This window comes from Marmota flaviventris, chromosome 1, assembly GCF_047511675.1.
Source record: "Marmota flaviventris isolate mMarFla1 chromosome 1, mMarFla1.hap1, whole genome shotgun sequence".
NCBI lineage: Eukaryota > Metazoa > Chordata > Mammalia > Rodentia > Sciuridae > Marmota > Marmota flaviventris.
The window spans coordinates 125260610-126407362 of NC_092498.1; the positions used below are offsets into that span (position 1 = coordinate 125260610).

Sequence of the window (1146753 nt, forward strand, 5' to 3'; positions counted from 1 at the left end):
GCAGGCTTTAAGGTTTCCCTGGAGGGAGGACCTGACATTCTCCCATTCCCGTCTGCACCCGGAGGAGGCTGCAGAGGACGTGGAGGGCTCTGCTCTGAAGGCTCCTGCCTCCATTTTCATGCAGAGGCCCTGATGTGGGGTTGGAGTGCAGGGACAGGTGCTTTCTTGCTGTTCCTTCTCATGAGGATTACGAGGCTGTTTGCGGAAGACTTCCCTTTCTGCACCTATCGGTTACCCTGGGCTGGGTCAGGCGTGGTGGATGGGCCCAGAAGGGCTTTCTGGGTGGTCTGAATGCTGGGACAGGGCTGGGAAGCGCCGGAGGTGCAGGGCTGGTACTGCTGCCCACGTGGAGGCACTACTCAAGAGGGCCAGGGGTGTCAGTGGTGCTGGACCCTGGGGCCTGCTCGGCGGGAGAGGCTCAGGATGGGGTCACCCTTCTCCACTGCAGCCAGCGTCCCTCTGGCATTTGGAGCCATCCCCAAGGCTGGATGAACAGCAGCTAGCACCCATTCCCATCGCTCTGCACTCTGCTGCGTGACCTGCTCCCGGCTCCACAACCTGGGCAAGCTGGACAGCCTCTCCACCCTCTCACCTCATGACTAGGACAGCTGTGCGCCCACTCGGCTAGCTGCGGTGCTGTAGGGTGAGCATACCCTGGCCTCCGGCTGCCATGCAGCCTATTCCAGATGCAGTCAGGTTGGCAAGTGAAGGAGGTGGCCCTGGTGATGGACAGCCTGTCCAGGGAAAAGCCAGGTGTCCGAGGAGAAAGGCTGCCACACTGAAAGCCTGCATGCACGGGGGCGCCAGGTCCCCCAACAGGCCAACATCTGTCCATCTGTCAACCATCCATCATCTATCATCTACCTACCCATCTACACACGGTCTGTTAGCTATCAATCTATGTGCCTATCCACATATCTGTCCACGTATCTGCGTAGCTGTCTTTCTATCCAATTTCTGTCTGCACATCTACCTACAAATCTAGTACCAATCGTCCATCCATATCTACCTGCCTATCTATTCATCATTTCTAGATGCACCTCTCTTTCTATCTACCCGTCATCTATTGGTCCTGATAGCTACCTATCTGTCGACATAGCTGTGATTTCCCTGTATCTCTATTTCCCTCTCTACCGACCTAGGATCATCTGCCTGTCCACGTCCCCACCTGCCCACCTCCACGTCTATATGTCTCCATGCACACTGCATCGCCTGCACGTCCGCCCTGGTGGTCATTCTGGAGAGCCCTGCCTGACAGGCAGGTGGCAGTGGGGATCAGCGAGTCACTCTGTGTGAGTGCCCAGCATGGTGTCCAGAACTGGGAGCCTTTGGTAAATGACAGTGATGAGGGTGACTGCTTAGGGTAAATCAGAAACATGTTTAAACTTCTTTTCCTCCTTGATCAGCCACACTGGGTTCTAAAACGGAGCTCTGGGCAAGAGGGATCCCTCAGACACGGCTGTCCAGGTGGAAGGGTGAATCCGCCCTGCAGCAAGCTCCGCAGCTTACCCTTCTGTCTACTCTCCGCTTTCATGCCCACTCTGGGAGAGGTCAGAGCACAGTGGACGGCTGAGCACCAAGCTTCCAGCAAGCCCTGTTTCTCCAAGACCCTCACAGGTCCTGTCTCCCACCCAGCACCACCCCAGTCTGCAGATGCCCAGGCCAGGGCCCAGGGGCCTCAGACCCCGTGTGTCTCCTGGTGCCCGGGCCCGCCAATGGCTTACCTACTCTACAACTCTGATGACTAATGGCCAGGGCTGTGGAGCATGTGAGTCACCCACAGAAAACACCTCTGTCCCCGGGTTCTGCATTGTCCTGGGCCTGGCACCTGGCCCAGGGAAAGCTGGTTTTCAGAGCGGGTGTGCCGATAAACTCTCAGGAACTGCTTGCTGTGTGCCAGGAGGCCAGGCTAAGAGCAAACACTGAATTTCTTTGGGGCATAACTGCATATTTTGAACAATGCTGCCCCGTGTCAGGTCACTGTCACTACTCAGCTGCCAGCCCTACCTGAGAGGCCACAGGTCCCACACTTGGAGGCTCTCTCCAGGCACAGCTGTTCCCTGGCCCACAGACTCTTCACTTGCTGACACCCAAGGGTGGCCCCTCAGGGACTTGCGGCAGGCACCTTGCTCCTGGTGAGCTGCTCCTAGCTGCCTGTAGATCTCTGCCAGCAGGAGATTTTGTGCATCTGACTTAGCAGAAGGGCCCAAAGGCTTCATGGAAATGGAAGAGGGCCGAGCAGTGCTGTTCACACCAGGTCCATTTTGAGGCAAATGCACAGTGTCCCTTCAGAGCTAAGGATCCTTTTTGGTCAGGTGGAGAAACCTCCCTAATTTTACTTGCCAAATGCATTCGTTTTCTTGGGCTGCTGTACAAAACACCACCCAGTAGCTGGCCTAAGACAGAAGTGCCCTCTCACAGCGGCAGAGGACAGTCGGGGAAGTGTGGGCAGGGTCAGCTCCCTCTGAAGCCTTGGAAGGAGCTCCTTTCACCTCTTCCTCATCTGGCTGGCGGTGGCGCTCCCATCGCTCCCGTCGCTGCCTGCACTGGCCTCTCCCTGTGTCTCCCTCACTTCTCTTGTGATTGGCACAAGCGCCTCCCAACAATGTCTGCAATGACTTCTCTCCAAAGTCATGCCCTGCGGGCCTGTTTTAGGACTTCAACCAAGGCACAGAGTTCAGCTCACAACACTCAACCACGTCTCATCCCAGGGGTGACAAAAGCAGCTTCTTGTTCCAATGGAAAACTTGGATAAGGAGCCCAGGTTCAGGGGGCAAGAAAGATGGGTCCTGGGCCATGACATCTGCCCGGCCCAGCTGGAAGCAGATGGCAGGGAACGCCCTGGGCCCTCGATGGCCCCTCCTCATATTCGCCCCGCGAGGAGGCGCAAGCCTGTCTTCACCATCAGGAGACACTTAGGACAAAGCACACACATGCTGATAAGTGACAGCTGCCTCCACTCTGGGACAGAGATGGGAGAGGGTCCAGGCCTTGCGTGGGCAGGCAGCCAGTTGGTGCAGCAGAGAGCTGGGGCTTCTCCCACGGAAGCTGGACAGGGAGTGAGGCAACCCTGCTCATGTATCTTGGTAACCAAAAGGAACTCAGAGCTTCTGGTGGGCTGAGGACTCCTAGGCAGGGTGAACTGGGGAATGTCGTTTTGCTTTTTTTCTGACTCATAATAACAAGGAAACTGAGGGTTCTGGAACTTTCTATCATGCATAGAATAATGGACCTCAAAAATGTCCATGTTCTGATCTTCAGGGACCATGAATGTGTTTCCTCGTGGCTGGAAGAACTTGGTGGAGGCATAGAGAGATGACATTGTGGGCCTCAGCTGGTCAGTGGCAGAGCAGAGATCGAGATCCCATAAGCCTGACTCCACATTCTTCTCGTAGGAAAATCTGGAGGTAATTTCAGATCATACAAAATAATACAGACCCCACCGACCTTGTCCAGTTTCCACGATGACACCGTCTGTGGGCAGAGCTGCAATGCTGCTGAGCTGCTCCCGCTCCTCTTCTCCCCACGGCACCACACTGGCCTGCCGTGTCCTCCAGAAAGGCAGCTTTGTTCCGATCCTGAGTATGAGGTCCACCTGTCTGCGTTCACTGATGCCCATTATGCAGAAAGCTACTGTAGAAAACCTTCCATGGGGTGGAGCCGGTCTCCCCACAGATGCTTTGATTTCAGGTCCTATCTGGGTCGCATCCTTCTCCTCTGAGGCATGCTCTTCCACTCCCCTCACATGCTCTTCCAAGTGTGACCCTCCTGTCAAGAGGAGGGGCTTGTGGTCCTTGAATTAGAGGGGGCTGGTGCCTGAAGGAAGTGATATTGCTAGGCGTCTGAGGATAAGGCAAAAACAGTGAAGCAGCTTCCTCCTGGTCAGGTGCTCGTCCTGGAATCCTCCCGCCATGCTGTGAGGAAGCCCAAGCTAGCCCACGTGGAGAGGCCACGTGGAGAGGCCTCAGGAAGGTGTTATGGTCCACAGCCAGCTAAGGCCCAGCCCACAGAAAGTCAACAGCAACCACCAGACACGTGAATCAGAACCTCCATGGGATCCAGCTGCCAGCCACTGAGTCACTCTGGTGACAATCCAACCTGGCCATGCTCTGTCCAACTCCTTGCCCACAGGGAGCCCATGGACATCGTAAGATGGTCATCTTCTGACATTAAGTTGCCGTGCTTCCTTACCTAGTGCAGGGGCTGAACCCTGAGGTGTGCCAGACCCCATGCTCTTGGTGAGAGGCAGGGAGGCCGGGAGGCAGGGGTGGGCAGACCAGGCACAGCTGCCCTGTGGTGCCCCCTTCCAGTGAACGCAGGGCCCGGGTGTGGTCAGAGCTTTGGTCCTCCTCAAGCCACCATGTGTTTTCTTTTATTTTTAAAAGAGGAAGAAACTTGGACTCAGTCCTCTTTGGACTTTCATGCTCTTGCCAAATGAATTAGCCAGGAGTGTTGTCATGGGCTGTGCCAGGGCTATGTCCCCTCAGCAGAATCCGCCATGAGTCAATTTCTGCTTTGCACTGAAGGACCATGTCCCCTGGTGTGCCTGTGGCCCTCAGTTCTGTGGGATCTGACCTGAAGATGGGGGTGGTGCCTTTGAGCTCTGGGAAAGATGGCTTGGGGGATGGGCCCTGGCTCTGAGTCCCTCAGGGCTCTGCACCTTTAGAGCCAATCCTGAGCATCTGAAAAAGGCCCCAGGGTGGCTGGTGTTAGTCACCCATCACAAGAAGGAGGGATTTGGCCTGAGTGACAGTCGGAACCGACTGTGAAGGTGGGTGCCAAGGGGCGAGGGGCCAGCCTCACTAGCTGCGAGCCTTGCCTGGGACCCCCATCCCCTACCCCTCAGAGGCCCTACCCACTGTGTTTCAGGGCCTTTCCAGCAGCCAGTGGGCATGGCAGTGGGTGGATGGAAAAAGCTGATTATTTCCCTGGTTTAAGGCCAAGACCCGGTTTGCAAACTCTAGGAAAACAAACACAAGAGCCAATGTTCCCAGTCCCAGCAGGACATAGAGCAATCAGAAGGGGTTCCATGAGGACAGCCCCAGCATGGAGTCTGGAGGGTCGAGAGCTTGCGCCCCGACCCGTGGAGCCAGAAGTCCAGGTCTCAGGAGGGCACTGAGCAGCAGGGCCCAAGGCGCTGTAGCACTGGCCTCTGAAGAGAAATGCTCTTCCATTACTCTTGTGGCAGGAGCGCCCTCTGACCCTGGAGTCCTTTTCGGGTCTTCCAGCAATAGGATTCTAAATGTCTGGAGGAAACTTCTCTCCCGCCTATTTCTATCACTAGCTGCAGAGATGGTCACGTGTGCCAGGCCTGGCAAATCAGAGTGCTGTACTTTCTGGGTCACAGTGATTGGTTCAGGGTTGGACACGTGACCCAATCCTGGCCAATCGCCATCGGAGAGGCCTTGGTTCACTGGGTGAGGAGGACGCTGTTTCAGGGTTGGGTCGAGGGACCAAGGGCGGGGGACATTCCCCCCCCCCCACGGGCGCCTGGCCCCTAGGGTCGCCCTCCTCACCGCCACGGGTGCCACCTCAAGGCGCCACAGGCAGTGGCCCTGCCCGCATACGTGCCTGCCGAGCTCAGGGGCCACTCCGTGCGCTTTGCTGGGCTTGTTGGCCTTGCAGCCTCCACAGGCGCCAGGCAGTCCCGACCCCACTCCGTCCTCCAGCCTCAGAGACACCCGGTCCCATCTCTGTCCTCGCCTCTCCTGGGAGTGGCTCTCCACCTTAAAGTGATTCTGTGGCCTGACCCATGGTTGGGTGGCCGAGCCTGTAGGTCAGGGTGCAGAGCGCTGGGTCGGGAGACAGAACCGCTTCCAGGGCTGCGGGAAGGAGGATGGCTACCTGCCTGCTGCAGTCCTGGGATTAATCAGCAGGCCATTATTATGCATCTGCTGTGTGCTGTGCCATTGGTGGAGAGCTCTTAGCCTGTTGGTAAAAAGTGATATTCAGGAAAGCTCGATGCAACTGTTGGCTTTGTGGAGGTCCCACACTGACTCCCCCGCCCCAAGTGCTTGCCTGCTCCTAGTGGCAGCCAAAACCAGAGCCCCTTGTCTGCCTCCATCCCAGTCACTGCCCCAAGGACAACAGGATGCTGTCTCTGGTCTGGTCTGAGGACAGTGCTCCACAGACAGCAGGTGTCCAGCGACTGCCCAGCAGCCAGGCCCAGCCCAACTTGTGAAGGAGGAAGGAGCCCGAGATGCCCAGAGGTGATGCTCTCTGCAACTCCCAAGGCCGGCGCGTCCAGGCTGGCAGCTCTAAGACTGAGCTCTGCTTTCAGAGCTTCGTACCCCACAGAGGATGTCCCCCCTGAGACCAGCATGGCAGAGAGGTCACCTGTGAGGCACTGACCTATGATCCTAGCAGAGTCACCTCCCAGCCTTCCCCTCCCAGATGTGAGAGAGGCCACCTGCCCTGCAGAAAAGACCTTCCCAAAGGTGAGTCCTGCCCCTCCAGCAGGAGCTAGAAGGGCAAGATGGGGCAATGCTTGTTCTAAGCTGCTGAGTTTGTGGTCATTTGTTCACATCAACAGATAATCTGCACCTGAGGTGTTACATAGATGTATGTGTGACATGTGTGCGTGTGTGCATGTGCATGTAGTAAGTCAGGAGTTGCTAGGATTTTTCATTTTTTTGTTTTTTTGGAAGTGTATTGGGGATTAAACTCAAGGGCACTCAACCACTAAGCCACTTCCCCAGCCCTGTTTTGTATTTTATTTAGACAGGTTCTCACTGAGTTGCTTAGGGCCTCCCTGTTGCTGAGGTTGGCTTTGAACTCAGGATCCTCCTGCCTCAGCCTCCCAAGCTGCTGGGATTACAGGTGTGTGCCACCGTGCCTGGCCTTCCTTTATAACCCCAGTAGCAACAGCAGCACACCCGGAGCTAGCTGTCAAAGGGAGAGTATTGGTTCTAGGAACTTGGACTCTCGCTTCTCACTGAGTCTGAGACCCCTCTATTCCTTTATTCCATGTCACCCCAGACTAAATCATGACAGGACACCCCAGTTTGAGAGATGTTAAAATACAAAGAATGTGGCATAGAATCAGTGCAGACTAATTCTAGTTTAGAATTTGCATGCCGGAGTCCAAAGATTCACATGCACAATGATCCCTGGAGGAGCCCTGGACAGGCGGGCACCCTCCCACAGGCCTGTTGTTGTGCACCTACAATGGCCATGGTGCACCCCCCCCCGCCCGCCACGTCTGATTTGGGCTCACAGTTCACCTGTTTGGGCCTCTGTTTTCTCCTCGGCCAGACAAGGTGACCATCACACTTGCTCCCTGGGGCTGTGGGAGGAGAGGGGAAGGTGCCACAGCCCTTTTCCCTGTGCCTGGAACCCCGTAGGTGCAGAAAGTGTAGGTCCTGGTGACAGACACAGGCCATTCTGCACTTCTCCGTGGGTGTTTCCCATCCAAGATGAACTGTCCTGGGTGAGGCTGGTCAGGAGCTCTGCCCAGGTGCCCTTCTGCCCAGGGGGCTCTTCATGATCTCAGCCAGGTCTACAGAGGGCACAGTACTATGGTCAGAATGTCTGTGTCCCTCAAACCCTGCGTGCGTGTTGAGATCATCATCCTAAGGTGGGGGTCCCAGGAGGTAGGGACTCGGGGAGGTGATAAAGTCCTGAGGGTGGAGCCACCTGGGTGAAATTGATGCTCTTGTGAAAAGGACTGCAGAGAGCGGCTTTGCCCCTTCCACCTGGCAAGGACTCAGTGACAAGGTGCCAATTATGAACCAGAAAGTGGGCCCTCAGCAGACACCAATCCAGCCTGGTCTGAGACCCCCCAGCCTCCAACACTGTGCAGATAGGTCTGTTCTTTCCGGCCACCCAGCCTCTGGGAGTTCTTCTAAGCACCCAGACAGACTCTGGCTCAGCTCTGGTCCCCTGAGGGCCAGGGAGGGCCTCCTCCCTGTTCTGTCTTGTCTCCTGGTTCTCACCCATCCTGCTTCCCCTGCTCTCGTTTCTACCTTCAGTAGGTGTTTTTAAGCTCAGCTTGGAGAGTAATGTAGAAATGGCCTTCTCTGGACCAAGTTAGAGTTAGATTCTTTTCCATGAGGGTCCGTCATCGTATTCATTTTGCATATTTCTCCAGTTACTCAAGCCCAAGAGCCCAGACTCCTCAACAACTTTGCAGACTTCTTCAGACTACTGAGTCACCTTCACCTGGCCCAGTGCAAGGGGATCATTCTGGAAGCACAGTGTTATTTGAGTATAAGGGATGGCTCTGCTGGCATGGTGAACCTGGACCCAGGTGTCGTGAAGGCTTGCCAATAAACGTGAGTTGAACTTCCTGTTAGAAAGTGGAGTGTTTGTAGTTGAGCCTTAATTTGCTATTCATAACAGCATAAAGAGTAGGCACTTGGATTTGTCCTGATGTGCAGAGGCAGACCCACAGCGGTGACAGGAGAGGACACACATGACAGTACCTGGTGAGGGCGCTGTCATGGTGATTGAGGTTATTATTATTGAGGTTATTATTATTAATGGTAGTTCTTTCCTCTACCACTCAATTCCAGATACCCAGAGGTCCACTGTGAAAACACACAGGGAGTCCTCATGTGTGGCTTGGCTGTGGTTGGAGAGACGGCTTATTCCCCAGGTTATTCCCCATGGTCACCAGTCTCCTGGGCGGCCAGCTGTGCCTCCTCTGGGTTGGAGCAGACTGAATGCCCCTCAACCATGTCCCACTGGGAAAGGCGGCTGCAGAATTCTGTCTTAATAGACTCGTGTCAGAATTTGGGGTCTTATTATCCCCAGTCAGATAAAACTCTGATTTATAACTCTCTGTCCCTTTGTTTAACGTATGACCACAAAGGCTGTGGTCACAAAGTCCGGTCCAGTTTTGCAAGCAGATCCTACTCATTGATGCCCAAGCTGAGACATTTCTACTTTGGGCAGAAGCTCTCCACTCTCCAGTTTGGCCCCATCAGTCAGTTGCCTCCCCGTGGTGTATTCCAAAGGTGTTCCTTGGAATACGGACTGGAATATATATTTATAAAGTTAGAGGTTTTCTTCTGTTTTAAGGTGGAGGTGAAATGGGTGGGCATAGAACAAGTTCTGTGGACCCGCAGCCCACATGCTCAGCGGCGGGCTCCTCTGCTGCCTTCCTGGCCTGGGGCTCAGGAAGGTTCCTTGGCTGTGGACTCCACGCAGAGGAAGCTGCAGAATGAGTGGCCTTTCCTTCATGCTCTGGAGGTTCACTGCCTTCTGCATGGACGGTCCTTAGTTTTTTCCCATGACTGGACACACTGCACCTGTGTCCATCTGTCTGTCCCTGGCACTGGGCTGCTGCACAGATATCACGTGTAAGGAGGGGAGATCAGAACAGCTCTGGGTTCGGGGGCCCTCTGCAGACCTTCTTTCTTACCCCATCCCCAAGGGGGCTTGGGTTCACCCAGGTTTGGGGAAACATGTTCCCCTTCTCCCTGCTGACTGTGGGACCGGCTGGTGAACCCAAGACAGGTCCCAAGAGGCATCTGCAGCCTGCAGAGGCCCAGGCCACCCAGCAGGCCCCTGTGCCCTGAGAATAGCATCATGCCTCAGGAGCAGCTGCAGTATCAGGTCCTGCCCCGTGTGACCCGCTTGTCCCAAGCTCCAGGGCTGAGGTCAGTTTAGCCCTGTGGTAACTTGTCCTGGGCTGGGCTCGGCTCCCAGGTCCACAGGTGCCAGGGAGGGGGCACATCTGAGACGGCACTGCAGAGACAGAGCACGGCAGGGCCGGGGTTTGAGAGAGGAAGGCTGGGGGTCCTGAGCCCAACTGTTGTGAGGAGCCGTCCGTCAACACAGTCCTCCCACAGAGGGTGTGGGAACCACAGTTGTTTCACAAGCGCCATCACCTTCCTTAGTTACAGTTCTCCACAAGTACCTGTAGGTCCCCTGGTGCCTTCACCCAGGTGATCTCTAGTTCTTCTGTTTCCTTCCAGTCTTAGTTTACTATCTATAATGTTCAAGTCACACACCATACTTGACACGATGACAGATAAATGGGTCACAGAGAGATTAAGAAAGGGGGAAAGGGCCGCAGGGCTGCAGGTGCTGGGCTGAGAGCTTAGGCAGAATCGGAGTCCACGGCAAGTCAGGGAGTCACTGTAGGTAGCAGAGAAAGGTTTCAAGACCCCGTTCTGCAGAGTTGTCAAGGCCAGGGTCTGGATGGACACCAGTGTCAGAGGACAATAGCCCGCCAGAAAGGGGACACTTCCTTCAGTGGGAACCTGCCCCCAGGTGATTCCATGGCCTTGGTTGGGGCAGCTGTGGATTTCCAGGCCAAGGCTGGTGGTCAGTGAGTAATTGGTGCTGTAGCACGTGTTGTCAAGGGCAGGAGAAGCCACTCTGAGCTGGAGCTCAGGGATAGAGTTGGAGGTTCCTCTCTGTGAAAATTTTCCTGGGCAAGGTTGTGATGAATGACCAGGTGACAGGCTCAGGATGCTGCCATGCCTGCCTTGGGAGGCTCCTCCTTTCAAGGGTCTCAGGTGAGGGGTTTCATCTGGTGAGGTCAATAAGCTTCTGCTGCTGATGCTTCTGAAATAATTTGGGATTCCCAAATGTCCAGGTGCTCCTGGGCATGAATAAGGCATTTATCAGCTGGTGCCTTGTGGTGGGGCTGGGCCTCTAGGTGGTGGTGGTTCATGGGTACAGTCTGAGATGGAGTAGCTCATGGAAAACTTCTCCTTCACAAAATTGCGTGAGTAAGGTCAGGCCCAGCCTGCGAACAGCTGCTCTGTCACCATGGAGTCCCCCGGGGCGGGCGCAGCCTGTTCTCCACACGCATCTTGTGAGTAGTGCTTCTCTGGGGTGAAGGATGTCCACGTGTCCCTCCTGAGTGGACTGCAGGGCCTAAGAGCCACATGGAGGGTTGGCTTGGGGGCCCCTCAGGCCAGGAGCCTTTGGCCACATTCTGAGCCCTGGCCTGCGCTCCCTGCAGTCACGGGACTGCAGGTTCTGTCTTGTGACTTTTTACGTGAAAATGAGAAGCAGTTTGTCAGCAGCCTGGAATTCCTCTCATCCCCTCACCTCCTCCTCAGCTGCCTTGGGGGGTTGATTCCTTTGTGCATCTGGGGTGATTGCTCTCATTTCCTCCCGCCAAGTGAGGAATAAGACACTGGTTTTTGCCAAAACTTGCTGTGGGAGCTGCCAGGACGATGTATCCGGAAACTGTGGTGAAGAAACTTTTCAAAAACATGAAACAATCAAAGGGAGGTATGGGCGCTGGGGCCGGGGACTTTCCTCGGGCTTCATCCTTGAGCGCTGGACTTGTCTCCCCGGCCTGGCGCCCTCTCCATCAGCGCTGCAGGTGGCACGTCTAGGGGTGCTGCTGGAGTCGCCAACTAGGACTGTGAGGACGAGTGAGAAGCAGGTTGTGGGCAGTGTGTGGGCACACAGTATGCATGGGCTTCTGTCTGGGTGGCCTGGCACAGGGTCGGGGTTCCCCGCACAGTGGTTCCCATCTGCAGAGTCCAGCGGCCGAACCCACTGCCCACTTTCCACAGAAGGCAGGACCTCCATGCCCAGCTTCTGACCAGTATCATGACCAGGGGAGGAGGTTGCTCTCTGGACCAGTGTCTCCTGTCTGCTGCAAAAACAACCACACAGTGCATGCCATTTTAGGTATTCCATTTTAGGCATACTTCCTTCCCAGCTGGAATGAACCTGGAGGCAGGGCAGGTTCCTCTGGGGTCCTGGTATGACCCCTTCCTCGAGCCACACTGACCTCCTGCTTCCATGATGACAGAGTCCAAGAAAATCTCCCATCCGCACTTAGCCACCTGCAAAGTCCCCTGTGCCATGCAAGGCCACGTGATCCTGGCTCCTCAGTACTAGGATGGGGACTATGGACTCAAAACCTCAGGGACGATAGCCCGCCAGAAAGGGGACACTTCCTTCAGTGGGAACCTGCCCCCAGGTGATTCCATGGCCTTGGTTGGGGCAGCCGTGGGTGTCCAGGCCAAGGCTGGTGGCCGAGGAGCTGGCGTCTGCCCCAGCCTGGGCAGTCCTGGGTCGCCACAGGGCCTGTTTTCAGGGGACGCTGTCTGCAAGGGTGGTCTTGTCAGGGTGCCCACAGTCAAGGTGCGGCTTCACGGGGCGGAGGCTTCTGCAGTGCCCACACCTCCCTCCCAGAGGGGAAAGCCCCTGGCTGGACCTGAGGGGGCTTGGGAAACAGAAGACACACCCGCCTGGTGAGCATACCCAGGCCACCATCCTGGGGCTCGTGAGGCTGGTGGAGGACCTGGCCCTCAGCGCTGTGCCCAGACATGCCAGCAGGCCCCTGGGAATCCCTCTGTGGCTGATGCGGGGGAAGGCCTGCCACAGCCCCCCACAGTGCTCTGCCTGAGGCCAGCAGTGCCCCAGCCCTTCTGGAAAGTTCTCTGTAGCCTGGAGACCAGGACCCTTGGCTAGGCTGGTTCAGAGCCCCTCCCTCCCCTTCCTGTCCCCAACCTGCCACCAGCCTCATGCAAGAAAAGATCTCTGTCTAGAGGAGGCTGCCCTGGACAGGGCAGGAGAAGACCCCCAGGGCCAGGCTGCTTGCCCTTGCCTCCTGGGGCCTGGACTTCCTAAGCAGATTCACGGCTGCCTTATCCACAGCGCAGTGCCACTGAGTGGGATGTGGGGTGGGTGGCGTTCCTGGGGGGCTAACGCTCTATAATCAGATCACACACAGCTGGTGGCTCCTATCCCCAGACTGGCACCACCTTCTCAGTAAGGACCAGTTCTGGAGAAACCCTGATGCCCTGTGTTGGCCGAGGTGGTTCAAAGCCCTGCCCGTCCTCAGTTCAGGGGAGTAAAGCATGATGGGTGTGAAGCCCCCCCCAGTCCCCCACTTCAGTTTCCAGTGGACTGCGGTGGACTTCAGAGAGGAAGCGCCTGGCCTCCCAGCTTCCCATAGCGCGTCTTAGACTTCGGGGGCTCCTGCCCCTCCGCATAGCCTTGAGGTGCCAGCGGGGTGGAAGCAGGGCCAAGGCCCTCCCGGGGCCTCTGCTTCGGGTCAGCAGCCCCCTGCAGGCGGCTTGAGGGCTGCCCTGGCCTGTGGGCCAGCCCAGCAGGTGAGCAGGTTCTCCCTGGCCTGGGAGGTGTGGGGAGGCAGCTCAGCCATGCTGGGTTCTTTGAAGCCGCCAGCCTCTCACAGGGGGAGAAGCCATGGGTCAGCGTGGGGGGTGGAGCTCAGCAGGGCTTGTGGGGAGCGGGAGGGAGCTCTCTGCAGGTCCAGCTGGGGCAGAGGCACAGCTGCTCTGGACAGCGTGGCCAGAGCTCTGCCTGTGCGGGGGCAGCAGAAGGAGCAGCCCCTTCCAACCACGGTGCTACCAGGGGCATTGGCTGGGGTCTCAGGGCGGGGCGTCTTTGTGACAGCTGTGTCCAGGAGCCCAGCATGGTCCACTCTGGAGCTGGACTCACAGGGCAATGCCTACCTTATGGTGTTTGTGGGAATGCTTGTTGGGGAGGCCGCGTGTGACCCAATCCCACATGGTAGTACCCACTCACCCTCAGAATGAAGAGGGTCGTTGTGAGCAGCTGGGTAGGAGTGTCCTGTGTGCAGAGAGTCTTCCGGTTATCTATCATTCAATAACAACCTACTGCAGAACTTGGTGGCACCAAGTGACAGCAGTCATTAGTTTTTTCCAAGCACCCACAGCATGGTGGGACTGGTAGGGCTGGCCCCTCTCAGCTCTGTGCAGCATTGGCTGCTGACCCCAACCCTGGGGGATCCACCCTGACACCCTCATTGGGACGTGTGCTGGCAGTGCCTGCTGGTCGGGAGCTCAACTGGGCTGCTGCTGGAGGCTCCCTGCACAGGCCTCTCTGCTGAGCTCCATGGCCCTGGTGGCCAAGCAAGAGGCCCAGGTAAAGCTGTGGGTTTCTTGTCTGCCTGTGCTGCCAGGCCAGTCACCAACGCCGGCTCGTATTCCGGGGAAGGGGCATCTCGCTGCTTCTCTCACTGGAGGGAACCACCAGCTGTCACCTACCACATGGCCAGGGATTGGGCTGTAGCACTGGCCACACTCTTTGGCTTTTGGTGAGGTGAATGTGTCCAAGTCTCTGTCCTCTCACAGAAGTGTGCCATCAGCCCTGCCCTCCAACTCATGGGTAGTCAGGAGATAGAGTAGCCACTTGCTGAGACCTTTGTGCACACGCCGTAGACTAGCAGCACTGGAGCATGTCGGGGGGCCAGAGCCGGAGTGCTCCTGCGGAGGCCTGAGCTGCAGGCGTGGCCATGGTGACAGGGGGTCTGGAGCAGGCTGCTGGCAGCAGGACTAAACAAATCACCTCTTGGAAAAGGGACTACCTGTACTGGTACAAGATCCACCTGCACCAAGGAATGCACAGTGAGAGCTCTATCCTCTCTTACCGGCCCAGCCAGACCCTCCTCAGAAGCAACTGGATGCCGCTTCCTTTGCTTGTATTTTGTGGAGATGTTTGAGGCATGTATGTGTTTAAATAGGACTGGGTGCCAACACAGGCAAGAAGTGTCGTGAAGTCATGCATGTGATGTGCTTGTCGGATCCGTGTAGATGTGTTTGGTCTCCTTTATGAAAATAGACACCTCTCTGCCAGGCAGCCTTCTCCTGCAGAGAGGCGGCCAACAGGACTTACACACACCAGCACAGTCCCGCAGGGGGACCCGCGACTCGCCACCTCTTTGATGTCATACAGAGCCAGGAATGACATCTGTGCTCGCTCCCCCAGGATTGAGGTGGGCTGGCCCAGTGTCAGGGGACTCTGCCCCCTCAGGTGAGCATGGAGGGCAGATGCACCTGGGAGGGTCGACAGTCTACCCTCAGGCCATGGCTGGCCCTCCTCCAGCAGCCACCAGGGCAACCAGCAGCCTGGCCCCCAACAGCACTGACGGGCTTGTCCCAGGTGGAAGTGGCTGCAGCACTTGTGCTACTAAAAATAAATTTCCTGTTCACAAATGCAATGCTACAGCGTCTGGATTTGGTTCAAAGTAACCTGGCTTGATGGCGTCAGTGGGCAGAGGTCAGAGGCTACGCCTGCCTTGGTGGCCGCAGAGCTGTGTCGTGGACACACAGGATTTGTGATGTTCTTCTCTCTTTGGAATCTATTTTAAATTTTCCATAATAGGAACTTCAGTGTTCCTGGTGAAAGCACAGAGATGATTAAATGTGTCTGACGCCTTCATCTGCTGCACAGAAGCAATTCAGTAGCTGGCCCACATTAAACCACTGAAAGCTACCTTATGTGCCACGGTCACCCCTGAACTTACAGAACGCCCCTGCCCCATTTTATCTAAAGACAGAATCCATCAGAAACTCCTGACAGCATCCAGATGCCTTGAATCGGCTGTAAAGTATCTCAAGGTCTCAGAGCAATTTAATGCCCTATGCAAGTAAAATAAATTGTGTACAAATAATTCAATAAGCTCAGGGAAGTGGGGGGAAAACATTAAGCATGTCACAGATGGCACCTCCAGGCAGTTTATCAAAGCAAGTTTCATAATGTAACGAAATCCTCTTGGCGTCCCGCACAAAGGCCTTCCTGTTTGATCCCTTAATAACACCGCTTAGCGCTTTCTGGGGATCTGGCTTCTGGTGCCGGAGCTGTTTCCAAGCATTAGCTAATCAATCATCAAAGGTGCTTTTCACTCAGGCAGGCAGCCCTTGCAGTCCTCGCTTGGCCACCCCAGAAGTGGCCGTGGAAGTGAGGGACTCTCCCAAGGTCAGTCATGGGCAAAGGTCGCAGCAGGGTCCCAGCTTAGGGGGTCCTGGTTTCCTCTATGCCCCCGACAATGCTGATGCCTATGGCCTCTGCTCAGCCACCTGGCTGCGAGGAAGGAGTCTCAGGGAACGGGTAGCTCCCCTCAGTGCTTAGCTGCATCTGGGACTCGATGTGTTCACCAAAACACAGCTGTGAGGTCACCTTGGCCTCCCTACCCTGGCTCTGAGGACAGTCCCCTGCAGGAGCCAGCCCCTGCCTGTCCCCCAAGCCCAGTGTGGGCGGGCTTGGCCACACTTCCCACAGCATTCTGGGAAGAGAAAAGCAGGGGCTGGTGGGGACCCCTGGTAGGCACAGCCAACTCAGGAGAGCTCAGTGTCCACCACAGGGAGCCAAGAGGTGCCAAGCCCACATGGTCCAGAGGAGGGCTCGTCCCAACTTTGGAGCCCAAGGATTGGAGCCCAGTCCAATCCTTTAAACCCACTGGCCCCGGGAGAGAAGCTGGGGCATCCAACCAGCAATTCCACAATGCACTTGAGGTTGTGTAAGCCTGGGAAGGTGCGAGAATGACCCGAGAGAGGCGGCCAGGAGGCCAGAGGCAGTGCCAGCTCCCCATGGGACCCTGGGGTGAGAAAGACGCTAGTGAAAGTCGGCGATCTCCAACCTCCGAGCAGAAGTGAGCAGGAGATGTGAGGCTTTGAAATCCATGGGGAACCCTCCTGTCAGCTCAGACAGAGTTCCAGAGAAAGTGGGAGGTGAGGGAAGGGTTGTCAGCACTCCAGCACCTGCACAAGGACACCCAGCCTGGGGCGCAGGTGGCCTCCAAATGGACCTCCTGGCCTCTGCCTCCAATGCCCACAGTTCAGCCTGGCCCCTGCTGTCCCCACCACAGTGCTCTGCTGTTCCCAAATGATCTCTCCAGGGGTTTTTATTTCAGGGTGGTGTAGATAGGGCTGGTGGTGTTTGGTTTTGGTTTTTCACTATTAGAACAACCACACAGGTTCATCCCAGAGGCGGCAGTAAACACTGGGGCGGGGCCGCTGCACCCAGGGTCTGCAGGAAGCCCCCTTGGGAGGGGTCGGCCTGCACTCCTGTGGCCAGAGAAGGTGCAGGGCTCTCTCCTGTGCAGGCGGGGGAGCTGGGAAGCACACTGGGAGGCTCTACTGACGTCCACGCCGGGGGGAGGATGCCAGAGGTGACCTTGTGGGCATGGTGGTCTGGGTGCTGGGCAGCCTGGCAGGGCTGGAGGAGCGCTCTGTCTGGGCGTGGCTGTGGGTCTGCGGATGCAGGGCTTCAAGGAGACCTCTGAGGAATGGCACATTCACAATCTCTACACATCTCTGTGTGTCACACTTTAATCAAAAGTCAAAAATAAAGGTGCCGAGATCTGAGCTGGCTTCCACCGTCCTGCTTAGCAACACAGGAGCAGAGGACAGGGCCTCTGCCAGCAGCCCTAGCTCAGCCGGTCATCTAGTACCCACTGAAATTAGATATTCTTCAAAAAAGACTAAAGTGAGGAATTTCTTATGACTAATGCTGTAGTACCAGACTCAAAACACAGTGTTACTGTCTTCAGTTGGGAAAACGAAATAAAGTGTACAACAGAATTATCAAGTTGGGTATTTTGTGGGTGTTACGTGTTTCTTTTTTTTTTTTACTTTTTATTTGCAAAGACTTTTTAAAAATCTTTGAAATTTAAATGATCAGTAATCAGATTACGATAAAAGTGGAAAGCAATCTAAGGTAACTGGTCACGAGCTGAGCTGCACCTGGGAGAATACCCTGTAGAATCAAAGGCCTTGCGTTTTCCCATCCAGTGAAAGCTGAGGCTGAAGCTAGAGGGGCACTGGGCTGAGCTCTCAGCCAGCCACCAGGCTAAGACCCACGGGCTGCTTCAGGGGTCAGCACCTGGGGTGGTTCCTCGGGGTGCAAGCCCAGGGCCACACTGGGGAATGGCAGCTACCCTGCCCCAGGATTGGAAACCAGCACCCAGAAGCATTTGTATAAAACCCACAAGGGTGCCCAGGGCCAAGTGTGTGGTCCTGAGTGTCAGGTCCTGCCGGAACCTGTGTTGGGGGAGCTGCTGACCTGCGCCCCAGCAGCATGCTCCCGCCCCGCCCCAGAACCCAGCACCGCCTTCATTCCCCCTGCTCTTTGATAAAGCAAAGTCTCCTCTGATTTCTTTGCGTTTTTCTAGCTTCTGTGTCGCACAAGCCTTTTACATTATTAATAAAAGTTTTGAATTTGGTTACTTTGCTCTTGAATATGAAAGGTTCTCTTTGGGGGACTTTGAAACACGCAAGATGCAAACTCTCCATTAAGGCACTTAGAGATGAGGCCTCCTGATCAGCCTGCTTTGAACACCCAGAGGTTTTAAAAAGCAAGCCCGCCCACGGGATCCAGAGTTGTATTTGCACTAAAAGGGAGCGCGGAGATGGCCCGAGAGCTCCTGGGGTGGCGTGGGGTAATTAAAAGTTTACTTGTGCCCAGGGTTGCCATGGGAGCCACGTCTGGCTGCATGCCTGAAAAGTCACTGGGACCAGTGGGGGTATATCCAGGCAGCCAGAAACCATCTGGAGAGGTGTCTTTAAGAATGTGTGGCCTTTGAAGGGTGGGTGGAGTGGGAGGGGCAAGGGGCAGTGCCTCAGTAGCTCCTCCCCCTGGGCCGTTTGGCCTGGAGGCGAGTTGGGAAGGATCTTTAAATTTTCTAAGTGCAAGTCTAGAGCTGCAGACACCCTGCCCCTGCTGCGAGAGCTTCCAGTCAGTGTTCACTTGAGACACACACTTGTCCCTGTCCATGGTGACAGCAGTGCCCTGTGCACACAGGTTTGGGGCGCACGGTAGGTGTTCTGGGTAGGTTGGCAGTGTAGTTTCCAACATGGGAAACACAGTCAGGCGTGGCCCAATCCCTGCCTTCTCCCCAGGCTCTCCAAGTGTTCACGTGGAGGACTCTCTTTGTAGTAACTCTTACTTAGTCCCCTGCAGCATCTGGCCTTCCACGTGTGGTCGGGGGCTTCTATTTGACAGTCTTAAACAAGGTAGCTTCTGTAACTACTCGTGTGGTGCCACAGACTGGGTGCCACACCAGAGGGTGAGGTCCTTACCCCATGGGAGGCATTAGGAGGTGGGGCCTTTGGACTGTGGTGGGTCATGAGGCTGGGGCCCTTGTCCATGGGATCAGCACCCTTAGACAAGGGGCCCCAGGGAGCCCCAGCTCCTCCTGCCAGGCGAGGACACTGTGGTCTGCCACCTGCAGGTGGCATAACTCCCAGGCTCCACCCTTCTCTGGTTTTAGCCCAGGACTGTGGGGAACTGTCTCCTTTGTGAGCACCCGGGCTACCTGGGGTGGGGGGGCCTTGTCAGAGTGCCTGGACCAAGGCTGCCCAGCCCAGGGTACCCGGGGATGTTTGGATGGCCTCTCTGGAGCCCAGGCTCTGCCCTCTGCTGCCCCCGGACAAACGCTCCTCAGCATCAGCGGGCCGTTCACTGCGGTGCTTCTTATTTATTCCCCCGGGGGCCACCTGGATGACCCCCGCTTAGCAGGGGCAGCCATGCTCAGGAGAGTCTGGGATTCCCTGAGGCTGTGGAGCCTGGAGGGGGCACGGGGACCCAGGTTGCCACCTGAGCTGGTTCCACCTCGGGCCTGATTGAGCCCTGCTTTCTGGAGTTGGTGCCTTCAAGAAGGGCTTGGCCAACTCCAGGTGCAAAAGCCATTTGGGTGTTTTATGGGGCGCCAACAGGGACAACAAGAGTCCAAACAAGCTACAGAGGGCACTGCCAACGCTCTGGGCCAATTAGGGCAAATTACAGACTTTTACCCCATCCTACCATCAGAACCTTGCAGCAGTCTCTAATTACCTTGTAAACCCCTCCCCGTCCAAGCCCCGGGCAGTCGGTGGCCACTTACTGTCTGATCCCTGAGCAGTTGATGGCCCCTCACCGTCCAAGCCCTGGGCAGTGGGTGGCCCTCACTGTCCAAGCCCTGGGCAGTCACTGGCCCCTCACCGTCTGAGCCCTGTGCAGTCTGTGGTGCAGAGGTGGTTTGTGCGGCTCATTCATGGGTCCTGACTGTGGTCCTTCCTGATGCTGTGCTGACTCAGGCCCTGAAGCAGCACTCTGTTTTGCTGCTAATGTGCACAGTTTTGCTAGCTAGACCTCCTCCAGAGCCACTGCCCCAAGAGCCCATCCTTTCCCAAGTGTCGTGTCACCCATCTCACAGTTGCCCTGGGAGCAGGACAAGCCCCTATAGACCAGCACCCCAGGCGCCAGCTCAGCAGCACTGCATCATCTCCTAGGCCAGTGTGGAGGTACAGACTGGACCCCAGGCTCCTCCTCGCTGCCCTGGCCAAGCTACAGAGCCTGCTGGCAGAGCAGGCACAGTGACGACTGCTCTCTGAGAAGTCTTCACCTGAACCAGCCAAGCGCCCTGGTGTGGGGTGAGTTGAGCTAGGTGCAGGGCCTCTGGGGCACTGTTCTCAGGGAAGCAGAAATCTAACCACCTTTAGGCCAGAGATCGCAAGCGCACAGGCTTCTGGGTGCAGACGGTGACTCGAGGGGACAGCATGGGCTGGGGGCTGCAGCCGGGAGGGCTGAGCGCTACGCCAACAGAAGGGGAGTCTTGCAGTCCCCCGTCTGCTTTCACATGGGCAGGTGGGCCCAGCGCAGTGTGAGGTGCAACACCTCAGAAGACCCACAGCTGCAGGTGACTGTGGAACTGCTAGCGATGCAGTTAGTCACCCTCCAGTGGTTTAAGACTGGCACAGCCCTCCCCTGACTTCCGGAAAACCGGCCCCTCACCCTGGCGTCTCCTTGGCACTTCTGGCTCCATGTCTGGGCAGCCCCTGAGCTCTAGGCTTGCACCAGGCCCAGGGTGTTCTCCCGAGGCCAGCCAGTCGCCCTGCAGGCCCATCCCAGGCCTGAGCGTTTCCTCACCCCGACGAGCCTGGGGATCAGGCGAGGAGCCTCCAGAAGCTGGGTTACCAGCAGCTAAGACATTCTCCTGCTCAGTCCCCGCTGCTGACTCATAATCCAGGGTCCCTGCCCATCCTGGTCCTCTGTCCAGGTGGAAGGAGAGAGTGGCACTCTGGAGGCAGGGGGCAGTGCGTTCCCACCCTTGGCTCTTCTGCTACTTGGACCCAGGGCTCCCAGGCCAGAGCTCACGAGGACACAGTGACCCTCCTAAGGTGCCTCTCCCTGAGCCCATCTGGGGTGAGATGGCAAAGGTGCTGGCCTCACCATCAAATTCCAACAAGGCACATTGAGGACCGGATTTCTCCAGGGTATCCCTGTCCCTCCCCACCTAGAGGCTTCCTGGTGTGTCCACAGGGACTCGCAGAACAGCTGCTACCCAGTGAGTGAAAGGGCTCCTTGTATATTTTGAAAAGAAAACTGGAGGGTGCACTTAATGTTCTGAGCAAGCAGGGTGGCCTGCACCTGCGCCCTGGACCCGGGGCTGGACTGGGGTAGGTGCTGGGGCAGGACGGGAGTATTCGTGAGCATCGTTGAAAGCCTGGCCATCAGATGGAATTTCAGCATCCCAGCTGGCAATGTCCGCCACATTTTAGGTGATATTCCTCACAAAGCACAGTGCTGACCTGTCTGGGGTGATTCCCTCTACCTGAGGGACCGCTAGAGGGTGGGAGGATTCTGGTATCTACTTAGTTACTTAGTTATCATTATTGCTACACAGTTATTCTTTTTTTTTTTTTCTTGGTACCAGGGAACTCAGGGCCACTTGGCCACTGAGCCATATCCCCAGCCCTACTTTGGATTTTATTTAGAGACAGGGTCTCACTGAGTTGCTTAGCACCTCGTGGTTGCTGAGGCTAGCTTTGAACTCGCGATCCTCCTGCCTCAGCCTCCTGAGCCACTGGGATTACAGGTGTACACCATGGTGCCCGGCTCATAGTTACTCTTATGTAAGAGGAAGACACTACGTTTTGCGGAAGCCGTATAGAGAATGCAGGTGACTAGTGAGGGTACCCAGGGGACTGTGCTTGGGGGTCACTCATGAATCAGAGGACCTGGTGGGGTGTGGTGACGGGTGGGCCAGGGCTTTCTGGGGGCAGTAGGAGCCTGTGCTGCTGGTGCTTTCCACTCCCTCTGCTTGCAGTGAGCATGAGCTTTGGTGTGCTCCCCACTGGGCATCCCATCCACGTTACTCCCTCTGCTCACGGCCCCAGGGCCTTCTTGCTATTGTCATCCTTGTGTGATTTATGAAGAAACTGAGACTTGGAGGGCCAGGGACTGACCAAGGCCCAGAGTTAGCAAGTGAGCCCTGGAGTCAGCCCCAGGGACGGCTGACCAGCTACTGAGGAGGAGGGCGGAGCCTCCTGTGTCTGTTAGGGAAAATCAACCACGTATGTGAGTGTGGTCAGGAGGCCGCATTTGATTTTCCAGGAGAGTAGCCAGGGTTTGACATTCGCACTTGCTGTTAACTGATGGCCCACGCTGGGTTTGGGAGTCGTGAAAGGAAGGCCAGCAAACGGCCTCTCTCCAGAAGAGAAGATACCCCTGTGGTTATGGGTTTTTTCTTCCATGTAAGAATTAACAAGTTTCACATCGAGTTCAGTGATCTGATTCTAACTGTCCTCTTTCAAAAGTGCATATGAATCCGAGTTCCCCAAATACTTCTGAACCCACTGTACCATCTTCCCTGCCACCTCAGCTAATGAGCGGAGTGAATCCTTGGACGGATCCTTGGTGGGGTGCATTCCGCACACCATGAGACGCAAGTGTTCAGCTTTTGAGAATGACACTTGGGCAGAATTAGTGTCCCTACATCAGCTACAATACACAAATGCTTTAAAAAAACTGACATAATGTTTTAACTTTAGTACAAAATATAAATAACATAAAAATGCTTCAATTGAAATTCTCAAGCAAAGACTGGAGCCGAAGCCACAGACGCTTGTACACACTGATAAGGAGTGTCTCTGCACATAAGGAATATGATGGTGTTCAGCGAGGATACCCGTCTTTCCCCATGTTCCACCTTCTGAAGTAAAGGCTGCCTTTGTGCTTTGGCGTAGATATGTGTTGGGGACACTGTTCACTCAACCATTGCGAGAGGAAGAGCTACAACTGCCTGGCCTGGCAACTGCAGTGCCACCCACAGCATCAGCACAGAGGAAGCAGGTCCCCAGTGGGACTGACCCTGGACAACAGGCTACTGGCCCCCCTCTTCTCATGCTGCACTTACGATGCCCGGAGATCACCATGACTGTAATTGTGCACACCGGCTTGGCGTTCACTTGCAAATGGGGTTTGGCTGAGGGGTCAGATGAGTAGAAGCATGTCTTCTCTGATCATCTGAATCACCTACTGGAGAGGACTGTAAGTCCTGGCCTCACTCAACACCCCTGTGACTCTCCATGGTCTTCCCTGGGGCAGAACGGCCTCCTGTGACCTCTGGGCAAATGGGAGCTCCATCCTGCAGCCTGTCTGATGAGTCTGCAGAGCAGACTGCAGTTATGGCTCTGACCAGGAAGTGGTGGAAACCCTTCACATGGACCTGGGAGCCGGGACCGCCAGGCTCATGGTCAGGGCTCTGGCTTTCCTTCCGTGCCATATCCCCACAGGGCCCTGCTCATGGGTGTCGCACTCACATACCTGTTTTCCCTTCTCCCTCCTCAGTGGCTGGACTCCCATGCCCAAGGGGCCAGGGTAGCAAGAGGGTGTACTCATCACTGATGCACTTTGTAAAGAAAACTCAAAGGGTTGTTCCCCGATTAGATGCCTATGAACCGTACACATTTCTCTTCCATTTGTACTGAAACTCGTGGACTTTTTGAATCACTTTTTTTTTTTGCCACCCTACTTTTTAAAGAAAAATTTTATTGTGTCAAAACACGTATTGCATAAAGCTTGCCATCTCCATCACTCCAGTCCACTGTGCAGAGGTGTTAAAATGTACTCACGGTGTGCAGCCTCCCCCTCTACCGTCTCCAGAGCACTGGCATCCCTCAGAATTGAAGCCGTTTTCTTCTCCCGCTAAGCCCTGGGACCCCCTTCTACTTCCTGTCTATGATCTGACTACAGCAGGTGCCTTGTGTGTGGAATGGACAGCACAGTCTCTTTACGACTCACTTATTTCACTGACTGTAGTGTTGCCAAGGTCCATTGCGGTGGTGGCCGGGGCCAGAACCTCCACCCTCTTACGGCTGAATAGTGCCTGGTGTCACAAGCACACCCCTGCTGCTGTGAATGTGGCCACACAGATGCCCGCCCAAATCTCCACCCCCACTCTGTTGGGCACAGACCCAGCCCTGGAATCCCTGGGTCCCGTGGGTCTATTTTTAGGCACTGTCCACTGTTTGCCTCCAGGTTACTGCCCCCACCCTCTGCTGGAGGCATAAGAACAGACCCTCCCCTCCTGGGACAGCCTGTGGGATGTGGGCCCTGGGCCACCTGGGTTCAGAGCCCGTGTACTGCAAGGGGCACGGTGGTCGAACACGCTCTGAGCCACCCTTGCCTTTCTGTCCTCCGCCAGGAAGGGGGACTTCAGCAGTGCTGGGTGTCAAGGGCTGTGGGGGCCACGGCCAGCAAGGCTGTAAGGCTACTCAGCCAGGCACTCTGCCTGTGTCAGGCCTTCCACATTTTTAAGAGAAACTGGAACTCTGCAATTTTATATGAAATTCCCTAATTTAAAAATGTTGGCAAACAGTTCAGATTAAAATAAAGTGTGGGCTATAGAGACGCCTGAGGGCCAGAGTTGTCCCTGGCTTCCTGTGTGGCCTTCCAGGAACACAATGGAGCTCCAGAGCCACAGCAGGATTCAAGGAATGCAGGCGTAGGGAGGAGGAAGCAGGCACCCAGCCTGGGCCCACAGCAGGGTGCCAGGAAGAGCCTCACGGAGGGCCCAGGAGATGGGGAGGGGGTTTGTCTCTGGGCACCCTCAGCTGTCCCGACCACCCAGCCTTTCACAAGAAAGTGGCCACCTCTAGATCTGCTCATCAACATGGTCCTGGGCCTTGTCGCACATTAGCCCAGGAGGCAGTTTCTCTGTCCCCACCCAGTACTGGGTTACAACCACGCAGCGTCTGCCTCCTGTCGCCAGCCACCAGGATCCAGCAATAAAAGTGATGAAACTGGCATTCCCAGAGGGCCTGGGCTCAGAGGAGAGCCTTCTGCCCTGGCTGGGAGACTGTTCCCCAAGTCACCAGCTCACGCTGGGAGGAAAGAACCCCACTGGCCCTTCTCTCCAGGGGACACCGTCGCCACCCCTTGATGGTCCATGACAGTGTACATGACAGTGTCTTCAATAGCACCCTTTTGACATCAGCAGCCCGTCCCCTTGAGAGTCCCTTCTGGATTGCTGTCCTCACACCCTGGACCCTGGGCCCTGGGAGAACATGGATCTCCTCTGTCCCCTCTGCTCTCACCGGCACAGAGAGCCACACGTTACGAGGAGGTCTGACTTTCAGAAAGGCGGGATGTATATTCATATGCAGGTGATTTTTATGAGGTGTGGAATCCAGTGAGTCTGGAGCTTCATAAACATCCTCATGACCCTTTTGTCCCACAGGTGAGGACCATGCTCATCATGTCAGAACTCCCATTTCCCTGTTCAGGGGAGGCACCTCTGCCCCTGGGCCTGCACCCTGTCTTCTCTCCCAGAAGGTCAGGGACAGTGAGTGTGGTGGCGTGTGTGGCTGCGTCTGGCTGGGTCTTCTCAGGGATGTTCCTGGGGTTCACCCCTGTGTGCAGCGAGCTTGCATTTACCCCCTGGGTAAACAGGAACACGGGAGCGTGTCCCTTCCACAGCGGCTCCTTCCTGGGCCTCCCCAGGATCCCCGTGTCTGCCGACGCTGGGGTGGGCTCCAGTTTGGGTCCCCCATGGTTCTGCTCTGGGCATTCCCGTGTAAGTCTGTGGGGATGGGTTTCCATTTCTCTTGGGGTCCACACCCAGGAGGGGAACCAAGAGCTTGTGTGGTCGGGTTTGTTTAACTTTTAAAGAACATCTGCTAAATTCAACTTTTCAAGAGTTGGCAAGCACTTTCTCAAAGTGACTTCTGTGGGCTACATGGTGTCCTCCCCATATTCTTATGTGGGCACCCTAATTCCCAGCACCTTGGAGTGTGAACACCGGGCGACAGATCTTTACAGAATCAAAGTACACCAACAGTTTTGTACTTGGTCCTGACCCTATCGGACATGTCCATATCCAACAAGGAGATTCGGACTCAAATGCTCAGGGGCAGACACAGGGATTCCTGGGAGGCCTTGGGAGGAGCTGGCTGATGGCCCCTGGGACCTGGACTTCAGCTTCCAGCACTGTCCTTCAGCCCCATCTGGGGGTCTCGCTACAGCAGCCCTGGCTGACCTGCACTGTGGATTCTGCCTCACACTCCTGACCACTGTGTGTGGGAGCCCCAGGGCTCTGGCTCCTCTGGTGCCATGCGCCCAGTCCTCGTCCCAGCCATCTGCTGTCCACGCAGGTGCCCAGTCTTCGTCCTAGCCAGGGGGCCTCACTGTGGCTCCTTTTCCTTTCTTTTCAGTTTATGATGATATTTGGGGGAAATTTCGCATCACAGGAAATTAACCATAAAGAAATGTACAGTGTGGTTCTAAGACATTCACCCCCAAAGGAGCCTGGCGCCTGCTCAGCAGTCCCACTCCCAGAGGCCCAGCTCCTGCAGCCCAGGCTGCTGCGGTATAGACTTGCTCATTCTGGAAACTAGACCAAATGTGCGTCTGGTCCTCTCGCAGCCCAGTGCAGTCGGTTGGTCCCCTTTGGTTGCTGTGAGGAGACGCTGCCTTTTAATTTGCTGTTCTCTGGTGACTGATGATGTGAAGCAGCTCTTCACAGGCCAGGTGTCAGCTATGCAGCCTTGACCAGGTCCCTTCACCTCTCGGAGCCTCAAGGTTCTGGTCATGTTTGCAGAGATACCATTCCCCCCCCCCACCACCCCACCACCCCCCGCACTGCAGGATTATTATGAGGGCAAATGAGGCGGTGCCCCTGAGAGCCTGGCACTCGTGGTGCCAGCTGCCTGGTTGATGTGTGGCCAAACACTCACTTTTCTTTGTACCACTGCAGAGCTTTGGTGGAAACTCTGGGCCATGTTATAGGGTCTCCTGTGCAGGCCTGGGCTCAGGATAGCAGTTTTGGAAGCTGGGATGTGCAGCTCATGGGTCATTGTAAATCCGGCTCCTGATGGGAGGGGGCATGTGCTTGGGGGAGGCCTCTGGGGCCTGGGTCTCTAACAGTTCAGCTCCATGTACTGTAGCTCTGTGGGCTGTGATCAGGTGCCACTGCCCAGATCAAAGGTGGAGTCCAGGGATGCTCAGGAGCTACAGGAAGTTGAAAGAGAAGGTGCTAAGCACTGCCTCCAGCTTGTCCTGTTTCCTGCGGAGACTGGCCTGCTGGGTGGGGAAAGCAGGAACAATAGCCACCACCTGCTCGGGACACCAGGGGCTTGGTTTTGTTTCAAACAGCCACCTGCTTTCTGCAGGGTCCCCAGCTCCGAAACGGAAGCAGGGAGCACTTCCTTGCTGGACACACTCTCCTTCTCAGCTCTAGAACAATCCGGGGATGGACTCAGTGCTCTAGGGAATAAAAATAGGTCACACTGACCCTGCCTTTCAGCCCTAAGGACATCAGTCAACAATATTCTACCTAAACCTGGTGAACCAGCAGGTGGCCTTCAAGGGGCCAGTGGTATTCGGAGTGCTGGTTACCTGGTGGGTTCACCTGTGAGAATTCTTCACGCTGTGCAGTTAACGCAGTAAGGCTCAGCAGAGTTAAGGAAGTGCACGTGCACCCCGCTGTGTCCTGAACGCAGCCAGTCAAGTCCACGTGTGCAGACACGCAGGCCCTTCGTGCAGACACAAGAGCCCAGCTGGTCTTCAGCTTCCTGGTCTCCGGGCCTCCAGGCTCCTGCAGTATGTGGTTCCATCAGGCAGGGGCTGAGGATGGCCCCCGGAAAGTAGTCGGGCTTCCGCAGCACCCTGATAGCTTCCTGCCAGGGAGCATCCGGATGTGCCTACGGCAGGCAGTAGGAAGGACAAGCCACCTCTCCAGGGCTTTGATCTCACCTTGAGGAAAGCTCCAATCTGTCCCTGGGGATCTCTGCAGTGGGGACATGAAAGACACAGGCAGCGAGTGCCAGCAGAGCAGGAAGCAGGCCTGCGCGTGAGCTCCCAGCTCCGGCCTGGCTGCTGCGTGCCATCGCCTTCCTGCAAGATTTCCTTCCCTGTCCTTTCCCAGATGAGACGGGAACGCCTGGACTCTGACTGGCCTGGCTGCAAACACTGTGATCCCTTCATAGGGAGGGAGGAAGTAGGGTCCTTTCCCAGCCCTTAGCAATGTAATGACAGGAAGCTCCGGGTCCAGGGGATGAGGGGGCTGCAGATGTGGGCATGTGAGAAACAGCAGAGGAGCAGGAGCGCCGGAGGCCCCCAGGGTGACGCTGGGCCTTGGCCCCCCTCCCCTCATGCCCATGCTCTGCTTCTTGGCCTGGAGCAGTGGTCTAATGTGCCTCTGTTTCTCTGCAGGGCTGGAGATCTGCGGTGGGCCCCAGTCCCACCCAAGGGCACCTTCCTCTCACTGCTGAGCCAACAGTGTCCAAGCCAGGCACAGGTGGCCGAGGCTGCCCCAAACATACCCAGACCCTCTGCAGAGCCCCCTGGGGCGAGCGGCTGGCCCCCACCAAACCTCCAAGTGGGTGACATCCCAGACTCGGGGCTTGGTGTCATGTGCTCCCAGCTTCCCCACACTCCCATTTGCTCCTGGAAGGGGAAGGGAGGGGCCTGAGTGCTCCTGGGACATTGTAGGTAACCAAGGGCAGAAACTGTCCCTGTAGGAGAGCAGAGGCTCTTTTTGCCCCCTGCTTTCTCTCCCACTTGGCCCCTCTCTGAGAAGCTGACCAACTGGTACTCGGGGCCCAGGGGCTCAGTGCTGGCTATTCTGAGCAGACCCTGTTCTCCCTGTGGCAGCTGCAGGAGAGGCACAGTCCATGCCCATTTCACAGTGGAAGGCTTTACGATTTGTGAAAGAACCTTGGGCCATGCAGCTGGGAGGTGAGAGGCTAGAACAGGGACCCTCAATCTGGCTTAGAGTCACAGGAGGAGGACTGCTCCCAGGGTGGGCGGCACCTGCCCACACCTAGACCCAGGAGGACGGCAGGTGCAGGTGGCCTCAGCCCCTGGCTCTCTGAAGAGTCATCCAGCATGGTGCCCACTGCCCTGTGCTGCACACCGCAGAGTGCAGGAGCAGAGCTTGCCCCCAGTGACGTGTGCCTCCAAGGAGACTTGCCCAGGTCTCCCCAGGCTCTGGGGGCCAGAACCACTCTCGTCATTTCCCGTGGAAGTCGATGATCTCTTACCTGAATTCAATACCTCGGTGGTCGGGGAGGGACACTTGCCATGCTATCTGGCCGCCCAGCCCCCTTGGGCCCTTGCATACTATGTTTGGATGATCTCCAATCGACAAGTCTCATCTCCCCTGGACAGAACCTCAGCCTTTGGAATTCCCACGATGAACCTGCCAATGCACCCCTTGAGGAGTGACAGGGTTGGTCAGAAGCCCTGGGATAGTGCTGTGGGACCAGGATTCCCAGTGCCCCCAGCCCCAGGTAGATGTTGATGCTCTGGGTGGCCCCGGGGCGTCTTTCTGGGAAGCTTAGCTCAGGCCTGGCTTTCCGGCCTGTGGCTATTTAGGTTCCTGAGCCTCATGTCAGTAACAGCTTGCTGCTCACCTGGCCAGCAGGGGCCTCTGGTGCTGGAGCTGGGAAACCCAGGTGTTGAGGGGCCGAGAAGCCTGCAGTGTGCCCACCATCCCCCTGCCTCCCTGGCCCTTCCTCCCTGGCCTGTGTGGCTCCCGGGTCTTCAACCCTGTGTCCTCCAGCTTTGTCTTGCCCACAGCAGCAGGACCAGCTCACCTCCTGCTCACCCTGAGAGTAGAGTGCCCACCACCACCGCCCTCCAAGGCCCCCGAGTGCTCTCTGCCCTGCCGTCGGGGAACTGTACTGCACATGGGGGTCAACGACAAAGGGGTCATCTCCAGGGCATGGGATGCTCCTCAAATGTGGCTCCACAGCTCCTTAGGAGGCATCCCACAAAGCCATGTTCCCCACAGACTAGCCCCGCTGGATACTGTCACAGACATGCACACCACCTCACGCACACCCACATGTGTTCACACGGACATGTGTGTAACTCACACATATCCAGGCAGCACATGAGTGCCCACACACCTTATTTTCATACACACACACACCATACATACATACATGTAAGCACATGCATGCTATGTAAAATATAGTTTGCACAAGACTGGCTATAATGTATATAATGTAATATATTAAATATATGTGCATGATACATAATCAATTTTCTCCTCTGCAAAGAGAAAATAGAGAAGATACTTATTTTACCAATCTCGTGGGGTTGAAATTAGAGGCTTACACTAATTATGGAATTCCCTGCGTGTGTGAACAGCCACGCTGCACAGGCACTGTGAATATGGTCCTGCCTGCCAGGCTTGGCCAGGCCAGCCAAGACCTTTCCCTAAGAGCCAAAGCAGTTGATGAGGCTCTCAGGAAACAAGTTGTGGGCCCATCTGAGCTTCCGTGTTGGTGACAAGGGTGTTCACAGGCAATAGGCCCTACTATGCGCCAGAGTCGTCACAGAGCCCTGACTTGCTGTGTTTTACAGACTAGAAGCCTGAGGCTCTGAGGCAGCCAGGGCTTTACCAGGGTAGAGGCTGGCTGCCAGGCAGGCTTAAGACCAGCCCAGGTCCCTGTCTTCATGCAGGGACTGTCCTTGCTGTCCACAGGCCTCGCGCTGCATGTGGGGACCAAGCTCAAGGCCAGCACATTTTTAAAGCTGCATTTTAAAACAAGATTGTTCTAAACATAATCATCATTTTATCAACACTTTGAAGGTTCTATTTTTTAAAAATGTAAAATGAAAGGAAACCCATTATTCACCTTCCACTTCTGAATGACATTACCATCAGTTTCACGTCACACTTCACGACTCCTGTCCCCTGTGTTACCCTCCAGTAGCCCCTACCAAGTCCTGCTATGCAGGAGCACCATCCTGGGGCAGTGGCTGTTCACTTCCAACACAGACGCCCACTTCTGACCATGGGTGGGTGGGCCTTCTGAGGATGGTCACTCCTCACCATGGCCCAGCCAGCCAGGAGCCGACCCAAGAAGAATTAGAAAAACTTAGGAAGGTGGGGAGGCCGTGGATTCCCTCTGTATGCAGTTTCCGCTGCCCTGGCCTGTCCCTGTGGCATCTGGGGGATTGTGTCTTTGGCAGGGAAGATGAAGTGCTCTGCACCCCCACGGAGGGTTTGATTGGCACTGGAGTCAGAGCCCAGTGATGTGTGCAAAATTCATTATTGCATTTGGGCTTGGAATGCTGGCGGGCCAGCCGCTCCTCTCTCTGATTTTCCCACACATTTCCAAACAGACCCTGTGTCTCTGGGTCGCCATGAGCTCCCCAGTACAGCCAAGTTTCCAGAGTGTTTGTTTTGGGGAGCCTCAAGGGCAAGGGAAAAGGTGTGCAAGTCCTTTGGCCTCTGTTATCACTGGATTCAGTAAAATCAGGGGCCCAGGGGAAGAGAGGAAAAGCAGAATGCTCAGCAGTTAATGGCCCTGCTCACTGGAATATTCTAGTATTCAGGACCAGCTGGGGAAGAGGAGAGCGTGTGAAGGGACAACTCAGGGGCCTGTTACATTGCATGTGGCCTGCCACAAACAATCCTGGCATCTCCAAGTTGTTCAAACTCTTCCTCACACATTGAGTATCACCTTGATGCAAGTGAGCCTAAAGATTCATGTTCATTTCTGTCTGTGGATGGAGAGGACACTTGTATTCAGTTCCCCAAGAAACTGCTCACCCACATTTTAGTAATAGCTCCTATAGCTCAAGATAGATCAAGCTGCAGTAACAACCAGACCACAGAATCAGTTGCCCACCTCTGAAGTTTGTGTCTCCTTCATGCAATAGTCCAAGGCAGCAGGAAGTGGGGTACTCTGCTCCATGTGGTCACTCGGGGACCCAGGCTAAGCAAGGCTCATCCATGTTTAACAAGATCCCCCTGGACATCTGGCGTTCCAGGCAGCAGAAACATGAACAGAGCATGAGAAAGTTCAAGGGGTGCTCAATGGGCCAGTTTTGTCCACTTTCTACTGTCCAGGGCTCAGGAACAGCTAATTTGCATCAAATTGCAAAGGAGGCCAGGAAATGCAGACCAGCTGTCTACAGGGCAGGAGGAGGCGGGAAGGATTTCAGAGAGCAATCTCTTCAGGAATTCCCCCACAGCGTTCAGTCCCTGTGAGTCTACATGTCAGGCTGCCCTGCCTCCTCGAACCAAGGCGTGGGCATGTGATTCAACCCTGGCCAAACCGACTCCTTTTCCCATGACTTTTAAATTTGAGTGGCATTTGCCAGGACAGATTAAAATAACAGGGATTTAAGCAGATTATTCCCAGGGACAGTAGATGAGACCTTGGAGTGCTTGCTGCTACAGAGACCCCCGGGAGACACCTTTGTCCTCGCCAGTCCCCCGCCCGTTAGGGGAGCTCTCATACAGCTCCAGTCGATGAGCTTCCAGGTTTAATTAGACAAAGATGTTGCTATGAGCAGCAAGCAAGGAATGCTCCCTGACAAGAGGCTGAACTCAGGGATCTGGGCTGACCCACTTGGAGAAATGTCATGCCAGCAGAAACGGGCCACAGCCACACCTCACGCGTCACCTCCAAGTGCCCTCTGGGCCTTTTTTGTTGGCATTCTTTGGTGATTTGGGAGAGTGTTTGTAGGTTGCTGAGTTTTCCCAGGGTAGACGGAATCTGTGGCTTTGGACATGGATGGTGCAGGGATCAGGTGTAACCCATGTCCCTGAAGTGGCTGTGTCTGCTTGGTGACAGATGGCCCAGTCTACCTACAATTCAGTGGAGAGTGAGCATGACAAAAGAGATTCCAACATCTTAGAAAGCACCAGAGCAAGATATTCTTACTTCAAAATAAAACCAGTAGGAAACAAATACAATGGTCAGTCGGGACTTGGAAATCAGGACAAAGCATGCAGTCAGTTCTGAAGTGGACAGACATCCCAGGGTAACTGCCAGCTAGGTCAGTGTGGGCAAGAGGTGGCCAGATATCTGGGGGCTGCCAGCTGCTGCTGGTGGGAATCAGATTTGTCCTCAGAGTGTTTGGCTTGCAAGCTTTGGAATTTTGAAAAAAAAATGTTGAATTTTAAAAACCCAAGAAGTTTCAAGCAAACATCCTGCTTTCTGTCCCCCCTTCCCCAACCCCAGCAATCTGAGGTGCCACTTTGCCAGCTGCTATCTTAGAGCAAGTCCTGGCAGAGGTTGGGGACAGGGTCCTCTGCAAACAGTCCCACCTATATGCTCATCTGCGTGACAGGGTCAGCCCCGGGGCATTCGCACTGAGTCCCTAGTGGGGGGCTTTGAGTCTGTGAGAGATGGGGTACATGTGAACCCCAGACACCAGCTGAATCTGCCTCACCTGCTCCTGGCCTTGAGGCTCACCTGGGTCTTTTGGGTCTCTGTTCACGAGTGCAGGGGAGGCTGGGAAGAGCGTAGCTGGGCGTAATTACTACCTGGGCCCAAATTGTTTGTAATGAGCTTCCCAGCCCCCTCCTGCCGCCCACCCACCCACCTGCGGGGAAGGCTTGTCAACCTTGGGCAGGTCCGTGTCCTGCAATGGGCTGTCGAGGACCAGGGCTAGTGCTGCCCACCACTAGATAAGCATCAGGGAGGGTGCTGATTCTCAGGCTGATCCTAGGAGGCACAGTGAGCGGCATAGGGATGAAAGAAAGGTGGATTTAGGCTGAATGTTGGGATAATTTTCCCAGGAGCGAAATCAGTTAGCCTGTGAAGTTGGCCACAGCAGCGCACTGCCACCAGCCTGGGATGCGCAGCTGATGCGGAACCAGCGTTCGCCCCACAGAAGGCCTCGTGGAGGCTCCTGGGGTCCTTTCCCCATTCCATTAAAGGAATCATTTCTCTGATTCCTTTAAATGAGTGTTGGAAGCCGAGTGAGTTTGTTCTCTGGACCTGTTGCCGTCTGACCTGAGCTGGCTCCTGGCCCTACAGCCATGGCGCATTGGCTATTGCTGTTTACACTTCCTGTGCTTCAGAGCCGGGGCCCAGGCTGCCCCTCCTCTCCTTCCAGCCTGGGATCCTGACTCTGGCTCTCCTGACTGTGGGGTCCTGACCACCAGCAGCCTTTGTGCCAGGTCCCTTGACCAAGAGCAGCAAATGTTGGCTGGACTGGCAGGGAGAGGGCACTCCCACCCACAGAGCAGCAGGCAGGAAGCCTGAGCTGCGTGCCCATGGTCCAACTGCAGCAAGACAGCTAGTGGAATGACATCTGAGGACACCATCCTCCTCCAGCAGAAGCCATATAGCTTGGGAGCAGACTGTGCCTGGGGTACTGTTTCCCAGATGGCCTTGGAGGGGTCATGTGACCCATCGACGACCAATGAGATGGATGATTGGGTGGGGCCACTTCCCTGGGTGTAGGCCCATCAATGTGTCTTTGACCTTGGACTTTGACTTCTGACACCTGGTGGCAGTGTTCAGTCATCTCCTAATCTTGAGGACTGAGGCACAAGGGAGCCCAGTGTCAGAAGGAGAAGCCATACAACCCACAGGAGCTAAGCTGGAAGAGCGGCTCCTGAGCCATCAGGTCACGGTATCTAGTGCTCAGCGCCAGCCAAACCTCTTCCTCCCGCCTGAGCCCAGCTCCCCAGGGAGACAGTCCTGCAGGAGGGCCTGTTAGAGGCCAGGCGGTCATCAGGGTGCTGTGAGCCAGAATGCACTCCTGGTCTGGAACCTCCAGCTGGAAGCCAGGCTCTGCTGTGCCTCCAACAGGACACGCTCTGGGATGGGGCAGGAGCTGCATGGCTGTTTTGACCAGGCTCGGAGGTGCCCTGGCCGCCTCTGCTGCCCTCTGTGAGGCGAAGTCACAAGCCGCGTGGCTCAAGGGTGGGAGATGATGGCCCCATCAATGACAGGAGGGCCAAAGAGCCACAGGCCTGCCATCAGGGCTCCAGCACCCCTTCTTGACCTGCTCCTTTCCCTAGCCCTCGCCTCTTCCTTCTGGTAGCTGCAGCTGCAGGGTCACCGGGCCTCGGCCATGCGCCCAGCTGACTTGTGCCCTCTGCCCGCCCTTCCGTGTGAGGGCAGTGTGGGAGTCCTCACTCCTGGAGCTGGTCTGCCTTGGTGCACAGATATGGCCTCGCATGTGTCCTGGTAGCCCACGCCTGGGCGTCTCTGCCATCGTCTCTGTTGACGTGTACCTACCCCCGTGTTTTCTTTTCTCTTCACCTGCTGAAGGGACTCTTGACCAGTGACTGGGAGCACCATCACTGAAGTGCAGAGGTGGGCACTGGCTCTTGGTTCTGGTCTTCCCGCCTGTGTGGCTTCACAGAAACAGCCCCAGTCTACTCATGAGGCAACAGGGATCGTGACAAGTGCTAGTGACAGAGTGTGAACACACCCGGGACCCTGCACCAGGAGTACAGCTGTGTTTGCCAGGGGTCTACCGTCACCACCGTCATGGTCCCCCCTTTCCTCTCTAGTTTGCACCACAGATCTAGCTTCCCCTGAAAAAGAGTCAGTGGCGAGAGTCTGTTGAAAGTATCGTCCAGACCCATTTAGTCCAGGGGTAGGACAAATGGACCAGAGGTTTAGAAAGCAAACAGTCCACAGGAAGCCTGGAGACCGCTCAGCACAGCCTGAAACAACAGCTGAAGCCAAGGTGGGTGGTGCAATCTCCCTGGCCAAAGGGGAAAAGCAGACGGATGTGTCCGCACAGGGGCAAAGCTGTGGGGCCAGCGGAGCAGGACTTCCAGTTTCAGAGGCTCTGGGGACTGCCATCTGTGTGCAGCCAGGACCTGGTGCTCCCTCAGTGTGCAGGAAGGCCAGCTGTGGCATTCCACCGGACGTGAGCCACAGGGAGCCTTCAGTTACACACAAACAAGCACGTCTGAACTTTTGAGGAAAAGGCGACCAGAAGGAAATGGACAAGGCTGTCTCCAGCAAAGATTCCTGGAAGGAGGACACGGCCCCATCACAAGGAGGAACGAGGCAAGAGGTACTTGCAAACCACATCCACTCCTGGGGGCGTGCGGGATGTCTGGGGTTCTCGGGAAGTCAGAGGCTCCGAGGCACCTTGTCCATTCCTGGGCTGACTGTCCACTGCAGCCCCTTTTCAAAGTGACACGAATGTGATGCTGCGCTGCTTCTACTCCACAGAGCGTGCCCAGAATATGCCAGGGAACGCGGCCGACCCTCGCCCATCTCACTGTGTTGCCATTGGTTGACACTGCAACAGTGAGTGCCCTTCAGCGTTCCTAGAGCTTGGCTCTCCCTGTGTGGCCCCTGTGGCAGTCACTGGCCCTGAAGATGCCCCTCCACGCTCATGCTGCCCCCCTGCAGGCCCTCCGTGTTTTCTGTCCAAGGTTCTCTGACGTCGGAGGCACTGGGCTGCTGTGACAGGGTGGTTTGTCCCCACATTGCTAAGGGGACAGCAGTGACAATGACTTGCAAAAGAATCAGAAACTGTTTATAGCACAGAGGGCAACAGCCATCTGCAGGAGCGGATGTGCCCCATGTGCATCCCACGGGTTCCCCAGCCCCTGCCCCACCCGGCCTGCAGTGTCCCGTGGGGGTCTTGCGGCTCTTGGTCCCTCTGGCTGACACGACTCCCACTCCCCAGAGCAGACTCTGGTGCTTTTCAGGCACAGCTGGAGGTTTTCCTCTGCCACTCTCAAGAGTGGAAGGAAACTCCTTTCCCTTCAGCGTGGACTGGCCTGGGTGGAAGGGGTGGTGTGTGGCATCTCAGACCAGGCCATCAACGCTGAGGGACAGAGACCTTGCTCTCTATCTTGGATCCCTTACTGGGAAGAAGCCAAGTGCCACTTCATGAGGATGTTCTGGCAGGTCCTTGGAGAGGGCCAGGTGGCAAGGTGCCTCCTGGCCATAGCCACATGAGTGCACCACCTTGGAGACAGGTCCTCTGTGACAGAGAGAGGTCCCTGCTGGGTCCTAGGCTTGGCCAATGTCACAGGAGACGCAGGTCCAGAACCGAGCTCCCACCCAGCTATGTGACTCCCAGGTCCCTGATTCACGAGGGAGACCTATCCCCCAGCTTTGGGGCACCCAAGTGTAACTAGAGCAGAAATCTACACGAGATGCCCACAGTCTGGACGCCCACGTTAGTGACTGATCACCCTCCTGACGCGCCTGCCTTGCTGTGCCCACCACATGGCTCTGCCCCCTGGGTCCTTTGCCACTACAGTGGGGATGATGACAGCCACTGGGCGGTGGTGAGGAAGGCGTCACAATAGCACTCAGCACAACACCCAGCAGGTCGCGGTGACTGACCTGTCACACCAGGGCCAGCCCCCAGGTGGCCCCAGGATGTGCTGGTGGTTGTGGAGGCACCAGGGGCCGAGCTCCTCCAGTCCCCGCAGCCACACTCCAGCGCTCACGCTCAGGTCCCCAGCCACCTCCAGGGAGGAGCTCCGTGCTGGCCTCCCCGCTGGGCACCTCGTAGAGGCTCATCTTCACCCTCGCGTCACCCCGATTCCGTGAGGACTTGCGCTCCTTGGGGATTTCCTCAGGCGTGCCACACCATGTCTGAGTCCACGTGGGGATGGGTGTGCAGGGCAGGGTCCTGGGACGGAGGTGAGTAGTGGCCTGTGCCGTTCATCAGAGCTCTTCCAGCCGCCACCTCTCCTCTGCCTCCCGCCACAGGAGATGCCGTGCAGCCGGGGTTTGCAAAGGTACACCCCAGCCCGGATCCCATGCTTGCTTCTGCTGGACCTGCAAACCTGGGCAGGCCCCAGGCTGGTTGGCACTGCCAGCTGGCAGAGGCACTGGAGACCTGAGAGGGCACGTGGCCAGGCCTGCCCAGGTGGGAGCAGCCTCACTGCCAGGAGACCAGGGGCCTGGAGTCCCCAGTGCAGCCTCCTGGGCACTGCTCAGGGCCCCCCAACCCACTCCTCTTACACTCCTGAGGCGAGGAGCCAGGCCGTGGAGCAGGACCACCCCAGGCCGGCATTGCCTCTGCAGAGGGGCTGGGGGGAGCCCCCATCTGCAGCTCTCATCCTCAAAGCACCTGCCCTGTGCTGCACACCCCCTCTGCTCAGGACCTACCATGTCTTATGCCTCCCTCCAGACAGTCCCTGCAGCTGGGGACTGTCTTCTAGGAGGGAGGCAGTGGCCCAGGACCAGGCAGCTCCTACGTGGTGGAATCAGGATCTGGCCCTGTCTGCCCGGGTCCTGCCTGGGTCAGGGCGCACCTGGACCTCCTCTGCAGGACAGAGCAGGTAGAAGTGGGAGGAGAAACAGGGAGAGACAGCAGAGGGTCCTGGTCAGAACCACACAGTTGCAGGCTGAGGAGACATTCTTGTTCTGAGGGCTGCTGCCAGAAACCCCCAGGAAGCTGGTGGCTTACAAGGACACTTACCTCCCATGTTTGTGGAAGGGAGGTGTGAAGCCACAGCATGGCAGGCCGTGCTCCCCGCATGGGCTGTGGGGAGGCTCCTCCCTGCCCCCTGCAGCTTCTGGGCTCCTAGTCCTCATGTGTAGCTGGAGGCTCAGGCCTCTGCCTCTGTTCTCCTTGGTCTCTCCAGGTCCACACCTCCTCCTTGTCTCTCTCAAAATGACACGTGTCGTTGGATTTAGGGACCAGTCTTATCAACAACTTTATCCAGGGATTCTCAACTCATCACACCTGCAAAGACCATCTCCATCTCCAGACCAGGCCACATCCACAGGTTCTGATGGACTTGAATTTAGAGGGACATCCATCATTTACTTGCTGTCATCACACAGCTGCGGGGCCAGTACACCTGGTTCAATCCCAGCTGTGCCCTTGAGCAGCTCTCTGACCTTCCAGTACTGGACCATCCAGTGCCTCAGTGTCCCCACCTAGAAAGAACCTTCTAACAACAGCATGTCCTATTGGGGCTGGTGTCAGATGAGGTGGGTCTTCAGTACAAAGTAAGCACTAGTGGCCAGCGCACTTGCTGGTATAGCTACGTGGCCATCAGGATGCTGGGATAAAATGTCCACTGTCTGACTTCACATCCCTAAGTGTGGGTAGGTGTGTATGTCTGCAGGCATGTGCAGGTGTACGCACGTATGGGCTGTAGGTGTGTGCAGGTACAGGCATGTGCAGGTATGTGCGTGTCCACAGATTTGTGTGCAGGTGCAGGTATGTGCAGGTACAGGTGTGTAAAGGTATGTGCAGGTAAAGGTGTGTGCAGGTATGTTCAGGTACAGGTGTGTGCAGGTGTGTGCCAGTACAGGTGTGTGCAGGTACAAGTGTGTACAGGTGTGTGCCAGTACAGGTGTGTGCAGGTGTGTGCCAGTTCAGGCGTGTGCAGGTGTGTGTGGTCCTCCACAGCATCTCCATGGCTCTTCATGCCCCACTTTGGAGCTACAGGTGTGGCTCTCCGAGTGAACGGCAGGGTAATTAGAGAGGAGTCCCAGGCTAGCCGGCCCAGCCTGTCCCACAGATGTTGGCTGTTTGCCCGTGTGGTATCAGATTTCTTTTCAAAACACTGTTGACAACATTTAAAATTTAGAGGAATTTACGGTTTTTAAAAAATACAGATTTCCAACTTGAACTGAGAAATGGAAGGTCCGGCACACTGTAACCACAGGGTCACACCCAGCTGGCACTGACAGGCGTGAGCCTCCTCGTGTGCTGGTGCCCCCCTCTCCCTTGTCTGTCCCAGCTTGGAGGTGTGAGCCTGGCTTCCCCACAGACCACTTGTCTGGGCCTCATAGTGTCTCAGGGCTTCCTGGGCAGCTCCGGCCCCTTCCTGGTGCCGTTGGCAGTTCTTGGTCTGGACTGATTTCTCCTTTAGGGTGGGTTCAGAGCGGACTGAGAGATTCTTCAGCAGACGCTTTGCTTCAGGAGGCGCCTGTCTTCCCGGGAAGACCAGCGTGACCCCTGAGTGCTGCCGGGAAGGGGAGCCCTGAGGGTTTGGGGTGCAGAGGGAAGAGGCAAGGAGGCATCTCCCTGTCCTTGGGGAGCCCCGTGCCCATCTCTTCCCGCCACAGCTTCCCGTGCCCTGGTTAGATGCTGCCCGCCCACAGATGGCAGGCCTGCCCCTCCTCTGTCCTCGCTCTCTGTAGGTCAGGATAAGGCCTCTAGTTGACATCCTGAGCCTCTGCAGACAGACCTGGGGGCAGCGGACAGTGAATGGAGACATATGAAGGACACCGGCGTCTGGCTCAGCAGGCATAGCCCAGGGCACACCCTGAGCGGCCTTCTGTGTCCCACGGCCCTCCCAGGAGTCCACATGGAACCAGGAGTCCTGGGTTCATGTTTGCTGTGTATTCAAATGTGGCCACTTCCGAGCTGTGTGACCCTGGGGAGGTTTCCTAACCTGTCTGTGACTCCATTTCTCCATGTGCCGACTGAGGTTGATCAGGGCACCTACCTGAAGGAGAGCTGGGAGGGTGCGGGATCATGGAGGAAGGGGGACAGCTGCCTGCACAGCTGATCCTGGTCCACCCCAGTGCCCTTGGAGGTGGCCATGGTAGAAGAGCGGCTGAGGTGCTGCTGGTGCTCTGCCCTAGGGACGCCCTCCTGTCCTGGAGGAGCTGCGTTGCTCTCTCTCTGGGCCTTGGCCTTGGGTTCCCTCTGACTCCCTGCCCTTTCCCTCAGCTTCTAGTGAACGCGGTCATCTCACGTGAGACCCCCAGGCCCATGGCCTGTCCACTCTCCCCTGCAGCAGGTGCTGAGTGCCGACAGGGGTCAGCACACAGGCTGGCGCTGAGCGCAGCAGGCCACTGTCCTGGCAGAGCTCCCTGCTCGGGGACATGTCTGTAGAAGAGAAGATCATCACGATCCAGGAGACGCAGAAACGTCCACATTCCAGTGTCCACTGAGGCTTTGTGTGACGTGGCCTTGCTCCAGTGCTTGGATGTGTGTGTGGCTGTGCTGGCCACGCAGGAGCAGAGCAGAGTCCAGCAGAGGCCATGCAGGCTGCATGGCCCAAGGTGTCGGCCACTGGAGCCCTGATGGGGGCGTGTGACCCTGACCTAGGCGCTAGGGGACCTGGGGACCTAGGGGACCTAGGGGACACTGGAGAAAACACGCAAGCGGAAGAATCCTGACACCAGGAGGAGCTGTCTGGCTTCAGAGGAGCGAAGTCAGTCTAGGGACAGAGGGCAAGTCACACACAGGCAGCGTGGGGAGGGTGAGCTACAGGGCTGGTCACGGCCACAGGAGGTCACAATTCAAAGTCAGTGGTCAGCAGAGCCCCATGGAGGCCCTGGAACGGTCACAAATTCAGACCTTGCAGAGACACTTTCCTGGAGATGGGAGAGACACACCAGCCCTGCAAGGTGGCCACTGGCCTGAGAGGACAGTGACCTCAGAGCTTTGGAAAAGCGGTTTCCTAAGGTGTGAGTCACATAGAGCCAACCACTGGAAAGCGAGCAACTCATTGGTGTCCGGCATGTGACCCATGCAGCCCGCCCAACCCTCACCTCTGTCTAGTTCCAACATGTTCAGCCCAGGGCAGCCGGGCCTGGGGCAGCTGTGCCCCGAGTCCTCCTTGACACCCTCCACTTGTCTCAGGGACTTCCTACAGGGACACTGCCCATGGGATAGCCGCAGGACACCTGGCCTTCTGTGCCTGGCTCTTCTCCCTCGTGGTGGCCAGAGGTCTGTCCCCTGGCAGCCCGTGCCTGCACAGCCTGCCTGCTTATGACCCACAGCGCCCTCCGGTGGCCGCATCCTGTGCATCTGTCCCTGGGCTGTGTCCCCCATGCCTGCTGGGCATATGCCTGAGTGTTGGAGCATTTGGGACAGAGAGGCCACATCTTCCCAGGTGGGTTCAAGCAGGGTCCCTGTGGCTGCTGCACCTGGACTGAGCGGGTGGGCCAGTGGGGGCCAGAGCCCAGGGCAGAGACCCCATAGCTGCACAGCCAGGGATAAAAAGGAAGGCCAGGGGGCAGCCGGGAGTGTCCTCCACGTGAGGAAAGCCCAGAGGCCATTGGTGATTCTGCGGTTGGGGCAGTGCTGCTAGAAGGCTGGGGACAGGTGTGGGGGGAGGAGGTCACAGGGGCAGATGACGAGTTTACCTGGGGACACGCATGGTCTGGAGCCACAGGATGCAGATGGCACTGACCGTGAGTCCAGGGGAAACATCCTTCCCCACCCAAGGCTGAGTCGGGCTCCCCAGGGATACCACAGGGCCACCCCCCTGAGTGCCTCCCTGGTGTGTGACTCCATTAAAGCCTATCTCTGGATGGTCACAGAGCCAGGGACGGAGCCAGGGCCCTGCACCGGCCAGGCAAGCACTGGGCCATGAGCTCTGGGTCCTGGCCCAGAGGTGCTGTCTGAGTGCAGCCTTTCCCAGGGGGCTGGCGGCCCTGCCTGGGCTCCAGCTGCCCCTGGCTGATTCACAGGCCGTGTGCCCTGGTCCCGTGACCCAGCTGCCTTGCGTTGAAGTGTCAGGGCTGCCCGTGGGCTGTGCTGCTCCCTTGGGGGCAGGGAGCAGGCAGCATGACCCTGTGGGGTTGCAAGGTCAGACTGTGAACCGGGGCTGCCGTCTAAACATGGACACTGGCCAGTGGGCCAGGCAGTACCCCGTGGGTGCCCAGAACGGGAGCTGGTTACTGGGTACTGTGGAAGGCTGAGCTCGCTTGGGCCTCATGGTCCTGGGATCCCAGCTGAGGAGGAAAGACGGAGGCCATCTGGAAGGATGGCCCGGAGGGATTGGGCAGGTTAGGGACAGAGGGGGCAAGGCCAACAGGGCGGAACAGGACAGTCCCTCAGAAGCCTGCTGAGGGCTGGCAGGGAGGGGCAGCCCTGCGGGGAGGACACAGGAGGACACAGCGCAGTGCAGGGCCGTGAGCCTGGGGGCTGAGACAGCGTCTGCCCTGGTGTGCAGGTCTTCGTAGAAGTGAACTCACCCTCTCGGTTCTGGAGAGGCTGACGACCTTCTGTGACTTCAGTGTCCCTCAGCTTGGTCCTCTTCCCCTGCATATTGGAATCACATCAGGGGAAGGACATAGCTTGGCAGGAAGGATTGAGATGTGAGGACCGGGCCTGCCCAGTCCAGCGTCTCAGAAGGTGCTGAGGCCAAAAGGAACTTCGGTGAGCAGTTTCCTGTGTTGAGTAGCCGTCCAGGTGACCCAAGGCAGGGACGTGCAGGGCCTGAGGCCATCTTCCTCGAAGTGCTAGGCTCCTGTGCGGTGTGGTGCAGGTCACCACAGCCCAAGTTGTCTGGGGACAGCCGTGGGAGCAGGCTCTGCCCTCAGCAGTAGTCGGGATGGGTGGGGTGCTGTGGCAGGGGCTGGGGTTCCTGTCCCACCACGCCTAATGGCACACAGGAAGTAGCCCAGATAGGGTGTCACCCGGCCAGCTCAGGTGCAGCGTCCCCTTGTGAGGAGGCTGGAGGGGCTATGTGGAGGCCAGGGGCCAGAGGGCTCCACACTGTGCTGTGGTCCGTGGGCTTCTGCGCTCCGCCCAGGGGTCTGCACAGCTCCCCGCCCGAGGAACGCCCTGGGCAGTGAAGTGACCCAGGGTCTCTTTCTCTTTTCAAACCCAAACCTTGCTCCCCCGCTCCCCCTGCAGGCCACTGGGGAAGCTGCACGTCCGTGGGGAGGTCATTTGGGAACCATTTCTGCCCCACCACAGGGCGTGGGGGGGAAGACTAGGGCTCAGGTGAGACGTAGAATCCAAAGGCCACTTTGGGGATTTCACCCCAAACCAAATGGATAAAAAATATACTATGGGGAGGTGGTGTGGGTACCAGTGATGCTTTAAAGTGACCATGTGGGACTCTTGTCCAGCCAGGGACAAGGGGCAGTGAGGGCTGCAGTGTCCCCTGATAGCCCCTACTGGAGCAGGGCCCGGTGTGGTGCAGCTGCCCAAGTGGGGGAGGCCCCGGGGCTGCTGGTTCCCCCACGGCTCACTTTGAGTTTTAATAGCTGCGTCAAACTGCCCCAAAGTGGCTCTAGCGATTCCCCCTCCCACAGTGGGAGTGTTCTGCTCCCCGACTTGACATCATCACCCTTTAATGCTCCTGCCAATCTGATGGGCAGAGAAAAGTTTTCTTAAATGGCACCAATTTAAAGAGTGACGTAGATGGCACCTACCAGTTTGGCGAGATCTTGGAGATAAACTGTGGGGTGAAGGGGCATGTTTTGGGGTGCATCAGGACAGGCTGGGGTGCTGGAAGGCCAGCCACTAGGATGGGGGGGTGGGTCCAGCAGGAGAGCCGCCCACTGTGCTGCTCCAGGGCCACATGCAGGTGGAACCAGGAGGGGACACTCCTGCAGGGTGGGAGCCAGGGCTGATGGGCTGTGCTCCAGCAGATGCCACCATGGCCTGCAAAGGTCAGCTCTGCACAGGAGACAGGGTCAGTTCTGTCACTAGGGGTTAACTTCCAACAAGCTGAAGGGGAATTTACCCCTCTCTCCCCCTTCCTCCCTCTTTCCCTTCTCCTCCCTCTCTCTCCCTCCCTCTCTCCCTCTCTCCCTCCTTCCCTCCCTCTCTCTCTCTCTCTCCCTCCCCCCTCTCTCCCTCCTTCCCTCCCTCTCTCCCCTCAGACTCTCTGCCTCCCTTTCTCCCTCCCTCCCCCACCCCATGTGAGTGAGTGTGTGTGTGAGTGTGGGTGTGAGTGTGTGTGAGTGTGTGTGTGTGTGTGTGAGTGTGTGTGTGAATCAGAGCAGGGGAGGGAGGGAGAGGGTGAACCTCTGGGGAATCTAAATGCTGCTCATCCAGAAGTTCTCTGCACTGTTCTTGCAAATTTTCTGTAAATCTGAAAGCACAAAAACCTTACCAGCAAATAAAAAACGAAACAGCTTGGTTTTCTAAGCGAAGAGTAAACCTGGGCTGACTGCCCACTGTCTGTGGTCCGGCCTGGGAAGATCGGTCTTCCAGGGCCTGTGGCAGGGAGGGTGGGCAGGGGTGGGGCTGGTGGCCTGGGTGCCCACCGGGGGCAGGCAGGCAGGCACATCGGCACCTTCTTCTCTCCACCAACAGGGACTAGGACAGAGAGAAACTCGCTTTTCAAAGACTGTCCTGCTCAGGCCAAAAAGCCTCCGGGGAGTGAAGTTCAAAGGGACTCTGGGCGGATCTTCGGCCGGCTGTTTGGCATGGGGATTTGAGCGGATTACCCCAGCCTGCGGGTACCAGGGCCTCAGGTGCAAGAGGCCTTTGATAAACACCAGCTCTTTGGGGGCCCAAACAAACTGAGGACAAGCCAGCTGTGCTTCCCAGGAGGGGGCCTTGCTGTTGACCCTTGCTGTTCAGTCTTAGGAAAACAAATGCTTGATATTCCAAAGGCTGAGTAAACTCATTACAAGGATCCTGGGCTTCCTGCCTTGCTCTGGGGTGGAGGCTTCTGCCCACTCTGGGAGCAGGCGGCATGGGAGGCCCTGACCCTCCTGGAGTAGGGCCTGCTCAGCTGCTGCTGGCCCCTCTCTTTCATTCCTGGAGCTGGCCCCAGGGCTGCTCTCCTCTCCTGCCCCCTGGCCTGACCCACTCCTCCCTCCAGGCCACCTGACACTAACTTGGGGAACTGTCCTCCACTTTTCCACCTCTGGCCACAGAGGGGCAAGGAGCACCCTGCAGTTAGTGGGCAGTACGCTCCTGTGGGAGTGGACGTGGCCTTGCCGAACACACGCTCAGGTCTCCTGTGTCTCCCAGAGCTGCTGCCTCCTTCACCTCTGGTCCTACAGACCTGGTTGCTTAAGCAACAGAGATGGTGGCCGCCTCCTGTGTCCTCCCTTGGCCTCCCTCTGCACAAACACAGATGTCCCTGGTGTCTCACCCTTGCCTCTCAGGACAGGCCATCCTAGGTGGGGTATACCCTGATAGCCACCTCTCCAAAGACCCTGCGTCCAAATGCCCTCACGTTCTGAGGTGCTGGGTGGGCTTCAGCCTTGAAGTTGGGAGACGCAGCTCAGCCGACAGAGGTGGTCACTAGACAGGTGGTCAGACGTGGCTCAGCCAGGATCCAGCCCTGCTCTGCCTCCAGAGCCCGCCCTGGCCGCTGAGCCCCAGGGCTTCCTCAATAGCCTCCCTGCTCTTCACAGCGCACACTGGCTGCCAGACTCCAGGCTGGTCTGTCGTTTCCCCGACACATTCCTGCCCTACTCCTTCTCACGTCCCGGGCCATCTGCAGCCTCCTCCAGCCTTCCCCAGCCTCCTCCAGTCTCCTCCAGCCTTCTTTAGGCTTCTGCAGCCTCCACCAGTCTCTCCAGCCTCCTCTAGTCTTCTTCAGTCTTCTGCAGCCTCCTTGAGCTTCCTTCAGCCTCCTCCAGCTTTTTTCAGCCTCCCCCAGCCTCTCCAGCCTTCTCCAGCCTCTCCAGCCTCCTCTAGCCTCCTGCAGCCTCCTCCTGCCTTCTTGGCTCACAAAGTCAAATCTGCCTTTAAAGTTCAGCTTGGTTTCCCACAGGAGGCCTTCTGTGGGCATTCTCAGTGCCACCAGAAGCTTTAGGATCTGCAGCGTGCCACGTGCAGGTTGACCACAGGTGTGAGCAGGGCATAAACATGCCAAGGGCCTCCAGCCTGCTGTCACAAATGCCCTCCAGGGGGCTCCCTGGAGGAGGAAGCAGGTTGGAGGTCAGAGGCTGCACGTTCTAAGGCCTACAGCTCCGTGCAGGTGAGGGGTCAGGAAGCCCAGCAGCCGCTGGAGCATCTGGGCCCCGGGAGTGGCGCTCCTGTCCAGAGGGGAGGGACCTCGGCTGAGCTGTGACCACCCTGCACTGAACACTTGGCAGGAGACCTGGCAGGCCGCGGGGTTTGTGGGAGTCTGTAGTCCTCGGTTTTAAATGTTGGCGGCTCGGCTGTTTCCTAACAGGCGGAGAACCATGTGACACACCTGCCGGCCAGGCTGTCATGAAGGGCCAGGTGCAGCGTTCAGTGCATCCAGCATGAGCAGAGTCAAGCCAGGAGAGACACTGGGAAACAGCTGGGAGGGCTCTGCCCGGGGAGGGAGGGCGCCCGCCCCCCCCCCCCCCCCCCCCCCCCCCCCCCGCTCTGCTCTTCCACCCCTTCAGCACCGCTGAGGTGTGTGTGCGCCTGTGAGCACCTGGGTCTGCAAGTGTGCTTGCACATGCGTGAGCCTGGGCATGTATAGATGCCTGTGTGTGTGAATGTGCTGATGTCGTGTGTGCATGCAGGTATGTGTGTGTGCACCCTCACACACGCCTGCTTACGTGTGCATTCTCGCTGTTCGTCATGTTGCCTGCCTGTGTTGTGTGCGTGTGTGCATGCACGTGTGTGCGCATGTGTGCATGTGTGCGTGTGTGCGCGTGTGTGTGCGTGTGTTTATGTGTGTGTGTGCATGTGCATGTGCATGTGCGTGTGTGTGCGATGTCTCCTTGCAGGCCTGTTTCTGGGCCTGCATGGCCTTGTGCAGAGGATCCTCCTGCTGCACCCTCATGGGAGGAGGACCCCATCTTTCCTGGGCAGCACCTGTGCAGTGAGGGGGACTGAAGGGAGCTGGGGGGAGGCTGGGAGAAGAGGGGCCTTTGAGGGAGGGACCAGCGGGGACACAAAGACCAGAGGAGCTTGCAGGGACTCTCACGGGCACAGCAGGGCGGGCATTCTGCCTGCGGAAGCTGGGCCGGGGCCAGCAGGGAGTGGGGGGGCCTGGAGGTCTCTGTAGCGGGGGGGGGGGGGGGTGTGTGGGGGGGTGTGGGGGGTGTGTGGGGGGTGGGGAGGGCCTGCCTCCTGCTTGCCTTTCCCAGGCTTCAGTGTACTTAGTGCAAATGCCGCCTCCTGGTGGCTGCATGAGGACACTGCCTGTGAGCCCTGGGGAAGTCTCTCCTGAGGGTCAGCTGGGAGAATCACGGGTCTGTGCCAGGCGCTTTCCTGGGGGACTGGCACAGCTTCTTGGAAAGGCCCTGACCCACACCTACCTGTGCGTTTGTGGTTTTGGGGACTTAGTGCCCAGGCGAGCGCGCAGGCCTGTCTCCAAGGCAAGAGCGTCTACCAGCATCAGCTGCGTGGACAGGTTGGGGACTCTTACAGCAGCTGGGCACAGGTCTGAGGGTGCCTCTGGGGGGAGTGCTTGGTGCAGGGCCAGGCTCCCAGTCCCTCCCGTGGCCCTCGTCCACAGGTGGACAAGCTGAGCCCTGCTGAGCTGCGGCTGGGCGAGGTGGTCAGGAGGTGGTGCCCGCAAGCCTGAGTCCAGGCATCCTGCCCCGCTCTGTCAGGCTCACTCGGGACACTTCTCTCTCGGCCTGAATTTCCGCCATTGCCCGATGCTGCTTGCCTGGGGGGATGGCTGAGAATGGGGATCCGAGAGCCTGGGGTCTCGTCTCACAGTGTTGCTGGAAAATGTTTGATAACTGGCCCTCTGGGGCCTGCATGTGAAACAGACAGATCCACACACACGCACAAGACCTGTCTACACGAATGTGACCCATGTGCTGGCACAAGGGCTGCGCGGCTCAGAGAATGACCCAAGGTACCAACCGTCCTGTCAGCTCTGGGAGCCGTCTTGTGCTTTGCTCAGCTCCCGCGTCCTCAGCCAGCCTTAGGGGCGATGGGTGGGTGTCGCCCTGGATGACAGCGGTGGGGTCCCCTCAGGTTCAGCAGCAAGGTGACCCTTGGGCAGGCCGCTGCGGGCTGCTCCTGCAGATGGGCCCAGGGCACCACTTCTGGCACCGAGGAGGCTTGTGCTTTATGGGCTGCCGGGGACCCATCCTGGGGAAGCTGGGGACCTTGGGACGGCCAGCACCCAGCCCTGCCCCCCACTGCCTCATCTCCCTCTGCTGCCCAGGGCTCCTCCCAGGAAGACGCTGCCCTTCCTCCTCCGGCTCTTAATGAGTCGACACTGGGGGCCAATTTGACTGTCCCTTTGGCTCAAAGGCTGCAGGTACGGGGGCCGTCAGTTCCCCCAGAGTGGTGGGCACCCAGGAGGCACGTTCAGAAGCCCTTCTGTGGGCGGATGGACTCAACCCCAGGGAGGGAGGTGGCTCACTGCAGCTGCTGTCCATTTTCCTGGGGGAGCTGACCCTCCTCTCTGGGGAGGACCCAACTGTCCACAGCTGGTGGCCACCTGGCTTAAAGGCCAGCCATGCCTTTTTCCTGTTCCCCAGGACACAGCCCCCAGTCTCACCCCCCTCTCCTTTGGTTCCTTGAGTTTTCCAAACTCCTTTCAACCACAGGACCTTTGAACATGCTGTGCCACCTGCCTGGCCAACCTTTGCTCACAGGTAGCCTCCTCTGGAATTAGACTTTGGCCCCAAGACAATCTGTGCCAGGGACCCCCCACCCCAGCCAAGTCCCCTAGTCCTCCTTCCCTCATTAGACAGGACAGGGAGGGTGTGGCATGGCCCGCAGGGCTTCCTCCCCCTGGCATTAGCTCCTTTTCTGCTCTGGGCCACAAGGTGGGCTTCAGGGGTCACTGTACCCTTCCAGTACCCAGCGCTGGCTGTGCAGGACCTCTGGTGTCTGGATGCCTGGGTCCCTCCCCCTGGCGCTGGCACTTGCTGGGGAGCCTGCTGCCTGCTTCTGACAGGCCCACGTGGCCCTGAAGGCCCACGCTCTGTGCAGGAGTGAGCTGCCTCGCCACGGATGGGCGGTCCATGGACAGCAGCCTGTGACCTGAGTCCTCCGCGGCCCCCACTCCACCGTGGCCCCAGGCTCCGGAGCCCCTCCCAGGGCTCTGCAGAGTCCCAGGAAAGGGAAGGCCTTGCTGCCCGCCTGGCCCCACTCATGGCCGGACCTGCGGTGCCATCTAATGACACCTTCCCAGCAGCTGTCATTACCCTGGGCCTCATTGAGCCAGTTCCCAGATGGGGATCTGAGATACCTCCCGGCCCTGAAGGCCGACGCGTCTTGGGACACTCATTACAGCGCTGATATTGCTAAGTGCCCCGAGATGCTGAGATGAAAGGCCCGGCCAGGACCTGGGTCATTACCTGGCTCTGCCTCCCGAGGGGAGGGCCCTCCTCGCTGCCCAGGCTGGCCGGGCAGGCATGGCGAGATGTCAGCAGAGGCCAGCTCCGCTCTGCAGGTCCATCTTGCAAGCGCTCTTCCTGCCTCATCCTAACCAGGTTCTCTCCCGCAGGACAGGGCTGGATCCAGGCCACCCGCCTGTGCACAGGCAGCCCTGATGCCTCCCTACGGGAGAGGGCCCTTTCACCCCACGGCCCTGCGCCCCACAGTCACCCAGCACCCGGGGCTCCTTGGGCCTCACTCTGCTCCACACCGGGGCTGTGTTTGCTTTGGTTTCTCTTGTTCTCTGCTCTCCTGGGCTTGCGGGAAGCTCGTACTGTGCTAAGTGCTATTCCAGTCGCCAACTCCGCTCTCTGCGCATGCTGGGTGGAAATTGGCTACGGTCCTGTCCGACAAGAGGTGGTTGAGGAGCTCCCCGAGCCAGGCCCAGAGCTGGCAGGACGAGGGGACAGACAGGAGTGAGGTTTTAGGTGCCACGGACTCGGGCAGGAGAGAAATGGCAAGGAATGAGCATGTGCAGGAGATGGAACAGGGGTGGGCACACTGGAAGGAGCCGGCCACCAGAGTGACCACTGACCAGCTGGGTCCTGATGAGCCCTGCTGAGAGCTGGCCTCCACCTTTCAGGGGAGAACAGAGGAATCCTGACTTCTGTTTATTGTCCTCTTGACTTGGAGAGGTGTGTCAGCTTGTTACCATCACAAAATATCTGAATCAATCAACTTATTTAAAAAAAAAAAAAAAAAAGGTTATTTTACTTCAAAACCCTGGAGCATTCATCCCTGATCACTTGACCCTGTGGCTTTGGGCCTCTGTGAGGCAGCACTAAGGGTGGGGAGCATGGCCTCCCCTCAGCACCAGGAAGAGAGAAAGGGGAGGGAAAGGGGCCCCACAGTCCCCCTTAAGGGCACCCCCAGGGACCTAAAGACTCCCTCCAGACCCCTCCTCTTCCAGGCTCCACCAGCCCCCAACAGCGCCACCCTGGGGATAGGGTCTTCAGCACCTGGGCCTCTGCTGGACCTTTCAGAAGTCACCTCCAAGTCTCCAAACGCACGAAAGCGCATCCACGCCTCTGAAGCACCAGGAAGGCCGCTGTCTCTCCAATAAAAGAGAGAGCCATCCGAGAGTCCCGGGAAGCGGCGGTGGCTGGTGGCTTGTCCAGCTGAGGACCATCCTCACAGGCCCGACTCCCGTCATGCGCTGGGAGGCTCCGGGCAGGGCCAGGGCGAGGGAGAGACCCTGCCAGAGGTGGCCCAGGGCAGGGTGCAGCTGCCTCCCGACACAGAGCATGACCTCCCGTGAAGACGATGGCCCTCGGGACACTGGGGGAGGAGGTCCTCCTGGGTGTGCTGTCCAAGTGCAGTGGAGAAGGACAGACGAGGCAAGGACTGCTATCCAGATGGTGGCTCCTCGTGAGCATCTCCCCTTTAGAACTTCGTAATGGACGTTGGGGACGCGTGTCACCTGAGGACAATTAACAGATGAGCCAACAGAGGACAGGAGGGCCTCAGAGTGGATGGCCAGAGGGGGCAGGGTGCTGTGGAGGCTCAAGACCAGGCCAGGCATTGGTGGTGCTGGCCTGAGGCCCAGGAGGCTGGGCACATGTCTGGGTCACTTCGGGAAGGGCCAGCAGCAGAGGACACAGGAGGGCCGGTGTGCCCCCTCTGAGGGCAGGTGTGGACTGGGTGCTGCCCCTCTGGATCAGCAACTTGACTCCACCTCAGCCACAGCGGTGACACGGGCCCCAGGCCTGCCCCCCTCAGACCTCGCCACAGTGGGGTGGTGACTGGTCCAGGAGTGGACTGTCGATGCCATAGAGAGCCTATCCTCTGAGATTTAAAGCCACTTTCTCACTGGAGTTCGAGCAGATATGATCACGCTTGGAGACACCAGGTGGGGACAGGGAGGTGGGTCTCGCTTCCAGATAGGGTGGTGCTGCCTAGGAACAAAGCCAGTAAACAAAATCTTAAGGGCACCTGGGTCCTGGTGACTATCTGAGCACCTTGATCCAGCCATACTTGAGGCCAATCTTCAATCTTTCTTTTTACTTGAGCTGGTGTATGTGCTTTCTCTCTCTTGCAGCTGAACTGTCCTTGTCTCATGGGGAGAAGTAGATACCTGGTTGTGAGCCCTGAAATGGAAGATGACATCCACGTGCTTTGACAGCAAGATTGAAAACTGAGGCCCATCTGACCTCCTTCTGGAGAGGAGTTTCTTATCAGAGAACACCTCGGCCCTGTGCATCTGGTTTTATCAGGAGAGAGATGGTGTTTGGGATGAGCCAGGGATGCTCACTGAAGACACACACTCTGCTGCAGGGACATCACAATGCACCTGCCCTGTTCCCTCTAGCCATTTTATCAAGGACATGGAGCGGCAGGTCTGGTATGGAGAGGCAGGTCTGGTATGGAGAGGCCCCTGGAAGGACAGCTACTTGGAGACAATATATGCAATTTCGAAGCTCCAAAGTGGCTGGAGTATCAGGTCAGAACAAAAACATCCTAAAAATCATCAGGAGTCCTCGATCCACTAGGGTTAGGAAGTGCACCAATGTACTTCGGTTCAGGACAGAGCCCTCCAGTGCTGTGTGGCCCCAGGCCTCCTGGGAGCGGCATGGGGTTGCCAAGCCACTCAGGTGCTCCTAGGCCACCGCGGCCCGACAGCCTGTGGGCCCAAAGCCAGCCATTGCCAGTGGATCTGGGTCCATCAGAAACATTGCAGAAAACAAAACTGAGTCCCTTCAGTTTAATAGCTATTAAAAAAAAATGTGTGTGTAGGGCACCTCGATTTCCTTTGCCTCAAGATCTTTTAAAAATGGATTGCCAGGGAAACATTTCTGCAGACTGAGGGTGTTGTGCTCTATGACTTAGTAGGAAGCCTGTGTGCTACGACCTGTCAGTTAATCTGCTAACCAAGAATAGAGCCTGGAGGTGCAGAGCCCAAAGAAAGGTATGTGGGTTTCAGATTCTGTGAGAGCCAGGCTCTGTAAACGTTTAATCTAAGATGACAGCAGAATCGTCCAGCATCTGTCTGCCATCCTCAGGAGGCCCGATTTGTGGCTCTGTTGTAGTAGACTCACACCTGCCATCGAGGACAAACCCAGGTGGCTTATGGTCCTTCAAAGCCCTTTGTTAGAGTCTCTCATTATTGTCTTTCCAGGGAGGAGTGCCTCACATGGGTCCCTGGCTCCCGCCGTGCCCACATGGCTCCTGCATGGCGGAGGCTAGTTCAGTGAGGTCGCTGCCCACAGGTTAGAGGCACAGGCTGGTGGTCACCTTGAGTGACCAGGTAGAGTTTTCTATAACAGTCATTGCACGCAGCACAACCTTATATGCGAAGATTTCCGAGTTCAGGGACCTGGGGTTGAAGTGAGGAAGCCCTTCACCACAGGGACAAAACTCAGCCTGGGTGCAAAGAAATTCACAGAATGCCAAGTTGGAGAAAGAGGCTGCTGCCCCCCGAGAGCAGTGCGGAGCCACAGGAGAGGAAGCTCGTCCAAAGCCCACTGCTCTGCCAGCTCCACGTCACGGGAGAGAATGTCCGGGTTTGGCATCCTCCCCCAACCCAGCAATGGTTTTGAGTGGTTTTCATTTAATCTGAGTGAAGTAAAATGATAATGGACCCTGTAAAAATTTGGCATAATTAAAATGTTCAAACTTCAGATATAAATTTTCCTACACCTCCTCTTCCCCTTTGCAATATCTTCAACTGCTTTAATGTCCCAGAAAAAAATAGCTATTAAAAAATGTGTGTGTAGGGCACCTCGATTTCCTTTGCCTCAGGCAAAATCACAGCACTGAGATCAAGGTCACAGTCCACACCACATGGGACAATTAAGACAATCCTCCAAGAGGAGGTGATGCTTCTTGGTCTTAGATCAGTTTTGATGACACAAATCTAAGAACTTCAAAGGTTATGCAAATATTGACCAACCATCCTCCTAACCCTTAAGAGGGGGCACTTTTTTCCAAGTGCCTATGTCGGCTCCTTGATTCTCTTAATAATTAGAAACTCGCGGCCAACAGTTTTAACCTGCGCCTGATGGAGGCCACCTACAAGGTATTTACTGCATTTGGTCTAAGAACTTGCACCTGCGCTAGGATTCCGAGGACGGCCACCAGAGGGCAGCACCAGCACGCGTGCGCAGACTTGGTGCCCCACCGCGCGGTGCTGGACGCGCTTCTCCCGCAGGACAGGCTCATTTTCAGGCGGGAGGTGGACGGAAACGTGGTGCTGTCGTCCCGTTTTTCCACAGCAGTAAGCTGAACTCATTTCGTTTACCACAAGAGCAGGCACTCTGTTGCCCGTGAGCCCTGCTTGGTGCGGTGGTGATTCAAACACAGGATGCTAGGCGCGGGCAGCCCGGCTCCAGTCCCGCTGTGCGGCGGGGTCTGCAGCCTGTTCCTTCTCCGAAGAAAGACCGTACACAGGGCCTGAAACCCTCCCCTTGCTGCAGGGCCCGTGCTGCGGACGCCACCCTTGGCGGGAGAGGGACTATTTTTCCTGTTGGCTGTGAGCTTTCTACTGCAGAGTGGGCGCAGAGCAAGTCTGGGAAACAGGGAGGGGCATGATCTCCGTGCTGGGCCAGGCTGTAGGTGCTGGTTGAGCCCTGGGCCCTGCCGCTCCTTGTCACCCGCGGGCACCTCGCGCTGTCCCTGGGAGCGGCCCCCTGGCACCCTTGCTGCAGGATCCTGGACACAGGTGGGCTCTTCTCTGGGAAAAGAGCCTGTGACTGGGGTGGGGTGGTTGTATGAAGAAGCTGCAGCTGCCAGGGTGGTGCAGAGGAGGGTGGGCACCCAGGTGGGCAGTTGGAGGAGGTGATCAACAGAGCTGGCTTTGTGAGGGCAAGTGTGTGGGCGGCCACCTTGGGGAGAACCAAAAGATGGCCTCTGTCAGGACAGCAGGTTCCAGGTCCCTGAGGTGCCCACCTGCACAAGCAGAAGGGGGAGCAGGCACTGCAGGAAGGAGGTTGGCAAAGGCAGGGCTGGGTCGCAGGTTTTGTCCCAGGGTGGGGGGAGCCATGAAGAATTCTGGGCAGGAAAGTGATTAAATATCACACAAACCATCGTTAGGGCTGCTGGGTGGGGAGGGCCAGATGGGAAGGGGGCTCGGAGGCGTGGCACACACATCTCCAAGATTCCAAGTGGGGCCAGCCTGGCTCACACCCTCCCCCAAGTCCTGGGTCTCAGGCTGGAGGGCCCCTGCCACCCTGGTCTCCAGGTCCATGGTGGCTCTTCCCCTGAACTTCTTCCTCCTCAGCCAGGACCCCAAGACAGGGGTGGCGGCTCACTCTGACAGCTTGACCGGGTCATGGGGTGCCAGTTGGTGCCTGAGAGGCATTTCCAGAGCCGGTTGCTTGGAGTCGGGGGACTCAGGTCGGCAGATTCCGTCCCACCACTGAGAGCCCCAGTGGACCAAAGGCAGGGAGAGGACGGAGGGCGCTTTCCCCCTGACTGCCGGGGCCAGGCATCCTGTCTCGTCTTACTGGGCCGCAGACTGGAATCCATACCATGGCTCCCGGGAGTCTCAGGCCTCGGGCTTGGAGAACACAGGCCTTCCCAGGGCCTCCACAGAGGCTCGAATAGCCCCTCACCGTCCCCGCTCTCCCCTCCCCTTTCTCTCTATTGGGGTTCTCTGGAGAACCCCGGCTGTTAACTAGAGCTCCCCTGCAGGCCACGGCACAGGCATGGCAGGGCGGCCTCCTACCCAGTGGTCCAAGAGTCGGTGGCTTAACCAGACCCCTTTGCCTCAGGACGCTTGCTGGCCTCGCTGATCAAGACCGCAGCTCTGTGACTGGAGGTGTGGTCCCCAAGGAAGAGCTGACAGGTGTGCCCGGGTGGGACACATGGCTGTACCCGTGTGGAGGAGGTTGCCTGATGGTCTCCACTTCCCTTCCCCGACACGCAGCTGGAAGAGGAAGACCCAGAAAAGTGCAGAGGGGAAAGGAGGGTGGGACTGACCTGAGCCCAGGCTCCGGTCACAGGGACATTAAGGAAGGAGGGGGAGAAGCGGCCACAGCAGCCCCTACCCCTGGCAAGGATGCTCCCCGGGTTGTGGGGAGGAAGACCCTGAGGTGACAACAAAGGGACGGTGGTGCCCTGCAGAGGCCAGCGTGAGCCAGCTGCAGAGGCTGCTGAGCTCCTTTGGAGTGATGCCCTGGATCTCTGCATGCATGACTCAGGGGACCTGCCCAGCCTCCGTCGGGCAATGCCGAGTGCCGGCACAGAGACACCATGTCAGCCATCCTCCCTGGCATGGGTCAGGATTTGGGAGTGACATCCATCAGTGTGACATCCAGAGATATCGCTCACTATGCCCACCCACCCCGTGTGTCACACAATCACAAGCCAGGGGCATTCACCCCGGGGGCTGGGCTCTAGGATGGCAGCGCCACAGTGGTGGGAGGTCCCTAATCCAGACCTTGGTGCCAGAGGGAGCTGTTGGCCATCTCCCTGTGGCAAGGGCCATCAGTGACCTCCCACCCCACCAGTTATTGGAGTTCCTGAATATCAGGTGCTGCGGGGGAATCCTCAGAACAGTGAAGTCACAGTGTCCCAGGGACGTGAGGACCAGAGCATGTGGGCCTGCCTGTTCTATCCTGTCCCGAGGGAGACGATGGAAGGGGTCACAAACAGCCGGCAGGAGAGACCAGACATGGACCCTCACAGATCCAGAAGAGGGATGTGAAAGTTCAAGCAGAGGCACTGCTGAGTGACCCCAGGGGTCAGAGCCAACTGGCCTCCAGTAGATAGTTGCCTCCCTGGACTGTCTGTCCATCATGGAATCTGCAAATCTCGAAACATTTCTTTTGCAATGTTGCAGATTTCATTGAATTAGAGAGTTACAGTACCTGAATGACGGTGAGACCACCTGATACCCCAGTTATAGTACCGGTGGTGGTCCAGTCAGGGACCTGGAGGACCCTCCTGGGCAGAGGATGGTGGTCTAGTCAGGGGACATGGAAGACCCTCATAGGCAGAGGATGGTGATCTAGTCAGGCCCTGGAGGACCTTTCTGGGCAGAGGATGGTGGTCTAGTCAGGCCCTGGCGGACCCTCCCAGGCAGAGTATGGTGGTCCAGTCAGGGCTTGGAGGACCCTCAGGCAGAGGAGGGCAGTCAGGGCAGCACATTCCCCTCCATGGCGATCAGAGGGTTAGTGTTAGATACACGAATCCCCATGAAGTGCTGAGAGGAGATTCGGTGTTGCTTTCTGTCGGGAGTTTGTGGAAGGCAGTGCTGGCCTTGTAACAGCCCTCCTAGGAGCAGGGAGCAAGCAGAAAAGTGAGGGGACACAGGTGTGGCCAGAGGAGGCCAGTCATCTATTACCAGGACCACAGAGGCCTCTCCAGGGGAGAGGAGGTTCCTGAGCGGCCCGGGAATGCAGAGGGGCAAGCAGCTGTGACCTGCCTGGAGCGTCTCTAGGTGGTTGGCTGAGAAGTCTGGTGGCAGTACCCAGCCCCGTGTGCCCATCCACAGCGTCCTCCTGTGTGGCAACTTGCCTGGGGGTTCTGTGACAGCCCGACTTTTGGCTTCCTGACTTACCCGTGAGCAGCCTGCCTGCACCCATTTCAGGTGTGTGTCCCTGAGTTTTGATTAGCACATGCTCCTGAGTAACCGTGGCAACGTTACTCGCCCACCTTCTCTGCCCCACCCCACAGACCCTCCTCTGCTGCAGATTCTCCACTCTGTTCTCTGCTCTGTGGACTGGATCTTCCTTTTGCAGCAGTTTACATTTTGGGAATCAAATAACCTGTGATTTTTTTTTTTTTTTTTTTTGGTCTGGTCTCTTTTGCTCTGAGAAAGGCCTTGAGCTGGTCAGTGTTGGTTGTCGTGACTTATTCCTGTGCCAGAGGTGCTTGGAGTGGAGGACCTTGGCACTGTCCTACCTGGGAGGCCTCTTGAAGGTGAAGCTCGCGGGCTGCCTGTCCATCTTCACGTGGACCTGCTGCAGGCAGTGACCCTCGGCCAGCTCCTAAGCTCCACAGTGTCTGTCAGAGGGCGCTCTCCACCTGGAAAAGCTCTCTGCTGCTGAGTGTCCTTTGTGTCTGCTGCCCCGGGAGTGCAGGCCTGAAGCAGTCACTCTAACTTCCTCAAGTCGTGGGGCTGAACCACCTGAAAATCAGATTGGTAGATATGGGGAAACAAGGTCCTATCTTTTATAAGCTTAGGACTTCACTTCACTTGGAGTCAACATCTCAGACTGATGGATTATCCTGACATTTCTGAACTTGAACATCCCCTGAGCTCCAGAGACGAGCTCTGCAGGAAGGATGATAAGTGTCGGGTGCCCAGCCCACCTGCTCTGGCTAGATGACTCCCCACCCACTTCTCTTTCAAGTGGCTTATTGAACGAGGGCTGCATTGTCAAGTCTCAGGCTGAGCGATGACACCCAGGGGCCAAACTGCTTGGAGTAGTTGTTATGAAAGGCGGATATGAGCAGATCTGAAACCCTGGCTTCTGCAGGGTGGGTTCCGGCCCTGGATCACCCACGCTGAATTGATTGACAGGGCGAACAGTGACGGAGAACCATGCATCCCAGGCACAGCCTAAATGCTTAGCCCCCAAAGACGCACTGCCCTGGAAGGATGAGAACTGTCACCTGAAATCATGTTTATCTTTGGTCTCCTGCTGTGGTTTGCATGGGCAGAAGATCCAACCCCCTCCTTGCACTGATCTATAAACTCAGTGGAATCCCCAGGACATCATAGGTCAAGGAAATGACACCATAGTTCACTGCATAATCATGGATTTTACACTATAAAACATTTTTATTTTTGCAAAGATGTGGAGCGTGACCATTCTGTGAAGCATTTTAAAAATTGTGTGGCTATTACTTAAAAATCATTTATTACTAAACTGGTGCAAGATTGGGATGCCTGAAATATGTGTGAACATACGTTGATTTGGTGGCGATGATCAGGCAGTGAAAGAGATGACCCTACTTTAAACCTGTGGAAGGATGTCACAGAAAGCTGAAGGAGAGCGAGGGGCTGCAAGAAGCCCTGAGGGGACCAGCTGGGCCACCGGAGCAGCAACAGGACCTGCTTCTCCCTGGACCCCTCCCTGCCCATGTTACCTTAGTGACGGCAGAACAGAGGGCTTTCCTGGGGGGTAGGTGTGATGATGCCCAAGCCTGGTGCTGGGGTGGTATCTCTGTGAGAGCCTGTGATTTCTTTTATGTTATGAATAAAAAACAAAATCACAGGAAGCAGTGTTGAGCTTATAAGTTCTTCTTAACAAACATTATTAGGTTTTGTATGTGAATCTTGCAAACTGAGCACATTATGCTTTAAATATTTGCAATTTTATTGATTACCTTTCAGGAGTTGTTCACGAGGCACAGTTAGAGTCTCACGTTTAGAGACGACTGTTTTCTGGGTGTCTAGCAGACATAAGCACCTGAGTTCTGAAGTCTCCACAGAGGAACACATCTCAAGCTCTCCCAAGTGCCCCAACTCATGTAACTAGGTTAAACGTCACATGTTTTTAAACCCTGGGAACTCGAGATCAAAGCCCTGATCATGCTCACGTTTTCAGCAGGGACTGAGTCTGAGGAGCGGAGCCACTGGGCCCCACACGCAGCCGTTCTTATGAGTAGCACAAACCTAATACTCTGGTTCTGATCATCTCATCTGTTCCGCGTTTAATTATAAATCTTCCTAAGGCTAAAAAGCACTTTCACGCCATGGACACAACTCCAACTCGCGGGTGAACTTGGATTCACCTCCTGTCTGTGTCAGGAAGTGGCAGCCGCAGGTGCGCAGGGAGGCCTGGTGACTGGGGATGACCCCTGCACCACCACCTCCCCTGGGCCTGAGGCCACACCTCTGTGGGTGGGGGACTCCTTGTCCTCTTCCCTGGATTCCAGTCTCCTCTTCACCCACGTGCAGCCCAGGTGGGTGCAGCCTGTCATCTCTGTCTGGAGCGCTCCACCTGGAGACTGAGGACAGCCATCGACTTACCACTCGGTTGTCCTTGGTCTTTCATGTCTGTGTGTCTGTGCGGGCCATGGAGCACAGAGACACTGCAGCCCGTGAATCCTGCCCATGTCGGAGGCTTCCCTGACCCCACAGGAACAGCCCCTGGCCTTGTGGACACAGGTGGGCAGGGCTCCGGAAGCGCAGGCTTCAGGGGGCAAAGGCAGAAGGGGGAGGCAGCCTCTATTCCCTCCAGCTCCCTTCCTCTGAGATGCCAGCCTGCCCCTTGCCCTAGCAGGCAATGCTCATCTGATTTGTTTAGCGCAGGACGAGTGTGATTTGGTTTTATTCCCTAGTGCCTTGGAAAGCGCCTCTCTGGGTGGCCAGCTTTCTGTCCTCCCCCTCCCTCCCCCTCCCTCACTCTTTCCTCTTCCGTCCCTCCTCCCTCCTTCCTTCCATTCCATGGAGCTCAATCAGTGAAATCAACATCTCTATTTGTTTCATCCCAACTGAGAACAAAGATTATCTATTATAATATTAGAAACAACTGTGTGTGTGTGTGCGCTTATCCTCTGGTTCCTCTAACCCCCATCTGACCCTCTGCCTGCCAGGGTGCCCACTCTGGAAAGAAAACTAGTAAGATCTCTGTCCATGCCAGGCCCCAGCATGACCCCACATCACTCTGGGTCCAAGCCAGAACTCTTCATCCAGCATGATTGACATTTGGTCCTCATGATTCTTGTGCTGATGGCAAATCCTACCCAACTGGCAGTGACTAAAACTGTCTCCAGAAATGCCCACTGTCCCTTGCTCATATGGAGGGTTCCTGTGGGTGAGGACCACCGCAGCCAGCCCTGCTCAGCTCACTCCTTTGCCCTGTAGACACCCTGTGGCTAAATGGTCACGGCTAGGGTGTGCCCAGCTTGTTCCCTGTGCATTTCTCCATTTCGTCTTTCTTCCTTGAGAACTTGAACTCACCGCTCTGGGACGCTGACCCGGCATTTTCAGGAATACTGGGGGATTCTTTTGGGGACACAGCAGCACCTGTTTCTCCTACAACAGGGCTCTTCCTGTCCGGACTTCTGCAGAGTTGGTCTCTGAGCCTCTCCCCTGGCTGTGTGAGCAGGAAGCTGAGCCACAGGGCATGGGAGAGGGATCTGGGATGTTGAGATGAGGCCTCTTCACCCTCCTTCCTGTGGAGGACTGTCATAGAGAATCTGTTCTCTTTGCCCATCAACCTTTCACCATGCAAAGGTCAGTAAGATACTGGGCTGCAGGGTGCAGAAAAGTGGGTAGTTTGTCAAGGTCCTCAGCGGGCACAACGTTTTCAAAGACTGATTTTACACTGTTGTCCCAGAAGACCTTCCTACTCCTAGGAATCTGTATTACGAATAGCTTTGAAAATGATCACGGGCACAGGCACAGGGATGTTCTCTGCAGCTTTGCTCAAGGTAGCAAATTATTGGAAATCCCCCAAACATCCATCAATGGAGACCAAATAATGGTGCACGTGTGCCTTGGGGCTCGGCTCTGCAGTGACAGAGGACAGACCATGGTCCCGAGCTCACAGATCCTCCAGGAAACACTGCCCGGTCAACACAGCCCATGAAGTTGTGTGCAGTGAGCTGACTTGGGAAAAGGGAGCCATGTGCACCCATGACTTACCAGGCCCATGGCGTTTGAGGGTCTCCATAGACGCTGGGAGCTTGAGTTGCTCCGAGAGAGCAGGACACAGACCACTGGGGAGAAGTGACTTCCTCTCCCCGTCCACTGTTCAAACAGACTGTTTTTACACAACAGGTTGCACCAGTTTCTAGAAGAAAATTTCCTCTCATCTTGCCTCTGGATATTTACTGTCCGAGACAAAATTTGTTAATCTATGTTGAGGTCTTAAAGTTGAAATTGTGTTTTGTGTCCTGGGTCAAATGACAATTTACAAAATTTTGTTCCATGCAAATTAGTTGGAGACTTTCATTTCCCAAGAGTGGGTGTCCTCTGTAATGCCACGAAATTGATTGTTGCATCTTTAAAAAAATGTATGTTCCTTTTTATTTATTTATTTATTTATTTTTAAAAGACTTTTAAAATTGTAGATGAACACCATACCTTTATTTTATTTTACTTTTTATGTGGTGCCGGGGATCTACCCAGTGCCTCACACGTGTTTGGCAAGTGCTCTCCACTGAGCCACACCCCTGCCCTCACTGATTTTTAATTGATCAACAAAAATTCGTCTTTATGCTTTGACCACAGAGCCAGTGACAAGTTCTCCAGTCGTGTCTCTGAACTGGGAGCGTGGGAAGGAACTCTGGCCGAGAGGCCGTTCCCAGGGCACATTTTCCTGGGCGACCCTGGAGCCTGATCTCCGTGGCTAATGCCACTGGGGTCCCTGGTGCCCTGCCTTCATCCCCTCCTATGATTGGGGGCTCCACCATTGTGTATGGCTCTGTGGCCTTCTTGCTGACCATGTGCCCCTCTGGTCATCCCGGAAGCTGTATTCTCCCTCCTTGCCCCAGGAAGCCAGCAAGGTAGTCCCCAGACGGGCGCTCGTGTGGATCTTGCATGAGCACAGGGAGGGGTCAGGGCCTCAGGTGGCTAGGAGGCTGCTGGGACAGCCCTGGTCACATAGCCACAGGACTAGCAGCCTCTGTTCTTGTCTCCGGGCATTCTGAAGCCCGGCTCCTTGGGCATCCCACCAATTTGTGAATCTCCAAATCCTTCCTGGACTGTCCTTAGCTACATTCCTAGAGTCTCTGTCTGTTACCAGGACCTAACTGAAACACTGGGATGGTAGCCATGGCTGGTGACCACAGCTGACCGAGAGGCTCCTGGGCTGGGCCGCAATCACCGCTCCTCACCTGTGCAGGGCACCCGCTTTGGAGCACACTCCAGGGACAGCAGCGACTCCTCAGGTGGGCCTCAGGGGAAGACCCCGGCCCAGACCCCACTCTCCGCTGGCTGCTGCGCTGGGGAGTCCCTCCCCTCCCTTCCCTCTTAGCTGATGCATCTCGCCGTCCCTCTGGGCAGGCCCCTGTCACAGGGTGGAATGACTTACAATTCCTCACGACCACCTTGAGGCACAACACTGTGGTCCGGTGCTGGTCACATGAGGAAGTGACACGCTCTCCTTGCTTCTTCCAGAATCTCCCAGAGAGCCTGATGCTCCCTGCGGTTTGACTGTACCTGGACAGGCTCTGGCAGACAAGCAGACTCTCATGGGCCTGGTGTCCATCCTCTCAGTCCTCACCAAGTCTGCACAAGACGGTCCATGGTTCTCAGCAAGACCCTTAGAAGCTGAGCTGTTTCTTTGTAGCCCAAAGTCATTGAGTCTGGCATCTGGGATGTGAGCCACCCCCAGGAAGCCCCCAGACAAGGTCCCAGCCAGTGGGACATGTGCTGGGTCCACGGTGCAGATGGGTTTTATTAGCTCACATGGTGTTTAGGCAATTTCCATGCTAATATTTGAAAATCAGAGAATTTTCAGCTGAAAATCAATTTCTAGCTTCTTTGAGAATTGGGATGATCTGGCAGTGTACACACGTTGCTGCAAGAAGCTGGGTCTCAGCGGCTCCGTGAGCATGACCCAGGCCCACAGTGCCAAGTGTCTCTCTGGAACCCAGGCCCAGGCTCACCAACCATCACTGGGCGTCCCTTACACTCCTAGGATGAAGACTTCTTACGTTGTGACTCCATCACAACTGAGAAAGGTGCCGGCCAAGAGCCAGGTGCCACGAGGTAAAGGAACCCCAGCAGGCTCTTTGAGCAAGGGAGCCTGTCCTCTGTGTCTCACGTGCAACCCCAGGTGTCTGGGTGCAGATAAGACCGCCTGGTCCTTGGCTACCTTACGTTGCTTGCCTGGCCCCGTGGGCATCCCCCTTTCTCAGTCTCCCCACGAATCTTTTAACTTAATCACTAATGGAAAGGAGTGGCTTTGGAAGAGGGAAAGAGTGGCAAGGCAATTTACAGTTTATCAGCCTTTGAGGACAAATTTCACCTTAGCTGGGGACACACTGAAACGCTGAACCACTGGCAAAGCCACACCTGACAGTCGAGATGGATAACCCGGCAATCACTGACGCTGACCGTCAAGATCTGGAGCAACCGCGGTAGGACATGCTGAGGGGAGACCATCACAAGGGATGGTGATGGCGATGATGATGATGGTGATGATGATGATGGTGATTGTGGTGATGATGGTGATGGCAATGATGGTGGTGATGGTGATGATGATGATTAGAGTGATGGTGGTGATGACAGTGATGATGGGGGTGTTGATAGTGATAATGACGGTGATGATAGTGATGGTGACAGTGGTGGGGATTATGATGGTGACTATAGTGATCATGATGGTGATGGCAACGATGGTGGTGATGGTGATGGTGATGGCAATGATGGTGATTATAGTGATGGTGGTGGTGATGGTGATGATGCAATACTAGTGATGATAATGATGATGGAGATGGTGATGATGGTGGTGGTGGTGATGGTGATTATAGTGATGGCAATGGTGGTGATGATAGTGATTATGATGGTGATAGAATGGTGGTTATAGTAATCATGATGGTGATGGTGATGTTGATGATGAGAGTGATGGTGGTGGTGATGATGGTGATGATAGTGATGGTGGTGGTGATGATGGTGATTATGACAGTGATGGTGATGATGGTGATTATAATGATGGTGGTGGTGATGCTGATGATGTAATAATAGTGATGATGATGGTGGTGGTGGTTATTCTGATGAGAGTGATCATGATATTAGTGATAGTGGTGATGATAGTGATAATGTGATTTGATAATAGTGATGATAGTGATAACAATGATGGTAATGGTGGTGTCCGTGACAATGATGGTAAAGATCTTACAAGAACTCTGTGTCTGGCCTATGGGTTTCCTTGGTATTGCTACAGTGTGACCTATTTGCTCCATTGACATGTGGCTTTCTTGGTGTGGAGCCCATGTTAGGTATCGCCTTCTTTGACTGGAAGAACAGACACAGTTGCCAGGAGCAGCAGTCATCTTTAGATGGATGGTTTCCCAGGACTGCACTGATGTCCAAGCTGACCTGTGGGTCACATAATGTGGTCAGTGATGGAACCCCCCCTCCTCAGGGTAGGAAGTATGGAGAGGAAATGCGGTCAGGACGTTGGGGTGGAATGTTCCTGGCCCCGTTGTGCCAGGTAGTGGGGCTGGTTGCCGAGCCACCAGGGAAGACTCCGGAGAAGGAAAGTGATATGTGAGGCTATTGAGAAACCTCTCTGAGCTTCCACTTTTCTGTGTAGTGGGGACAACAGTGTCAGCTCTCAGGTAGATTCAGGTCCACTGGTGACGGGCTAGACTGACACTTCACCAGGTGTTCCAAGGGCAACAGGCTGGACAGGTGCCCCCTGCTCTGCGTAACCCCCAGTGCCTCACAGAAGGAGTGCTTCTGGCCCTCCCGCACCCCACCTGGGCAGCTGCAGGAGCACGTCCCTCTCTACGGTGCTCCGGTCCCAGTGTCCCTGCGTGGAGAGGGTTGAGGAGTTAGGTTGGAAGGCAGCGGCACCGGCCGTTTGCTAGGTTTGCTCTGCTCCTGCCCGAGCAGCACCCCGGGGTCAGCTGTCCTCCTGAGCAGGGGAGAAAGCAGCATCGCACACCCACACAGCCGCACCCTGGTCCCCAGCCTGTGAGAGAGCCAGTGTCCTTGAGATGATGTGATCTGGACACTCTGGCCAGACTCGCTCATTGCCCCCTTAACCTGGCTGGGGTCTGGGTTTTGGGGAAAGAGAGGGGCACTCAGAGACGCGGTGTTTTGCTGTCCCACTTGACTTTACTATAACATGGGATAAGCCCATCTTGTCTGCATCAAGGTTGCCCACAGCCTCCACGGGCTTCCTCAGCCAGTGCTTTTGGCCATTGGCTGTGGTCACAGGGCACACAGAACTGGACAGGCACCTTCTAACAAAGAGGCACAAAGACAGAGTGGGGACGTGCACATGTCTGGTCCTGGGTTCACGTTCTTGGTCCTCTTAGGACCAAGGTCATTAGCCTCTCTTAGCTTCAGCTCATCTGTGTAATGGGGACAATAGTGTCACCTCACTGTGCTACAGTTAAACTCATTGCCTTGACATGATCACAGTGTTCACAATGTACCTAACACACTGAGAGCACCAGGAAGGGTTTGTTCCATGTCAGCCCTGGCCATATGCAGCCAGGCCACACGGAGATGCTCAGAAGTGAGACTAAAGCTCAGACCTGGGAGACTTAGCTCAAAATGGATGGGAGCACCTCCAGGAGTGCTTAAGGTCAGTTACATGGCAAGATGATCATACTTGGCATATATCAGGTTAAAAAAGCGCTCAATTAAGATTACTTTCTCCTGTTTATATATATTTAGGTTTGTAAATGCTGGTGATGGAAAATTGCTACCAAATATGCAGCTTGTTTATATTTCCATCAGAGGGCGCTGGTCTCCACCAGAGCGGCAGGGTGTTGGTGGCAGACTTTGTGCTCACTGCAGCCTAGGTGCGTCGTCTAGGGTCTCTGAGCTCTGTCACTTTTAGAGGGGCTGTTATTACCCTGTCCCAGGACTGCTTTGTGAAGCAGGTGGCTTCTGAGGTCATGGGGTGGTGTGCACCTGCGCTCAGTGAGGAGCTGCCGTGGAAGAAGGACATGACATGTTGCCTTGATGGTCTCTTTATTGCTGTCTCGATTGTTACTTGGTCCTCACAGTTGTGGTCTGTGTGTCTCCTTGCCATGCCCAGAAGCCTGTTTGCAGAGCAGGTCTGAATGGCTGAAGGGCCTGGGAGCTTGAGGTGGCTGGAGGGCGGCTGCAATATTCTCCAAGGCCACGTGGGGGCAGCATTGCACCACGGCTCCTGTCTCCAGTGCGCTCGCCCCACCTCTGTGCAGGGCCCCCTTGCCTCATTTCCCAAGCTCCTTTGCCTTGGCCTGACCTTGAAGTGTCTGGGTCCTTCAAAGTACATTCCTGCCCCTTCTTTCCCTTATTTCGTCATCCCAGCCACAGCCTGGACAGTTCATCTCAGGATCTGAGGGCCACAGACACCAGGACCTGCTGGCAGAGTCCAGCAGGTCAGCTCTTCTCTCAGGGACCTGTATCCAGCCTGTGGCTGACTGTGGAGCCCGCTCAGCACCGCTCAGCCTGCCCATCGTGTCCTGATCCTGCGTGTCCCTCCCAGGAGCCAGGCTGGGCAGCATCAGCTCACCCCCCTGCTTGCTGGTTTTTGTGTGGTTTGTGCCAGGACAGATTCAGGTGGCCCACCTGCCGTGGGGTGGATCCCACGTGGCAGCCAGGATGAGCCAGGGCCCAGTCTTTTAGTGAAACGCTGGGCCAGATCTGAAGGTGTCCCTCTGTAGCGTGACTCAGTTACAACCCACGGGCTTAAGAAAAGAGATCACCCTCGATGGCGGGGTGTGGTCATCGAAGGCCTTAAGAACCAAGTTGAGGCTCCCCAGGGAGGAGTCTGCCTCAGGATGTGCTGGACCCTAGGACTCCTGCCCTGGCTTCCAGACCGCAGTCTGCCCCTTGGTGGGTGTGTCAGCCCGTGGTGGGATGGTCCGCTCCGGGGTCAGCTCCTGTCTTCCTTGACCTCTCCACCTCTGTCACCATCCATCTATACTGTATTGGTACCTGTCAGTCATCACCTAGCCCGTCACCCCCTTCTCTCTCTCTCACGCCACACGAGTCCTCTTGGTGTCCCTCTCTGCGGAGCCCTTGTGGACAAAGGGACACTGCCACTTTCCTGACAGCAACCTGAGGTGTCAGGAAGCTCAGCCATGGGCTCCCTGTTGGCAAACCCACCTTTGACATTGGAACTGAGGGGTCATGTCACGTTGAACAGACCTGCATGGAGGAGGTCTCTGTAGAAGTTCAGGTTGATTTCAGTGAATCATGCACAGGTGGGAGCTGGGCACACGGCTCGACTGGCTGTGGTGGGGCCAGCTGCCCGGCCGGGAGGAAGGCAGAGAAGCCGCAGGGATGAGATGCCAGGGCGGCGGGGGCTGCAGCCAGGCTCAAGGTCAGAGCTTGCGGAGGTAGCCACCTCCTGGGTCTCTGCGTGTGCCCCACCCAGACTGTTTCTCTTTGTAATCTGCCCCTTCCATCAGGGCCATGGAGGCTCTCCAGGTGCTGGTCTTGTGACTGGCTACTGCAGAGGGAGCCGCTTTCCAAACAGAGCCATCCTTAGCTGTCCAGGGTCCCCTGAGCATGTGGGGCGAGGTGTGGCCGCGAAGGGGGGAGCACACGGGCGTTTTTCCTGTGCTTTGTGAAGTGTCCTTCCTCAGCCCTGCCGCAGCGCTGGTTGGGGACAGTTTGGGAAGGTGTCTTCCATGTCTTGGGTCCGTGGCGTATTGATCCAGGATCCATATCTTGGATGAATGCTTTGAAGTGCTCTATTGACCGTGTCAAGTGATGTTCATCAACGCATCCAATGACGCTTTGCTTGATACGTTTTAAACCCTGTGAAATAGGCCACCTACCTACTAAGCACAAGTCAGGGCCACCTCCCAGAAAGGGCTGCTGATGACCTGTTGTGAGCTCGGGCCTCATGGGTGATTGCAGGACAGTGGCTTGCCTGGTCCAGACCCGCCATGGGCCTCTGGCAGACGGACAGCCTGCTGGTGTCCTGGGCTCCGGGGGAGGGCGGCGACTGCTGGTCAGCAGGCCACTGTGCTCAGCCCTATTTATCACTCACAGATGCAGGAAGTCACACTGTGGTGACGAGCTTAGCTGTGAAGGGGGCTGTGGGGGAGGATCTCAGCCCCACAAAGGCAGAAAATGAAGCTTTCTTCCTTAAGAAAGGGCGCTGATTGGGCTGTCTGTGGACGGCAAGTGCTGTTGCCGGGCTCTGAGCAGCCTGGTGAGCATGGGGGACGGGGCCAGCTTGGCCATGCATCAGTGGGCTTTGAGCAGCCTGTGTGATCAACGGTCCCACAGGGGTGTGCCGGTGGGCTGATGGACCCCAAGGCAGAGCTGGTCCCCATTCCCACGAGGTCTTGTGGCCTGGGTGCTTCAAGCTCGTGACACCTGGGGAGGCCCTGTGTACCTCAGGGTGGAAGCATTGGCTCTGGGTCCTCCCCACAGCTGCCCACTGTGTTATCCGTGAGACTCTCTGTTTCAGAAGCAAAAATCAAACTGGCTTAGACAATACCACTGGGTTCAGTGGTACAACCCAGAAAGGGCCGGGCTGCAATGGCTGGAGGCAGTGCTGCCTGTAGGGGTCAAGTCCACAGATCCCCTTGGCCAGTCTCCTCTGCTGGCCACCATCCAGGGTGGCCTTTTCACACATACTGCAGTGGCCGGTGGACAGGATTGAGCCAGCACTGTGCATGCCTCACAGCAGCTCAGGGGACACTGCTTCCCAAGGGAACCCGGGGCTCCATTGTCACTGGGGATGGCAAATGGTCTACCCCAACCCCCTGCTTCTGAGAGGCCCAGGAGTGGTCCTGGAACCAGGGGGACAGCAGGTGCAGGTGGGCGGGAGTGCAGCCCCTCAGTCCTAGCACCCATTTTCAGGACAGCCAGGATGATGTGGTAGCAGCCCCCAGGGGGCCCTCGGGGACTTTCCAGCACCTGCTGGGTTCCAGGCGTGTGGCCAGCAGTCTTGGTGCCAGTGACCAGGATCAGGGACACCGGCTGACAGCATGCTGGCTCCCCAGTGCCCAGGGGCCTTCAGCCCTAGGAGTCTCCAGACACTGTGCGCGATGGCTGCAGGTTCCAGTTCTCAGTCATCTCTAACAGGGGCCACTCTGTGGGGGTTGGGGTCTTGAGGGTCCCAGCTGGTGCCAGTCTGTGGACAACATGGGATCTCTCCCCAGGGTGGTCCAGGGTAGCCCACGCCTGCCTTCTGCCAGCCCCAGCCCCTCTCTCAGTGGGACCAGCAAAGGGCATTTTGAACCTTTGTTCTGCTGCGTGAGGTGAGCCAGGGCCCCAGGGCCTTCCACAGTGGCCAGGGCTTCGCTCCTTCATGATGCTTCTGAGGGATCCTGAGGGGGCCCGTCGTGCGGAACCAGAAGGCACTTCCTCAGCTCTTCAAAGGAGCAGAGCGGGTGGCTGCCAGCATCATGAGACACGGCCCTCAGTGACACTAGTCCAGCTGCCTCTGAAACTGTTTCTGAGGTGCTGGGCACAGGACCCACCTTGCCTTCCCCGGGCGCTCTGTGTCACCCCCATCTGTCACCTGAGCCTCCTCCCCAGGCTGTGGGTGGTCCTGAGACGTCCTGTTTCCCTGTGCTCCTGCTTGGTTCAGTGTGTCTCCTCCCCCTACCCCCTACCCCCACCCCTGGTCCCTGTGACCTGAGATGTGTGGCCCTGGCCCTTCTCAGTCACCATCTTGGCCTAGTGAGGCTTCTCCAACAGTGCTGTGTCCACGGGGCCGCCCCATGAACAGCCGTGAAGGAGGAGTGGACACGTGGCAGGAGAAGACCCCGCATCACATGGGGAAGTGGGGAGACGGGTGGCCTCTAGGGGCCATAGAAAATGACGCTGTGTGAGTGGGCAGCGGGGAAGGTGCTGTGGGAGGAGAAGGTCAGCATGCTGGGACACTGTCAGAACTGCACATTCAAAGGGCACTTGAGCCTCTGCACAAGATGAGGGTAGGGCAGGGTTCCTGGTGGCCACAGAGAGAAGGGAGCCATTATTACCAGCTGGGCTTGGGCTTGGGCCGCAGAGGGGAGGTTGTGATAGTCACATGGAGAGAGCTGCCCTGCAGAGGAGCGGCCTTCTCCGCAGGGCCAGACAGTGGTGCTGCCCTGAGGAGGGGAGCGTGGACAAGGACGCGGGTCTCTCCCTCCTCCCCAGTTACCCCAGCACCACAGCTGAGCCTCACAGCCCAGGAGGCAGGACCCATGCTCAGCCTCACTTACAAGCCTCTCAGGGGTGTGGGGCGGTGACTCCCGGCCTTGCTTGGTGGTCATGTCTTTGGGACTGACACCAAGCAGCTTGATGCAGTGTCCACAGTGAAGCCCTGCAATCTCATGCCTCGCATAGCCCACTCTGCACGTCACTGTGCCCGGCCAGGCCAGGCTGGGGCACTGTCCATAATGATGCCCGCTGCCCAGAGCAGGCAGAGAGCTCACTCCTGCTGCACACAAACCCCACAGTGCCTTCGCTCCTCCTGTGCAGAGTGAACAGAGATCTGCACGACCCAGGACCCCACGCCCCTCAAAAGGTGCCGGCAGCTGAATGGCTTCCTGAAAGTGGCTTTAAAGTACCCTGTGTACCTATTCAAGTGCAAAACCCTTTGAGGCTTCAGCTGAGGTCCACATTGGCCGCAAGCTGTCTTCACCAGCTTTGTCTCTGAAGATCAGGACCACTTGGGCTAGCTAAGCCTGCGAGCTGCTCTGACTGCTGGGGAGGAGGGGCAGCAGCCAGGGGGGTAAACCCCTGGGGGCTGAGAGCACAGAACAGTCCACAGACAGTGGCCCAGAAGACACCTCCCCAGGTGCTAATTACTTGGAATCAGGGTGGACACTCCCCAGTCTTCTTACCTGAGCTCAGGAACTAGCTTGCTGGTTACCCAGGTTTTGGGCTGGGTTTTGTCAGTTAAAATCCCAAGTGTCACCTCTTGCTGGGTGTTCTCTGGTGTGGGGACAGCTGTTGTCATACATATCCTGAGAGGGTCCCAACAGAGAGGGCGGAGCCTGGCAGAGGTGCAGCCACCTTGCAGGCAGCGGGAACGGCAGGCCCAAGCCACCCATGGGTCCTGGTCCTCAGCGCTCCTGGCTGTCCGACACCTCGGCTCACACGTGGATTGTTCCTTGGAGGGTTTGGAGGGCAGTGTGGGAGGTTTTACCTGTGCCAGAAGACAGGTGCCTGGAGGAAGGAAGGGCGGGCGGCCCCATGTGGCCCTGTGAGTCCGGCTCCGTTACAGGACAGTGGCTCCATGTTTGGAAGATGGAACGTGGCAGCCAGGACCAGGATGCATACCCTTGTTGATACTGGTTCTGGAATCAGCCGGGTCCGTGGAGTCTCAGCTCCCAGGTCCACTCATGGTAGGAAGGCCAAGCGCAGGGAGACTCCCTGTGTTCCAGATGCCATAGCTGCTCCATGCAGGTCACCTCCTACGGTCCTCAAAGGGGCTCTGCAAGGTGAGGGTCACTCTCCCCTCCAGGTGCAGATGAGGAATCTGAGGCATGGGAAGCCGTTCCTGTGAAGGCGCTTCACTCTATGTCACCCAGAACACAGCTTCTCCTTGCCGACATTCATGCTGGAGACGACGGTTTTACAAAAATTTCCGTTTTCAGACTTGAGAAGAGGAGACCTTGGAGGACACGTCCCGCCCTGCTCCACGGTGTTAGATGCATCTTCTCACAGACTGAAGACAAGGAAGCTTCGGCCACATGATCAGCACGAGGCCAAGGCAGAAATCAGACCACCCAAACTGTCACCGGGGATCTGCACTCATGGACCACTGGGGGAACCCGATGGAAGGCAGAGGCCAGGGGTGAAGAGTCTGCCTGTGGGCAGTGATGGACAGGCAGCCCTTCCTCACATCCCCCAGCTCTGCGGGCCTCAGCTCCGTCAGCCCGGGGCACCAGATGAGGCTCAGGAGGGGAGGAGGTCTCCATTCCAGGGCTGGCCGACTCCAGATGGGGCGGTGGCACCTTCTGTGGGGCAGGGTGCTTTGTGGTGGCGGGTGATGGCAGACTGCAGTTGCCTGACTTGCACACCCTGCCCTCTTCTCCAGGCAGGAGGACTTGTTTGTTCGGTGGACTCACTCAGTTCCACACACTCTGTTCTGAGAGTGGTCACGTGACGCAGCCTTATCAGTTAGAGCACCCCATTCCTCTAAGGACAGCAGTTCAGGAGCAGGCCTGCCCTCCATCAGAACCACCCACAATGAGTGGACTTGTTTGTCTTACTCATATAGAAACACATAGTTTGACCTTTCTTACCACACGGCACACACCTCTCCCAGACTTGAGCTGCATGGCTTCGGGGTTGGAGCTGTTGGCCGCCATCTTGCCACCATGTAGAGATCTTGAAATGAAGGACACATGGGGACAGGAGGGCTGAAGTTGGACAAGGCTGAGTCTTTGTGACACTGTGGGTGCTTCTGGATCAAACGGCTCCTGAAGGCAGCTTTCCCAAGAGTTTTCCATGATAGGTCTAATGGAGTTTGAACTGTTTTCAGTCTTTTATATCTAAGTAACAAAAACTATTCTAATTATTCAGCTCTTTTCAGAGGTTTGCTAGTTCAACTCACGCTGAGCATCTTCTGCCTGCCTGAATCTGGACCTCTTATCACCTGTACGCTCAGGGACAATCCTGGAAGTGGTTTTACCAGACTTTTCAACAGATGCAGGAATGGAGCTCGCGGAAGTCAGTTTCTCTCTGGTGTCCATTCAGCCACTCTCCAGGTACGTCCAGTTTCTAGTTTGTCTGAATCCTAATGTGTCGTCTTCCTTTAAATGTATCTTTATAAAATGTCTCCGTCACGCTGCACACAATGATCCAGGCCTAGAAGAGCAAGGTGTTTGTGTGAGTGTGTGTGTTTGTGCGTATACGTGCATGTGTGTGTGTGCGTGTGTGCGGATGTACATGTGCGTGTGTGTATGTGTGCGTGTGTGCGGATGTACATGTGCGTGTGTGTATGTGTGCGTGTGTGCGTGTGTGGAGGGGGGAGGGGAGCAGATGGTAGATTGCTGATTTCTCTGATCATTGATCTGAATATTTCCATTTTGATCTTCAGCATTGATTCAGCTGTTTATACCAAACAGCTTTCAAGGAGGGCCCTGGGGGCCTAGCCGTAAATCCCTCTGCAGGGTCCGCACAGGCGTGGGACTTGGAGCCATGAGGCACAGGAGAGCCTTGAGGGATGGGGTTTTGCGGGGACCATGCTAGCAATTCTGTTGGCCTACCTTGACCAGAAGCCAGAGAGCCAGGGAGTCCAGGGCCTTCAGCTGAGAACGCAGCTTCCCAGGGGCCCAGTGGGTGCAGAAGGGCAAGGAATGATCTAGGGCAGAGAGACGCAGCAGTGTGGTTTATATCCTGTCTGGTGTCACTGTCTGGCTGGAGAGGCGCAGTGGTGCTGTCCGTCACCTGGAAGCACCTGGAAGTGTTTGAACCTCACTGGGACAGTTCATGGTCATTGCTGGTGTCCATAAAGGCACAACCCAACCCAGAGGCAGCCTCTTGATCTATAAGGACATGCGTGGATGGATTCTCTGATGGCTTTCAAACCTATTTTTAGATATGCAATTAAAAAATTGATATAACTCCCAGACTCTATGTATAAGATAAATTAAGAAGTTTAATCAAAATGGTATGAATTTTAATATTTAATGATGTTAATTTGATATTTAAGTGCTTTGGTCCAACTTTGTCAGAGACAAAAAAAGCCTCTCTTATTCAGAAAGGCTCTGGGTGGGTGGTGGGGTGTCCAGCTCGGGAGCTCGCAGCTGAGCCCACCAGGGCGGAACCGACAGGTCCTGAGCGATGAGGTGTGAGAGGGCCTGAGCTTCCCCAGGGCAGGTGGGGATGAGGCAGCCCCAGCGTCCCCTGCCTGGGGACATAGACTGGGGTTGCAGCTGCTCTTGTGTGACCGTGGGTGATGCTAAATGAAGGGAGGGCTCACCCCCCCTCCCCCCGGCAATGGAGTGGTCACCATGACGAGCAGGAGTCCTGGAGGTCACTGTAGCTGTGGGTTGGCTGAGCCTCGCCTGCTCTGTGGTGGGCTGCTCTGGGCTCAGGGGGCTGCGTTCCTTTTCGCTCGTCATTTGTACGGAGTGTCTCCTGCAGCCACGAGCATCCCTGGAGGTGAGGGCTCCTTGCCACGAAGTGCCTCCCTGGTGTCCTTGCCTCCACTCTAGGTGGAGCAGCCCCCTCCAGCCGCAGGAGTCTGCCAACCCCACCACCCACCCACCATCTTTGCACTGGCCTGGGGCGCCCCTGAGTCTCTGTCAGAGGAGATGATTTAGGTGAGTAGCTCCACAGGCCCCTCCTGGGCTGCTACACTGGGGTCCCCCAACTTCTGAAGCTCATGGACTTTGCAGGATGGGTTCTGATTGCGTGTTCCATGGCTCTGGCTTTCCTGGGGTGAAGCCTCTGGATAGAGGGGCAGGTTCGGGGCATTGGCTGGCAAAGGAACACTGCCCAGTGGGCATTCTGCCTCTGGCATGGTCCTGACGCAGGCTTAGCAGTAGCCCCCAGTTTTCTCTGGATGCCAAATGCCCCTCACCCTCTCCAGAGCTCCAGAGCTGCCCCAGGTGGGAATGCAGCCCGCGGGAGGTTGCTTCTCCGTCTCCGCTCATGTCACCTGCACAGGGCTCAGATGAGGGTGGGGAGGACCCGTCACCTCTTCTCATCTCCGTTTACCTCATACAGACCTCTGCCCCCACCCCCAGCTTGCCCTAACCTTCAGCGATTCCCATTAAGGGGGGGCTCAGGGTGCAGCCCTCTCAGCATCTTTGAGGGGCTCCTTCTCCTTCACAGAGACTGAGCCGTGCCAGGTGGGCCCCGTGGCACCCACACCCTGCAAGCCCCATCCTTTCCACCTTCCTGGGGCCTGGGCTCTCTCCCTGCAGGCACACTTCCTGACCAGGGCTGGGCTCAGTGACGGTGGCCATCACCTCCTGGCTGCTTCAGCCGCTCTCCACACCTTCCCATTCATATACATGCATGGCTAAGCCTCCTTCCACCTCTCAGGGGTCGAACTGTGTCCCTAGCCCCCCAATATTTTCTGTCCACACACCTGGCATCTGTGAACAGGCCTGAAGCAAATGGGGTCTGTGTGGAAGTCCCCAAGTTGAGACGAGGTGGGCGGGGTATACCCATTCGGTATCACTGCTGTCCTCACAGTGTGGGGAGAGCTGGCCAGAGACGGGTGGACAGGAGATGACCTGAAGATACGGGCAGGACACATTCTCAAGCTGGGGTGCTCTGCCAGACCAGACTCCGGGTCGCCCCTGGGCCAGACTGCCCCGCCTCAGAAAGAAGCAGCTCTGCCCATATTGGACCTTGGACTTCCGGCCTCCAGGGTTCAGACAGTGGTAAGTGGCTGCTGTTGAAGCCCCTCCATCTGATGTACGTTGTCTCCTTAGGCAAGGGGGCGAGCGCGTCTTTGGAAACTCCCGGGCTGCTCCGCTCCTCGTCAGCCCTGGCTCTGGTTCCCTCTTCCCCATTCCCAGGTGCCTTTCTGAGCCTTCACATCTCTGTTCCATCAGGCTGGCCAGCAGGTGAGGGCTGCTGCCTCCTTCCCAGAGTCGATTCCAGGGAAGCCCTGTGCAGAGGGAGAAGTGTCTGTCCACGTGTGTGTGTGGCCAGGAGGCCAACGAGGCAGGCAGCCGCGGGGTCCATGAGGGTCACTCCACTAGAATGTCGGGAGGGCCACAGGCAGGGTGCAGAGGCCCTGAACCCCACACTAAGGACAAAACACGATCCACACCGTGGAGTCTGTGGGGAGTGAGGCAGGGCACCGACGGATGAGGCGAACACGAGAGGACCCTCTTTGCACAGGATATGGGGACTTCACCCAGAGCCCCAGTGGGGGACGCCGTGCCCAAGGTTCAGGGGCTGACTGCACCCTCCTGCTCCTGTCCCCGCTGCCCCCCAGTCCAGCTCTGGCATCATGATGCCCCCACGCCATGCTGTGACAGCAGGTCCCCATCCTAGGGGCTTTCTTGGCCATAGGGACCCGTGGGCTTCCCCTCCGGCCCTCTCTCCTTCCTGAGCTCTTCCCCTCCTGGGCTCTGGTTGGACTTCCCAGAGAGCTTCCTAGGCCCAGGGACAGGTGGCCTCTCGTTAAATAGCAGCCGATCCCTGGGCTTCCCTCCCCACCCCCCCATCTCTTTTCCCATCACTTATTTATTCCCCACAGTGTCATGAAAGAAATGTCCAAGAGGACAGGCCACCTCCTGGAGAAGGAAGAAAGTTTCAGGTCAATATAAGGATCGCCATTTGCTGACTCAGCACAGCCACAGTGTCCTCTTTATGACAGTTTTCCATCAACTCAGGTTTGGTTTTACGAGCCCCCATAATAGGAAAGTACTCCCGCGCCTTACAGAGCAGGGTGCTATTGACATTCCCATGTTTTAAAATGCATAGTGATCATCGTGGAGCTGTTCAAAGGGACGGGAGCAGGTTAATCTCAGTTCCTAGCAGGACCTGAGTGTGGGGTGCTGGTTTTGCAGCTCAGATACTGGCCGGGAGGCCCTGAGTGGACCTTGGGTGAATGCAAAGGCAGAGCCTGTGGAGGGGCTGCTTCCCGAAGTGGCTGCCCCTACCTCTGGGCAAGAGTCCCCTCTGTGATTTTTTGCCTGTGCATTATGAAGGGAAACCACAGAATTAAGGGACAGGGAAGATGGAGAAGGACTAGAAACGGCTCGGTTCAGTTGTGCTCAGCCTCAGCCATGCCCAAGAAGCAATGGCTCAGAACTGCATGGCATCCAGCCCTGGGGGCTTTGATCCCATTCTTTTGGTGCCTGGAATCTGAATCCTGAAAAGCTCTCTGGGTCACTTTGATGCATATTCCCCAGTAAGAATCTTGGATTAACACCCACCCACCCCACCCACCCCCTGCAAGTAAAGAAACAGACACCAACCATCCAGGCCCAAGCAGGTCTCTGCACTCCCAGGTGAGCGCACAGGACGGATCCTGTCCAATGAGATTGGGTGGACGTGACGTGATCCCTTCCAGGGCTGGCCTCCAGGACACTTTGAAAGTCCTTCTTCCCCTTTTCTCACTGTTGGTGCATCTTGGAAGCTTGGGAGCTGGGCGCTCTGCAGGAAGCAGCTTGGACCAGGGCCTGATGGGAGGACCTCTGCCTCTGAGACGTGGGGTGTGCATTAGGTTATGATGTGAGTCCCAGTACAGGTCTTGTGTGTTAAGTCCCTTGTCTGTGGTGGCAGCATTAACTGCACTGAGACCAGCGTTGGAGGGATCAGCATTCAGGGAGAAGACTCTGGTGTGTATCAGAAGACCCTGGTTTGCCACATCCTCCTTCTGCGTGTGTAAGGGCCGGTCTGCACCGCTATGGATAGAGGGGCATCCTTAGCTTGAACATTGGTCTCCACGTGTGAAATGCCACCGGGAGGACCTCACTCTGTGGGGTGGGGAGGAGCTAAAGATGGCAGGCGCAGGCGGGAGGAGGGCTGCGTTGCTCTGGTCTCAGGCAATGCTGTGCGTCTGGGCTCTGCAATGGCAGAGTGCAGCTCAGATCCTGCTTCTCCTGGAGCTTGCTCATGGAAAGGGGGGTAACAAGCACAGCCACCTGCAGGAGGATACTCATGATGCATGCCCTGGGCAGGGTTTGGTGTTGGTGCTCATCGTTTTTACTCAGTGGGATGGGAGCCGGGAGACTGATTGTTTACGTCCTGCGTTGTCTGGCACTGTGGGGCGGGGGCTCTCAGGACACCTCCACCCCTTCCCAGCACTCCTTGCCAGGTCCTGGTTTGTCTTCGATGCTGGCCCTGATGTGGCTGGCTGCAGCTGGCCGGCTTGTCTCTGCCCACCGTGCAAAGGCTCGGTCCATCACAGCGTCCAGCCCTCCAGTGCTGTCTGTCAAGAGACTCGTCCGTGGAGCCCGTGTGCATTGTGGATGATCAACAGCTCGGCTAATGCCGGCAATGCTAGACCCCGGCTCTGGCATCTGGATTTCTCTGTGGTCCCAGGATGAGAATTTTCCATCTGTGAGATCAGCTGGCCCAGGAAGCAGCCAGACAGGCCAAGGCACAGACGTCCCCCGTCATGCTCAGCCTGTGCAAGGTCCTTTGGACCCAGGGAAAGCCATGTGAGTCCCGGTGGATTCAGACACCTGCCTGGCATGCAGTTCTGAGGGCACCTGTGATCCCTAGTAGAGGGTCACTATGGACAGTCTGGTTGGGCGTTTGGGCCTTAGTGGTTTGTGGGAGATATTTATATGTGGAAACGTCATCTTATTTCTGTGTTTACAAAACATAACCTTTTCCCTGTTTCATCATTTGCCTCTCAATGCTGTCTGCATTGCCAGTTAAATTCATCTGTCTAAACCAGAAAGGGCTTTTCTGCTTTGGGACACAGGACAGCCACTGCACACAGCTTTGTTTATTTCCCATATGGATACTCAATTATTCCCACACCATTATTGAGAAATATGTCTTCTAAATATTATTGCTACTTTGGCTTAGAGGGATAGATTCCCACCTCTGTGAGGAAAAGGAAAGGATAGAAACCTTGAATTTTGAATGCTGCTCAGGAAAAAAAAATATCCTTTCAGTATTTGGACAGATTGAGTTGGAAACTTTAAAAAGTCTTAAGTGTTGTTAATATTCATAGTACAGACTCCATATAAGGGAGCAATGGGATATTAGAAAGAAATTTAAATCAAATACTTTTGACATCCAGGCTAGCAGACTCATAGTCCTACAAGAACAAATCGGGTAAGATAAATCATTGAGACTGACAGGGCTTCAGCAATAGGGAGTGGTGGGGACTGTGGAGAATGAGAAAGAGAGCATCTCCAGAAGGGGGCGATGTTTCCTCGGTGTAGCCCATTGTTGCTAGTGGAAGAACCTAGCATGGCTTCATCTTTCAATCTGCGAGAGAACCTAGGGCTTTAATGTGAAATCTCTCACTTTAAAAATATGGCAAATAAAAACAGAGTGACTACATCGTGTGGAGCAAATAGAATAAGTTTATGAGCTGGAACTGGTCTATGGTACTTGTTTATGTACAGTGAGGACTTAAACATGAACTACTTCTGGGATAAAGGGTATTTATGAGGAAATATTCATTTTCTTGCTCTTTCTCTGCCTCGGTGAGGGCAGAGACAATGAAGGTGGTGCAGTAATGAGATGGTGATGGTGAGGTTGATGATGGTGATGATGATGTTGATGGTGATGGTGGTGGTGATGGTGATGATAGTCATGGTGATGTTGGTAGTAAAGTGGTAGTGATGGTGATGATGATGATGATGATGATAGTGATGGTGATGGTGGTGAAGGTGATGGTAATGAGGATGGCAGTATGGTGGTAGTAATAGTGATGATGGTGATGCTGGTATTGGTGATGGGGATGTGGTATTGGTGAGGGTGGTAGTGATGGTGACGATGGTCATGGTGATGGTGATGATGATCGTGATGATGGTGGTGATAATGATGATGAGGACAGTGATGGTGATGATGATGGTGATGGTGGTAGTGATGGTGATCATGGTGAAGGTGATGGTGATGATGGTGACATTGGTGAGGATGGTGAAGGTGATGGTGATGGGGATTGGAATTGGTGAGGGTGGTAGTGATGGTGATTATGGTCATGGTGATGGTGATGATGGTGATGGTGGTAGTGATGGTGATGATGGTGAAGGTGATAATGATGATGGTGATATTGGTGAGGATGATGATGGTGTTGGGGATGTGGTATTGGTGAGGGTGGTAGTGATAGTGATGATGGTCACAGTGATGGTGATGATGGTGGTAGAGACTGAGATGAGCATTATGAAGATAAAGCTAATGATCATGAGGGAGATGATGATGAACTTCTGCTCCTAGCCTGTTGCTAGTAGCAGCACTTCTGTCACCAAATCCCTGGACACCCCTCCCCTCCCTCACAGCTCTCCTTAGGTCATAGGACAACATGGGAGGTCCATCTACCTTAGGTCATGGGACAACATGGAGGTCCATCTACTGCAGATGTTTAAATACTTTTATATCCTCTGCCTCCAAAATGAGAATACGGAAGCTTGGTAAAATATTTGGGGTCAAAAAACAGAAAATAAAAGAATAATTCTGGATCCCAATTCTGTGGAGCTAAGACCAAGTCCTTCAAGTGACCCCCTTGCTGCCTCCTCCTCCTCCTCCTGAACCTTCTCAAAGAGTTCTCTGAGCACCTGAAGACACAGCAGGGCTTTCTTGAGCCCCGGATCCCGAGTGCGACTCCTGCAGTACAGAGACCTTTCCTGAGCTCATTGGTCAGAGTCTAAAGTGCGGCTGACCTGACCCTGAAGGAGCTGTGACCTCACTGAGAACAGGGCGTTCAGAGGCCTCAGGGTACAGACCCCCCAGCTGGGGCCCTCCCACAGGCAGGGAGAGCCTCACGTGTGTGCCACCCTGGTGGGGTTTTGGAAGGGAGGGAACATCCGTTTCCATGGCCACCTGTGCCTTTTGCATCTCTCTGCTCTGCATTTGATTGTTTCTAATCAGAAGCAAAGCACTCAGGTCCTTCAGAACGCCCCCGTCTGATGGTCCAAATGCCAGCAGTGACAAATGGCTCTTTGGCTGCTAGGCATTCCCAGTGCATCTGTCAAATGCTATTATGCTTTTCTAATGGCGGGGAATATTCATCTTTTGGAGGAACAGTGCAAGCATTCTAGCCGCTGAATTATGAAAAGTGACAATTTTTCTCCTGTGAATAGCTGTCTTATGGTGTGACACACACAGGCACAGAGAGGACTAATTTTATAAAATAAGCAAGTTACACCAGAAAAGCCGTGCTGCTGTTTTCTGGCCACCCTCCTCTGAGGATGTCCTGCGTGTCACAGTGGGAGTAGCTTAAGCTGGGCTGGATGCCTCCTGCTGGGAGGATGCAGCCTTTCTCCTGGGAGGGCAGCCTGGGCCTGGCACAGGATGGAGCATCACCTGTGCCCCAGGAGCATGGGCTGGGCCTCCACCTGGGGTGTGGACCTGTAACTTAGGCGTCCATGACCTTTGCACTCTGATTTGGAGGACATTGGCTCTGCCAGGGGCAAATGAATGATTTACATTTTTTCCTGGAGACTTTCAGAGCAAAGGTCCCTTCAAAATGTGAATTTATAGACAAAAATTGGTAAAGAAAAGAGGATAATGGGACTACTTTTTCCTCCAAGCATTCTCCCTGCTCCCTGTGGGAGGAGATCCACCCCTGCTCCTCTGCGGTCAGCCACAGTCACGTGACTCTCTTCAGCTGGGGGAGTCGGGAGAATGTGAGTGTGCCAGGTGCCAAGGCAGCCTAGGACCACTGCCCACCCTGAGGGGCAGCCACAGCACCCTGCGAGACATGCAGCTATGACATAGATGAGCCATGTTGTGGCTTTATGGACGCTCAGCTGGCCCACAATGACCTAATGACCTCAGCTGTTGGGGGTCACCTACAGCTGACCCAGGAGTCTCTACAGAGACCTCGCAGCCATGAAGAGCTGTCTGGTCCTTTTTTTTTTTTTTTGGTATTAAGGGTTGAGCACAGGGACTCTTAACCACTGAGCCACATGCCCACATGCCCTGCTCTCTCTCTCTCTGTATATATAGAGACAGAGGTTCACTGGGTTACTTAGGACCTAGCCAAGTAGCCCAAGTAGCCCAGTCTGGCTTTGAACTTAAAATTCTCCTGTCTCAGCCTCGTGAGCCTCTGGAGTTCTTGACGTGTGCCCTTGTGCCCGGCCTGTCTGGATTTACAGAGGGAGTTTGCCAGCTCCTGCCCCGGGAGGAGCTAGCCGTTGGCATTCCCTGTTTGGGGCTGGGCACAGTCACTAGGTGTCACAGGCCATGAGCCCTGCACAGGCTCTTCTGGGAAATCAGCCAGCACATTACTGTGCATGGCCACCTGTCATTGCCAATATAAAAACCCCTCCATCATCGTGAAACAAGCGGGTGGAGCTCAGGCTGGGGCCAGACGTTGATGGCTGACAAGGCCAGGGGAGGGGCCAGGGGACTGCACTGGGGACACTTAGGACGGCTTCAGAGCCTCTGCCGCTGACTGACCACCTTCAGGCTGGCACCCGTGAGGACTTCCTGACACACTTCCTCAAAACAGGACTAAAGAGAATGTCTAGGCTTCAAGGGGACGAGGGATCTGCCGCTTGCCCGCACCAGGAGGCACGGGAAGGTGGCCCAGCGGGTCCTCCCCAGGCAGCCCACCTACCTGCATCTTGACTTGTGTGCACAGCAAGAGTGGCCCTGCTCTTCTTGCTGATGAGAACCAGGACCTGAGGGAAGAGGCGTGTGCATGTGTGTGTGTGTATGTGTGTGTGTGTGTGCGTGTATGTGTTTGAGTGTGCATATGTGTATGCATGTGTATGTGTGCATGTGTGTATATGTGTGCAGGTGTGTGTGCGTGCACACGTGTTTGTGTGCGTGCACACGTGTTTGTGTGCACGTGTGCGTGTGTGTGTGTGCGCCTGCCGTGTCGAGGGTGCTGGAGGACAAATGAGGTGCATCCCTCCCCTCCTCCCCTGGCTTTGTGCCATTGGTCACCCGGGGGGCATATCTTCAGCTGTGCACTGGGGCTACGCTGGGCAGCAGCCATAGCCCAAGGCCGTAGGTGCAGGCCCTGCTCTGAGACGCCCTGGGGAGGCGGGTCCCCAGGGCTGCTCCAGAGTCGGGCTGCAGACCTAAGGGTGGGCACTGGGCCCAGGAAGAAGGGGCAGCAGGGAACAGGAAGGAGCTGTGAGCTGTGCAGAGGCAGCTTCTGGAGGTCTCAGGTGAGCTGCGTGGATAGTGGTGGAGGCCTCTTCCCAGTCAGTGCCCAAGGCCCCGATGGCTCTGCACAGCAGCTTTAGGAAGTGAAGAGAATAAAATGCAGGAGAGATACAGCAAATGCTGCCTATTTATCACAACAGGGCCTGGTATCTGCTTTTAAAGATGAGAACTCATTAGGTCCACTTACAAATGCTCAGTGGGAGACGCAGCCATATGCTCGGCTTGTTTTGATCACTATTACCCAACTAATTGCCCATTTTTCTAAATTTCTGGTGTTATCAATAGAGCGAGTTGCCTGTCATCTTGTTTACAAATAGACTGATCAGCATATTGGCCCGGATGGAGGAATTCTATGAGCGCCTCGGTCGGTCTTCTCTTTTATCAAACTCACTTCTCACAATCCCTGAAGGTCAAGTAAGTTCTTTTCTTCTCTTACGAAGACATTCATCTCTCCTCTCCCTCTTCTGTCCCCCTCCACTGTTTATTTTGGTAGGGAGAATGTTGAGGGAGCCCTACACTGAACAGCCCGCCCAAAACAGGCCACACTCTTCCATACCATGCTCTTCCCCCGAGTGCACCACCAACTTCCGGGTCCCGAGGCCTGTCCTCCACTGTTGGCCTTGGCCCTTTGCAGGTGAAACAAGGCCATCTGCACGTGTGACCCCACGACAGCCCTGCTCGTTGCCACCATGACTAATTTCATATTTCCTAATACCCAGTTCATGTTCACATTTCTCCCACATATTCAATGATCCCTTAGGGTGCTAGGAATGTCCTTGGACATATTCTGGATCCTTCCATCGGCATGGTGAGTTTATGAGCTGCTGTTCTGGTATAAAGATGGGATGAAGTTCCTCTGAACAACCCTCCTTCCCTCAGGGCAATACCTGACTCTACGGCCTTGACTGTTCTGCAGAGCAAAGTTACCACTGCACTCAGCACCTCAGAATGTCTTTTCATTATGCTGCTTGTGCGGTGACTCCCAGGGCCTCTCCCGGGGAGACTCTGGAGAGGCACTGCAGTTGCCAAATAGTGGAAGGCTTGTTCACCCTCCTGTTGGTCACTGGAGGACCTGGGCTAAAGCACCGGGCTGGACTCCATTGGAGGAAGCTGCTGCAGGTGCCTCCCCACACAGAGCGCCAAGTGTGAGTGTTTGGACAAATGGACCTTTGAGAAGCCCAGGCTGGGAAGTCCCAGCGTCACCTCCACTTTAGAGTTAGAACCCCATCTATTGGTTTGGAGGTGAGGTGTCCCCCAAAACTCACGTGTGAGACAGTGCAAGAAGTTCAGAGGAGAAATGAGTGGGTTGTGAGAGCCTTAATCCTGTCAGTGAGTTAATCCCGGGTGGGCAGTGGGATGTGGCTGGAGGAGGTGGGCATGGGGCATGGCTCTGGGGTATGTACTTGTATCTGGCCAGTGGAGCGCCCCTCTGCTTCCTGGTAATCATGCCAGCTGCTTCCCTCCGTCACACTCTTCCGCCATCATGTCCTGCCTCACCTGGAGCCTGGGGCACGGAGCCAGCTCTCTGTGGACTGGGACCTCTGAAATGGTGAGCCCCCAACTATGCCTTTCCTCCTCTACAGTTGTTCTGGTGGGTCCTGTAGTGACCGCAGTGAAACACCCTCCAAGTCCAGAGGGACAGAGAGCCTCCACCCCTTGTCGGAAGGCTGGGGAAGAGCTCCTGGGAGGGGATGTGTGGCCTTCTCTGCAAGGTAGACCCAGCGGTGCCTGGGCTTCCGGGGTCCAGTGGGCATGTTTGGTCACTTCCACGATCCGTTGCCTTTTCCAAGAGGCCCACTTCCTTCCCCGTTTCCCCTGATTGTGAGCGCATTTCCCATGGGTCCCCGCACCTCTGCTTTCATGGCTCTAGCTGATGTGCGCTGCCCTCTCCTAAGCCCTTCCCAACTCAGAACAGGCGCCTTGACTTTTCCACCTCCTCCTGCTTCCATTGAAAAGGTTCTAGAAGCATCTTCTATATGACCAGCCTGTGGCTTCCCTGTGGCCCTAACCCCCAATCCCCGGGGATTTTCCCAGCTGCAGTGGACTCCAGAGGGAGGTCCTGGCATGGAGCTCCCCAGGCCACTCAGGAGAGGTCCACTGCAGGAGGGCACGCTCTGCCCTCACCCTCTGTCTTTCAGAAGCCACGCCCTGGGCAATGGGCAATGGGGACTTTCTGCTGCTGTTAGTCTAGTTGGTGTTGGTGGTGGCTCTTCCCATGGGCAGACTTGTTAATGCCTTCAAGGCTTTGGAAGTAAACACACTAACTAGCTGCAGCTACGATTTGGGCAGTGCACCTTTCACGGAGATTAATGAGGGATTTCTGTGCGCTGCTCTGGAACAGGCAGCAGAGGCTCCGGAGCCCAGCACTTGTGGCCTCGGGAGGAGGCTGCTTTGGTGTGTAATCTAGAACTGAGAGGGTAGCTCACTCTGGAGCCACCTGTCCAAGCCTCTTGGCTCGCTGGCTTTGTGGTGTCTCCAGCTCTGCCAAAAGGTACCCATGTTGCAGGCCCTGGGGATGAAGTCCTGCCCTGTGATCGTGAACAGGGTGGCGAGGTTGTGCGGTACTAGGTTTTGCCTTCTCAGGAATGAGTGAAATTTCAAGGTGACCTTGCCAAAAGTAGTCAGGAGTATTCAGCAATAAAAGCATTATGTGATTTTAAAACTGCTCTACACTTGGGAATATTCAAAGAGCCTGGGCCTTGGTGGTAGGTGTGAAATAACTATTTTACAGGTTCGTTTGGAAATTAAAATCAACATAGCAAAAGGCACCTGGAAGCAAGCTTGTCTTCAGTGTGGCCTGTGAACAGCTGTGGGACTGTCGGGCAGAGGGACGAGGGTGCTCCCAGAATCAGAAAAGCCCACCGAGATGGCAGCAGCCTTAACTTAAATGCTCTTTAGTATTTATTCGTTAATGAGTTCGGTCTTCAATTGGCTGGGGAGGGAAGGAAGCCTGAGACAGTCCAGTCACTAGCAGGTGCCGGGCTATTGACTGACGTCTGTTTCTAGCAAATGAAGTAGTGTCATTTCGACTCTCCATCCCCTTCATCACAAGCTTTGCAGGAAGCTTTGGAGCCGTGGAACCTGGGGACCTCTCCCTACCAGGTCCTGCTGCATCCAATCTGCCCCCAGAGCCCAGGTGTTCTGTCGGGTGTGGATCTGGGTGCGAGATCCTTTCTTCCCTAAATACCTGCCGCCTTTTTCAGCAGGTAGCTGTGCTTGGCTCTGGGCTCTCAGGGGCTGGAGGGCCAGGTGCGTTGGACTGCAAGCGGCTGGGGGAGTGTCCACACCTGCCCCGCGGCCTCTGCAAAAACACGTTTCTGCAATGTTCAGGATACACGGGGGGAGATGAGTGAGGCTTGGATTTTGTTCTCATCTCTACATGACCCTCCCCCTCCTGTTCTGATCCCTGTCATCTAATTTAGAAAGGTGGCTGAGCCGCACGGTGGTCGCAGGGTCCCAGGCCTGGATTGGGCAGTAGAGCCTGCTTTGCCTGATGGAAGCCTCTCCTCTGCGCTGAGCCAAGTGCCCAGCTTAGAAGGAAAGTGTCCTAGTGAACCGCTGGGAGGGATGGAGCTGGTGGTGCCCCACAGCAGCCTGCAACCTCGCACTTCCTGGGAGCTGCCCACACCTCCAGTTGCAGGTCTTTAGAAGCTGGGCTCTTTCTAATTAGCCCCGTCGTATCCAGGCTGACCTCAATTTCAGCTCCTGGGAGAAGATGAATCGGTTCCCTCACACCAGCTGATGGCTCAGCCCACCCTCTGCACCATGATGGAACATGCTGGAAGCAGAGGCCAAGGAACAGAGCGAGGCTGGCTGGGCACAGACGTTGGCCGTGCAGCTCTCCCCCACAATTGGGCAGGATGAGAGGCTGCTTTGCCCGCCTTCTCCAAGCCTGTCTGATGCCAGCCCAGTAACGTGGCAGTGTGTTTGGCTGGCTGAGGGACTGACTCCAGAGGGGACAAAAGCAAGGGGATTGGCAGCCCATGGGGCCAGGAAGCCTGCCACACTGAGCCTGGAGGTCATGGGGTCGCAGCCAGCATGTAATTATTTTCTGAACCAAACCCTAATCGAGCTGTCACTCAGCTGTGGAAAGAGCTACAGCAGCAAGAACCTTTGTCCCATGAGCTCCGAGGTGGAGCCTTATAGAGGGAAAGTTCACTATTTACAGAAAGGGCAGGGGGTCCTGTTTCCATGTCCCCTGGCTGGTATGGACAGCTCAGTGTTGCCCACCAGTGTCTTTCCCTCTCCTGAGTGAAGAATGGCTTTGGGGCATTCCAATTTCTCTTTTGGAGAAGGAGTTTTCCATATTGCATGTGTTCCTGGGGTGGGGGGCACTGTTGGCCAAAGGTCCCAGCCCTCCCTGACAGATGCCAGCATAAGAGAGTTCTTCTCTCTTTAACTGTCCCTTGCTGCACTTTGGATCTGCAGGATAGTGCAGGAGCCGCCATTGAGCCCACTCACTCCCGCCAAGGCAGGACTCCCAAGGAGGCAGCCCAACACGCTGACTGCTGGAGGACGCTGCCCTGATCCGCAGTTTCCTCGGGCTCTGAGCCCTGTGAGAATGTGATCTGGAGGTTTTTAACCCGAAGCAACTTTATCTCTTTGTATGTTCTCTCCTTGCTTCAGTTAACCCACTTAACCCATGGTTTACACTGCAGAATGAGGGTCGGTGGAGTTTTTCACATCCTTGGTGTGGCAAGTGGAGTTGCTTGACTTTGGGAATAAACCATGCATCTGACTGGCCCGTCCTGCTCCCTGTGTGGGTCAGTGCATGCTGGGTGTGACTCAGCTGAAGCCGCTGGGCTCCTGCAAGTGCCCGGGTCCTGTCCAGGTGCTGGTACTGCAGGAAGTCCTCTGGCTGGTTTTTACGTCTGGCATTCTGAGCACCCACCTCGTGGGCAGATGTGTGGACGTGTCCTGATGGTCCCTCTTTTATTCTTCCCTCGGCTGGTTACAAGGTCCTGATCCATTGGGAACTCATGCTCAGTGGCAGGAAGCATCCTCTGCCACTCTAGGCTTTTCAGTAGAGATTCATTTATTTATTGACTCAATCTGCATTCATTGAGCACCTAGTGTTTGCAGTCCCCTCCTTTCTCTAAGCATTGTACTGATATTGTGATCACCTCCACTAGATTATCAAAAATGTTTTTGCATGAAGTACATTCACACAGACTCAACCTCTCCTCTAACATCAGTTCATGGGTTCCCTGGGCGGCCACAATGGCACGTTGATACTGGGTGTGGACATGGCGGATATTAACTTTCTCGCCCTTCAGGAGGCTGGAGGTGTAAGGCCAGTTATTGGCAGGTTTGATTCTCCTGAGGGTCTCTCCCTGCCTGACGTGTCCAGCTCTTGCTGTCCTCTCTCAGCCTATCCTCTGTGCACAAGTTCCTCTGTCCTAGAAGGATTCTGCCATGTGGATTAGACCCACCCTTAGTCCCTCCTATGACCACAATCTCCTCCCTGTGGGGCTTTGCTCATGAATCTGGGAGGGGGGACACAGCTGCACTTGGATAGCCCTTCCCCAGTCACCTCTGTGAACTCTCCCTGGTCCAAGGGCCGCTAGAACCGCTCTGAGACCCTTGCTTTATAGTCCAGCACCCAGGCCAGACAGCCTCGAGGCTGAGCCTCTATCACATGACCTGAGTCACTTAAGTTCGCCCTCTTCACAGCCTTCCCTCGCCTGGGCCAACATCTGGCCTCCTTCCACCAGTGTCCCTCAGTCCAGATTTCACAGCAGCCAGGTTGTGCAGCTTGAAAAGTTGACTGCGTCTCCTTCACCCTCTCCAAGGGCTTGCTAAGCCTAAGAGAGCACCCTAACTCCTAGGGATCCCCACATGTCCCAACAGCCCTGTCCTCTGATCTCCTCCTGATGGTGACCCACATATCCCCAAACAGACCTGTCCTCTGACTGCTTCCTGATGGTGATGCACATGTCCCCAAACAGAGCTGTCCTCTGACTGCTTCCTGATGGTGACCCACATGTCCCCCACAGTCCTGGCCCTGTCTCCCCACGGGTTTCAGCGCTGTCCCCTGGGCTGCATGCTGAGGTCCTGGTCAGCCTGGCACTAGTGGCTTTCTTCCCCTGGTGTGTCTCCCCATCCCTGCCTTTCCCCTCCCCCTGGGTGCCCTGCTCATCAAGATGGACGTTTCCCACCCAGGTGCTCACTGCCTAGTCTAGCAAGAGCCAGCCCCCCACACCCAACTCCACGGGACACCCACTGGCAAAGTGCCCAGGTGCACCAGGCTGGCAGCAGGGCGACGACTAGCCCGTGCGTGCCCTGGAGCCGGGCAGATTTCCTGAGAAAGGGGCCTTGGATGTAGGGGATGGAGGGGGAGAGGAGTGCAGGAGGAGGAGACCCCTGAGGCAGGAGCCAGCACGGGGCTGTGGGAGGGCCAGAATGAGGACAGTCCTCATGATCGGGGACGGAGGGTAAGGCCTGTGGCCGAGAGCTGAAGAGCCATGGGCCACCATGCTGGGTCCTAGCCAGGGGTGGGTGGGACAGAATATGACTCCAGTGGTGACTCCAACTAACCTAGCTCCTGGTGAAGAGCGGGGACCACCGGGGATCTGCCCAGCACGAGAGCCAGAAGGAGCTTCTCGCCAGCTAGTATCACAGCCCGGGGCTGGTCAGGGGCAGTCCGGGCAGCCCCAGGGAGCCTACACAGAGCCTGGGGTCTTCCCATGGGAAGGGAGGCCTATTCAGCAAATGCTGGCCCTTGCCTTCAATGTCCCTGTGAGTCAGCCAGTTCACTCCCGGCTCAGGTGCCCCTTCTGCAAGCTGCAAACTTACATGTGCAGGTGGCTGTGTGCCTCCCTGTCACCTCCAAGTCCTCTGTTTTTCTATCTCTCTTTGTGCTGGAGATTGAACCCAGGTACTTTACTGAGCTGCATCTCCAGCCCTTTATGTTTTTTTTTTTTTTTAGTTTGAGAAAGGGCCTCTCTACGATGCCCAGGCTGGCCTTGAATTTCTCCTGCCTCAACCTTCCAGGTCGCTGGGTCACAGTGTGCACCACCACACAAGGCTCACCCTCGGAACCCTCGGGATCCGTGGAGGCACTCCCAGTTCCAATTGTTGACAGTGGTCACCTGTGTCTTCTCTCTCCTTTTCCATTCTTGCTAGATGTGTGTCGGTGCATTGATTTTCTCCCAGAGAACCAGCTCTCAGTTTCATTGATTCTCATGATTGTTTTTGCTTTCAATTTTCTGCTCTTTGATTTCCTCCTTCTGCGTGGTTTAGTTTTACCCTGTTGTGTTTTCCAGGTTACCGAGGGACGGTTGGTGATCGGAGACTCCTCTCTCAGCAGTGCTGAGTTTTGCTCTCGGCCCTCTTTAGCCCCACACCACGAATTCTGATAGGTTGTATTTCTACTTCACACAACAGTGTGTTTTTATAACTTTTGAGACTGTCTCAGAAAGATCTTTTGGAAGAGTTTATTTCAAGCGTTCAGAGACTCTCCTGCCGTCTTCTCTCACTGACTTCTGGCTCGAGTCCTCTCTGCTCAGAAAGCACACTCGGGGTGATTCCAGGTCTTTCAAATTCGATGAAGTTCATTCAGGTCCAGGAAATGGTCTGCCTTGGAAATCGCGCAGTGGGCTTTTGTAAAGAAGGTGGAAGGGAGCTGCTCTTGGGAAGGGTGTTCCGTACCTGTCCACAGATCCATTTGGTAGACGGTGCTGTTGGGTTTGCTGTGGTTTCAGAAGTTCAGGTTCTTCTGGGTCTCAGCTGGTTGGCTGCCTGGTGTCTCACCCAGGGGCTGAGCACGTTGAACTCTCCAACCTAACTGTGTTTCCTGGGTCCTCTGCATTTCTGACTCATCTGCATGGTGCACACAGATTTAGGAGTGCTGTATCCTCAGGCCCAACTCACTCGGGTTGAATTTGCTCTCGTTACTTCACAGTGTCCCTTTCTGTCCCTTGGGAGCTTACTGTCCGGTTTATATGATTTGTCATACCCACACCTGCTTCCTTTGGATGGTTTCTTTGACACATCTCTTTCCATCCTTGACCTTCGACCTACCGTGTAGTTATATTTCAAATGACCTTCTTACCGACATCATACAATTAGGTCGTTTTTCCAAGTCCATCTGCCTGTCTGTCTTGGTTGGTTATTTAGCATTTGATGCCTCGGGCTCACCTCCTCCATTTGACTCTTCTGTTATTCCTTCTCCCTTTTCCTGCCTGCCTGTGGATCCTGTGAGCGCTCCCTGTAACTCCATGGTGACCTAGGCACGGTGATTCTGAGTGTGTCACTTAGTGGAAAATTTTACCAGTTGTTCCAGATGTTTCATTTTTATGTAAAAAAAACAAAAACAAAAACAAACTAACTTTCCATGGTCTGCTGGTTTCACAGACCCTGCTGCCCTTCAGTTCTTGGGGTCCTTTTACACGCCCTCCCCATGACACAGTCACCTTAACACCTCCTCTCCATGCAGCGAACACGAGTCAGTGCTGTGCTTCAGCCTCGCTTGTCAGCGCGATTTAGAAAAGTGGGGCGGGGGGCAGCCTGCGGACCTTCCTAAGAGCTCCCTCTCCATTGTCCCCTCCTTCCATGTTCCGAGACCCTCCCTTTCTGTGCCCTTTCTGTTGGAGGTTCCCTTGGTCATCCTCCAGAATACTCTCCTGGCTGCTCCTCCTGGCTGCGTCCTCTGTGAGCACCTTGATTTCTCCTCCTTTGTGAGAGCTATTTTCAATGGAGTCAGAACTCCGACCTGACAGTTCCTTTCTTCCAGCACCTTGGAAAACATCCGGCCTCTTCCTTCTGCCCTTTGCGGTCTCGGGTGAGTAATCTGCTCCCATTCAGGGGCTCTCTCCCCATAGGGGGGGCTCCATTCCTTTTTCAGCACTCTCTGGATTTTTTACATCATCGTTAGCTTTCAAAAGTTCGGAGATTATTACTTCCTGGGGTGGAATTCTGTAGATTTTGGGTTACATCAGCCTCAAGTCTGTACGTGTTTCCTTCCTTCCTTCCTTCCTTTCTTTCTTTATTCTTTCTTTCTTTTTTTTTTTTTGCCAGATTTGGGGAATGCCCAACTGTGATTTCCAGGATGGCTCCTGTGGCCCCAGTGTTTCTCTCCCCTCCTGGAGTCTGTTCAGACAAAGGTGGACTCCAGGACTCTCTTGTTGGAGACCCAACATATTCCTGGGGCTCCTTTTTTTGTTTGTTTGTTTGTTTTTCAAGTCCATTCTGTGTTCGGTCAGCTTGGGTACTTTCTCTTTTCTGATCTTACACAGCAATACCAGTCTTGAGTCTCCTCTGTTCCCGGTGTCCTGCTCGGAGCCAGCACTGAGCCTCTTATCCCAGGTGTCCTACTTTTCACCTCTAAGTGTCAGCCTGGTTCTCTCCAGGCCCCCTCCGGAGTCCCCAGCCTTCTAGTTCTCTGCTGACCTTGTTATCATCTGCCTCAAACACGCTTTGAATCACGTATAGGCGTCAGTAGGTGCTGTTCTCATCTGGGTGGGCGCCTTGTTGGTCTTCAGTGTGTGATGTAATCAATAAAATCAATAAGAGTGCAAGTTATAGGTTATAGATCAGTTAAAATATTGATTAGGGGTAGAAGATTTTGATCAGTGAGATAAGACAACGATAGAGCAAGAACAGTCATCGACAGGCTCACTCCATCCGCTGCCTTCTGTGAAACACTGTTACAAGAGCTGTTTCTGAGAAACTGAAGTGAAAGCTGTCTTATGAAAATTGTTTTTCTGTGCCCCATAGAACGTACCCAGCTCAGGACACGGTGGTGTTCGTGGTGAGCTACATGCTGGGTTTGGGTACATTTATGGGTCTACACAATTTTAAAATAGATTATCGCCCTGCTAAGCTGAAACGCAGGGTACAGTTGTCCAACACTTGCTCGGACCTGAGATGCTGTTAAGCCAACTGCTTCTTTTAGCCTCTGTGACTTGCTTACTTGCATGACGCGGAGAAGAGCCCGAGTTGTGGTTGTTGTCCTTAAATTTCCAAGACACAGGCCAGGAAATTGCTCTTCTCCCACAGAGCAGGAAGGCAGTCCCTGGAGGGTCAATAAAGCTCCCTTTTGTTTGACTTTGGACTTTGAGTGCTTTCTGAGATGGCTCCCCATGACGTTCAGCATGATGACGAACTTTCTAGCTGAGACCTGCTCACCTCAGGTGTCACCTGTGGAGCTCTGCATAACACTTGCTGCTTGGAGGGCTTTCAAAAGCCACTCCAGCGTGGAGGGTGGGGGACAACGGCTGCTGGTGTATGTTGGGCTTCTTGCCAGGTCTCCTCTAGGACCCAGTCCCTCCGTACCACTGGGTGACGGTGAGAGCCGGGGTCTCCACTTACCCGATGCAGCCCTTTCCAGGAGGGTCTGCGGGTCTCGGTGCTGCTCCTCATGTGGGCAGCCTCTTTTCCCTGTGAGTGGAGACAAGGCAGCCTCTCTGCTCAGACTCCTCTGACCCCACATGGCACTGAGGAGGGCCCTCAGCCCAGCAGGGTAAGGGTGAAGGTCCACTGCCCACAGCCTGGCTGCAGGGAAGTGGGGTTCACAACTCCTGTGACTTGAGGGCAAGATGGTTATTTCAGTTTTTTCCTGTGAGGCTGCCCCTTTCCTGGATGCTGGCTGAAGACAGCCATTTCCCTTGGGGCCATCTCTGACAGCACACATAGCATCTCTGGGTCGTCACCTTCCCTGCACCCAATCTGAGACCCACCCAATGGACCTCACTGTCCCGTTGCTTGTGGGTCTCCTGGTGTCCCTCCCGTCTGTCCCCTCATTGCTTCCCCTTAGGGCCCTCCCCTGTTGCTTCACACGCAGACCCAAGGAAGTCAGCAGCACTTAGCAGGAGGAACAGGGAGAAGTGTATCTGCTCTGTCTTTCCAGAAGTGAAGCCTAGAATTCTGACATTCGGAAAACCCCAGGAGCTACGAATGGTCCCCTCTCCTGGACCATCACCACTGATGTCCTGGCAGATGCCTGTCCTTCCCCTGCTTTGTAACTGGCTTGCCGTCACATGGGGAAGAAGTGCACCCTCTGCAGTGCCTCAGCAGCATGTGATCTCCAGGTTGTGTCCCCAGCTTCACTGGACTGACTCTCTGCTGCCCCAGCACTGCCAGCATGAGGCCACCCTGCCTTCACCCTGCAGGCTGCTCTGGTGGCCTTTGGGAGGGAGACTCTGCCTGTCCCAGGCTGAGGATGAGCAGCCGCAACTCAGCAGCTGAGCGTGCGTTTGGATGCTGCGGACTTTAGAAACAGCTGCCACAGCGCTCCTGGCGCCTGCGAAGACGGCACAACGCCTCCAGCTCAAAGCCTGTTTGCAGCCTTTTTATTTAACAAGGTTTATTTTTAAAGCCAAATGTGTTCCTTTGTTGTGCTTCTGTTGGCTGCCTCGAGATGACTCTGATTGGAGGCATCTAGGACGGGGGGTGGCCTGCCACGGCCGCCTTCTAGATGAAGCCTGGAGTGGGCTGCGGTCGCCAAAAATGTTGTAGGGACAAACAAGGCAAGGCACCGAAGATAGCAGGAAACAGTTTTATTTGGCTGCAGCCAGGTTCAGAGGGTACAGCCTTTGCTGTAATCAATCAATCCCCTGAACCTCAAGTTCAGGTAGTTTCAGAGTTTTATACCCAGCATGTAAGGGGAGGGGCTCAGAAGTTCACAGTCTGCAAAAGTTCACATAAAAGCAGCTTTTTCTTTCACTGTTTTGGGCAAGTTAACTCTTTAAGGATAACACCTGAGAAGGGGGGAGCTTCTTCTCCCCTTTCTTTCCTCCCCCTGCCAGCTGTTATCATGAGCCCAATTGTAACTTATCTTAAAAATGTAGACATCTCTATGAAGCCCAGCTCAAGGCCAGAGGCCTTGCTTGCACATTTTTTCAAAGTACTATACTGGATATGTTTGTGAAAACTAGTAAGGGGGTGTCCAGCACCTGGAGTGCTGGTATCTTCCCGGCCAGTGGCCAAGTAAACAGGGTGGCATGAAAATAGGAAGTTTATCTACATTGAACTCTTTCTCAGAGACTCTTTTGCTGACAGTCCTAAAATCAGCCATGGTGAAGAGGGCTTTTCTGTGGAGAAAGGGAGTGCCACTTCAGCGGGTTTCCCCTGTTCCCAGGTTGCTCCTGAGGTTGGCATCCGTAAGGAAGTGGACGGCATGAGAGACCAAGGTCAACACTCACTGAGTAGGGCGCATTGAGAGAAGCCAGCGAGAGCCAGGAGTGGAGTTGCTGACCCTGGGGCACCAGTGCCTTCTGCACACCCGAAGGGACAGGGAGGGAAGTGGTTTCCCAGGACGGGAGAGGACGCTGTGGGAGAAGCACTCACAGGGCTGCGGCCTTTGGTGCAGTAACACAGGTGACCCATGGTGACCAGCAGGGAGTGGATCAGCCATAGGTCCCTGTGCACAAGCCATCCCCCTCCCCACTGGCTGCCAGTGGCCAAACTAACAGGAAGGCAGAGTCCACAGGAGCCACTGACCAGCTCATGATGGTTCAGAGCAGGTGGAGAAGAGTGGGGAGGGGCCTGGGGACAGTGCTGTCCAGCGCGTGCAGCTAAGGGAGCCGAGAGCCTCCCAGTGCCTGCTGCTGTGCCTGCCATCCATGCTGTCACCTTGCAGAACGGAAGCCGACATATCCATGGCCACAGGGCCTTGTGCAGGTCCCTTATCATATCTGACACCCTCTCTCCTGGGCCCTTGGGCATGGGTCCTCTGCCTTCTCTGATGTCCCATCCCTCAGGGCCTGGTGCTGGGGGCCTGCCCTCTCTGACCTCTTGTCCCTCAGGGCCTGGACCTGGGTCCTGCCCTCTCTGACCCCCTGTCCCTCAGGGCCTGGTGCTGGGTCCTCTGCCAGAGGAGGTCTCTGACCTCGTCTCCCAGGACCCTCGTGCACACTGTTTGGGCACCCTGGCCTCCCAGCTGCACCTAGAATCCCCACCTGTGTTTCTAGCTCCCGTCCATCTCTCCCGTTTCTCTAGTGCAGGGTCTCAGCTAAGGGCAAGGGGACCTTTGGCAACCCGGGAGCCATCTTTGTCACAGGGGGGGAGGTGCTAGTGATCCCTGGTAGGTAGAAGCCAGGATGCTATGGAGTGTCTTGATGCACAGGAGGGCACGCTCTAGAGGCCCTACATGTGCCTGTCCCTCTGACTTCCACCTGCTCTTCTGCACCTGTTGGTCTTGTTGAATGTCCCCTTCTCGAGGGTCGCTCCTGGGCTATCTCATCTGGATCTGCCACCCCCGTCCCTCCACATTGTCCCTTTTCCCACAGGTTTCCTTTGTAGCACTCGTCACCTTGAACACAGCACCAGCGCATCCTGTTAGCCTTGGATGTCCTCCTTGAGATGGTGGGACATCCTCCCTGGGGCACCACATCTCCCCCAGTGGGCAGAGAGGCCTGGGAATGTGGTGGACCTGGCAAATGGCTCTCGGGTGGATGAAACAAAATTTTCCATAGAACAGTTTATCTCCTCTTTCGCCATCTCTTATTTCTGGGATGGATTCTGAGCTTCCTAGTCACCTGTCCAAGGTGGCCAGTTGTTCCCCAAACCCAGGACAGACAACATGCTCCACACATGAGCTCTACCTGGACACAGGGAGCAAAAGGTCCAACTGAGGGGACTTTCCTTAGAGACCGTTTTCTTTTTTCTTTTTACTGCACTTTTTCAGAAAACAAAATGGCCACCTCCATGTGCCACAGATAGACTGTTCCTTTGCTCACCAGGTCTGTGGAGAGCTGGGCGTAGCAGCCTCCCATCCTGGGGTGGTGGGGCTCAGCTGTTTAGTAAGGAGGGGCCGGTGTTCTGCTGTTCATCCCACATTCTGAGGCTTTGTCTTCCTGAGGATGCTTGACTCTGGCTCGGTTGGGTTTGTGGGACCCCCTGGCGACGGGTCTTTGGGAACACAGTGATCTGCAGCAGCACAGCCCCCCCCCCCCCCCCCCGCCACACACACACCATCCCTGTCCCCTTCCTTTCAATTTCTAGAAAAGCACACAAAGAATACATTTCCAGATGCTGAGATTTCACTCGTGTCTGGATCCTCCGCTCTTGGCATAATCCATATTTCAAAGAGGAACGGCTAGTCTCTCTGAAAGAAGCTCAATATTTGAAATCTCATATCTCACAATGAATAAAACAAAACTGGACACCAGTTTACCCTCCCCGTATCCTGCAGCCTAGCCAAGGTGACCAAGCAGCATCTCCCCATGGAGGTTACCCTCCGTCACTGGAAGGACCTCATCCCAGGCTTCCCTGGCTGTGATATCACCTTACAGTCCAGCCCCCCGGGTGCACCTGGACCCCAGCCATTTCCTCCAAGTCGGGCCTGCAGGCTCATGATCAGGAGGAGCACACACCTCAGTGTCTCTTTCATATCCAAACCATCCAAACGACATTTTCTATAGATTAAGAAGAACTCCACGTCTAAGGAAACGTTGAGCTGTGGTTTCCTGGGAAGTAGGCGCTGTTTTCTGATGGGCGCTTCAGTCTGGGAATAGTCAGACGAAAGCCAATCACTGAGCTCTGTGCAGAAATAAAGCTCCCTCAGGACTCGGGTCTGCCTTGGCAGTAGGAGCTGCTGGGTGGGCAGGAGTCAGGGAGGCCGTCGCGGTGGGTAGAAGGCTGCCGTGGAAGCTGAGAAGAGTCCGCCCTGGATCCGCTTTGAAGCAGCAAGGCAGGCATGCCCAAGGTTTCCGGGATGCACTGGGCTCTCAGAGACATTTACAGAACCATTTCTCTCCCCATCTGCTGCCAGCAGCCAGTCTGACTGCTGTAGACTCCTGGGCAGGCTGAGGGGCAGGGCTCAACCTCCTTCTCAACAACTCCATTAAAACCTTCCCCCCACACCTGGCCTAGTGCTTCCCAGGGCCCCCTGGAGGTGGGACATCCAGGTACTGCACAAGTCAGAGGGATGGGCTCTTTCAGCACAGCACGGGTGCCCTCCAAATCTGAGATGCCATGTAGCCAAGCAGAGAATGGTGTCTATCTGGGCTTCCCTGAGGAGAGGTCAATGGGGACTTCGCTGCTGCACACTCGGCATTGGCCTCAGTTGCAAAGAGGGGGCTGAGCATTTCTACTGGCTTATGTTCAGAGTGAGGGTCATTCCTTTCCACCTAAAGCTCAGATGTCCAGGAACAGCACATGTCTCTGAGCCACTCTCATGCAACTATTAAGTGTTCTTTTCCATCTTTGTGCTGGACATTCTCCTTTCCTCTTTTCTGCCTCCTTCCCTTCCCCAAGATTGATTTCCTATGGCCCCAAGATTGCCACTCTTGGTAGTCAAGGCCTGTGTGATCGCCCCCTGAATGGGGCAGATCACTGGCATTAGTAGGCAGGGCCTCTGAGTGAGTGGGTGGGGCCTCTGGATTAGGGGGTGGGTGCATCAGACTGGGTGGGCATGGCCTCTGATACAAAGGATGGGGTCTTTGACTTAAGTGGGTGTGGCTTCTGAGTGAGTGGGTGTGGCCTCTGAGTGAGTGGGCAGGGCCTCTGAGTGAGAGGGTAGGCCTGGCTTGCTTCTCACCAGTGAAGACGCAGAAGTGAAGAGAAGCATATGTTCCCATTGTGTAACACTGTACCATCCACCTGGCATGACTGTTGGCTTCATGAAACCAGGGGTCACGTGGGGTCCGGGAGGCAAGAGCTGCCACCTGTGTCCTAGGCTTGGAAGCAGCCCCTTCCCCACTGAGTCTTCAGATGCATCCTCAGCCCTGTGGACACTCAGCACAGTTCCCAGGTGTCAGTTAAGTCACGCCCAGGTCCCTGCCCACAGGGAGGAGGTGACAAGCCAGGTGTTTCTAAGAAGCTAAGTCTGTTGTGACCTCTACTGTGGCAATAGCCAACCTACCACGTTGTCTGGGAGGCCCCGGATGTTTCTAAGACTACAAGCCATGTTGGACCCTCCTCGCACACATGGCCCTGCTGTCCCTGCTGTCCCCTGGCCCCTCTCACCCAGGTCTCCAGCCTGAAGAGCTGAACTGAGATCATACACTGAAGGGCCCCCAGACGGCCCGTGCTTGGCTCTCGGTGGACACTGCATTCCCATAAATACTCTGTTTCAGAGAAGAAGTCTGGATAATTTGTGGGCCACCTTCATTTTAAAGAGCATTTCGAGCAGCTGCTGTCACCTGTGAAATAAACTTGGTTTTTAATAAATGGACCGTAATATAAATCAATGAGCCCGACTCTTAAGTACACTGGGATAATTTATGGACGTGATGGACGGTAGCTCATGATAAAATGTGATTCTCCCTGCGAGTGGAAAGCCATCTCTCAGTGTCCTGAGGCTCCAGCTGAGTTCACTTTGCCATGGCTTCTTCTTGCTCTGCTATACCCGGGGTGAGGACCCTTGTCACAGGTTGTTTTTTTCCTTAGACCCATTTTTTTTTTAATTTTTTATTGTTGGTTGTTCAAAACATTACAAATTTCTTGACATATCATATTCCACACTTTGATTCAAGTGGGTTATGAACTCCCACCTTCACCCCATACACAGATTGCAGAATCACATCAGTTACACATCCATTGATTTACATATTGCCATACTAGTGTCTGTTGTGCTCCACTGCCTTTCCCATCCTCCACCATCCCCCCTCCCCACCTCTCCCCTCCCCTCCCCTCCTCTCTCTCTACCCCTCCACTGTATAACCCTGAGGGTCTCCTTCCATTTCCATGCAATTTCCCTTCTCTCTCCCTTTCCCTCCCACCTCTCATCCCTGTTAACTGTTAATCTTCTTCTCCTGCTCTTCGTCCCTACTCTGATCTTAGTTACTCTCCTTATATCAAAGAAGACATTTGGCATTTGTTTTTTAGGGATTGGCTAGCTTCACTTAGCATAATCTGCTCTAATGCCATCCATTTCCCTGCAAATTCTATGATTTTGTCATTTTTTAATGCAGAGTAATACTCCATTGTGTATAAATGCCACATTTTTTTTTATCCATTCGTCTATTGAAGGGCATCTAGGTTGGTTCCACAGTCTTGCTATTGTGAATTGTGCTGCTATGAACATCGATGTAGCAGTGTCCCTGTAGCATGCTCTTTTTAGGTCTTTAGGGAATAGACCAAGAAGGGGAATAGCTGGGTCCAATGGTGGCTCCATTCCCAGCTTTCCAAGAAATCTCCATACTGCTTTCCAAATTGGCTGCACCAATCTGCAGTCCCACCAGCAATGTACAAGTGTACCCTTTTCCCCACATCCTCGCCAGCACTTGTTGTTGTTTGACTTCATAATGGCTGCCAATCTTACTGGAGTGAGATGGTATCTTAGGGTGGTTTTGATTTGCATTTCTCTGACAGCTAGAGATGGTGAGCATTTTTTCATGTACTTGTTGATTGACTGTATGTCCTCCTCTGAGAAGTGTCTGTTCAGGTCCTTGGCCCATTTGTTGATTGGGTTGTTTGTTCTCTTATTGTCTAATTTTTTGAGTTCTTTGTATACTCTGGATATTAGGGCTCTATCTGAAGTGTGAGGAGTAAAGATTTGTTCCCAGGGTGTAGGCTCCCTATTTACCTCTCTTATTGTTTCTTTTGCTGAGAAAAAACTTTTTAGTTTGAGTAAGTCCCATTTGTTGATTCTAGTTATTAACTTTTGTGCTATGGGTGTCCTATTGAGGAATTTGGAGCCCGACCCCACCGAATGTAGATCGTAGCCAACTTTTTCTTCTATCAGACGGCGTGTCTCTGATTTGATATCAAGCTCCTTGATCCATTTTGAATTCACTTTTGTGCATGGCGAGAGAAAGGGATTCAGTTTCATTTTGTTGCATATGGATTTCCAGTTTTCCCAGCACCATTTGTTGAAGATGCTATCCTTCCTCCATTGCATGCTTTTAGCCCCTTGGAGGACACAAGATCTTTATTTATTTTTTTCATGTGCTGAGGATCGAACCCATGGCCTTGCGCGTGGGAGGCAGGCGCTGTGTCGCTGAGCCGCTGCCCCAGCCCCTCTGGACACATTTTGTTCATTGCTCAGCTTTCCGGCCACAGCGTCAAGGCCACACGGATTCTGGACTGGGTGGGTTCCTCCAGCCTGTAGGTCCCATGAATTGTGACAGAAACTCTTCCCTGCGGAGGGTCCTGCAACGTTGTCATTTCGGGTTAGAGCACAAATCGTCACACTGGCCGTTTCCTGCTTGCCCCTCTCCACTGCGCCATGCCTAGGGCCCAGTTTTACAAACAGCACCGACAGGTTTGATTTTCTTTTGGTTGGAATTGTCCCACGATGTGCTCTGACAGGAGACAGAGGGCAGGATTCGGGGGTGGGGGGCCGTCAGATTTAATCCACAGGATCTGTCCCCATGGAGTCACTGAGGGCTGCATCAAGAAGCTCCCACCCACTGGGTCCCAAGCTGGACTCTGGCTTGCCTGTCTCTTGCTGGCTCCTGTGGTCTTGCCTCTGCCTCTGTCACTGTCCCTTTGTCGACTCTCCTCACTGGGTTTGGAGTGGGCTGTCCGTGCACAGCTGCACCCTGAGCAGTTTCCCCTCAGCCCTAGCAGCTGCCTGGTCATATCCCCTCTGCAGCTGCCTGGTCTCCTTGACACGCCTCCCTGCATCCACCTTCCCTCTTCCTCTGACCCCCCTTCCAGCAGAAAGTCCACTGTACATTCCCCGCCTTGGACAGGAGAAGAAAGCAAACAGGTAACTTCTTGGATTTGTCAAGGTCCACAATGTCTCAGGAGGGAGTCATCCTGGAGGGGCTTCTCCAGGGGTCAAGGGCCACGTGGACATCTTGGCATTGGTGTGGAGGGCCAAAATCCCAGAGCAAGCTGTGCCTGGGAGACGGCACCACCAGCAGACCCTGCAAAGTCCCCGTGTCCTGAGGAAGGGCAGGGAGGAGACGCTCTCCAGCTCAGTGGCCATCTCAGAGGCAGAGCTTTCAGGACACAAGACCAGAGAACAACTGGGCCTGGTGTCCCACTATACAATTCCCCCAAGGAGCCTGGCCACCAAGCTGGACAAAGGGGAGGACCATGTGAGACGGGAGGCTGGTACCTACCGAGGCTTCCTGTGCAGGCACAAGACCCCCATATGCAGCCAGCAAATGCTCTTCCAGAGTCCAGGAGGACTTTCCAGGTAGGGTCACTGAGGCACAGGAAACTGGCAAAGCCAGGGGTCAAACTGACAGCTCACCCCCGGGTCCAGCTCCTCCACTGTCACTCTTGAAGACTAGAATTAAAGGTCCTTCCAGAGCCCCTACCAAGCTAATGACCCAAAAGGAGCTGCTTCTTCACACCTGCCTTCCGTGAGGCTGAGGGACGCTCCTCCTGTGCCCCAGAGAGCTCCAGGTCTCCCCATCCTCCAAACCGGCAGGCACCAAGCACCAGAGTCACCTGCAGACCTCATCTCAGGGTGTCACAGTCCTCCCTCCCTCAGCCTCTGGGGATCCAACCGGCAGTCTACCCCCGTCCACCACAGCCAGCGGTTTGCCTATCTCTGCCCATCTCTGCCCATCTCTGCCACGGTCTTGGCTTTGCTGGATGCCCTGCTGGATTCTTCTTTTGGAGGGATGCTCGGTGAGGGCTGGTACCACCCCTGGCCCATGCTCCCATTTCCACTCCCTTCCCAACATCTGTACCAGTGCTGGGCAGGTGGCAGGAAAAAATTAGTACTCGTCAAATGAAGGGACCGTCCTTACGATTAAGAATCACCAAAGGGATCACAGGCACGCTGGCTCTGAGTTGGGGAGGACACCCAACTTACTTCAGCCTCCTTTTCCACCCGACCCACACAGCCAAAGCTCCACCCACTGCAGAACGGCCCCATGAAGCTGCTCTGACCTTCGATTTTGCAACATTTAAAAATGGACCAAGCAGCAGCCGCTGTTCCACCAAGCAAGAGCAAAGCTCCTAGTTGCGTGACTCTTGAAACCTAAGCACCTGTCATTTGTCACAGCTCGAAGAGGCTGCTGGTTTTACAGATGACCTGGAATGAGCCAGAGGCTGAAGTCTCACAGACAGCAGGTCACCTGACTTTAGAAGTCGGCTTTCCTCAGACCGTCCCTGTATCTCGCAGGTGCCAATTAACCGCTCCTCCCAGCATTCCTGGGTCACGTTTTGGTTCTCAAAAACACCACTTGAGAAAATGGCAATAAAAGTTAAAAGGACCATGAGCCTCAAGTGCTGGAAGTGTCCAGGAAACAGGCATCTTTACGCTGCTGAAGGGAGCGCCGATGGGAGTTTTAAAAGCAGACGCCAATTCACCTCTCAGAAGCGTCTCATCTCCCGGAGTCGCCAGCTGCCCCACTTGGGCCGTTCAGCACAGATTCATGCAGGAACTGAGAACAGCTTGCGTGTTCGCCAGCGAGCCGAGAACCGTAGCAGGAAATAATGAGGTGCCCCTTGTGGCAATGATGTGTGATATTTCCAAGGTATATCGTTGAATTAAAGAGTCGAATAATAATACCTAGAGTGTGTTGGCTTTTCAGGACACACACGGCAAGCCTAAAGGTCTCACGCTTTCTGCTCTGATAAGTTGGGCAAGTCTGTCAGATCCCAGAGGACTCAAGGCCAGCAGGGACCCAGTGGTGTCTGTGGGGAAGGACGTTTGGTTCCAGGAGCAGTTGACGAGTGCGTTAGCTTGAGCTTCAGTGTCTTTCAAGGGACTCACCCCCCTGGATGCAATCCTGATACAATTGAAATCCAGTTAATACTGCTGTTATAAGTCACAGAACCAAATATAAGTGTGTGTGGAGACAATGGCAGTGTCAACTTTAAGAGGTGACACTCCCATTTCAATTTTTGAGTTTTTCCCCATGACACAGGGATGGCCAGGCTCTCTGGAAATCAGTCTGTCTAGGTAAGTGCTTGGCACTCCTCCTGGAGGGCTGTGGGCTTAGTGATCTAAGGTGATTCTGCTCAGTGTCCCCCTTAGAAGAGCCTGAGACCAGCGGGGGCTGAGCCTGCTGCCTCTGCATTTTCCCTACGGGGCTGCGGCAGACGCCGTTCTTTTCCAAGCAGTGTTTCCTGGGACCAGCTGAAGCCCACAGTTCTCGTTTGCTGATCCAGTTTGAGCAGAATCCTGTTCCTTGCAGTAAAAAGTGCATAATGCTTCGTCATCTTCACAGGACTCCGTGGGTCAAGGACTTCTAACGTCTGGCCTTGTGAAGTCCCTTCCGTGCCATTGCAAATCCTTCATGGCCACTTTTATTGTAACATGCGTTTCCTTTTTCCTTGTCCAAAGACATTTCCTTAAACCTGAATCTGCAAAACATAGAAAATTTCAGAAAAAATCAGAAGTTGCTGTAATCCTGTGGCTGGAAAAACCAGCGGTTGGTATACAGAATGGATTGCCTGCTGTCCAGCTGGTCAAGGAGGAGCGCTGGGCCTGTGTGGGTATGCTAGTGTTTGTCTCCCAGTCCAAGTGATGCGGCAGACCCCCTCTGCACAAGCCCCTTCCTCAGTCCTCCCAGTCCTCCCCAGTCCTCCCTGGTCCTCCCTGGTCCTCAGGACTCCCCTGCAAGGTCAGCTTTATCATTTTATGGGTCCCCAGCACTAGCACCAGGGCTATCTCGTCCTCTGCCTCTCTCCTGTTCTAGAGACCAGCCATTGACAGAGAGGATAAGTAGTGCCTCCTTGGGGAAGGTCCTCTGCATCTCTGTCCTTAGTTGGTGCATCTGTGAAATGGGACTAGCACTGAGGTCTACTCTGGGCTGGTGGGTCCTGTCTGGAAGGGCACAGGAGAGGCCCTGGGCAGGACCCCTGCTGCATAGTAAGTGCCCCACAAACAGAAGACAACTCCCATGCGCTCTGGGACCAAGTGGAGACCTGCTTTTTTGATTTTGTTTCGGAGGCTGATCAACGGGGACCAACTATCCCAATAGCTCAGTTTTCCTGGGATTTCCCAGGACAGGTAGAAGATTCAGGAACAAGCCAGCCTGGTTGATCATCCTAGATCTAAATGAGGCTCAGGTTGTCAGAACAGGCCTGTGTCAGCGAGTGAGATCTCCTCTTCCCCTTGGGAGCAGATGGACTCTACTGTGCTCAATAAAGATGGTCCATTCTGCACCTAACGGAAGCCTAGAGAGCGCGGCTGCTCTTGGGGCTGGCTGGGTCCACACACACGCTCTCAGGAGACCTGGCTGGAGCTCTGTCCCCTGCTTCTCAGTCCTGCTCTCCTCTGAGGCAGTGTGCCAGGAAGGGCCTCCCTTAGGGTGGTAGGAGCGGTCACTGAGGCCTCCAGGTGGGTGGTTTTCTGCTGTCTTGTGAACCTCAACATTAGGGAGAGGAGCACCGCCCTCCAGAAGCGCCTCTGACAAAGGGCCAGGCTCGGTCACCTGGTCACCACTCACTGGTCCTTGTCCCGGGCTGGGGCCCAGCCAGTCACTGTCAGTGCTTGAATACAGTGTAGGCCATAGGCTGGACCTGGGAGGTCGTGTCCTTCTGGCTGAGCCCCTGGGAGTTGGGTTGGGAGGCAACTGGTCCTGGGAATCACAGCCAGGATTCTACCCCCAGCTGAAGCCGAGGTGCTGGGGGAGTGAGACACACTGTGGAATGAGCCAGGGCAGGGCAGGGCCCTGGCCAGGTGAAGGATCTGACGACCTGGGAGGGAGGGCCGAGGGGTCCTGTCCACCTGCCCTCTGCAAAGTCAGATGCAAAGTCAGCCTGGACCTGCGTCTCGAGTGCCCTTCCCACTTGCGTTCCTTTAAGACCTGTTGTGCAGTCACCTATAAATAATAAAACTGTTCCTTCTCAAACCTGCTTCAGAGTATCCATCAGAACACTCAGGGCCTGCGTGAGCCAGAGCTCCTGCTAAACAGGCCTCTTAGTGCCTGGACAGGTGGCCGGTCCCTCCTGTCCCTGCCTCCTCAGCATCCCCTGCCCCGTGCTCCTGTCGAGGAGGCTTTACCTGGCCAGGGCCCTTCCCTGGTCTGCTGAGTCCCTTCAGTGAGAGCCCAGCTCCCCCAGCCTGCATGGACTCCTCGGCTGGCTGGCCATTATCAAGGTCTGTTAAGCCGGAGTAGCCAAAGCCCTGCCCTTGACATGTGGTCAACTCTCTAAATCATGTCCTCCACTGACCCCTCACTCTGCTCTGGGCTATGAATCTCCAGCTGCCTCTGCTGCTGGAGTTGAGCTCGGCTCTCTCCTCTGTTGCAGTGGCCTTGAATAACAGCTCCCCAGCCATTTTTAACAAGTGTCAGGATAATTTTTTTCCTTTGACACTGGGCATCATCCATTAGTCTCAGGGTTCCATGTGCTGATAGGAACTGTGAGCTCTGTGCTGATGAAGACTTCCCAAGGCACCAGAGACCTGACTCAGACAGGCAGAAGCAGAAAGGAGGATTTTGGTTCAAGATCTGAAAATCACAGGGATCCCCTTCATCGTAGGCATGGTTGGAGCTGGGAGCCTGTGCAAGATGCCCTCAGGGCGTGGTTCCCCAGGCACTCCTCATGGTGCAAGATGGCTGCAGAGCCACAGGCCCCGCACACTCTCCCCCTTGAGTGTGGCACACGTTTAACTGGCTGTCCCAGGATTGTGCAACAGGACTCAAGCCTTTGTGCCTAGGAAGGTGATGCTTTGACAGACCAGACCTGATGGCGTAATGCTTCTGCAGAGAGAAGACCACCACTCACACAGGGGCCCAGGCCTAGCTGTTGGAAACCAGCAGCACCCCATTGGCCAGCAATTCCATCCATGGATGGTGCTTGGTGCATAGAACAGACATAGGACTGTCCACGAGCAAAGCTCATGGACCCTTGTGTGAGCTCCATTGAAGCAGGTGAGATTGATAATGTGTGCAGGTCAGGATCTCAACAAACAACCTGAGCTCTGGGGGGCCCCAGGGAGGGCCAGGAAGACCCTCACATCTGCACGATGTCCCTTTGTTTAGGGGAGCTCAGGGCAGAATCCAGAAGTCACACCTTCCTGAGATGGCGGTGGCCCTTCCTGTCACGGGCTGCTCTCCGAATTCCCAGTGACTGGGACCCTGCCCACAGCCACTGTTAGCTAAGTTGGTCAGTAATGACAGGAGACCTGGCAGGTCGAGCACACTGTTGGCACGTCCCTGGGAAAGACACGTACAGCCGGTTTGGTTGAGGAGGCTCCCATCTGGCGCGAGTGTGGAGACACTGACTTCCCTCCAGATGGCCCGTGGCTCTCAGCTGGTGCTCTCTTCCCGCTAATAAGCCTGGGGCAGCTCTTGCCTGGTGACGAACCTGGGGTGTGCACATCCAGGGAGCTGAGGGGTCCATTCCATGGACATGCAAGCCCCCGGGGAAGAGTTCCAGGGGACCTCAAGGGGGGCTGATGCTCATAATTATGGGCCACCAGGGCAGGGGGTGACAAGGAGAAGCTCTCTGGTCCTGGGGCCCCTTTGTTGTTTATGGAAGGGAGGCAGGGAGGCCAGGGAGGCCGAGGTGTAACCAGCTGCCAGGACCCAATGGCCTGGCCTGTAGGACTCTTGTAGGTGCTGAGATCTGAGTAAGATGCAGGGGCACTCGGGACACTGCTCTCCAGGAAGGAACCTGACCATCCACCAGGGGAGCCGCAGTAGGCTGCCCGGGAGCGGGTGGAGAGCAGCAGCAGGGTCTCTGACTCATTCTTGCAGGTCCCAAGGAGGTGGAGGCCAGGTGAGCAGGTGACCCACCCAGGGCTTCTCTTCGACAGAGCGGGAGCTCCGAGGCCAGACCAAGAGCAGCCACGTCTCTGACTTCACACACCTGCCGCACGTCAGCCAGGCGTGCCCTGGGAGGGGTGGATGAGCCGGCCAGGCTGGCCCACCTGGAGCTCATGCCAACACTTTCTTCTGTGTGACTCTGGGAAGTTCCCTCACTCCCTGTCCTCCAGCTCTCCAGAGTCAGAGGATGGAGTGTGTCACATGATCCCACGTCTGCCTCACAGGATCGTAGGTGACTTGCCGTTAGCACAACCTAGAACCTTAAAGACTCTTTGGATTACCTCCTCGTGCTCAGCTTGTGGCAATATGCTGACTGGTACTTAGATAGCACAGAGAGATGCTGTCAAATCCAACTGAATTAGCCCATTTGGGGCTGAGAATTCGTATTGTAGGGGACTTAGTTTGACCAGTGGGGGCGGACAATGAATCACAAGGGAATATGGATCACCCGTCAGAAAGCAGAGGCCACCATGCAGGGACACTTTCATGCACATGGGGAAGTTGTCAAACTCAACAGGAAAAGCAAACTGTCAGCAGTTAAACCGGTCACCACGGAGATGCCTGAATAAGAATGTTGGTCTTGGGGACCACAGCCAGCGAGGGTGTGGATGACAGCACCTCCTTCCCGAGGACGGGGACCCCAGGCATCTGCTCCTGTCTTTTGCTTATTGATCTGAAAACGCTCTTTATATGTTAAAATTCAACTCCTCTGTCGTGGGCCCAGATGCCCCAGGTTTCCTTTGCCTCCGCCGAGCACGTGCATTGAGAGACCGTTCACGGGTTGGGGGGCTTAGCGCTCGGGAAACGGGAGCTGCAGTTCAATCCAACCTGCCAGCACTTTCTTCTTTTATGATTTCTCTTTGGGGACTCTAGTCAAAAAGCCCATATTCCTATCAAATATTTCTATTACACGTAACCACTTTTCCCGGCAAGCTCTCTGACAGCTGTTTCTACTCCTGGGCACAGACAGCAGCCGGGGGGAAGAACCCAGATCTGATCTGGAGAAGTCAAATGGCACAGGAATTCCATGGCTCTGGGATCCTCAGCGTGTGATTGGAAGACAGTGGAGACAGAGTCGAAGTGAAGGTGTCAGAGGTGAGCACTTGGCCAAACGCTGCAGTCCCTTTAGGACAGCTGTGGCGGGGGCCTCGTGATGGCTCTGGTGACACCTAAGCTCAGAATGAACACAGGACCCTCTTGTTTCAAACAGTGTCCTTGAGCTCTGCCTTCCTCCTCCACCGAGCCTTGTCCCCAGGTCCCTGTGCCAGCCATGTGGCTCTCATCAGAACTCGGCTACTGTGCCTTCATCTGCATTGGAAACCCCAGCCGTGGGAACCGGCTTTTGCCCTTCAGGAGGAACCCACCGTGGAGGCTGCAGGACGGCCGGATGGACGGGGCTCGTGCTCCTCCCCAGAACCTGTCGTAGCCACCGTGCAGAGGTGCGTTAGGGCCCTGGGATGAGGAGAGGATCCTGGATTCTCTGGACGGGCCTGGAAAGCCTTTCAAGTCCTTTGTGGGAGGGAGGCTGAGGGAGGGTGCGGCAGAAGCAGACAAGGTGGCCACAGGAGCAAGAGACTGTAATGATGGAGGGGGATCCCAAACCCAGGAATGCTGATGGCCTCCAGGAGCTGGAAGGGCATGGAAATGGGTCCAGGTGCCCAGGGAGGGAGGAGCCAGTCCTGCTGACGTGCAGTGATGCCTACTTGGAACTTCTGGCCCCACAACTGCAGAAGACACTGGTGCAGAAGACACTGGTGGTACCGGGCACAGTGGCAACCTGTAATCCCAGCAACCTGAGAGGCCGAGGCAGGAGGATCGCAAGGTCAAGGCCAGCCTCAGCAACTTAACAAGACCCTGTCTGAAAAGAAAAACTTAAAAAAAAAAAGAAAAAGGAATGGAGATGTGCTTAGGGGTGAAGTGGCTCCGGGTTCAATCTCTAGTATATAGTATAAAAATAAAATACTACGGTGGTGTTCTAACCACCAAGTTTGTGGTCACTGGCCACAGTAGCCATACTATAAACACACCAGCAAGATATATTTTGTGATTTGTGAGAGAACTTTCAGCAAAAATCCACTCCCAAGCTGACAACTGTTAAACATGGAACTTAAAAGGCTGGAGTTCTGCCGGCACCGCATCTACCTGTCAGAGGCAGGCTCCTCTCTTGTCAGGGAGGAGGGCGGTTTTCATATTTCTCTTGAAGAAATTTTCCCTCAGGCTAGAAGATCTTATATGATCCTTCAACATGTGGAAACAGATGAGAGAGCAGCGTGGCTTGGCGTGGCGCACCACGGCAGAGCTGACTGCGCACAGGATGAGGAGGACAGGCCTGGTGGAAGATGCCAGGTGCCACACACAGTCACAAGCGCTGCCCTCCAGGGCTGCTTCCAGCTGGGATTGTGTGTGCACGGAGGTGACGTGTGTGTGTGCCCTCGGTGGCAATGGCAACTGCATGTCTTGCTGGGCTGCAGCCCTGTCCTGTGCAAGGGCTCCCGGGGCTCCTTCCCTGACTCATCAGCCCCGGCCCCAGCTGCACAGCCAGGGTCCGTGTTAGCAACACCCTGCCCTGTGAAGGACAGTGATGGAGATGGCTCCTCTCTGGGGGCACCCAAACGTGCTCTTCTGTCTTTGAATGCTCCAGGACCCTCCCTTTGAATTGGAGATTAAAACAGGCCATGCCCACCCACCCCCACTACCTTCGCCAGGCAGAAGGAGGAAGCAAAGGGTCGATGAGCACGTTTCAGACAGCCACGTGGAAAGCAGGTCAGGCACGATCAGGCTCAAAGAGGCTCTGGCTTCATTAGTGGATTCTGCTGAGCCAGAAGGACAGTCTTATTCAGCTACCTGCTCTCTTTCGACATGGACCCTGCAAGCACCCCCAGCACACTGTGGCTTCTGCCTCTGCTGCAGATTTGGGAGTCATGTGCCCTGTCACCCACCTGGAGGGTGACTTTCTTTCCTTTCCCATTTTCGGGGAGGAGCTCCTGCCTCCCAGACAGCCAGCTCTGCTCTTGGCTTCTGCCTCCCTTAGGACAGAAGCCCCGTGTCTGTGGACCAAGCTCACCCTGCAGATGACTCTTCATGCCCGTGGCTGGAGATGTGCCTTTCTGGCCACCATCACAGTGGAGAGATTCCCAGGTACAGGCGATGCTCTGCTTTCTCACCTGGACCCTAAGGACAGGCAGAGCCCACCCACTCACTCCCTGCACTCAAGTGTAGTTTAAAACCCACTCTCACACCTAATGGGCCGTTGCAACCAATATTTATTTTTTTCCTTTCATTAGATAAATAGTATTAAATTGGGATCCTTGAGAAAATCGAGCCAATGCTCTCCTATTTGAATGTATTTTGAGCTCGAGTCTCAGGCAAATTTTCATCATATGCAAATCACCATCATTATGCAAATAAGAACACCCTCATCGCCGTGCAAGTGTAAAATGGATGTTTGTTTTGATGATGATGAATTATCTTCCCCAGTAGCAGTCTGCGGCGTGCGGCGGGGACGTCTGTGTGGGGGTTTGTGTTTGGTTTGCAGACATTTTTGCTGGTTCCAACATAAATCTTTTGCCAACTTGGGCAACATGGGGGTCTCTCGCTTTCCTGGCCTAGAACCTCTGGTCTTTGTTGACTGGATCCTCACTGCAATCTGCTGTCCACGAAGCACGGCTACAGAGCGCTTTCTACAGCTGGCCCGAGAGGCTGAGACTACGTGGTGGCCACCTGGCAAGTTCCCTGCTGACCCTCGTGGTCTTCTGAGTTCTCTGCTGGGAACCCGATGGTTTCTTGAAAGACACACAGGTGGTGGGCTATTTTACTGTACTGCTGTATGGTTGACCAATGTGTCACCTGCCACGGACACTTCCTGTTGAACACTGGGTGCTACTGATTCAACTCGTGGTCATCACTGAATCCTCATGAGCTCTTCAGGAAGCAGCTGTCCCCCACCGGGCTTCCTGCCTTAGGAATCCTGTGCCTAGAGGACCTTCCAGACTTGCTCAGGGTCATGTGGTCAGTGAGTGTTGGGAATTGGGAACAGACCAGGTTCACTTGACCCCACAGTGGGCCCTGGGTCAAGGTATAGGTGGGACACCTGTCCAGGAAGAGAGGAAGCATAGTCACAAGCGCTTGGGTGGCAATGTGTGAGTGCGGCTCCCTGCAGCATCCAGGCCTGCTGTCCCCTGAGGAGGGGCACAGAACCTCTCCCTCGTGCCACAGGATGCTGCGTCCGGTGTGTGGGAGAAGGGACAGGCTGTGTGGACCAGCCATGGAGACCTCTGCCTGAAGCTAAGGACACTGTTGGGAAGGAGGTGGGAGTCAGGCCCGAGGGCATGCAGAGTGAGGTTCCCAGAAGGCAAGGCGTGGGGGACAGAGGCCTGTGAGCCCTGCTCCCTGACCTCTCCAACCCAGAGGCTCTGTCCTCTTCCTGTCGACCCCAGTCTCCTCCCTCCACCTGGGTCCCCATTCACTCATTCCATGCTCCAAAGGGACAGGCTGTGGGGTACAGTCCCAGGTGGAGGGGCCCTTCCAGGGCTGGCAGTTTTTCCTGTCGATGTCTTACTGCAGGGAGACGTCTCAGCTCAGCGTCCTGCGTCTCCTTTTGAAAACAGCAGCCTTATTTTCTTGTTGAGAAATAACCCTTTTCCAACTTTTAAGCCAATTCCCCAATGTTCTAGACAACCTGTTCTCTCGAGAACACTGGGAGACAGCCACGTTCCTTTCCTGGAATTCAAATCACAAACACCGACCAAACAGCCAAGAGAAGAGGGAGTCCACCCGTTCTGGAAAGTTCCAGAGAGATGATCATGTATCTTCAGCTCCTGGATCCTTGAGGTGTCCCTCCAGAGGATGTGTCCCCAGGCTCCCTGCTGAGCACCCCACAGCTCCTGTTGCCTGGTCTGAAGCCCAGTGGCCAGCACACCCTTCCTGGTAGCCCTAAGTAGCAGGAGCAGGACACGTCCACCATGGGATGGGGGCTTGCTCGGTGACCAGATGTCAGTTAGGACAATGAACCCACTGTGAGTGCCAGTGATCCCTCAGTCACCTGACCTGACAGAGCAGGAAAGAGACAGAGGAAGAAGGGCCACTCCTCAGGGTCCCACAGAGCAGCCCCCTGGGAGGGCCAGGTGGCCAGCGGACAGTTCCTGACTGTTTTAGGACCCAGGGTACGGGGTGGAGGGAGAGTGGCTCAGCTTGCAGACCCCTGTTCCTCGGACTGCTGGGTCTGGTGTCACCTCAGGTCTAAGGGCCCTGTTCCCCCCTGGCTCGCCTCTCAGCCTCAAGGCATCCGCCATCTTGCTTCTCTTCTCAGGCAGTTGAGGGGTAAAACGTCTCCTTGGTTGTTTTTCTGGGCTCCCGGTTGGAACCTCAGTGAAGCACACCCGCCCCCCTGTTTGCCTCTTGTCCATGGCCCTGACACTGGGTATCTTACCCACCCCCATGCACCCCTTTCCTGAGACTATGACTTGTTCCCCCTTTCCCACTCAGACGCCTGCACATGTGCTTCTTGCTTAGGATTCCTCCCTGCACGTGCGGCAGGCATTCAGGTGGCTTCTCTCTCTCTCTTCTTCTCACCTTGGTCCTGGACTCTGGCTGCCAGCAATAGGAAACTGACCCCCGATACCGTAACACAATCAAAGCACTTATCCATGCCATTCAAAGCCCCATAATCTGGTTTAAGACACTGACCGTACAAGTCAGTGATTCCGTTCCTAAGAGCCACCCAGGACAGAAGGAACATCCATCCCTCACAAAGGTGGACGCGAATGTTTATAGTAGCATTATTCACAACAGGCAAGCGCCAGACACAAGTCCACACCTGGCACCCGGGAAGGAATCAACCCCATGTGGTTCATCCGACAAGGATCCTGATCACCGCCACAGGGAACGAGATACAGGCACTGGTGACATTAAACATGGCCAGACCTCAAAACATGACCTGAGTGAAACAAGACATGAAGATCTGTACCCTCCAGGATTGCGTGTATGTGAGACACCAGGAAAGACCCAGTGAGGGAGACAGGAAGCCAGTCAGGGCCCCTGGGGCTGGAGTGGGGCTGGCGTGTGAATGGACCTGGGCAAATGTAATGGAAGGGGTGGCCCTGGTGACACATTCTGCCCGTTAACCAGGGGGAAGGGCGTGTGCAATGGCTGAAACTTATGGTATGTGAATTACAGCTCCAAAGAGCTGAGAAGTCAGAGAGGGAGCCCTGAAGGGCTCAGAGCTGCCCAGACTTGACCTCCTCCCTGGGTATGGACCCACGCCCACCACGGCCCTCTTTTCTTTAGAGGCTCACATTCCTGATGGAGACAACCTGATGGACTTCCTGAGCCGATGCTTACCAAAGCCACTTGAGGTGGGGTGTGGGTTTCTTCCAGGGAGAAGAGAGCTTTGGAGAAGGGACAGGAGGCAAGCTGGTCATGGGCTCACTCAGCTGCTCACACAGGCTCCAACCTCACAGCTCCCTGGTCCTGCCAAGGGTGTGCATCTCCGAGTCCCCTGCGACCCCCCAAAGTGAACCCATTTATTAACCACCCTCACCCTGAGCAGCCCTAGCAAGCTGATAGTTTCCTTAGGGAAAATATGATGTAGCTTATCAAAAAATTTCCCTTGCTTATAGCTTAGAACTTATTTTAAAAACTGTTTTATTGAGGCTTGATGGACACACCGAAGCCTGTTCATAGTTCATGTGAACAACTCGGTGAGGTTGGAGATAAGTATATACTCATGAAACTCAAGTTTAGTTTCATTTATTTCACACTGTTTCTCCCTTCCTGCCCCCCACCATAAACTGGGAGGCTCTAGAATCTGTAAGAACTGGGGCAGGTTCATTGTTTTCTACTCTCCTTCCTACCCCCAGACCCCCTCCCCTCCCCGCCCTTCATCCCCTCTTATTAATCCAAAGTAACTGTATTCTTCCCTAGCCTTCCCCACTTATTGTGAATTAGTACCTGAATATCAGAGAAAACGTTCGGCCTTTGGTTTTTTGGGATTTGCTTACTTCACTTAGCAAGATATTCTCCAGCTCCATTCATTTATCACCAAATGCTATAATTTCATTCTTCTTTAAGGCTGAGTAATTTTCCATTGTGTATATATATACACCACATTTTCTTTATCTATTCATCTGTTGAAGGACACCTAAGTTGATTCTATAGTTTAGTCATTGTGAGTTGAGCTGCTATAAACATTTACGTGAAATTAAACCCCTATCTCTCACTATGCATGAAACTCAACTCCAGGTGGCATTAGACCAGAGACCTTGCACCTAATAGAAGAAAAAGTAGGCCCAAATCTTCACCATGTCCCTTAAGATCTGACTTCCTTAAGAAGACTCCTAAGTGCAAGAAGTAAAATCAAGAATCAATAAATGGGATTGATCCAAACTAAAGAGATTCTTCTCAATACATAATCAATAACATGAAGAGAAAGCTTACAGATTGGGAGAAAATCTTTACCACATGCACCTCAGTACATTAATCTTCAGGATATACAGAAACTCAAAAAACTTAACACCAAAAAAAAAAAAAAAACAATAACCCATTCAATAAATGGGCTAAGGAACTGAACAGACACTTCTCAGAAGAAGTAATACAATCAATCAACAAATGAAAAATGTTCAACATCTCTAGCAATTAGAGAAATGCAAATCAAAACTAAGAATTCACTCACCCCAAGCAGAATGGCAGTCATCAAGAATACAAACAACAATAAATGTTGGTGAGGATGTGGGGAAAAGGCACAATCATACATTGCTGGTGGGGCTGAAATTGGTGCAACCACTCTGGAAAGCAGTATGGAGATTCCTTAGAAAACTGGGAATGGAACCAGCATTTGACCCAGCTCTCCCACTCCTTGGTCTATACCCAAAGAACTTAAAATCAGTACACTACAGGGACACAGCCACATCAATGTTTATAGAAGCTTAAGATGGTTTAAAATTTTTATTTTTAAATTGCTCTGATGAAGCATTTTAAAATTATGGGAAGGGCTTTTGTCCTTTGTTGTCTTTCCCCACAGGACTGCTTAAGGGCAGCTCTTTGTTTAGAGGAAGCAAGATTCAGCCCGAAGCAGCAGCACATGGACCTGAGTTTTCCACTCTTATTAATAATCTGTGGCAATAAGCTTGATTTTTCAAGACCCAAGGGAATAGGAGGTGGCTTTAGAAGGAACTATCGTATCTCATTCCCCCTGTGATGCGCTCTTGTGTTTCTCCCTGTACTAACGATCACAGTAATAATTAGGTAATTAATGGCATCATAAGTACACTTTATTATCACCACTCATCTCCCTGTGGGAATATTATTGTAGCAAGGCATCATTTATGGAAGGCCACTCACTACTATTTCCCCTGGACATTGTGGGACTTCAAAGACGATTTGGTGCCAGAAGAGGGGATGGCTCGGAGATGTTAAGTAGCTCAAGAGATCACATGTCTGCTAAGCGGCCCAGCTGTGAGGCCGCCGCCTGTGCCCACCCGTGGTGTGGGAGAGTGAAAGGAGGAGAGGGCAGCCGTCTAGGCATCCTCCCATGGGAGCTGTCTCAGGGCAGCAGTGGAGGTGATGGGGGAGCGGGGTGGTTCTCAGCGATGCTGGACCGTGTTGAAGGTCACCCTGAAGAAGACCAGGACAGTCCAAGGGTTCAGTCTGAGCAGGAGGGGGTGCAGGGGCCCCAGCCTGGGTGGTCAGTGGAGGACAGCCTTGAGAGTCTCTATGGTGGACTTCTGGGGCGGGAGCGTGTGCAGCAAAGGTGCGTCTCTGTGGTCCAGACCCATGCAAGTGCCTTAGAGGGGCTTACGTTCACTGAAGATGCTGGAAGGACTGAGAGCCAAACATGGTGGAGCGGAAGCCCCGAGGAGCTGCCTCCCTGGAGCTGGAGGCTCAGATGGTGGGGCTGCCTGGTGTGACCGCAGCTGCGGGCACTCCCCACAGAGGGTGCTCCTCCCACCTCTGTCCTCCCCAGCCCCCTGTGGGCCACCCTGGCAGGAACCAGGGCCCCGGAGTCCTGGCAAAGTGAACAAGTGAGGGGCCTTGCTGTGTGGGTCCAGGGCAGCACTGAAGAGGGGACTGGAGAGGGACACACACACACCAGGGCCCTGAGGCTCAAGTTCACGCTCCTACTTCAAAATCAGGGTGTGGCAGAAAGAAAGCAATAAAGGAAAGAGTACTTTAGAAATCTGGTTAGTATCATTGTTATGTGAAAATTAAATAGAAAAAGAAAATGTGTCTGTGGCCCCAGATTATTAAAATATGAACAATGTCCCTGTCCCTGGAACCTGAATTTTCCTCTTTTCTCATTAGCTGAAGGCCCTGAATGTTGGGATGCAAATGTTGTTTATCCAACACATTAGGCACAGCAATTTGGATTATTTATTAATGGTGCTTATTTAATTTGATATCTCAGGAGCTTTCTGTGCATGGCTGATGTCACTTGGGAATCAGACTTTTGTTTTCCAGTTTTGCTCCTTTTAAGCAGATTTGAGAGTGACTTATTCAGGGGTGGCTTTACTTGCGGGGTATCTGGTTGGGTAGAGGCTGAGTGTTATTCTCTGCTCTTCTGTTAAGACTACGGGGAGTCCATCGCGGGCCCTGCAGGAACACGGCAGGTACCTCGTCACCCTTTGGTTTAACGTTTGCGTTTTCTGGATTCTTTTTCGTTTATAGGAATAGCTCTTACAAAGGCGACTTTACCGATGCCGTATAATCCACACATGGCCTTTTTAGTCAATGAAAGATGACCATGAGATTGTTTCTTGGAGAGAAGCTTCCTAGACGGGAAGCGCTTGAGGGCAGGGACCGCGCTCCAACTCTGGAAGACACTGGTCCCCACTTGAGGAGTGTACACTGTGCGAGTCGCCCTGCTGGCCGATGTATGAATAGGGCCTGATCAGACCCCCACCATAGGATTGCGACTCAGGCATCAGGAAGGAGGTGTGAGGTCACAGTCGCACCAGTTGGCTGTGGCCATTCCACACCAGGTCACCCATTAGCAACCTCCCCTGAATCTAGCACAGACAGTGACTAGCGGTCACCGTTACCAGGTGAACCTGATTTTGTGACTAAGAGGAGAACGGTGGTGCAGGTGAGTTCCAGAGCAGCTCCTGGGGTGTGTGCCATGGTCACCAAAGTCCAGTTTGCTTTCAATGCCTGTGGACCATTGGATGACATTTTAGTTAGGACTCTTGGTTGCGAATGACAGAAGCTCAATTCAGACTGACATAAACAAAAGGGGCAGCACGACTGAAATAACCACTACTTTGATGGGAAGTGTGAGGCTCAGGTGCGGCTGGATAGAGGTGCTCAGGACGTGGATTGCTCTTGTTCCATCTCCAAAGTCTCAGTTCTTCTGAGTTGTCTCCTCCTGCAGGTGGCATGTCCCCTCACGATGGTGGGAGGGCCATCTGAGATGCTGGATCTACCTCCTGGCCTGGGAGTCTGGGTTACAGAGCCAGGTTCATCCTTTATTCTCCCTCCTTTCCAGGGGGACACGAATGCAGCCTTTCCCAGTCCATTGTGCACACAGAAGGCCTCGGCCAGGGTGCTCTGGGGTGAGGACACAGTCCCTGCCCAGCAGGCAGCTGCAGACGCTGCAGATCACCTCACAGATTCCTTGGTTTGGACACCTGGCTCCGTCTCAGCCCCCTTCTCCCTCCTGAGCACCATCCGTCTGGTCTGTGAGAAGTCCATTTCCTGTTCCTTTTCTCCACTGCCAGCCAAAGACCCTGTTTTTCTCTGGGTTGGCCCCTGACTGCCAAGGAAACTGCCTGACTCTGCCTAAGCCTCGCCTGCCGTCTTCACAGCAGAGAGCCGTTCTTGGGCTTCATTAAAGCGTCAGTGGGTCAATAGGTGGGTGGTCTGCAGTGGCACCCTCTCCTCCACAGACAGTCTGAACTGGGCTCTCCAGAAACCTCCTCCATGGCTGATTTTAGGACAGTCAGCAAGAGTCTCTGCAAAAGAGTTCAATGTAGATAAACTTCCTATTTTCCTGTCACCTTGTTTTATTTGGTCACTGGCCAGGAAGAAATCAGCACTCCAGGTGCTGGATACCCTCTTACTAGTTTTTCACAAACGTACCCAGTATAGAGTTTGTAGAAATGTGCAAACTCTGGCCTTGAACTGGGCTTCACAGAGATGTCTACATTTTTAAGATAAGTTACAAATGGGCTCCATGGTAACAGCTGGCAGGGAGAGGAAAGAAAGGGGAGAAGAAGCTCTCCCCTTCTCAGGTGTTGTCCTTGAAGGGTTAACTTTCCCAGAACAGTGAAAGAGAAAGCTGCTTTTATGTGAACTTTTGCAGACTGAACTTCTGAGCCCCTCCCCTTACACGCTGGGTATAAAACTATGAAACTCCCTAAACTCGGGGTTCAGGGGATTGATTGATTCCAGAAAAAGCTGTGCCCTCTGAACCTGGCTGCAGCCAAATAAAACTGTTTCCTCCTATCTTCAGTGTCCTGCCTCATCTGTCCCTACAACAGGTCAGCACACAGGTGCCTGCCTGGCTCTGGCCTGGGGAGGATAGGGGGGCAGTGCACAAACCCAAAGACGAGGACTCTGGCTCAAGGAGCTGGTGCTCCAGCCACGGGTGGGGTGCGTGGGAGCAGCAGGAGGCGCCAGGGCAGGGCCAGTTGCCCAGAGGGCACACAGCACTTGATTTTCTTTCCAGTATTTTTTCCTTTCTTCTTTTCTGTAATGGACATTTAATTTACATAAAATAGAACTTGGTGTTTTAAAGTGTACAATTCAGGGCTTTTTAGTACATTTAGAGGGTTGCACAATCACCCCCACTGGGTAATTGTATAACAAAGCAACCCCACACCCATTAGCAGTGGCCTCCACGCTCAGTCCCCTCCGCTCAGCCCTGTGGCCCCGAATATATCTCTGTTTCCATGGAGTTGCACATTCTGGACACATGGTCGACGGCTCCTGCAACATGTGGCTTTTGTGCCTGGCTCTGGGCGCTTGGCACTGGCAAGGTCTTTCCAGGTTGCAGTGAGTGTCCCACTTCCCTCCTGGTGGAGCCGCTGAGGGTTTCAGAAGCTCACCCTGAGTGCCAGAGGCCCCCACTGGATTGCTCCCCAGCCTGGCCTGGCTTCCCCACCCCACCTATTATTTTTTGGTATTTTAAATTGCATTCACTCAATTCGGCCTTTGACCTGATTTAACTCTAGTATTTAGTTTTCTGTCTCCAGTGCTGTGCGTTTTCCAAGTTGAGCCACATCTCTCTGTACACGCTCATCCAGACACCACAGGCTCTGTCTTTGCAGGACAGCAGAATAGATACAAGAAGTCTGATGCCACCCTCCGTCCCTCTTCCTCTATCACCCTAACGTCACCCTATAAATACACAGGCCAGATTGGTCTTGTTAGCATGGGGAGAGTTCTGTGTGTCTGGTTGGAAGTGATAGAAACCTCGAGATACCTGTCTTCTGTCTGTCTGTCCACCTATCCGCCATCCCCAGGACCCCCTCCTGGAGCCCACCTCTGCAGGCTCCCATGGGTGCAGGGCCTGGGGTTGGGGTGTTGTATGCTGGTCTCTGAGTGTCATTAGCCTGTTTTTGCTGAAATCTCCCCTTTTGCTGCTCAGTTCGCATAACAGATGGGGAAGCTGTCTGCAGTTCCTAAGACGCAGCCTCTTGAGGATCCAATTCCAAATCCCAGAAGCTTCACGCTTTAGGTCCAGCTTAGGACAGTTGCCCACTAGTGATTCCCCCAACAGTGACCAAAGGAAGGCAGACAGGCTGCCAGGAGCCCCCCATGGAAGGACCAGGGGCAGGAATCTTGCTCTTAGGCCAACAGAGCAGCGCTCCTGGGAGGGGCACAGGAGGTGGGAGTGCAGGGCGGGGCTGGGGAGGGGAGGGAACTGAGGCATATCCTGGGGATCCTCCTCAGCTGACAGGACAGAGGCAGAGCCCCTGCGGTGCCCATTAGCATCCTGAGACGGGAGTGAGAAGAGCCCACTCTTCATGAGGCTCCCTGGGGCCAGCTTGTGAATGCTGGCTGCTCTCATAAACCACTGTTTCCAGAATTCTCCATAAGGACTAAGAGCTTCCAGGGAGAGAAGCCACTTTTCTTCTGAAGCAAACGTTATCTCCATCTTACTTGCCAGGGAACAAGGAATAAATAAATGCACTTGGAAACATGAATGCATAATAAATAAAATAAAAATGGCAATAGCACCCAGTTTACCTTGCGAGCTGCCTACGTGTTTTAATGAAAGCTATTTATTGTAGCCTTTACCAGCTGTGTGTCCAATCAGTGTGAAAACCGGAAGGCTGCATCCAGACCCACAGTGCTCGCAGTGACACCTGTCAATTTGTAGGATTACTACTTGTCAGACTAAATACAACCCTTAAACTTCCGAGCGGGGATCGAGAAGAAATAGCTGTATTTCTGCCATAGCACATGAAATGACTTTGGTTAAATTTCCATGAAATACAAAAATAATTTATTGTTATTCACCCAGGCTGTATGGCAGCAAAGAGCAAGTAGCTACTTCCTACAGGAAGCTTAGGCTACTTCTAGGGCAAGGGGACAGAAAAGATTTGCTTGGGTTTGGATTGGCTCTAACCCTTGATCATTCATGTGGAGTAAAATTTATAGATGGACTATGCTCACATAGTCCATAATTATGATTTTAATGATTAAGATGTGTGATGAAATTTGAGAGTTGCTGCCTCTATTCAGAGCCATTAGCTCATGACCCAATAAACACCATTTTGATCTCTTCAGAATCTTTGGTAGTAGAGCAATTGGTCATTCCCACAGGAGAGGAGAATGACCGATGTCCTTACCACACACCACGCAGCACAATAAATTCCAGACTGATTAAAAGCTAAAGCTAAGAAAAGGAAGCCACAAAAATACAGGCGGTCAATTGCCGTTCTCAACATGAAACGCGCCTTCCCCGGGGAGGGGGGGCCGCCACGTCACCCCAAGCAGGAGGAAAGGTGGCTTGGGTGGGATGGAGTGAATTGTATGTTTGGAACTATAGTCAATGGGAGATGGGACGGGGTTAGGATTGGGCAGAAGTTTAACACTCATCCATGAATTATTACTGGGATAATTTCCATTCTCCACCACATGTGCTGATCTGTAAGCAAGCATGTGTCTGGTGAGAAGCCCTCCGGCACACAGGGGGTTGATCCGTCACCCCTGGCTCTGCCTGCCCCGAACTCTCCTCTCTAGACTTCCTGGGCCTACAGATTCCATCAAGTTTGTCTGGAACATCAGCCATTGTGGGTTGGTATTGACAACACTAGCTTCAGCCGTAAGAAACAGGCCCCAAGCTTAGCAGAGAGCCTTCTCTATTATGCACTAAGCTCTCTGGAGGAGGGAAGTTGGGGCTTGTAAGGATGACCCTAATCTAAGAAGGGCCTTCGCCTAAGCAACTCCATTTTGAAATAAAACTGCAGTCCCCACCAGGTACGCCTAAGGAGCCCTCCCGTATGGTCATCAGGCATAGTCTGATAAAGGCAAGTCACTTTCCACAACCCGGATAACAGTCAGGGTGAAGTCACACGTCATTTGTTGTAATCCTGATAAGAGTCAGAAGGGTGATATTGGGGCGGAAATCACCAAACCACCTGTCCTGACTCTAAGAATGAAAGATGTCACTAAGAAACCTGGTAACAGCTGATAGGGACCCAAAGGGTGGGCAGAAGCTCCCCAAATTTAATATAAATATTGGAGCACATGAACAGACACTCTGCCAGCCGACACTGGTGCACATAGCCCGAGAGCCTGATGAGGACCTGGACTGACATCCCAGCTCTTCTCATCTGCCTGGTCCTCTGGGTCGTCCTCGCTGCTCTCAAACTCTGCAGCAGCCTCTTGACTCTGGTGAGAAAAGGACGTCTCCTTAGGACCCTCTCCTCAGCCAGCCGTCAGCTCCATCCCAGGAGAAGCCTGCATTGGTTCCTGACTTGGTTGCTGTGGTCTGAGTGAGTGGGCATCTGCTGGACTTGAGACCTAAGACTTAAGACTTTAAATCTGGCACTTGAGCTTAGCAGGCAGAGGGAATGTCTGTAATAGGTCCAGCATGATTAAGAATGTTTGCAGTGCTTAGAGTTAACTTAGAATTGTTTGCTGTGGATTGATTTTGTCTATTGCACCGCCCAGCATTAAGGATTGTCATTCCTTGATGAAGAACCTATAGAGTGATTTTCATTGAGTGATTTGAGTGAATAAAGCATTGACAAGGGCAGAGCGCAGGGACATTCTTTATCTCTCCCCTGGACTGCGGATGTCGCACTTGGCCCATCGCATCAGGGCTGTGGTCCTGCAGTTCAAAGGTAGCAGGGCTGGTGCTGCTGTCATCCTCCCGGCTTCGACTTTTTGCTGCCAGGTGGCCGCAGGACTCTGAGCAGCACATGCTTGAATATTCTCAAAGCACAGTGAAGGGAGTGGGGAGCAAAAGAGCACAGAGGGCATGAGCCCGTTGGAATAGAGAAGTGTCCAGAAAACAGACGCTTACCGAGTCGGGTAGCAGACCAACACCAGAGAGCAGTCTCTAAACCAGAAAATGCCAGGATTAGTCGATTTGATTCTGCATTAATTCATCCACTGCATATTTACTGAGCAGCTGTTAAGTGACCATTAACCGTGGAAGGCATGGAGACTGCAGGATGAGGGGGCTCATGCCCTAGAGAAGAATGCCACTGTGCTCAGTGCTGCAGAGGGTGCTGTGGCTGCCCTGGTGCTGAGTGCTGGTCCTGCTGGGGAAGCCAGAGAGGCCGCTGGGACACATGGCATTTCCCCTTGGTCCTCAGGGGCTGCACCAGGCAGCAGGGAAAGGCTCTCCTTCCACCAAAGTGCAGATGAGGCACATAGGAGTGGGTTGAGAAAGAGCTGGACAGTCCAAGCCCCACCGCCCCCCCCCCCAGCATTGTTTGGAACCCTGAACATGAGGCAAGCTGAACTGGAGAGGATACAGGCTTTAGTGATGCCCAGGCACAACCCAGAGGGTCCCCGAGAGCCACAGAGAAGTGCAGGTGGGAAAAAGCACACAGAGTTTGTATTTTAAAGCATCACTGGGGTGATTTTGTGGGAGCTAAGGGGACAGGCAGGTGAGAGGCCACCACGACGTCCCTGCAGTGTCCAGGTGAGAGCAGCAGTGGCGTGCAGGAGCCAGGGCCCAGCAGGCAGAGGCCAGTATGTGACTTTCTGGGAACTTACTTGCAGGGTGGGGGCAGGGAAGCACTTGGGGAGGATTTTGGAAAGTAGAAGCAGCAGGGGCACTTGTAAGACCACTGGCAGATGTGGGGGCTATAGCGGGAGGGAAGAGGACATGTTTTTGGTAACATGATAGAAAGTTTCCATCTCCATTGTTTGAAGGTGTTCAACAGGCAGCAGAGAATCCAGCCTGGAGCTCGAGAGCAATTCCCTGGACAGGTACGCAGTCAGGTCTTGGTGGTCTGTGGTTGAAATCCTGGCATCAATCAGAGGCCAAGGAATGTGTGTAGAAAGAATGTGCTGCTAGGAGACACTTAGAAGGCAAGGAGACAAACAACGTTAACTAAGAAGGTATCCTAAAAGGAAAAGGTACCCCGTTACAAGACCAGGGTTTCCAGCCCCGGGAGCAAAGTGGGCAGTGACAATGGGTACAGAGAAACCAGGCAGATGTGAAGTTAAACCCGCCCTTGAGATTCACAGCCCGCTGCTAGTGACATCGTGGGATATGGTTCCTATAGACAAATGGGGAGAAGACAGATTGCTGTGAGCCAGGAAGGGAAAATCTATTTAGTACTGGCAGATGAAAGACGTTCTCAACAGCAACTGTAGGTCCCACGATTAAGCACAAATAATCACTTGTGCCCCATGACCAATTAACCAATGACCCTGCTTGGGAAGATTGGACAATGGCCACACTTATGGATTAATGGCAAATAAGCAATCAAAACTGAGTATTTTTTATAGTTAGCACTGTGGGCTTCGGAGCCCAGGGCGTGTGGCTGACCGTTGAAGGAGCTCGGTTACTGACACCAAGTGTCCACTCAGCCACGCGGCGAGTCTCACGCCTGGGATGAGTGCACACTTCCTGTCCTCCAGCCACCTGCCCTTGCCACTTAGGCTGCACTGGTCCCAGGAGGGACACCCTGGACTCTGTCTGACCCTCCCAGCTCTCGGCTGTTGGCCCTGCCTCCCTGTCCCCATCCCTCTCCCTAGGACTCCTCTCTGGGGTGGATGGAGGGGACACCACACTGGTGGAATTCCAGCTCGGGGTGGCCACAGCAGAGCAGCAATTCGCTGCCTTACATGGTAACCTTGAAGCCCAAGCCTGGACCTGCAGTCCAGAGCCGGTTCCCCTGGAATCAGCTCACCCTGGCCTCACTGCTCAGCAGGTGGGGACCTACTTGCTGGAGTCCTGTGTATTCTTAGTGAAACAACAAAGAACAAAGCTTCTGCCTCTGACACTCCTGGTGACCCCTCACCCAGCCCCGGGCAGGGGGTGAGCTAATGTGAGGGTCCAAACACAGAACTCACGGCTGATCCCATGGCAGGGCAGGGGCTGTGGGAGGACTTGCCTATCCCAGCCCAGGGCAGCCAGCTTCCTGCCTGGATGACCAGGGCTTTGCTCAGAAGACACCAAGTCAAGCACATGAGCCTGTGTGTGCAAATACTAGTGTCTCACACATCCCTGGACCCAGCCATGTGCCCAGGCCAGACGCCTCCCACCTCCAAGCTCTGCTTACAGGTAAAGCACTGAGGCCCCCCCCCCCCCCCCCCGGCTGATGCTTGTCCCTGGTCCTTGCTCCTCTAACAGGGACGGGGACTCAAGCCATCTGCATGATTTGGACACGTCTGTCCCCAGCAGGAGCTAACAGACCTTTATTCCAGCTCATTACCCCCTTCAGCAGGACCAGGAGCAGTGACCATGAACCCGAGTGCCCTCCGCCTGGAGCTCAGGTCAGTGCTGTGTGAAGCATGTGGCCCCTTAGGGAGCAGCGGAGCCCAGAACCAGCACCGAACCTGGCCTTGGGGCTGCCTCTCCTCCTGGCTTTGCTCAGGAGGTACTGTGCTGCCTGTCCTTGTCGTTGAAGGTCTGTGTTCTGGATCTTGATCCTCAGGGTGTCCCTAGAGGTTTGCAGTGCCCGTGGTCACCTGGTGCTCTCCCCTCCAGGACTTTTTGTTCTCACTGGACACCACACGCTGTGGCTTTTCTTGGTGAAGCCCCCTCCTTACCCATGGCACCTGTGCTGTAGATGGGTTTAACCTGTGACCCATCTAATTCGCCCAGATAAACCCCCAAACCTGGGCACAGGGATCACTTAACCACGGGCCTCTGGACTTCCTCCCAGTGCAGGGCCAGGCTGATGTCTTGGGGGGACCAGACTCCAAAGCCAAAGTCTTGTAGGCATCATGTTCACATCAGCCTCCAAAACGTCAGTACCTGGACTGCTGCTTGTGACACCTGCACATGGCTTGTCTGTTCTGCCCAGGGCCATTCTCCTGCTGCCTCCAGCAAGCAAGATGGACCCTGCTCTGACTGAACCTCGGAAGTTGCCCTTGTCCCTGCTACCTGGCCTGTGGTTACATGTGAGCCGGTCTGTATGGATTCAAGGTGACCAACAGCCCCAACTCCTCACAGGTTGGCCCACGTTCCTGGAGACCCCCACCTGCTACAGCAGGTCTGTGGGGAACGTGGCTTGGGAAGGGGAGGAGCCACAGGGCTCAGCGGGTGGATCTTGGGAATGAGCTGCGGTGGCCTGGCCCCTTGCCCTGCAGGAAGCCTGCCTTGCGGGAGGACGGGAGAGGGCAGCTCACTGGCTTGGAGGGGAACAGAGTGGAGATGCCTCTGCCTTTGGTGCTGGGTCAGGGACCCGTCAGGAGTCCAGATGCTCCGAGAGGGCCCCTCCCAGCCAGGCGAGCACCACTCTTCCTGCGACAGTGACAGAAACACAGCAGCAACACCGTTTCAAAATGGTAAGTCTGACACTCAACTTGAACTTGGAGGTGCAACAACTCAAGTACAAACCCCGAGAACGTGGCAGCTGTTTGTGTCCCGTCAGCATTTTCTCCCGAAGTGTGTGCAGACATGAAAGATCCACCAACAGCACGCACCTGCAGGCCTGTGGCACGGGAGGCAGGCAGGCACCTGGCTCTCTCTCTCTCTCTCTCTCTCTCTCTCTCTCTCTCTCTCTCTCTCGGCCTTGGTAATTTTTACACAGGAAAGGAAAACTTGAGCAGAAAAGAGCGAGGTTCTTATTTTAAGCTCCAGGATGAGTGAAGTTAGTGGTAGGAATGGTCGCGCTGACTTCTTGCGTACTGACGTTTTGGAGGCTGATGTGAACATGATGCCTACAAGACTTTGGCTTTGGAGTCTGGTCCCCACAGAGACAAGGTGACACCCTGCGAAGAAAATCTGTACTTGGCCTTGACTCTTCAGAAGCCTAATGAATCTTATGGATAGTTGAACAGGGGCTCGAACAAGGAAAAACACAGCTTTTGTAAAATGTATTTTACAAAAAAAAAGTACTCTAAAATGTACTCGTAGAAAAATGCAGTTTTCTACATCATGGTAACGATAGGTCTTTCTGAATGCTAACTCCTCTCAGGGACCACTCAGGGACCTCATGTGGACATACTCAATTAATCCTAAGCTGGCCCAGCAAGTTCTGTGATAGTATATGCTACGCTTTCTTTTAAAAGATAAGCGGAGATTCAGAGAGGCTAAGTAACTTGATCGAGGTCACACAGCTCTCCATTCAAACCCCAGGAGGGGCTTCACTCTAACTACCCTGCAGAGAATTGCCCTGGGTGAAAGGAAAACTGGGAAGCCATGGGTCCTTGTGAGGAACTCTCCGGGAGGGAAACAACTACCACCAAAGACAAGCCACACTACTTCTCCCTGCCTCAGTTTCCCTCAGGGGAACAGCTGGTCTGGGTAACTGAACTGTAGCTTGACTTTCGTGCTCACCATTTTGGACAGTTGCTCTGCCAACAGATAGGAGGTGAGGAGCCTCCTCTCCACAGGAGGGGATACTTTCTCTTGGATTGGGAGGGGCAAGATCTTGGGGGGTAGGCGGTCCAATTGTTCATTTGTTTTAGACATTTATAGGGCACCACATCAATCGGCAGGGTTCTGAGCAGGGAGAGCAGAGCTATGCACAAAACAGAAGAGCCATGCTTCCCAGGGAGCCGGGTTGTGATCTGGGAGGCGCATGTCAATTAGTATGTTCAGGGCTGATTATCAGCCTGCAATGAGCAGAAAGGGTCCAGGGTGACCATTTAAACATCACGGCCCAGAAACCCCTTCAGCAGGAAGCAAGGGCGTAAGCCATAGTGGTGTGCAATGCAAGGACTTCCCAAGCACGGGGAACGGCTGTGCAATGGCCCTGTGTCAGGAACCACTTGGGAAGGGGCAGCAGGCTGGCCAGGACGGGGAGCAGGCTGTGCAGGCTGTGGATGGGGAGGCAGCTCTAAGGACTTCAGCTTCCACTGAGTATGATGAGAGCCAGGGAGGGTCAGACCTCAGCATGACCAGATGCCATTTATATTTCTCCAAGACTTAACGCAGTCGAAGATGGAGCAGAGACACAGACAGGGGGACCTCTGTGTGAAGAACTGATCAGGTGCAGACAAGCTGTGCCAAGAGTGGGCTCCAGAGGTGGCTCAGGGCCCCCAGAGGTGAGGAGAGCGATGTACTCTGAGCCCGACCGGCTCTCCACCTGCGTCTGCTCTGCCCACCTGGTGGGAACCTGGTCTGCCATTTCCAGGTCTCACTCGTGCTCCAGGTGACTCTTCACTCTCCGCCCTCGTGTGCAGGTCCTGGGCAGGGCTTCCCCAGGTCTGCCCTGTCATCCTGGTCACAGAGCCTCGCACTGGAGACCCGGGGTTCCAGCAGGTGTGGCGAGGTGACCCGAGAGCTGCCCCTCCCTCACCAACCTCGCCCGAGGGAGTCACCCTGACGTTGCGAGCACAGACTATTCAGTCAAACTGTAATATTTTGCAGATTAATTTTGGAAAGTATCTTGGAATATTTGACAATACGCTGTTTTAGGCACAGATTTCTCATAATGGATTTTCCAGAAGTTCTTTCCAAAGCAGTTCTAGGACAGGGATGCCAGAGTGAAAGAAAGAGACGATAGACCAAACAAGGACAGCAAACCCAGCTGCTTGGATTCCAGTTCACCTGAAGCACTGAGCGGCAGGCAGATCCAGGTCCGGGGCTCCCCACCTCCTGGTCTAGGTGGCGACAGGGTGCTCCAAGGCTCAGCGCCTCTGTTCTCACTGGTCCTTGCCACTGTCAGCCCTTGCAGGAGCCCATGCCCCTGACAAAGCCCATCTTCTCTAACTCATGGGCAAACCACATTGTCCTGGGGCAGGACCCGGCCGTTCCTGGCCACCTAGGAGTGGGCTGCTGGGAGGTGATGAGGCCAAGGGAGGCGCTCTCATCCTTGGGGTGAGTACCCTCAGGGGATACCCTGGAGAGCTGCCTCCAGGTTAAGTAGCTGGAGGCTCCTGGCAGCAGCATCTCCTTGGGAAGTGATTCCTTTGTGGGAGCAACACTCAGAACAGGGTGCTGAGTGCCTGGGCCCCTGGAGAACCATCAGCTGGGGGCAGATCTGGAAGGACAACTGAAGCGCAGGGCAGCGAGGGGCCTCATGATACAGATGTAACGCTGGTCAATTCCAGCACGTCTTCATCTGCGACTTGAGCAGCACAGGAGGTACAGGTATGGCCAGGCACCCAGACGCTTTCCTTGAAGGTGAGGCTGCCTGGGCCTGGCCACCTTCTTTTCTCAAAACTTGCTGGGAAGAGAGGATGCAGCTTTTACAAACACAAAATCTGACTAAGGAAAGACGCTACAGGGTGTGCCTGTCACCAGGGAGCAGAGACACCTGTCCAGGAGGGGAATGCTGGTGCCCGAGCTGCCATCTCCAGACACTAGGGGGCACTGCAGGTCCACCAGTGTGGTGAGGCCCAGACTGCTCCGGCCAGCATCTGTGCTCCCGCGCGTAGCTCTCCTGGGCCCCTTCACAACCCTTAGGGCTCATTAAATATAATCTCATGATGCATATTTTACTGTTTCATGGTAATTTGAAATGTTTGTTTGTGCCCACTCCTCCCCTCCCCAAATAGACAACAGCACTCCACCTGCTCCTGCCCATTTCAGATCCTCAGAACTCACTGAGATGAAGGAGTCACTTGAGACTGACATCTCTCGTGTGATAAGTCATAAATCAGTTCACAAGTAATTGGCAACAGGTAACTATGAGGGGTTCTCCTCTCGCCGGACCTCGTGCATAGAGCTCCACGCTTCGTGGGGAGGTTAGGTTCATAGAGAAACCCGCGTGCCCACATTATTTCCTTGGTGAACTTGGAGGGCTTTTACCAAGAGAGGAGCTGGTGTTCACTTACGCCAAGAATATTCCAACCCCATTATTTCAATTTGTTTATTCCCCAAAGCACCCTTTAGTCTCTTCTAGATTATGCCATTGAAAACACCCTGGATTTCAGCTTTGGAGCTGTTCCATGTTGACAAGTCACCAGGACTCATGGGCCTGGACTTTGATGTGGGCAACTCAGCAAAGGGCCAGCTAAAGCCTTTCCCTCAGTGGCCGCTGAGTGCTCCTCGAGGGCAGGATTAGCTCTCTGTGCATCTGTGTCATCAAGTTTTTTTTTTTTTGGACAAGAGTAAGGGAGCTATTCAATCATAATAGCAGGCTGAGCGCGTCTGATCGGAAGATCTATGCGATGGGTAATTCATTTTCTGACAAAGGCCTCTATAATCCAAGAACTCAGCCCCTCAGGTCCATTAGAAAATTTGATTTTAAATGGACAGAAGAAATCAAGCCATTTGATGCTCAGCTCACAGAAGTGAATTGATCCTTCCGACTGATGTCAGATGCCGCACTCTTGGCCGGTGGTGGCTTGGGCTGCACATGCGGCTGTGTTCTCCCAGGTCCAGTTGTTGAAGGGTGAGACTCTGGATCTTCTAGGAAGCTGACCCATGGCGAACTGCTCCTCTTTGTCCCCACTGTGTGCTGACCACCAACTGCAAAGTGCCCCCCTCCCTCACAACAGAGGTGAGCTCTCTAAACTGGCAGGCCCGGCTTGAGAGCACAAGGACATGTTGCCAAATGGGTCTAGCCTGGATGTCTGTGCTGGCCATCCACCATCTCATTTTCCATGTCCCCGACACCAACAGCCTCTCATATGGGGCACGGGCAGAGGCTACATGATTGGTGCTTGTAGATGAGGCACGAGCAGAAGTGGTCTCAAGGCAGAAAGGTCACAGATTAGAGAGCAGAGTGGGCCAAGAGAAGACTCAGCCTGTGACGTGTACAGGCTGCTCTGGGCACTCGCGGCCATCTCTGGTGGAGGCTCTGGGGCTGACCACTAGCACAGCAGCTACCCCCACCCAGCCGTGCACACAGAGGCCTGTTGGTGGCCCTGGAGACAGCAGGAGCAGGGGTCCCAGTGTGGGAGGTCTGCTTCAGATGAGCTCATGTTTGCCCTGCCTCCAAGGCACGAATGGAACTCGGACCTTTAAGGGTGCTTCTAAAATGTCAGTCACTCCTCTGACCCCCTGCTTGAAGCTTTCCTCTGGCTTCCTGAGCCTGGAGGAGGCCCTGCGTCTTCTGCCTCCTGCCAAGGCCCCTGTCTGGCCCCCCACCCTGCTTGGCTCCCTGGACTTCAGCTGTGCTCTCTTCCTGAGGCTCCAGGTTTTGCTCACACGATGTACTTTGAAGACCCCAATAAGTCAGTACAAGCTCTTGAAGGGCACGGAAGTGTTCCACACCCTTCACTCCATGCCACCGGGGTAGCCAGAGTGCCTGGCCAGCTCTCAGTGGGTGGTGGCTGCTGTAGAGCCCTCATGGCAGCACAAACCACCCTCCCGAGAGGGCTGCAGGTGCCTCCCTGTGCTCCAGTCCTGGGTGTGTGGGGGGGTTCACACCTTAGTTCTATCCCAGCCCTACTTCCCATGGAGCAGTGGGTAGATGGACAGATGCTGAGTGGTGAGGGTATTCCTTGTCACAAACCCCACCCTTCTCACCTTCATACCATCTTATTTCTTGCTATCCCAAAGACCAGTGCAGAGAAGTTCCTCCCGACAGAGGGACCCCTTCCTGCTCCCCTTCTGCCATGCGGGAGGGCCTGGTGTTCCCCTGTATTGGTGACGGCTGCTGGCAAATGTGGACAGGAGAGCTTGGAGGGCCATGCCCACCCACATTCTCTTGGCCACAACCAAACCATGACCCCCTCAATGCCAGGAAGCCAGGGTGCGGCCTGGCTGTTCCTAGCAGGCAGAGAAGTGGGTCCAGGGAGCCCAGGCTCCCCCCAAGCATAGAGTAAGACCCCCAGGAAAGCTCCTTGCAGGCAGTGTGTCCAGACCTCCCAGGGCATCCCCACCCCTGCTTGTGGAACACAGTGGACAGATGGGCCAGAGGCCAAGGAGCAGGGGTGTATGAGGAGGCCCGGGGAGAGCTTCAAAGAAGACCCCTCACCACCCGCTGGACCTTCCACATTGATCCACCACCCAGCAACGAGGGCAGGCAGCCTGTTGATCTTTGTGAAGGACAGTGTTTCTCCAGGGTCACCTGGGGCCCCCAGGAAACAGCAAATAACCTGGCATTCTGGGAGGCAGGGAAGATGGAAGAGGTTAAAAGAATGGTCTGGCTTAGAGTGTGGTGACCCAGAAGTTTGGTGACAGCACAGTCAGAATGAATTTCCCCTGAGCACGTCCTGTGTGGTCTGGCAGGGGCTTTGCTTGCCCTACACACATGTGCTGGCTGCGGGCTGAGGGGCACCACCAACCTACAGCAGCTGTGCCATCTTGAACACATGGTCGGCTTGGCTCCCAGGGCAGGGACAGATAGAGTGGAGACACTCAGGTGGCTTTTCACTGCCCACCTTCAAAGTGACCCTCCCCACTTTTCTCTTTTGGTTGGCCAAGTACAGTCCTTCCAGTGCTCAGGAGAGAATGGTAGCTGCTGGGGAGACCCTCTGCATGGTCACTCAAGGTGTTGGGTGGACTCTGAGGTACTGTCTCTGGAGGGATAATCCTGTGTCTCCTGGTCTTACTAGAAAGGCACACGCGTCTCTCCTAGCCACAGTACACTGATGTCAGAATGCTGCTCCCACTTTCCACGAGAGATGTTTGATCTGGGCTGTGTACTTCCTGGCCATTTCAAGAAATTTGGGACATTGAGAAGAAAGGGAGTGTGAAAAAATGCCCTCCTGTGTCCTCAGGGGGACTCGGCTGGCAGGGCTCACCCAGCCCAAGGTTTCCCAAAACTCCATTTCTCATCCTATAGACATGTCGTGGAGAGAAGATGGTGAGCACCTGTGCCAGAGAGACTGAGCATGCCCCATGTCTCAGGAAAGCGCACGCCTGATTCAGATAGGGACACCACTGGAGTAAGGGGAGTGCAAATGCAAAGAATGTGAAGAATCAGTGAAACGCCCATGAATCCTAGCTAGGCTTTCGGCACAGGAAGTGCTACCTCTTGGTTTTAAAAACAAGGATATTTGCAATTGTTCAAAAATTGCTCACAGTGGCTTGGGCCTCTCCCGGGTGCAGTTGAGAAGATGGGGAGAGGATGGGTGGGTTTACACAACGCTCCACCTGTGAGCACCTAGCAGCATCTGGGAGCCCACCAGAGGTGCTCTCTTCCACTTGTGAGTCCCAGCAGAGGCACAGGAATACAGGTCCCTTGGCCACCTGCACCAGCTCCTGAACAAAGTTGGTATCTCTTGAAACTGCTATAGAGAATATTTTTATCTGATTGGAAAACAACAATAAAACTGTCTGGTGTAAAGGCCCATCCACACAGCATGAACAATTAGTGCTATTTAATTACCGACAAAATTAGGCTCACAAATTGATTTATGGCCCTGCAGATGAAGTGCATATTCGTGGAGGAAGGCAAATTTCTTGCAATTAACTTGAGCGAGACAAAGCAGGTGATTCTGTTGGGAAGTTGTCTCAGAGTCGGGGGCTGCAGCCAAGAACTTCATGGGCCTCAGAACTTCTCCAGTTCTTTTTAAGGAACGGCCTGACCCACAATTAGTCATGCTAATTACTCAAAGAGGATTGGCCGTGCAAGCCCTGGGAGTGGGGAGCAATTCTTACATCTTATTTTAGCCACAGATCAGGTATCCAGAGTAGCGGCTTCCCAAAAAAGCTTCCACACCAAAAAGTAGAGAAAATTTCTGTCTCGTCAACGATGCATAATGAAGAAATAGTCTAACAGTTTAGGCAGTCTAACAGTTTGGAGCTAGAATCAGGCAGTCACTTTTTATCTTAAGGACATTGAGAAATCCTGTGTGGCAACCAACTGGAAAAGAAAAAGGCATGATGACATTCAGGACAAACGACACAGTTTGATTTATAAAAATATTGTTTTTAATGAAGCACAGGGGCCATTAATTTCTAATCAATAAATCTGAGAAATGCCTTAAAATAGACTTAGGTGCACAGTGAAAAATACAGGACCTGGATTAGGCATGAGGGGCACATAGGCTCTGCCACCCAGAGCCCTGGTGAAATCACACAGGAAACAAGCCTCAGATTCCCCTAGTCAGGTGAAAGAGGTGGGGACGAAGATTCCCACAAGGGTCCGAAGCTTCTGGTTCTAGGATCCCGTCCTGACATAAGCAGCCACACTGCATGGACCTGTCAAGAGCGCGGCTTTGAGTCTCACCTGGGCCCCCATGTCAGTGCTGGGGATAGGCCCAGCAGGCCTGGTTTTAACAAGCTGCTGATGCTGGCTCAAATGTCAGAAACCACCAAACAGACAACCTCTGAGGGTCTCTGAAGTCTCAGGTCTCCCGAATGTTATAGGAGAAAGACACAAATTAAAAAGCAAGTTCAAGAACTAAACAAAAGAGACAGACAGGCATTCAGAAAAATACATGCAGGGTAAGGAGCCGTGCACATCTCAAAGGGAGACACTCAGAAAGACAATTTCTGTAGAACAGCCCTGGCTTCTCTGATCCTCCTTGAAACTCTGAAAGCTAAAACCTCTTAAAGCTTTGGTATATTTTTGCAACCGAGGCATGTACAATCAAATGTCTATTTCTCCCTTAGCCTGATGGTGGTGACCCTGTTCCCTCCTTTCCTTTATTTTTTTATCTTGAGACAGGGTCGCACTAAGTTGCCCAGGCTGGCCTGGGTCCTCCTGCCTCAGCCTCCTGAGTAGCAGGGGTAACAGTCCTGTGCCAGTGTCCAGCTGTGTTGACCCAGTTTTACCTGGATCTGGTTTGACTTGTCTGGTTTAAGAGTCTTTAGAGATCCACAGAGCTTTCCTCTGTTTTCTCTGATTACTGCTCTGTTTAATTCCAAGGCTCCCACCAAGCAGAGCAGTCCTCAGGCTGGAAGTCATAAGAGGGTGCCTAGGGATCTTGGATTGGATGTCTGAGTCATTCAGGAAGGGATCAAGGAACCACCATGTCTTTCCTCTCCTGGGGCAGCCTCCTCCCCACTTTCTGGCCCCTGCTCCCAGTGGGCCAGCTTGGGAGTTAGGATGGAATTCTTCTAGGGACGCTGACTCGAGTTCATTCTAGGATGGTGACCTCAGGGGTCACAGGCTTCCTCACGCAGAGATCACTGGGAGACACCTAGGGCATGGCGAGGGCCCCTCCAGCCATCCACGTGCTCATGCCTAGCGAGGGTCAGCAGCTTCCCATAGGCCAGGGACCTTCTGGTAACCTCAGGTTCTGGGAAGAAGCTGAGCCATGGACCTTCTAGAACCTGCATTGAGGAGGGGGCGGCTCTCTCCTTGGCTTCCGCGGGGTGTCCACCACCTCCCAACAACCCTCTCCTGTTTGCACACGCAGCGAGGGCTACAGAGGGCGGGGGCGGGGACCACGGGAGGTGGGACTTACTTTGCGGATTGGGGCTCACAGCTGTCACTCTGAAAGGGTGGGGCTTTTTAAAAAAAAGACAAATTTTTAAGGCAAAACCCCCAACACGTACCGGGCACTGTCGCGATCGCCAGCGCTCCGGATGCAGTCTTTGTGGAGCGGGGCTACCGCGCCTGCTGGCGGGCGGCAGCTGCGGAGCACAGCCGCGTCCCCGAGCCAGCGGTTCCTCCTCCGCACACATCTGGCGCGCCTCCCCCGGTCGCCGGCTGGAGCCGCGCGTCTGCAGAGTCGGCCGTGCGCTCGGCGCGCGTAGAGCCCCGCAAGCCCGGGCCCGGCGGGGCGGCTGCCGGGCCGAGGGGCGGCTCGGGGGCAGCTGCACCCACCAAACTTTGGGCGCGAGGGCGCGCCAGCACGAGCCCCGGGGCGCGGCGGCCGCCCAGGATGGGGGCTGCGTGCCAGGGCGCCCCCAGCCGCCCCGCGCACAGGGCCACCCGCCCCGGGGCCTCCGTGCCTCTTCTGCCTGAACCCAGGGCTCTTCAGCCCCGCTGCCGGGACCACCGCCCCCGCGGCCACTAGCCAGCTTGGGGCCACCAGCCGGTCCGCTGCCAGCCCTGCGCCGGGAGGCGCCCTGCCTGGGCCACCGGCAGCCCCTCTTCACTTGGGTAAACAGGAAAGGAAAAACCCCTCGTGGATTAAACATTAAAAAAAAAAAAAATCCCGGTGGGGGTGAAAGAGGGGGTGGGGCTTCCTGCGGGTGTTGGACTCCGGAGAGCAACTCCAGAGCCCGCGCGGTGGTCGCCTCCCGGCCAAGAGATGGACAATCAGGAGGAGGGCGCAGGGCGCCGGGGCTGCTCCAGACCCTAGCCGCCTGCGCTTCGCCATCCAGCCCAGCTCCGGTCCTCCAGGGGTTTGGCGACGTCTGTTCTTACCTAGACGGTGTCAGGGAAGCTGAAAATCTTCATTCCGGGGCTCCAGGATGTGCCCCAGTGAGATGGGAATGCTGTGGCACCTTTGGTCCCCCGTGCTCATCAGCCTGACCGCCCTTTTCTCCAAAGGTGAGGACCCCGCCACCTTGGGCCCGGGACTAACTTTGCCTGGAGTGCATGTGGGAGAGTGCGGGGCTGTGGGCGGCAGGGAGTGAGGGCGTGGATATGCGCAGGTGTGTGTGTGCAGGCATGTGGCAGGGGACATGCTCAGCGGCCCCTCGGCTGCAGGTCCTTCCCCTGGAGGACTTGGCTAGGATACCATGGGGGAGACTGCAAAGGAACCCGAGGGAATTGAAGGTTGTTGCCAGAGGACAGTAAGACAGGGGGTTGTAAGGCCCTTGATAGAGAAGGTGGCTGCCAGAGTGCTGACAACAGGACAGGAAAGGGGAACTGAAATGACCTGGAAGATCCTGGGATTTGGAGTTGACTTCTCTGCTGGCACCTGTTTAGAAATAATTTTGGACAAGTCTTATCATGTGGGAATTCCATTTAGTACACCTGAGGCTGCTAAAAATAGGGCTTAGGTCAGCTCTGAAGAAAGGGTCTGGAGTTCCTCTGCCCAGTCCACACAGAGGTTTCAGCACCAGGTCCCCACAGGCACCTTCCTGGGGTGCCTGGGGAGCAGCATCCGGGGAGAGGTTAACTGCAACCTGGGACCCCAGTTCCCAGCAGGGCCTGACCCATCCATTTCTCTCGGCTCTCGGCATCCCTGACTGTGAGTTTGAAACCTTGGGACCTTAATTGTTTGCAGAGAAATTGTTTGATACTCAGAGCAGATTGTAGAGAGGACCAGCAATTTTTTCTCTTATTGATTGGGACTCTGTCTGTGTGAGGTTTGCCCCTTCAAGTGCCCCTTTCCTACAGAGGCACATATTGGGAGAAAGTGGAGATATTTAGCAGTCTAAAGTGTGATCTGAAAAAACCCTGTAAACATGTTTTTCTATGATTATTTTCTGGGTGAGATCTCTCTTAGAAACTTCAGAGTCAGTTACCACACATTGAGTGTTTCAATTACATGAATTTTCTGTTCCCTGGGTTTTCCCAGTATCAGGAGGCTCTGTGGCTTTGGATCAGGTAGATCTAGACAGTTCACCCACTGGGCTTTTGTGCTGCTCCCATTAAGAAAGAACATCTTATGTTCATCCACTCCACTGTCTTCTCAAGTGCAGCTGAAATGGACTCGGGTCTCTCAATTATGTGTTAGAACAATCCCGATGACCAGAGCTGGTGAGAGTTATGCTGTACACAGGAAACTAGAGGAGAGGTTGGTGAATTCCATGAATCCAATCCAGGCTGACATGAGGCTTAAAATACCCCTCCCCACGCCACAGCTTGGCTGGCAAGAATGGCCAGGAGGCAAGTTCTTTACTGGTGGTCACTGGGTTTTATAATAAGAATAGGTGTCTCTGCTTTCATGCTGCAGTAACAAGGTTTTGTGAAGAAAGGCACAGGGTAGCTTTGCAAAGATGACCTGTCAGCTGTGTTGTTACGCAGTTCCCTTACAGATCGATTAGACCAGGCAGTGTGAGAGAGCTGAATTTCCTGGATACATCTGAACTTTTCCAAGTGGAAGCGCTGAAAACTTCCCCAAGTGATTTTCTGTTAACGTGGAAGCCTTTTTTCTAAATGGCCAGAAATCAGCTTCTGGGTGACAGTATAAACGCAGCAGATGACAACTTCCGTCTGTTGATTGTAGAGAACTCAACTCAGCCAGACAGTTCAAGAGTGACTCGGTTGTATGGGGACTTCCCACTGTGCTCAGCGCAGCCAAGCACATGGTAGGAATTCAGTGATCATGTACACGGTGCCAGAGAACACGGGCAAGTTAATATTGTGAAATTGGGTAACGTGGAACTTCACGGTGCAGGCATGGCTCATCAAACCAGGGTAGGCCAGTCCTTCCCCAGCACGTTCAGATTCCTTCCCCTCTGAGATTCTGTGGCCACTTGAGAGCTCTGACCAGCCTGAAATCAAGTGTTGGCCATATTTAACAGGGTTCTAGTCAGAAGTAAATGCACACACTCTAAAATACCTAATTCATCTGGCACTGGGTGAAAAGTAGGGATTGCTGTTGGCAGTTATTAAATACATGCTCCTGCATGATGCCAGTTTTACCCCAGTGTCTCTGTGCATTCCAAATAAGAATTCTTGAGTAAAACAGAGTGTGCGTTTGGACACCAGGCTAGCACCCTTGGACTTGATGCCTGCTTAAATTCCATGAGCAGAAAATGATTAGTCATAGAGCAAACCTACCCTCATCTAGCTGTTTTAAAAATACAAATACAGATAAAACGTCATTTCTTGTACGTCTGTCTCCTTGGGACCTAGGAGCAGTGGTATGAAAAAAAAAGTTTTACCAACCCCTTGTCACGTGGCCCCAAACTCATGTGGAGAACAGCCGTTGATTAAGTTGCTGGGAGCTTGCGTCTCACTTCAAGTGCTGGTTGGTGTTGGGAGTTACTGTAGATCTCGGATGTGCAGGTGGCAGATGCTTAGTGCTTCTCTGTGGGCTTCCTGGGTGGAGGCAGGTGACAGGAGGGTGAACTAAGAAGAAGGTTCAGTGGGAAGATGGAGATGAGCAGAGAGCAAGGTGGTTTTTAGACACAGAGCAGGAAGGTCGTCACCTTAGGCTGCTGTGGCCATCTTCCTTGCATGCACCCTTCTCAGCCAAATTCTAGTGACAAGCAGAAGCTCAGGGACCTGCAATCAGGGAAAGAAGTTGTGGCACCTGTCCCAGGCCTCCTGGGCAGGGACTTCTCATCCTGTGCCCAGGGCTTCCACGCACAGAGCTTCTCTCCTGGGTCCACTTGCATAATTCTCCCACAGAGAGGGGACAGAGAGAGCTTCAGTTTATAGTGGCACCTTTACTAGGATTCAGGACTTTTTAGGGCAGCAAAAAATACTAGGAGGAAGTGTGTGTGTGTGTGTGTGTGTGTGTGTGTGTTTGAAAGTGTGCGTGTGCACGTGCACATGCACATATGTGCAACTTCATTGCTCACATTCATACCCTGTCAAAATTAAAAGGCTGGGGAATGGAGAGACCGCTAAATTCTGCTTTTGTGAATTAAGGAGTTAAAAATATCACTTATTGAAAGTACTTATATCACAGAAATGAAGAATTCCAAGTTTGAGATGTTTAATTGAGTTCTATTTTCAAGACCCAAGGAAAAAATGAATAAACAAAACAAATATTCCAAAAATATATTATTGTAGAATCTTACATTGCCTGTATTTCCAATTCATCATTTATGAGTCATATATCCATCTTCTCATCTATCCATCCATATACTCATCTACCTACCCACCCACCCATTCATCCATCCATCCACCTACCCACTCATCCATCCATCCACCCACCCACCCACCCACCCACTCACCCATCCATCCATCCATCCACCCATCCATCCACCCACCCACCAACTCATCCATTCATCCATCTATCTACCCACCCACCCATCCATTCATCCATCCATCCACTCACTCACCCACCCACCTATCCATCCATCTATCCACCTACCCACTCATCCATACATTCATCCATCCACCCACCCACCCACTCATCCATTCCTCCATCCATCCATCCATCCATCCATCCATCCATCCATTCATCCATCCACCTACTCATCCATCCATCCATCCATCCATCCATCCATCCATCCATCCATCCATCCAGTATGGAAGGTTGTGTGTTTTCAGAGACCACAGAAAAGGCAGAAATTACCTTCAGGTATTTTGAAGACATGGGGTCAGGCTGTCCAGGGCCTCACCGGCTGGGGAAGCTCCACATAGTCAATTGTCTGGATTTCAAAGTGCCACAAGTCATTGCTCCACTGTTGTAAGTTGTAAGCACAAACCTGGGTGGTTCCATGTTCAGCAGTCCCCTCTTCCTTTTCTCTTCTGGTTCTGTCTCCCTTTGCTATTTTATAATGACCCCTCCCTTCTGACCACAATGTGCCCCTATGCTGTGCTGAGCACAGAGAATATAGTAATGAGGAGAAAATCCAAACAGGTATGGTTACCGCCCTCACACAGCTTGCAGTCTGTGGAGGAGACAGAAAAATGCCATGTGCACAAGAGAGGAGAGGTGTGCTGACCCCTGTGCTGTGTGCTTAGAGTGGCAGAGCGTCTCTGGAGGCAGGACTGCCAGTGTTTGACTGGAGCATCAGGGAAAGACGGGCATTACCTGGAGGACAGGGAGAGGGAGGTGCAGGGGTCAGTGGGGGATATACAAAGAGGATGAGAACAGGTGCCTGTCCGGGCTGAAGGTGGCCAGGGTGGCTGGGCTGAAGGAGTTGGGGGGGGATGCTGTTGCGTGAGGGAGAGGACCAGAGGTGGCCTGACAGATGGGGTGGACAGGGGTCAGCACCCACTGCTTCCTTAGAATTGTCCAGCTAGATGATAAATGTGGTGGTCACCGCTTCATGGGCTTTGTGAGCAGCTAGGTCTGTGTTAAGTAATAGAAGCAGGACAGAGTGACTTTAAATCAGAGGGTATATAAGTTTCCCATGCTGCTACGGCAAATGGCCACAGACACGAGGACTTAAAACAACACAAGTTCTGGAGGCCAGTCATCCCACTTCCCTACACTGGGCTGAGCCCAAGTCATCTGTGGGAGGGGGATCTTTCCTGCCTCCTGCAGATCTGGCAGCTGCCAGCATTCCTTGGCTTGTGGCCACTCAGTCCACCTGCAGGGCTGCTCTGCGGTCTCCCTGCCCCTCTGAGTGCCGCTGTGCCTGCGTCTTCTCTGGCCTTTGGGGAGGCTGGGTGGATTGCAGTTAGAACCAATCCACACCATTGGGCAGTCCCCTTGTCCAGTTAGTCCCTTCTTCAGTTAGTCCTAATTTTCACTTCCAAACAAGGTCAGGGACACTCACGGTTTCCTGTGACTCACGTGAGAGCGTCCTGTGGAGGTAAGGGGCATTTTCCAGCCATCCCCAGGGGTAACATTTTCAAACTACTTTGTAAATGTTCTCCAAAATTTCCAGTTCACCTCGAGGCAACCAATGTTTATTTTCCTTCCTATCTTTGATTCTTCCTATTTAGCATAGCACTTTGGACATTGCAAAGGTACAATAAAAAATTTAAGTGTGCTTAAGAGTGTAACATATTGCCTGAAGAATGTCTGCCTGACAGGAAAATGGCCTAATGCTGTCTTTTCCCGTAATTCCAAGTGCGGCAGGAGATGATTTGCTCCATGATAATAACAGCTAATTTTTTGAGTGGTTATTGCATGTCAGGCACTGTGCGGAGAGATTTATGCAGATGAGTTTTTTTGAGTGTGCAGATAAACCAGTGGGACAGCAAGGTTGAGGCTCAGAGAAACTGCGTACCTCGTCCAAGACCTGAGGAGGGTGGAGGCTGAGCCCGGGCACCACAACTCACCTGTCAGCCAGGCTGTGCACAGTGGCGATGGTGTCATATCTAAGGGTACCCATTTGCCAGGCAGGAGCCCATGGAGCCCGGCCTGCTCAGGGTGGAGAAGATGGGTCTCCCACTTAGAGTCCGCTCAGAGCCCAGTGGTGGAGACACTCAGTATGGGTGGGCCAGTGGGTCTGCAGATTTCCTGTTTGATTTTCTCAGCAGGAACTGGACTAACACCTGAAAGGGACTAAAATATAGATTTTAATTCCAGGGATGCTGTGCGTTCACCTGACAGTGTGGGATGTGTTTGGGGTCTCCTGGGCCAGGCCACTTGAAGGATTTGCAGATGTGCCTGATGAACGGCAGCTCGTGGGTATATTTATCCACACACTTCACTGACACTCAGGGGTCTTGGGCAGCTCAAGACAAGAGGTGGCCCCCAGGAGTAAAAGAGGAGCTGGCTCCTCGGTGGCCACTGGGAAATCGTGAAGGAGGCGGGGGGAAGGTGGCGAGTGAAGACAGGGAAGTTGTGACTCCGACTTGCAGAGGAGAACGCGGGTCCTGTGAACACATGGAGCTCGGCTCTTGATGCCAGACGGCCAGCCTGAGGGACTTATGGGAAGAAGACTGTGGGGGTTCCAGCGAGAGAAGGGAAACCAGCTTGGAGTTGTTGTGAAATGAGGCCAAGGACTCAGAATATTTTTATGTGACTTTGTCATTTCAAAAATCTGCTGTAGCAAGAAATAAGGGAGGATCCAGCAGCGAGACACCAGGCGTCTTGAAGGCTGGCGTGCGGGGTCCGTTCATGTGCCCATAATGCCCGGGCTCTGCCCCCTGCTGCCCAGAAGCTGAGGGTCAGCCTGGAGGAAGGTCCTGGGACTGAATACAGACACCGTGGCAGATGTGGGCGATGAGATTCCAGAGTGTGTTTTCAGAACACGGGGGGTGAGAGCGGCGGAGGTAAAGACCATCTTGGAAAGAGGATTTAATTATCCACTCCGCCCCTCTCTGCCTGCCTGTCTCCATCTCAAGTATATAAATGGAAAGAGACTTGGGCGTCCATTTGCGAGGACAAGCGGTTGCAGGGAGTTCTTGGCGGCATTATTTTTTCATGAGAGTGGCATTAAGTTCTTGTGTTGATGGGACTCTCGGCACTTCCTCCTCGAGGCAGCGGTCAGTTAGATTTCACTGCTCCTCATTTCTGCTGAAATCATGGACCAGGACAGCTGTGTGGGTGGTGGAGGGGGGAGCCCAGAAGTTGTCCTAGCTAGAGGGGCTTCAGCGGGTATGTGACACCTTTTGGGACATTGCTCTTGCCCCCGCCTGCCCATGTTACCTTACTTGCCCCCACCTTGTGTCCCTGTAAGCCTTCTCTCTAGGCACATGCACCAGGTGACAGCCACTGCCTGTCACTGCGGTGGAAGCACAGGACATGAGCATCAGAATGCTGACTTCAGAAGCTGCCCAGAGCCCAGAGCAGGACTTGGAATGGCATGTTCATGGGCTTCCTTGGCCCCTCTCTTCTTTCTGGGGATGGGTATGGGGGTGGAGCCTCTAGAAGGGAGAATGGGGGTGCTTTGGGCTGCTCTGTGTCCCTTCATGACGAATAGGGAGGTCGAGAGGTATTAGATCCATTCCCCAGACACACTTGGAAGAAGCCCACCGGCGTCACCCGGGAAGAGGCAGGGGACATGTGTATAGGAGGTGACGGGCAGGGGCTCCAGTGCGCGCTCGGAGCCCCAGATGCTTTCATGGCCGAGGGAACCAGCAGGCTCCTCAGTGTGGTGGCCCTCTGAGAACTGAGACCCCGTCCCTGGACTTGCTGGGGCATGGTCTCCCCAGAGCCTTCCCTCTGCGACTGGACGCGTGAAAATAGAAATACAGTCTGTTACGTAAAAATGGAGAGATGTGTATCGTGCCCACTGATGTTGGAGCCCAAGATCTGTGCTCACCCCAGTGATCTTGAGACATGTTGGTGGCACTGTGCCCGGCTTGAGACATGCTGGGGGCACCGTGCCCAGCTGGGCTATGGAGCTTGCGCGCTGGCAGATGGTCACCCTCGAGACCCTCCTGGGTCTCTTCCCAGCCCCTCCCAGATGAGCCTTTGGGTCTGAGGTGCTCTGGGGCAGGATTGTAACCCGCAGGACCAAGGTTGGAGCTGTGGGTGAGCCTGGGCTCAGGTCCTGGCCATGGCTGGCAGTGCCGGAGTGAGGAGCGAGGGCAGTTTAGCTCTGATACGAAGCAGGTTGAAGAAGCTCCGAGAATCTGACTTGGAGAAAGAGTGGCTGCTTTGACCTGCAGGAGGCCGCTCTAAGGAAGGACTGGCCCTGTGTCTGCAGCTTCAGAGGGTAGGCAGAGAAGACCTGGGCAGAGCACCAGAGGTGCACCCCATGGAGAAGCAGGACCCTCCGGGAATGCCTCTCCCTCAGAACAGCTGTACTTTGGCTTGTCTGCTTCAGGCAGGCTTCTGGTGCCCTCCTGGAGCACTCATACAGCTGGAGCACAGCCCTTGCACTCAGAGGGAGTCATGGAGGCACAGGCCTTGGGTGGGAGCCCACGCCAACAGGAGGGTATCTTTGTTTTTAGAGCACAGTTGTATGAAAACAGATCAGAAGTCTTAACACTCACATAGTGTTGAATGTCAAGCAGAGGCTGCAAGACCTTCTGTAGGGTGAGCAGCAGGGTCTAAGGATGAGGGGAGTGGGAGCCCCAGGCCCCAGTGTTCTGGGCCCTGGGACACCCCAGGCCCAAGGGCGGCTTTGGCTTCCAGAGAGGGAAGTGGGTGGGGCTGGAGCCTGAGAACAAGCGAGAGCATCAGTTTTGTGTTTTCATTAAACTGTTCATTTGCTCCATGGGGAAAATTTCATCCAAATGATACAATGGCACAGGGCAGTGTCGGAAGTTGTGGATTGCCCACAAATGTAGGCAGGAAAGAGAACACAGGAGGAGGAGGAGAGGAGGAGGAAGGGAGGAGGAGGAGGAGGAAGGGAGGAAAAGAGGAGGAGGGGAAGAGAGGAGGAGGAGAGGAGAAGGAGGTAGGAAGGAGGAGGAGGAGGAGGAGGAGGAGGAGGAAGGGAGGGGAGGATGAGGAAGAGAAGAGGAGGAGGAAGAAGAAAGGAGGAGGAAAGGGAAAAGAGGAAGAGAGGAGGAGGATGAAGGGAAGAGAGGAGGAGGATGAAGGGAAGAGAGGAGGAGGAGGGGGAGGACAGGAGGAGGAGAGGAGGATGATGAAGGGAGGAGGAGGGGGGAGGACAGGAGGAGGACGGGAGGATGATGAAGGGAGGAGGAGGGGGAGGACAGGAGGAGGAGGGGAGGACAGGAGGAGGAGAGGAGTAGGATGAAGGGAGGAGGAGAAGGATGAAGGGAGGAGGAGGAGGGGAGGAAAGGAGGAGGAGAGGAGGAGGGTGGAGGGGAGAGGAGGAGGGGAGGACAGGAGGAGGAGAGGAGGAGGGTGAAGGGAGGAGGAGGAGGGGAGGATGATGAAGGGAGGAGGAGGGGAGGACAGGAGGAGGAGAGGAGTAGGATGAAGGGAGGAGGAGAAGGATGAAGGGAGGAGGAGGAGGGGAGGACAGGAGGAGGAGAGGAGGAGGGTGAAGGGAGGAGGAAGAGGAGAGGACAGGAGGAGGAGGGGAGGACAGGAGGAGGAGAGGAGTAGGATGAAAGGAGGAGGAGAAGGATGAAGGGAGGAGGAGGAGGGGAGGACAGGAGGAGGAGAGGAGGAGGGTGGAGGGGAGAGGAGGAGGGAAGGACAGGAGGAGGAGAGGAGGAGGGTGAAGGGAGGAGGAGGAAGGGAAGGACGGGAGGAGGAGGAGGCAGCAGAGGAAGATGGGCCAGGAGGGAGGGAGCACCATCACCCAGCTGCCGGTCACTCATGTCAAACTCACAGAGCCTCGAACAGCTCTTTAGATTGAATTCGGCTTGGTCTGAGGTCTGAGCACACTGAGAGGCATTCAGCAAACATTTGTGGGGACGTTTAAGAACTGTATTAAAAGCACAGCTTTTCCTTTCAGTGTGAACTGAGGGAGATTTCTTAGGCCTTAGAACCTGGGAAACTCTGTCTGTCCTGAGAAGCCGCTTCCACCTCACCCTGGGAGGGCTGCTTCCAGGTGGCCCTGTGCCGGCCTTTGCCCTCCTGGCCGCGGGCTGGGTGAAGGCGTTCGGGCGCTTCTCGTGAGCAGGCTTTGGCCTTGGCTCCGTGTTTTCCTGCCCCTGTTCTCCCTCCCATCTGCTTCCTGCTCTGTTCGTTGTATCCCACTGCATTTATTGTTTTCAAGCTACTTCAAATTATTTTGAAATGAGGGGAGGTGGAGAGAAACCACTCACCTCCCTCGCCTCCTCTAGCCCCTCAGCGTCCTCCAGTGGAGGTGGCTGCTCTCTGATGCTCCCACGTCCTGAAACTGGTTCACCCAAAGTGTGGTCCCTGGGCCTGACAAAGGTTCGCGAAGGGTGAGGGTTCGAAGGACGGGAGGGAAACCGGAGTTCCTCTCAAGGAGCGCTCAGCGAGCTGACCACGTGGGAGCGTTAGTGGGCAGGCAGTGCGGAGAGCAGGCTGGGCTTTGAGGCTTGATAGGATCAAAGAATGCACTGCAGGTGCAGTAGGAAATGCAGGTTGGTGAGCTGGGAAGGTGACCCTGCCTCTGGGACGTGCCGATCGGTGTCATTGTGGTGGAGCGGAATCAAAGCAACAGGTGTGTGTTTTAACTTGGAATGGAGGCTCTTCCCTGGGACCTTGTGTGACGTTCTCAGAACCCGAGAGGCCCTGATGCTTGGATACATCCATAAAACAGTCAGGCTCAGCCCCAGGACCTACTTAGTTCTAGTTTTTCATCTTCACAGAGGAAGTCACAGGTAACTAAGAGAGTTCCTCTGTTTATGCACCTGTTGTGAACACAGTGAGTTAGTCTCGGGGCTCAGACGTACGTATTCAGCTCCTCCCTGACAAGGTCACCATTAGGTGGGGGAAACTGAGGCGTGGACAGTACACATGACCTCAGGCTCGTCTGCCACCTTACGTTGGTCATGTGCTCTGACTTGCAATGGCTACTGCAGGTGGAGAGCCCTGGCCTCCAGAGAAGCCTGCACATCAGACCCTGGCTCCTTCAGTCCAAGAAGGTCACTGGAAAGGACAGGCACTGATGGGAGCCTGGCATGGGACACCACGCAGGTCACTCGTGTGGATGTGGGGAGGGGCCTCTATGGGCATTTTGGTGTGGTGCCGTGGACAGAGGGGCAATAGATGCTGTCTGATTAGCCAAGCAGGGTGTCCCTCTCTCAAGGCTGCTGCAATGTTGAGCCAAAGACCCAGATACTCAAACTTCCCCTGATTTTCAGCCTTCAAGGGAACGCCACGTGGCTGCCTCAGGGTGATTCCAGTGTGGCAATTCCCCCTCTTGGAGAAGCTCCTCCATCCTTTGATGCTCATTTAAATGTAATGTAAGCTTTTGTTTCCAATGATGGTAATTTTTCAGAGTCCTTAATTAGATGTGAAAACTATGCACAATGGAGATTACTGTTGTGAATAAATATTTGCATTATGTGCTGTTAAAAGCAAGCATCAACACACACAATCACTTGTTTTACAAGCCTTCAATATTTTGAAATGTAAGATCCGTGGAACTGCTGAGAACTGTATGGAAGGGGAGAGCGAGCTGCTTACATCATGTTATTTATATTTTCAGGGGAGTGGCGTCAACCATAGGAGGGAAAGCCTGTGGTTTTGATGTGTGGTGGTGTAAAAGCAGCCTGCAAATGAGTCCTGCCTTATCGCTCCCAGTTCTGCACGTCTGCTTCCAATACAGTGTCTTGCTTGATGTCCTTAATTAGGCGGTGCACACTGGGGAGCTGATTTTTGCCTGTGGTTCAGAAAAATGTAACTTCGGAATAGTGAGAAATATAGTGTCTAAGACATTCTGGTGTTACAGATAGCCTGGCACTTCAACTTGGAAAGGACAAAGCGAGCACCGTGCTCTGGGCCAAGTGTCACGTTTTTGCTCTCTGCCAGTGATTTTCCCAGAATTGTTTTGCATATGTTACACAGATCTTTTTTTTTTTTTTTTTTGGATAGGAAAAGGACACTATCGTTATTATTCTTTTTCAATTTAAAAGCACAACGTGTGAATTGAAAGGATGTGAAACAGATGAGCAGCAAGGCTGGGGACCTGCGGAGTGACATGTCAGTAGAAAAGAACAGTTGGAGGCGCAGCCTTCTGCTGACATTGACCAGCCATTCCAGGTGGTGCGCACCGTGGTCGGCAGATACCTTCGTGTCTTCCCTGTGAATGCCTTGTATTCTGAAGTCAGGAGATTGTCATTAAAATGTGGGCTTTCCTGCTTCTCTTGAGTTGTGAGTGGCAGGGGCTGGTATGTCACGCCCAGGCTGCATCCGAGCGACTGCTCCTTCTCTGGGCAGGTCTGCAAGGTAGCTCCTGTGGCCGCTGTCCCCTCCGTAGTTACCGCAGGCTCCAGGCTTGGGCCTCTGTGCTTCCTGTAGCAGAGGAACACTTCTCAGTACTCAGGGCTCCTTCAAAAGTGGGGAAAAGCAGACGAGTGTGGGTGTCCTGCCCAGGGGTAACTCTCTTGGACTGCCTTCCTGTGCCTGGTGACATGCACACCCGCCGGGCCTTCCGGGTCACATACACCTGTTGTGGGAGGCTTACCTGTGATTCCCAGGAAGGGCCTGATTGTGGTTCATGCTGTTTTGTTGTTATGTGTAGATCAGCGCGCTCTGGTCCTGGGGAGAAGAATGAGGGATGGTGCAGACTTTCTGAGGGGTGTGTGGAGGGGGAGGTTTTAAAGGCACTTGATTTCCAAATTGTGAATTCCTTTGTGTGCTGGGTCTGGAAGAGAACCCATCCGGTCAACTTCCACCTGTCCATTCTCCCTCTCACGCACACACCACTTGTTTGATTTTAAAGTGAGAGGGCGCCCCTCTTCCAGCTGATACCCCTCACTGTTTCCTGACCTTGAGGAAGCAGACTTTATCCTGTGGCCCATTTGGAGGTATGTTTACAACAAAGGTAGTTTTTATTTAAAAAAAAAAAGACATTTGTTTATTCAAACATGATACATTGATGCTGTTTTGCATTTTCTTTGTGTAGCAATCAATTGCAATCATGCCCACTTGAAATTTGGGAATACTGAGACTCACAGGGAGGGGAAACTTCAAAAAGTTGAAGTTCAACATGTGAACACACAGAAGATATTGTAAGATGATTTAATAGCATGACGAGTACGTTACTTTCCAGATTAAAAGCACGTTATGTGAGGACGAAGTTCTGTGAGAGAAGGGGAAGGGAAAGAGGAGTTCCAGGAGAAAAAGAACAAGTAACATTTCTGATTGTTAATGAAGACTTTCTTGTGGATTTTATAAATGGATGGTTGTGGGTGTCAGCCATTCTGTTATTTATATTCCAATAGATACATTTAAAAGAGTGATGTAACAGCTAAATTTTAAAATGTCAAGATTTACAATACACCAGAAACTTTATCCTTAGCAACTATTGAAAGATGATGAAAAATATTAGAAATCACATTTAAAATGTGCAAGTGGGTACATTATTTAAAAAGTTCCATTTTCAGAGGTACAGGGGAAATAACATTGGAAGATAGCTGTTCGTAGCCTTGGTTACATATTCAGATCACCTGTGGAGTCTTTCCACCTTGCCCGGCCCATGACACAGCTGTGAACCATGGATTCGGGATGCCCAGGGCACCTTGAGCATCAGTGGTTTTGAACCATGTGCTCCTGACTGAAGTGTGGCAGCCCAGCCATCAAGGGACGCCACCTGTTTGTGGGACTGCAGCAGAGGCTGTGAGCTCCGGCTGCCACAGAGTCACGTGAGAAGGCGTTCGGGGGAGAGTGTGAGGTCACCTTTTTGCTGTAGGGGTTCCACAGTTTTATATATTCTTGTAACTGTGTTGCAACAAGATACAGAGCATTTCCATCACCGGTTCCTCTTGCCCTGTGTGTTAAAAGGTTCAGATGTGAGGTGCCCCTCAAAAGCTCACATGAGAGACGATGCAAGAATGTTCCGAGGCAGGTAGGGTGTGGCTGGAGGAGGTGGTCACTGGTCGGGGTGTGCCTTGGGGTTTCTACTTTGTCCCTGGTGATAGGGCTCTCCTGCTGCTTCCTGTTGACATACTGCTTTTCCTTCTGCCACGATCCACCTCATCCTGGGCCCAGAGCAATGGAGTTGGCAATGGACCATGGACTGAGCCTCGGGAGAACCATGAGCCCAAACAAACCTTTCCTCCTCTATGCTGTTCCTGTCAGGTGACTCAAACAACAATAGCCACCTCCATCCAGCATAGTGTCTCCCCATCTTCCTTTCATCTCGCTTCTCCCGCACGCTGTGAGGATGGTGTCGTGTTCTCAGCCTGTTGAGGTGGCTGCTCTCATCTGGCCTCGCACGGTCGGCACTCTTCCAGGTGGTGGATGCAGCAGCCTGGTTCATCCTCATTGCTGAGCAGCACTCCAGGATGAGGCAGTCCCAGCGTGTGTCCATCCACTCGCCAGATGAGAGACACTGGAGTCGTGAATGGCTTCGGCTGTTGCAGAGGAAGCCACTGCACGGGTTTGGCGGGAGCATATGTTTTTATTTCTTTGTGGGTAAATACCTAGGGAGGAGACTGCTGGGTCATATGGGAAGTGTGCGTTCCACATTAGAAGAACCGCCAAACTGTTTTGCAAACGCTGGGCCATTTGGCACTTGCATTCGGCACTGTGTGTGCTCCAGCTGCTGCTCCGCCTCGCCGGCAATTGGTATTTTCACACTGGAATTTGGCGTTAGTCATCCTGGTACACGTGTCATGGCTCCTCATTGTGGCTTTGATTTGTATTTCCCTAATTACTAATGGCGTTAAGCAGCTTCCAGTGGGCTTATTTGCCATCTGTAGATCTTCCCTGGGAAAGTGTCTGTTGGAATTCTCTGCTGTTTCAGAACCGGCAACTGAGCTGGGTCACCCTACTGTTGAGTTTTGAGAATCATGTGTGTATGATTGTTTTATCCTGTGGGTGATCTGAAGACATTTTTCTCAGTATATCATCTCATTTATTGAACATGCCCTTGCAAAGCAGACTTCCGATATGACAAAGTCCAACTCGACTTTTCTTCTCCCCTTATGAAATTGCTTTTGTTGTTGTGTGTTCCATGGCTTTGCCAATCAAAGGTCATACAGGTTTTCTCTTCTGTGTTCTTCTAGAAGTCTAATAGTTATAGGTCTTTCATGGAGGTTTACGATCTGTTTTATGCTAATTTGGGAGTATGGATCAATATGGGTCAAGATCTATTTTTGGGCACAGGAATGATAAAGTATTCCAGGGTGACTTATTGTAAAGACTGTCATTTCTCTTTTGAATTGGCTTATATTTCTGTTGGAATTCTTTGAACATACATGGTACACTCTGGACTCTAGTTTGTGCCCCTCAGCTCTCCCCATGCAGCCTTCCAACTAATACCATGCTGTCTTGATAAATGTTCTTGACAATACATCTTGAAATTAGATAATGTGAATCTTCTAATTTTATTCCTTTTCAAAAATGTTGTGACTCTGTTCTGATTTGAAATATGAATATTGAAGCTCGCATGCCAATTTCTCAAGAGAAAAAGCTGTGCTGGGATTTGATTGAAATTGCATTGAACGTGAAAAACCCCCACCTTGGAATAATGAAAACTGCCATCTTAATGAGTTCTCTAGTCCACGAACATGGTATGCCTGGAGTTTATTTAGATTTTCTTTGATTTTCATCACTGTTTTATGCTTCTCAGCATATAGATGTTGCACAGGCTTTTTTAGATGTTTGTCAAAGTGTTCCAGATTTTTAGGTGCTGTTGAGAATATATCATTTAAAAAATCTGAATTTATATTTCTGTGCTTAAGTAGAAATATAGTTGATCTTTTTATATTGACTTTTTAAAAATATTTTTTTTAATTGTGGATGGACACAATATCTTTATTTTATTTATTTTTATGTGGTGGTGATAATCAAACCGAGTGCCTCACATGGCTAAAGCTGTACCACTGAGCTAAAACCCCAGCCCCTATATTGACTTTAAATACTAAATGCATATATTTTAGCAAATTGCTTTTGCTGGGCACTTGGGAATACTTACTCTGGATCATCAGGTCATTTGTGGTACCTTTGTCCCCTCCCCATTTCTCCTGTCTGTGGCACTGGCCGGGACTGGTATGATGTTAACTAAGAGTGAGAGAGTGCCTGTCCTTGCCCTGTTCCCAACATCAGCTTTCCATTGGACACAGGAAGTATATTAGTTGACACTCCTTGTTTATGTTGTTTGTGAAGATGAAGTTGGGATGTTTTTGATTTACTGAGAGGTTTTATTACATGGCATTAAATTTCACCAAATTCTTTTATTGTCTCAGTTATGATGATCATGGGATTTTTTTTTTTTTTTGGTTGTGGATATGGTGAATTTCATTTATTTCTTTTCAAGTATTGAACTACCCTTATACTTTGTTACAAACTCAACTTAATCATGATATAGAATTCTCTTTATATGTTGCTGTACTTGATTTGATGATATTTTATAGAAGGTGTTGGTGTCTAAGAAAGATATTTTCCATGAATTTATAGAAGCACTGTCTTTGCTTTCAGTGCCACAGTAAAACTGGGCTTCATAAAACACAAGGAGGAGCATTCTTGCCCCTCCTGTTTGGCTTTCAGGAAGATACTGCATTGGAGCTACTAATCCTACAAATATTTGGTTTCAGTTGTCTGGAGAACCCATTTGGGTCTGGGAATGTTATTCAAATGCTTTAAAGTTGCAAATTCAACTCTTTTGCTATTAGGACTATTCCAAGCATCTGTCTCATAGTGGGTTAACTTTGGTATTTTGTGCTTTTTAATGCTAAAGGGTTTAATTCATCTAAATTGTCAAATGTTGGAAATTGTTCTAATATTGTTTATTGGCATTTCCATGCCTTTCTGACCTGTAGTGATGTCTCCATTTTCATTTCTGCTTCGAGTAATATGTTCCTTCTCTCTGTCTCTTTCTTGATCAGTCTGCCTAGAGGCTAAGGAAGCCACTCCATCCTCCCTAAGAACCAGGTTTCCATTTCTCTGATCTCATTTACTACTTTTCTGTTCTCTAGTTCTGTTGACACACGGGCTCTGATGTTTCTCATTTCCTTCTGGGCTCTGTGTTTGACTTCCTCCTGTCAATCCAGCCCTGTGCACATCAGCTGGGCCATGGTGGAGACTCTTCTTTGCCAACACAGTGCTCCAGATTGTAAGTCTCCTTGGGGTGCCCTGTTTGCTGTCCCTCAACTTTCATGGCAAGCTTTTATTTCCAGCTATTGATGCTTGCTTTTCCTAATGTCCCTTGTGACTTGTTTTTCACCGAGATATGAGTCACACGTTTGTGATTTACTTTGAAGTATTTGGGGATTTCCCAGGTACCTTCCTGATATCAATGCCTAGTTGGCTCCATTTTTGGTCAAATAATATACCTTGTAAGATGTGAATGAATTGACATTTTTGAGTGTTTTCTGACATTCCAAGATAGGGTCTGCCTTGATACATGCTCACTGTGCTCTTGAGGAGAGGCCATGTGGCCCCTGTTGGGAGCAGTGTTCATGGGTTCCTATGAGCCTCTGTGGTTGGTGGCTGTCCAAGCATCCTACATCTTCACTGATGTTCTGCTCAGACTTTATGTTACTGAGGGAGGAGGCTGGCATTTGCAACTATAATTATGGATCTTAATGTTAATTCTCAAAATTCTGTGCATCTTTGCTCTATGGGTGTGTGTGCATTTAGGATTATCAGCATTCTGGGCAGAGGGATTTCTCTGTGAATGCCTAAAGTGCCTTTCCCCTGGGTCTTGCTCCTAGAGAAGTTTTGTTTCCTCGTGTTGTTATAGACCTCAGTGTTTTAAAGTGATGTTCAAAACACCTCTGTTTTTTAAAAAACAAAAATTCCTCAGTTTTATAAAGTGATGTTCAAGTGGTATATTTTCTCCATCCTTCCAAAAGTGCTCAAACAATTTACATTTCATGTGGTCTTATGTGCAGTGGAAATTGAATCTGCCGTCGTCCGAATTACATTTCCCTTGCCTTTTCTGTTCTTTGTGCTCCTCGCCTTTCTCTTAACACTTTTCAGTTAATGGAGCATAGTTCATAATTCTGTTTTATCCCTGCTACTGATTTATTATTTATACATTTAAAAATAACTACAAATTTTTCCCCAAGATGTTCCATACAGACTTTAACTTATCATGATCTAACTTTTGAACACTGGGACCTCTTCAGGTGTTAGGTAAGAACATGCAGAAGTGTGTTCCTAATTCCTTCCTCTCCTCTCACTTTTAGGTTTATTGGTCCCATTTATTTTTTAATATGTACCATATGCACTAAATACCATTATTTCTCTCTCTCTCTCTCTCTCTCTCTCTCTCTCTCTCTCTTTGCTTAATACAGTAAAATTTTTTTAGTGCAATTGAAAATGAGAAAAACAATGGATTTTGGGGTCTACTTACCCTCAGTCATTTCCAGCAGTCTTCAGTTCTTTCTGGAGATAAGGGTTCTTGTCTGGCCCTACATTCTTCCCCCCAAAGGACCCTCGGCATTCCCAGTACCAGGGGTCTGATGGTAACGCATTCCCAGCTTTTAAAGTGTTTTCACTCCACACTCACTTTTGAAAGCTGCCTCCCCAGGGCGTCAGACCCTCTTCGTTTCTTAGAGAGGTCCCATCGTCTTCTGGCTGATGTCGTCTCTGACGGGAAGTCCGCTGTGCCACTTCCCTTGGCCCACTGGGCGCTCTCCTTGAATGGACCGAGGACTCGGTTTCTTTCCAGCAGAGCTCTCTCTAGTAAGCCTCTTCTTCATGGGAGTCTCTGTTTCGTGGGTCTAGACTTGATGTCTCTCGTCATTTTTGGAGAGTTGCCCTCCTTCCCTCCTCTTTCCCGTTCCTGCTGTCTTCTTTGTGGGATTCCGTTACCTGGCTGCCATACTGTTCGGGCGAGCCTTGGTCCTTGGCTGGGTTTGTTTTTTCTCCAGTCTTTTCTATTTCGGTAGTTTCTGTTGCCGTATTTTCATCTCACAGATGCTTCTTTGGCCATTTTTAGACAACATGCAGGTCAGCCCTGGGAGGTGGCTTGGTTGCTCACTGCTGGAGTTTTCCTTATTATCTCATTTCTAGGATTCCCATTTGATAGTTTCCTCCCTTTGCCAAGTTCCCCATCTGGGCACCAGGTTGCCCCCGTCCCCACCCTGGGCTGCTGTGTAGCCCAGTGTGTTCCCAGCAGGTGAGCAGCTGAGCCTCTTCCTGCCCTGCAGGTATCTGCCTGACTCTCCTCGAGTTCAGTCTGATTGGCTTCTCTGTGACTTCAGCTCTTTGATGTGGTCCTGGCCTCATTGTCCTGCAATGTGGCCACTTCTTCTAGTGGTGGTGTTACAGTTGGAGCAATACTTCTTCTTGCTCTCTGCATCGTAGGAAAAAGAATATATATATTTGGTTCCAGAGATCTGAACCCTTGGGTGTTTAACCACTGAGCTACACCCCCAGCCCTTTTAAAATTATTTTATTTTGAGACAGGGTCTCACCTAGTTGCTTAGGGCTTCACTGAGTTGCTTGAAAGTGCAATCCTTCTGCTTCAGCCTCCTGAGTCATTGGGATTGTGGGAATACTCCATCACACCCTGCATCAGGAAAAACTTTTTTAAAACACCATTGCAGGTGGCAGACAAAGAAAGTCTGATTCGTTTCATTTGAGGTGGGCCCCAGGTCCATCTCTACAGTTCTCCAGGTGACTCTAACTCAAGGATGAGGGACAGGCTTTGTGGGCAGTTGTGCCAGGGATGTTGGGCTGGGGCTTGAACCCTGGAGTTTGGGATTTATTTGATACTATTCATTTTCCTTACTGAAATTATTTTATATATCACTTGGGATCAAACCTGGAAAATAGGAAGTGTTTCACATTTTGCATCACATAATATTTAGTAAAATCAGTTGTGCCGATGCAGGAGCTGATTGTGGGGCAGGGTGAGGAGGCCGGAGATCGCTACCCAGGAATCCACTGCTCCTGGCAGGACCAGAGGAGATGGCCAGCGGTCAACACAAGGAGCTTCCAAGGAAAAGATGGAGCTGGTCCCTGAGACCTTGCCCCAGGCATAGCACCAGGGCTGGGGATCACAACCCAGGCCCCTCTCTTTGCCCTTGGACTCCTGCCAGTGGCTGCCATGGGTCCCTCCCAGCCCAAAGCCTTGAGATACAGACTCCGGAATGCCTCCCACAGGGCCCAGGCCACCCAGAGTGCAGAGTACAGTGGATGCCTCAGGGCCGCCCCCCCCCCATGGCTGGAAGCGCCCCTGCAAGACAGTAGTTAAAAAGCTCCTTAAAGGGGCTGGGGATGTGGCTCAAGCGGTAGCGCGCTCGCCTGGCATGTGTGCGGCCCAGGTTTGATCCTCAGCACCACATACAAACAAAGATGTTGTGTCCGCCGAAAACTAAAATTAAAAAAAAAAAAAAAGCTCCTTAAAGGGGCAGAGCTAAGTTCTCTGCATTTACAAGCTGCTGTCTAACCCTCCACGGGTGCCAGGAAGGGAGGTCAGAGGGTGCTTATGGAGTGTTATGGCCCCAGCCCAGGTGATTGAAGGCCCATCTTTTAATACGTGAGGCCAGTAGACATGGCTAAGAGAGGAACTCAAGGTGGCCCTTGAAATGCAGTTGCTTTACAAGGCTGCTTTTAGCCCAGATGCACGATCTGCTGCTTAGATACATTGTTGGGCGTTTCCTGAAGCCACTGGTGAGATCCCTTATTATTTCACGGCGCTGTGCTCCTGGCAGCATTTCCTGGGACAGACAGTAAGGTCTGACATGCATGGTCTTGGCTTCCAGTCCTGTCCGTTGAGCTTTGTGGCTTTGGATGGTCTCTTTCCTCAAGGGGCTCAGTCTATGGCTGGGCGGTTGATGGCACTCCAGTGTGAGGGGCTCATGTCTGGACCCTAGTCAGGCAGAGCTCCCCGTGGACAGCTCAGGAGCATGTGCCGTGGGCGGTGAGGGCTGTGGCATCTCTTCACCAGGTACCCAGCTCTGTGACCTGCAGGGTGGCTGCTGTGTGCAAGCACATGCCCTGCTCCTGTGCCAGACTCTGAACCGTCTCCTTTTGAATTTTCCAGCCATTTAATGATGTGAAAATGATGTTTTTCCACTTTGCAGCCTGTATGGAAACAACCCTGGTCTGGATCCAATCTAGGAGCCACAGTTTTCTGACCCCCATTCTTCTTTGTTCAACTTTCTGGAAGTACAAGTGACAAACAAAATCATGTCATGTAAAGTGTGCCATGTGCTTTAACATACGTGTGTCTTGTGAGACCGTCATGAAGCTAACATGTCTGTCACGGTACCATCAGTGTTTCATTCATGGTGCGTTCAGCTGGCCGGTAAGACGCCTTCTGCGTGGATAGTGACCAGCATGGGGTTTCGAATGGGGGGGTGCTCACTGTGCCGTGTGATGACCATCTCAGGCTCTTCAGTGACTTGGCTTCACGTGCCCCTGTCTCTTCCTGGTGAGGAGGATGGTGCACTCTGCCCTCTAGCAGACTGCAAGTGCCTGGCCCAGTGCAAGCAGCTGTGGCCACGATGTGGGCCTTGGTGCCTCAGACCTTCTTCGTCCTCTGAGTGAGGGTTTGTGCCCCTTGACCCTGCCCTGATCTCGGCAGGTGACTGGGCTCCAGCAAGTTGAGGGGGAGCGTGCATGTCCTCACTGCCCCCAGGAGGCCAAGCTGACCTCACAGAAGCAGAGGACAGAGGGGTGGATCCCAGGTCCAGGAGAGAGCACGCAGCAGGGGGCAGAGAGAGCGTGGTTGACATGTCCAGGGGGCAGGGGGCAGGAGGGTGACCGCCAGTGTCCTGGAACACAGGGACAGCTATGGTTGTCAACAGTCCATGGAACATTGCAGGATACCTAGTTGAGGAGATCTGGTTTGTTCCCAGCCCAAAGAAATGAGCTGTCTGAGGCGACAGATGTGTCCATTGCCCCGATCTGGTCACTGTACATTGCATATGTGTGTTGAAATGTCACACTACACCGTTACTGTGTGTTGATTAAAAATAAAAATATAAGGTATAAAAGAGAGAATATGGCTGGTGGTGGTGTGGGGACAGGGGAAGTGAGGGCTGGGGAATGTCTTAGACAGCAGAGCAGTGGATTCCGTCCACATTGTTAAGATCCACCTCTAGTTCATGCTACCTGTGGCCAAGAGTACTTATCTCTTGCAAATTTTGTGAAATTTATGCTCAACAAAGAGATTCTGTTTTCATGCACAAATACTGGATAAGAAGGGCGGCGTCTTGCCATCCACCTAGGCCTCACGGGTACTGTGAGTGGGTTTGACCCCAGCTCCTCTGTGCCTTCGGTCTCTGGAAGTGGCCATCTGAACCATGGCAGTGGAGTCCCAACAAGACAAGCGCTGTCTTCCCACAGGATTCACCCGGTTCAGAGCCACAAGGTCACAAAGTCCTTCTGCAGAGCTGAGACTTCAGCAGTTCCGTTGCTGAAACCCCTGCTGCTTCTGATGGATGGTTGTCAAACCCATTGTTTGTTTTCCCAACAGTGCTGTGACAGCAGTCTGCTGCTCTTTAATTGTCTTCATTTCTGTCCTTACTTGAGTTGCAGTAAATCAGGGAGAGGGCCTGGTGATAGTGCCAGGCAGCTCCTGCCCTCTTGCCAGCCGTCTTGGTCTCCATTTGGTTAATCGCAGTCAGAAAGATGCGCTGCTCCCGGCCCCTCCTCCGCCAGCTCGTGGGCTCCAGACCCAGCCTGGAAGACGAACGGCTTTGCGTGTGTCTGAGGCAACAAATTAAAAACAACCATGCAGTGCAGTCTCTTCCATCAATACAGCATCTCCTCCACATAGACTGCCACTCAGGGTTCCCTGCGTCCCTTTCCTAGTGGGAGGATCTGCGGCCGGACATGCCCTTTGCTTAGTGTCTGTGGTTGACATGGTGGAAATTACCCTACCCGCTCCAGCATGGACTGCCAAGGTGCCACTTAACCTCAAGCCTTTGGTCTGAGGTTGCTCAGACAAGAGGACACAGAGGTATTGGGAATTGGTGCTCTGAGGGTGGCTTATGGACTTTCTCTGAAAATTCATCCTGTGGCCTGCAGAAGTGTACACACCAACAGCGGAGTGCTTCTGAACCACGCCCCTGGTGTCTCCCTCTGGGAGCAACCTGACCTTTAAGTCTCTGCACGTGGGGAAGACATGTCCCGCAGGGGTTCATGTCCCAGATGCCATCCCCAACAGCAATGCAGCAGAGATGGTGCGCCGTGGCTGCAATTGTGGTGTTCCTCTGGGGGCTGGGAAGCTCGCCTCCTGGAGCTGGGAATCCCTGCTGCTTTCTGCCTTCTGTGTACCCTGGACCAGGACCGCTGGTCTCCTTCCTCCAGGGAGAAGTCCTCAAGCAGGGGAGGGAGATGGTGAGAGCGCTCTGGTGGATGGATTCAATCCTGTTCATGGGACTTTGTCAACACTGAAGTCACCAACTGAGAAGGTGATCTGGTTTGGACTTTGATTGAAGTTGCTTCAGGCGCTGGACAGGGAATGTTCTGGAAGCACTGAAGGATTGGATTACCTTTGGAGTGGGTGTCTTGGAGTTAAGGCTGTTGGCCCACTGTAGAAGGTAGAGCCGCTCAGGTCCCCTTCAGCTCATGAGCCCTGCCTGTGGAAGGACACTTCCAAGTGGGGGGCCAGGAGAATTCTAGTGGGGGTGCAAGACTGGCCTTGAACTCACTGTGCCCTCAGAAGATCACCTTCTGGTCCAGGAGCTACCACCCTTGGTGCCTGGCCTTCACGCCACATGGCTGAGTGTGAGCTACCAAGAGATTAAAGACTGACTTGCCACATTTAACGGTTGGTGCGTTCAGGCCATTGTGAGTTGGGTCCAGCACACCCCAGGACAGCCCAGCTCTGAGCCCTTCCTGTGTTGCAAGAACTAGAGTGGGCTCTATCTGGGATGTGTCTCAGGTGCCGTGCAGAGACAGGTGACAGAAAGTCCAACACACACTGGCTGGAATGGAATGGGACATCCGGCTTGCTATGACCAAAGGCCAGGGGTGTCCAGCGGGACATCTGTGGCTCTCACGCGTGTCGCTACCTGATGGTTTCATCTGGTGTTGGTTCCGTTCCTTGGTGGACCTGCCCTCACGGCACTGAGATGACCCTTAGCTTCAGGTTGGCGTGCTGTCCTCCCATAGCATGGGCAGGAAAGAGAGAGGATACTTCTCCCAGGGTGTCAGGAGAGCCTGGGCTCTGCGCAGGGATTAGAGGTGGACCTGAGCACAGCATGGGCTGATTGCCACTTGGGCCCATGACAATGCACCTGGGCCTAAGACTCTCATTGAAGTGGCAGAAGCTGGAGTCCCCCTACTGCTGGCCAGCAGGCTGATTCACAGTGGACAGTGTGCCTCAGAGGGACAGGGTGCTGTGAACAGAGTCCCAGTGCCAGTGTGTCTCTCTGTTGGCTTCCAACACCAGCTATCACTGGGCAGCTGTCCCACAGTTTGGTTCAGTTCTGACACTGGCCCCAGAGCTGGAGCAGACCGCAAGGCCCAGGGACAAGGTCCCCAACAGGGCTCCTTTCTTTTCTCACACCACTTGCCAACACTTTTGACTTGGCTACAAATTTGGGACTTCCCCCGAGCCCCCTTCAGGTTCAATGCTTCTCCCAAACAACTCGGAACTCTCCAGAAGCACCATCCTTCTGGTGACTAGTGTTCAATCATAAAGTTTAAAACATAAAGTCACACAGGGGGACATAGAAGGCTGGTTCTGGGCCACATCACCAGGGTGCAGATCCAGCTGCCCCCCCCCGCCCACTGGCTGGGGACCAGCAGCAGCCCTGGGCCTATCAAATGCATCCATCCAGGACATGCTGCCCCTGGAGCTCCTCTAGATCAGGGTGAGAGCCGCCTGCCCCTCTGTCCCCTGGCTGGCGGGCTGGTGGAGGAGGTACAAGGACGGGAAGTACAGTTGTAAAGTGAGTCTCAACAGGTCTTTCCCGTCCGCGGTGGGGAAGGGTTCCACTGGTCATGTTCCATCATGTGAAACTGGGGTCTGATGAGGGTGAGGTGGATTCAGGAGTCGTGGTTTAGACTTCATGTTTCATTGCTGCTGATTAATCGGAATCTTTAATGGCAAACTCAGTGCCCTGACTCAGCTCCAGGGAAGTTAGGAGAGAATTCAGTGGGTGGAGGCGGCAGATTAGTCTACCATGGATTCCTCCTTGGGGACACTTCCCATCGTCAGGTGTCGTCCACACTTGGGACATAAATGATGCCCTGGATCTCCAGGGAGTGCTGTCCTGGGTACCCCACACAGCACAGGAGGTGAGAGCCGGTCTCACCCGCCCGAGTGTGCCTCCCAGACACCCCTTCTCAGTCTCCAGAGGCAAGACCCCCAGTCCCCAGGCTGTCCCTCCCCTGTGCACACAGCCCCAGCAACAGGCTCAGAGTCTTCAGAGAGAACCCACTGGGAGTAACTCTTGAGGAAAATGCAGAGCTCCACAGATAACATGAAGCAGGCGGGTGCTCCTGGACATCTCCCTGCTCCAGGCCCAGCCGACAGCAGGGCGGGCAGCCTGGTGGGGTAGATTCCAGCCGTCATGGACTATCTGATGAGGCTTCAGTGGACCAGCTGCCAATAGTAAACAGCACACCCTCAGCTGGGGCACAATCCAGGGTTGTGGGTCAATTTCAATCTGCCACCTGTTTTCATCTGGCTCATGAATTAAGAATAGTTTCAGTATTTTTTAGATGATTAAGAAGCTCCATATAAGAATTTTTTATGGTGTGAAAATTATGTGAACTTCCAATTTTGATTGTAAGTACAAAGTTTTCTTTTTCTTTTGGTACTGGGGACTAAACGCAGGAGATCTCTATCACTAAGCTGTGTCCCCAGCCCTTTTTATTTTTATTTTGACACGAGGTCTTGTTAAGTTGCCAAGTCTGGCCTTGAAGTTGCAATTCTCCTTCCTCAGCCTCCAAAGTTGCTGGGCAAGTACAAAATTGTATGAACCACAGCCACCCACATTCATGAATTTGTGTGTTTGGCTCCTGTTTGCTACAGTGGCAGAGTTGGGTAGTTGTGGCCAAGATCCAAGGCTCAGTGGTTTACAAACCTTAAAATATTGGCTTCTCTGGCCTTTTACTTAAATAATTGTTTAGCCCCTGACAGACTGTGGTGTGAATGTGTCCACTAGAGTTTTGCAGTGTGCATCATGCACAGCTGTGCAGAAGCAGTACTGTGTACATACGAACAGATATTTTAAAAAATGAATGCTATCACTGTAATTTATTTCATCACTGCTGGCATTTTGTTTGTCTCCAATTTTTCACAATTACCAACAATGCTGCAGTAAACATCTTTGTACCTTCATACAGCCTTCTGTATATTACTAAAGTTACAATTATCTCCCATTGAGAGTGGTGTTAATGCTGGCATGTGCACAATTTAATCAACAATGTAGCGACTTGTGGTAAATGAACAATTTTCAGCGTAATATTGATGATGGCAGCCTCAGAGAAGAAAGAAATCTGTTCTGACTGGTTAAAAAGAGTCTATAATGAGTCAGGAGGTTTTTAAATTCTAAATGTGAAAAGCAAGTCAACTAATTCCCAAATAATTGGGAACCAATTCAACATGGAGACAAATAAAGCTCTCCTCTTGCTTGGATTAGCGATATATGCAAATCAGACTCTATGAGCCGGTTCCCCCACGGGTAGCCCCCTCCGCCTGGTCTACACCTGTGCTGGGTTTGGATAGACGTGTTCCAAACTGAACCAACCCTTGCAAGAGTCTGGAGATGTCGTTCCTCCTGGAGCAGGTGGTGACCGTGCTCCATCTGACCTCAGTACTTGGATCTGTGCTGGTGGGTGCACTGGTAACCACCAGGACCCCAGTGGAATGTGCTAGAACCATGAAAACACCCGGCTACTGCTATTTCTGGACAAGCTTTTTCTTAAAATAATATAATTAAGAAAAGTATTTATTCTGTGTCTTCATGTGAAGAAGCCCTCTGCACATGTGGCTGAGCATGAACGCAGATAACTCATAGTTGAGAAAGGTTAGAGACGTTCTCTACATTTTCTTTGTTTTGACTTTAATCATGGCTGGGGCCTCACAGGCACCAGTGCCTCAGCCTGTTATAGGCCTGAGGGCCTCTTCCAGCCTCATCCAGGGTGCAGACCTTCCCTGTGACCACCCTACATCAGAGGCCTTGGGGTAATAGCCTGGGCTTCCCTTGAAGACTCGGGGCATCTGCGGAGACTTTCCTGATCACATGACCCAGACTCTTCCTTCCGGTCAGGGAAACAGTCTAGGAAGCAGCTCGGTCCCCACCCAGGCCCTGCGTGCACACGCACAAAGTCAGAGCAACACAGACAGGCAGGAGCCGCCCCAGCCCCAGCCCCTGGAGGGCCCTTGGAATTGCAGGAACCTTCACGGGGCCTAGGGGTGCTCTTGGCCCACCCTCCAGGAGTCTCGTCTTCACAGGGGGAGTCCCCTCGAGCTTAAAAGTAAGTGTCTGATGCAGAGCCCCTGGGGCAGGCCTGGCTGTTCCAAGACAGGTCCACTGTGGAGTTGAGGGCTGAGTTCTTATTCAGGGACACTGTAGAGTGGCCTCCACACAGAATCAGGGGGCCTCTCTGCTATTCCCGCATCTCTGGGTCACATATACATTGTCCTCCCCAACCCTGGCTCTGCCGAGATTAGCGTGAGCAGGGAGACCCACCACTTTTTCCAGACAGGGGCCCGTGGGTCCCCTGCAGTCCCCATACCCGCAGGGGCTAGGTCTGCACTCAGGTCTTCACACCCATTGACAGGCGGGAGCTACAGCAGCTGGTGCAGGCGCTGGCCAGAGAGGAGCCCCGTGCATAGCCTGTGTGTTCTGGGGAGGGGTCGGCAGCCAGCCACACTGTCTGATTCAGGCCCCTACGTGGTTCATGGGGCGCACTCACGTAGTCACAGGGAGGAAATGGGAATGAGAGGCCAGCCTGTGCCTGCCAAGAGCTGCCCTCTGAGCCGCCCACTCCTCCCTGCTTTGCCTCTTAGTCTCTCTGACCCGCGGTGGCCACACAGTGACTGGCTGGTATTTGCGAGCAATGGAGCCATATGGAGCCTGTTTTCCTTTACATCATTGTGTTGGATTTATGATTCACGTCCGTCACCTACAGCCGCAATCATGTAACCCTGGCAGGTTCACATCCACTTGTGACACCTGTAAACAAAGGAATTCACTCTCCATGGAGTCCAAGGAAAGTGCACTCCAAGGTTTTTGTTTCTGTTTTTGGCTGAATGATTCAAACTCAGGAGATTTGCTTTTTCCCTAGAAAAACAGCAGTCTGGTTTTCTGCATGTATTTGTTTGGTTTTTCAGTTCTGCATCTTAGAAGGGCTTGTTCGTATTCTTAAAATTAATGTTTAGAACCACTGCACATTTATACTGAAAAGCATCAAAATAGAATGCGTGGGCTTAGAAGCCGGTCCGGGGCTGCACCATGGGGCTGAGGGGTGAGGCTCCATAAGGCGTAGCTGGAGATCCAGGGTGCTGAGGCCCCAGGGCCCACAGCTGCACCCAGTGGCCTTCCCTTTTAATCATGGGTGCACACTCTAGTCCATGAGTGAATGAACAACCAGCCTTCAAATGACAATTTGCAATTATGGGAGAGGCAGGATGGGGAGGGCACTGGCAGGGGCCAACAGAGAGGCCCTGAGCAGGGCTGTGGGGTGACGGTGGCCGAGGGGAAGCAGCAGGAGCCTCCCTCCTCAGGGTGGCCTCCTTCCCTCCAGAAGTGCTGAGCCTTGGGGGTCTCAGAGCTGCTCCTCCTGGAGCTCAGGACCCCCCCAAGAGTCATGGCCTCTTTGGGAGTGATTGACATGTCCTCTCAAAATTGTTTTTAATGTTCATGATTCATGTTGAGAAACAGGAGAAATTGAAGTGACTCATCCAAAGAGACAAGGCCAGAGGAGGGACCAAAGTGCCAGAATTGGGCTGGAAAGGAAATGTTGGGCTTGTGAACGACTCTCCACCCCAACACTGTGGTCCTTGTTCAGAGTCACGTGGACTCTACCTTCTCAAGACATCTCTCTACTTTTCCCCACAGGAAAAAGAATCTTTTTGATTTTCACATCTTACCACTAGGACCAACTTATCAAAACAAGACATTTTTATCTCAGGACTAAGCTAAAGTATTTATGTGCCGGGAGACAGTTCTCGTTATATATCAAGGAACAAAAGTTGTCACTTCTGTGTCCCAGTTGCTCCTCATTTTATTTCAGGGAAGATCCTTCAGGGACCATTTGCACCTGAAATCTTTACAAAATCTCTATGATGAACTTCAAAGGGGCCATTCAGAGATTGTCTTTGAGTATTTCAGATGTCAAAATATAAAGGAAAGGCCCTCAGCTCCAGGGGAAGACCCTGAGGAAATAGAGTGACCCCCAGGGTCCCCCAGGGGGTTAGTGCTCACTCATCTGCACTAATGGAACAGAGGGACCCACAGGCTGTGCAGTCACAACGGAGCCATGGGTCTTCCATTGTGTGTCCATAGAATCAGACTGCATTCATTCTGCCCCATGGAAACCAGTCGTGTGGGTAACTGAAGGGGAGCTTGCTTTGGAGAGAATTTCTGATTTGGAGTATTATTTATAATTTTATGAAATTTTAGCACACCTGGAGATAAATAAATTTCAATGAATTCTGTTTATAAGTTCTAGTGTATCTGTCATCCCTAAAACTTGTTGCTTTGTAAAGACGCTGGAATGAAAACTCACATATATGGCTCAGCACTGACCAGTTGCTTCTAGAGCGCCAGCTCTGTACACCAAGGACCATGCACACAAAGTTCTGCTTGCACAGTTGGGATGGGCTATGGTGTGTTAGGGACAAGAGCCCTGAGTCTCTAGAGCTCCCAATGGCAGAGTTTCATGCCATTCCCTCTCTGTATCCACTGAATTTCAGCTGCAGGTTTTGGCAGGTGTCACTCATGCGGGAACCCAGCCTGCTGGAGGGGACGCACATCATCTAGAACATTCTTGGTCTTGTGGCAGAGGGAAAGCGTGGGTAGCAAGGAAGTACGACACATGCCACTTTCCCTCCCTTCTCATGGCCCACATGGCCATGCATGAGCTCATTCCCCAAGGAAGGGAAGTAGATTCCTAGCATGTGTCCAAAAGGAGAGAGAACTGGGTATTGCAAAGGTCTTTACGCTGCAGAGGGGAGAAATGCAGACACGTAATGTCACAGTGTTGTAAACTCTAAAGGACATCAGCAGGTGAGAGAGCAGGGGACATGTAGGAACACGGTGCTGGACAGAGGCAGGAGACTGGATGGTGTGAGCTGGCCCTGGGCAGAGCTGATGAAGAGCGACCAGAGATAGCATAGCTTCTGCCCTCGGCACTCAGCACCCAGCTCATTGATGTTAGGGCTTGGAAGACACCTGAACTCCATGTCTAGCTGAGGTTTGTCTGTCTCTCTCTGTGACATACACACACACACACACACACACACACACACACTCACTGGAGATGCAAATAAGCAGTGGAAAACTGAGGAAACCGGGTGTCATGTTTACCTATTACACACACAAAAAAATCTACCCTCAAAGTTAGAGTATTGAAAACTATGTCCTGTCATCACCCCTCGTGGTTCTTGGAGGTGAAGAACTCAGGCAAGTCACTCCTTCACAGGGTCCTTGGTCCCATGGCGGATGGTGGAGCAGTTGGAGTCATCCAGAAGCTTCTCTGCTCTCAGGTATGGCTTCTTGGCTGGAGGACGCCATGCCGCGTCCCTGCAGGGGTATCTTAGGCTTCCTCATGGCACAGTAGTTGTAGGGTAGTCAGATCCCTTCCATGACACCCTCTTCTCCTAGGCAAGTCTTCTGAGAGACAGGAAGTGGAGCCTAGCAGAGCATCACTCAGTCATGCTCTGTAGGTGGTAGAGCTGCCCAGACTGGAGGGCAGAGGATGTGCAGGTTGCATAGTCCACCAGAGAGGGTGCATGCGCTGAGTGTGCCTGTGTGGAGAGCCACTTTGGGCCCCAATGCACCTGCTGATTTCAAGTCCTGGAAAAGAGAGTGAAGCAGGTCAAGGCTGTTATAGATCTGTCAGGACTGAGAAGACCAAGATTGTAGCTTGAGGTTGCAAAGGCAGCCATGCCTGCTTGAGGTTAAAAGCCAGCAAGCAGGAGAAAGCATGGAGCCGAGCCCCACATCCTGCTCTCCTGTTTCTCTTGAACTATTTGCTAATTCATAGCAGCAGTTGAGATTCTGATGAATTGGACAGAAAGTGTCAGTGGAGAGGCTGAGAATCCAGGCAAGAGGTCTCAGCAGTCTTGCCATACAGATATTTAGAAGGGGCATAAAGCTCAGGACCTGCTGGAGAGGATGGACCCCTGAACATCCTGGCTCTTAGCTAGGTATAGAAAGAAGGATGAGCCAAAAGTGGATCAATCCCCACAGAGTCTCAAAACCCACTTTGGGACAGTTCAAGCATACACTGAATTACGATCATCGCCTCTTGCTCTAATTGTCAGTTTAAAGCAAAATAAATCCTCTCTAAGGGAAGTTAGCATAACCCAGAGTGTTTGCAGTGGCTCATGTACATTGTCTGGCATCCCATCAAAAATTACCAGGCACTACCAAATCTCAGATCCAGTAATGGGATCAGAAATAGACTTATGGATGAGCCAGTCACCAGAATTTTCAACAGATTTACAAAATAATTTTATTAAATATATTCAAGAAAGTGGATGGCAAGATCAGCAGAAATCAAAATATATGCAAAGAATCAAACAAAAATTCTAGAACTGAATAATGGAATAACTGAAATTAAGACCATAATACATTGGCTTGTGAACAAACTAGGGTTAGGTAACTGGACTAGAAATCATTAGGAAATATTCTGAAGAGTAAAGAGGAGAGAGAGACAGAGAAAGGCAAGAAGTTTCCAGATAGGTCAACAACATCAAGCCACAGGCTGAAGCAGCACTATGATGTCTGACAGGATAAGTTCAAAGGAAATCATACCTGGCTGAAGGAAATGTCAGTGCAAAGGAGCGATGATAAGACAACTGACTTTTCAAAAGAAATTATAAAATCTGGAAGACAATGGAATGACATTTAACATGGAAAAAAATTTCTCCCCAATGTTGTGTTCTATTTTAGCAAGTATACTCTTCAAAAATGAAGAATTAAATAATGATATTTTCTGACAAGAAAAATTGGAGAGAATTTATCATATCAGGCAATTTAGTGGAAAAACATGAAATGGTGATTTTCAAGTAGGAAGAAAATAATCCCAGAAGAGAGCATGGGGTGTAGGAGGAAACGGAGAGCCAGCTGAGCACGGGGTGAGAGACGTGCAAGTGCATCTCACAGACTGAAGACCCCACAGACCTTGTACGCTTGCTTGAGTTGAATTTTGCTGAAAACCATTTGTAGCACAGTGACTTTGCTTTTGAGAATCTTTCAATGTGGGTCAAATATCATATGAAGTTGTTGCTATGTTCTGAGACAGAGGGATGGTAGATGGCTTTTGCTGGTGAACCCAGAGTTAAATCCAGGAGGACGGATGACAAGAGCCATGAGTGCAGGCGGGACCACTCTTGGGGACGGTTCCCAGCAAGGTTGTACGTGGTGTGGCTGTTATTTATCTCCAGGGGATGGAGGGCATGTTTCTCTTGACAGCAGTGGTACCAGGAAGATGTTGAAGCATCCTCTGTTTGGGGAACCCCCTAGGTCATCTTTAGCAACTGCTATTTGCTCCTGGACCTCCCAACCAGGAGGAGGTGTTCGGTGATTAGCGGTTCCTGGGCTGTCGGCCACAACTGATTTACTTTGCATGCATATTTTAAACATGGATGTATTTCAATTTCCCGTGTATTTCCCTTGAGTAGTTTCCATCTATCTTCCTTCTTAGGTACTGAAATATGAGGACTGTGGAAAGCGGCTGCTCTCCCCAGCTCTCTGTGCACCAAGAGTGAATCTGTTCTGGGAACACAGGGGTAGACGGCACGTTATTGATTTCACGAGCTGCTTCCATGGGAGGTTTTCTCCAGCCCCGAGCTTCCACGTGGAAAGGTGATTACAGGGTACAACAGTAGCCAAGCACTTCCGTGTCCCTTCTGTCCCATGAATTAGATGACTGTCTTTTTTCAAATGGATAGTGCTTATGTGACTTCCACTGCTTAAAGCTGAGATGAGAAGGACATTATGACTCACAATCCTGTTGTGATCGGTCCTTGAAGGATGATGAATTCCAGGACTCAGTTGAATTGTAATCATTGATGCCGGTGCTGTAGCTGCACTGTAGCCTTAGGCACCCTCGTAGACTGCGGAGGTTTTGGAAGTGCAACACTACCTGGAGGGGCATCTGGGGCTCACACACCTTCCCCAGGACCCAGTATGGCAAGGTTTCCTTTCAGAGATGGTAAAGGCCCCTGTTTCTCCAATTCCCGTGGAATTGCTGGACTTTTTTATAATGGGAAATGCTGTAGTCAGTTTTTGCATTGCTGTGACCAAAACAATTTAGAAGGAAAGTGGATTTGGGCTCATGGCTTCAGAGGTCTCAGTCCATAGATGGCAGACTCCATTGCTCTAGGCCAAGGTGAGGCAGAACTTCATGGGGCAAGGGACCAGCAGGGGGAAACTGCTCAGCTCCATGGTGGGGTCAGGCAGCAGAGAGAGAGGGAGGAGGGGGCTACAGGGAAGATGTCCCCTCCAGGGCAGCCCCAGTGACCCACCTGCCCATAGTCACCGCCTGGCCAGTACATTCAAGCTGGCCGGCCTGATGAGGCTGCAGCTCTCCCAGCACAGTCATAACAGTAAATGATTTCCCTGAGCATTGGGATATAGATGATAGTGTAAGGAGAGGTTAGGGGATCTGGGCAGCTGAGGGATGGGTGGGTATGTGACCCATCTACACACACTGCAGCACGGTGCTCCTGTGGCAGATGACCTGCATCCTCCATCGTTGGAGGATGGGGACACATCATTGTGTCTCCACCTTCCTTCCACCCCTCAACTTGACAAGCACATCATCAGGTTGAGTTGGTTTGTTACTTCGTCACAGGTCCGATGTCAGTTTATGAGGGTTTTCTCATTTTTGGATATGGTAGAATGCACAGTCAAGTTTAAAAACATAGCCAGTGCCCGCTCTGTGGGACTCGATGGGTTCTGGTGGATTCAGGTGACATTAGAGAGATGGTCATGTCCGCCCCTTGAATGGGTTGTGTCATGGTGTTGTGTTTTTGGTGACAAAAGCAATATCTCTGCACCGTGCTGTCTGAGAACATAGAAGGACACAGAAGTGACCATGCTGGCTGCCCATGGCCAGTGCCTCTTGTCTGGTGTCCACTGACTGGCACAGGAGACTGCACAGCCCAGCAGGGCCTCCACCATGGCTCCCTGCTCTCTCCCTCAGACTTCTCCTGTTGTGCCTGCTGGTCCTTGTGCCCCTTTCCTTTCTGATGGTATAGCTGTGTGACGCACAGGCTTCATTTCAGCACTTGGTGATTTCCCTGAACCTCTGTGCTGCCATCCTGCCTTCTGCATGTTCCATTTGCATCTTGCACTTCTCCCACAGTTGTGACGACCTTTGGCCTAGAATCAGGTCATAATTTAAAAATATTGCATGAGAATAATATGCAGTAATTATTTGAAAAACAAAGAATTTATGAGGAAGTATTTCGGATCTTCCATGAGCCTTCTGAAACATTTAAATCTGTTAAGTGGTTATATTCTTTTTTGATTCAAGTGTTTTTGCTTTTTCTTATTCTGAGAGAATCTCTTGTGGATTGACGAAGGGACGCTGGTGGACAAGTCTTGGGAGAGTCTCCTCCAAGAAGAGGTTCTGCAGGCCGGGGTTTGAAGGAGCTGAAGCAGCCATGCCAGGCAGTGACTCGGAGGGTCCCTGTGCCTTGGAGAACTGCTGTGCTCTGGGGCACTGAAGATCCCTGCATTGGGTGTTTGTGCTTTGGCCTCACGTGTTTGCCACATCTGGAACCGGTGATCCCAGAGTTCACTTATTGCCCTCTTTCTTGATGAGACACTTTTAAACAACAAAAGAACATTTTACAGCAGAATTTTATGTTATGAAGGGGGAGCCAGTGACTTAGGAGACCTGGAGGGTGAAACCTGAACCCAAGAGCATGGGCAGGTGGCCCTCCTCTCCCTGGGTACTGTGTCCTGTGTCCTGCTCTGTGTCCACTTCCACAGACAGCCTGGCAGTGGTAGAGGAGGGTGATACAGGAACACAGAGCCCAGGCTTCCTCCTGGACAGATCAGTGGATTGACACCAACGTGTCCTGGAGGCAGCACTTAGCACCTGCCTGTTCCTCCCACATCTCTGTGCATGCCCTCTGGGGTCCCTAGGATGCTAGGGACACCAGCTGAGCCACTGTTGAGTGCAGTGGTGCTGGGAGGAGGGGCAGAGGGAAGAGGTGCTAATGAATATTGGCCATTATTATTATTATTAGGACTTAATGTTCTTACACATTGTTTTAATTTGAATAAAGAGACCAGGGACTCTTATATTCAGTAGCTTGGGGAATTTGGGTGGGGGTGGGGGTTCTCATTTAAATGCAGTTAGTACTTCAGTACTGGTGAGTCCACCTGCTCAGCCTGGTCACCTCTGCTACTCTCCCTGTGCCGCTCACTCAGGGAAACTCGGTCTGTTGAAAGGAGAGATCAGAGGGCGAGAGTTTAAGAAATAGTTTAAATGAAAATCCCAAATAACATTAACATTTCCGGGCACCTCATTATTATGATAGAGGGGGAAAGAAATATAAAAGGTAAAATTAACAGATTCCTGGCTGAAATTCATGGCTTTGAGGAAAATGTTCTCTCCAAGGAGCGTTTGGGCCAAGGGTTGATTAAACTGGGACTTGATCATCTCCCAGCCCTGAAGGAGTGAAATGAAAAGTTGCGCGATCTAATTAGGCAACCTCGGTGGGCTTAGAACCCCCACCCCCGTGCCAGTGACTCTTCTGTTTTCAATCTTAGAAATGGATTTCCAGAAGTATGTGAATAGTTTTTTTTTTTTTTTTGAATTGCGATTCGATGCCCTCTAAGGAAGGCAAGCTTAATGTTTTCCTTGAAAACTTTTGGTGACTGCGTTACTGAAATTTTGAAGACATGTGCCCACATGTGTGTATGCATATATCTTGTGTGCTGTGTAACCTCAGGATGACATGTGTAGGTATGTGCTCGTGTGTGTGCATGCATACATTGTGTGTACTGCTTGCTATGTAATTCCAAAACATAACATGTGCAAATATTTGAGCCCACACATGCGTGTGCAGGTATCATGTGTGTTGTGCTATGCGGTAGCATGAGTACATGTGCATATTTATGAATAAACACATATACACTGTAAATGTACATCAGTGTCCATATTTGAACCTCTTTCTTTTCATTGTGATAAAGTTGAATAAACTGAGCCTGAGCTATTGTGTGAACTCCTATAATCTTATAACCCAACAGCATGTTCTTGCATTTAGTGACCATAGTGACCACTGTGACCATAGCAGGTGCCTGTCAGCTGCTGTGCTAGAGGGCTGTCTTGGTTAATTTTTACACAGCCCCACTGTTTGGGTGCCTTTGTGGCCCTTGCCTCATAGGGGAGAACTGGAGGCACTAACCCTTTCAGAAGCTTTCCCTGGAGTGGGGAGGTTGAGCTGAAGGCTGTCTGCAGTGGCCAGGGAGCCTGGCCTGGTGGCTGCTCTGCGGAGCTCCAGGAAGCCACCAGCAAGTCGCACAACCAGTTGAACTGGAATTTTCTTTCCATTTCTGCACTTTGAAAGGTCTGGATTATCCAGAAGGATAAAAAAAATCAAATAAATACAAAAAGCAAATAAATGTATAAGTTATTTAAAAATACACCTAATGTCACTTTCTCTAGGTGTAATTCACTTCCTGGATTGACTTGGCTGGTTCTTGTCCTCTATGTGCAGTGAACAGCTGCTGGACAGGCATTCAGGTCCAGGGGTCCACTGCAGATGCCCCAGTCTTGGCCTGCTATGGCGCTGGTCCTCAAGCAGGCCTGTGAAGGCTGTTGCCAGGCCTTAGTGCAGGAAGGTCCCAGGTTCTGGGGCTGGGGCTGCCCAGGGTCACTAGATGGCCTGGTCAGTTTCACTCCCATCACTCCGACTCTGCCACTCTGTAGGACTCGGCTTCCAACAAGGAGGGATATGAGCCCTTCTGAGCCCTGGCCTCAAAGTGGGTGGGACACCTGGGAATGAGGAAGGGAGAGAGCTCTGATTTACACAGTATAAATTTTAATAAAAACTTTTTTAAACTTTGGGATTACATTTTATAGCACAGTCACCCTCAGCACAGCAGTATGTGCTCCTGTCCACTTGTCAGCAAGCAAGTGTGTGTGTCTGGAGGGTTAGAATATTTTTGACTGATCGTCTGCATGTGATTCCAGTATTGGGGAGCAGAGCCATTGGTCAGGGCACAGGCTTGAGTGGCCCTGCCCAGGGAGTTGGGCTTGACTGGCCTCCCTCCCAGGCCCCTGAGGCTTCCTTCTTCCCAGGACGGCCTCAGACAAGACCAGTGGGGATTTTGGGGGCCCAGAACTCTTTGCAAGCCCCTGCTCCCCACCCCCGTTCTGGTCTTCCAAGTGACCCGACTCTCATTGTGTCCCTATTAAAAAAGCTCTTAGTGCCAGGGTGACACACGAGGGGGTTTGCTCTGGCATGCTCATAAATGCGTGTAATGTAATTTTGCATCTCCACCTCCCGTCTTCTGCTTTCCCTCTCCACCCTTCTCTCCCTGACCCCGTTGCCCTGGTCTTCCTCCTGGTCATTGTCTTTCACCGGGGGGCCTTGGATGTGTTCCTGCGTGTTGGGCGTTCCCTTGGCTGGCTCCTCTGTTGATCACCTGGGCTGGTTCCATGCTTGGCTGCTGAGGATTCACAGTGTCATCATTGGTCTGCACATATCAGATCTGTATTCTAGAATAACACGCCTCATGGTTCTCTAAAGGCGTATTCTCAGAGAAGGGATTTCTGGGGCCACAAATGGGTACTTCTAGTTTTAAATTTAGAAACTCTCGCTCTAAAACGACCTCCGGGAGTGACGGCAGTTTACCCTGTTAGCCCCAGTGTGAGGATATCGGTCCTGATTCCTGCCAACAGTAGGTTTTATGATGAAAGAAGCAAAAGCTCTTCGCTCCTTTCGTTTGCAGGACTTCGGTTCTATTAGGCTCAGCAATTAGCTTGCTTGCTTGTTTGTGTTTTCCCTTTTGAGAATCACCCTCTCCTAATGTCTTCCTTTGAACATTGGGATGTTCATCCATTTGATGAATGTCTACGAGTTCATTTTCCATTGAGGACAACCTCTGTCAAACACGGCAGAGACTTTTCGCCAGTTTCGCAAACAATCACAAGGCCACATTTGTATCCAGCCTGCCCTTGCTTTTTCCTCTTCCTCTGAATTCAGTGGAGTGACAGGGGAGGGTGGTTTGAAAGCTGAGCTGCTGGGGCATGGCCCAGGGAAGGACTCCTGCATTTGCATGCCATCTGACAGAGAGTGGTCTGTGAGGCTGAGGGGAGCCGCTGGACTTCCTCCAGTTGCATCTGGACAGCGCGCAGTCTCTGCCCCCAGACTTCCAGGAGCAAGGTGGGGCGGGGCGTCCTGTCCTCAAGCCCACGTTGGGCCAGTCCTGCTTACTGACTTTTACCTGGGCTGATGAGTGATTTAGGAAAGATAAGTATTGACATCTGAGCTAATAGCAGCTCACCCGTGGCTTTTAATCCTGATTTACGACCACTGTTTCAGACCAGGAATCCGGTATAGCAATTTCCATAATGAGGAGAGCAACCCTTCCTGAAAGGCACGTCAAGTGATCAGATTTTATTGGCACATAAAAGTGTCCCAGGTTAATATCTTTCTTTGGTGGGACAACTGTTTGATTCCAATTTGGGGCAGTTGCTTTATTTTTAATCCAAAGAGAGGAAAAACAAAAAGAGATGCCTTGAATCCCACAGTGTGTGGAATGGCATGTGACGGGTGTCCTGGATGAGCTCCCCAGGGCTTTTGGAATTCCACCCCCGCTCTCTACATTTTACTTGACTTTTTCATTTGCAGGTGGCATGAAACCATTTCATGTATATTTCATGGGCTGGAAGAGGCAGGAAGTCCAAGAACCACCAGGATGTTGTTACCCATTCATTCTGAGGGAGATGCGGGCGTGCGGTTGGGAAATGAATTGGATGTGTTTATGTTTGGGGATAAAAATATTAACAACAAATTATTAACAACAAAAGACCTCAAGCACTTCTCCTTTGGTGGGGGGAGCTGCTCTGCAGATCTGGAAGGACCTTGCAGGACCGTGTCCTCTCAGCTGCTTCTCTTCCTCCACCAGGGCCTGAGTATCTGCGGGGAGCTTGCCTCAGAAGGAGGGTCACACAAAGGCACTTTGCTTTTCTTTTACAGGATTCTACCATAGAAAGTGTTAAAAAGGCATTGTGTGGGTAAACCCAGCAACTTAACAAGTCAGTGGCACCTGGGACTTCTGTTCAACAGGACACCCCCACCCCCAACTGTGTAAATAACACCCAGAACCCGCATTTCAGTCTTCCAGGTTTATTTCCCTTTAAAAATAATATCGTTGAAAATAATTCTTTGGGGGAGATGTCAAATGAGAAAATTGCCAGAAAGTATTTGCTACAAATGTGCATATTCCAAATAAAGCAAGCAGCATCTATTTAAAAATAAATAAATAAACACAGCTATTAGATTTGGGCAGCATGTTTGTTGCTGATAAGTTACATAATTTCTTTCCAGTATATTCCTTTAAGCAACATTGTGGTCTCAGGCAGTGCTGTTCATGGACCATTAAGAAAAATGAGAGTCATGGTGTCTGTTCCTTAGGGAGCGTCTTCAAACCCAGTTCCTTTTCCTGGGGTTAAGAATACACTTCCCCTTTTTCAGATGCTTTTGTCTGCTTTGCAAAATTTGGAATCAATTAGGGAATAGATTTGTTAATGGTTGCCTTAATTAGTCTGTTAATAGCTGTAGCTACAAAGTATTTTTCTTATAAACTGCCCATATCTTTTAAGTTTGTAGCTATACAAGGGGAATGAGTAAGTGAGTCACATCAATGGATGGGGTGGATTCCTAGCTGTACTTCATCTCTTTGCATGGTGTTGGGGACACTTTTTATGATTCTAATGATTCATGGAAAGTGTTTTATCTTATGTACAGAGGAGGAGAACAGTGCTGATATGTTGTTGTGTAAGCATTATTTTTGCTTGATGAAGCCCTGATATATACATCCTTACATTTGTGATACGCAGACTGCACTTTGGGTACAATCTCATCCGCCCAATTATTATTCCTTAGTCCTGTGTCTGTCTCTCTCTCTCTCTCTTTCTCTCACTTACAGACACACAAACACACACACACACACACACACACACACACACACACACACACACGCACAGTCTCCATCCGACACACACAGCGGTTAGTTTAATTTTAAGAATGCTTTAGTTAGCAAGCAAGACTTCCACTGGTAATATGAAAACCATGTCTGGGTACCTAGACCCTGTGGATAGAAAACTCTCTCCTGCCTTAGGGACCTTGAGGTCATGAGTTCTGTGCTCAGATGCCTGCAGAGATGAGGGACACCTGCTGGACCAGTAAGCGAAGGAAGATGAGAGATGATCACCCGGGAAGTCGGGGCTCTTTTAAGGACTTGGTGGGGCTCATATCCTTACTTAGAGAGGCTCTGGCACAGCCTTATTGAATATGTGCAATGCGCTCAGGCCTCACATTAAATATGATTGATGGGTAACTACTCAGCAGGTGCCTTGATTTGCAGGCGACGTGTCGACATAGCTATCAGGAGCTGGGAGTATCAGGCATGCTGAGCACCAGGGTCTCAGACTCAGCGTGGCACATTGAGGATGTGGGGATGGGCGTGCTTGGCACGGGATGGCAGAGGGCCCCAGGCTGATGGAGACTGGGGCATCTCGCATTTGTAGTGGCTATGTCATTAGGGCTCCGTGCCCCTGTAGGGTCCTGGTGGACTGTGAAGTGCTTCAGCAACTAGGGGGCCTGGCTGTCTCTGCCTTTGTCCCTGACGGTTTACATCACCTGTGAAGGCGCTGAGAAAATTCAGGAGGGCATGTGGAAATTTGGTGCACAGTGAGTGTCCCTGCCACATTTGTTCAACAGATGTATATTTCAAGGATTTTGCCTTTTCCAACCAACACAATTGCTTTTTGCACTGCAATCTTTTTGAATGACTTATTAAAAACCTCGCATGCAAAGCGTGGAGTTAACCTAACAGTGTGAGGACGGACCTCACGAGCCTCAGGGAGGCCCCTTCTTGCTTTGCTTCCTACCTTTTTCCGATCTCCCAGCCCTGGTCTGCCTCTCCTAGCCCATGACATCTATTCGGTTGCATTTGATATTGAGCTTCGGGTGTGCGTGTGTCCTGGTGGCATGAGCGACTATTGTTCAGCAGGTGTTCCTGTGTTTTAGGAGTGATACTCTGTCTTTGCTTCGTCTCCACTTAGCTCAGAGGGAGGTCTGGCTGTTTTCCATACCATACATTGGCCATTCTCCTCAGTTCCCGCAGGACACTGCACAGCTCATAGGTTCTACCCTGGGCTCCAGGTCCTGTGGAGTAATGTGGCCCAGGGCACAGATTGTGAGAAGGGAGCTTGCAGTTCCCACTTTGGATGGTTGGATTCAAGCTGCTTTACGCACCGTGCTGGCCTCAGCTTCCCTGTGCACAGGCTCCGTCTGTAGCTCCAGTGCTATGTTTAGCTGTGCCGACATTTGGGAACGACAGTTGAGACTCAGGAACTAGTTATTTTATTTGGTTGAGAAGCATTTGTTGTAGGCACACACCAAATGACTAAATGCCTACGGGAGAGAAGTGCAAACCAGGCCGTGGCTGGGGACATGTCTGTGGGGAGGGGTGGGGACTTCCCATCCCCAGAGTTTTGTTCTCTGTAGAAAGCACAGATCACATTACACACATAAATGAGTGACAGGAGAGATAGTCTTTAGTGGAGGAGCAGGAGAAAATGGTCTGTGTGCCCGAGTGTGGTTTACCTGGGGTCCCTGCTGAAGAAAGCTCAGTTGCCAAAGTCACATGTCAGTGCTAGGACAGTCCAACTGGACAAGTCTGCAGGGTCCTGCTGGGCTGTGCTTGGAACACACATCTGACCCCAGGACCTCCTGCTCTCCAGCATGAGAATCCTTAATATCAAGGCCTTGAAGCTGCCAGGGCTGTTTGTCCTTTGCAAGAGAGGCCAAGGTGAGGGATCCAATGTATCAGGGGTGATTTCTGCTAATGACTAACTGGGGTGCAGAGGGGAGGTGGAGTCCTAGAGGCCTGGAGTGCTGGTGCCTCTCGGGATGGAAGTGAACGGGAAAGGGCTGCCTGAGGGGAAGGTGGGGTTCCTGGTAGGTCACACTGGATGGGCTTGGGGGATTCAGGATCCCTCCTGGAGGACTGGTGGCAGGCCTGGGAGCCACAGTGACAGGTACAGGAGCCAGCCGCCCACTTAGCTCGGCCCTTCTCCTGCAGGGGCATGTGCAAGGCCCAAGGGCATGGACAGCAGGTGTGTGTTTCTCCAGGAGCAGGAGCCGTAGACACGCTTCCACACACTGTGCCTTGTGGTGGTGGTTTTTCCTGGTGGTCCTAGGGGACCCCAGGACTCGGCCATGCTGAGCCGGGCTCTGCCTGGAGCTCCACGACCCGCTCTCTGGTCCTGCTTGATGCTCCCAGCAGCGCTGTAAAGATCCCCTGTCATCCGCAAACGGGCTGCCCTGAGTGCAGGGCAGTGAACTTGTTGTCCAGGGCTGGATGGTGGATGCATGGCTTTTATGCTTATGAGCCCTCGTCTGTGTCGGTGTATCTGTGAACACACATGCATACGTGTGTTCTCCTAGCCACAGCTAGTCTCCCTTACATGTTTCCCTCCTCCTCCTGGCCCTTGAAGAACCCTCACCCCGGGGCTCTGGGCCCTGCCTGAGTGGCCTGGAGACTGGCTAGAGGCTGAGGTTCAAGGTCCTGGTTAAGGGCTGCCTGGGTTTCAGTGGATGGCACAGAGCTGAGACCTGAAGTGGGGTCCCTTGGCTCTGACAGTGGCATGGTTTCCTACTGAAGGGACAAACAGGGGCTGGCACTGAGCCACCTGCATACCTCCCAAAACACAGAATAGCAGCGAAGGGGACCTCAGCTGTGTCCTGGAGGCAAGCGCCGTCCCCCTGGAGTCAGTTCTGCTGCACCCTTTTTTTTTTTTTAATTTTTTATTTTTTAATTTTTTATTGTGGGTTGTTCAAAACATTACAAATTTCTTGACATATCATATTCCACACTTTGATTCAAGTGGGTTATGAACTCCCACCTTCACCCCATACACAGATTGCAGAATCACATCAGTTACACATCCATTGATTTACAAATTGCCATACTAGTGTCTGTTGTGCTCCACTGCCTTTCCTGTCCTCTACTATCCCCCCTCCCCACCTCTCCCCTCCCCTCCCCTCCTCTCTCTCTACCTCCTCCACTGTATAACCCTGAGGGTCTCCTTCCATTACCATGCAATTTCCCTTCTCTCTCCCTTTCCCTCCCACCTCTCATCCCTGTTAAATGTTAATCTTCTTCTCCTGCTCTTCGTCCCTACACTGTTCTTAGTTACTCTCCTTATATCAAAGAAGACATTTGGCATTTGTTTTTTAGGGATTGGCTAGCTTCACTTAGCATAATCTGCTCTAATGCCATCCATTTCCCTGTAAATTCTATGATTTTGTCATTTTTTAATGCAGAGTAATACTCCATTGTGCATAAATGCCACATTTTTTTATCCATTCGTCTATTGAAGGGCATCTAGGTTGGTTCCACAGTCTTGCTATTGTGAACTGTGCTGCTATGAACAACGATGTAGCAGTGTCCCTGTAGCATGCTCTTTTTAGGTCTTTAGGGAATAGACCAAGAAGGGGAATAGCTGGGTCAAATGGTGGCTCCATTCCCAGCTTTCCAAGAAATCTCCATACTGCTTTCCAAATTGGCTGCACCAATCTGCAGACCCACCAGCAATGTACAAGTGTACCCTTTTCCCCACATCCTCGCCAGCACTTGTTGTTGTTTGACTTCCTAATGGCTGCCAATCTTACTGGAGTGAGATGGTATCTTAGGGTGGTTTTGATTTGCATTTCTCTGACAGCTAGAGATGGTGAGCATTTTTTCATGTACTTGTTGATTGACTGTATGTCCTCCTCTGAGAAGTGTCTGTTCAGGTCCTTGGCCCATTTGTTGATTGGGTTGTTTGTTCTCTTATTGTCTAATTTTTTGAGTTCTTTGTATACTCTGGATATTAGGGCTCTATCTGAAGTGTGAGGAGTAAAGATTTGTTCCCAGGGTGTAGGCTCCCTATTTACCTCTCTTATTGTTTCTTTTGCTGAGAAAAAACTTTTTAGTTTGAGTAAGTCCCATTTGTTGATTCTAGTTATTAACTTTTGTGCTATGGGTGTCCTATTGAGGAATTTGGAGCCTGACCCCACCGACTGTAGATCGTTCTGCTGTACCCTTGACAGACGGCTGGGCCGTCCAGGTTCCAACCAGAGCCCACCCAGCCACACTCCCCTGGCCTCCGAGATCCCAGCTTTCATGCCCCTCAGCTGTCATCTCTCATGTAGCTGTCTATCAATCATCTATCTTTCTATTATCTATCACCTATCAATCATCTATCACCCACCATCTATCTATCTCCTACCATCTATCTGTCATCCACCTATCATCTGTGATCTATCATCTATCATCTGTCCATCCACCCATGCGTCCATCAAATGCCTGGACATGTTGGAGGAGAATATCCTGAGAGACTAGCATTAGCGGACTCGACACACTGAAGGAACTGTGTGATGGGAAGCTCACTGGAGCAAGGTGTGTGACAGGGGGCACTTTCCTGCAGCCCCCTCTGCTGATGGGACAGTCCCCTCAGCCCCTCTTCAGAGCATTGCGAAGCCCTGTGCAAGACGGCTGGGAGCTCACACTGACCACTTGGTGCCTGGCAGGCTGCTACCCAGTGAGGCCACTCTCCAGCTGCCTTCTCATCAACATGACCCAAAAGGTGACATTCTCAAAGCCCAGGCTTAGTGGGGGACTGAGCCTTGCTTGGTGCAGGAGTCTGAGTTCTAGTGTTGGTGGGCACCTTCTCTCTGACAGTGAGGGCCCTGGATTTCTCAGAGTGACAGCCAGTTCCTTTGCCCTCTTGCTTTTGGCCATTTCAGACCAGAGTCCAGAGCCTGCCTCCCCACCTCCCCACTATGTCCCTCAGTCCTTCCCTCCCTGGCTTAGGAGCACAGGGTGCTGGGGACTCAGTGGCCTGTCTGCATTTCCCTTGGCCACTTCTAGTGAACATAGGCTTCCTGTCCTCCTGCCCCTTAGAGGCGAGAAACAGAGAGTAACACTGTTGGAGAATCCTGAACATTTCTCTCCTATCAGGGAAGAAGCCTCTTTTCCCCAGAGGATGACTCCCCGATTCCCTCCCCCTCCCTCCCTCCCATTTCCTCCCTCCCACTTCCCTCCCATTTCCTCCCTCCCTCCTTCCTCCTCGCCTCCCTCCCTTCCCTCCTCCCTCCCTTCCTCCCTCTCTTCCTCCCCCCCACCGCCCTCCCATTTCCTCCCTCCTTCCCTCCCTCCTTCCTCCCTCTGCCCTCTCTCCTCCCTCTCTGCCTCCCTCCCTCCCTCCTCCCTCCCTCTGCCCTCCCCATCATCCCCAGGGAGGACACAGGTCTCCCAGGAGCCAACCAACTGAGCCTGCAGTTTGCGGAGTTCAGTTTGGCTGGCTCCCATCCACCAACACACGGGAGATGGCAGTGGTGTCAGGAGGGACAGATGGCTGCCCTGAATGCTAATAGATATTTTGGGCCTATCTGCTTGGATAAATTAGAATTGTTAACATTATTTATAAAGATAATAATTACATAATTTCTAAATTCACAGAAATAGTTTGGCTTAATGATTTCTAAATGCACGTAATAGGACATTAGGCAGCTTTTATTAATTCTATTTGTGTATGGAGTAGCAAGACTGAGAATCCTGAATCTTAGATATGCTCGAAGAGCAAGTTATAGAAAACTCTCTTGTCCTGAGAAAGGGTCCCTGAGGCCCACTGAGGAGGGCAGGGTCACTCTAGGGGACCTTGCCTTGGACTCGCACCTCCCAGACCTTGCTCAGCCTGCGTGGCTACTGTGGGCACCTTTGCGGATAATTTGCATACAATCATTTTCTTGCAGTAGGAGAATATAGTTATTAATGCTCCCCTTGCAAACACGGGTGAGCATAAGCTTTCATTTACGGAGTCTGTCTTTAGGGCACACTTCATTTCACTTAGAATAAATTATCATACATTTATCATTAGTTAGCAAGTTATTAACATTAATATAAACAAATACATGGCACATTTCTTCAGGAAGATTACGTTTTTAATCACTTAGTGAATGTAGCAGGCGGCTTATACATATTTTATTTTTTAATGGATGTGCTTTCTCAGTTTCCGCACTCACATTAAAAACATCATTGGTAGCACTTTGCATCTGTTAGCTCAGAATGCACTTAATTGAGGTGAGAGGGGTTTAAAAAATTAACTTTTCTCCTTCACTGACAAACAAGAGCCTCCTCAGACGCGTTTTACACCTGGGACTTGCTGTGATCTGCTTCCTAAGGACGGCTCTGTCTGTGGCAGGCACAGAATGCTTTAAAATTTAATTTAGCGAAATGTCACAGCAGGAGGCAAAGCATGCTGGGTTTTCTTGGAGGTACCTGCTTAGAACGTGGTCCTAACAACTGATAATTAGGAAGGACAGAAATTACCCTGGACTCAGCCTAATGAACCACAAAGCTAAAGCAGCATGTGTTTGTGTTTGTGAGTTCTGTTCCTTGCTCCTGTGAGAGCCAGGCCAAGGAGGAGTGAGCTAGAATGTATGTGGCTGCTCTTGCCCTTTCAGCCAGTGTCCCAGGACACCACAGCCACAGCCCAACAATGATGCATTGTGGGCCTCGGACTGACAGCCTGGGCCCTACTCTCTCTTCCCTGGGTGATGTTGGGCCAGTGGCTTCACTTCTTCAAGCCTTGGTCAGTTCATGAGCAGAACATGAACCTTCTGCTGTATCCACTGCCCACCCACAGCCCCTGCGTGTCTCCTGCTGCTCCCTTCAACCCACACTGTCCCCTGCCACCTTTCTCTGTGCCCACAAGAGCAGGTCAGATCCCCTGTGGGCGTTTGTTTTATTTTTTTGTGCTGGGGTTGAACCCAGGCGTGCCTGACCACGGGCCACATCCCCAGCCCTTTGTATTTAGAGACAGCGACTGGCCAAGTGTCACAGGGCCTCGCTAAGTTGCTGAGGCTGACCTTGAACTTGCGATCCTCCTATCTCCTGAGCCTCTGGGATCACAGGTGTGCGCCACTGTGCCCAGCCCCTAAGTGGCTTTTAAACATGACTATGGGAGGTGACCGTGCAGGACAGCTGGACAGTGCTCCTAACGAGTGGTCATCCCAGAGAAGGGACTCAGCCCTGAGCTAGGATGAAGTGAGGTTCACAAAGTCTGTTTCCCTCCAGGTGGACATGCCTGTGGCCTCCAGGGCATAACACAGGTGGACGCTCTGTGCCTCCGCCACCCAGAAACGTGGGAGGCTCAGGAGCCCCGGAGGTCACCTTCCAGTGGAATCCTCGTTCCTAGGCCTCGCGTGTCCCCTGCTGCTGCCCTAGGAGGAACTCACTGGTTACCCAGCAGCAAGGACCCACGTGGGCTCCCATGTGCCTCTGGGTAGCCCCACAGCAGCTTCCCCCATGGAGGGTCCACTACCCTCAGCCCAGCACTGGCCATTGTGAGGGCTTTTCTCTTCACTGCTCAGGAACTCTGGCCACCGGAGGCTCCTCTGTGGCACCTGCTCCCACGGTCACGAGGAGCCACATGTTGGTTCTTGAAACTTCTACCCCCGCGAGGCTTGTGGCACTCTGCTCCCAGCTGGTGGATGCACAGGTCACATGACCACCCTCACTGTACAGCGTGTGCCTGGAGGAATCCCTTGTGTGCCACCCCATGACCACAGTGGACTACCCTTTGTCCTGTCCAACCATGTATCCTGCTGTCCTGGAAGAGGAACTGGGGACCTGTACCCACTGTCCTCTGACGCCCATGCCTGGGGTCCTCTGGGCTCTAGAGGCTGTGCCTACTGTCCTCTGGGCTCCAGGGCCCATGTCTGCTGTCCTCTGGGCTCTAGGGGCTGTGCCCACTGTCCTCTGGGCTCCAGGGGCTGTGCTGACTGTCCTCTACACCCAGGTCTACGTGTGGTCCCTTCTCTGGAGTCAACTCTCTCTCCTTTCACTTCAGTGAGTGGCGGCCGCAGTGTGGCCATGTGCTGTCTCCCGAGTCCTCTGAGCCTGACTCAAAACCTGGGGGGTCTTGAAGACCCTACCCCGCTCTCAGCTCCTCTTGGGGCCACTCCTTCTGCCCCCAGCTCAGGGCCTGTCCCAGAAGCCCCTCCCCTGGCTGTGGTGCTGACCCCCACCCCGTGTCCTCTGATGTGTCACCTGGCTCTGTCTCCTTTCCACCTGGGCCTGTGTTGTCTCTCTGATGTGCCTGTTTCCTGTCTCCCCCGCTGACTCGGGTCCACAAGTACAAAGACCACATCTGTCTGGAGCACTGTCACCTCCCTGGCCCCTGGTGTGGTCCTGGGACGTGGGCGGTGATCAAAACCAGCTTATCCTGATTTACCCACAGCAGCCTCACATACGCTCTTTCAAAGGCAGTGGGCGTCATTTCCCCCTGGCTATTTGATGCCCACACGTGACCAGTGACCACACCATCTCGGGATGTTAGAAACGGAAACACTCACCTGTCCCCCACTCCCAGGGTGGAGCCGAGTCTGTAGTGTAGTGAGACCCTAGGTGGCCATGGGGGTGGGCGGCCCCAGGGCCCCGGGGGTCTGGCTGCACGGGTTTTGTTCACATCTGGTCCCTGCCTAAGACCCTGTCCCAGCGCTGGTATCTTCAAACCAGCCAGGTTGCTCAGACCCGCTGGCAGCCCTGTCCCGGCTGGACCTCTCCAGGCACCTTCTTTGGCAGTGATGGCAGATTCCACGTTCCCAAGTCGTGGGCTGGAGGAGCCCCCAGTGCCTCTGGGTAGCCCCACAGCAGCTTCAGGGTGCCTTGAGACCCATGAGAGTTCAGGTCACCTGGAAGTCCCCTCCCTCGAGTCCTCCAGCCCCACCTCCCCTAGGTGGCTCCTGGTCTGTGTGCTCCACAGAAAACCCACCCGTGAAGTTCTCCGGGCCATCAAGCTCTCTGTAGCTGGACACATTTGAGAGATGTGAATTTATACTTTTGTCCCCATGCCCAAGTATCTAACAAGTCCCACAGTGAGAAAGTCTGTCTCCCCTCCTTGAACTTGGTATTTCTCAAACATTTTTGACCATGGGATGCTTTTACTGTGAAATACAGAAAGTCAGAATCCAAAGGTCCCCTTCCGCAGCGTTAATTCCAGATCCATTCTTGAAACAGCTTTAGGAGGGGGTGGGGCAGGAGCATAGCCCAGAAGGAAGGAGAGAGAGGTGGCCAAGGCCAGACCGCGAGGCCAGGATCATCTCTGATCCTTGCCAGATTTATCAGAGCTTGACCTGAACCTTCTGGAGCTCCTTTCAGCTTATTGATTAAAATTCAAGGGTACATTATGTTATCCAATCTCGCCTCTTCCTCTAGGTGTTGTGTGCATATTAATGGTGACTTTACACTCCAAATATCAGCCCATTCATGGTGGAGACATGACATGTATTTTGCAGGTGAAGTGCCCAGAGTACTACTGAAGGTACTAGGCGTGAAACCTAAGGAGGTGTATTTTGAAATAAATGGGTTTCTGGTCTACCTGCTATTAAATAAGCACACAACATTCTAGAACCTTGTGGCCACCGTGGAGCTTGAGATATTTATAATGCCTGGTGAAATGCTCCAGAGCAGACCCATGCTACATGTTGGGGTTCGGATCTAGAAAAGTCTCCCCCAAAGCTCATGATCCACAATGCAGCCAGATTCCTAGGTGGGCTTTTAGGGAGCGATTAGGGCTGTAATGTCCTCAGTGGGTTAATCTAGTCGATAGATGGATGCTCTGGGTGGAGACTGTAGGCAGTGACTGGAGAAAGTAGGGCAAGGTGTGAGCCCCTGGGACGACGCCTTGTGCCCTGGCTCATCCCTCTGTTTCTGCTCCCTGGCAGCCAGGAGTAGAGCCGCCCGCCTCTGCCTTGCCCTCCTGCCATGATGATCTGCCTCACTTCAGACTCAGAGCAAGGGACTCTGAGACAGTGTGCCCCAAAGAAGCCTTTCCTCCTCAGGTTTCTCTTGTCGGGTATTTTGGTCACAGAGATGAAAAGCTGACTGCCACTGTAGGTGTGTGTCTGAGCTCTGCTTACCTCACTGACCCCATGGTTGTGCCTGCACAAAGCCATTGGTGGCCCATGCTGGTCCCATAGAGCTGCTGGGAGGTGCACATGGGATGATGGAGGAAAGGGCTTCGCAGAGACCTCTGGGGTGGAGACGCTTATTTCCCACAGCTGGCCCGCATTTCCAGGAGAGGGAAAGCCATCTTGGAGAAGCTCAGACTCCTCTGGGAGCATTCAGCACATGGTCTCTGCTGTGGCCACCCTCCTGAGACAGAGCAAAGCTGCCTGGTGGGAGGAAAGTAGTGGGCTTTGGCTTGGAAAGGACCAGGGGGGAGAGGAGTGGGAAGGAGCAGGTCTTCTTGTGGAAGATGGCTTCGTGCCATGGGGAGGTTCTACAGAGTGTGGGGGAGCTGGTGCGGCCCGGGGCCCAAGGTGGCCTCGGACCCACCCCCCAGTTTCACCAGGCACTGCCAGCACACTGGGCATGTGGTGGGTGGGACTTCCTCCCATCCAGCATGGTGGCCTGCGGAGAACCACAGGAGGAGATGGGCCTGAGCAGTACCTACGATGCAGAGGGTGGCCATGGTAGTAACAGCAGTAATGACCGCCGACTATCTCATGGCCCCCTTGTACTGTGCCCAGCACGGTGCAGACCATGTTAGACCTTTTAGTAACAATCAGGGCTCTTCTAAGCCTCTTCCCTGAGTGGAGGTATGATGGTGTGCTCCTCTGTCTACACAGCCAGTAGCACCTACACAGGCAGGAGGAAAGACCACAAGTGCCCCAGGAAACACTTCGGGTCACTTGTGCCTCTGCACGGAAGGCTCGAGGACTGATCTGCCTTGTGGGATCCAAAGAGCTGGAATTCTCCCCACCAGCTCTGACTCACTGGCCATGATCTTAGTGTTTTTACATATTCATTTACCCAATTATTTTATAATGTCAGGGAGAGATGAAACCAGCCCCAGCCCTCCTCCCAGCTCTTCTTGATCCCCTTTCATCCATTTTCTCGTCAAACATGGCAAGATAATGACAGTTTTGGCACCGTGAAGGGTCAGGGTACGTGAAAATGTATGAAATGACTGTCCTTGTCTTTAAGGGATTTGTTATCTAAGGCAGAGTCCTTGTGTTTGATGGCGGGAATCTGTTTTCATTCTCTTCTAAGGCTTCCTCCAGGAGACAGGGGCTGCCAGTCACTGGGCAGGAGAGGAAGACGGAGACTGGCTCTTGTGTAAGTCTCAGTGGCTCCTTCGGAACAAAGATGCCTCCATGTTCTGCCCTAAGTGTGGTTTCCACGACTGTGGGCTCACACTTGTGCACACAGCCTTCACACGGAAGGCAGCCACCACGTTGGAGAAGATGCACATCTGGTCATACACCGTCTCACCTGCGCTCTGTGCCTTGGTCCCTCCAATCTGTGTTCATGACACTTACCCCTGGGGGTCTCAAAGTGGGAATGGGATGAGCAAGCTTGGAGGCTGCCTAGACAGGCGGAGAGTAAGGGGCCACCGTGCTCCCAGCTGAGACCCGCCTTGACCTCCCCAGGCTGCCAAATGCAGAGAACAGGTGCATGAAAACCTAACACATGCCTGACGCTTAGTAGGTCTTCAAGAAATACTTGAAACATGGAAACACCAAGGTGCTATGAAGCGTCGACGTGCATATTGAAGAGAAAGGGACTTGAGCTCCGTTTCCAGGCACCCCCACCCACCGCCCCGGCTTAGCCGTTCCCCTGCAGTCGTAAACAATGCCCCCTGTCATCATTTCTGTTCTCCTGAACATCAGCCCGCTATTCAGCAGCTCCTGTCAGCCAAGTGCTATTCTTGGAACAATTGGGTGGCTGAGATAAGAGCTGAGTCATCATTTGAATGGGAAAATAGGGCATCTCTTTTTGTTTCTGTTTGGGATGATATTCCAGAATTTTTTGTCTTTGGTGGAACTATGTCAGTACTTTAGAAATATCCATCATCGGCGATCCTCTTAGCAAATGCTGTGACGAGGTCTCCTGGAGAATGATGTCAGCTTCTGGGGGCAGGGAGTTGGCAGTGATCTGCCACCTGCCACCGGCTCGGGAGGCTGTATGGCTGGGAAATAGACCTCCTGCTGCTCTTCACCTGATTGTAGTTTGCACCAACTTTACCTTGTCTTTATAGCCTCAAAGATAGAATCAGCTTGTCTCTTACATGACTCTCCTATTTGTGTATTTATTGTACTTCCGTTTTCCTCTAGCTAAGCTTTAGTCTTTCTCCAGGATGAGCAAGATGGACAGGCACACAGGTCCCTGGCAGTGAGTAGCCCCCTGAGCCCGAGAGGGGCAGGGGGCTCACCTGAGGGGTGGGAGGCTTAGTCTCCCACCGGGAGCCGAGCCAATACTTCTCCCCCTTCCACCCCGTCCAGATTTAGGGCCTGAATAACAGACATACTTCCACATCGTAAAAAGTGAAAATCATAACCAAACGCTAGAATTTTTGTTGTAGTCACATGTGCACAAATATTTACATCCTGACATGTTTTTCTACGTCTCAAAAACAGACAGAAATGGCCCTAGAAAACACATTTTGCAGGGTTGACATGAAACTGGGGCAGTTTTTTTAAAAAACAGCTGGTCCCAGGTACCTGCTTGGGAGGGTTCTCATTTGGAGTGACGGGCAGGGGAGGGCGTCTCGGGAGTGGGTCCGCCCCCCTGGGCGACGGGAGGGAGACGCAGAGACACGCCACATGCCACTGAGGATCTGCTGTGAGCTGCTGTTCCTTTGGCTGTGTGGACTAGACAGTAGCTAAGCCCTCCTGACATGTTCTAGGTTCAGCCAACGGTGTGATCTTTGCATCTGTCTATTCTCCAAAGGAAAGTAGCTTTAATTTCTAATAATTAAGAATATGTCAGTGAAGACTATTGAAACAATGCAGATAATTCAAAATCAGAAAATAAATAGTACTTAGAACCCCACCACCCAGAGAGATAAGACTAAGTAAAAGCTCTCTGGGGAGAAGCCTTCCTTTTGAATTGTTACAGACAGGTGGGCGCACACCTTATGAACAGACATCCAACTCCTTGGCCGCTATTACATGTGCATCTAATTTGAAAGATGTGCCTGGGGTGAACACACTGAGAATATTGACCCCATGGTTTTTTGGAGATGCCAGGGGGCCTGCAGGGCTGGATGGCTGCGCAGCTGTGGGCTAGGCCAGGCTGGGTGGGCTGTGCACACAGGCCGTTCTCCGTGGGTGGAGAATGGGTTGTGTCTATGAGGTGCTGTGTCTTTGAGGAGCACTGGGGGCTGGCTGGCTGGTGGGGTCCCGGAGGAGCCTCCTCGCAAGGCCTGGAGAGCCTCATGCCCCTTGCTGTGGAAGCTGCTTTCACCCAGTGGCATAGTCGGTGGCTCTTTTTTCTTTTTGGCAGAAGTAAGAGCTAAATCATTCCCTGAATGGCTGTGTATTAACCCAGCACATGTACGCATTAACCTTTATTTAACAAATGCCCTCGGGTTAATTACGGTACCTCGGTTAACCTCCCTGTGTACGTCTTAACATATTTTTACAACAAATATTCATCAAGCACCTAAAACATCTGGGAGCAGATTCCAGCCTCAAGGAGTCTTGGTCTGGCTGGGGGGATGGGTGACAAGCACATTTAGAGAAAAGGTCACGGCAAATTGAAGGAAGTGGAAAGACGAATTGGTCGGGAATAACGTGGTGAAAGGGCTTAGGATGGGATGGTTTGGAGAAGTCCCCAGGCAGGTGACAGCCATGCCCAGCCAGGGGGTTGAGCAGGTGGCAGCGAGTGGCAGGAGAACAGCCTGGCACTGCTGGGTGGAGATGGTGCTAGGCATGTCTGTGGGATGAAGGAGGCACAGCAGTGGAGGCTGCTCAGTAGGGAGGGTCTGGCCAGGGGGTGGGGGAAAAGCTAGCAGATGTCAGCATGTTGCCTGGGACCCCTGTGCCAGGAACTTCAGAATGTCCCCAGGGAAACATTAGATGCTGCTACAGGGAAATTGGCAGCCAGCAAAGGACTGTACACAGGCAAGGGAGGCGATCCCACTCAGGCCTTCTGTCAAGTTCACACTGGCGGCCATAGATGCAGGAACTGGACAGAGGTAAGGGGGGACTCAGGAACCAGTGACATATTTTCTCAACGGTTGACAAAATTGGGCTAGTGTGTTCCCTGTGGATTTGCCTGGTGGGGCCGGCTGGAGGGGTATTTAGCAGGTGAAATAAATGTGTAAGGTCTAGTGACAGATGAAGTGGGACCGTGGGCCAAGGACATCAAGAGGGACTCCAGTGGTTCTGCTCTGATGTGCCAGGTCCTGAAACGGGATGAGGTGGACGAGGGCACAGACTAGCCGGACATGCCGAGCTTTGCTCTGGTCGCCTGAGTACCTTGGGTGACACTCAAGTGGGTGGAATTGCCCACCAGAGACATGCCTCTAGGAGGTAAGGACTGCAGGTGCTACTGAGGACCAAGGCGGGGAGAGCTGTCCCAGGGCGAGGGGAAGTGGGAGGGACCAGCCTTGGCTGCCCTGCAGAAGGTGATATGGACAGCAGCCTGAGAGGGAAAGGGTGGGGGCTAAAGGGAAACCCAGAGCTCCTGGCACCGGGACTCCAGGGAGAAGGTGTGTCCGTACAGGGACACTGACACTCTGCCTGCAGACACAGACGGCGGGTGATCCTGGCGAGGGCAGCCAGGGCCATGGTGTGGACAGAGCGGATTGGGAAACTGGAGATGGATGAGGAGATAGAGACAGCTTCCAGAAAGGTCCTTGAGGAAGGAGAGGATCAGAGAATGACTGTAGAAAAATGGAAATGGATTCTTTTTTTGTTGGGGGGGGGATACCATGGATTGAATTCAGGGACACTTGACCACTGAGCCACATCCCCAGCTCTGTTTTTTTTTTTTTATGTAGAGATGAGGTCTCATTGAGTTGCTTAGGGCCCCACTAAGTTGCTGAGGCTGGCTTTGAACTCGAGATCCTCCTGCCTCAGCCTCCTGAGCTGCTGGGATTATAGGTGTGCACCACCATGCCCAGCAGGGAATGGAGATTTTAAAGGTGCAAAGTACCAGGCCATGGCTATGTCAGTTCTTAGATGACCATAAGACACTGCATCCTGACCAGCTGAAGCCCAGAAAAGCTTTCTAGAGAGGACCTCATGCTGCTCAGAGAGCTTGGGCTGGGGGCTGGAGTCCTTGTGCTGAAACTGTATGGTCCTACAGTGTCTCCTTTAGTGACAGTTCCACTGATGGGGAGCAGGAGGTGGGGAGAGGACTGGTCGGGAGTGGATTTCCTTTTGAGGCTGCGGGCAGTTGGGTTTAGGTCTGTGGCGGTGATGTGGTTCTAGGGTGGACCTGTGGGAGTGGACAGCTCTGTATGGGACTCTGTACCGGTGTGCTGGCTTCTGCTGCTGTGGCACCCCTGCCCACTGGCCTAGCAGAGGGATAGGGATGCCCTCTGCCTCCCCGTCAGCTGGTGGGGAGTTGGTGTGCTCAGCCGGGATCTCCACCCAGGGTCTCCAGGGCCAAACCAAGTGTCTAGCTGGGCTGGCTCCTGTCCCAAGGCCCCGGGAGAGAATCTGCTTCTAGGCTCTGTCTGGCCTTTGGAGGAATCCAGTTTCCTGGAGTGGTAGGACTGGGGTCCTGGCCGCCTGGCTGGCTGTCAGCAGGGGTCACTTCTACAAGAAGCCCTTGTTCTGGTCCTAGGATCACATCTCCCATCTATGTGGCTTCGTCTTTGGCTCCTGTGATGACATTGGGTCCCTCAGATGATCCAGCATGATCACCCTCATCTCGGGGCAGTTCATCAGCCACCTCATGGCATCAGCATGGTGGGTTTTGCCCCATGCCGGGCACGTTCACAGATACCGTGTCCCCGTGCTCACCATCTCCTGTCTCTGGAGTTAGGTTAGGGATTTCCTGAGTCCTAATTCCGCACCCTGCAAAAGAGAAACAAAGCACCCAAGAGCTGGCTGTTTGGAGGTGCCCTTGGTGGGTATCGAGGTGAGGGCAGAGCATGGGCATGCTTTAAAAGGTGACACGAACTTCTCGCTGACTCGATTCACCGGTTCTGTGTGTTCTTTGAATACTGTAGATGGACTCCTGTGTGACTGGTTGTCCTTTGATTCTGTTTTGTGTTGACAGTTTCCTGGCTGAAAGGGCTCACTTTCCCAGTTTTCTGTTGTTTGGGTGGGTTTTCTAGGCAGCAGCGCCTTCGATGGCCAGTAACAATCTCTATTTTCCCTCTTTACGGTTCTGATTTTTTTTCATTGCTTGGGACTTAACTTTTCCTTAGGAATAATTTTGATTTTGTTTACGTGGGTATTTGGACATTGCTCAAGGTCATTCATTATAGGTTTGTTTCTCTGATCTCTTAACATGTTGAATGAAAAATGGATACATGTTTTAGTGTCTCTTTATTCACAGAATGACACCGTCTTCTCAAAACACCACAAAACTGTATTATTTGGATTTTTATGTACGTACCTAAATACTCTCTGAGGTCACTTTGCACACAGAATGAGGGACAGCTTTGGCTGCGTGTGCTGAGGAGCAGGCCCAGCAGGGCCTGCAGGGAGAGGTTCTCGAAGAATGGAACCCCAGGCACCCACCCTCATGCCCCTTGTGTAAATGTCACACACAGGTGACCAAAAACAATGTCACCATCACTTACTCAGTGACGATCCAAATGAAAGAAATGGCAACATTTTGTGATCTTTGTCTTTTTTTTTTTTTAATTTTAAACACAATTTCAGATTTATTAGTAGAGCATCTTAGATGTTTTTTAAAATATAAAAAAAACCATTTTGTCTGCCAATAATGACGCTTTTTCTTCATGGGAATCCCAGGGTCTGACACATTTCCCTGGCTTCCTGCCCTTCGCTCAGCCCTTGGGTGCAGTGTGGGCTGGTGGCTGGCAGCTCCCTCCTGAGAAGCCAGCGCCTAGTGCTCCCACCCTTCTGAGAAGCCAGTGCCCAGTGCTCCCACTCTGGCTGGTCCGTCTGCCCCAGGTCCTGCAGGTTCCAGGGCGAGCAGCGCCCTCCAAGGCTGGGTAGCTGCAGGCCTTTCCTCAGGGACCCACCTGACCATCTCATCATTTATTAGATGTTTGCTCTTCTATTTGGTAATTGTATCTTTTTTATAGTCCATTTTTATGTACTCTATTTCCTGGATGCGTCCCTTTTCTCCTGATTTTCAATTTTATCAGCACAAGGTTTACATCTATTTACCCGCCTCACTTACATTTTCTGCTGATATTTCCTAGATTAGGGTGAAGGTCTTTTTTTTTTTTTCCATATCAGGGTTTATACCCAGGGGCACTCAAACACTGACCCACATCCCCAACCCTTTTAAAAAATATTTTATTAGAGGCAGGGTCTCACTGAGTTGCTTAGGGCCTCACTAAATTCCTGAGGCTGGCTTTGAACCTGCGATCCTCCTGCCTCAGCCTCCTGAGCCCCTGGGATTACAGGCGTGCACCACAGTGCCCGTGTATTATTGGTCTTTTTAAAAGGACTCTCTTTTGTTTCCTTCAAAGACATGAGTAGCCTCTGGCATTTCCCCAGAGCCTCACGTCCACTCTCTGGATGAGCTAAGTGGAGGTCAGTGGAGTCCGAGAAGCAGAGGAACTGGTGTTGGTGGCCATGGTTCACTGTGACACAGACCCTAGAGAAAACTGGCCCTGCTTCCTGGGGAGCAGGGTGACCGAAGGTAGCCTTCCAGCCAGGCCCCTGCCCTCTGCCCAGGTCCTGTGTCCCCCTCGCCCCAAGCCACACCAGCAGCCTGCAGTAGTCTGCTTTCTGGCATGACCAGCGTGTGCTTGGAGAGGCCAGCAGTCACTAAGCAATCAGATTGACACTGTGATTTTCTCCTATTTTTCAGTAACTTATTTTACTAGATTATGGTCCAAAAATTTATTCTATTCCAGTTTTTCTTCAGGGATTTATTGCTATTTCCTGTGGCCAATTTTTCTGAATGTATTTAGACGTCTGAAAGAGTCTATCCGCTGTGTATTTTTGTTTTAAGTGTAGAGAAAGCTGTTAACTCACCTTTATTACCCACATTATCCAGGTTCTCCGTGGCCTCCTGCCTGCTGCTCCTCCCCTCCTCCTCCTCCCCTCTGGCTCCATGTTAAGGGCTTCTCACCTCCGTGGGGTCTGCCTAGGGTCTCCTTCCTTCCCTCCCCGTCAGCCTGTGCTTCAGGTGTTGCCGCCCTAAGCCTGGACGCCCTTGGACACTCTTGGGAAGCCGGTCACTGTGTTTTCTCAGGCGGACGGAGGCAGACGGGTCTCTCGTGGGCCTCTATCTTCAGCCTCTCCTTAGGTCACTCTCGTGACTCCTGCGCGTTCCTGACACACTGGTACCCAGCCTCACCCTCTCCCAGCTTCCTGGAGGGGAAGACTATTTCTCAACCAACCTGAGAGTGTTATCTTTTTAGTAAAAAGTCAAAAAAAAAGTGTGTCATGGCAACCTGGGGTCCCCATTTTTATTCTGCGTCTGCTTTCTAGACCCGACTGGACTGCGTGGACCCTGCTGTCCCCATAACTGGAACGGGATCACAGCTGGCGAGGCAGAAGGGGCAGGAGGAGTGGTGTCCACGCGAGATTAAGCTCTGGCCTGCGATATCCGTGCCATTTAAATTTCCTTTGTGATTGGCAATCGTTCGGCTCACGCCTGGCTCCTTTCAGCTGAGAATCCAAGGCACCGTCTCCTAAATAGAGCCCTATATTTTGTAATGACGCGGCATTAAGTAAGAAGCCAAGACCGACAGAGGAGTTCTGTTAGCAAAAATAATTACATTTTTAATGTTTTTCTTATGCTAATTCCCAAGGCTTCGTACTGCTTGGGAGCTCATTGTTCAGTCTGAGTCTGCACCCTCAGGTAGACCCTCATGTGGTGCTGAGGACAAGCTGGCCTTATCTCAGCGTGGAGATTGCTCGGAAAGGAGTGATAATGCAGCGCTGAGCAGGGGATGTGGGCTGTTTATCAACGGCCCCTGGATCCCCATCAGATGGAGCCCTTTTTGCCTGGCCCAAGCGGGTCAGAATTGGCCCAGCCCCGTCACTCCAGGGGACTCACTGTCAGGCAGAGGACAGGGGGCAGCAGAAGAAAAGGTGTGGTGACCCCATCCTCAGGCACATTCCCCCTTCACAGAAATAGTGCAAAACCCAGTACAGCTGGGCCAGGTGGAAGGAGAGCCACAGGCTGTGGCTACTGAGAAAGAACCCCGTGCTTCCACGTTCAGCAGAGGGGCTTGGACAGGGCTGGTGCAGCTGGGCCTCCGTGGGAGGATTCACGTGCCTGTGGCCTCTCCAGAGAGGCCAGCTGGGGAGCCATCGTGCTGGGCCTCACAAGCTCATGGACCCTTGTGAAGCAGGGTGGAACAGGGCCTGCACAGGGCTCAGAGTGTGCACAGGGGCCTGTGCCTTGGGAGCCGGCTGGTGCGGGCTGTGGGAGGCTGAGGGGGTGTCCAGCGTTCAGTCTTGGGTGCAGACTGAAAGGGAATTCAGAAATCTGTGTATTCATCTAATCTCTTTCCCCTTTTTTACTTGGCAATTATTTTAAATAAAAACCTTTGGCCTCAGGCCAAAGCATGTTCCAGTTATCCTAAGATGAGGGAGGCAGGCCACTCCTTGCTCCTCTAGGCAGGTGACCCCCCACTGCAGACTTGCAGTGCCCTCTGGTCCTGCTAGGTCTCACGAACAAAGGCAATTCCAAGGTCACTGTCCGGATTTATATCCCAGCCTCCATGCGGGGAGGCAAGGGTCTCCAGGGCGTCCAGCCCAGAGCCTGGTGTACGAGGGGCTCAGGAGACAGTCGCTAAGGGATGCGTTCTGTCTTGGCTGCTTTAACTCTTGCTCCTCTTTACTCGTCCTGCCTGTTTGAGCTGCCTCTGTTTACTACTTCAAGCATTTACTCTGATCAAGCACCGTTCTCTATGCAGTATCCTCTCTTTCAGACCTTGAAAGAGGATAATCAAATGAGGATCCAAAGCCACTTCCCACTAGCCTGTCTATCCCATGTAGCACATTTTAAAGTTATTTAAACATCTTCAGGGATGTGGACATGTTTATGTATTCTTTCTTATTTACATAAGAGGAAACCGTTAGAGATGATAGATTGTCTTTCTAGATAAGAACATCAAACATTCCCAGGCAAATGCCATGGTCCATGTTAATTTTCCCAATAATAGCTACAATAATTTTGCAGATAATATGGGACAAAATATTCTACTCATGAATAACAAAACCATTAACAATCTAGCAGTAACCTAATAAAAATTCACAAAATCGAAGGGAACTGGTGAACAAAACTCAAATCTATAAAACATAAAAGAAAGCAAAAAAAAAAAAAAAAAGGGAACACATACAAACTACAAACTATTGGAAGGTTCCCTACCACACCATGCAGGTTTCTGAAGTTAATCTATGATTTTACCTTTCTTATCCTCAGAGCAGTGTTTCTTTAAGGGTAACTTGACAAAATGATCCTAAAGTTTATCTAGGAGTATAAATGAATAAGTTTAGTAAGGTAAACATTTAAAGTAAGAATAACACTAAGTGCCTGCCGTGGAGGCTATTTAAATACACTGTAAAATATTGAAATACAGCAGTATAGACCCAAGAAAGAAGAGTTTGGTGGAAAGAGATAGAATATCTAATCTTTGGGTACGTATTTATGTGTATGCACACACACACATACATACACATACATATATATACACACACACACACACACATATATATATATATATATATATATATATATATATATTAAATATCTGTGAATAAAAAATACCTTTTAAAAATCTTGATACTTTTGGCTTACAGACAGAATTGTTTCCATATATTTAAAACAGCATGGTCAGAAGCAAAACTATCACCTGGGGTGACACTTGCTGGACATCCTAGCACATGGGGTGGCTTCAGGGTCAGCTGATATCAACACTAGCCCAGGAAGCAAATGAGAGGAGGACTCTCAGAGGCCATTGATGGTGAACAATAGTCTGGGGAATCTTGTCAAGGACCTTCTGACTTCTATGTTTGAAAGATCTTCTTAGCCACAGATGGAGAGGACTGCAGAGGGCCAGTGTGCCTTCCCGGAGGCCAGCCAGGAGTGGGCAGGAGGATGACAGCAGTAAAGGCAGGACTTTCAGGCGGCAGGCAGACTTCCTTGCAAGATCTGGGAAGTCACTCTTGCTGTCCACCCAGAGTGGTTCCAACATTTGCTCTGGAGTCTGACCAGCACCGAGAGGTCAACACAGGGGTCCCCGTGACTGTAAGATGGCAGGTGTGCACTGGGGAGGGCGTTGTGGAGGGGGCTGGCCCCATGGCCTCTTTTGTCCCCTGCCCCATGTTTAGCAGTGGCCAGGGGGTGATGACCAGCTTCGGAGGGTCGGGTCTGTGGATCATCTAACTGCTGTTGGCCGTTAGCATATTTGCTTTTCAAATTGATTTTTTTAGAGCCAACTTTCCAGTCATGGATGGCAAAGAAACTCAGAGCTGGGCTGAAATTGAGAGATTCATTTGGTAATTAGATTTTGAGAAATCATAACCTTGGTTCTAGGAAATGTGTGGGGAGGCACCGATCGGTGACTGTGGAGGTTAATTCGGTCCATTCCTTCCCCGGAGTAGGGTGTTTGTGGTTGGAGGGGGAAAATTCTAAATTAAAATATGTTTCTTTTGTATTTTAAAGTGGCCAGAGTTCACGGCGACGGCAGTCTGTAAGCCATTTAAAATGTCTTACTGCCTGCTCCCTGACAGTGAGTCAGAATGAATGGCTCCCTTTCTCCCCACCACTTTGTTCTAGAAGCAATATTTAATTTTTAAGGAGATAAAACAGGTTCTGTAATTTTGCACGCTGGACCTCACAGGCATAGATTAAGTACGCCACGTGATTGTTGAAGCCCAGCTCTCTCTTGTTCTCAGGCTGCAGGTGGATTTCCACGAGTTCTGTTCTCACTTTACATTTGATCAATACATTTCAGACCTGGTTCCTGAAGCAGCTCTTATGGAAACGCAGGCTTGGGTGACTCTAATGAGATGGGGCGCTGCCCGGGTCCCCCTCCTCCACCCTGCCTTCCCGACCAGACATTCCTAATTTGACTATGTCTTGCTGGGCAGCCGCCGTGCCAGCCATTGAAATTAAAGAAACGTACGCCATCACATTCCACTTACAACACCTCCAGTAGCGAATGGAATAGAGATGTCACCGGAATACAGATGTCAGAAGGGGAATATCCAGGAGCTCGGCACTTTGGACTCCGTGACAATTGCCGGCCTGAGAATTTCCTTCCACTGAAAGCAAAGCAGGGTTTTGTAGATGGAGATCCTTGAACACTGTTCAGATGCAGCCCTTCTGACACCTGTGCAGCGTCTTTCCAGTCGGACACCTGCTTACTGTGGAGGGTGCGAAGAGGTGATGAGCCGGGGGCTGTGGCTAGCACAGGAAGGCGTCCAGTGCTGACTCAGGGAGTTTGTACACAATGTGGCCCTGGGCAGAAAGGCTGTGTTGTTTCTCAGCACATTTAGAAGGACTGGACCTCGATGTCCAGGGATAAGGGCTCGTGTGGGAAGTGGAGGCCGATATCATTCTTCACACACCGCAGGCCATGGGCCTCTCTCTGTGTCCTGGGTCCAGCCGTCATCCTCCTGTCTGCTCCTGGCTGGCCTCTGGGTAGGCACACTGGCCCTCTGCAGTCCTCTCCATCTGTGGCTAAGAAGATCTTTCAAACATAGAAGTCAAAAGGTCCCTGACTTGAGCAAAGCCTTGGTGCACAGCAGCTTAGAACCCTGCAGAACCCTTGCTGGGCTCTCTGCAAACACATCTCCATCTCCCTCTCTGATGTCTGTCTTTTCCAGCGCCCTTGTGACGTCCCCGCCTCCCTGCTTTCTCTCTGTTCCCTGTGAGTGACAAGATCCTGTCTTGGCCTCCATCTGCCTGGAAGCCCATTGGCCCTGTCCTCCCAGGCCAGGCTCCTGGCCATTTGTGTCAACACCAAGTTCTCCAAAGGTGCTTTGGCTCTAGTGGGGCAGAGCCCTGTGAGGGTCTTCCCTTGGAGGACATTGACGCCCAGCACGGTGTGTGGCCCAGTGCCCAGGTGTCCTATGGGTGAGTGACCCAGTCCATGCCGCAGTGCAGACTTTTCCTGCTGAGCTTAATGATATCTTGCTTAGGCATTTTGGGTCCAGTCTCTGAATCCGTGTCTCATCCATGGTGGCTTCCTTCTTGTTTGGGGACCTGTATCTGTTATCTTCTTTCTTCTGAATCATAATGGTTATTTCCTTTGAAAACCAGCAGGTGGTCATGGAGGCTCTTTGACCTGCTCTCTGGATTCCTCTGGGCTCCTGGGGATGGAGGCATGGAAGAGAACCTTCACTCTCACAACCTCCGCTCCAACACTGGGGAAGGCTCAAGGGCATTAGTCAGTTCACAGGGAGGGCTGGGGAAGGCTCAAGGGCATTAGTCAGCTCACAGGGAGGGCTGGGTTGAGCTGGGGATTCTGCAGCTGACCCCCCATAGGGTCATAGGGCGGCTTCCGGAAGGACCCACTGCGGGGCATCTGGACAAAGTGAGAGGGAAAACACTCATGTCCAGCAGCCTGGCTTTGCAGCGCCTGCTGTCGCATCCTAAGCTGCACCATCTCGAGGCCCAGGTCTCCCTCCATCTCAGGTGTGTGGGCTCCCTGTCCCCCCTAGTGACTACCACCAGGGCTGCCCGCTGCAGCTTGGTGGGGTCCGGGTTGTCCTGAGCAATGCTCACCTCTCTCTTCCTTCTTGCCTCGCTCTCCCTGGATCCTGATGTTTCGGAGCCGGTCTTTCTGGAGTGGTCAGGGTCGTGCTCTCTGTCCCCCACACCTCCCTCCTCTGCAGAGCACAGGCTGCCCTGTGCCCTGAACACCCAGTTGTCCTGCTCATGGTGTTTTCTCTTCCCAAAGGTGTCCTGATGTGTGCTCTGTGCCCTGGTGGCTTCTGCCTCCTCTCTGGCTCTGTGGCCTGCCCAGTGCTCAGGAAGGAGCAGAGACAAACCCTTGGGTCCCCAGGTGCCTCAGGCGGTTGGTGGGTTCCTTCTCTGGAGGGAAGCTGCCCTTGTTGAAGTGGACGGGATGGACTTTGTGGGAAAGGAATCGAATGTGGTTACTTCTACTTTCTGGTCCGTTGGGACAAGGACACGCCACTCTTTCAGGCCCTCGGATTAGATGACAGGGTTTTAGAGACCATCTCGATACAGCTTGTCCATTTAATGAGGGACACTGGGGCTCAGAGAGGAGAAGATGTTCTTAAGGCCACACGCCTCGTCTCTGGCTGAGCTGGTCTAGATCCAGAGACCTGCTGGTGCCCGCTGTGCAGTGGCGAGGGCCTTGCATCTGGGGAAATCCTGGGTGGGGACATTTGCTTGGTTGACATTCACCTGGGCTGGAAGGGAAGGTTGGCCCGGCCACCTGCAGTGCCGTCCTCAACCCTGTTGTCCCATGTACCCTTCTGCCCAGCCCGCTGCCTGCCCACCCAGCGCCTGTCCTGCTGATTCCTCCTCACACTCAGATGACATGGCGAGGACTTCGCCACCCCCCTTACTTTTTTTTTAATTTTACAGATCAAGGCGAGACCCCAGGGGTGTTAGGACGTGTGCTGGCCTGGAGTGAGGGGGAGGCATGGCCTCAGGCTGGGTGCCCTTCCCAAGCCTCTCCTGAAGGCTCGTCCCTATAATAGAACAGGGCGCGTCTGCCCCGCCCGCGGCTCCTGCCAGCCTCTGCAGTTGACCCATCAGTGGTGAAGCTCAGAACCCACAGGCTGAGGGGACAGGCAGACAGGGTCTCGTGGCTCCTGCAGCTCTGTGGAGAGCAGTGATCGGCATGCGGCTGGAGGTGTCTGTGAGGAAAGCCAAGGAGGGAGACTTCACTTTATTCCTGAGTCGGTGGAGCGCACTGGAGGTGCGTGGGCAGGGCGCCTTCTCCTGTCCCCGGGCCTCCCTGCCTTGCCGAGGCAGAGTCAGACGCCAGAGTTAATGTGATGGCCATTCTGAGATGCTACGTCCTGCCGTGAGCTGTTCTCATAAGTGAGGAAGACGTGAGGGAGGTTTGTCATCTCGAGTGGCCTGCAGGCCGAGTCTGGGCTGCCTGTGCCATGGGGCCCCTTGGGCACTGGCAGGGTGGCGTGTGTCCCCTGAGGGATCCGTGGCAGCGCGGAGCGTCGTGGTCCACCGAGGAGCTCTGTGGTGTGAGGAAGGTCTCAGCCCAGGTTCCTGCAGAAAAGGCCCTGAGACAAAGTCCATGTGCTCCAGGGGGCAGGGCAGGCCTCAGCCCAGGCAGGAGAGAGGGCACCCACATGAGGTGACGAGGGACCACAGGTCACGGCTACAGGAGAGAATGCACGGCTTGCCCAGTGCAGACAGACCTGCAGCCCTTCCTGTCCTCGTCACCAGGTGCTCTCCCTCCTCCTGACGTGCCTGGATGGCTCGTGGCCCCACCTGGCGGCCACCCTGAGAGCTCCCCCCACACCCATGCCCAGGGCCACCCTGGAGTCCAGACTGAGCTGGAGACCCAGAGCCCTGCAGGTCCATCAGGGGGACGTGGTGCCCAAGCCAAGGCTGTCCTGTGGGCCATGGACACTGGGCAGGGACACAGGGCTGTCATCCAGCGTGAGAGATTAAGAGACTTTGGAATTAAGACGTTGGATCTCAACCTGAAAGCTCTTGGCTAGGAAGCTTGTGGGGTGTCAGCCACAGCAGAAGCAGGTCCTCCCAGCGCGGGCCAGCCGCAGGGTTCACACAGAGCCGCGGCCTCTGGAGGTGCACAGCCCGGTTTCAGCCTTTGTTTTAACATCCTTTGCCTCATCCTCGACCTTGAGGGTTAGAAGGGAGGCTGCTGACCAGCCCTCAGAGAAAGGCCCTGGCGGGTGGTGTGACACTGAGCACTGGTGAACGGCTACCAGTGCCCAGGCCCATGGAGTGGGCACAGGGCCCTCTGTGCTGGACCCAGCAGGCAAGAATCCCATTGGCCTGGGAAGAGAGGGCCAAGGCTGGCCTTCAAGTCACTGGAGATTGTCCTCTGCACCTAGGAGGGGACCAAGTCCCATACTTCACCTTCACTGACTTTAAATGCATGCATTCAGAAGGAAGACAAGGGATAAAGCAAAGATGAGAGACATCCCAGGGTCAGGGGCAGCGCTGCCCGCACAGGCTGGAGAGGACTCCTTCAGCCCCAGGAGACCAAGAAAGCACCCACTGTCCTCTACTGGCCATTCCTATGAGAATAAATAATTCTAGAAACCACTAGTAAAAAAAAAAAAATAAATGGATTTTTAAAAAGATGATTCAAAAATTGAGGAGAGGAAGAAGGTGTTAGGAAAGAGGGATTTCTAGCCACCAGCCCCCATGGCGCCCAGAGTGGGATGGCCTGAGCCTTTTCCCTCTCTTGAACTCAGGTTCCCACATAATGTTCCTAGGTAGGTGACCTCAGGAGAGTGGGTCCCACGGGCCTGGTGGCTTCCCGGGAGCCTCAGCAACTGGCCCCGCCTTCCAGAAGAGCAAGCACAGGTGTGGACGGAGGCGACCACAGGACAAGGAGGTCTCCCAAGGTCACAGTCCTCAGGAGTGAGTGGGACCTCTCCATGGTGCTGGTGGCCCCGAGGTGGGCAGAGTGGCCTCAGGGCCTCCCGCTAACTTCCTGTGCCATTCATCTCAAATACGGATTCAGACTCCAGACAAAATTCAAAGTTAAGTCACTGCTGGCCATGGCCTTGGGGGAGCGCTGGCCAGGCCCTAAGAAGACCTCCTCTCCCAGCTGCCATGTCTCCAGGCTTCCTCTAGACACCACGTCCCTGCGATTGGAAGGAGTAAACCCCGTACGCGTCTCTGGTTTGGTCACTCAGAAACCCTTCGAGGCAGAGGTCATTCCTCATCCCGTACCTCGACAGGGCGGTGCTGACAGCATGTGGGGTGATTGTAGAAAGGCGGTTTATTAACAGCGAGCTTCTCTGCAGAGTTAAGATGTGTTCGTACCCTGTCATGGGTCATTTGTGGCTCTGAACATGGGAGCTTTCCTGCTGCGTGACTCACCTGTGACCTGGGTGGATACCAGGCCATCTTCATGGACTTCCAAATACTGACTTGAAGCAGGTGAACCTGGTTTGAACTCAGGGCAGTACTAACCAAGATCACCCCACTTGCTGCATCTGCTGCAAAATAACAGACACTCCAGAGGAACCTGGCTCTGGAAAGACCGCGAGAGCGCCATCGCTCAGCCTCCCTGCTGCGAGGTGAGGCTAGGGAATTAGACCTGCACAGAGGCGGCGGGGCCTCCTTAGGAGCGCGTGGCTTCCCCTGGCCTCACTCTTCCCGCAGGACACAGGCACCAGGCTGGTGGGTCTTAGGACCTTTGCAGACACCATGCCATTTACCTGCCACACGTCCCCTGAGCCAGGCACGATCCCTCCACATACCATTTCTGCAGAGGTTCAGGAAGGACAAGGAATATGTCTGGGCGAAGCTGCAGAGGCTGGGGGAGAGGCCGGGGGAGAGGCCTGGGGGAGAGGCAGGCTTCCTATGGGAGCCAGAGGTGGGAGCCGAGGCTGCAGGTCCTTGCACTCCTCTCCTCGGGGTCACGTGGCCAGAGCGTTTCATACAAGGCTGTGTTCAGAAAGAACAGGAGCTTTTCCAGGGTGTCGATGATGACGCAGGAAGAACCCCTTTCCCGTGTGGGTGTGACTGCACCTCCTCCCTAGGGTCCTTTCTTACTTTCCATCTTCAATAAGATAACTCTTGAGTTCCCACTGGGCAGCTGGTCATAGGCCCTGTTGCATTTCAGTGAGGACAAGTAAGTGAGCTCTTGCCCACCTGACCTGATGTGAGAGGGAGAAGCCATGTACGTAGCTCCCAGGCCTTTCCTATACAGTAACTAAGCGTGTGCTCCCAGAAGTTCACTTTCCACTGGCTGACATTATAGATGTGATGGTGGGGACTGAAGCAGCCACTTTGGGTCCAGAGTTGGAAGGCACACGTTGAGAGTTTCAGAGCTGCCATATTAGCCCACGCTTTTCAAAACGATCTTTAATTGACAAAATTATATGTGTTTTTTGGATAAGACATGATGTTTTGAAGTATATTAGAGTCACTTGTTTTTGGTACCTCAACTAATACTTCCAGAAATATGCCCAAAGCCAACTGTCTTCCAAATCTCTCCCAAATCTGCTTGTCATTCTCTTGTACCCCAGGATGTTCCTGGGGCCCACGGAGCTCAAGCTGCCTCTGCTTGCAGGACGAGTGGCCATGGTGCTTGTGGGGGCTGCTGGATGGTGCTGTCTGTGAGCACCCCGACGGGGGCTGCTGGGATGCTGAGTTCCTCGTTAATCAGCTCTCACCCAGGAACGTGTTAGCAGCACCCCTCTGCCGTAGACCAGGGAGAGCAGTACAGCTGTGACCTTCCACCAGCTCAGCCACCCTGGAGCCTGCAGGTGCCCTAACTGCAGCACCCAGTGTGCCTGGGGTCTCCGTGGAGATGCATCCTGGCCCCGGAGGCAACCACTGGGCTCTCGGTTCCCCTGTGGTGGCCATCAGGGACGCGGCCCAGAGTCAGGGGCTCGTCCTCTGTCCTGAGCAAGGGCAGATGGCCAGGTTTCTGTGAGGAACTGCCAAGTTTTCGAGGCCGAGGACCCATCTTCACATGTTTTAACCACTGGGGGCCAAATAAATAAACAACCAGTGAGCTCAGTTAAGCCCCTGGGCTCCTCTCTGAGACCTTTCTGCTACACGGCCAGTGCCCAGGTCAAGAGGTCCCTGCTCAGTGCCCTGCACACAGTAGGACCGAGTCTTTATTTGACGAGTCCAGCTGTATCGTATGGGGGAGAATGGCTGCTGTGGAGGTCGAGGGTGTACCCTGGCCTGGGCAGGGGCTGGACACGAGGGGCAGAGGAGTGGAAGGGCAGAGAGGGAGCCCCTGGGGCAGCAGCTCTCACTCAGGGAGAGTGACTTGTGTCCACCTTGGGCTACCTCCTGGGATGGCTACTCCTGGCTGACAAACAGGGCCGATTGTCACCATGGAGGGTGGTGTTGAGGATCCCTGGAGCCCATAGAAGTAAACCCCACTGGTAAGGACCTTCAGTCTGGGGCCTGTGGGCACCAGAGCTAGGACTGCAGCCACTGGGACCCCTCCTAGGCAGAGGCCTCTGATCGTCTCCGCCAACATCTCTTCTCCTTCCTTAAACAAGATCCCAGCTTAAGCAGAACACACGGCCACCTGGAACACAGGCTGTGTTTCCTGCTATGCTATTTCCTGTTGCTAGATGAAGCCACTGGACGCTGCAAGGGGAGTGGGAGAACTGTCCTTAAAAAGCCAATATCTTTCTTTGGTGTTCTGTCTGTCCAGCTGGGTGGGTTTGGGATGTGATGTCCAGAGCTGCAGCAGCTACTGTGTTGCATGTGGAGGCTAAGGCTGGGGATGGGAGCCATGGATGGCGTCAGGTCCCTGTGGCTCGTGGCTGCACAGTTGTGGCTTTCACGACGCTGAGCATCCAGCACTAGGTGGCATTTACACGAGAGGGAAACGGACTTTTATCTTCCTGAGGCCACGGTTCTTTCTTTGCTTTGTGGCTGTTGCCGTTGTCCCTTTGCAACTCATCCAGGTCTGTGGCAGGTGGAGGTCCAGTGGACGCTCCCTCCCCAAATCAAAGCATGAGCCCCCGAAAGTAGGACGATGGCCACCCCCTCTGACCGCATCCTGCCGTATTTAGCTCAGAGTCGAGCAGCTGTCTCATGTCACCATTTCCACTCGGTGGAGCAGTGACTTGGGAGCCATTTCCTGGAGCATCTTCTGCTCCCCGATCTCGGAGCCCAGCTGTGTGACAGCCACACTGACCCGGGCTGGATGGGCTAGCTGCTCTGATCAGCCTCCTGGAGCCAGAGGTGGCTGGAAACAAGCACTGGCAGGTTCCCCAGACACTTGTCCCCATGTGGGCTGCAGGTCATCGCGTTTCCTTGGGACTGAGTGCAGAGGCCACCCTGGGTGTTGAGCGTCAGGCTTGAAGTGACTCGTTCAGGTGGCCAGAGGACGTGCTGGCTTGCTGGCTTGCAGCTGGTCAGGAGAACTTTTTGAAGTTCCGATGGCAACTCCTGGGAATTTTCTTTTTAAGAGTAGGAGGAAAAGATAAAAGGTTTTTGTTGGTGTGTCTTCTTTGCTGATTGTTTTTTTTAATCTTTGTTAAAAATTGTATAATAGAGTGATTTTTTAACCTGTCATTCTTTTTGTTTTTTTTGCATCAAATCAAAAATAACTTTGTGTCTAAAATTTTCTTTACTTTCTCTCATTATTCCTTCCTTCCTCCCCTGCTAGGTTTTGAGTCCAGGGTGTCCTACATGCCAAGCAAGCCAGCGCTCTTCCACCGAGCCACATCCCCTGCCCTTTACATTTTATTTAGAGGCCGGGTCTCACTGAGTTGCTGGGGCTGCCCTGGAACCTGCCATCCTCCTGCCTCAGCCTCCCTGGATTCTGGGATCAGTCAGGCACCGCGGTGTCAGCCTGTGTCTGAGGTTTTCTGTTGGATTTCGAAAGCTCTTGGCACTAATTGATGACACTCATATTTCATAAGAGGCTGTCAAGATGTTGGCATGTCACAGGAGGAGAGGAAAGTTTCCCTGAAGCAGTTTCATGAAGACCCACAGGGATGCAGGCTCTCAGGTCTGCTGCTCCTGACGTCTCCAGAGCTGGGAAGAGCCAGGCTGGGCTGCACTGGTCTAGAGTGGACGCTGTCAATCACAGATGGGGGGCAGGGCTGTCAATCACAGGTGGGGGGCAGGGCTGGGGGGCAGGGCTGTCAATCACAGGTGGGGGGCAGGGCTGTCAATCACAGGTGGGGAGCTGGCTGCAGGTGAAGGAGCTCACAGGTGCTCTCACCTCCCCACACCAGGTTCTGTGTAAGTTTGAATTAATTGGCAATTTGCAGTTCTCTGTGCAATCACGTAGAGTGTCCCCAATCTCAGTCATGACCAGGGCTGAGCCCGACCCGGCCTGAGACACGCTGAGGTGTTCATTCTCCACACTCTCCACGTGAGGCACGTCCTTGCTCCCCATCCTGCTGAAATGAATGTCACATGAAATAACAGTAACAAGCCTCACAGATGGCACTGTGACCTGGGAAGGTGCAACAGTCCCCCCCAGTGATGATTCTCAGCCGATCTCGGGGTTAGCTTTCCAAAGCAGCCAGACCAAGTGCACGTGGCTCCGAGATCGAGAGCAGTTCAGCTAACATGGGAGTTGGAACCCGTGTGGCTGTGGAAGTGCGGGTGTCCAGAGGTGTGGGTCTGTTTTCCTGATCCAGAGCGTCGGTACCCATGAGGGGCAGCCAGTGAAGGAACAGGCCCATGTTGCAGGTGGATGTCTGTTTTTCCTCCTTGGAAGGAGGGACATTTTTTTCTGAAGCCTATTATCTAAGAAATGTAGCTACAGATCTGACGCATCATCCTGGTTACTTCTTCCCTAGTTAAGAAGCAAAGACTTGCATAAATGATTAAGGAACACAGTCTTTTGCTTCTTAAGTATCCAATTTAAATATGTTTATCACCAAGTATGCCGCTGCTTGAAAAAAAGGGATTAAGCATTTTTTTTTTAAAACACAAAATAGCTAATGAAATCCAGGCAGCAAGGCAGGGCTGTCTTTTCTCTATGGTGCAGAAGGAATAAGGGGAGAATGTCCTTCCTTTTGGGGACAGTGGTCCTCCTTCATCCCCACTTTTGATTTCTGCTCTTCCAGCTCCCTGCAGTCGGCATGGTCTGAAAATTCTAAGTGGAAAATTCCCAAAACAAACAATTTAGAAGTTTCCTGTTGCACCTCATTCTGAGCCATGTCTTGAAAGCTTGCATCATCTGCTGTGTCCTGCCTGGAGTGTGAATCATCCTGTTGATCAGGGTGTCTGCCCTGTATAAGCTACCCACCCATTAGGGCTCTGTAGCTGTCTCAGTTGTCAGAGTGGCTCTCACAGTATCACAGTCCTGTGTTCGAGTCACCCTCATTTGACTAACAGTGGCCCTAACTGCATGACAATCACACGAAGGAGGCCTCAGACACTGAACAGGGAAGGGCAGAGTGACTGTGTGCTGTGCTGTGGGCCTGTGGAAAAAGACATGTTGGCTTTGTCTGCAGTTGCAGGTATCCACTGGGGTCTTGGAATTACCCTGTGGACAACTGGCCCACTGAGGTCAGTCACCGGTCCTTGAGAAAAAGCCAACCAAGAGACAGGTTGTGAGAGTGGGAGGAAGTGGGAGACTATCAATATCATCCAAATGAGAGCTGTCAATCATAGCCCTGAGACTCCTGAAGGCCTTCTCAGCACCTCCTAGGTGACAGTCCTTGAACCATTCACCTGGCAGAGAGGTGACACAGTGGCCTGGAGCCTGCTTTCATGCACTCTGGGGTTTAAGTCAGCAGGCTGGGATTACTGAGGACGGGGCCTAACCACTCACAGTGTGGCAACCAGGTCTGTCCCACCCACTTCTTCCCAAGGGTCCCCTTAATCCAGCAAAGGGTTCAACACATCCCCGCTGCCCAGCCTTCCTGGGATTATTCTGTTTAAATCACCAGCCGAGACAGGATTCATCACAGCTCAATTTTAAGGCTCATTAGTTGCTGGATCTTACCAAGAAATAGGAGAAGTTTTGTTTTTCGCTGTGGAAGCTGCTTAGACAAGGGCACTGACCACCAAAAAGGTGGGTACCTGGGCAGGTGGGCAGGCAGGTGGAGGGATGGCACTTTCCAGACAGGCCATTGGATGCCTGACGGGTGGGTGAGAGAGAACCTGGGGGAGTGGTGATGGTAGAAAAGGCTTTGGAATGGTTACGAGGGCTGCCGAGTGGGCTGCAGGTGGTGAGGGCTCAGGCTGAGCCAGGCAGATGGCTCACCCTCTCACCAGAACCCGACTGTGGAATTGTGCTGGCTGTGTGCGAGCGGGTTCCTTCATACCCGCCGTGCCGACCTGGGACGCACAGGCAGGGGTGTGGCCCGTGTGGCCTGCTGCTGTAGTTGGTGCTCTCCCTGGTCCCCCTCTGATTCCCCGCCTGTGCTGGCCACTCCCCATCCCTTTGTTAATCATCCCTTTGTTAATTGGCCTCCGTTTCAGTCACGGAAATGCTAAGGGATACAGAAGTGGGACAGCCCTGATGATCCTGCAGCCAGACTGGCCAGCCCGCGGGGCGCTGTGTGAGCCTCTGCAGGGTCTAAGAGGTCCCTCAGGCCGCTGGTGGCTTCCTGCCTGCCTGGTTCTCTGAGCACCAGATGCACACACCTGCCAGCTGCTTGTGAGTGCGTGTCTCGCTGCCGTGACCTTTGGCCCCCACAATGGATTTTAGGTGGTGGTTGTTCTCAAGGCCCTGGGCGCAGCCGCCCGGGCGGGGAGGGCAGTGAAGACGGAGGGTCCCTGGAACCCATAGATAAGGTTAGAATCATGGGCCACACCTTCGACCTCGGCAGCTGGGAGTGGCCCTCTGCAGGGCAGGTGGCTTGGCTTCTGTGGTCAGGTCGAGGTGCTCATGGAGACTGAACTTTGGGTTGTTTTTTAAACAAAATGCTTGGAGAAAGGAAACCGTGTGCCACGTCTGTGCCTCCGACGAGAGCATCCGACTGGCCGCAGCCTTCCCCTGCCTACCTGGCCCTGCACCTCCTCCGCCCTAGGCATCCGCGTCGTCCATCCCCAGAGCTCTCTGCTGGAGTGCTGTTGCTGCCCCATTCTTCAGGTGGGGAAACCAAGGCTCAGCGATCACTCAGCTGCCCTGCTGAGAGGCTCCCTCTGGAGGCCGAGCCGGCTTTTCCCTTTTCCTCTCTGACTTGTCCACATCTGTCACCTCTTGGCAGTTTCGGCATTCAGATAGCTGATGACTTCTGACCGTCCTTCCTTCGTCCAGCTGATTGTGCTCTGACCTGCTTTAGGGGAACAGCTTTAGGTTTGTACCCTGCAGCCACGGGAACCCTCTTCATGTGGCAGGGAGAAGTCAATTGTCTCCACCTCAGGGCCTTTGCAGCAGCTCTTTCTGTGCCTAGAACCTTCTGCTCCATCCACATCCCCACTCACAGCCCTCAACTCCCATCTCTCCTCTGAGGAGGGCTGTTCCAAGCCCACCACCCTGGGGATCCGTCCCGTGGCACACAGGAGGCAGGTGGGATGCTAGATTGAGTGATGACCATACCTTTTTTATTCCATGAAGACAGATCCCCCAGGAGTGGGCTAACTCGGCCCAGAGGACGCTTGTCTCTGAGATGCACGAGTGTGGAAGTGGCTGGCGTCCAGAGGAGAGCCTGCGCCCCCCACCCCCTGTTTGCTCTCACAGACCCCTGGCTTCCTCCCGCTTCTCCGCCCCATGGGGATGAAAAGAGTCCTGTTCCCACTTCTTCCTTCCCCCGGGGATCAGCAATGAATCTTGTGCGCCCTGTCAGCGCCTGTGTCCCCTCCGCTCTTCGGAGGTGCTGAGAGAGATGAATGAGGCAGAGGGAAGCCTCAGAGACGCCCAGCTTCACGCGAGTCACTTCCGCCCTGGCAGGGCCCTAGGACCCGGGCTGGGTGGGCCCTGGGAGAGTGGGCACCGTGGCACCAGGGCTGCACCTCTCCAGCCCTTCCATGGTCCCCTTCAGGAGGAATGTGCCCGGCACCTCTTGTGCTGCTCTCAGGGACATCTGCCCTCTGTTATTAGGGGCAACAGCAAAACAGCGGCACAGGCAACGGCTCATGGGCCTGTCGCCAGGCATGGGCGGGAGAGCCGTGCGTCCAGGCGTCTCTGCAGATGGGGCCCTGGATTTATGGCTCTGGAGAGCCCAGATGCAAATGTGACGCTGTGGTTGGGAGCCCTTTCCGCCCGGGCAGCGGGATGTAGAGGCCGGAAAGAAAGTGTACATTGAGTCGGCTTAAAATATGCAGCATGGTCTCGTCTACGAGCCACTGACTTCTTTTTCCCTCCAAAGAAAAGCCCCAAGCTCCATGCTATAGATGGAATCCAATTAATTACATGGAAAAAAAAAAAAAACAACAACAAAAAAACACGACAGTTTGTTTTCTCAGGAAGGTTGTCCTTCCTTACTGTAAAAATCTCAAATTAGACAAATTGAATTCTTGGTGCCTGTGCTAACAGATGTAAATTGTATGGGCGTGAAATCACTCAGCAGATCCTGGGAACGGTCACACGGCACAAGGCCGGTGCACCTATTAAACACGGTCCAGGGGGTTGTAGGTGCCCATTTCAGACAGGCTCTCCCAGGCTGATGCTGGTGGAAACTCTGCCTTCAGGAGGGACCTTGGATGTTTGTCACGCAGGCGGGTTAAGTTCCTGTGCCTCCATTTCCTAGTCTACAGAATGAGGATCGTCCCACCCATAGAGTTGAGCAGATGGCTGAGGTCAGGTTTACCCCGTGTGGAGAGCTGTGCTGCACTTCGAGGTGGCCTGAGTGTGACTGTGATTGACAGGTTCACCCTGATTCCTATACGCTGCACTTGGAGCCGGAGGAAACTTTTTGCCCGTGGGGTTACCCTGGGGCAGTGCTCTGGGTATGATGCTGAGTACCAGGGATCACAGAGGAATTTGATTTTCTTCTTGATCTTGAGACCTCTTGGTATCAAGGAAGCTAGTGACAGTGGCATAACAAGCTCTTGACATGATGCTGAAGCAGGTATTTGGCCTTGTTTTGCAATAGGCAAGTGAGTGTGGCAGGATGAACCGCTGCCAGTATGGTATGTGTGGCCACCCTAGGGACAGTGCCAACACTACACCGTCATTGCCGGCTCCCCACCTCCTGTCACACCTGGTGCCATCAGACCAGTAGTGTGTGTTATCAGGGGACATGGTTGACACGGAAAGCCCCTGCGGAAGGCAGGCAGCTTTCCCCACTTCCCAGACGAGGACATTGAGGAGCAGAGCCATAAGCTAACCCAGTCACCCAGCGGGCAGCCTCGGAGCCCGGTTCCCAACGCTACCCTGTGCTACATCTCAGGAGCAGTCCTCATAAGAGCGAGGCCCTGCCATCTGACTGGGGACCTGGAGAGCCAGAGCAGAGCTGTCCTTCATGAGCACCACGTTCTTAAATGCCACAGTCCCATGTCCTGGATGGGGCAACCACACATCAGTGCCCTGCCCAGGGAGCAGGGTAGGCGGTGTCCTAGGGGCCTCGAGTCACAGTGAGATGTGAGGGCCCTGAATTAACCCTGAGAGGATGACTCACTGGCTCTGCATTCCATTTCCTTGCTGACCAAGGACAGTGTGTGTCCAGCCAGCTGTGTGGCCGGCACAGGACGTCGGCCGTGTCCTCAGCAGATCTGCTGCCTGTTCTGAGAGCCCAGGCCTAGCGCCCTAGAGGCTCCTTGGTGACTGCCTTCCTGGGCAGATCCCCAGTGCCCCTCCAGAGATGCACGGGCTCCTGGCGGCTGAGCACATGACCCCTCAAGTGTGTGGCCTCGCCCCTTCCTCCCAGCCTGCCCGGGGGTAGTTAACTGATGCCCAGGGGCCTGGGGGCAGGCAGCAGCCTCTAGCTGGGGCACTTCCCCCGCCCCCAGCAGTGCCGATCTTTTACTGATGGAAACTTCCAGGCCGTGTGTGCCTTGCTCTCCATGATGGAGGAACAGGGTGGCGGCTCCCTCACCCCCTGTGCTGCTCTCCCCGCCTATGGGAGAGGTTGGCAGAGGTCATTGGAAACTGTACCATCCCCCTCACCTGGTGACTTAGGAAGCCGACTGCCGACCTAGGGTGCAGCTCACCCAGGTGGGCAGCTGCCCTATCTGTGTCACACCCTCTATGTCACCCCTTCTGTGTCACCCCCTCTGCGAAGATGGCTTTGGGCTAAAAAGAGCAGAAAGCGCACTCTATTGTGGCTGGAGTTGGGCACGAGTCGGGGCCTAACAGGAAGTCTGAGGTGCAGTGGCCCGTGTCCTTGCAGCTGCTGCAGGGTCACCAGGTCCCCAGCTCTGTCCCTGTCATGGCTCTGCCCTCTTTGGTGTGCTCCATCCAGCAAGTGAGCAGGACGCGTCCTCCTGACCACAGTGAGACGATGCCCCCCCACCCCTCAGGACGAGCAGTCAACACAGTAGCAGGAGTGTTGCCAGGGACGTCCTGTGTCACACCGTGGGGAGGTAAAGTGGCCCCACCCACGTGGAGAGCATGGCGGCTTCTCAAAATGTGAAAACAGCATGACCTTTAACCCAGCGATTCCACTCCTGTGAATGTTTCCAAAGGAATGGGAAACAGCGTCCCAGGGACATTGGTGCCCCGTGCTTCCCACAGTGCTGCTCACAGCAGCCCAAGCATCCCCTGATGGGAGAGGGGATGAGCCTATTTGTCCACAGGGTGGAATACGACCCAGCCTTGAAAAGGAAGGAGGTTTGCACACAGCTGCAACATGCCCGACCTGGGACCATGTGCTGGTGAGAGCTGCCAATCACACCAGGCAGATCCTGCAGGATCCCACAGACACAAGAGCCCTGGAGTGGCCAGATGGTGGGGATGGGGTACAGGGGAGGGGAACGTGCCCTGGAGAGGAGTGGCGGTGACAGCAACACAGTTGTGGCCTTTGAGCCGAGGGCTCGGAAAGAGTCGAGAAGGTGAATTTTGTGTTGTATTTTATCACAATTTTAGAAACCATGAGGAAGGATGAGATGCACTCACACACCTGCTGCAGGACATCTGAGCACTCAGCGGTCCCTTGGACAGGCTGCTCCCTGGGGGTGGATGTGCACCCAGAGGGAGATGCGGGGTCCTGGGTGTCCTGGCTTTTGTCTTTGAAGAAGCCCCCCAGCCTTTTCCACAGCGGTTGTGTAACTCACGTTCCCACCAACAGTGCATGGAGCACCCTCTCCTCACAGGCGTGCGAATGGTCATCTTCTGAGGATAGTCCTTCTAACCAGGAGTGAGGTGACATCTCACTGTGGCTTTGACTTGCATTCCCTGGTGATCAGTGAAGCCACTGAGGGGTGACTGTAAATGCAACGTGCCACCTGGCCACAGTGGAAGGCTATCCAGGCACCAAAGGCACAGAATTCTGTCACTGGCAGGACAGGGGTGGAACTAGAGGACATCACGTCCAGTGATGTAAGTGGACTCAGGAAGACAAGCACCGCTCCTCGCCCTCGTGTGGACGCTGAGAGGTTGATCTCAGAGAAGCAGAGCCATCGTCACCTGGGGCTGGGTGTGTGGGGACGGGCCCTGGAATGCAGCTGGCCGGGAGCAAGTCCGAGTGTCCTGCGGCCCAGTGGGCGAAGACAGCTCACAATAACTCCTTACACGGATGATGCAGGAGGAAAGGCAGATTTCAGATTTCCCCACCAGGAGGAAGGTGAAGTGTGCCAGTTACACTGATCTGATTGTCACACGATGCCCACACGTATCAAGATATCACGCTGCACCCCACGGATATGCACAATTATCTGTCAATTAAAAATCTGGAAAATGAGCATGTGTTAAGATTTGATTGAGTTCACGAGGACAGCAGGGAGCAGTTCTAACCAGTTCAGAAGAAAATCCAAGGAGCCAGCACAGGTGCATGTGGAGGTTGGAATGGGGACAGGCGAGCGAGGTGGGAGGTCCATGGACCTCTGCAGGACAGGGCAGGTTGCGTGTCTACAGAGGGGAATTAGTGCATGGCTTCCAATTACCTTGACTTTCAGCGTGCTTCCTCAGAATCAGAGAGCGAAAGAGCCCTGGAGTCTGATGATGTGCCCTTTCCCCTTGGAGCACAAAGGATCCCTGCAGGCTGAACCAGGGCACGTGGCCAGCTGTAGGCCACCGCAGGCCAGGACGAGGGGGCCCATGACCACGGAGACCCAGGACTGCAGGCCTCAGCTGCTCAGGTTAGCTGCCCTCGGGGACAGAGACTTCACCACAGCTGAGCAAACAGGGCTGGGTGTGGGGAGCCAGCAGAGACCACCACAGCTCATCATGTCAGCACATGCAGGCCACGTCACCTTATCACACGCACATACTACACCGCCACATCACACACTCGTGCACACCCGCACGTGTGAGCGTACATATTACCATGTCCTACTGGGGATGTGATGTGATTTCTTAGAAACTGGCTGTTGCACGCCTGTTGACGCCCTGTGGGAGACCCCCAGGGAAAGAAGCCCGTGATCCTGAAGGTCCTGGTAAACGGTTTCTGTCGTGTGGATGTGACTTTGCTTTCCAGCCTCTCTGGCCCCTGCAGGTGAGTCCTCAGGTGAACTTGGGAGGGGAGAAGATGCCCCAGGGCTTCTCAGCCTCATCCCCACCCACGTGCTTGCAAGCCTTCAGGGGCAAAGACAGGGGAAGGAGCAGGAGGGGGATTGCGGCTCACTTGTGGAGTGAGGTCCCTGTCAGCTATGCACTTCTACGAATGGCAGCGCCGTGTGGGGGGACTCTCCTGTGCAGGCACACAGCTCGACCTCCCATCGGCAGCAGAAGTGCAGCAGAACTGGCTTTTAAAGAGAGCGCTGTCCCGGAAGGAGCAGCAGGACAGCTACCCCAGGTGTGGGCAAGCCTCTCAGGCAGCCTGGAGTTGGGGCTGGCCGCATGGTGTCGGTACGGAGCCTAAAGAGGCTGACGTTTCTATGTTAAGAAGAAAAGCCAGAGATCGGCGGTCTTCCCTATGGTCCCTCAAGGTTTAGAAGTTGAAATCTAATACTGTCAATAACAAAGCCATGGTCAGGCTCTCGCTAATGCTGGACGGTCGCAACCTCTGGTCAGAGCCCAGACAGCTGCCTCTTCTTCCACGTGCGTGCTGTAGCCGTGAGCCCCGTGCTGGGCTCTAGCGGCTGTACCTCTGTACATTCCAACAAGGTGTGAGCAGAACCGCGGTGGAGTTCAGGGGATGTATTTCCACCCACCCCGTGTATGTGCTCGGGTGTCACAAAAAGCATAGCGCACAGCTCGCTCAGCTGCTTGCCGCATGGAACTGCTCTGGTGACAACAGCTTTCAATCCATCTCCCCAAACAGGGATAAAACAGTTGATTTGCACAATAAATGGCTAAAGGCTCAGAAACAGACGGGCTGGCTCCGGCGAATGGGGCCAGGCTCCATGTCAGGAGAAGTTATGCGTGACAGAAAGCCCCTGGAGTGTGCAGCTTTGATGACGCATCTGGAGCCATCAGTACTGTCTGTGTCACCTGCCTGCTCCTGAGGCAGGATGCTAATGCTACACTTAGTACAGCCAGGCACTGTGGCTGCGGAGGGGGAGGAAGGCAGAGCCAAATCACCCCGCCACACAGGGACTTTAGCTATCACAGAATGACACTCTGCCTGAGGGACAGATGCTACAATATGGCCCCCTTCGGGGGTTAAAAATGATCTTTTGGAAAAGTACCAGTTCATTCAAAAAGTAAACAACCAGGCAATGTACCCTTCTTAAGTCAGCAAATGTCCCCAGCTCCTGCTTCCAATAGGCCTGGGAACCCGGTTCTGAACTACCACAGGCCATCACATCTATTCAGACCTTCGGGATGTTTTGTTTGCAAATAACAGAAAACTCAAATGGGCGTAGGAGAAGGAATTTGTTGGTACACATAATGGAAACATTAGAGCTGGGTGGGCGTCAGGAACAGACTGATCCTGTATTCACAGAGTCTATTTTCCCCCACCCCACAATCATGTCCCCTGCAAGGCTCTCCAGGGTACAACCAACAGCACAGTGACATGGCTTCAGGGCCAGAAGCTCAGACTCCAGGGTGGCTTTGGTTGGGTCTGACTTTATGTGTTTTTATTACTTTTAAAATTTACTTTGAAATTAAATATGATTTGCTTGTGAAAGCATGAGAAACAATTGCTATGATCTACAAAAACTAAGAGAGGATTCACTTGGTGTTTCACGAGTCAGATGCAGCAAGGGCTACCATTTTGGGGAACACTGTTCTGTCTCTTGTTAAATGTTGATTGTGGCTTTTTAGTTATCTGGCATCTTAACTACTTACTCACTGGCCGTCTTAATCTGAGCATTTTGATGTGACTTTAGTCAGTATAGGTCAGGTTGTGCTGCAGTCACAAATAAACCCCAATATTCATAGCCTCATGCCTCAAATGTGAATATCTTGATCATGCAGGTTTTGTGTGTAAGTTCCTGGTAGGGACTCTGGAGAGGAATTCCTCTGAGCTTGGACCCTGTGTCTGTCTGGGCTGCGTGGGTTGTGTGGTCTTCATTGAGAGCAGGTGGCTTCTGAGGTCAGCATGGGAGGGAAACGTGGAAGAGTCACAGGCAGACAATTTCAAGGGCTAGAGAAGAGGCGGCTCTTACCACCCCTGTCCATTTCATTGACTGAAACTCATCACATGACCTCACCTAATCTGAGGGGGGCACCGGAAAAGGTCAACTTGCTGAGATTCCAAAAGGTGGACCTGGTAGAGGTGGCAGCCACATTAACTCCTGAGACCTGTGCTGGGAGGTGGATGGTGTGGTCTTCCGTGTATTCTCATGTTGCTGTATTCACTGAGAAGGATCACTTTAGAGGCGTATCTGCTCTGGGGCGTCAGGAGTCTCCCTGGTGCACATGGACATTGCCTACCTCCAGCTCTCCCCGTAGGACAGATTCCTAGATGTGGATACATCTAGGAATGTATGTGTGCATAGCCACGGTTTGTTGAATTACGGGCATGTCTTGGACTGTGACATCCACACCCTGTCTGCTGAATGAGCAAGGCGCTGTAGGGTCTCCTTCTGCAGATAAGTACCTGCCCAGGTCCACGCAGAGGTCCAGGGCCTGGTCCAGCCCAGGTCTCATGCTCTGAGAGCAGAGCCTGCTGCCAGTGGCTATTCAAAGGCACTGGGATCTCAGAGGCAGCTCTGCCCACCAGGAGTGTGTTCGTTGGCACTCCTATCAACAGCCTGTAAAGGAGACTGGGGACAAACTGCAGCAAAGTGGTTTCGTTGTTTTGTCCACAGTCACCCTGTGGTGACGGAGCTCAGGGCTAGAGTTCAGGAAGGAGCACAGAGCTGAGGATTGCTGAGGCCTGACCGCCCTCTGCTGCTCAGTGTGTAGTCTGTGGACTTGGTGCCTCTCCTCTGTGGTCCTGCAGTAGGGGAGTCGAGTGGTACTAGTTTGAGTTAAAGAAGTGTCCTACAAAAGCAGGTAGAAGTCAAAGGCATGGGCATCCCACTACTTTAATTCTGAACCTCTCTAGAAAATAGGTTGGAAGGGTTTTAAACAGGTGCTGCCAAGTGTGTGTAGTACTACCGGGGACACACCACACAGACGTGCCTCCCCTCACTGACGGCTGACACCTACCAGGACCGTCCACTGCAGGCACCTGGGTTGCTCTGGGGATGCAGACGGGATAGAATCGTCGACACTCTCCATGACTTTCTTCTACTACTGGAAACAGATATCCAGTTAGAAATGTGCATTAATAATTCATTTCAACTGTATTAAGGAACAGTCAAAATTGCCTTAAAGCTTAGGAGAGCGGAATCTGCTCCTGTCTTGAGGAAAGGGGACCCTCTCCCTGAGGAAAGTCCCTGTACACGGAGTCTTAGGGAAAGAGTAGGAATCCTGTGAATTGAAGAGGGAGGTGAAATGTCGCAGAAGGCCCAGAAATAGCATGTGCAAAAGGTCTGGGGTAGGAAGGAGCTGGGTGTCACTGGAAAGAGAAATGAGTCAAAATGACATGGTGGACTGTGGAAGGCTGAGTGAGAGGCGTGTGGAAGGTCATCAGGGTCCAATGGATGCTTTTTGGATTTCTTCCGAGCTGGGGAAGCTGAATGTTTTCGAGGACTTCCCAGCAGAGCAGACACGACTTTATTTGCAATTAGAAAAAAACAAAAATTCACTGTTGAATTGAACAGTTTCCAGGAGGACCTGGAGGGACACCGAGAGGTGACCTGGGCAGTGTGGGGAGGAGCAGGCAGATGGAAGAGGGCTGGCTCAGCAGTGGATGGACCCCACTGTTGAGAGGAAAGGGGGCGGCCAGGATGAGTCCCAGATTTCCACCCTCAACTAAGTGAACACTGGAGAAGGAGCAGGTGCGGCTCATGGGTGGCCTTGGGAAGCCAGCAAGACGTCCATGTGGAGCTGGCACGTAGGCAGCAAGATCCAAGGGTCCGGAGCTCGGTGGCAGGATTTTGGCTGAGGATCTGAATTTTTGAGTCACTGGCATATAGATGGCATTTGAAGCCACACACATACCTCGTCAGAACAAACTTGGCAACCTTTGAGCAAAGAGCCCTCTGAAGGCGTCTGATTCAAACGAGGGAAGACACTTCCCAGTGGGTTACTCCTTCATACCGGGGTTCCATCGTCCCACGGTGCTGGTGCTGTTAACGTTGGAAACGATGACAGTCTCAGCATGCTGTGACCCAGGGTTCATCTTAAGCTCATTTCTGGTGTTAAAACTTTAAGGCTGTTTTATCGTCACAAAGGATGGATTGGATACAACATCATCGGAGGGGGCTCTGCTCCTTGTTTTCGTAATGACTGCACCAGACTTTTACTTTTGAACTCATGTCTGCAATCGTGGGACCCAGTGGAGGAATAGCTGGGTGGACAAGTGGTAGAGCTGGGCCCAGAGAGGGAGAGACACTGACCTCCAACAGGAGAGGAAGCTGCCCCACCTGGCTTTCAGCCCCATTGAGGGAGGGGCAGAGCCTGTGTGGCTGAGTGGCTGGCTGTGGGCACAGCTGCACTGGGTAGCTGACAGGTGACGGAGCAGGCTAGAGGGTATTTATTCTCACACTGAATGGAGTTACCCTTAGAGCATGTGTTCTTTTTTCTTTCTAAAGTTTCATGTTTAATTGTGGCAAAACAAATTTAGCAAAAGTCCCCCTCTGGACCATTTCTCAGGGCATGTACCCTGGCATTGGGGATACTCACAATGTGAGACCCGACTCCCGCAGCAGTTTGGTCTCCGGCCTGCAAACTGCAGCATTTGGTGCCCCTTCCCAGCCTGGCTCCGCGGACCACGGTTCCTCTGTGTGACTTTGAACCCTTCGGGGATCTCCCATAGGGAAGGGGCAGCCGCGCAGTGTGGGTCCCTGTGAGACTGGCTCCTTTCACTGAGGATCATGTCCTCAAGGCTCACCCGGGTTTAGTAGGTGTTGGAATTTTCTTCCTTGTTAACGTTGACTAATATTCCTTGGGTTGATTTGCCCCGCTGGGGTTTGTTTTTGATTTTTCGGGGAAAGGACCCCTGGCATGAGACGTGAGTACCATTGGGTCTCCAGATGGACAGTGCCTGGTATTGACCGTGGGCACCAGGACAGGTGGCAGAGCTCACATTCTGCACACAGACCCTGGACCCCTGGGGACTGCAGCTCCCGCTGCCCTGCGCCCCTGCCACCGCCTCCCACTCTCTGCCTTTGTGAGTCTACGTGAGAGACCACATGTGTCTGGGATCCTGCCAAAGCTGTCACTATGCTGAGTGACATAAACCTGTGCAGATGGACACATGCAGTGCTTGTTCTTGATTGTAGTCAGACTGCAAATTAAGGTATTTGGGGTCATAGTGTTACCGTCCAGGGGTGCTGGGTTTGAAGTCTCCGTTCATCAAAGGAGTGAAGAGCAGGACGCAGGGACAGCAGGCAAGCAGCAGGCTCAGGGCAAAGTGACGGACACAGAGACAGACTTCTCTGAGGAGCAGGGGACTGGAGCCGGAGTCCCAAGGGAGTCCTGGCCTGTTCTTTTTGTGGTCTCTGGAATTTCCTCCTCTCCTCATCTCCCCCTGTCCCCGTGCTCCTCACTATTATTGGTTGGTCTCCTGGTCCACGCATCTGTCTTAGTTTTTCCATTGGGTCCCCCGTTTACAGAAATGTCTGTGTGACAGGTCCCCACTTGTGTCCACGGGCACTTTTGCCAACCAGGAAGCCGAGCGTACCAGAGCCCCTCCCTGTGGTCCTGTGTTCTCCCTGCCCAACCCCGGCCTGGCCCCTGCCCTGGGTGCCTACGCCCCCTGTGTCTCCCTCAGTGGGTGAGTCTAGGTATGCTGTGGAATTTCCCCCATGTTTGGGGGGCACCAGGCAGGCAGGATGGGGTCCTGAGAACAATGCACTGGGTCCTGACTCTCTTTTTTTTTTTTTAATTCAAACTCATAAGCTAACGACAGGGTGCTAGAGAAACAGTCTGCTCCTTTTTCTCCCTGCTAAAAGGCAGAAGATAACTAATACTTGGAGGTAAACCGTGAGTGTTGATGACTCCAACGCGCTTTCTTGACCTCTGAAACCGTCCAAGTGTGTTGGTCATGTGGGGCTCCTGCTTCTGGCTCTGCCAGCCCTGGTGGGCCCAGGGCAGCCCTCCTAGCAGCTGGTCCTACCACAGACTGGCCTGGAAACGTCCCCCAGGGGGGTGTCAGAGTCTAATTTTCAAAAGTGTAACAGCATGATTTTTACCAAAGTGCAACTTGAACATGTGTTGACACCTATTGCGCCTTTTATGAATGAGGGGCCCAGAAAGGTGCCAAGGCTGCTCAGAGACTTTGCAGAGCGGGGTACGTGAGAGCCAGTGCTAGAGAAGAGTTGGATGGAGCCTGCTGGGTCTGCAGCAACCTGGCTGCCGTCCCTGGGATGTTGAGCCGTGACTGTTAGTGAGCATGTGGCTTCCCTGTGCGCGACCCCAAGCCAGTGCTCAAGTCCAGTCCAGGTGATCGCTGAGATAGTTACGGCATCCTCCTCTGTGGAGCCTGCTCCAGATGAGCCTGGAGGACCAGAGTCACCCTTGTTGTCAAGTTCAAGTTAGAATTTCTTCCTGGATGCTATCGCTCCAGGAAAATGGCTCCAGGTGACTGTGCCCTGGGGTGGAAGCATTCCCAACTCATTTTGCTCACTTCCTAAACACATCACCCGCAGCCTCTGGTCCCCTCACAAGCACAGCTAAAATGCCTCTCTAAGTCTTGGTGCAGACCAGCTGTCGTCCAGGGCAGAGTGGCCATCCCTGTGATGATGCAGGCCACTTAAGTAGGCAAGTGCTTTAGTCTTTTGGGACTTTTGGCCATCTCTTTTTCCCCTGGGGTACCTTGGGAGGTGTCTGGCCTCAGCTCAGGGGACAATGCCTCTGCTTTGCTCTAGGTGGACCTCAGCTGTGGCCACTATGCACCCAGCATCTTCTGGGGCCCGTCTTCTCATCTGCCCAGCTGAGTAGTCCAGACCTCCTTGCCCCGTGGTCTCCTCACTAGTCCCCATCAGAGCAGCAGCTCTCTGGTCAACAGCTCTCCTTTCTTCCTCAGGGGCCTCGGGGCTCGGAGGGGCATTGCCTGTGTTTCTCACAGTTCCTGACATGGCAGCGGGATGTACCTTTCTTGCCATGGTGGAATGGGGGCACTTGGATAGGTTTCGAGTCCTTAGATTCTCCATGAAAATTTAGGGCACAGGTGCTGCTCTGGGGCTCCTAGCACATCCAGGTTGGTGGCAAGGAGGGAAGATTCTGTCTCTTCTCTTCCCAAACTTCCCATGGAGGTTTCTGGGTGAGCAGGCCGGGGAGCTGCCCCTTCCCAGTTGCTCTTTCCGGCACTGAATTTTCTTATTCTTTTCCTATTTCTTCCTCTTCCTCCCTCCAGAGAATAACAGTCATCCACAGTACCCCCAGGTGGTGGGGGTCTAGGGTCCTCCTGTGGGTACCAAAATCCGTGTCCGAAAAATGGCGTGGTATTTGCATGAAACCTACACACATCGTCCCTCCCACGTACATGAGTCATCTCTGGATGACTTATAATACCTGAAACAAGGCGAATGCCGTGTAAATAGTGGGTGTGCTCTGATGTTCAGGGAGTAGCCAGGAGGAAGAATCTGTCCACGTTCACACAGTTACCATCAGGAGGAGGCTTGAAGGGGTGCCGAGGGGGCCGAGGACCCGTGGCAAGGAGGGTGGGGGCATCTGCCCGCCAGCGCCTCGTTCTGTAGATTCAGCGTTATAGGAATTCAAGTTCTGCTTTTTAGAAATTCCTGGAAATTTTCTCCCCAAATATTTTTGATTGGAGTTTGATTGAATCTGCCTGTTGGAAGCCTGAGGATGTGGAGAGCCTTGGACCCTCTCCAAAGTTGGGATGATGCACATGGTTTTGAAATCTCTCATGTGAGCCTGGGTGGCCTTCAACTTTTAAATATCGGAAGTCCAGCATTTGCTTTTGTCCTTGAAATTTGCTCTGTGAAGTGAGGGGCGTTTGAGACTGGGGCACATCAGGGGGCAGCAGAGTCCTTGGGAGGAGGAATAAAAATGAAAGGTTTTGGCTTCCCTGTGCACTGAGAATTGCAGGGGGAATTTGCATGGTCTTGAGAGGACTCCCCGGCCCCACCCATGTGGGGCTCCGCGCAGGAGCCTCATTGCAGCTGCTGAGTGGGCAGATGTTTCTTATGTCAGGAGCTGGGAACATACGTTTCCATTTCCTTCCGCTGGAATGGACGGGGTTTAAGTGCCTGGTTTCCAGTGTCTCCTTTTAATGAACTTGTCTGTCCACTCTTATTTTCAGGGAATTTTTTAAAAACTCTCTAAATTATGGGAATAAACGTGCCTACTGCCTTGTGAGAGTCCAGGGCTTGGTATGAACCGTTTTCACTGGAATCTCTCCGTGATTTGGAGAGCGTTGGAAGGCCTGTGCATGACAATTCTTACCTCGGTCCGTTGGATTAAGTTTAGGCAGAGACACTTTCTGTGTAACGCACAAAGGATTCCACATGTCACACTGTGGGTGTGACTTTCCTGACCCTGCAACCCCTTGGGCTCTGTTCCCATGGATGGTGGCAGCAGGGCCCCGGGACATTGGATTGTGAGCTCCAAGGGAACCAGAGGGGGTGCTGTACTTGACCTCCAGTCGCAGCCCTGGTGCAGCTGGGTTCACAGAGACTCTCATGTTTAAACAAGGCCTCCAGGTTTTTGGAAGGTGGTGGTTCACTTTGCCTGCCCTCAGCGGCCCTGTTACCTCTGCCCCGTGGTTCTGAAACTTACACACCATGTTCTTAGCACAAGAGAGTGGACGTCCGTGACTTTCTCTAACAGCCATCGAGACCCCTTCTTCCAACACCCTCTTGCCAAAGCTGCCGTGGGGACCACCCAGCCTCCTTTGGGTGCAGTCTTGGTGGAAATGACAAGTAAGGCCCCTTCTCCCAGCCAGGAGGCACACGCTTCTGGAAGCCAGACTGGACCAATCCATGCTACAGCTGATGGACTGGTCCTCAAAGACCGAGCAATGGTAGCCCTGCTGGTGTTGGGAGTGGTCTCAAACCCGCTCAGCCGCTCAGACCGGGCCTCATTGGGCCCGCATTCAACACGGGAAGGTAGCAGTTCTCTGCAGCAGATCACCAGGGTGACAGGGAACACCGTAGCCTTGGCTGGGGGTCTTCAGACCTCACCCACAGGTCAAGGCAGGGTCCTAGGCTGATACCCGGAATAGCGGCTGTGACCACGGGCCTCCCAGAGCCAGGAAAGAGGGCCCTTCTCAACACGCGGAAGGGCATAACCTGAAGGGCAGCAGCCCTGGTCCTCGTGGTGACAGATAGCACATTCTGTCCAAGATGGGAGCAGGGGCAGGAGGCCACTTCACTCCTCTTGGCCTCAACTTGACCAGTGCACTGAGGAAGGGAAATAAGAAAAGGCAAAAGTAGGTCGCAAAGTAGCCTCAAGCTGACTTTGTGAGCAAGTGACAACCGTGTAAGCAGGAGGTCCCTGAGCACCTGCAAACACTGAGTCAGGCTCACATGCTGTCTGCATGGAGGAAGCTCAGACTCTGGGAAGGGAGAGTCTCTCGGACCTGTGGTCAATAGAAACTTGGAGGCTTGCCCGTGCCCACCTGACGTGGGCTTCCATTGGTGCAGCTGCCCAGCAGCTGTGCTGTCTGTGGTTAGGGTCAGAGCCCATGTCCACGGGTCAGTGTGAGGCCCTGCATGCAGCTCCCACGAAGACGCAGGCTCTGTGCTCCAAGGGGTGAGCTTGGGCTCTGCCATCTCTGCACTAGAGGCGTCCTTTACTGCTGGACTGAGCTGCGTGTGTGTGAGGGCACTCGGAGACGATTAACCAGTGTGCCAACACTCCCAGAGATAAGATCAGTACAGTCGTAATAGTGGGGCAGTAATGACGGCCACCTAAGATGGGCATCCTGCACTCTTCCTGCCTCCTGTCTGCTGCTGTCCCCAGGTGGTCACTCCCTCTCTGTCTCCCTCCTTAGCCCCTCATCAGTGTCTCTCCTTAGCCTAGAGTCATCAGTGGAAAGCCTGAGTCCGGCAGGTGCTTGAAGGCACAGACAGCAGATCAAGAGTTCGGGGGAGAGTCAGCTTCTAAACTCCCCTGGTGAAGGACCCACTTTTGTCTCCTAGTCTCGCCATGGACACTTGTCCATATTCATATCCTCTGAGCAGCACTGAAGGAGAAGGTGCTCCTCTGCCACCCTCTGGGCACAGAGTGTGGCTTGCAGCCCCACAGGGCCTTGGTGGCTTCTCACACTCTCTGAGTTCCTCATCAGGTGTGAGTTGGCGTTCCAGGCCTGTGATGAAGTGCCCGACATAACCACCTGATGAGGAGGAAAGGTTTATTCAGGTTCATGCCTGGTTGTCCCTGTTGTTTATGGCTTATGACAGCCCGTCACAGTGGGAGAGCGTGGAGCTAGTTGCTCACCTCGAGGTGGTCATAAGTGAGAAGAGGAAGGGGTGGGCGTCCCCCAGCTCCCTTCAAGGGCACACCCCATGAACCTAACCTCCTCTCACCAGGGCCCACCTTCTAAGGTTCCGCTACCTCCCAACGGTGCCACGCTGGGGACCAAGCCTTTCTCACCTGGGCCTTGGCTTCAGATGCCAACCATAGCAGGGCCAGCCACACCCTTGAGCCCTGGGGCCCCCTTTCCAGGTCCACACTGGACATCATGGTGGGAAAATCACCAGATCCTTTAGCTCAAGCCGGGCTCACTTTACACCCCTGTGAGCCCTGCTGCTGTCACTCAGCCCTGTCCCTGTCCACATCGCCAGCCCCAGGCCGTGAGCTCGAGCTCCCAGGGATCCCTGTGTACCCTCCAGTTTTGGGAGTCGTCAGAGCCTGCGTGGTCACCGTCACCACCTAGCTGACCCCTGCAGTGCTCTCCCGACTGGCTTGGGATTGCTGTGGTTCAGAGCAGACCCCGGGCTGTCCTCCTGCTCTTGATCCTCCTCACCCCTCACAGGGGACCTTCCCTCTGACCACTGGCAAATCCTAGGCCCGGGTGACTTGTGGCCCCACTCTGCTGGATGCTCCGGTGCCTGGGGAGCCTCCTGGCCTCCACCACTGCAGCTGCTCCTTCTGGACAGGCCTCTGTTCACCAGTAGGTGCCACTGTCTGAGCCCCCATACAGGTGCGGGGCAGGCACTGGGGCTCCTACCATCATTGGGTGACGTTGTAAGGAGGGGTCAGACGTGTACACGGAGGACGCACCTGTCTACACAGTCTGTCAGGTGGCCCTATGTGCTGGGTAGGAAAATGGAGCAGGGAAGGATATATGTGTGCGCGTGTGCGTGTGCGTGTGCGTGTGCATGTGCGTATGTATGCATGTGCGTGTGTGCATGTGTGTGAAAACCTGTGACAGTGAGAAGTGATGGGTGGCGCACCCTCCTGAGGGGCCCTGGCATGGCTGCATAGACCCCTGGGAGCCTGCTGCAGGCAAGTGCCAGGCCCACGCTGGGTCAGCAGCAGCCTCCTAGAGTTCCTGGGAGGCCAACGGGGCCAAGGTACGGAGTGTGGAGGACAGTCACTCACAGTCACTCTGACCCCGCAGGGGACGGGCAGATGCCAAGGTACCATGTGGGGAGAAGTGGCATTGGTGGCTTTGGGGGAAAGATGGAGCCCTGGGGACTGCGAGGTGCAGGAGACAGAGCAGAGTCGGGTGGTCCTGAGCGAGGTGGAAGGAGAGCACTCCAGGTGGGAGAGTGGAGGGACGGGCGCCTAGCGGGGCAGGTGGACATCCTGCATGGCCCAGCCCACGCTTGGTTCCTTGAGAACATGCAATAGCTCGCCCCCTTCACCACATACCTGGGGCTCCGGAGCTTTAAGAGAGGCTTGCTCATCTGGTGCCGTCTCTTTCCCACGAAGCACAGCTTAATGTGTGCAAAACTAGTGTTTCTTTACTGAGGAGAAGAAATACCTTGTCCAGAGCCACCCACTGCCCACTGCCCACCACCCACCCCACACCCTTCCAAGCCCGCAGCTCTCCCTGATGTATTTTGGGTCTGATGACACCTTCCCATCTCTAGTTCCTCCCCGGGCTGGCACACGTGGTCTTGCTCCTTACTGTTGTCCTCCTGGGACCCCAGGTTTGCTCCAGGCTCCTCCCAGCCCTTCCCTCTGACCTTCCCACCTGTCTCCAGGTCCGAGCCCTCGGGTGGCTGCCCAGTGCAGTTGAGACACAGAGCCCATGTCTAGAGGCCTTGCTGGGCTGGACCTGCCTCCCCGCTCCCTCTCCAGGAGGTGACCCTGGGCTCCCTTTGCTTGGCTTCTTGAGTTGGACAGTTGATGCCTTTGATTGCCCAGGGCCTTTATAAGATCAGCTACCTGCAAGGGGCTTGTTGACCCCTCTGAAAGGGAGAACTTCTGCCTGGTTGTAGCTTGTCTTATGGCCCAGGTCCTGGGCAAAGGTCCCTGAGAGACCTCCCCAGAGCTGGGCCTGTCACCACAGAGCTTCCCTCTGGGTCCTCACCCACTGGGTGGTCAATTTGCACGCTGGAAGGGACAAAGCCGCAGCAGAGCTCTGCACCCACACACGTGAGCTCCGTATGTCACTTGTGCCCTTTGGAAGTTGGTCCCTCAAGTTCCGGGAGCTCCAGGCAGGAATAAAATGGAGAATATTCTTTATGATAATGCTAATGGCTGACCCTTAACAGCCCTTATTCATGAGCCTGACCCTGTCCTCAACCTGGGACTGAGACATTATCTCATTTAATTTACCGGCCCTGTGAGAGGGTGCTGTGGTGCTTTCCATTTGAAATGAAGAGAATGTGAGGGTGGGGTTTGGAGCCGTGCCTTTGGGCTTGGAGCTGGGTCTCCTACTCCCTTAGTCCCCAGCAGCCAAGCCAGAGGACGTGTGGGCCACGGCTACAGGACGGGCAATCGGAGAGGTGCCAAGGCCAGGGGACCCATCACTTCCCCGAGCTCTGCAATCTCCCGCTGGGGTACCAAGGGCCAGGTCTGCCTTGGCGGCTGTCGATTCTGGAAAAGGCACCAGCACAAGGAATGGTTTAAAGAGGAGCAATTTCCTTGAAATGGCACGTAGCTGCCCCCACGCTGCCTGCCGGCCTCGGGGGCTGTTCTGAAGGAGGCCTGGCGCAGGATCCCGTGGTTTTCCTGCTGATGCTGTTGTGTCCACTGACTGCCCTGGAGACTTTGCCACTGTCCAGGCAGAGGGCTTTTGTACTCATCTGTCTACATAGGACATGACTGGGCGAGTCCAGGGCAGTGCTCACTCTCCAGGTCCTGCAGGCCAAGGTCAACACCCGAGAGAGCCCTGACCCCTCACTCACCCATGCTAGAAGCCTGGACAGCTTGCGGGGCTGCAGAGGACATCATCTCCACACACGGAGCTGTTTGCTGCAATTCCCAGGGACACTTACTTATCATGTGCGTTAATTTCAGCATGTTTCTTCTTGCTGGGGGCAATATAAGGTCTCCCTGACCACCCACCTTCTATAATTAGATAGGAGTCATTCAGGCACAAGAAATTCTGGAGTGGAGACTACCGTGACAATCACGTCCCCCTGTAGAGCTGAGGAGAGTCCCTTCCTGCCGCTATCTGGGCCATGTCTCCTTTGAGACAGGAAGGAGTGAACAGAGATGCTCATCTCCTGGTAATGGCTGACTTTCACCTCCTCCCTGGCAGGTGCTGGGCATGGTTTTAAGGGTGACAACGGTTAAAATAACTCAGAATAGTGACTATTGCCCTGCTTTCAAGAGGAGGAGGTTGTCACTTTCCACACCTGGAGGGAGGGTCACCGGGGGTCCACGCCAGCCTGGCCGTGCACCTGCAGATACCTCCGTCTCTTTCTTGCGGCTGCCGTCACCAACCCCACTGGCTTAGTGGCTTTAGGAAGCGCGCTCTCCTTCTCTCTTACTGACAGTTCTGGAGGTCAGGAGCCTGGACTGGCCTCCCTGAGCTGAAGTCTTGTGGAGCAGCTGCTTCCTCCTGGAGGCCCCCCGGGGAAAGGCCTCCGGCCTTGGCCAGCTTCTAGGAGCCACCCCTGCTCCCTGGCCAGGGCTTCCTTTACCATCTTCCAGGTGCATCCATCTCACCCCACTTTCTATTCTCTGTCTGCTGCTGCCTCTGCCTTCAAGGAACTCTGTGTCCCACTGAGCCCACCCAACACGAGGGTCACCCCTGATCTGGTGACTCTCAACTTGACATCATCTGCAAAGTCCCTTTAGTCACTGAGTCTTTCCTGGACTTCAGGCCATCACTCCATCTACCACGATCCCTAAGAACATGCAGGACTTCCCAGCGTGGGCCTGAGGCTGTGAGGGCGCAGGAAGGCTTTGGAGGACATGAAAGTGGCCTCTGGCTCAGAGATGTCGGGTGGAAACTTGGTCACCAGGGCAGTTCTACCCTGGAGTCAGTGTTCCTCCAAAAACCTTTCCCCGGAAGGCTCTTGTGGTGTGGCTCCCACTGGGTTTTCAGCAACTTGAAGCAAAGGTGAGAGGTCATTGCAGGTCCTGCAGGTCTTGCTGTCCGGTGAACCGTTCTCCCCTCCCAGGGGTCTCTGCCCTGGAAGCCGGAAGGCAGAAGAAACGCACGGGATTCTTGCATTGGCCCCGTCTCAGGAGCAGCTCTCCCCACTCCCAGTCACAGGGCTGGAGACCATGCAGCCCCACAAAGCAGAAGACCCCATTCTGTGTCAGGTGACACAGGGAACAGACCCTCCTAGAGGGTCCCCAGGGAGGGCTGCTCACAGTCAGCAGGACGTGGCCCTTGCAGCGCTCCATCCTACACTGCAGGGAGCAGACCTTCATCAGTAAGGGCCAGGGAGACATGCCACCTTCGGAGCCGCCCTCTTGATGGCCGGCAGTGAAACTCCACAGCACTTGAACCTCAAAAACTTATTTGTTGGTGGTCATTCCAGTGTCCCTGCTACATCCTGCCCACCTCTGTGGATTAAATCCAGAAGCTCACTGACCCTCCTCTGCTCAGGTCTGCAGCCCACACCCTCTGAGACAGTGACATGGGGAGGCTGGTTTGAGAACAAACAAGGGCCCCAGTCGTCGTCCTGAAATGGGCTTTCCCTGGAGGTCGTCCGGGTCAGCGGGGGCCACTGCCATCATCTCCAGAAAGCAACATCTTAGACATCCCTGGCTTTTGCATTCCAAGGACTGTCCTTGCTTTGTAAATAAGCTGTGTGAGTCTCACCCAAAGTCAAGCACAGAACTTAAAGTTGCGTTTCCTCATCTCCAATTCAGTGACCTTGGCAAAGACACTGGACCCTAATTGCCCCGGTGGTCCTCCAGCAGGGGTGCACTTGGCAGGACTGACCTGCTGAAGGACAGTTGGGCCCGCTGCCTCCCTTTCATCCCCTTGCTGTCCAGAGGCCACCCTGCACCTACGGGCCGATGCTCTTGGGTCTCTGAGACTCCCTCAAGATCTCCTCTCCTCCTGCGACTCTTCCTTCCCACACGAGAAGCAGGTGGGTGAAGAAATGCGTCCTTTTTTTTTTTTAAATTCTTCAATGATAATAGCTTTTGTTCTTCGAAGACAAATACATAATGTGCCAGGTGCTAATTTTCATGGATCAACACATCCCGCACAACAGCCCCAGAGAACAGTTGCTCTTTGTCCCCACAATTGGCAGCTGCAAAGGAGAGAAGTCAAGGGACGTTGTCGAAGGTTGACAGAGTGAACCAGGGCTGTGGCCAGGATGGGAGCTGGGTGGCACAGCTCCACAGACTGGGCACGGCACACACCTCTGCCACGCGACTCCGTGATGTTCCTGAGCCTGTTCCTCAGGGTGGCAGGGTAGGGCTGAGACTGTGCTTCGCCTGTGCCCAGGCCTTGTTTCCGTTGTGGGGAATGTGTGCAGTGTGCCCAGGACTACCTGCATGGGTTGACTCTTCCTGTTACTGTTCTGCGCTCGTGTGCTTCTCTGTTTTTTTTTTTTTTTTTTTTAATTTTTATTGTTGCATTATTTTTTTTTAAATTTTATTCTGTTACCATAATACAATACCGCAGGCTGGGTGAGTTATAAAGAAAAGATTATTATTAATTTTACTCACAGATATAGAGGTCCAAGGTCCAGAAGCAGCCTCTGGTGACACCATGGAGTCTCTCACCAGCCTGGCTCTGCTTTCTTGCTCCTGGATCAGCTAAGCCGGGCCCTGTAGCCTAGGTACTGTCCTTACAGATGGGGAAGCCTGCACAATGGCAGCAGGCTCCAGTGCAGGAAGCCACTCTGTGCCCTGCACGCCTCTGCTGCAGAGTCCCCAACCCAGGGAAAGTGGTCTGGTTTAGGATGGGCGGTGCCCTGTCCCAGTAGAGGTCTTCTGGTTTCCAGTTGCCCTTCCACCAGAAGGGGAGGGTGTGCGATGTGTCCTGCTCGGGCACATTTTCACATCTTGCCACCCTGGGGTGGGCGTCTCTTTCTTCCTTTTGTGTCTCTGGAGTCTTTACTGTGAACTTGTGTATCAGAGCTGGATGCCGTGGTCACTCCCCAGAGCCAACTTTGCCCCACCCGCTCCCTCTCTCTCATTCCCCTTCCCTTCCTCCCTCCCTGTCCTCCTCCCTTGTCTCCTACTAGTCTCTTTATTCGTCCTCTCCCCTCTCCTCCCTCTCCCTCCTCTCCTCCCTTCCCTCCGTTTTGTCTGCGCTTGGTGAGGGGATGAGTGAAGGGGGCGGATAATGGTTATTTCAATTCCATTCATTACCTGGCAAGGAATAACATGGCCACTTAGGTTTAGCAACAAGATTACTAATCTCATTGATTTTCCCTGGTATTTGGTGGAGCATTATGGCTGGGACAATTTAAATAAGATTCTGAAAAACGAATGGAGGCATCGTTTAATCTGCTTAACTTGTTCAGTAATAGCCGATCAATATGGTGCATTATTGGCTGTAGAAATGCTGTCGACTTGGTTGCGTGATGGATCACCTTGGGAGATCGTCAGGGAGCACCAGTTTGCATTTCCGTTTTCTTGATGGAAAGTGAGCCTCAGTGACACTCTCACAATGGCAACAGACCAGAGAAAGGAACTTCTGCTGAAACTATGGTGCTAATTACACCCTAGAAATCAGAGGGTGGGAAGCTGTCCTGGGCCTCAGGGGCACTGTGAGGAGCGTTTTCACTGTTGATCTTTAGGTAATTCCCTTTATTGCTCTTTCTATTTTATTTTTCAAAACACTACTTACGTAATTCATAGCAGAAATTGCTAGATTCTCTGCATGCAGAGTGGACGCTGCAAATTGAAACAGCTACATGTGTGTGCATACGTGTGTGCACAAACCTTGACGAGCTGTCCACAGTTATAAGAATAAAGTTATGGTGAAATAACATGCCGAAATATGTAGGATGAGACAGGCAGGCGTATGACAGGAGGGACAGTGGGAGGCCCTGTGACCCAGCACTGGAGACTAAGCAAGGCCTCTCTGGGTCAACGGTTGTCAGTCTAGTGCTGTTTTCTCTCTGGGACATCTGGTGATGTCTGGAGACACTTCTGGCTGTCACAGCTGGAGGGGCTGCAAGTGCCGACCGGTGGGCAAAGGCCAGGGTGGCCCCGCAGCAGAGTGAGCCAGCCCAGAGGGCTGCAGCTTGATTTAATGCCTGGGCCTCAGCCCCTGGAGCACGGCCACCTCCTCATGCTTGAGGCTCTGTTTACATGAAGCCGAGAAGCAAGGACAACCATTGTCTCTCCAGGTTTTACCCTCAACTGTGTGTGTGCTGAGCTGGGCTGTTGCCGATCCTCCTGCTCAGGCAGCCTGAGTCCACTTCCGACTGCGCCTCCTCTCATTCACTCAGGGTCCCAGACGGCACTCTCCCCTTTCACTGCGGTCTCCCTGCAACCCTGGAACACCACGCCGCGTATCTGTTCCAAAATTATCTGGCATTTTATGTTATGTGTAAAGTGCTTATGAAAATAGTTGGGGAAAGCAATATTTCAGACACCCAATGCATTTTTCTCTGTGTAAGTTGTATTTCCAGAGCTAGTACAGTAAAATTTATTTCTGCTTATGTGAAACCAACATCAAGGGAAAGTAGTTCCCATGTACCATAAAAAAGAATTATCACACTGTTATAAATGAGAAATCTATAAAGGAGGTGACTTTTGTAGGGCACATTTCTCTTTAGAGAAACAGCAATAAATACAATTGGTTTTTAAGATGGTCTGTTACCAGAAAGAAAGGAAATAGTGCAAGGCTAAGAACCCCACAGGCATAGCGTGGGTGTCCCGAAATAGGATGGTGATGCTGTGCAGGGGGACGAGGACAGGGGTGTGTGATGGGCTGGACCCCTGGGGTCAGACATGGCTTCACGGAGCAGGCAGGGGTTCTAGATGGTGGGCACGTTCCATGTCCACCCTGTTTAGAGCGTCAGGAGGATGACTTGTGGGGATGCTGTTTATTCCTCTGAGCATCCCAGGGGACCCTGCTAGGGTGACAGGAGCTTTCTTAGCACTCTCCTTGCAACACCTAATAGCCTCCTTGGGGCTGGCCTGAGAATCCTCCCGGACTCTGGGAGACATTGCTGCCTCAGACTCTGGAGAGCATCTGATTTGAGTGTTCTGTGTCTTTCCTGATACGTGATCCCTGGGGGACCGTTGGTGATCGAGAATCCTCTGGTTCAAACAAAAACGCAGACCGCCATCGCTGTGCCTCTGGTGACGCTGCCGCCACCCCGGGATCACCTGGAGGTCTTCTTTCTGGTAGTGCTGCCCAGAAGACACCGCTGCCCCAGATACAAGTGACGCTGGCAGCGCTGCTGACCCTTGGAGATCACCTGGTCACGCTGCCTCTACCGCTGCAGTTGTAGCTGCCACTACTGCTGACCAGCTGCCTGCTGTCAACAACCACCGCCACTCCCCCTGCCACCACACACGGCCCAGAGGACTGCTGCGGGGGAGACTCCAGGTTTGGTGCACGTGGCTGCACCCACTTGGGGATACCAGCCAGGGCCCGGGGCCCGGGTGCCAGCAGGTTGCCCACCACAAGAGCCTCTGTCTGGGGACTCCAGCTGGGACCTGCAGGTCCAGTGTGGGGGTGCCTGAAGGTCTGGAGGAGCCTGGAGTCCTGCTGAGAATTCTGGTGGCCCTTGTCTTGCTGGTGCATCTTGGGGTTGCTCCTTGACATGAGTGTGTCCCCGGTGGTCTCTCTGCAAGTAGGAGCGGCACTGAGATCTTGGGACTGCAGTGTGGACGAGCCTGAGGTATCTGAAGCCCAGATCAGTGGGATAGAGACTGGGTTTGCGAGGGCTGATCTGGGTTAAGCGATCCTGAGAGATGTCAAAGACAGGGCTGAGGATCTGTTGAACACTGACAGAGGCAGTTCGACTTTCCAGCGAGATTTATTTTATTTTATTTTTCCGTTCGCTAATATCTCTACCATCTTTGGAACAGGATGTTTTCTATGCATCAGTGTGTGGAGGACAATGATCCATGAATGGTCTCCTTTTGCATTTATGTTGTATTTTTATGTCTTTAATCTTTGCTATTTCTTAGTATTCTTCCTCTCTCATCTATTCTTTTGGATTTTCTTTCCAACTTTTCTCCAGCCAACAGCTGATCTCTGTGGGCTCCTCTTCCACTCTTCCTGTGAATTTTTACTTCTAGCTTCTCTCTTCCTCCCTCAAGAACATCACGTACTATACCACCTCTGTTCTCTCACCTACCATTTGAAATTGTAGACCATTTTAACAAACTTTCTGTTTATACTATAGATAGCTATTGAGCTCATCATTTTGGTTTAATGCGAGAAAGCAGTAGACACCTTAGTGGGAGCTTTAGGTTTAAGGCTGTGCATTGTGTACTGGGTGCTGTTGATATTGTTCTCACCAGTAAAGATGAAGAGGTGTCCTTCAATAGATGAATAGATAAAGAAAATTTAGTATATATATATATATATATATATATATATATATATATATATATTCAATGGAATATTACTCAGCTTTAAATAACAGTGAAATTATGAAGTTGGAGAATATCGTGCTAAGCTAAATAAGCTAATCTCGAAAAACCAAAAGCCAAATGTTTTCTCTAATATGCGGATGATAATTTACAATAAGGCAGTGGGCACTAGGGAGGAATAGTGTTCTCTTAGATTAGGTAGAGGGAAGTGATGGGAGGGGAGGGGAGGGGAGGGGAGGTGGGGATAGGAAAGATAGTAGAATGAAACAGACATTATTACTGTATGATATAGGTGACTGCAGGACCAATGTGATTCTGCAACATATACACTCAGAAAAATGAGAAATTATACCCCATCTATGAATTATATGTCAAAGTGCATGAATACATTCTACTGTCATTTGTAACTAATTAAAACAAAGAAAATTAAAAAAAAAAAAAAAAAAAATACATCGTAATATCATGAAGGTATTATAAAGGCAATATTAGGTTACTCCAGAAAATAGAAAATAAAATGAACAAGGATAAGAAAGATCAGCAATCATAAAGTCTATACCCAGTGAGAACCCATATCTGTAATAAATGTATCAACTGAAATGTAGCCCATAAAGAAAACAGCACAGATCAATGGTTACAATGTAACGTATTTGAGACTGCACATCCCTGTGGTCCCAGCTACTCAGGAGACTGAGGCAGGGGGATCTCAAGGTCAAGGGCAGTCTGGGCAACTTAGCAAGAATCTATCTATAAATAGATAAATAAGGCTGGATAAAGCTCAGCGGTAGAGTATTTGCCCTGTTTTTAATTCTGTTCTTATTTCCTTAGCCATGTTTATTTGCATAGATATACAGAGTCCTGCATTTTTGTTTCCAAAGAGGTAATATTGTTGTGTATTTGCACACTTGGAAAGTATTTTATAGCAATTCTATGATAATGGTTTTTATGCAAGGTGTTTTATGTATATGTGCAAATAAACAATAATATTAATACATATGTTATGTAACATTATATACGATATCCTCTAAATCTCACACTATGCGATGGACATTGCACTGTATATATAAAATATAAAGCATTCCCTTGCCTAGTGTGGTTGTATTCTAAGGTATCCTTTGGATGGCTGCCTTTTTTGCATCAGTATTGTGTTTTATTTGGGGCAAGTACACATCACAGGAGGGCCTTTTAAAGGTCCTTGGCTGGATGGGTGAGTGAGGCAGGGGGAAGCTGCAGACCTCCCGGGGCGCAGCTTAGGTAATTAAGTAGGAGATAATGCAGCTGGTCAGAGTGGACCACAGGGGACCTAACAGTTACATTAATTGGTTCCTCAATGCTGTGTAATTAGGTAGGGTCCGCACAACTGCTGGGAATTGTATGTGTCTTTTTCTCAGTTTCAGGATTTGAGATGTGCACTGTCCAGTCCTTCTAGATGGAGGCTTCGGTTGCCTTTGGTGCTGGGTGGTGGTGGTGGTGGGGGGTGGGGGGGTTGTGTGGCAGGTTCATGTCTACTCCAGTGTCTAATGTCCTAGGGCCTGACTGGGCAACAGCACTGAATCTCGCACTTTCTGTCTATGATTAGTAGGTGAGCTGACTTCTAGTATTTTACTTCTAGCTTTTCTCTTCCTCCCTCAAGAACCGTCGTGCACTACGCAACCTCTGTTCTCTCATCCACCATTTGAAATTGTAGACCATTTTAGCAAACCTTCTCTTTATGCTATCGATAGCTATTGGACTCATCATTTTGGTGAGTCTTCGTTATTCAACTGTCTCCTGATCTTTGTGTGCCGTGACCACCGAGAAACAAGATTCTTCATGCTGCTAATCACCTTTCGGCCATTAAAAAACAACTTCTCCAATACTTTAGAGCTGAATCCTTGGATACACATACTTATATACATACATAAATTTATTCATATAGATAAATTCATGCACATATATACGTTTATATGAACATCAGTCGTGTTTTTTATATAGACATAATAAATATTATTTATGTCTATAAATTCCTCTCTACAAATTAACTTCTAAATTAAAGCAATTTCCATTTTTTTGTTAAAATGAAGAAGTTTTTTTTTTATTGTAATCAGTGTGTCCAACTAATATAGGGTCACTGTTGGGGCAAACTTGATTGGGACTGAATTCATGGGGTTACAGAGTTGATAAAGTACGGTGCTGCTCCTAATAATTAGGAATCTAGATAGCAACTCTGTGGTGGTAGCAGAACGACCCAGGGAACCCTGTGGTGACTGCACAGAGAGCTGGACAAGTGATAATTACTATAGAGTTTGGGGGACACTGGGGTTTAGATGGGGGTGGTGCTGGGGGAGGTGGCCCTTGGCCTGGCTCTCCAGAGGTAACCATTGCAAGTGGAACTGGCTGGAACTCCCAGTGGGGGCACAGGGGCTCTGGTTGCCACCAGGGGCTTCTGGAAAGTTCTCTTGGTCTGAGATCTTCCTTCCAGGGCTGTGTGACTGGAAGGGGAAGACGTCCACTGAGTGCCCTTCCACGTCCAGCCAGGGAGCTGGTGCTGGTCTCACCTGGCTCTAGGACTGTGCCGTTCAGCCTTGAGAGAGCCACGTTCTTAGTAGCGAGTTCTTGCAGGGTGTTCTCTGGCCTCTGACATTGGCCTGGCAGAGCTAAGGGGTGCCACACTCCCCGCCCTCTGATGCTTCTCTTGTTCTCTGCAGCAGAAGGACGAATAGTCAGGATAACGGTCTGCAAGGTAAAGCTGGGAAAAAGGGGCTCAGCCATGTATGCGCAGAGCAGGTCCGGCTTCCACGCCTGCTCTGGGTGTCCCCAAGACAACCATGCGGCCCGAGGACTCTTCTCACCTGGGCAGCCACTCTGGCTCACCATCTTCTCACCAGGATCATTGTGACCACCTCCTGACCATCCACCCACTTCACCTTCCTTCTCTGTCCCCACGGGTTCCCCATTGTCTTAAACATGCCAGTTAATGTTTTAAACATGTTTAAAGCAAGAGTTTTCAGAATGCCCATCATAGCACATGGGCTGAAAATGAGGCACAGGGCTGGGTGGGGTGGGGGCACACTAGCACACCACTCTCCACCTGACTGCACAACTGCCCACTGTGAGTTCGGTACCAAGAGTCACAGATTCGTCCCATCTTGCAAATGTCTAGAGAAAAGCCTAAATCAAGATTTTTTATGTGAAATCTTCTGTTTTATAAATACTGGCATTAAAAACTAATTATGCATTTAAATAACACCTTGCTTCTGCTCAGCAAGCTTAGCTGTTTTTGTGTTTTTATTTGCAAAGTCGAGTAAATGAAGCTTTGGAGCCAGAGTCGGCTCTGAGACTTTGGTGTGTGCCGCCTGCCATGGACAGTGGGGAGGGCTGCAGAGGAGGAGCTTGATGACCTATGGGGCTAACACCACCTCAGTCCTCCAGGACTTCCTCCTAAGCATCGAGTTTGGGGAACGATATTTTCCTCTTAGAATGGTCAAGAACCAACTGCCCTCTCAGGAGCTATAGGACCCCCTTGGCCAAGGCAAGGACACCTTGGACTTGAACAATGAGAATGTGAAGGTGAAGAAAGATCGAAATGGGCTCCTGTCCCTTCCACATGGCTAGAACCTGAACAGGGAAACAGAATGTACTCGGAGAGTTAAAAGGGCCTGACTTCTTGGTCCTTAGACCCTCTCCATGAGTACCCAGCCTAGCAAGGTACACAAGATCTGCCTAGGTTTTCCAGTTCACGGCCACCGTCACTGTGCCAAGTCAGGCTTCCTGAGTTCTTCTAAGAAAATGTGGCTGATTGCTGTAGCAGGAAGAATTTCAAGCAAAACTGAGTGGATTGCCCATTAATTATAGCTTCTCATACGATCGAGAAAAAAAAATGCTGCTCTCAGAAACCTAATTTCTTGGCAAATGAATTAGGATACAAGGGAAAGTATCCTGTGAATTCCTGCCATTGATAATGCTCTAAATAAAATGCAGTTTATTGTGCTCTGTCCTGGTTTCAAGGATCCTGCTGCTCGGGGGGGGGCTCCTCCCTGGGCATCTTAGCATTTCAGGTTCTTAAACGCCGCGTCTGTGCTCTTCTGCTCTGGGGGTGAGAGGGGCACACCCCTCCTTGCCCCCCACTCAGTACCTGCAACAGGTCACAAACTTCGTGTTGTTTACTCTATCTTTTGAATTACTTTACACATGCTATGCTTTACAAAGAGATGCAGGAAACAGAGACAGCATATCAGACCGAGGAGGGAAGTGCTCACAAACTGGGTGCAGCCCGTGATCAGAAGAGAACACGATTTCCCGACCGGAAGAGGTGGCAGAGGAGAAGCTGTTGGCGTAAGCAGGGTCACTGCTGCGTCTTAGTGGGGTCTCCTGACTTTGCCAGCAAGCTTAGCTGTTTGGTTTTTGTCCCATCCGTTCAAAATACATGCCAGGGTTTTCGGTTGATGGTTCAGATGTTCCCACGGTGATTGATACCTAGGAATCCACCCACCCTTAACATTGTGCATTTGAATCCTCACTCTGATTGCAAGTCGTTCCAGAAAGCGATGTCTCATGCAGGGCTCCAGGTCATGTCATGGAGGATTGCCATGGGGCAGCTGGGGAAGCAGGACCCTCGTCCATGGTTGTCTCTCTCGCTCCCTCCATGACCCGAGATGTATCTCCTTCACTTGATTTTGTGTTTTCAGGCTTTGTCTTCAAGGCACCAGAACAGGACGATCAGACTGTTGCAATAAATGATCTTGATGTGAGCGTTGAGGTCATTTAGCTTTGGGAGCTGCCTGTCCTGGCTGCTTGGGCATCACCTGTGAGTTTGTGAAAATTCTGACATTTGTGTCTCATCTGTACCAAGCAAACCACATGGTCCATGGGGTCACTGGTAATTACTGAAACTGCCCCACAGGTGGCCTCTGCTGAGACTCCCGTCCTGGCGTTTGATAGAGCCGGTGGCAGAGCTGGGAGTGGAACCCTTCTCTCAGCAGAGGGGTGGCTCAGAGGGTCCAAAGCTCCCTCTGGACTCATCGCCACCACTGCCCCCATAGCCCGAGCTGCCTGCGACTCTGGGGTCCGATATCCCAGTTACCTCCTGTCCTGATTGGTTCTATAGGTATGAGAGGGCCACAGACAGGAACATCTATGAACACTGGAACTCTGGTTGGCCCGTGGCGCTACAGGCTGGAAGTCCAGGCTGGAGGGCAACCCCGTGCTCTGTCCCAGCCTGGTGGAGGGTGTCCCAGGGCTGGAGTGGACACCAGGCAGAGCAAGCTGAGCTTGCCTTTACCAGGTCCCACATTCTGGGTGATGGGCCTGTCCACCCGTGAGGTCAGGGCCCTCGTGACCCGGCTGCCCCTTGGGACACAAGCCACCATGTCAGACACCACCACCATGTCAGACACAGCTCAGCATGAGCTGTATCAGGGACAGTGGCACCTCCTAGCCAGATGCTGCCTCCCTCACCCCTGCACTGCCCTCCAAGTCACAGATCCCGTCCCACCATTCCCAGCTCCAGACAGTCCAGGGCTTTGACCTCTGCTTAGGATGCGTGCACAGGCTTCACCCAGCCCAGCCCTCTTTCCGTCCTCCTGGCTATGCCTCCCCTGCTCAGCTCTGCCTCGCTTCTCTCCCCGTCAGCAGCACTGGGCTCTGTGCCTAGAGCCGAGGCTGCCCCCAGCCGGAAGCATGTCCAGCAGCGTAGAAGGACACCACCTGCTGCATGGGGCATCCAACACACACCACCTGCGCAGTGCTGTGAGCTCACCAGGGCCCGGTCTGGGGTCTTCCTTGGGGCTGAAGTTTATTATGGAGAAGGATGGAGCAAATCAGCAAAGGGACCCCAGTGGAAGCTTCCAGAGCCCCCTCTCTATGACATCACGTGGGGCATATGTCACTGCTCCAGCTGTGACAGCACATGTGAAGGGTCACCTGAGAGGGAGGTTCACAGAGACTCAGGCCCAGGGCTTGGGGGTGCTGGGCACATGGGCACTTCTGCCTGGCACCCAAATCTAGCTCCCAGGGGCAAAGTAGGTGCCAGCCTAAAGCACGTGCCAAGGCCCCTAAGCCCAGGGAGCCACTACTAGCCCTCAGGGAAGACCTTGGTGTAGGACCGTTTTCCACCACGGCCCCTTCACTGGCCGTGGCCAGCCCTGAGGGTCCTTGCTGAGTGGGGCAGCGTCCTGGTCCCTGCCCACCCTCACCCAGACAGCAGCCTCGTGCCCCTCATCTCCTCTGCCCCTTCCTCACATGCATCCCACCGCAGGTGTGTGGGCATGTCTGTGTGGGTGTGTGCACATTCGCCTACTCGCACTTTAGAAACACCTTCTCCCCAGGGGGAGCCCAGGAGGGCATCGGCTGCTTTCACAGTTCCCCGCACCTGGAGATATGTGGGGCCAGCTCATCTCCTGACAGACAGGTGGGCTCGAGAACTGACCATGCGCACCTCCTGCCACATTCAAGTTCAGGGACGTTGCTGGCACCGCTGAAGCCAGTCCCAGGAAGCGTGTGTGCACCACAGCTGTGGGCACGCACCACACCTGGGGCTGTGTCGTCCTCTGCCTTGCTGGGCAGCAGCCTTCCCAGTATGACCTGAAAGCACGTAACAAATGCTTCATGGACTGAGTGGCGGGATTCTTGCCTGCTGGTGACTTTCCTTTTGTTTGCAAAGGGACTTTGTTTGAGCTTTACTCGGTCTCAGAGAGGGGCACACGGATCTCACACTGCGTAGCTCCTGCCCCAGATCCACAGGAACACTTGGGACGTGGTCACGAAGCCTCCTCTGTCCTTGTCAGGGGCCTCACATGTGGTCTCCATGGCTCCTGGGGTAGGCGAGGGACAACTGGGGTCCCCAGGGTCCATGCTGGCCTGGAAGCCATGAGCCATGTGTGGATTAGAAGTCAGGCACCAGGTCCAAACTCCTGGAGGGGAACCTTCAAATAATGGCTGCTCTCCTGTATGCCTGGGTGGACTCATGTCCTAGCCATGCTGTGACAAATTGCCAACATGTGGGTCACTTCAAACAATGCTCATTTATTATCTATGTTCTGGAGAACAGAAGCCCAAAGTAAGCCTCTTGGTAAAGTTGAGGAGTCCTGGGCCGTGTCCTTGTGCTGTCTTCCAGCTCCGAGTGCTGCTCTGTGGCCCTGGCTCCATCCTCCAGGCTGGCCACACCAGCCGTCCCGTCTCCCTGCTCTCTGCAACTCCAACTCCATCTTCCCTCCTCTGTCCTCCACTGACCCAGCTGCTCCCCCCTGTGGGAACCCTGGGAGCCTCTGGAACCGTCCAGACCACCTAAGTCCACCCCATCTCAGAATGTCCTCACCCCTGCCAGCCCCTGGGGCTGCGTGGCAGCTGCCACTCCTGGGGTTCTGAGTGGACTCCGAGTGACACTCTGAGTGACACTCAGCCACTGTGCCAGGAGAGGAAGGTCCGAGGTTCTGGGGATCTGCGAGACGTTCACGGCTCCCAGAAACGGCTACAGCCCTCTTCAGAGACACTTGGAGAGACTTGGGCAGGACTAGAGAAGGAGGGGGCATCAGGAGGTTCAGATACCTGTGAGCAGGGGCAGGAACAGGGGCCATGTCAGTAGACTCCAGTGAGAACAGGAGCCAGAGAGGAGGGATGTGGGTAGCATGCACAGATGGTGGTGGGGTCATGGGGCCATGCAGCCACAGCGAGCCCCTGTCCTCTAGCCCCGGGGCAGCCACACTGGACCAGAATCCAGAGGGCAGTTCCCCGGGCAGGGCAGTGTGGCGAGGGTGCACGAGGGCCTGGGGAGGGTGAAGAATAGCCGGTCATCAAGACTCTGTGGAGAGCAGCGTCCACAGGAGATGCCGAGCTTCGCCTCTGAGTGAATGGAGCGATCAGCCCGTGTCCGGGGAGCACTGAAGATGAATCGGCACTAAGTGTGACATTCCCCTTAACGGTGATGGCAGAGGGTTTTGCCCTCCTTTCTTTCCAGCAGCGCCATGTCGGTAAGTGCTGTTTCCTCCTTGCTTACGCCGCGCAGGGGATCAGTGGGAGTAGCTGAGCTCTGTGCAAACACCTGGAGGTACAGCTGTCCCTCAGTTCCGCAGCAGCCTGTGATTCTCAGAGCCACACCGTCTTCACCCTGGGGACCCAGCAGCCTGATGCTAACGATCTCGGAGCTGTGATGAAGCCAGTTTCTAACCCAACCTGAGGAAGGGCTGTGACTGTTGTGGAGTGGGGCACCCAACCCAGAAAGGGGCCTGAGCATGACGTGCAGAAGTGGCCTCTCACGCCCAGTGTGCGTCTGAGGGAGACGTGGACAGGCCTCCTGAAGGTGCTCACAGGGCTCCAGGTCCCTGTGGCAGCCTCTGGGAAGAGTGAGAGTACTTCATCCTGACTCTCCCAGCAGCTGCAGCTGAGCTGAGGCTCCTCCAGGTGGCCTGGGGGTTTCTGACCACCCTGGGGTTTCTCCTGGGTGCCCTTCAGGATCTCTCCATTTCTCTTAGGAAGGAGGAATTAGGAAATGAATGGGTCATTGATAAGGTGAAGGGGGAAATTGATCAGATCAGTCTGCACAGGAATAGCAGCAAGGGATGTACGTGGGCTGTCAGTCTCCTGGGTCCTGGGTGCACCACCATCTGTGCACACACACACACACACACACACACACACTGGAACCTGCATGCCACGTGGGGAACAGTGGAGAGCACTCTGACTGGAGGGGAATTAAGTTTGTGCTGTGCAGCAGGAAGGATTTACATAAGCAATTAAGTTGTGTTAGGGAGAGATTAAGACAATGAGGTTTCCTGGGACCCCGCTGGTAAAGGGAGTCCCTCACCTCCAGCACAGGAGGTGTGGCTGAAGTTGGCGGGGCAGATGGCATGCCTGATGACATGGTTTTCTGGGGAGGTGCATCAGTGCTCTCCTGGGCCCTGTACCTGGTCCATCTGTGCAGGATGTGTACTGCTCCAGGGCTCCGCAGCCTGCCCCTCCCTTTACTCTGTTCCTGGAGCTCCCAGTGGCTGATCTGAGCCCTGGGCTCTGGAGGAAGTCCCAGAAGTCCCAGGTGAACAGGCTGAGCCAAGCCCTCCAGGAACTCCAGATGCACTGCCGCCCACTGAGGCCCCCAGTCAGGCCCCGACCTGGGTTTAGGACTTGTGGAAGAGGAGGATCCCTCCACTTTCTAGGGCAGGACACTAATGGGTTCTTGCTTTAACAGCAGTGACATATGGATAGTCCTGGGGATTTAGAGAGACAGTGTCAAGGTACCTGCCCTCCTTTTGTGCCCCATCAGAGTCTGTGCTAGTGTGATCCAGACCTGGCCCTCCTGGTGGTGGCCCTCCTGCGGGTGGCTCTCCTGTTGGGGATCCTCCTATGGACAGAGCGGTCCTAGGTGTGACTTCATGGCTTGGCAATGAGAGAGGACGACAGAGGAGTTGTGCTGGCAGCTCAGGTGGGCTCCTGAGTCCCCATGTATACTTAGGACAAAGAACTATGTCCTCAAGTTCCTTGAATGTCCTGTGTCCCCATATCTACACTCATCCTCACCCATCACCATCTGAATGCCTCCCCAACACCCACCGTATCCCACTGGGTGCCAGCAGCCACCTCCAGCCCAGGTTTCCTGGGGTCCTCTCTGCACCTGCTGTCCTGCCACACACAGGTGTGTCTTAACCTTAATGAGGTTAAGACAAAAGGGATGCATCTGCTGTTCAGAGCACCTTTCTGACTAGGGCAGCTGGTGTGGTGTGCCGGGTGACTGGGCTGGGATAGCTGCATACCTGGGCCAGAGGAAGGCAAAGGCACAGCCTTTGGTCACTTCCCAGTATCTCATAGTTCACAAAATGATGGACAGGCTGTCTCTAACAGTAATGTGGTCAGATGATATTTTCACCTTTAAATGTCTGTCAGATTGTTCAGTATAAGTGATTGTCCTCAGTTTGTAGCGTTCATCCAAGAAAACGTCCCAGCCGAGAAACACCAGGCTGGCTCTAGGACCTCGGGTATGTGTCAGTGTTGACTATCCAGAAACACAGCTGCCAGCGCAGCACAGCTCAGTTAACCAGGATGTGCATTTTGTGCTCCTCCCTGCATCTCCCAGCTAATGTTTCAAATTCAGAGTTTATAAGAATACTGCATCCCCTTGTCTTCCATGAGAGTCAGCAAGACCCTGCTGAATCATTCTGTCACTTTAATTTAGGACATCGTGGTGATTCCCTGACTCAGGAAAGACGCCCTTCATATGATGGGGTTTTACTGACTCCACATCTTTCAATGGTGACGTGTAAGGTGTCATCTATGTGGAACCTCTCCACACCTGGGCAGCTCCAAGACTTAGCTCTCCTGGAACACGCACCATGTCCTGGGTCTTGATTCTCCAGCCCACTGGTGACACTTTTCCTTTTTGGTTGGATAAGGCATGAGTCTGCTGGTGCCAGAGTTGACTGGCCACTTCCAGCCGTGGAACAGCTTTGCAGAGGCAGAAGGCAAGCGAACACCAAGTCCCGGGACCCCTCGTTTCAGACTCATGGGCTCGGAGCCCGGTACTTCCTATGCCAGGGTGAGGTGAACTTGTTGCAGAGACAGCAGCTCAGAGTGGCCTGGCTTCTGTGTCAGGCCCACTCCATTGCTGGGGTCGGGTTTCTGACAGGCGCTTCCCAGGGAGTGGGATTCAGTGTGCACTTCCCAAGGGTCCCAGCCACGTGGTGTCGTGGGACCCGCATCGCAGGGCTGTCTTCCAGAGGGGGGACGAGCGTCTTCCCAAGGCTCTCAGAAGTGGGCCCTCTGTGAATTACCATATCACCGTAAAAATAAACCATTACGATTGATTTCCCACGTCTGTCGCTCAGAACTTCAGAGCGGGCCTGTAGAAAGGCCAGCTGTTCTGTTATGCGGAACCTTCAGCCGCCGCTGGGTTTGGGACGTGTGGGTTCCAGAGCGTCTTGTTTTCTACTTGAGAAAGTTATTTTTTTCCCATTATTGATTGGACACGGATCTGATCATTCTGATGCCTTTCATTTTTAGGCACATCCAGAGGGTGCAGTAGCCTTGGGGGGTTCTTAGGAAGCCACTCTGTGAACGTTAATGTGAGCAGAGCGTGGGCTCCTGTGTGCGGAGCCGTCCCTGGGCCAGCCCTTACCGCTGTCCCTATAACTGAGGCAGTGCACATGCCGCCCCACACGGGGACGGAGATGGGCCCCGTGGAACCAGATTGACGAGAGGGGTGTCTGGCCCAGGGCCATTCCTACCTGGGAAAGAGATGGGGGCCACAGTGCTTACCACAGTGCTACGGACGGCTTTGAAGGCTAAAGATATTACTTTCCTTCTTTTTCTCCTAATTTCCCCTATAAAACACATTTATATGTAAGCTGATTTAAAAAAAAAAAAATCCAAATGCAGAAATGTGAAGCCGCGCGTCAGAGCGGGCAGGCGGGATGGCAGTGTTAGGAGGAGGTCACACTGACCCTGTGGGGGTGGAGCGCGTGCTCACAGGACTCCAGGCCGAGCCCTCCCCTCCCTGGCAGCTGTCTTTCTGCTCAGGGTGCTGTGGGCTGGATCCATCCCTGGGGGCGGGTGGGGACTCGGGCTGGTGGCTCAGCAGGTTCCATTTCCCTGACCACTGTGGCTGGCTTTGCCAGGAGCCCAGGCCCCATGTGGCCTCATGAGCGTGGACCCCAGGCACTGCCCTGGGTCCTGGCAGGGGTGGGCTGCACCTGGGCTGCAGGGGCTGCAGCAGGAAGGAGCCACCTCCACAGGACTTTGGGTGGAGTGCTGCTCCCTCCATGGCACCTCTGGGCCTGTTAGGTTTGAGAGTAAATAGACACCCTACTTTGTTTATGTTCCTAGAGTGACAGTTTTTACGAAGGCAACACTTACAGACGCCGGGATGTCAATCCTCTCACTTGTGAGCAGACTTTTAAATTGAAACATAAAGCATACATGTGTAAAATACAGCAGGCTACAGAGCAATCTCTCAGGAGGCGCAGAGTGACAGGTTCCATAACACACCAGAAGCAGAAGGTGCCTCCTGCTCCGGAGACTGCAGGCAGAGCCACACTTTCCTCATCTGTGAGGAGAGAGAGGGCCTTCCTGATGGGAGCCACGTACTTCCCTTGCAGGGCCTCCATGTATGGTTGGTCAGGCTGTGAACTGTCAATGCTCCTTGGCAGGAATTAATGGAGCTGAAGGCTGTCCGTGTTCCACTTGGGTAGTGCTGGCTGCCATGGGACTGCACTGTCTGGGAAAGCAGGACACATTTCCAATGACACAAGCTATCTTGTGTGCCAGCTGCAGGTCTGACAAAATTGCACTCAAGTGTTGCCTGCTGCAGTCCCACCTGCAGATGCTGAATGCCCCCAAAAGCAAGTCCCAGGACCTTGCAGGACAGTGCCATTCTTTAGAGCTGCCCCTGCATTACTTTTCTATTGCTTCTGTAACAAGTCACCACAAACATAGCGGCTCAGCACTACCTTATTAGCTCCCAGTTGACCAGCTCTGGGCTGCCCCTCTGCCTCAGTTTTCCGCTTCTAAGGCCCCGGATGATCACACTCACTGGGCCCACCCAGCTGCTCTGTGGCTCTGGACCACATCTGCAAAGTCTACTTGCTATGCCACCCAGTGTGACCATGCAGTGTGTCCACAGGTTCCAGGGACCAGGGCGTGGACATTTTGGGGGTGGGCTTTGCCGACCTCACCACTCCTGGGGAGGTTGGGTGGCGTAATCGGGAGCACGTTGGTGTCTCAGTTTCTGGCTCAGGCCCTCACACCTCAGCAGTGTTTCCAGAGAGATGTGTGCTCCAGTTTAGCTGCCAGCTCAGCATTGCCAGTGCCATCCTGGGCTTCCCTGCTGGCTCACGTGGCATGTGGAGCCCTGTCTGCAGGCACGGTGGCCTCAGGGCCTCCTGGACTCTCCAGGCATCTGAGTCAGCATGCTTGCGAGGCTCTCCAGGGCTTTGGGTTCCCCTGCCACACGGAGATGGGCCACTTTGGACTGCCCGAGTCTCATCTTTTAAAAATTGCATTCAAATCATGCTCTGACTGCAGGCCTGAAGCCGTGGGGGATAGCGAAGCTATCCTGGAAACTGTGCTGGAAGCTGCCTCATCTGCTGGCAGGCTGGACTTCCTGGTCTGTAAGGAGGAAGCCGTGGGACCGAACACATGGAATACAAGACGAGCTGCGGTTTCGTCTGGGAACTTATAGGAACGTGGGCGTCCTAGAGCTGACCTCTCCTGCTCCTCCTGTGCCACGCTCAGGGCTTCCGGCCATCCGAGGGCTTCAGGCCCCTGTCCCTGTTTGATTCCCTGTGGGGCCGTAGCTGCTCTTCCCTGTGCAGAGCTGGGTAACTCAGGGTGCAGATGTGGCCCATGGGAGAGAGCTGAACAAGGCTCAGGGTCCCCTGTCCCACAGACAGGATCCTAGACCATTAGGAAGGCCCTCTCCCTCTGCACAGCTGATTTTCTCAGAAAGGTAAAATCGTGATCCACAAGCAGGTAGAATATGGACAGTGTTAACAATTTGATTCACCCAGTTGTTGGGAGGACCTCAGCCCGTGTTACGACCTCCTCAGAGGACCAGTCAAACAAGCACAGGTTCTGAGCAGCACAGGACCATTGGTCATGTGTGTGTGAGCCTCGGGCCCTGGCCTCCGGGAGGGGAGATCGTCCTCCACTGAGGCCAGAAATGATGGGGGATTATTGCCAGTCTTCTACAGCGTGGAGGGATAGCTGCCCTGGCCCAGAGCAGGAAGAGCAACAGGAGAGGGTGCCCGTTCCGCAGAGGCTCAGGTGTGTCCAGCCCCTTCCAGCTGCGCCTGGCTCCCAGCCCCCTCATCCTCCTTCTGAATGGACCAGACCCTGCCAAGTGATGTGGCCCTAAGCACAGGGGAAGGAGAAAAGTCGTGCTTTTTGAGCTATTTGATCCTGGAATGAATTAAACATTAATATAAGCAATTTAAAAACTTATGGGACTTGACACTCTACTAATTTTGACATAAAGCACCTGATGACGTGTGTTCTGCGCACAGTGAGTGCCCGTGATGTGGGGTGGCGCAGAGGCACTGGGAGAAGAGAAATCACAAGTGATGTCAGAGCTCTGGGCCCCAGAGCAGCCCCTCCCCCTCTGCTGACCACTGCACTTGGTCCCGGCGTCCTCTGGCCCGTTGGCACCAATGGCTCCCAAGTGACAGAAATTGTGACTCTTTATGGTGGACAGCGTGGCGTTTGGATAAATAGGAACAAACCAAGTGACATGGCCATCACCTCACCGCTGCTGTGACACGAGTGCTGGGAACACGGGGTCCTGCTGTCATCAGATGGCGGCACGTGGTTGGGAGTGCGCCTGGTGTCTCAGCCTCCATGCTGCACGGGTCTGCAGGAGCGCTCATCCCGCACGGCTGGCCGTGCGCCCCAACAGACTCCTGAGTCAAGCCCCACATGGCCCAGCCCAGCCCTCTGGGCCCTGCAGCAGCGATAGCCGTGAGGACACTAAACCGGCACTTGGTGGTGGGAGGCAGCTTCAGGCCACCGCTGTGGCAGGTGCTGGGGTGCAGGAGCTGGCTCTGCAAAGGGCCTGAGGCAGGAGTGAGCAGGGCACCTGAGAGGAAGGTGTGAGGTGGAGGGAGGCAGGCAGGGGAGAAGGTGTCGGAGAGTGGGGCAGCTCCTTGGCAGGACTTGACCCCAGGAGGCCCCTGGATTCCTGGCCTTCCTCCCTGCAGCGTGGCTGCATTTCTGTCTGCGAAGGCTAATGGAAGGGAAGCTGGGTACAGAACACCCTCTGGGCTGCTCTGCCAGCGGGTCAAATGAGGCTGCAGCTCGGCGTTTCAGGAAGCCCTGGCCTCTTGTGGACGCCGTCCTGGCCTCTGCTCCAAAGGGTCAGATCAGCCTTTAGTGTGAGTTCCACATTTTCAGTCATCACGTGTGATCTGAATCATCACGCACGTGTGTGTGCCTGTGTGTAACCTCCCCACTTTCTGCTGGTGCTGCCCTGAGTGTCCTTCGCTCCTGTGCTCTCCCCTGAGAGTCCCTGCACTTTCTCAGCGCAGCCCTGGATGATCAGGAACGAGGCCAAGGAGGGGACAGCAGCCATCCTCAACTCATCTCCCAGAAATTCCAGCCCAACCTGCTCCCCTCGAACTCTGTGGGCGCGTCCTGGGCCTCAGCTCTTGGCAGCTTTATTTACTGCAATTAAAATAAAATTTTGTCAGTTTTGAAAAGAAAAAAATGCACAGATGTGTGTCAGAATGAAGTGTGTGTGAGTCACTGCACATGGACAATCTGCTTCTTCCTGAGGCTGGTGTCTTGCTCTCACGCTGGAGTAATTGTGTTCCCCCAGAGGGGCTGTTGTAGGGACAAAGGAGGCAAGGCACCGAAGACGGCAGGAAGCAGGTTTATTTGGCTGCAGCCAGGTTCAGAGGGTACAGCCTTTGCTGTAATCAATCAATCCCCTGAACCTCAAGTTCAGGTAGTTTCAGAGTTTTATACCCAGCATGTAAGGGGAGGGGCTCAGAAGTTCACAGTCTGCAGAAGTTCACATAAAAGCAGCTTTTTCTTTCACTGTTCTGGGCAAGTTAACTCTTCAAGGACAACACCTGAGAAGGGGAGAGCATCTTCTCCCCTTTCTTTCCTCCCCCTGCCAGCTGTTACCATGGAGCCCAATTGTTTATCTTTAAAATGTAGACATCTCTGCGAAGCCCAGCTCAAGGCCAGAGGCCTTGTTTGCACATTTCTTCAAAGTACTATACTGGGTACATTTGTGAAAAACTAGTAACGGGTGTCCAGCACCTGGAGTGCTGGTATCTTCTTGGCCAGTGGCCAAGTAAAACAGGGTGACATGAAAATAGGAAGTTTATCTACATTGAACTCTTTTGCAGAGACTCTTGCTGACAGTCCTAAAATCAGCCATGGTGAAGATTTCTAGAGAGGCCCAGTTAAATCTTTTCTGTGGAGAAAGAGGGTCCACTACAGGGCTGTCAGGAGTAGCAAACAGAAACACAGCATGTCCAGCACACATGACTTTCAGATGGACAGCGGCTCTGTGTGCAACATCTGAAGATACTTTCACTATCCGGGCTGGCTGTTGTTCTCACAGTCACTTAGATGCCTGCCCTGTGTCTACCGGGCATCTCTGCCTTGAAAGGACCTTTCAGATGCCCAGAGACCTCTGTGTGTGTTAGGACTGGGCTGTGCGTCCTCCTAGTGTCTGGCAGAGTGAGGTCAAGGAGGCTGATGAGGGCCGGTCAGCTACAGGACAGCCCAGCGCAGCATCGCCTGCCGTGCTGATGTCCAGAGGCCCTGGCCAGGAGGGTCTGAGTTTCCTTAAGTTTCCATGCTTCTGGAGTCAGCTGGGGTCATGTGAAGACTCAGAGTTCACATCTGGGGCAGCCCAGCTGCCCTCACGCCCTCCCCTGTCTCAGACCAAAGAATGACTTAACTGGCCACAGGGCTTTCCCCGCCCTGCTGGGCTCCCCTGGGGGCTCCCCTGTGTGTGGCCACCTTGCCTGTGTTTATGTTTCTACTTGAACTTGAGACCTCAGCTTCCTGAGGCTGCAGATCCGGTTCCTGAGGAGCCCTGTCTCCCCAGTGCCTGGCACAAGTGTCTGTCACAAATGGCCCAAGTGAGCAGGACAGGGAAGTTCACGGCTTCCCCATGGGTGGCGAGCTCCTTGACTAGACCCGCTGCCCTGTGTTGGCACCTTTGGAAGCTGCTGTGCACATGGGCTCCCTGAGTCACTCGGGGTTGAGGACACGCTCTCTTCTGGAATATTTTCTACAATAAACTCAGTGTTTTAGAAGCGAATAAAGAACGGCGTGTATAAAGTGAACGTGTTCCACTCTACAATCGTGTGTGCGTGTGCGTGCATGCATTTGTATGCACACCCCTGGGGACCACACAACATTGTGGGTTGATATTCTTTGGGAGAAACGTGACTTAAAACACAAAAGACAACAAAAGGAACCTGATGCTTAAATGCCTTGTGAGGGTCTCCTGATGAGTCATCAAGGAGCCCGACCATCACGGTTGGTCCCTGGCCCTCTCTGTCTCAGGGTCCTCCCTGTGCTGAGCACGTGGGTGCTAGGGGACGGGCTCCCACATCACTGTAGCACAGGGGCGGTGTTCCAGCAAATTCCTTCCTTACTATGGAAGGAATTTGGTGATGAGAAGAAAACAAACTTAGGAACAAAGTGTCATTTGCTGCACACCCGAGTAGAAAGGCAATCCAGCCACCGCATGGACGCAGAGTTCCCTGCAGACGGGAGAACCTCCCGGAGTGGGGGCCTGATGGGCAATGGTCTAGAAGGGGAGGCCATATCCCTGCTGGAGACCTGAACCAGGGACAGCCTGGTGACCCCGAGGGCCAGGGCAGCAGTGCAGGAAGGTAGGGGTTGCACCTGGGGGTGGACAGAGGCCTGAACACAAGGCCAGGAACAGTGGAGCAGCATCCTGAGGCTGGGAAGGGAGGTGGCACAATCCTGGGCAGTGTGAGGCTGAGGGGGAAAACGTGAGTGCTGCCCCTCCTGACCTTCCTCCTGGTGCCCTGCACTGTCACTGTGAGTCCTTGTCTCCTGTTCTTTGCTTCTTGCTCTTCCAGGTGGACTGGCTTCAGTGTAAGGGTCACCTGGGAGCTGGAAGTGTCCATTGCCTAGTGGGGTCTCCTGGTCTCCATGGGCTTTCCCTTGCTCTCAGAGCTCTCTGGATGGGGCCGCCCTGCACTTCACCATATGCATCCCCATGGTGACCGGCATCCCCAAGAGACCCACTGCTGGAAACGGCTCCTGAGGGTCTGATGACACTGCTACCTGGGGACTGGATTCTGTCATGGTTTTAGGTTAGGCCTGGACTCATTCTGAGAGCTCAGGGTGGCCCTGCCACCTGCTGTCCTGCACCCTGCTCTGTCAGGGGGGCACATCAGCAGGAGCCTGACCTGCGTGGCCATCTGTTCCGTGTGGCTGGCTTACCCTCGATCCTGCTGGTTGCAATTCAGAGGTTGTTGGCACCTGGCATGTGGAATCCTCTCATTCCCCAGTGTCCATGGGATTGGTCACAGCTTGTGGGTGCTCCAGTCCCTAATATAACATGATGTGTCGGCTCAGAACCACATGCATTCTACTGGGCGCTTTATGTCTGCCCAGGTCCCTTGTCATGCCAGGCACGATGCCAGTGCTTCCGGAAGAGCCGTGAGCCCAGATATGCAGGGCATAGTGGCAAGAGGAGCCGTCCCTGCCTGTTTTGACCTGCACTGGTTGAGTCTGGAGCACACCCCGTGGATGCGAGGGCTCCCTCCCTTCCCAGCGGGGGCTCTCGTGTGGTCCAGTCAGCTCTGACCAAGACCAGGCAGCATGAGCAGGCTCACTGCTGCTCTGTCTCCGTGACTCCAAGCCCAGGGTGGCCAGACTTGGAAAATCAAAATCCAAGGTGCTCAGTGACTTTGAATTCCAGCAAAACAACCAGAGTTTGGTACTGAGTTTATGATAAGTGTGGACCCTGGAATATTTCTGTTTACTGGGAGTCTGATGGCAATGGGGTCCCAGGGTTCCCCTGAAAGCCCTGGCCGAGCAGTCTTCTGCCTGAGTCCCAGGTGATGCCTCAGAATTCTGGAGCCAGGATGGGTGGGCTGAAGCTCAGACGTGGACTTTTAGCTGTTGTCACGTTCCTGTGGTCATTCCCGTTGGGTCCACGCAGGGGGTAAGGTCCTGTGCGCAGATGGCCAGTGACTTAGTTACTCAGGGAAGAAGTGTATGCTCAGTCATGTCACATGGCTCCTATAAAACCTCTGTGAGGCCTCTGAGCTGCTCAAAAACCTGAACGCGCCACTTTCCTTCAGCTCCGCATTTACAGCCACGGTTGCACAATTGCACGTTATCATGTTTCTTGATGGTTGCTAATTGAGATTAACTGTGCATAGCTGCTTTTACCACTTGACACTCCACGCGTTTTTATGTGGCGTGCAGATGGTGTTCTTGGGTTCCGGCCGCCGCCCTGTGGGAGTCTGCTGCCGGGGACAGTCCCCTCAGCCGTTCCCGCGTGGTGCCGAGTGACGGCTGTTATTTCTGTAGCTTGGTAAAAACCGAGGGAATGAACGAGGGGAGTGGCACTGGGCATGCAGCATGTGGACGTTCTAAACATGGCGGTCGGATACCAGGCACAAAGAAGGACAGGCCGACTGTAGAACAAAGCTGCAGAGTTAGTGCCCCTCAAATGACATTCACAGTGACCTCTCCTTCCCGCTTTCCTGAATCAAGTCAGAGGACCTGACACTGTTGGCCTGGGACTGTGTCATTAGTAGCAAATTAACTTTGTGTCCTCAGTGTTAGGATTCGGACCCTCAGCAGGGAAGTTCACGGCCCTGGGGTTCATGTCTATGTCCACCTGCCTGTGATTTCGCCATTTGGCTTTGGCCGTTCCTACACTGAATGGCGAAGTTGGCAGGTAGCGGGTCCAGGTGGTCACGGTGGGAGGGTCAGGTGGGCTTTCACGTGGGGTGCTGTGTGATGGACAGAGGCCCTTTAGCAATCTCGCCACACAGGGACTCCTTAGTTCCCTGGCGGTTGGATTACATGGAGCCCCTGGGGGATAAAAGGATCAGGGATTCTGATCACAGTAATGCAGCGGGGAGGACAGCAAATACCGTCCTAATGGAAAATGTAATCTGCGCTTGGAAACTTAAAAAACATAATCTATTTGTGGACTCATTCATTCATTCGTTTGCTTATTAAACGTTTATTGAGTGCCTGATGTTTGCCGGGCCCTGTGCCGAGGACGCCCAGCGAGTACCATGGAGAGAAAGGCCCTGTGCCTGTGCCCCTCGCTGTGCGGGGCCCCATGTGTGTGGGAAGTCACCAGCAAGCATTAAGCTCTGACAGGGAAGTGTGGTCGCAGTGGGGACCAGGACCAGAGACACACAGTCTAGGAACGGGTTCCAGGCAGGGGGAAGTGGGCACAGGAGCATGGCCAGGGCAACGTGGGGCCCCAGAGAAGAGGCAGCCCAAAGCCTCCACCCAGCATATGGGTGGGATGTTCACCCTGTCCTCTCCTTTCACTAAAAGCATGCAGGGAGAGTTCAGTGGGAGTCTCACGAGTGACTTGCAGAAAGCTGAAGCGTGTCATCCTCCTGAGGGTGGATGTAGCTTCTTGCTGTAGCTGTGGTGTTCTGATTTCTGATAGAAACCCATCTTTACTAGGGTTCGGGCCAGTCCAGAATGCCTAGAGCTCAGCAGGGCACAAGCCTTGGTGGTGAAGTTGGGGCTCAGCCGCCCTGGGTTTGATGGACGTTGGACTGAGATTCCCCTGACGAGCTGGCCACATGGCTTCCAGGCTAGCAGTTAGCTTGGAGGCCCCTGGGCACCTCGCAGTGTCCGAGGTGCCCTGTAGCTTCAGTGTGGGGTCAGGCCTCGTGCCGTTGTCAAACCCAGACAAGCCAAGGGGGTCCATGACTTGCCTACAGCTGTGTGCAAAGCCGGGCACAGGCCCCTCTCCGAGTTCTCTGCTGTCCCCTGCTGCAGACTTGGGGTGTCTCCCTTGGCAGAGCATGTCCCCAAGGGCCTCTGAGACAGGTGGCATGGAGACCTTGGGCTGGGGTAGCTGTGGTACAGGTTGGCCAGAGGCAAGTTGGCACCCCCAGTGTGCGGCTGGCGGAGTTTCGCCTAGACATAAGCTTGGCAGAGCCAGTGATTTCCATTTCAAAAACTCGCTAAATCCGTTCTTTGTATATTATGTAATTTCTGTGTTTTTCTTACAAAATGTAAAGCAAACTATAAAAAATGGCATTTGGGATTTTTTTTTTTCTCATGGGGGAGGGATATGCTCAGTGAGGCAAAAAGAAAGAAGGGTTTTGTTCATTGATGACAGGTCATCTCCATGGGGTGTGGACCTCCTGGGAGGGAGACACTGTCCCTTGGACAGCTCTGGTGTCCCAGTTGGCCAGAGGGCATGGAGCGGGTGAGGTCAGGCATCTCATCTGCTTCTGAGCACTCCTTCCAAAGTACCCTCCCGCATTCTGCATTCCTCAGCTTCACCCAAGGACAGGACAGTGCCAAGGGGTGGTGATTGCCTCCATCTTAATTTATTTTCACCCTGGTCCTTCACCATTCCTCTTTACACGGTGTCCTTCATGTGGCCTGTATAAATGGTGGACATGAAGTGCCATCCGTGGGTAATGGATGTGGCCTACACCTGCCGTGGGAAACTTATTCCTGCTTCCATCTCAGCCATCTGGTGGTGCCACGGGGAGGGCTCTCTGCTGGCGATGTCACTGCCTTCCCGACCCTTGCTATCCACCCTTGTAACAAGAAGAGAGCAGGTTGCAGACCTGACCTCCTTGAGGCACTGTGACCCCCAGTTGAAATTTAAGAAGATCCTTTTGTTTGAACCTTGGTCAGCGGCATGCTCAGCTCCCGTGGGTGGCAAATGGCTGTGGTTTTCTGCTTACAGTAGAGACCTTCATTCCTTCTAACATGAATATGTAGGCGCCGCATGTATTGAGTAGCAAGTGGATAAGAAACGCTGGGTGAATAAATTGGCATAGACACAGGGCGGCCAGCTCTGGCGGGGGCGTGCAGGTCTGCAGGACGGGGGTGACTAACCCTAGGCTCCGGTTCCCTCCCAACAGTGACGGAAGGCCGAGGGATCCTGGAAAGCACCCAGAGGTTCTCGCTGCTGCCCACCTATCTGCCCGTGACCTACCACATCCACCACGCGGACGTCTCCTTCTTCCTGAAGGAGGCCAACCAGGACATCATGCGCAACTCCAGCCTGCAGTCCCGGGTGGAATCCTTCCTCGTCTACAAATCCAAGGGGCTGCCGGTGCTCAACGCCAGCTACGGGCCCTTCTCCATGGAGCAGGTGGTGCCCCAGGACCTGCTGCTGCCCTCCAACCCCTTCGGGTTCACCAGCAAGTTCTCCCTTAACTGGAAACTGAAGTCCTATATCCTGCGGGACAAGATCTACCTGAGCCGGCCCAAGGTGCAAATCCTCTTCTACATTGTGGGCAGAGACTGGGATGACCATCGGGCGGCCGAGAGGCTGCCCTGCCTACAGGTCTTCGCTTTCCGGGAGACCCGGGAGGTGAGGGGCAGCTGCCAGCTAGGCGGGGACCTGGGGCTGTGCGTGGCCGAGCTGGAGCTCCCGGCCAGCTGGTTCAGCCCCCCTACGGTGGTGGGGAGGCGGAAGCCCGCAGAGCAGCCCGAGGGGAGTCCTGTGGAGCTCTACTACACCGTGCAGCCAGGGGGCGACAGAGGGGACTGCACCCGAGAGGATTCCAGGAACAGCAATGGCGCTCGGACTGGCCACAGTGACATGGATGAGTCTGCGCCCCCCTTGCACAGGATTGGGAGTGTCTTCCTCTACCAGACCCACAGCTCCCCGGCCCTGAGGGAGCTGCGTTTGGACAGCAATGTGGCCGTTCACTACGTCCCAACCACGGTTCGACAAGGAGCTGTACTGACTTTCCCCATCTCCATTTCCAGAAACTCCACCGAGGACCGCTTCACGCTGAGGTAAGCTGGGTAGCCGCGTCCTCCGCCCAGTGCGGAGGTGGACACTGCTTTGGGGAGTCTGAGCAGTGTGTGTCTAAAGTGTAGCCCATCTGCAGGTCTGTACACGCTGTGTCCTGCTGGTAAAGCAGAGGCTGGTTTGATCTTTCTGGGTTGGCAATTGGGCTGTGAAAATACATAGTACAGCTTTCCCCGGCCACCCCCAGGCAGCCAGGGGATGCTGGTGTGAGACCCTGGCCTCCCCCTGAGGGTCCATCCACAAGCCAGCAGCCACCTCACCATCGGGTAGCTGAATGCCTCAGTTGAAATGAGGCCTCAGTGTAGTCGGAGAGGGTGGAGAAGACGGTGCTGCCAGCTCAGTCTCTTCCCAAAGCCGAGTTCTAAGTATACCATGGCTTCAACCTCGAGGCTGTCATTTCATCTTTCCCTGGAAATAGAGCTCAGTGTTCAAGAACTAAGAGGGCATGGCAAGGGGAGGAGGCATGGGGGAATTTCTGGCATATCTTATGTACATTGATACCCAGGATGAGGCTCTGAGCCTGGGCACTGTGGGCTTTAGAAAGTACCCTCCATCTCTCTCTCTGGACTGCGCTGCTTGCCGTGGACGGATTCCATTTCCATTAAAGAGTGTTGTTTTAAGTGTGGCTAGACTTGGCCAGAACAGCTATTTAGAGTGAGCGTCGGCCGCCTAAAGCCTCCGAACATTGCTGCAAAGCGCAGTGACCTGACCTGCCGAGCAGCACCATAAAGTGTGTGTTACGAACCCTGAAAATAGGAGCGCGGCTGCCTCCGAGACACATTTTATATGTGGGTTTTAAAAGTTCATCCAACATGGATCTATTTTCTCATCCCCCTCCATCTGGGCTGTGGAGTGGCTTCTTTCTTTATGTTCTGTTCAGTGGTGGGTGAGTTTAAGGAAACGAATCGCCACTTCTTCCTGCTCGTACCCTGCATGTTGAAGTGCAGTGGACTGTGAGCTAGTGTCAGGAACTGCTTTTTGATTTTAACTGCAGGGATAGACCCTGAAGAGCATTAGTATAATGACTGCATGTGGCTCAGCCTGGGAGGTAAGACCTCTGGCTCAGGCTGACCTGCATGTGGGGACTGGCCACAAGGACTTAGGGGGTGTGAGGACCTCTGGGGGGCTGAGGCTTCTTTGGGGATTCCTCTGTCCCTCTTTGGTGATGGAGTTGCAGCTGGTCACAGGCCCTGCCCTGGGCTGCTGGCCAGGTGTTTTGCTTTCCCAAGTTCAAGTGTAGCTTGATGATCTTTGCAGAACTACTGGTCTAGAGAGAAGTATAATAGAAAACCAAATGCTTTGTATAAAGGGAGCCCTGTCTTCCTCCATTCTGCTGCCCCTTCTGTCCTTCATGCTGGTTGTTGGGTCTAGGGGTGGCCTGCAGCCTGGAAGCTTTGGATTTCAGGAACTGCAGTCCTCCTCCAGGCTCTGTAGGAAACAGTTGTAAGTATACCTCTGCATTCACAGAGAGCTCTGTGTCCCAGCTTACTGCACAGTAAACACATCCCCTGGAGCCCAGAGGCTGCTTTGCCTTGGCAATCTAACAAAACCAAGAGAAATTCACTTTGCAGGGCCACCATCTAGGGGACCCGGACCTTTGCAATTTCAGAAACAAAGACATTTGAAGCTTCAGGGGCCCCACGTAGAGGTCACAGTTGCACAGTTCTGACTGTGGAGCCAAATTGTGGTGTTTCAGAGCTCAGGACTGTGGATGCATGGCAATGAGTCAGTTTCCATATGACAGACAAGTACCTCCCGAGGTGTGTTTAACTTGGTAAGAGGGTACCCTGTCTCCCACAGCACCTGCTGAATATTAAGATGCTCTAATTGTGAATGAATCTTCTCTGTCTATGGGACAGAGAGAGGTGAATTTGGACCTGACAATGCTATTAGCCTTTAGTTTGAATTCCAAAATTAGTAAATAATGCACCACCTATCTTTTTAGATGAAGTCAGTTTGGCACTAATTTAGCATAGCTTTCCAATGTTTAGGGCTAGTCGATCCCCTCCCCTGGCCCTCGGTTACAAACCACCCTGTGGGATCCCACTGAGTTCTTGCAACTGTTTTTTGTGGAATTGCAACCTGTGTATCCAGTGTCTGTGTGGATGATGGGGCTGACACGGTCCAGAGGGAGCTTTGTTAGGTCAGGTGTCAGTAGAACATCCATTGCCACTAGAGGATGGCTGAGTGGAGAGGGGACCAAGTCGAGTGCCACCCGCGAGAGGGGACCCGTCCACATTTCCGAATGTAGGGCTGATGGTGTGCGTGCACTTTGGACTCTGTTGACGATGACTGACCATCTCTGCACAGCTCCCCGGCTATTTGTGTGGCTGTGGCCTCAGGGGGGATGCATGACTGACACACAGAAGGCTGGCTTCTGTTCTAGGAACCACATTGTAAATAAAGGCAGTTTTTAAAAAGAATTGCTGTGTGTGTGTGTGTGTGTGTGTGTAAGAGAGAGAGAGAGAGAGAGAGAGTGTGTGTGTGTGTGCGTGTGTGTGTGAGTGTGTGTGTGTGTGTGTGTGTGTGTGTGTGTGTGTGTACGTGCCTGTCCCTTTGAGGATGAGAAGCCCTGGATGGGACTGCATGTCATCTAATAAAGTCTGTTCTACCCTTCCGCTCCTGTTCCTAAGCTGACATTCGCAGGGGAAAAGCAAAACGCTTTCATACCTTCGACATCTAAGGATCCCTTTTAATTTCGGAAAATGTTTTCCTTCTGGTAAACAACTGAGGCGTCCCACTGCCCTCAGCCCTTCTCCCACCTTCTCGCCGGCCATTCCCCCTCCATTTCCCTCCCCCAAGAGTGCGTGGTTCAGAAGCACCCAGATCCCTGAGCACACCTCTGTGGTTCTGGGGGATGGTGAGGACGGGGCTCTTTCTTTCCCGTCTACACCAGCCACCCCTCTGTTCCTTTTCCAACAGGGAGTCACTTTCAAAGGAGCTCTGGTCCTCAGATCTGAATGAGAGGCTGGAGCCAAACAGTTGCTTGGCATCAGCTTGGTTAACTAGCAGCCCAAAACCTCGGGTGTGAGACCTGGAGCCTGGGACACCAGACTGGGATGAGTAGGGCCTCTCTCAAGCCAGGGGCATCCTTAAGCTCATTGACTGAAGAATGGATGGAACCCTCACCCTTATGGAATGCATTTGCTTTGCTGAGGTCCTCATAGTTGTAAATGCTACATGCCCTGGAAGCTGTCGAGTGCCTTGAACCCACAACTGTGCTCAGATTTGAGACAGGGGGGTTTCCTCGCAAAGCTGAGCTGTGTGGAGTAGAGAGCAGGAAGGGCAGAAGGAGGGGGTTGGCAAGGGGGCAGTGAACCTGGGGTGGAGGAGGCTCAAAGGCTCTCTGGTGGACAGGTGGCTTTGCAGGAGACTTTGACGGAACTCACATGGTGGTCTGAGACTGAATCATGTGAGTGATGTGTCCTTGTGTCTGCTGACCCCAAACAGGATCTTATTCTGGCTCAGGTAAAATGAACCCTGGGGAACCAAGCCAGGGTTCTGATTTGAGGCCATAAATCCCACTCTGGCTAATTTAAGGGGGAAAAATGACTAAGGTGTTTATGGAATGAATACCACGTGTATCTGGGATTAACTAAAGTGGAGTTGGGCCCCACAGTGTGGGCGCTGGTTGCGGTTGAATGCGGGCCAGGTCCACAGCCTGTCACCCTGAGACATGGGCACCCTGAATCCTTGCAGCCGTCCCTGTCTTGCTGTACTCACTAGAGCCTGAGGAGTGGCCTCTGGCCCACACACCTGCTTTGGCCATGCCAGGTGGGAGAGGGACTGGCATGGCTTCCTGGAGAGGTGGCTTCCTAGGTACCTTGCACAAGGACACAGTCCAGGGGATGAGGCGCTGCCCTCTTGTGATTCTGGGGTGCTGTTTTGAAGAGGGGGATCCTGGGGTATCTCCGCCCCACAGGTGCCCTGTGATCTCTGGGTCGTGTGGGCTGGACATCCCTCTGGCTTCCAGCGGGGCCATGGGAGTCACTGGGTAGTGAGACAGGTCCGTCTACCCGTCTTTCCTCAGTGAATCCTTTGTTTTCAAGCATTTCTGGCTTCACAGAGGAACTGGGAAGTGGGACCGGAGTGTTCCCATGCGCCAGCAGGCAGGGCCTGTTCACATTTCACATGGGTAGTGAGGGACAATCGGTGCCCAGTGCTAGACATTACTGTCACTGAACCTGGGCCTTGTTCACATTGCCCTGGTTTCATTGATGGCCCATGTGCTCTTCGGGGTCTGGTCGGAGCTCTGGGTAGCACTTGGGCATCCTGGCTCCTGCATTCCTCTGGATTTGCCTGTTCTTAGACCTTCTTGGGTTTTGACGTCCTGGACAGTTTGGACACTTGTTGGTCAGGGGCTCTGGGATTGTCTCCCTCTGCGATTTGCCCAAGGTTCTTCTCATGGTCAGATGGGGAAGGGCTTTGGGGAGGAAGATCACAGTGGCTCAGGGTCACTTCTTCCAGAGCCTGCAGAGGACACCTAGGGCAGCAGGACCCGGCACTCACGCTGACCCGGTTGCCTGGCCAAGGCTGGCCCCCAGCCTCCCGGGCTGCCTGCTTTCTCTCTGCTTCCCATAGGGCTCTCTTTGGAAGGAAGTAGTTACAACCTCAGGCTTGCAGGAAGTGGCCTTGGGTCCTATCCTTGAGGGGGTCCTTCTGTGTAAGTCATTGTGGACAGCAGGTGACACTCCTAGACCTTACTCCCTGGTGTATTTATTCCTGAGGCTCTCATCCATTGAGGGCACCTGTGATCTCTGGGCCTAGGTCACACACTGGGCCGTGATCCATTGTTGTCTTGTGTAATTCTTTGCTCAGCTCTTCCCACTTGGCCATTAGGGCTGCCTCACTGGCTCCAGAGGGATGTGGGATAGAGGTAGCGAGAGGGGCTGCCTGCGCTGACCTTGCTGACCGGCATCCTCTGGGCCTGGTGGTCGGACGCCCCCTGCAGGCCTGCTTCTCCAACTATCCCATTGAGACAGTGCTCCTCGTTACTGGTTTGCTGGGGGCGGGGTGTTATCTTTTTTCTTTCTTTCTTTTTTTTTTTTTTTTGTCATTATTGTGGTTTAGCCGTGAGGTGTCCCCAAAAGCTCACGTGTGAGATGACGCAAGAAAGTTCAGAGGCGAGACAATTAGATTATGAAAGTTGTATCCCACTTGAGTGGATTAACTGGGTGGTAACTGTGGGCAGGTGGGATATGGCCATAGGAGGCAGGTCACTGGGGGGTGTGCCTTTGGGGTTTGTATTTTGACCCTGGTGACTGGAGTTCTCTCTGCTGCCTGGCTGCCATGTCCTGAGCTGCCTCCCTTCACCATGCCCTTCTGCCATGATGTTCTGCCACACCTCAGGCCCGGGCAGTGGTGTTGGCTGACCTTGGACTCAATCTGAGCTAAAATGAACTTCTCTTCCTCTACGTTGTTCTTCTCAGGTCTTTTGGTCACAGCAAGGAAACGCTCACTAAAAGAATCATAATTGCTCTTGGATTTTGTCTAGTTTTTGTTCTGTGCCAATGGAGATGTTCACACGTTTTCTCCCCTGGCCTGTGGACATGGTGACTCACCCTGATTAACTTCTGGATGTTAAACCAGCCATGTGTGCCTGCAGGGGAATCCGCTTGTTTGTGGCTTACAGTTCCTTTTTCTGATTTGATTTCATTTTTGATCAGACGTTGGAATATGTATGTTATATATGTTTATGGAGTGTGAAGTTCTGATTCATGAATACCGTGTGGCCTAATTAACTCAAGCTACTTAATGTATCCATCACCTGGAATATTTATCATGCCTCTTGGTGAGAACTTGAGAATTTCGCCTGTAGCGATTTTGAAACGTAGGGTACATTGTTATTGACATCCCTCGCACTGCGTAACACCTCTCGGAAGAAGTAAAAGGTCTCATCCTTGGTCATCCCTGGGGTGGGTAGTGAGGACCCTCTCTTGCTGCCTGTTGAGTTGAGCCTCCTCCCTCTCCTTTGGGGTAGGCCTGGGGAGACATCCATCACTGTGATTGATCCATTCAAGAACCACATTCTGGTCTTGCTGATTTTCTCTGTTGTTTCCCTGTTGTCTATTTCAGTGATTTCCTCTCTAATTTATGTCATCTCCTTTCCTCAGGCTGTGTCGTGTGTCATTTGCTCTTCTTGCTTTGGTCTACCAAGGTGAAAGCTATTGATTTTAAATTAGGCTATCATTTTTCATCTTCTTTTCTTTTTTGGTGTGGGGGGATAATGGGGATTGAACCCACATTCCCATCCCTTTTTCATATTTTATTTACAGACAGCGTCTCACTGAGTTGCTTAGGGCCTCACTAAGTTGCTAAGACTGGCTTTGAACCTGAGATCCACCTGCCTCAGCCTCCCAAGCCACTGATATTACAGGCATGCACCTCCGTACCAACTTGGTCTTTCCTCTTTCCTAATATGTGCATTATTAAATCTTCTACATATTCCTCTCAACACCGCTTTGCTGTACCCCATAATTTTTTATGTTATGCTTTGGTTTGAATTTAAGACATATTTGAATTTGTCTTGAGTCTTATTCTTTGATGAAGCGATGTTGAGAGATGTGTTTGTTAATTTACAGATACCTGTTGGGTTTACCAGATCTTTTTTCAGTACTGGTGGCTACTGGATTTCTACTGTGTTCTGAGCATAACCTTTGCAGGGTTCTATTTTTTTCAATTCAAGGTTATGTGGCCTGGAAGGTGGTCGCCTTGGTGGCCAGTTCCTCTGTATGCCAGCTGGTTTTCTGCACGCTCTGCCCATCACTGTTGGAGTGGGTAAAAGCTTCCATTCGTCACGGAGGGCTGGGCTAGTTCTCCTTTCAGTTTTGTCAGAGACTTCCTCGATATTTTCATGGATATTACTAGATGCACATATTTAGGAGCATTCTAACTTTGAGATAATTAAGCCTTTGTCATCATGTGGTGTCTCCTCTTTATCCCTGGGGACTAAAGTCTCATTAATCAGTATGAAAATGATTAAGCATTGAGCTTTTCATTTTTCCTGGGATTATTGTTGTCATAGTATTTCTTTCTCCATTCCTCCATTACTTTTACCTGATAAGTCTCTTCATAGTATCAGTGAGTGTTTGATAAATGTTCTAGGCCAAATCTCATTTTTAAATCCACTTTGATGATCTCTTCTTTTTAATTTGGTATGTTACTCCATTAACATTTAAAGAATGTTGATGTAGTCAGATTGATATTGAGCATGTTTTTAACTGTTTTCTATGGTTCTTTGGCTCTCTCCTCTTTTCTCACCATCTCTGGTGTCATTAATTTATATGATGACATTTTATCTCCTCTCTTAGTGTATCAATTATACTTTAAAAATTAGTTGTTTCTATAGACTTTTCAATCTATGTTTTTTTAACAAATCAGAGCCCAGTTTCTTAACACTGTGTGTGGTGCAGGTAGCTTAAAACACACTTTCCCGGTTTCTCCTCTTGGCCTTTATAACATCAATTATTACTAATTTTGCTTTAACTCATTCTGTTCCATCACCTCAGACATGGAAACCTGTAAAAACTTAAATTGAGCAACACATACCACTTAAGGTAAGTTGTAATCATTATTATGTTTCTAGAGGTCTTTGAGAAAGTAACAGGTGAGTGAATAGAGCATTTGAAAAAATACATATTTATATATATGAGAAAGTACATAAAGCATACACAAGCTCTAGATTGTGATTTTCAATTTATTTTAATGCACCTGTGTCCAATTTGCAGAAATAATCACAGAATTGAAAACTTGGAACTTACAGGGTTAAATAAATAATATCTTTTTCATTCTTTCTTGTTCTCTTTTGGTACTGGGTGCTGTACCACTGAGCCACATCTGAGCCTTTTTAGATTTTACCCTGAGACGGGGTCTCACTGAGTTTCCGAGGCTGGCCTGGTACGTGGGCTCCTCCTACCGCGGCCTCCTGAGTCCTGGGTCACAGGGGTACACAAACACTACCTTCTGATCCGTTAAGATGGAAAATAAAACAGGCTATGGCCCCTTCCTTGGGTCCCCCCCGAGGGCTGCCTCTGGATCTGGGGCAGCGCTGTGGGCTGCTTCTCACTTGGAGGGCCTGCCCTCTGAGGACAGGAGTGGAGCCGCAGCCTCTGCACGTCACAGCTGACCCTGTTCCCTCAGGACAGTGCTTCTTAAGAGCCTTCGGTGGACATTACAGAAACGCAGTTGGAATCAGAAATGAGAGCTCAGCCAGCAGGCGGTAGAAGGTTCCAGAAGCCAGGAGAGGGCCTGGAGGGGGGACCTTGAACTAAGCAGAGCCCAGAACCACACTGGGGGCTGGGATGCATGCAGCAGCAAATGGTCTGTGACAGGAAGCTTCCCCTGCAGGAGTAGACGCTCTGTTCATCACTAGCTCTGGCTGCAAGTCCCAGGACGAGGGTTGTTTGGGGGCTTGGAGGACACACTTTCAGCCCTGACGGTGCCAGAGAGAAGAAGATCTGATGCCTCCAGTGGCCCAGTAAGAGGTAGCCTCTGTGTTGACCATCCTGGTCAGTCCCATGCAGGACAGACTGACCTCCTAGGGAATCCAGGGTGCTGTCCAGAGGAGGGAGTGGACGCTGGAGGGCACGTGTGATGCAGGTAGCTTCCCACACCCCTCCCCAGTGACCTGGGAAACCCGTCAGGACAGATGCCCACTGCAGGCTGCCCAAGAAGAGATGGGCCTTAGGCTGTCCCCACGGCAGCAGACCTCGAGTTTGACCCCAGGTGCCTCTGACCCCAGGGTCCTCTTTTCCTTCTTTGGGCAGCGTCACCTGAGAGTCCCCGAGGCCCCACTGTTCTCATGCTGTGATACTTCTGATGCAGGTTCAGAAGAGGCCATCAGCACCTGTTGGGCTTTCTTGAGTCCCCTGGGAATCCAGGAATGACACAGAAACCATTCAGGACGTCCCCTGAGGACTCTGAGATAAATATTTGCAAAGGATCTGGTTTCTTCTCCTGCCTGGGGCAGAGGGGAGGGGTGGGACCCTGCATCCATGGGGTTGAGACTTTCAGTCCACAGCCTCTGGTTCCTGGGCAGGTAGGGGTGGGACAGCAGATGGCACCTCTGGGACACCTGGGGTCTGTGCAAGGGTGTGGCTCTTGATGTAGCCTCCAGGCATTAGGAAGAGGAAGGATGGTGAGCCAGTGGTGGGAAGGGGGTCAGCATCTCCTCACCCAGGCCTCGGGGGTCTTCTGGGGAGGGTGGTGTGGGATTTGGTTTTGGCTGCGCCCTTGAGAATGTTCCTGTCTCCTCTGCCTGTGGGCACCAGGCTAGTTTCTGTGAAAGCAATCTTTAGTATGTTTAGCTTTCTAATCTGAATGACATAGGATTATTGTTGTTGTTATGGTTATTATTTTAGGGATGTAGAGACAGATGGGCTGTTTTATGACTGAAGTTTGTGGTGACCTTGGCCATGCTTGTGTCCCGTCATGGATATTATGCTCCGTAACCTTGCACTGACCTTCCTGGGTGTCTAGTCCCTCACTGTGGTCTCCCCTGCTTTAGATCCACCTGGTCGTCTTTTTCTCAGTCCCTGCAGGGAATGAAAGAAACAAGCTTTGGTGGGTTTTCCTGTCCTCACGGCATCCAACTGTGCCCTCTCTTGCTGGCGGGACCCTGGCCTACACTTGGGTGGGTGCCAGTAGACCTTCGTTGGTGAGAAGACCCACCTAGTGCACTCTGTTCTCCTTCCCACCCCACCCGGGGGACAAGCCACATGCTGGAGTTGGGATGGTGCAATGCCATCTAAGTCAAGGCAGACTGGGGTGGGCTGTATGTCCCAAGTGCCAGCTGTCCCCATGAGTCTCCTGGGGATGCCCGCCAGGCTGTCCAGGAGTCTTCCTTTCCTTCCCCTGGTCCCTCCATGGAGTACTCCTGGGCTGCTGTTCATGGGAGCAGAGTGCTGGGCCCCCAGGATGTACAGGTTTCTGACTGCACTGAGATGGCCGAGGCTCTGAAGGGCTCTTATTCTGGGTACTGAATTCTTTACACACATTCAACCCTCAGTGCTGTCCTGGAGGTAGGTACTGTTATTCCTATGTTTGTCAGAAGAAGAACCCAAAGTTCAGAGGGCAGAAAACAGGCCAGGGCCCTGTGGCTCATGTCACCATTGAATTTAGATCCTAGGGGCCGTCCTGGCTACCTGCTGACTCACCACGGCCCAGCACATGGGCACCCGGAAGTTCATCCTTCTAGGTGGGAGAGAGGGTGAAGCCACAGAGACCAAAAGGCCATCTGAAACAAAAGCGCCAAAGATACTGAACTACCTAAAATATCCCCTAATTTGATTTAGATTTGCTGAGCATGAAGCTTGGTGCTGGGAATGTAACAGGAAGTGAAGGACACTGTCCGGCACCTCCTGAGGGATGGCATGTGACAACAGGATGTGCCTTCCATGGGTGGGCACGCCCCCACACCATTCAGTGCTTCAGAGGGGCTCAGGTAAGGTGAGCTGCCTGCCCATCGCCGGAACCTGCAAGTCAACCTGGGCCCCCAGCCACGGCGCTCCAGAGACATCAGACCCGGCAGGGGCCTCTCCAGGCACTTTGTGCTAATAATGTCCCAGGGAATGGCACTTCAAACTCTCAGACCCGTGTCTGCACAGTGGGGACCACATGGGCTCAAGGGAGAGGGCATCCGGGGCTGGGGCTGGCCTTCTGGCCTCCGTCATGGAGGTTTACAAAGAGCACGGTGAGCCTTGAGTACAACTTGCACCAAATTCAGATCCATGTAGACAACCAAGAAATATGTCAGGATTGGTGAAAATGCAAACGGATTACTTAGGTCACTTTGAAGTTAGCAGTGGCAATTCATTTTTGAAAGAGGGCTGATACATACACACCTAGAAGGTTACCTCTGACTTAAATTATAAAGAATAAATAAAGAAGGAACATGTTCAATGCTGCTTCGCAGGATCTTCTTTGGGAACACAGAGACACGTCTGTCACAGCACATTCTGGTGTGAGCCACGAGTCAACTTCCCCCACCCCAAACATTAGGTATGAAAAGCAAAATTTTTTTTTAAGCAATAAGGCTGGGTCAGTGATGCGCACCTTTAATTCCAGCTACTTGCAAGGCTGAGGCAGGAGCATTGCAAGCTCAAGGCCAGCCTCAGCAACTTAGAGAGACCCTGTCTCAAAAGAAAAGTCAAATGGAGCTGGGGAGTAGCTCAGGGGTAGTGTGCTACTGAGTTCAATATCTAGGACAGAGAGAGAGAGAGAGAGAGAGAGAGAGAGAGAGAGAGAGAGAGAGAGGATGAAATAAAGAAAGAGAAAATAAAAGCAAAGCAAACTCCAATGTCAACAAGCAGACGTGGAGGGTGGGACAGTGGCTTCCCGGATCAGCTCAGGGCATCTCATCAGCCTGTGGATTCCACTCTCCCTCAGGCCTCGTCCAAGGGCAGATGAAGGTGTGGTGGGTGGCGAGTGGTCATGTACTCAGTGACAGTCTCCCCACTCCTGAATGGCAAGGCCTTGGTGCAGACACCACAGTATGAAATTCCTGGGGCTGGTCACAAGAAGCCTGACCTTCCACCAGAATCTCCAGCCACACTTGGCCCTGGAGCCCCGGGCCACTGTGGAGGAGTCCAACGGTCCTGGGAGACCTCCTGAGGTGCCCCCAGACACAGAGAGAGGCTGTCTTGGATTCCCTAGACTAGACAGCCAAGGACCCCAGCCGTGTAGAGCAGAAGGAGGGCCAGCTGAGCCCTGTCCTCCTTCCCGATGTACAAAATGATGATCTATAATAAAACCATATTGTAAGCCACTGAGTTCGTGGACAGCTGGTTAAGCAGCAGTACTGACAGTTAACTGCAGTGGTAAATTAGAGTCATGTAAAATGGCACCGACCAGCCCACTGGCGAGAGGTCGGGTGAGAGCAGGTGCCGAGCTCACGGTCTGTTTGCTGTCCCACCTCCTCCCCACCTTCCCCTGGCTGTGCTTCTCAGGTGGACACACCTGCCCTCTGCAGATCTGATTCCCTGCCTCGCCAGGCTCTGGTTTCTGCCTGGGTGTGGTCATTGGGAGACCCTGGTGGGAGACCTGTGTGTGGCAGAGGGAGACCTGTGTGAGGTTCTCCATTGTAGCCGGCCCTCACTGCCGCTGCAATGGTGACTCCAGTGCCCATTGGCCCTTGCTGTGGCCTCCCTGCTCGGTCTTGGGCCCTTCCTCGCTTGTCAACGTGAGTCACATCCCTGCCTCCAGTTCTCTCAGCAGTCTCGACCCTCTGTGACCCATGCCACGCTGGGTGCCCAGGGGGAGGCCAGTTACCAGGGTGGGTGCTGCTCCTGAGCTTGACCCCTAGGGAACAGTTTGGGAGATTGATCTATGGAAATGAAACAGCAGCTCAGAGGGTCACCGGGGCCTCTCAGTCCTGCCAGTCCAATCTGGGGGCCGAGGAAGAGGGCCATACACAGTCGCGGGTAGAGTTCAGCCAATCAGAAGACACAACAAATAAGATGAAATAGAAGAAAAAGACTTTGCAGAGTCCTAGGGGCAGCAGAAAGTGGCACAGGACAAGACGGTGTTTCCCCTGCCTCGGGGGAGCAGGGCCAGGAGGTCTTCCCTAGGCCATGTCACTCCCCTGGGGTAGCCGGGCCTGGGTGGTCTTCCCTAGGCCATGTCACTCCCCTGGGGGAGCGGGGCCTGGGTGGTCTTCCTTAGACCATGTCACTGCCCCGGGGGAGCTGGCCTAGGAGGACTTCCCTAGGCCATGTCACTGCCCTGGGGGAGCAGGGCCCCGGTGGTCTTCTCTAGGCCACGTCTCCAGGGGCTGCTTGCTCTGCCTGTGTCTGATTTGGATTCATTTCTTGTGGAAATTGCCATTTTCTGAAACTCAGCTGCTGGCTGCCTCCTGTGCTGACCCTTGCTCCCCTCCCTGTGATCAGGGTCCTTTTCTTTCCTGTGCATCCTACAGGCCACAGTGACCAGCAGTCTAGCCCTTCAGACCCCTGGTTCAGTTTTTTCCAGCCATTTTGCCCCAGCAGGTTTGCTGGCCCTCAGCCTCTCCCACAGCCAGGTCTGGAAGAGTCTCCGCTGTGTCATGGGAGTGTCCCTGGAGCATCCCTGGAGGCTCTGCTGGCTCCTCTACTTACCTGTGGCAGCCCAACCTGTCCCCAGGTTGTGCCAAGGTGTGCTGGGGCCCAGTCACTCTCCGTGGACACCACAGCCATGGAACCTTCTGGTCTTGTCATGGAATGAAACACTGCTGGGTCCCGGGTCCTGTGGATTTCCTGAATGCCTCTGCTCGTCCCCAGCCCACCGGGTCCTCCAGGTATTTCTCTTCCTTACTGTGCAAAGCCTCCTGTGGCTCCTGAGACAAGCAGGTCCCTCCTTCCAGATGCTATAGAGGGAAAGTGAAGGAACCAGAGAGAACTGTGTGTCCAGGGACTGACCCTGCACCCGGGAAGCCACCACCATAGCAGAGGAGCCCAGGGCTGGTCTGCTAAGGGCAGCTCCAGGAGGGAAGTCCTCGCTCTGATGTTGAAACCGAATGCGTGGCGTTGGAGCTTAGTCTTAGCATGACTTTACACCAAGAGCAGCCACACAAAGAAGAGAATCATTTTGCTGTGATGAACATGATCTGTGGGATGAAGGGGTCTGAGGACAGGCTGCTCTGCTGAGTGCAGCTAGCCCTTCTCAGGAGGAAATGACGTTTCTGTCACTCTCCTGCAGTAAAGCCTGTGTGAGGTGAAATGATCCTTTCTCTTTGCTGGAAGGGCCACCGCTGCAGCCTGCCGGGACCTCCAGCACCCTGCTCAGAAACTCCTCCTTTCAGTAGCCTGCTCCAAACCTTTGAGGCCTCCAAAATTATCCCCTGCTGCCCTTTTCCATGGCTTGAGGAAGATCTATTATAATTCTGCTTTCCAAATTTTGACCACTTTACAGTCAGGAAGCTCAGAGGGGTTGCATTTCAAACAAGTGCACATGGAGAAGAGCAGGGGACCTCATCTCCCTCTTCCACTGTCACCTGTGGACAGTCAGCAGGCATCTGAGTGCCCAGCTGATGGACCCCTGCCTCTGTGCCTAGAGTTAGGTCCCCTCTCCTCACAGAGAAAGGGGCCACCCCCCTTCTTTGGTGTAGGTGCCCTCAGGTTAGATGAGGTCCATTTTATAGGACCCACGGGCCTATTTCTGTGACATTGAGCTATTGATCTGACTCTTTAGGACTCAGATTGGTGAAGAGCAGAGGTTTGCTGCTGGGTTTTACTAAAGAAGTAGGACTTGGCCCTTGTCCCATCAGGCAGGGCAGCGCCAGCCCTAGGAGTGCAGACGCAGGTGGCCAGCATAGTGGCCGGTGTCCTGCTCCTGGCGCCTTCAGTGATCTGAGTGTCTCTCCAGCTCCAGGAGCTCTGCTGCGGCTGTTCCCTCCCCCAGGGCCTCAGTTTCTTTGGGACCGAGAAGCAATCTTCTCTGGTCTGTAATTCTGTCAAGCTGCAATCTCTTCTGGTCTGCACATTGCTTATGCAAGAAACAAAAGTGATATTTTTCTGAATTTGGAAAGCTTTCTAGTATTGAAAACTTCAAAACGTCTGGAGAGAGGATAGATAATGGGCCCCAGGTGCCATCACTCCGACCCAACAGTTACTTACTCACTTCTGTCAGTTTGGTATCTTTATCCCTCCCCACTGATGCCCTCCTTAGATGAACTTGGAAGACCTGCAGCTGAATGAGAGCAGCCGGGCTCTCCAGGTGGCACAGCAGGGATTCTGTCTATGTGACATTCCACAAAGTCAAAGGACAGTGGAGAACCACACCATGGCTGCTGGGGGTGGGGATTAAGGCAAGTTTTAGTCCCATTTTTTTTGCTGCTGTGACCAAAAGACCTGAGAAGAAGAATTTTAAGTGAGGAAAAGTTCATTTGGGGCTCGAAGTTTCAGAGGTTCAGTTCATGATGGCCGAACCATTCCTGTGGGCCAGTGAGGTAGCACATCATGCCAAAAGCTACAGAGGAGGAAAGAAGCTCAGGATATGGAGCCAGGACGCAGAGAGAGCTCTGCTCACCAGGGACAAAATACAAACCCAAAGGCACCCTTCAGTGACCCACTTCCTTCATTCCTCCAGCCATACCTCCAGCCATATCTCTGCCAGTATATCCAGTATATACCACCCAGTTAATCCATTTAAGTGGATTAATCCACGGGTAGGTTAAGGTACTTACAATCATTTCAACTCTGAAAATTCTTACATTGTCCCACACATGAGCTTTTGGGGGTTACCTCATATCTAAACCATAACAGGGCAGGAGAGATGCTTCATTACAAAGGGGCACAAGAGAGGGAGCTTCTGGGTGGTAAAACTGCATTGTATCCTGACTGTGCCAATGGTTACAGGTATCAACAGGTCTTAAACGCAGACAGGTGTCCACCAAAATTTTGGTATGACTCCATCCATCCTTACATATGTGCACATATGCAGATCACATCATCACAGGAGGCTGTAAAATTGCCAGAAATCCAGAAAACCTGAAAATTCACAAGCTTACTTATACAAAACCATGCAGGGCTGGGACCCATCTTTTATCACCTCTCAATGATCAGACCTGTAGGCCACCGTCACCCGCGTGGCCTCTTCTGTCTTTTCTCAAGTAGACAGGCTCAGATTCACTTAGGATACTGACTTTAAGAATCAGAGAAGCAAAGACCAGCTGTATTAACATATTCACCCCTGAACTTGAGAGTCCGACACAGTAAAGTGTGCTTCCTGCTCACACCAAGTCCAGTGCTGCCAGGAAACTGGCCATGGGTGAGGCAGGCCTAGGTCACCCCCAGCCTCTGCCAGCCCATAGGACTCAAAGTCCTTTCTCTCTGACCAGCAGACAGGAAGTGAGAGTCAGAGGGTGACCGGGAAGTAGCTACAGTCCTAGGAATGTATCGCTTTTTCCTAGCCCTTGGCCCAAGGTGGTCACCTGGCTAGAGTGACAGGAGGACCATGGAGATGGGAGGGCTGGGTCAGGAGGGACAAGATGGACTTGTACATGGAATCTCTTGTCCATCCACAGGACTGGACACTGGGCCCCCAAAGGCAGGTGGAAAGAGTCCACCCTCAGCCTCCATCACCCTGACCTCACATGTGTGTTGCTGCGTCCTGGATGGGGGGGGGCGATTCTGCTCTGGAGAACCAGGGACACTGCTGTGGGAGGCCCAGCCCTGATATCCACACATCCCTGTATGTGGATACTTCTTCCTGAGGGTGCTGGTCCTGCAGTGCAGCTGTCTCCCTCAGGCCTGGGACTCGCAGGAAGACAAGCCCTTCACCAGGCTGCTCTGCATGACCTTGCTTTCTTGCAGGCCTCCCCTGGAGCTCTGATGAAGTAGGTTCCTCCTAGATGTGCAAACCAACTATGCTTCCAAAGGCGCTTCTCTTGCCCCATGGCCTCCTTTTGGACAACATGTCCCCTTGGCAGGTGCCTTTTCCTGAGGGGCTCCCCTCCCTGCTCCCTCACCCTGCCCCCCACTTCCTGCTCCAGCCCAGCTGGCTCCCCGTTGTCTGAACAATGAGGTGAGTTCCTGCCTTCCCCACAGGGCCGTCCCCTGCTTCAGCCCTTGCTCTTACCCCATATCCAGCACTCCTTCTCCGGATACAGGCAGCGCTGCCCCCAGAGCCATCCCTGCTAGGGTGGGGACTAATGCCACCACCTCATCACCTACAGAAGGAAGCCGGTCTAGCCCATGAAGCAAGAGGTGCCTGCAGCTCCTATGGTGCGTCTCACCTCTGAACCCAGTGAGCTCCCCAGATCTGCAGAGTCTCTGTTGTGGCTTCTGTCCTCTGGCTGTGCAACTGCACTTGCCTATTGTCTTTGGTAGGAATATAATGAAACAATATTTTTATATATTCTCTCAATATTTACCGTGTTTCTTTTCTCTCTTTCTCTTGCCAAGAGACATTCTCAGTGACTCTTCAGCCCAAGAAGGGAACTTTAGAAATATTTCCAGGATTTTTTAATAAAAGCTTCCAAATGTAGGGTTTTTTTTCCCCTTTGGCTTTTGCAAATGGTGAAGAAATCTCATGCAAACGGCTGCCAATTGTAAATAAGCTTCTCCCCAGTACTCGCTGAGCACAGGCTCCCTCAGGCTGGGAGCTCTGCAGAGTTGTCTGGTGCCATTTCAAGGAGGGCTGCAGGTGCTGCTTCAGAGGCGAGCCTGCATCAGAACTGAGGTCTAGTTCTTCAGAGAGCTGCTCTGAGCGTCACAGTGGGACTGACTTCATATAAGGAGAGAAGGAGACTCAGTGTCCCTCCAAACTCCTCACCTGCAACCTTGGTGGTTCTCAGTTGCCAATAAAGAAAAAGGCCGTGAATTTTAGTGTTGTGGATTTTCATAAAATGAGTTACAATAGGCTAACACTTTGACGTTCTTAATTACTAGGCAACAAATAAATCAAAATGTATCTGAGCATCCGCTATGTGTCTGTTGCTGTGTATGAAATACGTGTTATGTATATCAGAAAAAGTGAGGATCTATATGTGTGATAGGTAGGAGAAGATGAAATAGCGAATCTCTACCCTTGAAGATATTTATTGTCTCATTGCAAAGTCTAGAAACATTCTTGAACTGTTTGCAATTGCTTAACAAATAATGATATGTTAATTTACCCCACCTTTGAAAGAGGTCGGTATTTCAAGTAGAAAATTAAAATGCTTTTTTGACTGGAAGAGTAGGAAGTTCCTATGGCCTCTCTCCTCTTGCCAGGATGCCACCTTCACCCACTCTCCCTGCTCTCTCTCACCAGTACCCTGGTTTTCTGCTCTCCTGTAGCTCCAGAGCCCTGCAAGCATGGCATGGCTGAGGATCTGGTGCTCCACTGGGATTCCTGGGTGTTCGCTGTGTGGCTGGGTGGGAAGCCAAGAGCCTAAAGGGGGATCAGAGGGATCTGCTCAGGGAGGGCACCTACTCATCTATATCTGGGTTTCTTTGACATGAGAAAAATAAGTCATTGTGCCATCAAGCCACTGTTCGGTCTCGAACTTGCAACCTGAGGCAAGCCTGGTTGTGAAGGTCCTACATTTCTCCCTGTCCCTTAGGTGAACTGATTGGAGCTTGGCCCCCAAGCCAAGATCATGGATTCTACCCACGCAGGTCCTCACCTGTAGCAGAAATGCACATTCTTCCCTCTGAAACCCACCAGTGAGCTTAGGCCCAGGGTTAGCTGTGCTCCATCTCTAAGGGAGCAGAGGAATGAAGCCATCGCCCAGGGCAGCCTGCAGCTCCTGCTGAACTGAACGTGAAGGCTGGCTCCGCGTCAGCTGCCCACGCCAACCTCGCCCTGCAGGGGCCCGGTGGGTCTGCTCCTCTGACCACGTTTCTGTTTCCCAGATTCTAACCCCACGTCTCTGCTGTCTGGTGGAGTCCCTGAAGGGGACAAGGTTCAAGTACATTTTATACTGCTTGAGGGGGCCACACAACATGGGTGCTGCATCTTATTATTTTGTCAATCAAAAGGTATATATTTTGAAACGGAAAGAGACCTAGTGCCAGCTGGGTCTTCACTGGGTGACTGTCACTGGCTCCTCTCCTTGCTGTTGAAGACTCTACACGGGCATTGTCGTAGATGAAGGCAGGTATTGCTTAAAATGTTGCAGAACCGATGAGGCTAGACACCGAGGAATTAGCAGGAAGCGAATTTATTGGCGGCAGCCAGGTCCAGAAGAGCATTTGTCTAAACCAATCCATCCCTCTGAAACCTGAGTTCAGAAAGTTTCAGAACTTTATACCCAGTGTGTAGGGGGAGGGGCTCAGAAGTCCACACAAAGGCAGCTCTTTCCTCTGTTCTGGCCTGGATACAAAATCAAGGACACTCCCTGGGAAAATCAGCACCCAGGAAGGAGAGTTCCCTTCCCCTTTCTTCCTGCCAACTGGCTTTACAGGACCTGACTATTGTCCTTTGAGATGCAAACGCCTCCGTGAAGGCCTTGGGTTGATCTATTTATGGGACTCTGCTTCTGCAAGCATGCCCCCTGCCTGAAAATTCTTTTGGAGAAATTTTGCTGAAAGTCTAAGAACAATTATGGTGAGAGTTTCTAGAGAAGCTTAATTAAGATTTTCAGTGGGAAGGAGGTGCCACTACAAAACGAAGTGCGTCGTCTTGAGTGTGCTAAACCTGCCTGTACAGCAGCCCCCTCACCTGTGGCCCACCGTGGTCTGAAAATATGAAATAAAAAAAAATCCCAGAAATAAACAGTGCACAAGTTTTAAATTGCACATGATTCTGAGCAGCAGGACTGAGTCTTATACCATCTTGCTCTGACCCTGCCAGGATGTGACTTTGTCCAGCAAATCTAGCCTGTTCACACAGCCACCTGTTGGTCATGGCCAATATCTTAATTATGAGGGGGACAGTCACGCTGTCCCACAGCCTCTGTTTCAGGGACCCTTACGTTACTCATTAATGCCCCAGGGCGCAAGAGTGGGGACACTGACAATTCAGGGTGCCAAAGAGGAGCTGAGAATGCTTCCCTTAGTGAAAAGGGGGAGGTGCCTGGAGGTATTTGGAGGGAGAGAGAGAAACCATGTTCACAGGACTTTTATTACAGTATATTGTTACAACTGTCCTAGTTTATTAGTTACTGTTGCTAATCTCTTGCTGTGGCTATTTATAATCAAACTTTATCACAGGTATACACATACAGGAAAAATGAACACCGTATACATATGGTTCAGTTCCATCCTTGGTTGCAGCCATGGCCTGGGGGCTTTGGACCTAGGGATGTCCCCTGTGGGATGGTGGCTTCTTTCTCTGTACATGGACACACAAGCAAGCATTTGGCTTTGAATCCTGATTCTGCTGGCCCTAGTGCCCAGGTCACATGTAACACGGAGGAGCGAGGCCCTTGGAGAGCATGCTTTGAGGGCAGGCTTGGTGGAGCTTGCCCAGTGAGCAGAGTGTCATATTCATCAAATTGCCCTTCAGTTGTTTGTCCGTGGGCAGCAGTTTAGCCTTTATGACCGTATAATAAAGAGGAGGCTCATTCTCCTGTTTAATGGGGCTGCAGGCGCTAATAGGCTAGTGCATCGCCAAAGCACAGCATTTGCAGACTCCGAATAACCGTTATGCCTTTCCTTTTCCATTTTTGAAATGTGTTCCGCAGTCTGTGAAAATCAAGCCTTCCGCAAGTTTCTCTCTATTTGTTAACTCTGAGAGCTGCTTAGGGACAGGAGTCTGCCCAGTGGCCCTGGCAGCCTCATTTCTGTGAGAGTGCATGGGCCTAGGACAGCTACCCGAGAGCACCTTGCTGTGGTTTTCAGAACCTGGCATCCTTGGGAAGCGTCTGGGAGGACTGGAGGAGTGACTGGTGCAGCATACACTTGGTGTGGTGACTCCAACACCTGGGTGCGTTGCCCCTTGTTCCTGATGTTCTGAACCATGTTGTGCTGTTGAGAAAACACAGTGGAAGGCGTCTCTTCCGGACAGGCCTGTGCCAAGTCCCAATCCTGACCGTCAGTGATCAGTGCTCCTGGTCTGCAGAGATGCTGTTTAAAGATGCAAAGGCCTGAGGTTAAGGAAGGCATTTGGGGGACAGAGACACAGCCTGTAGGTGTGTACTGATGATGAGGAATGGGAGGTCAAGGGGGTTTGTTGAAGTTTTGTGGGAGAAATGCAGAAGGAAATTCCAAGCCCTTCTCATTGACTTAAAGGATTTTTGGTATGTAAATTGCTCAGCAGCTGTGACTTTCTGACTGAGGAGCTCCTAGGTCACAGGGCCATTTCCTTCTCCTGATGTGTTCACTCCCTAATGTCATTGCAGCCTGCACTTCCTCCCCAGTGGGTCCTGTTCCACAGGTCAGCTCCTCATGCTCTCAATGGCCACCCTCCCCAGACTCACCGCCACCACACGCTGCGTTCCTGTCTGGCCTGTGATTGCAGTGACTGTCCCACGCTTCTGGTGGGCACCAGAGCCCAGGCCTGGGCTGGCAGCAATGTCATGACCATGCTCTGAATCAATATCTGACACACAAAATAACATGAGTCCCAGGCCTCCTTTATAGAAACCAGTGCGATTCATCTAGAAGCACAGCACATCATGCTTTCCAGTGCCTGTGTTAAACAACCAGAGTCTAGTGAGGATGCCACTGGACAGGATTCCTCCCTTTGGCCACAGCAGTCTACCTGAAGAACATTGCTCTCCTTGATCGGGTGCCCAGTGCTTTTCAGATGAGAGCAAGGTGAACGCCGGTTGCATCTGCCATCTCTTACTGCAGAGCAGGTAGTCGCTTCAAGGGGAGGCTGCCCTCTCAAATGGTAAATGACCTTTAGCATTTATTTTAACACCTCACTGATGGTTACAGGGCTGCTTACAGTCCCCTTGGGTTCTGGGAACGTGGGCCCAGCTCCGCTCTGCCCATTGCCGCCACCTAATGGATCTGAAATAGCCGTCTCTATTCAGTGTGGGCTTCCCAGGCTGACCCCCATGGGGAGGCGCCAGGGGCGGCCACAGTGGAGACGCCTATAGGTGTAGGGATGTGGCCCACACGGTTGGAAGGCTGTGAGCACTGTCGCTGAGAAGAGCCCTCTCCTGGATGAAGGACGGACTGGACTCAAACCCCCAGAGGCTAAAGAAGAGATTGCAAACTGGCAACACCAAAGAGATATCATTTCCAGGATGCCTGCTGGTGTTTGTCCTATGTCTTACATTCCCTTGATTGTAGATTGCCGCAATCTGGCTGGGCACAATTCAGGAGCCACTTGTCAAAAGAAACAAACTTAATTTTTAGAACACACACACCACACCACACAGCCCTTCAGGAAAAACCCTCAGAGCCCAACTGCCACCCCCGGCTTCCCACAAGCCTCTCAACCTCCCCCACTCCTCCTGCTCTTGAGGCTGATTGGCTGGGTTGCAGGGGCAGAGCCAAAAATAGTCCCCCAGTGAGCATCTCCATGGTCTGAAAGGGCGGGGAAACAGCCCAATGAGCATCACTGCAGAGGAGCCAATCAGTTGGCAGCTAGAAGTTTGCTGGGGCCGCTGTGAGCCAATCATCAGCTGGCAGCTGGAAGTTTGCTGGCAGCTGGAAGTTTGCTGGGGCCCCTTTGGCTGTGGCTCTCAACAGTAGATATTTAAAATTCTACCCTTAAAAAAGAGATTTCTGAATTCTCAAGAAGTTGTCAAAGAGACAGTGTAGTGCAGTGGTTAGGAACCCAGATTCTGGGCCAGATGCCTGGGGTGCCTGAATTTGAGTCTGAGCTGGGGACACTGACAGGGGATTTGCCAACCCACTCTGGCCCCCGACCTTGTAACCACCACAGTGGTCTCACATGGGTGGTTGAATACACAATGGATTCACATGCAAGATGCGAGGAGTGCGGCTCATGCTCACACCACCACTTGTGAACCCCAGGCTTCCCCAGTTCTACATGGGAATGATCATCTGGAGCCGAGGAGCAGGGGCCTGTCTTAGGTGGACACCTGCTCTGCATCCACCTGGCCACCCCTCTGTGGAATCACACCTGCCTAACCCCCACTGTGGACCCTCCTGGTGTGGGTGAGCCAGGCGCCTGGAGCACGCATCCCTGCTCCACCCAGCAGCTCTGTGTCCTGAGACCCATTGGCTGCAGGTCTCCACCCTGTGAACATCTACTCCAACCCCGAGAGTGGCTGTTCAGTGACCACCGGCTTCTGCCACAGATTTGATTCCGGGGCTGGGTGGGCCTCAAAGCCCAACCTTCTGCTGTACCAGATAACCTCACCCGCAGGCAAGGTTTGGGAAACTTGCTGGCCTTTCGAGTGACCCATATGAGGCCCGCACCTGCTAACAGGAGGGCATACAGTGCTGGAGGTAAGGTGACCTGACGTGGTGGCTCTGGGGGGGGGGGGTTGGAACGCAGGTGGCCCCAGGTTTCCCTGTCCTCCCGCGTGCTTGGGTCCCATTCAGATTACTGCATCATCACAGAAGGACTGCACCCAGCCCCTTCCCTAAGTGGCTCTGGGAAGGCGAGGCTGTGTTCCAGTTCAGCAGATGGCAGCTGGATGGTAGCTTCCAGCAGATAGGATGGCAGAGCAGGGGCAGACTCTGCTGTGGGGGACGGAGAGTCACAGAGACCATGCTGCCCACGGTGACACGGTCGCTCTTGGTGTCCTTAGGGAGGGTGAGTATCCAGAGCCCCCCTGCTGCAGGATGGATGGGAAGAACGCAAGGAGCTGAGACGAGGAACGTGGAGCAGTGTGTTTGGGACAGCGAGGTGCCCGTGGGCCGGCTGCGTGCTGCAGGCCCCCCTCCTCTTCCCTGGCCCCCTTCCACCTCTCTCAAAGAGACATTTTTCCCCCTATGAGATGTCAAAGGCCCTCAGTCCTCAAACAGCTCTTGGGGGAATAAAAAGAAAATGAATTGGCCAGAGTTGAGCACATGCCCCTGGTCCTGGGACGTGGCGCACTCACCACAAGAGGAGGGTCTTGGCACGGTGGCTCAGAGCTCTGCAGGGACCTGCTGGTGTTGGTGTATTGGACCTCTGATGGAAACTGCAGAGTTCATGCACTCTCAGGGGGGCTGGAATCATTGCCAAAGTCATAACACAGGTTCTTAGGGGACAAAACATCCTCCTTCCTGTAGGAAGCGTAGGTGTGTTTGAGGGACCACACTGATGCCCAGTGCAGCTGGAGGAAGAGCGATTAGGAGAAACACAGTTATGGAAACACGCCTTGAACCAGGAGTGTCTGCAGGGGCAGAAGCTAAGGAAGTGCCCAGAACACACACGGCACTGGCCCCGCCAGACACAGGCGCCACCTGAAGGCCCTCCGAACACACGGGGCTGGGTGCTGCCCCGATGTGACATGGGGATGCCAGTTTGTCTCCTGGATCCTGCCCCCAAAGGTTCATAATCATCAGCAGCATGTTAGACAGACTCAGCTGCAGCGCCTTCTGCAACCTCTGGCCAGCCCTCATTAAAACTGCTGGGACCATCAAAGGAAAGGGAAGTCCAAGGAACAGCCCACAGGACCCTCAGGGACATGAGGACCAAATATGAAGTGGGGTCCAGCATCTCCTGGAGCGCCAGAGGAGACTGGAGAAGAATAGCCACCTTGAATGGCGGGGGACTCCGTTGGTAATGCCGCGCTGGCCTGGCTTGCTTCACCGTGACAGATGCGCTGTTCTCCTGTGACATGCCGTGTGGCAGGGCTGTGCCTGGAGTGTGGCACGTTCTGTGCTGCGTTGGCAATTTTTCTGTGAACCCAAGACTCTTCTAAAACAAAACATTTATTTTTAAAAACGCTCTGTAGGGAGTGATAATGGAAACACCGGGGGGTGGGGACACCGAGGCAGGTAGAGATCCAGGGAACGGCTGCTCAGTCAGGGGCCTTGTCGGTGGCAACAAGACCTTGTCCTGAGGTTGCTGCTGATTTTCTGATGTGAGTGATCTTGTCCAGATGACCTGGTCTCTATTTCTCCCTGTCCGTTAGTTTCAATGAACAAGTACTGTAGCAGAGTGGACGGCAAGCTACCTTGAGGCATCTTGCACTGACGGGGCCTCTCCCAATGCGTCCTTGACCGTCCACACTCTGGTTGCCCGCCATGCTAGGCTGTTCCAGTGGCTTCTGCTCAGACAAAGCCCTGGCTGAGATGATGACCAGATAGGCGTGGCAGGATTCTGCCTGCCTGCTTCGCCCACTGAGCTTGGCTGCTGTCCCCCTGGAGTGCCCAAACCCATGACCCCCTTCCTGGTCATCAGGCACGTCGGGCATCAGGACTTGGCACATGGTGACTTGGCTGGAATTCATCTCCTTCTCTTCTCAAGATCCTGCCCAGGGTTGAGCCCCGCTTGGCCCATAAAGCTCCCCTAACCGTCTGCTTAAGGGGCTGCGCTTGCTCCATTCCCCAGCCGGACACCAGCCTTGCCTCCTTCCACATCCTGGGGCAGTTGGGAACCTGGCTTGTGGCTTGGCCACCTGCCTCCTGTGATTGGGTGGGACGTAGGGTGTGGGCAGAGGCCACCGGAGCTGACCTTTGGGGCCCTTACTACCCAGCCCTTAGCACACTCCAGGCAGGTGGCACTTGTGTTAGCACCCTATGGCGTCTGTGACAAACTGCCACAACTTGGTGGCTCAGAGCCACATGGTTTCTTATCTTAGAGTGGCAAGGTCAGATGTCTGAGGCGGATCTCACTGGTGAAGTGGGATGTGGACAGGACGGAGTTCAGAGGGAAGACACTCCCTTACCCTTCCCAGCTTCTAGGTGAGGCCCTTCCTCATTAGAACCCAGCAGGGCAGCTTCTCCACATGCCTCTGACACTGACTGTCTCCCGCCCAACATTTAAAGCCCCTCAGGATCACAGTGGACCCACTCAGATAACCCAGGACAAACTCCTCGTGACACTGGCAGATCTTCGGCCTGAACTCCATCTGCAGCCTTGTTCTCCTTTGCCAGGTCACAGGTGCTCACAGGTCCCCAGGGCCTAGACATGGACTTCTTGGGGACCAGTTCCCTGCCTGTCACCAGTGCTCAGAGCAAAACTGTTGAATGGATAAGTGACCGAATGGGTGTTCTACAACAGAAGGTCTTGGACGGAGCAGGGCCCACGGTCACCTACTGAGTTTTGCAGAAAATAAGAAGCAGGTGCTGTTCACTCTTCTTTGTGGAGAGAGCCTGGGAGCGATGTGCGGCTCCTTCTCCATTGAAAGAGGAGACATGTGGCTGGGGTTCATCACCGTGCTCCCGACAATGTTGATGAAGACGCGTGCCACCTCCTGGCTGATCTGAGAGCAGCACCATCCTTCCTTTGTTCTCGGGGTAACTGATAGGCATTCCCATGGACTCCATGTTCACCTGACACCAAAGGCTACCAGCTAGCACTCCACCAGTGACCTTTGAAGGTACAGACTGTTGGAATTCAGAGACCCCAACAGACAACTGCAGGCGAGGTCGCAGGAGGCAGTCTAAATAGATCAGTGCTGGGTTGCGATTTGCTGAGGGCCTGTTGCCCGGCTAAGCCCACTTTGCTTGAGCTGGCCGGGGCTGGCACAGCTCCTGCTGTGGACCACCATGCCCCGGGAGTGGCGGGAGGTGGGCGGCTTGAGTGGTCCGCAGCTTTCAGTTGTTGCAGGTCTTGGTTTCTCGATGATGAACCCCTGAACTAATTTTGCCATCCATCTCGCCAGCCTGGTTTGTTTGGGGTTGTTTAACCCTGGAGAGGTCGTGATGCTGGGGAAACCTCTTCCTCCGTGGCCTCTAAAGCCCACTCCTGGCATTTGCAGACTTGCGTGGTTTAAGTCTCAGTGTTTGGTGTCTCTCTTGCTGTGTGTGAACTGACCGTTCCCCCAGTTTTGGCTCATGACTGGTTTGGTACCCCTCCTCCTCCTGGTGGAGAGTGGGAGATGCAGGGGGAACAGGCTAAGGGGGACCTTTTGTTTTTACCTGAGTGAGCCAAAGTTTACAATAAATGGGGAGCCACAGATGGACACTGTTCTCATTTAACTCCCCTGCCCAGTGGTCCTGAGAATGGTTCATAGAGACCTGGAGAGAGAACTCCGTTCCACAGGGGTGTTAGGTTTTGAATCAGGAGAATAAGTCTGTGTTTCTGCATCATGGCTGCTGGTGGCTCCAGGCTGATGGGGGGTTAATTATCCAAGATGATAACGGACATGCTGGCACATCCTTCCAGGAACATAGTGACTGGCCAAGCGTCCATTCACTGCCTGTGACTGAGGAGTGCCATAGCCAAAGCCTGGCACGTGCTTGGGGTGTTTCCAATAGCCATGGAGGGAAGGCGGTGATGTGGCTTGAGAGCCCTGAGGGTCAGGATGGTCTGACCTCTAACCTCCTCTCCCCCAGCAGTCAACAGACAACTGCAGGCGAGGGAACAGGAACCCAGCATACGGTGTTGGAGGCACAGCTGCCCGTGCAAGGAGGGTTCAGCCAAAGATGGCAGAGTGTGGAAAGGCAGGCGGTGCACAGAAGTACCAGCCTGTGCTGACAGTAGCCCTAAGAAGGGACATCCAGCTGCACAAGCAGAAGTCAAGCTGTGGAAATAGAGATTTAGACCAGACAAGATGCCATGTCACATCTATGGACACACCCACTGGACACACCCACCGTGGTGTGAGATGAGGGAGGGAGGGCTCTCGCCATCTTCCAGGATGGATGCTGCAGTCACCTTAAGAGCCATCTGGCAGTGAGTAGATTTAAAGATGCCCATGCCAAAGGACCTAGTGGTTTCCTAGTTTCTTATTCCAGAGGAAGCTCTTGCTCATATAATACAGGATAGATAAGAGACCATTTCAAATAGCAATTTAAAATAGTAAAACATTAGAAACAACTTGCTACTGATAAAAAATGCATAAATAGTGAAATGTTCACTCAATGTATATTCTGCAGCAAAAAATAAATAAAATAAAAAGAATGAACAGCCACTGTAGTGACATTATAAATATAAAAATACAGGTTGGTGCATATAATGTGATATTCTTAGTAGTATTTAAAACTTGAAAATTATACATGTATAGATATAAATGTATTGTTGAAAGTATAATTATATCAGCATAAATGTCAACAGAGTTTAGGATAGAAAATACCTCAGGGTGGGCAAAACGGAGGCTTGTGGGGAACACACAAGCCATCAGGGCTCTGACTGGATTTGTAATAGTTTAATATACTCCATTGCATTTGTGTGTTAGGGTTAGGGGTGTTCATTTCATATATGAAAGAGAGAGACGTATGTACATATCATACATAATACAATAGTTTATGCCTCACTTTATTTTACATGCATATAGTATATATTTCTATACCTTGTTGTGTGTCTGAAATATTCTAAAAATCTAAAAAGAGTTTAAATGAAACCAACATTTTTTTTGAGAGTTAAGAAGTCCCTGGGCATCAGGAAAGATGCTCCCAATGATTATCATCCCTTTGTGCAGATGGTAGAGTGTTCCCTATCACATGAGAAAGACAGTTTTCACCCCATTTTATGCTTTTTAAACATTTCTGGTGCTTCCCGGTGCTAACCTCTGTGTTCAGCTCCACTTGGGACTCGGGGAAGCACTTTGTACGTAGTAGTGCAATTCTGTATTTTCTCCATCTTCCAGCTGGAGATGGATCTCTAAGAGACAGGTAAAGATTTGGAAGCCAGTTTGGTGATGATGCCTTGTTTGTCTCGGCTGCTAGAAGCCAGCACCTGGCATGCTGCTCACAAGACCTTGTCGAATGAGAAATGAGAGGCGTGGGTGGGATCCTGGCTCCACCTCACATGCTGTAACCTGCAAAGCTTTCTCATTCTCTCTGAATATCGGTTTTCTCATGGACAGATGATATCGACTTTACAGGATTCTTGAGACATTTAAACGGAAGAGCATACCAGGAGCACCTGGAATTATTCTGTCTGTAGTGAGCAGTTTCCTCCCATCTCCTGGAACCCCTGGTTGGACTGTGTGAAACTTGGAAGGCTTGCCCACTTTGGTTTGCATTCTGTGTTCATCTTTAGGTTTTAATTTTCTGTATATGCACTTCTTTGTGAAGTAGAATTCCGCTGTCCATGGTACTTGAGTGAATCCGTGCATCCTATGAAGCTCCACTTGAGTTTCTCATTTGCTGGCTGTGTTGTTATTGAAATCAGATCCTATATTAATGAAATATGTCCAGGCATGACCTTGGCAATTTGTTGCAAATAAAATTGACTGATATCACAGCTGACCATAACTAGATACATCCTCCAGGGTGAATCCAATTATTGACCACTAAGTAGTTCTCAATCACAGGCTGTATGCTTGGTACAATGCTACCTGCCATGTACATGACTCGAGAAGCTAAAGCAGGCAGCACCTGAGAGAACAAGAAATTAGCACCCGGAGAGCAGAAGACCTTGTACAAATCAATGAGAAAAAGCTACAAACACAGTAGAACAATTAGCCCAGGACATAGACAAGCACTTCACAGGGGAAGATGCCAATAAATACATGAAAAGATTCGATGTCTCCGGTAATCAAGGAAACACAAAACCTGAGCTGAGGTCCCACATTTATCATATTGGCAAAAAGGTAGCACCTGACAGGAAATGGGGTAATGGGAACTCTCAGACTCTGCAGGTGGGAGTGCAGATGGGTCTAACTATTTTAGACAGCAATTTGGCAACATCCAGCTAAGCAGAAGATGTGCTTCCTTCATAACCAGCAATTCTTCTGCTAAATGCTCTCCCCAGAAGATGCCTTGCATCTGAAATCAGAGATAACTACAAAGCCTTCACTGACTATAACAGGGAAATATTGCCAGCCCATGTGCATAGTGGGCTGCAGGCATGAGTTAAATAAACTGGAGTTGCCACAGCCAAATGTGCAATTGTAAAAAACAAGGTAGAGGTACAGCAAATAAAGCAAACTGCAGGAAAATCATGTCTGGACAATACCACCATTTCAAAAACACACAAGACGATGCTCTGTGTGTGTATATGTGTAATTAATATTAAAATATATGCATGTTTTCATAATATGTTTATGATGGTGATAGTATAATGTAGTCATATGTTCTATGCATGCATGTGTGTATGTGTACCTACATGTGTATGTGTGGGATGTGTGCTATACACACACGTATTCAAGTGCATTTGTGTGACAACACAACAGGAATAGTGAACACTAGGTTACATTGTGGCCACTTTGGGAGGGCACAGTGGGGTCTGGGAAGACCATTTCAAACTGGGTGGTGTGGACATACTTTCTTGTGCTGCTCTGTACATTTTTGTGTCCCTGAAACATCCTGCTGCGAAGCCTTTGCACCTCCTTACCTTGACGAGCTCCAAGAGGCAACCTGGCAGGGACACAGGAAGTGCTGCCATCATAACTAGAGATATGTGCTGGGCCATGGAGAGGGGGGAGTGGGCATCCCAGATGGCCACGTTGACCATCCTCATCCTGCTGGACCCTCAGCATCCCCCTTGGCAAAGTGGGTCAAGTAATACCTGCCCCAGGTGGCTGTGGACACTAAAAGATAAGGTGAGAAGTGGGCTGAGCCATCTCTGGAGCAGAGATCAGTGTTGCATTCCCAAGAGCCACACCACACAAACACAGCAAGGGTAACAGCAAATGGGCAGATACTTTAATATGTGTGATGTCCCCAGCATATCTGAATGATGATGACTCAGACACGGGACCAATATGACACAGTCACGACACACTCATTTCTTTGTGTGAGACCTTTGAGCTCCGGGGCTTGTTTTACATTCTCAGTGTGCCTCTGTGAAGTCCAGTCATGGGTCCAGTGCTCTGTGGCCCCGTGGGGCTCTAGGCTGCCATTTGGGGCATGGAGCCCTAGAGAATGTGGCAATGGGGATTAAAATCACAGCTGTTTCTAAGGGTGCTGAGCACAGCATGGAGGGGGAATCAGCGGGTGTCAGGATACACCTGTTGGTTTGTTTCTTGTCCCCAGAATGCCCCCTGGAGTGTGGCGTGATGGGCCTGAGGCTTAGATATAACAGGCTGCCATGGTCCCAACAGTCCTCCAGTGAGCGCTGTGATTCTTACTGGCGACAGGGAGCCGAGGAGCACCCCAGGTAGGCACCGAGTCTGTGCCGAGTGCTCTCTGGTGCCCACAGTCACTCCATCTCTGTATTGTGTGGCCCTGGCAGAGCTGCTTGTCTTTTTCTTCTGGGACAAAGGATTATGGCCAAGAGAGGCCATGGTGGAAATGAGGACAAGGTAAAGAAAGATTGCTTAGAACTGGGTCCGTCCACTCGCACAGGCCAGCAGACACTTTCTGGAAGGGACAGGTAATGAATATTCTTGGCCCTGGCGGCCGTGATGCCCCTCCCTGACCAGACAACCCTGCTACTGTGTAGAGAAACACATGAGCAAAGAATGGGGCTGTGCTCCCCACAGCTGTGTTCAGGAAAGCAGGAAACCTCGCCCTGCAACTGGCGAGTGGTCTCCACTTTGCCCAACCCTGCCCCTGGGGGATGTCCCCTGACTGTAGGTGGTGCAGCGCATGATAAATAATGTCAAAGCCCAAAGTCAAATATCAAAGCCCCTTTGAAAGCTATTTGTTGATCTCCTGGGCTATATCTTGGAGAAATTCTTGATTGTCGTCAGAGGGTATTTAACATTTCTTGGATTCTTGATCATTTCCGATTTTAGCAAAGATGGGGGTAAGAACCTATGTCGCCCAGGTAAGACCTTCCTTACAGTGTTATGGAGTTTCACTGTGTGGTGTGGATATGAGGCTTCTTTTCAAAATAAATGGATTCCCATATCAGGAAGAGTCTACTTGAGTATCTGAGATTTAGAAAACACTGCCCTGGTTCCATGTCCACATTTTATGGTAGACGAGAAAGAGAAGCCCTGAGTTCAGTGGTCTGTCCCAGGTCTTGGAGCTACACAGCTCAAAGGCAAGAAGGACTGGGGCCTGCATCTGGGTGGTTAGAGAAGTCAGGAGGAGAGGGATGCTGGTCACCGTGGAAACGTAGGAGCGGGAGGTGGGACGGGGCCACTTGCCTGGCTCTGCCCAGGGAGTGTGTGGACCCCACACAGCCTCTCAGCTCACTGGGGCTCTAGTACCACATGGACTCCACCACAGCCCTCACCCTCTCCTGCTACGGGTCTGATGCGTAGATTTTCAAGCAACCACAGAAAGGGGAATTTGGGATATTTTGTTTTGTTTGAAGAGGCAAATGAGTGCATTTTGTTCTTGTAGCTGTTCGAAGATTAAGATAAAACCTCTCCTTTCTATTAACAGAGCCCTTCAGTTCAGACCAATTCCTCAATTAATCCCCCGAAAGGTAGCAGCCGCCCCCTGCTGCGGGGGCCCCTCCACCTGCTGCCAGAGCCGCCCTCCCTGCCCCTGGGTGTCCTGTGAGGGTGCTCTCTGAGACAAGTTCAGTGTGTACCTAGAGAATTTTCATGATGTAGCACAGCTCACAAAGCCACAAAATGAGCCGTTAGGAGACATTTGCACTGTTAGAATCTGAAAATAGAATAATGTCTCCTTAAGATGTACCCCCACCGGCACTGCTGTTGAAAGAGGGAAGCTTCTTCCAAGCTGTCCAGCTCACCTGGGGGTGCTCTGGAGTGGAGCTCAGCCTCCACTGCTGGTGAGGCCCTGTGGCAGCTTGAGAGTTATGGGGCCTCTTGTCACTCAGCCCCGGCAAAGCAGGGGCTCTGGAGAGAGGGACGGCACAGGTCAGGGTGGTCTGGATGGATCTAACCTGAACCAGAGGAAAACAGGGGTACTTCCTGTGGGGTCTCCGGGAGGCAGGCTCACTGGAGGTCACAGGAAGTGCAGGACATGGCCCGGCCCAGCTTCAAGAGCTGTGCAGATGCATGGGTGGCATCTGGGCACCTCGTGGTCTCCTCAGAGGCCAGCCTCCACTGCTTGCAGAGTCTGTGGCTCATTCAGTGTGCACAGAGAGCTGGCACAGGCAAACCCTGTGGAGGTGGGTCAGATGACTGGACAGGGAGCTGCCCTGGGGGAGCATGGCCTCTGGGTAGGGAGGATGAGCCAGCTGGTGAAGGTGCAGTGGGTGTGGCAGTCAGGAGCCCTGAGGTTCTAATGTCCGGCAGAGCAGAGCCTCCTGATGGCCTTCTTGTGGTGGCTCCCTTAGGAATACCAACTGCATGTGGCTCTGGGGAAAGGTGCAGGCTGACCTGACTGGGGGTGGCCACCTCTTCAGCCTCTGCTGGTTTCCAGGCCCAGGGTGACTGTCACCTTCACTGTAGCTCCCATGGTTCTTTCCACTGCAGCTTGCTGTGACACCCAGGGTGACCATGGTGGGACAATATTGTCAGGAGGAGGTGACTGGGAGCTACCCTTGGAATAATGAGGAGTCACCCACGGGACATGGGCAGGAGATTGGGGAGCTTTGTCTCCAGGAAGGCGTGAGGGAGGTGGGGTGGCAGAAGGGCCATTTGAAAGGAAGGTGGTGGCCACAAGGGCCACCCGGCTTTGGGAATTCCACACGTGGTGTGTGTGCGCGGGTGCGTTCACGTCCATTGCTCCTATTTCATGCAGAGGAACGAGTGTGGCAGCAGCTATATTATGCGGATCGTGGGCATTTGGTATGTGGCACTTACAGTTTTCTTTATTACAAATATTTTATAAATGCATATTACTACTCTGTCTGATCCCCTTACTTCAAATCTTGACATGATCTTCTGTTGTCTAAAAAATAGAGAGAGAAAGTCTCTCTGAAGAGAAGGAGGTTCAAACCAAACTTCTGGACCCAGGTTCTCCTGGGGACCATCGTGGGGATGTCATCTGGATACTGCTGACCACGGGTGAGAAGCCCCTGGAGGTCTTGAGAAGGGGGACCTGAGGTCCGACCCACAGTTGGAGGCTCTGCCTGGTGTGAGCTGTGCAGAAAAGGCCTGCAGAGCACTCGGGTACAGATGCAGACTCCGGGTGGGACCTCCTCCCTGGGGAGGCCTCGAAGACAATGAGCTGGATGGAGAAGCATCGAGCAGCAAAACTGGCTGGGGCACCTCAGTGACATAGTATGCACCTAGCATGCCCGAGGCCCTGGCTCAATTCCCAGCACTAGAAAGAATGAAAAGGAAGGAAGGAAGACAATGGGAAGCCCCTCAGAGATGGCCATCGACAGCCCGGAGACCAGAAGAACATCCTGTGCACGTCCCTATTAAAACCCTATTTAAAGACATGTTTCCTGATTTAATCTCTCACACTTAATACTTTTCTCAACCAGTTGAGACCTGCCAGCCCACGCAGACGTCTGTCCCACTGCCTTTCTGTCGTACTGACTGATGGATGAGAGCTCTCTCCCACACTCCGCCCTCTGGGTTTGTGTTTGCCATTGGAAAATGCCAGCCTTCCAGGTCCTCGCGAATCTCTGCTGGGTCTAATGTGTCCCCGCACTTGCACTCTAGGTGGGAACGCACCGTGGACACCTTCCACGCTAATTACCACTTAGATGTGTAATTGCAGCAAGTGCTTATCCCACGCCACCCGGTGGGAGCCTGGCTCAGGCACACCACACCTGTGCAGGGCTGCTCCCTGCCCAGCCTGAGGACTGTGTATAACGAGAACCCAACGATATCCAAGAATCCCCTCCTCCTTTCTCCCTGTGCTCTCAGAGAGTCCAGGAAAACAATTTTGTTTTATAACAAATATTTGGCGGTGAAAAAGGAAATGTAATTCTAAATTTTCAGGTGTGGCTTTTGCTTCCTGTTTATGGATAGACTCATCCAGGCAGTGAGGTAGAAGCTAGAACAAGCCCTTCCTGCCCAATGTCTTCTAATTCATGCGGACAAAGCTCAAGGTGATTCCATTTTCTGTGAAACTGGGCTTTCTGGACTGGGCTTCCTGTCGGGCTCATGTTTATGTCTGTGTGTTCGTAGGAGAAATTGTCCTCAAACCCAAATGATGCGTCAGACTCTGAAACAGCTGCTGCTCTGTGGAGCTCATTAACAGGGATCAGTGAGAACCAGAAGTTTCAGAGAACCCCCCAGCCCCACTGTGGCTCATTCAGTGGGGTATTTCATGCAGAGTTCTCCCCAGTTCTGAAATCAAGATGGCACAAGGGCTGGAATTAACAAAACAAGGAAGGGCGCGTGGCTGCAGGTGTTCCTTCTGCTCCGTCCATCCTGTCACTTGGAAATTTCTATGAGCAGTAATAGGAAATGTCTTCCAGTTCCCGGCTGGAGGACTCTTCCTGCACTGTTTCCATGACAGAGAAGTTTTCCAAGAAATAGCACTGCCAAGGTGTTGCTCTAGGTCCTTGTAAAAAGAAGCACACAAGCTCCATGGCTCATGTTAATTTTTGACCTCCAATTTTGCAAATGAGGAGAAGCAGCCACAGTGTTGACAGTGAAGGGTTTTGGCCAGGCATGAGACTGGAGAAACACAGCAGGTCTGAGGTGTGGGTGGAGGACCACATGCCTTGCTGTGGTCCGCGGGGCCAGGAAAGGTGCTGTGGAGTTTGAGCCTTGGTCTGGGCTTGGGTCCCAGGTACTCATTTGCCTCTATGGGACCCTGCTATTAATCTTATCTATAAAATGGGCCAGTTACAGTACTGACCTCGCAGGTTTGTTGTGGGCATTAGGGAAGGACTGCAGGTATGCAGCAGAAACACTGCAGGGTTAGAGTGAGCAGCAAGAAAGGCTTTATTGCAGGCTATTGCTACGGGGGAGAGAGGCCGGGACTCAGCCTAGCTACAGTCCAGGGAAACCAGGGTGGGAGAGCAAGAGAAGAAGTCCCTCACAGAGAAGAGGCAGACTTTCCCGTGTCCTTGCAGAGGGGGAGTTTTACAGCTTGGGGCCAGGTCCCCACCCTGAGAGGCTGGTAAAGCTCCTCAGTATCTTCCCATGAAATTCAAACCATTTCATTTATGGAAGTTCAAGGCAAAAGTCAGATTCACAAGTTTACTTTTCAGAGTAAACTTTGGAGATAGGATATAGATTTGAATATAGTGTGACTGAAAAGATTCCTTGTTTACTAGGGAATAAGGTTGACATTATTTTTGTATCATTTTTGTTTTTTTAAATTTATTAATTTGTTTTAATTAATTATACATGACAGTAGAATGCATTTATGCACTTTGATATATCATACATACATGGGATATAATTTTTCATTTTTCTGAGTGTACATGTTGCAGAATCACATTGGTCACGCAGTCACACATATACATAAAGTAATAATGTCTGTTTCATTCTACTATCTTTTCTATCCCCACATGCCCTCCTTTTAATACTTTTATTAAAAAGTATTAATAAATACTTTTTAATAAAAGTATTTTATTAAATACTTCCCTCTACCTCATCTAAGGTAACTTCCCTCTACCTCATCTAAGGTAACGCTATTCTTCTCTAGTGCCCCTCCCCAATTGTGAATTAGCATCTTCATATTAGAGAAAACATTCAGCCTTTGGTTTTGGGGGATTATCTTATTTCATTTAGCATGATATTCTCTAACTCCATCCATTTACTGACAAATGCCATAATTTTATTCTTCTTTAAAGCTGAGTAATAGTCCATGGTATATACATATACATCACATTTTCTTTATCCATTCATCTGTCAGAGGACACCTAGGTTGGTTCCATAGTTTAGCTATTGTGCATTGAGTTGCTGTAAATGGGATATATTTAAATTAAAAAACTTGTTTTCAGCAAAGGAAACGATCAATAATGTGAGGAGAGAGCCTACCTACTGGGAGAAAATCTTTACTACATGCACCTCAGAGCATTAATCTCCAGGATTTATAAAGAACTCAAACAACGTAACACCAAAAAAACCCAAATAACCCAATCAATAAATGGGCTAAGGAACTGAGCAGAAAGTTCACAGAAGAAGAAATACAGTTGATCAACAAATATATGAAAAAGTGTTCAACATCTCTAGCAATTAGACAAATGCAAATCAAAAGTACTCTAAGATTTCATCTCACTCCAATCAGAAGGGCAGCTATTATGAAGACCAACAACAATAAATGTTGACAAGGATGTGGGGAAAAAGGTACACTCATATTGCTGGTGGGGCTGAAAATTGGTGCAACCACTATGGAAAGCAATATGGAGATTCCTCAGAAAACTGGGAATGGAACCAGCTTTTGACCAGCTATCCCACCCCTTGGTTTATACCTAAAGGTTGACATTTTAAAAGGCACTTAGTTTTTAATTTTTAAGAGACAAAAACTTTTAAGAAAGTAGATCACATTCAAGGGAGAATACTTGTAAAAAAGGGAAGAAGAAAAGTGAAGAAGAGACATTCGTTTGTAGAGTGACATGGGATTTTATCTAAAGTACCGTGGCTTCTACACCCGAGTGGCCTCCCTTTGGAGAGGTGCTTGCTTCCCGTCCACCCTGAGGAAGTCTGCAGCGGCTTCCTGCACCGTATCATATTGGGGATTGTCAGAAAATTCATTCTCACTGAAGGGAGGTGCAGACGAGCCTTTTGATGCCTGTCCGTCTCCGTCTCCATCTGTATGTCTCCCTCTCTGCTCCTTCTGGGCTCCTCCCCGGCCTCTCTGAGTGTCCCTCCTTCGCTCTGTGGCTCTCTGCTGATCTGTACATTTGTGTGATGTGAAAACTGACCACTCTAGGGACAGTGGCAGAGACCACTGTAGATGTCAAGGGGGAAAAAGGGAAAGAAAAGACCAAGGGACAAGAACCAGGGAAGGAGGAGAAGGTGAGGACATGTGGCCCGCAGTTCCCATCGTTACTGACAATCTTGGGCTCAAAGGCCTCTGAGAGCACCCGGGGGGAGGTGGTCAGAGCGCATGGCTGCTGGGACAGCGAGGGGGGGCGGCGCTGCGGCAGCAGACACCTCCTTGGGGGACACTGTCTTTATAAGTACATGTAAATACCCAGCATGGATTCTCACAGGGAAGTGCTTATTAAACTTGTTGTTTCTTTGGAAGCTCAAACTCCTCCATCCAGAAGTGGTGTAGGAAGCCCAGAAGGGAACATTTCTTATATGATTGGGTTTTAGCTCCTAGAAGCAGTGTCGTGTTTTAAAATTAGAAAACGGCAAAGCAGAGGTGGGTAGTCTAAGATTATGCATTTTTGTAATCTCTTAGGTGTTAATGAAACCACCAGGCAAATTTTAAAAGAGGCAAAAACCTTTTCCTGACGCTAATGTGTGAGCCCGGAGAAGAGTAGGAAGGCCAAAGCGGCAGTCCTCTCGATATGACAAATGCTTTAGCATATATCCTTACATGAAGAATTCAGACTCAGACGGGCTGGGATTCTGTTTTCCTTGTCTCTGACATTTTAATTTGGGACCCTAAGTGATTGATTTCATGAGTAATTTGCAGTCCAAAAGTGATCTAAAAGCATCATGTTTATCTCTAAGATTTGGAGGGAATGGGGACCCTATAGAGGAGGTGATAAATCCAGAGCCTTAAATTGCTCTGTATGGGTGGTTCGTGAACACCTGCTCTGAGCCAGGTCCTTAAGTGAGTGTGAGGGCAGGTGCCCGCTGTGGGAACCCACAGGAACTTCCTGAGCAGACCTGTGCAGAATCCTGACCATCATCTCAGCTAGGCTCTTGGGAGAGAATGCTTTTTTAAATTTCATCCTATTAACTTATGTGGAAACCAAGTCTCAGAAGTTATTGGCTGAGCCTCTGTGGGATGAATACTTTTAAGGTTGGGCCAGAAGCTTCCATGGTCCCCGTGTTCATTTTCCTATTGTTCCTGTGTTCCCTGTGAAGAGCACGTTGGTGGCTCTTTGGCAGTAAGAAAATGAAACAATATGAAAGAAGGCTGTCAGGCCAGGCTGGTGAGTGGGAGATGGATGGGGCGCGCGATGGGCCCTGACAGCTCACAGGCATACTTGTGCGCGGGACCCTCCTGCCATCCATCACAATTGCACCAGGCACAGGGTGTCATTCCGATGTACTTAAATTCCCAAAGAGCTGATAAAATGAATCCAATTGGGGAAGGCTCAGGGCCCAGACTGGGGGACCCTTGACTGCTAAGGGTATTAATGCAGATGAGGAAATACAATCTGTCCTTGCTGGGCCTCAGGGGCTAGGAGTCTTGAGCAATTCAGTTCTATTTCTAGGCCTGCGTGTTCCCAGGTGACAAATATTAAAGCCATAACGAGTTTTCTACCTGCCTCCACATTGGCCCAGAGATTCACAGATCAGCTTTCCCTGCCCGTCTTCAATATTTACCTAATTTAGACAAAAGTGGGATCAGGGGGTTTATATTGTTTCCAGGATTTAAATAGATAAAAGTTCTGTGTAAGAATTGGAAACTGTATAACTTTTGCAAACTTTAGACTTGACTGTTTTTAACGAGTCCAGAGACGGTTTATCCATAATGCATAAGAGTTATGAAACCAGGGAAAAGACTCAGGGAAAGTGAGCCCCGGTCTGCAGGGTGACATTCATATCCTGCTACACACCATTTTGCTTTGTCACATGGTGGTAAAATGCTGGCTGTTGTGTCATTTGGAGAAAAGATGATGGCTGTGTTGGAATTAAAACCTCGGTCATGTCAAGTGCAGAAAAATATCACAAGCCCAGCTCCCTACTTGCCTCTATGTGGGATTCACAGTGAAGCAGATGTGACCATGTCCCAAAATGAGCTTGTGATCTCCATGGGCCAATTTGCAGGGGAAATCAGGGTGGAGAAAAAACTGCGTGGTGTCCACGTGGCCAAGACATGGAAATGGCACCTACTGTCAAGCAAGGCAGCCAGGGTCCTGGCTGCAGGAAAGAGGAGGTTGTGGGAAGGGACCCAAGGCAGGAGCATTGTCCTGCTCTGTGGAAGAAGGCTTGAGACATCCTGAATGTTCTGGCAAGATCCCTCCTGTTGAAGCCGAGGTAGCCATAAAGGGGCCCTGGCAAAGTACCCAGAGTGGAGATTCCCATCCACGGGGCTGGTAACCCAGGTGCACCACACTCAGTCAGGAGGAGGAGAACTTGGGAACCAGGGGAGCTGGATCCCGATCATGTGGTCCCAGGGCTTAGCTGGGGAGCCGGGAGCCAGTCCGGTAGGAAGAGGGAGAAACAGGATCATGAGAGGTTATGGAACCAAGGGCTAGTCTCATCAGAACCCGGCCTAACGTTTCCTGCTTGTTTTTACACCCGAAGACATTCAGGAGAAAATAAAACCCCAATCCCGATTTCACACCCAAACTAACTCTGTCTGCTCCCGCTGTGTTCTCTTTCCATTTTTGCCCCCAGGACGAGACGTTTTACCGAGTCACAGTTATACACAAACATGTCCAGCTTTTCAGTTTGTACAGAGGCCTTGCCCAGGGGCTAAATTTCATCCCTAATTATTATGTTCAAGCCCTTTAATGATCTCAATGAGCAGGCACCAAGCCCAGCCTCTCGGCAGTCACAGATCGTCCTGTGCTCAGAATGTCCTCTTGCTGTGCCAAAGCCACGGCGAACATCTTCCTGCACCGTCTCTGTGTGTGCATCTGAGAGTCGGCAGTTGGTAATGGGGCCCTGACGTGGTAACTTGGAGGATCTGTTGAGTTTTACAGTCATGCTTACAATGGGTTTTCTTTACTTTTTCTTTCTTTCTTCTTCATTTTTAAATCATTTTAGCTGTTACATAGAAATGGGAACAAGGACACGGATTTTCCTGTGCTTGGCTGATTTCACTTCATATCACGTCCTCCTTCACTTCCATTGGTGACAAAAATGAAAGAATTTTCTTCTTTTTAAAGGCTAAACGGTATTCCATCGTGTGTATCCACTACACTTCTGTTGGTGGACACTTGGCCTTTGTGAACATTGCTGCAATGAACGATTAATAACTGCCTTCTACATCTCAAAATTGCTAAGACAGAAATTTTCAAGTGTTTTCATCATTAAAATGATTAAGGGGATGTACTAATTAACTTGATTTAATTATGCCACCTTATATTCATAGATCATCACATGAGATCATACCCCAAAATTTATGCAATTATGAATTGTCACTTTACAATTTTTTTTTTTGAGAAATGGAAGCCAAGGGAAAAAGCCCAGAAAACAAAAATGAGGCGTCCTTTAGGATGCCAAATTCGCACCCCTCTGGCTGTCAGTCAGGATGACGGGTGCAACTGCAGCTGTCCAGGGACGCCATCATCTGGCTGGGAGGCAAGACTTCAGAACCCAACGACGACGACGACGTCTCATTTTGTCTCCAGATAGATGATCCTTTCCCAGCTACAAGTCTGCTAGATACTCACCAGAGATCATCAATCACATTCTCCCTCCCCTCCATTCCTCACCCCCTTAAGTAGGTGAGAAAATGAATACCTTGGTTTGGATGTTTGGGATTTACGCACCCCTCCCTCAATAATTCTCATACTAGCTTTGTTAGCATGTGGCTTATCTCTGTAGCTGAAGCTGGTCCATCTCTCTGTGGGGGTGGGAGCATCCTGGGGTCCTTCCTGGCCCTTGATCTGGGCTGGTCCCAACCCTTACCACTGACAGCTGTGTAGTGCTGCTTCCTTAACCTGCCTGTGAGACGGGCCTGGCCGGCAAACTCAGTGTGTGCTCTGCACAGAGGCCCCCAAGCTGCACCTACTAGCTGCAAGCATTTGGGAGTTGGGTGCACGGTAGCTGTTGGACAGCTCTGGTTGAATCCCAGCCTTTCTCCCTTCCACTGGGGAGGCTTTTGGGGAGCTAATTACGCCTCTGCAGCCTGCTATTCTACTCTGCTAGACAATAGGAACGGTGATGATAACTACCATGTTCCACCCCCGAGGATCATTCTGAGGGTCACAGGGGTGGTTCACCCAGTGGACTTTTCACGTTGCCTAGCACCTCATGGACATTCAGAAAATGTCAGCTGCTATCAATTACAGTCACAAAACAGAATAACAGCTTTTGTGGAAGTGGCTGGGCGAGACTCCCTGTTCCTGGCTCTATTTGCTTCCCTCCTTCTCCGGGAGACTCACTTCTATAAGACATGGACGAGCCTGCGCCCCTTGGTTTTTCAGTCTTGGAATGCAAGCACCCCATTGTCTCAGTCGTCCTGCTGTTCGGGCCCCCATCTGGTGGCGAGGTGCCCACCTATGCTGCTGTGGCTTTACTGTCTCTTCCTCCGTGTCCAGATGCCCTGAACTCACACCTCAGGTAATGTTTGTTCCCAGCTGGAGCACGCTGGAATGAAAACTGGACAACACCCATTCATCCACAGAACACCAGGGAGAGAATGGTGCTCCCAGGAAGCCCTTGGGACATCGGGAGGGTTTGCATGCCCAGGTCAACCGCAAGTGCTTCTGTGCTTGCTGTTTGTGACTCCAAACACACCCCCGTTCAGACCCCTAACTATCAGCCCAGAAAATACATGTTAAATCTGCCATGCCCAGCTCCTCCTCACACTCTGAAATCCAGAGAGACACAAACGCCATGTCCAAGACCTGGGACTGTCCCAGGTGCACGCTTCCCTTCACAACTTAACCCTGGTGATTGTTGGATTGTGTAATAATTTTCTTCCTTGTGTGTTGCCTGAGCTTCTAGCTCAGTGAAAAGCAGCACTGAGACAAGTGGTAGGAAGGGAGCCAGGAGCACCCAACCCCGCGGGAGCACGTGGGCCACTCCATCATGTTCCGGGCAGAGGTGAGCTGATAGTGTCAGGAAGGTGTCTTGTGGGTCAGAGGTTGTCTCTCAAGGGACACACCGGGCTTTTCAGGACTCAGCGGTGGCCCCTCGAGGTTGAGCACTGCAATGTGACCAGAGGGAATGTGGTGAAGAGAAATCGTGGGAATAAATATGAATTATACTTCTGGGAAGTGCCACCGAGGAGCAGTGGCCGTTACACAGAGAAGGTCAGGGGTGGGAGGAGGGGCTGGGCAGGGACGCTTCCTGCTGTGGTAGAGATGCTGTGGCCATGATCCAAAAGGGGAGGACAAGGCCCACGTGGAGAGCACCGAGAGGCCAGAGGCAGTGAAGGCTGGTGTGGCTGAAGGGGACAGGGGGGCGAGGGAGGGACAGAGGAGGGGGAGGGAGAGACAGAGGATGGGGAGAGAAACAGGGACAGAGACACAGAGTCAGCAGGAATTGAGAGACAGAAGGAGAGATGAAAGAGAGAAAGGGAGAGACAGAGACAGAGGAAAACAAGAGATGATAGAGTCCGAGAGTAGGAGGGAGAAGGGCGAGGCAGAGGACATGGACAAGGACACAGCTGGCGGGCGCAGGGCCACCAGGGCCTTGCTGGTGGTGGAAAGGAACTTTGGCTTTGTCTGGAAGCATCACGAGGGGAGAGCAGGAGCTGTGACTGCTGAGCGTCCTCTTTGGTGCTGGTCATGGAAGCACTTTCCAAGGTCCTGAGCTCACCTGCCTCCTGCCCACTACCTGCTTCTCTGGTCAGACCCCATGTCCCTCCTTCCCTGCTGAATCCCCACAGTGCAGCACTGCCCCGCACACAGGGAACGCTCAGTGTGGCACATACAGGGAGAGTGAGGTGACATCTGGGGGCTCTGTCCTCTCGCGTGAGGGGCTGTACCTTGTATCTGCGCTTCGCAACCTCAGCCCAGGACGTAGGCAGGATCAGTGCAGCCAGTGCCTTGGTGCCTTTAGGATCCAGCTTTCCTGAAACGGCTGAATGTCGGTGCTCTGAAATCACCATCTCCCCACAATCCTCTTGGGACACATTTATATTGTTAATTACATTTTGGCGAACACCCACTTCCTTGAAACTCTGTCTCATTTACCAAATCATTTCTACTGGAATGTGTCAGGCCAGGAATCATCACCGAAAAACATGGCTCAGTCCTAGAGTTTGCCAATAATAATGTGTCACTCCTCTTTTCATCAGGGAAAAAATACCACCTTTGTCTGGTATTAATCACTTTTATTGTCATGCAAGATGAGTGTTCTCCCTCCTGCTGCTGAGGAGCAGGGCTCCCTGTGCTCTGGATTGTCCTGGTGGCCTCTGAGCATCTTTCCTGCTGGCTCTTGTCCAATCTGGAGGTGGTAGTGGCTTGGAACCTGTGGTGACATCGTTGCCCACTTTTCCTTCACTGCTGGAACCTTGTGTTATGGGGCAACTGCTCAGAAAACAAGCTAAATCCAAATTTGAAACAAATCAAAGAATTTTATTTTATCTATCTTTTCCTGGCCAGGGACGCTTCTGACAGAGTCCGAGTGGCTCTCTGAAAGAAGTGCCTCAAGCTGTTTGTGGTCCAAATATTTAAGGAAGAAAAGCACACCCAATGGAATTTTGCAAAATGCAAGCACACCCAGAACAGGGGCTGAGGACGAAGTTAACAGAATGAATACAGACCCCCGTATCCTGGGAACTTTGCAGTTGTGGGCACATAAAGTACAGGTGGGTGTACAAAGTGCAGAAAGACAATTGTTTATCATCTTAGAAACAGCTTAACATTATTTTATAACACGTATCACAGAATCCTATTATCCTACTTTTTAGTTTTTCATGACCTATAATCTATAATTTATAATCTGTAATCTATATTGATTAAGTTCAGACCATAACACTTGCAATATCAGTCATGTTGCTCCCTTACCCAATTCTCCATTGTGCTGGTTTCTGTTATTTTAAACAGGTGGTTTTGAGTGCACAAAAGTGCTTGGAAGTTACCCTAATGAATCCTGTTCCTTGATAAAAAACCATTAAAAGTTAAAAAAAAAAATAGCCAGAATTAGCCAGTGTAAACAAGCTTGCTTTTAAAAGCAGGAGGAAGTCTGTGTGAGGAACATGGTAGCAGAGGCACATAAACCTACTGAAGGTCCCGTTTCCTCCAGAATTGCCTGCAACGTGGTCTAAGCATTGTATTCCTAAATGCTGGAGCATTTGGCACTGTTTCTTTGATTTTTGCTCCTTGGGTATTGAACATCTCCAGAACTGTCACGTCAGTTTGGAGAACATTGCATCCTGCATCTCTTGTAGCAAAGCGCTGGACCAATCAAGGCCCCCCGAAGTGGAGCAGGCTAGAGCCCGGCTTAGCTTTCTTTAACCAGTGTTTTTTTTTTTTTAAATTAATAGACCGTGATGCCTTTTATTTTGTTTTTCATTTACCACTGATTAAAATTCCATTAGGAGCCAGTGTTCCGGGAGTCGACAGGAAAACAGCCGGCTTCTGATGGGTTCGTAAGAGTCACACGGCGCTTACTGCCGCCGCAGAGCTAGACTTCCCAGCCTTAATTGGAGGAGGAGATCTCCAAGTTCAGTTGCTTAAAGTCAGACAGAATTATTTATGCAATTCTCCGCCACAGCAATCAGCTCTAAACACCCCAGATAGAGACTTCAAATATCGCCTCGGAGTGGGTGAGATTTGCATGCAACCCCACAGGTTGAGGGGGTAAAAAAACACCTGTGGGTGTAAAGTAACTAATTGCGTCAAAGCAAATAACTCCTGCCTCTATATAATGCAGCTACTGCATGGGGCTGTCTTTGACATATCCCTTTGATGATTCGCATCCACCTGGGCCTGTGGAGACACAGCCATTGCCTTGCGGGTCCGTGGGCTGAAGCGGTGAGTGCTACCCTCCTGGAAAGAGGCTCATGGACAGAGTGGGTGCCGGGGGCACAGCTCAGGCCTGGGGAGCCATTGTCTCACTCCTGAGGTTCCCCGGGAGTTGACGGGTGTAGACGCCAATGATGGAAACCAAGGGAAACAGGTTGAGGCTGTTGCTACATGATTTGGGAAAGTGTTTCTCCTGTATTTTTCTTGGAACCATAAACAAATGTGTGTCCCTGTGCCATAAGTGGATGACCTCAAGAAGGCTAAGGAGTATCAAGGAAATGAAAAGACCCAGCAATGGGAAAAGTGCAAATGCTGGGGGAAAAAAAACAATGGACACGGGTGTGAGTGGGCAGTGGGAGAGAGGACAGGCCGCCAGCAATCAGAATATGAAAAGACAGCCATCCTACCTGGGAGAAGCCAGGGACCCTGCGGCAGGATTGTCCATCAGGCTGGCCTCCTAGTTAGGAGGACCTCTGTTCACACCGGCAAGACCCCGAGGGGGTGAGGCAGCAGTGCCCAGTGTCCAGAGGTGTGGAGCGGAGGGAACACACACAGCTAGAGAGCGGTGCTGGGGTGTCCCCGTGGCAGCCTGTGTGTTATGGCTGGACAAGGGATGTCCCCAGAAAAGCCCATGTGTTAGGCGATGCAGCAGCATTCAGAGGTGAAATGATGAGTTTGTGAGAGCTGTGACCTCATCGGTGGATTAATCCGCTGGATGGATTAGTGATCTGAATGGATTACTGGGCGATCAGGTGGACAGGTGGAGTGTGGCGGGAGAAACTAGGCCACGGGGGAGTGGCTGTGGGGATTATATTTGTTCCTGGTTCTTCTCTCTCTCTGTTTCCTGGCTGCCATGAGCTGAGGGGGTTTCCTCTCCCACGCCCTTCCTCCATGATGTTCTTTCTGCATCATCTCAGGCCCAGAGTGTTAGGTGGCCAAGCTTGGACACCTCTGAAACCATGAGCCCAAATAACTGTTTCTTCCTCTAAGCTGTTCTTGACAGGTACTTTGGTGTCCCCAGAAGAGCTACCATACTGTGGTACTCAGTCCCCCTACCTCACTTTCCCCGAGCCCCGTGCCCTGGCAGGCCGTCCTCGGTGGTGCGCACCCCTGGGCCTGCTTGCTCTCTGGGTCTGGGCTCATGGCCCCTGGGTGCGTTCCAGGAGCCACAGGCAGAGCGAGGTACATGCTGCGTGACTTCCTGCCCGCCTCCTGACTCCCAGTGGCCTAGCCGTGGGTGTGTCCTGGAAGTCTTGCTGCCCAGCTGGTCTTGCTGGGCTCAGCCACAGCTCTCCCCTGTGTCCCGCAGGGCTCTGCAGAGCTCCGGCCTCGGCATGATTCACATCGGACACTGGCCTCCCTTCATCTTTAGGAACAGGTTTTTCATCGACTCTTCTTAATGGTTCCAGTTGTTTGAGGTGTTTCCTGCCAGGTCCTGCAGCCCCCGACCCCATTCTTCACTAAACAGAGACTGTGCCCTGGAACCCTAAAAGACAGGAAAGAAGACATTCACCACAGTGCTGCAGTGGTGAAGGAGTGGCAGTGACCATACTGTCCCTCTGGACACGGTCATCTAGGGGGCAGTGAGCTCTAGGACACCATCTTGCCTGAATCATTTTTCAAGCAATGAAGGAGAGGAGACGTGAAGGGGGCATTCGCTCATGAGCTCATCCATCCCGATATTTTCTGTAGCAGTCGGGCAGGCAGGACACGGTGCTGTGTGTGGGGCAAGGACAGAACTTGTACTGTGAATTCTTGCCTTTTAAGAAGCCCAGAATCTAGCCAGAGAGAACCCGATGACATAAAACTGTTGTAGAAAACTCGGGATCAAGTCACGAAACACAGCCCCCACCCCCATTATCTTTTCTTCCTCTGCGGAGGAACGCACCTACCTGCGTGGCCAGGAAGATGCCCACCTCCTGACTGGGCTCTATTTGGCCTTTAGCCAGGGCCAGGTTCATCCCAGCAGCTGAGGCAGAGTCCTTGCACCCTTGACTGGGCCTTGTGCCCAAATCTGAACCAATCACCAGGGCAATTGAAAATGGACCACTGGTGGCCACTGCACATCACATGGTCACTCCTGATGGCCAGTGGGGTACAGCATGACTCAGAGACCACATGCCTTCAGTGGAGGGAGGATGCAAATGTGAATGCAGGTGGCCCAGGGTTCTGAGCACCTGGGGAGAAGAATAGGAGGTTGACAGGGTGGGCGGTGGAAGATGGGACAGACACTTGTCCCTGTGGGGGCAGGAAAGCCCCTGTGAGGAATGTCACAGGAATTCAGCAGGGGCTGGGGATAGGGGACACTGTGGCAGAGGGAGCTGCTGGCAAGGCCTGTGGGGCCCAGGGTGCTATGCGCATCTGGAAGGACTGGAGTAAGGATAAAGGGGCAAGGGGGAGGGCCACAGAGGCCACAGGAGGGAGGTCGGCCCTCACTGGGGTGATTTGGAAGCCCCTGTGGGCGTGGATCAGGCATGCTGTGGCCTGACACGATTCAAGGATATGTCTGGCTGTTCCTAGAGGGGGCACTGGAATGGGCGAGAGCGAGGGCAGAGGGCAGTGAAGGTTGGCACAGACCCCAGCCAGAGCAGGACACAGGGCTGAATGGGCAGCCGCAGTGGTGGCAGTACAGGTGGCTGGTGGTGAGCCTTGCAGCTGATCTATGGGTTTAAGGACCAGCAGAATCAAAGGTGACCCCAAGGATCTGGTGGTAACATGGGGCAGATGGCTGAGTGGGTTTGGGAACAAAAGCAGACATGGATTTGTGTGGTTTGGACCCATGGCATGGCCCACTTGGGTGGCCTTGAGCTGTTCTTGGGGTCCAGAATTCTGATGCAGGTGAGTCTGGGTGCCTTCTAGAGCTCAGGTTGTGATGCCGGGTTGCTGCTGTTCTGCAAGGGTAATGCTCTCAATTTTAAGATAAAATGTCCTTTTAAAAAAATTCCATATGGTGCTTAAATTCAGAGGAAAATAATTAATGAAACTCAGCTTGCCTCAAAGAAACCTGTTAAGTGAGTTTCATTAGCACTACTGATTGAGACCTTTAAACCAAATGTCAGCAGATCTTTATGTTTAAAACACCAAAAACAGGAATCTGTATTGGGGACATTGTGAGAATTTAGGTGAGCAGATGGGATTGCAGAGACACCTTTTCGTCTGAAAGTCAATTGAGTTTAAATGAATGCAATTTTGACTGAAGTTGAACAATCAGAGGGTGGTAGGGGAGCTGGTGGATGGCCTGGACAAATAACTACCATGGAGTGGGACACTGGAAATTAGCTAGTCTTAGGGACCTAGCAGTCTTTATATTTAATTAGATAATAATCAAATGCCTAGACTGTTGTGGGTTTTTTGTTTGTTTGTTTTCATTTTGTTCCTGTAGAGATCCTAGGTGAGGGGCCAGTGCCACAGGTGAGGGTAGAGCTCAGGAGAGGTGCAGGTACCTCGTGTAAGGGTCTAGTACCACAGACAAATCCCAGCAGGTGGGACTCGTCCCTTGTAAGACACTGTGCTCCTAAACCAAGTTAACAGGAAGGTAGGGGCATTGTGTTCCAGGATGCACATTGGCAAATGTGTGTGTATACAGATGTGTTTCAAATAGTTTAAATCCATGGTGCCTTTCATTAGCAGAAGGATGTGAAACTTTAAAGGAATCTGAAACTCACTGTTGAGGGTGACTGTAGGTCGGCCTGAGCAGAATTGAGGAGTTGGAGAGACCGTGTAGCACACAAAGCAAAATATCTTCCTGTCCGGCTGGTCCTGGGGAAGGACTGCGAGAGCCTGCGGGAGGCTGCCCGCACAGAGCAGGTGCAGAGCAGAGGCGGGAAATGGGAGCTTCCCTACATTTGTCAGGAAGGGAGCTTGGGTCGCCGTCTCTGATGGGACTTTGCTGGCATGATTATTTGATTTGTCTTTGTTTTAGTAATTTTAAAATCATTTTAGAGGTTTTTTTTTGAAAATGGTTTATTTAAAAAAAAAAAAAAAAACCCTCAGTAGCGTGGGGCCAGGGATGAACTGCGTCAAATGTAGCTTTCCCCAGTTCACAGACTGGGAACGTGAGTCTCAGGAAACTGACTGGCCCAAGGCCACAGGGCTAAGAGGCATCAGAAAGTGTCAGACTTGATATCTGGAAAAAAGCCAGTCTGCCTCCAAAGCCACATCCCCATTCCCACGGCCTGAATGTCTGTGCATTCTTACCACCAGGTGATGGTGTCAGGAGGTGGTCCGTCATGGATGGGATCAGTGTCCTTACAGAATGGGTGTGAAGGAGTGCACGTGCGTCCTCCCCGACCCGAGGACATGGGGGACATTCCCTGTGTGAACCAGGATGAGGCCCTCTCCTTACCCTGTTCCATGCACTGAGTCCCTGGACTTCCAGTCACCAGCACTGAGAGATGAACAAAGCCACCCGTCTACAGGAAGCCACCCGTCCACCAAAGCAGTCTGAACAGACTGGCACCATCTCATCGAAGGTGGCTGGGTACAGGCAGGGGAGGTGCAACCTGAACCTGTGTCATGGCCCTGGGCTGCAGGTGGAGAGCCCACCTCCTCTGGGGCTGACGCTGCCCACCACCCTTTGCAGCCCCTTGCCCAGCCCCTGTCTCTCTTGTGGCGCAGCAGGCCAGATGCCAGATGAGGAAGCCCTGGAGACCCTCAGCCTTCCCTGCACTGGAACACTGCAGGGCTCAGTTCCTAGACAGAATCCACGTTTCCCTGTTCTGTGTGTTAGTGCTGTGTGATGGTGGACAGTAGGTCCAGCCTCACCATCCCTGTTGTGTTGTCATATGGTGAGCCTTTCAACAGCACCGTCGAGCAAATAAAGCGAATTTCCATCACATCCATTACATTTGTACAGACGTGCGTCTGATTCCAAGTGATGCAAAGTCTGTGGGGCTGGTCTCCTCTGAAGGTTCTCAGACCAAACATGGGTCTACACATGAAAAGTCAGCAACTAGCTCAAATCAGGACGTGTCACATAATGTCCTCACTTCCAATAGTGTTTTACCCCCCAGGATATCTGGAATTCCCGGGTTTGCGCTGTATGACCTGCCCAAACTGAGAGCCGCCACCAGATCTGATGGAGCACATGTGTGTGGATACCTTTTAAGCCGTCTCCCCATGCAGCCTGTGCTTGCTCCCCTCTTCCACCTCTTCAGACTCTGAGGCATCGAGGCGTTTGCGTTTGCAACAGCTGGATTCTGTCCGGCTCCTGTTTCCAGCAGAGCCTTGTACAATCTTCACAATGGCAGAGGTATTTTAGAGAAATACTCTTGGAATTTAGCTGGGGACTAGCCCTGGTGAGCTAGGAGCGGGCAGAGGGGTTGTTCTCGACCGCATCGGGTTCCAGCCAGTCTATTGTCTCCTTCCTTTTAACTCAATGTGGTTGACTGGGGTCGCAGGTGAAGCACCCATCCACCCTCCCAGCCTCTTGCCTGGCAAGATCAGCAGAGATGGCATCATCAGAGCCACTCAGAAATAGCCTGCTCTGGGGGACCTTGGCTCAAGTGAGAAAAGTGCGTGCACGGGTAGGTGACTGTGGTCAGGGGCTGCTGTTTGCCACTGAGCACTCCTGATGGACTTGGTGCTCTAGAGTACTGGTTCTGGAGCCAGGGCTTCTGGGTTCCCTTTCCCAGATGTGGAGACAGCTGTGGCCCCTGCCCCCACCTGCTAACACTCCCTCCACCTTCCAGCCCCTTGGTAATGTAAGTCGGGCTCAGGTGATGAGGTTCTGGTAGCTAGAGTCTGGCCCAGGGTGCCTAGGCATTGGCATGCCCCCCCAGCTTGTCTCCCCAGCCCCTCTCAGGTGCAGGTGTCTACTGTTACCCTTGGTTGGCACAGGGATGGAGCAGGTCCCCAAGTGAATGGACAGTGGGGCTTCCCTAACTCTCATCAGACCTGTTCATTAGTGTGGGAGTGTGGCGTTTCTCTCTTACAGCACTTGAGTCAAACTTCTCAGGCTAATTCATGGACTGGGAACAGAGGTCAGGTGCAGCCAACACAAACCCTAGACCATGCAGTGACATAGAGCCGACTATCAGGGGCGGGAAACTGAGGAGGGATGCTGGCCAAGACTTTGTCCCTCAGAGGCGAAGGCTGGTTAAACCAGCCCTGAAAGGATGTGGGAGAGTTGCCCAGCTGCCTGCAGCTCTGGGGATGAGGTTGGATATCAGAGCGTTAGTATTTTATGTTGGGCAGGTTACCAAAAATAAGAGAGGATCAGGCCAGGGATGTTAGGTGACTATTCAGGTCCTCGACAGCCACTTCAGATGCTGAAATGACAGAAAAGGAGGCCGTGCTGGAAACCAGACCCAAGGCCATGGAGGCTGTGGACAAGGGTCCCTACTGGACACAGACGCAGGGCATACCCTGTGCAGGCAGCCAGCATCGAGCTCCTGGAAATCTGTGCCAACTGTGTGGTCTTGGGGACTCATGGCATCTCTGGGCCCATTTCCTCAAGGTGTATTCTAGATAGTATAAGTGTCCCTCTCACAGGCCTTGGAAGGGTAAGAACAGCACATATAATCAGTTTTGTACCACCTCTAACCTATGGTAAAGGCTAAGAAAAATAAGTAAACCCCAGGTATTGTCAAGCCAGCCTAGTTTGAAGTCTGCTGTGGATTTGGGGCACTCCCAGGTACAGCTGAGACCGTGGGCAGGGGACTGAGGGTCAGTGTAGCCCTCCTGGGAGCAGCTGGACCAGGCCTCTGTCCTCTCCACCTGCATGTTTTGTGGTGTTGGACTAATGCACTTTTGTCAGCACTTAACCTAATTGCCCTGTAAATCCTGCGATTATATGCTGTTTACCTCCTAATACGTCCCTGGAACAAGTCCGTAATTCACTTATGGGAGAACAGAGCAGCCTTCTAATCGTTCTTCTCTGTTACCATCATCGATTACTTACCGGCTTGCTCAGAAGCATGGACACGCTCCTGTGGACCGAAGCCGTGGGCTCCCTGCCCTGGTCCAGCTGACAGGATAGGAGCCCCCCACCTCCCTATGGGACAGACTTCTAGAGAGAGACTCGGGTCTCTGAGTCGCCCTGAAGTGCTTGTGGGATTGGGTGGAGAGGGTAGATGAGGAGCTGCAGGGTTGGGGCAGGAGCTGGAAGGCAAGAGGGAGGGGTCGCAGCTGTGGGGGAGCCTGGGGTACGGGCTGAAGACAGGCGACACAGAGCATGTGCCCGTGCACCGCATGCGGGCTCCCCCTCTCTGACTCTGCATGGTTCCTGAAGGGAAGGGGCCTGCCGTGCCCTCACCAGCTGTCCTCATCCAAGTGCCTCTCCAGAGCAGACTGAGGGACAGGCCCCGCTGGAAGTGGTCCCTGGGGACCTGGCTATGTCTTTCATCTCTATTGACTGTCAGCTCCCTGCCGTAACAGGTGCTTGGTGCCTGTTACCCCTGCTTCTAGGGCAGCACAGAGAGCTGGAGCAGGACACAGCAGACTGGCAAAGGGCCCAACCTGCGGGCAGGGAGAGGAGCCTCAGATGCCCCTCCAGTGTGACCTGTGGCCAGAGCACAACAACCGTGTCAGGTGGCAGACCCTCGATTGGAGCCCTCTCCCGTAGCCCAGAACAGTGGCTGGGAAGCGTCAGCCCCTTCCCTTGAGCTTTGGCTGAGGGCGCTGGGCTACCATGGCTGACTGCCCTGAGCACAATATTGCTGTCAGCTTCCTGAACCTCTCCAGAAGGGATCACGGAGGCCAATCTGGAGGGAGAGGGGGTGGGGTGAGTCCTTCATAAGGCTCCTGGGCAGACCAGCTGCTCTTCCTTCTGCCTCTCTGCCCTTGCTCTGGCCTGTACCACTGTACCCTGGCCCAAGAAGGCATGGGTGCTCCTTCTGGGGAGGGACAGGGATCTCTACACAGCGGTTCACCAAGGGTGGCTCTGAACCACCAGGATTTGCATCACCTGGGAACTTAGGAATGATTTGGGGGCCTACCTTGGACTTACTAGATTTCAAAATCTGGTGGTGGGTCCCACGGTCTGTTTCAGCAAGGGGGGCAGGAGATTGGCATGGTCCTGGGCTCAAGGACCACATTGTAATTTGTTCATTTGAGCCAAACTTGGAGGAGGTTTGCTTGGTGTAGATCTGGAAGCACTGGGTGGCGTCAATGAGGACTGGGAGAGCGGTTGGTGGCCTAGGCGATCCACTTTGATATTCCAGGTGAATCCATTAACAGAGGCAACCTGAGCTTCTCTTCTCTGTAAACTCAGCATAATTTTTTTTTCAGGGACAGTGGAAAAAAAATCTTTACAGGTTTCAAGGGAAAATTGATTGCATTTCTATCCAGCCACCAAGCTGATCTCATTAACTACATCAGTAATCTGTCAAATGTGGCTTTGGTGGTGTAAAACCTATCTTACCTAGGAGCTTTCTTACCTTTCTAGTGACAGATGAACCTTCGTCCAATATCTCTGTGCCCATGCTCCATCTTGGCAGAGGAAGGCCACTCTGGGCCTGGGTGGAATTAAGATGGGCTTGCACAGGATGTCTCCATAGCTGGACGTGGAACCCACTCCCTGCAGAGAATTTGATATTTTAATAGTCTTTGCAAGCTCCAACGCTCTGTTAATTGAAAAGGCAGCGTATCACAAGTGAATAAACATCAGAGTTCTTATTTTTTCTGCTTCAGGGTGAAGAGCTGAATTAAAACTCTTTGGAACATACTTCACTGTTCCTTCACAGTGATTTTAGTTTAAAAGCCAGGGAGTCGTGGGTGATTATTCTGTTCTCCTTGCGACATGCTATCTGTTTTTCCCCACAGCAATCAATATTTCACAGGCTCTAGCACAAATAGCGTGCATCTGTCGGCTCCTCCCCACCACTGTCAGCACGTTTGCTGGGGATGGTGTCATTATCTGCTGGGGTGCACTTGAGCAGCAGCGACTCTGGCCTTGAAAAGGGTGAGTCAATTGGTGCATTGAAGCTGGACCCAGGCCACGAGACACTCAGTAGCAACCTCGACATCCTTGGTGACTGTAGTAGGGATCTGGGACATCGATAGTGTTCACAAATGTGGGAAAGGACGAGCAGAGTCAAGTATTTGAGTTATTTTGGAGATGGTCCCTGTTCATTCATTCATTTGGAAGTCAGACATTTGTTTATTTGAGGAGCACTTGGGCACAGTACAGGATTAACCTCACATGAATAGAAGGAAATTTTGGCCCTTGGACCCTCATTCCTGAGGGGTAACCTCTGAGACCTGGGAATGTCCTTCCTGGTAAGAGTGGCTGTTTACCTGGGGACCTGGGTCATGCCAGTAGTCCCTGTTACCATGTGGTTTTTGGTGGAGGCTTTGACTCACACAATGTCCATTTCTTTGCTGGAGGAGTTGGAGACTGTCATCAGCTATGCAGGTGGTCCCTATGACTATAGGACTCCAAATCACCATAGTAGTTACCTTCAAGTCACCATGCAGGTGGTCATCATGACCATGGATGCCAAGTCACCATGTAGATGGTCACCATGACTACAAGATGCCAAGTCACCATGTAGGTGGTCACCATGTCTACAAGATGCCAAGTCACCATGTAGGTGGTCACCATGACTACAAGATGCCAAGTCACCATGTAGGTGGTCACCATGACTACAAGATGCCAAGTCACCATGTAGGTGGTCACCATGACTACAATAGGACAAATCACCATGCAGGTGGTCACCATAACTATGGATGGCAAATCACCATGACCACAGGATGCCAAGTCACCATGCATATGGTCACCATGATTATGGATACTAAGTAACCATGCAGGTGGTCACCATGACTACAAGACACCAAGTCACCATGCAAATGGTCACCATGACTACAGGATGCCAAGTCATCATGCAGGAGGTGGTCAGCATGACTATGGATGCCCAGTCACCATGAAGGTGGTCATTATGACCACAGGATGCTAAGTCATCATGCAGGAGATGATCAGCATGACTATGGAATATCAAGTCACCAGGCAAATGGTTACCATGACCATGAATGCCAAGTCACTGTGCAGGTGGTCACCGTGATTATAGCACCCCAATAAAACTGTGAACATCATGCATTAGGTCAGCTTCCCTGGTTGGTCGTCCTCTGCACAAATGAGCTCACACATCTCTGCTGGGAGCAATAAGAACTCTCTGGGAGACTCCCTTGGGAAAGACACCTGGAACTTCCCCATCCATCTCCCCTGGGCCCTCCCCATGCACCTTTCCCATTGCTGATTGTAACCTGTGTCCTTTCTCTAACAACCTGTGGTGTGGTATACCTGCCTTGGTGAGTTCAGTGACTTCTGGCAAGTTGTTGAATGGGGGTGACATGGGGACCCCCAACTGCAGTAACTGCTCAAAAAGTCAGCCACCGAGCTATAACAGAGACACAGAGATGGGCACACCCTTCATTCCCCTACCTCTAAGACAGACCAGGAAAGTCACAAAGGTGGAGGATAAGAAACACTCCAGCCGCCATAGGGCAGGAACAGCACGCTGACTGCCTCTCGGGCCCTTTGACAGACAGCGGCATCTTGGAATGAGCTTCTTTTCTTGAGGTTTCTGTTCACAACAGTTGCTGTTGTAGAGGGTGCTTGAATTAGAGGATATGCACAGGTGTGTAAAACAGGCAATTTTTATTACCCAAATTTAATTTAATTTTTCTTCTTTATTCTCCCACTTTCTACTCAAGTGGCGGAAACTTCGTCTCAGTCAGTCACAGGTAGTTTGGTAAATTTCTGTTAGTCAGTTCTGAGTTTTCCTCCTCTTTTCCCAGAAGTAGCTTCCGTGTCTCGGTCATTGCCGTCTGACTGGAGGATGCAGGAGGACTTTGGTGTGGTCATTTGTGCATCTTGTCCAGTCTGGTCCACAGCCGTCCATCTGCCCATATCACCCAGTGTCATCTCAGAGAATGGCCAGGTCCCTCTCTCACTGAGCTGATTCACACTGTCCCAGAAATGTGGGGTCTTAGCTCCTTTCCCCCATGGCTCAGGGACTGTCTGAGGCTGTTACTGGGCTCCTGTTCATGACAGGCCTCTGGTCGCCCTGGTACATCTTCCATTCCAGCTCCCTGAACCATGCTCAAGGATGTCTGCAGAAAAGTCTGCAGGCTGCTCGGTCGACACTCCCAGCTTTCCTCTACACACACAGGGGAAACTCAAGGGAGTTCTCCAAAGACTGCCGAGGCCCAGGTTCCAGGGAAAGCCAAGGCGCTGTTTTGCCATGAAGAGGCTTCCTAAGGCCTTGGGGAGCCAGAGCTCCATCCAGGTGCAGGATGCCCAGCAGGGAGACAGGCGTCTTCAGCCGGCACGTGGCTGAGGGGTCTGGCCCTTCCCAGGCTGGGTGACCACTAGTAGGGGCCGCAGCAGGAGGTCCTGGCAACAGCTGTCTCTGCTGCTGGAGCGGCTCTGGGGCCTGTGGGTCAGCATCTTGGCTCTGTGTCCTTGGCTTGCTGTTTCTGGCTGCGTATCATCGGAGCTTGTTTCCTGGCCCTCGCAGATTCATCACGACTGTCGACTGCAACCAAGGCTCTCGACCCCTACGAAAGCAGGGCTTAAAAACCTGTGGCAGCTTGTGATTCACAGTGGGAACTCGGACTGCGGGGCTTCCCAGTGAGTGTTCGCTGAGCAGCACCCTCTCCTCACCTACAATTGCGTGCCAACCCCGAGGTTCCCACTGGAGGTTAAAGGCTGCTTTGGAGACCTGGAGTCATTACAAGGGACCAAGAGGACATTCTGGGGCTGAGAGCCCCAAGCCCAGGTAGGAGAATATCAGATCACACAGGTCCTTTCTTCCCTGGGTGTGGGACAGATGATTATCTCCGGGTAATGTTGGAGATTTAAAGTGGGGTGCACTGGTGACCTCCAGGAAGGAGCTGGCCTCTTACTTTTGGAGTTAAATCAGTAATAAAGGAAATTCGAAATTCCGTGATAAAAAGCCATGTGCTCATGAGGGCACATCTTTTTTTTAACCACACCCTCCGTGTTCAAAGGTGCTCAGTCACATGTCCTGGTGTGCCCTGGGCCACACGACAGAACACCCGCTGCAGAATGTGTGAGAGAGAACCCGAAAGTAGAATGTTGATCAGAACATTTAGAGTGAGGGGGCTGGGGTTGTGGCTCAGCAGTGGAGTGCTTGCCTAGCACGGGCAACACCCTAGGTTTGATCCCCAGCACCACATAAAAATAAATAAAGACATTAAAAAAAAGAAAAACATTTAAAGTGAGCCAGCCACATCAAGGCCAAGATTTATATTGCTATCATATTTTAAAGGTAAGTGATTTATTTTTATAAAAAAATAAATAATTAAAATATAATAAAAATTTAAAATAAAACCTTTTTTAAAATATAAATGCTATGAAGAGAAAAAATATGAAAGGTAACAAGCTATTGAGTTACAAAAGGGGACAAGTGTTTTTTCCGAAATCCATTTTGTGTATCTCTTGCTTCCACCTTCCTCCAAGGCCCAGGCGGCTGCCGTCAGAGCAATTTTCTTCTGAAGGTATGAATTTGTGTTGTTTCAACGCAAGGTCAGCCAACAGCATCTCAGTTTTGTGCCTTGGCTGGCCATCTGGAACTTGGAATTTGTTTGCAGCTACTCAGGCTGAGATAATGATGAGGACAATTAAGTCCCAGGCCTCAGCATCTGAGCAGGATGCGGCTCCAGGCACCAGAGATGGTGTTTTCCTCCCTCGGTGTCACTTCTGATTGGTGAGGTGCATTATGATGATTCGCACCTAATTCCACTGAAAACAATTATGAAGTCTGGAAGGAGGAGGCGGTCTGGACACAAGGATACCAGTGGTGTTCTGAATTAAAAAAAAAAAAATTGGCACAAGCCCCCACACTCTGCAGCAGCCCTGCTCCCTAAAAACACGTGTCCACCAAGAGTCCTGCATGTGGATGTTTGTAGCAGGTTTATTCATGGTTGCCAAAACTTGGAAGCAACCGAGATGTCCTTCAGTAGGTGACAGATAAACAAGCGGTGGGACTTGTAGACAATGGAACATTATTCAGCTCTGAGAAGACAGCAGCTGTCAGACCAGGAAAGCGTGAACACAACACCCCTGTGAGGAGGCTGCATCCTGCCCCCTCCTGATGGCGACCCTGGAGAAGGCAGCTGTGGCCAGGGGAGAGGGTGGGACTGGCTCACAGGTGGAGCCTGGGGGCTTTTAAGATGGTGGCACATCCTGCAGGAACCTTCTGGACCCAGTGGTAGTAGATACACGCCATTCCGCGTTGCTCAAAGCCCACTAAATGGGTGGCCGTGTGGACGGTGTGTGGCCTGTGTGAGGCTGCATGGGTGCAGGAGTTGTGGGTGGTCCTTTGCTCAATTTTGCTATGAATGTAAACTACTCTCAAACACAGGCTCTATTTTTAAAACGTCACATGATCATGCAACTCAAACCAGTGGCAGACAGAGTGGTAATAACTCAGGTCACCTTTGTGTCACAGACTCAGAGGTGGCGGCATAAGCCACCCATGCTGTACCTGCACTTCCTGGTCCTCCCGCTGCCCCTTTCCCCGTCACTATTTGTCTTTCCCCTCTTTGATGGTCTCTCCCCTACTTTCCATTTTCCTGTTCTCTCTGCTCCGTGGTTTGAGTAAGACTGGGCTGCCAGGGATTCTTCGGCCTACTTTCAAACCAAAAGTCCTAAAATCTTCCGCGGCTGTGCTGTTTTTTCTGTCCCCTCCTATCAATGTTAGTTTCGAGGTGCACTATTGTGGGAAAGGTGAGAGGCTGAGCATGGGTGGATGTGAGTGTGTCCATGACCTGGGGTGTGATCATTGTCCCTGGACCCTGGCCTCCAGCTTTACCCTCTGCCTTCTCTCCCTGATGGCATTCAGATCTGGTAGTGGCCCCACAGTGTCCATGCTGACCAAGCACCGGCCCTGCCAGACTCTGCCGAAGGCGGGAATGAGTCGACTCCACTAAAGGAACAGAAACAATGACAGTCCCATTCAGTGGAGGGGACGATGAACACACAGGTCTCGGCAGCACGTTTGACACGTAGGAGTCATAAAATGCTCGCACTCAACTAATTCATGATGGTGGACATTTTTATGCTTTTGAGGTTGGGCTTAAAATGTGACAGCTTCAGACCAATTACACATGCTGACGGATGACACAGGTTGTGTGAGGTCAGGCATCATACTTTGGGTTGGAATTCTATTTTCTTTTTTTTTTATTCTGGAAGGATATTTTGTGCATGCAGAGCGTATAGGTACTGCTATTTAAAGCTTCTGTCTTTTGAAGTCATATTGATTATTACTTCTGCCTTAGATTACAAAAAAGGATTGTTAATATCCACCCCAAGTTGTGTGAGTGGTGGATGTGGTCATCCTGAGTGACAGGCCCCTGCTCACACTAGGTTAGTCAGAGTGGAGAATTGATGGGTTGGTAACACTGGAAATGCCAGGGGTGGCCCTGCCTGCAAGGTTGACTGGTTTGGGGATTTAAGCTGAGCTATGGCAATAAATTCTTTTCCTCTTCTCAGCCTGGCTTCCTATCTCTACCATCAGCTGGAAGTCTTCTCTGGTGAAAATATGGCTGCCAGTGCCCCAAGCCTGCATCCTGTCCCCAGCCATCTCAGGGGACAGAGATTCTCCCTAGGCCCTTTCTAAAGTCTGGGGTTCCCACTGACTGGATTGGTTGCTTCAGGTGTCCATCTCTGAGCCAGTTATGATCAGATGCCATGGGAGAGTCTGATTGGCCACACCCAATCAAACGCCCGCCTTATCTTGGAGTGGGATCTACCTGACTGCACACATGGGCTCTGGGTGTGGAAGAGGTGGACATGCAGAGAGGGAGAGATGAAAGAGTGCATGGAAAGAAGGAAGACCAGCGTCCAAGACCCACCACCAAAATGCTGGGCATGTGTCCTGTGTCCTCGAGGGGTGGCCTTTGTAAAGGTGTTTGCCTTATTTCCCCTCGGGGTGCTACTTCTTTGGCTCACATTTATCACGATTGCAGCATTTCCTGTTTATTTTCTGCCACTGTTGCCAAAAAGGACTCAGAACTATGGCAACAATCACAGAAAACACAAACACATGGAATCTGTCCCTGCTTGTGCAGCGAAGGTGGGGAGCTGACGGGCAGAGGGAGGCAGCAGTTCTGTTCAGGGTAGGAGAAAGCCAGAGGGGACCAGACTGCCCTCCCTGGCACTGGGCATGTCCATCAGAGGCCAGCCTGCGGGATCGGCATGGCCGGGAGGGACCTGCAGCTTGCCTGTGTGCAGCCCCCAAGGGAGCCCGAGTCCCTCAGCATGCATGTGCTCCTCAACCATCTGGAGGGACAAAGAGCACACACAGCGGTCTTCCACGTGGGGCCCTGGGGTGAAAACCAGCCTGTGCCTGGGGAGATTCTGTCCCAGGATCAGGCTTGTGAAAGGTGCTAGGATCCTGCTCCTTCCAGTGGGAGGTGTCTGTGGTTGAACTCTAGGTTTCCCTTCCCTCACTCCCTTCCTTTCTTCTTTCCCTTCCATTCTCTCTCTTCTCCCTCTTTCCTTTTCCTTTCTTCCAACGGCTGATCCCTACTGTTGAATTCTTTCCTATATTCTCTACTTTTTATGTCAGATTGAATTTCATTTGTCTCTGACATCATTTCAGATAGCATTTTAAAAATTCATGTTTAAATACACCCAGTAAAGCTCTTCTAAACACAGGACCCGGCCTGAACTCTGTAGGAAATTCTATGCTTCTCTGAGACCCTCAAGTGGCCCAAGCCAGATGGGCAACCATCTCCTCTGGATCATGGCCAGGAATGCATGCTCTGGGACATCTGGTGATCTGCAGAGGACAGCTCAGGCCATTGTGGCCAGTGAGAATGTGAATGTAATGTTAGGATTTTTATTTCTAAAAGAATTTCTTCTGTGTTCAGTTAGCAGAAGGGCATTTTATCCTCAGGCTGCCTGAGGGCAGGTGCTTGTATAAAGGGTTGAAAGGTCACACTCCTTCCTCAGGGCTTTCCACCCCAGCTGCACGGAGTGGTGCTTGCTTCTGGGGAACCCTAACAGAATCCTTGACTTTACAGTCATTTTACCACCACCCTGGGAAGAGACACAGCTCTGCTTATGCAAATACCAGATGCTCATTATAGATGATTAGGCTACATCATATTTGAAAGTGCCTTTTTAACACTCGTCAGGAAACTATTTTGTGACTTTCTGGTCACCAATGTAGGCAAATGAATCAAACCAGAGTATATCGCAGTTTTTATTCATATCCACTCATGAGTTTCTGCTGTCTGGATCATGTACATGTAGTGGATATGATGCCTCTGATCACATGTATGTGCACATCCACATGCTATCCTCTTCAGGGCCTGAAGAAGGATATTCCAGAACTATTACAGTGGCCTCCTTTCATCTAGCTGTGTCCATTCTGCCTGCCAGGGTCTCACATTCCACAGAGCAGACAGTTATCTATGAACAGATCCTGCCACCCCTTGTCTACACGTCTCCAGGTCTCTCCCTTGAGCCCATGATAGACTCTTCAGGGCCATCCCCATTCTCTGCCTCCACGCCTGCCAGGCCCTGTCATGCTGTCACATTCAACCATCAGCTCTGGTCTTTCTTCTGTCCCTTAAAGTCTGACCTGTACAATCTTTGGGGTTTTAGCAATTACTGTTCCCTTTTTATGGAGCACCTTTTTCCAAATTCTTCCCAAGGGTATCAGTGAATGATAGCCAAAACTGCTGCAGAATAGCATTCACAGAACACATTAAGCATACAACATTGGCATTTGTGTAGCCTGCGAGTCTCTGGGTGACTGAGTAGCTGGAGCAGGCTGGGCTCAGCTGGGTGGCTCTTCTGGTCTTCACTAAGCTCTCTCTCTCATCCAGGTCATTGGCTCTTCCCAGTGGCTTTGCTCCACATGCCTCTGTCTCTCTCCTGGGAGAAGGGGCTTTGCACACAAGTGTCTTCATGAAGGTAGCCAAAGTGCAAGGCTCATGTGCAAATGCACACGACTTCCTGAGAATGGGCTTCAAGTCATACCTGCCCCACTCTGTTGACCAAAGCATGTCCCATGAGCTCAGTTCAGGGGCTAGTGTTGGAGAAATATCTCCTGTCCCTTTTGGAGGAGGAACTGCAAAGTCTAATTGGGTCTTACATGTCTACTTCCCACCCCTAGCCTGTCCCCTTCTCATTCAGTTGTTGGATTGCTCGTGAGTCCTCACAGAAGTTGTCCCCTGTCCTAAACTAGCATCCTGTCAAGGGCACTGCATGGCATCTCCACATTCTATTCCTTAGTTATCTAGTTTGTATGTGAACTGTCTTTGTCCCCTTCCCACTAGATACAAGATACACAAATGTCTCCTCAAGGTATGAAGCAGGTGCAAGACTGGCACTCATAGCGTCATGTACCAGACTGCAGGTTTAAATGCCAGCTTGTCCCGCATTAGATTTTGCATATTATCTGATTTCATAATTAGGAGATCAGCTTCCCAGTCAGGACCTGCTCTTAACTTTATCCGTGTCTCTGAGCGAGTTCCTTCTCTCTCCCTCATTTCTTCCTTTGCTAAACAAAGCCGTTAGCCATATAAATTTACACTTTGCTCTCGGCCTTGCCTGTCTGTGATGATAAACCCCAAGTCTGCGGCACATGTTAAATTGGCATTGCTTTCATTCCTGCATGCCAGGGAGAGTACTACGTCCACAAAGTGAGCAACAGTCCCAGTTATCCTAAGCCTTTTTGACAAGTGTCAATTAGGTTCCTGCTCTGCACATATGCCATGTTATAGACAGAAGTGGGCACAGAATAGAAGAGGAGTTGGGTCTCTGCTGCAAGCAGCTTGCAGAACAGCAAACGTGAGGCCTAAGCAGGAAGAGACACACTGCCTAGTGAGCTCCGAGCCTGTCAGTTCAGCACTAAATATGCCTGCTGTGGTTGTTTCTTGCTGTATGTATTCTCCAGTTTTAGTGGAAAGTCATTTTGACCACTTCCTGATCAGAGGCCATTCTTTCAAGCATTCTCTCCATCTTGGCTCAATGTATGGCACATGACACATTCCTGTTCTTATTGGCACCAACAGACCCGGAGGCAGCTTGCTGAGGGTCTCAGTGATGGTGCCTCCTGACAGCCCCAAAACAGCCCGCAATTGCCCTGGACTTGGAGGCCACATTGGGAAGTTTCATTTAGAAGGCAGGTGTGTGTGGAAGTCACTTTGACAACTATAAAAATCATACAGAGGCCGGGCACTGTCCCAGAGGAGGGCGGATGGCTTCTGGGGTTCTAAGCAGAATCAGCTTGTGAACACTTTCAGAGTGCACTCTCAGAAACCTGGGGGGCTTCTAGGATGTGCCCTGTGCTTGTGGGGTTTATCTTTCTCCATCTTCTTTGTGTTCCAGTGGATGTGACCTGGGCTCACATGCTCTTGGCTTAAAGGACAACAACAGGAGCCCCAGAGCAAGCCCCTTGCTTATTAGAAAGTCTTGGCACTCTGTCATAGTGGGACCTGCAGGGCCTTAAGTCTCACACTAACAAACACACAGCAGAGGGTCACTTGGTGCTGGGATGAGACTGCAAATGTGCCAAGACAAGCCAGTGGGGATTGCAAGTGAAATCACATGACCTTTAAAGACTCAGGACGTCTCAAGGAACTTACTATTTTATTTTAGCAAAATACAGGTGATGGGAAGGGCTTTCTGGTGCTCAGTGGTGTGTAGCACAGACTTCACTTTCACACCACGTTAATGTTCCTTAGCCGAAAATATTTTGTATTGAGCAGGGAGAGGAAAAGCATCTCCCACTCAGAAACTGGACTGAAATCCTTGCCAAAAATCACTGGTCTTCCCCCAAAGCCAAAATACTGCAATATTTTGTTTCTCATCCATGTTTTTTTCTGTTAACCCTTCCTTCCCCTTCTCTACCTCCTGCCACACACCCATTTCCAGCACATTTAAATCTTCCCAAACCTTTCCTGTTGCAAGGGTCTGAAACCTCATTTATTTTCTTGATTGTTAGGTCACACTGGACCCAACCAATGTACGTGACCAGGGTTCCTTTGCTTCTCCCAAGCTGGTCATGGGATTTTTATGGTGTAATAAAACATCTGGGGTCATGTAGCACTCTCCATCTTCTGTTTCCTTGAGTTGGTATAATTTTACCAGCAGCCCATTAAAGCAAGTTTGCTTTGCCACAATGGTGCAAGGAAGAGAAAAAGAAAAGAAAGAAATGGTCCAGGATTTGAGCAGCTCTGAGCTCGCAAGTCAGAAAGAGAAAGTCTCCAACCATCAAGCTTCCTTGACTATGGCGTGCCCTTGTCTCTGAACAGTTAGCCTTTCTCATAGCGATTGGCTTTGCAAAATGCATACTTTGACTTTTTGGAAGGCCTGAAGCTCCGAGGGCCCTAGGATATCTTGTGTCTGGCGATGGCTTAGGATTTATCCAGCTCTCTCCATCTGCTATCCTTCCTCCTGCTCTTGCTCCTCCTCCTGCTCCTCCTCGAGGTCACTGAATACAAAGTGTGCAGATTTAGACAGGTAAAGCAGTCCACTGGTAGGGAACACAAAGAAGATGGAGAGACCTATTTCTGAGCTCTATCTTTTCTCCATCTTTGTCAGAGACAGGCCTTTGACTACAAAGACCTCAATATCACTTGCTCTCCCTTAGCAGCATTAGCACAGCACATACAGGGGGTTCTGTGTCTTGCTCTGGGTCCATTAAGAGTATATCTTCCCTGGTATTTCCACATCAGATCCTGTGGAGCTGGCTGGTTCCTTTTAATGGGCATTTTACTGGGTATAGAAACCATTGCTTATTCGAGCAATCCACTCATAGGGTATTTTTAGCTTCCTCCCGATCTTTATTTCATATAATTCTGTTAAAATATCTGTGCATACATAGTTTCATACATATGGAAATGTATCTGCCTAATGCTTAGATGCTGGGATGAAGGAAGGAAAGATACTGCTGGATTCCAGAAGAACATCAGATGATCTTGTGAAATGGAAGGTTTCAAAAGTGACAATAATTTTCATCATTCCTAGGCAAGGCAAAAGTACTATTTAGCAACAGTCTGTAATTTGGGAATGCCTCTGGGTCTCCTTCACTGCATCGTGGTCCATCTAGAAAGCTGGTCAGCAGAACCTGGGGTCAGAAAACTATGTGCTACCAATCCCGAGTCAGCGCCTCCTTGCTGCCTAGACTCAGGTGGGCTTAACCCCCAGTGTTGCCCTGCAACCAGGGGACACTGGAATTGCTTTCCATCAGGATGCTCTCAAAAGATGGCACTTTTCCTAGTGGGAAGTAAATAATTTTAGTTTAGAAATAATAGAAACCTTTATTAGTCTCTTTTCAAATATGTGATTTAGACAAATTTTCAGTTTAATAGGTGCAAAATCTCCAGGTCAATAACATACCTTGGACATAACAATGACCTTGGACCCAGGTTTGTTTTTCTCAACAAGTTTTATTGTTGATGCTAGATTTCAAGGTCAATGTGGAAATCTAACTTTATTTAAATCATCTTCAACATCTTAAGGAAAGAGATGATTTTCAAATATATATAGATATAATTATATCTCCTACTAACCCTTGTATTTGTTTATGAAGCAGTCAGAATCATTGAAGGTGCAACACATCTTTCACTCTTGATCCCAAAGCTGTCATATCTCAGCCTTTCTCTTTTTTTTCTTGGAATTGATTCTAACTAAATTATTTGGCAAATAATATTTTTTAAATATTTCAGGAGGGGAGGGGTTTCTTTGGACTCTCACTGTACCTTCAGGGACAGGCTTAGAGCAGACACTTGGTGGAGAGTGTTGAGCACAAAAGCAAGCCCACTCAGGGTGTGGGTGGAGCGGGGCAGTTGATTCTGTTTGGTTTGAACGCGATTTTCAGGAAGGGGGAGGAAGCTTCCACCCACTGCAAGATGCAGCACCCATTTTCATTTCCTTTGAAACCTCTTTCAAAGGACAGTAGCCCTTGGAGCCAAGATGTGCTGATGTGTACCAATGTTCTGTGATAAGCATGATTGCTGCCTTGGGGATGTGGCCACCACCACCTGGCCACGTATAGGCTAATGAGAGTGGTCATCTGCTGCTCGCTGATGTGAACAATGGCCTATTCCTTCACCCCTCGCCCCAGGGTCTGCCTATTCTTGACCTTGGACCCAGGTATCCCTTCCCTTTGGTTTGGAGGTGTCTTCCCCTCAGCCTTCTTGTAGATTTTTGAAATGCTTAGTCCTATGTGCCTGTTCTTCTCCATCACCATCACCCCATGGCGTCACCTGGCTGAGCTCAGGACTCTCCCTCTGCCATGCCAGTTAGGATGCGTGTGGCATGAGCCATCCTGGAAGGACCTACCAGCAAGGCTGAGGAAGCAGAATACAAGACCAGACCTACGGCTTACAAGCACTGGGCGGAGGCACTCGACAGCCTTATGAAAAACAAGCTGCTATCTTATTTAAGCTATTATTATTTTTGGCCTTTATCCAAATGATCTGCGCCTTGCCTGTCACCCACCCAGTGAAGAACTAAGCAGAGTTCTTTATCCCATTCTTCAAACGGGCTTCCAGAAAAGACCCACGAGAAAAGGCGCAGAATGTGAACTAGCATTTGGAGGAGTATGCAACCTGACAATGTACTTGGGAGGACAGTGAGGAGTGGGCAGGTGTAGGAAGAAGGACCTTTCCTGGTGATAGTGTCAAGACACTTTGTGGAGGCAAGGGCACTGAAAGGTCTGCTTCGCCGTGGCTGGGTCCTAAAGTGACCATCCTGACCCTTGGTGCTTGCAGAGCTGTGGGAAGCTGTGGGGGAGGGGCTGCTCATCTGGGCCTCCCAAGTGAGATGTGACCTGGAGAAATGCATCTCAGCAAAGTGCTCATTACCAGGGAGACTCAGAAAAATGGAGGGGGCTTACAGGGGAAGAAAAAAATGAAAAAAATAAAAAGCAAAATGATGGTACTGCAGGAAGTGATTTATGAAGAGAGATGATAGGAACTAAATATGTATGTATGCCCTGGCTAAGTGGCAACTAAGGGGGAACAGAGCAGAGCGCACTTGAGAGTAGAAGCAGCCGAGACCCAAGGGCTGTTCAGTGCCATCTCACAGGCAACGGCCAAAGACACCCACGTCAGAAAAGAGAGGTGTCCTCAAAGTCTGGGAAGAGCTGCTGGATCCTCTTGGTGAGAACGGAATGAATGCTCTTGTGTCCCGGTGCAGTAGCTCTGCTCGCGGAGGGACGGTGTGCTGGGTTTACAAACCGTCTGTGAAGATGGGCTTTGGGCCACCTGCCCACAAGAAATCAGGCAGGTGTCCAAGGGAAACCAGCCAGCTGTCCCAGAGCTGTGTGTTACCCGGTTGGTGTTCTTCCTCCTTGGTGTTAGTTAGTTAGTTAACTGTATGGGGGTCCAGACTGGGGTCTGAGGGACAAGACACTGAGACGCAGAGCTGGAAGCCTGTGCTCACCTATGGATATGGGGAATTCCCTCTGGCACGTGTCATGGGTTCCAGTCATCCACCCCCAGGGGAAGGATCTACAGGGGGTGGGGGTCTCCTATTGTTTACATAGAGCACAGCCAAGGTAGGACAATAGTCTATCAGCACCAGTGGCCTGCCAGGGAAGGTGGCCAGCACTGGGCAGAGAGGACCATGGGGTGAAAGGCCTGACTTTGAAGGTAGGTCTACATGTGACTTATATGACTCCCAGCACATTGTGGAGATAAAACTCACTCAATGTCCCCAGCCTAATTGCAAGGGAGGCTGGAACACTCCTCATGGCATGTGTGTGGAGACAAGAAGCACTGTGTGACCACCCAGCCCAACCTCTGCCGTGGGACCACAGGCACAGCTCCTAGATTGGATTGCATTCCAGAGAACTCTGTATGTATTCTTATTCCAGGACAATTTTGTTTTAATTACTATTATTATAATTTTGCAGCCCATTTTGACATAGAGTAAGGTGCCTATTTCTCTATTACATCTTCTCCCCTACCCAATAGTCCTGTCTTCCCTCATGCAAAGTAATTTTTAAATTGTGAAGATGTATTGCCTCACACACAAATCCCATTGGCATTTTGATTGGCAATACATTGTACTTATACTTTCGTTGCACAGAAGCATCAATATTTGCATATTATTCACGCTGTCTGCTAGATGCATCAGAAACAAAGAAAATAGCCACAAGGCTAATTTGAAGCCCCTTTCAAATAATTCCAGGAACATTTAATGTGATAAAAATTACTTAATGAAAGCAAAAATAAAACTTGAACTTGTAAATCCATGTCAGCAAACCCCACCACTCATGAGACCCCAATGCATTGGCAGAATCACTAGAGACACCCCCAGTGCGTCAGTAATCGCAGCCAAGTGCCTCGGTCAACATCAACCCTGCACAGGGGCGTGGCCTGCACAGCAATGAATGGCAGAGCTCCGCCCGCTGTATGGCTGCAGTGTGGTCAGAGGTTCTGAGAAGTCCCTGATATTTTTTGCACAGCTCTGAATTGTGGCCCCAGACCTGCAGATGGAGTTGAGAGCATGGTCATTCATTTTCTTTCCAGAAAAGCCTCATCCCCTCTGTGTAACTTGGGCTCCACAGTGTGAGTGACACTCAGGGTGCTTTCCTGTAGAAGGGCCAGGGTTTTGTTAGCAGTGTTCTGCTCACATTAGCAGCAGATAGGCCTATTCTGCACCTTATTAAAACACACATACGCCTTCTATCATTCAGACGGTTGCATTTGCTTCTTTCATACAGATGGAGCTCCTCTCTTTAATCAATAATGATAATAAAGAGGCTGTTTTATTGAGCAGGTGCTGTGTGCCAGCGTCTTTCTGCTTTATTTGCATACATTTAGTAATCTCCAAATCCATCCTGTCGGTATAGCATTGTTTTCTTTAATGTGCAGTTGAAGAAACCCAGCCCAGTGAAGTTCACATGAATTTCCCAATATTGCTCAGATGTAGAGCCACCGCTACTCTCTATCCCTGTGCCACAAAGGGTCCCTCTCTTTGCATAGCTGCTGCACATGCTGAGAGCTACTCTTGCTCTTCACTGCTGGTTACTTCCTCCCACGTTGTTGAATACCTGGGGAAGGCCTTGACCTCGTTGGCACCATCCCTCACCACTTCACTCTGAGATGAAGGCTGACCTTTGACATCATGCTGTGGTTACAGCTTGGAGCATGGCGCCCGACCTAGGCCAGGTGGTTTGTCCCACCTCCTCAAGCCAGTAGGCTAGGCCACAGTGGGGACAACAGAGGAAGTCCTGGTCCAGGCTGGTATGGGCCGCGTCTGCTCCTCTTCCACTGGCCTAGGCAAGCCACGTGGCTGAGCCCAAAGTCTGCTGGGTGCTCACTCAGTCTCATGGGTGCCCTTCTGTCAAAGCAGATGCACTGTGGCCAGGGATGGTGTTCTCACAAGTGGACAGCTTGCAAAGGATGTTACCAAGTTTGTGTTTTAGCCACAAATGACACGAGACATCAAAGCATGACCTAAATCAGGAAGTTTTAAAAAAATTACCACTGCAAATCTTTCCTCACTGTCTGCCTGGTGTCAATTTGAAGGTGGAGATGTTCATGCCAGGATCCTGCCCAAGATTTGAAATTTATAAAGCTCAATGTAAGACTGTGTCAATATAATTGGTATCTTTGAGAAAAAGATTCAGATGAACTGTCTTGAAGGAATCTCAGCATTTGCATTTCTAGGTTTTAAGGTGATGCTCAAAGGTATTGAACATATCCTGCAAAACAAGGCTGACCCTACCTCCAGGAAACTCCCCAGCGGTCCCCTGAGGACTCCTGGAGAGCACCAGACATTCTGGGCTAGGTGGCTCTAAGGCCCTGTGGCAAACGGTCAAGCTCCATTGGTCCCAGCACAGATGTGGTCTATCAGGTTGGCTAGACTGGGCAAGTGTGAACAGACCAGTTCACAGTTCAGTTCCACATGCTGTGACTCATCTCCTTCCAGGACTTTCCTTACCTCGAAGACACTACCTGACATTCAGGTGTGTGCATTGCAGAAAGGCCAAGAAGGTAAAGGCACCTCTTGGAGCATCCCTGGCCAGCAAGGCATGGGGAGTCCCCAGAAAACCCTCCCCTCCCTTCCTCAGGGCCCTTCAGGGAATCGTCAGCCCCCTAGGGAGGCGTGTGGCTCAGGCAATGCCTGCCTCTTTTAATAGTCCATAGATCACAGATCTTGTGTCTCCTCCTGCACCTTTCTAAATAAACTACTCGTCTTGGACACTGTCTTGGGCAAAAGCCCAAAAGGAGGCCTCCAGGCTAAGATGTCTCCAGGTGGAAAAAAGAAAACAAAAATTCCCTGCGAATTTTTGTAGCATATGAAAGAAAGCAAATTTAATTGAAATCATTGCAGTTTGTTTTTGTGGTGGTACGGTCAATATTAATGCAGGGTTTCTCTCTTTAAGGCAGCAAACAAGAGGACGGGATTAGAATTTATGGTTAACACAGTTTTCTCGACAAATGCTATTTAATGTTAGAGAGGCATTCATTCGTGTATTCCTTCAGCAGATATTCAACACCGCCACGAAGCTTCCCTGCATGATGGGTCCACAGTGGCAACAGGACAGAGTCCCTGTGTTGGTAACTGTGTGTGTCACTGAGACTGGGCCACTGGCACCCCAACCCTGATGAGATCTCCCCTCTGGGTGTGTCCCTGAGGATGTCCTGGGAGGACATGAGCATTCGCCTGGGCACTCTGATAACAGCTGGCCTCCCTGGTGTCCATTGTCCCGTCCTCCAGGACGTGTAGAAGGGACAGGAGCAGGGGCGGGTTCTGTCTTGCTGCTAGAGTGGCTGCAAGATTCTCCTGCCTCCACACCTGGAGGTTCTCAGACCTTCAGACCAGAATGGAACCATCAGCTCCCTGGCTCTCAGCCTTCAAGTACGACACAGGCTTTCCTGGTCTCCATCTTGTAGGTCACAGAGAGTGGGACCTCTGGCCTCCATAACTGTGGGATCCAGTGCCTTCTAATAAATCCTCTCCTGGATGGACATTGTGTTAGGGTCTCCAGAGAAGCCGACCAACTGGGTGAATACATGATAGATGGACGGATGGACAGATATATCAGTGGTGCACGGATAATGGACAGTAGATGGGTACACAGATGGAAAGGTATGAGACAGGAAGATATTTATTGTAGGCATTAGCTCATGCAACTTTGGGGGCCAAACAGTTGTACTTCCACCTAATCCTAAAGGTCTGGGCATCAGGGAGCAGAGGTGTACCTCCCAGTCCAGAGAATAGGCCTGAACACCTGGGAACTGCTGGTGTCGTTTCCAGGAACTCTGGGATCCAAGGACAGGAGAAGACAGATGTCCTAGGTCAAGAAGAGAGAGGAGGAGAATCACCCTTCCTCTACTTTTTTTTTTCCTGAGATCTCAGGGATGTGCCCATCTACATGATGGGCAGATGGGCAGCTCTTCTGTACACAGTGCATGGATTCCAGTGCTGATCTCTCTCTGGAAACACCCCCACAGACACAGCTGGAGGTAATGTCTGCAAGCTGCCTCTCAGCCCAGCCACGCAGACACACAGCACCAGCCATCCTGTGTGCATGTCCCTTGTCTCTGGGGAACCCTGACTGGTGTGGTGCCCATTTGCATGGAGCATTCTCTTCTGTGAATCTACATCAATTATAAATCCAGATCATTGCTAGGTGTTAGAAATCGCAGTGAAGGATGCCCCAGGCAACATTCAGAAGAAGGGGCTGCTTTCCCCCCAGGTTTTGAGTGAGTGTTAGGATCATGGTGGATGCAGCTGCTGACCTAAGGCTGGCACGTCACCGCGGAGAGCAGGAAGCAGAGGTGGCACATGAAGGCCCTGGCCTGAAATTGGCTCAGCAGCATGAGGGCTGGCCTACAGAATATCTAGAGTGTGTCTTTACATGTGGATAACTGATTCAATCCCCCCAAAATGTACAGATCTCATTCAAGAAACCTGGATTTTCATGTTTTACTGAAAAATCATATCTCATGGCCCAGGGTCCACCTAGCCACTCAGTAGCAGATGAACATGGCTTTCCAGCATTTGCAGATGTTAGCAATGCCTGTGGCTTCGGATTGTCACAGATCCCCCTGCTCCCTGTGTTCATCAGTGCCCTGTCCACTTCCATCCCCAACTTCCCCTTGTTCCGTGGGATGCCCAGCTCATTTTCATCTCCAACCAGCCTCTTCCATGCCTTTGGTTTGACCCTTGCAGGGAAGCATGACCTCCACACTGTTTAGGGAGAGGTTCCCACCTGCGAATGAGCGCAGGGCCTTGTTCAGCTGGACGCTGGAATAAGCATGAGGATGCTCGAGCCGTCATGTGTGGAGCAGACCTGCGCGAGGAGGAGGGCTGGGCATTGAGGCCCCTTGCAGTGTGATCCTGAGAGCCTCCTCAGTGAGGCAGGGCTGAGCCTGCGGCGCCCGGAAGAAGGGACAGCCAGCGGCGGCTCTGCTCTGGGAAGTGCTGCTGGTGTTCTCTGGCCGTCTCTACAGTAGCCGCTGTACATGGAGCACCTGCGTCTCGTCTCCTCTGGTGTCAGGCTTCTCAGCCCCGTCACTGTGACCCACTGGCTCACCTGGTTGGAGGTCTTTCTCATTTTCTTTACTCTGTGTTCCTCATCTGTCATTTGGTATCTGAGGATACGAGGGCCTATGAACCTCAGATTCCCAAATTGCTCATGTCAGCACCCACGGTGACATCAGGGACTGGATTCGTGGGTTGTCCTCTGGCTCTGAGGCTGACTGGCCATGTGCATGTGGACACATCCCTGCCTTCTCTGAGCCTCAGCCCCTCCCACTCAGAAGGGCCTTCCTGATCTTGGAGCCCGGCTCCTGCCCACTGTCAGACAGTCCCGACATGGGGCTGCCTGTGAAAGCAGACTGAGTGCCCTAGGATTCTAAATTATGGCCACTACTGCTAATGTCCCTTTTTGCTCCCTCTGATGAAAATAAACTCACATAACAGTGCACATCATGTTTGTGATTGTTTTTTTTTTTTTGCAATATTTCCTTAGGTTATAAGGTATTACTATTTGCAAAGATTTTGATTCAGAATAGTGGAGACCTGGCATGTCGATCTCCCCCAATGTTGTTTTATTAATGAAACTGTAGACACACAGTCATGTTGATCAAAGTCTAGACTTAGCATCCATGTTTGCATCTCCAGATTCTGCAATTAACATTTCACTCCTCTGCTTCATCACCCATCAATCTACTCACCTTCTTTGCACCTATTAATCCATCTTGTCTTGAGGCACTTTAAGTTGCAAACCTAACTTCGCCTGACTATGTCAGCATGCAATCATTGACCAGAGCTCAACATCTGTCTGTAGTTCTTTTTAATATCAGATTTGCACAAAATAGAATGCAGAGATATGAAGTGCACAGTTGAGGGGTTGTGACAAATCCATAGCCCTCCTGAGACAGATCATTCCAGGTCCCTGAGAAGTCCCGATGGCCCTCCCCAGTCACTGCTCATTCTTACTACCCCCAGAGGAAATCCTTGCTCTATTCTTCCCAGCACAGATCGGATCTCCCTTTTCTAGAGTGGTTAGATCTCCCTTTTCTAGTGTCTTATACATGGAGTCACACGTCAGCTCTTTCACGTGGAATGACGTGAGACCTGTCCACGCAGTGCCGTGCATCAGGGGCCCCTCCCCTTCCATTGCTACGTCACTTTCCACCACGTGCATACATACATCAGCAACTGTTTATCTGCTTTCCTCTCATCCACCCCAGGCCACTTCCTGTCTTGATCCATCATAAATAAAAGTCACCATGACTATTTGAACAAAAAATATCTACACACAGACAGACCAAATAACCGTGAGGCATAGTTTTATTTTATAAAGCAGCAGTGGAGAATTTGGACTGGAGCCTTGGAGTCGGAGAGCCCCACAGGCGAATCCCACCTCCCCTCACTGATGCTGGAGAGCAGGCGAGTGCCTGTCCTGTCTTCTGAATTGCACGTAGTGGGGACTAGGCAGGCCCCCAGGGCTGGATGACAGGTGTCAGGAGCTGTGCCTGTCAGGGAAGAAGCCAGCTCACCTGTTTCTGCAATGGGTCCCCTCTGATCTGCGGGAGATTGGGACGGTTTAGTGCTAGGTCTCTGGGGTTGGTGCTGGGTGCCCCTCCTTGGTGCCCTTTGATCTCTTTCTTCTTACCCATCGTGGATCTTCACACAGAGGAGTCGGGCCTGCGGGCTGGAACAGGAGTCCCCTGAGCCCTGACTTCGTAGAGGCACCTGTCACCTCAGGATCTCCATCCGAAGCCAGTCTGACTGATTTGCTTTTATTTTATGTTTCACAGTGTATAATAAGTATTCTAAGAGCCGTCTTGTACAAATGTGCCTGTTAATCTTCGGTATGTCCCATCCACTCCCTCAGACAACCCCATGCTCAGCCAAGTGTGGGATCAGACCCCTAACATCATTCATCTTTTAAAAATTAATTCAATTTAATTTTACACTGTTTCCCATCAGACTAACTTAAAAGGAAAAAACAAGTACTTCAACAACACCTAAATCAGCTTTCGGCAGAACCCAAGTGAAATAATCTGAGGAGTAATCCCAGGTCTGGGGCTCCCCACCTGTGGGTTCAGCCCACTGTGGATTGAAAATGTTTTTAAAAAGTTTCTGCACCAGATATCTTGCAGGCCTCGGGTCTTGTCACTCTTCCCTAAGTAACACCGTGAAGAGCTGTCCACATGGCAGATGCATGTTGTTACGTACCATACTTCATGAGAGATAAGGACAGTATGGGGGACATGCACAGGTATAAATACCACGCCAGTTTGCTTGAGGGCTTGAGCACATGGGTTGGGGTCTATGGGGTTGTCCTGGAACCAGTCTCCAAGGACACTGATGGAGGCCTGCATCCCCATAGGGAGGTCCAATGGCCAGATGCAGAGCCCTCTGATGTCAGTGCACCTTTCCCTAAATCCCCAGCCTCATACACTGTTGGGACACTGCATCCCATAGCTCAGGGCAGTCCTGCTCGGGTGGCCGACCACACATGGCACGTCACCTCAAGTCAGTGCAGCTGCTCCACAGAGCAGAGCCTCTACACTCTGCATGTCCCCTATGTTGGACACACAGGGGTCCGCTCCCTGGGAAACACAGGTGTGGCCCCACTGCCTGAACTGGAGCATCCAGGGAGGGGCAGGCAGTGGTCATCCCACAGCCAGGCCTGGAGCCGCAAGAAGTTGGCCTCGGTCCCGAGCCTGGGCAGCCCAGGGGCGCTCCTCCTCTGGGTCTCCTCAGAGCACCTTGCTGCCTCACCTGTGGCCCCTGACGGCTAGCCCTCACCATCTGGGGTCCCTGGGGTAGTCTGGCCCCCCATCAGAGGCGACGTTTTCTTAGGTTGTCCTTATTTATACGTCTCTGCTTCTAAACCCGTCCTGAGTCACCGCCTCCTATGGGGCCGAGTGTGACATCTATCTTCTCTTCCCCTGGGAGTGGGGGATTGAGAGTGCGGTCGGTATGTTTCTATTTGACTACCCCATGGATTCGGAAATGATCCTTGGCTTTGGCAGTGCCCGTCTTTCAGGTGGCCCCAGAGTGCCCACATCGGCCTCCTCTGTTGTCCATGTCCCCTCTCCCTCTGTTCTCCAGGCACATTTTAAATGAATCTATAATTAGATCACAAAGAGTAACCTGTGGATAACACCTAACGTTCACAGAGATTCCATGGTCACTCTGTAGTAAGAATGAGATTCAATTCCAGCCGAGAGTGTCCATCTGGGGACAGGAAAGAGGACAAGCCTCTGGCCCCATTCACACGGGTCTCATTAGAGCAAGCATGGCTGGTTCCCTGACCTTTGTTGACTTACAGGGAGCATCCTCTGTGGTCCTACACGGGGGAAGGTGACCCCCTCCTGGGTGACCTCAGTGAGTGAGTATAGATCTTCAAGTGTCTTGGAGACCTTGTCGTCACATCCAGGTCTGGTTCTGCTGAGGGTGAGTGAGCCGAGGGCTTGCTGGGAAAGGTTGTTCCTTCTTCATTTGTTAGTGTCCAGACACCAGCAAGGGCTCCCTGCTAGCCACCACGAGCCCGTGCTGTGGCTCCAGGGTCTGCGGCCTGGAGAAGGGTGAGCAATTGGCAGGTGGGGGGCTAGCTCAGATCCACCTCCTCCGATGCCCCACAGAGGGTGGTAAGGCTCTCCAGGGTGGTGGGCCTGAGAACAAGCCTTGGGCCTTGACTGGAACATTGTGTCCTCCAAGGCCCTCAACTCTCTCAGTCCTTGGTGGTCATTTCACAGTTAGCACCCCTCACTCTTGACCAGAGCCCATGTGGCTCCCAGTCCTGCATCTAAGGTGCTGCTGGCCTGGACACTTCGAGTTCTGTCCTCCTCAGGGTTCTCTGTAGGCCAGACTCGAAGGGACCCCACGGGACAGCATGTCCTGTACAACGGGTCATGGGGAAGTTGCAGAAGAGGACATTGGTTCTGACGGGCCTCTCAGAAAGGGGAAGCACTCAGCTGCCTCTGACTTGGCATGTGAGAGGGAGGGCCCAGGGAAATCCCAGAGGTGAGAGGCATGGAGGGTGGGTCAGTGTCAGTGAGGTGAGCCATTGGTCAGGATCCTGCCCTCCCTGGCGTTGGGTGATGGTGTTCGTGGGAGGGTGCTGGCCCTTGAGAGCCACGTGTGGGTTGACAGTGGACTTCCCACTGCCAGCCTGTTTGGGTGGACACCAGCAGGAGGCTGTGCTCTATCCTGGCTCACCATGGCCACCAACACCACACAAGGACACCTCTGGGCACCAGGAGCAGTACCTCCTGGACCTCACTTGAGTGCCCTCTGCCTGCACTCTGGGGACCAAAGCATCATCTGCCCTGGGAGCAGCCTTCATCCAGCCTCCATGGTAGTTATGGATGTCCTCGTCCCCTTGGTGGGGTGACTGCAAAGTGTGGGTCACAGGTGCTCCCAGTGGGTGTGGCTTCCAGAACCCACAGGGCAGCCCGCCTGCTTCTCCCCTGTAGTTACTGGTTTCTCCTTCCAGGTCTCCTTATTGCTCTTATCTTTAGCAGTGAGTCTTGGATTCACTTTTTAATAAAGCTCTCTGCCCCTGATTCCCTGTCTCAGGGTAAAGACTAAAGGAGGCTCATGTTACAGCAGAGGCCTTTGCGTCACTGGGAAATGCTTGGAACTACAATAGGTGTCTTGTGCCAGGGAACAGAGACCCGCAGGCTTGAGTGGCAGAGGCAGAGTCATGTTGCTGGGTGGAGGTGGCCAGTCCCAATGCTGTTCTGCCTCAGGGTCTGTGGTTTGTGAGAAGAGGAACGCTTTATTTAAATAACTTCTAGATGATTTTTTACTATTTCCGGCCAAAGTCCTGACTGATCCATGATATTTACTTTGGTCTTCTTGATCCTGCCACTGAACCCACTAAGTCATTTCTGCGTGACTTCATTCAATCAACATCACAATATTTACAATTTATTCTGTCACTCCACGCCTTTCCTAAAAATCCTTCTTTAGAGTTAAGAGACAGCTGGCTCATTGGCCACCCTATAAAGTCCCATGCTGCTGCTGAACAGACAGTTAGGGTTGAAGTGGGATTCATCCACTTTAATTAAAAACAGCCAGTGCGACTTGTCAGGCACCTGCTGTGTATGTGCATACCCTCCCCCACACCACAAAGGGCAACTGGGCGAGCTCTGCCCGGGCACTTGTCCCTAGCTTTGACTTCAGCAACCAGCATCTCACAGCAGAGCTCTCTAAATGAGGCTGTCAATTTCATTAGAATTGCTTCATAAAGCTACAGGGTCAGCTTTGGGGGGTGTCACATAAATCAGCATGTCCTATAACCTTGAGCACTACATTTATCTTGTGCTTACACCTCTTGTGAATTTGGAAATCCAAATAAACTTGTGTTTACCATTTCTATAGTATGATGTCTTCGTTCTACAGTGGGATCCAGAGAAATGCACCGCACTTCTTCTCCTCTGTCTCCCCCATTTCTTGTAGTATCTGGCGCACGATGTGGTCTCAATGAGTACTTAAGCCACAGGTCCAATCCAAAAGCTGGGCCGTGCTGCAATGATGGCATAGAGACCCTACTGGATTTTTATACCTGGGTAGTGTAACTGTCCTGTGACCAAATTCACCACTAATTCTCCACCTTTGTTTTCCCTGGGCAGTTTGCACTTTCAGTGTGGCAAAAGAGAACCCCCTTGCAAACCAAACTGTTGAGTCCAGGCCCTTTCTCTGCATCCCCCAGGTCAAATCATCTTGCCACTCCAGTCTTCCCAAATCTTGGGAAGATTGCAAGACCTATAGCAGTAACAGCTACCAGGTGATCTCAAAGTCTGGACCCTGGGCTGGCAGTGCTTGTTAGACATGCAAATCCTCCCTCCCTACCCAGAGCTCCTAATGCAGGAACTCTGAAGGTAACACCCATCTTTCTGGGGTTCAATGACTCTGGCGACTGTCTGCCTACCAGGGTTGAGAAGCTCTGCTTTAAGAGCGGATGCATTGCCCCTGTTTATACCGAGACATTCCCTGATGGGGCCCCGTCACTATGGAGATCTGGGGCACAGGGAGCCTGCTTGTTCTTTCCTTTCCTGTTGAACCCATCAACATTCCAGATTTCTTTCCTATAATGAATTGGAGATGCAGATAAGACCACATAAAATGAAGTAACGTGCAATAAAATAAGGAACCACACATGGAAATTTTTAGTACTCGATAATGCTTCAATTTCTTTTTTTTCCTTAGAAACAATCTTCTTAGGGAATGACCTACCTTCCCAGGTATTTGCAGGAAGGGCTTCTTAGGGAAGATACACCCTTCTTTGAGATTTCTTAAAACAATGGGTTATTGACACATAGCAATGATGACATGATCAAAGTGAATGTGTAGAAGCAACCAGAGAAGATCATGTCATAGAGCGGTGCTCCCTGGGTCCCCCAGGACACATCTGCCTCCCACACAGTACCGTCTCCTGGGTTCCAGCTGGACTGGGTTAGTGTGTCAGTGTGCTGAATCCTGGGTGTCAGTGCTGGGACGCTGGCCAGAGGCACTGGAAGTTAGCTTCTGGGGAAACACATGCTCACTGGTGTCAGGGGAATGGGTGCCTCATAGGACTGGAGAGCCCAGGACTCGAGGGAGGCCAGAGCCTCGCCAGCCTCTCCAACAGGGTCCTGAGGATGCCGCCCTGGACAAGCTGCTCCTCCTCAGAGTTCCCAGAATAGACACCTCATCCAGGCCCTAGTAGGAGAGGAAATAAACCGTTACTCCCCCTTCGAAATAGCATTGAGCATGTCCTTGACCCTTGTTCTTATTGGGTTATGGATTCCTCCCTAAATCACCAGATACCTAGTGATGCTGAGATGGCTTAGACCAGTGGTTCTCAAACTGTGGTCCCTGGCTCCTTGTTTCAGTGAGCTTTTTCTGGGTGTGACCAAAGACCTGGCAAGAATAGTTAGAGGAGGCAAAGTTTATTTTGGCTCATGGTTTCAGAGGTTCAGTGCATGGTCTGTTGACTCATGAGGCAGAACTTCATGTGGGAAGGGCATGGTGCAGGAAAGCTGCTCAGGACATGATAGCCAGGGAGAAAATATAAGCCCCCAAGGGACACCTCTAGTGACCCACGTCCTCCAACCACACCCTACCTGCCTACAGTTACCACCCAGTTTATCCACGTCAGTGGGTTCATCTACCAATTAGGTTATAGCTCTCATAATCTAATCATCTCACCTCTGAACTTTCTTGCATTATCTCACACATGAGCTTTTGTGAGACACCTTGTATCTAAACCACAATCGCCCTTTAATTTTATTGGGGATCCTCCCCCCCAAAGAACCCAAAACCAAACTTCAAAACAAAAACTATTTTTGTTTATGTGGGTTCTACCTATTGGTATTTACTACATTAGAAATAGAAACTGTTATAGAAACTGTATTTGAAAATTTTTAAATGTGTACTTATGAATTAATTCTGCAAAGCTATATTGCATGTTAGCTTAAGTAGTATAATTTTTTGAAAAACGATTATATTTTCAAAAAACAAAAAAAAAAAAGAAAGAGACAAAGAGGGTACCATTTACATTTTTGTAAATATTTTTAATGTCTAGCTTGGGAGATGCCAACTGAATTCTCGTATCTACCCCTGCATTTAAACTGGGGCAATACACTGATTTATTGATATGTAGGTAGACTAAGCAATCTCACGTATATATAGATAAGGGAGGGCTATTTTAGTAGCCATCCAGATCATTGTGTATGGTCTTTTTAAATACTATATCAGAACTTGTGTAATATTATGTGGTGGTTTCTTAGGTTGCTTGCAAGGTGGACTCTTGGGTGGTATCTAGGAATTCTGGTGTACCTTCACCTTTGGAATGGCTCCCTAACCAAGCATGATTCCACAATGTTGTGAACTGGTTGTTGAGAATACACTCATTCCCTCCTAGGTAGGACCTGCTTCTTTATACACTATCAAAAACTCGCATTTTTTTCTTAAATACCAGCACTCACCTCATCAAAAAAAATTATAAGTACTGAGAAACTTTCAAAAATCCCAGTGGCAGATACCAATTTTCCAAAATTCCAACTTTTGCTTAATAGCAACACTGCGGTCATGTGTAACAAAGACTCACCATTGATTTCTCAACATGGTTGACTTGGTTTCATTTGCTCATATCTAAGATAACTTGTTAAGTTCCCACTCAGACCAGCCATCCTTTTCTGGTCATCTTCCCAGGGAAGGTGGTGCCCCTGGGGAAACTAGCCAGATGAGGCAGTGGGGTGTCCACATGGTCATCCTTTAGCCATGGAGGTCATCTCATGGTGCAAGTGACATGGGCATCTTGTCACTCAGACTGTGAAGGTGATGTGTGTTCTAGGGCAGATGTTTAGCAAAATGGTCATTTTTCTGCTTCCTCGTGGGTGGCTGCAAGTGAGGTGCACTTCTCAGGCTGCACGTGCCCTGGAAGATGTTTGGTTCCAACTGCTGGAAGCGCAGTCTCTCACGGCGCCGACTCACGCCCAGGGGACCATGGACCATTATTAATGCAAAAGTAAACAGTAACCAATTCAGTTGACATCCAGACTTTATTATAGAAATATTGTGGCTTTCCAGCAGTACTGACAGTGCCTCAGGGACCCCTGAGATTCACAGACGGTCCTTGGGGGACCCCACACTTAGGCCATCAGGAATCCCTGGTGGCTAAGGGGAGGTGGTTCCCATGGGGGCACGGGGCACCTGAGCAGACGGAAGGGAAAGTGAGCTTCATCCTGTGAAAAGGCCTCGGAAGGTGGGGGGATGTGATAGGAGACTGTCACACATGCTGTCCAAGGAAGCAGGGCTCTTCAGCCACAAGTGCCCCACGGATGTGGAGGGCACAGGCCTGGTTGTGGATGGCTCAGTGGCTCTCTGCCACAACCAACCAGGTTGCCACTTCAAGTTCCCTTCAGTTTGTGGACTCTGTCAGATGCGGAGGCCACTGTGACGCTCTTGCTCATGTCTCATGGGAGATGGGCCACGTGACCTATCAGAAATCGCCTGCTTTTATTTTAATAAAATCAACCAGGCAAAGAGACCTGGATTCCCAGGCCAGAGTGGCCACGGAAGAGCGTTTTGACTTTTGACCTCAGACACGTCATCAGCTTCTCATCGGGTCAGAGTTTTCTCATGTGTCAAATGAGGCAGGTTGGTGATGACCAAAATAAAGGCAGACCCCGACAGACCCGAGACTCCAGCGGAGGCATGCTGCGGAGAGCGCACTTACCATGAGCTGCTGGTCAATCTGAACCCTATCGCGCAGCCTCTGGCTTCTCGCAGACTCACGTGGACACTCTATAAATGCATTAAGAAAGCGGTGAAGCAGAAGCAGATTCAGTGTGGGGTTAAGGAGGTTCAGAAATTTGTCAAAAAAGGCGAGAAAGGGATCATGGTTTTGGCAGGAGATACGTTACCAATTGAGGTGTGAAGACTGGAATCTGCCCTATGTCTATATCCCTTCTAAGACGGACCTGGGTGCAGCTGCTGGCTCCAAGCGACCTACCTGTGTGATAATGGACAAGCCCCACGAGGAATACCAAGAAGCCTATGATTAATGCTTGGAGGAAGTGCAGGCCCTTCCACCACCCTTGTGAAGGACTTGGACAGCAGCCTAGGCACCTGTTCCAGAAGCTTTTAAGCTGGTAGCAGGATGATTGCCCATCCTCATAGCATCTTCCAATTCCATGAGGATTCTTCCCAGCTAGCTCCAACAGCTGTTTGTTGAAGGTAGAGCCAGCATCTTTCCATCAGTTCCACTTCCTGTTGAGCTTCAATGAAGAGAGTTCCAAGAATACGGAGTGGGAGAAATAAATGCTAAGACTAAAAAAAAAAAAAAAAAATGAGGCAGGTCATGAGGAGGAGATGGCTGAAATGGTTGCATGACAGATTCACGGGGAGAAATAAGTGAAAATCCTGTGAAACGCACATTACACCTGAAATCTTTCCACTGTGTAAAAGCAGCGGTTGCCCGTCCTGCGACCAAGGCCCGTCCTACCTGCCGGGCGTTGCTTCTCTCCTTGGTGTCCCTCCTGTCACCCTCTAGTTGGTCCCAGGTCAGGACTGGTGCTTACTTGGCACACACTGGTCCTGTCACATCAGTGCACAGCTGTCCCACAGTTCCTATGACATGCCAGTGGTTAAGTATCTTCCTGCAAGAGCAAGACCATCCCAGATGATCACTCCCTGGGGGTCCACGGTTTCTGCTTGACCCTCCCTCTCTCCCCACACACCCAGCCTTTTTCCAGCTGGGCTGCCCTTTCCCCAGGGTCTGGAACCCATCTGGAAAGGACACCTTTATCTGACCTTTGAAGCTCAGTGCAGGAGGTGGCAATCAGTACTTCAGATGTTTCAGAATAAAATGTCAACCAGAAAAATAGGTCTCTCTAGTGTTTTTTTCTGTAACCTTCCCATAGGTCAGGTGCAGTGTGCTGTTCTGGTGTCCGACTCCTTCTCTCTGTGCGAGTCCTCCTCCTCCCCTTCTAGGAGGACTGGGAGGGGACTTAGAAGGGGAGGGGGAGAGAAGACAGCCCTATGTATTTCCAACCGCTCACAAATGCACAGTCCCCAATCCCCAAGCACCAAGGGTCAAAAACACCTCACAGAGCAAACAACATCTCTATGCACTCTAGAGAGACAGTCATCTGTGTTCCTGGGGCCCTTGAGCGAGGCTTGAAGGTGTTATGGAGATGCACAAGAGAGGACCGAGCATCCTCTGCCTGGGTGTCATGTGGCAGAATCAGAGCCTGTGGTTATTCCCTGGGGCCTAATTCAAGCATCCCCAAGGCAAGCCACCTCTCAAGAATTGACACGATGTGGTGGCCGGGCCCACTTGTTGAGCACCTGCCATGCACAAGCCCAGCTAGAGGCCAAGGCTGCATCCACGAAACAGCATGGATAAGGAGTTTGTAGGGGCATGTGATGAATTGCACTGGTCACATGTCATCGGGAGCCAAAGAGGCAGGTGTCTCAGCTGAAGAATCCACAGATACGATTGAAGATTGAAACACAGGGCATGTTTAGCTGGTTGGACCAAAGGAGCGTAGCTTTAGGGGGAGTGCCCAGGAGGACTTTATATAAGCTGAGTCTGCACAGAACCCTGGGGTTTATAAAGAGGTTGGAAGTCGTGCCAGACCAAGGGATGGCATGAGCAGTCACCTTGCTGTGTGTGGGGGAGGGCAGGGGCAGCAGGTGGTGGGGAGCATGGTGGTCGAGGCCTTGCTCACATGTAGTTTTAGTCACCCCATGATGACCCTTTGGTTGGACTGAGCATTTTGTTACCACCCCTCATGTCAGAAGCTGCAGGGGCAGAGGCCTTAGGGTCCAGTGGCACAGAGCCAGGGAATGCCAGGTCTCCCTCAGTCAGGGCAGGTGGGCTTCTCCTCCTCAGGGGCTCAGGATGCATCTGTTCCTTATGATTAACTGGGTGGGTGGTGAGGCTGCTTGCCGGTGGGGCACGGTCCCCTGACTGCGTGGACTGGTCCTCAGCATCCTCTCCCTCATGAGGGGCAGAGGGTGCTTCAAATCTATTTCATGCTGTGATGGAGGAGTTGAAAACCTCAATGCCACTTTCCAAATACAGAATTTGGGACTCTGATATTACTTGACCTCAATTGTCCAGTTGGTCATCAAGGTCAAGCAGATTACCCACACTCAGAGGCAGGTGCATTTGGGCCAACTCCCTGAGATTTTGAAAATAGTTTTGGTCTGTTGAAGCCAAGGACCACATGAATTTTACAAATTAATAAATGCATAATGTGAAGTATAGAAGATATCCCACTGTTTCGCCATAAAATACTTCTTAAGAAGGTTTTTTAAAATAAGAAAACCATGAAATGAATTGACAGCTCTGTATCTGGAGAGAAAGCGACTTGTCTTTGGGTTAATTTACAGGGGAGCTTTATGCCTCGCTTCAGTGCCATGGATGGTGTCCAGGAAGCCGACACTAACACAGAACACACAGCTCCTAGGCCCGGACCAACTGGGCTGCTGCCCTTTGGATAATTAAATTTATTTCTGAAAACCTCCTGAGATTTATATTTTTAATATCTCTATTTGAAGGAGGCTTGTCCTCTTATGGAAACAGAATGCTTTTCTTTCTGAAATGCTAATTGGGCAGAGAACCCAGAGATAAACAAATTGATTTAATTTTAATCTGCTTTCATGGCGAGGCATAATGATAACTGGTTTCTGTCTCACAGGATTGGAAACCACAGCCCTTAATAAGAGTTTGTGGGTATATTATGCAGCTTTAAATAGCTTGTGTAGTGCTAGACTGCTCTCCATGAATTATTCTGACTCCAGCACTATCTCATGGGCTCCCAACACTTGTCTGCTTCAGATTTTCAATCAGGGAAACTATTAGTGTGACATGAAGAAGCTCAGGCCTCCTGTGCGAAGGCACTTCTTCCACGCCTGGCATCCGTGTGCAGGACCCGCCCTGGAGAAACCAGGCTTGCTCCCGCTGCCAGGAGAAAAGCAGGTGTCAGGGTGGATGAGACCACTGGGCTTCTGTGTACAGGCTGTGGGGATGACCTGCACCTCGTGGGTGCAGGTGTTGTTTGGGGCATGGTTTAGGGTGCTCATCCTGAGTTAGCCTCAGATAGGAAGGAAGGTCGCCACAGCTTCATGTCAATGAGCTTATACCTCCCAACGCAGTGGCCCTCCCCAGAGAGGTGTCCCTGAGTCCCAGGCCAAGCCAAAGCCTCTGTTCCCCACTCCTGGCATCTTGAACCTTTTGCTCTACCGAGCGCCACCCGTCCTCGTGAGATCCTGGATATGACGTATGCCTTCTGCTGCGGCCGTCCTTGCTGTGGAAGTCCCCGTTTTGGCCATCCTCTAACACCCACGAGGCAGGGAAGGGGTGACTCTTTTCACCTTGATGTTGGGCTGTTTGTATGGAACAGTCAGTGGTGAGTGGCTCTCGGGGTCCCATCTCTCCTCCAGGGGAAGGGCCCAGTGACCTTCCCAGTGGTGGAACCGCTCTTGGCCTTGAGGAAGCCACTGAACTTAGTGAGCAGGGAGCAGTGGGAAGGACTCCCCCTCCATTTATTTGGTGGTGGGTATTGTTTGTTCCCACACTTGCCTGTCCATGCCTACCTGGCCAATCAGCTCTGTGAGGGGGTCATGAGGACCATGGTGTCCGCGCCCACATCTCCAGCAACTACGCAGGAGATGCACAGCGAACATGCTCCTCTGTTTTAGGAAACGCCCCTGCCTCCCTGCATGGTGCTCATCAATGGGCAACTGAGTGCACTCTTGGACCTCTGCACACTGCCCCAACTGTTCCCATGTCTGCTGACTCCAGCTGCATTGAGTGCCACAACCCTCCATGTGGCACCAGGATCCACGTTCTAGATACGTGCATGTGTGGCTCTGGCCTCTGCACCCTGTTTCCCAAGGCATCCAGCCCACTTGACCACCTTCTTTTTATTTGAAGCCAGCACCCAGCTTTGCCCTGTGTGTTACCTGATTTTGCCTGTTGATGTTTAGTGTGAAACGTCCCTATACCATTGGACTTAGAAGAGATCCATGTGATAGAAAGCAAAGGTGCACTTATTCTTTGCACATCAAAAACTTTTTGAGGCCAGGCATGGTGGTGCATGCCTGCAATCCCAGTGACTTGGGAGGCTGAGGCAAGAGGATTGCAGGTTTGAGGCCAGCATCAGCAACTTAGTGAGGCTGTAAGCAACAGAGCAAGACTCTGTCTCAAAATAAAATATTAAAAAATGGCTGGAGATATGGCTCACCAGTTAAGCTCCCCCGAGGTTAATCCTTGGTACAAAAAAAAAAAAAAAAAAAAAAAAAAAACTATTGTAAAAAAAAAATCAAAGCCTTTAAGGTGAACTCAGTTTGGAGACTCAGCCCAGCTGTCCCCTTTTGGGCGTCTTCCAGCTCAGAGTCCAAGGCAAAAAGACTTGCAATAAGCAGTTTTGATCAGGGAGTGAGAAGAATTCCGGGCTAAGTTGTCACAGGTTTGGTAGAGGAAGAGGAAGGAAATTCAGACAGATTTTCCACTGGTGGCCTCAGACTCTGTCGCAGGGCACTGCCTGGGTGTGCCAAGTGTCCTGTGTGAAGAGGACATGCCCTCTTTCTACCCACGGGAAGCAGAGGCTGGCATCTTGGGGTTTGTGTGGCTTCTGTGCTGTGAGTATTCATCTACCAGACCTTTGGTCTCCCTGTGGCCCTAGAGGGTGTTCTAGAACAGCAGAGGTCTTCAGGCTCGAGCATGGGTGTGCCCTGTGTCCTGCCAGACAAGCCACAGATATATGGGCATCTGTGGCTTATTTATTTATAGATATTCCAATTCTTAAAATTGACCTGCCTAAGGAAATGCTTGGCTTCCTATTTCCCATTATTAGGAAGAAAGGGAGAGAGAAGGGGGAGGGGGAAAGGGAGAGAAAGGAAGGGAGGGAGGGAGGGGACATCCTGCTCACCCACCCAGGGTCTCCTCAAGATGACTCCCCTGGGCTGCAGAGCCTATGGTCCCAACAGCCCTGTAGACCACTGAGCAACATTATTGTCTCTGAGAAAGCGGATTTCTCTTATGAGGGAAAATGGGAAAACTTTTTGCAAGCCACCATTTCTAGTTCTTTGCTTTTAGTGAAGAAGGAGGAACTGATACAATTGTTACTTTCTTAATCATCACTTCTGGTGGTGTATCACAATGTAATTTGACACATAAGGAGTTCTAGGAATTGAGTGACATTGCAATAACAGCATGCACTTAGTCCAGAGTTTCTCAGAAATCCATCCATAAAGCTGAACTGCAGGGGTCGGTGGAGGTGGACCCTGTCTCCCTTGACTCCCCTGGCCCACTAACTTGTGTCCTGATGGGGGAAGAAAGCCCCTGAGAGAGGACATCCACTGTCAGGTCACTGTGATCGGCACCCTCTCACCTTTTCTTCTGCACCCCAGAGGAGCAACCTGAAACCAGACTCCCTTTTACTGTGCAGTCCTGGGTCAGGGTCTGCCAATGAGGGGCGTGGGACTTTGCAATACAGAGAAGACCTACGCCTTGCAGCTTCACCTATGAAGCTCCAGAGCTGGGGACTTCTAGTGCAGGGAGAGGGCGTGGTAGGCGGGGGCTTCCTGACCCAACTCCCAGCTGGCTGCTGATGACTCATCGGAAACACTGTCAACTGAGAATGTTCTAGAACTGCTTTAGTTTTTTGTCCAGATAGGACCCTATAAGAGTATTACACTCTCCTGGCCCTATGGAGTGACCTGTGGTCATGTAACTTGCTGTGGCGAAATGACGTGTGTCACCTGCAAGGAGCCATTGCTGAGATGTTGTGCCTCCTCCATTCCCAGCACCAGGTAGCGCAGGCAGCCTCCTGGACAGCCTCCCCCAGCCTGGTTCCAACCTCTCCTCCCAGGACCTCACCACTGAGCAAAACCTAACTCTTCGCTGTTGTAAGTCAGTAGGGCTTGGGCTCCTAGTACAAACTGACCTGACTCTGCAACTCCACTCCTCTTAGTGATCAATGCATTTCTGGTAATATTTTGATGTTTTGTGTAGAATAATTATTCCCTAAAGCTATGACTTACTTTGTTTTTGCTTAAGTGTGTGCTTAACATAATTGTGATGAAATCTTAACATGGAATGATATATTTTTTAATTTTAAAACCCCTAATGGACAAACATGGATGGCATATCTTCAAGGCACGTGACAGAATGATTTGATGTGGACCCAGGTTTGAGTGAAGGCTGGAGCCAAGTTAGCACCTCCTTCTCCATCTGCACTGCACCTTGGGGCCCCAGAACTTGTGGGAGGAGAAATTTGCACCCTTGGGCCACCTCCCCAGGTCCCCTCCTCTCCACCCTGGCAACTTTCATTCTGCTCCCTGTTTCTGAGTTAAGCATTTGGAGGCTGATGGACACCAGGAAGAACAAATTTGAACCAATGTACAACTTTCCATTGCAGATAATGACAGTCAGCCATAAAAGACCTAGAAACATAAAGTAGAAAACAGGGTAAAATACCGTGAAAGACAGAAAACAGGAACAGAAGTTCAAGGAGAAAAAAAAGGAGCCAGTATAAAATTTAACTGTGGTGAAGAAGAGATTGTGTACTTTTTTCAAAGTGAATAATGGTGGGTATCAAATCACCATGGTATTTAGCATCTAGTGAATACTTTTAAGCAAAAGATATAACAGTTTAATTTTAAAATGTCAATAGTTACAATATACTGAAAATTCCAACCTTTGCTGCTTAAAAGGGAGAATTTTAAATGTCAGCTTCAAAATATGCCTGGGGATACAGAGTTTTGTCAAAATCATTCTAGAGCATGGCTGTCCAATGGGGTTTTCTATGATGATGGAAATAAGCTCCATTGGTGCCGTCCAATGCCCTGGTCCCCATCCATGTGAGGCTCTGGGTTCCTCAACGGTTGCTATGCAACTGAGGAGCTGAATTGACTTTGTCTCATTGTAACTAATTTAAATTTGAGTTGGTCCATGGGACCAGGCACTGTAGCCTTGAGCTGTGCTTTTCCTAGGTGTGTGCAAGGAAGGCGAGTAGGTGGTGGGACCATCAGGTATAAAAGAGGTCCCAGCAAAATTGCAACATTTTTTTCCATTCACTGCTTTAAAAGGAGGACAACCTATTACAGTAAAGTTGGACACATTTTCTGCTGATTTCAACCACCATTAAGACAATGCTGCGGGTCTCACTGAGCACTTCTGGAGGATGAAGCTCTCTGTTGTCATAGGAAGATGTGAGAGGAACCCTTGATATCACCAAGGCCTTGGCCTGAACTTGGACTGATGGATCATCCATGGGCCCTCCTCTGCTCAGAGCTGATACAGGTGGTGGGTGCTGGCATGAGTGGTGGCCAGGGCCGAAGCAGCACTATTCCTGCAGTCCTGGTGCATGGACGGCTGAAGAGCAGGATGGTGGCCCGGAGGGTTTGTATCAGAGGAAGACCACATCCCAGAATAGCATGAGTGCTCTTTCCCATGCCCTGCACTGTTTTCCAGCCAGCAAAGGCAACCCGGACAATGTGCCTGCAATGAAGGCCAAGCAGAGGCTGGAACCTCCACGTTGCACCAACTGTGTGGTGCCTCAGGGGACGGTGTGTGCACTTTAGGACAGACTGGGATCAGACCCTCTGTACCCCATTATCTGAGATGGACTGTGGAATTCTGAGAAGTCTGGGCAGCTCCTCAGGCAGGTCTCTATTTTTTTTTTTTTAATTTTTCTTCCTGTTTCATCCCTGGAGAGAGAGATAAACAAACCTGTAGTGTCAGGAAATCTTCTCCCTTAAATGTGCATCATAAGCTATAATTTTTCTCTATTTTTACTCTTTGTTTTCCATCTTTCCGGGTTGCAGGGGATTTGCAATGGATGAGTGGGCCCAGGAGGAGAGAGGCCTGCATGCTGATGAGCATGTCACATCCCCTTCTTCTCATTTAGTTTAAAATACCAACAGCAACATGTGAACTAGGAAGAAAGTTTTAGGATGTCTGAACGGTCCTTTCTTCCTCTGATGACCCTATAATGGATGTTTCAACATCAACCCTTGGAAGTTCAGTGTGTGCTCCCTGGGTACTGGAACATGATGTGTGCTCTGCTCAAGGCAGGCTCTGCTGGGGCACTTTGTGGCCAGGAGGTCCTGAGGGGGTCACTCTGCACCTGGACTCCCATCCTCTGTCTTTCAGCGTTACCACCCAGAGGAGAGCTTCCTCCTGCTCCTAATGTCCTCAGACCCAGATGTGTCCATCGTGGGTGACCTGGGTCACGGTTTGACAGTGAGGGGCACTTGCACACATCCAGCCTGGGCAGGAGGCAGCCGGCTCCAGATGAGTACAGCTGGGTTGCTGAGCACCCATCAAAGACGAAACTGAATTCTGTGTAATCGGCTTGGCTTTCCAGTCTGGAAAAGAAGCCTCTGTAGTGGATTTAGCAAGTTACTGCACTTCTTCTTATTGCCATTGTTTTTACTGACAGCCTGAGAATTGGCAGGATATGGGTGTCTTGGAAAGAAAGAGAGAGAGACAGTAAAATAGCTGGGAGAATATGCTGTTTGGAAGGCTGGGGGTTCAGGCCACAGTGGGGTAGAGGAGAGAATTACTTCAGCGAGTGGAGCTGGGTCAGGGGCAGAGAGGATGCACCAGAGAAGAGCTTACCGGGTCTTCAGTTTCCCAGAAACATGGGCAGACCAGCAGGTCCAGTCCAGCTGGCACCCATGTCACTGAGAAATGGCAGGGAGCTGGGCTCCGGTCTCACCCTGCAGGTTCACTGTGATCTTCTGGCATGCAAGTTACAGAGGAGATGATGGGCTTCCCCCAGGCTGGTCTCCAGCTCCCGCTCTCAGTGAAGAAGACTCCAAAAGGGCCATATTTCTCTGCCTGAGGGGGAACAGTGGAGGGAAGGTGATACTGCTTGAGCAAGGGATGAGGAAAGAGGGGCTGCAAGAGACCTGAGCAGCTGAGGCAAGTCATGTGGTGTTCACTACTGAACTTGGCTACATGTTAGGCCTTGGGGAGCCACGGGAAGGTACTGTGGTGTCCTTGGGCACAGAGGGGCCTGCTGATTTTCTTTCTTGGACAGCATCTCTGCCCCATATTCTCTCCCTACCTTTCTCTAAACCTCAGCCTGCAAGCGGCTGGCCACCCAAGGTGGAGCATTGCATGAAGTTTCTCTCTCTCTCTCTCTCTTTTTTTTTTTGATTGACAGCTCTTTATTTAGAGGGTATAAAAACATGCTTTGAGATATGCATACTTGTGGAGTAATTAAATCAAGATAATTAATACATGCATCATCTCACATACATTTTTTTTACTTTGAAAATCATTCAGTCTAGGTGAATATACATACAGTGGCTCACACCTGTAATCTCAGCAGCTCATGAGGCTGAGGCTAGAGGACTGTAAGTTCCAAACAAGAAAAAAAAATTAAAAAAAACATAATTCATTATTATTAGCTGTAGTAACCATTCTGAGCCATGAATCTCAAAAATTTATTTTTCTTGGCAAACATATATTTGATATCTTTTAACTAAAATTTCCCCTTTATTCCTGCTCCTTCTTTCAATAATCACCATGATATTCAATGCTTCTATAAATTTAATGTTTTTACATTATACATGTAAGGTAGATTATTCTATATATGTCACTTTGTGACTAGCTTACTCCACCTTGTATAATGTTGTCCATATTCTTCTCTCTTTTTTCTTTTTTTAATTTTTATTTTATTTTTTAAATTTTTTATTGTTGGTTGTTCAAAACATTACATAGTTCTTGATATATCATATTTCACACTTTGATTCAAGTGGGTTATGAACTCCCATTTTTACCCCGTATACAGATTGCAGAATCACATCAGTTACACATCCATTGATTTACATATTGCCATACTAGTGTCTGTTGTATTCTGCTGCCTTTCCTATCCTCTACTATCCCCCCTCCCCTCCCCTCCCCTCCCCTTTTCTCTCTCTACCCCCTCTACTGTCATTCATTTGTCCCCCTTGTATTATTTTTCCCTTTCCCCTCACTTCCTCTTGTATGTAATTTTGTATAACCATGAGGGTCTCCTTCCATTTCCATGCAATTTCCCTTCTCTCTCCCTTTCCCTCCCACCTCTCATCCCTGTTTAATGTTAATCTTCTTCTCATGCTCTTCGTCCCTACTCTGTTCTTAGTTACTCTCCTTATATCAAAGAAGACATTTGGCATTTGTTTTTTAGGGATTGGCTAGCTTCACTTAGCATAATCTGCTCTAATGCCATCCATTTCCCTGCAAATTCTATGATTTTGTCATTTTTTAATGCAGAGTAATACTCCATTGTGTATAAATGCCACATTTTTTTTTATCCATTCGTCTATTGAAGGGCATCTAGGTTGGTTCCACAGTCTTGCTATTGTGAATTGTGCTGCTATGAACATCGATGTAGCAGTGTCCCTGTAGCATGCTCTTTTTAGGTCTTTAGGGAATAGACTGAGAAGGGGAATAGCTGGGTCAAATGGTGGTTCCATTCCCAGCTTTCCAAGAAATCTCCATACTGCTTTCCAAATTGGCTGCACCAATTTGCAGTCCCACCAGCAATGTACAAGTGTACCCTTTTCCCCACATCCTCGCCAGCACTTGTTGTTGTTTGACTTCATAATGGCTGCCAATCTAACTGGAGTGAGATGGTATCTTAGGGTGAAATGGAAATGAGGACAACCACTCCATTCACAATATCCTCAAAAAAAAAAAAATAAAATACTTGGGAATCAACCAAAAGAGGTGAAAGACTTATACAATGAAAACTACAGAACCCTAAAGAGAGAAATAGAAGAAGATCTTAGAAGATGGAAAAATATACCCTGTTCATGGATAGGCAGAACTAACATCATCAAAATGGCGATATTACCAAAAGTTCTCTATAGGTTTAATGCAATGCCAATCAAAATCCCAATGGCATTTCTTGTAGAAATAGAGAAAGCAATCATGAAATTCATATGGAAAAATAAAAGACCCAGAATAGCAAAAAACAATGCTAAGCAGGAAGTGTGAATCAGGCGGTATAGCGATACCAGACTTCAAACTATACTACAGAGCAATAGTAACAAAAACAGCATGGTACTGGTACCAAAACAGGTGGGTGGACCAATGGTACAGAATAGAGGACACAGAAACCAATCCACAAAACTACAACTATCTTATATTTGATAAAGAGGCTAAAAGCATGCAATGGAGGAAGGATAGCATCTTCAACAAATGGTGCTGAGAAAACTGGAAATCCATATGCAACAAAATGAAACTGAATCCCTTTCTCTCGCCATGCACAAAAGTTAATTCAAAATGGATCAAGGAGCTTGATATCAAATCAGAGACACGCCATCTGATAGAAGAAAAAGTTGGCTACGATCTACATACTGTGGTGTCGGGCTCCAAATTCCTCAATAGGACACCCATAGCACAAAAGTTAATAACTAGAATCAACAAATGGGACTTACTCAAACTAAAAAGTTTTTTTCTCAGCAAAAGAAACAATACGAGAGGTAAATAGGGAGCCTACATCCTGGGAACAAATCTTTGCTCCTCACACTTCAGATAGAGCCCTAATATCCAGAGTATACAAAGAACTCAAAAAATTAGACAATAAGATAACAAATAACCCAATCAACAAATGGGCCAAGGACCTGAACAGACACTTCTCAGAGGAGGACATACAATCAATCAACTAGTACATGAAAAAATGCTCACCATCTCTAGCAGTCAGAGAAATGCAAATGCATGAAGTTTCTCTAGAACCACCACCACCTGGTGCCCGTCCCAAGTGCCTTTTGATTAGGAGAGGAAAATATAACTCAACACTTAAGGTGTGTCATTAGAGACCCCAGGCCACCAGCCAGGTCAGGGGGAGGACCCTGGATCAGATCCCTGACCTTGGTTCAAAGTGCCCAAGGCCTGAAGCACTGGAGTGTGAGCCCCGGGTAGGGGATTGTGAGTTGGGGGTGGGGCTGTTTAATGCAGCAGGGCTATGGAAGGGACATGCCAGCACTCAGGTTTGGAAGGACAGGAACCACAACCCTTAATAGTCTAGGGGACAGAGAGATACATCCAGCAGGTGCAGAAGGACATTGGCATCCAGGTGGAAGGAAAGTCACTTGTGCTGGGACCTGGGAAGTTTGGGGCCCTCTATTGAGAGGGGTTCTGCTATGGGACATGTGGAAATCGTGGAGCCGAGCAAGGTTTCTGCTCCCATGGCCTCCTGCCTGTGCTCACTGAAGCCTGGGGCTTGAGGACCCTTGTGGATAAAGAATCTGTGATGGGGACCCAGCATAAATGACAACCAGGGATGTGAAGGTGAAGAGGGCTGCACAGAAGGTGGCTCTCCTGTAGACACAGGAGAGAGGGAAATGAGTGCCCTTGGCTTGCTGGGGCCTGGGAGAGACTCCGCGTGTCCCCTCCCAACTCAACAGGACACTTGAACAGCCGCAGGAAGCCATGGACCCGAGGACATTGACAGGAGCTGCAGATGAGCCCATGGCCAGCCTCACCCAGCTGCAGAGCACCTCCCAGTCCACTCTGGGGATGGCAGCACCCCAGGAAAGGTTTCTGAGTTACCATGTGGCGGTTCCTCTTTGAGGGAACCAAGAGCACTCAGCACAGAAGCCCGAGCCGAGCAGAGAGGAGGGGCATAGGGACAGGGGGCAGTGGCCAGCAGGAGGGGCGTGTGGTGGTCCAGCGCTGGTTCACGTGACCAGAGAGCAGAGTGCAGATCCCAGAAGCAAAGAGGGCAGTGGTGATGGTGACTGACAGGGGCATGTTGGGGCCACCAGCAGTTTACCCAGCCTGAGTGGACCCCAAGAGACTTTTCAAAGGGGAGGGACCCAACCCTAAGAGGCTGCCATAGTGAGGCCACTCAGTGGGGCATCAAACCTGCAAGTACCGGGCAGGTGTTAGAGCAGCTTCACTCTGTCCTGAGGCTCAGACTCCCAGCTGTGTGTGGCCTGTGGGGTATGGACTGGGGTGACCCTGATGCCAAAGTCAAGAGGTGTTTTTTTTAAATATTTTTAGTTGTAATTGGACACTATACCTTTATTTTATTCACTTATTTTTATGTGAAGCTGAAGATCATAGCCCAGTGCCTCACATGGGCTAAGCAAGCACTCCACACTAAGCCACAGCCCCAGCCCAGGAGGTGAGATTTTATACATATGGGAATAGCTAATTTCTACAGATGATAGATAGAGAGGTAGAAAGTTAGATGCTACATAGGTACACCTAGAGAGATGATCAAGTATATGTAGATAGATAGCTGGATAACTAGATTATACAGACATATATATGATAGATTATAGAGAAGAAATAATAAATATGGATTGATAGATACATAAATGAATGAATAGATAGATGGCAGGATGGATGGATGTTAATGTGGAAAAAGAGTTACAATGTTGCTTCCTTCTTGCAACATCTGGGTCCCAATGTTTCCAACATACTTGTGTTTCAAAGTTCAAATTGGAATTGCGGGCAGCTAGGACCTAATGCACACTGCTTATTTCTCTGTCATGATTCTTCTTAAACAATTGTTATTCTCAGGCCTCAGCAGACCTGCTCTTTCCCAGTCCTACAGGAAGGAACTTCAAGGAGGAGAGAGACTTGGCAGTGTACATATGAGGACTTCCCAGACTTGGGAGGACTCCCATTCCTGCCTGTATGTTAGCTGCCATATTCTCAGTGATGTTTTCTTCAATCAAAGTACAGCAGGCTGTGGAGTCCTCTGTATTTCCTGAGTCTTGGGTGATGGTTACTCTACCAGAACATGTGGACACTGACTCAACAGTGACTTAGACCCTTTATTAAGAGCAAATACAGGACTCCTTCAGGGGACAGGCAGGTGGTAAAGTGGACAGGATTAGGTCAGAGCATGTGCAAGAAAGATAACTGTGTTTGGAGATGGCTAGGGGAGGGGGGCAAAGTGAAGCACTCAGGTGCCATTTAGCGGTGGCAGTGCAGCTATTGATGCTGTTATCAGGCCAAGCCAACAGCTACCGTTCCAAGGCCAGCCACAACCTGGATTAAAACAACAAAAAAGTCTTAATTATTTGTTTGAGTTGATGGTGGGGCTTCCTCACCCTCTGGTGGCCTTGAACTTCTCATGTGGTGGCTCCAAGCTCCCAAGGCAGGTACCACAAGAGGGGCAAGGAGGTTGATCCAGTGGTCACCACCTAGCTCCTGAGGCTCAGCACCACATCCACTCTGGCCACAAGCCTTTCCCTTCCTGGTGGGAGGAAGACCCCGAGGGAGGGACAGGAGGAGCGTGCCGCTGCGGTCACCTCTGGAAAGTGCACCAAGGCTGCAGAGCAGCAGGAGGACTTCGAGAGGACAAGGAGGCCGAGTGGGGAGGCAAGTCAATCAATGAAAATAGACAAGCTGTCCCCTGGTATTTATCAAGGTGTCTGTCTTCACTGCGGGTTCTCTTTAGTTTACAACCTGCTCTGCACTTAGCTTTCAGCCGGCCTCATTACTGCAGACTGGTAATGGCTGTGAAATTGTTACTTAAGTGTTGTGGAAAGTGCAACAGCTGGCTGCTGAGCAGTGGGCAGCACGTGGCCGCTAAGTGCCCTGTGTGGCCAGGGAGGCTTCCTGGAAGTGGGCAGAGCTCAGCTCTGAGGTGCTCACTGTCAGTTGGGAGGCTGGGGGCTGCGCAGGAGAGCCCGCCGGCAGGGGGCGTTGGAGAGAGGGTTGAGCAGGCGCTCCTAGATGGAGCCAGAGGAAGAATTCTCCCCTGCAGCCCCAGAACTTCCCCCAGCAGTGGATTTGAATATGAAAATAGAGGAAAAAATACCAGAATGGGATAAGAATTCATTTGTTAAAGTAAGAAGTGTTCTCTGTTTATTTTTTTTCTTCATCTAATGCTGAGAAATCTAGACATTTGCTTCTTTTCTGCTTAAAAAGTCAGCCTTTGCAGCCAGAGCTGGGTCAGTCTGTCCCCTGTCACCAGGCTGGGTAAATAGCCGCAGACCCTCACTCCAGCTTTTGGTGACGTGCTCATGGCCTACTGGGAAAAGAGCAGGGAAAGTTGTCCCTAAGAGACAGTAGAGTGCATGTCACGCTGCAGTAACAAGCAACCAGAGAGCTTGATGCCCCGAGGCCACCAGATTCTAGGTCTGTTGCGGCCTTCATTGGTCCCCAGCCAGGATCCAGGCAAATGAAGTCGGCTTCTAGAACATGCATTCAGCCCCTGGGTGCAGACCTCAAATTGTGCCTGACATCTTCACGCTTCTGTAGGTGGGATGCGTGTCCCTCCAGCTCACATTGGCCAGTCAGGTCACATGACCATACCAGTGGTCAAACATGCCCAGTATCAAAGGGGGAGGAGAAGCAAGTCCTGCCCTGTGCCTGGACGAGGTGGAGAGAGAATCCCCAGGGACAACACACTCAGGGTGATGCTCAATTCTTCAAGGGCCTCTTTCTCAGCGATCCCAACAGTTCACTCAGGTGATGAAGTGTCCAGGCTGGAAACCTCTGTCCAATCTTGGTTTTCATTTGCAAAATGAGAAAGGTGGTCACTGTCTGAAATAACATGCTATCTGAGCCTTTGGATGAGTGATGCATCTCTTAGCCTTAGGCATCCCTTCACTCAGGGTGGGACATCCACACCCCAAAGCCAGTTGCAGGCACATTGGCATGAGGGTGACCTAGATGTCTCTATGTACCAAGTCCCCATGAAAATTTGCCCAGAAACTCCACAGGGACAGGAAAGTGGGCCCACAACAGAGCGCATGAGAGCAGATCTCTTAGCTGTATGATCTTAAGCATGTTAATCATCTTCTCTGTGCCTCAGAGAAGTGGCTCTGTAACATGGGGGTAAAACTTCATAGCAGCTTTTTCAGAGTTACACAAGTTTTTAGACAAGACTTCTTTATGTGGTGTAATGATTTTTCATCCCCAGACACACTGTGGGAAGTGGTATTTCAACCTCACAGATTCAAGCTGACACATTCACCAACCTACTTGTCTGCCTCTTTCTTGTTAGAGAATGTCATATAGATTTTGATCAGGCACCATGTTTGGTTGGAAACTGCATCTGCAGGCTGCACATGGAGATCCCTGGACATGACCTTGCTGTGGGCTGAGCTGTGCCCTGCTGTGCTCTCATCCTTGCCCTGTGAATCTGACCTTATTTGCAGATTTACTTAAGATGAGGTCCCACTGGATTATAGAGTGGGCCCTAAAGCCAGTGTCTAGTATCTTCATAACAAGCCATGGGAAGACAGATATGGTGGGAGGAAGACCCCAGGAACCCAGAGAGAGGTGCTGAGGCCGCCACCAGTCAAGGGCCACCCCGTGTTGCTGGTGACCCTGGGAAGCAGGTTCTGCTCTGTGGTACTGCTAAAGACACTGCTTTTGCACTCTGGCCTCAAAATTGTGAGACAATCAATTTCTGAAGCCCTTAAGCTATCCAGTTTGTGGCCATTTGTTTCCATGGCGCTAGGAAGCTCATAGAGCAGCATAGATTCTAATTAGCATATCAATGCGCTGTATGAAAATAAGGGCCATAAGCTGCTTGCAAAGGCGTCTTTTCATAAGGCTTCAGAATTCTCCTTCAGTGCCACCTACCCTGTCCACAACTTGCTTCGCAAACCTAAATCCTGGCCTGGCCATGGGTCTCTCCGCTCACTCTGAGCAGAGGGGGCTGGACGCGTGGATTGACATGTACTCAAAATGGATGCAAGCTTTTACTGTCTAGGGAGCCGCCTATTTGGAATGGAAATCATCATAATTTTTCTCATTAAAATTAATAATATTACATTGAATATGTTTATTTAAATATATGTATATATTTAATAGAATTTCATTTAGCAGCAGGGTTTTAGGAATTAATTAAGGTTGTCAGTTGTCTCATCTAAGAAAGCATAAGTAGATGTTTTTTATAAACCCATGATTCACAATTGCAGGACCAAGCACGGGAGAGGCCAGGCCAATGAGAGTCCTAATCCAATTCAGGGGTCCCTGGGTACAAATGAACCCCCAGTTATCCCTACCACTGGTTGCAGCAGGAGGACCCAGCCAAGTCCCTGTCACACCTCACATCAGACGGCTGATGCCCAGCAGAGTAGCAGATGCCTGTGGCTGGGGCCTTTGCTCCCGCTCCTGGTGCCCTTCCCGGGGAGCAGCAGAGGCAGGGCTGAGAGATTCTGTCACCAGAGCAGCCACATGGAGTGCCTGGCCCAGGATAGACAACCCACCTGGGCCTGTGGTTGGCTTTGTTCCCACTCCACTGTGAAATGGGGGCTGCAAGAGAGGGAGACAGGAGGACGTCACCTTGCCCTACCCATCGTGATGAAGCTGCTGGGGACAGAGAGTGGCCCATCTCCTAGAAGCAGAGTGGAAGGGTGGTTGCCGGGGAATGAGGGAAAGAGGGGGCAGATACCAGTTGAGGGGTGTAAAGTTTCAGTTATGCAAGAAGAAGACCTACGTCTCTGTGCCCCAGCATTGTGTGGGCAGCTGACAATACTGTGTTGTGTGCTTAAAAAGTTGTCACCCAATAGATCTCACATCAAGTGTTTGTCTGCTTTGTGCTGCCATCTCAGCACACCTGAGACTGGGTCATGGATGTGAAGCAGACTCATTTCTTACAGTTCTGGATGGAGCTGGATGTCCAAGGTCCTGGGCTGCATCATCCCATGGAGGAAGGCAGGAGGGCAGGAGCCCAGGAAGGAGCCAGAGGAAGAGGGCTGAACACCCCCCTTTATCGGGAGCCCACTCCAGTGATAAGGAACCCACTGCCAAGATCATGACATTAAGCCTTTCCTGAGCACAGAGCCCTCCTGGCCCACCCACCTCCTAGAGGTCCCCTCTCAACGCTATTGTATTGGGTGTTGAATTTCTAACACAGGAACTTCAGGGGGCCTCAAACTCTAGAGTGCTCTTACCATAATGAAACAAGTAAATAAGAATAAAAAAAAAATTTAAAAATAATGCAAAATGATTGCAATAAAAATTATAAAGGGAGGCCCATAAGGAATGAAATCCTTCACTTAACATATATGATAGGCATACATTTCACTTGCTTCAGGCATGGTTGGATCAGGGCTCAATGCCAGCAGGGCTTGATTCCTTTGCCTTCCCACAGGCTCACTTCAAGCTCAGTTAATTTGTGGTGAAATCCTCGGATCCCACACCCCTCAAGGCTCCCGGCAGGTCAGGGATGAGGAAGGTGATGGGGTAGGGGGTCCTGGGAATTCCTGAGATTCATCAGTGTGACCCAATGACTGTGATCAGAAGAAGGAGAAGGCTGCTGGTCTGAGGTCATCCTTGCTGGGTACATGTAACCAAGGCCCAAGGAAGTGGAGTGACATCAAGGCAGACCATAGGCCACCACAGAGCTATGGTATCATAAAGAACACTGTGCAAGGCAGCAGGGTAGGCTTCTGACTGGGGGTCACATGGGTCCCCACACTTCCCCTGGTACCTCTTGAGGAGACCAGAGCTGGGACCACCATCCCATAACTGACCTGAGTGCTACAATGAAACACGTCCAGGGGGTGCTCTCTGGATCTGGAAGCTCCTTTACATGGCCCCCTGTGTGCCAACTATTTATGTTTCTTCTTTTCTTTCTTCTCTTTTTCTTCAAACTGAAAGCCTGCCTTTGAAAAGGTGCTCACAGAAACGGTTCTTGTTGAAATATGAGACACCCAGACACCCCTGGAAGAAAAGCAAAAGGAAGGAAATTGCCCCAACAGATATTAAAATATGTCAAAAGCTATGGGGTTTAAAACATTAGGAACTGGTGCTTGAGAAGGCAGACAGATCAATAAGAGCCAGCACAGAGGCCACATACAAGCCGTAAACATACAGATTTATTATGGATTAAGGACGGCATCTTAAATCAACGAGTACTGAACGGAGGGATCATCTAACAAATGGTCTGATGAGAACCGCACAGGGGAATAAAGTTCGATCTCTAGTTCACTTCTCAAACTACAGTGAATTCCAGAAGATTTCAGGGGTTGACCTCCATCAACATCAGCTTCCTAATAAACCACGAACGCAGGACAAATAGGACAACTGAGAAATGGACAGAGGATGTGAGAAAGCATTTAAGGAGAAATGAAATCAAATATAAACGTATGGGCAGACGCTCAGCACTACTCGTGCTTATGAAAATACTGTGCTCACTTATCAGACCCCAAAAGACCAAAAAGGCAAGAAAAAGCCCCTTTGAAGGCACCATAGTGTCTGTGAATGTGCAAATGGGCAGCATCTCCCCAAATGGCCATTTAGAGGTTCTGTAGCAATGGACCATATGCACGAAGGTGCCAGGATCTAAAAACGCTTATAGCTTGTGCACTATGTATATCCCAACAGTCCCGTAATGTATGCATGTAGCATGTGCGTGCTCTGCATGTACTATACACACATGTAATGCATGTACATTGTGTGTACCACATATACCATACCCATATGTAATAACATGTATGTGTGCACTACATATACACACTTGCAATAATACATTGTATGTGTGCTCTTTCTATATATACACACATATAATACATATACGTTGTATACGTGCACTATATGCACATACTATACACATGTATAATACATAGCAATCCAGTTTGTTAACCCTAGTACTGCTTTGTATTTAGGATTTTTCCCTCATTAAAGAAGTGTACTTGAGCCATTCCCCTGGAACTCTGGTGACCATTGGCAGGAGACAGCAGCAAGCGATTCCAGCACATGGGTGGGGAAATCAGAGGGTTGGGGCTCCTAACATTGAAGTTATGTCCTCTTCCAAACCCTGAAACCAGACGCATCTCACCCTGTGAATCGCTGTGCCCTGGGAATGAAGCAGCGTCCAGTGTTCTGAAGCCCTGGCAGCTGGGAAGGCCACCTGGTGCTGTTTCTCTGCAAACACGTGTCCTGCTCCCTGTGCTGACAGCATTGATGTGGCTCACTCTGATCACTCTGAGACCCACTGGCTCTCTCGGTCTGTCACTCAGATCTGCCATTGGAGCTCAAGATGGCGGCTGATTCTGCTGTTTCTTCAAACACATCAGGGCTCTGGCTGGTGATTGTTGTCCAGGTGAGGTGGAAAGAAGGTGAACGTTGGTTCAAATTACGAGGTGTCCAGGGTTCTGCGTAATGAGGGAAATAATGGTGATAACAATAGCCAAAACCTGAGTTCTGCCAGCGCTGGGCCGAGACCCCCTGCTGAGACCCCCTCAGGTCCAGCAGAATCAGACTCCTCTTCACATCTCTGCTGGTGAGTTCGATGACTGCGCAATGCGAAATTCAGTGACAAAGAGAGAAGGCCATTCCACTGTGATCATCCATGTGGGTGGCTCAGGCTGTGTGTCATTTAGTAGTTTAGCACCAATGACCTGTCCAGTCGGAAACAGTGATGGGGTGGTGTGGCCTCCTCTGCCCTCTCTCCTCCCCTGCAGCGTCCATTTCCTGGAAGCCCGTGTCGAGGGACGCAGGTCCCTATCGAGGTTGTGTCTTTCCGAATGAGAAACACTGGTGTTCCTGGAGTCACCTGTGCCCTGTGAGCCCCTCAACACTGCTCTCATGTGATAAGCAGGAACATATCAGCACATCATCCTGGACTGCTGGGCGGAGTCAGTGCCCAGCAGGAATGAGGAAAGTGTGCGTCCCCACTCCTGTGGGGCAAGGAGTAAACAGGATTTCAGAGACGTCTTTGTACGCTGTGCATCTTTCCCTTCTTCCTGCCCACGTGCTCCAGTGACTGGGGGTTTGCCTTCAGCAGGAATGTGGGTAGTAAAATACGGCCAGTGGTTGTAAGAGCAGCTGCCTACGCAGGGCTTGGTGCTCTCCTTGCTCCTCCTTCACAGACTTGTCCACATAGGCACCGTGTGAAAGTCTGTGTGTCCAAGTCTCTTGTGCTGCCTCTCCCCCAGACTCTCAGCACCATGGCGGGAGGATGCCCGCGTGATCTCATCTTAACTGTACCAGGCACAGGACTCTGTGGCGGGGATCAGTGAAGGAATAAGCAGCTGCAGCCACAGGAGTGGTGGGATCATGTGCTGCCAACCCTGCTTCAGGCCTCCGTAGACAGGGCTTCTGTCAGTGGGTGGCATGGCTCCCTCTGAAGCCTCCTGCTGTCCCTTTTCCCTGCAGGGAAAACTGACCCTTCCCGTGCACACAGCGTCAGGAGGAACCCAGCGCTCAGAAGACTGAAGATTGTGTGCAGGAAGCTTTTAGCTCCGGATGGCATTTAAAAGCCAGTGAGCACCTGTGGATGCTAGTAAAGTGAGTCACAGGTCAGTGGGGCAAAAAGGATGGGCTCATCTATGTCAGGAGGAACTGGGGATCCCCAGAGCCAGCAGCCAGCTTTGTGGGGGACAGCACACAGGCTCATGCCTTGGGCCCAGATGCAACGCACTGTGGCTTTAGCTTTACTCTCAGTCCTGGGCAGGATCCTGCTTATGTGCACGTGTAGACTGGATGTGTACGCAGAAGCCCTTGGGAGAATGATCACTAAATCATTGGCAGTTTAGGTTTAGAGTGGTGGGCGTTTGGGTGGTCTCTTCTCTTATGGCTTCAGGAGCATCCTTTGTTCCATCAACCCACCTGTTCACCCTGCCAACGTCCCCTAACACAACTCTCAGAAGTGATTGATGGAGTTCTGATCTCCCTCCAACATGGAAGATGATGGCCACTCCCAGTCTGAAGGCAGCCAGGACTGGGGGGGAGGGGGGGGCGCTGCTGCCCTGCAGAGGAGGCTTGTGCCCATGTTCTCAGCAGCTGCTCTTGGTGTGGGCTGTGCTTTCTAACAGATGGCATCCAGGCCCTTTAGTGTTCTGCTAGTCCACCCACCTCCATGCTGCGACAGGTGGGCCCTCTGAGAGACCTTGCCACTTCCCTGAGACCTCACCCTTTTCGGAGGCCAACTCTTCCTAAGCCACACCCTCTCGGAGGCCCCACCCTGAGGTCGGGCCCTCCCAAGGCCACGCCTACGACCTCCTGCCCAGGCAGCGGGCTTGAGGCTCCCCTGGCTGTGGAGGGGCACCTGGAGTGGCTCTTCCTCTTTCATCTCCCACAGACCCGCTGTCCGGCAGCTGGGCAGTGCCTCGGGTCCTAGTAGCAACTCACTGACAGCAGGCGGTCAGAACTAGTTGACTGCCTTAGTTGCACCTTGACCTCTACCCAGACATGGCAGTGCCCACTGATTCACCTGTGCTCCTGCAGACTTGAACCGGAAGCCGCAGTGCAGGGTCCGCTCTGCAGAGGGCCAGATGTACTTTATTTAGTCCACAGGGGAGAGGTCTTCATGCACCCTCTCCTTTCACCAGGGGTGTGTGCGCGAGAGTGTGCCCAGTGACTGACACGGCGAGGAGCAGCATCAGGATTTCTTAGTATGTTTATGGTTTTATCTGGATACTTTCATTTTCTACTTTTGTTATGCTTTGCAGCACACGTACTTTCAACAGGCCAAGTACAAAGTTTGTAAATACACAGGCCTCTATCAAAATAGTGTGCCAAAGTGTATTTACTGGTAGGGTGCACAATTAAAAAGTGGGCATCTGCGCTGGTAGATCGTGGCTTGCACTCATCTCAGTTCTCCCTTGTGGTCTAGCTGCCTGTGTGTGTTGCAGCAGTGCTGAGCCAGGACAAGGAGCCTTAGCAATGGTATTCAGGGACACAGAGAGGCCAGTGCTACACCAAGGCAGCAGGGGACACGGTCCAGCAGGACTGAAGTGACCTCTGAGCAAGTGTACTCATAGACTTGTTGGCCAAGGCCAAGACGCAGGCTGGGACTGAAATGGGCTCTGAAAATGAGTGACCTGTGACAAGCTATGATGCATGTGGATCTGGTAGCAAATGATATTGCCATAAAAATTTTTTTTTTCTGGTCAAGTAGAAATTAGAAGCCAAGATTGCAAATATAGTAATTCAGCTACTACATCTAAGAAAATGGGGCTTATTTTTTTTTCTTTGCCACAATTAATGACAGAAAATAAGTGAGGAGACAGAGAATAATTTTAGAAAGTTTTGTTGTAACCCCCAAAGGGTTTTTGCTTGACTTTGGACCATTGGGCAAACCATTTGCCCAATGTCTCCCTCAGTTGACCAGGAAGGATGCTGTTACCAAATCCTCAGTTGGTGTAGGTGGAGGATGGGCACTGTGTGTCACTGAATAGTGTTATTTTTTTAGATGTAAGGTCCCCAAAGGCTCATGTGTGAGACAATGCAAGAACATTCAGAGGTGAAAGGATTAGATTACGAGAGTTATAACCTGATCATTGCATTGATCCACTGAGGTGGCTTAACTGGGGCGTACTGCAGGAGGCAGGGTGTGGCTGGAGGAGGTGGGTTGGTGGGGGCTGTCTTTAGGGTTTCTGTTTTGTCCTGGTGAGTGGAGCTCGCTCTCTCCTGCTTCCTGGTTGCTGTGTCCTGAGCTGCTTTCCTCCACCACACCCTCCTGCTGTGATGTTGGGTTCAGAGCAACAGAGTGGGCTGATCATGGATAGAACCCCTGAATCCATGAGCCAAAACAAACCTTTCCTCCTCTAAATTGTTCTCGTCAGGTATTTTGGTCATAGTGATGGAAAAGCTCACTAAAACAAAACAAAACAAAATTCTCCTATGGCATGTAGGTCAGACGTGAGGGGAGTGACTGGCGTGGTCTACTGAAGACCAGGCCCTGGGAAAAAGGTGCCCATTGGCATCTCTGGGGAGAAGCTCACAGGCAGCCTTTCCTCCTGGAACTGGAGACACTTGGGATCTCTTCTTACCTTCCTTCTTCAAATTCCCTTGAAATATGTGGGGGTGGGGGTCATTGCTTAAGGGCAGCATAGCCAACTAATCTCTGCTTAGCCAAGAGCAGCCTCCCACACAGGTGATCTCAAGGTGGACTCACTGGCTGTGCCCACACGGTCCACCATGCTTCCAGCTCCACAGGAAGTGAATTTCTCATCTCCCACCAGCCGGGACCTGAGCAGCCTCTCTCCCCCCGGCCCTTCCACCATGGTGCTCTGCCTCACCTTGGGCCCCGAGCAAGGGGGTTGGCTGACCATGGACTGAATCTCTGAAATCATGAGCTCAAAGTAGACTTTTCCTCCTCTCAGTTGCTTTTGTCAGGGATTTTGGTTATAATGATGCAGGGGGTGACTAACATAGCCACCTGACCCCTTGATCCCTGAGCGACTGAGTGGAGCAGAGCGGCCCACTGACCTGAAATCCCAGGCATGCCTTTCCACAGAGGACAAGATCCCATTCCTCGCTTCTGAAGTGAGCAAACCTTGGGAGCACTGTCACAGCAGCTGAGCCTCCGCTTGTCATAGAATGGCAAATGGAAAGAGTCAGGCCTGGCTCATGTAAGGAGGGAGGGTGGAAAGCATCTCATTGGCTAAAGGACAGTGGACAAGCCAGGTTCAGAAACACTTGCATGTGTCAATCCTAGGGGACCAGAGAGAGAGAGGGAGGTGGAGCACAGGGGCGTCACGGGCCACAGTGCCGGATGGATTTCCTGCTCCTTTCTCTTCTGCTGCGTCTCTTTCTTATGATCAAATTCCAGGGAGACAGCTTTTGGTTGGGCTGGCTTGGGTCACCTGTCCACCTCTTGCCCAGGGTGAAGGCTTGAAGCCCCTGGAATGGCAATTTCATCATCGGGGTCCAGGTTGACAGAGGGCAAAACATGTAATAGGCTACTGCTACCTGGAATGGGAGGGGTGGGTCGGGCAGGGGCAAAAGTACCAATCATGCAATCCCTTCTATATCCAGGTTCCCAGCTGTTCCTGACTGTGTCAATCATATGCCTGGCTACTTGGGATAGTGTGTGTATGTTGCAGGCACACTATGTCCATAATATCAATATCATACTTAATATATGCTTGAGCTCATATGTATTCTGCACATAGAGTGGAGCTTCATTGTGCTTTATAAACATGGCATCCCCCCAACCCAAGCAGGGTGTGCTGTGGCAATCCACGCTGCATGTGAGAGCTTTGGGGAAAATTATGGCCTTCCCCCCATCACCATGGTAGATATATTATTAAATATAAATCTGCAGCAAAGCGTCTTCGGAAATCAAGTACTATGTTTATCTCTGTGTAATGAGGCTGTCAATGTAACCTGTATTTATTGAACCACAAGTAGGTTATAAAACTTCCATTAATGACTGTAAGTAACTCAGTTGTCATAAACAAAGAAGAAATTAGCATTTGGTTCAGACCCAGTGGAGCCAATCCGCATGAGCTCTAAGAACTGCTGTAACGTTCCAAACACTGCCACTTGCGGCTCTGAGATAAGTGTTTCAAAATTATTAACACCACGAAGCCGTGCTTGGTGAGCACTGGGGCTGGTTCCCTGAGGAGTGAGTTTCAGTAGCTGGCGTAGTTCATGATCAATAACTACCCGTGGTGCACGGACCCCTCTCCGGAAACCAGCCTTCGCCAGGTCACCCAAAGCACGCCCTGGCAACATGCCTTTTTTAGGATGATGTCCCGTACTTATGAATGGCAATTCCCACATCCTGCTCTAAATCTCAGAAAGAATTGGCTCTTAGAGACACTACCCTCCAGGAGAGCTCCAGGTAGCTACAACATAGTAATAGCCACAAATGTTGGTACTGTCCAGGTTAAATAAGCAGCCTGTCTCATCTCAAGAACTTGAAAACCTTTCATTGGAGAAACTTTATCCTAACCCCAAATGACCTACTGTAGAAATAAAATTTAAGAAAAAATATAAACCCATTATATGTCAGGAAAGTCCCATGTATTGATATCTCCCATGTAACAAAACGCTTGCCAAAAATCTGGCCAGTAACCTATTTGTTTCAAGCAAATGTGATTCAATAAAGTTCCAGGGCACAGTAATTGGAAAAGCCCTTAGAATTCATCTTGTTGTAATAGTCACTGTCCCCGTGAATTGAATTTTTTTTTTTTAACTAGCAAGTCTTCGTTGCCAACAATCTGACTGAGTTTCAGCAAATCAGGCATCATGACTCAGGGGCAAATCAGTGCACGTGCTTGAGACCCCACATCACCCCCAAGGTCAACAAGTTGTTAGGCTCACAGGACCCAACATCGAGTCACACTCACTGCGAAGAATTATTACCACGAGGGGATGCAAAGAATAATTTGCAGGGGGACAAGTCACAGAACTGAGTGCAGGGAGACCTGCAGCCAGCACCCAGCATCCTCTCCAGCTGCTGTCACAGAATGTCCTGCCGTGACAACACTGAGGGCTGTCCCCTCAGGAAGCTCACTTGAGCCTGGGAGTCAGGGCCCCACTGGGGACCATTCATCTATACACCCTGAGCCTGGAGTCAGGGCCCCACTGGGGACTGGTGGCCCATGTGCCCGGAGCCTGGGAATCAAGGCCACACTGGGGACTGGTCAGCGCGGGCTCCACTGTCTGCACATCTGAGCCCAGAGCCTTCACCATTACCAAGGAGGCCCTGGAGGGACTTCCTGGACCCTAGCTCCCAGGTGCCAGCCCTGCTGTGAGGAGGGGGCTGCCTCAGGTCTGCTGTGGGGAGCCTTTCCTGAAAGTGTCCTTAGTTGGGGGCAGTCATGTCTCAATTTTTCTGCAAGCTCCAATCCTGGGAGTGTCACCTTCTTTCAGCCTTGCCAGTCCCCCCTCCCCAGGAGCAGGGGCCTCACTTGCCTCCTCTTATGGTAACAGCCAGGGTTCAAGGTTCACGCCCTGCTGTCTGGAAACCTAGAGCATGGGGGCCAGTCCACCTTGGGCTGCCTCCTACTGGTCACCTCAGTGACCAGGCTTCCAAAATCTTTGTTTTCCACAAGGGACAAGAAAGAGAAGACACGTGGGAATCACGGTTTCTTCAAGCGCAGAGGCAGCTTAGGAATCCGGCAGCAGATGACTGTGGTATCCTGTCTCCATATGCTACTGTCGCATGCGCACTTTCCTTTGAGGTTTCTTAGGGAAGATTAGGAACATTTGAGGCCACCAGCTCTGGGCTCCCTTCTTCTCCTTCCTCCAGGGAACAGAGTCCCCGGTGCCTTGGAGGAATACTTGTGGGCACATCGCCTACCCTCCCTGGTCAGAGGGGGACATGGCCAATGTGCACTGTCAGGGGGCTCTAGGAAGTTTGCACTTGACTGAGGTGTGCCTAGACATCGGATGGCATGACCACACTGACCAAGGTTGTGTAGCAGACGGCATGAATGGAGTGGGGTCCACTAGCCCTGCACTGGTAAGCTCACTGGGAGGCAGCAGGCAGCAGGTGCCTGCAGGTCAGATCCTGCACCTGGCCATGGGTTCCCCTCTGCTTGGCAAAAATTAAACTGTTCCTGACTGTAGAGTGCATTTGTGAGATGGAAGGAAAAAAGCTCGTGGTGAACTTAGCTGTGCATCCAGGGTGTGGTAAGCCCTCCATAACTATGAGTGAGATGACGTGGTAGACAGGGCGATTATGGGGACCTCGATGGCAGCGGTGATGAGGACCTAGAAAGAGCAGAACCTGAGAAGCCCAGCAGACCTGTGCAGATAAGATCAGTGCCCACAGGTGCCTAGGGCCACCTGTGTTCCCTCCTGTCTCAGCTTTAGCATCCTATTGTGAACCTGAGCGCTGTTGGGGGAAATTAGTTGAAGGAGAAGTGTTCCTTCCTCACTTGCTGGTACACGGCGGGGGGGGGGGGGCGCTCTCAGGGAAGGTGTATCCTTATTAGAACCTGTACTTTTGCATGCTTAGCTCATTTCCTGTTTCCACTTAGTTTTCCCAATGTAAAGGTTTTCAGGCAGGCATGTATGTGTGCATGTGTGTGTGCGTGTGGTGTGCATGTGTGTGCACGCGCCCATGGTGTTTTAATTAAAGGCATAAAGCAGCAGGAAGATCCTCTGTTTCCCTCTGTGTCTGGTTTGATCTAGGCCAGTGTACTACCACAGCTCCTTTATTAAAGTTAGGGGTATCTGGGAAGAACAGGGGGGCAGGAAGAGGTGGCAAACTCGAATTTAACTGCTACTGTTCCTGAGCTCCGACCTTCAAGGTGGCAGCGTGTGAATGAGCTCATGGCCTGCTCCCATCAGCAGGATCCAGGACCCCAGAGCGTCTCAGACATGGCTTCCTGTCTTCAACAGGGCAAAGGTGAAGAAGGGTGTGAACATCGTGGGCGTGCGAGCCAGCAGCCCTTCCATCTGGGATGTCCAGGAGAGCGCAGAGTACACGGGGAGGTACGCACCAGCTGTCATCATCTGTCAGAAGAAGTCTGGCGGCTCAGAAAACAGGTGAGTCACACCCGGGCTTCAACCTGTGTCCATCTACTGTGGTGGTGATGGCGGCCTTTCCCCACAATCGCTGAGTGCTGTCTGCATGGCGGCTGTGTTCGGTGGGTTGTTATTAGTGCCTGCAGCAGGACGGACGGATTCCTTCAGCTGGGAACAATGCGCTCTAATTCACAGTGGACCTGTCAAACCACAGCACAGCTCTGGCACCTGTGAGGACTACTCCACGCAGGTGGAGTGATCTGCAGACCAGGCTGCACTTCCCCATGACCTCCTGCTAGCTCACAGCATTAGGTGAGCCTAGAGTCTGGGCATCTTGCAACATGGCCCATTTTGCAAGTGTCAAAGGCCAGAGTGCAATCCTCCCTGTGCACGGGGAGCCTCCCACATTGCCCAGTGTGATGGTGTTTGTGTGCAGGCATATTCTGATGGATCAGGGAACTATTGGCTGTGGAATTACAGGGAATTGTGAATCACTCTGGGGAGAAATTAAAACCCGAATCTGTCTCTGATACCCACCAAATTAGAAACAATCAGTTCACAGCTGGGCAGAGAGAGACTTGGAGACTCGGTAATTTCTGATTTATTCCACTTTCCTAGAATCTCATTGTGGCTCTGGAGAATTCCTAGTCTGGTCACATTTTTGTCACTTTTAGGTTTCTTTTTTGCTTTTCATATTGCTGAAAATCTGAACAATAATGAAAAGAGGAATCTGGGTATGTAGGCCATTATTTCTGGAATGAAGTTTTAAACTTCATAGCTCCATGTTTGGAAAATGTATTCATTTCCCATTATTTATTATAATACAGAGGTAATGAATCTCTGTTGATAGTTATTACTTTTTTTTCCGTGGTTCATTACCAAGGAGCATTGGAACCCAATTCGGGGGTGATTCGATTTGAATTCCCTTCTGTGCCCTTTGCTCAATGTGGGAGCTGAGAATCTGGGTCGTCTGCAGCGATAGCTTGTCCTCTTCCTCTTGTGGCCAGTATTTGAAGATGTTTCTTTCCCCCTGAAGATTCACTTGTGGAGCCAATGAGAGGAGAAAGAGGAAATGTGTATTTGAGTTTTGAGTTCCTTCCTGGTGTTTATGCAGTTATAGTGGCTACATGGGTGGGTTGGATGACCCCACACATGTGCATGGTTAGTGCCCGCAGCTTGCCGTGGGACACGAGGTACTCTCTCTGCAGAAGGTCTTCTTTGTGTTGAGCAGCTGCAAAAATTAGGACATATGGATAGATGGATGAAAAAATGGGTAGACTGATAGATGAATGGATAGATGGATGGATGGATGGATGGATGGATGGATAATGGATGGATAATTTGTTCTTTACCAGAAGAGGAAGGTAAGTTTGGGGGAAAGGGTCTCAATCCATGCTCTTTTATTTTTTATTGTGATCTCTTTTTGCCATCTACTGTCTTGAGTTATTAGAATTAGCATTTGTAATGTTTTCTATAAGTTGTGAAAGGATTTGAACCATTACTAAGCATTTTTTAAACTTGACTTTTTGATTATAATTGAATCTCTCTCGGGCACAGAGGGGAAGACTAGAACCCTCTGAGGGTGGAGGGTGGCAGCTACAATGGAGGTGAAACTGCTTTTCTGTGGATTTCCAGATTCTCATCTTCTAAATGCACATGGATTTGCTGTCTCTGGCTCTTCTTTCATCCGAGTCAGTGTCTTCTCTGAGAGACAAGGCCCTGGTGGGACATTCAGGTGCCTCCAGAGGCTTGGTATCCCTGTACCATCTGCCTAGGGAAACTTCTTCATCCCTCACCATTTCCAATGCCAGGATTGGAAACTTGACCTCAGAGCAGGAAATAGAAAAAGCAAGTTTGTACACACACGTATGATTGTATGTGTAGTGCCTTCTGTGTATGTACTCAGAAAAGGTATCATGTGTGCACATAGATATGGCCACATCCATCTAAACATGTTCCTACATGCACATGTTGTATGTGACATGTAAGTCACATGACATACTTGCTGAGGGACACATTGCATTACATCCAGCAGGCATTGCTTGATGAGGGAACTCTAAGCTGGAAGCTCTTTGGGTTTAGGAATCAAGGCTGGTTTGCAGCTGGGTGCCAAGCCTTATGGCATGTTGGGTACACAAAGGGCTGTCTATAAATGTTCGTTGAAGAAGTGTTGGAGGGAGACCATGTCTCTGTTAGTGTGTGCAGTGGGATAACATCTGTGCACACCTGTACTGAACGGCCTCTAATCTACCTGTTTGAAATAGGAAGGTGTCTAGAGCACATGCATTAAGACTCTATCCGGGCTCTGTTGTGAGCAGACAGTGTCCTGAAAGGGACGCGCAATAGGCTGCCCCTCCTGAGGAGCAAGCCGGAAGCTGGGGAAGGCTGGTGGGTAATGACTGTCTGCAGGAAGCCATGGGGCTGCTGAGGATTTTGCTATTTCATAAAACATACAGGATGAAAATGGAGACTTTGAATACATTGATTGATACGTTCACCGGTTGTCCTCACTTGGAACTTCTCAGCTATAGATAATTCCATGAGGGAAGCCTTGCACCATGACAGCCAGGGGCCAAGGGCAGGGAGGAGACACTCTTTCCGCTGGGAAGCGCATCATCCAGGGACTGTTTTAACTGCAGGAACTGCTTGGCCCCGGGAACTGCTTGGCTCTCTAGGTCCTTTAACTTTCCTGCCTGCTTTGCTGTTCTTCTTAGTGGCAGCGTGGTCACTGGGATGCACAGGAAGCTCTGTATTGTGATAATCCACTGCGGATCAGGGAGTCGCGTTAATGAAGTTAAGTCCCTGTGGCAGGTGTAATTTTGTGGATTAAGGAGACACTTTAATGGAAGTGACAAGTTCTGCAGATTCTTATCTGCACTGCAACATACCTTCCCTGTTTGAAGACGCGGGCTGTGGGCCTCTCATCCTAACAGGACTGATGTGAATGTTATCGCAGCGCTCAGATCTGTCTTGACTAAGCAGCACTGGCTCCCATTCTGGAAAAGAAGCAGATAATCATTATACTCTGTCCCTCGAATCCCATGGTGCCTCTCAGACTCTTGCTCATCCTGACCCTGCCTCTGCTCAGGTGATAGGTCACGAGGCATCCGGGTTTTGCATGGTCTTAAACACAAGTGTCTCCCAGGCTCACCCACAGCAGATCTTGGGTGACGTCAGGTGGCACACAGACCTGAAAAGTGACAGAAGCTTATGCTCAGTCCCTAGCAAGGCTGTGGAGTGGAGGAAATCCATCTCCCCCAGAGTACCATATGTCTCCAAAGCCTCCGTTCCTTGCAGATAGCTTGCAGACAGGAGGACTGAACAGCTACAGTTTAATCTCTCTCTCTAATCGTCATCTGCCTATTCCAGGCAGTACTGACTTTCCATTTACTGTAGGTAATGTGCTTTGTTTTAAAACAAATGTGTTTTAAGTAATAGAATGAGCTGTCGTAAATAAAAAGTAATTGATATTTAAACGGTATTTCAGATCTGGCCAGATAGGATTGAAATCTTGACTATATAATGTTAGGATGACTAGCCATGCTAAACAAGCCTCAAACTATATTTGTCAAGATCATTTAGGATCATTTGTTTAATTTTTTTAAAAACCCAATAAGAATGGCATAAATAAGATAGAAATTTCTCTTTCACATAAAAGAAGCCACAACACAGGCGGGCCAGGGCTGGTAAAGCGGATCCCAGGTACCCTTAGGGTCCCAGGCACCTGATGTGCTAAGGCATGGCTGACATCCTCATAGATAAGACGGCCGTGAGGGCACCAGTCATCGCATCTGCATTGCAGGCCAAAGAAAAGTGACTAGAAAGGTCTTTATGGGGACAACTCTTCCTAAATGACCTTCCTGCTGACCCCCGTTTTCTCTTATTCCTCATTGGTCAGAATGTGACCACCTTTCTACACCCGACTGCAGAAGGACTTGGGAAACCACTTGTGCAGGCTGTGAGCCCAATTCAGAACCAGCGTCCTGCCCCGCAGACAAAAGACTGACGGGACATGCTGGGAAGCCACCAAGGTCTGTTTCAGCAACCTGTAGGGACCAAAGACAGCAGGGTTGCTATAGGAAGATGGAGGAGTGTTGGCAGTACCTCGGACGGCCTCCCGCTCCCAGGTTCCCATGGAAACCCGCATTAGCTGGCACTGGAACCGCAGAGGAGTGTTTGTGGAGGTGCCAACGCAGGGGAGATAAGTCATCTTAGCTGTGCCTTTGTGATCCACAGGACCTGAGTGTGGGCGGGGACCTGGGCATGGGATTAGGACCATCTCCTAACACAGGCAGTGGGAGGAGCCGCTGGTGGCCGCGAGCCTGTCCGAGCCAGCAGGTCTCCATCTGCACAGGTCCCCGGGGACCCCAGTGCACCTCGAGGCCAGCTCCTGGCAAGACCCAGAGACAGATGGCGATTTCCCCATGAGAAATAAGTTGGAAAACCTCACAACCTCATAGTCAAAGGCAGGGATTCCTGTGTGAACTAGAGAAGATTTTAGAACCTTGTCCGTCTCTCAGATTCAGACTAAGCCATGTTCCTTCAAGGGTCGCCTGCAGTCAGCTGCAGCAGCGCTGGAGATGGGAATGGAGGTGAGAAGCTGGGCCGCCCTGGCTGCTGGATTTGCTACTACAGAAAACCAGGTCAGAGTTGTGGAATGGAAACTGGAGGAGAAGGAGAAGCTTGAAAAAGAAGATGAAGAAGAAAGTTAGAGAGGTCAGTCCCTGGGCCCGCTGGACAAGATGCGAGGAGAGCAAAGGAGCAACAGCAGGAAGGACTGGACGTGACAGCACTACCGGAGGCCCTGCAGTCCCACTAGCCAGCACACACAGAGGCCTGCAGGCAAGCATCCCCACAGAGTGTGTGCACACAGATATGCCTGAAGCTCTCGCCACAATGACCAGGAGGTGCATATGACCCCTGCCTGAAGGACACAGCAGTGACCATAGGATGGAGTATTAGGCAGCAGTTAAAAGGTAGAAGCATGGATCTTGCTCAACACAGAGGGCCTTGAAGATGCACCACGTGCATTAAACCAGACACAAAGGACCATGCATGCACGATTCTGTCTAGATGACACGTCTGGAATAGACAGAATCACAGAGATGGAGACAGATGTGACCGCTGAGGGATGTGGGCTTTCTTTGGGGGAAATAAAAATACTCTAAGATCAGATAATGGTGATGGACACACAACTCCCAACAAACTGAAATCCATGAATTATGCACTTTAAGTTGGTGACTTTTCCCGCACGCAACATGACTTACATCTTCAAGCCAGGATAACAAAGCACTTGATTACAAAAGGGATGGCTGGGTGGTACCAGTGTTGCTGATAAAATAACCCCAGGGCAGGGCAGTGGCCAAGGCGTGGGTGCAAATGCTGAGGATGTCAACCCCGAGTGGCAGTGTTAGCTGAGGATCTTGTCTCTTTTTGTTAGCTCACTGTGTGTCTTTGAAAATTTCCTTAGTAAGCAGGGATTGTTTTTGAGTTAGAAAAAGATGAGCTATGGAAAACTGAAAAAAAAAAAAAAAATTAAAAAGTTGCCATGCACCGTGGCCGTGGGAATGGTTTCTGGGGGTTCTGAGCATTCGTGTTTTGATAGCTGATTGGAAGATGGGAGGGGAGACTGGGCTGGGTCATGCTGGCTCCGTCTGGTGGCTCGCCCAGATCTGAAGCCAGAGAGCTGGACCTCTTTTCGTCTTAGGCAAGAATTGCTTATAATGGAGGCATTACTGGTCACTCAAACACACTCGGCTGCTGGAGAAGATAGTCTCCACGATTTCTGTCCACTGCTGCTCAAGTGCTGCTGGATGGCAGGCTGGGAGTGGGAAGTGAAGGTCCCCAGGGTTTCTTTTCCTAATTATCATAAGTCTCTGTTTAGAGATCCCTTTCTAGCGACCTGTCAAGACACTGCAACCCTTTTGACATCCAGAAAGCAAAAACCCAACCCAGAAACAAGCCTGAATCAGTGCCTCAAGCTGTCCGGTGGCTTGTCTTTCCTCGTGGGCAACTGTGGCCTTTCGATCCCTTCAACAGCCGCAGTGTCCTCGTCACTGGGCTATCAAGAATACACTTGCTCTATGGTGGTGGGGATTTCTTGAAGGAGAGGACATGCGTGTGGACTGAGACTCAGGGAATCTAGAGCTTGTTCTCACATTTCTTCTGCTCACCCCAGGGCAGGCCGGCAGGTCAGCAGAGGGACACTCCGGGGCCTCTCTGGCTGCCTCAAGAAGAGCATCCTTCCTGCTCTGTCAGAAACCAAGTGCATCACATGCACACGCTGTGAACCAGTGCAGAGCACCCGAGAGGACCTGGCACTTCCCCTGGGCTGTGAGCCTGCCTGTGCGCTGTGAGCCGTGCTCACTCCTGAGCCCTCATGGACCGTGGTGGTTGATGCTTCTGTCTTCAGGGTTTAAATTGAACCCCCATGGTATGAGGGCCCTTGATGGATGGGCGGCGTTTCCCCGTGTGTTGGAACTCAGAAGCTGCCGGAGCCCTTCCTTTGAGCCCTGTTGGCATAACGTCTACCTCAGGGGCACAGCAATCTGAGGGTTATTCCCTTTTCTTATTTATATTGGCCAAAAAGGAGATGAAAATAATAATAACATTTTTTCTGAGGATGTGGGAGAACAGCTTTCTTAGACACTGCTGGAGGAATTGTAAGATGCGTTGCCCACTGTGACGATGTATTTGTCATTATCTGGCTAATGAAATCGAAAACGTGCCTCCATATGGCCCTGCGACTGCAGTTCTGGGGACATCTGCTCCAGATAAATGCCCAGCCGTGGCTGTAGGGGGCATGTACGTGGGTGTTCCTTGTAGCATTTTTTTAAAAACGCCCAACAGTAGAAACCAACCTAAGCGTCCCTTAGGAGATGAATTGGTTTTAAAAAAGGTTCATCTGTGAGCCTTATGCACCACGGTGGAGAACAACTTGCCTCTCTGAGCGTCCACATTACCTTGACCTGAGAGTGGGACTCTGAGCAGAGGGCGGGGAAAACTCCAATAAGAACATGGACAGCGTGACCACTCACACAGCTACTTAAAGAGCCCCACAGAAACGTGCCACTTCAGAGAGAAGCACTGAATGAATGCAGGGGAGGGGAGGGGAGGCGAGGCCTTCCTGGGGAGTCCAGCCCGGGAAACACAGCGTCAGATGCAGGATGCTCTGGGCGTGGCAAGGACAGAACCGTGGGTCTTGTGCAGGTGGCCCTGAGTCTGCCCCTCCGTGCAAGCTGTAGGCACTGGCTCCTCTGGGAGCAGAGCCCCAGCAACACACACCGAAGTGGCACTCCAGCTAAGGGGAGTTAAGAGCCCAGCTCTCTGTGGAATTATGCCCCAGCCTGGGCTATTCACCCCTCCCTGACGCTCGATCAAGCCCGTTCCTCAGCCACACCGGGGAGTGTGCCGCTTGCCTTAATTTACCCTTGCTCCACTTTTATTACATCCATATATTTGCTATTTAATAGCTCCCATTTCCAAGTAGGGAAACCAATCTAGAATTAAATTATTTAACATCCCCGTTCCATGGGAAACAGCAGTGAATTACTGCTGCGGGTCTTTGTGGGGAAACTGCTGTTGGTGTTGGACGGGATCTGCGGAACACCCTGAGACGGAAACATGGGCTTCTTTTTCGGCTGGAGCTTCAAATGCAGCATAAGTAATAACCCAATAGCAGCAATGATTCTATTAGGCTGCTTGCTGGTGCTTCACGGAGGCACCCGCACGCAGGAGGTCGCCGCTAATATTGGGTTGCTGTGGGGTTGTCACTGAGCAGAGATGACAAACCTGCTATTGCTTCAAGGAAAGAAAAAAAACTTGTCATTCATTGGAATCACGAAAGCTGTCCGGGGTGGCAGAAGCTTCCAGCATGACACTCAGTGTTCTACGTTTAACGGCATCTGTGCTGCTGTTCTTTCTCATGCATGTTTCTGAACTTGAACTTTGGAGTGTGTGTCGGACGGGGAAGGGGGTCTCTCATAGGCACAGACCTTCATGGCCCTTTTAAGGGTGGAAATCTTCAGCAACCACACTATAGAGAAAAAAATACATCAATATCCACATGTGTGCCCTGTCAATATCTACGTGTGCATGTCTATAGACCTACCTCTGTTTTCCCATAGCCTACCTATAGGTCATCCATATGGTTCAGGTAAAATGCATGCACCGTACAAAACATGAGCATATTCTTTTATGTGCTGAGGGTTGGGAAGATCTGTAGTCACAGGGGTTCTGAAGTGTTCCTTGTAAAGAGGTGGGTTCACTGTGCTCCGCCTGAGCACCGCAGCTGTTTCTCAGGGAGGGGACATGTGCTTGGCTTAGGTGGGTCCCTTTGGTGGTTTGGGGCTCCCCAGAACTTCAGGTGAGCCTCTGTGCTCTGAGCTTCCTGATAAATGCTGGGCTGGCCCTGGTTTTCTGGTGGCCCAGCTTGATGGAGCAGATGGTGTGTTTGGGGGATCTGTTCTTGACGGTCTGGGGAGCAGCTTGGAGGATAATGGTGTTTTATGGAACATTAGAGAAAGAAACAAAAGAAAGATCATAGGATCCATCCCGAGAGGCCTTACTTACCATCCCACTGTGAAAAATACCATCTCGCTTTGAATGTTCTAGAAATTTCATTGTGACTGTTCCCTTGGACAGTCTTGCCTACCTTATTGTTTACATACAGAGGTTGGGACTTAAGTCAGCTCTTCAAGAGGTTTTCTTCTGACAGCTTTCAACATCCAGACATGAGCCAGCAGGTTGGAGCGGGTCCCTGGGACTTCTGAGTCTTTTAACCCTGTTCAATGTAACACCCGCCGGAGAATCCAGCCATGAGGGCAGGGACTTTGTTTGCCTACCCAGAGCCTTTTCTTTAGCTCTGAGTACAAAATGCACAACCTTGCAATTACCTGGGTCTCAGCTCACACTCAGGGAGAACAGGAGGTGTGCTCAGGGGCTCACCTTCACTGCAGTCCAGTTCTCCAACACCTCTGCCCCAGAACCGCTCTCCTTTGGCCCCTTTGTACGGAATTCCTGTTTCTATCCCAATTCCAGGCAAGCGTGGCCTCTTTTCTGTCAATATAATTTTGCCTTTTCCATGATAGCCCCAAATGGGAAACTCCCCAGTGTCCGTCACCTGCTGAGAGCATAAACAACTGTGGCATATTCAAGCCCTGGAGGCTGCTCAGAATTGAAAAGGAGCAGGCCTGTGGTTCATAAAATCACAGAAAAGCCTCAAAAGCATTGTGCTGAGCCACAGAAGCCAGCTTCTCATGATGGCATGGCTCAGGGCTGCGTTTTCCTGGTTCCCAGATCTCATTCTGAGTCAACTGGTTTTCACTTCCCACAGGGATCCACTGAGTTATTGAGCACCTGGCTACTTCCATTTCATTTTTTTCTGAGTCACCCATTTATTTTCCTTTTTAAAATGTAACCTTACTCTTCTGCAAGTTTTAAAAACTTTTTCTAAAAGGAACCCTTAGCTTCAGTTTAAATGCTTTGTGATCAGTGGCAGGAGAAGTGGTCCATTAGCCAGCCATCCTAATTATAGGTGGCAGTAAGAGCTTTTTCATCTCACTGTTTTGAAGAGGTTTGTTTCTTTAAACTAAAGATTCCAATCAGTAAATGCAGACGGCTCTGGGTACTTAATCTTTGTCTTATAGGCAGACCCAGTTTTTCTGCTGTGGAATTAAGAGGCTGGGATGACTTCGCTGCCCATGGCAAAGCCGGTGACCTCTTTTGCTGTAATGTGAATGCTAAAATACCCTGGAGAAAACGAGTTTCTCCTTTGTGGACAGAATACCAATAGAAGATGTAATTGTATCAGGATCGATTTTGAAATGTGCAGAGAAACTCAGCTGAGACTGTGCGTAAGAGTCCTCCTCTTGGCTCAGTGGACATCGGGTCTGGGGCTTCTTTGTCTGCAGCCACTTAGCATTGTCCCTGCACAATGTCTGTGCCTGGGGGACTTGCTAAGTGCATTCTGAATACCCTCATGGAGGCACATGATGCGTGTGAGCTGGAGCAGCATTTTATTTCATTTGTAGGTCCTTCTTGTAACAGATCCGCAGAGAGAAAACCTGCATGGAGCCATTGAAGGAAAGGGGACCCCATGTGTTCCTGTGGTGGCCACATGAGAGGATGATTGAGAAGTGAAGATGTGTTTCAATATATGTAGCCTTATGGTGTGCACATCGATTTCCTGGAATCTTCAAAAGATGGAGGTTTTACGGAATGCAAATGGCTGGGATTGGTCTAGGTCTCCCAGAGCTCTGACAGTAGCATGCTTTCATGGTGTTGACTGTATCGACATCAAGATCACCTGTTCCTTTAAGTCCTTTGACATTTGGATGCAAGTAAAAGGGAATTCATTTATTCACAAAACTAAAGAATAGGTTGCTCTGGATTCAGTTAACTGCAGAAATCATACAATGGAGGAGATTACTTTCATGGAGTTGCAGGTTGAGTCTCCTGAGGGCAGGTGGCACCTGTGGGGCAGCAGCGGGTCAGTAGGTCTGCCCAGACTGAAGTCCTGTGCTTCATACTGAGTTTTGGGGAGGTGGAGGGTTGGGTCAAGGGCAAGTGTGTTAGGTGCTTTACTGTGTTGAAAATAACTATGACTTGACTCACCCCAAAAATGCCAGCAGAGGTGTTCCCACCAGGGACTTCCCCAAACTGTCCCTGGGTGGGGGCCAGTTGGGGTCCCAAAGACAGAAGCACCGAACAGCAGGGTGACCAGCCTGAGGCAATTCTCAGGAACACTTATATGGAGGGTGCTTTGGGGACTTCAGGGAGCTGCCCAGGTGTCCTGGGTGAGAGGGCTGGGTGCAGTCACTGTGACTGATTAGGAACCTTGGCTCAGGGCTGGGTCTCGTTTATGCATTTCAGCAACATGTGTGGTCTGTTAGAGCTAGGGCAACAACCTGACAGCTTCATCAGTTGGGACAGCCACCTGGCATCATCTACACCCTGGCAGGGGTCCAAGACTGCAGGGGAAAGCATGTGGCCTGCCCAGTGACCACTGGTCAAGCCACTCTGCTCTCTGAGCCAGACAAAGAAGCAGGTTGCTGGGGCCTGCGGTTATGAATGTCTATTGGTCGAAACACGCCCAGCAAGTGGGGGGGGGCCTCAGGGGAGAGGTGCCCACCTTATCTATCTATCGATCGTCATCTATCTATCCACCTACCTACCTAAGTACCTGCCCCCCCTCCCTACCTATCTCTTACATTCCTAGAACCCCTAACAACTTGCAGACTGCTTTGCACCTGCAAATCTGTGTTTCCTCCCAGTTGCTCATGGTGGCCTCTGAAACAAGGGCCCTTACTTTTTGGTGCCCTGGATTTCAACAACAGTTCTGGGTTGCCTGTGAATCTTTTCTCAAAATAATGTTTTTAATTTCATAAAACACAATTCGTAGACTGAGGAATTCTAATATATTGAAATGCAGTGTTCAAAATATATTGAAAATTGAGACATGGTGTGTTCTACTGCAGCCTGAATGAAACCTTGGAAACATGTCCCCTGTGTGTCAGGGGACGGGTGATGGGAAACGCCTGTTACCGAGCAGCGTGGTACAGAGACCCCCGTGGCTTCCTGGGTGAAAAGTCACCATCCCCACAGCCCTGGCCGTGACATTCATTTTTGAAGGATGTGCTGGTTTCAATTTGAGGCTAAAGAAAATAAGGATGCGTTTTTTTTCTCATACAAGTTCATAGACCCCCTGATTCTAAATCTGTACATGCCATATTAGTAACCTTTCCCTTAAAGAAGCCCCGGTGTCTTAAACTGGGGTGAAACATACAATAAAGCAATCACATCTTTACCACGTGGAAGCCTAAGCTTTCTGAGGCCACAGCTGAGAGTGTCAATGTGTTAAAGCTTCATGAATGTAACCGTAAACAGCAGGAAACTCCACAGAACTTCCTGTGCCAAAGAGCAGTAAGTCTTGCCCAGCATGTGTGGGTCTCAGGGTTCAATTCCCAGCACCACAATCAATCAGTCGATCAATCAATCAATCAATCAATCAATCAGATAAAGTAAAAAGAAGAGGAGGAGCCGTATGTCCACAGGTGCCGAGATCCATTGAAGTGTTTGTTAATCTTTAGATGTTCTGTTCTAGGAATTTATCTTCAATCAATAGTCAGAAATAGCATGCTTTCCACACTGGCATTAATAATAGAAAAACTGGCAATCCCTTCACTGCTAGGAAAAGAGGAATGATTAAGCGTCCTTAGCAAATTTACATAGCAAAATGTAACAGAGCTGATAAAATGGTGTTGGAGAAAATTTCCTGGCATGGGTAGATGCTGTCAATTACTAGTGTGTGAAAAAGGCATAAAACATAATGTATAGATTAGCAAGTTGGTAAGTTAATAACCACAATGTAAAACACACACATGGACATATTTAGGACATATGCATGCACACACACACACACACATGCGTGCACAAGACTAAAAATGAAATATAGCACAACTTTAATGACAGTGAGATTGTGAGTGATTTTTTTTTCTCCTGAACTCAAATCATCCCCTGAGAAGAGCAAGGTCAAATAAAGCCAAAGCCCACCTGTATAGTACATTGTGAAACCTCTTCCTTCCATGATTGACAGTCTCCAAGTCTTCTACAATAAGCATGTGTTACTTTCCCAATCACAAAAGGCACATACTGAAGTTTTAATTCTTTAATTATTTCCTTGGAGAAACATAAGCCCTTCTTTCAAGTGTGAAATTAGGGTGGGTGTGATGGTAACCATCCAGGTATTAGGAATGAGCTGTTGGCTCTCCGTGGAAAAAGAGCTTTCTTTGGAAATTATTGCATCCTGGCGATCACACAATGGAATACATCAAAACATTTTGGTTGACATTAGGAGCACAATGCTAATTTCTCTTTGCTTTGGAGGAAGAAATAGCTGAAATGCTCATAAGCCACAACATACAGGGACTGACGACCCTTTGCAAGGTATGTTGAATGCATCTATTCTATTACGTGGTTAGCTTAGGAGATATATTAAAATCATGCCAAGAAGAAAGGCAGTCAATGCATTTTGAGGTGGTTGATGGCATGAGAAGTTGGATTAACTTGGGAAGCATAAATATCATCCAAAAGAAGCCGTGCGTGATTTCCCTGTTCCCTGGTCCACCGTGCCTGCCACGCTGCTAGCTGCCTCCAAACTAATTTTGGAGTGACCTTGTGATGGGGTTATGAGCCTCAGAAATTGTATCGGAAGCCTCAGGCAGGATTTATGGGAAGATGTGAATTGAATTTTGCATGGGGAGGGAAATTTCATTTAGTATTTATTGTCAAGTGCTGTTTTAACGTGGGTCAGTGAAACGGCCCGACACCCTTGAAGCTGGTCCTCCTGGGTGGCCGGCTGCTGGCCCAGGGAACAAACCTGCAGTGTTTCTTCCCGGTCCCTTCTGACGGCTGGGCCTTCTTCCTCTCCCTTGGTTCATTATCTTCAGACTTTCCCTCTTTGTTAAAGTATCATAAGCTCCTCCAGAGCCCTCAGTGGGGAACTGGAGTTAATCTCTCATGTTGTAATACTATACAAATGAGTTTTCTCCTGCTTGTGTCTCGCGTGTGCCTTTGGACACACTGAGACAGGCTCTGTAAGTGTTCTACCTCTGCTTGCTCTAAATCTAGCTCCTTTGGCAAAAACATCACCCCCATGTTACAGAACATGGAACTGAGGCCCAGCAATATGTAGGTACCTGACACTGCCCCCCGTGGAGGGCTGGAGAATGCCTCCTGTCCCACTCCCACCTCACCCCAAAGAGTCCTCTGTTCTGGATCCTGCAGCCTCTGAGTAAGTTCCTCCCCGAGTACAGAGGTGTGAGCAGGTGTGAGCAGTGACTAGTGAGGGGGGCGGAGGAAGATCTCACTGCAGAAGCAGGAAACATGACAGGCGGATCTGAGGGAGGGCCCAAAGCTGAGGAGGGCAGGTGGCCTCTGAAGATGAGGGCCAGGCAGTGGCTTCTCTCCTGAGGCCTCCAGAGGGACTGTATCCAGCTAACACCTGGATTTCAAACTTGAGGCCCTTCTGGACAGGGACAGGTGAATCTGTGACGGTTTAAGTTGTGACACTCCTGGCAATCTGCACCGCAGCCCCAGGAGCTGTGTGTGTCCCTGGTTCCTCTTGCAGGAATGAGAGAACTAGGTGTCAGGCCCCAGGGAGGTGGGCCCAGAGCCTAGCTCCTGTCACCAGGCTGTGCTGAGGAGCCTCTGGACTCAGGTGGGATCACCTGCCAGCAGGGAATCCAGGCAATCCAGCTGGGTGGACCCTGCTGCGCAATTGGGCATAGGCAGAGCACCTCTGGAGGGAGAATTTTGTGGCCTAGTTTTAGGAGGGGGGTGTGAGAGATGTCTTCATGTCAGTGCTCAGGGGGGAAGGCAGGAAGGTCAGGGTGGCCTTCTGGATTCTGTTGCTCAGGGCCTGGTGCCCTCTCTTGGAGCATCTCGTTCTGGGCTCCAGCACTATGACCACACCCAGTGGTAGAAGCCGCTCTAAGGCTTTTTGAAGCCTGAGTGTTTGGAAGGTCAGGTTCTGGTCACAATGCCAGCGCCCTGGATGCCCTTGTGACTTGGACCATGTTTCCTGAAATGAATTCAAAGGACCAAGAGGGGCTGGACAGTCATGAGACCCAGCGTTTCGACCCCCAGGGGCATCGGGCAGGTGGGCTTCTGATTTCTTCCTGGGAGAATCAATCATTGTGCAGATTAAGAGATAAGTGACATCAAGTGAGTAGTTTGCACCTGCAGTACTTAGGGAGCAAATATTGAGTGAGAACGAGGAGTTGGGGCTCTGGGAAACTCTGTGGTAGTGGCCTTGCCTAAGGTCCCTCATGCCACAGAGCAGCCATTGATGCCAGAAGCTCTGATGAAATGCATCTCTCCGAGTGACCAAGGAACGGTGCTGTTAGGAGCAGCCGGGCTTTCCATGGAGGGGAATCACTGATCCCAGAGCACGTTGTCTTGCCTTGTGACCATGTTTTCCTATAGGAGCAGCATGGCAATTGGAGGGCAGAGGGCCCCAGCTTCAAACAGATCCTCGCTATCAAAAGAATGTTCTAGAAGCCCGTTCCAGCCATCTTAAACCTGCACCCACCTGGAGCGGTGGAGCCGCAGCAGAGCGGTCCCATTCAGATATGGCACAGGAGGGGTCTAATTGACACCAGGCACTTCCTTAGATACTCAGGATGCAGAGAGGAACGAAGCCATCCTGCATGTTCCTGCAGCCCGTGCCCAGATAAATCACTTCATCTCACCCAGATGAGTGCAGTGAGAGACATGGGCACTCACCGCTGATTTTCTCGGAAGCCCCCATGTTCCACAATCAACATAGCCCTTCAGTGTTAGGAATCAGACCATAATTTGACAACTGCGGTGTGTCAGAAGGAACACTGTGCTCATAGCAAAAAGCCATATTCTTTATTTCTGTATCGGTTGGGATTCTGTCTGCTGAAAGTGACAGAAAACCTGGAAAATAAAGGGGAAATAAAGAAAGAGGTTTGATTGAGATGGTGGTGGCGGTAGAATAATTGGCTTCTGAGACACAGTCTTGAAGTGGACTCTCACATCTGGTGACGCGGTCATTTCAAGATAGTCTGGAAGCCTCTGGCCTCTTGCTTTCAGAGGGGGTGTCTGTCTGATTGCTGTGCTAGTGGTTATGGTCAGACTTAGGTACTTGCCTCTATGTATGTGTAGGGTGGCAGCAACGGAGGGCATGTTGCCCTCCAAAAGCCTGGGCTCGTTCACAAGGTCCATTTCTGCCACAGTCTGGCTGGGCACAATTCACGAGCCACTTATCAAGCATAAACAAACTTTATTTTTAGAACACACAGGGGGCACCACAGGAGCTCTTCAGGAATTCCCTCAGAGCCCAACTGCCACCACCGGCTTCCCACGAGCCTCTCTACCCCCCACTCCTCCTGCTCTTGAGGCTGATTGGCTGGGTCGCGTGGGCGGAGCCAAAAGAGTCCCCCAATGAGCAGCTCCGTGATCTGAAAGGGCGGGGAAACAGCCCAATGAGCAACACCGCAGAGGAGCCAATCAGCTGGCAGCTGGAAGTTTGCTGGGGCCCTCAACAATTTCTACCTCTCACTTGGGGACAAGCAGCTTCTATGGCTGGGGACACCCAGGAGCTGTGGAGGGCTCTCTGGGATACACAGAGGACTGCAGCCACAGCCAGGCACCCACTTCCCAGCCTCCCAGGAGACACAGCCCCAGCCCCAGAGCAGCTGCAGATGCATGAAGAAGGGACCCGAGCCAAACCCTCTCAGCTCACAGTGCCTGAGCCTCAGACCACGAGGGCAGCTCATGTTGCTGTTGCTTTGTCCCACCATCATACAGCTGGAGCTGAGAAGATGTCATCTGTGCCCAACATCTCTGCCACCAGGTTCTGGCCTGAGCTGGCTACATTTTCAGAAGGACTCACCCTCTGGATGATAAATTGCTTACAACTCTGTAAGATTGGCTCACACCCTTCTCAAGTCCAGTAGAGGAGACACTCTGAGTCTCTGTCCAGCAGTCTCTCTGGAAATCCTGGGGCATGCTCTGCTACCCCAGCCTGGACCTTGGGCCTCTTCCTGGATATCACCATGGCCCAGGAGTAATGTCAGAGCCACCTACATGCAGGGGCATGCTCCACAGTTCTACTAAAAGAAAGAGGGACCTCAACAATTATTGGAGTAGCTTCTACATGTCAGGCACAGGGATAAGTCCTGGGTGTACCTCAGGGAACATGGATGACCACAGAACATTTCTGTCCCCTACAGCTTGCATGCAGCGAGCAGGAATGGGCTACAACACTGTGTATCCAGCGCTTCGTCCCACCTCTGTCCTTGGATAGCTCAGCCATGTGGCGTCAAATGGACAACTGTCTTTTAAGCCTTATTTCCCTCATCTGAAGCATTAATAGATCTCTCTCCTGCTGTCTAAGGACAGAATGAGGAGACAGGTGTGGAAACACTGCATAAGCCACTGTTTTCAGTATTAAAACCAAGAGAAAAGACTTGCAAATCCTACTGCTGACCAAGGAGCAGCATCCAGAATAGATGACAGAAGACCCAGGATTTTTTTTAAAAAACATGGACCACATGCTGGAACAGAGGTCACATCAAAGTATGCAGGGAAACCACAAGACCATGAGGTGTCAGAAACACCAGTTCAAACCAGGAGATCCCAGCACACTACCAAGGCCACGAGAATGCTGAATTGGGAAAGACCAGCAAAGATGGACGCACATATTCATAGTGGTTTTATTCACAATTATCATCGGGTGAGCTGAGGAGCACCAAATCGAATAGACTGAAAAATTAACAAGAGTGAGGTACAGTACACAGGACATAGAGGGACCACAAGGAAAGAAAGACGTTGCTGAGTGTGAGATGCCAGATACCTGTGGTCACACTCTCCTCCTGTGAATGTCACCAGGAGTGACAGGAGCAGGTGGGCAGCTACCCAGAAGAGGTGGACCCTGAAGCAGCAGGTGCAGGAGGGCCACAGTGGGTGGGCAGATGTGTCCCAGAGCTTAATTGTGGTTGCATTTACACAACTGTCCACGTTTATCAAGAGTCACCCCACGGTGTGTGCAAGATGGGTGCACTTTCAATATGTAAGTTGCGATTCAATGATTTGATTTATGAATAAGTTAATATTTAACGATGGCCTCGTTGAGCTCCAGGATCCTAGATGGGCACAGTCCTGCTAAAAGTGGCCTGGGAGCATATTGGCAGGCACGGCTCCCTGTGTTTCCAGAGCGAGCAGAGGCGTTCCAGTCTTCAATGGGCTTGATTGCTCAAAGTAGCGGGTCCAGGAAGCAATCTGTGTAATCACCAGTTGCAACATGGTAAACTGGGAGCCGGAGCAGGCCTGGGGACCTGTTTCATTTCTCCCACGCTGGGTTTTAGGACCAGGACCCTTCCCATGCCCGTGTTGACTTCCGCCTTCTCATTCAAAATGATGAGGCCTGCAGTGCTGGGGGTGGGGGTCAGGCTCTAGCAGCCACCGCTGGGATGGAGCAGTGCCCTTTGGTGGGGACTGCATTCCGCTGGCGTTAGTGTGCTTGTTCATCGCTCCTCTCAATCCCAGATCACTCCTTGCAGTGTAGCTGAACTTCCTGGTTCCTTGGGGTGTGGGTGGGGGCTGGTGTTCACAGGTGCTTTGCTACAGGCAGCATCTCCTTTAATTTTCATCCCAGTCCTGCAACACAGGTGTCCTTATTTCCTTCTCTCAGGGGAGTAAACACAAGGTCCAGAGATGAAGTAACTTTCCCAAAGGTGCTTAACCAGCAAGTCCTGAATCTAGAGTTCAAACAATCTCTTTCCCCTTCAGTCCTTCCTATGGGCCAGCAGGAGGAGGAGGACAGAGGAGAAGGGCAATTATTTAAAGAATAAGGCTGATTGTCATTGTCTGTCTCCTTTGTGCTTTCCTGCGCCAGACTTTCTAGTGCTTCCTCTGGCACACAGTCAGTGCTTCATTGATGCTGGTGTTGCTGTGGAGCCAAACTGGTTTCCTTTCCAAACATTATGTTTCTTTATTCCCTTCATGCTGGCCCTTGGAAAAAATTCCAAAGCATTCATGGCAATTGAACTTGAGCGTGACCTTGACCTTGCCTGACAGCAGTTGAACTTGGGCATGACCTTGACCACCCTTCTGCTCTTGCTGAACTGCGTGTTGGCTCCTGGGCTCTGCTTTGCCTGTTTGCTGTGTGAAACACAGGAAAAGCTGGGTGGCCTTGGGTCAGGTGGGCTGGAGTCCACACTCAGGAGCACACAGGGAGAGCCCAGGAGGAAGCCCCAAGGCTGACTGGACAGTGGATAGAACGCAGTTCCTGCAAGGGCCATACAGTGGCCCTTACAGACGATATGGTGGGAGGGAGGACAGAAGGACATGAGAGAAGGGTCAGATGAGGGACAAGGGGAGGGAAAAGAGGAGGGGAATAGAACAAAGAGGAGGAGAAAGGGGGGAGGAGTAAAGGAAGAGGAGGAGAAAGAAGAAAAGGCAAGAAGAGAAGAATCTGGGAATCAGGTTTCAAAGAAGAATGGACCCAGACACTCCTGAAGCCATAGGGAAACCGGGTCAGCGGGTGCCTGCCTCCCATCTCCCTCACCCCAGCTCGGCCCCTCTGAAGTGTGTGATTACATAAATAAGTTTAAAAGTGCAGGTTACTGTGGGTCATGGGGGGGTCGGTGGCCTGCAGGATCTAAGAGACATTGCCCTGAGAGGAAACCTATTGAAAATTTGTGAATAAGATATTTTAAGATTATTAAAAAGTCCCTCTGGAAACACTCCCTGTCTGTATTATTCAACTTAACTGTTCCTGTTGCTGGGAATCCTCATCCCCCAGCTGTGCACAGAGATGGAAGGATCTGGCCTTCCTGTCTGCTCCCAAGCACTCTGCCCCTATCTGTTGGCTCCTTTGGATCGTATCTCCCCCTGGAGGCTCCTGGCTTCTTTGAGTGCCTCTGTGGGCTTCTTATGTGTGACACAGAAGTATTCAAGGCAGCTAGAAAACACTGAATAATAGAAAATGGCTCTTGTTGAACCTCTGCTGCCTTGGAAGGATGTTGAAGGCAACCAGATTATAAAATCAATGTCTTACAGTCCTGGGCCTCTGCTGCTTGGGGCTGACCACAGCCTGTTCCACATTTTTTTTTATTTATTGTGTATTTTGGGGGCAGCTCTTATGGGCTTTGCTGCAGAGTATTACCAGGGACAGAGGAATAAACAGGACACAGGGTTCCTGCCTTGGTAATCTTATATTCTGGTGTGAAAAGAAATTGAGAGGCACCCTCCCCAGACATCAGGTCATTTATGTTCCTTCTGTCCTCTGGCTCCAGGGAGGGGGTGGCCTGATCCCAAGATAGCCAATTCCTGGGCCATGAGGATTGTTCTAGAGATGGATGGGTGGTATGTGTAAGTCCAGGGAATTTCTTCTACACTGGGTCTTGTTCAGAAAATAAACTATTTCTTTTTGCTCTTTCTACCAGCAGCTGGTAAGATGTCAGCTTGGATATGCTAGCAATGAATTTACCGTAAATCAGCACAGCTCTGCCTAGGAACAGTACTCCCAGGGGAAAGAAGGAGAGAGACCCAGAATCCTGGGGCGGTGTGTATACACCTGAATCTAGCTGTACCTGGAGTCAATCTTTTTCTACACTCTTCGCTTACTTAATCATATAATATCTATCTGCGTAAACCACTTGATGCTGTTTTTTTTTTTTTCCACTTACAGACTGCCCTGTACAGGATACAATTCTAGGAACTAGGTCATTATCACGGAGTCTTCAATTTTTTTCATAGCCCATGTCACAGTATGGATCATGGGGTCCAAGGACCAGCGTGCCTGGCTGCAGTCACTAGCAGGAGCACCATTGGCACCTTCTACAGGCTGTAGGCCTTGTGTTCTTCCCTGGGGGGACAGCAGCTTTTCCCTCGACCCGTGTCTACAAGTGGGGAATATTCTTGCCCTTGCTGTTCCATGCTCTTGCTTCTTGTGCCTGACTGACAGGCCGTTCATCTAATGTCCAGTCAGCAGGCCGCCCATTGTCACTTGGGGTGAGAAAAATCACAGAAATTGAGAGTCGGGATGGTAAGGTCCAAGACAGATGTGTATTGTATAGCAGGAAAAGCTGAGTTTGTAACTTACTGAGGATTTCATTCTGCACCTAGATTGTTAAAAGCCAGTTCATGTGACATCCAAGGCAATGATGACCCCAAACACGTCGAATTTAAGATCTTGTGCCGCTAACCTCTGCCCGTCACCCCACCAGCACCTGGGAACCTGTATTCTTCCCCCACTTCTATGAGATGGGATCTTTGGGATTTCACAGTCTCTCGTGTGGGACCACGTGAGATCATGTGGCATTTGTCTCTCTGTAGTGTTGTCTATCTGTGCTGCAGCAGTGTCAGGATTCCATTCTCCTTGGAGCTGAGTCATGCTCCTGGGGTACCTCCACCTCACTCTCTGTGCCTGTCATCCACAGATAGGCTCTCTAGGTAGGTGCCAAATCTTGGCTCCTCGTGCTGGTGCTCCATGGCACAGGAGGGTGGGTGTCACCACAGTTGCACAGTGAATGACTCAGAACAGCAGGAAGAGCTGGCTGTCAATGTCTTCCCCACAGAGAAGCAGGAAGTGTTTGAGGAGATGGATATGCTGAGCACCAAGATCTGACCCTTGCACCAAGTAAACCTGTGCCTTTGAGAGGTGCAAATGTGGTCACTGGGTGCGGTGGCACATGTCTGTAATCCCAGAGGCTCAGGAGGCTGAGGCAAGAGGATTGCAGATTCAGATTCAGCCTCAGCAACTTAGTGAGGCTGATACTGTAAGCAACCTAGCAAGACTCTGTCTCAAAAAAATAAAAAGGGCTGGGGATGTAGCTCAGTGGTTAAGTGCCCCTGGGTTCAATCCCTGGTACTTAAAAAAAAAAAAAAAAAAAAAAAAGTAAAGCCAACAAAATAAAGCCTGCTGCTAAAGTTTTATGGTTCTTTCCATACATTCCTTTGAGGATATTCTGGAACTCTGAAAGTTTTAGAAAGTTTTTTAAATGAGAAATGAGCTCATCTCTCTGATATAATCAGGTTTCTTTCTTTTTTTTTTTTCCCAAAGAAAAATTGCGGGGTGGCTCCCCAAGCTACTTTCCTTGGCAGCCTCAGAAATCATGAGACATGAGATTGTATTTCAGGACTGTCTGAGTAAACCTCCTTTGCTCCCCTCCTGCCTCTTCTTTCTGATCGGAGGAGATGGGTCTTGAGTCCTTCAATCTCTTTGAAATGGTTTCCACTCCGGTTGTCATTTTAAGTGTGAATTTCCCTGTAATCCTGGAAGCTTTATTTCATTTTGCGCTTTTCGCTATAGCCTGGGAATTTAATTTGGCCTAATGCTGAGGTTCTATTCTTTATGTATGGTTCTGTGCTTTGGGGTAGACAAAAGGTGCTCAAACTGCACCCTCACTCACAGAGAAGACTTCAGAGAGAACAGGACCGAGGCAGAGGCCCTCAAACGGAGATCTCAGTGTTTCCCAGCTGAGCTCCTTTATCTGCCCAGTTTTCTTGTCATTCATTGGCATCCGTCACAGCTTGTCACCAGCCCATGTGATGTTCCATCAAGTACCTACCGAGGATGGGTCATCGAGGCAGAAAGGGAAGAGTACAGGAACACAAGCACACTGGGCTGTGGGGTCACTGTGGCTGTGCAGGAACTGAATGTCCAGTTTGATGGTTTTCAGAGAGAAACCCGGCAATTAGGCACCTTCTTGGTGTCCCGCGATGTGACTTCTCTTTGTCCATTAGGAAGAGTTGGTGGGAAGGTAGGTCATCTGTTGGAGTTTTGTTCATCAAGGGTTGAATCGGGCACCTTCCTGTCATACTCGGTTTAGAGCAGACCACCTGGCTCCCCGCTGGGAGGTGCAGCCCCTCGTGGCCGCAGCAGAAGGTAGAGCAAGAGCATAAGAGAGTGCAGAGTGCCAGCCACAGATGTCCCCCCGGAAGCCACCAGCAGGAGAGCCGCTTCCTGCAGGCTCGGGCGAGCTCTAAGGCACACAGGGCAGTGGGGACAGAGAACATGGTGCGGAGTGCCTCCTGGCTCGGGCGTTTGGTTGTGGCTTCCTCTAGGAAAAAGAAGCATCAAGCACCACCGTCCTAGCCAAGATGACTCCGAGGCCACATGGCTCTTCCCAGTGAAGTCTTTCCTTCACTCTTTCCCCCAGCCTCCTCCAGGTTCACCCCAATGCCTCCTCTGAAGCAGAGAGCCCCTAATCCTGATTCCAGCCTCACAGGATACCTGATGGCTACCTTCTGTTTCATTATGTTTTCCTGTGACGTCACCAATAGGGGAAGAGGTGGGTCATGGGAAAATGGAGTGGCGGCTGCCCTGGGCTCAGCCTATCTGTTCCTGTGGCTATAGGAAGTTAAAGACTGCCCCTCCTCCTCACCTGGCTGTGTCCTTGTCATTTATCCCACTGCCTAAATCCACTGCAGAACTCTGCATTTCCCTGTTGAAGGGTTGAGGGTGCCTGAGTCACACTCAACGTCACATCTGTCACTTTGCATTTGGATGCTCGTCACTGAACCTGCTGTGTCCAGCCCTTGAGTCCAGTGAATGTCTGCTTGGATCAGAGCCGTCCATCCCCTCTTTCCAGGTAAGTTGGTCTGACAAAGGCAGAAGCATCCTTGCCACATAAAACTTAAACATTCTTCTTGGTGATTTTATGGTGTTGTTTTTTTGTATGGTAGAAAATTAAATGAAACATGTGATGTATCTGAGATGCACCATTTCCTTAGTACAGTTCAGCTCCTCTGCTAGAAGATAAACCTCATGAGGGCAGGGACCTTGGATCTTCCCTTTCCTTCCCATGAACCACATGTAGCTCCAGAAACAGCACATGCATGTGAAAGGGAATCCACAAGTGTTTTCGATGATTGAAGACACAGAGGCAAGTTGGCACTTTGCTGTATTTGGCTGGCATGTTGTTCTAAGGTCCAGCAGCAGGAGAAGCTGGGGGAGAGAGAGAGAGAGAAGTGGAGGATTCCCAGGGGAAGAGAGGAGGAGAGAGAGGCCTGGACATTTAGAGCATATTGTATTCTTCCTGGGTTCCCCCGGTGTCCCCTCTAGGAGCCCTCGGGGTGGCCCTGCATTCCATGGGGGACTTCCTTCCTCCTGAGCAACTTTGAAGATAATTCTCTTACTGGACACAACAATGGTCAACTGAGAAAGGAATGCAGGAGGACCTTAACAGATACATGGACCTAATGCCTTAAGAGGTCCTATTTACCCCAAAGTGTACTTGGATTGCGTGCATGCCCCCCAAACTGTGCATTCTGGCCCCACAGCAGTGGTGGAGTTCTGAGAGAAAGAAAGATATGCGGAATCACAGTTAGCATCGCTTCAGCTTGCATTTCCAACAGCAGGATGACCCTGCTGCTCCTTCTTCCAACCATGCCTGGAGATGCTTGTCTTGTGGAAAAGTCATGGAGCATGTTGTCTGTGTCCCCTCTAGACTGTGCATTCTCTGGGTTCCCCTGGGAAGGTAAGCCGTGAGCAGGTGGCCTTAGTGTGGCTTCTTTTTCTCTTAAATTTTCACTGCTTAAAGGGGAACACGTCACAGCTGGGAGGTGCATCAATGTTCTGAGACTAAATAAGAACAAAAAGATTCTCAAATAGCAGGATCACTCTATGACATTCTGCCAAAGCCACCAGGCAAGTTCTAGCCTCGGACAGACGTTTGCCATCTGCAGATCACATGTGACCTTAATGAAGATAACATGTGAGAGGTTGAGGGGGAAAATAGCCATGCAGATGCCCCAGGAGACGAACAGCACTAGGAAGCCATTCCTATCTCCAGGCTGGAAGGCCAAGGGACAGAAGCAGTGTCACAGGCCCAGGAAGGGATGCTAACCAGGGCTGTGGCAGAAAGAAACAGCCACCAATGGCAGGGTGGGACGGTGGCCGGTCGGGGACAAAACCAGCCTGCTCTGTTCTCTTGCCAGGAGCTCCCATGGCAGAGTCCAGTTGGAAGGCCCCTTGGGGTGACCCAGCAACGTTGTCCTCAGGAACTTACTTGGGTGCAGGAGAGGATGGCTGACAAATCTAAGAGATGGAAATTGAAAATAATCATATGGTTTCCAAGGGTCTTGGTCCTCCTGGTCTGGGCTTGGTGGTGTTCACACTGAGAAAGCCACCGGTGGCTGCAGGAGTTGTCCCAGTGTCCCTCCTGTTGGCTCACTGTGACGTGCTTCTTACTCTCAGCTGCAGCAGGAGGCAGGTCCTGTTAGACGACAGTGTCTGCTTCCTCCCCCTGGGACTCCTCCTTGCGTTGACTTGGGCTTGACCACCTCGGAGGGTGTCCACCGTCCATCTTGACCTTGACGGGCACTGCTGCCTCAGTCACATCCCACGCTGACTACCGTCATCCCCTCCTTAACTCTGACTCCTCACACACCTGGTACAGGGACCTGGCTGGCAAAGGCTCCTTCGGTGAGCCGGCCGAGGCCCCGGGTGCTCCGTTCTGGCTGTTCGCTGAAACCAGCCCAGGAGGCCCACCTGGCTTGTAGGTTTCTCCCACCGGGCTGAGTACCTCTCCAGGTGTGCAGGCACCTTAGACCACCCCCGCCTCATGCCCACTTCTCCCTGTGATGACTCGCGTTCTCAAGTGGCTCAGTGGGCTTTGCTCTGAATTCTCAGGTAATCTCTCAGCCAAGACATCAAGTCAGCCTGGGATGTGCTAAATGTGACACAACAGGGAAGGAAGGCAGCGGACCTTTCCTGCATGGGGCTTCCAGGCAGATCTCTCCCCACCCAGAAAGCTATGTATGTCTTATCCTCCTCCTGTTCCTACTGGGCTCCTCGGCCCCCAGCTTACTGAGTTGGCTACTGTTTGGGTGCCATGTTCTAACCCCAGGGTCTAATGCAGTACAGACAGAGGACCCAGCTATCACCACGAGGGTTTCCATGGTAACTTCCCTTGGGCAGTGGCTGGAGGCCTCCCCACCAAGGAGGCTGAGGGTCTCACCTGTAACCCTTGGTGACGCTCTGTCCATCAGGTTAACAAAGCAAGGACTCATGCATGGCTCTGTCCCCTATCTGAGGAGCGTGGTGGAGACACCCAGGGAAGAGTGAGGGCAGGTGCTTTGGGCCACTCTGTCCAGCTCCTCCCTCCCCTCCTGGTGTCTGTGGCAGGGAGCCCTGGTCACGGCCATGGGAGGGAGCAGCCATTCTGGAGTAGAATAACAGCAGGCCATAGAGGTCCAGGAATGGCATTGGGGGCAATGCCAGTGATCCAAGCCGAAATACCTGTTATACATAAGCTGGTTGGTACGGCTCTGTGTGTTTCTTAATATGGAAATGTTAGATTTACATATCCTGTCAACACGGCTGGCATATGCTTGTGATGTTAAGGAAATCAGATGCATGCTTCATGCCAAAATCAAGAAATTCGCCTACGGGGGCCCCCAGTTTCAAACACAGCACATTTCTGGGTCTCAGGGGGCACAAGCATTCTGGAGCCAGAGGTCGGTCCCTTCCTCCTCTCGACCCTGGGCTTCTTTACCTCCCAACTCCTCTGATCCTGAATTCTTCATAAACTAAAGACAGAGGTGTGAGAGCAACACCTGCTCTCTGATTGAGTGGTGGGTGATGTCCGTACACTGGTCCTGTTTCAGATTAGATGCCCCAACCGTGGGGGTTCCTCTCCTAGTTCCCCTGTCCACCCCGCATGGTGGGAGGAGCAGGACAGTGGGCTCTCACTTACTGTCCTGTTTTCCCCTACTCCCAGTTGGATGGTGTGAAGGATGCTGAAGAGAAGGGACTTGTCGGCCCCTCCTCCATCTCCTGAGACAGCTGTGGCCCAGCCCTGAGACACTGCAGGACATTTTGAGCTTCCCCTCTGCTTCTTGTATCTCTGTCTCAATTTCTCGCCCACTCAGGGAGAACACAGGATGTTACTTTTCAATCCCTGATAAGATCTGGTGTCAGCAAGTGGTGCCCTGAAGGGGGCCCTTGGGGTTTGTTTCCCAGGCCTGTGTGCATCCCAACCCCAGCTTCCTCCCACGATTACCTTCCTCAGAGGGAAGGGGGTACCGCGGGTGGCCTCGTGTCCCTCCCATGATGACCACACAGTTGACCCCTACAGTATTGTGTCGACAATGAACACATGCAGGTGCATCTGTGCTCCCCTGCCGTGCATTTTAACACATATAGAATATTTCTATAAGAACACAGTGGAGCTGGCTGTGGATGGGGAATGAGGTCAGGCAGAGTGAAGACGTATGTCACCTTGTACTGCTTGAATTTAGTTACAACATGTATGTATTATTGTCGTGTTCATCGCCTGGGGCATTGTGTCCAGCAGACTCCTAACAGCTAGATTTTCACTGATATCACACTCAGTGCTACCTTAGGTATTAAAGTGTGCTGTTTTAATCTCCGTGTGTGGTGCCTGACATACAATATACCCAACAGCAGTAGCTACAAAATTTGTTTTCCATTAACTTGGACTCTTTAGTTATAAGTTATAGGATCTCACGTCAAACAAAATTAATCAGGAGAGGGAGAAACAAAGAGAGACAAGGATTTTATTGGCTCAAGGATCTGAAAAGTGCCCAAGTATGTTTAGCTTCAGATCTGCAGGTGCATGGCTGGGTGTGGGGATGTGGCTTCTCCACTTCTGGGCTCTGCACTTCTCACATTAGCTTCTCATGGGGTTGGTGACGCAACATAGGCCTGTCCTAGAGAGTGGCCTCCAGACCAGGGCAGGCTATTTCACGGCAATGCCACCGAGATTCCAGGCCCACATCTCTCTGATCCTGTCTGGAACATGCATCCCACTCGGAGTATGGAAAATGCCCCATGTCCAAGCTCTGCTCATGGGTTGACATGCATGGCTCGAGGGCAGTGCAGCTCTAAGTGAACCTGAGAGTAGAAATATAAACCTCCCCAAAACATTTAGGGTGCCCTTGTCCCCCAAAAGTGCATCATCAAAACTCAACCAAGAGGAGCCTCCTGGAGCCAACTTTGACCAAAGGCACACTGTATTCCCTCTGGACCTTTGAGAAAGCAGCCAAGATAAAACTCTCAGATGTCCTTAGGCCTGGGGCAGGGGTGGGGCATGCAATGTGAGGCTGTGTGGGGTGTACTTGTGCCCCAATCAGTCTATTACAGCATTTAATGATACCATGTGTAATTAGGTATTCTCTCTGCTATAGATTAAGGGTACTTATGTTCCATCACTTTATAGACAAATTTCTTTCTTGATTTCCTTGCTTTGTGCTGAAAAGCTCTCTCATGTTTCCTTAAAATAAAAATTAATTGCCTTTCAGAGAACTCCATGAGAGAGCTGATGTGTCTCCCAGGAAGTGCTTTATAATCAGTCAGTTTCCAAGGACTGCATTTGTAACCAAACCCGTCTTAATTGGCTTGAAACTGACATTTGCTAATTTTCAGTACTAATTTTAACTCCAAAGAGAAAGAAGAGATAAGAGACAAAGAAAAGAGACACTCCAGATAAATCCAGGAAGTTTTTTAACTTGACATTTTCTTAGACATCACAGTGAGTTTAATAACAACGGCCGCATCAATGAACCTCACATTGATTGTGGCCCATGGACTGGAGAAGGTCCTCTCTACTGCACATAAAATCCAAGCAGGTATTACTTACTGATAGCTGTCCACCCAGCAAAGATTTAAGTCACAATCTCCTTCAAATATTGGTCCTGTTGTCTGTAGCACCTGGTTTCCATGGTTATCAAAGGCAAGGGCGTCCATGGGGAAATGGGGGAGCAAGGGGCAGTTCGTTGGGACAGGTCTGGAGATGGCATGGATTGTCCCTTCAACTCCACTGGCCATATCTCACCTCTACTGCAAGGAATGCAGGACGTGTGGTCTAGCTCTTTGCCATCAATAAAGAAAATGGGTTTTTGTCACAGCCAGCCTGCAATGGGAACACATAGATTGTGACATTAGCATGTGCATCATATGAGATGGTGCCCATTGATGAGCAGGAAGATTCTCCCGTGGGCTGAGGGGTACCACACATGTATGTGTTAGGGACTTGCAGAACTCACAGGATTCTCGACCTGCGCTCTTGTCACAAGCATCGTGCTGGTGAGTCCCACAGTGAGGACAGTAGAAGGGAAATCCAGTCTCAAGGTGACTGAGAGGCTTGAAGTTACACATACAATAAATTTAGAGTTGGGACCTCATGTTTTGGCCCAGAGCCTAGGGTTCAAAGCCTGACATAAGGTTGTTCTTAAGTGACCAAGAAGGGTCACACAGTGAAATGCATTTGCTGGGCAGGCAGGAGATTGACGTGGGCCGACATACTGACTGAGGCTACAGGGAGCAGTATGGGGCAGCCGGCTTGGACCAAACCGGAGCCAAGATGCTGGTCCTGCCAGTGGTTGCTCTTTGGCAGTGGGTGCCAGGGTTGTCAGAGGTGCTCTTTCAGGAGAACAAAACTCAGAGAATCAGGTGAAAGTTTCTTCTTTCTTTCTCTCTCTCTTTCTTTCTTTTTTCTTTCTATATATGTAATTATCTATCTATGAATATATCATCTACCTATCTATGTGTTTATGTATCTATGACCTATCATCTACCTATCATCCATCTTCCTATCTATGTATCTATCAACTCATCTATGTATCTATCATCTTACTATCATCCATCTATGTATCTATGCATCTATGTATCATCTACCTAACATCTATCTATGTATCTATCATCTATCTATGTATCTATCTATGAATCTATGTATCTATCATCTATCTATTTATGTATTTATCTATATGCTTATCATCTATCTATATGCTTATGTATCTATTTGTCTATATGTATATCACCTATCCATGTATCTATGTGTGTTTGTATCTATCATCTATGTATGTATGTATGTATGTATGTATGTATCTATCTATCTATCTATCTATCTATGTATCTATCTCTCTATCTATCTATCCATCCATGCTGGAGATAAACCCAGGGTCTCATGGATGCGAGGCAAGCTCTCCACCACCAAGCTAAACCTCCTCAAATAACAGCATCAAGGCCAATCCAAAAACATCTGTGGATCTTCTGTTTGCAAACTCTAGCTCAGATTTTGAATAAAGAATTGTGGCATGTATTATAAACCCAGGCAGCTCTGCAGAGACCTGTCCCCAAGAGTTTTGCAAATTATGTCCAGAGAACAGGAGCGGAGTAGAAGATTATTTATTTTGAGTATTGTATATAGTAGCTCAGTACCAAAAAATAAAATAGCTAGTAATATAGAATTGACTGAAAGAATTATAGTACCTACATTTAACGGAAGACAATTGTGGCCATTAGATAAGATAATAGACTTAAGAAGATACTTTGTATGTATGAAAACCAAATCCTTTTCATACAGAGCATACTGATATACTCTGGTGAGGCAAATGGACTTGATCTCTGTCCCCAAGGGCCCTGGTACAGACTCACCCCCTGCCCCATCTCTCTCCAATTGAGCAGTATACAGGGGCAGGAGGAGGACATGGTCTCTGTCCTGCTGGTGAGTCGATTAGTTGTCTAGGCAGCCCTCGTATCATAGGTAGGAGAGGCTAGCAGGACCTGGTCCAAAGTTCCTGTGATAATCTCTGAGTGGGGGATTTTATAATGGCAATTTTTCTTTTCCACTTGCTATTTGTAATTATGCACAGATCCTACTATTTAGGAGCTCTATTTGTATAATTGAGAAAATAATAAAAGTTTTTAAAAGACAATTATATTCTACTGTAATGATTTCCATGTCCCTGTAATGGTCTCCCAGGAATAAAACAGAGAAAGTTGGCATTATTTAGAAGACCAAGGCCAAATATCATTTCCATCTGCAGTTGCCAGTAGGGCCCAGTAAATGCGTGTCACTTACCACGCATAAGAATTCTTAACAATTTGGGTTGTATTTCTGTTAGTGGTACAACTCAATTATACAGAAAGGGGGTTTCACTGGGACCTGGTCACACATGTGTAAAAACAATATTTGCTCCTTTTTACTCCCTGATACCCCATTCTCCTCTTCTCCCCACCCTTCTCTGCCCCCATTAGGGTGTGCAGCATCTCCAAGTCCTGACCCAGGGAGAGGCAGAGGCTTTGTGCCTGGTGTGCTGTGCCACACCCAGTTCCCTTGGGTTATGGACGACATGTATCCCCCAGAACTGCAGCTTCTTCCGGAGGAGGGATACCCAGGTCAGGTAGTTCCCAGGTCCCAATACTCTGAGCCCAGAGTGCACACCACGGTGTGTGCCCAACCGAGGTGACAGAGGAAGACGAGACTCTGAGCAGACACATGTGCACTGACTCTTAACGTCACCTAGGAGAGAAACCGCCCCTTACTACTTTTGATTCTTTTGATTTTCATGGAATGTAAAGAGAACTCCCAGCTGCCAATCCCTGTGTCCTTGGGCTTTGGCCAGTATTTCTTCAGGTTTGCCTTTGGCGTTATTGCTGTTGGTGGCTGTTAGCTGTGGTGACCAGGGACACTGAGGATGCCAACGCCTGCTGAGTGTGCTGGTGACAGGGTGCCCTCCGTCTTCCACCAGACCCAGGAAGGCTGCTACCCCAGGATTAAGGAGGCCTGACGATGGGCCACCAGGCAGGCCCTGGCGAGGAGGCAGGCGGGCACAGAGCGCTTTGGGGAGATGGTGGTGTTAAATGATGCTACCATGGCATGTGGCCTTTGGAATCCAAGAGTCCTGGAGAGCTTCCAGAGCTGGTAGAGTGAGCCTAAGGAGGCCATGAATGATGGGGCCTTTGTACTTCCTACTGCTGTGACGAAATGCCATAGATGGGGGTGACCGATCAAGAAAGGAACTTACTGCCTGCAGGTCTGGGGCCAGGAGATGAGGGTGCCACCCTGCTCTCTGGTGAGGCTGGTCTCTGCTTTCAGGGTGGCACCTCCTGGCTGTGTTCTCGTTGGGGCCAATGGAAGAACTGACAGGGGCCGCCCTCCCAAAGCCTGCTTTGTGAGGCACCGCTCCAGAGCCCCTGCGTTGTCCCTATGGTGGGGACTCAGTTTCAGCATCAGGCTTGGAGGGGCACTCCAACCCCAGCACGTGGCTTCACCAGGTTCTGAAATTCCAGATGCTGTCACTCAGCAAAGCACAGACAGGAGGGTTGGCTGATGGCTGGGGGGCTGCAGTGTCACCGATCTCTGAGACACACATGTGCCTTGGCACATGGAAGCAGCAGTCAGAGGAGCTGACAGAACCCAAGTTACAACTTGGCCCTTGATTCCTCCTGATGCCCACTCACTTGGCATGGAGGCCATGCTCTTCTCCACAGTGTGAGACCCTCAGGGTCTGGCCCTGCCACCTCTGCAAGGTCACCTGCTGCTTCTCTCACCCTCTGAGCCCCAGGTCCCCTTGTTTCTCTCTTGTTCTTACACAATGGGCGTGTTCTGCACATGCCCTTTACTCTGAAGTGCATGTCACAGGCCTCCCTTGGGCAGGCTGGCTCCTTGCCATCCAGGCTTGGCTGGAGGGTTGCACTTGGAGATGGCATCAAAATCTTCTCTCACACATGTCACTTGCCAGCCGCTCTGCAGAACAGGGCTCCTTTCCTTCCTGACATTCATTAACTTTCTTATTTATTCTTGTGTGTATCTTGGTGTGTCCTCACCAGGGTATATGCCATGTTGGTGAGCACTTGTTTAGCTGTGTGTCTTCTACCGTGCTGCATCCGTATCACCTGGCACATAGTAGGTGCTTAATATCCCTGTGCTTAGTGATGGAGGAAATGAAAGAAAGGAGGTATAAAGAAAAGGAGGAGGTGCAGGGAAGTGTGAAAAGGAGAAAGGGTTAGGGTTAGGGTTACAGAGGGTCAGGGTCAGGGTTAGGGTTAGAGAGGGTCAGAATCAGGGTCAGGGTTAGGGTTAGGGTTGGGGAGGTATGAGACAAGAACTGATGAGCAACTGCAGAATCCCTGGCACACAGGGGAGGGCCCACCTCCACAGCCTAGGCTGCAGCAGTAAGGCCACCGTGTTCCTCCATCCATGCTGTGATTGGAATGCCCAGGACCTCATATTAAAATCCTTGTGTGGAACCTGTGCAGTACCCCAGGAAACAGCTCAGGTGTGATGTGCACCCAACTGTCCCCATGACGCAGAGGAACCTGTCAGATGTACCTGCCCCAAGGACACTCTGCCAGTAAGGCAGGGGCAGAGCCAAGATTCGCACTTTGGGAATCCTTGCATTACCAGTTACTGTGACTGTCTTACTTATGAGCTTAGGACTTGGGCAAGTCTTTAGAATTCAAAGACTTGGTGTCAAGTGGGGATCGTCACACCGCCCTCTTCATTTGAAGTCTGGGGAGTGGAGGACTGAGAAAAAGTGTCCTATCTGGCCAGCTGTGGTCTCTGGAACCTGGGATGTGTGCATAGACAGTGGTGCACGGGCAGCACATGTGGCCTCTCCCAGAAGCAGCCCTGAGATGGGCATTTGGGAGGAAATATATTTTTTTGTGGAGATGCAGGAAAACACCTGTGGGAGGAGCAAATACTGGGTCCAGGATGGAGAAAGCAAAGGGGTGTTTCCAGCAACTTGCTTGCTTCACCCCCAGGGAGACTGCGGGCTGCCCCTGGGTGGGGGAGGAAGTTGGTTACATGAACCCCAACATCCACCACCTCCACTAAGCTCAGATCCATTGCCCGTCTGCACCTGCTGCTCTGGCCGTAGAGTCATTCCCAGCAACCATAAGAAGCCCTGAGGCAGAGAGCTGGGGAGTGCAGCAGGAAGCCCAGCTGGGTGCAGGGAAGGCCCATGGAGGGGCAGCAGCAGCATCTGCCACACACAGCATTTGTCTAAGTAGTCCAAAGTTATAAATCAAGCCACCAAACTGATAAATAAAAGATGCTCCGGCCTCCCACGCAGACAATCACACCTTCAGAGCTACCTGGGACTCCAGATGAGGATGCGGAATTCTTGGACTCACCTTCCCAGATCCTGCCTGGCCACCTGCCTGTCCCAGGTTGGGATGGCAGTGAGGACCAGCCTCTTCTCTCCAGCCTCACCTCCACCCAGCCATGGGGGGCATGTAAGCCTCCAGAGCTCCCTTGTGGGTGAGCTCCAGGGCACCCTACAAGCAGTGCCCAGCCTGCCCGGGTGCAGCAGTGCACATGGGCTGGTGGCTCAGCCTTGGGAGGATGGACCAGGGCACAGGATGCACAGAATGGAGGATGGTTGGACCCCCTGGTCAGCACATTTTAGGGCCGGGGGTAGTCAACACACAGCACTCACTGTAGCCCGAGACCTGGCCTCTCAGGCACAATGCAAATGCCTGCCACTCTCCTGGGGCTTGTGCTCTGGCCAGGGTCCCTTCAGCTCCTTGGGGGCCTCTGGGGAGCTACTGGCCCTGGGAGCCTCCTTCAGCCATGATGGACAGGGCTTGGGGGATGAATACCCTGCCCCTCACCCACCCTTTTCTTGAGTTTTCTGTGCAGTCTCTATACCATCCCCTGGAGACCCCTGGGGACATGGGGACACAGCCGTCCCCTGCCCTCAGCAGCTCACCATTTCCTGGCATCTTTCCCTCCCTTCAAGCTCTCCCTCCCATGCTCGCCTCGTGGTCTGAGCACACCTGGGCACATGGAATTGCCCAGAAGGGGCAGCGGGCTTCAGGTGACTGTATCCGTTTGGCCCCAACGATGCCACGTGGAACTGGGCAAGTCCCCTTAATGCAGGCCTGGCCCAGAGAAGCACCACCTGCCACTTAGCAAGAACCCAATAAATGGTACATGTGCTGTAATTATTGTCATTTACAAAAGAAGAGGACTTTGGAATAATTACCTTTATTCTTTTCCTGTGAGCCGACTGTCTCTAACAAATAGGAGGAAGCCGTGTTTAGACCTGGTGGTAGTTCATAATGTCCCTGGATGAGCTCCGAGTGCCAGAGGTGAGACAGACAGGAGAGGAGAAGACCCCTTTCTTTCCATGGTTGGCCTCATGAGGACAGCAACACAATGAATCGGTATCACCCCAGACGCGTCCGCACCTACTGGTTACGCCCCTGGAGAATGCGATGGCTTTTCCTCAGATGAGCCGGACTCTTTGCTACCTTTCTAGCACATGAGATGATATTTTATAGCAAATGAAATGATAAAGCCAAAGTGTCATTGAAGGAGGCTGACGGGGGACTCCTGCTGTGTGCCCCCTCCGTGGAGAACTTGCAGTTGCCGTCCCTGAGGACTCTATGGCTGGGGGCAGTGATGCCCAAAGCAGATACCCAGGCACTCTCTGAAAACCCAGGAACTGAACACAGATCCTCTCAGGGCAAGTTCAAGGTGTTGAAGAGTTGGCCCATGTGTGTTGGCAGGTGCACACTAGAGAATTGCAGATTTGTGTAGATGTTTCCATCAAGAACCACCCTGTGGTAGGATGCTTGTGAGTAAGCCTCCCAACCATCCAGAACATCCCAACGGAGCCCTGAAGTGCTGCAACACTGGAGCCCTGGGGCCCCAGCTGATACTTTGTGTCAACATGAAGTGCTGTGTTGACATGGACATTTGGCAGGAGCCACATGCACCGAACCCAAGAAAAGCCGCTTGCTCACAGTGTTTGTGCTCTCTCATAATGATGTTCTGGATTAACTGAGTGTTCACTTTAACTGGATTTTTTTAAAACAAATTTTCAAATGACACAACTTCAATGAAATGCAGTTAGTATTAAAATCATGCAAAACATATTATTCTGTCATTGATTCAAATGTCGCAAGATTTGAATATTTTTAAGAGTTCACTGAGGATATTCTTATGCATATTTATCAGAGACCAGTGGTTCTCAACCACAAGTGGACCCGAGAGCCAGGGGTTCCCAAATACTAGTGTCAGGTTCCATCCAGACGAGAAAGTTTCTGGGGAGGGGCCACATCTTCTGTGTTGCTCAGTCTTGTGGAAGATCAGAAGGAAAAGGAAACGTCTAGAACCACAGTCTTGGATAAAAGAAAAGAACAGTCATGCACCTTGACACTGATCTGTCCAGAATCTGTTTTACATGCGGACTGTTCCTCTACAGAAGGAACATGGTGACAGGTAGCTGACAGCAGCTTTTATTTTTTGTCATTTATTTAATGAGAATGAAAACAATACCCTTTTTTTAAAAAAACTTTTGGTTCATTTGAATTTCAGAGTAAGGGAATTTTTGAAGGTTTGATCATTTAGCATATCCTCACACTGTGCACACACTCACACTTGTGCACGTGTGCGCGCACACACACACACACAGCACACCTGTTCTCAGAGATAAAGCCAGCTATCTGCCCTCTTTGGTGGAGCGTGCTAGGAACACAGCCAAGTAGCCATATTCAATGAGTCATGGAGACTGGCGGGGGAGGAGAGGCTACAGAAGCTTTTCACAGAATTGACCACAATCTAAGATGACAAAAAAAGAAATGATGTTACATTTAATATTAGTAAGAAAATCTGGCACGTACCCAAGACTTATTCTCAGAGTTGGTTTGAAACGGATAGATGAGTATTCAGATGTTGATCTTTTAAAACAGCTACTTTGCCGTACTGTTTTCTCCATTCAGATTTCTTTAATTACCAGTGCATTACAGGTACGGGGTGGATTGCCTTACAAACGCATTTAAAATTCAAACATCACCTGACCAGGCTTGTCTTCTGCTCTCCTGAATTCCTCATCTTCCAGTGTTTCCAAGGCTCCTGGAAATGCTGGCTTTATTTCTGCATTGAATCACGTTTCTAGAAACATGGACTCTTCCTGATGCCGTAGGGGCTTTATCCACTTCCAGTGTCATGGTGGTGCCTTCAGACTGGTGGACAGGAGATTTCTCTCCCTGTATTTCTCACACACATCCTCAGGGCAGGGGCAGCACTACTAACACGGTCATTCCTTGATTGATGGACATTCGGATCGCCTCCAGTTTTTCATTGTTCTGCACACAACGATGAGTTCTGCCTGTGGAAATGGCTTCACTCTGCCCCTGGATGGCCGAGGGCTTAGCTGGAGTTGCTTGCATGGCTGAGGCTGGCTGAACCAGCTCAACGAGGGCCATATGTCAGGGACCTTGTTCTGACTGTCAGGGGGACCCTCGGTTCTCCAACAGATGGTCTCTCCACATGGCGAGTTTGGACGGCCTAACAACAGGGCAGTCTCAGTTTTCCAAGTGCAAGGGGACAGGGGAGGACAGTGTGCAGACTCTAATCAAGCCTCTGCCACCATGCTTGCCAAAATCCCACTGTCCAGAGCAAGTCACATCGGCAAACCCAGAGCCACTGTTTGTGTGTGTGTGTGTGTGTGTGTGTGTAGGGGGCCACTATGGTACCACTACCAGGAGGTGCAATTCATTGGGGGGTCACCAAAAGAACAAAAGAAAGGCTTCCTTTGTCGAAGGACATGTGCAGAGTTGTCATTTGTATAAACACTGCCAAGTTATTTTCCCAAAAGGTTGTGGCAATTAACATTATCACCAGAAAAGTAGGAAAAAGCTCATTTTCTAAATCAATGTTCATTGTAAATGTTAATTCTGTAAATTTGACAATATCATAGCTGAAAATGATCTTTTGAATTCTCATTTCCCTTACCATTAGTAAGATCGAAAATCTTTTCACATGCATGTTTGATAAATTATAATTCCTCTGCTTTATGTCGTTTTCTCTGTTTATAGGGCAGTTTGTTGTACAGTTCGGGGGGATCTTTCTGTATGTTGAAATCTGCCTCAGATTCAGCTTCAGGAGGTGCCCCCTGTTCTGCAATCCTGGACCTGGGATGGTCCCAACTCTTGTCGTTTCCTGCTCTTCTCCCGGGCTGTGCTTTGAGTCAGGCTTGCCTTTCTGTGTGGCTGGTTGGTGGCTTATGACCTCTGCATCATTCCCCCTGGTGTCCCCGTACCTGCTTCCAGTGAGGAGCCAGGATGTCTCCAAGCCCTGTTAGATTAAGGACCTGCAGCCTGTCCCCTCGTGGTCCCTTGTGAGATCCCCTCTGCAGCACATCTCGGGAGAGATGCGGGCTGCAGGGGACATTCCTGGAGAACCTCAGTGCTGTTCACCATGCTCTGGACAGTGTGTGGCTTGGTCAAACTTTCTACCTTTTTCAGTGAATTGATATCCTGATGGACATCTATTGTCCTCCACTGTCCCTTAGGAAATGGTTGAATGTGGGGTTTTAAGGAAGATAAGATTCAGAACTAGAAGGCCATGTATCATGCATCCCCCTCACTGCAGAAAAGTCGAGGGACAGTGCTGCCTGTGTTCCCTCTGCCAGAGGCTCCTCAGCAGGATGGCCAGCGGATCCTTCTACCCTTGACCCTTTCAGTGGAGTCTCTACACAGCAGCTGAGGGTACTGTGAAGGCCTGTTGTGTCTCTGCTTGGATCCCCCAGTGGAGGCCCTTCAAGTCCCTCAGGCAGTGCCCTGTCTCTGAGTGGCTGACAGCTCGCCCAGCCCGGCGCCTGACTCCCGTCTCTCCTGCAGGCCAGGCCTCACTCCCTGGCCCTCTCCAGGGTCATGGCCCTTGGTGTTCCCTCTGCCACAACACTGGCTCAAATGTCCAGTCCACGCTGAGAACTTTCTGGGCCACCATCTTATGATCACATCCCAGGTTCCTCAAACCCTGGGACCCACTCTTCTTGTCCCAGGACCCTGTCGGCTCCTCATCCACCACGGGATTCACAGAGTATGTCCCCTGCTGCAGCCCATGGGATGTGCTCCAGAGAAGGCCTTGGCTTGACCTCATTCTATTTTACTTCACTCACTCCCGCAGCCTCCGGGCTGAGCACAGAGCCTGGCCCACTGGAGCTCGGGAAGTATTTACAGGAGAGTGAAGTCAGCGGGTCCCCTCAGGGCCCAACTTCCAGAACCCAGGTCGCTGTCTTCCCTCAGGGCACTCAGCCAGTAAGGAGTGGGAGCACTTCAGCAAGAACCTGGGACCTTGCATTGAAAGGGAAATGCTTTTTCCCTCCCTTCCTCCCCCCTCCCTCCTTCCTTTCTTTCATCTAAGCTTTTCCTTCTGATATAAGCCCATCCTACTTCCCTTAATGCAGGGGGAAGGAACCTTCTACCAAAAAAATGAGGCAACAATGATTGGCTGTCACAGAGACTTGAGATCACAGGGATTAGCCAAAAGTGATCCCCCTGTGCTGTTTTGGGAGGAGACTTAGGCTTTGTGTATGACCACCAGAGGCATTTACAAGGCACAGCCCAAGGTACGAGCCAGACAAAGTATCACCGGCTTGGCCTGCCTGTGTCTGCACAGGTGAAGTGTCACTGGCTTGGCCTGCCTGTGTCTGCACAGGTGAAGTGTCACTGGCTTGGCCTGCCTGTGTCTGCACAGGTGAAGTGTCACTGGCTTGGCCTGCCTGTGTCTGCTCGGGAGCTCCTTGTGCCTCCATTTCCCCTGATTTGAACATGTGACCATGCACTCCAGCCCCTGCAGCCAACTATGTCACAGTGAGGAGATGCTTGCTGCATTCCCATGCAGCACACCTAGATGCCTCAGTATCTAGGCTCCCTTAACTGAAGTGACACTGGCTTCAGCACAGGACTGAGCAGCAGGTGACATCCACCCATCCCAAGTAATGCAGGGAAGATCATGGCCAGAGGGACCTGGCCCTGGGTCTGCACACCATCCCTAGGCAAGGTGAGCAACCCAGAGTCAGAGATGAAGCCTGGGATGGGGTCCAGCACTCTTGCAATGGACCCACAATCGTGTGTCCTCTGGCTGTGGGTCACCTGGTTGGATGAAACCTGGGAAGGTGTCCCAGTGCCTTTCCCCACTGTGACCAATGGCAAGGGCACTTCTCAGACTCCTGACTCCAGCCCCACCCTCCCTCCCTATACACAACTTGGATATGCATATGCCCAGGGGCATCTTATTAATGGCTAAAGTATTTTTGTCCTTCCACACCATTATCACTGGTATTGAGTGGACAGGGACCCAAGGGGCTATAAGCCCTGTGTGTGTAGGACAATGAATATGTCCTGTGCCCTCAGAATTCTCAAATGCCCTACAGCACATCCCTGAAGGAGAAGAACCTGCTGATAGATAGTTGGTTCTCAACACTGATTCCATTCATGTATAAATATGAAGAATTTTTGCATAGTGTTTCCACAGATGGAATTTCCAAGGACAGCAATCTGTGGTTAAATTAAGGGAAGATATGTTTTGCTTCATCTATAACCTTTCAAAACATTTTCATCTTTCCAGAAAACCCCAGCTCTTCCCAGCAGCCATGTTCCTGAGGTCTGGGCCCATGCCACCTCTGCAGGCACATCCCACCTTGGGGAGTGGCCCTGTCCCCCACGGGCTGATGGAATGATTCGGGGTGCGCCTTGAATCAGTTCTCTCTCACTTGTTCACTCTGTCCACTGGCATCCTTCTATTTCTTTTGAATTATGTACGCAGATAATTATGTTACCTAGGAATTTCATTTTAGAGATAAAAGAGGTCAAGACAACGTGTCTGTCATAAAAAGGTGGCATTGGATTCCACTAGTTTAAGAAATTCTAGATTGAAAACAAAATTCATTTTCAAGACCTGACCTCACTATTTTCCATCTTTCTCTCTGAGAACTTTCCTTCCTACCTCCGCTGAATGGAGAAAGGAGGTTTTGGAGATAGGCCCCCCACCCCCACCCCGTTTATTGATACTACTGGACAGGAGCCATGGGTGCAGAAGGGGTGTATACAGGACCAGGGATGTCCACATCAGTGTCAGCCCCCTGCTGCCTAGGACCTCTCTGTGCCTCCAGGACCCTAGCTGTTTCCATTCTGTGCCCTCCACCCTGTCTGCAGCAGAGTCCAGCTTGTCCTTCGTGCCTCAGTTTACACAAGCCCTTTGCCCGTCCCCTAGCTGCGTGCTACCCCACCGTCATCGTCACTGTCTCAACAGCCGCTCAGCAGCCGTTGCCCAGGTTGCCCTGTGTGTGCGTGTCCTGTCTGTGGACATTCTGTTGGCCTCCCCGAGGTCAGGCACCTCTGCAAGCTCAGCTGCTGCCTTGCTGTCTCACAGGGCACACGGGGATGGCAGTAGCTGGTGCAAAGACCAGGCCTCCGGCAGGTCTCGTTGTCCTCTCAAACCTGTAGAGACAGAGCACGTTCAACCTCCTCCGGGGTCCCAGTGAGCAGGAAATCACCCTGCGGGCCTGATCAGGACCTCCGTGCTAGCAGCCTCCTTGGAGTGTGCCAATCCACTGCTTTTGAATTTCAGCAAACTCTCTCACCTGTGAGCTTCTGTCCCTTTGGCGCTGAACTGAGAATAATTGCACTCTCTTTACTCCCAATGGCCGATGTGAGATGATCAAGTTCAGTGAGGTTGTTACAGTGCTGTTTCCGGGCACCCCCAGAACACTGGGAGCCGTGGACAGGTCAAGAGAGGCCCTGAGCACACCGTGCTTAGCAATAGTGAGACTGCGGCCTTGGGTGTCCTGGTCCCCTATTATAATGCAGATGCTGTTACAAGGATCAGTGAGTGTCCACGAAGCAGCCAAGCCAGGTCTACCTGGATTCATATGAGCATTGAACCTCTTCAAGGGGAAGGAAGAGGTTTTCAGAGGAAAATGTAGGAGGTGATGAGCAGTATGCCTCCTTCCTACTTCATGTTTATGACACTTGCTATTGCATTTTCGTTGTGCAGGGGTGGGGGGTGCACTGTGAGAATTTCACACACTGGGTGCGGTGGCTGGATGGGCCCACCCTCCCTGATTCCCCCTGATGCGCAGCCCACCTCCTGGTCTCTCTTCCTCACGTCCCCTCTCTATTTCCACACCCTCTTTCCATGTTTGTGTCCCCAGATTTCATACATGAGAGGAAATGCAATCCTTGTCTTTCTGGCTTTTTCACTTAACATGATGCTCTGGGCTCCATCCGGCTTCCTGTGAATGGCATGATTTCCTTCTCCTTTACGGCTGAATAACACCTGCTGTGTATCTGCCCCACATTTCCTTTATTCACTCATCCGTTGGTGGGCATTAGGCAGGTTCCCTAGCTAGGTGATGAATCGGGCTGTATTGGCATCTCCACAGCAGGTGATGTGGTTCCTTTGGGCAAATACCCAGGGGTGGTGCAGCTGGGCCATTGGTGGGGATGTACATTAATGCAATCTCAGCATTTTTTAAAGCCCAGGTGCCATTGCTGGCCTTCCTAGACTACCAAGTGAGGCAGGACTCCAGGCTGAGCTGTCTGCATTGATGGTACATGGACGTGGTTTCCATCTGTAGGGGTTTAAGGAGATAATTCACTCACAAGTGCTTTTTGTGAGCACTTAGTGTATGCCAAGCATTGTGCTGGGCATATGGGAACAGTGGTCTGTGAAGAAGTCTCAAGACCTGGCTCCCTTAGCTCAGGGGCTGGTGGCCCCTGCCAGGTAGCCTGTGACTCAGGATGGAGAAACTCAAGTGCCTTCTGTCTCGAGGGACCCACAGGGCACACTAGGGAATGGACAGAGCAGAGCCAACGGTTGGCTTCATGGCCGGTGTCCTTGGCCCCTGGTTCCACCCATCGCTGACCACCTGGGCTCTCACCATGTCTTCTCGATCCACTCTACTTCCTTCTTGCTCTGCAGACCAGTTTCTCTGATCACTTCTTGAAGTCCTGGTAGCCTGTTGTGATGATCTCAAAATTCTCACCATGGCTGGTTACCTGCTTTCCAGGTACTGTATCAGCTGGAGGCCATTTGTACACACTGGAGGAGAAACCTGTTCAGTAAACATAATGTCTTACAGACATAGAGATCGTTTTTATAATTGTACAAATTATGCCCTTTGTCATGTGATGGGAACACTCCTCCTGTCAGCATCTGCAGGGCTTGCCCCCCTCACAGTGCAGAGGCTCCGTGGCCAGGCATGCCCTCCATTTGGGATTTTTGTCTGAGTGACCTTGGGACAGCCAGTTTACATCTGTGAGCAGCAATTAATCACTTTAAAAATAGGGCAACAATGACCCACCACACAAGCAATACCCAGTACGTATGACCTGACACTCGGAAGAGAGGACTTAATAAATGGAGTGATTGCCATTACCATCAAAAGGACCCCAAAGTACCTTCTAGAAAACTGCATTTCCAGATGCACTTATAGGTCCCCCAGTTGCTGAAAATGCATTAAAAAATAAATAAAACCCTTAGAAACTGCATTGGTAACTTCACAAAGGGACCTGCTACAAAATCCAGCACACCCAGCGGAATTGTCTTTGGAGTTAATAATCTAAATGCATTCATCTTATATGACCATTCCCCACAAACAAATTGCTTTTATAGTCAAAACTACAAATTTAGACCCTGGGATCAATACCCCCATTTTATGAGCTGTCTATAGAGAGACCTGGAGAAGCTCCCGGCTTGATTGCCTGGGAATAAAGATTGATCAGCCTAATATCACCCCACATATAGATTCTAGGTTGATTCACATACCATACATATGCTGGGCTGCCTTGCTCCGTCCCTCTGCAGAATCACATAGTCAATACCCTTTTCCGCTCAGCGCATCTTATAGGCCTGAAGGGGAATGTGACCCCAGTAGAAAGACTCTCACGGGAGCAAGTGACTTACAGAGGTTGACTTTGCTTCCAACAGACACCTGGGGCTTCCGTTTCCCGTTTCTGAGCACCACATAGCAAGCCCTTTCCTATGAGTCTGCTTGTGGTGGGCTTCTGTGATGTGGACCTTCAGCCGAAACAGCAAAGGACAAAATTGAAAGGACGTAACACCCCAGGAAAGTTTGCCCATCGGCCTGCAGAAATCCTGTGTCCCCTTACACCTGATGGCCCCAGTGGGAAGCCGGGCTTTTGACTGTGGGCCACAGAAGGCTTTGTGTTCCAGCAGGATGCTGGGCTGTCCTGCAGCTGCAGACAGGGCAGAGCAGCAGAATGAAGAGCCATAACTGCTGGGGTCCCTTGGTGCCGGGGGTGGTCATTGCCACGCTTGTTGGACATGGTTGGTGCTCAGTGGCTGCTTAAGTGATGGGCACGATGACTATTCAGATTTTTACATTCCCAGATACCCTATGGCAACAGTTCTCAAATTTAGCAGTCACTGGAGTCACCTGGAAGGCTTATTAGGACAGATTGCTGGGCCCCGCCCCCAGGACTTCCCATGCAACAGGATTGAAGGATTTGTGTTTCTAAGAAGCTGCCAGGTGATGCTGGGGGTTCCCTTGGAGCCCCTACCCTCCTTCCCGAGAACTGCTGTCATATAGTTGGTATGTCCTTAATTGTTCAAGAGTGTGTACTTTATCAAAAGTAAAAAATATCTAGCATTATGGGAACCAACGAAAGGGAGGTAATTTTATTCTCTGGATTTTGAGGAGTGGAAGAAGGCAGCCATCTGGACGAGGCAGATGGACACGTCCTTGGGGCACAGAGCAGTGTTCTTTATCTTTGGTCCTCGGTCTCTTCTTTATGGGCCAGTTCTCTCCACTGAGGTGGAGAAAGTCTTGCTCTTGCAGTCACCGTTGCTGCAACTGAGTTGACTCAGGTCGGTGGCACAAGGTAGGACTGACTGCTGTGACCACCTGGGCTACCTTCAGAGAATGCCCAGTGAAGCAGCAGCACTGGGAAGGCAAACATCTCTTCCACCACGAAGAAGCCGGATTTTCAAGGCGTGACATGACAATCGATTGATCTGATCATAAGATAAAGCAGAGTCTTGTGCAGCATCGCACTGGGCTTGGAGTAATTAGGAGTGAACAGTTGTCGGGGGAGAGTAGCTGGTGAAGTATCTTAAGGAAAATACTGTTTGATGAAGTGGGGAGAGAGAGAGGTGGCACGACTGAGGGCAATGTGAAGAGGCCTGAATACGGAGATAAAATTGGGGAACTATTTAGGGATCAACTTGCATTTTTGATTAATGTCTTACGACTTCCAGTCTGAAAATGCAAAAAGATAAAAACAAACAAAGGAAACCTATCAACTTAGATCTCCAGGGACCAGGCCACCCGAGGGGCCTCTGTAAGGCCAGAGGTGGGCAAGGTTCTATTTGTTTCCGTGATAGTCTCCTGGGGATGCAGGGCATAGTGTTTCCAGGGTTCCTTTGCAATAATGACCACTGCTAAGTGTGGGCCGGGAGGGCGGTCGGGCTGGGGTTTTCTCCCTGCCCCTCTTCTCCCTGCAAAAGAAAGAAGCAAGCTCTCAGAAGGCAGGAAAAAAATGCAGTTTTGTAAATGTCTGGTAAGGGCAGCTCTTGAGAAAGCTTCTGCTTTGTCTCTTGAAGGCCAGTCCCAGAAGCAGAGTGACTGAAGGGGAAGAGAAGGGCTGAGCAGGAAAACAAACAAACAAACAAAAAAATCAGGAGCATCGATTCTGTCCCCAGCTGCTCCTGGAAGGGCCGGTGTGGGCTCCCTTCTGGAGCACCCAGGCTTCCTCATCGGCTCCTGAGCTATTGAACCGCACTCTCCGCCTCCCAGCCTGCCTCGCACACAGTGGCCTGGCTGGGCTCTCTGTGGCACAGCTCTACTCCTACTTCCTTCCTAGGGAAATCTTGGGGGTCTTCCTTTGCCTTCATGGTGGAGGTAGCAGTCAAGGCCTTGGGGGCACCTCCAACCTGCACCTCCAAACATTTAGCGCACGTCAGCTATTGCAGCACAAAACCCGACTCCCATGCCTTCCCAGTCCCCACGGCATGCCTGAATTCCTCCTGGTTTTCAAGTTCTAATACCCTGACCTTTACATACCTGCTCTGCTGTCCTTTCAAATGCCAGTGATTCCATCTCCGTTTTCTTCCCAGGGTTCTGAAAGCAGCACCCACTTTTGTGTGCACCCAGCAACCTTCCTCTTCTGATAACTCCATCCTGAGGGTGCCAGGGAAGCTTCCCCTGTCAATCTCTTCTCCCACCTCCCTGCCCCACCCCAGTCATGCAAGCACGTGACTCAACTGGGCCAATCAGAATACCCAACATCTGGGCTGAAGTCCTTGGTTGTGAATGGTCATGCGCCTCATGCGTGGCCAGCAAGGTTTCATCCAGGCATGTTGGCTGGAGCGTCGGGAGGCTTCTCTTTGCAGAGAGGATGTGGGGCTGGTGGCATCGCCTAAGAGCACTTCCCAGAGACAGAGGCTAAACCTTGCATGCAGGCATGCCCAGGTCCAGACCCTCATTAATTTCCCGGTAATGGGATCCAATAATCATGTTCCTATCTAAGCTAGAGCTGTGTTATTGCTATTCCTTCAAAATAGTTTTAAAAAGCATCATTTATGTTCTTGATAGATTATAATTACACACACATTTTAGATTGTATTCTCAGTTATCCATTTAGCAGACATTGTTCTTGAGCACCTATTATGGGTCAGATCCCATATCCAGCACAGAGGGGCGGCTCCTGCCCCTTCAGAATGACTCATCAGTTAACCCCAAGTTAAAACGAGGGGTAAATATTTGCAGCAGTGCAAAGTAGCTCCGTAGACACTTTGGAGAACCTCTCTGGTTCCTGCAATCCCGGTCTCTCTGAGCAGGATTCCTGAAGACGGTGTTGTTTAAAATAAGTGTTGAAAGGTGACTAGGAGTCCCCACCAAGCCAGAAGGACAGGCAGCATGAGCAGTAGACTAAGGAACAATGGAGGGTGAGTGCAATGAACTTGGGTTGCTGGACACATGGCCAGAGGACAGTTCCGGGCTCCCTACTGACCACCAGTGCTCCTCGAGAAAGGTGCTCCCAGGGTACATGCATAATAGATACTGTTGAGGGCAGGGTCAGTGAGTGACCAGCCTGTGCTGCAGATGGTGAGTGATCCTAACAGCCATCCACAGAAATGAAGCATCTCCCCTAGGGGCCACTGTCACAGGGATCCTCACTGCCATACCCACTCTCTGGGGACATTCATGTCCTGCAGAAAGTGATGATAATAACAAAGCATCATCAGCAATGATGTCCAGGGCTGGCCGTGTGCCGGGGCTTGACACTCTTATTGTGTCAAGCACACTTTAGCCGATTCTGTGGCATGCACACCATGAACATCCCTGTTTTAAAAATGGGGGAGAGAGGCTAAGGGGAGTCACATAACCTTTTGAGTCCATCAGCCCCCCAGTGGATGGCTTGCCCAGAGGCCTAAGAGGGGCATGGGCCCAGAAGGGCTGCGCAGTGCAGCATACTCATCCAGGGCCGTCTGTGGGCTGCTGGGAAGCAAGATGGCCAACATTGGCTTTCCTTTTTGGGTCTATTGAAACAGATTTTCTAAATTAAGAATTCTGGCTGTTCGTCTGAGATTTCTGGGGTTCGTTGTGAGTTCTGAGAACTCCTGGACAAGGTCCCCAAACTAAGGGCAGCAGAGCCTGCTTCCCCAAAGCAGGAAAACCCAAAACTGGCCTGAGCTCAGAGCCGCATCTCATTCCACCGGGGCTTGGCATTGGTGGGTTATCCTCCATTGCTGGGGGCCTCCCGTTCTCAAAGTCCTGAGCGTAATCAATCTGAAATCATTAGCTGGACACAATAATTCTTCTTACCATATCCCAAGGTAGCTGCAGGCCCGTGTTTGTGCCGTTGGCATCTGTTTAACAAGAGCACTCTTGAGCGCCACTGTAAAACTAACTGGGTGTGATGTGCTCCCACCCTGCAGTATTCAGAGGGCTGAAATGGCCATGTGGGGTCCACTGGCCACACAGCTTCAGCAACAGCTCCTGTCCAGGGCAGAGGCAAGCCCCTGCCCTAAGCCCCACATGATTCCTGCCTTACAGAAGAGAACCTGAAACTCAGATTGGAGTTCTGCTTTTTCCATCTTGGCCTGTGGTGCATCCAATGCCTCGAACTCCTGTCTCAGATGAAGTCAAGCCGTTCTCCTCTCTTAGCTCCTCTCTGTGTCTCTGTCATGTTTTGGGTCTGGAATGTACCCAAAGGCTCCTGCATTGGACACTTGATCCCTAGGGCAGCAAGGTTCAGAGGTGGGGTTTGGGAAAAGAGTGGATGAATCCATTGATGGAGCACTAGCTGGGTGACATCGTTGGGAGGCAATGATGTAGGTGGTGGGGCCCAGTTAGTATGTCTTGGCACATGTCCTGGAAGGGTGTGTCTTGTCCCTGAGCCCTGCCCTCTGCTTTCCAGCTGCCATGAGCTGAGCTGCTGTCCTCTCCCACACCCATCCACCATGATGTTCTGCCTCACCTCAGACTCAGAGCAATGGAACTGGCCGACAACCATCTAAACCTCCGTGGACCACCTTTCCTTCTCTGGGGACATGCATGTCCTGCAGAAAGTGTTTCTCTCGACATCCTCCAGCTAACGCCGCCTCTCTCCCCATGCAAAGCACCCCCTGGAAGCTTCCTTCCCCCATCTCCCCGCTGAGAACATGAGGATCAGAGCCGGAAGCTCCATCCCGGCCGCCCACTGACGCCACCCACCACCATGGCATTAATGCTCTCCAGAGGCCCACTCTGCCTCTGTTGCTGAGCTCTCTTCTCTCTCCCTCTGTCTCAGGGTTCCCTGCTATGGAGGGCCCGGCTGTGGAGTCAGAACTGGCTAAGTCACGTGGCTCTGTGGCCTGCGCCGGCTGACACCAGCTTGGTTCTCCTTACCTGTAATGTGAGTCTGTTATGCCAAGTTCGTGGGACCCCATAGACCTCCAGGAGCCAAATCCAATGCAATCACACAAGAGTCTTTATTGCAAGCTCGAGCCTGGACTCACAACTGTTCCCAATGCAGCGGTCCCAGGGAGTGAGTCCTGGTCCTTTGTTCAGTGAGACTTTATAGGTTTTGGGGGATACTCTATGCGTCACAACATCACACAGCAAATCATTTCACACCGCGGGAAAGTCAAACAACAACTCTTAACATTGATTAGCACATTCACTGGCAGGAACAAGTTGGGTAGGGGTGATTGGTTAGTACAAGAGGGGGTTCGTTTGAACTGATGGGTTTAAGCCCTGAGGGGTGTATGTGCTGAACTACATGTTTCCCAACATGTTGTCAACCACCATAAACTACTGGGGGGTCATCTGGCATCCCAGGTATTTTCCCTGTCTCATGTTGATTGGAGGTTGTTAGGGGGTTGCTATAGGTCCTCACCTAGACTGATTGAGTCAGGGACACCTGGCACAGCAGATCTCTCCTGTTATTTGCAGACAAACAACTCATCAGGGTGGGTATGTGTCTAGGAGTGCTCCATGGGTCTTTCCAAGGACAAGAGCCATGACCCCTTCCTTGGACAGGCTTTGCTCTGAGGTAGAGGCTGATTTCTCAAAAATGGAGTCACATCAGTTTCTCAGTTGGCCCTTCACCTCCACCCTGGTCTCTCACTGCCGTGACCTCTGAATAAGCCCCTGCCTCCTCTGTCCCACCACTGGAGTCCATCCTATGTGAAGAGGAGTCAGTCAGCATGTAACTGATGACCTCCCTGGCCCCGGCAGCTGATGTCCAGGCTCCTTTTCACCTCCTGCAGGTCCTCGCCACGGGGTCTAAGCCCCTGACGTGGCCATGTCTCCAGACACTGCTCTGCACTCTCTGAACCCCAGCTGTCCCCAGCTGCTGCCAGATCACGCAGGGTTTCCCAGCCACAGCGCCTCTGCATGTGCTGTGACTTCTGCCTGTCCTTGCCATGGAGATCGCCTGGTCACTCCACATCCAGTGACAAGGCACACTTCCCAGAGATACTTCCCCATCCCGCCAAGCTTCCCGCCCCCTCCCTCTTCCTGCTGTCCTTGCTGGTCATCAAAATGCTCGGCAGTCACCCTGTAGATACCTGGTCCCCCTGCACCTGGGCCTCCTAAACAGGAACTCACTTTATAAACACCACTTGGTCGGCCTCAACACCACCCCATGGGAGGCACCTTTGATCATCCTCCTGTACAGTTGAGGGATGCAGGCCGGAGGCTCAGTGCCCCGCGGGGGTGGGGAGGGGCAGCACAGGAGCAAAGATCTTGGGATGGAGCCCCAGTGCCTCCCAGGCCTTCCCTCTCCCACTGCTCTCCAGGGTTATTCCCGCCACGCTCAGCCTGTCTGTCCACACTCAAGGCCCTGACCTCGGAGAGCCCTGTGCCGGTGTGGTCCTGGGACCTGGCAGGAATTAGGACCTGCTTACCAGCTCAGCGCAGTTTCCCCCCAGAACAGCCACCAGAGCCAGACATTGTCCAGGATCACTGCTGAGCGAGCCCCGTCAGCTTTGGATCACGCACAGGTGCCATCTGTATTCATCCATGGTGGACACACCATCCCTGCCTGATGCACCACCAGTGAGCTCACCCTTAGAGTCAGAGGGCAGGTGTCTCCAGCTGCGCTCAGGAGCCAGCTGCAGGTCACTTGGCCTGGCCTGTGACAGGAGCCACCTGCAGGTCACTATTTTGCCCTCAGCATCAGCAGGAAGTAGTAGCTCCACAGACACAGAACCTAACCTCAGGGAATTCTGTTCCCACCTGAGGGACAATCCAACTGGACAGAGACCATAGCCGGGGGAAAGGCAAGGGGGCAACAAGCATGCACAACACAGTCCATGCAGCACACAATCCCCAATGCATGTGTGCACAACACATGGTACAATACACATGAACAGCACAGGCAACACAACACACACAACACACAGTAAAACATGCAACACAGCACACACATAACACACAAACAACATACAACATTCAAGCAGCACAGCACACACAACACCCATGGAACAGATAAAACAGCACACGTACACACAAAACAACAGCACAGCAAGCAACATACACAACACATAATATACAACATGCAACACACAACACAGTATTTGCACAACACCCAACACAATACACATAACACATGAATGAAACACAACCAACAGCACATTACACACATCATACAACCCACGTGGCATACAAAGCATCACACATGCACACATGAAACACAACACAGTACACATTCGACATATACAGCACAGTACCCGTATAACATATGTACAGAACACACAACATACACAACAGTACGCATGACACGGCACGCATGTTAACATGCACAACACACATGACACATACAATGTTCACACATACACACTGATGACAGTGGTCAACCCAAGCCAGCAAGGAGAGGCGATAAGATTTGGGACAGGACACACCCTGGGTCCAACCACTGCTAGACTTTGTCAACAAACTCTTGTCTACGTTGTTCTGGCTTCAGTGAGTTCGAGGTCTCCGTCTTTCATAACCACGTGAGTAGAAAAGGTCCTGCTAGTGGAAGCCTCCTCTGAGCATAACGCGGTATAGAAGGGAAGGGGCTTGGAGAGGCAGCCCAGGCCCCGGAAGCCATGAGCCAAAGCCATGGGCAGAGACAACAGGAGGACGTGGTGGACAAGCCTGCCCAGACCTCTGTGGGAATGCCTGGGGTCTGCTGCGAGCGGGAGCCAGTGCTCATGGGCTGCCAGGGAGGAGCCCTTACTGCTCCCCAATTAACATCTGCACAAGGGGAGGTCAGAGGGGGGGAGCCCTGGGACTCAACTTGGCTGAGGAGGCCAGTTCTCACCCTTCCGTCCTGCCTCCTGCCTTCCCTCTACCTTTATTTCCATCTTTCCTTCCCTCTTTCCCCGCAACCTCCTTTCTTTAAAAAATATCAGAAGCCATGGGTCAATAAAGGGGTTGGAAAGAAGAACCAGAGACTTCTTATTTCGGGGTGTTTCCATTGAGAATCTATCCCACTGGCTGGAGACCTTACCTCTACCTGGACGCTAACGGGGACTGCAGCTGAGACCCAGAACCCATCACAACCCAAGTGTCATTGTGACTCATGACGTGGGCTCAGAGTCTTAGCGGAGGCGGGCAGCATTCACTGACAGCTGGAGCAAGGCACGGGACCAGGATGGCTCCCTGGACCAAAGGAGGGCAGCACCCACCTCCCAGGTCCACACCCAAGTTACCCATGGGCTAGAAGGAAAAGCTGCTCTTCCCTTCCCCATCTGTCAAACTCGGTCTGGGTCTGGCTCTGAGTCTGGGTCTGGCTGTCCCGGAAGTTGGCAGAGACATATCTTCTCTGACACCCGGCAACTGTTCACTGCTTCTAAGACAAGTGTCATGATGAGCCACCCCTTTCCCAGGCAAGACCCACTCATTCTCCTCTCTGCTTGGCATGTGAGCCAAGTGGAATGCTGGATGCGTCCTCTATCACAACTCCTTCTTTGTGTCACCGAGGAAATGAGGAGCCGGGACGGATACTCCAGGGCTCAGGGTCAGCATTGAATCTCTGTCACCGGCCCTCTGGGAGCCCAGACTCAAGAAGGTGGTGCATCCAGGCCCCATGTCACCACGGCAGGTGCTCTGTGCTCACCTGGTGCCCATATGCACATCAGCCTTGCCAGCCATCTGAGGTTGCAGTGCCCCAGTGAAACCACCCTCCCTGACTCCTGTGCAGGTGCACTAGCCGGGCAACTGTTCCTGCCCATGAAGTGCAGGTGGAATTTTCTGGGGACACCTTCTAGAAGCTGAGCATTCCTAAGCCTTTGCCCTCCACCCCCTCCCTGGGCTCTAGTGGCTTCAGGAAGCTGCTCTACTGCTCCCAGAGGTTCTCTCTCTGGGTCTTGTTACGTGTAAAGAAGCCCTGAGCGTGCCTTTGTGCACGGATTCCTGATTTTTGTCACATTTAATGAATCCACTTTACCTCTGTTTTATTACCAAAGTTCTATCATTGGCTTCACATGCTTTAGCATAAACTTTCTCTTCGTTATCAATATGCTAGTTTGCCTGCTTCATAACATGATTGATTTCCCTGAGATTGCCACTAATTAATACTAAGGCTGCCACGCCTCTGGTAACTGTAAGTGAGGCTCGGTCCACAGGCGACAGCACGTGTTCATGCAGTAGGGCGAGATGCGCGTGGCTGCTTCAGCTGCATGGTAAGCAGGTCTGACTTGGTGACGCAGCCACCATGATCACCAGCTGCTCATCACACGCCTGTGTGGCCAGCTGGGTGGGTTCTGGCAGGTTCTTCGGTGTATTGCTATGAGAACCCCCTTCTCCAGCCTGGGTGCCCTCATTCCCTTGCCCACACTGGGAGTTCTGGTGTCTGGTAGGAAGCCCGTGGGGTGTGGCTGTGTGAGGGGCCCAGCTATGTGCAGCAGCAGCAGACTTCAGCACATCAGGAAGCAAAGACCACACTTGCTAGAGTACCAGAAGGATGGAGAAGAGGTTTTACCTCGACTGGCTGACGCGCCCATCTGGACATTGTGTGATTTCTTTGACAAGAGATGCCTGCCCATCCCAGAGATGCAAACCAACCTGCCATCCCGGCCGCCCACTGACGCCACCCACCACCATGGCATTAATGCTCTCTCTGTTTCAGAATGCAGCATTGCTTCCTTCACACTTCTAAAATGGAGTGCCTTTCACCCCACTTAAAATCCTACAAGGGGTATTAGCTTTGTTTACATGTGGATTAGACAGTGAAATCAAAGCATCCTTGAAACTCATTTAGTCAAAATTATTTTTGAAAATCCCTTACCACGAGACCAGTGCACCCACTGCCACTAATAACACACACACCGTTTGTCCTGCTGTGCAGAGCCGATCATCGTTTCTCTTTCAGAGGTGTAAGCGCCCGAGAAAGTACTCGACACTCACAAGGTGGGGGGCACGGTGTAAGAAGCCCCCAAGCTTTCAAGCCCTGCTGTCACTTTTGGTGTGCTGAGAGCTCCCTCTCCGTAAAAGGCTTGGAAATGGCATCTCCACGGCGTCCATCTCACACCACTCCAAGGTGCCAACAGCCATAGAAGGACGGTCAGGCTGGAGGTCAGCAGCACCTGCTCTGGAATCTGCATTTGTGTAGGTGGACCCTCGTGTGGAGACCTGCAGTCCGTGTACGGCTGACCCAAGTGGCCTGGGAGCCTGTGGAGTTCACAGAGAGAAGTGCACGGCACCCCCTCCTCCTAGGCCTCGGGATCCTGTTGCACGTGAAAGAAGCCCCCACTGCAGTCTTAAATCCTTCCATGTGGTAATCAGGGGTTGGCTGGGCTGGTATTCGTTCCTTAATACCAGCAGGGTCAAGGCCGTCACAGAGAGCACCCGGCTCTTCTCAAGCTCCCTGTGAGGACAGCCACTCTTAATCACAGCTGCTGAAAAGGTGAGGATTCTGGAGCTCACATGGCTCTCCCCTGTCAGAGCCTGGGGCAGCAGATGGTGCAGGAATGTTCCCTGTGTCTCCCAGGACCCCTGAGTCCACCCTGTCCTCCCTGTAGCACCATCCCTGTTGCAGGCCAGGGTTTCACGACATCAGAAGACAGCAGACAGGACAGCCAGCATGGGTGGGCATCAGGACATCCACCGCCTACTCTTGGATGCCAGGGCAGCTGTGGTCAGAGCCAGGATGCATGTGGTTTATAATTCTGATTGTGCCAAAATGTTTGTTTTGTGATGTGCGACTGGCATTGGGCCAAGCCAGTTAATAGGAATTAATATTAATATACCTATCACATGTGTTACTTCAAATAAGTCAGCCTTGGAGACCAGATGAGGCAGAGATGGGAAATTCCACATTTCTAAGTGAGTTGCCCGTGCTCAGAACATCTCTCTCTCTGCTTCCTGGAGGCTTGACGTTCTGAAGAAGTCTTTTAAAACACCTTGCCGTTTATTATTATGTGCTCTGAGGAAGACATTCAATCCTCCTCTGTGAAACAAACATCAGGCACACCTCCTGTGCAACCGTAAAGAATAAAACAAGGAAGCACCTAGCGCAGAGCAAAGCGCTTTATGTGTTTATGCATTTATGCCCCAGTTCCGTGCCCATCTGCTGCGCACCTGCAGCGACAGGCATCGTGCAAAAGTTACCACCTTATCCTCGGGATGGGTAAATGAGGCAGAACTCTTGTCTTCATGGCGCTCATGGTTTGCTGAGGGCTGGAAGACACCCACAGATGGTCACAGATAGGGCCGAGGGGACCACATGGTGAAGGGATCAGCCAGGGGCCACGGGGGAGAGTCCGCACAAGGCAAGGTTTCTGGACCCTAAGGCTGGCAGGACAACCGTTCATTTGTCTTACTGTAGACCTAGGAAGGCTTCATTCACCTTGTGGCCCCAGAAGGAAGCCGGATGGCGGGGCAGCATACAGCCTCGGCTGTGGGCCAGTGGGTCTCTGGGTGAGAAAGGTCCTCTCTTCAGTTCCACTCCCGCCATGGCGGTTGCCTCGGGAGCATGGGGTCCCAGGATGTCTTTACACTCTGATCGCTGCTCACTTTCCTCAGGAGACCCAGGCCAGCCGCAGAGCCCTTGGCAGCCGCGGGGTGCAGCCAGGTTGATAACAGCGCTTCTTTTTTCTTCTGGGTTCTGTTTGCTGCTGCGTCCTTGTTAAGGCTCACCACGCCAGTTTTCACTTATCGGTGGTGCCATAAAGCTTCCTTTCAAGATTATGTATGTAAGTAAAGAAAGCAAGTCGCGTTAATGCAGGCATGACATTTGCATAAAAGCGCCAGTGGCATGCAGGTGGATCAGACCTCAGACACCAGGGAGACCAGGCAGGAGGCCCAGCCCTGACTGCTTCCTGAGATAAAGATGCTCAAAAGAAAAAACAAAATGGGATAGCTGGCTGGATTTTGAATAGTGCTGGAAATGCAAACTGAGCATGTGACCCAGGGCTTCCTTCTGCCCAAGGTCACTTTTCTGACCTCAGGGGAGGAGAGGAGAGACAGGATAGAGCGGGTGTTGGGCATGTGAAGGGCAGGCTAGCACCAGGGACCCTGGTTATCAGTGGATTTCACTGCTGTAGATCAGCCTCTTTTAGATTTGGGAAGATATTTGAATAATGCGACGTGCTGTCCACACAGGGGCTTGGCTGTGTGCTAATAGGGTGCTCAATATCAGAGGCATTGACTTCCTAAGACAGTTACTGCCAGCCGGGTCTCACGGCCAGACGAGTTGATTAAAACTTGGCAGGCACGATCGCTGTTCCTAATAAAGAAATCACCACCGCAGCATTTTTTCCTCCGTTAAGTAACAGAAGGAGAAATTGCGAAAAACCAAAGTCTGAAATATATTGTTGACAGCAGCTTTTAATTTCCCACTCGTAATCAGTTTCACGGGGCACCTGCTTTCTCCGCCGCATATGAGACAGTGATGCCGTAGGTAATTTCACTGCTCATCATCACTCAGGAGGCAGGGAGCGTGGAGATCTTCCAGAGCACAGGTTTGAGGGATGTTCCCATAAAACAAGGGACATTAAGTATCAATTCACAAATGTGGGTTACGTGTGTGCTGACTTAATGACTAAGTCCCTAGAAAGGAGGACTCCTGCCCACTCACTGCAGACCCTTGCTCCAGGACACCATCTTCTCATGAAATCCCATTCAGTGACTGGACAAGCTGTCTCTACACAGAGCTTAGCAGGGAAGCTAAGAGGCACGGTCTGCAGAGAGTGATGCACGGTCCCCAGGAGTGGAGCTGAGCCGGGCCGGACCCTGGTGCTCTGCAGGGGTGCTGATAGTCCTGGGTACAGAGGTGCAGGCTGAGCCAGTCAAACCATCCCCTCCCCGAGGTCACCCCCTCCGGTGTCTCCCCCCTCTGAGCGTCTACAAGGTGCCGTGACATATAACTGAAAATTGCAGAGGGACAGCTTCAGACAGCTAGAGCTGCCTTTCTCTACCTCTGTCCCCGCTTTTCCTCTGGGGTGACTTCTATCCAGGCATGTGAAGGGCAGGCTAGCCCCAGGGACCCTGGTCATCAGTGGGTTTCACCACTGCAGGTCAGCCTCTTCTAGATTTGAGAAGATAGTTGAATAATTCAGTGTGCTGTATGGCTTCAGGGCCGTATTTCCAAGTAATTTTATAGTAGGATCAAATAATGATTTGCTTGTAAATAAAAATTTATATTTAAATGTATTTGGGTCCACTGCCTAACTTTATTTAGGGCTAAAACCTTCACTTTCCTAAAAGTTTTTTTTTGTTGTTGTTGTTTAATTTACATATGACTGTGGAATGCATTACAAACATCTCTGATTCTAAAAGAATATTTTCCTCTTCAGCTTAGAAGAAAACTGCAACTCAGATGGTGCAGCCACGTGGTGAGAATGCACGCAGTTGGTGGGGATGAGGAAGGCCAAGCAGGTGGTGGCCAGGCCTGGCCTGCAGGCTCGTCCCTGCGTCTCCACAGGAAGGCTTGGGGAACGTTGGCACCAGGGCACCCGCAGGAGGGCAGGGTGGAGGAAGGACAGGAAAGGGACATGGGGGCGGGGGAGAATGCTAGAGGACCTAGGAGAAGAGGGGATGAAGGTGACCAGGTGGGGGAAGGAGGGGGTGGGCAGGTCATCGAGGCAGAGGGGGCACCCGTGAGAGCTGGGGACACCCTTGAGTGCAAGCTCCTTGGGGATGCGTCACTGCTCACGGGCTGGGCTTTTATCTCCTCCTATTTATCATCAGATCAGAGTGCATGGAAAGCAGTTTTTGATGATATTAGAGGAGGACTTAACGGTTCAAATCCTAGAGCTCTGCAGTGCCCAGAGGTTCACACAGACCTTGAGGCATGGGAACTGGCCAGTAGGCGATCACCTTGAGCACCCTTGTCCCCAGGCAGCAGGTCTAAGTGAGGGCAGGTGTCCTCCCTGGGAGCGCATGGGACCCAGCAGGACGATGAGTTCCAGTGTGGTTCAGCAAAGGCCTTGGCTGTTCCCAGGGGAGCCGTGGACAGGGGCAGGGTTGTAAAAGGCTCTGCTCTGGGGCAGGTGACAGCCTCTTACCCCACACTGTTGGGGGTTGTTGGATGAGCCCTCCCTCTGGGAGGGAGCATGGCCCTGGGTGAAGTGGCTTCCTCTAGCTGGGACCATTTCCAGAGGTTTTTCTGGACTGATACCTGAGCAGCTGGGCACTGTTTGACTCCACCTGGAGGGCTGGCCTGGGCAGCACACACAGGACACTGCAGTGTCCCCTGGAACACAGCAAGGGGAGCAAAGGAAAGGCATTGGAGGGACTTGGGGGTCATAAGCAAAGTACTCTTGACTGCAGCCTTATCCAATGAGACTTGCGGGGGTTGGTAATGGATTCTAGCCCTATCCATCAGTAACCTGTGAGTGCAGATGTGGGCTGTGCCTTGACACTTCAGCCACTTCCTGGACCCACCTCCATGTGGGCTGTACCCAAGACACCAGGGCAGGAGGGCAGGAGACTAAGGTGTATACTCAAAGCGCCCACCTCTGCCTGGCAGTTTCTGAGTCCTTTACCTGCCCTCTAGGACGTGCATCTCATCCCTTGATAGGTGGGATGCTGGAGGGACTCCCCCCAGATGGTGCCACTAGAAGAGATAAGAATCTTGGGACTCTCTTGCAACCCAGTGATCCAATTTTTTTTTCCATGTTGGAACAGTTTATTTTTTATTGGTGAGTAGAATTCTTGTTTTAGTCAGCTTTTTTAATTTATTTTTTTTTCTGCTGTGACTAAAGGACCTGACCAGAATAAGTTTAGAAGAGGAAAAGTTTATTTCAGGGCTCACAGTTTCAGAGGTCTCAGTCCATAGACAGCCCGTTCCATTTCTCGGGGCTCGAGGTGAGGATGCACAACATAATTCTACGTGCTTAAAATAACTCACTCCACTGCAGTCCCCGGTCCTTCCCCTTGCCCTCTTCTCTTCTCCTTCTTCCTCCTGTTGTCTTTTCTCTACTCTCCTGGTCTCCCTCCTATTTGCTTAAGTTTTTTTTTTTTTAATATTAGAGTTCTATAGTATGCAGAAGGGTGAAGTTCACTGTCATGTATACAGACATCACATAATTTGGTCCATTTTATTGCACAGTTCTTGTCTTACCTGCTCCTTCATCCTGGCCCCGCCCAACCCTCCCTCTACCCCCACTGATTTCTGATTTCACATGATCCCCTTTTTCTTATTTTACTGTAGCTCCCACAGGAAGAGAGAGAACATCCAACCCTGGACTATCTCAGACTAGCATATTTCACTCAGCTTGACGCTCTCCATTTCCACCCATTTACCAGCAAATGCCATCATTTCACTCTTCACCAGGGCTGAGTAAAACTCCATGGTGCCACATTTACTTCATGCGTTTATCTGCGGAAGGGCACCTCAGTTGGTACCATACCTTGACTATTGTGAACTGTGCTGCTATAAGCATGCTGTGGCTGTATCACTGTTATGGGTTGTTTTCATTTTTTTTTTTTTTTTATAAATACCAAGGAGTGGCAGAGCTGGGTCACAGGGTGGCTCCATGCCTAGTCTTTTGAGGAATCTCCATACTGCTTTCCAGAGTGGTTGTATTAATTTGCAGTTCTACTGGCAATGTATGAGAGTGTGCTTTTTTCTTCAAATCTTCTCCAACATTTATTATTATTTGTATTCTTCATAATTGCAATTCTGGGTGGAATGAGATGCAATCTTACTGTAGTTCTAATTTGCATTTCCCTGATTGCTAGAGATGCTGAACATTTTTTTATGTAATTGTTGGCCATTTGTAATTTTTTCTTTGAGAAATGCCTGTTTAGTTCTTTTGCCCATTGATTGATTGAATTATTTGCTTTTTTCCATTAATATTTTTCAGTTTTTTATGTATTCTTAATATTAATCCCCTATCAGAGAAGTAGCTGGAAAAGATTTTCTCCCATTCTGTACATTTTCTCTTCACAATATTAATCATTTTCTTTGATGTGAAGAATCATTTTTTTAATTTATAGGTGTTCCACTTATTAATTCTTTGTTTTATTTTTTGAGCTTTAGGAGTCTTGTCTTTGCAGTGGGGGGCAGTGGGGGGGGGTATCAGGGATTGAACTCAGTGGCACTCAACCACAAGCCACATCCCCAGCCCTATTCTGTATTTTATTTAGAGACAGGGTCTCACTGAGTTGCTTAGTGCCTCTCTTTTGCTGAGGCTGGCTTTGGACTCAAGATCCTCCTGCCTCAGCCTCCTGAGCCACTGAGATTACAGGTGTGTGCCACTGCGCCTGGCTATGAGTCTTGTTAAGGAAGTTGGTGCCTGTGCCAATATGATGGTATGTTGACCCTGTTTTCTAGTAGTATTTGCAAAGTTTCCTAGGTCTTTGACCCACTTTGAGTGAACTTTTCTGCAGGGTGTAATGTGGGAATCTACTTTATTCTTCAACATATAGATATTCAATGTTCCCAGCACTATTTGTTTAAAAAGCAGTTTTCTCCACTGTATATTTTGGCATATTTGTTAAGTACCAGGTAACCGTATCCATGTGGGTTTGTCTTTGGGTCTTCTGTTCTATTCCATTGGGCTTCATGTCTGCTTTGATGTCAGTACCGTGACGTTTTCCTTGCTGTAGCTCTGTAGTGTGACTTAAGATTGGGTCTTGTGAGGCCTCTTGCACTGCTCTTCTTGCTCAGAACTGCCTGGGCTCTTCTGGGTCTCTTCTTCTTTCACATAAAGTTTAGGACTGTTTTTTCCAGTTCTGTCGAAAATGTCATTGGTATTTTAATGGAGAATATATGAAATCTATATTTTGCTTTTGGAAAAATGGCCATTTTGACAATATTAATTATGCCTATTCAAGAACATGGCAGGTTTCTCCATCTTCTAAAATCTTCAATTTCTTTCTTCATTGTTCTACAGTTTTCTTTGTAGAGGTCTTTCACTTCCTTGGTTAGATTTTTTTACTAGCATTTTATTTCATTTATTATTTTATTTTATGGAGGTTATTGTGTGAGATGCTTTTCCTGATTTCTTTCTCAGCAGAATCACTGTTCGAATAGGAAAGCTATTTATTTATGAATGTTGATCTTATATTCTGCTACTTTGCTGAATTCATTTATTAGCTCCACAAGTATTGTTATGGAGTTTTTTGTTTGTTTGTTTGTTTTTTGAGGGCCTTCTAGATATAGGATCCTGTCATCAACAGATAATGATAGTTTGACTTCTTCTTTTCCAATTTTTATCCCCTTTAATTTCTTTCTCTTGCCTGATTGCTTTGGCCGGAGTTTCAAGAACTATATTGAAGAGGAGAGGTGAGAGTGGACATCCTTGTTTTGTTCCTGATTTTAGAGGAAATGCTTTCAGTTTTTCTCTATTCAGTATGATGTTGGCTTTGGGTCTTCATCTACAGCCTTTAAAATGTTGAGGTAAATTCTTTCTGCTTCTAATTTCTCCAGCATTTTTTAAAAACATGAATAGCACTGGGTTTTATAAAAGGCCTTTTCTGCATGTATTGAGATAACCATATTATTATTGTCTTTGATTCTACCTGTGATGGTGAATTACATTTATTGATTTATGTATGTTGAATCTATTTTGCATTCCTGGGATTAAACATTCTTGATTATGGTGCACTATCTTTTTGATGTGTTTTTGAATGTGGTTTTGCTAATATTATGTTAAGGATTTTTGCATCTATGTTTATCAGGGACATCAGTCTGAAGTTTTCTTTCCTTGATGTGTCTGGTTTTGGTATCAGGGTTATACTAACTTCATAGAATGAATTTGACAGTGTTCCCTCTTTTCTATTTCATAGAATAATTTGAGGAGGTTTGGTTTTCTTCTTTAAGGTGGAACTCAGTTGGATTTAAAAAAAATAAGATCCAGCCATATGTTTTTAACAGGAGACTCACATCACAGGGAAAGACTTTCACAGGCTAAAGATGAAGGGATGGACAAAGGTGTACTACTAATACGGAGGGGTAGCTACTGTCGTATCAGACAAAGTAGCTTCAAGCCAAAATTAATCATAAGAGACAAAGAAGTTCCCTTCAGACTGGTTAAGTATATCATCCAACAAGATAATAATTATTGTAAGTATTTATGCCCCAAACATTAGTGCACTTACTTTACATAAAGCAAACTCTTCTTGATATAAAGATTTTCTCCCATTCTGTAGGCTTTCTCTTCACACTATTAATCATTTTCTTTGGCATGCAAAAGATTTTGAATTTGTTCAATACTTTAATACTGGGCAATTTCAACACACCTCTCTCACCACTAAATTGGTCATCCAGACATAAATCAAGTAAAGATTCTTTAGAACTGAAAAATATTGTTAATCAAATGGGCTGAGCAGACATCTATAGAATATTTCATCCATTGACAACTGAATTCACTTTCTTCTCAGGAGCACAGAGAACTGTCTCTAAAATAGACCATATTTTAGGGCACAAAGCAAATTTTAGCAAATACAAAAAAACAGAGAAGATTTTTTTTTTTTGCATTGTATCATATCATAGGGGAATGAAATTAGAAATCAATGACAATATAAAAAACAGAAATCATTTTAACCCCAGGAGATTAAATCATATTCTTTTACATAAGGATTATATCATAGAAAAAATCAGGAGAGAAATTTTTTAAAAAACTGTAAGAAACAATTAAGAATATAAATACACATATCAAAATCTCCAGGACAGTGGCTAGGCAGTTGTAAGAGGAAAGTTCACAGCCCTGAGATCATTTCTATCTCACCACGCAGGCATGGGATTTTTCCCAAGAATGGCTCCACTGATTATCTGGCAGATGCAGACCAGAGTTTTAGAAGGGTTGCTGGCTCATGGGTTTCCACACCTTCTCCACTGTGCTCTGAATCACCAGGGAACATGGGGGTCGGTGGCTGCAAACTTCTTTCTCAGTCCTTTGCCCAGTGGAAGCTGGAAAGTTTGGTCAATAATAAACAAGGACAGGAGTTTTGAGGGCGGGGAGAGAAGCCAAGTCACAGAGTGGCTCTCTCCCTGTCTCCCTTGTCCCCTCGTCTGTCTCCCTCTGCCTGAGGCAGCAGTGCACGCAATGGGCTTGCCTCCTCTGCACCTCAAATTCTCACCAAACAGTCTCTGCCATGATCCAGCTCCTAGCATGTGGCTCTGGTCTCCGGTTCAGGTGAGACCACCTCCCCATGGTTGCCTCCAGCCCCAGAGATGTAGTTGTTTGCTGTGGTCATTGATCCAAGCCCTCTGATGACTTCTAGTTCTTCCACTACCTTTGGAAGTTTCCACTGAACCATATTATTTGTACAGATAAGTGCACTTGCTTTTGTCCATCTTAATGAACATCGACATCTTTTAAACTGGCGTACCGCTTTAAATTCGCTCCATTAAGCTCCAGACCATAGCTCTGTTTTCCTGAGTGGATGCTGGCTCATAGGTCATTGAGTCTGTAAAAGTGCTCATCAAAGCTAGACCAACGAAGACCTCAGAGATAATTGGTAAATGGCGATGGATACAAATCTCAACCTAAAACTCAAGAGCACAGAGTTCACATTGTTTTTCTATAGAGTTCTTCATATCCATGTCAGACCCACTCCATTGGTTGGACGCACATCCTGTCAATCAAATCACACACTCCTGCTGTCAAGTCAGCCTCCCAGCCTGCTGGCATAATTGTCTATGAGTTTGGAGCAGCCTGCCGTTGCCCAGGGTTGGGGGAGGGTGGCGGGGACCTGGGTTTGGCTGGGGTGCACCAGCTGACGTCTGCTACCATGTCTGACTCTGCCTGGGCTTGGGTCATGGGCATGTCCAGGGTTTTCTGCACCATGAATCATTTCCATCAATAAGTTGCCTCAAAATCCAACAACTTGAGACATGTCCTAGCTCTCAAGGGACACAAGAGAAGTCTGCTGTCCTGTCACAGAGCCTGGGGACACCCACACGGTGTGGGAGCTCTTCCTGGCCTGGCTCTCTGCACAGGCATCTCTCCATCTCCTCTCTCTGAATCTCTCATGACATCTCTCTGACATCCTTTCCTCGAGATAGGGAGATAGGACTGGCCCTGAAGTCCACGCTCACAGCCTGTTTCCTCCCTGGCTTTCCTTCAGCAGCCATCTCTGCCCCCCAGAGGGAGAGTTTCCATCCTGGGAGCAGGACGGCCACTCTGACACCGTCACGGGTGCTTCGCCCATCACTTCTGTGTATGTGTGTCCTTGTGTGACCTCTCATGACGAGGCTTGTGGCAGTGAGCGTAGACGGCCACTGACCCTGGATTTCCAGGGCTCCTGACACTGGAAGCCTGCCCTGGACCTTGGTGCACATCCGGACTTGGCCACGTAGCTACACCACACCATCTTCCCATTCTGGGATTAAGCCAAAGCAGCTCCAACCATCAGGGACATGGGAACAGGGCGCAAGAGCCACAGGACAACCCAAGCACTTGCCTTCACCTCTGCTCAGACCTGGAGGGCTAGGCACCTGTCCACACCTGACATCATAAGTTAGGAAGGTGTGATCCTTCAGACAAGGGCCAGCACCTATTTGGAACACAACCGTCCAATCTACCACATGCTCTGTGATTCCAGGGCTTGGAAAGCAATTCACAACCGTTTAACTTATGCTGAACATGAAGACTAGAACAGGCCAGAAAAAAATAAAATTAGAAACAAATGTTCAAAAAGAATAGAAGAGTAGCCTCTGCTGGAAGTGAGAAGGATGGGTGGGCAGAGCTGGACGCTTCGGCTCAGTATGAAATGCAGGTTAAACCTTGGGACTGAACTTGCTTTTGGTGGGCTTGTTGTTAGCACGTGGGACCTTGAGCCCAAACCCAGGCTCCCTGCTGCTTCCCAGAGCCCCAGAGGAGGTGGTCACAGCGCTGGTCAGCCCTGTGCACATTCAGCGTGGGGGTCCTTAGCACTCATTCTCATTCATTCAGTAATCCACAGCCCACATCCTGCCTCACTTTCCTTTCCTCCTAACTCCTGCAGCCTGTTTGTGTGAGAAAACCCTGCAGGACATGGGACTCCTGCCACTAGTAGTCTATTTTTAGTCCTATGCCAGGTATCAGCCTGGAGATGACAGGAGGAAGCAGTGGCCAGCAGCCTCCGTGGAGGCGAATCCGCTGAGCACCGCAGGAAGGGGCTTTCGTAGACTCTATCCTGCAAGCTGCCTGGGGATGCCCACCTCTGGGTGCTCCACGAGGTGCTGTCAGAGTTGGTCCTTTCCCCTCTCATTAGAGCTGTCTTCTCCCAAAACCTAAGTGACTGGCAATGTGGGGACACTGCTGGACATTGTTCACCACTGAGTTAGACAGAACAGAGTGCAGCCCTGAGTGCACAGGGTTGTGAATCTCATATTTCTGCAGTCACGTCCCCTCCAACCAGATCCAAGTTCAGAACACCCCCCTTGCCCTGCCTGTGCCCCAGGCCCTTCCAAGCCCGCCTGGACCCCTGCCCATGCAGATGGTTACTCTGACCTCTTCAACCTGACATTGCTGTTTCCTGATATTGACCTTCATGTTGGCAGAGCCGGTGATGCGTGCTCTTGGGCCCGGCTTCTTCTCATCAAATAGTGCCATATACCTGTGCTCTGTGTGAAGTTGTGGCGAGTTGGCATCCACTGTGTGAACACGTCAACCCTAATGTGTTCTTTCTGCTGAGGGGTGTCTGGGTTGTCTCCAGCTCAGAACTGTTGGGGACGAGGCTCCAGAGAACATCCCCACGTGTGCTTTGGTGGATGTGAGTGTGCCCTTCCAAGCATGTGTCTCAGGAGTGGGGTGCTGTGCCATAAGGGTGTGCTCAGCTCCGGTCCTGCCAAACATCACTCCAAAGTGGTTGCGCTTGTCGTGTACTCCTCAGCCCACACCCTGTGGCCTCAGGGGGTCCTTTGTTGACATCTGTTACCAAAATGCGGGAACCATTTCTCCAGTGCAAAGGAGAAGCAGTCACTGGAGACACCCCTTCCCTTGGCCCTCACCTCTACCTGCGTAGAGAACGAAGAGAAGCTCTCCTCTCGTACCCCAGAGATTCAGGCCACAGTGGCCTAGGTGGCAGGCGTGGGTGGCCATGTGCAGGAAATGGAATGCTTGCACCTGGGGTAGGGCTGGGAATCGGATATGGCCACCTATACAAAATATGGAAAATGAAAACAGAACTGTTGTGTGACCCCGAAACCCCAAAGGAGGTGAAGTCAGCACCTCAAAGAGACACCTGCACTCCGGTGTTCATGGTAGCCATAGCTGAACCCAACTCAGATGTCCGTCAGTGGACGGCTGGGTCTCTTCAGTTTCTTTATCCACTAATAGGGGACATGGCAGTAGTAATGCCCAGCCTGGCTCCCGCCCCTTCCCAGGGCTCCACGCAAGGCGGCATCACATGGGTCTGGGCTCCAGTTGGCACCCAACAGCTCTCAGCCACCATGGTTGAAGTGTTCCCGCTCTCTGAAGCCTCGCCGTGGTATCTTATAATCTCAGGGTTGCCAGTGTTGATGTCCAACCTTCCATTACTGAAAGGGCTTCTACACAACATGTGGCTCAGTGACCCTGCACACTGGGTCCTCAGACAACACGTCTGGTCTTCTGTTTAAATTTAACTTTAAAAAAAATTTAACGAATACATAAAAACATACAAACGGCCCACGTCATGGGGTACCTGGGATGCTTGACAGTCGCACACACTGCAACGTCCAAGCCAGGTCGGGCGTACCCATCTCGACCATCTATCTATTGTTCCTTGAAAACTTTCAAAATCCTTCCTTCTGGCTGTTTGAGGTGGACAGTGCATCATTGCTCTGTGGCTTCTTCCTCTTCTCCACTGCAATGAGTGTCCATGGGTCACCTTGCTTCCCACCCCTGGCTCTGTCTGGTCTTCACTCACCCCCTGCTACTCTCAGCAGCTCGAGGTCAGCCCTCCCACCCGAGTGAGCTCAGGCAGTGTGTGTCCCCCTGTGCCCGGCTTATTCCACCTAGCACAGTGACCTCCAGCTTCTCTCACACTGTCACGGACGGCAGGACATCACCTTGCTACGGAAGGGAACATTCCATGGTAGTGTGCACGGCGCTATCTTTACCCAGCCATCTGCAGGTGGCACTGGGGCTGTTTCCATTCGCTGGACATTGTGCAGAGTGCCCCAGGTTCATGCTCATTTGTGTCCTTTGGAAACACGCTCCAAGTGGGACTGCCAGAGGCAGCGTGGTTGTCCTTAACCCTCAGAGGAAGCTCCTGTGTCTCCATGACGGTGGCACCTTGGGCCTCCCCACTGCGGTGTGGTCGGCTGCCTTCCCTCCACAGTGCCAGCTCCTGTCACCTCTTGTCTTCCTGGAGACAGTGTCTTCTCTGGAGTGAGCAATGACCAGTGAGGCTGAGCCTTTTCCTGCACCCTTTGGTCTGTTGGGTCTCCTGGCTCTCAGTAGCAGACCAGGTTCCCTCCAGCAGCACGCACCCCAAGGCAGCCCGAGGGAACCCAGGTACTCTGCTGCTTTGCCTGAGAACCGTGCCCACCTCCCCAGCTCTGCTGAGCTTGTGTCTATGAGCACATTTTCCTCTCTGCATGTCTCCATTGCTCCAGCTGCAACTGGTAGTAGCTGGAGAACTGCACTAAGGGGCAGGGGACTCAGCATGGTGGCCCGTGTTTGTCGGGGACTTGATTGGGATTATGTAACTCTCACAATCAACCCCAAGAGAAGGTGACCTTATCTCCATTTTACAGAGGAGAAAGCTGGGGTGAGGGGGGTTCCAGATGGTACACAGCTGGTCACAGAAGAAGTGGACCAAACCCCAGATGTAGTGCAAGTGGTGAAAGCCACCGTCCCCTGGAACTGTGAAGGCTGACAGGCTGGATGGGCACCTCCACACTTGCCTGCAGCCAGAGGTCCAGAGGTCCAGAGGTGAGGAAGGACCTGCGGATCCCCTGCTCTCCTGCACCATCCAAGCATGGAGCCTGAAGGTGGAGGTGGGCGTGCACACAGCTGCCTTGGCTGGTGTAGCTCTGGACCCAACAGCTCCGGGGTCACGTCCCAGATGTCCTGAGGGTGTCTGGAGCCATTGTGGGACATTGGCTCCCCACCTCCCAGCCTCCTTGGTCACCAGGGCAGCAGCCCCTCTGCAGGGTTGCTCTGGAAGTCACTCCTTCACCCCCACCTCAAGCCCACTGCTTCACCCCAGGTGGGCTTTGTAAAACCATCCCCTGTGTTAATTAGAGGCATCTCGAATGGCAGCTGTGTCTGGACAGACCCCACCAGGCTCCTCCAAACCCAGAATCTGCTGCAGCACATAAGACAGGTCCCTGATGCCTGGGTCAGACCGCCTTGCAGGATTGGGGCTCTGGCCCATTTGCACAGCTTGGTGCAAGTGGGTGGTGAGGTCCATGCTTCTTCACCACTTCCCAGAGTCGTGTTTTCAGAGGAGACGTGCAGCGAGGTCCAGACCGAATCTGGGAACCGTCCAAGCGAGACTAAAGCAATCCCGTGGCCCCTCCGTCGTAGTGGTGATAACTTCCTTTTCTTATCAAATGTTTTCTTACAGAGGAAGATCAAGGTAATGAAAAGAAACAGCTTTTCCCTTGAGAAAATACCCAAGCCCTGCATTTACATAAAGTCCAATGCCTCAAGACGTCCAGTGCTGGTGGACTGCAGCTGCTGGACACCTGAAATGCTGGGCACTGACCATAGCTAATGTGTTCCTCTGCCCAGGAGAGCTACACGTTGTCCCAGGGCAAAAAAACAAATATATAAATACGAAGCAAAGTTTCCATGTGGGTTACTCTGGCGTATGGAAACAATGGCATCCCTCGCCCGCCTGGTGGTAAGGGACATTAGGCACCTGAGCCGCAGAGCGGGATGCAGATGGAGAGGCCCTGGGCATCCAGCTTTTCCATTTCACACCTGGGCCTGGAAGGCTTTTGTTGCTTGTTCCTGTTGCTCTTGGTAAAGAAACAGTGGACGGAATGTTCTAGAAATAAGAGGCCATTGTGTGGTGACGTATTTGCAAAGCACACACCTGGATGTTGAATTATCCAATTAAACAACGATTCAGAGATCACCCCACTTAAAAATGGATCTATGAACGCTTGAATGCATGGCCGCCCTCTTGTCCTCAGGGGGTAGTGTGGATGCACCCCCCCCTCCGTCTACTTCCTGGTTTTGTTTCCTGTTTTGGTTTGTTTGCTGTTTGTACCTCTGTTTATTTTCACTTTTCTCTTCATGGTTCTTTTTTTCTTAATCAAATAGATGAAATCACTTATTATAATAGATTCCTATAGAAGTGTAATTGTCCCATCGAGAAACTTCTGTCAATCCTCAAGAGGACTGCAGACACCAGTAACTGCAGGGGGGACAGCTGGGAGGGGTGTCCTGGATCTGCTCAGCAGGACTTAATACCTGCAGAAGTTGTTAACACAGCAATTAAAGCCACACCGTCCCTTGAAGTAAAATCAAAGTCTTAGCACCTACTGCATAGAAGGACCCCGTGAGACCCTTTATTTCATTTTCCCTTCCTTAGGAAATTGACAGGATTCACTTTCTTCTATGAATACAAATGCTTTGTCTTTAAAAGCATGCTTTAATTTTACCTTTTTCCCACAGAAACTGGGGTGCACAGTGCCTCAAAATGACCTGGCCTGACTGACTTGATGCTTTCTTAATATTGGGCTTCAAGTTCTGAGAAAGGGTGGTGCATTCATTAACAACCTGCCATGCCTGAGCCTGCACCTCCTGCACTTCCGGGTCCCCTGGCCCTTGCCAGCCATGTGTCTTTGTTCATTCCCCCAAACTCAACCCACGTGGGTGATAAACATGGCAGCAAAAGTGGCCTGCACTGATGATCTAGTCAGTTCTGGATTGCTACAGGATAACTGAGGCAGGTAATTTTATAAAGGAAAAAGGTTTAAATGTGAGGTCAGGCCCCAGTTCTGGAGCTTCAAGGGCATGGCTCCTTGCACTGGCAATTTATGGAGAGGAACTCAGCGCAGATGGCAGGTGACAATGGGGGAGAATGCATGTCAGAGCAAGTGACTGCATTTCGAACCAGGAAGCAGAGGTAGGGGGAAATCCTCAAGGGCACCCACAAGGGCCTAAGGATCTCCTCAGGTCCCAGCCCCCAATGGCTCTGCCACTTCCCAGTTGCGCCACCCTGAGGACCAAGTCTCTGCCCTCTGGTTTTGGGTAGGCAGCTGACCTCAGTCACCATTGTGCCTTCAGTGCCCCTGACTGGGGAAGCATTTCCATCCTGCTGTCCCCTTGGAGGTCCCTGTAACCCTAGGCAGCGCACAGAGCTTCCTCCCACCCGAGCTCTGGGGAAAGACAACACTTTTCTCCCATTGGCCCCATGCCCAGGCCTGGTGGCACAGGGCACTGCACCCACCTCACCTGGCATACGTCTCCAGGTCTGTGGGTGGGGAACATGCAGCCATTTCACCTGGTCTTCATGGACTCAGGAGTCTGCTCAGGGCAAGTGTTTGGTAAATGCCAGCTTAGTGCCCCCCACGGTTGTCGTGGTGGGTCAGGGACTGTCCTCCATGGATGGACTGTGATGGACAGGAGCAGGCTTCCCTGCAGAGTCAGAGGACCAGGGGAGATGCCTGGGCGAGCCTTGGATCGGCACTGCACATGTGTGTTGTATCCCCAAGGTCTTTCTGAAGTGTGGGTCCCGTGATGCCCACTGGTGTAGAACCAGCAAGACTAGAGAAGCTTCCACGGTCACTGATCAAAAGGAGGAATCAGAAACAGAGGTCAGAGTGCAAGAGCCCAGTGTGGAGAGGGAGGACGGCGAGGGGGCTGCACCTCCGGAGAACTCTGACAGCTTCTTAAAACATCAGGCACAGACAGCCTTGTGCAGTGCAGCCCTTTTTACCCTGGGGGTCCCCCGGCCCTCTCACTCTGCAGAGGAAGCCTGCCCCTGTGTCCCAGCAAAAAGAGAACTCACATAGGGATGCTCCAGCATGGATGCTTATGGTGGCCCCAAGCCAGAAAGAACAGGGGCACAGGGAGCCTCATCTGCCCACTGCTAGGTCCTGCTCTGGGGCCTACATGGGGCCTCCTGACCTCTTCTTCAGAGTGCAGTCCTAGTATGGACATGTGGTGTCCTGGTGTGGACGTGCGGGGTCCTGGTCAAATGCCCAGGTAACTTAATGTCAAGCTGCCCAACTCCTGCACATGGAAGATTTATCATAGATCTTTCTTCATCATAAGCAAAAAGATTTACAAATAACTTCTTGGAAAGTAAACTGTCCACACACAGAAACTTCTAAATCTCATTAGAATTGTTAGTATTCATTCAAATAATTATCATCATAATATTAAAAACCAAGTGTGAATAGTCAACCATCTTCACTATCCTACAGATTCACTCACACAGAATATTAAATACCTCTTTGCAGAAAGGACAACAAATGGCCTAAATTACTTTGTGTCATGTGCCAAAATTGTCAGATACTTTCTCAGCCAAGGTGCCCAGGAGACCTGCCCCATGGAGCTGTTAGGAAATGAAGGAATTTGAGACCTAGGGTCTGTCTGGGTTTGACGAGTTGCCGCCATGCCCTAAATCACTCCGATTGGAAAACGTAATTTTTAAAACCTGGACACAGTTGGGTGTCTGCTTTTCTTGTAAAAGCTGCAACACACTTCTTCAGGCTGATGGCCACCACCATGAGCTGGCTGGAAGCTGGTGTTCGTCAAGTCAGGTGGCAGGGATCTGGCCATGCCGTGTGCCGGCCTCCCTCCTGCTGCAGTTGCCTATTGAGCATCCCTGAGAACGAGGACACTGGTGCCTGGTGCCAAATAAGAAATATTTTGCAACCCTGTCTCAAAAAGGAGGCAGCCTCCTTTCCCTCCAGCCATCACCACCAACCCACAGAAGCTGCTCCTGAAGTGAGGCCCACTTGCTCACCCCATGCGAGAGGAACCAGGCACCCCACTGAGAGCATGGCCCACATATGGCTTTCCCTGGGGGTCAGTGTGGACCTCTATGTGTGGCCAGCAGGGGACATGCAGGGCCATGCCTTAGGCAGCTGTGTTACTTCACTGTGGCTTCTTTTCTCCCAGGCTTGACTCTCGTGTGCAGAGTGCTACCCATGCTTATGTGCAGGGGAAAAAAAAAACAAAAACATAAGGACATTATCAAACGGTAAATTCATACTTAAAATGTCACGCGCTCGTCTAAAGGAATGGATTAACTTACTTTTATCACTTTAAAACAGTCTTGCAAATTCTTCCAGATGAATATGGAGAGATTGGATTCTTTTAAAAATATCTACATAAGAGTCAACAGAGGATTTTTATCAACAGGTAACCTCTTCCTGATATTTTCATCAGTAAATGTTTTGCACCTGTCCTTCCTATGGGTGATTTTATTTCTGTAGATGAATTCCCAAGTGAGATTTATGGCTCAACGAATATGTGAATTTTTGAAGTTGACCCACATGGCCAGATTAATCTCCAGAGGGCTATAGCAATCTGTTTGCCAACAATATTTGCAAAGGCACTGACTTACCCCAGACCTCCCTGCCCCAGAAGTTGATCTAATTCTTGCAATTTAACAGGGACGTGGTCCTCGTGGTCCACTGATGTGGAAGGGCCTCCCCAGGTGTCTGCTGGCCTTTAGCATTTCCAAGAGCTCATGGCCACCCTTCCTGGTGTCTGCCTATGGCTGTTGGCCTCTCTCTCATCATGTGGCCAGTCTCCCTCCCCATCATGGTGACATCCTCCTGACATCAGAACTGCAACAGCCTATTTGTCTTCTGGTTTCTTTGTGGCATCTTCCACCAACCAAAGAATTTTCAAGTTGTATGGACATTCTTTTTATTCTCCTGTTTAAGAAGTTTCCTCACACACGGTTTTATATACATCCTCTGCAAATGAGCATCAGAGCCAGTGGGAGGTGGGAAGAGGGGAAAGAAGAGAAGCATATTTTTTGCATTGCTTATGCTCGATTAATTGCAATGGGGCATGAGCTGATTTTATAGTTAAAAATACAGTTTAGCTGGGCACAGTGGTACATGCCTACAATCCCAGTGGCTTGGGAGGCTGAGGCAGGAGGATTGCAAGTTCAAGGCCAGCCTCAGGAATGTAGCGAGGCCCTAAGTAAATTATTTTTTATTTTGAAACCCTGTCTCACAATAAGAAAATAAAAAGGGTGCTCAGAGTTTAAAGCACCCCTGGGTTCAATCCCAGGTAGCAAAAAGAAAAAAAAAACAGAAAGAAATATAGTTTAATAAAAAGAAAAAACTGTGAGGATTTGATCATGAAGGGGCAGGCAAAAGGGAATTTTTTGGGGGAGGTGTGGGGTCCATGGACCTGTTCTGTATCTTGCTTGTTTTAGTCACTTGACCCTGTATTTGTGAAAAACCATGAAACTACACACCAAAGAGTGCCTTCTACTGCATATTCATTTAAAAGTAGGATTACTGCTGGGCATGGTGGTGCATGCCTGTAATCCCAGCCGCTTGGGAGGCTGAGACGGGAGGATCACAAGTTCAAGGCCAGTCTCAGAAACTTAGCAAGGCCCTGAGTAACTTAGCAAGATCCTATCTCAAAATAAAAAATAAAAAGGGCTGGGGACATGGCTCAGTGGTTAAGCACTGGAGGGTTCAATCTCTGATATCCCCACCCCCCAAAAAAGTAAAATTAGTAAATTTTAGAGGATTCACACTATTCTGACTCTAGCTTTACCCTAGTGACAAAACGATACCAGTTCAAAAATAAAGAAAAAGTTTTGCTAAACGCAGGTCTAAAAACCACACATAACAGATTGGTAAATCAGATTCAGCAGAGCATTAGAAATACAGCCCACCTGAGTTTATCCTGGAAGACAGCTTGGGAGGAGTTCAGCTCCTGACCATCACATCACTGTTAGCAGCTCTGTGGACGCAGGATTCCTGGCCCCTGCTGTGTGGTGTTTGGGAAGAGGGGCTTCTTTGCTGCAGGTGCTGGGGAGGGATTGTCCTGGGAGCCTGGGTGGGCAGCATCCCTGGGCTCCACCATTGGGGGCTGTGGTGCCCTGTCTCAGCATGAGACAAGTCTCCAGACACTGCCAGTATCACCAGGGGAGTCTTCCCCCAGGAGAACTGTGTGGTCAGATGGTTGATAGGCAAAGTAGCTGAGATCGTGATCATCTCAGCGAGTGTGGAGGAAGAACACCTCATAGAATTCAGAGTGGCTTCCTCCATTGTTAAATGCATATGCAAACTGCGTAGGCTGTTGGACCAGTTGGGACAGAGAGGAACTCACCAGCTAGAGACCACACACCAAAGTCCTGCTTCAAATCTCATGTCCACCGAGGAGACGTACCTGGGAACACAGTCCTGGGATGTTCTGGTTAGAACATGCTGGGCATTCTGTGCTATACCCCGAGGAGCATTGGGGGTGCAGTTAAGTTTGGGTGATTTTAATTGGAAACAGACTTAGAGGAGGAGGAAAATGAGGGCATCTACCAGGACTTTGTCACCTGCTGGGTAAGGGCTGTGCGCCACAAAGCCCAGCAGCAGGTCACCACAGAGCGCAGCAGCAGGTCACCATTTGCTTTCTGCAGCTCTTCCAAAGAGTTGGCGCCCCTGGCTTGTGGCACCATCCTGTTGGCTTGAATTTCTCCCCCATTATTTTTGTTATTTATCAGACAGGTCCTCAGTCATGCTCTATATGAGAAACTATGCCTCACTCTTTTGAAGATGGCTTGGGAGTGGACAGCACTCATTTATAACCAGCGTGGAGCCCAGCGGAGGAGAGTTGTGTGCAGAGTATGATGGCAATTATTCTTGCAAATGGCAGTGGCCAGGGTCATGGAAAGAGAAAGTGGAATGAACTGAAGTGAGCTTCAGAATGCTGCTTGTGACACTTACAGGACATAAACCTCAGGGACCATCACTGTGCTATGCTCCACTCCAGGGATGACACTACCTCTGTCCCAGTCTTCCCCCTAGCCAGAGCGGACCTCAGGAGCTGACCACATTGCCAGAGGCTGGGATAACAGGGAGGGGCGATGGAGGTGCCAGCCACAGTCAGGCAGGAGAAGGAACCCTGGTATCCCCCTGCACAGTGTCGTGACCACAGGAACAGTCCTGTACTCTAGATCACTGATCCATCATGACCTCGCCTACTTGCTAATTATAGCTATAAGGTGACCTTCTAAGGTCCCAAGTAGACATGAGTATTTGAAGGACACAGTCAGCCCAACTGGAAGGGAGAACAGGGACAGTCTTAAGCCAAACACATCTCACTAGGCCAAGTGGCCCAAGACCAGCAAGAAGGCAGAGGGCTGACCAGCATGGGCCATGTGGGCTCTCGCGGGGTAGGGAGGGGCCTGGCCGAGCTCAGGACTTCACCTGGGGGCTGCTCACTGGGGTTACCCCAGGGATGGAGCTCATGGGTGGACGGCACTCCTGCTCTCTCTGCTCATGTGTGCTTCTTGATGCCACTGCAGAGTAGGTGGCCCTGTGTCACCAAGGGAGCACAATAGGAGTGTCACAGCAGAGGCATGGAAGGGGACCTGAGCAGGGCCTGCCCTGCCGCCTTGATTCTGCAGGTGCTGGGAAGTGGCCTCACCTCTGGGCCAGACCTCAATGGAGAGGCGAGTCCAGCCTCTGCAGGGCCTGTCAGCTATCCAGGTCCAGGCACTGTGTCACCTGTAGATTTTCCAAATTGTGGGAAGACAATTGACGTCTTTCCTATGGGAAATGGTCTGTGCATCAAAACCACAAGGAGATAGAACAGCTGTTATCAAAAAGAGAAGGTATCGGTGGTGGTGAGGACATGGGGAGGAGGGAGCCCTGCACACAGTGGGGGGATGTAAGTCAGAACAACAGTGCAGCAGTTGCTTCAAAAATTAAAACTAGAGCCTCCACACAATCTGGCAATCCCAACACTGGGTGTGGATCCACAGGAAATGCAAGCAGAACCCAGAGAGACCTCTGCACGCCCATGTTTGAGGCAACTCCATTCACCATTGCCAAGAGGTGGGGACAACCCAAGTGCCCATCAGAGGACAGTGGATAAAGAAAACACATCTGTGCACAGTGACTCACTCATCACCCTCAGAAAAGAAGCCGCACCTGTCACTTAGACAGTGTGGACAAACCCAAAGGACAGAGGAGATCAGCCAGGCACAGAAAGACACACTCAGCACGCTCTCGCACATGTGTGGACTCTCATGAAGTTGATCTTGTGAAATGAGAATTGGAAGCCGGGCTAGCAGGGGCTTGGGGATGCAGGGCGCAGGAGGACACTGGTCAAAGTTTAAACTTTTGGTTCCAAGATGAGTAAGTGGTGGGAACTAAATGTCCCACCTGAAGGCCGTGCACCACAAGACAGTGTGGGGTACTTGAGCTTCTCTCCGGGAGCAGGTCTCCAGAACTCTCGCCACACAGCACACACAGGTAACCCCTGGGGTGAGGTGGTGAGGGCGGTGCTAGCTTGGCCTGGGCCTCACCCATGGGTGGGTACACGGAAACCCCAGGGGCACACTGGAGATGTGCAGTTTCAATCGGGCGATTATGCTTGAGCCAAGCTGAGCAAAGGGCCTATGTGTGGCATCAGGCCTTCTGGTTGCCTGGGCAGCAGCGGCTACCCAGTTAAGCGCATGGTGGTGGCAGTCAGGCAGCCATACTGGAGGCCACTCCTGACTCCAACCTGCGCTGAGGGGGATGCTTGCAAACCACGGTGCACAAGGACCCACCCTGCTCCCTCTCGAGGGTTTCTGTTAATGGGTCAATGATCACCAAATCCAATGTGCAACTTCAACTTGTAATCAAGGGTGAGAAGAGATTGTGGTGGGAACCCAGAGGGAGCGCATCCCATGGCACACACGGTCACAGGGGCTCTGGGGTGGCAGCTGAGCAGGCAGGAGCCATCAGAAGAACACACCTGGGAGACCTGTCACTCCTCACGGGGAAGCACCGGCGTGCCCCTGTCCTCAGAGGCACCTGCAGGGTGTGTTCTGTCCTCAGGAGAGGACCGAGCGTTGTGAGTCCATTTAGAAAATCTTGTGTGAGTCCCTGTGAGTGATGACAGTATTAATTCAGGGGCAGCTAAGGTGCTTCTAATACTAATCCATGTGATTTTTCATGAGAGAAATAATCACTCCCTCTGTGTACTTCAACAACTCACTGTCCAAACCTCTACCATGGGGTCCTCCATGTTGTTTGATGTTGGCCTTCCTGAGCAGACAGAGTGTAGACTGCCCCAGTTCAAGGTCAGAGTTTGTTATTCTGTTTGCAACAGAGAACTCGAGACCCAGAGAGAACGCCTTCTGGCCCTCCGCAGGCCTGTGTGAGTAGGAGGGAGACTACTCAAAGATGGGCTGCCTGTGATGCGCTCCATCACCCCCGGTTCTCCAGGGAGAGGAACCTCCGCACCCTCCCAGGTGAATTTTATGCCCAACCCGAGGGAGATGGCAGAACTTACACTGCAGAGAGATTTTCAGTCTCAAACAAATAAGATTGAATTCTTCAACCTCAACCTATTGGGGATTGAATAAGAACAAAACGTTCTTTAGTTATCATTTGGCTCTCCATGGCAGAGTCTGGACTAAGAAGTGTTGTCTAATAGGTGATTAACAATGTTAGGCCAGAGGAAGACCACCCAGGCCTGAACACCAGCCCCTCCATAGAACGAGGCTGGCCCTCACCTCCTACTCTGCCACCAGGAAAGCAGGACTCACTTCCCCACTGTCTCTGGTTTGCCTGGAGCCCCCAGGCCAGGGCTGCACCCCTGAGCCACACTCCCTGTCCTTCCTTCTCTAGAAAGAGTGAGGGGGACAGAGCAAAATGACCAACCCAGGGCTGGTGAGGAAGACGGGTGGGTTCCTCTCCACTCTGAGAGTGAAGAACGCATTCTACACCCCACTGTGACTCCAGATTCAGAAAAGCAGAGCTAGATAAGTAGGACGGTGTAAATGAACATGTGTGGGAGGTAAATCAGCCCAAGAGGGACAAAACAGGAGGCAGGCCCCCAACCTGAGACCACCTTCAGGGCACCCGCACTGTGCGAGGGCTTAGGGCAGTGGCCCCACAGACAAATGGGCAGACAGAGAAGGTGCAGGAAAAATGAAAAAGAAGAAAGTTTTAAGATTCAACCAAATATGGGAGCAAAATCAGAAAGTAGCTAAAAGGAGTAAAATTGACTGTTGTTGGCACCAAGACGGAGACTGGGAGGAGGTGTTATTTTTACTTTTTAACCTTTAATTATTACTTATGTCGTAACCATATAAGCAATGATTCAAGATGAAAGTGTGAAATTAAAGAGCTTCACAATCTCTAATTTAATTTTTCTTTCATAATTGAAAACGACATCAGGTTCTTATCTGCCTTCAGGCCATTATATCCAAAAATATATTACAGCCGTATATTTAGTAAAAAAGAGAAAGGGCAGTTATCAAACAAGTCTAGTCAACAAAAATCGGCAAAACAGAGGCACACAGAAATGCAGTAGATATTCAGCTCTTGCTAATTAAATGGAAAAATAAATACAGAATCTGATCTTCTAGTTTTAAAACTCTTCAAATGCTTTCCTTTTACCACAATTTGACTTCTATTTCTGGCTGCAGAAATATATCCCATTTCCTTGTATTTTTCAGTCCTTTAATTATCATTAGCACTGGCATTTAATTGAAGTAGTTGCATGCAGGAATATCTTACAAGGAAACACGATTGTGTTTGTGGTGATCACTGTGTAAATAGACGTGGGAAGAGTGCAGTCTTCTTGGGCCATGGCATGCGTGGGTTATCTCCCAGGGCGCCTGCCAGCCACCCTCGCAGTCACTGGTCAGTATCAGATGTCAACACTGCTCAGGAGCATTTGAAATCACTAGTGGAAACGGTGCAAATACCAAGGATTTACAAGATAGTAAGTCTTCATCTGGCTTATTTCCACAGAGATAGAATAATAATTTCCCCAAACCCTATATTAAAGGCAAGTATTGATCGGAAGGCAAATCTATTGCACCGGAGAAGAAGATGTATCAATATGAGTCCCAAGGGTGGACCATAGGCTCTGCTAGGCGATTTGAAAAGGCCCGCTTGGATCACTCTGCAAAAGGCCGAGTGCTGTGGTTATTAGTAGCATCCGGCTGTGTCCATCAGCAGGGCGTACGGAGACAGGAGAGAGAGGAGCACAAGTCTAGGGGTTCGCCAGCTCAGGACAACCTCTGGCTGGCACTGAGTGGCACAGGTCCCACCACGACGGGCCCCGATGGCTGTGTCCTGTGCAGGCAAAGGCCTCACGAGACATGCAGTTGTTCAGATGGCACAACCAGAAAGAGAGAGAGCTCCCCGGGGAGGGGGTCCTGGGGGAGGGGCTGGAGCTTCCTTTGCTAACTGGCCACCCTGCCCCTCTTGCTGCATGCACTAGACCCTGTGCTGCGTTGCCAGGTGAAGAAGCCCCTGGCCACCTGTGGCTATGTCCCTTAAATAGGTTGAGAAGGTCAGCTCCTCCGTTCGTTCCCCACATCTCCGGAGCTCCTTCTCCACACCTGGCCCCTGCTGCCATGTGAACAGCACAGGGGCCGAGCGTCCCTGTGAGACATCTGTTAGGCACAGGTGTCCCAGGAAGAATAGAAGACTCTGCCCTCAGGCAGAGGATGGGCGTTCTCTAAGGAAGCCCCTGAGCCTGCCTGTGGCTCTCCCAGGAACACTGAGACTCCAAAGTCTACTTTAACATGTCCCGTCAGCAGACAGAAGCCTTTGTGCAGGCACACAGTGTCCTAGGAGGCCTTGCAAATCAAACACATGTATGCATCGTTCACAGGATGGGCAGTGGGGGCTGCTTTAAATTTCCACAGCGCCAAGTAACAGGAGAATTCTGGGATTCTAGGTGGGATGGTCTTGTACCAGGATAGACTGGTGGAACAGGCAGGGTGCTTTGTTATTTCCTTCCTTTGGTGTATGAGGGAAACACACATTTGAAGTAAAATGTCTATGACTAACTCCTGACATTTACATAAACTGATACGAGGTGATTTCCACCAACAATGTTCTTTAGGAAAGAGGTAGAATCCTTATTTTCAAGTTCCCGAGAAGTTGACATTTTATGTGGAACACACACCCAAATTACAATTTCACAAAGTCTAGAACCTTTAAGACAGCCGTTAGGGGGACATCAAGGCTTACCAGAATGCCAGCGTAGTGGCCTATGGAACATGATGTCACCCTGTGTGCTTGGAGAACGTGACGTCACTCTGCAAAAATTCAGGTCTTTAGAGGAAACTCTTCCCAGTGGAGTCGCAGCCACAGTAACTGGGGGATTTATTCACCCCGATTCCCTTGTGGGAGACACCGTGGCTCTGCCTCCTCCAATCCAGGCTCATTTCAACTATTCACAGAGCTTAAGAGGAACAGGTTTTAAACCAAGTGAGAAGTGTAAATATACCAAGCACTTAGGCTTGGTTCTTAAGGGAGTGACCTCATAACTAAGCAGTAGCTGCAAGTGCCAATCAAAACAGCAACGCAGTGTAAGTGGTTTTAAAAGCCGTGCACACAGACTTAGAGGACAAACTTTAAAGACCAGTCAGCTCTGCGGATATTCCTGGGGGAGGTCTATGGACTGAGCATGAACTGCTGTGTCAAGGTCACGTGTGACACATGTGTCTCCGCTCCTGTGGTGATATGCACGTTCTGTGACAGCCTTCAGCGGGGAAGAGAGTCATGTTGGAGAGACAGGGGTGGGGCTTGCTCAGAGCGGCTCAGGGAGCGTGAGAACGAGGGGGAATGAAGTATTGCTAGAGCACAATGTCTACCTTGTTCGTGGCGCAGTGTGTATGTTCTGAATATCGCTGAGCAATTGTCAAGTTGAATGTTTGATGGCGTTTGTTTATGTCCCTAAGGGCTTCTATGTGCAGTTTGGTGAACGATGAATTGGAGATGTATTCTCAATGGGAAATGGGAAAAAATCACTGTATTCGGGTGAGTTGCTTGGACTCTCCACACCTCAGCATCCCATTAAGAACCAGGGTGACGGTGCCCTCGGAGACAGTGACTGAAGGGTTAGAGGACAGGGAATCCCCATAAAGAGTGAGCCCTGGGATGTCAAGGACGGTCCCTGTGCCTTGTGAGCTCCCAGCCCAGTGCTCCCACATCTGAGTCCAAGCCATCAGTTCTTCAGGTGTGGCTTCACTCAGGCTGGACTTGGATTTGGATCGCTGCTCTGCTCTGTGGGTCTGAAGGTGCGTGGGAGGCTGGTAGCCCCCCTATATCACAGGTGTCCCCTGGGGACAGGCCCCACTGGGATCCAGGTGGATCCCCGTGAAGCATGCTGGTAATGATCCGGTTGCCTGCAGACCTCTCCAGAATCCTCTAGCCGGGCCAATGACTCTACCCTTTGAGGAGAGTTTGCCTTTTCTCCTTTAAGGGAAATAACTGCTTTGCTTTTTCTGATTGTGATTTTTAAAAATTATTTGTGTTCAGCATAAAACTATTTCAAAATTAAGAATGTATACAAAACAAAAATGTCTTTTGAAAATGCATCGGGCTCCAGGCATTCGCAGGGCTGCAGACGCCCGGCTGCAGGTCTGTCTGCCATGGCAAACATGCTCCAGCCTCAGGGCCCTGGGGTGTCTGAGCCGCTTCTCGGGGAGCATTCACAGTCGCCGCCAGAATGATGTTTACCCTTTCACATGCTTTATTAAGCTCCGCAGCGTGAGCTGCATGATGTGGAAACAAAGCAGCACAGAATGAACTGTGTGTGTCTACTAGTTGTGGGTGTGGCGTGTCCACGCTCCAGGTGGAGAGAATGCCTCTGTTTGTGTCACAGGTTAGAAGAGTGAAGGAGAGCTTCAAACGCTGGCCACTCACCACCTCCCAGTGCGGCTCTGGCAGCCCATCCTCACCTGCACGACTCGTGTACTGGGCTCCCCCATGGTGTTCTTGTCGGGATGGGAATGACTGAGAACTTAGAAATGCTTGCACATTCTCTGAATGTTCTCCCAGAGTGTCCGCTGATGCTCTCCTCACGTGTCAGTGTCCTGTGGTCTTCTGTGGGAGTGTGATGCCGTGCGGGTCAGGCTGACCCATGCCTTCCCTTTCCTCTCTGTCTTGCTCTGTGTTTATTCATGGGAGACACAAGCAGGCCCGGCACAGGCAGCCCTGAATAATGATCCCTCTGCATAAAGCAAACTGGCCTCTGGACGTGCTTGAGAAGTACTGTGACAGGCATGTCCAGCTCGTGCCCCGTGGACAGGCATGAGGTGCGCAAGCTGTGGCCCAGCACACAACCCTCCAGGTGGGTTTGTGCAAACGTGTGTACACACATGGGCATATGGACTTTACCTGAACAGAGCTGTCTTGAGTGCCATGAATTCTTGTCCTCAAAGAGTATGGTGACAGGAAATCTAGGAGCCATCAACTTAGAGATGTCATTTTCCCCCTAATTGGCTCTGAGGCCGTATATAAGCTGTGTGGTGTGAAAGTTGAAGGCACCCAGGAAGGAACTCGGGAGCCATGGTTCGGATAATATGGAGAAGGCTCCCAAACTCTGCCAAGGGGCTGAGGGGTGAGGCAGGCGTTGGACTGGCATCCCATGTCCCCTCTGATTGGAGAGCTTGTGTCAAAGTGGCCGATGCGCCACCAAGCAACCTGCAGGGGAAACTTCATGCTCATTGAAACCCAGCCTCCAAGCCTTCTTACCAGAACATTCTAATAGTGTGTTTAGAAAAATAAGTCATTCTAGAATCCATTTAAAGGACAAATGCTTAAAATAGCCAAACTAATTTGAAGATGTAATGGAGGAAAACATGTCTGACGAGTAATTTATAAAGCTACTGGCTGTCCAAGCTGGGGGGCCTGAGCCCCGCTGGGGAGGCTGGAGGGTTCAGGCACCATTCTGGGTGCTGGCATTGAGCAGGCGGGACGCAGGAGAGGTGAGCAGGGCAGGGAGTGGAGACCAGGGCGAGGCAGCTGCACAGTTAGGACGCCCGGCCACGGAGGGGTTTCCAGCGGTCCGGGTGCTAGAGAGCCACGAAGGACCCAGGTACTTGATCATTTAGCTTCTAGTAATGCCGCATTGAACGTTATTCCACGGAGGCTATTTAGGTATTTTTCCATTCATTCCTAATAACATAAATAAATTTAAATAAAAATCTTAAGGATCCCAGAAACCCTACAAACAAAGAAATATCCCAAATAGACCATGAATGCTGGTTCTATGTTAAAGGCTGACAGGTGACAAGTAACACTTTTATTCTCTGTTGCTTATATTAGCTGGAGGCTGGGCCAGGCATGTCCTGGTACCTTGGTAAGTCGGGGCCGTGGCTGCAGCTGGGACCTGGGTGTTGCCTACTGGACGTAACATGATATAACTAGTGGAATGATTTGTGCTCACTGTCGATTTGGAAGATCAGCCTGGTGTGGGAAGCCCCATCCCAGCAGCCTTTCCCTGTGTGCTTTGCCCTGCAGTCAAGGGCTCCTGCCTTGTGTAGCAGGGTCAGTGGTTGGAGGGAGACAGATCTGCTGTTAGTAAGCAGGGTGGGCTGGAGGAGCAGGCAGGAGCACCTGGGGGCTGAGGCAGGACCCTGAGGCTGTGTGCCCCTGCCCAGGAGCTCAGCTCCTGAGAGAGTGGCCACAGCACCTTGTGTGTGGGTATGGCCCAGGTGGTGGGCGCAGCTGCCCATCACACCCGAGTCTAAGTCACAGGCTGGGAGGCACAGGAAGTGTGCATGCCGAAGGTGTGGTGCTTGTGTACATCTGTACACACTTAATGAGCACACACTGTAAACAGTGGTGCCCGTGTTTGTGCAAGTGTAGCTATGGACGTGTCTACTGAAGCCTGCTTGAAAACGTTCCTGTTTCAATCCGCTGTCAGTCAAAGCCCATGAACAGCCACAGGCTCTCCCCAGGCACATGGATCGGGAAGTGGAAGCCAAATCACACAGATGCTGAGCCCTCGACATGGGGGACATTCCACCTGTGCCTAGGTATGGAGGAAGTGAGCGCATGTTTATGAAGGAAAGACACTTCTATTTTTTTTTCAGGAGATTTCTGAGTAAATTGACACATTTTCTCTCATAAAAGTTTGAGAGTCTCAGTATTTATTTTTTAAACAATGACTGAGAATCAGATTTCTGTTAAGATCAAAAAGAAAATGACCATGGACAATACCTGGGGTCTTTCAGGAAACCTCGTTCCCCTCCTTATTAAGGGTCATGGCAAGTCACATGCTTTCTACCAGTCCCAGGGTGGTGGGCCAAGGGTGGGAGCTGGATGCATCTCTTTAAAGGAAGGTAGGATCCGAGGCATTGCCCGACCCCTGTCCTCTGCCTGGGCCGCAGCCCATCCCATCTGTTCTGATCTCGGGGAGGGCTCCTGAATCTAGCCACCAGTCAACCCCCTCACTGGTCCCTGGGCCACACAGCAGCCTCCTAGCTCTGTCCTTGGCCCTGAGACCTGACCTCCACTTTGGAACCAGAGGGGTCCTCATGCCTGTTCACTTCCCTATGACTGATCGCTGTGGGCTGAAAGTCTGTGTGTGCCCACAGTCCATGCAGCTGCCCCAGCTCCTGCATGGCGGGGGACAGTGCCTGCTTGTCAAAGGGGTATGTTCCAGGTCCCCCTGGGAAGCCTGAAGCCGCAGACAGGACCAAGCCCTGTGTCCATGGTGTGCTCTGTGCTCTGCAGCTGTGCTGCTCAGGGCCAGGGTCAGTCTGTCCTTGTGAGGTTTCTGCCTGTGTTGCCTGTGCCACTGGCCTTGCGTGCAGGACTGTCCACAGCTAACGTGAGATCTTGAGATAGCATGTGCAGGGACGTGAACAGCCACTCTTGTGACCCCCACACTCCTGAATAGGCAGGCTGTACATGTGGCATGGATACACTAGACAGAGGGATGGCCTGTGTCCCAGCAGGACAGCGGCGTGGGGGTCCATCATGCCACCCAGAATCGCACAGTTTCAGACTTGTGGGTTGATTGTTTCTGGAATTTTCATTCACAGTTTTCTGACCACGGGTGGCTGAAACTGGACAGTGAGCCGTGGGTGGGCCAGGCGGCTGCTGCATTTAGGAGCTGTGGGGCTCGGGCAGCGACCGGGACCCAATGGCGGGTTCTGTACTGTGGCCCTAATCATGCAGCTTCGTGGGTGGACAGTGGCAATCAGTGACACATCGGTGGGTACTGCAGGCAGGAGAATCTCCAGCCCAGGGCCACCATAGAGAACAGCCTTACGAGGACTTGGTCCTCGGCACCCAGCTGATCTGAGTTTCGTGCAGCCAGACCCAGATAAATCCCCCCACATATTGTCTTTCCCTGACTATTCACCAAATGACCAACACGACATGAATCACACTTTTCCCACGAAGATATTGGTAGCTTTCCCACTCAAATGGAACAACGTACAGTGAATTCAAAAAAATATTATATGTATATAAAACTTGGCATAAAGATTATATATTTTCCCCAGGAACTTTTCTTCCAAGTCAGTATGAATGCTATGGCTCCCTTTCCAGCCCCCCGGGTCTGAAAGCTCCCTGCTGGCCAGCCTGGACCCTGAGGTTCATCTCTTGGACCTCTGAGGTGAACAACAGGTCTCGTGGTCAGACCAGCCCAGGCCCTCTCTCCTTCCAAGTGAGGCATGGGCCATGGTGCCCTACTGGCCAGCTGCGGGGGAGCCAGGATGGGCATGGGCACCTGCTTGGAACTCAGGCTCTGGAACATGCTCCCGACTTGTGTGTCTCTGTGGTGACCTGTCCCCACCCTCTGTGTGGCCCTTGCCCCTTCTGCATTTTGAGCTCCGTTCTAAGCTCCTGGAACTTGGGCTGAGCCCTCAGGGCCACCCGCTGCTCTGACCCTGTTCTTGGAACACACTGAGTCCCCATGTCCCCTGTCCAGAGTCCCCGTTGCACACAGCTTGGGAGTGGCCCTTTAGTTTTCTCCTACAGGACTCTGTCCTCACAGACGCTGCTCCACTCTGTCCCCGAGGAGCTGGGTGCTGCCCTCCGTGACATCCTGAGCTTCTCTGCTCCATCCGCCTCCCTGCAGACCCTCTGCCCTGCTCCTGGATGCCTGTGGTTTTACCCACAGTGATTTTGGCATCTTCTTCTCTCCCTCCTGGTCTCTGCTTTCCAAATCGGCATCTTTACCTGTGCACCTTTCTTTTTCCATATAAATAAGTTTTAATGGCTCTTTTCAAATGTCTCATAAAAGCTTACTGGAATTTGTGGGGAGCTTATACCCCTTTTTAGATCTAGACAGGGTTCTCTGTGGGTGGTGGAGGGAAGGGCAGCTGGGGAAGACAGAGGATTGGCAGAGATGAGAGTTTCCTAGGTGGAGTCCCCCGGGGGAGAGCAGGATGGCTCTCAGGTGGTGTGCTCCTGTGGCTGAGGCTTCTCGGTGGCATGGGTGTCAGGGGCTGGCCAGCAACACAGAAAGACACCCTTATACTCTCCAGGAGGACGCTCATCCAGCTGGACATCCACACCTGTCATTCAAATGCCCTGTGACTTTTCCCAAGGTTAGGGTATGTCCCCATCCTAATAGGTGACACTCCATGGCCACCACCAGCCCTCATTGCCTGCCTTCCCCCAGAAAAGCCAGACAGACCCTTTTCCGCCATCCCCTGTGATACAAGCTCCCATGAACTTGTTCCACTGTCCCTCATGATCAAGTTCCCGGTGCTTCCTGGACAACTCTTGCTTTCTCTACACAGGAAGAGGCTCCCACAGGAGAGCTTTCCTTGCTTTACTGACTATTGATTTGGACTGAATCAAGTGAGGAAGTGATGGCTGGAGTTCATGCAGCCATCTTGCAATGATGAATTGACAAGCTTTGGGGACATACCATAAGGCACTGAAGATGGCAGTTCAGGAGGAAGGGAACCTGGATTCTGGGAAGCTATCACTCTGGGACCATGAATCTCCAGTTTTGTTGTTTGTGTTTTAAAACAACAAATGCCTCTGTGACTTAAACCCCCATTTCTCATGCTTTCTCTTATTTTAAATAAAATACCTGGATGCAGAGGCTGATGTCGCTCTCCACTCACTAGCTCTTAGTGCCTTGGAAGCCTTTACTCTGTGCTCAGAGAGCAACTAAAGCACAGAGTTACATGGCCAAAGCAACTGGGAATTCTCCAACCTGGATGTAGCTTCTTGCTCTGCCTTTAGCAGGTCAAGGACATTCACCCAACCAGTCAAGATCCCTCCTGTGTCAGACACCTCCCGGGTCCCGGGGAACTTCCACAAAGGGACATTGTCCTCATCTACCTGAATCCCAAGCTCCCCTCTGTCTCTGCTGATCGCCTTCCCAAAGGTGGGTTTCGTGTGATCTTGTGGACCAAAGAGAGAGACCGTTAAGTGTTTGATGGACACCACTCTGGTAACCCCGGGGCTGCATTTCACTAAATGTTAGGGAGTTCGTTGGAAAGGTTAATGCAGAACATGACTCAGAATAGCCCGGCTCAGAGACCCCTGTGCACAAGAGCACAGGAGGCTAGTTCTGACCCAGTAACAACAGAAACTCTGTCTCCAAGACGAGCAGGACTCTGCAAAACTCCCAGGGCCAAGAGGCACTTATGGCAGACCCTGGGAAGGGGTTCCTAAATGTCTGTTGAGCTTCCTCTTCTGAGATGTGCCGTGCGAGGCTGTCAATATATTTTTAAGGTGAGGATCAGGGTTGTTTTTCTGCTTGGGGCTTGGGGGAAGATATGAGATATTAAATAGATTCACCCACAAACCAACAAGTGTGCGTCTGTGGCACGTGCCTGGTGCAAGCAAATCCTAAATCAGTTTGAGGCAGGCAAACAGTGTGACTGCCCTTGATCTTTCTTTGGGTAAATATTAAAGTTTCAGGAAAGTATAAAACAATATAGAGATAGTAACACATCTATAGACACATCTCACCTCCACAAAATTAGTGAGAATTCACTTGCCACCTATTTGCTCTTGGATTGTTTTAAGAATAGACCATGTTCAGTGTCAAGTCATCATTAAACACCTCACAGCTGGGCTTAGGTGCTTTACGGATGAGTCCTTAGCAATGAACAAAGGACATAGAAGTTCACCTCCAGATCATAGAAACACAGGCTGTGTCCACAGTCTCCATGTCCCAGTCTCCCGTGTCCTGCCCACGTTACAGACATGGTCCAGCACCATCAAGAATCAGCAGGAGGCGAAGAGAAGCAGCAGGGACTGGAGTCCTCCTCTACATGATCTTGACCTTGGTGCTGTCATAGTCCTGGGGCCAGACCAGTGGCCCTGCGCCCCACCCACATAGGCATGCACCAGGCAGAGTGGGGCTTCAGTGGTCAACAGGAGGACAGGAGGGAAGGGGCCACCCAGAGTCCCTGCCAAGTCTATCTCAGCCCCACCTCATGCCCACTGCTGCCTTGGGTCCTCTGCCCTCAGTTGGTGTATATCTTTTACTTTTGCATAAATGTCCACTATTTTAATTTTACATACATAGTAAGAGTGCATATGATTTTCTTCTTCCTTGTTCTTCTGTCGAATTTGTTTTGGAGGCTTATCTGTACACATAGTAGTATTTCATTTTATAAATGTGTCTTACTTGTTTTTTACCCCTTCACCTGTCTGGATGCTCGGTGGCTCACTGGCTCAGTGAGGGGCTCCCTGTGCACATTCCCAAGAGTATGTCGACCAGCTTCTCCTGGACATGCATAAATGTGCCTAGAGCCCCTGGGCTCCAGGTCAGGAGCGCTCTGTCCTCCCCAGCCAGCGACCTGCTCTACTCAGTGGCTTTAGAAGCTCCAGCCCACCTGTCTGACATTAGCTAGTTCTTGTTCCTGCTGCCTCAATATTGTCAAATGTTGTGGCTCTACCGACCCACGGGTGCCTTTAACTCCCATAATAAAGCCCTTTCCATTTCCACTCCGTGTGGTGGAGTTTGAGATGATTGTGTTTCTGGCCCCCCAGTGGAGGTTTGTGTAGGGCCCCGTGGATGGCTGGCATGTCAGCCTTGTTACCGTCACCAGCTCTCCACTGATGTCTAATTCACTGTCTGTCAAACTCCAAGGGCAACGTGCTGCAGGGGTTTTTCAAGGTCCCTGTGCTATTCCTGCTGGTGCAGTGCCACGTGCCATCACACATGTGTGAGGCAAGGTTGAGCACACCAGGCCGGACCGTCTGACTTGCACACCCCGCTCCCCGGGTCCTATCCCGTTGATGTCCCTCCTGTCTCCTCCGGGCACGGGATGGCTGGCATTCAGGTGTCCTTCAGCACACCTGCCTCCAGAACCTCACATGGGACTTCGGGGCCTTTCCTCCGTTTCCTTGTAGGATTAGTGAGAAAAGCACTTACGGGCCTTTCCACCCCAGCTGACCTCAGTTGAGCAATTGGGTCAAGTACTGGAGCCCAGGGCAGCGTCTTGCTGAAGCGGAGGCTGGCGTCCCCCGGGGCTCTCACGTTCTAAGTTTGTGTCCCCAGGTCCTACAAGGGAAAGCAGCAGCTGGGGAGATCCTCTCCATGTTTCTGAGCAGAGACGTCATCGACAGTGATAGCTCCGGCTGGAGGCTGGGAGGCCAGCTTCCCTCTCCCACCCCTTGTCCTGGGAACTGTACAGCTTGGTCCCTGGCTCCGCATTCTCCACTGGATACGATGCCACCAACCCACTTCGACAATGAAGCCGTTTAATTCAAATTATAATTCCACCTTGTTAAAGAGGAAGTGGTGACGATGAAAAACATGGTTACATTTTAAAATATTAATTTTAAACGACGATCAATCTTTCTGTTTGGGAGGGGCCAGGCATCTCTCTGGAGAGCCTGGTGGATTAGTGGCTGAGTCCGGGGGTGGGGGACACTGACATTCCAGAGAAGCACTGGGTGACGGCGCTGAGATGGCATTCATTGGTCCTGCTGTTGCTGCAGGCTGGGACGGGCATTTTTGAGTGATGGGTGTCACTCAAAAGGGACAAGCCTGCTTGGCAGGAGGTGCTCACTTAGACACAAAACCACCTAGTGTCCACACCTTCCGGAAGGGGAGTCGCTCGGCCTCCTCAGGGGAGGCTGCCAAGTTTCTCTGGTACTGAACGTGCACAGCCCCAGGCAATTACGTCTACTTTGCTCCCTTCGGAAACAAAACCCCAAAGGGCCGCAGATTCCAAACTAAGGCTGGTGAGTGAGTCCTCTGCAAGGTCCTCTGCACACGCTGAGCCCCGAAGCCAACACTGACCCTCCTGTCCCTGAAGGAAACAGGGTGCATCCCCCGAAGCCACTACATCTGCCCATGGGCATTATACCCTTGCTCCACCAGACACACGTGAGATCTTTAGAGTTGTTTGCAGAGCTGGTGTTTAAACCCAGAGCCCCTGAAATCCACAGTGCTCCACCCCAGGCCACACTCTAGCCCCTGGTGGCCCTGTTACAGACTCCAGGCAGTGTAGGTGGGGACTCATTTGTTCATGCACTCTCTTGCTCATTATCCAACGAGCACATACTCTGAGCCTCCACATGGTAGGACATGGTGCATGTCTCCAAGGAGCTTGGGTCAGTTTAGAAATTCAGAGCCGTGGACTGAAAGTGTTGCATACTTAGTGCTTTGACTGGCCCATCCAGTATGGAGTGAACTGTGTTTATAATAATTTTAAACATGTAGTGTTTGAAAAAATCAGGGACTAACACCTAAAAAAAATCTGGGCTTCTGGCATCTGGAAAAAAAATCATAGATAGATAGATAGATAGATAGATAGATAGATCGATCTCCTCCCAGGTCCTGTTCCCACCTAAAACAGACTGGAGGTGAGTGGTGGTTGCCCCTGCAGGTGGGATGCCTACCCTCTGAGTTTATTTACCCGCTTTCATTCAATCTTATCACCTCAATGCTGTGGAGTTGCCAGGTACCACTTATCATGGAACTTGTCTCATTATTTTTCTTATACCTGGTTTTGTCCACTCACCAGGATTAACTGGCCGCGTGCATGGTCCCAGCAAGCATTTGAGTTGGCCATGTGGGGTGGAGGGCAGGTGTTGGCACATGGGGAGGGTATCACATCCCAAGGGTCTTCAAACTCCGTGCACTCACAATGCACCAGGTGGGGGGACAGGGGCTGCCTCCATCAAGGATGAAGTTTCTCTTCAGTGTACGTGGCTGTGAGCTCACGTCTCTGGCAAGTTCCTGGAGATACTGCTGTAGCTGGCCCAGGGACCCCACTTCGTCCCCAAGCCTGTGCTGCCTGTGGGCACCTAGAGGTGTGGTCAGAATCTAATAGGGAAGAGGGTCAGAGGAAAGGAACTCAAGCATCCAGGTTCTGGAACAGCCGACAACCCCAGGACCTGATTCCCCCAGTCCTGACCCAGTCACCTGGAGCTGCTGGGAAGCATGGCTGCAGGCTCCATCCCCAGGTCAATGCAGCAGTTGGCTCCCAGTGGGGGCCAGGGCAGCTATTAAAAAATACAACCCTGGGGATTTTAAAGTGCATCCTGTGCAGGTGGGCGGAGGACTGCTGGGTTTGGGGAAGGCAAATGACGAATCCTAAGCCACAGGCAGCAGGAGAGAGCGAGTGCAGATCTAGGGCAGCAGGATTCCTGGGCAGTTGCGGATGGGCACAGCATCCACCCATGAGACCTGCCTCTGCAGCCTCCACCCCTCCTACAGGTACCGGGTAGAGCTCCTTGGCCTTCCCAGCCTGTCCTGGTGTCTCTTCCTACACTGTCACTTCATGTCCCAGTGTACTGTGGCACTCCAATTAGGCCTCACCCCCCAGGGGTTTAGGACAGGCAGGGCGAGCTTGCACCACCCCATCCTACCTGGGCATGCTTGCATGGCGATGATGGTGACCTCTTTGTCTTCACCGTGTAGGATGAGGCCTTGAGGGTGAAGTACTTCACCTGAGGAAAGCGTGACATTCCAAGGGCACGTTAGTGATAGAACCTCATGAAGATGTCATTAGGCCAGGGAAGCAGCCCTAAGAGAAACAGGATGGCGGTGTTCACCTGCTGACCCAGCTGAGGGAGGTGGAGGTAGAGGACCAGTTGAGCCCAGGGTGTCCAGGGAGGTCGACCTGGGCACCATAATGAGGTCCTGCCTCAAGGAAAAGAGAAAAGGTAAGAAGTTGTAAGTGAGCAGAGGTGGTGCTCACGGGTGCGGGGTAGGTCCTGTGTGCTAGATGCGTGTTTGGATTGGCTCATTCCCAGTCACTTAAGTCTCACACGAACCCTAGGGGTAGACCATACTAAAATCCAGATTTTTTAGACAAATAAACCAAGACAAGGGGAAATTTAAGTCACTGGCCCAACCCCCACTGGTAGCATGGAGCCAGGAGGAGAGGACAGTGTAGACCAAGGAAAGGTCACCAGACACGGCCAGCAGACCTTTATGTACAGAATCAGACAGGGGCCCCATGGAGTCTGGATCTGCAGCATTCACTGTGCTCCGGAGAAGTCCAGGGGTGCATGGACAGGAACGTGCAGGACAGGTGGAGCCTGTTACCAAGGTAGGGTCCCTGCCACATGGCCTTTCTCCTGCCATCTCAGCCCCCACCATTGTGACCTGCGGACGGGTTTGGAATTGGAAGCCATAGAGCAATGGCCAGGCTCAGGGACAGGGAAGATCACACGGCAGCATCTCCCAGAGACCAGAGACCATCAGAACCATGGAAGAGGAAGGATGCTTCCGTGGTGTGGTCAGACTACCTGTCTTCAAATCTCTGCCCTCGGTTCATCAGCCATTGAACCTTGGACAGAATCTCGCCCACTCTGCCTAAGCTGCTTCGTCTGTTCTTGGGAGAGCAGCAGTCTTCACTTCAAGGAGCAGTTTAGGAAGTAAACTAGCAAACACCTTAAGTTGCTGAGGACCCAGCAAATGCTTGGTCTAGGCCAGCTGTTGTTTTAGTTAGTGCAGCACTGATGTGAGTGTCTGTGGTGGCATTAGCATGAGTACCAGTGTTTGCTGGCCCTGGACCTAGTACTAACATTCCAGCCCTGGCATCGACACCAGCATTAGGCTTAGTGTTCCTGCTAGTGTTGGTCTCAGAGGTGCTGTTGGTGCTGATGTGCACTGGTCAATTTCACATCATCCAACCAAAATACCTGACTAGCACCACTCAGAGGACGACAAATTCGTTTTGACTCATGGTTTCAGAATTTCAGCCCGTGGTCGGCTGGCTCCACGGCTCTGGGCCTGAGGGAGGCAGAACATCATGGAGGAAGAGCATGGGGAGGAGAGCTGCTCTGTTCAAGGTGGCCAGAGAGCAGATAGAGGAAGAGAGAGAGAGAGAGAGAAGGGATCAGGGAGAAATAAAGCCTTCCAGGGCATGCCTCCCGCCTCCCATGACCTGTTTCCTCCAACCAGGACTCCCAGGAGTCCATGCAGCTATCAGAGGATTGACCCATCACATGCATTAATCCACTGATGTGGTCAGAACCCCATGACCCAACCATGGCCTGCAAGTCCCATCTCTGAACCTTGTGCATTGGGGACCAAGCCTTCATCACAGGAGTTTCTGGGGGAAATCCAGACCCCATAACAGTGTTTCATTTGGTGTAGTTGTTGAGCTTATTGCTGGTGCTGCGAGTGCTAGTGTTGCTATTGGTGTTGTTGTTGGTACTTGTGCTGCTATCAGTGTTGGTGTTGGTCTTATTGCTGGGGTTGCTATTGGTGTTGTTGTGACTGGTGCTGGTATTGGTGTTGGTACTAGTGTTGGTGGTGGTGTGGGTGTTGCTGTTAGTGGATTGTTGGTGTTGGTGTCAGTGTTGATATTGGTGTTAAAGGTTGGCAGTATTGGTATTGTGTGTCATTGATGCTGGCATTGGTGTTAGTGCTGGTGTTGATGTTATTGTTGGTATGAGTGTTGGTACTAGTGTTCATGATGTTGGTGTTAGTGTGGGTGTTATTGTTGGTGGAGGTGTTGTTGTATTAGTATTCTCCCAGGCTGAGAAGTACACAATCACCCGGCTTTCATTACATGGTACTGTGGCAGCAGGCACCATTTCCACTAATTGGCCTAGAGAATGTTCTTGGTTCCATCCAAGTGTCAAAGGTCCTGGTATAAACAGGATCCAGGAAATGTGAGTTCCATCAGCCAGCTGTCAACACTGGACTTGTAGCAATGAGTTTTTATGAGTGTTCCTCCCAACTGGCCGGTTTGTCAAAGAATGTCAGAAGTAGGCACTGCGGAAGAACTGCACCTTGCAGAGTGCCCTGTCCCCAGGGCAGCCCAATAGGAAGGTCTGAGGCTCTCTCACAGGCACTGGTCCCTCTGAGTCCCCGTGTGGGATGTCACTGAGGATCCCAGCTCTTCCCTTGTGGCTCTTTCTGAAGAGCGGCTATGTCCGCACCGGCAGTTGACTGTGGCTTGCTGCTCTCTAAAAAGCAGTCATAAAATATGTAGCAGGAGATATTGTTTGCCTTCTGTGCAAACAATTCCAACTCTAAATTATTAAAACTAAAGATAAGATGGAGAGACGTTCTAGCAGTTAATCTTGTCTTCCTTATTCCCTTGTCAGAACATGGGAGATTTGATTTGTGTTTCCAGCTCATTCTTGCTGCATATTTAAAGGGAGAAGGAGGTCTCAGTCTTGTTCTCTTAAAAATCACCCAGTTGGTCAGATAGCAATGACAAGGCCTGTGGGCGGATGGGAGGTAAATGAGCAGGCTGCTTGTTTTCAGGTCACTGGGAATAACCAGGATGCAAAAGTGGTTTTTCCCTTAATGTCTGAGTAAATCTGTAATCCCATGCACTTAAGCAGCACTTTCAGAGTTTAAGATGCTTGTTAGGATGGTGGGATGGACGAAGCTGTAGTTTTGGAGGATGTTTATGTATTATAGACAATTTGAGTTGAACAGAACTGCTTCAGACCCTGTGGTCTCCAATGCATCCTGCCACGGAGGGTGCTGGGTTCCGCTCCAGTTAGCCAGAATTGTGATTCCTTTTTATATCCTCAAGAACTCTGAAATGGGATGTTGCATTTTAACCTGAAGCATGCACACCTGCAGCCTAAACAAGAAGGGTACACAGAGAAGGGTGGCCCTGTGCTTGTGAGGCCTGGAGATCCTGTTGGAAGGCCCACCTGGCCTCAGCAGGTCTGGGGTGGGCCTGAGAGTCTGTGCTTCTCAGTGGCCTTTTGTGATACTGACTGTGGACCACACATTGTGTAGCCAGGGTCTGCACTTGAAGAAGAAGTAGAGTGGAACTTCCTTTCCTTCTTCCGCGGTGGAGGCTTGGGTGCAAAGCCTGCTGCTCCACCTCCTCACCTGTAAGTCGAGTTCAAGTGCATAAGCTCATCCCTTTATTCTCCAACAGCCCGTGGAGTCACTGAGTTTTGAGCCATTTCCTCTGCAGAGGAGGTGAAGACATGGCCTAAATCTCCAGGCATCCGCTGAGTGTCATTTCCTTTCGGAGTTATCCAGCAGCTCTCCAGGGCCCCCCAGGGTAGTACCATTCGTGACTGGTTGTCTCTTGTTGGTGTTGAGCTCTTGGTCTTATTGAATCCACTCTTGAAATTTCAGTAAGCACCTGAAGTTTCGGTCCTGCACCTGGCAGCTAGATAATGCCCCTCCCCTTTCCATACATAAGATTCAGAGACATCCCCCAAGATGCAGAGTGCAGATCTTGACCTGCATCTTCTCTCTGCTCCTGATGGGTGAGTTGAACGAGCTTCTGCAGCACAGTCTCGAGTCTCCTTCCTTGCATGTTATGTATTTTGCAGTTTGATCCTGATTTTGGTGAAGGTCTTTTGCACAAGACTGTGACTTTCAGAAGATGCAGGTGCTGGGTGACCACAGCAGCTTCTAATCCAGGGCTCCACCCTGCAGGCTGCATGGTAGGGTCTGCTGAGAGCAGCTAGTCAGTCAGATTCTGGGACTCTGTATTTTTTAAGTTCTGCATGTGAATCTGATGCACAGTGAAGACAGAGAATCACTATGCTGACACATGGAAATCATGCCTTCAACAAACCCTACCTACAGTGTTTACTTACCGCGTTAAGGTACAGGGCTTGCGTGAGTGATAAAATGAGCATTACGGCATCTTTGTCGTCAGTGCATCTAAACTACGTGCTGTGGGCTGGTGGGTGCGGTGTTCTGTCCTTACTCTAAGTGGCTGGGAACAACACTTCCCAGAGTCCCTCTTGGGGAGGATTTCATGGTATGATATAGGTTTTCTCCATCAGATGTGCAAATTTGGTTTTGGAACAAGTCCTCTGGGGAGAGAGGCCTCAGGATCCCTGCATCTGCTGGGGCTGGCAGCTCTCATGGTGGCCGAGTTGCTGGGCAGCCTGCTGGGCCCCATCACGGCCTGGGCAGGGGCAGGAACTCCGGATTGGCTCAGATCTGTGGGCTGGCTTCGGCAGTTATTCCTAGAAGCTGGAGGCTCAGCGTGGAGTCGGTCTCTCCCCCTCCTAGTGATCCCGCGCCCAATCATTCCCCTGCAATGAACCAAGTATCCCTCAGAACTGAGCCCAGACCTGCAGCCACCTCACACCTCCAAAGGAATGGAGGAAACAGACCGCAGCCTGCCCCACAGCCCAAAGGAGAGCTGGATCTGTCCTTGCTCCCTTGGCCCTCGGGAGGATGGGCCTCCGTCTACCCACCTCTCATCCGTCTCTCTGATAAGAGGCCAGTTCTCTAACTTCCTTGCAGGGCCATAAAAACGTGACCTATGGTGGTGTGAAGTTGGCATCTGTGATATTGTTTGTACCAGAAGAAGACACATGTGCTCAGGGAGAGTACTGATCTCCAGCTGTGAGCACTTTCTAGTCCTAGTAACTAGGCACCTCTTGTCTATTGGCTGGTTCCATGGAGTCAACATGTCCTTTACACTTGAGATCCAGTTCTTGGGTGCATCTGTCAACAGGCCATCAGGATGGCCAGTGGCTGAGCTGCTCTGCTTTGCAAGTCACCTGTGGGCCACCCTAGTGGACAGCTTGGGGGCCTGCGCCATCTTTCAGTATGACGGGCAAATAAGAATTACTGTCTGCGGGAGCAAGTGTGTCAGTTGTAGGTATTGCCGAGAGGTGCTTTTCCAGAGATGATGATAGTAATGCGTGGTAATTGAGTACCCCTCGTCAACATAATGGGCTGAAAGGAATTTCAGTGCTCAAAAAACTGTGATAAGATGTTCTAATCTTGATTAAAATGGCTGCAGCTTGAAAGGTGGTAAATTTTAAAGAAAGAGCCTTGTAAACCAGCTCCTGAGTTTATGTTTGATTACCGGAGAGAAGTGGGAGGACTTGATATTTAAATGGATTGCTGAATTTAAGTTCACTTTTGGTAGCAAAATGGAAATTTCGATTGCTACTGGAATTTAATGGGTTTTCACAATACTTGTACCATTAGCAGTTTTTCCATGAATTCGCTCATATTTAAGAGCACAGCAGTTAAACTCGGCAAGACTCAGAAGACAGGGGTGCATAGATGGGTGCAAAAGGCATGTTCCGGAACGCCACGGAACAGAGCCCACATGGTGAACCCTGTGAGTGCTTGTCCAGGGGACAGTGGAGCCCACTGTGGTACACACATACATTGAATCTGGACACGAGGTGGAGGGTCCCTGCAAGCCTCCTCATGAAGAACCCAAAAAGGCAGGATCAGCCCAGCCCTGAGAGGCCAGAGCAGTTGTTAGTGTGGACAGGGTGGTCATTGGACAGGAATCTCTGGGATGCATTATTCTCCTGTCACTTGATCCAGATGCTGAATCCAGAGGAATTTGTGTCGTGAGACTCTGTCCAGGCTGTGCATGCAGCATCGGTGCCCCGTGGGTGTAGGCATTGCGTCCTGAAGTGACCTGTGAAGAGTAGGGAGGAGAGGGCAGCCCTGGAGTCAGACTGGCAGGAGTCCAACACTGGCTTCTCACTGGCCGCGGAGCCTGGGAACCAGTGACCCTGCGGTGCTGCAGCTTCTTCGTAAGTAAATTTGGAATTAGGATGGTCGGATAAGTGGAAGGAGGGAAAAGCCTTGCAGGATTCCCAGAGGCAGGGACCCTTGTGGGAGTCTTTGGGTCCCAGCCTCCCCCCCGGGCTCCTTCCTTTGGCACCCCTTCACTGTGTACCTCTGACTCATGGGATGAAAGGAGCAGGCAGTCAGATGCCTGGGCACAGTGGCTCTCAGGAACAGCTTGGGCTCAGGAAGAGCACACAGGACGTGTGGAAGGATGGAATTGAGGCCAGCGAGCTTGGGTTGCAACCTGTGTGCCCACTGTCCCTTGGCCCCTTCCTCTCCTCCCAGGAGCTCTGTGACAGGTCGTTCCATCTATTACGTATGTAGGGAGTCATGCGAGTGACATTCTTCACACTTACCTACGTGGCCATTCAGCAAATCCTGAACGATGCAGCAGCCACTTTATTTCTGTAAAAATGCTTCACTTGGCAACAAGAAGTAGACGATTGGTGTAGGAACCGGTTGGAGGATTCTCCAGAAGGTCATGGCCCACGGCGGGAAGGAGCCCAGCTCTGGAAGTGCTTCCTGCATCACTCCATTCACAGGACATTTTGCAAATGTGAAGGTTTCGGTTTGGAGAAGGGGGTCAGCGTTGCCAGGACTGGGCACTGGAGTGGGAGGCGGGGGGCAGGTGGGACAACAGGAAAAGGGCTTCATGAGGTAGCTCCTGAGGACAGAATGTTCTGCCCTTGGCTGAGCTGATGGCAGACGTGCAGCTGGACACACTGGGCCTGGGCACATGGATTCCAGCAACACTGGGCGACCTGGGGAAGGCCTGTGATATGTGGATGCCACCCCGACTGAAGCTGGACGCTGCCAGCTGAGGGCGCAGGGTCCTTCTCTATGGTTTCTCTTAAGTGCACGGGAAACTGCAATTACCTCAATGTCGATCGCAATGAGAAGTATTTAATTATCCAAACGATAACGTGGAGGCCTTGGTAATTATTTTAGTCATTTTCTATAGAAACAGAAGTTTTCTGCTTTGGGTGACGTGTCTGTTTGCTAAATGAATCCTGGGGATAAGTAGCAATCCACTCCCTGTTTGCGCAGTGATTGCTACAGTGGGCTGTGTTAATTGCATCCCATGCAAAGGGACATCGTTATCTGCATACTGTATTGGACTCACAATGGGCACAGATGACTCAGTGTTCTATCATTCTGATTGACAATAAGAAAACATGCCTTTTGAACTACGACGCTGTTTTTCTTTTTCATAGTCTTTGCATGTAATGAAAGAGCTCTTGTACCCAGGGTTGTTGTCACACACCACTCTTGTACACACAGAAAGGAAGAGAGAAGCCAGGGAATGACCTGGGCACCTCCCCTCGCTGGACATTGAGTGCCACTTTCCTGAGTCACCTCACCTCCTGAGTCCCCATTTTTTAAGCACTTCCCTCTTCCCCTCAGGAGGCAAGCATTTTGCATAAAGGATCCCCAAAGGATCTGCCGAAGCCCTTCCTGGCTGTGGCCACCCCATCTACCAGTTAGACTGTGCCACCCTCTTGGTACCAGTGGGTGCCAATGGAAGTTATTCCATCTGCAGCCAGGACATGCATGGTCGCTCCTCCAAGTGGACGGTTGCTGGCAGTGTCCAGGGTGCAGTTTCCCAATCACATCACCATAGAAACTAGCCAGCCCACCCACGTGCAAAGATGAGCTCACCACGCCCTTTCTAGTGGGGTTAAAATATAAAAGAAGAAAACACCGTGATGGGATGGGGCCCCAGGGCCTCCCTCCTGGAAGCCATACCTTTCTGGAGGCCCGGGCATGGTGTAGAAATGGGCATGGCTGCCTGGGCAGGCCAGCTGGGGTTTGCACTCGCACTGTGATGGAGTGCCCTGGGTGGCTCAGCTGGGGCTGCAAGGTGTCATGTGTAGAATCCTTGCCCCCAAGGTGTCGGCCCTGAGTGGCCGCCTGAAGGAGGTGACCAGGACATGAGGCTGGTGCCCCCTTCATGGCATTAGGACTCTTGTAAGAGGCCAGCGAGCCACCTTGCCCCTTCCACCACTGAGGCAGGGAGAGGAGGTGAACCAGCGAGCAGCGCTCAGCTGGCTGGGGTCTGCCGGTGCCTTCAAGCCTCCAGAGTGTGAGACATGATCTCATGCTGTTAGGAGCCACTGCCTGGGTGCTTTGTGGTAGCAGCTGAAATGGAGAAAGATAAGGGTCTGCGCCGAGTCCAGGGACGATGCTGTCCCTTCCCAGCCTCACCTGGTTCCTCCCGGCTTCTCCCAGGGAACTGGCTGTGGCAGGTGAGGGCTGGGCACAGTCTGGGTCACCATGCTGTCTGTAGCATCGGCTCCTGGATGGCTCAGATGCGGAGGTGTGTCCAGCTCCTGTCAGTGTGGAGTCTGGTGAAGGAGGCGCTGTATCCCAGTCTCAACCTCCGTTGTCCTTTGGGGACTGCTGGCTGAGGACAGGTGCGGGGGAGCGCTGACTAGGGCCCTCCCTTCCTCCTGTCTTATAGAGGATCATCTCCCAGGCTGTGTCCAACCCGTGTGTGTGGTTGACGGCAGAGCAGTGGCTTCTTCCAGATCAGGGATTGACGATATGGAAGCACGGGCCTTCCTCAGGATAACGCGCTCCCCTTGTTTATCACCCGTAATCGGGCTCATTAAATGAAACCCACTGGTGCCATTAGCGGTGCCATCTCAGGAGACCTACCTGATGATGAACACCAGCCTTCCTGGGTGATTACGCCCCACCAGCATCCAAAGACACCTTGTGATGGAAAATAACTCTGGGAGCTTGTGCTGGCTGTGTGCGTCTCTGATGCTGTGGGAGGCCTATTGGAAAGGTTTGGCCTCAGCCCCTGCTGCTCATACTGCCTGAGCTGTTGGTGGCATGCAAGTTCCATTGGAAAAGCCAGCATTGCATTTTACAGTGGCTCCACTCTGCCCCATGGCTAGCCTCCACCACTGGTGGACAGAGGACTGCTGGTGGCCACATAGAGAACGGGGCGGCTCTTCCATTCAGAGCCCCTGAGAGCTGTGACCAGGTTTGCTGTGGGGCAGACAGTCCTGAGAAGGAACTAGTGAGGTGTGAAGGGACCCCATTATTTAATCTTCTGTTTTAGCCAAAGCTCTCCATCTTTCAACTATCTCTGAAGTCATTGTCTCAAGTTCCCTCTAAACCTTTGATAAGCTCCCAAGAAAACTGCTCCTTGCATTTGGGAATTTCAGGAGTGTCCTTGTGTCAGTACACAGCCTGCAGTTGGTTTTAGGAGGGTCACATGGCAAAACAAGGCCCGGAGAGCTGGGTGGCTGGAAAGGATGTTGGTTTGATCAACCTGGAACAGCCTCAGAAGCCATGGGAGTCGACTGACCCCCAGGCTGGACCGGGGGCCACACATTCCCACCCTTAATGCACCCTTACATTTTTTAATTATACTCTCCTTTGAGGCACAGGGCACTTAATTTTTCTCCAATGATTCTTGAAGTTTCACTTTGAGAAAACGATTATTTCAATGTGGTCTGAAGAGAGAACAGAGGCTGTTGTTGTTAAATATCTTCAAGTGGGATATTTGCAAATCTTTCAGGACAGCCAAAACAGAAACGGACAAGGTCATCCAATGATGTGATGTGCTGGTTTTGTCCATCGATGATGATCATAGGTCGAAAGCATCAAAGACAGTATCTCATAGTTCATCTAGACCCTACTTCTTTCCATCAATAACTTCAAGTGACTTTGATGACCATGTTTAGACACAGGAAAGAAAGATAATTAACTAAGAGAGTGCATGTGGAAGGACAAGGTGGTGGGAAACTAGAAAAATCAAGTCAGGATTCAGAGTAGAAACCCACCATGTGGGTCTGTTGGGGAGAAGGTGGACCCAAGTCTCTTCCTTGGTGTCCTGGAGTCCTGTTTCCTCAGATGTCCTTTGGCTCACATGGCCCTGAATTATCACACCTTCAAGATGTCCTGGCCCCAGGAAAGTCTTGGTAGGTGACTTTCCACCACCATGTGCCACGGACCTCGGGGGCCTGAGCCACAGGAGGTGATTCCCTCCCCATTCCAGGGGCAAGATTCTCGGCCATCTGTAGCGGTCTTCTTTCTCTGACTTCACATGATCTTTCCTCTTGTGTACCTGTGTCCTTCCCTTCTCATAGGTCCACCACCAGTCACGTAGATCAGGGTCTCCTAAAAAGGTAAACTGAGGCACAATTTTAAAAACACTTGAGTGATTCTTGAGTGGGTCAGCTTCCAGCCAGGCTGGGCGCTCTGCAAGAGAACACCAGGAAGACTCCAGTGGTGCCCACAGAAGCGAAGCAAAGAAAACGTTGGATTGAACCAGAAAATAATCTGCTTTCTCACAGCTACATGGTGGCCTGACGGGGTCCGTCCTGTGGGAAAGTCTCTAGCTGAGCTGTTCTAGCCCCTTGGCTGCTTCTGGGGCTGAGCCACGATTATGCTTTTCTTTGATTAACACATTGACAAGAAATGACCCGAGTTTTGTTTGCAAATTAAGCAAGGTCACTTGTGAAGCCCGAGTGGCTCTGTCTGCCGAGGGGTCCTAGTGGCCCAGCGTCCACTTTATCAGACTGTGTCAGACCCTGGTTCCTGTCCCTACCCTGGTGTCTGCCTTCCCAGGTGAACCAAGGAGGCCACGTGGCCATCACAGGGACAACTTGAGAATCTAGGCGCCCGGGAGCGTCTGGCCCAGTGGGGTCAGCCCTGAGACTCAGCTGTTGTAGTCACAGCTGCCAGGCAAGCCCACTGTGCCTGCAGCACCAGGCAGCTCCTCAAAGGCACGTTCTCCACATTTTGTCCCCAATCTGATATAATTCCCTGCCCCCTGCAGCTTGGTTTCTTTGCAGTTCAGAGCCAGTGGCTCTCAATTGAGGCTCCATGTTGGAATCAGGAGGGGAAGCGTTTACCACGTGGAACACACAGCCATGGCGCACCCTGAGCCGGTTTCGTCACATTCTGGGGTGGGACCCTGACATCAGTATTGCCTGGTAACACTGGCTGTCACCCTCCTGAATCAGCACCAGTTCTGCTGTGGTGTAGACACACCCACAGATGTTTAGCCTGAACCCTGATATCTCTCGACTGCACTGTCTGTAAAGTGCTCTGGGTTTACTCATTAGGGAACTGAAGCGTTTATTGGATTATTGTAAGGTTGAGCACAATGTATTTGATGTGATTAATCATCTCTTTCACGTAAAGTGGCAATTGCTGTTGAGTTTGCTGTGGCAGAACTGAATGAGGAAGCAGAGCCGCCCTGCCGGGCCAGCTCCAGGAACAGAGGGTGAGGGCCCCGCGCCAGGGCCAGGTCACTCTAGTGCTGCTTTGTGGCCATTCTCTCTTTATCTGCTGCAGCTGCTGCCTGTGCTCCATGGCTGGTGACCTCCTCCAGGGTCAAAGCATCTCCCCACCTCTGCTCTGGCCTTGGCTTCTGCCACGATGCATGGCCTCCCTCTCCCATAGGGCAGCTCCCCAGGAGGCTAAGCAAAGTCCTGATTGGGTTTAGGGCTGCCCGTACTCCAGGCTCTGTTCCCCACCAAGATCCTCAACGTGGTCCCATCTGTGAGTCCCTTCTTCTCTGTGGGTCAGGATGTGGACATCTCTGTGGTCATTATCCAGCTGACCACTTGAGTCTTAGGGAGAGAAGTGCGGGAGCAGGGCCCATCCCAGGCAAACTGAGTCCCATCTTCAGTCCATCTTTCCTGCTCACCTGTAACCACAGGTGTGAGGTCTCCCTGGGAGCAGAGGCCTCTGTCTCTTGTGGTCACTACAGCACCTTGAATGGCGCCCACAGTGCTATAGGTGGAATGAAGAACTGGCTTTGAGGATGAAGAAACCTGCATTCTTGCATGTGCCCACAGTGAGGGAAGAGCTAGAATTCAGTGCTAGAATGCAGATAAATCAAAGCACGGCTTTTCCTGGGAGAGGCAATTACCCTCTTTCCAGCCCTCCTAATCCCTAAACAACACCTAATGGCAGTGTCAGAGTGCACGGGGATCTCCCGCAGACTTTTCTGGCTTCACGTAGGCACAGTGCTAAATACTTGGTATAAATCATCTTACTTCATCCTCAGTGCCAGGGCTAGCAAGGCCTCGAACAGCTGGGTAGGTTGGGCATTGTGCAATTTAAAGTGGACCATGTTAGCTACATGACCAATGTCTCCTAGAGTTACTTAGTGACCATCTGCACACCATATGCACAGCCCAGAAAGTCACTCAAAGAGACAGTTCCAATCTTGGACTGTGTTATAGTTTAAAGAATAAGGGTTAAAGAGTTAAGTGTTCCATAACCAGTACCATAGACAGGACTCTGTTCTGAGCATAATTCTCTCCCAGGCCACCCTGCCTGCCTCTGTTCCCCTCCTGTAGTGGCTGTGTCACCTGGTGGGTGCAGGTGAGGCAATGACCCTCCCCACTGCAAGAACTCTGGGTGAGCGGTAGGAGACACTGGGGTTGGTGGGTGGGCTTCAAAGCCTGAGATCAAAGATGACGCAGCTGACTCTCTGACCTTCACATGGGACCTGTGAACATTCCTGATGGTTTCATGAGAAAAGCAAGTTCTCCAATTCTGCTCTCCTGTGGCTGTGAGTTTTCTGTAAATCACCTATCATACCCCAAAACCAAAGGCAACATCGATTCACCGTTGATCTCTAATTATATTTAAATCACAAGGCTTAGCTGAATGTATTGACATTTATACCAAGAAATTAATTGACATTCTATTAACCTCAACCAGCAAATTAATTGCTCAGCCTCAGACCTTGAGCACTTGAAGGCTGGAACACAATTATGTATTGATCACAGGACGTGTGCGTGCCAGGGTCACGTGGGAGTGTAAAGAGGCAGAATCCTCTTTCACAGGAAGAATCTGTTAGATACATATTTGAATTATTTTTATCACAAAAGAATACAACATCTGAGCCTTTCGGCATCTCCATTTTTCATGTCAGAGAGGAATCGAGGAAAACCCTCACAGATGTAGTGCTTATCACCACTAGCAATTAGTAATCCCTCTCGACTTCCAAAGGAGAGCAGAGCCTGCCCATCTACTCCAGGGACGCACACAGGCGGAGTGGAGGTAGGGAAAGGAAGACGCCTCTGCTCCTTGCTTGTCCTGCTGTTAGGTTGCCTGTGCTTTGAGTATCGCATGCCATGAGGCCGTGGAGCCCAGGAGCTGGGGACAAGACTTCTTTCCCAGCGGAAGAGGGTCAGTGGCTACCCCTGTGGGCCATGCTTCTCCTGTGGGCGGCCCAGCATCCTGGTGAGACTGGGCCTTCACACCCCTGGCTCTCTGACCTGGCTGATGGCACCTGCTTAGATGACGTGCAGAGAGAACCCTGCTTAAAAACATCTATAAATGAAGTTGGATGAGCTCTCAGAAACACCATCACCAGACACAGCCAAGGCAACAGCTTTAATTGAAAACTCTCAAGAGCCACATCTATGGAAACCCCGCGTCCCACTTGTGGGTCCCAGGGCGCAGCTGGAGGAGCCATGGAGAGCTGGCACTGCAAAGACAGAGCCCTCTGGGCCTGGGGATGAGGTTAGGACACGTGGGAACCGCCTGAGGAGCAGGTCTGCTGGCCTTCCCTTCCAGATCCGCCTGCTCAGATCTTGGATTTCCCACCCTGGACGCTGAGCAGAGTTCAAGGTGTCCTGTACCTGTGCACCAGGACAAGAAGCCATCCCAGCAGCCCGCAGGCTGGCAGGGATGCTCATGTGTCTGCAGCATATGAATTATTGATTTTTTTTTTAGGAAAAAAACTGCCCCCCCCCCAAAAAAAAGGTATAAAAATAAAGTCTCTTTCTCTCTCCAAGTGAATATGTTTAAGAAAATGTCACGAGGTGGAAATGAAAGGCCCAGCCTCATTTTCTGTCTGTGTCAGTAGCAGAAATTCCAGCTCCTGTGGGAACGCTTTCAGATGGTGGTGGGCGGGGGCGGCTCTGAGGATCTCGAGGACACTTGCTCTCAGTCAGGATCTTGCCTTCCCGGTGCGGCTTCTGATCCCCCGTCCCTCCCCTCCAGTCTCTGGGGAGCCCCCCAGCTGAGGACAGCAGGTGCCCTGTAAAGATTTAGGTCACTTGAGGTGGACACAGTCATAATAAATATGGGAATAAGCAAGGTTGGATTGGGAACTTACCTTTTAAAAAATGAAGCTTACAGCCAAGAAGATGAGTTTATTTCATCTAAAATACTTCAAAGTGATGATCAGATTGGTGGCGTATTCTCAGAGACTCAACCAACATGGGTGGGTGGGAGAGGGAGTCCCTCAGAAGTAAGCCAAGTGCACTTTCACTTGGTCAGTTTTGAGAGTGGCCTGTGTCCTCATGAGCCCCCCACCAAAGGCTTACCTCATGCTGCCGCCACATCGTGGGTTCCTAAGAGCCTAACTCCTCACCACCTGGGCTGATTCTCCATCACAAACAAGCCTATCCATCTGCCCTACCCTCACTTGTCCACCCTTGTAGGTGTGGGTCAAGGAGCAGCAGGTTCTCCAGGGTCCCACTCACTCACGCTGTTAAGTATGGGATCTTTAAAAGACTGCAGGTGTCCCTGGCAGCAGGTCTGTTTGGCACCGCGTGTGGGAGTGGTGTGGTACACAGACAAACAACAATGCCCAGGGACATTTACGATGGACAGGCAGGGTGCTGGTGCCCAGTGGCGCCCAGCCAGGAAGGTAAAACTTCATGGTGGCACATGACCTGACACAAGGAACATCTGGATCTGCTCAAGCTCCTCCTGGCCTCCAGTGCAGCTGTTTACCCTTTCTTCATAAAAGCAGCTGGCCTGCGTGTGCCCAGCAGCTTTGTGGTCACCAGGCACAGGGAGCACATCTGTAGGGGGTCTCTCCTGTTGCAGGTCTGCAGTGGGCAGTAGCCCGTGGAGGTGCTCAGTGGGCAGGGGGACGGCAGCATCACCAAGCAGAAGAGAATCTAGTGCAGACACACCCAAGCACCAGTCCTGCTAGGCCCCAGCCTGTCCAGCTCACTCTGTCTCCCTGCAGCCTGCACCCTTCACTGTCCTCCCCAGTCGTCCTCTCTGGCTTGCCTCTGGTCCACTCTTCACACTCAATCCCAGCGATGTTTTCATATGGCAATCCTTGGCCCAAAGCCATTCAGAGGACTCGAAAAGCAGTGTGGAGAGCCTCGGCCTGCTCCTGCAGGTGGGGTGACCTGTGGACCCAGGATGCTCTGAGCACAGGGAGCTGTACCTGAGTCCATGGACGAGGCTCTCCCGCTCATGGATTGACAGCAGGCCGCACCTTATAGTCCAGGACCTGCCAATCAGACCCTGCTTGTGGGCTGTCCAGGAAGCACAGGCTCCATGAGCTATTTTCGCCAACAGGCCATGGAAGGAAAGAGGCAGGACTACACAGCAGGGGCAGCCAGGGGAGGACAGGGTTGCTGGGCTAAGAAGACAGTGACCATGTCCAGGGGAAACCTCGTCCCACCCCTTGTTGGAATGGGCTTTGCAATGGCAGCCTCTCCTGAGCCTCGGCCCTCCGTGGTCTGACCAGGAGAGTCCCTGGTCACCATCCCCAGTGCAAACCCATTCACCACACCCTTGTCATATGGAAGGTGCTGAGGTCATGTGGCTCTTGTCCACTGTGAAAACGGCAGATAGTCCTTGCCTGCTCCTCCTCCCCATTACGAACACACTCAAAATTGATCAAATTACCTTTTCCTGTATATACAAATATTCCTCCATGAAACCCCCATTCTTTATAGATAATTGGCACCCATTTTTAAGAAGGAGATATAAAAAGGAGCACAGCTGACCTCAGGAAGACTCCTGCCCTCTTTTGTCCTTAGGGAACCCACTGGACGGAAGTTGCATAGAAGATCTCAGTGCAAGTAGAGAGAGCAGTTGGAAGACAGAAAGGACAGGGCCACTTCTAACAAGGACTTGCTCTGTCCAGAGAAGGTCCAGGGACAGCCAGGAAACCCAGAGATCCCAGCCTTGATGCCATGCAGCACCTCTTGGAAGATGAGGGACATGGCTCAGCTGCAGTAGAAGTGGGGCTCGTGACAGATGCTCCGTGGTGCGGGGGCTGGTCCCACGTGAGGAAGAGTTAGCCTGCTGCATCTGGCGTTCCGTGCCATGCAGGGATCTGTGGAGGTCCCGTCACTCATCTGAAGAATGCCGTTGGCTTGGCCTGCGGTTGCTATTTCAATTAAGACCATTTGTACATTTTATATCCTCTACGCGTGAGCCGGCTTCACCCGGATGGCAGTTTCCGTTCCAATCCAATTCCAAAAGGCAAACTTGGGCCTTTTCCTCTTCTTCTTACCCAGAATAGTCTCAGGTCAACTCTTAAATCCAAGCCTGCTCATTATCAGGGGGGAAAAACTATTTGCCTGCCTCGTAATGTCTTCCAGTGAAATATTTACGCACCAAAATAAGCACCATTTTATTATGTGCAAGGGTTTAGTAATTTCCCATTTCTCTTATGATAGAGACCAGGAGTCGGCCAACTTTCCCTGTAAGGTGACACAGTCATATGTCAGGCTTTGTCTACTGTGGACTTTCTATGCTGCATTATATCTTTTTTTGAAATAAAAAGTTAAAAATACAAAACCCATTTCAGCTTAGAAACGGTGCGTCCCCAAGGCAGGCTCAGTTCTGGTGGCTGCAGGTCACTGCTTTGAAGCCCCATGCGTGCTTCCCCTGCCCACCACTCAGCCATGCCTCACGCCTCAGGGCCAGGTAGTCTGCGTACTCCACAGGTGGGGGGCTTCGTTGTTTGCAGGTGCCCCTGGTCTCCCCTCCACGCAGCACCTGGCAGCCCCCAGCAGGTCCCCAGCTTGCCAGGCACTCTGCTTCCCACCTGCTCTCCTGGGATGCTGGCTTCCCTGGGGAAACTGTGCTCGACCTCCCTGATGACACTTGGTCCTCTGGAGCAGGCTGTGGTCTACCAGAGACCTCTCTGCTCATGGTTGCCGGATGCCTCTTGTGAGTGTCCTTGCTCACGCACCCCATCCTCCCTGCTGCCCATGAACTCCAGAAAGGTGGCGTCTGTAGGGGACTCTCTGAGGTTCAGGGCTGATTAAGGCAGCTCCCGCTTTCCGTGGTGAAAATGCTCCTGCCTGGCCCTTGTCTGGCTGGCTAAGAGCTGCTGCTGCACGTGAACCTGGAGGGACACAGCAGGGCCACCCAGGCCACCGGGGACTATGATCCTCCCTAGCCAGCCTGAACACTAAACCTTCATCGCCCAGAGCAGATGCCCACAGTAGCAAGAGTTCCAGAACACCATGTCGATTGCCGCTTGATTGATCGATGCATTGATTGATTGACTGGAGCCAACACTGGAACAGACATCAATGAAGCTCAGGTGGGAAAGGGAGAAATGCAGAACAGCGTCGCTCCAACTTCCCCATTTTCCTTTCCCAGAATGACTCTGGTCACCAGAGAATACATGAAAAGACAAATTTATGGTGACAAAAATCTCATTATAAAGTACATACATTAAAGGAATCATGCATATTTTACTTCGTAATAAAAGGTTTTATACTGAAGATGCTAATGAAAAAGTTAGAAAAAAAATATGTCAGTAATGGAAAACTTTAATAGTGTGATAATGTCCAAGAAGAAACAATTTGTTTGAGTAATATCCTCATTTTAATCTTGAAAATGAGATGTGAAGGCGGGTGGGGGAGGACAGCAGTTCTTCCTGTGGGAGACATCAGGTAGCCAGAGTCTGATGCAAATTTCCAAATTTCCATTGCAATGAATACCATAGGGACAGACATGGGGTCCTTCTAAGGCAGAGCCGGCATGGCCTGGAACCTGAAATACTGCCTCTTCACGTCTTCACCCTCTGTGCCTCCTGTGCCCAGGATCTCTCACACAGCATTTTTGACCTGTCCAGGGCACCATCCTTATTGTACAGTTCCCTTACAAGCACAGGCAGGGACAAAGACTTGGGTATGGGCAAAGAAGTATGAAGGGCCCGCTCCCTGAAGACCACAGTCAGGTCCAGAGGGAAGGGACCAGTAATACTGTCTCAGCAAAGCCTGGCTTCAGGTGATCCCACAGGGCCTGGGAACTGCAGGCAGTGCCCTTGACCTCCACCCTAGGCTCTCAGACACCTGCACCAGCGGACTCTGCTTCAAGGGACCCTCGGGAACACAAACTCTCCAGGGCTTCTTCGTGTGCACTGGTGGACAAGGCAGCTCAGAAATCTCAGAAGGAGCCACAGGAGGACAGCTGCATGTGTCTAAGGCAGAGCTCAGAGTCCAGGGTTGGTGTGTGTGGGAGTGACGGAAGGGACAGGAGAGTTGGTTCCACCCAACACTGTCCACGGGAATATTCAGTGCACACGATGTAGGTCTCTCACTCCGATGTCCTTTAGAAAGTGTCCTGGATTATTCGGGGCACATCTCAGACTATTTCCCAAGGGAAATTCCCACCTAGATTAACTCTCTGGCTGTAGTTTTGTTCCCAGAGACTTTACCAATTTCTGCTTGAGAGTTCCATCTGGAGAAACCTGGGTGGGAAATGCAATTGCACTCTCTGCTTTCCCCACCCACTCTGCACGCTACCCGCAGCGCTCACAGGCACAGGGAGCCTGTCGCCCACGTGGGCGGCAGCAGAGTGAAGTCTGATCTTCCACATGCTTTTCAAGGACCTACCATCCTACACTGGGTTCTAACCTGTAAGAAAACACAGGTAGCTTTGAGATGCGCTGACTGGCATGTGGAATGCTCCGCCGTAAACAGTTCCCCACACACAGGTTGATGTTGACATGGTTTTTTGATCTCTCCAAATGAATGGTAAAGCTTTCCTATCTAAGGCACTATTCTCCACATTTCCACTTTGATTTTCAGAAACATCACAGGACTTAACGAGCTGGCAGAGGACACTAAAGGCAAAGTTAATTTCAAAGTGTCTTGTATCAAAAACGTTCCTGCTTTGCTTGTGCCGAGTTGTTTTGATGCATTCAGATTCGGTTTCCGGGTTTCGAGCAAGCCCCGTAGAAGGCATGGACCTGTGTTCCTAGGGGAGATGGAAGTTGCTCTCTGGTCTTTGTGCTCACTGGAGAGAGGATGGGAGGATGGGACAGGGACCAGGAGGGGGTGTTGTGCTGTGATTGCGCCGGTTCCTCACTCCTAGCTGGAGACCTGCACCAACACTGGTCTTCTTGGAGTTTAGGTGTCTCATCTATAAATGGAGAATCATAATATCATCCTGTGCATTGGAATACTCTGAAGATCATGAGATAAGACACAGAGAGCTCTTAAAACCACGTGCACATGAGAGAATACCCAGTAAAGCTGATTGTTGCACCATTCCCAAAATAGAGGCATGAGTATATTAAAATTTGATTTGAGGAGATGTATCCTCTTCTGGCCTTGCAACCTGTGGAGGTGCCCTGGGAAGCCTGCAGTCTGTCTATGTCCTTGACCTGTGAGCTGGGGCCCTGGAGGTCATGGTACCTATCTGCACCTGTACAGACCCAGGGTCCTGTCTGCAAAAGGGCTGTGTCCTTCTCTTCAGCACGTTCAAATTTGTCTCTTAAATGAAGACCTTTCTAGTGAAAAGGCTTGGATTAGATTTTAATCCAATGTCCAGAGGGGCCCACATCAGTGACAGTTGTTGGGACATGAGAAGAACTATCCATGTTAAGGGATATTCTTCATCGTCCTGTGCAAGAGAACTAGGCTGGTAGCAGATTCCTCCGCGTCCACACTTGGGACGAGGAATCTAGGGTGGGTATGAGGCTACCGCATGCCACTTCCTTCTGGTTGTCCTCCATGTAGTGAAATATTGCAGCAAGTCAGGGGATGGGGGTAGACTTGGCCTTAACACTCGGTCACTTGTAGTGACCACACCAGTGTGAGAAGCTGAACTACAGTGGGCTCCACATACAGCTGCTTTTGAGTGCACACATCTGACCACCCCGGGGCTGTTCCCAGGTGAATGCATGCTGTCCTCCATGCGAACCCACCAAAGTCCTTGGTGATGCTGCCTTCTAGGATGATACCCAGACCCCGCTGCGTTGCAGGGCTTTTTATCATTGTCGTTGTTCTGTTTTGTCTTGCTGCACTGGGATTGAATCCCAGGGCATTCTACCACTGAGCTACAGCCCCATCCCTTTTTGTTTGATTCTAAGACAGAGTCTCACTAAGTGGCCTGCTGGCCTCAACCTTTCAGTCTTCTTGCCTCAGCCTCCTGGGTGGCTGGGATCACGGGGGGGGGGGGGGGCACCACTTGCCACCATGTTGCAGGTTATTGGACTCACCTATGGGAGAGGAATGGAGGGAACTGGGGAGTTCTGTCCTGGAGAAGTGATGTCTGAGCTGTCCTGGTTTACCCCGTGTCCCTCATCTGGTGCCACCTTCCTCCTGACTTACACTCAAGGACGACTTCAATGCAGAAACATTCTTCTCCCTTGTTTGCTGTGCCTTAGCAGTTTGAACCATCATGTCCTGATAGTGCATGAACTTTATGCACTCCTTCTAGATCCAATACATCACAGGGCATGGCTACCCACACAGACCATCATAAGCCTCTGCTCGGTGGTTCACAATTCCAGTTGTGTTTTAGAAACTCCAAATAAGAAAGTCAGAAAGGCAGAGAAAGAGAGGGCAAAGGGAGGGCACAAGGAGGAAAGTGACAACTGGCTGGACCCAGGAACAACCAGATCTCTGCAGGGCTGGTGGCTGGTCAGTCCAGACAGTCCTAATGCAGGGGCCAGGTGGACAGTCATGGTGCTGAGCAGGCTCATTCTAAACTTCCACTCTGCCTACCGTATTCATCTGTAGGTAGCTTTCTGATGAAAATCAGTAACTGGACTCCATGGTGAGCATGGATTCAAAGATGAGCATGACCACGCCTCTCAGGACACACACACACACACACACACACACTCATACACACACAGACTGTAGGATCTCGGTCCTTCCCCTCAGAGTTCAGCATGACAAAGTGATAATTACTGCCGAATATGCAAGGCTTCTGGAAGCTCTCCAGTGCTGTACGTTTACAACAGGGTATTCAAACTTCCACTGATATGCCAGATACATACGATGAGTTATTCCAAGCCGGATCAGCACGTGCAGAACGTGTAAAGGAAACTGTCAGGCGCTCACTTCACAGCCCCAGTGCAGCAGACCCTCCAGGAAGCCCGCCCAGCCTGCCGGGCCTTCACGAGAAGACACACACTTGCAAAGTTCTGCCTGAAGTTCAGGTGCACAGGCTTTTTGAAGTTTGTGCTGTCCCAGGTTAATTTCCAGGTTAGAGCGCTTCCTCACCACATCAGAGAGAGGACACTCAGCTCAAAGGAGACCTGGCTGCTGGTGTATCTGGGCCAGAAGAGAGATCTAAGGGAGAAGGGGATCTCATGGCAGGGACCCTCCACATCAGACTCCAGGAGGAGGAGCATTGGGTGAAGTGAACAGCGCTGGCAGGCTCACAGGTGGCAGTGGAGTCGTAGGTGGGTCTTTGGACAAAGCTTCAACACATGGAGAGGTGAATGGGTAGGTATGACACAGTGAGCTGCAGAGATAAGGAGAGGGTGTGGGGCCAAGAGAAGCCCTGTGTGCCCACAGGGCAAGTCTGTTCCATGGGGTTTGAGATAAGGGTACCCAGAAGGGAACAGGAATGAGCACCGCTGGAGGTGTCAGGTCAGGCCGTGGGGGTCACACAGGTCAGGTTGCAGGGTCACAGGCCAGGAGGCTGCTGGAAGGGCCCCAGCCCTCAGCATAACTTTTGCTCATTGGGCCCCACAAATGCAACTTTCCTGTGAACAACATGGCAAGGTGGGCCCAGCACAGCCCTAAAAGAGATGATCCCATTTCATCCACGGGAAAGCCATACCACAACTCTTATAAATATAAAGACACAGGAGTGTTCTCCAGGACCTGGTTCCCACCTTTCTTCTATTTGTGAATAGTGAAGTCCACTTAGGGCTCCAAAAAGACAACCATGAATGGCTTATGAAAAGCAAGGGGTGTGTGAGTGTGTGCACGTGCATGGCAAGGAATATCATTCAGCTAGTACAAAGGTACCAGCCCTTGGCCTCATGTGGATGATTCTGGCGGACATCATGCTAGTGAAACAAGCCTGACAGAGAAAGAAAACCGTGCACGCGCTCATGTCCACGTGGAATCTTAAAGAAACAAGAGCAACCAAAAGAAGTAGACAGAGAATGGGACAGGGAGCGCCAGGGCCAGCTGTGTCGGGAGCAGAGGAGTTAGAGCAGCAGCGTGTGGGATGAGCCATCTAGGGTCTGATGCCCAGCGAGGCCACAGTGCTGAGGTGAGCTGTGCACGTGTCTCCTGTGGGACGAGCCCATGAGGGATCCCCTGACTACACCAGCGACCGTGAGCCCATGTGAGGGGAGGGAGGGTGATTCACTTCACCAAAACCACTTTCCTAAAACCACATTATCCAGAGCACGTTAGCCACTGTGAACAGGCATAATGACATTCATTTTAAAGAAGAAAAGGAAAATGAGTTTTTCTATGTGCACATTTATCCATGAAAGAAATAAAAAGGAAGGGGGAGGGAAGGGCTCCTGGCCAGGGGTGCGTGGTCTCCAGGCCCACCCCAGCTTCTGCTTCCCAGATCAAACCTCCTTCCCCTGGGAGCCGAGGACTGAGAGCCTGCAGGACTCCCCAGCAGGAGCCATCGTCCCTGCCGTTGCTCCCATCCAGGACAGCTCCTCCTGTCCCTGTGGGAGATGCCGCTGGAGCATCCCTGCAGTGGAGTCTTAGGTCTTCTGATGCCATTTCTCCACCCTCCTCTTCCTCCTGCTCATCTTTCTCTCTCTCCCTCCCTCTTTCTCCCTTCATTACTGAGCCCCCCATACACAGCACTCCACCCCTGCCCTTATGCCAAGGAGGAAGGCTGCTAGAGAAGACCCCCGTATCCCTGAGCATCCATGCAGTTGGGTGGAGAGATAAGAGGTTTCAATGGCTCTGTCACCTGCAGGGAGGGTGCCATTGAGACTCCTGAGTGACCCTTTTGCAAACAGTGAACTTGAGTCTTCAGGTTGGATCTGATGGATGGAGCATGTTTTGGCCCCCGAGGCTTCGCACCTCTCTCTGTGGACTCTCCCCCACAGTCTTCATTTCCTCTTCTGGGAGGGGCTGGCACGATACTACTTGTTTTTTTAACCTGACACATAGAATAGCAGACATTATATAAGAAGCAGACTATAAAAAGGTACAAGAGGTAGCCAACTAATTAAGCTAACATTAAGAGTTGCTGATCTAATCCTAGTAATCTTTTATTCCTTTCTAGATGCATGCCTATAGGAATCCAAGCGGCCTAAAAGCTAATGTTTGTCACAATAACTCCTGTGTCCAGGTAGCATCTGGTCACGTTGCCATGCCCATCAGCATGGACCCCTTGGTCTGAGCTCTTCCCATGCCTTGCCTCTGTTCCTCTGCAATTCTCTCACCAGCTAGAAAACAAAGCCACAGCACCCTCAGATGCCCACAGAGTTGTCCACCCACCTCTAACTGGCCATCCTTTGCAAGATAGAACTGAGCAGGAGAGGGAGTCCTCCCCTATGGAGACGGGTCAGAAAGCACTTAGGAAGTGGAATTTCTGTTTGCCGTGATGACCCCCCTCACCTGCCCTGGGGATGATGCACAGCTCACAGAATCAGGGAGCTGGGGCCCTCGAGTGATGCTGTGTGAGCCCAGCAAACACTGCAAAGCCCACCGTCAATGGTATGTCCTTCCTAATGCCCTGTGTGGGTGACTGATGTGGGAGTTCCCATGGCTGAACACCAGCAGCCGGTGCCCTGCTTAGACCTTCACAGTTACTCTCTCCTCCTCTCCAGTGTGGACGGCACCTCCTATGAAATCATGCAGATCGACGTGGAAGTCGAGGAGCCCAGTGACCCGCCCACCACACAGCTGGTCACGTGGCAGGTGGAGTACCCAGGAGAGATCACTTCGGACCTAGGAGTGTCCAAGATCTACGTGAGCCAGAAGGACTTGATTGGAGTTATCCCACTGGCCATGGTAAGAGTGCCTGCCTCAGGCTGTTGGTACCAAACTCGGGGACGGGGAAGGTGCCACGCTGTGACCCAGGTTTGGTGGGGAATGTCAGTGAGTGAGAACCAGGCTAGGGGGAGAAGAGGCTGTGAAGTTGACCGCATCCGCCAACTCTAGAAATGTGCATTCTTAACTCCAGGTATTAAAATCGGGTCTGTCTTTGTATGAAAATGATTGCTGATTTGATATCTGTGTGGCATACCATGTAGATCCTATGCGGAGTCTGTCCACGTGCAGCTCTGCAGGGCCAAGGCGTGGAGTGTCGGGTGGCCATGCCTGGTTGTGAGCAGGGCTGAGGCTGCTGTCCCTGAGCATGGCACATGGCTTAGGTTCTGTTGTGGGAAACCAGAGGAGCACAGGTTGTGCCAACAGGTGAACTGATTCTGCAGCAGGCCTCCTTTGTTACTGAACAGCTCCCAGCAATGAGGTGGGGCTCTTTCCGGAAGGGGCCATCAGAGTGCGGGGCAGCCTGCGGGTGCGGCTGGTTCTTGAACCGCATTGATTAACTGGGTTCCCACACTTTGGTCTGGTGAGACTCCAGCCGTGCTGGCCGGGCAGCTGCCCATGGCTTGAGAGTGAAGAGCCGGCTTGTCATGGAAGAGTGGTGGTGGTCACCCTCAGTACCTTACTTTGACTTTGTTACTCTGATGTTCATTGAGGGACATTTGTAAGAAATCAGATGCAAATCCCAGAATCACTAGAGAAAGAGGAGCACTGGCTGGCTCCCCTGGGCCAGGTGAGGACAGAGGTGGTGCTGGGTTGTCTAAAGCATGCTCGGGAGACACGTGGCCTAATGGTGTCTTTAGGAAGCACTCTGGCTGCATGTGGAGATGAATTCAGGGCCAAAGGACCTCTGAGAGAGCTGAACAATGCGACTCTGGCAGCTCTGAAGGAGACCTCCTAGCGCAGTCTCCGGCCAGTGAGTCTGTGTGGTTCTAGCCCCTGTTTGGGATTATCCCAGGTTTATATGATGGCTTCAGAGGCTTAGGGAACAGCATCCTATGGCTGAGTGACTCCAGAGATATTGTCCTTGTCTCCATGATCCCAAATTAATGACAAACATGTCCACACTGCAGCAGCAAGAAGAGGCTGAAGGAGACAAGGGCGGACACAATCTCTTGCTCAGTGCACCACCTCTGCTCCCATCCTATTGGCCACACCCCAGTGTGTGGATAGCAGGACTTTCCCAAGCACTGGAAATCGGTGTGGAAGAAATTTGGGAATAAAGGATAACTCCAAAAAAAAAAAAATTCCCCTGATAGCTCCCTGACACGACCACACAAACTTACAATGCTAGAGACTTTTCTATCATAAAATACACTGTGGCTTATATTTGGAGTATAGAATCCTTTACATACATCTCTGATTGATTCCTTGAGGTAAACTTTTAGAAATATGAATCAAAGGATATGCAATTTTTAGTGGTTTTTTCAATGGTTGCCAAATTGCCTTCTGGAAAGTTTAACTAATTTACAGTTCCACCTGCTGTGTATAATGACACCCACATCCCTGCAACTTCACCAACACAGAATATTAAAATTTAAAACATAGAGAATTTATTAAGCAAAAATTATATCTCAGTGTTGCCTTAATTTGTCCTCCTTGGGTTACATTTTTTTTTATTTCCTTATTAAACATTTGCTCTTTGCCTGTTTTATTTTCTTAGTGGGAATGCAACTCCTTATTATTACTTTGCTATAAATCTTCTTTTAAAGTGGAAAAAACCCCACATGATATTGAATTTACCATCTTGAACTTTCGTTTTTGAAATTTTTTTAAACTTGTTCTTTTTAGTTACACACGACGGTAGAGTGTGTTTTGACATACCATACATACATGGCGTATAATTTCCGCTGCTTGTGGTAATACATGATGTGGAGCGACACTGCTCATGTATTCATATATGAGCATAGGAAAGTGATGTCCAGTTGACTTTACTGTCTTTCCCATTCCCATTCACCCTCCCTTCCCCCAAGCCCCTTTCCCAAACAGGTGAACCTCACTCCTCCCTCCCTCCTGCCTATATTGCATCATATGAGAGAACATATTCGGCCTTTGGTTTTTTTGGAATTGGCTTATTTCACTTAGCATGATACTCTCCAGTTTCATTCATTCACCTGCAAATGCCATAATTTCACTCTTCTTCATGGCTGAGTAATATCCTATTGTGTATATGTATCACATTTTTTAAATTCATTCATCTATTGAAGGGCACCTAGATTGGTTCCACAACTTTGCTCTTGTGAATTGAGCTGGTATAAACATTGATGTGGCCATGTCACTATCATAAGCTAATTTTAAGTCCTCTGGGTATAATGCTGAGGAGTGGGATAACTGGGTCAAATGGTGGTTCCATTCTAAGTTTTCTGAGAAATTGCCATACTGCTCTCCAGAGTGGGTTCACCAATTTGTAGTCCCACCAGAAATATGTGAGTGTACCTTTTTCCTCACATTCTCTCCAACATTTATTGCTACTTATATTTTTGATAATTGCCATTCTGATTGGAGTGAGATGAAATCTCAGTGTAGTTTTAATTTGCATTTCTCTAATTGTGATTTTGAACATTTTTTCATATATTTGTTGACCATTCATATTTCTTCTGTGAAGTGTCTGTTCAGTTCCTTTGCCCATTTATTGATTGGGTTATTTGTGTGTGTGTGTGTGTGTGTGTGTTAAGTTTTTTGATATATCTTGGAGATTAATGCTGTATCTGAGGAGCAAGTAGCAAAGATTTTCTCCCTTTCTGTAGGCTCTCTCTTCCTGTTTTTGATTATTTCCTCTGCTGTGAAGAAGCTTTTTAGTTTAACAAAAATCCCACCTATTGATTCTTAACTTTACTTCTTGTGCTTTAGGAGTCTTATTGCAGAATTTGGTTCCTAAATCAACATGATGGATAATTGGGCCTGCTTTTTCTTCTAGTAAATGCAGGGTCTTTGATTTAATTCCTAGTTCCTTGATCCACTGTAAGTTGAGTTTTGTGCATAGTGAGAGACGGGGGTTTAATTTCATTGTGTTGCATATGGATTTCCAGTTTTCCCGGCTCCATTGTTGAAGAGTCTACCTTTTCTCTAGTGCATGTTGATGGCACCTTTGTCTAGTATGAGACAACTGTATGTATGTGGGTTTGTCTCTGTCTTCTATTCTGTGCCATTGATCTTCACATCTGTTCTGGTGCCGACACCATGCTGTTTCTGTTACTATAGCTTGGTAGTATAGTTTAAGGTCTGGTATTTTGATGTCTCCTGCTTCACTTTTCTTGATGAGGATTCTATCTTGGCCTCTCTACACGTAGTTTGTTGGCTTTAGATGTGATCTCGTTGCTGCTCCCTGGGTCTCTAGGACTTCTCCATCTTGCAGAACTGAAACACTTCCCCCTCCTCCTCCGACATGGGAAACACCTTTCTGTATCTGTGGTGCCAGCTGTCTGATTGACATAGAACCCACTGCCTTTGCAGTTTACTGTTTACCTGCCAACTTCTCAGGTTCATTTTTTTTTTTGATGTGCAGAAAGTTTTGCTCGTCTGATTGTTTGTGTGGTGTGTGTGTGTGTGTGTGTGTGTGTGTTCAAATCCACTGATCTTTTCCATACAGAAATCCCCCATCTCCCTCTAATTACTTCCAAGAGGAAAGATGGACCTGTTTTATTTGTTTATAAAATCTCCAACTATTAAAATATCTGAACATGGCTCACATACACACAGGCAAGCCAAACTGCAGCCTTTAGAAGTGAAGCTAAAGGCAGACGCATTGGAGAGTTCTGCAGGGCAGAGGACAGGAGGCCAACCTGGGGCAAAGCCCGAGGCCTCCCCTTCTTGGTGGACATGTGATTTCACCTCTGGGAAGCTTGGAGCTGGGACGTAGCTACCCTGGACGTAGTGTCCAGGGCTGTGAAGGCTTTTGCATTCTCTTACCCAGTCATTAATTTTTGTGAACTTCCTTGCATTTTTTACAATTTGGGAAATCCACCTGGACTATGCTCTAGGTAAAATGTGGTTTAGACCTCAGTGAACACTGTCCACCGCACGTCCCTGCCTCACCCTGGGCCCAGGTTGTCCTTCTCTGAAGAGCAGGAGTCCTCCTTGGAGCCATAGTCACTCTGAAGAGAGAGGTCCTGGGCTCCGTGGCGGCTCCTGGCTTGTGGCTGCCACGCAGGTTTGGAGCTTGGCCAGGCTCCCAGGCAGCCGTGCTAAGACACATCAGCGGGTCCCATGGCACCGGCAAGTCCTTTAAAACTTGGTCATAAGGCCCTTCATTTCCAAATCCAGCAAACGTGTTTTCACTCTTTTCGGGAAGGGTCTTTGGGGGCTGCTAACATGGATGTTGCTGTCAGTTCAGGAAAAGGAGGTGGAGGATGCGTGGGAGGTTAGGACCTGGACCTTCCACGGCGGGTCCCCACGGGTCCTCGTTGTGGCCCCATGGGTGCTGGTTGTCTCGTGCCTCAGCTGTGACGACCACTCTTCGGCTGCTGCCCTTGGGCTGGGACTTCAGCTACAAGTCAGTCTGGAGGTGAGGTCAGGACAGACTCGCTTCTGAGTTGCCCTTGATAGTCAGCAGAGGGGAGCTGTGACCCTGAAGTGACTTGACAGGATTTACAATGACAGAAGGGGACGGGTGTGTTTGCCAGCCCAGCCCTGCCCATTCCCAGGGAGGCCACAGGGTCCTAGACAAACACCAAGCCGAGGACGGGCCACAGGTTCCTCCTAGTGACAGGCACCTCCACCGTGCCACCAGCAGACCCCGGCCCCTGCTTCCTGGCCTACCTCCCAGGCCACCTGCTCCCAGCGCCCTTCCTTGGTCTTCATGGCCAGGTGGGACCTGGGGTGGCCCTGCTGCTTCCCTGCACACAGGGAGGATGACAGGCTCCTCTGCTGGTTGAGACCCTGCCACTGGGAGCCACGGTGCCTGGCAGCCAACCCTGTGTGCCAGGGAAGCCACTTTGATGTATCTCGGTCCTTCATCGTTTCGTTTTATCCTTTGATCTTCACCCAAACCCAAGCTCCTGCCCACAGAAGCAGCCGGGCTCCCGGACACCACCTTGGCCTTCTGTGCTTCTCCTTAACAGGAGCTGGGGCTCTGCAGTCCCAACCTCGATGGGAGCTGGGCTCCTCAGTCTGGCCCACCTGAGCTGGCTCCCCTGAACACCGAGTCCCTTCCTTGAACAGCTCCTGGGTGACAGTGGAATTACCCTCTTCCCTTCTTAACTCACTGTGTCTTCCTGAGTCTTTCTGGTCAATGTCCTCCTCCATCTATGACCAGGACCAATGGCCTATCTTTGTAAACCTAGCAGACAAAATTCTCCTCACTTTTATGACCACGTGATCGTGACGTCATTAACTTCTGATGACATAGTCTCCGAGCTGCGCTGGACGGAGTGCATTTCTCTCCTTAAGTGAGGGGAGCCGTCCTTTTGCCAGCCACACCTCCCCTCATCCTCAGAACCTCGGCTGGTGGCCGGGGACACCGGGAGCACAGCTTTGAGCTCCCTGCTTCCAGGCTTCTGGCCCTGCCCTGGCCTCCTGCTGTCTGCACGCCCTGCAGGAAGCACAACGCTGACCCAGGGCCGACTCCTGATAAATGCCTGCAGACAGTGACCCCCAGGAATACAGACATCTCCGGAGAGAGGGCAGCTGGATCCTTATCGCCCGGCAATTTGAAGTCAGCACAGGTAATGTGCTGTGACAGTCACCTGCGGAGATCAGGACGTGGGAAAGATCCCCAGATCACAGAAGGAACCTTCTTTCCTGGCTCCTAATCGTGAAAATTCTCTTTATTTTTAGCATAAAAGCGGGCTCTGGGCTCTTTCTGTGTGACTTTTCCTGGCGTTCTCTCCCGTGTAAGCCTGTTAATTAATATGCCAGATACCTCTGTTGTTTCACTCTGACTTTTTGAAAATTCAGTCGGGCTGCAAGCACACGGCCACCTTCCTTTTCAGACTTCCTCGACCAAGTACAAATTAAGATGCTGTGACAGCCCTTGAGAAAAAACTCCCTGCTCGAAGGCGCCTGCTTTCTTTGTGTGCTGTTGAGTGGCCAGTGCTGCCCACCCAGCGCTGGGTGACCACAGCACGCTCAGCGCTCACCGGACACCAGGCAGGGCTCACTGATCTTCCTGAACTCCTGGAACCCCAGGGTGGCCCAGAGCCTGGGTACCACTCCTGTCCTGCCCCACAGATGGAGGAGACACCCAGCTTGCATCCGGGCTCCACGCTGCCCAGCTAAGACACTGGCTCCACTTGGATGGGCTCCACAGTCCATGCTCACCCCCCGTCCACCAGGCAGCTCTTGCAAGCCAGAGCAGAGGGTGTGGGCTGTTGATCTGTGCAGGGTGCAGAAAGATCCTTGGAAAATGCAAATGCAATGACGCACGCTCACCAAATAGAAACGGAGAAGTCTCATTGAAATAAGGAAATCATCTGAAAATGAATTATTTATTATGCGCAAAGCCACTGCCTTCCCTTTCCAGCCCCCTCGCTGCCTGTGAGCTCCCTAATGAGCCTCCTCTCCAGAGGTGATTTATAATGAGCGGCAGCAGCGGTGGCTGGGCCTCAGTGCTGTCACCGGTACCCGGCACTCTTGCTCTTGCTGTCTGCCGCGTGGCTCTTAACAGCCCAGCTGCGCACATCCAGTTGCTCGCAGTGAACAAATGATCGTGATGTGACTCATTTTGTAGGTGCAACAGAGACACCGCACACTCAGGGAATGTCTACAAGCCCCGCTGTGTGCCGGGCGCTGGCCTCTGGGCTTGGGGTCTAGCGGGGGACAGGTTTGGTTTAGCGAGGTGGCGAGTGAGAAATGACTGAGCAAGACGATTTCAGAATCTGTGTGTGCTTGGGCCAGCCGAGCAGGGAGCTGCCAAGCAGGCCAGCTCCCTCAGATGAGGTGGTCAGTGCAGAGGGGACATCTGTGCAACAAGCATCCAGCCTGGGAAGACGTGAGAAGAGCCCGTTGTCCAAGCAGAAGGAAACATGGAGGCTGAGGCCCAAGGCACAGCCAGCTTGAAGTGCTTTCACTGGGGAAAGGCCCCGGGAGCTGGGGATGCTGAGTCCAGGGGCAGCAGTGGGAGGCTGCAGAGCAGCAGGCGCTGGGGACAGGCCCTCACCAGCCAGGGCACAAGCTGGGCAATCACTGATTCCAGGTGTCTCACCCTGATCTAATTTGTAAACTCGTTCACACATGTCTCTCTGAAGGCCATGAGGAACACACTGAGGGGTAATGGAAATGGGAAGGTCAGGTTGGAGGCTAATTTCCAAGTCCACATACAAAGGTTGACGAGGGTGGACCTGAAGGTAGACGGAAGGTCTCCATGTACTGCCTGGGAACAGTAGAACTTGCTTCTGATTGGATGCACTGGTCAGCTTCTGCAACGCTGTGACCAAAATACCTGATGGGGACAACTTAGATGGGGAAAGTCAGGTCTTTTGGCTTTAGAGGTCTCAGGCCAGTTCTGCTCTAGGCCCAGGTGAGGCAGAATGTCACGGGGCAGCGCCCAGCAGAGGGAATCTGCTCAGCTCATGGTGGCGTCAGGAAGCAGGAGGCAGTCCACAGGGAAGATGACCTCCAGGGCAGCCCTCACTGACCCGCCTCCTCCAGCCTCACCCCACCTGCTCATAGTCACCACCCAGTCCATTCAAACTGGGTGGCCTGATGAGGCTGCAGCTCTCACAGTACGATCATCTCTCCTCTGAGCCTTTGGGGGGCATCTGGTATCCAGACATAACACTAGACAGGAGCACGCTTGACCAGGAAAGATCAGCTGAGTTTAGACCAGACTGCGCCACCCGATGGGACCATCTAAGCTGAAACCCTGTCCTGTGACCTGAGCCATCCCATATGGCAGCCGTGGCCATACATGGTTCCCGAGTTCTAGAAATGCAGAGTGTAACTAAAGAGTAACATGAGAAGTAACATAAACTTGAAGAGAGACATAAACTTCAGTAGCCCTTGGTGCTAGTGGCTATCAGTTTAGATGGTACAGCTCTGAACTTTTGTCCTGGGAACTCAGGGGAAATCATGCATTTGTTGAGATGTCAGGCTGTATACTACCATCTGCTCTGTGGATCCATTGTCCACTCCTGTCCACCCTGCACCACACCCCTGCAGTCTATCCTTCCTGGTTGGCACTCAACTGATTGCTTGCCCATTGACTTGGACCTGAGTTCAGTCAAGATGAGAGGAGAATAGGAGGAGAGCAGATGGAAGCTCCTCTCTTGCAGGCCACCACTGGTCAGTGACCATGTGCTCCTCAAAGTACCAGCTACTGTCAGCCAGCCCCACTTGAGCCCCAGTAGCGATACCCTGAGATGCTGAGCTTCAGATAAAGCACCTGTATCTGTCTACCCATGTGGTCTCCCACCCCCTCCATGGAGTGGTGCAGGTGTCTGAGCATAGTTGTCTTATGAGTGCTCCTGTCTCAAAATGCATGTATTCAGATGCTTATTATTTTATCATCAATGGTTTGCTTTTATTTGTACTTCAGATAAAATATTATATGGATTTTTTCCAGCATGTGCACAGGTAGATTACAGTATGGCTCTTATTTCAGAGCAACAAAGGAGTGCTACTTTCTTACATAGATGTTTGTTTTATAAAGGGAGCTGTCACTCAAACGCGGTTGGAAGCAATAGGGTTGACAGTCGCTCTCTGCGAAGGGACAGGTGGTGTTCATTTTCAGTCTTGTGGGCACACAGCCCCTATATAGCAGCAGAGCCCTGCCTCTGTGGCCCCTGACAGCCATGTGTGAGCAAATCAGTGCCACTGAGTCTAAGGACGTCATGCATGGGCACTGAAGTTCGAATTTCATGTGACTTTCAAATGTCACAAAATAGTGTGCTGCTTTGATTTGTTTGATCACAGAAAAATGTGAAGGCCATCCTTAGTTGTGGGCCTCACAGGACTGCAGCTGGCAGGCTCCGCTTTGCCCCCCCCGACCTAGTGTATGTGTAACGGTCTCAGCCACTCTGTGTCCTCCTGCTGAGGTGGAAATGTCCCTACACGACACATGTGGGACACAACATCTGATCTCCTTGAAAGAAAGTCCATTAACAATTTAAAAATGAATATTAGGGGTCGTTGTCATGAGAAAAATGTATTTTCTACAGCAAACATTGGAGAATTTCCACCCAGTCCACTCCGTGGTTTCTGTAGGGACGTGGGCTCACCAGGTAGGTGGCCTGAGCCCCCTTTCTCCCATCTCCCTCCACCTTCTTTAGCCTTCGCAGGTTTGTGACTCAGCCTCGAGATTGTGATTCCCCGCATGAGCGAGCCCTTCTCATGTGTGACTCTGAAGTCACTGAATGCCCTCTCTTTGTGGTCCTGGGTGGCCTCCCCAACACATGGCGCTCGTCCATCCCAAACCCGTCTCCACGTCCCTCACAGTCTTGGGTTAGCCTCATGGCCTGCCTTCTTGGTAGTGTCCACTGGACTGTATCAGAACCTGCTTGCTGTCCCAGGGGCAGTGACCAGGACGGAAGGCTCTGCAGAGAAGACGGCTGTCAGCCTGAGGGAGCGCCCCCTACAGCAGCCCTCCCACCTGGGGCTTGCATCCTCAGAGGCAACCAACCAACTGCAGACAGAAAATACTCTTTAAAAATGTAACTGTGTAAAATATGTGGAGACTTAGGTTTCTTGTCATTATCTCCTAAGCAATCCAGGGTGACACGGTTTCAAAGCGCTGGCACGGTACCAGGTAGAATAAGCCGTCTAGCTTGTTAAAAGACATGGTGGGTGTGCATAGGCTGGATGTGATCATGGCATGATGTTAGACAAGGGACTTGAACATCCTCGGAATCCTGGGCCCAGTCCCGGCAGATGACAAGGGACAACAGTGATCCCCAGCTTCCGCTTGCTTGGGGCCCAAGTTGCCTGGCTTCCTGAATTGCTTTCTAAAAGCCCATGTCCAGAATCTTAGCAGAAACTACCGAAAGCTGAAAAGACTTTCAGAAAAGCTGGCTGGCAGGGAGGACCATGTGTGTTTCAGGTATTCACACCACCAACCATGCCCACCGTCATCTCTTCTACCTGTGAAAATTGTACTGGGCACAAGAGACACCATCTGAACCCAAACTCAAAATTTTGGAAAACCTCTGGATCCACATAACTGCAAGATACCATCTGGCTCCAGCCAGCTTGTGTGGGGGTGGATTTGCAGATGATGTTCTCTGGTGCGTGGGGACCCTGGGGCACAGGGCCAGTCTCGGCCTCCTCCTGCTGTGCCGTCCTCACCTCCGGTTCTGTATGCCTAGCAAGCCTCCTGTTGGTTCTGTCTTGCTCACGAGCACCCACTGAAAAGGGGCTTTGTCAGCTGAGTTCTGCAGCCGTGGGACCACAGCCAGCCCACAGCAGAAGGGCAGTCACCAAGCAGGGCCTGTGGAGTGAGTAGGGAGAAGCTGTATCCACAGCCCTGGCCTGAGAGTTCATCCTGGCAAGTCAGGGGTCTCTCTGCGCCTCTCTCCTCCAATCTGTGCAAAAGGGACAGTGACAGCCCTTCCACACCAGAGGGTGGTGTAGAGGTTTGGTGAGAGTAGAGTTGACCACATGAAGCTCAGGGACAGGCACTCAGCCACTGTACAATAAATACTCTCGCTAATCTCACTTATGGTTACTGACATTGCCCTTACTACTGATGATATGTGATTATTGGTGATAATATACTAACATGTGAGGAATATACTCATAGCAATGTCCCTCTGTTAACAATAATGTTAGCAAAGAGAACATTTATGGTATTAGCACAAAAATGTGGAAGCAGCTATTACTTCCTTCTACAAGTTTTCTGAGAAAGGAAAGAAAAAGTAAACTTTGAATGTCCTCTAGGGATAAAAAGATTAACTGGAGAGTATTTTTAGGTAGTAAGTAAAGAAGCCGTATTCTAAATATGCAGACTTGACCCTGCTGCTAGGCACATGTGAAATGGCAAGGGTGAGTCTCCATTAGGATGCTTTCAAATTCAATCCCAACTGGCTTATGCAAAAATCAGAATTTATTGATATATTATATATGATTAGATTCATTTGGATACATAAAATTTGATGCCTCAAATCAATAGTTTTAATGACAATGGAGGTTTCTTTTTCATTTAAAACAAGTCCAGAGATAGGTTCTCTGAGACTAACAGGTGGCTTTCTTGTCCTAAGGGACCCAGGATCAAGGTGGGTGTCTCTCTCTACCACGCGACTACTATATTCTCAAAAAAAAAAACCTCATGATGCAGATTGGCTGTTGAAGCTCTAGCCATCGTGTCTGAGTTAAAAGTTTGAAGGAAAGGAAGAAAAGCACAAAAAGTCACATGGTCACAGAGTGAGCCCCTGTAAGTATCCTGGAAATCGCAGGTGACATGCTGCTTGCATGTGCCTCCTCAGCCCTCGGCCACTGGCCATCAATGGATACACAGTGAGTTCTCTGAGCTGAGTCCAGAGGCCACCCCTACAGAGGGCCGTGTGCTGCAGGCCTCCAGGGCTATGGGAAGGCTGCGCTCAGTTAAGATGAGGCCCAGTCACTAAGGACAGGGGCAGGGCAGAGCTTGGAGGCCATCAGCACATCTGCCAGACACATGCACCTACCTGCAAGTCCCCGAGACTGGCTGCTTGCTGCTTTACTCCCGGGAGTCACATGAGAGCACACGAGGAACAAGTCACTTCCCCAAGTCCCTCATCCCCATCCATGCAGGAACCAGAGTCACCCTCAGGTCCACCCTCCTCTTGGTGAAAATGCTATCACTTGTCAAACCTCATCCATTTCTCTAAAGCCAGAAGAGAAGAATTGACCCCCAAAGAGATATCATCTGTGACCGTTAATGGGAGGAGGAAGAGAACCCAATCTGTGGCTGCCCTTTGCCTGGTAGAGATGAGTGGACATAGGTTTTGAAGACTCACTCTGCAAAGATACATACCTCCTCCTCCCGATGAAGCCAGTCGGGCAAGACGGGGTTCCCAAGGGTGAATGTGAGCCTGAGCAGAATCCCAGGCCTCCACCAACCCAGGGGCACTCTCAGCAGGAGCATGCATATCTGCATTCTTTAATGAGAGCCAGGACTCCGGAGGCAGATGTCCTGCAACAGGATAGCTTGTGAAGGCCTAACACAGATGTCCGCTTTTCCCTTTGCACGCTCACGTTACGTGGGAAGTCCCTCGGCATTCTCCACAAAGGGGTGCACAGTACGGAAGAGTGCAGAGGGCTCCAAGTCCCACACAGAACAGGATGCCGGCCCGCGTGTATAAATGTGTTGACGATTCCACCTTGATCAAAAAGTCCCAAAGGCTTCCTAATAAGAGAGACAATTGATTTTAAAATAGTTTGAAACTAATATATTAAATACATGTTTTCACAAAATGGTGGTATTGTCATATGGGACTTATCTATATATCTTGAACACCAAAGTTCTCATTTTCTTGACAAATGCTAAGAACTCTAGAAATTTCAGGGGGTGCTAAATATGAACTTGGATACCATTAAAGCAAGGTCACAGGAGGTAATCGTTCCACAAACTTTTTATTAATCTCTGCTTGACAACTGGTGGTCATGCTGCTTTTCAGTGGGGGCAAATTACAAAAACTGAAGCTTCTGTGTCTTCAGTTTGTATGAACCAGTCTTTCCAGGGTGCCACCAAGTCCCCCATTACCCTTAGCCTGAACAAAAGAGACCCTCTTATCCTCAACCCCGACTTTCCCTTTGCTTCAAGGAGGAGACAATGAATGTGGACGTGAGCACACGTCTCTCCCCTACCCGGTGGAAGGGGCTGTCATCCCCTGCTCCCCTGCTCTTCTCCCGCTTCCTTCCCCAGACTCCTCCCTCCCCTCCGCCCCTCCGGCTCTCGTCCCCTACCAGTCCTGAGCATCCTATTCCTGACCCAGTGTCAGTGTGGCTCAGCCGCCATGCTTTCAAAGTACACAACGCAGGAGCCCCTGCCGCATGATCACATGCGAAGCAGATGTCTCACCTGGCACAGTGACATGTCCCAAGGGCATGGACTCCAGGTGCACTGAGTCCAGGGCTGAGGGTCCCTGAAGCTGCTGACCGAGGCTCACTCTTACCCTCCACTGAGACCTCCCTTCATGGTCTAAGCAAACACCTGGAGCAAGATGGTGCCATGCTGACTTTTAGCCAGAGAAAGGCAGGACATCCTCCTCCACCCTTGGGGGAGCTCAGGCCTCCATCACTCTGGGCCACACCAGGCGTCCCCAGCCCTGGTCTGGTAACAGTCACAGCCACCTCAGTCTAAGGCAGTTTTCCCGAACCCATCAGAGCCAACAGGATGGTGTCGCCCAGGCCAGCTGCAATGAGATGGCCCCGGCATCCTGTGAAGCACAGTGGTCGGGGAAGAGTGGGTGCCCAAGGACCTGAGGACATGCGGGTTGCTAGAGGGAGGGGAAGGAGGCTCTCTGGGAATTCTCAGCGGAAAATTCTAGAATGGCTGCAACCACGTAGAGTGTCAGGTGAACAAGTGATCTGCCTTTCCATTCTCTACCAAATGAATCCTAAAACCTTTCCTGCAGAAAAGGTGATTGAAAATTCAAAATGGCAGGCGGCATGTGAACAGGGAGCAGTCCGCTTTTCTGATGAAATGATCCTGGGTGTCAGGGGGCATCATGACCACATCTGGAAAGAAGCAAAACTTGCTTCCTAAGACGTTTTAATTATAAAAGCATGAGCAACACAAGCAGGAACACAGGGAGAGGGGACTCCACGCCTGGGGCAGCTGTGCCTAAGCCACAGGACACCTGCCCAGTGGGCTCCTCATTACACTTGAGAAATGGGGCGGGGGGGGGGGGTGTCACTGCTCAGAGCTGCTGGCTACAGAGCTCATTTTCTTCAACTACCCGCATCAGATGTTGCAAGAAGGTGTTTAAAGTGCTGTGTGTCCTATGTGGGTCCATCTCCTAGTAATTTCAAGGTGGGCACGGAGGCCACCAGTCCTTAGGAATCTGTGGTTATGTGCATGTGCACAAGCCAGCACATGGAAAAGCAACAGACCATCAAGAAATGTATTTTGCAAATCAGGGTAACAGAGATCTGAGGGTCTATTTGTAAATCTTTTATTTCTATTTTGGTAACGTACGTGGGTAGCTGGTTGATTATTTACTCAACATGGATCCTAGGGATTGTGTACCCCTTACAGTAGGTAACAGATGCGTCCTTAAAAAGGAGGGATAGGATGTTTCTGAGATGGGAAACAGTGGCGAATTCAACCTCCTAAAGCATAAACCTGGGCACTATGACGGAAGGCAGGACCCTCGTCTTCCTACGCAGTCTGTCCTGGACTTGACGGAATTGCTTTGATGAAGCTGGTGTCCAAGAACAGACTCAGCTTCTGAGGAAGGATTCAACAACACTAGGGAGTCAGCAGAAGATCCTTCCTGAGAGCCTCAGTGGGCACTGTGCTTGGCCACCTGCTTCCTCTGCAGAACTTTGCAAAATGTCGTGACTCCACCACTGAGGAAAACCGAGGTCCTTGTAGAAAAATCAAGAAGTTACTGAAGGTCACCTGACTGGAAAGTGTCTGTGTGACTCCAAAGCTGATGTTTTTAAACCACCAGGGTGTAGGTGTGCAGCCAGCCAGCCCAGGGAGACACGCAGCCCCCGGACACGTGCTGTGGCAGAGACCACGCGGGCACCTGAGGAGCAGCGGGTGGAGGGCATTGGCCCCGCCCTCCTGCAGTTCTCCTGGATAGACTGATCTCCAAAGTGGAAGAGGACAGGGCAGGTCTCTCCCACAGATGGGTGGTGGGCGTGTGGTGTCGGGAGCGGCCTGGGTGAGGGAGAAGACACTGAGACCCACAGAGGACAATCTGCGTGTGTGTCCACCAGCACTGACACGGTGTGGTGTCTGCCTGTCTCTTCTAGAAACGGCACCATACCAACCCATCATTTCATGGAATTCTTGATGTTTGGTTAGAAGATCAGCACTTGTGCATTCTGACGCAGCCTGAGAGCTATCCACACTGTGGTGCCATGCCCGCTAGGGCACCTCTAGGAGGGGATGGTCCAGCCTCTTACTGCTTTTTCCTGGGCCACAGTGATGTAGCTCCTCCTAGGTAACCCACGCCTCTGTGTATGTGGAAATAGCGGATACAGGTGAAGGTACGGGAAGCCTGTGGTGGGTATGGATGATAGGTAACCACTGCACTTGCTGCCTAGGAAGATGAGATGGAAGGACAGATGACAGATGGTTGGGTAGATGATAGGATGGATAGATGATAGGAAGATAGATGACTGGCAGATTTACAATGCCCAATGTATGGTGCATAGCTTTCTCCCATCTTATTCCCTGCTCAACTCATTCTTGGGGCCCCTCTTTCCTTTGTCCTAATATCCAACCCAATACCACCTCCTGTTGGTTTGGCCTCATAACTGGTTTCCAAACTCACTTCTCTCCCTGTGTCCTCGGCCACTACTGTGCTCCTCCACGCTGCCCCCGGAGTGAGTCTAAGTCATTGTGAACATTTCATCCTCTCCATTCCTCTACACTCTCCTCTGCACCACAGATAGGGATCTCTGAGACCCGGCCAGGAGGGCGCTGTTGTCTCCGATTTCAAGTCACACATCAGTGACTTCTTTTGCTCTTGCAGGAGACCCAGAACACCCATCTGCCATAGAGACCCACAGTATGAACTGACCCCCCAGTGCTGCAGCGTGTGCAGGCAGCATCTGTGCCCAGCCCCTCCTCACTGCACAGTGGCTGGAGAGGGTGGTTCCCTGCTGACTGAGGAGCATGGGGTTCAGCCAGCACCAGCAGTGCCCTCACAGCGCTCTTCAGGTCTGAACCTCCTGGTTCTGAAGGCACTGCTGCTCAGATGGTCCTCTCCAGACCGTTGGGTTAACAAGCACCTGGGGTGAGGGTCCAGCTCCCCGTTGCTCATAGGTCTCAGCTGGGGACCCCAGGTCTACTGGTAGTCGTGTCCCATGTGTGGGTTGACAAAAGGACCTTCAGATCTCATATTGGGATGGCATTTTCCTTGATGCTGCCAGCCTTCGGAGTGTCTTTGCGGGAAGCCACGCTGCACCGTTGACTGTCCACTGCCGACGTCTCTTTGTCTTTGTGACCTGCAGGTCCTCATCTGCATCTTCATGGTGATTGTTCTCGTGCAGTGGGGGCATTGAGCCTGGAAGCTAAACTCAGCACTGCTCTCTAAAACAGAATCGCATGAGGCACAGTCCACCGTCACCGTGGTCTTGAAATATTCAAGGACCCTGCATGTGCAAGGGGCACTCTGGGCCACGTGTGACTGAGACACACATGACGCATTCTGTCAGCATGAGTCACTAACTGCTGTTCTGAACACAGCCAGCACGGACAGCACCCTCTGGGGAACCCGAAGCTTCCAGGACGGCATTTACGCCAGCGTCCCCACCTCCCTGAGCTCCTGTCCTGGTCTGCCCTCCTTGTTCCAACTCATAGGTCTGTCCCACCAGGTGGCTTCCAAGCCATTAAAAAGGTGAATTGACAATGTTTTGCCAAATTCCTTCCTAACCAGCACCTTCTCTAGGCCAGTGACTCTGGCAAAGTGACCAGGGACGCAGGGCCTGGAGGCGGGTGCTGCAGGGCCTCAGCCTTCCTTTTCCTGGGTTGCTGGGCCTCTTCTCTGGCCTCTACAGATCCACTCTTTACTCTTCTCACATCCTCCACTTGAAAGGACTTGAATCTCCCCTGGCTTCCAGTGAGCGTTGACCAGAGGAGCCTCTGGGCGTCCCAGTAGGGGTGCCAAGGGCTCCGTCTCTGCAGGTCCACCCTGGGCTGCGCAGGTTCCTCTACGGGACACCCAGGTCCTATGTGGTTAGCGACCCAGGTCTTGAAGCCAGATACAAGCTGGTTGGTAACATCCCAAGGCAGCTCTGTTCCAGTGACTCCACGCACCCATCCTCAGCAAGTTAATGTGAGGAAAAAGGCCAGATGGGTGTTAAAGAGACAAATCCACCGGGATTGTAAAGACCATCTCGCAACAAAAGCTATCTAGAGAATCTGGTGTCAGCGAGATGATAATGTAATTACTGAACCAGTCATTACGTAAATGACCTGATATTTGCTTCCCTCCGTACTTACTAACAACAAAAAAAATGATTATCCACAACCTACAAATAATACAAAAGAGCAACCAACCTTCCAGAAAGAACCAGGGGGAGTGTGCGACTCAGGCCCTAAGAGTGGCCCCTGGAAGAGGACGGATCAAGGAGCGTCATTGGGTGAACCAGCCTACACCAGGGCTTTGGGGTATGGCTGCTCAGGCAGGTGCAACGTGGTACACAGAGAGCTCCAGATTGTCTTCCAATGTCTGAGTGACCAGCAGCCGAGGCATTGCCCCTCAGTGTCCTGAAGCCTCGGGTCTCTGTTCTCCACCCAATGTCCCCAGCTGATCCTCAGGATGCTCCCTTGCAAATTTTAACTAAAAGCTACAGTTAGTTACCTGCTTCCCTTTCAGCAGGGTAACAGGTAAAATGGTGTGTGTTAATCAATATCTGCTGCAGCCAGCCATTACCTCTTCCAGACAGATGAAGACCTCTTCCCCGGGACACTTTCCTTCTGTCAGATGATCTGCACACATGTGTCCCAGAATAGCCCAGCAAGAAAGCCTAGTTACGGCTGCTCTTCTGCACCCAACCTCGGGCTAATAAATCCATCCAACTTCTAAGTGGTGGATCCGTGGACTGTGCTTTATTATTCATCTGAGAATTAACTAAGAGGCATTCTGCTCTTCCTGAAGGATCAATTTATTTTGCCACTATATTCAATTTATGATTTCTAAACAAGGCAGCGGGTCACTGATCATTTTAAAGGCAAGGCTTGGTAAGCAAGTGCTGCCTTGTGCTTTGATATGTTGTCCAAAGTGGTTTCCGTGGCAGAGAAATGGAAGGGGATTAATCAGCAAATCGTCCTCTCATGGATGGTTTGGAAATTATCTACATAGCGTTATCATAAATTCAAATTACGTTGTTTCCATTTAAAGAACCCTTTGTAGAGTTCTCATTCGTTCACGCGGATCTTCTGCAAATACATAAATCAGGCTGGGCCTCTATACTGGGTGGAGGGAGCCTTGGTAAATAAATCAGAGGTGGGTGTCCTGTTGTGGAGTTGGCATGCAAGGACTTGACGGACAAAAGAAGCATCCGTCACGTGAAGCAGGGGACCCGGACGTGGCAATGGAGGGAACGTCCTGCCATCGGTGGGCTCTGAGGAGAGAACAAACCCTATGCAGCCAGTGTGACCAGAATGTAGCATGCTAGGGAAGCCTGTCTGCGGTAGTCCTGAGGAGTCCTGGCATTTTCCCAAGGCTGATGACTAGAACCAGGCGTGTCCACCAGAAGATGAGGAAAAAGCATAGATCAGGGTGTTAAGGCCTCGGTGAGCTGAGCATGAACTACAGGTAGCAGAAGAGTTAGAGTTGGGGAGAAACACCACCCAGAGAGCAGAGCACAGCTTGTGTAGGAACAGGGAGTGCTGGGGACTCGCCCTCGGGAGGTCCTGGGGACACAGATCTCCAGCAAATTGGTTTGTCTCTGATTCCAAACAAATGGAGATGCGGAGGGAGAGGTGGGTGGAATGGTTTCCAGGGGAGATGGAGCACTTGGCTTCAGGTGGATTCTGAGAAGGCTGAGAAATGGCCAAAGGGTTACCTGTGACCCATCCCTTGCCGCATTTCTGTAGGAGTGTCCCCAGAGTGTGCCGCATGTCCATTGCACACTGACTTGGACCTATTTTCCTTTTCCATCTCTAATCTCACCCTTGGTTTCCCTGAATCACTGTCCTTTGACCATCGTCCCCCCACCCACCCAGCTTGGGAATCCCCTACTACTCTCTGCGTTGGCCTGTGAGAAGTGGGAACAATGCACAGTCCTGGGCTTCCTGTGGGTGACACTTGCACTTGGCTTTCTGTCCTCTGGGTTTATCTCTATGGTGGCAGATGGTGTCATTTCCTTCCTAAACGTCACTTAAATCCTAGGTTCACTTCTCCCCAAATCTCTAGGCTTGAGTTAGCAACTAACAACGGGATTGATGCTCAAGTTGTGGTATTTGTGGTGTGTCCAGTGTGCTGCAAACATAGCCACAATCACGGAATGACAGCTGATGGCCAGGACAGTGGGTGGCCTCCCCCTGTCAGTGGACAGGTGCTATAGGGTCTGTGGATGACATGGACCCCTAGTTTCCATTGTGTGTTCTAGTTTCTAGGTCTCCTAGAAACTCTCAGAAGTCTTTCTGCATGAACATACACGACTTTGGAAACTAGTAGCACTAATTTTAAAATGAATTTGAATAGTACCTCTAAGAAAATCATGAGTTAGATTTGGAATGGCTAAATTTGCTTAGGCCAAAAAAAAAAAAAAAGAAAAAGAAAAAATAGTCTTTTGATCATTGTCCCATGTTGCTTCTTGATGTCAAATCCTTACAGGAGCTTGAGCTCAAGACTCATCCAGTCCCTAAAAACTGTCTCCCTACCTACCTGGTTCCCATAGCTGCCCGAATCCCAGCCTTTGCAAGGCCAGAAGGGTACCGGCGCCAAGTCTGCAGCCTGCCAATCTGCACTAATTGGCCCTGGGTGCAGATGCAGAAGAAATGAGTCTTATTGTCTGGTTTTACTCTGCACCATAATTTCTCCAGGTCAGCATTTCCCAGATGGGTGAGCCATGGAACACTGGCACTCTGAGTATCATCGATTTTGCATTTAAGAAAGTGCTCTTGCGAGAACATGAAATGCTGGGTCAACCAAAGCAGCGGGCTAGTATGCAGTGGCCCGCTCAGAGCCATAAATAATTCTCTTTTTCTGCAGGAGGGGACTGCACACCGTGAGCCATGGCTTTCTTTGTCATGGAATCCTCTTTCCAGTGGGATTCTTAATTTTCAGAGCCACAGCCATAGGCATCCGTGATTGCTCAGGGATTGCATTCTGGGGTGGTGGATGGGACCTGTGGATTCTAACGCCAGCCCCTTTTTGCTGAGGAAAAAGGCACTGCAAGCAGGGACTAAAACGTAATGTCAGGTGGACCAGGGAGCCTTGTCCCACAGGGCTGGTCCTCTGGCCTCTTTTTGGCTATGGGGTTTCCATGCTAAGTCAGAGGGAGGGTTTCTTTTTATCTCTTCATCTACGAATGGGGTACTATTATGGAATTCTCTTGCTTCTGCACAGATGTTGTGAAAATAGACATAAGTGCAGGTGTGCTTCTGGGCTTTTGGTAGCCGAGGTGTTGTACCAACGCCAGCCCTTGCTTTACCCCAGGGTACAAGAGTCAGGGAAGCTCTTCCACAGGGTGTTCCTGGGACTGCTGCACAGAACTTCCCAGAGTCACACGTGTCTCGACAGCTGGCTGGTGGGTGAGTCGCTGCGCTCCAAGATCTGAGGCTGCATTTGCAGAAGCCTTATTTTGAGAAGGCATCCAGGGAGATGGTAACAAGTCTCATTTAGTGGCCCTAATTGTGATTCTCGCTTGCTAACTCTCTCTCTGCCTTGTATCTATAATTTCATCCAAATTAATATTTATTTGTATTAATAATAGCCAACCCAGATGGATTCTCACTCTGGACCACGCACGGCTCATAAAAGACTTTTGCAGGAACTCACCATTTATAGTCTTCATAATAACCTGTGGGCTCTGACTACTATTATTGCCACTTTAATGGTGGAGTCACTGAGGTTCAGAGAGACTGTGAAAGGCATCCACAGTCTAACTGGGGCAGTGCAGCTGCAGACCGCCGACCCTCCCACAGTGCCTCCTGCCCACGTGGTGAGATGCCACGTGAGCTGTCCCTAGCCAGAGGTACGTTCAGGTCTGATGTCCCACTCTGAAGGTCACATGAGGCTCTGTCAGAGGCACAGGGATCCTGGCGGATGATCAGGCTTGCATTTCCCAGATGTCAGAAGCATGCACTGGGGCACATGGAGCTGAGGAGCTGCTTGTGGTGGGAGCCGTGGCCCTTGGCCGTGGGACATCTCTCTCCATCTTTCCAGAGAGCACTTGACATCTCTGATTATTTTTTTAATTCAATAAATATTTCAGGAGCCATTAACAGCAGCTGGCACTGTGGTCACCATCATAGTGGGGGAACCAGGGGGACTGTGCTGGTAAAGTCTCTGCTGTTTGCTAAAGTCGGTCCCACAGGAGGGGCTGGCCCTAGGCAGCTGTGGGATGGATGCCCTGTCCTTCAGGCAGGGTGGTTGGCCAAGGTCTCACCAGTGGCGATGAGATCTGGATGACAAGAAAGTGTGAAGTCTGGGGTCAGGGCACACCAGCAAGCCCAACAGCAGCCAGTCTATTGTCACAGGGTACAGAGGGGGGCTGCTACAAGATGAAGTCAGGTGGGTTGGGCTGTGAGCACGGGGGACTTTTTAGTTCATGATATAGAATGTGTACAATTGTCAGATAGAGAGTTACTTTCTAAAAGATGGTGCAAGCCTCTGGGTAGAGGCCAGCTGGAGGTGTGAAGGCCACACCCCTGTTGAGGTCCATGATGGTCAGTTTCCTGTGGCACACACTAGGCTCAGGGATGCCAAAGAGCTGAGGACATTGTTTTGGGGTGCATTGTGAGAGGTGTCTCCAGAGGAGATGAGCATTTGAACCTGTGGGCTGAGTATAGAAGATCCTCCTCTCCAGTGCAGGTGATGGTGGCACCCTCAACCCTTGAGGCCCCAGCAGAGCAGTGGGGCAGAGGAAGGCGAATCTGCAGCCCCCCATTCCCTCCTTGAGCTGGGTCCTCACTTGTCAGAGCTTCTGAATCTTGAGCTTTGAGATGCTGAGATTTTATACCAGCAGCTCCCTGTGCCGAGGTCCCAGACCTTCAGCCTTGGACTAAATTACACGACCAAGCATCCTGGGTCTCCAGCTCACAGATGGCAGATCACGGGACCACCTAGCCCTGTTCACCACAGGAGCCCACACCCATAATAAATCTCTGTTTACCTATGTCTCTGTCTCTCTATCCACCCATCTACCCATCCATCCCTCTCCTTTCTGTCCATCCATCCTGCTGGCCTAGGGCTCTCCAAGGCTCTGTCAGGTGCCGGAGGCTGGGATGGAGATGGCAGGCATCCACTTGTGGATGTGTGGGCAGTGGGGCCGTCTGCAGTTGGTGAGGGCTGGGTAAGTAGCAGGCAGATGACTGAGGCTGGTGTGTGGAGCAGGGTGCTGGGGCTTGATCCTCAGTTGTTCTTCCATCCACACAGATGCAGGTGCCAGGGCCAGCTAGGAAGGCCAGGCTGGCAGTGCCCAGCCTGCTGCAGTCACACTTGAGGCAAAAGGTCTGCTGTCCCTTACCCTACATAGGCACACTTGCCTTGGTCTCAGGTTGAGTGGGGCTTCTTCTTCTGTCCTTGACCTTGAGCTGGAGCTCGGCCTTGTGAGCCACATTGACCAAGGGGATATTAGAAGAGGGAGGCCTGCCGGGCTGGGTTGTCCCCTGTGCTCCTGCCAGCTGCGAACACTCCTCAGACCTGCTCCTCCCAGGAGAATGAGGATCCTGAGCAACAGACCTGAGTGGACCTGGACTGTGCCCGAGCCAGGTGCCCACCTGCTGAGCCCCCGGACTGCACACCCAGCTTGAAGCAGAGCCTCCCAGCTGACCCACTGCTGGTGCAGGGAACAAGCCCTTGGTGTCCCAGGTCAGCTGCTCACTGATGCAGAGCCTTCTAGAGGCACCCGCTGCCCGTCCCCCTAGGAAGCCCAACTGGCCAGGCTGCTGGATACGCGGAAGCCCGGCTCTTGCTCTTCACAAGCAGAAAACCACTGGGATTCGCTGAGACTGTGAATTCAGTCCTTTTGACAGAGGCTATAGACATTAAGAGAGAGGCACAGAATGCATCTGCCTTCAGGCACCATGTCCCCTCCCAGTGACACCATCACCTGAAACAGCATAATATGGAGTGTGCAACATGCCAAAGCCACGTCCTGTGTTACCGTGGACTAGATCCTGGTGTCAGGCATTTTGATGACCTCTGTAAACCTAGCTTCCTTCCCATTAAGGAAGTAGCGTCACCTCCCCCTGGGCTTGGGGAGACAGGTGCCTTTCATTCGTTCGCAGGTGATGCCGCCTGCACAGGTATCTTGTGCAGTGAGTGCATCATGGGGCAGCTCCGCTCTGTGGTGGTGGCTGCTCCCTGGGCCATGGCTGTGTTTATTGCAGTCACTCTTGCAGCTGGTGACAGCCAATGGGTAGGTCCTCGTTAGGTGTGCAAAGTAACAATGGTGTCTGTGGTTTTGAAGCAGGATGGATGAGGCAGTAACAACCCGGACGCGCGGAGTTCCCCCGTGGGCCTCTTTTCTCCTGACATCCCCTGCGAGTCCTTGCTCAACCTTTAGGAACACGGGGAGCATCAGCGAGGGAATCTAGCACGGAGCCCCACACTGCACAGGGGTGAGCCTGCCCTCAAGGGGACTTGAGGGGTGACTTAGACGTCTATGACAGGGACCAGACAGGACTTGGAAGAGGCCCTCCCAATATGGAGTAGCTTCAGCATGTGCCCCTTCTGCTTCAGGACTGTGGAAGGTCTGACACTCAAGGTCCCCCTTGCTGAGATGTCCCACACTGTGTGTGCAAGGGATCTTAAGTTAGGCAGTCCCCAGGGATCATGTCAGTCACATTCTCCACACCTCAGTGCCCAGGACTGAGCTCATCTCGAGTGTCTTTTACCCCAGTGGTTGACTCCGGGTTCTGTCCTTCCTGGGGATCCATTGGCCTCTTGCTTTGCTTTGCAGATTAAGAACTTCCTCATGCCACCGGCCTCGCAGGCGTGAGGTTCAGACCCTGCACCCTGCCTCTTCATTGTGCACCTGGCCGGATGCTCGGAGCCTCCTCCAGCTGTGGCTCCTGGTGCGTTTTGAGAGGCTCCTCGGAGCAGTCCTCATTCCAAGGACTCCAAATGTGCAGACGCTCACAAAAGAAAAGGTGCGAGGTTTTATTTCCACTTTTTTTTGCACCTTTCTTGTCAACCTTTTAAGTACTAAAGATATCTGTGTGTGTGGCTAATTTCACATTGTAAAGACTCAAGAAAGGTGCTGAGGTTTGAAGTTTGTGTATGAAGATGATCACGGGGGAAAGCAGTCAGGGCAGGTGGCTGCTGGAGAGACCGAGACTTCACAAAAGGCTGCTAAGACAGCTTCCTCCTCTTCAGCTCCACAGGGAGAGTGTCCTGGGGGACTCTGGGACACCAAGTAATGTCCCTTTCTTTCTGATCAGCAGTGAATTAAATCTAATACCACTGAAGCAGTGAAAATGACATTTTATTATTAATAGCTTTCACGCGTTCCGAGAGCTAAAAAAGTTGACAATTCACTGGTTTGATGAGAGGTGAGTTGGAGACTGCCAAGAGTTGGCACCTACAGAACATTCTCTGAGCTGCCTTAGCTATCTGTAAATGATTCTTCAAATTGTTCCAGGACCAATTGTTCAAGGAGAAAAGCAAGCAAATGTAAAACATTTTAAACTTTTTCTTGCAAATGACAGAAATTCCAGTGCAATGGTATGAGACAGAAAAGGAGATACATATTGACTTTTTTAAGAATAAAAAGTCTGCCACTTCAGGTTTAGCTTGATCCAGGAGTTCCCACTGTATCATAAGGGCCATTTCTGTGCTCTTTACATTTTAGCTCTGGTGCCTACTGTATGTTGCATTGTCAACCCCCTGAAACTCGGCCAACATCTCCTGGCCCGTCACAGTCTGCCATGGACTAATAATACCTTTGTCATTTCTGCACCCCATTGACTCTGAGAAGCCAAATCCAAATCACATCCAAGTCTGGAAATTTTTTTCCAGCACTTGGCCTGAAAGTGACTGAGTACCTTGGGGGGAAGTGGGGGTTCCCATCTCAAAGTTTGAAGAAATTGTGGGAATGGCAAAGTGTCAGCCAATGTCCTTGAGGTGGGCCATTTTCTTCGGCCCCCAGCTAAGATGAGGTGGACAGGAGCCCTTGACTGTGAGCTCCACAGGAAAGAGGCCCCTCTCTGGGCATCTCAGGGCTAGTCCCAGCTCTGCCATTCCTCCACCAGGTGACCGTTCTCCTTCATGGACTCTGTCTCGTGGAAGGCAGGTCTGTGACTTGGAATACGGCTGCTCTGCTTGGGCTGTAAGGTTCTGAGGTCCCGGACCTCCTCCAGCCTTCACAATAGACACTGGCCGCTGCGTCTGCCCTGCATATCCATCCCTCCTTCCCCAGGGAGACAATCTGCAGTCCCCGGGTACTGACAGTTCTGCTTAATGCTGTTTGCTGAAGGAGTTCGTTTCTCCCACTCCCAGAAACCTGGGGAGATGGTCCTTCCTGTTTCCCTGGGGGTTAGGTGGAGTCAGACGCCTGGATCCTCCCGAGGGGCTCCCTTGGCTCAGTGTCAAATGATGTCCAAGCTGCTGGCTGCCTCCACAGCCTGTGTCCTGGACGCAGAGTGAGACGGGAAGTCGCTCGAGGGAGAACCACAGCTTGGGCAAGCTCTGGGCAAGGGGGGAGCTGTGCTTCCAGGGTGTGACCTTGCTCCCACTCCTGCAGAGCTCCCAGGGAGCCTCTTCCCTCCGCTGCCACGCTGAGCCCAGCCTCTGCTATGGGATCCAGGCACAGGACCCCACCCGCCGTGCAAGCTGGACTGTCCACGTCCCTCCCAAGACTTCCAGGCTTGACAGGAGCGGGACCTGCGGTCCTTTGAAGGTGGTTCTTGCTAATGGCAGTGGCATGAGTCAGCCGCTCTGGTGCCCTTCTGCCCCATCACACCCTCTGGAGACCTGCTTCCTCTGATGCTCTTTTGATGCTGAGTCTACCCCGGTATATTCCCTAAAAATCCCTGCTTTGAGTAAATTACTCAGACTCACTTTCCTCGGCTTCCAACAATGCCTGGCCCCCCACCCACTGGGAGCCTCAGACAGAAAAAGTTACCTGGGTGGACTTTGGAAAACTGGACTGGAGAACTTATACCCCTCTGCACCTTTCTGGCGTTCTCGGCCCCTCCTGGTTTCTGGGCTCCACGGTTCTCCAGCCTCCCCCAGCTCCTCGCTCCCCGCCCCAGGGCTTCCTGGTTCACTCTGAGGCAAAACGTCTCTGGTCAAGCTTGCCCTTGCTGCAAGAAGCAAGGAGGAACCAGCGCCCTGTAGTGACAGCTCTTGGCCAGCAGAGACTGAAACTAGTGTGGCTGTCCCCCAGGAGGCTGCTTCTGACACGGATTCACCTCTACCATCTCCCAGCAGATGGGCAAAATCAGCCCCCTCTCCCGCCCGATACCCAGGGCAACGAACTCGGCTTCTCGTGGTCTCCACCCCTGCCTCTTTCTCCTCCCATGCCCTGGCTCTGGGGCTGCACCCCTCACACAGGCAGAGCCACCTTGGCATGCGGCTCTCTTGGCAGGGAGAAAAGCTGAACTACTGCTCCTGGCTTAGAAGTGGGCGCCTGGCACACCCCACACAGCTGGCCGCCTTCTCAACCCAGGGAAGGACGGTGCAGGGAACTCAGTAAAACACAGTGCAGCTTTACCCAGATGTGCTGCCACCAGGGATGGACTTGGTGGCAGACAGCGCTCCTCTGCTGATCATGAACAGCAGAAAGGCCACGTTCAAACTCAGGAGCTCCTCTCCTCCTGCCTAGAGAGCGTCCGGTTGCTTCTAGATGGAAAGGCAATGTGACTTAGACAGGACCAGGGAGAGAACTCCTGTGGGGACAGACGCTATCCTTAGATTAAAACGCCTGTCCTGCCATTTCCCGTTCTGCAAGCCGTTCAGTCTCCCTGAGCAGCTCTTTGCAAGGCCATTGGGAGGTTTAAGGGAGAAGATGTATTCAGAGTCCCCGACACATAACAGCTATAGGAGAGCCTTTGGGCCTGGGCTCGCAGGTGGATTGTTCCCATTTACAGCTATGTTTGGGGTTCTCCAGAGCACACAGGGACTGTGGGCAAAATGAGGATCAGAGCAAGGAAACCGCTCACACAGTTAGGAGTCCAGCAAATCCACAGGTGGGCCAGCAGGCTGGAGATGCTGGGGGCTGACACTCCAGAGTCGAGAGACCACCTTCTGCAGGACCAGGAATAACCAGAGGTGCTGAGAAGTCCAAAGTCAGTCTGCTGGAATCCTCTCCTGCTCTGGGGACGCTGGTCTTTCTGTTCTAATCAGACCTTGGATGAGGCCCATTGGACGGGGCCACCCACATCATGAGGCACTCTCACCAATTTAACTGTGCATCGCATCCAAAATCCTCCTTCCAGAAATGTCCAGTAAAATGTATGGCCAAATATCCAGGCACCCTCTTGGCCCAGGCAAATTGATATGTAAAACGATCCTCACAGGGGTCGGGGTGGCTTTCCAAAAATCCAACAATGTGAAGAAAAGGAAAGAGACAGTCAACGAGAGATTTCAACCCAGTTTTGAAGGATGGAAGGTGGATTGTCTGAATACACAATGCAGAGCCAGCTGGCCACCTGCCGAGGAAGGGCGGTGCATTTATTAAAAGCAGAGAAAATAATAATGCTCCGGAAGTGGTGGCCCTGGGTGTCCTGGCAATCTGCAGCGCAGGGCGGAGCTGGAAACCGGAACACAGCATGGATCCCTTGCCCTCCGCCCCTAGCCTAGCCTCCAGACGTCTGTCCAGACCCTCACTGCAGACTGCAGGTTTGCTGCCTTGGGGAGAGGGTGCAGCTCTGGCCTGGGGCCTTCCTCAGGGTGGGGCAGGGAGGCCCTGCGCTGCCCCTTGTGGGCTTCTCATGGTGGTGAGATTGCGCCCGGGCTGCATTTCTTGTTAAAGCTCCAAATCACAAAGACAAGAAGGGCCAGCCATTGACGGCTCCATCAGAATCTGCACTGCATGGTTTCACTTAACAAAATATTTCATCTAATGACCTTGATTTACAGCCATGGATTAGCAATACCCATGATTTATATCCAAGGCATTGAAAAGCCTGAAGGGTTCTCCAAAGATGAAAGATTAACATTTGTGTGACTTTTCAATAGCACAGCTCGGACGTCTCACGTGTCCAGATTCCTCCAGGTTTGTAGAAACTCAACCTCCGTGAGTGACAGGACCCTCCCCTCTCCTTTTCCTTTTGGGTTGTGCTAGTTTTCCCGGAAGCCCCAGAGCACACTTCCAAAGCACATGGGGACGGGGACACGTGACAGTGTACAACTCCTCTGTGCGCACGCTCCGAGGTTCCCGTTGCCCCTCTGGCTCTTACACACTGGACCATGGGAGGCCCTCGAGCATGGAGCTGGCCTCTGACCCCACCTGCACATCACGTGTTGCTTCAGGCCTGGAAGCTCTCTGGATGCTCCCAAGTCCCTCCTGAGTGTTATCCACTGCATCTGCACTGCCTGGGGCACAGGAGAGCAGTTGCTCCCGAAGGCCATGTGAGCCAGCAGCTAGTCCCCATCTCTGGGGACCCGACAGCCTGGGAACCATCCTCCAGGAGCAAATAACGGGGTCCTGTGCCTGCAGGTCCCAGCTGCCCCTGGTGGGGGCTGAGGAGAGATCCCTACAGCTCTGCTGCCCACTCGCCGCCCTCCCCTGGAGTCTGAGGCCCCCTGAGGAGGCTGAGCAGCTGCTCCGGACTCACCAGGGCCTCAACATTTCTAGTCTTTTTCTTCCCTTTTCCTCCTGTGGTCTGTCCCTTTTCTGTCCTCTTGCTTTCCCTCCACTCCCTGGCCTCTCCTCCGGACCCACTACACCTGCAGCTGCCTTCCTGATAATTGTTCCACGTTGTTCAAGTCTATTCCTCTACACTCTGAGCAGTGCCAGCTGGGCTTTCTGGGGTCCCCCTGGCATCCATCCCCATCATCCATACTTTCACAGTGACCGGCCGGGAGGCACTGGGGCACCACACCTGGGCTGGAAGTGAGAAGCTGGTGGACGGGGCTGCAGGGAACCAGGCTGTATCCCCTGGTGCCTGGCCTCATCCTCCTCTAGGTAAAGGACCCTTCCTAAGGGTGCGTCCACCGTCCACCCCGTGGGAGCTGGTTGATCAGGAAGGGGCCCTGGTGTGACTCCCCCTCCATAGTCTTTGGAACTGGGTGTCAGTGGTGGCTGGATCCAGGAGTCAGGCAGGCTGGGGGAAGAGGCCATGGGCGGTCTCACTGTTTCTCTGCCACCACGTTAGGGCTGCATTTGGGCACTAGGAGACGTGTCATCGTGAAGCCCAAGCTTCTCAACAATGCCACAGGAGGGGGGACTTGGGAGTCTTCTTATCGATGAGGATGAGTTTGTTTTGCTGAATCGAAGGGCGGAGGTTAAGGAGGGCCGGGCGACGTGGATGCTGACCCTCCTATTCCAACTCATCTGGGAGTCTTACCCTCATTCCCACCTGCACTTCTTCTTCCCTGGACTCAGAACAGAGCTTCCTCTCCCGTCCCTCAGCCTCCTGGCTTCTGTCCTGGCCTCTCTCCAAACCCCTTCGCTTCATCTTTTCTATTCCATCAACAGACCCTTTGTCTTCTCCCCTCAGTGTGACCTTCCCTGGCCTCCCTCCCCTGCTGACCAGGAGCTGCTAAAGAGGTGGGGGAACGCTCTCAGCAGGGAGCCTGGATCCCTGAGTTCTAGTGTCTCCTCTGCCACCCCCTGTGCGGCTGTGGAAGGAATGAACTTGCCTCTTGAAGATCGGCCCATCCTGGGGAGGGACAGGATGGGCTTAGTCTCAGTTTTGTAGGTCAGACCCAGGCACAGAGGCATCTGGAACAGGAACACAGAGCAGTGAGATTGTGGTAAGGAAGGGTCGAGGGGCAAGATCGTAGACAAGACCCTCCTCGTTCAAAAAGCCCGGCAGAGTGAAGTCTGTCATGGTTACTTTAACCTACATGCGGCCTTTAGAAATCAACCCCTGCGAGATAAACTTCATTATCTGACTTAATCCCTCCAATAAGGAACACAGCTATTAGCAGGTATTAAGATTAGAGACGCATGACATTAAAACAAACCAGAACAATCCTGAAGACTCCTTCCTCCAGCAGGGCCCTGGGGACTGACAGGGATCTCAGAGTCGATGGAGGAGTCCAGGGATTTACCACAGATACCCGCACCCAGTTTTCCCAGTCTGTCACCAGGGTGCCACCTGACGGGCCTTGAGCTTTCCAATCCACGAGAGCACTTTGCTGAAGTTGGCCACGGGCAACTCGCTACTCATCACTGTCTGTGCAACTTCAGGAACATTTTTAGAGTAGAGCGCCCAGGCAGTCTCTACTGCTAGCTCTGCACTGATTCCCCCCCGGGAAAGGCAACTTCGTTCCACAATAGGTAGAAAATCTGGACCCACCAGATTAACGAGGACCACAAAGAATGCAGCTTGACTCTGGGTTTACAGAGCACTTAGCTGAAGTCAACAGCATGACAGACCGCCCACTTTCACTGCCGATTCTGATTAGAGAGCCGACTCCTGAACATGTTACGGTGTGTGAAGGGGTCCACGGAAGGCTCCCTCCCCGCTTCCTGACTGCCTGCCCCCCTGAGAGATGCCCATGTCTGTTCAAGGTGGACACCCTCCTACACCATTTCCTGCCACACCTGGTTCTATGCTTTAGCACACACAAGCATGCACTAACCTGCACTGAATGTTTGTGACTCTGTTTCAACACCAGTGGCTACAGCCTGGGGTTGCTGTGTGGCCTACCGTTTGTTGCTCAACAATAGTTCTTGAGATCTTCTGCACATTGAGGACCAGCTTATTCCTATTGACGGTGGCATGGCCATGTCCCTGAGGATGACCCTGGCTATGCTGCTGGGACATGTTTTAGAAATCTTAGTGTCTATCTCAACAGAAACTCATTTCCCCCTCACGTTGGCTTCAGACCGGCAGGGGTGCTGGTCCACATGGTGACTCAGGATCCAGCTTTGTGTTTCAGGGTGCTTCTGCCTCGGTGCACAACAGAAGGATCAGCCTGGGTGGGGAGTGGCGAGAAAGCACATCGACTCCTTATTCTTTGTTAACTAACCGTGATAAAATAAGCTGACACTTAAGTATATATTACAAGTATATATTACAAAAATAAGAGCAAAGATCCCCACGGTCCCTTTACTAAGCTTCCCCAAATGTTTATGTTACATAACAAAAGTACAATGATGAAAACCAGGAAGTGAACGTCATCTGCACCACTGATGAGCACCTACCTGTTCAGACTCCACTCCTGTCCCTGATGCCCTTTCCGGGTGCAGGGTTCAGTCCAGGGCTGGGCTTTGCCTGTGGTGGCCTCTCTCCCTGACCTCCCTGGTCTGCCCTCACACTGTCTTCATTTTTCATGGCCTTGTTTTGGGGAAATGAGGACTTGCCGGTTATTCATAGACTGCGCCCCACCTTGATTTGGCTCATGATCTCTTGAGATCGAATTCAGATGGTGCTTTTCTTGCTCCCACTGTTGTTCTGAATGGAGGTAAGAAGGATTAACCTGTGGTCTGCCCTCTGGACACAGTTTCAAGAGCACACACACATTGCTCCTGGTTGGCCTGATGTCACACAGCACTTCTCTAGGATTCCCGGGACCTCATGCCCATCCAACACTCCCCATGTCCCCAACCCAAGCCTGGCCAGGCACCAAGGTGCCCCTGCTTCTGTTTGGTGTTCAGGAGCCACACACTCTGGACCCTCCAGGGTGGACTTATTCCTCTTGGCTTCCTGCTCTCAAGGTCGACACCATTCCTACACATGGCGGGACTTCCTTCTCCTTCAGACTGTGTGGTGTCTCGCCCGTCGTATGACACATCCTCCTTCATCAGCGACATCTCAGCTGCTTCCGCATCCTGGCTGTTGGGAACATTCTTCGTCACACCTGGCAGTGCCATCTTCTCTTCTGGAAGCTGATTTCAGTTGTTGTGGATAAACTCCTGGCAGTTCTGATATTTTAAAGACATCGCCACTCTGGTTTGCATCTGGGCTGGGCAGTTTTTCTTTCTTACCAAGGGTGTCCAAGGGTTCAGTTTCTCCACAGCCCGGCGGATGTGCTATCTCCTGCCTTTGGGGTATCTCGGCCATCCGGACAGGTGCAAGGTGACCTCTCCTTGTGGTTTCATTTGCACTTCCCTGACGATTGGTGGAGAGCCTCTTCTCGCATCCCGGTGAGCACGAGTCCATCTTTGGAGAAATGTGCATTCCAGTCTCAGGCTATTACCAGTCAGGCTCTTGATGAGGTCTTATTTTTTATGTTTCTGCTGGGTGGTTAGTTTTTGGCTTTGATATTGAAGGTTGGAATGTCCTCATATATTTTAAAATGGACCTCGTGGGCGATATGGTGTGCAAGCACTTCCTTTGCAGTGAACACAGCTATTAGCAGGGCTGCGATTTTCCCCCGGCTATGCTAAAGTACGGCTGCCGCAGTCCAGCAGCCTGTAGTCCAGCAGCCTGTGTTTGCTGTGTTGCCTGCAGCTCTGGTTTGGTGTCCACAAAATCATGGTCTAGGCCAAGGTCACGGGGAACTTTCCTCCCTCTGTTACCCTGAGAGTTTGGCAGTTTTCAGTATTACATTAAATCTTGAATCCATTCCGGGTTGATTTTTGTGTGTGGTGTAAGATGAGAGTCCAGTTCCTTTCTCTGGATGGTGAAGCTCGTTTTAGGAGATTCACACAGAGCCATCGAGGGCTGAATGGAGGGAGTAATCTTGGGAACCAGTAGCTTCCTGCTCTCGTGACGTGTTTCGAAGCTCCAGTGACGGCAGCAGCACCGTCCTGACACAAAGATGGGCAGAGAAGAGACCTGCAGGACAGAGCCCAGGTCAACTCCACGCCCACGGTCAGTGGGTAAGGGGCACTGGAAATTCACTATGGAGGAGAGTGGCCTTTCTGACGGAAGGTACTGGGAAACCTGGATCAACAGAAGTCAGTGCCTTTTGACGTGAGGATAAAGTGAATTGTGCCAGGTCCTTCACAAGGCATCACGTGAGAAACTGGTGGTGTTTGGAATCCATGTGTCCTGTGGGCATTTGCTGAGGATGGTGTCTCCAGATTTGTCCACCAGGGCCCTGCATCCCCATGCACTACACAGCATGGGCCGCTTCGAGACTGCTTACTTACCCTGCTACTGGCCATTCGCCCATTGAGTTCAGCATCTACTCATGCTTGGAAGTAGCCCTCATCAAGGTGTTGGCCGATGGTGATTTTCTGTTTCCTTCCCTCTCTGCCTCTTAGGAATTAATTTTTGCATTCAGTCATATCAGCTGTGAATTTGAGGTCACTTGTCTTATCCTATGGATTTTGATCCATTGCTTACGGTATTTTATTTCCTGGCTCCAAGTATGTCAGACATGTCCATTTGCCACTTTTCAAGCTGACCATCCTGCCCATTCAACACCCGCCCCCACCAACCTCTTCTAAGCATTAATCTTCTGCCTCAAGAGATCCTGGCTCATCACGTACGTTTTCTGCCCCTCAGCAGGATCAGTCATTTCTCCAAGGAGCCGTGTCTTCGTTTATTGCAAAAGGTCATTTGGGCTCAGGTCCTGGATGTTAAGGGCACACACTGGCTCCTAACAGATCTAGGCCCTGCCCACATTCCTGATCGCCAGCACCACAGAGTGCCCCCTGCCTGGGAACAAGGGGGGTGACAAGTCTTCTTCTCCAAGGTCCCAGGAAGAGGTGAGAGGGGTGAGGTCAGAACGCCCTGCCCAGCAGACCAGGGTGCACCTTTCTCTGTCGATGCAGCCACAGGCCGAGCTTCAGCCTCAGGCTTGGACCCGTCTCCTTGGCCGCAGGCCCAGTGGACTGGCTACCCACCCCGTGGTGCCCACAAAGGCCTCGGCTCAACCACATGAGGGCCGCAGCAGCCTTTGTGAACCAGCAGGCCCCACATGCAGGGCCCACGCAGGCTCAGGCTCTGCAAGCCTTCGGAATGTGCCAGCAGCTATTTTTCCCATGTAAAGACGGAACGCGGGTCGCGCGGCCTGGCAAGTCTGCAGCTCAGCTCCAAGTCAGCTTATTTTTAGTCTCACTTCCTTCCTAATGAACCTAAAACCAGAGCAACTTTCTCTCCAGAATTGGGCTCTGAGGAGGCTGTTTTCCACAGCCTTCTACAAACTGTCCACTTAAAATAAATCTTTCTTGTTAGCAAGAAAAAGAGTCATGGAAGCATGATTTTTTTTTTTAAGCATCTTAACTGAATCAATAGAAATATGAGACTGGACAAAGTACCAGACAAAGTAATTTCACTTCTACGAATGGTGGCCAGAGGATACCAAGGCTGAGACTCTCTTTTCTGTGCTGGTCTTGACAAACTGCGTGGGGACAGAGGGGATACTGGGAGGGAAGAAAGGAACCGGATTCAATTACATCTTGTACAGAGATGGGAGAAGAAAGGAACGACTTCCATACCTTCATTTTAGGCACATTGATTTAAATGTAAATGCCTGCGCCATATCAAGATAGAAACTTGGACTGCAGCGAATCCTGGTGAAAAAGCATCTTGTGCCCCCACTTTCATCGAAGGACGTGACACATCCATCACAGGGCCTGGGAATACAGGGATGGCAGCTTCCGTCCCTCCTGCTAGAGCTCTGCCTTGGACTTGCACACTAGTGTGTCCCTCCTGCACAGGGCCCTGTCCCTCTCAGGGATGTGGCCTCAGTGCCAGAGGGACAGACTCCATCACTTTAAAAAATAATCAATTGAAGCCAGGTGTGGTGGTGCACGCCTATAATCCCAGCAGCTCAGGAGGCTGAAGCAGGAGGATCCAGAGTTCAAAGCCAGCCTCAGCAACAGCGAGTTGCTAAGCAACTCAGTGAGACCCCATCTCTAAATAAAATACCAAATAGGGCTGAGGATGTGACTCGGTGGTCCAGTGCCCCTGGATTCAATACCCAGTACCCCCTCCAAAAATAATCATAATCAATTGGGTGGAATTCAAATAACAGTTAGCATGGAAGAGACCCACAGGGAGGTGTTGAGTACAACCGCAGTGCTGTGCAAACAGCTCTGGTGCCTAGTTCCAGAGCCATCCCCAGCGTCTGCTGTCCCCTCTGCCAACCCCCAGCACCTTCCACTAGGTTCCGTCTCTGTGCCTTCGCCTTGTGTAGCATCTCGTGTCAGTGGAATCCCACAGTGGGCTGCCTTCGCCTCTGACTTCCACCACTGAGCATGACGCCTTCGAGGTCCGTCCGTGGTGGAGTGTCAGGGCTTGATACCCAATGCTCTATTTTCTTACTCCATCCATCTATTGATCATTGTTTGTTTTCACCATGGCTTTTGTCAATAGTGCTACCACGGACGTGTGTGCACTCGTATTTGTTCAAACGCCTGTTTGCTGTCATTTGAGGCCTTCAACTCAGAGTGGCACTGCAGGGCCAAATGGCAATTCTGGGTTCCACTCAACTCATGCCGAAGGCCCGAAGGGGCAGGCCATGGTCTTCTCGGTCAGAGACCCACTAATCCGCCAGTCTGTTCAGAGAGACCACTGAGACTGAGTGGTCCATTCCGCTCTCCACCGTGGAGGGCCTGGAAACACCGTTTCATTCCCTCACCTGACTCTGCATCCACTGGGATAAGCTGGGCCCCAAGTGATATGGTACGTGGGGCTTCAGCCACCTGGGGGCTGGATTAGGTGGACTGTCCACGGTATGTCAGGGTCTCACACCAGCTGCTCGCTGCCCTTGGTGGCTGTCAGGGGGTGACCTGGGGCCTCCATGAGTTCTCCTGGGTGGCCTCAGGGACAGGGGTGGCCTCAGGGCACCCTAGAGGGAGTGCCAAAAGGGAAGGAGAAATGGGCGTCCGGGCCTCCCCTCCGCGTGCGTGCAGAGAGTGGGCTGCCTCGGCCATCTCTGGAGTCTGTTGGACAGGTCGCCTCTGTGTTGCAGGAACGGACTTTCCCACAGCCCGTGGTGGGCCGGGCGTCTGAGAGCGTGGAGGCAGGCTGACCCCCCTGCTCATCTGATCATATCCCTGTCAGGAAAACAGGGCAATTCCGTGTTCCAAGAGTTGGTTTGAAAATCGCTCAATACTTTGGGAATGGTTTCTCTACTAAGGCACTTTATCATACTCACATGAGTGTGGAAACACCTCTTTAGGAAAGAGGAACGTGCCTGGGGTGCCAGGTTCTCTGGCGGACCCTAAGCACATGACCTCAGTCACACTCCAGCAGGATGCGATGGGTGGAGGGAGGGGCTTGCGCCTGAGACTCCCCCAATGGAGGCTTTAGCATGTCCAGGCAGGAAGACTGGCTGGTGGGAAGTCCTTCCTCTTGTCCTGCTGAGATGCCAGCTCACCCTCTTTAGAACTTTTAGACTTCGTCATCTCTCTGCCTGGAATAATTTCCCCTAACTGCATCCTTCTCATTAGTCAGCTCTCAAATCAAAGGTCACCTCCATGGAAAGCCTGTTCCCAAGCTTCCATCTGAAAAAGCCCCACTCCTGCCATTGACTCCAGTGTCCCTATCACACTGCCCTGTTTTGCTGTTTACAGTGGTGGCCAGGCCATCTGTGGCACCAAGTCAGCACAGCCGACTGGCACAGTGACGTGGTCAGGTGGCATGACACCGGGCTGTCTAGGCTGAATGAAGGCCAAGCACCATGCTCTGACTGAGCCCTGGGTGGGGTCCCTGGACTCTCCTCCAGCATCTGACACTGTGCAGTTTCAGCGCCTAGCGAGAACTGTCACAGGGACTCGGGGAGTGAGGCCTGGTGAGAGGGTCAGCGCCTGGGACACACTGTGTGCCGTGGTCTCTGCAATCATTGTTTCTCTTCTCCACCAGGCTGTGGCCTCTGTGAGAGGGACAGTCTTCTGGTTCCATCATGACTGAATGCCCAGACCAAGGAGATTGCCTGGTTGACAGTAGGTGCTCAATACATGGGGTTTACTCAACTCCTGGATTCCTGAATAAATACGGGAACGAGCGATTTACAGCTCCCGCCTGGCCAGTCCTCCCAGTGGTCTTGGGAATCAGGGCTCTTTGTGCTGCTGTACCCAGGGAAGCCACATGCTGTGGCATAGGTGACCAGACAAGCAGATGCACGCCCGTGGGACTTGGACCAGGGTGCTCTCCTCTGGCCTCACAGGTGAGAGAGGCACAGGGATCCGAGTCCCTGGGCTGAGTCCCTGCTTCAGATGGTCTGGATGGTCTGGCACGCTCTCCAGTCTCCTGGTGCACCCGTCCTCTCAGTAACTCAGAGAAGCAGGAAATGCACCTCTCTCTAGTTCCCTGATTTCCACCCTAACTGTCATTTCCCTCCATCCCCCACCTCTCTCTTGGCTGGGGGATGGGCTCGTGGGCCCCCAGGGTGATGTCTAAGCTCCCTTCTTATTGCCAAGCCACACACTGGGCCCGGGGAGGGTGCCATGAGGTCATTCTTCACTCCAGATCACAGCTACTCCTCAGGACCACAGGCATCTGTGACACATCAGCTCTGAGCCACACACTCCTGGGCCTTGCCCACAGATGTCACCTGGAGCTGAGGGACATTCCGGGGTGGTGGCTCCAACTTAGTTTTCCTGCAGATACTCTTTCTGCTCCTGCTGCCGTCTGCAGGGTGCTGGGGTACCATGGGCTCAGTCTGCCTCGGCGGCCACTGCTTGGGACAGAGCTGAGCAGTGAAAGGTTCCCTCTGCTGTTTGTTCCCAGTGGCGGCAGCCGGTTCCACCAAGGGAGCCTCGAGTTGCAGCTGTGTCATCCTCAGTGACCCTCCTGTTTGCGTGGAATCCCTGGGAGGGCCCTGCAGGTGAGCTCTGTCTTTGGTTGGGTTTCATACAAGGAGGAGCTTGTACGAAACCCAGACTCTGCTGACCCAGGGGCTCTGTTCCCTGGACAGTGCTGTTGAGCTGAGCCTGGGCACCGAGACTGCTCTGTTCCCCACCCTCCAGGCATTGGAGGGCTGGGGTGGCCTGGGGACAACCTCCAGATAATACAGCAGAGGCTGCTCCTGCGGGCCACAGGTGAGCTCTCGGCTGCCCGCCTCCAAACCTCACCATGGGTGCAGACTGGGCCAGAGGGTTGTCCTGCGTGACCAGCAAGAGGGTAACTGGACACGCGCTCCCAGCCACCAACAGGCGCTTTCTGCTCTCAGTGAGGGCACCGTCTAGATGAAGCTCATCGCCCCAAGGAGCATGAGCAATGCCTGCCCGTCCACGGCACCCTGGACCAGGCCTCTGGGAAGAGCAGCCATGTTTTCAGCCTCTGTCTCCTTATGGAGGGCGGGGCCTGCTCCTGACTTAGGAAACAACCCAAGGAACGGACTGCTGTGGGGAAAAGCCCATAACCTGATTTTGTTTCTTTGGAGCGAATCCTGTGTTGGGAAGCCTCGGTAGTTGCTACTGATAATCACATTTTTTGCATTGTATTTGTAGTAACAAGGCAGCCCCGAGGGTCCCCAGGGTCAGGGTGGTGACAGATCATGGCCTTTGTGCCACTGGGGTCCCACCTGTCTCTAGTGCCTGTGTGAAATCTCTCCCCACAAACAAGGAGGATAATGATAAAGGGACCAACACAGGCCCCCGGTTTACATCTCGCCTATACCATGTGTTTCTCTCTTCCTCGTTGTGAGGCCGTAATTAGAACATTAAATACTATCGTTTCCCTTTACGAAGCCAGCAGGGTTTTCTTTGCAGTGAAATGAGTGGTTCAATTAGCCTCCTACTAATGGAGAAAGTGTAATTAACATTGTCTGGAGGCTAATTTTCATTTAGGCTGCCATTCCTCATACACCGAACATCATTCTCGGGAAAAGTCAATGTGTCACTTTTATTAGGCTCGTTTGCACTTTAACACCAGGAAAATTAATTCAGGCTACATTAACGCACTTAACTTCAGATACAATGGACTGATCGACTCTGTCCTTTATGAGGTGTCATTTAGAAGTGAATTGCATGCAGCCGGGTAAAAAATGAGATCATCTCCCACGCTCGGGCTGCTCCCAATGTTTCTAAGGGGAGCAGTGGTGCGGGAAAGAGGGGACAATGGGACCTTCTTTTCCCTATTTTCACTCTTGAGATTAAGATGGGACCTTCTTTTCCCTATTTTCACTCTTGAGATTAAGATCTCCTGAGTGGGATTCCTGGTGAGCGTGAGCCCATGAAGGATTCACTCTGATTCATTGTTAAACCTCTCCACGGGTAAAGATCCCAGGTTTGGATTTTCTACCCCTGAAAAATCGAGCATAGCCCTTAGAGGGTCCTCAACCCGCTTTGGCAAGGAGCACGGAGCGAGCCGGTCCTCTACTCTCTCAGGTTTACAGTTTAGCAAGGATGCTTCACACCTCCTCAGGACCCTTGGTTCAGTTTTCTCCTAAATGAATAAAAAGTCCCCATCCCTAAAAAAAAAAAAAAAAAAAATATTCAGGGAGCATAGGAAGTGGAGCAGCTGTCCTTTCCACAGCAGTTCTTACCTGGCCAGCACCCATTGGAGTGGAGTGACACCTACTTAAGGTGTCCCTACTGCACTCCCTTTCAGGCCCTCACCATAGGTCTGTTTCCATGTGCCTGCTCTTAAACATCAACCGGATGACAGGAGGTTCCCATTGGGTTCTGGGTGTCCCAAGCTTCACCTGAGGTTTGATGTGGGTAGAATGCTGTGAGGGCCTCCCCCGCCCCCGTTGGTTTCAGTTGTTCTCAGGATCTACCCCCGTGGCTGGTTTGGGCCTGTCCAGTGTGCATGTCTCTGTTCTCAACAGGGTCAACAGGGCCTGCTGACTCAATGTCCTCCGGGGTGGAGCCGCTTGCTAACGCCCGTGTCATAGGTCCCACCGGCTGCTGATCTCTCTGCATCTGCCTGGGGTTCTGGGCAATCTGGAGCCGGCAATTAGGGCCACTTAGTGGATTTCTTTGAAGGTTTTTGATTTGAAGAAATTTCCCAGGAAAGTGTTTATTTTTTAATCTTTGTGTTTGTCAAAGATGTTGTGAGGAGAAGATTAGAAACGGATATTCAGACTTTAATAATGTGTGGTAATAAGATGTGCATAAATCATTATGGCTAATTCACGGTATTAAATTCTAATTGCCACTTATAAGTTCAATGTTTCATGACATATTTTAAAGTTACCTCATAAAATATGCATGATTTTCTTAAAGCAAAATTCTCTTTATCCCTCCCAGAAGGAAAACCCTTAATGTCTCTGGTGCCTCTTGAAGCCACGGTTCTCGGGCTTCTTAAAGAGGAGTTCAGCTGCCATTGAGTAGCCGCTTGACCCTGGATGCTCAACAGGTTTTGTCCTCTCCTGAAGCCAAGCACAGCCGAGACTCAAACGGAAGTCGGGGCTGAGATGGAGTCTTGGAGTGCTTGGCTTGAAATGAGACCGTTCTTGTTCCCTTCTGACCAATCCCTTCTCTTCTTTGGAGAATTCCTTTCTAAACTTTCCACTAACTTTCTAGATCCCTAGCAGTGTCCGCAGCCTGACCTGCAGCCGAGGGGCCATATGTGTCCCCCAGCAGTCATTGAGATGTCGTGGCCAAGAAACAGCTGCCCCTGGATCCCCTCCCAGCACTGATGTGGCTATGGTCGGGACAGCTCTGTCTTCAGGAGCATGGATCCCATGCCCAACCCCTTCCGGCTGACCCTGGCCTGCTGCTAGCTCCCTGACCTCTAGCCAGAATGGGATCTCTCATTGCAAATGGAAGATGGACAACCCAAAAACTGATGGCCGCCCAGGGCTGGACACACTTCTCTTACAAGGAACTTGGGGATTACTTGGCAATACCTGAACAAGTGGTCTTCGTAGCCCCAAGGCCATTTCCTGGGCCAGTGCTTCCCAATCTTCACACATTTCAAAGTGTGAGTGGCAGTAGTGTCCATGCCAGGCGCTTCCAGAGCAGTATCCATGCCAGGGGCTTCCCAAAACATTATTTCTTCATATCATGTGATAATGATACAGAAACACACAGTAACAGCAAGGAAAAGGACTGTGGAATATTGAATGTGTTTATGATTTCCCAATTCAATCTTTTTAAAAAAGGTTTTGGTGAGAAACTTTAGTTTGCATGCCTGGGCATGGCTTTAAATATTGGTTTTACCCTTGAAATGGCCACATCAAATTTTTTTTTTTAAATGGTCCTTTCCAATTCTTGATGGCATCCATGAATAGGCGGTGAAGAACTTTTTAAATCGTTTTTTACAAGCATTGGAAAATGTCAACTGAGGAAACCAGATCCTTTTCTTTTAATGTTGGGATTTCTGGTGATAGCAGGAGTAGACAGATCTCTAACCAAATAGAACTTTACCATATCAAACATTTCAAAATAATGAAGAAGCCCTACTTTGACAGAAATATCTCTTGAGTTTGGATCTTATGATGCGGGAGAATAAATTTCTCCTCCTCCAGAGACAAATGGGTATGCAAGAAAAATCCCTCTAGCCAAGAAAATAAAACAAAATTAAGGGAGCTGGCCAGGCTGTTTCGGGAGATCTGCAACCCTCTGCTGCTCCCTCCTGTGCATGTTCGAAGACCCTGAAGCTCACCTTTTTATTGTCAAAGCTCCTTGGCAGTGTCCTGCGAGCCTAGGCATCCTTAGCCCTTGGGCCAAATTAGCATCTCTTCCTGCAAGACTTTGTACTTGAGTCACTTTCTGGCTTTCAAGTCTCAGACAGTGGGAGAATTGACAAACACCACCGCCGCCAGTCACCTGGCGCTGACACATCCAGACTCCCTCAAGTGAATAGCAATGGTTTTGATTTTGCATAATGAAGCATGATCTACCCAGAGTGGTTTGCATAATGTGAGAACAATACATCATTTGGGTCTTGTCATTAATTCTCAGGGCAGTGCATTAGGTAAACAACTCACATGTCATCATACTTCAAAAGTCTGCAGGAAACCGGGAGGTGGGGGCTCTCTCCACGTACATTTTTAAACAATAAGCACTTAGTTGACTGTTTAAAACTATGGGTGCCAGTGGGATGTGATTCATTTATATGTTCCCACCTTTGTCTGGTGCTGAGAGGAAAATGCAAAAAGCCACCTCCACAGTGGCTGCATGCCTGGGACTGATAAATGTGTCACATGCCTGCACAACTTTATCTGGGGAACAGATTTTGATAGCTCACTAGGATTTAGGTCAGTGGATAATTCCATACAAACAGCAAATCTTAATGCTATTGACAAAAGAAGGGACACAAATAACTGGCAAATTCCATAAATCCCTGGCTTGTAAGTAGCTCTCTTTTCACAGATTTATCGTAAGTGTCCTTGAAAGCTATCTTTAAAAAAGATAAAAAAAAAATTTGCTGGCTTTCCTCTGTTGGACGGTATAGTTTTCAGAGTTGCGGATAATCACTCCCCTAAAAGCTGCAATTCAACACAATGGTGCCTTGAGTAATGTACGGTTTATCTTTGGGCAACAGTCCCAAAAGGAACCTTGCAGGGAAGGAGGGTGACAAGGGACATCAATGTTGATTCTCCTGAGTGGGCAACTTTAAAAGTGCCTCTTGGGGTCTGGGGAGATTGGAATATGCTCTAGTTTGGGGAAAGAATCTGCCTGTCCAGTGCTCATGCTGGGGAGGGGCTTTGTCTCCCAGGGAACCAGGAGCCCCACCATGCAGGGACGGCCCAGCGGGGAGCAAGGGACTAAGTGCCACTCAACCAGCTGAGGCTGTCCCTGGGCCTCACAGCTGGCATCCCTGGGGCTCTGGGTTTAAACTCACCCTCCAGCCCCCTTGGCTGGCTTGCAAGGCAATCCCAAAAGGGTCCCAAGAACTTCAGGACCCCATACAGAGCTGCCTGGTGTGGTGTTTTCTGGGGTGTTCCAGCCCTCCCAAATGGTTGCTCCTCCAGAACAGGGAGGAGGACCCCTGCTTTCAGGCTGGGCTTTAGCAACCTGCAGGGGACCTGGGACCTGGAAAGGGCCAGAAAACCAGTTCTGATGACATGGAGCACAAGCCACACTGACCTTGATCTCCTTGGTCTCCTCCTCCTACCTTCCCCGACTCCTGGGGGGTTGCTGCCTGGTGTGGTCCCAAATGATCCACTTGTGAATCCCGACTCCAGGGAGAGTTAAGTCTTCTAAGCGCATAACCTGTGCCACACAGCTGGCATCCCAGGGCTCTGGGTTTAAATTCTAGCTTCCTTTCAGGTTTGGCAAATGGCACAGAAGCAAGCCCCTACTGGGTGGTGGAGACACAGGCCAGTGCTTTGACCCCAAAGCGTCGTCCCATCCCAGTCCCTCTCTTAGCTTGTTTTTTTTGGGTGATTCTCGGTTCCTACTTCTGCTCCAGGCCTAATGTTCTTCTTGAAGTGAAATCAACTTTTAAGTTATTAAATACATTTCTAGAAATACTGTGTATCACTTTTATTGCCATCTTGCTCTGGTCAGAATGGCAGTGATCAAGACTATGAGCCGTAACCAGGGCTGGAACGTCCGGGAGAGGTCCGCTCACACACTGCTGAGAGACTGCAGAAAGCAGGACAGAGATTCCCCACAAACTAGGGATGGGACCACCATAAGACCCAGCTATCCCACTCCTTGCCATTTTCCCTAAATACCTCAGATCTGTATACTACAGTGATTCAGCCACACTGATGTTTATAGCAGCCCAGTTCACATTAGCTAAGTGATGGAATCAACCCAGGTGCCCGAGGATAGAAGGGACTAAGAAATTGTGGTATACATGTACAATGGAGTCCTTCTCGGCCCTAAAGAAGAATGAAATTATGGCAATTGCTAGTAAATGGATGGAAGTGGAGAGAGTATGCTACGTGAAATGAGCCAGACTCAGAAACTCCAAGGTTAAATGTTTTCTCTCATATGCAAAAAGCTAGAGTGAAATAAAGGAAAGAGGGAGGGAAGGATAGGATATCATAAAGATAAAGGGAAGGCCAGTGGTGTAGAAGAAGGAGAGCCAGGGCTGAGTGGAGGGGTGGGTAAGGGAGGCGATGCAGAATGAATCCTTAAAATAACGTGTGGGGGCATAAATAAACAGACCCCAGGGAACTCTGCCTTTATGCATAGGTAGGAAGAACCAACCAAATACAAATAAATAGATGCGCTAAAGAGGCTTGTAGGGGAAGGAGAAGGGGAGAGAGAAGGCAGGAGGGAGGGGAAAGGGGGAAATTGAATTCCACGCATGAGTGAGTTTGTTGGATGAAGCCAACCCTATGCATAACTGCAAAGCTCTAAGGAAGGGCAGGGAAGGGAAGATGAGAACATCATAAAACAGACAATGGCCGAGCCCTTTCCTGCCAGGAGCAGCCCGTCACTCTTTGGAAAAGAGAAACAGGCAGGTTGATTGGCAGTGTTGGGAGGACGGTGAGGTCATCCTGGCACCAAGCTGGCGTGGTTTTAGCAAAGGAGCAGAGCGCCGCTGGAGGACTGCAGGGGACACCTGCCTTGTCACTGGAGGCTAAAATGACAACCAGTAGCTAATCCCAAACCACTCCTGAGCCTCTCTTTTGAGAAAGTCCAGACCCAAGCAGCCACCCGCAGGGACGCTACATACTGGAGCAGACGCCCTGCTTCCCTCCTGTTGAGGGGAGGCAGATTCGGAGGCAGTAGCATCCCTGCAGGGTGGACAGAAGGGGATGGAGGCTGACTCCTAAACCCCCGTGCCCACGAGCCTGCTGGCATCTTGGCAGCTTCCCATCTCCCAGGGGAAATGTGGTCATTTCAAGTTCAGTCTCCAACGCCCACGACCGTGGGCCTCCTGGCGGGGAGCAGAGGCCTTCTGTGCCTCCATAAGAGCAGAGTACGTCTAAATTAGGGCTGTTTTTCGTGCACCTTTAACCTATAAAATATAAAACCATTTCTGTTTCTGAGTTAGAAGGCGGAGGCAAACACTCTTTGTGATAGGGTTGTGTCTTGAGAACAAAGAAACACCCAATTTGTTAAGGGCCTCCTGGGACCACATTGTTAAAATTTGTGGAGCTTCAGATTAGGAACTTAACTAATTATGTTTCCAATGAATACCTCTGATGAAGCTTGTAGTTGATCCTCCCAAATTACAATCAAGGCTTATTGACGGCCTCGTCCTCTGGCCTGCCAGAGCAGTAATTCCCAGGTCAGATGTGCATGCAAATTACCTGGGGCTCTGGCAGGAGCAGTTTCTGTCCAAGCAGGTCTGCAGTGGCCCGGCCTCTGCATGTCTAGCCATCTCCCAGGGAGGTGGTCCCAGGGCCATCCCTGACACAGTGGAATGGCCCAGTGTTGTTCCTTGTACTGTCACTTTGGGGAGGCTTTCTCACCTGGCTTTCAGCCCTCCCCCCAATTTAAAAAATTCCCTGTGGTCTCTCCTGAGAAGGAAGGGTCCAAGATTGGCAGTCAGATCATTACAGGACAGCGTTCCTGCGTGTAGCTTTGGGTTACAGAACTGGGAATAGCAATCTGCTTGTTAACCCATGAAGATTGCCACACCATCTCCAGAGCAGCGTGTCTGGGAGTCTCTCCTCCTCCCGCCCCTACAATATCACTCCATCCTGGCAAAACAACAGCACGTTCACCTTTTTTCCAAATCAAATTCACAAATGTTACTTAAAATCTACTGCTTTAGAGAAAGTGCATTTTCAAAAATAAAAAATAAAAACAAAAAAATAAAAATCTTGATGTGTCCATCCAAGGTATTGTCAGATACTGTTTTTTTTTTTTTTTTTTTTGCTTGGCTCTTATCAGTGAAGTCTTGGAGGTGGCAGTCACTGGAGCCACCACTGGTGGCTGCAGTACCCCCTGCCTATCAGAAAGCAAAACCTGAGAGGACTGCAAGATGCTCAAACTGTTTCTCAACCAACACAAGTTACTCCTGTGGCTGCGATTGTCTGTGATGAATTCTAAGGAGATGCCAGTGTCTGGACATGTGACCGCGTTTGAGGATGAGCAGTAGTCTGAGAGCACCTCTGCCCCTTGTCACTGGAGGATGGCAGAACGCCAGGTGCTCAGGGATCCCCAAGGCCTATATTTGTCTGCCTGGACTTGAACTGCAAGCTGTGAGGTACTCATCGGTTCATGCCCTCTCCCCCCCCCCGCCCGCACTGGATTTTGCATGTGAAGGATGCACTTCACTCCCCGAGATCAAAGGGAACCCTCTCAACATGCAAGGGCGTCAAGTCTGTCACTTGATGGAGACGGGTCTAGACGTGATTCAGTGGCACTGGAGCTGTCTTCAAGGGTACTGTGCTGATAAGACCGCACCCACTAACGCCCTCCTACTGCATGGTCAGTCAGCTCCCCAGCAAACTGTCCACAGGCCTTCGTCTTCCAGGAGTCACATCTGACGCCCAAGTCTGAGAATTTAAGCTCCAGCGGTGCCTTATGTGCCACGGGGTTTCCATGGCAACGGGCCAGCCTGGTGAGGGCAGGGCTTCTGGTCCTGGTATAGCAGCTTCGCTTTGGTTAGAGGACCAGCCCCCAACAATACCTACCGTTCTAGCAGAGACACGGGGAATAAATCACTGCTAGAAAAGAAAAATGAGAAGAGACCACGGGGGAACCTGGAAGGATCTTATCTGCATACAGGACACTGGCTCCAATGCCAGCAACTGGACTTAACAAATTGCCACTCTGAAAAGCCTGAGTTTATCAGATTCCCCTGAGACCCTCTTCCTCCTCGGCACCTGGCTTTCCCCCAGGGGCTGGTTTGATTTTCCTGTTCTGATCTGGCCATCGCTGTCACTCCCTCACCAGATGCAGCCACCGCCTGGCTCCTGTCACTGCCTTCCCTCCGGGGACCTAAGTCACACCTCTATCCATCACTGAGGGGCAGTAACCGAAGCCCTGTTGAGGCAGAGATTTTGCTAACAAGATGCCGGGTTCTGCATACAACATGAACAATTAGATCCCGTCCCTGCTCCCTGCATACCCCAACTAAGCCTGGCCAAATAATGAGGCCCACAGAGCCCACTGCAGACAGCGAGGGAGAGCAGAGGCAGAGCAGACCCAAGCAGGTACCCAGGGCGTTGCGTTCTAAGGGACTGCGTCAGGTGTGAGGTCTCCAGGCTGGACAGGGGTCATCCTGTCCTGGTAGCCACCACCCAGTTCATATCTGACTACTAAGGTCTCCATAAATGACTGACCTTCAACAATGAACTACATCATTGCTTTCTTGATTCAACAAATATTTATTGAGTTTCTATTATGTGCCCAGCACCACTATAGGGCTAGAAATGAAACCGAACTCAAGGCTGTCCAAACTCCTGTTCCTTTGGAACTGGCACATAACTGGGGAGCCGGAAGGAAGGAGGAGGAGGAAGAAAAGGAGGAAATATCAGACTGAGACCTCCAGGAAATAACATTGGGTAATGAGGCAGGAAGGACCCACTTAGGCTGGGAGGTCTGAAAGTTTTCTCCAAAGAAAAACCTACAAGCTGGAAGATCCGAGTGATGGGAAGAGCCAGTTATGCAAAAGTCAGAGTGCAGCCTCCTTGTGACAGGGAGACCTGAGCCCTGCAACCGTCCCCTTCTCTGTGCTGGGTGTCTTTCCTGTTGGTGGCATGGCTTTCAACCAAATTATTTTTGCAGCACTGCCCTCCCCACCCTCAGTCCATATGGCTCTGCGGGACAACCTCCACTCCCAGCTCATGGGTGGTCACATGACCCTGGCCTGGCCAGTGAGGGTCTGTTTTCCCTTTGGCCATCAGGATTGGTCAAGGGATGAACTTGGGACGCTACCTGGGAGTTCAGAGGTGATTCCTGGGTGCTGTTGGTGCGTCAGGAGAGAGAGCTCTTTTCCCACCAAGATGTCCGACAGGGACAGTGCAGCCAGGAACCCAGGGCTGCCCCAGGCAGGAGAGGGCTGAGGCTGAGGGCCTCACGGGGGCTTTGGCTCCTGCAGCCAGAAGCTTCCCCTCCCCTGACCTTGGGATCCAGGTGACAACAGGTTCTTCCTCCTCCTGCATAGTGGCCTCCACCAATCGGTGGCCTTCAGCTGGCGCCCTACTGACCACCTACACTCACCTCCACCTGCTCTCCAGGCCCTGGCAGGAGGGGAAGCCCCAGGACAGAGTAAGCAGCCCACTGATACCCCAGGGGCCCCACCGTGTTTTGTGGGGCTGTCCTGCCTTTTCAAGGGGTTGATTTACAGGTCGACATTCATATCTGAGGAGATTTCATATGAATGGAGTTGGGGACTTCCCTGAGGAACAGGGTGGATAGCCCGGCCTTATGGCCCTGGGTCACGTGGCTGATGCTTGACACACTTGTGCTTCTGACTCCACGGCTCTCATCCTGCTCTCTGTGGGTCCTCTCTGCCTTCCCAGCTTAGGGGCACTTGAGTTGGGGACACCTGCCTACACCTTTCAAGTGCCTGAAGCTCAGGGGTTGCTGAGTGAGTTAACGATGTGCCTGTCGGGGTTATGATATTACTCCCAAGACCAAGCCGCTCATGTCCTGGCGGGGAGGAACAATTAGAAAATTCATTTGTTATGCTTTTGCACGCACTAATATTTTCAAAGCTAATTGCTTATACAATTAAGGCTTTTTGCCTTGATCAAGGATATTACCATAAGAAATTAGCTGATGCTCTGCTTTACTGGTTCATCCTTTCAACAAATATTACTCGAACAGCCACGACACACAGCGCCACACAGGGCAAGCTCCGCAGAGCCAAGTTCCACCCTGGGACATGGACAGGGACCCCGTGGGGAAGACCCTGTGCCCTCCCCTCCCTGCCCGCGGATACACCCAGCTGAAATCTCCCCCTCTCTGCTGGACCCTGCACTTCTCCCTCTCTGCGATCCAGGAAACCCAACCGAGGATCTTCCCAAGATGAAGCCCTGAGCTCTGGTGCCTCAGAATACGGCTGTGCTGGACCTGAGACCTGTAAGAGGTGGTGGATGGAGAAAGGCCACTGGTGTTGCTCTAACCCAAGACACTGGTGTCCCTAGAGAAGAGCAGGCAGATGCATAGAGGGACCACCATATGGGGCACGGGGGAAGACGCCATCCAGCCGAGAAAGGGGCCTGGGTAGGACCAGCCTGCCGCCACCTTGGTCTTAGAGGTCAGCCTGGCTCTGTGGACTCCAGGTTTCAGTGCTGCAGTCACACGTCTGTGGTGTTTATCCTGTAGCTGTCCCTAACGCCTGGCCCTTCTCAGAGACAAGGAACAGCCTCCCTCAGACCTGCCCCTTCTGCAGCCCTGTTCTATGAACAGGTTAAACAAATGTCCCCGGCCCCAGCTCAGCACTCCTACTGCCTTTGCTGCAGCTGGGTGGGCTGTCCTCCCAGCCTGACCAGTGGCTCGGCCCTTCTCATGGCCACCATTGACATCCAGGTGGCTGAGCGTGGGCTGCTGCTCTGCTCTGTCACCAGTGTGCCCGGGGCACCCTCTAACACTGCCACAGGTCCTGGGCCATCACCTCCTGCTTCCCATCTCCACCTGCAGGACACTCCTTGGTCCCGTTGGCTACATCTGCTTGACTCCAAAATTCAGAGTGTCCCTTAAACATGAAAGTCAGCTCATGCCACTCGCACACTAAAGTGAAAAGGGAACAAGCCCTGGCCACCACAGGGCTGAGGTGACCAGGATGGAAACCTCCCCTCCCTCATCCACTGCACCTGGCTGCCCTGGGGCTCCCGGTTGGTGATTGGACTTCCTTTGCTTCCCCAGTGCACCCAGCCTGCTTCACCCCAAGGCCTCCGCAGGGGTCCCTCCCTCTCCTGGGACGCGTCTTCCCAGATTTTAAAGACCTGCGCTACAGCATCCCCCTTTACCAGAACCTTCCAGATAGACTTCTTGGTTTGCTCATTTACTCCCTCTCCTTTCACTGTAAGTCCTTTGAAAGCTGGAGACACGTGTTCAACGCCCTACAAGCCTAGCCCAGCAGTATGTGGTGCGTACGGACCCGGACCCCAAAATTATATGTGAGAAAACAAGGGACTGGGACAGACCACAGAGAGCAGGCAGCACATCTGGGTGGCCACAGCGAGGGCCTGTCAGCAAGATGGACGGTGAACCGTGCACGTAGGGCCTGGCCCTTCCCTGGGCAGATGTCAATCTGAGCTCACTCAAGACAGTTGCATAACTTCACCACCTAGAAACCATCTCTCCCCAAGGGTTTTCATTAGTCAAGGTGGATTAGCAGGTATTTGATCCTCAATTCCAGGATAAGAAACTTCTAGGCTTGGATCATGACTTTTCTATTTTTGCAGGAAAGATCAAGAATAGTGTCATCCCAGTGTGTGTGTGCTATTAATAGTGATGATAACAGGGATAACCTTTGATAGAGCGTCTGACTACAGCTCATCTACGTACCATCTGCTCTACACAGACTCACTTAATCCTTAAAACCGCCCTGTAAATTAAGTGGCAGGTAGCCCAGTTCTACAAATGAGGGTACTGAAGCTCAGAGAGTTTGAATGACTTGCCCAAAATCAGCCAGCCAGCAGGGATTAGTCAGTAATTCAAGCACATGTGTCTAGTTTTATTAGCAAATGTGCCCTAGTTAGACAGGGAGTGGTAGAGTTGCTCATCCCCCTCCGAATTGTTGCTTGGGAACACTTTTGTTCATTGCAAGAGGAAGGTGACCTGAACCAAAATGCTCAGACAGAAAAGGCTCATAGGATTGCATACCTTATATAGATTTACATGAAGCAGTACTGTCCAGGGAGTGTCTGACTTCAGGTGTAGCTGGATCCAGGAGCTCAGGCAGTGTCACTGGGTTCTGTGCTCTCTCCATCCTCAGAGTTGGCTCTGTTCCCAGGGCACTGAGATGCTGCTGAAGGTCAAGCTCACGTCCTCCTAAACTCACTGCAATTTCTAGGGACCCTGATGACATCTGTTTCCTTTTATATCTTCACAGGACACATATCCACCCTAGACCCATCCCTGGGCCCACAAGAATAAAAAGCCCGAGCTGCCAGGCCCTATCACATGCCCCCACCTTCTAGACCAAGGGACAAGGAACTATGTCCTCAGCACCAAACCCAGGTGCCCTTAGCAGAAAAAAAGGGGGGCAGGTGGTGACCCCAGCAGCTTACAGGTGTTTCCTGGGCTCCAAGGGCTCCCCCGACACAGGTGAGCTCCGAGTACCTTGCATGTGGACGCCTGGCCAACCAGGCAGGAGGCCGGATGCCATTGGGCTTTCTGGCCTGTTGCTGAAACTTTAGAGGGGCCCTGGGAGAGTGTCCATGACACAGCCTACAAGTGGCCCCTAGGACTCCAGCCAGCCTCAGAGCCAAGATCCCTGCTGAGAACTGAACCACATGGAGCAGGACAGGACCCAGGGTCCTGGGTGTGTTCTACTGCTGCCCGGCACCTCTCCTTCTTTAGGGAAGAGCACCCCATCCTCAGTAGCCCCGTGACCCCACTCCCAGCACAGGGGCAGAGCCAGCTGACCTGAGCACTTCACAGCCCAGGACAGAACACTGGTGCTCGATGGCACTTCCCCAGTCAGAGCAGGCGCGAAGCAGGAAGCCACTGACAGCGCTTCTGAAGAGGGCAGCCCTGTGCCTGTGTTTGAGACTCAGGTCTGCGGCTGCTGTGGAGCAGGCTTGAGCTGTGTCAGGAGCACAGTGAGCCACAGATTTCCAGATACAAATACAGAGAGATAACACATACATCCCGTGCAATTTGGCACCATCATTATATGAAAAACGGTTTGCTGTTCATCTGAAATCCAACGGGATATCTTGTGTTTTTATTTGCTCAGTTGGCAAAACTCTAACCTGTTGCTCTGGAAGGCAGAGATGTGAAGTAGAGAGAAATCGGCTCCCTCCGGGGTGACCGGGTTTGAGCCACTGGATCAAGCCTCGTCTGAACACATCACATCGCATACACCTAAGAGAAAATAAACCCCCGTTTCAGTTTCAGTGTGAGATTTCTGTGTCTCCCAAGGAAAACAGCACTGACGATTGGGCATGGACAGCCTGGGGGGAGGGGGGAGGGTTCAAGGTCAACAGGACAGGATAGCAACCTGGCCAACGTGTACAAAGACATATATAACCCAGAGAGGAGTGGTCAGTGGTAGGGAGCAAAGAGAAGGGCACTCAGGAGCCCTCTTGGTGTGGTAGGAAGAGCCAGAACCCCCCGACTGGTCCACTAGCTCATCTGCTAACATCCATGTGTCCTTGCACAGCCCCCGACGCTGTGCTGAGCTCCTTACAGGCATAATCTCATTTAATCCTCACCCCAAATCTATAATTTAGATACTCTTCTCTATCCCATTTGATTACAGGGGGATCTGAGGCTTAGAGAGATTAAAGAACTTGCCGAGGTCCTAGTAAGAGGCAGAGCGGGATTAAGCCCAGGCCCTGGCTCCACCCCCCACTTGGCCTCTGTGCCCTTCTGGGGTCGTCCTGAAGCCCCCCAGCAGCTCCCAGCCTGTTGGTTTCTGCCTGATCCCCCGTGGCTGGAGAACACATCTCCTTGCCGCCTTATGTGTCTTCACAGTGAATGCAGAGAGTCCCTGGGATATGTCATCCAGCCGTGATCAGGCCGAGGTGGGGTCCACATCCAAACACCAATGCCTTCTGCTTCTAAGTTTTTCTTTTCTTTTCTTTGAGTGTTTAGTTCTCCTGTTGACTCATAGTTCCTTTCACAGAGGTGTTGTGATTCAAACGACTTCAGTAGGAAATTAATTTTTCACAATTAATTGTTCCCATGGGCAGACTCCCCAGATCCCACAGACCAGCAGCGTGTGGGCTGAGTTAGGGTCTTTGAGAGGCAGTGAAGGCCAAGGCGGGACCCCCGGATCTCCCCCATGGCCTTGCCATGGGGGCACCTGCCACACAGGTGCGTACTCCCTATGGCCCCCAGGCCGGAGGCTCGTCTTCTGCGAGACGTCAGAGGACTGGCTGTACAGCTATCAATCTCAGCTGAAGGCACCGTTGGTCTGGGAATATTTATTTCTTTGTTTTTCTGTAACTCAACTTAATTACTTTTCCAAGACCCCATTTTTTATAGTTTGGCAGGGAAATTAACCTCGGTCTCTTTGTTTCTGAGGTCAGAGAAGAGTTTGCGGTGCTGGCCTTGACAGGGGGGCCGACCTGGCCCTCAGCCATCACCACGTTGGGCTGAAGGGGGCTCCAGCTGGGCGACCCGGCCATGCAGGGGAGCCTGGCCTCTCCGGGGGGATCAGGCCTTGACTGCAGCTTCTCCACCAGCCCCTTCTCTGGGTTCTTGGCGTCCCCTCAGCTTCAGCAGGACAAGAGGGGACATCAGGTTCTGCTCTCCATCCTCCAGCATCCAGGAAGTTGTTCCTCCAGTGCAAGAGGAGGGGCAGGGCCACTCCAGTCCCTGCTTCTAGACAGGACGTGTGTCTGGATCCTGATTCCCCTTCTTTAGTGGGCTGAGATTCTATGGCTACGGCCAACTCCTCCTTTAAAGAGAAAATCCTCCAAGTTCTCAAGTTCCGCAAATTTGAAACAGAAAAGTCAGAAAAGCTCCAAGCTACTCAGATAATTACTGAATATGGTGGCGACTTGAGTGCATTTTTATTACTTGTAGTAAATTAAACTTTAACAAACAAGCCCAACAACGTAACAGTTCAAGCACAATAGAAATTTATTTCTCACATGCATGAAGTACAGGGTGGGTGCCGGGTCCCAAGCTGTCCCATCCACTGCTGGTTTGGAGGCCCAAATTCCCTCCCACTTGGGACCCACCGTCCCCTGTTGTGTCTGGTGGCCCAGTGGTCCTCAAAGCAAGGTGGAAGGGAACCCTCTGAAGGCTCCTGTCCACCAGGAGAGCTCGTGGTCCTGCATGGCCCCTGGCCAGCCCCATGGCCTCCCAGGAGTGAGGTCAGGCGGGGAGAGAGGGAGGGGGAGCACAGGCCCTGCAGACCTGCCCTGGATACCTTGATGCTGGATGCCAACTGCTTATCTTACTTGGTCTTTGAAGAGGAACATTTGAATAGGTTTGCAGTTTGGAGACTTACTCTCAGACACGTCGGGGAGACTGCAGTGGAGAGAGCAGAGCTTCAGAACCTAATCCAGCCTCCTTCTCACCAGCAGGGCGGTCGGTCACCGGAGAGCAGGAGCATTTCAACACCAGGAGCCTCCATACCACGTCCTCTTTTCTGATGCTCCGAGGGCCGAGCAGGACACGCTCACTAAACCCTGTATGCTGACATTCACAGGCCACAAAGCCGACTCTCAAAACTAATGTTGACTCTATGTGATTCTGCACCTGCTGCCATCACCACTGCGTGAACTCTCACTCCTCTACGCTGGGAGATCGGGGAGGAATCTAAGCCAGGGGCGGCAGGACTCCTGGTGTAGGAGCATGAGAGCCATCTACTCTGGTCAGACTGTGTTCTTGACCATGGAGAGCACTGCCATCCTCCCCAGATCATTCTTCCTCCTGGTCCACGCATTTCTTGGGAAATCTGGGCCACTCTGTCACTAAGGTACATTAGCTACCCCATGGAGGGCATGGATGGATGATGACTCAGTATCATACCCGCATGGGCACTTCATCTGAGAGGGGCACACATGGCTCAGGGCACACATGGCTCCCATGAGGGCCCCAAGTTCTGTCATCCAGATCCTTGTCAGACAAATCAGGGGATCAGGGTAGAGAGAGCTGATCCACCCCCTGCCCCCGAATTGAAGTGAGAGCTGTGTCCACACAATTCACACAGCATGGACCATTTTGCTCTGCAGGTAAAACAAAAGAAGAGCTTCCAAGAGTCTTTCGAGGAATGACATAAATAGATGCACTTCCAGAGGGACAGCTGTGAAGGCGTGAGACTGACACACGTCACTCATGATTCACTCAGCAAAAACCCACTGAGCCCTGCAGGGCCCCCCTCACCATGGGTACAGGAGCACAGGCAGGGTCCTGCCCTCATGGAGGTCACCTGTCACCGTGTCTGTCGGGGTCTCAGGTCACAGATGTGCACCTGGCTGACAGACAGAGAAGGAACTGAACTGAAAAGACACCACGTGGCTCAGAGCCACCAAGAACATCTGAGCAGTGCTTCTGGGACTGCAAAGGGGACTCGTCTGTGTGGCTGCAGAAAGCAGATGGCCACTCAAGTTAGGATGTCTCAAGGGGATTGAACGGAGACTCTGGAGGAGATGTTAGCAGGGTGTGGCCAGGACAGGAGCCCAGCGACCAGAGGGGCTGATCCAGGGGCCACCTATCTGGGAGTGTGTGTGGCAGAAGGCCAGCAGGGGCAGCTAAGAAAGACAGGCAGTGAGAACCACGGCCTCAGCCAAGTTGCCCAGCACCCTCAGCAGGACAACACTGCCATTCCCCCCAAGTGCCCATGACCTGTACCCCTCTGCAGCCCCTTCTGTGTGAGCCTTCTGGATGGGCAGGACGGAGCATGAGGGACTGGATCACAGCATGGTCACTGAGATAGCCGCAGGTGCTGGGAAGACTGGGGGCTCCAGGCCAGGCAGCCCAGGAAGGGTGGAAACACATTCAGGGCATCCACCGGGAAGTGCCAACTGTAAGCATGGTTTATTTTCACTTGCAATTCAGTACCCACTCGCCATTCCTGAACACTACAAAGCACCTACTATGGGTCAGGCAGCAGGCGGGTCTCCAGGAGATGTCCTCATGACCTAATGCTCTCTGTCACAGCATCATGGGGTCTGGCAGGATGAGATACCCTCTGTGACAACCGAATCCTCTGAAAATCAGTTTCAAAACTGAAAGTCTACTAAAAAACCAACCCCTCTTCTCACCAGTTTCAGGTCCTTTCTGTGGCGCTGAAGAGCAATGACTGGTTCTCATCCAGCACCCTCAGCTATCTATATGCTGCAGAGATTCTGCTCTGCATTTTAAGGCTAATTCGTTAGCATCATCTTTATTTTATTTGTAGAATGGATTTGGCCTCTGCCAAATGCCCCTGCCATTTTCTAATCCATGGAGAACCCACGGTCCTTTCATGATAGTTGAGTTAATTAGCGTGGGATCAGCAGGTCACGTTGAGTTCATTATCACCACGTTGATGGGGAAACCAGCCACCTAGGACCTGCCTCAGCGTCACCAGAACAAACACTATTTCCTTCAGCAAATCTTTCAGCCAATACGGACCCCTCTGCCATCATTCTTGACCTCCAAATTGAAGGTTGCAAGTGCCCAGAATTATTGCACGTTTTGATGTGACTGGAATGTCCTTTGCCCTTTTTTTTTGTTTGCAGAAAGACCCAGGTAGGAATTCATGACACCTAGATGGAGAATGGTTTTTGATTTGACTCAGTTTTGATGCTGAAGGCCTGTAAATATTTACTCTGCCATCTCCTGTCCCTATCGAGGTGCAGGACACCTTCCCAGCCAGGCAGAGTTAAGGGATGCAGGGCTGTTACTTCCTGTCCCCCTGAGATGACCCCTTACCTTGACTGCAGCCACCTATATGAGGAGAAGGGACAGCACAGTGCTTGGGTGGGGACCTGCCCATGCCCCAGAGGTGATGTCATTATTTCAGGCCGTGCCACATCTACCTTCATTCCAAGGCCTGTGGATCTTACCAGGATGACGGACATTACAATCTGGCTTCTGTCTTTGTGGAGACAGACCGAGAAGCCGGAGAAGGGTCTTGGCCAAGAACGCTCTTGTGAACTGGGCTTCCGTGGTCATCTACATGCTGGCAAATGTCACGTGACCACCAAATTCAGTGCATGATGTGCCTTCACAATGTCCTCAAGGCGGGTAGGTTAGTGCACACTGAGAACTCCAAAGGCCAGAGTTAGGGAAGTTGGAATTAGGCCCAGATGTCCCTTATAATGTCATCATTTAAAAATAGATCCCAACCCTTACTGGCTGCAAACCAAGAGGCTGGAAATGGGACTCTGAGGAACCCCACATTTGAAGAGGTAGCGAGATATAAATTGGTAGCAATCTGTACATTTCCCAAAGAAAACAGGTATGTTGGCTTCCAGATTTTTCACCTTAGCAATTTTCTAATATATGTCTTTAGAGAAAATAAATGAGCTACTGAGAAGGCTTTTGATATATTTTTTCGATTAAGGAGGGAGAGACATAACAAGAAAATCCATATTCCAACTTGGACAGTTGTCATGCCTTTGGTACCAGCTTAGTGAGCAGAACAAGTTGGTGATGAGGCCATAATTCACTATGGACCTTTTCAAGGTCCTTCAGCTCCAGGGACCGGACAGACCTGGCGGGTACTGGAGAGTGGTGCTCCTTGGCTTGTAGCTCTCCCTGGGGCCACAGCAGGTATGCGCCCTGTGGGAACCCTCATGTCCCCTGGGCTTGGATCCTCCCGTGGCCTCCTGGAGCCCTGGTCCGTTTCTTTCCCTTGGTTTCAGTGTCTCTTTTCCACCAGCTTAGGGCCCTTGGGGCTCACAGAAGAGCCTCTCTGATGTCCCTCTCACTCCTCAGGTAGCCACTCTCGTGACTTGTCCTTTAAGAACGTCAGGTCTTGGTCTGCTCCTCACTTCTCCTCTGGTGTCTGTGTCTGATAAGACCCTCAGGGCTTGGCTTGACCGCGGCACACGTCTGAAGAGAGCTCAGGGGAGACCACCCTACCCTGTGGGTCCAGGTACTGGCAATATCTGGCTTCCGGTCTCGCATTAGGGTGGCTTCTCTTTGCAGGTGGGGACTTGCTTTGTGGGATGATAACTGAAAACTTCCTGGAGCCACTGGATGCTCTGTTTTCCAGAAGAACAACCAGAGGAGTGACCTTGTTCTTAAGGAATAGCAGTCAAATCCTGAGAGTCTGAGGTCTCCCTCCAGGTCTCTCCTTTCCTCTTCATTCACTTGCTCTTTGCTGGTTTCTCCACCCTTGACTCAGGACTCACCAAGACATGTATTGTGGCCACTCTCTGGCTCATTGCTATTGGAGTCCACAGAGCAAATTTCCGAATCACCTCCTACCTGAGAGGTGCTGAGATTGCAGGTGTAAACCCAGGCCAGACACCTACTTTGTTTACTTAAGAAAACAAAACCTATCGAAATGAGAACACTTGAACCCTTAATTAAAATTTCAAGATGCAGCATTAATGGAGGAGATTACCTAAGGGGTATTCAATCAGTTATTAGCCAAACCCATAAAAATTAATCAAGAATCATTTGCTATTTGATATTAGCATTTTATATTTCTCATTCACGCTAAAGGAAATCCCATTAAAGAATCTAATTTATTTTTCATTACACTCACCTTTACAAGAATTGAAATCAAATCTTGCCAGATCATGATAGTGAAACTAGCAAATTAACTGTGGAGATGAAGCCCTGTGCTTAGGAAGGGAATAAGCCAAAGGCCAAACTCCACAGTAGATCTAATCTGGTTTGCAAAAATATATTTGTTCCGTAGTCGCGTGTGTATTTATCATCAGCAACGCTCCCCACCCCAGAATTCATAGCCCACACATGTCTACACAAACATCACCTACGTACATGGGGCATGCAAATTATGTTTGGCCTGTAATTACAAAAAATATTGGACTTGTTCACAAATCCAAGTTCCAATTTTCATCAGTAAAAATGGGAAGTTTCTCATCTATAAAATGGAATCAGAAATACTACAACCGCAGGTGACCGTGATGAAGGGTTTCTAATCATGACGAAGAAAAGGGCCTGCTTGCCTGCTGGGCATCTGTATAGGACCTAAGTGGTTTGTACTGTAATCTAGTTTGACCTGAGAAAACACAAGTGTGTGTGTGTGTGTGTGTGTGTGCGCGTGTGCTCGCAAGTGTGCCTGGGTGTGTGGGCCTGTGGTTCTGGGTGCATTTGCCTGCTCTATCGTGTAGTGGGACCACAGCCCCAGCTCCTGTTCATGAGCAGGGTTGGGGAACTGGGCCAAGACATTGCAGCTATATTGGATCCATTGAGCGCATCTTCCATGGGAAGCTGGGGATGGGTGGCCATGCTGGGACACAGACCCTGGTTTGGAAACCCTGCCTCTTGCTGGCCTGGAGCATCTTCAAGCGTGCTGGTGGTTCTTCTTCATAATCCCAGATCATGGCACCTGTCACACCCAGTAATAATTAAATGATCTAGAAGCTGGTCCTTAAAAAGAAAATCTCTAGAACCATTCCCGAAAAGAGGGGGGGCAGTTATAGCTTCTAAAGACAGAAGAGAAAGGGAAGCTGAGAGAAGGGAGGAGTGTTCATCAACAGCCAGGGAAGAGGAGTAAAAGGAGCTCTGAAAGCCCCAGCAAATAGAAAGCAAAGCACATAAAGCTCAAAAGAAATGAATTCAAATATACAGGGAGGACAACCAGTGGACAGTGAGTTCTGCAGTCCGCAGACCCCTATTGTCAGGAAAAAATAACCTGGAAAATAGGGACACGAAATAAAAGGAAATAAAAGGTTGGAAAATCACATACTCAACAAACCCTAACCTAAAGGAAGTTGGTGTGGATCTATAACTATCAAAGGAAATAGGCTTTAAAGCAAAAAGTATGAGAAGACATCAAAACGGTCACCCCAGCCTTGGCGCTATCCATCCATATACAAGTTCTTTACACTCTGTGTACATAAATATTTAACCACGAGTAATATGCTTCTAGAACTCGGCTCTTTGTTTGGAAAGTAACTTTATTAGACAGAAGGAAGAGGGCTGCAGAAGTGGTCAGTGGGAGAAGCCATAAACCACATCCTCCTGGAGTCCGAAGAAACAGGCCGAGCGCCATTTTGGAATGGCATGTTCACTGGTGGACTCTTAGAACGGTCATCATTAATGGTCCTTTGCCAAAAGCCCAGGCTCAGTGGGCCAGTCTTCAGGGAATATGTTGCAGGAGTCTTGACAGTAAGGTTGGGGTGGGGAGCTGCTTAAATGGAGTTTGGTCTCTGTTTCAAGCATTCATTTTGCAATTATGAGCCCTCGTATGCGCCTTCCATTTGGAAAATAATTTGGGCCATCTACTCTTCTCCATGTGCTTTACTAGAATAAAAATAAGACATAAACAAAACACAGTTCTCCCACCTTCAGGGAGCACAGAATCTGGTGAGGAAGATAGATCTGAATCAAATAATTACACAAATAAACATAAAATGCTATCTGGGGGCCGTGCTCTGCAGGAGAGCCACTGCAACCTGGGGCTGCCGAGAAGGGCTGGCCCAGTGAAGGGGAAGGGGCCTTCTCCTGGGAAGGGAGGCATCACCAGACTCTGGATGGAGAGGAAGGTCAAGGACATGGGAAGCACCCTGCTAAGCGGGCACTGAACTCGTGGGTAGAAGGTGTTGTCTTTCTCCAAGACAAAAAATGAAAGCAAAATAGATGGGCCGAGCTGGCTGCAGACCATCACCCCCTTGGACGGGCAGGTATGTCGACTACCTTAGAACCGCACAGCACGGGCAACGGTAAACACGTTGCAGCACCTTGAACTTGAAGAGTCGTGGTTGGCAGGGAAAATAACTGTGAAAAGATAACAATGACACAGGTGGATTTTGTATTCCAAATCACAAAGCTTTTTGAGGATTTTAAGTCGCACACATACACACAAAGAAATCATCCTGCAAGCTGACCCTATGAACCCCCTCATGCTTTGGCTGCGTGGTGTTAGAGTCTGGGAACAATATCCGGTCTGAGTTGACACATTAGCTTTGGGGCCAATTCTGAATTTCTTATTCATTCTACCGAGTTCTGAGAACTCAACTGCATTCCAACCACTCAGTCTGCCTTTGAAGTAGTGTCTACTGCCTGTATCATAACTCTTGCCCCCCGGGGGGGAATTCAAACCAATTTACGGCAACTCAGGACTAGCACTGCACAAACTTCAATTATCACTAGGATGGGAAGTGGGAGGTATCCATGGTGACCCAGAAGGAAAGCAGGGAGTCAGTTTATCCATCAAACACACACACACACGGGTGTAAAAGACCCAGAGTATGCCGAGTGCAATTTTAACCGTGGTTGTGTCTGTGTACTGGGATCCCGGCTCAACTCTACTTCTTCTTTATGTTTACACAAATTTCCTAAATGGTCTGCCATCAACCAGGTTCATCTTTTATCCCTAAAACAAGAAAATGGCGCTCTATTTGGTCTTGGAGGCAAATGTCAATGAGTGACAACTTGAAAGCCCCTGGGTTGATTTGCTTTGCTAAGGGAAGACTGCTTTGGCTCATATATTGCACGGGAGATGATCAGAAAATCTAGGCCCAGACCCTGGGACTAACATCACAACTGTCCTGAGCCCAAGGCATCCATGTCTGAGGGGGGCTGCAGCAAATCCCCACAAACCTGGACGGCTCGAAACAACACATTGTTTTTCCTCTTGTATTTCCAGACGTAGATGTCTGAAACCAAGGTGCCAGCAGGACCTTGCTCTGTCCCCCAAGCCTCTGGGGACTGGTGTTTCTTTGCCTTTTCCCAGCCAGCAGTCCTGGGCATGAAGGGACCTCTCCACTCTTTGCCGCTGCTGTTGTACAATATTCTCCCTCTCTCTGTCTGTCTCCAAGTCTCTGTGTCTTGACAAGGACACCGGTCACTGGATTAGGATCTTAACTGGCTGGCATCTATCTGCAAAGAGGCTGTTCGGAGGAAGGTCACAGTCAGGCCTTGGGGTTGGGCTTGACTATCCCTGTGGGAGCACAGCCTGACCGCAGCCAGGCCCTATCCAACCCAGCTGCATTTTACAATCACACAGAGAGTCCTAAGATGCCAGTGTCCAGGGGCCCCCGGAGCACGGCCATCAGAACCAGCAGATGGAACAGGAGGCCCAGTAGTCATTGGGTTCCTCAGGGGGCTCCAGTGTGTGGCCAGGTCTGAAATCCAGGGGCTTCTCCCTTTAGAGAGCCAGAGCCTGAGCCAGGTGGCACCTAAGAACCAGCTGGGACTCCTCTGAAACACGGGCCCCTGGACCCTGACCCTGGATTCGGATTTTCTTCCTGGGTCCACACTGGGTACAGGTAAGCAGGGACATTTGGTAAACTCTGCTTGAGTGATGACAAGAGCTGGGGCCTGCCTGGTTGTCATCCTGTCTGTCCTTGGTGTGTTGCAGAGGGAGCTGGGACTTTGACCCTCTCCTGACTAATGGGACCTCAGTGGGAATTTTGGAAATTCCTGGGAAAGGTCCTGGACAGCCACATATGGTGGTGAGGTCTGGAGGGAGTCCTGTTAGGAGGCTGCCTCCTCCAGGAAGAGGAATGTAGGAAGTGTCTGAGTGTACAAAGAGGTGCAGGTCCTGCCCAACTCTACTGGCCCTGTGGACACTGTGTATATGTGGAGGGGCACACGTTCTAATGTACACAATGGTGCCATCATTGGGTAATTTCCTCTCAACAAAGGCCAGGTTGAAGGAGGAGATAACCCTGGAGTTTCCATTTTTTTGTGTGGCTCTGCGAAGATAAGCATCAGGAACCCCAGCAGCCATCTTGTGACCACGAGGCCCAGAAGTTGAGTGAGACAGTGAAGAGGACAGAGATCAAGAAGAACAGCACCTGGTTCCTAAAGACGTGCTGAGTTCACTAACCTTGCCGCCGCTTTTTAAATTGAGTTTTATTGGTACATTATGGTCATGCATAGTGAAGGAATTAATTGTGACACATTCCTATGTGCACTTGGCCAGTTTCATTTTCCTGGTACGTCCTCTCCTCCCTCCGCCGGGTTTCCTTCCTCTACTCTACTAGTCTCCCTTCTATTTCATGAAAGCCCAGCACTTTTAATTCCTTTGTCCTCTCTAGCTTTCCACACATGAGACCAAACACAGGGCTCAGCCACAGTTTTCTGAGTTGGGCTTATTTCACTTAACAGTGCTCCCCAACTCTGCAGTTTTCCTGCAAATAACAGAAGTTCATTCTTCTTTATGGTTAAATAAAACTTCCATGTGGTGTGTGTGTGTTTGTGTGTGTGTGTGTCTCACATTTTCTTTATTCATTCATCTATTGACAAGCACCTGGGATGTCAATAACGTGACTATGGTGAATTGTGCCACCATAAACAACCATGCAGCCTCTGACCTCAAACTTCATGCCTTATGTTAAAACACAATAATCAAGCCAACAAAAACAGGTTTGGAACTAGCCTCTTACTAGTCCTAGACCTGGAATAGTTGTAGGAAGGCATTTTCACTGAGAGAATTCCCCAGAAAGATCTAGACTTCTACTTAAGAGCAGGAAGGAGGATTTACTCTCAGAAAACAAATATAAAACTGAAAACAAATCAAAAATATTGTATAAACAAACGTCACTGTAAAAACCAGGTATTTATATCCTAAAGAATGAAATTGGACCATCATATTATGCCATATGCAGATTGAAGTCAATGTGGCTTAAGGATCTAAATAGGATCTAAAACTATACAAGACTTAGAAGAAAACAGGAGAAAAGCTTCATGGCATTGAATTTGGCAAGAATTTCTTAGAGACATAAAATTAACCAAGCCTATATCAATATCCAAAATATATAAACAACTCCTATAATTACAACTCAACTATAAAAAAATCAATTTTAAAAATGGGCAAAGAAATTGAATAGGCGTTGTCTCAAGAAAGAGCTGAAATACAGCCAGGAAGTAGGTAACAAGATACTCAACTTCACTGATCACTGGGGAAGCACAAACTACAACCACAAGAATGTCCCTAAACACCCGTCTCAGTGGCCCCATGGAAACAGAAAAGTTTGAGAAGTGTTGGTAAGGATGTGGAGAAACTGGAGAAAGCAGATGACCTTGGTGGGAATGGAGGATTTAGTGGCGGCTGTGGAAAGCTGGGTGGGGGCTCATCAAGTAATGAAGACAGAGTGGCTCGTGATCCAGCAACCCACTCCTGGCTGCTTATCCAAGAGCTAAAACAAGGTCTTCAAGATGCTTCTATCCATAGGAATATCATGCAAATCAGCCAGAAAGTGGAAGCAACACAAGTGTCTATCAACAGGTGAGTGGATGAGCAAAATGTGATAAATGCATAAAGTGGAATAGTGTCTAGCCTTCAAAAAAAAACAAACAAAAAAAAAAACAAAGGAAATGTGGATATTACTTCAATATGGATGGACTCAGGTACATGAAGTAGATCTTATGCTACAGGAAATAAGTTCCTCCTTCTCTCTCCCTTCCTCTCTCCCTCTCTCTCTCTCTCTCTCTCTCTCTCACACACACACACACACACACACACACACACACCGCTGCACATTTCCACTTACACGAAGGGCCTAGCATAGTTAAAATGATGACAGCAGAAGATAGAATGCTAGTCACCAGGGATTAGAAAGAAAGGGAAAAAGAAGCTGTACATTAAAAGATTAATATGGTGAGTTCTATGCTATATATATTTAATTAAAAATACATTTTTAAATCAATGACCTTGATGAACCTGGATGCAAAAATCCTCCACAAAATCCTCTTAAACAGAATCCAATAATAGGTTAAAAGGTATTCACCATGATCAAGTGAGAATCAACTCAGGGATGCAAGGCTGGTTCTCCAAATAGAATACTACCCAGCAATAAAAAGTATGATATGAATGAAGTATTGATATGCACAAAAAGATGGCGGAGTTTCAAAACAATTATGTTAAAAATAAAGCATCCAGAAACAATGAATCATAAATTATTCTCTGTATGTAAATATCTAGAAAATGCAGAATATGATGACTGAGAGAAGATCAGCAGGGAAATACGAAATGTTAAATTACCAAGGGTCACAGGAAAATTTTAAAATCAATGAATGTGTTTGGTATACTGATCATACTGATGGTTATATACAGGTATAGACTTATAACTTTTAAATTATGCACTTTAAGTAGGATTGGTTTTATTTTACAAATGTGTGTGTGCATGTGTGTGTGTGTGTGTGTGTATGTGTAGCAAACCCTAAGACCAGCAAACCAAATCCACAACTAAGCACATACTCAATTGTGGCAAGCTAAAAGTTTTCCTCTGAGATAAGGAGCAAGACAGGACACAAACTCACATCCAAAACAAAAAGAAAGAAGTAAAATTGTCTCTGTTTGCAAATGACATAACTCTATATATGAAAACTCTAAAGATGCCACCAAAAGATAGCTAGAAGTAATAAATTCACTAATATCACAGGATAGAAACCAACATACAAAAATCAGTTGCATTTCTATAAACAAACTGAAAAATCTCAAAAATTAAGAAGGAAAACAATCTTATTTACCATAGCATGAAAACCAGTAAAATATTTTGGAATAAACTTAACCAGGTAAAAAATCCGTGCACTGTGAAATCTAAGGCACTGATGAAAGAATTGAAGGTGACACAAATAAATGCAAAGGTAGCCCATGTTCATGGATCGAAGCCATTAGCATTGTTAAAATGTCCATAATGCCCACAGGCATCTACAGATTCAATGCAATCACTATCAAAATTTCAATGGTCTTTTCATAGGAATATTCAAAGTAATCCCAGAATTCATGTGGAACCACAAAGACCCCAGATACTCAAGGCAATCTTGAACCAAAGAATCATTCCAGATGCACCTCCATGCCTCACAGCTGACGGGCTCTGAAAGTTCCACCAACTTCCATAGGACCCAGCAATTTCACTCTCTGAAAGAAGTGGAGATGTAAATCCATACAAAGCCACATAGACGAGCATTCAAATCAACATGGTTTAATGAAACAGCCCGATGTCTTTTAAGAGATTGAATGCAAAATCAAATCGTGATATATCCACAAATGAAATATTGCTCAGCAATAAAAGACTACTGATACAACAGAGGTCACTCTCAAAACCATTATGCTCAGGGAAGCAGACTGTCATAAAAGGCTATATATTGTATGATCACATAGATGTGAAATTTTCAGAAAATGAAAAACTGGAGTGCAGAAGCCTCGGTTGCATCTGAGGGCAGCTCTGTGGGGTGAGGGCATATTCTAAAACTGGGCACTGGTGATATTTTCCCAATTGTATGAATTTAACAAATCTCATTGAGCTATACATTATAAATGGGTGAACTTATTGCATGTAAATAAAACCTTAAATAAAGCAGTCGTGAAATGCATAACATGCAGGGGCTGGTCTTTTGGGGTGGGAGGACAATTCTCCAGTCTCTTCTCAAAGATGGAGGAGAGTGACATAAATTCAAGTTTTTAGTTGATTGGAATTTTTGTTAAAATTAGGCCATAAAGCTCACCCTGCTGCTCTTATTGAAGTATCTCAAATATGGCTTAAATACACATTTAATGTACATCTGATGAGATTCCTTAGCCAACTAATTATTAAGCATGTTTAATGGAGTTTAACAACTGCATATGAGATACATAGTCCTTTTTGCATAGATTTATCCTTATCGAAATACTTTTAAGATAATGGATTTCACTCGCTTAGATTGCCTTTGTGAATAACCATCACTATGGTCTCCACAATGATAGTACTTACATTTCTATCAGTTAGTAAAAATCTACCCAATTAACATGCATATCATTATTGTTGGTCTTTTTTATGGATTTATGATTCTGTGTGCTTATAATATTTTAAAGAGATTTAGACAAAGTAGGAAATGCACTTTATTTGGGGAAAGATGTTCATATATATATATATATATATATATATATATATATATATATATATATATATCTTGGTACTGTATTTGCGGCTGGTGAGAACAAGTCTGCAGGTCATCATAAGTCAGATTTTGGAGAAATGCAACTTTGGGGAGGCACAAAATTTGAAAGCCAAAGTCAAGTCCAGATTTATTTTCTGGAGCACAGAGCAGGCATTAACATAAATTCTCCTGGAACCAGTCTGAAAAGATTAACTTTTTAGTAGTTGCTGCAGAGCCTCAGGAAAAAGGTTGGGCAGCCCTGACTTGCATGTTGCTCTAAGAATATGTGACAAGACGGGTCACGTCTCTCCATAATGGCTTCTCAGCTTCCACCCTTTCAACCTACACTGGGTTTGCAAATGACCAAGCAGCACATTCCACATGCCCGCTCCCTTACTTTAATTTCCATTCTTTGGTTTCTGAGCACCCTTCCTGCACTGCAGGATAGAAGTCGTGCTGTTTATTTCTTATTTTTCTGCAGTTCTTTTCCCCCTAGGCCCTTTGCAGGCTGGGCCAGCGCTCTACCATGGAGCTGCACCCCGTCCTGCAAACCTGTCTATAAGTCCTCCAGCTGATTCAGCTCCTAAAGTCATGTCCTGTCACTTCAAAACCTCTGTTTCTGCACATATCCAATTCCGTGGCAGAGAAAAAAAAATCTTTGCAATCCTTATTAAGAGATTTGATTTGAAAGTGATATCATACTTTTATGTCCAGTGAGATTTTCTTTCTGTTTTGCTGAGGATGCTCACTCCAATAATGTGGTTTGTAAAATCTATGGACTTTCCTTTTTTAATTTGAATTCTCTGACCCTCTGAAATAGGATCCATCAGGACACATTAACGGTGTGGGTTTCTCAAGTCCACTTCGGCTTTTGCCACCGTTACTTTCTGAGTCTCCAACATACCAGGAAGTGTATGTTATAACTCAATGCATCTCATAAAGAGATAGGATGTAAGACCTTCCAGAACTGCACCTAGATATAACAAATTACTGATGCCCGCGCCTCCTTCCCATAGGTTCGGCCACACTGGGTCTGAACAAGGGCACTGATGTGGTGTCAGACCTCCATGTGAGCCAGTGTCCCAGTCCGGCTTGAGAATCACTCCGAAGGGGTCCAGGATCTCAGAGACAAGCATCATTCGGCTCTGCAATGTCCATGCTTTCTTAGGTGATTATTAGGCTGTTGGAAGGAGCTAGGGTCCCCAACTCAGCCTGCTCAATCTGAGCAACATGCAGCCAGGGGGGACTGAACTGTGACCTTGGGCTCATTGCCACCCATCTGCCACCAGCTGAGCTATCCCGTGGCTGCTGCCTCCGTGGTTGCACGTGGCTGCAGTGCTCCTGCCAAAGTCTGATTTAATTAAGTAAAATAAACAAGTAAATAAGGATGGGACACAAATCAGGAGAAGAGGGTCTCCCAGCAAGTGACAAATAGCCCCTGTCCTTCCTTGGAAAGGACGTGAAGTCTGGCCCTGTAAACCGTGGCTGTCATGTCATCTTGAGCTTTGTAAGTGTGACAAAACCCACCCCCCCCAGTTCCAGCAGAGAGATGTGAAGACCTAGAGCTAGCTTCCAGGACCCACCAACTATATTTAGCTTCCAACAAGGACCAAAATCTCAATGAGAAAATAAGCATAATGCAAACGATCTGCTGAACATGGAAACTGGGTAAGAGGGACCTCAGCGTGGACTGGCACTGGCTTGGACAGCCTAGAGCTGAATGAGAGGTGTGCGAAGGCCTGGTGGGCCAGGAGCGCTGCGTGGGCCTCCCAGCTCAGCCCTGGGCTTGGTGCTGGACACCAGGAAAGACTTGCCTTCTGGATGGTGTTTTGGTGGCCAGGTGAGCAGCAAATTAATAGGAGAAATGGGTGCTCCTGGGAGTGCCAGATACCACGGCGCATGCTGACATGGTGGAGGATTCTGGGCTCTCTCACAGCCCTGGCTGCACATCCTGGGGACTGCTTGCTGGTGTATACACTGGGTACAGGGAGCAGCAGGCTCACCATGCAGACCAGAGCACTTGGGAGTACTGAAGGACGTGGCAGGATGAGCAGCATGGCTCCTGGTGTAGGCCTGAGCAACCAGCTGGCTATCAGTACCATCTTCTCAGCCTGGCACACAGACAGAAGACCGGGTATGGGATGTTGTCTTGAAGCTGGGCACGGTGGCTCACTCCTGTGATCCCAGCTACTCGGGAGGCTGAGGCTAGAGGACTACAACTTTGAGGTCAGCCTGGGCAACCTAGTGAGACCCATTCTCAAAATAAAATAAAAACAGCTGGGGATCTAGCTCACTGTCAGGGTGTTTGCTTGGCAGGACGAGGCCCCAGGTTCAATTTCCAGTACTGCAAAAAATAAGTCAATAAATAAACACGCATCTTGAACCCAGTAAGTCTGAGACATCCCCCTGGGGGTTGGGGAGTCTCTAAGTGGGCAGTGAAACATCCAGGCCTGGGCTCACAGGAGGGCCCAGAGTAGAGACACAAAGGTAGAAATGACCAGGACATCAATGCTCTGGGCCTGGCTGAGGTCCCTTCCTGGGCTATGGTCTTGCACAGTGATGTGGCCCCTCCATCCCAAACATTGCTCTGCTGGGGCAGGGGTCTCTGAATTTCCACCAGGTGACAGGGGGTCCAGGGCCTGTCCACTGACAATAGAGCTTCACAGTGGAGAGGGGCCCCATGTTCCTGAGGGCCTGCGGGCCACCTGGTGTCTTCAGAGGGCCTATGGTAATGGGAATGGAGCAACGTGATGGTGAAGGCTGGGGAGTATCGAAGAATATTGAGCTTGTTCCTCCCAAAGGCCTTTGGAGATTGGGAAGGTGACCCTTGGTCAGCATCTCAGGCCTGATCAGTGCACGGGTGACTGTGACCAGCTTAAAACCCCAGAGTGATCTCACTCTGCCTCCCAGAGTGATCCTCACGGCACCCGTCCTCTTCCCGTTAGTGTGGGCCGAGGACATTCAGTTCATTTTTACATCAGCCTAAGGAAAATGGTGAAGGCTTGTCAGGCCAAGGGTGTGTTCAGGCCACTCTGCAAAGGACTTCCAGACTAGGCTCAGCCAGCCCACCCATCAGCGCAGGGATGGCCGACCCCACTGGAGGTCTTGCTGACACCCCTGAGAGTCACAGGTCAGAAAAGGACAGAGACTCTACAGGAAACCCTCCTGGAGGACCACCCGTTTACTTCCACGGGTCTGGGGCAGCCCTTTGATGTTTATTAATTTTCTCAGTCCCTTCCGTATCAATCGAATTAATTCCTTAGTTTCATGTACCGTGAAGCTGATAGGCTTCTCTCCGCCCACCGAGAATTCTGCTGCCTTTGACAATTTGACATGCATCTTTCTGTAGGGATAGACGAGGGATCAGAGCCCATTTAGTTAAAGGCTACAGGCAAAACTTCACCTAGTTTCAAAGAGTAGCACTTCATGCCATCAGACGAGGTCTATCAACAGACCTGGTTAAACATTCGTGTCGCGTCTGGGAGGCTGTGAATGAAGAAGTTTCTCGGGAGCAGCGTGGAGGACACCCGCGGTTGTCAGTCTGAGATGTGTGCCGAGCTCCCGGCACATCCTGTGGGATCCTCAGGCTTCTCAGCGAAGACGGTGACCCTCTAGATTGAGAGCTTCCAGCACATGCAGTGCACCTTGCTTTGAGAAACCAAGGTCACAAGACAAGCTAACCCCGGGCCTCGGCGATTCCTCTGGACTTCAGCCGTCGGTATCGGACTTTGCTTGCTGCTCATCCTAGGTGCCACCAATCCAGAAGCCTCTACACCAGAAAACTCCTACAGAATCTGGACTCCGCCCTCCATTCAGAGGGGACTGGACCTCCAAGCAGTGCAGAAAGACTGCTGCGCCCCCCAACTGATTCCTGCTCTAGAATGCTTCTCCAAAAACAAACCAGGAACCTAGGTTTTTGCCCATTTCCTAGTTTTTAAATGTGGTGATCCACTGAAGAAGAATTGAATCCGTTTATTCCAAGCAAGACATATCCATGGGCTGTGTTCAGTCTGTAGCTCAGTTGCTTGGGTTATTAACTCCGATTTCATCAGCACGGGAAGAAGCTGTTCCCTCCAAGGAAGGCACTCGAGTCCAGCTGTGAGGATCACCGTGCCCCATGAAGGAAAGAGGCACCCATACAGGCTGGGCACACCTGAAGCTGGTGCCCTGTGCGGCATGAAGCAAGCCAGGCACAGAAGCCCCCAAATGGCAGGACGCAGGGCACACAAGGTGCGGACATGTGACCAGTGGCCATCTGGGACGGAGGCTGTTGGGTGCCACGTGGCTCCAGGCTACAGAATTTCTTTACAAGATAAAAAGGTGGGGAAAGTCTCTATAATTAACTGGGGTGAGGCTGTAGGTATCTGAACATGTTAAAAACTAATGGACCACATATTTTACATGAGTGAATTGTGTAAGATATGAACCATCTCAATAAAGCTGTCCCCAAAAGAGACCAAGAACAGAAACCTTCTACATTTTGAGTGTAAAGCTGAAGTTTTTAGCACACAAAATCAGCCCCCAAATCTGTGGGTGTCACTTAGCTCCCCTCCGCCCCTAGAAACACCGGCTAAAAACTAAAGTTATGTTGGGTTTCTGAAATCGTGGCCTCTGGTGCAGTCCACACCACGTCTTCCTTTTTGACATTCCCACTCCCCATGCAGGCACCTGAAGACTAACAGGGAATAAACCCCATCCCCCTGTGCTTTCTCCAGCACAGCTCTCTCGGGATGTCTAGCCAGCCTCAGCCTCACATTTAAGATGAGGCAAATATCGAGATTTCCCCTCCTCTTTGGAAATTCCAATTGAAAACAGAAATCTCAAGGATGAAATTGGCTTAAAGTCTTACATTTCTTAATGTGCCTTTGTCTTATTAGTGGGAAGGAGGCTATGCAATCATTATGTGGGGGGACAAAGGTTAATCCGAGCCCCTTTGCTGATACAATACGCCCTGCCGGGATTTGTGTACACAATGCAGAGCCTCTTGAGGAGGCCCCTGGGTGCCATGGGCTTGGCTAAGCCCAGCCTGTCTTCCTCGAAGAACGAAAGTTCTTCTCACTACCACTTTGCAACTTCCTCCCAGCTAATGCAATAAACAAGAGGCCACACTGGCCCTGTCCTCAAGGCCCTCAGGAGGGTGTGGCCTAGCTGTGGAGCATCTTTCTAAATCCAAGCAGAAGCAGCAGGCGGGCTCCCCTGCAGCTCCTTGAGGGGATTTCAGTAATGCCATCTAATCAGCTTAAGGAGTTAATTAAACAGCTGTCACTTAGCTTCTTAATTCTGATGCTAGATGCTAAGTGAGATTTGAAATTAGTTATGCAAAACCAAGACGTGCTTTTGTGACACTGAGATTTCCTCCAGCAGCACAGGATAAAGAAACCTTATTCCCAGAGAGCAGGGGCTGACGGTGAGCCAGAGGAAGGGCTGGGTCCTGGGAAAATACTCCTCTTGCCAAGCGCAGACGACCAGGCGAAAGTTCACCGCCCGCCTGACTGAGGGACAGAGGAGCCTCGGCTCCCAGGGAGACTGGCCAGCTGACCCCCAGAGGTCAGCCAGACCCATGAAGTTCTCTGTTCAGCCTTCGCTTGGCTCTCGTGAACGGCAGGCCAAAGGTCAAGTCAGCAACTCCCCCTGAAACAGTGATTCTCGGCTCCTCTGGAGGAATTAAGATATGGGCACCCTGTTCTAAAGTGCAGCGGTTGCTGGAGCTGAAACTGCCCACTGTGGATCTGGATGCCATCCTGCCCACCAGGTGACTGTCACCACCTCCAGGCCTAGGGTGAGGATAGAGTTGGATCCCTTGACACGTCGTCATCACCGGCAAATCATACGAGAATGGTGCAGCCCCCTGCCCACCTGGGTCCCCTCCCAGAGACAGACCTGAGGTGGATCTGCAGGACGTGGAGGTGGCCAGGAGCTCCTGCTTGGTAATCCTGTAGCTGTTTTTGTCAGGCTCCCACTGCCCCTGCAACTAGTGCTTACCATACAGGACAGCAGAGCCCAGTCCTCTGCAGAGATCGGGTTCCACTGGGAGCACTTGATGCCTACCTAACACACAGTCAACATCACCCTTGAAAGTCCCTCAGGCCAGCTGTGAACACAGTCTGAGGCTCCAGACTCCGAACTTCCCTCTGGTGTGGAGGATCGGTGCTCCTGGATCCCACACTGGGTCCCCTTCACCAATGCCAATGCTCTCACCAGGCCTTGGGGCTCAGCTCCCCGCCTCCCAGGAGCTTTGCAGGCCAGACACTGTTTAGAACCTGCTTCCCAGACCAGGACACTGAGAGGCAGGGATTGCGAAATTCTGTGGCCTGGAGGGGTCAAAGCTGGGGGCTGAAGGCAGGTGCTGCATCCAGAGACTGAAGGCTGACACAGACTGGGCGTGCTAGGTGTCACCTACTCTCAGGATGAGAGTGAGATGCCCCTTGGCCCGGCTGACTTCACTAGCGTGTGTGCCTCTAGGGCTCACGCCCACCAGGGTGGGCTCCCAGGCACCCCTGAGAGGCAGGCACTCTGGTTTCTCAGGGATCAAGATGTTATCTCCTCCCCCCCCCCCAGTTTTATTGAGGTATAATTGACAAATAGAGATTTTATTTAAAGTGTCCAACGTGGTGTTTTGATTATACAGTGAAATGATTGCCACTATCAAGCTAATTAACACGCATATCACCTCACGCATTTTAGAAGTGAGAGCATCTAAGATCTACTCTCTTTACAAGGTTCTAGCATGCAGTCTGTTTCGGACATTCTTACTAACTACACCCTCAGCCTGCTCACTAGATTCCTGGAACTTTCATCTCACCGCTACAAGTTTGGGCCCTTTGACCCAAATCCCCCATCTCCCAGCCTCTAGCACCCACAGCCGCCTTCTCCTTCCTGCTGGGAGTTCTTCTTCATTAGACCCCACGTGTCCATGAGGCCATGTAGCATTTGGCTTTCTGGTGACATGGTCTCCTGATTAGATGTGTTTCCTTGAAATTGTAAATATAACCAGCAGAGGAAGCTAACCCAGAACACGCGTGTTGAGTAAGGAGAGGAAATCGGAGGCAACAGGGAAGGCCCACCCGCACCAGAGGTACTAAAGTGTCCACAAAGCCGGATGCAACCCTCATGCCAGGAGAGCCCAAGGGGGTGACCGAGGGATGGAGAATGGGCCTGGGGAAGGGCTGCCCTCTGTGGCCTCTTGTGGAGACTCCTTGGCAAATGTAGTGTATCAGCAACAAGCACGGGCAACCTTGGTGACACCGTTACATTTGCATTTTTTCATTTTTTAAAAAGACAGCCCATGGGTGGGCTCCGGGGGCAGGAGCAGCCAGCCCACGTGGGAGGTACGTGAACTGACCCTGCCAGGGGTGAGGTCTGGTGGCTTCCCTCAGGTGGGAGGAGCTTATTTTGTGATTCCAATGTGACTGTGAAAGGCAGCAGCTGCCCCCGCTGTAAGCCACTAGGCCCAGGTGCTGATGGACTTTAAGCAGCAGAGCCGTGCACACATCTGCACGGGACACAGGGGCCAAACTGCCCCATGGTTTCCGTTTGTCAAAAGAGGTGCCCAGGGTGTTTATGGCGGTGTGGCGAGGTTGCTCAGAGGTGGAGATTTCCCTGGTCAGCCACCAGTGCCTCCGTCCAATGTGCTGTCCACCAACTCATCGGGCAGCCACTGCACGGCAGGAGAGTGGAGAAACAGCACGTGGCCAGACACTCAGGGCAAGGGCAGGTGGCAGGTGCGTCACTCTGCTATTAGGTCATCGACCTAAAGCACCACGGTGAGTGAAGGCCCTGCAGGGGACGCCAGGGGACACTAGGGGATGCCAGGTCTCCAGACTTGCTCGTTACAGGGCAATAGGGTGACCAACCAGAAGGGTCAGCCACCCAGCACGTGGAGGTACCTGAGCACTCCAGCCAGGCTGGGGGGTGGTCGTCAGAGTTCACTGCACGTGTGTCTTTCTGAAGCTGGAGAGGGTCATGTGCTCATCGGGGTGTGTCCACTCACGTGGCCGTGACAAGTAGCTCCCTGCTACATTGACGTGTGATGAGAGACGCTGTACTGCTGCTCCTGCCACCCGCCCTAGGCCGCCCATGGGGAGTGCCCTCCACATGGTGACTCAGGTACCCAGGCTGTTGGGGCCACCTTGCCCCACCTAGACCAATCAGGTTTCTCAGTCACCGGGGGGGGGGGGGGGTGCTATTGAGACTGGAGGGGCAATTGATTGGGAAAGCTTTATGGCCTCAATTCAGAAAAAAACAACACAACCCCCACATTTTAATGGCTACAAGAGCCACCGACTCTAACTGACTGCATATACCTGGGAAGCATGGAGGGCTGAGTGGCATATTTGCGGGAGGTGCGCCAAGAGCTGGCCTCCCTTCCTGCTACCCTCAGGGGGCCAGGGTGGTGGCCAGACTTCGCTTCTGAACCTCAGTAGCTGTCATATCACGTGCTGCTTTTTGTTTTAGTTTTTTATTTTCGTACAGGATATGTGAATAATTTATCCATGATAGGAGGAGAAAACCCTTTCTTGTATGATCTAGGCTTTGTCTTAAGCCAAGCAGCGTATTTATTTTCCCAAGAAACCTAAGTTCTCACTTTTGTGTCCCCGTCATATTTAGTATCATAGAGTTTATTCTTCTGAGGACAAAAACTCTTATGTTTCCATGGCTTCTTGGCATTGGGAGGTAGAGTTGAGCGTAGCGGGTAAATAATTCCAATATTATGCAATTTTGATGTAAGAGAATTAATAGACTTAGAAGAACATGGCTTTCTGTACTTAACCCCAGGCAGGTCCTGAAGCATATGTGTGGAGGGAAACTACTGTTGGCCACTGCCCAGGATTCCTCACGACAGCCCCCACTGCACAAAGCTCCTCTTTCCTGGGAAAGTTCCAGAATCCACTTTGCTCCATTTTCCCTGAGAAGGAGTGGAAGCCGTGAAGGTGTGGCACGGTGGCTGACCCCGTCCACTGGATGCACCTGCGCCATATTTAGCTTCCACCCAGGGAAGCCTGCACTTTCCTGGCTCAGGCGCCAGACGAGACAATGAGGTTCTAGAACCATCAGTCTGATCCGTAAGCTCTGCAGGTCTGACAGACTCAGCAGGTCCACGGCAGGCCCGCTCTGGGGTTCCAACATGGGCCTTGGCTGGAATCTGTGTCCTCAGCCCCGTGGATTTTCCCTGACAAATCCCTTTCTGCTGAAACAAGCCAGAGTGGATTCTGTAGTCTGCAACTAGATCCTTCAATCCTGCATGTCCTGAAACTCCACGCTGCTTCCAAGACCTTTTGAAGGGTGGGCAAATATGGCGAGAAACAGAGGCATGTTTTATTTACTGTTTATTTGTTATTTCTTTTGTGTTTGTTTTCATAAACAAGAAAGCAGGAAGATGTTGCCAAAGCATCAGAAGAAAATCAAAAAGCTTCAAAGCGTAGTCAGATCTCAACTGTGTCCCCAAAGCCTATAGTCTGGCTTCCCAGACAGCATCAGGTGGACATCGTGAGCCTGGGTCAGGGAGAGTGCAGCCCACCTCTGAGGCCTGCAGGGTCAGCACCAGCACGTTCCTCCTGATTCCCTGAAGCAGGAGGTGTGGGCTCCTCAGGAGAGCTGGCCGGCCCTCCCGGCTTCAGGCAGCAAGGAGAGCTTTGCTTCTGAGCCCTGCTGCGTGATTCCTCTAAATGCCGGCTACATGCCAGCATGCAAATGAGAGTGCCCAGGTGGGTTTCTTTTCCAAAACACACTTGCCCAATGCCTTGCTCTCCTGGGGAATATGTCTGCCTGCACAGTAGATGGCGTCATGTTTCTGGAGCCCAGGTCTCTAGTCTGTCAACCCCCTCAGCCTCCTTCCTGCTGGACACTCCTGTGAGCGAAGACCTATCCCCCCCTCAGGTCACTCCACATAACCATCCACACGTGCTCTTGAACTTCCCTGGCATACTGGAAGTTGTGCCCAAGTGTGGCGCTTACAGACCTGGGGACCCACAGCTCAGGAGTAGAAGCTGAGGCATTGGTCGTACGGTTCTGGGAGGTGAAGCCTCTGCAGAATGGAGCCTGCGGGGGCCACTGTGACACACACCCTGGCCCTGGCCTTCCCCCTGCCCTGTCCCCACTGCTCCCTCCCTCCCCGGTCCCCTGCACATGGACTCACTGCTTCACAGCCCTGGTCCCAGGAATTCAAACAAAGGCAACATTCAATTTGCAAGTTCAACAATGAGACTGATAATTGTTAAGCAAGAACTGAGATTGAACATGGTTAAGGAGTACAACGTCTGCATCTCAATGAGAGCTTGGAGAGAACCTCACCAACCACTCGCCTTCATCCAATTACACTCCAGGTCAGCTTCACTAAGCCAAAGAAACCGAGTCCCGTTAAGTTTCTGAAAAAGGCGCTTATTGGAAGGATGCGGGTGGGCGCTCCAGGGAATGAGGGAGGGAGCCGACCAGCAAGCCCGGGAAGGTGCCGCAGTCTGGCACAGGAAGAGCCAGGGTGAGTCCCAGAGCACCTGCAGACTGCTCGGGGCCAAAGGAGATGCTCCCACTGTCCACTCTGCTCCACTACCCTAGAGCGAAACTCATAGGGAGAGGGTCACCCACGCCTGCCCAGCGCTCGTCCAGTGTCCCAGCAGGCCTTACGCAAGGAGAGAGAATTTTCCCGAAGCAACATCCATCGGCTTTCTCTCTCCAAGAAGCACTGCTCTCCTTAAAACATGCCAAAATAAGTTGCGGGGAAATTCTTCTCAATACAGAACTAAAGTTCTGCTTGTTCAGGGCTGACCCCACTCTCCAGGGGCTCTCCAGCACCCCCTCTGGGAAACGCCCCTTGGCATACCGCCTCCGAGCACAGTTACCTATGCCAAGTCACTTGAGGTCCGTCTCCTCAAAGCGCCCATTCTCAGTTTGGTCTCTGCAGACTTGGGTGATGGGAATGGGCAGCTCAGGCTCAGGAGGCAGCTGCAGGCTGGGCCAGGCTCCCCACGGGGCCAGGAAGAAGGGCAGCGGCCGTGCACCCTCTCACTGGCTCCCAAGAATGCTTGCCCACCCTTAGCGGGGTGCTTGAAGGTGACCTCTGGAGGAACTGCTGCTCTTTTGTTCATTTTTGAGACCTTATTTTCTACGCTAACATGTACAGGTCAATTCAGAGCCCAGGCTCAAAATGGCAGGCCACCTCCAGAATAGCTGTGGTGACACGGGAGGCCAGAAGAAAGGAGAGGAAAGGAAGGGAGAAAATCCTCTGGCCGCTTTCTTAGTAGGAAGAGTGACGTGACCCAACTTGTTCACATGAGCCAGGCCTGGTGGGGACCAAGGACAGCTTCCTTTTTTAGTCGCTGCAGCTAGAGGTGGAAGACTGTGAGTGTCTGTAGGTCAATGAAGCACAAAGCAGAGGTAACAGTGAGCAAGACCTGGAGTCTGCAGAGCCCGTGGGAAATAGGTCAAGTCATGTGACAGGGCATCCCGTGCCCAGGCTCCTGCACCCGGGCCCTCTGCCTCAGTTTCTCGAGGGTCATCATAACGAAGCTCCCCAGCTTGGTGGCTTAGCAGAAATGTCCCCATGGCAGGTCTAGAGGACAGAGGCTGGAAATCAAGGTGTCTTCAGGGCTGTGCCCCCTCTGAAGCCTCGGGGGCTCCCTCCTGCCTCCTCCAGCTTCCACTGCTTTTGGACGGTCCTTGACCTTCCTCAACTACAGCCCCAAACCTCAGCCGCCCTCCATCCACAAGTGGCCTCTTGTGTTTCCTATCTAAGTTGTTGGGTCAGACCCTCGCCGATGCAGTAGGAGCTCCTCTTGACCGATTTGATCCACAAGGACCCTATGTCCATTCAAGGTCACCTTCCAAGGTCCAAGTGCTCATGAGCTTTGTGGTCCACCCATATGGTCATCATTCACGTTGATTTATGTGTCAAACTTTGGGACAGTGCCAGGTACCATTCTCATGCTAACTCCTGGGGCAAGCCTACGAGGCAGACTGTCATTGTCCTCATGTTAGAGCTGCAGGGCTTAGGCACCAAGAGGGTCCCTGGCCCAGTGTCACCCAGTGGCTGTGTCAGAGCAGGGACTCACAGCCAGAAAGTCCTAAGACAGGCACCTAGTCTCACCTCCACCCTGCACTGGACCTGGGCTCTCCCACCCGGTTACCTATGGCTGTCACCAGCCTGTCACCAGCCCGCCCTGTGCCAGTGCATAGCAGCAGGGAAGACAACCTCCAGAGCCAGCTGGGTTTCTTTCTGTTTCTGGCAGCTCACCAAGGGACTTCCTTTATGTCTCATAAGCCAGAACCATGTCTCAGGCAGAGGCTGCTGAAAGTCATGTCTGGGCATCTTCCTGCCAAGGTGTCAGGCAGGAAGTGAGCAGAATGGCCACTACCCAGCAGCTAGCCATCTCTGCACTACGTCAGTCACCTTCCATCACTATAACAAAACACCCCAGGGCATCAACACGTGAAGAGGAAAGGTTCACTTTGCTTCCCAGGTTTGGAGGTTCCAGTCTACGAGGAGTTGACCCTGCTTCTCTGGGCCTGTGGGGAGGCAACACATCTTGGTGGATCACATGAAGGAGCAAAGCCTCTGCTCATCTCACAACCAGGAAGCAAAAAGAGGAAGAGGAAGGGGCTAGGGTTCCAAGACACATTCTTCCAGGACGTACCCCCAATGGCCTAAAGACTCCCTCCAGGCCCCGCCTCGTAAAGCCCACTACCTCCCAATAGCACCACCCTGAGGGCCAAGCCTTCAGCACCTGGGCCTTGGAGCACTGGACAGCCAAGCTGCAGAGCATGAACAGCAAGCTCTCCAGGACTGAAGACGTTCCCTCCAATGTGCTTCTCTCTCTCCATGCTTTTTCTCTTCTCTTTTGTTTTTTTAAGGAAGAGATTTTTTTAACATTTCTTTTTTAATTTTAGGTGGACACAATATCTTTATTTTATTTCTATATGGTGCTGAGGATCAAACCCAGTGCCTCATGCATGCTAGGCGAGTGCTGTACCACCGAGCCACAACCCCAGCCCTCTGCTCTGTTTAAAATTAGTTTTAAGGGTGAACATGCATAAATGACAGTGCTGGTACTTGACGTGGAGAGCCAGGACACCAGACACACGCAAAACGGGCCGATGCTCTGACTCGGTTCCTCTCTGCCAGACAGCTGTGTGATGAGCTGCTCCACCCTGTGTGGAAGCAGAGTCTGCGGTGCCCTGGGCGCTCCCCACCCCCCATCAGGGCAGAGAGCTCCTCCCCATCCTGAGAGTCACCCTCCATCTGCGGAGTTATCTGAAATGGGAGCCGTGGGCTTCACCCTCACACAGCAGGCTGGGCATAGGCGGCCATCCCCTGAGCCGCTCCTGGAGTTGGTGAATCGATACCTCTGCTCCCCAGTAAACAGCCACAGTGGAAGTGCTTGCTCCTAGGAGAGTATTTTATAACATTTCCCTGCTGGGTAATTCTATTAGACCTCAGTGCATCGAAAGGTTCGTGCATTTATATACACAGAGAAAGTAACGTATTTCACGGTGTACGTCACTCTCTGCAGGACTGCAGGACTGAGCACCTGGCCAGTGGTAAATTGGCTGCCTCTGCTTCCTACATCCCCACCACCAGCTCCTGAAGTTCCCTGAACCCCTCAGATGAATTGCTCTGGGGCCTCTTCCTAGGATCTGTTTCCAGGGGACCACACTAGACATGGGCCATCGTTACCCCAGCAAAATTGAGAGAGGTGCTCTTTCTCTGTGATAGACAATGCTGTGTTAGACTCGAGAAAAGCGCACGGTGGCTTCTCTGAAGGGCCCAGACCCATCTCAGGGATGTGCCCCACCCCTCCTATGCTGTTCTACAGCCTCTCGGGAGCCCAGAGTCATGTTGTGGTGTTGCCAGAGACCCAGGAATGCCACAGGGCACACAGACAGCCCTGCAGTGACCCGGAGCATGGCAGCTTGCGGGCAGGATGGACCAAGTATGTGCTGCAGGGTCTGCGCTCCTATGTCCTGGGTTCAGGGTGAGCCCAGTGTTGGCAGGAACACAAAGTCAGCCTGGCCAGAGCCCCAGCCTCTTCCACTCTGTCCCCTTGGAGTGGAAAAAGTACAGGGGGCTTTCCTCTCCCAGAGGCAGCAGGAAGGAGCATTATATTTGGAGTTTGCCCATCATTTTTTACAGTTTTTACCCAAAATAAAATAAAATCACACTGGGAACTCAGGAGGGGAAACAGAAAGTGTGGCGTTGGACGGGGCCAGGGGGCTGGGGGCTAGGGGGCCAGGAGGCCAGGGGCCAGGGGGCCTGCGCATATTCAGCTGAGGCCGTCTCTGAAACTCAGGAGCGCTCCAGTTGGAGCCCAGTCTCTTACAGTTAAAATCAAGAGAAAACAGGTTTTTTCATAAGTTGAGCTCATCCTGTGAAGGAAGCATAAGCTCCCAATAAGAAACAGAAAGTTCAACCTGCAGGCTGCTCCCCACAGGCTCTCAGGTTCACGGGAGACGGGATGCCCGGGACTCTGCAGGCCCAGCCTCTGCAGCTCTGCCTAGAGCAGGGGCAGACTGACCAGATAGCCTTGAGGAAGGTCAGCCCTAACCCCTCAGGGCTCCCTGGCCAGCCCACACTACATGCTGACGTTCTGCCGCCACTGTACAAGGGCCAGGCAGGTGCAGAGTCACAAGAGAGCAGCTGTGTGTGTGTGTGTGTGTGTGTGTGTGTGTGTGTGTTGGTGGAGGCCAATTGGGGACACGGTTGGCCCGTGATGAGCTGGGACTGACATCAGGGGGCAGGGCTTGGAGGTGGTGGCAGCACAGAGATTTGGGGGACGGGACGTTGGGTTCTGGATCTGTATGTGAGAGAAGGTGGGAGTGTACTTCCTGGTCTTGGGGAAGGAGGTAGAGATGGACGCCCCAGGGCCTGGGGCATTCACAGGCCACAGGCCACGAGGAGGGGAAGGCCGAGTGCTCGCCTTGGAGCCCTAGGAGAGCCCTGGGCACTCAGGCCCCCTGTGGGAGCAGAAACAGCTGCCCTGGGAGCCCAGCCTCCAGGAGAGACAAGGGGACCCAATGCCTTGGAGCTGGACAGCAGCGGGCAGGCTGCACCAGGGGGAGAGGTCGCGGTGTTCCAGCTCTGAAAGCAAGCAGCTGGGCAGCGGGCAGCCCTGAGCATGGCTCACCCTGAAAGGAGAGCTCAGGGATCAAAACGCATGTCCACGTGAGGGTGTGTGTCCCTGCAGCCATGGCGGAGGCCAGGACCCCAAGTGTGGAGAACTGCAGAAAGTGAAGGAAGCCAGAGTGTCAGACTCTCTAGCCTCCGGACCCCCTGGCCTTGCCTCTGGCTGGTAGTGGAAAGCTCAAGTCAGAACCTCTGTGTTCAAGTTCAGACACATGTAATGGGCTCTCTAATGCGTCCACTCAGGAGCCCAAGTTCCTGGGTTCAAATTCCACCTTCATCATTCTCTAGCTGTGTGGTTTGGGCAAGTTACAAAACTTCTCTGTGCTAGTTATAAAACAGGATGTTGGGATAATTGCAGGGTGGGCCTTTGTAAAGCATGGAAACCTGGTGCATGGTGAGATTTGAGAAGTGTTTGCCCTGTTAACTTGACTGGCTCCACAACCCTCCCCTGCCATATCCTCCCTGCAGAAATCCAGGGGAGGACAGAAATGGTCCCTTGGCCACCTCGGCCCCGGGCTGGTGCCGCAACAGGAGTGCTGAACTTGGGTGGAGGGCTGGTCAGTGGCCGCGAGCGCAGGTGAGGGCTGGGCCACGCGGGAGCCAGGGTGATGGCTCTGTGTTTCCTCTTCCAGGAGGCGGAGATCCTCAACACAGCCATCCTCACTGGGAAGACGGTGGCCGTCCCCGTGAAGGTGGTCTCCGTGGAGGAGGACGGCACCGTGACGGGGCTGCTGGAGTCTGTGGAGTGCAGGTCGTCCGATGAAGACGTGCTCAAGGCGAGTTGGTCCCCTGTCCCAGCAGCTTGGCCCACCCACTGGGGCCTGACAGCGCTGGCACTCCCATCACCTCTGAGAATCCTGCCCCTCACATTTGGGGATCCCCCCCGGCCCCACACAGAGCAGGATCAAGGCTGCCCTGGAGGTCACCTCTGGGCCAGGCTCCCTCCTGACCCTTTCTGTTTTCCAAGTGCTTTGGGCCTCTTCCCAGCCCCTGGGGGTGTGGTGGTGGGATGCAGGTACCACTGCCCTCTTGGTGGCTGCATCAGGGCTGCAAGGGGCAGGAAGGAGGAGCCCAGGGGCTGGAATGATGGCCCGCAGCCCAGAATGATCTTACAGCCGAGCATTTGTGTGAAGTCAATGGAGATGTAAGTCCGCAATTTTCGCCCAGCTCTGGTTTGCCACACTGGCCAAGGGAGACGAGGAACTCCCTCTGTTCCCAGTTCCCTGCCCAACCCACAAGTATCTACCCGAGAGAGTGAGGGATGGGGAGGGACGGCCCTCACCTCTCCTTTAAATTCCATTGATCCCTTCCTTCCTCGCAGCCTCCTCTTTCTCTTTTTAAATTAAATGCACAAGTGATTCCAGACAAAGGCACGGGGAGATGGATGAGGCGGGGGACTCAGGCTGGCTCTGCCGGGAACCTTGTAGCAGGCTTCCAGGCAGCAGAGGAAAATGGATTTGTGGAGCTACCACTGCCCAGTCCAGAGCCCAGCTGGCTGACCAAAGCAGTAGCACCTCCTTGGAGTGAGCACCCCAAAGCACAGGGAGCCAGGCCCCCACCAGCAGCCCCACAGTAGGCAGCCCCGCTCCTCTGAACGAGAGGAACCTCACCTCTCTGCATGGCAGGGGGCGGCCAGGGAGGGAGCCCCTGTCCCCCTAGAAAGCAGTCGGCAAACGCAAGCTGAGTCCACACCAGGTGCTGGGCCCTGGCTAGATGTTAGGACCACAAAACCAGAGGCACAATCCTGTCATTACAAGCTCGGAAAAAAGTCAAGGGTATAGGAAAAAGCAAGACCATGGGAGGCCCTCCATGATCCACCCTCCCACCCACGTGTTCCGGAATCTTCTTCTCGTCCAGAAGTGGTAGCTCCTTCCAGATGCTCTGGCCAATATCCTGGTTCATCCTCGATTTCTCTCTCTTTCTCTCATGTCCAATCTCTCAGCAAGTCCTGTTGCTCATGCTTTAAAATACATCTAGGATCCAACCCTCCTTCCCCAGGCCTCCTTGCTGGCCTCCCAGGCCTTCCTTGCCCACCTGTGTCCTCTCCACAGCCACTGTGAACGCAGCAGCCAGGGTGCAAAGTGCAAATCCGTCACGACGCTCCTCAGCTCAGATCTCCTCCCCGCTTCCCTCCCACCTCCGCAGAGAAGCCCAGTGCCCACAGCCCAGGCCAAGCCCATGGGGCTGCACGCTGCCTGCTGCTGGGCCTCACTCCCACCTCGCCTCTCCTGTCTCTCTTTCCTGCTGTGCTGCCATCTTCACGTTGCTCCACAGGATGGGCACCCCTCCCTGTCTCTGCCTGGCCTCTCCCCGAGGTGTGTGGGCAACCTGCTCCCTCAGTGCCCCTCTCAGCTGGACCCTCCTGAGTGCCATGTGCACACCTCAGGGACGCTGCGTGCTGTGCCTCTGCCTACCCACTCAGATGCCTGTTTTTTTGCCTGTTTCTTCCCGGATGCTCATATGCATCTTTGCATTTGATCTATTCCTCGTCTGACTCTCCTTCCTGGACCTTCCGTCCACCCCGTGAGGTCAGGGTCTGTGGCTCAGGGCGCCCACTGCTCTAGAGAATGGATCTGTGGCTGCAGAGTGGGCAGGGCACCTGCTGGCCTGCGGGGTGCTCGTCTGCCTTCTGTGCGGGGGAGACCCAGGCAGCCAGGGGGGCTAAGGGAGGAAGGGGAGCCGGGCTGCAGGAACCCCTTGGCCCCTGGCACTGTGATGCTCAGCAGCAGTGTTCTATTCAGACACCAGGATGATGCTCCTCTGGACTTGACGTCCTAACGCAGGAGCTGCGTTATGTGTGGCCGGAGTCAAAGTTTCAGTGGACAGGATAGCACATTTCTCCTCCCCCCGCCTGGCTCCTCCTCGCTCCTCTCCCCTGTGCCTGTCTGCCCGTTGCTGGACCTCCAGGGCGCTCTCAGAACGGCTAGTTGGGCACTTGACTCTGGGAGGCCAAGGGGCAGCCGTGGTCCTAAGGGCAGCGGTCACGCTCAGCACCTGCCTGCCAGTACTCACTCCCCAACAGGAAGGCCCAGGCCACTTGACCCCACAGCCACCCTGTCATCACCCTTACTTTCGGGGTGAGGAAGCTGAGTGTTGGCACGTCCGCAGGGACAGCGCTCTTCAGTCTCATCCCCAAGCCGGTCCCCTCTGCCTCCATCACTTACCCCTGGAACATGGTTGGCAAACTTGGCTGCCGTGGAACCCCAGGGCAGCCGTGTGGCTCTTGTGCAACAAGGGACAGCATTGACAACCAGGTGGAATTCAGAGCTCAGTGTGCATGCGTTTCCCCTGGACGGCAGCCTGGCCGATTCATGGGCAGGTTGTCAGAGCCACAGTCAAGACTGTGCAGAGCTGAGAAGTAGGAGGGAGGTAAGATGGCCTCGAAGGGAAAGGGCCACCTGTTCTTAATGCAGGAGGTTATCCAGAGCCCCCACTGGTGGACTCTGAGGGGCCGATCCCCCCTGGGGGGACGTCTGCTGGGGGACCCCGCTGTTCCTGCAGATGCCTGCAGACTCTCAGTCCTGGGACTAAGCACCCTCCCTCATCACTGTGCTTGTTGAAGGAGCACGTGAGCTGTCTGTCCACTCCTGCGGATGTGTGTCGGAACACAGTGCTTAGACTGTTCTCCTGGATGTCGAAATCAAGACAAGTGGGGATTTCAGCTCCTGAGAAAGTGGAGAGATCTGGAAAATGGGACAAAACAGGTCAGAGAGGGACCGGCCTTGCCCTGTGTCCTGGACTGGCCGAGAACTGAATCCACTTCACCTGGCCCCATGCCCTGGGCAGCAGAGAGCATATTCCTATGGCACTCAGAGGCAGGTGTGACAGGCTTCAACACCACCAGCCATGAATGTCCCATGTGAAACCTCTGTCCTCTAAGACCTAGAAAGAAAGAAGCCCCACGGGTCCCAGGCCACCCCTCGTCTAGAATTTACACAAAGAATCCCAGAGAACATGCAGACCGGGCACCACAAGCTCAGAAGATAAAGCCAGAGTCCATTTAAAGGAGTAAAGACCACAGGATGCAGGGTAGCCACAAGCCTCCAGCCCCACCCACCCGAAGGTGCAGGCTGCTGTCCCCAGGGGGAGGGCAGATGGGAAGAGTCGGGCCGGGGAGTGCAGCTCCGAGGTGCACTGCCCAGGGGGAACCCTGTCTGATGGACAGCAGCTCTGGCTCCTCGCATTGTAAACGGACACAGAGGCTATGACAGTTCTGCCTCTGCACGGTGTGGGGAACATCTCTGAGAGTCACTGTGGCCACGTGGACGTTCACTCCTGAATAGGAATCTGCTGTGGGCCAGCTCCTCACTCCAAGGGCACCATCACCAATCCCTCCTGGATTGTGCCTGTTTAGACCCCCATAAGGCTTCTTGAGCCTAGGCAGTGACGTTGCTTAGGACCTCGCCCACCCCCAAATCCATTCTCAGTCCAGGAGTCACGGAGGTGCTTTGAAAACGAGGGCCACGAGGCGCCCGTCACACACCAAGTTCTTCCTGTCTCCCCGCCTCCCTCAGAGGCCTCTAAGGCCCATCCATCTCCCTCTCGCTTCCCGCCCCCACCGCCCTGCCCAGGTCCCCAGCCCCTCCTGCTCCAGGCCCTCCCTGCACCTCCTCTCTCCCATGGCCCTGTTGAGCTCTCTGCCTTGCTGCCTCCAGCCCGTGGCTCAGCTCCCCACAGCAAGACCACGGCTCCTCCTTGCTTTGTGCTTCTTCCTAGAACTGCCACAGAAACCTCAGGCCACTCTGGGCTGTGTGTGCCCATTGTCTGCCAGGTGAGGATGCCTGGTGTGTGACCCATCCCCCTGGGCCGCTCCCCAGTGGCCTTTTGGAGGCATTTCTGGGGAAAGTGTCCAGCGAAGAGGCTCCAGGAAAGGAGGGTGGAGGGGGCCATGTCACAGGCTGTCACAGAGGACTAGAAGGGGGACACATATCTAACACGCAAGACACACAAAGGGCTCAGAGCCACATGTTCCTCAGGCGGGGAAGGGACGCTGGGCCCTGAGGCAGGGATTTCCCAGGGCCTCATGTGCAAAGGAGGGACAAGTCCAGGATGGGCCAAGGATGACCTGCAGAGTTTCAAGAGCTGAACTGGTGGGCAACATTAGTCCCACTCAGGAGAGTAAGAGCAGGTGAGCCTGTAGATGGTGTCCTGCACCGACAGGGGCAGGTCAAGACAAGGACAGGAAGGAAGGACCAGCCCACACTCTCTCCCCATGGTGGCCGTCTTCTCCCTAGACAGAGAAACACAGGACAGCAGTTAGGATCCTTGGGCAGCTCCAGTGGGGACAAGAGGCTCCGCAGCAGGGGCTCCTGGGAGCGGCAGGGGGCAGGTAGCCAGCGGAGCAGAGAGCCACTGTGCATCTCCACTTCCAGGGCCCGAGGCTGCAGGGCACAGAGTCAGGCTGTAATGCCCAGTGGCTGCAGGGTCGAGAGCTTCTGTTCCAGGGAACTTCACCGCGATCTCAATGCTGCAGGATCTGGCCTTTCCTAGGACTCCAGATCCTAGATGAGGCCTGACTTCCCCACGTCAGAGTGGCCAGTCCTCAGTCGGCCTGTGTGGACACGACACAGACCTGGAGGGACTCAGGAGCCGGTGGGCCTTATTCCTCTCCATTGCTAGAATGAACCAGAGGCCTGGGACATGTAGTTCCTTGAGAAATAAACAATTTTTGGAAAAATGAATGATGAACTAAATCCAGGTTTATGTCAAGAGTTGGTGAACATCTACTGTTTTAAAAGTGTCAGACCCTCCGTTTCCTCTCCGTGGTGCTCCTGGTTCAACTGACTTGGTCAAAACACACACTTTGGGTTGAACGGGCTACTTGGGTGGAATCAGTTCGGAGGCGTGTTATTTGCTGCATGCTTGGATGCAGGGAGCCAGCTACTCACAGTGGGTCAAGGGCGTCCTTGTGGGTGGTGGCCAGCGCCTTCCAGGTTCCTGACGGCCATGAGGGTGATCCTTACTGATTCTCCTTCATTGCTGTGATGGAAAGTATTTATTTGATGTCTAGGTCTGTGACTAAAAAGCAATTGCTGTGTGGAGAGGGGAAACATTGACAGCAGGTGCATTAAGGCATGTGATAGATGCCATAGTCATTCCAAAACCTCTAAATATGCAGGAAATTAAACCCGGTATCACCAGCAGAAAGCATGTAATTGGCACAAAGCTGTGGTATTTTCCTTTGGCGTCCAACCTCGGAAAGTCGTGCTGTGAGTGATTTAGAAGTTAGCTCTCCACTGCTGAGCCCCTGGCTCCACGTCCCGCTGAACATGGATCTGTGTGTGTCTGCTGTGACCGCAACCCCCACTTATATCAGGAAACCTCACTCATTGAGACAGTAGTGCCTAATTAGTGCCCAGCCAGAGGCACGTTCCTGAACCCTGATACGGCAGAGTTTAGATCCATCAGGAGAATCAGAGGCAAACGGGTGTGTGTGAAGCCCTGAACAAGTGTCACTCACTCCAGAGGGTCCCTTCGTTTCCAGAGGGTGCCTCCATTTTCAGAGGGTGCCTCCATTTCCAGAGGGTTCCTCCATTCTTGGCCTTTCCGCATCTGTGGTTTCTGTTGCGAGAGTTCACCTCGGAGTCTCCATTTCAAATTTAGGGTGACTTATAGACTCTTCTTCCATCTTCCCCCAGGGGATGGTCTTTGATCCAGAGAGAGAAAGTGCTAAAAGATGTAATGAGTGTTTGTGACTGAGAGGAAGACCGTGCTTCAGGCCCTTTCAAGTGGAGCTAGGGAGGACAGATTGTCTGCAGGAGAGCTGTGGAGTCCACAGGGGGTGTGGGCGGGGATGAGTTCCCAATTCCCAACTGCACATTCCTCCTTGGAGCCTCAAGATCCTGAACAATGTTTCTCTTGACAAATTGTCCAGGAGAGCAGGCCCAGGGGCGGGCATTGAGGCCTCAGCTCGAGCCGGCCAGTAGGGACCAGTGGCCACCCCAGGCAGGATGGAGCTTTGGTGAAGAGCCAAGGCACAGCCTGGCCCTGGGGAAGGTGCTGGGCGATGCCCTTTCTACAAGTAAGACTGGAGACCCAGTGCAGAAGGTGAAGGGCCCACCCTCACGTTCCCAGCCAGGGTCCTGAAGCCTAAAGTAGGAACATGAGACATTCAACAGATGTCACTGGATTTCTCATGTGCTACAGAATCAGCCATGAGCAGAAACACCCCTGTTCTCAAGTTTCCAACTAGGGAAGCAGAGCTTCCTGAACACACTTGGCTCCTGGTGTCCTGTGATATAGCTCAGATCTGAAGCTCCCTTTGTGGAGGAGGAACAGAGAAGACATGCACAGATATAAACACACATGCACACGCACATGCATAGCTCATCTTGTGCAGCACACGTTTAGTAATGTATATGTGTGTGTGTGTGTGTGTGTATCCTATTTCTTACCTATCCTTTCCCATAGGTAAATCCTATAATTTCATATATGTGATTTCACAGTCTCCCCCATAGAGAGGAAAGGAGACATTCTCACGTGTCTCATGTCTAATGTGTGTTCTGTATGTGTACTTGTACAGATGCCACTTTACACACGTGCATCCTACGTCGTATGTGATGGTCGCGTACCATAGGTCAGTACACACCCCACTCTCTGCTGGCTCCTTGGGGAGGCGTGTGTGTGCACGCACATCTGTGTGTTTTCCTTGCTCGTGGTGCGTGCGCTGATGTTGAAAGCAAGTCTAATTGGCATTAGTGAGTGGGTCTGTGAATGTCAGAGAGAACAGCTCGGGAGGTGGAAAATCAGTGAGAGTCCCTGAGGTGGGGAATCCTGGTGTATTTGAGGAGCCACACGCCCAGTGTAGCTGGAGAGCCGTGGATGGCAGCAGGTCGGGCTGACACGGGCTGAGGGTGAGTGAACAGGATGGGGGAAGCCCTTGGGCCACACCCAGGGCCACGCTGAGGGCTGGCACAGTCTGACAGAGGCAGGGCTGGTGCTTGGGCTGCTCTGCTGCATGGCCTGCTGGTCACACACCCCCTGGTCCTGAACCCCCTCCAAATCTGAACCAGCTTCCTCTTGCTGCTGTGAGACCGTCTGCAGATGGTGGCATCTTGGCTCTGCAGGTGGGCACCCAGCACCATCTGGCTGGCAGAGGAGCTGTGGATGCTCTCAGGTGGTCCAGGGGAGGCTGTTGCTTGTCTCTTCCAGCTACAGAGGTGCCCACCTTCTCTGGCCCACGTCCCCTGCATTGCCAGAGCCATGAGCCTCTGGCCATCTCTCCCCGTCATTGTCCCTCACATTCTCTTTTGTCCCCTCTTCACATGTCAGGGCTGCTTGATGACACTGACCTTCCTGAACATCCCAGGGTAACTGCTGACCTTGTGTCCATCGGGTGGCAGCTGCCCTTGCTCCATCCGTGACCCTAAGCTGGCTTTACAGTGTAACCCAACCAGGAGTCTAGCTGACATTCCCCAGAGGGTCACCTGCAGGGCTTGGCACACCTTCTCCAATTCCAAAGTGACTAAACAGGGCAGAGGAGTCAGACCTGGTCACAGTTGGAGGCTTCCCGAGGGAGTGACGTCCCCCTCCAGACCGACCATCGCACATCTCCCAGTCGCCAGAGGGAGGTGTTGCCAGCTCGTGGGTGTCTCCTTCCTCATGCTGTGACGGTCTCCAGCAGGCACACAGCCCCCAGTGTCGCCTGCTCTCTGCCCCGATTCTGGAGCAGCCCTACTTCACCTTGCAGTACCTGGAAACTGGACGCTTTCCACCAGAAACCTCTCACGGCATCTGCAAGCAGCATCAGGTCCTTTGTTAGTCTGGGTCCCAAACTTGCAGTTTAGAGGTGGACTGTCCCCTGGAAGGTTGCTGGTGTGGACACTTCCAAGTGCTGGGAGTGGCCCGCTGGCTCCTTCCAACGGCTCAGTGGATAACACAGCTGCAGGACATTCCCAGAAACCAGATCTGCCCCAGCCTCCCTCAGACTCTTCCTTCTCCACAGAATCAGCCTCCCTATCCCACAAGCCCTCCTCCCTACCCACCAGCAGAGGGGACAGTGTCGGCTCTGCCGTCACTGAATGACACCCAGGCCTTCTGGAAGGTGGGTGGAGTCTTGGGATTTCAAATGGTGTGCAGGAGCCAACGCCCTCGTCACCATCACAGTGCCTACGGTGTCCCCATGAACACCCACAGCACTACCACTCCTGCTGAGCTCTCTGTCGCCCTCCTCTACCAGCCTCCCATCATCTGCTGATATGTCAATCAGTCCACCATCTACCAATCAGCTACTGTCTATCTACTACCTTCTCTCATCTACCTTCCTATCCACCTATCAATCATCTATCATCTATCCCTCTATCAACTCTCTGTTCATCAGCCAACTACCTGTGGTCTATCTACCTGTTATCTATTACCTAGCAGCTCTTGGTCATCAGTCATCTACCATCTGTCAACCTTCTTCCTATCATCTACCTGTCTCTCACCTCCTGTCTCCTTTGCTAGTGCCCTGGGTAATAGACGGCCCAGGCCCAGAAGCTCAGCACTGGAAGTCACACAGATTATGTCCCAGGAGGGCTGTGGGGCTCACAGATGATGGCCATGTGCCCAGATGGGGAGATGTGAGAGGAGGGGACCTCACACAGAGGAATGGGAGTGTGAGAGGACAGTGGCACTGAGAACCTGGCTTGTCTGCAGCAGCACAGCTCAATTTGATTAACACTTTACTGGGGTGGAGAGGGTTGTCCTGGGCTTCTTAGAGTGGTCACCAGCATCCCTGTCCTCCCAACTAGGTGCCTGTGGCAACCACCCCAGCTCTGGTTGTGCCAGTTAGCAGGCATCTCCAGACACTTGTCCTCTGTAGACCAGAGTCGGCCCCAGGGGGGAGCCACTGGGCAGGAGACATGACCAGCCGGAGCTTGTGACACTAGTGCTCTGTGCTGACTGTGCTTTACCTGTGCCTCAGTCATGCTGCAGAACAAAGATCTCGAGGCCCCATGGTTCGGAGCAGCAGGTGCGTACTTCATCTGAAGTCTGCTGTCATCTGGGTGTGCCTCCAGGCCGTGGCTCACCCAGCTGGGTGCCTTCACGCATCCGCAGTGAGCTGGAGAGTAGGCCCAGTGCTGGCCGGTCTAGAATGGCCTCCTTCATTCTGCTGGATGGCAGGCTGGGCTGAGAGGTGACTGGCCACCTGAGTGGCATTCTTCAACAGGCCAGCCCAGACTTGTTCATACGGCAATGGTGGAGTCCTAAGAGAAGGGTCCAGAGGGCCCCAAACCCACCAAGGCCTGCTCTTAGCACCAGCCCAGTTGTTGGGCTGGTTGGCCTAAGGCCATCCCACCAGTTCCAGGGGCAGGAAGCAGAACACCTTGTGGTGAGAGAAGCCACTCAGTCACGTTGTGAAGAGCCTGGGGAGGGTGGCTGGCAGGGCGGCTGCCCTGGCTCATCCCACAGGCTCTGGGCTGGGCTTACATCCTGGTGAGCACCAGGGTCCACGTGTGCAGTTGGAGACCTGGCTGGCCTCAGCAGAGAACAGGCTGTGGAGGGGGCAGGCATCAAGGAGGCTGCTCAGATATTGGCAGGCAAGAGATGATGAGTCCTAAACTATACAGGAAGGCAGGCTTGGACAGGCGAGGCCACTGTGAGCCACCGTGGAGAAATTCAGTGGATGCCAGTCACCAGCTCAACGCAGTGGACAAGGCTGGGCCTGGAGAGGACACAGCAGGACCCGTGGGTGACACCCACTCCCTGGAGAGTGGAAAGTGGTCCATCCTCCAGAACACAGATACAGCAGTGTATGAAAGGGATGAGGACCAGTGGCATTCAAGCCAGACACGCTGAAGCCGAGGGCTCTGTTGCAGAGAGAGTAATGCAGTCGGTGGGGTCAGCCTCGCTGTGACCTAGAGGTAGGAGACACTCTAGTGCACTGCTCGCCCTGGGCCACTTTTGAGAATCAGAGAAGAGGTTATTAGCAATCATTGTGCAAACCTGCCCTAGCCTGAGCAAACCAGGATGTGTGCCTCCCACGAACAGCCAGGGAGGACCTGCCTCACAGGCAGCAGAGGTCTGGCGGGCGGTGGGGGAGCTGGCACACACAGGACCTCAGCAGCAAGCCTCGGTGTGTCCTCTGTGGTCATGGACCCTGCAGCAGCGTCCTGCTGAATCGGAGCCTGCGCATGATGCTGTTTTCGAAGGAGAATTGACCCCCAAGGTACACCTTAGAGGGGACATGGCCAGGGCTCTGGATGCCCAGGCTGCACACAGAGCCACAAGGTTCTGAGGAAAGGCTGCATCCCGGACTCTCAGAGGTGGTGGTTTCTAAGGCCCAGGCCACACTGCAGTTAGATAATGAGAAGGTTCCACCGTTAGCAGCTCTGTGTTTGTTGGCATGTTCATTAGAACAACACGTATCTGGCAAACCCAGCTGTGATTTCGTGGGTATTTTTTCTTAGGATCAGACAACACTCCAAGAGCAGTTGGTGTAAAGAAAAACCTGGTTGTAAACAGAAATGCAGGTGCCACATGGACGGGGTGACATGCATTGAGGTCTCACAGGAGCCACCAGGAAGTACTGCTTTCCCATGTGACATTGTAAAAGTGGGGGGTGTCACCACCAGCAGGGAGGCAGGGGCCTCTCTGGAGAAACGTGGGAGGCTGGGTTTCATGCCAGGTAGAGCCCCAGCAAAGGGAGAGAGAGTCCAGGTGCCACAGGAAGGTCCTGTGGCTCCCAGGAGGACAGAAGCGGCATCACTTCTGTGACCATGCGCTGGAAGCTGCATCCCTGGACACAGCTGCATCTCTGACCGTGTGAATCAGCAGTGGCCTATGTCTGTGGCGCAGGGCAGCAGCTGTGCGGATTCTGCTGTTGCTTTGTCTTGTTTTTGGTGCTCAGGATCCACCCTGGGCCTTGCACTTGCTAAGCACGTGCTCTGTCCTGAGCAACACCCCCACACTGTGCTAAAGAGACCTTTAAGTGATAAAATCCAGACGTGGGTGCTTCCCTGCTGCAGCAGCACCCCACCTGGGCTCCCTCGGGCCAGCCCTCCCAGCCTCGTTTGCTCTGGGCTCCTGCCTGGACCCTGAGTGTGTATTAGGCTGATGTTTTCTGCTACAGTGAGAATCCCTGCCCACCATCTGGTGTGGCCTGACAGTAAGAATAGGTTTTTCTTGCTTGACAGTCCAGCACCTGCAGTCCTCACCTTCTTCCACGGGACGATGCAGGGATCTGGTTTCCCTGAGCTGGTGACACTACATCCCCTGGGCTCTGCTGTGGCCAGCGAGGGGAGGTGGGACAGGGTGGAAGGCATATGGGGTTCAATGTCCAGGCCTGAGGGTGGGGTCCTTCTGCTGGCATCCCAGTGGCTGGAACATGTGTGGTCTTGCTTACCTGGGAGGGAGGGATTGAAGAGAAGAGAGCAGGGAGCCTGGAGTGGCAGGCGGTTGATTCTAACATGGCACTTGTCACTCAGTGTGAACTATGATCTATGCTCTGATTTTTCCCCTTTTATATGAAATACCTAGAATGTATTAAGAGTTTAGTTTTACTTTAATTTTATGAATTCAGAACATTCACAAAACATTAGTATTATAGAAAATTAAGTCTGGATAAATGAAATTGTCTATTTTTGACTGGGTTTGCCATGGCTATTGTGATTAGCGAGTAATCATAAGAGCTCTACTTCCCACTCGGTGGCTATTCCGGTCCCGGCCCGGTTCTACATGACAGATGAGGACACTGAGGTACAGAGAGGTTAGGCATGCGCCCAGGCAGTCTGGCTCAGGGCAAATCAGAGAGACTCTTGATGAAGCTGGAGATAAAGGAAGGACGGGGTGGGGGGCAGGGGGCGGTGGCGGTGAAAGCAGACTGCCTGCAGGATGCAGGGGTCCATGCCCTGGGAAGATGCAGGGACAGAAGCCCAGGGCCCTTGTCCTTGGATGACATCTGGACCCCTTTCCACTGGGACTCGCCTGAGCCAGGTGGTGGGAGAGTGAGGGTCAGAGTCCCCTGCCTGAGGGGCAGAGAAGGAGGCGAGGCTGAGCCACAGCCCAGTGAACCTGAGGGACAGGGTTTAAGTGGGTGATGCACAGGGCAGCCTTGGGCTAGCCTGCTTTTAAGTCAGCAGGTTTCTGCATGCCCCACAGGTGGGCCTGCAGCATGCCCATCCTCCCGGGTGGAGGCCCCCACGGAGCAGCCCAAGGCTCCTGCAGAAAGCTCTGGCACATTTAAAACCCCTCAGCTCCATGGCAGCAGGTCAGCCACTCAGTGCCCAGTCTGCAGCTCCAGTGCAGCTTCCAGGCGGCTCTGAGGAATTATAGTCAAGGCAGCTCAATTTAGAAGTTTTCCAGAGGGCTGTCTGTGAAATAACCTCTCAAAAACAAGAACGCTTCCTTAGATCTGTGTGCACCAAACTCCAGAGCAAAGTGGCTTAGAGTCAGTGATAAAGGAACATGGACGATGGGTGGAGGGTAGACAGCTGATGAACTGGAATGACAGGTAGATGATGGATGACAGACAGACACAGGTGATCAGGCGCATGATAGGTAAACAGATGATAGATGATAGGTGTCAATATGGAGGTAAACTTGAAGCAACTTTAAGTTGTTAAGGAAAACAACCAATTTTTAGTAGGCAGTTGAGAACACTGGAAATGCTGGATTTTCTGCTTTTCACTGTGAAACCAACTGGGTAAACACTCACCTCCTGTGCGGACCACTGAATCAGGCAGCTATCCGGGTCCTCTTGTTTCACGGGTTCTGTTTCATTTCCGTTTGTGTTTAGAAATCCTTTTGAATTGAAACGTGATTCTTTGCGCTGCCCTCTCGACTCTGGTGAGGACAGGAAACAGAGCCTTAGAAATGCTCTTCACGTATGCGTGGTCCTCGGCGCCCTGGGCAGCCGGCTAACCTCCTCTGTGCTTCTGTGTCCTAGCACAAATGGGCCCTGGAGCTTCTCTCCTCAGAAGTAGAAGTGGGAATTCCACGCTCGAAGTTCAGCCTCAAGTTCAATTCAGAGAATATGCAGTAATTTAAAAAACAAATAGGTTCATCCCAGGTTCAACCCGGCTCAGGTTAATTGGCTTCAGACTTGAAATGCAGTGCGATGATTTCCACTTCAGTGCAGTGTGGTTTGTCTGGCAAATTAGTCCCGTCTCTGCCTCGTGGGCCTCGGCTCCCGGTCAGCTCAGGGCTGCAGTTCCTAATCTCAGAGCCTGAAGCAGAAGCACACTTCCCCCCACCTCCCCCAAGCTCTCGTCCTGAGTCCCTGCAGTTACCCTACCACATCTCTGAAGATTGCATAGGAAAGACAAGGTGTGCCCAGCCCCCTCAGTGTCCAGGACATCAGGGAGCCAGAGAGACAGGAGCAGGGAGCTGGAGGAGAGGGCAGCCCAGGCACCAGACGGCAGGTTCTCCCACTTCAGAGGGGCCTGTTCGCGAGGCCAGTGAACTCAGTCGCCCGCTGCCATAGCCATGGAGAGCAGCTGGCCCCATCTGGACCCACCATACCTGCCCCCTGGCCTGGCCAGTACAGGAACCCTGCAGCATAGCCAGTAGCACCAGGCCACTGTGACAGCCTACACCAAAACCAAGGAGTCCTGCCCCAGGTGTCCTTGTTACCCATAAGCTGCCCTCAGAGGATGCTGCAGGTGGAGGACATGAAGATGAGCCGGGGGACAGGGGAGGGACTTGGGACTCTGCTCCCTTTTTTGTCTGCAGTGCCCGTCCCCTGCAATGTGAATGTGGCCTCCTTGTTCACTGGGAACATTTGGCTCAACACCAGCTGGGGTGTGGGTGGATTTGTGGGGTACCTCCTGTCATCCAGAAGGCCAGCATGTCCCAGAGTTCCAGGAAAAGCCAGAGAGAGGGTCCCAGGGCACAGGTGCTTCATAACCTCTGCTTGGGTCACGTCTGCTAGTGGCCCATGGGCCAACCCAGACCCCTGACCAAACCTGAGGTCAGGGAGGGAGACGCAGAATTTACCTCTGGGTGGGAGGGTCAGGGATGCCCTCCTGTCATTGAAAGTGCGTGTGACACAGCCTGAGGGATCTGTGGCCGTGTCACAGCCAGCCACACCGTGCATACAGGAATTGTTTGTAGAAGGTACCGAGGGGACTTTCAGCAGCGATGTTGACTGCACCCCTTCTTCACCCTCTTCAAGTCTTGTTTAAATGTCACCTGAAACCGTCCTCTGCCGTTCATCCTGCTTAAAGTCTGATGTGCTTTTCAACATCACTCTCAATCCCATACCCCATCTATTCCAGACCATTTGCCATTTTCCAACGTACGACGTAAACTACTTATTATACAGACTGTTTCCAGCTCTCGGTGTCTCAGTAGAATTCATGCCCTTTGAGAATGGCAGCCTGCGTTGGGCTTACTGGCTGGCACAGCCCAGTGGGCTCTATCCCAGGAGGCGCTCAGGAGGCCCTTGGCGAACACGGGGGTATTTTCAATGAATGAATGCATCATCGGCTGGGGAATTTACAAGTAAGAATGAGATAGTCCTACCTGCAATCCCACTGACAGGATTTAAGGGGTTTTTTTCCCCCTTTTGCCCCATATATTCCTCATTTCCTGAAACCTTAACCTCACCAATTCTAGACATGAGCAGGGGCAAGGGTCCCCATCCCAGCACCACACTGACGAGGAGGCTCCAGTGCTTCTCAACCATACCATGAAAGGCCTCCCCTGGCTGTGTGGGTGTGTCCCCTCCAGCGTGCTCGGCAGGGGCTGCCCAGATGGCAGCTACCAGTCACAGGCTGGACACAACCCCGTGTTGTCACTCTGCTTCCTGACAGCGGGGTGGGCCAGGCGGGCCATGCGGGTCAAGGGCCGTGGTGCTGTTTCTGAGTGGCTCATCGCTGAACTTGTCCCTGTGCAGAGCTGCTCAGGCTCCCCTGCTGCCCTCCGCAAGGCGATCACCAAGAGCACTGGAGTTCCTCCTCTACTCCAAATGCCAGTCAGTCACCAGGGCCCACAGACTGTGCCGGCCGGGGTCTCTGGAGCAGGTCTTCTTCCCAACCCCTCTGCTTCCCCGTCTCCCACATGGCCACCACAAGGGCACACACACCGCCCTCCTGCCTCGAAGGGAGTGCCATGCACCCAAGAGTCTCACATGCTCTCAGAGGCTGTGGCAGAGTCTCTAAATGGATTCTAATTCCCTCTAATGGAAGGAAACGTGTCCTCTGCCGTGCTGTGTGCTGGAGAGTCACCAGAGACAAGTGGCAGAGCCTTGCCCATCCCGGGAGGCAGGGACCCCTCTCTAGAGCGGGGACCGAGAGCGTGTTCCTGGTGTTCCAGCCCCTCCTCCCAAGGCCCAACTTTAGCACGGCCTGGGCTGGTTGGAGGGAAGGTGTCCTGAGATGTCAGGGGTCAGCATTCTGGGTCCCCAAAACCATTCTTCTACAAAACAGTCGCCCCCTCTGTACAGAACAGAGTGGTAGAGTCACACTGAGTGTGACTTCGTCATGAGAACCCACTGCTATGTGATCTTGAAGGGGGAAATATGCACAGAGAGGCAGGGATCAAATAGGTGGAGGGTTCGCCCACCGCTCACATGCTGGGGCACCACCTGGGCATAGGCCAGAAGGGAGCTAGAGTCATTCTCCCTGACCATGTCCCTTCCTAGATGCCCCTTGGTGCAGCACTGGCCATTTGAAGATTTCTAGGTTCATACCAAGTGACCCGAGCATGAGCCCTGTCCAAGGATCTCATGTTCAACCAAAAGAACCATCCAGGCCCCAGGATGGGAGGCAGCAGGACCATGCTGGAATCATGGGGACGGTCCAGCTTCAGTATGATGTCATCCCTTGGAGACTGTGAGCTGTAAGAGGTGCCTCACATCCTGACCCCTACATGGGATTTGCCTCCACTGCACCCAGAAGTGTGCTGGGCATGGGAACTACAAATCTTGAACCTAAGGACCGGTTATCGCTGACCAACAGGGACATGAAAGTCACCCCAGGGAGAGCAGCTATCATCAGAAAGACAAGTGCCAGTGAGGACCTGGGGGAAGGGCCCCTGAACACCCCGGAGGTGATATCACTGTGGACACAGCGTGGAGCTGCCACACAGTTAAAACTGGAATTGCCATGCCAGCCAGCAGGCCCACTGCCCAGTAAAAATCCACAGGAAATGAGATCAGCACGTCTAGGAGACGCTTGCTGTCTTGGGTCATTGCAGCACTAACCACAGCAGTCAAGAGATGGGGACAGCCCAAATGCCCCTGAGCCAATGAATGGCTAAGGCAAGTGTGCTGCCCATCTACCGGGGAGTGCCATTCAGCCACACCCAGAGGTCAGAGGCTGACCGTGAGCAGCAGAGCGTGGCCTCTAGGATGTGAGGCCAGATGGAAAAGCAGGCACAGGAAGCCTACTGCATGATCAGCCGTGCACGAAGGTCTAATAAGTGTCAGATTCACAGAAGCAGCAAGTAGAACAGCAGCTACAGGGTCCAACTGGGAGGAGGAAGTTCAAGAATGTACTGAACAATGTAGGAGCTGCGGTTAATAATGTGCTACTTGTTTGAAAATCACTAAGAGCATTTCCAGTGTTCTCACCACACACTCAAAAATGCTAAGTTTGTGGGGTGATGCCCGTGATGGCCCTGTCCAGCCCTTCCATTAGCTCTGCAGGTGTCAAAGCACCAGGCTGGGTACCATGAGGTCAGGCAAGTTTTGTCAGATGGAACCATTAATTCATGAATTTACAGTCAGTGTAAAAAGAAGAAAGAGCTAGATAAACTAGCAACAGGAAGCTCGGTGGACCCAGACATGGCCTTCGCAACAGAGAAGGATTTGGGAAGCCAGTCAGGAGCAGAAGGAGGATGGCGCTGCCTGACGAGGACCTCACTCTCCCAGCACCCTGCCCGTGCCCACATGGCTTTCTCCCAGAGGAAGGAATGGAGGTGCATGCTGTTAAAAGGCATTACCGTGTGATCAGTGTAGTACGGCGTCGGAACCCGCTGTTGACATCAAGCTCCTCTTGCTCCAACAAGCAGGGACATCATCCATCCCTTCATGAGGCCCAGGTGTGACTCTGGGTGAGTGTTTATAAAGCCAGGCTAATGTTTAATAAAATGCATTTATAAGTATTTCCTTCTTGTTTTGAACCACAACTTATATAGTTACTCCAGACTTCAAGCAATATGGAGATGGTCTTGCCTTTCTTCAGGACACTTGAAAAAAAAATTATAACTTTTCCTCCCATCCTCAGCAATGCAGACTGTAGAAAGAGCTGGGTATTTGCAAGGGTAGACAAGTCCATTAGGGAGCAGTTAAATCTCTCTCCTAAAGAGCCAATTAATGCATTCGTCATTATGGACATTCATAAAAATAATCATGGACATTTGTGTCTGGGTTCCTAAATGGGAAGTGACAGTCTATGAATTAGCGGCAGAAATGATATGATCGAGACAAAGCGATCCGAGAGGAAATTGAGACTTCAGGAAGGAGGTGACAGGATTGAACACCAGCATAAATATAAATCACAAAAGAAGATTGGCTTAATGCAGTATGCGAGTCCAAAGCTGAAGGTGCTAAAAAGACCATCCACTCATCAGATGAAGGATCCCTCAGCCTGGAAATCTTTGGTGAGAAAAATCCTGGCTCTGAACAAAAGGAGTTAGCTGATATGAGAAATAACCCATCAGCTGGGAACATCCGGGCTTATGGATTTTAGGTGCAATACAAGAAATACATCTGGGAGCAGAAAGTATCATGCCCTTCATCTTAACAGTCGTTTTTCTTAAAACAGTCCATTTCGAAGACTTGTTGGAGCCATCCCAGATTAATCTACCCACAAGTCGCTGTGGCTCATTTGCTCACACCCCACGGCTGCCATCCACACCCAAGTCTGGTGGTGAATCAGTCGCTGCTGCGAGGAACTCATCTTTTATTTATTCACAGTTTGCATATGGCAAGGGCTTTGGGAGCCGCGTCCCTCTTTGTCTCACCCCTGACCTGGAAGGAGCAGCTCTAAATGAGAAAGGCTTAGGAGAATTCATGATTATTCATGGAAAAGTCAGACCACCCTGGACCCAATTAAGAACTGGCTGTGGTCCAGCGTGGCGCCCCGAAGTCTGCACACGAGCACCCCGTGGCAAGCAGGAAGATCATAGGTGGTAAATGGATCTTCCTGAGATACAATATTTGCGTATTTATTCAATGTGTCAAAAAATATATAAGTAACACATCAAAATTAGGATTGCAAATATTTTCCTTAGAAGAAGATTATGGGGATAATAGCAGCAGTGGCGGGGTGTTGAGACCCAGCAGGCAGAACACGAACCTGGTATATGCTGGTACTTCCTGGTTATGACTAACCTGGAAAGTCCTGCAGCTGAAAACACTTTGCTTCATTCGACAAGTGTTTCTGGAAACCCCTCTATGTCAACCCCACTTCTAAGACTACAGAAGTACAGAAGTGAGCAAAACAGAGGAAGGAGCTCTTTACTTTGTGTTCTAAGAGGTGTACGTGTCATTCGCGATAATATCTAAGGACGTCAGTGGATCAGACTAAACGTGTTAATAGAAAAGGTTACAATCCAGTCTGCATGATGTCAGGTTCAGACATTGGCAGCTCTAGACGAGGCTGTGTTGCAGCTGCATGCTGTCAGGGCTCCAGGCCGGTTTCCCAGACACCCCCTTGACTCTGTATCACAACGTCCTCCTACCATCACGTCTCACAGTTAGGTTGCTTCCTGGCTGCAGCAGATATTGTGTTCAAAACTCTCGGTGCGTAGCCAAGTGTAGGATGAGTGTCCTCTTAGACATTAGTTCTCAAAGTACAGCCTCCAGACCAGCATCTCCTGGGAGACTGATAGCCATATCCTGCCCCATGGCTACTGAATCAAAATCTCTGGGGCTGAGGCCCAGCAAAGCCCTTCAGATGTTGAGCTTTAAAAATCACTGCTTTCAGAAAATGCTACTTGGATAAAAGCAGCCAGGTTTCAGCAAGATGAGTTTGGACTGCAGATTGCCAATAAGACAGAAAGCAGGGTCGAGGGCTAGGGCCCTGGCTCCTCTCTTGAACACAAGCTACGGTGATGGGAGTGGGCATGGCTAGAGAAAAGGTTCATGTAGTTCAGTGGGTCTCAAACAATAGCAGTTCCCCACTAGGGACATTGGCAATATCTGGACTCTTCTGTGGTTGTATCTAAAGCAGGTCGTGCTACCAGTCTCTGGAGGGTAAAGGACTGGGTGGCACTGAGCAGCCTTTGATATAGAGGACAGACACAAAGCAAAGACTTCCCCAGCCCAACACTCTCACAGGGTTGGGGGCCTCTGGGTTAGATGAGCTTGAAGGCACAGCCCAGCTCTGGGAGTCTCCCCCACACATAAACCTGAAATCGTGCCCAGTCACGGAGGCCAGACATAGAGACACCTTCCTGTGTGACGGCACACATAGGAGAGATATCTAGACTCAGAGAGCCCAGAGAGCCTGAGGGAGGATCAGTGGTTTCCGGGGGTGAGAACAGAGTGGCTGCTGATGGGCATGGGCTTCTTTGTTGGCTGGGGGGATCAGGGAGTGGTGACGGTTGCAGACTCCTCACCCACTGAGCACTAGATCTTTATGGAGGTGGATTATATCTCCCTGAGTCTTTAGTGATTAAAAAAAAAAAAAAAGAGTTGGAAAAGAGCTGAACAGAACATTCTTTAGTGAAACCACTGTCCCAGCTCTCAGAAAACCTGGGCTATAACTGAGCTTGTTCCCCAGGGAACACACTTTTCAAGAATAATCACGACTTTCCTCCTACTGACTCTCAATCTGTCCTTTCATCTCGGTGAATACAGTTGTAATGCCCACCTTTTGCAAAAGCCTTGATTGTTTTGGAGACCACTCAGAGCAGAGGAAAAAGATTCATTTCCAACACCTCTCTTCAGGAGGGCTCACTCCTTCCACCCACAAGTATCTGGGGACCAGCAGCCTCTGATGACCACCGTCTCCAGCTAGTTCTTTGCACTTCAAAGAGGTCCCCTACTTGGAAACACAACCCAGGGGCCGGGTCAGCTATCAGAGGGCAATCTGCTATTTGAACTCCAAATTAGACGACTTTAGTGTTTAAGAGACATGGACCTGTAGATCCATCATGCCCAGCATTGTGCAAAGTGGGTAGAAATAAATTCCACAATGTCCGAGGGATGTGCGAGGAAGTGGGCTTTCACGGGGGGAAAGCTCCTGGCCCCTCACCACTACAAGGAGAGACATGCTGGGCCAACTGTGGACTGGATGCCAAGGAGGGACGCCACTCCTAAGTGCTGCTACAGGTGTGAAAGCCACCTGCCACTGGTCTTGGATGCCAGGTGTTTATGGGAGCCGTCTGGGGAAGTTATCAGCCAGTAACTAGAAACAGAGGGTAAAGGGGAACAGCTGCCTCTCCTACCAGAGCCAGCAGGCCCTGAGCTGCAGAGCAGTGCCCCTGCTGCAGATGGCCAGCAAGGCTTGTGTCCCTGAGCTTGGCTCACTCCCCATCAGCGTGGCCTTGGTCTCTGGAGGAGCAAGCACACTCTCTGGAGGTGGCAGCTGTTCCTGGGGTGGCCCGTAAGTGTGTGTAGTAGTTCCCACAGAACTTCACGTCAGCTCCATGTTCTACTTAAAAACACATTAATTTTTGGTTTTGCTTCTGTGCTTTAGTAATCATGCAACATGGGCCAGTGTACACCGCGTTAATATTAAATTAGTTGCCAATGTTTAAGTTCTTAGATAGTTGACCTTCACTTGTTCTAGAAAGCCCACTGCCCCCAGCCAAACACTAGTGGAGCCCAGATACAACTGTTCTTGCAGCCCATAGGGGTCTTCACTCTGCACTGTCGCCAGCTGCCCCCAGAGAGCCCCTACCCTGCACCCAGGAGACTTAAGAACCCCTGTCAGGCGAACCCTTGCACCCAGAGGCCACCCTTCTGTTACCTGCCCTCTGCCCTGGTGGCATCTGCACCAGAAATGCCTGCTTTAAAAGTCACACACAGAGCGGGCGCAGAGGCACACACCTGTGATCCCAGCTGCTCGGGAGGCTGAAGCAGGAAGATGCCAAGTTCCAAGCCAGGCTGGGCAGCTCAGGGAGACGCTGTCTCCAAATAAAAAATAAAAAGGACTGGGGATGTGGCTCAGTGGTAGAGTGCCCCTGGATCAATCCCCAGAACCACAACTAAAATCAAATCCTGAAGACCAAGCTGACTCCCTGATGACACGCTCTCTAACTCCTCACCCCAGCGAAGCGCTTCCTCGCCCACAAAATAGTAACTGGAGCAGCTGCTGTTTCATGTGGTGGGTGTGGGAATTAAGATAACGTGACAGGTGGGACGGTGGCCCAGTAGGTCAGAAGTGGGGGAGCAGGGCCTGGCCCCTCTTCCTGACCCGATTTCCCATCAAGGCCACCCTTGGACCCAGTGGGAAGGGGACATGTGTCCTCTGATGTGATCCTCAGAGACTGGCTTCCTGGGACGACAGAGAACCTGTCTGGAGCCCAGAGAGAGACCCCAGCAGGGCCAGAGGCTGGTCTGAGCCATCTCAGTGGCTGCTGGACACAGGAGGCAGAGACTGGAACACTGGAGCAAGGTGGACTGCATTCTTTTAAAAAGTATTTCATTAGGGCATTGTAATTATTACATAATAGTGGGGTTCACTAGGGCATTGTAATTATTACATAATAGTGGGGTTCGTTAGGGCATTGTAATTATTACATAATAGTGGGGTTCATCTTGACAGAGTCACACATGCGTGGAATATTATTGGCTCCATTTCAGTCCCAGAGCTTCCTTGTCCTCCACTCCTCCTTCCCCGGTTTCCCTTCCTCTATTCTCCTGGTATTCATTTTATTTATTAATCATTTTTTGATTCGTGCTTTATAGATGCACATAAAGGTGGGGTTCCTATATGCACAGGGCACGATGTGGTCAATTTCACCCCACCCTTCCTCCCTTTTCCTGACCCTCCTCCCTCCCCTTCCATCCCCTCCCTCCCTCCACTGGTCTCCCTGCTATTTCCATGGGATTCTCCCCTTCCTCCCCTCCCTTTGCTCCAGCTTCCTCATATGAGGGCAAACATTCGGACCTTGACTAGTTTCTAATTTCTGAGTTAAATAAACTCAGCATGATATACCCCAGTTTCATTATTTCATGCTTCTTTATGACTTTATGACATCCACTGGGGATGTGGAGTTATGTAGGATACACAGGATGGTGTATATCTACCCCATTCTCTTTATCTCTTCAACTTTGGTGGGTACCTAGGCTGGTTCAGTGCTTGGTCGTTCTCTTCAGAGCTGCCATAATTCTCCACGTGGCTGTGTCCTTATAGTGTGCTGATTTTAGACCTTGTGTGTAAATTCCAAGGAGTGGGATACAAATACCATAATAAGTGAATGGGCAAAAGAACTACACAGACTTTTCTCAAAAGAAGCAATACTGACAGTCAACAGAATACATGAAAAAGTGTTCGGTGTCTTTAGCCATCAGGGAACTAGGAATCAAAACTCCATCGGGATTCACTGCAGTCAGAATGGCAACTATCATGAATGCAAATAATAAAAAGTGCAGGTGAGGATGTTGGGGGACAGGTATACTCCTCCATCTGAGGGACTACAAATTAGTACAACCACCCTGGGAAGCAGCGTAGAGATTTCTCAGTCTAGGAATGGACTCTCCATGTGACCAGGCTGTCCCACTCCTTGGTACCTATCTGTAACGAATCATTCCTAATTTGTCCCTCTTTTAAATTTTTCCTGCTACCTCCTGCCACAGACTCTCGTGTTTATGCAAACAGTTGATAATGAAGTTCCCACATGTAATTTCCTCCTCTCTTCCCCCTTTCTACCACCACTCTAAGCACCATCTCCTCCCAGGTGAGTGTCTATGGCTCCCTGGGGACTTTGTTGGTCTCCAGTTACCCTCTTCTGACCATCCTGAACTCTGACTTTTCCCCAAAACTATAAGCCCCACCTTCCGCTCCCCCAATCCCAAGGAGCCTCAGGACCCTGAGCTTGCTACCACCCCATCAAATTCGATTTTTCCAGCCAACTGAACTCTGCTTCCAGCTTTCCCTCTGCACCCAGGACCCCGCTCCTGGCCAGAGAACATCCAGCCGGACAGCAGGTACTTTGACGGCTGCGGAGGAGAAGCCATGAAATTATATATCATACGTTTAAATCCAAGATTAATTACGATTATCTGAGAAAGTACATTATGTTCTTAATAATCATTACCATTTGAAAGTTATGCAGGCATTAGGACGACCAGATGGTTTGGGGTTTTATTTTCAGCTAACATTCAGTTTTTAGGGTGGAATTCATATCGGCCAATGTATTTTTATAAACCCTGTATGTTTCGTTTGTATTTTTCGGTAGCCGTGGTTTCTATAGTGTTGGCATTATGTTCCCAATTCATAAAAATGCATCGGTGACTTAACACAGATTAATTGAAGTGTAAAATCCAGTAATTAAGCTGGTGTATCTAGACTGATGGCATGAACGCAGTGGTGGATGAATTTGGTGCATAAATTGCGATGCCCGGGGCCCAGTGATGGAGGGAAAGCAAAGCAAAGCCTTTCGCACCAAACGCACATCGTGGCTAAAGGTAAGGAGAGCAGAGCTGCATCCTCAACATCACAATCTGTGTGCTCCTCCCATCCCAAGAGAGGACACTGCCTGCAGTCCAAAGCCTGCAAGGTCAGGTGCAAGCGGGATGCCCCACGCTGGAGGGAAGCTCCAAGGCTGGCGTTGGTAAGCTCCTGTAGCAGACATGCTCAGTATGGAACGTGATGGTCCGTACCTGCACATTCCTGCAAATACCTCGTTGTGCAGTTGTAAGGAGCTGTTGATGGGTGTGCTGTGTACAAAACGGCTCTAGGTGTGTACATGCACTCTGTGTGCATGAGGAGGAGATACAGATGACCCTGAGTCCAGCTCTTGTGGTCAGTGATGTGTGTCCTGCTCTTGGAAAGAGTGAATATGCTCAAAGGTGTCCTAAGAATGGGTTCATTCAGTGGGGGACATGGAGACATGGGCAGCGATTAGATTACATAACTCAGAGAAAACAGTTGGCAATAAAAGCCACCCGAATGCTCTGCAACTGGGGACATTCCAAACATCCAGAACTGTTAGAGTCAACACTCTCTAGCCGCCTTCTCTAATGAGTCTAAGTTAAAAATACAAAGAACAAGGAAGAAAAAGAAGCAGTGGGTGAGGAAGATGGCTGAGGGCACCAGCCAGCTCCCACTGAGCCAGCAATGGGTGCTGGGGAGATGGCACCGACGTAGGATCCCTCTTATAATATAAGTATCATTATTCTGAAGTTTTAAGGTGCATGTTTTATTTATGAACCCGTGACTTGTACCCCAATCAGCAAACACCCACTAGATGATCTGAGGGTGCCAATGTCAAACAGCACCCACAAGCAGGGTGCCATCTTTCATACAAGCCTGTCAGTCATGCACCGTGCTGGGTGCTTAGGAGTCAATACTTGTTGATTTCATGAATAAACCAATGTCATCTCATCACAGACCCTAATATAAATTGCAAAATTCACGAGACTTAACCGCGTTTTTCACGGTTTCTGGTGGAGGCAGAATCCTTAATGTGAGTGGCTGCAGAGTCCCTGCTTTCTGGCCCTGCTGGCCACCTCTCTCCTCGCCATCTCCTCTCCTCGCTCTCTGCCTGCTCCAGCGAGTCCCACAGAGGTCCCTTATCTGTTTCCCTCAGCTTCCCTGGAGCCTTGGGGTATCTCAGAGTGGCCTGTGGACCAGTGTCCTCCTGTCAAGCTGTGCTCAGCCGCCAAAGTCAAGGTGATGTGTCCCCAACCTTAACTGTAAGGCTGATTGTGACGTCCACAGAAGATCTGGAGCTGGACCCTGCTGGTGGAGTGCTCTGCGTTTGCCGTGGAGTGTGAGACACCTCAAGAGATGGGCCTCCATCGTCAGGCCCCAAGACACAGTGGGTGGAAATAATCAGGGTGCAGAGCTCTCCCTGCACCCTCCCGGCACAGCATGGAGTGCACTGACGTTGACTGTGACCCACGCGTCCTGGCCTAGCCTCCCAGCTTTTATTTGCTTCAGGTGTTCAGGCCTCCGCCTCCCGTCCTGCCACTCACAGGCTCCATGTCTCGGGAGTAAGAGCACAATTACATCCCTGCTCGGTCAGTCCCAGGCCTCCAAGTAGCCCACATGCAGGTCCTGTTCATGGGCACCTAATGTGCTCCTTCGTGCCTGGCACACAGTTGCATGCCAAGTGGACACGGTACGCACAGACCAGCAGCTGGACAGGAGCCACGGCCAGGAGATCCCAGAAGGAGTTTAATAGGCAGAGGGCCACCCCTCACCAGGGCTGTAAGACAAGTGAGGAGAATGAGGCCGGAGCCCAGGAAACTGGGCAGGGGCCTTGACCATGGAGGACTCAGCCCTGAGGGACACTGTCCAAAGCTCTGAAAGAAAGAAGTGGGGGACTCCCTAGGGTCCTGCTCCTCCTACTTCCCACCTCCCACCAGCGCCACCTGCTGGCTGGACCTCCCTGGAGGCCAGTGGGTGAGGAGGCCGTGGAGGTGGTTTGCGGAGCCTGTGATGGGGCAGACCTGGGGAGGGCAAGTGACCTGCACACAAGTTCCCAAAAATGCTGCTGCTTGCCAAAGGGCTGAGTGAGCCTCTGCCCCGGAATGCCGATTCTTCCCAGGATTGCTCCCTGGCCCCCCATTCTGGGAGCCCTGGATCACCTTCTGGTGAGCAATTACCCTGCAAAAGTATGTGGAAGTTATGGAAATGCCCTCAGCCAAGGCTACCCGCTCCTAATTAAAATGCCTGTGGACATGACCCAGATCTCTCCAGGTCAAGTCCAGGGGATTCTCTAGCAGCATTTGGTGCTGGGACTTGTTGAGCCCAGAGCTTAGATAGTCGTGAGCTAGCAAGCCACATTGACCCTCTCTGTCCTCCCCAACACTGTTGGAAAGACACACTGGAGATGAGGTGGATTTGGGGCCCTGCATGGCTGAGACATGGCTGGTCTCATTCCAAGGAAACCTGGAGCCTGTTGGCTGTTGGCTTTTAAGTGAGTGGATTTAAAAGCACATTTCACAGTATCACCAGGTACATGTTAGCTAAGTGACAGTGCTAATGGCATAGGGATCTGTCACGGTGATCTTCAAATATTTAAAGAATTTTCCAGAGGAGCACAGGCAGCTGCCCTGGAGCAGCTCGCTTGCCCCCGCTCCTCCTTGGTTGCTGGGTGAGGAAGATGTCCAGGGGAAGGGTCTGGCGAAGCTGCAGAGGTGGGTAGAGTCCTGGGGAGCTGGACGGCTGGCCTGCCTGCCAGTCAATACAGAAATATTCCAGAGTGTTTATAACTGTCACCACGATGCTGGCATTTAGCAGCTGAATGTCACTCCAGGGTATTATGAGCCTCGTGACGGCAGCTCGCAAGTGACAGTGTCTAGGAAATGACACGTGTCAGCCAGGCAGGAGGGAGCGTGACAGGACCGGAGAGGCTGGAATTCTGCTGACCCCCAGCCCTCAGCTGGCCTCCCTCTTCGGTCTCTCTCAGTGCCCATTGGCTGCTCACCCAGAAGGGGACAGTTCCAGCAAACAGCAGTGACTGAGGCACAATGCTTCGTGTCCTTGCGCAGTCTTTAATAACAAGCTGGGGCACATGCCCCGTGTCAGCTAGTGCAATGGTGTCCCCAGGCCAGGACAAAGGCTTTGGCCATCTTCCTTGAGGGGATTGCAGCTGCTCCTGAGATTCCTTCATGTGGTGAGAGAGAAGGGGAGCTCCCTACAAGCCTGAAAATGGATGGGACTGTGTCCCAGGGAGCAGCTCTGGGATTCTGGTCACCAGGTCCCTCTAAGGGACAGATGCCAGCAGCTGTGATTCTGAAGCAAAGTAAAAAGCCCTGCCTGCAAGCTCCAACTGAGACCTGCCAGCCCTCTGAGGCCAGCCCTTGGCCTCCAGGTCCAGGGGCCTCAGCAGGTGCAGGCCTGGGTAGCAGCCCAGTGCTGGGAACAGCCTGCCAGCTCTGGGTGCCACCTGCCGACCACCCGTGGAACGTCGGCATGTTTCCTGTTCCCACCGAGCCTCAGTTTCCTCTTCAACAGAACAGGCCAATAAAGAGCCCATCCCTGGGTTTTTTTCTGAAGACTAATGAGATAGTGTATAATAATAATTTATAAAGTAATTGTGATAATATAGCTACTTTTATTAAACAATGCAAATATTATATAATGAAAATAAAAGTAGATGATAAAAATAATTTGGAGGCACAGTGCCAAGTACTTGGCATAACTGAGCACACTGTAGGAGCCATCAGATAGCATCAGCCCCCTGGCCTGGCTATGCTGTGTGTCCCCGGGAATCCTGGGAAACAGGAGTGACCCTGCCCAGATCCTGTGCGTTCTGGACTGAGCTCCTCCAGCATTGAATGTATATGAGGAAGATTTGTTTGTGAAATGTCTTCCATCTTATGTCATCCCAAATTCACACAGCTCCAGAGGGAAGACGGGCCTGTAAGAGCTCATGAGGTCCATAACGAGTCAGGTAGAGGTCTGGGTATTGAACTGAGAAAGCCAAGGCAAAAGTAATACCTCTGCCTTGCTCTCCAGAATGAAATTAGAATCAGCTAAAACAAATGAGAATCAGGCAGAAGAATAACAGAAATCAAAATGATCAGTGTCATCCTCTCTAAGGCTGTTTAGAGCAATGGCACTGGGTGTATCAGTCAGGATAGCTTGCGCTGCTCCTCCCAGACAAGTAAGCCCTGGAATCCCAGGGCCCTGGCACTAAGCATCTATCTCTTTGCTTCTGCAAAATTCACTGTAGGCTGGCAAAACAGTGCTTCTACTCCACATGGTTACTCAGAAGCTCAGGCAGCTTAAGGGCTTGGAAGGAGTTTCAAGGTCCCCAAGAACAAAGGAGGTGCTTCAGCCCCTGCCTGCTTCAGCCTTGGAGTGACACCTCCCACTTCTGCTCACAGTCGAGTTTCCAGCACACGGCACAGATTGAACCCTGGGAGGGACTGGGGGGTGCATTGTTCTCCAAGATGGAGTCCACTGGGCTTCCTCTCTTCTGCCTTCCTCTAACCCTCTCAGTCGAGTAACCCATTCCCACCTCTCCTGATCGAGATGCACCCCAGAGACACAAATGTTTCCCCCAGCAGTGCAATAAAATTCCCTCCCCTCTAGGGACACATAAGGTCTTGAGAGCATGCTTTCCCTCTGGGCACAGTCCCCAAACCCTCTCCTTGGCAGCCTGAGGATCACAGTTCACAGGCCACCTCACAGTGGAGTCCAGCCACAAGGAGCAGCTCCTGGGCACCTTTCTCTCCACCACAGCACTTGTCAGCACTCTGGGCTCTGTCACCTACTAACTCTGTCACCTGGACTCTGGGCTCTGAGTACTGTCACCTACTGACCCTGTCACCTGGACTGCTGCTCCCTTCCCAAGGCCAACGTCTTCATCTTTACATAAGAAGAGGGCTGCCAATGTCACATGTTGCTGTGGGGGGCAGAGGAGATGGCACTGAGCACCACACTATGTTGGGATGTCCTCCAGTCACATGCGGAGCAGCCAGGGTCTTGTGCGAGTCACAGGGCACGTGCAAGGCCAGCTGGGATGAACCCAGGCCCCGAGTCCTGTGGCTTGTCTGGCCCCTGCTGTCCCCAGGCAGAGGACCCTCCTCCCAGGGGTAACTGCCTCCTACCCACGGCCAGCTTTATTTTGTGCCTGTGGGAACATGAAGCACACAGCTCAGGAGTCGTTCCCCTCTACTCCTGGGCACACAGTAGGTTGTTAACAAAGAGAGTAAGCTATTCCCAGGAAAAAAATAAAGAAAAAAATGAACATAAAAGCATCATAAACTGGAGAACCCAATGCAGGAGCAGAGGTCAGCGCCACTCATGGGCTGGGCCTGGTCTCCTGCCCATGGGCACTCTCTGTCTTGCACCCTGTCAGACACCAAAGTAGGCCTGCAAGGCCCGAAGGGGTCCTCCCTATACCTGGAATCAAAGGGAGCAGGGCTTTGTATGTGGGGTGAGGCAGGCAGATGAGAAGGGGCTGCTGCAGCCATGCCGTCACCCTGTGTCCCATTGCCTTGGCTTTATCCTGCAAGTCCAGCAAATGCACAGGGACCCCAGAGCCTGGGCTCTGCCTCTGCACCTGCGGGACAGAGGGACAGCCCCTGCAGTTTCCCTGGCAATGCCTGGCTGGCTGTAGTCTTCCCCAGCTGTGACCCAAGCAGTCGCAGGAATTTGGGGCAAGCATCTCCCTGCCTTCATTTTAGGCAAGAGCACCTCCTGTGCTCGTGCAGAGGCGGCACCTCTCTGAATCATCCTCCTGCACGGCTGGAGAGACCCACACTAGAGGACACTTTCCTCTGAAGACGGGGGGAGCCAGCCATGTCTGTGGCTGCCCAGGCTGGGACCTGGGGTTTTGCAAGATGACCTGGAGGATAGAAATCCCTCGTGGACAGAGTGCGAGGGAACTGGGCAAGGGGAAGCCCTGTGCGCGTGAGGAGCCTGGTGGTCAACCACTGGAGGGCAGCAGCCCCCGCGGGAGGGGCCCTGCCTTCCACACCCAGGCAGGTGCACTCACTTCCTGTCCCTGTGGAGCTGATGACCACAATCACAATGGATTCCAACCCCTGGAGAGTGCATCATCTTACCATTCTGGAAGTCAGATGTTCTCAAATGGGTCCTGGGTGGGGAATTCAAGGCATGGGCTGGCAGTGCCCCCCTGGAGGCACTGGGCTGGATGGTCCGGCCTTCTCCAGCCTCTGGCACTGCCCACCTTCCCAGGCTCCTGGTCTCCACCTCTAGCATGGGCAGCGTTGGCCTCATAGTCCCTGACTGGCCTCCTGCCTCCCTCCCCTAAGGACCCTGGTGATGGCACTGGGTCACCCAGTGGTCCAGGGCCCCCGCCCCTCTCAAGATCCTTGCTGCATTTGCATCTCCTGAGTCCCCTGTGCTGTGTGAGTAAGAGCCCCGTTTCCAGGGATCCAAACAGGGGCTGTTGTTCCACCAAACGCACCACCTTACAGATATTGTCTCATTCTGGAGCCAAGACTGGGGACCTGTCTAAGAACAAGCCGCACAGGAACAAGAACAAGATGGAGCTTTGTCCTCTGAGCCCACTGGTTCAGTGGAGAAAGACCAAGGTGGACAGGATACTGTCAGAGCTACCACCTGCCACCGTGGTGGTGAGGGGCATGGGCCAGGCTGAGGGCAGCCAGGGCATGGGCTGTGCAGGGGGCAGTGTGAATGTGGAGAGGACCCCAGGGCAGCCATCGCCCTGAAGGCGATTCAGACAAGAATGGCCAGTCGGAGCCAGGTCCAGGGCTGGAAAGGAAATGGGCTGGAGGAGGACAGCGACATAGTCTAATTGTCCCCTCCAGAAAGCTTGTTACTTGCAAGAAAATAAAACTAAAGATTGGACAAGTCAGAAAACATCTTGACCAGGGTCAAAAATAACAGAACTAATGAGGACCAGGCACTGTCCAGAGTCCTACAAGGTGATGCCTAAGAAGGATGGTGCGGGAGTCCCCTCTAGTGACCCAGCTGGGGACACAAAACCTTGTCTCATCATGAGGAAACCACAGACTTGCCCCAAGTGGGGACCTGCTTCTGGGAAGCTGTGGGGGAGCAGGACCCCCACATGTCAGTGCTGCGAGGGAGAAGAGGGGGCCCAAGAGCGCCCAGGTTGAAGGGGAAGCCCGACAGTTACCCAGGCAACACCCAGGTCGAGATGGGGTCTCCAACCGAGAAGAACAGGGGTATTCAGAGTGTATGGGTTCCATTGGCAAAATTAAAATATAGACAGGGGCGTTAAATAAGTTCAAATAAAATGTCTTGTTTCCTGAATTCACAAATGCGCGGTGGTGATGGTTATGCAATCAGTGTCCTTATTCGTGGTTACATAAGAGAGTGAGAGCCTGTGTTTATAGAGCTTGTCCTTATGCTTAAGTCCTGGCTGAGAAGAGAGGACCAAGATGTGTGCAATTTACTCTCAAATGGCTCAGAAACGTGTTTATATGACACACACACACACACACACACACACAGAGGGGGAGAGAGGACAATGACAAAGCAGCAAAACACAAACCCAAAGCACATCCCAGTCAAAAGCACACGGGTCTTCTTTGTCTTGTGACTGGAACTTTCCCATGAGTATGAAACTATTTGCAAATTTAAAAAAAAAATGTTATTTGAACTTTCAACATAAATGAGAGAGAGAGAGAGAGAGACTGAGGGAAAAGGTCCAGGGTCCTGAGTTTAATCGGGTTGTAGAGCACTGAGGTCCGGGGTGTGCGTGCTGTGGAGATGGTGGTCCTGTCTGGGGAGGCTGAAGAATGGAAGCTTCTAAAGGCAGAAGAATCAAATGCATGCAAGATGCTTTGAAGCAAAAGGAGCATTGGTCACGGGGGTCATGGCAGGCAGACATCAGCCCACTGGTGAAGCCTGTGTGTCTGCCTAGTGGTCTTCATGGCTCCCACAGCAAGCTGCAGTCTGCAAACTCTGTGGCAAAATTCTGGCTACAGGCACAGGAGGGTCAGCGCCCCCAGAGCCCCATCCCAGGCGAGTGTGCACGAAGGTGCTCCCTGAAACTCTTGGCTTTATTGAAGGCTTTGGTTGGCGATGACACAGGCGACTCCATTCTGACTCTGACGAAGGGGGTTCTGGAGCCAGGTGGCTGGGTCTGAATATCAGCAGTGTCCCTTCGGGAGCTGTGTGATCTCTGGCCAGCCTTCAACCCCTCTGAGCTCGTATCCCATCTGTAAGGTGAGGACAGCAGCAGCATCTGTCTCGTGGGGCTGTTGAAGGTAAATTAACTCCTGGGAAGCCCTTGGGAGAGGCCCGGCCCAGCATGGCCCTGCTTGTGGTTGCTCCCAGCGAGGGTGAGACCTAGGCCACCGTGGGGAATGAGGACTTCGCCATCTGGGGTGACGTTGCAGGATAGTGTGCAGAGATTTGATCTTGTGCGCGTCCAGGGAACTCGTGTGGGACAGGACCAGGCACGAGCTGAGCTGGACCCGTGACCAGGGGCTGGACATACCGTGAGGCGCCACTTGCCCATGTCGCGAGTCTTTGGCCCTTGTTCTCCTGCTGTGTGAGTGATGTTGGGGTGATCAGAGCGAGTTCCAGCAGTGAGCCATGTGACCACGCTGGCCATTTTCCAGGAGACTTCTTGCCTTGCAACTGACAAATCAGAGCTGCAGTTGAGGAGACCAGAAGGGAAGCTCCTGTGACGACCCAGGGGAGCCTTGGGGGGACCCGACCTGAGGAAGTTGCAGAGAGTGGTACGTGGTCTGGGGTGTCTGGCAGGTAGAGTGAGCTGGATCAGCTCAGGTTGGCAGCAGCTTTGACACCTTGGTGACAGGCGAGGAGCCACTGAGAATGGAGGGGACCGTGCTGGGCATCTCCTGCACAGCCCCGGGCTGTAGTTACGTGGGGCTGAGCCCGGGGAGGTGCCCAGAGGGTGGATCCTCAGTGTTGTCATCACACGCATGGTGGTCACTGAGTGGTGGCATGTCCACGGTCCTGTTTATCACTTCACAAGGCACACGCACCACGGCAGGGCCCTTGATGGGTTCGCCAGTTGCCTTAGTAAAGCTGGGGACAGGAGAGTGACTCCCCAGGCTTCCGACTCAGGAAGAGGAAGGCAGAGCAGATGGAAAGGCTTGGGGCAGTTTGGGCTGCTTCTGGGATCCAGTGGCTGCTGGCTGTGTATCCAGTGCACAGGTAAAGGACCGCGGCAGGAGATGGAGACTCAGGGTCACTAGCGGAGAAATGTGATCTGGGGACCATGGAGCCACCACCAGGGCAGAGAGGAGAGCGGCTGGCTCTCTACCTCTCCCACGTCCGAGGTCCTCCCCAGAGGAGGCACCTGTCACCGCGCGCCCAACCTCAGCAGCAACTCCCTGGGCTCCTCCCTGAACCTCTCCCCGGCAGCACAACCTGTGATGGGGGTTCTCAGGCTGTACTTAGGAGCCAGCAGTCAGCTGCAGGTAGCTTCAGGAACCGTTCACCAGAGGAGTGGCGGGGGGGCACAAGAGAGGACAATGAAGGGAAAGGGTACAAAGTAGGACCGTGCATCACGTGCACTCAGTCTTGGCATTTTTTGTGACTTTGGTTGGGTGTGTTTATAGATGTGTAGGCTGTGAATCATAAACACATGACATTATAAATGTATGTGAGTATCCGTGTACATGTTCTGGCCCACAGAAACATGCAAAGGTGCTGGGTGCACACCTGTTATCCCAACGACCTGGGAGGCTAAGGCAGGACGATAACAAGTTCGAGGCCAGCCTCAGCAACTTAGTGAGATCCTGTCTCAAAATAAAATTTAAAAGAGCTGGGGTTGTGGCTCCATGGTAGAGCACCCCTGGGTTCAATCCCCAGTCAGAAAGAAAGAAAGGACAAAGATGACTCTATATATGCTCAATTGTTGCTAATATGTATTGGTTATAAAGTATCACGTGGAAAACCACCCCAAAGTGGCCCAAAACAGCTGTCACTCATGTACTTACGACCCTTGGATTTGGTCTGCTCCCTCCTGGGTCACTCTGGTGGCTGCCACTGGGAAGCCAAGCTTGTGTGGATGGCCCTGAGGCCCCACTCTCAGGCCTGGCTCGGGGACTGGCTGGGCTCCCCTCCTGGACTCCACCATGGCACCTGGCCCCTGAAGGACAAGCTCTTATCCAGCCTGTGTGCCACATGCTTGCTGATGTCCTCTTGGCCAAGGCAGAGGAGGCACCTGTGCAGCGAGCCCAGAGCAGCACAGGCAGGAAGCAGGCAGGGTCCCCTCCCGAGGCGAGCCGTGAGTCTCGGGCACTCTGCTCTGCACCTCCCTCCTTGGGTCAGTTTCCCAGTCACCTGGGTCGGGTTGTGAGCTTGCCCTTCGCCCTGTGTGTCCCTCCCTTCTGCCCCTTCCTCCCCAGCTCCTTCATGAGCACAGGGTCTGTGAACCTCTGAGCTTGGAGTCAGGGAGGGTCTGAGCAGGAGGGGGTCCAGCTCCAGCTCCAGAAATGTTCCCAGGAGGCCAGGCAGCAGCTCAGTGTTCGCAAGGCTCAAAAGTGGGCAGGTCCTCAGCCTCCTCGACCTCCAGGGGAGCCAACAATAGCTCCAGAACTGGGAACCCAACCAGTGGCTCCCCAATCCCGTGTCCCTGCCTCTGTGGTTCTATTCTCCGCAGCCTCAGTTACCACAGTTGACCACGTAGATGGAGAATCCCAGGAATAAATGATTCACACGTTTCACATAACTTTTATTACCATGCATTGTCCAATTGTCCTGGTTGATTCTTGTTGGTGATCACTTATTTTCCTTAAGTTATGAGTTGGGCCACATAATGGGTATGTATGTGCAGAAAAAATAAGACATAAGGAGTTTGGAACAATCTGTGGGTTCAGGCCCTCGGGGGCTTGGAACGTGTGCCCAGCAGGTGAGGGAGATGGCCAAGCACACTGCCAGGAAATCAGAGCCTGCAGTCCACATGATACGGCCCTCAGCCCCGCCAGCCCAGCCCTCAGGTCTCTTTGGGGAAACCTGATGCGAGAGCTTGCACCTTGGATGGACCCACTCAACCCTTTCTGGCTCCAGGCCTGCGACTTTTCGATGACAGTGGTTAGTTGAGGGATGGCCACTTAGCCAGGGTTGGTCAGGGTGTAGGTGCTCAGAGGGATGCCACTTCTCCATCTGAAGGAAAGGACGGTGGTGGACACAGTGACCGGGAGGGATCTCAAAAGCAGGGGCTGCATGAAGGGAGCCCAACACAAGAGCCTGGACACTGCCAGGTTCTGTATGTGTGAACAGTTAGGAACAGAGGAACCCAAAACCTCAGCTGCTGGGTCAAGAGCGGAGACAGAACCAGGCTGGAGGGGCCCAGGGAACCTATGGGGGGACAACTTCTGTATCTGTAGACCTTTGAGAAGTGATTGTCACCATCCAGCAAAGCAGTAGAGCCACCTCTGTCCATAGTTCCTTTTTGTGTGAGTTTAGAGCAACTGAAGTCTACTCCCAGCTTGATCTCATTATCTGATGCAATTGGTGATGGTGACGGTGGTGAGATGGTGGTGAAATGGCGGGTGGTCACCAAAATGAATCAAAGTGTGTGCTTAAGATTGTTGAACTAGGGCTGGGGCTGGGGCTCAGTGGCAAAGCACTTGCCTGGCTTGGGTGAGGCACTGGGTTCGGTTCTCAGCACCACATAGAAATAAATAAAATAAATGTCCATTGACAACTAAAAAGCATTAAAAAAATGATTGTTGAACTACATTCTCATAAACAAAAGGGGAAAGTTGGGGGGTGATTTGAAAATGCATGTTCCCCCGAAGACTTTAAATACCAGCAGAAGAGGTGGCAACTGCGGTTAGTGGGAGTGTAATGCACACTTCAGGGTGGCTGGGAGGGTAGTCAAGTGTTTCCACCAACACACAAACAATACTCATGTGTGGTGATTAACGGGTTGATCACCTTGATTCAATCACTCCACACACCAAAACATCTCATCACACTTCGTATTAGTCCTACACGTGGCAAAATTGCCACCAACAGTAGATGTCAAACGTTTCCATCCCAGATGCCAAGCACGCGACGTGGCGGATTTGCCCTGAGCGCACCCTGATCATCCCACGGGGTGGACCCGTGTGAAGTCCTCACTCTGTGGCCCGTGAGTGAGCAGGGATGTCTGCACTTGTCAGTTAAGAATAAAGCAAAGAAAACTTAGAATAGTGTGGAGCATCCTGAGAGGACAGCAGAGCAGGGCAGCTGATGGGCCAGGGGAGGGTCCACCCCAGAGCTGAGACTTTGCCTGTGGTTATCCATCAGTGGAGTGTGGGACCTGAGAGTGAGCAGGCCTCTTGCCCTGCTGTGTCCCCTGAACCAACCCCATGGCCTGTGGCTGAGGACACCATCCAGCAGACTGCTTTGTGGCACTGACCACTAGATGGCCGTTCCAACAGACTGCTGCCTGGCTGGCTGAATATCTGGAAACTGTGCACTGCGTGTGATGATGGAAAGTCATCAGACCCACACACACCCTGATCTCTGAGGTCAGCAACTTTCCACGGGAAAGAGAAATAATTTGGGGGCCAGGAAGCCCCCATGGGCACCAGGCAAGGCCAGGCATGCTGGCCCAGGACTCTGGGGCTGCCCTCCCTGTGTCCTTCCTGCACCCCCACTCACTCTTCCCACCTCCTGAAGGTACCCCGCAAGTCCACTCTGGGGCTGGGCGGGAGGACTTCAGTGGCTGCCTGGAGTAGCGTCAGGGGCAGCTGCTCCCAGGGCCACGGTCCCAGGCCAGGGTTGAGTGCAAGGGGCCTCTGCCACCAGAGTCAGGGGTCGCTGGTGGGGCAGGGGTGAGAGGGGGCTGCCAAGGCTGGATCAACAGGGGCCCCATCCCCATGGTTCCCAGGGAGCCCCAAGGGATACATAAGGGCAGTGTGGGTGGCCTGTTGCTCAGCTTGCTGGGCCGCGTGTCTTGATCCCCAAGTCAAAGACAAAAAGTTCCAGGCTGCTCTCTGGTAACACGCTCCTGCTCTTATGGACCTAAAATAAATAATATCATGAAATTAGCTTTTTGTCTGAGTCAGAGGTTGCAAATTGAAGGTCTTTGGGTCACATTCAGCCAATACACACAGTGTGTTTGGCCTTAAAGATTTTGGACAGCGGCCAACATTTAAAAGTCTGAAATTGTTATATTAGAATTCATATTAAAATAGGAGGTACAACTTCTCTGGGGAAATGACTGTCTGGGGGCACACAGCTTTATCCAGGCCCCATAGGGTGACCCAGAAGCACCCTCCTTCAGCCTCGGAGGGTTTTTTTTTCCTCTGGTTATTTGAGTTTATGGCCCCCAAACTAAGCCAAAATTTAAGAAAAATCTCATAAATTCTCTTACCTTAAACATAAAGGAGCTAGATTTGTCTTTATAGCCCAATCAGGACCTCGCAGCATGGAAATTACAGAACATGTGTTGGAATATCTGAAAATAGCAACATAAACAAAGCAAAAATAACCAAGATTTGATTGACAACTGAGCACATGAAATCCAGGGCCACTGTGGCTGCTCAGCGGTATAGATAAAGAGCCAGCTCTTTCTTCTCTCTTCAGGGCCATCTGGGTTCCTTCAGGATGCTAGTTGCCTCATGGTTGCATGTTAGCTGCCATGCCTCCAGCCACAGGTCTATATTCCTAGCATGAAAAATAAAGAGGAGGGGGCAGAGACTACAACAGGAATGCAAAATAATCTCAGAAACCATAAGCTTATTTCCCACTCTCCAGATAGTATTCACCACTACCTTCACAGGGTTGTCAAGGTAGGAAAATTACAGCACCAGGATAAAGAAGGGTGAATGAAACATAGGACTTTCAGTCATAAAAATGTGTGCATGAGTTCTATCTTAACTATGTGTGGCCAGTTACCACCAGCATGTCCTTGAGTACATGACTGAGCCTTCCGGACTCCCAGTCTCTTACTCGGTAAATGGGGGTAGTAGGAGTACCTGTCCTGTAAGATTTTCATAGGTTCCATTGAGTTTATGACTATGAAGTCATCTGTACAGCACCTGGTACATGATTGACAATAGTAAAGATGACACTAATGATGGTGGTGGTGATGATGGTGATGATGGTGATATGGTGATAATCATGGTGAAGATGGAGATGGTGGTGGTGGTGGTGAGGATCATGGTAATGATGATGATGATGGTGGTGGTGGTGATAATGACAGATAATAGTGGTGATGGTGATTATGGTTGTGATGGTGGTAATGATGGTGATGATGATCATCATGATGATGATGGTGATGGTGGTGATGGTGGTGATGATGGTGGTGGTGGTGGTGATGATGGTGATGGTAGTGATGATGATGGTAATGATGATGGAGATGGTGGTGGTGGTGCTGATGATGGAGATGGTGGTGATGGTGATGGAGATGGTGGTGATGGTGGTGATGATAGAGATGGTGGTGATGGTGATGATCATTGTGATAATGATGGAGATGGTGGTGATGGTGGTGATAGTGGTGATGATGAGGGTAATGTTGATGGAGACGGTGGTGGTAGTGATGATCATGAGGATTGGTTTTCATAAATGGGAACTATGGGCTTTTAAAGTGGGATTTCAAAGGTAGTGTCCATGAAGTCCTCTGATGCGACGTACTGAGAAAGTTGTGCCACCTTGGTGGTACTGTTTCTAAAACTGCCTGATCTCAACATAGTCATGATAAAATACGGAGCAAATCCAAACTGAGGGCGGTCTATGAAATAACCAAACAAACTTCCAAAGTCAAGAAAAAATGAGAAAAGCATGAAAAAGAGTCCCAGATTGAAGGAGACTAAAGGACCTTGGCGACAATGACCCTGAGTGACTCTGTGGAGCAGAACAGTGAGCAGGACAACAAGCAGCATGTGAGATACAGTGGGTTGGTTGGTGCATCCTGATGACCTTTAGCAGGTCAGCTGTGTGTCTGTGGGATTTGGACATCTGAAATCTGAGGACAGCGTCTACAGGAGGTCTCTGACTATCTTTGCAACTCCCTGGATGCCTAAAATTACTTACTGTGGCTCATGGTTTCAGAGGTCTCAGTCCATGGTGGGCCAGTGCCACTGCTTTGGGCCTGAGGGGAAGCAGAGCATCATGGCGGATGGGAACAGAGAGAGAGTTCAACGCTGCCAGGGCACCCCCTTGTGGTCTCCATCCTTCCTCTAGGTCCCCCAATAATGCCATCACGTGGGGATCTCTCAGTGGATTAACCCACTGATGAGGTCAGGGCCTCGTGATCCAAACACTCCCCAAAGATACCTCTGGACACTACTGCCCTGGGGACCACGCCTCTCACACAGAGGCATCTGGGGAACATTTCAAATCCAAACCATATCAGTCTATAAGCCAAGGAGCCTGACGATCACCGGCAACCCCCAGAAGCCAGGAGAGGCCCGGGGCCAGCTCTGCCTCACACCCTCTAAAGGACATACCTGGCACATGGAGGCCGCAGACCTCCGGCCTCCAGCCTGGGAGGCAGTGAAGTTCTTTGTTCTAAGGATCTGGAGGGCGGCACTGTGTCACAGCAGCCCAGGGAACAAACACTCACGCTTTGCCAATCCTTAGACAGTTGACACTCTGAGCGACAGGGTTAAGCTCAGATGAGATGTGTGCTGTCCAGCTGTGGTTACTGTCCGTGTGACCTGAGATCAGGGAGCAGAGGCCATCTCCCTGCACCTCTCCCCTCCACCGCCCTGTGTCTAGTCAGCTTTTTCACTGCTGTGACTAAAAAAACCCACAAGAACAATTAGAGGAGGAAAAGTTTATTTGGGGGCTCACAGTTTCAGAGGTCTCAGTCCACAGACAGCTGACTCATTCCCTGAGGCTTCAGGTGAGGCTGGACATCATGGTGGGAGAGCAGGGAGGAAGGAAATGGCTCACATCATGATCAGGAAGCAGAGAAAGACTCCACTCTCCAGATACAAAATGTACACCCCAAAGCCATGTCCCCAATGCCCACCTCCTCCAGCCACAACCCACCTGCCTCCCAGTTAGCACCAGAGGATTAATTCACTGATGGGATTAAGGCTCTTACTACCTCATTTCTCCTCTGAACCTCCTTGACTGTCTCACACGTGATCTTTTGGGGATACTTCACCTCCAAACCACAACACCCTGAAATGCCTGGGCTGGAATCAACCCCAGGGACCCCTCATGTTTCCTGGGTAGAACCTAACTCCATCTGATGGTCACCTTTGAGTCTATGACTCCTCTGAGCCCTTGACCGTCATCCCATGTCACTCAGGACTTTAAATGACAAAGAAAAAAAAAAAAAGAGGGATTGATTGGCTCAAATGTTTGAACTGCAGACAGGCGCTCGGCTATGGACCCGAGCCCCACGGGCTGAGCCACAGACGCCTCCATGGCTGCATCCCATGTCTCACCCTGGCTGCTCTCTCCCGTCCACGCCCACCTGAAGGCCTCCGCCCCCACAGCCCACTGCCTGCTCCCCTGGGGTCTGCAGCACAGCCTGAGCACCTCCAATGATCTCCTCTGTGTGTCCAAGAACAGAGAGGATGGAGTGTCTCCTCAGAGACAAGAGCTGAACCAAACATCAGGGACAAGCCTGGGATTGGGCACAGCTTGGCCAGTCCTCAAGGTCAGGCATGATGCTTGGCCCTGCCTGTGACAGGCAGCTCTGCGGCTCGGGGATGAGGTTACTCCTGAAGAAGCAGGATTATCAGACACAGCCCCAAGAGCAAGCACCCGGGCCTGGCTGAGCACCGCATGCCCCTCTACCAAGATGCCCAACCTGGTCTGCCTGCTGAGGCTGGACTCCTCCATTACTCTCTAAGTAACACTGAACAAGATGTCCTCTTGGAGCCTCAGAGTTTTAAGTTTTAAATGGGAAGAATGATATAAATTGTCTCCTACGCTGAGCAACTGGCTTCTCTGAGATAATACATATGAGGCCCTTGGAAGGATGCCTCGCAGAGATCAGGGACGCCAAATCATCCCACCCCCGCCGCCCGGGTCAGGGGAAAGAAGGCTCTTCAGTGAAGATATTGACACTAGGAAGAAAAGAAGTCTGAGTCCCAGCGTGGGCAGAGGCGGAACAGTAATCCTGCACCACCACACAGCTTCTCTGTAAGTGTGTCCTTGAGGAAGAGGAACATCTCCAAAGGAGGGTAAAGAAAACCCAAGGTCACATGGAATGTTGTTGTCAGAAACTTGGGTTTTCAGAACTCTTTTCCTTTCTAAGTTGTAAAAACCCCAACTCTACACAAACAAAAGTACTGTGCCGGTTCCTATGGATTCCAAAATCTATGAGCTTCAGGCACTGCAAGATCCAGGGGCTCAGGCACCGGCCCCAGAGATCTCCACCCATCTCCTCTAGATGTCATCTTGTTCCTCAGGTGGGATTTTCCCAGGAGGAGACAAGAATCATCTCCAGAAGATTCCAGCCGTGCTCTCTCCGTGTGATGACCTAGAGGGGAGAGTGCCGGTGTCCACACTGGTCCATTAAATGTCCAGGATGTAACTCACCGTGCCCCAAGTGCGTCACAGCCCAACGCTGAACTGCTTGGGGAGTTGAAAGAGATGCCCTCTGCTCCGGAAGACCTGAGCCAAGTGCCCACACAGGGGGACGGAGGGTCCTCCTCACTCTAACTTCTCAGACTAAGGGGTGGGGAAGCAGAGGGTCTGAAGAGAGAGCGGGGCAGGTGCTAAGAGACCAAGGCGACGGGCATTCTACTGCGATGACCAGAGCCGGCCGTGGACCTCCGGGCAGCAGGCACCAAGACCCACGAGGATGTCCCACAAGGGAGAGGAGACAGGATTCAGGCCAGCGCCTGGATCCGGAGGCAGAATCGTGGCCCCAGGGTCCCCACGGTGCTGTGAACAGCAGGAGTGCCTTCTGCTTTTTTGAGGCCCAGTGATGTTCCGCTGTGTGCCCAGAACACATCTTGCCTTTCTATGCATTCCCCAGTGGACACTGGGGCATGGGGACTTGTCCAGCAAAGTTCCCATTATGCAAGATGAGGGAGCCTGGCAATTTGCAGAGCAGCATCGCGCCCTTAGCTAACAATACCGCATTCAGCGCTGTGACTGTGTCGAGGGAAAGCTCTCACCAGGGATTTTTACCACGTTAAAAAAAAAAAGCCAAGCGACATGGCCCACACTTATAACACCAGCGGCTCAGGAGGCTGAAGCAGGAGGATCACGCGTTCAAAGCCAGCCTCAGCAAAAGCAAGGTGCTAAGCAACTCATTGAGACCCTGTCTCTAAATAAAACACAACATAGAGCTGGGGATGTGGCTCAGTGGCCAAGTGCTCCCGAGTTCAATCCCTGCTACTCTTCTCAAAAAAAAAAAAAAAAAATCTGCATGTTGGGTGCCTGGCAAAGGGGCCTGGGGAGCGAGGAAGAGGGTGGGGGAACCTGTAGTGCTGGCCCAGGAGGCTCGGCAGACCCGAGGGGCAACCCAGCCAAGGCTGAGGTTAGAGAAGGGTGCTCGCAGGCCTGATTTGACCTTGGAGGAGGGCGTGCTCTTTGCCTGGACAGCCAGGGTGTCTACTGGGATCCCAGGTGAGAGCACCCGGAGGCGGCAGAGCCTCCTCAGCCCCAGCAGCAGGTTCTCTTGGCGGGACACCTGCCCTGTGACTCTCTATGGCCATCACAGACTGAGACCTCTAGCCTGGGATCCATGAAACCCTTTTTTTCCAGTTCAAATATTTACTAAAGTTGTGTAGATTTAAGATGCACAATGTGTTGACCTCCTATGCACTTGAAAAGATCACCTTGATCAGTCATGAACGTAGTCACCAGCCCACACAGCCACAGGGTGGAACTCACAGAAACAGCAGTAGGGTGCGTGTGGGGTGGGGTGGGCACGCAGTGAGGGTTGATGAGAGGGCATGTGCTGGGCAGTTATGAAACAGAGAGTGGAGGCTGAATCCACGGCATGGTGGCTGCAGCTGGTAACACCATGGAGCTTTTGAAATGTGCTGAGACAGCTGTCCAGTGTGCGCACAAGTGAATCCTGCCCACACTCTCAAATGACTACTGCCCATCTGCACCCCCAGAGACCATAGAGACCGACCTCTTCACCAGAGATCTCTGGAAATGCGACTGTGGCTTTGAACTTGCCAAAGAAACAATTCCTCACAATGTAACTATTTCAATATTCTAGTAGGTATAGGGACTGCATTCCCATTTCCTTCAGCCAGAACCTTCCCTAGGTATTTAGGAATTTAAGATGATAGAGGATTGGTGGACGGATGACAGATAGATAATTAGACAGACAGACATACAGATGATAGGTAGGTAGATAAGAGATGAAAGATCCTCCTTCTGCACAGATAAGTTACTGGTAAACATATTTAAAAGGAAATCTTTTTTTCTTCTTTTTAGAGCTGTTGATTGCACCAATTATTCTTTCCTTTAAAATGCTTTTTAAATTACTTATTGCAAATAAAAATGACAATGAAGTGCAGGAGAAAGCTTTGAACCAGCTCTTTTGTAAGGAGAGGCTAGGGTAATTGCTTTGCCCCATTGCCTCTTTGCAGAGTTGATCTCAACAATTTAGGATGGCTAAATTTAAAAATCACTCAAGTGAAGCCTCGCTAGAAGTTCAGTGTGCGTGTTCTCCTATAAAAGTTTGGAAGATATTAAGAAAATATTTGCTTTTAATTTTGGTATTTCATTTAATGTTTCCAAGAGCAAAGACCGTGTGCTCCTGTTAGGAATTCAATTACCAGAATGAGTGAGCGGGGTCTAGCGGTGCCACTAAAATCCTGAGTTGGAACATGCTGGTTCTGAAGCAGGCAGCCTCCCGTGCAGGCCAGTTTTTACCACTTTCATTACTTTTTTTTTTTTCACACTTTACTCAGTATTTGTTGAGTGTGCTCAATTCCCAGTCCTGACAGTATTGTGAGCATTTTTAGGTTAATTTCCCTCCAATGACAAGCATCTTTAGATCCCGAAACCAGGAACATGCCCTGGACTTTTGCACACTGTGTGTGTAACATACTTACACATACGTGCATGTGATGCACGTGACTATGTGACACATGGGTACACCCCAGGACTGCTCTGTTCCTGGGCTTTCCTTCAGCACCCCTTGTGGTCTGCAGGGCATGATCTTGAACACAGTCCACTGGGCAAGTGCTGAGGTCACTGGTATCAATTAGGCCATACAGAGAAAGAGCTCGGCAGCACAGGACACCCAGGCCAGAGCCCAGTGCCATCAGGGTCTCTGTCTCTGACAGTCCCGCAGCTGGTTTGAACGGGTGGAGAAGCACATTTTCGGGCTTTCCCACCCACACTCTCATTTTCAGCCGGGATCTAAGTGTGCGTCCAGTGCAGCCTGCAGGGGACCCGGGCCTGCCTGTTCCTATGACCTGCAGCGGTGCTCCTATAGGTCCAGACTTGCTGGTGCTCAGAGCCTGGCACCCCCAGAAGGTGCTTGTGCCAGTCCTGCTCCTGCTTTCTACCCACCTTCCCGTGTCTTCACCACTGTCCCAATCCCTGGCCTTGGGCCTGGGTCGGTTTGTCCTTCTGGGTTTTTTAATTTCCCTTCCTAGCCTCCAAGTTCCATGGGGGAAGGACTGTCTGTGAGCTATTCTACGCTGTGTCTAGAAGGGTCTAGAAGGGCCGGTGGCAGGCAGGCTCCCCAGGGACTAGGCCAGGTGGGCTCAGGTGCAGGGCCTCTCTTAGGGGCACTTTGGGTCTCCACTGCTGCAGAGACCACAGGGGACTCAGAGTGCTCAGAAGGCAAGTTGAGGCTATGCTGTCCCCAAGAGGGGTGTCCCCACAGATACCCTACTTCGTGCCCAGGACTTCTCTTCTGAGCTATCTGGGTTGGGACAGAGATCTGGGCCTCTACATCATGTGCCAGTCACTCACTGGGCAGGCATCCCAGGGTGAGGGGTCTTCAGTTGAGGCCATCCCCAGAGGACTGCCAGCCAGGGGTCGCCTTCCAGCAACACTCCTGCCAGCTGGGGATCTCCATCCCGAGGAGGGGACGCAGCCCAGAACACACCACTGCATGCTGTAGATGTCCAGCAAGTGTGACTCTCTGGTCCCCACTCCCTAGAAACATCAGCCTTTTGCACTGACGTGCAGTACTGCAAGTTGGAGAGTTGTCACAGGGAACAGGCTGGGCAGGGGGCAGCTGGGAAGAGTGGAGTGTGGCCCGAGACAGGGGGCACGAGGGGCACAGCTTCCATTGGTCAGTAACGGCCCTGCTGAGGACCTCAGAGCAGAGTTGTAGGAACCCCTCCAATTCTGCCCAAGACACCAGGGAGGGGTGTGGCCCTGGTGGTCCACAGTGGGGACCCAGAGTGGACCTGGTTTCAGCATTGAAGTTTCACATCTCAGGAAGCCCTGCGGGCCCTGGCCACCCAGGACAGTTGCTCACAGTCCAAGCAGACCCCCCACATCCCTTGTGACCTGCACAGGAGCCTCCACAAACAGGGGTGACGGGCTGGCAGGCCACACCTGCAGCAGCTGGCTCTGGCAATGGTGGGCACCATCAGAAGGCAGGTGGGCAGGAGATGAAGCAGGAGAGGAGAGGTGTCCATGGTGGCGTGGCCACTCCTCTGGCAGTCGGAAGCTAGGTGCACCATCTAGGCCAGCTTCCAAGGGGCCCTGGCAGACTCGTCCCTTGGTCTTTTGCTCTAAGGAATGTGTAGGAGGCCTTCTCCTTCCTCCCTGCCCAGAGCCTGAGTGAGAGGTGTGCTGAGTTCCCTGGGTTTGCTCTTGACTTCTGTGCTCGTCTAGGTGAGGACCCGCAATGACGTGCGTGACCTGGGCTGGTGCACAGGAGAGAGGGGCTCTTTGGATGTAACTGGGAATATCGAAAACCCTCGAGGAAATGTGCTCTGGTACACTTAGCATCCGTGTGATGGGAAGGCCGGGAGCCTGTGCGTCAGGTGGCTTTGTGAGTATCTGTGTCTCCCGGCCTTCGTGGCTGACAGCAGGACGGTCATTCCTTGTCACTAAGCCGTTGCCCCTAATGAAGGGAAGACACATTGGTGGGGAAGCAGGCTTTCCCGTGGGCGTGTCCTCCACTGCAGTGCCCCTCAGCCCACATCCCTGGAGACCCGACTGCCTTCTTTCGCTTCAGGCTTCTCAGTGTCCCAGTGACAGGGCTGTTAGCACTAATGACATTTCCTTTTGTGTGGAGCAAGGTCCTCATTTGCAATAGCCTCATGCTCATAATGAGGAGAAAAGTTCCTTGTTCATTTAAAAATCTTATGCTACTAAGATGGATGAAAACTGCCTGTTATAGATCGTCCTGTCGGACTCTGGAAACCAGCCTCCTGTTTGAATTCAGGGAATTCAATACCTAACAGGATTCCTGCCCAGCGCATACGAACCTAACCATCCTGTAATCCTCCCCCTCCCTCCAATGGGCCGCCATGATCCTGCTCTTGAGTTAGCAGAATCCTAAGCCGCAGATGGAGGCTTGCCACCCGGGGTCGGTCTGCACCTGAGACCTAATTGGTCCAGCACCAATTAGACAAACACAGAGCCAGCAGCCCATCCCATTCCCTCCATGGCTCATGACGTCTGTCCCTTCCCCCCATCCTCAGCAATGGCTGGGAGGCCCCAGGAGCCCAGGAATGCAAACAACCAGTATCAGGAAAGTAAACTAAGGGAGGGGAGTGGTGACCCCGGGGTCACAGAGCCACCAGGACATTTGGCAGGCTTTGGAAGACGCCCCAGTGAGGACACGAGTGTGGAGACAGGCAGAAATGCATGTGCAGATAGTAACGTGGATCTGACTCCCCCGTATGTTTTTCCAGGGCTAATTTTAAAGACCTGCCCCTCGAGTGGCACATTGAGCAGAAGTAAAGCAAAGCCCTGGGGGAAGCCAGGTGGAGAAGCCTCGGGCCCGGGCCCAAGCGCCTGGTCTCACAGAGGTGTGCTGGCTTTGGCTGGGCCCAAACCTCCCGGAACCTTCTCTGGCAGGTGCCTGCTTCCATGTGCTGCTGCCTGGGGAGATGGGCAGAGTGTTGCAGAAAGGACTCAGGTCAGGGAAGGGCCACCCACTAATGCTGGGCAAAGGGCACTCGGTGCACCAGCCTAGGTCACGCACATCATCTCTGGTCCTCACCTGGATGGGTACAGAAGTCAAGAGCGATCGCTGAGAAATGGCACCAGTAATCGGGCACCGCCCCTCATCCATTCATATTCTGTGAAAGTGTTAGTGTGTGCTAATTCGGAATTTTTAAAAAATATCAACTTGTGTGCACGGGGTTGGGAAGTGCTGGGGTTGACCCCAGGGGTGCTCTACCTCTGAGCTACATCCCCAGCCCTTTTGATATTTTACATTGAGACAGGGTCTTGCTATGTTGCCTATGCTGGCCTTGAACCTGTGATCCTCCTGGCTTCAGACTTCAGAATAAAAAATACAGCTTTCTCCATCGAGGAAGGTTAGGAAGTCTACATGGTAGACTGTGTTCTGTGTCCTGCTGAGTCCACACTGCCGCCTTCTGAGAGGTACAAGGAACCCAGACATCTCTTTCCCGTCTCTCTGCTGATCACGAACAGTTCCTGTGAGCACACAGTGTCTCGGAATTGTGTTCAAGAGCCGGTCTAGATTTCCAAACATACACATGCGTGATTCCTCCGGAAACCAGAATGCTCCAGGAGCACAGCACAGCAGGGCCGTGCTCCTATCAAGCCTCTGTGGGTCCCCAGAACAGCTTGGAGCATCACTGATTAGAGTCCCGCCCCCCTTCCCTTGTCAGAACGCGCTTCATCCCAGAGGAGAACACGCCCTTGTCCTCCCCTCTGCTCAGAACTAGCTCTACAGGCAGCAGCAGGCCCCTCATTGTGTGGGGTGGGGAGTTATAATTATGGCCAAGCTCCCCAGCACCCCCTGAGGAGACACATTCATTGGCCCAGAGGAAGGGGCCCTATACAGGGCCAGGATGATACACATGTTACCCAAAGACCAAGTTATTCCATCACTGTCATCAAGAACTGTGTCCAAGAGGGCTTGGAGAAGCCAACAGCCAAACTCTGGGAATGACGTAGACGCCCATCCCCAGGGGCATCAGTGTCCTGGGACAATGAGATGGAACTGGCATCTCAGAGACAGAGCTGAAGTTGGGTGCAAAGGCATCAACACCTCTCCCAGGCCGGAGAAGGGAAGCAGACGGCAGAGGGCCATGTACTGCCTGGTTTTCCGGGGCGGCTCTACACAGGCAGACCTGGCCTAGGAAGGGAGACTTGAAGAAGATGGTCAGCTGTGGTGGACCCTGGGAGACTAGAGGGCCGTCCTGCCACAGGTGACCTCACAAAGGGCTACACAGGGGCACCACGTGGACGTGCACCACGTTGAACAATCAAGATTTGGGCACTTGGGGGTATTAAGGCTTAGCTCAGTTATTTTGGAAACAGGAGCTCCTCTGCGTAGAGTCGGGGCCCTGGGGGTAGTGGGACTGAGCTCACGAGCGAGACACTATGCCTGTCATGGGGAAAGAAGCAGAGGTAAGAGGTGAGAAGACACGAGACCTTGAAATCTGCAGGAAATTCGACGGAAAAGGCACTGCAAGGATGTCTGTGGGTGTTCTCTAAAGAAACACCCCAAAGCAAACCCAGAGACGCACGCAGGAGGAGATGGACCTCAGGAATGAGCTCACCTGGTTACAGAGGCTGAGAAGCCCCAAGAAGCTGCCTGCAAGCTGCAGACCCAGGTGAGCAGCTCAAGCCCAGCCTGAGGCCCGAGGTCGGGGTCACCCGCACTCTGGACCAGCACCCTGGGAACCAGGAGTTCTGCAATCCAAGGGCTGGACAAGATGAGTGTCCTGGCTCAGGAATTTGCTCTTCCCCTGCCTTTTAGTTGAATTTGGGCCTCAATAGCGTTTAGGAGGCCCATCCACACTGGAAAGGTGGATCTCCTTTATGGATTCAAACACTCACCCACCTGCTGCCTCACAGACACACGTAGAAGTAGCATCAGGGCTACCTGGGCCTCCCTGAGCCCGTGGAGGAGACACAGAGATTAACCATCCAGTGTCCCTGGGGCAACCAGAAAGGATCATTTCCCAGGTGGGGTTGGAAAGCCCAGGCCCCCAGGGTGGGAGCCACCAGCTTGATCACCCCCAGTGCCCACCTGTTAACAAACCACGGTGCAGGCCAAGCTCCAAGGGGTCTTTTGCTTGGTCTTTTTCACATTCAAACCACGGGAATCTTAAACTGTTTCTGCTGTGTTAAGATTTGACTTGATCATTTGATGGAAATATATTGAATTTCTCTTGCCATAAAGGGGCGAGTCCTAGAGGTAGATAAATCCAGCAGGATCCCTGAACACCAGGCTCTTAGGCCACCTGGCCAGGAACTCACAGGTACCAAGATCAGATAGGGTGCCAGATCTTGAGGGCCGCATCTCACTCCCTGGACATCGCCAGTGCTTCCTCTTTGCCCAGCCAGAGAGAACCACCTCTTTAAGCCTCCTCTCTCTCTGTCCGTGACCCACTCCTTCCTTCCCCCTCAGCACCTGTGTGTCAGGTGTGAACAACATGCTCCAAGGTGAGGCTCAGCGTCCAGCTCAGGGAAGGTGGACTGCTGGCTCTGGAGGGGCAGACGCCATGAGACCCGAATGCTAAATCTACAGTGAGGGGGGGAATTTAGCCAAAACCATCCAGACCTGGGGACAGCTGCATGGAATCACACTGGCGGGTTACCCAGCATCTCCTGTGGCAGTGATGGGGACCAGAGATAGGAGACCACCTTCCAGGGCCTCCTGTGGAGACCAGGGACAGAAATTGCTGCTTCTCTTACCTGGGCATCTCTCTCAGCTCCCTAGCCGTGTCCACCCAGTTCCTAAGTCTGAAAGTCAGAGGCTCCGTGCAGAGCCCTCCTGTCCCTCACCCGTGATAGCTCATCTACCTGCCATTTTGGTTGACGCCATCTCTAAACATAGCAAATTTATTCACTGTCAAATGCCCCCTGTGTACCAACCACCAGCACAAATCTGTCCTGAATGCTCAGAGGATTTACAGAGCAGGGCTGTTCCTCCTTGTCAGTTTCTGTGTCTGTGTGTGACAGAGGTCAGGGTGGGGCACTGTTAAGGTTTAGCTATGAGGTGTCCCTTAGAAGTTCATTTGTGAGACAATGCCAGAATATTCAGAGGTGAGGTGTAGCCTGATCAGTGGATTAATCCACTTCTATGGATTCAGTGGTCACTGAAAACAGGTAGGGTGTGGCTGGAGGAGGGAGTCCCTGCGGGTATGTCTGTAGGGTTTATCTGTTGTCCCTGGTGAGCAGAGTTCTCTCTGCTTCCTGGTGCCATGTCCTGAGCTGCTCTCCTCCATAAGTCCCTTTCTCCATGACAGTCCACCCCACACGGACCCAGAGCAACAAAGTCGGTTGGCTGTGGACTGAACCAAAATAAACTTCTCCTCCCCTCTGTTGCTCTTGCCCGGTCCTTTGGTCATGGTGGAGAGAGGCTGACTGGGGATGCATGGGGCCACACCTGTGACCCCACCAATGCATTTCCTTCTGGAGGCCAACAGAGAGCCTTCTGGTCATCTGTCCCGGCTTCCAGAGCACCGGCACCTGATCCTGCCCACCCTCCCTCTCAAGCCAGCAGGGGTCTGGGTCGTCACACCTTCGCTCCCTCTGCTCCGTTCACATCTCCTCTGACTCACTCTGCCACCTCTTTCCAGTTTTAAGGACCCCAACCCCACCCGCATAACCTCGGAAAAGCCCCCACTGAAGTCCCCCTGACTGGAAAAATCCAGTTCTGTCCGCGTCCTTGGTTCTCTTTCAACAGGTGACTTTGCCAGTCCTCAGGCTCCAGGGTCCTGGGCAGAGGCATCTTTGAGAAGCCGTTGCACCCCTCTAGGGGACCTTCTTGTGGATGATTAGGCTTTTTAGTGTTGTGTACACGTTTTCACTTATTCCCCAACAATTGTGCGATCATCAAACCAGGACAATAATATTGACAGCATATTGATGTATCCGCATGCCGTCTAACACACAGGCCAGGTGTTCCCTTCATCTCCTCTCCCGGTGGGAGGATCCAGTCCAGGACCTGCCTGCATTCAGCTCCTGCATCTCCTGGGTCTGAAGTTTCTGTGGCAGTTAAGATCGATCCTCCCTCCCCTGTCCTCTCCCCCGACAGCCGGCCTCCCTCGAGCTTCCGAAGAAGCTCATTGCTTTATTGCCTGTTCCCGAGAGCCAGCCACGTTCCCATCTGTGAGCTGGCCCCGTACCGCCAGCTTCTGAAGTCAGACACACGGCCACCACTGCATTCCTCAGGACCCTGGGGCTTCTGGGCAGTGGTGAGCACGGCCTCTCCCCCACGGGCAGTGCTCTCCCTGGCTCCCCTCGGTGCTGGTGCAGGAGGGACTCCACCCCCTTGATCCAGTTTCCCTGGTCTCTTCCCAGGAGCCTCCTAATCCTAGCACCCCTGATCTAAAGTCCAGCCCGGCAATACCACTTCCTCGTGGAGATGTTGACCACGCCACGATGTGGTGTGTGGAAACACCCCGTCGTACCCCACAAATTGGCATAATTAGTGTCGGTTAATCAGAATTAACATTAATGATAAACTTTAAATTGAATAAATAAATGTACCCCATCAAGAAGGAAGGAAGGAGAGAGGGAGGGAGGCAGAGAGGAAGAAGGACTCCAGTCTCCGCACAGCCAATGGGATATGCTGGGAAGGGAGGTCAGCATGGACTCCACTGCGGCTCCCTGGGGCCCGTGGGGCTGCTTGTCTAGCACTGTGGGGGGAGGATGGCTGGAGAGAGGGGAGGGGGCTCCTGAGCAGTTGAGCCCGGCTTCCTTCCTCCCACTGGGGTCCCTTCCTGAGCACCCAGCAGCAGCACACGCCACCCCAGGTTCTTACTGCAGAGGTGGCTCCGTGGGTTGGATCCTGACCCACCATGGCCGGGACGCTCCCTGTGTCCCCTGGCTGCTTCTTTCAGGGGCACTTCACAAGGATCTGTTTTGCTATCAAAATGGCAGTGCCCACTGGCTTGCTCTGATGGGGACGGCAGGTGTCCTCTAACAGGCCGTGGGCTGAGGGCTGACCTCAGGTGTCATTCAGCATAGAAGCAGCTCCAGCTGGACCGCTGGACGTCCCCGTGTCCATGTGTCACTGGGAACCACAGCCCTCTGGGCCTGTCCCTAGAGTCCATTGCTGCAGAAGTGCTAAGAGTGGGGGTGCGCTCCCCGATTCCTAGGGGCCTGAGGTGGGGAGGGGCGCGCACTGTGGCTGAGTCCCAGGGCTCCAGAGCCACGGGGAGGCCACCGGGCTGCAGCCACCGGGCTCCCAACTGCTGGAGACACTGGGTAGAAGTTCACAGCCACCCCTGCTCCCCCTGCGTCCCTGTGCTTAAAGGGACACTGGGCCGTCGTCCATTTACCTGGCCTTCGTCTCAGAAGTGCAGCTTTGATTCTCGGGCTTCTGAACCCTGGCAGCGAAGCTCCCGAGGGGTGCTGACACACTCAGCTGTTATCCTGAAGGAAAGTCACAGAATGAAGGCAGCTGGCCACTCCCGAGGACAAGAGGAAACCACGTGGAGTGCTCGTGCAATAGCGTCCCTGGGAAGGAAGGGCCCTCTGGGACGATGGGCGGGCTCAGGGCCGGGCCAGGAGCGCAGAGGCTCCGATCTGCCTGCACATGCCTCTTCCTGTTTGCTTTGACACTTTTAATCACTTGCCAGTATCAACTTCCCATTTTTATGACAAAAATTAATTCACAATTGAAAAGAAAATCTCCGATGAGGTATTCAGACTTTCGAAGCCAGTGTGAAGCACTCGTAAGTATGACAACAACGCTTTGTGACTCACAGAAAACAAGTCCTCGGGAGAAGCCACGTGCTCACGGTTCCTGAGGCCTCGCGGCTCTGCAGGGCTGGGCCCAGCCTGCCCCTCCTGAGGTCCAATGGGCAGCCCTGCTCGGGTTCAGCCGTGACCAGAGGGTTCATTCCCTGGGTTCACAGTGCCTGGTGGCCTCCCTCTTGAGCAGTCGTGATAAGATGGCTCTGCTCTGGGGTTTGTGAAGACGCAGTGACTCAACATGAGTGAAACACTGGAGTCAGAGTCTGGAGTGTGGTAAAGATGGCCTTCTGTGTGAGCCTGGGCCGATTCCTTGTTTACCAGGCCCACTCTCGGGGGGGTGGGGGGTGCTTCCTCTGGGCTGGCATTGTCTGCATCTTGACAAACGGTGACAGAACTCCCCCATGGTAACACAGAATGTGGTCCCTGTCCCAGGTGCCTGTTCTCTGCCCACGAGTCCTCAGCCTCCACCCCAGGGACACTTGCACCACTGACCCTGATCAGGACAGTGTGGTTCAGCCTTTTTCCAAATGGCCTATAAATAGAATCATACAAGGTGCAGCCATTTCAGACGGGCTTCTTTTAACAGTGCATGTTCAAGGTTCCTCCTCGTCCTGCCTGGCTTGGCAGCTGGTTCCTGTTCATTGATATATAGTATTCCCCAGCATGGAGGTGCCAAGTGTATTCATCCATCCCTTGTCTATGGACACTGCGGTTGCCTCCAATTTTCAGCAATCATGGATAAAGCTACTGTAAACTCCACATGAAGGCTTTTGTGTGGATGCAGACTCATTTGGGTCAACACCAACGAGCATCAGGCTGGACCGATTGGTGAGAGCTGCCCTGCTATCTCCCAAAGTGGCTGCTGGTTTGCTTTGTGCCCCCAGGGAGCGGGAACCCCCCTGCTCCCCAATTCTGTTGCATCTCACACAACTCTGAGCTCTCTGCTGTGGGCTCCTGCAAGGCAGAGCTCAACTTTCCATTCTCTTTCATTGCAGCTAATTTGCACCCAGAGTCCACATGGGACTGGTGGCCACTTGGTGGGCAGCCCACCTGGGCTCTAAAACCCATGGACTCCTCTTGGGTTCCCCACCTCTGCACACTGATCCCTGGGCTCAGGCCCCACTGCTGTGCTCAGTCTTTGTCCCCCTCATAATTCTCTTTTGCAAGCCACAGAGCACTGCTGGGGCTGGCTGATGCAGAAGGGGATTCGTCCAGTTTATTAAAAGGGTGATGAACGGTGTGGATGGGAGCCACGTGGTGTCAGAAATGAAGTCCACAGTTCTGGTGGTGGCCCTGCCACCTTAGCACCTGCCAGGCGTCCACACAGCGGGTGAGGGACGCCGCCTAGGCTGGGACCTTCATGTCCCCAGATGCGCCATGCGTGGGGATCAAAAGCATCATGGTCTGAAGGGTCTGAAGGTCAGTAACTGTTGTGACTGGTGGGTCAGGGCAGGCGTGGGGTCTGTGTTCACCTCCCTTCACCTGGATCTCAGGACAGCTCACAACGTTTGGGACCCTGGGGGCACTGTGACTTCAGGAGGCAGAGTGGAAGGCCCCCAAGGTTAAAAGACAGGGTAAAGGAGAGAGGGGACGTATAGGAACAGCAAGGCCAGCAAATGGGATGCTGGTCACAGCTCCGGGCTGTGGAAGGAGGGCAGAAGGCACCTCAGCTGGTTTTCCCATATTTAGGTTCTTGAGGGGGAGGGGAGTGACCCTCCTCCCACCTACCACCTTGGGTGACATGCTGAGTCCAGGTAGGGACCACAGGACTGCATTTACCCAGTGTCTGCTGTGGGCAGGCCGAGGTCCAGCCGATGCCCAAGTATCCACCCAGCCTTTCCTGGTGACGTGGGCACCGTTAGCATCGTCCTGTTTCAAAGATGAGGAAGCCGCAGCAGGGATAGGGTCCCACTCAGGCAATGGGGTGGGCAGTGAGGGGTCAGGGACTAACCCAGCCCACGTGGACCAGAGCCGCCGGGGCGCTCCTGCCCCTCTGCTTAAGAGGAGTTAACTCAGTCCGGCAACAACAGCTTCCCCTTCTGGTAGTAGTGCCAAGCTGTTTGGGTCTTCTTAAGTGACAAAAGGGGTCGATTACTGAACTCTGGTTGTTAACAGCAGCCTGAAACCTGCAGGGGCAAAGCAGGCAAGGGTGGGCGGAGAGCTGGAAGGTGGGCAGATTGGTGATGAACTAACGCAGCTGGGTGTGAGGCGCTGAAGCAGGAGCAGCGTGTGGGGGCTCCCTGCTCGACTTCCCTTCTCTCGGCTCAGCCTTGCTCAGGATAGAGCGTGGTTAACAGCAGATCCAACTGGATGAAGAGGTTCCAGCGACGTCTGGCCACGGCAGGACGGCAGGAGGACGGAGCACCAGGGACATGTGGGAAACGCCACGCTTGAGTGGAGTCCCAGCCAGGCAGGGTGTCCCCAGGTCCACAGGGCAGGGGCTCCGAGCAAACCCAGAAGCTCAGCGGCAGCAGCCAGAGAGAGATGGCCTGGGCCCCTGGGCCATGTGGCTCCTGCCCTCCGGCTGCACCTCCCAGCTGCCCCAGACCCTGCTGGGGCGCCTGCTCCCCAAGCCTTTGAGACTCCCGTCACCTCCCTAAGCCCAGCAGTCACCAGGAAACCAGGCCAGGAAACGGGACGAGCAGCTTCCCCGAGGCCCAAGTCAGGACAAAGGCAGGAGGAAGGAATCCTTCTGGAAAGTTCCTCAACGCATCTCAGTAAAAGTCTCCTGAGAGCTTGCGGGGTTGGTTGGGGAGGCCCGGGACACGAGGGCCACCATGGGGAAGGGGCAGACCCAAAGCAATCAAGAAGCACCGGGCCTCAGAAGAGCCTCCTCCAGACGGACATGCTGGCTTGCATATCTCGCCATAGTTTTCAAGAAAAATAAATTCTTAACAGCAAAAGCAAAAGTGTATCCATGCCCACATCTACCAGGTGCTGAGTTGGCCATTTTAAACCACCCTGGGCCTTTCGGTGCCACGGCCACCCTACAGTGCAAATGCCATTGTAATCCCCATGTGCAGGTGAGGAAATGAAGGGGCGGGGGACAACTGGCCAGGCTATGACCACAGAGCTGGCCTCGACCCCAGCCCGTGCCCAGGCCCTGCGTTCACAATCACTGCACTGAGGAGACTTTTCCTGCTCACCCCACACTGTGGTGGGCAGCGGGCACCGCACGGCCCCACCATGCTGCCCCACCCACCGCGCTGGGTGCGCAGGACGGAGGCAGAGGCTGGCTCTCGCTGCAGGAGACGTCAGAATCCAGGCGACATTCACAGAGCTCTTCCCCTGGAGGTCTGTGTGTGGAGGAACCAAGGAAGCCGTCCTGCTCCTGGCTCACAGAGAAGGAGCTGGGGGTCCAATTTGCCTATAAATATCAAGTGGGAGAAAGTCTCCTAAATCCCCCAAATGCCCCGTGTTTTTCAGCCTGCCAGACTGACTAGGAAAGCAGAGGGGGGGCTCATTTCCAGAGAAGCTGGGCAAGAGGGGCCCATGATGCATTTGGGCAAAGGGCCTGTGATCTGATGACTTACTGCTGTTTTCAGAGCTATCAAGAGCTGTCTCTCACGACTGTCATGTGTGGCTGAACAGGTTGTGCACTGCAGAACTCTGGTAGAAGGTCCCATTCATACAGATGCCTCAGTCTGGAGGGAGGAGCCCCCATTCCTTCTCTCTGATGAAAAACGTTGTGCAGTGATTTGAGTCAAGACTTGGGCATCCAGTACGTAGCACCTGCTGGCAGGGGCCAGCTTGACCATTTCCCATTGCCTAGGCTGCGGAAAGCTCAGAAGAGGGTACCGCTGACCTCTTCCATAGAGACAGATGGTTGTGTGGTGCTTGGTGCTGATCCTAAGACAGAAGGTCCAGATGAGGACTGATGGACAAGCACAGCCATTAACAGAAAGGCTCAGCTCCTCCTCCACCCACAGACCCTGGGAGTGGCTTCTTCTCTCATCCTGGACACCCAACCCTGAGGCACTCAGCATGCCCGTCCCGCCCACCCACTCCCAGGGCACCATGGAGGACGGAGCGTCCTACCCTCGTCCATCCCACCAGGGGAAGGTGACTGTCCTTTGCTCCCCTTAGTCCTCCCTTGGCCCCTGTGAGGACAGCAGCAGTGGACAGTGTGACTGTAGCCTGTCCTACTTGGGCCAGGCAGAGAATGTCTTTGGTGTGAGGACACCTGTGCTGGGGCCTGTTCTTTGGAGTCATGGACCTGGGCGGGGACAGCACCCCGGGAGAGCTGGGCAGGTTTCCAAAGTGATTCTCCTGAGGATCAGGGGCACTCCTGGGCTCAGTGGGCAGAAATCAGATTGCTAGGTGTCCTGGCCCAAGACTGTCCTGCAAGGACTGTCCCATGTCCTCCATGACTTTCACAGGCTCCAGGGACAACGCCACCGTTGTTCTGATTGCTCAGGAATGCAAGCTCAGGGTGGATCAAGGAGTGCAGGTGCCTGTTGGTGACCTTACCAGGTGCTGTTCCCTGGCTGGAGAGTCTCTTCCCCACTGCCCGGTGTGGGGCTGGCACCATGCTGGTCTGTAGCAGCGTGGGCAGCCTCATCTGCCCCCCGTAGAGAGCCGCTGTCTGGTGTGGTCCTGTGCAGGAAGCAGCGTGTTGGAATAGGGACAATTGCCCTGCGTATGGGGCAAGTCCTCGGCTGACTGCTGGTCCGCATTGTGAGAGAGAAACGTAAAGTCTCTGTTGAGGGGCAGGGGTATCCGGCGCCATAGCACTGAGAGCTGCAGGGCTGGGAATTCGAGGCCACTTCATCATGGCTGTTGGGACTTCTGGCAAAGCGAGTCCTGTCCCTTCCCATTCATTCCACAGCCCTTTACTGTAGAATGAGCGAGCAGCACCTGACATGGGCCAGGCGCTGTTGAGGCCGGGAGAAATCAGTGGGCGAGCAGAACAGACGGGGCCTGGAGGGGGCATCAGACGCTGAGGGAGGCGGGATGAGAAGCAGGGTGAGGAACAGCCCTGCAGACCCAGCGCCTTCCACAGGCCCCTCTCCGTCTGGCTCACAGGGAGACGGCAGCTGGTGGGCTCCGGATCCCGGGCTGGGACAGGGCTCCGGGCAGCACAGAGGTCAGGAAGATTGTGCACCAGCTCCTGACTCTTCTGGCCGAAGTCTCACAGCTGGATTCCCACTTCCTTGACCACAGGGAAGAGGTGGCCATGCTGTCCACAAGGAGGCAGAGCATGTCACCCTCCAAAGATGCAGAAGAAGGAGGTCGGGGCTCCCCACCTTCCAGCCTGCTCCAGCCAGGGACCCTGCAACCCCAGTGCAGGGGCTGCCCGGCTTCCTATGGTTCCAGGCAAGGACAGCCAGGGACGAGTCTGCGCTGGTCACCTGAAGGAGACATTTTGATATAAGGAACAGTTGCTTGCACACGAAGCTTCAGCTCTTCACCTGAAAGGGGAAGGGAGCCCGGAAGTGCTGTGCAGGTGATCTGCAGGAGCAGCTGTCCCCTGGTGCTGAGGGACAGGAGAGCCTGGGGTTATGGGAACAGGATTTGATGCGAGATGTCCTGCAGGCCTGGGAGCCTCCAAGGGGACTTGGCTGGGCAGCTGGCGCAGAGGGAGCCCTGGAGGTGGAGTCAGCTCCTGAGGAGGGCCAGCCGGCTGGTGCCCTTGCTCTGAGGGGTGAGATGAGGCTGGGTCTGAGCAGGCTGGAGAAACCAGAGGTGTTGCTGGGTGGTGCTCGAGGGAGGAGCGGGGAGGCCGGGAGCCCAAGGAGAAGAAGGGCGGGGACAACCCCTCCGTCCTCCAGCCCAGGAGTGTCCTGCCAGCCGTCCCCCAGAAAGCCCTGAGCAGGGACAGTGGGCAAGTCAGACAGGGCACGGAGGAGGGCTCGGAACTCCGAGACAGCAGCTGCCCTCCTCGGGTCGTCACACCCGGGGCGTCTCATTTCCATGAAGCAGAACCCAGCGATTGCTGGCTGATGCTCCTCTTGAGAGCGTACTGAGGAACTCAGGCTGCGTCCCCTTGGGACCCTGTCACTTGCACAAACATTGCTTATCCATAAATAGGACATGGACATTTGGGCCAATAGGAAGCAGCCATTCCCTCTGTCCTCGCTTCTCCACCAACTGCACCCTCACTTGCTTCCTCAGAGCGACAGCGCTGCATGACCACATGCAGCAGCCTCGGAGGTAGCCCGTGGATTGTCAGTAGCGACTATTGAAAGTCATTCAGGAAACTGAAATAGGAGGAGGGATTTCTAGTGTCCATAGCACCATGGGGAGGGTGGCTCTGGCTCACAATAAATTGTCCTGTAAAGAAGCAGAAGAAAGGAGCCAGGGATTTCTAACACAAAGAAACAATAGATGCTTGAGGCGATGGACATGTGTCCACCCTGATTTTATCATGGCACATTGTTCGGTTACCGAATTATCTCAGGGTATCCCATAAATGTGTGCAATTATTAGGTGCCAATTCAAATGCTTTTTAAAAATGTAATTGCTTTGACAAGAGTGACGATTCATCTTCAAAGAGGAAGAAAAGGTATTTCAGAAAAGGCTCAGCCACGTGGGGAAACGTCAACATCTGGGAGCAGGAAGAAGTCAGCTTATTCAGGGTTCTCCAGAGGGTTCCAATTTCCTTCTTTTTATCTGTGTTGGTACCTACGTGTGCATGCGTGTGTGAGAGGGACATTGATGGTGACGGTGTTTCCCCAGCAACCTGAGAGACAGGAGGGCCAGTCTACATGTGCTGGTCACTCACGGAGCCCAGCTCCCAAATCCAGCTTGCTTCTCTCCTTCCTGCTCCTTGGGGATGAGGGCAGGGTCCAGAGTGCAGGGAGGAAGGGACCCAAAGCCCCAAGCAGGGTCCTCTCAGTCTCTGTCAGGCCCTCCGCCATCCTGGGCCTGGCTTCTTCCCATGTCCATCCCATTTGAGAGAGAAGAGAGATCTCGGGTCAGCAGCACTTACACCAAATCCTGCTGGTCAGCAAGTCCCTGAGGCCAGCCCAGAACCAGGACCAGGGGCTGGACTGTGCTGTCCAGCAGGGCTGTGAGAAGGGCACTCTGGAGAGGAGGAAGTAAGTGGCAGGACAGGTGGCCAGGCCTTCCTGGGAAACACCTTCTGCCACATACGTCCATGCCCTGAGTCCCAAAGTTCTCCATGAAGATAAAGGGGATGGAGTCCCCCAACCTCCAGGATGATGAGAAGGACAGACGGGCTGCGTGTCAGCACAGACCGGGAGACACAGCGACTGAGCCCGAGGAGGGACTGCAAAGAGTCTCCCGCTGTGGGTGGGTAAAGCCGTGTGTCAGGAAGCCTCCACGGATCTGGAGTCCACTGTCCAAAGCAGAGGCAGGTAATGGGGCTTAAATGACCAGATTCAGAACCCACCCTGGCATGGCGGTCCTCCTCTGGAGAGGCTGCTGCTGCTCAGGGTCCTTTGGCCAGGTCTGCAGACATCTTTGATTGTTACGGACTGGATATGGGCTGCTGCTGGCCTCTGCAGGGGGGAGGCCAGGGATGCTGCTCCACGTCCTGCTGTGCACAGGTCAGTATAGGAGACATCAATTGTCCAGCCCCAAATATAGATGTGGCTGAGGCCAAGAAAGCCCGGTCTGGAGCGGTGCCTGCCTGTGGTCAGAGCTGCTCCGTGGCTGGTGAAATGGTCTCCTGTGGGAGCACCGTGTGGGAGGCGACCGTGCCCCATGACCACGAGGTTGAGAGCAGAGACATGCACTGAACACGCCTCCTGCTGGCTGAAGCTCACTGGAAATACCGGAGCTTCCTGGGAACACGGATCTATGACTGGAGGAAAATAGGCTTTCCAGTAAGATGATCCCAAAGACGCCGACATCTGCTCCATGTCACACGGAGAGGACGTCACAGCAGACAAAAGAAGCCACCCAGCTTCCTCCCAGGCAGTCTCCTGCTCCACGCAGGGAGGTGGGAGCAGGGGCCCCAGTGGGGAGCCCCTGGGCCCTTGTGCCTCCCTGCCAGTGGTCAGCTGTGGCCACCTGCAGAAGATTAAGGCTCCTGGCATGGCTGCCTCTTTCCTTTTGACCTTCATAGAAGTTGCCACCTAACGACCTTCTCTTTGGGCCCTGCAACCCAGCAGGCACCACAATCTCACCGCAACACTTACAAGGTCAGCCAGGGCCAGCAAGGGCCTGGACTGGACCACACCCAGACCCAATGTACAGCCTTGTGAACTTGAGCACACAACCTCATCTCAGGGTGCCCGTGTCTCACCCGTACAGTGGGTGTCGGAGGATCCCCTACCTCATCTGCTACCGCAAGAACCAACCGAGGGGCCACACGTGGGCTCTTGCCAGGTTTCCAGAGAGCCTCATCCCCGAAGCCAGACTCCACCAACACTGCCACCCCGAGGAGGCCCCAGCCAGCCTCCTCTCCACGCTGCTGGCAAGTTCTCCTGAAACGGCAAACAGCCGCAAAGACAGAGCCGAAGAAGGTTCTTCTGTGGCCTCCGCTGCCTGGATTGCGGGGCTGCCACAGCAGCACCCGGCAGCAGGTTGGCACCTCAGGCAATAGAAACCCATCCTCTCGCCCCGCTCCCAAGGCTGAAGACTCAGTCTGAGGGCAGGCAGGGCTGGTTTCTCTGAGGACCCTCCTTGGTGGGGTACAGCCCCTCTCACTGTGTGCAAACCTGATGTCTCTGTGCTTTCTAACCTCTTCTCTGTAAGGACACCCGTCAGACTGAACCGGAACCCAGGGCAGTGGCCCATTTTAACTCACTCTGTTCCTAAAAGACCTTCCTCCAAGTGGAGTTGCGTCCTGAGGAACTGGGGGCCTGGGCTTCAGCATACGAACGTGGGAGGGGGGACCCGATTCAGACCGTTCTAGGGTCACTCCAGGCTCAAGTTGGCTCTCACTCCCTCTGTGGTCTCCACTGACCCCAAGGGCTGGCCTCACATCTGCAGCCTGTCTCTGCCTGCTCCCAGAGATCCTCCTGGCCCAGCATCTTCTCTACAGCACATCTCCCTGGGCAGAAAGTTTCCTGTCCTCTATCAGAAGCCACTGAGTGCAGTGAAACCTTTTCTCAAAAAGCTCACTGGGAAGAGCGAGCCAGACTTCTCTTCTGATTAATTAGCCCAGGAGATCAGGCCCTTGTGACTGCTTAGCCCAGAGCCTCAGCTTCCCCATCTGAAAACAGGGCAATAGCACCTGTCTAGTTGGCGTGCTGTGGGGACTTAGTAAAGTGGAAATTATTGTCCACCCGGGACGTTGCATCATCAGCTGCTGCCGCGCTCACTGCCACCGCGTTATCAATGCTCTGTCTCAGTCCAGGATGAAGACCAACCACAAGAGGGGCCACCAGGGCCAGACCAGACACTGGCCTCCCTGGGGCTGATACTTCTGCCAAGCCTGAGGGCGAAAGAGGAATTTCCATATCCTTGCTTCTACACTTGGGAAAAAAAAAAGCAGAGAGAGAAAAATATCAGAAGAACATAAATTGTGCCATGAATATGGGTGATATTTAACTAAGATTTAAATTCATCCAGCATTTAAACCCAAATGAAGGAAATGGCATTAAATTCACATAAGTGCCGGATTATGCACACGAGTCGGAAATATTAACTCTAACTCCGTCCCAGAACAGGGTGCCTGGCCGGGCGCGGAGTACAAAGGGGGCCCAGAGCTTTCATAGATCATCCCTTCACATTGTCAGCACTGGAAAGTGGCAGTTAATAAGTTCCTGACAGGTACCGTTAGCCCTGTTCTAAGGAGACGTGATGGACAGGTCTCCTCCGCTCCCTGGAGGGCGGCGTCTGTGGGTCTGGCAGAGTCTCCTGCGCTCAGCTCCCTGTGGGGCTCAGAGACCAGAGGCAGGGGGGGAAGCACAGGGGGTTCAGGGCCAGGAGTTAGAAACACAAAGGGCAGACGTGGGGGTGAACAGGCTGGACACCTGGGGTCCATCCTGAGCACTGTAGGGCAGCGGAGCTGCACTCGGATTCCCACACCATGAGTGGACTTGAGCTCCCACCACAGGGACAACAAGAGCCTGGTGCCTCTGTAAGGGTAGACGTGCCCTGTGCCTTGTTACGGTGACTGCTCTCCCACCAGTCTGCAGACACGCTGTGCGCCTGGAGTGCACACAGTGAGATTCATGTTTAAAAGTTCGCTTTCCCCCTTTCTCTCCATCCACGGCGTCCCTTCTCTCATCTGTGAAGTTCCCCAGGGCTGTCACCGATCACGACTCAGCTCGGAGGCTCCCTGGTGGCTTTTCTGAAACCTCTGTTGGGCGAAGTCAGCGTCCAGACCCAGACAGGGTGCACAGTTCCGCTGGTGCACGTGGGCGAGCCCTAAGCTGCTCTGACCATGTACCCTCACCTGGGGAGAGGACCCTCCTCCTTAGACTTCGTCACAGCCACCTTTATGTAGAGTTCATTCCGTGTTTGTGTAAAGCCATCTCGTTCTGAGGCCAGCTCTGTGATTTCAGCCTTATCTCTTGCTGTGTGTGCAGGAGGTGAAGGGGAGAGGGCGCGGGCTGGCATGCCACTGTGTCCCACGCCGGTGCCCAAGTGTCGAACGTGCTGAGTAAAACAAGTTCACATTGAAAAAGCTAATAGTGAAATACGTTAATAAACACATGGAATATTGATGTCATTAAAGGTGAAATGCTTGTGAATTATAAATAAATAATATTCAAATTTCTTTAAAAACATGATCCAGGTGTCCCCAGGCACGTGTCCTCACCCTCCCAGGTGCACAGCTCAGAGACGCTGCTGTCCATTACCACCAAGCCTCCCTGTGCCTCCCTGACCTCCACCTCCCCTCGGGCTCTTCCCAGCCTCCCCACCCCACCAGGCCAAGCCGAGGCTGCCACTCTCCTCCCCACTCCTATGGACGTGGGTCCTGTGCTCTGTCACTCAGTAGAAAGTCCTTAGCATGAGGAGGGCAGCTCCCATCACCCCGGCCTCAGGAATGACGTGTTTTATGACGGAGACCTCTGCCCCACGCTGTGGACTCCAATCACATTCTTGGCTTGTTCGGCGTTTACAACAATTAGAATCTTGGAAGCCAGCTCCACATTGCCTCCTCTGTCTTCATGCACCTTACTCACTCAGACCTCCCTCACCTCCTAAACCCACTAATTTGGCCCATTCTATTTTTATTAGCACAGCCCTCAGAATAGGTCTATGTCTGGTGTAGCAGTCAGGATGGGCTGGTGACAAATAACCCCAACAAAGTCCCAGTTACTAGGCAGGAGGAAGGTGGAACTCTCATTTGGACCCTGACCCTCGAGGCCTTGTAGGGAGGCTCAGGGAACCCCAGGCTCTGAGAATCTAGACGGATGGCCACCACCACCTTAAACACCAGGCAGGTACCGTGGTGAGGAGAAGGCGAAGCTCCTGATGGTCCCTCCTTGGACCAGCAAGGAAATGACACCTGTCACTCAACTCCCTCTTCTCTCTGTCTCCCTCCCTCTCTGTTTCTCCCTCTCCCTCCCTCTCTCCCTTCCATCTTTATTTCTTTCAAGAAGTCTGCTCCTCTGTGATGGTTCAGCCTGGGGTGGAGATGGAAGGGAAGTGACCTGGGTCAGGAGCAGGGACCGTGGCCAGGCCTCAGATTATGGACAGCCTCGTGCACGTGCTTTGCAACCCAACTGAAATCCTTCTGCTTTGGGCAGAGACTGAGGGTGGTAAACTCCTGCACCTCACAGTGGAGCTGGCCCACCTTCTCTGAGGCATCGGTCACCACCCGGAGGCTGAGCTCCTGGCCCCTTTGCATGGGGAGTCCATGCCTGGTGCCCAGATGAAAGGCCTTCACAGGAAATTCTTTCTGTGATGTTGGAACAACCCAGTAATCGCTGCTCTGCTTTTCTTCATGCCCCTTTGAGTGCCAAAAGAGGTTCCCATCCTTTAAAAAATGGGAACCCAGAAGGCATTTGGGCAGAAGGACGTGGCAGGGCGGGGCAGACGGGCCGAGGCTGACCTGGGCCTGGTGCTTCTTTGCCTCTTCCCAGCATGTGGAGAAGGGACGTCACGTCTCAGGCCTCCGGTTCCTGGTCTGTGAGATGCCCGTGGTGATGGCACCTGTGTCCTGGGCCCCATGAGCATCAGGAGGGAGGATGCCCGGAACCCTGTCCTCTGCCAGGTGCTCCACACCTGGGTCTCCTCAGGGTCTCGCTGACTCTTCCCGTCCCGCTCCTCGCTTGGCCAGCCAGCCTGGGACGGATGCTCTCCTGGCTCCTCGGCCCAGCCCCCTCCCTCTCTAGGTTAGCTCCTGGGGCCGCCAAAAACCCTGACCTTGTCATTCCAAGGCCAAAGGCAGACATGGCTTTCCCAGGGTCGGGGTGGTGGTGTCTGTCTCTGCTCCCTGTGGGGCTCCAGGGTTCCCCAGCTTCTTCCCTAGACCCTCCCTCCACCTTCCAGCTGGCCAGAGACATCCTACCAGGGCCAAAGCACCCCCTCTGCAGCTGGCACCAAATCTTTCCCCCCAGGAGCAGCTGCGTGATGATTAGGGCCACTCCAATACTCCAGGGAGTCCCATCTCAAGATCCTGAACCTTGCACAGCAGCCAGGGCATGGAGCAGCCTCGGCGCCCACTGAGGGGACTGAAGAAGCAGCAGGGCACCTGTGGCTCAGCCCACTGAGGAGGGACACCCCAGCATTGGGGACCACCTGGATGAGCCCGGGGGACCTCGAGTGGATAAGCCAGACCCAGGGCAGACACCACAGGGTCTCACCCACCCACTCACTCTCACACGTGGAGTCTGCTTCACAGTCGACCTCGTGAAGCAGAGGGTACAAATGAGGCTGCCAGGGCTGGGCAGAGGGGAGTGGGCGCCTGGGTCAGGCACAGACTCCAACTACGTGGCATTATTCGGACGCAACGGTCCAGCAGGTACCACAGGGTGATGGTTCTTAACAACACCGTATTGTGTGCCTGAAGTTCCCCGAGAGAGTAGGTAATAAATGTCCTCACACACACACACCCAGAGGTCGCTGTGAGGTGGTGGTGTGAATTAGCTGGGTTGTGACATCATTTTATGGTCACCTCTTTACCAGGATATCAGGTCCTACCCTTTACATACATGTGATGTTAGATGATTTCATTTGCCAATTGCTCATTTGCCAGTGGAGCTGAGGATAGAAGGTCCTTAGCTGGTCACATCCACAATGGCCCACACAACATCCTCGTGACAGCGTCTGCGACATACTGCCAAAAGCAGCAGCCTGTGCCTGTCCTGCACAGGAACTTGCTCCTCCCAGGGAGGTCTCCGACAGCCCCTTGCCCGCCCGTACTCCGGGCCACAGGTCCTGCGGAGGCTCACTGGCCCCGCTGTCTCTCCCCATGCCCTCCCAGGTCTCCGACAGGTGTGACTACGTCTTCGTCAACGGGAAGGAGATGAAAGGCAAGGTAAACGCGGTAGTCAGCTTCACCTACCAGCACCTGAGCAGTCCTCTGGAGGTGACCGTGTGGGTGCCCCGGCTCCCTCTGCAGATCGAGGTCTCAGACACCGAGCTCAACCAGATCAAGGGCTGGAGAGTCCCCATCGTCTCCAACAAAAGGTGTGTGAGTGAGTGAGTGCCTGTGCATGTGTGTGTGTCTGTGTGTAAGTGTACCTGTATGTGTAACTATGTGTGTGCCTGTGCGTGTGCCTCTATGTGTGTGCGTGTGCCTCTGTATGTGCCTCTGTGTGTGCGTGTGTGTGTGTGTGCTGGTGTGTGGGTCTGCCTCTGTATGTGTGTGCATGTGCATGTGCCTGTGTGTGTGTGCATGTGCCTCTGTGTATGTGCCTGTGTATGCCTGTGTGTGTGTTCATGTGCCTATGTGTGCACCTATGTGTGTGTGCCTGTGTATGCCTGTGTGTGTGTTCATGTGCCTATGTGTGCACCTATGTGTGTGCACCTGTGTGCGTGTGTGTGCCTTTGTGTGTGTGCATGTGCCTCTGTGTATGTGCCTGTGTATGCCTGTGTGTGTGTGTGCATGTGCCTGTGTGTGTGTATGCCTCTGTGTGTGTGTGTGTGTGTGTGTGTATGCCTGGGTGAGACAGACTCCCTAATACAGACCCACGTTGAGTGCGATTAGGCTCAGAGGGAAAGGGCAGGGGCAGCTCAGTGCAGCAGGACAGGACCCAAGGCCCCGTGAGGTATGTCCAGGACAGGGCTGCCAGTCTCTGCTCCAATAGCCTCCTGTTGGCTTCGCCTGCCACTGGATGCCCCACCTGCCACTGGATGCCCCACCTGCCACTGGGCGCCCCACCTGCAGGAACCTCTGAGCCTGCTTGCCACCCAGGCCATCCCGATGGCCCAGTCTCAGTATCACCCTGTGTGCGCCTGAGCCTCACAGCCAGCGGTGAACCCCTCAAGGGTGGGGTGGGGATCACATTTGCAGCCATAAGCAGTTGGCCCCCAGTAAGTATCCGATGGACTGACTGGCTCTCTGACAGGCCAGCTCGGGACAGTGAGGAGGAGGAGGACGAGGAGCGGCGGGGCCGCGGCTGCACCCTGCAGTACCAGCATGCCATGGTGCGCGTCCTGACGCAGTTTGTGGCCGAGGCGGCCAGCCCTGGGGGCCACCTGGCCTACCTGCTGGGCTCAGACTGGCAAGTGGACATCACGGAGCTCATAAGCAGCTTCATGCAGGTGGAGGAGCCCAGGATCGCCAAGCTGCAGGGAGGGCTGGTCCTGGCCGGGCAGGAGCTGGGGATGACCACCATTCAGGTAGGACATCCCCAGAGGCAAGGGCTTCTGTGTCCCTGCCTCAGCAAATTCCTCAGAGCAAACTCCATTCTGGGGGTGACCTTAATGACATGGACAAGCAAGGACTCCATGGGTCACACTGGCCTTGGATCTTGGGAAATACTCTTTGGTCTGAGTGGCCCTCCCCTGAGCACCTGCCAGGCCCACGTTGGCCTCCACCCTCCACCTCCCGACGTCCCCGCCTAAGCTTCACGTTTCTCCATGACGTCTTTGCCACCTTGGCCAAGTCCCACCTCTGACCCGATGGCACCTGAACATCCCAGGGGTGTGGGGACGGCAGGGGGCTATCACGCCATTGGCCTTGTGGGCAGGTGCCCGCTGCAGGGAATGGGGACAGAGAGGCCCGCGGGCATTGCTGGTGGTTTAAACAGTGCAGCGTCATGGTTGTGCAGGGTAGGGGTCCACACTGACAAAATCACACATGTGCGCACTGATTCCTGTCCGCCTCTCCGGCCCTGCCCGCCCTTCCTCCCTCCCCTACCCCCTGACCTTCCTTGTGCTCCTCTATCTATCTGTTTTCACTGGTGCTTTCCACAGATCCGGGAAGGTGCGACCCCTGTGGTATACTTACAAGTGCTCATAACAAGATTTTGTTGAGCTCGCACCATTTGTCCTCCCCTCCTCTCCTCCCTCCTCCCTCTTCTGCACGGGCCTCCCTGTGGATTTAGGATGTCCGATCCCTCCACGCAGCCATCCTTTATTTGCTCTTTATTTTTAAGTTTATTTTGGGGTTTGCAGCATTGGGGATTAAGCCCAGGACCTCGTAGCCCAGTGGAGGAGCACTGGCCTACTTAGTTCTGAGTCCTTGGTTCAAGCCCCAGTGGCTCTGGGGGGTTTGGAAGAAAGGTTTGTACAAGTGGCCGGGGCGGGAGGCCATGCGGGGAGGCTTCTGCAGGTTTGGTCATTTACCCCCCAGCTGGGAACAAAGGATGAGTTCATCCCCTAACAGTGCCCCCCGTGTAGGAGAGGGGAGCACCCCAGGCAATCTGAGGCTTCCAAATCAGCGCTGCCCGGGGATACCCTGGAGCTGCAGCGGTACTGGGACATGGAACATTTGGGACTCAACCACTCTGCAAAATGGACTGGTAAAGAGATGAGTTTATCCAAGGAGGTAATCACAGGGGTGGGTTTCTGAGGGTACAAGACTTCCCCCGGTTCAGTCCGCATGTCACACAGCAGAGTATGTGCCTATACACTTTGGGCACCCTGCCACTCTTTCCGCCATCTCTGGTTCACTCCTAGACCTTAAAGTGGTGCGGATGCTGTGGAACTCAGTGCCATTCTGTGTGTAGTTCAGGGAACACAGAGAAGGACGGGTCCTCCCATGTGCAGTTCACACCCAGCTGATCACCGTCGGTTGAATCTGATACAGCTGGGAGCTGTAGATGGGTTTGGACTGTGGACTGAGAGTCACATGCACAAGAATCTCTAGAAAGTGCCATCAGCAAGGGCAAGCAGGCCAGGTGTGCTTGTTGAAACAGTGGGGAGCTTAGGGTTGGGCAGACAACAGGGAGCACAGAGGACTGTGGCAGGGGACGTCAGGAGGAGCTGCCGGCCCAGAGCCACCTTCCAATGCAGTTTTTCCAGGAACCAGAAATCTCCCTTTTATATAAAACCTTCTGGGTTTAAAAAATAATAATAATGGCCACTAATCCCACAGTCAAGTATGACTTATGTCAGACAAACGTCTTCCCTGTGGCAAGAGCTTCCAACTCCCACCAAAGACAAAGGTCTTGAAAGATCTGACCACTGATCGCTGATGCCTGGAAACTGGATCAAGAGATTTGTTCTAGAAGAAGGCCCCGTGGGAGAGGCCCATCTCCCAATCCTCGTTCTCCTGTCCTGGTTCCCACCCTGTGTGGAGCACCCTTGTGCCAGGGGACAAGTCCCTGGGACCACATGGAGCCCTTTCTGACGATGCTGCTTCTGCCCTTTAGATCCTGTCCCCGCTGTCGGATGCCATCCTGGCTGAAAAGACCATCACCGTGCTGGATGAGAAGGTGACCATCACAGACCTGGGGGTGCAGCTGGTGACAGGACTGTCACTGTCCCTGCAGCTCAGCCCTGGGAGCAACAGAGCCATCTTTGCCACCGCGGTGGCTCAGGAACTTTTGCAGAGGCCCAAACAGGTGAGCAGGTATCAGGCTCCTCCCAGGTCAGGTGGGTTTTGCACCAGGTGGACACCTGGACAAACAGTTCATGTCCACTGCAGGAGGGCTTCCCGGAAGAGGAGGACACACAGCAGGTGGCTGCTCCCCCTGGGGCCCCCCCAGCTCCCTCTGACCAAGGCAGAAAAGATTTCAGCAGGTGAAACTAAGAGCCACCAGGACACAAAAGCAAACGGGGAGCCCTTGGTCCACCTGCGTCACAGTGTCACCTGCTGTCTCACATGCCCATTCCTGCTCCGTCCAAACAGTCCTGACTGGACATGGTGGGACCTCTCCAGCCGTGGAGGGACAGGGGCAGGGGCAGCCTTGGGAATCACCACAGTCTGCACCAAGGCCCTGCACAGAGCCGGGCACCAGGTCTGGGGACTGGGAAGGAGACAGGGGTTGTGCTCCCAGTTAGTTGTTTAGCTCCAGGAGAAGGGGACAAGCGAGATGGCACCCTTGGTGATTTTCTTCCTTGTGTGATAACAGGGTGTGGGCTGTGTGTTTGTTGTCTGAGTGAACGCACGTGTGTGTTTGTGTATGTGTGTCTATGTGTGTCGAGTGTGTTGGGTGTGCTGTGTGTTGTGAAGGCACCTTATGTTTGCATGTGGTTGTGTGTGAGCTGAGGGTGTGTGTGGCTATGTGTGCATGCTGATGGTTGTGTATGGCTATGTGTGTGAGCTGAGGGTGTGTGTGGCTATGTGTGTGTGAGCTGAGGGTTGTGTGTGGCTATGGTACGAGCTGAGGGTGTGTGTGGCTGTGTGTGCATGCTGAGGGTTGTGTGTGGCTGTGTGTGTGAGCTGAGGCTGTGTGGCTGTGTGTGTGAGCTGAGGGGTGTGTGTGGCTGTGTGTGTGAGCTGAGGGTGTGTGTGGCTGTTTGTGTGAGCTGAGGGTGTGTGTGGCTGTGTGTGCATGCTGAGGGTGTGTGTGTGTGGCTGTGTGTGTGCTGAGGGTGTGTGTGGCTGTGTGTGTGAGCTGAGGGTGTGTGTGGCTGTTTGTGTGAGCTGAGAGTGTGTGTGGCTGTGTGTACATGCTGAGGGTGTGTGTGTGGCTGTGTGTGTGCTGAGGGTGTGTGTGGCTGTGTGTGTGAGCTGAGGGTGTGTGTGGCTGTGTGTGCATGCTGAGGGTGTGTGTGTGTGGCTGTGTGTGTGCTGAGGGTGTGTGTGGCTGTGTGTGTGAGCTGAGGGTGTGTGTGGCTGTTTGTGTGAGCTAAGAGTGTGTGTGGCTGTGTGTACATGCTGAGGGTGTGTGTGTGGCTGTGTGTGTGAGCTGAGGGTGTGTGTGGCTGTGTGTGTGAGCTGAGGGTGTGTGTGGCTGTGTGTGCATGCTGAGGGTGTGTGTGTGGCTGTGTGTGCGTGCTGAGGGTTGTGTGTGTCTGTGTGTGTGAGCTGAGGGTGTGTGTGGCTGTGTGTGCATGCTGAGGGGTGTGTGTGGCTGTGTGCTGACATAAGGGTTTCCACAGAGGGCTGTTTATGGGCCTTGCAAGTGGAACAAGCTCCCTCCTTGTTCAGAAATGGACCCTTATCATTTCCTAGAGGCACTCGCAGGTGGTTAGCTCTCTCTATGCCCAAGGCAAGGAGGGATGACCTCAGGATCCAGGATCCATCCTGATTGTCCCCAAGTCAAGCTTCTCTCCCTGATTCGAGAAGCGCTCCCCCTGCTCGGCTTTAGTCTGGTGGCTCACCTTAAGGCAATGTAAACATAACAGAATGAATATCTTCCACTTACACAGGCCACCCTCGTAAGCCCTCCCACTAACCAGTGACAACCTCTGACACCCCATTGACTTTGTTGTGCAGGAGTGAGCAGCCACCAGCCCATCTTCCCTCCAACGTTCCAGGGAAGCATACCTTGGTGCACAATGCTGCATGCCAGCTGGGTGCCGTTTTGTTTTGATTGTGAGTCTTTGTGGGTATGAATCCTAGGTGCCCTGGCTACCTCTGACCTCTTGCTACACCACTCCAGTGGTTTCCTCTGCTCCGTAGCACCCCTTCGGCTGCTGTTTCCCTTTACTGGGACCCGCCAGCGAGCTTTCCAGAGCTTTCCAGCCCATTCTGATTCACCTGTTTTACTCAACAGGAAGCGGCCATCAGTTGCTGGGTCCAGTTCAGTGATGGCTCAGTCACACCCTTGGATATCTATGATGGGAAGGACTTCTCCTTGCTGGCCACGTCCTTGGATGAAAAGGTGGTCTCCATCCACCAAGACCCCAGGTTCAAGTGGCCGATAATCGCTGCGGAATCGGAAGGACAAGGAGCGCTGGTCAAGGTGGAGATGGTCATTAGTGAGTCATGCCAGAAATCCAAGCGAAAGAGTGTGCTCGCTGTGGGAACGGCAAACATCAAAGTTAAGTTTGGCCAGAACGATGCTAACCCCAATGTCAGCGATGGCAGACCCATGGGGACAGGGGTCCACCTGGAAAGTGACGTTGGGGATCGGAGGTCCAAAGCACCCCTGCAGGAATGGGGGAGCCCTGAAGGCCAGTACCTGGGCAGCTCTTCCATGGGACTCATGGAGGGAAGAGGAAGCACCACCGAGAGGTCCACCTTCCAGAAGAAGGATGGCCAGGGAAGCCCACCAGATGGTGACAGCCGCCTGCAGACCATCCCTGTGGATATCACCAGTTTCCCAGACGCGGCCGACCTCCCCCGAAGCAATGAGGAGACGGAGGAGAATGACCCGGCTCAAGCATCCAAAGGGCTGAGCGACCTGGAGATTGGGATGTACGCCTTGCTGGGCGTCTTCTGCCTGGCCATCCTGGTCTTCCTCATCAACTGTGTGGCCTTTGCGCTGAAGTACAGGCACAAACAAGTGCCCTTCGAGGAGCAGGAGGGCATGAGCCACGCCCACGACTGGGTGGGGCTGAGCAACCGGGCAGAGCTGCTGGAGAACCACATGAACTTTGCATCCTCCCAGGATGAGCAGATCACTGCCGTGGACCGGGAGCTGGACGTGGAGGAGAGCAAGTACCTCCTGGGCACGCGCTCCCACAAAAGCATCAATGGGCAGCTGCTCACACCCACGGGAGTGGTGCTCACGGCCGGGAAAGACCAGAAAAGTGAGCCCCCAACGTCCCCTACCTCGAAAAGGAAAAGAGTGACCTTTACCACCTTCACCGCCCTCTCCCCCGATGACGGGTGCCCCGCGGGGAGCTCCACCGTGATGAGCAGGGAGGACGACATCAAGTGGGTCTGTCAGGACCTGGACCCCGGGGGCTGCAAGGAGCCGCAGGAGTACGTGGAGAGGCTCCATGAAGACGTGTGAGCCGGCCCGATGCTTGTGCATACCACCTTGCAGCCTTGAATGAGGGCACCCGGAAGAAGGGAGGGGGCAGGACAGGAGAAGGTTGGCACCGTCCAGAAAATGCCCCGGTTGGCTGGGGAGGCCCGGCCAGCCTCGAGGCTCACGTCCTGGCCCACCAGGTCTTGCTCAGGGGAAGGTTCTTTAAACTTGGAGCAAAAAGGACTGTGAATCACGGAGCTTCTGAGCATTTCCAGCAAAAAACCAGTGTCTCTGTTTAATGGAAGCAATTTGGATTTCGTAAAATTCCACATGACGGACAGCAGAAGTAAAGCCAGGTTCAGGTTATACGTGCCCAAATCAATGGGAGAAGTGTGCGCTCCCATGGGTGCAGCTGCCTGGCTGTGAGCATGACCATGGGCACCAGCGAGTGTCCAGCAGCTACGGCAGGCATGGCTGTGAGTGGCCACCTCCCAAGGGCCAGGTTGAAGCTGCCTGGGTTATCGACAGACCCAGGCAGGTGCTGACGAGGACAGAAAGGCAAACAGAGGTTTATAGGCCACAGATAACTTTGTAACAACTTGCCAAGACAAACACCACCGCTCTTCCCAGCACTCCAGAGCCATCCTTGTTGGGTAAACTGAGGACACTGGGCACAGAATTTCAGGGTCGAGAAACCAGGCTCTCTCCACAAGTCTGTTCTGTAGATCTTGCTCCTCACTGCTTCTCCACCTTCAGAAGCTGCTGGTCACCTGCATCTGGGGTAGGGGTGGGCAGATTCCAGCATGTGCTCAGTCCCCTCCCTGGGGTTTTGTGTCAACTCCAGGTGACGTTCGGCAGAGCAGCCCGGGACATGCTTCACCTGGGGGAGCCTGGTCCCTGGGGAGTGGGCAGTGAATTCAACACCAAAGGAGGTGGGTTCCTCTCGCTGCTTAGCTAGAAAGAAGAGGGGACCCTTCTGCGATGGGCCCATGCTGTTCACCTTGGTCTTCCACCAGCCACTTGCCATCAGGCCATTAATAGAGCTCTGGGGTCCGAGTGTCATAAGCAGGGTGTGCAGAGCAGGACCAGCTGTGAGAGGAGGCAGCAGGCAGGTGGGCCTGCATGGGCCTGGTCAGCCCGCGGGCTTCCTCCCCAGGAGAGGCAGAGGGAGGCCTGGCGTGCAGGGGAGGAGGAGGCGGCACTAGGTCGCGGTCCTCCAGGTGGCCCTGGGAGGCTTACCCTTGCTTAATGTCCAAAGGGCTCTGGGAAGACCCTCAGATAAAAGACCTGTGAGGGTGGAGTGAGCCTCACCCGATCTCACATGGAGACAGAATGGCAGGCTGGATGCACCCAGCGGGGCAGGACCTGAGAAGGTGGAGGGGAGGTGGCAGCGGAGGCCACAGAGCAGAGACATAGAGCAGAGGCTGTGGAGCCAGCTCTCGCTCTCTGTGTTTTCAACTGTGCGATTTCCCCTCTCTCTCTCTCTCTTTCTCTCTCTCTCTCTCTCTCTCTGTTCTTCAGCTCTTTTTCAAACTCTCTTGCTGGTCCTCTGCACTCTCTTCTTCCTCTCCTCCTGCTGCTTTCCTCTATGGGTCTCTATTTCCTTCCTCTCCTCCGCCTCCTCTTTTTCTCTCTCCCTGCCACGTAGTCGAACTCCCATGGTGTGACACATGTGTCGGTCCCAGCAGGCCACCCTTCCAGCCCTGGCACTCTCCCTCCAACCGTGGTGCTAACAGCTCTGACACTGGGATCCCTGCAGCCAGTACGTCACATGCTCCTGTCCCCAGTTTTCTCGCCTTGTTTAGTTGGGTGACTCACCGTCACCTCTTTCCCATGACAGTCCTTTGCTTTCTGCCCCTGCTCCTGTTTCTCGCCATTCTTCCCCTGAGACGTTCCGTTGACTCCCGCAGCCACTGCCCACTCCCAAGTCCATCTCTGTGTAGAATGTATTGTAGATTGTAAGAATGTAATATATATTTATAAACTTGCCTACTGTAAATATAAAACGTGCATTCAGCAGCGTCATGGCTGATCTTTGTCTCCCTGCGTGCTGACCCCTCCCAGGGGCTGGCATCGGTTGCAAATGGCTCTCCGGGTGCAGTGGCTTTTGGTAAATGAAAATGCAGATTTGAGGATCCAGCACAATCCAATTACACCCTGACATCGTGTAATGCTGCTGTCTGCATGGAGGGGATGTTGACATCTGATGACAAACTGCATTGTGTGCTAAGCATCTCTCCTCCAGGACCGGAAAGGATTTGCAAATAAATCACACGTGTAATTCCCTCCTAAAAGCACACTGAGCGATGGATGGTGGAAAGCCGGAGCTGTTCAGGAGCCACAGCGCAGCCTTGCTCCGAGCGGGAGCCAGGAGGGTGCTCTGTCTTTCTCCAGCCTTGGTCTTCACTCACAGTAACACTGGGCTGGGTTCAAAAGCTTAAAGCTAGACCCTGTCTCACCTGCAGCCTGACAATCACACAGAGAAGCTGGTGGAGTCCCGGAGGCACACAGCAGGCGGGATCCTCCATTATTTCACCAGCACTTCCTGAGCAGCTGTGTGCCAGGAGGGACTGTGAGCAACAGACATAGAGCAGAGGTGACCACAGCCCCTCTCAAAGACCTCACCCACTTGGGGGGGCGGGCACTAATGACAAACATCTTTTGCAGAGCCATAAGTTTTACAGAAGGCAATAAGACAGGTTTCAAAATAGAGAAAGGTTGAGCTAACATTTAAAAACCTTGCCCCTTTCACCTAAAATGACCTAGATTTCTACTCTCCCTTGCTGATCCAGACCCAGGCAAAAGGGCTTCTGGTTGGACTTGGACTGAGCAGGGGTAGGGGTCTCCCGACCCAGGTCTTCCTGGCTGTGAATGGCAGTCCCGTGGGTGCCCATTTCGCGGCTCTTCTTGTCCTAGAGAAACATTTCTCCCCAGCTTGTCTCCACCTCAAAGAGGGGAGAGGGGATAGAGCCGGAGGGACCCTGTGCTCCCAAGACCATTAGCAGAGTATCACTTTAGCACCTCCCAAGCCAACACGGGAGGTCGTTGCCTCAAAACAACAGGAAGGTGCCACTGTGACAAGTTCCCTAATGTGATCTATGTGCCCAGACTTCCAGACAGCCATGTGCAAAGGTCTTAATGAGCTGAAGTCCCTACAGGGCATCTTTTGGGATGTGAATAAAGTGACACTGCTGTTTCTCACACCTGGCTGCCAGCTCACTTACGCCCCCTGTAGGCTGCCAAGAAGAAAGTCTCCCATCCTGTGCTGGAGGCCCAAGCAAGCACAGAGCCAGCTTCCCCTTGCCACCTGGCCTTCTGGGGAGGCACCTGCTCTCTGCTTCTCAGGTTCCCGTGCAGGAATGTGGTCCTAACAGGACTACAACCTGGGAAATGTGAGCAGTAGAAACATATCTCGCAGAGCTGGAGCCTGAAGGTGTTAGAGTTGGTCCTGAGGGTGTGAGGGGCGTCCATTCCCCACTTCTCTCCCAGCTCCTGTGGTTTTCTGGCTAGCCCTGTTGTTCCCAGCCTTGTAGAACATCAGCCTGCATCTCCTGCCATCCTCGCCTGGCCTCCTCCCTGTGTGGGCCCGTGTCCAAAGGTCCTGCTTCACCAGGCATGTTGGATCAGGCCCCAGCTACACCCATGTGACCCTGTCTTAACTAATTGCATCTGCAAGCACTATATCTAAATAAAGCCACATTCACATCCTGGGGACTAGCTCATCCTCAGTCCAAAATTAAGTGTGGTCCCTCATGGGGGGGACTTAAGCCATAGTGCTGGCCTTTGGCAGGAAGGTCCTGGGCAGCTGGCTGCTTCCAGCACCAGCCTGGGCCTTCTGGGACTGTGTCATTAAAGCCCAGCTTCACCCCATTTCACACACATTCTGCAAATGAAGGTGAACCACCCTGGGAGTGCAAGGGAGTGGTGTGCCCAGGGGCCCTGGGACAGCTCTGAGCTGAGCTAATCACCCCTGTGGCACTTCCTGGACCATCTTCCGCTCCTTCCCCCTCACAGTGGCTGTGGCAGCAGCAGATGATGTTGGGGCAGGGGTGTGGGTAGCCAAGGATGCTCTCCCAGGACACCTGCATCCTCCATCCTGGTCCTCCTACCACCTGGATGATGCTCCAGGTGGTGTGCAGGGGACAATGCTGCCAAGAGCCTCAGAGGCAGCTGGACTTGGCTCAGAGGCTTCCTGGCCCAGCTGGCAGGCCCCCTCACAGCTACAACACACCTGCCTTACCTCAGCCCCCGCGGGGTGTGCACACGGGGAAGTGCTGTGCAGTCTTACTCCAGTCCTGGAGCCCAGGGAAAAGAGAGGTAATCCTGACCTAACCCACAGCCTGGGGCCTCAGAATGGAGAGGGGGCAGATTCCCACGGCAGGCTCAGGACACCGAAATGGGAAAATGGATTCACCTCTCTCAGGTCCCACCAGAATACGTTCCTATGAGCTCTGCTCTCTAGATAACTGGAAAGACTCTGAAACAAATGTGTGGGACCCCAGAATATGGAGGGCCAGGCTGACAAATGGGAGCAAGACCCCTCCACTGAAGAATCCCTTCACTCCCTGGCTGGATCCCCCCACAAGAGGGGACAGCCAGCACTCTCTCTCTGCAGGGCCCTTCTTCCTTTGACAGCCAGGTCTTGAATTTCTCTGAGATGTTTTCCTGATGTTAAAACAAGCCTCACCCAACTGTCCTGCTAATGGCCTCGAGGCCCATGGGCAGAAGTTTCTTTATGACTTCAAAAGCTTCTGTCTCGCTCTTGTTTGCTTCACGCACACACAGAACATTTCATGGCTATTAGATGAATCTACCAATTACACAGTCAGTGTTGCTAAGTGAGAATTAACAGGACAGCCTGCTAAACCACGGTCAGGTCACACCATTCCTGGCCTAGCACCAAGAGATGCCCATCATTCCCAGACTAGAATCCAGACTCCCAACCATGGCTGAAAGGTCACATGCAGGGGTGCCCATCATTCACCTCACCTCCCACCACCGGCCTCCCAGCTCCCCTCACGGAGCTCCTCCCTTTGTCCTCCAACGTGACAAGCTCATCACCACCCAGGGCCTTTTCCTAATTGCTGCTTCTTTCTGGATCTCTGTTCCCAAGATTTTCACAGGTCTGACTCCTCCTCGGCATTCTTCACCCCCCTTGGAGAACTCCTAGAGGGTTCTCACACCCCAGTTCCTCCTATGCTGACTATCCCATCTTATCTAATTCATAGCTCTTAAAGCATTCTGGAATGGTCCTTCTGAAGTGTTTGCTTTCTTCTTTGTTCTGGTCTTCCCTAGTTGAATATAAGCTTTCAGAAGAGATGGATTCAGTCCAATCTGTTCTCTTCCACATATCCCATGACTAAAGCCGTTTATATCATTTTGTGGCTGTTGGATGGCCTAGCAAGAGTCAGCAATCAAAAACATTTTTTTTGGATGAATGGTTGAAGGTTCCAATATATGGATGGTGAATGGATGGGTAGATGTATGTATGCACATATGAATATGAATGGGTGGGTGGGTGGATGGACAGATAGATGGATTTGTGGGTTGGTGGGTGGGTGGATGAGTTGATAGATGAATACATGCATGCATGGAGGAGTGGGTGATGGATGCATACGTAGATGGACTGATAAGTGGATGGATGGATGAACGAATGGGTAAATGATGGTAGATACATGATTAGATAAATGAATGGGTGGGTGATGAAGGGCTAAGTGGATAAATAAATAGTGGGTGACAGATGGAGGGCTGAGTGGACGGGTGGACAGGTGGGCAGTGGTCACACACAGACATCGAGAGCCCTGTCTGATAAGTGCAGCCAACCACCTAGTTAGACGCAGGAAGCTGATCTGCTTCCGGAGGGCTGATCTCATGCCTTCTGCCATACAGACGTGGTGCTGAGCCAATAAATAAGCCTTTGTTGTCCCTGAATCAATCACTTCAGAGGAGACACACATCAGTCAGACGCACCCCCTCCCCAAGAGACACCTAGAAGATAAAGCTCCCTCTCATCTCCTTCCATGGGAACCTCGCTGGCTTATTTTCAGGGTGCTCTGCAGAATGTGAGGAGGCATCCTCTCCTCCCAGGCCAGCCGCAGCCTCGGGGGCCCTTCCTGTGGATTCCACCCATGCTCCTGACAACCAGCATCTCCCGGCTACAGCAGGTGGGCATGGCCCTGGATGTTCATATCCCGCAGGAAGGAAGGGGGCTCCTTCTTCCTTTGTAGACCCCAAGAACCCGGCCTGCCTTGCAGCTCATGTCAGAGCTCCCAGCTAACTCTGAGCAGCAACTGTGGACCGCGGTGGCTGGGGACACTCCAGTTAAGATCCAGTGTGAGCTCTCCATGCCATAACACACGGCATCACAAGAAGATCCCTGAGTCACCGCAAAAGGAGCCCGGCCCCGGTGGGGGGGGGGGAGCCCCCTCCTCCGTCTCTGTTTGATAAGGCAGGGACCTTCACTCTGTCTCACCCCTGTTTTGGGTGGTTTGTTGCTATGGCAACACCTACCCTGACTGATTAACACGATCGTTATTGATGAGATGCTGTTTGGTCTATTGAGTGGCTGAATCCCTGAGAGCAGACCTTCCTGTCAAAGTAAGACGCGGGTGTGCAGGAGGGCACCAGATTCATGCCAAGCTTTTTATTTTTTCTTTTAAGGATCTGCAGGACCTGGATGTCAATGCAGACTTGTCCTGTGAAGCAGAACGCAGGCGTCATCTAGAGGGAGGAGAGGTCCCCTGAGGTCTAATTGCGATTCTTAGTACCTGCAATGGTGGGACTCACTGGCTCCTCTCTCGTGGCCAGAGTGGGCTCATTAGTTAGCTGAGAATTACCTGTTTGATGAGCGGCTACAGCTCTGGAAAAACAGGTTTTGCCTGGTTGTACCTCCCTGCCCCAGTCCTGCCTCCCTAGACATGCCAAGCTGCTTAAGGTCAGCTAACAGCAGGACCGACTCCTTTCTGAGAGTGGCAGATATTGGGCAGCCTTCCAGCTTGACCCTCAGCGAGGCCCAGCTGCTCAGAGAAGATGAGGGTTGCACAGTCCTCGTGCTCCTGCTGGCTGAGCAGTGCTTTCTGAGGCTGAGACCTGATTCTGTAACCGATGGGAGGCCAGCACGAACCATTTCATCTCTCTGAGCCTTGAGTTCGTCGCTTGTGATATGCAGACTATGCAGACGATCCCCCAGCCAGAGGACCCCTGGAGAAGGTCCTGGAAGTGGAAAAGTGCTGCGTGCTTTGGCAGCACAGCAGAGGCTCTGGCTGAGGGTCCCCGTGCACCCAGCCCTGTGAGTGGCTGGAAGCTGAGCTGCCCTTTATGACGCCCCATCTCTAGGACTAACGCTATTTTGTTGGTTGGTTGGTTTTTCTTTTTTCCACTTCTGTGACCCCAGCTAAGCCACAAGGATGAGTCTGTGCCTCTGATCCAGGGTTGGGTCAGATCAGATGAGCCTTATCATGCCGGCAGACCAGGCCACCTCATTATGATGACCAGAGCCCTCACAGGTCATCACAGGACAGTCATCAGGTAGTGTGGACACAGAAAGAGCTGTTAAGACAACAGTCAGCAGCCCTCGGTGAGGGTGGCCCTCCTGAATTGGGCCTGCAGGGTGATGTGATGTGGAGTCTTCTTTGGCTTCTAGCCTGGCTGGGTCTCCTCCTTCCCTTGATCAGCCCTCTAGCCTCAGACGGTGGGAGTATATAGTTCACAGTCTCTGGCCAGGTACGAGCTTGAACCCCATACCTTTTACCACAGGATGGTGGTCTTTTGGCGTTAGAACAGGTGGTCTATTGAGTGGCAGAATCCCTGAGAGCAGACCTTTTGTCCTCCCAGCGGGTGGACAGAGTCCCGGGGCTGTGTATTACCAAGGGGCAGGTTCTTGGCCAACACTGTCACTTGCATTGTACCACAGGGAGGAGTCACTGAGCCTGAAGGGCCCCTGGAGCACCACTCGGGGACCTGCAAGAGAGAAACTTCCCAAGTTACATTTTTCTCCATGAATAAATAAACACAATCTAAATCCTACCAGTTATAAAAAGCCTCAAGGAATATGCAAAAGGCACAGTTATTCCTTAAGCATTTGAAAATCAGTGTGGTTTAAAAGCAGCAAGGGTAAAACTTTCTGAGTCCGTGGCCTGGAGAATCCCTCCAATGGCAGGTCAGAGAGTGGAAGGCCACTGCCCTTCCACAGAGGTAGAGAAGGAAACCTGGCCAGGCAGGGAGGGCAGGAGGAGCATCCTCCACCTGAATGCCCCTTGGGAGAAGGTTTTCTCAATGCTTTGAAACTCCCAGGTGGCTCCTGGGCGCTCCTCTGGCCTGAGCAGCCCTATGTGTGGGGACTCCATGCTGTTCGCTACCCACGGCTACAGAGAAGAGCAGGGAACAATTCCCTCCTCCTTTACCTTCTTCAGGCCAGAACCTAGGAGTGGCCTAGCTGGTGGCTCTGGCTCAGGGTCTTTCATGAGGATGTGGATGGCTGGAGGTCGGCTGGGGCTATCATCCTCTGAAAGTTTGATTTGAGCTAGAAAATACTCTCCCAAGGTAGCTCACTTGTACACCTAGGAAGTTAGTGTTTGCCCTCAAAGGAGGCTTTGGGACTTGACTTCTGCAGGTTACTGGAGCAAACCTCAGAACATGGCAGCCAGCTTCCCCAGCATGGCTGACCCCAGAGACCACAAGCAGAAGCCACGATGCCCTGTACGACTGAACTCTGGAAATTAAGCATCACAAACCTCCCAGATACTCCGCTAGTTGCACAGATCAGTCTTATAGACTGTGGGAGGGACACACAGGGCCTGAACACAGTGGGTCACGCATATGGATGCCATCTTGTAGGCTGACACCCCACAGGCTCTAGCCCACTCTCTTCAAGTACTACAAAAACAGCCTTCCCCAGGTGACAGGTGACACCCAACACCCAGCAAACCCCTGAGGAAAGGAGCAACATCTCCCAAATGTTTCCAACAAAATCCTGAGTTTGAGCTCCTCCTTGAGCCACATTCAAGGGGACAGGGGACGTCTGTGGCTGTGCCCTGGGCCCACTTGTCCAGCAGTGGGGTAGAATTACCCAAGTCCCGCGGATTGAGGTGGAGGACGGCACTTCCCCATGGGAAATCTGGCCTTTCCTTTTTCCATAAGAAAGGGGGATGAGGAGCAGGTGAGATTGGCCACTATCAGCCTCAGGCCTGCATTCTCCCCTCAGCCATGCCACCTCTCCATGGGCAAGCAAGAGTTGGCTGGACGTGGAGTGGGCTGGTCATGAGCTGTTTGTCTGCAGGTCTGCCCCCACAGTAGGCAGGAGGCCCACTGGGGATGAACTGCGGCAGGTCAGTGGCCCACTCTCAGGCACGAGGCCAGTGAGCCTACATGGTTAAAATTCAGGAGACAGCACTGCCCCCCGAGGGGGAGATGGTTACTGCAGGATGGCCCACCCTTCTGTTTCTCCCAACTTCTGAGATGCTTCAAAGCACAGGAAGGTTCTGAAAATCATTCCCAGTCCATCTTGCTGGCCCTCCTCACATCACAGAGACACCATCAATAAGCACAATTAAAATTTCCCATTTGTTGAGGTAGAATTGGATTGACAAATAGCCTATCAATATATAGATCTTGGCAAGGGAGATAATCTGTTACCAGCAACTATTAATCATCTGATACGCCTGCCCGAGTGGATCTCAGCCACTTCCCAAGGGAGGACTCGGGTCATTACCTATTCCTGTCTTGATCTCCAGGCCCCAAAAAATGCAAAGGGATTTTTCCAGAGCTGTGTGGATAGTGAATGCCACGGCCACGGGTCATTGGTTTCGGCCCCCACAGCATCCAAGCCCTTTCCCGCTAACACCCCAAGTTCCTCCGGCAATTGCAGTGCCCGCTGTTTGTGTTCCTGGTGGAGAGGGCAGGCATGTGGCTGGTCCTGTGCTACAGGAGGGGTCAACTGGAAGCTCCTCCACTCAGACCTTCCTGTCCCACCTCAGAGCCTGCCCAGCGGGAGGCATGTGACCTAAGTTCATCCACCAGGTAGATGCTCTTTCCTGGGCCATGTGCCCCCAACCTTAGGAGGACCCAGAGATAGGAACAGATGAAGCACATTCACCCTCAGGAGCTCCTGCGTGGACCAGCTCTCCGGTTTTTCCCTTCTCTCTAGGAGCCACCTGCTCCCGCTCTGTCCCTCCCTCCCGGGCAACGCTGAGTTTCTGTGGCCTTCTGGAAAGTGCCATCTTACTTGTGGTGATGAGACTCCGATTCTTGCTTGCAACCCCACGTCTTATCTGATTCCACTGGTCTTTCTACTGGCCGCTGCCTGATAACGAAAGCTCATTCCATTCTCCCGCGTGACACCCAGGCCACCATCAGATGGGGATCTCTGAAGCCTGACATTTTGATAAGGCCTTAACTCAGATAGGGTGCAAGCTACACTTCCAGGGAGAAGGAAATGGAGGGGCTTATTTCTGTCTCCAGCAGTAGTTTAGAAAGAAACGGTGGGAGACTGGCCGTGGCTCCGCTCCTGGCTCATGAGGGAACGCTGCCCTTCCACCCTAACACTCCCCAGGCTGTGGCCCTCACTCGCATCCAGGTCATCCTCGGCCCTGCTGCAGGGCGGCTGTCTGAACTGTAGCACAGCTAGCCGCACTCCAGAAGCCACCCGCAGCCAGTAGCCCGCTCCTCTCCCTGTGGCCAAGCCGTGCCCCAGCCCACAGCAGGAAAGGGCAGGAGGCACAGAAGCAGAGTCGTGGTGTCCTTTCAGGAGGGCCTGGCCCCTCTGCCACACACTTTAGAGCCAGCTTGTCCCCTGCTCCCTGCTATAAGAGAGGCCAGGTAACATTTCAACCGGAGCTGCCTGCTGAGCGGGGGTTCCCTTCACTAAAAAGGAGGCTGGGGAATGGGTTCCAGGGACAAAAGCATTCTCTGCCACGGGCCTGACTGTAGAGACCCATGGGCAGGCGTCCCCCAGGGCAGTGCAGGAAGGCCGGTGGGTGCAAGGTGCCCAGCGGGATGTGCATGGAGAGATGGCGTTTGTGCGTGAGACGTGTATGTGTGATATGTGTGACAAGGCACGCGCCTAACACCACCAGGTGCACACGGATCCACGTGCAGCAGCCCCTCGTCCACAGAAGCCTCAGGCAGCCTTTAGCCTGTGTGTGATGTTCTCTCGCTTGTGTGGAAGGTGAAGTCCTAGATTGGCTGGGTGAGGGACTATGACAGCTGATAACGCCAAGGGTCCAAACTGCCCTTGAGTAAAGTTTGTGAAGACATGGTCTCCCTGTTCTCAAAACCTCTCCTTGCGCTGTGCTCAACCTCCCTGTCCCTGAGACGTGGGATGATGCAGATCCCTCGGGATGAGGAGAGGGAGGCAAACCAGCAGCAGCCCCTCCCACAGGGCATGCCCAGGCTGCAGCTCCCTCTCCCATGGGGCGTGTCCAGGCTGCAGCTGACCATGGTAACTGACTCAGCAGAGAACTGCTGCACTTGTATGTACACACAGCACAGATGTGAGACACACAGATTCCCAGCACGTTAAACACAGAGCATACACGTATGACCCCCATATGCAGATGCGCAGCACACGCAGGCACGTGAATCTGCACTCTGTTTTGAGAAAGAGATACACAGTCCATCGCACTCACCGTCTCTTCTTGCTGGTCCGCAGGGACAGGGCCTGGAGCAGCAGAGCTGCAAGGACGGGGCAGTTAGCTTCGGTGGGTGCTGCACTGAGGCAGTGGGTTCAGAGCGCCGGCTGTAGGGTCCCAGGGAGGAGCCTTGGAGCTGGCTGACACGGCCACCCACCCTGCACAGGAAGCAACCAAGACCTGGAAGGAGCCGGGCTGGGTGGTGTTGGGGTGCGCTGTGCCTCCTCCTGGCTGGTGCCCTTTGCCATGACCTCCAAACCTCAGTTACCATGTACTGAGGCGGAATGACTGCACATCCGCCCCAGGGCTTTGGAGTGGTGTGCGCAGCCTGGACACAGCCCTTCCTCACCCTGGTGAACACTGCCAGGCTGACTCATGGGTGTTGAGAATGGTCACCACATTAGACAGTGTCTCTGGTTCCTAAGATGGGCCTGGGGAGCCTGCATAGCACGTGGTTGGAAGGCCACCTCCCAGGCGTCTTGAGCTGAGGGAGCTGGGGACAGGCTTGGGAGCTGATATTTTCAAAGCAGCCATCCATTGATTCTGGCAGATGCTGGGCTGGGGAAATGTCTTCCAACTCTCAAGTGCTACATTCCAGTTTTCACTCTGCCCTTTTATCTCCATGCCAGAAGCCCCAGCAGTCCCTTCTCCAGCCATTAATAAGCATTAGGACTCTCCCTTGTCCTTCCTCCTTCCAGTCCTGATCAATAGCTCTGCCTCCACACTTGGCATGGCTCTGCGTGAGCTGGTGGGCTCTCAAGGTCAAGCCGGGCACAGAGGCTGCTCCAACAATACCACGGAGCTGCAGACTTCTGCCTCATGGAACCAAGTGGCTGCAGCTTGATGGAGCGCGGCCCCTGCTTCCGGTGCCTGGAGAAGGGAAAGAGGAGCACATCCAATGGAAAAGACAAGGAGGGCTGGGTTGGAGGCAGCAGGAGGCCAGCCCCCATCTTGGACGCTGCTGCCTCCGGGGGTGGCTGAGCAGGCTTCTGCCCAGAGCCTGTGTGCAGCTGCTGAGACGCCCCACCATGACCCCCAGGGAAAGTCTGGGATCCTCCTTTGGAGGATGCCGGGCTGTTCATCCTGCAATCACACGGCTGTGCCTACACAGATTGAGGCCTGCTGTCATTTCTGGAACAGCTCATTGCTCTGTGGTGACAAAACTTTGGAAGGAACAAAAGACCTGCAGCAGGAAGCCAGTGAGTGGGTCCTGGGCCTTGGGCTGTCCAGGGTTCTGACCAAGGCCCTCGAGGGCTGGCACGGGCTCTGCCAGGCCTTCATAGGTCCCGTGAGTGCCTCCAAGCTTCTGGTCGGTGTGGACCCCACAATCCAGAAGTGTGGACCACACAATCCAACGGTGTAGACTAGGTAATGGATTGATCACAAGTTGGGGCTCCAAATCTTCTACCCCTATATACGCTATTTCTTTCTTTTTTAAAAAAATCAAAATATTTAATTGACATATACAGATTGCTTACATTCCAGGCCAGCACTGTGATGGGCTGACTCGTGTGTGCCCTATGCTGTGGCCCTCAGGGTCCACCCTTCCTCTCACGACCTGCAGCACAGCTCCCTGCCCTTTGAATCTGGGCTGGCTTCAATCCATAAAATATGGTAGAAGGGACATTGTGACAGTTCCATCCCTAAGTGTCAAGAGCTTATGCAAGCCCCTGCTCCTTTCTAGAACATTCTGCCTTCACGTCAGCAGGCCCAGGCCAGCTCGCCAAAGCATCAGGCAGGCAGAGCAGAAGCCCTTGAGGGGGCTCAGGCATGAGAGCCCTCAGCCCAAACCTGCCAAATGGACCTAAAACTTAACCCACTAATGACCATAGAACACCAGTAAGTCCAGCCAAGACCAGAGCTGTCCAGCCAGAGCACAGTCTGCGAGGCCCATTAGTTGAAATGGCTGGGCTTGGGTTTTACACTCTGCATTAATAGCGAGCTGACATTCTCCTGTAGGGCTGTCGTGGACCCTTATCTCTGTAGGGTCCATGCAACTCCCCCTTAGGGCTTAGCCTCCCATGGCTACAGTGTCCATGGGGTGGCCTCTGGGCATCTGAAGTCCTCAGTGCTCAGAATCCTGGAAATGCCCCAGGAGCACAGGTGCAGACTGCATCCTCTTCATGGTGGTTTAAAACATGCAGCCGGAGTGTGTCTGAGCTCACATCCTCGCCCAGCAGCTCGAACCCTTAATGACAGCGTTAGGCCTCTGCGCCCCTCGCTCCCATCTGTAAACAGGGAAATGATAGCGTCAGTCTGACACAGCCGTGGGAAATACACCTGATGAAACCTCTCGACTAGAAAGCGTCTGGCAGACAGTTGTAAATGTGCAACTGCAGACGAGTTGCCTGCCCAGGTCTAGGCGGGCCAACGAAGATGCAGAAGACAGACACAGCTGTCTCTGACCCAAGGCACCTGGACATCTGGCTGGGACTGTCACCTTGCACATGTACCTGATTACGTGAGATAAATGATCCCTCCATCCTCAGAGCAGATCATAAGGTGGTTCATCCCCCTCTTTCAATGGGATGTCAAGGTCGGCAAGGACGTCTCTGTCTGGGCTACACTGACAGGAGTATGTGGCAAAGACGAATCTGGGCTCTGGATGGCTCTGCTCTCTCCACCCGCTACCCACTGGTAGAAAACTCAAGTGCCTAAGGAAACCAGGCAAGGAGTGGGTGCCCAGCCGTCACACCAACTGCATTTCCTTCAACACAGCACTTCATACTCTGCATTGTCAACAGCTATGCAGGATCATTACCTGGACAGATAACCACCCTCTTCACCATTATTCAAGAAACACAGAAAACACTGACCATTGACACTCCCACTGATGACCGGGGCCAGTGCCAGGAGGGAGAAGAAGGGCTAGGGACTGGGGCCAAGCCCTTAGAGGAGGCCACCACCCCAACACGAAGTTGGCGCAGATGCATGTCCAACGTTTTCAGTCTTTTGACTTTTCAGAAGGATCAGGGAAGTTGGACATTTATGTGAAATCCCCATATATGGGACACTTAGGAGCTGCTTAACAAAAATGTCAGGATTATGGGAAATAATGCATAAGCGGGGATATACCCCTGGACAGTGGCTTAAAATAATAAAAAAATTAAAGAGAGTGAGTATCTAAACACACTGTGAAGCAGAGGAGGCTTTGCATGCGAGAAAGCCAACCACTGAGGACAATAATACACGGTGACCATGCCAGAGACTGGCCACCTGCACATGAGACTGAACAGAAGGACATCAGGGAGCATCCAGGAGCACCAAGGGCGCCAGGTGCCCGATCTGAGTGGAGGTCACAGATGCAGAAATTTGTAGGTTCCTGAATTTCCGTATTAAACTATACCTTAATCAATACAGTAGTCACAGAAATAATAGAAACTATAAACCACTATATGCTGACAAACAGGGAAACCAGAAAAATGAATGATTTATTGAGCACCCATTACATGCTGAGTGCTGGCCAGGGGTAGTCCTTACATTTCCTTCTCGAAGACCTAGATGACCCTTCGGCTATCCCTATACAGTAAATGGGAAAAATCAAGAATCAGAGGGGGCATGAGACTTCCCAAGGTCACACAGCTCATCAGCAGCAGACCTGGGATCTGAAATGAGGCTGGCTCCAGAGCCTGGGGCTGTAGACCCGGGTGAGGTGCACACACACACTCACACACACTCAAGGGGCACACCCAGCCCGTCACTGCACAGGTCTGCCGCAGACAGGGCTCACTTAATTCTGTGGTTTTTTGGTTTATTTGTTTGTTTTTTAATAAAGCATTCAGCTATTCCAGTGAGGTCACGACTTTTCTGAATTTAGTCGAGCTTCCTGTAGCTTAAAACAAAGCACAATCTCTGACATTTACATCTGTGGGTGGAATGTCTGTGTGAAAAGTCATTGTATTTATTACTGCTTTTTGGTCTGCCAACTGGCCCTGGCCATTTGGTGATCCTGCATTTAGGACACCAAGTCTAAGCCCAGCACCAGTTCATCTGGTCACTAATGCAGGAGGCACAGTGGCCGAGGAGCTGACCATGGTGCTGGTTGACTAGTGCCCACACAGAAGTAGGGGCAGTGATCCTTCCCCGGCTGTAGAAGGAGGAGTTGGGGATCAAGACTCCCATCTGCCAGGTCAGGGTGAATGTGGCCAGGCTGTTAACGTTAGCAGGACAAGCCCAAGTGACCCCAGGAGAATGGAGCCCAAGGCTGGGTTTTTAAAATTGAAATTAACTTTCCACGAAAGCACTTTGACACACGAATCTTACAGAATTTACAAAGGATGTAGTTTTGGGAAAAGTTTAAGAGGCTTGGTCAGAAGGACCTTCAGCAAAGACTCCGAAGTCCCCATGGGAAAGGGGCGCGTTGGTGTCTCAATGTTCAGGACCACAGGGAACCCCATGCAGGGCTCACAGCCTCTTGCACCCTGAGTTGAGCTTTGTCAAAAGAGCTATGAAGTGGCTATGTTACAGTGACCACCTTTCTTGGTTTCAAAAATGACTTCCAGAGAACCATGGCTCCTAGATCTCACATGCTGTCCTCAGTACAGTCTTAGATAAGCTCCTGCAACCTTCCTCCCGTGACTGGAGCTCACCAACAGGCCTCGGAGAGCTAAGACCCCAGGACCTGCCAGCTGCTACCCAATCACACTTAAAGCAAAACTTGGACTCAGAAGGGTTGCAATTTTCCTTCTTGCCTCCTCTCCTATTCCTTTCCAGTGCCTGGACTCACAGATTTACTGAAATTTAATACAGCAATTTAGTTATTGTCTGCTGGGATGTAGGGTCTAAACTCAGCCACCTGCTGAAGGGTCTCTGGTGTGTGGCTCACACAATGGCTATTGTTGCAGAGGGAAGCCCAGGGATGGGTGCCCGGCATCATGCACTTCATTTATTTTGATATAATATTTGGAGCTACTTCATTGAATTTGCTTAGAATGTCCTGCCATTTTTTGCTTTGCTGGTATCTGTTTCAGACAGATAATAGAACACACAGAGGGTGAAAAAGAAGTTTCCTGTAGAAAGGAACAGGAATGATTTAGCTTGATTTATAGATCATGGTTGGCCTTTTCTTCCTTCTCCTCTGAAAGACTCCAAGTATCAGGCAACACTTCATTAGTGAGCATATCAATGCATTGGGTTCCTAAATGGCTGAAGCAATTAAGCTATTGTTCTCCAAGATGAAGAGACACTGGGTGTTCTTGGGAGGAGTTTCATCCAGCTCCTGCCAGCTCTGCTGGCGGAAATGCTATGTGAGAGACAAAGTCCCCAAGTTCCAGGAAGTCTTGCTTCTCAGTCTAAGGAAGCAGCCAGAAGAGGAGGGGCTGTCCTATTCAGAGATGGTGCCTTTTTTGGAGTCAATGAACTTGTCACTGGCTGCATAGCTATGAGCCGCTAGGCGGAGAGACTCTCAAAAACCAGGCGTCCTTGAATTCAATTGAATTTAAAGGTCCAAAGCCCCACGTTGACAAGGTAAAAACTGAGACTGAGATAAAACAATGGGGCCCCCAATCTTTGAAGATGAGTTGTAGTGACAGTGCCTCAGAACTCCCAGCTCAGCTTTCTTCACATTAGACACACTGGTCCTAAAATCACGCAGAGATGAATACCCAGGCAGGAAAGGCACCATGAGCAAGAAGCGGTGTGGGATATTTGTTCTTCTCCAGCATTCAGAAAAAGAAAAAAAAAATCGAAGTGAAATTACGTGAACCTGTAGTTGGGGCTGAGGGTCAGCTAGGGCAGCAGCAGGGCCTCATAGCTGGTACATCCTGACAGGTTGGTCATACAGCCTGTGCCAATCAAGAAAGCCGGTCAAAGAGGGTGCGGCACTTACCTGCTGCATTGCTGTTGGCAAAGGTCCTGTCCTTTTCTGGGCAGTAGAATCCCCCAGGATGCAGTCTGGTCACGCTGTTGACAAAGATGTCTTAGTCTCTTCTGCTCAAGGGATGTCTACGCTGGTGCCCCAGGGAAGCAGCCTCCAGTTTTTGTGACCCAACCTCTCCTGCAGCTAGGGTTCTTCCTGTCCATTTTAGTCTAGTTTTCATTCTACTTTTTTTATTTTATATAATACTTAAAAGCCTTTTAATAACATCCGTCCTTCTTTCAGTTCCTCAAACCCAACTTTCAGTTTCTCTGTCCTGGGCAACCAAAGAATCCTGGATGAACCCCCAAATATGAGTCCCCGAATTTTTTAGAAATGTCAATTTAGGAGGTGCCAACAGCAAGCCACGCTCCACAGATGGGATCCGCCCTCTGCAGGAAAATCCCCTGCAGTAACCGTCATGGAGGAGCAGGAGTGAAGACGAGGTCTTGATGAGGTTGAGGTGCCTCAACAATAGACATCAGGAGGGGCCAGTCAGGGGGGGAACTCCTGCCCAGGAGACGCCTGGCCTCTGCAACAAGTCAGAGAAGAGTGCGGTTAGACCAAACAAGGTTTAGGAAGAGGCCAATGAATACCCAGAGTAGGACAGGAAACTGTTGCTTGTTTAATTAAGCATATGTTCCACAGCTTGTGCATGTGCTTAGGGGCACTCTGTCCATGGGGCCTCTGTCCTGAGTCCTGGTGAACCAGCCCTCAAGTCCACCATGACTGTCCTGATGCTACATTTATCATGACTCAGTTGCAAGTGACAGAAACCTGGCTTGGATTGTTTCAAGTAGAGAACAGAATTCAGAGGCAACAGTAGGACAGACAGACAGACTGGCACCTGGATGGCACAGAGCAGGACCTGGGTTCTCTTTGTCCTTGGGCTCAGTTCTCCTCTGAAATGTCTAGCATGGCTCTCAGTAGTCTCCTTCCACAGGGTGACCCACATCATGTGTCAGGCTCACTTCTCATTGGCTGACTGGGTCACATGCCCATCCTTGAGCCAAATGAATGGGGCCATTAAAATGGGATCTTCTGATTGGTCAAGGAGGAAGCACCCTCCCCATCCCCAGCGGGCCATCTCCCGCAGGGACCTGGTGGAAGAGGGCAGCTTCCTGGAAGGACAGCCAGGATGCCATGACCAGGAGAGGGGCAAATTCAGATGTCCATGGGGCTCTCTGCACAGGAAGAAGGAGGTCTGCAGATCTTTTCTGAACTGGCTTATTAGCAATTGTCTTTTCTTCATTGATAAAGAATTCTTTCAAGTTGGGGAAATAAACATTATTTTGTCAGAGGAGTTTCTTCATCCTCTATGAACAGTACACTGAAGCAAATGGGATTTTAAATCTGCAAAGTTGGAGCAGGCTTTCTGCTTGCTTTTCCAGCAGGGTTGCGTTCTCACACCGACCGACAGTGAGGCATCTCCTTGCTATCCCCTTCCCACCTGCCTGCCAGCCCCTCTCCCCTTGGGCCAACTCCTCTGTCTTCCTCTCTCTTCAAAAACATGTCCTCATCGAACAATCCTGAGCTGAAGAAGCCCAGGCATACCTGATGTGTGCCAGGTAATGAAATGGAGTGATCACAGCTTTAGAAATGTCAGACTTGGGGGAGGACGGGACCAGGACAGGATGGATTTTGTCACGGTGACTAGGCGGCTGCTTTGGAGGGCAGAACAGGTTTCTCAGATAGGAGGCACATTTACACACGGCTTGCTTTCCATGATTTCCACAGGCAATGTTAGTTCTTCTAAGTGCCCTCGAGGCATTGCCCTGGGCATTTGTGCCCAAGGATGAGCCTTACACATCTGACACTTCCATTCAGGAGCAAGGCTCTGTAGGCGATGTTCCTCTTCCCTGTTTGTTCTTAACCCAAAGTGAGGGGTGGGCTGAGGTTGGACCTTGGGGGCCCTGCAAGCACAGTGCCCTCGGGCAGCAGGTTCCTGCTCCCACCCACCCTCTCTCACCCCCTGACTCGATGACTCCTTCAGCAAGCTTCACAGGTGATCAGAACCAAGCCCCAATGTGCCCTCAGAGCCTCAGATCCGGGTCAGTGTGCTGGCTTCCTAGGAGGCCACAGCCAAATGCTACCAAGGGACAACTTGAAATGACAGAAGCTTACTCCTTCAAGTGCTGCAGCCCAGAGGTCTGACACCAAGCTGTGAGCAGAACCACATCCCCTCCCAAGGATGTCGGGAGCACCTTTGCCTGTTCAGCTCCTGGTGGCCCGGGCAGCCCTGGGATTGAGGCTGCAATCCCCCAGGCTGTGCCTGGGCACCACAGGTCCTCCTCCTTGCAGAATCCAATCCTCTCTACCAGGACCCCAAGCTGTTGCACGGGGGTGGGGGGGGCGGCGCACTCAGAATCCAAGAAGATTTCATCTCCAGATCCCCGACTTGTTAGTCTGCCAAGACCTGCCTTCAAATAAGGTCGTGTTCTAAGGTTCCAGGTGGACATGACTTCTGGGGGGACAGTCTTCAACCCACCACAGACAGGGACAACCCCAGCAAGAGACAAGAGAGACAGGGGAAGGGACAGGACAAATTACGAATCTTTCCACATCTCTCTACCCATGTTCTAGGTGGTATTCCAGCTCAAAAAAACAAAACAAAACAAAAAAACCCACACACAAAAAAAACAAGCAAACTAAAGTCTGAAACTAAAACAAAATCCCTCATTTTGCGTCTTCATGGACACTAGATATCTTGATGACAAGTGGCCTTCTCAGCAATGTCTGTTGCCAAGAGGACCCACACTCAGTACACACACATGCCCGTCCACGCTTTGCCTCTTGTACAAGAAGTGCATTCAGAAACAGAGAGTAGGGGCCACAGAGGATCAGCACGCCTTAGAGCACTGGCGGGTGCCACGCAGTCACCTTCGCTCTTGGTGTTGGGGAAAAACCCGAGAACACCCTCCCGCCAGCAGCACCCTGTGCAGCTCCAGAGAAAGCTCCTTACTGGGCAAGGCTTCCGCGGGCTGCATCTGCAAAACGTCCAGCTCAAGCATCAGCCTTTGATTATTGTGCCGGCTTAATTATCACAATGAGCCCTCAAAAGATGGGTTGTGAGAACGGGCATGTCTGTAGCCATCCTTCCCTCCCTGGTTTCCACAGACCAGGGAGAATTCTCCTCCAGGACTCTGCGACCCTCCTGCAGCAATAGGCGAGCCCCTTGACCAGTCATTGGAACCAGCACCCTGCAGCAGCATAGGTTTCCCCGTGTGACAGCACAGACAGCTTCTAGTCCCCAGCAGCCAGGATGCTCATTCATTCTAACTGCTCCGCAGCCCACTCCTGCTCGGAAGGCACCCTCTGCTAAGCTATTGTAGGGACCATAAATCATGTGTGCGAGGAAGGCCACCAGATCCTTTGGCGGTCCAGTCCGAGGCTGGCTTTGCCCCTTGTGTGCAGGAGAGAGCTGGGGCAGCTCTGCAGACTGGGAGCTGAGGATGGGGGTCTTCGTTATTCATTGATTGGAGGGGGTGACAAGTCTTGGCCCTCGATGTTGGGGAGCAGCAGCACTCAAGAGCTTCTGGGTAATTCTCTGCCAGCACGCCCATGCCCATTTGTCTCTGCCCTTCTCCAGGCTGACTGCGGGGTACCGGATGTCAGCGTGGACTGCTACCTCATCAACAGCATCGAGACTTCCAGGCGGCTGTGAGCTGGAAGAAGAGGAGGATTTACAGAAATAGTGGACTCCTTCTCACTAGCACAGTGGGTGCAGAAGGCCAGGGGCAGGCAGCAGCCAGTACTGCCCACAGATGTACCAGCCATATCCACTGTACCCTGGGCCTGTTTCCAGGAGGGGGAACCCCAGAGACTGCAGCTTTATAGTCCAGACCCTGGAGCTAAGAGGTCCAGAGAGACATCTGTGCTGCTGAGACGCCCCTCCCATCTGTGCATCAGAAATGAAGACCCTAGGAATCTAATGCCTGCCTCCGTCTCCATGTGCCCTTCACGTTACCCACGCAGGTGCTCACTGGGGATGTGGCTCAGTGGTAGAGCACTCACCTAGCAAGGTCTGTTGGAGGCCCTAGGTTCAATCCCCAGCATGGCAGGGGCGGAAGAAAAAGTCCACTGCTTTCAGGGCCAGGTGAAAAGGAGTAGTCAAAGGTGGGCTGGAACCCCCCTACGGGAGCCAGCAGCCAGAGGTCACAATGTGGAACACCAGTCCAAGTCGATGGATTTTCTGATTTGGGGCTGATGGACGCTAAAATTATCATTGAGCCCGGTGCGGTGGCACACGCCTCTAATCCCAGCGGCTCAGAAGGAAGAGGCAGGAGGATGGCAAGTTCAAAGCCAGCCTCAGCAATTTAGCAAGCTCCTAAGCAACTCAGCGAGGTCCTAAGCAAGTAAGCGAGACCCTGTCTCAAAATAAGAAATAAAAAGGGCTAGAATGTGACTCAGTGGTCGAGTGGCCCTGGATTCAATCCTCAGTACCAAAAATAATAATAATAATATTAATTATCATTGACTCTATAAATCATCCTGAAATCCTGGGAAACCCAGATCCTATCCTTTCAAATTGGCTCCATTTAAAAAAAAAATCATCCTAACATACTAATATCCAAATCATCTGTGGAATAGGTTGGACCTGGAGGCCATAGATTGAAGGTTCTTCCCTCTGATTAAACCTCTTATTAACGAGGACGATAGGGATGAGGGCAATGATGGAGTGGCTTTCCCCAAGCCCAGCCGAGCTTCAAGGGGCTCTGCTCATGGAAATCTCGACCAGCTCCGGGAGCTGCCAGGCCCTCACTAACCCCTTCATTACCCCAGGCCTCCCAGGGCCTTGCACAAGCTGGGCAAGTGCTCTGCCCCTGAGCTGTACCCCCAGCCCTCACTGATCCTTCCAAATGGCTGAGAGCCTGCTAAGGGCCAGGAAGCCCTCGCTGGGTGGGACCCAGCGGCCAAGAGCAGAGTGTGGCTTTCACTGACGCTCACTGTGGGGTGGGAAAGGAGACAGACGGTGACCATGCTGGAGAGGTGGTACCACCAGGTGGCAGGACAGAACTCTGTGTCACACACAGGGGTTGCCACCTTGGAGCCAGCCTTGTGAATAGAGGGGGGCAGGGCCCAGCAGCGGGTGTCCAGGGGAGAGGGGAAGGCCAGTGACAGGGAAGGAAAGGACAGTGAAGGCAGTCCTGGGGAAGGAGAATGAGGCCTGGGCAGGACCAGGTGGCCGGGGCCTTGGCATCTGTGACAGGTGTTGGGAAGAGGCTCGTGGGTGGCCAGGATCTGTGTGCAGCTGCTGCAGGCTACTCTCAGTGCCATGAGGAAGGAAGGGGACAGCAGAGGGCGAGCTGGGAGAGGGGCTCTGCCCCTTTGAGAGAAGGAGGATGTGACCGCTGTGTCCAGCACATGCTGCCCTCCATAGGATGCACCGTGACAGCTGAACAGAGGAAGGCCAGGTCTCCTGTTCCTGGTGAAGCCCCAGCAAAGGACTGACCGCCCCATGGCCCAGAAGCAGGCGAGGCGTGGGCTGGGCAGGAGCAGCGCCTCTTCTCTGTCACCCGCACAGAAAGGCAAACAGGAGCCCCGTGTCTTGGGCTGATCCAAGCCCCCAAACCTGTGAGAGCCAGTCTCCACTCTGTTATTACCGGACTGAAAAATGTCACATTGTTCAAGAACAAAAATCACCTGTGAGTGGATTTTCGGCTTGTTCACGGGGGAGCAGGGCTGTGAGAAATTGCTTTGCCCTTGGTCCCTGGAGCTCTGGCAGAGCATGGCTAAGCCAAACAGGGCCACAGAGGGGGGTGGCCTCCAAGGCTGGCCGCACACACAAAGCCGAGGATCCCAATGGTGGAATGAACATGGGCGGCTCGCTGGCCAGAAGAGTCCTAGAGGCACATCACCCGGCCTCCCGGGCGGCCAGCGTGGGAAGTCCTGCCGCAGACCCCTTCCGCCAGACATCCCAGGTCCGGTGAAGACACAGCCGGACCTGGAAGAGGGACTTTAAGCCATTATTTCTGACATGGCTCAATCAGATTGGTATCACTGCCCAGCAAGCCCTAGGGAGGTGGCGCAGGGGATCAGAAAGGGAGCAGGAGAGAACCCGTGGGGGGCTCAGCTGCCAGAGAGGCGAGGCCCAGCAGCCAAGGCAAAGGGGCTTTGTGGAAAAGCTGAGGGTTCCGAAGAACCCAAAAGCAAAGTGGAGGAGACTATGATATAATGAACCCATGCAGTCTGAAAGAAATAAGAGGAAGAGAGAGAGAGAGAGAGAGAGAGAGAATTTTCTCTACAGAAAGACAATCACTTCGGGCTCCCCAAGGCACCTTCGTGAGGTGGGCCAGAGGATGCTGGAGGGAACGCAGCAGAGGTCCAAGCAGTGGTGTCCACTGTGTCCACGGCACCTTTGTTCACAACAGCCAAACAAGGCAGCCACTCGTGTCCCCCAGCAGCCCGTGGACGAACAGCTCGCTCCCCCTAAGGGATTCCACAGAGAGGTGGGACTGGATGTGTGACCTGTGGACGGGCCTTGAAATCGCTGCTTCATGCAGAACATACCACGTGCAGAAGGGCAGACGTTGGACGGCTCGCTTACACCAGGTGCCCAGAGCATTCTAGGACACTGGGCCAAATCGGAGGACAGAACCAGAACACAGGCTCCCCGGATGGCAGGGCAGGAAGGAGGAGGTGCCAGACTCCCTGGGTGACACAGCCTCTGGGGAGGGGAGGGTGGGGACAGGCAGCAGCGTGAGCGATCGCACGCAGGCACGGCTAAAATAACAAATGTGATGTCATGCCCGTGACACCTCGGAATTTATCAAAATTAATGGAATGTGATGAAATGGGGGACAGAAGCGTGATTTTTGCCACCAGGTCAGCCAGTCCCTGTTCTTAAGGACAAGCAACAGAAACTGACTTGGGTCGATTTAAAGAAAGATAAAAGGAAACAGGTGAGGAGACAAGCCGACCCAGGTGGGGCAGCCAGGAACAGTTCTCAGATGACCTCGTCTCTTGCCTCCACTCTGAGGTGCCCCCAACCACAGCTAAGACAGCCCTGCTGCCCCCCTGCTCCATCACCCTCGATGGGCAGTCTGAGCTGGAGGCACACGGATGGCTAAGGCAGGGACAGTCTCCTGTCCCTGTCTCCTGCCTTGCAACCAGGAGAGCCAGTGTGCATCCCTGGTGGGAGATGGAAGGGACACCTGGGAAGGTGATTTGAGAACTGGGTGTGACGGTCAGATCCACTCCAAATAGACCTTATCCACAAGAATCCAGGTCTTTGTTGGGATCTGTGTCTGCCTTCTGGTCCCTCCTGTGTTGTGTCTTTCCACATACCACCTTAGACATGATGCGCGTACACACACACACACACACACACGCATGCATCCAGTTCCAAGGATAGCCAGAGTGTATCAATGCCATGACGTTTAGTCCGAGCTCCTACGAGCTGTGAGCTTCACAAACAGAAGGCTGTCCAAGGACCCAAGGACGAACTCTGCAGCCAGGAAGCTCCTCAAGGGCACTCCCTCTGCTTTCAGCCCTGGGCGCCACCCTGTACCTGTCTGTCCACAGATGTCCCTTCAGCTCTGCACTACTCCCCGTGTCTCCACCCCAGTGGCTTCCCTGCCCAGAACAGCACAACCACCTTCTGAATCATTTAACCAGCCCTGGCACAGAGTGGCATCTTCTAACCCAGGCTCACCACAGAAGGAGACCTTGCTCTTTCTGCAGAGTGACTTGGGTCATCTCTTAGACAATGAACTTGCCATCTGTCGCTCAGGTGAGTTTCAGGGCACCGTCTCTCCTCCTTACAAGTCCCATTCGCCATGATCTGTAACTATGGCCTGATCAGCTGTGCTTACGAGATCAGTTCACGTCCTCTCTTGAATTCAGGCTGGCTTTGGTTGCAGATACCAAGAAAACTTGGAGTGAGTTGTTTCTGTGTTTGAAAAATAAAGGGATACAGCAGAGGAAATGCTTATCCATGAAGAAGCAGAGCATACATAGGGCTCTGAACTCTGCAAGGTTTCAGGTGTCCCCAAGGTCTGGGAACACATCTGCAGTGGATAAGGGGGGGCGGGGCAGGTGCTGCATAGAGAGGGAATATCGTGAGTGTGCATATAAAACCTGAAAGTCTATAAACCTTAAAGCTCATTGAGCACCAGAGCTTTTGCTGAAGGATGCGGGGCTCTGATAGATTGAATGATGGTTTAAAATACCCACCCCTGCTCTTCCCTGGAGGAAAGGCCTGTGGAGAAACACTCATCGCTGCCCCAAAGACATCAGATGTGGCCATGGGACTGCTCTGTGCACAAGTGTGAGCAGAGGGGACGGTTGCTGCTTCCTGGGGACTGTTGGATGATCCACATCCTTTTTTTCTACCACAGGCAGAGGTAACCAAACCACAGACAGGCCAAAGAATGTCAGCCGTTGGGGTGCCTGACCTCACGGTGGGGAAATCTCAGCCCCCAAATACTCTCTTGCCCATCACCCTTGATGTCACTCAAACCATTGGATTCCAAGATGATTTCCCTGCCCCAGGAAGATGCCAGCTCCCAGGATCCATTTCCCTCCAGACCACCCCAGATCCTGCAGAAGCTCTGGGCTGGGCCTTGGGGTGCTCCTGCCTGCAGAAGTCAGCCTGCGACCAGAGCTACCCGCGGGGCTCGTCAGAGCCAGCAGCAGGGAAGACTGTGGAGTGCTGATGGGTTTTCCTCCCTGCTGAGGGTGAACAGTGTGTGTCAGAATACCTCCCCTCCTTCTACTGCAGGGAAATCACGCCTCTACGGCTTCTCCAAGGCCAATCACATCCCCAGTCCATATGCAAAGGCAGCTGCAGAGGCAGCGCCAGGCAGAGGCTGAGAAGCCGCCCGGGGGCACGGTATTATCACGTCTGCACCAGGCAGCCTTCTTCCTTAGCTGTACACTCTCCTGACATCTCCAACCAAGATAATTACAGTGCTTAAGGGAACTTTTGGCCTTGCTAAAAATACTTAGCCACAGTTTGCGCTGCAAGGAGTGCACTTAACAGGTGATCCCATACGGACGCCAGGGCCAGCCGCTGTGGTTCACCGGGCAAGCCTGACAGCCGCCATCCAGTCCCTCTCTGATGTGTCTCCATTCCTCCCCTATCAATGTCCTGCTGGCCCTCACATCGCTGCCTGTGATGCCAGCAAGTGGCCATGACCTCGCTCCTACCCCACAGGCAGGGAAGAGCAAGGAGACAAACTGTGAAGCTCCACTTGTCTGCTGAGCGTTCCCCAAAACCCAGCATCTTTCCCTCTAGGGAGCCCAGCTCAACTAAAATTCCCAGCATCCCTTGCAGTGAAGTATAGCCAAGCACAAGATCTGGCCTGCGGACTGTGGTGGAGGTGACAGGTGTCGAGGAAGGCCGTCTGGTTACCATCTCTCCATGTCCCCACCCCCCAGCTGAAGGAGGAAGCCCAGAGGAGGGCGGGGCACGGGGGAGAGAACCTGGGTCCCTGGTCACCCTGGGCAAGGCTGTCCTCTATGCACCTGCTGGACTGAACTGCTGCGTGAACCAGAAAGGCAGCATGGAGCCCATAGGCAGCAGGGTGCCTGGCCGGCCCACGCAGCAGCCCTGGCCTGGTGCTCTGAGCCACCCGAGAGTGCTGAAGTGCCTAAACTGAGAAGCTCCTCCAGCGCAGACCACTGCACAGGGATGTGAGCCTCCATTCTGCAAGGCTGTGAGTGCTTGCAGCCCCTGAGCCACCCAGGGTGCAAGACACAGCGATGGAGTAGGTACAGCAAGCGTGTGCAAAACCAGCTTCCATCCCTCCCAGGAGCTGCAGTGCTGTCTCCAACTCAGATTCTACCAGGGGTGATGCACCTGACCATTTAGTCCCCAAGATAAATGTCCCTTCCATTGACTTTATCCTCTTTTTTTTTCTCAGCTTAATTGAGGTATAATTGTCAAATAAAAATTGCACATATTCAAAGTGACAGTGTGACATTTTGATGCATGTATACATTGTGAAAATGATATCCTCAACATAACCTCACAGTCTGTGTGTGTGTGTGTGTGTGTGTGTGTGTGTGTGTGTGTTGGGAACGCTTCTCTCTCTGTGGCAAATTCCAAGCATAGGTCATTAGTAACTATAGTCACCAGCCTGTGTGTGGGGTCCCAAGAACACGTTCACCTTATAACTACAAGTTAGTTATACATATTATAACTACAAGTCTGTATACTTTAATGACTGTGTCCCCATTTCTCCCAACCCCAACCCCTGGCCACCACCCTTCCATTGTCTCTATGAGTTCAACTTTATAGGTTCCACACACAACTGAGACTGCGCAGTATTTTTCTTTCTGTACCTGGCTTATTTCAGTGAACAGGTTCATCCATATTGTTACAAATAGCAGAATCTCCTTCTTAAGGCTTTTAAAAGCCTGGATAATGTTCCTGTGAGTGTGTGTGTGTGTGTGTGTGTGGTGTGTATGTGAGTGCATTTGAGTGTGTGTGAGCCTGTGCGTGAGTGTGAGTGCATGAGTGTGTGAGTATATGTATGTGTGTGCATATGGGTGAGTGTATGGTGTGAGTGTGTAAGTGTGTGTGAGTGTGAGTGTGTGGTGTGTGTGAGAGTATGAGTGTGTTGAGTGTGAGTGTGTGGTGTGTGTGAGAGTATGAGTGTGTGGGTGCGAGTGTGTGAGAGTGTGTGTGTGTGTGCATGTGAGTGTGTGTGTGTGAATGTGAGTGTGTGTGCGTGTGTGGATGTGAGTGTGTGCATGTGTGAATGTGTGTGGTTGTGTGAGTGTGAGAGTGTGTATGTGTGTGAGTGTGCATGTGTGTGTGGTGTGAGTGTGTGTGTGAGTGTGTGTGTGGTATGAGTGTGTGTGTGGCATTTTCTTTGTGCGAGTACCCACTGGTGGCCTCCTGGGCTGATCCCACTTCTTGGCTCTTGTGAGGTGTCTGCACTACACTCGGGACCAGACGTCCCCAACATACAGACTTGGCTTCCCTTGGCTATATACCTGGGAGTGAGATTGCTGGGCCTCGGGTACTTCTATTTGGAATTTTTTTGAGGGCTCTCCATACTGTTTTCTGTCATGGCTGTACCAAACTGCTTCCTGCCAATCTCGCATGGGGGTCCCTTTCTGCACACCTCCAACTCCCCCTCTGGCCTTCTAACAGGTGCCGGGTGACCTCACCGTGGTTTTGATCTGCATATCTCTGACGACTAGAAGTAAGCATCTTTCCACATACCTGCTGTAAGTTTTTGTTTGCTGGTTTGTTTGTTCCTAAGCCCATTTGAGCCTGGAATGAGGAGCTTCTGTTTCACAAGTGGCTCTGCTGAGCATCCTGGGTGCTGCAATCTGTGGTCCCACGTGGAACAGGAGGCTGTCTTGGGCTCACGCTGCAGCCTCTCCCTGGCTGTCTCTAGGCGGTATGTGAAGGAAAGTCAGGCACTGAGCCAGCTGCCCTGGGACTCCTGAAGATGGAAGGTACCAGGGGCTCCTGCTCCCTCCCAGGTGCAAGGAGCCCACCCCTCCCTCCCCCAGCAGAGGAAGCGTCATTGATGGTGGCCCTGCGCTTTCCAACTCCAGGGGCTTCTGATGCAGTACCGTTACCTGCTGCCCTTGCTTTCTGATTATATGGTAGTTAGTTCCTTTAAAAAAAAAATTGGCCATTTTGGAAGAATGTGAAGAGAAAAGAGAAGGAAAAGAAAGTACACTGAACAGTGCCGTGTGCCAGGGACTGTCCAAGGTGCTAGTAGGAAAGTGATGGACAAAGGAATATGAAGTCCTTCCTTCTGAGACTCACAGGCCAGAGGAGCAAGACAGACACAACAGATGCACATTATGCGTGTGTGTGTGGACACGTGTGTGTGTGGACATGTGTGTGTGTGTGTTAGTACAAGTGCCATAGATAAAACAAGAAGGGGGACTAGAGTTCTCCCATTCCCTGGCAGCAGGGGCTTTAGTACCTGGGGAAGTTGGGGGTACTGGAGAAGAGATCTGGAGGAAGTGGTGCAGAAGACCCCTCGAGCAGAGCGAGGCCTCAGGGACTAGCCAGGGCCAAGGTCCATGGAGGCTGGGGGCTGGGACGAGTGAGCAGGAAGAGAGGGTGGAAAGCGACATTCAAGAGGGCCTTGGTTGAGGACGGTTTCAGATCTTGTGGGATGTTGTCACCTCTCCGAGAGGGAGGGGAGCACAGGAGCCTTCTGAAGAGAAGCAGGATTCAGACGGTGTCCTCCTCGTGCTAAGGGCATTCAAGAGTGGAAGAAGGGAAGCCAGTTAGGAGACCCTTTCAGGGACCCTAGGAGGATTTCAGCAGGGGAGCCGTGGGATGTGACTTGTTTCCCATGGATTCCTCCATAGCAGGGTGAGAGTGGATGGAGGGAAAAGAGGTGCAATAACCCCAGCAAGAGGCAGGGTGGGAAGCAGTCTTCGGCTCCTGACAGACCTGGAGGGTTTGAGGATGGACCTACCGTACAGCAAGAGGCGGGGAGGAGGGCCAGTAGCTGGAAGGCTTTAGCCTGAGCATCTGACAACCGGAGCTGCCACCAGCGGGTGGGACAGACAGCAGAGGGAGCAAGCCCACTCGTGAGTTCTATTTCAAACACGCTAAATCGAGATGTGTGTTAGCTACGTGAGGACAGATCCAAGAGAGACGTCGGACATGCAAATGTGAGTCCAGGGTAGGCGTCCAGGCAGGAGATGCAGATTAGGGTGGGCGGCCCACAGATCGGCTGTACAGAGAAGGAAGAGAGTGGAGAGGGAAGGAAAGAGAGATCTGGTTGAGAAAAGAACTAGCGGAGAGTCTGGGAAGAGGGAAGGAGGTAACCGTGAAAGAAGGCGAAAGACGGGAGGGAGTCGGGTCCTGGGAACCCAAGGGAGAAGTTGTTTCCAGAAGCAATCAGTGGTTGACCATGTCATCTGTGTATTGAAGACTAAGGTGGAGACAGAGTTAAGCAGAGAATTCAGCAACAGGGGGATGGTTGGTGATGTGGATGGACCTGGAGGGCTGGGAGCAGAGGAGAAGCTCAGTCTAGGGTCTGGAGAGAGGCAATTGCCAGGGGCACTTTCCTTGGGGATGTTGTTGCAAAAGGACAGTCCAGAGGAAAGGTGGCATTGAAGTCTTCCTAAAAGTTAGATATGACACATGCAATATGGCCAGTCCAGTAGAGAGAAGGAAAGTAATACTGCAAGGGTTGTTAGGAACAGCTTCTGCGATGTCCGTGTCCTCAAGTGACTGATAGATGGGACACTGTGTCCAGGAAGAGGGATTTGCCTTCAGTCAGAACACAGAAATATGGCCACAGGGATCAGATGGGACGTCTCTGCAGGCTGATGGATGTGGCCCTGGGAGCCTACAAACCCTCTTCTTACTACTTCTATTTTTCTTAGTGAACAGGAAGCAAAGAGCCCAGGGAGCCATCAAGGGATTGCTGGGCTGCACTGAGGATCCATCACCGTTAATGGTCAGAAATTTAGAGGGAGACCAGTGGGAGTGGGTGGGTGTTCTCCCGGGCTGTCTGGGTGCAGGTGTGAAATAAATGAATTGTATTTTACGAGGGCCGGTGCTGTGACGTGGGAATCAGATGGACAGGGAGATGGCCAAGAGAGCAGAGGGCTGTGGTGTGCCTGAGCAGAGCAGGGGCAGGGATGAAGGTGGTGTTTGAGTTTGACGGATCTGCCCTGCTCCCAGAGGAGGGCTGCAGGACAGAGAGTCAGAGGTGGATGGTGGGCTGCAGGTCCTGGAGCAGTCAAAGTACCATTGAAATTGAAGAGCAAGGGGAATGAGCTGCACCGATCGGGGCGGAGATCATGGCCTGAGGTGTTTGACCCTGAGAGTGTGGTGAGTGGACTCCTTTGGTGATGTAAAAATCTACAAGATGACCCTGATAATGGGCACTTCAAAGTAGTATCCAAGGACAACGACTGTTATAGAGGGTCATGAACATGCTTTAGGGTGCTGGACATGGGACATTGATTCTTCCTCATTCTCACTGAATGAATTCCAGCAAGGTTTCATGCAGGAGGAACTTTGCTGCCCAGCCTGAAAGCAGGGGCAGAGCCTCGATGTGTACTTGGGCAGTAAAGGATTCATCTTGCAGGACCAGCCCTGGGAAGCTGCCTGGACGTCCTAATAAGAGTGTCTTTTTTTTTAATCCTGGGACCCTTTACCCATACCCTGTAGCCAATAGGATTCATGGCAGAGTCTTTGGGCCATGTAGTTATGGGTTCCACCTAAGGAGATGCTGGAGGAAGGTCAGCCACAAGGGTGGTCAGCCACGTCTACAGGACCAACATCCACTGAAGGTTGGACGCCAAGGCTGGGTGAGCTTCTCTGCCGAGAACAGCCCACACATGTGGCCACATGCTGAGGCTGGGAGCAGGAAGGTCTGTCCCCCTGACTGCAGGGTGAGCACTGGGCTCCTGGCCCACCCTGCATCCTTCCACCTGTCGTTTTAGGGGACAGTCTGGTGCTGTGGGGCACTGTAACTCTCAAGAGCTGTGCCAGATCCTGGCATCCTAGTGAACACTGGCCTCGGTTGACAATATGATGTGTCAGGTCAAGGAGAGGACCAGGTGTTCTAGTTGGCACGGAAAACCCGAGAGACTCAGCAATGCCATTTCCACAGGAATAGATGGTACCCAGAGGGGAACGACGAACAACTTAGACATATGGGGAGAGGTTCGACCTGACGCCACAATATCACAAGTATAAATTAAAAGTAGGCTGAAATACCATTTTTTAACCTAGCAGATTGGCTCGATTCCCAAGGCGGAGAAGCGGGCCGTGTTGGTGAAGCTGTGGGAAGCCAGGCCTCACACATAGCTGGTGGAAGCATAAACTGACGCAAGCTCCATATGGATCGGTCTGGCAACAGACATCACGATCGCTCATGCACACACCTCTGACCCTCCTACCCGACGCCTGGGAATCCGCCCTTCCCACACACACACACACGTGGAATGTGTGTGTACGCGGGTATTTATTGCAGAATTTTATGTCGCAGCAAGAGATGGAAAATCACCCATATGTTCATCAGTAGGAAACCAGCTGAAGAACCGTGCTGTCCCATCCACTGGAAGGTATAATAAGATGCTCTGCCTACATACAAAAACCAACGATCCCTCTGTGTGCTGACTCAGAAAGAGACACGTTTCGGTGGGAGGAAAAAAAAAAAACAGCAAGTTTCAGTACATTATTACAGCAGGCCACTATGGGTGTAAAAGAGTGGGGAACATCAAATAAGTATGGTAGTTGCTTCGGATTGCAGGAAGTTTTGTTATCATGATACACAGGTAATTCCTAAAGGTGTCTGGAGGAAGAGGAAGCTAGATGTTACTTTTTGACCATGTGAATGCACTGCTTATTCAAGGGAGTAAAGTTAAAAAGAAAGACACGCTGGTTTGTTAGCCATGGTACATTTTTGTGTGCTTCTGAAAGTACAGGATGGGGACGGTCGGCTGAACAAATCTGTTCCACGACATTGTGCCTCAGCCCCGTGTGACCCCTCCCCTGCTGTGGGCCCCACGCACACTGATTCCCTTCTCACAGATGAAATGAGGCAGAAACAATGGCAGGTCAGTTGGGGGAGATTAGGTTATAAAAAGACTGAAACTTCCATTATGACCTTAATCGTGTCCCCTCTACAAAACCCCTATGTTGAAGCCCTAACCCTGGGCATGGGTATATCTGGAAACAGAATCATTAAAGAGATAATGATTAAGAATGTCACTCCTAATAGGACCAGTGCCCTTTTGAGACAAAGGAGAGAGGACAGAGCTCATAGGCACCCTCTCTCTCTCCTCTCTCCACCATGTGAGCACCCAGCAAGAAGGCAGCAATCTAGACCACCTGCAAGTCAGGAAGTGAGCCCCAGCCAAACCCAACCCTTCTGTGGCCTTGATCTCAGGCTTCTAGCATCCTGAACTGTGAGAAAATGACATTTCTGTGGTTTAAGCCACTGGGTCTGTAGCACCGGGTTATGCCAGCCTAATGCGTGGGCTAATGCATTCCTGCTCATTCTTGGATTGCTTGCTGTGTCCTGGGCCAGGTGCCACGGGAAGTCTGAGTGACAAGGCACTAGACAGTCAACACATGAGCTTGCACATGAGCCTGAGGGGACATCACCCCTGGCCAGCTCCATGACTGCAGCCCTGAGAGGCCCTAAGCCAGGGCAACCTGATTATACTGCTCCCGGACCCACACCTCAACCTGGAAAGAACAGGCTCTAACTGCTTCCAGCTGCTGTTTGGGGACATTTGTTATGCAGCAATAGGTAACTGATACATCCACATCACGCCCTGCCCCCAAACTGTCCCCTGATACAACAAACTCTCCTACACTGCAGGTCAAGGACCTGCACCAGCTTTGCCCCTGGTCCTGCTCAGGATCGCTCATGAGGCCCATGGCTTGGTAGGGCTTCAGGTCACTCAGGGCTGTGGAAGCGCCTCTGTTCCTTGCTGGCTGTGGGCAAAGTTCTCAGCTCATGTTCATGTGGACCTCTCCCTGGAGTGCTGGGAGTCTTCTCCCAGAGCAGAGGGCCTGAGAGAGAGCTGCGGGTGGACTGGCTGTCATTGCGTCAATGCCATAGTAACCTACTGGTGACACAGTTGGCCCACTCAGCCTGGCCAAGACCTGCCCAGTGGTAAGGATACCAGAATTTGGCACCATTGAGGACCTTGGTGGAAACTCCGTCAGTCATAATATTTGTTACAAAACTGCAGGTATTCAGCCCATGTGGGTACAGGTGAGCACAGAGGGCTCTATGGGGATGGGGACGGGAAGGGACACTATTAGAGTTTAGATATGAGATGCCCTGCCTATAATTCCAGGGGCTCAGGGAGGAGGATCATCGAAGCCAGCCTCAGCAACTTAGTGAGGTTCTAAGCAACTTAGCAAGACACTGTCCCAAAATAAATAACAATAATAAAGGGCTGGGAGTGTGGCTTCCTGGTTAAGTGCCCCTGGGTTTAATCCCTGGTACCAAATAAAGGACTAGTTGTGAGATCTTTAACCTGATCATTGGATTAGTCCACTGAAAAGGATTAACTGGGTGGTGACTGTGGACAGGTAGGGTGTGGCTGGAGGAGGTGGGTCACTGGGGGTGGGCATTTGGGGGTTATAGTTTGTCTCTAAGGAGAGGAGTGTTCTCTGCTTCCTGATGCCACTTCCTGAGCTGCTTTCCCCCACCACACCCTCTCTTGCCTATTATTTTGTAGCAAAACCACACCAAATCCCAGGGACCTCAAAAGGAAGTCGTCCCCTTCCTGCTGTCGTTCACGACATCAGGTCATGAATTGCAGTGCAGCAGAGCTGATTGGTTACAATTCATTACAGTGGCTTGTCATTATCACAATTATTGCTCATGCTCCTAGGTTCTGTTGGCTCAAGTCGCGCCCAGCTGATGGTGCTGGACTTGCTCAGGTGTCTGTGGCCAGCTGCTTGGCCTGGGCTGGCCTCAGCTGGATGAGTCCTTTGTGCTCCACAAAGGCTTTGTCCTCCAGCAGCTGGCCTGGCCTGGACACATGGCCCCATGAGGGTGTCCAGGTTTGCAAGGAGGCATCTGGGCATGCAGGACTCCAGAGCCGGCAGACCCTGGCCCTACAGCTTTCTATTTGCCAAGGTGAGACCATGTGTCCCACCCAGGGACAGGGACATGGACGATGACTCAAAACAGCAGAGCCCAGGCAGAGGCGGTAGCCCGGCTACAAACACGGCCTCCTGCCTGGCCACCACCTTCTCTCTGCCGCCATGCCACCTCCTCTGCCCAGCTCTGCTCCCAGGACTTTGCAGATGGCTGTAATTAAACCCAAAGTGTGGGAAGAGCAATTAAGTGGAATTATTCTTTGACACCTGACAAATTCAAGCCATTCAGGCCCAACGTTAATCTTTGCTATCTGTCACCTGAGATATGCTGGAACCATAAGCCTGGCCGCCAGGGGAGCTGGTCCTCGAGATGGCGGTCTCGCGGAGGAGAGAGACACGGAGCTCAGCTGAACAAGGTTCAGCAACATGCAAATGCAGAGCCCTCCCTAGGAGGCTGCCCACCCTGCACATGCATCTGGGCCACCGCCACGCACTGCCCCACGGAGAGCAAAGCCTGGAACAAGGGAAGAGACCCTCCTAACAGGAGCTGCCCTGTGGGCTGCAGGGTAACAGCTGTCCCTGGGCTCTGCCAGGCGCATTCACAGCCGGGGGGCTTGAGGGAGAGGGTTTGCAGAAGCTGGGATGGGGTCTGGAGAAACATCCCATTCCCCTCCCCCACGGCCCTCAGCCAGCTAGGTAGGTAGAATACGGCAGCTCGCCTGTGCATGTCCCGTCCTGTGTGCTGCCCACAGGGAAGTTACGGATCCCGAGGTGGGCGGGGGATCCTGGACCATCAAGATAATTAAAGGCTTTATGATGGGGAGATGGAGCGCCAGAGCTGGAGGGGATGTGAGGACGGCAGCAGAGGTCAGAGAAGGAAAGAGAGCCAAGGAAGATGCCCTGCTCCTGGCTCTGAGGATGGAGGAAGAGACTGGGAACCAGGAACTGAACAGCCTTGAGCGTGCAGAAGGCCAGGATCTGGACTGTCCCCTAGAGCCGTCACTGGGGCACTGCCAGCCATCACCTTGGTTTCAGGTCTCCTGACCGCTGGAACTGTCTGCTGAGAAATGTGCCAGGTTACGCCACCCACCTCCCAGGGGTGTGTTTCAGCAGCAATAGGAAACAAATGCAGATGCCCATGAGGGGCACAGGCTGGACCGGCTCTCATTTACCTCTGCAATCCCAGGAGGAAGAGCACGGCTGAAGCCCGGCCACCAGAGCCAGCCCAAGCCAGCCAGCCCGGGGCGAAGCTCGGCTCTCTGCGACTTCTCCCAGGGACGTGCCTCGGCTCTCTGGTCTACACAGCGGGCCTCGTAACAGGTCATGCCTCATAATGGGCAGGAGGAGAAAGCAAGTGAACGTGCAGAACGTGCTTCCAGTTTCCCAGGCTCGAAAGAAAAGCAGGATTGACCTTATGGATGGAGGACATGCCCCAAGGCCCAGGGACTTCCAACCAATTTTAGAACACACAGGAGCTGGTGGTTTGCAAGTTCCACTGCCAAACAAACCCAGGGACAGCAGGGGATGGCCTGGCTTCCCTAATCCCGGGAGCAGAGCCCCCCGTGCCAGCCTGAGATGTTGGCACGCATGCATACAGTGGGGGCCAGATGGACCACTTAAGTTAAATGAAAGTCGTTCCTTCTTGTTTCACTGCCCCAGGACCTCAGTAACAACTCGGGCCTCTCTGAGATTCGATTCAGACCCCCCTGGATGTAGGTTGAAGCCTGATCAAAATGATAAGCCACCTTGATCCAAGGAGGTGATTACAAGGTGAAACTATTTTTTTACATGAAGGGGTCGACATCACGTAGGATCCTGGAGCCCTGCTGAACCCAGGAGCATTTGAAAACACCCCTTGCTCCCAACTGCTGTCTCTCCTTGTGTCCCAAGAGAAGTGTGTTTGCTTAGACCCTACAAGAGCACCCCGCCACCCAGTGCTCTTAGGTCCCCCTCTGGCCTCTTCTTCTGAGCCGTCACCTACAGCACGGCCAGCACTGTGTAGAGGGAAGGGAGATTGTCCCCAGCCAGCATGGTACCAATGTGCTTGGTTTGGAGCATCTCTTGAAGGACAGTCCTTGTACTTTGGTTTTTGCAAAGCTAATGAGAATAGTGATTTTCCTGTAGACATGAAAGAGAAGACTAATTTCCTATTGTGTAGCATCAGGATTAATAATTCATTTAGCAATTAACCGCACGCCCCTGTAATGTGCATTTGGATCTTTATTTGACATCCTCACAGGGACTCTAAAGGCTCCTTGAGCTCATCCTAACCTCCCAGACTCTGGGCATTTTTGTTACCATTTTGTTTGTCTCCTTCAGAGTAAGTTTGACCACATAGGACTGAACCCCGAAATAACAACCACGTGAACACAACAGACCCTGCTCACAGAACAGGCTGACGTGGAGACTCCGCAAAGCCATCAGAGACCCAGGCTCCTGCTGCCTCAAGGTCACCCCGTGTCCCCTCGGGCTCCAGTCATCACATGAACAGTCCATGAAACAAGAAGGAGAAAAGGGAAAAGGATCCCCCTTTACTGAGTCAGAGTCCTTCAAGGGACCCTCCTGGAAGTTCCTCCAAAGATGCTGCTTTGATCTCCTGGACCAGGACTTAGCCACATGGTCAGACTGACCTCGAGGAAGCCTGCTCTGCACTGCCTCTGTCTGAGCAGTTTCCACCCCAGTGAAGCCAGGGTCTAGATGAGAGCACATCCCCTGGCCACCAGCAATCTTGACTCCACCACCATCTTTCCCCCCTTAACAGTGGCGCCATGCCCCCACTACCCAGCTGCTCGAGCCAAAATCTCAGCCTGTGCCCCTGATGGCTCACTTCCACCATCTTCCTCATCTACCCTAAGTGCACGTTCCCTCTGTCCTACCTCCTAATACACTCCATGTCCGTCCACTTCTATGCCATCTCCATGCTGCCCTGCACAAGCCACCGTGGTCACCTGCTCCCTCCTGAGCCTGCTCTTGCTATCCTGTCACCCACTCTCCTCATAGTGGCAAAGTCTGACCCTGTAACTCCCCCACTTCCTGCTCTGCAGCAGTGTCCCCTCCCTCTCAAGGGGAAACCCTGAGCTCCAGGTCTCCCTTCCTGAGCCCGTGAGATCCGTGAGATCCAAGCTCTGAGTCACCTCCACGCCTCCTCCCCCGGCTCCCAAGCCACCCATGCACCTTCCCCACCTGTCCCTCCAACACCCAGGTCCCCTTCCATTGCAGGGCTCTGCGCTTCCTCTCCCCTCTGGCCAGCTCTTCGCATCGCTGTCCATCTCCCCTCACCTCCCTGGGTTCCCACCTCAGTGCAGGCGCCCCCCACTGTCCTGAGCACCCAGCGGCTCCTGCCCATGCCATGCTGGAGGTGGTTCCCCTTGGTGCCTCGAATGAGCCTGCCACATGGAAGGTGTCTCGGCAAAGCTGGCAAGACCAGACGGGCAGCAGTTGGAGGGTGGGACAGTAACAACCAGCCACTGGGAAAGAATAAACTGTGCAACAGACACACCCCAGAGCAACACAGGGCACAGGTGCGGATGATGCGTTTGGAACGTGTCCGAGACACCTGCCAGGCCTCTGCAGGGGCAGCAGAGAGAGCTGCCCACGTCCAGCGACTGGAAAGACAGAGAAGACAAAATAATCCGTGGCACAATGAAATCACTGCGGACAACTTGATGAGACATCCCCAGTTTCTACTGAGGCATAAACAGTGGATCTCCACACCGAAGCCTCTGAGAAACTTGTGAAAAACCCTTGAGAAACTCCTTCTTTACCTTTTCACACGAACGTTATGGATGGAGAAAGACTAAGGCAGAGACTTCCCCACCACAGCCTTGAGTTTGGGCCTCGCCCCCGTCGGTGGAGACCCATCTTTGGGTGGAAGGACAGAATGTCCAAGATGGACTATGCTTTCACTTCCGATGATCCCGAGCGGTTGATTACGCGGTTCTCAGTCAGGCTGGGGGACAGCTCGCTTCTACAGGAAGAGCTGCTTGCTTGCTCCAGCGTGGTTCACCCCAACCTCACCCGGGAGGAGAGGAGGCTGCGCCTCTGCCGAGTTTGAAATCCTAGTAACCGAGGTTACTAGATGATAAAAGGAGGGTTGAGCTCTGAGAGCTCAGAAACAGTCCACATTCGGCTACTTTGGTGCCCCAGGGCTGGTGGTCAGGTATTCAGGTCAACCTGGAGTTGATGCTGGCATGCCAGAGGTCTGCCACTAATCCACTGAGCCTGGGTGACACCCACTACCAGGGTTCCCAGGGCAGGGTCTTGCAAGGACGTGACGTGCTGGTAAAGGGACAGTCTCAGAGCCGCTCACTTTGACTGAGTTAAGAACCACATTGGCTGCACTGATCCATTAAGCACTGTGCTATATCTGAGCGGAAGTTACTCCAAATCTCCCTCTCAGGGCCCTGGGGGCTGAAGTCATGTGCTGGTCTTTTCAACTTGGGGCACCAGATTTGGGGTGTGTCCCTGTTTTGATGTCAACTCATGTTCTGCTAGGTACTTCCAAGAAGGCACAGCCATCCCAGCAGGAGCCCCAGGAGCCCCTGAAGGAAGCCGGACCTTGGCTCCAGTGACAACTCCCAGGCTTCTCCAGAGGACACCTAAGGAAAAGGGGGGTGACGTCCTTTGTCTCTGCCACGCTGTCTATGAGTGCACCCCAGAACACCTCCCTGCCCAGTCTCACCAGGACTCCGACTTGGTGGAAACTTGGGAAATAGTCCCTCAGGGTGACCGAACTCACCAATGAGGAAGTCACCGTGTTTCCTTAATTATACCTAAATATGTCATGGTTTGGCCCATGAAAATAAATGCTCATTTCAGAAAACTTGGGAAACAATGAGTAAGAAAATGAAAACCACCTTCATCCCCGTGGCTCTCCTATGTGGGTGGGGCCAGCTGACTCCCAGCCCAGGCAGCCGCCATCTCACCAGGACCAATGGCTTGGCGGGCAGCTGTCCATCCTCATCAAGCAGAGCATCTGTCTTGACCTGGCTAAAGAGCTTTGGAGGACTGCTGGCAATTCCACTTTACAACTATGCATTACTTGATTAACTAATCTGTTACTTCCAAATATTTGTGTTATTTGAAATCTTTGGCTTTACAACTAATGCTGTGATGCATTTGTTTTCAACATAAATCTTTTAAATCACCCCTGATTACGTCCTGAGGGTAAATTCCTTGAAATGAAATGGTCACATTAAAGGTCTTAAATTTTTAAGGCTTTTTGAGGATGCATATATTGGGTTATCCATATGTATATTTAATTTTTTATTATTTGTATTCATTATTTATAATATACATTTATAAGCATATTTTATAATTTTGTAAATATTATCATTTTAATATTTATGAGTTCGCAAGTCATCCTGTGCTATATAAATTATATTTACTAAATACACAGCTTCGTGTAAGTTTAAATGTTCATCTATTTATGTGTTTTATAGCTATCCTTTGTATCATTGGACAGTGCCCAACGTATGTACGCTACCTCAGACAGAGGCTGTGCTCTGGCTGCCGTTCACCACCCCAAATTGCAGGTTGCCCCGTCCCGACTGCACATAGACACAAGGTGACTCCCGAGTGCTCACGTCTTTCGTGGGTCCTGTGTCTTCAGAGGGCCGGCCTTCTAATTCCATACGGCAGAAAGCAAGTGCTGTGGCTCTGTCTCTCAGGATTCAACGTGAGCACTCCTCCCTGCCCTCAAGCCTGCACCCCCCAATAACTGTGACTCATGGGCTCCACAGCCCATTCACCTCCAAAGAGCAGGTGGTTCCTGTGCCCCAAGAGCTGCAGGGGAGCCGGACATTCGTCTCTCAACCTCTGGGCCTAGTTGGCATGCAAACGAAAGGTCTTGACCTGGCTCAGAAGTGTATGTGCTGGTCAAGGGTTGAATCGTGGCCCCCAAAGGGTGGGCACCCAAGACCTAAGCGTGGGTGGTTTGGATCTGGTGTCTTTGCAGACGTAAGGAAGGTGGGGATCTGGAAGTGAGGTCCCCCTGGGTGGTTCTGCAGCAGGAGGAGTGTCCTCCCAAGATGGAGTGGAGGAGACAGACACAGGGAGCAGCCAGGAGCAGGGATCAGAGGGCTTCCATCCTCTGCTTCTGTGAACTGCGTCTGCCCCAGGGACTCCCTTGAGAGAACGCATGGGGCTTGCTGGACTGTGGTTTCTGGGGGTTTCTGTGGTTTCTCCCTTCCTTTCCCTCTCTCCCTTCCTCTCTGTCCCTCTCTGTCCTCTCTGTCTCTCCCCATCCCATCTCTGAGTCTCTCTCATTGTTCTCCTTTCTGCACATTTATTACATTTTCTCTCTCTGCCCAGCTCCCAGTTGTCAGGGAAAGGCTCTGATTGCTGTCTTGGGTCAGCTGTTCAGCTGGACCAACAGGTGTGGCAAGAGCAAGGTCCTGAGCATGGGCCGTGTCTGTCATCTCCGTATCTGGATACACCTATTTGTTTTCCATCATGGCCAAAAGGCTTTCAAATTCTGCAGATAGATCTCAGCATGACACTTTGTCTCTCTGAGGCCCAGGACTCACTGCCAGTGGCAGCCACGTTACTGTGGCCGGGACACACCCCCTCCCCTTGTGAGGTCATCTCCTAAAGCTGCTGCCCCAAGCAGAGATCAGCGGCTCCTCTCCCTCTCTTAAACCAGCTTGGTTCCCCTGCCAGTTGCCTTGTTAATCATTTGTAGGATTATGTTTTTTGGCATTTTGAAATTCTATCTGTGACATTACACTGTGGCACCCCTGTGGGTTGGGGAAAATTATTAGACAAGAGTGGCAATGGGCCAGCAGGGCTGCAGACACTGTCCCCAACAGATGCGTCTGTGCTCCCAGGACTGTAGTGCAGGTGGTGGGGTGGGAATCCCAGTGAGGGGGCCAGCGGGCGAGCAGGGCCTGGACTTGAGCCTCTGACCTCCACCCGGAGGGCCAGCTATAGGGCTGCCCACCCTCCGTCCTCCTCAGGGGATGGAAGACAGACATGTCCTCCCTCCAGGCAGGATCCGAGCAGCCCTCGCAGAGGCCATGGCACTAGGTGGGCGGGAACTGCACCCAGCCTCATTCTGCTGTAGAGTCCCCAGAAGACACTGCATCCCTGCGGTTTCCTCGCCTCTCCCTGCCTTCCTTCCTCCTGTGTGATGCAGAGCAGGACAGTGCCATCTCTGGGGGCAGGGCTCCCCTCGTGGCCATCAGCAGCCCTCACGGCAGGCTGGACTTCCCCTCCCCCAGGGCCCCGACACTGTGTCACCCATGTTTCTGCCTCGGTGAACTCGGGGCCGTGACAGCTTCTCTCCAAGCGTGTGTCACACACTCCTGGCTCTGCACAGGCCAGCAGTGTGCCTGGGTCCCCTCCCCTCCACCTCCCGCCTCCCTGGACTCAAGAGATGCTGCTCACCAAGACAGCGCCCAGGCCACAGCTCCCTGCCCAGCAGGGAGGGCCTCACACACCTGCCCTCACAGCCCCAGAACACCGCACACCTGCTGCAAATCACCCCAGGCACCCACATGCCTGCCCTATCACCTGCAGGCCACTAGCACCTGTCCCTATCACCTGTAGGCCACCTAGCACCTGCCCCCATCACCCCCAGGCCACTGCACACCTGCCCAATCACCCCCAGGCCGCTGCACACCTGTCCATTCACCCCCAGGCCGCTGCACACCTACCCTAACTATAATAATGTCAACTTTCTGCTTTGAATGTGGCCCTTACTGCTCCACCTCTGCAATTTATTTTTGAAAGAACATGTTTCTTTCTCTTCCTCTTTCCAGGCTTCTCCGTAGTCTCTCTCCCTCTCTAATCTCAGGGAAAGGGGTCACCTTTCTTCCCTGTTTCAGGCAGGTGTATCTGTCCCTGAGCACACACCCACCACAGGAATGAAATCATCCCGACTTGGGGATGGCACCAGAAGATCTCAGAAATGACTGTCTCTCAAATTAACAAGTGAATGGTAACTCTGACAGAGAGCACGTGGAATATGGCCTCTGAATCACCTCTTTAAAAGCCCCCTGTTCCTGCTGAGGGGCAGAATCACAGCCTCTGGGACAGGAGTCCCCAGTGCTTCTCCTTTGTGAGCAAAGCAATAAACCTTCTTTTTCTTTTTCCTTAAGATCGGGTCCTCATCACTGGATTGGCATTGGGGACAAGGACAGAGCTTTAGATAACATAATACTGCCAGGGCCACTATATACCCAAGGCCCAGGGGCTGTACAGCCAGGGACAGCCCCTGTGCTCAGTGCTGGTTAGAATCCTCCAAACCTGTCAATCCTAAGCCTGCTGGTCCTGCCTTGCCCATTCCTTCCCTAGAAGCCACATAGAGCCTGATGCCTGTCTCTCCTCCCTGTGGGGCCCTGTGGGGCCTGCTTGCTCCCTCCTCTTGGGAACTGGGAGTCACAAACTGCCATTGAATGGCAATTGTCCCTGGTCTCTGCCTCATGATGCCTCCAATAAACTCCCGATCCAGCATACTTGTACTTCGGAGCAGACTGGAAGTTCTGCAGCAATGTTGCTGGGCCCACCCTCTCAAAGCTCCAGGGGGGAAGACGCTGTGCCCTCTGTCCCCAGACCTCCTCTAGTCACTGTCCCAGCAGGGCAGCAAGGAGCACGGGGCTCCAGGCATCCCGCCTGCCCCCCCATGCCTGGGCGGCACTGAGGGCCCAGCTAACCCGACTCCCCTTGGTTTCCTTTGCAGTGTGCGAGCACAGATGCCAGCCCTCAGGACCGCAGATGCCACTAGATCTTGCCACTAGACCTTCTGCTCTCCATCACCCTGCTCTGCAACGCGCAGGATTTTGGTTTTCAGGGTCGGTTGTTGTTCTCTCTCCTGACATTCAAAAGCCTCCTCCAAAACCCAAGGCCAGGCATTGGAATCTTTGTCATCCCAACATGGTCACAGCAACACCCACCTCCACCCTCCAAAGCAACAGGCTCAGGAAGATTGGATTTTCACAGTGAATTATCTGCATGTGTCTCTTGTGTTGTCTGCAGAGAAGACCAGCACCTAACCCGTGGGAGGTTGCTTGACATCGCCAAGTGGACAGATTTTGCATTGATGAGGTTATCCAAAAAGTGGTCATTTCCAGGGTACTAAAAACGGTCTAAAACAAATGGTCTTATTGTATTTAACACTTAAAATCCCTCTTATGCTACTTCCATCAAACAGTGACCTCTGGGCCATGCAACTTACTCAAAAAAAAAAAAATGTGCAGATGTTAAGACCGATGGCCCTGTGACTTGCTGGAGTGTCTGTCTAATCCCTGTGTGACTGGGAAGAGAGACAGAGACCAGCCACCACCCAGCTGCCACCCTCCAGCCCCCTGTGCCTCCTGCTCCAGTGCTAACCCACCCGCACCTCAGAACTTCTCCAAAGCTACTTGGGCACCCATGGAGTCCTTGACCAATCAAGGTATCCCAGCTCTCGAACAAAAACCAAATCCAGGCTCTACAAGGAGAGATTGGACCATCTAGAGTGCTCTGGCCACGGGACCTGCAGTCTGCCCGAGGCCAAACCAGGCAGGCTTTACCTGAAAGTGGGCATGCACGTGAGACCAGGACAGCTGCATGGCCCAGGGCACTTCCTGAGGAGCGTGGCTCCAACTGTGGACACCACAGGGTGCCTGTGGCTCAGGCAGGCAGAGCTTTGGGGCACAGAGCAGCCTGGACAGTGTGGTTGATGTGTGTTTTGCTCTGACTGAGCCCTGGGGACAGCAGTTCAGCTCATCTCTGATGAGGTGAAAGAGGGTGGGTCAGTCCTTGCCACAGGCAGTCGTGGGCAGGGGAGTCTGAGCTTAGCCAAGCTGCCCAGGGAGGGGGTCCTTGGAGCCAGCCTTTGCAGAAGGATGGGGGGCATTTCAGAGCCTCCAATGTTTTCCAGGGCGTGGGTAATGTTTAGTACTGCCAACTCTGCAACCGCACCTGCCACCCAGTAGGTGTTCAGTTCACATTTACTTTGGACAGAACTGGAGCAACGGCCCTGTTCAATAAAGTGCCAGACAAGACACACACACGGCCCCGTAAGTTGCTCCGTCCATGAAGGCTGTTCACATGCTACTGACCACGGCCTTAAAACTCACTAGACACCAGGAGAGGTGGGCTGGGGAAACAGAAGGCAGGAAGCCCTCTTAGCCACCCCAGATCCTGCAGAGCTTTAGATTTGTAAGCTGTTGTTTCCAGACAACTCTAAAATTGAGGTATTTGCACCAAATACCGAGGAGAATGCTAGTCTAGCACCCGGGGCCTCCCTCTCTAGATTCTTGCAAATGTCCAGCTGTGAACCTTCTGACTTGGAGAAACACTCAACCCCTCCTAACGCAGATGCTTCATTGAGAACACTGATGCCCAGGGGAGTCTTCTGTCTTTCTTAGCGAAGCGCTCTGCCGTGCTCGGGGTGACTTCAGGGCCTCCCTGGGAAGGGGCTGCTCCTTTTTCTCCGCTAAGGAGAAAGCCTGTGCCATCGGGCAGAGCTGCGTAATTTTGTGGAAAGACATTTCCCTCCTGCTGGACTCTCAGGGACTATTTATGGGTCTGAAAGGACAGGTGGACTGTAAAATAATCTAAGGCAGATTGTGGCCATGGGCACAAATGAGGACGTTCCCTTCAGCAGCCCCTGCCTTTGTGTTCATGTGGCTAGAAGCTCTTGGGAGCCCGCAGAGTCCCTTCTGCGTGGTATCTTGGACGGAGTCTGCATTCTGAGAAATGGTGCTCTGCTTTCCTGACCCTTGACCCCAGCTCTTAGAGGTCCCCTGCCCTCTGACTGAACACCATTGTGGAGCATCGTCTTGCCGTGCTGTGACCTGGGAGGTGGCCCTGCCAGGTGGGCAGCTGGTTTCTTCACTGATGTATCTGTAGCCTCACAGCTGGTGTGTGGCCCAGCCCTGCCACATGTGCCCATCTAATGACCTTAGGAGTGTCTGTGAGGACATGGAAGGGAGCACACCTCCAGGAGGCAGGGACTCTGTAACCCAGGACAGAGCAGCTCGAAAGGCCAAGCCCTGGGGCATCTTTCTCCACCAGAGCTCAGGGGCTCCAGAACTCTCAAGTGTGGGGTGACAAAATTTTTGCAGGGCTACGTGAGTCCAATCAGACATGCCAGGCCCAGGGGCAGTGAAGGGACAATTGTGACTTTCAAGGTTTTAGCTTTACATACTGTTTAGAACCTAAACTCTGGGCATGATGGAACTCCACGGCATCCCTTTTTAATGTAAATTAGTGATTTCTGCTAGTGGACTTCTGTCTCGTGAATCCCTTTGGAACAGACTCTGATGTGGCCAGACCCACCCACTCAGACAACAGTGGGCTTCCTCTTTCAGGATGCCTCAGGAGCACTCAGAGGGAACAGAATTCTACCCACAGTCAAGAGCTTTGATTTCACTGTGCCGTCCAGCACTGTGCTCCGTCTGACACAAAGGACATTTAAGGTGACGTACTCTTGACACTGGGTTTTTAATTTAGAAACTGCAAAGTCTGAGGTACTAATCGATACCTGCAGCTGGCAGAGAACTCAGGTTACAAATGAGCATCCTGGGAAGAAAATGCAAGCTGCGTCGTGTGGCCTTAAAGGCCAAATGATAGCCCTGTGGAAACTCTTCTCGGCATTAAAAGGTATTCTGTGATTAATGCAAACCAGGGTTCCTGCACCTACTGCGGGAATCTCACTCATTTATCTCCATGGCTGCTACACTGACAGCTACCCACGAAGTCCACACCCTGCCCCTCTTTCCCAGTTACAGATCCCTAATTCCCAGCAGAACCCAAGACTCCCTGTTGCAAGGTGGGGTCAGACAATTAAATGAAAGTGGAAACTGTCCCAAAAGGGAGGAGAGGTGTTTGGGTCCCTGCTTCCCATCTTCCTGCCTGGAATTCAGGCATCATGATGGAGCTTAGACAGCCACGTTAAACCATGAGATAGGGATGGCCACCTATTGAGGATGCAGGAAGAAGAGAATAGAAGCAGGGTGGGTCTTTAATCCCAGGAAGACCACACCCGCTCAGTGAATCTCTCTAGTCAAGAGAAGATGCCCTTGTCTCTTGCTAAGTCTCTGCCTATTTTGTAATGTCCTGTCTGCCATGACCAACTACAATCCTACCTGAGCCCTCCCACTCCCTACCAAGGCTGAGTTGGTCCTTATGATGGATACAGATGCTTTCAATGTTAAAACACAACACAGCATAAGTGCTCTGGAAACTAAAATCACGAATGTTGCCGAGGACACCGGATTTGCTGACCCTAACACAGTGAAGGATGAAGGCTACTAGCACTGGAACAGCAGGCCTGCAAGGCTCGGGCAGCGTGAGGCCGGGTGGAGTGAAGGAGGTGAGCCGCTGGGCTGAGAGAATGCGGGACAGGACACCAGACACCAAAGGAGAGCGAGGTTCGGGGACACCACAGGCCCCGGTGTGTCGCTCCTTTCTTCTTGGCTGGGCCACGGGAAATCCTTTACATCCAGTTAAACATGGACAGATTTCACCTACTTTATTAATCTGGCCAGTCTGGGCTTTTCTTAGAACATCCCTGTTTTGCATGAAGTTCTGCTTCCTAGTTACATGGATAGCATGATCCTGCAGTTGCCACAGGGACTGCACACTGGACCTCTGGGGAGCCTCAGCCTGGCCTGCCCTGGGAACCTGAGGTGCTTGGTCCAGGGGGCTGCTCACCACCCAGATTCCATGAAGCCAAGGATGGGCACTGCTCTTTGAGTGGGCCTTCTGGTAAGGGCTAGTGTTGGGCGGGAATGTCCTCCTGTGTGGTCCTCCCACATCAGCCCCCCTGACACTCTAAAAGGATATCAGGATCAAAGAGGTGAAGTCAGGAAAACCAGGAAGGAGGGAGGGGGGTCCTGGAAACCCGGGTGAGAGCCAGCTCGCCACACAGGTCCTGATTTGTCTGGATGCAGTAGGGTCAGGTGGGCGCCTAACCAGAGATGCTTGGTCATGGGGCCACCCCCTCATGAATTGGCTAATGCCCCCATTGAGGGAGTGGGGTCATTATCAGAAGTAAGCCCAAAAAAGGCCCAGTTCAGCTCCCTCTCCCCCACCCTCCCTGCTGTGCCCTTCCACCACAAGTGACAGTGGCAGCTCCTTGGACTTGCAGCCTTCAGACCTGGGAGCCAATAGGATTCTATGTATTACACATTAGACAGCCCAGGGCCTAAGGGCAAAGCAAGATGCTGTCCCTGCCTTGTAGGGAGCTGCAGATACATGGCAGGGGAGGCAGGTTTAGCCATCAAGAACCTTCCATGGGAAAAGGTTACATAGCTGTGCTAGTATTACTACAGAACCCAACACAGAGGTATGACCACTTGAAGCCAAAATACCTGCTGAGAATTCAGATGTTCTCAAAATTGTACCCAAACTGTACAAGGGAGAGTGGTCTTCCACATACCTTGGACCGGGACCTCCAAAACTGTGACTGAAATAAACATTTTTCTTTTTATAAAAAGTTTTCCTCTCGGCACTGATTACAGTGGAGGAAGGCTGATGGACACGCGGTGGTGCAAACACCTGGCTGCATTTTAAGCTCCTCTATAGATGTCGGGGTGTCAGTCCTTCCTGTTAGGGTGAGGATTGGTGGGGTGGGGGGACCTGTTCCTGCCAAAGGTGCTCACAGGAAGAATAAACGGTGGCTGTTTTTGTACTGCAGATGGTGACACACTTTATTAACTTAAAACCTGTCCCTCCTCACCATGCACTGGGCAAGACGTAGCTCCGTGGTGATGGCTGGTGGAGGCCAGGCCCCCTCCAGGTCACTCAGGGAGGGGACAGTTGTGCTTTGAGACCAACAGCACTGGGTAAATAGCAGCAGTGTGGGTGGTGGCTGAGTGACCTGCCCCAACCATGCCTTCCCCTAGGGTGGCACTGCTCCCTCCAGACTCAGGGCTCAGGCCTGGTCTCCCTCCCTCTCCCTGTGCCCAGGCGGGGAAGCGTGTCCTGGCACCCATGTGGGCCCAGGGGAAACAGGTGATGCTTGGCCAGCTGCTGATGCAGAGCCCGAGGAGCAAGAGCCCTGTTCTCTCCGCCCACCGCCTCCCTGGAGAGCGGCTCTTCCATGACCCAGGTGCAGGGTGAAAGGCCAAATGGCACTGTGAGGAATCAGAGTGGGCTGGTGCCCACCCCAGGACATTGGAATGGCACTGACTGGAGGCTGCTCCTTCTGAAAACGAGATGCTGGCTCTTCTGTCCTCAAGAACACGGTGGTGAGCAGCAAGACGTCCGGGATGTGCCCTGGAACTTGGGGAAGTGCAGTGTTGGTCCCTCCCCTCTCTGCCTCTGTCCAGAGCCCAGGCAGTCTCCTCACCAGCGCTTTCCAGGAGGGCACCCCGGCCACTATCCTCTGTCCTCTTCTCCTCATGCTGCCAGCTTCTGACTCTTGAGGGGCAACAGGTCAGTTCACCCCCAGTTGATGGTAAGGGATGTCCACTTGGTGGCCATGATGTCAGTGCTCAGCGGACGCCTTCCCAGGCTGGTCTTCCCAGCAGCTGAAGGTCAGTGAAGACTATTTCAAGAGAGGCTATGCCAACCCAGGGAGGCCACCATTACGATGACCACTGGACTGGTCCTGCTGTGCACTTGTGCTGTCCTACAGTCCTGGTCCTGCCGTGGGCTGGAGGTTCCTGACCCCATCTGACACTCAGCCTCAGCTCCCTGATGCTGGGAGGCAAAGAAGGGCCCCAGCTGGACCCAGGGACAGAGGCCTCCAATTCAGGGCCACCCAAATATTTCCCAGGCTATGTGTGGGCAGCAGCAGAGGTGGGCAGGGCCTGGAGGGCAGCCGGGCCTCTTCTAGCAACACAGTCTGCCTTCCCCTGCACCATTTCTGAAGGGTGGAAAGTTCAGGCTATGAGCTCTGGCCGCGCTCTCCAGGGATCACCCGTGGGTGGCTGCGGCCTGGCCCCATGGGCCTGTGAGGGCCGGGATGAGTACAGGTCACTCAGAGGAGGGGCTGGGGTCTGTACTGTGAACACTTCAGAGGAAGCCTCTGCCATCCACGAGAAAGTCCCAAAGCTGCTGATCAAATTCTCTTGACAAGTTTCTGAAGCCCCCGCCTGGCCACTGAGGTAGTCACTGTGCACCTCCAGTGGCTGACCCAGGTGGACGCACCTGGGTGTGGGGTCACTGGGGACCCTGGAAGTCCATGAGAGGGCCAATGGGCCCTGGCCTGGCCTACTGGGTGCTTGCCAGAGGCACGGACTGAGGTGTGGACAAAGGTGTGTGGCAGGTATGGTGGGCACGGCGGGCGTGGGCCCTCAGCCCTCCAGGGGCCCCTGCAGTTTCCCCACCAGGTGCTGGTAGGTCTCCCTCTCCGCCTGCCAGGAGTGGTGCCTCTGCACGTGCGCCCGCCCCTGGGCCACGATCTCTCTCTCCAGTGCAGGATCACGGATGAGTCTCTTCGCCAGCTGCACAAATTCCTGCAGAAAAGGAAGGGGGAAGAAGGGAGGGAGCCATGGTGAGGGGGTTTCATGAAGGTGCCCACGCTGCTTTCGCTCCAGTTCTCCCTCCCGCCTGCCACCCCGCCCTGCAGAAAATGACCTTCAGGAAGGACAGGAGTTAACGCCAAGCATTTGGATTAAGGGAAAAAAATGTGTGCTGGGCACAGAGGCACACATCTGTAATCCCAGTGACTGGGAGGCTGAGGCAGGAGGATTGCAAGTTCAAAGCCAGCCTCAGCAACTTAGTGAGGCCCTGAACAACTCAGTGAGACCCCGTCTGAAAATAAAACATCAAAAGAGCTGGGCATGTGGCTCAGTGGTTAAGCACCAGCACCCCTGGGTTCAATCCCTAGTCCCCCCCCAAAAAGGAAGAAATGTGTAGACACCTATCTGTATAAAATGCCTGCACACATGCACTTGCATACATATTACACACATGTGTGCAACATGTGCAGGGACACACGTCTACATACACCTATGCACCCACCTGCACACACACACGCATGCACACATCCGTGCCAAGGTGAGAGTCCCGGGAAATGCTGGAGCATGGGCTATCCTTCATCCCTTTCTTCCCAAACCACAGAAACCTGCTGCTCTCCCTGAGGTCTCAGGAGCTGTGATGCCCACCTGAGCTCAGCCTGCCATACAAATGTGGCCTTCCCAGACTCCGAGCTGCACACACTGGACACAGAACCTCCAGGCTGCTGCCCTGCTTGTGTCCCAGGCCCAGGGGGCTTCCCTGGGTTCAGACAGTGTCTTCCCACCAAGGGTCAGTGGCGCCTGGTGCAAGGGAGCTCTAAGGTTCAAGGCCAGATCTGGGTTCAAATTCTGCACAGCTTCTCCCTGCTGTGTGGCTTGGGCATGCTGGTTCACCTCTTTGAGTCCCACACTGTGGCTCATCTGTGAAGAGACACAGGACACAGGATGGGCCACACCGCCTGCATGAGGAAGGCAGGGAGAGGCAGAACCCAGGGGATCCTGCGGGGCCAGGTCTGCTTTGGTTTAAGCCACACGTATGCTCAGGCTTGTCACTCATGCAGCTCACAGGCCTGTGTGGGGACGGGAGGGCTCCTGTGGCCCAACCTTCCTATCAAAACCCTCAGGACTTGCAGTCAGGGTTACTCTGGTGTTAAAGAGGATCCCCGCAGAGGAGGGGAAGGCTTGTTATTTATTACACTTGCATGTAAATCACCAGCACAGCTCTCGAGCCAGGAGACACCACATGCCACATGCCATATGCCACCTCCACATCTCAGTACCCACCTACAGATGAGGGGACGGCAGAGCCTCCGGGCAGGGCTCTAAGAAGACTAAACGAGTCACTCTCCTCACCCCTCTGAGGCCACAGTGACTGAGATGAGCCTTCAGTGCCTTGCTTCTAAAATAAGTGTCCACGTAGTCTCAAAATTATTGTTACTTAAACGTCGAAGGCCTCTGATAGCTAGCAAATAAACAGCAGTATAGACGAGAGCGGAATCATATTCTTGTGTATGATGTCGACGCTTTATGGTAAATTGGTATTCTCCTCACAATAAAACACAACGGAGTCCTTCCTGCCCAGTGGTCTGAGGCAGTGGACGGGGCTTTTGCCATGGCTGGAACACCACTTACGATGCAGCTCGTAGCTTTGATTTATCTTGGGCTGAAACCCACCCCCTGCTTATCATGGCTATAGAATGTGAGGCCACTTTACAACAGCATCCGAACAACAGTTTCCAGGGTAAGGTTGCAATAATTTTTTTTTTTTTTTTTTTTTAGCAAGCAAGCCTGGAAAGATGACTTTACCAGAGCAGGAGAGATCCTGGATTGGCCTCATAAAGCCCTGGAGGAGGAGGGAAGGCAGGGGAGAGGTCGGGGACAGGGGAGGCCAGCTGAGCGTGGGTGGCCCTGCCTACTCCAGGATGGGTTAACCATTCCAAAGGTGTCACCCTGACAGCAGGAGGCACCTCCAGACCCAACCGGTGGACAGTGAGAGACTGGACTCAGACTGTCCCTTGTGTCCACTGAGGGTCTGCTTCTCCTCCCCATGAAGACAGGTGGGCGGGGGACCTCTGCCCACCCGCATTGCCACCCACAGTGCCACCCACAGTGCCAGGAGCAATGCATCCAGCTCCAAGAAAGGCTTTGGGAAAACATCCAGCCTCCACCCGAACCCTCGGGGTTCCCTGGGGAGCACCATGAGGGTGAGCACCCCATGGACAGATACTGGCCACGGCCAACACCAAAGACCAAGGAAGGCGTTGGGGTGCCATCCTAGACCATCCAGCCCCAGGCATCTGCTCAGGACTGTCCCTGGGCGAGTGGCCCAGGCCAGACCAGCCAAGAGCCACCCATGGAGTCCAGCCCAGGTGGCTCATCATGTGGCTATGAGATGATGAGGTGTGGCGGACCTAAGTCACCAGGCTGTGCAATTCTTAGTTACACAAGAATCAATCAGCCCTCCTTCCTCTTAGAGGAAAATAACCAAGGTTCTGTTAGATGCTGCCTCTGTGATGTGGTCTGGTGAGAAGCCCTGACCCCAACTCCCAACTGTGCTGTTGTGGTCTACACGACACAGGTGACTCCAAACGACCCACCCCGTGACTGGAACATGGTAGGGCCTAAGACTTGCTTCCAACCAAGAGATGCTGGCCAAGGTCGGGGCTGAGCAGGAAGGGCCCTGCCTCCGCCAGCTGGGGAGGGGCTTCCTGAGCCCTTCTCAGAGCTGAGGGCAGTCCCCACCCAGCCGCCAGCAAGGGACTGGCCAACTCAGCCCTGCAATCAGAAACCAAATCCACCTCAGCCAGGGGCTCAGGCTGGAGGCAGCCTGGGAATGGCTTTGTGAGATAAGACGTCCTGAGCAGCGAGCCCAGGCCCGCCCCAGGAGCTGAGAGAGCAGAGTAGGCAGCCGCAGCCATCAGCCTACAGTGATCCTGTCCAGTCTGCCCAGGGCAGACACAGCGTATTCAGGCACTGAGCTAAGAGGTCCCCACCTGCCTCTGGGAAATGCTGCCTGGTTTTAAGAAGACCCTGGGGACACTGTGCCCCTTACCTCTGGTGCGTTCAGGCTGCCCCGATTGGCCAGTCTCCCCACTGGAGGAGGAGGCCGCACTGTGAAGGCCAGGCTGGGACACTCAGAGACAGACTCGGGTGACACGAGACATCAGGCTGGCTGCCCATCTGGGCTCTAATGCAGAATGTCTCATGGAATAGACCAAGGCACTTCACAGGAGCAGAAAACCTGCATAGAGAGGTCAACTCCTGTGAGTCACCGAAGCTCCAGCGTGGAGCTCGCCCCAGAGCCGATTCACTGACTGACAGGTGCTTACTGAGACCAGAGGCTGTATAATGACCACGCCTGAAATTCACTTATAAAAATCGGCTATAAGCATCCAAAGTGCACAAACTGGAACAATTACAATCAAAACTGAACGTGGAAATTCTAGCTCTGAAGAGAGAAAGCTGTGGACACTGTTCCAGATCAGCACTGGGAACCCAACTGCCCCCAAGAACACAGGTAAAGAGGGCCATGCCAACCCACCTGCTGAGTGGACATGGGCCTGGCTTCTGGCCGGTTACCCTGGCTTTTTGCCAAGAAAAGTCTAAATTGTGGATATTTATGAAAAGTACCCCATGTCAAATCCAGCAAGTAATTCAAATTAAAAGACACACCAGACCCAATAAAACCCAAGTGTGGACCACACCAAGCCCTGGTGTGCAAACCCTGGCTCAGGTAACACAAGTGCCAGGTTGGAAACCATGCAGAAATAACCACCCAATTAGGACCTGACCTTCCTGAGCAGTCCTCGGCTGCTAGTGGGTAAATTCCTCATCAAACCCTGTCCACTGCCCCGTCCCCCAGCCTTCACCAGGATCCAGGGAGGACAAACAGGACTGGTTTCACACAGAGTAATCAGAGGCTTAGTCAGTGGCCTTGGTTCCTAAGCTCTGTGCACCCCCAACCCAGCCCCCATGTTCTGACTGGGCAGGTAGGGGGGTCCTGAACACTTGTGCTGAGAGCCACCCCCAGTGATCCTGAGCAAGTCACCCAGGCAGCAGATGACCTGTCTTATTTCCCAAAAATTATTTGGCCATAAAAATAGCTTTGTTTTTGGAAACTGCATGTGATGAGACTCCAAGAATTGGCTCTCTAGGAGAGGGACATGTTTTTGCCTGAACCACTTTTCCTGTACCTAACACCATCCTCTTGGTCACGTTTATGGCACTGACCAAATGACCACCATTAACAGCAACCAGGAGTGGAGAGAACACATCTGATTCCCAACTGTCAGAGTGCCTGGGCCGTTCCCACAAGGACTCCATGTGGCCATCCCCTGGATGATTCAGCATAAGCCTCCCAGTCTTCTCTCAGGGGGCAGCAGTAATGGGCAGGTTGGGGACAGCTGATGTTTGGTGACCCCCATATCATGGTTACATCAAAACAGCTGCTAGGGTCCTTGTAGGTGGCTGAGTCGGAGAAGCCAGCCCGCCCCTGCATGCACTGTCCCTCTCGCCCCAACTGCAGGGTGGAGTCTGAGAAGTGGGAGGCTCTGGACCCACCGGGACGTCCCCGTGACTCTCCCACTGCGGACCCCATGCCTGACCACTGGGGAGGCTGCAGTGGGCCCTGCCTGCTCACACTGAGCCGGAAACTTCCGGGCTCAGGCCCTTCATGGGACAATGCTGAGCTTGTATCCGACAGGGCATCACACAGCCCTGGTGCCTGGATGGGGCAGTAGCAGGAATGATGGATGTGCAGGATCCTGGCTGCTGAGAGGAGGCGAGGAGGCAGGAAAGGAGCCCTGGGGAGAGGACTAGTCTGCTTCACTCACTGTCTACCTCAGTGTAGCCAAGCTTCTTAGCACTTCTCTAACCGAGAGCACAGGCCTTGGGTGGGGGGAGTGTCCAGCCAGAACCTAGTAACGACAACCAGCCACTGCAGGGCCCTGCACCTGTGTGACCATGTGCTGGAGGCAGCTGTGGGCATCTGCAGGGTGTGGTGTGTACGCACCTCTCCCGCTCCATCTCCAGCAGGCTCCAGGGCAGCCCCAGGACAGCTGTCTGCATTGCTGAACCTGATGCATGGGCAGTCCCTGGAAGCAGCGGCCACACACGGTCACACCAGTTCGGCCAGAGTCGTGCTAGTGAGCACTGGCCCCAGAGGCGCTAAAGTCAAACGAAGCTGGAACACCCTCCAACCTCTGCCGCTCAGTGGTGGAACCAGGGGCCAGAGGGTACACTAAACAGGACAGTTCTGCCTCTATGCTTGTCACGCGCTCCCGCTCCAGATGTGCCAGCCATGATGTCCCTGGTGCTGCTCCAGAGTGCTCAGGCAGGAAGGGGACAGGTGGGGAGGGAAGAGAAGAGGGTGAGGGAGTACAGGGAGAGAAGGCGGCAGGGTCGAAGCAGGGGGAGGGAGGCCTGCAGTGGGAGTCCTGGGGAGTAGCAGGGGAAAGAACAGAGGCAGAGGGGCTGGGCCAAGCGGGTGGTGGCCACTTTGCCCCGGCAGGGTCCTGAGGGGCGTCTCCCTGCTGTAAGGCCAAGGGAGATGGTCACAGCCCACAGGCCAGCACGGAGCCACCCGCAGCCCCTATCCTGCTGCTGGCCACCAGCCTTGCTCACAGCAATGTCTACAAAGCCCCCGATGGATGGACAGCACAAGGAACTCTCACTTTCCCTGACATAGCCACCAGCTGTCACACTCACAGAGTATCATGGCGCGATGGCCACCCTAACGTTCTGTGAGCCTCCTAATGGTCATGAGCTTACTTCACCTGTCTGCTCACACTGTCTGGCTGCCCTCTGCCTCAGACTTCCAGAGAACCTGCCCACAGGCTACGCGTGACGCCCTCAGGTGTGCTGGTGGGTGGGAAATGAGGACAGCAGCTGGGCCTCTGTAGAGCTAAGAGGGGCGGCTCTTCCAGCCCAGCTCTGAGGAGGGGCTTGGCTCCCAAGGAGGAGAGGGGAGGAGGGCAGGGTACCCACTAGGAGGATGAGGAAGGGGAGGAGGAGGAGGGAGGGGATGGGCCGAGGAAGGAAGAGCCCCGCATTTCTGCTGACAGTCTAAGTACCAGTGAGGTCCCCTCGGGGTCCTGGCCTCATCTAGCACAGGCGCCTGTGATCAGAATGCAACTTCAAACAGAGCTGGTCAGGCATGGTGACCAGACCCAACAGGGGCCAGGGGCAAAATGCCTGCTTCCATCCACTCCTTTGAAAAGCAAGCAGTTAAGCTGCATCTGTGTGCACACCACGTGGCCACCACCAAGCTCAGCAACAGCCCTGCTGCCCACAGGGTGGCTTTGACACCCAGGCGCCATCGCCTCCTCCTGGGCATTGGGACAGCTGCACAGGATCTGCCAGAATCCCTGCCCCGGGACAGTGAGCAAGGGCCTGCCCTCGGGAGCCCAGATCTGCCAGGAGGCGGGGCCCAGGGAGAAGCACGAGCACAGTCCCAAATGGTCACATTGGGTGAGTGAACACAGCACCATAAGGAATGGGGTGGGGCCCCGCTGCAATCGGGCCAAGAGGGAGCCAGCTTGGGGACCACAGGGCACTATAGCTGAGGTCCTGGGCAGAGGAGGGAGAAGCAGAGCCATATGGGAGCCTATCTAGGAGGCCCACTGCCTCCTCAGTGCCCTGGAAAGCCCAGTGGATACAGGGCCTTCGGCCGCTGGGGACCCTGGATGGGCTGGGATGGAGGAGGCTGCTGAAAGAGCCCAGTTCAGACTGGGCAGATCAGACTGGGCAGTGCCTTGGAGTGGGGGGGTGGGCACTGGAGAGATAGAGTCCACTTTATTTTGGAGACAAAACCCGCAAGAAGTGGGGCCAGAGGGAAAGAGGCAGGTGGAGGGTGGGAGGCCCTGGGCAGTACCCAGGGCTGCTGGCCGCCCCCACAGTCTCCAGCAGCATCACCCTGGCTGCAGCCCGGGGCGTCCTCTCAAGCCGCCTGCCCAACTTCCTCAAGTGCTAGCAGTTGAGGTGCTCCTTTCCGAGGTCCAGGAGTCAGGGCAAGCCTGCTGGGCTGGTCCACAGGCAGCTCATGGGGCTGTGATTCCAGCAGGTGGAAAGAGAGAGTCCCGCTGGCCTGGGTGTGCTTGGGGGCTACTGAGGGACCTGTGGAGCTTTTTGGGTCACTCTGGGTCTCACCCAGCTGCTCCCCAAGTCACAGGTCCAGCTGAATGCACTGGCCACGCTCAGAGCAGGGGCTCAGTCAGGCTGGGGGAGCTGCCCTGCAGCCCCAGAGAGGGGAGGGGGCGGAGGCCCCAGGTGTCCTCAGTGGGAGGAACACACTTCCTCTCTCCCTCAAAGTCAAGAGCACTGCAGAGGAGCAGGGTTCCCCTACCCCACCCGGAGGGCCAGGGCCACATGCAGCTCCAGGCCTCGGACTGGCCACACAGGGCCAGGCCCATGCTCAACTCACAGTGGGGCGCAGCCTCCCTTCACTGGGGCAAGAGCCCCACCTGGTGGCTCAGCCCTGTTACAGCTTCGCCTCAAGGACCATCAGAGGGACAAGCAAAAGACGGGGACTTAGAAAGGACAAGTCCCTTCTCCTGAGAATGAAGACAAGCAAGCAGTGAGAGGATCCGCTTTGAGGACTCTTGGGTGGAAAAGTGCCCCCTCTCCTACCCAAAGGAGAGGGGAGGAGGAGGGAGGCAGAGAACAGGGGAGAGAGAGACCGAGAGAGAAGCGCGTGATGGGGGTTAGGAGGAGGCAGGGCGATACAGAGAAACCGAGGAAGAGACTGAGGAATGGACTCAGGAAGAGGCAGAAGGAAAGGGAGAGACTGAGGCGGAGCCGCAGAGGGCAGGCAGGGTGGGGACAGTGGCTGCTCCAGGTGGCCAAGTGCGGCTCTGGAATCAGACTCCTGGGGGTTGGGCTGGGCGGACGGCTCTAAGACAGTGGCCCAGGGCTCGGGACTTGCCCTCTCTGGCTGTTGTGAAGACAAGGCAGCATGCTGGCAAGGGGCCAGTACACAGGAAGGCCAGCTGCGGCCCCTGCCCAGCCAGCCCTGAAGCCCCTCTGTGCGACACTGCAGCTGCGGCTCATCACTGGCCAGGGCCTCTGAACACCTGGGAGGTGGCCTGTGTGCCGGAGGAAGGGCCCTCTTCCTCATTATTTTTAACAGATTTAAAATTTTAAACCTGTACTTATTCAATTACTCAAAAATTTTATGCATTTGGAACAACCTGGAGAGGCAAATCTATTTTTTAGGTATAGATCCTCCCGAGCTAGATGCAGACCAAGTTTTCAATAAGAACCTAATCTCCAAATTGAGCTGTGCTGGAGTGCCAAGCATGCACAGCACTGCAGAGGCTTAGTAGGAACAAGGAACGCGGGTACTAATAGTGTTGATGTCACTTCTAGCTGAGATGATGCAAGTTCAAATAGGCTGAGTTAAATCAAGTGTATTACGAAAATAGAATTCTTCTATTTCTTTATTTTTTCTTAAATATGGCTACTATAAAAACGTGACTGGTGTCCTTGGCTGCCCTCTTGTCCACTGGACGGGACCACTCACTCCACTGGCCCAGCACCTGATTGCACACTCCAGGCAGGCTCCCCACCTGAGGGTCTAGTCCAGCTGTCCTTTCCACTCTCAAGCTTGCTGGGTTTACCCAAGAAGCAATATGGCCATTGGATTTGCAAATCCATGCAAATGCATTTTGGATTAACTTCCAGCGTGGGCCACGTTGTCCGTAGCTTCCTTTTGGGTTTCAGTGGAGATGCCGTCCACATCTGGGAGGCCACCACATCCAGGTTTTACCCTGATGAGGTCCCATCAGGTCCAGGCACTGGAAGGGTGCCTCCTTATCAGCGCAGCATTTAACTTCTGAGAATTACATGTTAGCTTAAGAATTAACAGACGCAAGAAGGAAGTCCTATGTTATGTAATGTTGGCTGACCTCCACCCAGTCCCCCAGGGACACTGTAATATGAACGTGACATGGGTTATTCTCGGGCTGGCGCCTGCCTCTCATAAAACACAGCCTAGATGTTCTGACTGCCCTGAGCACAGGCTGGCCATGTCCCCTGCTGCTCAGCACCAGGCTCAACTGTGCTGCAGAAGATGGCCTCTGGCCCCTGTGGTTCCCCTCAAGGAAAGGATGAGCCTCCACAGCATGTGTTTCCTGTTATCCCTGCAAGACGGGTCATAGTCTCCATCTTCCAGACAAGGGGACGAGCACAGGATAAAAAGGGCTTCAGGGATCATTCCGATCTCAAGCAGGAAACTCCAGACCTGAGGCCGGCTCAGCCTGGTGGAGAGTTTGAGGCTATCTGTCCAACATGCCTCACGTTTTCCAAACACTGAGCCACTGACTGTCAACGCCATTACTGTTTAAAGGAAAAAGAAATTATCTCTACTAAAATCTCACATCACGGAGAGCAGTAAGGACAGTGGCTGGGACACGGCAGGCACGTACTCCATGAACGTCAGTCTCTGCTTCATGACTATCCCCAGTTTTTCTACTCTTGTCTAAAACACAAACAGAATATCCCTGTAAAATAAGCTTGAGCTACCCATCTAGGTTCTGGCCCAGAGAATATGGATTCACAGTTTCTATTAAATGTCAAATGGATTTTAATTTTGAAGCTATTTAAAAAAAAAAAACACAGGGAAATAGCGCAACTCTTTTCTTTTAAAAGGCAAAATCACAGGATTGTTGCAGTAATGGAAAATCGATGTTGAATAGGTTTGGAAGGCTTAGCTCATACTGAAGTTTTCCAGGGGTGAGGGGTGTAAAATAGAGACCATTCTATTCTTGCCACACTTGATTTTGTCTAACCATCAATTGTTTTAAATTTTTTTTTAGTTTCTCTGGAGCGCCCAAAGCCCACTTCCCTCCTTCCTGATTCCCTTTATCTTCATGCCAATAGCGGCCACCCAGGGGGGGGCTCTTGGGTTCTGGCTGGAACAGGTCACTGTTAACACACTGTGTGCCAGGTCCTGCGCTGGTGCCGGCCTGGAGAGGCAGACCCAGAACACCCTGAAGGGGCACCTTCCCCCACCGTGCAGGTGCAGAAGGAGCCCTGGGGGCTGCAGAAGGGAGAGCAGGGGAGGCCCTGGAGGGCAGAGTGGCAGGCAGGGCTGCCCAGGGTAGCTTGCTGACCACCACCAAATGTGTGGACGTTCTCCAAGGGCAGCAAGACACCTAAGGGCACCCCGGGAAGGAATATCCTCCATCTGCACCTCTCAGCTTTAGATAGTCGACTCCCCTCCCCACACAGATCTCCGGCAGTTCCTAGAGCAAGCGAGGGTCCAGATGGGCTTCAGGGGAAAGGAAATGTGTGGCTTGTCTCCAACAGGGCCTCTTAGTGCCCCCAGTGATCTCCCTCACCTCTAGGGAGGCCCTTGTTCTTCCTTGAAGGTCTTTCTGGGGTCCCGCACGGTCACCATCCTTTCTTGGTGTCCAGCCCTGTAGGCAGGACCACATTCTTCCTTGCTTGTAGCCTCCTGCCCTGGTGTGACACACGCTGTTCCCAGGCCTGCCTCCTGGGCCCCTTCTCCAGCACAGCGGGACAAGATGATGCCAAGGAGGGCTTCACATGACACGCACTTGTGGCCTCGAGGTTTCTGAAGGTCAAGGTGCAGCCGTGGCTGAGTGAGCCTCAGCTCTTGGCCTCATGGGACTGAAACCAAGGAGTTGGCTCCATCCCTGGAGGAGTGGGCCCTCGAGCCCACAGGCTGTCGGCAGGGTGCAGCTCCTGGCTGTGGGACGGACAAGCTTGCTCTTGCTGGCTGTCGACTGGGAGCTGCTCCTGGCTCCTAGAGGCTGCCCAGGGCTCCTCTCCATGAGCTCTCACAGGCCCTGGCCCTCCCAGTCCCTCCCAACTCCTGCTCTGACTTCTAGACCTGCACTTAGAGGTGAGTCTCCTTTATATTCTTGATGAAGGCATAAAAGCTAAAGCGGAACCTGTAACTCTAGATTTAGCAAGAGTCTAAAGAGCATGTATGGCTGTATGTTACTATTTATATTATACAAATTATATATATCTATAATTATATATACAAAGCACTCACAAGGTCACCAGCAGCCCTCACAAGGCCCACCCTCTCCAGGGCCACTGCCTCCTGCCTCTGCTCTACCCGGCTTCCACTTAAGAGCTTTTAAAGTGGCACTATAGAGGAACTGGGCACTGTTATTTTGAAAGATGGGGGTGGTCACTTTGCCAGCATGCAGTGCTGGGCCTCAGCTGGTTTTGGGAGAACTGGGCTGTGGTCAAAAGCAGCAAGCCTGTGTCTGTGGCGTGAACAGGCGAGCACAGGCCACACTCCACCCCTGACCGGCCCCTAGTTGTTACCACTGAAAGGGAGGAGCCCAGCACACTCGTGCCTGTCAGGCAGGCCAGGACCCCCCACCTGCTGTGTCCCCCGCCTCGAACACAGCCATAGTGTCCCCTCTGCTAGGCACCAGAGGGCTCCTGGCCCTGCAGCCCTTTAGCCCTGAAACTCATTGGCTGTCGGTTTGTGCTGGAGCCTGTGACCCTGCAGGCTGGAGGCAAGAAGGGGGACCTGGGGACAAGAGCTGGTATTAAGGAAAGGGACAGCTATCTGTGACCAGACCCTGCGACAGGACACTTGGAAAAACGAATTTCCTTAAGTTATTGTCACTTCTAGAACGACTTCCTGTTTTTCTGAAACTAGCACGTGCTTTGACAGTCAGGAGCAGCACCTGGTTTTTAAAAGCTCAGACATAAAGAACGAAGCTTGCATCCATTTCCCCCCAGACGGCAAAGCCCTCCCTCCACCCCCATGGCCAAGCCTGCCAGGCTCTGACCCCGCGCCAGGCCCTGTGTGTCACCTCCCTGGACCCTGCCACAACTCTAAGAGGCAGGCGTTGTCCTCCGCTTCACTGCTCCCAAAGAGAAAGTGGTTCTTGGAGACTTGAGTCTCCAAGGCCAGAGTCCAAGGCCTGCACATGAACCCAGGGTCTGCGGGCAGGCGACACCCCAGAGCTTACCTGCAGACCCAGCAGCAGCACTTGACCCTGGCAATGCCCTCACACACCTCCCGGGTGATGGGACATGCCTGCACCCCAGCAGTCACAGGACATCCCACTGTGCCCTCCGTCGACTGCACGGCTTGGCTTTGTTTTCCGGTGCATACGTGTGTGTGATCACATGTGTAAGCACCCTGCATACGTGTTTTTGAGCAAGCATGTAAACATCCTGCCTGCGTTTACCTTTGTTTCAAGGGACTATAAGTGAGGGCACCCAGCCACCTTCTGAAAGCCATGGGGCTCCACCAGTACAAGGTGCCTGAAGAGTGCCCAGCTCAGTACCACAGAAACCAGGAGCACTGAGAGTGAGCTGGCCAGCACAAGCCCAGTCTAGCCGCTTGGTGGCTGAGCCAGAAATGGAACCCAGTGGGCCCACTGCTTGAGCCTCCCTTATTCCCTCCAGTCACGTCCCCGCAGCTGCTCTGGTGGAAATAGGAGAAGCCATGTTGCACACAGGGCCCCTCCTGACCATGCCAGGGACACCGAGCTCCCGCAGACACGGAATCAAGAGCCACTCTCCACAAACGTGCATGGAAATTGTGCAGAGCTGATTGACGCAAGGCAATGGCTTTACCTGGGGATCAGCGAACAGCAGCCCAGTGACTCCATGCTTCACCAGGGCGGCATTTCCAGGGATGTTCCTGGCCAACACAGGGACCTCCAGATCCATCGCCTGGGGAGACAGGAGGAGACACAGGGCACATCTTGAGAGTTGGGCGGTTAAGGGAGAGTAACTTCTTAGGTTAGCCAAGCCACTGGCCATGGGCACAGTGCGGACCTGCCTGCCAAAACAACACCCCACTGCAGCCTGCACTTTCAAACTACATCTAAACTTTAGCTGCCTGCTGTGTTCAGAAGCCCTGGGAAATGGCACACTGTCATAATCACATTTGACAAATCACTATTCCAATGTCACAGAGCCAGCTAGGAGTTAGGGACAGTAAACGGCTCAGTCCTGATGTCATGGACTCGACTGGACAAACACGTGAGTTGTGTCAGACACGCCCAACACCTCTTTGCCTCTGAACCCACCTGGGTCTAGTTTCCCCAGAGCTCTACCACCTCACAGGTGGATGGAGGCTTCACATCAGCCCTTCTGAAACCCTCTGCCGCCATCACCTCTTTCAGCAGTATGGCTGCCACTTGCAGAGAGACTACCTATACTTCAGGGCCAATCCTAGGAAACCCAGTAGCCGGGGCTGCCTGGGAACAAAGGAAGCCCAAGTGCAGAGGGGCAGATGTGGCACCCGTGTGGATGGATGGCTTGCTGAGCTTGTGGGCAGCTCCGGTCCCTCGACACGCTGCACTGAGCCAATGATCATGGCTTGGTCTGAGCACACCACTGACACATGCTCAGCATGTCGGATCTTACATCACTGGGCTGCCAGAGCCTCTCCTGGGGATGCAGGGGCATTTGGGGTGTAATGCTTTGATGCAAGAACTATCCAGTCCAGTGCCTTGAAAAATACTCCTCTTCCCACAGCTCCCTGCACCCCAGTTACGTACTCCTAGCTGTGACCACTCAGGAGACCTGTCACTTTCCAAAGTGGGCAGGGCATAATCCTGCCACACATGTACACACGAACATGCACACTTTGAGACCTGTCAGTCAAACTGCCACAGCCATGGTTGTCTTGGAGACATTGCTGAGGGGTCTTCCCTCACTAGGGCCTGCAGGCTCAAGGTCAGGGGTTGAGCTCTTGCTGCCTCTGGCTGTGGAACTGAGCCTCCCTCCCTCCTCCCAGGTGGCAAACTGTGCTGGACAGTAGAGAGAGAGAGAGAGAGAGAGAGAGAGAGAGAGAGAGAGAGAAGGGGGCAGACACAGAGAAGGAGCGGTGTGTGAATTAGGAAGACAAGGATAGAAAATGGTTCTTGGTGTTCTTTTAACGCAATTCTACGCAGAACTCAGGACTGGACTCAGCTCAAACTTGGAAGGAGCTATGGTTTCAGGACTATTCACCCTACTGCCATGCACCCAGCTCACTGTTGGCGAGAATGTGCTTTAGCAAGTGGCACTCTCACATGCTTCCATGGGGAAGCGAGCAGATTCTGACAGGTCAAAGATCACTTCCTTCAGATGTAACATGCCCACTCGGTGATGAGCCGCTGGGCTACTTGAATTGCCCCTAATGAAGCGCACCCCTATTCAGCCTCCACAATCAGTTCCATTCAGAACCCTTCGTCCAAAGGTTATTTTGGACTTTTCAAAAGGAACACAACATCAACATTTTAAGGCAGGCAGAATTGCCAACAGCTGCCTTTCCTTTGAAGTAAATGAGGTTTGACAGCAATTCATCTGCGATGAAGTGCTGTGTGTGTGCTAGTTATAAAATCATTCCCCGGCTCCGCTTTACCTTTTCTTAAGAAGTTGAAAAAAGTGTGTATTTCCATACAAAGGAGCGACTCAGCAGCCGTAAGGGTGCATTCTAAGAATGTACCTATTCAGAGCTAAAAGGAAGGGTGGACGGTGATGTTCCCATGCTGTGGCTGAGAGCCCAGTGGAGCTGGTGTGATCGGCAAGCACAGACCTGGGCGTGGACACCTGGCGGGAGAGAAACCACTGCAGGTTCTCACTCTGTGCTCTCAAAGCCTCCCAGTGCCGAATTCTGGCCTCGGCGTTTAGCTTCTACTGGCTCCCGAGTGTTTCTTCCCAAATGATGCCAGATTAGAAGAAAACATTAACTCTAATCATTTCTTAAATTTAGGGAGAGTATTTTCTTGTCCTACTTTACCATGTTGTCTGAAACCCTAACTTTAAAAATCGTACCTTTTGTCAGTAAGTTTGGTGCAGGCCAAAGCACGTGCACTATAGACAGGACACTAAGACTGTGGCCAGCTGCGGGATCACACAGGAGCGCACCCTGCACGGTCCCTGGATGTAGGGAACCAGACTCGGCACCAGAGAAGGGAAAGCCCGTGCGGTGGGCGTGTGCCAGAGCCATCTTGGGGACTCAGAGTGAAGCAGTTAAGCCACTCTGGTCACATTCCCTTTCCCAGAAAGCTTTCCAGTGGCAAGGGATGCTTTAGGGGGTCAGGTTACGAAGTAGACACCAGACTGATGCCCTCTCACAGCGCACGCACTGCCCAGCAGAGCCCACCAGGACTCCCTGAGCAGAGCCCTACTTGGGTGGTCTCAGCCCTGCAAACACAGACAGGTCTGGCTGCTGCCTGCAGAGCTGTGCTGGAGATGCACACATGGCCATGGAGTGTCCCCAACACTAGACAGAGGACAGAGCCAACCCACGTCCACCGCACCACCGTCCCCTCCCCTGCAGGGATAGGGTGCAACTCTTTTGCTCAGGACAGCGCAGCCAGAGGAGAGGTGGCATGAAACAGGCTGCTTGCGAACAGCTCCGTGGTCTTCCTGGGAACCGACCCAGAGGGTCGGGGGACAACAAAGGCCGAATCTATTTGTCTCTGCACTTGGTGAGGGCGGTGGCCGTGGGCAATGGGGTGACATTTTGGAGGCCCAGATTGAACTGCAAGGGGGCTTTAAACTCCACAGGTCATGCTGCTTTGCTCTTTCAGCTTGGGGAGTGTTACTGACAAAGACATCACCGTCACAAGTGGGGGACGGAGAGACTGTCTCAGCCCACGCTGAGCTCCCTCACACGGTTACCTCCAGAATGGCGGCCGACATGCCCTCAGAGACAGAGCTGTTCACCAGAGCGAAGCAGTTCCTCAAGGCCGCATGCAGGTCCTCCCGCTGCATCTCCCCCATCAGCCGGACCCCGGCTGCCCTGAAACAGAGCAGGAGGGGCTGCATCCAGCTGGCCCAGGAGGGGCTGCTGGCCACGGCCCCCAAGGAGGGACATGTGGGTCAACACTGGAGGTGCTGGTGGAGGCTTTGGAAAGGGAAGGCCACCCTAGGGTGAGGAGGCACAGTGGGCCACACCCAGGTGACAAAGGGACTGAAACTCGGGCTTCCATTTGGGACCAGCTTCACTAGGGAGATACATTCTCTCAAACACAGAGAGTCAGACAGCTTTTGCCCTTTCCTGGGTAGGACCAGGAAAACAACACCTCTCTAATAATTCAACCTTTCCCCAAATGACTTTATGAACACTAGTGAGGGCAAAATGAATAAATAGCAGAAATATTAAAAGATAATTAAATACTACAAGATAATTAAATAATTGTATATAAAAGATAATAAGTGGGAATATTAAAAGAGAGATGTAGTGAAAGAGACACACAGCTTGTCGTCTTGGTCTGGCTGTTCTGTTTTCTGACCAATTGTCACCCCCAACCTCACAAGTGGGTTGTCACCCCACAACCACCATCTTGAAGCTTCTCTCTCCCCTTCCACACCGTGCCGTCCCCCAGGGCATCTGCCTCATGAGAGGCAGACACGTCCCTGCTCTGCTGGGGATGAGGAGCAGCACCGCGGACCTCTTTGCTGTCGGGGGGCCAGGGAGGCCAGGGAGAGAGGCTGGGGCTCTGGGGCTGGAGGGAAATCCCGCCACAGGGGGTGACATAACCAGGAGTCAGGTCCCTCTGGCCTTTGCCCTTTTCTGCCTTCCCACTGAACTGCAGGACACAGAGGGTGCAGTCCTGTGGCCACCTGGTCACCTGAGAGGTGGGAGCCTCAGCCACACTGTCAGCACAGAGACAGGAGAGCAAAGGCCCTGAGGTCTCAGCCAGGTCCCCACTTCATTCTCCGACCAGCCACTGTCAGGTTGTCTTGGTGAGCCTCTAAGCCTCAGCTTGCTGAGCCCAGGGAGCCGGGTCTCGTCCCTGGCAGACAAGTGCAATGTCTAAGAGGCACTTTGACATCTGCTCTCCAGGAGGCCGGAGCAGTTGCCACCTCATCCTCCAGGCGTGAGACAGGGCAGTTTCCCTGCATTCCTCCAAACTCTTTTCAAGTTTTGCCAATGTGATTCTCAAGGGGTCTCCCTGGCCATTCCCTGAAGATAAGTAAGAGGAACGTCTTAGGTTCTTGACCTATCAGTTTCCTTGCCTGGACAAGGGGGCCAAAAACAGGATCTCATAGGATCATGGGAGGATTAAAAGGCGTGACAGCAACGAGGTGCTTGGCGCAGCTCCTGGGACTGCGGGGGAGAGACCTGTGCCTTTCACTGGCCACTTGGGCCCCTCGTGCAAAGCGTCTCTTCCCCTCCCTTACCTCTTCACCCTGGCTTTCACTTCCCTGGTGAACACGGGGTCAACCTAAAAAGAGAGAGACAGACCAATGAGTGCCGGTCCCAGAGAATCAGGTGGTGGCAACACAGCCAGACTCCACTATCCTGAAAGGAAAACAATAAAGGAAACTATGTCCTGAGTCTGGCGATGAAGCAGTAAAAACAGTGGCAGAAGGGACCCCAGGAGAGGAGGGGGGCAGTTATGCATCTCCTGCAGGAGGCAGACCCCTGCGCAGGCATGGGAGCCCTCGGGTGACCTGAGGTCCTGGGAGGAGCAGCAGTGGCACCCCAAGCCCTGCAGTGAGGCTGTTTGCTACCGGTGCACGTGAAGACTGTCCTCAACTTCTGCAGAAAGAGGATACCCTGAGCAGGCCTAGGGCAGGGCATCCAGGGGGTCCGGGAGCCCTCTGGAAATACAGTCTTAAAGGCAAGGACATGTCCATCCACTGAGGAATGAATGATCACCACGTGTTTACCTGCACAAGGGAGTGCCAGTCAGAAGGGACGGCTGGTCTGGGCTGTGGCCAGGGAAGCCTGGAAATATACACTAGCCAGACGGGAAAGGCCCCCAGGGTGCGGGCCCACTATGTGAGACACCCTGCGCAAGCGCATCTGCAGAGGCGGGGAGCAGGCTGGTAACCAGGGGGTGCCGAGGCACCAAGTCAGGGGAGGGAAGAGAAGGTGACTAGTTAGTGGACACAGAACGTCCTCTTGGGGTGGAGAAAACAACCTGGAATGGGGATAGGGTGCACAGCTGTGTGGATATACTAGAAGCCACCGGACTGCACACTCTAAAATGGTCGTGCTTTATGGCATGTAAATGCCATCTGGAAAACTTAAAAAGCCAAGTGCAAACTTTGCAATTAGTCACAACCTAATATCCTCCAGTTTGGGTTTAATTCCTTTTTCCATCTGTCTGGAAGATGTCCTTTGGGACAGCTGTGCTTGTCCCCGCATGTCCCTGGAGACTGATATGTTTGTTAAATCAAGGCCAAAACGAGTGGCAGTATTTTCAAGCTGATACACTATCCCCATAACTTTCACTCCTTGAAGGCAGTACCTGGGCTTTCAGCACTGCATAAGCATGCAGAGGCATTGTTCACGAGCTTCTCTGAACCTCTGTTTCCTCATCTGTGACATGAGAGCACCAGCTGTGGCCAGGGTTACTGAGCACTCGGCCTTACAATGCTGTCCCTGTTTGGACCTGCACCTACCTCTGAAGAGCGCAGAGCCCACCGCTGCTCATCCAAGCCCTTCTGAGAACAGCAAGCATGAGTGTGTCAGGCCACACTACTGAGACAACACTGCACAGGCGTGCAGGCTCACCAGGGCTCCACTTGGATTCTCTAGGTTGGGAAGGGCGCAAGCACCCATGTGACCACCTCCAGGACAGTGTTTTTTAAGACACCACATGAGTGAGCAGGACTTTCTGCAACGAGGCTTTGTGCTAAGTGACCTGCCCAGTGTGGCCCAAGGCAAAGGCTCTGAGCACAGTCAGGGCTGGCCACGGAGGAGGTCGACTTGGCGCACTTTTGACATAATGATATTTCCCACTTACGACGGTTTGCAGGGAGGAGCCCCAGTGTAAGTCAAGGAGCATGTGTATAAGCTAAATAAAAAAGTGTCCTTCCCAGGGATGGGACCCCCGAGCACCTGGGACTACAGAGGAAAGGAAGCCACTGGGGTGGCCAAGGGATCACTGTGCCAAGGGAGCCAGCACCCCATTCCTGACTAGAACCCCCGTGATGCTGTGTGCGATGAGCTGTGTGGGTGGGTAGGCTCAGTGTAGCTGCCAGAGGGCCCTCCTCCCCCATCAGCCCACTCGCACGAGGCAACAGGACGTCCTTCCTCACCACATCTGCCCCACCTAAACACAAGCTCTTCCCAACCCACCTGGAGGCTGCCATCTTGCCCGACCATCCCTCCACGAGTGGTCAACAGCACGACTTTAAAATAACTGAAAACATCTTAAGTTTATGCAAACTTGTCACAGAATCCTCAACATGGCCTCAGATCACAGGCCGACGAGGGTGTGAGCAGAGCACGCAGTGTCCGCGTCTGCCTAGGGCTAGGAGGCGCTGGGAGTCGGCAGAACCAAGTCCTGTTCTCATTTACACCTCCAGTGGGAGTGGGGAACGGCAAGCCAGACAGCTCTGAAGACTGGAGGCTGTCCCTCTGGCTGACACCATGCTGCTTCCTAGAATCGTGCGTGCACTATCCTCTGGTAAGAAAATGCTTCGTGTGTGCGCTGGACCCCAGGCATTCCACTGAACCACTCTGGGCTGCCGGGCTCCCCACAAGGGTAAGTAGCGTTAGGTTTATTGACACCCCTGGCGTCCCTACGTGTTGGACTCGACACTAATCAGTGTCAGGAAGCTCACAGTGACATAGCAGGTCTCTAAAGAGTGTGGTCAGGAGGGAAATGGGCAGGGGGCTGGCTACTTCCCTTTCCTGCAGTCCTTGGGAGAGGACCTGAACAGAGCCACCCTAGCTGTGCAAGGGGCATGCAGCCCATCCTACGTGGCCCTGCTCACACAGCCCTGCATCATATCCTGGTGTCACATGAGCATAGGAGCTCACAGGAGCCATGAGCAGTACAGTGGCCAGAGCTCCCCAGCAAGTCCTCCAGCTTCTCCCTGGAGGGTGAACAGTGTGCTGGGGCCTGGGCAGCCCTGGCCGAGCACCACACCACTGGGAACCACTGTGCCGGCCTGCCTCAGGGGTAGATGCGTAAGGATGCAGAAGAAATTTGACGTTATTCCTAGAAAAACTCATGAGCAACTTGGTGTTTTCCGCCACTGTATGTGTTAGAGTCCATGCTCTGCCTCTCACTCGGTGCCAGACCTGGGCTGAGCCCCATGCTGAGCCCGCCACACACATTAACTCAGTAATTGCCATAATCCCACTATCATTGTCCCTTTCTACACATGAGGACACTAATGCTCAGAGAGGTCGTGTAACCTCACCAGGATCACACAGCTGCTGGAAGGACACTGGGCCAGTATGCAAATTCAGGCAGTGACTCTGACGCCTGGATCCTTAAAACCAAGCTCTCCTGCGTCTCCTGCCTCTCCGGCTTCTGCTCCAAGTGCTTCATCAAACAGTTCATAGAAAACTCATGTGGTCCCAGGAACACCTCCCTACTCACCCACAGTTCGCCCTCTGTACCCATCTAAGTCCCAATCTCCCCAGCAACATCACCCCTGTGCCCGTGACCTACTCAGTCTCCGAAGCACAGCCTGCACCACCTCTCTAAGGCAGGTCCCCGTCCTCCTGTCACTGCCAGGCTGGGGCTCCTTCCCTTCCCCTGGAGCCCCCTGGCCCTCCCCAGGCCATGCAGTGTCCGCAGACCCTCTGTGCCTGGGGACATCCTCCAGGTGAACCAGCCCCAGCTCGCCCTACTGTCCAGCACCTATCCTGCTTCCTTTGTTCAGATGAGGACACCGTGACCCCAGCCTCCAGCAGAGACACAGCAAACCACCTATGAATGCCCTCCTGGCCCACAGACTAACTTTCACATTCATATTTTACTTGTGATGACTTTTAGCTAGAAATCCTTCTTTTTAATTTTACTAGCATGCTTCGGCTCTCAAGATCACACATTCAGGGAAAAATGATTTGTCAAGGAAACAACTCCAGGCTTGTACGGCCTCCAAGTACCTGGTGCTTTAACTAGAATTTCGCTGAAGGTCTAACAACATCGCTGAAGATGAAGCTACAAACTGCATTGAGTTTTTCTGGGTTTATCTTCCACATCAGTTCATTTTCAAATCTCTTAGGGAAGCCAAGTGGAACAAAACACAAGATAAAAAGGAAAGGAAGGGTGGATATTTTTATTTAATGAAAGCACATGTTATGAAATTTTTAAAGGCAAATTGTTGCAAGCAGCAGAGAAAATTCTCATTTCCTTCTTCCAAGTTTGTTTATTTCCTAGCAAAAATATATTGTTTCAGCTCCCGGGCTTCAGGGAAATAATCTTTGATATGAGAAGTTATTGTGGAAAGTCATTAAGCTGTCATGCCCAGACCAAGTGTGCTCCCTGCACTCCTCATCAAAGAGCCCAGGAACGCACCCACACAAGGTGCCCCTGCGAGCCGGAGCCGCACGCTCTGCGGAAACGGGTGAACTGAGATCAAAGGCGCGTTAATGGGAAACCCAAGCCGAGCTCAGAACATCCTGCATCCAGAGCAGCACCTCGGCCCCCAGGGCAGAAAGGGAACGTGGGCACCAACTGGCTTGGACTTGATCGCCATGCGCCAGCCGCTGCCCCAGTCTCCCTCACTGGGACCTCACAGCAGACGGAGAGCAGATATTGCTGTCCTGGTCATCCTCGCCTTGTAGACAGGGAGACGGAGGCACAGGGCGGTTAAGTCACGAGCCCCCAGGCTCCGGGTGCTTCGACCTGCCTGTGACCCTCTACTGGCCATAGTGCTCACCACGGAGGAGCGCTCCCCTAGAGGTAGCAGCGGCTCATGCATCAGCTGATATGACACTAAGACCCAGCTTTCCGGAGAGCTCTTGCTAAGAAATCCACAGAAATAAACCTATGTAAGAAAGCTCTAAAAAATAAAATACATGGTATTGGTGATTTTTTTAAAGCAATCAAGAAACACTCAGGTTGCAATTTTGTAAGAAGAGCTGGTCGAGTAGATAAAAGCCAACGACAGACTGAGTGACGATATTCAAACGCGCGCCGTGGAGCCCGGGTGACTGCCTCTGGGCTGCCACAGGAAAGGTGGGTGAGAGGCCCAGGGAACAGGCTCCAGCCCCAGACTGCCCTCGGTGAGCTTCCTGCAGCTGGTCCTGCCTGCTTAGGTCTCTCCCAACTAGTGTGGGCTGCAGGCAGACGGGCAGCAGGTCCATCCCGCCCACTGGGATATGTCAGAGGCCTGGAACAGGCACTCACTCCTGGGCGAGCCCCCAACATAGCTGTAGATGTTAATGACATAGAACCCCAGACCTACCGGGATGGGGACATGGTCACAACAGCACAGGACCAGGAAGCACACAAAGAAACCCAGACTCCCCCAGCCTCCTCTGGGCCTCCATGTGGTGGGCATGCCCCTGGAGGTGGCGGCTGCAGGAGAGCTAGTGCCACAGAGGTTTCCCCGCCGCGTGCCCAGGTCACTGCTGAGGACGTGATCTTTCCATCTCCCCGACGGAGAAGCAAAACAGCCACAAGATGCCCTAGTTGACCTAGAAAAGTACCCAGTCCTTGTCTTTGATTCTTGATGAGAACAGACACCTGTGCACACGTGGGAGTTTCTTTCCTTTTGCTTCCGCTGCTCCATGTCCCTGCCGCCCCTCTGGCCGGTGCCTGGCCGCCTCAGCATTCTTCCTCGCCTCTTCCCAATGGAGAGGGTCTGGTGGGAGAAGCATCAGGTGCTGATCCTCTCCTTCCACCGGGCAGGCTGTGTGGCCAGAGCTGGGACATTCTGATTCCCTCTTCCTGGACCCTGAACCCTGGAGATCAGGAAGCGGGTGGAGCGGTGTCCCGGGTGCAGCCTTGAGCCAGGCTCTTTTCCACCAGACGCCGCGCCCCTCCCATTTGGGGGTTACTGCCTACACCCAAGCCAGTTCCTCAGCACCCCAGCGCTCCTTAACAAGCTCCTGTATTCTCACAATCCCTTTTGCTGACCTTGGGCAAGAGGCAGCTCATTTCTGGTGCCCGTGGCAAAGCCATATGAGTGAGCTGTACAATTTCTTCAAGGGGGTCGGCTCACATGGGCTCTGCATAAGGACAGACAGGACCCCGGGTCACGGAAGTCATCCCCTAACAGGCTGGGCTCCTCTTTGTGACACAGGGTCTAACCAAGTTGACATGCTTCTGCACAGAGGCACTGGACGTGACCTGGGAGGGTGAGGCCCGCCAAGAGCCTAGCTCATGTCTTAAGATCTCCTCCCTCACTGAGTGCCACAGCTGACGAAGAAGCACGCGGACCAGAGAAGAATGAGGGTGCACCACCTCAGCTGCCCCAGATAACTGTGCGCTTCAGAGGTCCCATCTGTGAAGACCAGTCACTAAACTAAGAATTTAAGGCGTCCCTAGAATTGACCTCTTGCCCCTTCTCTGTCTGCCTCCAGATCATGAGCATGTGGGCCCCTGATGCTATAGTACGTGTCCAAACTCAAGTGTAAGATGATGTCCATCTCCCTCACTCTGGATCCAGACATGATGTCAAACTGAAGGCCTGACTTGGAGGATTCAGAGTTCTGCAGCGACAGGGGGTGGGTTGGAGCTGAGAGCTCAAGGGAGTGCACCTGAGAGGGTCCTTCGGGAGCCAGGTGAGCCAGGGGGAGTCTCACAAGGAAGCAGCAAGTGTGCCTTCACACAGGCAATGTCCAGTGGGGTCTGGCACAAATAGACACCTGCCACACTGCATGGCTCAAGTCACGCAGACCACACAGCAAATCGTGAAAGCAAATTTGAGGTGGAAACAGCACTTTGTAAAGGGATGTGGAAGGGCCTGTTCTGGAAGCTTTGGCACGGTTGCCAAGGCCCCTGGGCCCATTTCTAAGCAGGTCTAGTGCACCTGGGGTGTACCTGACAGCAGGGTGCTTGCTAGGCCAGAACCTAGGACCCCAAAAGTTTCTTTAAACTATCAGAGTGCAGGAACCGCAAGAAGTAAATGTTGTTTAGCTGACCTCCTTTCCATTCCAGTGTGTGCGTGTGGCAGGTGAGTCCCGTGTGTGTGTGTGTGTGTGTGTGTGTGTTGTGTGTGTAGCACATTGCCACATAGCATGTGTTGGGGCGGCTCTGCCTGCTGGTGACAGCTGCTGGTGCCCATCCCATCTCCTCTCAAGGCTCCCTTCAGTGACATCAGCTTGGAAACTTGGGACTGAGCACCATGAAAGTGATTACACCATGGAAGGCCAAATAGGGTTTTCCACAAATGGGCCCTGCCACAGACAGCTGGTGGTCGAGTGTCTGCGGTATTACCATTGGCCACGGCTAAAACATAGACAAAATGGGGAGGGTCAAGTCCATCTGAATTGCCAAAGGATCCAAAAAAACATGCTAAGTCTTAAAGACAAGCCAGGCATGGTGGCACACACCTGTAACCTCAGCGACTTGGCAGGCTGAGGCAGGAGGATCTCAAGTGCAAGGCTGACCCGGGCAGCTTAGCAAGGCACTGTCCTCAAATAAAAAGGACAGTGGCTCAGTGGTAGTGCATCCCTGGTTTCAATCCCCAGTACCAGAAAGAAACGTCTAAGGACAGAGAGCATCAGGAAGGACACAGGTGGCTGGAGGGTCATAACTACGGGGCCTCAGCTGCCTTGGGGTGCAGACCCTCCAGCCGCTCTGTGAGGTGGTACGCAGGTCTGTGGGGCTGTCGGCTGTCCATCTGAGATGTGAGAAAGATGTTTCAGGAGGCAGGACAGAGCCTGGATTCTGCTGGATGGCCCAGAGACGCTACCTTTCTGCAACCAGAGTCAGACCTGGAAGATTCGGTGTCACCTGCCATCGCAGAAGAAGCTGGCAAGTCCCAGGAGAGCTCCGGGCAACACGGACCCGCACCAGCCTGGTGCTGAGGCTGCTCTGCTCAGCAACGAATGCGCAGCCAAAGATGCAGCTCCATTTCCCGGAGGGGTTTTAATTACAGATAGTGAAGTGCCTCATGGGAGAGGTGCTTCAGAGCCACGAGGGACTCGGGCGAAGCACTCTCAGCTGGGAAGGCTTCACGCCGAGTCCCAGAGCCCGGCTGAAGAGCTGCCTGGCAACTGCTCTCACGGCCTGTGTCCTCTGCCCCACCCCAGGGAACTAACCTGTGGGGCTGCAGATAAAGCCCCGCAACAGCCCCAGGGTACCTGGGTGGGGTGGTCTAGTGGGAGTGGGGACCCAGGGACTTGCCCTGTACCTAGCTTGCCTGGTAAGCACCCTGTGGTCGGGGAAGCTGCAGTAGTGTTAGATCCACTTGGGGCTCTAGGGCCTCTGGCAATGGCTGAGACAGGCCCCTCCACCATGGCCTTCAACCTACCCCAAACCACCCTCTGCTCCCTAATCCTGGATCGTCAAACCCCAGTCAACACCTCATCAGTCTTTGCTCAAAACCAGTTAGTGATTACATCCTTCCAGAGCAGAGGAGAACAAGAGAAGCGCACTGTGCAGGTCCTCCGTGGGCGATGGGGTGTGTGTGAGGGCCCGCAGTGTGGGCACTTAGAAATGAAGGCAGCACACGCCATCATCCTGGGCAACAGTGACCCACACACGCACTCATGAGGCCTCCAGACACACACAGCTCTCACAAGGTGGCACAGAGTCCTGCACCTCCAAGCCCCAACCCTGCTGCGGCTGGGTGCAGCCCTCCCAGCTCACCACAGCCGCCACACCTCAGGGACAGTGGGCCTCACTGCCCACTGGGAAGGAAAGAGAAGCTCGTTTCACACTGATGGTTACTTCACAAAGCAGGCAAAGGTTGGCAAGAGGAGAGGCATTCCGGAAAGACAGGGGAGGAAAGGCACGTGTCATAGGAGCACAGCAGCTCCTATGATGTCCCCCCTGAAGGGCTGTGATAGAGGGCTGCTGTGGTGGAGCCCAGCGGGGACCCAGGAGGGTTTCTCTGGAACAGTGGCACTCTCCACCAGGCCCGCAGGTTTCCTGAAGAGGACACATATGGAGCCAAGACCACGTGGGCCCCACGCCCATGTTGTGCTGGCCTCTTCTCCCGCTGCACGCCCACACCTGACTCAGCTGTTTGCACGGGTCCTCACGATTTGTCGTGCCTGCATGTCATCTGTACCATTGCTTCTTGAGCACTTTTCCTGAAATCAATTTGTTTTATGTTTAAAGGAGATCATCCTATTCGGAAAGCCAGTTCCACGTACTCTAAGTAGAATAGCATCAGGAAAATGTAAACTTTGAAAAAGAAAGTATTTTTTTGCTTGTTTTGGGGGGGTCTTTTTTTTCCAGTACTGGGGATTGAACCCAGGGGCACTTTACCACTGAGCCACATCCACAGCCCTTTTTATTTACTTACTTATTTTGATTTATGGAGACAGAGTCTTGCTGAGTTGCTTAGGATCTTGCTAAGATGCTGAGGTTGGCTTTGAACTTGCAATCCTTATGCCTCAGCCTCCTGAGCCACTGGGGTCACAGGCATGTGTCACTGTGCCCGGCAAGAAAGTCACCTTACTGAGTTCTCTGAGTGCTGTCATTGCTAGTCCACAGCCTAAGCCTGAAAGCTTCTCCTGGGCTAACAAGAATCGCAGCATCAAACCTTTTCTTCTAATCATGTCCTTCAAACAGAAGGCTGGAAGAAGGATTTTTTTAAATAATAGTAACTTTCCCACTGTGGGACTGAAGAGTAATTAGTGCACCAGGAATCATCTGTTACCACCCAAAGCCAGCACTCTGTGTGCATGTGTGCAGAGGTGTGAGAGTGCGTGCTGTAACAAGCACACGGCATGGATGGGGGTCCTCTCCTAGGTGGCACGCAGCGCAGCTGCACAGATGCCAGACCTTAGTAGCTTCTCTAGCCTCTCTGGCCTCTTTGCAAGGAAACAAATCCCTGCAAGGGTTTCTTTTTTTTTTTTTTAATTTTTTATTGTTGGTTGTTCAAAACATTACAAATTTCTTGATATATCATATTTCACACTTTGATTCAAAAGCCCTTGGGAACACTGAAGCAAGCCCGCAGTGCTACAGTCCCTGAGAAAACCAGAAAAACCAGCTGAGGAAGAAGGACCACACCTCCAAGCCTCAGGGAACTTGTGTGTCGACCCTTCTCTGGAGTTGGAGTTCTTGGCTAGGGTCGCTCCTATGTAGAGAGGGTGGAGCCTGTGTGCCATCACAACTCTGGGTCCCCACCCACACAAAGGCAGCAAGGTGGGGGCAGAAGAGGTTCCCAGGACCCAGCACAGCACGGCACAGACTTAACTGTCTTGGTTGTTCGGGGCGCTGCAGCATCGCACCATGTACTCGGGGCTATGAACGAACAGGAACGTGCTGCTCACGGTTCTGCAGTTTGGAAGTCCAAGGTCACGGTGCCAGAGGACTTGAAGTTAGGCAAGATCCGCTTCCTGCCTCATAGCTGGTGACTTCTTCCTATGTCCTCACTTGGGGGTGATGGGGAGCAGCTCTCTGGGACCTTTGATGAGGCACTAATCCCATCCCCTGAAGCCAAATGCTCCACCTCCAGACACCCTGACATGTTGGGGCAGGACTCCGCATAGGAATGGGGGTGGGACACAGCATTCAGACCCCAGCAACAACCCTGGCCCAGAAACCCCAAGAAGAAATGGACTTGTTGCTGCGACATTGCGTCCTCCTGGCCAGAAACACCAAACTGCTGGAAGCAACCACTGGGTCAGCTCCTATTTACAAGTCAGCCAGGGTGGCCACAGATTCTCTGGGTCCTGAGCACCAAAAACTGAGTGTGAGACAGAGCAGGTGACTGGACAGTGGGGGACAGGAGGGACAGCTCCAAGGAGTCCACAGGACTCCTCCCTGGCAAGGGCCGCCATGGTCACTTGTGGACATCTCCCCACCCCTGAGTTCCTTCTGCTTATAGACAAGCATGCTCCACACAAGGCCTCTCAACACTGGCCGACAACTCAGTGTAAGGCTGGGTTGAAGAAACAGCACTGAGTTCCCTTCTTGAGCAATTTAAGAGAGTTCTAGAGACAAAGTGGGCTGTGCACGATGTTGATTTAGCCTAACCTCCACTTTATAGGACTTTAAATAATTTTCTCTTTGTATGATCCATCTGTATTTGTGTAAGAATTTAAGTATGCTATCCTTTGCAGCAAAAAGGTGGTTGTAAAGATTAATTGTAATGACTTCTGCAATAAATTAACTGCAAAGATTAATTGCAGTTGTGATGATCTTTAACCTTGGTCTGGTTTTCATTTTTAAAAGGCAAACTGACTTCATTTAGTTAAAAAGAAAAAAAAAAAGTCCTGCTGGTTAGGAGAGTAATGTAAACTAATTTTTAGAAAATACATAAAAGAGGACAAAGAAGAAAACAGAGATGAACTAAATGTTCACAGAACATGGACTTACTTCAGGGCCCACAATTACCATGTAAACGTTGGGCTCTTCTTGATGCCATTCTTGAGAAGGAAAAAGAAAAAAAAAGATTTTTTAAAATGGCTTTAAGTCACAGCTGTACAATTACATTTAACATATATTACTGCAAAATATAAACAATTTCTTATTCTTATACTACCAATCATAATATTAGCCATTGTAAATTATATTTCTTGAGAATTTGTACATGTGACAGTTTATGTTTTTATTTTTTTTTATTTTTTTAAATTTTTTATTGTTGGCTGTTCAAAACATTACATAGTACTTGATATATCATATCAGTTTATGTTTTTAAATAAGATTTTTTCCCCACTATGTTGTACATTATCCATATTTCTAATTTACCAGAGAACTAGGACCAATATGCCACCAAAACCCAATATGGATTTTAGAGTGAACTCAAGCGTAAATAGATCAACTCCAACAACAAAATACAGTGGTAAACCTGTTGTGCAAATAGGCATGTATGGAATAGTTTCCAGATAAAAATTTGTAGCCTCCTGATCAGCTGTGATTTGATAAGTTCCTCGGCTCTGACGACAGAGGAAAGCAGGAAACTGGGCTGAAGTCACCACCCCTCCCTTAAGCCCGTCAGCCATGTTTCCCGTGGTTTCTGCTGTAACAATCTGGAAATGGTTCTGCACACGTTCAGAGCACGAGGACAGAGAGAGGACAGCGTCAGAGCTCTGACGGGCGCGTTCAATGTCCTGACACTCACAGGCCCCGCAGGGAACATACCTGAAAAGGCATCCACCAGGTAGAGCGGGTCTTTGACTTGCCTGAGCCCGCAGATCAGAAGGAACACGTGCAGGTTGTCAGCATTTTGGTTAATCTCTGCAACACAAGGGGGGACACTTCAGTGGAGAGCACGCCTCTGGAGCCGCCACAGCCCTGTCGTCTCTCGGGCGGCTGGGAAGACAGAAGCCTCCTCCCTGGTCTTTCCTCAATGTCCTCAGCCCCCTCTGGGGGTCCACCTAGGCTCAGCTCAGCCTCTGCAGCATGCTAACCTCTGCTGCAATGAGGAAGGGCCAGGCCAGGGGAGCTGACCCAACCGCAGAGAGGAGACCAGCAGCCCCGGAGAATACTTGGACCCGATTCCATCTGGAAGGACTCTGCTTGGTGAAGCTAGGAAAGAGGCTTCTGTATTAAAGTATGCTTAATACACAACCAGGCAGGGAGAGGGTCGTACATCTAAGTGCACATGCCCACAGACCCATGAGAGAACACACGGGTACATCAATTCCTCACACTGTGCATCGTTCAGATTATAATTCTGATTTGTCAATTATGCCTCCATAAAGCTGGAAAGGGTTTCAAAATAAAAGAATATGTTCGTATGATTTTAAAAGGATTGGGTTTGCCAGATGGAGAGCTGTGGTGTGAGTATGCAGCTGTTCCCATCAAACGGTGCCCACTTCCTTCCCTGACCTCAGGCTGGCCTCACAGTGAGGGAGGCTGCACCGACCTCCACGCATTGGCCGTAGGAGCCTCGTGGAGCCCACACACCCACTGCCTGGCACACCTGGGGGCCTGGTAATGGGGCCCAGCAACTGTGTTGGGAATGAGACTGTGAGGAGAGGTGCATCCCTGCTGGGTGAGACCCCAGACCTGTGGCAAGGCCAGGCAGGACTCCCTGAACCTCAGCCAACTGCACACAGTGAGTGAGCCTCGCAGACTCCAGGGAGCAGACAGGAGCAGCCACAAAATGACCATGCCCACGCACAAAAGCAAGAGAGATTCTCAGGTGGCCCCTCAAGCAGGGCACCCTGGCACCTCTGGATTGCACCCAGCAGAGGACTGACTCCTCGGCAACTGACAGCCTCAACACAGGCCACCTGATGCTCTGGCATTTGCAACCAGTACAACTGGCCATAAACTCCTGCCAGGTCATCTTTCCCAGGATGGGCATTTGTCCATTATTCAATGCAAACAATTTCCAACCTTCTGTTTTTCTGAGTCTTGAACAGAAATGCAACGAGTCTAACTATGGACTCCAGTGAACAGAACTCCCAGACCCTAAGAAAAGCAATGTGTATCTAAATCTGAAGACAAACTTTACCCACAGGCTAAATTCTCTCTAAAAAGCCTCAAAAGTTCTCACCTGAGCTGGGCTAGACCCCGGTGGTAGAGCACTTGCCTAGCATGCCTAGGGCCCTGGGCTCAATCCTCTACACCACAAAAGAAAAAAATAAAATTATTGCTGTCTCTGAACTGTTGAAACTGTCATTGAGATGTTGAGGGTTTTATAAAAATACCTCCCCAGTACTCTGAATATCCTCAATGACCTTAGAACATAAACCTTAGCACTTGTTTGTAGTCTGAGCTGCAAAATAGATGCATAGCCTGAACTGAAGGTCAGAGGACCTGAGGTCGGGGCTTGCCCTGGGAGGGGGCATTGGATTCCACCCCACCTCTGGGTCCGTGCTTTCCAGCTGCCAAGAGGTGGCCAAGCTCCTTCCACCACACCTTCCATACCATGTTCAGCTTCACCACAGGCCTGAAAGCAGTGGAGCCAGCCAACCACAGAGGAAGTCCTGGAACCCTGCTCTCCAAATGCAGCATACATAGAGATCTGTACTAGTGGTTCTGGGGGAAATAAAGACAGACGAAGAACAGGCAGCCCTTGAGGCCGCCCCAGAGATGGATGGGGGCAGGACACCCTCCCTCACCAGCACCGCTGTCAGCAGCTCAGATACCAGTTTGAAGGCCTCTTGGCCCCTGGCCAAGTCAGGCAGGGGAGTCCGGCCTGCACGTCCCCTGGCCCAGGTCCTTGGAAAGCTGGCCCTGAGCAGGGTGACCCATAGCACAGAGCCCAGGTGAGAGTGCCGCTCACCACGAGGTGTGCACACTCGGGGTTGTGTGCAACCGCAAGAAATCCTTCTGTCCTGTCCACACGAGGCACTCTGTGTGTCCCATTCGGCTTTACTTCCATTTTTTAAGGTGCTTGTTCCTGACCCACTGGATAGATTTTGAGACTTCTGACAAAGACCCTGGAGGAGTCGGAGTGAAGCCGGCACTCCCCACCTCTTCGCCATCTTTGTTATGAGGTGGAGACTAAATGTCAAGGGAATTGGGGGAACTAAGTCAGAGGTGGCAGAACAAAAGACTAAGTGCCCCGTCTCGTCCTCGGATGCTGAACATGAGTCATGGAGACAACATTCAGATGTGACTGTCTCGTGTGCACTTCTCTCGCACAGAAATGAAGACAACAGCTGGAAAGTCCTGCCCTTCTGCCAGAGTTCAAGTCCTTGACTCAGGCATCAGCCAGACAGCGGCTGCTCGGCTCCCTGCAGCCTAGGACAGCTCCTGTCTAGGTTTTAAAAGACACCTAAGGCAGGAGACCTGCGAGCCGGGTGAGTCTCAGAGCATCGTGTTTCCTGGTTTTAACTCAGAGGTACTTTTACTGCTGAGTTTCCTGCGATACCCAGGGTAGGCGTGAGTCAGGTGTGAGCTCCTTACTGACAAACGCACACACTCACCCGTCTTCCTGCCTGGACCGTTTCCTGCAGGGTGATATTTTTGTCTTCAGAACAGAATCATGCTGTTTGCATGGTCTGGCACCCACACCGGCACCAACGGGCTGAGCCCCACACCCGCCCCGTCTGAGCTCGACATCCCCCTCTACATTTTATGGTTATTATCAGGAGAAAAGAACTCAAGAACTTCAGCCAAGCACATTAGGCTTACTGAATTTCAACTGAAAAATCTGATTTTGTGGCTGTGTGAGAATAAAGAGATCTAGTAATACCAATTTTCCATATCAAAAACAAGCCAGCTTTCTTAGGAATAGCCCGGGAAAGAAAAAGACCCACGTGTGAGTGAGGCATCTTAGGGGCTCCATTCAGAAATACAAAGTGTTGAGGGTGGGGGATTAAAATAAATAAGCAACAGGAGTAAAAATTAAATGAAAAACAAAGAAATAGGAAGGAGAGGCCTGGATCAGATCTGATCCTAATTTGGGGGTTTGGTGGCCCCAGCCTGCAAGGAACCCTGGCTTCAGAGGTGTTAACTTGGGCATAGGAGCAAATACCATGGACATTACACTGAAGGTACCTGGTAGTGCCCAGAACCCTACAACTAGCTCACTCACCTGGGGTCTGCCCCATATCTTCTGATCAGAATGGCTGCCACAAACACCACATGAGGAACTAGAGAAGCCCATACTCCATGTAGCCAGTTAAATTCTTCTTAGTTGAAATGTGCAAACATGGATCTTGCTAGCATCAAGCTGGTTTAGTGTTTTCAACCAAGGAGACTACTTACTTTGTTAGCTATGGCTGAGAGAAGTCACACTGTCTGGGAACCTGAGACACACTGGAAGATGAGAACACGTGGTAAGACTGACCTCAGGCAGGGCGCAGTGGCACACGCCTGTAATCCTAGTGGCTCAGGAGGCTGAGGCAGGAGGATGGAGAGTTCAAAGCCAGCCTCAGCAAATTAGCGGGACCCTAAGCAACTCAGCCAGACCCTGTGTCTAAATAATTAAATATTAAAAAGGGCTGGGGTTGTGGCTCAGTGGCTAAGTGTACCTGGCTTCAATACCTGGTACCAAAAAATAAAAATAAAAGGTTGTCCTCCAACGCTGCAGAAGCCTACTATCCCGCCACCAGCCTTTGTGACCAAGCAGATGGCAGCTGTGTAGACGGGGGTCAGAGAGGCCCCCCACCCACCCAGCTCTACAGAGGTAGCTCATGAGAATTCAAAAGGGGTTTGGGCTATAATAGCTGCTCCAAATCTGTGTACCTTCTGTTCTCACTGAAGCTCAGTGGAGGGGACAAAACAGCCACAGGTGCCAAAGGCCCCAGAGATCAAGGTAGGATGGAAGAGAGACGACAAGGACAGTCTATCCTCAGAGCCTGGAATAGGACAAAGACAGTGGCCCAGACCAGCGGACGCCTGGCTGGGTAACTCAGGCACAAGTCCATTCCAGCCACCCGAAGTCACCATCTTGCAGTCATCCAGCTACCCCCAGACTCCCCAGGCGGAGGGTTCCAAGGACCTGGCAGCTTCTAGTCGCACACACTATGAGGACACTGCCGCCATGCAGGGCCCAGAGGACAGGTCTGCTAGGGAGCACTGGACCCTCTGGGTGTTCTGTGGTCACCCTGTAGCAACACCAGACGCCAGCCAAGAGGCCACAGTGCCTGGGACGCATCCTCCTCCTTTAGGAATTATGAATCTCAGTCACGCCATCACCACATCCCGCGATTCCCTGAAGATGAAATAACCTCACGGCAGGCCATTTCGAGGGGCCCACCAGTTCTGAATAATGGCACCCTGGCCGAGGTGATGAAGTGGCCCGACGGCGCGGCTACATCGGTAATGCTGAGTGCGGCCCTGCTGCTGTCACTTGGATGCAGGAGCACACTCCAGAAATTATTTCTAATAAAATGCTTGGAGATTCTTTTTCTCCAGGGAAACCAGTACTGACACACAGTTTGTGGTGGGTGCGGTTTTGCGTGAGGATCTGGGGTGAAATGGGCCAGCCTTGGTGTTGGCTAAGGGAAGACGGCGCTTCTCAGCTTCCCCGTGGACCTGTGATTTCAACTCCACTTCACCCGCAGGTAGGTCCATCTGGACAGCACTCCTACACTGTCCCCTCTGGGGAAAACACGTCTCCACGTAAAGCAGAAGAATCCTTGGACTTCCAACTGTACCCGGCATCCAACTTCACCTCTTCTCCCTCCTTCACCCAGCAGTGCTGGACTGGCAGCCCGTGAGGAAGCTTTCCTCCCAGAGCATGCCCCAGGTGCCTCTCCCGCAGACCACCACGCGCCTGTACCTAAGGACACTGTGCAGCAACATCCTGCAGGAACATCACGGCCATGTTCATCTGCTCTGCTCTCAGGCAGGGAAGAAGCCCCTCTGTGCATCTCTGGTGGACTCCTTTCCAGGAGGCATCTCTCTAGAGGCAGGAGCTCCAGCAGGTGCGTGGTCTAGCACAGTCTATGGTGGGAACCCTCCCGAGAAAAGAAGGGCCAGGTACGTGAAGGCAGGGCCTCGCACTCTCCTGACTGCTCATCATGGGGCTACAAAAAGCCAGTGCCCCGTTGAAAGGTTCAGTCAAGCCAGTTTGTAGTGTTGGCAACCATGAAACCACAGGTTACATCAACACGCAAAAATCGTGTCGATAATTTATACATACGGGCAGCAAACATTTTGAGAATACATTTTTTAAGTTTATAGTTGCATCAAAAGCAATAAAATATGTAAGAGAACTTTTTAAAAGGCATGAACACTCTGTACAAACCCTTGTGAAGATAAATAAGACCAATAAATGTCCCATGTGCTCTCCGCATCTTCCTGGCCTTGTGCCAGTATCCTGCTTCCTAGTCCTGCCCCACCGGAGCCAGTCCACCTCTGGGCTAGGCAAGCTCTCCCTCAGAGCCCATGAAGGTGACAGGGAGCTTCCCCTGAGGACTTGCATCCAAGTCCTGGGAGAAGGCACCCCAGCTTACCTGAGCGCTGAAGAAAGCTGTTCCAGTTAAAAGCGGCATTCGGTATTGTTGCAATTCCTGGGTCGAAGGAAACAGAAAAAGAGAATGTGGGCATGGATGAGGTTGGGAGACATGGCAGCTTGTGGACTTTTTGGTTCTTAGGAACCCACTCAGCCCAGTCCCCACTGGGCCCATCGACCCTCCAGCAGGGGAGGTGGAAGGGCAGCCCCAGGTTCCACCAGGATAGCCGGCCTCTGGCCCCATCCGTGGCCAGGTCAAACTGCCTCTGGGTCATGCAGATCTCAAGTTCCTTAGGGACCCGTGTAGAAGGTTTCCCACACAACAGAACTGAGTCCTAACAGGCCCATGTACCATCTTATCTTTATTTAAAATTCCTCATCTCAACCTCACCAATTCGTGTCCAATCATCTGAAGTCTAGGTAACATTTCCTCAAACAGATTTGCTAAGTTTACATTTTTTCTTAAAAAGCAAACCTGTAAGATTTAGACTAAATTCAAGAGCAACACTCAGCAGATTTTTTGACGATGGGAAGGAAGCTTGGAAGTTTTATAACACGTCGATCAAGTCATCTGACCACTTCTAGAACCCACTTTGGCAATCATGGTTGGCTCAGATAACACACTGGAGCCCTCTGCCAGGGACCTTGGGGGGAGGGGGAGGGGCGGTGCCTCCACCCACTGTCCACACTCCTAAGATCTGCACGCCAAGTTGGTTCCTCCAGCCTCTCTGGCTGCACACGGAGATGGCACAGCATGTCAGCGTGGGGCTGCATCCACACCCACACTGCTTCCTCCCTGCTCCAGCATCTCCCGGCTGTAATCGAGGGAGACCCCTGGCCTTCCCCCCACCCGCCCCCTGGCCCTGTGCCCAGGCAGCCTCCCTCACAGGCCAGGCGGCACACCTGCTCATGGTGCACACTCCAGAAAGGAGCATATGTGAAAATGGTCCTGACGCTAAAAACAACACTGAAACACAGGAGCAATGTTTCCATGGTGACACAATGAGGAGGGTCTTCAGGCAGGTGCAGGAAGGTGAGCAGCACCTGGGGAAGTCCCAGCCATGAAGTCCCTGCATCCATCCTGGGCCTCTGCCTGTGCTGTCCTGGCCTGGGTCGGGTCACCTGCCCTCCCTTGAATCCCCTCTTTCCACTCCAGGTTGCACAAGACAGTGTTTTGCAGGAGTGATTACAGCCCACAGGGTTGGGCTGAGGGCTCCAGATGCCACCACCGGGCAGTCTGGGTGAGGTCAAGAGGGTGGGGTGGGCGATGAGGGGCAGGTCCCAACTCAGTCAACTTGGGTGCTCAGCCCCTGTTGTACAGGCACCCTGGGTGAGGTCGATTGCACTCCCACTGCCAGAAAGTGTGGGGAAGGCTTCAGTCTCAAGGACTCTTTCGTCATTTCCCCTAGGTGTTCTATTCATTTCTTATTCTGAAACAAAACAATGAAACTGTGTTCATCCTGCTCATTAAGTAAACATCAGAATCATATTCTCTCATCCAAAACATCCCAGTGTGTCTATCTAAAGGACACCTTCTTTCAAAACATAATATGTGTATTTTAAACACTCTTACCTTGACTTTGGACATAGATCTTGTTCTTAGCGTGTGGCTTTTGAAAAGAGGAAGAAAGAAAAAAGTAAATTTGGTAGTCCATTGTGTACATTTTACAAACAAAATAAAAGCCATTTTAAATCCTGTTGGAAAACATCTCTAGGCATCACCCCCTCGGCTGCCCGCAGGGTTACCTCTGCTTTTAATGGGTGTGGCCATTAAATGACAGTGTCTATAAGGCAAGAAGCACAAAGGAAGTCCCTGGGATTAGGGTTAGTGCAGTTTTATGATCGCACAGTTACTATGTTAGCAGAAGTTACTGGCACTCAGTGGAGAACATGCCGCGATGGCGCTCCCAGTGCCCCAGCTGCTGTCCGGAGTGGAGGGGAGACTAGGGAGTATGGTTGGGGACACACACCCTCCAGTGGGAGATCCATCCCCCTTCCCCAGGACAAAAAAAGACAGGAGAAAGAAAGAGAAAAAGAGGATGGGAAGTAAGAAGGGGAGGGAGGGGATGCATATGTGGGGCAGATTCCTCCCACAGGGCAGGACAGGTGGACCTCAGACCCAGGGCTCCCGGGCCCCAGTCCTGCAGGCCCTTCCATGGCGTTTGTGCCAAGGTATTGACTATTCCTCGTGGTATTTTCTGGAGAAACTGCACAAAACCACTAGCGAAAATAATCTATTTCCAGTTCATTGGGAAACAGTGACAGAAGCCGTCTGTAATTCAAGGTCAGCCGCAAGGCGGGAGTGGGAGTGGAGAGGCATCCACTGCGGACCCCACGAGGGCCCCCCCCCACAGACACCACCCGTTCTTTTAGTGGCCCAAATATACACGTTTCCAGGGGCAAATGTCCAAAATGTGTGACTTTTGGCCCTGTGACCTAAATTTTCCAGATGAATGGATGAAATGACCAAGCCAGCTAGATGTCTGGAGGTCACAGCCCTGTCCTCCTGTGTGTGTGTGTGTGTGTGTATCTCTAGGGGCAGGTGCAGTCCCTGAAGTAATATGGCCCTGGCCCTGTACGGGTGTGCTGGCTGGTGCCCCCAACTCAGCCTGCAATTCGAGGAGTGGGCATTGGAGCAGCACCCCCATGGGAGAGGCAGGCCTCCCGTGGGGGGACAGCCCTGCTCCAGCCTGGAAGCTCCAGGGGTCTGGTTGGTCATGAGCACGCCAGGTTGTGTTTAACCGTGAGACCCTGGGCCTCCAGGGGTCTTGAGTGCCCTCTCTGTTCACCAGGCAGCAGAGGCACATGATCTAAGCCCAAGGAGATGGCATCTCATAGCTCCCTTCTCTCCTGGCTAAAGAAGACCCTAGCTTCCAGGGAAAAGCCGGATAACGCAACTGTTGAAACTGAGAACTGAAGGTGGGAGCCGCAAAAACCTCCTTTGAGGGGCTGGGGATGTGGCTCAAGCGGTAGCGCGCTCGCCTGGCATGCGTGCAGCCCAGGTTCGATCCTCAGCACCACATACAAACAAAGATGTTGTGTCTGCCGAAAATTAAAAAATAAAATAAAATAAATAAAAAAATAAAAACCCTCCTTTGGTTGGATCATAACCTGTAGGAAACTCAGCTGGACCGTGGAGGCTGAGAGTTCTGCCTTAGGACACCTCTGCAGCAGAGGCTCAGAACCTCGGCCAGAGGAGGCCGAAGTTCTCCTAAAAGCACATCGGACAGCAGCTCAGCCAGTGTTGGTGCACACATGTGAGGATAACAGGGTCCATATAATCCTGGGTAAATTGGATTCATGAAGGAGAGGAAAAAATAAGAGTTTATAGTCTTGCCCCTCCCTGCATTGAAATGCGCTTTGCAAAATGTTCCCTTAGAAAGTTCTCTTTTCCACCAAAAATCTCATTTAACTGCTATGTCAACTCTACAATCAGAAGGAATTGATGTGCACGGAGACTCCTAGATTCAACCACTGGTGTTTATAAGTCTTTGAATATCATTTCTCTAAAACCCATTGAAAGCCTGAAAAGGTAAGTAAATGAACAGTCTAGTACAGACCTCTACAACACATCAACAATGATATTTTGAGATGTGATCTAAAGCAAATCAAGAAAATAGAGCTACAGTATAAAAGATATCTGGACCTGGGCTATTTGTAATCATTGCGCTAAAAGAAATCTGGCAAAGGCCAATTGGCTGATACTGATTTTGAAAAACATTTTCTGTATTAAAATGGTACAAATACAAATTAGTTTTCTTTGTTCAATATTTATTGCTTCATTTGCCCTACGATGAGTCAAAGTCCTTGTGTATCACTTGTCTTGCCAGATTAGCTCATCTATGCATTTTATTTTATTTATAAAGTCAAATAAAAAGGACTGGGTCTACATAAGAGTGTGATGGAAAAGACTCTCCATTTCAGTATCTATGAGGAACTGTTGCTTAATTGAGCCTGTCACTGACTAGACACAGAAAGCCAGTGTCCTATCAGACAGACATGAAAGACAGGCATGTAAATAGGTGTAACAGAAGCAAATGCTCATTGGTGACTTTTGGTAATGGAATAACAGCAATCACAGAGAGACTCCCCATTCTTTAGCTAATGCAACACGAGGCTAATCTTCTGAAGTGAAGCCTTCTGCGTGTGAAAACTACAATAAATATTAATCTTGTAATGTATACATAATTAAATCCTCTTCAAGAGGCAAAAATAATTTTTATTTTGAAATTACAATACAGCTTCTGATTGTGACTTTATCAAACGTCTGCATGGGCTGCGGCTGTAGCTCAGTGGTAGGGCACTTGCCCAGCATGCGAGGGCCTGGGTTCCATCCCCAGCACCGTGGCCCACAGTATGACATTCCAGAAAATATGTCTGTGCCTCAAACACATAAATTGGGCACTTCCCCGGGGGGCATGTGGTGTTTTGTTTTCCTGTCCTTCTTAACTCTTTTCCATTGAAAATCTCTTTTCAAGCCAGAAAAGAAAATAATATTTTTTAAAAAGGGAGTGCAAAGGACACAGTCTTGCTGCTGAACTCCCGAAACTGAACTGCAGAGATACTCTCCAAGCAAAGGATGGTGATGGTGATGGTGCACTTCCCCAGCATGCCCGGGGCCCTGGCTTCCAACCCAGGTGAGCTGGGGACACCATCCTATCCAATCATGGAGGAACCAGGAGAAACAGAGCCGGAAGGACCCACGATCCTGCACAATAGCTGGGGGGTGGGGGTGTCCCACCCAAGGCAGAAGTAGGTCAAGCAGAGGAACCATGGGCAGGAAAAGCCAGAGGACTTTTGCTTTCCCAGCAGCGACATCTCTGGGGGTGACACTCAAAACCACTGCTGACGGAGTGCTCAGAAGCATCCGCCCTCCTCAACCACCTGGCCCAGGAGAAGTGGTGCTCCCACCTCCCACCTGCTGGAGCCCAGGTCACACAGCAGGTCAGCTCCAGATCTGTGCTCCAGAGTCCAGGAGCTCGCCCCTTGCTAATGGGTTCCCTTGAAGCTTCTCAGTCCCCACCATTCACACACGGCAGGGGGTAAAAGAAACATGTGCCCTCCTTCAAGAACTCTCTGATCAGCTTCCAAGATGCCACTGATCCCTGGAGGGTCTCGCATGGAACCCTGTGTAGTGGCCAGCCCACCCAGAGGTAGCCAGGAGATGACACCCACCAGGTGGGCAATTTCAGGTGTCCTCGGTGGTCGGGACCACAGCAGGAGTGGGCTGTAGCTCAGACACTATCCAGGCAACATTTAGAGGCAGCAGCACACAGAGCAGTGGCCATGCGGGGAGAGGAGGAGTATCAAGCACAGAGACAGCAAGAATTCACTGCGTATGTCAGTACTAGTTAATAGGCAGCTGGTCCAGGTTAGGTCAGTGTGGATGCCCACAGAGACATTTGGGCTCACCTGTGACATGAACTGTATGTGTGACAGTCCCTGAGATCTGCCTCGCTTTTTGCATTCTAGTTTCCAAAAGAATCTTGATGAGTTTAGGTACAGGCTGAAAGTAAAATGACACTTGAGCTACTACCCACCACGACGACTTGGAGGACAGAGATCTTGGTTACAAGGCAAGGAAGAGAATTAAGCCCCAGAGGTGGTGACTCAAAAGTTTTCAAATGACCACACATCACTAAAAAGGTGACAGCACCAAGAAGCTCAGCTGCATGCTGAGCGCAGCCAACTGCACCCCAGGGCCACCCTGCCCATCATGGTGCCTATTACAATGCCATGCTTTCTCAAACACAAGGGTTCTACAAGGAGTGCATAAATAAATTCTGGAATTCAGATAATGTCCTCTTAGAATAATTATTGGTCAGAGTGTGACCACAGGCATGAGGGTCTCGAGACCCAGGGAGACATGTCAAAACATCATCGCTGCTTCTGCGGGGGCAAGAGGTGCCGCTGAGCTAGATGTCGATTTCTAATTCGTTTTTGGTGAAATATTTACATTTTTTTTAAAGATTTTAAAAAATGTTTTCTTATTAGTTATTCATGACAGTAGAATGCATTTTGATCCATCACACATAAGTGGAGTATAAATTCTCATTCCTCTGTTTGTACATGATGTAGAATCACACCAGTTGTGTGATCATAGATGTACACAGGGCAAGAATTTCTGATTCATTCTACTATCCTTCCTACCCCCCAGAGCCCCTCCTCTCCCTTCACTCCCCTCTACCTAATCCAAAGTACCCCAAACCCCCACTTCTTATTGTGAATTAGCATCTTCATATCAGAGAAAACAGTTGGCCTTTGGTTTTTGGAGATTGGCTTATTTCACTTAGCATTATATTCTCCAGCTCCATCCATTTATCTTCAAATGCCATAATTTCATTTTTCTTTAAGGCTGAGTAATATTCCATTGTGTATATATATATACCAGTTTCTTTTTTAATACTTTTTTTAGTTGTAGATGAACACAATGCCTTTTATTTCATTTATTCATTTTTATTTGGTGCTGAGGATCACACCCAGTGCTTCATGTGCTAGGCAAGTGCTCTACCACTGAGCCACAACCCCAGACCAATACCACAGTTTCTTTTTCCATTCATCTGTTGAATGGCATCTAGATAGGTTCCATAGTTTGGCTATTATGAATTGAGCTGCTATAAACATTGATGTGGCTACATCACTATTGTATGCTGATTGTAAGTACTTTGGGTATTAATCCAAGGAGTAGGATAGCTGGGTCAAATGGGGGTTCCATTCCAAGTTTTCTAAGAAGTCTCCATACTGCTTTCCATAGTGGCTGCACCAATTTGCAGTTCCACCAGCAGTGTATGAATGTGCCTTTTTTCCTCACATCCTCACCAACATTTATTGTTGCCTGTATTCTTGATGATTGCCATTCTGACAGGAGTGGAATAAAATCTCAGTGTAATTTTGGTTTGCATTTCTCTAATTGCTAGAGATGATGAACATTTTTTATAGGGTTGATCGATTATATTTCTTCTTCTGTGAAGTGTCTGTTCAGTTCCTTAGCCCATTAATTGATTGGGTTGTTTGTTTCTTAGGTGTTGAGGTTTTTGAGCTCTTTATATATCATGGAGATTAGTGCTCTATCTGAGGTGCATGTGGTAACGATTTTCTCCCATTTTAAAGGCTCTTTCTTCATGTTATTGCTTCCTTTGCTGAGAAAAAGCTTTTTAATTTGAATCCACCCCATTTATAGATTCTTGATATTAATTCTTGTGCTTTAGGAGTCTTGTTAAGATAGTCAGATCCTAGGCTAACATGATGAAAATTTGGGCCTACTTTTTCTTCTATTGGGTGCAGGGTCTCTATTCTAGTGCCTAAGTCTTTGATCTACTTTGAGTTTTGTGCAGGGTGAGAGATAGGGTTTTAATCTCATTTTGCTACATGTGGTTTTCCAGTTTTCCCAGCACCATTTGTTCTGAATAAGCTCTCTTTTCTCCAGTGTATGTTTTTGGTGCCTTTGTCAAGTATGAGATAACTGTATTTATGTGGGTTAGTCTCTGTGCCCTCTATACTGCACCATTGGTCTACATGTCTATTTTGGTGCCAATACCATGCCCTTTTTATTACTATAGCTCTGTAGTATAGTTTAAGGTCTGGTATTGTGATGCCTCCTGCATTACTTTTTTCACTAAGGATTGCTTTGGCTATTTTGGGCCTCTTACTTTTACAAATGAATTTGATGATTGCCTTTTCTAGTTCTATGAAGAATGTCATTGGGATTTTTTTTAATATTTATTTTTTAGTTGGACACAATACTTTTATTTTGTTTATTTATTTTTATGTGGTGCTGAGGATTGAACCCAGGGCTTCACACGTGCAAGGCAAGCACTCTGCTGCTGAGCCACAACCCCAGCCCTCATTGGGATTTTAATAGAAATTGCATTAAATCTGTATAATGCTTTTGGTAGTATGGCCATTTTGACAATATTAATTCTGCCTATTCAAGAGCAAGGAAGATCTCTCCGTCTTCTAAGGTCTTCTTCAATTTCTTTCTTTAGTGTTCTGTAGTTTTCTTTATAGAGGTCTTTCACCTCTTTTGTTTGATTGATTCCCAAGTATTTTATTTTATTTTCTGAGGCTACTGTGAATGGAGTAGTTTTCCTAATTTCTCTTTCAGTGGATTCATCACTGATATATAGGAACATAATTCACCACATCAATGGATTTAAAGACCAGAATCATATAATCATCTCAACAGATGCAGAAAAAGCATGTGACAAAATCGCAACACTTCATGCTGAAAACACTAGAAAAACTAGGATAATAGGAACGCACCCCAACATTGTAAAAGCTGTCTATGCTAAGCCAAGGTAAGATCATTCTAAATGGAGAAAAAATGAAGGCATTCCCTCTAGAAACTGGAAAAAGACAGGGAGACAGGGATGCCCTCTTTCAACAGTCCTTGAAACTCTAGCCAGAGCAATCAGACAGACAAAAGAAATTAAAGGGATGCGAATAGGAAAAGAAGAACTCAAACTATCACTATTTGCTGATGATATGATTCTACATTTAGAAGACCTAAAAAATTCCATCAGAAAACTTCTAGAATAAATAAATTCAGCAACTTAGCGGATATAAAATCAATACCCACAAGTCAAACATGTTCCTATACATCAATGTTTACATTTTTCTGGAGAAAACCTTGAGAAAAAAACATCCTAAACTTGAATGAGAACTATTAGCCAGATTTGCTTCTGCAGGTGTTACGTTCTGCAGCAAGAAGTCAAAATCCCGTACAGGATATTTCTACAATGTTCACAGTACACAGCTCACAGGTGGAAACACCTAGTGAATCAGATTCTCAAAAATGGTGAGTCAGGAGCAAAATACCACAAAACAGGACCAAGGCCGGGAAGGAGAGACTCACAGCTGCTTGGCCTGCCAACCCGGCGAGGGGCCCATGGGGACACAGCACACATGATGACAAATTGGGGCTGAGAAGAGCAACACTGAAACCTGACAACCTGGGCCTAGACAAAGGCATCTCAAACTAAGACAGAGAAAACCCTCTTTGTGGAAATCCTATCAAAGCTTGTGTAGAGCCAGCTGTCAACAGATTACAAACACAGCCTCCAAAATCCGGTCCCCACGAGGCGACTCCAGCTCTCAGAAGCTGACCTGACACGCTCTCGCTGGACAGTCTGTCCACGGGCATCCCCATCAGACACTGTGCCTGAGTGTTCCAGAAGCTGGAGGCTGCTCCACCCCTACGTCATGGAGCTGCGCTGGTGGGCACAGGGTCACACCACCTGTGGTGCTCACTCAGAGGTGGAGCTGGCCAGAGTCCTGGTGTGCGGCAAGTACAAATGCACTGGGCTCCGAAGGCTCTGTACCAGACAAGGGCGACGGTATCCCAGTCTTCTCTGTTCTGATTCCACATTGTGATGAGATTCTGGACACGGAGCGGGGAGTAAAGAATTTGGCCTGGACCAAAGAGAGCACTGGCCTTGCCCTCAGCTGCTGGGCAAGGACACCTGAGAGCTGAGGACTGTCTTTGTTTAGGGTGGGGGGGCCCATGATGGATCTGAATGGGGCCGGCCACACCCAGTAGTCCCAGGGTTGGGGCTGGCCATGCAGAAAGGCTGACGTGGTGATTTCAAGTGAGGACTTAGGTCTAGTGCTGTCAGTTAATCTGGAGACTGAGTCCAGACAAGGGGCGAGAGGCAGTCTGTCTTGCCCACATTTCATTGCCCAATGAAACTGGGGACAATGAACTCAGGTGAGCATCCTGGATTGGCCACACTCCACGTGTCCCATCGTGCCTTCCTGCCGCTGGTGTGAGGAGGGAGGCCAGCCTTGGGGACTGAAGGCTCTGTACAGTCAGGAGCAGTGTGGCTTGCGGGCAGCAGCAAGACAGAAGCACCAAGATTAAGTAGACATCTTTCTGGTTGCTTTTTAAATGCAGCTACTGGAGAGTTTTCAATCACACCTCTGGCAGCACCATGTGTCTGTCCAACAGGACTGGTACCAACAGCACCTGTGTTGCTGGGTGCCTTCATTTAATGACCTTTTTAAGTGCCATTTGAGAAAATATGAGTTTTACCCTGGATTTTAATGCTTAGAACTACAATTACCTACATAAACTCTACACACAGGATCATCCTCTCTTCTGAAATCACAAAAAGAAATAAGAAGCCAATGCCATAAGTTTTTCTAATCTGGGTTTACTGAAATTAAATTCTGGTTTGATGATAACTAGGTAAGATCAACGAAACTGCAACCGGAGCCCAGCCTGCTCACTGAGATAGAATACAAAATTAAAACCCAAAGCAGGCAATTCTGCACTGAAGGCATAAGTGAATGGATCAAAATCTGTATCACTGAATAAGAAACCTTTATATTAATTCTACAATTAATTACTGACAAAAATAATCAAATAAAGGTATTGAGCTGAGTTGTATCAAAAAATCCACCCACCCACAAAAAGGTGTATCAAAAAACAGCTTCACATTCAAATTTAATAAGCCTGCCGCTTTAAGTCACAGACACAAATTAATCTCTTTTCTGATGAGCAATAGTGTAGTGCCTCTCGCATCCTCATCCACGACCTTTGCTGCCTTCTGGGTGTGTCTTCAAGTGTGTGCCCTGTGCTTGGTGGAGGCTCCCCAAGGATTGCAGCGGGTGTGGTGGGGCTGACTGACCCTGTTGGGGAAGAGTCTGCTGAACTCTGAGATGTCGCCTTCTCCTTAATAAAGGTGGCTGGCTTCAATTCTAATCTTTGCTTGAAAATTCACATTTGTCGTTGGCAACCTATAACGCCTGCCACTCGTTTTTCTGGAAGGGATGGGAACAATCTGCTGGGCATTGAGAAAGTGTCTGGGGAACGTCTGAGGAGCCGTGGTTCATCCCCAGTCGGTCTGCCCAGGGAAAGGCGGGCTCACAGGCAGCAAACTCAGCTTGCAACTCAGCCAGCCAGGAAGGGCCTCCTCTGAGCACACTGTCACACGCCGTCAGGAAGCTAAAGGGGTGCTGTGGACATGCTTTCTCTTTCATCCCAAGACTTGCAAACATGCACTAAGGTTGGTGCTTCAAGGTTGTCCTCAGAATCGCTTCAGTGAGGAATTATGTGATGCTGGGTAAGTGGGTGGTGGTGACTCACCTTGCTGTCCCCACTCACTTTGCTGTCCCCACAGTACAGAGGGCCAAAGATCCCTTAGCATTATCGGAGAGCGGGATTGACCCCATCTGGGGGTGACTAGCTTAAGGAGGCTGAGTGAATGTCAACCAGGGACAGGATAATAAGCTAACAGCCAGGGCACGTGGCTAAAGCCTCCCCAGACTCCAGGGCTGCGGGGATTCACCAGCTGCAGGGTTCATCTGTTTTTGTTGCTAATTCTGAGCTTGACAATTAATGAATCTGCGAAAAAGTGCAGCCTGAGTCCTGGCCCAGGGGGTGTGGTGACAAGGGCTCTGTCCTCTCCCCTGGGCAGCCCTCTCCAGGGCCTGGGTTTTGAGAACTGGAGTTGTGTAAGGATGGGCAGAAGCCCACGGAGTCCTACCAGAGGGGGTTGCACCTGCCCATGGGAAGGGCGTGGGCCCTGTGCAAACCCACAGGCTGGGACAGGGACTGGCTGCTGGCCCACCACCAGGGAACAGCCCTGCCCACTAGAGGAGACTGGGCATGGCCTTCTTTTTGCAGGCACCCATCTCTGCTGCCTTTCCTTCCCCCCTGAGGACTCTGCCAGACTCCCCACAACTCACTTCACCTGCCCCAAGTCAGAAGGAATATGAAGTCAATAAATAAATTAACCTGCGGATCTGCACAGTTCTGACTCTTTAAAGCTTTCTAATCAATAGCCCTGGGAGGCTCCCTCTGCACCTAAGGTTGTTACTCAGGGATACGAGGCTGCCGCAACATTTAGAGTGCAGCCTGTAAATCTCCCAATCTGAGATCATAAAAGAAAATAGACAAAACATTAAAAGATTTGACTACTGGGCTGTTTTGTCATTTGATGATAACATAAAAAAAATCAGTGAAGTTTTGAGAGGATCTGCACGTAAAAAAAAAAAAATCCATGTATGGGAAACATAATGCACTGTTGTGAGCCCCGAGGCACTGTCAAGAGGACCCTGTCAACTCCAATCAGACTGCATTCCAGCCCCCCAAGGCTGCGACTCACCCGCACAACCAAAGACAACACCAGATAAACACGTACCCACTGCGTCTGTGCCATCTCCTTCATCGACTCCGTGAAGGCGACAGCAAATCTAGTAAATGAACAAAAATAATGGAGACAATTAGGCCAGAATTCAATTAACAAAACTGTGAAACAGCTCCTCGGAACAAATGATGAGAGACAGGGTAAGGCACTGAATTTAAAGTGCAATCAATCTTTATTACTTGTGGTCACTGACCATTAGGTTCACACTCCACTCACATCAAAAAAGTTGCTTGTGGAAGAAGTAAACCAAATGATGCTCAAAACTTCCTATTTTTCTTATTAATTCCATGCAAGGTCAGAGAAACAGGGGTAGAATTAAAGCCAGCAAGCCAGGTGCAGGAGAGAAGCAGGGCACTTGGCTAAAGCCTCCCTGAGACTCCAGGGCTGTGGGGATTCACCAGATGGACAGGAACACCTACGTGTTATTTTATTGGATTTGTGCATTTGTTTATTTACTTTTTTTTAACCAGAGATTGAACCCTGAGGTGCTCTACCACCCAGCCCTTTTAATTTTTTTTTTTTTTTTATTGTGAAGCAGGGACTTGCTAAGCTGCGGAGGTTGGTTGGTCTCAAACTTGTGATCCTCCTGCCTCTGCCTCCCAAGTCACTGGGATCGAAGATATGCACCATCATGCCCGGCACATCTACATTTTGATACAGTTAAATACTTCTTCAGCAAATGTGCAAGGGGCTCTTAAGCTAAGAATGAGAAGATAAGGTGTTCATGAAGTTCTTGTTTGTCATGAAGTACAGAAATATTAACAGATACCTCTTAATGGAAATGAATACCACATTCCTAGGTGGGAAGGATATGAAGATGTTCCTTTTCACCAAGTGAGATGAGAATTCAATAGCAGTGCAAAGGGCATCCTGGTCCATCGCCAGCTACTGCTGTTCACCCAGGGAACAGGGCTTCAAGGAAGGCTGCCGCATGACCAGGACCAAGAAGACCAGAATTCCTGGAGGGCTTCATCCCAGAGGGCACCTTGAGTCAAAGGCTCGGGAGACCATGGTGGGCACTGGAGGCCGTCCATCATTCCTGCCTGACAACGTCACTATTCCAGGCAAGCAGGCAGTGTGCCCCCTCTGAGGGCGCCCTGTTTCCGCCCTCCTCAGAGAGAATGCTCTAGTGTGTGGAGCCCTAAGGCCCTGGGCCAGGAAGGAACTTGAAGACAGCAGCCCTCTTGTGAAAGGTGTCCAACAAGGACCCTTGCACCTTGGTTGAATATTGGGTTTACCCACTTTGCCTTGTGATTCTGTTTGTTGAAAACATCAGTAGTCAAGACTACAGCTCAGAAAACTACAGGTGGAATTACCGGTATTTAGCTAGTGCTGACCTACCAAACAGCAGAGCCACGGCGTTAACCTAGGAGGTGCAGTTTTCTAATCATGAAGTGACTTTTATGCCACTTCATTTCATGTCAACCCTCTCTTGATCATTGATTTAACAATATTTTCCTCAACAGCTTTCTGAATGATGCTCCATGAAATGATTTCCACAATTTTGCGGATACTTTTCATTTAATTTTGATATTTATAAAATAATTGCCAAATTATTACTATATTATAATATTTACAAGCTGAAGATTGATGCTAAATTAAAATTGGACATTATACTATATAGAAAAAAAAAGGCTAACATATGAAAGAAAATGTTTGAGCTATTCCCTATAGAAAAAATGCACTGATTTAAGAATTATTTGATGGAAGATGAGACACCACAGAGTTAGGCAAGGTCCAGGCTTTGCTTTATAGAACAGGGACTCTGGTGTCAGCCAAGACCTGTTTGATGCCTGCAAATTTCTTGCCCACTAACCTCAATCAATGACCCCCAAATAAAAATTAAAATTGTTTTAATAACAATGTAATGAATAATACTAATGATAATACCATTAAGATGGATTCGCTCAGTATTAGTTCTAGTAAACAGAATTATTTTTCTTCTTTAAAACTGTGTGTTAAAAACCACATGATTCTAGAGGTAATAAGTGTTTGGAGCATGAGACCACCACAGAGAAACCCTGTAGGACGGCTTCCCTTCAAGGCGGCCCCCAAGGGTCAGCGCCTTCGTCCACTGGGGGTACACATGAGCATGCACTCAGAATGTGGGTCTCCATTTTCAACAGGCTGCATTTCCATCCACTTGGGCTCAGCAAGTCCTCAAGAATAACAGGGTCCCGGCATTCCCTGGCCCAAGGGGTGTCCAAAGACTGCACCCACATTACACAAATAGGCTGCCCTGGGGGGTTGGGGGTGACCCAGCTACATAAACACACAAGCATTCCAACCTCCCCAGGGCTCGACAGCCAGCAGACGTCATGATGAGCTACAGAAAACTGACAACTGGTGATTTATCAGGCTAAAAACCGATTATCCGGTTGAGTTTTCTTTTGCTTTTACAGTGACATGAAGATTAAAAACAGTGGAAAGGACCCGCAGGCAGTCCCTGGATATGGGGTTGCTCTACAGAGGTGAGCCTTTCTCAGGGCAGCCAGTGGGGGCCTGGGAGGCCTAACGGCACAGGCCCGGCCTCCTGGATCCCACAAAGCCTGACACTCGCCTCAAAATGTGTCGTTAGCTTAGCCCTCTATGTGTACATGTGCACATTCACTTCTTTCAATTAACCTCCTCTTTCTTCCAAGTTGGCATGGAACAGTGGAAGGCACCTATTGCTGCTCTAGGTCTGGCTCCTCGTATAGCTCTGTAGCATTCGTTACGCAGTAGGGTCCAACTTACTCCAGGCTGCTGAACAAATACGATTACTGCTAGGGTTTCAATACAAAGTGTCCCCCAAGATTTATGTGTTGAAGGCCTCTCCCTAATGCAGCCATGTCCAGAGGGGAAGTGTGGGGCAGTGAGTGGATGAGGGCTCTGACCCCACTGGTGGTTCATCCATGGATGGATTCGTAATCTGAATGGACTCCTGGGATTGGGTAGAAACTGCAGGAGCAGCTGAAGGGACCCAGCTGAAGGAGTGGGTTCTGGCGGCATGCCCTTAAGGACTTCATCTTGGCCCTAACTGGTCCTCCCTCTTCCATCCCTTGCTTCCTGGCTGCCAAAAGCTGAGCAGCTTTCCTCAGCCATATGTTCTTCCACCACGATATTCTTCTGCCCTCCCTCAAGCCCAGAGCACAGTGCCAGCCAGACAGACTGAGGCCTCTGAAACTGTGAGCCAGAGTACATCTTTCCTCCTTTAAGTGGTTTCCATCAAGAATTTTGGTCAGTGATGAAAAAAGCTGACAATACAACCATTTTCTAAGTATGCCTTGTTAAAAGACAAAATCACAACCAATTTAAAGACTGTGATGGGCTTTAGTTAGATTCTAGGATCAGAAATGCCTCTGTAAACAGGGCAAGCATTCTGATGAGCTGGGTAGGGTCCATCGGCTTGACAGACAGGAAAGGCCCTCAGCAACTTAGTGAGACTAAGCAACTTAATGAGACCCTGTCTCAAATTAAAAAAATAAAAAGGTTTGAGGATGTGGCTCAGTGGTAAAGCACCCCTGGGTTCAATCTCCAGCACCAAAAAAAGAACAATATCACATGTGATCTTTTGAACACCTGGGCAGGAAAGCTCTGGAAGTGACTCCAGCTGAGGTTCTGACCTCCCCACCTGGGGGTAGAAACATGTGCAGGCTTACTGGAGGCTGCAGAGATGGAGCTGCTATCCACATTCAGCATCTGGGGACAGAGGCTTGTCCCCCAACCCCACAGGACTATGGGATTCCTGGTCCCAGGTCCTCGCAGTGCCACCTTTGAGCAGCACCCCACAGCAGCGGACAGACTTATACTCCTGGTGCTCATGGTATGGCTGGGAGTGGCATGACTGAGCAAAAGACTGAGCTGCGGTTTAGGAATCCAGCAGGTGGCCTGTCTTGCAAAGGATGCACAGAGCTCAGGAAGTGACAGGCAGGAACCCTGCAGGGAGCAGCTGCTGGGATGAACCTGAGGCAAGGAGCACCTCATTCATGGGCTGATAAAGCAAGAGTTCCCTGTGTCATCTGAGAAGGCAGCAGCTGTCTTTTATGCCACGGGGACAGTCTACAAGAACCCACCCAGTATTAAGTGGAGGCCAAGGGCCCGGAGTCAGGTACCTGAGGATTCACGGCCATACACCACCGTGGCACATGAGGGGAGAGGTGCTGGGAAGCTGGTTGCCTGTGGGTAGACGGGAACTGCCTAACAACTGCTCTGCTCAGTCTTTCAGTGAATCCCATGCAAGTGGGTTCAGTGTGGGACCCCGGAGCTTCTCGGGGGTTACCTGGCTTCCTCGAGCACTCTCCCCATCACTTCGTTTTTTTCCCTGTGGTTGGCATCCTCGTTTAAATCCGTTCCCCCGAAGATGATTCCAAAAGGAATTTGATGACCTGGGAACCGGTGACAGGAAACAGGATTTAGCTTTGGAAACGTCCCCAGCAACCCACCCCAGAGGATGAATGGAAAGCTGCCATTTCAGAGCAAGGGGCTGTACGGAGCGGAGGAGTGGGTCTCAGCCCACAGTGGCAGCTCTGAGATCCGTCACCGGAGATGCCAACCGCTGTGGCCGTGACTGGCTTTTGTTTTTTCAATTAATTTGCTTTAAATTTTATCAGATGAAAAATATTGGTAGCTACCATCTATCAAAGCTAAGTTTATCATTTCTGGGAAACAAGCTCATCTGAGACCATCGAGGTTTGTGACAGAGAAAGGGGCCTCCCAGCTTAGAGCTCTCATTTGTCATCATGCCAGCCAGCGGCTGAGGGGATGTAAGAGACATGATCCCAACCAAGTCCCCAAGCAGTATGCAGCACAGCAGGAGGGATAAATCACAGCCACAGGGCTGCAGTGGGAACCAGGTACCCACAGTGCTGAGCACTGCAGGCAGGAGGGACCCTGAGAGGGCAGACACAGACTCCCAGCAGAGGCCAAGGTTGAGGGAAGCACAGGGCGAGGCTGTCCCCGGCTCTCTCGGGAACCAAGTCATGAGCACCAAGGTTCACAGATCAAGTTCAATGATGTGCTCATCACAAGCGACTCCCCTGCTCCCTGAAAGGACTTCCAAAGGTCAATTTAGTGTCTCCAAAGCTTCTACGGCTTGCAAACCCGCAACAGGTCAAGTCCAACCAGAGTCACCCTGGGATTTCCCACACAAGCTGACCCCTTTGAGTGTGTAAGGGAGAGATACTGAACTTTCCTTTTTATCAAAAGAATTGTTTTCATCATGGAAATTAGCAGATTCCATCTTTCTCTATCTATCTAGATTGCTCTCAACCTAGAATGTCACTGCCAAGAATTCAGCCTCAAGATACTGAGCAGAGCAGTAATGCAAGTGCGTGCGATAAAGGTGCTAGAAGAAGGAGAATCTGAGACACAATCTAGTGATCGCCGATGGAGACAATTCTTGTTTTAGGAGGGGTGTGTGTGAGTGTGTGTGTGTGTGTGTGTGTGTGTATACTCAGAAAAACTGACAAAATCTACTGCTGAGTGAAGAAAACAAGCATGTGTTGGTCAACACAGTGTGTGTGGCCGTGATAAACATGTCTCTACGCATCTAACATCTGTGCAAAGACACTCGACACAAACTGCCGCGGCCTCTGGGAAGACCTGCCAGGCCCCAGGTCCTAATGGGTAACACTGACGTTCACTTTCCAATGCTTTATGCTGTTGGAATTCCAGACTGTGGACCTGTTTGAACTTTCCCAAGATACAGAGACAGAACAGGAATGAAGTGAACCTGGTTCCCCGAGGCAGCAGGTTTAGGTCTTGAAGACGCAGGGATGGGCAGGTGCTCATCCCATGTAGGAGATGCTCACCCCATGTGGGAGGACATGACTCTCTGGGGACCAGCAGATCTCTGGGGGCAGTAGGGCAGCCAGTAGAACTGAGGTTGCTAGAAGCTGCCTGCAGACCGGGGAGACAACCCTGGGCTATCCCAGTGGCCCATCCTGAGGGTGAGGAGGGAGGCAGGTATGGGTCACACAGGGAGACTCGAGAGCCACAGAGGGCTTGGAGCTGGAGGAGGGGCCATGGGGCGAGATGAGAACTGACCCAGGAGCCGCTGGGGGTGAGCACTGCCTGCTGAGCCCCTGTAGCTTAGGACCTCCAGGTCCATAGGTCTCCAGAACTGTGGGACAATGAATGGGGTCCTGTGGTACCTTGTCACGCAGCATTAGGCAGCCAATGCAGCCTAAGCCACCAAGGAAGTTCCCTTAGCAAAGACTGCTGGTGAAGAAGGCAAAGGAGGAGAGTGGGAAAGCCTTTCTCAGCACCTAAAACGCTGCTTCAGAGGCAAGCAAGGCCCAGGGCCTGGCTGACACAAAGAGCCCCTGCTGCGGTGGGGGAGGCGCCAGAATTGGGCTCCAGTCCACCCTGGGCTCCAACCAGCTCCACCTGGAAGAGGTGACTTAGGGCAAGGTGCTCATTTCTCTGATCCTCGCCCTCTCCCCAGAGACAGAGATGGTAATAATTAGCTGGTTAACTGACTGGTTGCTGAGACCTTAGAAGAGACTGTGCACAACACGCCGGGTTCCCAGCAGACGCCACGAGGAGAGCTAGTCTCACTGTGCTTTACACCAAAGACATTCGGATACACCAGTCCAGAAATTGTCTGAATTACGTTAGCACTTAGAAGAATGGAACTTGAGCTATTTCACCTACTTATTTTTCAGTGCTCATTTTATAGTTAAGAAAAGGAAGTCCTAAATAAGTTGCACATTAGTCTTAATCGCAAGACTTTTAAAAACTCACCATAATTGTAATTGATAAGTTCTAGAAGCCCTTTTGGACCTTTTCCTTTCTGCAGCATGATGTGTGGAGAATGCATTTGGAAAGCTATTTTTATTAGTGTACATATGTATGGTGTTTTGAAATATGTGCACATTGTGGGATGGCTAGATCAAGCTCATTAACACACACATCACCTCTCTGACTGGTCATTCTGTGGTAAGGACATAAAAGCTATTCTCCAGCAATATTCAAGATGCAACACATTGCTGTTAACGACAGTCAGAATGCTGCACAACAGATCTCCAGTCTCTTCCTTCTGACTAACTGAAGCTAGAGTCTTTACCAACAGCTCCCCAGTGACCCCACGGCAGCTTCTGGAACCACAGTTTCAGCCTCTGCTTCTAGGGATCCTGAGATTCCACAGGTAAGTGGGCTCCTGGGGGATCTGTCTTTCTGTGTCTGGCTTATTTCTCTTAACAGAATATCCTTCTGGTTCATCCAGGTGTTTGCAAATGAGAGGATTTTCAAAGCTAGAATCCCACGGGTATATACACCCATTTTCTTTATCCACTAATCTACGGATGGACAGTGAAGTCAATTCCCCATCTTGGCTGTTGTGAACAATGCTTCAGTGAATGTGGGGTGCAGATGTCCTAAGGAACACAGGGGAGACCCTCTCCAAAAGTGTATGCTGTGGTCTACTCACCAGTATTGCTTACAGTTGAGGGGAAAATGGAAATAGACGCAACCTTTCCTAGCCAACCATACTGTGGAAGACCACTCAAGGACAGAAGGAATGGTCTAAACATCGTGTTAGATAGAAACAGATAACTGAATTATGACATGACTGCAATTTTAAAAACACCCACAGTCTGCAGAGTGAGAGCCAGAGGGTGGGCTGGAGGAAGAGAGCTAGTCGGATGCCGGGTTTCACTTTCGGAAATCACCAATTCCGTTTCCTCTGCACAAATGCACGCGGGGGCTGCTCCAGCAAGTAGTTAGACTCCTTCTTGATCAGTCACCTGAGCCTGTCGGCTGCCCTGTTAGGTTCAAGCCTGAGCATATTTTCAACAAGAAACACAGGAGGGCTTCATTCACACAGGGGACTGCCAGCATCAAATGTCCTGGAAAGTTATCTCTCACTCGCTGGTTAAGGGCCCTGAAAGGAGGCCAGAAAGCCAGCTGCAGGGTGGCAGGTGTCACAGCCCAAATGAGAACAGCTACAAGGGTCCCTTATTAAACACTCCAGAGACTGACTGCAGTGTGGACAGGCCCAGAGGGAGCAATGAATGTGCCATTTCAAAGTTCACATTTGTACTGTTTTCTGAAATACTACCACTATTCCTGCAGTATATCTGCAAGGCAGACCAATGTTGCTAAGGTGCTATCCCTTTGTCTGCATATTTGTTCTAGCGACTTTCTTACCTAATCATGCCCTCAGCAAATACTAATTTTAAAAAGAAAAGTGAGCTGGGAACGGAGCTCAGTTGATAGAGTACTTGTCTCACATGCGCAAGGCCCTGGGTTCAATCCCCAGCACCACAAGGGAAAAACAAACAAACAAAAAGTGAACTTGCACTTGTCCAGGTTAAGGTCTTGCTTATGTTGAATACACACAGCCACACACCCATGGCTTGTTTTCCTCCAGCAATATGTATCAGAAGCTTAGAAATGCCTACACCCTAAGATCACTTTTAGAAAATTCTAAAGTAAGTGAGATGAAATCTTTTCCAAAAGAATATGTAAACATCTGTTCATCAATACACTGTTTATAACTGAGGGGGAAATAAGATGTAATCCTTTGACAACAGAGGCAATGTTCTGATAATATTGTTAGGTAAAAATAAGTAACTAATCTAAAAGTACCATATGACTACAATTTAAACATACACACTGTGCAATATGGTGGGAAACCGGAGCAGCATTTTGAGTATTTCATATCTGCTTAGCCCCTAGTCAGCAGCCCACAAACATCTTCTGAAGGTAGTTGCAAGTTTAGATTGTAAGAATGTATCTTTTTTTGCAAACTTAATTTTTTAATAAAAATGTGAAACAAATAAAACCAAATCACACACAGACTCTGGTCCTTTCTGCCTAAAATCACAGGTGCCACAGTTTCTTCCTTGCCTTTTTATATAGTTTCCAAATCACCTACTAATGTAATTTCAGAAATCAGTGAATGTATATATTTAATAAAAGACTATAAAAGTTTCATGGTGCATGGAGTAGAACTGAAGTCCAGGCAGTTAGTAACAGTGTAGCACCTGCTGATGTGCAGAACTGGCTCATGAGTACTGGGTACTTTGCCTGGTGAAAACTGCATGGCCCAGCAATAGGCTTCTCACCGGCCGGGCGGGCTTCTATTGCTTTTCACAGGTTACACTACCCAGTTTTACTTTTTAAAAGATAGCCCTTGGGAAGGATGATATTTGATTTCCATAATGAAAAAATGAGCAACAGACGAACAAATAAAAGCTGAGCCAAATTTACTCTGAGGGGTGCTGCCTCTGGTCTTAAAATTTGTTAGGTGGTGCAATAAAATTGGTTAATTGATTTTTTCCTCAGGGTTGTCTGGGGGTGGGGGGCTTGAGCCCCACAACTCTTAAGAGAAGCAAACCTAATTTCAGATGTCTTTGTGTTTGTTGAAACAGAGGTCAAGAAAGGTAAAACTGAAAAGAACCCAAGTTCAAAGAAAAAAAAGCATTTTTGACTAAAGTGTGGGGAATAGGTCCTTGCTCATCTGCGTAGAATGTGAACTGGAATAACCTTTCTGGGTAGCAATTTGTCAGTGTCAATCAAAATTTAAAATAATAATAATAATAATAATAATAATAATAATACTGTCCCCTGGCCTACAAGTTTATCTAGGAATTAGTACTACTGATAGCTCTCATAATGAAGTTAAGACATATAATCAAAGGTACTACAACATTGCTTAGAACAGCAAAACTCAGATCTTCAATAAATATGTGCATTCTTACAGTGAAATTCAGGTTGAGTAAGCCTAATCCAAAAATCCAAAATAGGAAATGTTCCAAAATCGGAAGCTTTTTGAAGACCGACATGAAGTCACAAGCTGGAAATTTCCAATTCTGACCTTACATAACAGGTCACCAACAAAAGGCAGGCACACCACAATACTCTACAGAACTACCTTCAGGCCATGAAATAAGGTGTATAGGAAATATAAGTAACTTTTTAGACTTGGGACCCATTCTCCAAATATTTCATTATATATATGCAAATACTCTACAATTTTAAAAAAATCTAAAATCACAAACATTCTGTCCCAAGCATTTCAGAATAGGAATATTCAACCTGTACCAGGCAGCCACTGAGAGGGAGGCTGACATAGTTATGCAAGTGGGGAAGGTACATAAGGAAACATACAGAATAACCTAACTTGTAGGAATAAAATATATTCCACATTGCATGAGAAACAATTTGAAAGAAACACCAGGTATAGACGACATAGACAATACCTCTTGCAGCCAGGAGGATTCCAGATTGGGCTGAAGGGCGTCTGCAGCTAACCATCGGCAATCGCCTCACATGCACCTGTGAGCCAGAGCCGGCACAGGCCTCTCTCTGGCTCCAGGAGGAAGGTTACCCCAACACATTCTGGCATAAACCTCAGACTCTGCTACATCCTACGACACTTAGAAGAGACTTGGGGTCCTACGCTGTTCACAGAAAAGCATTCTCTGGGAATAACACTTTCAGAAGCAGGGTCCCCGCTTCTGAAAAGAAATCACTTCTGACAGTGAGGGGTCCCAGAAACAGGACAGCAGGTACACTCTTGTAGGTTCACGAGCTACGATGCCCATACCAAGACATGCACTGCAGAGGCTGAAGTAGAAAAATTCAAAGACAATTTAAGGTCTATAAATTGAATACTTCAAATCATGGCATTTCCAAGAGACAGAGGAGGTAGAGTTGCTAGGGTTCCCAGGGGTGGAGATGCCCCAACTGTGTGGCTTGAAGGAGGGGCATCTACACAAACGTGCAAAGGCCTACATGGTGGCCAGTATCCAAGAGGGTCACCTCCTTGCATATGCTCTGCCTAGGACCCATGCCATATAGTGCCAGGTAACCAACAGGACTCCTGTTGGGCAGTTTCTGAGGCTGGGTGGTAGAAGACAAAGTGACTACATTTTCTCTCTCTTGGGTTGTTCTCTCTGGGAGAAGCTGGCCACCATTTCTGAGGACACTCACATGTCCCTGGAGAAGTCTCGTCTCCTGCCCATAGGTGACTGAGCCGCAGTCATGGATATGACCCTCCAACAGCCCGGGTTAACCCAACAGCCCAGGTTGACAGTAGCACACAAGAGCCCCTAGGACAGAATGTCCAGCCAGGCTGCTGGCAAGCATGTTGCTGAGAGCAGCTAAGTTTGGAGGTTATGCAATAGTAGGTAACTAACACAGTAGATATATTTCTAAAAGAATCTACATGAAAAAAATACTAGCTGGCTGCCTCTGGGGAGGACAAATGAGGCAGAGGGGACAAGAGGCAGGCAAGAGATTCCCTTTCATGCCACACCCTGGAGTCAGGCCTTACTCCAAGCTGGGGGAATGTTTTGCCATGCATGTTTTTATTTAACAAATAAAAAAAAGCATGAAAGCAGAATGTCCCCATGTGTGGAGACAGTGTCCCAAGAGGCTCAACTGCAGAAGTGAGGAGAACCTCACCTCATCCTTGGCAGTGAAACTTCTGAACACCGAGGAAGCTTCACATATTTTGTGACCAAAAAGTGATCCCAGCATGAGTGCCATAGATAATGGTGGTCTACAAGTGACTGCTGTCCCCTGAAACACACAGCATAAACGGCACCTTCACCAGGCCACCAATTCAAGAAAGTCCTTCCTGGCTCAGCTAACACAGAACACCTGTCCTGCCCCAACTCGGGGCTATGCTCTCAGGGAAGCCATGCAGGCTGGGCGTATTACAAAACCCACCATCTGCAAAAAGGTCAAGACTGAAACAGGAGAAAAGAAGGACAATGTGCACCTCCTCTGGGTGTCCCAGGAAGCAGCCTGCTGGGCTCCCGAGGGGGCAACAGTCTCTGTAGGGACGTCCTGCTGTTGTCCTCACTGGTGACACTGACGGAGAGCTCATCCTCTGCCATCAGGTTAACCATCTGTCACTCTGCATCAGGCAGAGATGTCGATCACTTCTGTCCAGTACAAAAGAGCCCCAAAGCCAAGGGCCCCATGACCTACTGGACCTTCATTCCTTTTGCAATTAACCTAGTGATCTTATTCTGACATTATTTCCTGAATTGCCTGTTTCAACCCAATTCTCACAAGTGGTCTAAATTAGCTTTAGCACCCTCGCGTTTTCCTCATTAATCAATAAGCTGAATTAAAATCTGTCATAAGGACTCATGTGTAGAAAAGATTCCCAAAAGGTACACTTTGAAATAGGAAGTACACATGGAAACAGGATGGCCCTCTTCACAGTAAAGACAGTTTCAATGTCCACTTGTTCTGTGTGGACACAGCGACCACATTTTGGAAAATTGCTCAGAAGAAAAACAAGTAAAGAGTTCCTTGAACTCCTTCCACTCGTGAACTGGATAAACAAGGTGCACCACTGTGCGCATTTCTGGAGTTCCGGGTGCTCTGGGTTTTCAGCATTCCCACTGTTTTACTTTGGAAGAGTGTATTGTCATTTGCTTTTTCATTGCTGTGACCAAAAGACCCATAAACAATGATGTAGAGGAAGTTGGCTCTGAGCTCACGGTTTGAGAGGCCTCAATCTATGGCCAGCCAACTCCACTGCTCTGGGCCTGAGTGAGACAGAGTGCACTGGGGGCAGGGGAAAGCTGCTCAGGACAGGGCAACCAGGAAGCAGAGAGCTCCTCTCACAAGGGACAAATCATAAACCCTAAGACAGGCCCCCACCATGTGACCCACTCCTCCAGCCACACCCCACCTGCCTACAGTTACCTCCATGCTAATCCATTCAAGTGGATTAGTTCCCTGACTGGGTCAAAACTTTCATAACTGAATCATTCCACCTCAGAACTTTCGTGAATTGTCACACAGGAGCTCTTGGGGGATAGCTCACAGCTAAATCCCAACAAAGAGCAGGAGGGTTACCTTGTAAGAGTCGGCCTCCCCTGTAGAGGTGAAGAGCCAGAGCTGCCTCCAAGTTCTCAGCCGCAATGAGGTCTGAGACTTCAGACGGGCTTTCAAAGTCAAAGGCGTCTTTCAGAATGCACACATGTCCTGCCGCTTCTAGATGGTCCCTGTGTCAAAAACAGAGAGATGGGGGAAGATGAAGGAATGCGGACATGCCACAGCTCACTCCTGTGATGGGGAGTTTAAGTCAATTCTACAAGTAATTTTTATTTCTGAATTGACCTTTAGAGGAAATCTGCTTTGAAATCGAGAACGCAGCTCAGCGTCGAGGACAGCAGCGTTTGTCCACCAGTCTCTGATACAACAGACTGTAGCCAGGACAAAGGTCAGAGGGCCAGGGCTAATTCAGGCTGGCTTGGCAGACTTCAGACGTGGGGTCCACTCTGCCATCTCCAGTGACATGTGCTGAACAAGAGAGTTCCTTCTCTGTTTCTTTGACTCCACGTGTCACTTTTTTCTCTTGCCCCTTTATTGTGGATTGTACCCAAAATCTGTCTTCAGGCCGCTGTTAGTCACTTCTTAAAAAGGACTTCAAAAGTCACCTATTACCATGACTTCAAAACTACTTCCTGGCCCTTCCCTTCTACCTTCAGAAAGAATCCTTTCAAACACATCTCTTCCTTCTTCCCACTTTAACTCAGTTCCTGGTAACATAAATCACACATGCACAAAAGAACTGTTCAGGATGATACCAACAGCAGAAATGAGAAACTGGGGGAAAAAACTACCATTACAACACATACAAAAGAAAAAAAGCTAATTTTCTTTATATATAAAGAACTTTTATAAATCAATAAGAAAAAGCCTAATAATCCAATAGAAAAATATAGTTGGCATAACATTGCAGTTCACAGAAAAACAAAAGCAACTGGGATTTTATTTATTTTATTATATATATATATATATATATATATATATATATATATATATATATATATATTTAGTTATAGGTGGACACCATATCTTTATTTTATTTTTATGTGGTGCTGAGGATCGAACCCGGTGCCTCACGCATGGTTGGTGAGCGCTCTACCTCTGAGCCACAACCCCAGCCCCAACAACTGGGATTTTAAATGAAGGAAATGGAACTCAATTTCATAATTTTTTAATGTAAAATATGTATAAAGACCAAGAAGTCTTCCTACGACTTCATGAAATAAACCCTCCTGCACACTATTTGTGAGAGTAGATTAGACCAACCTCTTTGATGGGTGGTACAGGAACAAGTAGCAAATCCAAAGCACACAAGCCTTCTGGCCATGACTCCATGTCCAGGGACTTACTCCAGAGGTACATTTAAATTGTGTGCAGAAACAGGCAGCCAGGAACAGCATCACCACTGTGTTTGAAAGAGCAGGACTGAAAACCACCACCCAACCTGATCTTCTGCCACTAAGAAAAGGCAGTGAGTTGGGTCACCACAAAGCAACTCAGAATGAGCTCCAGACTCATGGTGAGCAAAGCAGAGAACGCCTGTGTAGATTCTGTGTTGCCCAGAGCATCTTGAAGGAAATCCAGAAAGGCATGGTAACATCTGTCCCAACAGGAGATAGAAGCAGGAGGGGGACTTCCCACTACATTCCCTTGTCCTCTTGGGGATTTTTGCTGTGTGCATGCATTATAATTCATAATTATTTGAGATGTGTGTGTGTGTGTACATGTGTAGGTGACACTCAGAGCCAACTCTTTGCCCTGACTAAAACCTCCAACAGCTCACAGTAGCCAGTTCAATTAAACCATGTGAAAATGAGGTCCCTCTTGGTCTTACTTAATGAATAACCTGACTGCTGAGCGTGTCCCCACTGCAAAGTCCAAACACCGGAGCCCAGCTCAGGCAGACCCCACCTCCAGCCACAGCCCACAGCTGATGCCACCCATGGCCAGCCCTGCCTTCCACCCACAGGACAGCTGACTAGCCAGCCACCTGGCCCCACCTCCTGCCATGAATGCTGCTGAGAGCCCTCCTCCCACTCTCTGCTCTGGGTCTCCCCTTCTGTATCCCCGCCACACTCTCTCCCTGGCACTTACACCCTCTGTGCTGCAATTATATGAATGGTGGAGTCACAAGTTGGGGCTCTGGTGACAAAATGAGCAAATAGGTGATAATCAAATACACTTAAAATGACCCTTGAGAATTCTCCTAAATCACCCAGACAGCCTGAGAGTCTGCCATGCAAGCCCAACAGAGCCCTTTTTACTTCAGCTCATTATGTCCTTATCCAAACAAACTATCTGGCTGCCTGATGTGGAGGAGAAATATTTCACAAAATCCTAAGAGTTCGAGTCGAAGAAAGAGGAGGAGGAAACTGAGGAAGGAGAGAAGGGAGAGATGCGAGAAGAGGAGGGAGGTCAGGAGGAAGTGTAGAGGGGAGAAGAGGAGGAGGGGAAGGATGTGCAGAGCAGGAGGAAGAGGAGAAACAGTAACGGGTAAAAGCAGGAGGAGGAAGAGAGGGAAAAGGAAGAGGAGGGGGTCCTCTTGACTCTTGGGCACTGTGACCCTGCTAGGTTTGGTTGTGGTTTCAGGGTGACCCCCTAGGCTCATGTGCTGAAATGCAATCCTGACTGTGAAGTACCAAGGTGGAAACTTACTCAGGTGTTTAGAAAGGGCTCTGGGAGGCCAGCAGATCACCTAACACCGTGAGGTGCAGCCCTCATGATGGAGTACCGGTAATTACACAAAGAGGGAGAGAGCACAAGGCACACGCACGTGTGTTCCCTGTCTCTTGCCACGTGATGCCCTGAGCCACCTTGAGACTCTTCCTGGGAGAAGGTCATCAACCCCTCAACCCTGAACCTGCGTGTGAGTTAAACAAACCTCTTCTTTACAAAGTTATCCAGCCTCAGGTATTTCATCACAGTTTCAAAGCATGAACTCATTCAGATCATAACATGGCCAAGGACTTTGCATTTGGGAGCCACACAGGAACAAAGACCTCGGGAAGAACAGCAGATCCAAGTCCTGAAGCTTGCAACCACTGTGGGCATGTGTACAAAAGAGCCCCAAAGCCAAGGGCCCCATGACCTACTGGACCTTCATTCCTTTTGCAATTAACCTAGTGACCTTATTCTGACATTATTTCCTGAATTGCCTGTTTCAACCCAATTCTCACAAATGGTCTAAATCAGCTCTAGCACCCTAGCGTTTTCCTCATTAATCAATAAGCTGAATTAAAATCTGTCATAAGGACTCATGTGTAGAAAAGAATCCCATGTTTAGCTTTTGAAAGGTACACTTTGAAATAGGAAGTACACACTCACTCGTAGAGGAAGGATAACTTTTCCTGCTGTTTCCTTTCTACAATGTAAATTGAATACCCAGGGGTCCAACAGCAGCATGCAAATGAAGAAAAACTAAGGTCTTAGGACTGAAGTTGGCTTATGCTGTTGAGGCACGTGTTATATCTTGATTTTCCCATTTTCACAGTTGAATCTGATCCTGTCATTGATGTTCAGCAACACTGTCCCTCTCCCCCAGACTTTGCAGCCTTCGTAGATGTAGATAGTAACTGACCAGCAGGCTGGAGAAAGGCCTGCTGCCCATGTAGCTTCTGCCCACTTGGGCCTAGAAATTGTTATCATGCAAAGGTAAGAATCCAACATGCTTGTGAGCAGAAGGGAATAATTGCTATTTCATCTTCTTAAAGCTCTAAGAAATGAACAGCTGAGAAAAACGTATTGATAATTGGAAAAGGGTTTGAATTCTTCTCAGAGAATCCATTCTTGAGAGATTTATGACCTCTGCAGAATCGATACAAAAGAGCACAGGAAGGGAGGCCTTCAGGAGGAGGATGAGATACATGATAATGCATCCTTCCTGATCTGTGAAACCTATTTTATGCAGCATTTTGACACTGACTTTATGACCTCATAAATACTGTAAATAATTTTTTCATCTTAATCCTCTGTGAATTAACGTTTTACCCTCATTTCTAGTTGACATATAACACCTTTAAGTTGCACTATCTTTATTCCTTCTGTCAAGTAATAATTTAGTTCAGCTAACAAATTCACGAAGCACCAATTATGCCCAAGGAATTCTATTTCTTTTTTTTCTTAAGAAAAAAAAAAGGTTTTTTTGAGAAAAAAAGACATCTCCAAAAAAATTAAGAGACTTTGAGAATTTACTTGTCAGCTACGGGAAGAGAAGAAATGATCTGCACATCCCTGGCTGGAGATCTGACAGCACCCCCACCTGCCTCTATCTCCCATCTGACGCACAGAGAAGCTTAGTTTCAGTGTTTGCCTTAGGGGAATTCCCATAAATCTCCAGGTCTGATTTTTTACAAAATAGCAAGAACAATCCCACTGGGGCACGGAGCACCAGCTGCAGCCCATTCCAGATCCTTGTGCCCTGCGAGACCCTGAGATGGGAGACAGGGACCTGGCTGTCCTATGGCAGTCCTCCCTGCCCCTGTGGCCTGCACATATGAGCACCTGGCTGGCTTCCCACAGCTCCTGCTGGGCAGTCCACACCCTCATCTGCAGCTCGCCTAGAGCAAGAATGATCTTCGACCCATCTGCAGAACATTGCATTACCTGGATGTTATCTGTGAGAATGTTCTGTAAACTGTTAGGAGAGAAAGGGGGGAGGGGGGGTCCGCCTTCAACCACCAGGCCCACCTGTCCTGCACCTGCCGGCCTCTGAACCCCTTCCAGCAGCCTGAGACCCCAACCCAGCAACCACACCCCCGCAGCCAGGCCCTGACTCCTCGAGAGCTTCCCACCCTGTAGCCCTGTTCTTTCTGGGGTTCCTCTTCCCTTCCCAGCAGCAGCAAATGTTCCAGGCCCTTCAAGGGCTTCTCCAGAAACCTGCCTCCTCTACCTCCAGTTAACCGGGTTCTCTGCTCCCTTCCCTTGGCAGAAGAACTCCATGCAAGGGCCCCTGCATTTCCCAACTCTGCTTCTCATTCTTGCTCACTCCTGGGCCTCCATCCCCTGTCGCTCCTCTAGAGTAAGGCCAGAGAGCACGGCCGCAGACCCGTTGGAGCCAACACCCACTGACCCTTCTCACTCCTTGTTGAACAGGTAGCCTGCACCTCATAATGAACCTGGACAGCTCCTCTCACCCCCTTGAAGGGCACTTTCAGGGTCTCCATTAAGAAAGCATCCAGACACCTGGAGATCTCTGCACCTTCTTCCCTCCTCCCTCCAACTATTTGGTCCTTCCAACTAGTTGGCCACCTCCATGCTCTCTTCTGCTCTCTTATTTGTTCCCAAGGCATCAACCTCCACCTCTCACCCTCTAAGCCTGTGGCTTTAAATCTAGGAGCCTCAACCTGACAGGGACAGTACCCGGCTCACCCTTTGCTTCCCGTGCTCTCTCACAGCAGGGCAGTGGCCTCCTCCCTGGGGCCCCCATACATACAGATCCCTTGGCCACAGATGCTGCTCCCAGCCCCTCTCCCTCGTCACCTCACTAACCTTTGACACCTGAGCTAAAAACATCGCTTCGCATACACAAATGCCCACCGCAGCACATTCATAACAATGCAAAGTGGAAATGACCCAAATGCCCGTCATTCCTGGGCTGATGAATAGGGAGTGAAACTGTGTGCCCATGCAACAGAAAGGAATGAAGAAGTACTAATAGATCATGCAAAGTCCTAGAAAAGGACTACATGGGGTATATTTCCAGGTGTATGAGATGATCAGCACAGGCAAATCCATGGAGACAGGAAGCAGATAGGTGGTGGCCAGGGGCTGGGGATGGGTTCAGGGCTGCTGTGGAGGGTGAGGAAAATGTCCTGGAATTGAATAGTAGTGATGTTTGCATGACTTTATGAACATACTGGAAACCGTTGAATTGTACACTTTAAAAGGATGAGTTTTATGTGATGTGAAAGAGACGGCTGTTTTGGGGGGGAGCTGTCCCAGAGCCCTGAGCGAGGCCTGCCTCCATATGGACTGAGGTCACCCTGCACCTCCCCGAACCTGTGTATAATTATCTGCATCATCTGTGTTCTGTGCTGGAGTGCTAGAACCTTCCTCCAGGTGAGCTTAGCACGGAGCTGAGGGCTGAGGGCTGCCTCGCGAGCTCCTCCATGTGACGAACCCACTTCACCCTTGGAGACAGACGCTCAGCAGACATTTGCTAAATGAAAACGTGAACTGACTTCCAACACCTTTTACTTAAGAGGAAATTGAAGTAGCCTCTTTCCCTCCACTTACTGGACATCCACAATTTCTTATGACTGCTTGAAAGAAAAACCAGGAAACCGGAGAACCTTCCTCCTGCCTTTTGCCTAGTTCCCCAGGGCTTGGTGACTCCGGCAGAAATCAGAATGGCAGTAGTAGAAGGCAGCTGGGTTGGAAGGGAAAGCTTGGTGCACTGCCCTGTGCACCGCTGTGCCCTTCTCCCTTTCTCCCTGCCCCACTGTGTGCTCCTGCTGTCGAAAGCAATTCACATTCAAATGAAAACACTTGCATGCTATGGTCCAGGTGGAGAGAGGGTGGCCACCGCTGTGGAGTCTGGCTGTGGACATAGGATATTTGGAGTGATTCTGGGCCAGCTTCCCACCTGAGGCTGAGCAGCTGAGCAGGCCCACATGCTCCTCCAAGCCTGGGAAGCCCAGAAGGACAGCGGGTGAAGTGCCTCTGGGTTGTTGGCCCAGGATCTCCGACTTCACTGCTGGTTTCTGCCAGTGCTGTAGACAGCTGTCCCCCAATGCACAGGGAGGGAGTGGTGGGTTCCAGGCCACTTTAATTACCACAGCAGGTGGCGGCCGCGTTTGTTCCCAGGCAGTAGGGGTCACAGTTGGTTTAGAAGGGTTGTTAACCTCATTTCAAGGTTTCTGAAGACAGCCTTCTACTCGAGCATGACAAGAGGCAGCCTTGGGGACTATGTATTCACCCGTCAACAAAGCCCAAGCCAGAGTGTGAACGGGTTTTTACACCGATTACCTGTGCCATTCATTTCTTCTCCAGGATTCTACTCTATTTTTTAACAAACCAGAGTAAATTTTAGCTTTTAACTTTGCTCTTCTTTTATTTTTAACTTCAGGGTTAGGAGTTGTTCTAGATGAATTCACCCAGCTCCATGGGGGAGTGTCAGGCTCCTCTGGCAGGCACTGACAGCCTCGGGAGGTTACAGGTGGGACCCATATGTCCCCCCTCTAACCTGGCTACCAGGTTTGCCCCACAATTAATGTGATTCTTAGCCCAAATCCAGCTGTGAATGGTTACAGCCTGATCTGTGGGTGCAGGTGACTGCCAGGCCTGCAGTGTCAAATCACACTTGGAAGCCTGGGCCTGCCTTCTAGTTGGGTCACAGGATATGTCTCCATGCAGTGGGAAGAAAGCCACTGTAGCTGTCTGTCATCCCAAGGGCTGCTCTGCAGGAGTGGGTCCCTGACATCCTGTTCAAGAACCACATCATCTTCCCAGGAGAACCCATATCTTTGATGTCCCTAATTATTCCTGAAATGTTTTGCTCTTCAGATGTGGGTTCTAATATTCACAGGGCTTAGGAGACGCCTCTGCAGAGTAGGTGCCAAGCCAGTGCATCTACAGCGCTGACGCCCAGCCATCGGGCGTAACCTAACAGTAGCTCAGACAGCCCGCACACGGCTATCTCACCTCAAAGAGTACATAGAGAGAGGAGACCTTACAACATTGATCTGTTTTCAGCCCCAGACTTTTTACCCAGAATGCATTCTTCATCTCTGTCACCTACATCTTCTAAACAGTGGCTAGGCAGTGGAGGCCCGAGCTTCCTGCTGAGAGCCTGTGTACCCAGGAGTGCCCCTACTTGCTCCCAGCATCTGCCCTTCACTCCCCACATTCAATTCCAAACCCTGTTCATCTTGATTCTTAAATATGACAAATCCAAAGGTGTCCTCGGCCCCCACCTTCTTACCCTCCATCTGCAGTCACCATGATCTTCCCGTGCAGACCTCCCGCGGCCTTTCAGGGCTGCTATTTCTGGTCCTGTGAGAAGGAGATCCTGGTTGCCTCTCCAGTGGCATCTCCCGGCCCTGCCTGGAGCAGGCTGATCAGACTCAGCACTGAGGCTCAGAAAACCACACTCGGAATCAAGCCTCGGAAGTAGCTTCAGACTCGAGTCTTTCTCTGCCCTCCGTCTTCCTGCCTCCTCCAGGCTTCTTCCCCTCAAGGCAGCTATGAAAACTAGAATTTTTGTGTCCCACAGTAGGTCCTAAAAATCTAGAATTTTATTTCTCCGAGCAAGCCATAAAGCCTAAAACATTAATCTCCCTGTCTTGAACTGGCCATAAAGAAATCCTTCCATTCCTACATTCATATGTGAATTCACGACCATGATAATCCCACATCTTGTACAACCAGAAGGATGGGAAGTTGTACTCCATGTGTGCAATATGGCAAATGCATTCTACCACCTTGTATAATTAAAAAGAACAAATAAAAAAAATTTCCATCTGCCTCGTCTGATGGAAGCCTGTGAGACCCCATCCCAGAAGGGTGTCCTGCCCTGTGTCTGGGAAGGGAATGCTGCCCAGAGGCTAGGAGGGACCTGAGCAGAGACAGGCCTCCCTGGCTTCCCCACTCCGTCTGGACTATGAGAGCACAGCCTTTGTCCACTCGTATCTCTCCATGGCTGGCCCGTGCTTTGTGGAGCCTACGCATGAAATGGACAATTCACCTGGATGTTTGGGTCTGTAATCTAAAGGCTCCCATATCATGTAAAACATGATCCATTAAATATGGTATGCTTTCCTCTTAGCCTGACCTGTTATAGGGGTGTTGGCCATGACCCATGTAGTGCGTGAGGAAGGGATTGCTGCCTGCCTTCCCACATGGAGCAGGCTCGATGGTCTTGTGTGGGTGGTCCTGCACACTATAGGCCATTCAGCAGCATCCCCAGCCTCTGCCCACTCAATGCCAATAGCTCCCAACACCAGTTGTGGCAACCAAAAATGTCTCCAGGTATTGTTTAATGTCCCTGGGGGACAAAATTGCTCCCTTAGCCTCAGCCCATCCTCTCTGCCCCTGCTCCTATTGAGAATCACTGATCTGGAATGGTCTAAAACACTAGGGTGGCACAACTCTGTGTTCTCAAAAGGATACTCTCTTCCATCATCCCACTGTTCCCCCATTTGCATGAGACACTCTCCTGATCCCTTCTCTTCCCTTCCCTTAATAAGGCCCATGTTTCTCACTAACAGTTCACATTTATTAAATGTATATTATGTGGCAGGCATTATTTAGAAACACTGAAATGTACAAACTCATTTGACCCTGTTAACCACCCGAGAGGTCATACCAGCATCCCCTGGTTGATAAGACGAGAAGCCACTAACTAGATCCTGCAGTGTTTAAGCAGTGGAGCTGGCACTTGAAGGCACCAAAAGGCTCTCCCTGACCTGCAGACTGGATAGGTCCCCCACCTAAATGCTCCCAGAGGATCTTGTACTTCCCACATGAATGCAGCTTCGGTAATCGATCATCACTATGCATCGGCTATTAATCTACAATTTGTAAGAGACGGGGTCTTGCTATGTTGCCTAGACTGGTATTGAACTCCTGAGCTCAGGCGATCCACTGCCCAGGCTCCCAAATAGCTGGGACTGCAGGCGCACGCCACCACTACACCCAGCACAGTGTTAGCTTACAGTGACAAACTTGGGGGTGCATGCATGGGACCATCACTTATCTAACCTTATCTAACTCAGATGCCCTCTTCTGCCAAACTGACGAGATTCCTGGGTTACTCATTTGAGGGCTCCCTTCCTGATTGTACAGGGTCACTTGAAGGTCACCAGGGTCTTTTGCAGATAATATTTAAGGCCTGTCTCCAATTCTCTCTGCTCACTGCTGATTGGCTCTTAGGGAATCCCCATCACCAGGGAACCTCTCTCCACTCCCTTTCCAGGATGGCAGCATCACATCCTCAGGGAACCTAAGCTTTTAAAGACCTAAAATGTCTTCCAGCAACTTCGGCAAGCCTTGCTGAGGTAAAGGAAGACAAACACTGGCTCTGAATAGACACCAAAGGGCAAATGACAACCTTTATTCTGCACAATGCACAGTCAGACACCAGCAGAAAGAAAGAGTAACCAAGAGACCCTGTGCTCTGGCTTAGGTCAGCCTTCTCCAGGACCCGCCAGCCTTGTCTGCCTCCACACCCCCAAGGCACCCCAAGACAGGTCACATCACAGGGGCATGGCAAACCTGTTGTTTGAAGGAATCAAGAAATGGGTGGATGGCTCTAGGGAGAACCAGTAGCTTTCCACTTTATCTCGCAACTGATACAAAAGTAAGGAGTGGCCTTTCAGGTGGGTTGAGTATAGCTCCTTAGAAGATACGGGTTTATAGTTATAGACAGGAATTGAAGGAATCCAGAGACTGTCACCCCAAAATGCGGCACCCTCATGTTGATTGTATTAAATTAAGGAACTTGAGAGTAGTAGATGCCGGGAGAGGCCTTATCTGGATATCTTCTTGTCGGCTAGAAGCCCAGACTGTCAAGGAGGAAAACGATTCTTTCTGATCCTTCCCTGAGTTTTCATCAACTAGACTCTTGTCGCAGGCAGAAAGCTTAAAGTTTATCACCATGCTGGGTAGACTTTTGCACACACCACTGCCTTCTATTTGGGCTATATTCAGTATTCCAAAGGCAGTCATTACAATCCATTGTCTGTACTGTGGGCCAATGACTCTGTCCCATGCCATTGTATGTCCTGCCAAGCCCACTGAAGACACTTAAAAACTACAATTTTCTCCATGGCCTGTTCTCCTCCTGCCCTGTGGAAAGGGTTGTACAAACTCCAGATCACACTGGCCTGGCAGGTAGTCATACTCTGCCTCTTTGCACATCCGTGTGTCTCTTCTCTCTGTCTGCTGTCCAGTCATTCTAGGGAACCTTCCGAGGGTGAAGGAAGCCTTCCCTCTGTGTCCAGGGGGCCAGATGTTCAATGACAGGCACTCACTGTCTGAATTTCTAAAGCACCATCTGTTCTCCACCAGGATTAAGCTGGGTCTGGCCTCTCTCTCTGACCTCGTTCCTAGCTCTTGTCCCCAGCTGCCTTCAGTGATCTGCCTCCATGGTTCTGACCAGGCATCTCAGGTCTGCCCCAACTCAGGACCTGTGCTCCTGCAGTTGCCCCTTCCTAGGACCCTCCATTCAGGTCTCTGAGTGTTTGCCTCATTTGGTCCCTCTGGGACCTCATTATCTAAAGTGGCCCCGCCTTTAAGTTACCCTATTCTGTTTTCTTAATGATGCCAACCACCTGGGGGCCCTTCCTTTACTTCTGTTTCCTTCCCTGGGTTTGTCCCCAATGCTCCATTCAACGGAGACCCCTGGGGGCTTTCTCCCAGATCAGCCCAAGGAGTGAATGGAATTTCCCCAAATTAAGTTTAGGATAAACTATACAATAAAATCCCTAATTGTAAATTCCCCAGATCGATCCTCTGTATGTTCTTTCCACTTGCCTTCTTTAGGAGAACTGTAACTTTTTTTTTTTTTTTTTAGCTAAAAGGTACACACAAGAGTTGGTGGAGCCTCAACTGCTCATTTTGATGATGAGGAAAGGGACCCACAGAAGGGAAAGTAAATTGGGAAGTTTCATGAACCAAGACAGTTTGCTGAAAAGGGACAGGAGAGGGACAGTGCCCTTTCACTGGTCCTGTGTCCAACCCCAGCCAGTCCTTGGCCACCCCAAGCCCAGCCCTGGTTCCTTCATCTGGTTGAGACAGCCCAGCACCCACCAGGACTAGGCCAGAGGTAGCCATGAAAATTCCCCTACCCTGTCCTTCTGGCACCAGATTTGCGATCCAGTGACCTGAAGACAAAGAGGTAAAATGCACAGCAAGATAGTTGCAAAAAAAGGTGAGTATTAAGAAGATAACCAGGGCTGGGGTTGTGGCTCAGCGGTACAGCGCTGGCCTAGCATACACGAGGCAACGGGTATCGTCGATCCTCAGCACCATTTTACCATAAATGTAAAATAAAGATATTGTGTCTACCTAAAACTAAAAAACAAATATTAAAAAAAGAAGAAGATAACCAGACAGAAGCATGAGGAAGATGGGGATAAAGGATGCTGGAGAGAAACAGGGGCAGCGATGCAGTTGGGGGAGCCAGGACCCTTTGGAATCAGACCTGAGACAGGGGCAAAGTCTTCGTGAGCGCTAAACCCTCTGCCTGGAACCTGGCCCACCAGAGCCGCCTGGTTCCCCTGGTTGTGCCCAGAGCTCCCTCAGCAGGGAGGCCCGCTCTGAGCCTCCATTCACAGGCACAGCACCCGCAGAGCACCTCTCCGCGGATCCCGCGCTGCGCTCCGGGCCCAGTCGCTCACAATAGAGCGAGAAGGAGCTGGGCCATGCAACCCATCAGCTGCCGCCGCGTGGCCGCGAGCACCCTCACACCTTGAGCGGGGTCCCACCACCTGCGCCCTGCTGGGCGCCCAGCCTGCTCCCGGCCCGGCCGTTGGGGCGCGCGATTCGCGGCGCCGGGCGCGCTGGGGCCCGGCCCGCAGGATGCTCAGGCCCGGCGCGGCCCGCACCTACCGGACTCGCTCGGCCGTCACCGCGTTGCCGGTGTGCGGCCGCAGCACCGCCAGAAACAGCATCCGCATGCCGCCGCCGCCGCCGCCGCCCTGGCCATAGACCTGTTCTGCAGCCGCCGCCGGCCCCGGGCCGGCGCTCGGTCGCTCCCGCCGGAAGCTCCCCAGGCCTATTCCGCGCCCGCTGGCTCCGGCACCCAGAGGGGATGAGAGCGGGGAGGGGACCAGGGACAGGGGAGGGGAGGGGACCAGGGACAGGGGAGGGGAGGGGACTGTGAAGAGGGGAGGGGAGAGGAGGGGAAGGGTCAGTGGGGACTGGAGGGGAGGGGGAGGGATCAGCGGATAAGGGAGGGGCGGGGTCCGCGGGCCCTAGGGTACAGCGTGGGGGAAAGGGAGAGAGTCCGGAGAGAGGGGGCTACAGAGGAAGGATGAGCAGGCAGGAAGGGGTCCTTTAGGAGGGGAAAGAGAGCCGGATCAGAGGATTTCAGGCAGCTCTGTGGAGTTGAGGACAGGTCCCGGTCCCACGGAGATCAGGACCATTGGTGGTCTGCGTCGCCTCCCCTGGAGATGAGCACTGGCCACGAATGGGCTCACCCAGGTGCAGGAGTGGTTGCAGCCCTTTCCACGGGGCCAGGCCCGCAGATGTGGAGAAGGGATCTGAGCCTCATTTTCCACAACCTGCCTGACTTTAGTGTCTAGAGGGGACAGGGCCTTTAGGAGTGATGAGGCCAGAAGGGCCCTACCCCGACGGGTGGAATAGGTCCTTTGGAAAGGCCTGGAGGGCCAGCCCTTTCACCCTTCCCCCTCCTGCCCTGTGAGCATAGGGTGCTCACTACTGGGGCAACAAGCAGGAAAGTTCCATCATGAAGACAGCAGCCCTCACCCTTCACCAAATCTGCTGCCCCCTTGGTCTTGAGCTTTCCTGCCACTAGAACTGTGAGGAATAAATTTCTGTTATTTGTAAATTACTCAGTCCACGTATTTTGTTACAGCAGCGCAAATGGATGAGAGCAGCCATACTCATAGGCTTCTGGGATGAGAACCCGGACTGCCATTCAGCCCACCACAAAGCCCCATCTGGGAGATGTCTGCATTTATGAGGGCCCCAATCGCGGCATCTGGGAGCATTCTCAACCTTCTCTAGCTAACCTTCATCCTCTTAGACCCTCTCTGGTCCTGATCCCATCCTGCTTTACAATACTGAGCATGAGGCCCTTGCCTTCAACTGGGTCATAGCCTCCCTGATAGTTAAGTCACTCTGTGACCTCTGGATGCCCAGGGCAACATCAGGCATGGCCAGCGCACTCAGTAAAGGCTTGCTTAATTCAGTTGAATCATGGGTCATGCACTGTTGTGAGATTTTATCCTATGAGGAATTATTCCTGGTCCTTTTTTTTTTGCGGGGGGGGGGGGGGGGGGCGCAGTGCTGGGGATTGAACCCAGGACCTTGTACATTCGAGGAAAGCACTTTACCAACTGAACTATCTCCCCTCATTCCTGATTCTTAATGGGAGTCAGTGCTAAAAAAGGTTTGCTAGACTGAAACTTGCATGCAATTTTTCCATTTACTCCTGATTCATGGGGGAGAGATTCTGAAATGCCTTTTGGGGCACATTACTTACATGTTCATTGCTTCAGTTTACTCATTTGTAAAATGAGAAAATCTATAAACAATATCATAGTTAATTCATTTTCATGAAGTCTTTTATGATTCTCCCATATAGGTAATAGAAAATGATACAAAGGCAAGTATGTTACTGTGGAGTAGGTAGAAATCACTACTGCGGAAGGGTCAAGGGAACAGAAAAGGTTGTTGGCACCTTTTATGAAGCTTCCCTAGATGCTTTCAATGTAAGGGTCTTAAAATACATGTAAAGCAAAATCTGTTTTCTCTCTGATCATAGTATTTACTTGCCTATTTTTCTAGTTCCTAGCACCAGGGAAAATGGAACTTTATTATCTACCCTGTATAAAAATGATAGCATTTTCAAGGGAGAGCACTGTGGGTCTGCTGGCTTTAGAAATAGCTCTGTGATAGAAATCAACAATTGACATTTTCCCCCCTTTACAGTAATGATAAGCGAGGCACTCCTGTGTTTGTTCCTACAAAGGGTTTTGTCTGTGCGCCATTGTTCCTCACAGTAGTACTGAAAATTACAAATGAGACAGACATGGAGGGAAAATGAGAAGGAAAGGACAGGGAGACAAAGACCCTCGTTAACACAAGACAGTACTGTGGGACTGCAGTGTGTACGCCCTGGAAATTTCCTTTTCCTTACTTCCATTGACAGAACTCCAAAGTGACCAAATTCAAAAAATAAAAGTAAATAAGAAAAGCTATTGGTCTGAGAGCAACTCGTTCCTGCTGGTTTTGCTCGGTGAACATGAAGTTCATGAGGAATGAGTGGCTCTTCCATGAGCACGGGCATGAAATCAGGGCTTTCATCCCCACAGTGCTGAAGACTGGGCAGAGCAGCCTCTAGATTTTTCAGCACAGAGATGCTCCTCCCAAAGCTGGCCTGGCCACATTTGGCACTGCTGCCAGGATTCCTGTGCCAATCATATAAGAGCTGTGACTAGAAATGAGGACCTGTGTCCGGTGCTTGTGGGAGGCTCACAGTGGGGAAGACAGAGGTTCCTCTGACCTAAGCCCAGTAACAATCTGTGGAGGTGGAGGTCTTTGATCTTTTGACAGTTTAGCTTATTTGTATTAAGTAGGCCAAACACAGATAAGCTGGGGGGGGGGGGGGGGCGGGGGGGAATGGTAAAAGATCATACAAAATCCTACTGCCCTGGGAAGGGCATCTGTATCCTTATCTGCTGTGTGTGCATGCATGTGTATGTATCGATTGTATTGGCTGAACGTTTTCAATTACAAATACTTCAAGTTTTCCAGGCTTTTTATATACATAGTTACAATGACATTCTGATCACGGGGTCGTGACCACGTGCCTAACAGCCCTCTAAACTCAATCCCTGCTCTTCAGGGAATGCCCCGTCCTCAGCTGCAGATTCTGCAGCTCTCAGCACTTCACGTGTGAGCTTCACCATCTGGCACACCTGAGGTATCCCCAAGGTAGCAGACTCTTCATTCTGTTTCTATGACTCTGTTTTACAGGATTGTTGTGGAGAAGGGACAGTGATTGGGAGACCAGTGTCTGAGATTGGGGTCCCTGATGACTTCATGGCTGTGGCATGCTTGTGCCTGGGAAAGTTTCTGTGTAAAGGTGCAGGATGCCAGTTGCTATGGTAATGCCCTCCATGGGGAGGCTCAGCCTCACCTTGCTCTCATGCAGCAGCTCCTGGGAATGAAGGAATTCTCTTGCTGAGACAACCACAATGTTTCACCAGCTCTGCTGCTCCTGAACCTGCCGGCATAATAGTAACTTTAAACAATGGACTTTCTTGAGCTGCACAATGCTCCTAACACTGCCCAGTGCAACTGTAGAATGTAACTGAGGAAATAGCTGCATACTGTGGCTAACTCTGTAACTTTCATGAATACAAGGAATAATGCTTGCATAGTATTTAATCTGATCAATGAGCCATATATAATAAAGATTGCTGGTGTAGTTCCTTAGACCTGCTTCTCCATCATAGAGCAGCACTACACCTGATCCCAGCTATTTGACTTCAAGATCTGTGTGTGTGAGTCTTTATTCTTCCAATCTCCCATGGCCTCTCAGGAACCTTCCTGTTTGGCCAAGTTGGTTTTTTATTTATTTTATTTTTATTTTTTTGGTCATTGTTGTTCCAGAAAATAGGAACACTTTATACTTTTCCTGGTAATATGCTCTTTGTTACTTCCTAATTATGGCAGGCAACTTCTAACATGGCCCAAGAGTTGCCATCTCTGGTGTGCACACAACTTCTCCGATTTATTCAATCAAGTGCCAGTCCAGGGACTTTTGGGAAGACGAAGCAGAGATGAAGAGATTTGAAGATGTGATCTGATTCCCAAGTTAGTTGACCTTAAAATACGAAGATACTACAGGCTATCACCTAATAAGCATTCTTTTAAAGAGAGTGAACATTTTCCGACAGCAGAATGACTAAAGTGTGAGAGGAAGTCTCTGTTGCCAACCCTGACCAGGATGGGCCATGTGGTGAGGAATGTTGGTGGGTTTTAGTTGCTGGGACCAGGCCCCCAGCTGATGGCAGCAGGGAAATGGGCTGTACAGCCATATCTCAAGGGACACATGCTGCCACCACCACAACTACTGGGGAACTCCAGAAATGTCTGCCTGGCCATCAACTGGACTTCAGTTGTGTGAGGCTAGGGCAGAAGAGATGGCTGTGCCAACACCCAGTCTTCTGACCTGCAGATCTTTGAACTAATAGATGGATACTGTTTTAAGCACTGAAGTGGTGGTAATTTGTGACACAGAAATGAAAAACTAACATGGCAGTACATCATGAACACATTTCTACCTCCTAGTCCTACATCTACAGTATGATCTGAATCATTGCATAGTATCCCAATGTCTGCCTGCACCATAATTCACCAATGCCTTCTTATTGGACATCTTTGCTCTTTCCAAACTTTGGGCTATTTTCATCAACACCACAATTAATATTTTACAGCTAAGTGCATACATTCTTCAATTCCTGATGTGGAATTGCACATTTAAAATGTGGGCAAACATGGTTTTGGTACAAATGACAAATTGCACCTCACATAAAGTTGTACCACTTTATCTTTCCAGTGGCCATTTATGAACTCACCTGCTTTCCAAAACATTGCCAACACTGATTACTTTCAAGTCAGTGACAAAACATGTCTCCTCTTTTCACATGTTTAAATTACTGGTGTATTTTGATTTGGTTCCTTGAAGGGCATCTGTATCCTTATCTGTTATGTGTGCATGCATGTGTATGTATCGATTGTATTGTCTGGACATTTTCAATTACAAATCACAGAAGGTCACATTTGCTTAACTAAAAGGAAATGTATGGGCTTATAATTGAAAATCTTTCAGCTATGACCAGAACCAAGACCCACATGTTGTCATTTTGAAACAAAAGTCTTTCTCTCATTTCTACCAGATTCTTTTGGGTTGCTTAATTCTTGGGTTTTACAAGATGGTCCCAGGCAACTCCAGGCGGATGTTAAAATCTTCAGTCCCAGCAGAAAGCAGACTCTCTTCCTTCTCATTACAGAGTAAGCCCTGGTTAGCTCTGACTAGCCTATGTCATGATCCCATCTGTGAACCAATCCCTTCAGTTCAACAGATAGCTTAGTACTGGTTGGACAGGCTCAGGTCACATGCACTCTTCTGGATATGGGGGTCCAGCCAGGCCCTCTTTCACCAAAGCAGCCTTGATGAACCAAGGAAAGCCAAGGTGCGGTCCCCAGAGGGGGACGATGCTGATAGGACCCAAGGCAGCTTTCCTTTGAAGGGCCTGGCCATTCACGATGCCAAGTTTATTTATTGGATGCTTACAAGATTCTTAAGAAATTAGGTCATTAACTCTGTCATGTACACTTCAAGTAGTTTTTCAGTTTATTTGCTGTTACCTTCATTGATTTTTTTAAACATTTATTTTTTAGTCGTAGGTGGACACACTACCTTTATTTTATTTTTATGTGGTGCTGATGATCGAATCCAGTGCCTCACACATGCTAGGCGAGCGCTCTGCCTCTGAGCACAACCCCATCCCTGCACTGATTTTTTATATACATGTTAGTCTTTGTGTAGTCAAATCTATTAACTTTTCCTTTACAGCTTCTGACATTAGTGTTAGGCTTAAAAAAACATTTTCCTTCCTAAGATTTTGCATTTGCCAACTTTTTCTCCTAATGCTTCTATATTTTTGGTTTCTTTTAGTATTTATTTATTTATTTATTTTTTAGAGAGAATTTATTTTTAATATTTATTTTTTTAGTTCTCGGTGGACACAACATCTATTGTTGGTATGTGGTGCTGAGGATCGAACCCGGGCCGCACGCATGCCAGGCGAGTGCGCTACCGCTTGAGCCGTATCCCCAGCCCATCTTTTAGTATTTAATCCATTTGGAATTTACGTTGGAATAAATTGTGAAGCCTATTTATCCCACACATTCAGTCACTTTTTCCAACAGAATTTACTAAACAACTAGTTCTTTCCCCAGGGACCTGAAACCCCTTCATCGTTGTGGGCTGAGTTATTCCAAGCTCTTGCTCCAGCCTTGTCCACTGTATCCATCACCCTGATCGCTCCTGTAGGCCAAACCCACAGAGTGAGTGTGTTTACAGCTACCAATGATCTGTTTTATGATTGCAATATAGACTAAGGTGACGGAGAAATTTAAAAGTGGAAGTTAGCTGAGTGGGCAGGTGTGCTCGCACAATTGGTAACAGGTTGCCTCCTTGCTATAGAAGTACAAGTTCCTTTTCTTTCACTTACTCTCTTGCTCTCCCTTCTATCACTGCCCCCTCCTGTGGGTGAATGCCTGATACGTGCAGATATCTTATGGGTCTTTAAAACATGGGAGAAAAGGTACCCAAGAAGTAGAGGTTTCTACTCACAGGCTCAAAATTAGTGCACCCCCCACACACAAAATGTCAAATCAGAATCCATCTCCTTGACCATACAGTCTCATATCCTCTGTACAAACAAGCCCAAGGTATCCTGAGTGCTGAATCAACACACAGAGCTTCATGTGGCCCTTATTGGGCCCAAGATGTGAGACCGGCTCCCCTCCACTGCTTGGCTCTCTTGACTTACTTCACTCTGGCATTTTTCTGCTTCTATGAGGCCTATGACTGAGTGCTGTCCTGATGGGGGAAGATGAGCTGGACCTGTCTGCGCTGCTCCCCAGCAACTGGGAAGTCCAGGCAGGCAGAAGTGCTGGGCTGCGGATGAGCCCTCAGGCATGACTTCTGGGTAGGAGTTCAGTGGATGGGTGATACAGGATCCACGATGGCTGCTCGGGAACCAGAGCTTTGAGGAAGTCGAAACTGTGAATCAGGGGATGCAACTGTCCGGCAGCCAGGGGTATGCAATCACCCGGAATGTGAAGCAACAAGCACAGATGTCATGAAAAAGTCAAAGTTAGGCAAACCCTAATGGGTTCCTGAATTCGTCACAGCAAACAGCATCCTTCTGAGATCTGCAAAGGACAAGGATCAGGAACAAGAGTTGCCATCGGAAAAATGAAAGGCTGTGCATTCTAGAGCCAGCAGTGCACTTCCAATTTCAGTGCATTTTGCAGGTCCTGGAGATGAGCAGCCACCTGCAACCGCATGCTTTCAAGACAAAGCTGCCTGCTGTTCCGGTAGGTCACTTGTTTGATTATTTCAGTTGCAAGGCACTCACACGATTACTCTCCAGTATACTGCAAGTATATTGCAAGTACACCCAACAAAGGGGTAAGTCACCTGCATGAAGTCTTCAGTGATGCGATCCCAGGGGCTGAGGACAGGAGCCGCAAACTCAGTGCTTACAAGGACCAGGCAGAAAACTCCATGAACTGCACCAGGCATGCGTGAGAAAAAGTTATATTGCCCTCTCTGGTCCTCTTATTTTTCCAATTTTAGGACAGAATCATGGTAGGTGGCTTTTGGCTACGAAGAAGAAAACACCCCAACACAGTGACTGAAGCAATGCACGTTTACTATCTCTTATTACCCAGCTGTTCCCAGAGTCTTCACAGTGCTTCCACTGAGTTGGTTTCATCCTTCCCGGCTCATCGCACAGACAGTTGTCCAACACCTGCCAAGAGCTATTAGGGCCACAGGCCTCCTAGTTCACGTCCACCCTGGAAGCAGCATCCCTTGCCGTAATGGAGCAGCAATACTTGTCACAGTCCAACCAGGCATGTCATGTGTCCAATGACAGGCTACAATGCAAGCAAGGAAATACTTGTCCTGAGTGGTCAGAGCCTGGGTTCTGAACCAGTCATGATAAAGGCACAGGGCTGAGCACTGCTATTGACCAATCAGACCAGGGGCAAAGGTGAGTTTCTTCTGAGTTACAGGACTAGCTGGTGGAAGGGGTAGTGAGGAGGATAGAATAAATACCTGAATGGAATCTGGATTCTGTCTGGAGGAAGAAAGTAGATGTTGATAAGTAATAAGTAATCAGTCACATCCATTACACAACAGCTGCTATGTTGGCCACTGTGGTCACTACTAGTCACATGAACCCAGACAGTGAAGCATGGCCAGTGTAACAGAGGAAGATAATTTTTCATTTTATTTAATTTCAACTAATTTAAGTTTAGGTAGCCACGTGAGCCTAGTGGCTAATGCATTGGACTGTGCAGATATGGAAAATAATTCCTCACAGTGGCTGAGACCTGGTGTCAATGGACTGTGGTCAAAGGAGAAGGCAGGTGCATTCCGTCTTCTGTTGCAAAAGCTCCCAGACCGTGGTGGTTAAATGACAATTGTTTTGTTCATAGTTCTGCACTCTGAGTTGAGGCTTCCTGGGGAGATATCCATATGGCTGCATACACCTGGCAGTCAGCTGGGATACTGGGACAAAGACCTCCTCCCAGCTGCTGTGGATCTCCTTCAACGTGGGACCTCTCGAGCAAGCCAGATGACTTCTAGCACAGTGGCTCAGGGCACAAGACCCAAGAGAGGAGCCTGGCAGACCTCCTCAAGGCTTAGGCTCCTACCTGTCTAGGACTCTTCTGTGGCATTCTGTTGGTCAAAGCAGATCACAGTCCAGCCATGTGGCACTGTGACCTGGAGGGACCATCTGCAGACTTGAATGCCATGAGACATAGTTTCCAGAGGTCAGGGTGGGGGCACTAGAGTAACAGGTAACCACAAGCCCCAGTGCTGCCTCAACTCCCATAAGGGCAACAGAATATCCAAATTTATATGTGAAACCTCTCCATTAACTTTTAGTTCACTTTCTTTGGTAACAGCTTCATTGAGACAAGATTCATGTATCACACAATTTGTCCTTAACGGCTCTTAGTCTAGATTGTGCTACCATCACCACAATCAATCTTAGAACATTTTCATCACCCTAAAGAAAACCCATGCTCTTTATCAATCACTCCCCAACCTTACCGCCCACCAATGTGCCAACCATAGCACTAATCTGCATTTCATTTCTATATATATTTGCCTGTTCCACACATTTCATATAAATGGGATCTTGAAGCTGGGCGTGGTGGTAGATGGGGAGGCTGAGGTAGGAGGATTGGAAGTTCAGTCAGACTCAGCAACATTGCAAAGCCTTAAGCAACTTAGCGAGAATCTGTCTCTAAATAAAATATACTTTTTTTTTTTTTTTTTAAATAAAGGGCTAGGGATGTAGTACAGTGGCTAAGTGCCCCTGGGTTCATTCCCTGGTACCAAAAATAAATAAATAGGATCTTGCAGTATATCTTCTTTGCTCATCCTGCCCCCCACCCCTGCCCAAATATTGCAACCAAACCAAAACATTTTTACATGCTGGATTCATTTTGCAATCTCAAGGTACCAAATACAGGACCCTAGGACACTGCTCACAATGCCTCAGTATACATTGAACCTGGAGACTGCTCCCCACCATTTTTTTCTTAGTGTTATATTTCTCGAATGAATAACCCAACCAGGTTATCTGCTACCATCCAAAATGTACGTCTTTAACTGGGTAATGATTAAATCAGATTACTTCACTTTTATTCCATGTTTAACGTTAACTCCGTTCTCTACTTTGTTTGAGCATGTAAGGACTATCAGACTGAGAACAAATCCTCAAAGATTCTGCCCATCTACTAGTTGGAACTTGGAAGAAGTACTGGGACTAAGAATTGGTTAAAAATAAGCCTTTTCTTTAAGCCAGAGTTCCTTTACCTACTAAATATGTGACCCTGGAGAGAAATCTTGAGGATTTTCTTTTTCCAATAGCGGCCTTGGGTACTAATGTGAACATAAGGTGTTCATTCAGCTTTTGCAATTCAAAACGTTATCATTCAGTTAACTCCAAACACATTTATTATTGGCAGGTGCTACAAACTCCAGGAATGACAACAAATCCACCAAAGATCCCAATCCACCCAGTTTCAAAAACAGACCTAAGTGGTTTCATAAAATAAATAAATACTTATGAGTTATAAAAAAGTACAGGAAGCACAAACGACAAAAAGTTGATGTAGTCTGGAGAGTTGGATAAATGACATTTGAGCTGACTGCTGAAAAACAAATTAGTATTAACAGTTGGAAAAGGCTCAGTTCTGGGGGCTGGGGATGTAACTCAGTTGGCAAAGTGCTTGCCTTGCATGCATAAGGCCCTAGGTTCAATTCCCACCACCACAAAAAAAAAAAAAAAAAGGTTCAGTCATGCATTGCCTGCTGTTTGCCAGCACCTGGCATCAGTCTATATGTTTGACATTAAAATAATTAAAATAACTAATAACTAAAGACAATGCATGCTACCTAAATGGCAGGATTACCTATCCCTGATGACTATTGCGGAGCCCATTTCCAGGTAATGGCTCCATCCTAGCCTTCCTGGAAGTAGGGATTAAGGATGGGGAAGTGGTCTTACCCACACCATTTGAATCACTGCAGCTCTGGGTCCCAATTACCAAGCCATGCTTGGGGCTGCTTTTAAAGGACACGCTGCCACTCCACCAGGTGCTACTTTCCTAGGTGCAGGGGTCTGGAGACAGGAGCAAGACAGCCAAGATCTCTGCCGCCTGGACCCATGGGAAACACGTGCAGCCTCGGGAGACCAACCAACCAACCATGCTGCAGATTCTACAGGGAAAGGGTGATGGGATGGGATGGGCTGTGGCGAGCTTCTCAGGAACGACCGCTCGGGAAGAGTGAGAACGTGACAGGGGTGGTCTGGGGCAGTGACAGGGTGGTCTGGGGAAATCTCCGGTAAGACCTGAAACAGGTGGAGCGGTGGCTCTCCGTGGGGCAAGTCGCCGCGGAGGGGTGCTGGGGCGACGTCGGGGTCGTCTTAGGCTGCACAGCCTGGGGCGGCGGGGTGAAGCTGACATCAGGCGCATGGCGAGGCCAGGGAGCGCCCGGAGGACGCGGCCAACCGCGGTTCCCCGCCGCCCCGCGAGAGTCCTCCAGGCGGTGGCATCAAGCGCGCCAGGGAAGCCTGACCGGCTCTCCGCAAGCCCCAGCCGGCCGGCCCGACACTTCGGCGCACGCTCCGCAGCCCGCCTCCGTGACTTCCGGGGCGGGACCGGAAGCGATCCCGCCCAATGGGGCGGTGCGACCCGGCGGTCTAGCACGGGGGCGGCGCGGGGCCTTTCGGGAGCGGCCGGCGGCCGGAGCGGCGCGACGCATGGAGGGCGCCGGCGAGCGGGCGCCGCTGCTGGGCGCGCGGCGGGCGGCGGCCGGGGCGTTCGCGGGCCGGCGCGCGGCGTGCGGGGCCGTGCTGCTGACCGAGCTGCTGGAGCGCGCCGCCTTCTACGGCGTCACGTCCAACCTGGTGCTGTTCCTGAACGGCGCGCCCTTCGGCTGGGAGGGCGCTCAGGCCAGCCAGGCGCTGCTGCTCTTCATGGGCCTCACCTACCTGGGCTCGCCCTTCGGCGGCTGGCTGGCCGACGCGCGGCTCGGCCGGGCGCGCGCCATCCTGCTCAGCCTGGCGCTCTACCTGCTGGGCATGTTGGCCTTCCCGCTGCTGGCCGCGCCTGCAGCGCGGGCCGCGCTCTGCGGGACCCCGCGCCCGACGCGGGTGCTCAACTGCTCGGCGCTGCCGGCCAATGGCAGCGACGCCTGCCCGGACGCCGCCACCCGCCGCTGCGCGCCCGCCACCTTCGCGGGGCTGGTACTCGTGGGCCTGGGTGTGGCCACCGTCAAGGCCAACATCACGCCCTTTGGCGCGGACCAGGTGAGCGCGCCGCGTCCCTGCACCTGCGTTCCGGTGCTGGCGGAGCCCGCGAGTCGGTGGCCGTGCACTCCCCGCCTGGCCGTGCACCTGGCGCGGACTGGACGGGACCCAGCGGCCAGGCGGGGGAGTCCTCTGCCTTGGAGAAGAGAGCCCGAAAGCAGAGAGCCGTGGCCCACCCCACTGCCTCACCTACCCAGCATCTGCCCCTGCCCCTGCCCCTGCCCCGTGCGGAAGGGACTGTAGGAACAGGGGAGCTTCTTCTAGTCTAAGGAGGATCAAGGAGAAAGCAGTATAAACAGGTGTGGTGGATGCTTGGAAGGCTGGTTGGGATCCATGCATAAAGTGATGGCCAGAGTAGTCTAAAAGAGAAGGGACTTCTCTCTGTGGTGCCACCCTTTGAGACTTGAAGGATAGAAATGGTCGCCGCTGTTGAAGGTTTCCCTACAGTGAGGTCAACAAGTGCAAAGGCCCTGGAACCAGAAAGCAAGGGAAAGTCCCCGTCATCATTGCTGGGCTTCATTTACAAATAAATGGGCTGGGTGAACATCCTTGTTTTTTTAAAGGATTTGGGGTGGGGTTGGTAGGAAAGGCCAGGGGACGAGTTTTTGAGTTCACATCCAGCAGCTGCTGTGAATCATCACTGCCCAGAGTTGAGGTTAGAGTCAGTCATGCAGAGCTTCGGGTGAGAAAGGAAGTGCTAGCAAATGGCCTGGGTGCCAAATCAGGCCTACTTCCTTGTTTTTAAGGGCTTGTTTGCTAAGAATGGTTCTTACATCTTTAAGTGGTTGGAAAGAGTATTTTGTGGCAGGTGAAGTTCAACTTTGATTCTTCATTAATAAAGTTTTATTAGAACACAGACCTCCCCATTCCTGCTCTCATTCCCTGCAGTGGCAGAATTGAGTAGTAGTTATGGAGATGATGTCTTCCAGCACCTACTTGCTCTGTCTCAGAAACAGATTGCAGGTGTCTGCTGCATAGTGGGCAGTGGTGTCAGGAGGGTTCCAGGTCCAAGTCTGCTGCAGCTGGCCAGTGGGAATGCCTGAACTAGAGTGGAAGCAGAGGACAAGGGGTTAGAAGTTTGGGGTGGGTAGGGAGTGCTGATGAGTGCCCCCAGCAGTTGGGAAGGCGACTCTAGGGTCTGTTCTCAGTGGCTCTGCGTGTCCCTTGCTGACATTCATGAGTGCTTACTGTGCCCAGGTCATATTCTGAGTACTCACTTAGTCCACGTGACTCCCTGCTGGTAAAGTGCCCAGTTCATAAATGAGGAAGCTGAGGCCAGAGAGGTTGAATCATTTGCCTAAAGTTTCCCAGCTAATACCTAGCTGAGCCCTGGTTCAGAAGCTTGCCCTTGAATCTGAGCTTTGACTGCATCTGTGCTGAGGTTTTCCATACAGAAAGGAGACGCTTCCCAGGGGAATGAGATGGTAGCTGCCTGACATACTGAATTTTGAAGTTAGTCTTTGTACAGTGACGTGCTTTAAGCTGCATCGGAGTCTTAAATTCATCTTACAGATGGGGAAGTGGAGGCACAAGGTTTTCCTGTGCAAGGTAGGGAGTGGTCAAGTCAGGCTTTCATCCTGGCGTCCAGCACTGATTTCCTAACCTTTAATTTGGCCATGGCACCCAAGCTGCTTCTAGGTCTGGGTTCATGGCATTGGCCCTGGTACCATCATCTCCCAGCCCCAGGCAAAGGTGTAGGACGGAGCCAGGAGCACCTTTGCCCTTCTCTTCACACCTGGCAAGTGCAGCATGACTGGTTATCGATGCTTCTTCCTGTGTGTGCTGCCCACGTCTTACCCAAGCCCCACAGCTTATGGTGTGCACACTGTAGTCCTGCCCCTCTCACTGCTCAGTGAGTGCACAGGGCCATAGGTTTTGAACATAGTCTGAATTAGAAGGTTGTGCTCTCCATTTACTCGGCAGATCAGTGATTGATGTTTCTTAAAGGAGCTCCTGAGTGGTCTGGAAGAACCAGCACTATTTTGACTCATAGTTACGTGTGGAGCTGTCTCATTCCAAAGCCACCTGGCCCACCTCTTCCCATGTAGCACTCTGGTGAGAAAGGGACCATCCTGGATAGAAGGACTGACACAGGGGACGGGGTTGCCAGGTCAAAGTGATGGGCTTCTGAGGGTCTCCTGAAGCTGTGCTTTCTGGGCACATGAGATGTTAGACTGCCGACCACACATCAAGTGGTTTATGCATTGATGTTACAGATCTGGGTGTGCTGATGGCGTTGTGATTGTGTAGAAGAATGTCCTTGCTTTGGGAGATGGGTGATGGAATCTTGTGGGTGAACTCATGGTGCTATAACTTATTTCTAAATAGTTCAGGCAGAAATATTCTGTTTTCTTTAGAAAAAAAGAGTTAACTATCTGATGTGTATAGAGGAGTCCATTTTATGATTTTTCCAAACTTTTCTGTAAGTTGAAAAGTTAGGTGGATGTCTGTCAGCTAATGAAAGGATGAGCTCAATGCAGCATAGCCATAAAGAGGAATATTATTGGGTCATAAAAAAGAAGTGCAGTGCTGGTTAATCTCAACATGACACTAATTATCTGGAGGAAGCCAGAGGAATATTATTGGGCCATAAAAAAGAAGTGCAGTGCTGGTTAATCTCAACATGACACTAATTATCTGGAGGAAGCCAGACACTGGATTCCACGTACATCCATTCATGTGGAAATCCAGCGCAGGAAGTATTGGGCCAGTGGTTTCCTGTGGCCAGGAAGGGGCCTGGGAGTGGTGCTGAAGGAGGGGCTGGAAGTGTGACCAACTGGGTAGTTGTGGTGGTTTGTACTGCCCACCTGGACCAGATTCTTAAGGGGTAAATTTTATGTAAAATGGAACCTCCACAGAAGATGTTGAGTCCAGGGGCTTTGTTCCCTGCCAGTCCGGGCTGGTCCTGGTGGGATTCTGGAGGCCCTCTCATGTGGAGGGAACCTGCTTGCATTTTAAGATATTTTTTTCTCTCCTGACTGTTGGTTTCCACATACGCCCCTGGGAAACCTTCTGATTGGAGAGGTGAATGGGGTCAGGCTGTGTGGCTTTGAGACAGGCTGGTGGTTTTGAAAGTGTGTAAGCTGGGAGTCCAAGGGGGTGAACTATTTTGATGTACATCCCGCCAGCCCTACATTTCCCTGTTTTTTACCTCTTTTCAAAGTCGGGGTCATTCTTGATGGGGGAATCCAGTAGTTGAGTAGTTATCTGAAGGAGGAAGATCTTATTGTGCAGATAGATGAAGACAGCAAATAATGCTTTTTTTTTTTGGTAGAGAAAATTGCCCTCTTCTGCATTTGAAGGGATTTTTCCAAGTCAGCCAGCTATTTAACCTGATGCTCAGTTCCATCTTTTGAGCTTCTCCAAATTGATTTTGGTGGTGTCCTTTGACCAGTCCTTTGAAAAGCCTCACCCTGGCAGGGTAGGTGGCAACTGCACACTTGTTGACACAGCATGGCTGGTAGGAAGTAGGGGCTGTGGCCTGTCAGCGGATGCAGGAGGCTGGTGATGTGCCCAGGGCGTCTGCCAGCCTCCCAGTCTCCCGTCATTGCCAGAATGGCTGGTATGTGGTGACTTGGGCCCCAAGAACAGGCTTTGGTTATGAGTTAATTTGGGCGGATAGCCCTTAGAATTTGAAATGAACTGACCACAAGTTTGTCCAGAAAACAGCGATGGGTAGAATATCAAGGCTAGGATTCTGCTAGGCCAACTGATGTTGGTTTGTTCTTGCTTCATGTGGAGACGGGCTGTACCTTCCTGTGGGTTGTGTGCAGAGCCACCATGGGCAGTGGGAGAGCCCCGTGCATTTTGGATCAGTTGTCTGTGTTAGATTTGGTGTGTGGACTAGCCTCTTCCCTTTTGTTGCTTACTTTTTCTTTTTCTTTTGGTACCGGGGATTGAATTCAGAGGTGCTCAACCACTGAGCCACACCCCCAGCACTGTTTTTTATTTATTTAGAGGCAGGATCTCACTGAGTTGCTTAGCACCTCACCATTGCTGAGGTTGGCTTTGAACTCACCGTCCTCCCGCCTCAGCCTCCGAAGCCACTGGGGTCACGGGCGAGCACTGCCACCACACCCGGCTGGGTTTTTTTTTTTTTTTTTTAAACACTTATGTTTTTTTCTGTCACATTTTTCAGCTCACATTTTTCTTCGTGTCTGTCTCCAATATAACATCATGCCCACTGTTCAGTAAGATTTAAAGGCACGGAAAAGCAATGTGCCCCTGTGGAAGAAATTCTCAGTCCACACTATTCAGTGGCAATGCTTGAATTTGGTTCAGAGCCTCTGTTCTGTTTTGATGTGCACAGGAGAAAGTTTAAACTCTTGAGAATGAATGTGGCTTATTTAAAATGCAGATTATTAATTCGAGATGATATAACCATATAGTTAATTGAACCTGTTACTTGCCAATGCAGTAGGTATGCTTAACCATTTCAACTTAAAAATAATGGATTTTGGCCAATACTCGGTTTTAATGATGTCTTTTACACCTCTAATTTTAAAAATAAAGTAGTGGGGCTGGGACCGGGGTTGGAGCTCAGTGGTGGAGCGCTTGCCTAGCATGCGTGAGGCACTGGGTTTGATTCTCAGCACCACATATGAATAAATAAAATAAAGGTCCATTGATAACTAAAAATATTTTAAAAACAAAAACAAAGTAGTGCTTAAAATATTGCATCAAGTCCGGGGGAGTGGCCTTGCCTGTAATCCAGCCACTCAAGACACGGAGGCAGGAGAGTCACCGAGGCAGGAGAATGCAGGGGTGTTTGAATTTTTTTTTTTCTTTTTTTATCATTTATTTTTTTAGTTGTAAGTGGACACAACACCTTTATTTTATTTATTTATTTTTTAAATGTGGTGCTGAGGATAGAACCCAGTGCCTCACACATGCCAGGGAAGTGCTCTTCCTCTGAGCCCCAGCCCAGCCCAAGGGGGTGAGCCTTTGCCAGGTGCTTTGTGCCATTTAGCTGGGTGAGGCATGAGCTGCGCGGTACTTCTGAATCTTACCTGTGAGCAGAAGAACCTGCATAGCCGTGTAGCACAGGCTCATAGACCCCAGCCTCAGACCAGGTTACTTGGGATCTGCAGTGTGGTCCTGTGCCTCTGTCATTAGGAGCATTCCAGGGGGTCCTGCAGCAGGTGACCCACAGACTGAGTGTACTGTAGAATTTGTTGGCATTTGGGGGAACCACCCTAGATAGCCCAGCATTGGTAGTAGGTGAATGTCAGGAGACCCTTGAATGTATCTGCAAGCACCATTTTGATTGTGTTGCATTTCTTAAAGGTTGTTGATGGCAGTAATTTTAGTTTTTTCACATGGGCACACCTGTGGTCCTGGCTACTTGGGAAGCTGACTCCTGAGCCGGGAGTTCAAGGCCAGCCTGGGCAACACAGTGAGACCTTGACTCAGAAGAAGGAAAAGAAAGAAAAGATACATAAAGGAATAAGTTACTGTCACTTGTTTTCAAGTGTTTTTCCTTCCTGTTATTTTAGGTCAAAGATCGAGGTCCAGAGGCCACTAGGAGGTTTTTTAATTGGTTTTATTGGAGCATTAACTTGGGAGCGATCCTTTCACTAGGAGGCATTGCCTACATTCAGCAGAACATGAGCTTTTTCACGGGGTACCTGATCCCCACGGTCTGCGTTGCCATTGCATTCGTGGTCTTCCTCTGTGGCCAGAGTGTTTTCATCACCAAGCCCCCCGACGGCAGCGCCTTCACGGATATGTTCAAGATACTGACATACTCGTGCTGTTCCCAGAGGCGCGGTGAGCGCCTCCGCAGCAGGTAAGTGCTTGAGTCTCCTCTCGGGCTATGGGACTGTTCACTCGCTGTCACCAGAACAGCTGCTTACATGATGTAGTTGTGTGTGCTGGGCACGGGGCTGCGTGACTTGGGAGTCCTGTCTCTAGCCTTGCATCTGCTTGGCAGGGTGTTGAAGGACTGTTCCCTGCTGTCCCCTAGCGGGTCTGGTCTCTAGTGTTCATCTGGGGGCGGGAGCGGGCATGCAAAGGGTGCGGGCGAGTGAGGAGCTCATGTTCAACTTATTCCACTGCCAGTGCAGCTGGAAGCCCCCAGCAGCCTAGTGTAGCCTGTAGGTGAGGATGGGCGGCCTGGGGCAGAGAGAGACCGAGTACATGCGCATGCCTGATGTTCCGTGTTGAAACATCTTGAAATACGTTAATGAACATTTAAGGCACTGTTTACTTGGCTGGTCTCTTTCTGTCAGAGGCAAGAGAAGCAGTCTGTCAGGTCAGTAGGTGTTCTAGTATCCAGGGGCCGCGGCAGCTGCTCCAGCAGAAGGACCAGTAGCAGGGTTTTGAGATGCATTTTAGGGAGCCAGACCATCTCAGCTTTGTGCTGAGTGTTCCAGGAACTGGGATCTTAAGTCAGGAAGTCCTGTGTCCTGGGAACCCCCCCATGTACCCTCATACTGTGACAGGTACTCATCAAATGCAGGCTGATAAAGAAAAGTCTGGAACTTAGCTTAAGAAGAGACCTCAGTCATCTTTGCATTGTTAACTTGTTGAGTTGCCCATTAGCCATTCATGTGGTAAGACCATCCCTTCAAGCTGTGTGTTTCTGTGACAGGACAGGACATTCAAGATGTAGGACACTTTGTCTCTAGAGGAGTCTCCAGGTCATTACAGTCAGCCCCCAGGGACTGCTTGATCAGCCTGGGATGCCTAGCAGTCTCTCAGTGGGCCTTGGGGCTGCGTACCTCACTGCTGGATGCCCCTGGTGCAGGCCGAATGTCCGCCTTGTGTGCCTGCCGTTTGTCTTCTCCTGTGCTTGGGGCCTCAGTGGCCATGTCTGACTGGTACTCCTGCCCCTGGTCGTTCTGAAGCTACACCAAAAAAGCCCCAGTACCAGCCTTTTTGCTGCAGGCAGAATGTCTGAGGTTGCTTCTGGGCTCCTCATGTGGTGTGTAACAGGTGTGCTCTTCTCAGCGGGCCAGTTGGGGATGCTAAGAGTCACCACATTTTTCAGACACCTGATTCAAACCTTCTAGTAGTGGGTGCACTCTTTAAAACCAGAGCTGCCCTGCTCAGCAGCAGTCACTAGCATTTGGTGATGGTGGGGGGGCTGTTACCAGGAATTGAACCCAGGGGCACTTTCCACTGAGCGACTTCCCTGGTCCCTTTTTTGTATTTTATTTAAAGACAGTGTTTTGCTGAGTTGTTCAGGGCCTCTGTAAGTTGCTGAGGCTGGCTTTGAATGTGTGGTCCGCCTACCTCGGCCTCCCCAGCCGCTGGGATCATAGGCGTGTGCCACAGTACCTGGCGGAGACACCAGCATTTTGTAGGCCTTACTCCCATTAGGCAGAAGTGAGGTCTTGGTTGCACATGTTGATTCTGTGAGCTGATATCCAGGCTGCCCTCCTTGTCTCCTGGGCCTGAGTGGGCCCAGCTGGCACAGGAAAGAGAGTTAGGGCTGCTTTTGTGTTTGGAGTCTTCCTGGGCAAAAGTAATTACAGAGGGCTACTTGGAGAAAAGTTGATGGTTTAAAGAATTGTCAACCTAGGCTGTTTGTGTGAACTGGCTGTGTAACATTGGAGGGTCAGTGACCTTGCTGGGCCTTCTCTTTTTGCATAGTGGAGATGGACTGAGAGGCCCAGTGCGACCTGAGTGTGATGCCCAGTCCCTAATGGGGCCAGTCAGTAGCAGCTACCAACTTGAGCCCAGGGAAGTAGGGTGCACGCAGTTTCCATGTGAGACTCTTAACTTTATCTAGGCCAGTCCCAGGTTCTCGTTTCAAAGATGATGTAATGCTTACTTTAAATGAGAACTGAGGATCTGTTTAAAGGGCCTGAGTGCTTCCTTCAGATCCACTCCTCCTTGAGTGGAGAGCCCATGAGAACTGATGGCTCTCTACCACAGAGCATGCACTGTGCCCCTGGGCTTCCAGGGAGAAACCGTGGACTCTTGTCTGTGTTCTGATGTTACATGTGACTGTGACTTCATGGTAGGTCATTGAATAGTGTACCAACTATGTATGAGCTGGGGGTTTTGGTACATGTTGACTTTGCAGTTTTTAAAATGTTTAAGTGATAAAAAGCAAAAGCAGTGCAGCCAGTTAGTAACCCATGTGGAAGCTTCTTCGTGCAAAGGGCATTCATTGTTCGGAATTTAAATGTTTTTGGAGAAACATACTTAGCGTGATGTGACCCATCTCTGGTAGGATCTACTAGTGCCTAAAGACTTCAGAGTGTTCCAGTGTCCCCAGCACCCATCATAACAGCCCTGGGTGCACAGTAGGTACTCAGAAAATACTTATTGAATTTATTTTGATAAATTTGGTTAAAATATTAATTTGTAGTTTTTACCTTTTTTATTTTTCCCTATTCTGAATGTCTAGATGAAACATCAACTTTATAAGTTAAAAATAATTTAAATAGGGGCAACTTAGTAAAATGGGACATGAGTTTGTAAACTAGAAAGTGGATGATTGCCATTTCTCTCCGAGTCCCAGAATTGGAAGGTGCTCTTAAGATGACTGTCTTCTGGTATCTTTGGCATTAGCGAGAGTGTGCAGTCCCCCTCTCCGCCTACTCCCCCAGCTTTGGGGCATGGGAAGGAGTCTGGAGCTGCCTGGTGGGATCTGCTCATGTTATGAAGGACAAATCAGAGCCAGAGGGAGAAGCAAAGGTGCTGGTGTGAGGCCCGGACGCTCAGCCATGTGCTGGACTGTGGTGTCTGTGTGTGAGGGAGACATGGAGGTCGGAGCAGAGGGGCAGTGGTATGCTACCGTGGCCAAGGCTGCTTGGATTTGCATCGAGCCCCCAAGCCTTGTAGCTTTGTGACTCTGGCACATTTCTTGCCCTCTCTGTGCCCCAGCTTCCTCTGTGAAATAAGTCAGTAGATCCTGTAGTACTTCCCAGGCTCATGGTCAGGGTGAGTGGCCAAGTGCTCAAGGCTCCGAGAACAGAATCCCTCTCTGTTTCCCGTCTCCTTGCCCTCCTCTGGCATTGCCCTCCCCTCCCTCCCCTTTATCTGGGAGAGGATGCCGTTGTGGCTGTGTTGAACATGAGACCGGCTGTCAGCCTTGATGTTGAGTAGCCTGGGCATGGGGGTGCGGCTCAGTGGGAGAGCACATGCCCAGCATGTGAGAAGCCCAAGGTTGGACCCCTGCACAGCAAGAGAAAAGTAAACACAGAGAGCTAGGGATGTGGTTCAAGTGGTAGCACGCTTGCTTGGCATTCACGAGGCACTGGGTTCGATTATCAGCACCACATAAAAATAAAGATTTTGTGTCCACCTAAAACTAAAAAATAAATATTAAAAAAAAAAAAAACAGTCTAGCACAGTTGCTTGTTTGTTTTAAACACCACTCAATGATGAGCAGATACTGCTGGCTCTTGGCACAGTAGCCGTGAGCAGGGTGACCAGTGCTGGATTAGATGGGCCCTCTGACTACAGTCCAGCTGCGTCTCTGGCCTGCTCAGTCACAGCAGATATAGCTGTAGGCAGGCTAGCATAAGGCCTTTGTCAGCTGCTCCAGCACATTGTGCCACATTTAGAAACGATTCGGGTAGCTGTATTGTGGTGTGCACAGTTAGTAATAGGACAGTTACAGCAGAATCCATGTGCTGAGCTGGTTTCCTACCCCAAATTTAAATTGTTACCAAATACTTGATTGCTGGGGTGGTAGAAAACTAACTCCTTCATTTTGTTTCCCAAAGTGAAGGCCTTGGAGTCTTTCAGCAACCTTCTAAACAAAGTCTGTTTGATTCATGTAAGATGTCTCGCGGAGGGCCGTTCACAGAGGACAGAGTGGAGGATGTGAAAGCCCTCGTCAAGATTGTGCCTGTGTTCGTGGCTCTGATCCCTTACTGGACAGTGTATTTCCAGGTGGGTGTACATGCTGACTGGACGGCCCCTTGCCCAGGCACGCTGCCCTCACATGTTCTGTCTAGTACTGAGGGGATTTTTTTCCCATGAATCTCTGAAGAGCTTTTGTTTTTAGTTATAGACTCATTTGGCTGCTGTAAATATTTTGAAACCCTTTTTAGAAAAGAAGCTGAGAAGGAGTGTGCTTCTGGTTTTCTGGGCCCTCCGTTAACTTAGTTTCAAATTGGATAACTGGCAGTTCTTTTCCAAAATCATCTCGAGGACTCCTATGGTGACAAATAGTGACAAATAGTTGACATTTCTGCTTCTCACTTGAACCGCCATCTGTTCTGAGAGTTGCCATGAGGCCTTCCTCTTGGTTTGGGGAGGAGATGGCCACGGTCCTCGGACACCCTGTCTGGTTCACTTGTAACAGTGCTGCTTTCTGTGCCCAGATGCAGACCACGTACGTTTTACAGAGTCTTCATCTGAAGATTCCAGAGATCTCAAGCATCACAACCACTCCTCACACGGTAAGACCACTGGGCTGACGGAGGTCAACATTTCAACGTCTTATGCATTGCCATTCATCGCTAGACTAACAGCGTTCTTCTGGGATTCAACCTTCACATCGTAGGGCACATGTTTCCATTGGTCAGGCCATTTGTCATAGTGAATTGACAATGACAATCACACATCAATTAGTATCTTTAATTGGCCCCGTCAAGCATAGAACAAGAGATCCATTTAGAAATAAGTGTTCCCAGTTCAGGGTCTTGGAACTGAGAGCGGTTTCCCTGGGTGGGGATGGACTGTCCTCTGTGCTGTCATGTGGGGGATGCTCGGGCTGTGGGCCTGACACCCCCTGTGTTCTGAATGCAGTTCCCAGCGGCCTGGCTCACCATGTTCGATGCCGTGCTCATCCTGGTGCTCATCCCGCTCAAGGATAAGCTGGTGGACCCCATCCTGAAGAGGCACGGCCTGCTGCCGTCCTCCCTGAAGAGGATCGCCGTGGGCATGTTCTTCGTGATGTGCTCCGCCTTCGCTGCAGGTAAGCCCCTCTGTCCCCTGCGGCTGCTCTGCTGAGCACGCAGGTGTGTGCTCTGCAGTGGGAGTGTGTGTGCTGGGAAAGTCAGCCACCAAGCGTTTCCTAGGATGGTTCTCCATTTTTTAGTTTTTCACTATGAGAATTCCAGTCTTCTTCTAGGATGCATTGTTCCTTCCTTCTAGAACTGAAACCAAACATGTGCTCTAAGGAGCCGTCCTCTGCCCCTGGTTTGGTCTGGAGCAGCGGCTGCTGCGTGGCTGCGTGCTGCTGAACTGAAGTGTTCTGTGGTTCTCCAGCAGGAGAGTCTCCCTGCAGGGGTCAGCCTCAGAAGGCCCCAGAATCCTTCCAATTTTTATAGAAAATTTTTGTGCATCTTCCTAGGGAGGAAGACTTGATCGATTATTATAGGCTCAGGTCACGCTTCTGCTCCCAGATGTCAGGAATTCATGTCTACGTGTGCAGGTGCCAGGGAGGGAGTGCTCTTTTGAAGGGCTCCTGTTCATTTTCTAGTTCTCATTCTAACATGTTGTTTCTCTTTTGCTCATAAAGCTGGCCTATTGCTGACTCCTAAAATGTGCTTTGAAATTCCTTCTTGATTAGTCTTTGAAGGTCATTGAACCATAAAATAACTTACATGATAGGGAAGCTGGTGTTACTAAGCCAGCAGTGCACAGCTGCAGCCATGTTCAGCAGGTGTCAGGAAGTTAGTCCTGAGGCTTAGGAGACCCATATTCAAGAAGCCAGGACATTTTAGAAGAGTTGCCTTATCTTTTGAGTGAACAGATAATTAAAGTGTGCTCTGAGTGAGGTTTTTCCTCTATAGATTAGTTTCTCTTTAGAACTGTGATGTAAGCAAGCAAGAGCAAATACGGAGTAAATTGCAGCATCACTAACGGGCTATCTGGAGGAGGAGGAGGACAAGCCTTTGTCCATCGGCTGTCTGTAGGGGCCCAGTTCTGGCCTCAGCTCCTTTCTCCCTGGCTGGGGTGTGTCCCCTGGGTGTGGACCTGGCCTGGTAGAGCCGCCTGTGCAGGCTGGTCTCTTACCTACCGTCACATGGTGCCACCAGCCCTTGCTGTTCCCGGGACTCCCCTGGTGGGCTCTGGACTGGGAGAGCATCCTGAATCTGAGGCAGAATCTTCTGAATGCCTTCTCTGGCCGTAGCCTTTATTAGAAGAGATTTAACCACTACTCTGTAGCAAGGTTTTGAAGTTGTTATACAGCCAAGTCACAGTTTTTAAAAATAGATTAATCCATAGTCTTTGCCATCTAAGCATGGCCACTGCATCTGTTTTGTCCTAGAACACTTTGTGTGTATAACTGAAGTGTATAACTGAATTGCTTTTGCGGGGCAGAAAGGGACAAGGTATTCTCGAAGCTCATAGTGTCATTTTTATGTATTATATACTTAGCTTTTTTTTCATGTCAGCAATGACATGTTGAAATTATGCTTTTAGTGTATTTCATTTTTAATGTTATGTCATTTAAAAATGTGTCCCCTTCTACGATGGTTGGTCCAAGGTTATCCACACAGGTGGTGTGCTCACCCTACCCATGCATGTCCTTGGGATGAATCATGTGAAGGGGTGAGTGCTGTGTCTAAGATTCTGGTTTATAGCTCCCTTGCCAGTATTGATTGTTTTCTTGTGTTATTTTTCTCTTATCTGAAGGGTTAAAAAATGTTTTATTATTGTTTTAACATATGTTACTAGTCGGGTTCCAGCTTGCTGCTGAGTTTCCAGTGGCATTTCTGGTGGTGGCAAACCAAGAACCTCCATCCCGGGTTCACCAGGGGTTTTTGGAAGGAGTGAGTGCTGGATCATTCTCTGGTGGTGGTGGGGGATGCACGAGAATCTCTCCTTCCTGTCCCACTGGGGCTGCTGTCATTCTGTGCTGACTTTCTGTGGTCAGCACTTGGAGTGCTTCTGGAGCAGGCCATTTGCTGAGAGGGCTGAATCGGCCGCGTGTCCTTCAGTGCAGCCTGTCTGGTTCCATCCTGGCGGGGGTCTGTGTGGCTTTGTCGGGTGGAGTGTCTGGACCACGTGTCACTGAGCAGTTGGTAGGTCTCTTCCTGTGGCCTAGAATAGTTGACTGCCAGGAAAGCTCTCCCTCTGTGTTGTCCCTCAGGTATTTGCCTAAAGTATTCATCTGAGCCCGTTTCCTCTCTGAGAGGTCATTTATTTGGTAACTTTTTAGAAAATCTTTTCTGATTTTATGCAAATTTTCTTTGCTCATGATTCACTAATTTTTTAAAATAGTCTACTAAATCATGCATTTTCTTGAGTTTTAAGAAAATGTGTAAGAGATAGAAATAGTCTTTTAAGTAAATCTGTTGCTTCCTTCCTCATTTCCAGATTCATGTATTTACATACTCTCTTTGTTCATCTTGCCAGACTTGTATGCCTTTGTATTTCCTTACAAGTGTCTTGGATTATCAATTTAGCTGTTTCTATGTTTACCTTTGTTTAAGGCACTGACACCGTTTTATTAGGCTTTAGGTGTAAACCACAGAGGAGAGGCACTGGCAGGATTTCACAGAGTCAAACAGAGGTGCTCTGATTTGGATGTGGTTTCTCTGGGCTCTGTGTCTTCTAGTTGAAGAATTAAGTACTTTCCATTGGGTTTGTTTCTGGTATATTTTTTCTCATTTATTGAGTTAAATTCCTTGTTCACTTTTATTTATTTTTTTCTGTTTATTAGTGCAAACATTTTAAGCTAAGAATTTGCCTGTTATTACTGCTTTAATCAGGTATTGTATGATTTGTTATTTTGGTCTCTTATTTTCTGTGAATGTTGAAATTTGGTTTTGATTTCCTTTTTCCCCCATTTTTTTTCATATTAATTATACGTAACATTTGCTGAGAGGGCAATATTTGGTTCATATTAGTTATACATAACATTAAGGTTCATTCTGACATAATTACCAAATCTTGGAATAGGATTTGCTCTAATTCATCTTCAGGACCCCTGCCCCACTCGCCCTCATTTTTAGTGACTTGCGGGAATGCGTGATGGTGAGATTCCTTGTGGTGTGGACATACGTGTGTATAGGAAAGCGAGGTCAGATTCAGGCCACTGTTTTTTTCCTATCTCATCCCTTTTCCTCCCCCTCAGTCCCCTTCTTCTGTCCACTTATCTTTCTTTTATTTTGATGGCATTTCCCCCGCCCCATTCCCCTCCCTCCCTTTTTTGGACTAGCTTCCATGTAGGTCTCAGAAAATGCTCAACCTTTGACTTTCTAGGTCTGGCTTATTTTACTTACCATGATGATCTCCAGTTCCGTGGTTTCCTTTTTGATCCAATAACAATTCCAGAGAATTTTTTCATTTACTGATACTGATATTTTTGCCTATACTTTGTAAATGATGGTTCATTTTATTGGGGAGTTTGGTGAGATCCTGGCTTTCTTAAGTCCTGTCTTGGGGTTTTGAGACTTTCTTTATGGCCCTGATGGACATTCTAAAAACTCTTTAGTCAGATGCTGAATAACGTGATTCATCTGTTGTCATATTCTGAGGCCTTCCTGCCACGTTGGGGACGGAACCCAGGGCCTCGACAACTGAGCTGCTTCCCCAGCCCAGTCACAGCTTTAACAGCAGGAGTCCTAAATTGCAGGCCTTGGGGTTCCCCAGATGAGGTGCAGGCCAAGGGTAAGCCAGTGGGTCTGTGGCGACCAGGGGCACAGGTCCTGGCCAGCGCTCTAAGGTACAGCACAGGCTTAATGATGTCTGTGTGTTGCAGCGAGGCAGCCATCGACAGGGCCAAGGCCGCGGTGACAGGGCCATGCTGTTTGATCCTGTGAGCTGTCTGCGTGGAGACCCCAGGCATCCTTTCTTGTCTGCAGATCTGCACCTGGCTGTGCATGTGGGTCTGGTTTGCAGCCCTCTTACCAAGAAAAGCCTTACTTTTTATTGTCTGCTTGTTCTGAGAGGATGGGTCAGGTGTGTTTCCAGCAGATTCTCAGTGTTTCTAGCAGCTCCAAGGTCCTTTGCTTATCTTAGGAATATGGGATTCATGTTTTCTCTGTGGAGTGCACGCAGCATTTGTGGCAAGACGGCTATTGTCAAGGAGGACTGACCCAGCTCGGCTCTGCGGGTCATCTGAGACTCGAGGTGTCTCCTGACTGCAGCTCACTGCAACAGTGAGCCAGATGAGGTCTGCAGAGCAGCTCACTGCACCAGCTCCAGGGCTTCCATGTGCCCTCCTGTGGTTGGCAGCAGGTTCTTGCCCCGTCGTTTCCCCTACTCCTCTTCCCGATGCTTCCTGCCTGGGACAGTGTGGCTGGCCTCTTCTGCTGATGACCTTCAGGCCACGTGGCCTCGGGTGTGTTTCCTTGTCTGGGTTGCTGCAGGTTTCTGACTTGATGGGAGCACAGGGCTCTTGGATTTCAGGAAGGCTGTTGGTGATCTTAGCGCTTGCACAGGGCTTCCTGATGGAGGAGGTGCTGGGCCTGGCCGGGAGGCCTCTCTGCCTGGATGTGGAGGATGTTCTGCTGGGACAGTGCAGTTGACAAGCGAACTGAGCACATTTTGGATCCCGGATTTTATTCATTATCTCCCTGGAAATTGTGTTTTGGTCCTTTCTCATGCTCACACTTTAAAAGGAGTGATTTTAGTGTATCCATTGCATTGCCTTCTTCCCAGTCTCTCGCCCTCCCTCATATTGTGTTTTTAAATAAATAGATCTCTATATCAACATTGGATAGCGAGGTCCGTTTTATTTGCAATTAGAAGTTCTTAAATAAAAAAAAAAAAAAGAAAGTGGGTGAGATTCTTACAGAAGGCCGTGACCACCAGTTGATGTTCCCCTCGCCTGGACGCGAGAAGAGTGGCCACCCTGCTCTTGTGTGCTGGCCTGGTGCTGGCCAGTCAGCCTGCCCCTGAGTTGGGCCCAGTCCTGGGCGGGCAGAAGTGGATTTTGTGTCAGGGTCACCTTAAGGCTGTCACTGGTGGGGAAGACACCTCAAGTCCTGTCCTTTCACCGACAGGACCTCTACGTATTCCCTCACTTCCTTTTTAAAACAGACACAAGAATGTGGACGAGCAATCAGGTGTTTGAGGATGAGTGAGCAGAACCTGTTTGTGTAGGATGCTGTAGAAGCACCAGTGGATAGCGTTGGGAAGGGGGACTCGGGACCTGCAGGGGAGCTGAGAGCTACAGCTCCCTCAGCCGTGGGCACTGTGGCACCGAGTAGGCACCATCCTCCCGGGGCTTTTCAGAACCATCTAGAGCTGTCTGGCAAACAGAGTTTTAGTTTGATCACAAATGATGCTGTACTAACCCATTTATAAATTCTAGGAATCCTGGAAAGCAAAAGGCTGGACCTTGTTAAAGAGAAAACCATCAACCAGACCATCGGCAAAGTGGTGTACCATGCCGCGGACTTGCCCATTTGGTGGCAGGTTCCACAGTATGTGCTGATCGGCATCAGCGAGATATTTGCAAGCATAGCAGGTACGGACGGCTTCATGTGTGTCCGCAGTACTTGGTGTTTCTGCTAATTAAGGAGCCCCTGTGTCATCTGTAGGGAGCTGTGGGTTAGAACATGGCTGCTGAGTGTGTGCTGAAGCTGCAGCAGGGGTGCGTGGACACTCACTGCCTCCCCTCTAGGTGCCACAGAGGGGAGAGGGAAAATCGCTTCTGCTGGGTCTGGTGCTTGCAGAGTGCCCCTGACCCTGAGGACACAAGCCACACTTGCTGCTCCATGTGGTTGGCGCAGATCTGCGTAAAGTGGCAGGTCTGGCTCACAGGCCTCTGTGTCCCTGTCAGGGATGTTCTGTATTCTGGCCACTGGGTAGAAATGGGAATCGGTGACTCCCAGAGTCTGGAGCACTGGCCAGGGTCGGGGGACAGCGGAGGTCTTTACCTCTGAGGGGCTCATGAAGCACTGGCTGATGGCTCTGTGAGGGGTGTGTCATTGCAGAGTGGCCTTCTGTTTAGGATGCATGCCCGCCTCTGAGTCCTGCTGCTGTAAGCATCTGAGTTTACAGCTGGGCCTGCTGAAGTCGTTTAAAACTTATGGAAATGGAATCCTGGCCGGGTACAGTGGCATACGCCATTAATCCCAGTGACTCAGGAGCCTGAGGCAAGACGATGACAAGTCCCAAGCCCAGCCTGGGTACCTTAGCGAGGTCCTGTAAGGTCTGTCAATGAGCTGGGCCTGTAGCTCTGTGGTGGAGCACTTGATTAACATGTGCGAGGCCCTGGGTTCCGTCCAATACCTCAGGAACAAAGACATGGGATCCTGAAGGAGAGTCCCCTTTCCCTTGGGCTGAGGCTGGGGCTCAGTGGTGCAGCACCTGCCTGCACATGTGAGGCCCTGGGTTCGACCCTCAGCACCAAATAAAAATAAAATAAAGGTGTTGTGTCCACCTACAACTAAAAAAATATTTTTTAATAAAAAGCCCTTGATGGGCTGGGGTTGTGGCTCAGCAGTAGAATGTTCCCCTAGCACGTGCGAGGCCCTGGGTTCAATCCTCAGCACCACATATAAATAAATAGATAAAGGTGTTGTGTCCAATGACAACTAAAAAATAAATATTAAAAATAAATAAATAAAAGCCCTTGGACATGGGGGAGTTGTTTCTCTGACAAGTTCTGGGAGTAGGCACCTTCCGGGAGCAGGCCTCCCCCATTGTGCCTGAGGTGGGGCTGGTTTTGTGCTTCCTGGTGCTTCAGGAGCTGTAATGTGGGCCGAGTAGCCACTGCTGCAGGAGGGAAGTGGTTGCCTGCTGGGCTCCCATCTGAGCAGAGCTGCCTTCCTGCACCAGGAGGGGCAGGGCGCCCCCAGGTGTCGGGTGCCCCTGACCGGAGGCCCTCCCCTCCCCCCAGGTCTGGAGTTCGCCTACTCGGCCGCCCCCAGGTCCATGCAGAGTGCCATCATGGGCCTTTTCTTCTTCTTCTCCGGCGTTGGGTCTTTCGTGGGCTCAGGGCTGTTGGCCCTGGTGTCCCTCAAAGCCATCGGATGGATGAGCAGCCACACCGACTTCGGTAAGAGCCAGCCCCCGTGGTGTGGGGAGTCCCTGCAGCTTGGCTGCCTGTGGGTGAGCCGGGTGGTCTGCACATGGGAGGGTGAGCAACATGGGCGGGTGGGCAACGTTTCTCAGGACACAGGGGCCCACTTGCCCTCAGGAGCCTCTCCTCACTCCAGGTCTGCGGCCACTCAGCTACACCCTGCTGAGCTGCTGCTTCTGGGAGGGTCCTTGACTGAGGGTCCCTGTTGTCTGTAACTGCTTCCGGGGGAAGTGAAATCCGTGTACAAGTTCTCGTTATTTAACTTGGTCTTATGTACTTCTTTCCTTTTCTTGACAAATACTTTTGTTTTCTGATACTAAAAAGACAAGGGTAGATAAGTTGCTTTTTGTTTCTTAATAAACATTATTCGTGATCAATCATAATAGGATTTTGCAATTAATGCCAGGAGGTGGCATCTTGGGTTTTGAACAGAATCACTCAAAAGTCAGAGTTTGGCTTTCCCCAGATTCATAATAGATGTGGGGGTGAGGACTCCCTGTTCTCCTGTGTTTTCAACGTGCTGTCTGCACCCAGCCTCCTGCCTGAGCGCTTGCTCTGTTTCAGTGGTGCTAGCCACTGTGGTTTGTCCATCCCCTGGAAATCGATGGCAGTTCAGGGACTTTTCTCTGTTGCAGAGCCCCAGAGCCCTCCAGAGGTGGAGCTGAAACTCCTTCCTGTGAGGTCCTCTCAGAGTGTCAGAAATCTAGAGTTAGCAGTTCACACTCAGGAAACTCTGGTTTCCTCAAACTGTGGATCAGCACTTAGTAAACACGTGTGCTGTCCCGCTGTCCCTGCGTATCATGTTAACTTGATCACTGCACTGTTAGACCTGGAGTCCTCGTGAACTGTTCAGAGAGCAGAGGGAGGAGTCTTGCTTTTCAGTCAGTAGATCAGTCTGTGCTTGTGAGCCTGTCGGAGAGCAAAGCAGCTCACTCTGCAGGCAGCCGCGTCCTCACGGCCTCAGTGGCCGTGCACGCCTGTTTCCCTGTCTCTTTGGGAATTGCTGCACACCCTGCAGGCTTGTGGGGACAGGCAGTGCTGCCCTGGTGGCACAGACTGAGAGGCTCGAGTGCCCCTTGCCATGCAGCTGTGCCAAGCCAACGTCCTGCCACTTCTCTGTGCGTGCATTAGCCAGGGGTCTGCAAGCTCTTCTTCAAGGGGTGACTGCGGGTCCACAGAATCGGGGGTTCTGGACCTGCGTGGTCCTCTCTTCTGCACGGTCCTCTCTTCTTAGTACTTGTTGGGAGTTCAGCACTGTTTTAAAAGCCACATGGCCTGGAACAAAGCCAGTAGTCAGCATACCAATGGGCGCTAACACTAGCGTCAGGGATGCGGATTTACCAGTGGAGTGTCAGCTTGCAGGCGCTAAAACCTGAAAATGTTGAAGTTCTGGAAACAAACTTGGTGTCCCTGTGGTGTTTGGAATTTCGTTGCCGTGTCTGGCCGGCTTACCAAGGGTGCACATTAGGGGTTTCCCAGGGACCTGGCAATGGTCTAGAGCACGGGGCCTGAGCAGCCAGCTCCTGGCGCTCTGTGTTGAGAAGCACACAGGTGGCGGCCCATGCACTCTTCAGTAGAACACCAGCTCCGTGCTGGGCTTGGGTAGAACGTAGAGGCTCCTAAGTTGGTTCATGGCGACAGAAGAGCCTTTGGAAGATGGCTGGAGCGAATGCGCCACGCTGTCACTCGTGTGCTTCTGGGGGCGAAGCAGAGGAAGCCAATGTTTTATACTTCAGTCAAATTTTGATTTAGAGGAAAAGAAAATTAATAAGGGCCCCCTTACCTCCTGCTGGCTCTCAAAGGCTGGCTATGGCTAATGGCTTTGCCTCGCCCTTGCCTCTTCACCTGCTCAGCCTGGGGTGGCGCCAAGCCTGGGGTGGCAGTCCCTGGTACCAGGGAGCTACAGCCAGCTCTGGATCACCTCTAGGTCGCCGCTGCGTCCCTCAGCCAGGCGTCCCCCCACCTGTGTCATCAGGGTCGGAGGTGGGTGGGACAGGAGGAGCACGAGGGTACAGAGCCCTGGGTGGTGGTGACCACTGTGGGGACTTCCCCAGGGGCTTGAATGCAGAGGGGTGGGCTTTCTGTGTTTGGGCCACGTATTCTGCTAATTCCTGGTGCCTGTGGGGACCAGGTGTGGAAGTCTCACGCCCTCCCTCCCTCCCTCCAGGCAACATCAACGGCTGCCACCTGAACTACTACTTCTTCCTGCTGGCTGCTGTCCAGGGGGCCACCCTCCTGCTCTTCCTCATCGTCTCTGTGAAGTATGACCGGCAGCGATGCAGAGCAGATGGGACCCCTGCCAGCGCCCGGGCCTGATCTGAGAGCCGCTGTGGCCCTGGACTGAGCATGGGACGGCGGGCAGGCCTGGGTGGGCTTGTGGGCTGGCCGCCAGCTTTCTATGCTCACGTGCCGTCTGCACCCTTCCCCTTCCCTCTGCCCCGCGGGCTGGTGAGTGCCTTCCTGAGCTCTGCCTCCTGGCACCCAGCCCCCGGAGCAGAAGGCAGGTGTAAGCATGTGGCCCTGTCCCCGAGGGCTCTTGGTCCCCCAGAACATGCAGACTGAGACCCCGGGGCCTGGGGCGGCTGCGGTGGTGCTGGAGCCCATTTTCTTACACGTCTACCCCTCCTACAACCCTGTGAGCGCCCTTTTGAAAAACTAATAGCGTTTACTTCTGAGGAGGGGGTGGGGTCTTTGAGAGCCAGGCCAAGTGCGGGGTGGGGGGTGGGGTTCATGGAATCCTGTTCGTGGTTCCTCCCTGAGCCACCGTCCTGCCATCGCCAGGTCCTTGGCAAGTCGTAGTGCATATTTCATCTGCTGCTTCAAGAAACACTTATTTCTTAAACTTTTGACGTGACTTGTTTTTAAGCAGGAACATGTGTCAGTAATTATTTATGGCCACATGTCCTATCTCGAGCTGCAGAACAACTTGTGGGGTGTTTTGGATCCTGCCTAGACAGTCCTAATCTCTAGTTTTATTTTGAGTCTGCGTGAGACTGAAGGCTGGTTGTGGGTGGCTGGGGGAGAGCGCTCTTGTGAACAGAATTAGTGTAACAAATAATTAAACATTCTCCATGAACTTGAGCTGCGGGGCTGGTGGCCGACTCCTGTGTTGCTGACCTAGCTGGGGTTCTGAGTTTGTCCACTAAGCTATTCACTGTGTGTCGCTGTGTTTTTGGTATAATTTTATTATAAAAGCATCTCAAACGTGAGACCCAGTCGAGTTCTCTGAGTGGTTTGTCCACGTCGGCCCTGGTCTAGCCTTGACATAGAGATTCTGTGAGAATTCTCGATTCCTACGAGGCAGGGTCAGGTAAGGAGCCCTGGTGTGGTGCCGCCCGGCACAGCCTTTCCATTTCCAGCGGGGGTCTCCAGCCTGTGTGCTGCAGCTCTGCCGTGAAGCCCCTGGCAGCAAACCTGAAGGCAATGGTGAGGCGCTCGCTGTTGGACAGAGTGGACAAGAGCCACAGAAGGAGCCCGGGGGACCTGACCTGGGACTGGCCTGCAGGTGAGCGGCCATGGTTCTCATGGGGCTGGAGGTGCGAGCCTGCTGGGGAAGGAGGGAAAGAAAGGGAAGTGTTTCAGGGAGAGTCTGCTCTGCAGAGGAGTGGTGGTATCTTTGGGGCATGCTGTGTGCCCCAGCTCACTGCCCTGTGCTGGCAGAGCCAGGTTCCCTCCCGGGGACTCGCCACATAGGGCAAGAGCAGAGTAGGTGCACGGACCCAGCCCTTTCTGCCTGTGCTAATGCAGGTCCCCTGGGTGGGGGCTCTCCCCAGAACCGGGTGGCACCTGTGATAATCGTGACAAGTGCACACGAGGCTCTGCTCCACTCCTGGCACAAACCTCCTGAAATCCTGGACTCTTCTTCTAGTATGTAGCCTTTGACTTGGTGGTTTCTGGGGTGCTAGAGCCTCTTGTCCTGATGAGGCCACCTCGGGGTGGGAGCTGGTGCCTGGTGAAGTCGCCCCACCTGCTGCCCTGGGAAGGGGTATGGCAGGAGGCGAAGTTGTAGGCACCTCTGCTGTCCTACCTCTGGGTCTTCCTAAAACCCCAGAGCAGGCTGTGGAGCCTCCCTGGCTGCTGCCCTTGGGAGGCTGGAGTGGGGCTCCTCGCCCTGCCCACACACCTTGCCCTGAGTGTCTCTTCTCTTGGGCTGGTCATCTGTGTCCTTGGGATATCCTCTATAGGCAGTAAGCAAACCTCAGTGTCTCCCTGAGCTCTGGAAGCCACTCCAGCCCCTGGTTTTTAGACTGTGAGCAAAGGGTGGAGGGTGGGCATCAGGCTCACCCCCAGCGCCCCAAGAGTGAGTGGAAACCCACTGAGCACCCCTGTGCTGTGCGGGAGGTGTTGGAGCAGGCTTGCCCGAAGCCGGCCGTCTCTCCTGTCCTCAGTGAGCGCCCCTCCAGATGCAGCCCCTGCTCTACAGAGAGGTAGGGAGGCTTCAGGCGGTGTTGGTACTAGGAGGCACCTTCGCAGGTGTGCGTGGTCCTCAGTCTGCAGTCAGTGACGGGAGCAGGCCTGGTCCTGTACCCTGTTCTTCACCTGCTGCAAGATTCTGCCCACCCGGGGCCTCTTGCCCGCTGGTGCCTGGTTGAGGTGGCCTGATCTCTGCGGGGCGGATTGCACAGTATCGCATCCCCTCAGTTCCCTGGGCGCCCAGGACCAGTCTTCAGTGTTGCCACCGGGTTCCACTTGGCACAGCGGCCCCTCTCTGAAAATCAGAGCAGGTCAGCAGAGTGGGAGCTGGTGAGCTGGTGACGCTGTGGGCAGTGGTGACTCACTGCCATTCAAAAGGACCCAGGGGGACAAAGTCACCTGAGTGGCTGTGTTAAAATGCTCCAATACCTTTTAGACATAGGTTCTTTTAAGAAAAATGATGAATGAGAGCTGGTTTGTTGAGCATATTAAACACGTGAGCAGGGAGATCTGAAGGGCAGGAAGCAGGGAAGCCCAGTGGTGGGAAGCTGGGTAATGGGAGCACTGGCATTGGCGGATCCATCCTAACCAGTTAGTGCTCAGGTCTCCTGGTGGGAGGAGTGTGTGGGCTGAGGGAGGCGAGCCCAGACTCTGAGTGGACATCTGCACCACGGCTGGAGGGCCAGGCAGGGCCCAGCCACTCTGCCCTTCTGTGTGCGCTGCCTCCCAAGGCAGCAGGGCCTGGAGGAGGAGCTGGGCAGTCGCAGGGCAGCCACCTTGTCCACGTGGAGCCGAGGCTGGCACAAGCGACTGCAGTTCCCTAGGTCAGCGCTGTCCTCTTGGGTTTTTTGAAAAACGTTGTCTGTGTTCCTTTTTCCCAGTATTCTCTGGGTAATCATTGGATTCTGCCTCAGGGGTTTTTGGAGACAGTCACTGGGAGGCATGAATTGGATCCTGTGTGTCACTGACACCCATCCCGGGTTTGTGTGCGCTCATGGCCAGGCACCAAGCTGTGGTTGAGCGGGGGTCTGACCTGATTCTGGTCCTCATGGGCCCGTGACAGAGGTCAGCAGCACTGGAGAGTCAGGCTGTCCTGAGGGAGTCAGAAGGAGGGGTGCCGCAGGGCAGGTGACTTTCAACTCTTTTGAAGATTAGAGAAATGAAAAGGCTTCCCAGGATTCTAGCCAAGTGGGAACTGGACATGGCTGGCCAGGATGAGCTGGGTTCCAGCCTCTGATGTCGTTGTCAACGTGAGCCATGTCCTCATAAGAGAGAAACCTGGACAGAGACTCAGGAGAAGGCGCTGTGCGGGTGCAGTGGAGGCTGGGGTGTGTGTCCTGAGAGGTGACCTAGGAGCATAGAAATCCCCTCTGCTGTGCGTTGGGGATCCAGGACAGCCTCTCTGTGCCAGGATCACAGCGTCGGCAGGGCTGCCTCTGGAAGGGGCAGGGAGAATCCACGGTCTGGCCCAGGCAGCTGCGAGCCTCTGCGCTCTCCCCACCCCAGAACTGTGGTGGTGACTTTCTTGCCGTCTCTCATCACTCTGCCTCCCTCTTGCACCACAAAGACCTTGTGATTATGTGGGCCCAGCTGGATCTGTGTCAGCTCACATGCAGGTTGGTTCTCTGTACAGGGGAGCCAGCCCCCCCAACGGCCCTGGGTCCCAGCCTCCCCACAGACTGGGAGTTGGGGATGTCCTGGGGGCATGCGTTCTATGCTGCAGCGGCTCAGGAGCAGTCCCTAAATAAATCCCTGTCTTCCCCACAAAGTCGGTAGAAATGCAGCCGATGCTCCAGGACCAGCAGTGCTAATGGCCAGCAAAATTAAAATCTCCTTGACAGATCCAGACATGAAGTCTTATGCTTTGTACCACTGCATAAATTCACTTTGTCAGCACAGATACGGGCTTGAGCAAGAATATCAATTTAAGGAAACTAAATTAGGACCCATGGCACTGTGAAGTCCTCCAAATGCCTACGCATAGCACCTCGACCAGAGGCGAGTGTAGTCATGTCCCCCTATTTCCTCTTCATTTTTGGTCCAGGACTTTAATTTTTCTACCTCCTGAACACAAGTAGTGTGCTCCTGGAGTCCGGGAAAACACGCAGGCCAGTGTCCATTGAAAGTCAAACACAGCACGGCTTATGAGGGTGATTGTGTAGCAGTTACCCACCCAGCTCCAATGAGGGAGCTGCTGTCCCCATTCCCACTGCAAATCGGAGAAGAGGCGCTGGGGCCTCTTTAAAATGGAAGGTGCTGAGGGAGAAAGGTCTGCGCTGCAGGGCCCACCACGGTGGTGGCCCACCTTCTCCTTGGTTCCCAGCACTGTCGCTGTCCCACCTGGGAGGATCTGTCACCCCCTGGGAGTCCCCTTCTGCATTGAGGAAATGCTTACAGCCCCTGGCCAGTCAGTACCCTGAGTGGGGTGGCCTACAGATGGGGCCCAGGGACCTGCACCTGAGCTGGCCTCCTCCTAAAGCACCTTGTTTTTTGGTAACAGGCGCCAAACCTTGGGTTTGTTCTCCAATTCTTATTTTTTTATTTTACAAAGAAAAAAAATATATAATCACCATATACAGCACGTTGATTTATGGTGTGTCCTGGACCAAAAATGAAGAGGAAATAGGGGGACATGACTACACTAGCCTCTGGTTGAGGTGCTATGTGTAGGAAGTTGGAGGACTTCTGGAGCCGCTGGATGGAGCTGATTCACATGTCCTGATTCACAGGCTGATGTTTTGTGAGGTCACAGGTTGGAGCATAACCTCCCTGGGCTGCTCTGCCTGGCAGGCGACTCGCATTATAGAAGCCTATGTCACTTAAGTGATGCCATTACTCCCAAAGGCATCAGCCAGGTGGCTCTGACCTCAGGGAGAGGTCCCCAGACTCTACTGTCCATAGCCTTCTCTTGCCTGTGTGAAAGGGCATCCAAAGTTTCGTCAGCACTGGGCAAGCTTTGTCTATAGTCATAGGCTATAAGCAAGAGAAATCCAACCCTAGAGCTTACGCATAACAGAATCAGCTTAAACAAGGCTGACCCATGGGTGTCAGTTATGGCTAGTTCCAGCAGCCTGCCTCCTGCTGTCAGTACTCAGTCTCTCCTGACTTTGGATGTGATCATATCTATGTTGGCCTCAGTCTATCTTTACCCACAAAGCCACAGGAGCCCCTGACCCCCAGGAACCCCACCCTTCCATTCTGTCTGCATTGAATCCTGTGAAAATTGGGTTTCTCTTTCCCAAAGGTTCCAATAATAGTCTTAGAATTGATCTTTCCTGTTCTAACTGGTAGGATCACAGGCACCTGTCTGTCACCGTGGCCAGGAAGGTGCACTCCTCCAGTTGACAGGGCTGGGTCATATAGCACCTCTCGAGTGTCCAGGACCAGCTCTCAGACCACGTGGGTAGACGGGGGACGGCTCTCGGGATCGTGGGGTGCCTGTCCTCACAAGAGGAGGAGCAGCTTTAAACAAGCCGACGGGTGTCTGCTTCCAGGGCGGCTGCCCACCCTGCCTGGGGACCCTCTGAGTCTCCCCTCAGCCTGAGTCTAGCCTCAGCATCGGTCTCCGGAGCCCTCAGAGCGGGTCCCAACCTAACAGCAGTCTTGCCTGTGTGTCGGCCACCTTCCTGAGCAAGATCACCGAGCACCATGGCCCTGTCCACCCCACAGCCGCTGCAGGGTGAAGCATGATTTCATATCAACATGCCGGGTGCAGGGCAGGCCTAGTGCTTGGCAGGGCCCCGGGCTCCCCATGGAAGTCCATTGACCTCACACTCGGAGAGTCAGTCTTGGGCACTGACCCTTGGCTTAGACATTGGCTTGGTGGTGGCCTTTGCACAGGGACCAGGTTCTGTAGAAGTGGTGAGAGTCCAAAAATAGAGAAGCACAAGCCAGGGAGCATGAGGTCACAGGGGAACAGCGAAGTCACGGGGCACCAGCCTGAGACCCTGAGATGGTGGGGTGTGCGCCTTGGCCAGGGCGGGCAGGCAGAGGGAGTCCTCACAGTGAGGAGGTCCAAGAGGGCCAGAACCACGCTCAGATCAGGTGCACCGTGGTTCCTACCACCTGAAGGCACAGTGCTGGGGTCAGGAGTCTGAATCGGGTCACCAGTGGGCCCCCTCCCCCTGCAGGGTGGATGGGGGCAGGGGCCTCTCCCCTGTTCCTGTTCCTGTGGCTCTGGCCACAGACCTGTCACTCACCCCGGCTCTGCGCCCTTCTCCTCGAGGTCTCTGCGTTTCCTCTGTCCTTTCTCAGTATACCCATCCTGTGCCTTCTCCTCAACCAGGGACCTGTGCCGAGACCCTCCTCCAGCAGGATCATGGCCCAGGCAGCAGGGTTAGGTCTTGGGCATAGCCGTCGGGACTACTTTCTCTATTTTTCTTTGGTTTGTTTTTTCCCCCAACCTGGATCTGAAGCAGCACAGAGCAGGTCCCTGGAGACCAGCCGTGGCTCCTTTGTTTGCAGCTGAGGACTTTCAGGGAAATGCTTCATCTCTGCCCCACATCTGCCTAAGGAGGAGAACAGCACCTGTTATCCTATTATTTGAGCAGAAAGCCATCACTGCCCTGAACAAGCCAGGATCACGTACAAAAGCCAAAAGCAGCCAAGCTCAGCCACACCCTGAGAGGCGGCCAGTACCTGGAGGTGCCATAGCCACACAGGCAGGATTCCCCCTGGTTGCCTTGGTGTGTGCCCTGAGACACTCCTCCCTGCACTGTGGAAACACAAGTGGCCTTCCTTCAGTGCCCAGCGATGGCCATGCTGGGGGCTGCTGCCTGTGAGCCCTGGCTCAGAGTGACAGCCAGCCTCCTTCCAGCCAGGGGCCCAGGGCCTGCTTGCCAGGACCTCCCCAGCCTTCTCCCAGGGAGATGCCCCACTGCCACGGAAAGAGGGGTCCCCCTCACCCAGGTGGACCACTGACTGGTCCGTGGCCCTCCACTCAGCCCCTCAGTGTCAGTCCTCAGCACCCGTGAGCCGGCCACCCTTCGTCTTCAGACTGCAATGAGTAGGTCCCACTAAGGGCAAGGCAGCAACGTCCTCTCCACACACGTGTGTAGGCAGGTCCTATAGTGCACACCCACCCACACGTGCCTGTACACATTCATACACATGCACACAAACACTCAGGCACACTCACAGACACGTGTGCAGGAGCACACACTGACCCCAAGGCCAGCCTTACCCTCTGTCTCTGAGTTTCAGCTCTGTCCTGCGGAGGCCACACCCAGGGCCCGAGCAGGCGAGGTCAGGATGGCCCCTGATCCAGCAGGAGGAGGGTCCAGGAGGTGGAGACCCCACGGCTGCCTGTGTGGGTCATGTTGTCCAGTGGTTCATGCTCTTGGGTGTCACCCTTGTGTCCGTTTCCAACACAGATGGCCCATTTTTAACAGATTGTGCAAAATTCCATACTGAAAACCATATGCGTGACCAACGTCCTGTATGGAAGAATACAGTAAGCTGCACAGGCCCCCACGAAGGCGGCAGCACCCTGAGGCAGCCCACAGCCTGCTGCACCCCTGCCCACCCATGGACTGCAGGCTGATCCTGGCTGGCTCCCCATGCATGTGTGAGCACATGGGTGTGCACTGCAGCTGTCCACACACAAGCCTGCTGCTCTTTATGGACGCGGCATTTCAGACTGAGATTTGGCCGCCGGAGGTGCAGGTGGGCACCCAGGCCTCTCCGCCTCCCTCTGATCTTGTGCTGTGTAAATGCACCACCATTTCTCTCTCTAGTGCCCGGGGGGCGGGCTCCTAGGTCATCCCAGGCTTCTGCTGCCTTAGCAGGACTGCGGAAGAGCCGGCCAAGTCACCTGCACAATTCTCTCCAGCCAGGCAACGAGGGCATCCGCCTTTCCCTTGGCAGCTCTTGAGGCTCTGCCCAGAAGGCATCTCTCAGCTCTCACTGGGGCAGCAGCAGGGACTGTGCCCAAAGAGCAGGCCACATCCGGGGCATTGGCGGTGTCCTGGGCACACGGCCGCCTCTCCCAGCAGGCCTCGCCCTCCAGATGAAGCCTACCAAGCACAGTGGAGGGTTACCACGTCCCTCCAGAGGGACTGCACGCAGGCTCAGGTCCCCCTCCCCTGCCTGAGCAAGTCCCCGAGGTGATCACTGTCCTGGGGTCACTGGGGACTGAGGGAGTCGTCATGTGCCAAGTGTCTAGACCAGGGCCAGCACATCCTGAGCTCCACGTGTGTGCAGGTGGTCGCCCCCGTGCTGCCCGCCATCACATCCCCTTGGCCTGCTCTGCAGTGTTTCCCACAGCCCCAGTCCCTGCTGGCTCTCCTCCCTCCCCATCCTGGGCCCTCGTGAGAGGCGCCTGGAGCTCGGGTGACACCACCGTAACTTAGAGCCAGTTCTCCACCCAGCCAACCATGATTCTTCAAAGAGCTGATTAGTTTCATCACGTGCTCAGAACGGTTCGTGATGTGGCACACACACACACACACACCCACAGTGTGAGGACTGTCACAGGCAGGGGCCTTTTGTCCCCATCCAGAGGCCCCTTTCCTTGGCAATAGTCCTACATCACAAAACCTGTCAAAGGACATCTCTGGAGGCCTTTTGGGGTCCTTTGCAGCCAGATGTGAGCTGTCTCGGCTCCCCTCTGCCTGACACAGAGGCAGATCTGTGTCATTACACAAGGGCAGCCTCCCAGAAGGCCCCCCACCCCCGTCCTGTGGTTTTGAACCAAGTCCTGCCAGCTCGTGGCCCCATTGTGTAATGGGTTCTTCCTCCTTGACTTCCGTAGGCTCCACCTCAATGTCCTTCTCCATTCCAGATTTGTTTTGTTTTGTCTCTTTGAGCGATTGCAATCTGCTGAAAGTTCCAGAAACCGAGGTCCATGAGGCCCTGTTGTTTGAATACTGTGCAGCTGCTGTTTCATGTGAAGTGTCACATACGAAGCCAGCCTCGCAGGTCCCTGAAGCTCTTTCTCGGCTGGTGGAGCCGCTGCCTCCCGTCAGTGTCTCCACGTGCCTGGGAAAACCAAGGGGGACCACAGTGCCTTCGAGAGCAGTCCTTTGATCTAACAGCAAGGCCATCGCTTGCCACGAAATACAGACACTCCTGCTGCATCTCTGTGCATCGATCTTCCCTTGATGAGTCAACATTTGAATCGCGATGCATCCCTTAGATTTTGTATTATAGAACATGTTCAAATTTATACGTTGTTAAAATAAAATCCCAATGAACTCCAGGTCTGGCTTCCGCGAGGGCCGATTCACGGATGGTACCATTCACTCCCACCCCCTCCTCCTCCTTCACACACCAACTCCGTAGCAGATCCCAAGCATGGCTTCGTGTGGTCTGGGAACGTTTCATACGGATCTTGCAGGATGAGCACACCCACCTTCCCACCGAGAAAATTCAACTAAAACCAGCTCCTCCGCGGGGCCATGAGAAGCCCGGCCCTGCCCCGTTTCCAGTTGACTCCCGGTGTTTTGTGCACCGACCCGTCTCTGTAGTATGAGTCCCTCCAAACCCCATGTGCTTGAGGGACACATCCACCTCTCCCTGACCTCCAGATCCCTCCTCCAGGGCGCCTTGGGTTAAGGACGCATGCTCTAGCCCAGCAAACCCAGGACCCACACCACGTTCTGTCGGACCAACTTCTACTCTCCTCCCCTCTTCTCTGTTGGAGTCCTGTGGGCTCCCAACATGCTCACCCTCTAGCACCCACCCGAGCCACGCACCAGACATGGTCACAGGCCCAGGGCTACTGGGAGGTGGGGCCAATGGGAGGAAGTCCGGTCAGCAGGGGGTGCCCTTCAAGGAAGGTGGGAACTCCAGCCCCTTCCTCTCTCTTTTTGCTTCCTTGACACCTTGAGGTGAGCAACTGCCCCCCTCCTTCTGCCATGATGGATGGTGACACCAGGAGCCAACATGAACCTTTCTTCCCTTTAAGTTATATTAATTAGGTGTTTTGTCACAGTGCAGAAAGTGAACCACACCCTGAGCCTCACATCCTCCCAAGCCTGTGTTCAGTAAAAAGATTGAACGTCTTTCTTTGGGGGGCTCCTGTGGGAGCATTGAGGTTCACCAGGAGTGTTCGTGGCTCCAGCTCAATGCATAGTCCTGCTGGTCCTGTGGCAGCCCTGGAGGGAGGACCTGTTACTGTCCCTACTTTACAGAGGAAGAGACTGTGGCTTGGGCAGCTTCCCTGGTGACCAAGCTGGAGAGTGACAGTCTGGCCTGGGGCTGGGCCTCTCCCTCACTCCAGAGCAGATACCTTGGAGCCACTGGAGAAAGGGACTGTGGAGACCCTGAATTTCCAGGCCAGGGCTCCAGGTGGCTGGGCTGTGAGCAGTGCTGACCTTTCACAGGGCTTTGCAAAGCCAGCATTCCTGAGATGTACTCACACTGGCCTGTCCCACAGCGGGAGGACCGTGGGACCCACACTCGGTGCTGCTTGGAGCTGATGTGTTCTTCGGGACAGGTGGGGCAGTACCACGTACTCCTTCCAGCTGGAGAACAGAGGCTGGGGGACTGGGCAGGGCTGACCAGATCAGAACGCACTCCCATTGCCGATGGCTTCCTACTGCTGCACTGTGAGGGAGCCCCACAGGAAGGCCACATGACCCTTGGCACAGATAAGACCACGGTGCCCCGTCAGTCAGCCTCAGCCCCGGAGGAGCAGGGCCACAGGGAGGGAGCCCGGGGCTGGGAAGGAAGCTGTGGCGACCTGGCTCCCTCCCCTCCTGGGGGAGGGCAGGATGGGCTTGTCCCATAACCCCGTGGACTGGGACAGGCAATCACTGCCTGGTGCCACAGGACGGGGCATAGCCTGGCTCGAAGGCCTTCTCCGTGGACAGTGGGGAGGGGCACAAGGTTGACCACTGGAGGCTCCTCGTCTCCCTCAGAGTGTTGGGCCTTCAGTCACGTGGTCCTGCTCTATGTGACATCTATCCCTCTCCTCGAGCAGCGGCCACTGTCTACTCTGGAGTATTCCTGCTCCTCCTGCCCCTGACACTTGGCAGGATGGGCTGCATGGCAGTCCTTACCACCACTGTGTGGGGGACAAGCCCAGGGAGTCGGCCTAACTTGCCGGGGCACACAGCTGGCAGACAGTGGGCTCTGTGCCAGGTGTGCTTGACGGGTCGCCTGCACTGTCCCCCGGCCCCTCCCATCTCCTGCAGCCCCGTGCCGCCCAGGTGCCAGCCACAGTGCTGCATCCTGACAGCCAGCCTGCAGCCCTCACCACACCCAGAGTCCCAAGGCCCCGAAACTGAGATGTTTTGCCCACAACAGACCCCCCATGGGGGACAGGCAAAGCGAGTCCATCCAAGGTGAGAAATGACGGGAACCATCATTCACGCATTAAGCAGGCCTCGGCCTTGCCTAGAGGGTCTGGTCACGTCCCGGTGATGGCCGCTGGACTCCTAAGAAGAAACCTAAGGCCCCCACGGGAAGGGCAGAGGCTGCGTCCTCCTCCTGCCCTTTCCTGATGACACGGGGGTGTCCGAGAGAGGGAGGAGAAGGACCTCAGAAGCAGATGTGGGAGAGGTGGCCCTGGGCCAAGGAATGCCAGCAGCAGCAGAGGGGATGAGGAAGGGACAGCCCTCCTGAGGTTCAGAAGCAGTGGCCTGCTGACCCAGGGATGTTAAGATGTGTGTGTCCCTGGGCTGCTGTCCCTCCAGCTGAGCGGCAACCACACCACTTCACTGTCTCCCAGTCCGGAAGCCAGAAGTCCCCCCTCGGGGTTGGCTTGGGACTCCTCCTGCCCAGGCCTCGCTCCTGGCGGGCAGTGGCTCTGTCCTCTGCCCAGTCTCCTCATCCTCCCGGTGTGCATGCTGCTGGGCCACATCTGCTCTTCTTATGAGGACACTGTGGTGCTGGACATGGCCCTGCCCTAATGACCTCGTGAACAGTGACAGCTGCAGTGACCCCATTTCCTCGTAAGGCCGCGCTCTGAGGGACTGGGGGCTAGAACACCAACCAACCTGTGAACCTGAAGGGACGCAGTTCACCCCTAACACTTGCCATGACTCCTTTTGGACTCCTGGCCTCCAGCAGTGGGAAAAAAAAGAAAAAAGAAATGTGCTGTATTAAGCCACCAAGCTCCTGGTGATTTGTGACAGAAGACACAGAAAACTAACAAAGAGAGGAGGGGACACACGTTCCTGTGATGCTTTCTCCTGAACTAATTGCACACACACACACCCCAGGGCCCATTGCATGGCCCTGGCCAACTGCAGGAGGGGCCACTCTGTGGAGGGGCACACCGTGCCACTGGGGCCTCCCCCCATCTCCTCTCCTCCTGGCCTCTCTCACCCAACCTCCCTGCCTCCAGGGCCTCGGCCCCACCCACACTGCTCAGGTCCTTCCCTCTCGCCCGTGTCCTTCCCTCTCCCCTGGGTCCTTCCAGGTATTCTTACAAAGCTGTGCTGTCTGGGATTGTGGCATCACTCTTAAAGCCCGTGTCCAGTGACATCCTTTAGGTCCAAGCAACAGAAATCTGCTCTGGCTGACTTCAGTTTGGACAGTTCTCATGTTTTGGGGTGACTTGGGGTAGTTCATGTACCTTAAGAAGCAGAGACCAGGCTTGGGAAAGGGAATCAGGCCTCTCAGGGACCCAGTGGGAGGACTCAGGACACAGACTGCAGAGAAGGTGTGCAGCGTTGAGTGGCACAGGTGAGGGGCCCTCCCTTGAGTAGGAGGAGGGCTGTGACCAAAATGCCACCAAGCTGTTCCCTGAAGAAAGGTGACTGTCCAGAGCAAGACAGAGGGTGTCAAAAGAAAGCAGACTCTCCTCTTATGAGGACCCCTGTGACCGGCACCCCAACCCCACCAGGGACAGTGCAGGGTCCTCTCCCCAGTGGGGTCTTTGTCCCAATTACTCCTGCAAAGTCCCTTTCGCCACATGCAGTGACATGTTTACAGGTCCCAGGTTCAAATGATGACACACTTAGAGGGCCATTATCCCCAGCTGTTCTGCTGGGATGGTCTCAGAGTCACAAAGAGGTCACATACATGAGTCATCACTGCAAGGAAGACTTCCTGTCCGGCCCTGAATGGAAACGCGAGTGAGAAGCCCATCCACCTGGTGGGAGGCCCCCGAGATTTGTCCTGTCCTGTGTTCTCTGACTCCTCCTGGCGATGCCACCATCTTTAGTATCCAAGAGGCCACCTGTGTGGATTTCCTTAAGCAGAGGGCTTGGGGAGGGCAGAGCTGGGGACAGGCCAGGGCTGGGATAAAACATCCAGCAGGAGTGGGGGTCAAATTCAACTTCCCTCTGGAGACGGGGGACAGGCCCTGGGCACAGGGTGGGGGGGGGCGGGATGTTTGCCTACAGACCTGGGATATTTTAAAATCCACTCACCCGCTCCTCCAGACCAGCGCCCCTGCCCTGCACTTGCAAGGAAAGCCCAGGCCTCCTGAGCACCCTGGTTGTGCTCTCTATTTTGACGTCCGACCACCGTCGCCGCAGCCACACCTCTGAGGTCCTCCCTCGGAGCCCCGCGGCGTGGCTGGCTGGTGCAGTTCTTGGCCGTGGCTTCTGAGAATGGCTGGGTCCCTCTCCCCCTGCAATTATTTCCCGGATACTACATGACCCTTAATTACCTCTCCATTGATTCCTGTCCCCGAGAGCTGGGTGCTGCTAAGGTTAAGCTCTAGGCTGATGGAAAATCCAATCTGATTCACACATCCAGCCCCACCGAGGGCTCGGGGGGACGGGAACCTGTCACTGTTTGGGATCTTCAGCTAAACAGCAGAGATGCCTGTGGACATCTGATCAAAGAGGTAAAAGGCTGACCACAGCCCAACGTCTGGAGACGTCCGTCAGCCAGGAGAAGTGACTCAGGTCGAGGCAGAAGGTTCAGGAGGTTCAGCCTGAGGAGTCTCAGGAGGACTGAGCTGGGTCTGGCTCCTTCTCCAGGTTTCCTGCACAGTGAGGTGCACCGCACCCTCCAGGGATGGGCTCTGCCACACTGCAGCCCTCCCCTCTCCTCACAGCAGTGGGGAACCTGCTCAGAGTCATCTTCAAAAGCCCTCTGAGGCCCTTCTCCAAAGGAGCCCAGTCCTTACAGGGCAATCTCCTGCCCTCTACAAAGGTATGGCCAGGGGTCCCACTGGTTTAGGAACAGCCTATGAAACAGCTCCAGCCACAGGAAGGCAGGGGAGGCACCTGGGAAGTGCCCCTGCTCCTGGGGGACACAGGGGAGGAGCATCCTCCTGGTGGGGGATCCCTGGGTGAGGTCTGGAGACCTGGCTGCTATCTGGGGCCAGGAGGGGGGCTCCCAGGGCAGAAGCCCACACCCTGGGGCAGCAGAGGAGCTCCTCAGAGGCACATGCTGCCAATTGGGTCAACACCCTGGAAACTTCCATGCCCGGAGCGTGGTTATAGAAGGGAATCCATCCTCCTGGGGCTCAGCCATGTTGAGTTGGGTGACCATGGAGGAAGTGGAGTGTGCTGGCTTTCTGGAGGGGCGCTGTCCTCTGAACCCCAGCTGTGGCCACCAGGTTGGCCTGATGGAGGGTGTGCGTCCTCATTTTTCTCAGCTGAAAGCCCCTCGGAGCTGGGGTCCTGGAGTCCCCCACCTTCTCCAGCATGCCCTCCATACCCAGTGGTGCCCAGGTCTGAAGGCCATCTCACTAGCCGCACAGCACCTTACCCACATCACCCTGAAAGCCGTTCTGAACAACCTCTGCTGTGTTCTCAGACTTGTGGGTCAGGACTTCAGGAGGGACAGCACAGGGACAGCTTGTCGCTGGTTCACGGATGTCTGGAGTCTCAAGTGGAAGACTCAGAGCCTGGGGCTGCCATCCTCTGGCTTAGTGCGTACAGCTTTTCTTCTAAAAGTGGCAAAAACTTCTTGGAGTCAAATGGAGGTGGTAGCCGCAGGTCAGGTGGGCATTTTGAGGGCCCTATCATGGCAGGAAGAGATAATGGCCATGAGGGGACAGTCGTGGAAGTCATTGCCACAGGGCTGAGTGAGTCTACCTCCTAGGGTGGTCCCTGCTGGGAGGCAAGCAGACACCTTCTCCAGGGGGCAGCCTTCCAGGCCCCCAGGGACCCCCATGCCCTCCACAGCCCACAATCACAGTCGCCGTGCCTATTGAATGAGACCCAGGAGGTGTGGGAAGGAGGGACACCTGTGTGTGTCTGTGTGCACTTCTGTGTGCCCAGTGTGCCCTGGTGTTCTCGTGTGTGTGTGTGTACCATGTGAACGTGGATGTGACAGGGTTCTTGTGCATTATGCACACGACCCTGTGAGTCTCTGTGTGTGCTAAGTGTGCACATGTGTTCATGTGTTATGCATGTGTGTGCTGGTGCCTGTGTGTCTCTGTGTGTGTGTGTGTGTGTGCACCTAGATGTCTCTGGACACTTGTGTGTGTGCTTGTGTGTTTGCGTGTGCATGTGAGTGTGCAGGCACCTATGCATGAATCACTAAGTAGCGGCCTTGGGGACCAGACTCAGGGTTCTGCCATTGCCTGGTATGTGGCATGTGGCTCCTTACCTGAACAGCATCTGACAGCCTCAGCGAGAAGCCCAGCAAGGCCACTGTCCTTGACCAAAGGCTGACCCGCCCATCTTGATATCTTTTTGTCACCTCCAACCAAACTGCTTCATAATAAGAAGAAAATCACTGTATTGTGGTGAGCAACCTCGAGCCATTCCCTTCCTTCCCTCAGACATTTGATTTGCTCTTAACGTATGGAAGCAGCCTCAATGGCCCATAATCCTTTAAAATGAGAAATCATATATTTTCTTTCCAGCGATAAAAGTCTGGCTCTGCGAGGAGAGAGCAGTGAGCCACTGCCTTCCCTGGGGTCTCCACGTGAAGGTCACTTGTTTGCTGGGGAAGAAGAATGATGTCCTGCAGGGCAGAGCTGGTCGTGGGAGCTCTGGGTCTTGGATCCAAGGACTTCGAGGCCTGGAGGTCTTCAGGGGACCTTCTCCAAAGCCCTGGTTGTGCTCCTCCCCCGCCTCACCTGGGTTGGTTAAAAGCAAGATGGACCGCAAGGCCTGTGGAAGTCACCTTGATTCCGAAAACTAAGACCTGCAATTCGGGTCCACAGAACCAGGGCAGCCCCTAGTGTCCCATGGGGCAAGGGCTGGGATGCTTCTCAGAGGGGGTGGGTCAGCGTTGTGTCCAAGGCTGGGAGACATCCTAACTGCAGCCTGTTCTGACTGGCTGGTCATCAGGTCAGCTGCCAGATGCTGAGGCCAAGGACATCGAGCCAGGTGATCATCACGTCCATGGACACCCTGCAGCATGACCTCGCAGGTGAGCCTGTCCTCTGGCCACCTCCTGGCTCCTCCTTTAGTCACCCTTCATCTGTCCCATCTGTCCCCCTCCTGCTCTTCCCACGGCCTTGGTCTCTTCCCGCCGCAGTGTCCAAACAGGCTGAGGAGCTGCTTTCCTCCCTGGAGACCAGTCAGGTGGCTTGTTGTAAAGAATCGGACTATTTCTCAAATACTGAAATGATGGGTTTAAACAGCTGGAATGTGCTTTCTCACTGTCCTGGAGGGGAAGCGGGAGCTCAGGGTTCCAGCAGGCAGCTGCTAGCGTCCTCCATGTCCCTTGGCTTGTGGACACATCATGCCAAGCTCTGTCTCGGTCTTTACACGGTGTGTGACTCTCCCTCTTCTTACAAGGACATCAACCACTCGGTCAAGATCACCCCAGTGGAGGACGGCTTCACTGGAACGTGACCTGTAAAGGTCCGATTCTCCTAAGTTCACTTCCTGGGTTCTGAGTGGATAGGAGAAGAGTGTCCGCAGTCTAGCGGAGTACCTGTAGTGATGGGTCTTAGAGGTTGTATGAAGCCCAAGTTATGCACAGCCCGAATGACCTGAAAGCCCCTTTGGGGCACAGGACAGGGTGGCCACGCCTATAATCTCAGCTGCTCTAGAGGCTGAGTTAGGAGAATGGCAAGTTTGAGGCCAGCCTGGGCAACTTAGAGAGATCCTGTCTCAAAATAAAAACTGAAAAGGCTGGAGGTGTGGCTCGGTGTTGAGTACCCCTGGGTCTCCATCTCCAGTGCCACAAATAAATAAATGAATGAATAAATAAGAAAAGGGAGGAAAAGCAACCTTCTGGGTAACTTTTTCTTCATGAGGGAGGAAATTCTCAGAGACTCCAGCAGAAGCCCCTTTCTTCTCATTGACCAGCACTGAGTCCCATGGCCCCACTGGCCAGCTACTGGCCAAAGGAAGACGATGGGCCCATGCGGCTTGCACATGCATGACTCACCATGGGACTGGGCACATTGCCAGCTCTGCAGGTTGATGCCAAGGAAAAGCGATAAACAAATAAATCCCAAGCAGGCTGTTTGCAAAAGTGGCCTCAATCCCCGCTTCCTGCTTCTGTGTTCCTAGCAAGATGGCTTCACAGCTCCTCCAGAAAGAGATGGGCTCCCTCTCAAGAGAATACTCCCCTTCTGCAGGAATCATCTGTGCAATGGAATATTGTATAGCAAGGAAAAGAACAAAGCACCGTAGGTGCCATGGTGCGGATGCAGGCACAGTCTTGAGAGCATCATGCTCCCTGAAGGAAGGCAGCCGACAAGGATTTGGGCGTGGATGGGTCCATTTGTGTGAGGTGCAAAGAGGGTAAATCCTCAGAACAGAAGGGAGATTGGTGGCCAGGGATGATGGGCTTTTCTGGCGGGTGGGTAATGAGAAAATTTTATGGTGGAGCTCAGTGACGGGAACACAGCACCGTGAGTATACTGACCGCTGTTCACATGCACACTTGGAGCGGATGGGTTGGATGGTGTGTGAATTCTACCTTAATAAAGCTGTTCAACAGTGATGGACACCGTTGGATTCACAGCTGGCTTTGTGGCTCACTGTGCCTGAAGGAGAGGCAGAAGTGGCCCTCTACCAGTTCCGAGACGTCCAGAACCTCACCTGTGCGGCCACTCCTCAGGGTTCTGCAGGCACACGTGGTGCAAGCACAGCCTAATCTGGTGGAAGAGGGCACAGAGAGGTTGCCACGTCCCCAGCAGGCAGCGAGACAGCTGCAGGACATGTGAGCAAGCTCCTCCGGATTGCTCACCCTCAGCTGCCCTCCAGATGACCTGAGCAACCAGCCAAGGTCAGCAGAGCCCCCCGACCTACCCACCCACTCAGGGTCAGTCATCAGCATGGGTTGCTGGCCGTTGTGCCTGGAGCAGTATGTGACTATATGGATCCCAACACACCCTGGCTCAGCAGCCTCCCTGAGACACAGCCCACGGGCACCACGGGTCACTCTGATGAGTGTTCTTGGTGCATTTAGAGTTGGGCTCCATCTGTCAATCAACTTCAGAGCATTCGCACCACTTAAGAGAGAAACCCGTTTCTCACTATGGACCACTCCCTGTTTCTCCCCGATGCCAGGCCAGGGAAGTCACCGAGGGAGGCTCCATCTGGGCGGATTTGCCTGCTGGACGTTTCATATGAATGGAATCTCCCAATATGCTTTTATACGTGTTATATCTTTTTTTTTTCGGGGCGGGGGGCAGTGACAGGCTTCTTTTCACGTCTTCACAGTTCTTGCACACCACTGCAGAGCAATCTGTGTTTCCTAGTAGTGCTGGTTATCTATTCAGTTCTTAGTTTTCTCCCTAGTAAAAGGCAAGATCCGAGGCCCATGGCTGGCAGCCTCCCCAACGCCAGAGTGAGCTTTGCACACAGAGCACTTCTCAGGGGAACGAGGGTATGTGTGACCAGCTCAATCACTTTAGGTGAGGAGCTGAGCACATCACAGGGTGTCCATAGACGTGGATGACCAACTGGCTACTAGACCAGCCCCACCCCCGCAGGCCCCCGCTGCGCCTCCACCAAGCCTCGGCCCCGCCCGATGCTGCATTCTCCAGCCGGGCACCTTGGGTTCCAGGTCCTGGCATCTCGACGCTCTGCTCGCTGTTGCATAATGACAGAAATATGTCCTCTTTTGCCTCTGGCAAAACCCATGTGGACAGGGACTTTCCTGGCAAGGTGACCAGCCTCGCCTCAGATGTGAGATGCCTCCCCAGCTCACACCCCAGTGTCCATCCAAGCACACGGACAGGACAAGGGGAGGCCCGCTCCTTGCTGCCTGTCTGTGATTCACACCAATCCCAGGATTCCTCCCGGTGGGAAAGAATTACAAGGTTATTTAAATCAGTGTCTCCACAAACCCTGACAAAGGCTTTCATTTAAAGAAAAAGAAATGTCATTTTCTCTCAAAGTCTCTGTGGCCGTGGTGGGCACTACTGCTGTCTGTTTAGAGCCAGCGGTCTCTGCCATGGGACTGGAAAAGTCTGTGGTGGCATTATTCTGTCTTGTTGGGCTGGGGAAGAGAGAGACCTGGTGCAAACCTCCTGGATGAGAGGCTGTAGTGGGTGTAGTCGTAGCTGGGCCAGCGTCAGGGCCTGTGCGGGAGTCAGCAGGCAGGACATCCTGGCTGCTCCCAGAGCCCAGCACACTTTTGGCCAGCAGAGCCTACTGGCTTAGGAGTGCCCCCTTGGCAAGGACAGACGCGCTGGGCTAGCGATGGTTTCAGACCTCTGAAGAGCCACTCGGCGCTGACGCACCTCGCCCACTGAGGCCACTGAGGAGTTTGGACCCCACACACCTGACTCATGCCTTCTCCAGGGCATCTTAGGGTCAGTGCTCAAGGACATGCGTGAAGGAGGATGACGGCAAGGCCAGTAGCCAACGAGTCACCAAAATCGAAGCTGGAATCAGCTGTGGGAAGCAGTGAGTGGGGTGTATGGGCAGCCTCCTGGCCAAGTGGGGGGCATCGGGTTTGCTGATTCCTCCAGCCTCCCAACAGTGCCACTGGCCACCAGGACACGTGGGGTCCAGCTATGGACACTGGGGCCCAGGAGTGCCCACACCCACATTCCTCTGTTACTGTCCAGGGGTGCTGGGTTCGAAGTCTCCGTTCAGCAAAGGAGTGAAGAGCAGGACGCAGAGACGGCAGGCAAGCAGCAGGCTCAGGGCAAAGTGACAGAGACACAGAGACAGAATTCTCTGAGGAGCAGGGGACCGGAGCCGGAGTCCCCAGGGGAGTCCTGGCCTGTTCTTTTTGTGGTCTCTGGAATTTTCTCCTCTCCTCATCTCCCCCTGTCCCTGCGCTCCTCACTATTATCGGTTGGTCCTCCTGGTCCACGGGTCTGTCTTAGTTTTTCTATTGCTTAGTTGCACAGAAGTGTCTGTGTGATTGGGTCCCCACCTGTGTCCACAAGACCAGTGATGACCTCACCAGAAGACCCTCCCTGGGCTCCTTTGTTCTGACCCTGCCCGCACTCCTCCCTTGCCCTCCTGCCCTGGCTGCCCACGCCCTCCTACATCTCCCTCAATGCTTTGCTTTATTTGTGGGATTAAATTTTTTTTTCTATTTTTATTTTGTATTTGCAAACAACACCTGCTTGCTGTAAAAATTCAAGCAATTAAAAAGTACGCCACGTGGAAAATGGAATTCACCCCACCCCGTGCATTGGGAGGAAGCCCAGGTCACCGTCTGTCCCTGCTGCACTTAGCAGCGTGTGTGTTTATTGCCCTGGGCACAGCATGCCTCCCGTCATCTCACGTGAAACAGGAGATAATCGCCCCTTGCTCTCTGCCTTACCTCAAAGCCTCTGCATAACTTCAGCTACACAGAAGTGGAGGGACAGGTACCAGGTCGTTCACCGTGTGTCCTCCACGTCCACAGTCAGCAACACTCTGCCCTGATCGTTTTATCTGCTGCACCTCACTTTTCAGAAATTCTGGAAACATTTATGCACAAAGTAGGGAGGAGTGTGTTCCGTGTCCCCGTGTCTGCCCCCACCCATTTCAACAGTCTCCCTGCAGAGCAAGCCAGGCCCTGCTGCTACCCTGCACCCTGGAGACTGACCCCGCTGCTACCCTGCCCCCTGCAGCCCCACCCTGCTCTTGCCCTCCGCCCTCCGTCTCTGGGAAGCCAGCCCTCGGTGTCCTCTGTTACTCTGCGGACTCCTTGCAGGTCTGTGGTTTTTCCCCAGCAGCTTCAGTGAGGTCGGAGTCACACGGCACGCAGTTCCTCATCACATGCCTTCTGGTGAGGTCAGCACTGATCTCAGAGCTGCCTTCCACCCCAATCAGTGAGCAGGCACCATCCTAGGAGGAGACCCCTCCCTGCCCAGCCCTGGTGGTGCTGGTCACCTTCCTACGTCCAGAGATTGGCCTCTGTGGGTGGAATGGCATACGTGTGGCGTCTTTCACTTGACAGCATGTTTCCCAGCGTCCTTTGTCTTCTTAGTTGATTTTGCACAACTATCACAGAATGCCCGAGAGCTGGTGATTTATAAACAATAGGAGTTCATTTGGCCCATGGTTCTGGAGGCCAGGAAGACTAGAAGCACGGTGTAGGTCTGGGGAGCCTTCTGGCTGTATCATAACATGGCAGGAGGGAGGCGAGTACACACTCCCTTTCTGGAATGGACCCTGTGGTCACTGTGCTCATCCCCAGGGGCTCAGCCCTCACCCAGGCCCCCACCCGCCCCACCTCTCGACACTCTGGCAGGGGTGGAGGGGGATTCAGGCCACGCAACCTCACTGCGGCCCTGTGACAAGATCACGCTTTCACCCACCAACCCGTGAAACCCCAAATGTTCTGCTTAACTTTCCTTTCTGTCCCCCATCCCTAATGTCACTGAGAATCTCTTCAAGTGTTTCTCAGCCACTCGCCATTCCGCGATGAGGATTTATAGGTGTTAGGATCTAGAATGTCACTCCCCGGGGAGATATGCAGTTCCAAAGTCCTGGCTCTGATTCGACACTTAATTGGAGACGTTCCTGACAGTGTTGGGGCTAATTCTGTCCACCAGGTAAAATATGGCATCATAATGTGTCCCTGTGTCCCTGGGCTGCATCCTGGTCACAAGGGACTTTGTTCCACACCTCTAAGTTTATGTGACTGCTGATGAATTCTCCACACCAGGGATTCATATTATCTTAAATTTTGCTAAGTCTGTTTTTTTTTTTTTTTTTTTTTTTTCGATTCATGTAACGACAACGCACATCAGTACTTGATACAGCGGGAGACTTGGGAACCCCATGGAACAAGGTGCTGGGCTCCAGAACCCTCTGCCATTCTGTCCCAGGCCACCCTCTATTCCTACTTGAGTTCTGAAACTGTGTCCAGAGGCCCAACTGTAGGCCTGTGGGTGAGGGGGCCGGGCCCAGGGAAGCCTGTTCTCAGCTGGTGGTGGGAATAGCGTGCCGACATCTGTCAGGACAGCTCACCGTGACAGCCCAACACATTTTCAGTGGAATCCCTCTCCTTCCTGAGCCTCACTTAATTTTGTCTCCTAAGCATGTAGTAATAATATTTTGAGGTTTTCTTTAATTTTTTTTCTCAGTGCGACCAACTTAATGCAAAATACGCCTTAAAACTACCAAGTGACTGCTCTTGCCGCTTTCCCAGGTGAAGTGGTCTGGTGTTGCCCCCCACCCCCCCAGCATCTTTGTGTAAGGAGGGTTCTGGTTTGTCCAGCCAAGTCCCCAGAGGGCTTCTATGAGAGCCTGGAAGGCAGATAGGGGCCGTGCAGAGTGTGAACTCAGGGCTGGGCTGGAGGCCATTGCCTACCATGTCCAGGTCATGTTGAAAGAGCTCAGAGCTGCAGGGGAAAGCTCAGGCTGGGACCCAGGACAGAGTCTCCTCACCTGGTCTCCTCCCATGCTTCTCTCCACAGCCAGGTGAGGACGCCTTGCAAGTGGAGGCGCCACCCTTCCCTGCGCAGCAGGCCCTGTGCCTGTTCTGTCTGGCCCTTTTTGGGTTCACATGTTAACTTGGAAATAGCCTTTTAAATTGAGAGCGTGTATTAGTTTCCTATTGCTGCTGTAACAAATTACCACAAACATAAGTGGCTTCAGGCAACACAGATTTATTATTTTACCAGACTGTGGGTCAGAGTCTGAAATGAGCGGGCTTGTAATGAAGGTGTCATTCCTTCTAGAAGCTTTGGGTAGGATCCCTATTCTTGGCTTTAAGAGACTCCAGCACCCTGTGGCTCCTGGCCCCTCATCCATCCTCCCGGCCAGTAATGCTGCATCTCTTGGGGCCTCTCCATGGTAGTTATGTCCTCCCCTCCCACTGCCCCTACCCTGGGGACCCTGTGATCATGCTGGGCCCACCTGGCTAATCCAGGATGCTCCTAGCTCTATCACGAGGATATAGTTCCTTTGGCCATGGAGGTAACACAGTCACAGATTCCAGACTTAGGACCTGTATGTCCTCACTCCTTCTCCCCCAGGGAAGTCTCACTTTCCCATCCTAGGAGTCAGGACCCAGCCTTGCCTTGCTGAGAGGGGGCTGGCTGTCAGGGAGGACCCTGCCCTCCTGCAGGAGAAGAGGTGCACCAAGACTCCCAAGCCAGCCGTGCGGCACCCAGCGGCTGCCTGAGGTTGACCCTAAGGCTGAACAGACCAGAGCAAGGCACTGGCCACTCATGCAGGGCACAGGAACAGGGAGAACGTGGCACTGAAGCCCTAAATGCTTATGTGTTTTAAAATTTTTTTATATTGAATATAACACAAATACAGAAAGTTGAGATCGACGAATGACTAACATGCGGTTGAGCTGTAACCCATGCAAATTACTGTGGGGTACACTTCCACACGGTGAGTGTCTTGGTAACTACCCCTCCCAGAGGCCTCCTGTGCAGCCACATGCACCGCACAGGGGCCCTGCTGGCGGCCACACACACACAGTGAGCTACACCACAGCGGGAGCCCAGGGCGAGGGCCAGTGCCTCAGTGCAGCAGAGCAGTGGGGGTCCCTGCCCTGGGGTGCACACACACCCAGCTGGTGCTCCAAGAGCACCATGACCTTCCCAGCCACCTACAAGGTCATCTGCAGGAAGGATTGCATGTTGGGCCAGGTCCTGCGGCAGGATGCTCGGGCCCCTGGGTGTGTCTTGGTTTCCAGGTGAGAATCAGAGAAGGAACCCAGCCTGGCACCCGTCGCGGATCCTCCTCAGTGAATGCGTGGTCCCGCTCACATGCCCAGGTGGCACCACGGGCGGGAGGAGGCCACCTTCTCCCTGGGGCCGTCTCTGCTGGGTGGGTCAGGAGAGCTGTGGGACTCCCCTTTGGCCAGGGCTACTGTGTGATTTTGGAAATGGCTTTGGTGTTGGGTCCCAGCTGGACCAAGGGTCCCTGTGTCCTTGAAACTGTCCTTGAGCTCAGCAGCTGGTCAACTCTGACACACGAGACCAGGTGTGTAGCTCTTAAGCTGCTGTGGCCTCTTTTGTTTACTCTCTAGCAGTTGGTTTATCTGTGGCTGCAGCCTGAGCTCTCTGGGACCGGGGTAGCGAAGGACCTCCCCTCCAACCCAGGAAGCTGCTGGGTCTTACCCTGTGCTCATTCCTGACGACGTGGCATAAAGTGGGTCCCAAAGCCCCGCTGCAGACCCCCTTCCATGCTCGTGTCTCTGGCTCTTCTCCACCTCACCCTTCCCTCAGCAGAAGTGCAACAGGGAGCCCGAGAGGACCTTGGCGTGGGCAGCGCCTGTCTGACGGGAAACCCGGGCCTCACCAGTTATTGATTTGCTTTCTGTCTGGACGGGCAGTTATCTGCTCTGACAAGGGCCCAGCGTTGCTTCAAAAGCTGCACGTCCTTCACCTCCCACAGCACCCCAGAGCCGCCCACCTGCACACCTGGGGCCTTCTACGCTCTTAGAGACTCCTTATCTCTTCCAAGCACCTTGGGTGTGCATAGAAGAGGGGATGAGGGAGGAGGGGGAGGGACCTGCCAGGTTCTTCAGGATTAGATGTCAATCATGGAGACCTGACCAGGGCCGGGAACAGAGTCAGGGCCGCGCTGGGTTCTGCTCCCTGCTTGAACCTCTCGGCAAGCGTGCGGCATCCTTGGAGTGTGTGTGTGCAGTGCCAGGGTAGATGGGTGCCACGCTCACCTCCCCCGCCCTGGGGCCTGCGAACCAGGGGAGCACATGTGCCGGGTGGGTGTGCACGAGGGAGCCACATCGTGGGCTCTGAAAGCCCCCGCTCCCCGCATATGAAGTCATCTGGAAAAGTTGTGCCCTCTTGATCTCTTCTCTTCCCGGTCCTGTATCCATCTTGTCTTCTTAGGTGACAAAGAATCACGTTTTGGGCAGTAGATTTGCCTCACTTCTAGTCCTCGAGGTTTTCTCTTGACTCTGGAGGTAGACATCAGACCAAGCAATCTGCATAGATTGACCCAAAGAGACTCAATCCCAAGTCTTTTGTTTGAGTGGTTAGGGGGAAGAATGATTCTGTCCCTGGAGGTACTGAGAGGTTTGGAAACTGCCTCCTGATTAGTCACTTTTCTGCCTGCCTGGGAACAGAGTTAATGCAGAGAAAAACTAGAGCCAAGAGACAGACAGGGAGAGACAGACAGGGAGACACAGTTGGGACCTGGTATAATCACCTGGATCCAGCTGTACCTGAAGCTCCCTGAACTTTTAATTTCAGCTAGCCTCTCCTGGTACTCCCAACTTTTCTTTCCCCTAAAGCCATCTCGAGAATTATTATTATTATTTTATCTTTTAGAACCAAAAGAGTCCTACTTCATGCAGAAATCATGTAATGCTGTTTTCTCTCCTGGTCTCTGTTTTTCTCCTTTCCTAGTTTCATTCACCCTCTCATTTTGCTCTTCTCACCTGTTTTCCCTTGCCCTCGGCTCCTAGTCGCCTCAGGATGATCAAGTCACAGAGCCACATGGATGCTCGAGCACCAGTGTCATCAAACAGCACTAAAATGAAGTCACAGGAAACTGATCTGGGCAAAGCTGTTGCTCAGTGAGGCCACCTGCGTAGGCACCAAAAGGTCCTTCTGAAAACCCGTGTCCTCAGATGGACGGGCATGGGCTGAAGGGCCCGTGGTCTGGGACTGGTTTTATCTTTGCTAGCTCACTGAGGTTGACTACTTACCCTAAGTCTGTGCTTCCATGGGTGTATGGGGGTGTGTTCTCACTGAGTTTTTTGATCCTTGAAACTGAAGTATAACTCGGTGATTCTGGAACCTTCTGGTCTGGTGGATTCCTGAATGTTCCTGGCCACCGTGCAGTTAATGAACGTCCTGCTGGACAGACGAGAAGACCCCTCAGTTTTCCACCCCCTCCCCTCCTGCAGCGGAAAGCCCTTGCTGAGCCCCGGGGAGCCCCTGCCCACTCCAGGCTCCTGCTGGGCCTTTCCTGCCCTCTGGGACGCTGGTCCCCGAGCCTGCCCATGAACTCATCCCCGAGAAAGGCACAATCGCACTTGAGCAAAAACACCCAGGGCCTGTGCCTCTTCATGTGAGGATCAGTTATGGGGTAGAAGCTTCGGAACAGCAGGGAAAGTTCCCACGTCGACAGGACGCAAGTGTGTGAGAATGGGTGGGAGAATCCTGAGGCTGGACCACAGAGTCCACAGAAGTCCCTGTGGCAATGCTGCTTCACTGTGGTCGGATCAGGCTGCTCCAGGTTCCACTGGTTGGAACCTGCTTCTATGCCTTGCTCCTGAACAGGCCACCCTGAGAGCCTCTCCAAACAGACCTTCACACACCTCCCTGTTAGAGGCTCTGGCCCACCACTAGCCGCAGGAAGATGAGCTGGCCAGGCCAGCGGGGCCCAGACTCCCGTGTTGGCTGGGCCACTGGCTTTGCCCCGGGGGTCTGTGGGGCCCACAGCAAGAGCATTGGTGGAGATCATATTCAACGCATGTGAGTGCCCCAAAGGGACCAATGGATGTCGCTTACCTGGCCACCCCTCACTCAGCCCAACTCAGCTGGCTCTGAGCAGAAGTCCTTCCCCTCTGGGCATGGTGCTTGGCCTTGGTCTGCAGCCCTTCCTGCCCCTCCCAAGTCCTTCTCCTGCACATGACAGGCTTCACCAGCACGCATGTGGCCACCTGGGCTGCAGGAGAGGCTCTGCTTGGGGTCCAGCCAGCAGCTGCTTCCCAGAGCCCTTGGGAAGCTGGCCTTGGGGTAGAGGCCCCTGCAGGCCCGGAAATGAGCCTGAGCCCACTGAATTCTGGGTCCAGGTCCCTGGAGGATGGTCTCTAAGGAGCAGCAAAGCCTTAGTGGATATGTCCTGTTGACCTCTGTGTTTTCTGCCAAGATACTTCTTACAAGGACCAGTTGGATGTGGGCCCACACTACTGTCCTCGTTTTCATTTAGATCCTATCTCTAAATGCCCTCAGGTCTGAAAGCCTGGGGTCAGGGCCTCAACACTTGAGGGAATAGAGGTCAGCCCCCAGCACATGGGTGGAGGAGGGCAGAGCTAGGCCCCCCGAGGGGGGGCTCGGGCAGGCACATGCCTTTTAATCTGTTCTCCATTGAAGCTGACAGAGTATTCTCAGATTGCACTTAGGCCTGTCCCACTAACCCAGGACGAGCTTTGTCTGTATAGCCACAAAGCTTTCTTTGGAGGACCCCCTAGGTAGGGGGCACGGTCACTGGCACTCTGCCAATATCAATAGCTATCCATACAGTTGCCCCCTCCGCTCCCCACTCATAGAAATCCACAGAATCAATTGTTAGAAAAATTGCTTCCCAAACCAAAGAAAGAAAAAAATCCAGCTGCTGCTGTTGATGTGAAAGCGGACTTCCAGCAGTTTCTAAAAGAGAGTGCATTTCCTTTGCAGGGAAACGCAGGCAACTGTCATTTCTGATGGAGAAACCCGTCCTGATTGATCCCGAGACTCAGCATGTACGGGTGGGCCTGGGCGTGCAGAGCCGAGCTTGGCTTCTCTCTCCTCTCTGGAGGGAGCTGAGTCTGATCATTAGCTCATGTGGAGACATCGGCAAGCCATTGGTTTCCCTGCAGGCTCCTGGCAAAGGGGGCCCGCTCAGCAGATCTGCTCTTAGCTCGTTGATCGCACGGCAGGTCCAGAGCCCTCTCCAGTCCCTCCAGGGCTTGGTGTCCTTCACTCTTTCCAGCATCAAAGACAAAATGGCAGAGCTTGCTGGACGCAGGTGCCTGAGGACTTCCAAGCTGCAGGCGAGCTCCTGTCGAGCAAGAATGGGTGGTCCTGTGTTATGGGACCCGACACCACCTTCACCCGAGTACTTCAGAGAGTGTGAGCAGCTGCCGAGCGCTGGGTTTGCAGGCGAGGAGAAGCCCTCCCACGGGGCTGGAGCAGGCCTCCTTCCCAAATGAGACTCAAGGCCACTGGCTAGTTGCCAAAGGCCACTCTGCTCCAAAGAGCCTCATCCAGCTGAGTTTCCCCCACTCACTGTTTTCCAGTGTGTTTAGGGTCATGCAAGCCTCACTAGGGTCCTCTGTCGAATGTCCCCATCACCCAGGAAGAAAACTTGTGCCTTTGACTGTCACTTCTGTACTCTCCCTTCTCACCTCTCCTGAGAAATAATCAGCTTCCTGTCTCTGTGGCTTTGCTTCCGGACAGTGCCTGGACGTGGGGTCATACCCTTGGCTCTGTTGTGACTGCTTTCTTGTCACTTATCACAGTGTTTTCAAGGTTGAAGGATGGATCAGAATTGGGTGGTCTTTGTGGCTGAGTAATACTCTGTAGGTGCATCAGCTACCTTCTGAGATCCATGACAGAAGTTCAGGTTAAGCCTACCTTTGGGCTATTATGAAGCGCGTCCCTGTGAACATCATATGCGTTTTCTGTAGGAGCACCTGCCTTCAATTCTAGTGTGTGTCTGCCTGGGGTAGACTATGAGCCTGGCTTTGAACCGGGTCTGTTGGCCTGCCATCTAGGTGACCAGTCCACTTTGGGGAAACAACTCTCCTGTTGTACAATTGCTGAGGTGGCAAGCAGGTTGGCTCCCAGGTGACAATGTGGTCCTGATTATCCAGATGTATAACTGTTCTTCATTCTTTTCCCCAAGACTTCTAAACAGATGTGACCTGCGACCCCTGTGGCCAGAAGCTGGTCCCCAGCGGAGTTCTGCTTCCCCTGGACCCTGTCTAATGGGGTTGCAGTGGCTATGCTTTGTGACGCCTTTAGATGGAACTATTTTTTCTGCTGTCCCCTCCCTACCGATTTGCTCTACTCTCACCCAGGGGCCAGGGGTCTATCCCGGGCACTGGTTACCTCTGCTGCACAGGGAGATGATTAGAAATATGGAATCTCAGTTTCTTCCACACCAGCTGCACTTAGCAGGAGCTGTGGGCAACACCTGTGTGTGAAGGAAGGAGAGGTGCTTGTTCAAGCAGCAGACCGCTGGGCCCCTGCTCTCTGGACGCCCAGGGCAGGCATGGAGAGGCAGGGCTCCCAGCTCCAGCTTCCTAGACAGGAAGTCTTCAGACATGCCCAGATTGCCAATGATATCTGGCTGGATGAGTGTTTTCAGCAGCCTCACAGTCCCCAGCTAATGAGGCAGACCTGGGACCTGCTCCTCAGAGGGAGCAAGTGGCTCCATCTGATGGGAATATCCTGGATGCCATATGCAAGCAACAGGCTGTTCTGTGGGAATTTTGGAAAGAGATATTTTTTCCCTGATTTTTGGAGCAATTCAAACTCATTATAGTAAATCTGGAAAACTAAAGAATGAAAAAGAAAGTAACAGTAACTCTTACCCCACACAGAAGGGACGGCACCCCAAATAGCTAGTTTTTCTCTGCAAATGTATGCACATACACAAGGACTATTTTCTGAAATTTCCCTTGGATTAATTTTCACCACATTTGCAGAGTAATCTTTTTTTTTTTTTTTGCATTCAAATTACCAAAGCAATGCTGGTTTCTGGCAGGCAGAATAATAGCCCCCAAAGAGGCCCAGCACCTAATTCTAAGACCCTGTGGTTATGTCACATTTGAGGCAGAGGGCCTGCAGCTGTGATTATGTCAGGAGCTGATCAGCTGACGTTGAGGTGAGAAGCCACCTGGCAGTGTTCCGTGTGCATCGTGAGCAAGACAGGTTCAGAGATGTGCCCGCAGGAGCATAGTGGGAGAGACTCCTGGCTGGCTTGAAGAAGATGCGGAGCTCAGAGGCAGAGGTCTCGAAGAGGGGGAAAGGGTCCCTAGCCAAAGACCTGGGCAGCCAACAGAAGCTGGACCAGGCCAGGACACCAAGTCTACCTAGAGCCCCCAGCAGGAATATAGCCTGGAGGACATCTGATTTCAGTCCAGTGAGATCCATGACATGTGTTTACCCTCCAGAACTCAGAGATGGTCAGTTTGCATTGTTTTAGCCACCAAGGTGACCTTCGCTTGTTACAGGAACAATAGGAAACTAATTGTGGTTGTAGTTTTAAAAATGCAAAAGAGCTCTTAATGAGGACAATTCCTTTGTCCACTCATCTGGAGCTCCCTGTCCGCATCTGAACGCTCCTCCCTGAGGTGACGTTCTTGAGCCATTTCTAATCTGAGCTCTTGGTGACCATCTCCATAATGCTTCACTTTCCTATGCTGTGCTCTCTGCTTTATCGGCTCTAGATAGTTTTGTGGGACTCCTGGCTATAAGGGGTGACACTTCGTGTTACTCCCGAACTCCTTTCCTGGTTTTCCTTTAAGTCATACAAAGTCATATTTTTAATTCTTCAGTTGCTTCACGGGTATGAATTTAAATAACATGCAGCAATCGCTGTTTCTTAATCTACCCAGGTTACATTTTTATCTTGTGACATTCCTGTGACAGTCGGAGATAAGAAAGCTTCAGTGTATCCCCCCTCCGGCTGCTGCTTCTGGCAGCCGACTTCTCACTTGGGAACACGAAATTCGAGCAGATTTATTGTTTGGCAAACCTGACCCCAAACTCTCCTTTTGTTTGTAAGTGGATTCTAACCGTTGAGAACAAATATAAAACGAGTCAATTACTGGGCGAGTTAAAACTCTTCTACCATCTCCGAGTCCTCCTGTTTTCCTTTCTCCTATTCTCTCTACACCACCCGATGCCATCCAGTAAATAAGACTGAGCCAGTCTCAGTGCAGGGACGTGACATCTCCCCAGGACACCAGGTCCTTGCTGCTTTCCCAGGGGCAATGGCTGTCTTCCCCAGGTTTACATGCCCCTTCCCTTTTTCCTTAGACAGAATGTCTATTTGCATCATATGGTGAAGATGCTCCATGGTTTTCCTCATTCCGTCTCCTGAAATGCAGCCCTCTGTGGTCTCACACACCCTCTTCAGGGAGGCCTGGCCTTTTGCTCCCTGCCCAGAGCTGCCCCTCGGCCTGCCTTGCCATGGGCTGTGATGGGCCCCGGTTTCCTGAGTGTGCGTCTCCTACTGTTGGGCTTCATCCTCGTGATCATTCACGAGGACCCGGCTCCAAGGGCAGGAGTTGAGGGTCATCTTTTCACATCTAAAAACAGCCACACTTTGCATCCACTTTTGCAGGACGAGGCATTGGGTTTAAATGTCTGGTCCCAAAGTGACTTTTACTTGAAGTTGAGAGAATTCTCCTACATTTTCTCTAGAACTGAGAGTTGCAGATGAGAAGTTCCATGCAAGGGCTCTGGGTGATTCCTTGAAGGGATGTTTTGTCTTGGGGGTTCAGGATGTTCTTCACCCTTCTTCAGTCTCATGAGGTTGTGCTAGGGAGGGTGTCAGAAGTGCACTGGGTTCAAGTATGCAACACTCTTGTCCTTGAGACCACATCTACAGTTCTGGAAACTCGTCTTTTATTATGTCTTTAATATTTCCCTCTCCAGCTCCAGTCTCTTCTGAGCTCCTTGTAGTTGCTGTCTTGCTCTATTTTCTGGGGAAATTCTTCTAGTCACTCAACTCAACCTTTAATTTCAGCAATCTTATTTTTTAAAAAGAGGACTTCTCGGCTTGTTCCTTGATGCTGTTCTTGTTTTCTGGGTGCGGCTGCTCTGAAGGGTTCTCTGGGTCCCCTTCTGTGCTCTGAGCTGTTTCTGATCCCTGCCTGTGAGTTGGTCTCCCTGCCTTTCTCCACATGTCCCCTCCCCTGGAGGTCCTTGCACATTCTGGAACAGATTTTGCACATTTCCAATTGTGCCACTTGCTTTTCAGATGATTTAGGACATTTAAACAGCCCTCGGCCCTCTGGGCACATCCCCCTCTCCACACCCACAACACACAGTCACTTTAGGAAACAATTGCAACAAAAATTATCATTGATTTGGGAGGTGAAAGGTGACGGGCTGTTTTCGTTTGCAATGGCTTGGGCCCCCTTCAGCTGCTTATGGACCTTTTCAGTTTTTTCTCTTGCCAGCTAGCAGCGAATGGGTCAGTCACTGGCAATAAAGATGGAGTGGGCCATTGGGTGTATTGGAGCATGCATGTAATCCAGCCGCTCAGGAGGCTGAGACAGGAGGATCCAGAGTTCAAAGCCAGCCTCCACAAAAGCGAGGTGCTAAGCAACTCAGTGAGACCCTGTCTCTAAATAAAATTAAAATAGGGCTGGGGAGGTGGCTCAGTGGTCGAAGGCCCCTGAGTTCAATCCCTGGAACCAGGAAAAAGAAAGAAAAATAAGATGGAGTGGGGAGGAGCTGGCCACCAGAGAGAGAAATCCCCGGGGTTGCTGGTGTCCTCATTAAGTGGCTCTTCCTTCCCGGCTCCTCAAGTCCGGGTTGCCTTGCGCTCCTGTGACAAATCCTGAATCAGCTGACGCTCCTGAGAGTGACAAACCCATGGGATGAGTTCCTCTATTCAACAGAGAACAGACATAAATTAGGACCCGACAACACAGAGCAAATTCTGCAAATCCCCAGAAGATGCTCAGCGGGGGGTGGGGGGGTGTGGGGTTCCCCAGCTGCTCTTTCTCTCCTCTGGTCTGCTCTCGCCCTGGCATTAGGAATTTCTACTTGTCATCCAATTGCTCCAAACGAAGAGACCAACCGGCCACAGCAGCTTGAAAGTTCTAACGCAGACTCTTTATTGGTGCAGACCAGGCTGAATCAGACAAAAAGCCTCATTATTTGCACATGCTTAAAAAAAAACAGTCACCTGTGCGCACTGATCAGGGTCAGGGGTCAATGGGACATGGTGGCAGAGAAAGCTCAGCCCGTTTGGTTCAGACACGAGAGCAGGAGTGTCTCCTGTCGCTGTGGCAGTGCACCACATGGTGGCCAACTGTTTGGCAGCTCAGGACTCCCTGAGTCTGGGACCAAGGTGCCTGCAGGATGAGCTGCCTCACAAGGCCCTGGCATGCGGTCTGCCTGGGCTTTCCCAGACCTGAAGCCACACCACTGCAATGTCCCGTCTATCTCCAGGGCCCTTTCCCTCCACTCTCTGTCTCCATGTGGATTTGGGGTCCACCCTACTCCAGGATGACCATTTTCCCCCCCGAGTTACATCTTTGAAGACCCTATTTCTAAATAAGGTTACCTTCTGAGGTTCTGGGTGAACAAGGTTTTGGGGGGACGCTATTAACCTCAGTCCGGCTGTCAATTCCTGCAGCTGCTTTTCTCACCAGCAGAAACCATCTTTCCTTTCTGCTGTCTTCCGGGTCAGAGTCCCCGTGTCCCGTGGTCTTATTGGTGAAGATGGCTTCACTGGCGTATCTCCTCTCCTGTGCTCCACCCTGTGACAAGCTGAGGCTGTGGGCTGTTTCCTCCACTTGGGCCTGGGTTGTTTGGTTCCTAGAACACAGTGGTACTGCTCCCGAGTGGCTTCTAGGCTGGGCAGTGACATTTGGCGTCCAGGCGCCCTGCACATACCCTTTGCTCTGGCGTTGGGAGCTGCCAGGTGAGAAGGCCATTCCGGCCATCCTGACGTCATCAGCCATGTGGAGGGATCAGGTACCAGAGGCCCCCAGGTGTCCAAATCTTCCCAGCTGCATGACGGAGGAGCTTCAAGATGACCCCAGCAGTGGCCCCATCTGACTGGACCCTCAGGAGGGAGTCTCAGCCAGAACCAATGGGCAGAGCTGCTCCCCAATTATCAGCCCAGCAAAGCCACAGACAACCCATGACGGTTGTTTGAAAGAGGAAGCGTGGGGATGGCTTGTTGTGAAGTGAAGGGATTAACAGGTCACCGCCCACTCAGGAAAGTGGAGGCCACTCTCCAGGCCAGAGCCTGTCACCTGGTGAGTTGGTCTGACCCCCACCTCCTCCTCTGATGGATCTCCCTAGCTCTGGTGGTTCTCCCGTCCTCTCCACAGAACCCCCCCACCGACACTGCAGAAGGTAGAGACAAGGTGGGCCAGGGCAGAAGGGGGGCTTCTTTCTCCTCACATGGTACAGCATGGAGAAAGGGCTCCAGGGCTAGGTCTCTGACAGCCCGCTCCCAGGGTAGGCAGACGGGGCTGGGCCTAGGATGAAGTGGTGGTTTTCCAGAGCTCCTCAGGACTGGAGCCTGGTCAGCGTGCAGGTCACCTGGGACACCACAAATGACTGCTAGGCAGGCCCAAGGAAGCCATCCAGTCTTCTCTGGAAGCAGGTTCAGCCCCTCCTCCTCTCACCCACTCAAGCCCTGGAGATGGCTATGCTCCATCCCCACAGGACAGCGTTACCGGAGGAACCCTCCTGAGGTGTCTGATGCTCTCGGTTGGCCCTTAACAAAGGGCAGTGTCTGCACACACAGTGGCCTGGCTCTTAGGAGACAGGGGCATATCTGCTCTCCAGAATCTCTGTTCTGTTGTCTGCAGATGGCAGAGAGATGCTTCCTGTCTGCTGCTCCCAATTGCTTTCAGGTCAGAATGACCCTCTGGTGAGAGTCATGCCCTCTAGGGTGGAGGGCTCTGAACGTCCGTCCACGCCTTTCAGATAACACCGAACACCCAAACGGCCACGAGTCTGAATAGAGATGCACTTTAAGCACTTTGGCGTGTGGGATTTCAAAGCCTTACTGCAAGAATGCACAATTTTCATCAACAAACTCCAACACTGATGACACTGTTAAGGTGAGATAGCAATAAATCATGGAGCTGATCTTAAAGCAGGAGATGGAAACTTTATCCACAAGCTGGTGGTCCGGATCTACCAGCTGGTGGGCCAAGGGGCAGGCTGCAAGTCTGCACCCTTCGACCCCCTCCTGGGGTTTCAGTACACCAATTATAGTCCAAACCCACATTAATCGTAAGTGGCCGTTTCTATGATTCAAAACCATAAACAAATGTCATGAGATCTAAAATCACAAGCAGAAAAGGGAGTGGGTCAAAACGTCCTAGTTGAGGACAAGTTACAGAATGGTTACTAACGTCTGGATGATCACTCTCTGACAGGGTACATCGTCCAGGAAAATTGGGAATCAAAGAGAGAACACTTTTACACTGGATAAGAATGGCCACTTTGTGTTGCCAAACCTGCCGAGCTAAGCCACTGCGGATGGGCACAGAGGCGGGGCTTTCTAAGGGAGAGGCATTTCTTACCTGGAGTCTTGGGGTAAGATGGAGTCTGTTTGGTCATTGCCCGTACAGCCTGGCCCAGAACAACACGTTGAGAGGATATTAGTTCAGGTCAACTGGATTGAATTAAAATAGGTCTATTATTAAAATAGATCTTACTTTATATTCTAATGTGGCTTCTGGAAAAGTTAAAATCATCCACATGACCGCGTTATATTTCTCTTGTGCGGTGCTGACCTCAGACACCCTGCATCTCCGCCTCACGCATGGGTCCAGCACATTCATTCAGCAGCTACTACACAGAGAGCCCAGGAGACCTTAGAGGGGACAGGCACAGGCGTCTCTCCTTATAGCACTTATGGTTTATGGGTAGCTGTGCCCTTGCCAGGGTCCCATATAACAGGAACTCACGGGCCTAGACTGTGTGCCCACTGGGGCCAGTGGGGGCAGTACTGGCAGGTGTGTGCTCTGCCCCGCATCTGGACATGGAGTGTTCTGAGAGATCCCTACGGGGGCGCAGGCCAGGAGCCTGAGCCGCACTCCCAGGCTTCTCTCACTCCCTGGCCATCTGCCCACTCAGTGTCAGCAGACCTGGCTGGGCACACGTGTGAGCTCCGGCTGCCTTGGGGACAAGATAGCTGGCAGGGTTGATGACCCCATTAGCTACCCAAGAAGAAACTCAGCGCTTTTCCTACAGCCTGATTACGGCTGGGTGTGGGGTGAGGGCAGGAAGGGTCGCTGAGAGAGGTTGGCAGCCGGTAATGCCCTTGCAATCTCATGGAGCTTTGCCTCACCATCAGGGCCGGCCCTCTCTGTGGCGGACTGGTTCCGAGGTTTTGTTCTAGAATTGAAATGGGGTTTAGGCTTTTTTCTAAACAAGGGGTGAACATTCATGCCTGATGCCCTCACTGGGCAGCTTCCCAGCAGCAGGGAGTGGCCACTGTCTGCAGTGAGTCCCCGCCCCAGCCCCACCCCACAGCCCCAGAGCAGCCAGCCCAGAGTCCACAGCCTTGAGAGCCCATGAAAGGGAGGCCTGCAGCTCGAGGGCTTTGTCTTGGCTCTTTTTTTTTTTTTAGTGTTGTAGCCTGGTCCATTTTTTTTTTTTAATTTTTTATTGTTGGCTGTTCAAAACATTACATAGTTCTTGATATATCATATTTCACACTTTGATTCAAGTGGGTTGTCTTGGCTCTTGAAAGCTGCTTTTTGCTTTAAGTAGAAGAAAAATCCCTGCCTGCCTGTTTCCTTGCCTCTTTCTGACTCAGGGAGATCAGAGAAAGCTCATTAAAAGTCTGCTTATTGAACACTCATCGGAATGCCCAGGGCGAGGTATTTTGCTTGCATAAAATTTTTTGGGGGTTTTACAAGGGACAGTGTGGTGTGGTGGCTAAGGCCAGGGACAGGCTCTAGGCTGCTCCACCCTGCTCCCCTGACAGGCTGCCAACCCTTCTTGATGTCACTCTTTGAGAGCTGGATGACCAGCACTAACAGTGTGGCCTCTGGTGGACTTGCTTTCTCATATGTAAGAGTGTCGGTGACAGTGATTCTAGTCACTTCATAGGTTTGTTGCAGGAAATAAATGAGTCAGTGCTTCTGAGACACCTGGAATAGAGTCAGTGCCTAGGTGCTATCCATCTCGTGTTTATGAGAGCAACCCCGCGGGGCAGGCTGGTCTTCCCAGAGGCTGCTGGGACAAACTGCTTACGTGGTGGCTTCAAGCAGCCAGCATTTATGAGCTCCTGTTCCTGGGACCACTGTGGAGATGCAGGCAGCTCTGCCTTCCCCCCAGAGCCTTGAGAACCTGTTTTCTGGCCTTTTGGTCTTTAGCGGTGCCCACGAACCTGGCTCGGGGCACTTGGTTTCTGTCATTGTGTTGGCTCTGTCTTCAGAGCTCCTTGTCTCATGCCACCCTCCTGTCCCCATCTTTCCTTACAAAGATCCTGTGATTACGTTGGATCCACTCTGATAATCCCAATTCCCGATCCTGAGTCACATCTGCGAAGTCCCCTCGGTTCAGGGTAACATCCACAATGCCTGCCTGGGGTAGTCTGGACAAAATGCTCTCGACATTGCCCTGGTGGTAGGAAGCTCTTGTTGGACAGCCCTTGGCATCTGTGTGAGAGCTGACCACCCATCTCTAGGTTCCACTCATTGCCCTCCTTGAAAACAGCGCAGGGTGACAGGTCTCCTGAGGGTCCTATCTGCTGTGCTGCGCTGAGCTATAAATGCCAATCTGCAGGGACAGTCCAGGAGCCTGTCACCCTTCTCGCCCTTGAGAGCCCTGTTCCACACTCAAGCGTGTTCCTGCATATTTTGCGTACAGCAAATCACATCGGAACACACCACTCTGTGCCGCGCCCACCGACTCCAGGTACAGTTCCATGGCACAACTTCACAGCTGGGACTCAGAAGCATCCGGCAGGAGAAAGGCTGAAAATCTGAATTGCTTGATGTGGAATTCTTTCTTGATCCCTAAGGTAAAAGACTTAGTAAAAAAAACATTTCAGTCACAGAAGAAAATGACAACTATATTTTTTACCTACCGGAGTCTGGGGTCTGGAAATCACTCCACCAGAAACAAATTTCCTTATTTTAAGGCTTTATATTGGGATCCCATTAGCTTTTGTGAGAGTCGTTTAGGAAGAAGCAGAAGATTCCAGAAACCTCCCTGTCTGCCTGCAGTCATGAGTGTCCCGGATGTAGATGGTGAGTGGCCACGTAGGAAGGAGGAGGGACGTCTTGTTTGGCACTTCTGAAGCGGGACTGGAGAGCCACAGCTTTCCTTTCCGTGTGACTGGACGGCCTTCACTGCAAGGTGCCTGATACCTGCTTCAGCGTTGCCTTGCGCCCGTAAATCCCAGGCCTCACACTGTCTTCATGTGATTATAGGGTAATTATAGAAAAACCACATCCACCAGAAGACCATGTGGCTATGCCAGTCAGAAGGTGAAAGGGCGCTGGGGAGAGGGACCCATTATGTGAAACCAGGGTAGCCACGCAGACCCCAAGCCTGCCACCGGGAGCAGGACGGGGCAGGCTACCAGGTCCCAGGGAGAGCCTGCCTTCCTCGAGGCTTTAGCTGAGAGAATTCCTCAGGGGAATGCCAGCAGAGAGCCCTTGGTGGAGGCTACTTTGTCACCATTCAGTCTCCTTCTGGGCAAATGGATGATTTAAATGCCAGTTAATCATAGGAGAAAAAAAAAAAAACAACAACAACTCAGGATTCTTTCCCTTCTCTCTCTTTATCCTTTTTTTTTTTTTTTTTTTGGTACTGGGGACTGAACTCAGGGGCACCTGACCACTGACTCATATCCCCAGCCCAGTCTCATGCTGGGATCCCGCAGAGAGCACCACCTTGACTGCAAGGCAAGGCAAGAACCTGAGCCAGGCCACCAGCTGCCCTGCTCCCAAATCTGTGACCCGCAGATACGGTGAGAGAGTGAGTATTTGGCATGGTAAACAGCTGGACCCGGGACAGACTTGCTGTCACAGCTCTCTGCAGGGTCTCAGCATGATGCTCTGTTTCCGTCACCACACTAGCTTTTCACCATCTCGTGTCTTCGTTGACTCCCCAGGAATATGAGTTCCACGTGGGGAGGGACAGACGTCAACTCTCTTTCGGATTGTCACCAGCTTCTCAGACCGCTGTCCGTCAGTAGCACGGCTCTGTGTGACGCTGGGTGATGGATGACTGCCTCAGTCCTTTGTCTGCCCCGTCCCTGGTCTGTCTTCTTCACACATCACCCTTGATGCAGGAAACTCTGCCCTCTGCAGCCCCCTCCAGAGTGTCCCCACAAATCCAGGTGGCAGGTCTTCCTCTCCAGCCTCATTCAGAGGGCAGCCAAGTCAGAGGAAGTGGAAATCTTGACCCCTGACTTAACCTGGACTTCTCAGATCAATGGGATTTCCACTGAAGCAACTTCTTTGATTGGGGGGTGGGGGTTTGGACAGAATGTCTTGGTTGGTTGGGGATAAATTGAAACAGGGTGACAATCTGCCTTGCTCTCCAGAAAGAGAAGCAGCAGGACTAGCTGCCTGTCATGTCCCCTGGGTCCTCTTCAGCATCTCCTCCTGACACACACTCTCCAGGGTGCGACTCCTCCTCCAGGCAGGACCCAGCCCTGACCTGGGCAGGAGGCTCAGTCACCTTGTGCTTACTGCTCGGGGAGCAAGCCATGGGAACCCACCCATATTCACTTGCTCAGGAGTTCTGAGAGGCAGAGGCCACCCAGCACCCTAGGTCAAAGGGTGGGATATGTTGGCCATGACAAACTGGCTTGGAAAGATGCCCCGGAGAGCCATGTGTCCTACAGGCAGTGGGCCTGTCACAGAGTTGCGTCCCCACAGCTGTGCAGAGGGCACAGGGGGCCTTGCATCTGTGCCTGGACCCCACTCCCAGCCACCTGTGCTGTGCTGCTTCTCCCCTGTTCCAGCACACGGCCTGGGCCATACGCCCGCCCACCCTGCTGTGCAGCTCTTGGTGCCGGAGCCTCCGTCAGCCTGATGCTCTACACGGACACCTTGGACACATCCAGAGCTCCAGCCAAGCCACATGCTTCTGAGAGGCCTTCTCTGGCCTCCCTGCCTCCCCCAGGCCCTGACAGATTTTCTGGCACCTTCCAGGTCTCCTTAGTGTTCATCATGGCTGGAACTTTCACATGGTCTGTGCAGAGGTTTGGTCCACATTTCTTATGGGGAGTACAGAGCAGCCGAGACTCAGACATCACCCTGTCCCTTTACCATTCCTTCTGTGAGCTCCTCCCCCACCTGCTTACTGAACCTTTTCGCAGAGCAGGGGAGATTCCTGACCTCCGCCAAGGCCACGGAGCGCCCAGGTTTCTGCCTGTGGCATCATGGGTTCAGGTGCTGATTGTGGGGGGCAGGTGGTGGAAGGGGCCAGCCTTCAGTGGTGTTTAGAGCTCCGGGGGCTCTCCCCTGGGCCCAGGTGAAGGGGGAGAACATAAGTTTGCAGTCCTGCCCTGGGTTCTGTTAGTTCTTCTGCTCTCCAACCACAGAAGCCAGACTGCAGGTGGTTCCGCCAGGGCTCAGGCTGCCCAGGTGTGAGCATAGCATCTTGTCAACTAGTCACTGAGCAAGAGTGGGGGATACTCAGATGGCCCCAGGACCAGGCTCCAGGGGGCAGGAGATGAGCAGAGCCATGTGGCCTGGCATTTGGTAAATGCCGCAGGCTCTGGGGCGTTTGGGGGCAGGGAGAGTCACTGTGTAGCCCCCCACCCCAATGCCCACCCCCGCAGGAGCCTCAGAGTCTCCTCTGGCCTTGGAGACAGCTCCTGGATGTACTGGTCAGGGCTCAGTGCAGGACACAGTTCCTCCTCAGGTGCAGGGTGCAGAGTGACAGCCTTGTCCCACGGTTATCACAAACTGCAGGGCCCATCCACGATGGTGGAGGTGTCTCTGCCCGATGAAGTGCCCTGTGTGGTCTGTGCTGAGCTCCAAAATTAGAATCCCAGTGCTGATCCAAGCACTCCGGAGCATGCGGTGACCTCATTGCCAATGAAGTGGACACCTCACAGGAAGCTGCTGTTAGCAGGTGCCCGGCCCTGGTGAGAGTGAGCTTTGGTGGCCCAAAGTGACTTCTGAGTATCACTTTGTTAGTGAGTCCCAAAGACTCTGTGCCCAGCACCACAGAGTGTGACCTTATTTGGAGTGAGAATTGTCACAGATACACTTAACAAAGGTATCTTGAGATGACAGTCCTGGAGGAGGGTGGGTCCTGCATCAACGATGGGCTCCTTATCTGAGACAGACTAGGAGAGACACAGAGGTCCAGGGAAGCCACCTGAAGGCAGCCACAGAGACAGGAGCCACATAGCCACAAGTCAGGGGATACCAGCAGCAGGAAGAGGAAGGATTTTCTCTGCGGTCTCTGGGGGACTATGACCCTGCCAGTGCCTCGAGTTGAGTCCAGACCTCTGTCCTTCAGAGCTGTGGGATAGAGGAAATCCTGTCATTGGAAGCCACCAAGTTCATGGTAGTTAACTGTGGTGCCCTGGAAACAAAAGTAGGGGTTACCTGGGCTACCAGAGTCACCCACCCAACTGGTGGGCTGTCAGGTGGCTCGTGACAGTGACCCACCATGAGGCTTCCATGGGATATCCGGGGTGCAGCCCCAGCAGGTCCAGAGAGCCCTGCACCTACCAGGGGAGAGAGCCCACTGAGGGAGGCCCTCAGAGGCCCAGGGAGTCTGGCCGGCCCTTCCCCAGCTGCTCCAGGAAGTTCAGGATGAGCATGCAGGCAGTGGGCCGTCCTGAGGACTGCAGAATGGATTGCTCCAGCCCTGCGGCCTGCTGAGTGCCCCAGTGGTCAGTATCCTGGGCCCTGGAGCGGCTGGGCCCTGAGGACACATGCTGGATTCCTGCTGCTACCATTATTAGCTAATCCCCAACCCACAGCTCAAAGTAGCACATGGTCATGACCTTGCAGCCCTCGGTGAACATGGAAACGTGGATGTGTCCTCCCTTAGCTGGTCCTTCCTCCCTTTCCACAGTGTCCTGCAGCTTTCAGTCTTCTTGGCTCATTCTTCTTGGTGTGTGTTTTGCATCTCTGTTCTAAGTTTCCTACATAATTAGGGACGTTGTGTCTTCCAGTTACTCTTTTGTTATGATGAGAGCCTCTCTTCCTCTCCAGCAATGTTTCTTCCTTCTGATGTTTTTCTGATGCATGTCGAGCTGCGTTGTCCTCAGTCCACACCAGCATCACACATTTTGCCATCTTTTTTTTTTCCTACAAACTTCTTTTTGTCCTTGTTTTGGAGTGGGAGCTTGCGTAATCAGTACTTTTTTTTTTTTTGTTTTTTGAATCCAGTTTCCCTGTCTTTGTCTTTTAATTTAGGTGGCCCTGGTTGCCTTTGGTCACCGCAGCCTGATGACCACTTCTTTCTCAGGAATCCTCTGCAGCATAGATTAGAAGCTGCGTCTCCCGGCACCTCCCTTTGTTTTGCTGGGGATGGAACCCAGGGCCTCACTGGGTCCTAGGCGAGGGCTCTGCCACTGAGCCAAACCCAGCCCCACAATCTCCCTTCCTATGTGATCCCAGGACAGAATTTTCCAAATAGAACCTCCTGTGGAAGGCAGGAGGGAAGGAGATGCCCTTATCCTCTGGAAGAGGTTCCCACATTTGAGGTGGGGGCAAGACGTGAGCTCTTGCTCCTGAGGGCTGAGGCCCCTGTGGAGACCCGGGACTCAATCATGAGTTGCCTCAACTCCTGGCCCTGCCCCCGGCTTCCCTAGGGCCGCTGCAGGCCAGCTGGCTCCCTTCGAGGAACACGCTGTCCAGGGTCTCAGCTTTAACACTGGGTGCCAACTGGGGGTCCCTCTTTGTGGAATTCAGTCTCCATTTTCCCTCTCCTAAGTGCCGTGAGATCAGCCAGGTTTCAGGCTCCCTTTCTCCCCCATGTGCTTCGTTACTGCTCTGCCCATGTACTGTCCAGACGCCGCCACAGGCTCCAGAGAGAACCATGTTCTGACACACTTTTGTCCACCCAGCCCAGGGACCCTGCTGCAAGCTCTGGGCTTCTGCTCCTGGATCAGTCTCTGAGCCCTTCAGCATGAATCGCCAATGTCCTCGGAGAGAGTTGGTGGCAGAAATGGGATTCCCCTGGTGCGAGTCCAGGGTCTCTGGGACCATTGTGGCGGCCATGGCTGCCTTCTGAGAGCTTGTGATAACTCTCCTCTACGCTCCACCCCACTCGGGATGCACGGGAACTTGGCTTCCTCGTCACAGGAGTCTCCCTGCATTTGGCTGAGGAAGGTCCCACCAACGGTTGGTACTGCCACCTATTGACGTGACCTGCTCACGGCACCCTCAGCATTCTGTGTCTTGGGGAGCAAGCTGCAGACATGGCCTTCCTTGGCCGTGCAGGGCTGGGCGATGCAGGGCTGGTGCTCCCGTTCACCCCTGTGCCTTGGGCCTCCCCCCAGCAGGTGCCTGGTGACAGCAGATATGGGCTGCACGGGGGCGGCTCCGTGCCCACCCCCTGCCTTCACTGCAGAGCGCCTCATGCAGCAGCCGCTTCCCAGGAGGGGACCTGTTGTCTTCTACCTCTGGCTGCAGAGCTCCCCCAGTTCATGATGCTTAACAATCAGTACACCCCTTGACCTCAAGAGAAGCAGAAGGACATGCCTGAGGGGCCTGGCAGAGGGAGTTTGATCCCTTTCAAAAATTTCTTAGAATGGGCTACTGTAAAGACTGGACAGTGGTCCACGATTCACACTTATCATGGTGAGTTTTCAAAACATGAATAGGAACACGTGAACTGACCTGCAATGTTACAAACCTGAAAGGCTCGTGGGACGAGTTATCGTTTGTGTCTGCGGGGAGGGTCTGGGAGGTTCCACTTTCCTCCTCCTTTTCTCCTGCCTTCCTTCATCACCCAGATCTTGTGTCTCGAAACCGAATTGCTTTTATGTCAGTCGAATTCCATTTTTGTCACAGGATAAGACACGTAAAGCTTGTGTCACATGATAGTTAAGAATGTAGATGGGGAGACACACGGGGACTTGGACCCAGCTCTGCCACCCAGGCCGTGGCCTGGGGAAGGACCTGTACCAGGGTTCACATCTCCTTGGGGGTAACACGCCCATAACTAGAGAGTGTTGAACTGGTCTTGGCACAGAGTGGTGACCCGGCTCATTAACTGGGCTTATTTATTTTTTAAATGATTATAGCCATTGCTGTTTCTTTTTTCAGACTCTCACATTTCTGAAAAGCCAAAAGAGGGTCTGTGGGGTACCGGGGTAACGACTGTGGACAGACAGGTGGGAAGAGAGGGCAGGGGAGTGCAACCACTGCCCAGCAGCACAGCAACCCCAGTGCCTTGTGGTCTCGCTTCTTGTTCCAACCTTGGCATGTGGTGCAGGGCCAGGCACGTGGTGTGTCAGGTGACAATGAAGAGACAGGGCCCTTGTATTTCACAACTTGCACGGGGAGCAAGATTGTCCAAACAAGTGGGCTCTGTGTGTGGGGTCTTCTGCTGCAGACTGGTGTCCTTGGGGAAAGCCGGAGCCATTCCTGGGATGTGCGTACCCCTGATACCTGTGCCCTTATTTGCAGAAGGCACTGACACACATCTTCGGAGTACACAGATTGTGGACTGGGTGGTCCACAGTCACCCAGTGAGGATCCACATTCACAAAGGCAGGAGAGAGGGCTCCGTGGGTGGGCGCAGCGGGTGTGAGCGCGGAGGGAGACCGAATCCTTGAGGCTGATCCAGTTTGCTTTAAGGTCTGGAGCTGAGTGCCCTGCCTGAGCAAGCTCGTTTTTGTTTTAAGATTCCTTCTCCAAGAAGGAAACAGAGTCGCTGCTGCTGGGGACGGCAGCCCCTCACGCCAGCTGTCGGGAGAGTCCCATAATGACTGCAGCATCTGCTCCTCCAGGCACATCCTGTGCACACAGAAGACACTGCAGCTGCTGCTCAGGGCTGGTGAGAATGGGGGCCGGGGAAGTGACAGCTGATGGGCACAGGACTTCTCCTTGGGGTGATGGACATGTTCTAAACCCGAGGCTGTGCTAGATGCCCTGCTTTGTGAACAGGCTAGAAACACCGAGCTGGATACCACCCTGGTGGGTTTCATGGCATGGGAATTACGTCTCCATAAAATTGTTATGGAAAAATAAGTCTCGTTCTCCCAAACCAGTGGGCAGCAACGACGATCCTGCCCAGACCCTGAACAAGCGACCACAGCTTGGAAGGAAAGTGAGAGACCAACCCTGCCTCCCACAGGCTGCCTGATGGGGCTTCCCTCCCACTTCCAGGTCCGGGGTCGAGGTGGGGGATAAAGTGCAGGCCTCAGGACCAGCAGCACAGCTGTACCTTGGAAGGTGTTGACGAGTCTCCCCCGTGCTACCCAATCAGAAAGTGGCACTAGGCCTGCTGCCCTGCTTCACAGAGCCCTGGGGATAGGGTGGGATGGAGGTGGTAGTGAGTGTGGGGACCACAGGTCCTTGATTAGCGAGCACCCTGGATCTTTCAGGAAGCAGAGGGGAAAAGGTAAATGCACCCATCCCCTCTGGCCCAGCAGCTGGATTCCCCAGCGAGAACCGAGTGACAGAAGAAACACCCCAGGAGACGCTGAGCAGTCAAGCCACCGGAAGCATTTTAATGACAACTGGCATCACAGGTATAAATAAATAGCTTCTTTCTGTCTATAATATGTGCTACAAATATATTTTTCAAAGGTCCAACTAAGCCTCAGAGGCTTCCAGGACCCTTTCCCAGCTACTGACTTTAGTAACAATAATAATAATAATGATAAAAAAAAACACCAGAAACCATCCCTGGCATCTCTGTGAGCGTCTCCCTGCTGGGAGCATTAAGCTCTGTCCCCTCCACAGCTACTGAACAGAGAGTCACAAAGGTGGTCATTTCACCCCATGCAGGTCTTCTCAGCCACGTGCCTATTACTTTGGATGAATGTGTTTTGTGGTGTGAGGCTAACGGTGATGCTACTCAAGAGCACAGCTGAGGGACATCAAACACAGGGCGCGTTTTCCGAGTTTATGCTGGTGTACCCTGCCCGGCAAAGTCAGAAAAGCAGCTTAAATCCCCCCAAACACTTCTCATCGTGGGTCATTTTTCAACATTGGCTGTGCCTTGCGACAGACCCACCCCGAAAGTTGACACCGATTCCGCCTGGGTACAGCCTCTCTGGGGTTTGACCCAACCTCCCCACCGGGCAGGCACTCTGTGTGGTGGGTGGTCCAGGCTGGGCTCCGTCCTGCTGAACGGGACCCACTCCCGGGCCTTGACCCTGTGATGGTGGTGGTGGGGTCACTGAAGGCGTAGAGAGCTTTTCCTAATTGTAAAGTCCCAGCAAAGCCGGAGGGATACAAGAAAGCACGACAGTCACAGGGCGAGGAATGGAGGGATGGACATCGTTGCCGAAAAGCTGTCTGATGAAGAGAATATAATTTATATTTCATTTAGGAAAAATATACCACGTGATCCTCAGAGATCAGTGTTAAATATAAATCAAATGTGAGTCTAGGCCGTAAAAAGGAAATGTGCAAGAGGAAAGAGGAGGCCACTGTTGGAATGTCCAGGTCCTCAGTTCTGCCCGGAGGCCACGTCGGCACGGAGAAGGTCACTTCCCTGGCCAAGTGGACCTCGGATGCAGGGCCTCCTCTTGGAAGACCCTACTTTTGTATTCTGCTTCTTTATTAGAAATATAAACAGAGTATGATTTGTCTCTTTTTATCTGTCGTTTTGCATTTTTTAACAAATCATTTTTGGTAGCTCGTGGGTGTCTGTAAGACAATATCCCCGTGGGGCGTGGCAGGCCTCAGCACTCCCATCTGTCCCTTGCCTCCCAGAACAGGGGAACCGACTTTCCAAAATCCACCGTCATCAACTGCTAAAAAACCCTTGATACAAAAATGTCCTTCCCACTGGGCCTGGGGGGAGCCCAGCCCAGCCCCACTCAACCTCTCAGGATGCCCTCTGCCCACTGGGGCCCGTGTCCGCCGACCCCAGGGTCTGAAGGCCCTTGGCCACAGGACTTAGGCCTTCTCCTGGAATTTCTCCAGATAGTTTCTGAGCTCCTTGGGAGCACCCACCTCCACATCCTGGCACACCCACTGGATCTCCTCCTGGCCACCCAGGATGGAGTTCACAGTGGGGCAGCCTCCGTCGGTGGGGATGGTGGTGAAGGTGGCGAACTTCACCTTCTTCCGCTTGGAGGTGGGCGAGTGTGGGGGCTCCTGCTTCTGTGCCTTGCCTGGCCTCCCTGGGTCCGTGGGCCTGCGCACCTGGCTCTGCACCTGCTTCTGGGAGCCCCCGTTGAGGAGCAGGTGGTCGCCCTCCTCGTGGCCCCCCAGCCCGCGGTCGATGACGGTGGTGTGCTCGTCCTGGGGCGGGGCAGGGTCCCCGACACTCTCCAGGAGCTCGGCCTCATTGCCCAGCCACACCCAGTCGTGGGAGTGGGTCATGGAGGCCTGGCCCTCCAGGGGCACCTGCTTGTGCCTGTACTTGAGGGCAAAGGTGGCACAGTTGATGAGGAAGACCAGGATGGCCAGGCAGAAGACCCCCAGCAGGGCGTACATGCCGATCTCCAGGTCGCTCAGGCCCCGGGGCGTGGGCACCAGGTCGCTCTCCTCCAGCCCGGCCCCCGCCCTGGGCAGGTCCACGTGGGCTGGGAAGTTGGTGAAGTCGATGGGGATGTTCTGCAGCTGCCCCTCCCCGGGCCGCGCGCCGCCGTCCAGCTGGCTGCTCTTCCCCACCCTGTTGTCCTGCAGTGACTTGGCCGTCGTGGTGGCCCTCCGCAGGGCCCCTTCCTCACGCTCTTGGAAACGCTCGTCCTGGCCCTTCTGCCGACGGTCACTGGTGTGGTTCTTGATGTCATCCTCGTCCTTGTCCCCGGTGGGGCTGGTGTCGGCGTCACTCTGTCCAAATTTGACCCTGATGTTGCCGATGCCCACGGCCAGGACACTCTTGCGCTTGGATTTCTGACAGGCCTCGGCGATGGTCATGTCCACTCGGACCAGCGGGCCCTGACCTTCCCCTTCGGCCACCACCATGGGCCACCTGGGAGAGCGGGCGGGGGCAACAGACACCACAGCCTCATCCAGGGAGGTGGCAGCCAGCGAGAAGTCCTGGGTGTCGTAGATGTCCAGGGGTGTCACGGAGCCGTCACTGAACTGTAGCCACGTGCTGACCATGGCTTCCTGCGGGGAGAGAGGCAGTGAGAACCACCTGGGGAGGCTCTTCTCCTCCAACCACCCACGAGAATGATGCCCCAGACAGGGACCCCAAATCCAGACCCCGTGGCTGACGAATCTGGGGAAGAAAACAGTTTTACACCAAGGACAGATAAAAGCACCTTAACTTCAACAAGGACCCTCAGCCTGGCCCTTCCCAGGAGAAGAAGCCAACAGATATGAGTTTCCTGTCTTCACCACTGGTCACCAGATGGGCCCTGTTACCTGTGGCAGACCCTTTTATTAGTGGCCAGGTGCTCGTGATAACAAGGCTGCCGAGGAGGGGTGGGTGGGAGAACCGTCAGAGCCCCAGGCAATGAACAGGAGCCCCCTCCTCGCTGCACCTGCCCTGTGAGCTGGGGGCACCTTCTGCTCTGCCTTTGAGCCCCCCCGCCCCCAGGAGACGGTCAGTCCACAGCAGTGATGTGCTGAGAGCCAGCTGAGTGCTCTCTGGTGGCCGCTTGGCTGTGCCAGCTTCACTCTGCAGGTTGCTTTTGTGGAATTATCACCGAGGAAAACAGGAAGCTCGGGCCAGAGTGAGGGCTGAGTGGACTGGAAAGACTGGCTGTCTTCCCATCAGTGCCCAAGCAGCTACACAGAGTTCCCAGAAGGGAAAACAGTCAAGAAAGTTTGAGAATTACCAGCCCGCAGGTCACGCCCCCACCTCCAGTCCAAATGCACCTGGCAGAGGCTCAGTAAGCAGAAGCATCCCATCCACCTCCTCCCTGGACAAGTGGACACAGCTAACAGCCCAGGCAAGGCTGGATGCACTTGGCTGCAGAGACTGTGCCTCCCAGGTGGGGACTCCCTGGGGCAGACACATGGGGACCAGGCCTCCATCAGCTAAGGTGGAGCCTGGGTGCCCCTGGGGCAGGGTGTGAAGAGATGGGTGGGGAGAGCTGATGTCCAGCTCTGCCCTGAGGGGTCAGGTGCCCTCACGGTCATTCCTTCTCTTTCACAGTTATGCTCCCTACTTGGTGACAGATTGGGAAAGAGAGATAACAGCGGGGTGGTGGGGGCAGAGCAGGGCTGGTGGCAGAGGCACCTCGAGCTCTGGGATCGCAGCTGGGCCTAAGCATCGGGCAGAGAGATGCTCAGGGGAAGGCCAGGGCTGCGTGTCCCAGGCCAGAGGAACAGCAGGGAGGCTCTGGGAAGCTCAAGAGGAGGGCGTGTGACACACAGCAGGGAGGCCGGGAGGGCAGGTGCCATCAGAGGCCCTGCGTGGGGGCCTGTGGGCTGCGAGGGAACACGGCCTCTTTAGGTCAGTGGGAAGTCCCCTGCCTCAGTTTTAGCCCTAGAAGGACGTGATCGGACCCACAGTTTCAGAGGCTCACTGTGCCCCCAGCAGACGGGAGGGTGGACGAAGAGCATGGCCAGTCCCCCCTGGGAGGGCTGCAGATGGACTCGCACCTGGCCAGGTTCCACAGGCTGGCGGGGAGTCGAGTGCTTCAGTGCTCAGGACTTGACCTCTGCGCTGACCTGCTGCAGTTGAACACTCCCCCCTCAGGCGCGTGGCCTGCCCTCCGCCAGGTCCTACCTGTTTGGGGGTACGTAGCAGCTCCTCGGCGGTGGCCACAGCTGTGATGGCCTTGCTGTGCTCGGCGTTGGGGTGGAGGGACACAGACAGCCCGGCCACGAGCTGGATGGCCAAGTCCAGCACCGACACTTTGTCCTCCAGCACGGTGACCGTTTTCTCTGCCAGGATGGAGTCAGACAGTGGGGACAGCACCTGTGGGGTTGGAAGGACATGAGGAAAACTCATCACACCTATTTTCAGATGTCAGAAACTCCCCAACTGGGCCTAAGTCCAGAACACAGAGCAAGGGAGTCTCATGCCCATCCCACTATCAACGCTGGCCCACACTGTGGCTTAGGGGGGAATCAGATAGCCATCCCTTCCCCAAGCAATTTTAGTTCTATTTGTTGGAAAATTGAAATAAATATTAAAATTCAGTATGTCTTTAAAAGAGAATGACCCCTCCCAGTTAGAAGAGGTGCCCTGTACAATGCACAACCTGGTTAACTGTATCGAGTGATCCTGTTGACTTGTGATGCGTTGCACATTAACTGACTTTGTGCAACCTGATTCAAATTTTGAGTGAAGTATGGAGTCAACTGGGAAGAACTGGAATAAAATAGTCCATACCTGCTGGGACACTGGTTTCTCCCCCTCCCATAAGCTCCATGGGGTGGAGATGTCCAGGGGAGATGGCGGACTGTACCAGTCACTTCCACACATGGTTTAAAGATCAAGAACGACATTCCAGAAAGGTGTTGGGCAACAGGGACTTGAGGGATTATCCACAAAGATTATCCACACCCCATTGTCTGTCCCAAAACACCCCACATGTCTCCTGAAGCAAAAGATGGGGTGTGGATGCTGAAGAGTCGGAGAGCAAATGAAGGGCTGGTGGCCATGTCCAAAAGTAGCAGAGACAGGAACCTGCCGGCTCCAGCCGGCCACTCACAGATGCACAGAGGACACAAAAGTCACCCGAGAGGGGCAGGCAAGGGGACCTGGAGGGGAGCTCCCTGGGGGAGCCTGGGTGGGAGGCAGCAGCAGTGTGGGTGCCTTGGGGTGCCCCAGCAGATCTGGAGCCCTAGGTGCTGGGTGGGCTGCCCTTTCTGCACCCCCATGTGGCCCTCTGGAGCCATCGGGGGCCAGGGAATTGTCCACAATGACCTGCCCATTGGGAGCCCTGGGCACCACTACCAGGAAGCAGGCTGACGTCCCGAGCCCTCGCTTCCTACCTGGATGGTGGTCATCCCGACCTCCCGTCCGACCAGGATCCTGCCATCCTGCAGCGTGGCCACATGAGGTGACTCCAGCTTTATGAAGTCCACCACCAGGGGGGTGATGTCGAACTGCCAGCCGGGGCCCAGCAGGTGGCTTGGCTGGCCCCAGGGGCCGGCCGCCTCGGACACAAACTGGGTGAGGACCCGCACAGTGGCATGCTGGAATTGCAGGGCGCAGCCCCGGCCACGCCGCTCCTCTTCCTCCTCGTCCTCACTGTCCCGCGTGGGCCTGAGGGAAAGGAACAGCCGCTCTGGGATCCAGAGGCCTCCCAGAGCAGACATTCTGTACCTGCCCTGGGTCACAGGCATGCCAGTTCAACCCCGGGCAGCACAAAGGGCTGGACACCCTTCCTGGAACGTGTCTGTCAGCAGATTAAAGACTTACGGGCTAACTAAGCACGCACTGTGTGTGCACTATCCATCTGCCATCTGTGGCTATTTAAAAGTAAGTTAACACAAATTAATGCATTAAAAGACTCAACTTCTCAGCCGCATGGCAGTCCAAGTGCCCCGTGTCTGCCATATGGGTGGCTACCATATTGGACAGCGTCCTTCTAGGACAGCCCCCTGCTGCAGAAAGTTCTGCTGGACAGAGCCGTTCATGCTCTTGAGGTGAGCCAGGCCCCACTGACCCCCTGTGTATAAACTCTCCAATCAGCACCTTCTAACTAGATGAGGATACGGAGGCACAGAGAGGTCAGGGGTCTGGCTCCACAGCTGGTCCACAGCAGACCTTGTGTGGATGGGAACGCAGCATGTCCTGGTTCCACGCGGGACACACCCATTCTCTTGGCCACTCCTGACCACGGTGTGACCTGAAGGACCACTGTCCTCCCCAATCAGGCCGATTTCCCTCAAGCTCTTCTGGGAGGTTTGACTCCCTGTCTGTGCGCTCTTGTTGAGACACACTCTTGCTGTAATCTAATGAAGACTCCTGTGCCTGGGAGCCCCCAGGGACAGTCCTGATGGCCCAGGATGGGGGATTCCAGGCCTGAAGCCAGGACCTCAGCCACGACACCCCCTTAGGCAACACAGTGGAGGGGGTGTCATAGCTCTGAGCCCACTAGACCCCAAGCTCCTGCCAAGGACCCAGAATCACACAGAATAAACAAATTAGAGGCTGTTTGAAACAGTAGCCCTGTGTTCCAGTAGAAATGCAATTAAATTGTATCCAATAATTTGACCTGCACAGAGCACTTCAAGCTTAGAGATATTCACAAAGCACAGGAGAGGGTGGATGCTTTCCTTAGAAAATTAAATCAAACCTCAAATTCCCTGGGGCTTGAAGGCCTAGAAAAATGGAGACACTTGTGCTGCCATTTGGAGAACCACTTGCAAGAGAGACTCTCCCCAGCCCACGGGCAGCAGGAGGACATCTCGGGCTGGATGCAGACCCTCTGTTGAGCAGCTGTGGGTCCAGCTCTGGCTGGGCCATCCTGAGCCCTGGCCCCTTCAGGGAGCTCTTGTTAGGGTTAGGAGATGAAAAAGTCGTGAGAACATCAGTGCCTACTATGCGCGAGGTCCTGAACCGGCCCCTGTAGAGTCAAAACTGTCCATAAAGCAGTAGTTATGGAGGTTCTAGGATACCTCCTTCATGCCAGGCTCACCTCTTGCTGGCCACGATGGGGACCCTCCAGCCCTTAATCTGGCTGAGCTCGGTGTCAGAGACCTCAATCTGCAGGGGTAGCCGGGGCACCCACACGGTGATGTGCAGGGGGGCGCTCAGGTACTGGTAGGTGAAATTCACTACTGCATCCATCCTGCCCTTGATCTCTTTGCCATTGACAAAGACATAGTCACAGTGGTCGGACACCTGCAGAGACAGAGGGAGTGGGGATAGAGACGTCCTCAGGACCCTGAAGACCACCTGTCTTCAGTTCAGTTCACCCCATTTTCTTGGAAAGTACATAGGCTTCGAATCCCTCAGACAAGGACCTGATACAGATGGTTGCATTAGGAAGTGACCCCAGGGAGCAGGGGTGAAGGTGATAGTTACAACCCCTGGAAATGAGAGAGAGGCTCTGTTTGTGCCATACGAATAAACGGAAAACTGAAATAGAAACACAGCTGCATTACAGGAAGGGACACAACATGACTTATCTCATGTAGCTCCTGCATCACCTCCTAAACTGTGACATCCTTCAAAGCAAAGAGGGCATCCTCTTCGTCTTCAGCCCTTGGTTCCTTATACCAGCTGCTCATGAAGCAGGAGCTCAGCAGAGTGGACGGTGGGCAGATGACGGGATGGAGAGATGGGGGATGGAGGGATAGATGGATGGATAGGTAGATGGGTGAGTAGATGAACAGATGGAAGGATGGGTTGGTGAATGGATAAATCAACAGATGGATGGATAGATGGATGGAAGGACAAACAGATTGATGAACAGGTGGGCAAATGGTTGGCTGGTTGGCTGGATGATCAGAGGGATGAATAGATGGAAAGATGGATGAATGAATAGATGGAAGGATGGATGGACAGATGGATGGAGGAATAGAAGGATGATGGATGGAGGGAGGATTAGATGGATGGATAGCCAGCCAGATGGATGAAAGGAAGGATGGATGGATGGATGAACAGAGCCTCCCTTCATGGGGATGCCTTAGGACACCCGTCGAGGATTTGGGGTTGAGTGAAGAGGCAAGGAGCCACTGAGATGAGATGGAAGAAAAGCAGTGGAAACACAGGAAGTTAATTTGAAAGCTCCTAGGAAGACCTCAGGCAGTGTTTCCCCACCTTTCCAGGGTCAGTGACTCCTTCGAGAACACACATAAGCCTAATTTGTGCTGGAGAGGTGGACGTTCGCACAGTTGAGCTTAACACTTTGGAGTTAATGAAGTCATCGGGCAGCACTTACCATGCAAAGCTGTAATTGCCGATTTGCTTATCTGTCTCCTAGTCTGCATGCTCTGGGAGAAGCAGATCCCCCCCGGAGGTCTGGACCCCACCAGATGACCTCTAGTGCTGAGCAGTGACCTCCTGTGATGGCTCACCCTCTCCTTCCCCACCTTCCGGGGCGGTGGGTGGCGACTCTGGGCCCGGTTTCCATCTTCCATGCACTGTTCTGTTTGCAGAGGCAGCTGGTGAGGGCTGGGCAGAGAGACTTCGCTCCATCTGCTGGGGACAGTGGCAGGGAGCAGCTGGGAAGGACACACGGACGGGTCCTCTCACCCATGGTCAAGAGCAGTGTGTGTTTCCACGCTGATGAAGGATGGAAACCAATTTTCGCCGCTGTCCCAGGCTGGCCGTTAGGACATCAGAACTGCCCCAGATCTGGACAGCATTAGCATAACGGCCGGGCAGGAGTCACTCCAATAATCTCCTCTCTAATCAATGTTGTAACTTACAGACCGCTGGCTTCTTGTCGGTTACCTTTCTGGCGTGGGTGGGAGGGGACCTGGCCTCTGCAGAATATCTAAGCAATTGAGAGGAACAACAGTGGCCGGAGGCTGCCGGGCATGGCAGGGCCCCATCTGGGCTCATGCCCAGGGAGTCCTAACCAACAGGGAGGTCTCCAGGTACCTCGCCACCTCCTACGTGGCTGGCTGTGGGGACCACGGTGCCAGAAAGAAAACTAGTTCTTCTACAGACAGGAAGCAGCAAGGCCACAGGTATCTTTGTGGTCCCCTGGGGGTGGGCACCCTGGGACTCTGCCGTGTCACATGAGGACCTGGCCCAGGGATGTCCTGGGAGCTCAGTGCTGTGCAGAAATGCTTGGCCAGTTTCCAGCTGGGACAACAGCTTATACTGCTGGCCCCAACCATGGTCACCATTGCCAAGGCCGAAAGTCCTAGGGAAGAATTTGACCCAAGCCCCAGGAAGCCTCAGGTGAAACAATCCAGGAGCTTCCATCCTTCTGAGCCACTGCGGTATGTACGTGCACTGGGATCAGCAGTGTCCTCCAAACCATGCACCCACTCGACCGCAAGGTGACCTCATCTGGAAACGGGGCCCTTGCAGGTGCAGTCAGTGGGGAGTGGAGGGGCCTCAGCCCACAGGATGGGCCCTCATGAGGAGCGTGGAGGGAACAGGTGTCAACAGGAAAGGTGGTTCCCTGAAGTGTGGTCCTGGGACAGCAGAGGCTGGTGTCAAGGAGTAAGAAGGTGGCAGAAGAGGGGAGCCCCCTTGTAGTCATGTGGGGCACCCCTACCCTGCAGCCCTGGTTTCTCAGGGGAAGGATGAAGCTCTGCTTCCAGCCATGAGCAGGTCCATGTGACTGTGGCCTAAACCAATCAGAGCTTATATTCCCCCAGCACAGTGATTGGCTCAGGGTGAACAGGTGACATACACTGGGGCCATCAGAGGAGACTTCTCAGGCAAGGCTAGGCAAAGATGCCTGCTATCTTCTGTGAGACCTCTGCTTAAAAAGCAGTGGTCTGACAGAAGCTTGCAGCCGTCTTACAACAACTTCTCTGAGAATTCATTCAGCACAGGGGGCATTGAGCCAGGAGATGGAGAGCCAGAAATAAAATACTACTTCCTTTTAGCCTCCTGATCCAGCCATCCCTGAAGCCAGGGATCCCTTACACCTCACATATAGAAGCCAAAAAACGTTTCTGCACCTATTTGGCTCAATTCAGTTTGGGTCATGCAGTCTTTTGACCAAAATCATCCCCTCAGACAACATGCCCAGCCCAGTGCCCAGCCCAGGCCCTCCATGTGCTACCCTGCCCATCAGCATCTCAGCACAGAACAGGAGACGAGGCATGAAAGGACTGCCTATCTTCCAACAAGCATTGCATGCTCAAGAGGAATCCTCCAGCCACTCAGAGGTTGAGGATATAGGAAGAGAAGTGAATGTAGGAGGGGGAGAAGCCCCTCTAAGTTCAGCTCAGAGAGGGTGTGCATTTGCTGCTTTTGCTGTTCAGCACCTCTGTTTTCTATTTCCTGGGAAAATTGTTTAATTATTTCTGGGAAACTGCTCACATCCCTATCCCCTAGGTCTTGGTGTCAGGTACGTGGCTGGACACATCATGACAAGTGATCTTCCCTCCCTGGCCATGGTGACTAGTTCAGAACAGGCACATGGCTTGGCCTGGCCAAGGACAGGGATCCCAGGACTTCCACATAGGTCTCCAGGGCTTCAAGGCCCAGGACTTGAGCCTGGGGCATCTCTACCCAGCATTGAGGATGACATTGACAGTCCAAACAGTGCTGAGAGGGTCAGAGGGATTGATTCAAGGGTCCCCCGCAGCCACCTGCCCTAGACCTTCACTGATGAGACCGTTTCTCCTTGCTAATCCAATGTGGGGGTCTTGGCGGCTCAGCACCTGCTCACTCAATGAAGATACGGAGAGTTGGCATAAGATGCTGCTGAGACCAAACCCTGGCTCTCAAATTGATCTCAGCAGAGGAGTCTGGGGAGAGCCACCACGGGTGCACTGTTTGCCAGAACTCAGTCTTCCCTGAAGCAAACCAGCCACCCAGGTCCCAGTCTGGACTGGACCCTGGGCATCATGGACCTGGCCCGAGCTTTTCACCCATGAAAACCTCAGCTCCAGGGTCCCTGGATGTAGAAACCTCTTTTCTCAGTTAAGCAAATCCAGATGGAGCCTCCCTAAGCTCCAGTAAAATCTGGCTCACAAACAAAAGGTCTGATCTCATGCAAAAGTCTTATATTAGAAGAGAACATTCTCTGTGGCTCGATGGAGGGTCAGAATAACCCGCTCCTTCCTGGACAGCTCCATATGTATGTTCTTTCCATCAGCCTCTCCCAGGAAAAAATGCTGGCCTCCACTCCTCCAAGGCAAGGTTCTGGGTCTGTGCCTCCCTTAAAGCGTCTTAGGTTTGTGTGATTCAATATGGCGGCCACTGCCATGTGTGGCCAAAGCTGGGGACCGTGGCTAGAACAACCATGAGACTGAATCAGCCATTTCATTCAGTGTTAATAATTTACTGATGCACACGTGGTCAGTGGTTATCATACTGGACAGCTCAGTAACCTAAAGATCTGTCTGTGGTGTACTCCTCCTCGCCTGAGCCCAAAGGGAGCCTGAGACTACAATGGCTTTGAGGTCACATGCACCTGGGTTTGATTCTGGACTCTGTTACTTATCAGCTGTGTGACTTTGGAAATTTCTTCAACCTCTCTGGGTTTAAGTTTCCTCAAAATGAAACTTACAACAGTCCCCACTTTGCACTTGCCAGAGTGATCAACTTGCAATTTAAACCAGAATATCTTCCAATGTCCTGTTGCTCTTAGAATAAAATGAAAGTCTGGCCCCAGCTTGACGCCCCTGACTTTGTGCCACCTCAGTGTTCCCTACGGTCCTCACCCATACTCCTCCATCTTGGCTGACTTTCCGGGGGACACCCAGCTTGCTCACCCCCTAGGGTCTTTTCCCATGCTGTTCCTGCTGCTTAGAAGACTGTTCCAAGCTGTTGGCCCGTGGGCATCAGCACAGATGCAGAGAGGCTCCCGACTATCCACTGCAAACAGCCCTGCCCATCTCTTCGCCCCAGAAACCTAGTGGTTTCTCCATGGCATTTACAATACTGGAAATGACCCTGCTTATTATGTTTGTTGACTGACAAATGCTCCCGACTGTTGAAGATAAGCTGTGTAAAGGGAGCGACTGGGAGCCACGTCCCCAGGTGTGGGAGGTGCTCGGTAGAGACCATCGAGGAGAAGGAGCAGATCGTGCATTTCTTTAAGTGCCCAGGAGGCCATGCCTCTAAAGAGGGATGTTAGTGGGCACCTGTGAGCAGAGGCCCCAGTGGGCTGGCCTGGCTTGGCTTGGCTACCGTGTTCTCTTGAGCCACTTTGAGCAGAATGTCCTTGAGGGGCAGCTGCTCTGGGCACCAGCGTGAGACGTGGGGCTGACCTGAAGCCCAGGCTCCTTGGATCCCAGACCAGGCAACCTGCCCCCTGAAGGGCTGCCGTGGTACACCACGGGCCCTGGGGAGAAGCCACGGCTTGCTGTTGTAAATCATTGAGTTTCTGGGTTCCTTTGTCACACAGCATGATCACAGCTGGAGCTGGCTGACACAAATCTAGCCTTCCAGGGATGACCCAACACCCTACTGCTGTGTGCCCCAAACCAGTGACGACCCGAGACCCATGTCTACCCGCCCTAGGACGTGGAGCTGTGAAGGGCTCTTTGCTTTCTGAGAAGAGCTGAGTCGGTACAGGGGTGCCACACCCACAGTGCATGGCATTTATTAAGTCCTTGCTGTGTACCAGGCACTTCACAAGCCTTGTGACTCACTCAGATGGTGAGTGACAGAGAAGACCGGGCCTCCATCTGGGGGCTGCCAGTCAAAGCCGCACAGAGGTGCTTGTGTGCTTCCTGCTGTCTGCTGGGCGAAGGTGGTCCTCTCAGCCTCTGCAGGGTCATGTGCCTCTCTGTTGTACGGGCACTGTGGGACAATGAGTAGCCAGCACTGGATGCCAGCAGCCTCCGCCCCAGGGGTGACCACAATCACCTCCAGGCATTGCGAGTGGCCCAGGGACACTCTGTGGAGAGCCACCATCTAGGTCTGCCTCTGTGGCAATGTCAGTTTCACCAGCAACACTGTGTCCTAGGCCGCAGCACTCCAGGAGGTGGGCATGAGCACCCCCACTTCTCAGGTGGAAGAACCAGCTGGGGTTCAGAGAAGAGCTGGCTAGTGCAGAGCAGCTTGGGAGCAGGCATTGGAGTTGCCCACTGAGGCCCAGGCCCAGGGACTCGCGCTGGGAGAACCCTGCACGGGGGGAGCTCCCTTGCTTCACAGCAGATCCAGGTCCAGAGAAAGGCTGTGCCAGGTACCTCGCTCGCTGGCCTCAGCCCAGGCACCTCCTCTCCCTCTTCTTACCTGAGAACAGGCGGCTCTTGCAGAGAGAGGCCCTATTGTGCTTCTTCCTCAGCCCTTGGGCCACGAGAAGCAGGAGTGGGGACTGCTAGTCTCTCCTCTGCCTAAAGTCTGCCCTCGGCCCTGGGTGCCACCCAAAGCAATGTGAATCCTACAGGCTCTCCAGAGAGGGGGGGCCATTCCCAAGAACTCACTCTCAAGCTTGCAAAATTGAGAGTAAGTTCCATAGAGCAAAGTTTAGGGGTCAGAGTTCAGGGGAAAGCCAAGGCTATGCCTGAGGGGGTTGCTCCCCACGACCTGGGACAGACCGGTCAGCTCATCACCTGTGAGCACTCTCTCCCGCTCTGGGCCGGGATCCCTTAGCTGGAATGGACCCTGGAGGTCCATCGGGCTGCACTGGAAATTCAGTTAGTGATCTCTCTCTCCCCAGTCAATCGTCCCTGGGGCATAGTGACATGTGGCCCAGTGACCACAGGAGCCCCTGGGGAAAGCACAAGCCAGGCTGTGAACCAGGGTACCCCAGGGGAGCCTCACTCAAGATAGGGGAGGTGCCGAGAGCCCTGGCAGGCAGGCAGCACAGTCCAGGGCAGGCTCAGTGGCTCTGATGTCCTTACCTGGGAGACTACCCTGTCCAAGCAGCCCATCCCATGCCACTCTCTATCATGGTCACCCCTTGTGGTTCCCGCCAGCTTCGTGGTGTTCTTGCCTCTGGCCACCTGTCTGCTCCTCCTCCTCACAGCATGCCGGTTCCCAGGGACAGTTCCTCGCCTGCTTATTTACTGCTGTGTGCCCCAAACCAGGATGACACCTCTGGCCAATCAATCTTCGTTGAATGAATTAGCATGTGATTTATGAAAACTTGACTGTCATACTGTCAAATCGAGTGGGATTCGAGCATCAAGCAGGACAAGCACCACCCAATAATCTATGCCGTGTCACAGACTGCACACACAGCTGTATTTCAAAGATGCTCACACTCGGGCAGGAGGTGGGAGCAGTTACGTGCTCTGGTGGTGCCCGCAGCTCTGCCACCCACCCCAAGCTTCTTCTGCCACTGTCCTGGGACTTCTGCTAGTGGCTGCCCTTCCAGGGTCTACGCCCTTCGCCTTCCCATGAGCACCAGCACAGACATGGCCCACTTCCTGAGGGTGCTGCGGCTCCTCCTGCCCCCACCCTGGACACTGTGCACGGCCTGCTGGCCTGGCTGAGCTTTCCCAAGGCACCAGTCCTGATGCGGTGAAGGAAGAATAGGAGGAATGTGTGTAGGAAGTCACCTGTCCCTGCAAAACAAAGAGCCTATAGGTATGTCCTGAGTGTATGCACACCCAGGTGTGTGTGTGTGTGTGATCACATAAGCATGAGGAAGGCCTACAGGGACACCAGGAAAGTGGTCAGTACTGACCACCTGAGGCCCTGAAAAGTGTGCTGAGAGTGTGCACAGACCTGCCCACTGGAAGTGCTCTTGGTGTGTTCTCCCTGCTGTAAAGTAGTATCTCCACGTGGGGATTACAAACATGTGTCAATAGAGGTGTGTAAGCAGGCCCAGGCTCCACATTGTGATGTGGGCACAGTCCCATCCACCTTGGGGACAGGCTCAGCTCCCCTGGGCCAGGAGGACTAGACAGGCCATAAGGTGGTGACTGGCGAGCGGGCAGGTGCCTGAGCAGAGGGGACACCCGCAGTGTGCTCTCCCCTGGGAACGTGGCTTCTGGGTCTCCAGATCTGTTGGATTTTCCTGAGAAGTGGGGACCCTCAGTCATGAGTGGCAGGAAAGGAAAGCCGTGAAGCCACTCTGGAAAGGTACCACGTGACCAAGCAGTTCCAGTCCTCAGAATCCATTCAGGAGACACCAAAACACCTCTGTGTAAAGACGCACACGCATGCTCACATTTGTTTAGAAACTCCAAAAGTAGCCATTGATGGACAGTGTGGGGTCCACCCAGACAACTGAATATCCTTCAGCAATGGAGGAACAAACTGCCGATCTAGGTTAGACTGTGGTGCAGCTCCAAACAAACCCACGATGCTAAGTCAAAGGCAGGGAGAGCAGAACACAGATCCACGGGTACAGAATTGGTTGCCAGGGGCTGTGGGCGGGAGGAGCAACAGAACGCAAATGGGTGACACGAATGTCCCATGACTGGGTCATGGAGATGGCTGTCTGACTCAGAGAATTTGCCAACATCTTTGAAATGCGTGGCTACAATTCTGACATGTCAGCATCACCATGCACAGCACACCAGGCCTCCCTCCCGGGGTCTACCTCATGTAGCCAGAGGACCTTCTGACTCTGAGTTCGTAAGTCCTTGGCTGTGTGGCCACTGGGCCAGGCTCTTCACCTGTTGATGGAACTCATATGCCCTCCAAACGACTTTGGATGCTGGGACTCTGACTGTCCCAAGGGCCGGGAGGAACACGAGGACTGCCCAAGGCTGCCTGCCTCGGAAATACCAAGGCCCAGGGAGAGCCTTCAGCACGCCTCACAGCACGAGCCGTCTCTCACAGCTCTGGAGCCGCAGACCAGGGAGCCGCAGACCAGGGAGCCGCATGGCTGGCTCTGGCCGGACTCCTGGCTGGCAGATGTCTGCCTTCTTGCTCTGTCCCCGCAGCTCCTTTTCTGTTTTCCTCTTTACTCACCCCCTGCTTTTCTTTGGTAATGGGGCTTGAACCCAGAGGTGCTTTGAGACAGGCTCTTGGTAAGGTACTCAGCCTGGCCTTGAACCTGTGATTCTCCTGCTACGGCATCCTGAGTGGCTGTGACTACAGGCGTGTGTTGCCACACCCGGCTTCTCTTCCTCTTCATGAAGGGCAAAAGTCCCATCAGGACCTCTACTCTAGTGACCTCTCTAAGCCCAGTTACTACCCAGAGCTCCCACTGCTTAATACCACCTGACTGGGGACAGGGCTTGGGCATAGGGACTGGGGGGTGTGCAGGCCACAGTGGTCCACTGGCTGCCTATCACATGAGCTTCAGGTCCCCAGGCCAGGGCTCCTCTCTTGTAGCACAGCCAGCTACCTGTGCCAGGGTCACTGGTCCTCTGCATCGCCCTATGGGTACCGAGCTCAGGCGGCTGGTGTCTGTCTCAGACCCAGGAGATGGGAAGGTTTATTTGCGTGCACTGGGCAAAACCTCAGCGTCTTCAGACTCAACCAAACTGAGCTCCCTAAATCCAAAGCCTCCTGGGCCTGCAGCAGAGAAGCACTGATTAGATGTGAACGCTCTCCCCATGGCAGCCGGACACAGCCTTCAAGCCCCAGGGGTGACACTCCTGAGTGGCCAGCCCCTTTCATAATGCTCCCCCATGCTGTGCTTTGTCCACGGCCAGGGATGTCACCTCCCCACTCATCTCAGGGGGACGTTCTCAGCTCGAGTCTGCTCATTTCCCTAAAGGTACAGATCACATTCCTTGAAACACTGGCTACGGGCTCCTTGTCAAAATCATTTCCGAGCAGCCAGGGATGACCCTGGGTGTAACTGTGATGAGATCTGCTTCTGGGTCTTGTTTCTCTCCTGGGTTTTGAAGCTAAAAATAGATTCCTTCTCTTTGGAGAACGGGCTGGCATCTCCGTCTAAGCTGTCACTCACCCAACTGAGATCCTGTCCTCTGACCCTGGTCCCCGGTCCTGCCGTCCCCTCCTGCCTCACTCAACCACTGCTCTATTCTCTGCTTCTATGAATTTAACTCAGGACGAGGTCAAGGGCTCTTTCTACAACACAGTGATCACAGTTCATAACAATGCACTCGATTTTTAAAGTTTTCTGAGATTGTTTCAAGTGTTCTCACCATAAAAAGATCCGTGAGTCAATGCCTATGATAATTAGCCAGAAAGAGCTCCTCCACAACGCTTGAGCATTTCCCAACACAACATATTGTACCCGGGAGGTAGATAGGATTTTTATTGTTCACTTAAATAAATAGAGAAAGAAGGAAGGAAAGAAAGAGAGAGAGAGAGAGGAAGGGAAGAAGAAAGAGAAAGACAGATTACCAAGATGGTAAAATGGAGCAGGACCACGAGGGACCCCGCTGGACAGGTTCTGAGTGCGAACAGCCCAGCGGACTCCTAAGCTCAGAGGTTCCTAGAGAACGGAGGCCCCTGAGCCCCACCGCTCCGTGGCTGCACGCTGAGTCACTTACTTTGATGACACCCTCGTCCGCAGACTTGCACTCCACTGACTCCGAGATGTCGGTCACCGCGCTGTTCTCCTCCACGGAGACCACCCTGAGGGGCACCGCCACTGTCTTTCCTGTGAGGATGGCTGTGTTCAGGATTTCAGTGTCCTGCCGAAAGAACCAGACACGTGGGGGTCAGGGGGGTGCTCCGTCCCTGGGATTTCCAGGGTAAGCACCAGGCTGCCCCTGTTAAAGACACCCTGTGGCACTTCCTTCAAATGTAAAGGGCATAGTTTGGGACGGATTCTCAAGAACGCCCAATGCGTGGTCTGCATAGGCTGCTCCTCCTGGCTCCCCACGACCACTGGTTCATTTCCTCTCTGCTGCGGAGCAGGCGGTGATTCTCCACCAGCCAGGCTGCGGTCCTGAGCCATAGGCGTGTCCCTGGGTACCTCAGGCCAGCAGACACTGTGGAGGGTGCCTGTTGCGCTCTCGTCACCCTGCAGCAGATGTCCGCCATCTGACCTCCAGGGCCTGGACTACGTCACTTGACCTGGTAAGAGGGACTTTGCAGGTATGATAAGGCTCAGGATCTTGAGATGGGGACACCATCCTGGGGGACCTACATGGCCCAATTCTAACATCTTCCTGGGGGGGCGGCCACAAAGGTCCGGGGAAGGAAATGAGATGCAGGTATGAGGACAGAGGTTCCAGGGACCTGCTTGTGGCCTAGAGGTGGGGTGGCCTGTGGGTGATGGGTGGCAGGGCAGGAGCACGCACTGACCACACCTCCACCTGGCCCCTGGGCTCATCCCAGATGCTCCTTAGAGCTGTCAGATCCCATGTGTCGTCACCTCCTCATAGAAGTGCAGCCACAGGACAGGATAGGTGGCAGGTGGCTCAGAGTCACAGGGAAAGCGGAAGAGCACTTCGACAAGGCGGGATCAGGTCACCCCCGGGCAGTCATTCCAGCGAGATGGCCAGGACACCTTAAACCACCCACCTGTGCATGGCCCCGCCTGAGGCTCGTTCTGGGAGGGTGTCTCTGGCTGGCCCTCTGGGCTCAGGGCCCACCCCTCACCCAGAGGAGGACCCGGCATGTTCACCAACAAGACTACCAAACAGATTTCCATAGGAAAAAGGGGGTTGAAAAAAATCAGACTCATGTTACCAGAAAGAGAGAGTGGTGAGATTCCTGTGGAGCCCACAGCAGATTGCCCCCTGCAGGGCCACCAAGTCGGCCCCGGAGCCTGGGCTGGTGGCACCGTAGCAGTGGACCTAGAACCTGGGCTTCATGTCTTGTTTGTTTGTTGATTTTTGCTTGAGGGGGTCTAGTTATGTTGCCCAGGCTGGCCCTGAACTCCCGGGCTCCAGCAACCCTGCTTTAGCCTCCTGGGTAGTTGGGACCACAAGTGCCACACACTCACCCAGCTAAGCACTTTGTTTTATTTTGGGCAGTACCGGGAATTGACACCAGGGGCGCTCTGCCCCTGAGCTACATCCAACCCCCCCTTCCCCCCAGCCCTTTTAATTTATTTTTTTTTTGTTTCAACGTCAGTGTCTCACTAAGTTGCCCAAGTTGTCCTTGAACTTGCAATTCTCCTGCCTCCATCTCCAGAGCAGGGGTTTCCTTGTTCAGTGAAAACTTTTCAGCAAACCAGACCCTCTTCCTCTGCTGCCCTGGGGAGCCCCCTCCGACACAGCCAAGGGGCTTGGCTGATTCTGTTCATGTTGACGTCATTCGAAATTCTCAGTCTACCTCCTTCTGCAGGCATTGCGACTTGCAAAGCAGTGGAGAAACACCTTTTTGCATCTGTAGGGTGCAGGCTGCTCGCAGACGGTGATGTGTCTAGCACACTATTTAAGTGCCTGAGATGGCACCGTCTCCTGAAACCTCCTTTTGTAAGCCTTTTCTTGATGGCCAAATGAGGGTACGAAAGGGTCTTTGGCCTTGGGACATCTGCTGAGACCTTTTACTCTCTGGTCGGTTTCCCCTGAAGTCCCTCTCCAGAAGTGCTGCTCCAGTTTGAAGCAGGAGACTGGGAAGCAATTGACACTGGTGACCTTTTGCAGTAAGCAGGAGCACCGTGGGCAGAGGCTTGGGTTATGAGTGGAGCCCAGCCTTTCTCATGAGCTAGCAGTTAATAATCCTCTGCCAGGTCTGTCCCTGGTGCCCAGGATTCCTGAGGCTGGGGCTGTAATCTGGGCTGCTTTCAGAACGGCTTTAGAGATGCTAAGAATACCGCAGGAGCCCCCGAGTCCATTTCCAGGGTCATTACAGGTAATGTGTTCAGAGATGGACCTGCACATTTTCTCTACAGAGCTATGGCTTCATTAAAGCTGCAGGCTCCCTGGCCGACTAATTGTGATTAGTTTCCTAGTGCTGTTGGGGTTTCACACCAGCATGCATACACTCATTTGCACACATGTCCACACTCACCCTGTCCTACCTTTACACTCCCTATCTGAAACTGGCATTGCCCGGAGGCTGGCAGGGCTGGACCTCAGCCTTCCTGACCACATGAATTTCAGGGTGCTAACAGCCATGAAAAGAACAGGGGACAGAAGGAAATGCCTCCAAGGCAGGCCAGTAGCCTGAGGTCCCCTGGCAGGGGAGTCACTCTCCTGAGCAGGGAGTGTTCATTGCCTGGTGAGCATAGGGAGTTGGGAATCTGGATTCTTCTCTGTGACAAACAACACTGACTTGAGTGGCTGCGACCACCTCTCTCTCTCTCTCTCTCTCTCTCTCTCTCTCTCTCTCTGGATCTCCATTCCCTCCTTTTGCAGATGAGGGCTTGGGCTCCGTCATCCCTGGGTATCTGGCTGTCAGATCTAGACATCTGTCTTACTCAGCCCATTTGATCACAGCAAAATTCCACAGATGGGGAGGGTTGCAAACAACATACACTTGTTCCTCACAGCTCTGGAGACCTCAAGACCAAGATCAAGATTCAGGGTCTGGTGAAGATGGAGTTAAAGAGGGAGGGAGGGAGGGAGGGAGGGGGGGAGAGAGAGAGAGAGAGAGAGAGAGACTTTGGTGTAGACACAGGGTTCTATGTGGCTGGTTGCAACCCCCAAATACTTTTCAGTTGATGCAATTCATTGCTGACCAGGACATTATTTAAGTGCATAAAGCTGCATTATTTTCTGAAACTCACTGAAGCCATCCTGTGCAGGGACTGCTCACCTCCCTTTGCCCTGTCTCTCATGGCTGCCCAAGTAAGCTTATACTGCTGGCTGCCTATCCCTGGCCCCTTCTGGCCCGGGAGGAGCTCATCCTCATAGAAAGCAGAACTCTGCCTGAGACCACGGGGTCGTACAACTCCTGTCGGCCCCAGCAGAGTTTAGCATGCACTTATCAATCCAGTCGCAGAGTGCTGAAGCCGTCATTATTGCCTGGGAGATATTGGTGTCATTAAAGGTTCCTCCCTCCTCTTCCTTTGCGCTCTCCCTCTGTCCCTTCCACCACCGTCAGAGAGCTGCTCTGCTCTGCTGTGGAGAGTCAGTGGCCCAGGGCACTTTAAATCACTGCCATTTCAAATTTGCAAAGAGCCCGAGGCTTTGGATTAAACACGCTTTGTTGTTGACTCGTCCTCATAAATGCTAATTGCTTGAGCTGTTTTAATTTTTAAATCAATAAAGAGCATAGAATTGCTTCTGGAGCATGAGACCCAGGGTGTGAACCGCCTCAAATTATGCCTGGGAAGGGGCCCGCTGTGGTCACCGGGTCTTCACCCCTGGGGCAGAGCAGAGGGTAAACATGAGTGACACCCTCGAGGGTGACTCAGCCATGGAGGGGCATCAGGACATGTGTGAAGTGGGAGGGCCAGACGCTGAAGGGCGCCCTCCGGGGCTCCTTCACAGGACACATGCAGAGCGAGTTGGTCTACAGGGACAGGAAGCTGGCAGAGGGCGCTGCGCATGGATGGTGCTGTGCTCAGGAAAGCACTTTGGAACTGGATGGAGTGATGGCCACCGAACCTGCCAAAGGTGGGAGCCCCTGAGGTGAACTTTCAAGAGGTAGGTCTTAGGGCGCAGGGATCCTGTCTGAGAAAGAGGAAGAAAAGGAGGAGGGAGGGAAGGAGGGAAGGAGTGGGTGACGAGGGAGGACAGGAGGGAAGACTTGAGGGTGGGCAGGAGGTGGACCACCAAGAGGCCTGGGCCAGGCTGGACCCGCTGACTCTGGGCTCCCAAGGAGGCCTTGGTGAGCCAACCAGCTGTTCCCCTTGGAAACAGGACTAAGAGAAGGTAGCTCATGCACAGGGGCAAGACACTGGCCTAGGGTCCATAAAGCTGGTGGCCGTGTGGTCCATAGCCTACAGATGGGGAAACCCAGGCCCAGGGCTGGGTGAGCAGCCATGATCCAGCAGGCCTGGAGCATCCACCCAGGATGGCACACATGGCTTGACCACATTTCTGGCTGTCTAGCAGGTTAAGAGCAAGGACATGGATTCACCCTGAGTCCTGGCTCTGCCCTTCTCTGGCTGCGCTTAGTTCTCCAAGCATCGGTTTCCTCGACTGAACCAGGGGAATAACTGGGTGGTTGGGGAGTTAGATCTGGTGAGGTTTGGGGTCACTCACTGGGGTGTGGAACAAATTCCGGTGGCCTCAGGGCAGCTGGTAAGCCTGGGTGCTGAGTGTCTGGTGTGAGGTGTGGGTGGGGAGGGACCAGGCTTCCCACAGGAAGCTCTTTGCTCTTTGGAGCTTTTGGGGAACACCTCATATCCAACATTGGGGCTGTGTCGGGGAAAGGACAGAAAATAAAATAAAGACCAATCCGTCGTTTATGTGATGTGCAACACACAGATGTTGAGATGTTTGTTTCAAAATTTTTGTTTGTAAAAGAGAAAATGTGGCATATGTGTTAGTTTTTCGTCTCTGTGACCAAAATACCCAACAAGAGCAAGTTAGCAGAGGGAAAGGTTCTATTGGCTCATGGTTCCAGAAGTTTCAGTCCATGGTTGGCTGCATCCCTTCCTCTGGGCCCAAGGTGAGGCAGAACCTCATGGCCAGAGGTCATGGTGGAAGAAAGTTGCTCAGGACGTTGTGGTCAGGAAGCAGAGAAAGGGAAGGAGGAGAGGGGTCATAGGGCAGGTTCTCAGGCCCCCAGTGACCCACCTACTCCTGCCACACCCCATCTGCCTACAGTCACCCCCAGTTGGTCTGTTCAATGAGGATGGGCTACTTAGGTTACAGCTCTCAAATACTATCACTTCCAGCTGAACATTCCTATATCAACACAAGAGCTTTTGGGGGACACTTCTTCCAAACCATAGCATTCCATCTCTGGCCCCCCAAAATTCATGTCCACCTCATAATAAAAAATGCATTTAGGGCTGGGGATGTGGCTCAAGCGGTAGCACGCTCGCCTGGCATGCGTGCGGCCCGGGTTTGATCCTCAGCACCACATACAAACAAAGAGTTGTGTCCACCAAAAACTAAAAAAAAAAAATATTAAAATTCTCTCTCTCTCTCTCTCTCTAAAAAAAAAAAAAATGCATTTAGCTCATCTCCAAGAGTCTCACAGTCTTGACAGTTCCCACACTGCCCCAAAGCCCAAGTCTTCCTGGAGACTCGAGGCAGATTCTTGGCCGTGAGCGACAGTGAGTTACATACACCCATGTGCGGTGGCACAGCGTGAACCCCCATTCCATAAAGCAGGGAAAGGGGAGTAGAAGGCAAGACCTAATCTAGCTGGACAAACATATCCTGTCGCTCCTCCCCTGGCATATGGGGCACATGGTGGTGAGATGGGTTCACCAAAGGGTTGGGGAGTCCCACCGTCCTACAACCTGCTTGGCCTCCTTTCTAACCTGCCTTTCTCTGTAGCCAGCAGGTTTCCTCAGCAGACAGTCCTCATCACTGGCACCTCTTCATCCCCGAGGTCTCCATTCCAGCATTAGCTTTACCTCCCCAGCTTCACCCACAGCCCTCTCAGGGATTCTGAACCGACCACAATTAGCCCTCCCTCCCAGGCCTCCTCTGAAATCTCATGGAAGCCTCATGGAAACCTCCATGACCCCTTAGCCTCGGCCTCCTGTATTCCTGCAGAGCCAGCACCACATGGATGATGCCAAGGTGTGCCACCCACTTGTGCAGTACCTAGGGTTCCTGGGATCCTGACTTTAGCAGCCTTTGAGGGCCTGCGTGGCTTGGCTGTTCAAATGCCATCTTAGGCCCCCTGTGCAAACTGGGTGGCCCCATCCTCTTTTCTCAAAGGAGTTTTTCCTTGCATATCTTTGAGCCTGCAATGGGTCTGGTCTTGCCAAGCCCTGAGATGCCCTTAAGCCGTCTTTCTAGAGTGTCTCTGTGCAGAGTACTTAGCATCTCGTTAGTAGCTGTAGTACCTTTAATAATTATGACTTCTTTGGCCCTAGTTTTACAGACACTTTTCTGGCCAGACTGAACATTTTATAAATCCTTCATCTCTGCTGTCCGCTCCCAACCCTCACAGCAAACCTGCCATCAATATCCATGCCACCTCCTAAATGCTGTGCTGCCTTTGAATTTCCACCACCAGGTTAATTAGTCCATCACCTTTAAATTCAGCCTCATGTAAAGCCTCAGGACAGGGGCACAAGACAAACAAGTTGTTTGCCAGGACATAACGCAAATGGGATGTGGCACCACTCCTAAGAGGTCTTCATTTCCCTTTGAAGCCTCGCGGTACGGTCCACATTGCTTTCAGCGGTCTGGACTTCCGAGCTCCCATTAGAGATGCCTGTTCAGCTCCACCTACAGCCTTCTATGCCTTCTCCATCCTGCCTCTCCAAACTTCTCCAAAGGCCTCCCACAAACTGCTCCAAAGGCTTTGGAATCACATGGTCAGTTTAGTCACAGCACAGCCTCACCTCTCCACACCAATGTCTCAGTTAGTCACCAAAATACTGGACAAGAGCAAGTGAGAGGAGGGACAGATTGTTTGTCTCATGGTCCAGAGGTTTCAGTCCATGGTAGGCCTCCTCCGCTGCTCGGGCCCTAGGTGAGGCAGAACACCACTCCTGAAGGGTGTGCAAAGCAGAGATGTCCACCTCATGGTGACCATAAGCAGAGAGGGATGGACAGAGGGGCCCTCAGGGAAACTGCCCCTTTCCAGGACATGCTGCTGGTGACCCACCTCCTCCAGCCAGCCCACCCCACCTGCCCACAGTTACCACCCAGTCAGTCCACTCCAACCAGGATGGACTGGTCAGGTGATGGTCTCGCCATCCAATCACTTTCCCTCTGAGCATTCCTGCATCAGCACAGGAGCTTTGGTGGACGCTTCCCATCCAGGCCACAACAGCTGATGTCACGTTTTCCAATCTTCGCCCTCAATTTCTCTCCCCAGAGGCAACTACCCGCTGTCTGTCTGTGGGGATATTTTGAGATATTAACCTAGGTTTTGTTTCCCCTTCTGTGATCCCTCCTTCCCTCCCATTCAACAGGAAAACCAGTTCTCTTCAGGTCTGTGGAGGAGGGAGAATAGGCCAGCAATGCCCACGGGGTAAAGGCTCACAGACACGGACAACATCTTAGTCACAATTGGAGTGGAGACAGGTGCGGTGGCGCACACCTGTGATCCCAGTGGCTTGGGAGGCTGAGACAGGAGGATCATGAGTTCAGAGCCAGCCTCAGCAAAAGTGAGGCACTAAGCAATTCGGTGAGATGCTGTATTGACATAAAATACAAAATAGGGCTGGGGATGTGGTTCAGTGGTTGAGTGCCCCTGAGTTCAATCCCTGGTATCCCCCCAAAAATATTGGAGTGGAAGGTGAGGGCCCCCCACCTGCCTCCTGAGCAAAAGGAAAAGATCTCTTTTAGAAGAAAATGAGCAAGGGGAGGAGGGGCCTCTGGGTGGAAGGTGTGCTGTGAAAAGGCAAGAGGAGGTGTTGCCTGGTGCATCTGCAGCTACTCAGAGACCCAGAGACCTAGAGGGGCCACTAACATGGCAGGGGCTAGAAAAGAAAGCCGACTGGATTTGGAGGAGAGAGAGCCAAGACATGGAGTCAGAAGAGGCTTTTGCCACTCACTATCACTCTCTTGTCCTGTAAGTGAGCCATGATCTAGGGGCTCGGGTGTGGTGGAATGCCCCACCAGAGGAGTCACTCCCCCGCCTCCCTCTGGCCACAGGGTGGCCTGTGCCTGGCGTCCAGCACAGTGTTCTCAGAGTGTGATGTCTGGGAACCTGTTGGGAAAGCAGATGGTGGCTTGCTATCCCAGACCTACCGAATGGCTGATTCTGACACTGCCCAAAGTTTGAGGACTACTGTTGCAGTGCGAATGGAAACAGAGACAGTGAGCATCACTTCAGGAAATCTGCTGGTGGAGCTGGACTCAGGAAGTACAGACACTCCTGTTGTCCCCTTTCCCTTCCTGATACCTGGAATACTAGCTACAATGACTGGACCAACACCATCCATCTTGGACCATGAGGCCCATTGGGAAATGAAAGCCATTCACTACGGACAGTGGGATACAGAGATGTGGGAAACCGGAATCCCTGAGGACTAAAGAGTGGCCACAGCCTTGTCCGTGAGTGTGAAACCAACTTCCTTTATGTTCAGCTGTCGGCTTAGAGGTTCTGACATTCTCAGTTGAATCGAAGGCTAACTCATTCGGTGTTTCTTCCTACACTTGAGGGAGTGGAGGATGAAGACTGCCACACTACACTGTGTGACAACACCTCTCTGGTCATGGAACCCTGAGAAGGCGACCGAGGGTGAGGACGCTGGGGGCAGCATGCCTGCAGGAGCAGGCAGGTGGGGTGGTGGCTCTGCCGTCCTATGCTGCTGGCTGGTGTGGGAGGAGAGAGGGAGCGGAGATTGACAGCTCAGCCTAATTTACCGCAGACAAATTACTCCTAGAGCTCCTCGTTTTCCCAGCTCACGGCTTCCTGGTTAAGATGATGCATGGTGCCTGGCAGCCGCCTGCCAGCTGATTAGTGAGGTGGCAGGGACCGTGGTTCCGGATCCAGGGCTGGGAGCCACAGAGAAGTGCCATCTGATCACCACCGAGTGGACGTGGTCATGCACAGCCCACCCTCTACATAACCCAGGGATTTGGAGCACATTCGGTGCACACTCAGGCATCACAGGGGTCTCATAGCCGCCCCCAGGGCAGCCTTCCCTCTGCTGGGTGGCGCAATGTGACAGTTCCCTCTCCAGGGTAGGGGACCTTTTTACTGACTGGCTTGAATGGCAGGCCCAGTAGAACAGTCTGGATGGCCCCGTCAGCTGGCCAACAGCCTCTCTGCTCCCTTTTCCTGATGAAAAGGCCCCCACAGTTCTGCGTTTGTTTGTTTTTTTTTTTTTTTTTTGGTAGAATTGATTTAAAAAGTGCTTGGGAAGATGCCCACGGGGCAATGCCCAGCTTGGGAAAACTACCCTCTCCGGTGCCCCTGCATCTCCCAAGAGCATCTCCTCCTGATGGGCAGGTGACGTGATTCTCCCCACCTCACAGGTCCAGAAACCAAACTGCAGGAAGTGGCCACACTCACAGCAGGAACCACCCCTGGGCAGCGTGGGGTGGACAGATGCACTGGCCTGTCTGACCCTAAAGCCAATCTCTGAGCCACAGCTGTATGTGGCATAAATACCTTTAAAATAGTGCAACTTGGCCTTGAAAAGGCAGATGAGTACATTAAATATCTCAGGAAAGCTTAAAAAAAAAAAGCTTCATTGAGATACCACCATAGGATGCACCATTTAAAGGGTGCTACTCGCCAGGCCCAAGGTCACTTTATCCAGCTTCAAAACAGTCTCATCCTCCAGAGGGAACAGCCATGCTCTCCATCCCCCCTGCCCAGCTCCTGGCCACTGGCCTGCTCTGTTTCCAGGGCCTCCCCTATTGTGGACAATTCTTGTAAATGGAGTCATGTCACACGTGGCCTCTGTGTCTGGCTTCTTTCAGTCACGTTGTCACAGCGCATCCCTGCAGTGGCAGGTGGCAGTGCTCCGTCCCTTTGTGTTGCCTGATGACGTTCTATTATAGGAAGAGACCTGATTCTGTGCACCCACTTGCTGGTGGCTTGTTCTGCTTTGGGCTTTTCTGCATAACACTGCTGGTGACAGTGAAGGGCCACTGTTCCTGTGGCTGGAGGCTTTGGTTTCTCCTGGGTGTGGGATGGGGCTGAAGAAGGTCCTTTAAAAAAACAGCTAAGGACACAGACTTCTCTGAGGCAAATTATTTTTCCCCAGCTCCTCTCTACTGGCAAAGTTAGGACCGTCCTGTAGCGTTATGACTGCCCCTCTCCAGGGTGGCCCGTGCACTTTTCTTAATACTAGGCAATGCGCTCCTCTGCCTTCTTTTGGGGGATCATTTCATAAAGACATGGAGGTCCCATGCTCAGGGCAGAGGTGAGAAGCTGATGCTGACCACAGCCTGGTGTCCTGTCCCAGGCCAGGGGGCACTCTGCTCACAGGCACGAGGGAGCCAGCTCCCTCTGTCTTCCTGAATGCAGCTCCTTGTGACTCTGAGGACTCTGTGCTCTGCCTGTGAGTGTTCCTAGATGGCACCTCATCGGCAGGAATCTTGATCCCTTCTGAGCTGCTTCTCAGTAAATGGCCCTCTCAGGTGACCCTCTATGGGCACAGGAGCTCTTTGTTGGATCCTGTGTCTCTTTGGAGTTTTAAGCAGAGGTCCAAGGGATGCTGTGAGGCTGATCTGCTCATTTCTCATCTGGGGATGCAAAAAGTGCCCTTGGGCATGATCTGGGCAGCTCTGATCCTGGCACTGGCCCCACCTCGGCCAACAAGGAACTCCTTCGACATGTGGTACTGGGTGGCGCCTGGGTCCTCCCACTGTCTAGCCCATGTATGTGGATCATATTTTGAGTTTACCTTCCACACAGCAGATAGGGCCAACCCTTTAGACCTGAGCAAGGGACAAGGCCCTGCTTTGCTCCCCGGGAAGCCAAAGTCCTGCAGGATTTGGACCCTGGGCCTCTGGCTCCTACTTCTGCCCCCTACACTATACTTTCCAGCCACTGTGCACTCACTGCTCTGCATATCCTGCTCCTCCTGCCTGGACAGCCCTTCCCAGATGCCACAGGGCTCTACCCTCACCTCCCACCCCAGCCCTCCCCTGCTACCTCCTCCACAGCTCCCACTGCCTATGCCTCAGGATTTCCTTTGGGGAAATCTTTGACCCCCAGCTTTGGGGCTGGGCCAGTCTCCCTTCTGGCTGGAGGCAGCACAGAGAGGTCTTGTGTATCTCTTGTTGACCGTTCCACCTCCAGCATCAGGAACAAGGGCAATGGACACAAAGAAGAAATGGTCTGCAGATGGTTTTAGTTGGAGTTTCTGGAAGTATTTAGGATAAGGATATTGGGGCACAGTGCATTTAGAAAAGGCCTCGAATTCGGAAAAGGGACCCTGGCCTGCTCCCCACAATCAAGACACTGGGCAGAGCGGTCCTAAAGCGCCAGCCCTGGGAAGGAGGTGGGGGCCCAGGAACCATGGTGGGCTCAGGGCCCGTGATGGTGCCGGGACCAGGAAACAAGGTGCCCTAGAGCTAGCTGCGGCCTCGCTTGGGCAGTAGGAGATCCAGAAGCCAGGGTGGAACCCCAGGTGGAGGCAGAAGTCAGAGCGAGGTGCAGGACAGTTAGGGTCAACTTGCTTCTGCGCACCTGCTCCAACACCAGTGGACACACGAGGACACACCCAGCGCCAGGCCACGTCAGCCACACCCTCCTGCCAGCTCCTTTTTGATTGGCCAATGTTACCTTCTGGTTTGCTCTGATTAGTTGGAGCCTGCGCCACTTTAGCTGGCGGAGTTTGATTATTCGCCATTGGGAACCATTTTAATGGAGATTTCAGGTAACAAGTGAGATTCTCTCTGCAATTTCTCCTGCGTGCTGAGTGACCACCATAACCCCCTAATCGGCGGGAAGCGGTCCAGTCACGATCTTTTAATGAGTCTCTTGAAGGGTCTTCCTGGGTCTCCTTGGGCATCTGGAAGGTCAGAGTACAAAAGACAGTCGTCCTTTTTGAATGACCTACAAGGGTCCCTGCCTGCAGCGTCTCCGCTGCGAGTACTGTGCTGACTGCATTAGTCACACGGACTTAAAAGCAAGTCTCAGCCCTCTGCCCTCCTGAATCTCGGCGTTTCTGCCAGCAGTTACCACGGGAGGAACGCAGAAGCTCCATAGCAAATCACTTAACCCATCCATCCTGGGGAGCTGCAGCTCTGGAAAGGTGGCCGAGCAAATCTCCCTCCCTCCCCCAGGACGCATGCTAACAGCTCTGTGGGCTCGCGCTAACAAAGCAATCATTCTGGGTCCTGTCACCGTGGGGAAACCCAACGCCCACCTCATTTACTTGCAATTCACTCACGGCCCAAAGCAGGGGTGCAGGAGACAAACTTTACTTATCTGTCAATTTGCTTCTAATACAAGATAGAGTCTCTATCCCCAAACATGCATTTAAAACAAGCAAGCAATTCAATTTCAGCAGGCATCGTTTTCAGAAGGTCCAGTGCTGTAACTGGCTTGTTAGATGGATCATCCTCTAGGGCAACACATGAAATAAGTGGCACCAATGTCCCTGAGAAATGTCGTTGTTTGCAACTTAGCAAAGAAGGAGGCTGTTGTTGGGAAATTTGTACTTTATTTCTCCAAGGTTGTAGGTAGTCTTTCTCCCTGTTTTCCATTCTCCTGCATCACTTTTGAGTTTGCACACGTGATTGCCTCTCATCAAGGTGCCCAAGGCAGCCCCAAGGGAGGGCTACTCTGACTGCCGTGGAGGAGGAAAAGGGGCCATTGGTATATGTGCTCTCTCTGCTCCTTGTAACCCTCTGTCTTGCCAAAGGCACTGGGTGGAAGAGAGACATTCCTGCTGCCCATGCCTAACTGGTCCTCTTCTTGTTCCTGAGCCAAGGGAGAGGCCATGTCCCAGATGCCTGCAGCCATTGACATTAGAGAGGGCAAACGGTCTGGTCCCTTCTAGGCTGAGTCAGGGAAACGCCAGAGTGCCAGCCCTCTGCTCTCTTCTGGTGTGACAATCAGGGCCCAGCGTCTCAGTGCAGTGTCAGAGGATTTGCTGAGTCCCCTTCATCATCTGGGGAGCCCAGAATGGCTGGTACCATGCTTTGCTGAGGGCCGTGAGGACCTGGCTGAGTTAAATCTGACATTCTGGAGTGTCTGCCGTGGAGCTTGCAGGACACATGCCAGCACAATACCCAGGGAAGCCAGGCCAGCATCTGCTTGGACACAGGCCAGCTCTCCACAGGCACACTCGAGTGAAAGGGTGACCCTGCCAGGGGCACTGGCATTTCAAAGAGAACCCCAGTGGGCTGGAGATGTTTGCCAGTGGGATGGATGGGCAGCGGTGGGCTCCAAGTCAACCCCTGGAGCTACCGGGGAGGGAATTTTGAGGTGGGCCTTCTTGGTGCCCTTAGAATCCTATTACCCACTTTCATCCAATGAGGACTTTGGGTCATAAGCACAGAAATGAGCAAAAGGAAATCTGCTGGAAGGGATGTAGGTGTCCTGCAGGATGGGTGGTGGAGATTGGGTGCAGGGTCTTCATTTGGTCAGGGAGAGGATAGCCAGGGCACCTCAGGAGTTGTTTAGTGTTCTCGCATCACACTGGCCCAGACTCTCAAGCATGCAGCTGGCCCCACTGAGTTGGTAACCAGCACTAATGAGAGCCAGTCAGTGCCAGGGGCTGGGAGGAGCAGTCTGCGCTGGGTTTGGGGATCCACAGCTCTGTGGATCTCTGCTCTCTGTGGGTTGTGGCTTGGAGACAACCTCACCTGGGTCCCAAGCTTGATTTGGTGTGGCTGGAGGCACTGTCCTCCCAGCAAGCCCTCAGACTCCCTGAGATGCTCAGGTGTAAGTCAGTGAAGGCCAGAAAGTCCGCAGGTCTCGGTGCCCAGTAAAACCCACTGAGTGGGAAACATAGAGGACTCATTTTCCCTTTCAGCTCTGCTGGCCCCCATCCATCCCAACCCCAGGAATCCCACTGGACCATTCCCAGAAACTGAAAGACCAGCAGCTGCCGCATGACAATGGGTGACACTACCCCCTTGTGGCAGAGACGGGAAACACACGGCACGTGTCCCAAGTGACCAGAGCAGAAGGGGGTTGACCCTTGTAGGCTGCTCCAGGTCCTGCTGAGGTGAGATGTGTTTGCCGTGAAGCTCAGTCCTGCTCAGCACGGCCAGCAACTCTGCCACAGCGCAGCTTGGAATGTCCCCTTGCTCAGAATGCTCCCTGGGCCCCCTGCAGTTCATCTCTGCTCTGACAGCCAACCCCAAGCTGTCCTTGATCTGCTTTCTGTCTCTGAAGTCTTGCTGTTTCTAGAAAGTTCACGTGAAGAGAAGCCTACCCTGTCACCCTTGCTTGGCACAGCCGTGGTCTTCCTGCTTATTGTCAGGACTGTCCTAACGTCTGCCTGTTCCATGGTTTGTTTCTTCTTTATCACCCACTGTGGGCACCTGGGTTGACGGTCAGGTAGCAGTGCCTGCCCATGGGCATCCCGTGCTGGGTGTTCTTGTTCTGTAAACCTGCAGATCCCAGGGCATACAGCGTGCACAGGTAACACCAGAGAAACCACCATTTCTAACATCTATTCATCTCCTCCTTCCCAACACAGAGCAGGGCTTCCCTCCACACCCAGCCAGCACCCTGCGGGTCCTTCTCTTCACTTTGGGGCAATCCCGCGGGGGCTGGGGGAAGGCGGCTTTTCCCTGTGGCTTTCTGTGCATTTCCCAGTCACTAATGATGCTAAGCATTTCCATTCTCCTAACATTTGGGTTAAAATTAATTACCGTTGTAAGTCCTGGTGCAAATTCATGTTTTGATATTCTATCTGTATGTTTATGTTGAGGCTCGGATTTCCTCAAACAATAACTCTAACACCAAATTTAATCTATATGGTAAGAGAAGTTGAGAAGAACCAGATGATAGAATGACGAGGAGGTATGTTGGCTCACCTCCAACTTGAAAAAAAAAGGAGGAAAAAAGGAGCAAACTAGGGAGGGTTTGCTGTAGCCAACAGCAATAGCATTTTTGGGTTGCAATCTAAAGTAGTTATCAAAATACACATCATCAGAATCGTTTAACATTTCACCCTTCTCATTTTTTCCTTGTAAAATTAGGATCTTTTTCTTTTTTTCCCCCTAGTATTTTTTAAAGCAGAATATTTTTTTAAGAGAGAGAGAGAGAGAGAGAGAGAGAGAGAGAGAGAGAGAGAGAATTTTAATATTTATTTATTTATTTAGTTTTAGTTTTCAGCGGACACAACATCTTTGTTTGTATGTGGTGCTGAGGATCGAACCCGGGCCGCACGCATGCCAGGCGAGCGGCGCTACAGCTTGAGCCACATCCCCACCCCTGTCCCTAGTTTTTAAAATAACTTTCGTCCATGGCCTCTACCAGCCTAGGCGGAGTCTGGATTGTGAGGTGGTGCTGACACCGGGACCCTGAGTTGGTGCTCTTCTCCAGGGCGAATGGACTCCAAGCGTCTGTGAATTAGCAGAGACTCCAGCTCCCTGTGCCCCAGCCCCGCTTGGCAGATTTAATTTTGAGCACAAGCAATAATCCCATTGCGAAATCCCTTGTCCTACATGGAGTTGCAGACATATTAGACAAATAAAAGCCCTGGGGAGAAAAGTGGATCTCGCTTCTTTCTTTCAAATGATTAAAGGAAAAGGAACCAGCTGGGCGACTCCGTGATCTTTCAGGCAAATTTAGGAAAGAAGCCGTCTCTGAGGGCTGGTGGGAGGTGCTTTCAGTAATAAGGGAGAGCAGGCAGGGCAGGCAGACGCTGCTTACCTCGCTCACCTGAAAACCTTTGGTCTCTGCCGGGCTGGTCCAGGTGGGGGTGGAGAGGGGCCAGCTTGCACCTGGAAGGCAGCCTACTGACCACCTCCGCTGCGCTTCCTGGCTGAATGTCTGTGCTGCACCTCCACTTAGCTTTAAAATGGGGAGAAGTATATTGTCCCTCTTCTGTTAGTCGGCTTTGGCTGTTGGGACAAATGACCATAAACCTGGTGGCTTACAGAATAGAAAGGTACCCTCTCACAGCTGTGTGGGCAAGTCCAACAGGAAGGTGTGCACAGGCCTGTGCTCTCACGGGGGGCTCGAGGGCTGGGGGAGGACCCTCCCTGGCCTGTGCCAGCTGCTCCTGGCCACCAGCCATGCTCGGCTTGTCTCCCTTCTCCAGGCCTATCATGGCATCTTCTCCCTTTCCATTTCTTCTAAGGGTGCTTGTCATGGGGTGTAGGACCCACCCTAGTCCTGGATGACATCATCCTGACCCTTAAGAACCTCTGCAAAGACTCTATTTGCAAATAAGGTGTCATTCGCAGTACCAGGGTTTAGGACTTGGGTGTGTCTCTCCGATGAACACCATCACTGGTCCAACAGGTAACAGGAGAACGAGCCTGCACTGTGGTTCTATTTGAATGGGCAATAGTATTTTTGGATGGGGGTCAGCTGCTGCTCATGGGGATGCTGGATGGGGGTCAGCTGCTACTCGTGGGGACCACAGCATAGGCCAAGAACTGGAGGCTGGAGCTGGCCGAGTGTGTACAGGGGGAGGAGTCAGGGCTCACAATCAGGATGTCATCTCCGGGTCTGCATCCAACCCGGCGACTTGTGCATCCCCCTGAGTGATTTCCGTGCATCTCTTCATTTCCCCAGCCCTGATCTCAGAGCAGAGTGGCATTTGTGCTGATAAGCAAGCTGGGCTGCAGAACTTTTAAAAAAATAACTTTATTAAGATTCGATTCTAATGCCCTACGATTCACCCATTTAAAATGGGAAATTCAATGGCTTTTACTAGATTCACAGACTCGTGCAGCCCTCTCTACAATCGATTTCAGCACATTTCCATCAGCCCACAAAGAATTCTGCACCCTGTAGCTGTTCCCGCCCGCCCCTCTCCGCCCTGGGCGGTCTCCGAGTCATTCTGCCTAAGGATTCACTTATTCTATAATTTCACATAAATGGAGTTGTAGGGCATGTGCTCTTTCTGACTCCCTCTCTCACGCAGGATAATGTCTCCACAGTTCATCTTTGCTGTCACGTGTCTGGTGCTTCATTTTTATTGCCAAATGGTTTCAGTCCTCTTGAGCTGAGAGGTACAATTACCAAGTAGAAATCATAAACTACAAGGGCTGCGTCATCGCGTACCTCGGATGTTCCAAGCGCTGGCTAATTGTGTGCATTTTTCCAATGGAGATGCCTGCAGAGGCTGGACAGCCAAGACAAATAGGCACAAAGGACGTGGGAGAGACTCAGTCGCTGGCTCTCCTGCCGAAGCCCACGGGTGCAGTGTCCATCACCCTGCCGATTGCCGCCTCTGGGGCTGCACATTGCTGGACCTTCTGCTTGTTTCCAGAGAAGCCAGGATCCAGGTCTACCTGTGTGATGCCTCCCAACTGTGGGATGTGAACAGCAAAACTGATGCCAAGCCAGAGGCACCACTTGCAGGTGACAAGGCCATCTGAAGGTGACCACATCCTGCCCTCAGAGTCCCTTTGGGAGAAACGTGGCCACCTCATCTTGGTTTGCCTAGATTGTCCCATTGTCAAAACTGGAAGCCCCATATCCCAGGAATCTCCTCAGTCCCAGGGAAACTGGGATGACTGGGAGGCCACAGTGGATTTGCAGGAGGGGGCCATGTTGGAGACACGGTGGCTGCTCACTCTGTATATCCTCAGAGGGAATTTATGAACAGCGTCACCATCACCATCACTGTCACCACAATCACTAACATCACCATCATTATCATCATCACCATCACCACCATCACCACCATTACCACCATCATAATCACTACCACCATCATCACCATCACCACTATCACCACCATCACCACCATAATCACCACCATCACCATCATCATAATCACCACCACCAACATCACCATCAACACCACTGTCATCACCACCACCATCACCATTGCCATCACCATCACCATCATCACCACCATCACCACCATTACTACCATCATCACCATCATCACCACCATCACCACCATCATCATAATCCTCATCATAACCCTCATCATCACCATCATCATCAATCACCATTATCACCTCCACTACCACCAACACCACTATCTTCATAACCACCACCAACAATTCATCCACCCTTTCTCCACCCCTCACAATGAATATTTTCCAGTTTAAGGTACGGCAGTGAGCACAGTAGGCTGAGGTCAGAGAAATGAGGGTTGTGCCCCACATCCGCCCTCTCCAGGCCGTGTAACTGGGACACACTGCTCTGTCCAAAGGTGTGAAGAAGCCTCTCCATCAAGTGAGGGCAGACAGGCCCTGAAGCCACGGAAATAGCTGCTGCAAGATTAAGTGAAGTAGAGAGCGTGGAGCACTGTGTTCAGGGCCAGCACTGGAGGTCACTGATCACCACTGTGGAAAGGGCCAGCACCGGAGGTCAGTGAGGTCAGTGATCACCACTGTGGAAAGGCACTCACATCGTCAGCACCCTTGGCTCTCAGGGGTCACAAACTGGCTCTAATGTCCAGAAACTCCTGCTAGTTTTTGCTCGGGCCCCCTCTGGTCAGGTTCCCCCGCATCACAGGGCCGCATTCTTGTATTACTACTGCCATCTGCCTCTAAGGAGGATTTCCCCCACAGGCAGGACAAACATGGGACCAAGTGCTGAAGATGTTTTGTAGACTGACGCTTCCACGCAGATGTCTGGGATGAGCTCAGGGCGGATCTGCCCAGGGTCACACCAGGGGGTGGCCAGACCCAACCTCGGGGGCACTGGAGTGAATGATGTGGCACATAGGACTTTGGTTCTCAGCTTGTGACCTTGCCACGGTTCTGGGCAAGAGGAAGCTGTGGCTCAGAAGGGGGTGGGCGAGCAGCGGGACTCCAGGGCCCTGTGAGCCCCGGCTTCTCGCACCCCTGGTTAGATTGAGAGCCAGCATCACCTGCTCCTCCAGGCATCTACAGCCCCAAGGGCAGGGCTTGCTGCAGGCTGCCTCCGTTAATGGAGACTGGTGTCGGGCTCATGTGTGACCCGGTGGCCTGGACCCTCCAAGGGAAAGGGAGTTTGCTCCCGTGTGGGTTTAGAAGGCAAAAAGAACCCTTTTCCATAAAATAAATGGATGTGCTGATTTTGACCTTTCAAAACCCCACGACAAAATCCATATGGAGGCAAACAAAATCTCATTTCGTCTGGCTGATCTAATATTAATTTATAAAGCAAAATACCGAGATTAATTCTCATTCAAATCCGCACCCACCTAAGGTTCTTGAAAATGAGATTCCATTACCAATTCCCTTTCATTTTTACTTTCAAGAATCTTTGGAATGCGGGCACTTGGGCTCTGGTGGGGCTTGTGCCCGAGCACAGCAGGGCTTCAGAGAACATTCTGCCAACTCCTGTCTCTCCCCTGCAGGGGATGAAGAATCCGAGAGGGTTTGCTGTTTATGTCTCCTAGCATCGCACAAGCACGAGTCTGAGGTAGTGCCAGGGACCCGTGTGGCAGTGAGCTGTAGCTCTGAGCAGAGCATAGTGAGCACTTTAAAATAGTGGCTTTGAGGAATTCCATCTTCATTTTCGTGGGTGACACGTGCTCCAGGCAATCCCAGCATCCTAGAGGATGCTTCTGCACGGCACCTGTCTGGCAGTGATACTTGGGAAGGGAATTGCCTATGTCTTTGAACTCACTGGCTATTAAATCCTCTTTCCAAGGGTCTTTCAGAAAGAAAGAAATAAAAGGGACATCAAGAATCTGAAACGACTAATGACAGCCACTGCAGGCTCTAGCACAGGCAAAGCAGAAATCAAAGGCCTTGGTTTGGTGCTAAATCCTAAAATGTTAGCAAGACTGATGAACAATAGATAGATGGTACCAGTTTCTCTGTAACTAAGGATGGTAGGTTTTACTTGGTCTGCCGGTTAAGTTCAGGCAGGGCAGGTAAGTACAGTTGGGCGGCCTCTGCACTGCACAAGGCTGTACATGAAAGGAGTTGGTATCTGCAAAGCAGACTGTATTTTCTAAGAGAACTCAGGCACCATGTGGAGAGGGACTTGGAATGTCTTTCTAGTTTGCACTGCTCCAGCCAGTGTTGTGGCCCTTTTCTCAGGACCTAGCAAATGACAAAGAATTATACAAATAATTTCAGTCGCCTCTTCTAAGACGGAGAAGCGCTGGTTTCTGAGGACCAGGCGTCTTACTTTCCAGCTTCCTTAATGAAGATGTGCCGACTGATTCATGCAGCAGGTGAGCAGCACCCTGATTGTGCTGTTGCTCCCCACACCCAGTCTAGAGTGTCTGCCTGGGGCCCTGAGCACATTTCCTCCCTGAGGCTGCGGCCGCCATCAATGTGACCTCCGCCTCGCTGCCTGGCGAGAGTGGGACATAAAAGAGACAATGGATTTCTCTATCCCATTCTGTAGTATTTACCCCGGAGAATTAAAGTCAGCATACTACAGGGACACATGCTTCCCCGTGTTTACGGCAGCACAGGTCACAGTTGCCAGACCGTGGGGACAGCCTACGTGTCCACCAAAGAAAATGTGTGTGTGTGTGTGTGTGTGTGTGTGTAGGGAGAGGCAGGAGAGAGAGAGAGAGAGAGAGAGAGAGAGAGAGTGTGTGTGTGTACACAAACCTGATGGGGTTTTGCTGAGCCATAAAGAGAAGGAAAGCATAGCCTTTTCAGGAGGGTGGGTGAGCTGGGGATCCTCATGCTAAGTGCAACAAGCTATTCCCAGGGGTCAAGGGTGGTGTGTTTGCTTTCACACGTGGAAGCTAGAGAGGAAGAAAGAAATGAAAGGTGCACGGGAGGGGATGTCAGGAGATCCAAGGAGACGGGTGGAGGAGAGGCCCAGTGGGGCAGGGAAGGGCATCAGGGAATGCACTGGCCAATCCACACCTGGTACAGGTGGGACCCTGCCGCACTGGTATGTGTAGTGACGATACACCAACACAGAAGAAGCCACCGTGGGTCCCACGGGGGAGGCTCTGCATGAACAAAGCCACTCTTGGGGGTCTCACCACTGGGGAGCAGTGGCCTGGTGAGGAGGGCTCAGGGTCCTGGCCCTGGAACTCAGCTCCTCCTCCCAGAACCAGCTGAGTGTCTCTCCTGGTAGCAGGGACGGTGCCCAGCAATCTGTGTTGGTGGTGGGGTCTTTCGGCACCACAGATCCCCCAGTGTATTCACAACCACAGGTCCTGAGACTGCAGACAGCCACCAGCCTCTGAGCTACTGTGAAGAAGGCCCAGGGGAGGGGAGTGGGCGCACAGTGACCCACAGTAGTCACAGTGACCACCCAGGACACTGCATCCTGGGCTCCTGAACAACAGGAACCACCACAGACACCACATCACACCCTCCCGGCCGCCAGCCCCAGACCCCTGGGCTCACAAATGAGTACCAGCTGGATGGAGGTCATTGCAAATGTCCCAGCACCCCTGGAGAATCCAAGACTGAAGGGCGAGGGTTGAATGTCCCAAGTCTCGATGAAATCCAAACCAAGACTCAACATGAACTTCCTTCACCCTGGCCAGGTTTGCTGTTAAGTAGCTCTAACATCATCTTTGATCATCTAGATCCTCTTTGATTAGATTTCACAGTTACCCACCCCTCGTATCCACCACGACACTTCAACCCCTCTGGTTGTATTTCTGCTCATGTTTAATTGGAATCATTCTATCTTTGTTTTCCTCCCTCAGGTTCACGATTGTGCCTCTGAGCCCCTCTTTTCCCTCTTACATGACCTGCCATGGCCTCAAATCTCTGTCCAGAACATTACTACAACTTTATACCTGGATCAGAGGAACTGTGGAGAACGATATCAACAGGCTTTCGTTTTTTCCTAAGGCTGATTACTATGAGGCTGTGCTCTGAAGCGATTGTCATCAGTAGGGTTTGGTGTACTCTCTCAAAGTGATGCTGATACCAGGAACAGGGTAGACACACATTGAGGAAATGACCCAATGGCCCAATGTGGGGTTCTTAGGAGAAAGAAGTTCACATAATAGTTTCTTGCATAAAAGAAGAAGAAATTATCATTCCTGTAGACGGGTACACATACAAACAATGCAAAAGATCTAGGGGACAGACCACTCCACACAGCCCACAACACTCTAGCGATGGGACCCATGGACACTCCAGTGGAGGGAATGTCAGAGAAAGAGTTTAGAAAGTTCAGCTAAAATGGCCAAGGAGCTAAAAGAAGACATAAGGAATGAAATTAGAAAATGCAGGAAATAAGTGATAGAGATTCTGAAAAAGAATATGATGGAAATCTTGGAAATGAAAGACTCATTGCATCAAAATAAAATTCAAGGGAAATCACCACCAATGGATTAGACCACTTGGAAGACAGAGTCTTAGGCCTGGAGAACAAAGCATAGAATCTTGAAAATAAAGTGGACCATAAAGGAAAGATGTTAAGGGAACATTACCAGAATATTCAAGAAATCTGGGATAATATTAAGAGATCAAATATAAAAATCATTGGTGTAGAAGAAGACTGCAAAATACAAAGTAAAGGAATGCACAATCTTTTCAATGAGACAATATTAGGAAAGATTCCAAAGCTTAGGAGCAAAATGGAAATGCAAATTCAGGAGATGTAGAACCCCAAATAAGCAAGATCGAAAAAGATCCGCTCCAAGACACATTTTAATGAAAATGTCTAAAGTACAGAATAAGGATAGAATTTTAAAAGCTGAAAAAACAGGAAAAAGCAGGTAACATTTAGAGGTAAACCAATTTGGATTCTGAGCTCCATCCCCAGCCCCCAATTTGGATTACAACTGATTTATCAGTCCAGACCCTAAAAGCCCAGAGGACTTGGAAGAATATATACCAAAGATAACATTTACCAGCTGTGGTTATCATATCCAGCAAAATTATCCTTCAGAATTGAAGCTGAAATAAAAAAACTTCCATGATCAGCCAAAACTAAAAGAATTCATAGTCACTAAGTCTGTCCTACAAAACATGCTCAGTGATTTATTTCATGTGGAAGAAATAAAAAATAAAGATTACATTTGTCTCTAGGGCAGGGGATATAGCTCATTTTGTAGAGTGCTCACCTTGCATGCACAAAGTCCTGGGTTCAATCCCCAGCATCACACACACACACACAGAACTGTCTCTAAATATAATACAAAAAGGGCCAGGGATGTGGCTCAGTGGTTAAGCACCCCTGGGTTCAATCTCTGGTACAAAAAATGAAAAAAAGCCCAGCATAAGGATGAATTGCACTAGATAAACAGTCAATTATAAGAGAATCAAGTCTGAATTAAGCATTAGAACTATATCAACGTGGCAAGAAATAAAAATCATCTCTCTATAATAACATTGGGTGCAAATGGTTTAAAGGCTTCAATCAAAAGACATAAGTGCTCAGATTAGATTACAAAAAAAAAAGGCAATAATATGCTGTTTACAGGAACCTCACCTTACAGGCAAAGACATCCATAGGCTGAAGGGAAAGGGTGGGAAAAGATACACCATGCTAATGGAAGCCACAAGCAAGCAGGGGTAGCTACTATCCTATAAGGCAAAGTGGACTTCACACCAAAACTAATAAGAAAAGACAAAGATCACTTCATACTGGTTAAGAGAATCATCCAATAACAAGAAATAATGATTGTAAATATTTATGCTTCAAACAATGGAGCACCTATGTACACAAAACAAACCCTTTTCAATATCAAGAATTAAATAGATCAAATAGAATGATACTGGGTAACTTCAACACACCTCCATTACCAGTAGATAGATCATCACGACCTAAACCAAGATTCTTCAGATCTAAAAAACACTGTTAACCACAAGGACCTAAAAGACATCTATATACTATTCATCTGTCAACTACTGAATTCACTTCCTTCTCAGTAACAAATGGAACATTTTCTAAAATAGATCATATTATCTTAGCAAATACCAAAAATCCAGATAATTCCTTGCATCCTATTAGATCATAATGAAATGAAATTAGAAACCAATGACAAAATAAAAAACAGAAACCATTTTTAACACCTAGAGGTTAAATAATACTCTTTTGAATGAGGAATTGTCCCAGAAGAAATCAGAGAAGAAATTTTAAAAAAAACCTCTTAGAAACAAATGAGAATATAAAACATCAGAATCTCTGGGACAGTATGAAAGTAGTTCTAAGAGGAAAGTTTATAGCACTGAGCTTGTACATTAAAAAACAGATAGATACCAAATAAATAATCTAATATTATACCTCAAGACGCTAGAAGAAGAAGAAGAACAAACTAATTACAACATTAGTAGAAGTCAGGAAATAATTAAAATCAAACATGAAATTGAGAATAAAAGAGCAATACATGGATTAAATGCAACAGCCAGTTGGTTCTTTGAAAAGAGAAACAAGATCAATAAACTCCTAACCAAATTTACCCAGAGAGAGAAGACCCACATTTATAAAATTAGAGATGAAAAAGGAGATATTACCACAGACACTTCTAAAATAGAGGATCATTATAAATTAATTTGAAAATGCATACTCTAGTAAACAGGAAAATAAAAAAGATCTTGACAAATTTCTAGACACAAACAACTTACCCCAGTTGAAACATGAGGCTGTACACAACTTAAATAGACCAATATCAAGTAATGGGATTGAAGCAGCCATCAAAAGTCTTCCAACAAAGCAAAGCCCAGGACAAGATGGATTGTTCAGCTGAGTTCTGTCAGACCTTCAATGAGGAGCGAGTACCAATCCTCCTCGAATTATTCCACAAACTAGGAGGGAACACTGCCAAATTCATCCTATGAAGCAAATACCAAAACCAAACAAGGACACCCAAAGGAGAGTAAAATTCAGATCACTATCCTTGATGAATACAAATACAAATACTCTCAAGATATTGGCAAACCACATTCAAAAACCCACTAAAGAGATGGTACACCATGATCAAGTGGGTTCATTCCAGGAATGCAAGGTTGGTTCAACATATGCAGGTCTGTAAATATCTTTCACCACATAACTTGAGTTAAGGACCAGAATCACACGATCATCTCAATAGACGCAGAGAAAACATTTGGCAACATCCCACATCCATTCATATTAGAAATTCTGGATAAAATAGAGATAGAAGGAGCTTACCTTAAAATTATAAAGGCTACATATAACAATTCCAATGTCATCATTATTCTGAATTGAGGAAAACTAAAAGCATTTTCCTTTAAAAACAGGAAGAAGACAATGATGTCCACATTTACCACTTGTATTTAATATAATTATTGAAGCTCTAGTTGGAGAAATCAGGCAAGAGAAGGAAAGAGGAAAAGAAGAAGTCAAATTATTTGTTTGCTGATGACAGATTTTATGTTTAGAAGACCCCCCTCCAAAAAAAACTCCATAAAAGATCTCTAGAACAGATAAACATATTTATCAAAGTAGCAGGAGAAAAAGATCAACATGTATAAATCAATGCCCTTCCTGTACTCCCACCCCCACCAAAAATAATGAATCCACTGGGAAAAAAATAGGAAATCTATCCCTCACAATAACTCAAAAAATACTTAAATATACCCAAGGAGGTGAAAGTCCTCTATAATGAAAATTACTGAACACTGAAGAAGACCTTAGAAGATGGAAAGACCTCCCATGTTTTTGAATAGGCAGAATTAATATTGTCAAGATGGTCACACTACCCAAAGTGTCAGACAAACTCAATGCAATACCCATCACAATGCCAATGACATTCTTCACAGAACCAGAAAAAAACAGTCCTAAACTTCATTTGAAAGAATAGGAGACCCAGAATAGCCAAACCAATCCTAAGTAAGAAGAACTGAAGACATCACAATACCAGATCTCAAATTATACTACGTAGCTGTAGGAACAGAATCAACGTGGTATTCTCACCGAACAGACATGAAGACCAGGGGAAGACGAGAGAAGGTGCAGAGACCGAGCCCCCCATGCACACTCATCTGATGGTTCACTAAGGTGCCAACGATGCTTGTTAGAGAAAAGATGGCCTTTTTGACAATTGGTGCTGGGGAAACCGGAAGTCCACATGGGGAAGAACGAAAGTAGATTCCGATCCTTCACCCTGCACAAAAGTGAGATCCAAGTGGATCAGAGACCTAGGAATCAGCCCAGATACTCTGCAACTCTGAGCATTTGGCAAACATCTTCTAGCGGTTGCAGTGTCTGGGCTGAATCTTAGGTCTCTGATCCACTTGGATTTCACCTTTGTGTAGGGTGAGAGATCGGAATCTACCTTCGTTCTTCCCCGTATGGACTTCCAGTTTCCCCGGCACCAGTTGTGAAGTATGTACATATATGAATATACTCCTGTGAGTTTCACCTTTATGTATCTTCATAAAGCACTATTTTTTTTTAAAGAAACTATAACTAAATAGGAGAAAGATCGGTAGAGTAGAGGAAAGGAAATGAGAGAGGAGAGGAGGAGGAGAGAGGGGAAGTACTGGGGCTGAATGTGAGCAGATCATATTTCATGCTTATATAATTACATCAAAAGGAACCCTGATATTTATGTGTAACTATAATGCTCTAATTAAAAAAAAAACTCATTTAAAAAAGAAAAACTGAGTGAGAGAATCAGAAGTTTTTGTCAGTTTCTAGAAGGGTGAGCATGGCCGGTGGCAGCCCATGTGGCTCCCCTGGCACCCTATGGGCTCTGGCTGAGTGGAGGGTGGGGAGGAGCTGGCTGACCTTCAGTCCTTCCTGTGCACTTGCCTGCTCTCCCATGGCTCTCTCCATGTTGGATGGCCACGAGTTTCTTTAGTTTTTGTTTGTCTATGTGTTCTCCATCTCCATTTCTCAACCATCTCCAATAAAGTTCTATAATCTTCCAAACTGGAGCGCAGTCTACTTTCTGGGTGAGCTGTGCAGCACCGCGGGACTGGGAGCTTGGGAAGACCTGCTTGTCACCCCAAACTCCCTTTCCTGGAGGGGACCAGAGTTCAGATGAGGGTGGTCACCACCCGAATATCCGCAATGATCACTGGGGAGCGTGGCTGTGTGTGTGGGGGGGGCAGGGTAAGCTCTCATTTCTTGCATGATCCATTGGTAACCCTGCAAACATCACTACCCAGTAAAACAGCCTCACATGCATCACAGTTTGCTTTTTAGGCAAAATTCTGGGCCAGTTAGTTGAAGGGAAAGAACATTTTTCAATTTAATTCCAAAGTAAACCTCCAGCTGTGATACAGAAACACTTATTTTCCTGTAGATTTATTTTTTATCTTAGCAAACATCTTCCAATTGCTTCAGAGCTTCCAAGCCCTCCTTCAGCGGTCTCTGAGGGGTTCATAGGCAACATTTCCAAATTGCAAAAGTAAAGTGGAGATGAGGGTTGGATCTTCTTGAAAATTCTTGAAACATCATTTCCCCATTGTCCCTATGAAAACAGTGCTCTCCCATCCTGTCAGAGGACATCTGCCTGGAGTTCTGGGGAGCATCTCCCTTTACCTTCGAGAACTCAGGATGTTGCAACACAGTCCCCGACACACCCAAGCAGCTCAGCCTTCCATCATCTGCAGATTGATGGGCCGATCTAATGCATCCCTGCAGAGCCCCAGGCCTGCAGAGCCAAGCTTGGCTCCTGTTCTCCTGGGTCTCTGAGGCAGGAAAGTAACCATGGATGTCCCTTGGTGGAAAATACATTCCCCAGGATCAATATGTCCCAGTAGGGTTCCTTAACCTCTCCCTTCCATCATAAGTGTAGGCAGAGGGAAGAAAGGTGACCCAGGAGTGGGGCCTGATCATGGCTGCACCAGGGTGATCACCGCACATGGCCTGAGGAGAGAAGTAGTGATTCAGGAGGCACCTACCGGCTAGGTGCCACTCAGATCCTGGCTGGGAATGAGCTTCCTCACAGGGTGTGACTGGAGGGCAGGTGATGAGGACCATGGACACTTGCAGCAAGGTCCAAGGACAGCCAGGCATGGTGCATCACCAGCCATTGTCCCAGGTCTAGGGCAAGGGGAGGGTAAGGGCCCTGGGGCCAGGGACAGGAAATCCACAGAGGACCACATCACTGCCCCTCCAGCTGCAGGGGAGGGCAGGAGGTGGAGCTGCCCACAAAGGGCATGCCCCTGGACACAGCAGGCCACAGAGGGAATCCCAGGGCAGGCCACCCTGCAGGCTCTGTTCTTGCTGCACACAGGGCTCTGAGAATCTCGCTCATCCCCGAGAGTCTCCAGGCCACCCGAGAGGTGAGCGTTCAAATCACCATTCTGCAGACTCAAGAACAAGGAGCTGTCTACTTTCCACAGTGCTAGTGATGGACATTTTTATTTTATTTTATTTTTATTTCATTTTATGCCGAGAGTGAAGGATATGTCCTAGCAATTTCAAAAGCTCTTGTAAGGAAAGTCCCTGGTTCCCACGTGCTTCTGGGTAAAGAAGGTGACTTCTTCTTCTACTCATGATGATGAAAAGTGAAACTCTTCAAAATGCCCAGCAAACCCCCCACGTCCTGGGAAATTCAGTCCAGTTACATCAGTCCTGGGCGAGAGGACCTCTTCCCACACCGTCTAAATGAGGAGTGCAGCACCCCCAGGCTAGGCCCAAAACTTAGGTTTAAGTTTTAAGAAACTTGAATAAACTGTGAGGAGAAACTCTTCAGGACCACGCAGCTGGAAACCCGCAATAACCACCCCTGTCCTGTCTCTTCCCCCGCCAGCAACAGCCAGTCACTTTCTGATGGTGCCTTGTGAAATGTCTCCTTATTTGTCCCTGTCAGGCCACCAGAGTGCTTGCTGCCCTGGGCACAACAGGGTCCCTCCTGCTCACCCTTCAGGACAACCTGTGCCTGGCCCAGGGAAGAGCTGGGTGAGGCCCAGTGAGGGCCGATGGTTTTCTTCTCAAGGAGACTATGGCCCGTCCTCAGAACACACAGAAGTGACCATACAGGATGTGTTCTGAGCCCCGCAGGCTCCACTCACGATGCAAATGGTCTTACATGGAAGACCCAAAGGCCCAAGCACTCCTTCCTGAAGAGGGCGCTGCCCAGGCAGACCCGGGACGTCCCGGCCTCCCATCCAGAACCTGTGTTCACAAGTGGCCAAGGACGGCCCCAGTAACTGAGGATGTCATGTTCTTCACTAAAGAAGCCCCAAGGGGCTGGCGGTGCCAGACAGGGCTCTGCGGGACGGGGACACCCTTTTTCCAGCTCTGACTCAGTGGGCATGAGAGCTGCAGCCCCACGGGAAGGGAGGCCTGGGTGGTCCCTCCCCGGCTGCTCTCTGCCTGGACAGAGGAGGAGGCCTGAGCAGCCTGGTTTTCCAGGGAGAATGCCTTCATTGTAGCTTGCTCTAGCCTATTTTCTTTAAAATGAGCAACAAACTGGGAAATTCACTTGAGTTTTTCCAAGATCTGGCTGGCTCTCTCTCTGGCTGCATATGCACAAGTCAAGAGTTAGTTTCTCTGGCAGGGTTTTTTTTTTAAATTTCCCATCTTCTAGTGAGAAACTTTTCACCATCATTGCTAGTTACTTCCAATGAACGTTTAGTTTTGACTGGTTATAAATATATTAATGCTCAATCTTAAAAAAATTCCTTTGAGATGTAATCACTCTTTTCATATATCAAAGAATGGAAGCCCCAGAATGCTTTGGTCAGCCCTGAATGCTCAGAAATTACAGAAAAACAAGAGAGGTCCCTAGGCTGCCCCATTGGCTGTCCCCGATTGGCACGGCCCTGGCGTCCCAAGCTGCGTTGCACAATTGCGGATCCCAGGGAAGCAAGATGGGGATGTCACTTGGACTCTCTGTCCAGTATTTAGACTTGAGGTCCACATTGGTCCCACAGAGCTGCCTGCCCACCAGGGCCCTCGGAGATGAAGCCAGTCTGAATTCACCTTCAGTAGCTAGCAGTCGAAAGGGTTCCAGGCTCCACATTAGTAGTTATTTTGTCGTGCCTTAGAGGCAGTACAAGACACGATAACCATTATACTAATATCTCCCCTCAATGAGCATTCTTGTTTTGAAGGCAGGCCATAATAACATCCTATATCTTTTTAATGATTTTGCTTTTTCAACATACTTGAGCGTCTTATCTTTTGCAAATAGGCGGGAATGGAGCACTGACACCCTAACTGCGGCCCGTGCGGGTGTTAGTCTGCAAACCCTCTCTCTGGAGGGTCCAGAGTAGATATCGTAGAGTGGTAGGCCAAGAAGCAATGCTGGGCAGAGGAAGGAACTATACATAACCTTTTGAAATGCAGACATTAGAAGCGTTGAAACTGCTGCTATCTCGTGAGGGGTGTAGGTAGTAGAGCGCGTGTGGCCCACGGTTACAGTGGACATGATAAGCCAAGAGGGATCATTCTCCAACCTCAGTGTTCACAGATCCTCCTGACAGATGTGCCTTCTGGTGGACATCTGGCATCATTGTCTGACCAGCGTCCATTCCCCACCTTTCAGTGAAAGCCAGATTTTCCCTTGATACCCCACACCCACCAGCTCTCAGGGTGATCAGGTTCCCCAGGCTTGGCCAAGCAGAGCACTGAGTCTCGAGACTTCAGTGTTTGGCTTCAGGCTGGTGCACGGCAATCAATTATGATCCTCATCAGAGCCAGCCCAGGGATGTGCGTGTGTGATTGGCAACAAGGATTTATTTTTTTCTTACTGGATGTAATACTATGAAAGTGCCAGAATGGCACTATCAGGGCCACCTCGGGAATCTAACAGAGAGTCACAGAGCTGAGGGAGGAAGAGAAGACACAGCCCTCCTTGACGATATTGTCAGGGCACTGGGGTTTGAGCACCCGTGTGGCCTGCAGCGGCACTACTGGCACGACCTATGAGGTTCTTAATCCCAACCCAGACCTCCTAAGTCACGTGTGCAAGCACATTCAAGTCCGAGAAACACTTTCTAGACCTGGAAGTTCTGTGAGCCAAGTCTAAGTTGGATTGGGTTTGCAGCCCTTGATACCCAAAGAATCTCGATCCACCCATTCCTGGTCATCCTGAATGCAGTCAAGCAAGCAGGCTGTGTGCTGGCCACCTCTCGCCAGCGCAGGCTGCTAAGCATGACTGGGCACAAGAGGACGGCAGGGAGAGGCACAGTACTGAGCATTGTCTGCATGGTGCACCTCAGATTGAATTGCAGCCCACCCGGAGCCTCTTGGAGCCCCTGCCGATCAGGCTCCTTCAGTCTGGGGCACTGAAGGAGTGCAGCCAACATGTGTCCCATGCATGGAGTAGGGATCAGGAAGAGCTAGAGGGTCCCTCAAGGACTGCATGGTCCAGAGCTCCCTGAGCTTCCAGGCATGCAGTATAACCAAGAATGACATTTGCTGACTCAGGTCCACAGGACTTCAAAGTCACTTGTTGCCACAGCATAACCTAGCCCACCCCAACGGGTACGCAGCACGGCCCACAAAGCTTCTTAATAGAAAAGAAACAGAAGAAAGGAAGTGGACTTAAAGAAGAGGTAAGTAGGTAAGGATGAATGTGGCCTGGGCGTGGCAGGCACCACGAGGGCCCACAGACAGGCTGAGCTCACCGAGTCAACAGTGGCTCCTCCCGGCTGGAGGGAGGTGGGAGGCTGGGGGGTCAGCACCCCTGGGGTTGCAACAATGCACGTCTCGAGGTGGGGGCGGCCAGGGCAGCACATCTTACCATGGCCAGCGGCACGATGCCCACCAGGTCCTTCTGGCTGATGAAGATCTCGGATACGGCGATGTCAGTGGTCCCCTTCCGCGGGTATTCCACCTGCCACGTGATGGGCTGAGTCCCCGAAAGGCTGCTGAAGCTGGCGATCTCAAAGTTCATCTGCACAACCTCGCTGAACAGACTGCTGCTTCTGGAAGGGAGCAGAGGGGAGCGGTGTCAGGCTGACCTCCTTCAAAGACCCTCTCCCTTCCCCCTCCAAGGCAATCTTAGACTCTACAGATAAAGAAGAGTTTGGTGGGGCACCTGGCATGGGCCACCACCTCCAGCTTGGGAGTGGGCGGCCAGGATGGAGCAGCAGCCACACATTACGGGTCTGGGATTGGGGTGTTGAACATGGAGCTGGCATCAGCCTGGGCCGCAAGGAGGCTCCTGATGAAGAGATAAGCCAGTGGGCCTGGGCTGGCTGTGTGCATTCATGTGGCCTTGAACTAAGCAGGCCCCTTATATTTAGTGTCATACCTGCAGCAGATGCAATATCGCTTCCAACCCCTGCCTTCCTTCCTAGCTGGTCTCTCCCTCGCTCCTTGGGGACTAAGAAGATCATCCCACTCCCAGGCTCCCCTGCAGCCAGAAGCAGGCTCATAGCAGGGTCCACCAGGCAGGTCCCACTCATCTGGGGCCCAGGGATAAAAGGGGTCAAGAGACATCAGCAGTGGAGGGGGCTGGCATTCCCTGGAGAGCTGAGTTCCGAGTTCTTCAGGGCGGCTGTGGGTGCTCCTGGCACCCTGGCCCTCATACTCTCAGCCGCTGGTGTTGAGGACCGCAGATCAAGTCAAGATGGCGCCTGGCAGTTTGCCAGGAGGAGTGGTTTGTGAAGCAACGCCACCGAGCCATTAAGTTGGTGGAGATTCCTTATTGGCTGATTGCCGTAACTGGATGATGCTAATTGAGTCAAGCTGTGTGCAATCAGTTAGGTATATATACCTTTGCTGTTTTGCAATAAAGTGGCTCCTGCTACCTTGGGTGCCCGCTACCTTGAGTTCCCGCTCAGTTCCCGCTGAGTTTTCCCTACAATAAAGCAGTTCCCGCTTCAACCTTCAAGTTGCTTATCACCTCCCGGTTATTTGGCCTAGCCGGACTGCGGCACGCTGGTGCTGGTGTCTTTGCAGAGCCTGGTCACTTTTTCATGGTCTCTATTATCCCTGCTGCTCTGGCTCTGGCTGGGAGGTTAATACCTTCAATTCGGCGGCTCTCCCAGTCTCCCAAGGTTGTCTGAATCGCCTAGTGTACTTCAGTGAAGCCTCTTGTGCTCAGAAGTCCTCCTTAGCTGGAGGGCCCCTGTGTCTGAACCTAAGAATTCCAACTATACTGTGCTTCCGGGGGCAGGGGGCCCAGACAGATGTTCAGCAAGCTCATCTAGCATATTTCAGAGCCAGCAACAGTCCAGACTTTATTTCTCAGATGATGAAATTTAGGCCTGGAAAGGGAACATGGCTTCCTCTGACCTGAGTGGCAACATCAACACGGAGCACTGTGTCTCCTGCTCCCTAGAGCAGTGCTCTTTGGCACCCGCCTCTGTGGCCAGACACAACCTCCCAGGCACCAAAGGATGTTCTCAAGACAGGGAACAGCCAACTGTGTCCTTGGACCAAACAGCAGCTGGCTACTTTGGCAAGTCACACTTTATTGGCGCAGAGCCCTGTGGGACAGCTTGCATTCTGTCTGTGGCTGTGTTGGTGACACGGAGGCAGGTGTGAGTCACAGCATTGCCTTCATATCCTGAAGCACACATGGTCTGGACCTTCGGGGGAGCCTGCTGGTCTTCGCCATCGGCTGGAGAGGAAGGTGGCTGCACTGTCCACAGCTGTTTAATCACCAGAACTGAGGAGAACTAAGAAGGAGGGGTGTCCCAGTGTCCCTGGCCATTTGTCCAGGGTCCTGGGGAGACTTGAGGTTCAGACCAGGATTGCCTAAGCAGTGGGTCAGCCGTCGGCACCATCTCAGGCTGGCATCTAGAGGGTAGGCCACCTGTGTGCAGGCAAATTCAAGGGGGTTTTCCAGCACACATCAAGGAAGACATACCAGATGCACTCAGCAGTGGCCCCCTGAGCGTGCGCTGGTGCTGGGTGGAGGCGGGCCGCCTTTCCCTTTGCCAGGGTGAGAATCGGCCACAAACGCACCTGCGGAGTCTTTAGGGCTTGCTCCAGGCCGAGGGCTGCATGCACTTGGCACAGTCCGTGGCTGAGCTGGAGGTAACGGATGCACCAGCCCGAGCTCTAGGACAGGTAGATCCTCCATGAGCTCTCTGAGCCTGAAGTGGGGCCCGAAGAATCGTGATTAATGAAACACCAGGATCCCTCTGGAAGGGAAAATAAACCCAAGGTCTGGCAGTCCAGTTGGGCTGCAAATCTCAGGAGTGAACCTCTGGTCTTGGACAATGAGGGATCTGGAGTGTTTCCAAACTGGGAGATGAGCTCTTGCCCCAGGAACCAGAGGCCCTGGCTTAGAAGCCCCATGACCTCCAGGGCGTCCTCCTCCCAGGCCACAGGCACTCCTGGGTTTCCCGGGCTTAATCTTGTTCTCCTAGTGAGGACACTGGGGACCTCCCCACCTGCCATGGAGGAGGGTCCTGGCTGTCTGGGCCTGATGGAGGTGCCACCGTTGTCCTGCTACTTGGTGGACTCCTGCCAGCAATGGCATAGCTCTCCTCGGGACTGCACATGACAAAACTCCAACTGACCTTGGGCTCAGTCTGTGGAGGCCCCCAGGAGGCCTGTCCTGATGCCAGGCTGCAGAGTCTCCACGGCTCACGCCTACACCCGGCTGCATCTCCTGCAGCATATTCTTTTGTGACCGTCACCAAAGCTCTCAAATCTTTCTGAGGCTCAGCAGCATCACCCCCACTGGAACACGGGTGTTCCCACCACAGGAAGGGGAGCAGCCTGCAGGGGATAGGACTCCCCCTGCTGCAGCCACAGCTCCTGCAGCTCAGCCAAGGCTGGGAACGATGGCTTGACCCAGAACAAGAAGGAAGCAGTGTTTTCCCTGGTGCTGAAGGACTGGGAGGTATGATCTTCATGAGTGATGAGGTTACCTGCCCAAGGTGGGGTTTTTGAACCAAGGATTGAACCCAGGGGTGCTTTACCACTGACTCACATCCACAGCCCTTTTAAATATTTTATTTAGAGACAGGGTCTCACTGAGTTGCTTAGGGCCTTGCTAAGATGCCGAGGCTGGCTTTGAACCCATGATCCTCCTGCCTCAGCCTCCTGAGCCGCTAGAATTACAGGTGTACACCACTGTACCTGGCCTTTCAAGGGGTTTTGCTTAAGTGCATACAGAGTGCAAAGAAGACCCTACTATTAATGAGATTCACTATGTTCCAGGCACAGGCCCAGGGTCCATGCACGCATCATTCCAAACCCCACTGTAACTCCGCAGGGTGCGCGGTTGCCAAGACTCCCAGTTCACACCAGTGTTGGAGCAGAGACTCCAGACTCTGCGGCCAGGGATGGCTTTGCATCACAGACTTAGGGCAATAATTCTACAAGTCCCTGTTTGAAACATGCTGTAGTCCGCCCCCCCCCCCCCTGGGGCTCTCAGCACTCTTGTGAGCCAACTGAGCTCAATTTCTGTTTTAGAATAAATAACAATAATAATAAAAAAAGTTTGCAGTTGGAGGAAACTCCAGCCGCCTAAGTGCTAGGCAGAATTACAGGCAGAGTGATATCAGGACGAGCCCCTGGGTCAAGGGGGACGGGGACGTGCTTGTTTAGAACATTGACATTAGACTCTCAGGCAGCGGAGACCTCAGAAAGATGGAGGAGACTTCCTGGGTCACAGAGAGCCCAGAGACGTGTGTGAGAAGAGGCCACCAGAGGCTGACCCGGCAGACAGGCGGGTGCCTGGGAGGCTCAAGCCTGAACTGGCTGACTGGGAACAGGGGGTACAGACTTCACACCCTGGTTTGTTTACTTCTCTGCACAGGTGTGGCTCTGTTCCCTCCTCAGGTGGCCAGCCAGCCTTATCTTCTTCATCTTTTAGAGCATGTGGGATGTATCAAATTACAGGGACGGGAACTACTATGGAATGAATCACTGTGGAGAGGTGAGCAGAGAGGGTGACTGGTGCCCACCGCCTGCTCTGTTCCTTCTGAGTGGAAGCCTTGCTGCGTGCCTGCAACAGCTGCCTTCTCGGTGCGAGGCAGAGAAAGATGGTTCTAGAGAGGTTGGGAACCTGCGCTTTTCTATGGAATCTTTGGATAACAGCTCTTTCGGCCCTGATTTGGCTCAGATGGCAGCTCCACTTGCTGTCCCTGGTTGGGAACTCCAGTGGCCATAGGTTCCTCTACACCTCTATCTAAGAGGCTTCCTCCATCTTTCTGGGAACACTTTGCAGAAGCTCCTTCACTGAGTTGGAAGAGGCCTGTCCTGAGGATGGTGCAGTGTGATTTCCCAACTGGGTCCCCAGGATTCCAAAGGGATGAGCAAGAGATGGGCGTGGCTGTGTGGGTCCTGAACCCCACTGGGTCCCTAAGTCTTCATGTTGCCAAATAAGAGCAGCTGTGGCCTAGGGGTTCAAGACATTGGGTCTCTAGGAGGCATTTATTTCAAGGAATGAAAGAGAAAGAAGGAAAGAAGGAGATGAGGGAGAGAAAAGGGAAGGAAGAGGATGGAGAGTTAGAACCCAGACTGTGTGGAAGAGCAGGCCAGGAACCCCCACCCAGCTTAGGTGGGGCTTGTGGTGCTGCTGGAGTAAAAGAGAGGAATTTCAACATTTATGTGACTCCAGAAAGCATCCAAGAGCCACCCCTTGCTAAAATCAATAATGGGCACTTATTGCAGTGACTCTTGAAAGAAATTTTCAAAATTGGCTTAAAGAAGCTCTTACTGAAAAGCAAATAAATTCCCCCAATAGTCACAATAGTGTTTGGACCACTGAAAATTCAATTTACCAAGCCTCTTATCTAGTGGGCTCTATCTGGTAAGAAAGTGGAGCCCGGGGCTGTGTTTCAATGCCAGAGGGACTTGGCCTCCCCACTCTGGTGGAGGGCTCTTCCCCTCCGTAGCTGTAGAGAGAGAGGAGAGCCACAAAGGGAAGAAAGGAGCCTTGGAGTGGGGCTGCCCTAGGATATCGGGGCGTCTGCCCCAGGCCTCGCTTTATTCCTCTGCTTCATGTGCATTGGATGAAGGTGGGCACATGTCCTGTCCCCAGACCCCAGGTCCACACTGATGGCCTGTGTGCTCTGGGGTGTCAGAGCTACAGATTGTGGGTTTGAGCTACAAATTGCAAGCAACTGAAAAACCCTTGATCCAACTGAGGGAAGGGAACAGAACATATGCTTCAAAGTCACCAGGAAGGGAGGAGAAAAGAAATGGATAAGTTGGGGGGACAAAGAAGGGCCACAAATCTAGAGCCTCAGAGAAAGCCAGCTCTGGAGAGGACGGGGCCAGCGGGACCCAGGCCCCCGTTCTGCTCTCTTGATTCTACACCAGCGACCCCTATTCCGAGTGTCGAGCAAGGACTGGGACTGGCTGAGGGAGATGACCTGCTGCTGTCCAGCATGCCTGGGCAGCCAGAGGGAGTCCCCTCTTTCTTTCCTGCTCTCCCCAGTTACTAGGCAGAATTCCAGGCTTAGGACAGGGGCTGGAGAGCAAAGCCTAGGAAGCCTGGTGTTGCCAAGCACTCGGATTTGGAGTCTGGACTTAAAAGCAAACATAAACACACATTTTCCTTCTCTCTAAAGGAGCAAAGCCTAGGAATCCATGGAAGCAGGCAATAAATGGGAAGATGGAGAAAGAGACTCCTTTACTGCCAATTACATCAATGCCGATGGCGTCCCTTTAAAGCACAGCAGCCCCTTGGAGCAGCTGAACCCGTCATTACTGTGGATCTAGTTCCATCCTGAATTCCCTCTGTCGTAACTACTTAAGGGGAGACGCTGGGTCTCAAATCCTACCCACCTCTTTCAGGGGTGACTTTGCTGTACCTCCCATCAAGAGCTGAGACCCTCTCTCCCCTGCTAGAATCCAAGCTGGTCCTGAGATTCACTTTGGCCCACAGAGCACCGTGGAAGTAACCCTGCAGAACTTCCCAGCCCCGCAGCAGCTACCCTTCTCTTGAGGGGCACTGCTGTGACATCACCATGACATGTAGACCCTGGGCCGTGTGGAGAGAGAAGCCCCTACCATCCAGCCCCAAGCTGCTGCACCAGGTAAAGACAGTGCCAATGGGGGAGTGGCCCAGTGAGTTTCTACTCAGGAGAAGCAGTGTATGGCTTGGAGTCAGAAAGCACTCTGTTACGTAGCACTAGGTGGAGACGTGGCTGCCACAGCTCTTTTGAGCAGAGTATGGCACAGATAGGGCACAGGTGGAGAAGAAATTGGATGCCAAGAGCAGAGAGGAGCCCAGAAGCCCACCCACCCTGCAGCCCACCAAGGCCCCACTGGTCCAGAATGCAGTGAAATGTTTGCCCAGCTCCAAGGAAGTCTTCTGAGGTAGCTGAGAGGGGACAGAGGCAGAACTCCATCTCAGTGTCCAGCAGGAGGATGGGTGGACAGTAAGATGGCCTGGACTGTGGACAGAGACCACTGAACATGGCTGCTCTGTGAGGGTGGGCCTCAGCACCCACCACACTGGCACACAGGAAGCAATTGGCAGTTCCTTCATGTGAGGCCATCAGAGAAAGACGACCCGAGGGCCCAGTGTCCTCTGCAGCCCTATGCCATGATGAGCCTTGTCAGCTGGGCCAAGTTTGCAGAGAACCCTGCAGAGCCTAATGGGCCCAAACGACCAAGTTTCCACCTGAAATGCCTTAGCAAGCCTGGCATGAACCCCATCAGGCTTTCCACCTACAGGAGGGATGGGGGCTGGGGGAGACAGAAGTGAACGGCAGGGGAGGCCTGGAGTGGCACATGCCATTCTGCACACTGGGGTGTGTCCATGGGAAAGCCCACTGTATTCCCCAGTGAAGCTGAGCATGGTTAACAGTGCCCAGGAAGCGGCCAGCCTGAGCCCGGCCCCAAGATCCAGTGTCTCTCAAATCCTGGTCACAGGATTCCACCTCCACGTGGCTCCATCATCTCCTCATCATCCCCCGGCCACTCCCATCGGGCCCTGGTGCTACTCAAACACACCAAGTGCATCTGCCCTTGCTCTCCACCTCGGCTGGCCCCTCACTGCATGCACCCTGCTGTTCATGACGCACTCTTCACATGACCCTGGACCCTCGCCTCCACTGGGGGCTCACCCTGCCCCTTCATTTACATGTCCACACATTACACTGTGCACCCCTTTGTACCTGGTGGACTTCATGCCCCCTCCTTCTCCAAGGCCAGCTCCCTGACAGCACGACATGGCCCCTTCCATTGCCTCCTCAGGTCTCATCACTGCCATAATCCATGGTTGGCACCCAGCAAATATTTGTTGAATGCGTGACATGTGAGCGATTGCTCCCCGAGTCAAGCTCCCTGAGACTCACGATTTTCTTTCCTTCCACTAGTCAGGTTAATATTAATTTTTGCTCAAGATGGGAGTCGGCTTCCTTGGAAGGGAGTGCAGGCGCATCCTTGGGAGCTATCAGCTCTTCCAGAAGCCTTGAACCTGTTCCAGGAGCAAAGTGAAAGGCAGAGCCCCCTGGAGGTTCTCCAGCATAGACACGCTCGAGGTCCACTCCTAAAACTTTGCATTTTCCGAATATCACAGAAGACAGACGCTGGATCTGCTCCAAAGCTTGCTATTGAATTTTATGCCTGCTAAGCTCTACTAAATACATAATGAGGAGGCCGAATTAACTATGCAGAATTGTAATTTACAGTTAATGTTTGTAATTGACGAGCTGCGGGTCTCTGTGGCAGCACTAACTGCTGAGATGAGAAGGCCCTGAAGGGATAAAGGAAAGTTTCCTCTTTGAAAACAGAAAGCTTCCTCAACCAGTTTTGTGCCCATTCATCCATCATCCAGCCACTGGACACTGACCAACACGGATTTGTGCCAGGCACTGTGTGAGAGACGGGGAAGTGAGCCACTGTGGTCCACAGCACCTGTGGGCAATCCAGGAGTCCCCAGACACCTGCTGTCCACTCAACTGCTTACTTGGCTACAGACACGGTGAGGAGACTGCCCAGTGGTGGTAGATCATCAAGCCTGGGTGGTGCTCTGCCCTGGTCCCCTGGGTTCCCTTCTTTGGCACCTGACTACAATGATGTTTCCAATTTCGGGTCCCTTGGAGTTGAGAAAGTGCTTCTCTTTGAACTTGGGGGTGCAGACCACAAGTACTCTGGAGGAACTTGAACTCAGAACCTCTACTGTCTTATTTAAGATGCTCAACCCTGATTGATGGCAGGAGGGCCTGCTGGGCTTTAAGGAGATACAGTGCTTTTTAAAAGTGGCCTTCCCCTCTCTCTTTCAGATTGGGCCAGCAGGGGGTGGGCCTGGACGTCCCTCTTCTTGTTTGGCAAAGCTTCTGAGGACACCCCAGGGGCAGGTAGGGTAAAGAACCACTGATTTTTGTTTGGTTTGGTTTTTAAGGGAGTAGTATTAAGTACGAAGGTCTTTTTCTTGTACCCAAATCAGCAGCAGCAAGATGGGACAGGGTCTCATCCCAGCAAAGCTGTAGAGGCAGGCCTGAGTGCCCTGGCCCCCTGGCCCTGCCCTGGGCCTCCTGGTGCCACTGACAGCCCCACAGTCAGAGCACAGAGGGCCTCTGCCTGAGACATACACTGTGCCTGAGACAGAAAAGCTGTCCCTGCGAGGAGGCTCTGCGGAGGGACTCACTCCAAGGACTAGTGGGGTGGTAGGTGAAAAGGGGGAAGACACTTCTGCCTCCAGAGGTGAGGGACAAGGTCGGCATGGGTGTGGGGAGAATGCAGGAGCTGGGTCCTAGAGCAGAGCTGTGGGGCTGGAGCCATCGAGGACAAGGGCCTCTTCCAGAGACACCCTGCAGCCGAGAGAGCGCCCTCAGCTTCCTCCTTCCACTCTCTGACTCTCGCCCTCCCTCAGGGTCTCCCTCTGGCTACACAGAGCCAATAGCCCAGTTGGCAAGTTTGGTCCCTTGCTGTAATCCAGATGACAGGACCCAATGATGGCAGCCCCCCCCCCCATAACCCAGTTAGCAAGGGAGCTTGGAAAGTTCATTCTGCAGGTTGCGGAGTGATGGACTGAGACCAAGTGGGCCCCCGGCCAGCGCTGCCCACCTCGACTCCCACACAAGCACCTATGCCCACTCCATTGAGGGAGGTCCAGCGCAATGCCCCAGCTAGGGGTGACTGGCCAGGAAGTGACAGTAGCTTCCCCGAAACAGACTGGAGCTGAGACCTGCCCATGGTGGAGTTGACCAGGGGAAGGCACCCACAGGGTTTAGGAAGGGGCCTTGTGAGGGAAGACCCCTGAGGACCTAAGATGTGTCTCAACACCTAGGGGAGCAAGCTGGGGGACCCAGTGTCTGACACCCCTGCCTCTGCTGGTGGTGGCAGTGGGATGGGGTCCTCCAAACTCCGTCCTTCCACATGCACTTTTTTTAAAAAAATATATTTTTATTTTATTTTTATTTTATTTTTATGTGGTCCTGAGGATTGAACCCAGTGCCTCATGCATACCAGGCGAGTGCGCTACTACTTGAGCCATATCCCCAGCCCAACATGTGCTTTTTTACATGTTCTCAATACTGTCTGCATTTTATCTTTAAAAGTTTTTTTTTTGTATTAAAATAAATAAAATGCATCACATGGGGAAGAAGCATACTGGGGGCCACTCTCCTCCCTGGCTCAGTCCCTCCCGGATCCCAAGACAGCGAGGAGCTGACACAGCAGGATGTGGGGCTCCCATGGAAGGATCTGGGTGCAACTGGATTACTAGGAGGAGCAGCAAGGGCTATGCAGAGTGGACTCCCAGGCAGAGGCCTCTGGTGGTGGGCAGGGTCCTGGGAGAAGAGCAGAGAGGGTTGGAAAGGATGGGCGAGGAGGGAGTGGACTGGGAAACCGTAGGAGAAGAGGGCAGGACAGGGAGGCAGCAGGAGCAGCTGCCCAGCAGGGAGGGAGCTGGAGCTCCTCAGGTTCCCAGTGCGGGTATGGGAGGCCGGGGACTCGAAGCTCCTGGAGGTTTTGCTCTGACGGCTGTTAAGTGTTACTCAGTCCTGCGGGGGTTATGCAGGGCATGCTCTGCCTGGCCTGGAAGCAGCCAGTTCTCCAGCAGGCTCTGTGGCTTGACCTGTCCATCATTGTCCATGGCTGTCTTCCCACCGTGAGGAGCGGCACCCCTGCCCCTGCTCACCCCACAAGCCAGAGAGGGTAGGGAGGTGAGCAAGGAGGTGACATTCCTGTGAGCAGGGAGGTCCTTCTGTAACATACAGCTCCTGAGGCCACTTCTATCTTTAACTGTCTCCCTGACTTCCTACCTTAGTTCGAGGACCTGTGTCCTTCCCTGGGTCACTATGTCTTTCCCCCTCATCCTCTGTCTCCCCCCTCCCTGTGCCGCTGCTCTGGGCTCTTGGCTGCTGCACAGACCCACTGAGCTCACCCCACCTTTGCATGGCTGCTCCCTTTGGCTCTCAGTGCATGGCCGGCTCCATCCTGTCACCCAGCGTAGAAGTCGTGACATTCTGAAAATTGAACACCAGACTCAAGGTTTGACCCCCGGTGCCCACGCTGCACTTTCCCCCCTGCCGAGGGGTAAGCTCCTTGAGATGAGAAACTTTGTCAGGTCCCTGTGGGGTCCCTGAGGCTTAGCACAGTGCCTGGAAGAGCAGGAGGGGTGACCACACCTGCATTTGTTCAGAGGATTACTCTGGGTCCCTGCTCCACCTCTGGCATCATGGCCCTGATCCCCCAAGGCCTGGTGCGTGCCTCACGGCCTCCTGAGGATCACTTCTGGTTCCTCCCAGCAGCACCCACCGTCCTCTCCGGAGGACACGCCCACTGGGCTGATGGCTTCTGAGAAGCAGAAATGAGCTAGAGGCCAAGTGGGAGGAGAGAGCTGGCTTCCAGACAGGATGATGGACACACACAGCTGCCGTCTTTCCAACCAGCTGCAGTTCTGTGGCTCAACGGAAAACTGAGGCACCAGGGCACCCCACTTGCCCTGACAAGCCTGCCTTCAATTTCCAGCGGCCCCTCAGTGTCAGGGACAGGCCAGGGCCAAGTGTCAACCACCTGCTCTCCACTCACACAGTGTGTTGGGTTTGCAGTTCAGGAAAAACCATCACGAGGTGCCTGGACAGTGTCCCTAACAGAAAATGGACAAGCTACAAAGAACCGGCTCTGCTGAAGGGGACGGCCTTCCCCACCCCAGGCTCCACCGTGGCTATGACAAAACATTTGACCACGTGTTCGCTCACACATGGACTTCACTAGAAGGGCTCTTGCATGGGGTTGGGCGCCAGGGCCTCCGTGCAGCCGAGGGCCGGCCGTCATTGTCCTGTTCCCATCCTCCTTGGGACCCCGTGGGACACTCAGGGTGCACACTTCAGAACTTCCCAGCATCTGTCTGTCTAAACAGCGCACGGGATGGTGGCTTCCTTCTGAGGAATGACCCTTCTGCTGTTGCATGGAGCTGCGATGGGTGGTCACTTCCTGGTGGCTCCCCCACCCCACTTTAAAATCACAGCGTCTGAGTTTCGACCCTTAGGTTCTGTGTGGCCAGTGAGACTGAGCTGGGTGCTGTGCCCTCTCAGGTCCTTGCTGTCCAGCCTTGCCAAGAAGGGAGAGCGCAGGGTGCAGTGTGGCAGTGCCAGGTCACCCACCCCAAGCCCTTGTTGAGGCTGCTATCCTGCCCTCCCTGTGACCATCTGCTCTTTGCTTCTTGCCCCCCAACCCCCAACCAGGGTTACCTTAGCCAGATTCGGCTTCTGCTGCTAGGCATCCACAAACAGACTGACTGAGCCTCCTGGGCCTCAGTCCTCCCTCTGTAAGAGCAGGGTGTTCAGCTCTTGGCGTTAACACTTGGCAACAGAGCCGTTCACCTCACACCTGCCACCAACTCTGGGAAGCCAGAGCTCGGGACAGCAGGCTCCAGGAGAAATCCTCGCCCTGCTCAGGCCCTGGAAACCACATCAGACTCACTCATCTTTAAACGGTTCCTTATATTCCGACAAGGAGCAGCTTGGCTTCAAAGGTGGCAGATGCCGTGAACAAATGTCTCCCCTGTGGGCCATCACTTGCTGCAGGAAGAGGGTCAGATACCAGGGGAAAATGCAGCCAGCGGAAAAATCAATGGGGGACCAAACCCACTGTTCCCCACTCTGTCCCCTGAGGAGCCAGGTTCTCTCCCAGCTGCGCTGACCCTTCTGACCCGTCTTGAGAAAGAATGCTTGCTGGCCAGCAGCCCTCCCTCTGCAGAGCCTGGCTCTCTGGAGCAGCCGTGATGGAGAGCCAGGGGCGCTTTTCAAATCCACAGCCCTGAAGCTGTAACTGTCTAGTAGAGCCCATCCAAGGGGACCTTCCATTTAGAAAAAGCCATTCTTAGGTGACTTGGAAACCGCCGCAATGGAGAGTAAAGATGCCGAAATGAACCGCATCCTTTGAGAAATCAGTTCCGAGGCTGCAATTTCATTTTCAAGTAAACTCCGTTTAGAGGGACTCCCCGGACCCAGGGCTGTGGGGAATTGAATAATACTGTGTTCACACTGGAAATGGAAAACATCGTCTTGTTGACAAATGGTTTCAATCCCAGAGCCCTCCTTGCACTCAAGTGTTACAAAGCAGCCGTGACAGCTGTTCCTCCCTTTGCTCTCTCTATTCCCAGCCTTGTTTGGGAGGGACAGGGGCGCTGGGCCCGCTGGGTACCGGCTGGGAGGTTTCTAGCTACCTTCATTTATAGCATGTGACACGCAGTCTTTCAAGAAATGTTTACTGTGTACCTACAGCATGCAAGGCAGGTTTTAAGGAGCTGGGGACACAGCTGCAACAAAATGCATGCCGATTTTCATGGAGTTTGGTGCCAATGTCTGTGTGGGGGCTGGGAAGGTGGCAGGAGGTGCTGCTAATGGGGGAGGCACCTAGTAATGAATTCTCCAGGCCCCACCCTTCCTTCCCGCCTAGCTTCCTGGTCACAGGGCTTTGCTGGCAGTTTGCACAACTGTGCTGACCGGGGCAGATGGTGATTCTCAGACACCACGGAGGCCACCAGATCCTTGAGCAGGTGCTTCACTATTCACTTGGCCTGATTTTCTGTCCTTTCTTGTTTTATAAGCTGGGACTCAGAGAAAGCCCTCCCTAGTGCAGGAAAGCCAGAGCACGTGAGGTAAGCTCCTAAGGCAACAGCCAGTGCTCTCTACGATTCTGCAGGTGAGCTCAGGAGAAGGGACTGGAGAGACCTGGAAATCCAGATGCAGTAGAGGAAGCATGAGGGGCAGGAACAGTTTCAGTAACTGCTGTCACCTGGCTCTGTCTTCAGGATTGCTCAGGGGGTCGAGCTGCTGGGTTAGGAGGGAAACCACCTGCGTCAGTGTGCACGGTGTGTAGGAGTGTGTGTGTCCAGTGTGCACCAGTTTCTGGCCCTGTGTGGGAGGTGCCAGCCTCAGAAGGAGTGCCTGTCTCAAGGACAGGTGATGGCAGGACCCGAACCCAGATCCCATGCAGATGTCAGCCACGTGCAGGGGAAGACTCCCACTCTTACTAGCTGTGTGACTGATGATAGGAAGGTGTCTCTGGGATAATCAAGGCAGCCCTTAGAGGATGGTCCCAGGACCCAGAGAGCAGCTTCCATCTCAGTTGGGGGCAGAAGTCTCTGTTGAAGCTTTCATTTGAAGCAGGGAGGAGGGGAGAGGGGACATGGAGAGGGACAGCGTGGCCTGGTGGGGCCAGCCTCCTGGTCCCAGACGGTGCCTTCTCGCTGTGTCCTCATAGGCTGCCCTCCGACCCCTTTCCTGAGAGCCCTACTGCCATTCACAGAGCACCAGCCTCATCCCATAAGCACCCAGCCAGTGTGTTCTGGTGGGATCCAGCCTAGGATCTCAGGGGACACAGCCCCCACACTGGGTCCAGGCTGGGTTCTTGCAGCCCCAACAATCTACCACCCACCAGTGAAGTAAATGACCAAAAAGCACATACACAGGCCTAAGTCACCCACTGTCTCTCACATGAGCTTGACCTAGACATAGGGATCTTTTCTTCATCTTTAAGACAGGGTGCATGGAAGCATCTACCCCCCTGGCCGTTAGTCATAGGAGCATGAGTTGCTACACAGCACATGCCCAGAGCCAGACCCAAGCCACTCCTAGCATTAAGGAGCTGCTGCTTATTGTCTTTGAGACTCCAAACTTCAAATTTGGAATGCACGACACACACATGGTGTTTGGCCAGATCTAAGGGCCATTTGTTCTGTTAGTTACTTCGTACTTCCTCTATAAATCGTCTTGCTTTTTTCTGAGGCCTACATACACTTGTTTAGCAGAACATTTTCTGTCAAGCCATCAAGCTGAAAACGAGACGCATAGCCAAAATTTGAGGAGCTAGAGGACAGGGGCCCCGGGTCTCACTGCCAGAGGGTGCCCGGTCCAGAGAGAGATGGAGATGAGGTCACTTTCTCATCTTGCAATTTGATTGACTTAGTGCCATGGGGCACGTGACCCCACTAAAGCCATCTGCTACCGTCTGAATGCTTGTGTCCCCCAACTCCACAAAAACCTCAGTTCCCAGGGTGGTGAGTTTGAAGGTGAGGTCTTAGGGTGAAATTAGGTCATGAGGGTGAGGCCCTTGAGAAAGGGATTAGTGCCTTAGAAAAGACAGCCTTTGCTCCTCCTGCTGTGAGAGGTCAGGTGGGAAGACACTATGAGCAAGGAGCCTTCTCCTGACACCACAAGGGCTGGTGCCTTGACCTTGGACCTGCAGACTGTGTTCTCTACATTTCTGCTGTTTAAGGCCTCCTGGTCTATGGTGTTTCATTAAATCAGCTGGAAGGGACAAAGGCGTCATTTTCCACAATACCTCAGGAATCAGGGCTTCTGTGGCTTATTTGGCCTCTGATGTCCACTGTCACCAACACTCACTGCAAGCGAGATCACTACTAGGACACAGACTCTGAAGGAAGCCATAGATGACCTGCCCTGGCCCCGACTAATTCTCCCTCCAGTGCAAGTGCAAGGGGCTAAGGGGAGGAACCCGGAGTGGGGACTGAAACTCTGAGCTTTGGGGCCCTTGGCTCCACTCTGTCCCCTTCCTACAGCCTCTGCATCCCCAGGTGAGACCCAGAGGCCCAGAAGGGGCACTCAGGGGCATCTCGGGGCAGGGTCCCCTTAACTAGCCTAGTCGGTACAAAGGCCGCAGAAGGGTGACCCGGACCTGCAACAGGTGTGCCTGCAGGACGATTCCGGGTGGGAGAGTGGGGACGGCACTGGAGCCAGGACACAGGCGTGGGTGGCGGGGGCTCCTTTCCACTTCAGAATCCGCCATGTCTCCTGGTTTCACCTGGACTCCTCCCACGTACACTGGGCTATCTGTTTAATAGTTGCCAGGACTTCTTTTCACAACAAGCATGATTGTTGTGAAAGGGGGAAGCGTGGCGAATGCAGAGGACAAGTCCTATGTCTTGAAGGAATATTTTTATAAAGACAGCAGTTTGATGGTTTTATTTGCTTATGTAATAGTGGAAAAATACAAGCTGCAACCCCATTTCACCCTGTAGCTAATAATCTTTTTAACTGTAACAGAACAGAATTCTGATCTTGCAAAGTAGGTCACAGGTTGCTAAATAAATACCACTAAATTTATCTTTATAATACATGCTACATATTTATAAAAGCACAACATATTAATATAAATACATACTATAAATTACTCGTAAGCATATAGAAGGTACTTATTATATGTATTGCTAAAGTAAGCACATTTGGCTATTTCAATTGTTTAAATTTTTTTTTTACATTTAAAAAAAAATTTAAAATGTAACACACATACACAGTAACAAAAGATTTAAACAGTACATAAAAATACAGGGTGCAGGGAAGGTAAGTTTCCTTCCACTCCCAGCATTTAATTTCCCAACTTCCCTCCCACTGGATAGCCTTGCTGAGATCTTCTGCATTCACCAAAGTTCTCCACATTTCTCCACCGTGACCCCATGTGAGTAGTGTTGAGCAAGTCTGTGGTGTCATGCAGGGCACAGCTGCCGACTCCAAAATGCTTTTCATCTTGCAAAACTGAGCTCTGTGCCCATCCAAGTAGCCCCATTTCCCATTTCTGCAACCGCTGGCACCTGCTACTCTCCATCTCTCTGAACTCAGCTGCTGGGGGGGACGGGGCTCCTCCAAGAGGAGGCTGGTGTGCGCCTCCTGTGGCCAGCTGAGGTCTTGGACTCCATGGTCCACCTTCATTCCCCACCTGGGACAGTAGCCACCCGTGCAGCTCCCCGCCTCGCTTTTCTTACTTTGCAGATGGGCGGAGCAGGCACAACCCATTTTCAATGGCCGTGGACCATTCCAGCTGGTGGAAGTGCAGAATTCAGGGACAGTCCTTTCCATCTCCGAAACACAATGTCATGGTGATAATAGGAGTGTGCACTTGTGAAGTCACTTCAGGGTGTGCCTGGAAGCCATGCTGACCCTGGTGAGGAATGGGATCTCCATGGCTCCGCATGCCTTTCTCCTGTCCCTTGGCAGCCAGTTGCCTGCTCACCTTTTCTTACTCTCGAGGCTGCTCCTGGCGTGTTCTAGAACAGGTTCAGCCCCCTCCAATGTCCTCTTGTGGGTCGTCTCCCCAGCAAGGCCGGGCCGAGGCTGGGTCATAAGGCTCTAGTTTCTGTTCCGCTCATACTCAGTTCCCTGCCTGCCATGAGGTCGGGGAGCAGCGTTGGCGGAGGAAACTTGAGGCCATGAGGGGGGGGTCTTCCTGCAGCACCCCCGCAGTGCCCCACAGCCCCATGTTCCACTCGGCTTTTCTCCATCTTCTGTGCATGGGGTGAAAGCGGCAGCTCTCCACCATCCCATCCTTCTCTCCAGGGACTGTGAATAAAACATCTGTTTTCTCCATGTCTTCGTCACTTGGATGGCCCTGAGCTGGCCCCGGTGAGCTAATGCAGTCAAAAGAGATGAGAGGGGAGGTCGGGCGTCCGGATGCCACTGCCTGGCTCTGGAACGCGCTCCAGCTGGGCCCAAACGTGGCTAATATCCTGGCCGGTCATTAAATTGGCCAACTTTGCATTTTAAAGACTGGGAAAGAAGTTCAGATCTAAGGAGCCTGGGATTCTGTAACCACTGTGATGAGAATCGATCAAAGGAAAGTAAAAGGGCGCTGGGAAACGCTGCCAAGCCCCCTGAAGCAGCTGTCCCCCCCCCCCCCTCCCCGGCTGTGGCAGAGAGGCTTGGTCTCCTCCCCTCCAGACGGAGGTGGAAGACTCCTCGGGTCTCGCTCCCGTCTGTGTGCTTCCCTGTTCAAGGACTGCTGTGTTTGGCAGCTCACTGCAAGTTTCAAATTAAACATTTATTTTGTTAGTTTGTATTTTCAAAAGAAAGAAAAATTTAAAAAAAAAAAAAAAAGGTTCCCAGCGTTGGAGGCCAACAGAATCGCACCGGAGTCAGAGCAGCTGGGAATTGGGGCGTCCACAGGAACCACCAGGGATTGCTTTCTCTCTGCTCCTGCTCCCCAGAGCCTGGCAACCTTCCTCTGACTCCAGCCCATTTTCTTCACCATGTTCCCAGGGCGTCTATAGGGCTGGATGCTGGTGAGTGTTACCTGTGGTTCTCGCCCAGGGCAGCTTTGCCCCTGGGGACATTTGTGCCATCGCGCCAGGGCAGGGGAGGGCCAGCCCTGGGCATCTGTGGCTAGAGGCCATGGTGCTGCTCTACACCCTCCGAGGCACAGGGCACCCGTGTCACAAGGACTCGCTGGCCCAGGGTGGTAGTAGAGAGGAAGCTGGGAAAAACCCTCGGAGGTAGAGGGGTCCCGTAACTATAGGCAGCAATCTGGGGACAGGAGTCACTGGTGCCAGTTTGCTCATCAGGAGTGGTGGGGACCTCACTGTCAAAAAAATGTCTAGCTCCTCCTCAAGGCTGGCTGACTGGCACCACAGAGGCGCCTCTGTGCTTTGTAGAACAATCAGAGATTCATCGTGTTGATTTTAAAACGCAGCGTGGTGTAAAGCACATGCAGTCGGGTGGCCCAACCTCCCCTCAGGGGCTGAGAACTTGGACTGCCCCAGCCAGGCGGTGGCCATGCAGGCTGATATCTGCCAGGCTGTTTACATGGGCTGCTCTGTGGGTTCATTTTCCACCTCGTGATGACAATTCACGGTGCTGTTCCCATTTCACAGATGGCGAACTGGGGCTTGGAGAGATCAGCTACCGACCCAGGTCCCGCAGCCAGTGGGCCGAGTGGATCTGAACCAGGCTGGCCAGGTCTCTCCCACCACCTGGCCGACTCTGCCTCAGCTTCCCCATTTCTCCAACCTTCTCCTTGCTCCTTGGTTCGGCATCCTGTCCAGGTCTAGAGCAGTTCACATCCCTCTGAGGCCTTCTGACCACCCTGGGGCCGACTTGCTACTCTCTGGATTCCACAGCCCAGGGGTCAAGACAGTTGTCCTGGCTCCTTCTGGCTCACTCGTCTCCACCCCGATGGCAGGGCCCTGCTTGTCATTCTCCTCCTCTCCCTGTCACCTGCCCAGCATGCAGGTGGGTATGAGCAGGTGGCAAGCACATCTGAGTGGACTCTGTGGTTGGCTCCCAGTCAGCCCTGGGGACAGAGCTTCTGCCAGCCATTTCCTTCAGCAGGACTTATCAGGGCCTTTTCTATGTATGTGCATGATGATTGATGGGTAAGAGAAATCGCATTGTCCTCCAAATCTCTTCAGCTAGAGACCCAGGGCGATATGTTTGGAGGACGTTATGGCTCAGATCTCACATGGCCTCCAAAGGCTTGCATGTTGGAAGCCTGATCCCTAGTGGACAGCACTCTCTGGAGGAGGTGAAGCCTTTAGGAGCTGGAGCCTAGTGGACAGAAGTGAGTCTCGGGGTGCATGCCCTTGAAAGGACATCGAGACTCTGGCCCTTCCTCTCTGCCTCTGCTTTCTTGGCTGCTATGAGGCAAGCAGCTTTGCACCATCCCATGCTCTGCCATGATGTTCTGCCTGGCCACAGGCCCATGGCAGCGGGGCCAGGAGACTGTGGATTGAAACTTCTGAAGCCCTGAACCAAAATAAACCTTCCTCCTTTAAAGTTGGTTTGTCTCAGGCATTTTCTCATAGCATTGAAAGCTAACTAACCCAGAGGAGGGTGGGTAATGCAAGAGGAGTGTTTGTGCTCTCCTGGATCCAGCATGTGGCCACAAAGTAGCCAATTTTAGCAATTTCCAAGTATTATGTTGACACAGCCATTGAGACACCCTCAGTGGATGACATTATGGTGAACACGATTCCTAATAAGGGCCACACGTGACCAAACCTGTGCTTCAGGGCAGTGAGATTGGGAGGGCCTCCACAGAGCTGCAGTTCAGGGGTCACAGCCATGGCTGGGGGCTCCTCATGCTCCCTGCTGATGTTGCAAGAAGGGGCCACTTCCAGGAGTGGAGCTTGGTTTTCTTGAACAGCACAGGTTTGAGGCAGCAGCCTTCCCCTGGAGGACCTGTTAGGTGTCTCCCGCAGGTGTGGTGGATAATCCCACAAGTCCCCCGGGTCACTTCTTTCTGGAGTCATATTTTTATGATTTTTCCTGTAATTATAACTGGGTTTATCTATTACCTTTTTTTAAAAAGTTAAAACTCCTATCCTCAGGTAAGCTTAGCTCGGGGAAGGAGCGATGGGAAAATCATTTGCATCTGGTAATTGGTAATGCAGTGAGACGCAGCCTTGGAGGCACAGTGAGTTTGGGTAGATAAGCAAGTTAAGGGGTATAACTGGTGGGGGGCAGGAGGCACCAGATTGGACCTGGGAGAGGTGGTCTGGCCATGGAGGAAGATGCAAAGAACTGTTGGCAGCTGGCCATGCCACTTGGATGCAGCCCTCAAACACCAGGCAGGAGCCACAGTCCGGCAATGAATTTCGCTTACCCGGTGTGCATACAGCAGGCGCTCTTACACGATTTTAAGTGGATTAGTTTGGGAGGCGTGGGCCCGACAGCTTCCTGGCTTGGAGGCATGACCTACATTCTAATTTAAATGCATCTTCTGCTCATGCAAGAGATAAGAAGGGGGTTCTCCTGGGGCGTTGGGAAACAGGAGGGGAGCCTTTTAGGGCCACTCAGCTCCACCAGCACAGAGAGGCGCGGCCCCAGGCCAGGGGTTTAATTGCATTTCTTTTATGGCTGCCTTCTATTTACGGCAAAGGATGCTGGTTTCACATTCAGGCGGGATGTGAAGTTCCCTCCTGAAATGTATTTATTAGAGGGAGGAGAGAGAGGAAGGCAGTTGACTTTCACATGCAGTAGTAAGTCACAATGGCGCTGCTGACCTGTGGCATCTGGTTTGGAAACCGCAGGGTCTTCCCAGAACGAGGCAGCTGGAGGAAGGTGGGGTGGAGGGGCCACTCGCAGCCCAGGCAGAGGCCTTGAGAAGTGAGGACAGACTTGGGCTCTGTGGGGGCTAAAGGCCTGTGCCCACTTTGTGACCTTGAGATGGGACCATAAAACTTTTAAAAGATCAATAGGTCTTCAGGGGGGAGAGGCTGGATGGAGAGCTGGGTTAGCCCCTGTAGAAGGCACCAGGGGAGAGGCCAGAGGGTCTCCCAGAGGCCTGTTCCCACAGCTTAGGACAGAATGATGGCCCACGGTCTCAGAGACATCATAGTCCAGCATGGCTTTGGCTCCAAGGAAGCCCGATAGGAGAGGCTCAGGCCGGGGGACGTCCCCCCGGTTGCCATCCTGGTGGAGCCCCGCCTGCACGTCGGGCACAAATGGTGATGCACCTCCCTTGTCTTGTATCCGTTTTTCTCTCAATGGAGACAAAACACACTGGACTAGAAGACAAGTGCAGCCCACGTGGCAGTTCCACATGGTGAGTCCACAAGGTGGACTGTCACCGGCCACGGGAAGGGATGAGGCCCTGACGCAAGGCCTGCTTGGGCCTCGAGAACATCCTTGTGCTGAGTCCGATGCAGGACAGGAAGAAGCATGCAGCTTGGGATCTGTCTGCATGGAACTTCCAGAGGAGGCAGGTCCAAGACACAGAAAACAGACTCGAGCTTGCCAGAGGCTGGGGGAGGGAGGCCGAGTAAGGGACGGACTTCCTTCTGGGGTGATGGTGGCACCTGTTAATAGATGTGTGGAAACCCACCAATGGGGAAACCCACTTTAAGGGTGGGTCGAAGATATACGAAAAGCCATGTAAACGGAGCCTGGTGCACAGTGTGTACCTGAAGCCCAGTCACCGTGCCCTGAGCAGCTCTCTCAGCAGGAAGGAAAGGTGTGACACCAGCATCAAGACTGATACCAACTAGGGGAACTCAGGCTTGAGCTCAGGAGTCAGACCCCTGCCGTCCAATCTCTGCCTGCCAGGAGCCGTGCCATTGAGGGTGACAGTCCTCATGGGACACAGGAGTAACTGCTGAGGACCGTGACTACAAGGAAGCTGGAGAGGCACCTGTCACTCCCACCAACCCACTCATCCAAGAGAAGTCTCAGGTCCGGGCCGATGGGCTGCAGAGAGGAGGGCACTGGACAGACAGCACACCCACTTTGTATTCTGTGGGTTCTGAACATAGAGGAGCGCCGGGGCGTTGGCCGTGTCAGGACAGCTGGCCCATCTGGCTTTAGGCAGCATAGCGGCCACACAGCGTCAGAAGCATCCCTGTGGATTCTGAGCTGGGTCAATGATGCCATGTTCTGTTCAGCACACACCCCTCTGTCCTTCCACTCCAGGCAGAATTTCTGCCTGCCTTCTTGACCTGGTTTGCGATTCTGTAAATTGTAGATAACTGATAGCCATGCAAATGCCTCCTGTCAGGAGACACGCTTACAAATTATGCCCAGAGGAGAGACAATGGATTTCTCTCCCCATCTGTGTGGGAAAGTCAGTTTCTTAACTACTTACACAATTTATTTCATGGCCTGTGTATGTCTCTGCCTCTTAAATTCCCCTGTGAAGGGTTACATCTTATAGGTTTCTCCATTTGTCATCATTAAAATTTTTGACACACGTTCATTTTGTATTTGTAAGACTCATGATTTTACTGTGTTTTTGAGAATCATCTTGTAGTAACGTGAGAGGGGTTAGTGAGAGGAGCCAGGGCTGTCCATGTTCAGGAAAGCCACCACGGTGAGGGACCATAAGGGTTAGGTGAAATGGTGAGGCAGGGCCCCAGGCTGGCATTGGTGGCTTTATAGGAAGAAGAAGAGGGACGGAGCTCGAACACCTGCTGTCTTGCCAGGTGACATGCCCTGCTATGCTGTGAAGCTCCTGATGCCCTTACCAGATGCTGAAGAGATGCAGGCACCATGCTCCTGGACCCTGAGCCTCCAGCACTGTGAGCTCCACAAATCTCCACTCTTTATCAATCACCTGGTCTGTGGAATCTAGTTAGAGCAAGAGGAAATGGATGAAGATGGTGGGAGTGCTGTCAGGTGGAAGGAGGAGGCAAAGTGCTTCACCCAGACTCCAACACGTCGAAGGTGCTCAGAGACATCAGCTATAAACAGCAGTGCTCCAAGGGTTAGAATGAGAGTCACGATTAGGGGGGACTGGTTAGCATTATATGTGCACAGGATGCTCCAGTCCTGCAGGGTGGAGGAGGAAGAATGAACAAAGGAGCCAGGAGAACTCACGTGAGCAGGTCAGGCACCCTGGGCCCAAGGATACTGGGGTCTGGGTAATCAGAGCCAGGTGTGGAGGCTATGGATCCCAGGTGGCACAGGCACTGCCCCTGGGCTACATCAAAACTGCCTCTGGAGTGGACATCTGGCCCATCTGCCATCTGGTACAGAGTCTCCATCCTTCCAGAAAGGTCTCCACTCCTTTTTGGTGCCCAAGACTTTATCAGGGACTCAGACCTAAGCAGGACCAGTTCAACATCCAGTTCAAGAAGTGGGCACGTGACTCAGGCCTGGCCAATCAGAGGCTAGCAGAAACTACAAGTGGGCATGTGATCCTCTCCTGGCCAATCAGAATTCAGGAGAGGAAGAAGCACATGATTGGTTCTGGGATAAGCATATGATCAGTTGTAGCCAATGACCCTCTACTCTGGGATATTTGTGGGAACTGTTGAGAAGCGGAAGTGGCTTTTGTCTTTTTCCTGTGATTTATTCCAAAGAGGATGAAGATTTGACAGTGGGACAGGACAATCTGCCTCTGAACAGAGAATAAAATCCAGGCCTTCTCCATAGAATAGCTTTGAGGCCCTGCAGCCAGCCATACTTAAAACCAGCTCTAATTTCTTAAACAGATTTCAGTGAGGCTTTTCTGTCTTCATAACCACAAGTTTTCATCAACACACTCTCTTTTAAAAGACAAATTCCTGATTCCTCTTCTTACAGAAGGTCCCTAGAGGAGACACACCCACAGACAAAAGTAGGACAATGGTGCTGGGGACCAGGGAAGGGCTGTGACACTGGTATTTAACAGGGATAGAGATTCAATTAGGGACAATCAAAGAGTTGTGGAGATGGATGGCGGTGATTTTACAATATGCTAGTGCTCCATGCAGCTGAAATGCACACTTAAATGTGGTTCAAATGGTCAATTTTGTATTATATATATTTTACCACAATAAAAAAATTCATTTAAAAAAACACTTTCTTGTGTGTAGGCTTGACAGAGAGACCTAGAAACTTGTATCAGTTACAGTATTTTTACTGAACATTCCAGATTCCAACCTCAGACTGAATTGGCAGGGAAATACATACATATATAAGTACTTTTATATGTATGTATTTTTTTAAACCAAATAAAAAGGCTAGAAGATAGGGAAGCCCAGAGTTGGTTGATTCAGGGACTCCACAATGCCATCAGACAGCCCCAAGTTTCTGCTCGGCCCTACAGGGCACTGGCCTTTGTCCTCAGACTTTCATGGTCTCATCTCCAAGCTGTAGCTGCAGCCATCCCACCCTCATGCAGCTGAATCCAAAGACTGAGGAAAGGGTGCCCTCCTGAGCCCTGGGACAGCTGGCTGCTTATCCAACACTGGCCTCCTTTCTTGCTTATCGAACTCTGAATTGTTCAGAGCAGTGTTGTGCGCAGGTGACAATGTTCACCTCCCCAGGTCTCCTTGCTGGCTGGAGTGATGATGGGGTCCCGTTCAGCAATGAGATATAAGCAGACATCCACTCGCTGTGTTTCCAGGAATGCTGTTGTCTTCTGTCCCAAGGAGACAGACAGACCCAGCCTTTGCCTATTGCCGTAAGCCCTGCTCCTCTGACAAACACAGTGACTGCATGTTCAGCCACCGTTCTGTGAGCATGAGAGAGGCCACTGCATACCAAACATGGTGCAGCAGGAAGAGAAAAGGAACCTGGGTCCCTGATGGCTTTGGGGAACCACCAAACCAACTCCAGTCCTAACTCTGGTGTCTGAACTTCATGTCATAGCAAAGGAGAGCCCATTTAGCTGGGCCACAGGAATCTGTTTTCCACACACGGCATCAGCAAGACTACCCATTAGGGCAGGGAATGCCTATAAAAAGAAGAGAAAACCAAATTCTGGAGTTCAGTCTACCCAAGCACCATTCATCGGAGCAGTTTTCTCTGACACGCACATCAAAATGAGATTTGTGAAGGCTGTGAACGTGCCCAAGTGTTGTTAATTATTTGGGAAGGAAATTGACAGCAGAAAGCACACCCCACCTGGCCGCATGCCCGTGCATGTCAGAAGTTGCTGAGCATCTCTCTTCAGTGTGACCACAGTGCATGGGGTGGATTCTCAGTCTCTCTTGCTTGCTTTTTTACCTTTCCACCCCTTTGTGGTGCTACGGAGCTTTAGGATAAGAAACAACCCCAGCTGTCCCCACTTGGAGTATTATATGCTTCTTCCTATTTTTTTCCTAATATGGTCAGAGTTTATTTTTCATCTCTCGATTCCCGTCTCTTGTTAACAACACCGTAATAAAAGGACCTTGAAATTGATCAAAGAAAATGCAGTGCAGAAGGCAGACGTCCCAGGGCTCGGGGGGCACCCAGGCTCCAGTGCATCTGAAGTTGGTTTTTGATTTTATTTAACTTCTTTTTTTTTATCCTGTCTTTTATGATTTTGGCAAAGATGGAATGCAATCAAGGTTCTATTTGCAGCAGCTGTGTAAGCAATCCCCGTTTAACTGGAGACAATGAAAAATTAATCTCAGCCCAGTATAACTAAGTTTTCACAGAAACAATGAAGCCCCTTGAACATTATCGTCCTCTGCAGATGTTTGCTGACTGTCTTGATTTACCAAATTGCCTGTCGGCTTTACTGCTCCCTCCTCAAGCAGCACCTAGCGCCAGCTCTGTCTTCATGTCACCTGCTTAATAAAAAGCTGATGGCATAAATGGAGGATGTAAATTGTGCTTTTTTTTTATTTCCCCCTCCAGCCGCCCGCCCTCTACTCTTCACTCCTTGGTACAAAATCTCTGTCCTACACTTTTTTATGTGTACTATAGACAGATCCTTTTGCAGCAGTAGGTGGAAACGCTCACTCTTTCTCTATCTACGGGCTCATTGGTGGCCCAGCACAGTGGCACACTCTAATCCCAGTGACTCAGGAGGTTGAGGCAGGATGATTGCAAGTTCAAGGCCAGCTTCAGCAACTTAGTGAGGCCCTAAGCAAATTAGTGAAGACCTGTCTCAAAAACATTCTTAAAGAAGTGCTGGGATGTGGCTCAGTAGTTGAGCACCCCTGGCTTCAATTTCCAGTTCCCAGAATAAAACAAAAAGAGCTTGTTAGTGCTTTTTCATCTTTTTATTTATTATTTATTTGGTGCTGGGGAGTGAACCCAGGGCACTTAACCACTGAGTCACATCCCCAACCCTGTATTTTTTATTTTGAGACAGGGTCTTGCTAAGTTACTTAGGACCTCAAACTTGTGATTCTTCCTTCTCAGCCTCCGGAGGCGCGGGGGGGGGGGGGGGGGATGACAGGTGTGCGTCACCACCTGTCCTTCTTGTCTGTGTCTTTAGGAGACAGAGTAACGAACAGACTCGGACCTCACTTTGCTGCAGAAAAGAGACTGAAGAATGGAGGCTTTTGCCCTGGGAGACGTTCATCCTCTGATATACTCTTGATGCCCCCACTGTCCTCTCTCACTGGACCCTTCAGTGTCCCCAGCATCCAACTCATGCCAGTGGGCCCTGGGGCCTCACCCAGCACCCTGTGGTCCATGAGAACCAAGATGCCTGACGGGGGAGGGACCCTGTGCTACGGTTGGCGCCACGGAACCCCAGGTGGAAGGTTCACCCCTGGCACTCCAGCCCTGTGGCTCCCCCCAGTCCACCCGGGGGGCTCTTCCTCCTGCACTGAAAACACCTTTGGATGAAGACAAGTCTACACAGGGCCCTCCCAGAGGAGGCAATGGACAGTTCTGGGTGGTGGACGGGAACTTCAGGAGTAGCCGACTGAGCGCCCTGGAGGACGTGGGGTTGGATTGGTGTGGACGTTTCCGAAAGGTCAATGAACTGTATTTGCCCTTGAAAGGTTGGCATCCAGCTGGTGTTCTGTCCCCAGTCCCCATCAGGACTGGTGCTTAAAGCACCCATTAGCTACCTCGGCTCAGTACAAAGTGCTCGCTGTTAGAAACTCGCCGAAGTTCAGTTAGCAGTTCACGGTGCTGGAGTCTGCAGCCTGCCAGGCTGCTTCCCCCGTGGTAGCGCTGAAGCCCACGTGGTACTAACCACAGGATGCGCAGTGGGCTGGGATCAGGGCTGCAGACTCCCCCAGGGTCCCTGTGACAGGAGGTGTGATCGCAGAGATCTGCCTCACCTGAGAATGGCCTCCCCTTCAGCTCATCCTCAGAAGCGATTTCAGAGGCTTTTACGTCAGTTTGGCACATTCCAGGTTGGAAAAAGCAAATCAGTCGCAAAAGCCTGGCTCTCCCTGCCAAGGTGTGGCTGCAACCCACACAGGTCTGAAAAGAAGGTTTCCTGCTCCTAGGCAATGGTTGAACCAACCCAATGAATGCACGTAAAGAAAGTGCGTAAAGAAAGGGTGCTTTCAGGATTAAAAAGTCAGTCGGTCCTTAGGAAAATGTCCTCCAAACAATACAGATTATCAGAAATACGCATAGGAATTGTGAATTATTTTTCTGTATGGTAGAGGCAGGTTCACATTCATGGCGTCTTCTCCAGTGGCCTTCTTTAATGTGATGTCCTAGAATGTTAGAGACTGAAAAATCACCAGTAGGCATTGACTTTGTTAAAAGAGTTTAGCTATTCAACATAAGGATCTTGGGTTCGAATATGGCAGAAGATACAGTCCGGTTTACAAAGGGGAAGGCACCGATGGACAGTAGGTTTCTTGGAGAGAGCCCAGGATTTGGAGAATAATACCACTGTGGCCTCTATCCTGCTAGTTGGAGTCGAGTGAGTCCGAGTCCCTTCTATTGCCCTTCAGTCTCTGTTTCCCCACCTGTAATGGAGCCCCCATTGCCTCTCCAGGATCTCCGAGGTTGGAAGAGCAGATGAAGTGACTACCATCGAAATCCTTTAGAATACTTTAAAACTGATGCTCCTGTTTGTAGTTTCCCATAACCAAGAGTTTATACAACAGCCCTAGAGCGTCTAAGGATACCATGTGTCCTCTATTGCTGTGTGACAAATTACCCCCAGAACTTGTGTCTTGACACTGCACCCTCATCTCAAGGCTCTGTAAGTCAGGAAGCCTGGGGAGGCTGGGCAGTGTCCTGGGCTTCTGGGTCTGTCCCAAGCTGAGACCAAGGGTGTCAGGAAGGGCCGGGGTCTTCCTTGAAGGCTCAAGAGGGGAAGGATTTGCCTCCAGGCTCCGTGCTGTAGAGGGGACTCCGCGCCTCGTGGCCTGTAAGACTCGCAGCCTGGGCTTCTTAGGGCTGTTGGCTACAGCCTCTTCCCCTTTTCCAGTGGGCTCTGCAAACATTCAAGCCAGGAAGGCCATGGACAGCCTTGAGCCACACGTGGGCTGGGCCTCGGTGACCTCATCTCACAAGCCAGGCACACTCTCGGGGAAGCAGACCTCCTCCAGGGCCACTTGAGAGCACATCAGCCGTGTAGCCCACGCTGACAAGAGCAAGGTCACACATGGGGCATCTCCTGGCCTGTGACAAGCTGCTGCCACAAACACAAAGCCCTGGCTTTCCTGATGCTCACAGGTCGAGGGTCTGACACCATTTGCCCTTGAGAGCAAACGGATCAGCGGGGACTCTGCCATCTTCACAGAGATGAAGACACAGAGGCTTAGAGAAGTCCAGCAGCTTCCCTTAGCTACAGGACAAACAAGTGACAGCTGATTTCCAGCACAAGTCCCACTTCTCAGTCACCTGTCATCCTTATGTGGCTGTCCAGAGGGAGGGACTCAAAGGACCTATATCTCAGGGTGGTTGAAAGACACAGAGCTTGTCTGTGAGTGGCTGAATCAGCTTCTGCAGAGGAGCAGCAGATAGAGCAGCCAGGGTCTGGGGTGGCCCAGGGCGCTGCTGGGGTGGCCTAGGGCACTGCAGGGCAGAGGACTGGCTTTGAAGCCACTTTGACAGAACAGGGATTTTGCCTGAATTTTTATGCTAGCCTCAGGAGTGGCGGGGCCACCTGGCTCCTCTGGGGAGCCAGGGCCCCCTCCTGACTTCTTGCCCAGCAAGACTCTGAGAAACACCACTGTTCACAAATACGTTGTGGACAGCTTATCTGTGACCCCCCAATTCTTGGGTTGGAACTCAATCCCCCAGGCCCATTTATCAGGAGTGGGGCTTTGGGAGGTGATCAGGTTCAGATGGGGTCATGAGCATAGAGCCTCATGATGGGATTCATATCCTTACAAGGAGAGAGAGAGAGACAGAGACAGAGACTAGAGCTCCTCCTGCCCTGGGAGGACCCAAGGAGAAAATGGCCCTCTGCAAAGCAAGCAGCAGCCTTCAGCCGACAACAGGTCTGCAGAGACCGCAGGAGCCCTGACCTTGGGCCTCCAGCCTCTGGGACCATGGGAAACGAGCGTCTTCGGTTTCAACCCCTCAGCTTATGGCGTGGCCATTTAGCAGCCCAGGCAGACTAAGACTGAGGTAGAATGTACTGAGCTTTTGCTGGGTATCAAGCACAGCTCTAAGGGTCGCACAGTGTTCTATGACTTTCCAATCCCACAGCGTTCCTATGGCATCCGTGCTTTGTAGAGAAGCCTGAGGTCTGAGGAGTGACTTTTCCAAGACTGCAGGGACTGGGACTGGGTCACTTCAAATGCAAACGGTCTCAGAAAGCACATTGCATAACACTGGGAAAGAGCCATTCTGCAAGAAGTGGACTCCAAGGCTGAGCGGTGCTCTTGTCTTTACAACAGGGTCACATGGAGGCTCCTGGCCCAGGGCAGGGACTGTCCTAGGCACTCACATCCCTCCCCTGCTGGCCTGGTCTCCTGTGTCCTCTGGTTCTTGCTCATGTGTTTGAAACCTCTTGAGAGCTGAGCCTTCCCTTTCCTGACTGGAAGTCCACCTGCCAGTCTGGCCTTAATGGACCACCAAGACTCTAGATTCTCGGACACCTACTTCAAAGGACTCACCTTCTGAAGGTGGAAGGAATATTTTCAAATCCCTGCTTGTGGCAGAGACTCCTAGCTGTCCTCTTCTGCTTTCCCTTCTGATTTGGTACATGACAATCTGGGGCAAAAGATGACATTTCCCAGCCTCCTTTGCAGCTAGGCATGGCCCTATGTGTATGTTCTGCACATGAAAAGTGACAGGGACAATTTTTGGGCCCTGCCTTTAAAAGGAAAAGTAGTCTCCCTGCTCCCTGGTGCCCCTCCCTGGGCTGACTGATGATACTGGAGCGCCATCTTGGATTGTGGAAGTACAGCAATGTCTGGTGATGGAGCAGCAAGATGGACAGCCTGAGACTCCCACTCTGTGCGGAGTGAGCTGCCACAGACACACTGACATTCAAACAAGAGAATGCAACTTCTACCTGCGATTCCGTGCTGTGGGGCCTCCATCACAGAGCTGACCCTTCTGCCCTGACGGATTGACATCTGCATGGGGACCATCATGGATTTCCAGATGGCGGCCTGCCTGTGCGAGGACCAGGGACCCTCCGCCAAAGCAGCCAGTGAAGAATTGAGGGGACTTGCTTCTATCCATGACTTAAGCCTGGTGGTTTCCCAAGGTGGAAAACTAAAGTCATGATGGATGAGGTGTCTCTGTCATTTAGCTGGCCTCGTCTACACAGGGCTGGCGAGAAAGTGCTGCACTCCAGACGGACCGAGAGGGAACAGTGAGAACCACTTAGGAAGAATTAACGTGATGTTGAAAACAGAAAGGAAGAAGTTATTAAGTTACCCAGGAAAGGCATGGAGACGGCTTTGCAGAGCGGCCTGTCACTCTGCCTTTGAGAAGAGACAGAGCACGAGGTCTGGAGGAGCGATTTGAAGTTATTAAAATAACCTCGGCTGCGAGATCACCTCTCTCATGGCGGGGACTGTTGAAAGGAGCTGCCGGGCCCTCTGCTGAGCACAGCCATGGTAGTTTTCCAACGCAGGGAGTCCAGGTGTGCTCTCAGCGTGCTTGGCACTAGATGACATGGCAGTGTGGGAGGTGACAGGAGTGTAGCCGAGGTCCTCCGTGTTGGAGTCAGAGCTGGAGAAGGACAGTGGTACCAAGGGCGGGGGCACACGGGGTCCTTATTTTGACCTGTCATTATCATCTGCTTGCCTGCATCTTCTGGGAACCCCTCCCCCAATCTGCTCTTTATACATTTGCCATAATAACTTTTTTTTATATAAATGGGACAGTGCCATCATCATGCTTGACACCTTGCAAAGGCTTCTTGTCATTCTTTGGATGAAGATAGAAGCTTTTCCCCACGGTCTGGCTCCCCTGCTCTCCCCAAAACCTCAACTTCCCATCACCGGGCTGTGAGCTGGCACCATATGGGTCAAGTTGTGGGGCAGCCTCCTCTGCTGTCCCTGAGCCCAGGAGAGAAGAAGCCTTGGCTTCTGATGGCATTGAAGCCCAGCACCGAGACACCCTGGATCCTCTGTGGCAGAAGACATTTTCCTTGGTTACACCACTTTAGACAAGGCTTCTTTTGCCAGTGGTTGACCCACATCCTAAATAACAGACTCCTTTATGGTGGGATTTTTAAATCCACCCTAAGTGCTCTTCCTCATGCTCTTAGTAGAGTAGCAACTAAGTATTTCTTGCTACCCTAATTTGATCATTTTCCGTCTTTTCTAAAGGTCAGTGAATTCCATGAGGTTGGGGTACATGCTTGCCATTATACGCTTTGATATTCCCAGTGCTTGGCAGGCACTCCATATGCATTTGGTTAATGAACACACACACACAGACCCAGGCCTCCCTCTGAGACCTTCCAGCCTGGCTTATGTCATGGGAGGTGCCTCACCACGAGGGTAGAACAGTGCTCAGAGGGCAGTGCAGGGACTGGAATTCCTGAGCCTGTGGGGGGAGAGTCTGCCCCCTTAGGACCTCTGCGTCCTGGGTGGCGCCCCACACGAGAGGTGAAGATGCAGTGAGTGTCTATTTCCCTGTGTCCTGCAGCTCTCCAGCTTGGAGGGGCAGTGAGTTTCTTGCCAACTGGAAGGACATCTTAGAAAAATGTCCCTTTTGCCTTTAAAGCCTCGTCCGACAGGCAGGAAGATGGCTTGGTACTTCTCCTTACAGAGTGGCGCATGTCTCCCTCCTTCCTTCATCACAGCTACTGAGGGGGTGGCACCGTGGGATCTGGGTAGGCAGCAGGGGGCACAGGAGTGGAGAGGTTCCCATTCCCTACCCCTTCCACAACCCCACATCATAGGCTCCAGGACGCCCATCCCCACACTTAGGCTCTCTGGGGCTCTCCCTCATCTGTGCAGGAGGACAGCGTGCTCTAACTCCATGTGTCAGGACAGCGCCACCGTGTCCTTAGTCACTCAGCAAATGTTCCTCACTCTGGCAACACAAGGATCTTCCCGTCCTGCATCTTCATCTGCAGACTGGAGACAAGACACCTCACGGCAACTGTTGTTGCCAAGATGAATCCCGTGTTCATTCAGCTAGCAAGAGTTTCCAGCCCCTTCCCCGAGCCAGAAACTGATCAGAGCACTAGAAACCCAGAGGCAGAGAAGATGGGCACATCCCCCATGTAGGGCACATCCCCACATGAGGCCCCCATTTGGGGTGATAAAGATGGTAAACAAATAAACAAGGTAATTTCATCACTTTGCTGAGTTCTTGAAGGAAAATGAAGCAGGTGACTGTGTGGGTGGTGACATGGGTTCTTTCTGAGATATGACAAGTGGGCCAAGGCTTAAACTTAGAATGATCCAGTCAGGCAGAGCCTGGCCTGAGGAAACAGCAGAAGCAAAGGCCCTGGGGCAGGGGCACACCTGACTCTGGAGGGATAAGCCTCACAGAAAGCCCGTGTGCAGAGGAGGGACTGGTGAAGTGTGAGGACAGGTCAGGGAAGTGGGCAGGGCCATGGCCAAGAGCTGGGTGGGATGGGGAGCCACACCAGGACAGGGCCAACAGGACACTCCACGATCTGATTTGTGGTGGAGGGAAAACACTGTGGCCATCTTGAGAAGAAACGATGGAGGTGGGGGATGGATGGGAGCAGACAGAGGTGCGGTGAGGGTCTAGAGAAGAACCGACTCAGAGCTTGCACATGGGGGCACACTCACCAAGAGCTGCAGATCCCAGACGGGGGCTCCAGGAACTCAGCGGGTCCCAGGGTCCCAGGCACCCTGCCAGTACTCCCCAGGACTTCCTAAAAATCCTAGAAAACTATGGCTTTAGCTCTCATGGCGAGTTATAATCTCAGGCTACTTGGTGACCAAGCCATTAGAGGGCAAATAAAAATGAGCCCCACAGGATCAAGTGGTTGGTAGTAACATGCAGCAAGCATGGCTGTGTGCATGCCCTAGACCTTTCAGAGGAGCACGCGGTGTCTGTGATGTGCCCTCTGCCCCAGCTGGTCACGATGGTCCAAGGAGGAGGCATTTGGCAACATTAGTGAAAGCAGCCCTTCTAGGCAAAAACCTAAATGCCAGTCAACAGGGGGTTGTATGATATGTGTGCATAGATAGATAGATAATCCAAAAATTAAGAAAAGCACCTTACGTCCTGATATGGAAGAACTGTGAGATATATTATTAGGTGAAGCAGAAAGGAAGCAATGCTGTTTGCAGGCAGGTGGGGAGAGAGTGTGTGTGTGTGTTTGCACAGACACCGAGCATGTTTGGAAAGGTCCGTGATTGACTGCAAACACTGGGTCTCTGGGGAGGAGCAGGGTGGCTGTGGGTCAGGGATAGACATTTGCACATAGATCTGTGTCCATGTTGAAGTTGGAGCCTTATGAATGGATTATCTATCACCCTGCATAAATCAAGATTAGAAAATGATAAAAGGGAAGGAGGAAAATCTTCCTTAGTTAAGTGACAAATTGCAGCAGGTCTCTGTGGGACCTCCAGTGTGGGCTTAAATAGTCAAAGCAACAGGTATCTACCCAGCAGGGTGCACCAGTTCCTGACTTTTCTCTGGCTGAGCACTCCTCTCCTTGACCTTCTGGCTGTCCTGAGGGTGGGGGCCAAGGCCAGGGCCACCCAGAGACTGTAACTGCAGCAGGAAGAGCTCTGATCCCAGGAACAGCAGGGTAGGAAGCGGCTGGTGGGCATAACAGAGCATCCTGTGGGGTGTGGGGATGGATCACAGCAGGGCAAGGGTCTCACTGGTTGACAGATGCCACTGGTGACAAAAGGTGCCATGGTCACATGAAAATGCAAGGAATTCTGGAACCCTTCTGAAATGTCAGGAAGGACCTAAGGAGATGGTGCTCCATGAAAAACACAGTTGAGCCGCTGTGGGCACTTCACAAACACTGACTCAATCCCGATAGGCGTTCCCCAACAAGGACTCGATTATCATGTAGCATTACATTATTTAGTTCATGTAAGACTCAAAGAGACAGAATGATTTGAAACAGACAAAAGAACAACAACAACAAAACAAACCAGACCTCACAGTGCCCGAGTCGCAGAGCTGAGACTTGAACCCAGGTGCCAACTGGCTCAAACGGCCACACTGCTATTTGGGGCACCATATTACTTTAAGGAATGCCTGAGAACACAGGTATCATGCCAGCAAAAACACTTCTTAAGTTTTAAGAGAGGAAGTGGCTTCTTGCTCCTGCTGTTTCCCAGTTCATCACGAAGATTAGTATGATAAGGGCCCACCATCTCAATAAGTCCCTGGAATTGAAAGGATTTACACAAAGTGAGCAAAGCCAGGATCTTGTGGTGGCTGAGTGGTGGCCAGGAGAATTCAGAACAGGTCCTCTGAAGCACAGTGGGTCTTTGAGGGTATTAGAAAGTTCTCCCCACAGCCCTTAACTGGTACCCAGATTGCTTTCTGGGCACCAACAATGGAGGCACCATTTTGGGGAGGGTCTCAGCTGGAAGCCAGTTAGCAAGCCAAGGTCTCTAAGGCAAGGTCACTGGTCCCAAAATACACCTGCTCCTGTCAGAGACCAGAACATGGGTGCCACAGCCTTCTCTTAAATTTAATTATGGGTCTGGCAAGAGCGAGAGAGGCTGCTTCACTGGGTGTAGCAAAGTCATTGCAGGGCAGATGCTGAGAGATGTTTACTTTGTACATATTCAGTCTTGACTGGGTATTGCATGCCAGACTGTCAAGGGCATGAAGAAAACAGAAACTCTCATTCTGCCTGTGTAAAACCTTAAATGAGGCTTGGGTCTACAGAGCACAGGAGAAAACTTCCAGAGGTGATGCTGGAAACTGGGAAGGGTGCAAAGCAGAGGATAGGAGACCCTCCACATCTCTTCCTTGTTGTGGGAGCACTGAGGATCAGGAGAACAGGGCTACAAGATTGATTCTGGCCCTCTGTGGCCCTGTGAGTTTGGCAAGTTGTTTAACCCTCTGTGTTACCAGTGTTCCACAGATCCCATCCAAACCTGGCAGTGTAAAACAGAAGCAATCACTTTATTGACTCTCTTGGTTTCTGTGAGTCAAGAGTTCTGAAAAGGCTTGGCTGGGTTGCTTTGTCTTGGGTGTCCCTTGCAGTCACTGTCTGATGGTGACTCTGGATGGAAGAGGCTGGAGCAGAGGGAGATGGCTGGACATCGTTCTCTCTTTGTAAGGTAAGAGGTCCTCCTTGGGGACTTTCCATAGTTGGGCTTCCTCACATCATGGCGGCCTCAGGGGAACAGGTCTGCCTAGATGTTGGCTCAGAGCTCTTTTATGACACAGCTTTGGGCATTGCACGGTGTCATTGCTGCCAAACACTATTTTCAGCCAGTCACCAAGGCCTATCAGGGTTCAATGGGAGGAGGCAGAGATGCCATACCTTAGAGATTCCAGAGGGGCATGTGGGCAGAGCCATTGAGAGTATGTCCATTGGAGCTATTTTTAGAAAAATGCAACCAGGGCAGGCAGTGGCCTCATGAAAAGAGATTTTGCAGATATTCACCTCACAGCACCGAGGAAGCCTGATGCTTATGTGCAAAGCATCCAGCTGTGAGCCCACCTGAGTGGGCATCTCTTACCTCCCTGGCATCTCTTCCTTCTCTGTAGAGCATCCTGATTTCCTTGAGGAAGTCAATTCCCTTCACCATAGGCTGTCGTGACGGGATGTGGACCAAGTGGCTTGCCAAGCACCAAGTAATGGAGACCACCCTGGGACCTTTTCTGACATCAGACACAGGGCTGAGATGCCTGCCTGGCTGTGGGTCTCAGGAGAAGCTTTTCTCAGGCTCCTTCATGGGAGCAAGTAAATCCTGGGCAAAGTGGCCAGTTTGTCCCTCCTGTGCCCTCAGGTGCCTCCAGCAAGTTCCGCTGGAGACATCAGCTTCTAGAAGTGACAGGAAACACCAGTAGCCTCGCCATCTTGGCCTTGACCTTTGCCACAGAGCCCAGGACCCCAAAGCCTGGCACGTGCTCAAAGTGGGAGGGAGAGAAAAATCTCACAGAGAACCACATGGTTCAGGTATCCACAACTGACCTGCTTCAGATGCTTAGATGAGCCTGCTATGAATTTGGGGGTTTAAGAATGCAAAATGTGATCATATGCTACTGATGGGGAGATTTTAATTTGTGGTTATTTGCTATCTTCAAATATGTCTTACGGAGAGGACTAGGTCTGGATGATTTCTTTCAGGGGAAAGCAGATTATTTTAGCTTGTCACTCCCCTAAGCTCTGCTGGAACAGCTTACACCAAGCAGCTATGAGCCTGCTCATGTTCCAGAATTCTTCAAAACAGACAGTGGAGTCGAATTGTGCGGTGTGCAGCTGGGACTGCTTAAATGAATACTAATGGGCATTTTATTTACCATTTTCAATGATTTTTGCTTTCTGCAAAGCCCTTCTCGTTTTATTACCTGCCTGATTTAGACTTCTCCTAGGCAGCAGAGTCCCTGAAACTTGATGCTCTTGAATTAAGAGGACTGAGGGTTGCTGCCGCTGCCTTTATTCCAGGAGGGAGAATGGGGCGGGCATTATCTGGCACCCTATGGGAGCCCATGGACCCCAGCAGGCCTCCCCCCAGGACCCCTAGAGAATGCCAGCTGGTTCACAGCCACCCCAAGGGGGACAGGCAGGATCCTGGGTAGGGCCGGCTCTCCATTAAAGCTGTGGGAAGAGAGGCAGGGGCCAGAGCTCAGAAGCGTGCCCACAACATCTGCTGGAAACAAAGGTGCTTGTGATTTGTTCTGTTGAGGAGGAATCTCTGGTGAAATGAGGGCGCTGGTCTTTGGTGGCCGGTCCTATTTATAAATCCCTCCCAAAGCTGCAGAGTCCAGCTCCAGGGCGGCTCTTGCTGCAGATGCCATGCGAGGAAGACACAATCAACCTCCTCAAGAAAACGGGCTTTATTTTGGCTGAAACTGGCCACTTTGCCCAGGATTTACTTGCTGATGAGACATTTCCAGAGCAATTATCTTTTAGTTTGATCTGCACAGTGATTTTAAAAATCTGAACACGTGTTTTTTAGCTGCTCTAGAAAAACCCAGAGAACTGGCAACAAGGGCCTGTGCTCCCACAAGAGAAGGTTCTGGAAGCTGTTGGTCACCCTTTGAACACCCTGGGAACTGTTTTCCAAAGGGGGATGAGTGGCCTGTGAAAGATTGAGTCACACAGGCAAAAGTTTGTCCCTTTCAGATTCTCCCCTAAGCTTTAAGGTGAGTTAAGAAGGAAGTCTCCTAGCTGTTCTAAAGCCAGTCCTGGGCCTGTGGGCCCAAGGCTGTATGGGGGTGGAGGGGACCTGATGTTGACAGTAAAGCTATTTTAAAAAATAAAGCATTTTTAATCATTTGCATATATACCAGTTGGGCACTTCCCCTTTCCTTTTCTGGACGCTGAGTGATGCCGAGTTCACCGGGCTGTCAGGAAGATGAACTGAAGTGACTGCCACAAAGCATTTTGCAAAACGCCAGACTCTAGCAAGTACACGGAGTCCTATTCTGCAGGCGGTTGAGTTCCACGAAATAGGTAGCATATCACGGTTCTTTAAGTTTCTACTTTTAAGAGGGCAAGCTTGCTTCAGGAAGAGATTTTAACAGTGACCTTTTAATAATAAAGCCTAAAGGAAAGCATTTAAAATGCAAGAAGCCGACTACTTTAAGTCAAGGTGTTCGGTACTGAGAGCCCAGCGCAGCAGGCTCCCAGGGACCCACACCAGCCCCCCCACTCAGCCCTAGCCTCAGGCAACAAGAGGTTGCCTGTTAACTTCAGAAGATGCTGGCAGTTTAAAGAAACACCTCGTTTGGGGTGTTTGCCCTGAAGGAATGAACTTGCAGGAAGGCCTGGGGAATGCTGGGGGCAGACGCTTACTAGAGCACTGAATCAAGGGGAGCAGTCCGACTTCCTCTGCCACAGCCTCACGGGCCTCAGGAAAGTCTCCCCTAATTGATCCCCAGCTGCTCAGACTGGCCCTGACTCTTAGGTTTGAACAAAGACTTAGAAAGGGCGAGGGAGATGAAAGGGCACGGGGAAGACGCTCCCTCAGGAACAGGCACAGAAAGGATGACGAAAAATGTGTTCCCACATTCACACAGGCCGCCTGCTGGCCACCACTCACTCTCCCTGTGGCAGGAGGCATTACTCGAGAACCAGTCACTCCAGCTGCGGGGAGGTCTGGACAGTCCCTGGCTCTGCTGGCCTCGCCCCTGCAAATCCTGAGAATGCTCAGGGGCTGCCGATGGATTCTGCTTGAGGGCCGAGGTGCTCCGACTACTGAAGCGCTGATACAGGGGACTAGAAAGTACACAATTCAGGGTATGTGTGGACCAAGTGTCAGCTGGCCTCCTGGATTTGAGGCTCAGGGACAGGTGGCTTTGGGACCAGAAGCCCACAAGACTTTGGGAGGGTCCAGGTTAGTTTCCTTATAAGCTGGCTTTCTTCGTCACCCACCTGAGGCCACTTGAACAGGGAGGAAGCAGAGGCCCCATGTGTCTCTGAGCCTCTCAGGTTGGGTCCAACAGAAGCCGACTCCAAGATGAGGGTGTTTGATTGTGGAAGACCTCCCCACCCCCAGGAGAAGCTGGTAAGGAAGGAGAGTGGGAAATAACTTGCACAGAACAGCTCAGATTCTGAAGTCCTCCTCTGCAGCCAGGTCCTGAGGGGGCTCTGTGTGTCCATGACGATTGGGAGCCACCTGCAGTGGGGGACCCAGCTGGGCTTTTGTACTCCACACCCAGTCTCCACTGGCAGAGCAGCCCCAGGAAGACCAAGACACTTGGCTCCTTCTGCAACCTGGAAGAGTGGGCCAAAGGGCCCCAATGGCCCCAGAGCACACCCGACATTGGAAGGTGGCATCAGGGAACAGCGCTCCTTGGGTTAGCTGAGTTCATTCCATCCTCACAGGCTCTCCCAGGGCTACGCTGGTCACCGTGTGGTGCCCAGTCACACTGGGACAGGCTTCAAATTTCTCCCTGAATTCCCCTGGCCTGAGCTTGTTAGCATGGTGACCACAGGCTCTGGGCACTCGACAGACACTTGTTCAGTGAGCAAACAAGAGAAAGGGGAACCACAGGTTTCCTCAGAGCAAGGGGACTCTCCTGAGCCCAGCAGCCTGTAGAGTTGCTGAGGTATGACAAACGTCTCTCACGGAGCAGCAAGTCCCCACTCCCACTGCCTGTGGAGGGCACATCCCCACCCCTCTGACTTTGGCCTGTGGCAGTTATTGGATGTGCTGTGGTCAGGAGGTAGCCAGCTGCCCGGGGAATAGTGTCACCAGAGTAGGTGCAGCCCTGCCAGCCTGTGTGACCCTCAGCAGCAACTGGGCTCCATCCACGGCTCCTGGAGCAGGAGGGACGCTTGCAGCTGTAAAAGCTTTAGATTCTAAGATGCCAGGTAGTCTTTTTTTTTTTTTTAATGTAGCATTATGGTGGCACTAGCTGACAGATCTGCCACTTCTACTAAAACATTTTCACAAACCAAAGAAAACGCACAGACGATAAGGGGGTACCTGCACAGAGTCTAACTGGAAACATTGTGTCTAAAATGATGTCACTCAGATTCTGGTTTTGCTGTGGTCATGAACCCACAGACTCATGAAGCTCGGTGCAGGGACATCCAGTTGACAAGTGCTCAGGTATTGGAAGGAAGCTGTAGGAGGGAACTGCTATAGGAAGAATTCCCACACACCTCCAGTGCAGCCCTGTACCCATTCACTGCTCTTGTTGGAAACTTGTGGACTAGAGCTACTCCCTGAGCCCTGAAGCACCAAGAGCAAATGCCTTTAGCCACTGGCTGTCCTCTGGTTCAGAGCCCAGCTCCCAAATCTTCTCCTAGCATCTGATGTGTGAAGGATCTGGGCCAAGGGCCCTGAGGGGACATGCTGTGGGTCGAGGCCAGGGCATGATTTGAAGCTGTGCTCATGTATCTCCTCACTATTTTTGGTTAGGTGTACAGTGACGGTTTGGAAATGGGTGTCAGGGCCTCAGCAAGTCTACAGAGCCACCTTTCTGGCCACCCTGCCTGGGGGCTGATGATCCCAAACTGCCCAGCCTGGCTACACTCCCTGGGCTTACCAGCACTGCTCTCCAAGGTTGTTCCCATGACCCCGGGACCCTGTTGTAAGCACATGGGGATGTGACTGTGGTCTGAAAATGCCCCTGTGGCTTTGTGGCTTCAGTGGGCAACCCACCTAACTGCAAAACTCATGAGGGGCATCCCGAGGGCCAGAGGCAGGAAGAAAGCTCTCCACCACCCAAGTCCTGGCTGTCCCACCAACAGGACTGCTGCCAGCCACAGATCACAAAATGGGAGCTTCGTGCCAACAGGATCTCAGGTAGCTGACGGAGCCAACCTCGTCCTTGAAGCTAGAGTCCATTCCACATTCCCTGACTGCAGCTCTGCTCCTGCTGGGCCAGCTGGGCAGGAGCCCAGTGCCCGAGGCAGCTTGGCACATGTGCAGGATCTGCCTTCCTCCTCTGCTATGCAGAAGTGCCCTGAGTGGGAGTGCCATCCACTGCCTGGAAACCAGAAGGGGCAGCAACTGGCCTGAGCCTGGAGCCCAGGGCGGCCCCGCCCAGCCCTACAGAGACTCAGGACCCAGCGGATGCTGCAGGTGCCACACTCTAAGAAGACCTCACAGGCACATTAGTCCACATCTGATCCTGGAACCTGTGACCATGCAACCTTCCAAGGCAGAGGGACCTTAGACTGAGGGTTTCAGAAGTGGGGGAAGGTCCTGGACCATTCAGCCTGATGTCATCACAGGACACTAGCAAGTGGAGGTAGGAGGCAGGAGAGCCAGATGAGACCTGGGGTGGAGTGGAGGGCCAGAGACGCTGCCTGAGAAGCACCGTGAGCGGTTGAGGTTGGCCGAGGGTGAGAAAGCAGCCACCATCAAAATTAAGTGGCTTAGAAGACAAGAGACACGTCCCACTGCCCCCCCCCAGGAAATGTAGCCCCACTGACACCTTGATGGTCTCCCAGAGACACCCGATTTGACTTCAGACCTCCAGCACCACGTGAGGATCTATTTAAGACACTGCATTTGTGGGGATTGGTTTCAGCACCAGGACATGAGGACAGAGACACAGGCCATTTCAAAGGCAGGGACCAGCAAGCGAAGCCACGCCCCCGTGTGCTGAAGCTTCTTCCTCCTGCTGACCTGCTTGGGGAGTGATGTCTTCCGCAGACCCGGGGACAGAGAGGGTGTCTCAGTCCTGTGACATAGGGCTCCTGGCTGTGTACTTGTAAGTTAGGAAAAACAACAGCACCTTCAAAGCACCATTTTCAGGACATGATTCCTATAAATGAAGGCGAATTTTTAAAACCAAAGTCATTTAAAGTTGATTTTGAAGAACCTCTTTATGGGAGAGGTGGTCCGAGGAGACGTGATGTGGTGAGATTTCAGGCCAGTTGCCGCTGCTGCTGAGGCTCCCCTGGTGGTGCCCGCCCTCCAAGCTGATCCTGTGGCCTCAGGAAATCTCCCTTGCATACATCCCTCTTGTCTTCATTAAGACGGGAGCATCTAAGGATGGTCACCGACATCAGGAAGCAGCCTGGCCTCAGTCAATGATGTCAGTTAAAGAAAAAGGGAACATCAGTTTGAATTGAGGACACCAGTTCTTCCTCGATGACACTCCCGAGAAGGCAAGGTTGCCTTCTAGGCTGGCACTCGAGGGCAGCTGAGCACACAGGCACCTCCAGGCCTCCCTGTCTCCAGTGGCCATCCCCACTCCAGCCCTTGAAGCGAGCCAGTCTGGACCTGAAAGGTGGGCAGTGCAGGCCTAGCCCATGGTGCTCTGTGGAGCATTCGGAAGCACCAGGACCCAGGGAAATCATGCACACGTCCACTCTTGGCGAGCACACTGGCACTTAGAGCCCCAGGGCAGGGCTCTTGGGGGCTCTTCAGAACTTACCTCCTGCTCGAGGACCCTCATTCTGCTTCTCATGTTCACACTCACTGATAACGAAGACCTTTACCTTTATTGCATCATCAGTGCTAATCTTGTGCGTTAATCACACTTTATGTGCAAAATCAGATTCAGGAGGTCTGACATCCTGCTTATACCAAGGGACCCAGGCACACATTTCTTCTGGTCATGTTTTCACAATGTCACGGATTCAAACAGCTGACCCCAGCACTGCCCTCACCCCCAAATGTACTGGAACTTCCCAGAGGCCCTGGTGGGGACGGTTGGTGTTGAAGCCACGAGTTGCCCAGGACCCCAGATGTTTCCTGTGGCCCCATGTGGAAGGAAGGCCTGTGGGAGAGTTATATGGCTGAGAGAGCAGAGATGGAAAAGTGAGGGAAGTGGGGTGTGTGCGTTGGGGGGTTCTGTCAAGTTCACCTAACAAAAGGCATCTAGTAATGGAAGATTCATCCCCTTAATACTAATTGCTCCTGGAAGATTCACTCTAAGTATCAAGAGTCCTAAAAATTCAGGACATTGCTTCTGATATTAAAAAGCCAACTGTTGTTGGGGCTGCAGTTGTAGCTCAGTGGTAGAGCACCTGACTTGCAGGTGGGAGGCACTGGGTTCCATCCTCAGCACCACATAAAAATAAAATAAATAAGATACAGGTATTGTGTTCACCTACAACTAAAAAAAAAATTTAAAAAGAAGCCAACTGTGTATTCTACACGTATGTTGAAATATCACACAGAACCCCATTAATAGGTACAATAAAGACCAGTTACTCGAAAGTAACAGAAGAAACACAGACCCTGGAAGACACTAGCATTCTGAACACAGATGATGTGAACTTGTGAATTTCAATTACTGAAGGGAAACTGAGTCAGCTTTTGTGCACGTTTTATGGAGCTATATTACAATTTGAAAGTTTTCAGTGGAAACATCAGGGATGCTAAACTTTAGAGATTTTTTTTAAATAATAAAGGAATGCTATGTTATCCAAGTTTGCAAATTATTATTCTCTCATCACTAAGCCATCTCAAAGAAAGTAACATATAGAATGCATCAGTTTTAATCCATTTAGAAAACACAAAATATAAATTTGATATTTTATTTAAATGTGATATGTGAATCCAGACTGAATGCCAGCAGCCTCTTTAAACGGGTAATCACTAACCCTACAGAGATTTGATATTAGTAAAAGGTAACCTCTTTAGGTAGATCCAAGGCAATCAGGAAAAAAAAAAAATCTCCCTATTACTGCCATAGAACGAAACACAATACTCATGATGAAAAGAAGAAAGGCCTCCTTTGCCCCAGATTTTTCCAACAGAAATGGACAACTTATGTTTCACTGCTCCGCATTATCTATGAGCATAACCTGGAACACAACCTAAATGCTAAGCAGCACAGCTTCCCTATTCACAGTATGTTAAATATACGTGAGGGGATATTAGGGAGCCATTAACATTGTTTTTAAGAAATAAAGTCAAGAGAAAAATTTTCTAAAAGAAGTGCAAGTAAAAGCATCTTATATAAAAATAAAATCTGTATATAGGGCTGGAGCTGTGGCTCAGTGGTAGAGCGCTCACCTAGCATGTGTGAGGCCCTGGGCTGGATCCCAGCACCACATAAAACTAAATAAACAAAATAAAGTATTATATCCATCTACAACTAAAATATTTTTTAAAAATCTGTGTGTGTATATATATATATGTATATATATACATGTTATATATACATATATATATATATATATATATATATACACACACACACACACACACAAACGCACATATTCTAAATTTGTAAAATAAATAAATCCACCATGTTTGTTCTCTTGTGGAGGTTATATTGAGTTAAACCCCGGGTAGTAAGGCATTGGTACCTCCCCATATCATGAGAAGAGCATGTTAAACTTTTATAATTAGAAAACGACCTGACCCTTTGTTCAGGAACCACAGGTTGGGACAGGCCCTCTGGTCTCTGGGGCCACCCAGCCCAGGCCACGAGAGCCTGGGGAGGTGGGATGGCTCAGGCACCCCAGTGCTGCCCACCGCTGCCCAGGGTCACAGCTCTGCCCATGGGTGGAGGCCAGGCCTGAGCCTCCCCAAGCGAGGCTGGGCTGGGACAGCACAGGGCACTTACCTGTTGCGCGGGCCCAGGCGCTGGCAGGCCACGGTGGCGGTGGCGTGCTTCCCGCCGTTCCCCACCTCCTGCTTCACGTCCCACTGCCGGGGCTCGCTGGTCCACGCGCTCAGGATGTTCACACCCTTCTTCACCTTGGCCCTGCGGATGGAGACAGTGAGAACCGCAGTGTTAGACTGTCCTTCCCAAAGGTGCCCGGCTCCCCGAAGCTGCTGCGTGGCTCCTTTTCCGCTTGCCCATATTTTCACAGTCGGTGTGCAAGATGGTGGCTGTGGGGGCAGGGGAGGAGGATGGAGGGGGAAGTGAGGAGACCTGTCACTGCATACCAGGAAGCCAGGTATCTCCTGTTCTAGGCCAGGTGGGGGAGGGGGAGGGGAGGGGGAGACCTGCTGCAGACCAGGGAGCCAGGTACCTCCTGCCCTGGGCCAGGGGTGGAGGGGGAGGGGAGGGGGAGACCTGCTGCAGACCAGGGAGACAGGTACCTCCTGTTCTGCGCCAGGTGGGGGAGGGGAACCCAGATGTTCCTTAGACCAGCACTAGAATGGCAGCTAGTTTGGGCACACTGCCAGGGTTAGCTGTCCTCAATCCAAGTGCAAGTCCTGCTGGGCATGTTTGTACATGTCTGGAGACATTCTGGGTCATCGCAGCTGGGGTGGGTGTGATGTCATCTAGTGGATAGAGGCCAAGCAGCCTGCAAGGCCTCCGAGAGCTGCACAACACAGAAGAAGCCAAAGGTCAGCAGTGCTGGGTTATGTCACATTTAGGATGTCTCTGTTGCCTCCCTCCCCTCCTCTGTAAAGAGAGGGGGTGGGTCCCATTTGTTGATTCTTGGGACTTACTTAAACTAAAATGTTTTTTCTCAGCAAGAGAAATAATAAGAGAGGTAAATAGGGAGCCTACATCCTGGGAACAAATTTTTACTCCTCACACTTCAGATAGAGCCCTAATATCCAGAGTATACAAAGAACTCAAAAAATTAAACAATAAGATAACAAATAACCCAATCAACAAATGGGCCAAGGACCTGAACAGACACTTCTCAGAGGAGGACATACAATCAATCAACAAGTACATGAAAAAATGCTCACCATCTCTAGCAGTCAGAGAAATGCAAATCAAAACCACCCTAAGATACCATCTCACTCCAGTAAGATTGGCAGCCATTATGAAGTCAAACAACAAGTGCTGGCGAGGATGTGGGGAAAAGGGTACACTTGTACATTGCTGGTGGGACTGCAAATTGGTGTGGCCAATTTGGAAAGCAGTATAGAGATTCCTTGGAAAGCTGGGAATGGAACCACCATTTGACCCAGCTATTCCCCTTCTTGGACTATTCCCTAAAGACCTTAAAAGAGCGTACTGTAGGGATACTGCTACAGCGATGTTCATAGCAGCACAATTCACAATAGCTAGACTGTGGAACCAACCTAGATGCCCTTCAATAGATGAATGGATAAAAAATGTGGCATTTATACACAATGGAGTACTACTCAGCACTAAAAAAAATGACAAAATCATGGCATTTGCAGGGAAATGGATGGCACTAGAGCAGATTATGCTAAGTGAAGCTAGCCAATCCCTAAAAAACAAATGCCAAATGTCTTCTTTGATATAAGGAGAGCAACTAAGAACAGAGCAGGGAGGAAGAACATGAGAAGAAGATCACCATTAAACAGGGACGAGAGGGGGGAGGGAAAGGGAGAGAGAAGGGAAATTGCATGATAAAGGAAGGAGACCCTCATTGTTATACGAAATTACATATAAGAGGAAGTGAGGGGAAAAAAACAAGAGAGAAATGAATGACAGTAGAGGGGGTAGAGAGAGAAGATGGGAGGGGAGGGGAGGGGAGGGGAGGGGGGATAGTAGAGGATAGGAAAGGCAGCAGAATACAACATACACTAGTATGGCAGTATGTAAAAAAGTGGATGTGTAACCGATGTGATTCTGCAATCTGTATACGGGGTAAAAATGGGAGTTCATAATCCACTTGAATCAAATGTATGAAATATGATATGTCAAGAGCTTTGTAATGTTTTGAACAATAATAATAAAAAAAATTTAAAAAAAAGAGAGGGGGTGGGCATAACACCCCCAATGTAATGCTGGTGTTTGAATGTGTCAACACACAGGAGCACAGGGGGTAGCATCAGCCACACAGAACACTCCTAAGGACAGCCCGCCGTGTCCCCGCCTCTCCAGGTGTCTCCTGCTCAGTCTGGAGGCTGAGTCCCACTCTGCCAAAGCCAACCAGGACCCTGAGAGCAGGCAGACAGCCTCTCCTGCTGCTGTCATTTCCTCACCCCCAGCCAGCTCTCAGGACCTCTGTGTCACCACTAAGCTGCTGAGAAAAGCACGGGATTGAGCGCAAACATTGGGGGACTCTCGCCCCTGATCCCACTTAGAGGAGGGCAAAGGACTGAGTCAAAGGCACGAGAGCCCCCTGTAGGGAGAGGAGACTCCACCTGGCAACAGGTCTGGAACCTGGGAAAACCAAGCTCTGCAGGAGAGATGGATGAGCAGCACTTCGGCAGCCGCAAGTGAGAAGAGTTGGGACAAGAGCGGCACAAGCCACAGGGGCCCAGGGCACCAGCTGGCTCTGAGAGCAGTTCATAAATACAGAGGGTTAGAGCCAGGATCTGCTTAGGAGGCAGCCCTACTAGCACGCCTCCCTGTCCCTGCAGGGGGGTCTGCCTGAACTCCACACAGGGCCCACGTACCAAGACGAGTAGAGAACAGGGGCCCCTCACTGCAAAGGCGTGATCTGCGCACACTGAACACTATTCCCAGTTCTTTCCAAGCTGGATCTTCACCTTCCAGGAAAAATATAGGATTCTAGAGAATTCCACTGTCCTAAAGCAAAGTCCTACAGCACTGTGGCTGGGGCCACTTGAAACAGGTTCCCTCTCATGAGACTGCCACCTGCGTGTCCCAACCATAGGCCTGAGTTTCTGTTACTAAAAGACCACAGGGAAGGGAAGAGGCACGGAGGGTTGGAGGGACAACCCAGAGGGAGCCTCCAAGGAGGTGAGGACAGGAGGTGGAAGACAGGGACACAGGAAACCAAGAGAGCAGCTTCCCAGTTCCACATGCGAATCACAGAGAGGAGAGAGAGCGTTCCTGGGGAGCACTTCAAGAACATTCCCCCAACTTGGAGGCCAGCCGTTTTCAGAGAGGAAAAGCCCACCCGGCATCGTCACATGAAGTGAAGACCGCAGCACAGCAGGCTGGGCACTCAGAACACATCAGAGCTCTGGGCACACGGGCCAAGGCCGCAGGCTCCAGAGAGAACAGCCTCAGGGGACCTAGAAATGGGAGGGGTTTTCCAACCTGGATTCCTGCCTCCAGCCAATTCGTGAGTTCAATGCTTCTACACACGTGAGTTCTCGGAAACTTTATTTCCTATACCCAGGCTGGGAAATGTCTGGGAAGTGCTCCACCCACCCAGAGGGTCATCCCAGAGGTCACAAGACGACCCAGAGTACAGCAGAGGCAGAGGCTCCGGCGATGGCAGTTACCCCTGGGTAACTCAGAATACACCAGCAGAGACCTTTCCTGGAAGCTGCAGTTTCCTAATAAATGCACCGTGAATGGCTGCTTCACAAAGGATTTAAACAACTATTGGAGATCCTGGCAATGAAGAAAAGGTAAATACACTGAGAATCAAGGAAAAGAATAGAACAAATCAGCTTTGGATTGTAACTGTAAAACATTATGCAAAAAAGGAAAAGTCATCATGATTTAATACTCCATTTTGCCACGATTCACACACACATTTACAGTATTTTCAACACTCAGTACTAATCGGAACAAAATGGGATGATTACCCTGGAGGGAAAGAGCTAGAAGGGAGGGCACTGGTGTAGGGAAGAAGGGTGAAATCTGGCTTGACCCTCCACAGTGGGAAATCTGTAGATTTTGTCCAAAGCTCAAACAGGAGGAATTGAGAAATATCTACACCCGCATGTCACTTAGTGACACAGATGTAAACACCAGACAAAGAGGGCACTTTGCAGGGCAGAGAAATGGAGCAGCTGTGACACTTTCAGTTCTGAAATAGTTAAATCACTTGAGATTAACAAGAGTTGCAATAAATAAATTAAAACTACAGAGTTCCTTGTGCACTTGACCCAGTTTGCCCCCATGTGGACACCACACACAGTCACGGTTCACGGTCAAGGTCAGGAGATGTGTTGGTACAGTACCACCCATGGGGGAAGGACCCCAGGCTCCGGCACTCACAGACCTTCTTCCTTTATGAACTGCAGGCGCGTGGAGTCAGGGAACCGCAGCACAAGCAAGACACGGAGCTGTTCCCCGGCCACAGAGGGGACCCTCCTGACCTCTCCATGGTGGCCCATCCCCACCCTAATCCTGAAAACAGCTCTGTTCTCTTGTATCATTTCAAGATTCACGTATGACTGCTTGACTTAACATTCACGCACGCTTGCATCTTATGAGAGGAACTGCTAAAACAGTTGCACACACATACACTCACACACTCACACACACGCTCCTGCCCTGCTTGTCTCCCAGAGTCAAGCAGCTCAAGGGATCAGCTAAAGGCTATTCAGATCTGAGAAGGCCATTGCTGGGTGGTCACCAGGAGGTGGGGGAGGTAGTTATGAATCAACCTTCCCCTGCCTGACTCAAGGGTGTCCAAATGAGCCGCAGGGCAGCCCAAGCCTCTCAGCCACAGCCCATCTTCTCTAGAGCGATCTGAGTCTCATGTTAAAGTGATTTGCTAAATACTCCTGCCACCCTGCGTGTGAGGGCCAATACCTAGAGATGCACCCGCGTGGGAAAGCCCTTTGCTCCTAGCACAGGGAATGTGCCACCTGCTGTCCCCTACAGGACTCCATCTCCCACCCTGCACATGAAGGCGGCAGGCAACATCGCCTTTCTCGCATTTGGGTTTTGCTCAAATTCCAAATTTCACTGAAGCTACATTTGTTGTCCCCACTCAGGAGTTCACACAGGTGGGGGACTCCACCATGGGTGATGCTGGTCTTGGGGTGGGGGAAGTGGCCACGGAGGTGGTGGCGGGTATGGGAGGCCACTGGTGGTCAGGTGTGTCCTCTGATGACAACCAGGGCTACTGTCTACTTCAGGGGTAAAGTGTGCCTGGAGTTTGGGTTTTTGGATCAGAAGTTTTGCAATCAGAGTCAGCATTAAAAATTCTGTGGAAGTAGGGCGGAGGGTTTGGCTCAGTGGAAGAGCCCTGGGTCCCATCCCCAGCACACAGACACACACACACACAAAGTCAGAGGACTTGGAGGACGCCTGGCTTCTAGGTAACAGGCACAGATGGTGGGCAAGTGGCTTCGTAAGAGGCTGACCTTTCTCAGCATGGACACAGGGAGGGAAAGGACAGTGGGCCACGGTGCAGGGGCAGACTTGGCCCTGCCTTGGGAGTTGCCCAGGACTTTCTTCATCATTCCCTATACAAAGTGCGGCTTGGTTTCTTGGAACCCTGTTATGATTTAGACGTGGTGTCCCCTAAAAGCTCACATGTGAGACAATGCAAGGAGGCTTGGAGGAGGAGTCATTGGGGTATAGCCTTAACCTAGTCAGTGAACTAATCCCTGATGGAATTAACTGGGTGGTGACTGGAGGCACATGGGATGTGGCTAGAGGAGTGGGCAGTGGGGGCGTGGCTTAGGTGTATCTGGCGAGTGGAGTCTCTGCTTCCTGATCATCTTGGGAGCCACTTCCTCTGCCACACTCTTCTACCACGATGTCCTGCCTCACCTTGGACCCTGAGGGATGGAGCCAGATGTCCATGGACTCAGACTTCTGAAACCACAAGCCCTCAAATAAACTTTTCCTCCTTTAAAATTGTTCTGGTCGGGTCTTTTAGTCACAGCAGCAAAAAAGCTGACTGAAACAACACTGATTTGTGGGACTTCCATTGCGGGTCACCGGGGAGATGATTCCAGCTCAGGGACTCAGCTGAAGGACACAGAGGCGGCCATCTTTCATTCGCCACGTCACCATCGGCCCCGACCGTTCCTGGCATGGTGCTGGATGCTGGATGCCCCTGCACAGGGCTTAGGGGTGGGCCTGCCTGTGGGGACCTGGGTGGGCTCATGCCTTCTGCACAGCAGCTTCATAGCCTGCACTCAGTCCCAGTGGTTAAAAGCCATAGCAAAATAATCCCCTTTTTTTCAAAATGAACGTGGCTGAGACATAATACGGGGGTGACTAAGAGCCACTTAGGGGACCAGGTCCACAGCGGATGTTGACCATGGGCAGACTGTTTTCCACGGTGAGGGGGCCTCTCTGGTCGGCAATGCCCTCGTGGTGAAGCACCCTCTGGGGACATGGGTGTGCTGGGGTGAGCAAATGTGTGGGACGTGGGCTTCTTCAGGTCCCGCTGGGTCTCTGGCCCCTGCTCAGAAGCTGAGTTGAGCCTCAGAGCGTGTTACAGAGGAAGCAACACCATAAGACTCGGGGAGCTGAGTCCCAGCCTCCCAGTACCTTGCAGTGTGGCCTCAGGGGAGACAGGGGCTTTGTGGAGACCATCAGGGGGTACCTGACAAAATGCTGTGCTCACAAAGGCGAGATTGGAGACAGACTCTGCCTGGGATAATGACATCAGGACCGGAAGGCCAGACTTCCTACAGCCAGAGGGAAGGCCAGGAGCCTCCCTCTCGGCCTCAGGGCAGCACCCTACCAACTCCCTGGCCTCACACCCCACCCTTGCCCAGAATGGGAAGAGAGGACATTTCTCTGGTTCAAGGGGCCCAGTCTGTGTTACCTTGTTACAGCAGCCTCTGCAAACCCATACTGTTAACATGGAGGGAAAGAGGCGAGAAAAGTGGAGCCCAGGCCAGCTTGGCCCCTGGGAGCAGCCACCAGAAAGCACAGTCATGAGGAGACGGAACAAGCAGGTTACTGTCCCGCATGCTCAGCCTGTCAATCCAGGGCTCTCCAGCGGCTTGGCCCTGGGCCCCACGACAGGAAAACCTCCTGCTCCGTATTCACAACGGCTTCTGCAGTTAAGAAACAGGTCCTTTGCAGTGGTGCCTGCCGTCCGGGGACGTGTAATTCCCTGGTGCTTGGCCCCCAGGGCAACAAGACCCAGAAGTTCAAATCTACATCCACCCACTAACCTGACTGCTTCAGTCCCCAGGAGGGGCTGTGTTTCCAGCATTTCAAAGCACAGAAGTCGGGGAGGTGCACATATTAACTAAATAGCATGAATGCCATTGCTGCTTCCATGAACTTGGAGGTCAGCTTGGTCCCCCGGAACATCAGGGACTCATGCTGAAATGTGGAGTTTTGACATACACAATGCACTGGGGTCCCTCAAGGTGAGCCACTGGAGGCCCACCCCCAAATTGCTGGCATGTTCATACTCTACCTATAATATCACCTACTTAATATTTTAAAAATATTAGCTATCTCCCTCTTTGTTTACTGCAGAAAAGTTATTTTAAAAAAGAATTATAGGGGCTGGGGTTGTGGCTCAGTGGTAGATGGCTTGCCTGGCATATGTGAGGCCCTGGGTTCCATCCTCAGAACCACATAAAAATAAATTAATAAAATAAAAATATTTTAAAAAGAACTATATATGCAATCACGAAAAACAAACTTTTTCCCTATATGCACAACAAAGTAATAGTGCAAATAAAAAAAAACTGTTCATGAATCTTATAAAGCAGCATCTCTTGCTACTAGCATAATACCACACTCTGGCAGGCACGGGGGGGATATAATTTAAAAAGGCAGAGTTTCCTGCTTAATGTCAGCTTGGTATAGACCATCTTTCAAAACAAAGGAGGACGGAATCCTCAGCAGTGGTACTTTTACTACCCTGGGTAGTAATATTGAGAAGACTCGTGGCTGTTTTTAGTTATGTGATTTTCTTTCCATCTTCCTTTCTCTACCAGGAGCCCCAGGAACACAGTCACCTTATTCCACCACGACTTCTGGAGTTGGAGCCAGCTGGGCAGTGTCCTTTTCTACACCGTGACCCCGTCTCCTGTCCACCTATGCCATCCCTCTGATGGCTCCTAAATTACCTGGCTCCTCTCAATGGAAATGGAGAACCCAGGAAGTGAGGTGGCAGGGATCGGTTCCAAGGCCATAATGAGCTTCCCTCCAGTTTCTTAAGAGAAGCTGGATGCACACGCATGCCTGTGCACACGTGTGCACCCGCCTGCATGCAACTGCGCATTGGTGCGTATGTGTGGATCCCCTGAGGCCCGGCTCTTCCCAGCACACAGAACTTCCCCCTCCCACCTCTTGCAGGGCACTGTGAAAACAGCTGCAGGCAAAGGTTTCCTACCCAGCACCTTTCCACCTTCTGCACGGCTTGGTGAACACTGGTCAGCTTTTCCCCAGTGACTCATCAGAACTCTGAGGAAGGCAGGGTGTCCTGAGCACAGCTCTACTCTGGCTCCAGTACTTCTCCTCCAGGCCCCAGCCGTGGGCCACCCCTCTACTAAAACTCAGCACATGGGATGCTCGTTCATAAGATAAGCGCTTCCATAGCCTGACTCCTACCTCCGCCTCCCCATCTTACCGTTCTCTTCTTGAAGGTGTAGGCAATGGCATAGGCCACTGCTATGCTGGATGTGAGGATTTTAGGATATTTGCAAACTAGTTGCCAAACACAAACATAAATCACACTCACCATTGACGAATGAGTATAAGATATGCCCAAGACTCACTACTTCCTGGACATTTTATCACAATTTACTACTGTGCAGGCCCTTGAGGTACTGACATCTGTCTGTGCAGAGGAGGTGGCATACAGTGGAGGGTTAAGGGACAAGTCCTCCCAGCCTTGTGCTCAGCGACACCTGACTCTGACCCTGACTTTGGCTTTGCTGGGAGTATTTATACCCCCGTAATTGGCAGGTGTAAATCAACGCCTGCTCCCCAGAAAACCCCTGCTCCTGCACACCGCTGCCAGGGGCACTGCATCATTGCTGGGCTGACTCACAGAGAATGTTCCCACACCGTGCATAGCGATTACTGCCCTGTGCCATTAGCTCCAAAGTCCAGCAGAGTCTGATTGTGCAGCTGGGGACTCTCACGTGCCCACTCTGTGATCTGGCTTCCCTGTCCAGCTCCTGCCCTTCTTCCTTACCTGGATCGTGCCCTTGGTGACTGACCTCTACCTAGAACCACTCTGGGATCCCTTCCCTTCCATGTCCAGTGGAGTGTGGCCCAACACCAGACGGAGGGGCAGGAGGAGAATTTTTTTTCTAAACACAATCACTTTGTCATTATCAGCCCTAACGATCTGATAGGTCTGATCTCTTAGTGTGAGAATCTCCCTAATTATTTCAAAGGTTTGGACTCTTCAGAATCCAAACAAGGTTACCTAGGCCATTTGGTTGTTATATTCTTACATCTGTTTTCTATTAATGCTCTAGCCCCCTTTTCATGGGATTGATTCTTGGAGGGACACTGAGTCCTTGACTTGTAGAATGTCCTCATTATGGATTTGTCTGCTGGGTTCTGCTGCCCTCACTGGGTTTCTTCCATCCTCCGTGTCTCCCTTAAGCTGGTGTCAGCTCCAGGAATGTGGTTAGATGCAGGTTCAAGCATGGGTGAGGAGTTTAGGGAGGGGTGCCGAGGGCAGGGGTCCTGCCTGCGTCACCCTGTTTCCATGTACAATGTTGCTGAGGAGGCAGGCACCGCCCAGGGCACAGGAGATACCAGTGCCTGTCAGAAGAGCAGCCTGGGTCCCATTTGGAGTGACTGCCAGACGATGTTCTGCTCCAGAAGGGTCAAAATGCAAAGTGAATCACAGCCTTGAAACTAAAATCCCTGAAGAGTCCCAGCAGTTTAATGCAACTTGGCCTCAACCATGAGACCTGTGTCCCTGAATACAAAGCTCTTCGTGGGGTGTGTCATGGAGGGATCCTCACCCCACCCTGCTTTTACCCCCTGCCCGAACACCACTCAGAGCTGTGCTCTGAGGCAGTGCTGCCCTTCAAGGGACGCTTGGGATGTCCTCAGGAGGAGCTGCAGTGACACTGGCATTTGGCAGGCAGCAGCCAGGATGTTGCTAAGCACCCTGTAATGGACAGGACAGCCCCCCTTCCAGACACGAATAATTATCTGGCCCCAAATGTCAGCAGTAGTGAGATTGAGAAATCTTGCTCAAAGGCAAAGCAAGCAGAGCCCGGCCCAGTGAGCTTGGCAAGCCAAGGAAGCGTCATCTAATTACCAGGACAGATTCACACGCTCCCTTAGCACCTCGGAGCAGCCGCTCCTCTGAGGTCATGCTGGCTCCCACGTGTGTGGATAGAGAGTCGCTGTGGCCTCCCCACCCTGCTTCAGTGTATCCCGGCACTGAATAAGCCTTTAAATTATAGAATAAGCCGTCAGCAGAGCGGCAGAGTGGCTCATGCTGTGGTCTGGGGGCTTCATCACAGACAGTGATGAGCCAGAACACCAAATCCCAGAGGTGACACTCCCCTGGGGGTCAGAGTCAGAATCCCGACCAGCGGAAAGCAAAGCCCATCCTCCACTGTTGCTCCAATCCTGGGTTCTTGTGGCAGCAGGGGAACGGCAAGAGCCTGGTCTCTGCTGTAATGTCACGCCCAGCGAACACCCCAGCAGCTGCCCGCTTTACTACATCTCAAGCCGTCAGGTCTCTGCTAAGCGGTTTTATTTTATTCTATTTTAAATCTTCTAACAAGTTCCCTGAGTAGATCCCATTGCTACATCACCCTTTTATACAGATGATTAAAAATAAATCAATAAGAGCCAGAATGGCCAAGAAACCTTTAAGATCACACAAGGACCAGGCAGCAGTGCGTGGTGACCCACCCCATCAGACTCCAGGGCGCTAACTACCCATCCTCTGTTCTGAAGTAAAGGGTCAGCTAGCCCATGAGCAGGTGTTGGCTGGCCAGTGTGCTTCCAGAAGCCATGCTTTGGCCACGTGGGCAGAAAAGTCATCTGAGGGTCACACGCCTTCCCCCACAAGCACGTACACGCACACACACAGCTACCCCTCCCCCACTGCTGACTTGAGAGGCCACTGGATTGCTCTTTGGCCCTGAGTCACTGGTGCAAAACAAACGCATTAATAATGAACTGCAAAAAGGACTTCGAAGGCGTCCATCAACGGCCTCGTGGCTCTTTAAGTACCTCTGAGCAGGTGCCTGCCTTCTGTGCAGGCCTGAGGGCCAGGCACGGAGGGGCTCCCGCAGGAGGCAGGCAGCTCCGGTGCAGCTGGTGCATTAATATTTGACAAGGATGACCTACTAATTCACCCCTGAAGGAGCCTGAGTCTCTGCAGCCCTGCTTTCCAGGCAAGGGAGGGAAAGTCGTGTGTGATAACTCCTACAGATGGAGGACGGCTTCCAGGTCCCCATGGGCCAGCACCCATCTCTGCCAGGTTCCCAGCCCCAGGAGCTAGGCTCTCTGGTTCTCATCCTGCGGGCGTGCACGCGTGGACACCGCCACTCACTGCTGTTTTCCGCTCCCTGCTCAAACTTCCTGGGTCCCCCTTCTCGGCTGCTGGAGGGTAACCAGAGGTCCATGGCCAAGGTGCCTTTCTGTGTCTTTCCAGGAAGCCAGCAGGGTGGAATGGGTTAAGCCATGCGTGACAGGGTCCCCCTGCCCAAGCTTAGGTCCCACCTGTGCCATGTTTATGTGTTGTCCCTGCTTCCCACGCTCTCCCTTACTCCTGTCCCTTGGACCTCATTTTGCAGCCCCCATTTGTGACAATGTGGCTGGACAAAGGTCCAGCCTCTGAGCTCTGTTCTTTCCGTTCCCTCCTCCTGAGTGTCCTTCCCTCACATATCCTGCTTAGTCAGGTCCCACCTCCCCTCTGATCCAGTCTGCCTTGGGGAAGGGCACATAGAGCAGGATCTGCTTCATCCGCTCATCCTCCGATCCCACTTTATCTTTCTCCACAGTCTTTATCAAACAGTCCGCACACAGTTGATCAGCGTTTGCTAACCTGTCTCCCCCACTGGGAGGTACCTTGAGCAAGGGTGTTGCAGCGTAAGGTCTGTGCTGCCCCAACACCCCAGGTGGAAACCTGGCCAGCACTGCGATGCTGAAGGAGGCGGGGCCCCTGGGAGGCCGTGAGGTCCTGGGCATTAGTTCCCTTGTGAGAGACTCCAGGGAGCTCTCCTCCCTCTCTTGACATAAGGACAGGGTAGAAAAGCACCTCAATGACCAGGAAGCAGCCCTCCCTAGACACGGGACCTGCTGACACCTGGACTCCAGCCTCCAGACCCACCAGCCAGTCATTGCTGTGGCCTACGAACCACCTAGCCCACAGTGCCTTTAGGGCTCTGAGAGATGAGGATGGGGGACCGTGCCCCTCTCTGCACACTGCAGGACTCTGAGGACTGGGAGCAGTGCCCGGCCCTGGCCTGACCTCCAGAAACTCCTGTGCTGAGCCATCGCCCTCCAGCTGGCCCAGGCCCTCTTTTCTGATGTACAGAGACAGACCTGGGTGGCTGCACAGAGGGCTCCGCTGTAGGCTGGGCAGTTCCATGGCGTCTGCTCTCTGCTCTCAGGGGAGCAGGCTGAGCAGGTGGTCGGGCCTGGGGGAGAATGGGGTTCTGGAGTGTGAGCTCCTCCAAGGCAGCTCGTGTTTACCTGGTTCCCCTGCTGTGTGGACGCATGCAGGCCCTTCCAATGGGTGGCGGTGGTCTCATGCAACTGGGCACCCTGGACTCTAGGTGGGTGGCAGGCGGCTTCGGCAGGGTCCAGGCTGCCAGCTGGGAAGGTCCTGCCCTCTCGGGAGCTTGGGGCACTGAGAGGCTTTGCCCACAGCTGGAAGGGAGCAAGCATGTGGGTCCAGAATCTGCATCCTAATCTCACACCTTGAGCAATTAGATCTCTTGAGAGGATTTGGGCAAGACTGAGATCACACATGGGGTTTCACTGATAGAGAGCACTCTGAGGACTTGAAGGACTTGGAGCACTTACTGTTATTGATAGTAGCGCTCCAGGTTCCAAGAGTCAGCTCAAGAAATGCCTAAGGAAAAGGACCGGTGTCTGCAAGCTGGCTGGAGCTGGGCTGGTGCCCCAGCGGTGCCCTGGGATCTCCTCCACTGCTCCAGGCTACCACCAGAGCCCTCGGCAGGTACCACACTCTCCACTACCCACAGCAAAAGAAAGGGAAAGAGGGCGGGGCGTGCATAATGGCAAAGAATGCTCTCCAGGGAAGGTGGCCCCTGAAACACACTTAGAAGACTTCCCGCTGCTCTCATGGCCCAGAGGACCCCCTCACTATCATGGCGATGGAGAGGGCCTAGCTGGCAGGAGAGATCAGCCTTAGGCCTGTCATGACTTCAGGAACGGTCACCTTCTGAGGCCAGGTGCTCCACCTGTGTGCCAGCATAGCTCCTGTCAGCAGTGGAGGGGGACATGGCTGCCTGCGTTGAAGCGGTGCCCCCGAAGGTCACTGTCCCAATTCCCTGGGAAGCTCCTCTGGGTCAGGCTAGCAACAATGGACAGTCACGGGGGTAGGGGGCTTCCACACCTCGAGGAAGGGCATTCTCACACCCCCAGAACTCTGGGGACAGTCAGGATAGGGAAGCTGCCCAGGTGTCGTGATGGTGTTTCTTGGCTGGCTGGGGACACAGCTGGCATCGACCATATCAGCCGGCATATCTATGGGGCTGATGCTCTACCTATGGGGAGACCTGTTGCTCCTACCTGTGCCTTTGGTAAGAAAGAAGGAAAACCACCCCTGAATCCTGCCTGGAGAGGAGGTTCCCCTGAACTCTCATCATGAGCTGCCAACTTCAGAATTCAGGGACAGCTCGCTCTTAGGATGGCAATTATATTCTTGGCTGAAGAAAAGGTGAACAACAAAAGAGAGAACTAATATCCAGAGCCGTAACTGACAGTCATAGGTGAGCTACGTAGGGCTGGAGCCGGCCAGAGAGCATGTGGGACAATTCTGGTGGCTGATACTCAGGGCCCAGCAGCACCTGTGTCCTTGCTGTGTCACTGTGGGTATTGAGACACCGCCTGCCTGCACTCTACGCCCACACGGGGACTGGAACAGTGCTCAGCACCGTCTTTCACAAAGTCCCTCCTGGATCAAGGCTTCGGTAGCCTTGGACTGTGAAATAGTCCCTTTCCTTCAGAGGCCCTGTCCTTCAGGGACCAATTTCAGCTTGTTCCATGCTGGGGCTTGTATCCACCATGGGAGCAATTGGTGCATTCAGGCACCATGACCTGGGCTTGGCCTATCAGAGTTCTTTAGAGACTTTTTCTCTGACATAGAAAATGAAAAGAATGTTCCTTTCAAGGATTGTTGGGCGAGAGCTGCTGAGGACAGAGGGGGGCCCTGATCTTTCTTGTGGGAAGTTCCTGCAGGATGGAGAGAGAGGCAGATTCCTGATGGTACTCTGTGAACCCCAGATCCAGCTCTGCTTGGAACAAGATCTGCTCCCAGACTTTGCAGTTTGGAGAGTGGACCAGTAACCCTTTTAAAATGAAGTGGTAAATTGTGGCAAAGCAAGGTAAAATTTAAATTTAGCATCTGAACTGTTTTTCTTTTTTTTTCCTGGGGTACTGGGCATAGACCCAGGCATGATGTGTGCTAGGCAGGCACCCACAGCTCAGCGTTTCAACTTGCAAAACCGGAGCTCTGTGCCCCTTAAACAGTAAGCCCCTGCCTTCCCTCCAGACCCTGCGACCTGACACTCTGTCCTCTGCCTCCATGGATCTGACGGCTCTGGGGACCCCTAAGTGGAAACACAGTATTTGTCCTTTGGGGACAGGCTTATTTCACTTAGTGTGATGTTCTCAAGGGCCACCCATGTTGCTCCATGAGTCAGAACTTTGTTCCTTGTGTGTGTGGACCATGCTGTGCTCACTGCTCATCTGCTGGTGGACCCTTGGTGATCCCACCTTCTGGCTATGGTGCACGGTGCTGCTGAGAACCTGTCCCCCTCTTGGTCCCTCCTTTCCATTCTCCTGTGTTGGTGCCTGGAGGTGGACCTGCTGGATCATCTTCAACAATCTGGGCGGGGACTCTATGGCTGGAAACCACGAGTGTCTTTTCTAATGCCAGTGACACTTCAACGTCAATGGTCAATGGCAGCAATAACAACAGAACCTTCCCACCTCCAGGTTTGGCTCAGCTCGCCTTCCACCCCATTTCAGTCGTCATTTCCAACAGCCTCAAGATGCATCAAACCTGCTTGACGTGCTTAGCAGAGGAGAGAGGTGCACTTCTGACATGGCAGGCGCTAACCTGTCTGCCAGGGATTTTAGAAATGAGCCTCGCCGCCATGCAAACACGGCAAACCCCAGTCGCTCCCCTGGGAGGAAGCTGGCTGGAGACGGAGCACAGACACCTCAAGTCTATGATCCAACAGGAAGTCTGAGTCTGAGATCCAACAGGAAGCAAAAATAAAGCAACACCATCAAGAAATGTCAGGCAGAGACGGCAGAAAATGAGGTTTGCGGGGGACAGAGAGGCCACTGTGCCCGGTGAGAGTGTTAGGGTCTGGGTATGAGGTGTCCCCCGAAGCTCCTGGGTGAAGGCAGGAACCTACAGGGGGGAAATGACAGTGAGAGCTAGGACCTAACCTGTCCATCCTGGGTGGTGACTGTGGGCGGGTGGGGATGGCTGGAGGAGGGTCATGGGGCTGCCCTGGACGGGTCATCTTCCCTGTGGCCCCTTCCTCCCCCTCTGCTTCTTGGCTGTCATGAGCAGTCTTCTCCCCCGCATTCTCTTGCCTTGATGCTCTGCCTCACCTTAGGCTCAGAGCAATGGACGTGGCCTACCATGCACTGGACCTCCGGAACCATGACTCCGAATAAACTTTCCCTTCTTTAAGTTGTTTCTGCCACGTGTTCTGGTCACAGTAATGCAAAGTGACTAACACGTGGGACTAGCGATCTGGAGAGCCTTCCTGTTCAGGAGGAGGCTGCATTGGAGCGGATCTAGCTGAGGAGTGCTCTCGGGAAGCAGAACCTTGGGGCTCCTTAACTGCTGTAGGGGAATCCTGGGCGCAGAGCAGTCTCCTGATGGCTGTGTGGGCTCCTTGTTGTGGGAAGTTAAGAGGACAGAAACAATGGCTCCAGGGAGTGTCCCCTGCCCTTGAGAGAGTGTGGAGTTCACAGCTCCTGTCCTCCTGTCTGGCCACAAGCCAGGTCACCCCGTCCTGAGTTTGGGTCTAAAACAGTGTCCACGGTCTGCACAGGGCCTGCTCAGCTCTGCCCAGGGATCGTTGCCTGAGGCTGCAGGTAGCCAGCTGCCCGTGAGGACAGGAGACCAAGTCCCCGGAACTCATCACTGAGGGCTCCTCACGCATTAGCTGCGCATCCCCACTGCTAAGCACACTAAGCCACCCATACAGATTTTTAAAACAAAATGTCATTATTTTTAAATTTTACAAGGGTTTTAAATGTTTTTAAAATATCACAGAAGAAGAAAACATCCGAGTGCCAGATTCCATCCCTGGGCATTGTTATAACTTCTGCCTTTTTCAAAGATTCAGGCTGTGGATTTTCAATAAAAATGCAGGTTCCCCTCTGTGACCTGGGTGTCTATCCAGGTCAAGGGTACACTGTCTGTAATACTCAGCAACTGGATGGATCCCTGTAACCTGAGGAAATGGATACACAGGTGAGTTAGGGTTCAGGAGTCCATGCTGCTGCGACCCAGAGATTCAGACATTTGGAGTAGAGAGAGTCACTCTACAGGGATCTCTCCAATCTGGGTACACAAGAGTTTGGTCCTTTGGGAATATCAGGCAAAGTCTGGAGTCAGTTTTGATGATCATACCTGGGGTGGTATGCTCTAGCATCTACTGGGAAAGGCGAGAGGTTCTGCTTAACATCTTATGATTTACACAAATTTCCCCCATCCCGCAAAGAATCATCTCACTTCACAATGACCATAGTGCTGAGGTTGAGAGCACCATGAAACACACATCTTTCCTCTCTGGGTCTAAGGTGGCTGTCCTTAGACACCTGTCCTCATGTCTGTATCCCAGCCAGTGGAAGAGCAAGGCATACACAAATGCATACTTTTTAAGGATGTGACCTGAAAACAGGCACATATACTCTGTATTCGTATTATTAAAAGAGAGATGAAATCTTCAGTCTAGGTGATCTCGTGCCTAGTTAAAATGCAAAATCTGTGTATGGTCGAAGGAAGAAAGAGGACAATATCGTTGGACGTCTAGTCTCTGGTGTAGGGACAACAGCACCCAGAAGGGACATGTGCCGTGTTGAATGAGGGCTCTGAGCTCTTGGGCAGTGGCTTCTGGGATGGCATCTGTATTGCTGAGAGCACAGAAGAGGAGCAGGTGCCTGGGTGGGCCCCAGACACCCCTTGTGTGTGTGAAATGTGAAGGTGCCCTGCCTCTCGGCTCGGCCAGCTGCCCCCGCCAGTCAGTGCAGAGAGATGCAGAGCACGGAGCACCAGAGTGCTCTCAGGGTGCAGAGGTGAGGATAAACCTCGGGAGACTAGATGTCATGGGCTCAGGACAGCCCCGTCAGGCCTGCTGCCCTGGAGTCCCTGCCCCGAGGCCATGCTTTGCCCCGAGGGAGACCTGGTTTGGAAAAGACGATCCAGTCCCAGTGTCAACGGGGAACAGATAATAAAGGAGAGGAGGCGGAAGAGGTCCCTGTGTGGAAGTCTCCAGGACACTAGGTCCAGTACTACAGGTGGTGGGACATGCTGCGCCTGTTTAACCCCCAGCACAGAAACACTGACAAATGTGGTGCTTCCTGTGTAACACACACATCATGTATAACAACACAATGCTCTGCTCTCTACTGCCAAGCACTTCCCGAGGGTCCCCAGACATACATCTAGCCCTCACACAGGACTAGGGAGGGAGGTGCTATTCATATTCAGGACGCTTGGGGACACGGGGCAGGAAAACAGGCCACCTCCTGTGGGCTTGTGCAGCTCATAGGCAGCTAAGCTGGAACGTGCCCCAGGCATCTTCCACACGTGTGGTTCCTTCAAAGGGGTGAGGGAAGCAATTGATATCCAAACTGAAGATAAAAGGACATGTCACTTTTATAAGTAACATTTCCAAAAATTTACGAAAGGTCTCCTTCAGGTGATTTTTACATGAATAAAGTGTAACCATCGTTTCTTTTAAAATCCAGCGAAGACAGGAGGTGGGCTTTTGGCATGGGTGGCCAGCAGCCCCGCCCTGTCCATGCAGGGCCACTTCCCGTGATTGCAGCCCTCTCTCCCTAAGCCTCAGGCCCAGCATCCGAGGTACAGGGCAGCCGCACTGGAGCACCCTGGCTTCTATCCAAGCTGCCATCCTGAGTCCCAGAATTGACTTCAAAACAGCTCTGGACAAACCTGAAAGACTCCTGGAGCACACGCCAGGTGCCTTCCCTGTCCATCTCATTCACAGTGAGCACATTATTTCATTTTCTGCACAAATAAGTCACTGGCCCAGCAAATACAAGCTTTATCCACAGAGGGCTACGGAGGGCAGGGCCGGGCCGCAGACTTCTGTGCGACTCTGTGTGTGCTGCATAAGATGTCCTTTCTAATAAAAGGGACAAGGCTGCAGTTTAACCAGGCTTTCCCTGAGGGTGAGGACTCTGGCATCCGAAGGTCAACGTTCTTTGCAGGGACTTTCCACGTACCATAATCCGGAGGTCTCTGGCTGACAGGTTGTCCGGGTCTTTGAGGCTAAGCTCGTGGGTGGCTGACGCGCTCCTCCTGCACCTGTCCGAGGTGTTCCTGGCCGGCAGCAAGCTTTACGTACATAACTCAGCCCCCAGAAGCACAGCTCCATCCTGCCCATCTAAGCCCCTCATTTCCATAACTGCCTTCATCAGAGGAAAGACAGGCTGCAGGGTGGAGCATGAGGATCTCATCAACGGCTCTGCAGGGCCTCCGAATGGCCGTCCCCAAACTTCATGGCAAAATGTCCCAACATACAGAGAAGTCAGAAGAATTGTCAGTCAGCACCACGAACCACCACTCAGAACCTGTGGTCAGCCCACACTTGCTGCCCCCTGGCCTTGCCACCTGTCCATCCTTCCATCCACCCCTTGGACCATCTCACTTTCAGTTTCATCTCACCTGTGAGGGATCGAGGCATCTCTGAGGTACGACTTCCACCACTTTGCTACGCGGGTGCCTCGTTCTGCCGAGCTATTCTGCCTTAGCCAGTTGTTATCTTGTGTTGTACTCAGAGTCCACGGCCAACTGCCTGCCATCTGTTTCCATGTTTTATGGTCTGGGTTCCTACACTACAAGGGAGCAGGGAATCTTTTCTGCTGTGTTCACTTCACATCTCCACAGCCTACTAGAACTCGGAAAGTATCTGTCGAATGAGGGACAGAGGCACAAGGGACTGATGGTTGTAACTGCCCGGTCCTTACAGTAAGGGCGCAGACAGAACTCAGCACTGGGGTTCCATTATTGCCACTTCTCATGGACCACAAGGCTCTTCCTTATAAATGATGCCAACATGCCCATTTGCTCCTTGGGTGGTAACTTTGTCCCGGGGGTCAAGTCAGACCTGGGGAAGTCCTGCACATTGAACAGATGGCATGGCTCCTCCCACCCCCACCTCTGTCCAGATGTAAGAACATCCAAATAAAAGAATCAATGGAATGAGCGTAGGGAAGTGTGGACGCTGGCCTGGGTGATGGACTCCCTGGACTCAGTGTCCTTCTCTGACAGTGGAAGGAGGACTGGAGGCTGCCCGTCAGCGCTGGGAGGAGTGGGGGGCCTGGGTGAGGTGTTGGAACACAATGCAGGCTCATCTGAGAGCTGCTTCCCTTCCCCGAGCGCTGCCCAGTTACAATACTCTGGTCAACTTCTCCAGGGCCTGGTTTCGGGAGTGCCCTAAGTGTGGACAGTCCTCCATCAGTGGATCCCAGGCTGCTGTCCTCACAGGAAGGGGAAAGATTACTCTAGGTGCTGGGAGACCCATGGCACCTCTGGCTGTGGGACTTGGTAGGTGGCTCAGCCTGGAAAATCGGGAAGCTAAAAGACCACCCCCAGGAGCAAAACCATGTTCCAGGGTGGGCTTGGTCGGGGGCTATTTCCCCATGGAAGAGGCCTCTCCTCCCTTGCCTCTGGTGTGCACCCCAGACCACCTGCCACTGGTCATCACGGAGGTGTGCATTGCACCCAAGGGAGGCCGGACATTTTGAAGGTATTTGTTCCGTGAAGGAAATGTCTGCAAGGTCCCTTCAAGACTCTTTGGTGAAAAGAAATCTCTCCAGGGCCCACATCTCATTTTCATACCTGTCACCTCTTCTGATCACTTCTCCCTTCCTCTTCAGGAACAAAATTTCCATGATAATTGGAGATGTCATGGTGGCTCCTGCAAGAGCTGGTGTCTGGCAGAACTGGCTGCATATTAACTAAGTAGAACCCTCCAAGGTGCTTAGCCCTGCAGCCAAGATTCCCCTCCAGGGGGCGGGAGGCCGCTCCGCACAGAGCTTCTCCTGGGTCTCATTCTCTTTCTGACTCAGTAAAGGGACTGAGAGGCACGGCTTCCTCCTTTGGCAGGAGGAGATGCGATCTTCATGTCAGTCAGTGTGATTTACTATGGGCGCTGACCCTTCCTTCTCTGTGCTTCGGAGCAGGGAGCAGAGGTCACTGAGCCTCTCCCCTGGCCCCTGGCCCCTTTAGTACTTTCCACTTGATGCTCCCTCTGCCCAGAGCTGTCTCTCCCTTGATCACATGACTCCTTTCCCTCTTCATGTGGGTCTCTGTGTAAATGCCACCTTCCAGGAGGGCTCTCCCTGGGACCTGCATCAGCCTGCTCCCCCCTGTCTCCTGTGTCCCCTCCTCTGCAGTAGGCATCCTCGGCACCTCCCTCTCCCTGCACACCATACATCATCCACTTTGTGTCTCCCAGCAGGATCAGCTCCATAGGGACGGGGACTTGGCCGTGTCCCATGCACTACTGCTGGGTCTCAATGTGCGTGTTTGTCACATGATCTCAGACCCAGAGCAAAGACAAATACAAATTCTTGGCTTCTGACATTTCAAAAATGGAGGCAGGCCACCAATATGGAAGCTTTGTACCGGGTCCCATTCTTAGTGCTGGAGTGTCCCAACCTGAAGCTGAAGCCGCTGCCCCGGTGCACACGCCATCAGCCGTGACGTGTGTGCTCAGGTGGTGGTGTCTTGTTTCCTCATCACTGGAGGAATAATTCATGACGTTATTGTTGGCTCCAATGTTGGCTCTATGACTGATGAACACGGGCATCAGAGGCCAGTAGCTTTCCTGGCCTACAGAGTAGGACAATATATCATGGAAGGACTTGCACCCGGCTTCCTGTTTACAATGGGGGGGGGGAGGTTAGGTTTCATAATCCTGGGCTGATCCAGTGCACCAAATCTTCCAAAACTCAGTAGATTTTTTCTTCTATTTGTAGGGTTCGTCTGTGTCCTACTGAGCTTTGTCACGGCCAGGGTATTCCTGAGAATGAAACTGCCGAGCTACCTGATGGGTTAGAGTGCCTTTTAGGAAGAAATTAGGGGATTCTGGATTTGCTCCTGTTAGTGAAGTTTTAAAGGCTGTACCAAGTCCCCTTCAATAAAATGTGGAAAAGAATAAAAATAGAAGAAGATTCAAGTGAAAACATAGGACATATATTAAAGCTTGGACTAGAATTTCTTGGTATCAGAGACAAGTTTATCACAGTATTACTTTTTCCTGCTGACCTGTTGTACCAATGACGTTAAGTGTCGTTTTCTTAGTTTTTTATTTCGGAAATATACTGTTCTTCTAAAATTGTGATATTTGAATAAAGTGACCATGTTTTACAACCCCATTTAACACTTTTTTTTGAGATATGTCTAATTTTCAGAAGTTAATGTAAAATTAGGGAGCAAGATCCCATTAACTGAGAACTCGGGAATGCTGATCTGCTTCATTGATGATGCTCTGACTTTAAGTGGTGTGTGTGATAGCGGGTTATTTCACATATGTGTGTGAGACTGTTTGCTCAACAGTAAGATGTATGAAAGGAGCAGAAATCAATAATTTTTCTTTTCTTTCTTTTTTTTTTTTTTAAAAAGGAGGCAAAGAAAAATCTAAAAGTTTTACCACTCCCCACCCCCATGGCATGGGACAGTGCCCCCTGGTGGCCCAGGACGGACTCTCAGGGTGATGGGTGCAGCGGGTGCCAACCTGCAGAGGAAACTCCAGGAGATCCCTGCTCTGCTCACTCCCTTACTGCACAGCCTTCACTCTGCAGCTCCCATGATGCCGGCACCAGGGCATGTCCAGGGCTCTTAGAGTGAGAGGTAAAATGTGTTTGTGGCGCTATTTTACTTGGTCGTTGTTTGGAAAACACCCATGCCTCGTTGACTGGTTAAGTGAACTCTGGCAGCTCCACGGGGTAGAATATTAAGTGACAGTGAAGAGGCTGAGGGAATGGAGGGACCCAGACAGAAAAGGCACGGGGAGCTGTCGGCAGAAAAAGGAGCAAGACGGACACGCAGGACATGGGTAGGAGGGAAGCCGGGGCAGGCCGTCCCCTCTGCTCAGGTTGGTATGGAGGAAGATCAAAGGCAGCCCAGAAGCCACCACAAGGGTCTCTCCCAGTGATGGGAGATGCAGGTGGGCAGGTCACCGGGAGGACTTCCTTTGTCTATTTTCCACATTGTTGCCAGTTTTCAGCCAAATTTCTCCTTTAAGGAACAATGACACTGATTAACAAGGGTGTAGTGGATGGGGGTCCGGAGGGTCCCGTGGCCAACACGAAGGCCTGAGGGGCCTTGTGCTAGGCTGGGCTCCACCCAGCATCCTGGTATGTGTAGACCTGGCAGAAAGCAAAGTACCTGGGTGGTGACCCAAAGGTCAGAGGACCAGCCTCCCTGCTCCTAGGAGATGATCTCCAGGCTGTGCAACTTCATTTGAAAAAGTCAGACCAGGCAGGGCCACGTGATTCAGGGTGGGCCTTGGGTCCCAGGTGTCAGCTGGCCCTCCTGAGGTGCTGGCAGCTGAGTGCAGCCTCCAATAGTCGGCTGTGCCTGGGTGATAGAGCCCGGGGATGTCTCTGGACACCAAGGCTCCATCCCTCCCTGGGCAGTAGTGATCCAGGCAACTCGGGTGGCCCACACTTGGCCGGGGAAGAAGCATCACCCCAGACTCGGCAGGAGGAGGGGGGCCGTGGGTTTCTTGAACTCTGCCTTTTGAGCTTTTTCCCTGGACGATGTAATCCTCATCCTTCCTGTGACACACCGTGGCCATGACAGCTTCAGTGAGGCCCGTAGAACCCTCCCAACCACAATGGGTGTGGGGAGCGTGTGGTCTGCAGACTGTTCCCTAAGGCCACTTCACCGGATTTCTTGCTCCCCCACCAGAATGCCAGCTGCCGGGTTTAATAAGTGTCTGGCTTCTGGAAGGGACCATACAGGCATCGAGTTCATGTGCAGAGGCTGCTGGAACCCTCCCGGCAGGGTTGGGACCTGGTGCGCAGTGAGGCTGACGCCTGGCATTTCCTGTCCTCGTCCACTCATGGGCAGAAGCCCCTGTGCCAAACGCCAGTCTGCAAACCACGCCATGCTCATGAGGCATGCAGCCGCTCTCAGGCTGTCGCGCGTGTGTGTGTGGGGTCTCCAGCAAGGCCCAGAAAGGAGCCACAATTGGCCAGGCGAAGCGCACCACGGAACTATTGGAATGCAGAGTGGACACAGATGGGTCAGTGGGGGCAGAGTGTCAAGTCGCAGGCCTTCTACAGTTTGGAAAGGAACTAGCGGTGAGCTCAGATCCCTGACAGCACGCGCTGGGGCCAGGTGCCAGGCGAAGGATGCCCGTGAACGTGGGGTGCCCGGGCAAGGTGCTTCCTCTCAGCATCTGAGTGCTTGCCAGGCTGCTCTGATCCTGCCCAGGGAAGACGTCTGGGGAAAGTGAGATGACTGTGTCTTATTCCCACCCGGCCATCGGTGGGAACTGTGGTTCACCAGGCTCCCATCTATCTGATGGGAGCTGGACAGAAGCCAGAGCTTGGTATGAACTTCCAACTGACTCAGGCCATGCAGAAAATGGGCAAAGCGCCTTCTGGACAGCAGGCAACCCGAATTCACAAGACACAGGAGGCGGGGGGGGGAAGTGAGGAGCCCTGCCAGGAAAGAGCGGGGACCGCACTGGCCCAGGAGGAAGACGCAGGGCCAGAAGGCAGAAAGCCATGGTGTTTGCTTCTATTTTTAAAAAGCCAGCAGAAAGTCCTGTCTCTTGGCCAAGCTGGGCACTTGCTTGGCAGGGCCCAGGGACACAGGTGGTGACCAAGGTGCAAGCCGCCTGTCCTGCTCACCGTTTGGTCAGACAGCAAAAGTTTTAGGGTGGTTGCTCTCAGGATTTCATCAAGGAGAAAGAATCTCAGATCTCAAAGGCACAGTAAATGACAACAGAGAAGAAGGTACGGTGGAAACGTGCCTGGAGGAGGAGGGGACACAACCCTGGCTCGTTGTCTAGGTCTTGGATTCTGGCAGGTGGCTAGTCTCAGGGCACCGTTCAGCATCATAGTGACCATTCCCAATTCCCCAGTAGCACAGACTTGGCCCTCTACTTTTTCCCTCTCGCGTGCCCTAATCTGTGAAGACAGAGGCCTGGGCATGATGGGGCCCAGAGGAGAAAGGAGACAGTTGCTTGGAATTAAGGTCCAGTTCACTCTGGAAACCAAGGAGGATGCTATTTCCTCTTAAGCAACACCATGGTTTTTGTCTGTAGCTGGAGGCAGCCATCCTGGCTGCTGTATCTTAAGGAAGCACGATGGCTCCCTGTCCCGCGTCCACTACCAGCAGACCCCCCGGTTCCCTCCGCAGAGGGCTAATGTGCAGGGTTTCCACGGCACTGATGACCATGTCACTTGAGTTCAGCTCTTCTTGACCTCTTCCTGGGCTCTGGTGACACGGGTGTCCCCTTTACCGATATAGTTGGCTTTTCAGATGTGCGTACTCCTCTGCACGTGAGTTAGACGTTGGCAAGTGGCTCTTAAAAGCTTCATAGCACCCAAAAATTATTTTAGAAGGCGTGCAAGCCCCCCTCCCATGAGAAATGGAGAGGGTGGTGTTTAACTGAGAATATATTTGCACAGAAATGTGTTGGCATAAACATCAGTGGGCAAAACAAACAAGGCAAAGAAATGTTCCCAAGTCTACCACCAGGCTTGAGCTACTCATCCACCCCCCAAATCAGCCTATGCAAGACCATCTGAAGACACAGAGCTGCCAAGTCGGTGGTGGGTCAGAGAGCAGCGTGGCTCTCGCAGTCTTCCACAGCAGGACCTGCCCCCACCCTTCAGCCCAGACTGTCCAGGAGAGGGGGGGGGTATGATGACACCCCAGCAGGGAGATGAAGGGCAGCTGCTCCTAAGGAGAGAACCCTGGGGCACAGAGAGCTCAAGATGCAATGTAGGGACAGGCTGTGAGTGAACCCCATGACAGGAGGCCCCAGGAATCTAGATGTCCCTACCTCTTCCATGTATTGGTTATTAGCAGGAGAAACAGTCAGTAGCTCTCCATGAGGAGCATCACCAGGTCAGGTGACATCCCTCAGATAACTCACCCACAGACCCAGAAGCACTGTGAAGGTCAGCCTGGGCTATCAGGACTACTGACCACACCACGGGCTCGTCAGCAAGTACATGTAGAGCAGGTGATAGTCGCTACTACTAAACCCCAGAGCCGCGCGAGTGGGCTCTCTCCATCAGAGGCACAAAATGACCCTCCAGTTCCCACCGTTCATTGGTGTCTTATTCCCACTCGGCCAGGACCTGCGCAGGACCACACGGCTGTGTGACCATCTGCAGAGAAGCTCAGAGGCTGCCCCGAGTCCCTTCAAGACGTGCATCCTGGAGCGTTTCTCAGGGCTCCACTCGCCTGTCGGCAGGCGGGCCCTCTGCCCCTTTCCAAACACATAAAACGCTCCCCTCCTTTGATGCCTTAGGACTGCTGGCCGAGTGGCAGCCCTGGGAAGCAGCCCCCCCCTGCAACCGGGGAGCTCCCCATCGCAGCCGCTGGACATGGAGGTTCTTCAAACATTTCTCACCGACATTTCTGGAGCCTTTTCAACAAGACGGTCCGAGGAAATGAAGCACCCAGATGGTGCCTCGGGAGAAATCCTGTCCTTTGGATTCTCATCTCAATGTCTCAGCCGCCGGAATGGTTTGGTCTTATAAAAAGAAACAGCCTGTGAAAACACTCATACCCAACTGCCAGGGTTTCAGATTCTTCTCTCCCTCAACCCTGAAACCTGGGTATCACACTCCTCTCCACCTGGTCTGACGTTTCTCAAGTACAGGTAGATCTCCAGGTGCGGTGGGTAGCAATGGAATGGAAACAAGTCAGAGAGGGGTTGCCCAGGGCACAGGGCACCTCTGGGCCCGGCAGGATTCTCTCCTGTCTCAGCTCTGATTTCCTCCACGGGGTTTCATTTCCAGACTCCCTGGGGGGGGTAGTCAAATGGGGACACCATGCTTCCAGGCTGGGAGATGGGGTCTGTTTCCATCAGCTGTAGCTGAAGTCTACTGGGATCTTTGGTGATGGCCCACCACAAAAAATCAGCAGGCCTGGCTGCTCTGGGGCAATGCCTGTGGCCCGGGGAAAGGAATCGTTTGATTGGCTGCACCTTCTTCTCCTGCCCAACTTGGAGTCTGGTGGTGAGGACAGGAGCCCCCAAACTGCAGGATGAAGAGTGAATGGGGGGGCAATGCTTGTGGATGTGAGGGCGGCATTTGCAGAGGGAGGGCGGGACTCAGGCAGGTTGAGGCCAGGGATGGGCTTCAAGCACGTTGAGGAGGACACTAGCCACAGGTAATGTCACCTTGGTTTTGCTAGATGACTAGCATGCTGCCCCATGGCTCTATAGGGTGGTGTTGAATCTCTCCCTAGATCCAGATATCCCAGGTGTGGCCCCAAATGGGGCTATTGGCAGATGCTGAAGACAGTTTAAGAGGTGGTGCCATATTAAAGCACGTCCTTAGGTCACTGTTCCCAAAGAGAACTGTGGGACCCCAATCCACCCTCTTTTTCTGCTTTCTGGTCATGGGGTGAGTATTCCTTGTCCACCACATGATCTTGCCATGGCCTCTAGAGGCCCAAAGTGTAGGGCCATTCAGTCTCAAACTGGAGGAGCCCCAGAACCTTTCTCTTTATGGTTCATTGTCTCAGGTATTCCATTATAGCAACGCACCGCTGACCAACGCACACGTCTTCCTCAAACAATCCCGCGGAGCTGCTTTCCTATCTCCAAGCCTGGGGCTGACCGTGCTGTAGCACTGACTTGCCCACAGCCTGGAGGCCTGGAGTGGTCCTCACAGCCATGGCAAGTCCACTCCTTCATGTCCCCTGTCTAGAACTCTGCAGGAAACTCCCAGCATGGCTGGATGCAGGGCTTGGCACGGTCTCTTCTGGGAAGGAGACAAGTGCTCCTCTGTTGAGGGTTGTGCTCTTTGTGGAGGAGAGTGAAAATCTGACTTCAAAGAGATCCAAGTGTCTGGGCAGATGATGAGGCTGCCTGGCCCCCGTGCACCCACTTCTGTGCCTGGAGTGCTCTCCTGTGCTGGTGCATTGCCCCCTGCTGGTCATGAGGAGGAAAGCTGCACATCAAGGACGCTGGGGCAGAAAGGACACTGTGAGTGGCTTCCTCCCAGAGCAAGAAAACAACCAAGCCAGCACCTGCCCTGGCTTGCCCAGCTTCCCATCGCATGTGGCAGGACGCAGTCCCGCCTGAGGCAGGAGGCTTTGGGACAAGTGACAGAGGATCTGGATGGAAATATCACGGCTGCTCGGAATCTCACAGGGTCTAGTCCCTTTCTGGTCACTTCCCCTCCAACTGTCTACTGGAGGAATGTTAAGTCCACAGGTGGGTCTACTGTGCTTTCTCTAGAGAGGCTCAGAGGCACACTGGACGTAGCAGCAAACAAGCATATTTACCATGACCTTGAATAGCTGGTCATGATCATGGAGGGCATCCTGGGCACCAGGCTCTAGGCTAGGCACCTTCCGCAGATTAACTTCAGGATCTGTGACAGCATGGCTGTCAATGCTGTGGAATATTTAAGGCTTAGCAATTAGGAACTGTATGGCTGAAGTTGTTTCTCCAGAATCTCATGCATTGAACCCCTAAACCCAGTGTGAGTGCACTTGGAGACAGGGTCTTCAAGAAGGGAATGTAGGTTCAATGAGGTCACAGGGAAGAGCCTGATTCAGTGGGATTGGTGTCCATATAAGAAAAGAGAGACACCAGGGATCTCTTGCTGCGTGCACAGAGGGACACATCCACAGGACACAATAAGAAGGCAGCCATCTGCGAGGCAGGGGAGAGCCCTTACCAGATGCAAACCCTGCCAATACTTGACCTTGGTGTTGCAGCCTTCAGAACCAGCCTGAATTCAGGAACTGGGAAGACTGTGTTTTCCACAGGTCATCCAAGGTGACTTCCTTGCACATTGTCTCCTTAAAATATGACCTTGACATTCTTCCCACCTCGAGGTGGAATGGACCTTCCTCCCTCTGAAACCAGGCAGGACTTTGGGACTCTTTTGACCAAAAGAGCTTGTGGTGCTGGTATGTGGCTTCTAGAAGATTCCCTTGCTCCTGGACCCCCTGGTCTGCCATAGAAATGGTCTGACTACTCTGTGGTCCTGGTACCCCATGGAAAACCCCATAGGATATCCTGGAGAGGACTTGGGAGGGACGGAGGAAGGGAGAGGCAGAGAGAGGGAACAGGAGGCCCACCCCACTGCCCGCTTGCCCAGTGCAGGCTCCAGATGCCCTGTGTCCCTTTGCACCTCAGTGAGGAGCCTTGAGTTAGAATCACCCGACCGAGGGCTGTTCAAGTTCCTGGCCCACGTCAACTAGGAGGGCCAGCAGGTGCCCATCCTCGTGGCTATGGGCCACGATTTTCTAATGCATCAGGTGACAGATCTCGTCTTGTGACACTGTGAGGGATAAAGGGGACAGGCAGACATGGTTCACCCTGCATGATGCTATGACTCTTATTTTTGTTGTTTTAGATACAAAACTACAATGACCAACATGAAACTCCTAGGAACACTGGAGGTCAGAGTCAGAACCCAGCCCAGTTCCCCACTTCATAGACCCCAGGGCATAAATAAGCTGTCCTTGGAAGAAAAGACCACTGCAGAGCTTAGAAAGGGGACTGTATCCTCCCCCAAAGACCAGCCACTTGTGCCCCGGCTGCCTTTGAACCCAGGGTGGGAGGATTTTCCTGCCTCTGAGAGATGCACACCACTGTCTCAGAAGATGGGCTCAGAAAGCCTCATGTGCAGATAACACGTCTCTGGGTGTTGGGGGCCCTGCGGTCCCAAGGCCGATAATAGCCTTCAAGTTTTCTTCACTCCCTCTCAAAGAAATTATTATTTAAAGTGGGGATTCTCGGAAGCGAGGCCCGAGAGTTAATGGTATCGTTTTGGCTGGATGCCATCTCTTCTGAAGACCTGGATAATGAGACACACGTTGCCCTTCATGTTTTAACAATGCTCCAGGTAATGGCAGAGCTTTTATCCCAGCCCCCGACTGACACGGCCCCCTGAAAAGCTCCGTGACTGGTTAAGTGGGAGGAAAGAGAAACACTTGGGAGGAGAGGGCAATGGAAAGCTCTGTGGACGTGATTCTATTCAGAGGGAGCAGCCCCAGCCCGGCTCAGCGCTCCAAGCCCGCACCGCTACCGTGGGCTCTTTGGTAGGTGTCATCCATTAGGGCCATTATCGTCCCTGACGAGGCTGTGTCTGGAGAGGGCAAGATTATTCACAGATCGCCTGTCGCCTTGGCCCCGTCAAGCCTGCCGAGAGGCTGCCAGTAACCGATGTCTTTCCTCCGAGCAGCTCCTTCCCCTCTCGGAGGCACGGCACGGGCAGCCAGCCAGGGGCTGACCACACTGTAGCACTGACACCTGGAGTCTGCTCTCAGGGGTGAATGGGAGCGACAGCTGTTCTTCCAGGAGGGCAGCGTGGTTGGTGTGAGTGCTTATTCTCAGGGTTGGAGAGTATCCTGGGGTTTTCCCCACGTCCCTGCTCACCCGCTCAGCTGTTGATGGACATCTGGGTCATTTCCTCCCGTGGTCATTATGGCTATGACTGTGGTTTTCATGCAGCAGTGTGGGTCTGGGCATATATTCTCGGTTCTCTTAGGTGTGTATCTAAGAGGGGAGTAGCTGGACCATTTGACAACTCTGCTTAACTTTTTTTTTCTGTCTATTTATTTATTGCTTTGGGATTGGTGTTCCTGAGATACACACCATAGTGAATTGTGAGGATTCTCACACGAGCACGGCCCCTTTATATACTTCACTTTGCTCCTTATTTTTATGGCATTCACCCTTCTTTTGCCCCTTAGTTCTCTCTAGCTCCTGCATAGATGATAAAACACTGGGCCCTGGACTTTCTGGGTCTGACTAAGTGAAATACTTAGTGTGACATTCCCTGGGTCCACTGAGGAGCTGCCACAGCACCGAGTACCATCCTGTGCCCTCACGGGTTGTGCCCAGGAGTTCCACCTCCCCATGGCCTTTTCCAGCCTTTGTGTCTTTTGTCACTGTCATCCTAGTGAGTGGAAAGCTGTATCTCAGTGTGATTTTGATTTGCACTTCCTTGGTGACTAATTATGTTGGGAACCTTTTCCATGTACTTATTGGGCCATTTATACGCCCTTGGAGAAATGTCTACTGATATCTTTTATTTTTTAAATTGAGTTAATTGTGTCTTTATTGTTGAGAAGCGAGTGCTTTACAAGTGGTTGACACTAGATGCTCATCGGATAATGACACAGATGACTTCTTTTATTCTGTAGGCTGCGGCTTTGCCATCTTTCCAGTGCTCTTTCAAGTCCACAAGTTTTTAATTTTAATAGAATCTGATTCCTCTGTTTTTTTTTTTTCTTTTGTTGCTTGTGATTTTAGAGTTGTAACTAAGAAAGTATTGCCCAATCCGAGGTCATGTGCACCTGTTTGCTCTTTCCATTAGGGTCTTGATCCATTTTGATTTGTTTTTGTAGATGGTGTGATGTAGGCTCCACATCAGTTGTCCCAGCACCATTTATTGAAAAGACTATTGTGCTGGGTGTGGTGGCCATGCCTGCAATCCTAACAACTCAGGGGGCTGACGCAGGAGGTTGAGGACAATCTCAGCAATTTAGCAAAACCCTGCCTTAAAATAAAAAATAAAAGGGCTTAGAATGTAGCCCGGTGCTTGTGAGCCCCTGGGATCAATACTTAGTACTGTGAACAACAGCGATAACAATAAGAAAACTGTTTCTCATAGAATTCTTTTGAGATTCATTCCTGTTGAAAATCAACCAACCAACCATAAATTGATGGGTTTATTTCTGGACTTGGTATTCCAGTGATCTGCATGTGTCTATAGCTATATCTACATCATCTATATCTACGTCAGTACCATGCAATGCTGGTTACTATAGCTTTGTAGTATGCTTTGAAATATAAAAGTTAAGTGAGCCTTCCAAATTTGTTCTTTTTCTACATTGTTTCAGTTATTTATTTTTTGTGTGGTTCTGGGGATTGAACCAAGACCTTGTGCATGGTAGGCAAGCTGTCTACCACTGAGTCACACCCTCAGTCCCTCCATGTGAATTTTTGAATCCATTTCACAATTTCTGCCAAAGTAGCAGCTGGGATTTTGATAGGAATTGCATTAAATCTGTAGGTGAATTTGGGGAGTGTTGTTATTTTAACAATATCATGTCTTCCAATCCCAGAATACAAGATATCTTTCCATTTGTTTGGGAGGTCTTTTGTTTATTTCAATAATATTTTCCAGTTTTCAGGGTATAAATCTTGCACATATTTTGACAAAATTATTCCAAGGTATTTTGTCCCTTTTGATGCTATTACAAATGGAATTTTTTTAAAAAAATTCATTTTCAGATATTTATTACTCTGTACAGAAAATGCAATGCCTGTTAGGTTTTGCATATTGACCCTGCAACCTTGAAAAACTCTCTTATTGGTTCTAGGAGTTTTTCAGTCAGTTTCTCAGCGTTCTCTCTAGGGAATATTATGTTATCTGCACACAGATCATTTTACTCCTTCCTTTCTGTTCTACATGCCTTCTATTTCCTTTTCTTGCCTAATTGCATTGGCTGTAACCTCCAGTACAATGTTGAATAGAAATTGTGGGAATGGACGTAGTTTTCTTGTTCTTGATCATTCAGATTCTGCCATATGGAGAGTAGGGAACAACACAAAGGCTTCTACAGAAGGAATCCCCAAGGAAGGGGATCATATCACCAGAATGAAAACATTAAAAAGTTGGTCTGCATAGGACTTTAGATCCTAGAGATGCAAAGGATTATGATATACTGGTCCAGAAGAATCCATATGAAACATCCCTCAGAGAGAATTAATGCAGCAAAAAAGTAGTTGGTACCCAATGAGAGGGTGGAGAGGGTAGAGCAGATAGCTGGAGGACAGCCCAGGTGATAGCTGGTGAGGCTGAAAGCTAGTCCACCCAGAGTTCTGGAGAAAGACCTAGGGATAGAAGTCAGGTGACACCCTGAGTATGTGGAAAGCCTTTCTGAGCAGGTGGATAAGACTTGGAGGCCAGTGTCACATCAGGAACCAGACACCTAAGGAGCAAGTGGGCGATAAGGTCAGCAGGCCCTGAGTGGTTTAAGGAACGTTTCTTGAGTGCCAGCTAGCCATAGGGAGGATATCGGCACACTTCAAGTTTATGTTGGAGCCAAAAGCATGTCACAGAAATAGAGCAGGGACTGACAGACACTTGTCCCTGCTGCGTTGACACAGTCCTCTAGCTGACATTGTCAGGAATTCACAGGCTGCTCTGCACCAACAGAGACCAGGAGCCTGCGGCAAAGCCCATGGCAGAATCACCTGGTGATCCCAACTGACCAGGGTGCTCAAGCTGTTCCAGGCAGCCAATCCATCCCCCTCGAAGTTCTTATATTCCAGGAATAATGGACGGTCCAGACAGCAAGCTGGTTCCTTTCATCCGACCCCTTTTTAAACGGTTTCCTATGCCATATCAATGCCCTTCACCTGTCCAGCTAGTTCTGGTTGCCCACAGAGCGCCTTCACTCTCACCTGCCATTTGTCCACCCAACAGAACCGTGTGGAGGTGAAGAGTCTGGTTTTGGGCATCTGCCAATGCTGGGCTGGAAGTCAGCTCCAGTCCTCACTGGTTGAGCTCCGCGGACGAGTCACTTAGAACTCAGCCTTGGTTTTATCATGCCACCCCCGTCCCCAATGATATTATAGCTAAAAGCATGACATTGGCTGTGCCTTCCAAGCCTTACAGAGCACCTGATGGAGGACAGCGCCAAGACCCGGCTGTTACTGCTGACAAACTACCCTGTGGGGTAGCGAGGACAGACGCTGTTATCTTCATGCTACAGAATCAGCTCTGGCAATTAGGATGCAGGGAGTTTTCCATAACAATACCTCCACCCAGGACCAGAGAGAGTTCCCAAACCCCGTTCTCCTGATTGATGATCGGTGGGTGTTCTCCCTACTCCACTACCAGGGCTTTTCACTTCATGAGCGGCTGATTAATTAGAATGATTAGTAAGTAGTAAAGCAGCCACAAAGATGCTCCATGAGGAGAAATTGTGACTGCAACCTGACAACAGGTCATGCCCCATCATTGACCCTCTTGGAACTTCTCTGACCTGTATCTGAGTCACAGAGGCACCAGACTCCATCCACAAAAATCACCCTTTCAAATGTGCTGCCACTGGCTGCAAGGTATGTGTGTGGGGAGATCTGCAGTGTCTACAAAGCCACTGTGGTGACCCAGGTGTTCCCTGGGCAGGAAGGCCCCTGGGCAAGGGGAGGGGAGGGCAGCCTACTGGTGTTCCTCATTGTGGAAGAGCCTGGCCAGCTACCTACACAGAGGCTTTGCACTAGAATGACCTGGAGTCCCACCGTAATCAATACCAAGCGCTTGACTCAAAATCCAGGCTTGTTCATAGACATTCAATTCAGAGAACTGAGTGTTTACCAAGAAAGGGTAAAAAAGGATTTCCATTCCCAAATTACCTCCCCTGTTAACCTCCATTGATTCTTGCTGCTCCAAACTGAGTCCTCTTAATTAGGATTAGTTTTTAGCTGCATTTGGAAGGAATAGTTAGAACCTAGACGCTGGCCCAGATCTGTCTTTTGGGATTCGGGACACACTTGCAAACTCTGCAGTCTTGGAGCACATTAGGGGAGAAAGAGCGGTTCTAAGTTCTTGGGTTGGTTGGAAAGCATATCTCAGGGTGTGTGAAAGTCCCAGGTGCAGGGCTGTGCACTGGGCAGCCGTTAGCAGAGGGGTGGTCAAGAAACAAGAGACATCCCAGGAGTTCTAACACACAGCATTGGGAAGGATCACTGCATGTCCTCACATCTTGCCCTTCTCCCAGTCCCCTGGCTCCCTCCTCTCCCGACATCTCGGTGGCATGAGAGCAAACCTTGGCCACCAGCATGCTCTCGAAGGTAAGGACCACGTCTTCTCCAGGATTTATTCCCTTTCTTTCTGCTCCTCCTTTCCCCTCCTCTCCCTCTCCTTCGTGTGAGCCCCATTCACAGATGACTAAAATGAGATGCCACCATATCGCTGCTCTCAGTAGCAGGGTGCAACCCTCCTGGACCACAGATTGCCCCACCCCAGCAGGACAGCCTCGAGTGCACACTGCTGGGGCTGATAGTGGACAAGCACGTGGAAAACAGAGAGGGAAGACAAGTTGCCAAGGAAACAAAACTCTTCTAGAAGGAGTCAGCTTTTCCTAAGCCTTCCTGACCTCGGTAGCCATGAGGCGGGGGGGTTGTGAAGACCGGCACGTGGCTGCCATCTGGGAGGGGAGGGCTTGCTGAGAGGGCTGTAGCTTCTAGATGCATGTTGGGTCAATTTCCACCAATTCAAGTTCGTTCCTGGTGTCCAGTTCTGTTCCCTTTGTCCCCTTTCTTCTATTGGAGACATGTTGGGATTTCCCCGCACTTGCCGAACTCACCACCGCATCAGGCTTGGAAATTTGGAAAGAGGAATGTCTGAATAATGCTGCCATTTCTCAAAGTCACACTAAGTCACCCAAGGCTCCAGATAAAGGCGACACAGATCGTCAGACAGTGGGAAATGCAGCAGCCCACGTGCCAGCCAATGCCCCACATGGCCCACTGGACCCGTCCAGGAGGGAAGGTGGAGCTGGGTAGACACCAGCTTTGCATTCTGTCCCCAGGTATGACTGTGTTATCCTATCTCTAAAATGAAATCGGAGCAGAACGTGTCAATCCCCGTCTCCTGAACATGAATTCGCAGCTCTGGGCATCCAGAGAGAGGCCATTCTTTTTGGACCTGACATCTGTGTCTAACCTTGAAGCGCCACGTGCTGTAAATATGATCTACAGCCACCGAGAGGGGAAAAGTGGATAAAAACCCAAGAGAGGAGGTGGGAGGGAAAATGGGTCTCGGCCCTTCAGGAACCGCCGCCCCCACTACCGGCTTGAGATTACGATTCAGCGCCAAGACTGGGGAAGAGACAGAATGGACAGTTTGGGACTCAAAACTCCCATGTATCTTCTCACCAAGGCCCAGAGTGAGAGGGGTTGCTGCAACTGAGAGCAGGGCTTGGCACTGCCACGTTAGGGGTGGATTGTGCCACCAAGTCTGTGCCTTTACCAGTAGCCCCCTGGAAACGGAATCCCCCTCTCCCCAGCAGTGGGGACTGGAAAGGTCTTCAGGAGCTCAGGAGGGGAGGGGATCACCAGGGTTGAGCCCCTTAGGGTTAGAAAGGCGCCTCTCTCTCCAGGTCACTGCCATTCCAGTGTCCTTGAAGATGTCTAAGGGCCCTTTGCAGAGATTTCTCATTTTAGAGGAAGCGGGTTTCCCAGGCAGCTCACCTCCAGCTTAGAGTGTCTCCTTCCCAGGATCTTCCCCGGGGCTGTTTCCCTTCCTGAGTGATCACCCCAAGATTGAGAAGGAGCTCACTTTGAAATGTGAGATGCCCCCAGGGGGGCAGGGATCTGAGAGGGATGGGCCCAAACCATGGTCTGAAGACTGCAGAGCCTGGGGGCAGCGTGCTCCTGGAGACCCACTATGCTCACATCACCCCTGGGATAGCTCCTGAGAGCTGAAGTGGGAGGACCTACTCAGGGTGTCATTCTGCCCCTTGCAGGATTCAGCAGCTTGACCAGTGTGGTGACATGATGGGACCCTCACACCAAGACCCTGGTGGGGAAAGCAGCTTAGGTGCCCCCCTGTCTGCATTCTAAAGGACTCTTTGGGACCAGTGATGACTTCCCTAGGCACTGGGGCACCTGTGAGGCTCCCTAACAGCCCTACACATCCTGATGTGCCATGTACTCATAAGAAGCAGGGCTGGGGGTCAGGAAGAGCATCCTGTGCAGGAGATGGTTACCAGTGACTGTAGCCCTCCCCGCTCTCTTAAGGATGCCAGTGCAGTTGCCGTCGCTTTGCATCTGACACCAAACCTAGAACACAAGCAGAAGGCTCCGAGTGTCCCTGGAGGTGGCAATGGCCCCTGGCCTTTAGACAGCATGGGTACAGCAGGGATCTGGAGGGCCAGATGCCGTCGGGCTGCATGAGCAACCCGGGCTACAGAAACCGCCCTGCCTTGTCCTCTGCCTCGGGTGGAAACCACCAGGTGTGGACAGCATTCCACGCCCTCATCCCTGCCTAGCGTCTGAGCTACAGCTGGTGCCTGGGAGCCCTCCCTGAGTGTGCCCCTCTGTGGTCCTTGCTGCTGTGATGGCAATGACAGTGACGAGGATGCAGGCCTGTTACCCCAACATGGACATATCAGGCAGCACTGACCACACACAAGCCTATATTCCACGAGCAGTTCACATTCAGCTCTCATTTATTAAACACCTACTGTTTGCTGGGTATGGTGCCAAGAGCCGGGAACAGTGACCATCAGCAGATAGCCCTTCCCTCTCTGAACTGGCCGGGAACCTGGAACCTGTTCACACACCTCCTCAGTCAGTTGGATCCTATTGGATGAATGTCATTTGGAAGAGGATGCAGAGCTGAGCTGGGCAGTCAGAGCAGAGTGTGCCCAGGGCTCCTCCCGCTTCCCCTGTGGATGCTCTGTGTCCTCCTCACGCCTGCCTGGCTCCAAGAGGAGGGGCACCCCGGGCCGGCTCAGGGCCCACCATTCTGCTCTTGCTGGGAAGACAAATGTGCACCTTACCCGCTACTAAGGGGAAGCCTCAGGGTTCCGAAATTCAACTCTGAGCAGGAGAGCGGCTCTTGCCCCTCACCCCACAATCTGGGTATCTTGATGCAGTCCCTCCCAGCTTGCTGACAACCAGGTCAGAGCCATGGATAGGCTGAGGTTTGCGGATTTGCCCACAAAAGCCACATGGGCCTGGGGATGGAGCTCCGCGGTAGGATGCTTGCCCAGCATGTGCTCAATCCCCAGGACGGCAGGAAAAGAAAAAAGTGTATGGAGTAGATGTGAGATCCATCACCACGGCTGCTACAGGGGGGGAAACTGAGGAGTGGCCGAGTGCAGGCACTTGCTCAAGGGAAAGCACAGCTAGTGGGTGTGCTCCCGGACCCAGAAAGTCCCGTGCTTGTGTTTAAGCACTAAGCCAGGGATCAGGGAGTGGTCCCCGTAGAGGGCCATCGAGCCATTAATCTCAGTTTATTGGCCACACCATCTCTTGTAACTACCCAGCTCTGCTGAGGAAGCTTGAAGGCAGACGGAGCCCAAAATGTAACGGAGTGAGCACAGCCATGCCCCAGCTGGACATTATCTGTGGACACTAAATTGCAAATTTTGTTTAAGTTGTACTTGTCACAAAATATTTTCTTCTAAGCATTTAAACCCATTCTTATCTCGCAGGCTGTCTAAAAACAGATGGTCTGGTAGGCTCATGGGCTGCAGCTGGTCAACCCATCCCTTGGCCAGGGAGCTGTACCGGTACTGGGTGCTGGGTGACTGTCTGCCTGTTCAGTGTCATCATAGGCCGGCCCTCACATAGCCTCCCTCTTCTCTTGACTCTTTACTATGAAAGCTCACAAGCACCCACAGAAGTGGACAGAATGTTTCATGCATCCCCAGTACACCACCACAGGCCTTCCACGGCCACCTTCGTGAGGTTGCAACTCAAGCTGGGAGTGTGGGGTGGGCATGAGGGAAGGAAGAGGTGTGGCCGAGCCGTCTTGAGTCCAGCAGGTGTGCACAAAGCATCTGTAGCAGGCTCAGCTGTCCTGGACCCTGCACCAGGGACAGGGCGCCTTGGAAGTGCCCATGTGCTGGGGAGCTGTTTCTGCCTCACAGTGAGCTACAGGGTGGTGCAGGAGCCATCTGGGAAGGTCTGAATGGTAACTTGGGTCACAAGCAGACACTCTCAGCCACACCTGAGGGATTAAATTAGAAACTGGTGATTTCTACGTGCCCTCCCTGGGCCTGCATGGGTACAATCCCCCAGAAGGGGCTCTTCCTGGCTTTCCCCTTCTCTCAGCTCCTGGAGTTGACAGACAGAAGCGAGACTTGTGCTCATTTGCCTCAACGAGTGATTTTCTTTAAGAATCATAAGTACTTGGAGATTGGGGCAAAAATTTTCCAAAAACAACAATGAGTGTTTTTCATTAAACAGCTCATGGCTAGATGGAGTGGGAATGCGCTGCAGGCTCGTGGAAGGAGTGCTCATTAAGCGGCTGTCTGCATGTACTGCGCCAGCTTCACAGGAAGTGAGGCTGTGGCTTGCTTTTCTCCCAGGAAGAGGCTACCTGCTCGGGCTCTGGTCAAGTGAGCAGACGGTAGCATCTTTGATAATGGTGACTTGTTAGCACAGGGACTCATGCATATGGGACTGAGGAAAAGCTGGAGTCCTCGTGAAAAATGGATTGTGGTGTCAGTTTTCCTCTCCGAGTCAAAGTCAGCCAATGGGAAGACCACATCTCAGCTCCCATCATGGAGGCAGCGGGACCGGCTTCGTGCTGCAAGATAGTGCATACCTCCTGGGACATATTTCACTCATTGTCCCTGTTCTTCATCCCTTCCTCTCCCTGAAAGGTGGTTTGCAGTGTCCTTCCAGGAGAGGGGGGTCCCAGACCTCATCTCTAGTCTCAACCAGAGACAGCACAATGGATAAACCAAGATGGAAATAACCAGGTGCCATTTTCCAGCTTTGGCCTCAAGATATCACGAGTGCTTCTGCTTGCTTCATGCTTGATGTTGCCCTCAGAAAACCTTCCCCAAGCTAGCTTGCTGGCCCAGCAGGACACTGAGACGATGACTTGCAGGACACATCTACTCAACCACCGTATGAGTCCAGCATAATGTCCAGAGACCCTTAGGAATGGTCAGCACAGTCCCTATCCCTGCCAGACTTCACAATGGGGAGAAATAACCACAAACATTATTTTTAGGCCACTGAGTTTTGGGAGCTTTTTGTTACACAGCAGTAGCTCACTTTAAATGTGAGTGAACCATAATCAGGAAGTCAATTCTGCTCAAGGAAATAAGTGTGACATCGTTTAAATCAAAGTGAAAGTGAGGCTTAATTTCACATGGAGGTTGGATTGACAGTATTCATGGGGATAATTGAGACTCTGTCCCACAGAATGTGGAAAGTGCAAAAAAAAAAAAAAAAACCCTTACTCAGGGAATGCAGCTGGCTACCATGAATATCAAATGTTTTTCCACTCGGGTGGGATGAGACCTTTCTATGAGCATCCATCACCTGGGCCACTGGCCTCAGAGTAGGATCTCAGGGGACAGCAGAGGGTCTCAGCCAGTGTTTACAAAACTCTCTAGAGATCCACCGTGTGGTGAAGCTGAGGCTGAGACCACCTGAGCTTCCTGATGACAAAGACCTAAAGAGTTAAAATGTGATCCAGATCTTAAGAAAATGCCAGGTTTCTTTTTCCCAGCACTAAATGCATTTCTCAGTCTCCATCAATATCAGAGCTGACAGGAGACCTTTTCTAGGTGATTTTCTGATGTGGATGGGAAGGGCTCTGCTTGGGTTGAAGACAGCTGCCAGCCACGTGAGAAGCGTGTCCTCCCCCTCCCCTGGAACTCGCGTCCATCAATTCCTTTCCCAGCCCTGCTACCGACTCACCAGCGAGGAGGGGTGGTGTCTCCCCCTCTGCTCTTTGCACTGCCAAGTTGAAATTCTTGCCGCAATCATAAGGAATGACACCCAGTCCGAGGACTGCTGGGTCCCTGTCTAGTGGTCACAGGCATTGCTGGACTTTGCTGGTTTAGTATCCAGCAAATTAATACAGGGAGCACCCACTTGGGTGGGCCTCTTCCAGCCATGGGCACCTCAGGGAAGAATTCAGAATGGGTCAGAGACCGACTCTGACATTGCCCTGCTGCCCACCATGAGGCGAGCAGCTCTGTGTGGCCGCCCTGCTCCCCTGGGCCTTCCTGGGTCCAGTCATAGCCCCAGCACTGGCAGAGCAGAGAGTCCCACAGGCTCCTGAGCCACCCGCTTGCCTGGCACAGTCCCAGCCTGGCCTCTCACCAGCTCTGGAGTCCTGGGCAGGTGGGTCACCAGCTTCCCCACCTGTACAATGGGTGGCTTGGCCCTGTACCTGTGCAATCACCTGTGTAGCCCAACACCTGTGTTCCAAATATGGTCACTCTGCACACATTAGGTGCTCAACAAACAGTAAGATGTGCAGATCTAAGAACTAGAAAAATAAAAGACTAAAGAGATGGGATTTGACTGCATTATCTGCCTGTCCCCCCTCCACATGCTTTTTGTCCTCCCCACCTTGGGTAATAAACCTGGAGGTTTTTTTTATTTATTTATATGTAATGCATATATCACAATGTCACCATTTTAAAGAGTGTTCTGTATGCATTCATTACATGTTCACAAGGGTGAGCAAACTATTAGCACTAAGTGCAGAATATCTTTAGTACCCCCAAAGAAGCCCTGTGTCAATGGGTAGTCACCCCTATTTGCTCTCTCCCCAGCACCTGTCATCACAGAGCTCTTGGACTCTGTGGATTTGACTATTCTGGACAGTTTGTGTAAATGGAATAGAAATGAATCTAGCATATGACTTTTTTATCAGAAAAAAAAATCACAGCAACTTCCTGGATGCCTGGTAAATGACACACTGGATGTTTGTGCCCAGACAGGCTGGGATGCCACAGGCCACTCTGGTCTGCAGGCTGCTTCCTACTCCGCTGCCAGCTACGCTCTGAGCCCTGGGAACGGCCCACGGCTGCTCTGCAGAGTCACGGCCCTGACCGACCCCCTCACCCTCGGCTCCCTCCCACACGGTCTCACTGTCAGACCCCTGTGTCCTGAGGGGACAGGTTACTGGGTAGCTCTTTGTCCTGCGTGGAGAGGTACTCCACAGAGGGCCTCGTGGAGATGGCCTGACCACAGCTCACACAGAAAAACCGGGACACGGCTCGTTCTGATCGCTTTGCACAAAGCTGCTGCTTCTAACAAAGGCGGGGGCTTTTCAGACGCGACCTCACACCAATTTGTGCTTCTTGCCACTGGGAAGTTTTCAACAGACTGCTGCTCAAAGCAGAGACAGAGTCCTAATTCCAGAATTCATAACACAAATGCAGGATTACATGGAGTGGCCCAGATGGGTTACATTGTAATCTCCCCTCCGAGGATGTCAGAATTCTCCCCACTTCAGTGAGCATCAGCATCGGGCATTCTAATTACTATGACAAGTTTCAAAATACCACCTCGGCTGTTGCTGTAATCTTACTTAAGAAAATGTGTTTGAATTTGAGAACTGCTGTTCTACTGCTTTGCTGCAAAACATATCGTGTCTCCATTGAAGATGCTCCAAGGCCATGGATCGTCACCACCTCAGCTGCCATTGCTCTTCTGGAGTGTCGCTGTGCCTGCTGAAGGCAGGGAGGGCCATGAGCAGCCATGTAGGGGACTGAGGGTACCTAGGACACAGGCCTTTGTCCCAGAATGCTTGAGAACCAACCTCCTAAAGAAAACCTTGAGACTTGTGTGTGGACCAGCAGCATCAGCAGCTCCTAGGAACTTCTTTAAAATGCAGATTCCCAGGTTGCACCTTCTACTTGCTCAAAGAGACCCCACAAACTGGGCTCCAGCCCCAGGTGGATGATGCCCTTCAGGAGTCCAGACACCACACCTGTTTAAGGACTGACACAGAGTCCTGCAGGAAGGAGCCACCAAGTGCAGCCCGAGGGGGACAAGGGCCCGCGATGCCCATCTAGAGCGTTGATGTTGGCAGCCTCAGCATGTTCCAAGATAGCAGGGCCTGGAGTGGGTCGGGGGCTGACCCCCAAGCGGTGGTCCACATCCTGGAAACTACGATGTGACTGTTTGGGAAAAGGGCCTTGGCAGATGTGATTAAATCACGGATCTCGGGATGAGATCATCGTGGATTATCTGGGTGGGCCCTTAATCCAACAGCGGTGTCCTTCTAATGGGAGAAGAGGGCTGGCAAAGACAGAAGCAGAGACTAGGTGCTGCTTTGCAAGCCAAGGACGCCCAAACCGTGATGGCTGGAAGCAGTAAATGCCTCTCCCTCCAGCCAGGGAGGAGCCAAGCCTGCCATGGGAGTGTTGGTTACACACACTGTTCTCAGGGTCTCCATGTGCAAAACCATGGGACCTGGGTGTAAGCACTGATCTTTTGCTCCTTCTTCCCCGTTCAGGTGTCCTCTTCACAGACTTCCCTCGTCCCCATGTGGGTATCACATCTGCTTGAAATTCCCAGCAGAATGGCGACATTCATCGCCAACCTGAGGCTGTATTGACACCTCCAAAGCTGTGGTCAGCTGCCCAGCCACACCATGGCCTTCCAGCCAAGACCCAGGAGGTGACCTTTCCCAAGCCACACCGTGAATCTGCACTCTGTGGAAGGAAGGGAAGACTCCCACCAGAAGTGCTCCCCAGGGGAGCCCTGTGAAAACAGCCAGGCTTCCTGTTGATTAACCCTATAGTGTCTAGCCTACAGGGCCAGCCGAGCTTTCTGACCCAGAACTGCTGGCATCTCATATCGAGACAGTTCCCTCGACACAGCTGGAGAAGTGGAGAGATGCTTCTGCTTATCAGCAACAGGCTGGACAGGGAGAGGGACTAACAAGTAGCGAACAGGTTTTAATCCTATATTATCTCCTGGCCCCAAATGTCAATCTGGACACCAGGGTCATCCATCAGCCCAGAAGCCTAAGGGCACTGAGTCCCTCATCCTGTACAGCCTACCTTGGGGAGGCCGAGGTCACACCAGCCTTCTTCTCTCAGGACATGCCCGAGCCATGGAGAGGGACTGTCCCACCAGCACTTCCCCAGATGTGGTTAGGCAGTGGGGTTTGGCCTGGAGACCATGCTACCGGATTTCCACTTTATTGTGTCATTTGGCAAACACTTAGGTAGTGCTTAGTTCAGGCCAGAGGCCATCTCAGCACTCAGCCACCTCCATAAGGCTGCCCTGCCAGCTGCGAATTAGCATGACACAGGCCAGGAAGGAGACAGGAGGACCTAGGCACAGAGAGGTCAAAAACCTGCCCAAGTCACACAGCCCAGGAGTGCTGGAGCTGAGCCAAGCCCACGCAGCCTCTCCTGGGCCACTGGCTTGAGGCCTTTCTCCTGCTCGCCCGCTCCCATGACTTAAACCCCATCACACATATTTGGATTCAGCTCTTCCTCAGAGCTCCCTCCGGGTCAGGTGAGACCGTTTTCAGTTTCCTAATACATATTTGGCTGAATACAGAGCCAGGTACATTTTAAATGCCCATGAACTCCTAGGTTAGTGGGTGCAGGCCACTGTTTTGAAAGCCTTCCGGTTTTCCCTGGGGCAGGCAGGGTGATCTTCTACAAGTGGGAATGTGGCCCGGCTCCCCGTGGCTTCTGCATGCTCTTAGGAGAAGGTCTACCCCCTGTCCCCCAGGCTCAGCCTGTCTCTGGCCCTGGCCCTTCAGGGGGCTTCAGCAGGCCTCCGACCGGCCCTCCTAACACCCTTCTGCCCAGAGGACTCTTCCTCTGCAGGGGACGCTTAGTCCATAGGCCACACGGGCTCCCTGAGCGCCAGGGTGCCCAGCCTCCCTCATGGGCCAGACAGCCGGCTGTCACCACAGTCCCCCGTCTACCTCTCACTCCTGCATAGCCAGATTACTCATGGCCACCTGAGTGACCCTGGCATGTGTCCCTTTCACATTTATCACACACCGTATTCATGTGCCCTGTGACCCATAGACCTGAGCTACCTCCTCCCCTGGAGGATGGGAATGACCCCTGGTCTGAGGCATAATGGCCACATCAAAAGTCTACGGAATGAATGAGCAAAAGCGCAGATGGGCATCTGGGGCAGATGGGCAGAAGGGTAGATGGGCAGGTGCACCAGCAAGCGCTGCAGTAGAGGGCGAGGTAGGAAGTGGGGCTGCCCCAGGTTGCTCTGTGGCCAGCTCAGAACTCCAGTTGTGACTTCTCCGTCCTGTTCCCAGGAGCGGGCTCTGCAGACACCTACGATCATTAGGCAGACGATCCCGGAACACATCGCCCCAGCCCCATGCCAGGGCCCAGTGCTCTGCTTTCTTCACTGGAGCTTACACGGGCCCCGAAACTGAGTCCGGAGAGAGTCATTCCAGTTCACAGAATGACAACGGCAAGCAGAAAGCAAAGGAAAACACAAAACAACTAGCCCCACAGCCTCACAACCACCCCAACAATCCGGCTCTGATTAGCCACCTCATTAAAATACAAACTAACTTAATCCAATCATCCAGGCAGCAGCCCCAGCCGGCCAGCCTGCCTCATTAGCCACTCCAGGATGCTCCCTCTCCTCTACAAGACCTGACAATTTGGTGTTTGTCTTAGGAATATGAATTTCTTGCTGGTGCAGAGAGGAAAATCTCCGGCAGCTGCTACACCCCCCACTCCCATGTGCCAGGGGTGCATCTTCGAGTTTCCCAAACGAAGCCACTAGGCAGGAAACCACCAGACAGTGGGGTGTGGGTGATGGCCAGTGTAGACGATGGCTGGTGTGGATAGTTCAAGAGGATTTTCTTACGGAGTTGGCGGGAAGGGCACAGTGTGGACCTGCAGTTCCCAGGTGGGGCTTCCCAGGCAGCGGGAAGGGAAGGAAGGACAATCCTATCTCCTGCTCCTGCTCCTGCGCCCTGCCCTTCCTGTCCTGGTCCTGTGCCCCTCCGTGTCCTCCCCTGTAGACCTCCTCTTGTGTGGAGAGCCCACTCACCCCTTCTTGGAGCCCCAGACTGGAGGTCTTCTAAGCCTCCACAGGAAGACCCCGCCCCACCAACCTCATTCCTTCAGAGAGAGCCTGAATGACCGGGGGGCTAACAGGTGACACCAATAAGTGCGCCCTCCAGGTGCCTAGAGCTGTGAGGTCCCACTGGCCCCAGGTGGTCCATTCTGATGGATATTCAGCCTTTCCCTACACAGCTGAGAAAGCTGCATTTCCAAATGAAAAGTCACTTTTTGGCAACCAAGCTGGTGAAACTTAGGCTTCGCAAAAGCCAAGCTAAACATGCCTTCAGGGCGAACTCAGGGACCACTTTTCCTCCTTCCATCTGGACTGGGTGCTTGCTGGACTGTCCCTTGCTCTCTCCAGGCCCCGCACCCTGCGACTGCCAGCGGGAGCTTGCACCTTGCCTGGTTCTGACACCGGCTCCCTGGGGGCTGGGATTCTCCGCTCGGCTGCGCTCCGGCTCCTCTCTGGGCCTCCTCCAGGTTGGAGCCCTGCTCCTCTGTTCCGCTGACCAGATCTGCCTTTGGTCTGTTGTTCATTAGAGACGTTTTGCATTCATTTTGATTTTTTTAAATTTCTCACTGAAATGCCACCTCCGTGGTGAGGCTTAGGGCACTCATTCTGAGCCCCGTGCCCTGCACCTTGCCCCTCCTAGGCTTGCTCATCTGCCTAGTCATACCTTTGCTCTGGTGGACACACATTGGACCCAACATCACAGCCCTGTGCTTTGACGAGGTGGCACGAGTGTCTTACTGGCCAGTGCGCCCTAACTCCAGGGCATGCTAGGGGCCACGTGGGGCACTAGGTTGACCTTCGGGACCCTTGCTGGGCACCAGTGCACCTGTGTACAGGTGTGGGTGGGGTGAGGAAGGACAACCCCAGTGCTGGGTGTGTGGAGAGCAGGTGGACAGCATTTACAACAGCAGACAGAACCACGGGGGGGTGACGGACAGCTGACACTGTGCAAGCCTTGTCACTGGGGCTCCCCAGTGAGGTGTGTGCAAGAGAACAAAGCACAAGCACAAAGGGGGCCTTTGCAGGGAGTCACGAGCCTGCTCAACCTCGCTCGAGGGCCCGAGTGTCAGGAACCTGAGGGTCCCATGCTATGGCTGCAGAGGCATGCCCATGCCCGGGGACCGGAAAGGCCCTGGGGCACCTGGAGCCACCATTTGTCTCGTCTCTGAGCTGCCTTTCTTACCTGAGCCAGGTCTCCTGTTGGCTCACTCACGCTTGTGTCCGAGGCCCGGGAGTGCACACCCTCTCCACCTGTCCCCTGGCCTGGGTTCCTCTTTGCATCCCATATGCAAGTGCCCTGAGGGGCCTGTGAGCCCAGTCAGCTCAGGTAGCCAATGCTGCCCGTCAGTGGGGATCCAGGGGCTGGGCTCACGTGTACCTCTGTGGCCCCCACAGGGGTGTGGCGGGGTGACGGCAGTGCACGCGGGGGCAACGGGCTGAGTGCCCAAGAGCATCCTCGACTCACTGGTGCTTCACCTGACGGGACCCTCTGCTTGGGAGCCACGGTCAATGTGCAGGCTGCCCTCCCTCAGCACAAGGGCTCTGCAGGGCCAGTAGTGGAGGGGAGCTTCCAGAAATGTAGGGACTCTTGACAAATGGCAAGGAGGGTTGGCCCAACTGAGGTCTAGGGACCCTGCTGGATAAGGCTGCCTCTACCCCAGGGCTCCTTCCTCGTCTGCTGAAGTGCCTGGTGGACTGGGCAGTGAAGGCTGCGAGGCAGGGCAAAGGCCCCACCTTGGTGTCTGAGCACAAAGAGGTGTAGCTGGCAATGCAGGTACAGGCCCAGGGTGGGTGTCCAGGCTCAGTTGCCCCAGGGATCCCACATCTGGGGGCCTGTGCACTCCCCAGACCCAGAGCCTCTGCCTCCAGCCACAGGCAGGTGGGGACACAGACTGGCCTGGAGGTGCCAGTTCCGCCCACGGTAGGCTCAGTGGCCCACCTCCATGCAAGAGCATTGGAAAGCAGTCTGACCAGGCAGCCTCTTGCAGGACCTGCTGTCCTATGGAAGCTAAGGGTGGTTTCCTGAGGAGCTGCCCTCTCTGCCATCATTATCACAGCTGAAAGAAATAAGCGTGAGTGTCTGCTTCCGTGGCAGGCAGGGAGGCCACGTGACCCAGATCTGCCTGTGACACACACTGGAAGTATCCCCGAGGCCTCCAGGTGACCTATGCTCTTCCAAAGAGAGGGGACATGTTGCTTCGCTGGGTGTGTCCAGCTTTCCCCTAGGTGAAGGTCACCCTGATGTTGCACTGCCCCAGGGGAGGCCAAGCACACAGCAGACCCGCCCACCTGCAGCCCAGTTGCTGGCTGATGAGAACACGGTCAGGCTGAGTGCCTTCCTCGCCCTCCCACTAGGCCGGGGGCCCCCCTTGTCCAGCTCCTCGTCCTGGGGAGGGAGACCCCCTACTCGCACACTGGTCGTCCTCCTCTGGCCTAGGTGATCATGCCTGGGGACATTTCTGCTCCCCACTTCTGACTTAGGGGCTTTTCAAATAAATTCCTAAGTGAAATAAAAGAGGCAATAAAATGGAGGAGATCAAAGACACTGGGGTCTGGCCTCTCCTCCAGGAAGCGCAGGGGCGCAGGGCCCTCCTGCTTCCTCCCTGGCCAAAGTCTCCTTCTTATTTACACATTTAGCTTTTGAGCTTCACAAAACAAACAGATCTGGGAAACCAGATGTGAGCTCACGGGAGAGGCTTAGGTCGGGAAGCAGAGTCCACTGCGATGCCCTCCAGGGGACGGTCCCCCAGCGGCATGCTGTCTCCTCTCCTCAGGGCAGCACACCCACTGCTCCCACCCACTGAGCCCACAGAGGTCTGCACAGGGATGACTCTGACGCTGCCCCTGCTGCCCCATCCAGGATCTCACCCCAGGGGTCCCAGTGGCTCCGAGCCATGGCGACCATGCAGGAGCTCGCATGGATCTGGCACCTGAGCCTGGGCACCTGTACACGCCAGGCCAGTGCCCAGGGCTGGGGGCAGGATGATCAGGGTGAAGACCCCCAGGCTGGAGATAGAGGCCTCCATGGAGCCTGGACCTGCCCCTGGAGAGGAGGGAGGGCCCATCACAGCTGCTCTGCCCATGGGAAGGACAGGTCACAGCGTGAAGAGGAAGTGGGCAGCAGTCAGGTAGCACTGGGGGGTCCAGGTGAGCAATGATGGGGCTCCGCATGGGGCCAGCATGAGGGAGGTAGAGAGCAGGTCAGAACCGGAGTGTGTCCTGAACGGAGCTGCAGGACCCGCTGTCCAGGGAGACGCCGGGTGCTCCAGGGTGCTGGAGGGCTGTGCCATCCTACCTAGCCTGGTGGGTCAGCCTGGCATCAGGGGACAACTGGCTGAGGATGTTGCTTTGTCTGAGTCATGTGAGATGGACAGCCGATGCCCATCGGGAAACACCAAGTGTGAGGCCAGACTTATAAGACAGGAAGGTGGGGGTGGGTGACTCAGAGGGCTCCCCGGGGCCTGGCCAGTTGCCTCTCTTCCTGACATCTCTCCTCCAGCCTTCAGCACAGCAGCCAGTTACAGTGCTGCCCTCGAACGTGTCAGCGTGTCCTACCTCAGGGCCTTTGCATCCCTGTTCTCGCCCCCGGGGTCACCCTCCCTCACAGTCAGATCCTTCCTGTTATCTGTATTCTTCTCAGCTGTCACCTGCTCAGGAACGTTGCTGACAGCCTGTCAAAAAACCCCGCCGCGGAGCAGGTCCTCCTCCATTTGTTGGCACCTGAAACCAGCTCGTGACTGCTTTGGTTTACTTATTGTGCACTTCTGGTTACAGGAGGGTGAGCTCCAAGGATAAGGGGTCACTGGACTCTCATTCACAGACACAGTGAGGGCATCTGGCACTCAGTAGGTGCTCAAGAGGCCTGCGCTGAGCCATGACAGGTCTGTGTCGTCATTGCCGGTGCATCCTTGGTTTCTCCGTACTTAGCTCTGCATTTGTACAAGCAGATGCTCCAGGAGGCAGGGCAGAGGGCAGAGGCTGCCTCCCTCTGCAGGGCTCCAGAGGATGTGCCTGAAGCTCAGGCTGGGTCTGTGCCCTTGCCCTCGCACCTGCGAGGCGGCAGCGACCTGCGAGGTGGAGAGCAAGGGCCACCTGAGTGCTGAAGGACCAGCCCTGGCCACGGGTGTGCGTGGAGGATGGAGCTCAGAACCGCTCTAGAAAGTGAAGCCAGACAAAGATGAATGGCTCTTCCAGGGGCTTACTGGGGAGGAGTAGGCAAGTGGCGTGCACATCACTGGGGAACCGACTGCATACGGGTTTCCTCAGGTGGCCAGGGACCCCAGAGTCCTCGCTTGGTGAGCTATGGCTGGACTGAGCTTCAGCCCCCATTTTCCTCTCAAAAGAGCCTACTTGAGCAGTGAACAACCTGTGTGACTATGCACAGCAGTTCCCGGGGCTGACAGAGCTCATGGGGCTGCACACTGGAGGGTTCTCCACAGACAGGCTTCAGTTCAGGTGCATTTTGCAGACCTTTTTCTTTGATGCAGTGGGAGAGGGAGGGCGACCTAGATAGTTTTCATGGATCTCAGCATTCCAGCACGTCTTTCGAGGGCACGTGTTGGCTGGTCAATGGTCTGTAGGCCCCTCCAGTGTCCTGTGCTAATTGTACTCCCCAGCTCTCTGTCTCTCAGTCCCGGCCCGTCTCCAGGGACCTGGCGGAGGGAAGCTGGAGCGCGGGGGAAGGATGTTAGAACGCCAACTGCCTCTTTCCCCTCCTTCCAATTAACAGCTGCCAGAAGCAAACTTTTCCGAGGTGAACACACAGAGAAGATAAATGGCTTTTTAATTTGGGTCACTGACAAGGTCAGCATCAGAATTAAGTTATTGTTATTTTTTTTTCCCAACATGCCTTCATTAACTTCTCTTAAGAAACAGGACAGAGAAACCCGGGCTCCTTCCTCTCCTCGGATCCTCATTTTCCAATTAAGTCTTCGCCCCGGGCCCCAGCCACCGGAAGCGGCCCACTCTCGCCTGCTGTCCCACTCCTCTGGAGGCCCTGTCAGAGCACACCTGTGGGTCGCGGAGCCCCAGAAAGCCTATCAACCAAGGCCCAACGTCATCTGATGACCAGAGAAGAACGGAGCTCAGGCAGGGGGAGACATGGGTGCAGGGCTGTCCCTGAGGCCGTGGGTGAGACCACTGCAGACCCCTGGAAGTACACCTTCCTGCTTCAGCCGCCTGCCTTCCTGCTCTCTTCTGGTTTCAGGGACCCTCCTGGCTGTTCATCCCCTCTGGAAGTGCCCTGGAGCGGGTACAGTGCTAAGCCAGGCAGAGAGATTTGCCTTGAGAGCTGGCCCCAGGGCATTAGCTGTAGGGTGTCGATCTGCTTCACCCTTCCTGGATTCCTTGTGAGGAGAGAAGCACTGCAGGAGAGAGCAGGGGTGAGGGTGGGTGTGAGGACAGTCAGGTCCCACTCACAGGGTCGTTGGCCTTGATCCAGCCACACCTGAAGTTCATCCTGCCCTTGGACTTCTGAGTTATCAGAGCCTCTGTTTCTTTCTTTCTTTTTCCTAAAACCATTCTGATTTGGGTTTCTGCCACTTAATACCGTAAGTGTCCTATTGGTTACATCCCCGAGCGAGTCTTTTCTGCTGAATTTACCTACTCTTGACTCCGTCACCTCCAAATTTCTCAGCTACTTGTACTCTCCTGATCACTTCCCAGCCTGAGTTTCAGACTCTTCTCTGTCTGAATTTCAGGCCTTATTTTTTAACCCTCACTGGAGAATATTCAGAGGGGGCTGACGGCGACTCAGATCTGAATGAGTCTGAAGGAGAATTCTTCACCCTCTCCCACAACTCGGACTTCAACTGCATTCATCTCAGTCGACGACTCCGCATAGTCTGGGCTGGGAACCCATGCGGCGTCCTGCATCCCACCCATTTCAGCCCCGCCATCCTCTGGTCAGCTTCTCACTACCCCCAGTCAAATCCCAGAGCCTTCGTCCTAACCCCCTGAAGTCCAGGCCCCTCTGGACCTTGACCATAGGGACCTCGCTCTGTCCCTGCTCCTGTCCCTCCCACTGCTCCAGAGGTTCTCCTGAAATCCAGTCTTGGCCACCTTGTTCCCCTGCTTCACACCCCGTGGACACACTTCTGGGGGGCTAGGAGCAGCCCTCCTTCTTTTCCTCTCTGAGAAAACCCTGGGAAGTTTTGCTGGGCACAGGGCCCCTGCACCAGTGTGGATGGGCCGCCTCCCCCAGCCTCCCTTGTCTGGGCCTTGGGAGCCCTGTGCAGGGCGGTACCGGCAGAGCGGGGGCATGCGCGGTATTCAGCTCAAGACAGGGCTGTGCACCTGCAGACCCAGCTGGCCACAGGCACCTCTTGTCAGGTCCCCATTTGGTAGCTTGCAGCTGGACGTGGGGGGATCTGTGCCATGGGGACTGGACCCTCAGCAAGTTACCCCACCAGCACCAAGGCCGGCCTGCCTCTCCCCATGCCCCATCCTCCCTGCTGGGCGTAGGTGTGAGGGGTGGACATCAGGCCCCAGAGGACCACAGGAGGAGAAGTAAGAGGAGCCTGAGCCCCCAACCCCAGGAAAGCCTCTCACCACCTAACCTGGCCACGCCTGCCCGTTACTTGAGAGAAAGAAACATAATTAAAGGAATAAATCGGTACCAAGTAGGAGTCCTCAGGACTTTGGTCTCTGTTACACCCTTGATTGTGATTTATACCAACTCTAATGCCAACACGGAACATAACAGGTGCTGATTGCACATACTAATGGACAAGCCTCACTAAGCCCATCCTACCCCTCCTCCTCCCGTCACATCCAATGCACATGTCAGCTGGCAACCACTGCCACGCTTGGTTTCAGTCATCTACTGTTTTAAAAATACAACGCTAAATCGAAATACACATACTGCCCGTAAAAATCTGGAGTAAAATGTGGAAGACGTGTCCACACCTGTTCCTGTGTGGCAGATGGCGTGGAGCGAGGGGTCAGGTCTGTAAAGGTGGGTGCTCAGGAGCTCTGCAACCCTCACTCTCCAAGGCTTGATTCCTGCAGCAGGGGACTGTGGATGTGACAGCCTTGCAGAGATATCACCAGCCCCAGACTCTGCTTCTTCCTGCCTGTGGTCTATTCCTCCTCTACTCCCGAGGAGGTCCCAGCTCACCTGTCTCTGGAAACAGGATCTCCACCGGTCTGTGCTGAGCCTCTTCCTAGTAAGCTCTGGGTAACTAGTACCTATGGCACACACATTGCTAAAAGAGTAAATTTTTAAAAAAGACTGAAAACCTCAAGGTTTGATACAACATGAAGCAAGTCAGTCTCCCGAGCACGGTTGGTGGTAGAGAAAAATCCACGTGACCACTTTGGAAGTGACCTGGCGGTCTCTTAGAGAGTGAGGCACACATTCACCCCGGGACCAGCAACTTACTCCAAGATCCGTTACACAGGGACGCGTCCACCAATGCTCAAAGCCACTGTGTGCCTCTCAGCTCCAGCCGGAGGCCACCCTGGGGTGGACCAGCGAACCCAGTAACTGCAACAGGACTGAGCCTGCGGTAGGACCAAATCCTGATTCCTGCCACATGGTGAACTCCACAAATGCACTGACCAGGAAGCCACTGGCAGGGACACTGTCTCCCAAACCTGCTCACAGCCACACCGCGAGCCTTGGTGGGAGCCCTCCTCTCATGATGAATGTGCTTGCCATTGTCTTTCTACCCACTGGTCCCCGTCACTTTGAGGGACCTAAGTGCAGCCCCACTGGGTGAGGCGCACCTGTGGCCACATTGAACCTGAGCAGGGGCAGCCAAGCCCCAGGCACGCCCCCTGCAACCTGTCCACTTCCGCTGGGTGGGGAAGCCTGGGTCTGGTGCAGCTGAATTCAGGTGGTGGGCTTGTCACTGCGGACCCCCTAACTGGATCTGACAACCGTGATTTATTTACAGAGCAGCTCTTTGCTCCCAGCCGTAATCACATCTAAGACCCATCTCATCTCCAGCTTGCTTGGATTACCCCAAATTCAGATTTTCCTGACGCTCGGTAGTTACTGCAAAGGAGGGGAGGGAAAGGGAGCCCTCACCAAAGACTTCTTAAGAAAAATTCCTTCCAATTACGTGGCCTCATATTTTACCTTTCGCACTTAACCTGGCCAGTTTTGAGGACATGGGGAGGAGGAAATCAGCTCTTTGTATCCTGATTCCAGTGCTGGATGTGGCCAAGTCACCCCACCTGTCCCCTGCCCCGCAGCTGACTGTAGAAAGGACGGTGGCATCATTTGAGTGTGGAGGGTGCCCAGGGCCCAGGTGTCCAGGGCGTGGTCTTCAGCTGGCTGCTGTTGGAGGGGGTGGAACCAAGGGAAGGCCTCAGGGCTCTGGGGTGCCCTCCAGGGGACTGTGGGCTGCTGCCCTTCCTCTTCCCCTCTCTGCTCCCTGACCACCAGGAGACGGGCTGCTTACTCCCCGCCACGTTCCCTGCCACAAGGTGCTGCCAGGGCCAGTCGACCATGTTCTGAAACCTCTGGACCGTGAGCCGCAGGGGCCTGTGTTCTTTCTAAGCTGGTCGGTCACCTGTGGTGTTTATCACTGCAAGGGAAAGCTGGTGGACACAGGCAGGATGAGCTGAAGTCCTCGGGGGCCTGGGGCCCTGCTTCCCTGTGTCAACCTGTCCTAAGGACCCAGAAAGGGCAGAGGACGCAGCAGGACATGACACGGGCACATGCCAAAAGCCAGGACACCTTTGAACATGTGTGAGCAAAACCCTCCTGAAGACACCTGCTGACCACTGGTTCTATTATCCTGGCCGGGTGGGAGGACAGGAGTGATGTGAGACATATGATCGCAGCAAAGCCATTGGACCTCTGGCTCTCAATGGCAATGCAGAAAGCGCCGTGGCTCCTCCCCTTGACAGTTCAGCAGCCACTCAGGCTGCAGTACTTCAGGAGTTGGGGTGGTATCTGAAATTGGGTTCCACACAGGCTCCACACCGGGAGGTGACAGCTATATTTTCCTGGCCCCTACCCCAGGCCAGGAGGAATACATGGGTGGATGAGGTCCAGCATAGCCAGGGCATTGGCAGCTGCCCGGGACACCTCGTGAGCTCCTGGGACAGAGACCTGCTCCTCAACACCACCTTCTGGGAGTCTGGACAACACTTCTCTGGGACAAATGAGCACACCCCAAACACACAATCTCTGCAGGTGACGGTCCCAGGAAAAGTCCCCAGAGCCTGGAGCTGCTGTCCACGGCCTGAAACCAGTGAATGTGGTCACCAGAGATCAAGATGCAGGTGTACAGACAGGGTCCAGGTCTGTCATCGGTGTTCAGAGGCTGAGTGGGGCATCTGGGGACCACGGAGGAGGGGGGACCCTGTGGAGAGGGGTGATGTGCCCCCTTCCTACAGTGGTTCCCTGACGTCCCTGCCAGTCACTACTGGGTCAACTGCCGACTCCCCTAGTCACCTCCCACTGACAGCTGACAGGCTTTGCTGGAGGGGGTGAGGCCCACGTGGGCATCCTATGGGTTATGAAAAGGATCTACATTTTATAAGGAGATACCTGTCTTTCAAGCATGATGAGTCATTAAACACCAAGACCCGTGAGGAACAGGCCCATCAGGTCTGTTGGCACAGTTACCCCCACTGCCCAGCTGAGAAATGTGCAGAGTTTACAAACTCTTATTTATTTATTTATTATTTATTGGGTTCATATTTAATAGAGAGCAGATGAATCATCTACTTCTCTAAATGAATGCTACCAAGGTCAGAAGGTGAAATGATTCTGTCGCCTCACATCTTAGATCATTCGCTATCACCTTTAAAATAGAAAGGGAATTACAATTCTTTTAATCACCTTGATTTAATTTTCTGCCCAGCAAGAAATGTACGTTTCCCAGAAATATCATTGAGCCCCGGGAAGAAATGTTTGAAAAACTATCATTCCACGAATACATGATATTCTATATCCTAAGAGCTTCAGGCTTCCTATAGGATGTGGTCAGGACTCAAAGGACCTGCAGACATCAGAAGACATCGAACAAACCCGAGAAGCCAAGACACTCCAGACCCAAACAGAGTTGGGCAGGAAAGAGGAGGATGAAGAGAGGATACAGAGGCCTCCAGTGGAAGGGTTAAAGTGGGTCTGGGGTCCAATGTTTTAAAAAGCAGCCCTACCCCACTGGTTTTGTTGAACTCAGTCTGACAATCCAAAGGGGAGAGCTGAGTCACCAAGCCCTGAAGAAAGACCGACCCTGTGGCCTGTCACACAACTTCTAAGACTCATTGACTGTTTCCTCTCCTTTCCAAGCACCCAAGGAGCTAACTGTTAAAGTTTCTCAGTCGAGGTAAGAGAGAGAGAGGCAACCCAACTGGCTTAGCAAATCAAGAGGCTGGTTACATCAAAGACAGGCAGCCTGGTGGCTCCAGAGGTCTTGCCCATTAGCAGGGACGCTGCTTCCTCCCTTCCCCTCCCTGCCATCCCCGACATTGAAGGCATCAGACACAGCCACACCCAGGGGAAGAAGGGGACCCATGACTTAAGTGAACCAACTGAACCAATTGGTGCTGAAGGGAATGGGATTCTTGTTTGACCAAAGGTGACCAGGTCATGATGGGACCCAGATTCTCTGGTGTTCCTTTGAGTGGTGGTCTACGTTCATTTTCTGACAATCAGGGAGTCTTGTAAAGCTCCAACCACAGGCAGCGGTACAAAGGATGCCCATGCCTTCTGAGGCTGGTCTCCAGAAGCCCTCTTGGAATACGTGTTCTGACAGAAGCCAGTGGCCATGCAAGAGGCCACCACATGGGAGAGGTCATGTGCAGGGCTGCCACTGATGTGTGGCCAAGCTCCCAGCCCATGGTCATTGACACCTGCCAGCCATGCGAGTGCACCATCTTGGAGGTCCTGCTGAAAGTTTCTCTGAAAAACCACAGCCCCAACCCATGCCTCCGCATCCTCATGCAAGATCCCAAGGGAGACTTGCCCAATGATGCCTCATTCCACCACAGTCTCACCAAAGAGAGGAAGGGAGAGTAGGCAGGCGGGTGGGAGGGCACTTCGGTCTCCTGAGCTTCAGGGTGCTTTGTGAGAGGCAATAGTAATTAGAAAACCAATTCCATCAACTTCTGAGCTGGGTTTGGGATCAAGGTTCCCTGGAGCACATGGAAAGGTACGGAAGAGTAAATATATGAACCCAAACTCAGAAATCTAAGACGGGGAATTGCATGCCAGGCAGGCCACCCACAGTGCTTTTTAGAACACTTCAAAATCCAGTCTAACAACCTCCTGGGAATTGAAATGAGCAGACCATGGACGCAGTGGCCGGCGCATCCTAAGGCTTGACAACCGGCAGTGATTTCTAGTATTGGTCTATGTGACCTCTTACACACCTTGCCAAGCAGTTCACGAGTAAAATCTTGTCTAATTCCTTGCTGGTGTAGATGGAGGAACCTGCAGAGAAGGAGACGAATACATCTCCTTCAGAGCAAAAGCTCCCCATTGAGATCTTTTCCACCAAGCTCTCTCTTCCTCCTTCCCTGTCCTGACCTGCACCCTGCACATGTCGGTCTCCCCAGGTACACCACAGCAGTCTCCCCAACATCAGGATTTTTATCAAAATTATGTCCCAGGGTACCGAACCTTGCTATACCAACCCCCTCCCTCTTTCCCTTGGCTTCCTGTAGATGGTAGAAAAGTCAATTTTGCTTCCGGTTCTTCTTCTTGTGCTGAAGATGCCCCAGATCCTGAGAGGCCCCCACCCAACGCACAGGCGATCAGACACACACTGAATGCCTCCACATGGTTCCTAACTCACTTGGTTCTGGCCAGACCCAAGCACCAAAGGACAGCTCTTTACCAAAGATGGCTTCAACGGTCACCCCAGCATGGCTCTGTGATTCCCCTCTGCTTGAGCCTGGGCTGCCTTGGCACCTGGCAGATTCCACATTTGTTCCTTTGGAGCCCTGAATTGCCATCATTAGAGGCCCAGGTACAATGCTGGTGAGACCACAGAAAGGGGAAAGACCGTAGCGGTCAAAGCTCCCAGGGTGGAGGAGCCTCAGCAACCCAGCCTCCCCACTGAGGGCCAGGCAGCGGGCTGCAGCCATCCCAGATCCCCACACCTGACCCAGCTAGTGAGGAAGCCCAGGCTATGCCAGGCACAGGGCAGACTGGGCGAGCCCTGTCTGGCCAGCCAGGAATCCTGATCACCAAGCAGAGGTTCAGCGAGGCCGTGAGATCTAGGGTGGAGTGGTAGGTGTCACACCAGCCAATCACCAGCCCCCATCTCCGGTCCCCTCCTCCAGCCACCACTGCTGAGCAGAGGGCCACTCTATCCAGATTCCGGCAATACCTGCCACTTCTCCAAGGGAGTTGGTGCTTTTCTTTGCTGCACTTCCCCTTTCACCTACCCCTTTACTAGAAAGTGAACTGTTACAGTGTCTCATGACTGAATGGAAAGTTTGTGTCACTTGATAAAAATGAAAGGTTACCATATTTGTCAAGAAGTGATTATTACCAAAGATAGTGACCCAGAGACAACCAACCGGGCACAACGCATGCTCGGGAAGCATTGCCTAAAGCACTTGGTGACAATGCTCCCTCTTGGCCCTTTGTCAAGCCATTTCTGGTTCCAAGACCTGTTAACTAATTCTTGAAACTTCATGTTTATTCTTTGCACTTATCTGGATTTTTTTTTGGGGGGTGGTTACCAGGAATTAAACCAAGGGTGCTCAACCCTGAGCCACATCCCCAGCCCTTTTTTATTTTGAGATAGGGTTTTGCTAAGTTGCTTAGAGCCTGGCTAAGTTACCCAGGTTGGCCTTGAACTTGCAATCCTCCTGCCTCAGGCTCCCTGGAGCTGCTGGGATTACCACCCCGCACTGGCTTATCACTGTATTTTTAAGTGACCTTATTTCTTGTCTGAGGAGTCCCCCACCTATCACGGGTAAGTTCCACCAGGTGCCTCATTTTGATCAGTTCTTCCTACTCCTGACTCCCAGCGCCTGCAGATGGTGCTTAGTGGGAGCTTCATACATTTTTATTGACCACAGGAATGAATGAGTAAACTAACGACTTGTTCAAAGCCCCTAACGAGCCCCAGCCATCATGGGGACTCGAGACTCTCCTGGGAACCTCATTTTCATAAGTCGATATTGTTTGTGCACACAGTGAAGCGTTTGCTCCTCCAGGTGTCAGTCAGCAGCATCGCAATACATTTTTGATGGTGTATTTATTTTCTGCCAAGTGACAATAGGTCTTAGGGAGCCCTGAACTGCTGGAAGGTGTGCAGAGGAACAATGTGCTGATTAATCAACCTCTGGAAAAGCGTGACCCTCTCTCCTGCAGAGAGTGGCAGGGGAGACGCATGAATTCCAAATGACAATGGTCCTTTTGCTAGGAACCAGCAAAGAAACCCTGGAAATCAGGCCCGGTTTAGTCTCAGGTGCATAGGCTTGGGGGAAACCCCAGTATTTTCAATATTGCTGCTTCAGCTCTCTGGTCACCTTATCGTGTCTCCTTCTAATGCTCAAGGATAGAAAACAGCAGGATCTATACTCAATATTTTCACATTTTCCCAAAGGGCGAGCGAGGGTTAACACCTTAGGCAAAGGGCTACGTTTTCAGCAGAAGCAAACGGCAGGTAGCCGGGATCCCTGTCGCTGGCCCGTCCATCCACCAAGGTCCACGAAGGAAACACCCCGAACCCATTTCTGTTTTTAATAAAAATCTTGTTTAACAGCGTCATGAATATTCATGCTGTCGGCTTCCTTCCAGACGGAAACAAGAGAAGGCAAGATAAACGGGCCAAAGAGGAAAAGCGGTTCACTCCCTCACACAAAGGTTGAAAGGACAGGATTTTATGTTTTCGGGCACGAGTGTCTGTTAAAACAGAAAAGGAAAAGAAGAAGAAGAAACCTCCGGTTAATCACAGCACGGGGGGCACCCGCGTCTTCACCCGCTGATCGCGACTTCAGTTCTCTCCTCTTTCTTTTGGAATATTTGTTTTATCTGGGACCCAATCTCTCATTACTTGTGGGCCATTTTTCTGTGGATCGGACTTACTTAGGAAAAGTAGCCTTAGTTGCTAACCATGGATCCAGTTTTATAAGCCGCTTGTATTTTGTCCCTGTGCATTTACACACACGTCATGATTAGCACATGGAAGAGGCGGGTCCGAGCAGGGATTAGAACTTGGCGCCTTGCCAGTAGTCTGCTTACCCTGTACTGGCCAGACGATCTCCATCTCAGCTCGAGTTTGCATCGGAATAGCCCCCAAAGGCCTGGGGATCCCCGGGGTGGTGGTCCTGGGAGGGCCACCTTCAGGGGTGGGCCCAGTGAAAGCCAGGTCTCGGGAGTGTTGGGTCCCAGCTCCTGCTTGTTCTTTCTCTGTTTCTCAGGTGCCCGGAGGTGGGCACTGGGCTCCACCGCCCACTTCTCACCTCAGGCCTAGGGTAGTAGGGCTAGCTGAAGCCTCTGGGTCTGTGAGCCATGAATCGTCTCCCCCGTATGAGGTGATCATCTCAGGTGTCCTGCCCGGGGATGAAAAGCTGACTCGCACCCGCAGCACAGGGCAAAGGGCTGGGGAGGACAGGTAGGGGTACAGGGTCCTTAACTCTAAGGCCTCACTCTTCAGTGTGGCTGCAGCTGTACAAGGAGCTGGTCTCTGCCCCAGTCTGCTTTCCGTCACTCTAACAATGCTGACGATGACTAACTTATAAAGTGGGAAAGGTCATTCTGGCTCACAGCTGCTGATCAGGTGGACCTTCTGCTTTGGGTCTCTGGTGGGCATGCCCGGTGGCAGGGACGGAAGGTGCCTGGCGAAGAAAGCTGTCGTGTCATGGCCAGGAAGCAGAAGCAGGGAGGAAGACGCCAGCATTGCACGGTCCCCTTCAGGGACAAACCCTCTTGATGGGTTCTTCCTCCTAGGCCAGGGGGTCAGAGTTCAAAGTCAGGCCTCAGAATGGTCTGTGTGTACCCCAGTGTGGTAGCCATTAGCTGCCAAAATCAAATTAATCAAAATTGAACAACGTTAAACATTCAGTGCCTCATTGCCCCTGACACACATCAGGTGTGTGGCAAGTTCTACTCTGTGGGGTGGCGCAGGTTCAGCCTCTGCCCATCGCATGAGGCTCTGTTCCAGAAAACATAGTGTTCCTTCCGCACCATGGAGAGACTTGCGGTAGTTCCTTGAGAAGCTCAGAGTTCACATTCCTCTGTTGGCCTCAAATCTTCCCAGGCATGGTGGACATTACACTAGAAAAATTCTGGAACCTCCTGAGTAATTAAACTTGATTCCATTTTGCAGTAGGTTGGCCCACTTCTGCTTCCGTGCATCAAGTACACATAATCCCTCCCGACCAAGCATTTCCACAGGGAAACTAACAGTCACCTCCCGGGGAAGCAGCAGCAGATCTATTGATTCTAATCCCTCTGTAGCTGAGAGGCACCTGTTCCAGAGTCATCTGAGACTAGGGGATGTCCTGCGGCGTCATTATTTGGCACACAGATGGGCGGCGCCATAGGACATAAGTAGCAAGGCCCATCGCGACTTCTCTTCCACATGTTGCAAGTCGGAAAGCTGCCATCACCTCCTCCGTGATGGAATCGAGATAACATCAAACTAGGATGAGGTTTTGCCTTGGCTTCCGGCCAAATGGAGACGTCATCCTGATAAACCGTAAACAGACCCAAAGTGCAGACTAATAAGAAGTTATCAGGTCCGCTGGCGTCTGGCCGCAGAGCGCGTAACACAATTAACCTAAGGAAGCCAAAGCCTCGGAGCTGACTCAGGGAGGAGGGAATAGGAAGGAAAACGAAAACGCCTCTGGGGAGCAGCTGGGTAACTCCCATGGGCAGGAGGCTGTCTGCTCCCCGCCCCCCCCCCACCCTGCCGCAGCCACTCATGGTCTCTAAACTACTGGAGCAAAAAGAGAATGAAATGGACCAATGTTCAGATTTCCTGATTTTTAAAACAGAAAGCCAGATTTGTACATAAAATGTCTTAATTGTTCAAATGCTTTGCAAGCATATCAAAGCCCTCCGGCCCAGACTGCAGCCTGTGTGCTCGGCCACGTGATAAACCGCAGACCCAGGGGAGCACAGACTCGCACACTCAGGTTACGCCTGGTGGAAGGGACAGAGTGGGCATCTTTCCATCCTTAGAAACGTGACTTGCAGGCTCCTTCTTCTGAGAAGGGGTATCTCTTTCCCCATCTCTGAGCAGGGCTTGGCCTTGGGACTGCCCAGGCCAGAGAAGGTGGCAGAGGCAAGGCAGTGCTAGCCACCATGCAGGGCCTGGTCACTGCTGTTCTCCTCGGAGCCCTGCATGGCCATCTAGACACCCTGGGCTGGTCTGCTGGTCACGCATGACACACACCTGGAGGCCCTGTCCTGCCAGCCAACAGTCCAGCCTCTCTGGAGCCAGCCTGGTCAGAAGAACAATCCCGTTGAACACAGCCCAAGTCACAGAGCACAGGATTGCAAGGTTGAGCAGTGATGTTTCTAAGGTACTATTCAGGGTAGTTCTGCAAAAAGCCCAGGAGATACGTGACAGGGACCAAAATCCGTGCTCCCAGAACCATTCCCTGGTGACTTGGGAACAATGAATTCGCTTCAGAGCTTCAGTCTTGCAGTTGGAATCTTCAATGCTTTCCCAAAGCTCGTGTTTTGAAAGCATGACCCACAATCCAGGAAGGTTCAGAGGGGATGCTGTTAGGCAAAGATGAGAGTGTAACCTCGTCAAGTGGATTAATCCACTTGATGGATAATGACTTGAAGTGGACCGCTGGATAGTAACTGTAGGCAGGTTGGTATGGCGGAAGGAAGTAGGTCACTGAGGCATGCCCTTGGGATTAATTATGTCTTGCCCCTGGCTCCACTCTTTCTCTCTCTGCTTATAGGCTGCCATGAGCTGACAGCTTGCCCTCTCCATGCCCTGGCACCATGATGTCCTGCCTCGCTCAGGCCCATAGCAATGGAGTCAGCCAACAGTTAACTGAGACCTCTGATACCATGAGCCCCAAATAAACTTTCCCTCCTCTACGTTGATCTTGTCGGGCATTTTGGTCATAGGGATGCAAAAACTAACACCCTCAGTGTCCACCTTTGTAACCTAAAGATAGTTACAATGGTGACCTCCACTGCCGAGGCCTTTCGTGAGGACTTATTGAGACAGTAAGACCCCCAGGAAGCACAGAGAAAGGACCTGGCATGGATAAATTGTTGTACCTGACCATTTTGTTGACTTCAGGCCAGTCTTTTTAAAAAAAGGTCTTCAGTCGATTTCCAAACAAATGCTCTCGATTCTTCCAACTAAATCACTTCAGGCACATCACCTCAGAAGCTGGGCGGATGCGCTATAGGGGTTACATTAGGATGATTTTAACAAGCAATTGAAGTAACACCATGCACTGGGGATGTGCTGGGTTGAGTCTTGCTTCTGAAAGCCCCATGCTGCATTTTTAAGAATTTGGTGAGTTGGTTGGTAACTTCGCATTGGCCTTGGTGGGAGCCTCTGCACCGGGGAGCCTGGCACACCTGCAGACAAGGGCTGCCTTCCCTCCCTGGCTGGTTGTTAACTATTTATATACCTCCTCTCCACACCACCCAGGCCATCAGGTGCAGTTCCTTCTTTATGAAACATGGGCTTTAGGACCTCTGTGCCCATTTCCTTCTGAGAGGCACCAAGTTCCTTGGAGAGAAGAGCCTCTCTATTGCCTGAAGTCTTGCTGAGATGATCTTCAGGAACCTGAGGTGGAAAGAGCTACGGATTCCCTTCCCTGCTGTCATATGGCCCTGGAGGATGTGACCCATATACTTCATCCACAGAAAGAGAGGGATGTCCAGCAAGTGGACAGAGGGACTAGGAGGCCATTCCCCCCCCTGCTGCTCTTCCCTGAGCCCTATTGTTCCAGATCTACCCCAGGGACACCAAGCCCCACTCTTGCCCGTCCATGACTCATCTTTTGCTAAGGTCACCTGCATTGTGCCTGTGTCCACCCACCCCCAGAGAGCTCAACAGAGCGGGCTCTCTGATTCCTGCCTAGTTGTGGGAGTCTGAGTCTCCTGGCTCTGGACCACTTGGTAGGAAACAGTGGGACCATCTGTCCCCAGAGGCAACGTATGGAAGTGTCATCAGGCCTTTTAGTTTTAAAAGGGCTGCTTCTTCTGATGCCACCTCTTGAGTGAGGACGGATGGGGCTGAGAGTGCCTGAACCACCCAGCTCTCCTGGAGCACAGGCATCACGCCTGCTAGGAGGAGCTCAAAGCCCTCAGGGACAAAGATGTCCTGTGAGCTCAGAGGTCTGCAGGACTAGTGCGCTTCAAGTGCTGATTTATTTTATGGTGACCACTGAGTCCAGCTGGTACACGCCCACTAAATGGCTGATGAAATTAATATGATGAGGAAGTATAGATGCCTTTGGGGAACACAGGGGGGTGTCTGAGGATCTCCAAAGGGTGGTCCTCCTAGTGCGTCCCCAGCATTGAGTGCTGTCCTCGTTGACCTTAGGATGTGTACTCTTGGCTGTCTCAGGAACTCTTCCCTCTTGGGGGGACCCCTTTGTCTGCAGTGTGCTCACCCAAAGGACTGACAGATCTCTCTGCTTCCCTTGTGGCTTGGGGTCCACAGCTTCTTAGTTCTGAGACATAAGCTTGGCAAACAAGCCGACTCTTGTGCCGCTGGGTTAGGGTCTGAGGGCTCTGGACTTGGAAGCACCCATGGTTTTGCCCTGGCCAGAGGCAGAAGCCTCCAATCAACCTGCTGGAAACGGGACCACCTTGCCCTATCAGGGAAAGCAGGGAATCTTGATCCACATATGGAGCAGGGCCAAGCTCGTACAATTCTCTGCGTCTCCCTTTCCATGTGGGAGGAAAGAGGACCTTGGAAGCAGCTTGGGAGGTGACGGAGATTAATCACCTCCAACTCATCACAACTCAATCACTGTGGTTCTTGGGTGGCTCTGTCATGGTCTCTGCTTCCATGTTCTCTAAACAGGGGCTGGGCTGTGTGTTGGAAGACAGAATGTTCTAGAAGCCAGGGGAACATTCCAGGAGCGCTCATTAATCACCACTGACCCCATCAGGCAGTGTTCATTCCTATTCCACACAGACTTCGGTAAGTGCTGGAACATGGAGAGAGGCTGTCGCTGGAGGTTTGGAAAACATTCTGAGGGCATGGGGGGAGCCCTCCATTGAGAAGACGGGGAAGGAGACGAACCTCGGTGCAGCAGGGGCACAACCAAGAGCCACAGTAGGAGCAGGGACCCCTGCTTCCCTGGGCTCCTGGCCCCTTCCCAGGACACAGGTCACCCCAGCACCAAGAACAGCACCTCAAATGCGCGGAGGAGTGCCACATGGCTCGTGACACTAGGGAGGGCTCTGCTTAGTGTCTGCCGTCATGGCCGAGGAACAGTGAGGAGCCGGGAGCACCTGACCCCGGAGATGAGACAGGGAAAGAGGCCACCGAGTCTTAGAAATTGCACTCTTCTCTTTTAATCTGTTTGTTCAATTCTGTTTGAATGTGCACACTGCCGCTCTGTTTAAATTAGATGCCAAAATGATAGCAATCTGGAGGGGAGAAAAAAAGTTGTGGGTATGTTTTTATGTAACATTCTCTTTAACTTTTCTTATGCAAAAAAAAAAGTCAGCAATTTCCATAGCAACGGGCCCTTCACCTGCTCTTCTAGAGATGGTTCAGGAATTAAGGACTCTGCAGCAATGCCTGCCAGGTGACTGGATCTCAGAATTTTGTCTGGGGCTTTTCCAGGTGCAGGTAGCTTTGAACTGATTTTTGAGTAGACTCTAAGTGGCTTCTATTAACCCTGTGGAGGGAGACCCCGATAAGGTCTTTAAGCTTCTGTATACTTTTCCAACATTGTCTTTTTAATCCCCTCCCTAACTCTGCAGATTGAAAAACAGAATGTCCTAATGAACTCCTTGGTCCTGACTTAATGCTATTCTCCCAGTAGTAATCGGAGGAACTGTATCTGGAGAGCAATAGGAGTGGAGGTCGGGGTTCCTGGGCTGTGCCAGGAGAGACCACCAAGGCTAGCTGGGTCTTTTTTATTTTTTTTTGGTACTGGGGATTGAACTCAGGGGCACTGAACCACTGAGCCACATCCCCAGCCCTTTAAAAAATATTTTATTTAGAGACAGGGTCTTGCTGAGTTGGTTGAGGCCTTGCTAAGTTGCTAAGGCTGGCTTTGAACTTGCGATCCTCCTGCCTCAGCCTCCCAAGCTGCTGGGATTACAGTCAAGTGCCACCGTGCCTGGCTTGTTGGGTGTTTTTTCCAAACCAGAAAGACTTCTATTGTCACTGTCACCAGCCAAAGAGGAGTGGAGAACACTTCTGTCTAAATGAGGCAGCTGCCTGAACGTGGCCCCCCTGAAAACCAGAGCCAAGCCAGGGCCACACAGCTCTGGGAGCCTTCCCTCAGCATTCCCGCGAGGCTGTCCCTCACAGGGCCATGACAGCAGAGTGTGAAAGTGCTCTTACCCTGTGGCGGTCTGTGCCTGCCCTACCCTGAGATACCGGGGCGTCTTTGTAGAACATGAAAGCTTCTCCCCATAGTCACAGCTCGCCTCGCCCTGGCCCCGGCATCTGCTCTACGTTAATTAAGTGTGTTGTGGACCTTCCACCTGGAAGCAGCTCCTCAGGGAGCCGTCGGGAGTACAAAGGCACAGTGATGACTAGGAGGGAGCGCGGAGCAGATAGTCAAGTTTGGAAATCCATACATGGGAGTTCAAAGATGAAAAACCACACCGGATCAGTTCTAAAACAATGTCACAGAGAGCTGGAGAAGGGAGGCTGGGCTGGTACCTGGCCTCAAGAGAGGACAGGATGAAAGAGGAGAAGTAGCCAAGTCCTGAGTGGCAAGAAGCAGCCCCTACTCTGAAGACAGAGACTATTCAGGCCCAGCCAACAGCAAGTGCCAAGGCCCTGGGGCAGGATGAGTATCACACTTGGCCACAGGAAACAGGCAAGGCTTCAACACAAAGAGAACAGGAAAAAGCAGAAACAGGCTTGGGAGGTGACCGTTGCTGTGGGACTGCAGATCTCCACGGCCACAGGCCGTCCTGGAGATATTTCCCCAGATACCAGTATATCCAGGAGCACCTAGAGGCTGACATAATTGGATTGGGGTATTGTTCAGACATTGACATTTTTCAACATGTTTTTTTCCCAACAAGTTTTTAAAACTGGAAAAGTTAGTATAAAAACTATAGAATAGTAGTATGAAAGCCTATATGATCTCCAAGCAGTTTTACCTTTAAAATTTTGCCACCTACACTTTCAACCTCTCTCTAAATATACACAAAGTGTGCAGGGGGTGGGGAGCTTGGGGGGGGGACTCTCTTTTTTTGAGCTTCTGGGCCATTTGAAAGTAACAGAGACAAGTTATTTCACTCCTAATGATCCACGTGCATTCCTAAAATCAAGACGCTTCTTCCATAAAGAGAACAACCTAATTGCACCCAAGATATGTCAACAATATCAGTTAATACTGAGTCTATAGTAAGATGTCTTCAATCTCCAGGGCGGGGCCAGGGCGGTGGGAACAGTGTCACATGGTCTCCAGGTGTCTCTTGGGGGTGGTGAAATGATCTGGCTCACAGACATCTGGTGGCTGTAGAGCATTGTGAGTGGACTGCATGCAGCTGAAGATGGTCAATTCTGTGACAGGTGACTTTCCCCCCTAGAAGCACCCCGATTGCTTCAAACATCCCCTTTGTAGCCCATTTGAATCCAGAGTCACCTTTGCCACAGCTTCATCAGCTTCTGCTAACTTAGAGTCCCCTCATCTCTTGCTTTTTAAGGCACTGGTACCTTTGAAGGGTCTCGGCTAAGTTTTCCTGGGAGAAAAGACCCTTTGGGATTTTCCTGATTGGATTCAGGTTGACAGTTTGGGGTGAGGACAGAGGCCGCAGGAAGAGCAATGGCATCAGCAGCCTACGGAACCCTTACCTGGGAGGAGAGCAGGGGACTGACTGCAGGGGAAAGAGAGAGAAGGGGCCGGGTTTCAGCACCTAAGGCAGGTCCCCCTTTCCAGGTGGGCAGGCCGAGGCCCAGGAGCCACCTGAGAGTGAGACGCTGAGCCAGGTGGACTTGGAATGGCTGCATCTGGGTGACATGGGGTGGGGGGTGAAGGCAGGAACAGAGGGGCGCATGCGGGGCCTCAGGCCTCTGTCCTTGGAAACACGCCCTCCACCATCCCCACGTGTCTGCAGTTCCACAGCCACTCCTGCTTGGCAGGGAGCTGATGGGTCTGCAGGTGGCTACAGGTGACACTAACAATCGTTCACTTTTTAATTTTAGGAATATATATATATATATATATATATATATATATATATATATAAAGTTTCAGCAGTTCTTGGTTAAATATAACTAATGTATGGCTACTGTTGAAGAGGAAATATCTATGTCACAATGGACGTCTGGTTTACTTGGGCCTCACATTGTGCCTATGCCATGGTACAGCTTGCTCTCAAGCTGCCAGGTAAGCCAGAAGATCAGGCCACGCGGAGCAGGGTCACCTGTGGATGTCCACATAAAGAGTGTAGATGGGTGGCTGGGGTATGGCTCCATAGTGGAGTGCTTACCTAGCATAGGTGAGGCACTGGGTTCAATCCTCAGCACCACATAAAGATAAACAAAATGATACCACTAGAAATATTTAAAAGAACGATGAGCGTGGGTGAGAACTTAGCATCTCTGTCTCTCGAGGCCTCTCCGTTCTCTGTAGAATGCCTACTCCCTTATTTCCCCTCTATTTACAAAGAATTGACGTTCCAACATTTAATAGCTGGTTTTTGCCACTTGCTGATACCAGTTCTTTGAAATATGATTGCTTATGATCATGGCTTGTTCTCTGTATTACTAGATCTTGAAGTTGTGGACATCACTGGATTTAATTCAGTATAATTTCAAAACCCCAAACAAGGAGTGGATAAAGACTTACAGACAGGTGCAACAAATAAGTCCTATTTTGCAACCCAGAACTCATTGTTCAGCTTGAGTTTAGATACACATAAGCAGGAATATTACTTAAAAAAAAAAAAAAAAAAAAAAAACAGAAAACAATGATGAATGTTCAGCTGCCAAGCTGAAGGATTTTCTACATTCTGAAGTATTCTATTTCACTTCTACAGCCTGAAATTTCTCACTCAAGTAAACAGACTCTGCTCCTAAACATTTATTTTATCTCTCTTTGCTAGAAACAGAAGCAGGTTTTCTCCCTGACAAACTTGTCCCAGGAGAACAAAATAAATGCTTTCCCAAATTGGAACATAAATCTTCCCTAAATATCAGTGTGTGATAATGAGGATGTAGGAACAATCTCTTAAATTTCCTGAAGTCACAGCCAGGAGCGTGGCCTGGGCCACTCTGACAGCCCATCCAAGTTAGCTGGTCATCAACGTCATCTTGCATAGCCTTCATCCGCACTGTCCAACCCTCGCCTGGGGCCCTGGGCCCTGCACTTCCCGCTGTCCCAGGGACTCAGTTACCAGCTCCCTCACCGGGGACGCCTCACAGCAGGTTCTGGACAGTCGGCCTCACCTGGTGTGTTACATGTAGAAAGCCTGACCTGCCACAGCCCCTGCCCTGTCCCACACCAGGGAGAGTCCTGCAGGGCCCGAGTCCCCCATGTGTGGAACCAGGACCCTTCTGGTGCTCCTTGGATGTTGCGTTGGTAGAAGCCCACAGACCTGCAGGCAGCTCGTTTTTAGCCACAGAGGGAGCAGTTTTCTAGGCCATCCCCTGGCCAAGCCCAGGACACACAGGCAAGAGAAGAGGCCTCAGGAGTCAGGCAGCAACGGGGTCTGGTTTGATGGGACAGAGGGGCAAGCAGTTTGTGGATGTGTGAGTGCAGGGAACTGGGACTGGCCTGAGGGGCATTAGTGCAGGTGCCCACTGAGTGGGGCAGCGTTCTGCAGCAGCCGGCCCTCACGGTCACTGTCACGCGAAATCCCCAACGGGCCTTGGCCAGATCTTTTGAAGTTTGAGAGAAATCAGATGCCTCTCTATGTAAAGATCATCTTGTCTTTAAAAAGAAGCATGAGCAAGCATCTGGGCATCCGTCTTACCTAGCACCAATGAGCGAATAGACCTACTATGTGCACCATCTTATAAGGCACAAACCAGAAACTCACTTTCCCAGCCTCCTTTGCTGCCAGCATAAGGTCATGTGATTAATCTCAGCCAATTGGCTCCAGCTACATGCAACTGATTTGAAATAGGACAAATGGACGTGCTCTCTGGCAAAAGGGGTAGATTTGGGGTAGGAGATGCATGGCCCTGGCACCCAGAGCAAGGCCTCATGCAAGGGCTGTGACATGTGGTCCTCTCTGGGGAGGCCCCATGGAAGAGTCTAGTCATTACTCCGGGGTCTGAGGTTCTAACTCCAACTCTACTCCTCTTGAAGCCTGAGTCCCCAGCACCCTGTCCTACATGCTTTTCTGTCTAATCCAGCTAGCGCTGATGCAGATGTTAACAACTAAGAACCACAGCTAAAGAGACCATGGACTCGTTCAATGTCTGAAGGCATTTAGGGACCAAACACAAAGCAATCAGGGGACTGGGCCAGAAGGCAGCTAGTTGTGACTTCTGCGTTACAGCAAGACTCCAACTCTAACTAAAGCCCCAGTGGGAGGATGGAGGGAGAACTCCTGGCCAGGCTGGGTCATTGCACATGGTGGATATTGGAAAGGACCACAGGAGTCTTGGTAGACCACTTGCCCCTCAAATAACACCTCCCGCAGAAAGAGAAACCTGAAAACACTGCTGCTGTGTTTAACATGTCACATCACAGTGCTGCGAAGCCACCAGACTTTCCCTCGAGGGGCGGACAGGAAGTGATCCCTGAAGGGGCACAACCCATGTGACTGTTCCCAAGGCTGCTACAAATCCCTCCTGTCCCTTGGCCTGCCTCTCCCTCCCCTCGGGCAGCTGTCAAATTCAGTCTCACCCTCTGCTGGTCCCCCACCCTTCCAATCAGTTTCAGAGGGCACGGATGGGAGCACAGCTCGGACAGATGCCCAGTCCCCAGATGGCCTTGACTAAGGCGTGCTGGGAACCGGCCTCTGAATCATCGCCTCCTCCTGCCGAGAAAACAGAGGCCCTTCTCCATGGATTTTCTGGAAGCTCCTAGGGTGTGAGGTCTCAATGGAACAACTAGAGACACCCCTAAGCTCCAGCTGAGATTCTTTCCTTGGCTAATGAGTCGAACCGGTACAGATCTCATTCTACAAGTGCAGAGTCTCCCAGGCCCCTTCACAGAGCTCATTTCTCTTGCAGACCATTATTTCATGAGATGGTGAAACAGTCTCGCTGAGCTAATGGTACCTCCGTGGCCAGCACCGCTCATTCTCCACAGCCAGCCCCGCTTCCTCTGGCCCAAGGGCCCCCAGGGTCGTCTGGGAAGCATGTGCCTAGGCTAAAAGGATGCACAAGAAGTCACCTGCGGGGGCCACGGAGACACGGAGGCAGACAGCTCCTTCCCAGTCACCACATCACAGTGACGCATTGAAGCAGCTTCCTGTGGAAACCTTGGACCGTCTATGAAAAGCTAAGGTCCCAGTGTCAGCTCTCTGGGTGACATGGGGAAGGGTGTTGGGGCCCAGTCAGTGGAGAATAACTAGCAGGTTTTCCTTATGAGGCAAAGCCTTTTGATGGTATCCACTCACTACTGAACGAGGGTCTCTCTTGCTTCAGATCAAGGGGCCTGGAGAGAGCAAGGGCATACCTGCTGAGGTTGCACTGTGGACTTCAATCTGGGTGTCCCCAGCTTGGTTATTAAAAAAGACACACACACACACACAAAAGGAAAGAAAAATGGTGGGGGAAATGTCAAGTATTTCCGAGAGATGGAAAGCAGATTGGCAGGTTCCTGTGACCTGGGGGAGGGGCAGGGGAGGAGCGATGTGATGGGAGTGGGGCTTTCTTTGGGACAGTAAAGATATTTGGGGACTAGATAGATGTGGAGGTTACTGTGAGCATACTAAGTGTCATGGAATTTTTCACTTTAAAGTGGCTGATTTATGTTTATGGCAATTTCACCTAAATTAAAATAAATAAATAAAGGAGAGGCATCGAGAAGGATATCCCTGGTCCCCGGGTCTAGGAGCTCCCAGGATTTGCAAAATTTCCATTCTCTCCAAAGATGATTTCTACCAGCGTGTTTTGAGAAAGCCACTCATCAGTTTTTTAATTTAATTTTATTTTTATTAAAAATAAACAGACACCAAACCCCCGAATCAATGTTGTGTTACTTGATTTTCTTCATAGGGCACAAATATCAGTGTTTGGCTCTAAAGAAAAGGAAAATACACTATTCAAAATTCAAAAGAAGAGAAATTCAAAGACACTGTATAATACGCTGAGCTTTTAGCCGAGACAATGAAGAAGGCCAAAGAAAAACGCTAGGAACAGAGGGCTAAGGGATGGAGGCCGTCCTCACTGAGCTCTGAGTCCAGTCAAACCCAAGGTTACCTCTGAGCTCAAGATCACATTGAGAAAATGAAAGGAATGGCGCCTGGCCACACAGTGTCCCTTGGCCCTGAGGATGCCCCGAAGGCCCAGTGCAGCCAGGAGGATGCCAAGGAAGCCCCTGCCAGGCTTGCGGGCAAGGCCTTCCTTCCTGCAAGGCCGAGCTGTGTTAGGAGACGCACTTTCTTTTCCACCTCGGCGCCCCTGCTTCCGGTGTGGACCACTTGCAACTGGGGAGTTGACCTTCACGGTGGTGCTGCCATCTGTGAGCCCTGGGGCATCCTGGGTAAGGGTGGCAGTGGAGCATGATGGGAAGGTCTCCAGTTCATGGTGGCCTAAGTGGCTGTCCCACTCCTGCTCACAGTTAGTGTGCTTGTAAGTCATAGGTTCTCAAAGTGGGGTCCCTGGGCCAGCAGGAGCAGACTAGGGTGTCACGACAAAGTCACAGGTCGGGTGGGTCACATTCTGGGATATTAACAGAATTCTGGGAATGGGCACAGCTCAACCCATAATACCAGAGATCTTATTAGAAAGATGAATCCTCTGACTCAGCCCTAAAGGTCCCGAGTCAGCAACCCTATCAGTGAGTGTGGCAATTTTCACTGTCATAAGACCTATAGGTTTGCTGGTGTCCACTCGAGGTAGAGAACCACTGCTTTAAGCTACTGTTGCTTGGGTGCAGGTGACTGTAGCAGAAAGCCTTCCAGCTGACACACCCTGGCCCCAGAGGAGCAGTGAGATCCCTTGGGGGTCAGGGTGAGTGGGACATGGAACCGTGGCACTGAGTCAGATGGCATCTATGTGCCTCTGAGTTGCTGGCCCAGAACACAGATGGTAAAGGCACCCTCCGCAGCCCACAGAGCCCAGCAGCAGCCCACTGCGTGTCTACTTTATTCTCATGCCAAAGCTAGCTTTCTCTTTCACTGGCTTCTGTGCCCTTATCCTGCAGGGACACGTGGGGACTGGGTGAGGACGGGCCTTCTTGCCCTGAGGTCTCCCAGCCACTCGGCTCCACCCCTGTTCCTGCTGAGCCGGGCCCAGGACACTGTGAAATGCTGCCCGCTCTTGGTGTTTTATCAGAGACAGACAGAAGACCACCATCTCCTTCCTCTCTGATGTCCCGAGCTTCTCAGGGTCCACGTCAGCGCTCACGCAGCCCTTTCAGGGTCCCTCCAACATCTCACTCCTTCCAAGTCTGATCCTGATCTATTTCTTACTACACTCTCAGTTTGGGAAAACTTTAATTTATTAGAATAAGAACAAACCTGTTAACAGTTTTATAAATTTTTTTTGCAGATTAAAAAAATAAAGATATCCACAGGTCAGCAGAGATAAAATTTTAAGAAGTATATTTGAGCAAACTATGAACCACGAACAGCGTACCCCAAACCAGAAGTCGCTGGGGAGTACGGCCCAAGGGACACCAGGAGACACCAGGGAGGGGCTTTCTTAGGGCAGACAGGGAAATAAAACAAACAAAAAAAATACTCTGTGGACTTCCAGAAAATACTCTGCTGCCTGATTTGGTCTGTTCCATTGGAAAGTCCCCAGTTACAGAATCATAGGTTTGTTGGTTACTTTTGGACTGGTTGGGCTTATTTATTCTGATTTAATATAAGCTTTTACAAAAAGCGGCTCCAGGAAAGTTTTGCTTGTGATTGCAAATCAAGAAAGATTAAGGTTCCTCATGAGATCTCACTGGCTCCACTGCCCACGGGCCCTTCAGGACAGTCTCCATTGTAATTGACCTTAAGAAGGGTTTCAGGCTCTTCTTCACCATTTGTGCCTGTACCCACATCAGTATAACACGCTGGCTGTATGGCTTGAATACTGGGGGAAACGACGGTGTACTAAGAATCACAGTGTGGTGAGATATCATTTATCCTATTGAAACACCCCCCGTGTAAGGTGGGCCGATGGACAGCTACAGCTACACGTCCATAGTAGGCTTAGTGGGAATGGGGGTGCAGGGGAAGAAACGGTCTTTTGAACTCTTTGGAGATCGGCAGCCCACGTGTCTGCTGAGGAAAGACCTGGCTGTCTCTGCACCCTGCAGCCCAGCTGAGTATGAATGGGACCTTCCCCTGTCACCCTTTTATGTTGCGTTTGTTAATTAAGAGCATTACAGCTATGTATAGTAGTCAGGCTCATTCGACAAAGTCACACATGCATGGGGTCTGATTTCCTCCCTATTCTCTCCCCTCCCTTTCCTCCTCTCTTCCCTCCCTCTATTCTCCTTCCCCTACTCATCTCCCTTTGGTTCATCTACTCATTTTTTGAAGGGTAGTTTCTACATACACATAAAGGTGCGATTCCCCTTGGTATGTTTATATGTGTACAAAATGTGATTTTGTTAAATTCATTCCATATTTCCTCCCTTTTCCCATCCCCCTTTCCCTCCCATCTTCCCTAGAATTTCCTGATATCTGATCCCCTTTCCACTTCCACCTTCTTTCTCCCCAGCTTCCACAAAGGAGAGAAAACATTCGGCCCTTGGCTCTCTGAGTCTGGCTTATTTCACTCAACAGGATGTTCCACAGTTTCATCCATTTGCGGGCAAATTCCATAATTCCATTCTTCTTTATGGCCGAGTGAAGCTCCGTCATGTGTGTATGCCACATTGTCCTTATTTATTTATCTGCTGATGCACCCCTAGACTGGTTCCAAAACTTGGCTCTTGTGAATTGTGGGGCTATAAACATTGATGTGGCTATATCATTACAGTACATTGATTTTAATTCTTTTGGGAAAATACCAAAGAGTTGGATAGCTGGGTCATATGGTGATTGCATCCCTAGTTTTTTGAGGAATCTCCAAACTACTTTCCAGAGTTGTTGTGCTAATTTGCAGTCCCAACAGTGGATGAGTGTACCCTTTCCCCCCATATCCTCACCATTTGTTGTTATTTGTGTTCTTGATAATTGCCATTCTGACTGAGCAGATGAAATCTTAGCATTGCTTTGATTGGCCTTGCCCTGATTGCTAGAGATGCTGGACATCTTTTCATATCTCTGTTGGCCACTGTCTGTCTGAAGGCAGCTGCCATGTTGGATTCTCCCACCCACTTTGCAATTCACGGCCTAATGGGCTATGTTGACTGGATTCAGTCTTGAGCTCTTCCGTCTCAGAAACACCGACACTGGTCCATCAATTGTGAGAGCCAGGCATTTGGCCGAGCACCTGGTCCAGGAAAGATTCATTAACAGCTAATGAAATGAAGTCAACTGATGTGTGGCCCCCTTTTCTGCCAAAGCCTTGTCAAGGATGGGTTCCATCTTTGCACAGTCCTCTCTGATTTATCACAGCCTTTTTCTTATTGTTCTTTTCTCTTTAAAGTAGGGACATTAAGACACGCTTCTTATAAAGTTTAGATGAACCAGATGTGGTCCTTGTTCTTTGGTAAACATGAAATTGGCCTTGATTTCCATGACGCATGGCCATTATCTGCAGCCAACATCTGGGAAAGAGCATTTCAAAGAAACAGAGCCCCTTGCACTGCTGAGCAGAGCTGTCTTGCACATCCCCGACGGCTCTTATCACACGCACAGGGTACATCTGTGACTCACTGAGACTCTCATGGTGAGACTGAAAAGAAATTGGTCATGACCCCTGGTTGTAGGAACCTACCTGGTGAGCAGCCATTTGTTCCCCTCAGAGTTTTTCCATGTCGGAACTGTTAATTGTCATTTAGGGCTGGGATACTCTTTGTTGGGGGAGGCAAAGAGGCTGTCTTGTGGATTGTAGGGCATCTCCTCCCACACATGGTCTCCACCCACTGGAAACTGGTAGCAACTTCTTCCCAATTTATACAACCAAAATCATTCCAGACATTGTCACAGATCTCTGCCCAAGTGCAGGTAAAACTGCTCCCTGGTTGAGAACCTCAGTTGACCTCAACAAACACAATGGCTTCCCTCCTCCCAGAAACTGTTGAGGCTGCTATACCGACTAGAGGTCATCAGCTAGCAGACTCCCAGTCCCTCTCACAGCTCTCAGTCAGGAGCAAGTACAGTGCAGCCTCTGTGACTTTGAGAAAAAATATGCATGTTAATAAAATGTGGGAATAAAAAAGTTAATATTTATTCATGTTTAATGTGTGCCAAGCATAAGTTAAAATTCTATTTCAGTTAAATCTCACAGTATCCCTGTACATAGGGGCTATTCTCTGCATACAGAAAGTGAGCACAGAGAGGGGCTCAGGAACCAGTCAGGTTGCACAGCTGGGAACCTGTGGTGCTGGCTTTGAACCTGGCCATCTGCATGTGCTGTGCTGCAGCTGGGTGGATGGATGTCACTTCTATTTGCTGCCTGGTGCACAAATCCTCCTCCTGCTAGCAGCTGTACTTCAGTTTTCTCTTTCCCAATGACCCCATATACACTTGTGGTCAACATGTTTTGGTGAGATCAATTCACCACTTCCTGCTCCAAGAGTAGCCTGGTGAATTAGCAAGCTTATATCAGCCAGTCACAGTAAATGGGTAAATGGATGAGATGTGGGGGTGTGACCCCAACCAGGCCAAGGCAACTCAATTACAGGACATTTACTGGACTTATTATAGAAGAGAAGGTCTACTTATCTCAACACAGCCACCACCGGAGTCATCATGCAGAGCTGGTGAAATATGTACAAGAGGGAGGTGAAGGATGGAGACCTCATAGCCCAGGGGTGTCAGTCCAGCCCAGGGACACTGATGCCTGAATCCCCTGGCCTTTCAGTCTTGGGGGAAATGTCCATTTTAGTTCAAGCAGACTCTGTTTGTGTGTGGTTTTTTTGGCGGTGCTGGGGATGGAACCCCGGGCCTCATGTGTGCTAGGTGAGGGCTTGACTGCTGGGCTGTCCTCCCAGCCCCACTTTTCTGTTTTAGGTTAGCTTAAGTTGCAACTGGCACATTCCTCAATGCTCAGAGGCTGTCTGTGCATCTGTAGAGCAGCTGCCGGGAGGGTCGCCGGCTTCTCATGAGAGGACGACCTGGCCGCATCGCACAAACATTGCCTGGGAGCTCGGAAGACTTGTCCAGCCCCCGTCTCCAAAGGAGCCGACTGTGCCTCTCAGGACCCACAGATTCCATCCTGGCTGTCATGGGCTGGAGCAGAGGGGAGGCCCACATGCTGCTTTAGCCTGGAGTGAGTTCTATTTTTAAAGGTCTCTCTGTAAATCACCTCAGAAAAGCAAGTGCATGGTGACTCGCGGTACCAGGGGTGGGTGTCACAGAGAAAGGTGAGACACGGTCCCCATCTCCCTGCACACTGTCCTCGGGGGCATTGCCCATGGAGTGGCAGCTGCTTCAGGTGCCAGAACCCTGGGCCTTTCTAGCCGGGGTTCTCCAGGTGAGATGGCAGAGGAGGAAGGTCCTGGCTAGGGGTGCTAAGAGGGCAGAGCCAGGCTGGAGAACAGGGGCTCCATCCTGGGACTGCCTGGAGCACAAAGGGACTGGCAAAAGGAACCCAGCCCTGGGGGCAGCGAGGCGGCCAGACAGGGAACAGCCCATGTGGCTGAGATCCACAGCTGTCCCCATCCTCCCTGACACCACATCCTCCTCCTGCCCCATGAGGTCTCCACATTCAGGCCTTTCCAAAACAAGTTCATGGTGCCTCTAGAGTAGACTGGAGCCGGCGGGTCCTGGGGAAAACTAAGAACTAATATATAGAAGCAACATGGTCCACGTCACCAAGAGCCAGGGAACAGGCTGGACCAGCAAGGGTCTACAAGGGCCGATCTTCAACAAAGGGGGTGCAATCTGATGGCTCTCGAACCAGGAGTGTTTCTCATCTTTAGCCAAGAGCCCATTTAAGCTAATAAGGAGGTTCCAAGACATTGAGAATTCAGATGTCCCATGTCCAGGAACCCCTGAGCGGTAATACCATGTCACATACAGGACGTGTCCTCAATGCTGAGCTACACCAGGATACTTGCACATGGCATGCTCTTTCCACAGTCTTTACTCTCCTGAGACTGCTCCCCTCTCCAAAAACCTCCCAGTGGAGAGACTGGGTCACAGGTCCACTTACACAAGCGTTAAACTCTGTGCCCTGGAGGAGCCTGTGGTTTGGGAACTCAAGAATGAAACAACTTTTAAGTGGGTTAAGGAATGTGGAACAAAGGGCCGGGGGCGGGGGCTCTGGTTCCCCTCTCCTTTCACAGAGCTGGAGTTGATTTCATGTTCTGATGTTTCCCACAACAGTGGAGCCGCTCTCTGGTGCCGCGGCAGGCCGCTGCCTGGCAACCCAGATGTGCTGCGGGGAGCTGGGGAGGGGCCGTGGCCGTGGCAGGAAACGCTATTTCTCTACTTCTTCCCAAGCAGAAAGAAAATTATTCCTTTCCTCTTTTCCAGAACACATTTACAATGACAAGCCATGGGAGATGGACGTGAGGGCTTCCTTAAGTGGCCTGCCGCTGATGCAAGACTTTGAGACTGAGTGTGGGAAAACGAGTTTCTAGAATTTTCTGAGTTTGCTTCAAATTTGTAGTCAATGCGAACTTGACTGTGTTTTAGGGTCTCCTCCTCCTGACGATGAGTCTGGGAAGAGGCCAGACCGTCCTTGATCCCACAGACTGATGTCCAGTGGAAATGAAGGGCCAGCAATTACCTGGGGCGATCCAGGTATCCAGAAAACGCCTTTGCCGGGGTTTTCACATCCTCAGACATTAAAGCAGCCAGAGAAAAACTGACTTGCTGAAGCTAAATTATAACAGCGTGGACACAGGCCCTGCTTAGTAAGGACAGCAGCAGTCCTGAGAGCACCTGTCTAGACTCAGGCTGGAGGCAAAGGCTCGACCTCCCCTTTGTAGCTGGGCCCTGCTGCAGTCCTGCCAAGGGCATGCAGCTTTCAGAAGAGCTAGGCGAGGCTGCACCTGAGGGGACGCATCTCCTCCAGAGGTGCTGAGCACTCCTCCTGCCTCTCACCCAGGTGGGGCCTAAGAATGTGACCTATTTGTAAACAGGATCTTTATAATTAGTTAAGGATCTCAAAACGGCATCCTTCTGGATTAGAGTGAGCCCTAAATCCAGTGATGGCTGTCCTTACATGAGAAAAGATGGGGGGTCTGGGGCACAGACATGTATGAACACAGAGGTGGATACTGAAGGTGTAGCCACAAGCCAAGAGACATGGAGGCTCACCAGTGGCTCAGAAACTAGAAGCAGAAAGAAGGACTCTTATCCTTGGAGGGAGTGTGGCCTGGCCAGCACCTTGATTTTCAACTTCTGACCTCCAGAACTTCGAGGAAAGGAAGTTCTGTAGCTTCAAGCCACCAAGTTTGGAGTTATTTGTTACAGCAGCAGCAGGGAACTGATACATACTTCTGCTCTCAGCCATGACTGGTGCAGGAGACATCTGGCAGCCTACAGAGAAGGCGGGTCTGCCTGGGCAGCTGAAATATGATTCTGATGTTCACACATACAAGTGAAAAGACTCCAGTTACAAGCCCACACTTCCTGCTTCTCTTCAAAACCCACGGAATCTGGTTGCTGTGGTCTTACCAGCCCGCACACCAACAGTCGCCGGGAGTAGGTGAGTATTTGCCTCTCCAGAAATGGCATGCGAACTCCTGCTTGCTATGGCCCCTGGCCATTTCAGCTCCTAGTGTCCATGGTGCCACGTGCACTAAAGCCTGGCCACCAGGAGAAGGCGGGGCGTTGGGCTTAGAGCTGTGTAGCGTACTGGAGAATCAGTGCCACTGTCACCACCATCTGATTCAGGACATGCTCAGCACCTCAGAAAGAACCTCCGAGGCCATCAGCAGTCACTCCCCACTCCCCCGACCCCTGTTCTGGCAACAGTCTACCTCCAGTGTCCATGGATCTGCCCATTCTAGGTACCTTACGAGTAAGATCGTGCTACGTGTGGGCTTCTTGGACTGGCTTCTGTCACCCGTGTCACCTCTCCCAGGTCCTGCATGCTGTAGTGGGTTTCATTCCTCTTAAACCTGAATCACCTTCTGCTTGATGGAAGCAGCCTCTTTAGTTGCTGGCTCGTGGATGATGGCCCTGGGGTGGTGGTCCTGGTGGCTCTAAGGCTCAATGCTGCAATGCACCTTGTGTGTGTGGTGTGGTTGTGCAGACGCCCCCTCCCACAAGCCCTTGCCCTGGGCTGGCTGGGAACGCAGAGTGTCTGCAATGGGTCAACCTTACGAAGTCCTCTGGGAGGAGGTGGAAGGTACCCTGTGAACCCCACCTGGATTCCCTGGTCACACAGTTAGGTTTTACGAACAAATCCACCTATAAACCTCATCTGGCTGGGAAACATCATGCTCATCCCAGTGTTCCCATATGAAAAGTCTGACAAGCCCTCCCCACACTAGGACACATCTCTGAAAGCTTTCTTCCCTGCCCAGTCTCTCTATTGATTGACTGGAACACACTAGGAGCAGATCTCGTCTGCTAAGCACACATGGTGACATGGTGGGGACCTTAGATGGTAATCACACTGGCCACTGCTTCACCCACCAGCTGGCCAGGATGGAACTGAAGGATGGGGAGGTCCTTCTTCCAGGAATTGGGAAAGACGGGTGCATGCCCTGCGCACCCCAAGGGCTGCCTGCTTCTCTCTACTCTCGGGGTCCTGCCTCAGTGGGCAGGGCTGCCAAGGATGGGGTGCTCTTCCTGGCACAGCCTCTGCCCCTCCAATCTTCAGGGAAGATTCCTCCTCCCTTCACTGTGTTTCTAAAACTCAGATCTTAGGACTAATGGCCTGAAGGTGCCATTACCAGTCCTGGTGCATGAGGTCTACCCAGCGGGGCACTGGGAAGCTGGGCACATTGCTGTTCTGTTCTGCTGTTCTTTCAAAGCCAGAAACATGAGCAGATGGAAGGAGAGACTGTGCCTTTCCTCTGCTGGAGCGTCCACTGTGCCGCACTGGCACCGACCTCAGGGTCACATGACTGGAGAAAGGAGCTGAGGTCCAGAGGAATCCAGAAACTAGGGGGCTCCAAGATTGGAGGTTGTGTATCTCCTTTGCCTCTTAGACATGGACGGGGTCAGGGTGGGAACATGCAAACCACTTATTCACCAGAGCATCACTGCTGGGTGCCACCGTGTCCCTAGCATGCCCCAAGTGCTGGGATGTGGCATGGTCCTGTGGACCACAACCTTGGAGCCTCTACAATGGGGAGGGAGACAACCCATGTGGATGGCGAGGGTGGGAGACCATGAAAACAGAACCTAAGGGGAAGGGAGCTGTGGAGAGGCTGGGAAGGGGGCAGGGAGAGCCACCCTGAATGGGTCACCTGGAAGCAGGTGCGAAGGAAGCACCTGGCAGGAGATGCTTCAGGCAAAGCCCTGGTGGGGGGAGTGCTCTTCCAGACTTAGAGTCAGGCCTAGTCCCTTAAAAATGTTTGTGCATCTATTACAAACCCAGCGCTGCCCAGGTGCTGGTGAGGTAGGTAAGAACAAGCATGGTTTGCCTTGAATTTGGGCTTATGAGGAGGGATTTCCTTTCTGCCCAGATCTGAAGCTGGGCTTCAGAACATAACGAGGAGCCCAGATGGTTGTTGCTTAGAGGAGGAAGCAAGAAACTTTCTCAACAGCTGTTATTCAAAGAACCGTGGAGGCATGAGCCACCAGCCCTGAGCCACCTCATCCCATCTTCCACCTGCATCCCACAGACCAGCCACAGGTCTAAGCACACCAAGGCTGCGGACATGGGATCTTGTCCTCCAGAGAACATCTGCAAAGTCTACAGACATTCTGATTGTCACAAGAGGGGCAGGGTTGGAGGGGCGCTTTTCCGCCAATGCCACCCACGCGGCCCTTCCAGGAACACCACACACCGGAAATCCCTCCTCCGGCACTTCCCCAACCAATGGGAACTCTCCAGGAATCCCCAGAACTCCAAAGTAGCAGGAGAACTGCAAAGTAGCCGCCAAGGCGGACAAGAGGGGTCTAATATACAAATGAATACACAGCTTAACATAACCATCATCATCTCAATGGCTCGCTGGCGTCACCTCTCAACCACTCCCTTCTGGCACAAATGCCATGCGTCATTTCCACTGGCTGTGGCTCTCAGCATTCTGAGCCTGAGTGGATCCCTCCATGTCCCCAGTGGCCGTAGGTGGATACACAGGTTTCAGCCACCTCTGTGCTAGCTGAGAGGAGCCACGGTGTTTCCCAGAGCCCAGGGCCTCTTACTACCAACTTTACTGTGAGACCCGTATTGTGGAAATCCCCTTAGATTATTTGCTTGCTGGATATTTTCCCCTAAAACAATGATTTTAAGCATAAAACACATTTTAATTAAGATTAAGTATGTTCTCCAGAAAGGGTGGAGTTGCTCCCTCAGACCTCCCAGTACAGGGGCAGCCACTCATCCTTCACCCTAACGTCTGACCCCAGTGTCTCCTGCACCCATGTTAGAGCTGAATGTGGGGGTGCAGGCCTGCATTTCCAGCTGCTGGGGGGTGGGTGAATCTGGAGGATGGTGAGCTGGGCCAGCCTGGGCAAGAGAGCAAGACCCTGCCTAAAAAAAAAAAAAAAATAAAAAATAAAGTTAGATTGTGACTAACAAAACCTTCCAATTGCCCACATCTCAGAACAAGGCAAGTCCTTGCAAGGATCTGTGAGGCTCTGAGTGACCTGGATCCCACCTCTTCCCTGAACTTACTTGCACCTCCTTCCATTCTATTTCACCCACAATGGTCCCTTACATTCCTGCAACCAGAAAGCAAGCTGCCTCTGGACCTTTGCACCTGTTGCTCCCAAGAACATGCTTGACCCCCATGCCACCTTTATAGCAAGGCCTGCCCTGGCTGCAGCCTTCTCTAAGTCACAGGCTCGGCAGGCTCTATTCTTCTCTCTTGGCTCATACTTCTCACCACTTATTACTGTATGCGGCATTACTTCCTTATTTTGATTATGTTCATCTTCCTCCCCAAGAGCACAAGCCCTGCATGGGGAGAGAGCTGTGCTGTTTCCTTTGCTGGCGCACACGCATGCCTGGCAGATGGGAGCAGTAAACATTCACTGAATACAGATTCATCCACGGGAGAGACACATGATACCCACAGTGAAGATGGAAACCTCTTCATCAAAAGAAAGCGACTTTGAACACAAACAGCGGAAGGAAATGAGCCACATTTAAAAACTCCAACAGACAAGGCGAGGGCTGGAAGATGGACCTGTCTTTCTTCTGGTTTGCTTCTTCTACCATAAAAGCAAGGTGTGGGTAGCTGTTCTCCAAGTGTTTAGGGTGTGAGGACCAAGGCTGCTCCCTGTAGAATCAGCTGAATGAGAGCTACACCCAGACTGTGGGGATACTGATCTGCATCATGGTGACTGGCATCCTGCATGGTGCGCTCCTGGAGTGCACGCAGCTGTTGGCACGCAGAGGTTGGGAGCCTTTCCAGCTGAGGGTCTGCCATTCACAAGGCCAGCTTCATTGAGGCCTGGGTTCTTTCACCCTGACCAGATGCTAAGCTCTTGGAGGGCTTCTGAGACACCGTGTGGCTACAGAAGCTAGTGTCCCTGAATACCTGTTGATATCTGGATACATGTGAGACTGGGAAGGAGGGCAGCCTTCCAGGTGGTAGTGATGATGATCTGGTGTGGTGACTTCTCTGTCCTTAGGCTTACATGGCCGGGCACTTGCTCAAACTGGGCAGTTTTTCCTAGGGACCGTCTTTCCCAATCGAACCTCCTCCCCTTTGAAAACAATCCCTTTCCCAGAAAGGGATAATGCACCTAGATTCTCCCATAATCCCAGTGACTCTGGAGGCTCAGGCAGGAGGATGGCAAGTTCTAGGCCAGCCTGGGAAACTTAGCAAGGCCCTGTCTCAAAATGAAAGATTAAAAGAGCCAGGGATGAAGCTCACTGGTAAAGTACCCCGGGACTAAAAACAAACACGAAACAAACAATAAACACCCAAACTCTGACACAAGTGCCACTTGCGGGTTGGCTAATAATGTTCTGTCAGTGCCAATTTTCTAGGCTTGGCCAAGCTAATGGTTCTGTGGTTTGCTTCTGAGAGGAAACAGGAGAAGGTATATGGGAAAGCACTGTATCATTTTTTGCAATTTCTTATAAGTCTCTAATTTCTTAAAATGAAAAAAGATTAAATATAAAAGAACTTTCTCACATGTTGGAGGAGCAAGGAAGCTTGTTGGAGAGAAGAAGAGGGACGGGGGATAGATGAAGGGAAGGAGATAATGACGGGATTCCACACAGAGAGAGATTCCATTTCACAAACCCCCAATGGACCATTAGTGCAGTTAAATTAAGCCAAGCCCTACAATGTCTTTATTGTCCATAACTTCTCTTTTTTTTTTTTTAAGTAGTGCTATCACATCTTCGGAAGGAGAACAGATTGAGACACGTCTTCCAACAATTCCACCTCCACTGACTCCCCACCTGCCTGAGACTCAAATCCTTTCATCTGCACACGTGTCTGGGGCCCTTTTGTGTTTGGAGTTTCTAATGAGTGAATTGCTCTGGAGCATTTAAGAACTCTGCTTCCAGTTGAGGTGCTGCATCTTGGACAGGAGGTCAGGCTGACCTCCTCTCCCAAGGACCCTGGTCTGTGGATAGAAAGATCCAGGGGAGTAACACCCACAGTGTGACCAAGTCCGGAGTCCCACACCCTCTGCTACCCTCTGTGCTCTGAAAGCTCCCATCATTAAGGACAGGCCTGGTGCGATGGGAGTCAACATGGCTTTGAGGGTGATTGGTGGTGGTTTTGTGCAGAGTGCATGTCCTTTATAGCTAAAATAGAATTCAATGCTCACCCAATCTTCAACAGATCATCACAGCCAACATTTTTATGTGCCAGACAGTGTTATAAGTACCTTACAAGCAAATATTAGCCCATCAAATTATCCCAATGCTATGCAAGGAGGCCCTTGAGCTCAAACTGTTTTTAAGATAAAGAAACAGAGGCACGAGGGGGTTGGTAACTTGCCAAGTCACACAGTTGTCAGTGGGAGAGACAGGATGGGACAGAGGATGCTGGCTGCAGGACTGACGTTCTCCTCCACCACATCTGGCTTTGTGATGGACAGTACTGCCACAGCTCCTCCCTTCTGAGGGCAGCCGAAGGCCCTGGACCACAGACCCAAGGATGCAGGTGGCCCCACTCACAGTCACCCTGGGGGATGACAGCCTGCACTTCCCCAAGACAGACGTGTGGGGACACAAATGACCCTGCGGTATTACCTTCGGTCCCCATCTCCCTGTCTCCAAGTTCAAGAGCCAGGGCTGGGTGCCATCTGAAGTCAGCAGGGTGAAGGACTTACTGAGGACTAACCTCAGGCTCCCAGGCGGGCATTTCTCCCTACCCAAGGCCAGAGGAGCCAAACCCCATGCTGAGCATCCTGGCCACAGTCACAAGGTCATGACATCTTCAGGAAGTCTCCAGTGCACTGAGGTCAGGTCCCTTCCACACTGTGGCACGCCCCTTGCTGAACACGGGAGGATTACATGCAAATGACAGGAATCTGGTGGTGAGACCTTAAATCCCAGAAAAAGCATTTGATTTCATAATGCCTCTGAGAAGATGTTGCAAGAGTCCCTCAATCACATCCAGAAACACCGGCAAGTGAAGATCCACAGAACTCAACACAGGAAGAAACAGCCAGCAGCACAGGCCTGGGTTCCCTTCCTCGCACCATAGGTGGATGGATGGACGGATAGATAAATGGATGGATAGATGGATAGATGGATGGATGGATGGATAGATGGATAGATGGATGGATGGATAGATGGATAAATGGATGGATGGATAGAAAGATGGATGGATAGAAAGATGAATGGATAGATAGTTGGTTAAAACAAGTAGAAAAAAATGAAAGAAAAGTCACAAGGGTGTTGACAAAGAAGAAACTTCTGGAAAAAAACTATTTGAATCTGAAGGACTAATAAATACCTTATGAGACTTACAGAAATCTGAACATTTCTTATAAAAAAGCGAAACTGACACTAACCATCTTTGTGGCCACATTACCAAAGGAAAAGGAACTGGAAGTGCCCATCACTTGCCATCACTCTGTTCCACAAATCTTTTCCCAAACAACTCACTTGACATGTGATTATTTTATTCTAAAAAGAACCAAAGCACAGCTGCAATGTAACCCAAGTCTTTCTTAAATATCAGAGAAGAAGAAAAACCTTGTTAATTTTCGTTTTTAAAACGAGTCTCAAACGAACATATTTTTCCTGATCGTGAATTCCCCTCCACGTTTGAGGATCTGCTGGGCAGCTTTTTCTCAGTGTTGTTACCCCAGGAAGCAAGTGCTCTCGAATCAACACTTTGAGACTTTCCAGAGTGACAGCAGCTAGCACAGCTTGGATTGGTAGATTGAGCCAGCCAAGGGGATGGCCTGCCAGGTGTCCTGGGTTCTTTTTAATTTAGGAATTCCTTGGCCTGTCTGTGTGTAGAGCACCTGGCTGCCTAGTTTTCTGTTGGATGTGCTCCTGAAGTGGCGCCAAGCTGACCCTGGGAACTGAGGCTTTCCCAGCCCCTAGCCAGAAACACCTGAGCCCACCATATTCAAGACTGTGAGCATCACCCCCAGCTCTTCTCCTGCACACGCAAGCCAGACATGACAGCCCCCAGTTCCTGCTCTGATATGCAACCCAAACTGCAGATCAGCACACTTAAAAGTAAAGCCAAAGCCACAGAAACACTCGAATCCCCCTGCCCAACTCCGATGTAAACCCAAGGCCCACAGAGGCTGGTTGCTTCCACCCTCCTTCTGCAGGCTACGTTTCTGCCCTCTCCCCTGGGTTGGGTCCCGCAGGACACACGGCGCAGGAGGAGCTGTTGAGTGACCCCATGGGCAGATGTAGGACTCAGCTTCCACTGCTGGGTGAAAGGGTTCTGATAGGAAGCAAAAAGCACTCTTCCTGACCATCTGTGCCCAGGCATGGAGTGGGACCCCACCCTAGACATACCAAGGACGGCCAGGGGCCAGTGTGGCACCTACCTCAGGATGAAGAAATCCACGGTAGAGTTGCTGGAGATGGTGATGTAGGCAGTGACCACGTCTCCCTGCTTCACAGGTCGGGAGGGCAGCCAGATGACCACGTTGGCGTCCAGGCGCAGCTCGCGGAGCTGGGCACTGTCCTGGGTGCGGTACAGGCCCACGGTGCCAATCTTCTGCAGGTGCGAGGTTGCTTCCTGCAGACCCCCCTTCCCTGGGCGAATGGCATTGCCCTTCCTGACGTCATCCCCGGTGCAGTCCCCTCGCTCGCTCCCTGGCTGCACGGTGTAGTAGAGCTCCACGGGACTCCCCTCGGGCTGCTCCACGGGCTTCCGCCTCCCCACCACCATCAGGGGGCTGAACCAGCTGGCCGGGAGCTCTAGCTGGGCCACACACAGCCCCAGGTCCCCGCCCAGCCGGCAGCTGCCCCTCACCTCCCGGGTCTCCCGGAAAGCGAAGACCCGCAGGCAGGGCAGCCTCTCCGTTGCCCGATGGTCATCCCAATCTCTGCCCACGATGTAGAAGAGGATCTGCACCTTGGGCCGGCTCAGGTAGATCTTGTCCCGCAGGATGTAGGCCTTCAGTTTCCAGTTGAAAGTAAACTTGTTGGTTGGGCCTAAAAAATTTGAGGTCGACATGAAGTCCAGAGGCACAACCTTCTCTGCAGAATAAGGCCCATAGCTGGCATTCAGCACTGGGGGCTGCCTGGCTCTGTACACGAAGAAGGACTCCACCCGGGACTGCAGGCTGGCATTGCCCAGTGGGTCCTGGCTGGCCTCCTTCAGGAAGAAGGAGCTCTCTGCTCTGAGGATGTGGTAGCTCACCGGCAGGTAGGGCGGCAGCGAGGAGAATCTCTGAATGCTGTCTGTGACCCCGCGACCCTCTATCACTAAAAGAGAGAAAAGAAAGGAAAGAAAAAGACAAGATTAACAGGCTGCTGTGAGGTTCCCAGGTCTGTGAGCAACTCAGAAATGAAGGCTGGAATTCAGAAGTCCACTTGGCCAGAACATTTATATTCTTTCTAGAAATAGCCAGTAAATGACTCTAGAGGGCCCACAAATTATGCACTCCTATTGGATGTGAAATGCAGAGTCTTGGGCAATGATGGTCAATGATTGGTGGTCATCTCCCATGGTTCAGCCCAGCGGAAAGCTGCAAACCACCTGTGAGATCTACTATACATGAGATTAAGTTGTATTTAAGGGCACTGGGACATGAATAGGAAAACAGCCCGATGGAATAGAATGAGGTTCGTAAATAAATCCAAGAACATCTGAAGCTTTGTGTGTGATAAGGACATCATCTCAAATATGAATACAAGTACATGGGACCACTGGGTAGCTATCTGGGAAAAAATAAAGGTAGATCTATACCTCTTAGCACACATAGGAATAAGCTTCAAATGTACTAGTGATTTGAATGAAAGCAAATGAAGTATTTTAAGTGTTAAATAAAACGTGAATGAGCTCCACAATAATCTAAGTGTAGGAACGGTTTTCTAATCATAACTCAAAATCCACATGCTTTTAGTAAATTACAAATTTGCCTATATGATTTAAAATATTTGCATTTAAATACCATAGACAAAGGCAAAAGAAAGCTGATAAATCGGGAGAAAATTATTTTCAGTGTATATATTACAGATAAAGGGCTAATATCCCTAATTGAAAAAAAAAAAAAAAACACAAAAAAACTAAGAAACGGCAAATAGACAATTCACCAAAAAATATACTAAAATTTTCCTTACATATATGAAAATTACCTATCCTAACTTAATCAGCAAATACTAATTAAAACTACAAACCAAGACCATTCCCCCTATCAGATTGGCAGATAAGGGCACCGGGAGGCAGCAGAGACTCAAGTGGCTTGCTTCTGGCCAAGAAAAGGGAGTCAACTCTTTTGGAAGGCAATTGGCAGTGTCATGACATATACATTTTCCTTTGACTCAGTGACCCTGACTCCTCAAAATCCACCCTGAAGACACAAGGAGGGCATACACAAGGTGTGCACAGGGTCCTTCAATGCAACCTTGTTTCCAAATGAGACAGGTTTTGCAACTATGTTACATTTTCCGTAGACACATTCCCATGTAGGAAAATGGCAGAATAAACTTGGGTACATCCACGCATCGCAGCACTTCAGCTGCAAAAAGAGGAGCAAGCTCTGTGTGGACCACTGTGGAGAAAATTCTAGAACATCACACACAGTGAAAAAACCAAGTGCAAGAGACGTTTTGCCTTTTGTGTATCAGAAAGAGGGAGGTGATAAAACACAAACATGTCTGCTTATTTGTGTGAAACCACACAGAAAGAAGGGAAAACTCAGCCCCTATGGGATTGGTTGTCAAGAGGGGCAGGATGGGAACAGGGCTGAAGGAAAGGGGGCCAAGGACAGGTAAAGGGGCAGGACTGGTGAGCATAGTCCCTAGTGTGGTTCTGATGCTCGAGTCATGTTAACATTTTGCATATGATATTAATAATCACAACAAGGATGAACAAAAGCCCCAAATTAACTGCGGACAAGAACAGATAAACTTAATTCTGTCTCAAAGGAATCCAGAAACCAGACTGAAGAAGGGTGGGGAAGATCAAACCCAAGCAAGCTGGACACACATTTTTTGCTCTGTATCCCAAGGCTAAAGACAAAGAAGAACCGTTTTATGGTATAGTTAGAAAACTTGTTTTGGGCAGAAGAATGGATTAGCAATTCTGAAGCTGCTTTCTGTGCAGTGTAGGATTGAGTGAATGAGAAATATGTAGAGAATATAGGAGTCGGTCTCAACTGTCAGGGAAGAGGTAACAAAAAATAGGAAGATGGGGCCCGGGAGGGTGCCTGCAGTATGTTAGAAGGAGGCTGAGGGCAGAGCAGGCTCTTGGTGATTTGAGCATCCAGATAAATGATGATGGTACAGGATTATTAACCACTCAATGAAGTAAGAACCCCTGATTTGTTATTGATGAAATAAAGTTAGGTGGGAGGGAACATTTTCCCTTGTGTCCTGATCCAAACTGGTGACAGCATTCACAGCACTGACAGATTGAGGCAAGAATCGTGAATGGATACTAAAACTCGGTGAGAGTTTCATGAGCAAAGGGATATTCCGTTCCTTCCAGCAGGAGAGCCCCAAGTGGGTCACTAAGGAATAATCACAGGTTTCAGGAGAAACAGGGCAGGAAGCACTTGAACCAAGGGACCAGATTTCACACCAGCAGTCATGGAAGAAATAGACATCTTGCTCCCCTTGCATGCACCCAGGAGAAGGCAGAATCAATTCCCCTGTGTTCCTGCAAATATTCACACTAAAAGTCGCGTAATTTACATCTAATGATGAGAAAAGTTCTGAGGGACATAATTTGAAATAACGGCCCTCTCATCAAAATGCCCAGGCCAAGAGCAACAAGGAGTGAGTGGGCAAATGTCTCAGAGACGTGGAACCCAAGGGAACATGGAGCAATTTTCTTTTCCCATCAAGAGAATTTTTAGAACAAGTGGCAAAATTTGTTGTCTCCAAAATATTTAGTAAAATTGGATTAAAGTCACTTTCCTCATTTTGATAACTGCCAAAGTTGTATAAAAGGCTATCTGTATTTTTTAATTTATTATTTTAAAATATTATTAAAAATTATTATTAAAAATATCATTAAAATTTTTTTAATGGTACTCGGGATTGAACCCAGGGGTGCTTTACCACTGAGCGACTTCCCCAGACCTTTTTATTGTATTTTTGACAGGGTCTTGCTAAGTTGCCCAGGCTGGCCTTAAACTTCAGTCCTCCTGCCTCAACCTCCTGAATCTCTACTATCACAAGTGTATGCCACCACCCCTGGCTAAGGCTATCTTTATTTTTCAGAAATACATTCAGAAATATTTAGTAATAAAGTGATGTGTCAACAATGCATTGTCAAATAACTTGGGAGGTAGAGGAAGCAACTCATGTGAAAGCTAATGTGATAAAAATTTTCTTATTTAAGGAATCTGGGAAAAAGATATATGGAATTCTTTTTACTATTCTTGCAACTTTTCCTTAAGTCTCAGACTGACAACATAAAAAAAATGCTCAGTGGAATAAATAAAAAAAGAAAGAAAGAAAATGTCATCTGCAGGTTAAATCAAAATCTACTGGGGGCTGGAAGGTTCCCTACTGAGGCAGGGAAGAGCAAGAGCCACCCTTAATGTCACCTGTCACCTCTCCCACCTGTTGTGTCTGCATTCATCCCAGCTACCAACAGCAATAAGCCAGCTAAACTCCCTGTGGAGCATTACATTGTTAAGGGACTACTAGGGACTCCCTGTACCCAGGACCCAAGAATTCACAGCACTCCAAGCTCTGCAAGCCCACCTCCTTACCCTGGTCTTCCAAAGCCCCAGGAAACTCAAGATAGGCTTGGTACATGACTGACAGAGAAGCAAGGCACTCTTTCCAATTGACCCTCCTGTCCCTCCTCCAGCTCATGCCAGCACATGTCCCCAGCATCTGGGACCATCTTGCTCACTGTCCTCTGAATGTGTCCCTAATCCTTTCCTGCAGGGACACTAGTGGTACATCAAAGCTGGCTTTGGTGCTGCAGCCAAATGAACTTGGGTTGTCGAGGTGGCTCTTCAAAGCCACACTGCTCTTCTGGTTCTCTGCCAGGAGGCCCTGTTCTGAGGTGGCCCACAGCAAGGGCACCTTAACCCCCATCTCTATCCTTCAGATGGCCCAGCCCTTCCACCTCCACACTCATTTCAGCACCAGCTTGGAACACACTCAAAAGCTCCTGCCAAGGTACGGCGTTCCAGAAAGAGCTCAGGATCTATCTCTGAGAATCCACAACCATCTAAGCAACTCGGGGAATTTTGTAACATCTAGCAGGCTAATTGCCACATCTAATGCTTTTATTTTGAAGTATTCATCTCTGTCCAAAAAAGCTCTTAAAACTTGAAGTGCAGAGATTTAGAGGCTCATTTTCTGGGGAGGGGAGTGGGCCAAGGACTCCCAAAGCTGCAGAATGCAGGATGGAAGGCACCTGGTGTCAGGGGCCGTCCTCAGGAGCACTTGTCAGCAAGCTCCCCTACCTCACTCTCCCTGCACCTAAGAGCCGGACAGGGACTTTCCTCTACTTTTTTCCCCCTTTTAACTAAAAACAAATTCTAAACGGTGAACCTTCTGTTCTTGAGCAGATGCTGTTTAGTCTCTGCAGACTGGAGTGTCTGCCTCCTCTTGTGGGCTTCATCCATTATTTGAAGAGTCCATTTTTTCCCCTTGGGGTGGAACAGAAAGCATACAGCTTCTATCTTTCCATTGAATCTAGTTCTGAATTCTCCTGGGCCATGAGATTTACCTGAGCCCAGATGTGGTCAGGGAAGGAGTGGGGTCTCGGCCACAGTCAGATCCAGGCTTGATCTACTCCCCTGCCGTGGGGTCCTGGCCAAGTTCTCAGTTTCTGCAAACTCATTTCCACAGAAGGACAGACACGTAAGTGGACAGATCTGGCTACAGAGGGCCGTAGTAGCAGCGGTGGCAGCTCAGTTACAAAATGGCCCTGTCTCTTCCTGTGTCTACACTGTTTGTGACCTTCAAGAGGTGAGGCCTATTGTTCCACCTCTGGAATTTCTTTGGCCAACAGAATATGGCAGATGTTCCAGCACTGAGCCTAGGTTTCCAGATGTCAAGCAAGGGAGAGGTGGGACACTTCCATTCCCTACCTTCTGGAGATTCATGAAATCCCCCAAAGGAACCAAGCCAGGCAGTCCTGTGGGGCTGAGAGGTCATCAGAGGAGAGCAGCCATCCTAGCATCCTGAGGTGTCCCGAGGAGAGTGGGCCTTTCCGCACCACCCAGCCCACAGCCAGCCCCAGAGGAGAGAGGGAGCCTGGACCAGCCCAGCCCAGTCCTGCCCAGAACAGGATCCCTGGTTCTAGGAGACGTGCCACTTGATCTCAGCCTCCAGCTCTTTGGGTATTTTTCAAGAAGCAACCCCTGACCATCAAGAGTAGACCTTGGGCTGGGCTGGGGCTCAGTGGCGGAGCTCTTGCCTAGCCCATGTGAGGCCCTGGGTTCGACCCTCAGCACCACATCAAAATAAATAAATGAAATAAAGGTATTGTCCATCTACAACTAAAGAAGTATGTTGTTTTTTTTTTTTAAAGAGTAGACCGTGTTGGGGATGTGATTTTTAAATGCCTTGGAATTGAAGATAGTGAGCCCAGAATTCCAGGCAGCTCTTCGAAGTCCTGCGAGGGAGGTACCACCAGGGCCACTTCCTACTGGGGAGGTTCCACCTATCTCGAGTCCTCCCACCTCAGGGCCGGCCAGGGCTGCCCTTTCTGCCCTGCTGTGCATTTGGTTTCTAGCTCCCCTAGGCTCTTCTCGGCGGCGGTCCCGAGCTCCACACCAGTGCAGCGTCCCTCTTGGTCCCTGGTGGCCCGGCCCCTACCCGGCTTCTCTCCGTCTTCTCTCCCACTGAGTCGTCTTCACGTTTGTTCCTGGGTGTGGGGTTAGCAGCCCTCTCCCCCAGTGGACTGGCAGTCCCACGCAGGCAGGGGGATGCTTTTATTCATCACAGTCCCCTCCTGCCTGGCCTACTGTGTGCACAGTAGTGTCCCACAGGATGCTTGAGGTGTGGTGTTTGGCCAGCAGTGCAGATTTAGGTGAGGAAGAGGGCACGGGTGTGAGGCAGAACAGTCCTGGCCACAGATCTGCAGGCAGGACCTCCCTCACACACTCCAAGGACTGGAGTTGCTGTCCCGGCATCCTCTGCAGGGGTGGTAAGTCCCTGCAGACATTCAGTGTCAGGGCCTCGGACATTCGGAGGAAAGCTGGTCTTCACTAGTGTCCCCCTGGCCTTTCAGCCTATCCCAGAAGTAAGCCAAGCTTAGCTAACACGCCTGCAGCAGATAGGAAGACTCTTCTGTTCACCCGTGAAGGCAGGCACCAGAGGTGCCCATCCGCGGGGCTGCTGACCTCCACGCACACTTCACTAAGCAAGCGCCTGCCCTGGCCACCTGGGACAGCCTTGTGCACACGGCTCCACCTGAGGTGGCGTTCCAAGCTTGGGATGGCCCCTCCCCTTCATGACTTCAGGCAGACTTTTAGGCACTGTTAATTAGCCAAGAACCTTACTAATAATCAACAACTTTATTGATTAGAATTAAAGTTAGTAATGCATTAATGTCCATGAAAAAATAAGCTCTTCAAATTAAAAAAGATACGAGCATGCTTAAAATACAAACACAAGGTCACAAGCTCCAGTTTGCTGCCTGCCAAGAGGTCAGGCCCTCTCATCTGACCTTGGCTTGTTAAATGGGAAGCTTATTCAGTGTCAGGTGGGAAGATCAAGTGGCACCTTCTCTTCATAGAATGATTCAGACAGAATCAGGAAGGGGATCGCTTCTCAGTGGTGAGAGTGATTTCAAATCACGTCTGGAAACCAGCAAACACAAGTTCATGTGAGCGGCTCCCCCAGCCCCGGGGTGTGCACAGCCCCATTAGTACCCCCTGGGTGCCACCCCCACATATCCTGGTGACGGGAAGCACAGGCCCAGCAGACCAAGGGAGCACAGGTGATGGCCAGCCCTGGGCTGGGTTCTCCTGAAGCCTCCTGTCCCAGCTGCAAGGAAACCGCCCCGCAGCTGCCATGAGGCTGAGTCCAGAATCCTTCCTCTGCACCAGTTTATCTGCTCCACCAACATCCCCCAAAAGACAGGACAGCTGAGTGGTTTTGTGGGTCTGATTGGCCCCTGGTTAAGCCCAGAGCTGGCTTCCAGAGGCCTAGGCCTAGTGCTGGGGGTGGCTGACAGCCGCGCCTCCCCATCTGGCCTCCGAGCGGACAGCAGGGTCCCTCCCTGTCTGCCTTCCTGCTTATCGACGTCCTTCATCTGCACTTGCTGTCACCGTCAGGGATACTGTGTCCCCATCGGCTGTTCATCCGAGAACTCCACTGCCAAGCCACTGTGGAAATTGAGTTTTTGAGATTCTGAGATACTGGACACGGGAGATGGCCGTGCCACTCAGCACTGAGGAGCAGCTTGTGGGAAATGCCCTGTGAGCCAGAGAGCCACACTGCCTCCACCACGAGGCTCTCCTGCAAGCAGACAGGTGGGTTCCTCAGACGCCGTCCTCTCTGGGCTGGGGTGGAAGGCTGGGCAGTGCCTGGGCAGTGGAAGGGAAGGGAAGGGGGAAAGAGCGGCGCGAGCAGGAAGCACAGAGGGAATGCTGAGGATCTGGTATGTGGACAGGAGGTCCGGCCAGCCAGGAGTGTGGGACCAGACCTTGCTCTGGACGGTGTGAGCAGGGGCTGCCCATGGCCCTGTGGGAATAGTCACAGTGGTGTAATGGCTTTGAACAGTCAATGGTGGCCCATGTATGATGACGATCCTTGCAAGACTGGAACAGACCTGGAAAGTTCCTCTTGCCTCGTGACACTGTGGCTGTCATTATGTTTCAGTGCAAAGCAAGACTTGTACTTCTGTTGGGAGGCTGCTGGGTGCCAAGCTAATGCACAGCCAGGTGTATAAACAGGTGGTACAGCAAGTGTGCACAGCACACGATACTTGATAATGACAACAGGTGACAGTGTCCCTGGACCGTGTGCCTACGACACTGTGTTTTTATTGGAGGAGTGTCCTCCTTTGACTTTTAAAACAGTTAACTGTAAAACAGTAGCAGTGGTATTCGGGCAGAAGCCCTGAGCACCTGGTATTTACCACGTCACTGGACCGAAGCAAGGGCCATGCCCAGAGACTGGCGCATGCCACCACGACCCGTGTAAGCACATTCTGTGGCGTTCCAACAGGGATGGCGCCAGCTAACCACAAGATTCTCAGGAGATGCCACGTCGTTGGGCGAGGGTGCCCACCAGGTGCCCCTTCTTCTGCAGCAAGACAAGGTGGAAACCTCTTGGAGTGGGAGCCCAGCACCATAGAATTGCCTTCGGGAGAGCAGAGGGCTTCCCCAAAGGCCATCCCATCACTGACTCTCAGAGGAAGGTGATCTGGTCCTCCAGCCAACAGTCGGCAATGTCTGGAGACACCCTGCAAAAGGGAGGAGGTGCTGCTGGCGTTGAGGGGCCGAGGCCTGATGTCCCTGAGAGCCTCCAATACACAGAGCAGCCCCGCCACACAGAATTGCCCAGGCAAAGGGTGCATGGGGCCCAGGTGGAGGAATCTGCCCCAGTGACCTACTCAGAAAGGAAGGGGTTTGTCAGAGTGGTTTAATTAGGAAGGAACATGATTTTAGACAAAATCTTCTCCAGCCCAGGAACTAGGAAAGCATTGCAGTAACCATTCCTGAAGTCAGACCATGTCCCCAGGAATTAATGAAGTCCTGTCCCCAAACTGAGAACTTTTTTTTTCATTTGTTTTGCAAATTCTTTAAACTTCTGAGACTCAGAATCTGCATGTCTGTAATGGGAATCACACAAGCTCCTCAGTAAGAGCCACAAAGTTCTGAGCAAGCTTGGCGAGGCGAGACTTATTCCTTCCTACTGATGTTACCATCATCATTTCAATGTTTATGAGTATAGCAAAAGGCTCTCACAGCCTCGATATGGGGGACATCCATCTGGGGAGTAAGAATGTTGGGTGGTGCCCCCCACCCCTGTGAGGATGGAAATCTTCAAGGGAGGTGAGGAGATTCCTCCAAAGTCCCTGCATGCTCTGTAGCAGACACCCCTCCATGCATACAGGTGATATCAGTCACCTGAAGAGCATAGCTTGCTTGTCCCCAAGTGCCACATGCAGAACCCAGGCTGGGATTACCTTCCACGACTCACAGAAGCTTCCTTGAAACATAGCTGGCCTGAACCTCTCCCCTCCCCCACACATGTTTTATTAATGATCTCAGATCCGGCTTCTCTATCTCCACTAAATATGAAACAAGAGGCACCTTGACAAGTGGATTATTTGACTTTGACGCCTCCTCTGAAACAACCCCAAATGTCCTTTGCTGACACTGTTTGCAGTTCTGTAAGAGCAAAACTCCCCTATAGAGAACCTGTACCCTAGACCCCGGGGCTGAGCCTGGGAAGGGGATGGTCTCCCTCCAGGAGAAGCCCTGAGACCCTCAGGAGCCCCATGGTCAGACCTCCATCCAGGGCCAGGAGCCTCACCCCTCCAAGAGGGAGGCCGGGGGACACCAGAGCCTCAGACTTGGCAGCACCGAGTGGTGCCTTGGGCGGGCACAGGGGGGCATTTACCAGGAGGGGTAGGAACCTGGAACAGCTGTTCGCTGCCGGGCACTAGGCCTTCCAGAGTCCAGCTTGGTCCTCTGGAGGCCTGGGGACCTCATGCCCAGGCTCACAGGCTCCGCTGGCTCAGGCCAGCATCCTCCCAGGACAGGCCTGCTGAGTGATGCCCTGCTGAGCCCCGTGGTCCCTCTTGCTCCTGGGATAGCAGGAAAAAACAGATTTTCTCATCCACTGGAGGCGGGAAGTCTGGAGTTGAGGCCAGTGAGCTGTGCTCCCTGTGGGGGCCTCACGGAACATGCCCTTCTCCTTTGCATTTTCCAGACGACACACCTTCACTGGTTGTTAGAGTTTGTAAACAAGTCAGGATGGCGCCTGGCAAATGTTAGAGTCTGTAAACAAGTCTGGATGGCGCCTGGCATTTTGCCAGAGGGAGTGGTTTGTGAAGTAACGCCAGCGAGCCATTAAGTGTGGAGATTCCTTATTGGTTGACTGCTGTATCGAGTTTATGTTAATTAGATAAGCTGTGTGGAATGTATAAATACCTCTGTTGTCCTACAATAAACGGCTCCCACTCCTGCTGCATCAATCTACACAAGTTGTTCGTCACCCCCCCGGTAATTTTGCCCAGCCAGCCATACTCCGGCAACTGGTCTATGGTCTCTTCTCACTAATCACAGCCAGTGGCTCGGCGGCTCCTTCCCCTCTGATCCCCTCTCTGCCTCTCCAAGGAGCCTCCTGGTGACAGTGGCCCAGCTGGGTGACTCAGGGATGCCCCATCTCAGACTCCTCAACCGAGTACCCCTGCAAAGCCCCGAGCCACAGCAGGATGCACATCTGTAGGCTCTGGTGGTTGGGACAGAGACGTCACTGGGAGGGGGCATGTCTGGTTGTCACCCGTGTTCACCATCCCTTGCTGTGACCAGATACCCGAGACAGATTGAGTTAAAGGAGGAAAGGCCCCTTTTGGCTCACAGCCTTGGAGGGTGAAGTTCACAGTGACCTGGCTACCATTCTGGGGCGTGGGGCCAGGCAGAACAGAGGGACACGGTGCATGTGGTGGAGCAGCTGTCCCCTACCAGCAGCTGGGAAGCAAAGAGGGACAAAGTGGCCAAGGTCCCCTTATCCCCTGCAAGGGCCCTCGGTGACCTCTTCCTTCCAGGTCGCATCCCTTAAAACCTCCGCTTTCTCCCATGGGGTCAAAAGCTGTGACCAAGCCCTCCCACCAGGGCCTCGGGGGCACTGAAGGCCCAAGCCCTAGCACAAAGGCCACCTCAGCACCCAGAGAGCTGACCCACTAAGGTTGTGCGAGTATGGGAGTATCTTGCATAATAATGCGTAACTCGGATTCCGCGGGACGCCATTCTCACTCACAGGGTGAGAAACCTATTTTTAATGATCCAAGAAAATTGACCCACAAGCAAACAAAGGTGGAGCCCCCTCCGCACAGGGCAGGGGCACTGGTTTAACGCTCTGCATTTTCCAGTATTGTGACTGCGGGGGAGGGGGGGGCTGTGCTCTGATGAAGGTCACTGGAGGTCGCTGGCCCTCTTGGAAATCACATCTGCAACACCCAGGCAGCCTGTGAAGTCCTCATCACCCACCTGGGTCAAGGGCCCACGAGGAGGGGTCTGCTGGACTTGCTGGGGAGAAGTGTCCACACTCCGGGGAGTAGGAGGTGTGGGGCAGATCTCTTCTGGCCAGGCTGCCCAGGGCTGCTGCTGTCTACCTCACAACCACGGGTGAAGTCCTGCAGACAGCCTTGGGGCAGACTTGGTGGGGAAATGATACACTGGGTCTTTTTTTTTCCAATTTAAATTAAATTGATCTCTTAACCTGTTCATCAAAACATGAGATTGTACGTATTGATGGGAGCACCCGGGGGACATTTCGAAACATGTATGCTTTGTGCCATGTTTGAATGAGGTCAACCATTTCTATTCCCTCAGACATTGATCATCTCTTTATGGTGGAAGTTTTTCAAGATCCTTTCTTGTAGCTTTCTGAAACGCGGGGTCACTATGGCTACCTATGGTCACCTGCTGAGCTGCCCACCAGAGCTTCTCGCTCCATCTGATGGTAGCGCAGTTGGCTCCAGGTCCTGCCCCTGATGACGGATCACAGGATGCGTGCCCTGTGCCCACCTTGCCTCTGCCTCCAGTTGTGTGAGCCGGTGGACACGCCCAGCAGACCAGGCTTTCTCTCACATTCAGCCAAAAGCTTCTAAGGCACTTCTAAGGCTGTGTCCACACCAAGGTCACCGGCTCCCCAGGGACTGGGAGGAGGGGTTAGCAGACCATAGTAAAGGCCAGCTTAGAGACCATCTAGGCTCCTCAACAGTCCCGGGGTATCAGCAAAGTCCCCAGAGACAGACAGAAATGCAGGCTTGTGTCTGCCTTCGGGTGAAACTTTCCTTGTAATAAGGCATTTGAACGGCACGCGATCTTCACATCATAAGCTCGATTCTATTAAAAATGTCTCCAATTGTTGAATTTAGCCTATGTGGCCTTCTTAGTTTCAGGCCACACAAAAGTAGGTGGTGGTCAGGAGTGGACCCCAGTTATCTGAGCCCTGATGGGGCGGGGGTTGTCTGAGCTCCCTGGGTGTGGGGCTCAGTCTGAAGGATACGTGGGCTCACTTGTTGAGCCAGATTGTCAACATGCCATTACTAGACCTCGGCCCCCGCTTGGAAATGGAGGCAAAAAAAAAAAAAAAGGTCAGGAGGGACAGAGGCTCGTAAGGCAGGCCTTTAAGGCCCCAATAACAGAATGAAGCAATGGCCTCCGCACGGGGGCTGGAGAGCGCCCAGCTGCGTCTATTCAGAGACGGTCCGTGTGCCGCAGATGGTGGTGTCATTTACGACGGAACCTTACAGGGATTGTGAGTCGGAATTATCTCCATTCATGTCAGAGAAAAGGAACAGCATTCCTGTTTTGCATGAGCGTCTTTTTCTTCAACACACAGAGCTTCTTTTTAACACAGTGCCCATATTTTCCTTCCCAGGAATCACAGATGATTAAAAGGAGTCCACACCCTGTCCAGTCACACCTGAGTCCCGGGTGCCCGCTCTTGGCATCTGCGGTATGGGGTTGGACCAGTATTGGGGACGACGGTATAATGAGACGTCTGCGAATACAAGGCAGAAAATGCTTTCCTGATGGTCGGTTACACAAGCAGAATGGCTGGAGAGGGAGGTGGCTTTCTCTTCCATCGCGAGACCCTAACCTTCTCACTGGGGAAAGCACGTTGGACAGAACTGGCCAAGAGGCAACGGGAACCCACAGGGGTTCCGAAAAGTCAAGAGGTCCCTTAAGTTGTAGGTGAGCCATGACCCTGCAGACAGTAGCCAGGTGCTTTGCACAGAAAACTGGTTTGAGGAGCTTCAGTATCTCCATTTAACTCACTAAGAGCCTGAGGCCCAGGGCAATGAAGTTACCCACCCAAGGTCACCCAGTTGGAATACTGGGGTGCTGGGATCGGGATTCAAATTCACCACTCCTGTGCTGCTGTGCTGTAAGTTCACAGCTCACTCCTGGCTGTGGTTTTCCATGGAGACAGAAGGTCGGTGCTTGGTGAGCATGACAGTGAACACACCAGGACCACCTAATGCTCTTGTCAGCCAGGTAGGCAGGAAATGGGACCCCTGGATCCAACCATGCCTGAAGCCACATGGTCTGTGGACAGTTTCCCTCCGTGGCTTAAGTTAGTCTTAGATGCCTTCCTGTCTTTTTAAACTAACAGATAATCAACATCCTATTTTTGATAAATGAGCCTCCTGAGCTTACAAATGTAATTATTTAATAATGCAGAGACAAAGCATCAATTGCACTCTGAACGTGAATCTCAGGGGGGAAATTGGCTGGGGATGGAATAAGGAATGGGCTCCCTTCAGTATCCATCCACCAAGGGGCTCTCCTGCCCAGGCTTCCCGGCTTCTGCAGGGGCCACATAAATAATTAGAGAATGTTTATGAGGCTCAGAGGATTCTGAGCAAAGGAGACCAGCCCCCAGGAAGACTTCAGATGGGAAGAAACGCCCACGTGCATACAGCCTAATAGGTGAGCTGAGGTCTGCACCCCAACAGTTGCTTAGACACGGAGCGTGGGTGCGTGACCCCGAGGGGGAGAGACCAGGCCTCAGGCTCAGGTCGCACAGGGACTGGGGCAGGTGAGTGGGCACTCCTGCTGGGGGGAGGGCTCTGCCAGGGAAGGAGGTAGGGCCACCCACCCAAGGGCAGCAGTCTTGCTTCAGACTGCTGGTCACAGTGGGCACCAGCAGCTGCCCCTCCTGGTTTTGGTGCTGTCCCCCTCTCTGGTTGGCTTCCTTTGGAATCTCCCAAGCCCAGGGTGAGGCTGGAACAAACTAGGGACTGGGGGTGAAGCCTGCCCAGCCCCTCCCCGCTGGACCAAACTTGAAGGTGGAGAGGGCCTGGGGCAAGCCCCAGGAGCAGTGGCAGTACCCTGGGGCAGGGGCAGATTTTGTTGGGATTGTTGATGTCGTCAGCATGCAGACCCTGACCTGTGACTCTCCCTGGCCAGTTGCCGCCCTGAGGTCACTCTCGCTCATGGGCAGGACAGGAGGCATCTAAGTGGCCCACTGTCTGGCTGCACTTGCCCCAAACTGGAAACGGTGCCGGTGCTGATTCTCCGACGGGCGTCTGAATGCGGCCAGCCACAAGAGGCACAAGGGCAGCTGACAGAGCCGGGTAGGGGCTGCTCTGGGCTCGTCACCAGGTTCCAGTCCTAGCTGGCAATGCTAGTGACAGCACATCCCCACGGAGCCACCTGGAAGGTTAGACATCTTGCTGAGGCTGAGTGCTCAGCGTGGAGCCCAGCACACAGTAGGCTCTCAAATCCTTGTCTGTTCATTTTAACCAGCACGAGGCAGCGGGCCTGCATTAGCCTGATAAAGTTAAGGTGCAGAACAATGTCACTGTGTAAAAGCAAAGAGATAACTCAGGTATTTATTAGAATTAGGTTTCCTTGCAGAATGTTTCCCATAGAGCTTGAGAGGAGCACCATCCAGCGCTCATTCAGAGGCTCTGTGCCACCATCCAGGACCAGGCTCTGTATATCTTCCTGCCCCACCACCTCTAATGACGGCCTCATGCTCAGGACTTCAATAAAGCTGCTGCACATCCAGCCACCACATCTGAATTCCAGAGAGGAAGCTTTAAAGGTGGAATGCCTGAACGAGGTAAGTTTATCATATAACATTGGCTGTTTCACCATCCCAGAAAACCGTCCTGTGGAACCTCAGCATACATGCTCATAACTTCCAGCACTGGCTCATAACCAGACAGCTGTAAGGGAGCCTGGGAAGGTGACAGGTACATGGCCACCTCCAACAAATCCAGTATTGGGTAAGCGAGGAGGAGGGAGTGGGTACTGTGTAGCCCATTAGCACTCTCACACCATTATCACACAAAGAATAAAATAATTATGGCAGAGTGGTTACATCAGTGTGATCTCAATACATCTAACATAATAATTAAGTTAAAGTCACAAGAACTCAAAACAATACCGCTTGCACCTGTGTGTGTGTTTGTATGTCCGCATGCGTGAGTTCCATCCCACACACTGTAACACCCAGAGACGCGTGTTCAGGAAAGATCTAAACATGAATATCACACTCTCAAAAGCGGTTCCCCGAGAGGAGCAGAGGGCAACAAGATCCTGGGAATGGTCGCATGCAATTAGCCTTGTTACAGAACAAGAGGCCGCGCTCTCAGGTGAATGCGGCCGAGACTCGGGAAGCGCTCCTCCTGGGCGCAGGCTGCTGTGCCTGGTCTGTGTGTCTGTGACCCAGCCGAGGCTCACTGGCCCATGCTGGGGCTTCCTCAGGTGCACAATCAGGGCAGAGAGCTCCCCATGTCCCCTGTTCCTTCACTATTCTTTGTCACATTCTGTGCTCCCTAAGGACCCTCGGGACTCCCGTTGGAGGCTCGCCCTGCCAGACTGCGATGTGAAGCCCACGAGAGACCTTGGGGGGGGTCACAGGACATTGAAGGCATCTGCCGGAGAGTCCTCACCCCACATTTCTTTCTTTCTTAGCAGAGGATCTTTTTTTTTTAGTCTTTTTAAATTTTTTCTCACTGGTTACCCCTGACAGCAGAGTGCATCTCGAGTCACTGTACACAGATGGAGCACACCTCTCTATTTGTCTGGTTGTACATGGTGTAGCGTGGCTCCACACGTGCAGTCGTACATGCACCTAGGGGAATGATGTCCGTCTCGTTCCACCATCTTTCCTGACCCCATGCCCCCTCCTTCCCTTTGCCAATCACAGTTCCTCCATTCTCTCCCCCCCACACACCCCATTATGGATCAGCATCCACTTATCAGAGAGAACATTCAGCCTTTGGTTTTTGGGGATTGGCTGACTTTACTTGGCATGACATTCTCCAGCTCCATACATTGACCTGCAGATGCCATGACTGTATTCTTTTTGAATGCTGCATGCTATTCCACTGTTGTTTATGTACCACAGTTTCCTTGTCCGTTCATCGACTGAAGGGCATCTAGGTTGCTGACACTGTGAACTGAGACTTAGCAGCCCATCTTCTGTACCCTGAGGAACACTCTGCCTCCCATCCTGCCCACCTATTGTGGGTGGATTTGGTGCCATTTGGACCAAATCAGCAGGGCAGCTCCATCCAAGAGGCCAGGCCCCTCCCAGGTTGGCACAGCCCCCTGAGCACCTGCCATGGGCTGGCACCAGTCGGGGCATGGGAGCCGCCACTGTGGGCAAACCCGAGCTCCTGCCATTGCAGTGCTCACCATCCAGCCAGGGAGACGGCACAGTGTCCAGCGCTGTCCAGTGTGTGGAGAAACTGAGGTCACAGCAGGCGCCTCCCCGTCACGCCAAACAGCCCCCAGCTCTGGCCTCCCGTCCTGTGGCTCCTCCCGCTCTCTCCAGATGCTCTTTGTTTGTCAGCTGGCCTCTGCCCTCCCTGGAGGCCCATGAAACAGAGAATTTACCTCTTCCCTCCTCAGTGACAGGTCAGCGTCTGGATCCCTGATGCCCCCACACAGGACACCATGAAGGGACAGGTGGTCCAACGGGCCAGGTGGACATGCTACCCAGGAGGTCCTTGGTGCCCTCTCCCTGGGTGTCCCTGACTGATGTCCACCACCTGCCAGGGCCTCTGGACTCCTGTTCCTAGGACCCCATATCCTGTAAGGGAGTGGCAAGGCTGACAGAGTGGAGAGCCCTGGGGCTGGCCACCTGGAGGACTGGCCACCTGAGAGGGCTTCCTGGCGCTGCCCTCTGGGGAGTAGGAATCTGCGGGCACCACTGTGTCCCTCAGGCCAACACTGTTACCAAGTGGGAGCAGGACACCCCCAGTCACTGCGTCACACCCAGGGTGACAGAAACAGCAGCATGTCCCAAGAGCAGGAAGAGGAGGGAGGCTGTCTTACAGCAGGTCCCCGCCCGATGTGGCTGTGCCCCTCTGCGGTGACCCCTGCTCAGGGCCAGGGTGACCACACAGCACTGGGCCCCTCAGGGAGACATCCTCTGGGGAGGCCCCTGCACAGTGAGGACACACCAGCCAAACCTGCTCAGGATGTGACAGTCATGCTGTGCAGCCATTCAATGTAGGGCAGGAGAGTGGAGGGGACAAGGAGGGGCCCAGGTCATCAACCAGAGAGCAAAGAAAAATTGAGACTCTCTAAAAAAAACTGGAGTTTGGAGCAATGCCAGGCTCACGGTGGCCTGCAGAAACCAAAAGGAGCTGTCTGTTTCGTCTCTGGCTTTGCCCTAGTCCCACCCTGGACTCGCCCTGCAGCCTGCCGGGCCCCTGCTACCCTGGGTCGGTCCCAGCCATAGCAGAGCCATCTTGTCTTGGCTCCCAGAGGAGGACAGCGCATCCCGTCCTGCTCTCCTAGTAGATCACCCTGTACTCCACACCTTGCCTAGGCTCAAGGGCCCCGAGTGGACAGGGAACAGGGCTCTCCTGCCATACTAACCAGGACACCCGGGAGACCTCCAGGCCAAGGGGCCTGGGGACACTGATCAGCTCAGCCACCAGAGGGCGCACGGAGGGGTGTGGGTGAGGCCACCCTGCAGGCCAGGGCCCAGCAGCAGGGCCAACCCCCACCTCCCCACACAGGGCGCGCTGCCCCTGAGCCACGTTTGTTTCTGATTTTTTTTTCCCCAAATGTCACCACCTGAAACAGACATCATTTCTTTGTGGTGAGAACATTCAAGTATTTCTTTTCTGGCTTTTTAAAAAATAGACATTACAACATCATTAGCTGCAGTCACCCTACTGCGCCACGGACCGCAGACCTCATTTACCTGTGTGACTGTGACACTGTGCCTGCTCCTCAGAGCTGCTCACACATGCACCAAACCTAGGAAACCCCAAGTGCTAACAGGCAAGGCCAGGTGTGCGAGTGCCGGGTCAAGGTGGCCTCTCCCAGGCCCCGCTGCACCAGGGGTCACACTTCCAGGGCAGAAGCCCCAGACCTGCAGGGGAGCCAGTGATCCAGGCCAGAGGGGCAGGCACCGTCCCTGACCTGCAGGTCCCTGGCTGGGATTTGGCTGAGGACAGGGCAGATGCCATCCCTTCAGCCTCCCAGCCACACCTGGCCCACGCATTCCTCCTTCGACACACATGAGCCTGAGTGTGACCTCTGCCTAAGGACAGACACATACAAGGTGACCTGTGGCTGTGCAGAGGGGCAGAAAATCAGGTGACAGAGGTGGGCAGCCATCAGGGAGTCCCACGTGAGCCAGGGAGTCCTGGCGCCCGGGGAGGGCGTGCAAAGACAGCTCACCAGGTCCAGTCCCACCTCTGCCACCTCAGGGTCCTGAGGTCCAGCTGTGCCCTTGCGAGGGGACACCAAGTCTTGAGGCTGGGTGTGAGCCGCACAGGTGACTCTAAAGGCTTGGGGAGCCTGGAGACCACCCCTGGCCTGGTGAGGGCTTCTCTGGGGACTCTGCATGCACAGCATTCAGCACAGGCTGACTGGTGTCAGCTGTGTATCACTGACAGGGCTTGGTGACATTGCCTAGAGTGGGAGGAGACAAGGTCCCCTGTTCCAGGCTTGAAAGCCACCACTGGGGATGGCTGTAGGGAACAGTGGCTTGAGTGGGTGAAGCCAAGTGTTCCTCCAAGTGCATCTGAACGGGGCAGGCTGGTGAGAGGAAGGGCGTCCACAGAGGAATGCCTGAGAGGAGGACCGGGACTGGGGCCCTGGCACAGTGGCTTCATGGAAAGCAACGGGAAGGCCATCAAACCCGTGGTCCCCAGGGTTCCCTTGCTTGGAATCGTGGGGGCCTCTGCGTCTGATCTTTGACAGGAGAGATGACGATACCTCCCCCAGACTGAGTGGGGTCCTTGAAAGCTCTTGACCCCTCTGCATTTGCTGGACATCAAACCCAGGATCCTGCTGACCTCCATCCATCACCCAGGTGGGGAGCCGCAGCTCCTGAGATGTGGCCCTGCTGTCCCCTTCCTGGCAGCTCCTGCCCCTCTGAGGTCCAGGAGGGTGGGTGCCTGCTCTCCTCCCATCCAGGACCTGGCCTCGGCCCCTCGCCCTGCAACGGGGGCCTGGGCAAGAGCCTGCTGTCTCTGGATGGTCCCCTCTGTCTTCCAGGAGGAGGAGGCCGGCCTCTGGGCGGCTCTTCCTCCTGCAGCCTTTGGTCCTGCAGGGTTTCCTCATTTGGTTTGTTTTAGTTTCTTGTTTTCTGGGTTTTGTTGTTTTAAACTGAGCAGCTTAGGTCTGTTGGAGACTGGGCCTGAGCTCGCCAGCCTCACAGTACAGCTGTCTCCGCAGTGTAGACAGCACAGTCCCCAGGCAGGGGACTGGGGACAAATGTCCCCAACCCAGGGATCCACAGTGAAAAGGGTGCTTACGATACCAGAGATTTCTCAGGGAAAGGGTGCTTACAATACCGGGATTCCTTAAAGCAAAGCAGAAATTCTTGAGCTGTAAAAAAAACCCAAATGGCTCAGCCTTCTCAGTCCCGCGGCTTCTGTCTCCAGGATGCATTAATCATGCCTCTATGGGAAAGTACTGGCCTGAAAATCCTCATCCACCCGGCTCTGGAGCACCAGTGGGCCTCTGCCCCGCACAGCCAGGGCTGGGAGGGAACGGAAACCCTAGGCTGGAGGGAGAAATCCTGCTGGAACCCAGGAACGAGGAGATGACTATGAGAACAGGAGCATTGTGTGGGAACCTGACCTGCCTTTATCCGGCCCTGAATGCAGGGGCTCCCAGGGGTTCCCAGTCAGATACCAGAGTCCGAGCATCATGGGAAGCAGTTGGAGCATCCCTGAGGACAAGGACGAAGACAAGGAGGGTGGACCGGGCACTGTCGGGAGCACCTCAGGTCTAGCTGGAGTCTCATTGACAGGTTGATGCTGAAGGAAATGAGGGGCCCCAGGGCAGTGGTGTTGTGAGGAGCAGAGGAGAACTGACCCCTGGCTCTCTCATGTGTTTCTGCCTCAGAGGAACACATGCACACACACACACACGCACACGTGTTCACACACATGCACACACGTGCACATGCATGTGTACACATAAGGCACACATACACAGCGCAGACCCCCCCCACAAACACACAGGTACACACGTACCTGTGCAGATGCACAGGCAGATGTACACACACATAGACAGCAACACAACTGTAAGCTCACTCTTATGTGTCTTAGCAGAAAATCAGCCACACCCAAGTGTCTGACTGGCTGCCACCTGAGTGTTTACGCAGATGCCACCCTGGCCCTTCAGGAGGAGGTCCACGAAGAGCCGGAGGTGCCCATCGTGGTGGTGCTGGAGGGTGGACACATGGGGCTGCCCTGTGGATGTGTGAAGACTCCCGTAATCAAAGGCTAACTTACAAAGAAGAATAAGATGCGTGCTGCGGTGTGGGACCATGGCCGTCGGCCCCAGTAGGATTGAAATTGAAATGAACTAAAATCACCCCAAACCAAAGCTTGCGCTCCCTGTGCACACTGGCACTGCTCAGGAGCTCTGCAGACGTCCCTGTCCTCCCTGCAATTCTCTGGTCAGCCCTCGTTGGGCAGTACTGGGCAGCACAGAGCAGGATGACAAAGCCCTGAGCGTGCAGATGGTGGGGGTGGCGGTGGCACATGGGTGGTAGGAGGTAGCCAGTGTGGGAGAGCCATCGCCCACGTTGCACGCTCTGCCGAGAGACCCTGCATCTTTCCCCAGGCACGTGCCTGTGTGTGGAAAAGGTGTGATCAGGGCCTGGGGTTGCGACAAGCTCAGGGCCCTGGCTCCCCTGGGCGGGGGAGGCTGAAGCCTGGCCGAGTGGTGTGCGTTGCCAGGCAACGGGGAGTACGCGTTAGCAAGACGGTCTTAATGTGTTATTTGTGTGCCTGAAAACACTCAAAAGTGAGGAAGGAAAACAAACTGGCGCTGGGGGAGGGGTGCTGAGCAGGGTCTACACCAGGACAAAGACGCGGGGGTCAGAGATGTTCCCCCGGAGTGCCCTCCTCTCAACAGCAAAGCCCCTTCCTCTCAAGAGGCCGCCGGACCCTCCTCCACTTCTCATGCCGACAGAAAGCCGGGGAGGCCTGGAGAAGTGCTTCCCTTTGAGCGCTGAAGTTGCTGTCGGCCTCTGGCGCTGTTTCAAGCCGGCAGATGTGGCCTCCCTCAAAGCTGCTCTTTGTGGCTGTCCTGGTATGGAGTCTGCAGCCTCCCAGCTGGACGGCTCTCTCCATCCTCTGCCCCAGGGAGCTTACTGGGGACTATGGTGGGGGACTCCAGAAGTCCCTCCCCAGGGAAGGCAGAGGAAGCAGAGACTTCCTTCCTTCCCCGACTCAGGGTTTTCGTTGGTTGGTTTGTCATTTTTCAACCCTTTCAAAAGAGCATCCATAAGTGACAGGTGAGTCCTGTGTGCAGTCCTGAGATTAGATTCTAGAATGTTCTCTCTTCACAAAGAAGGAGCCACACCCTGCCCCCGTGTGCAGCTTCCCGTGTCTCTGGAGAGGGTGCCGAGCAAGCAGCATGGGTTCTGCTCTCCTACAGACCATCCCTCCTCATCTGACCAGGACTTCATATTGGCTAACACGTCGACTGGGAAAGGTTCATTAACCCTGTGCTTCCAGGTCACTGCAGACAAGCCGGCAGGAGGAAATCCTGGCGCCCTGGGAGCCCATCCCCAGCTCAATGAATAAGGCCATGCTCACCACCTTCACCTGGTTCTCACTCCCGGTGCCAGCCAACGTCCTTGGGGGTCTGTTCTGTGCTGAGTTTTGCCTTCTCTGTGCCTCTGTTGGTTGTTCTGCCATTTACTGTCCCCAAGCATAGTGGTGACACTTGGTCCTTTGTTCCTGAGTGCAAGAGGGCTGAGGTGTGCCTTATGAAGACCTCACATGTGGGATTAGCGCCATGCAGGCATGAGCTAAAGAGCTCTCACCTGTGGGTTCAACCTCAGTAAGTGGACAAGTGACATCAAGTCAGGTGTTGTTAACCACGACGGCACAGGATGCGGACCTGTCTCGATGGCGAATGACAGGGCTGCTGAAGGCTTTTGGGGGCCTCTCTTCTTCCCTTTGAGCAACGATTTGGTATCACTGATCCAGCATGCACGGGGTCTTGATGACATTAACTACTGAAATAACCAGAATCAACTGTATTTCTCTCCAGTGTCTCTGCTGGGCCTGTTCAAATGGTGTGTTTTGCTGCGTTTTCCCCTGATAATCCCCAACATGCTTCTTGCTGTGCACGAATGGCACCAGAGGTCTTGCGGATCTGGTGTAGCAGAAGCGATTTGGGAATGGAGAGAGGAGGATCTGCAGTTACCCAAGTCTGCGAGGAGACTTCACATAGATTCTATAACTACTGGTGTTGGAAGATGGCGACGGACAGAGAAAGGGGATCCCAGGTGGTGTGCCAGCTTTGAGAATGCCGTGCAGCAGAATCAGGAACCTTGGAGGGACAGGGGCTGTGGTTGAAGGTGGCCATCGAGCAGAACTCACAGAGAACCCAGCATTTACACAAAAGGCCTGAGAGAAGATGCAGTGGACAGGAGAGTAGGGGGCACAGAGAGGTCAGCTCCTGGCTCATCAATGACAGCCCTATGGTGGCCCCTGGACTGGCAGGGGAAACATCCCCAGCTCGAAGCCCAGGGTAGAGGCTGGGCACTCACATTGAGTGGAGCTGCACTCTGACCCCATTAGGATCATTTCCCCTCTCCAGTTGCCCAGTGGGTTGATGGTGGCCCGCAAAGTGATACACCCACTTCTAAGCCCCAGAACCTGTGATGGTGACCTCAATTCCCTGGACTACGAGTCTCTGCAGGTATAACTGAGGATCCTGAGTGGAGATCACACTGGATTTAGGGTGGATCCTAATCCAAGGACAAGTGACCTTTCAAGGGGCAGAGGAAGAGGAGACAGCAGAGGGAAGTCCCAGCGAGGGAAGAGTGAATGACACAGCCACAAGCCAAGAGCAGCTGGGCTGCCCGAAGCTGGGAAGGCAAAGGGGGTCTCCCCCAGAGGCTCCGGAGGTGGTGCAGCTTTACCTCTGACCTCTAGAACCCAAGGAAATTAAACGTCTGTTATTTGAAGCCAGGCCGTTGGTGGCCACTGTTGTAGGGCCCCGGGAAGCTGATCAAGAAGACAGAAAGCTCAGTTAGGAAGACGCAGTCGGAACCCTGCGCACCACAGGGGCCGGTTCACCAAAGCAAGGTACAGGCCACACACGCCTGTGATCCCAGCAGCTCAGGAGGCTGAGGCAGGAGGATGGCGAGTTCAAAGCCAGCCTCAGCAAAAAGCGAGGCCCTAAGCAGCTCAGTGAGACCCTGTCTCTATAAATACAAAATAGGGCAGGGAATGTGGCTCAGGAGTCAAGTGCCCCGAGTTCAATCCTCATTACAAAAAAAAAGTAAGGTACAGGAGGGTGTCACCTGGCAGTGGCTGCTCAGCCCGTTGGTATAAACGTCACTCAGGGACTCCTCTCTCTAGCCCCACACCTTCCCCTTGCCTATGCCTTTCCCTCCAGCCTAGCACCACGGGGGTCCCGCGAGGCAGGGTGCCCTAGGCAGGGTGCACAGCTCCAGAGAGCCCAGCCATCACCCTCCCAGGACAGCGCCTTTGTGCTGGGGCCTTGTGAACCCGTCCTCTCCCTGCCCGAGCCAGAGAACCGCATTACTATGACAACCCCTTCTCAGCCAGCCTTGCTCCAGAGACACCTTAGCTGTGACAGTTAGCACTCTGAGGAGGGTAGCTTGAAACCGCGCTCTCTGGTCAGACTCTGCGAGTGGCACCAAAGGTGTTTATTGTGGGGAGTCCTGATCTCCTCGCTGGTAGGAAGGCGTGAATGAACACTGCCATTCTATGCTTCTGTCTTGTGTCTGTTCACATCTCCAAGCAATCTCCTAAAATGGGTATAGTAGCAATCCTAGGATGCTGGCTAGACGCCTCCCACTCCTGACTGCGTGCCAGGGACCTCCTGGTATATCCAGCCCAATCCTGGATGGATCTCACATCAGCACAAATAACTCACCATGGCCATGATGAAGGCAGAGAGCATGCCTGGGGTCCAAGTGGACCCCAGAATTCAGAATTGCCCTCTGGACTCTTGCCACCCACCCTCAGAGGCATCAGCAGACTCCTGCTCAGAAGCACAAAGAATCAAAGTGAGCACTTCCCCCCTCAACACAGGACAAGGACATGAGGCGCAGACCAAGGATGTGGCCATCAGGCATTTGGCATGAGTCCCGTGGTTCAAGAAGAGCCGTCACCAGCAGGACACAGGACACAGGCTCACAGACAGACCCACCTAAGCAGAGCTGAGCCCTCACTGTGTGCTCTGCCCTGGCCTGTGACGATCTGCTCCATCCAGCTCCACTGTGGCCCTGCCCTCCACTTCTGTTTTAGAAACTGCCCCCTAACTGGCCCCGACCTCCCTTGAGGGTCCTCACTTGTGATTTGAGAAGCGCCTGCTCACCTGGTACAAGAAGAGTCATGTGTTCTGCGGTTGGTTGGTTCTACCCCAAGAGACCATCCTGGGGCTCCATTCCCAGGACTCTCTGGTAAATGGCAGGAAGTTCTCGGCGGGTCCAGGGGGTCTCTCCCTCCAGCATCAGGGATGAAGGGGTTTGTACAGCTGACTCTCAGTGGCAGAGGGAAGGCCCTGGAGTGCTGGGACAGCACCAAGTGTCACTGTGCGGCAGACCAGGAGGGACGAGAAGGTGGGGGGGAGCCAGGCCAGGACTCAGGATGCCTCACGCTGGCCACCAGCATACGCCCCAGCGTGGCCCCTCTGTTCCCTACGTTTTATGCCACCTTAGAGACAGAGCCAGCTCTTCTCACCCTTTGTAGATTATTTTTTTTTCAACAGTAATATAACAATTTATTCATCCTCCCAACTTCTTCCGATGCTTACTCTGGTCAAAGCATTGCTCTGGATTTCAAAACTCCAAGCCTCTCCCAGTCAACTCACACTTTGATCCCCATTTTAAAAGTTGAAATACACACTGACGCACGGAGCCTTGGAACCCGAGGGGTCTATCTCATGCTCCCACTGGGTGAGTGTCTTAGGCCTTCATCTCCGACATCTGTGCTCCCTGTTTTCTCTTTGGAAGTAATAAAATTGCCTAATTCTCCAGATATTCAAAGTTGATAGTTGGCAACAAAAGATGTTTTCAAAGCTTACCAAAATTTGAATAATCACAGAAACCTCATTGTGAGACAGGCAGAAAAGTCTCCGATTCCCATGACGACATCCAGAATACATTCTACAAGCAGGTTCAAAATTTGGACCCTGAGACTTTCATAAATCAGAAGGAAAATCATCTCCTGGAGGCGCCTGGTTGCTGTGAGCCCAGGGAATCCCGGGGCGGGCTGCTGTGATGTTTCCTTGGTTCATTTCCCTATAAAAGTCCTGAATGGGTGATCTCAACATGCTCCAGATGGAGAGGAATTTCTCCCCACCTGCACCAGCCTCACTCCCCCCAGGGAAGGGGCCAGGAGCAAACCTCAGACCTCGCAGGGCCTCACAAGCACCTCCGCACCCACGTGGACCCCAGAGCTTCTTACTGCCCTGAGCCTCAGCGAGATGTGCTGTGCCCAGCTCTGCACGCTCATCCCTGGATTTCCCTGGACACGCCATGCTCATCCGGGCCTCAGATCTGTCATCTTTTTGGTCACCTCCCTGGAATGTCTCCCACTCACCCCATGTCTTCATGTGTCTCCCTTCCAACTCCAGTGGAGGCTCTGTCCTGAGAGTGGGTGCACCGCAACCCCCAGAGTGCCCAGTGCAGGTCCCCACCCCATGGGCCCACCTATTAGGAAACAGGGTCTTTGCACACGTAACCTCAGCCCAGGAACTCAGGCTCCAGAGCCCACACTCTTGCACACTCTTAGTTTTGAAATCCAAGTCGGAAGCCTTGCTGACAGCCCCTTGGAGACCGTGTCCCCATGCCCCTGTCTTGTCTTCTGACTCTGCTGTCCTAACACAGCGTCATGGCACTTCCTGAGCTTCCTGAAGAACACTGAGCAGGCGTGCCCTCGCGGTCCTGCTCAGCCCTTCCTGTGCCCTCCACACCCCAGTGGGTCCTTGCTTGTCCTTAAGATGGAGCCCGGCAGTGAGCACACGCCGACCTGCCTGGTTCCCCGGGGGAGCAGGTGCCCAGCTGTCATGACCTAGGGCTTGGAGTGTGCCCTGCAGCCTATACCAGGGGGAGCCAGCTGCCTGGGGACTGGCCTGCTCACTGCTTCCCCTCCGCACACACGGCTAGCTCCCTATCCAGTATCCACTCCCCGTGCCTTCCTGCCCAGGGAGCCTGACTTTGTCTGAGGTCAGCAAAGCAAAGCCTGTCAGGCTGCGATCATAAGCCCCTTCCCTTGACACAGGTTCTGCACCCCTCAGTGCTCCCTGAAGGCGATGGAGACCCAGTTCTGACCAGTTACACTGAAGGGCACGTCTCAGGACGGGGGGTTGGGGGGAGCTCTTCCTTTCCTAACAAGAAGGCCAGCGGACCAGCCTCCAGGCTACTCCCTTTCCTGACCAAGCACATGACGATGAACAGGTCAAAGTGATGTTCTGACCTTATAGGAAGAAGCCAATGAGAGAAAAAAGTGTGGAGGGGAGACAGAGACCCTGGGTTTTGGGGTCACTGTTGAGCCTCTCTGTAGAGCCCTTCCCCTCTGCACCCCGGGTTCTTGTTATAAAGCTCTTTTTCCTGACTCCCTGTTACTTGCAGCCTGAAGCACCCCGGACTGACCTGCAGCCCTTGGGTCTGAGTGCACAGGACGTGCACAGAATGTGTGTCCTTGAGTTGAAATCCTCCTCCTGGGGGGTCCTAGTGGTCCCCATAAAATGCTGTTAATGAGCTGCCCCACGGAGTGGCTCAGGAGAGAAGCCCTGGGCTTTTGAACTTCCAAACACCATGATTCTGTTCAGGACTTTGGTGGGTTGGCAGCCAGAACATCTGTCACCACCTCCAAAAGCTGCACCTGGGCACTCCAGGGTAGTTCCTGTCCAGTCACCAGCTTTGCCTGATTCACGCACGGCTTCTATGTGTGGATCTAGAACTCTGGGGCTGACCTACGTGACGGGACCTCCTTCAACTCCAGAGACCCACACGGAAAAGCAGCTGGCTTGGCCCAGACCCACCACTGCAGCCCAGAATGCCAGCCTCAGACTCTGGGACAAGTATGTTCAATTTCCTCATGGCCACGCCACAAAGTCATAAAAGAAGCTCTGAAGTTAATATCAACAATGTGTTTTATGTAACCCAATACGTCCAACATGTTGTCATTTTGACATGCAATCGCATATCAATGACTCAAGTGACCCTCTCCATTCCTTTTCTCATCCCGTGTCTTCAAACCCAGGGGGACATTGTACGCACGTGTGCACTGGCCCAGCCTGCTCCGGCCAGCGCTACCTGTGGCAACGGCCCAGCCGGACTCAGAAATCAGCACTGTCATGTTAGCAGCTGGGGACAGGGCCAGGGAACTCAGACGGGCTGGGGGACCCAGAACCCAACTTGGAACGTGTCAAATGGCACTGCTGCTGATGCACATCCCATCCTGTTTCCTACCTCTTTAGGGTGGGAGTGGAGTTGTCACTCAAACTAAGCTGCCCCCAAAATTACTCAGCAGAGTAGCCAGCGTGCTCTCCGGCAGATGGCCATTTCACTGATGAGCGAGGTGCACAGAGCTCACCTGTGTTGTATCTAGAGGGACCAGCACCCCAGGACTGTGCCAGGAATGGGCACATTTGGCTGGATTCTTGGAACTGATCACTAACCTTACTAAGAGACTGGGGGTCCAGGCCTCATTGGTCCTTCTGAGCTCAGATCTCCAGTTTCTCCTGCAATGCCCAATCTCTAAGCCCCAGCACAATGGCCCAGAGGTTCTCTTGCTCCTACCTTGGGCCTTTGCACGTTCTCTTTGTATTCTAGAATGTTCCTCCCATGGAGGGCCTCATCTTTTCATTCTGGTCTCAGCTCAATGGTGACCTCAGTAGAAAGTCCCTCTCTGATCTCACTAAGGGGCATCAAACCCAGCACTGTCTCACCAATGTGCTTTCCTCTCTAGTGCACGGAGTTTTCAGAATTCACCTCTGCTATTACACATGATTATTATTATCATTTTATTAATATTATTATTTTTCAGGCTCTGTCCATAGAAATATCACGGGAGACGCTTGTTTTTCCCTTGAACTTGTGGCTGTTTTTCCCACTGGGCAATTGTCATGAAAGAAAGGGTTAGTTAATGCACGTTCCATGAATGAAGGTGGCCAGATGGGACCTTAGAAGGCTTCTAGTACGTCCCCAGGTCTCACAGACAAGGCTTCCCTGCTGTCCACTGAGAAGCTGGAATGTCAGCCAGGGTGGCCACAGGCACATGCTGGGGCCTTAAAACAAAAACCAAATCCCACGGGACGAGGTGAGCGTCAGGCAGATTTGCAGTGTTGGTCACCTGGCTGGGAACGAGGTGGGGACAGTTGGCATCCTTCAAAGGCAGGTGTCAGCCCAGGAGGAGCAGCAAGGGCCTGGAGACCCCCAGGATGAAAGCCGCGCCCACGGGAGCAGTGACTTCTGCGTGCTCGCTGGGGCCAGGCACAGTCCCCTGCGGCCCTGGCCCTCCTCAGGCCTGTGTGAGCAGCCAAGGGAAGGCACATTCACGCTACCTCCCCAAACGCCCTCCCAGCAACAAAGCGGGCAATGTGATTCATCTGGGCCGCGGACCCAGCTGGGTCTCCAGCCGTGGAGGCTTTCAGACCTCACATTGGATCCAAATGAAAAAGTGGCCCTTCCTTTCACCCCATGACAAGCCCTCGCGTATAAATCACAGCTTCCTGGGGAGGGCTTCTCGGCTCACAATCAGCGGGGCAGCCTGGCCACCTCGTCCCCATTTGAACAAAGGGGCTGGGAATTTTCAAGGGGCCAGGAGCTTTTAAAGGCCCCTTGTAAAAATGAAACCCAGACACCATCCGGAGCGCCACTGGGGGGAGGGGGGGAGGGGGCAGGGCAGCCACTGGGGGAGGGGGCAGGGCAGCGGGAGATTTGCATTTGATTTGGTTGCAGAGCTCAAGGGAATCCGTGGGTTTCCTGAGAGAACCAGGCTCCAGAACCAGAGAGTGGCGCGAAGCCCTGGGTTTCAGGGACAAACGCTTTTGGATTCGAAGACAAGGAATTCAGAAATATGAATTTTGGGGGCTGGGGATGTGGCTCAAGTGGTAGCACGCTTGCCTGGCATGCGTGTGGCCCGGGTTCGATCCTCAGCACCACATACAAACAAAGATGTTGTGTCCGCCGAAAAACTAAAAAATAAACATTAAATATTCTCTCTCTTTAAAAAAAAAGAAATTTACATTTGGTTGGAAAGAAGTATGATGGGGATGATTTTTCAATGACTACATCACTTGTTAATTAATCACCAATGTATTCTGTTGCCAAATTCATAACTGTAACAGGGCACCAGCATCTCGGTATGACAATATGACAACAGCAGCAACAGGTGACAATGTGTCCCACTGTCCCCACAGTGCTGCCAGATGGTCAGACAGGGATAGCGCTGCCCTGCCCGCCCCAGGTGCCCTGCCCTGCAGCTCTACAGCCCTGGGGGGAGGGGCGGCGACATGATCCACAGATGCTTCCAAGCTCACTTCGGACCAGAGGTCACTTACAGGCAGGACGGTGAGAGGAGCAGGCCAGTGCTCCAGCAGGGGGCCTCCCATCCTCCCTGAAGCAGCCCAGGGGTCTGCCTCACGTCCTCCCCCTTGCACCCTCCCAGGGCTCAAGTGGACTCAGACCTGCCAGGTCTCCACCCTCCACTACTCAGGGTTAGGGAGCACCTGGGTCCACCTAGAGCCCCCACATTGGCAAGCCCAGCCACACTCAGCTGTGGGTAGGCTAGCGGTTGGCATGGCGGACAGGCCCTCTTCCAGCACTCCTTCCAAGAGCAAACCTGGGAGCCAGGCGGGGCAGCTGGCCTGAGAGACCCCAGGCCTCACAACACTCTTGGAGGCAGAGGAGGCTGTCCTTACAGTGGTCCCTGGCCTCCCTTTGTGGACTCTGTTCAACCAGCTCCCACCTGAGTGCTGAGGGACAGGGCAGGGGTGGGGAGAAGAGGAGTGGGGGTCATTCGAGGGAAGCACCCCCCTCTAAGACTCCACAAGAAACCGTGTGCACAGTGCAGGCAGTGTGTCTGTGTCTGTGTGTATGTGTGCATGCGTGTTTGTGTGTGCGTGTGTTTGTGTGTATGTGTATGTGTGTATATATATGTGTGCATGTATGTTCTTGTGTATATGCATGCATGCGTGCATTTGCATATGTGTACATGTGTGTATGTGTGCATGTGCATTTGTATTATGTTTTTGTGTGTATGCATGTATGTATGTGATGTATGCATGTGTATGTGTATACATGTGTGCATGTATATATGATATGTATGTGTTTGCATGTGTGTATGCATATGTGTGTATGTGTGTTTGGGTGTGTATGTATGTGCGTGCACATGTGTGCATGTGTGTATACATGTGTGCATGTGTTTGTGTGTATGTGTGTGCATGTGTGTGCGTGTGTATGCATGTGTATGTGTGTATGTGTTTGTATGTATGCATGTATGTGTATGCATGTGTGCATTTGTGTGGGTGTGTGCATGTGTATACGTGTGTGTATATGTATACATTTGTGTTTGTGTATAGTTGTGTGTGTGGCAGGGCAAAGAGGGGCTCTAATTTCTAGACGCTGCAAACTAATTCCAAATTCCAGTGTTTGAAGCACAGTCCCGGGTGGAATCCTGGATTGGACCCCTGCCTGGCCATCACTGTCTCAGGACATGGTGGCTTCCTCCCTCCTCCACCCAGGAGAACCCCAGCTTTGCTCATGCCTTCCCCTCTCCTCAGAGATAGCCAAGCTGCCACCTCCTCCTGGGGTCCTGCCACTCCCTGCCAGGGCAGCTGCCTCCTCTCCAGAAAGTACTGTCCTGGGTTGCAGGATGGGGACACAGGCAGGTGTCCAGCAGCCCCCACACCAAGGATGAGGTTCTCAAGTGAGGGACCCTATTTGGCTGCTCATCCCCATCTCCCCAAAGCCTAGCAAAGCAGCCCAGCCTCAGTCTTCTCTGTGACTGGGTCAAGGCTGACTCTTACCAAGGACGGCGGCTGGCTGAGCCTGCTGCAGATGGTATGGATGCCCTGACTTTTCCAGAGCCCTCATTCCCAGGAAACAAAAATCAAGAAGAATCCTCCTCAAACAGAAAGCAAAACATCGCTGAAACCAGTTGACATGGGAGGCTTTCATGGGGACTTTTCTTTTTTAAGTGAAAAGTTATGAATATAATTACATTTGATCTGTCTTTTAACAAGATGTAGGTTTTAATTAAAACCATGTGGTCACTTTTGGAACAGGCAGAAAATGAAATAGATGTGACTTTGGTTGATGAAATGGCAACTTGACTTTTTCCTTCAAAGCTGAGATTGATACATGTCTTATAAATAGGTCTTTATTTATATTTTACTTCTGCAGCTCAAACATAAACATGGAATTTCTTTTTTGGCAAAGGGCTCAAAACATTTCATCCATTGCCCAAGGCCTCCTCTCAGTCCTTCGATATCCAGACCGTCCTCTTTATTTTCTATTTCCTTGGCACTGGCGGAGCTCCACAGGACACACATGTTGTCGAATCCTCAGAGGCGAGCAAAAGACTCTGAGGATTTGAAGCCTGGACTTCAGCAAGTCCTGCATCTCTTGCAAGATTTGCAAACCCATTTGGTTAAACATGGCGCCATTTGGCATCATATTGGTGGATATTTCCAGTGCCCCCAAATTAGAGAAAGAACAAGAAAAAGCCCTCATCACATGACCACAGCAGCTAACTGGCTTATAAACCAGTCAAAGCAAAGAATGAATCTTCCCAGGCAATCAGATGGCCAATGTCTGGCTACTGAGGGACCCTCCTGAAAAGTGAGAGGACTCACAGGAGTGGGGTGGGTGGTGAGGTACCCTCTGCCTCGTGCCCCTTCTCCAGGTCATGTGACCATCTTGGTTGCTGAGAGCCACAGCCAAGTCAGAAAGACGCATGGCATTTTTGCCAGAAGGAGTGGTTGAGAGGTGACGCCAGCAAGCCATTGAGATGATAATGGTTATGTTAAGCTGTGTATCCAATTGTATATTAGACCCCTGCTGTCCTCCTAGGCCTGCTACTTTGGAGTTCTCTTGCGGATTCCTGGAGAGTTCCCATTGGTTGGGGAAGTGCGGGAGGAGGGATTTCTGGAGGAGGGATTTCCGGTTGGTGTGGTGTGTCCTGAGAGAAGGCCGCCTGCGTGGTGCGGGAGTTTGGAAATAAAGTTTGTTCCTGCTTCAGTGGCTCATGATTTGTGCCCAGCCAGACTGCGGCACTTGGTGGAATTTCAGGCACCATTGACTTGGTGACCAGAGTCACGTGTGTCTATTTTATCTTCAGGAAAGGCACTGGAGGGCACCTGAGCTGAGCCTGTGACCACCCTTTCCTAACCGGGGCCTTTCGCAATCTAGGAGGTGCTGTCCTGGGTTGCAGGATGGGGACGGGCAGGTGTCCAGCAGGTTCTCAAGTGAGGGACCCCATCTGGCTGCTCATCCCCATCTCCCCAAAGCCCAGCAAAGCAGGGTTATGTGGTGGATGCTCCAGCCCAGCCTCAGTCTTCCCTGTGGAAGATGGAAACAGGGGTGCGACTGGGTAGCAGGAAGGACTACCAGTGTTCTATAGCACAGGAGGTGGCTGGTTGGCAGTGACAAATTGTGTGCTTTAAAATAGTACGTAGAGTGGATTTTGAATGCTTCTAAGACAAAGAAATGATAAATGTCAGAGAGGACAGTGATGCCCACAGCCCTGATCTGATCACTATAAGTCCTACACATGTCCTGAAATGTCACATGGTACCCCATAAACAAGTAAAATTACTATGTGACATACTCAAGAATAAAAAGCATATATATTTAATAACAAGAGTGTGGAGTCACTGGGGACAGCATAGAGGTGGCAGCGGTCCTGTCTCCTCTTGTGGAGGAACAGGGCAGCCAGAGCTCCGGCCCTCACCCGCTCGTTCCAGCGTTGCCCTCCAGCTCCCTGGTCTTCACTCCCAGGTGTGAGCTTCACAAGGTCCAGCCCTGCTGGAATGGCACAGCCTCGGGATTCTGGACCTTTCTGAGGCCCACATTTTTTTTCCTACTGACGAGAAAGGCGTCCTTCCTTGCTAAGGAGGGATGTGCAGAGGAAAGAGCTGGTCAGCGACCCTCCCCAGGCGCAGATGGCCACACATCAAACGCCTTTTACCCGCACCCACTACGGAGCGTCCAGTGCTCAGGAATTGGAAGCACATGGCCTCCTCTGAGGCGCTGGGTATAAAAAATGAATGAAAAGGAAGAGGAGATTGGAGAGATGTGGTTCCAGTTTGCACTGCCTCAGATGCTGGAAAACGGTTCAAGATGTGGCCATCAAGCCCAGCAATCGCGGCGTGTTTTCTTTTTCCAAATATGACAGGCTTGCGGACCACTAGGAGGGCGCCCATGGGTGGGGAAGCCTGGACTTCAAAGGCCTGTGCTTGCTGATACTGAGGAGGTGGCCAGGGCTGGGCAGGCAGCTCCTGGTCCCCAGGACGGTGAGATTCCCTGCACAGATGCAAAGGCATCCTTGGAACCTCTGGCCACGGCATGACAACTGCACCCAGAGCCCCTGGAGTCTGCAAGGGACCCCACGTTTCTCCCTCCTGATGGACATCACAGTCTGTTACACCTGCCAACTCTCTGCTTCACAGCAGCACGGGTTGAAGACACTGGGGTCTCCCGGTCCACCTTGGCCAGCCCTGGGAGTTCCAGATGATGGGACTCAGGCCCAGGGGGGTGGGTGAGGTCGGGGAGCAATCAAGGTCAACTCGAGGTTCACAGGTGAAGAGCTGCATGTCCACTTCTCCCATGCTGCTCCTGCTCTGTGAATGTCATACATGCAAAGGCTCCTGGACTCCTGGTCCTTCAACACCGCAAGCAGGGCCAGGCTCTTAATAAGGGCCCACCAATGTTGTCACCTGAGTGACCCACAGATCACATGGAGGCTGACGATGAGACCATCCTGGCTTGCAAGCCAAGGCTGTGGGTGCAGACAAGTAACTCACAGTGTGCCCTGGCAGAGCCGGGGTGGTCAGAGAGCTGACGGGGAGTTGAGGGAGCAGATGGAGGACGCTCAGGGGATGCTGTGCACACCCAAGGCTGGCACCAGGGAGAGTCTTTGGGGGACACTTCCCCTGAATTATTCAGCTCCAAGAACCTTGCTCAGACCCCAAATCTAAGCTGAGGGCATCCAATGGGGTGCTGTTCCCCACTCATCCCAGGTTGTCCTGTGTATTCCTTGGATCGAGCTGTGGAGTTCACACCAGGAAGTTCAAGCACTCCCCATCCAGTGGAGAAAGGGGGACGAGGGCTCCCTTGGGAACACAGGGCCTTTCCCAGCCGGCACACACGTGCTAATGTTTAAGTTGAAATTAATTAAAATTAAATAAAGTTAAAATCCAGTTCTCAAGTCTCACTATGCTCATTTTAAGTGTCCGTTGGTCACATGTGACTTGTGGCGTCCACATTGGACGGCACAGAAGGGGATGTTGCCACCATCTGCTGGACGAGGACCTGCCAGGCCACCATAGTACTGAGCAGGGTGTCAGCACAGGTCAGAGCCTCAGTGAGTGGCCAGGCAACAGCCCACGCCTGTCATCCCCGCCACAGGATCACCACCCTACTTGTGATTTAACAGAATTTATTAAAAAGTCAAAACACCCTTCAACACCACTCCTGTTGGGTTCCAGGTTAATATTTTGCCTTTTCTGATACAAAACTTCAGCTCTCATTAGCTGCTTCACAGCAGCTTTATCCTGGAATAAAGACTAATGAGCTGCTGTCCTTGAGTCAGCACCCAGGCGTCCCCGACAGGTAGCACACGATTGATGAGAGACAGGAACACGGCCATCAAGGAACAGCGGTGTTCCCCAGGCACCGGAGGTCTGTGGAGCTGCAGGTGCGGTCACTGCAGGAGGTCACCACAGAGAGCACTCCCAGGGCCAGGGGTCTTCACCTTGGTGTGAGTGTGGACAAGGTCAAGGGGAGAGCCCTCTAGGTGGGCTGAGGGCTTATTTTCTTATGTATTCACAGAACATCCTAGAAGCTCTTTGAAGAGATGCAGCACGTGTAAGGGCAAGGTGAGCCTGGCCACCTGGTGGCCCTCGTTCCTGAACCTGCTTCCCAACCAGGTGGGACATGCTCACCGCCTGCTCTGGGGCCTGATGTGAGCAGGCTTGGCCTGGCCTCCGGCAGGGAGGCCCTTCACCGCCAGCTGCTACCACCCGCCAGCAAATGCCTCCCGCGTCGGTCAGGAGAGAGCGGGAGGTAGATCCAGGGCTCTGCCTGGGCACCTGTGCCACGCCTCAGAGGTGCACCCTCTCTGCCACGCCACAGGCCACCCATCACGTGGGTCTACAGCAGTGCTATGGAGGTGCCTGGCTTTGGGCCACAGGGGCCCCCCAAGGCCTCAGGCACACGTGTCTCCTGCATGGACGTGTGATCATTCCCCAGGTCCAGTCCTATGATCTGAATGGTCACCACATACAACTCCAGACACTCCCACGTGGGGATTGGTGGCCTGGTTCTCTGGGAACATACACACACAGACACCACACACACATACCACACCACACACATACCACACACCACACACACATACACACACCACACACCCCCACACACACACACATACACCCCCCCACACACCACACACACACATACCCCCCCACATACACAGCCCCCCCCCCCCCACACACACACCACAAACCATAGTGTAGAAATCGTCAGGACGCTGATGCTGCTTCCCACCCTTTGCTACCCATGATTTAGTTGGACCCCAATTCTGACACTAGAGGACAGGACAGCGGCTGTTGTCATTCCTATGATGACTGTCATCATCCGCCCCACAGTTCCCCTCTGTAGGATGCAATCCCCTCCCTGGGTTCTGGTCCTCGTGACAGGCACCCACTGAGGGTGTAAGGGCACCTAGAGTTCAGGGTGCTGCGTACTGTACAAACAGGCTTTGTGAATCCACTTCCTCCAAGGAGCAGTGACCCAAGGCCAATGCTCTCCCCTCTCTTCATGTCCCACTCCTGGCGCTCATCATTCACAGCCTGAGCTGGAGACCGGCCCCGGGCTGGGAGCACTGTGTGCTGATGGGAGGTGCAGGGGTTCTGGGCTGGGTGCACTGGGTGCTGATGGGAGGGGCAGGGGATCTGGGCTGGGTGCACTGGGTGCTGATGGCTGGTGCAGGGGCCCCGAGCTGGGTGGGTGTGTTTCTTCTCTCCCTGGAGAAACAGTGGCCAGGAACAGAGAAACACAGGACCCACTGGTCGGGCCCCTGGAGATGGGGTGGGGCCCTCTGCATCTCTTAGATCCTCTAGCTCAGCAATCTGACCTCATTAGAACAAAACGTGCCCATGCTAGTGTGGACGCTGGGGCTGGGGGGCAGCTGGATGCAGCTCCCAGGGCTTCAGCTCAAGCTGTGAGTCAGGAAGCTGAGGCACCAGGGCTGCAGTGAGGAGCCAGGGCACGTGGCCAGGGTAGCCAGAGGACAGAGGCCCTGCTTCAGAGGGCTCCTCATCTGGACTCTTGTCACTGAAGCAACCAATACAGCTTCTTCATTTTAACCCACTCAAGGACACATGGGCCTCAAACCCACCCCTCGAAAGCAAGAGACAGGCAGACTGATAGACATGCTATAGTTGTGTATCTAACCTGGGTTCCTTAGTGTCATATTTGAGATGCTGAATATGTGTCTGTGTGTGTGAAGGAGAGAGCCACCTAGAACTGCAGGTGGCTTTAAGTGCAGAATAGGTGGAGGATCAGGTCTAGGTGCGGTGAGGAGACCTGTAACAGAAACACCCGAGCAACCCCAGGGCAGCTACCCACGGGACCCACAAGACAAGCTCAAGACTCCTTAGGAGGCCAGACGTGGCGGGAGGCTGGCAGGGGGCTGTGACATTAACTCATGGTTCATTAGAACCCAATTAGTGGTGGGTCACCTGGCGCTCCCGAGGTAGGGCTGGTCAGCAGCAACCCCATTTTCCCCTGAAAGCGGGAAGCTTGTTCTGCCCTGGGAGGCACTAGCCCTCCAGGAAGGCCGACCCCTCCTCATCTGCCTTCTGTATTAACTCTGCCCTCTCCGGGCAAAGCTGAGCTAGGGGGTCTGGGTCTGTCCCCTCGTGAGTCTAAGGTCCACAGCCCTCATGAGCCGGCCCAGTGCTGGGCTTCTGTCGTCCTGAAAGGGGCAATTTCCACGTGTCGTGGAATGCAAGCTGTGCATTTTGCTGAAGTTCCTGGTGAAGTTCCGGGGGAGCAGAGACCAAGAGCAGAGGAAGACTGAACCCCTCAGGCTGCGGGGACGACCCAGGGCATTCCCCATTGCACCCTTCCTGGAGCACCAGGGTGCTGAGCTCCCACGTACACCCTGCTCTGTCCCATGCTGAGGATGGAGCACAGGTCAAAGCAGCAAAACCCCGCCCTGCACGCAGCTCACCATTTGTGCGGGAAACAAACTCCAAACAGGATGAAACACGTGGCAGCGGAGGGCCATGCGGGATGGAGGCCGGAGCATGGGGAGGCTGCGGGGACACAGGGTGCCCGGGAGAGCCTCGCCCAGCAGATACCTGTAGGTGAAGGAGGCAAGCCCTAGGGAGGAGCCTTGCGGGCAGAGGTGGGTGAAGGCGGAGGTGGGAGCCAGCCCGAGGCAACTAGGGGAGTTGGGAGGGTGGGTGGGGTTGGGGGACCACAGGCCTGCCCAAGGTGGGGGTCTAAGGATTCAGGCTCTTATTCTAGGTGAGCCATGGAGGGTGTCAGGCAGAGGGTGGCCCTCGCTCCCCTCCAAGCCTCCAAGTCTGGGCTCAGTCAGTGCTCTGCAGGGCTCAGGGCTCCACAGGGTTCAGGGCACCCAGACAGGCAGACAGTACTGACTTCTAGGGCACTGGCCACACCACCAGGAAGGGCAGTAGCGCTCTGCAGTTTCTAAATCCAGATGGTGGGCCTGAGTCAGATGCCACGGGGAGAGGGAGGGGGAGAGGGAGGGAGGGGGGAGAGGAAGATGGGGAGGCCGAAGGGAGGAGCCCCAGCCTACCTACTCCTCTGGTGGTGAGCGGGAGGTCCAGCTCCAGGCTCTCCTGGGGTGCACAGGGCGTGGCTAGCAGGTGCCATGGGTGCTCCTCTCGGCCTCTCCTCCCTTCCCTCTTGAGCACGGGAAGCCTCTGTGGCCTCTGAGCTGGCTGACCCAGGGGAGGCCTTCCCAACCTGTGACCTGCAGCCAAGGCACCCAGGCCCTCCCCAGGGCCATCCTCTCTTCTCCAGGACCCTAGAGCTGCACAAAAGCAGCCCTGGATCCTTAATGACTTGATGTCAAATGACCTCCCCAGGCCAGGGGCTCAGAATGCAGCATGTTTTATCAGGACAAACAGGTTGGGCACAACGAAGGCCTCTGTGCCTGCGCGGTCTCACCAGCCCCATCAGGAGCGGCAGGCCAGAGGTGAGCACCAGCCTGAACCTGCAGCCAGGGTCAGTCTCCTGGCTGAGCAGGAGGGCAGGGGTCAGCCCCACTGAGCCACTGCAGGAAGCAGCCCCGTGGGAGGCTGAGAGGGGCCCACAGAGAGCAGTTCCTCAGGGTCATCTTGGTGATCTGCCTCTCTTCACTGAGACGATGCCCTGTGGGGAAGCCCTCCTAAACCCTGGCAGTATTTCCAGGAGCAGCAAGACCCTGGGTTCAGCCTCCTCTTGCAGGAAACCAGCACCATGGGAAGCTCCGGCCCGGAGGAGGCTCTGCTGGTCTCCTGCAGCTCGCAGGGGGAGTGCTGGGTTTAGTCCTGTTTCCCTTTTCTCTTGTGTTGCCAGGAAACCCCAGGAGTCCTGCTTGTTGGCTGCCAGAAATGGGGAGCGCCCTCTGGCCCCAGTAGTCCCCTCTGTCTCCTTTGGCCTTGGCTCACCCCATCCCTTTCATTTCTCTCCCAGTTCCCTTCTTTGAGGAAGGAAGGGTAGAAGTGCCAAGTTGAGCAGAGCAGAAACACAGGGACACCTTCTGACCCCCTGCCCCATGACACGGCTGCCTCTCCTGCTCCTGTCCTCCCTGTCTCCCTGCTCTGCCTCCTAGATGCCACCTCGCTTGTGGGCCAGGTGGGAAGGTTGAGTTCCCTCCCTCCATCAGACCACAGGATGGAACTGGGCCTGACTCTGGCTCCCACAGGATGCGGTAAGGAAACGGAGCTCAACTGCTGGACACAGAGGTCTTCCTCTGGAGACGCTGGACGGCTGGCACTGGAGGAGACACAAGTCAAACCTACAATTTGAGCACAGTTCCTCACCCGTACCAGCGTCTGAAACCTCCCATTCCCTCTCCCCTCTGGGGGCCAATGTCGCGCCTCAACCTAGCTGGGACAGGGAGCCCAGTGGTCAGTGCAACTCCTGTTAGGGATGCCATCAACCCTGGACTCCATCCAGCAAATAAGAGCTTGCCCTCCAGAGGTGAGTGGGCCTCGTCCCATCAGCTGAAGACCTTAAAAAAAAAAAAAAGAAACAGGAAACCCGGGGGCCTGGGGTGTGGGACTGACCCGTGGGCTCTCTTGGGTCCACAGCTCGCCCTCTGGCCTGGCCGAGCTGGCACTTGTAGACTCCACTATAGCACAAGCCAACTCCATGTCACAGATTTCTTCACATTAGGAAATGTCACGTGCTACATTGATCATGTCAGGTTGCTACTTGGTACATTTCACGTACGTACGAAGGCATGCTCCATGCGTGTGTGTGCACACGTGTGCGTGCATGTGGGGGCATGTGCGTCCTTCCTACAGTTGGGCCTCCTCACATGCTCAGACTTAGCCATGTCTGTCCACCTCCTCAGCCTCTCTACAGCTTCCTGTGAGTTAGAATAACATGCCAAGTCCTGATAACAGGGAAGGACAAAGGCTTCAGTTCAGTGTGAGTGACAGATCCCAAACAGCAGAGGCTTAAATGAGAAAATGAACAGGTGTGACACCTGATGGCATCTGAGACCTGGGCTCCTTCCCTCTTTAGTTCCTATCCCAGCATCAACACCTCACAACCCAACATGGCTGCTGGAGTCCTGACATTATATTCACACCCCTGTCCGTAGGAAGCAGGCATGCCCCCTCCCTTTAAAGTGAGTTCTTGGAAAGCACAGGTGCCTCCTGAAACATGCACAATCACTTTTACATACCAAAAGCTAGAACACTGTCACAGAGCCACAGTAGTTGCAGAAATGGCAGGAAAAGACATTGTTCTCCTGGGTTGTCTCATGCATCAGGAGTTCTGCTCCTTGGACAGAGACGGGAGGGTAGATACCTGGACCAGCTCCAGTGTCTGTCACACATGCCTCTCCAGGGCCACAGTTTTGGTCTCCTGAGCCTCCCCGTGCCACCTTTCCCATCTCCTCCCCTGTACTATGCCCGGCCCTTGGTTTTGCTGTTCCCCCTCCACACCATGCTTGTCCAGTCTTGGGGCCTCTGCACTGGCCAGTCTCCTCCAGGACAGCCCCTCGGACGTCCACAGGGCCCCCTTTGCCTTCCGCCACCTCCTCTGAAGTCGGGTTCCTGGGGAGCCCTCCTGCTGCCAGCCGCAGAGACCCTGTGCTCGGGCTCCTCCTGGCCTTGCTGTGCTCTGCAGCACGGATCTGCTGTTCGGCCATGGTCCTGGTCCTCAGCCTGCCCCCTTGGGGATGTGCACTCCCGCCTCCCCACCCCCACCCCGCCAAATACTCCAGGAACAAGATGCTCAATCAAGGCGGGGGACTCATGGAGAGGGCACAGGATTCCGTGGGTGATTTGCATCAAAAAGGACTCTTCATTTTGAGAATTCATAAAAAACCAATTTTGTTGGAATGAGGATTCTCCTAAACGAGATAAAACCACCATTGAAGATGAGAGTGCACACAGGTGGCTTCCACGGAGGTGCGTGTGTCATTTGGGATGTGCTCCTGGAGGGCGGTGAGACCTGAGGCCCTATGTGTGCAGAGCAGTGTGTTTCCCAGCACTGGCACCCACAGGGTCAGAGTGACCCAGGGGGTGGAGATAGGGACAGCGAGGAGGGCGGGGGCTCAGGTACAGGAGGACCTCCTGTCCCCAACACAGCTAAACCAAGGTGTTCTGGCTGGGGAAGGCAGGACCCCTGGTGGCCTGGGCAGCTGAAGCCGGGTACTAGGCGTGCTCTGGCCGAGGAACAGATTCCGAAGAAGTTGCAGAATCTGAGTAGCAGTGGCTGGGGGCAGACGGGGGTGGGGGGGTGGCTATGAATCTTCAGGAACTTGGGAAGTGGGTTCTTCCCACCTCCTCCTCCTCTTCAAAGCCCTGTCCTGAGGTGCAGGCCTCCTGCCACGCTCTGCAAGCCCAGAGGACAGTGGTGCTCAGCACTGCTCCTGTGCACACTTGCACTTTTGCACATGGGGCCAGGGTTCCTGGATGCTGGCTCTGCCTGGAGGGACCAGTGCTCGGTCCCCAGGAGCTCCCAGAGTTCACCACCCACACTGCAGGGTTAGCTCTGCCAAGAAGCACCTCACAGTGGCCTGGCCTGAACCCCAGATGCCTCTACAGTAGGAAATGATAGCAGATCCTGTGTCTCCTAGGAGTGGTATGAAATCAGTAGGGGCCAGGTGCTGCCCAGACTCACGCCATGGGACTCAGGCACATCGCATGGCACTGGCCAGGGACACACAGAGCAGGCCACGGAGCTACGGGTCCAGAAGCCCCGGCCTGCAGCCGAGGCCGGGTGGTTCTGATGAGGGAGCCAGGATGGTCACAGGGAGGTCACAGTCCTCACAGCTGTGCAGGACGGTGGACGTCACCAGCAGGCAGGTGGCCCCGGACATTGGCCTTGCCCCAAGTGGTGCAGTAACTAGAGATGGGTCATAGCCCTGTGTGTGCGAGGGACAGAAGGAAACTCGGGCGAGACGCGATTGTTCCTCAGATGTAAAAGGAAGGAATGGCCAATTCACGCTGCGCATGACCATCAGAACAGCTCCACTGGCCAGAGTCAGGGCGCCTCGCGGGGCCGTGAGCATCACTGTGTCACTTGATGCCTATGTGTGACAAGGTGCTGCCCAACTCCGCTGATGCAGGCCTTCCCAATGGGCACATCCATGGAGGCGGGAGCCTGGTGGCTCTGGGGAGGGACGGCAGAGTGGCCCCGGCCTCTCGGTGTGAAGGAGGTATTCTGGAGCCAGGCAGCCGGGATGGTCGTTGAACTCTGAGCTACTGGACACCATGGGCCAGCACACTTTAAAGGGCCAATTTTATGTGCACAGATCATGTCTCAGTAACATTGTTATTGGAAACCTGAGTCTCGTGGGCCACAGGATAGGCCACTCAGCAAGGTCCACCTGCTCTGACCTCAAGGAGCAGCTCCTGGGGACGGCTCAGCATTGCCGGGACACCTTTCAGAAAGCTGCTCCTGTCCAGGCCCTGGCTCTGCCCGCGCGTCCCCAATTTCCCACATGCTCCCACCACCTGGCGTCACTGTCACCCTGAACGCCCTGTGGCCACCTTCCCTCAGGCTCTGCCACTCAAGCCTCCAGGGACCTCTGGGGACCTGCTCAGGAGGCACCTGGACATGAAGGGCACGTTCTGACTCCAGGAGGATCCAGCTGGTCAGCACCATGGGCTCTGCACCGTCCCAGGGGCACCTGGTGGTCCTGCTGGGGGAGCAGGAAGGGAGGGCTGAGGCAGACGCAGGAGGCCACCTCTGCCCTGCGGGGAGGTCGAAGTTGGAAACCAAACCCATCGGGTCTGTGGAGCTCAGAGGCTATAGCACCCCAGGAATAGGAGCCCCCGCAGAACAGGAGGAAAGGAGGGGTGAGTGGCCACTGCTGACCAAACCCTCCGAGAGAGCGCTGGGTGTCACCTCAGCCAGGTACCCTGGGGGCCGCACTGCAGAGACTACGGGCTCTGGAAAGAGCTCAGCAGGGAGAGGAGGGGAGGGGAGGGCCTGCCGCTGGCCTTCATACCTTCCCATTAAGCAAGTCTGAAGAAGTGCGGTCTGGGGCGCTGAGCTGGCTGTGGTGAGGTGGGGCCGATAGCAGCACATAAGTTTTAGCTACTGTGACTAGAAGCACCAGTGGTTCATGAAAATTTCTTTCTTTCTCATTTGGAGTCCAAGTAAGTGAAGGGCTGGTTTGACAAGTCCATGGTTTGAGAGGCCCCCCTCACCCCAAATCCACACATCATTTTCTGCCTGTGTTGTCCAACTCACGGCCCAATGTGGTTGCAGCAGTTGAAGCCATCACATCTACAGTCTAACCAGCAGTGAAAAGAAAGGGGAAGAAGCCTGCGCTTGGCTCTACAAGGATACTTCCTTAAAGGTGTACACCCCATGTTCATTTGCATCTGTTGTGTATGTTAGTTCCCTGAGTCTTTTTTCTGGTAAATTTCATAATGTTGCTAGAATCCTTATTTCCCCTAAAAGTGCGGATGACATTGAGCTATTTTAAGTCCTTTGGAACAATCCAAACACCTGGGGATGGGGTGGGAAGGGTGGTGGTGGCTCTCCTACATCAACAGATGGCTTCATCCTCCTTTGCTGTCCCAAATTAAAATATTTACTGAGCCTTCCAACATACAGAAAGAAGAGCAAATACAGTCGGACGGCCTGCCACCCTAGGTGACAGGGGGTAACTTAAAGGTGACATAGACGCAGGCAGAGCCTGCCCCAGCAGAGCCCAGAAGGAAGGGCAAGGGTCCAGGAGGGAGCCAGCTCCCAACACCCGTGCTTCCTACTCTCTGCTGGCCCGTGTCAGCCTGTGGTCATGTCACCGGAGGAGGCTCATGTGGAATGTGCCGGCTCTTGGCTGGACCCTCTGTCCCTGCCCCTGCCGTTTCCTGTCCTGGGAGCCCACTGTGTTTCCTGATGGACTTGCCGCAGCTCTCTGTGTCCAACATAAAGTGCCTTGTGGTCCCTTGCAAAGGGGAGGAGCTTGGGTTTGTAAGATGACAGGCCTCTAAAGAGAGCCTCCATGGAGGGCCCAGACAGAGCTGTCAGGGCCACTCGGCCACCTATGGCATCTGGGGAACCGAGACGGAGACTTTAGACGCACGAACACAGGCGCTCCATGTGAAACAGCTGGCCCTCGAGGGCCCAGACTGCTGAGACCACCGGGTCCCCACCCTGGAGGCTGTTGGTGCCTCCCCACGCTCCCAACAGACTGCGTGTCCGTGGACAGGAGGGCAGACCACGGGGGCCTGAGGACGCCCTGGGGCCTGGCAGGCGTGGGAGGCTGTGGAGGCTCCCTTCCAACCAAGGAGCTCCCTGGAGGGTCCTGTGCCTCTTTCTGTTCCCCAAGTGTCCATGAAACTTGGCGCTGATGACCCTGAGGGTCCTGCAGTGTCATGAGAGGTGGCCAGGAATCCTCTCCGCAGAGTCCATGTGTGTTGGCAGCCCTGCTGTGGCTCCTGGCCTGTGAGCTCCCAATGGACGTCTGCCATGGGCACCCAGAAGGTGCCCAGCATGGGGGACTTCCTGCCTCACTATTCCTTGGCTGCAGGTCAGTGCCCTCAGAGCTGTCCCTGGGCCGCGAGCCCGAGTCTCCCCCAAAGTGCTGGGACAGAGAGCGCTTCAGCTCAGGCTGTCCTGTGTGTCACCAAGGGCAACTTCTTTCATGGGGAGAGGGCAAGTGGCAGCCCAGAGTAGCCCCAAGTCCCTCCCCAAAGTGGCCTCGTCCCTCCCCTCCCATCATGGGTAGGGAGAAGGGGCTCAGCCAAGACATCAGGAGAGGCACATGCCATCACATCTGCTGGCCCTGAGCCCCGGCCCTGTACAGAGCGGCCCAGTGAGCTGACTCGTGGGCTCCCGTGTGGCTCTGAGCCTCCTGGCCTCTGGATCAGCCAGCAAGGCCAGGTTAGGCCAGGGGCAAGTGGACTCCAGCCCAGGGCTAACCTGCTGCCCTTCCAGGGGGCAGAAAGGAAGAGCCTCTGAACCTGGTCCCCTCCAAATGACACAGAGAGCTGGATGCCCTGCAGGGGCCTGGCAGTGTCCCTGGATGGGACCCTATGCTGGCACGGGTAGGAGGAGGCTGGACCCAGGGCTACGCAGGGAGCCTCTCAGCCTGGGAGCCCCCACAGGGCTCAGAAAGGAGGGGGGGGGTGCAAAACCCACTGTAATCCTCCTTCCAGATGTGAAGATCCGGCTGCCTGGAGGGACACCTGGACACACTGGGAAGTACCTAAGTGCTCACGTTAAGTCCTCCTTAAGGACCCTGCATTCATCACTTAAGTTGGCAACATCCTCACAAAATCCATGAATCACCCAGATCTCTTCCTGCGGTGCTTCTAGGGGCCCAGCCAGCCTGTGCCCCAACATCCTGAGACACGAGTCAGGCAATGGCTCATAGATCTCAAGGCCCTGGGGTGGACTTCATCTCTGAAGAAAAGAACACGAACACACACACACACACATATACACACAAACATGCACACAAACACAAACACAAACACACACATGCACACACACACATAGACACACACACAAATACACACATACCTGCACACAGGGGACAAGAAAGGAGCAGGGATCCCAGGTAACCACCTGGCTGCTCAGAGCTGCAGGCACAGCCACTGTGAGCGCTGGGGGACGTCCCTGCTGCAGGGCCCGCTGAACACCCACCACGCATGAACTCTGACCTGGGCACCCAAGAGGCTCCAGGGGTCAATATGGACGGAGCCCATGCTGGGCAGGTGGCCCAGGCGGGCAGGGGAGACAGACGAGAAACGCACGTGTTGAAGAAGCCCGTTTAAGAAGGGGAAGTGGTTTCCAAGTTCTGTGTGCTTGGGGCGCTGGGGTGAAACCCGGGGCTTGGGCCATGCCCCAGCCCTAGAGAGGGCAACGGGAAACTAAGGAAGAGCCAGGTGGGACCGCAGAGGTGGGGTGCGGGCTGCACCTTACTTTCCATTAGTGGGCTGAAGATGAGCTTTAGGACCACAGAAAATGAGGTCGAGAGAACCCCCAGTAGCTCCTCCCCACCCCGTCCCCGTGCTCTGTCCCCCGTGCCCCTTGCCCTCTCACTGTCACCTGGCGTTAGAAGGAGCACATGTGGCGGTTGCTGAGCCAACAGATGCACCATGAAGGGCACAGGCGAGGAGCGCCCATAGTTCACATTCCGAGTCTTGCTGCGCAGGCATCATCACTGCCACATGGATCCTTCAGCTGCCTCCGAAACCTGCGATGCACCCTCTGTCACCACCCCAACCCAGGCAACTGAGGACCTTTCCTGCCTCTGTGACTCTGGACCCTGCCTGATGGCTCTGGTGGGGCTGCCCTTCCCTGGTTCTCCTCCCTAGCAACGTGCCTGCTGGGTGCCTTCCGTCTCCCAGAGCTTAACATCTCACCCCCTTTGTCTATGAGTCACTCTCCAGGATGGAGCACCAGGGTTTGTCCCTGAATCCACCTAGTGCGTCTCCTGTATGCAGCTGCTGTGCATACCTGCGTTTGTGTGTGCACAGTTTTTGGGAGTTTCTAAGAAACTCCCCAACTGCCTTCCCGAGGGGTTGCTCATTTGCATTCCCAGCGTGATGAAGGAGGCCCCTGTCCTTCCAAGGCCTCACCAGCAGGTGTTGGGTCAGCGGTCTCCATTCCAGCCATTTGGACAGACGTGGGCTTCATTTGAGTAATGTGCCCTTCTGTGTAGGTGGCAATGCCAAACAGGGAGGGGAAGGCACACAGGGACCCAAACACCTGATACCGCAGCTCGTCCACAACTTCTTTGTCTGTGAGTTGGACACGGGGCCTTCCCTTGCTCTGGGGAGGCTGACCCTGAAAGCAGCTTCCCCAAGCAGCACCAGATCTTGGCCCAGCACACACAATATCTCTGAGCATCACCGATTTTCTTTCAAAATCACTGGATGTGATTTCTTAAACACCCAGGGGAGAGGACAATCTTTTCCAGCTTGATTTTATACAGTGGTAACGACCTGGATCACTTTGAATCTTCCAGGATAAAATTCACCATAGTGGGCCAGCTGGGGTTGGCCAAGGCAAGAAACCCCTGAGGCCATCTAAGAACCAGTGGGGAGGAGCAGAACACCGCAGGCCCAGAGTTGGAAGAGCAGGCCCTCCCTGGATGGCTGGAACCCAGCTTTGGGTCATCTCTTCAGGGCACACAAACTCTCCTCCTGGACAGGTTCGCATAAGACTCCACATTACCTCTAACTTTTGTAATGATGAACCAGAAATTGGCTCCCAATAAATCCTGTGGGCTCTCCTGGAAACTGGAAGCAGCTCAGAGACAGATCTAATTGCAGAGGGCTGCAGGGACAGAGACTGCCCAAGGCAGGGGGCAGGGGGAGGACCAGGGAGCCCCCACAAGCCTTGCTCCTTCATTTATTTGGATGTTAGTGTGTGTGTGGAGGCCAGTTTGGATTGCACAGCCCTGGGGAAAGGATCCTTGGGATTCTGCTCTGCCCAGCCGGGGTGTGGCAGCCGGCTGACACGGGTGCTTCATGTCCCTCATGCAGACCTGAGAGTCGAAACGACCCAAAGCCCACTTTGGAACATTCTGCCCCCTTCCATAAGCTTCCCCAGGGCGTAGCATCCTCCCGTGCACACCTTCCCAAGTCTCCCACTGCTCAGGATTGCCCGGCAGTGCAGTCGGGCTCCCGAGGAGGCTGGGCTCTGTCCCAACACAAGGTGACCACTCCCATCGACCCCATTCCCCGGTGGATGGAGTGAACCAGACGCTGTGATCTTCATGCACAGTGACGCAGACACAGCTGGAGTAGGGAAAGGACGTGCTCACGAGATCAGAGACCATGAAAAAGGAAAGAAGGAAACAAGGAACCGGCGCCCATCTCCTCCCGACATCCCTCCCTCCAAATCTGACCTGCTTTTGGCACGAGCACTCTTCAAGGCCGACTAGGTCTGATTTGCACGGCCTCAGGCGTACGTGTGCCATGCCAACTTGGAAAGCCGCCAAACCCCGGATCAAATAGAGACACCCTGAGTGAACACGGTGGAGGCTCAGGCCAGCGCCGCCCGGGAGCTGGGGGACACTGTGCTCCGGACCCTCTCCTGTCCCCCTGGAAGCCTCCCTCCACCTGGCCGAGATGGGAGCCCCCTGACTCCGGGAGGGGTCAGAAGGAGATGGCCACCCAGCTGGGTCACCACAGGGACTTTGGCCTAATGAGCCGCCCCCCACCCAGCGTGTGTCCTCCCGCTGGGAGGCGGAAACACCGCCACAGCTCAGGGCCAGACAGATGGCGAGCCAAGATGGTTTCTCCTCACGCTTGGCTTCTCTTATCCCTTGGTGGACAACCATGAACTGTTGGGATACATGGATGCCTATTTGAGAAAAATGATACATTTTTGATATTTAATGTGTAGAAGAGCAAAATAAAAGGGTGACGTCTCAACCTTTAGAAGAATGGTCTTGCTGGAAATAGAAACTGGGTTTTAAATAGAGACGCAGCTGGGACGTCCTCATCATATAATTACCTAACTGGGGACATTTGTTTAGGAGGTGGGTGCACCACACCAGGGTCCCCCCCCACACCAACCTCGGAGCGTGCGGAGAAAACGCTCTCACAAAGCTCTGTAATGACCGTGTCTATAAATAAGTGAGCGTCTATTTACAAATGCACATACTCAAATGCAGAATTAAAGGCATGCAGATATTTCCACAAACTCCGCCTCCTCCCTACTAAGGAACACACTCCAAAACAATTCTATTTAGCCAGTGCAGGGGTCTGACTAGTAATTAAGCCAACGTCACTTAGACATTTATTGCTCAATAGTAGATAAGTGTTTTCACAATGAAGCTGCTTCTGTTTATTTAAATGCAAAGTCATAATGGAAAATTACCCCGATCCCTTAAAGCCCAGTACCACAGAGGCACAACAGCCCCTACCCCACGCACACATGCACACTGATCTAATTTAATGAGCTTGGATGAGACATTGTGGGTAATCATGGATTAGATCTTGGCAAACAGCTACACTCTACATTTCCAATAAAATAATTCCTAAAGAGGGCAGACAAGTGGGGGTGCGTCCACCCAGGTTTACACCTTCTCCACCCGGCGGGGAGCAGTCAAGAGCCTTCAACTGCACAGTCGGGTCACTTCCCTTGGGATCCCACGGCTTTTGTCTTACCCCACACCCCACCCTTTACCGCTGGGTACTCCTAGGCAAGTCACTGACCCTCTCTGGGTCTCATCATCTCCACCTGTGGAATGGAGATGAAGCAAATTCCCAAGATGGGGGCTCCTGTGAGGCCTGCCAAGCTAAAGCTGGCTTTAGCACTCTGTCACTGCATGAACCAGACGTTACTGCATCTGCTTGGCTTCTATTTTCCTCTGTAATGAGGAGACCACTGGCCCTTCCTCATGGGTTACGGCGACAACTGAATGAGATCATGCCAGCTGGAGTGACACTGTATCCAGGAAGTGCTTTGGCACATGCTGCCTGTCACAGATCATCCTCACTCCATATGCCAATGGGAGATTAGAATACATCTGTGACGAGTGGCCTTGCTTGAAGAGCTGATCTCTTCAAAAACACAACAAAAACCCCCAAAATGTCAATACCTAAAACATTTAAAAGGGCATCATTTGCTTATTATATAAATTCAAATTTATAAACTAATTTATTATAGAGGTAGTCAATAAGAAAGATGGATGATGTTTCAGCGTACATGCACTAAATACTTTTAGAGTTAAAATTCCTTTGCAAAAGTTGAAAATTCAGGCAGCACCCTAAACGTCATAACATTATCCCACTGTCATAGTATTCTCACGTGGCATATTAATGTCTCAACAAGTGGTAGCCTCTGAGGCTTAAATAATTCACTAACAACTTGGAAAAGAGGAGATTTACACTGAGTTTTACGTGAATTTTAAAGGCAAGTTTGAACTTTTAAAAAGTAAAACTGTGTAGTTCTATAATTTTGTAATATTTCACACATCTAAATGACTCTTGACTTAAAGGGAAAAAAAAATCAAACTGGAAACCTTTAGCTATTTAGAACTGAAGGGCAAGAGCACTGTGGGGTTCAGCCAAAGTTGCACTGAAAGGCAAATTGATAGCCTCAGGTGTATGGATGAGAAAACTATGAAAGAAGTAATCACGTCTAATTTCAAGAAACTAGAGGAAAGCCCAAATAAGTAGAAGCTAAGGATTCAAAAACTTTTAAAAAAGAGATTTTTGTGAATGACATTACAAGTCCATGCCCACGTACCTTCTGTTGAGGACTAGCGAGAGCTTACACTTTCGAGGGACACCCTTGGGGACATCAGGGCCACTGGGGATCTCGTTAACTGGGTAACACCTCCCAGGCCTGGGCACTGGGACACATGCTGGCCTCAGACCTGGAGCAAGCCCTGCCTGGCTGAGGCCTTGCACCTTGAGGATGTTGAGGGCAGGTCAGTGGGTGGAGGTGACCAACAGCTGGGCTGGCAGAGTGAAGTCAGGGTGGGGGCCGCGATGACATTCGGCAGCTGCGGCCACCTTTGCAGGCCAACAGAGCCGAGGGCTGACACGGAAGCCAGGTGGCCTCCGCAGTTCCCTGCTCTTGATCAAGGAAGGACATTCCAACTGGGGTGGAGGTGGGGTGGGGGTAGTCTTGGAAACCAGGGAAAAGAGGGAGGGGTGGCAGTGTCCTCTCAACCCCTTCATCCTTCACCCCCACACGACACACGCACACTCACACAATACACATACGCACAGCATGCAGGGACAGATACCCATGCACACACAGATGCAGGGCCACAAAGTTCACATGGACCCTCATGCAGCACATCCTTACATGTACGTGCAAATGTATGACACACAGGTATACACAGACATGTGCACACAAGACCCACACATGCATACACGTGATACATTCTCACAGGTACACGTATACATCCATTTCACAGTGCACACCAACACACACACATACAATACATGCAGCAAACACAAAGCACATAACCTGCTTTCACCTGCATATACATATGTGCACCCCTGTTCTCTTACACACTATAGTGTGTGCACACACACGCACACACTCAAAATCAGCAAAAAGTCTCAACCTCACTTCAAAACACGACTCTATTCTGTTTCCTGGGCTCCAAACAAACATTTTCTGGGTAGATTTTGTGCTGTCTAGAGGGTGGTGGCCTCAACAGCCACAAGGGAAGGTTGCCAAGGTCCCCAGCCACTTGGCAAGGCACAATCTTGATGAACAACCTTGGCGACAACTGGGAACATGGTGGTCCCTGCAGGAGGAGAGGGGAGTCTGGGCCACGCGGGAGGGACCCGGGGCCGTCCTCCCCTGGCAGACAGGGAGCCGCCCTCCAGTGTCAGGGTGACAGGTGCCCAGGAGATGCAGGGGAGCTCGCTGCCGAGGGGCGGCAGCCTTTTATTTTAATCCCTCCAGAAAACCTGAGGCAGCGCCCAGGGCTTTGGCTTCACCCCTGACATGTGAGAATTATGTGGTCTATCACTTCTGAGAACACCACGCACTTGCAGCAGAGAGGGGATGGGGAGGGACCGCGAGTCCCAGGGAGAGCTGTTGATGACTTTGAAACAGAAAACAGAGAGCCCATGGGCTCTTAATACCGACCCTTCAGACCAGAGCCCCAGGGCCAGTCAAAGAACAGTTTTGTAAACACCAGGATGGGGACAGCAGAGGACAGAGCCTGACCTGCTTTCCAGGGCCAGGGCACCACAAGGGGCTTTGACGTCTCAAGACACCAAAACACAAACCAAAAAGTCCATTTTAAATAGTCACTCAGAAGTGCTTTCACATGTGCACACACTACACAGAGCGTCACCGGGTGTCATAACAAAACGCTGGGGCTATTTTTCTTGCCTGTCACACAAAAATGTCTGCAAGGGTGTGGCATGGTCACCAGTGGCCTTGAGGCGTGTGAGCAGAGAACGGCTTCCTCTGGACACACCACCTCCGGCAAGGGGCAGCACACAGGAACACCCAGGTTACCCAAGTTCGCATCCACGTAGCGGAGCGGGGACTCCACGTCCATGTTAGTGAAGATGGGGGGGGGGTTGAGGCTTCAGGACGTGCAGGGTACAGAGGGATGGCCCCCTGGGGAGCCTGCAAAGGGCATCTCAACTTCATCAGGAACGTTTGCTCTTCTTTAAAAACAACAAAAACAAGACTCTTTGGGGAACATGACAAAGGGCTGCCATCTGTGATCCTGAGATGGGTGCTGGTGACATCATTCTCTAATGTCCTCTATTTTAGAGCTGCTGCACTCTTTGCTTTTATAACTGGGGACTGTGGTCAGCCACACACAGTGGCTGATGCATCTTCCTGTGGCCCCTTGAGCTCCAACTTCCCAGCTGAGGGCCCGCGGATCCACCTTCTGCTAAAACAGGGACCTGAGGCAGGTGACGAGAGCCACCTGAGAGGATGATTTTAACGAGGCTAGTGCACCGGGCACTGGGACCCGCCATGAGACAGTGTCACCTCAGTCTGCACCATGGACCTTACAGCCTGGTGCGCAGAGGGAGCAGGCTCCAGGCTCTCAGGCCTTGCTGGATCCCGTCCTGTCGCTGCCACAGGAGGAGCACAGGGGTGTCTGTCACAGGGGACTCCTCGGCGGGGTCTGCACGCCGTGCCCACATGGGCGTGCCGTGTGCATGGGGACTGTCCAGCTGCTGACACGCCTGAGGTGTGGGGACTTGAATTAAGTGCCTCTGCCCACAAGCTCACGGAGACCCACAGTGGTCGATCTCAGACTGCAGTGACGTCCCTTCCCACAACGTTGGGAGACTTCTGACTTCTCACAGACTCAGCAGGATAAAGGGGCCCAGACCCGCAGTCCCCTGCCACATGGAGAGGAGGAGGAGCACAGGCACGTGGAGCCGGGCCCCAGGAACGAGGCTGTCACAGCTTCCTCTGCATGTCACAAGGTCCCCACAGGTGGCAAAGCAAACCTCAGCACCATCAAGAAGGACACTCCTGGCTCATATTTGGCTTCCTATATGGAGGAATACATAATATTTAGCTGCCCAGACATCTGGGGACCCACTTAGTGGCCTCCACATGTCTACTCCATCTGGTCCCCCTGCTCCCACCCTGCTGCCTCCGCCTCAGAGAGAGCAACGGGCTCAAAGGCTGCAGGAGGCCAGCCCTCTGCACACCATCCGTTCAAAGGGCATCTACCTGATGGAAGCTGATGTACAACACCTCCCTGCCCTGCACACGGAGCATGAAAGGAAGCATTACACGACTGCTCTGCTATAGTGGAGCCTGGGAAAACTCAACTTTGTTCAACTTCTTCCCTAAGAACGGATATTTTCACAAACCAATAAAAGTTAATCCTCAGCCTCCCTGGTGCCTTTTCTACATGCCGTCAATCTTATACACACGGCCCGAGGCTGGGCAGTCTCGGGCCAGGGAAGGATTAGTCTCCAGCCTTCCCCACTGCGTGCCTTTCTTCCCAACTCCCTGGCAGAGTTTACCGAGATCAGAGTACTAGAAAAAGTTTTGTATTTTTTTTTTTTTGTAAGCAGAAAACCCAATGATGCTAACATTGGAGTTTTCATCTGAAATAATTCCCAAGTTCAACCATATCGAGGTCGTAAGAGTGAAATACGGAATCCCTTAGAGGAGACACACAGAAATGCCTTTCAAATCCCTGGGTTACCAAGACCTTCCTTGGCCCGTGGAATCCGAGCTGACCTGTCACTCACGGGAAGCCTGCTCCTTCCCCCACGGGTCCCAGCCTGTGGCAGTAATCTGTGACTCCAGAAAAATAGCATCAGAGGTTCCCATGGAAACCAGGGGATGGGAGAAGGGGGGAGGCTGGAGGAACTACGCAGGTCTGCAAGTCTGTGCTCCCTGATGTGCACGGGGACAGCTGGGGACAAGGTACCGCACACCTGGTCTGACGGGCTGGTGTTTAGAAGGACCCTGGCAGGCAGCAGCAGGTGCCTCCTGTTGGACAGGGCTGGAGGGCTGGGCTGAGCCTTGTCCCTGGGAATAGAACTTAGGATGTGCAGGCAGTGATTCTGTTAGCTTCAGAATCTTTCTGAAAACAGAGGCATCCAGTCACCTTCCTCTCACCCCTCCATCCCACCATAGCTGATATCTTCTTGCTCAATGTCCCTCTGGCCCGACCTGTCTCCCGCTCTGGGTGACCCCACACTAAGGCTTCCTGCCCCTGAGAATGCCCCCTGCACAGGCTGCACAATGGCTAACCCAACGGTCAGTGTCAAGGGACCCCGGGGCAACCCCGTGCCAGGATGTCCTTTGTCATGGAGGTAAGGAGTTTCCTATGGGCAAGAAGAGATAGGAGGGAAAAGAAGAGCACTAAGTGAATTGCCCTTAAGAAGCTTTTCTAACTTTTTCCCCCATACAACAGATCACCTCCAGCTGCCCAGAAATAGCCGTTCTGCAATTAATTCCCAAGTGCTGTTCCACTATGTTGTCGGCGGAGGAGGAAGGAGAGTGCTGTAGAGCAATGAGGTTTTTGGAGCACGGGACTGGACGGGTGGCTCTTCCTGTCTAGCCCTCCAGCTGCCTCAGCATGGCCAATGGGCCCATCCACCTGCTCTTGCTCTGCAAGGCCAGCCTCAGGCCCCAGCCTGGGGGTCTCCAAGGTGATGGTCCCTCCCTCACTTTCCTTTTCTGCTGCTTGAGTCCAGTACGGTGGCACCCAGGGTGCCAACCTCAGGCTGGGCTCCAGCAGTGGGGTGCATCCTATGGGTGCATTTGCAAATAGACTCGGTGCAGACAGGGGCAGGCACAGGGGTGGCTGGACACAGCCGTCTTCATCCTTTTCCCCAGAAGCTCCAGCAACTTGAACAGTGAAGCCCTGGTACCTGGGGCAGCCCTGCCACCTCACACCCAAAGAATCAGTGGAGGGCAGAGCCCCGATGGAGGAGGCAGCAGGTTGGCCGAGGGACGGCCCCAAGATGGAGAGACTAAAGCTGGATACGTGAGGTTCTTCAGAATTTGATAAATGATCGTACAGTTCTCTTACACTCACAGAAGCAGAAAGCAACAGGAGGTGAAGTCCCACCTGACTGTCGCGACAATATTATCTCTGAAGAATCTTGGGGTCCTGCACACACTTATTCCTTCCCTGCAATGCCAGGTGGACTCCGGCAATGTCCTGGTCCTGCTGTGGAGCAGAGATGCTGTGGGGCACAGCCTCTGCACACAGCCAGGAGCAAGAGCCTGCCAAGGACAGGACTCTTGCACACCCAAGGCAGGCAAGGGAAGCTTCCTCAGGGAAGCTTCACCTACTGGCCTGTACAGGAGGGCTGCTGGGGTACAGCGCTCACTCCAGGTGCCAGGTGGGACCAACAGGATAGACCAGGAGACGTGAGATACCTGCCTAGCACAGCCCCAAACTAGTGATGACACAGTGGCCCTGGGAGAGACAATAGCCAAGTGACGGCAAACCAGGAGGAAATACTGGGGTGAGCGAGGCGTCCTGGTGAGGGTGAGCAGGATGAGCCATGCTGCGGATGACGCGGATGACACGGATGACGTTCAGAAGCCACCCGCGTGCCAGCGTCCATGCCTGTCTGCGATGTGTCTGTCAGAGCGTGTACTGCACACGCGCATGTTTGTTTTCTAGAAGGGTCACAACAGACTTAATGGGGACCCTAAGAGAATCGCTGTGGTGGCCCCGACAGACCCCATTTGCATGGCGGCCTCTGTGAGTTCCAGTTGCCAACAGACTCAGACCTGGGGCTCTGTTGGACACGTCCCAGAGGCTGGCCTGGGCACTGAGCTTTTCTTCACGTTTCCCTTTACCAAATCAGCAAGAGCCGCACCAGGAATCATTAAGACCAAGAGGATAAACAGGGAAAGAGCCGGGTTGATGGCGCATGCGGCTCCCAGGCCAGGGCATCGAGGTCCCGCCTCCTGCAGAGACAGCAGGGCCCCCGCTCCTCCCCCAGCTCCATGCCCCAGCTTCTGGAACCTCAGTGCAAGGAATTCACTGTTAGGAATTTAGACACACTTACCTAAAGCGGCTTCAGCGACTTATTCCTGAGATGGTTACAACACGCAGCGGTATGACTGCAAACATGGGGGGCAACAGACACCCACCGTGAACGGGCCTGAGCACTAGGACATGTTCTAGAGGACCCAGCAACACCCCACACCTGGAACACCCCCGGGGTTCGAGTTTCAAACAGAGGCTGACATCCACCTCTATTCTCAGGCGCATGCCGTGTGTGTGTGGGGAGAGCCACACGGACCCACACCCGGGGCAGGAGGGACGCAGCAAAGCCAAGTTAAGAAAAGCTGGCAGACATCACGTGACAGTCACTGAGCGTCAATACGGCGGCGTGGAGGTGACTGCTGGAGTTCACCTCCTGTTTCCACAGTGATTATTTATTTATTTTTGAGGTGCTGGGGACGCAAACCAGGTCCTTGCACATACTGGATGGATGTTCTACCCAGCTCCTCCAAACCCCTCCACGTCCTGCTTAGTGAGCGTCACTAAACCGCTGGGTGGTCCTCCCTGGGGCTCCGAGGGAGAGGAGGCAGGAGACAGCTGACCCTGGCTCTGCCACGGGCCACAGTGATGCTCCCAGGGTCACGGGAGTAAAGATGGGTGTCTATGTGGAACGGGGCACGTCTGGGAAGAGGCGATATCATTTGTTCTTTCATTGAAACCATCACTTTTTAACCAAAGTCCTGGAGGGGAAGTCTCCTCAAAGGTAATCTCTCCATTTCTTTTTCTCCTTTGTTTTTCTTTCCTCCTCTGCCTCTCTCTTAGCCCATGCAGCCTCCCTTGGGCAGGTGCAGACTTGCCCTGGGACTCTCTGCCCGAGGGCACGGCTGGGCCTGGGTGAGCTCAGCTCCCTCAGGAGGACGTCTTGCAAGGGACCCGCATCCTCCCGCCACCACGGGCCTCACGCTGGTCCGCCATCCATCCAGGCTGCTTTACCGTGCTGATTGGCAGAGCCCACAGATTCTATCTGGAGCCTGGGGAGGAGACCAAGGCACATCTATCAGCAATCTAATTCCACACGCCTGGTGCAAGGAGCCGGTATTATCGCAGCACAGACTCGCCTCTTGCTATATTGATTTTTATATTAACAATAAAAGACAGGCAGGCTCCCAGCGAGCGCGGCTGTAAAGAGAAGATGAACACCCCTGCTTCCTCCGTGGCCTGCAGTCTGTGAATATTCTTTAACTTAAATTCCTGCTCCATCACGCCTGACAACAGCCCTCTGAGGCCGGGGTGCTCCTTCCGCGTGCGGTGGCTACAGGCCAATCTCCCGCTGATGGACTGGGCACTCCTCCTCCTCCTCGTTTCCAATCGGTCCAAGCTCAGGAAACGGAGTTGCTTGTGGCCAATGCTCCTCCTGACTCCTGTTCCATTTTCCTTGCACGGGGCCAGAAACTCACTGAAATGCCTTCCGGGAGTTGGCGAATAAATTCTGCATTTTTCTTGAACTTTTCTCCCGATGCTTGCCCTGGAAAGATGGACGTGGGCCGGCTGGTGTGTTCAGTGCAACTTCCTCTGCGGGAATCGGAGGCCTGAAGAAGAGGGACCTCTTGTCCACCTTGTTAGCTTGCCTGCCACCCTAGAGCAGGACAGGCACCTGAATGTAGATGCTGGACCATGGGTGGCTCTGCTTTCTCTGACATGGTGATGCTGCCCAGGTGACCTTCCGGGTCTCCTCCTCCTGCTTGTCATTTCATGGCCATCTCTCCTTGAATATGCATGGAGCCCCATGGTGAGATGGTTGACATAAAAGTCAGAAACCATAAAGAAGACAAGGACTTTGGGCTGAGATTATCCCCAATGCCTACACATAATTGGTGCCCAAAATATTAAATATCACCCTCAAGATGCTTCTAAAGGATCTTATGGGGACAGGTTATTTTTTTAATAGTTTTTTAGTTACACGTGGACACAATATCTTTATGTTGTTTGTTTATTTTTATGTGGTGTTGAGGATCGAACCCAGGGCCTCACACATGCAAGGCAAGCACTCTGTCACTGAGCCCAACCCCAGCCCTTATGGGGACGGTTTTTTGATTCTGATTTCTTTTGGTCACTAACATCCTCTAAATTCCCCAGAGTCCCTGAAGTGAGGCCTTAGGACTGATGACGAGTAGAAAGGCGAATGGGGCTCAGGCCCTTTGGGGCTCCCTCCTGCCCGCTGCAGGCTGGCCCCGTGACTACCCCTGTGTGCACAACCATTCCACAAACTCCCAGCTCACAGAATTCACTTGGTTCATGAATCTGCACATGGGTCCAGCCAGGCCGAGTCTAGTCTGAGCCCTGCATGACACTAGCTGAGGGGCTCATGGGCCAGGGTTCCATCTGGGGTCCCTCGCCCACTCACATGTCCTGGGGGACAGCTGTCTGTCAGCCACCTTCGGCAATGACATTGACATGTGCCTCTCTGTGTGGCTTGGGCTTACTCGTGACGTGGAGGCTGCATTCCCAGGGAGACACCCAGGAGAGACAGAGGTAGGCAGAAGCCACGTCACCTTCAAGGCTGGTGTCACGTCCCACGGTATCACTAGCATGTTGGGTCCCTCAGGTAAGCCACAGGCCAGCCCCAGGGGAGGGTTGGGGAAGTAGCGTCATTTCTGTCTGGTCTGGGAAGCAGCTCTGAGAGAGCGCGTAGGGTTAGAAATGCCACGAGGCCATCCTGGGAGACGCATTCTGCCAGGCCAGGTGAGCCGAGGTCTGGCCTCCCCTGCACAGGCTAGAGGACCCTCCGGGGGTTTCCGGCCACATCCTTTCCTGGGGATTCTGGGCAATAGGCCTCGTGGATACTCTTCTGGAATGTCCTTGGTGTTTGAAAATTTTATTGAGATATTTGTGCAAATATATACACAGAAGAAATGGTGCAGAGAAACCTGTGGACTCCTCCCAGGTCCCCCAGTAGGGACATCTTGCAAAGTGGGAGGTAACAATCAGGACACCGACTTTGGTACAATTTTGTTTTCAGATCTCTGAGACTTGACATGTGCTCTTTGTCAAGAGGTGTGCTTTGACTTAGATTAGCCCAAATCCATTTCTACCACGGCAAAACAAAGAGACCTTGCGGACGCATGCCTGGAGCAAGGGCATCACATACACCACTGGATGTTGGAGATGGCCTCTAACTTCTTGGAAACTTATTTTAAAATCTCTTGTTCCTAAACGATGGTGTCTTCATCTCCTGGATGTGTTACCATCCACCAGACATTCAATGGCAAATGAGAATCAGCAAAAGAAGAGGAAGGAAGGAGGAACAAATCCTACCCACGTTAGCACAACCAGTGATTCAAGAGACCACACACTGAATCAACCAGTCAACGGTAACAGGACCACCTGTACAGCGCCAGGAAAGGGAGACTCGGACACACTCGTATGGAGAAAGAAGAGGAAAACCAGCCTTTCCAGGTAGAGTCTCAGCTGATCTCACCTCGCACTACAGCCTGAGAAGTAAAAGAAAAAAAAAAAAAAGAATCTATTTTACAACAGGGAGGTTCATCCCAGAAAAACACTTTTTAAAATAAGCCAAAAGAACAAAGCAGAAGCTGGGAGGATGTCCAGCTAGCGACTCTTGGGGACCCAGCTTGTGTCCCTGTAGACGCCCTCTCTGTGCTGACATCTTCCCCACTTGGAAAGGCCATGATCTCCTGAAGGCAGGGCTTCCCTGGGGAATGAAAAGCCAGACAGGCCGAGGATCTGTCTGGGAGGTTCAGAGTGGGCAAGGTACCAGCACCCTGCTCTCTCCTCCCCGTGATGACCTCTCCCGCCTCCTATGAGACCTAACAGGACTGTTAGCTGAGGGAGAAGGTGGCTGCCCGGCTTGGCCCAGCACACTGCCCAGGGCTCCTGGGTCTGAGTGATGTCAGGAAGGACATGGGCCCCCGCCCGCCCCTGGCAGCCCTCCATGAGATGCAGGCCCTGGGTTGAACTCCTGCCTGCTTTGGCTGCTCCTACCCCACCTAATTTCTTTTCTGGGCTGACCACAGGCACCATTACTGACGGCCAAGGAGACCCACTCTGTAGAGAATAATGATGAACTCCAGACCCTAAACAGTTGGGTCTCCTGCCCAACGTCAGGTGGTCTCTACCTCATTTGGGCATCTTAAGTCGCAAGGGTGGAATTCCTGAGTTAGATGGGACTTTTAAGACCCACCCAACTCTCATTTTTGAGATGAAAACACTTAATCCCACGGAGAGAAGCACTTGGTGGGTCACAGTGAGAAGGGAACCCACGTGAGTCCAGCCACCTCGTGTCTTGATGCGGAGCCGAGTTCTTCCCCAAGTGTCACACAAGCACACGCAGAGTTCTGTGTGCGAAGGCTGCTATACCGGCACGTGACTCATTTCTCTGCCATCACTTGAAAATATTCGATCTATTGATAAAACCCCAATTAAGTTTCCCCTGTCAATTAATTAAAGCAGAGACAAATGAAATGCGGTTCTTATTTAAAGTGGAGTAAAAAATGACATGCAATTAGCTGGCAACAGACGCCATCCCAGCAGGGTTTCAATTACGTTATGGATGATGGTTCTCTAACTCAGTACAAAGCTATAATTAAGAACGTAATTAGCTCTCCAAGTCGTGCTGATGTCACCCACCACAGGCACGTAATGACCCTTGCTTGCTGTTCTTGTGCACCAGGCCCTGGTGAGTCGAGTTTCTCCTCCAGGGAGAGGGTGTGTCTACTTATCAAAGTGCACGCCATGCTCCCTGGTGGGCATCTGGCCGTGGGGTAGATTCAGAGAGCCAGGGGAACACAGGTGGCAGAGGCTTCCCCCCACCTGCTTTCAGGACCTGGGGACACAGGAATTTGGAGCTGACTTCCAGAACGGATGCAGAATCACTTGTGAGCCATTGAAACAGAAAACTCAAAACCATGCCCCGAGAGATCATCTTCAAGCCTAAGTCAAGTTCAATGTCCGCTCTGAATTCCTGCTTCTCCTCCTGAGGAGTTAGGGCTGTGTCCACGCCTCCCTTACTCTTCAAAGCCCAGCCTCACCCAGGAAGTGCTTCCCATGCAGGGGAACTCACAAACTCATGGTCCTCTTCCAAAATGTCTGTGAGACTTTTGGGGTGACCTGTCCAGTGCATGTAATAAATAAGCGGCGGGGCCAGACACACTTGCCCCCAAAATCTCTGCAGCGCCCACTGATGGATCACCCTCGTTCTCAGGGAACAACTCTCCTAAAGTCTTACTGAGAATTATGTAAAACAAACAGGAGAGAAAAACAGGAGCACATTTTCTTGTCTGCTCGCTGGTGGCGTGGTTCCTCGGTAACGCTGGGTGGCCTATTTCTCCCCCTTCAAGTTTTATCTCTGGGCTTTGTACCTCCAGCACCGTGGTCGGGAACCCTAACCACTCATAAACAGTCCTGGTTTGAGCAGAGAAGGCTGTGACCGTGGGGTCTGCAACACGCCTGTTCTCACGCCTTTTTATCACACAACCAACCACACAGCGGCCCAGGTGCCTCCTGGCTTTGATGATGAAAGTAATCAGTCAAGAAAGGAGACGATTCTCTCCTTTTTGCAGTAACAGGACTACATTTAGTGCAGGCCATAGGAAGGGAGGGTCCCCCCCGGAAGATGATGCCGAATGGATTCTGAGCCCCGCCAAATCCCCACCGGGGGCCTAGAAGCATCTGAAACAGGCCTGGTTACTGAGGAAACCTAAGAAATAAAGCCGTCGGCGATGTTATGTAACTGCTTCTTAAAATGTGCACACGGGAGGAAGCTATTCAACCCAGTCAGGTTAAACAGATGGATCACTGGCTTTTGTTTGGAGCGGTGGATTCCCAGGTGCCAATTACAGTATTAAGAATAACGAATTAAATAAGAACAAGTGGGCACAGGTGGCCCAGGCGGGGGGTGGGGTTCAACCGAGCGGACTCCGCACCTGCGCCAAAAAAGTTAAAACAAGAGGATGTCACAGGGAAGTCGTCATAAGAAACCGAGCAAGAACGGAGGCTTAACAGTTACCACGGGGACAGGCCTGGACCCCAGGGTCATGAGAGGCCCCTAGCTGAAGTCCACATCAACCTCTCTGTGTGTCCACAACATGTGGGCCACGGAGCTGTCCCTGCTGTCACCCCAGAAGTGAAGCCCGGGCTCCCTCAGAGGCCCACACTTCACCTGGCGGCCTCCTCACTGTGGGCAGGGCCTGCGAGGAAAGTCCTGCCTCCAAAACCAGCCCCAAGTCCTCTGAGCCCACTGGGCCTTCGTAGCAGAGAGAGGGAGGGAAGGACGTGGAGAAGGAGGAGGGGACCTTGCCACAGTGGTGTGATGGGAGGAGTGGGACCCCTCACACCCACTGGCCTGCCACCGGCCTGTCCCAGCAGGGGCTCCTTGGAACACAACCACTGAGTGAGTCAGTGATAAAGGTGACCAAGGAGAGGGCTAGGCTGGAGCCACTGGGTGGGGCCCTCAGTAAAATCTGAGACCAAAGAACCAAAAAAGCACTTTCTCCTGTTGTGTCTTCTTCTCATAAGAGAGGTTGGGCTCCAGGCCCAGGATGGACAGCTCCCTGCAAACTGGCTACTATGAGCTTCCCCTGCTGTGACAAAGAGCCACCCCCGGGGGCTTGGGACAACAGGAATCACGCTTCTGCAGCTCTGGAGGCTGGGGGCCTGAGGTCAGGGTTCGCTGACGGTTCTGGGGAGAACCTGCCCATGAGCCTCCCCCCAGGCTCTGCCTCCGATGTCTCAGAACCTTCTCTTGCGTCCCTCTCTGGGTGGCCACGTGGCTTTCTTCCAAGGTCCCCTCCCTGGATTTAGGTCTGTCCTCCTCCAGGATGACCTCATCTCAGCCATTCCCATCTGCAGAGACCCCATGTGAGGTCTCACTCTGGTCTCGGGCAGAAAGGAGCCAATCCGGTGCCGTCCTGTGTGGCGCTCTCCCTCCTTCATCTCCCAGCTCATAACGGCTCCGGTTCCTGCCTGAAGGGAAAGAGCCAACTGAACATGGAAGCTAATTTCCCAGGAAGTCAGGTGGATGTGCCGAGTGGAACAGGGCATTGCTACCCCAGAGCACCTGCAGCAGGTCTCATCTGACGAGAGCCACCTCCTCCACATCTTTGAAGAGCACCCTCTGACTTCACCCTCCATTCACTACTGCAGCCCGACCCTCGGTTCCCTGCCTTCCTGTGAATGCCCAGTATGTTCAGCCACATCTGGATGCGTCCCTCTGACCTGCCACCTCGTCTCCCTCGTCAGCCGGCAGCATGGCCAGACTGGCTGGTCTGTGCACCCTGAAAGCTCCAACTCTTCCTGTCTCAGACCTTTGTACTTTCTGCCCCTCGGTCTGCAGCAGGCTTTGTTAAAGATCACTGGACATTTCGCCCTTCTGACTGCCAGGTGCTGGCCTCACGCACACCTTTCTGAAGAGCCTTCCCAGATGGTCCACGTGTCTGAAAGCATCCTTCTTGCCCGCACCCGACTTCTCGGAGCATGAAAACAAACGTGTATTTGTCTCCCAGTTTGTCTCGCTCTCCTTTGTGCCACAACAGCTTGATCACCTGCAAGGTCAGTGTCAGCTCCCTGCAGCTGCTATAACAAAGTTCACCACCCAGCTTCACCAATAAAACACCCAGCTGCATCTTCGCACACAGCTTTGGAGGCCAGAAGTCCAGGCCCACTGAGTCCATCACCAGTGGAGAAACACAAGGAGCGTCTTGCCGGCGATGACACCTAGTACAACTCCAAGTGGCCTCAGACGGAAGGAAGGCTGAGTGGCAGTTGGCTCCACCCAAGCTCTCGCCAATTAAAAACAAAACACTCCCCATAAAGCTCAAGACTCACTTGGAGTCACAGGAAAGGCAGAAACAGGACATTTCTCTTTTTTCTTTCCCTCTCACTCCAGGGATATATTTGGCTCAAACAATAAGTGATTGAAGGAGCAGATTTCTCCACTGAGGGAGATAAAGTCCTTTGATCTCAGAGAGACTCTTGTTTGCCTTCCGTGCCAAGAGCTATTAAGCAGATTCCAAGTTCAAGTGTCTCCCGGGGACCCTCGCCATTCCTGGGTTTCCCACCCTTTCTCCCGGGCGGTGAGTGATGGATTTAATCAAGTTCCCAGACAACCTGGAGCGAGGAGGGCAGCGCTGCCTCCCGCCGGGCAGCCTTTCTTCTTGGTGGGAACTCCGAGGCTCTCTTAGGGGGAAATTTCATAAAGTAAACGGATCCCGCTCGCTGGGCCGTTTCTTCTCCCTGCTAGTCATCACTCACTCGTTGCCCACACGGTTTCCGCCTGGTGCCAGCCGCAGTGTTGAGGCTCTGGGAACACCTTGGACAGCTGGAGAGGCCAGGGACCACCACACATCCTACCTGCTCCCAGACAGAGTCCCAGCTGGGCCAGGAACTCACCCACCTCTGCCAGCCCCATCCAGGACCGCGGGGCTGGGTCCTAAGTGCATCGGTTAATTGAGGTGTAAGGTCACACTTGCTCCTGCAGTCCCCCCCACCAGGCTGCAGTCCCCCTCCAGGAATGCCCTAGGCTCGTTGGCAATACAGAAAGAGGCAAGAGTATCAGGATAACTGGGAGATCTTGGCCTTTGGGAGAGGGTTGTCATGGATTCGGGTCTCCTTTGGCCTTTGGAGGCCGGGTGCAGAATGGGAGGGTGGGTGGGCGTCCTGCACAGACCGACCCCAGGTGCCAAGAGTCCTTCTGTCATTGAGCCTCACTCATTGAGCAACTCTGTCACTTAGCTTCTCCCTGCTCTCCTCTGTCCAAGGTGTGGGATGTCCTGTTCAGGAGACGGTGCAGGTGAAAGGCACCTGCTGTCTCTGGGAAGGGGGCTTGGGGTGAGGGGCACAGGACTTGCTCTACACTGGCCCAGGGAAAAAGACGTCCCTGAGTCAGGAGCTGTCCTCTCTGTCACCCCCAGGTGCTAGCCCACCTGCTTGGTCCAGAGCAGTGAGGGAGGGAGGCACAGGCCGGGTGGCTCTCTGCACCCCTCTCTGCTCTGGTCTCTTACACTGTCTCCCTCCTGCCAGTGCAGGAGGCCATCCTCCCTGGGGAACATGAAACAGCCAGGCCATCCTCCCTGGGGGAACATGAAACAGCCAGGTCGTCCTCCCCCTCGCCCTGTTGGTGAGCGGGTGCAGCCAGAGATCTCTGGTTCTTCTGGAGAAGCAGCCCAGGAATGGTGGCCACTGGGCCCCAGGGCTGCCAGGACATCAGTAAAGAACTCTCTTTCCTCACAGTTCTGGGGGCTGGAAGGACATGGCCACGCTGTCCAAAGGGTCAGCATCACCTGGGAGCTCTGGAATTCGTGTCCTGCCTCTCCACACTCCAGGTGGCTGCTGGGAGTCCACAGAGCCCCGTGGCTTCCAGGGACATCACTAGCCTGGTCCCTGGCCCCAGGGCTTCCCCTGTGTGTCTGGGAGCCCACGTCTCCCTCTCTTTCCTCTTCTAAGGACCCCAGCCGTTGGATCTGGGGCCCGCTCCTCATCCACCTTGGCTTCATCTTAACTAGTTATGTCCACATAGACCCTGTTTCCAAATCAGGCCACATTCTGAGGTTCCAGGTAAACATGAGCTTTAGAGGGGACATTACTCTACCTGCAGAAGGAGCCAGAGGAAAGCATAACCCAGAGGAGATGCCACAAGCCTCCTGGGGGCACCCAGAACCAGCTGTGCCTGCAAGAGTCTCTACTGATCGACTTTATGGACAACGAGTCCTCAGCTTTCAAGAGTCCCTTTCGATGCAGTGAGGAGCTGGCTTTCTGTCACTTGCCACTCAGAACCCTGATGAACCCAAGCTGATGTAAGCAGAGAACGAGGCCAGAGGATATGATTCAGCTTCCAACGACTTTGAGTCACCCTGCACAACATGGCCAGCTGTGGCGCGAAAAAGCACTTTGTGGAGGTGGTGAGCTGATGGAGGACGGCTCGGCAGGTGGCCCGTGTGGACCAGGATGGACAGCAAGGTGCGAGCAGACAGGGAGGGGACACACAGGAAGCTGCAGGGCAGAAGCTGGGGAACCGATCGGCCCTGGCTCAGACTGTACGGTGTGGCTTTGAAGGCCCCTGTGAGCACAGGGGCTTTGGGCACACACCTAAAGTGGCCCGATGAGCAATGGGTGCCAGCCACGTCATGATGGCAACATTTTCAGACTTTATCCTGCAGAAAACAGATGCAGAGGAGAGAAGAAGGGCTGCTCCTTCCAGCCAGCTGGACTCCAGCTGGGCAGCAGCCCCAGATCCCGCAGAGCCCGCCAAGCAGGGAAAAGAGCCCGGCACCCTGTCCAGGGACAAGGCAAAGCTCTGGGACCCAGAATCACACAGCCACAGGCAGGTGGCGACGGCCCAGATATGGTACCGTGGCTGCCTCAGGCCCGGCTCGGCTGAGTGTTCAGTGCCAACCAGAAAGCACTGGGCCCTCGCTCCACGGAGTGTCAGGCCATCACTCAGGACTCCTGGGCCACAGGGAGTAGGAGGCTAGACCTGCAGTGGAGGCCTCAGCACCTCTGCAGCAGGCCACATGTTTACCATTAAAAACAGCATTACCATGAGTGACAGTGGGGCCATCAAGCATGGAAGATGGCTTTCGAGGACATAATTTAAGTGTTTAATTAGTACGAACAATTAGCAATTGTTTTCATCACGCTCCTTGTTCTCAAAGGAGAGTAAATACCTGTCTACACTCATCCACAGCAGCACTACTCACAAAAAGTAGGGACGACCCAAATGTCTACCAGCTGGCGTGTGGATAAGGAAACTGTGGATTATCCACCCACACAGTGAAATATTACCCAGCCTTGAAAAGGAACGATGCTACAGCGTGGAGGAAGCTCGGAAACACAATGCCTCACGGAGGAAGCTGTGGCAGAGCTCACCTGCCCTGTGAGTCCCTTTTATAAAGTGTCCAGAAAGGCAACTCCACAGAGACAGGAAGTGGATTAGTGGTTGTGGGGGGAGGGAGGGAGCTACTCAAGGCCTGTGGTGTTGGGAGTGATGGGAAAGCATTGAACCAGAGAGGGGACGGGGCACAACACCAAGAACGGGCTGAGTCCACGGGGCGGTGACTTGAAAACTGTTGGTTTAGTGAATGAGCGTTTCATTTCAAGTTTTGAAAAGGAAAAGGGAAAGTGTGTGTTGGGTTTGCTTCGCCCCAGACGTCTCAGGTTTACAAAGAAGGTCCAGAGACTCCGTGAATGCAGGTCACTTGCCATAGGTCAGAGTTCAAGAGATGAAAGCCATGCTGGACGTTTCCTCTTCTTGGGGCTCCTCATTCCTGGGCCCCATCCTGGTGCACCAGGTCCCCACCAGAGTTGGGCAATGTCCCGGGATTCCTGAAAGGGCCTCTCTGCTTGGGTGGGGACACGGCCCTGACTCCCTGGCCCTCATCAGCACAGAGAACTGCACACTCTGGACTCCCCTCCTCCAGGCCCAGCCAGGACAATGTCCCCAGCCACAGATAGAGGAAATACTTTCTATCTCACTTAAAAGCACCTCTTCCCTGTACGGGACAGAGAGAGAAAGGCAGCTGGCCTTAAGAGCTCATAGCTCCCACGGAGGGAGGGGCTCGGCCAGGGTGCTGAGCTGCGGAGAGAGTGGTCCCCAGCAGAGATGTCCTGGGAGCAGCCAAGGAGGCTGGTGGACAGTGTCCCTTCTCCTGGGCAGTGCTCCACAGGTGCTGGGTGAAGGCCAGCAGGTCCCCAGGGGCCAAGCAGATAGCAAGTCTCCCTGCCTAGTCCTTCCCTATGAGTCTGGGCTACTTCCAGTTATGGCCTTTGATAGCTGAAGATGCCCTCTAGAGAAAAGGGAGCACAGCCTCTTTCCCCACTCAGAGGTGTGTCCAGTGCCCAGGACCTGCTGGACACAGTCTCAGGTCCTCCTCTGTGTGCTGGCCCTGTGGAGTGCATGGTCACTTCCCAAGAACTGTCGGCCATCTAAGCCATGTGCTTGCAGAAGATGAAGAAGTAAAGAATCCCCAGAATCTGAGTCACTAGAAAGAGCAAGTGGGCGAGGTGGAGGGCAGCATGGGGGTAAGACTCAGCAAGCACCGAGCAGTCAGCTTCCCGAGTCTCACGCACAAGTGGAGTGCCACAGGCTCCTGTGGTTGACAAGCCCAGGGGAACAGCAGCATCCAAGGGACTGCAGCCCCCACCTTGGACTGACCCCTGTAGCACCATGCAGGGTGCCCCCGAGTGGCTTCATGTTCCTGCAATATGACCACAGCAGGTCCAAGATCCACAACCATCTGCGTCATGATGGTTGTAGCCAAAGTCCGCCAGCTCTGAACACCTGCTCACCTCCGACCTGATCCCTCCCACCCGGCAGGAGATCTCTCACTGGACAGACCCACATCATGTGACTGTGTCTGGACCTAAGGGTCCAGAAGCCAGGAAAGGGCAGCTCCCCAGAGAAAAGCAAGGGGAGGGTCCCCTCTGAGCATGGCTGTGACTCCCATGGGAGGGGACGGGTTGGAGGACCCAGAAGCCATGAAATGAGCAGCGTGGAGTTTCTTAGGAAACGCACGGGGGACATTCATTCCAAAAAGAAACCAGAAAGTCAAAGTGCCATTAGGAGATAATACAGTTTTGGCTTGCCTTAATTATTAATAGACTTTGAGGAATAATTTAGAGTGATATTAAAACTGGATGAAGGAATTCATAATACATTTGGGTCACATGAGATTATGAAAATATCTGTCCTCATTTTCATGTCACCTGATAGAAATCTATCCAGGAAAACAATAGTGAAATGGAGTAACGGACGTGGAAATACGCGCCCTTGATAGCTTCACTACTTTTTTCTTCTGTCCAATCCAGAGAGTTGGCGCTTACAGCATCCCGTGCAGACAGTCGTAGACATCTTGCCTCAATGCTCCTGAGTTTCTAAAACACACTTGGAATATCTGTACCTTTTAGCAGCTCTACACCCTTCCTCCCTCCCTGATGATGCTCGGGATTAGGAGAAGATCACCCCACCCCATTATTCCAGTTTCAGTGGAAGAAGAAGTCTCTGGACAGTGAATAAGATCCTCTCATAGTGCCATGTGGTGACCACCCTGGTCAACTGGAATCTTGCCAGGGGCTCTGAATCCAAAAAATGCCCCAAAGAAGAAAGTTCTTCATTCCAGGGATGGAGGAAGGAGCCGTGCAGTTTCCCTTTGATTCTTTTAATGATAATTCGGGGTTGTGGCATCTTCTCAATGGTGGGGGCCAGTCCAGGGGCTCCCTCACCAGGGCTGAAGAGCCGGCTGAGCTTGGGTTGGCCATGCCAGGACAGGTCTGGGCTTCCCCGTGTGCCAACTATATCACAGAACCTAGCTCACATGTCCGCAGTGATGTCTGAAGGACTATCGTGAGTTCTTTCATCCCTCCTTTACTCCCAACCTGAGCAGTAATTCGACTGATAGGTGAGAAACGGAGCTCTGGTGGAGATGGATGGATCTTCTTTTAAATGCCCTCCTTGACGACGTCAGAAACCAAAAACCACTACATGAAAAAAACCTGCCAGAGAAATCCCACTGCCGCATCAAGCACTACAACTCAAACAATCACCAGCCTCTCCCTTTGGCATTTCTAAAAATAACATCACCAGAGAGACAAGCATCAGTCAGTCCCCAGGGGCGCCCTGGGATTCCTCCTGGGTCAAGATGTGCATTCCAAGATAAAATGCTTGTAAGTGCTGCGGGGTGAAGTCGGTGGGACGTGGGTTTTCAGAGAGGAAAACCTGCATGCAGCTGGAAATGGATCCTCCTGCCCAGGGTGCCCGCCACAGCCCTGCTGTGCGGAATGCAGACTCGGACAGACTCCCTGAATCACACCAAGAGATTTGGAAGGACCAAATGAGGTCCCCAGCAACCCCTGATCCACTACTACCTCCTTGGGTGAATTCCTACAATGAGTGTCACATGCTAGTCACATGCTAATCACAGTGCACAGGAAACACGTGCACAGGGACCAAGCCCTCAGCATCACACTGGAAATCTCTGCATGGTCTTTAAAGGACCAGGCACCGGTGAGACTGGGGCTGCATCTTCTCTGAAGATCTACAGTGATGTATTCAGAGGTCTGCTTAAAATAGGCCATTTGCAAATGTCCTCACTGCCCTGGGAGGTCTCGTTTGTAATCACCAGCCAATTCTTCCATTAGAGCATAAGATAATGCTATTTAAATGTCATCTGATGCCCACTGTTTAACAGCTGTGGCTTCGTCATTCCAGATAATTTAATTTCTGATGGAGAAAAAAAAAAAACCACAAAACCACAATATGAAGCCACAGAACCCTCTAGACCTGGGCGGGAGCTTCGTGTTTAGAGACTGTATTGTGCCCCGGGCTTGGAGCGACCATGGGCTTTAGGCTGTGCCCCGGCTGGGCAGTAACTGCTAAGATGGGGACAGTATCAACACAATTAAGACGTGAGTCTCTTTTTCCCTCCAAACACATCTCTCACTCCTATATCTGAATGGCCACGCAGGGCCTCCCAGTAGGGCTGCCTGGGAGAATGGGTTGAGGGCCAACATGATTCCCCCGCAGTCAGCTGCTCCTGCGGCCCCCATGAGCCCCTCGGGGGGACAGGCCAGGCACAGCCCAAGACTGCAGAAGCCATCAGAAGCTCTGACACAGTCTCCCTGGTAAGGTCTGTGTTCCAGCCGTCACGGACACTTTTGTTTAAAACTAACGATGCCCTTTGGCTTCACCAGCGGGAACCCCGGTGATGACTTTTATTGGACAAAGGAACAGACTTGGAGACGGCAGATGTCTGCTCCGAGCTTGCCAGCAAATCTGCGACCCAGAGTTACGTGGTACCTGTTGCCTGGGCCGTGGGGTGACCAGCTTCACGCTGGCAGCTCCAGGCGCTCTGCAGGCCTGACCACAGGTGCTTGGGTGTCCCTTCATGCTCTGTGTCAACAGCAGCCGGTTACACACACCACCTGACTGTCCCCACCAGGGACTTCCTCTGTTCAAGGAACTTCACCTCCCCTCGCCTCTTGGAAGGATGCCAACAGCCACGCGCTCTCTCCTGTGTCTCTGGTCCCCTCTGATCACCATCTCTCTGCTTATCCTCTGCTCTCTCTGAACTGGCACCACAAGGCTCACTCCCTTGGTGGCTCTGGGGCCACCAGGGTCTGGAGAGCCCCCTGTGCTTTGCTGAACTCCAACTGAGACGGATTCCACCGGCCCACCTTTTCCAAACCAGCCAGGTGTGCTTCGGCCACCCCTGGGAACAGGTGTTTCTTGGGACCCAACCAACTATTCATTCAGGGGTGGAAGACGGAAGGCACATGGTATGAGACAGCGGCCTAAAAATCCAGACTCTGGGGCAGCAGGGGCCTTTGGGAAGTGAGTCTGTTGACCGCGACCTCCAGTAAGGTTTTCAGTTTTAGGGAAATAAATCGATCACCTCTAAGGACCCAGAGCAGTGGTGGGAAGATGAGCTCTGAACCAGACTGAGCTTGGATGCAGGGGCACCACCTGTGCTCCTCCAGAAGCCAGCCCGGGCAGCCGGCCCTGGTCTGCAGAGGCTCCTATGGTTGCCCGAGGTCCAGAAGGCAGCACCCACTGCAGAGTCGGCACGGCACCAGGGAGGGGGCAGGGAAGGCAACTAAAGCACAGAGACCCTTGCTCTCCTGGAGCTTCACATGGAACCGTGTGGGAGCAGAAGGTGCAGGTGAGGAGGACCCTGAGGGTTACGTCCAGGGTGTGAAAACAGGGCCCTGGTCGGTTCCAGATGGGCAAGTTCCCCGGAGGGAAGGGTCGAGGTCTGGCACTGGCAGGTGTGGTTCAAAGAGGACACCCGTGTCACGGACAACCTTGAACTCGTCCCACAAGGGGGTGCGCTCGCTCATGTATTATTTACATAATTAAAAACTGCTTTAAGAACAAATAAAAAGAATGAGTCACGAGAAAGCACAGCTCAGAGGTCGCATACTGAGTGAGTCTGCTGACAAAACTCTAGAAGGGACACCCTGCAGGGGTGGGGAGCGCGTGGGCCCTCGGGGGGAGGAGAGGTGCAGGGTGCAGCAGAGACTGCAGCAGGAAGGGCCTTGTGCTGGCAGCACAGTGGGGCAGTGGACGGCACCGTGGACAAAGGACGCCAGGCTCTGCACACATGCTCATGGAGGCCAGCTTCCAGGCGTGGGTAGGGAGGCAGTGCCCTTACAAGAAGGGCAGCCAGGGGTGGGGAGGGGAGTGAAGGTACACGGGGCTCTGCACAGGTTTTTTGCAGTTTCCTCTGAGTCTTCTTTATTTCAAGATTTAAAACAAAGAAAAAACAGGGGAAAAAAAAAGATCCCCCAAGCTGCCCTGAAGTAAGAAACATTTGGTTCATTAAACAAACCAGAACCTCCAGGCCTCTGCAGAGAGGGGAGGCTGGGGCTGGAGGGTCAGAAGGAGCCTGATCCTGGAGGGTGGGACAGACACCAAGGACAAGGGGACAGGGTGGGGGGTGCCCGCTGGAGACAGCCTGAACCCAATTGGGGCAGGAGAGAAGATAAAATGAGCTGAAAATGTGAAAGTGCTTTGCAGCTTTTAAAGCCACGTCTTAGTGAAAGGCGGGCTCAGCTGGCCCCTGGACTCCCCCAACACCAACAAAATGGGGGCCAGCCATGGGGGTCGAGTTTTTCCAAAGGATCTGATACCAAAGTCAATGAGAAATTAATATTTGTTGGACCCTCTTCCATTCACCTTATGGCTCAGTTCTGTTTCAATTTTAAATTGCCGACAGGACTAGGAGGGCCCCACGGTTTGTTTTTGATGCTCGGGGGGCCTCTAAGGGATTTGTCCAGGTGGAGGGTAAAGGGTTATGTTTAAGAAAAAAATCGTGATACATAAGAGAGTTTTCCCCTAGAATCCTCTGAGTGTCCCAAGGAAAGGTTTAGATTCTGAATCCTAAAAAGAAAAAAATTCCTAGGCACCAGGATATATTTCTGCCTTCTCCAGAGGTGCTGGGAGAGAGAGGCTAAGAACTAAAGTCCCCCTCAGTTCAGAGGCCCACCAGAGTGCTATTCCAAAGCCAGAGGATCATAACGAGGAAGACTCAACATTAATTAATGTGAGAGAGTCACTTTCCTGTGGAGGGTGCAGCTTATTAGGGACCCAAAGCCATGCTAGCAGCCGTAAGTGACTTAGAGGCATGACCAAGGCATAATCCAATAATCCATTTATGACTTTAAGTAAATCTGGCTGCCCACGAAAGCCCTGAGTCTACAAACCTATAATATTCTCAGCCACTGGCCCCACACCAGTGGGGGCCCGTCACATCCAGCCCAGCTGCGTGGAGTTCCTGCTGCAGAACATTAACCAAAGCCACACAGGGGAGGCACACATCTCCTGCACCACAGTTCTGCGTTCTGCTCACTACCGGTCACTTCCAGCTGGCTCAGAGTCGCTGGTCCAGCCCTAGAAGCAGGCGTTCCACTCGAATCCTCCAAGTTCAAAAGACAAAAACCAGTGCACTGCCACTGGAAAAGCAAGAAACCTATTGGACAGAAGTCATCTGCTGTGTCTCTGACATCCATACCAACAGGAGGCCAAGTCCTCCTAGAAACACGGGTGGGGGGTGGGTTTCCGTGGAGTGAGCGTTGGGGAAGGTGAATCAAAATCCAGTGATTCCCAAGACAGCATCCAGAAAAATATCTTTTTAAAAAAATATATACATATTTTAGATGTTTTTTAATGCCTGTTAGAATAAAGTGTTCATATGTTAAACCCAGAGAATTTAAAAATCCCTTCACTGAGTTACAGGAACGAGTCATTTTTCTGAAGGGCTGAATGCAGTCATGACTGTGGTCATCAGCTCCCCGGCCCTGCGTGGTGTAAAGGCTGACTCCATTCTTGCCTCCCTTCAAGGCCCGCCCAGCGTGCTTTCAGAGGCTGGTAGGCGATGGCTGTGCGTTCTGCAGACACCCTGTAAGGCAGGGAGCCAGGAGCTATAAGGACCGCCTCCCATTCTCCAGAGAAAGCCCTAAAAGCTAGACATTCCCCCAGCCATAAAAAAAAAAAAAAAATGGTTCACTCTAAATACCACGATTATCTTGTGGCCATAAGAGTGACCCATCGGAGAAGCAGCCAGCCCTCAGGATGCTGCGGAAAGTCCAAAAGACATTGGCCTCTCAGGGAAAGATGGACAGACACTGGACACTAAGGTCCACATAAGACATCCATCCAACAATGGAGCCGCCACCCTACCTCTGGAGTAGGTGTTTTTAAGATGCTGCCTCTCCCTACCGCTCAAACCAGACCGCATTCAGGTTGCTATCCCACCTGTAACACCTGAGTGGCCGACGACGGGGGACTGTGGTCTACAGCTCGGATCCGTCCTGTTATCTCCTGGTTCTGGAGTCAAGCCACACACTTTGAATATGAAATCAGCAAATGTTCTCCAAGACACTGGGTTACTGAGGGAAAGAGAAGCAAGGTCAGGCGGAGGCGCAGGGCAAGAGGGCAGAGGAGAAGAGGATGGGTTTCCATCCTTGAGGACAAGATCCATATCGTCCTGAAGGCGTGGAGGTGAAGGGGAGGCCCATGTCCTCCAAAAGCCACAGAGCAGAGGAGATGGGAGAGGAGCACTTAGCTAACCGCGATCTGGAAAATGCAGATTTCATTTGGACAGAGAAAGAAGTCGAGGGGGACTTAAGCTCGCTGTGATGGAGACGGGGTCAGGAAGCGGTTCTCTGGCAGGTGCCAGGTCCTGAGCATGGAGCCCTGATGACTGGGATTAGTGGTCTTAGGAAAGAGACCCAGGTGCTAGTCTGTGCCTTCCAGCATGTGAGGACACAGCAGAAGGCACCACCTGTGAGCCAGGAAGCAGGCCCCTGCCAAACTCTGACTCTGCTGGCATCTGATCTCAGGCTGCAACCTCCCAAACTGTGAGAGACAGATTTCTGCTGCTTAGAAGCCACCGAGTCCCTGGCATCTCATGGCAGGCGCTGAACTGACCATCACCAATATGTCTGGGAAAACATCAGCTGTGTCTCCACGCTCACTGGCCAATTCCCCAGGTATTTGCCTGTTACCCTCTCCAGAACGGAGCTGGGGACAGAGCCTGAGTCCTCAGGAAAGCACTGGGGACAGGCTCTGTCCCTGGGGGGTTTCAGCAGATCTGAAGCCCCCAGCCTCAATCAAAAGCAACACAAGAGGAGACACTTGTGCCTGCTGCCCTTGACGGCCTTCTAGGTCACCAGGCTGTGCCACCAGGAGACCTCTGGGCAGCCTCACGTGGGTGGTTCACAGAGGAATATGCTGAGCTGGGCCCAGGCCTCTGATGCCTTCCCGGGAGGAATCCTGCTGCCTCCCCCACCTTCTGAGGTCTCCCACCCTGCTCTTGAGATCGACGACTAAAGTTCCCATTACTGTGCCAACCAGGATAGGTCGCCACGCTGTTCCATTCTGATTCCCCAGGAGATCTGATCATCTGATTCCCTTTTGGAAATATGCTGTGCCAAATGAAATCTGAGTGAGGTCATTAATTATGAAAATTCACAATACGTAATTACAATAATTGCTCTGATCACATAAACATTACACCACCATGAATAATTTAATAGGAATCGTGCTTTGGAGAGGAGGGCAATTACAGTGAAACCCAGGGAGGTGACAGGAGATGCAGGAGATCTATGTTCTAGCGTGTTCCAAGGGAAGCTGTGCTGTCACCAGTTATGTGTGCTCCTTGTCTTAAGGAATGATCCCTGACCTTAAGAGGCTGTAAACCAAGAAGACAATACCTGAGAGTTTCTGAGTGGGCTTTGCTTTTGAAAACAGAGATCAAGAGCTCAAAAACAAAATTTAAAAAAAAAAAAGTTTTTCCTCTAAATAAAACAAGTTCTTGTTTCCGCACTCAAAAGAAATCCTTGTTGAAGAATAAATGATGAGCCCTGCTTCAGAACACAAATAGATTGTGACATTCAAGTGCCCCTCTTCTGGTAAATTCTGCACGGAGCTAGCTCTAGAAATAAATAGAAACTTCCTGGCCTCCCAATGGCTGCTGTAGAATTAATCAAAAGATCAGGATTGGGGGTTATGTTTTACATTAAAGACAAGATTTTGCATTTATCTACCCCATGAATCATCATCAAATTTTATTTAATAACTTCCTAAGCTTGTGAACAAACAATGATTTCCACATGAAACAGCCTTTGGAGATTAGGGAATTAAAGTTATTTGCAGTGGCTACAAAGAAAAAGTGTAGGGTTTACCCCAAGAGACCTGCGACCAGAGAGGTGGTGTGGACCTGGGGTTTAGACGAGATCCTTTCTGCTCACCGAGAACAATCCAGGAGTCAAATTTACACAAGCCCTTTCTGTTTACAAAAGCTGCTCTATAATCTTGCATGTTCGCCTCCAAACCTTTTAAAATCAAGGTCTATTGAAAGAAATGAACTTACAGGGAAAACTGCACCCACTCACACAGAACATGGGGACCTACGTGTGAAATGCAGTAAGAATAAAGTCGCGACTTTATTTTATTTCTGCAAAGAAATACTGGTAGCCATCCGCTGAGTGGGCTTCACTGCATCATGATCCATGGTTCTTAGTATTTGCTAAGGGACATTCACAGAGAGCCTACTGTATGCCTGTATTGTCCCAGGTACTAGGGTTTCAATGTTGACTTGGAGATAAAACCTGTGCCCACCCACTGCCAACTCAAACCCCAGGGAACACTGCCAGTCCCACACCTCTCTATGAAGCAGGCAGCAGGAATGTTAATCTCCTGTGATCTGACACAGACCCAGGCACAGGGTGGGAAGGCTGGTCCAGCTGTCTTTCACAGCAGCAGGTGGGTGGACACGGGTTCTGTGTTCACGGGCCTTGGTCTACGCGTGTTTCTTGCAACCTTTTTGGTCAGAGTTCTTTTAACTACAATAAGCAGAAAGCCAAGTCCACTGTGCTTAACACACTGCAGTGATGCCCATGGAGTGTACGGACACGAGGGGTTGGCCAGGCTATGCCGAAAGCTTTAACACAGCGCTTGCAAGGAGCCCAGAGACTGGCTACTGTGGGGAGCCACAGCCACTGCCTCAGGGGTCCAGGAGTCAGTGGGCCAGGGAAGCAGCAAGGTGTGGGCCCCTGCAAGCCAGGGTAAGCAGGCAAGAACAAGGGTAGATGGAGGGCAGACAGGCCATCAGCCAGCACAGGTGTGGAGTAGAGAATCAGGACCTCAGGAGCACTAGGCCCAGGTACAGGAAGTACCCCAGGACTCATCCAGGTCCATCAGGCTTCCCCTCCACCCCGTCGAGTGCCTTCCCACCGCTCAGCTCCTTCCTCCTGCAGAAGACCTGACGCCCTCACACAGCAGCTGTGAGCAGCTCAGAGCCTCCTCCTCAGCAGTTGCCCACTTAGGAAAGCAGCACCTGGCTGTCACAGCTGGGCAGGAGCTGCTGGCATCTCGTGGGAGAGACAGACACCTGGAACTACAGAGTATGGAGGAGCAGGCCACCAGAGTTCTTCCTCAGTGGCATGACCATGCGAGGCTTCTCCCATCACTATGCATTTCCTTTTCCCTGGATGGACTCTCAGAATCCAAAATCTCCTCCCTGGGGCAGGCTTGGGTCAAGAATTCCCAGCTCCCTCTTGCACAGGTTTCCTGACTGTGACAAGCTGCCATCCTTCACTTCACAAGGAGGGCGGCGCTCTCACCCACTGCAGGCTCCACTCAGGGCTTCTGGAGATCAGGTCAGCTTCCCTCCTGAGGGCAATTCTTACTTAGAGATGGGTGTGTGTGCATCTGGATTCTCAGGTACGTCTCACATTAAAATGCACGATCCATATTTTCTATTCAGAAATTGGGAAACCTTATGTTTTTACGTTAGATGAAATCCAGAAGGCAGAGATCCTATATTTGTTGTCCTTTTGGCTCACACACAGACAGAACATGGTCCTTGAGGTCCTGGATACCCCACTCTGGGAGCAGGAGCAGAGAAAAGTCTCTGGATTTTTTTTTAATATTATTCAAAAAGGGCACTGAAGTTTACAGTTGGAAAATACCAACTTAATACTGATGATTGACTAGAGCCCAGGAGAATCTGGATCCCTGATTAAGGAGGCTGCCCAGACTGCAGCTCCCTTGCTGAGGTCCCCATGTGATGACACTACCGTCATTCTCACTGTCCTGCTAGCAAGAGTTCTATAGTTGCAAAGGATGGCCCTATGTGTCTCTCTTTCAGAACTATATATAGAATAACTGTGCATAGATGGTGTGGGGTGATGAGCCCAGGGTCCTAGTTATGCTAGTGAAGTGCTCTTCCCTGAGCTGCACTCCTGGTCCTACCCTCTCAGAATTTCAGGAAACCATTTCCCAATCTCTCCTAGGAGCACTTTTCAAAGCTATGACAGAGCGTGCCATCAGGAGATTCAAATCACAGAGAAAAAAGGGCCCATATCAGATCTGCCAGTCCCAGCTGCACCTGGGCCCGAGGCCAGGGTCTGCCCAAGTGCGCAATATGAGATAATTTAGGGTAAACACAAGAGGACCTTTAAACACGTTATCGGTTATGTATTTATCTTAATGTTTTGGGGAAATGCAATTAGTATGTAAAACAGTGATTTTCATGGAAATGGTTGCTTAGGGCAAAGCTCAGATTAAAAGAGAAGATTCGAAATCGAGAAAAGCCATTATTAAGTCCGTGGAAGTGCAGGTGACACTAATATATGAAAAAAAAAAAAAAAAAAAAAAAACACTGAGACTCACACGGGGCAGACTGCACATTAGAAACGCTGATTGAAGAGTTAGCAGCAATTTTCTGGCTTTGAAGATGGAGACTTTCAACCCACCTCTTAGGTATACTTTTCTTTCAGAACAGTCTCCAAATGCAGGGCAGGGATGTGCTCATGTCTTAGGCTGAAGCCCTACAGCCCACTACCTGACATTTCCGGAGACAACTGTGAAGTCGCCATTACCCTAAAGGGAAACAGTCCCTATTTTTCTTAGTCATAGAAATAGGAGTCTGGAAAGGACCGCACTCTTGGGGGTTAGGGATTTTTAAAAAATTCCTAAATCTGCGTTTCTATTCACTTATGTCCCAAAATGAATGGCTAGTCCTGGAGCTGGGCCCTCAGGTGCCCGTACGTGTGCATGTGTGTGTACAGGTGTGTGCAGGTGTGAACATGAGTGCACAAGTGATAGCTTATGTGTGTGTGTGTGTGTGTGTATACCTTCGGTGTGCCAGGGAAGGGGATGCAAGATCCTGTGGTTCCCCCAACTCTCATAGAAGGAAGGGACAGGTGTGAAAGGGACTTTCCTGACCTGGGCACTCCACACCTCAGAGACTCGAGGGGGACAGGGGTGCCAGTGTGTAAGAAGGACATGTCCACAGCAATGAGGAGGCCTCTATCATCCCTGGCCTTTGGGAAAGTCTTGTGGAAGTTCCGCTCTGATCTCTGTTGTGCCGGGGGACCTGGGAGCACAGGGCCAGCTGTGCCCCAGGCACATCTCAGGGTGACCCTCAGGTACAGAACATGCAAAGAGCAAGAGGAACCAGAGCATGCCTGGATGGGACACTGCGAGGGAGAGCTGGGGAGAGCAGAGGGACAGGGGCTTCCTACAAGCAGGCCTCTGGGTCCTTAAGACAAGAGGATCTCGCAGGGTGACTGGGGACATCAGTGACTCTAAGGGTGCCCAGACCGCCATGCGAATCAGAGCTTGCGTCCAGGAGTGTGAACTGGGTACAACTACTATCTCCAAAAGAATGTGGGTCAAATGGAGGGACGTTCCACCTGAAGATGTGGCCTGCACTCTCCCAACACGCCAGGGTGCGAAGGACAAGGGATCGTTTCAGATTCAAAGACACAAAAGAGACCTCGCAGCAAAAGGTAGAGACCCCGCATCAGAGCCTGGCCCTGGAGCAGCCTTGGATGTCGGTGACTTTAGCAGGGAACGGGCAACGTCTGAAGGAAGTTCAAGAGGAGCCATGAGACAGCCACTTTGTCGATTTTGAGCTTTGCGCTGTGGTTAGGCAAGGAAGGGCCTCGTTTTAGGAAATACACACACTCAAGAGATGACGTGTACAACTTACACAGAAGCAGCTCAGGAAAACCACAGACGTGGGGAGAAACAGACGCAGCAGGTGCGGGTGATGAGAAAAACGTCAGCACAGACACCATCCAGGATGGTTCGGGGGATTCTTTTTATTGTTTTTGCAACTCCCCTGAATGCCTCAAATGATTTCCAAGGAAAGAGTTTACAAAGATGTTTTGACGCAGGAGGTTCTTTACCCACAGTAGGCAGTGGTTAAGGCCTGTGGACTTCTGTGTGCCAGGGGACATTAGGCAACATCTAGAGACAATGTGGATGCCATTACTGAGGCATGGGGGTTGGGCATGCCACAGGCATTCGGTCCTGCCCAGGACACACCCCCCCGCCCAACCTGTCCATGGTACCAAGGCTGAGAAGCCCCAATTTGGACATCTAAAGAAGGGTCAAGGTCTCTCATGGACACCAGCCACACAGCAACGGGAAGTCCCTGGGAAAGAGCACTGTGGGGGCAGCGTGGTCCTGGCCCTCGATGCCTCTGACTCCTGCCCAAGGCCCTTTGCTCACTCGTCTGCCTCGCTAGCAAGTTCACTGGCTCCTGTTTGGGACATGATTTGCAGACCTCGCATTCCCTTCCTCCCTGTGATACCAACACAGCTTGTCTCCTAGGAAGGGTTCTTCTCCTGACACAGGCCACCTGGATTGGAATGGAACTCCAATACCTGTGTGGGACTTGCTGCTGTGACCCCATGTGATCATGACCAAAGTAGGGTACTTCTTAATGTCTCACCCTTTCCAATAAAATGGGAGTGGTCAAGGGGATTGGGAAGCTGGTGGGTCTGTGACCCTAGGGAGGCAGTTCCTCCCTGATTCCGTGATAGAGGGGCCTGGAACACCTGACCAGTATGAAGCCACCCACGTTCCAGGCCCTGGGTTCTGCAGACCATCCCCTCCCCACCAAGAGGAACCGAGCTGCTCCCTGGACTGGGACAGGCAAGCCTGGAAGATCTTCTACCCAGAAAGTAGGGCACTGCTTAAAGATTAACGAGGACATGTCCAAATCACATAGAAGCTGTCATGCAATGGCTCCCAGTGGCCAAATTTGGGATATTTCAAGCACTAAAATAAACAATAATGGCAACGAAACATAACCCAGAGAGGGCCGTGCAAGTCCAGGAGCCCATCCTGTGGCAGACTCGCAAGTGAAGTCTGAAAACTCTCACCAGGGACAGGACACTCACGTTGTCTCTAAGCATATTTTCACAAAAAATATGCATTAGGATTCCAAAGGGAATGAGAACACCTCACAGCAGGAAACCTGGCAGTCACCTCCTTCATCAAGTGATCAAAGAGAACCTCCTCAGTGTGGTGACACATTAAATCCTGTGCACCCTGTTAAGATGCAGACGGGATGGAGTGCCACAGCTGGGGTTCCTGCCTTTGCTCTCCAGGCTACAATGGACACACCCAAATGGACAGAGGCCTGTGAAAGAACCAGCCTGGACCTCCAACAGGGTCCAGGTCCCAAATGACCAGCCTGGGTCTCCAGCAAGGTCAAGGTCCTTGAATGAGAATCCTGCATCTCACAATGTCATGGTCCAGCATGACCAGCCTGCGTCTCCAACAGCATCAAGGTCCCAAATGACCAGCCTGGGCCTCCAAAAGGGTCAAGGTCCCAAATGACCAGCCTGGCTCTCCAAAACTGTCAAGATCCCAAATAATCAGCCTGGGTCTCCAACAGGGTCAAGGTCCCAGAGTGACAAGCCTGGGTTTCCAACAGGGTCCAGGTCCCAAAGTTGTCCAGGACAAAAATTCAAGGTCCTTTTTCTTGAAACCTTTTAGTTTGTTTGAATTTGTTTCAACACTGAAAACAACCACAAATAGTCAACTGTCACCCATGGTGTGCAGGAGACATTTATCTGCATTGAGTCACTCTCAGGAGGAAAGAGAACCCAGCGCAACGATTCAAGTCCCTCTATTGAGGGGACAGCTTATGGAGAAAATAAAACGCCATGCTGGATATCCAAGGACATGAAGGAGGGGACAGCACCGTCATCAGAAGAGGGAAGAGGGACACAGTGTTGCTGTCCCTTGTGAGAGGTGGAGTCCTCAGAGGGAGTCCCCAGTTCAAGACACACAACAGAGGCAAACAGGCAGAGAACAAGTGTCTGGCTCTCTCTTCTCCTGCCCTGGCCCCCACTGGCCTCCACCAAGGGCACGGGAACCAGCAGGTAGGGACCAGCCTCCTAGGAGCAAGCACGACAAAGGATGCGGTGGTGTCCAGAGGGGAGGGGTGCAGGTGGACCCTGCTCAGGGGCCCTTTTCAGTCTCCACGGGGCAGTTTTCCAGCCCAGGTACAGGTCCAAAGGCTGAGGGTCAGTGGGAAGAACCCCTATCTGCCCAGTGGAGCAGGAGTTCAAGTGGCTCCGGCCCCAGGGAGGCCACGCCTGGTTCTCTCCTCCCTACTGGGACCTGCTAGGAGCAGCAGGTCCTGCCCCACTGGACCAGCCCCATGTGGACCTCATCTCTCTGCCCTGGTGACATGAGCCTCCCTCTTGCCTCTTTCTGGATTTGCCTCCGCTGGGTTGACAGGTGAATGATAAACACCATGTGACACTCCTGGTCCAGGCAAGTAGGACACCAGCTCCAGGGGACACCCTCCCCACGCGGCCTTGCTGCGCACACTAGCTCAGGCACATCTCTGAGGAACAGAGATGCTGCCTGTCCCAGTGGCCCCTCTGTCCCCTGCCTTGCTCACGCTCTTCAATATGGAGACGCGGGAATGGTCAGCATCTCGGGCAGAGCCCCAGACACCCACTCTCTTTATATGACATCACCCAGTGACCCTCTGTACCTCACACACAGCCCAGGGGAGACTCAGAGCAACTGTCCTATACTGACTGGGTCAAGCAGTTCCAATGTGGGCATGTGAACCAGGCAAAGCTGGTACAGGAGTCTCCCCTTTCCTGGGATGATGGGAAAGGGCATTTAACCCTCAAGACTGTGAACCTAGAACCCTGACACCAGGCATCACCACATGGGACCTAAAAATGAAGCCAGGCCAAGTGAATGCTGGAAACAAGTCCAAGGCCCTGTCAAGCCATGTCTGCAGCCTCACTGAGTCCTCTTCATTATCCCCAACAGTCCGTGGACCTATTAGGCACCCATGGTCTATGATCTCAGCAATTCTTACATTCAATATTAGGAGGTCCTACTCAAGGGTGTCTTCTACTAGTTACATGGAGTTTGGTCTTTCCTGTGGCTGGTATTGGGGACCCATGATCCCCAAGAATGAACCCTCCTGCATTTCAGAGAGGGGCAGAGGAGAGAGTGACCCCACAGAAACCGAGTCAGCAACGTGAAGATGTCTCCTCTGGCCGGTGCAGTCAGCCAGGCTGACAGAACCCGAGCGTCACGGGGCTGCCATGAGCGCTCCCGCTCCAGGTCCAAGAGGGACAGTGCTCTAGAGGAGGGGCAGAGGGCAGCAAGGCCAGACCAAGTGGGGGCTCCACCCCCGCACCATTGAGCTGTCAGGACTTGAGCTCAGGAAGAGAGAGGACACTGGGAGCAGTTGGAGCTTTGCGCGTGCTGGACGGGCTGGTGAGCAAAACAGACAGGCACAGAGGGGCCCAGCAGGCAGGACCTCGGCTCTCGGAGCTTTGCTCTCCGGAGGGGAGTCAGTGAAAGGGTGGATGGATCTGGGGTCTATATGGGGTGGGTGGAGGTGCAGAGCAGAGGCACTCGGGGGTGGGCATGGCCTAGAGTAGGGACCAGAGGAGCCGGATGCGCCCCCTGGCTGTGTGCAGCTTGCCCATGGTGCCACAGAGGCCCTATGGGGGCCACTGAAGGCCAAGAGGAGAGAGTGGAGCAAGGTGCAATGAGGTCAGGGGGCCTGGGTGGTCAGACAACAGGCAGCACTGGCACTTTGCTCACGGCTCTGTGCCCTCCACATTCGTACCCTCGGGAAGGTCCAGCAGAGGACATCGTGAGCTGAGCACCTGAATGGGAAGTAGGGCAGGGGCCCCGAAGCCAGCCTGCAGCTGCCCTCTGCAGAGGGGGTGGGCAGTTCTGGTCTCCACCTTAGCTTTCAGAATAAAGTGAGGGCCAGCTCTGCCCACCAGCAGAGGCTAGTAAAAGCAGCAGCAGGAATGCCGGGCAGGGGTGTGCCTGCTGGAGAACCGGAGGCCTCCTGCCTCTGACTGAGCTCGTAGGGCCTCTACTAGCAGGGTCCTCTCCAGCAACAGACCAATATGAGGAGAAGGCTGGCCAGTCCTCACTGCAGGTGAGTGGCCGGCTGGAGGACAGGTGTCCCTTCCTGCCTCTGGGGAAGCTCAGTCCTTTGGTCTGATCCAGGGGACAAGGCCCAGCCACAGTATGGGGGGCAGGCCACCACCGGGGCAGCAACTGGCCAGAGGAATGGCAGAGCCCTGCTGGGAAGGGTATCTGGTGGACAGGACATGAGAGCAATCAATGGGGCCACTTCTGTGGCCACAGAAGAACCCCACATGGAGACGGCCCAGGATCACGATGTTCCCTCGCAGTCGGGCTGCCGGGGAGCTGTGGGCCGCTGTGTGCAGCTCAGGCAGGGGGAAGGCCTGGAGCCCAGCGCAGCCTGCGGTGAAGGCTCAGAGGGGCCTGAGGAGGGAGAGGACTGCCTCAGGGCCTGGGCCACAGTCGCCGTGGAGGGGAGGTTGGGGGCCAGTGCAGGAACCCAGGGCAAAGTGGGCAGAGAGCAGGCGAGGCCCTCCTGGACGTGAGGTGGAGATGCAGGAGAAGGGAGCTGGCTGCCTAGGCTCTGCCTGGGCCTGTGAGAAGTGGCAGAGCAGCACCTCTGGCTCCCTGGGCTGTGCTCCTTTATTGGGGGATCTGGTCTCGTTGGTCCTGCCTCTGTTGCCTTCTGACCACAGCGCCCATTTATCCCTGGACATCAGTGTCCTTTGTATCCTCTGCCCCCGTGGCTGGGCTGGAGATGGCCTCACCCACAGGTTCCCAGGATTGGTGTGTCCAAGATCTGGCCAAGCAGATAGTCTCATTGCCTGTGGTCACAGTTGGGCCACTATGGAGTGCCAGGAGATTCAACTGTGCAACTTCTACATTCATTTGGGATGTTGTTTTCTTTTGGTTGTATTTGCTGCATGGAAAGAAGGTAAGAGTGGGGCCAGCTGCTGGTAATATTGATGAAGACCTCAAAATGAAGCCAGCACAGAGGACAGAGAAGCTGAGAGAGGAGAGGAACATCATCCAGTGACACTGCATGATTCCTGGATCCAACTATGCCTGACGCCCACATGGATGTCTCAGTTACGCCATGCTAAAACATTTTGTTTTTCATTTTGGCTTTGATATGGTTTGCTTAAGGTAGGTTCTTTTGGCATTTTCAACTAAAGGACTCAGGACTAAAAGACTAAATTTGGTGCACCTTCCAAGAACATTTCTATCAGGCAAGGAGGGGGAAAGCTGTTCCCAGTGCCTCAAACACAACCTTACTGTTTCCAGTGGAAACAAAACCCCATTGGCAGTGCTGATCCCAGTTTACAGGGCGTGAGACTTCTGGGGGTTTGTTTCTTTGTTACACTGTGAGGTTTTTTGTTTTTGCTATTTTGTTTGTTTGTTCTTGAAATCATCCCTAAGCAGCAACTTCATGATAAAACCAGAAGCTGTTAGCTTTGTGTATGGGCGTGTGTGCATGTGTGCATGTGCGCATGTCTCGAAGTGGGTAAAGCGTCCTTAAAGTCCCTTTATTTTGTGAATGCAAGAATCCCTGGTGCCTCAAACATTTGCTAGTGATTCTCCATGTGCCCAAGTGGGTGGGGTAACATCCACATTTCCACAGCGTCTGGGACAAACCACAGTGAAGCCACAGTGACCAGCTGAGCAAGAAAGATGCAAGAAAGATGCAGAACTGGACAAAGAAAGCTACCCGGAGAGACTCAGAGCTGCCCTGTGTTGGGGTGGCTCTGGGAGCCCAGAGGAGGGGCGTTGGGGACAGTGTCCAGAGCACTGCCCCGAGGCCAGGCCCAGCAGTGCCCGCTGCTGCAGCAGAAGAGACTCCCGGGCTCTGCGTGGGCCTGCACTGACCGCCTTGCACTGACCCAGCATCCGCTGTTCTGGCCTCGCCCAGCGTGCTGTTCAGTTAGTTAGTGACATTGGATAGTTGTAAACATCTGTAGCCTCACTGTGATAATGGTGTGCTCTTCTTTACCTGCTGAGTCCTACTGTGTGCACTGGTTGGAAAGGGCCCTGGCACATCCTCTCTGAACCTGTGGACGTATCTTACTGAGACAGCAGGTCCTGGCAGGTGTCATTAAGTTTGGGATCTCAAAAGGATCAGCTGTAGGAGAGCGGGTCTCACATCCAATGACAGGTGTCCTTATAAGACAGAGGGAAGGGACATGTGGAGAAGACGGGCTGGGGAGATGCAGCCAGACGCCAAAGACCCCTGGAGCCCCGCAGCTGGAGGAGGCAGTGTGGATCCCCCTGGGAGACACATGGCCTGCCGTGTCTGGAGCCTGGGCCTCGCTGTGCATGAAGCTGCCCTGTTGTGGTCCCTGCCAGGCGCCACAGCCCTGGAAGACCCACACACTGCACCAGGAGCGCGAGCCCACCCGCTCACTGTGAGCTGCCTCACCTGACCGAAGGGCACCTGGGGCTCAGCAGAGCTGCCCCCCACCACGGTCCTCACTGTCCAGCAGGCCTGGGGCAGCGGGAAGGGTGTCCTGGGCTTTGCCTCCAGCAACCACCCAGCCTCTTAGATAAGAGCACTTCTCCTCTTTCCTTGGATAGGAAATGGGGGGGGGGACTGTCCATCAGGCTGCCTCTTATAAACAGAGGAGGACCTATGCAACCTGGTCACACCCCTGACTGTACCTTAGAAGCACTCGCAGATCTTTAAAAGGATCAAAAGTGATCCATCCTCCCCTCACCTACTCCCTGCTCTGCTACCAAGATCCCCACTCAACCATGTTGGGGCAGGTCTAAGGATTGGTGTTTTGTTGTTTTGTTTTGTTTTAATTCTTCAGATGCTTCTAAGGTTCATCCAAGGTTGTGAGCTTCCTTCTCTCTGGAATCTACAAACTGAGCATAAAAGTGAATAAAATGACTGAAGCCCCATATCCAGTCAGGGTGCCCTGCAGAAGGCAAGCATCAGCGACCCCGAGCAGGCAGGCTCTCCTCTCAGGAAACCTGGCCCTCCAGCCTGCAGTGTGAACCTGAGCTCCCTGTCCCTAAGGACTTCCTTCCTAGGTGGCCCTCTGACGTTTCGGCTGCTAACAACCAAAGACTTCTGACCAACTCACTCAGGAACCGGCAGAACAGAGGCTCAAAATGAAGTCTCTGCTTCTCTGACACAGACTGTGGTCCCCTCACCCCATTCGTTCATGAGCAAACCCTCACCCCACTGCTGAGCGCACAAAGTTTGCTGAGAAAAAAAAGAAGTGTTTTACAGAGAGAAGAGAGGATCTTCTACACAGAATCTTGGGGCAGCTCTAGGGAGCCAGCCATCTGCAAGTGTGACGGTTCGAACACACCTATACGATGATCATTAATTAAAGAATGTGTGCATATTACAGAAGAGGAGAAATCACCCCATTGGAGAGTAGCTGGAACTCATTGTCTCGGAGATTTTGCTAACTCCCCTGACAGCTGGGGTGGACATCACCTGCCTTCTCTCCTTGAAAGCAGCAACTTCTCAATCCCTAGGGTACATAAACGAGAGAACTCACTATGCAGGTAGAAGAGAGAATAACATCCTGCAAGGAAAATGATTCCAAGGATATCAGAAGTGCCCTCTCAGAAACAAGTGCAAGCCAAGTAATTGTGATTTTCATTTTTTATAATTAGGCACAAATAATCTCTAATTGACAATTCTTGTAACCGCACCTATGGTGTAAGAGGGTGTGTGCTTGAAAAAGAATCACATGAACAGAAAAAAGCCCTGGGAATAAACACTTTCAAGGTTCCTGTATATAACATAACTCAAATATAAGCTTTGATTAATTAAAGATGTACTTTGTAAACCTTAGGGCAATGACTAAAACTTAAAAAGAACTTTAAGTAATGAGCCAATCGTGGAGATAAAATGGAATCACAAAAACACCTAGTCCAAAATCAGGCAGAAGAAGGAGGGGTAAAGAATACAGAACAAATGGGACATGAAGAAACTCATGAGCAAAATGTTGGCTCTTACTGTAAATCTATGGATAATGACATTAAATATAAATGGTCTAAACACAATGATTAAAAGACAAAGACCGTCAGACTGAAGGAACAAGTGAATGGGTTTCGGTTGGGACTGTGTGCTCTTTGCAAAGGTCGATGCTAAACACTAAAACAAAAAAATGGAACATGAACGCTACTCGAAAGAAAGCTGAGGCGGCCACATTAATATCTGAAATGGACTTCAGAGCAAGCAATATGTCCAAGAATAAAGAGAGGCATTACGTTATACTAATGGATGTGATTCAACCAAAGGACCTAATAATGCAGAGGGTACAGTGCTTCGAAATAATCAAAGCAAATGTTGGCAGAATAAAATTTAAATAGACAAAGCCACAACTCAGAGATATGAGCATTCTCAGTAACTAAGAGAACAAACATATCAATTGGAATATATAGAATCCTTTTGACCTTGAATTAGGCAAAGACTGCTTAAATAGGACACCAAAAACACAATCATTAAGAGAAAAGATCAATCAACTAGCTTCATTAAAATTTAAAATCTATGCTCCTCCAAAGATGCTATGGGAGAAAATGTCTGTAAAACAAAACCTGATAAAGAGCTTGCAGCCATAATATACAAAGTACCCTCAAAGGTCAATAATAAGAAAATAAACAACCAATAAAATATGAGCAGAATGTTTGAAAAACACATTTCACCAATAATAAGAAGAGCAATCAAACACAAATAAGAATATTCACCACTGTCAGGAGTGAAGTTAAAAATCTTAACAAAATACCCGCTGCCCATCTACCAAAATCAAACAAAACAAAATGATAATATCAAGTGCTGATGAAGATACAAAACAGCTATGACATTTATCCACAGCCTAGAAAGAATGAAAAACGTTCAAACCACATTTTAAAATGAGTTTGCAGTGCAATCACTAAACTGCCTAGAAATTCCAAGAGAAATGAAAACACATTGATGTTAAAAACATGTTTGTGAATGTTCACAGCACGTTTACTGTACCGTCCCTTTTTTGGCTTGAAGGAAAAGGCCAAAATCCAGGGGCAAATCAGATGGGGAGGTTGCTGGAGGCTGGGATGGAGGAGGGAGGTGACTACCCAGGGGCAGAGGAGCTTCTGAGGCTGATGGAAAAGTGTTATACCTCCATTGTGCCACATTTACACTCTGTACAATGCACAACAAAGGTACATTTTTCAAAACTCACTCGAAAGGGTGAATTTCACCCTATGCAGTCACACCTTAATAAACCCAGCTTTTAAACAAAGTAGATGGTTGTAAAAATGTCTTGTCAATCAGCCATTCCTTTATTCCATTAATTCAGTAATACTCCCCTTTACTCCAATTAATACAGCAAGGACTCATTTTTATTAACCTTGCTCTTCAGGCCTGCAGATGCTTTCTTTTCCACTTACGCTGTTGCCGGCGCTAACTAGAGAGTTTAGGCTCTTTCCTGCCTGACTCTGGTCACCCTCGTGATCAAGTGTACAGTGGGTCATGAGGATCAGGCAGGTGAGTGGGGGAAGAGAAGCATGCATAAGCACCTTCAGAGAGGGACATGCCTGCTCACATGGGTGCAAAGGAGCCACATGGGAACGTTGCTGGGGATAGCAGGGTACATGCACTTTCAAGGGAAGCTGGAATTGATTATTGTTTTTTCAGGATCAAGAAGATCATTTATGTGACCACCTTGACAGAAGCCAAAAGAGTATCTGATAGCATTTTTGCATGCAACTTCTAGTGAACTAAGAATCCAATCTTTTCTATTGATACATAAATTTTTTTGCAAGTAGTTACGGAGCGCAACAAGATGCCTTGATAGATGTATATATCGTGGAAATCCTGATTTGTATATGTGACTTCCCCTGTTTTCAAATGTCGGGAGCCTATTTTGGTGTTTGCAAATATTATGTGGGCAAAATGGAATTTGTCTGCAGGCCGTGGGACCTGGGAGCACTAGTCAAGGGATGCGGATTAGAGGAGAGATCTGGCACCCTCCAGAGCCTGATGGTTAATCAGAATGGCTTTCAGGAAGACAAAATAAACTCCAGGAAGCTGGTACTCCACAGGAGTTCCACCATGAGGGATGGGAAGGGATTGAAGGGTGAAAACGTGAGCCTCTGTGCTCGGTGTCCTGCGCACACATCAAGTGTGGGCAGGGCAAGGTGAGCTCGTTCCCTGGTGCCAGTGGGACCCTGGGCAAGCTGAGGAGGACCTCCCACCCCAGGGACCTCCTTGTCCTCCTCACACCTGCAACAGGTCCCAAATCTCTTTTCAGAAACCCCCAATTCCCAAAGTGCTGACGAAGCAAGGGTCTGGCTGGCAGTGGGTGTTTAATTTCCTGGATGGCCAGCTCCGAAGTGCAGCTCAGCTCTGCGGGGTCTTCACCCCGATCTGTGACAGAGACTGGTGTTTCCTGCAGCTTACCCATGGGCACCACAGAAAGGCACCACTGTGAGCCAAGCATGGGAAGGTATCTGCTAGGAATGTGCAGCCTGGGTCTCTACTCTGTATCTTGCCATTCAAAGACTTCCATAATCCTAGCTCTTGAAATATTTTTAGTCCCCGGATTTCAGAAAACAGACTGTGGTCCTGTATAACCTTGACAGTGCCTCACAGGTGACCAACCACCTTCGCGAGCTTTTGAGTACCCCCAGGCAACCTGCCCTTCCACCTGCTTTTTAGGGCCCCAGGTTATCAAACCCCCCAGCTCAAAGATACTTTGCCTCAACTTGCTCGTCTTAACTCTGAAGAAGAGATTTCCTTCTTTCAAAACTGTCCTAATTATGGAAACTTCTAAGAACCACTATGTATTCTCTGAGCCCTGACAAACTGCAAAGCTTCTCAATCCACAGTTGAAAATAAACATATAGTTAGTATTAAACATTGACCAGTGGGTCTCAAGGATTCCAGAAATCAGCAAGTAGATCCTCACAAAGAAAGACTTAGAGTGTGGTTGATGTTGTTATGATAGCACAAATTTAAAGAAGGCTCATTTGCTCTTACGGAGCAAGTGTGGAGGAATCAGAAGCAAGGATGGATTGAACGGCTGCTTTTGATCATGAGAAATGAGCTGCAAAAACATTTCGCAGAAGATGAACTGCAGACCCTCGCAGACCTCAAACCACGCACATACACACTGTGAAACTACAGCGAGGACAGAGAAGCCCACCAACCACATCAAGGCAGAACCAGGTGGCTTTCCTATAGGGTGGACTTCCCTGGCTTCTGATGTTCATCACCCCACCCCCATCCACTGCTGGTCCTGGCTCTGTATGCCCACTAAATAGCTGCTCCTAACCCTCTATGTGCATGTCGGTAGCAATCACTACTCCAAATCAAAAGTGAGATCCTGTAGAAGACACAGATACACACACACACACACACACACACACACACACACCAAGAATGTAGGCTTTGAATAGGAAAAGCCCACAACTTGTTTTAAAAACACAACTGAAGTCCTCACCTGATTCAGACCTCTCAAGGACATAGGGCAGAAAAGGGAAAGAGGGCTCTGCTCTGGCTCAACCCAGCTGGACAGAGCCCTCCAGGAAGCACCTGCTGTGCATTAGGTCCTTTGATTCCAAAGACCCCGGTGAGAAATTCAGAGAAGGGCATTTCCAATGACCACTTTACATTTGGGGAAACTGAGTCCTAGAAATGCAGGGACCTGGAGCTAATAGCAGAATTCAGGGCAGGCTTCTGGGTGTTAGCTCTTGCAAATAAAACAAACCCCCCCACCCCCAAAAAAAAAACAACACACACACACACCCTCCAAGTGCACCACTGCGTTCACCTGGGGCAGTCTGGAGAAAGGAACCACATGCAAAACACAAACGCACCCAGTTGGTGGGTCTGGGGAATCATCCTCTCCAGGAAAGCAGCTTCCTCTGGAATTTCAGACAGTGTGGTGAGTAATGACTTTTGAAAAGCAAACCCTGCTTTTTAACATCCATTGGCAAGTTGTCTCTACCAATGCATTTCCAGCCTGGCCCTAGAGCGCTGGGCGGGAGAGTTCTGTTCTGCCATGGGGTAGATTTGAGGATGCACTTCTTCCCAGCCCCAGAGCCAGCGCCTGGGGCCCCGCCCCGCCCCACTGAGCGAAGGCGCAGGACACACTTGTGCGTGCACACCACAGCTAACCAAATGGACCCCAGACCCTCCCAGAGCGCGGGCGGCAAGAAGTCCACCGAATCCTCTCCCCACTCCCGGACCGCACCCGGGACCCCTCAGCTGCTGTGGGCACAGTCGCTGTCCCTGCAGGGCCCAGCTGCTCCTGCAGCTAGGCTTGGGACCATCTCTCACCACCCTGCCAGACCATGGTCCCCACATACATATAATAATATGGTCGTGATTACAGCAACAGCTACCTTTTGTGAGCCCTTCGGTAGCCCTACCTTGGTTCACTTGCACAAATCTCCTCGAAGACCTGTGGCAGTCATCATCCCTATCGCCCCCGCCCCGGAGGAGGAGGGGACAGAGGTGAAAGCCCTCCAGGGAGAGAGCTACTGGGGAGCCAGCCCCAGTGAGAAGCGCACTCATCCCCACGCGCGCTCCCAAGCCATACCAGGCCTAATTTGGGGTGCCTGGAGAGAGTCCCAGGTTTCTGCCAAGCTGGTGTCCGGATGAGCAGCGCGATTCGTAAGCGTCCTTTGGTGATCAACCGTGGGTTCTAGGGACCCAGCGTTTGCGGAGAGGGGTTGCAGAGAGGGACTGGATCCCCAGTACCCCTGTCTGACCTGGGGATGGGGCTCGCACGGCTGGGAGGAAGGGGCTCAAAGGACTGGGCTCCCCTCTCAAGCAACCCGGCTCAACAATGTGTCTGCTGTAGCTGGAGGCTGGTCCCCGCGGAACTCAGGAATGGGGGACGAGCTGAAAGTGCCCCCTCGTCACGCCCCCTCGTCACCCCGGAGGCAGCACTGGGTCTGGGGTGGTCTAGGGAACTGGGTTTGGAGCTTCTGCACCTATGTGTCCCAGTCCTGGCGCCCAATCGGATCCACCCTTCTAGGGAAGGGGCTGCTCGGCGCTCCGCGGAGGGCTCCTGATGGGACCGGCGCCCTTGTCAATGTCCCCACTGCACCCCCATGTTTAGGGTCCCCTCGTCCGGCCTTCACCGGGGCCCCGTGGAACTTCGCGATAGCCGATGCGGTCGACTCCCGCCTGGCCTTACCTTTGCCCAGCAGCGCGCTCAACACCAGGCTCAGCGCCCCGCACAGCGGCGCCGCCGGCCGGGGGGCCGCGCCCTCGGAGCGCATCCTGCTCCCGGCCGCTCACGCCGCCCGCTGCCAGCCCAGGGCGCAGCGCCCGCCCGCAGCCCCCGCCGGCTGCTCCATGCCCCGGGCCACCCCGGCAGCCGCGGCGTCCTTTCGGCTGCTTCTCGGCGTCCACGCCGTGGCGCTCCGGCTTCCGCGGCTGCTGGCACTCAGGCCGGGACAACTTTTCCCCAGCAGCCGCCGCAGCCGCCGCCGCCGCTGCCCGGCTGGCCCGCCCCCCGGTCCCGCCCACCTCCGCCCCCGCCACCCCGCCCAGGCCCCGCCCACCAGGTCCCACCCCCACCCCGCCCGCGACCCGTGATGAATGGAGGGGGCGGGGACCAGGAGCACGCTTGCGGGTGGGGAGGACCCTAGAGGCGGGGAAAACGAGAGGAGACCCCGAGGGCAGGGGGCGACGCGAGCACCGCGCGAAACGTGTTCGCAGCCGCTTGCCTTCGTGAAGTGTCCTGCTCAGGCACCCTGCACGCAGGATGGAGCTGGACCCTCTGGTCGCCTCCTCCCGTGCTCACTGCGGGGCCCGATGGTCGTCACACCCCAACGTCAACTTCAAGCCGTTCCCCGCTTTAGCTCTGAGATCTGGAGCCATCTGGATTTAAAAGTCACATGCGGATGCCGAGGAGGATCTCCCAGACGCATTATTTAGTGGGGAAAGCAACGTTCAGGGCAGGAACTCGGATGGACACAGATGCGCGTAGGTGTAGCATGGTGCGTGGAGAACACAAGGCACCAGCAGTCTCAGGAAGGGGACTGGACGAAGGGTCGAAAGAAAGACTCATTTTTCACTGCGTATCCTTTCATGCCGTTGGGTTCGCACGTCGCGCCGCATGTGTTTTTTATTAACTGTTGGAGGGGGGGTCAAAACAAAACCCAGCTCGCCGCTGCCACACACGCGTGCCCCAGGCTTGTCCTGCAAGAGTAGTTTCTCTGCGGATACGGATCTGGAAGGGCTGTCCTCGCCACCACTTCCTGACCTGTTCTCCGTCCTCTCAGGTTTTCCCAGCGCTCCCCTCGCGCCCGTCTCGGGACCCTGGAGCAGTCTCTGCCGCGTTATGGACTCTGGGGCTTCCCCCTCCACCAGGGTGCAAGCAAAGAGAGGGCGGGACCCCGGCTCCCTCTGGTGTCTGGGGGCCTAAGGCGATGGGTTCTGAGACTGGAAACCTGGCCCAGTCCTGCACCAGCTACAGCACCCGGGTCCCGGTGGTCCCCACCTGCCCTGGGCTCCTGGCTCTCACCCTAGGTGACCTCAGACCAACCTCAGAAGGAAGGACGACTGGGTTATGTTTCGCCCGCTCTCGAGGAAAGAATTTTGAAATGAAAGAAAGAAGTCCTTGATTGATAAAGGAGAAAGGTCCCTCAACTCAGCTTCAAGGGAATATGAGTCTCGCACAAGGAGAAATCGGGGATGGAGCCAGGTCTTTGGAACACCCCTAGCTCTGGAGCCTCTCCCTGCTGGGGGCGGGTGGGGGGGTGCAGCTGGAGATTCTATGGCCCAGGCTGCAGCATATGATGCTTCATTGTTTCTCTTTTAGCTTGGGGAGCCAGCCATGCCCAAAAGGTCGGTTCTCATAGGCCTGGGGAGTAGGGACTTAATTTTTTAAGTGGATTATGCTGGTAATTGCCCAAATCAGTGCCCAGCTAGTGGGGAGCAGTCGTGGAGTAGACATAGGGTCCTAAAATGGAAGGCACATTTTCTTCTTCCTCTTCTTCTTCTTTTTAAGCCTGGAAGTCACTGGAGAATAAATATTTTTCATTTAAATGTTCCTAGCCTCCCGCCATCAGGAAGAAATACAACATCTCCCATTATTTCTGACGGAGGGATTGGAATCTGTTTCATCCTCTCTCCCTCCTATCCCATAATAGGAACAAAAAAATAAAAGCCCTGGATTGGGGCCTCCCCTCCCCTGCTCTCCCTTGCAGACCCACAGCTACCCCTCCCCTGAGCTGGCACTTTCCTTTTGGCACAGAATATTGCTCTTCTTGTGCAAAGCCAGATGTGGTCCCTGGATTAAGGACTCCACCCTGCAAATAAACAAAACAAGAGGAAATTGAACCCACCACAACACAATACGTAGCCACTCAAAATGAAGAAAATTTAAAAAAAAAAAAAGGGAAGACAACCTTCAGTCTGGTAAGCCCACCTGACTGTGTGGCCATTCTGCTTTGTAACAAAGCCCTGCACACTTGGCCAAGGCCTCCCAGCATCCCAGAGGTTGTCTTTCTCATCCCTGCAGAAGTAGACCTAGGAAACAGGGAGCTCCCCCTCTGCAAGTCTAACTGTGGGACCTCGTTTAATTTATCTTCTAAAAATCAATCAAACAAAATACAGATCCACAAAATCTGAGGGATGACGTGGTCATTTATCTTGGTTAGGTAAATCCACAGGAATGGAGGTGCGAACCTAGAGGTTCATGGGCTAATAGAGTTTCCTGTGTTTATTTTTTTTTAAGTCGTGTATTATTTAACCTCAAAATCATTAATTCCTCAACTTAAATTACTTCCAGATGCTTTTCTGAATTTCATAAGGAACATCAGAGACCACTAATCTCCTCAAAGGCTATTGCAAAGCTCCCTGTGGGCTGTGGGCACATGGAGACAATTAGCATGATTTATAGGAGAGGAGAATTATTGGAAAAAGGAAACCTGTTGTTTCCACATGTGTTGGGTTCCTTCCTAAGTCAAAGAGGCAATTTCAGATCTTTTTTTTTTTAGTTTGTGCTTAAATTCCAAATTGCTAATATTGCATAAAATGAAAGACAGAACTTGCTAATTTGGCTCAGGAATTCCTTACACATAATAAGACCTATACATAATAAATTACTGAACACATGGAGATGAGGGCTATATGTTGGCCTCATAAAACAGCAACGGTCATCCTACAAATTCAACAGCAAGGTCTGACTCTGCTGCTTCCTACTAAAGAGAAAAGCAAAGAATGGAACACAAAAGGAAGTTCTAAGTCTGGCACCCTGGGCTGGTGTTGCTCTGAACACTGTCTCATTTCTCCTGGTAGCAGCTCTAGTGGGGAACATTAGTTTTGCCCTTTGACAGTTCATTCATTCATTCAACAAGCATTTGTCATTTTCTTACCCATTTGTCAGCCCAGATTCCAGCTTGAACAAAAACACAGGCCCTGCATTTACAGATCCTGCATTCTGGTCAGGAGATAGACTCTCAAGAAATGTATAAGTCAATTCATCCCCAAAGACAATGATGTGTGTTCTGAATAACATGGATCAGGCTAAGGGGAGAGTGTATTTGTGGTGCACCTTTAGAGATTGCAGGTGAAGGGAGGATGAGCTTCTCACACTGAGAACCAGCAGGGCAAAGGCTCAGGGCCAGGAGCTGGAGGGCCTTGCTCTCCTCCCAGAAGGTCTGCTGAGGTTGCTTGAAGCACATCGCCTGTAGCAGGAGGCAGAGGAAGCCCAGAGGCCAAGGAAGCGCTCCCAAGGGCATCCAGGAGTCCTGGGGCTTGGACCTGGGTAGAGAGCAGAGTGGTGAAGGACGCAGGAACTGCAGGGCTTGCTCATGGTCAGCGGGCTCCTGGGACAGGAAGTAGAGGACTGAGCCACTGCGTCTCTGAGGGTGCCCTTCATGGGTGGGGGAAGGCTGGGGTGGTAAGCAGCCTCGGGGAGCATGGGTACAGTTCAGGAAACCAAGGTGGTTTTATTGGTGGAACACGGCATCAACAGCATCTAAACTCAGCCCTCAGAAACAGCACAACCAGGTCGTGGCCACCAATCCAACCCAGCACCCAATTGGGTTTTGCATTGGTGTGAACTGCAGCAATGTCTTTTCTCTCTTTGAGCAAACTCCAGGACCTTGGTCTGGCTGGGGAGGGGAGTGGAATACAGGACATACCCCTCTTCCCCCTGCACTGCACACAGTAGGTGTTCCAATGTTCGTACCATCCAAGAATAGAAACCAGTGAGGGACTGTTTGTGGGGACTGTCACTGTCCACTCTTATTCCTTTACTTGCACACTCTCCTATTTCATGTGGGCTGGGTGGAAAACAGTCTGACTTGCTTCATTCTGTATCCCCAGGCCCTTATCCAATGAATAAATACCACCAATCCTACATTATTAACCCATTTGCTAATGAGGAATCTGAGATTTATGCATTCCATCTTTTGTTCATTTTGTCTAATAGTGATGGTGAGGATGCCAGTAACAATTAGCATTTATTAGGTACTTGCTAATTAAGAAGTAATTCTGTTAACCGTATCTGAACACGTGCTCTTCTTCTATCCAGTTTTCAGACAAGAAAACTGATGTCAAAGGGGGTGAAGTGACACATTCAAGATCACCCAGAGACGAAGGGGTAGAACTGGGATTCCACCCAGGCTACTGGCCTCAAAGTCCACATTGATGATCACTCACTAGCCTCACTGTGTTCCTGTGTGTGCTCAGTGTATCTGATTCCTACACTAGATGTCTCGGTAACTTATTTAGACCTCATTTTTGTAATAGCTGCTTAATGTTTCAGAAAGGTCCCCAGCCCCTCATGCTGCTCTGGTACCCCTCCCTAAACTCAGCCTGTGTAGAATTTAATCTTCCCTGAAGGGACATGGGCACAGCTGCCCAAGGACAGATACAGAATATCAGTGACTGGCCTGTGAGAACAACTTTAGGACAATTGCTCAAATGCCCACAGTTGGCCCTTATCCCACTCCCCGTGCAATACTAGTGGATGCCCAACTCCTCTCATAGTTATGGTTAAGACCCACAAAATAGATTTCATTCTTCCATTAGGGTTCAAGGTTGGCAAAGGGCACCTTCCTATGCCTTGTGACTCACAGTGCCTTAACTATATTTGCTGCATCAGCACCATCATCGCCACCACCATTGTCCTATCACTGCCATCATCATAATCACACCATCACCACCAACACCATCATCATCACCATAACCACAGCCACCATCATTATCATATCATTGACATGATCATAGTCACACCACCATCCTCTCCACCAACACCACTGCCACCATTGTCATATTCTCACCAACATCATCTCCCCCAGCTTCACCGTCATCAATACCATTACCGTGATGGGCCTGGGTAGGGAGCAGAGGAGTGCTCTGCCCATCACCCTCATCATCACCATCATTGTCATCATCAGCAGCATCAGTAGCGCCATCACTACCACCACCACCACCCCTCCTCCTCCTCCTCCTCACCACCACCAACTCACACTTGCAGAACCCTACTCTGTGACAGACACCGTTTAGAAGACGTGGTCAGGTGATGACTCATTTCACCCTCACCACAATCCTGTGGCACTACTGCTGTCATTAAGATCATATAATTGATTCAGAATTTAGCTCAGTGGCCCAAGGTCACAGAGCTGGAAGTCGGCAGAGCTGGGGTTCACACTCACGTACTCTGGCTGCACAATCCTCAACCTTACAGTGTGCACCCACTCCCTAGGGAGCTTGCTAAAACACTGATTCTGATTCATAGATGGGGTGGGGCCCTTGCCTGCACTTTCCAGAAGCCTCCAGAGCACTTTGCTGCTGTGGTCAGTGATCATTCCTGGAGTAATGGCCCCCTAACCCATTGCCCTGTTCTGCTACTTATACATCATCATATTCTCCAAACTACCATTATCTAAACATCCCATCCAAGGCCATTCCCTGCTTCTCAGGAGAAAGCAGTTGTGAGCACTCAGGGTTTGCTCCATCCTTCCAGAACACGAGACCAGAGTGTGTCTCATGCAGATAGTTAACACTAGCTATTTAAGATGTGCCTCTCAGTGAACCCAATATTTGGAGAGGGTGGGCAGTGGCTGGCCTTAGTCAAGGTGGTGGCTCCTTTGTCACCTGGGTTCTCAAGCGAGTCAATGAGCACATGTTTTAAGCCAATGGAATTTCAGACTTGCTTTTTACTGTATCACGGTGTAACCCATCCTCACAGAAATGCCCAAGCATCTACATTTATTGCTCCTTATAAAACACCCTGCATCCAGAAAAACAAGGCTGGATAAATTCTCTGTGATCCCTTTGAAGAAGTTGTATCTGACCACAGGCTTTTGGGGAGTGAGATCCACAGTGAAGACACAGAAGAGCTAAGAGAAATGGGTCTCTGTGGCAGAAAAGACAGATAGCCACAAGGCAGTGTCTAAATGGGAGTAGGAACAGTTACTCCCAGTTGGTCCTCATGACCACCAGCCCAAAGAAACGGTCCTCTGAGATCAACTCCAACATCTTCGTCTTGAGCTGCAGGAGGTTCAACCGTCCTACAGAGCTGGCCTTCTCCACCCCAAGCCTTTGGTTTCATTTTTTCTTAATATTACAGTCATTGCTCATAAAGACCTAAATTTTGAATATTTAATCGGAAATAATTCAATTCAAACTCACCCACCACTAAGACACAACATAGCACTGTTACAATGTAATTTGTCCATGTTGCTCTGGCCAACCATGACCAGCATCCGAAACCACTGGAGTCACTTAGGATTCATCAGAGATCCTGCAGGTTCCCAGAGGAGGGGACACTTGCAGCTTACTCAGGACTAGCTGTGGTCAACCGCCTTTATCAGGTGCAGAAAAGCCAGGTGACTATAGGAGCTTCACAGTCAGGACCGCATTGCTTTTAACTCTCCTCAAAACTCTTCCATAGTCTGTTAAAAAATATTGAGCTTCAAATGGAAACTCCCGCACACCTTGTGATGCCTGGAGCCAAGGTCTGCAATTTTCCTGAGAAGCCAGCCCCAACTGACAGGTGCCGACGGTTCTGCAGCGCCCCCTGGTGGTCACACCTGGCATTTGCTGCTGGTAGAGAAAATCCGCGGATTTCTGGGGGTAAGTTGTGGCAGGCAGATCAAAGAGGGTCACTGAGCTGGGCAGACACTCACATGCCCTCCAGGGGCAGCACTGGCTGCGGCTGGACCTTCTAACTCTGACAAGTCAGGGTTGGGTAGTCAGGGCGGCAGCTCCTTGATGTGGTTTCAGAGGATGATGAATCCTACTTAGAGCTGGGAGACCCACATTTGATCTTTTTGGGGGGCTCCAGAGAGCAAAGCAGACCTGCTGGCACTAGGAGCAAGGGGAAGCACTAGGAAGGGGGATTTTGCACTGGCCCTGACAGAAGGCATGAATCATGCATTGTTCAGGTCACCGCTAGGATTGTCAGGGAACTCAGGGGTACTGGTTCTATTCTGTCAGGGCTCCCTGGGGAAGGGAAACCATCAGGAACAGGGTATTTGGTTTAGGAAGAAGACACCTTATGTAATCCAGGGAGACACAGGAGAAATAAGACCAGGAGGGGGCAGTGGAGGATAAGAAAATCCCCTGGCAGCTTCTGAGAAGCACTCACAGGTGACTGACTAGGGACTGCAGAGCCTGGCAGATATCAGGGGACCAGGGTGGAGAGCCTGTTGGAGATTCTGGGAACAAGCTGCCCAGCCGCAGGAGGAGGGGGAGGAGAGAGGAGCTGGCGGGGGACATTGGAAGGAGTTCAGACTCTGAAGGGGCCAAGAAAAGGCCTCTAGGATTGGACTTCATTCAGGTAACAAAAGAAACAAAAGAGAAGGCTCTTGGGAGAGATGCTGAAGGCAGCAGGCCTGGGGAAGAGGGAAGAGGCGCAGAGAACGTCTCCAGTCCCTGTGGCTCTTCTCCTAAGAGTCGGTCACCATCATGGCAGCATGGGCCCACCAGCTGTCCTGCAGAAGCCCACTCCTCCTGGCTCGCAGAGCCAGAGGGCAGAGCTCAGAGCTGTGGAATGGGGGGTGGGGATTCGAGCCAAGAAACGGGAAAGGAAGGCCTCCCACACTAGTGGTCTAACCATCACCCAAGCCTCTGGATGTCCCACAAACCACACATGCACAGCTGGACTCTAAGCACAGCGGAGCATGAAAGGACTGAGCTCCTCCCAGCAGAACCCGCAAGACAACGTGGAGATCAAATCCAACCCACCTGATGGCACTCAAAATATAAAAGTATATCCGTGCTTTTTGGATGAACATAGCAAAATACAGCACCTCCCCACAATTCAGAAAATTAGAAGGATTCAGAAGTATATCCTTGCAATGTGTAGGATATAATCTGAACTTCAAAAGCCAAGAAATTCAAAAGCCATGAAAATGGGCAAAGGACCTGGATAAACAGTTCTTAAAAGGAGACACACATATGGCCACCAGGCATTCAAAAAAAAAAAAAAAAAATGCTGAACTTCAGGAGTCATTGGGGAGATGCAAATTAGAAAGACAATGAACTATCCCCTCAGGCCACTCCATCAGTCCCAGCAGTCCCCTTGATTATCTCCAAGAAGGCAGAAGATAAGCACAGGGAGGATGTGGAGGAAGGGCAACCTGCTCACTGCAGTGGGAACTACCCTGGGGTCCAGCAGTTCTGCTGCTGGGTGTGTGTGCAGAGGACATGGGATCAGCAGGAGAGACAGCTGCCGGCTGGGTCTGCTGCAGCATTGCTGAGAGTCCTGAAGACATGGAGTTATCCCAGGGCCCCCCATGGACAGGCGGATAAAGATGCAGCAGGTGGACATGTGGAGTTCTGCCCAGCTTTGAAAAAGAAGGGCATTTTGTCATTTGCAGCAACACAGACGAACCCTGGAGGACCTTCATCTATAAGCAGGGCAAGGAAAGTGAAATTGAGGGTGCTCTCCTCTCATGTGACATCTACAAAAGCCCAAGTCACAGAAGCAGAGGGGAGAATGGCAGTTAGGAGCAGGAGGTGGAGGTGAAGTGGGGGTGGGGTGCGAGGGGGCGCGGTTGCTGCAGGGGAAGTCAGTGTCGCAGACTGGGTAAGAAGGTATTGCACACCTGAGACCTGCGGAGAGGGGGACATTTAAATGGTCTCATCACGCACCCACAAACATACAGGTATGTGATGTAGCCATTTCTCAGTGTGAGCCTGAATCCAAGCCCCGCCTGGGTCTCTCTGTACCTGTCATCTCTCTCCTCTGTCCACTGAGTCAGCATGGCCACAGGTGAGCTGAAAATCTTCCTCAACTGCCATGAACTGACCAAGGATTGTAAAACACTACACCTGGTGCTTCAGAAGGCTCGATTTTCAAGAACATGTGATGTCTCAATCTTAGAAGATTGAAGTCAGCTAGAGAATGTTATCTGACCAAAAGTGGAAAAAAATTACAAATCAATAGCAACAGTATATCTAGAAAAGACCCAAGTATTTGGAAATTAAGCAATTTCCCAACCTTTCATGAAGGGCAGATGAATCCCAGGGGATTCCTTTCCTGTCTTGTGCTCCTCATCTGAGTGTTAACAGAACTCAGTCCACGCAATTTTGGTGTCACTGTGGTCTCTTCTCCTTGCTGGCTGGGGGCTGGGTCCTGCTCTTGGCACCCGAGGCCTAGTTGGTCAGAGTCATTGCACCAACATCTCAGGGTCAGCAGCAGGGGGGATCCTTTGCACACCAGCATCTCCCTCACCCAGCTCATAAGGGCTCTCTGAATTTAAAGACTCATTTTACAAGATCGGGCCTGGATAATCCAAAACAACCCCTCCTCTCAAGGTCTGTACCCTTAATCAAATCTGCCGAGATCTTTTTGCCATGGGAAGTAATATAATCAGAGTCTCCAGGGATTAGGGAATGGATATCTTAGGGGGCATTATTCTGCCTCCTAGGAAATCCTTCTTAAGAGGCCAGATAATTCCATTGGTGACTTTTATCTAATAATGCTAAGGGAAGAAACAACACCAAGCTTGCACAAACCTTTCAGAAAATGGAGGAGGATGGATACTCTCCAACTCATTTTTATAAAACCAGCAAGCCTAACAAAGTTAATTTAGAAACAATACCATACCCTTCATGAACAGATGCAAAAACCTTTAACATGATTTTAACAAAGCGAATCCCGTAAGCCTAGGTATATTCTTTCCGCCTCATTTATATTCCAAAATGTTCATTTTTTAAAAAAGCAACAAAATCTCAGTGGCTTGGGAGGCCGAGGCAGGAGGATCACGAGTTCAAAACCAGACTCAGCAATTTAGTGAGACCCTGTCTCAAAATAATATATGTATATTATTAAAGGATATAAAGGGCTGGGGATGTGGCTCCATGGTTAGTCACCCCTGGGTTCAATGTCTGATACCAAAAAAATATATAAATAAATAACATAAAGCTGTTCCTGTTCTGACTCCTCTGGGGTCACTACTGGTCATCAGAACCCATGGTCAGCAGGAGGAGAGCTAGGTGTGCACACAAGGAGAGAGACCCAGCCCGTCCTCCACATCCCTGTCTCTCTGTAGTCATGGCAACCTTCAGAGGTAGGAGCTCTGCTGCCTCACTCGGCACTCCAGATCTGTCAGTGTGAATCCAAATCTGTGAATTCGTGCTCAGCCAGCTTCACCCAGGAAACACATGGGGGAGACAGCTGGGAACTTGGGTTCTGCTTAACCAAGCAGTCCATGTCCAGCCACAGCCCCCCATGGGTCTGCTTTAAGATGTGGTGACGAGATTGGGCTCGTTCAGGGTGGTATGGCCGTAGACAAAAAACTAGACAATAAGATAACAAATAACCCAATCAACAAATGGGCCAAGGACCTGAACAGACACTTCTCAGAGGAGGACATACAATCAATCAACAAGTACATGAAAAAATGCTCACCATCTCTAGCAGTCAGAGAAATGCAAATCAAAACCACCCGAAGATACCATCTCACTCCAGTAAGATTGGCAGCCATTCTGAAGTCAAACAACAAGTGCTGGCGAGGATGTGGGGAAAAGGGTACTCTTGTACATTGCTGGTGGGACTGCAAATTGGTGCAGCCAATTTGGAAAGCAGTATGGAGATTCCTGGGAAAGCTGGGAATGGAACCACCATTTGACCCAGCTATTGCCCTTCTCGGACTATTCCCTGAAGACCTTAAAAGAGGGTACTACAGGGATACTGCCACATCGATGTTCATAGCAGCACAATTCACAATAGCTAGACTGTGGAACCAACCCAGATGCCCTTCAATAGATGAATGGATAAAAAAAATGTGGCATTTATACATCATGGAGTATTACTCAGCACTAAAAAATGATAAAATCATGGAAATTGTAGGGAAATGGATGGCACTAGAGCAGATTATGCTAAGTGAAGCTAGCCAATCCCTAAAAAACAAATGCCAAATGTCTTCTTTGATATAATGAGAGCAACTAAGAACAGAGCAGGGAGGAAGAGCAGGAGGAAAAGATTAACATTAAACAGAGACATGAGGTGGGAGGGAAAGGGAGAGAAAAGGGAAATTGCATGGAAATGGAAGGAGACCCTCATTGTTATACAAAATTACATATAAGAGGTTGTGAGGGGAATGGGAAAAAAAAACAAGGAGAGAAATGAATTACAGTAGATGGGGTAGAGAGAGAAGATGGGAGGGGAGGGGAGGGGGGATAGTAGAGGATAGGAAAGGTAGCAGGATACAACAGTTACTAGTATGGCATTATGTAAAAATGTGGATGTGTAACCGATGTGATTCTGCAATCTGTATTTGGGGTAAAAATGGGAGTTCATAACCCACTTGAATCTAATGTATGAAATATGATATTTCAAGAGCTTAGTAATGTTTTGAACAACCAATAAAAAAAATTAAAAATTAAAAAAAAAGATGTGGTGACTCTGGTCACAGTGGAGCTATTTTAAAGGAATCGGTGGAGAGTTCTACCTGGTTTTTAAAGAACTAAGTAAAAGTTTGTTGTGGTTGTGAAACTTGAATTTGGCCTCCATTCATTTTTCTGCTGAATTTTGCTTTTGAATATTGAGATGGAGATGTTGGAGTCTTCCCCAGTTTCAGCAGCAACTAATCAGCTGCATATCAAATCGGGCATATCTGCGGAGGGAGTCCTGCACCTGGGAGCCTCAGCTGCAGTGAAGAAGACTGCACACTGCAGACCACCCTTGACCTTAGCCTTTGCTTCTCCCCTGGTCCCAGGAAGTAGCTCGGCTGGGCATCAAGGGTCACCTGCAAACGTCTCGCCTCTGGCGCTCTCTGTCCTTCTTGGGAGGTAGTAAAGGGGATCTCAGCAAAGAAAGTTTTGATTTTGCTGTTAAGTGCCACATGTGAAGACCCTGGAATGAGAATGGAGTTTGTTTGTGATTAATGAATCAGGGAGGGGTGGCCGGGTCCCTTGTGAAACAACAACATGGAGAGCTTTGTGCCTGGCCATGCAGGGCACAAAACAGGCCCCAGGTGGCTCCCCGGGAGACAGAGCTGGAGGTGAGTGAGGGAAGGGAGAGCAGGGAGGAGCCACCAGGGTGGTGTGCTCAGCAGGGACCCTGAAGGGTGAGGAAGAGTAGCACAGGCTGTGGTGTGTCACCTCAAGGCACTTTCTAATGATGATCCCAAGTTCCACACCACCGAAGCTCCTTTCTCTATTCATATTTTCATAAGAGCAAGAGATTCAACCAGTCTAATGGTTTCTAATCTGTTAGAGTAAGTGTACAGGCTATAGTGAGGTCACAGGTCATAGTTACAGGTTTCATAGTTATAGTCACATTACATACTTTGTTTATTTGATGTGAGCATTGAATCCACCATTTTTTTTTTTTTTTTTTTTTTTTGGTGACAGAAAACCTGGCCCAAAAGTGTCTTCACCTAACAGATCCTGAGTAGTGATCCAGTGTCCTTGAAGAGGAGGCCAGAGCCCAGGCTCCTGCATGACCCACTTCTCCATTCTGTTTCATCCAGGTTCATTCTTGACTCTGCCCACCGGGGCTGGTGAAGTACAGGATCAAATCTAGACTCATTAACTCCCCTGATCTAGGCTGTCTTGATGACTTAAATAAAGGTCCCATGATGGACTTGTCTGAGCCATGAATTGACTTCCCTGGAAGCTGGGCCAGGTGGAAGGAGTGGAATGATGGGACAGCCTCGGTCTTTTGGTCCACTCTGGACCCTGGAGCTGAAATTATCTCCACAGAGCTCCTAGGCTGAGACTAGGGGTGGAGCGCTTCATGGCACTCTGGGAATGGTGATGGTGGTAGAGTGGCAGATTCCACAAATGCCCCAGTGGCCAAAGACCTTGGACAGCCTCATCAAGGTGAGCATTAATTTCAGCCTGTTTTTCTATAGGGGTGACTTGCGAACCCTGAGCAGTCAGAAGGCATTGTGTGTTTCCAGTATCTGGAGCAATTTTAAAATGGTGCATCTTAGGGTGAGTTCAGATCACTCTTTGCAACACTTGGTCTCTCTCTCTCTCTCTCTCTCTCTCTCTCTCTCTGTGCGTGTGTGTGTGTGAGTTAGTCCATTTTCTGTTGCTACTAACACAACAGGACTGGGTGATTTTGCAAATAAGTTTCTGTGGGCTCACGGTTCTGGAGACATTCAAAATTAAGGGGCTGCATCTGCTGACCACATTTTGCTGGCAGAGCACCAAAGGGGTGCCAGGCATCGGCTGGCAAGAGCATGTGTGCCCCCCTGGGCTCCATATCTTCTTATAAAGCCACAGGAGCCAGTCTGAGAGGTGCCTCCCTAACCTGCCTTATGGAGTCCCACTCACCTCCCAGGGCCCCGTCCCTCAGCACTTACAGCCAGGTTGAGTCCCTGCACTCCTCATACCCTGCAGTGGGGGTTAAACTGTGAAGAGTGACGACCATATTCAACCCACAGAGTTTGCTTGCTTCATCTCGGGAAGGGTGTGCTGACGCCATTCGGCAACCTCCACCACCTTCCACCCTCCTTGTCCCAGGGGAGGCTCCACCAGGGGTCTGGATAAGAATGAGGGGACCCAGCCGCTACCAGGGAGAGGCTCTGGCTGGAGGCTAGGAAGCCGGACTGAGGGCCTCCATCTCTTGCCCCTCCTGGTGAATCTCTCCATATCTGGCCCACCTGGCCATCCTCCACTTCCTGGCAGGAGAGGCAGCGGCTCTGATGTGGTGGGGTGAGGGGGGCAGCCCCGCAGGTGAGCTCTGAGTGGCTTGGGTTCCATTCCTGAAAATGTAGCTCAAAGTCCCCTCCTGCGGCCACTCCAGTGATTTTCTGGGTGCTCGCACTCTGTAGCAGATAGCTAGCTAGGCTCATATCACCTAGATGGGTTCCCACCCCTGTAGATGCCACGTACATAAAGGGCTCAGCCCTGGCACTGATGCCCTTCCATGAATGAGATGGTAAATCTCAGTGCTACTTAAGCCACTTCACTTGTTTTCTGTTACGACACCCACATGTAGCACCTGGAAGGCTCAGGGCTCTGGAGCCCTGCTCTGCCCGGCGCAGCCACTTGACCTCTCTGGCTTTGGTTTAATTGCGTCTACAAGTGAGGAAGGCCTGAGACGGCCCCGGGAATGCCGGAATGCCATGATGCCTGAGATTTTAATTTCCTGTGGTTTCGTTTGCAGGAGCTGAAGGTATTCACGGCCCTGCAGCAACTTCCTTTCAAGGCAATAACTTGGACCGGATGGAGGGGAGAGAAGAGGGGTATGTACCTAGCCCTTGAAGAAAACCAGGTCATTCAATCCAGCACCTTGGCCCAGCCAGATGTGATCGCTTGTCTCACTGCACAGATGATAAAACCAGAGCCCAGAGGAGGATAGCTGCTGGGCCATGATGGCACAGCTTCTTGGTAACAGAGCAGGCCTCGGACTCCTGTTCGACCCCAAGTTCAGTGCCTCTGATCTGCCATTTTCCTCTCTCAGGGGGAAGGGAGGAAGCACCATTTGCTGAGACCCTCTTGGGAAACATTTTACACTTAGTGGGTGTTTGTGGGTCTGACCCACTGGTATACTTCCTCTACACCCAGAGCATGACATAAGAGACTTAAACCAGCAGAGCCTTCAACCCCTGGCTGACCTCCTGATGACCATGTCAAAGCACAGCAAGCCAACAGTGTGAGCTGTGCCAAGCCGGCCACCAGGAGAGCCAGCGCCAGGCAGCCGCTCACACCACGCAGCACCTGGCCGCTGCTCTCAATCAGCCTCCATCTCATGATCTCTTATCAGCACTGAATTCAGTTAATCAGCTGTCTGATTAATGCTGCCAGGCAGCACCATTGATAAGCCATAGAGATTTGACTCTGGCTCCATTCATTCGATCAGTGAGTAACAGATGCTTTATTGGTGCCCTTGGAAATGGGCTCCATTGTCTTCTGTTTTCCCATAATTAAAGGTAGGAGGCTCTTCATGTAGCGCTAAGTGCCCCAGGTGTGGGCTCAGCTCCCCGGACAGATCCAGCCTGTTTGGTTCTCAGTTCACGTCAAGGACAACCCAAGCACCTTGCCACTCATCCAGAGGTAACCAGGGTGGTCCACTGAGAAGACTGACAGCCGCCCGTTCTGCTCCAGCCTCCCATTGGGTCAGGCTTTGAGGTTTTCCAGGGCCACCCACCATCAGGCTGTTCTCCTCAGTACTATGGAGTGGGGTAGAGGCTTGCCAGGTCCCTGCCCTGGGCTGTGTCACCACACCCAGTGTTTCCAGTTCATTACACACACACAAGGTGGAAAGGCCTCGCTCCGGTGGAAAGCCAAGTTCCTATGGGGTCGGGGTGCTGGGGCCGCTTTATGACATGAACATGAGGCCAGCACCGGTTTGCTCAGAGGGCTGAGAACACCAGGGAATCACATCACCTGTCTGCCCTGGCTAAGCGCCTCGCCAGCAGACGCACAGAGCAGATGATGGGATTTGTTCTGAGTGTTGATGTCTTGAATTCAGATGTGCAGGCAGGGGAGAGCGGGAGGCCAGAGGATAGTTCAGCCTGGGATGGAGCAGCGGCCACAGCCACAGTCCTGGAGAAGAGGCTCTCCCTCTCTCTCCCAGCCCAGAGCAGGAGCCGCGGAGAGGCAGGAAGGAACAGGTCAGAAGCTGCTCACGCCACGTCCTCCACTCCTGGTGGAGGCCCTTAGTGGGATCTGGTGCACTGGATCATCTAGAGAGGGCAGAAAGGGCCATGCCTGGCCTGTCTGGGGATTCTGTTTGGGAGGTTTTATGGTTTAGAAATGAGGTGTCTTCCCAAAGCACATTTGTTAGACAATGGGAGAATTTTCAGAGTGAAATGATTGGGTTATGAGGACCTTAGCCTAGTCAGTGGACTGATCCACCAATGGATTAACTGGCCATAGTGTAGGCTGTAGGGCGTGGCTGGGGGGTGAGTGCCTGGGGGCATATCTTTGGGTTCATACTTCGTCCCTGGTGAGCAGGGCTCTCTCTGCTTCCTGGTTGAGGTGTCTTGAGCTGCTTTTTTCTGCCATGATGCCCTGCCTTACCTTGGGCTCCGAGCAATGGAGTCGGCCCACACGGACTGAACCTCTGAAACCACCAGCCCCAGATAAACTTCTGCTCCTCTACATTGTTCCTGCCAGGTCTTTTGGTCACAGCCACAGAAGGCTGACTTCCACAGGAGACGAACAGAACACCGGCTAGCTGTCCCTTGAACAAATGAGAGTTGATCTGAAGACGTGGCAGGAGGAGGTGGGGCTGCCGGCTTCCTTCAGAGCTCAGTTTTGTCCCAGATGCAGGCTCTGTTTTCCGGCCTCCACCATCACATGCACTTGGCTACGTTAGGTCACACGAGGGTGGCAGCTGCACACCCAGCGGTTCTGTCCATGCTCCAGCAGGAGGGTGGGGCTAAGACAAGAAGGCAGCAGGCAGAGTAAAGGTGGGCAGAGCACCAAGCTGCCCAGGGCTCCTGTCCTCACCTCAGGTGTCCTCAGTGTGCTGAGACATCTGCCCACAACTCCACCACGTTGCTGGCCCATGGAGCCTTGCAGATGGACTTAGGTTGCTAGTCCGTGGCTTCATGCTTATCCAGAAGCAGCGTACGGGGAGGTCCAGGGTGACCACATGAGCCCTTTGGAAGTGGAACCCTTCTCTGGCTGGTTGCATATTTTTTGTTTTATTTTTTTAAAGTTTTTTTTAAGCATTGCCTGTTTGGCAATGCTAAAAAAAAAAAAAAAAAAAAAAAAAAGAACTATCCTCAGGATGAATTGGAATTGAAAAAAAAATCTTTAATATCTATAACTAAAACATACCAGGTTTTTGGCAAAGCAGACGATTGAGGAATCCCCGATTGAGCAGGTCCCATAATAACCATCTCATTATTAATGGCTCTTAAATCTTGCAATAATCTCCATTTACCAGATTTCTTTTTGATGACAAAAATGGGAGTATTATGGGGAGATACAGAAGATTGTATATGTCCTTCCACTAATTGTTGTTTGACCAGGTCATGGGCTGCTTGTATCTTTTCTTTAGTCAGGGGCCACTGAGGAACCCATACTGGTCTTTCTGATTTCCAAGTAATTTTTATTGTCTCAGGATCCCAACTATCAACTGCGGGGGTTGGGGGCCTCCCAGCATATGGAGGTGGCACTGTAGGTTGGACACTTATGCCCTCTGGTGATAGGAAGGTGTTAGTAGCAGTCTCCTGAAGAGGTGGCACTGTTGGTTGGACACTTACACCCTCTGGTGATAGAAAGGTGTTAGTAGCAGTCTCCTGTTGTAACTTTTCCCCTGATGGCTTTTTCTGCTCTAAACTTTCTTCCTCTGTCTGACTAGCTCGAGAGACCTTCTCTTTTACTTGAATCTTTTCCTCTGTCTGACTAACTTGAGAGACCTTCTCTTTTACTTGAATCAATATGTCTTCTCCTTCCTCTACCATTGTCTGAACTGAAGGCTTTGGACTAAGCAAACAAGATACAAATGTCCACAATGGCAATGTGCCAACTGGCAGAGTCCCAGGGCTTTTCTTTTCTATTCTTTTTAAATCTTCACCATGATGGTTCCATTGTGATATATTTAACAACTCCTCCTTAAAAAGCCATGGGCTACATTTTTGTATTGTATCAACATATGCCCTGACTGTTCTTGATTTTACTGAGATGCCTCCTTCCTCTAACAAATTACTTAACACTCTTTTGGTTTGGTTTTTACTAATTTCTGATCCCATATTTCTACTATAATACAACCCAACAAGATGATGCCAAACAAAACCGAGACAGAATGAAACAAAAATGGAACAACACAAAATCATTATATCAGCCTCCTGAAATGTCCATCCGTCCTTTCTCCCTATCTGTTCCTCAGATGCAAATAGTTTTTCCTCAGATGTGAGTGATTTTTCTTCCGTCTCACTCATCTCCAGGGACAGGCAACTTAAAACAAAAGCGAAACAAAACAAAAGAAGAATCTTAAAATGGCTACCCATCCTCTCGCCCTGCCCTCGGGGGCGAGCAGTTTACCTTATCACTTACCCTCAGTCCTACTGGCCACCAAATGCCACAGTCTGGCTGGGCACAATTCAGGAGCCACTTGTCAAAAGAAATGAAGTTTATTTTTAGAACACACACACTGCACCACACAGCTCTTCAGGAAAACCCTCAGAGCCCAACTGCCACCCCTGGCTTCCCACAGGCTCTCCACCTCCCCCACTCCTCCTGCTCTTGAGGCCGATTGGCTGGGTCGCATGGGCGGAGCCAAAAAGAGTCCCCCAATGAGCATCTCTGTGGTCTGAAAGGGCGGGGAAACAGCCCAATGAGCATCACCACAGAGGAGCCAATCAGTTGGCAGCTAGAAGTTTGCTGGGGCTGCTGTGATCCAATCATCAGCTGGCAGCTGGTGCTGGCAGCTGGAAGTTTGCTGGGGCCCCTTGGGCTGTGGCTCTCAACAGTTACTTTAAAAATAAATGTCTATGGAAACATACAGAGAAGGCCGTGAACACCCTTCCCTCCCTCCTCCTGCTAGAGGGTCGTCCTCTGGGACTCCGTCTGCAACCACCACCCTCCTCCCTCATGGCACCTAGGGAAGGGGCCTTGCCTGGAGGAGTGTGGTTCCTGGAGTGAGTGCAACCCCAGACTCCAGCCCCCAGAATTTGCCTCCAGGAAGCCTGTGAGGGAGGAGGCGTCTCCTCTCCTCCCCGAGCCACAGGTCAGCAGGTGACCTGGGTTGGGCCCCAAACCCACAACCCTGGGGCTTGGAATTCATTCTTAAGTTGAGATATAATTTGCATACCTACCAAATTCACCCTTTCTAAGTGCTTGATTCTGTGGTTATGGGTTGATTCTCAAAGCTGTGTGCACCCTCGCCACCACCTGATTTCAGAACATTCCTAATGTCCCCGAGGAAACCCAAGGACATCCACCCCCAGTCACTCCTCGCTTCTCCCCAGTGCCCCGGGCCCTGATGGGGACTAATTTGCTTTTCATCTGTAAGGACTGTCCTCTTCTGGACTTTCACACGAAAAGAATCCTCTGGCATGTGACCCTCTGAGCCCCACTTCTTTCTCTTCATGGCTGAGCAATGCCCTGCTACAGGTGACCGTGTCTTGTTGATCCACCAGTTGATGGACAGTAGGGCCATTTTGGGCTGCTATGAGGGACTTTGACTCCTGAGTGAGTGACTTGCAGCCAGGGGGTCACTTGGTGGTCATTTTTTGGCACAGCGATAGATGGCAGAGGAGGCTGGGTGGTCTCCCTGGTGACAACCCGGAGGGAATCTTCCTCATTTCCTGTTTCCTCCTCCCTCACCTTAGGGAGCTTCCTTGGCCCCTGTTATCCTCAGCCCTGGTCTCCCAGCCTTCGGCCACTTGATGGAGTCCCCACCTCTGAGAATCACACCTACTGTACCCCTCGGTGTCCTGTGTGTGCAGCAGGTTAGACCTCTGAGTATTAAAGTGTATCTTATGAGTATTTCCTTTCCTGTTGGCTCTCAAAATTGTGTCCCCGGGAGAACGTCTTCTAGTCAATTTCAAAGCGGATGTAAAAGCTCAGAGAAGACATAGCCCAGAGTGTGAGAGAACATTCCCGAAGTCTGCTGGGGAGTGGCTTTGTGAGCCCAGAGACTGGACATGAGCCGAAGGGACAGGGGGAGTGTTGGGCAGGGCTCCAGACATGTCCTCCAGTCAGCTGAGGGTGTGGAAAGACTCACTGCGGAATCCAGCCTAGGTGGCCTCTCTGTGCCAAGGCCCGGGCACCTGCAGGTGTCTCCCACCCTGTGGTTTCCCAACAGACAAGGGCCAGGAGGAGAGGAAAAGAGCTGGCACAGCTCTGGAGGTTTGGGGATGAGAAGAGGAAACCACACCTCCTGGCCATGGTGGGGATTCTGCCTGACACTGGACCAAGGGGTGGGGGGCACGCCTCACTGTCACATCTGACTCCTGGGCAAGATGTTACCTGCCCCAAAGCTGTGGAGATGGCTATTTCCCACAATTGTCTTGAAGATCACACTGAAAAAGAGAGGAAAGTGCATTCACAGGTGATGAATGTCCAAGTCTAAGTCCTCCCGCTGAGGTGCTCTTCAGAACTACGCTGTTCTACCGTAACAGACACAGGACTTAACAGGGTGGTTCTGTGAACATCACCCTGCGCTAAGTGAACACAGACTCTGCCCTAATTAAGAGGCTCTCTCAGTTCCTTTAAGACAATTTACTTCTTCAAACACATCAGACAATTAATTACTTTAAAATCACAGGACTTTCCTTAGCCTTCTGATGACTCAGGGGACAGACCCTACGTTTGCAGGTCTTGGAGGCTTGCTAAAGGGTTTCAGCTGGGTGAGAATTTTAACTACAGACACCAAGTCCAAAACTGAGGTCTGTTTCCAGTACAAACAACCCGAGCTAGTGCTTGGGAGGTCGGGAGGTCGGGAGGATGCTGGGAGCTCAGGAGGGTCATTTCACATTTAACACTAAGAACATGAAGCACAGTTAACGTGGGGCCAGGAACTTACCACAGACTTGGACCTGATCCATGCCACCGAGAATAAAAGTGGACACACAGAAGGACACAAGTGCCCATCCTGGGTCTTCCAGATGGCATTCCAGAGGCTGAAGTTCCTTCCCCTGTCACATTATATGAGGACCCTGTTTCCTACACAGCGGTAAGCCCTCGAGGGCAGAGGCGGGGACCCTTCCTGCCTGGTTGACCACCCCATTCCCTGCACTTGGCCTGGTTCACATACTCAGCGTATATTTGCTGGATAAGGTGTTAGAGAAGCAGAGGCTCCAATCTAGAGAGGCCCCTGGACTTGGTGACTATTTCCAGTAGGGCAGGTGTCAGACAATAGGGGGGGGGGTGGCAGTGGCACATGGGCATGCACCAGCCCAGTTAATAGGTCAACTTGGGCCAACTGTTCTCGGGGTGAAGGGCCAGGACAGATGAATTGACTCTTATGTAAAACAGACCGTGCGTAGATGTGGGCTGCTAATTCCTGTAAGATATGAAACAAGCTTTAAAATCATCGGTGGGCCTATGGGTTTCCTGGCTCCTACATTGTGGTCTTTGTCCTAAACCCATGGACCCTAGGGGCGATATTCTTCCACAGAATTCCTCCTGGGAAACTTGCTACAAGTCTTCTTTCCTCATTTTGGGTCCCTGCTAATGTGGAAGGACATACAGCCCTGAGACTCCCTGGCACCATAAAGGGCCAGACTCAAGGACTCTCAGAAGCTCTTCCCTGTGGCTGAGCTCAGTTGACAAGCGTCCTGTGATGGGACTTGCCCTGGTTTGGGCTCTGAACGGAAGCAAGGCGGCCTGAGATGCCGCCATAAATGAAAAGCAAGCAAAAGGACACTTTAGAACCAGGGGAGAACAGGAGCAGGGCAACTGGGGTCTTGGAGCAGATGCAAAGTTGCTGCTGTCAGCAGAGCTGTCCTCCCTGCAGGGCTGGGCCGGGCCTGGCGGGTGCTCAGCAGCTGCCGGATGATGGCAGGGCTGACGTGGGGACAGAAGTCTTTCCTAGGAGTGCAACGCTCAAGTATCTTGAAGAAAAGGAACCCTCTTCATCAGTGTCACCTATGGATAAGACACTGCCATCCTTAGAAATCCAGACTCGGCCCAGAGATACCAGGTGACTCCAGTCGGCTTCGAGCTGTGCTATTTTGGGGGGCTCCTGCAACAGCTTCTACAAATCAGGTGGCTTGAAAAATAACGCACCCCCTCACAGCTCTGGAGCCAGGGGCCCGCAGGGCTGAGCTCTCTCCAAAGTCTCAAGAGGGTCCTGTCCTGCCCCTTCTAGCTCCTGGTGAACCCATGTGCCTGGCCTGTGACTGCACACTTCCACCTGGGTATCTGTCTTCACACAGCCTGTCCCCGGATCTGTGTGCCTTTTAGTTACTCACATAGACACTCGCTGGCTGAAGGGCCCCTCCTAACCCAGGACACCTCATCTCCATTCCTCCCTGAATCGCACTTGCAAAAAAGACCCTCTTTCCATATAAAGCCACACTCTGAAGTTCTGGTGGACACACCCTTTGGAGACCACCATTCAACCCACCACAGGATCCAGAGGCAGGACTGGGGCAGGCATTAGAGAGGATGCTCTGTCCCCTTTCCCCTCTCGGCAGACAAGAAATGCACAGTGGCCGGGTATCCCTGAGGCAGTTATGCAAAGGGACACTTACACAGGTGGGGTCAGGGTTTAAGGAAATAAAGCAACAGTGAGGAGGACAAGGGGAGCTCTTGGAACAGGGACAAGTGGTCACTAGGACAGAGCCATCAGGGACGGATTCTGGCCTTTGGTGGGCAAATGCTGTCACAAGGAGTGAGCCAGGGCAGAAAGCCCAGCCTACCCTCTTCTCACACCCTGTTCCCACTGGTGCCTCCAGTTAGCCAAACCCAGCTGGAGCAAGGAGAGCAGAAGACCCCTGCCCTGCCACCCATGTGGGTACCAAGTGAGAGATGGATACAGGAGCCTGACAGGGGAGGAAAGGCCATTTGCTTTCTTGTGTGATAAGCTGGACCAGAGGGCATGGCCCTCTCTGTGGGCAAATTAGGGGCTCTCATCCCCTCTGGAAGAAACCCCTGCCCAGATCTCAGTTCTCCTTACAGGGCTCAGAGTAGAGCAGAGGGGAGGCAGGAGGTGGGGTGAAGGGGGTGCTCTGAATGGCAATTGCACCTACCAGATAGATTCCTCCTCCCCAGGCAGGAGGCAGGGAGGTCAGGAGGCAGCTGTCTGCCCTGTCCACTGGGTGTGTGGGCAGACAGGGAAGCCCCAACCCCATGCAGGAACAAGACCTGGGAAGAGTAAGCAGCCTCCCTGTTGAGGCAAAAGCAGAGGATCACGTGCAAGGATGGGCAAACAGCACTCCTGGGCAAAATGTGGCCCTTGGCCTGACTCTGTAAATAAAGTTTTATTGGCACACAGCCATGCCCATTGGTTTGTGCTTTGCCCGTGTTGTTTTCCTGTAATGGCAGACTTCAGCAGTTATCACAGACGGTCATGACAGAGCAAAGCTGAACACACTCCCTGGCTCTTTACAACACCTGAGGTGTAACATTTGAAATGTCCTTTCAGTTGTCTCCCTAATGTCTATAATTTTTTTGGTCAAGTCTGGTTGGGGTATGGGGTGGAGGACAGGGACTCAACTCCAGGCAGTCACTCAGGGACCCAGGCTGATGGAGCCTCTGCCATTTGCACATGTAGACCCAAGCTCACCTGGGCATTGGCACCAGGCGCTCACTGAGTGGGGTGAGAGTCGGGGGTGAGCGGCCTGAAGAGCACCTCACTTCCACCTGTGCACTGCTGGGTACACTGCATCCCTGGCTGCTCTCAGGGAGGGGAAAAGAGGTTAATAAAAAAAAAAGAAAGAGGGGTTGGGGATGTGGCTCAAGCGGTAGTGTGCTCGCCTGGCATGCGTGCGGCCCGGGTTCGATCCTCAGCACCACATATAAACAAAGATGTTGTGTCCGACAAAATCTAAAAAATAAATATTAAAAAATGCGCTCTCTCTCTCTTAAAAAAAAAAAGAAAGAGAAAGGGGTTTGAGGGACAGCTGTCCAAGAGGACAGGACTTTGCAGGAGGCTTGGCTTTTACACAGAAGGCAAAAGGACGAGTTGTAGGTGCCACCATGGAGAAACGATGGCCCACATGAACAAACAATGGCCTTATCCAATACCTACCCATGCCTGCTTAGCTGCTGGGCCTGTGGGAGCAGACTCTCGGTGAAGGATGCAAATCTCACCCACGGGCTCACAGCCCGATGGCCTGGCAGCCGGGCAGCTGGAGGACAAAGGGCCTCCTTTGAGTGTTTGCTGCTGCTGAATCCATTTCCTGGCTGGGGCTGTGGGTCCTGGTCTTCTCCTTCCCTGGAGCTATGCTGGATCAGCCTCCTGGCCCTTGTGGACTGACCACAGCAGAGGGGGTCGTCCTCAAGGAAAATGGCAGAGGGACAAAACCAGCAGGTGTCCGCCACATCCTGAGAGGCAAGAGTCATCTCCAACAGCGCATTTCCCATCCCAGTGTCAGCTTCTCAGAAGTGGGATAGGGACCCTGAGAGACCTAAGGCAACCCCTGGAGCAGGACAGCTGGGTTCACAGCCTCCAAGCCTCTGCTGAGAGCAGCTTTGTCCTCCCAGTACCTGCCGTTAAGCAGATATGAGGAGGGCGGGTCGTGTCCGCAATGACAGCCGGGAATAAATAGATTTTCTATGATTATTGTTAAACTTTCCTCTCACCATGTGCAATCTGGAGCTGCCTGTGTACAGAAGCACAGCTGCAGGACATCCAGAAGGACTGTAATCAGCTAACGAGGAGTGATTTTCGCCTCCCTCCTCCTTATAGCCGCCTTTTCTTTCCCTAACCAATCCTCATCTCTCCTTATGATAAAACAAGAATATCCAGAATTGTTCAGAGTGGGGGAAAAGGGAGACCAGTGGGGGCTGAGGGCCTCCGTGGCCACTGACTGACATTGGAAGAGATGGGCATGTTCCGTTCGACTCTCGCCCTCAGTGATCGCCTCTGGAATGGAGGAGGTGAGAATTCTGCCCTCATCCATGTGCAGAGAATTTGTGGACTCTGGGAGAGTCCGAGTGGTCATTAGACCAATGGCCACCACTGGGTGGAGGGAGGAGTGGAGAGGAAGGACAGGAGGAGGAGGAGTCCAGCAGGAAGGTGTCGTGGGCAGGTTCTTGGCTGCTGATCCTCTCTTCCTGGCTTCCCAGTGATTTTCATTTGGAAACATGAAGGTGTTTCATTCCTAGTTAGCGAGCAAGAAATGTGACTTTTGTTAGGTTCCCTTGATCCCATTGGGAAGCACCTAAGTCTGGGGATCTAGGGGCCACTCACTGTGCCCTGAAGGTCTGTGCCCCCTGAAGTCCACCTCTGGAGGCCCAGCTCCCAGCGTGACAACATGTGGAGGTGAGGCCTTCATGGGGTGATGGGGTCATATGGGCAGAACAGTCATGATGGAATTAGTGTCCTTATAAAAGGGGCCCCATGGAGCTCCCTAGCCCTTCCACCAACGAGGACACAGTGAGAGGGTGGGCCTGTGAACTGGGAATCGGGGCCTCTCCGGTCCCTGAATCTGGAGGTGCCACTGCTTTGGACTTCCAGCCCCCAGAACCCAAAGCACTGACTTTCTGTTGTTCATGCACTGCCCAGTCCTTGGAACTTGGTCGAAGCAGCTCAGATGGAGACACCACCCTGTCCCTGGCATCCGACCTGTGTTCCAGGGAGCCCAGGGAGCGGCCAGGAGGGTGTCCAGAGACCCAGACCATGGGCTCCTCAGCCACCCTGCCTGGGAACAAGGCCTGGTCTGCTGCCTGGACTTTGCAAGCAACTGGGTTTCCCTGAGCCTGTGTTCCCCGCTGTGAGGTGGAGAGGATGAGAGCTTCTGAGACCTGATGGGGTCCCCCAGAGCCGGATGCACACTGCAGGGAGCACCGACGCCTGGCGCCTCAGACGGCAGGGAGGGGAAAAGTCATGAGCTCCCACGCACAGGCACGTGGAGAGCACTGCTGGATTCTGCTCCCTCCCGTGGCCTGCAACCGGAGAATGGCTGTCCCACAAGCCAGTTCCAACTGCCACTCCTTGACACCTGGACCTACATCAACCCAGGACAAGGAACCCTTCTTTCCATAGTTGCTGGTGCCACCAGTGAATGACTCTTGTTTGGGGACATCTGCACTCCCCTCCCAGCCTCCCCTTTACTGGGTGTCACTGAGCCTCCAGTTCCCTGGAGGAGACTCACTCGTTGGGGTTAAGTGCATTATCCAAAGGGGCTCAAGCAGACAGACCTCATTCAGAGGGAAAGAGGGAACACCCCTGGATAGGACTCCCCTGACCAGCCGCTCTCCAGCTCCGTTCCACATCACCCCGCCACCCTGGCCTTCTCCCTACTTCTGGACCTGAAGTCCTTCCTTCTTGGGGCTCCAGGGAGAATTCAGCTCCCCACCTGTAGCTTCTCCGGGCTGGGGCAGTGGCTGGGAGGGGCTGAATGCCTGTGGTCTCCAGGGGGACCATCACTTTCCTTCTGCCCTAAAGCCTTGCTGTCTGCCTCACACTTACCTCACGCACCTGGTTTTATGGTCATTCCAACACTCGCTCTCTGAAGTCTCCATTTCTGTGGCCACTAGACATGATCTCTCTCCTCCACTGGGGTGTGAAGGACTCCCCAACAGAGACCTGCCCTGCTCTGTACCCCAGACGTCTCTAACTGGCTGGCCTGTAGCAGGTGCACAGTGAGGGACCCAGGATGGGAGAAAGACCTATCGTCTGAGTCAAAAGAGGCTGCCGCTCTGTTTAGAACCTGAGGTTTCTTTTGATTGTGGTAAAATACACATGATGTAAAATTTCCTGATTTAACCATTTTAAATGAGCAACTCAAAGGCATAAAGGACAGGGTCAATGTGGTGTGACCATGACCACTGCCTGGTTCCAGAGCTTCCTCCTTACTCAGGGTGGGACGCAGGACGCACCCCCCGACATGGCTGCAGACAGGACATGCTGCCACATAGGCACGTCTTTGCTTATTTTGAGATAATTCTTTTGAGAAACTAAAGACATAGGAGTAACTCCGAGAAGCTGCCTTTTGGTAAAGAAAAAAATTATGTCTAGGAAGGAAATCTATATTAGCCCAAGTACCTGTGTCGGGCAGGGGCTTCTCTGAGAAAGCTTGTCACCTGAGAGGTCTTAGCTGCACAACAAGACAAACTGTATTCACCATACACTTCTCTCACCCTTGAGAACTTGTTTCCACCCCCTCCAGAAGCCCCGATCCCTATTCCTTTCTGTGGCTCAGGATATCATAAAGCGTCAACCCTGCCTTATGTCAATTTAATTCATTGCCCACCAAAAACATAGGTGGGTGATGGGAAGCCCCTTCACCCTCCCTTACTCACCCCAAAGAAACCCAGTACGTGCAAGCTGTCATGAAGTTTTGCCATGACATTGTTCAATAAATCTCTGAAGATGTGTGTCTGCAGGCATTTATTGAACAATATATGTCAAGCCCTGCTGTGATCTGTCCCTCCTGAGATGGCCACTCCCTTACCCTGCGACCACCAGAGCTCCTTCAAGGCCACTGTACATTTAACCAGTCCCACATGTTTGAACAACTGCATCAGGAACTCGGCTAATGTCCTACTTGGATGTTAGAGACTTAAAATGAAGCTGGGAGGCACTTCATGTTGACCACTATCAGCTTAAGATGTCAAACTTGGAGTGGGAAAGTCTCTGGGTGCTCGACACAGCTGCAGCCTGGTGATCGAGATTCCCCCCTAAGCAGAGGCGAAGCAAGCGCTGAAGGTTTCAGCATTGGGGCAGCTGGTGGGCTTGGGAAGGTCAGGTGCACATCTGGCAAGTGTAGGTGGTCCTATCGGGGAGTGCAAAGGCAGGGTAGGTGGATGCCAGCCAGCGAGGGGCTCCTTATACCAGGTAAAGAAAAAAAATTATGTCTAGGAAGGAAATCTATATTAGCCCAAGTATCTGTGCTTGGCTCTAGCACCGGAAATCTGCAGGTAGCAAGTGGGAGCAGAGAGGGCGGGATGCAGAGGGAGGCCTCTGGAGCAGGGCTTTCCACCCGGTCCTGGGGTTGCTCCGTGGAGTGGCTTTAGGCAAGTCACTGAGGTGCTGTGCAGCTCAACTCCTGTTATTATTTGTAGCAGACCGCCACGCTCCTAGTGTCGTAATCCAACACGACTTAATTATCTTTTGGTTCTGGAGGTCAGGAGTCCTTTCACATAAGACAAAAGCCATACAAGCTCAGGGCTCTCACAAGCTTCCTTCGAAGGGGAGAGGCTGGACCTACAAAGGCAATGCCACCAAACTGAAATGGGTCCTGAGGCAGGAAGATCTCAAGTTCAAAGCTAGCCTCAGAAGTTTACTGAGGCCCTAGGCAACTTAGTGACACCCTGTCTCCAAGTAAAAAATAAAAGGTGCTACGGATGGGGCTCAGTGGTGAAGTCCTCCTGAGTTAAATCCCAGGTACAAAAAAAAAAATTCTTTATAGTCCCAGAATCAGCTTTTCCACCATCCACAGACAGAGCGCCATGGACCCTGTGTCACAGCTGACACAGTCTGCTAGCTGGGCCCAGAGTATCCTGCTCACAGTCCACGAGGTTCTGAGAAGGGAGAGCAGGGAAAGAGGCTGACAGGAGCAGAGGACAAGGAGTCCAGGAGAGAACACTGCAGTCCCATCAAAGGCCTTCCCTTCCTCTTTTCCTTCCTTCTTCTCCTCTTCCTCCTCTTCCTCCCTTTCTTTCCTGTCACCTTCCCTTTCCTTACAATTCCTAAGACTTTGTGGCTTTTCCTTGGTGTATGAACTGAATTCTTTGAGTTCAGAAGTCCAAATCTGAAGGCCAGACCTAAATGTCAACCTGCTCTCACCCTCACCCCAGGACCCACTGGGAAAATCCCAGTCTTTAGAATCTACTGGAAAGTTACCATCAGCCTAAATGTCCCCCAGCCCTGTTCACCGGGAGGGACCAGCAAGCGTTCCAACTGGGAGAGTCGTGCCTGGGCTTCCAAAGGAAAGAAGAATCCGGATTCTTCCCATGTGGGTCTCTGCAAAGTCAGAGTCAAGGTTTGATGGGGAGGCAGCCTTTGAATCCCAGAAAGGGCCGGCAGGGAGGGTGGGGCATGGAGTTCTGGCCAGGATGCAGTGTCCCTCAAGCATCCCTCGAAGATCCTGCAGAGTTCCTGCAGGCAGGAAGAGTGCATGGATATTCTGAGGTTCTCGCAGCCCAGAACCTTCCATGCCTCTCTGTGGGTTCCTGAAGTAGGATCAACCTTCCCCCTTCATCCACTGGCAATGCCCCACACTCTGGCTCCTCAACTCCAGTGCCAAAGAAGATTTCTGCAGCTGCTGGATCACACCTGGTGGCTGGCACAGCATGGACAACGGCTCAGAGGGATCCTAAGAGGGCAGATTCCTCGGGACAGTGTCTGCTCAGAGAAGGATGGGGCTGGTGGTTTGTCAACTGATAGACTTCCTCCCTCTGCATTGACTCAGAAAGAGCTTATCATTGGGGGACAAAGAAGGGACTCTTGTGGTCACCCAGGAGTCTTTCTAATTAAAGAGAATGCATGCAGAGCCTTACCAAATATCCTTCAAGTGGCAGATAACAGAAGAACCCACCCAAACAGCCCAATGAGAAGGAAACCTCAGCATCTCACGTAACAGAATGTCTTCAGGTGTGGGGACCTCGGCAAAGGTTATTGTGCAGCTGTAAATAAGCTTTCCCTCCCCCTTTCTGCTTCTCCAGCCTCAGCCCATCAGCTGGGTCCCTGGCCCTGGGAGGATGGCTGCTTTGGCTCCAGGGCGTCCCTAGGACCAACAGCACTGCGGGTCTCCTTCCCAGCACCAGGGTCCCCTTTTCCAGGGACTGTTCAGCTCATTTTCTCTCACATCTTATTGGTTGGCAGTGGGTCACGTGCTTAGCCCTAAGCCAATCACAGCAGAGAAAGGGACTGGTTGGGTTGAGCTAATCTGGATTTCCCTGGGAGCTGGGGAAGGATGGGCTTTTTTGCTCCCAGGGCTGGGGTGGACTTTTTGGGTGGTCGGCATCCTCTGCGACACGTGGGAACGGGAGGTTTGAAAGAGTGGGTGCAGGGCAGGCGTTTGGAGGTCATCCCCACGACCAGCCCCTCCTTTGCTGTTAGGATTTGGGGGCTCCCTAGGCTCGGGTTCAGGCACCAGGAGCATCTGCAGCTGGCGGATGGCTGGTGGCCCCCGTGAGCACCTGAGAGTTGGATTCCTCATTCGTCCACCACGTAGAATGAGTCTGGGGAGCAGCCACATGCGCTTCCACGTTTTCAGCTCCATCTTTTACAAGAGAGTGTTTTTCCAGAGCATTTGAAAGTATCCTTTGACAGATGCTCATAAACACCGTAAGGGCTTCCGAAACAGAGGTGTTTCCTCCCTGCTCTTACTGGAGCCCCATAAGCTAGAGGGTTTGATTCCTGGCAGAGTGAAGCCCGTCTTAGCTACAACAGCCTCAGCCTCCACCTGCTGTTTTTTCCAGAGGAGCCACCTGGGGTTTTAGAAAACAGACACTAACTCAGGAGAGTGTGACAAACCACTGCTTGGCCATAAAATGTTTTTTATCTACAGATCTTTAAATGGGAAGGAGATTTAACAAGATCACTGAAAATTGGCTGTGTGTGTCCCTAGGGGACTGTGGTCCTTCAGCCACGATCAATGAGAGAGACACCTCTAATAATGGAACCAGCAGGAGAGGGGAGAGCAGCCTGGCTGGAAATCTTCAGACGTTTCTCACAAGTGCGAGACTCAGATTCCGCGTCACCACCAGTTTTATTTTATTATTATTATTTTTTATTTTTATTTTTTCAGGAAACTCCTGTTGTCAACTCAGACAGGCACTGGGTGTGCCTTCCCACATTGGATTCAGCACCTCTTGGCAAGCCACTCAGCACCCAGCTTCCAACAGTAATTACCTGGGGCCTTGGACATGGGTCCAGCTTGCGGCCAGTCTGTCTGCCAGGCGAAGAATCACATATCAGCCAAACCTGGGTGTCAGAAGATCCCAAGGCCTGCACTTGGAAAATTAATACATTCTGTGCTGGCCGGTCGCATTTGAACAAGATTCTTCCCTTTCTTTAAATGTCACCTCTTCTAATGCACAGCCATATTGTTGCTTATAGGTCAAGAGCTCTGAAAGTCTGGCCCAAGGTTTATTCATTACATTTGGGTTGGGTGCAGTTAAAAGGCAGAGCTGGACAAGCATGAGAAAGGTAGAGTTACAATTTAGCCTTGGCAGTTAGAAGAGGAAAGAAAACTGTTCTGACAAATATATGTTAATGGAACAAAGATTTACTGGTGACATAAAGTGGGCTTCTTTTGGAAGGACATCAGGTATAAACACAGGCCTGCCCCAGGGAAGACATGACCAGGCCTCCAAGAGCTCTTGGACCGGGCCCACTTCCGCCCTGTAAGCTCAGCTCTTCCCACTCTGGCTCCGTGACTAAGCCCTGCAAAACCTTGTGTCCTGCAAAGCCTCCAGCCCTGTCTACACCTTGCATAATCCACACTTTAAAGTCCACCTCACAGATGGAGACAGTCAAGAGCTGAGGGCCAAGATCACACACAGTGGACACCAATAACTCCCTGTGAATCCAACTTGTAAGCCAAGCATTTCAGTGCCTATGAAGTGAAGCTAACTCTGTACTCTGTTATAGTTCTCAGGTGTAATCAGAAAAAAAAAAAAAAAAATGATGGCCTAATTTTACAATTTAAGCCCCTAAATCTTCATTTTGGAATTTTAAACCCTCACCCCACTATTCTGTAAAATGGACTTTCTCCCCCCAAAATCACTGGGATTGAGGGCAATAAAGAAGGACTAAGGAAAGGAATGTCCACTTGACTCCCCAGCCCTGCAAGGGCTGCCGGCATGGCTGCAGCTCCAGCCGACTGAGGTTCGAATCTTGGAGTCAAGACTGAAAGTCAAAATCTCAGAAGAACCCTGGTGATGGCTGGGGAACAGACTGAGGTGACCGGCTGAGAGCTGGGCTGATGTCCCTTGATGGGGCTGACCTGGAGGGAATCCCATCCTGAACGTGGGGAATGATGGGAAGGTCTGGGTTTTCCAGTGCAAGTTCATGTGTGTGGAGAAGCCCGTGAATGCCTGGAAGGCAGTAAGCCTCGGTCCAGAGGGTTCAGGTCAGCCAAGTCCAAGGAGAGCGACTACACACCTCCTCTGCAGGATGTCACCAATGCATCCACATAAAACCAAAACAAAGATGGCCAACAATCGGCCTCAAAGCCTCAGTTCCACGCTGATGAGGCCTGAGGCCCTTTTTGCTAACGTAGAAAATATGCCTGAGCATGAAGCATGTTCACTTTCACAGAGAAATTGAAAAATCTAAATATTTTTCATCATACAGTTATTGGAAGTGATTTTAAAGTGAGTTTGCAAGGAAACATATAGATTTTTAGTCCCGTAAATCAAACATACTCTGTATTGGAACATTATCGGGAACAGTTTGGGATATAAAATAATAGCATAGCCCTTCAACCTTGGAAGTAAATTATAAAATTATATAGCCAAAGAAATATGTTAGCAACCACAAACCTTGGCGCCTGGAGAAGAAATATCACAGATGGTCTGGTAAATGGCATCTGGGACTTGATGTTTTATTGTCAGAGCGAGTGCCCTTTCTGTAGCGCGGAGAGTATTGGGGACTAAAAAGCCGGCTGCAGTAGGAAATAAATGAAGTTAGAATCAGTTCCTTTACTCAATTTACAGGCAAAGCAAATCAGGCAACAATAATAACAACAAAAATCCCCCCGCACTTGACTGAATTCCCGCCCGGCTTGCCAAGTATGTGCAGTCAGATCAATATTTCAGTAAAAATCAATAAAAACATACAGGGCAGAAATAAAGACTCCCAGTCGCACTCATGCATGCAGTAAAAACTATTATTTCTCTGACTACCTGTAGAATGATAAGCAGCTTGAAAAAAATTCTAACCAAAGTGAGCAGGATTCGAGAATTGATAGTACTTCCATTTCTCTTTGAACTGAGGGTGTGGCGCCAAGAAATTTGAATCTGGACTGTTCAGTCAACACCTGAGCTCACCACTAATTGTGCTGTCATCTGGGTGTCCAGGAGCAAGGGCTGCATGGGGCCCGCAGGGACAGCTGCTGGAAGGTGCAGTCCCAGGAGGTCCGACCTGCTGTCTCTACCTCCCTGTCCCCAGCCATCAGAGCAGTGTGGCTCAGAGAAGCCGAACTTGTAGCTATCTGATGGACAGATGAATGAATGAGCTGTTAAATATTAAGACTGAATTTCTCTCTCTAGTCACTTGCAGATATTTGGGGGAAAGGCAGGGGGCGTCTTCCACGGTGTGGCAGAGAAGCCAGGGTCACCTAAATTTCAGCTTCAGCCTGACCTTGGCTGGGTGTTGAGGCCATGCCTACAGTGTGCCCACCTGCATGTGCATGAACGTGTGTTCACGTGTGGAGCAGAGCTCTGGAGGCCCGAGACATTCAAGCCAACCCAATATCCCCTCTATGACCCTTGGGAAGCAGCTGCCCCAGGACTTGAGGTCATAGAGACCAGCCATGAGAAACAGGCAGCCTCCTAGGCAGGGTAACGCTAATCACTGGTGACAGGGGAGGGGTGTCCAGCTCAAGGGAGCACCCCTCCCACAGGGACACTCTTCTGTTAGACCTCCTCCCGTTCAGAAAGGCTCCTGCCCACCAGGGAAAAGAGGTACCCTGGGGTTTGAGAACTCCCGGGCAACAGTGAAGCCCTGGAGACTTGGGTAGGCTGCTCATGGTAGTGCGAGTCCCAGGTGCCCAGACCTCCACCAGTGGGAGAGTGGACAAGCGCCGTGGGATGTCCATGTTATTCAGCCACTGAAAGGAAGGAAGTCCCGATTCGTGCTCGGATAGGGTGCACCCTGAAATGGCATGCTCGAGGAGAGCAGGCACGCACAGAGGTCCAATCCCATGGGTGCCATTTAGAGGAAGCCTCCAGGAGAGGGACAGCCCCAGGGAACGGAATCAAGCAGGTGGCTGTCAGGGCTTGGGCAGTCATGGCTTCCTGAGTACAGAGTTACTCAGGGGGATGAAAGTGTTCTGAAACTAGAGACCAGGGGTGGTTTTTAGGACGTCATGCTGACACTAAATGCCATCGAGTGGTCAATTTTATATTGGGTAATTTTATGTCATATGAATTTCACTGCAATAAAAAATAAAATGGATCAGCAAGGAAATTCAAGAAAAAGAAATCTGCTTAGCAATGATCTAGATGCCTCGCGAAGCTGCTGTCCTGGTTACCCCCCTCTCCTCTGGTCTCTGTCAGGCAGGGTCCTTGTAGGAACAGAGGGGAGTGTGCGATTCTTTCCCAAAGGAATCTGAGTGTCAAGATGTTGGGAGCAGGGCTGGGGATGTGGCTCAAGTGGTAGCGCGCTCGTCTGGCATCCGTGCGGCACGGGTTCGATCCTCAGCACCACATACCAACAAAGATGTTGTGTCCACCGATAACTAAAAAAATAAATAAATATTTAAAAAAAAAGATGTTGGGAGCAGGAACATTACTGCACCCAGACTTGGCATGGTCAGGAAGCCCCTGTCACTCATGCCCAGGGGACAGGAACGCCTTTGGGGTGGCTCCAGAGGGATGAGCCTCCTGCTCTCTGTTTACTGCTGGAGCCCCTCGCTGCATGGACCCAGATGAGACCAGGGGATGAGGGCAGGTCAGCAGGAGAGTGGGGAGGGGGAGGGGTCACAGATGGTCTGTCCACACACTCCATGGCCCTAGAGGACCACGCTGTGCCTGTCCTCCACGCTCCTCCACAGTCTCCACCACGGAAAGACCACAGACTGAGCCTTATTTCTAGTTCTTATGGACAAGCCAACATCCCAGGTGCCCTCCACAGTGTAGGAAAGCGACCCTCCGCAGAAGGAGCCGAGGGGCTGTGGTTGGACAATGCAGTTCTTGGCTCACTGGACAACACTGCCTTCCATGGCCATCCCATGGTGACCAAGTCTAGTTGTCACTTATGCCACCTCCTTAACTGGTGTCACCGTGAGGCATCTGTGGTGAGCTCATTTCCATTGTGAGCCTTCCTGGTCTGTGCTGGTTCCCAGGGAAGTGAGCAGAGGTGGGAATCTCAGGCCTCTTCCCTGGTCAGGACTTCAGAAGGCCATTCCTCTGAGTGTCACGATGGCCCTCCTGGACCCAGGGCCGGCCCAACACTTTTCAGCTAACCCAGCTCCATTAAAGCCTACCCTGTGAATTGGACCCTCAGTCACCTCAGAGCCTGGTGTCTCATGTCGGAAGCTAAGGGACACCCAGCAAGGTCAGAGAACCAGCCAGAAGATGCTCACATGGCCGGACCCTGATCTCGTAGGAAGCTCTTTGAAATCTGTGGGGCTTCCTTCAATGAAGAAGTCACATTTGGCAGGTGTCATTTGAAGGACATAGTTTCCCTCAGGCCACTGGCCACTCTCCAGTTTTAGGGAGAATCAACAGAGAGGGATGAAGGATATTTGAGGCTTCTTCAACAGAAGGGACAGGGGCAGGGGTCACTTTCTCTTCCAGATGACAGAATGTCCCTCCATCAGAGAGACACTGAAGACTCACCTGTGGCCCAGGAAGGAGCAGTGGCAGCTTGTGTTGGCTGTGCTGTGTGAGACTTTTCAACTCTGATATGGAAAATGAGAGAGGGGAACAGATGAGGAGGAGGGAGGGAAGTGGGGTGGGTGTGTCCCACAGGCAGCGCAGGTGACCACCACTTACACAGGATGGACGGTGGTGGAGAGCAGAGGCTGAACCCTCAAGGGCACAATGGATGCTGGCATTTGTGACACTCTGAATACACAACCAAAATGCACACTGCCAAATACCCGAGAAAAAACATGTCCATCTATGAAACTCCTAGGACACGGGAGGCTTCGGCCACGCACCAGCTCACGTGTCCCCTCACCTGAACCCTCTCCTCTGCTGTACCCCTTGCTCAACACCAAGGCAGGCAGGCCCTCCCTTGCATCCTGTCACCAGCATGTCAATCTTCTCTCTTTCTTGCTTTCTTATAAGGGCATCCTTGTGGATGTACCCTCTGGTTCCACAGTAGTGGCCGCTGGCCGTGCAGGATCCAGGAATTTGGCACGTTCACAGAACAGCGAGCAGCACCATCATGTGACTATAAGGCACACTGGTCACTCTCTGTGTAAGTCACTCTCATTTCCCACAACCCCTTCAGCCTGGACACTGCTGTTTTATCTTCTATATTATGGATTTGGCTGCTCTGAGCATCTCCTCTCAGTTGGTCACCCTGCGTGGCTTCTGTCACAGCCTTGGGGACATGTAGCTCACCCCTGCGGGAGCTTGCCAGTGCTGCCTTCCTGTACTGCTGAATGTCACTCTGTCACATGGTCACAATCATCCTTGAGTCCTGGTTCTTGAGGTGATGGGCACCTGGGTGTCTGCTCCTGAGTTGATCAAGGCTGTGGGGACATTCGAGTGCCCCTGTGGTGCTCTCCTTGCCTCTCACTACAGGTTTTTAATAAGACACGCAATCTGAGCATCTTAATTTAGTCTGTGAGCTTTTCTGACTCCCAATCTCCAACAGATTGAGTAGCTCAGGTGGCCATGTGTCTGGGCCAGCACTGCCAGTGGGTGACTGCCCACACGGTGACACTACCTTGTGGGCATACCTTGCAGGCCAGGCCTGCTTGTGGGAAATGGCCAAGCCAGGGCTGTAACTCGATGGGACACTCAAGGCCTGAGGCAGGAGTGGGGTGCACAGGGTCCTTAGAGGAAGCGGCAGAGGTGCCATCGCGTTGGTGCTCCCTGCCCATCTGGCCCAGTCCAGCTCCCACTATCCCGGGAGCCCAGCATACCTGCCTCAGATGTGCACATGGTCACTTCGGGTGCCTCCTCTGTGCATCTGGAGGCTCTGGGAAGTCCTGTGTGGGAGGGGGCAAGCTAGTCAACAAGCCTGTGCAGGCTGCAGCAAGGGACACACGGCATCTCCTGTGCATAAAGCCCCCTTGGAAGAACTTAGCACTGGGCAGGTTGCATGAGCGTTCCAGCCAGTCACTGTGGCCAACGGCATGGCTCGTGCTGATTGGCCAGGTACACATCTTTTGAACCCCCCTCCAAGGGAGGCATTGGAATTTCAGGTAAGGTAGGAGCAGATTCCCGTGGGAAATCCAGCATTGCTTCCAAACCCCCGGAAGGGACCCAAGGCAAGAAGAATGTAACTTCAGCAAGTGACAGACTGTGTCTCTTCAAGAGCATTTTGTGTTAAGAACACACTTTCTGGAAATACCCAGGAGACATTAAACCCTGAGACAAGCTCTGTCTTTCAAGTAGGAAGTGTTCCTTGTCAATTTATTCTGTATTTCCTGCAGAAGAAAGTGACATCAGCATGGAACGACAGGCACACACAGGTGGTGTCAAATGAGTGAGCATGAGTCTACACATGCGTGCACACACGCATGCACACACGCACAAACTCAAGGTGAGCAAAGACCTAGTTTAGAGCACCAGATGCCCCCCCAATGCTGACACTGGTCTCTGTGATGCGCTCTGTTTGGGACTCATTGCTGTCTGGTACCCCACTGTCCATCAGTGGATGAGTCTCTTCTATCCTTGCTTTGAAGGGGCCTGTGA

General features: G+C 52.1%; 4 protein-coding genes and 3 pseudogenes across 4 annotated transcripts; 5 read left to right on the forward strand and 2 right to left on the reverse strand.

Moving 5' to 3' along the window:
• The first annotated feature begins 136237 nt into the window (after nucleotides 1-136237).
• On the forward strand, nucleotides 136238-636444 carry Tmem132d (transmembrane protein 132D). The gene is made up of 9 exons (XM_027952047.2): nucleotides 136238-136316; nucleotides 256503-257388; nucleotides 367126-367272; nucleotides 481726-481909; nucleotides 563786-563929; nucleotides 629631-629836; nucleotides 630718-630991; nucleotides 632968-633159; nucleotides 635260-636444. Exons 1-9 carry the CDS (start codon nucleotides 136238-136240, stop codon nucleotides 636442-636444), a joined length of 3297 nt encoding a protein of 1098 aa, XP_027807848.2.
• Nucleotides 338773-339211, forward strand: LOC114105510 (H/ACA ribonucleoprotein complex subunit 2 pseudogene; annotated as a pseudogene).
• A 50094-nt stretch (nucleotides 636445-686538) lies between the features above and the next one.
• Nucleotides 686539-759951, reverse strand: Glt1d1 (glycosyltransferase 1 domain containing 1). The gene is made up of 14 exons (XM_071611814.1): nucleotides 759887-759951; nucleotides 758901-759080; nucleotides 750868-750984; nucleotides 746376-746524; nucleotides 737830-737935; nucleotides 733563-733614; nucleotides 722993-723029; nucleotides 721421-721477; nucleotides 715701-715796; nucleotides 714936-714985; nucleotides 703918-703961; nucleotides 702412-702532; nucleotides 699367-699465; nucleotides 686539-686790 (listed from the first exon to the last, which is right to left on the reverse strand). Exons 1-14 carry the CDS (start codon nucleotides 759949-759951, stop codon nucleotides 686629-686631), a joined length of 1335 nt encoding a protein of 444 aa, XP_071467915.1. The 3' UTR covers nucleotides 686539-686628.
• Nucleotides 759952-770125: 10174 nt separating this feature from the next.
• Nucleotides 770126-791776, forward strand: Slc15a4 (solute carrier family 15 member 4). Its single transcript, XM_027952040.2, has 8 exons — nucleotides 770126-770674; nucleotides 776170-776462; nucleotides 780358-780526; nucleotides 780961-781038; nucleotides 781388-781556; nucleotides 786852-787007; nucleotides 788385-788543; nucleotides 790735-791776. Exons 1-8 carry the CDS (start codon nucleotides 770126-770128, stop codon nucleotides 790881-790883), a joined length of 1722 nt encoding a protein of 573 aa, XP_027807841.1. The 3' UTR covers nucleotides 790884-791776.
• Nucleotides 791777-836206: 44430 nt separating this feature from the next.
• Tmem132c (transmembrane protein 132C) lies at nucleotides 836207-1109489 on the reverse strand. The gene is made up of 9 exons (XM_027952017.2): nucleotides 1109405-1109489; nucleotides 1015527-1016412; nucleotides 929073-929213; nucleotides 885068-885251; nucleotides 853539-853682; nucleotides 843221-843426; nucleotides 841569-841842; nucleotides 840355-840546; nucleotides 836207-838784 (listed from the first exon to the last, which is right to left on the reverse strand). The coding sequence occupies exons 1-9, from the start codon at nucleotides 1109487-1109489 to the stop codon at nucleotides 837621-837623; spliced, it is 3276 nt and encodes a 1091-aa protein (XP_027807818.2). The 3' UTR covers nucleotides 836207-837620.
• Nucleotides 950041-950488, forward strand: LOC114105477 (oligosaccharyltransferase complex subunit OSTC-like; annotated as a pseudogene).
• LOC114105514 (small nucleolar RNA SNORA40) lies at nucleotides 997029-997168 on the forward strand (annotated as a pseudogene).
• Nucleotides 1109490-1146753: the final 37264 nt, after the last annotated feature.

What these genes read in the sequence shown, in the direction of transcription:
- Tmem132d (XM_027952047.2), top strand. Translation starts at nt 136,238, where the DNA reads ATGTGCCCCAGTGAGATGGGAATGCTGTGGCACCTTTGGTCCCCCGTG. An exon ending in TCTGGCGGCTCAGAAAACAG is followed by an intron (nt 367,273 to 481,725) that starts GTGAGTCACACC and finishes CCTCCTCTCCAG; the next exon opens with TGTGGACGGCACCTCCTATG. An exon ending in GAGTTATCCCACTGGCCATG is followed by an intron (nt 481,910 to 563,785) that starts GTAAGAGTGCCT and finishes TTCCTCTTCCAG; the next exon opens with GAGGCGGAGATCCTCAACAC.
- Glt1d1 (XM_071611814.1), bottom strand. Translation starts at nt 759,951, where the DNA reads ATGGCAGTCCGGGTTCTCATCCCAGAAGCCTATGAGTATGGCTGCTCT. An exon ending in AGATGGCACAGACGCAGTGG is followed by an intron (nt 723,030 to 733,562) that starts GTACGTGTTTAT and finishes TCTTTTCAAAAG; the next exon opens with CCACACGCTAAGAACAAGAT. An exon ending in TGCTGTTCGCTGATCCCCAG is followed by an intron (nt 686,791 to 699,366) that starts GTAAAGCCATTG and finishes CCTTTTCTGCAG; the next exon opens with GAATTTGTGCAGCTGGCGAA.
- Slc15a4 (XM_027952040.2), top strand. Translation starts at nt 770,126, where the DNA reads ATGGAGGGCGCCGGCGAGCGGGCGCCGCTGCTGGGCGCGCGGCGGGCG. An exon ending in GTGCTCCGCCTTCGCTGCAG is followed by an intron (nt 781,557 to 786,851) that starts GTAAGCCCCTCT and finishes TATAAATTCTAG; the next exon opens with GAATCCTGGAAAGCAAAAGG. An exon ending in GATATTTGCAAGCATAGCAG is followed by an intron (nt 787,008 to 788,384) that starts GTACGGACGGCT and finishes CCCTCCCCCCAG; the next exon opens with GTCTGGAGTTCGCCTACTCG.
- Tmem132c (XM_027952017.2), bottom strand. Translation starts at nt 1,109,489, where the DNA reads ATGCGCTCCGAGGGCGCGGCCCCCCGGCCGGCGGCGCCGCTGTGCGGG. An exon ending in TCGGGATGACCACCATCCAG is followed by an intron (nt 840,547 to 841,568) that starts GTAGGAAGCGAG and finishes CCAACCCCACAG; the next exon opens with GTGCTGTCCCCACTGTCTGA. An exon ending in TGCTACGTACCCCCAAACAG is followed by an intron (nt 838,785 to 840,354) that starts GTAGGACCTGGC and finishes CTCTCCCCGCAG; the next exon opens with GAAGCCATGGTCAGCACGTG.